The following is a 1,109,342-nucleotide window of genomic DNA, read 5'->3' as shown; positions in this document are numbered from 1 at the left end:
TACTAGCTTAAGATACTAACTAATAATAGCTTATTAAGTTTTTATTCCCAAATATGATATTGCACTTATGATTATTGTTTCACTTACAAAAACTAAATTTCACTTACATATGGCATTATAGATTGGATTATAATCTTATATATTCGTATCCTAGTAATGTGATAATAATTTTGATTCATTCCTTTTTTGCAAGTTTTTTGGGTATCTATATTTGTTAGCACTGTTACAGTTTAATGTAGATTTCTATATCATATATATTTATATTAATTACTTGCACTCCTAGATACACTTTACTCATTCACTTCATTTAACTTGTACATCATTAATAACTTAAAGCATTTTTTTAATATCTGCTGCCAAATTTTATTTTGCTTAGAAATATTTTGTTAGAGTAAAATGTTCATATTATATTACAAATATAATATGAACATTATAACATTACAAAATGTTAGAAACATTTTTCATTCTATTGGCCTTTTTATTTTGTTGTGTCATCAAAGTAAATTTTTTTCTTCTGCCTATCATTTCTTATAAATTCAGATCTTCGTTTACCTAAACTAAGTTTACTTTGATAAAAACCAGTAGATTTTCTATGCTAGTGTAGATGATGTAAACCATAAGTTACCCACCAATATTTTTAATCCTACACAGCAAAATACCAGCCATACTTTTTAAGTAAATTAAAATAACCCCAGATTCAATTTTTTAAAACATTGTATTTTCTTTATTTCTACCTACCTTTCATACTTTCACATAGTTTATCATTTTATATATGGCCTTTCATCCCCCTGAACCTCATTCCAATACAAACTTTGTGGTACTAGAAAAGATCAAAACCAGATTTTCAAATATTTTTCAATGGATACCCCATTTTAACTGCTACTGTAGGATAAGTCATACATGGAATTTCCATTGTGCTGCTTACATGTAAGATGTGCCATGTCAATGTGTGTATATATATAATATATAATTATAATTGAATGGGTGGTATGTTGTCATGGATTTCAAGTTTTTGATGGTTTTGTAATATATATTGTATCCAGCTGATGATGCAAATCAAATTCATGAAAGTGCTTCTGTTATGAAATGAAATAAGGTAAATCATCTTATTTCAACTGTTCTGTACTTAGGGTTGATCTATTAAATATAAATTAATACATATCTATAAATTTTATAAACAATGAAATTTCTATGTTAAGGTTACCCGTTGAAAGAGTCTGTTATATGGTACAGCTACTGCAGTACTCTTTTATGTAATAACAAGCCAAAGAAGCAGTTCACTTTTACTAATGAAATTTACTTTTTTCGTATAAGTAATTATAATTAATAATAAATTGAGTTGGCATTTTTCATAATAAAAAACTTCACTTATGATAATGCATGTCCAGTAATAGGTTTTTTTTTTAATTAGCCAATTTTTTAATATAAAAACATGTGATTAATTGTAACAATTTTGAAAACATTTTTTATAATGGAAAAAACATTTTCATAGCCTTCTAATATTAAATTTATATTTATTTTTGTTATTTAATATGTTTTATATCTTCACCAGCAGCAGGAGTTTTTTGCCAAGATCATCTGCTACCAATCACTAGCTTGTTTATATTATTTTGTAATTTTTTTCATTCAAGGTATTGTCTTGACTGCAAATTACTCTTACAAATAAATAATACAAAAAAGATTTTAAATTAAAAGGCCCAAAATATGACATTTTACATCTGGATCAAAACTGTTCTGCTTTTATTTGCATGCAGAGAGTGATATTTATTAAGACTTGTTTGTTGTGAATTGTGTTTATGAATTATTTTTCAATGCTTATGACCTATTTATGTAATTAATTTTGAACTACTCATGAGGAGAATAGTATGTTTCTTAACATTTTTATTCATTTTCTGGTGGAATAACTAATTAGCTTTGCTTCTAATTTGTTTACTTACGTATATTGGTCAAAAACTATGCACAACTTACAATATGTGAAGTTGGGATTTATAATTAGCAAATTTTAAAATGCTAATGCACACTAATAAAAAGTATTCAGCTTTTCATAAAATTTTACATTTGCATTAACAATGTTTCTATTGAATAAATAAAAATTGCAAAAAGGCTGATTTGTATAAAAAAAATTGTGTTTACAATACAATGATATAAAAATTAGCGGTATCAAAGGTACAAAACACATATGTATGAAAATTCTAGTGAAAAGAATTTCATGCTTTATCTTTCAAAATATTATTTTTCTTATTAGTACCAAAAATTAAAAACTGTTTTTTTTACGTAATGAATTTATTATATTGCTGGAAAATATCCCTTTAGCAAAATGAATTGAAATGTATTACCAACTTGATGAAGCTCCTACACATTTCACTAATGAAGTAAGGCAATGTCTTGATGAAATGTTTGCTGGTAAATGGCTAGGACGTGGAGGGCCGCCGGTTAATTGGCCACCGAGATCCCCAGACCTCACTCCATTGGATTATTGTTTGTAGGGATGGTTGAAAAATGAGGTTTACAAGCAAAAAGTAGACACATGCAATGAACTGATTGCTCGCATTCTCAACACTGCAGCTATAATCAAGGAACGCAAAGATACCGTTAGACTGGCAACACAAAATCTAGTACAGCGCGTTGAAAAGTGCATTGAACACAACGGTGGCATTTTTTAAAGTTATTAAACCACATGAAATACTACTTGTAAGCAGCATTTTATCATTATCATAAAAAAACAGTAAGTATTCTTTCTTCCTCCAGTTATTTTCTACTGTACATAATGAAAAGGTTTTTCAATCTGTTAAAAATTAATCTGTTTTGTTGTTAATAAAAGTCGACATGTTTAAAATTTTATTTGTTTTCTGTTGACATTATTTACATCAATCTTCTTATAATTAAATTCTCTACAATTTATGTTTAAAAAATGTATGATTTATTGCCAATTTAACAACGTTATTGTACGTCAAATGTAAAAAAATGTGTTTTTTTGTCCTATTTTTGGCATTTTACATGGGATAACTTAGAAACTAAGAGAGATGCAGTTCTGGGACCTATTTTTTTCGATTTCCCAGCTCAAAAACCATGAGACAATTAAATTTGCCCCTTAATTGACCTTCCCAGAATTTCAGAAAGCATTAATTTACTCAGAGGAACTGAAACTCGAGTGAATTCTTTCACCCTGTATAACTCGCTAACGAAGCGTTTTCGGACCCATGTTTATATGAACTTTTTTCTTATTTTTAGCCTCTAGAATGAGTTGTCAAACTATTGCCCTATCCTCCTGAATAACTCTGTATTTGCCTTGCTGGCCAATAGAAGGTAATGATTAAGTACTGGTAGTCATGTACACCATCAGAAACACAGATCACTTTGTTGTGATAACAGGTGGCAAAGAAAGTTTGAAGCTGATCAAATTAGGTGCAATCGTCAACTTCACACTGGCACTTGATAACTGAAGAAAAAGGCAGGTAAAATGTAATCCAATCCATAATAATATCAAATCTATGTTCTTTCATTCTGCACTTCAATTTCTCACTAGATGTTGCTTTTATTTAAGAGATCAGGTTTTTCATGTGCACAGCTGTTTGGACCGTAGCTGCAGCTTAGAACCATAGTTGTGTGAAGTTACAGTAGTTATTTTCTGTTATACTCTTCATGAATGCATGCATAGTAATGTTATTTAAGTTATCAGAAATATAAAAGTATAAGTAATGGGGAATATTAAAAAATAATGGATGATTTCTATTTGTATAACTGTTGCTAAGTTGACTTTTTATGTCTTTCATTTTGATTTAGTGTTTACAATTTTATATTAAAAATATAAATCTACATTTGTAAGATTAGCACTGTTTCATTGGAAATATTATTTGTTCACTGCAATAGGTAGTATTTTGTTCTTAAGTGTGAGCAGTTCATTTCACTTAAATAAAACTAAGCTTATATACTCCCAAAAATGTATACTTGCTTTCACTTATTTGAAAATTTATTCTTTGTAATTCTGTTATTTAATATAGCTAAAAAACATGTTAATATCTATTACCAGGGCAAGTTGTAACAAGGTTTGATTATTAAGTTGTAACAAGGTATTCTGACATTATTTACATGTGTCTACATGAAGTTTTAAGAGCAGTGTAAGTCATTGATTTTGGAATTTAATTGTACATGTTTTTAAACTTATTAAAACAATAACATGAGAAATATAATGTGTGATGAAAAATTGGACTATTACATCAATGTGTTATATTGACTTACAATAGTTGTTAAAAATAGTCCCATATCTGCAAGCATTTCTTCTTGTTTTCAAAGACTTTCACTAGTTGTTCATATGGAATGTTCTTGGTGTAATCACAAACAGCAGTATAAAGTTCCTGGGGCTGTGGAGATTTCCTTGATAAACATTACTTTTTGCATAACCCCAAAAGTAAAACTCTGGTGGGTTTAAGTCCAGAGAATGAGGTGGCTACAAGCCCTTAAAAATAATTCATCTCCAAAAATCTCTTCCAATAACTTCATGGATTGCATGGCAATATGCATAGTTGCACTGTCTTGTTGAATCCCAAGCATTATTAATTCATCTTCAGATAGCTCTCCCATGAACTGGTGAATGATTCCACAATAATGAGCTAAATTTATGTTTCTGTAAAGAACACTGGGCCGACTATCCTTCTCCTAAATATTCCGTGCTCCAATCTTCTGGTTATGTAGAAAAATTTCATGTAATGCAAGTGTATTGTTGCCAGACCATAAACATGAGTTCTGTGCTTGCAGATACCCTGATAAATCCGACCGTGTCTCATCACTATAGAAAACAGTCCAAAATTATCTGTAACAATTTTGTTGAAAAACGGATATTAATTATTGAAACCATTGGCAATATTGAATTCGCTTTCCACAGTCTATGGACAATAACTTTTGATACGCTTTCACTTAACATGAGATGAGACTGAGCTTCTAACAAACTGCCTGCCTTGTGTGCAGTTACAACACCACTGTATTCTGTTGGACCAACTTTTGCATGGACTTGTTGGAACTACGTTGCACAGCAGCAGATATGTCAAATACAAAATGAACAACAAAACTAAACGTACTTCTTCTCATCTTGAGGTCACCAGCCTGACTGCCTCATGGAAGCAACCTGTACACAAGGTAGGGTACCAATCTTTGCAAGAAACATTACTTGCAGCACACAGATTATAATCCCTACACATATAATCATATTTATATAGGTATATATTTACTTTCCAAATGCACTGTATATTGTAATTAATTTTCTTGGAGTATTGTTAAAATAAAAATGTTCAAAAACCTCTCCCAACCTTAGAAATTAGTTTTAACTTTTACTGTTTCAACTTCAAATCTGCATTAATTTTTTCTAATTGAATGGTATCAGGTTGAAGATAGTTTTTTAAATTTTATATTATCACAGTAATTAGGAGCAAGGTTTTATATTCTTTTCTGAGACATTTTTGTTCAAACAACACAAAATACTATCATTTGAGGGAACTAAGATGTGATGTTTGTATTAACAAGAGCGTAAAATTTAAAAAGAATTATTTTTATTTACATAAGCAAATTAAATAAATAATATCTTAAAGGTAAAAATCATTTTCAATTTTGTCACTGAAAGTAAACTTAAATATAAAGTTCTTTGTTCAGAAAATTGAGGCTCATCATAACTAGCTTTTTCTTAATTTTTATGAAACAAAAGCAGTTAGAAAAAAAGAAGTATGTGTAATCTATATTTATTTATTCAAATTCTACCAGAATATCTCCTTCACTGACTGTATCTCCAACATTTACATTAACTGCTTTTACTTTTCCTGTAATTTCTGCTGGTAATGAATTTTGCATTTTCATTGCCTCTGAAAAATAAATGCATAATGAATTAGATTTAATTTTTAGAAGCGACTATAAACTGCTTGTGATAAAAAGTTTTTATTTTTTTTCTTCTGACATCTTTACCACAGATGCTGATTGCAATTGACAGCAAAATTTCCTGCCATGTGGGTGCTGAATCGAAATGATATATATTATTATTTTTTATACACTTAATGAAGATACTGTTCATAAACAACCATTTAAAAATGTTCAATATCATCATCTCATATGTAATCAAATATTCTTTTTCAAATAACAGAACCAAACTGTAACGTTAATTTATACATTTTTTTAAATTTCTTAAATTGTAAATTTTATATACATTGTTTTAATTCAACCAGTATTTTTGTTTCATTTTCAAAGATCTTATTTGTTAATGGAGCAGAGAAAGATTACACAGTGGACCAAAAGTCAATTTCTCCTGGTTCCAGATTTAAATTCTGTTATGCATGGTAAATTTGGATTGTGCCTGCTGTAATAACTATTGAAACATTCAATAATTAAAGAGATAAATTTATGTAAAAAAAATTGTATTTTTACAAAATGAGACTTTTACTACTTCTCAACATAATCCCCACCAATATTAATACACTTGTCCCAACGATGAACTAGTTTTTTTAAACCTGATGCAAAGAAGTCTTTGTCTTGTTTGAGTCACTTTCCCACAAATTCCTTGATCTCCTTGTTGTTGCTGAACCTTTTTCCACGTAATGCCTGCTTGAGTGGACCAAACAAATGAAAATCTGATGGAGCCAAATCTGGACTGTAGGGAGGATGTGGTAGTATCTCCCAACCCATTTTTCTAATGGTTTCATGGGTCAGCTGAGTGGTGTGAGGGCAAGCATTATCGTGTAGCAATATCACGCCTTTTTTTGAGATCCGTGACATTTTTCTCTCATTGCTGGCTTTACTTTTTTCATCAGCATAAATAGTAGACATTGTTTACTGTATGCTGATTTTCCAAATAATCACAAAAGATGCCACCTGGGCATCCCAAAAGACGGTCAACTTGACTTATCCTGCTGATGCTTGCGTTCTGAATTTCTTTTGGACAAGTGAGTGGTGTGCTTTGTCTTTTGGACTCTGGTTCAAAATGGTGAACCAAAGTTTCATCACACGTTAAAATCTTGTTTAGAAAACAAGGGTCACCTTCCCTTTCATAGTATTCTTTCAAATCTGTATACACTTTGAGTCTTGTTTCCTTGTGTTGTGTTAACTCTTTCAGGGCCCACCTTGCATTTGTTTTGCTGTGTACTTGAGCTTGTTACTGATAGCATTATGAACTGTGCCAACACTTACTCCAATGTTTTTGCTATATGTTCAATTGTAATACATCGGTCTTCACAAATAATGTAATCAATGCGGGTTTCAAGCGAAGGACTTGACACTTCAACTGTCCAATTAGGACATTGCTCGTCAATCACTGAGGTTCAACCGTTTTTGAACTGTTCTACCCACTTATAAAAATTTCCGCAGTTCATACAATTTTCATCATACTGTAAAATCATTTGAGAAAAGATTTTAGCCGGTTTTTCAACTTCAGAAAGCAAAAATGGATCACTGAATGTTGTTCATCTAATGTGGACACTTCAAGTGGGCACACCATGCAATATTGAAAATAAATAAATATGCATAAATAAATGCAATATTGAGGTTATAAAAAAAAAACAATTTTTATCCATCAGCTGTTCTCAGCTCATCCCAGTGAAGCCAACCTAAATTCATAAAAGTACAAAACTCCTCCTACAAACTGATTCATTTCTACATCAATTTGTCTCTTTAATTATTGAATGTACCTTGTAGTTATTCAGTTAATTTTTTGATCTGTTTGAAGAATAATAATTTTTTAAGTACACAAAATATGAACAAGTTTTTGATACAACAATATGATACAGCTTCCATCCATGTAGAGTTCATGAGTTCTAAATTCTTTTATTGACTTATTAATATTTATGTAAGTTAAACATAACATTTAATAATTCTGGAGTTGCTTCGTGATTAGGTAGGCCTAGAACTATTTAACTGACCTTTAGCTGATCTAGTATTTTATTTATCTTTGAGGTTGATGAAACCAAATTTATAATAGAATAGTTTTTTAACTTCAATATATTTTGACTAATGTCAAAATATATTGAAGAGTGCCTTTATATTGAAGAGTACCTTTTAACACTGTTGACTGCCACTTTCAATGGCAAACTAACTAGGATGTGAGAGCCGTAGTGCTACTACATATTTTTATGTTTTTAATCATTATTATAGTGTAACACACACTGTCTGATGGTTTATTAGATTGAAATGTCATTTGTATTTATGTATGCAATATTTCTGTAAGATATTTAATTTTAAGTCATCTTTGTTAATTTCTAAACTTGTGTCAATATTAGAAATAGAATATTTATTAAATGGTCTGCCATATTAGATAAACCTAATTTTTATTTTTATTATGCAATAACAGAATTAGTTCAATCATGAATGAGGATGCAGGATTCTGCAAAAGTACTTTCATGAAAAATTAAGGTAAAATACTCATATGTTCTACTCAATATTCTGTATTAGATGGTTATTTAATAGAATATAAATATAATTTAACAGTACTGAAGAATAATATGAATCTTTAAAAGATTAATTTCAGTAATATATATTTATTAGTTTCTTTTTTTAAAAATTAATTCAAGTTTATATATAAAAAAAACTATCTACCTTGCTATACAACAAAAGATTCATTAATTTTTGGGGTAATAAATTTCTTGGGTCTTCAAACTGAAATGATTAATGACAAACAAATTTTCATCAAGAGATTTGGTAATATTCTAGCTGTTGTTGAAATGTAAGCATTGTAAAATCAACAAACATCAATTGTGTGACATATAATTTAAGGAGATTAATTTAATTTAATTTAAGGAGATTAAAAAGATAATGTCTCTTCCAGTAATCACTTAATCTACAATCTGAATTGTCTCAGTTTGTAGTAAAAAGCAAAAATGTTTTAAACTCATTTAATGTCAAATTCTTCCACGCTTTTATTCGCAATTTCATTTCAGATTTGGTTTAGATAAAACAAAATTTACATATTTATTTGTTTCTTCAATAATAACTTTTAAAAAAGCATCTACTAGAAAAACTGTCAGGCAGTGATGTTACCAACAGTTCTTGTTACTTTATGAAAATATATTTTTCATACTGCTTGAGTTTGTAATGTATGTTTGAGATGTAAATAAATGACAAATATCTGAAGAGGTGGTGAACTGTCAGGATCTAAATGTGAAAAAGTAATCTTGATGAGGTAGTAGCAGATAAATCAGGAGATGAATTAGATATGGTGGCAGTAGTAATAATATTATTTTTGTTACTACTCTAGTTGCACTTTGGTCACTGTCTGGAAAATAATCGTCCTCACTTGAATCATTTGAATTCATCTTCAATTTCCTAGCTATTCAAATAATTAAGGCATGTTTCATTATTTGGAATATCCCTGGTCATCACTCACAATACTAAACTCAATACATTAGCCTGGTAATGTACTATTAATTTAGATAATATATATTGTGAATACCTTCTTTGTATAGACTGTGAAATCTACAGAAAAATGCTATAAACAAGATATACTTCTTAGTTAAATGTGAGAAGCACACTAAGAAATACAGTTTGGATATTCAGTTTCCCATCCATGTAGGCATTAGGTCTACCATCAGTGGTAGATGACATTGTTGATAGATCTGTGCATATGCCAGTGATCATGTTAAAAAAGGGAAAAACAATATATAGTATTATCTATGTTAAGAATAAAATTTATGTCATCTTAGTAAATAAGACTCAAATGAAATTGTTTCAAAAATGCAGCAGAAAAATCAAGAATGTGCTGTAAATTTTGAAGAATTCCTCTTTAATTATTTTTCACAGGAGACAATTTAGAGAAAAAATTTCTTATTGTGTGCAATATAAAACTTTGCATTCATATATTTACCAGCAAGGGAAAAACATTAAATAAACTTACCAACAACACACAATTCCTGTCCCTCACTCATCAACTGACCAGGCACACAACTTACAGATTTAACAACACCAGGCATTGGTGATAACAAAATTTTCAATTGATCAGCCTGAAAACATTTAAAATAAATGTAATTAAATAAAATATTTTCATAAAACAAAATAGCATACTTCTTTTATTGTGCACATGAAAAAACATTATTTTATACTAATAATAAAATAAATGCAAGATTATGTCATTAAAAATATCAAAATTTTTTGCTGTAGTTAATGCAAAAGTTAAGCTTACCTTGGTTTTCTTTGGCATATATTTTAGGTAATTATGAGCCTCTTTTGTCAGTACTAACACTTTGAAAGCTGATCCTTCATACCTAAAAATTAAATAAATTAATTTCAAGGATAAAAATAATTTGTTTTATAGTAATATATATTAGTGCATATTTAAGATCGCTAACATAATACAGATAATATGAAATGGGCTGGTTTTATTACTCTTTATTATAAACAATAAAAGAAAGAATAAACTGTTTATTATTAAATAATTTACCAAGAATTCCTGTCCCCTCACCCATTACCTGTCCTGGCACACAACTTGTAGGTTTAATAACACCAGGCATTGGTGATTTTCAATTAATTAATGTTCTTTATAAGGATGCTTACATGTCAGCAAAAATTCTTTATGTAATGCCAGAAATTTAATTAGGGACTAATTTTCTTCAAAAGCTATAAAAACAAGCTATTCAATTTAACATTGAGAAGAACTTTAGATAATTTTTTACCAATGACAACATAGATTCATGAAACGCTTTTTATTGTAAATATCATGGATCTAAGTATCTTATTATGATATGCCTAATGATGATTAACTTATTGAGCATTAATGACTCGACACATCATACTGAACTCTGCCAAGGGTTTGATGCATTGACGCATCAAATGAGTGTGATATTTTATAGTGCTGTTATTAGAGCTCAGGCAGCTGGCTTAAGTTAGTTTATGTATTGTCATAAAGGGTTTAAATGTAAACTCAGAAAGGGTTTTTCAATTGCATTGTTAAAGTAATCTGTAGATATCTCACCCTGACAATTTTTAACTTACTTTTTTCAATAGTGCTCATTTCATTGTCATAGTTTCTGTATTTCTTGTGAATATTTAAAGTTTATCTTTGTTTCTTTTATATAAAAAGAAGAATAAAATAATATAATATAAATATAAAATGTTATTTCAATTGTGCTGAATAGATAATGGCTTACTATCCAATCAAAAGAAAACCTTAGAATGTTATAAGATGCTGGTGATCCACATTTTCCACTTAATATTTTTCAACAGCTTTCTCCTGTACAAAAAAAAACATTTTCCAAGTCTCTTTCCCAAGATTTCTAAGGGTTTTTACTTACAATACCATATATCTGTAATAACATCCCTGATTCTTTCACCCTACCAACTTTCAATTACTAGATATTCCTTTCTCTGTCTGATAACCCAACCCACTACCACTCAACAGCAGACTCCACATCATATCTCCATGCTACCCATTTTACTTCACAAGCAACCAAAAAACAAATCAGAATCAGAAAGCATTGCTGGTACCGAATTTGACAGCAGCATGAATGCTACTCAGTGAGCACCTTCAAGTTAAAATGTTTTGTACCCTTTGGGTGCCACTCAACTAAGAATGGCACATTGTGTTTCATGGTGCCGTAAAATGGTGAAAATTTTGAAAATGGGAAATCTTACTATGTGAACAGTATTGTGACAGGTGCTGAAATTTGACTGTAGTATTATGATATCTTGACCAAGGCTCAGAGCAAAGTGTAAGTATTTGAAGATGAGGGAGACCTTCCATGGCTGTTTGAAAATCCAGATCACTGAAGAAGAGAATGGTTACCATATTTTTTAGTGTGAGAGTAGTTTTAGAGGAAGTTGAGTTACAGGAAAGTAACATACCAAGGAATGCTTGCCTAAACTTGTTGACGCTCTCAAGCAGTTGTGCCTAAACTCAAGGATGGACAGATGGTTTCTTCACCACGATAACATTCCAGTGCACAGCTCCTAGTATTTGACCCGTGTAGGAATACAACTGTTAAAAGATCCTCTCTACAGTCCTGATCTCACTCCATGTGATTTGCGCGTTTCCTCCAGGTGAAAAACAGACTGAAAGAGAAGCATTTTACAAGCGATGATGACCTCCTTGGGAGATAAATGTGCCCAGACAAAATATTGCAGGTTTCTTTGAAAACTGGTTTCAAAGGATGGAGGTGTGAATTATGTGAGATGGAAATTATTTGAAAAATTATAAAAAAAAAAAGTTTTATTGCAAAACGTTCCTAATGCCATTTGTATAAAATGCACCATTAACCTGAACTACGAAAGGATGGAAGTTGTCAGATTAACACAAATATTTGAAGAAGTAAATTTTTCTGGAAAAATTCATGTCAAATAAGAACTTTGAATTCATTAGCTAAATATTTTAATGATAGAATCTTCTTTAATGAAAAATATATGAATGTAAAATTAAGAACTCTAACAATAAGAACTCGCAAGTTTGTGAAAAGCAACATTATGTAACAATTAAAGTGTTTTTAAGAGTACAGTATTTTTTTTATACAGAGTCCGGCATATAAACCTGATGATTTTTGAGGAATAATAATTAAACTGTGTTTTGTACTATTAAAACATTTAATATATCAAATTAAAGATCAATTTTTGCAATTTATAGTGAATTGCTTACATAGATTTTTTTTTATTTGAATATTATGTGGTCCAAATGTTTTCCATTACTCCTCACACACTCACTTAACCTCATTCTAAAATTTTACATTGCTCGCTTGATTGAAATTTGACAATCATCACTTGTGAAACTGCTTCAATTTCTCATTTAATGACCTCCTTGAGTTCTGCAATTGACTGTGGTCGACTACTGAAGACTTTATGTTACCCCCCACAGAAAAAAATCACAAACAGATCAGGTGAACGCGCTAGCCAAGGAATGTCGCCAAATTGGGAAATCAAACGTCCAGGAAAGGTTTCTCGCAGAACATCCATTGAGATTCTCGCCGTATGGACGGTGGCACCATCCTGTTGAAACCAAATTTCATGTCCTTGAAAGTCATTCAGTTATGGTCCCAGAAATTCATTCAACATGTTTACGTATCGATGAGATGTTACTATTACTCTGCGAATTAACTCCTCAAAAAAATATGGGCAAATTATGCCGAACTTTGAAACCGCACACCACACTGTAACATATTGACTGTGAAGTGGTTTTTCAAGAATTTGCCGTGGATTATGCGAAGCCCAATAATGGTAATTTTGTTTATTCACAAATCCTACAGATGAAAATGTGCCTCGTCACTTAAAAGAATAATGGCATCCTGGTGAACATTTTCGAGGATGACCTCGCAAGATGCTTTGTGAGACGCCCAATCATTTGCATTAAGTTAATGCACTAACATCAACTTATACAGATGGAATTTCAAGTCGGCATGAAGAATTCATCGTACACTTCAATCAGAAATGATTAGCGCAGCAACATGTCTCGCTGTTGAACATCGTGAAGACTGCGTAACAGCTAACCTTACAGCGTTAATGTTTTCAGGCATTCTCACAGTCCGTTTTCGTCCTGTTGGTTTCATTTTTAAAGCAGACAATGTGTTCCTAAAATTCTTCACCCACAACAATATCGTATTCCTACTAGGAACAGACGCGTGTCGATTTAAATTGAAATGTCTGCGAAATAAACGCTGTGTTACAATAACCGAGTTATTATTTTTAAAAAAGGTTTCAATCACAAACGCTCATTGTTCACCTGACCACGAAATACTGGCTACTGAAATAGCATGAATAGACCTGTCCATGTACAACACTCCCGCCTTCTCATTGACAGTGGTGCCAACGTAACAATTACTACAAAATTGTCAGATTTATATGCCAGACCCTGTACAAGAATTAAGTATTATTTTTAAGAATAATTCTCTCAACTAATTCAGCTGCCTGAGATGCTCTGATTATTACCAAAAATATACTTACACAATTTCAAGATTATTATTTCCAGCATTTGATAAAAGTTGAACCACTAATGGTTTTCCATTCACTTCAGTTTTAATAAGTGCTTGAGAGAGGTTAAAAGAACCATCAACTCTGAGATCATTGTTGTTCAGTGAAATCTGCAAAAAAAATAAATAAATTTATATATATATATATATATACATACACATAAAAGTAACAGTATTCTCTAGATTATTTTTATGTACAAAAATTAAAAATACAAATAATATCTAAAGAGTCTTTATTTTAACAAGTCGTTGCTCACTTATTACATTTACAGACTATCATATCAGTAGAACTTAATATTTGGGGTTGAATTTATTAAAAACGTTTTTCTTTGTTAAGTACTGATAACTAAGTATTTGTTTGAAAAACTTATATTATTACAAATTACAAAATACAAATTTATAAAAATATTATTACATATTTTTCATAAAAATAAATATAGCCAAATGTAAGTTTTTTTGGAACAAACATTTACCCTCTCAACTTGTTCAGAGCTGATCCACTAGACATATTAATTTCTCTATAAATTTTACACAACTCCACAAAAAATCTACATGTCAGCAGAATGCTTTACAAATTTTCTACTTTAAAACACTCAAATAGTTTTTCCAAAATATTTAATTAAATAATTATACACATTAATGTTTAATATAATTTCCATTGATGATAAAGAATTGATTTTCAAAAACTCAAAAATACAATTACAAAAAAAAAATAATTTTGACATCCAGATTTCTTTCTTCTTCTTCTTCTTCAAGTGGCATCTTCTTCAGGAAGTCTGCAATCATCATCGCTACTTTGACTTTGAGTAGGCAGCTCGGAACAGTTCATTGGACGTTGCTGTGATCCATTCCCTCAGATTGCACAACCATGAAATTCTGCACCTCCCAACCTTAGGCCTGTCCATTATCTTCCCCTGCATGACCAACTGGAGCAATTCGAACTTCTCTTCCCTCGTTATGTGACCTAGATACTGTAATTTGTTTGTAACTTGTTTGTACTGTAGATGTAATCTCAAGTTGTTTATTCATACTCTCTAGTATCTTGATGTTTGATACCTTATCCTTTCAAGATATCCTTAGCATGCATCTATAGCACCACATTTCAAAGGCTGCCAGCTTTCTCATGCGTAGTTTTTTGAATGTCCATGCCTCCATTCCATCATATAGTAACACAGGAAACACATAAAATTTTACCATTCTAGCCCGCAGATATAATCTGACCTGCCAATCAAACAAGAAAGTACGCATTTTGAGAAATGCACTTCTAACCATTTCTATCCGGGTTTTAATTTCCAGTATGGTATTTGTACTTAGTTGTTCTTTCAATTATCGCATTGTCAATGTATAACTCTGGGCTCGTCATTTAGTTATCACCATGTACTTCATCTTCTTGAGGTTCATTCTAAGGCCGTACTGTATATTAACATCTTTAATCTTTTGAACTACTCTCTGTAGATCACTCAAAGTCTCTGTTATGATGACAGTGTCATCCACATACCTCAAATTACTAATTGGCTGACCATTGACTATAACTCCAGCTTCATCTTCATTTAAAGCCTCCTTGAATATCAGTTCGGAATACAGATTAAATAGCATGGGGGAAAAAATGCATCCTTGCCTTATTTCCCTTTGTATTTGTATTTCCTCTGTAACATCATTATCTACTTGAATGGTAGCTGTTTGATACCAGTATAACGATTCAATAATCTGTAGATCTCGTGAGTTGATATTCCGCTGTTTAAGTAAGTTTATTAGAGTATAGCGGCAAACTTTATCAAAAGCCTTCTCATAATCTATGAAACATATCCTGGTTCATATCTAGGCACCTCTTAGCTAATACATTAAAACTAAATAGAGCTTCTCTCGTACTGAAACCTTTCCTAAATCCAAACTGGGTGTTAATAATATCTTCTTCCAGTTTATTGTATATTCTTTTGTGGATGACTTTCAAGAATTCTTTTACCATATGACTCATCAAGCTAATAGTTCAGTAATTACTGAATTCTCTTGGATTTGGTTTCTTTGCTAACATTATAAAAGTTGATTTATTCATTGCTTCAGTATTATTCCAGTTTTGTACACCTCATTAAAAAGATTTACAATAACGTCGAGCTGTTCTTTATCTATTAGTTTTAGTTCTGATTTCTTATACACACAATATTATAACTCTTTATCAGTTTGCCAAATTTTTTACTATTACTATGAACTGCTGATGAGACAGTGTTATTAAAATCAATATAAATAACTCAATTCTGTTAATCAAAATTAAAGTAGGGGATTCCTGCCATCTGCTGACCTCATGCCCTATGAAAGTTAATGAAATTACAGACAAATATTACATGAAACTACAAAAGTGCATGTTTTTCATTTTATTTTTAGGTATTCAGTCTTTTACTCTTTATAGATCATTTAATAATGATCTATTGTTTAGTGACAATATTATATGTTTAGTAATGTCTATAGTTTAGTAACTGAAAATAGATATAATTTTAAAAAAAATATTGATATACATTAATTATTTAAGTCTCATACCAGAAAGCTATTAGTATTAGAATCATATTGTACTTCACAGGGAAACTCCTTATCATGTAACTGGACAACAAAATTCCATTCTGAAGGCAAGCTGATATTTTTGTTTATATTAGTATATTGATATGCTTTTAGATCAAGCTTAGCTTGTAAAACTGATGCAATTGCAATTAAATATTGTTGCTGTTTGTCATTTAATTGTCTTCCTTTAAATCCCTCTGGATAGATCTGAGTTAAATATGCTGTACTTATTTCACCAGAAATAAACTTATGCTCCGTTAATATATCACGAAGGAGAGAAATATTGTGTGTTACACCTGTAATTCAAAATAAAACAAAAGATTATTTTGCTTAAAAAGAATAAATATAAAAATAGTTCATAAAAAATCCCAGAAAAATGATAACTATATTTATTTTCGTGACTTACTTAGTTAAACTATATGCACACTACATTTATTAAAATTTAAGTTCATAATACTCAATTTTTTCTTGATGAATTTAAGCTAGTATATTTTACTAGCATGTAACAATATGAATGTGAAACATATATTATGCCATACTTTAATAGTATTAAATATTTTTAACAAATATTATATATTTTTTAGTGTATTCAATAGATTCTAAGGAAGTCACAGTGCTTTTCTTCATAAACATTATAAATATTTAAAATTTTTTAAATTAACGCAGTTCTGTCCTGATGGTGCAAGCAGCACAGGATAATTTGGATAACCTTCTGAGTAATGTAGAGAACACCCGCAACGTCAGTTTGGGAGTGTGAAGTAAACCCCTGCCTCATCTTCAGCAGTTCAAGGAAGTTCTCTCTACATTGAAAGAGGGATTCAAGGATTTGGCCAAATTGCTCGAGAGCATTAAAGGTGTGTTGAAAACGAAAACGAAAACAAAAACAAAGGATGAACAACCTTGGCTATCTTCACGTGTAGATGTATTGAAAGTAACAACAAGCGATGATGACAATGATGATAGCAATGAAAAAATGGATAAGGGTGAGCTTGCCCAGAATGTTTTTGTAGGAGGAAGACAGCGAGCAATGTCGTTACAGGATAGAGAGGCTAGGGTATCTCTGGCCATGATCAAGGAAGCCATGTTAGTAAAGTCTGGGTGGAAGAGGAGGGTGGAACTTTCCCCGTCATCCATAGAGTCAGACAGTGAGTTCTCTAAGATGGATGTAGGGACATCCACCTGGCAGAAAGAGGTGACCCATTGGTCGAAGAGTTTCATGCGGCTTAGGGTAGACCTGACAGATTCTTGAAGATTCTAAGGGTTCTACCCACATTCTTCTTGTGGCTTAGTAGAATCTGGATAAACTTTTGGGGTGCCACAGTGAGGAGCAGGATTTTGCCTAGGCTTAGGCATGTTAAGGGAGTTCTTTCCGCTCTGGCGGAAGGTTTCGAGAAGTTGGCCTCCTGGCCCAAGGAGGTCAAATTGGTTCAGGCACCACACATTCCCGCTCCTGCACAACCGAGGCGTTACACCAAAGTTGTGTAGGGCAAACATGAGACTAGCCAAGCCTCGCCGCAGCTTGAAGTATTATTTGTCAATAAGGTTGAGGGGTCTAGTAAAACTAGTAGGTAGTAGTAGCTATAAACTAAAACATTAAAAGCTTACACTAATATCACAGCTGAAAAATTTATTTTTAAAAACACTTAAAACTAAATCACAGCCGTAAAATATAAAATTAATAAAAGCTTAAAACTAAAAATGTAAAATTTAACACAAATAAACTTTTAAAAAAAATCCAAGAGGAATGTAAAGAGTCCCTGTTCGGATAAGGGAAAGACTAGAAAATTCAGATAAAAAACTAATGATAGTTAAAAACTAAAATATTAAAAAGCTAAAACTTAACAGTAACATAAAATATCACTAAAAAACTTAAAACTAATATCACAAAAATAACTACTATCACACATAAAAAACTAAAAACTACAAAAAATCAATTATGTATACATAAAAAAAAAAAAATTGAAATAATTACAACAAACATCGAGAGGAGTGTAAAACGCTCCCTCTCAGATAACAAAAGAAAAGAAAATTTAAACACATAACACTATTAAAAAGCGTGTAACATATTAATAGTTCTAAGAAATAGAAACACCTGGTCTAAGATTACTTTATCATTGCTCAGGATTTTATGAATGTTCCTGGGCAATTTAAATTTACGACGCAATGCCACATAATAAATGCAATCCACAAGGATGGGACGCACAGTCAAGCGGCAGTTGTATCGTACGCATGTTGGTGCATCCACTTTTGACATTAGACATCCGTGTGTGACCCTAGTATGGCCTAACCTTAATTGACAAAGGACTACTTCCTCTCGACAAAGTTTTCTAAAAGACGAGTCCCATGGCAACAACACAGTGGTTTTAATATATTGAAGTTTATTATCCACTGTGGCAGTCCAGTCACCTTGCCACTTCATTTGAAGAGCGTGTTTTACAGAACTGCTAAAATCGCATGTAGTAACACGATTGGTAAAGGAAGGTTGACTACATGCGTCCCTAGCAGCAGAATCTGCACATTCATTGCCTACAATTCCTACATGGCTAGGGATTCAGCAGAAACTCACTTGTACATTCCGACGGTTCAATTTGGTGACTGTGTTATGGATTTCAATGGCCAACGGATGTCTAGAGTAAAAATCTTGCAAAGCTTGGATTGCACTAAACAAGTCGCTTCAAATAAGGATATGACAATATTTTGGGTTAACGATATTTAAAGCCTTATTGATGGCGTACAGTTCTGCAGTAAATATACTTGTAACCTTAGGTAGACTAAACATATAGATTCTGCTATTAACAATAAATGTGCATCCAATGGTATCATTCTGTTTCTATCCATCTGTGTATACTATTGTGTTTGGGTTTATTCTGAAAAGGATATCATGAAAATTTTGCTGAAAGACGATAGGTGGTGTTGATTGTTTCTTGTATATGGTGAGATCAAAAATAAAATTTATAAGGCTAATTCTCCATGGTGGATACAGGTAGGTATACGTTGGAAAATAGCAGGTATGTCTACGTTTAAAAACTGTAGTAACCGCCGGATACGTACACCCATAGGTGCGGTGGATCATGGATGGTTCTCATATCTTTGTAAATTAGGATTCTCAAGAACTGCGGTAAAAGCTGGGTGATTCGGTTGCCCTTTAAGGCGGGCAAAGTAAGATGCTAATAGTTAGTCACATCTATCCCAAAGTGATGGTAATTGGCATCGTGCCAATTGACGGTGATTGGCATCATGCCACGCTTATATTGGTATTGCTTGTGATTCGATTTGTGGCTTACGCTGGTGGGGTGGCTGCTCTGCCAAAGTGTGTTAAACCATGTGACTGGGAGCGTGGCTTCCCTCCGCCGATGAGGGTCGTAATAGTGACTTGATAATGCCACACGAGACGTCATGATGGGACCGGGTGGGGATTTGGGGTTTGTCCCCGGCTCCTGCGCAGACCGGAATGAGGTTGCGTTCCCCTTGTTAGCTGGGTGTAGGTCTGAATCTCTATGTTGCATAAAAAATAATTTTAATTAGTATGAGTGTAGCACTGATTTTACTTTCAACTCATTTGTTTTCTGATGCATTCACAGTCATGAACGGTGCTGTCAAACCTTTACTTGGTGCGGGGTTCGCGTTTCCACGGTTTCAGCAGTTAGTTTGAGGGTATGATTTTAGGTTTGATGTGAAGATGTCCATTTGAGGCCTATGTGAAGGTGAAATTTGATCTGTATTTTACTGATGCAAGTGTCTGCCGAGACATTTACATCGGTGGCATCGCGACCAAGGCCTGGCTGATGACTGTGAGATGTAATCAGTTAGAGGGTCTAAAGATGGCCTCCGGTAAAGCCTACAGGGTTGGGATGGATCTTTACGTTTTGGATACCTAAGGAACCCAAAAAATCAGATGGAAATTTTCTGGATGATAATGTTCATATGTACGTGTGTATGTTTGGTGTTGTCCTCTAAATCACCTTATATCTCCAGAATTACTGGAACAATTTTGACCAAACTTGGTCAGATTACTTTTATATATGGGGCACTGATGCCATTAAATTTTCAATTTAAGGTCAAGGACCCCTTTAAGTTTTCAACTTAAAGGGTCAAGGCTGTAGAGCAAGGTCTTCCTCAGTATCTCAAGACTTCACCTAATAAAGGTCATATTTTTTTAAGGCACATTTGTTAACAATTAAAATATAACAATATTTGAAAAAAAAAACCATTTTTTCAAAATTGCACCCTCACTCCAAAAAATTCTCTAAACTACTGCTATGGTAACATCACAGGTGACAGGTAGAATTAAGTACATGAATGATATTTGAGCTATAAAAAAGTAACTCAATCCAGGTGGGTCTTGTACTCAATTGTCCAGTTGACTCATATCTAGTGCGTTAAGCCTGATGGCAATACCAGTCTGGCGACCCTAGATGGGAAATTTGTTATATGTAAGTTATGAAATTTACAACAGTTATAAATGAGTTTAGTTAGTGCCGATCATTGACCACTAGTACCACTACACCCTTGTGAAATAAATACACCCTTGTATGGACGCTTTAGTTAGAATTATTGAATTAAATAAATTAAAAAATATTATATTTAAATAAAATGATAAATATTTTAAATTAAGTTGTGTGTGTAATCCGTGCATCAAAAACAATCTACAGTTGTACGACTTTCCTAGAATGCATCTTTAGCGACAGGATAGTCCTACAACTCTGCTGTCAGCTTTTTTTTTATAATTAGCATTAATTAGTTTATAAATATAAAAAACAGAAATGAAATTAATGTACCTTTACAATGAAATTTCTGGGAAAATAACAGTTTTCAACAAGTTGGGAAAAACAACGTAAAAAATGCACAAAAGGTAGAAAAACCAATTTATATTAAAAGAACGGTCACGCTATGTGTTAGAGTTGTTAAAATAACAAATAACTTTACTGATGTGAAATGGAAGAGATGGAATATGCGGCTGGTGGATTTTCTATGAACTAGACTCATGGATATGTATAATCTTGTACATGCTACTACAATGTTACTGATACTGTTAATTATTTACCTACAGAACTACAGCCATAAAAAGAGATCTGAGTTAATCCTTTATTTTTATTTAATATTTTTATACAGATGGAATTTAATTATTCTGCACAGTTTTTCTACTTTATCAATCTTTCAATTAAAAAATTTAAAAGAGATTCAAAAAAATGTTATTCTACAAAAATGTATGTTTATTATTTTAAAATGTACTAATATTTTTAACAGTTTACAGAAAATTGATGAATTAGCTTATTAATAAAAAGGTTATACAGAGTCATTCACGGGAACCGGATGTTTTTGAAGTGGGTTGTACTCGGGCGTTCGTGGTGGGAAGGGCACCTGGCTGTGTCTGACGTTTCGTTTGTTCATAGCATTTACATTTTAGTCGTTGAGATGGAGCTGTGGACCCTAGACCAACACCTGTATGCGTATGACAGTTTTGTGCGAAATGACGAATCCGTAACTGCTGTTCAGCGAGATTTCCGCTGTCAGTTTAATATCCATCGTAATGCAAGTGTCCGTTCTCGTAACACAATATTGCGATGGGTAAACAACCTTCGAACAAACGGTTCAATATTGAAGAAAAAACCATCGGGTCCCCGACGAACTGCTAGCACTCCGGAGAACATCGAACGAATAAGCGAAGCCATTGTCAGAAGCCCACACCGCTCTATTCAGAGGCATTCAGCAGCGCTTCAAATGGGCACAAGTACGGTAAGACGAATTCTGCATACAGACCTGCACTTCCATCCTTACAAGATAGCTGTCGTGCAGCAGTTAAACGAGCACGATTTCACGCAGCGATTACAATTTTGTCGACAAATGCTTACCATTTTTGAAGAAAATGAAAATTTGTTATTGTTAATGAATGACGAAGCCCATTTTCATCTGAATGGCTTCGTCAACAAACAGAATTGCCAGTATCGGGAAGAAAGAAACCCATATCAGCTTCACGAGAGACCACTTCATAGCCCAAAGGTAACTGTCTGGTGTGTTATAGGAAAGGTCAGTTTTATTGGACCATATTTTTTTGAAGAAAATGACGCTGCCGTAACTGTAACAGCTGATCGTTACATTGCAATGTTGAATACGTTTTTCATCCCTGAGTTACAAAACCGGGGAATCGATTTTCAAAATGTGTTATTCCAGCAGGATGGAGCTACAGCGCACACAGCAAGGGCAACGATGGCTGTTCTCCGTAACTTGTTTCCGGGACGGATTGTTTCCAGATTCGGCGACATTCCTTGGCCCCCTCGGTCCCCCGATTTGAGTAGTTGTGATTTTTTTCTGCGGGGGTTTCTGAAATCGTGTGTGTACGGCAATAAACCGCGTACACTGGAGGACCTAAAGATCGCAATTCGTCATCACGTCACCCAGATTGATGTAGACATGCTGCAAAGAATTGAGGCCAGTTACCGTGAAAGGCTACAACAATGTATTGTCCAAAATGGATATGACTTGCCGGACATAATTTTTCGTTCATGAGTAAGTAACAAATGCTTTGATTTAACAAGTGTTTCGGTACCAATAAAACTTTTTTAAAGTAAATATTCAATTTTTTATGATTATTTTAAAAACATCCGGTTCCCGTGAATGACCCTGTATATATATATATATAATAAAAAAAATTCGTTTGTTTTTAAGGCACTGCCTACAAAAAAAGGAATTATTATTCAATTTCATTAGAATTATATTAAAGCTGTTATTCCACAAAATATATTACCTCGGATAACATATGAATCAAGAGCCTCAATGCTTGTATTTATGGCTTCTTCTCTTGATTCACCGAAACAAACTAGTTTACAAATCATTGGATCATAGTAAATGCTAATTTCACTACCTTCTTCTATTCCACTATCACATCTTACCTATAAACAAGGAAAATTATTATTAGGACATAGAGAGTTTTTCTTTTTTAGTAAATAAAGTTAAAAAGAAAATAATAAAATCAACTATTAAAAAACTATCCAATAAATTTAAAAAATGTTTTTTCAAAATTATTTTGTTTTTTAAGTCTATCAATTCTTCATTAAATTTTTATTTTCTGAACTCAGAGCTAAGTAAAAAACTTAACTCCAAAAACTTAAACTTTAATAGAAATTAAAATTTACTTTTTTATTTGTTTTTAAATTTTGTTGGGTTGGTTTTAGTTTATTACTTTATTTTAACCTACTTATTCCACATATTCTAGTTTTTGTTTATTTAAACTATAAACAAATAAAAAAACCTAATTGACTGTGAAAAAATAGCCTTTTGCAGGAAATCTGCATCTGAATTAAAATAATAAAAAAGTGCAAAGAAATAAAGTAACAGACTTCTAGCTGCTAAGCTACAATTAAGGCTGCCTAGAGAGGTATGTATTATTATTTTGTATTGACATCACTTTATATAAGCAAATTACAATAATCAATTCTAAACAGTCACAATGAAAAACCGTATTTAGTCATGTACAATGCACACCTTTTTCTGAAAAACTATCATGAGATTTATGCGTGCACATGATATGCAGAGATTTCCAAATCAGGATCAAATATCTGCATTTACCAGTGTAGTACATGTTGTGGTATAATATATGATAGTAACAAAAATAAATTTTAGCATGCATTCTAATGCTTTCATTTCATACCAGTAACTAAATGTTGAGTCACAACCGTTATGTAGACTATTTCATAACTTCCTGTTTATATACAAACTATTAAAAGAACCATTTTTTTTTATCTTCACATTTCCAGTTATTATAACATTTGTCCTTAGTCATCATGCTGTATTTTTGCATAGGACACAAATCTACTCAGCTAAACACAAAACAGTATCCAATTTGTTTTAGTTGAGTGAAGATAATTAGTGTGTTCACTTTATGCATGCATTAAGTTTTTGTAGTTTGAATTTTAAGCGACCTAGTAAAAATGAGTTCTGTAAAACATTTACATTCATTTACGGTCAGCAAAATATAAAAAATTATTCACTTAACTGAGAAAATCATAATCATGCAGCAAGCAGTAAATATGATATTCCAGAATGGTGTTTAAGAGATTGGAGAAAGAAAAAAAAAGAAGCTTATGGATTGTAGTAAAAGTGGAAGAGCAGTTAGTTGTTTTTATACATTCAAGACAGCAAGGATTTGCTGCTTGTACAGAGATGGTATAATTAAAAGCTACACAAATCTTGAGGGAACTTCAAATACTGAATTTTAGAGTAAGCAGAGGCTGGTTAAATCATTTTATGACAAGTTATGAATTATCAATAAGAAAATGTAATCTATTTGTCAGTGTTTGCATGAATGTCTTTGAGGAAAAATTATTGGTCTTTTAGACATGTAATTCAGTTATGATAAGAAAATAATTTTTTAATGGGGCAGATATCAAATGCTGATCTGACAGATCAAACACCAGTTTCTCAACAATTAATGCTGCCGGTGATAAAACTGTTCACAAGTATACTTGTGGAAAAGCGGCGATGTACACTCATGTTGACAGTACTTGTAGATGAGAAAAAACTTCCACTGTTTATTGTATTTAAAAGAAAAACCCTTCCAAAGGGTGAAAAATTAGCTGCTGTCATTGTTAGGTGTCGAGAAAAAGGATGGATGGATAACACGTTAGTTTTAGAGTGGGTAAAATGTGTGGGAGTGGCAACCTGATGCTCTTTTAAGATTGAAAAGTATGTTAATGATGGACAGTTTCCATAGACATGTAATGTAGACTGTAAAAAAAGACTTTGAGTGAGTAAAACAGTGTACGCTTGTATTCCTACTGGAATGACATCATTACTCCAGCCACTTGATGTTTGTATTAATAGGTCTTTCAAAACCCACTTGATACATTTTTATTCAGAGTGGATGGCAACTACCAATCCATGAAACAACTTCTATAGAAAGACTTAAAAAGTGAGTTTGACATTATTATGCAAATGGATCTTGACTGCATGGGATCTTACTTCAAATGATTTGGTTGTGAACAACTTCAAAAAATGCTCCCATTTCTAATGGCCTAGATGGAAGAGAAGACTGTTATATGGGATGACAAAGATGATCATGCCCCTTCGGAAATTGGAGATTCAAATAGTGATGAATATTAAAAAATAGATAAGAATTATTCAGATTTACCATATTAGTGTTTTAACTTGCTTGTCTTGTAAAATGATCAATGTTGCTAGAATAGCCTCTTTGTTCTTTTTTCGTTTCAGATCTGCCTGCTGGCCTATGATTATTTCCATATTTTTTTACAGTATTTATCAATGTACCTTAATTTTTGTATATAATGACAAGACAATTTAATTTTAAAGAAACTATTTTAGTATTTAATTTTTTTTTTTGTACAAAATATAAATAGATATCAACTGAAAATTTTACATGTTAACTTCTTTCCCACAAAAACTAAACCATTATTTTTCAAGTGTGCATCTTATATAAGTAAATATGGTATTTGAAATTGTCTATAGATAATTTTTTTTAAAAATAATTTACTTAAATGGAAAAGTTTTAGTGAAAGAAGAAAACTTTCTCTGTAAAATATGAAAAAAAAATCATTAAAACTAGTCCATTTCGTGAAAAGTAAGAATTGAACATATGTAAAAAATAAACATACAAGTCAAAGGTTGGGAAGCTTTTTCTATTTTGAACTAAATAAACAAATACTTTACACTGATATTTCAACAGTTAATTTTCATATATTTATAAATTTTCTCCCTTTCATAAATCAGCCTCTAAAATGGATACATTTGGTAAGCAGTATCTTGTTATCCCAATAATATTAGTAGTTACAAATATTTACTTACAAATAAAAACAATCGATAAATGTAGGGAAAAAAGTTTTCCAAAAACATAATTCAGAGTAGGTTTTGCAAACACCTCTTAATAATAAATTATGTTTTATTAGTTCTCCATGAAATAAGACCAGCAGTAAAAAACAAAATCACCCTGATAATTTCCAACACTTGTTAGTAAATACAACACAACAATAAGAACACATAATAAAATGAACATATGATAAACTACTAGTTACAAATACTTTTTATAAATAAAGATATTTTACATTTATTTCGTAACATTAATTTGGAAATAAAACTATCAGCCAAATTATAGTAGAAGACTGTAAGAAGTTACCTATAACTATGAACAAGTTCAGGAATTTAATTAATGCACAGAGTATATAAATCCCTGTACTTATAAAAATCTTGTATTTGTTTAAAAAGTTACTAAATTCTATTTTGACTATCATTTATTGTACTTTTTACAAATCAATATTTTTTTTAACAGATTGAAATAATTTATAATTATTGAATACTTACGTTTTGATTGGTAAAATATAATTTATTACATTTTCTATGTATATTCAGCACTTTCTGTCGCAAACAGGAGATGTTTACTTTGGGTTTAAATTTCATCCAAAAATTGTTTGGAAGTTTGTTGCAGTACAAACTGCTTGTTTGGAAGTACTATGTACATCACTTCTTTGGTTATTACCCTAATGGATTTAGGCTAACATTTATGGCCTGTATAATATTTATGGCCATATATGATATCGAGTTGCCAGACAATTCTTGTTATGTAGCAGATAAAGAAAGTTGCTTATAATATAATTCACAGAAAGGAGAAAATCATCAGTTGCAATTTAGAATAACTCATTTCTATTTAAAGAGTTTAAATACTAGAGTCATTAACTCTTAAAAAATACTGTGCCCAGTGATTCGAAAGCAGTAGTCGATACATATTTTTCAGCCTTATAAGAAAATTTTCATTTTTTTTTTTTTTTTTTTTAATAAGAGATGATCTAAAATATGTTGATTAGCATAGAAATTGTGAAGGGACCAGCCATTTATTTTGCTACAAAAAGGTTTTGTAATGAAGAGCTCTATTGTAAAAAGAGTTTACCACATTGAGGCTTATGCCGAGGGGTTGCTGCTGGTCGAGGGTAACTCGTGTGCTGAGATAGAACTCAGAGCCACACAGGCATGCAAGGTACTAAGGTTGTGGATTCTTCAGCATAAGATGGTTTTCAGTGCGGAGAAAACCACTATGATGTTTCTTAAGGGTTGTTTAGCCGTCACCCGCAGGTCATGATGGACGGCCTTCTGATTAGGTATGTTACCGTTCAGAAATATGTGAGTGTTATCCTTGATGAGAGGCTTCAATTCAGAAAGCACCTTCAGTTTGTTGCAACAAAGGCTATAGATGCCTTCTTTGGTGTTCGTAGAGTCATCAATCCCGACTGGGGTTGAACCATGTGTATTCTTTACAAAGGTGTCTGCAAGGCCTTACTGTTGTATGCTGCGCTCATCATTTACAATTCCAGTGTTATAGGGACATTTCATTGCGAGCCCAGCATCTTCTATTGTTAGCTGTTGTCGAAGGCTACAGAACTGTCTCAAGAGAGGCAGTATCTGTGATCACCAGCATAAAACCCATTGACATTTTAGCTATGGAACATAGCAAGCGGTATGTTTCTAAGAAGGGAGGCCTTCTTACTTCTGGGCATATGTGAGAAATTGAAGACCAAGGTTTTGACTCTTGGCAAGTTAGTTGGAACGATTCTTCTACTGGTCGATACATGCATGGTATATTTCCAAATGTTAGGGAGTTGCAAGCAATTAGGTGGGTCTTCCCCAACTGGTACACAACTCAATTCCTTTCAGGACATGATGCTTTTAGGAATAGTTTGACTAGATTTGGTTTGACTGATTCAAGGTTTTGCCCAGACTGTAGGGTCAATGACACTGTGGACCATGTTCTTTATGTATGTCCCTGATACAAGGCTGAACGTACCAGAGTTGTTAGAGAGCCTGAGAGAGTAAATTCCTTTTTTGATCTGAGAGTCAACTGGAAGGCTCACAGAGAATGGACTATCATGGCTGGCTTCCTCCATTTCCTTGTCCTGAGCAGAATGACTGAAAGGGTATAAGTAGAGTAGCATCCCGGTGGCTAAGGAGTACCTGGACAGTTGATTGGCCAGAAGTAGGCATGTTGGCATTGAGCCACAGTTAGTCAGTAAAAGTAATGGTAATTGTTGAAATGTTAACTGTTGACGGAACAACGACTACACTGCCAAGGGTTTGAGTGACGATGCAGCCCAGAGGTGTAGCGTCGTTTTGATGAGGACAGTTTTTGAATGAGCAAGCATCACTATTGGCAGGATGGCAACTGCACTGCCAAGGACATGGATCCCCATGCAGCCATGAGGTGTAGTGGCATCTCGACGATGGTAGTAAGTAAATGTAAATGTCACATGGGACTCTGCGATGGAGCTGAGTGGGAGTAGGAGATCTGTCTGCCTCTCAATGGTAGACCAGACTGGAGTCCACAATGAAACCAAGTCAGGGGTATGAACTGAAGTTGAGTTCACTAAGGAACTAGGAAAAAATTTTGATGCTGCAAATAACATTTTTGGTGGTATGTTATTATTCAATTGCTCGAATTTATGAGACATTTACACACAAAATGGCTCTATTAAATGTAGAACTAGGTGCGGGGTTTGTGCTTCCGCGAACTTGGTTAGTTAGTTCAGAGGGTAACGATGTAGGACATTCAAGATGTCTGGATGAGGCCTGCAGCGAAGGCAAAAGCTGAGTAATCAATTACTGATGATGTAAATATCTACCAAGGCATTTACATCAGTGGAATCCCAACAAGGCCTGGCTTATTACTATGAAACGTAAAAAGTTAGAGGGTGAAAGATGACTCCCATTAAAGCCCATCAGGGCTAAGAATGGGTGGGTGGGTGTTGTGGCGACTGGAAGCGTGACAAGTCTTCCCCTACGGGATTGGAATGTAGAAAGAGTTTACTGTATTTTTCACAGACATTTTCTTTTCACTTAATAATATAATAAAGATTCATAATTGTAGCTTATTGATACAGAAAAATCAAAAATCTATTCTCAGTCTATAACCAATAAGCTATCTTAATGTACAAGTTCTATCATAATGCACTATTATGCTATCTATGAATAAGCTATGTAATGCTGTTATGCAACCATGCACTTGTAGATTATATCATCATCTTACTACAGATACACCATAATACTTACTTTAGGAATGTGAAGAGGTTCTTTATACTGGTATAAACGTCCAATTGATGGAAGACCAAAATTTTTGTAGGGATCTTCTGCGTATACTCTACATTCAACAGCCCAACCTCTGATAGGAATATCATTTTGAGTATATTTTAAGGGATGTCCTGAAACAAAATATTAATAAAAATTATGATTTTCCATTTACACTCTCTTAACTTCACTGTGTCAAAACAAACAAATAAAGATTTTTTTTAACACAAAAAATATGCTTTAAAAAATAAGACTATCATTAGATTTAAAGCTACATAATGAAAAAACTTGCCATGTAAATAATAGAAATAGAAAAAATGTAAGGTCTTTTTTAAAACATCATATTTCACAGTTTCTGAACTCCATTAGATTAAAGTAAACATAAATTCAAAGACAATTAACTTGAAGATACAATCCAAAAACCATGAAAAATTTTTGAGAATTTTGTTTTTAAATTCTGTGATTATATGGTACAAGATTGTCTGTATATGTATTCTGTTTCTGTGAGATGATTCGCAAAATTAATAAAATTTTATTAGAAATTAGTTAATGGATAATTTTTTTTTTTTTCATTTTGAAGTAATTTTATTTTTTTATTTTTTGAAGTCTAACTTCCAACACAGAAGCAGAAAGTCCACTCCAGTGGGCTACATATATATTCATACATTGGCCTTATCAGCCAGTGTTATACAAAAAAAAATCTTTCAGCCCTTTCCACCTCATGAATAAATTTAATTTTCTTCACTTTCCAAATAAATATAATTCTTCCAAAAATATGTTATATAAAAAATACAGCAAAAATTACAAAATTTATAAAAACTGTTCTGGATATGGCAAAATTAAGCAAAAACAATTTATGGATTCGTAAATTTTCAAACATATTAATATACCTGCACCATATTAACACTCCAGGCGATGATAACATGAAAGCATTTTTCACCCCCCCGCCAAAAAAAAAACCATATTGACATGTACCAGTACCAGTATCTTTAAAGTTAATATATTTATAATTATTATTTTGTTTAAATTTATAATTCTTAATTCTGCTTGCTCTGGAGTTTTTGTTTGGTGATGTAGAGCTTTCTTGGAGGAAATGTATTACTTCAAATAATTGTTTTCTTCTATTATCAATATTATATATATATATATATATATATATATATATATATATATATATATATATATATATATATTTTTAATACACTCATGATTTTTTTAATGCATAAATTCTTATATATGGTTTTAATATAAATTCTTTTCTATTAAATATTTTCCGTTTAAGCTTTATTAATCTGTTAAATATGTAATTCTCATGCTCATTCTGAGTGCCCTAACTAAATTTCAAGGTACAAATTTGAATTAATGTTTCACTAAAAGTATTTCTAATGGATTTATTGTCAGTTCATTGTTACTTGTGAACTGAAACATTTGTAGACTAGTGTTTAACTTAACCTCCTCATTGGTTCTTTATTACTGTATCAAGACAAACTTCTAGGATTGAAACTTGTTTTATTTTATTTTTTCCATAACAACCTAAGACACACATAACTTCACATCATATCACATAAGTCCTGATTTATTTTCTCTAAATAAAAACTTTATAGAAAATAACAATTTTCTTAATAATCTAATTAAATCTCTAAATTAAAATTTTAAAATTTCCCCCAAAACAATAATTTTTTATGTTAGTGAGTTATAGATTATAATGCAAAACTCTGACACATTCTTGTAATCAAATTTAGAATCAATTCTATTAACATAATACCAGGATTCAAATATTACATGTAGAATCAAGATAAGAACAAGCATATTTTTACAACAATAGAAATATTGGAATTCAGCTTCAATTTAATAAAATCACTGTTTTACTATAATAGAATTTATCAAAAGACCTTACCTTACTTTTTATAAATGTGAATTAGAAGCATAAAAGCTGATTTACCAACATTAAGATTTAAAAAACCTTTGTAACAATTTATTATTTACAAACAATTCACAACCAATAACTTACCTTTTGCTATCCTAATCATCTGATGTACAAGATCAATTCCAGTAATGCATTCAGTAATAGGATGTTCAACTTGGAGTCTAGTATTCATTTCCAAGAAGTAAAAATGTCTTGAACTGTCAACTAAAAATTCAACTGTTCCTGCTGATGAGTAACCAAGTCTTTTACATAAAGATACAGCTTGTTCTCCCATTGCTTTGCGAGTATTTTCATCTATAAATATACTAAAATAAAACAAAAATTACTATTACAACTATTAGCATATTTAATTATTAAAAATTAAAGTTTAAAAATATATAAAAAACAAAAAATTCCATCATTAATACAACCAACTTAGGTTGGTTGTAGATCTGCTGACCTATAAAACTTATATTCTTGTTGTTTAAATAATATTTCAGTAATATTTAACAAATTTATATTCTTTTTTCCCAAAATATGTGTCAAAAGTAATGTCTCTTACTAAACCTTCCAAGATTGTTCATAAAGACTCTGACAAACTATCCATCATTCTTGAAACACATTTAATTACTTAAAAATACAGAAAACACTAGACACCAAAACTCAATGTAGAAGGCATTTAAAAAATCATTGAAAGAGTATTGTTGGTTCTGTAGAAGAAAATCTTTTAATCTGACCTTATCTGTCAACTTCTTTAAAAAAGAACATTTAGAAAATGAAGACCAGCAAAATTCTATCAGCAACAAAGTGTTAGCAGACAGCTGCTGGGAACAACATTTTGAAGATGACACTAACAAGTTTGTTATTAAATATGAAAGAATTTGATAACAAGGATGACAATTTAGATATGTGACTATAATTTTAATATAAAAAAAAATCTGCTTAATCTGCAATAGAGATTTATGAAATAAATTTGATGGTAATGGTCTTAATTTGGGATCAATCAACAAATGGTAGATGAACCTACAGATTGATCCTGAACCCCCAGAGATGGCTGGACCCTAGCACAGAGAAGTGGGGTACAAAATTAATCCAATTCCTGATATCAATCACAGTTGCTTTAAACCTGTGCATGCAAGCATTGACACCCTCCACAGAGTGTGATTATTGCTAACTACTATGAAAAGAAGACTCTGCAGAACACATGGTGTTCAAGAACAACTGGTTCTTGCAGCATTGGGAAGCATGCCTGAGAGATTTCTGTATGCTTACCACAGATGGGGACTATACTGCAGACAGAATGGTTATGGCTTGCGGTGTCTAAGATGTTGGTCAAAATTACCTGTATAAAGATGATGGAAGAAGTACAGGGGTGAATTCCCCCTGATTTTCCCATTGGGCTGTGTTCATATTCAAAGCAAGTCTGATCCTGGTCCTGAAGAAATGTAAATGTCAAAAAAGAAAAAAATATGTTTTTAATTATCTCAATCAAAGCAAAGCCCAACAGAATCCTCATATAGATCCTGTTCCTTCAAAAGGTTATAAACAAAATACATCTGTGTGCAAGTAATTTAAATGCTTCAGGAGATAAAAGTATATTAGATGTATATAATAGGGGTGTCTGAAATGTTTTGAACCCAATATAGAAAGACGTATTTCGTATTTTTTCTGTCAAATACAGTTGTATTTTTCAACAAAGTCTCCTTTTAAGTCGACACACTTTTTCCAGCTATACTCTACCCTCTTTAACGCTTCCAAATAGTAGCTGGCATCTTTCTCTGGAAAATAGGCATTTATATTTGTGATAACCTCGTCATTCTATGAAAATCTCTTTCCTCCAAGCAAAACTTTAAGGTTAGGAAACAAGAAAAAGTCACTTGGGGCCAGATCTGTTGAATACCAGATCAACCAATGGTCAATACCAGTGGTCAACCAATTCATAGTGCAATTCGTGGATTTTAGCCATGACGACCGTCAAAGTATAAGCAAGTGCATTGTCCTAATGGAAAAGCACTTTCTTCTTTTTCAAATGTGGTTGTTTTTATGCAATTTCTGCCTTCAGCTTGTCAAGTAATGATTCATAATACTGTCTTGTTATTGTTTAATTTTTTTGAAACAAAATTTCATTACTATCCCAACAAACAATTGCCATCACCTTCCCAGCCAATGGAATTGTCTTAGCCTTTTTCGAAGCAGGTTTACTTTTTGCAGTCCACTGTCCTGACTGTTGTTTCATCTCAGGAGTGTAGTGGTGTATGTAGTGATATCATCAAGCCAAAAGTGATCTCATAAAGTAGTGGATAAGATTCATTTACATAATGAAAAAATTCTTTAAAAATTTTATGTTGTTATCTTGAAAAATGTGGGTCTTGTTTTTCTTTTTAAATAGGTTAGAAAAAGGCAGAGGCTTTGTCAATAAAAGTTGGCATTATAACATAAAATACTGATTAATGATTAAATCAAAATAACTGCACTGAATTATGACAATTCTGCTGCACTAACTACTGGCTAGGAACGGAGGGGGTGATGTAGCGACCGGACACGCTACGAGGTGGGATCTTCTCCCCTCGGGGGGGAATCGAGATGCACTAACACTGCCATGTGTTTTATAATCCAAATTTCTGTAAAGATTCAATAAAAAAATAAGTAGAAAAATGAATAAAAATCTGAGTTGAGGGCATTTGTTTTTTAACATCATATACGTCACAGCATAATGAATAAAACCTTTAATTTAATACTTCATAAATTATTCTTGAAATCACAGGTTAAAATAAATAAATTCATTAAATTTCTTTTATTGTAACTTTACTTTCATTATAGTGTGTTTTATTTAATTATTTATTGTATATTTCTGTATATGTATATAGCACTGTCAGGATATTTTGTTTTAAAAGCAAATATTTTAAACAAAAACTGCATTTTAAAATAGGAATTAATTACCTAGGAGCTTCTTCAATAACTTTTTGATTTCTTCTTTGAATACTGCATTCTCTTTCATTCAAATAAATTGCATTACCATGTTTATCACCTAAAACCTAAAGAAAATTATCAATTATTTTTGTTTACCCATACATGAACACTTTCTTTACTTTCAAAAGAAATAAAGGTTTTCACTCAACTGTTAGTGATAAAAAGTTGTAGAAAAATTTTCAATGAACCAGAACACTCCTTTTATTTTATAGAACTTACAGTAGGGGAAATATCATTTATCAAACAAATAATATAAGAACTTAATTTTAAAATATTACAGTTGTTCATTAGAAAAGAGGTTTACTGTTGTTTTAGAGTTACTACAAATTCTTAATTTTTGTTTTATTTTCAAAGTGGAACAGTCACTGATGTCAGACATGTACAAATGGGTTCCATAAAAGAAAAAAATTGGTAGACACGTCCTATCTAGAGACTGAAGAATACTCAAAATCTGTGTAAAATAGATATTGATAATGAGGAACTGTCAGTCGCAAATAAATTTTCTGAGGATAACTTCTTCAAGAAGGAAGATGGAAAAATTCAGGTCCTTTCAGCTAAGACAGGGATAGGACTACTACCACCAGGTTGGTTTAGTGGTGAACTTGTCATTGCAAATCAGCTGATTTCAAAATCTAGAGTTCTAAGGTTCAAATCCTAGTAAAAGCAGTTAGTTTTATACAGGTTTGAATACCAGATCATGGATACCAGTGTTCTTTGGTGATTGGGTTTCAATTAACCACATATCTCAGAAATGGCTATACAAGAATACAATTCATTTACAATTCTTACGTATCATCTTCACTCATCCTCTGAAGTAATACCTTAACGCTGGTTTTGGAGGCTAAACTCAAAAAGAGAAAAGAGAGGTCCTTTCAACTAATCCTTATAGCTAGAAAAAAGCTATTTTTTTTATTCTCTTTTTAAATAAATTATGTTAAACTCTATAGTCACTAGTATACAGGTTATCTATAAACAAAATAACAACCTAACAGACAGACAAGTAATTACGACACCTAACAACCAGCTTTTATATTCTTTTTTTTTTAGCTCTATATGTATTTTAAAATTTATATTAATATATCTATATAGTTTTTCAATTTTTTAATTTTTTTATCTTTAGTGATTTTTTACCTCATTGATAATGAGATGTAGTAATGAAATGTAGTAGAAATAATGAAGATGGACCACTGAATGTGAAAATAGCAAGAGAAAAGATTATGGAGGAAGAAGAATTTTGTTATTTGGAAAGTAGAATTACTAAAGATGGACAAAGCAGGAGCGATAGAAAATGCTGAATAGCACAGGCGAAACAAGCTTTCAGTCAGAAATATAAATTTTACATCAAAAATTAATTTAAATGTCAGGAAAAGATTTTTGAAAGTATATGTTTGGGGCGTCACTTTATATGGAAGTGAAACTAGGATGATCGGAGTACCTGAGAAGAAAAGATTAGAAGCTTCTGAAATGTGTTGCTATAGGAGAGTATTAAAGATCAGACGGGTGGATAAAGTGACAAATGAAGAGGTGCTGCAGCAAATAGATGAAGAAAGAAGCATTTTGAAAAATATAGTTAAAAGAGACAGACTTATAGGCCACATATTAAGGCATCCTGAAATAATCACTTTAATATTAGAGGGTCAGGTAGAAGGAAAAAATTGTGCAACAGGCAATGTTTGGAATTTGTAAAAGAAATTGTTAGGGATGTAGGATGTAGAGGGTATACTGAAATGAAATGACTAGCACTAGATAGGGAATCTTGGAGAGCTGCATCAAACCAGTCAAATGACTGAAGACAAAAAAAAAGTGATCTCATCCGAAGTAATTTGTTGCTTTTTCAGGATACTATTTCCTTTTCAGGATACTATTTCCTTTTCAGTTATTTTTAAACATAAAAAATGGGATTGATAGTATATTATTTTTAATTGCTACTGCATATCTCAAGGGTTACCATGACTGATAAAATTATACTGGTTTACTTTTTATCCTATAGGTAAATGATTATTATTTTGTAATCACTTGAAAATATCTAAACTTTCAATTGTTATAAAGTGATACTTTTGTTTCCATAGCAATATCAGAATTTTCTGAAATGAGTTTAAAAAATAACATATATTTCATATTATGATTTTTCTTTAAGAAATGTTAGAATGTATTTCAATTGCTTACTAAATCGATGAAAAATCATATGAAGCAATGTAATTAGCATAGATAACTAAGCAAATTAGTATAAAAATCTTTGTGTATAAATCTTTTTTGTAAACTTTCTTTTTGACCAGTACCTTTTATAAACTTTTTTGTCCACACCAGTCTTCTTTACTTTCTGACTGATTTTGATTTCAAATAGTTGAATTATGATAAAAAATGTATTAGTCAGTTGTAAGGAACATTAATAAAATGGCATTAATTTGTGTATAAAGATGATTTCAATATCAGTCAGTACAATTTTTGTTAATTTATCATATTGTTAGGTTATTAAAATGTAAATAAAAGGTGAATAAATAAAAATATTTCACCTGAATTTCTATATGCCTTGGTGTATCTATAAATTTTTCCACCAACATTCGTGTATCACCAAAACTGGATGCTGCTTCCTCAGTTGATAATTTAAATCCTTCCCTATTAATAACAAACAGCTTTATTATTAATTTGTTTATAGTATTATCCTATACGTTTAATACAGAAATGATTAAAATGCGATTGAACTGATTAACAATTACATTTTTTTTGTTAAAATTATCAACAAAAATATGATGTTAATATACAGTGTTTCACGAAGTTCTCCTTGGACTTTCATAATCTATTCTACTCATGAAAATAATGGAAAAAGTTCATATCATATGCCCCAATGACTCATTTACAAGCTATGGGTAATGAAAGATTTCGCTCAGATTTCAGCTACCCTAGTGAAATGAGGTAGTACTGAGATTTTTAGGACATTAATTAAGGGGGCAGAATTAATAATATCTTATGGTTTTTGACCTCAAAACTCGAATAAAATAGGTCCCAGAACAATACCTGCCAAAGTTTTTGAGAAATCTGAGGTGAAAACCAATAAATTGGGTAAAAACTCTGTTTTTTATGTTTCACATACAGTAACTTTGTTAAATGGGTACTTTGAAAGTATTACTTTAAAAGTAAAACTTTTAAACAAAACTTGTGAAGAATTTGAAAAAACTTATTTAATTTAAAGAAAAACCAAATACTTTTGGTGATGTGATGTGAAAAATTTCTAAAAACAAAATTTACTGTTAAAAAATTTAAAAAAACTGGAACTTACACAACAATAGTAAAATAAAAATTACATACATAATTTTTTTATTAATGAAAAGAATACAATAAATTATTTGAAAAATTATTGCTTCAAAGTTAGCAATAAAATAACAATAGCTGATCAACAATGCACAATACTATATTGTATTAGTGTTTATTGTAAATCATTTGTAAAGAACACTAAGTATATCAGGTACTGTGAACTGTGCTGTCGTTGGCAAAAGTTTTCTATGAAATTTAGTTTGAACATGATCGGTTTGCCATTGAAGTAATGCCGTATTTATTTACAACAGAGGAATACGCTGATATGGTATTCATTTTGGGTGAGTGTAATGGTAATGCCACAGTTGCTGCATTAGAATATGAAATACGTATTCCAAATTGCAGGATTCCAGATCCCAAAACAATTAGCTTGACTTTTCGCAATCTTCAGGAAACAGGTTAACTACCTAGTATTTGTATCAGCTACGAATGATCTGTCCAACATCATACTGTCACTGATATTTACTTTGAAAAAAGGATAATAGTTATTACAAATACCTTGAATAAAAATTTACCTGGCTTCAACATCATTTCGTGCAATTCTCATTCCTTTACCACCTCCTCCAGCAGAAGCCTTTATCATAACTGGATATCCTATTTCTTTAGAAATGGAAACACAATGTTCTTCATCTTTGATAATTCCATCATAACCTAAAAACAAAATGATTAAACAGCCGGTCAAAACTACATGTAATGTGTTAGTTTCCATAGATTACAGAATTTAAGGATATGTGGTGGCCTTTTTTAATTAAATAATGACATAAGTAGTCAATGCTGTACAAAATAAATATTACACCAACCTTCCCCTAATGACTTAAATAGGTAGAAAATAATACGTATAAATAGGTCTTAAATAGGTATAAATCTGCAGCAGCAGGAATTTTATTGTGAATTAGTTAAAAATCTGACAGCAGACTGTGGACACTAACCCACAAAACTAACTGCACAAATAGTTTATGCAGATATCACTTCAATGTTATTTTATTAAAAGTAATGAACCAATTTATATATTTGTATTTATTTCTCCTGGGATTATTATATATTTAAACTGGATACAATTTAAGAGATTCCTTAAGTTCATTTGTAAGAGAAAGAATTACAAAATAATACCAATCTGTGCATAATAGTTAAAAGTTATTCAACACATGTTAATTAAAAAATAAAAATAAAGTGAGTCAATACAACAATAACTGCTTAATATGATGGAAAATGTTTTAACACTTTCAGTGCGCCGGTTTGAATATTTTCAAATCGTTAAAAAATCCAGACTGATTTTTTATCATAATTTAGTTTATTTATATGTAATAAGTATAATAATATAAAAAAAAAATTGCTTGGTTTAAAACAAAATAATGAAATGACAGATACAATGTGTCTGTGAGCTGGTGACTGAGATGTGTGTATGTATGGCGCTTGGTGGTCGAACATGTAGTGTCAGTCGTTTATAGTTCTCAGTCGGTGATACAACTTATTTATTATTACCAGTCAAAGCTTGTTTATGTTTTTATTTGCTATTATGACCTATATACTGTTACCACATATATGCCTAATTTAATATCAGTGGGCGAACACGATAGCAACGATGTGAGCTGGCGCACAGTATACGGACATGCTGATACAAACATCATTTCCACCGCGCAGTTCTCCTACCATAGCGGTGCTGCAGCCCCACCACTCTCACGCTCCAATAAAAGAGCGTGTACGAGAATTGAATTCATTTGAATTCAATTAATGTCATTCAGTCAATCAATAATGTCAATCAGTCATTCAAATGAATTTTCAATTCATCGTCGACCACCTCTTGGAGAAAAGACCAAGAAGAAGAAGATGGAAGAAGACAGAAGTTCCCTGGCTGGCTCAACGTGGGACCTCTCGGCGGATGCCAACATCCCTGCCAGAACAGCAGGTCTTGTACAGTCTCAGTTTGACCATTCCTGAGATGTGTGGTTAATTGAAACCCAACCACCAAAGAACACCGGTATCCATGATCTAGTATTCACACCTGTATAAAAGTAACTGCCTTTACTACAACTTGAATGCTGGAACTCTTGACTTCCAAATCAGCTGATTTGGAAAGTTGCATTTACCACTAGACCAACCCCGCTGGTCAGCTTATTATATAGTTGAAGAAAACAAACTACACATATGAGTGTTCAGGCGACTGATTCACAAGCATCTCAAAATTGAACACGAGAACAAAAGAGTGATCATATGAAAAGATCTAGGCTTTTAAAAGAATGAAAAAAATAATATTATAAATCTATAAAGATTTGATTACACGAGTACAATATGACTAATTAATTATATGGAAATTGCAACAATATGTCTTGTACATCTTTGTATGTTTTTGTGCTTATAAAGCATAACAGTAGCAAAGGGAAAATGAAAAATTTTACCTTCAAAATTGCAGCAGAAGGCCGCATTCATCTAGTTTATTTTGGATCATTTGTTGATGGAAATATTATGGGAATATCATATGTTTGTGGAATTTGCAGAATATGATGGGTTCATAGTTCATTTTTTTATGGGAATACCATGTTTTACAAGCCAAATATTTTACAAATTGCACAGAGCAGGTCAATATTACACATTACACAAAGCATAATAATATTTATAATAACATATTTCATACAAACTCTGTGTACTAATCAGTCATTAACAGAATTAGATAATTTTTTTTTATAACTGTGAGTTATTAATCATAAATAATGAGGAGACCTCTCGCCTGGTATAGTGTTGACTCCAGCAGACTTTGCTACTCTCTTGGATTCTAATTTGTCCCCCATACCAGTAATTGCTTCTGCCGATGGACCAATAAAATCGATGCCTTCTTTTTCCTGGAAAAAAGGAAATTATTTTTTTCTCAGTATTTTGTTATTTTATTTATATGCTTATTTATAATTGGAGAACTGAAAAAAATAAAATTTATGATAAAATGAGCAGAATTTCTAGGTTTTAATCTTTTTTTTTTATAGTTCTTAAAAAAGAGGTGGGTAAAAAACTTCAGAAAAATCAAAGGTAATGAATGACACAATTGCATTTACAGTAAAAATGAAGTGTACATCATATTTATGATGTACACTTCATTTGGTGGGACATCATTAAATAATATTTGCTGAATTGATGTAATCCAGTGATGATATAATACAATTTAATTAAAAACAACGGTTTAAAAATTAAATGTACAATCTTACCAACTCCCTCACGAAACCAGAATTTTCTGATAAAAATCCATATCCAGGATGTAAAGCTTGAGCGCCTGTGTCTTTGCATGCTTTCAATATTCTTTTACTATCTAAATAAGATTCTCTTGATGGTGGATTACCAACACAAATTGCCTCATCAGCCATTTTTACATGAACCTGCAAATAAATTAACCATAAATCATAAAATATTGGGCCAATAATTTTAAATAGACTTAGTATTCTTTAATCTTTGGGGGTAAAATGTATTTATTCATAACTAAGTTTAACTTTTATCTTGATCAGGTTATATAAGATTTAAGTGAATCATATAATCTCCTTCTAATCTTACTGAGATTAGATATTTTGAGAATTCTTCTTCCTCAGTTATACAGGTCCTTGTTGTAGTGTCTGGTAGCCTGCTATTTCCTATTTACAGTTGCCTTGGTTGCTACTGGTAGTGCCTCAGAAATGATGCCAAGAACATGAACTAATTGCAACAAGGGTAGACACACAATTTACCAGCATGGTTGAATATGGTACATTATAATATTCTGAAAGATCTAAAACACAATTATTTCATACATCACAAAGAAATGCAGACAAAAGTACAAAAAATTACAAATTTCATACAGCACAATTAATCCTAGTCATTTATGCTAACATTGTACAATCCACTCATAGAGAGAAACTGTACCCAATGTTCTTTCACAGTTACTTCGGTCTTCTAAGACACAAAATGAAGCTAAGCATGAAATTAAGAGATGAGATAAGACAATAAAAAATTTTGTCCACAAAATTTTCATACAGATGAAGAATGAAAAGGAAGTGGTGCTTCATTGGAAGATAAAATTAATAGAAATAAAAGAAATACATTGAAAAACTGTTAAATAATGGGAATAAAAAAGATCAGTTTTTGATAATTTGAATATTCAATAAAGATGTAAAAATTTACAAAAGAAGAAAGAAATTGTGCTAACAAAAAAAAACAAACAGATGTAAAGCAAAGCAGCAGACTGATGAAAACCTTTTTAATGATTGATTTTTTTTTTGACCAGAAATGGATATGCTTTGGAATTTGATGTAACAGATATACCAGAAAGATGGAATATAATAGTACAGAGGGACAACTTAATTGGTATGTATAGGAGGAAGAAGGCTACATTCAGGGTTGTAATAATTATATGATAAATAAATTATCACATACTGTGACGATTCTAGAAAAATACTTTTAAAAGATAGTTAATACTATTTCTCCTTCAGTAAGTTTCTTTAACAGAATCCCTGACCCCTTTCTCAGGGAAGACATCAGCCTTATGAAGATCCTGGTCGCTACACCCCTTCTCTCCTAGTCTTGATGGGCTTTACTGGAGCGTCTTCTTTTAGACCCTTGAAAATGGATAACACAACACAGTCATCAGTTTGGCCTCTGTTAGGATGCCACCAATGCAAATACCTCGGTATCCCGAGGTTGTAAGTTGTGTATTTACATAACTTACTATCACCTTTGTATATCCCCTTCCAACCATGACCATAACTTACAACCCTCAGCTATCAAATTAACTGATTCATGGAAGTGTGATCTCCACACCTTCCTCTAATACTGAAGGTTTTACATAACAACACTTCCCATATCTAACTTTAATTAAATTATGCACTCACATATTACTTGACTGAGTCTTTAAATACCAAAAATACTATCCTCATACCAAAAAAACAAGTATTGATCGCAATTACGACAATTTTGTCCTACAATTCAATTTACTCAGTCCTCTTGATCTACTTAAAAATCAGGAAACAGGTTCACAAATTTAATTAGCCTCTAATGAAAATATACCCTTTTTCTCTCTTCTATGGTACATTTTTAGGAGCAAGGTCTCCTTGCTCCTAAAATGGGAGCGTGGTATGGGAGGGTTTAGGCCTACACCCTCCCATACCACGGCTCCATCACAGAGTCTCTACACATCCATTCTCATCCTAATAGCAAATATCTCAGCTAACCAGGGCTCGATGCCTAAACATCTCTTGGCGAAGTAAGCAATCAGACGGCTCCTAGCCACCTTGGTTGCTATTGTATCTATAACAGTCAGACCCCCTCTGCCATCCTCCACAGGGCTAAGAACTAAGGAAGCCAGCAATTATGTTCCATTCCTTTTCGGTTTTCCAGTTATATTACAGATCAAAACTAGAACTGATCCTTGGCAGCTCTCTAGGTACTTTGGTACATTCAGCTTCGTACCTGGGACTGACATATAAGACACGGTGCACAACATCAATGGCCTTACAATGCAAGCCTGAATCAAATCAAATCTGACAAACCTATCTTAAAATACTTTTTGGTAAAATAATATTTCTAAATTTATTTCTATTTAAGATCTTTTCTTCCTGGATATTTAGTTTTTACATATCCTTAAAAGTTTCATTAAACCAGGTGTCTCTATCTCAACACGAGGGTAGATTGTTCTTACATTTGAGTATTGGTTACTCTCAAACACTAAGGATTCTAGCCAAGTGGAATTGCAGTGACAGCCAGTTATCATAAAGGTTCTGCAATAATTTGGTCTTAACTTTGACTTTGCAACGATTCCATAACTGAAGAGGACTACAAGAGAGCAGGAGAGAAAGGCCATTTCCACTACCGTCTGCAAACTGGGCAGGTGAGTCAAAGAAGCTTAACAAAGACTTACCAAAGATTATATAGGAAATGAAGCCTCATTCTCAATAGTCATGTTTCTTCATGTTAATGCTGCAAGCCTTGTAGCAGAAGCAGTGGCTAGTTCACAGTCTTTACCTGACCACTTAGGGGAAGGCACCTGCCTTGTGACAATTCTAGTTGCCACACCACCCCTTCCATTCCCAGCCCTGATGGGCTTCACTGGAGGTCGTCTTTTATTAATCAAACCAAGTCTGGCCAATCTACCTTGGAAAGCACCACATCAAGAAAGAATCTGTGTAATATGCCAAATGGAGGAAATCCACCTAACAATAGACCTAAATATAGAGGTTGTATTTACACCCTCTAACTGATTACATCTCACAGACATCAACCAGGCCTCGGTCGGGATGCCACCGATGTAAATGCCTTGGCAGACATTTGCATCAGTAAAATACATATAAAATTTCGCCTTCACATAGGCCTCAAACGGACATCTTCACATCCAACCTAACATGATTCCCTCAAACTAACTGACCGAAAACGCGGAAGCGCGAACCCCGCGCCTAGTTCAGATTTGATAGCACCGTTTGTGACCGTGAATGCCTCAGAAAACGAACGAGTTGAAAGTTAAATCGGTGCTACACTCAAATTATGTCAAAATCATGTCTTATCAAAATTATGTCTTATGTAACATTGAAATTCAAACTTACACTCAAATAAGTCGACGAATTTAGGTCACCTAACAAGGGGAATGTAACCTCATTCCGGTCAGCGCAGGAGCTGGGGACAAACCCCAACCCCCACCCGGTCACATCATGGTGTCTCCGGTGGCATTACCAAGTCACGATCAGGACCGCCAACGGCTGAGGGAAGCCATGCCCCATGGTTTCCATACCACGGCGGCGCGGCCACCCCCACCAGCGGAAGCCCCAAAGCGAATCACAAACAATATCAGTATAACCGTGGCACGATGCCAATGCGCCTACCATTAACCAATCCAATGCCTAACCCGGGGTCCTACCACGATCGAGTACCTCGATTAAACTTCCTCTGCAGACCTACACACCGCAAGGGCGCGAAGAAAACCAGCCCCTATCACTCCTCGCGGATCATCCAGTTAATACGGAGTTCCAGAAAGGAATGTATTCTCTCGAGTTCCCTAACAGCTCGTGAACGTTCAACCTCGTATCGGGGCAGACGTAGAGAACGCGGTAGACTGTATCATCAATCCCACAATTCGGGCACTGATTCGAATCCACCAAACGAAACCTATCCAAACTCGCCCGAAAGGCACCATGCCCGAAGAGAAACTGTGTGATACTGATTGGGGAAGATCCATCCAATCGCACCTAAATCAGACACAATAGGAAATATACCACGCGTGTAGCGATCTGTGGGAGATTCGTCCCACCTGACCTGCCAAGACGCAAGGCCCCGGTCTTCAATATCCTGCTTTTGTTCTGACGTCAATAGGTTATTTACATTGGAAATATAGCTTTCGTTACGCTCATTAGCCAAAACATCTATTGGTTTGACTCCAGCTATAACAAAAACTGCCTCCCGCGAGACTGTTCTATAACCGCCTATAACAGCCAGCAAGAGGAGTCGATGGGCCCGCAGCAAAATGTTCGCGCAATACCTAAAAGCCATGCGGTGAGCCCAGACAGGCGCAGAATACAGCGTAATAACTTCACTGACAACTTTGTAAGGATACACATGGTACGGTAATTCAATCTCCAATCGGGATGAATGACTATGGAGTTCATAAAAAGTATCAGCGGTCTTTTTTGCTACATACTGTAGATGTTGCTTGAACCGAAAATTCTCATCTAGGATAACAGTATCAACAGGAAAGAGCAGTTTGGAAAGGCAACAAAAGCTACATTTATGTACTCTTAATAATTACAGAAAAACAAAGGGAACAAAAGAAAACAAAGCTTGTGATGTAGAGGAATATAATAAGAGGGCTATATAAAGAAGTTTGGAAATGTAAGAGAGTGAGGGATACATCGGAAAAGTTGCTCATTATTCTAAACGTGTATGAAGGAATGAGAATGAGTACCGTCATTTTCTCCAACGATATTACAGATACCCAATGGCAGCTTACAGTTTATATAACATGATTTTGTATAGTAGTAGTAAAAGAAAAGTAGAAAAGAAGGAAAATGTAAGCTGAAATAATGGAAAGGGGCATTGGAGCATAAAATATTTTTAAAAAACAAGACGAATACAACATACCTGTGGCTCAGAAAATAATTTGAACTGATGGGAGGAGAATTTTTAAACAGAGGTTAAATTAAAGCAATACTTGAAAATGGTGTTTTGGAGACAACATATATACTGCAGGTTAATTAGATGAATAGTAAAAAATTGGTAGGTATTCTGTGGGAAAGAGAATACATGTCAAAGCAGAATGAATAAAATTAGAAATGGAATTATTCATTTTTTAAGCAATATAAATATCTATTAATTTTAAAAAAATCATAGTTGTGTGATTTCTAACAAGAATTGATATAATTTAAAAATAGCCTGTATAAGCAGGGCAACCCTAACCGCAGGACTAAATGGGCTTATAACCCCAAGGCACAAGCCTCTTGGGGGTGGACATTTTTAATGTTGTTATATTTTTTTTTTATTAGTTATTTTTATTCAAAATCTTTCCATGATAAAAATAACCAACCAGACACCTCTAACCATCCCATGTATTTTCTTATGAAGACGGCTGCATTATTTTTAGTAGCCCATGGGTACCGAATATCTTATGATAGCCCTGCGTATAAGAGAATATATTAGTAGGAGAAAATGGTTGGACCATATATGACAAGATTTGAAAAGTAGAAATCTATCTAAAAATATCAAAAATGCATGAACAGAATAAAATGAGGAAGGAGAAGAAAATAAAATGTTTATACTCACAGAATTAACATCTGCTGTAGAATAAATTGCAACTGTTTTGATACCCATTTTTTTTGCTGTTTTTATGATCCTGCATGCAATTTCACCTCGATTAGCAATCAGTATTTTATCATAAACACTTTCTTTGGGATTAATTGGATCATTGAAGTACTCAAAAGCTGCTGTACTTTTATTGCATCTACCATTATATGTAACCTAAAAAAAATTACATTTATAAAAAATCATATTTAGTTTACAAATAAGAAAAATAAAATAAATTTTTTTATATATAAAAAAAAAATATATATAAATACATCATGGTTTGCCGACTCGGGAACACGCAACATACAGTTGCCCATGTGAGAAGCAATCCGCATCTAAATCTAAACCACACAATTCTAAAGATTGACCTTGAGCTTTATTGATTGTGATTGCAAATGCCAATCGAATTGGGAATTGCAATCTTTTAAATTAAAATGGTGTATCGGTCGGGATTATGGGTATTCGAGGAATGAGGACATCTTCACCTTTGAAAGGCCCCGTTAAAATCGTTGCTTCCACTACGTTATTCATCAATTTCTTAACTGCAAGTCGCGTGCCGTTGCAGAGTTTTGGCTGATTAATATTCCGCAACAGGATAATTGCCATTTTTTGATCGAACCGTTGCTAGAATCAATCTAATGAGGAATGTTTTCCCAGTTCCTCCTGGCGCATCCAAGAAGAAGGTCCCCCCAACTCCGTCATTTATCATTTGCATTATGCGATCATAAATGCCTTTCTGTTCACGCGTTAATTTGGGAATGTTTGATTCGACATATGACTGAAGATCACCAATGTTGTAACTCTGTTCACGGCGTAAATCCACATCAAATGAAGCAATCGCAGCTCGGGTGGGTGCTGGCATTCCCAATTGACTAAGAATTTTATTTGCAATAGCTAAGCACTTGATAAATATATTCAATATTTATCAATGCTTCGTTGTAAATGCCTTCTGTAAATTCCACGGTCATATTGGTATTTTCTAGGCGTACTCTATGCAAAATATCCTCAGCCATATGCGATCGATATCTTTTCCATAACTCTGTGGGAGATGAAGGGAAGCAAGCGATCAATATAATTGCGAATAATGCGCGAATTTGGTTTGGATATGCAGTGTTGCACGCGTCATTAATGCATATATCCCACTGTAGGTCGTTTTCTAATAAATTCAGAGCTTGGTGAAAGGCGCAGCTCAATCACGACACGATCACAAAGTACCTCGATTAAAGTGAATATTTAATTCAGATTGTATAATAATCTGAATCAGATGCAAGTGGATACGTTTTTATATTTTTTGTTAATAAACAATGTAATTGGGAACAGGTATTGTTTCACATGTGACTGCGGTTGTCGTTAGCTAGTATGGCGAGTGTTCCCCTCGCTTCCGGCAGATGGCGCGGTCACTGGTACACAGCTGACCGTTAAAAAAACTGTTTTCTCGCGGTCGCGGGTATGTGACTGATGCGAAAAATAGATAAAAACAATCTTTGATGCGGTTATATATCGTGCTAAAATTTGAGCCCAATTGGTGCAGAACATTTTGAGTTTTTGAAGGGTACACAAACGAACTTAACATTTTTATATATAAAGATTTGTGGGATGCGATAAAACACATCATTTTAAATGGTTACAAAAGCAGAGTAATGCTTACAAATTACAGAAAAATCAAACGGCGTTGATTTCAGATGTTAATAAACTGCTAACGTAAGTAGAAGTTGTGCTACTTCAGTGTACAACGTTATTCTCGAGTATGAATCTACTAATGAATTACGGTCTCCAAAGAAAACAAAACCCCGCAGGTCAATTGAGAAAAAGATGAGATTTTGATAAAAACGCGATTCGTAAAAAAATTACACGAATTTGAATTATTTAGAAATTGTTTAGCGGTGTATTATGTCCTTTAGAGGAGAATTCGGTTATTGTCTTCGACAACGCTTCTTATCATTAAACGAAAAGTATTCCAGCCGTGTTATAGAAAAACAATGAAATCAAAATGTGGCTTAGTTCAAAAGGAATAATTTTTGAAGAGGTTTAAGTTAATGTTCAATCACTGCAAAGGGTTTCGCGTATTAAAAGTAATTATAGTCCTTATGAAATTGGTTTGACACATAACGCCATATTGGTAAGTCGTGTTTTTATTCGGCTCCTAACGAATATGTTTGCCGGCCTCCGTAGCGCGAGTGGTAACGTCCCGGACTTTAATCCTGTGGTTCCGAGTTGGAATACCGGTCAGGCATGGCATTTTCATATGCTATAAATCATTCATATCATCATCTGAAGCAATGCATAACGGTGGTTTCGGAGGTTAGAAAAAACAAAAAAAAAAACGAATACTTAGTCGTATGGTTTCAGTTTTACTATTTGTGAATTTTGTTCTTTGCTTTTACATAGCAAAGAACGCTAAATGACCAAAAAACGATTGTTTGGTCATATATATGTAAAAAAATAACCTAACAAAGGATTTTTTGGTCATTATGTAGGGATATTATTTTCTGTGTATTTGGTTATTTCGACTTTTTTTTGTTTGCATAGTCTTAAGTCTATCTGGGCTATAAGAAAGTTGGGCGTTTTAATTTATTTACTGTAAGTCATCCTTCTTGGTGGCTTTTCTTTTTGTTTTGGTGTTTTTTTGTTTTTTTTTTTTTTAATAAAATACAGATATTTTAGCTGTTAAATATAATTCAAAGAAATTTGTTACTTAATCAGTTGTGATTTTGTTTACATTGGCAACGGCCATACGGGCTCTTTGTGATTGGTCGTTGTGTTTGACAGCGGCCATCTTGCATTGATCTGATTGGTTTTCCTTTGTTTACATTGCCATTTGATTTATTAGTCTCTTATTTATTAAAAAACTGTACAAATTAAAAATAGATAGATAGATTTATCAAAAATAGAAAAAAACAATCTTTGATGCGGGTTATATATCGTGCTAAAATTTATTTTTATCGTGTTTTTTTTTTTTTTTAATAAAATACAGATGTTTTAGCTGTTAATTCAAAGAAATTTGGTCGTTGTGTTTGACAGGCGGCCATCTTGCATTGATCTGATTGGTTTTCCTTTGTTTACATTTCCAAATTAAAAATGTACAAATTAAAAATAGATAGATAGATTTATTAAAAATAGATGAAAACAATCTTTGATGCGGGTTTATATATCGTGCTAAAATTTGAGCTCAATCGGTGCAGAACATTTTTTGAAGCCGTACACAAACGAACTTAACATTTTTATATATATAGATATATTACTATAAGTAGTGTAGAAGTGTATGTTCTGGTGTAAGTTCAAGGTCACTATCCCGGGGTGGGAAGTCGAAGGTCAAAGGGGGTCAAAGGTCAAAGGTTAAGATCATGATCAAAGGCCGGGGTCAATGGTCGTGGTGAGGGTCAGGTCAGAGGCCAAGGGTTGATGGTCATGAGTGAGGTCAAAGGGCATCATAGGTCACTTCATTTGCTAAAAGGTCAGAACGGAGGTCATGAAAGGTTACATGTAATGGGGATATGGTGGGGGCGATGAAATTAGTATATAAAGCGATCGGTTTGCCATTACTAGCATACGCTTTGGTGAGAACCAGATCAATTACTACTACTACTACTACTACTACTTTTTCTTCTACTTCTTCTGATAATATTTGAAAGGTGAGTTCGAGGTGTAAATTCTTAACGTATTTTTAGTGCGGATACCTAGCGGTGTTAACGAAGCACTTTTTAGTTTACTAAGTGTTTTTACCTAGCGGTGTTACGAAGCACTAGCGGTGTTAACGAAGCACTTTTTAGTTAGTAATAGGTGCGGATACCTAGCGGTGTTAACAAAGCACTTTTTAGTTAGTAATAAGTGCGGATACCTAGTGATGTTAACGAAGAACTTTATTTTAAGTCTGTAGTACCTTGCGATGTTATCGAAACACTTTTTAATAGGTTTTAGGACTAAATTTGCCATATGTTTTTCAGATAATCGTTTTAGAAGAAGTAGGGGGTGGTGAGGAGTATAATGCTGGAAGTTGAAAAGAATATAAATAAGGTAAAATAACAAAGCGATGAATACACTTACATCAAGAACTAATCTCCCAATATCACCAAGGAGGGTAAATAATTCACCACTCCCATGGCAGGCTATGAAGGATACGTCATCCGATGGTACGTCATCGGATGATACAGTAATCCTTCCACTCGCCAGGCTGGTGAGGATAGTTCTCGTTGTGGAGTTAACGAGCAAAAAAGGAGAATGCGTTCTATTCGAATTTAGGTAGAGTAAATATAATAGTAGAAAAAATAATAAAAAATTATTTTTTACATTTAATATATTTTTCATTTATTTGAAATGTTTTATGTTTTCAGATGGAAGCAGAAACGGCTAGGAAACTGAACGATACACCTACAGTTTTTCACTCAGCAGTATGGAGGTGGGGAAAGAGTACAAATTTCATAGTCACAGTTGATGAATCGCTATTTGGTGGGAAGCAGCTAGTTTTATGGATTGAGGACTATAAAGTGTTCCTTCCGAAAAGATATTTTGAAAGAGTAGATGAGAAAACAATACAAGATATGAACAAAGATGGATGTATGATTTATAAAGGGGAAAAAGATTTGGGTGGGAGGAAGATAATGAAACTGGTTGAATTTAAATAAAATGTATATAAATTTTTAAAATAAAAAAGGCGTTTAATTTAACTATCTTGGTTCTTTTTTAAAAATCCTTTCTTTGCGACCTATTGAACTTTATTTAGAGGGAGATTATGATGACCTTTTTCAACCTTGTAAAGAAATTAATTAAACTGATTGCAATGGACCTGTTTATTAGAATGTGATTTACGTCAATGGGATTAGTGTCATTTAGCATCCTTATCTTATTATTTATTTAATTTTGAAGTTATTTTGATCATTATAATAAACTCTTAACCCTTCTATCTCTACATAATAATTAGTGAATATAATACAATAGAAATGCATGTGCGTCAACTGATGACTTTTTAACCTTTTAAAAATTAAACCGATTGCAACAGACTTGATTATTAGAATGCGATTTACGTCAATAGGAATTACATCATTTTACATGCTTATCTTTTTTATTTAATAACCATTTATCTTTACATTATTAGTATTATATATTACAATAGAATGTATTTGCGTCAATTCGCGACTTTTTAACCTTTAATCATTCATACTATTAATGATAAGAGACAGCTGTTTTATATAAATAGCGATCGAAGTTTCAAAAAAAAAAAAAAGTTTCGAAAAATCAAAAAAAAAAACAAACCCATTCTCATACCACATTCATTGTGTTTAGAAGAAGCAGAGCACACATTTGAGAATTATTTCTTTCTTTTTTAGCAGCTACTTTTTAAGAGGTGAGTGATCTTTATCAGTTATTATTTTTTTCATTTCTTCTAATTATATATTGAATCATATGAGGTTTGATAGTAAAAACAAATTTTCGTTTTTGAAAATAGAATAAATTTTATTTCATTTGAAATACATTTTTCTTTTTTAAAAATTAAACTAAGTAAAGCTATATAAATATAATAACATTGAATAAAATTATTAACGTAAAATAAATAATTAGAGACAGTTTATATAGCGTAAATCATATGTTATATTATCGTTTAAGCATAAATAATATTTGCTCTAATAGATAAATTAGCACAATATACAAAAGAATTTTTATTTAAGCAAACTATTTACAGCTCTTTTAACAATTTTAAATAGAAATACAATATTTGTTTAGTTCAACTTAAGCAAACTATTCAGTTTTCTAATTTAACATTTTTTAATAAAATTAAAATATTTTCTATTTATAAAAAATCTTAGAATAGTTACGTTTTGTTTTACTTTTTCAGAAAAAAAATATGGAAAATTACGATTTGGCCTGTTTAAGAAGAGGTTGAGCAGGATCGAGTCCATCATTCAACTTCTTCGGCGAGATCTGATGGAGGTGAGGGTGCGTCGCAATAGAGACAATGCAAATCCCTTCAACGCGCCATTCGTCTCCGCGTTAGTCAGAGGCGTAAGGAGAGGAAGGATGTAACAAAGAGAAGGATGGTCCCACTCAAACAGGAGGAGCGCTCATCAAGATCTCACCTTACTCCTCCACCATCAACATCATCCCAACCTCCCCATCGATCAACGCCATCTCATCCCCCACCAACATCATCTCCCCAGCCATCAACTTCATCTCATATTCCTCCACCATCATCTCTTCCAACACCATCTCATCACACCCCCCACCACGATCGTCATCACATCCCAGCAATCTACTTCATCCTATCTTCACCCTCACCATTGCCATCAACATCATCTTCTCACACACCTCTTCGACATCAGGTGAAAAGCTCGAAACCCGATGAGCAAAAAGAAGATGTGAATTTCAGAAAAGTTAAACTGTCCGTCACGAACTTAGCTAAATATGTAGTCAAGATTCGTAACGAGCAGAAGAGTATTAAAAAGATTATGGAGAAATTAGTTCCTCCAATAGCAGAGCCGCCTTCTACGCCTCAAAGGTCGGGTGAGCTCAGCCCATAACCGGCGACTAGAGGGTGGTTAATGCCTAATTTAGTGGCAGAGTCGCCGCAGATAGATGCTTTGTCACTTAGGCTTTCTGAGCCTCCTTCAAGAGCGGCTTCGCAGATGGAGTGGAGCATCGGCCTCATCTCGCGGGAGGAACAGTCCGCCAGTCCGACGCTAGAAACAGCATCGCTCAGGCTTTATGAGCCTACGGGCGAGTCAGCGCTGTCGGAAATTAATTTCGATTCCGACATGCAAGAAGGTTCACCACCATATTCAGCGGACATGACCAGGATGTGGTGACGAACATCTTCAACTCCCTGATGAAGTAGGGGTGTATTTTTCATTTTTTATCTTTTCTCCATCAATATTAGTAGATAACTTTTAAAATTTTAATATTAGTCGGTAATTAGTATTTTTTTCTGTAAAACTTTTATATCGTTTTTTCATTATGAATATTAAAAAAAAAAATAAATATATATATTTTTTTAATTTTTTGTTTGTTTTTATTTTACTATAGACCTTATAATAAAAGCAGTATAATATGATTATAAAATATATAAAATGATTTATATTACAAATAGGAAACATTTTACCATGCAATTTTATTAAAGTGATAAATAGAAATTAAACATCAGTTCTATTAATGCGAAAAATAGAAAATAAACAATTTTTTTTAAATGTTACATATATACAATTAAATGTTACTTATTAATTACTATTAACAAAAATGTAAAGTGCAACTACTAATTAAACATAATATAACTAAAAACAATATTTTACATTTCAACTGAAAGAAGAGTTCATTCACTTATCTTTATAAAAGTCCTCCAGCAGACTGCGTAACGGAATCTGCTGCTACCATTTCTTTCCATCTCGTTGGTGCGATGAGGGTAGATGTTGATGGAGCATGGGTAGTAGACGTGGTACTCCCAGCTTTCACGCTGCCGGAAGGCTTACAACTTTTCCCACCTCGATAGTCACCACTACTGTAGTACAAATTTAAAAGATCATTACAGCTGTCAGTATAGTAAGGCGATTTATAAGTTAATGTGGATGCAGCTGTTGAAAAGATTGGTAGAAGCAGCAATAGACTTCAGTTTCATCGAGAGGTAAAAACTGCTGAAGTAAGAGCCTAGAGTAGTTTCATCCTTAAAGATGGTCGTATTTGCTTTATATCTTTTTTCACCAGCCTCTTTTGTAGTAGAATGGGAAGCGCTCAAAACGGGTTTTTTCAGGTTTTCTCTTCACACCACTACGTCTCCGTATTGACTCCTGATTTTCAACTGTTAAATCAATTGTCTTCATACGTATCTGGGTGGATTCTACTTCTCTTCTTATTTCGTTTGTGATATCCTGAATTAGATCTATCACATTGCTTATCTTGTTTAACTTCTCTAATATAGTAGCAGACAGCATCTGAAAAAATATTTAAAACATTAAAATCTCTTAGTTAGATTCTCCCAATAATCATTCACTAAATCTCGATAGCTATCACAAAGTTCTTCGCTGAGCAACGAATCTAAAAAATTATCCTTCTCTTTCTATTTAACGAGATATTCAATATTTGATTTGATTTTTTATATATTCCACTTTTCCCGATTCTGCCGATGCTGGAATAGCTTCCATCTCGCTTAAGTCTTCTATAAGATTGATAATAGGTTTCACCTCATCGGTGTCTTCCGTAAGATCAACAATAGGATTCAACTCGCTGAAGTCTTCTGAAAGATCGATAATAGGTAGTGGCTCGCTTGAGGCTTCTGAAAGATCGAGGAATGGGGGATTAGGCTCCTGAATAAATTGCACTTAATCATTAGATACACGTTCTAGTTCTTCAAATCCCATCCATCTCCTATAGTTACGTTCAAATTCTTCAATTAATACATCACAACTCAATTGTTCTTTACGTACCCATTCTGCATTCTCATAGCTTATTCCTTCCCATTTTACTGAGTAGTAAGTTACTCCCCGATGGGGGTTCTATCGAGAATGCCTTCAATATCGACCTCATTAAAACTTTCTGCCAGTTTTTCTTCTTTTTAAAATTGGTTGCCTGTTTTTTGCTTTTAAGCAAGTTTATTCTTTTTAAAAAAGGTTTTAAGTATAAATGATTTGAGAGACCATTAAAGCAGTCTTTCAGCTCTACATATGTTAAACCACATTATAACTCAATTGAAAAATGTGTTTTATAAAACAGTAAAATTCCAGAACCTCGATAGCGTTATAAAAATATTTCGGCTGCTTCAATGAAATCTTTACTTGAGTATGAATTTATCATCCAGTATTTATGACGTGTAATAAATAACGCTTCAAATAGAACATCAATCATTTTAAAAAATGATTTCTTATTGCCCACCTGTTCTTGTTAGGAAAATATTGGAAAACCAATCATCCGTTTTTAGAGCAATAAAAATAATTATCGGCTACAACTTTCTCTCTTAGCATATAACCCAATATAGTACTGAATTCATAAGTGTGATATAAGTCGAATGTTTTTAATTCATCACCATATTTAGTTTTTTTGTTATTATGCTCACACTTATATTCTTCTAAAACATTTTAAAGATTACAACTATTTAAAGAAAAGAGATTTTGCCATATGCAATTTAAACAAGCTTTAGGATTTTGCTCACTCATATTTATAACGTACCCAAACATGAATTGGGAATCTCAATTCTTCTGCACGAATTTGCTGTATTCTATTTAACATATATTTTTCCTCAACATCTAATTTAACACCTTTTAAAATATTTCTTAAAACTTGAAGCATGGAATATCCCACTAGAGTTAAGGGCGTCTCATGAACATTCGGTTGCACATTATACTGATGCGGCATTTCACACAAGCATAAACCTTCATAAGAAAGGTCAAGATCAAAGTTCAACGTCAAATCTCAAGGTCAATGTCAAAGTCCAAGGTAAAGGCCAAAGTCCATGTTCAAGGTCAAAATCCAAGGTGAAGGACAAAGTCCAAGGTCGAGGTTACGTCTTTTGTATGTAATATGTGTTAGTTAGTTTTGGTTTGTTATTGTAAGTAATGTTTATAGTTACCTCTTCCTGGTGTATTTCGTCGTGTTGGTCGTCTATCGTGTGTTCGTCGTCGAGTTCTATCACTCTCTGAAGACTGTCTTCTCCTGTCATTATATATAAGATGGCAAAGTGTATAGGGTTTATTATTCCTGGAGGTTTTTCTATTCGGTTTTGTTGTAATTCTGTTGTTATTGTGTAGTCTTCTTTTCTGTGGAATATCGTTTTTTTGAATTTGAATATTTTGATTCGTTGGTTGATTTGGATTTCTTCGTTTCTGTCTATGTTGTTTGTTATGGGCGTGGCTGTCGTTATGAACACTAATTTCTGTTGATATTCTTATGAAATATTTGAATTTCATTACTCCTGTTTCGTCTTCTACATACGGTTGTCCTAGTATCATGCCTGGATATGTAATTCTGTTTTGAAATACACTTCCCGATCCCAGGTATTGTGTTCCCGTTATAGTATGACTTAAGTCCAAGGTATGGTCCAAAGTACAGGGCCGGATCCGGCGATGAGTGGGGGTGGCTGCGTTGGAATTAAGCCTTGGCTTCTGCCATAGCCAGCATAGATCTCTCGCATTCGGCTGCTGCAACTACTACTAGTACTACTACAGCTAGGAAGAAGTAATATTATTGCTGACGTCACTACTACTACTAGAAAGGTGAAGCCAAGACGAGTAGAGGCAATTTCTAAAAGGTTATATAATTCATTACTTCGAGCATATAAGAAAGATGGAATATCAGTAGTTATCATGTTTTAAAAATAATACATTAGAAGATTGCAGGCGAAAGCATGCTCTATTTCCTTGAATCTGTTCGTAGAGTCCGCATATGACAGTCTCGCCCTTTTTGTATTGAATGCCATCTGAAAATATGAGGAATATATTAATATATTACGTTAATTAAAAAAAAATAAATTTAGCTTTTTTTGCAAAATCTTCAATACTCCATCTTCACACGTGAAATCGATAGTAATGTTCGATTATATTGAAAACCAACTGATAGTTAATTCTGAAGGAAGATAGTGAGCCTAAGTATCGTAGAATAAAGTTGAAAAGAGCATGAAAATGGATAATAGTTAATTTTGAAGGAAGATAGCGAACCTATTAACGCAGTCAGTTTCAATCTTCTGCAGGAAATCTTTACTTTAAATATCGATAGAGGATATCGCCTGTTATTTTTAATGAAGGTTATACTTTATCACCATTCAACAAGAGAGGAGTGAAGTAGATGTAGAGAAAAAGGGGATTACCCCGACAATGTATGAAATAAACTTACATCATACCCCATTAAAGAAATTTTCATCATACGAAAAATGGAAGAATTTGTTAAACATTTTTCAACGTTTCTAAGTATCATAAAATAACAACATAAATAGTATCATATAATAAGTATCATAAGTATTATAAGCTTATAAGTATCATAAATAGCTTTCCTGAAAACAACAGCATTGCTCAGAAGCACAAATTCAAATAGACACCCTGTAGAGGTGGGAGATATCGATCAACATTGTGCCTACACCTACTACATATTCTATGGGTTTTCCTACATCTCAGCATTTTAATAATAACTATATTTTTCTCAACCTCATGGTTTCAAATTCAACTCATGCAACTTATCCAGACCTACAATGATCTGAATCCTAATTTGCGCGAGTAAAACGTAAAAAGTATGGAAAATAATCTTCCAGGGTTTATATGTGGCAGAAGAGAATTAATTCAACGTATCTAAGTATTATAGAAGAAAGTTGAAAAGTACGTGAAAAGAAGTGTAATGAAATGTAGCAGGATCTAACCTTAGTGGAAATGGTCTTCAACGTTTGAAAAGATATAAGCATCAGTTTCAAATTCAATTCATACAACTTATCCAGACCTATAACGATCCGAATCCTATTTCGTACAAGAGTAGTTCCATATATTGTTCAACGTTTTCTAAGAAGAAAAATGAAAAGGAAATGCAGCACGCATCTCTAGTAGAAAAATGTAAAGACGTAATCTCCTTTTAGCCACCTCTTACGGTAGGTAGGAGATATCGTTGCCACATTCTATAACGATCTAGCCTACTCAGCAAATCACCATCAATACATAGCATTAGTTAAGATAGGAAGACATCTATCAGACGCTTAAAAGGTTTTTCACAAATAGTGAAACATTTTATAGTCGATGAGCATGATTTGCATATTACTAAGTGGCCGCATGGTACAAAAACTACATTCTTCTCATTTTTGCAACATATTTTACAAAGTAAATTTTTAGTCTGCTCATTTATTTTTCTCATTATTTTGCTAGTCAATTCATCGTTGCTCTCATTCATCTCTTCACTCCTCGCTATATTGAACGATATTACTAGAAATCGCTCTAAATGTTTTCTACATATAATACAGTCTTTCACTGAGAATAATCATGATCTACAAATAGCCAGATGCCTACATGATAAAACTCCTCTCCGCCATATAACAAATTAAACATAATAACGTATCCACCTTCGCCACATCTAGAAATCGAGCATCGCTAGATACTGCAACTATATCATCCTTTAAGTTTTTTATCAAATTCATCATTTCCACATATACTTTTTGTACTCTAGCAATAAAGTGCGAACTCGTTTTTATTATGGTAAAGAGGAATTGTCACCGAAATACCGCGCATGCCCAATCCAAGGATCGTCATGAAGTCCCCAGTTACTTAAACCACCTCCGCAATAGAAACAGATAACTTTATCACCTTTACCGATATAAAAAACCCTGTCTATGCGAGATTTTCAGACTTAAGCGCGCTAGAGGTGGGAAAATCTATATAGCTACGTAATCGAGCAGCTTCTAACATATAGACGGGAAATTTAGGATCAGCATAATCATATATATTATCTTCATCCCCATAATCATTTTCAATTAGTTTGTTCGTTTTCTCCATCCTGAAACAGAAAATATTTCCGATAGGGTTAATTTCAAACATTTCACGTTTACACACGTATGCGTTTCTAGAAAAGCGCGCATGGTAGCCTGCACGATTTTTCACGCTAGCGTGCACGCTTTTCAAAAGCCTATATGCTAGCACGCAGGCTTTTTTCACGCTTTTGAAATAGACGCGTTAATAGGTTCACTGTGAGGTTCACTGTGAATTATCCCAATCACTTTCTTCCTCTTCCTCTCCTGCAGGGATCGCACGAACCCGCCGAATAAAATTTCCCTGCAGCGCATCAGTACTCACAACTAGGAACGGGTTATTTATCATTTCATCAATGATCTCCTCATAATAACCCGCACTGATTAATGAGGTAAGGCGTATGTCGGTAGTGCTGGAGGGTATTTGACCTTGGTTGGCGAAACCTACAACACACACTACTGTAGCTTCATCGCCGCAAGAGTAGCAAGGCTCAGTCACTTGTGGTGAATTTACATCTTCATTTATAAGAATTATCTTATGGAAACTCTCATACTCTAATCTAGGATCAGTATTTCCACTTTTCTGCTCAACAAGGGCCTGAAGGGATATACTTTCATTATTCGTCAAATTCTTCAAGATGCGCAACCCCCAAGGCATCAGGAAGAATGCACGTATAACATTTGAGCGACGGGGGCATTTGCATAATATAATGCAGTTTTAATTTTAATTTTCGAGGGGGTGGTGATAATAGACTACGGATTGGTCTTCGAAAGGTGACAAGTTAGCTGCTATATCCTGAGGGGGACGATTGGGGGGGTAAGCTAACTGCATTATTCTTCTCCTCTCTCATTAAAGGAACAGCTACGCCAATCTTTCGCTGTATATGCGGGGCTAATACCTTCACTATAGCTTCCCCTCCTGAGGGGGGATTTAGCGCGTCTACCTCATATGTACCTAATACCATAACCTTTACCATCCCCCCCTCATAATCGGAAATATCTCTTATTCTACTAACTTGAGGCTCGCCTGACCCTTCATTTTTTATTCTAATCAATTGGTCTCCAATACGCACTGTTATCACTATTCCTTCCATCTGAAAAAGATACATGATCCTTCAACCTTTTTACCGCATTATCACTAAAATTGAGTGCTTCAACGCCGCTAGGTATCCGCACTAAGTGCTTCGTTAACACCGCTAGGTATCCACACTCTAATTAAAATCTAAGCGTATACCGTCAGGTATCCACACTCTTAAAATCTAAGTGCAGGTATCCGCACTAAGTGCTTCTTTAACACCACTAGGTATCCGCACTCTTAAATCCGCACTAAGTCCTTCGTTAACACCGCTAGGTATCCACACTCTTAAAATCTAAGTGCAGGTATCCGCACCAAGTGCTTCGTTAACACCGCTAGGTATCCACACTTTTAAAATCTAAGTACAGGTATCCGCACTAAGTGCTTCGTTAACACCGCTAGGTATCCACACTCTTAAAATCTAAGTGCAGGTATCCGCACTAAGTGCTTCGTTAACACCGCTAGGTATCCGCACTCTTAAAATCTAAGTGCAGGTATCCGCACCAAGTGCTTCTTTAACACCGCTAGGTATCCGCACTCTTAAATCCGCACTAAGTGCATCGTTAACACCGCTAGGTATCCACACTCTTAAAATCTAAGTGCAGGTATCCGCACCAAGTGCTTCTTTAACACCGCTAGGTATCCGCACTCTTAAATCCGCACTAAGTGCTTCGTTAACACCGCTAGGTATCCACACTCTTAAAATCTAAGTGCAGGTATCCGCACCAAGTGCTTCTTTAACACCGCTAGGTATCCGCACTCTTAAAATCTAAGTGCAGGTATCCGCACCAAGTGCTTCGTTAACACCGCTAGGTATCCACACTCTTAAAATTTAAGTGCAGGTATCCGCACCAAGTGCTTCGTTAACACCGCTAGGTATCCACACTCTTAAAATCTAAGTACAGGTATCCGCACTAAGTGCTTCGTTAACACCGCTAGGTATCCGCACTAAGCGCTTCGTTAACACCGCTAGGTATCCGCACTAAGCGCTTCGTTAACACCGCTAGGTATCCGCACTAAGCGCTTCGTTAACACCGCTAGGTATCCACGCTCACTGAACTCACCTTTCTAATAGTAGTAATAGTAGTGACGTCGCAATAATACTACTTCTTCCTAGCTGTAGTAGTACTAGTAGTAGTTGCAGCAGCCGAATGCGGGAGATCTATGCTGGCTATGGCAAAAACCAAGGCTTATATTCCAACGCAGCCGCCCCCACCCATCGCCGGATCCGGCCCTGTACTTTGGACCATACCTTGGACTTTAAACGTAACCTCGACCTTGGACTTTGTCCTTGATCTTAGATTTTGACCTTGAACATGGTATTTGATCTTGACCTTGGACTTTGATAAGACAGGCTGGCGTCAAGTGTGCCAGACTTCCCATCTCTATCCTACTTAGATGTTACAGCAGTCCTAAATCCAAAATTTCGACATCCTACAGCTAATCGTTTTTGAGTTAAATCGAGCGAGGTAAATTCATACATAGGAGTACGTTCATACAGACGTCACGCCGAAACTAGTCAAAATGGATTCAGGGATGATCAAAATGGATATTTCCATTGAGATCTGAAAACCGCAATTTTTCGCGATCACAATACTTCTTTTACTTCGTACAAGGAAGTAAAAATATGGACGACCGTCGGTATTGAAACCGAATATTAGAAAATTCTTTTATATTTAAAAGAAAGGTGAAATTCTAATTATCAAACAGGGTGATTCAAGAGGAAAGAGAAATAATTTGGAAACGAATTCTACAGCTTGAAATAAGAAAAAACGTTAATACAAACTTATATGCGAAATAAAACGCTTTATTATAGCGAAAAATCTCGCCCGGATTTCAGTTTCCCCGGCGAAATGAAGTCATAACGAAATTATTAAAGCGTTATATAATATTGATGGTTTCTTATGTTTTTGATATGAAAAAGAGAATAAAAAAGCCCCAAAACTGTATCCCTCCTATTTTTCACGATATTCAATGCAAAACAAAAATTCGGTGACGAAATACACTTTTTTTTAGGTTTCAAGTACAATAATTTTGTTAAACGACTAATAAATGAGTAAATTTTATAATCAAAACTTGTAGAGAATTTAAATCTGAGAAAAGTGGTGTAATAAAGTCCGTGAAAAAAATCAACTTTTATTGATAAAACCAAACGGAACAAAAGTAAATAAAAAAATCCCTTTCGGCATGCCGGAAGGCGGAGGTAGATTTCACCGGTGCTAAGTAGGAGATTTTCACCTCAAAGTTAACAAAAATTTCAAATTTACTGAATACGACAATGGTTGCATGTGAAAAACGTTTCACATGTTTAGCATACGACAAGCCCCATCTTCTTACAATTCCACCATTATTTTGGTCATCCCTTGCCGTAAGGGTTGGTATATCAAAAATTGTTTCAGACAAAAGTTTTAGGTAATGTTTAGTGGACTAACGACCACTTTAAACCGATTCGATATTGTGTGTTAAGGGAGGTATGATATTTTTTGTCTTCTAAAGTTCATTTTTTCCACCCCCTGGGCCAGAGGTGGGGGATATTAAAAAACTTCACCTAGTTAGGTTTTAGGCCTTTATCCAAAGAATTGCAGGAACTTTAAACGAATTTGATATACTTAATAAGAAAGTTATAGTGATATTTGTTTTTCAAAAAAACCGCATGGTCCGATTTTGGTCGTTAACGAACACGACCGAGATTTTGGGTCGTTATATTTTATGTATAAATTTGAAAGTGTTTGGCGCAAAATTGCGGCAGTTATCATGTCCACAAGAAAATAATATATATATAAACTTTTGAACTGACTGACGGTGGTTTTGGGGTCTGGGAGATGTGAAACGCAAAGATATTTCCAAATTTTCTGGAAGTCGAATCATACCCATTGTAGCTTTCTTATGAAATCTACCTAAAAATTGATGTGGACACAATTGACTTCCTTATACGCCTATTAAATTACATATACACATTTTTAAAAAAATGTAAAGTACATAAAATTTTATTTCATCAATAACTTTTGATATTTTATTCTTTTTTTATTGTTATTGAATATTATTTATTGTAACATTTATGTACAATCAGGGGTTAATAATTATTATTAATAAATCAATATGTTTAATATTAAAAAAAAAGTTAAAAAAAAGGAGATGAAGTCTGATGTGAACCGATGTGCCTACCCCTTGTAAGATCGTAATATTTTATTAATAAAAATGTTATTTGGCTCTGGAGCCAATGAAAATAAGTGCCACTTATGATATATTGTTGAAAAGCTCTCAAGAAGGGCTTATTATTGCAGTTAAGAAAAAGTCCAAAATCAAAATCAAAATTGGATTTTGGGCTTTTTTGGACACTTTTAGTCCCGTCGATTGCAATAAAATGGGAGGTGCACTACTAGATGTTACAACAGTCTTAAATTCAAAATTTCAACATTCTACAGCTAATGAGTTATACGAGATACATACGTACAGACGTCACGCCGAAACTAGTCAAAATGGATTCAGGGATGGTCACAAAGGATATTTCCGTTGAAATCTGAAAACCGAAATTTTTCCCGACTATAATATTTGTCCTTCGTAATTTTTACTTCCTTAGTAAAAATGTTATATATTTGTAAAAATTAAAAAAAACAGTTGTTTTTAGCACAATAAATTTAGACCCTAAAAAAATTAAAAACTTCTAATTTGTATGTGTATAGGCAAAATGCAATTATTGCTACCGGATTGCCAGGCCTGACGTAGCTGCAGATGTAATGCGATGTAAGTGTAAACGAACCGATAAACACTAGTCTGGAATAGACTACATGTTTACTATTAGAGAGAAGGTTGTTTTTTCCACTAAGTTGAATTACCAGTTCAAAACGTAGTATAAATGGTATAGCTATGGCAGATTTTAGAAATAAAACAAAGTGTTATTTTGTATGTAAAGAGTTCGTTCATTTATTAAATTTAATAATAGCTTATAAATATTTTATATACGTACATGTTTTATAGTATTTGACATGTTATATACAGTTATGATTCAGAAATTATTCCCATTTTTATAGTATAATTATTAAATTTATTTGTAGTAATTACTACATTTTGTTTAGAATAATTTATTATCTGTTTAACAGTAGTTTGTAATGCTGTGCTATAAGTAATATCTGGAAACCGGTTTGCATTGACCTTTTACGTATGTCCTATTATAATTAAGATTGACTGCTGCTGCAAGTTGATTTTACTTAAAGTAGAAGAGAAAAATCAGTTTAAAAGTACTCACTACGTAATATCCAAGTTTAATCTAGAAAAATTCCGTACGTCAGATATTAAACATATACTTCAAAATTTATATGCGTTGAAAACCAAGTCGATTTTACGGAAATTTTTAAATGTACATTTTTGGAGTTAGAACGACCAGTGGCTATTTTTCAAGCCGCAACAGGCGAAATTAAAATCAGCTCTTTCAAAATTAAAACGGATTCAGATAAATTTTGTATAAATAGAACAAATACTTGTGAAAAGCTTCAAAGTACATCTTTATTTTAAATGAGTTGTTAACATCTTCCCAAACAGAGGTCTTATAAATACTATGTGTTACCGTTACCTCGGTCTTGCTGGATTCACGGCCAGATGGTAACAAGCCCGATAACTCTCTGCAGGTCGATTATCTCCTTTTTCCTGTTCTTATCCTTCATCCACTTTTTCTAGAATTAATATCATGGGAATCGCCTCAAAAACATTAATTGAACCATGATTTTTCATTACTTTGTTAAAAAAAAATACTAGCGTACAAGGAAAATGTGCTTCCAATACCAGAATAATTGTACTGCATTACGATTTTACCCCTGTGGGACGTAACCTTAGTTTTTTTAACACAGACGCACGCTTATCGGATGTACAGTATTCTTGAATGTGATAAAATGTAGAATTAAATTATTATCCTGCTTCCAGGTATTCTATTTGATTCATTTTTTTCGGTTCTTTTATTTTACAGAAAACTTTAATCATGGCCTTGAAAAGCCCAGAAAAATATTTTCTGGAGAAAAATCCCCACTAACTTTAGCTACGAGCCGCCACTGCACGGTAAGTTAATTCTTTATACCGGGCGATTCAAAAATGATTTCACAACTTTGAAAGCATATAAAAATTTATTTAGGTAACTTAACAGATTCTGTTGAGGTCTCATTTCATTAACACATCAAGTTCTGGCTCGCTAGTTCATTAGTACAGTATTTGGCCACCAGTGGTGTTAATAATGGATAAATTTACTGTTGAGGAACGTACTTACTGTACGTTTTTGTTTTACGATTTGTGCAGTTTGTTGTGTTTCACGATTAAACTGTAGTTTAACGTAATTTTCCTAAAACGTACGATAGGGAGCATTCTAGAAAAAGCTTTGCACGTAGCTCGAAGAAATCATTTCTACGTGAGTCACGTGAGACTTGCATTCCTCAAACGACTGTTTGGCGCGTATTACGTAAACGACTGCACTTGGAAGCCCTACAAACTAACCGTAATTCAACACATTACAGGTAATGACAAAGTATCCAGTTGCAGTTTTGTGTGGAAATGATGGATAGAATTGTATAAAACGATACATTTTTAGAAAATGTAATTTTTAGTGGTGATTCAACGTTTCACATCAGTGGCAAGGTGAACACCCATTTCTGCCGAATACGGGGAATCAAAACCCTCATGAAACTTTAGAGCATATTCCTGATAGTCCTAAGGTCAATGTATTTTGTGCCCTAACGCAAACAAATACAGTATGCTCCATTCTTCTTCCAGGAGGCAACCGTAAGTAAATGTTATCGTTTATCTGGACATACTTCAAAATTTTCTAATGCCTCAGTTAGACGATGATGACCAGGAAGTACGCCATTATAATCGGGAAAATGGGGCACCATCTCACTACCGCCTCGAAGTCCGAGATTTTCTTGATACTCGATTTCCCAGGTCGGTGGATCGGTCGTGAAGGTCCAACTGTGTGGCCACCTTACTCCCCCGATTTGACTCCGCTAGATTATTTCGTGTAGGGTTTCATTAAAGATCGTTTTTATGTACTTTCTTTGTCTGCCGATCTTGTTGAGCTAAGAATTCGAATTAACGCCGCAGCTGCAGAGGTAACGCTTGACTTGCTGGCTAACAATCTGTAATGAAATGGACTTCAGGTGGGATGTATGTCGCATTACAAGTGGAAGCCGTATTGAACCAAAGTAAATGTTGGGTGACAAACTTGATGTATTTTTCTATGAAATGAGACCTCAACTGAACCTGTAAGTTATATCAATAAATCTTTATATGCTTCTAAAGTTGTGAAGTCCTTTTTGAATCATCCGGTATTTTTATGATTAGAAATTAGAATAATAATAATAATAATAAAATTATTTATAAAAATAAGTAATGAATCCTTTCTATTCATCATTTATCGGCGACCTTGGAAGCCTTTGTTGGTATGATTAGCACAATTTAAGACTTTAAAACAATGCCTTGTAATTTTCATTACTGTTTTGTGTTTTTTTATGTGAATTTTTACTTCCTTGTACGAAGTAAAGAAATAATTGTGATCGCGAAAATTTTCGGTTTTCTGATTTCAACGGAAATATCCATTTTGAACATCTCTGAATCCATTTTGACTAGTTTCCGCGTGAGGTCTATACGTACGTATATATCTCGCATAACTCAAAAACGATTAGTCGTAGGAGGCTGAAATTTTGGATTTAGGCCTGTTGTAACCTCTAGTTGTGCACCTTCCCTTTTGATTGCAATCGACTGGATCAAAAGTGTCCAAAAAATGTTTTCTGAACTGCAGTAATAAGTACTCATTGAGAGCTTTTCAACGATATATTATAAGTAGTACTTATTTTAATTGGTTCTAGAATTATAGCCAAATGAAATTTTAATTAATTAAATGTTTGAATCTTATAAGGGGAAGGCATATCGGTTCGAACCCGACTTCATCTCCTTTTTTTTAATTTGAATGTATTGATTTATTAATAATTGTTAACCTCTGATTGTAAAAAAAATTCACGATAAATAATAATTCAATAATAACAATAAAAAAAAACCATAAGTTATTAATGAAATAGAATTTGATGTACTTTTCATTTAAAAAAAAAATGTGTATATGTATTAAAGGCGTACAAGGAAGTCATGTGGTGTCCACATCAGATTTTTTATTTATTTATAATAAATAATCTTTTATTTTATATATTATGAATGATTATGGCTTTTTATATATATATATATATATATATATATATTTTTTTTTATGCAGGACATTGTATGCTTTAGCTTAAGAGTACTTATATTTTAACATTATCATACTTAATTTTAACATTTTTACTTTCCCGTCTAGGTAGCGCCATAGCAGAGCTATAGCTGTAGAAGGGAAAGTATTGTAATCGGTCCAATTGGTCATATGCGGTTTTCAGCGGATCTTGACGTTTTCACATCTAAAGAACACAAAAAAACGGATGGAAATTTTCCAGATGTTCATATGTACGCGTGAGGGTTCGGTGTTTCACACTTTATATCTCTAGAACTACTCGACCGATTTTGACCAAACTTGGTTAGATTACTTTTATATATGGGGGGATTTGATGCCATTAAATTTTCAACTTAAAATTTTAAGCGGGTGAGGCTGTAGAACAAGGTCACCCTTAGTATATCGAGATTTTGCCAAATTAAGGATTTATTTTGCTTAGTAATATTTGTTAACAAATAAAAAATAATAATATTTCCTAAAAACGGTTTTGCAAAATCGCGCCTCTACCCCAAAAAACGTTGTAAATAAACTAGTGGTTGTGGATATAGTGCGTCATTAGTACCCCCTCTCACCGCAGAGCGCTAGTGTAGCACTGACTTACATCTCCTGTAGTCATCTGCTATGTTGTGACGTCACAGGTGACCCGTAAAATTAAATAAATAGATAATATTTAAAGTGTAAAAAATTATTTAAAGTGGTCGCTAGTACCGCCATACCCGCGCGAATGAAATACGATATGCGCGCGCGCTTTAGTTAGAATCATTGAATTAAATAAACGAAAAAATGTTCTATTTAAATAAAATTATAAATATTTTAAACTGAGCTGTGAGTATAAACCGTACATCAGAAAAAAGCCGCGTGACGAGAAAGCCGTACAACTGTGTTGTCAGCTTTTTTAATTAACTACAGGCTTGTAACCTTCCTTCCACTGGGAATGAACTGGTGAATTCCTGTCACGATTTATAAATCTTACATTCCAAAAAATATAATTTGGTAATTCAATTTATAATATAATTTTTTCTATTTATTAGCTTATTAAATATACAGAGTGTTCATGAAGGATGACAACCCTTAAATAACTTTTCAACATAAAAAGTTAAAATTAACAACATTCCTACTTCGAAAGGATCTATTCTTTCAGTATGAGACTACTATATCCCAAACACCCGTAATAAATATAAATACATTTTATTTTAATCTAATTTATTAATACGAAATAATAATTAAATAAGGTATAACGAAAAAGGATACTTTAGGACCCACTGATATAACCTGGTACCTTCGGATGAAAGGGCGAGACGCTATCCCTCCTCCAAGGAGATTATCATAATAATAATAGTAATGATAATATAATAATTAGTTCATAAGTTAAAACGAGTCTTGGGATTTTATTTTTACACATAAATTTTACCAGTTTTATTTTCCAAATCATGTCTTAGTGAAAAAAATACATTACAGGCTATCGTGTCTGTAATGTTACATCTCTGCTCTACTTACGTCATTTTTTCTCCACTATTCTTATTATTTGAACTGAAAATTAAAAGATAAAATTTCTCTTAAAATTAGTAAATAGGCTTCTGTGAAGCTCAAAGTCCACCCGCGTAATCACCAGATAGCAGCCGGCCATTTCATTCATTCGAACATAAAGTAATTGCGGTTAAAAACACCTAAAGTAATTATAATTTTTAATCTATTTTTATTCTAATTTTTTTTTATATATATATATATATAAATGTTAAGTTCGTTTGTGTACGGCTTCAAAAACTCAAAATGTTCTGCACCGATTAAGCTCAAATTTTAGCACGATATATAACCCGCATCAAAGATTGTTTTCATCTATTTTTAATAAATCTATCTATCTATTTTTAATTTGTACATTTTTAATTTGGAAATGTAAACAGAGGAAAACCAATCAGATCAATGCAAGATGGCCGCTGTCAAACACAACGACTAAATTTCTTTGAATTATATTTAACAGCTAAAACATCTGTATTTATTTAAAAATAACACGATAAAAAAAAATTTAGCACGATATATAACCCGCATCAAAGATTGTTTTCATCTATTTTTAATTTGTACAGTTTTTTAATAAATAAGAGGCTAATAAATCAAATGGAAATGTAAACAAAGGAAAACCAATCAGATCAATGCAAGGTGGCCGCTGTCAAACACAACGACCAATCACAAAGAGCCCGTATGGCCGTTGCCAATGTAAACAAAGTCACAACTGATTAAGTAACAAATTTCTTTGACTTATATTTAACAGCTAAAACATCTGTATTTTACTTTAAAAAAAACAAAAAACACCAAACAAAAAGAAAAGTCACCAAGAAGAATGACTTACAGTAAATAAATTAAAACACCCAACTTTCTTATAGCCCAGATAGACTTAAGACTATGCAAACAAAAAAAGTCGAAATAACCAAATACACAGAAATAATATCCCTACATAATGACCAAAAAATTCTTTGTAAGGTTATTTTTTTACATATATATGACCAAACAATCGTTTTTTGGTCATATATTTTTTTTCTATATAAAAGCAAAGAACAAAATTGACAAATAGTAACACTGAAACCACACAACTAAGTATTCGTTTTATTTTTGTTTTTTCTAACCTCCGAAACCACCGTTATGCATTGCTTCAGATGATGATATGAATGATTTATAGCGTATGAAAATGCCATGCCTGACCGGGATTCCAACTCGGAACCACCGGATTAAAGTCCGAGACGTTACCACTCGCGCCACGGAGGCCGGCAAACATATTCGTTAGGAGCCGAATAAAAACACGACTTACCAATATGGCGTTGTGTGTCAAACCAATTTCATACGGACTATAATTACTTTTAATACGCGAAACCCTTTGCAGTGATTGAACATTAACTTAAACCTCTTCAAAAATTATTCCTTTTGAACTAAGCCACATTTTGATATCATTGTTTTTCTATAACACGGCTGGAATACTTTTCGTTTAATGATAAGAAGCGTTGTCGACGACAATAACCGAATTCTCTTCCAAAGGACATAATGCACCGCTAAACTATTTCTAAATAATTCATTCTTGTAATTTTTTTACGAATCGCGTTTTTATCAAAATCTCATCTTTTTCTCAATTGACCTGCGGGGTTTTGTTTTCTTTGGAGACCGTAATTCATTAGTAGATTCATACTCGAGAATCACGTTGTACACTCAAGCAGCACAACTTCTACTTACGTTAGCAGTTTATTAACATCTGAAATCAACGCCGTTTGATTATTCTGTAATTTGTAAGCATTACTCTGCTTTTGTAGCATTTAAAATGATGTGTTTTTTCGCACAACTTACTGGCTTTTTTTCGCAGCCCACAAATCTTTATATATAAAAATGTTAAGTTCGTTTGTGTACCCTTCAAAAACTCAAAATGTTCTGCACCAATTGGGCTCAAATTTTAGCACGATATATAACCGCATCAAAGATTGTTTTTATCTATTTTTCGCATCAGTCACATACCCGCGACCGCGAGAAAACAGTTTTTTTAACGGTCAGCTGTGTACCAGTGACCGCGCCATCTGCCGGAAGCGAGGGGAACACTCGCCATACTAGCTAACGACAACCGCAGTCACATGTGAAACAATACCTGTTCCCAATTACATTGTTTATTAACAAAAAATATAAAAACGTATCCACTTGCATCTGATTCAGATTATTATACAATCTGAATTAAATATTCACTTTAATCGAGGTACTTTGTGATCGTGTCGTGATTGAGCTGCGCCTTTCACCAATCTCTGAATTTATTAGAAAACGACCAACAGTGGGATATATGTATTAATGACGCGTGCAACACTGCACATCCAAACCAAATTCGCGCATTATTCGCAATTATATTGATCGCTTGCTTCCCTTCATCTCCCTCAGAGTTATGGGAAAGCAATCGATCGCATATGGCTGAGGATATTTTGCATAGAGTACGCCTAGAAAATACCAATATGACCGTGGAATTAACAGAAGGCATTTACAACGAAGCATTGATAAATATTGAACATATTTATAAGTGCTTAGCTATTGCAAATAAAGTTCTTAGTCAATTGGGAATGCCAGCACCCACCCGAGCTGCGATTGCTTCATTTGATGTGGATTTACGCCGTGAACAGAGTTACAGCATTGGTGATCTTCAGTCATATGTCGAATCAAACATTCCCAAATTAACGCGTGAACAGAAAGACATTTATGATCGCATAATGCAAATGATAAATGACGGAGTTGGGGGACCTTCTTCTTGGATGCGCCAGGAGGAACTGGGAAAACATTCCTCATTAGATTGATTCTAGCAACGGTTCGATCAAAAAATGGCAATTATCCTGTTGCGGAATATTAATCAGCCAAAACTCTGCAACGGCACGCGACTTGCAGTTAAGAAATTGATGAATAACGTAGTGGAGGCAACGATTTTAACGGGGCCTTTGAAAGGTGAAGATGTTCTCATTCCTCGAATACCCATAATCCCGACCGATACACCATTTTAATTTACAAGATTGCAATTCCCAATTCGATTGGCATTTGCAATCACAATCAATAAAACTCAAGGTCAATCTTTAGAATTGTGTGGTTTAGATTTAGATGCGGATTGCTTCTCACATGGGCAACTGTATGTTGCGTGTTCCCGAGTCGGCAAACCAGATAGCCTTTATATCTACGCAGACAGTGGAAAAACAAAAAATATTGTATATCCACAAGTATTGCAAAATTAAATTTCTATGAAACGTATGCTTTGTTTTGTTTCTCATTTCTCATCCATGCAAGCACAACGTGCCACAGCGAAGCGTGGCTGGTAGAGCTAGTATATATATAACTGAACTTTTGTTTGTCCCGTATTCGTGTCTATACCATTCATCCGATTGCGATGAAACTTTGGTGAGTTGTGCGCACGCCCGCGAAGGTTTCTGAATTAGTTTGGACCTGCTAGGTGGCGCTGGGATCGAGATATTTCGAAAAATTGTATTTATGGTCCGATTTGGCTCATATGTGTTACATGGAAGGAAATATCTCTGCAAAAAATAGACTCGCTAGATGGCACTAGGGTTGAGATATTTGGAAAAATTGCATTTATGGTCTGATTTGGTTCATATTCAGAATATTATATACAGTAAACTATATATTATATATAGTAACTAATATTATACATTAGTTACGTGAAAAGAAATATTTTTGCAAAAAATGGACCCGCTAGGTGGCACTGGAGTCGAGATATTTAGAAAAATTGTATTTATGGACCGATTTGACTCATATTTAGAATTTATATTAGTTACATGAAAAGAAAATATTTTGCAAAAACTATACCCATTAGGTGGCGCTGGTCGAGATATTTACGAAACGAGCAAACAAATATACACTTTCTTCTTTTATATATATAAAAGGCAGTGTTCGTACGTGTGTCCGCTATAGACTAAAAAACTACTGGACCGATTTACGTACGGTATTTTGCAAAATGGTCCGCGTCGTCCGAGTAAGGTTTAAAGCTATTGAAATCCTCGATTTGATCAGTAGAAAGAAAGATAGGGGTATTTTGAACCGAATACTGTATTTAGAGAGTAGTTTGAATTAAATCTGATAGGTAGTGCTGTTTTCACAAATGGATTTATTTACATTTTGACTTTTATAAATGTAAGGTTAAATTTTCTGAAGTTCTGTAATGTTTTGTAAATTTCTTAATGTTCAGTATTAATTGTGAAGATTTTGCAACCACATCTCTTTTCAAAAGTTATTTTCCAAAGACTGCTGTATTTAGGTAGTGGTTTGAATTAAATCCGATAGGTAGTGCTGTTTTGATAATTGGATTTATATACATTTTGACTTTTATAAAGTGAAAAATTAAATTTTGTGAAGTTCCGTAATGTTCAATTTTTTAATGTTTTTATCAAACTTTCAATTGCGTTCATTTAATCGATATACTCAAATCTAGCAGTAACGAAGCATTGCTGGGTCTGCTAGTAAACTATAAAATATTTTGTATAGTATTACGTAAGACCTTTTTTAAACAAAATTTTATTGTTTCCAGTTACGATTTATCATTTATCTTCTTATTATTTTAAAGTAAATGACCTTAACAGATATCACTATCATGAAAACAGTGTACGACTCTGATATATAAATAACCTATTAATATTCTTCTGTTAAGAATAATTATTTGTTATCTTCACAAATACAAGTATTTTTGTAAACGTATTAATGTATTTAAACAACGAAAACCGATGGTGTAAAAGTTCAATTTTAATCATTTAGTGAAACCGAGATAAATATTTTTATTTTAATTACGCAATGTTCTATCGTTCAAACATTTTTATTTCTAACAGTTTTTGTCACGAATTTTAATTATTTTAGTCATTTAAATTATTTTTAGTATCAATAAATAGGACTTAAAAACACATAAAAAGGCAATTATCAGAAGAAATCGGTCAGTTAAAAATATTTTTTACTACTTCTCTTTTTCATTAATAAAATCAATCGAATTTTGTAAAGAGAAAACGCGAAAAAGTTTATTTTTATATTTGCACTGCAACAGCCAAAAATCTTAGCCCAGTTCCAGATTCTAAGAATGCAGAGCTCCTAAAAACACTCATGTAAAAAACAGTAAAACTTACATGAAAAATATCTAATTTCTCTCTTTCTCTCTGTGTGTGTGTATATATATATATATATATATATATATATATATATATATATATATATGTATGTGTGTGTGTGTGTGTGTGTGTGTATGTGTGATATATATATATCGGTATATATTCATAGAATTACGTACCGACCGATGATGCGGGATCCCGTGAAAGTCGACTATTTGCATTACTTTTTTTTTGGTTTTCTGTTACTGTGTTTGTGGTTACGTTGGTTTTGGAATATATATATATATGGTTGGTTTTGGACTGGAATGGGACACCACGACTAAGGGAAAATCCTTGTATAACTTTATATAAGATTTGAGGGGATGGTAAACCTCGAGCTCGTTTTTAAAGGCAACGGGTGCCCGGATGCTCACCAACCACGTTAATTTGAACCAACATCTGTTTCTGTTCCGCCTTGCAGCTGATGAACTGTGCGTCTGCGGGGAAGTCCAATCAAATGAACACCTGATGTTTGACTGTCCTGCTCTTGGGGAGGCCAGAGACCGGGCGACTCTGGAATTTAGAGGTCAAGGGGAAAATTGGCCACTCACAAACGGCGAGTCAATGTGGTGAGAGCCGCATTGTCGGACCGTGTGAGAGTTCCTACATGCGGTTGCTTTGTTCAACCGGTATCCGTAGTTTGCTTAAGGGAAAGATTCTTACCGTATTGCCTTGGGAAGCTAACCCTGAGTATAGCTGACCACCAGCCAATTATTACGGCTCCGAGCACTATAAAATGGTGGACAGGTACTTGCTGGCATTCACCGACTGCTGCCTAGACGAAATAAATGTTATTATGGATGTCATATATATTTTTAGTATTTGACGGGGTGCGCCTACCCATTTTAGCAAATATGTGACAAGTGAGCGGTTGGGACACGTAAGTCGATGGTGTATGACACCACGCTTAGTCCGCTCACGCTGTTAGGTAAGCTCTAGGAGCTATGTTAGGATACTAAACTATTCGAGCTTCAGTAGCCGTTTGTGGTACAGACATTCGGTCTTATGCTTTAGGGCAACTGAATGGGGTGGTGACGGGAGAAATGCCAAGCAAACCAATATATATATTTAAAAAACATCTTTATGTTTAACTCCCCTCAAAATCATGTTTAATCATTTATTTAAGCTGATCAACCAGATTTTTTTTTAGATCTATTTTATAATCTGAAAGAGAACAGTCAAAATTATAAAAATATATTTTGGACAAAAATTTTTCAAATTTTGTTTTAATTCTTATCTACCTGAAATATTTTATTACAATTTATCCAAAGCGTGTAAATAACAAAAAAAAAAAAAAATGTTCCCAAAAGATAGGAAAAAATACATTTTTGATGTTTAAAAGAAATCGGTAAACATTAACAGTTTGCTTTTATTTTTAGAGCTTGAAATATTTTTCTAAAATGCATTCTCAGATTATAAATTAAAAAGATTTTACAAAAGGGAAGAAGGTTTAAAGTGTAATCCAATACAAACGGTAGATTATACGCGTACACAAATCGAAATAACAAGCCACAGAAAAATCGAAGTCATTGAAGGAAATATTATTTGCTTTAGTTTTTTAAATGGAACGGAGAGATAACTTGAAAAAAACACAATTTAGTAATTACCGACAGCCGTAAACGTAGTTACATAGTTAATTGATAACGCTCGCTACGAAAAATGACGTCAACTGCCAACGTAAACTTTATCTCAGGAAACCGTGCAACAAACCAAAACGTAACGAGAATGATGATTCTAATTTAATTTAATGTAATCCATCCAGGAAAAAGCACTTCTCTAACTTATAACATAAAAAGGTATTTTTTGGGGGAATTTCACAGCCTAAAATAATAATTATAATTTGGGATCTTTTTCTGAATTCCCCCCTCCTAAAAAAACCACTTAATTCTTTAAACAACGGGCCAAAAATCGATGTATTTTTAATATCCAATAAGAATTAGGTGGGAATATGCATGTTTCAAAATAGCAGGAAATATTGATATTAACAATAACCAGGTTGGAGAAATAACCCGGTAACACGCCAACATGCTCTTTTATTCCATTCATTTTAAACATTCTCCATATTAACATATTTTACAAAAATATAAGCATTATTTTTTATAATTATAGATATAAATCATAAATATAATCAACCAAACTTAACCTACGCTCGCTTCGATCGCTAACCTCGACCAGTAGTAATGTTTTGATTATTTAAATAATAAATAATTGCAATAATTACTGATTTATTATTTAAATAATTAAAACATAATTGTTAATTTGTCGAAGTTATTAAGCGTAAGTTAAGTTTGGTTAGATTATATTTATAAACCCACCGGGTTGGTCTAGTGGTGAACGCGTCTTCCCAAATCAGATGATTTGAAAGTCGAGAGTTCCAGCGTTCAAGTCCTAGTAAAGGCATTTACTTTTACACGGATTTGAATACTAGATCGTGGATGCCGGTGTTCCTTGGTGGTTGGGTTTCAATTAACCACACATCTCAGGAATGGTCGAACTGAAACTGTTCAAGAGTACACTTTATTTACACTCACAACAGAACAGAAGGACAATCGAAGAAATGTGTGCGTTGATCTTCTTGAGAGGACTGACAATGACCAGGAATTCTTCAATCGTGTGATCACAGGTGATGAATCCTGGATATTTGAGTACGATCCTGAAACAAAGCGGCAAAGCGAAGAGTGGCACACTCCATCATCTCCTCGACCGAAAAAATGTCGAATGAGCAAATCAAAGATCAAAACCATGCTGATTTGCTTTTTTGACAGTACGGGTGCATAATGAATTTGTTCGTCCAGGACAAACTGTCAACCAAGTGTTTTACAAAGGTGACCTTGAAAGGCTCAGGAAAAGAGTGATTCGCGTGAGACCAGACATTGCAGACATCTGGTTGCATCATGACAATGTTCCGTGTCACACGGCCATTTCCATCAGGGAATTTTTGACCTCAAAACGCATTCCTACGGTTCCGCAACCCCCCTATTCACCTGATTTGTGACTTTTTCCTTTTCCCGAAATTGAAACGTGTCTTAAAAGGACGTCATTTTGGAACTCTGGAGAACATTCAAAAGACTGTGACCGACAGTTAAAAGCCCTACCAGTTAAAGCCTTCCAGCGCTGCTACCAGGAGTGGGAACAACGACTCCACCGGTGTATAGCTGTTCAAGGGAACTACTTCGAAGGGGATAATATTGTTGTTTGAAAAAAATAAAAACTTTGGTAATTAAAAAGTCAGTCTCATTACTTTTCTCACACGCCTCGTATATAAACTAATATAAAATGCTGATACGGACGCCACAGAAAAATGTAATGCAAAGTGATGTCCACCACAATCCAATTGTGTAACTGTTCACTTTATTAAAGAATTGGACGATGGTATCTCACTTTCAAATGAAATAAGTTTAAATGAAGTGCAGAAAAAAATGAGTATAAGTTATTTAACAGGCGTACAAGGTGTCCACATCAGTTTTCTTAAATCGGATAAATAAGTGAGCAGATATTGAAGGGTTGGTATGTCTATGGATTTTTAAGAAAATTTTACTTAATACTCCACTGAAAGAAAATTCATAAATCTCTTACTTCACTACTAGCAAAATTTTAATTTTTATAAAGTTTTCTAACATTTCATTCTAATGAATTTTAATATAATTAATTCACCAAATAAGCGGGAATATGGATTAACCTGATTGGGATTCAAACTCAGGATCTTTCGGATGAAAGGTTATGGTCGATCCCAACATCGGTTTTTATAACTGCTCATTCTTTAAGTAGGAAGATAAAGAAGAAACGATTACAATTTTTTTCAGCGTGATTACTCCATTCTCAAAAATTAACCTATAAAAACTACCGATTATTCACTCAAAAAACTCAACAAACTAATCATACCCGGTTGAAATTTTTCATAATCTTTTTTTCTAAATAAGGCGTTACTAGATAACAAAACTTTCAACCCTTAAAAAGGGTAGTTTCAAAATAATTTTGAACTCATCATCAACTTCGATTTGAAACTTTTTTAAATTATTTTTTTACAAATTTCGTTTTATCAATCTAACATTTTTTTAAAAGCAAATATTATTACAAAGATGGGAAATTTTAAAACATTTTAAAAATTAATCTTGTTTTCGACTCGCCTAAAATATTGTCATTAAATTTATTTCTAGCTTTTTGTTACTTCCCCTTCTAGATAGCGTTGTATCTCTTGTAATCGGTCCAATTTGGGCATGTGCAGTTATCACCGAATCATAACGTTTTGACACCTAAGGAACCCAAACGACCAAAAAACCAGATGGAATTTTTCTGGACGTTAATCTTTGTGAGTGATGTGTTCGGTGTTGGCCTCTAAATCACTTTATATCTCCAGAACTGCTGGACCCATTTTGACTACACTTGGTCAGACTACTTCTATATATTTGGGGCATTGACGCCATTAAATTTTCACGGGGTGAGGCTGTAAAGCAAGGTCACCCTCAGTACCTCCAGATTTCGCCTAATTAAAGTATTATTTTTCTTAGGTACATTTGTTAACAATTAAAAAACAACAATATTTGCAAAAAAAAGCATTTTTTACAAAATCGCACTCCCACCCCAAAATGTCCTAAATTACTGCTATGTTGTGACGTCACAGGTGAGTGGTAGAATTAAATAAATTAATAATATTTAAAGTGTAAAAAAGTAACTCGGTCTGGCTGGGTCTCGAACTCGATCGCCCGATTGACTCAATATCTGGTGTGTTAAGCCTCGTGCCTACACCACTCTGCCGACCGTACAAGCGAAATTTGTTCCATGCAAGTTGTGAAATTACATTAGTTTAGTTAGTGTCGACCGTTACCGCTAGTACCGCCGCACCCGTGCGTGAATTAAATACGATATGCGCGCACGCTTTAGCTAGAATCGTCAAATTAAATAAACGAAAAAATATTATATTTAATAAAATTATAAATATTTTAAATTAAGCTGTACGTGCAAGCTGTGCTTCAGAAACTACCCACAGCTGTAGGATTTTCACGAAACGCCGCTAAGACGCGTTTCGTGAAAGTCCTACAACTGTGTCGTCAGCTTATTTTTAAAAACAGATTGCCTGCTTTGAATTTATACTGATTTTTATAATTTACTAGCAGACCCGGCAATGCTTCGCTATTACTATATATATATATATATATATATATATATATATATATATATATATATATATATATATATATATATATATAGAGAGAGAGAGAGAGAGAGAGAGAGAATGACAGACTGGGAGAGAGAGAGTTTAAATGAACACACTGAAAATTTGATAAAAACATTAAAAAACTGAACTTCTGAAATTTTACCTTTCACTTATTCTCCTTCCCCTTTTCCCTTTCCAACTTCTCCCTATCACCCTTCTCCCTCGTCCCTCTCCCAGTTTCCTTTTTACCCTTTCCCGTTTTCCCTTTTGCCCGCGCGTAAATCGGTCCATTAGTTTTTTGGTCTTTAGCGAACACACATACGAACATGCCTTTTATATATATATATATATATATATATATAGAATAAAAAAGTCTGTTTGTATATTTGTTTGTTTCGTAAATATCTCGACACCGGCCCCACCTAGCGGGTATAGTTTTTGCAAAAATATTTATTTTCACGTAACTAATATTCATATTCTGAATATGAACCAAATCGGTCCATAAATATAATTTTTCTGGATATCTCAACCCCAACGCCATCTAGCGGGTTCATTTTTTGCAGAGATAATTCTTTCCATGTAAGTAACATGAATTCTGAATATGAGACAAGTCGGACCATAAACACAATTTTTCGAAATATCTCGACGCCAGCGCCACCTAGCGGGTCCAAACTAATTCAGAAACCTTACCTGGTATGCGTCCAACCATTCCCCCAAAGTTTCATCGCTATCGGATGAACGATTTAGGAAAGCATAAGAGACATACAAACAGACAAACATTCATTTATATATATATATGTATAGATTACTGGTTCAATTAATCACAGTAAAGCCTTTTTACTTCGGTTTAGTTAAAAATAGGTAATAATTAAACAAGGAAACAAACATAAAATAAAAAATTTAAGGCTAGTAATAATTTTTAACCAAAAAATTTGAGAAAGAGATAAAATTCAAATTCTCTGCAAATGAAAGAGAAGTTCTGCAGCACCATGCTCAATTTTTTTGGTATTCTTATCTGTCCAAGTTATTTCAAAAACGTCTGAACTTAGCAAGTCAATGACTCGCGAATTATATCGATATAAAATTTAAATCGATACGAATTTACTAAAATAATTTAAATCTTAATACAAATTATAATTATGTACAACATATAGCAATGATTTGCTATTATATCGGTTGGCTACATCACTTGAAACAGGATTTATATTTTACCTAGACTCCTTTGAATCCTGAACGTCTGAACCCTAGACTATACTCCTTTCTTCGTGAAAAGCGATAGTTATCTCAAGGAGGATGCTTTTGAGTAGGAAAACACTCAACTATATATATATATTTCGGTTGCCCCAGAGAAATGAAAATTTCCTAAAATTCTGGGAACGTAAATTAAGGAGCGAATTTAGTTGTTTCTTATGGTTTTTGTCCTGAAAATATTTTTAAAAAATAGGTCCCAGAACTGGACCTCTATTAGTTTTAAAGATATCTGACGAAAAACACAAAAATTGGGGAAGAAAACATTAACATGTTTTTGAGTTTAACGTTAGAAAACCTTTTTAAATGGTTAATTAAGTAGTATTTTTTTCATTTAGAAATTTAGAAAATTTAATTCTGAAAAGATTCATGTAAATTACTAACAAAAAATTTAAATACAGAATACTGAAATTTAACTTAATAAAAAATAAAACAACTGAATTGTAAAAAAAAAATGTAACATAATGAAATAACTAATCCTCCACAGGTTGGAAACAACATCTGATCATTTTTTACTACTTTTTTATTAAGATCGGCAATATCAGCCGATCAACAACTAACTTTTTGAAACAGTGTTTCAAAAGTGAGTGTACTGCCGTTTCCACTCGCTTAAATCATCATTTGCCTGAGAAATAGGTCGGTCTTACAGGTCCACAAAGATCGCTGTATAACACCTTTAGATTTTGCGTCTGGGAATGGATGAGAAATATTGTGTACAAAACAAAAATACACGCTCATGAAGAATTAATTATCCGTATTATGGATACGGCTGAGAAACTTAAAGACAGCCCTATAAAACTAAAATCATAACAGAAACGTGCCAAAAAATGTGCTGAAAATGGGGGGCTCATTTTTTAACATTTATTATAAACTACTACGTATAATGCATTTTGATCTAGTGTACTGTTCTAATAAAATTCAAATTTTTCTAACTTTTCTTTGTTTTATTCAACTTATCTTACCCAATTTGTTCAGAATTAAATTTTCTACAAGTTTTGTTAAAAGGTTTTACGCATTTATTATGCATTTAACAAATTTATTACAATTGAAACATAAAATAACACGTTTTTTCAGATTAATTGGTTTTTACCCCATATTCCTCAAACCCTACTGCAGATACGGTTTTGGAAACTATTTTTTCGATTTTTCAGGTGAAAAACCATAAGAAATCATTTATTCTGCCCCTTAAGTAACGTCCTAAAAATTTCAGTACGACCTCATTTCATAGGGGTAGCTGAAATCCGAGCGAAATCTTTAACTAGCCGCAACTCGCAAAAGAAACATTTTAGGATATATGTTTATATGAACTTTTTCCATTATTTTCACGCGTAGAATAGGTTATAAAAGTCCCGGAACATCTTTGTTGATACACTGTGTATGTATAAGTATATATATATATATATGTTGTGCACTTATATGTTGTGTACTTACACATACACAGTGTATCAACAAAGATCTTCCGGGACTTTCATAACCTATTCTACACATCACAAGACCGAAACTGGAAACTTGTGCGTGGGTTTATGGAACAGATTATAAAATTACAAGGCCTAACTGAGATTTGAATATGGGTCCTTCTATGTTTCTTACACTGAGAATTTTTTAACAGGCTTAACGCAGTGCGAGGCAAAAAGGTAACCAAAGAATAAAATTTCACTTATCCTCATTCATTTAACTTTCCTTAGTTGAAAATTAATTAAATTTGTTACGGTAATAAATTAATTTTTTCTGATCTTAACACCGCACCTTACTTACGTTTTCATTTGTTTATCTTTCAACTTTAAAAAAATTAATTAGCATAAAACCTAATTCATAAATCAAATGTCTTACAATAATTACTCCACAAATCTGATTAGGCATTATTGCTCTTAAGTATTTTTCCTCTGATAGCAAACTTGAATGTACAACCATCCAAATGTTGACTACACTAATGTAGATTTAATATGTTTTCAGTTTAGAAATTACATGAACGATTTTTTTTATTTTGTTTGACATAGCAAGAACAACAAACGACTGTCTTGTTTAAACGACGATAGCTACCCTTCGTGAGTAAAATAATATAATAATAATTTGGAAGAGGAACAATAAACTGAAGAATCGATTACAAAAAGAAAAGTTATAATTTTTTCGCTGTAACAATTTTTTGTCTGGCCAATGTTGAAAAAAGATCTCCTGCAATTTTGATGGCGATAAAAAAATGCACTCTTTTTTGTCCCCATAAATGAAAAATCTATAGTGAATACAACTAACATATCTCTGCATGAAAATTAAGATCATTAACTCAAGTATATAATTAAATTGTCTCCAGAATTTGAATAATCTTAAAAATTAGTCCTGCGTATGTCGTAACGTAAATCGTAAACTATTTTATTAATGAAATAAATTACACAGCAATAAGATCTGAATTAAATTATTTAACTTTTAGCATTAACTAATCAGCTTATGTAACTAATCTAATAGTATATTATAATAATAAAGAAAAAATAAAATATTTACGTAAAATAGTTTCCTTCTGATGTATTGTATTTGATCTATAAACTGAACAAATCGAAAAGTTACGAGCACCATAATAAAACTAATTCAAATTTTAAATCCAATAAACTGATTCTCTATTTAGCAAGAATCCTTTCATAACGTGTTCTAAACCCGAAGTTATGAATTAAATTTTTCTGATGTTACACTCAACTCTCTAACAACTCACGGAATATCTATCTAGACTGCAGGTAAATGCAACAAGTCCCTTCTACAAACGTATTTCCCCCACTACATTCCTTATTTTCTCCCTTTTACCAAAACAAAAACAAGTGTTATTTATCAAATTTTTTAAGAGTGAAATATCGCCTGCTTTATACACGCGATATTTTCGGTGTTCCCCATGATTATTTATAGGAAGATTATTGAGTGTCACGGTAAGAATTGTAGCGTTTTTGCAATAATAAATGAAAGATGCTGGAACCGGTTACAAATTGTCTAATTTAAAATCATTCACGTTTTTATTGCTTCCCCAATATATATTGGGGAAGCAATAAATAATAATATATATATATTACCAATATATATATATATATATATATATATATATATGTGTGTGTGTGCGTCTTTTGATTGAGAGAACGTGTATGATGGTAGTTTGTGATTATTTTTATACTGTTGATAAGTATTTGTGGTCTTATTTACTACAACTTCTGCCGATTTAAAGTTTCATTATTAAAGTACATCACAAGTACTTTAAAAAAGTCTTTATGTACTTTTAAAAATTAATAACTGATATATTTTTTGGAAAATATTAATAAAAATATAAATATATGAAAATTATTAAGAAAATCATAAATGATCTACAATAAAGTGAATGAAGTCTTTCGGTCGCAAAATGCGTGTTGGAATTGATAAGTCGTACAATCTGAATAGCAATGAAAGTAGCCCTGACTGACTGGTACCTAATTAAGAACAAAAATGTTTGTGCAGTACGCAATTACACGACTCTGGATAAAATTAAAAGTAATCCAACGATCTACATTTTGAAAACTACCTCAATAGTTAATTTTTTGTAGGCTAATAATGAAAAATTGTTTTTACAATTCTTGTCACAGATTCCCGGATGTTTAATTATCAGACTACTTTAATAATTGCCCAGATTTCAACACTCTAACAATAATTAATTTAAACAAAATTTTACAAAAAAAAAAAAAATAAATAAATTATTCAAAGGGTTTCCTAACCTTTTAATATCTGGCACCATAAACATTATTAAAACAAGGCATCTTAATTAGCTCCACCACTATTCTGTAATGTAAGGAAAAGTTCTAGTAAGCGACGCAAAAAATTTTAATATATCCATCATTTCTTATGGATCTTTATGTAGACAATGCCGAGCATTTTTTTTCATGTAGACTATTTGATATTCTGAGATTTCCAGATATTTAGGCAGTTTTCTTGATTAGAGATTGCAGGTGGCTTCGACCATATTATTTTTTAATGAGTATACCTATGACTTAATAAACCCTTGAATCATCAGAGAATATATTGTTAATTAAACTCCAACAACAGAATGCTCGTCTTTAGAAGTGTCATGCATTGAACTTTAAAATCAGAAAACACATCTGGCCTTCACAACAGCACAAACAGAGAAAGCCCGATAACAGGTCGATTTAAGACAGAATCTCATCATTTTAATCGATAAATTCAGGTTGTTTATAGTTACCTTTATAATAGCAATAAGATTAATTGCATGAATAGCCGTAAAATAAACACTGGAAAAAGGTTTTCTTTGTTATTTCCCACAGAAATAAGTAATTTGCTCTTTAACATTACTTTGATGAACTCTTCGTATTAACAACATTTATTCTTAAAAATTATTCTTTATTCTAGAACTCAAGGGATTGGAAAAACTATGTGTAAGGTTTCCATTGCCTCTTTTAAGTACTCTGAGGAAAATTGCCCTAGCTTCATTATCAAAATTAATAAATACTTTTTCTAACTTAGAAAATGTGTAATAAAACATGCTCTGTGCACTGGTTGGTGTACTATTACTAAGTTCAGTCTTTTTTTTAACATACCTTGTAAGTATTAAAAATAGGAGACTTATTATGATTTTGATGGATGAACGTAAAAAATAAATTTAATTAGACATAATGCATTTTCACTTGACAAACCTTTCCAGAAAAATTACTTCAAAGAAAATAAGTTCATTTAATTTTGTACCGTGAAAGAAATTCATCTCTAGAAAAGGTTCTTTTTTCAATTTTCAAAACCCAGCTATTGTTTTTCGGTATATCTGGCTAGTTAAACCTGGTCTGGAAAAGATATAATGACCAGTTATTTTAAGATAGCTATTTTACTGGTTGTTTTTCCCATTTTAAGGATTCATCTTCAATAGTATGTAACAGTTAAATCAGCCCACATTTAACAAATCATTGTAGTTTGTCCTTTACCTCCCTATTAAGTGAGAAATGATTTACAGTCAACTCCCATAAACTGAGAATGGTAAAATGTTATAGACTGACATCTCAGAATGTAAAATAAATATAATCAATGTAACAGTATGAATTTTTTTTAATCAATATTAAATATAAAGTGAGCCAAAGATACACAGCAACCCTAAATATGACAACATATTGAGGAGAGAAATTTAGTTTTTTCAAGTGAGAATGTGTGTATTGGCAACATGTGACCTGGTGGTAGAAGATTAGTATATGACAGCCAAGCAATTTGTCTCTTTTTTGATGACAGTGGTGAGTAAGCTGAGCAGACAAACATGTGTTACTCCCAGGCTGAACGTGCGTTCATTGTTGAAAGTCATTTTAAATTGCAGTCTTTCTTAATATCGGGAAGACTTTAGGGTATCTTTTCCTGGATTGTGGGAGCCTAATAAATCCATGATTTTATATGTAGTCGCTCGTTTCAGAGAAATCGGTAGTGTGGATGAATGCAAACAGTCCAGCCAACCTACGGTTTTAAGTGATGCGTCCTTGGAAAGCATTCTTGCTATGTTCACCAAGAAAGTCGATACGAAAACTATATCAACAAACCGGAATGTCTTATGGGAGTGTTTGCAGAGCCACAAAGAAGTTGAAACTTTGTAAGACATTCATGTTGTGCATGAGCTTTGAGAACCTGATAGGAGAAAAGAGAACATTACTGGTTTTTGCGGTTTATTGCACCAGTGTTTGGATGTTGGGTTACATTTTCAATTGCAATGATGCATGGTTTCACCTGAGTGGCTACATAAACAGCGAGAACAACTGATACCAGAGTTCAGAAAATCCTCACAGTTTCCACGAAACTGTTTCATTCACAGAAGGTTGTAATTTGGTGTGTGATTTCATGGAAAAGAATTGTAGGCTCATTCTTTTTCACAGAAACAATAACAGCTAAATGTTACCAGGACATCATCTTCCAATTCGTAACACTGTTAAAGGCTGATAAATGAGACTGCTGACTTAAGTCAGCAATCTCATTCATCAGCCACACACATAAAATAGCAAGACCCAGCCACACATAGAGAGACGGTGCAGTGGTGCACACAGCGAATAGCACAATGATAATGTTGTGCGAGTTCTTTGGGGAATCACTTCTTGTGAACTGTGACCCCCTAGAATGCAAGATTTAACTCCCCCTAACTTTTTTCCCTGGGGACATCTGAAGGATAATGAAGTCTACATGAACAGCCTTTACACAATCGATCAACCCAAGCATAAAGATTTTTTAAGAATATTAATTATTAGGTTGTGTATCTTTTGGGTCACTCTGTGTAAATAAAAGTCAATTCATAAACTAATTGATGGAGTCATTTGAATTTAAATTTATAAATATAATTCTCTGGTCATAATGTGATATTTTTATTTTGAGTACTGTTAACATCTCATTATTTATACATTATTTCTATATTCTTGAATATTTCTACATTAGAAAAATAATCTAGAAACATTAATATATTTTATATTATATATTGTATGTATTATTTATGCGTATAATTTTCCTTTTCTAATTTTAATATTTTTGAAGAAACATTAATTGAATAATCAACTTGTTTTACCAATAAGTTTTTTTATCAGTACTCTGTATTTTATTTTTTATATTTCACTTAGATTACATTTATTAGTATCTTCTTACTAGCTTTTGGGAAAACTTTATTATGTTTTTTTTTTTAGGCGACCTGTAAATCATATTATAAGAGTTGGTTTTATTTGACAATAAATGACCAATTTTTTATGAACAGTTATGTTGTTGCTAGCAGATTTGCAGTAACCTACTAATGATTGTGTTTTAAATAAACAAATAAAGAAGATATGGACAGTTGAGATGATGAACAAATAATAAAAATAATGTTAAATTGCACATGCAAATAATGTCCAGAACAATATTATACAAGCAAATTTAAATTATGAAAGTGATACAGCATTAAATAATTTACAAACGGGATAGCTATTTGTTTAATTTATCGAGAACAGCAGGCAGTTTGTTAGCTTACAACAGACTTTACTGATGCTCTTTCATAGAGTGGAGGGAAGAGGTCCCTACTCTAAATCTAAAATGGCAACTTGGACCTTTGCCCAGAATCTGCCCTAACTAGGGATTCAGAGAAACACATTTTTAATTACAGGCTATCTCGAGCCACACTAGTTTCAGAAAATGCTTTTGGAAATTTGGTACAGAAATTTAGAATATTTTTCAGATGCATAAAAGCATTACCTCAGAACATGGACTAAATAATACTGGCAACCTGCATCATGTATAATTATATTAAAGACAACATTTTAATAACTGTCCCAGTTTAATTTTAAATAGTCCCATTCAAAATGCATTGCAGAATACTTGGCATTATTTGATATGACGATGCCTGTCAGTGATGGGATAATGACGTTCCAGTTAATGTGAATCAACCTTTATTGATTAAATTAATAAAAAAATATGTTCAAGTATTATTTTACAACATTTAGAGAATGTTCAATTTTCAGTTATTTATCTTGAATATTAAATAATTTGTAGTATTTTGCTTTTCATAGTAATACTGAGTACATATCAAAAATATGTTTTTAAGAACTCAAATTGTAAGAATTGAATGTAATTCCTTCATTATTGTATATTGTTTTATTATTTTTTGTACAATTTCAAAAACACAGTTTATTATTTTTATAAGCTTATATCATTATTTCAAAGCTAAAGAATACTGCTGTCATAAAATTCTATAACTCCTCCAATATATACAATACAATTATTCTTTTGATAGACGTGCACGTTTATTTATATAAGATTGATGAAATTTTTTTTGTTGATATTTTAACATCTGGCTTGCTTTAAATTAAGGCCTTTTGAACCCAAACTTTGTATATACTCAGAATGTACACGCTAGAAGTCTTTATATTACAGAAAAGTAAAAAGGCAAATTTGCTTTTTATATTTAATAATTTTAGAACTGGGAGCAACTAATATAAAAAATAAAATATTAACACAATATGCATTTATTACAATTTATTATTCAACACAAGAATTGTAAGGCAATACAAACACTTTGTTTAATTTCATTTATTATAATTTTTATGTTATTGCTTTCAGATGATGGGAATGTAATTTTGTAACAATGACAAAATAATAAAGTTATTTATGTTTAATTACTAATATGTTTGATTCAAAAAAACAATTTTAACTTACTGAAACACATTTCCTTCTTATAAATTTATCATCTAAATACAATTAAAAATAATACAAAAATATATTTAAACAAAAATATAACAGATTACAGGGTAAAGAGAATAAATAAAAAATTTATAACATACTAAAACACAATTTAAGAAAAAAATCTGATCATAATTTTATTATAAAACTTTTTTTAAGTATCTTCTTTTTTATAATACAAAAATGAATTACCTATGACTATGTAGTCATTTACATCTCGTTAAAGGATGTTCAGGGAAAGTGTAGGATCACACTAGAATCCATTACATTATGAAACTAAAACAAAAAGAAAACAAATAAATTTAATACATATTTTAAAAAGAAATTAAAAAAAAAATTAATCCCACAACCAAATTAATACCCACATTGCGATGGAATAAATAGATGCAGTGGGAGTCTTGATATTTTCATCTAGACATTTTTCAAAAGTCAAAGATTGAAAGAGAAATTTTTTATCTAATATTTTAAATTATTTTCTTTTCTCAAAACCTACAATCAGTTTTATATTACTTTCAATTTAAAAATAAGTAACAAACATCACAGAAATCCTTACTTAACACAGCATAACTTATTTATATTAATTTTTTTTAATATATTGCGTGTAAAGTGATTACTTTCTATAAGCATTTTCCAGCATCCAATATAATCAAACCAGAATAATTTAGTTATCAACAAAACAAAACAATAAAATTCCTACCTACCAAGCATACAAAATAGATTGTTAGCAGGTACAATTCAATTTTTTTTTTTTTTTTTTTTTTAGTAACTGAATCAATATTTATAGATTAGAAAAACTGTCAAACTCCTTTTGACTATTCACTAGGTACTTAATGACAATTTAGTAAATAACTAACTGCCCCATACATTTATTGAATAAAATAGGTATAAATTATTTACAAAACTCAAGACAACATACAATCTCACAGCTAAAAATAAAATGTTATAGTTCTGCAACAAATATTGCAATGTTATTCCAACAATTTCTTGAATACTTTTTGTTTTTTCTTCAAAAAAGAAAAGGAACTCAACCGCATAATAGATAAATAAAAATAAATTATGTGGAAGCAAATAATATACATTTTTAGTTTTAATCTGAATATGTAGTTAATTCTAGTGATTTAGTTTTATTAAGAATGAAATGGATAGCAAAATTTATTAAGGAAAAGATAGATTAATCATGATAAAATTTCTAATATACTTAACCAGAATATTAACTGACCGGTTGTGGTAATAATTTTATTTCACATTCAAGTCAAAACACAATTACTTGTTTTCCTAATGGTTTGCATACCCCTATTTAAAGGAATATCCATATTAAACAGAACTAACAGAAAATAAAACTTCTTTAGAGACAGCGACTTAACAGATAAAATCTAGCAATAATTTATAAATAAAAATAACTTTGTCACCATAGGACATAATTTAAAAATACCAGACTCCACTGCATTGTATGTAAATATATAATAAACTAAATCAGTAATCGATAAAGCATGCGGTAAATGCAGAATTTAATGAAAGCTGAGCTGAAAAACATACAGTAATTTCCAAAATTTTATGTATCTATTACTTCCAGTCAATCCTAAAATTAATTCTATTATAATTTATTGTGCATCAAATATAGGACTTTAAAAGTAGTAACACATATGTAAACTGAGAAATAAAACTATGAATTGGGTAAAACAGACTACAATAATGAAACAAATTTTATGATAAAATGTGTCTGGTTAATAAGTAGACATGTATTACTTACGTACTGCAAGAAAAAAAAATTCAATACCCAGATGATAGTGCCAGTAACATAACACACATGAATAATATAACAATAAAATATGGGCTAAACAGTTTTATTTCTAAAGGTAGAGTCATTAAATTATATTTATTTAAAGATTACTGTCAGATATGATCCGATTTTACAAATGAACTGAATTATGAATGTTATTTACAAAAATACTCAGTCTTATACTTACAAATTTCTATGCACAAATCTATCAAGTTAAATTATTTATTTACATTTAACAATTCCTGATTACAAGCAAAGCAGGAAAATATTAATTAAAAACAAAAATGAATTATTAAAGAGTACTGAATTTTGTTATAAATAATAATATAAAATAGTATTTTACTACTTTTGTACAAAACTTAAATAGAAAAAAAATAGGGGTCTACATACATGTAAAGAAATAACAGGTGTAAATATATATACAAATGGTTAACATAAAATTTTCTTCTTTTTTAACACAAAATAGATTGCTTTTCAAACTTATAGAGAAAACTGTATAAAATAACAAGAGATTTTTCAGTTTTCTGTAGTTACCATCTAAAATATTTTAGCTTGATTAATTTTTCTGCCTTGTTTATCATAACCGGTTCGACTTAAATACTTCATAACTAAAGCCTTAGTATCAGGATCGCTTGGATCTAATTTAGTCCACGAATAAGATTCATAGTCAACCTGCCAATCAGGGCAAAGTAGAAATATCAACTCTTGACCGCGCCAAAACCAGACACCAGAGATCGAACTATTATTTGATTCACCGAAAAGACATACTGATGCGAATGCAAATTTATTTAGATTATCTAGCCTTTGGAACATTCCGGTTATCAAATTGCAACTCATAAATATTTGCTGCAGTTCTTCTGGATATTTATACTCGCTAAACCAAAATGACCATTCCTCTGTATTTATTCTCTCCCAAAGACATGGAATTGTCTTTGACGGATCTTCATTTAAGTAAAATTTTTTAAACTTATCGAGATCAAATGAACTTTTAACGCTTAAAAGTTTTGTATAAACATTGTTATACGCCAAATCAAGATCTTCATAATTTAATTTACCATACAAAGGTTCATTTTCTACTATATTTTTTACTTCAGGATGATTTAGTATAGTAACAAACCACCGGTTAGCATTTCGATATTTCTGTCTTGCAGGCAAATCCAAAACGTACTTGTATAAAGGTAATAAAGCAGAAAAAACAACAATATCAGCTAACGACAGCCTGTCACGTACTAAATATGTTCTATGTAAGAGAATACTGTTTAGATACCTTAAGACTTTGAATATTTCATTTTTAGAAATGCAATTTGAATCGGTTGTGTTTTTGATACCAATGATAGGATATACACAACCTGCTACATACGGTTGAACATGGTTATCGACATAGCTCAACCACTGTCTGATAAAAGTTTCAGTTAAAACACATTCATTACCTTTCATGTCTGAATTCGACAAGTACCACATAATAGCATTACTTTCAAACAACTGTAATCCTGAAATATCACTGAATAAAATACTTGACCCATCATAATAATTTATACTTAAACCGGACAGTTTTGCAGCTATTTTTACTTTTAAAATCAATAAGCTGTTTTTAGGACATTGTAATTTGGCTTCAGTATTACCTGTAGGTTCACCACTTCCTGAAATACCTAATTTTTCATTGGCGAATTCAGTTGCCTTTTCTATCGCATCTTTTAAACACGATATATTTGTTCCAGATCCCTGAGCAAACTCAGCTTTTCCTCCACCTCTTCCTTCCATTAAACTGTTAACAGACTGAACCCACTCGTTCGCCTTTAATCCTTTATTAACTGCATTCTGTGAAAATAAATGAAGCATTAGAATACAGTACTTATAAAATAATTACATTTAATAAAATATTCTACATATACCGTGATAACAAATCTCTAACATGACATAGTAATTTAACTACACAGCACGCACTTCAGAATAATATTTTGAACTACTGCAGTGGAATATGACGAACATTTTCAGTAGAAAGAATACCTGCAATGTACCATACACATATATTCTAATCCTGCCAGTTATTTGATAAGTTTAGCTTATAATATATGAGGTCTATTCAGAAAATAACCAAACATTTTTAATTATGTACCAACGGAGATATTTAGTGACATACGGATGGCAGCACTGTGTTCCACATAACCTCCTCTATAACCACATGTTCTTGGATTGTTGATGTCTCGTTTAGTTTTCATATTATTGTTATTTGAGTGCAAGATGTTTAAGTGTTAATTTTTGTAACGTACAATTTCTTGATGATTGAACTTCTGTTTCAATGTTATAGCTGTATACCCAGCTTACATCTCCTGTTATGATTCTTTGCATGAATCTTTCTTCATCATCATCGGCTTGTTCAAGAAGTTGCTGACAAATGTCCACTTAATGTTCTTTCTGCTGTTCAGTCATCAAACGAGGAACAAACTTTGCTGTAACTCAATGCATGTTTAATTTTTCAGTCAAAATGTCATGGCCTGATCCAACTGAGATACTAATCTCTTCTGCAAGTTCTCTAACAGTCAATCAGTGATTTGCATGCACCAGATTGTTGATTTTCTGAACACAGGTGTCATCAGTTGAAGTTGAAGGCCTTCACAGTCAAGGGTCATCTTCAACTAACTGACAACCACTTTTAAATCTTGAAAACCATTCATAACATTGTGTAGAACCCAGAGCATCATCTCCGTAAAGTTGAAACATTTCTGTGAGTTTTCCACAGTTTCACACAAAATTTTACGAGTGATATCTCTAAAATAAATACTGCAGGGAAATTTTTCTCCTTAGGTTGGCGAACCTGTGTCGTTCAAGGCCATGCTATTAATGTACATACTACATTGTTGCCTGTAAGGTGTAGTATCTTCGATTACGTGCAAGTTATTACATTATAAAACGAATAGGAAAATCGATGTTGCCGCCAACTGTGAAATTTGTGGAGTCATAAGTTTTTTAAACCATCAAAACGTTAAGCCAGGTGAAATTAATAGGCAGTTGATTGCTGTGTATGGTGATAATGTAATGAATGAAAGAAAGTCCGAAATGGTGAGAAAGGTTTAGAAATAACAGAATTAATGTGCATAATGAAGAACGATCAGGGAGGCCCTCGATAATCACCGAGGACTTGTTAAAATGCGTCAATGATGAAATCAGAAAAGATCGTCACTCAACGATTTCCAACCTGGCCCTTCTTTTTCCTGATATTTCAAGAGCTGTTATCGGTCACATTGTTCAAGACCATTTAGGCTTCAGAAAGGTTTGTACATGTTGGGTGCCACACATCTAAAAGGAATGTCACAAAAACATCCAAATGAGATCTGCTTCGGAATTTTTGATGCGCTACACAGAAAAAGGTGATGTTCCTTAATTCAATTGTTACTGGCAATGAAACATGGATTTTGTATTATGAGACACACACCAGAGAGAAAATGGCAGTCAAGTGAATGGCGTCATCCTCAATGACCAACCAGACCAATACAGGTCAAGCTGCAGCCATTTGGATGCAAATTGATGGCCAAAGTCTTTTGGGGTCGGTTTGGCATACTGCTGATTGATTTCATGCCACATAGGAAGACTATAAATGCAGAAGCCTACTGTGGAATTCTATGTAAGTTATGGCGTGCCATTCAAAGTTGGCAACATGGGCGACTGACCGATAGCGTCATCCTGCTGCATGATAATGCATGTCCACATGTTACGAATATAACACGTGATTTAATGAGAACACTCAGATGAGAAATTTATGATCACCCACCATATAGTCCAAACTTAGCTCCTTCTGATTACCATTTGTTTGGGAAATAAAAGAATTTTTTAGTGGCAAGCAATTAACGGTGACAAACTTAAAAATGCTGTTAATCAGCGGCTAAATGGACTGGCGGCAGAAGAATATGAAGAAGGTATATTGAAGCTGGTGTATACCTACGATAAATGGCTTAATTCATGTGGCAATTACATATAGAAGTTATATAACGTATGTAGTTTCAGAGAAATAAAAAATATTTATACAGTTTTCAGAATAAATTTTTTTACAATGAAACAGTCTTTACTTTAGAGATAACCTCTATGTTGTACATTGTGTCATTGCTCCAGAGAATCACGCATTACAAAACTAACACTTAAACACACTGTACTCAAATAACAATAACATGAAAACTAAACAATATAACAATTCAAGAACATGTGGTTACAGAGGAGATAATGCAGAACACAATGCTACCAACCGCACATCACTAAATATCTCCATTGACATGTAATTAATAATGTTTGGTTATATTCTGAATAGACCTTGTAGATTCATTCATACTGCATAGACAGTACATCATTTTTAGTACATATATCCAATTTTTTATAATACATGATTCAGTAAATGTTTTTTTTTTTTTTTTTTAATTTCATTCTGCTAAAGACTGGTAACTTTCATATATTTTAAAAAATAAATGAAAAAAATTTAAAAAAAATTAATCAGTACTATAATGAAGTTTTTTTTTTACTAAAATACAGTCTTTTCAGAATATTTTATTCTAAAAACTGACACAAATAATTAATAAAATAACTTTCTGAAACTTCAGGATCAAAAGAAATTTTTGAATGTAAATTATACTTCTATACATTAAAAAAAACAAACTGCAGGTTTTATATAGTATTATATTTCTCCTTAGAAAAAGTCTGCATGATATGATTTTCCTCAAGAATTCTACAGTAGAAATGGAAAAATAAATCTAATTAGAAATTTTTCTAACTCTCACCTTTGGAACATTACACAGACAGCAAATTTTCTTAAGTGATAAATCAACAGAAAAGAACATTACAGCAGTAGGCGGTGATACCGATCTAACATGTTTAACAGCAGAATCAAGAGCCTAAAAAACAAGCATATGTACATTTGAATTACATAAATCATACAGTACGTGAACTCTATAACTAATTATAGCTGTAGAAACAGCAGGCAATAAAATTGTAAGGCAATAGTAACATATAATTAGACTATTGCAAATTAATAATTATCAATAAATAGTATTTGTGCTACAAAAAAGTTATTTTACTTTTATAATAAAAAAGTTACAATAATACTGATGACAATGTTAGAATTGCTTCAAAATATTTCACAGAAGCTGACTTGAGCTGCCAGAAACCAATTTTTCTATTTGAGCTGTGGATTTTCAATTTTAAGAGCGCATACAAAATTGCCACTCCAACAAGCCCCAAAAGAAAAAATAAAACCCACCAACCAACACTAGATAAAGAAGGAATTACTACTGTCAGTTTCAAAAATATGTACTAAGTTTAAGGACAAAATTATGAAGAGTTTTCCAGACTACTATACAAAAATACCTGAATACTATATAAAAATATATAGATAATTTCAACTCCTCAAAGCAGACACCCGTCTTAAGATGTACAGGTAACTTTCTATAGTGGAAAAGCATGCATGCTTTAAACAAAACCAACTGCCAGATGTAAGATGTAACCTTCAGCAGTTGTGAGTTTTCTTCAGTTATGAACTATTATAAAAAGATTTTCTCATAAATCATTCTTAGACATCAGCAAACACTTGTACAACCTCATATCACATATATATTTTTCTACAAGATACATAAATAATAAATATAGTTTACTTTACTTTCTTTTTTTTATAAATTATATATATATAGCTATTTTAATTTAAATTTAAGAAAAACATTCATCGTTGTGAAATTATTCTTAAACACAATTATTTCTGTATAATTTACAATTAGATTTTTAACGCTGTTATTTTAAATTGATTTTAAAACAATAACTGATATCAATCACGTTTTAGTTTATTTTTCAGAAAAGCATTTGAAAAAACCTTCTGATGCAGATGTCTGGTATAATTTTTTTTGAAGATAAATTTTTACATTCAAACCTATAGAAGCAAATTCCTCTTACACCGTACAAACTGATTTTTTTCTGTATAAATGTACTGTCTGTTTTGTGAATATAGTTGTTAATATTAACTAAACCAATGATAAAGTAAATTAAGCACATTATTATGATTAGATGGTTTGATGCAAATATATGAGTGTTTGTAGCTCTGAACTAATGTTTGGCACCACCTGTAATATAGACAGAAATAAACAGAAAAGGACTCATTTTAAAACTACAAGAATGCATTTAATGTGAAAAAAGCTCTTTTGTAACCTACCATATAATGGAATGATTTTTTATTTAACCAAATTACTAATATGATGTAAAATTTTTCTGGTAACATAACACTATAGCTCAAAATATACATACACTTTAACAGAAGTCAATATCTAAAAACTTTTCAAAGGTTTAATCTGTTTTAAACAATAACAGCCAATTCTTTTCAGTCATTTATAGATAAAATATATTTTTGGAGTTAGAATGAAAAAGGTCTATTTTTCACGCATCAACAGTTAAGTGCCTTTTAAAATAAAGATGCAGTAAAAAAAATTGTGTACTTGTATACAACAACAAAAGGGCCAAGTAAAATAAAGAAGCATGCATGTTTCCTGGATCTCGATGGTAGCAGGTACAGTATGTATAGCAGGTATGGTAGTAGATAAGTTATTTAATATACACTTCGCTAATTTAAAAATAAAGATACAAAATAAAAATGTCACACAAAACATTTGAATTTTTCTTACAAATTTATGTGAAATAGATAATTTTAAAGCTAAAACTTCCTTATTATACATCTCCAAAAATATACAACTATCTAAAATGAAATTGCTACAGATCAGGGTAGATTATCATCTTGATAAGGACTGAACCATCTGTAGGTAAACTACACTAACCTTTAAAATAAATTTGCTACTATAATAGACAAAATAAGTCCGAAAAAGATACATGCAGTTTCTTTAGTCAAATTATTTGTTATGTGGCAATAATTTATTCTTAAAAAAAATGGGTGTTATTTTTTTAAAACACCTTGTATTAACCACACATAGTTAAGACTTTGTGCAGGTAATATGAGGTGTGTTTAAAAAATAAGAACTAATTAAATTCAGCTTGTTAGATCTTTTCGATTGAGTTTGTCTTTTTTCCACGTGATGGCAGCATTGTCTATAATGAATATCAATTCAGTCGTATTAGACCTGTAGTTGAAATTTGGCAGCAGAGTTTTTTTACAAAGCATTTTATTATAGATGATAATTTATTTTCTTTGAAAATGACAGAACAAATGATTTTCATTAAATTTTGTGTTCGATACAGTTCAGTAAACTTTATCCCATTCTATAATTTTAGTCTAATCTTTACCATCCAAGTCTTATAGAAGACTTTTGGTGACGATGTTACATCGACACCAAGGGTTATGAGCGGTACAAAAGGTTTCAAGAAGACTATAAAGATGTTAAAAGGGTTGGACATCCTAGTAAATCAACAAAATAAAGAACACTGAGATCAATAATCATCAAATCACTATAAGAGAAGTTGCAGAAGAGTTGGGAATCTCTTATGGCTCATGTGAAGAAATTATGAGTGACATTTTGGGTATGAAATAAGTTAGCAGAAAAAATCTGTTCGGAGATTTTGAATTTTCAGTAGAAGCAACACTGTAGAATAATTGTTGGCTGACATCAGTTATAATTCAAAATTAATCAAATGTGTCATTACAGGTGATGAAATGCGAATGTACGGTTACAACATTGAAATGAAGGTTCAATCTCCCCAATGGGATCATTTATGGATTCTTCCTGAAGAATCCATAAATGAAAAGCTTGCAAGTTCCATAAATGCTAAGGTTCTCCTCACTGTTTTTTATTTGATTACAATGGTGTTGTCCATTATCCTTCTTACCACAAGGTTGTACGGTCAATAAACTATATTATTGTTAGTTTTTAACACCATTTATGTGAGACAATCCAAAGAGAATGATCCAAGTGGTGGGAAAAATATTTCTTGGATTTTTCACCACAATAATGCTCCAGCTCATTCTTCACTATTATTTAGAAAAGAAAAAAACATACTGATGCTACCAGCCTACATATTCTCTAGTAGTGGCACCCTACCTTGTTCCTACCGATTAAGAGAAAATTATGGACAATGATTTGTGATGATAGATGAAATAAAGAAAAAAATTGCGAAGTGAACTTATAGCTATACCAAAAATGTTTTTCCAGAGATATTTTTAAGGATTTGAAGAAATGCTGACATACAGTGTCGCACCTCTGGCAGACTACTTTCAAGAGAACAATATTAATATAAAAGAATGTAAATTCTTTTAGATAAAAATTAAAATTCTCTTTATTTTTTTATCATACCTTATCTGTCTTAATAGAATGAACTGTAAGAAAAGTACATAAAAAAGAGTTCCTGTAATAAGCAACATCGACACGTATTGTAACTGGATGTATTGTATTTTACTGGATGTTCAGTACGGGAATCTACTTTTCCAGAACATGCAAGAAGGCAGTTAAGTTATTCAGTTTCACTATAAAAAGTTTGTTAAAAAAGCTTGTTTCAATGAAAAATCATAAACAAACCAATACAGATAAAAAATTATACTTTTATTTTATTGTCATTCTAATAAAAACCCATTTCACTTCCTCTTGCACATTTTTATTCCTTTCACTGGAAAGATAGTGCACTATAACTTGATGAAAGGGATACACCAATTTGTCGTCACACTTATACAGCACCTAAAGAACATCAGACGCTAATCAAAGTTGCTTTCTCTGAGAGTAATGACATTAATTACACAAGTATCTGAATAAAAGATAAGGCTATTCAGCACTACCCGTAGTATGCTATTCATCATCTGCATGCTGATATAAAACCATACATTTAGCTCAATGAAATAGGTAATGAGAATTTCCTTTACAGCTCATTATCCTTAGCATGCCTGCCAAAAAGTGATTGTTGTCTTTGTAATGTCTTTCAGTTTCTGCAACAACTTGTTGCTGTTGCTCAATCCTGTTCAAGTTTTTTGGTAATGGCACCCAATAACATATGCACATAAATCATATGGATATGATTTAAATATAAATACATTAGTAAATGATATCATAATTTTCATTACATTCTCAAATATACAGTACATTAAATGCACAGCAAAGATTTTATTTAGAATCTAATAAATACCAGATAATCTCTAAATGGCTTCATAAATTTTTTGTTTATATAAACATTAAAAAATCATCTGTAAAACAAAAACATTAAAACCAATATTCACACCTGTAATTCAATAAGAAGTTTAGAATTTAAGTAAAAATTAACAAATAAAACCATAAGTATATTTATAAAAGAAAATTAATAAGTACCCTAATATTCGAATCGGCTTTAAGTTCAGCAACAAGAACTGGCGCATTCTTTTTTTCAGCTGTTAAGGCTCTAGCTTCATCCACTACAGAATGGGCTTGGGCAGCTTTTGCTAAACGGTCTTTATCATCTAACTGCTTCTTTAAGTTTCTCAAGTTATTTCTTAGTTCATCCTGCAAACAGTATTAATATTCTATTTTAAATTATAAAATCATTCAACAATTAATAACACTAAAATACTCAAATCCAAAGTAAATGATTAAAATTTACACTAAGACCACTTCTAAGATACTGTTATTAAATGATTGTTTGTAGAGAGCTTTATAACAATAATCGTTTATTTTTTTTATTTAATTACTGGAATTTAGACCAAAGCTTCCTGTTTAAATCATCCCGTCATAAATAATGAACATACTAAACATTATTTATTTCAAAGCAACAACAGGCTTATGTCAGATTACAGTCACTAATGCGCTACACAATAATAAGAAAAGTAACTATGCAAATAAACAAAATATATCATAAATTGAAGTGAATATAAGGGCAAAAGACAACACATTATTTTGGCCTCACCATCACAAATACAACAAATATGAACTTTCATTATATACAGAACCAGCAATGACAGACACTATAATTTTCACATAACGCTGAACCACCCAATCTTGATAACTGTCTACTTTCAATTGCATGACAAATTAATGAGCATCATCACTTAAAGATCTCAGTAATATAAAATAACTAAAACAAAGTTAAGTAAAGTAAAATAACGCACGCGCGTTATTTTACTTTATGCAACTTATAGCTGTGTAAACCTTTGTGCCGTTTCCAGTCGTGTTACGAACAGAATGTATTTAACCACAGAACAAGTTTTCAATCTTGAACAATATTTTGCTACGGAATCATATGCGAGTGTAAAAGTCATTTCAAATTAGATTTGTTAGGTGTTCCTCTGCCAGAAAAAATGTCAATTTCTAGGCTACCAAACTGATTTCGAGAGACAGGTAGTGTTTGCGACAGAAAACGTAGTGGTCGACCGACTCGCTTGACAGATGATGTTTTAGAGAATGTGAAAACAAGATTGCTCAATTCTCCACAGAAAAGTTTACGAAAACTTTCCACGCAAGTTGGTTTGTCATAGTAGAGTGTACAGAAAGCTGTCATGTTCTTCGAACAGACAGTAAATGGTGAAGTATACAGGAATACTGTGCAGCAATCTGTGTCCCTCCTGGAACCTCAAGAGCGGTATTGCTGGTTTCAGCAAGACGGCGCTACACGCCACACGTCTCGAGAAACCGTGCATTTTCTGAAAGAGTTCTTTGACGATTGAATAATAAGCAAGGGCTTATGGCCTCCAAGGTCCCCAGACCTCACTTCTCCTGACTGCTTTTTGTGGGGCTATATTAAGTCCGAGGCCTTCAAAAAAAATCCTCACACTATTGATGAACTTAGTCAATATTACAGACTTAATCACAAATATTTCCAATGCAACTCTTAAAAAGGGTTTGCTAATATGCTGAAAAGAGTCCATGCGTGTATAACCGCAAGGGGTGGGCATTTTGAGCATATTCTTTAACAATTATGTAAGTAATAGAGTTTTATTAAATCTCTTTTGTAAGTAACAAATACAGTTTTTTATTTCACCTAAATGTCCCTTTCTTAAATTACATTTAAAATTGGGTAACAGGACTAAAAAATCACTCTGTATTTTACATTGATTAACAGGATTCCGCTTCATTCAAAACAATGTACAACCAACATTAAAAAAATCCTTCATAATACAATGCCAAGATTCCCAAACGACCTAATAAATACAAATCATAAATCTATCGACGTTAACATCGTGATATTCTACACATACACAAAAAAAGGACCACTTCTTAACACTAAAATATGAATGCAAATGTACATTTTTATTAAAATAAATATAGCAACAGCAATAACACAAGCTGATGCTGGAAAGAAAACAACAGTAGCAATAACTGAAGGTAGCCATAAGAACAACAATTAGACACAAGATAACATTATGAAGTTTTGAATATTACATATTTAATAAATTTGGTTCAGTTTGTTGTTTAAAAATCAATTGTTTTAACTTCTTAATTAAATTTATATTCAATATCTAATAATTTTATTCAAGATTTAAGCGACTGATTTATAAACTGAATGTCAGATGATAATAAGTTATGTATGAAAAAAATTACAAATTTTAGATAATGATGAATGAAACATTAAGACAATATAATACAATGTTGTTTTTTTGTCTTCAGTCATTTGAATGGCTTGATGCAGCTCAACAAGATTTCCTACTTAGTGCCAGTCGTCTCATTTCAATATACTCCCTAAATTCTACATTCCTAATAATTTGTTTTACATATTCTAAAATATAAGATAATGTGTATTATTGTATATAATATAAACGTATAATAATAATATGCATACGTATATAATAGTAAACAATATACAATAATTCCAAAGTATACAATACGAAGTATAAGAATTTAAAGAATTGTTGTTATTCATCAAATAAAATTACAAAGAATCGATCAAGTAGTAAAATATCATGGACAAATAGATACATAAAATATGTCTGTTAGTATATCCAGTTTTTTGTACAAACTTATAAGCAATAAAACATGGATAATAAAAAACCCAACAAGAGTAGGAGAAGAATTTGTTTCATTTCTAAAAATAAATCAAACAAAATCTCAATCGTAATAAAATAAATATTACTTAACACCATTATCAACCAGTTAAAGAATTTATAGCTGTTAGATTTGTCATCGAATGAAATAAGAACACAAAATAAAATTCATACAAACAGAAAAAATTAATCTATGAGAGTCAAATATCAGTTTGAAATGAGAGGAAATTTTGATTTATGTACGAGCATAGTTCTTTACTCACTTGGTCTAACAAGTAACTTTCCCGCAAGTAATGACAATGCAAAATGAGTAAGCTTTTACACAAAACAAGCAAAAAAAAAATGTATGGCAAAATCGTGCTATAAGTCATAAACAATTGATATGCCTGTGTATCATATGTTTATATTAATCATAAGTTTAAACTCTATAGACAAAAAAAATTAAAACCCAATTTCCTTGGTTGAATTTATCATTTTATTACTAAGGCAAATACAGTTACCAAATTTAATAATGAAAAAATAGAACAGAAAATTGTAAAGAAAGACAAAGATCAAAGTGTTTCAGATGAATGAAAAGACATGCAAATAATACATAAAATAAAAAAAAGAAGTTAGGTCAAACAAATAATGTACCTTTTTACAGCATGAAATAAGCGCACGATTGATTTCTTCGGTCAATGTTATAATTTTTTTTGAAAGATCACTGCTCACAGAATTTTTTGTGTTTTCAACAATTTCATGAATTTCTTTTACTTCCCTTTCAAGTAACTCTGCTTTCTTCAATGCCTGGATTAAAATAATACACAAAATGAAAATTTTTATAAACAAAAAAAAAACCAGCAGTTTAAGTCAAACAGAGGTTTGTAACTTAAAGGATGAAACTGAAGAATATCAATTCAATTAATGATTTTGGGTACAGCCGCTTGGTTTTGTTAGTTAAGAAACATTTTTTAACATTAATTACTCATGATAATTTTATCTTATAACTTAAATAATAATTATTCTTACTTTGAATTCAGGGCAAAAAGTCCTGTACTCTGATCAATTTCTTCCATTTAATTATTAAGTTTATTTTTTTTTACTTTATTTTAAATTTTTTATCAATAAGAATCCACTTTGGGAGTACATAACAATAATAATCACATAAAAATACTTAATATTAATCCTTCATCCATAAATTATTCTAACAGTATATTCTGATGGTTAACATTTTCTAATAAGTTTTATAAAATGTCTATCATATTGTTTCATCAGTAAATACAGATAATTTCATATCATTTTTTATCTTATGGAAATTTTCATGTAACTTTTAGGCACTTTTTTCTGTTCATCTGTCTTGTGTAGCTCATGGTGAACCACAGACTAGGTTTACACCTGACAAAAATCCACTGTAGTCAGCAGAACCCACTTAAATGAAGGAGGAAATCACATGTTTCAAAAGGATGAGGGTGGTGGTAGGCTTTGATTCAGCTATGAGAGTCCAATAACTGACAATGAAGTCCTCCAAGACTACAGATTACATATATACTACATCCTTTATCAGAAATATATACTTTGCTTACTTAAATTATACCTAATATGAGGCTAACCTGGAAAGTAAGTTCAGTCTGATAATATGTCTTGCCCATCTCAACAGTTGCCACTTTGTGCATATGCAGCATCTGGAACTTTCTATATAATCCTCATATTTCAATTTGTTTCCCCTTAATTTGTTTTCAATTGTTTATAGATAAATATAAACTTTTTATATTTATCAATTTTAATTTTTAAGCATACTAAAAGTGAATTTCTTAATACTGACAAATTTTTTAAAAGCTGAGATTATATAATTTTAAACCATTTTTATTTTAGTTATTACTTAATTATAATTTTTACGATATTCAAAGATATTTCTTCAATATTTTTTTTAAATAATAATTTTTCAATATTTTATTTCCCAGTAATAACTATACAGTTGCTGCAGATATTACAGAGAGAAAGTATAGTGATCAATCAAAGTTTTGGATACGGGATTTTTCCAAACCTCATCATTTCATAATCACTTAACTGAAAAACACAAAAAAGCCCACAAAAAATTCCGCAAAGATTTATATAATTATCTAATTATAATATACTACTAGAAAAAAGGCGGGCCATCATGAAAATGTTTAATTACAAATGATTTTTTTAAATGTTTTTGCCAATTATAACTAAATAGCATTCAAGAGTTTAGCTTTCTAACAACAACAAAAACTTTTACAATGAAATATTGATAACAGGGAATTGGCTTGGGGATGCCATCTTCTTTGTTTAGTCTTGTGTGTGTTCATGTGAGGTTGTGTTAGCTGCTGGGCCAGCTTCTGCTCTTTACTCTGTTGCTATTGGCACAGAACAGACCACATGATGCACCAGGCAGCTTCCTGCAGCCAAAGCCACCCAGCTTCTCTCCTGCTCCCTGTGCCCTCTTAGTCTTTCTTTCCCACAGTCTGTTGTAGCATACTTTTAAATAATTCATTAATAAAAGAAATAAAGAATACACATATAAATTATAAATAAAAATAATCTACGCTTAGAAATTAAATAAAAAAAGTCTATAATTTTTAACAGGACTACTTCTAGCCTGTAAAATTTAACTGTTTCTTGTGTTGTGATTTTTTAACACATGAAGCGCTTCATTCAAAATAAAGAGCACAGGGAACGGGAAAGAGTAGGCTTCGCACAGTTGCCCGGCACACTACGTGGTCTGCTCTGCGCCAATAGCAGCTAAAATAAAAATGTGAGCACATACAACAAACCAAGGCACAATCCTTTTTTATTGGAATATATATATATATATTATAATTAGTTATAACTATATAATTATTTATATTATTATATGAGTATTTTGATAAATATTTTCAGATAGCTGAATGTTAAAACTTTAAATCTGGCTTAAATATTTCTCTACAAGGATAACTGATGACATTAAATTTTGAGCTTAGTCGAACAAGGGATGGGATATTTAAAACTATTTTAAAATTTCAATTTTTTGCAGGGTATTGTAGGAACTTAAATTTGGTACGTGATAGTACTGTACAAGCTGGTTACATTATTAAACATTTTAAGTCAATCAGACTTAGAGGGAGATTATAATTAATTGGTTTTTAGTTTTTATTATATATATATATTAAAAGCAGATTACTAAAAACTCAAACTTGAAAAAAATATTGGTTTACATAAGTTGTAACCTGTTAGATTTTGGACCCATCTGATAAAGAAGTAAAGCCAAATCCAAAATAATCGTTTTTTATTGCTTAACATTTTTAAACAAGCTTAGCAATTAATTAAGTCAAATTATTTCTATGCATGTGGCTTTAACTGTAATACGTTTTAGGTCTCTGCAGACAAGTGAATAAAGTGGTATCCAATTTCAAAATTTGTTGTTTTCTTCTAATATCTAAAATTGATCTGACTGATTTAAGTAATAATAATAATAAATATATTAATATTTTAAGCAATTCTTTGGTGGCTTTTTAAAATCAAAATTCATTAAGTGTTAATTGCTGCAGAATCATAAATGAGTATATAAGAAAAAAACAAACATGGTAGAGGCACTATTAAAAATTATAAAATGTTATTTAATTATTTTTATTTACGAACATTTATTTAATAAAAAAAAAAAATAATTTAAAATTGTATAAATATCAAATCAAGAAAAGTTTAATAAATAACAAAATAAAAACAACGATGACCTATCAGAATAAAAATCCCTGATGTGTTGTATTTCTCTTGGAAATAAAAAAATATATATACAACACTTTTAAATTACATAACTGTTAAGCAAATACTTTGGTTACCACAAACCTGTCAAAACAAATAAAAAACAATACATTATAATTGCAATTTCCTCCTAATAAAAGTGACATCAACAGTAGCTAATAGAAATTGTATTAAAAAGTAAGGTAAACTTTTTCCATATTTACCTTAGTTGCTTCCGGACCAGTAAGAGCAACTATCCTTCTGATTCCTTTAGCAATAGAATCTTCACTAGCGACAACAAAATCTCCAATGTGACCAGATCTATGAAGATGTCTGTAACAATTATTCCATAAATTATATTTTTAATACACAATCTTTTTTTTATCATTTTCTTACACAAAACTTTCTACATAATAGGGCTGAAGGCCAAATTAATTACGTTACTTTAATAACAGTTTTATATATTTCCATTCAAATTTAGCTGAAAAAAAGAGAAAAATGAACAATAAAGACAAAAATATAACTCACGTGCCACCACAAAACTCTACAGATGTCTTCAATCCAGCCGGACCAGACGGATCATTTTCTAATTCTTCAATAGGTACACCGATACAGACAACACGAACAGGGTCAGGATAGGTTTCGTCAAACATTGCTCTTAAACCATTTATTTTCTTAGCAACAGCAAGACTTGATTGTTTTGCATATACGGGTTCATTCTTTTTTATCATTTCTCGTGTAATTAATTCCAGTTCTTTAATCTGATCAGTAGTCATTGGGACCTAACACATTGAATAAATATTTTTAAAAATGAAATCATATAATTTCAAGCAAAAAATATATAATTTCTATTAAAAGAATTTGCTTAACAAATAATGAGTGATCATCGTTTTATACATATATTTTTTTTTCATATCGCCAAAGGGGGAGGTCAATCATCATTGCATTTTATTCAAGAGTTGTTCATCATAACAGGCAGAATTTTTTTCTCTAAAGATCACTAATTTCTAAAATGTTTAATGATCAGATGTAACTTTTTTTATTTCAGAACATGATCATTTTAAACTTTTTTTTTTTTTATAAATCATTTACAGAATTATTTAGAATATTAATTTAATCTGTAAAACAATGAACTGTAACCAAATCAACAAAAAACCAATCAATAAATAAGGAAGCTTACTTCTCAAACTGAATAAGTTATTTTATTTCTTAAACTATAAACAATCTCCAACAGAATCATTAAATTATTTTGATGGAATAACTAGGGTAGCACAAGAAGATACATGCACAATGCATGAAGTTAGAAAAAGACAATTTTTATAGATAAAACACTTCTGCATTATAAGTGTATTAATTATATTATAAGATAAGTTTATTCAAAATATTTTTTATAAGTGTTTCTATAATCATTAACCGCAAAATGTCAGCAGTAAGCAATCCAAAATGAAATTCACCCAGTGTATACTAACCTGGGTATAACTGAACTGTTATTAGAATCATAGATAACTTTATAAAAGTGCTTCAGTAGCTGATAATTATACTTACTTCACACCCTTCTACCATTTTTAAGCCTATTCTCCCTACGATGTTCCAGCTTTTGTAAAACCAACAAAATAGGTGGTTCCACAATCAGATATATAAGAGAAACAGATATTTGACTGTACTTTTTTTTTTCAAAATAACAAAGAAATATATAATTCAAATTGCAACTTAATTTGCTAAGCTGGGCATTTCATACATTAAAATGTTGGTGAAGTAAATAAGATGCTGGCAAGTGGATTTGGAGAAACCGTATTTAAGGGCCATTACAAAAATTGTTTGAATAGTTGGGAAACGGCAATACAAAAAGAGAATGTGTAGAGGCTTTTCACCATCCATAAAAGAATACTAAATATTCAGCAAAAACATTAGTTTTGACAGCAGACCCTTTCCAACCAACTGAGGGCTTAAAAGAGAGATGATATTGCTCTCCCTTTGCTTTTAGATGCTAAAGGAATGGATCAGATGCTATTCAATCATGAGAATACTCTCTACTTTCTGCAAATTACTATTTGTAGATGAACAAACAGTGATAGCAGACAATGAACTGGATAAAATGTTTAAGATCCAAAAACTGAAGTAGTATTTTGAAGGATGGGAACTGAAAATAACAGTGTTAAAACAGAGTACTTATCAATGGAAGGGTCTTCAATCATTTTTATTGAAGGAAAGACTAAGAGATGCCAAGTTAGTAGATACCAAGAAGTAGATGTCTTGAAACACTTACTGCAGAACAGGAAATTAGGCAGTAATATTCATTAGATAGTATCAATACTGTAGTATTATACTGTATTATACTGTAGTATATTAGATAGTAATCATACTCAGTATCAATACTGAGGATGTATCTGAATGATGACAGTTAAGTTAAACAATTAGCAACTGTTAATTCAATCAATTAGTAATCAGAGAATCTTAACATTAGGTCCAAATCTTTTACAATTTGTTTCTTACTTAGGAAAGCTTTTATATGATTATTTGATTTAACACTGACCAAGAATACACCAATTTCTAACAAGGCAAGAGAATGTTGGAGAGAATGCAATTTAAAACATTGCTAATGCACACAGTAGCACTTTTGACTACGTATTTTGGTTACCAAAGAAATGTCAGGAACATTTTCATCTGGAAGAACGTAGTCTCAAATCCTAGTAGGCTAAGTAAGTTCCATTAAATTATCCCAAACATAAGAATGAAATACCACTTAAAAAATAGACAGTAAATGTCCAGTAAAACACAATAATCTATACCCGAGTATCACCATTTCTGTCAATCCTTAAAATTATAAATTTCATAAATTCCATGAACATTCAATAATAAATTGTTGTATAATTTTCAATAAGCTTAGCACCACAAATATTAAATTTTATCTATCACACAGAGAAATAATAAAGAATAAATACTGTAACTATAAGTCTTTAGAAATTACATAGTATATTATAACAAAATAGTAAAAAATTAATAATACAGAGTCAAATAAGTTTGGTTAGAATTCATTAAATGTTTTATTAAGAATAAAATATTTAACGTCTTTAAACAGTAAACTGTTTATTAGAGATGATAAGGAAAATTAAAACTCATATAGTTAATGAATATGAGCATAGAAATAAAATTTAGGGAACGTTATAGTACAATGCCTGGAAAAAAGTAGTTAATAAGCAAAAATATTTAATTTTTTCTATTAACCCTTTCGGCCTCAAGCCTATTTTGTAAGTACTAGTTAAAAGCCCCAAGCACGTGTTTCAGAAAAAGTAGATGTTTGGTAGAAATGCCACAGAAATAACAATATACACGATAAAATTATGAAAAAAATTGTAATTATTCAATAAACTATGTAGATTGTGGTGCTGCAATCCAAAATTGTGTTACACCCTTGATTAATTATTTAAAAAATAAAATTAAACTTTTTTTCATTAAAAAAAAAAAAAATACTGAATTTGTTCTTTATTTGAAAACAATCCTTGCTATTTATATCTAATTTATCACTGTTTCTAAAAAGTAATCTTATTTCTGAACAAAATAAAAAAAATTTCACTTAAAAATTCATATTATTTACAGAGTTATTGAAATTTTTGTGGTAACATTTATGCTTTGATATTTCAAAATAATTCTAAAATGGTGCGCCGAAAACAGTTTACCAAACCAAGGGGTTGCCTGTGATGATACTTTACTCCAGTAACTCTAATCTTTCTAATTATCCCCATATTCAGTATGCAAGCTATAAAACCTTTCATTTCAGAAATGGTAATATTTTTCCATTTTCAGTATGGTTCAGACAGCCTATTTCTATTTGCATTTAAATATTGATTGGCTGATCTATTGGTTTCTTTCACCATCAGTTCAAATAAATTAAGTGTAAATAATAAATAAAAATAAATTATAGGTGTGGAACCTGGATTAGGCATATGTTTTGGGCCGGAAAGTTCCAAAAATTGATGTGGAAGAAGGACATTATCTTCCGGTTCAATGATGTTTCTGTATGCTTCATCTTCTTCTGAATCCCCATCACTATCACTTGTGATTAATTCATCATCTTCTTCAGCCCTACTGTCACTAGATAATTCGAAATCGCTATCAGTACCATCAACAAAAAAGTTATTAATTTCTGCATTGGTAATACGTCTACAACGCCCGGACATTGTAGAAAAAAAAACACCGAACTAACGAATAAATCTGAAATTTTACGGATCACGGTAACTAAAACTACAACTAACACTATAATTGAAACTCTAATTTCATAAAATAATATTATAATACCTATAAAAAATTCCTTATAAATGCGTGGAGTAATCAAAACATAACCATAATTGCACGGAACAAACTTCTGTTTACATCAGAGATTATCGGAATTTTGAAATCGATATCTACGAATTGTAAGCTTTAAGAAAAGATACTATATGAGCAATCTAGCAGTAACGTAAAGAAATATATGAACATATAAACTACATACCGATATATCGTACGGGTGAGACTTTTAGCACAAGCATTCATGTACGATATATCATTATCATGAGGCTCTAAGGATTAAATAAAACAAAATAGATTCTTAGTGAAGTAACTGCCATTACTGTAAGAATACAATGGAGTGAATTAAACAACATCTAACTGTTAATATATTTTCTTTTCAGTTTATTCATGCAATGTTGTGAAATAGTACTAATTTAATTTTTCTTGTATTCACAAAACTGATAACAACATAATACTTTTTTGGTTGTAGAAAAAATACATTTCACACCTCATCTAGTGGGTAAAACAGAATATGTGGTAAAAGTTTATTTATATAGTTCTTGAATAATCTCAAAGAACTATATTTAAATAAGACGTTATATTGATAACCAATTTAAAAAAGCAACTGGAATATTAGTCATTCTGAAAAAAATATGCATCTATCTTTAATTATAAAATTAAATTTTACCTTTGAAGCAAAATCAAATCTAAGTCTATCTGGAGCAACTAGTGACCCACGCTGATCAGATTCAGGACCCATAACGCAGCGTAAAGTATGATTAAGGGCATGAGTACCAGTATGGTTGCTCATTACTAGTCGTCTACGCTCTTCATCAATCTGCAAATTCACTTCATCATCTACCCTTAATGTGCCTTCTACACAACCAATATGTAATACATAGCCACCTCTAACTTGAACATTTTTAACTTTAACTTCTACAGACTGCAAAACACAATGATAAATATATATATATATATATATATAATTAATTACAGAATTATAACATTTAATAAAAAGTAATTTAACAGCACTACATACGTACCATTTCAATTAACCAGAATGTGTTATGGAAACGTGAACTTCAAAATACTCTCTTGAAAGAAATTCAAGAGATTACTAAATTAATTTGTGATGAGAAAACCATAATGCATATATTGTTTAGAATAGCCCTTAGTTATAGAGCTGAAACAACATTCTAATCCTGAGTTTATCATCTTGAATCTGTCTCAAGCTGACTGAAATTTTTTATTTAAGTAATGAGTGCAAAGTCAATCTAATAGTATTGAATATTAAAGTCAGTATAGCAGAACATAAAAAGTGTATTTTTTAAGGAAACCAAGCTCTACTTGTAAGAGACTTCATTATGCATTTGCATAATCAGCTGGCTGCACTCTTGTTTCATAGTAAGTAGCTCTACTGATTAGAAAAAAAGAATTCCTGTGATCTACATGCTCAGCCCCTTATCACATTACACCAAACATGCACTCACTAGCTGTAATATCAAAGTCCTGACATTCTCAACACGGGGATCTAGCAGGGTCAAACTTATATCTGCACAACCAATAATGGGTATCAAGGATAAAAAAAGGGGTGAGAAAAGACACTACACCTGTAAGAGTAGTCTAGCAATTTTCCCAGGACCCAGAAATAAACAAAAATAAAAACCAAATCTAATTACTTACTTCTTTTAGAAGATTTTGCTGAAGCTTGCAATAAGGGAGGAATGACAGTGAAAATGAGGATAATACTCAGGAATAGAACTTCAAGACATAAGACAATTCTGCATGATAAACTTTTACATTAGCCTCTGAAAATAGTATTCATATAATAATATTAGTGCACTTCTTCAAATAAAGTGATAATGTTCAGATGGCAGGAAATGATAATTGTTACAAAAACCTTATGTCTGAATTTAATACATACTAAATACAAAACCAATATTTTTACAGTTTTATTACATGATCAAAAATAAATCATAGTATGATTTATCTCGCTATAAAAGTCAAAGAATCAGTAGACAATAAATAGTTTACATATGATCGAAAGTAAAACAGCAGAGATACTTCTATTTTCAAGATAAGAAGACGGGTAACACTGATTTCTCTGTTATTACCCATAACCTCAAATAGTCATGTATGCTGGTTCAATTTAACACTATTAATGATAGTAACTTAATTTAAAATGAGTGCTCTAATCTATCTACACCAAAGAAGGTATGTGACCAAGGAAGAAGTATGTAAAGTGATGCTCTATTTATTCAGATGGGGATACTCTGTTTAAACTTGGGTGATAGATTTTTTTTTTTTTTTTTTTTTTTTTGAGGGCGAAAAACGCTTGTGCGTTATCATCGCCCGGATCCTTTTTTTATATAGAAAATTAAATGTTTTAAAACTATTCTAAATGATGAATAAAACTTACAACTAATATCGAAGATAAAAACTAATATAAGATCAAAGTAAATAGAATTTTACAAAGTCCAAGATGGGTGTAAAGGGCCCATTCTTGGATAACAAAAGACTAAAAAAAAAAAAAACTAAAAACCATAAAAGATCTAATATAAAACTTAAAATTAAAACAACAAAATGAAATAAAACTTAGAACTAACACAAATTATATAATTAAAACTAGGTTAAAAATAAAAATTAAAAAGTTGAAATAAAACATAAAACTAACATTACTAAAATCTTCCAACTAATATCACAGACAGTCTTTAAAATATTAAAAATAAAAAAATAAATAAATAAAAAATAACTATATAAAATTTAACAAATTCCGATAAGGAGTGTAAAAGGCTCCTAATCGGATAAAAAAAAAAAATAAAAAATAAAAAAAAAAATAAAAAACTCAGAAAAAAGGAACTTATTTAAAAACTCTTCTAGCATTAAAAAATATACGCAACGATATTAAATTTTTTGCATTAACCCAGCACTTCGAAGAAATAAAAACAACCGGGTTAAAATTTCATTATCATTGCACAAGACACCACGGATGTTTCTGGGTAGGTTAAATTTACGACGCAACGCCACATAACATATGCAATCCACGAGTATATGGTGCACAGTCATGGTGCAGTTGCATCGTGCGCATAGGGGTGCTTGTCCTCTTATCATCAGGTAATCGTGTGTGATCCTCGTGTGTCCTATCCGCAATCGACAAAGGACTACTTCCTCACGCCGAGTTTTTCTGTATGAGGTGTCCCATGGTAACACAGAATCTTTAATCTGTCTGAGTTTATTATCAGCGGTAGCCGTCCAGTCACCTTGCCACCACGCTCTCAGTGATTGTTTTACACAATTAATAAAATCAGAGGTAGCAATTCGGTTGGTGAAAGGAGGCTGATTACATGCTTCTTTGGCAGCAGAATCTGCATGTTCATTACCTGGAATCCCTACGTGGCTAGGGACCCAGCAAAAACTTAATTCTGTGTTGCGATTATTCAACTCAGCGATTGCGTTATAAATTTCAATGACGATAGGATGTTTAGAATAAAAATTTTTTAAGGCGTGGAGAGCACTACACGAGTCACTGCAAATAAGAATTTTTCTATATTTAGGGTTAATGATGTTTAGAGCCTTATTTATAGCGTATAGTTCAGCGGTAAACACACTCGTAATACCGGGGAGACCAAACATATAAGTTCTCTCATTGACAACAAAAGCACACCCAACTGTATCGTTTTGTTTCGATCCATCAGTGTATACAACCGCGTCTGGTTTCGTCTTGGAGAGAACACACTGAAACATCTGCTGAAAGACAATTGATGGTGTTGATTGTTTATTATATGTAGTCAGGTCAAAATTAAAATTTATGAGGTTTATTCTCCATGGAGGATATGAGCAAGGGTACATAGGAAAGAATGACGGTGTGTCAACATTTATATGCTGCAGCAGACGCCAGGTACGGACACCTACAGGTGCAGTACGACGTGGATGATCCTCATACTTTCCTAGATTAGGATTTTTAAAGACTGACTCAAGAACCGGGTGATTTGGCTGTCCTCTGAGACGAGCAAAATAAGATAATAAGAGTTGGTCTCGTCTATCCCAAAGTGATGGTTCACCACAGTCTACAAGTAAGCTTGCGACAGGACTTGATCTAAACGCGCCTGTGGCAAGCCGAAGGAAAGCATGATGTACACTATCCAGCATTTTAAGCACGGTTTGACGAGCTGAAGAGTAGGCGACACAACCATAATCTAAACGGGAGCGAACAAAGGAATAGTAAAAACGTATCATACTTGATCTATCGGCTCCCCAGTTGGTGTTAGTAAGGACTCGCATCATATCTAGAATTTTGGAACATTTTGTTTTCAATTCTTTTAAATGTTTGACCCAAGTAAGACGGCTATCAAAAAATAAACCTAAAAACTTGACGTAAGTAGAGATAGTAATAGTCTCTCCGTTCAGAAAAATTTGCGGAATAGAAGGGTTTCGTAGCCGAGAAAAAACTACACATTTTGTTTTTTCGGATGAAAATGTGAAACCAGTAATCCTGGACCAAGCTTCAAGGTGAGATATAGTGTTCTGCAGTAGTCTCTCTGCTGTAGGTGTCGAACGGCTTGCAATGTAGATAGCAAAGTCGTCAGCAAATAGAGAGCATGAGACAGGAGCCTGAACACATTTGGTAATATCGTTTATGGCTACAGAAAATAAGGTGGCACTTAATACACTACCTTGGGGCACTCCATTCTCCAAGATGACACTATCTGAGAGCGAATCATCCACACGAACACGAGCCGTTCGGTGATTTAAGAATCCCCGGATAAAAGCAAGCATATTGCCCTTGATTCCCCATTTTTTGAGAGTGTTAAGAATACCACGTCGCCAGGCTGTGTCATACGCCTTTTTTATATCGAAGAAGATAGCGACGAGGTGCTGCCGATTTAGGAAAGCGTTTTGTATGGCTGTTTCCAGTGACACTAAATGGTCAATAGAAGATCGTCCTTGTCGAAAACCACACTGTTCTGGAGATAGAAAGCCATGTTTCTCCAAGTACCATGTAAGTCTGCGGTTTACCATTCTCTCCATTATTTTACACAAAACGCTTGTTAATGATATAGGGCGATAGCTTGAGGGGTTCGTCTGGTCTTTACCAGGTTTTAGTACTGGTATAATAACTGCTTCTGACCAGCCGGGTGGGAAGACTTGTTCGGAAAATAAACCGTTGAAAATATTCAAAAGTTGTTGTAGTGCTGAATTAGGAAGGCGTGAAAGCATGGAAAGGCGAATGTTGTCCGGTCCAGGGAATTTTTAAGTGCATGTAACAATTCTTTAAATACGAATGGAGTGTTTAATTCACCAACCGAATCACCAATGTTTAACGATAATACTTCTATTTGTATCTTGTACCGTTGAAAATCATTATTATATGATGAGGTGAGAGACACCGAGCGGAAAGATTTTGCTAGACTATTTGCCACTTTCGAGGATGATGAAAGGAGTTCTCCTTCATCAATAAGACCAAGAATAGATTGTTTCGGTGATCCGAAGATTGCACGAATTTTCTTCCATACAGTAGACGTGGAAGTAGTGCGTGAGATAGTGCTCACGTATTTCGTCCATGAATTCCTCTTAGCGTCCAAGAATACTCGACGGCACACCGCTCTAGCCCTCCGGTATAAATTTAGATGTTCTGTTGTAGGCCTACGATTAAATTTACGTAGTGCCTGCCATCGATTCCTAATAGCATTTTTGCATTCATCGTTCCACCATGGAACGAAAGGACGTCTAGGATTACCCGATGTTTGTGGGATATATCTGTTGGCATTTTTAAGTATCATGGACGTAAAAGAAGAATATTGGTCGAGGGTGTTCGCTCCATCGTCATACTGAGATTGGAATGCTTTACGGTATCCGTTCCAATCTGCCTTTTCAACAATCCATCTCCGTGGCCTTCTTTTAATCTCGCAGTCTACACCGAAACTAATAATAATTGGTCTATGATCACTGCCGTGAAAGTCATCACAAATCGACCAATTAAAATGAGGGAGTACATTCGGTGAGCATATGGAAAGATCAAGGTTAGATACAGTACCAGTTGATAAGGACATAAATGTCTGTGATCCATTATTCAGTAGGCAAAGGTCAAAATCTTGTCTCAATCTGTTTATCATATTTCCTCGAGTGGAGCAGAAGGTTGAGCCCCAGGAAATATGATGGGCATTGAAGTCTCCTACTATTAACGATGGAGATGGTATTTGTGTGAGGAGATTTGAGACATCTAAAGCACTGAACTCAGTGTTCGGTGAGAGATACAGATTGCAGATATGCAATTTGAAGGGAATAGAGACCTTTACTGCAATAGCAGGAATGACAGTGGTTAGTTGAATTCTTGTAGCTGACACCCCATTCTTCATGAAAATCGCTACTCCACCACTCTCCCTACTGTCTACTAGGCAGTCGTATCTCTCACAGAAGTATCCTCTAAGTGTAATTCGGTCATGTTGTAGAAGGTGAGTTTCTTGGAAACACATGATTAGTGGATCATGTGTGTGCGCTAGTACTCTAATATCTTCAATGCGGGACCGAATACCTCTAACATTCCACTGAATAATGTTCATAAGTGTAAAAAACAAATAAAAAAATAAATTTCGGAAACTATATAAAAATTATTTGTACGTATTCGGTTTTTCTTTTTTGTATTTTTTATTTTAAAGAACTCCGATGCCCTAGGGTCGGGTGGTTCTTCAACCATATCCTCCAGTATATGAGGTGATGGTGGAGGAGATTTATTTGAATGGGATGCTGTAGTTGACATCCCAGAAGAGATAGTTATGTGGGTTCCCTTTATGGGGAGCTTATTAGGTGGCTTACTGCCAGCTGTGATATTCGCTATTCGTGGCGGTACGACTTTGGGAATAGGAACTTTCGTATGTATCATATTGTTTGATTCACTAGCTGCGACGGAGGACTTTTTATTCATTTTTGTCAGCTCTGAGATAGTGGCTGTAAGTGAAGCTACTTGATCAGATAGCATCTGAACAAGTTTTTTAAGCTCATTGCAGGATCCGCACTGCTGATTATTAGCATTTGTAGGAAGTTGTTTAGTTGTAGCGGTGGCAAAAGATACGTCTGGTTTAACCAGGTTCCGTGAGTTGTTTATCTTTTTATATTCTCTACATGCAGCCGGAAAAGATAGTTTTTGCTCCGTACAGATTTTGAGAATTGCCTTTTCTTCTTTAAAAGTTGGGCAATCCCGGGAGCGGGCTGTATGTGGACCACTGCAGTTTGCGCATTTTTCACTTTCTTCGCAGTTAGTGTCATTGTGACCTTCTTTAGAACATCGAGCACAGATCTCCGTTTTTGTACAAGATGTTGTAGTATGACCAAAACCTTGGCATCTGAAACATCGCCGTGGGTTGGGTATGAATGGTCGTACCCGAACCGAGAGGTAACCTACTTTAATCTTTTCTGGTGGAACAGGGAAATTGAATGTTAATATAAGAGACGGTGTCGGTTCTTCTGTTCCGTTCTGCCGTTTCATTATACGTTTCACTTCAACAACATCTTGGTGGCAAAGCTCGTCAACTATTTCATTGATATGTATATCTAAGAGGTCTCGACAAAAAATTACACCCCTGCTCGTATTTAAAGTTTTGTGGCTTTCAGCACTTATATTTATATAAGTGCTGAAATGTATAAGTGCTGAAATGTATAAGTGCTGAAATGTATATAAGTGCTATATGGGTGTATATATATATACACCCATATTACGGAGACGTAAGATTGATCGACTCTGTTCGTCGTTGAATGTTTCAACCAGAATCGATCCGTCGCGTAATTTCCTGATGTTCTTCGGGGAGCCACTTGCACACGTTAAGAGTTTTATTTATAAGGAAAGGTGAAACCTTTTGGAGGGAGCCACCTTCCTGACTATTTCGGAGAACAATGAATCGAATATTTTTAGTGTTCAAGTCTAAAGATTTGTAGTTCTCTTCCATAGGACTTTTATCCTCGTCAGACAAAGCTGACCGAGGTCTCTTCGCAAGACATAATTTGGTGGTTTTTTCAGATGGACCACCAACCATCATTGTGTTTATTGTTGGAACTGAAATTTTGGTCCCACGAGTACCGGCGAAAAATGGACCACTCCAGCAGAGCGCACGCGTACTGGAGCTAGAGCTAAGTACAACTGGGTTCGCCCTGGTGCCCAGAGGACATCGTTCAAGACTCACTACGTAGAGCCATTCACCCATCGGCACGATTTGTTCCCACCTTGGGTTACGGTTGCGTTTCGTAAGATGCCGCAACACCACCGAGTGTTAATGTAAGAAATATCAGTGTAGGATGTTGTTGTGTAATTGTGTAAGTGTGTATGTTGTAATTTATGTAGTGTTCTTGGTGTAGTATATGTGTATAATGTAAAGTGTTCTGCAGCTCACTGTATAGTGGGAAGAATAGCTGCAGAGGCTAGGCCCGTGGGGACGCCAACCCCCAAAGTCTTAAAGAATAAGACTCCCCGTCGGGGATGGGTGATAGATGCATGTGCAATCAGCAAGGAATAATTTTGTCAAAAATAAATCTTATAATGTTTTAAATAAAACTTTTTGAAACCTCCAAACTTGCTTGCAAACCCAGCAAGTACCAACATTGCATAGATTGAATGAGTCTTGGATAACAGTTATGATGTACATTCAACATATTGGAAGTTTCATCATTTTGGTTGGTGATAAGCACAAATCATCCATTCAGCAACACAACTGATGATGCTGAAGGTTACAGAAAAAAAACTTGAAAACCCAAAATACAAGAAGTCAATAAATAAAGGTAACGCCAGAGAGTTGAAACTGGTATATTTTTCATGCTCGATTTTCTAGGATGCTGGTTGAGACGCTTACCATATCTTCACCATATGTTCCTGAATTTTGAAACAACTTTTTAAAGCATTTATTCTCACCAAAACAAACTTTTAGAGACTTGAACTTCTACAATTAAAAAAAATATATATTATTATTATTATCATGTGACTTCTGAACGCAAATGAGTCACTGTTAATTAGACAAGTTTAGACATCAAAAAGTAAAATTTTGTATCAGACAGCTTTATGGTATCTTTAAGTGAAATTCTGTGGTTTTTATGATGCTATTAACTAACTAAATATTTTCAAGTAAATGTTTTTTAATGAAAATAATTACAAAAAAATTAAAGCTAACGGTAAAGAATGAAATCAGCTCACAAAAAAAATGTTATTAACTTTGTCTGTCTGTTCATAGGGAGGCAAATTGTTGTTTTTAAATATTTTTTTTTAATTCCTCAAGAGCCTGCCAAGGAAATAAAAGTTCAAAGCTATAAAACTGCAATTTAAAAACGATTTCATTAATGAAGTTATTCTCCTTAAATAATAATTATATTACTATTTTACTTTTGCAAGTACTGCAAGGAATAAAAGGGGTAATGGCCTCCACACAGGTGGTTATTAAGACAGAGTTGACTACAATAGAACATAAAATTATAAATAGTGCAACTAGAGAAGCAAATATTCTTCTTTTTTAATTGTTTCCATATCCCATAATACACCAGGTAAATTCATCAACAATATGCCACCACTCTTCTTTCTGAAGAAATTACTTCTACCAACACACTTTTTCAATATTGCATTTACCCACTTCCAGCTTCATGAACCGATCTATGGCTTTTATGGTACTTTCTTATTCTAACTTCAGTTTACTTCTGTTTTCATATACTTGTTGTTCTTTTCATAGAGTGTAGGGATGTGGTGATCCCAGCACACATGGTATTATCATGTTATTCTAAATGTAGCACCAAACAGAGGAACAAAATGAATCAACTGCTGAAAAGGAAACACTTCAAAATATACTGGCTTTTTGTTTCTGATATGTAATACAAAACTACAAAACATAAATAAAAAATAGAAATAGAAAAAAATTAATCCATGATATTCCTGTTTACACCAAATTTACAGAGTATCAATTCAGTACAAAACCTACAGATACTTTAAAATTACTTTTCAAAAAAACACGATATAAAAAAAAATTATTTAAGTTTAAAAAATGATATATTTTATGTTTTGTTTACTTTATAACAAGCATAAAATGAAATCAGTCTTTCTGGGTAGTGAATGAATTAAATATGTCTTCAATTGTTAGCCCTATAACCCCTTAGTTTCCCTTCAATTTACAAGGTAATAAACCTCCTGCTATGTTCCAGGTGTTGTGAAAACATCATGTTGATGGTTTCATGAAATCATCATGTAGGTCTTAGGACCTACAATTTCTTTTTCATTTTAACATTATTTAAATATTATACAAAATATTAAATTAGACTAAAAATGATAAATTAATTTTTTTTAATTTTTCTAGATAAAAAAAAAGAATAAAACAATACTTTTTAATTTAACAGAATTCTTGTATATAAAAAATAAATTACACAAATTTTAAAAATTATTCTATGCCAATTAAGTAAAAAAACACAACCAGCATTTGCTATAACAAAAAATTATTCAAAATTACATTACAGATTGTAAAATCCAACTATTCAGTTCCTGAGATGTAACAAGAAAAAAGATCTAAACAACATACCTCATCACCAATCTTATTCATGTATCCTTCATCAAAAATTTGACCACCTTGTTCTGCATAAAAATCTGTTCTATCTAAAATTATGCCGCATTCATATACAGAAGTAACAGACTCAACAAATTGTTTCTTATATCGAATAGCTACCACTTTTGCAGTGCAACCTTCAAATTCTGAAAAAATAAATAAATAGCTACAACAAGAATAAATAAATAGAAATTTAGAATCAACATAATTTTAAAAAATTGATTATTTTTTATATACCAATAAATTTAATTATAAAACAATTGAAATTTGTTAACTATGAGAAAAAATGCATAAGAAATACCAACAGATTATTTGAAGGAATTTTTTCAAAACATATAAGATCATTTAACAGTTAACAGACAATAATTTCAAAAGTTTTAAAAATTAAAAATAAATAAAATTTAATAACTGAAAAACAATTAAGAAATTTTAAAAAAATCACATCATCATAAACAATAAATAAATTCAGTTTTTGTAAAAATATAAAATCTATAAATTCAATAATAATTATGATTCAATTAAAAAGCAGACAGCATGGATAGCTTGCTATCCAACCAAGATGACCTTTTAAAATGATAATTCAGTATTATTGATATTCAGTGAAAATATGTGTTTAATTATTATATTTATTACTTACTCCACATTCAAAAGGTAAATTTACATCATGGCAAAAGGAGATTTAGCATGTAAGATGGTTAAACTGCCAAAATGTAATGTTATATTTTAATCAAATAGATCAATTTTGCTGGTAGATGTGTGTATGTATTTTGGTGTTCATTTAATATTATATAACATTACCTCTTCTTCTTTCTTTTTCCTGTTTAGCCTCCGGTAACTACCGTTTTAGATAATACTTCAGAGGATGAATGAGGATGATATGTATGAGTGTGAATGAAGTGTAGTCTTGTACATTCTCAGTTTGACCATACCTGAGATGTGTGGTTAATTGAAACCCAACCACCAAAGAACACCGGTATCCACGATCTAGTATTCAAGTCCGTGTAAAAATAGCTGGCTTTACTAGGACTTGAACGCTGGAACTCTCGACTTCCAAATCAGCTGATTTGGGAAGACGCGTTCACCACTAGACCAACCCGGTGGGTTTATATAACATTACCTATCAGTAATGTAAATATATATATATATATATATTGTTAAAATACAAACATAGTACTAATGATTGCAAAAATAATTTAGAGATTTTTGAAGTTTGTAATAATGATAAAAAATGAATACACTACAGATATATACATTACATTTATAAATATAAACAAAAATATAAAATGATGAACCATCAACATCACATTCAAAGATGATAATTTAATTAAAAACAATAAAAATACAATTTGAATTGTAATAATTTTGGTTGTTAATAAAAAAAAAAAAAAAAACAAACGAAAATATGAAATTTTAAATATTACATCATTCCAGTACTGGACAGCAGAATTTGGGTATTTGCCCGTAACAGATTTCAAAATTTTCAAAAAAGAAAACAATCTCAACAAATTATAATAAATATGATTATTTGTAATTATAGAATTCAATAACAACTGAAATTGTAGGATCCTGTGAGCCTGCGAAAATTGATTCTTGGCATTAGTATGTTAAATGTATAACTTATCTATTTACTGTGTTTTGGCAGTTTTTATTTAATTTAATAATAATAAATAAATAAATATATATATTAATGAACCACCAGATAAATTAAATAAAATTCAGCAATTCGGAGATGTCTTTAAATCATCTTCAGTCTAAATTAAAATAGTTTACATAGATTTTAATGCAGCAATAGGTATTGACAATAAAAAAATAAACGCATATAATGTTTGAACTATTTAAAAAATTTGTAAATAATTATATATTGAGCTGGAGTAATGCAAAACAAAACATAAATATTAAAATTATTTGTTATAAAAGCAATCACTCTATAACCATAAGTAAAGAAAAATAACTAGGTACATTACCATATTCTGCAAAACCATTTTCTCTTTTTGCTCTGTATCTATATTTAGGGGAATCATCAGTTGTAGCGATATTTTTATCTTGTAGTTCAGTAATTGCATAAACATCTAAATTAATCTCATCAACGACACCAGCTCCCTTTCCTTGACTTATCAACTGTAAAATTAAATATATTTTATCTCAAGTAGTTATTATACAACAGAATAAAGAAATAAGTCGCATTATCAAACACGTAAACAAATATTTGTTAATTATATTGCATATACTGCAAAGCAACTTCAGAAAGTAATTCAAAAGAAATAACAAGTAAATCATAAAGTTACAAGCTGTTAGGAGAAAACATAACTAAAGAATTCTAAATAATTACTTAAAAAATGTGAACGTTTAAAAAATTAACTTTAAAGGGCTTACAAAGGCAATAATTAAAAATTAACAACACAGATTAAGCATTTTAAAAGAAAGTTACTTGTAGAATTAAATGCAGTTACAAAAACTGATCAAATTTTATACTGTTAAAAAAAAATTGTTACAAGACATTATTAATATAAAACAGCTACAAAATGTGACTGCATCAATTCTAAATACATGTCTCTTAAAATCAGAAAAACATTCATTTTTAAATAAGAAAAAGGATCTAAAAATAATTATTTAAACTGCAACAATAAAAACAAATCAAACTAAGAGAATGGAGATAATACATATCTATGACCAACTAAGTCAAATAGGAATATTATAATAAACGAACAAATTAAGTTATTCTAAAATGCTAATTGAAAATAAGTACCATTGATTGTTACTGTCACCTATGAGGTGTGTTTTTAAAGTAAGGGTCCATTTTGAAATAAAACATAACTGAAAAATATGAACAAACTTTATTACTTGCACATAAAAACTAAATTTATTTACTAAATTTTTTACATAGCTGCTTTCAACTTCAATTTATTTTTCATAGTGTTTCACACTATCTTCTTCATTCCCTCTTCAAGAAATTCCACCACCAATAATTAAAACATTTGGTTTAGGTTATTTTCAACTCATCACTGTCAAACCTATATGATGCACCACTGTTTAAGGTGAAGAAAAAAGAACTAATCGCTGAGAGCTAAGTCAGAACTATAAGGTGGATAACTGAAATTTTCCAACGAAATTTTTCCAATCGCTTCACTCTCTGATTTACACATATGTGGCCAGTTATTGTCATGCAAACACAAAATCCTCCAGTATAGCATCCCATGTCTCTTTGTTTTTTATAACTCTTCCAACATTTTTTAAAGTTATGCAATATTTATCAGCATTTACAGTACTTTTAAAATCATTAAATTTGACAAGCAAGACATCTTTTATGTCCCAAAAAACAACAGCCATAAGCTTCTTGTCAAACGTCCTTGTCTGAATTTCTTCAGTCTAAGAAATTATGAATGCTGCCATTACACTGCCTGTTGCTTTGTCTTGATGTTCATATACAAAATCTAAGTTTCATTTCCGGTAACAATGAGATCAAATAATTCATCACCTTCATTTCTATAACACCACAAAAATTCATGTAATACATTAAGTTATTTTTCCTTGTGTTTTTGGTTTAACATCTTTGGCACCCACCTGGTACACAATTTTTTATGGCCAAATTTTTCAGTCAGAACTTCATAAATCAAAGATCTTGAAACATCAAAGACAATTGTGACACAGTGAAGCATTGATTTTGTAGAATTTTTTTCATCAACTTTTTCAATCAAATCCTCCGTTATCATCGACAACCAACCGCTTCATTCATCATGAACACTTGTTTGCCCTTCTCGAAATGAGCAGCATCACTGTTTTACTTTAGTGTCACTCATACTCAACCCAAAAACACCACAAATTTGCTGGTGAATTTCAGCTAAAGGATTTTTTTTTGCCATAAAAATCAGATTACTTCTTGTTCTTCACACTTGGTGAGATTACGAATTGTAGCACTGAATTATAAACGGATGACATCTAAAAACTAAATGGCAACTATTGCTGCTAACAGCTGACTATTAATGGAAACTTATCTCTACAAGATAATATTGAATATGTATTCAACTGATGAAGGAGGATCCACCAAAATTTGTTAAAACAATAATTTAAACTTTATCGACTTCATAAAGGTTAATATTTTATTTTAAATTTACTTAATAGTGAAAATAGACTCCAGGATGTATTACAAAAATCAATCTATCAATTCCAAAGAAAAATTAAAGAAACAGCAAAAGCAAAATTTCTTGAAGGAAAATCAGGTGAGCTGCCAGGAGTCAGACAAAAAGTCATCACTGTCATAACTTCCGACAAAAAAAAAAACAATTATCAACATGTGATGGAATTTAAAACACTACTAAAAATAAATAAACTCAGTCGATCAATACTGTAAATAATACCTGTGCTTGTTTCTTTGCTTCTTCATAAGCATTCATATCAATAGTATATCCCTTTTCCTCAGTCATAAGTTGAGTAAGATCCACAGGGAATCCATATGTATCATACAATTTCCAAGCTACATCACCTATACATTTAAAAAAATACAAAAAAGGTTATTTTACATATTTAAAACAATGTTACTTTTAAATTATATAAAATTCATAAAAGTAAATTTAACATATGTCTGTGCAAGTCTTCACACACATTCACTTACTGAATGAAGACATTGTGTAAAATGTATTGTGTCCCTCAGTAAGGAGAACGTTAATTTGTTTTTTCCTTAATATTTTATTATGAATGTCCCTGCTTTTTATTTGATATATTATCCAAATTAATGATAATTTTTTAGAATGATAATTATTACTGAAGAATTCATTTTCAGAACTGTCTCAACCGTCAGTTCTTTCATAAAAAAAAAAAAAAACGTTTAAAATTACATGTCAAAACAATAAAATAAAAGTTAAAAATTTAAAAATACAATGAGCAATTTCACTTTATCAAATGCTTACAAGAAACTAAATAATAATTGCAAGCTGTAGGAAATCTATGACATATTTTTTAAGTAAGGGGCCATTTTAACTTTGCTATCAACTTAAGTCTGGAAAGAGTTAGGGCCTGCATAAAGCATTTTATCAATAGTCATCTATTAGCAACAATAGCCTAGTCAAATTCATATTTTTTGCCATACATAACCTAATTAAAATGACAGCTGAAATAAATAGTCCTGCAAAGTGTAATGTTTGGGCAGTAATTTATTTCCTAACAATAAATCTGTTGTTGACATCTTCAAAAAATTGAGATGTTTAAGGATCACATGACGTATGTGAAGATAAAGTTTGAAACTGGTATCATTTGTTTCAAGAAGGCAGAGTATATGGTTTTGACAAAGAAAATAATAGTAATCTAACTGTGACTACAAGTGATTTGTTGGAAAAAGTACAAGAAAAAATTCATTAAACAGGCAATTTTTATTTTCACAATTATCAAATCAATTTCTAGACATTCTGTTTTGGGTGATATAAAAACTTTTAACAGAAAAGCTGTGTTACTTTACGAGGGTTATTTTTTTTTCAGATCCGATCGGTCATGTGATTAAAACCACAGTGAAAATAAAAAATTTTTTATTTGTAACAAGTACTTACACAATTATGCTATTTCTCTATGTAGTCGCCACTCCAATTTAGACATTTGTCGTAGCGTGGTACCAACTTTCCAATACACTTGTCACAGAATGGAGCCACCTGTGTTTTCAGCCATATTTCTACGCTGGTCTGCAGCTCAATGTCTATACCAAAATGTTGTCCTCCTAGCCAGCATTTCATGTGAGCAGAGGTGAAAATCGAATGGAGCCAAGTCCGGACGGTATGGTGGGTGATCAAACACTTCCCAACGAAAACGCTGCAGGAGCTTCTTTGTTACAGCTGCAGTGTGTGGCCAAGCATTGTCATGGAGAAATACAATGCCTGATGACAACATTCCTCTCCGCTTATTCTGAATTGCCCTTCGTAGACGTTGAAGAGTCATGCAGTATGAGGCTGCAGTGATGGTCGTGCCACGTTCCATGAATTCCACCAAGAGAACTCCATTCCGGTCCCAGAACACAGTAGCCATACACTTTCTGTTGGAGAAGGTTCGCTTCCACTCGCTCAACTAGATCATCGGTTGATACTCGCTTCCTTCCCTGCCCACCTGCATCATGAACATCTGTACGTCCTACTTTAAAGTTCCTGCACCATTGTCGCACTTTGCTGTCACTAACTGAAATTTCACCATACACATTACTTATTCGTCGATGAATTTCAGCTGCATTACACCCCTCAGCCTGAAGAAATCGAATTACCGCACGCACTTCACACTTAGTGGGAGATGCTATTGTTGTAGACATGTTTACGTGCTAGCTGCGTGTTCAGAACTAAATGAAGTGGTGCGGCGTGATTGAAGGCCATACTAGAGACGCTACACAATACATATGCGCAAAGGTTCATCTGATTTTTGCACGGGTTTTTATTTTGTGACCGATTGGACCTTGAAAAAAAAATACCCTTATATAACAAGGTGAAAATGTGTTGCAGAATATTTTATTGAAATAAAGTTTTCTCTTAGCAATCACTTTTGTTTTCATATAAAAAATTCACTTAATAAAGAAACAGATTATCAATAATTATATTAAAACTGTAGATATCATGATTTGATCAATTAAAGATTCTCTCTAGTAATTATTAGCAGAGTATCACACACATTATAGTCGGTTGTGAATTAATTAATTTTGTTCAATTGCTACCAAAATATAATTTTTTTTTGTATTACTAATGGTGTATTTGTTTTTTATGAGGAGCTCAGCTAAATGCTAAATTTGATGTTTATTTTAATAAATCTAGAATTTTCATTAATTTCAACTATTGTGCCAAATTTGAGGCTATAAATCACTAATAACACTTACAGGAAAGTCAGACCTGTAAATACCACATAAATAAAAAAAAACATACACAACAGATTTTATTAACTATTATACATTTTTATTTTGTATCTTTAATTATAAAAGCAAAAAACCAACCTGGGATAACTCTAGAATTGCCTAAACTTTTAATGGCTAGGTTAAGAAGACAGTGTCCTCTGCTCAGTGTTTTCAAAAACTGTATTTCTTCCTCATTAATAGTCTCAATAATTCCTTGAGGATCTTTTCTAACCTGCAAAACACAAATAATATTAATCCACAATGGTATTATAATGACCCTGATGAGATGATATTTTCATTCTTTCCTCTGCTAGATTAGCTCAAGGAAGGGCAACCACCCCAAAAGTCCTGTTTAATGTTACCACCTAACCCCTCTCCACAAAAAAAGAAACAGAAAAAATACATTAGTAAAAAGATATAATGATGAATGACATTCTAATAACAGTAAATGCAAAAATTAAAATTTATAAATATTACTAGTCCTTAGCGTGTGCAACTGACATGCTGAAGGATCATTTGACAAACACTACTTTGAAGTTACTTACTTTTATCACTTAACTTTCAACCTGTAATACCTTAAATAACTATTTTGTATTAAAGACCTTATCTACTCAACAGTTTCCAAAAGCTTAGCTAATATCTCTGAATAAATATGAAAACATTTTCATTACAGTATTAAAATAACCTCCTCAGCGGATAGTGCCACTTCTTTCTTTTTTTCATCTTAAATTTCCTCTTTACACAGATATAGCACAATAACAGACAGCTAACAAGCTACCTGATGCTTTTGTGAATCAAACTTCATTTTGAGTAATGCATATTGTTTGATTATATGATCCCATCTGTAGGAATTAATTTTATCCTGATTGAGTTCATTCTTCTTTATCAAACATGATTTTTTTTCAGCACTGTTGATATGGCAACAGAAAATGAAATACTTATTTCGAAACTGAAGTACATGTCAGTGAAGCAAAAAATCCAGATACATGTAATTTACCTGATTCAGACATCAGTGATAATTAAAATAGCTGTAATCAATGGACCTAAAATTATAATAATTAAAAGTGGTCAGGAATATAACTTTAACATCTATAGTGAAGAAAACCAGCCACTATAAACTATTTGTTGCAGATCATCCAGTTGGTATGGAGAGCCAGAAAGGAATGTATTCTCTCAAATTCCCTAACAGCTTATGAATGTTCAACCTCGTATCGGGGACAGACACAGAGGATGTGGTCTACTGTGTCGTCAGTCCCGCAATCCGGGCACTGACTCAAATCCACCAAACAAAACCTAGCCAAACTCACCTGAAAGGCACCATGCCCAAAGAGAAACTGTGTGATATACTGACTGGAGAAGACCCATCCAATCACACCTAAATCAGACACTATAGGAAATATACCATGCGTGTAGTGGGGGATTCGTCCCACCTGACCTGCCAAGACGCAAGGCCCCGGTCTTCAATATCCTGCTTTTGTTCTGACGTCAATAGGTTATTTACCTTGGAAATGTAGCATTCCTTACGCTCATTAGCCAAGATATCTATTGGTTTGACTCCTGCTATAACAAAGACTGCCTCCAGCGAGACTGTTCTACAACCGCCCTTAACAGCCAGCAGGAGAAGTCACTGGGCCCGTAGCAAAATGTCCGCGCAATACCTAAAATGCCATGTGGTGAGCCCAGACAGGATACGCATTGTGCGGTAATTCAACCCCCAATCGGGATGAATGACTACAGATTCTATAAAAAGTATCAATGGCCTTTTTTGCTACATACTGTAAATGTTCCTTGAACCAAAAATTCTCAACAAGGATAACACCCAGGTATTTTTGAGTCGTAACATACCGAATGGGGAGACCAGCCATTTGAACCCAGATTCATCACGAAGCGTCAATCGACCCTTAAGTAACATCATTGTGGTCTTTTCTGGGCTGAAAATCATCTTATGTTGGAGGCTCCACAGTCGGAGTGTCTCACAAGCACGAGCAGCTTGGAATTCTACCTCGTTATGCGAATCCCCTTCAATCAGTAGCAACACGTCGTCAGCATAAGCAACGACAATACAACCACATGGCAACCTTAAACGCAACATCAAATCGAATTCTATGATCCAAAAAAGGGGACTCAGAACCCTGCCTGAGGGCATCCTTTAGTTAAGGTCTTACGAACTTCTGAGCTGCCATCACGCAGGGAAACGATCTGATGGCTGAAATAACTTGAGAGCACTTCTAGTTCCTTTTGTGTACATTTGCGCTTCTGCATCAAAAACAGGGCAGAGGGCCACCATTTGTTAAATGCCCTGGATAAAATCCCTAATACATATTTACATGGCCTGGAGAAAGCTATATCCATCTCCTTTAGTATGACATCCTCATTGCTCTTGCCCGGTCAGAAACCATACTGGTTGTCCATTAGCAAATGATCAGTGGCCAATCTAACATTAATATGCAAATATAGGACCTTCTGAAAGACATTGTCAATCATGGGCGAGAGTGTTAGTGGATGGTAAGAACTAACAGTAGGATCATTGTCGTCAAAAAAGATCCTAACAACAACACCAAGTCTCCATGCTTCTAACACGCCGGAAAGTGGCCGGCAAAGAGCAACCTATTATATATTCTAGTTAGAGGACTAAGGACGACTGAAAGTGCTCGGACAAGGAGCTCCACTGTGATACAATCATATCCGGGGGCCTTGTGCCGTGCCATGCTACATCACCTGTCGCACTTCTGCCTCAGTGACCTCAAAAGATTGTAAATCGACTCGAAAATTGTGACTTCCCGCCTGACACACCATGGTATGAAACCTCACCCACCATAGTGTCATCCGGGAGCAAATCAAACAGCAAAATATTAAGGACACAGTCCTTATCAATTACCACACCCTTGTGGGTTGACAAACCTGACAGGAGGACATTTTTCTTGTGCTTATGTCCAAGGGCTCTATAAGCAATGTCCCAAGGGTTTCTATTCCCTTGCTCCTGAACGAAGGAGCATCAGGAATTATGCTTGGAGGACCTAATGCTATAAAAGTACCTAGTCCTCACTCTGCAGTAATCAGCAGTTATGGCCGGACGCCAATCGGGATCACCCTCTCTTTGCGCAGCCCTTCTGAATCGGTTCACAGACTGCTTCATTGCTGTCAGATTCTGAGACCACCAACCAGATATTCGTTCCTGGCTAGTGCCTCTAGGAATAGCGGCTTCAGCTGCTGCCACCACCACAGAAGTGAAATTTTCTGCCACGACATCTAATGGCTGGCTGTCAAGGCCTCGAGAAAAAATCTCCAGTCTGTACTCCAACAAAGATGAGAATTTTGGCCAGTCCGCCTTCCTATGCAGGAAGTGCCCCCAGTGTTCAGGAAAGTGTCCCTCATGGCCATCACACAGCTCATCTGCTATTTCGAATAGTCTCACCAATGATCACTAGAACAGTCATCGACTACAGACCAATCAAGGACCCTGCCAGGGATGTCCCTACCAATGGTGATGTCAATATTTGTACCTGAAAAGACCTGTCATCCATTGCACATACTGATGTAAGTGGCCAACTGGTCTGCATCTGCAACATTAAAGACCTCAAAATTGTGCTGCGCGATGTCAATTAGGCCACCGCCATGATCAGTGATCCCACTCTGCCAGAAAAGCTACTTCGCATTAACATCGGCACCAATAAGGATTAGACCATTGCCCACAATATGAAGGATCCTATCCCATCTCGTTAGGTGTTCCTCAGTGGGATCCGTGTACTGGAAATATGAACTAACAACTGTAAGCTTCTGTCCGCGAATAGCAAGTCTGACCATAACATGATGCGCGTCAGAAACCTGCCATATAAAGACACTATCAAGCGACTTCCTGCACAGAATAGCAGACATACAGATATGCTCTACACAAAACTTTTTCCAGCCATGAAAGCCTGGCAGATCACCCCTAATTGCATATGGATGCTGCAGAAGAACAACATCGAGGCTCCGACTCTCTACAATCTCACCTAACTCAACCTGGACTACATACGCACCCTGGGCATTTAGCTGACTGAATCTAACCATCTAAGGAATTAAAGTACAGCGCAACTTAAAAGATGAGGCAGACTTATGGGCCACATATTATGGCATCCTGGAATAATCGCTTTAATATTGGAGGAACATGTAGACGGGAAAAATTGTACAGGTAGGCAACATTTGGAATATGTAAAAGAAATTGTTAGGGATGTAGGATGTACGGGGTATACTGAAATGAAACAACTAGCACTAGATAGGGAATTTTGAAGAGCTGCATCAAACCAGTCAAATGACTGAAGACAAAAAAAGGTGTAAAAATTAATACCTCAAGAAAAAAACATGATATTACCATAATCATCAAGGTCATACTGATTATATTTTCTGGCTGCATGGCTATTGTTCATTATGTTTACAGTTTACTAAGAATTTTGTTTCAAATAGTAAGAAAGAAGCAGCAGAAGCATGAGGTAGCCATTGCGGGGAAGGGTGTTGCACCACAGTAATTCTCCAGCTTAAGCATTGTTCTTAATTAACAAGTTTGCAGTGGAAGTTTCCAGCCATCACTCTGAAAGAACCCTTGAAGAATCAATGCATGATTATTCTATCAACATTTCTTATATTTAAAAAATTCTCTTATACTTTTTTTTGTAGTCAATAAATTACAAATAAATTTTAAAAAAAGGTTAACAAACCTCTGGAAATACATGTCCCAATAACTCCACCACTGTGTTAACCAGGCTTCCAAAAAATCCAGGTTTTGCGTTAAGTTTTTCTGTAGCATAACGAACACCTCTTCTCAGAATACGACGCAAAACATACCTAACACAGCAAAACAAAGTAAGTCATTAAATTAAGAATTAATTACTTAAATGTAAATATTTTAATAACTGAAATTTGTACAACTTAATGAAGCGTAATTTAATGAGTCACAGAAAAAAAAACACTTTATGATATTTATAATCTGCAAGATGGAAAGATTCACACGAATTTGAGTTTTATTATAATTTTAAAACAGTAACAAATATTCTTTTCTACACTGAATTATCTTTTCTTAAATTTTTATTTTATTAAAAAATTATTTACAACCAAGAAATGCAATATAAATAATAACAATTTTTATATCAAACCTATCAATTTTATAACAATCTTGTGCACAATCAGAATATATATATTTTTTTATTATACGATTTTAAATAGTTTACAAATTTAATTATAGATAATCCTATTGAATTTATACCAAAATTTGAGTCATTTTCTCTGCTTTTTAGTAAAAATTGGGTAGAAATATAATATTGTCCAATGTTTTTTGAAGTGAAACAGGCTCTATTTTATTCAGTTATGGGAGGTTTAATTCAAATTATATTTTCAAAAAAGTGTGGAAAACCATAATTTTTACTCATTTTTTTATATATGCAGTTTCCTAGATTCGTATTCAATAAAAATATACAAAATACACATGTTAACATATGTTTTATTCATAGTTTTACTCAAATTTTTAATAAAAAAACAACACAAATTATAAAGAAATCAGCACCTAGAGATCGGGAAAAAAATTCCTGAGAATAATTTTTGTTAAATATATTATACTAGTGGACCTGACAATGCTTCACTGTTACCAGAATATTTACCACAGTTCAAACCTTACCAATCTCACTACTACATAAACCATAAAAAGAAAAAATATATACATAAATAACCTGAAACTAAATTTAATGTCAGTGTATATATGAAGAGATATCATCTGTATCAACTGTCATTGTCTACATACAATATCGAATTCCTCAGACAGTAATTGTGTGATTAAATATTATGGAACTAATATCATGTAAACATTCCCAGGACAGATAATAATAATAATACTGGTAACACTGCATTTGTTACCAGTTGATGGTGAGGATCGGTCTAGCCTCCCACGAGGTGCTCACATACCTTACCACTAACCTCACATGCAGTTCTCATGGGAAACCTGTTATTGTTGCTGAAAACAGCTACTAACATTTTCTCTGCTAAGCCATATATTTGCAGGTGGCATGAATACTACACCATTAAAAAACTACTGCAATAAGGTATAGTACCTTAAGATTTTGACCTCGGAATCCAATCACTTTGAATTAATCAATGTCCAACCCTGAGAATAATGTTTTTTAGATACTAAAAGGTTTACCAAATAATTTTTGTTGCTACTGATTTTTTTTTTTAGTAATTGCAATTATTTTATCTTTAATAAATAAATGTTTTGAAATTTTAATAGTATAATCGTTATTTACCAGAAATAGACATTAGAAAACATCTTGTAGAGATGTCACGTATCTAAAAAAGTTTGTAGAAGCAATAGGTGCAAGGGACAGGTAGCAGAAAGTGGAGGGGAAAACGACAGATGTTGCAGTACAATGTACTATATATGTATCTTGTTTAAATCAGTTTTCCCAGCCATGTGTTCAGTTCCCGTTGTGTACTTTGTGCAGTGAAAATTTTGCAACTTTATAACTATTTTACTGTGATTTACATTGTTCTCGCGAATTACTGACATATACTGTGAAATGTTTTATAATCTATTTATTTAGTAGTAAATTACAACGCATATAGTAAGTATATTATACTTTTATTAAAATACATTAAATAATAATATAATAAAATATGATATTCAATGTCTCTCCTTCTTTCGTTTGATGTAAGTTCAGTGATACAAGATTAAAATTATTGTATTAATATGAAAAGTAGACTACACAAAGCAAAGTTATTAGCATTTTTTTTATACAATATATTACATTGAATATGATATTCAATGTCTCTCCTTCTTTCGTTTGATGTAAGTTCAGTGATACAAGATTAAAATTATTGTATTAATATGAAAAGTAGACTACACAAAGCAAAGTTATTAGCATTTTTTTTATACAATATATTACATTCAAATTTAATACTTATCCCTAAGAATTTTTTCTTTTTATTTTTGGTTTTTATTGAAATGGAATGGAATCTTTGTATCATTCATTTGTGATAAAATTGGATCAAATATAGACTTAAGAGATATAATAAAAATAACCAAAGGAATATCAACTTTTAGAGCTGCTTCTCCATCTTGACATCAACATCAAGATGGATTGGTGAAATTTTTACAAACTGAGTTTACTTATGCTCATACAATATGCAGGCAGAAATATGTTAATAAAAGATATATCGAGATGCCCAAAAAGAAGGAAAATGATAATTCTGCACAGTCTCAACCAACAAAAAAAACTGCAATCTAGTATTTTTATTAGAAAAATAATTGTTTCATTTGCAGTATTGAGGCTAATGAGGTAAAAGAGAAAAAAAATAAGAGTCAATGAAAACAAATTATATACCTTAATAGCACAAATTTGAAAGATATATTATTTAGTTTTGTAGTCCTACATAAACATCATTCCTGTACAGAAATTTATAAAAAAATTCCCAGGATAAGACTGCAGAGTCTTGGAACAAAACACCATCCTGACTGTTATCTATCTTTAAAAATTACTACACAAGCTCAAAATGTTGAGAAGAAGATTCATCCTCGTACTTTGATGGTAGATATAGCTATGGAACAAATATATAAATATATTAAGGAAAACAATGATTGATTGTCAATTTTCCTTTCAAAAGTTAAAAAATTTATTTACAACAGAACACATACCCAATGATAAAGCAATTAAAACACATTTAACATCCCGCAAAGGAGGTAATATTATTCTTTCCAGTAAATTTGGGTCAGACACATTAATATGTTTCAAAAATAAACATCATCATACTTTCTCAGACAAATGGTACAGTGAAAAATCAAGTAATATTGACGAAGAATGCCAAGTTCTGCAGGCCGCTGACGAGATTATCAGAAAACATAAGAAGTCAAGGTTACTACAATGAAAATTATTCCACAAGTGACAAAATGTTTTTAGACACTGATGAATAGATTCCTAAATTGCTAAGTTTTCTGCTGTCAGAAATAATTTTAATTGATAAAAGACGTAAACCAGAAAATATTTCTTTATAACAAAAAATGCAATTCAATAGCGCATGCAATCATATCAGCAATACAACTGCGATCATTTATATCACCTCTACTTGTTGCTTTGGCTGTAATGTTTCACAGAAAAATTGGATCTCAAAAAGTTATAAATATACGTAACACGCTTGGTTTTTGTGCTTCATACAACGAAGCAAAATTATATTAAGTTTCAGCGACTTTGGCAAGTCCAATGAAAATTAAACTCTGTACTTTTGTGAATTTGTACACAATACTGCCAACTTCAATGTTAACGCAATTGATGGTAGAGGAACTTTCCACAATATGGGATCCTTTGAAATAAATATGCCAGATGATGGCATACAGGCCAGAGATCCTATTAAATGCTTGAAGGTGAACCCATCTGAATCTAAAATTGTTGAAACAGGAAATATCCTTCTTGAAGTATACTTCAAGACTGGGTATACCCAGTCACTGCAGATGTAGGATTTGAAAAAATTAAGGTGAAATTATCTGACATACAACCAGATATAGAACAGTTCATGATAAATGGCCAGTTGAACATTCTTTGGATGTACTTGAAATTTAAAACTGACAATAAATTTCCTGGACGGAATGGATTATGAATATTTTAACAAATGCATATGATTTTGATAAATCATTGATAATGTTTTTACCATTCATTAATGCAGCTCCAAGTGACTATAACACAATACATACAGGTATGATTACTTGTGTGGCTAATGCTACAGCTTAAGGTAAGAGAACTTGTATTTTAACATTCGACCAACCCTTGTACATGAAAGCATGTGATATAGCTTCTGCTATGTGTTTATCTGATGAAATATTAGTTGTTGTAAGATTGGGCTCTTTCCACAGTCTTATGTCATATTTAGGATCTATTGGTTACATCATGGGTGGTAGTGAAATTAAGGAAGCCTTTTGTACTATTTATACTGAAAACACAATAGATCATATATTGACTGTGCGTGCTTATGCTAGGGCCATATGAGCTCATATTTTATTGCAACAAGCTTTATCACGATTAATTCTTGTATACAATAGAGAGAATAATGCACAGTTTTGAGATTTAGTAAATGATGAACAAAATTCCACTATTTCTTAACTATACAGAAATTACTGAAAACCAACAGTTTCAAATACGTTCAGAAATTTTTGAAAATAAATTGTTGAACTTGAGAATAACAAGAAAACGTGTAAATTATGGATAAGTTATTTCCGAATGGTCTCTTTATTAAAACAGATTAGGAGACTGCTGACAGATTAGGAGCCATCAGGACATTTTCCTAATGTCAAGGCTTGTCAAATTTATTTACAAGACATGAAAGAACTGCAGACCACAATGGATCCCGTAGAGTATGAGAAGTTTACGAAGGTATACTTTACAGCTAAGCATTCAGATTATTTTTGTTCTGGCATTCCTACTGGCCAGATGATTCAATAAATTAACAAACATCGATGAAATCAATGAGTGTAGAAGGAGGTCCTTTTAAATGTGGTGTCAATGAAACCATTGTATATGAATGGTTCAAAGGTTTTAAGTCATAGACCAAGGTGATTTCTTGGAGTTTAAGATATTAAAAATAATAATTATTTTTTTACCCTCCAAGGAGGGTAAAGTTGTGAATTAAAGATATTCATTAAAGAACTCTAAAGACATAAGGAATAGAAAGATAAGACAGAAGATAAGGGATAGAAAAATTTTGTAATATATCATTTGAAAAAAGTCACAACACAGTGATTCCATAGATGTTCGGATAGAAAAGGATGACATAGATGTGAAAAAATTTTTTCACAACATAGCCCTTTTCCTGATACAGATGCTATTTGTCGATTGCAACCGGAGTAATTAGTGATGAAACAATAAATTGTTTTAACGCTTTCAAAGAAGGCATGAAGATAGTGAAAAAAACGGAGGGTTAAAGTTTAAAACATCTTGAATTATCCAAAAAATATAAAGTAAATCCATTATTGTCAAAAAATAATAATATTAAAGTTACAGACAATTTTATTCCAGTTGATCCATTGCTACTATTTCAGCAAATCTGTGTACTGAAAAATCCAATGAAGAGCTGAAAACTTATATTAATAATGAATTAGCCCCTTATCCTCTCGCTCTCTTTGAAAATTGTCAAATGTAGAGACAAATAAATCAACATTATAGAACTATTTCCTGAAGTCTCTATACCTATTCTTGGTGTAGAAAATTTTAATTATGTCACTGATGAAGGTATGTTGTTACACCAATGTAAGTGGCAATTAGAAGAAAAAATGGGATCAATATGTAATCACTATGTAAATATTGATTACATATTAAAGAATAATTAACGGCAGAAATGTGTATGTAGTATTTGACAGTTATAAAAATGAAAGCATAAAATCAGACAAAAGAAATCATCGTGCACTCAAAAATAAGAGTGCAGATGTCGAGTTTGATGAAGATATGCCCCTTAAAATTAGCCAAGAAAAATTTCTTTTACAAATAGTAAAAAATGCCAACTTATGGAAATGTTAAGAAGAAATTATTTGACCATAATATTTTTACGTGCCAAGCAGAAAGTGATGCAGAAAAATTGACTGCCGAAACAGCAATTAATTTACAGTTGGAAATTGTTACTATAGTTTCTGAAGACAAAGACGTATTAGTTTTATTAACTGCACTAACTCCAAGACACAACAAAATTATTTTCAAAAACCATTTCGAGGAAAAGTTGTCGAATTTACTTGCACAATCTGCAAGTAAATTCTTTCATTGTACGCCTATGAACTTACTGACATTTCAACAGGCATGAAATCAAGAAAATGAGACCACTTTAGTCACTTGCCATCCATTCCATCTGTTAGCATTTACTTCATTTTTTCAGTTTTGAAGAGTTCCTAAATGATGCCATTCCATTAATTGGTGTTTATGTCAGTAGCGTTGCGACACCATATTTCATCACTAGTAAACTCATAATATGATATGAATTTATTTTCTCTCACTTATATGAATCAAGAAATGCTAATGTTATTTTAATTTGCTTTTTATTGTCTTCCACAACAGTTGATAAACCCATCATGCAAATCTTCTCAATGACAAATTTTGTGAAGGAGAGACCTTGAAATCTAAGGAAATGACTTATGTAATCACACTGCAAATTTCTGCAGAGTAAATATTTCTTATATTCAAAAACCAAATCAAACTTAATATTCCACATGCGGCAGATTTTTCTATTTTCAATGCTCAGGAAAATAGTATTAACATCTTTACAGTCATAAAATTAACTCATATTAACATACAACAGGGAACTAACTGATTTGTATTGTAGGTGGTTGTATTGTATAGTAGATGTATTGTAGGCTCAAAGTTAGTTCTTTTCATTTTTATTAACTAAACTGTAACAGTTTACTAATTACTACCCTCTGCCAGTGTTGTCAGGTACACCACCATCAGATAATGCCACAGTCAGAGTTCGTGCATGATCTGCTAATACTCTATAAGCCATGTCGATACCATCCGTATCATCTTTTCCAACTCGACCTTGGTAAGGAGGAGCCCCTGTACCCTAAAAGGATAAAATAAAAGAAAATCATAAAATCATGGTTAACATACAATAGACAAAACACATTAACTGAAAAAACTTAATAGCACTATTATTTTTTAAAAAAGGAAAAACATAAATTTTCAGATAGTCAGTCTTTTACTATGTTAAAATACACATTAACCTCAGAAACTACAAAATTTACTTTATTTACCCACACTATTTTATTATATACTGTGCAGAACATATATCCATGAGCAGAACATCATTCTGATCATTTTTTCACAAAAATTATAAAGCACATTTTTTGTCATTTATCACAACTTAGTTCACGCTTATTATGTATAGCAGGTACACACAAAGAATGAAATATCAATATGGTAAGTTTAAGAGTAGACGCCAATATTAAGCATATTCTGTCATTTACTTTCACATTCACAATGAATTCTATGATTTAATTCACTGAGAATTTTAATTGCATTGTATAGATAATAAAATAATAAGAAAATAAAGACAGACAATGACCACAACCAGGGAAGAACAAGGAATGTCTTTACAACCATTAAATTAATAAGTAAAAGTACATTTTTAATTAAAATTATGAGATTTGAATCGGGTTAGACTTTATATTAATCACATACTACAAAATCCACCTCATCATCATCAGTAACTGCAATTGGGTTTATTACTTGTATTTACATCAATTATACAAAATAAATTAAAATTTATTGAAAGCTTCATTCAATTTAGAAATCACAAATTCTTATTAATAAAAAAAAATGGAATAATTTTTCATAGTTAAAAAGCTTTAACATACAGATATGTAATAGTTCTACCTGGTGTGTTCGAAATAGTACTGACACTAGTCCAGCAGAGATAGTGTACTGTGAGATGTTCTAGGTAAGAAAACCTTATCACCACTCCAGCAGTCCATTTGCAACTGCACACCAACTGAGTTTCCTAATCGTTGACATGTAATGCGAAACATAAGTAGCACATATACTTCCTATTAGAGGCGTATTTTTTTTGATAGGAGAAGTGAGAGAAGCAGATTAATTAATGAAAAAGACAGTTTATAAAAATTTTTATAGAACTTTCCAAGGAAAGTTAGGGGTAGTAATAATTGTATTGTACAGGTTGTATGTTACAGTGATTGGACATAGTGAGCCCTCAGAGCAATTTATAAACCATAGTATAACCTGATTTTTTAATCGTTTTTTTTTTTTTAAATGATCATAAAATAACCCTCCTTCCCAGGAAAAGGTGCCTGAGAAATGTAATTCTTAACAGCCTTACAAAAAGTGTTCACTAATAAACCTGCTCTAAATATCTGGTCACCTAACAAACAGTTTCCGAGGTATTGTTAAACGTTCACATATCTAAAAAAATTCTCTTATATGAAATTTCTTATGTAGAAAAAAATTTTATACTAGCCATTTAAGAAATACATAATATAATTTAACAAGCATGAAATGCACGTTAATGGCACTTATTAAACATGAACTGGGAGCCACTGTTCCATGAGTTTCTGCACAAGCTTATTTATAAGTTATTTAAAATTGTTCCTGAGATGCTTTCATAACAGAGTAAGACACTGACCATTTGACATGACTCTGGTGTCAGTGTAAATTTATGCTAGCATTTCTTGTTTGAACCGCAGAGAATTACTAAAATTTGTGTATCAATCTCTACATCAAGACAGGCCTGTAAAATCCTTATCTCTCAGAGGTAATGACAAGCAATCAAAAAACCAAGCCCAGGAAACATTTCAACATCCATGTTTCTTAAACAGATATCTGTGAAAATACAAACAAGTAAGCAAGGAAACATGACAAGATAATTACACAAAACTCTAAAAAAAAAACCTACCTTTTCTATAGCATCAAAAATAGGTACAAAAAGGTCTGTATCATAATTAGATTTTTTCCCTTGAATCACAGAAACAAGTCGCTCAAAACCCATTCCACAATCAATATGTTTTTTAGGAAGATTTTTCAAAGTTCCATCACTTTCTCTATAAAAAGAAACAAAAAAATAAAGCATTTTAATAAGATAAACAATTTAACATAATAAGTTAAAAAATTATACTAAATAATATTCAATAATTACTTTCGTATTTCAGTTCAAAATAAAGAATGAATCTACAAACTTATTCCATAATTAATCATAATACTACACAGAAATTTAAAAAAAAACACACTGTGTTTGTCAAGTAGAGCTTTTGTATACAGCAGCTCTTTTTTTAATTTTTTGCTAATTTAATGTTTGACTTACAAAGCGACTCATGTTCAGGGTACAATGTCATAAAGCACTAAATTCAATCCTAAATCTTTTATTTAAATTAACAAAATAGTAGAGGCTCCAACAGTTTGTTAATGTACCTCCCTCTTCAGTTGTTATTAAATCACAGTACTTCTTATTCCATCTGCTTTGCAGTGAAGAAATAATACCATATAAATCACTCACATTCTAAATTTTATTTTACCATAAGCATCAATGCAATAAGCGTTGTTATCTTTTTGGTCAGCCTGGGTATTTTTCATACTATATTCACTGACCATTAAGAAATTAATAGGGCTTTAAACATTTATTATTTATAAGGAAATAAATATTTCTGATGATTTATCAGCAACAAATTCACCAAGCTTAACTGTTGTAAAATAAATCAAATTAATCCCTAGTAAAGAGCTATAAATAATATACACAACTTTGTATATAATTTTATATAGTATAAAATTTCAAATATTTTAAATATTTTCTTTATGTTAACATAAAAATATAATATAAGTTTATTATTGCTTTATGAGAATTATAACATCATAAAAATTTAAGGTTAACATTATTTTAACCATAAAAGGTATCTCAAAACTGCAGATAATATCTCATAATTGTAGATAATTTGAATTTGAATTTATTTCTTACACAATTGTTATCAAAATGGATAACCTGCCAGATAAATTCATTAGTCTCAAAATCAACTTTATTTTTGAATGATGTAACAATTTTTATAAACCAATGTTATCATTTTTACAGTGAAAATTCTAACAAGATTATTCAGTCAGAATCAAACAAAAAAGAAGATTACAAACTGTTTAAAGGTCCTACTTACTACATTTGAAAATTACAATATGTATTTCAGCAGCTTACAATTTTTTTTATTTAAATTTTTTTAACATACCTATTAAACTGGATGAAAACTAAGTTCCATATTTCAAGAACATCTGGATCATCCTGGTTAACAAGTGATGCAGCATTTCTATCTCCGATTCTATCATAGTGAAGTTCAGAACAAGGACCACATGGACCAGTTTCACCCATTTCCCAGAAATTATCCTTCATATTACCCGGAATTATATGTGATTCTGGAACCCTGAGTTTTAAGAAAAAATAGGTAATTATGTAAAAGTAATATAAGTAAAGAAAATTAATAACAATTAAAAGTAAAAAGCAAAATAATTAAAATAACAGATAAGAAGACCAAAACAACAATTTTTAATAAGATCTCAAACACCCAAAATATGCTAATGTATAATTTTACTTAAATCCCTTCACACACACGCACGCGCACATTTTAATTAATGTACAATTAAAAAATTATCTTAAAATAGCATTCAAATTTTACTACTAACATATTTTTATTGTACATAAATTACATGCCACAACTAAAAAAGATGTAGGTTGTCTGACTTTATATACTCACTTCTGAAGTCAGCATAACTCTATCAAGAAAACAAAAACTGGCCGTCTTATTAAGGAAATTGAGGTTTGAAGTGATTGCCAGTCATGTTACCGCTAAACTGAATTGAGTGTTGCCCAACAGCACACCAAACCAACTGAAGTACAAGATACTCAGCTTTATAAGAAACACATTCACTCTGTTTATCATAGAAACCAGCTATGAAGTAAATATCATTACTGTCAGAGAATGCAATACTGATTACTGCCTCTTGTACCTGCTCATCTGCTTTACAGACATCATAGTAATGAAAAACAAGTAGCAAGTGTGTAACAATAAATTAATGTACACCTTCGTCAAGAAACTATGCATTATGCAAATTGCTTTTATACAGTATAAGTATTAATAAAAACTCTTCATTAATTAAAAAATATGAAGGGAAAATTTTCTTTTTGCTTAACTAACCCGATATTAAGCCAAATCTGTCTGCATTCTTCATCAGGTTCCAGGCCAACATTTTGATTTCCTTCAAAATATGTAACATATAACCTATCAGGAGAAAGGTGATAAACTTCAGTCAACAACTCCCATGCCCATCTACAAATTTCTTTCTGAAAATATAAATTAGAAAAAAAAAATCAGTACTTTACAACAATTTCTTATCTATACTGTTAGGTACTACAATACACAAAAACTTATAAACTTGTTTATAAAGATAATAACTATTGTTCGTAAGTTCCTACTCCCTTATAAACCAAAATAATTTTAATAAAAATTATTAATATAAAAAGCATTTTCAAAATTAAATTTTATCATGTTCACAATTTTTTGTAAGTTTCTGTAAAATATGTACACTTATATTTCATACTGAACAATCATTTACAAAACAAAAATTGTTGCATCTTATCTGTAGAAGATATGTGATCATCGTCGAAACTGTAAATTGCATTCCTACAGTCTGATACCACAACTTTCTTTCTTGCCAAATTTATCTTAAAATCTCTTCATTTTCTACTTACTAAATCAACACATCTAATCACTCAATTTTTTTTTTTTTTTTGCTTTCTGCAGAAAACTGAGTTAAGTAGATGTCAAGAGAGTACAAACAAAAGCAATACAAAAATATTTGTTAAATTCTCTTCGTATGGTTATTATAAATACAGCAACTTATTATGGATTTAAAAAATATTTCACCTTGCTTAGGTCATAAAGTTGGATAATGAAGGGAACAAAAGGTGTATTCATAATGCTAGATTTTTACTGTTTTATGTTTGTATTTTGCATATACTGTATTTATTGGCATTATTAAAAGATAAATACTAACTACAACAAATAAGGTAATTCAGATCATAGAAAAATACCAATCATTCAAATAAAATAATTAATATACAGACAAATAAAGTATAATAATCAATTTAAAATAGAAAATAATAATGGTTAATCCAGACATTAGAATCCCTAAAAGAACATTTCATACAGAAATAACAATAAAATTAGAAACATATTCAACATTGCAAAAGTAGACAATGCGTACTCAACCATAATGATAAATTTTAGTTGCACTAAGTAATACATGCTAATGAAATTAACTAATTCCGGGTTGGAGATTGGTTACAGTATTATAGATTATCTTATATGAACCACTAACCAAACAAAAAATAGTTTCACATTATCTGAAAGAGATTTATTAATAATAGATAACTGCAAAAGCATCGGGCCTAAATTCGAGAACTATGTTTATAAAAAATTGAAATGGTCATCCAATTTTGTTTTTAAAAATCTTAAGATAGTTTTCATCTTTATTTTACATAAATGCAAAAAACATATTCAAATAAAGATATTTCAAAACCATAAAACACATAAAATAAACATGAACAACTTAATAAAACCCTAAATTTATTCGTCCCTCATTTATCAGACCAACTTGTAAACGTTTGCAATTTCTGTTCACAAAAATCTTCCCAAATTGACAACAAACACATTTTTCAAATTCCTTTAGTTAATGTTAATATCAACAAAATTTGATTGGTCTGTCACTAAAAATCAACAATTATAGTAAAACTTTATCGCTATAATAAAATCCACAGCAAAAACCCCACATTCATCTGATAAAGATTCATGTGCAGTTTCCAGCTCTACGTTTCTAGCAACGTCTGCTTCAACATAATCCTCTCCTGACATTAAAATTCCACGACCTCCTTGCTAACACTTTATCTTATACATCCACCTCTTTACGGCTCTCTTTACCAACTCTCTTTAGAGGTCATTACCACCTCATACTTGACCTTTCTAATTTTGTCTTAAAACAGATCTTCATCAATTATCCTGTCCATTCATGTATTTCCCATACTAATCCTTAGAAACTTCATTTCACGTGCCTGTATTTTGGTGATGTTCCTTCTTTTCTTAATACACAACGTTACCACAAATGTAAGTATTATGGCATAGTATACCTGTACAGCACTGTCTTACTTTTCTGGGGAATTCATCCTGGCTACAATCACTCTCCCCAAATTTAAAAAAAATAATTGTGTTTATTCATTAGCTCTCTCGGTAATGTTTTTTCCTTCTTCTTTCAACCTCCTCTTATGAGAGTTCCAAGATAACTAACACAACAACCCTCTCTAGCTGTTCTTTTTCCCAACCATTACTCTAATCTGGGGTTATCCTCCTTTTTAGTACAATTCCCCTTCACAGTTCCCAAACTGGATAAGTTAATTAAAAATGTGATCAATTCAAAAAGATCTGTGCTACAATTGAGGAAGTTTAATGACCATTTTTTGTAATTTCTTGATGATAATTATACTTAATAATAATTAGAAAAATTTAATTTGCTTGTAATTTCTTGATGATAATTATACTTAATAATAATTAGAAAAATTTAATTTGCTTGTTAAAAATTATATTCAAATACATACACACAAACACGCGTAAGACTTTTATAAAATTCCTGAACTTCAATAAATAAAAAATATTCAGTTTACCATATAAGCTATTCAGCCCTGTCACCTTTAAAATGGTCCTACCTACTTTGAAAATACCTCTCCCAACATACCTTCCATCCTTCAATAGAAAATTCCCTTCATCAAATTAATAACATAAATATAATAACCTTTCAACTTCATTTTTACTTTGAGTAATGAGAAATGTCACTAGTGCTAGATCAGGTGAATAAAAAGGATAAGAAATGGTTGAGTCTCATGTTTTATAAAAAAAAAATGAATAATTAGCCTGTGCACGGGCATATTGCCACTGCAGAACATCAAATTTGAATTTCACACTTCTGGCATTTTTTTTTGTTGATACAAAGATATTTCATTACTTCAAGATAATTCTCTTTATTCACTGCCTTGGCTTCTAGAAGAAAATCATGGTAAATAACACCCTCACAATCAAATACAACATCAGCATTATTTTAAGATCTGACTGCACTTGTCTTGCTTTTTTCAGATGTAGGGATCTTTTTGACACCCAATTTGATCACTGCATCCACATGCATATTGGTCATTGCATAGCCATGATTCATCTGCCGTAATAATGTTTTTTTTAATCTATTCTCATTAAATTAATCGATAAGCTTTTGATTCACATCAACTAGATTCTGTTTTTTCTCATCAGTCAAGGCACTAATTTAGCTTCAACTCATGCCAAAGTTTTGCACAATAATTTCATGGTACGCAGTTTATGAAATGTTTACTTATTCAGCTATTTCATGAATAGTTAAATGATGATCAGAACGAATGAATTCCTTAACTTTTGCAACAATTTCATCAATTAATGGTTAGCCTGAACAAGGATTATCATCAGTTGAAATTCATCCACCTTTAAAACATTTCTATCACTGGTACATCTGTTGTTTGTAATATTTAAAATGATCCTATAAAGTGTTTTCCTAGATTCACATGAAATTTTATATTAATCTTTGCTCATAAAAATCATACATTTTAAATGCAATATAAATCGCATGATGCATGTAATACATATTGGCACAAACAGATATAGTAAAATGACTAAACAAAATATTACAAAGCAGTTTTCACTGGGTTGTTACCCAATGTTGTCACTAGGTCACAACATATTACATTTTGTTAGTAGTACTAACTGTTCAGGAATTTTCTGGACAAACCTCTTATTTATCAAAAAGTTAAATAATTTATTAATAAATACCTTGAAATAATCTCCAAAAGACCAGTTACCAAGCATTTCAAAAAATGTATGATGGTACACATCTTTACCTACATCATCCAAATCATTATGTTTACCACCAGCTCTAATGCATTTTTGTGTGTTAACAGCTCTAACATATTTAGCCATGTCACTAGTTGGATCAACTGTACCCAAAAAGATGGGCTTAAACTAAAAAAAATAAAAAATAGATCTCTAATTAAGACAAAATCTGATAGAAAGTATTCAACAATAAAATTAAACAAATCTTCCTTCGGCATAAATGCCCACAGTTATTTCATAACAATATTTATTTTCAACTAATAACTGCCAATTCAGTTTTTTCTGTTCTACGACTTCAAGCTTCTCTGAGCTCAACCTGAGTTAATAGGAACAGGAATAATTGTTAATAAAATAATAAGAGTAAAAAATAACAATGATAATTTTTACATAAAAATTCAATTACGACAAAATACCTGCAAGATTTTGAATGCCAAATAATATTTTAATACCTGCTAATATTTTCTTACCTGTTCTATTGCAATTAACATAAATATATTCAAATTATCCACTTAACATCAAAGCATTTCACTACAGTAGAAACATGAACTAGTGGATAATTGAAAGTTTGTGACTACATTTAAATACATAAATTAATGAATAACATAACTGTCATTCTTTGTTACTGAAAATGTGCAAAAATAGTAATTAATAATATGACAAATTCAAATTCATGAGCATGATTACTTCAGTAATGTTTCAGGCTGCATTTTACCTCTAACTGGCAAAAGAAAAGAATGATGCTAATTTTAAAAAATCTCATAATTCATTGTACATACTAACTTAATAAAAATGATATTTCTTCACTTAATATAACTAATGTTTCCCTGTTGTATGGGTAATTATATCTTGTAATTAATAAAATTAAAACATTTGTTAGAAGATATTTAATGACAAAGAAAAATTAATATTTATCAACCGTATTAGAATTGACTACAACTAAACCAGCTATCAAGACAGGTGTACCAGTTGAAATAATTCATAATTTTCAAAATTAATCTGCTCATTTATAAGTGTGAAAGTTTATTTTTAAATATAATATTTCTCTATATACTTAAGCTTATTATATTTATTTCTAAATTATCTAAAAAAAAATTTTATTTTATTTCTATATTTATTGAGGTAATATTTGAATAATGAAGTTAATATCTGAAATTACTTCTTTAATTTTTATATGCTCTTAAATATTTAAAAATCTCTCACAAAGTTTGAGTTAATTTTTATATACTTCTTTATATCCACTACAATTAATTTTATATATGGCACCATTATTAAATTTATGGATTTGTGAATATAGTAGGAATTAGTGAGGTTCGGTGGGAAGAGGAAGGTGACTTTTGGTCAGGTGATTTTAAAGTAATTAACTCAGCGTCAAATAATGGGCAGGCAGGAGTAGGTTTCATGATGAACAAGAAGATAGGGAGGAGAGTGGAGTATTTCAAGATGCATAGCGATAGAATCATTGTAATAAGGATAAAATCAAAACCTAAACCGACAATGATTGTAAACGTCTATATGCCTACAAGCGCCCATGATGATGATGAGGTAGAGTGTGTATACGAAGAGATTGATGAAGCAATTAGACACGTAAAAGGAGATGAAAATTTAATAATAGTTGGAGATTGGAATGCAAGCATTGGAAAAGGCAAGGAAGGAAATATAGTGGGTGAATACGGGCTGGGCAAAAGGAATGAAAGAGGGGACCGACTTATAGAGTTTTGCACGAAGTATAATTTAGTAATTGCCCACACCCAATTTAAAAATCATAATAGAAGAATATACACTTGGAAAAAGCCAGGCGATACTGCAAGGTATCAGATAAACTATATCATGGTTAAGCAAAGATTTAGAAATCAACTCATTGACTGCAAAACTTACCCTGGAGCAGACATTGATAGAGACCATAATTTGATGATAATGAAATGTAGATTGGGGTTTAAAAACCTGAAGAAAAGGTGTCAGATGAATCGGTGGAATTTAGAGAAGCTTGAGGAAGAGGAGGTAAAGAAGATTTTTGAGGAGGACATCGCAAGAGGTCTGAGTAAAAAAGATAAGGTAGAAAATGTAGAAGAAGAATGGGAGAATGTTAAAAAGGAAATTCTTAAATCAGCAGAAGCAAACTTAGGCGGAATAAAGAGAACTGGTAGAAAACCTTGGGTTTCAGACGATATATTGCAGCTGATGGATGAACGTAGAAAATATAAGAATGCTAGTGATGAAGAAAGTAAAAGGAACTATCGGCAATTAAGAAATGCTATAAACAGGAAGTGCAAACTGGCGAAAGAAGAGAGGATTAAAGAAAAGTGTTCAGAAGTGGAAAGAGAAATTAACATTGGTAAAATAGACGGAGCATACAGGAAAGTTAAGGAAAATTTTGGGGTACATAAATTAAAATCTAATAATGTGTTAAACAAAGATGGTACACCAATATATAATACGAAAGGTAAAGTCGATAGATGGGTGGAATATATTGAAGAGTTATACGGAGGAAATGAATTAGAAAATGGTGTTATAGAAGAAGAAGAGGAAGATGAGGAGGATGAAATGGGAGAAACAATACTGAGATCTGAATTTAAGAGAGCATTACAAGATTTAAATGGCAGAAAGGCTCCTGGAATAGACGGAATACCTGTAGAATTACTGTGCAGTGCAGGTGAGGAAGCGACTGATAGATTATACAAACTGGTGTGTAATATTTATGAAAAAGGGGAATTTCCGTGAGACTTCAAAAAAAGTGTTATAGTAATGATACCAAAGAAAGCAGGGGCAGATAAATGTGAAGAATACAGAACAATTAGTTTAACTAGTCATGCATCAAAAATCTTAACTAGAATTCTATACAGAAGAATTGAGAGGAGAGTGTAGGAAGTGTTAGGAGAAGACCAATTTGGTTTCAGGAAAAGTATAGGGACAAGGGAAGCAATTTTAGGCCTCAGATTAATAGTAGGAGGAAGATTAAAGAAAAACAAACCAACATACTTGGCGTTTATAGACCTAGAAAAGGCATTCGATAACGTAGACTGGAATAAAATGTTCAGCATTTTAAAAAAGTTAGGGTTCAAATACAGAGATAGAAGAACAATTGCTAACATGTACAGGAACCAAACAGCAACAGTAACAATTGAAGAACATAAGAAAGAAGCCTTAATAAGAAACGGAGTCCGACAAGGATGTTCCATATCTCCGTTACTTTTTAATCTTTACATGGAACTAGCAGTTAATGATGTTAAAGAACAATTTAGATTCGGAGTAACAGTACAAGGTGAAAAGATAAAGATGCTACGATTTGTTGATGATATAGTAATTCTAGCCGAGAGTAAAAAGGACTTAGAAGAAACAATGAACGGCATAGATGAAGTCCTACACAAGAACTATCGCGTGAAAATAAACAAGAACAAAACAAAAGTAATGAAATGTAGTAGAAATAACAAAGATGGACCACTGAATGTGAAAATAGGAGGAGAAAAGATTATGGAGGTAGAAGAATTTTGTTATTTGGGAAGTAGAATTACTAAAGATGGATGAAGCAGGAGCGATATAAAATGCCGAATAGCACAAGCTAAACGAGCCTTCGGTAAGAAATATAATTTGTTTATATCAAAAATCAATTTAAATGTCAGGAAAAGAATTTTGAAAGTGTATGTTTGGAGTGTCGCTTTATATGGAAGTGAAACTTGGACAATCGGAGTATCTGAGAAGAAAAGATTAGAAGCTTTTGAAATGGGGTGCTATAGGAGAATGTTAAAAATCAGATGGGTGGATAAAGTGACAAATGAAGAGGTATTGCGGCAAATAGATGAAGAAAGAAGCATTTGAAAAAATATAGTTAAAAGAAGAGACAGACTTATAGGCCACATACTAAGGCATCCTGGAATAGTCATTTTAATATTGGAAGGACAGGTAGAAGGGAAAAATTGTGTAGGCAGGCCACATTTGGAATATGTAAAACAAATTGTTATGGATGTAGGATGTAGAGGGTATACTGAAATGTAACGACTAGCACTAGATAGGGAATCTTGGAGAGCTGCATCAAACCAGTCAAATGACTGAAGACAAAAAAAAAAAAATTAAATTTATCCTGTGAATGTAATTTTAGTATGATTCAAATATTTTGTCAGACTAAGACAATGATTTTCATTATTGTAAACATTAACTACTATTCAGTATTTTTATTAATACAATTATACATAATGAAATATGATATGGACAATAAGAATATTTACAGCCAAAAATTGGCTGATGTGCTTAAACAAAATGGCTGCTCAAAAAAAAAAGTAAAAACATAAGAATAAAATAATAACCTCTGTTTTAATTCTCTAAATGTGGTAAGACAGTGATATAAAGTAAAAAATAAATTTTATCAGCAATTACTTTTGAATGATATGAAATGGAGCACAACCCAGCTGTACAAAAAAAAAAGTCAGTGGTACCATAAGTTAGTCAAAGATCTGACGTTCAGATTTTACAATCGTAAATGCAAACAAGCAGAAACACCCAGCTAAGGAATGTATGAGAGGCATTCAGAAAGTTCTCAGCCTGACTCGGATATGATGTAAATATGACCAAATGTATATATAAATGTTATATATTTGTCAAGTATGATCCTTGCTGACTTGCTGCAAAATTTCTGATGTGTGCATCCAGTGGCTTATTTATGACACGTGAGTAAAATATTTTTTTTTAAAACTGGGTAAAACTGAAGTTTAAGCATTTATAAAGGTCTTACTTTAAAAGGTTTAACCCTGATGGGCATAAAAAAGGTTAGTTAAACATTAAATTGTTTCCCCTTCAGTTTCAATAGTAGAAACGTGGGCTGCTGAATTTAAAAGTGGTCATATACCCATTCAAGATGAAAAACAATAGGGATACCCAAAAACCACTAATACATGACCAAATCATTAGAAAAATTTACAATGCCATATTAAATGATCACCAACTGAAGATGCAAGAGCTTGTTGACATCGCTCAATTGACTCAAACATCCAAACTGACTGTGTTCACTACATTTTCCACAATGTTTTGGGTACGAAAAAGCTTTTTTCTAGACGATGCTCTGTGTTACCAGTCGACAAAAAACGAACTTGACGCTACACTTCTCAAGGATGTTTAGACTTATTTTAACCCAATTCTGCTGTGTTTCTTTGATGCTTTATTACAGTAGATGTAAATCTATTAATCATTTCATACCAAAGACCAACTAACCACCAGTCCAAACAATGGATGGAAGCAGATGAAAGTGCACCAAGAAAGTGAAAATGGTTCCATCTGCAAGAAAAGTCATGGCTATGTTTTTTCCTTCACGCTAGAAGACTACCTGGAAAACGATAGGATCGTCAACAGGGAGTATTACACTTAACTACCGGACTAACTGAAGATTGTTATTCAGGCTAAACATCCATATCTGGCAAAAGGAAAGTGTTCTTTCACAACAACAATACACCTGCATACATCTTGCGCTATTATTGCAAAACTCTATGACCTAACTGCTTCTACATTTCTACACAAACTGGATTTGGCTTCCAGCAATTACTTCCTCTTCCCAAACCTGAACAAATGGCTCGCTGGATGATGTTTTAAGTCAAAGCTGAGAAAACCACTAATTTTGCAGATCTGGACAAACTGCAATATACCTAAGACTATTAAAAATTGGAAAGTCCAAGTGAATCAAATTGTAAGCCAATCTGAAAAAGCTTGTTTTCTTTGTCAGGTTGAGAATTTTCCAAATGTCCCTTATGTGTATAAGAAAACATTTAAAAAGAGAGCTTTCTTATGAAATTTGAATAGAAGATAATAAAGCATCAGTAGCAAACAAGAACTCACAACATACTCTGAAAGAGACAGAAGAATTTAAGAGTGAAAGAATAAATACAGGCCCATAAGAAAATTATCCAAAACTTTCTACAGAAAGACAAACAGGACAGTGTATAAAAAAAAACTCAATAACAATATCATCCTTCTGCATTGAATTTTCTAAATCTTGGCCATACAAGGACTGTTTCAAGAAGTTACGTAGAATAAAATATAACTTCAAAAGTTTAGATAATAGTAATTTCTTGATATACTTAAATTTCATGATTTTTTTTAATTTACGTATTTGTGTATTTTACAGATTTTTTATTTTTACACATATTTATATTCATAATTAAACAAAACTTGTACATACATTCTGAAAAATAAAACAAAATATTGGTTTAATCGAATTTGCTGAATTAACTTTCATTACTGAAAGCAAGGACTTTGTATAAAATAAAATAACTGTACTAATTAGGGCAATCTCCAAACTAATCACAAAATATATATTTTCTTTCCATAGGTAGTACCAAAACACTTCTAGACTGAGACAAAGATGATAGAGATTTTTAAAGCAGCCGGTCCAACTGCATTTATTAGACCTTCTCATGAGTCAGATTGGGTCAGCACTTAAGCACTTACTTAACATCTTTAAAAAAATCAGTAACATAAATTTCTAAATTTTGTACTACCATAAAACTTTGAACATAAATTCTTAAGCAGTTGGATATTAACATATTCATACAAAAAAATATATATATAATATAAAAAATGCACCAAAGAATACTCTTATTTAACGATGCATGAATGGCTGGCAGTAGACTTTTTTGTTGAATTAAAATCCACAAAAAAGAAAAAAAAATCAAAAACTTTTAACATTTCATACAAAATTACAATTACACATAATGATCAGTGATAAATATGTGCTGAGCCAGCATGAAAGACAACTGCTCATATACTTCTAAGCAATACTATAATGTTTCAACCACAATTACATTGGTAGCAAATTTTATATTAGCACATACTTACAATGAAAGACTATTTAATCACCAATATATAAATTTTTACTGAACTTAAGGGCAAGGTAAAATACCAAAAACTGCAAACAAATTTTTTTTCATTCTTCCTTAAGTCTACAGAATTTACAGTTTAAAAAATAAACACAACATATTAAGAACTACACTTTAAATCAAATAAAAAAATGTATAACCTACCTGGTTCATTCCAGCATTTGTAAACAGAAGTGTTGGATCATCTAAAGGAATAACAGAAGACGAATGTACATATTCATGATTTCTTTTCTTAAAAAATTCTATGAACGTACGTCGAACATCTTTTGCTGTTAGCATGTTATCCATTTTGAAATTGTTTAATACAAGTAGGACTGCAAACAAAATATATTTATAAAAAACATTTTGCATCACTAAATTATATAAATGAATAACAATATTTTTTTTAAAATATGCATATTAATCTTGACACAGTCAAATTGGTTGTCTAAAGTATAAATTCAAAATCTTTTAATTTCAAATGTCTGTTCCCATCAAAAAAAAATAATAACTGTATAATTATTTGTCTAACTATATAAATATATACAGGTAGACAAATAGTTTTATTACAGATATTAATTTTTTTGATGGAAACAGACAAAATATATATATATTATACATGTACTTATTGAAAATTTGTTCAGTAGCTTACAGATTTTAATGAAACTCATAGACTGATCTGGTCTTGACCCAAATCTAAACTTAGTACAAATAATATTTCAAAAATACAAATAAGTATGCCACCCCTCTCCAAATAAGTAACAGTTTTTGACATTTTTTCAATAAAATATTACAATTTATTGCAATCAATTTTTAACTTTTTCTCTAAACATTTTAAACAATAAATCTTACATTTTTCCGGTTATTGGTTATTTGGATATAGCACAAAGTACTCTTAGACCAACAATTTGGGGTATGTGTAAACCAACATAATTTTTTTTTTTAAAGAAGTTATAGTGATTCCACCTCTAGTTTTTCCCACTCAAGAGGAATTCTTTAAAAAAAATTCTATAAATGTACAATCTAAAGATATTATACATTATTTTGCAATTAATATTGCTCAACGTTGGATTATTATGGCAAATTAAAAAATGGCCTGATGTTACTCTAATATTCAAAGAATTTTTACAGAAAATTAAAAAAAAAATTAGTTGAAAAACTTGGAAGTAAAATTCACATATTTACATGCTTGTTCACATTCTTCTTCAAGTTTTTTTTCTTTTAGTTTCCTGTAATTTAATTTAAATCTACCTTAATTTAAAAACAGATTCTTCTAATTTAATTAATTTTGTTTACATTTTCGTTACTTTTCTTATTAAAAGACAAACATGTCTTTCCAATTTTATAATTATTATATCTACATTAAAACCATACACCATGCCCTTATATACAAGTATCCCAAGAGATGTTGGACATTCTTTTTTTTAAGGGAATAATTCACGATAACAAAATAAACAAAAATGGTCATGCAGAAATACCCTGATATCACCATTTTGGTTTTTAAATAAAATCTTAAATATCTTAAGAACATCTAGATATTGTAATGAAATTACAATATTTTTGGGTAAATGTACCCAAAAAATCTACAAAATAAAAAATTTGAAAATTCAAAAATGGCAGCATTTATAATTTTTTAATATTAATACCTCCATAAATATTAGCTTTATCAAATTATGTTTTATCAAATAAAATGTTAAACTTTTTATTGTGAACAAAATTACATTTCATTTGTTCAAATTAGTTGGGATATGGCTGAATTGTCAAAGTTAATCGCAAAAATCAGACCAAAATTATTTTTTCTTTTCTTTGAATTGTTAATAATAATTACAACAATAAAAATTACTGTAAATTATTTTTAATTCAATAAGTAAAAGAAGTGATAACAGGCACAAAATTATCAACACACTGTGATAAGAAACAATTAAGAAAGAAAATGTCTCTACCATCTGTCCGTTGGTTGTTTTCTCAAATTTCCATACATTAATGTATTCTTGCAATTTACATTTGAATGAGTCGTTTTAAAACCTATTTCATGAAAATCTTGAGCGCGCGCGTGCTCATACACACACACACAAAATAGATAGGCATAAATTTTTACACATCCATACTAAATAAATGAATGAAATTGACCATCGTTGGCTTCCAAAGTTGGATAAAAAATACCATTTAAGATACCTTTTATGATTAAAAAGGTATTGGTTTTCACTCTGCTAAATTTCTTTCATCAGAGAATTTTTATAAAGATACAACACTGGTTTTGCCAAAGTACAACTAGCACAAAACAAATAAAAACCATAAGATTAAGCATTTTTTGCAGATCTGCGGAATCATAAAACTTTAACTCAGATAAACTAATAAGAGATAAATAAGAATATTACACTTAAGAGACTGTGAAACGTCTTTCAACTAACTGGATAACTCTCAATAAGACAAGTGTAAAAGTGTCATACAATCAACCAAAATATCAATAAAGAATAAAATAGAAAATAGTTGATGACATATTGAAATAGTGCTCAGTTTGATAACTAATACACATCATTATATAAACTTTGGAATTTAGCATTTGTAATTTGAAAAACATAAATCCTCATAATCACTAATTAATTATTTTTTTGTTTTACTTTTTTTTCATAATACATTATATCGGTCTTTAATAGTTATAATTATTTTTCAATTTTTTTTTTTAACATATGGCATAAGCAAGAAACAATGCATTGAAATAGTGTAAATATAATATTTATTTATTTCATAACAAAATAGAATATACTTAGCTCTTACATTTAAATACATTCATTACTGTACACTTCAAAAAACTACAAAAAAAACACAGAAAATAAAAAATTTCTTAACGTAAAATTTAATACTTTATTTTCAAAATAGATGTTGCAATTTATACATGAATATGACCATCTTGTATAAGAATATTAATTATTTTTCTGGAATAAGATGAAAAGAAAATAATTTTATCTAAGATAGCCATAATTAACAATATGATTATTATAAAAAAATTAATAATTAAAAACCCCCTCTTACTAAATGATTAAAAAGAAAAAAACGTTTTACAGCTTTTAATACATTTAAAAATTTATAAAAATGTAAGTCTGTAAATATTTGTGCCAATTTTTTTTTCAGAATATTGTAAACAAGTTATGAACAAAGATCAAATTATAAAAATCAGAAAAACAATTTTAATCTAATAAGCAACTCTAAACAATAAAAATTTTATATTAAACAGAATATACATTTTTTTAAGTTACATTTTTTTATATTCCTGATAATGGCATGAATAATCGAAAGCGCTTGAGTTTTTCCTATTATTCTTGGTTACTAAGAGTAAATTTTTAATTATTATTATTGTAGATAAGAAAATAATAAAAGTAACTTTTTAAAAAAATAATAAAAAAACAGCTTTTAAATGTAAAATATTTTGATTTTTATAGATTTTGTCAACATTTACATTACTAACTTAAACAGATATTTTCTGAAACAAATTTGGCAAATAGTTTCACTGAATACTGGTAATTATTCCGACCAAAATTTCACAATAGAGTATCGATATTTATCAAGATAAAAAAATTCACACAATTTCATAAGAATATAAAATAAATCAACAAAAATTCTTAAGTTTTACCTTAGAAAAATAAGAAAGATTAGGCATGGCTACTCTGTAGTTTATAACATAGTAATTAACATTCACTGATATCTTTAGTCTATCTATTGTTACATCAGATGCAAATTAAATAATAGATTATTTAGATAAATTATAAAGATAAACATCTTTATGATGTAACAACACTTATAAGCAATTACACAAGTATAAATCTAAATAAATATATATGTATATGTTCTGGATATATATTACTGCTAAAGAAGTAAACCAAGCAATAAAAGTAACTGTTAACAAAAAATTTGGAAAAACTCAGTGGTACTTTAAAACAGAATAATCATCATTTAAGAAAAGACATCAATTATGAATAATATTTATTATGACAAAAAAATGTTTGTATTACACAACAATGATTATGCACGGGACGGATATTTGCAGTACACAGGAATTACTTTAAAAGAGATTCCTATCACTACGTCATTTTTCAAAAAGATATGGGTCTATCTCCTTTTCAAGTAGCTACTTAGCATCTCTGACAAGCTACTACAGTTTTATCGATTGTTTCTTCAGAGTTCCCATCCCCCATGCTCATCATGATATTTCAAAAACAATTAAAATTTTATGAAGCGTATAAACTTTCATGTTCTCATAGTCCACTATCAGTCGTAGAAATTTTCTATTACATTATAATCTAAAGAGCATGCTGACCAATACATTTTGTTAATACTGTTATCACCTTAACTTTCCTTGACCTGAGAGCTCTATTTTGTATACCAGGATGTACAAGTGATCTACCTCATTAGCAAGTGTACAACTAAAGGATGCATGATATAGTTTATGTGTAGCTAAGATGTTGAAAAGTTTTTCTTCTGCCATAACATATGTTATTAGAAAATTTTTAAAGTCAAATCCTCCTCCATTGTGCGTGCTGCTCTGTCTATTCTTTCCCAGCTAGAAATTTTGCAGGCTTTCTTACCCTTCATCAGGGTAAGAAGCTTTTTTTATGTATAAGCTTTCTTACCCGTTTCATCTAAATGTCTAAGATAACAGCATTGACAGCATTATAAAGAGTTTGGTACAAGATTGTAGCAGCTTCACATCTTTTATCTTCGGGTGGAACCATAAATAAATTTATTTACACTACATCTGTTGCTGTTTGAGAAATCTTGTTGCAGATACAACATAATGCAATCTCAATGCTATTTAAGGAATTCAAATGTGAATTATGACTTACAATAACTCTGTTTGAAAACTCTTTTAACTCTCCTTCCGTAATAACAAAAGCAAAATAAGGTTCCTTGACACATCCTGTACAATGAATTTATCAATTACATTAACAAACCAGTTAGTCATTTTAATACAGAATACTGTCATAATATACCAAAATATATTGTCACAATATACATAATTCACAAATTACTTGAAATAAAAATTTAACACATTCTCACTAAAAAATCAGACTGACTTACATACATTTGTATTTTTAAGTAAAAATGAACTTACATTAAACAAAGAAAAGACAAATCCTATTGAATTTCATAAGAAATTTTATAAAATAATACAACTTAAATCAGTAGTAATAAAACAAATAAATATTTTTGTCATTAACTTCTAGTGATTAACAAAATATTTATCATGAGATATGACAATGATTTACTTGGTAAAGGAGAATCTGAGGTGCATACTATGCATGTGATAGGCCAAGCATCACTCCCCAGCAAGCAACTACAAAAAAAGTTCAACTTTTTTAGATCAGCATGCATTAGCACTTCACCACTTAGCAAAAATTCTTTATCACACTGTCACTTCCATATTTTTAGAGATTTTGAGTGAAATCAGAAAGTCACCATGTAGTGAGTTTAAATACAAACGGTTAACAATCTTCTCAAAAATAATTTTATTCAAAGATATGCTTGATATCACTTCAGTTTATAGATTATGTTGGGTTCATTTGTCTGAATTCATTAAGTTTATTGATATAATCTCTTGAAATTACTCCCACCCAGTTGGTGTGAAAGACCACACTCAATTTAACAGTTCATTTCAGTTCAGACTTTCCAGACATCATACATCATATTGTGAGGTCTGTATTGCTTGAAGAGTATCGTCACCATTAATCACAGATAAGTATGTGCTTGGAAAGCAGGTCAGTTCAAAGGGTTCCCTTAATCATTACCCGTCTTATAGGATTACTTTTTATGGGAATCAGCAAAGTAATGAGTATTGAACAATGCAGGCTTTAACAACTGAAATCTCAGATAACTGCATACATGAAAGCATTTCACATGACCGATTCACCTAAAGTTTTCTGAAACAAAATGAAATACGTCAAAGTTTGTATTTTTTTAGTCTTTGTCCCTTCTATAATGTTCTAAGAGAATCTTGTAAAAAATGAATTTCCAAACAATTAAGATATTCCAAAGTTGATTTAAACAATGTTTTTTTGCGATTGCAATCTAAGCAAATTTTTGATCGATATGATTTTAAATAATTCTTTGCAATTTCATTTCCCTCTCATAACCTGATTCTAATTAAGCATCACATTTACATCTATATTATAGTATAGTTATCGACATATTAAAGAGGTTCTACCTTCAACAGTATATGATGCAGTGTAGTTTATAACATAATGAATCTGTAAACTTCAACTCATAAACTCATGCTATTAACTTACTGAAAATGTAATTACAGTATATCTGCTACAGTAATTTTTCATCGAAATATCAATAAAAAAGTAGCAGCCATGTTTATCTGGGATGCTTTTAATATTTCATTCCTAAAAACAGGCAGTTCTTTAAATTTATAAACTTTCAACTATTTTAATCTAAATAAGCTGTTATTAGGCTGACTTTATAGAAAATTGTATATAACTTAACTTTTAAGAAATCATATTGCTCTAAAATTGCATTCCTTCTCATATGTTGGAAAAACACACTTTCTAAGTATATACATGACACTAAATACGCAGGAAACTCAGTTTTCAAGTATTTCATGAAGATAATAAAATTTTTAATTCTTATGCCCTTTCCATAATGGAATTTTTCTTGCATTATATATTTTATGGGTGGATCATATTTATAAAAGTTGAATTTGCAATTGTAAACTAAGCCAATTTGAGTGTATTGAACTCAACAACAGTTTAAGATGTTCTAATTTTTTTTGGAAATTTGTGTGAAATACTTTATAAGAATTGCACTGCGTAGTATCAATACATCTAGAACAGAAAAAAGCTAAATAGCTCTAATAGTACTTTAATGGAAATGATTCCAACCTTATTCAAAGACTTATTACTTCTCTCATTGATTAAAGATTAATATTTAATTATTATTTTCCAATGAAAAGGTTACATTAATTTGTTACTTATCACCATCTTTTTTAGCCTTTCTTATGGCTGTGATTCAAGTTAAGTATCTAAACTACAAGTAGTACTAGTCAGAATAACCTTCTTAGAGTATAGTGATACTCATTATACATTCTGCTTGTTCAACAACATGAAAAACTCACATGTTGGGCTGATAACACTAGCATTTAGAAGGCATGGCATGTTGCTGTGCAATAGTTTATTCAGCTCAATGAAGACTGCAGCAGGAAACAACTCCCACATGTCAATTTCCCCACCATGTCAGTTAGCTTGACATGAGATTCTTGATGTTCTTAGGAATGAGATACACCACTTTTGTGAATGATTTGTGTCTAAGTTAGGTATGGACAACCATAAAGTAATGCCAAATAACATACATCAAAGCAAACATACAGCACCCATTGTAGTAAATGTTGAAACACTTCCCACAGCATTAGGGGGATAAGATTTTGTCAAACTTAGCAACAAAGAAAAATGCCGACATTTTTAAGAAAGAAAAACTAAGTTATGTTAAAAATCATAAATAAAGTAGACAAAATCATATAACACACTACATGGCACACAACCAACAGCAATCCAGCAGTGTACAAATTGTACTAAATATGGTACTAGTGAACTGGGTGCACACTTAGCCACAGATATATCGCACACAAAAAAAAGCACAATCTTTCTAAAATCAAGTTGGTACAACTTTCATACCATAACTGTACTGTTTTAATACATAAGAAAGAAATTTCCAAACCACTTCACAGTAAAACCATTAGCAATATAAGTGAAAAGAAACTTATACCATAGTTCTGAATAAATATGTTAATCTTTTCTACATTTATTTTAGTGCCTACAATTTCAGAAAACAATTAAGTACTTTTTAGAAAAACTTATTAGAAACTGAAAAAAAAAGAGCTTACTAATGTAGTACTTAAAAAGTATTAAAACTAATTTTGCTCCAGTGATGGCTGTGTTATCAATGCACAGAAAATAATGAATTGCATAACAACCTGTCCCATTTCTTATTTTATCAAAACTGATACTGACTTTTCAAATATTTCAAAGAATATTTTTAAGAAATCCTTACATCTAATCTACACAAATAACCCACAAACGAATGACCACACTTACCCCACGGTGGTACCTCATAGTACCATAAATAACAAAGAATTCAATAAAAATTTTATTTACTTTTTATAAATGTATATAACTTTTAAGTATACTATTTAACACCTCTTGACAACTTACTAACTGGTACATAATATACTATACAGATTTTGCGAGGAACGAGTAGATATGTTACTCTACATAAATAAAAAAAATTAACTGCCCCAGCATTTGCAGAGATAGATCAAAGGAAACAATGGTAAAACCTTTAACAAACCAGCATCACAGAATAAACAATTAATTGAAAATACACTATATTTTAAAGATAAAAAGTAGATGTGATTAAAGTACAAACTAATTAAATAAACCCATGTAATATAAGGTAAGTAGTGCATGAATAATAATTATAAAAACACAACCCAATTCAGAAGTCATTAATGAAAGATTATATATACACGTTGAACGGGATCTAGAAAATTCAGGATTTTTTTGTATTCGTCAACACAGTAACACTTTCATAAAAGAAAATCTTTGAATAGTATTTTAAATAAATTGGTAGCAAGATCTTTTAAATGGTTCAGTATTTTATTAAAAATGACAATGGAATCATAACAAAGCTCTTTCTTTTAAGCAGAAGTACTGTTACACAAAACAATTCTAATGTCTGGTTTTCTAGAGGTGTATATTGTTAATGTTTAAAAAAATAAATCACAATTCCTTTTAGCAAACATTGCACATTAATAAATATAAACAGAGGGATAAGTTAAGATTTTCAATTTTCTAATTATCGATTTGCATGTTTAATGCTTACAGGCATCCCAAACAATGACTTGTCAGCCCATTTGGATGTGAACTTCCAAGATTTTAAATAATATATTTATTTTTATAAAATATTCATGATGCTGCTCCTTTAATTACTACATCTACCATTATTCAAAAATATTAAGAAAGTTAAATTAATCATGAACCAATCTGATTAAAAAAAATCACATACTACCATACTACATACGATTCTATATGTTAAAAAAATACTTCAACAAAATATTAAATAAAATTATAAATTTTCATTTAAAATTAAATCATCTACATAAATTAAATATACACAAAATACATTTAAGACACATTAGAACTTCCTTATTGAAAAAGTCATATTTATAAAACAAAAAGTATGTCTTTTCACGACAAAAAACAAAAAAGCTTTAATTTTGTTTACAACTGAAGGATGATTTCACTAGATTTTAGACAAGAAATTGTTCTTCAGCACATTTAATCGAGAAATATATATTATACAGTAATTATACATGGCTAATTTTTTTTTTTTGCTATTTCATTTGAGAGCCATTCTAAGCCTTCATACAATCCTTCACCCCGAATTGCACATCCAGCTTGAATGAACCAACGAATATTTTGAGCCCGTTTCATATTTAATTTTTCAATTATTTCAGAAATACTCATGGCATTAGGAAGATCTTGTTTATTAGCAAAAATTAAAACAGCAACATCTTTCAGTTCTTCATCAGTTATAATATAATTCAGTTCTTCGGCAGCACTTTTAATTCGTTCTTTGTCATTAGAATCGATAACAAATATCACACCTTCTGTACCACGAAAATAATGATGCCATAATGGTCTCATTTTGCTTTGACCACCAATATCCCAAACAACAAACGATACATTTTTATACTCAACAGATTCAACATTAAAACCAATAGTTGGTATTGTAGTAACAATTTCACCTAACTTCAGTTTATAAAGTATTGTACTTTTTCCAGCACAATCTAAGCCAATCATTAACACTTTTACCTGCTTCTTACCAAAACAACGTGTAATTAAACTTGATAAAGTAAGACCCATCCTCAGATTAAGTAGCAAAAAATCATTAATTGATAAGTCATAGGCCTGAAAAGCTCATCATGAAAATCAAGATTGACATTAATCATCAATCAGTAAATCTAAATTTAACTTATCATGCAACAAAACGTTTATTACAAAATATTAAATTTGTTAGTTAAACTTTCAAAATGAGACTTGCAACACAAAACCATAGAAAGAATATTCCTTTAAAACTTATAACTTACAAAGAATTACCAATAACACCACTATTTCCGCATCTACAATGTAAAAAAGCAATTGCAAGTGAATATACCTTTGGAAACCAGTAGTAAATTTTTCTATGAAACTACCTTCTACGTTATATTACTGAACCTAACTGTAATGAACAATAATATATTTGCCGACAAGCCGATTAAGGTTAAGCGGACAGCTGATCAAATACTGAGGAACCAATTAGCACTACAATTTTCATATCAATCATGTCAATAAGAGTAATAATCAATATCACATTTTAAATTCTCTCTTCATAAAAACGTTATACCTATTCAAATTTTTGTCTTAACTGTGAATCTGCCATATGGATAAAATGAACAAATCATATCTGTGTGAAAGAATACAAAAATTACGGGTGAAAAAAACAGAGTTATTTCAGAAAATTAGTACCGATTTTATGGCAACGTATAAGCCAGTGTTAACATTTATTTCCCATAAAGCAAAGTTAGTCTTGCAAAATTTACTAGGATACCTATTCCTCAAACACAAAATACATCAGCAGCAAACTGACTGCACAGACAGTCGGTTACGTCCACGTGAAATATCAGATAGAGCTTCTGAACTAGAGTAATTTTGATAATCGTCCCAAGTACTTTCCTTTTTACTTTCCTAAATTAAAATAAAATCCGTATTGTAAAATAAATAAAAATAATAATTTAACATTTTATATAATAACATATATATATATATATATATATATATATATATATATATATAAGTGTGTGTGTGTGCGTGCGCGCGCGTGTGTGTTTACAAATATGCTAATGGATTTAATTTACGCTTTTGAATAATATTTTATGAAAGAGTAACTCTACTATTGCAAATTGTTGTTGATTATACATTAAGGATATTTATATAATGCTATGGAAGAATTTAACATATGGACTTTTACTGAGAAAAAAACAATTATACTATATGTAATATTTTTAAAAAGATATAGAAATTTTTCATCTTAAAATTAACAAACATCTATAATTTTCATCAGGTCAACAATGATTTAGTACCAAATGCCGTGCATTGCGAGATGCATTGTGGTTCTACACGTTCTTTGTGAACACGCTCTTATTATGCTTATCGAGTCATACCCAAAAATGCGATCGGTTCGGCATCTGTTCTTTGTGTAATACATTACTGGAGTTGTGATTGTGAATATTTAATAAATTATTTTATTTGTGTGTTAACGTTATTCGGTAGTCATCGACACTTCTTTCCGTTCATAATGAAGCTGGTGGATCATGTGATCCGCAGTTTTAAAGTTGCAAAAGTGTTCAGAGAAAATACAGATAAGATCAACAGCATAGACTTTTCCCCGAGTGGCGATTCTTTGATTTCCTGTAGTGAAGATGATCAGATTGTTATTTATGACTGCGAGAAGGGTACTCAGATGAGAACAGTGAACAGTAAGAAATATGGAGTAGATTTAATACATTTTACTCACGCCAAGAACACTGCTATACATAGCTCAACCAAAGTGGATGACACTATTAGATACTTGTCCCTCCACGATAATAAATATATTAGATACTTCCCAGGACATACGAAGAAAGTGGTGACGCTGTGTATCTCACCGGTTGAAGATTGTTTTCTTTCTGGTTCAATAGATAAAACTTTAAGACTATGGGATTTACGTTCCCCAAATTGTCAAGGTTTAATGCACTTATCTGGCCGCCCAGTGGCTGCTTATGATCCTGAAGGCCTAATTTTTGCTGCTGGTGTTAATTCTGAAAGCATCAAACTATATGATTTAAGGTCATTCGATAAAGGACCTTTTGTAACTTTCAAATTAGCTCAAGAAAAAGAATGTGATTGGACAGGACTTAAATTCAGCAGAGATGGTAAAACTATTCTGGTGTCAACAAATGGTTCTATTATTCGTTTAATTGATGCTTTTAATGGTCAACCCCTTCAGACGTTCACAGGTCATCTCAATAACAAAGGCATTCCTATTGAGGCATCATTCAGTCCTGACTCGCAGTTTATTTTCAGTGGTTCAACGGATGGAAGAGTACATGTCTGGAATGCGGATACAGGGTATAAAGTTTGTGTTCTTAATGCGGATCATCCAGGACCAGTTCAGTGTGTACAGTTTAATCCTAAATACATGATGCTTGCATCAGCGTGCACAAATATGGCATTTTGGCTTCCTACTGTTGAGGAGACACCTTAGGCTAACACCGGTAGGTTGATGTTCTTTACAGAATGATGCGTTAAGCATTCCAAGTAAATTTCACCCCAGTAATTAGGGTGTTTATGTATACCGCACTGAAATGTTACTTCTCTTTTTAAACAATCTGTTGTACGGTTAGGTTGATTATTCAGATTTTGATGTTTTGATTGAACTTGTTCTTAAATTGATTATGTAATCTTGTATTAAAAGTATTGATGGAAGCATTTTATTTTATAAACTATATGCTTATTATTTAGGCCCATTTTTATCTTGTTGATTATAGTGTATATTAAGGTCCTATGTGTCTGGTAATAGTTAATGTGCTAGACTCATAAATAACCTTAAAAATTACACTTTTCATTTATGGTATAAATTTGTTTTACTGAAACTTAGAAGATACTTTATGTAACTTAAACTGTTTATTTTTGCACATTTTTTAAATTTTGTAGAGTAAGTGGAAGGGATTGTGTGTTGTTCAGACCATGTTATTAATTAGAAACATCATTTTATTTTAAGTTTTTTAATCTGGTATTAAATTGAAAATAATAAGATATGTTTCTTCTATTGCCACAGGTTCCTGCTGGTTTTAAAATAAAATTGTTAAAACTACTGGGAGGGTTGGTATTAAGTCTTTATTATATTGTATATGTGTATGTAAAGTGGTTTTTCAGTTAAAAATTTGTTTTAGAAGATTTTTAAATTGAAACTTAAATAAGAAAGTTAATATTCTTGAAATTTTGCACTTGACATTTGTTTATTATGATTGTTACAAATAATTTATTTTAAAAAGCATATGTGTAGCTCATTATATAAGCTCCATTTTGTTCTTTCAAAAATCAGTTACATAGATTATTTAATAAAAATAAATGTGTTGTGCCATGCTCCCTAATTAATTGTTTTAATCTAATCTTTACTCTTAATTGTTGAAAGAATACCTTTATTTCCTTGTTTATATCAAGGTTAATAAATAAAATTTTATTGCATACAACTCCTGTGATTTCATTAATTTTTAATAAGGTATTTTGTATTACTTTTAAACACCAATCTCTGCAGTGATATTTTTTTGTTTATTTTTAAAATTAAGTCTTTGTACCCAATATAACCACAGTTTTTCCCCATATGCCATGAAAACAATAAAGTTCACTTTTAATAATTTATAAGTAAACATATCAGATTAAAAAAGTATCTTCTTAATGTGATTTTAACAACATGCTTAATTCTCTTTATGTGAGAATTTTTTTTTTATGCAATGCAATATTTTTTGGACAGGATTGGATGTAATTCTAATTTTAGTCCCTCAGTGATTTTATTTGTCTTTGTTCTGGTGTATTATTCAGAAATTAAAAGTTAATTAGGCATGTAGATTTTTTGATGTTTCTAATTAATTAACGTAGAAAAATATACTGAACTTTAACTTGGGAAATTTTAATATGCTAGTCTGTAATGTTTGTTACTCTTCCATTTTTTAATATAGTTATTAATGTTACTAAATTTAGGATTATATTTGTTTACCGCTTCAGTATTTATTAAATGTGGGTTCATTTCATTGACAATTGGCATTAACAATTTATTTTAGACTGACTTTATGATTGTATAAAACCTCCTTTTGATTGATAAATTAATGTTAGATTGTGATAAATACATTCAAGTGAGATTGATAATAATTATCTTAAAATATTATGAAATTTTTTAAAAACACCTTATAAATTACAATTAAATTATCAGTTAATATTATGTAACAGTTGAGAATACCAGTAATTGTATTTATAACTACTCTAGTTTGTGATTTGTGAGTTATAATGCTGACTTTGGTTTAGTATCAAGTGTAAATATGTAGCGTAGCAATGTTTTTAAATAGTTAAATTATCTTTAAAAATAAATTTTAAGATTTAACATAAGGCTGCAGTTCCTTTTTTGTGTAATTTATAATAAATAATGTAGTTTGATAATGGACAGTGGTAATTTAGAATTTAAATTTTTAAGGTTTATAGAACAGTGTAAGAGTAACATAAAGTATACAAAGTTAGTGATACATTTTCACTTTTTAAACATTTTGACTGATTATAAATTGAAAAATGATTGGTTTTGATTTTGAAACTCTTGCAAGGTAAGTTTATTAATAGATTCAGTTTGTTGACTTAATGAACATCTTTTGCTACATTAAATAAATGGATATGTACAATACTTTTATTGGTTTAGTATTCAAATTTGCTATTACTGTTTTTTTTTTGTTTTTTTTTTAACTTTTCTTTTTAATGAAGTCATTTTACTAATTGGCATTTGTGATAATTTATTAATTTATTTTTTTTATACAATTGTTTTTTCATATTAAAATTAACCAGCGATTAAAAAAATATTATAATTCACTTCGTTTAATTGTATTTTTTGAAACTGTACAAAATAACCCTCATTTAATATTTTAATAGTAATTATATATTTAAATTAATTTTTTTTTCTGGTCTAATATTATTTTTAATTGGTTGATTCAGTATCATTGTCATTTTTCTTCTTTTCTCTGTACCTCATTAGTTATGGTCTTAGAGTTGCGTTTATTTATAAATTTCTGTTTCCATTAATATTAAGAAATAGTCATTAATTTTTTGTAAAAATTTCACTTCTGATTTCAAAAGTTGGGCTTTTAATTAGTTACTTTGTAGAGTTTAAAGACTTGATTTTTATTCAAATATTGGTAAAACTTTTACCAATACATTGTATAATTAAAAGAATAATGTTAATAGTACCGTAAAATGTACATAATTCATCACCTTAGGGTCATTGATGTTAACAAAAAAAAGTTTCTGTTGTCTGAAATTCACAGATAATGATATATGTTAAAAAACTAATTTATAATCTTGCAAAAAATATTATATAGGTTATTTATTTTTACAGAAATATAATGATCTTTTTTCCTTTCAACTGAACAAAAAATATCAGTACTGATAAATAAAATAAATTGGCAAGCATTAAAAAAAAGTAAATTTTAACAAATTTAATAATGACTTTAGTAGTTGCAAAATCTGATACATGCATAAAACTTTTTTTCAGGCAGACAAAAAACATGTATCTTAAAATTATAATAGTTTCAAATTTCACTTTTGAACACCATTTTGGAACTTAGCCATAGATCATCACATTGAATATGTTGATTAAAAAATGAATAGTTTTAAAATTATTCTTGTTTTTTATTTGGATGTATCTGGTCTTGAATCTAACTAATTGAACATATTTGAATCTAAATTTTAAAATGATTGCATGAAACTTGATTTAATAATCAATAACCATAAATAGATTACAAAAAAATAAAGAATAGCGTATTGAACAACAAAAACTAAGATAAATATAATTAGAATTAATAAAAAAATGACATTTGAAAATTGCATAAAGAATAGAAATAGTCAAAATAGTGAAAATAACAATACATTCTTTAATGACATAAAATTAGACCACTAAATCTTCAATGTCTTCCGTATTTTCACATGCCTCTTTGATGTTAACATCTCTCTGAAGAATGCCTTGTTTTATTTGCAGTTTCATTTTCTGCCAAGTTTTTATAAAATGTTGAACAGTTGCAATGTCTTCCAGTCATCTCCAAAATGGTTTTAAGCAGTTTTGTGACATCCTTACATCCATTTTTACAAACAGATCTGAATTTACCTGTATTAGAAGCATAATGTAACTCATTTAATTGAAACATTATCTTTCTTTACGTTTCTTTTAAAATAAACTTTTTTCAGTGGTTTAAAATGAAAATGCCACTTACGACTTATGAATTTCATTGATTTCTTTTTTCCAGTTGTACACTTTATCACTTAAATTGACTGCAGTTCCATGTTTTCAAAAGATTTTTACATAATATTTGTTTGTAAGATAGTATCTTTGATTATTAATGTCCTTTTCGGTCCAGGAGAATACACAATCCGGTGGTAAAAACAAATGGTCCACAAGAGGGAAAAAGTATTCCACTGTTGTAATGTTGCAGTTACATAATTTAATAACTAGACTGATATGATACCCGTAAGAGTTATAATTTGGCCTTCACAGCGATCTGATACCAGGTGAAGTACTGTAACATATTCAGGAATGTGGAGGTTTAATAAACAGTTTTGTTCACTTGTAATTTCATTGGAATTTCTTTAGTATTTGCTGTTATTCCAGCAGTAAATGAAAACATTGTTTTTGGTTTGAGGAGCTCTAGTGTGACCTACCACCACTGTTAAATTGTTGATTTAAATCGCCTTGAGCAATAGGTGTTCTGATCACCTAACATTAGATAGGACCTGGTTTTTTTTTGGCAATCAAAGGAAAGTGTTATAAGGTTCTCACAATTTTCTTGCAGTAAATTGAAAAATTTTTAGCTTTTAAAGAATGAGTTCTCTTTTCTTAAATAAAATTTTTCTTTTCTTTTGAGTCTTGTGTTCTTTCTTTTAAAGAAAGACTAGTTGAATATTCATCTGTTCTGGTAGATCCAAAGCCAGTATTAAATTTTGTTCTGAAAATGTGACAGAAGTATGAATATTTTACTTTTTTATCTGAATCTGCAGTTTTCAGCATTGTACATTCGCTTCACACCTTTTTAATATTTAGGTCAGAACTTAAGTACATAAGTCTATTGCTTTGAATTTTTTAATACTTATGACCACATTTTGTTTCATGTCATACATTTTTAACTTACAGCCCCCTCCACTACATTCAGTAGGCATCAGTCCAGATCACTGTGCCTACTGACTACTCCCTTAATTCTATAAAATAAAACAATCTTGGTTTATTTTAGAGTCTTTTATTTCCTACAGAATAAAATTTCTGGTGAATGTTTTTTCTGCTCTTGGGTTGTTATTTTACAGTTCTTGTTGGCTGTTTTCCTTTTGTGCTGGCATGTAATAGGTTTTGACAGGCCAGTGGAACAATAGTTTCAAAAGAAAAAAGGTTCTGTATGAAAAATAAATTGTTAAAATAATTGGTTACATATTGATGTTAAACCCATTTGAATTGAATATACTAATTTATTGTAAGTTTTACAAATAACCTTGCTTACCTAGACTTTCTTGCAACAACTCTTCATTACACCATCTTTTTTTTAATGTTTTTCCAGTGATAAATAACATTTGGAAAACATTACACTACACAATTGTGTATAAAGTAACTGATAATATTATTACTTGTTCAGTTATTTCTATAACACAGGCAATTACACGAAACACTTTGTAATTCAGACCAATAAACTATGCAATGAAAGCTTTATCCTCAAAACATATTGCCACTGGCAACAGGATCACAAGCTAGTGACAATTGATTTATCTGTTTTGAAAATAATATTGTTGTGTTGCTGTCTTTGCTACTTACTAAACCTCAAATTTGAGACATGAATTTTAATGCTCTGTAACTGATTTTGAAACTACAGCATAGTAAAATATGCATTATACTTCCTAATGGAAAATTAAAAAAAATTATTTCTGAAAAAAGTGGATGTATCAGTTTTGGAGCTACACGACTCTCTTTTATTTTTTTATTTTTTAGTTATTTATCAGTTTTTAAAAAAAAACTTTTTCTGTTTCTATGTCAGGGTGGCAGCTATGACATTTTACAATTAACTTAATTAGTTTGGCATTTTGTTTTTCATGCTGTCCAATTCATTTCATATACTTCCCTATACATTCCATCATTTCCTGGTCAAAACTTATACCTTCCTCAGCCTTCTTCAGTAATGTGTTTTGATTTTGAATGAATGGTATGTCTTCATTTTGAAATAACAGTTTAGTTTCACATAACATTTTGAATCTAGTGTTCAGGGTCCTTGCAAATCAATTTTATTAAACTTTCATTGTTTTGATGTGTTTTCACTATCAGGTAATACTCTGAAATATTTCTTTTTATTACAAAATCAAATCGTTGTTTTCATTAAACATACATGCCCTTCCTTAAAAATAATTTAACTTTATTCTTGTATTGGCCTTTATTAACCTCAACGGTTAATTTTGCTACACAAGTGTTAACAGTAAAAGAATGATAAAAATTAAATTACATATATAAAAGTACACGTAAATGACCGATGAATTAGATAAATTCTGCTGTACCTGAAACATAGTAATTTTGAATCATTACATCAAATGCTTACAAGTTTTATTTATCAATTAAAATGCAGTACAAATAGTAATTACAAAATAATATAACAGCAATAAAGTAATTAAAAAGTAATACAATACACAAATTACTGTTTTTGGAAGCAATTAAAATATTCATAATACTTTTAATTATTTATTTTTAATTCAAGCTTTATTATTCAGCCAACAAAAAAAAAGGCTGTAGCATTGAATTGTTCTTATAGCTTTGAACTACAACATTACATATAAAAATTAAGTACTTATCCGTCAAGATTTTATTTTTCATGATATATACAGTGAAATCTCTATAACTACTGTACAAGTAAGATATTGTATACCATATTACCATTTTTATGTTTATGTAAGTATATAAGGCTAACCACTATTTATCAAATTTTAACAAAAGAATATCTACAGAAAACAGAAGTGAAAATAAATTTAATTTTACATAATGAATATAACAAAAAATTACATAAGGATATTATTTTTATGCAGAAAAAAGATCTAATTGATGTGATCTTTTTGTCAAACATTGTGACATCATATTGAACAAAGTGCATTTAACGATTTTAATGTCCTAAAATTTTTTACTTTTTTAAAATGTTTAGCATTTGTTAATTAGTGATCTGAAGTCAATTTTTCCATGAATGCTTTGGAAATGTAATCATGTAAGTCATGTGAATAAGCCATGCATTGATGTCATAAAATTACTCTTTTGTTTTGGCAAATTTTGTTGCTAACTAATCTGAAATAGATATGTACTTTAATATTATTTTAATAATATTCAATGCATTTATTTAACACAGCAGTGTCAATTTTTTCAGTTGTAGCAATCTATGTGTGATTCTGTTTTAAAGTATTTGTTTTTCTTTTTTTAAGTATAATTTCTTCATTTTCCTTCAGTTTTCAAAAATAGGAGGGGGTTTACACCAAACCATGTAATATGGGTTTTTCTTGACAAATTTTTTAATTTTTTACTCTTCAGAAGATTGAAACTGTTTTTAAAAAAATGATATTAAGCCCTTCTTGATTTATAAATACATAAACATGTAAATTTTCCTGATTGCTAAAATTAAGCACATTTTAATCCCAGTATTTGCCACAGAAGTATAACTTTGTATATATTTTCTGAAAGCTTCAAATATATCCTTTAAGTAGAAAAAGTTTAAGTATTTAAAAACATAGAAATTAGAGCATTTATACTAATTTTTCACACAAATATATAAAGAGATTGAATAAAAATTTACTTTATCAAGACTGTTCATATTTTTTAGCAGCATCTTTGTGGTTCATACTTTTATCATTTATTAAATGATGTTAATTGCAATGTAATTTGTAAAAAGGCAACAAACTTATACTCTACATGTATTCAAACAGTCTTAAAGTAAATCATTGTAATTTAAAGCAGCAGATTAAATAACAGTTAAATACTAAAATACTAATACATTATTGTACTGAAAAAATACTAAAACACTAATACAGTATTGTACTGAAAATCACTATTGAACTGTTAATAAAGCAACTGAGACTTAAAATATTGAAGCTGTTTGAGGTTTGCCATACTGGATTACATACAAAGAAAATCTTGTTGGAAGTTACAGTATTGTTTAAGTTCAAAAATAGCAGTTTCATTTTACTGTTTCAAAAATAGAATGTTTAAAAATTACAGGACAGAGTTTACTAGCTGGTCAATTAGTAAAAGAGTAGTGTTAAACCTGATGTTACTGACTGCTATTCAGCACTTTAGTGGCGATTCTAAATTTACTCCGCAAAGATACAGCGATGACATAGCAGTATACACAGTATTCTGGTCATATTATAACAGTATTTTTAGGCATAGAATTGAGAACTAGTCCTAGTGAAAACGTTCATGTTTAGTGTTGTTACATGTAGACCCAGAATATACCATGTTAGAGCAAGTTATATTGTTATGTTAGTAAAAATTTTGTGTTTGTTTTTACTGAAGATCTGATGGAAAATTGAAATTTTATTCTTATTAAGGGATTTATCATCGCATTAAATATTGTTCTAGTAAGATTTCACTGTATATATTTTTAATTTTGTTCCAAACATTTATTCTATATTTTTATTAACACTAATAATTTAAAAGAGAAACATTACAGGATTTTCTTTAGAACATCATCAAATTGCACAATGTAGTTATTAAAATCTTAATGTATTTTTGTAAAAAGAAAAACCACATTTTTATCTGCATTTTACTAGAAGTTTAATTTATTATAAACATTCGTGCAAGCTGCTAGTGAAAGCAAAGTACGCTTTACCTCCCACATATTAACATGACTTGACGCATTTAATATGATGACTGTGTTTATATTGCCATATATAAAAAAGAAAATTTCAGAAATTGAATTCGAATTAATGGTGTTCCAGTCATAAGTATGCAGAAAAATAATATCTTTGTCTATGGAAGATCTACAATATCAGATGTACAGAATAGAAATTTTATGTACAGATTTCAGGTATTCATTTCCCCTCCCCTATTGGTTATATATAAATATAAGTAGTCTCCTTAATAAATAAGTTCACTCGATAAACCATATTGAGTGAACTGATATATGAAAATAGCATTGAATGTATATAACCTATTTTATTTTTATTCATACAAAAACATAGCGACTGTTTCTGAATATTGTTCAGAATAAAATTTTCTTGAGATTTAAAAGACGGTAAAAAATCTCAAAAATAATTACCCGCTAGCTTTTACAAACAAGAAACATTCTTTGCATCCTCCAGTTACCATGAAAGAATATTACTTAAAATGCTTTAGTGATTCTTTTTCTAGTGACAGTAAAATTTCTTAGCCATTTTTGATACACACTTGTAGATTATCCCTTGTTCCTGCAAAACCTAATGGTATGTTCCTCATCTATAACCTTCTGCATTAGTTGCAGCTTCTACATCATAAACACCCACATTATACACTGGAATCAAATACTGACTGTTGCCAAGAAATTTTTTTAATTTACACGTAAATAAGGTATAAGTTAACAGTTAATACTGAAATATCAGTAGATAAAATTTGATTATAGAAATATTAATGAAATTAAGAGCAGTAAACAAATGGTTATTTGGTTTCATAAATGTGTCATAACAGTGAACTAAAGTAGTCTGGTTGTGGCTTTAGAGGAACAATGAAGAGAAGACCCCAAATTTTTGTAGAATTGGGATCATAACTGAAAGTGAAAATACATGCAATTTTAAGATCCAAGCAAGGTATTTCTCATCGGAGTGTAGCAAGCTCAGTTGATGTAGAAGGCAGGGATGGATTGCTGACTTGATAGAACTATTGCACTTCTATGTACACTTTCTAAACTTTGATGAGTAATATATTAATAGCGTGTTTATTACTTCATACACTATAATTTTCTAAAAGAATTTTGAATTGAAAAAATTAAAAGCCTCTTCTAATTTCTGATTGGGTTCCCTGGTAAATAAATAATGGATTAAAGTAATGTATGTTATTTTCATTGTTAATGTATTGAAGAACTATTTCAAATGTCTATAATAATTGCATTTAGTGAATTCTTTATTGTCAAATGTAAATTTAATTTTGTTTGAAGTTGAGGCATTTTTTCCAAAGTTATCATGGTTTAGCAGTCATTTATTGAATGCAGAAGACCTTTTTTTATCAAGATTAAACAAGATTGATATAGTTTCTAAATTGTAATTATGTTAAATGTATAAACTCGGGAAAAATGTGTAATAAAACACTTTAATGTATATTTATAAATTTTTTTTTATTGAGTTGTGGTAAAACCCCTTTTACCAGTGTTTAAATTAAATGGAAGTAGTAGCAATAGTGATGTAAATTAATGCACACTAAGGTTTGTTTTATCTGTGTGTTGTGTATACTATGATTATATGTGTATGTTAAGTGCCTAATTTGTAGTTAACATAACTTATTTTATGTTCATTTAAATGAAGTTAACACAATCTTTTTCTTGTGAGTACATTATGTGTAAGATAAGAAAAATTAAAAGCTACAGTTAAATGCATTAATTTAAAATCTAGGTATCACCATAATATGACAATAAGGCGAAAAGTGGAGTAAAATGTTACATAAACCTATATAATGATTTTTGGCAGAATGGTGTAATGTATTTGTTTCTATGTGGTTAAAGATAGAATCTATCAATCCTGTGCAACTGATTTCTAAATTTTCCATTTTACAATTTATTCTGTATTTTTTCTTTCCCTCACAATTCTTATTCAAACATTGTTTTGTACTTACAGTTACTTTATTATTCTGATTGTAGAATGATGAGTACGCCTAAGCAGTGTGCATGTACATGTTCCTAAATATTAAAAAGGAAAGATATTTTATTCTTTCATGAATAGTTGTTTATTAATTAGTAAAGTACATTTTAATCCTTGTCCAGGTTTATACAGCTTTTTAAACAGGGGATGAAGACAGGAACTCTTCAATAAAGAAAATGCCCTTAAATGAAGCAAAAATGACATGAAGTTTTTTTTTTTTTACTACAAGAGCTTAACTTTGTTTTTTGATGTAACCAAACAGTTGGTTTGAGAACCAGTTACTTATCCATGGTGAATGAATGAATGCTCTTATGGTCATAAAATTCAGAAAGAAAAAAAATGGTAGGGTATGCCAAATCTGGTGATTTTGAAGGATGTGGAATGGGTTCGATTTCAACTTCAGTAGAACCTCGGCAGTGGCAAACAATGTGTCTGGTAGTGTTATAGTGTTGCAGAATTATCAGCTCAGTGAATTTTAAACACTACGCATATGTCATCGGAAGTGTTGCGATATCTATATATAGAGTAGAATTCAAGACCATCCTGGCTTTCAGGTGTACTTATGTTTGAAATCCCAAAGTATTACAATAGAAATCTCTTGTAGAGTTGCATTTTGAATATTCTATTGCCCATTTATTCTAAGTATTTTGATCTACAGTTATCATAAGTGGCTGTAAACAATGAATATCAATCACTAGCTTTCAATTTTTCAACTTTTAAAAATTGAATCTCCAAGCACATTTTCAAATGCATAACAACAGGCACACTCAACTTTACAACAGCGGCTACAGATGAAAAAGTGTACTGAATTCTGTGAGCTTGGCATACTCATACAAAACAGAGCATGCATACATAGTGCTGAGGGGTATTCATATCTTTAAAATTAAATGTATATTGAATATATGCAACAGTTAGCTATTATTTGATCTTGCTACAGGATCAAATTGACACATATCTTAAGGGTTAGTCAAGTGAAAATCTTATAATAATTATTATAAAAAAAGACAGTTAATTTTATTCTGGTGCATGCATGTATTTTTGTAAATATCCAGAATTTTATAGTAATCAAGTACAATCTTTTTTTTTTTATTAATATGTATTAATTTATTAGCTGAAGATAATTTCATTAGTTTTAGATTACTCCAACAAAACTAAATAAATCCAATGATCAGCTTTGAAAAAGTTTTTTTTTAACAAAAACTTCTGTTTTTTAACATTAAAATTGTTTCCGAAGGATTTTTTTCATTCTATTTTTACAGCTTAAACAGTAGAGTTCTTAATGGTGCATCTTAAACCGGTTACGATATTCCTTTAATATACAGTCAGATTATGTGTTTGTTCTACAATGGATTCGTTGTTTTGATCAAATATAATGTTTGTAAATATTGTTAGTATCAAAATGTGTAACCTTTTTCTTGAAGGTGATATTGAAAAGTTAATTGTTGCTTGTATAAGATCTTTGTATCTGTGGGTAAATATGTATATAGTGTGAAGTATTATTTATTAGTCATTGCAGTTCAAGTAATATGCCATTAGGCTGCACATTTATTGTTTGTTTTATAATTTGTTCCTTTCAACTGCATTTCTGTAAAATATTGATGATTCTATGCAATTTGTAACAATATATTTTTGTTTAGCAAGTTTGTAATATTTTAATTTGTTTTGTATCTTGCATAATATGTCTACAAGTTAGGATGTCTAATGATAAGCCTGAGTTAGTTGGTTTATTGTCTTGAATTCTACTATGCAATTATCATGTACCCAATAACATCATTTGTATTACCCAATAACTTGTGACAAAAATGCATTTTTTTTTTTTTTTTTTTTTTTACATAACATGGTAAATCACCTAATACATACATCCTTATTGGCTTACAAATAAACTAAAGAATTCAGTACATTAAATGATGTCATGGTGGTACAGGTTAATAGCTACTTATACACATATTAAGTAAAATACATAAGTATTAAAAAAGATTCTTTATATAACAGAAAATATCTAACATTAATGTACGTCATTGAACCAACATTAAAAATTACCAATATTTTATGGAATGAAGGTTAGTTTGTCTTTCATAATGATCAGTTAAAAAACAGAAGGTCACAAATTCTGCAGCTTAATAGCATGTTATTAGAACTGCTGTGGCTGTATTAAATAATACTTCAGTCATACTGTATACATATTTAAACAGATTTAAAGAACACTTACAAACAGTATGCAGTAGACTCATCCTTTGCAACTTACCTCACCTTACAGAAACAATTTACGCATAAAAAGATACTAACCACAAAATGCAAATTTTACACATTGTGTACATATAAACTACAATTTTACTGTACAATATGAAATTGACAAACAAAATAAATTTTACTAAAACAATGCGTGAAATTGAACATGCACTACACAAACTGGATTATATTATTTGACGACATACTAAAAGAGAATAACTGTTTATAGATGGGCACATTAACAACCTAACTGGTAACACCTCTGATGGAGCTGTATAATTTAGTTTTGAAAAAAATCTTTGACGATCAGTATAAAAAGAAATAAATTTAAAAGAATAATAAAGCATTTTGTTTGTATTCTGGCAAGAAGTAAAAATTTCTTCCTAATATTTTCTTTCTGTTAAAAAAATTATATTTTCAAAAATTAATTAACTTTTTGTTAAAAGTTATAATTATTATAACTGTTATTATTTACAGTTATAATTGTTATAAGTTATAATTATATTAACTGGAATAAATGGGGTTTTACTTAATCTAGTTTTTACAGATACTCTGGAAAAAAACTACAAAAGAAGTTATGTCATTTTAAACGTTCATGTTATCACAGGATTTGGTTCACTACTCAATATGTCTTGGATAAATGGAATGATTAAAACCTGCAGAAAACTAAAATTAATAAAACTGTCAAACTTCTGCCGATTCTTTATTTACTCTTTTGTTTTAAGATGTTGGTATTAAAGTTTTTGAAGGTAATTATAAGAAAACTAGTTAATTGTATAATTTCAACACAGTTAGGGTTTAATATTTTCACATGAGTGCTTCTCTGATGATTGATGTGATGAAATTATGCAAATTTAACGTTTAAAAATTTCTCTGAATTTTGTAATTAATCATTTGTAAAGGTTTTCCAGTCATTTTTTGTGCTTCAGTCTTTTGGCTTGTGAATCATTTTGTTTTGGGTCAGTAATACAAAAATAAATAATTTTTTATACTTACTGTTTTTGTAGTTTTCTGTAAATTTATTACTTTTGCAGAGATCTCTGCTGTACTAGAATTTTTTTTAACAAAATTTGAAATATCAAAATTACACAGATGTTATCAAACTACTCTGTAATATAAAATGAACTGCTCTGATGCTGTTACAGTCTGTTTGTAAATAATGAAAGTATTGTACCATTATTTTTTAATTACTGATTTGTTATTTTTGTACCACCCTTTTTTAAAAGTATTTTTTCATTACATGAAGAGATTTAAATTTATTGCCACTGATTTCTAATATTCTTATACTTATTATATTAATTTTTCAAGAAAACTCCAACTTTACCAAACATAATAGAATATATATGGTCATACATACAATTATAATAATTCCATGAAAATTTAGATATTTATTATAAATATTAATAAATACTTTAATTTAGAAAAATATCATATTTACTGTAATAATAAAAATTTAATTAATGAACAAAACTTGTTTAAAGAAGATATATTATTTAAAAACATACTAAATATAAAGAAATAATAATTTAATCTAATAATTATCTGCTTGATAACATGGTTCTGTTTAATTTCATTTTAATCCACTAGAGTACTATTCCTTAAGTATACTGGTAAAACCACACAGTCATGACTGTTTATACATTTTAACCTGTTTTTTTTTTTTTTTTTAATTTACGACTTAATGTAATATTTTTAACTCCTGATGATGGCTTTCAAGTAAGCCAAAAGATCTAGAGCTTATCTCAGTGTGCTGGTAAGGTGGCTTTTATTAATTGTTAATATTATTAAATTACTTTATGTTCTTGGTACTATTTTTATATACTTATGCAATATAAGTATATATTTTCAAGTATAGAAAACATGCAAATATTAGTAATCAATAGCATCAAATTTAAATCCCTTCATGCAGAAGAAAATGCACTTAAACTAAAACTAAACTTAACTAAAATGTGGGACTGATAATTGGATTCAGGAACTAATTCAAATTGATATATATATATATTACCTGAGCTTATGCTGGAAGGCTTTTTCCAGTCATCATTTACTTGAGGATAGTCTGTTATGGTTTTAAAAATCATAAAATGAGTTTTCAGTTGTAAGTTGATCCAGTTATAAAAAAATGATATTTTAAATTCACATCCTTAGTTGCATATATTCACATTTTAAGTTAATCTGCAAGCTTTTTTCTGTAGAGCGAGTTAATGTTTGTAACATTGTTTGCTGTAATTAAAACTGCCTTAGTTTTAGTATATATATATATATATATTTTAACAAAGAGTTACTGGATTTATGATATGAGATAGGTAGCTGCTTAAACTTTAAGCAACTTTGTAGATAATAGGTTTTGAATTTAAAGCAGCCTTTATAGCTACAGTGCTTGTTTACAGAATTTTAGTCCTATTACTGGTGCTAAAGCTAGTAGTGCATATGATATTTAAAGAGCGACAACAAAATTTGAAATAAGGTAAAACCACATAAAGCAAAAATATGTGTGTTTTCCTGTAGCAGTTATTAATGATGAACTGGAAGTGCTTTATCACATATTAATTATTTCTTGATTTTTCTTTAATTAAATATTTTTTTCATTTTCTTTTTTTTATATAAATATTTAGTAGTATAACATTCTACTAGCATGTATACTAACATGCTAGTAGAATAACATGTATAATAACTAATCTACATGTATACTAAGGTATACATGTTTAGTATTAAAGTAATCTTAAAATGAAAATTAGGAAGAAGGTGCTAGGTAATCCTGGAATTAAGATTAAATATCAAGTTGATGGTACTGCTGTCTGTCATCAGCTTAATTAAAATAGGATTTTATTTAATTTTTTTTTTAAATATTAAATATTGTAGAATGGAAAAAATAAAATTTTAATACTGGTGTACTACCTAGTTTTTTATGTCTCAAAAAAAATGTGTTTGGTTTTGTGCAGTTTATAAATAATTATTTTCTATAAAATTCAGTTTTGGCAACAAAAGATTACGTAGATTATTTAATTAGTAATAATGCCTAATAGAACATAGATCATCATAGACACTATTTTATAATTAAGTATCTTATTTTATTGGTAGAGAGTAATAAATAATATTAGTATGCAAATTTCTAGCATGTTTAAATTTGTTGAAAAGTGTTGCAACAATTGTTTTTGAAGAATTATAATATATATATGTATACAATTATTTGTTTCTTTTTTATAATTGATTGGGATTGACAAAAATATAATATTAAAAAAAATTATAATACACAAACTCTATATATATTTATTTATTATCTTTCGTATAAATGAACTGAAAATAACATTAAATTTTGCCAATATAACGTAATCAGATAATGTGGATAATTTCTAGATAAATAAATAAAGCCTTGTTTCTCTAGTACTACATCTTCAATATCAGAACCTTATCTTAGCTACTGTATTAGGTACATCAAGAGTTTGTTATCCTATGCCTCATCATTTTCAGATGTTTATCCACTTCACCTTGATTAATTTTATAATAGAATACACTGAAGTAATTACCGTATTTCACCACATAATGGTTGTGTTTTTTGTACATAGAAATATCCTGTCAAACTAGGGTGCGACATATGTGAAATATTTTCATAGCCTACATGAAAATTGAGGAAAAACTTATTTTCATGTGTTTGTAGTAACATTAGACAATTAGCAATCAATACATTTTATTACTCTACTAATATTTTTTGATCAAGGATTTTTTTGTTCTGTATGTGATTTCTAGGCAGACAGGCTTTCATTTTTTTCTGGAAAGAAAAAAAAATTCCCATAATACATTTTATTGTTTTGGTTGCAAGATAAATGTTGAAATTAGTATTATTATTTATACATATAAAAACACAGTCTTACGTAGGATAGGATGTTATCCTATCGGAACATTCTCTTTCACCTGTACTGCTGCTATTGAATGGTTATGATGAGACTACGTCAGCTTCATTAAAAGTAGAGTCACTGTTCCACAAAGCATTATCCTCATAGCCGTCCAACACATTTTCCATTTTAAAAAGAATTCCAGATTTTCAGTTTCCATTTTTATGGAATCCCAGCTCTTCACTATCCAGGTACACAAGATTTCTATTGAAGAACGCTTAATTTTTCCGGTTGGAGTAAATGGTAGTCTCCGCTTCCAATCCAGTTCACATAAAGATTGTGAAAATTGTCTTTGAATGGCTTGTTCAAACACACATCTATAAGTTGAAGAATGAATGTAAGCCCACCAGGGATAATTTGTTCTGTGTTATTTTCATGTAAAAGTTGTTTTAATTCATCAGTGGTGTGACCTCAAAAACTGTCCATAACTAGAAGGGCCAGACATTTTAACAACACACCTGGTCTCATATACCAGAGTAATCTGACCCACTTAATTATGTGTTTGGAATCCATCCATCCCTTTGATTGTGTTTCAACAAGGATTCCCCATAGCAATTTAAGACCCTTAGGCAATGTCTCATTTGAAAATTACATAGGGTAATAATTTATTTCCATTACAGTACAGCATAATCTTTTATTAGCAGTTATTCGGACAGTTACAGTTGATGACCCACTTTTTGCGACGGATGTTGTTCACTAATTGAACAGATTGCAATGTTCACATTAACAAAATTAAATAGTATTTTGTATTGCCAATTTTTTTATGTATATTCTTGTTTAATGTGTTTCATGAGTGTGCAATACCATAATTTAAATTTATACCACATCGAACTGATATAAATATATATAAAATTTAAATATAAGCATTACTTTATGATATTCATAATAATTGAATCTGGGTTCTTATAATTACTGTATTTTATTGTACTAAACATATTGTATTATATTTATTGGCATTTCTTTAATACTTGATTTATTCAGCTGCATTTTAAAGTATTTTGTTGCTTAAATTCAACTTAATTTCTATATTATTTTAAAAGAACCTATAAATTATATATATGATTCTTTTTAACAGTGATCTGATTTAGATGAAGATGTATAGTAAACTTATGTGACAAGACCCTTTATTTTACAGATGTTTCATAAAGTACTTGCTGATAAAAAATATACTAATATATTGTTTATGATTGCATTTGCAATATTTGTAATTATATTAAGCAGGTTTGTTGTTTTAAATTAGCATCAACTTAATTTGCATTCAGTTACAACATTCTCATATTCAAAAAAGATTGTATGATATCATTAGACAAGAATTTTCAAAAACAGATTCACAAAAAATACAGAGATAGAGTGTAGAAGATTTTGAATGCCTGATATATAGTCCATAAAATTCAGATTTTTAAAATCGTCCAACTATTTATTTTTAATTTTAAAGTCTCACTTCAAGTATTTTTTACCTTGACATACTACAATTATTTGTTTTCCCTCAATAGAAAATTAACAAGCAAAAAATATTTTTGTGGATGAAGCTTGAGTGCGTTAGTAGGAATTGAGTCTTTGGACTTAGCTTGATGCAGTCTTTCAGGACACTGGATTGACTGGTACAGTCCATACCAAGGCCACAATAACTCCGTTAGGTTTCTTTTGTTGGGCTAATGTCAACCATCTCCAGAGAGATGAAAACTTTATTATATTATCATTCTTATTACAAACCCTTCATCACATGACTACTTTAAATGATTTTTTAATGTTTACATTTTTAAGTCTTGAAACTGTAAATTAAAAAGTAGTACTCAAGAAACACATGTAGTTTAAACATTCTTTTCTGTACGTGTCCTAATAGATTGAAACATCTCAATGAAAATATATATATATGTGTGTGTGCAGATTAAACATACAAAACTGTGTTGTATTGTTTTGTTTTACTTTATATTTTTCAACAAAATATTAATTGCATTTAAAATTCTACTGTTTACTGTTAATGGCTTATGTATGTTATTAATAACTATAAATGCAAACGTAACTGTTATTTATAAATAAACATTTATTAACAAGGCATTTATTTACTTTTTTGTTGTCAGTTATGTTATGTTAACTGGCAGAACAAAATAAACATTGTCTTTCTGTCATGGATTGTATACCCATTCAAAAATGGGTATTTTGATATAAAAAGATTTAATATGGCATCCTGACACTGCAATTTTTTTATTGCTACATTTGTCATTGTTTGTCTTTCTATTCTGTATCCCTCTGTAAGTCTCCCTCCTTATATAATTTGCCAGTTATATTCTTTAATATTTACTTAATGAAAATAATATGTCAGTGATTTCATTTTTATACATATATATCATTTCATATCCAATCTTTATTCAATTCTTTTGAATTACCTTGGTTACTCAAAATATATCTGATTATGATTTTATCGAATAATGCTGTCATATGTAACTACCTTCAGAGATTCAAAATTATTTATAACAATCAGTTATGTGTTTGATAAGAGTGTCATTTATTTCTAAGTTAGTAGATGGCTATCAGCCTCTTCAGCTGCAAATTGTTGGTTTTCCTGGCAAGAATTTGGCATTTTTTCACTTATAATTTGATGCATCTCATTTTCCTCATTAAAATATAAGTTTAAAATGTACAATGTCATAATAATGAGCTTAAGTATAGAAAGATATAAGAAATTAATAAAATAAATTATCCTTTTGCATAGCTCATTTAGTGTAACAACAAATAAATGCTGATCTTGCTTAATTTAATTATCTGAAACCAGTCTTCCCAGCTTATCTTCAACATTATTCATCAGTTTTTACAGAGTTTTGGTAAGTAACAGTTTCAATGATATGCTGACTTCCACTTTGAAGTGGTTTAGTAGCTTCTTCACTTTTCCAATAAAAAGAAAAATTAGCTTTAAATCCTGGTCAGTTTTATTTTTTATATACTAAAAATATTTGGTTCTTGTCATCAGTAGATACAACTGAGAATTAGCCTAATTTTACTTGAGAAATAAATATTCTTTCCTCTCTTATAAGTTATACATTATCAAATAATGACGTAATAACCAGACAAAAGCATATACTACAAAATTGTTGCATCTCCAGGGGCGTGTTAACATTAAACGATTAGTGTATTAATCTAGTCAGAATCATTGGCCAAGGGTAATGATATACAAAATAGAAGATAAAAAAGTTTTATTAATTTAAAATTACATATTTTGTGTCGCTAGGAGTTAAGTTCTACATTTATATTACTTTTTTACCAGTGTTAAAATGCACCTGAGAAAATAAATAAATTACTAATCTGATCTCTATTATTAGATGATGAGAAAAAGTGATCAGTGCAAAATTGAACTGAGTGTGATAAAAAAAAATTTAACTTAGCATATTCAACTTTCTTTTTTTTTTTAATTGTGATTGTACTTGGCTATAAAAATTATACCTGTTCATACATTTAATAAATACTTTAACGTCAGTATTGATACAACGTACAAGATTATATTTTTACTATACCAGCATAACTTCTTTTTTGATATTTTATTTAAAAATGTATTACTGATGTTAAAGTTTCTTGTATCCCTGAAAGCTTGATTCAGATTATCTAACAGTAGATAAGAAAACTTTTATTAGAAATTTTAGTTGCGGTGGTTGATTAATTTTTTCTTCTCATTAAAAAAAGTTTCAAATCCAAAACTAGAAAATATATCATGTTTGATAATATATATTATTTATCACATTAAGTAACTGCAGTCTTTTAAGTAAAATTACATTTAGGATTTTATTGAAAATTATTTTGTACCTGTTACAAAGTAAATGTAAATAAATAGAAATATATGATAAGTAAAATGAAAGTTAGCATGAACAGATAATATACATATATTATCTATTCATATATGTGTGTGTATAAAAATAAATTAGTTTAAAAGTTTTGAATACATTGCGTTTATTTCAGTTAATATTATAAGAGTTATGCTTTAGAAAAACTTTAATCCCACCAGTCACATATTTATTTTATTTATTATGTGTATAATTTTTTTATTGTGAGATATTCCCTGTGATTATGGCGTGTATGATGTAATGGATGTACAGTAAAACGCACATTTTCTTCATTATGGTGTACTTTTTTATAGAGGGCTATTGATTTTGATCTCAGGGGGTGTACTAATTTTTTTCTTCTTTTTTTAACTTAAGTTAAACTTTTGAGATTATATTCAATTTTAGGAGATAGTTTTGTGTGCATGTGTATGTGTGTTTTGTGTAAGTGTGTGTATTAATAGTTTCACTCTTGTAATTAGTTGAAAAAAATAAATGTGAATATTTTAATTATGTTCAGATATATATTAATTAATACACATTTGTTATAAATGTGTGTGTGTGTATATATATATATATATATATATGGATGCACATACATATCCGTATAAATGTGCATGTACATGCACACATGAAAATGATTGTTCATTTCGGTAATTAGTAAAATTATGATTATATACTGCTGTTAGTCATTTTTATATGTTTTTATGAATAAATATTTTTTATAACTGGATGTCACTAAAATTGTATTGAATTAAAACTGAAAATTTAGACAAATATACTTTCTTAGAACTGAAAAAAAAATTATAAAAAATATTTAATTGTAAGTAATTTAGTAGTAGTACTTTCATAATTATTTTTAGGAATTAATCTGTATGATTTTTGTATAACATTTATTTACTTACATCTAAGGTGTTCACTGTTAATGAAATTGTTTTTGGTTTAGGCTACTTTTTAGCGCATAGATTTTAGCTTAATGTAATTTTAGGTACATAAATTTATTCCTTAAATGTGAATATATTATGTTGTAAGTTTAAGGAGCCACCTCTTTTACTGGGATGTCAAATAAACACTTAAAGTTAATCATAAAGTTCATTCACTCGTTAGCTTGTTTAATTTTATTAATATTTATTATTCAGTTTATTGTATTCACTTACTTTATATTTAAAATACTATTATGTATCAATTACATATTCAAAATTATAGATTTTAAAATAGATAAATAACATACTATTTGCTACTTTAATATTCACTGGTTCACACTTTTATAAATGTCTGTATTTGTGCTTTTAAAAAATGCTTATCTTTAAATCTCACCTGCCTTGTACTACTTTTTCATCTTTTATTTAAAACATTTATCTTAAAATTGTGCAGATTTTTCATTTAAAGATTTCACGACAGATACAGGATTTTATGATTTTTATTTGCCAGAAACTTTGTATTCCTGTGCATCATATACCTGCTTATTCTGTTTCATCTGTGACAAAGTTTAAAATTATTTTAGAAAAAGCAAAATACAGTATTTTAATAAATTAAAGAGATTTACTGTAATTTTTTTTTTTTACTACTGTTGATATTGCATTTTAATAATACATAATCTTAACCATTCTCACTTTAATCCTGCCTTTATCAGTTTTGCGCATTTTCTACGCCCTAAACATTTTATATGTTTTGAAATACTTTCAGTATTTTATTAAGTTTTTAATTTTTATATTCCTGTAAAATTTGTTTATTGTAAAATTGAACATTTTTAGTTTATCCTCAGTAAGAAAATACTGAACTGCATCTTTTCATAAGTATATTGAAGAAAAAATACTCTTACATTAATCACAAAGCAATTGTGTTATATTTGACTAAAAACAAGGTGTTCTCTGATAACTATATGTTTTTGTATTATTTATGCTTACTGTTTTCTATTCTTTTTCTAGTAAACCTTTTTTTGTATGATTTAGCAATTATAATACACTTAGGTTCTTAAATGATTTTAGGACTTAACTGTATATGTGCAATTATGCATTTTCAAAACTGCAAAATTTTATACTGGATTAAATGACTGATTTCAGTGTATTTGCCTGTTAATCACAGTTAATATCTACTTTTAGTTTTTTGAGTTGTAAAAGGTTATCTATCAAGAAAGCTGTCATTTCTTTATATACATGCCGAGTAAGAAGTATTTGTAACCGATGTGCCCATTAAAAAAAATCATTAAGTAATAAGCACTTTGTAAAATTATTACAATTTTTTTAATGTTGCAATTCTTCATTATTATAAAATAGAGAAGTTTAGTTTAAATTACTTTGACTATTAATTTTTCAGGCAATTGAATATTTTTAGGTTTTTGAATGTTTTAATATATGATTAATAATGATTTAATATATGATTTGACAATCGTGAAGAATTTTTTTGATAGTTGAGAAAAATAAATCTTGGTTATTTTATAATTTAATTTCTGTTTTAAAATAAATAAATTGATGTTATAAATTAAGTTAATTCATTTGTAGAATAAATATTGAGCAAATATTCATCAGATGTTTGCGTTTAATGTTTTTTTGTTCTCCATTTTCGGTTTATTTCTACAGTTAAATTATTTTTAGTTAAAAATATGTTACGTTTAAGTATATCTACAAGACATGAATTTTAATGAATTTACTGTTTTAAGTTTTTTATGTCTTCCTTTAAATATTGGTATATACATATATTTTTTTAATTTTATTATCTTTTTTTTTAGTGGAATACCATTAAGTTGTTAATCTGTTTATTCAATGTTTATTTCTTGTTGTCTGCTTTTTATGTACAGTAACTTATTAGTACTTCCATTATAAAATTATCTAAATGTGGCTTCCTTGAAAGAATATATTGCTAGTACAATGTATTTTGATAGTAAAGAAATTTAAAAACTTATTTATTTATTTAGAAATATGTCTATATTTTTTTCTAGTTAGGTGGAAGTATATTTAAGAAAGTAAACATAATAAAAGTTTTTTTTTTCGTATAATTTCATTATTTTTATTACTTATATGTGTACTGCTTTTGTTAAATTAGATTTTTTTATTGAATTGCATTTAGTTATCTAAAGAGTTAAATCGGTTATAAAATTGATAAACAGTAAATTAGGTTTTTTTTATATTGAGCATGTAATGTAATTTATTTTTAATTTATTTTGTCTTGACTAGCATTTATTATGTTTTGTTAGTTTTATTTATGAAGGGGGTGGTATTAAAAAACTGAGCTGTTATTCAAGATTCAAGCTGTTTACTCAAGAATATGGAAGCTCATACTGTTTTTTTTTTTTATTAAGTGCTTTCCAAATGTATTTTCAAAAGGACTAATTCAAGTCGCTAAGAATATATACTTTGTGTTCATATTAAAAAAAAGAGCTTTTTTTAGTACATTGAGCAGGTACTCTTGATTTGAGTTAGCTCTGTAGTGTGATCAACATTGCTGAAAATGGTAGTTAACCGCTTGTGCATTTGGTATATTTTTGCCTGATTTTCCAACGATATTTTATACAATTTGTATGAAAAGTAGACATGAAGGTTATTTTCTGAGTAAAAGTATGAATAAAGGTTTTCTATGCTTACCAGGATTTACGGAATTATGGTATTTTATCGCCATATTCTCTATTGTATTAAAGTTTGCAGACATCAAAACAAGAATGAAAAGTTTGTAAGAAACCATTTGGTGATCGACAGTTGAAAAATTAAAAGAAATCTGGAAACTAAAAGGAAGATGGTTTATTAATTTCTTTTTTGCAGGGCTTAGTTCATAATCAGACCAATTTTCATACCATCTATGATCAGCATCTCTTAGCTTACATCTGTAAAATACCTTTCAGATTTTTTTCGCATTTCATTCATTTAATGTTATGCTGTCAGAGATATTGCCTTCATTTATGATTTCTTCCTTTTATTGTAAGGTTTTCCTAACAAAAAAATTGTACAGAGAATCTTTTAATTTGTTTATTGTAACTAATATTAATTCTTTACAATTACATTCGTGTAATGAATGACCTAAGTAAAGGTTTGTAATTTATTACAGCTATTTCACATTGGAGAGATAGTGCCGAGTTTCCTAAATGTACAGTTCACTTTTTCAGCTTACAATAACTTATAGTTTTTCAGCATTTTCTAAGTTGCTGTTTTCTGGTGTATTCGCTTAACTTTAAAACCACCCAGCAGATGATGTTTGTTTTGAGTAAACAGTGGAGAAATTTCTGTAAGTCTGTGTTTAATTTTATTCTTACTCAGAAAAAAAACTTGATACGGTTCAGTTGAAATTTTCATTATTTTGTTATGTTTTTCATTTACTTGCTTTGTTTTTTATGGAGAGAGGAATTTCTGTCAAACATTTTCTTATATAATTTTAATACTTGCATCTCACACTGTTATTCATAATCAGACAAAATATATACACACAGCATATATTGATGGATTGCTGTTAAAATATACAAACTCAAGCAGACATTTCAATAGCTTCAACTAGTTAAATAAATGTACATTATCAAGTTGTGTAAAGCATTATGATTTTAACATTGAATACTATATAAATATTATAACGGGAATAATATGTATGTTCTAAGATCAATCTATCGGTACACATACAAATAGCACATAATTATTTATAGTACGTATCCTCAAGTTTAGCGATATTCATTTTATGCAATTTTTTAGAATGGAAAAACAAAGAAAGAAATGTGTAAACGGTAATTGTAATTTAAGTAAATTAAAATAATTTTGTTTTAATTATAGTTTAGTTATATATGTTCCTGAAATTTATTTTTCTGTTACAGTCATTCAGCTAAACTATAAAAATTAGAAAAATTAACTTAAAGTTAGACTTAGTTACGTTAATATTTTTGAATTTATTTTTATTACTTCTCTTTTAACATTTAATTTGTCAGTATTTTGTTGTGATATACGTGACTGTTAGATTTATATGTGATAATTGCATGAAATTCTGTCTTGTAAATTAAATGTAACTTTTAGATTTATAAAACAACTGTAGAATATTTGGCTAGGATGATTCTTCTAATATTTAAATTAAATAATTTGAAATAAATGTTGCACCTTTCTTTATATATTTTTTCCACTGCCACATATAATTTACCTCATTTAATTTTTGTTTTTTTTTTTTTTTTAATTTCTATTGTGTAAATTATGGAGATAACTTTAATTTTTTTAAAGTTATAATTTTTCTATTCTTTTACCTTGTGTTCTATAAATTTTTTAACTGCTAATGATAAAATAATAAAGTGGTAGTATTGACAAAGTTAATAGTAGAATTTTTTTTTTTTTTAATATTCTCCCTTTCCTGTTATATTTAAAATACATATTTGTCAGAGAAATGTAAATGTAAAACGCTTTTATTACATATGGTGTTACAGCGAACAAAGAAGATCTTAAAACGAAAGTTAGAGAAGTTTTGATGTAATTCTAGTATAGAGCCTATAGAAAGTCATTAGGATATACTTAATAGAAATAAAAAGTTTGGCTCAGAAACAACAGGCAAGAGAACTAGTGTAGTATGTTGATTAAAAGAAGAGAAAAGAAATAAGTCTAGGACTGAAATTAGAATATCAGTTCGAGAAAATAACTAGGTAGAGCCCGAAAGACTTATTTTTCAGATATCATATAATTTAGTTTTAAAAAAAAAACGTAATCTTGTGTTAAATAATTATGAGAAAGTTTGATTTGGAATGCAGAGGTGATTAATTTTAGAATTTAAACAATTTTCCTTTTGACCTATAACAACTAATATATTAAAGATTTACAATTTTGAATTTTTGCTGCATTACTTAATGTAGTTACTTAATGGGTATATTTGTTTTAAAGTTATTAAATGTTATGTGTCGCACTTTATTGCCAAAATACTAATCCCTTGGTTTGTCATATTGCTTTTATCTACCACTATATAAAGTATTTATAATTGGAGTAACCAAATGTTCAGTTGAAACCAATCAAGCTTTTTCCCTGTCAAATTAAAATTAATAAAAAAAAATTACTAATTATTTTTTTTTATGGTATCAATTTTTATTTTGCAGTAATTATATCACTTTAAAGAATTAAAGTGGGGAAAAAAGTAACTTCAATTTTTTATTTCATATCATTAGAAAAAAGTACTTATGTATTTTTTTTAAAATTGTGATTGAATACATTTTATCAAACTGTTTTCTACAGATTTAATCATAACTAGTCTTTAACTGAAATATGAAGACTTGGGATAGCCAGTTCTTTGAAGACTTACATTCTGTATAATTCTAATGACTTAATTTTACTTTTAAAGCATTTTAGGTTAAAAGAAGAGAATACAGATTTGGAGTGAGGCTGTTTACCTCTGCTGATGGTCGGTTTTAAAGGTTTGTATAATGTTGCTGTTAACATTTAAAATTAGTTTACTTTTTAAAGTATACCTTTAAAAAATGTATATTTTTCACTGTACTTTATAGTTGGGGGGAAAGTGATCGATGATAAGTGTGAGCCAAGGTGCTCTCTCTATACATATATATATATATATATATATATATATATATAATTTTTTATCCTGAGTTTTCCAACCAACTGAATTTTCTATAAAAAAAAACTTTAATGTCAGGCTGTCAAATCATTATTCTATAATAGTTAAATACTATGATGGGGAAACAAAAAGTATTAGATAAAAGTTGTTTGATAATCTTTCATGTGGAAAATGCTTTCTCTGGAGGAACTCTCTACACAATATCCAAAATTTAGTTTGTCCTTAAAAATAATAAAGTGACTGAATTGAAAAACTCTTTCATTGAATTTGGTAATTAATCTTAAGTGCATTTTTTGTTTGTTGATTTGGTTATGGGGAAGCATTTCAAATAATTATCTTTACTATCCAGTATCAAAACAAAACTAATTTTTTCGTGGTAGTAAATTATTCTAACACAAATGTAAAAATGTAGACATCCATAAAAATAGTTTTTTTTTATAACATTCTGAAGCAAAAATAAATGTGAGAGAATCTAGCATGCACAGCAGTAGCATAAAGATAACCAAAGCGATAAAATTACGTTGTTAATTAATAATCCCCAATATTTTTATTAGTGGGCAGCAACAGTATGTACTACAATATGCTACTAAATAGATTATTTTTTATTAACTTTAACATCTGCCCAATTATTACATGTACATTACTTTGTTATTATATTTAAACACTTTTTTGAAAAAAATATTTTTAAGGCTATTAATAATATTATTAATAGCCTATTAATATTATTATATTATATAATATTTTTAAGTTTGATTAAGGTGGAAAGTCAATATTTTAACATGCTTGCTACTTTCTTTTTTTATAAAGTTCCTGAGCTTGGAACTACGTATTAAAATAAATGTAAAAATCTTATTTAATAAAGACACATAAGAGTAAGCATTACTTTGGTTTATTAACTAAACTGTACTTTAGTATTCAAATTGCGTGGTGGTAAAAATATCCACAAGGCAATAGGTTAAAAATGTTTGAAGTCATTATATGTTGTTAATTTATATATATGTATTTTTATCTAATCGACAAAATAAAATTCCATTCAACAAATATTAAGATTTAATATTAAAAAAAAAATTGAAATTAATCATCGAATTTATGGAACAGGCATAATAAATAAATAATGACCCGTTTAAGTTTCTAAGTAGGAATGTTATTCGAAATGTCAACTAATCGTAATTACAGCTGTTATTTATTGTTTTGAATGATTTTTTATTTGTGCCTTTGTATAAAATGTTCATACTAACTTCTTTCTTGTTATGTACATAGCAATCCGTTCAACTGGTAAACAACAAATTGAGTTTGAGAAAGCTTCTATAAATAAAAATAGTTTCACAAAAATTTAATCGAACTGCCCACTTTTTAACAAAACAGAAATTGCTTCATCCACATTTTTTAAACGAGTAAATACATTCATATTCAATAAACAAAAAAAAATCACATAAAATCTTTGTACAAATGTCTTTTTAATATTAGAAAAGTTTCATTAAGTTTTAATGTTATTAATAATGAAGACAATGTTATTGCGTAAGAACAACGATTATCAAAGCTATATTTACAGTGTTTCTATTAATGTTGCTTTTATTACGTTAAATTTTTGTAATTAATAAAAAAACTTGCAGTTAAAATATTAATACAAGTGTCGTTTGGTAATTAAGGAGACAAATGAAAAATTATTCATTCGATGATAATGAAACTTTTAACCATAATAGCAAACTGCATTTATGGCATCTTTCTTAGTTTTCTTATTAATTCAATAAAGAATTGTTCACCTTATCGTCTCGACCATTGTTGCCGAACTCAATGCCACGTAAAAACTCTTCCAGTGGTCAAACTAAAAAAAATCCGGGTCTATGTTACGCGCCCCCGCACACTGTTTTTTGTTATTTCTCGAATATTTATATTAAATTATACTGTAATATCGTTTAAATCATCATATTAAATAATGTTGTAGATAAAATTTTGTAAAACTGTTACCTGTGTTTTGTTCAACCTATAAGCGGTTCGGTATCGTGTATTTGTAGGCAGAATTAATAAACTTAGTTCTTGCACAAAAATTAATGTACCTATAATACGTAATAGTGGTCCATTATTCGAAGTCTTATTTAAGTTGGCATAATTTTCCAAGTATTGTTTTAGTTACGTGTGTAGCGCATAGTTTTTTTAAAGTACTTTATAGGTTACTTTTCTCTGTATGTTAATTCTGTTTGCGGATGACCTGATTACGAAATATTAAGTGAAAGTTTGCATTTTGTTAATATTCTGCTACAGTATATCTCGGCCGTTCATTTTTGGCAACTCGATTTTAGACAGATACCCGGCGCGAGGCTACGGACAGTCAGCTTTAAGGTTTCGTTAGAGGCTACCAATAGTAGCGCGTGCGCATTTCATTTCGTAACTTGGTTTGGGCTATCAACTCGAATTACCGTGTAATAGTATTTATATTGTGTATTTTATAACAATGTATTCTATTTATATCAAATTGTATATATGCCCCTAAAATATCAACCATACTCCGTAAAACTCGTCGTAGTCAAGCTAGAGAAATAGTGGCAAATGTACATGAGTTTATGAAGAAAGAAGCAGACGTCGGAAAAGTTGTAATAGATGTAAAAAAAGTTCGTAAACGCGTGTCGCAATCCACTAGTATTACAAAACAATCCATTAGTAGAATAATAAAATAGTCAAAAGAAATTGGTGAAAACACAAATACATCTTTTAGTATTCCAGGTAAAAAACGTACCAAAACGAATAACGAACATTGACGACTTCGACAAATGCGTAATCAGACGTACAGAACATAATTTTTACGTTAACAAAAGTCTGTGGTTGTACCCACTTCAAAAAAATCTGCTACCAGTTTAAGGAAAATCTATTAATTTTCAGGGAGGAGAAACTAGTCTTAATAAAATGTTGAACGAACTGGGATTTAATTGGATAAAAACAAAAAATAACAGTAACATTTTAATTGAAACACGACACAATTAAAACGCATACATTACTTAACTCATTTGCAACGACACCGCCTAGAAAATAGCCCTATTATTTACACTGACGAGACTTACATTCATAGTAACCACACCGGATTAAAAAACTGGCATGACAACTCACCTGAAGATTTACTGCTCCTATATCGAAGATTAATTATAATTCATGCAGGAAGTATAAATGGTTTTGTTCCAAATGCATCGTTAATGTATAAATCAAATCAGACCACCGGTGATTATCATGATAATATGAATTTTTATAATTACGAATGGTGGTTAAAGGAAAAATTAATTCCAAATTTACCCTCTAAAATTATAACTATGTGAGGCTCATAACAGAAAATACCCAAAATCTGATTGTGCAAGATCGGGACTGTAAAGCTGATATATGACTGACCAAATTGATATGACCACCAGTCAACTTCTGAATGGTTTTCCGTGACTTTTGAACTGCATGTGGCAGGCGTTGCGCAGAAGAGCGACGACTTTTGAGAGAAAACCATATTTCCTCCTAATCACGGATTTAATTTTATTCTCTAACATGTCACAATACGCTCACTTTTGATTGTATGTTGTTCTTCCAAATAATCGCAATAAATTGGGGCCTAATACTCCCAAAACACCGTTAGCATCACTTTAGGTAGGTTTTTAATTTGTTTATTCTAGAGTAGGTTTTTAATTTGTTTCTGACGAGCGAACTCGGATGTTTCCATTCCTTACTCTGAAGTTTGGATTACTGCTCAAAATAATGAATCAAAGTTTCATCTCAGGTTATGCGAACTAGAAGAGTATTTATTACCTTCCACTAAAAATCGTTATTTAAGTTCCGTATTAATATGAATTTGGGTATCTATGTGATTTTGAGTCGATCAGAACCCATCTCGAACACGTTTTATGGTAATTCAGTTTAGAATATCATGATTAATGGAATGAACAATGCCGATACTTGCACTAAAGATTTTAGCAACTTCCCAAATTGTTATGCCCCTGTCCTTGCGAATAAGATCATTAATGCGTTATTACAAAGCGTCAGTCAAAATGTTTACCGATCTTCCGCTACGAAGAAAATTGATGACTCATTCTGATAGATTTAAACTGTTCGATCCACTTATAAGAATTTTCACGCTTAATACACTTTTCATCGTACTGGTTTATCAACCACGAGTGAATTTCGAACGGTTTTACAACTTCAGAAAATAAAAATCTTAACACAGCTGTTCTTTCACCGTACACCTTTCAAACGAGCCGACATTTTGAAATAAACTAAAGATGTAGTTGTCTGACAAAATTTAAGTAGGAAGTTTCTGCCATCACTTTTATGCTAAATAGTTTTGTAACCCTTTTAACCTGATTTTAAAGCACAGATAATTCAAGTTCCTGAGCATAACTTTAAAGTTCCCAAGCGGGTAAATTATTCTTTTACACCTCTTTTCCTTACACTAGATGTTCCATGGGAAAATGCTAGAATCCTGATAATAAAGCCAGTACATTTTTGATGCTGCTTGTAGACTGATTTGGTGACTCCAGTCCTTGCCACTTCAACCGAATGGCTAAGGTGTAGTGCTTTATTAGATAATTCAAGGTCTCCTAAGGAACAAAGAAGCATACTTTTCACAAGTCATGTATAATAAACCGATTAATATAGTTAAACAACAATGTGTATAGTTTCAATTTGGTCTAGAAATTTAGCAAGCCCACTTACAATTGGTATTTATTTCTTTTGACATTTGCAGGAATTCCTTAAAAAAATGTATGATAAAAGTATTGATGTACGTTGTGGTAAAAAAAAAGATAACTATACTAATTACTAGCAAATTATGTTAATTACTCACAATACAATTAGTAAAATTGCAGTTGTATTTATTTTAAAATTAAGCTTGTTTTTTTTATTTTAAGATAAGATATCACGTCAGAATTTTGAACATTCTATTTTTTAATAAATACTGTTGCTAGTGAAAGTTAGTTTTAAATGATGTTTAGTGTACTTCAGCTATCAAGATGGAAAGTAACAGTAGTTATTATTGTCAGGAACGTGTTTCTGTTATAAAAACAATCATTTTTTTTCACAAAATACAAGCCAGTTTTAGAATATAGAAGCATATTTATATCAATATAATTTCAGATGTATGTGGTTATCTATTTTATTAATATTTCTATGTTTCACATTATGAAAACATTTACCCTTTTATTACTATTATTTTTAATTTAATATTCCCTTAAAACAGCCCAAATGTCCAATTACAATTCAACAAATATATTGCAATCCCCTCAGGCCCTGGGCATTGCAATTAATTGAATGAATCCAAGAGTTTGTATAAATTAATAAACCAGGAATCTAATTCAATCAGAATTGGGTCATGCAACAATGCAGATCAGCTCACTAGTGATGATTACAGTTTGCTTTACTAATAAGAACTATAACATAGATGTTAAGTGATAGCTTTTTTTTTTACCAATTGCTAAACATAAACACTGCTTCACTTACAGGTAAGTGTAATGAGGTATATTAAGGTGTTGGCACTGCATTGGCTATTGCTAACTCCATCTTCATGAAATGCATTAAAATGAAGAAAATTAATTATAGTTAATTATCATAATAGTCAAAGTTGAAAATGTTATTTAAAACAAAAGATATGGATAAAGTATAGTATATGTAACTACTTGTTTATTTCCAATGTGTTTTACTCTCTTTTTTTTAATTATTAGAAATTAAATAAGTCAATAAATAAATTTTATTTAAAAAAAAAAGAATTTAGACTAAATAAAGGTTTTAAAAGATTGTTATGTAATCAGTATTGTAAAAATATTTTTGTATATTAGATTTTTATCATTTTGATTCCTGATTGCAGTGAAATTTTTAAATGTAATATTAAGAATGATTGTGATTGTATCTTTATGATTGTGTTTATGACTAAAATTTTATTGAATTATTTAACGTAGAAGGTTATAATTAAAATTTATTTAATAACTCATTAGTAAATAATTCTGGTAAGTACATATTACACAGATCGCATCAGGAATGTGTATAATTAATAATAAGGTAAAAAGTAGATGTGATTGAAGTCCATATAAATACATGAAACAATGTTAAGGTATATATATTAAATATAAAAAATAGCTATAACGTAATTCACAATTCAAAGCATTATTGAAAGTTATTTGAGGATATATTTATGTAAATATTGAAATGTGAAACTAGTTTTTAAAAACTAGTTTTAACATTTTTCTTATTTTAATAATTTCTAATCATTAAAAATCTGTCAAACATACAAAGGCATTTAACATAAATTTTTACCTCTAATTACATAACTTTGGAAAATATTTATATTCAATTACAGAATTATTATTGTAATTAATTATGGTATTGTTATTTTTATAACATATTAACAAATAATAATAATAATATTTTTTATTTTATACATATATAAAATATTAGTATTATGTATTGTATAATTAATATAAAACTAAAAATCTGATGTGGGCACCATATGCCTTCCTTGTATGACTATTAAATTACATATATACATTTTTTTTTAATTAAATGTATATAAAATTTTATTTCGTTAACAACTTTAGATATTTTTTCATATATATTTTTTTTATTGATATTATTGAATTATGATTTATTGTAAAACCTTTTTTACAATCAAAGGTTAATAATTATTAATAAATCAATATATTTAAATTTAAAAAAAAACGGTTAAAAAAAGGAGATAAAGTCTGTTTTGAACCAATGTGCCTTCCAGTTCTAAGATCCAATTATTTCATTAATTAAAATTTCATTTGGCTATAACTCTGGAACAAATGAAAATAAATACCACTTATGATATATCGTTGAAAAGTTTTTAATGAGAGCTTATTACTGCAGTTAAGAAAAAGTTCAAATCCAATTCTTTTTTGGTGTACTACACCACCCCTTCCGTTCCTAGCCCTGATGGGCTTTACTGGAGGTTGTCTTTTAGACCCTCTAAACTTGATAACACTAAATACAGTCATCATTTTTGCCTCTGTCAGGATGCTACCGATGCAAATGCTTCAGCAGACATTTCCATCAGTGTATTTACACAACCTGCTATTGCCTTCATATGGCTTTTTCCAACTACGACCACCTACCATAAGTTACAACCCTCATTTATCAAATTAACCGATTTCTGGATGGCATGTATATAAAGCTTCAATTTTGAAATGACATACACATCACATTAAAAAATAAATATTTAATAAGAAATATAACTTCGCTGTTTTAAACAACTGAATTTCTGTAAGGGTATTAAGTTAGAAGTTAGAGTGTTTATCTTTTCTGCTAATTGGTAGGAGGGGGCTATGAAATGCTTACTTACATAAGGTAAAATAGAGAAGACAAAATTTAAAAAAGTGCTTTGTTAATATATATTTATCCTAATAATATGAGTTTGTGTTTCAAAACAGTAGAAATATTACATTACAAATGTTTCAAGCACTTGATTAATGGAATGTTCTAGGAAAATTCTAGAAATGATCAAAGAATAATATATAAGTTTTAAATAATAACAAACTTAAAACTTATTTGCCGCTTGTCAAAGTTAAACTATATCTAATTTTTAAATTTTCCATTTAATTACTAATGGAACACTATTTACTAATGAAGAGTACTGTTGCTTAATTAAGTTTCAACATCTGATTAAAAAAAATGTATAACATTGTTTTAAATTTTATGAATCTACTTCAACATATCTGGATTTTCATTTAATACAATAGGCACTAAATCTAAAACATCCTATTTAATCAATAACTGTTAATCTATCATAAAATGAAAATAACTAAATGTAAAAATGTTATGTACACAAAAAGTGGGGTTTGGTACTTGGTTACAATCTGGAGTGAAGTTAGTTGCTAAAAGAAGTGTTTGTAAAGTATAAGTTTCTACTTTTGAAGAATGTTTATAAGTAATAGCAATGTAATAAGTAATAGTAATAAGTAATGTTTATAGTTTAAACAACTGTTGATTATCATCTTTAATAATTACTGTAGTCATAATTCTTAATTATTATAACCAATTGATTAATAACAAAAATTAATGGACTTGTGAACAATGGGCTAAAGATATTTTTATTTTTTCAATAATTTTTACTTTTTGTTATTTTGGTATCTAAGACTTTCTGACTGAAGAAAACTGTAACAGCAGTTAAGAGTTTAATCTGGTATCAGATGATGACTTCTCCCATTGCCATTCATTCTTTTTTTATATCTAAATTAATAAATTAGTTTCGATTTGATTTTTTAAATTAATTAATTTTATTTATTTATTTTTTTTTTTAAATGATGAGTTCAATATTTTTGCAAATTTAGACAATGCTCAAAAGTGTCTTTCTTTAAGACACTCATAACTAACAGGTAAACATTATGGTGGATGATCATATGCAGAGAAACCAAAACAGATTCAATTACCAGTTAAAAGTCTGATGTTATTATCTGTTATTTCATGTACCTCAGCTCTTGTTAAAGTATATGTGTATGGCATTGCCAAGGAGTATACTACATGTAGGTATGTTTATGGCCTTTCATGCGGAGGTCCTGGGTTTGAATCCCAATCAGGCATGGCATTTTCACATGCTACTTGTCATTCATCTCATCCTATAAAGCAATTCCTAACAGTAGTCCTGGAGGTTAAAAAAAAGAAAAAAAGAGGTGTTTATTTTATATGTAGGCTTACCATACATCTGGGATTAGCCTGGACAGTCCTGGTTTTTTAGTGCTGTTCAGGGTTGCAAAAATGTACAGGGTTTGAGAATTTTATGACGAGGATGTTTTTAATTTTAGACCTATATGTTCAACATCACATTTTTAAACATTCTCTTATGGCTGTGCATCTCTCAGCCAACCTTGAAGCAAGCGCTGACGTCGATTTTGACGAAGGCATGGCTACCGGCCTCGTCACAACTTTTTACGTAGTCATTTAGCAACACAAATAACAGGGGAATGTGTTTATGTTGTTTTCATGTGTGAAGTAACTAATCTACATGTTTTTGATCATTTTATCTCTATTCGTTTTTTGTCTCATCATTTAGCAATGGGCAAAAGAAATCAATGTTAACCTGCAACAGGGAAAACAAATTTTGGAAATTGTGTAGTGACAGTAACAACGAACATGTTTATTTCACACTATGTACTGGAGAATTTTCTGTTGCACATAAAGGAAAGGGTGATATTGAAAACCATGTGAAGACAGCTAAACATAGGAGTGCTATTAATGCTACACTTCAGCAAACATAAAAGATTTTTTAACGCCAAAGATGGGAATAACAATAACAGTGATCTGGAGTGTGCTGCTAAAGAAGCTACATTTTCATACCACACTGCTAGACATGAACTCAGTTTCAAAATATCAGACTGCACATCTAAACTAGTTAAAAAGTTATAAGACCAAACATTTTCATCTCCTAGAACCAAAACCAAGGCAATTACTGTTAACATTATTTCACCATTTTTATTTGATAATGAGTTGCGTTCTTTGGAAAACATTAATTATGTAACAGTAACGATGGATAGCTCAAACAGAAATGAAATAAAACTTGTTCCAATTGTTGAAAGATATTTCAATCTGGAGGAGGGAATTGAAGTTAAATTTTTAAATTTTGATGAAGTGTCAGGTGAAACAGCTCAAGTTTTGACTCTGTATCTTTTGTAGTGTGTGAAAAAATACAAACTTGAAGAAAAGTTGGTTTGTTATACTGCTGATAACACTAACACTAATTAGTTGTTCAGCCCACATTGCACACAATTCAGTACAAACAGCATGTGATTCTCTACCCTGGGACATAGAAGTTATTGTTATAAAGATTTATAAATGTTTTCACATACATACAGTAAGAGTAATGAAACTTAAAGAATTCTGTGAATTTGTGGAAAGAGATTACAAAAAATTATTATCTCATAGCAGCATAAGTTTGTTATCTGCAACAGAAAGAATTCTTTTCATTTTTGATGGCCTAAAGTTAGACTTCTAATCTTGTGACAAATGCCCAAAATTATTATTTGATTTTTTTTTAAATCTAGAAAGTGAACTGTTTTTGAAATTTTTATATGGTACTCTACAGTTATTTAATAATGTAGTTCTGAAATTGGAAACTAATTCTACCAGGGCAACAGAAGCATTTCAGACATATTCTGAATTTATTTGTCAACTTCAGAAAAGAAAACCCCACAAATTTGTACCAACTTCTGCCAAAGAATTGCTGTGTACTCTAAAGAAAATAATGATGTTCAGGAACAAAAATTCTTCTCAAGCGTAGACAATGTTATAATTCTGGTAAATAATACTTACGAGTTGTGGAGAACCAGTTTTGATAAAGTTAGTAAGTTTCAGTGCATAAATTTACAAACTGAAATTGCCTTGTCTGATTTAGAAGAGAGTACACAGATGTTAAGAAATTATAAAAGATTCCATAAATGTCGATGACCTATTTGATGAACATACATTGTTGAACCAGGTAATTCGAAACCAAAGGGAACTTGAACTGTAACTTTGGTTACAGTTCAAGTTCTGAAAAAGTACCAGATACTATTGAAGAGAAGTGGAAAGCAATTTTTAAGGTTTCAAAAGACTGATATTTCATGTTGCAATATTTCTAAATGGTTGAGTTTGCGAAGTCTTTACCTGGGACATCTGCTCTGGTTGGAGTTTTTTCAGTTTCAGGGAAAATTTGGTCTGCAGAAAGGGGTAGACTGTTAAACATCTGCTAAATGTTAAAATTAATTCAGAACTTTCTTGTTGTGAATTTTATGATGTAACTAAAACAAACCACTTCTTAAAAAAAATCATGTCTAATGAAAAATACCACTGAATAAATAAAGTTTAATGTTTCAGTAAATTGTTAAAACTTTTAAGTAATTTCAAAAATATGTCCTGGGTTGGACCCAAAAAAATATGGTAAGCCTAGTTATAAATTGTATATAAGGTGAAATTAAACAAAAAATACAAAGGCTTAACATTTTTAAAATGCTATGAAATTCATAATCCCACATATTAACTTAAAATGTTTTCTTAAGTCAACTATTTTTAAGCCATAACAAGAAGTAGCAGACTCAAGTGAGAAATGTTGGTTGGATATATGGATTCTATTTGAAATTAAACCTGGATGATACGGAAAGGATAAAATATGGTAACTAAGATGATAACTAAATGATTATAGGGTAAGATGTAGATTCTTGCATCTAAGTCTAGCTGAAAAATTACTGGAATCAAAATTATTAACAAAAGAACAACAGCAGGTTAATCTTAAAAAGTTTGACAAAATGATATTCCGTAATTTAAATATATGTTGCAATAATGTCTGCCATTAGAAATATTAAACACTATCGATATATTCAGTAGTTTTAAAAATACCGATATTAAATAATTTGATTTGAATCAGTTCGCGTTGTTTGTTCAGTTTCTACATGTTTACTGCATTTCTGATGTTTCAATGCAACACTTCTTGACTTTAAGAGTATCGATAATAAATATTTCGATTTGAATCATTTTGTACCGTGAGCCCATATGTCTTAGGTTAAAATAATGGGGTGTTTTTAAGATGTTACTTATTTTGTATCAGTAGATTTTTTTGTGGTAAAAATTCAGATTTGTTTGAATATTCAATCGTAGCATTGTAAACTAGATCAAACTTATTAGTAGGTTTCGTTTTTGTTTCAAACAATTAACGTAGTTTTTAATCTTATTAAGTTATGTTTTATACTAAATTAACTATTTTGTAGAGTTAACTTTCTACCATTAGAAAAATAATCTATTATATATAGATTGGTTGTTAAATATTTGTGATTTACAAATGGATATCTACAAAGTAAAATCTGATGAGAAAATATTACTTATTGGAGAAGGCAATTTCTCATTTAGTGTGGATTTTGTAAAAATAAATGAGATAGTTGTATTGGAACATTCTTTTTCACAGTTTCAACCAAGTGCTCAAGTTATATCTAGTTGTTATGAATCTATTGATGATATGACTGATATTAAAAAAAGGAACATTGATTTTTTGGAAAAGAAAGGTAAACATCAATTCTAAAATAACCTTAATGTAAATTGTGTGGTATACACATACTTGTGTTGATAACATTGTGATTAGGGAGCACATTGTGGTTTTTTATTTAAACTTGTGTTTGTAAAGTGGTCATTTCATTATTATGAATTAATATATATACATATTTTTTGCTTTGTAGGATATAAATGCCATTTCTGTTATATAAATATAAACAATCTCAGTATACATGTAAATGATAACCATAAAAAAAAATCATGTTATTGTGAAATTGTGCATATGATATACATTATACAAATGTAATTGTAGGAAATTTTACTAAGACTGATCATTTGTTGCTGTGATTAAGATTATTTACTCTGGTGTTGGGTTTGATTCCTAAGAAGTCATTCACCCATCATTTCATGCATCTCATCTTCTTTGTTAAGTTATATGTGGATGTCTAAAAATTAAAAAAAAAATTGAGCTGCTAACTTATGTAACAAGCAATATATAAACTTTAAAGTAAATGTTACAGACCCTAATCACAATTTTAGTTAAATTTCTTCATTTTCATTTGATAAACAGCACCAAACAATAACTACTTCAATATATACAAAAAATGTATAGCCACAAATACCTTAAATTTTGTGTGGTTATTGGTTTTTATGGCTGTGTATAAAATACTTTATGTTAACATACTTCAATCAGCAGTCAAATAAAATTTAAAGCATTTTTTAAGAAACAAGACTGTTGTATCATTTTTTAAAATATAATGAAAATAGAATCATTTAACAAACTAAAAATACTGCCAAATATTATTGGTTTTTATATATTCCATTATGTACAAATTAAATTGGAGTGAATTCGCTAAGTACTACTGTGAAAAAAACTGGATGAACAATTACATATAAAAAAGTATATACAGGCACTATTCAACAAATTAGCCTTTTTAAATTATATCATAAAAAGAACATAGTTAAAGAGATATTAATTATAACATGCAAATTTAACATATATACTACATGCATTACATATATTATTGTATATTATATTATTTTACATATATTATAACATGCATTGTACATATATACTACTAGTACTGTACAATATGAAATTTGCAAACACACAGGTTTGATAAAAACAGCTTTAAATAAACATCAAGTTGAATATGATGTTTGATTACATAAAGGATTTTCCTAGCATTTTGAAATGGTCAGTCATGTGCATATAACCATGTGTATATAAAGTATGTGTATATAAATAAATAAGGAGCTGTCTAAATTGGTGTTTTTAGGAGCTGTTCCCAAAGATCCTCTGGAAGAATATCCCATAAAATTCGAATAATATTTAAATCACCAGATGGTGCAAATACTGCCAAGAATTGATTTGTTTTTCAAATAAATTAATTAAAGCTAACCTCAGTGTAGTTTTCTGGATGAAAGGAAAACAAATCGTACCCAGAATACATTTGTCAAACAAATCTAATGTTCCAAGTATAAATAAAGTGAAATACATTGGGAAAACACTGTGAAGCTTAAGTAGAGGTCAACATCAAAGTGCACTATAGTAATATACACTGCACTAACACAAGAATCAATTAAACAGCTGATAATATGTAGAAATATTTAACTGCCGAACTCTGTTCTTGTTTTCTACTTACCTAACCCTCCAGAACTGGCCAGAACATTTTTATAATCCTCATTAAACATTTATGCAAGCAGATTAGCTTTTTTCTAAATGAAATGCAAGATAATAGAAGTTATTTTTCTATATTTTGTGTGAATGTTAAGAAAAGCACTTTGGCCTATTAAGTTTTTCATGACTGCCTGTTTTTTAATTGTATTTCTCTTGATGATTTATTACTTATAACGTTGTTTGAATTTTTTTTACTTTTAATCTGTTTTGAAATCATAGGAATATTAACACTAAAAAAACTGGAAATGCTTTCAATCTTATTGCTTTAATCCTTACAGCACCTAACTTTTTATCTGTTGTTAAGACAACAGATCTACTTTTACCTAATATATTACTAAATGAATTTCTAGTTATTTTTCTTTTTCAAGTTATTGTTCTATTATAACATAGTTTGATACCAATGCACATACATTTTTCTGAAACTGTTAAGACCCAGTTGATTGCTAGTATTCATACCAGGTGATATAATGGAATACTGCTATTTGAATGAAGGAAACTGCCTGGATCTTACATTTCTTGAATATATCTGACCACTGATCAATTTTACTTACAGTTTAGCAACATTAGTCTTGGGTAACTTACAAACAAATTATGTATGGTATCCACTTCTAATACCTTATTGATAGCTTTATTATTCTTAATGGCATTTATTACCATACTTAATTTAAAAGAAAAGTATCAAGCTGCCATCAATTATTATGTTGAGAGATCTTAAGTGTTTACTGGTAAAAGTTTAGGGAGTTTTAATGCATTACAAATTTTGCTTTCAAATGTTTACACGTTTCTAGGTTATGTTACATTGTTTATAAACAAAACAAATAGCCCTATGTGATGGCTGTTTGGGGAAAATTTATGTTTAACAGCAGTTAGGTTCCTGTTGTCTTGTTTGCCATTGACAGTTTGTTTAACTTCAATCATTTTATCTAATTTTAAAACCACCTTAAGACTGGTGGATGCCCAGTTTGTTTAATTTGATTAGAATTAAGTTGTGAACTATGCTGATGAAGATTTTATCTGTTTCTAATTGGTCTGGAAAATATTTAAGGACCTCTATGATTGATTAGGTTTTTGATTCCTTTCCATAAGGTTTTCCTATTAAAATCACTTGTTTGTTAAGTTCTGTATTATGTGGTCAAAGTTTGTGGAGTATAATCTTAGCAAGTTTCCAAATCACAGGAAATAGTGAAATGGATCTAAAGTTACTGACCTCATTCCATTTTATTCTATTAGACATGGTTATATTGATTAATTGTTACAATTACTTAAATCTAATAATAGGGTTTTTGTTATTATTTTTTAACTAATAAGGTAATGTAGGTTGTTTCTTAATTTTACTTGGTATTTTTTTTTCAGGTGTTACTGTGTTATTCAGTGTTGATGCAAGAAATCTAAAAAAACATCCAATTATTGGGAAAAAAACATTTAACAGAATAATTTTTAATTTTCCACATGTTGGTGGTAAAATGAAAATCCATTTAAATAGAAAGTTGCTTGCTGATTTCTTTTCAAGTTCAAGAGATGTTTTAGATCTAGATGGTATGGTAATGGTAACATTGTGTGATGGTCAAGGTGGGACTAGTGCTGATAAAACAAAAAGACGTTGGGATGATTCCTGGAAAGTTGTTGAAATGGCTGCAGAGGCTGATTTTATTTTAAAGGATGTTCAACCTTTTATAAATAATCTTTTTCCAGGATATGTTAATGTTGGTTATAGAAGTTTACAAAAGGGTTTTAATGTAAATGGTGCTTTAGTTCATATATTTAAACCGAGTAAAAATCCTTTTGTATTGAATTTAAATATGAGTGAAATTCAGTTATTATTTGGATTAGATTTAATATCTACACCTGTAGGAAATGAAAAAATTCCAAAAATATGTTGCCAGAAAATCTCACAAAATATCTTAAATAAAGAAAACATGCCTTTCTCATATTTATTTAAGTGTATTAACAATACTTTATTTGACAAAAAAATTAATTTTATTGATACAGATTTAATCTATGGACACATGTGTAGTTATAAAAATGCATATGATTTAATTAGAAAATATTTTTTTGAAAGTGTGCTGTGTAATATGAAAGAAATAAATATTTTCAAAGGGTATTTAGTGAATGAATTAGGTGGGGATTTTCAACGTCAGCCTGTTTGTCATGAAATTATATGTGTGGGAAAAGGAAGCTCAGCATTTGTTAATAAAACTGTAAATGAATTATTAGCCATATTTAAAATAAATGAAACGGATTCCAATTTGATGTCAGGTGTTAATAATTGTAAAATATTAGTGTTAGATGGTTGGATAAAAGCTGAAGTTGTTCAACTAAATAGGTACATTGAAAATGATGTTATTGTAGAATTCAGTATTATAAAACTTGATAATCTTGCTAAATTTTTATTCCGATTAAACAATTGGCAGGAACTTTGGGCCGAAGGAAACCAAATAGAATTTAAGGATACTATTACATTGCGTACTCCTAGCCTTTCTCCATGCACGTACATATTTGATTTATCCTTTTCTATTAAAGGAGAGTTTGCAGAACAACAGTTTTTTAATATTTTGTGGTGTCTTGGAAACATTATTTCTGATGTGGAACTTATTAGTGTTTATGAACCTTCAAATAAAAACACTAAAAATTATTGTTACAGAATTAAATATAAATCATATGAATTACCGCTTCATAGAAAACGTGTTATTGATATCCAGCAAAATGTTATAGGGAAGGCTTTAGTAAATATGTTAAATGTTATTATTTTATGATATATGTTGATATTTTTCTTTTTATATTTATTTTTTTTTTTAACAGTGATTCATTCAAACACCAGATAAAGTTGCTGATATTTTTTTTGCAAAATTGCAAATGAAGTCTGTACTTTTGTTATTGAGAAAGAACGTACTTTATAGCAATAGATTTTATTCAAGTGCAATTAATGAAGTGGTTTCTTCCCCACTGAGAAGCAAAAAACCCAAATCGACTAAAACAAAGGTACTAACTATTAACAGTATTTAATACAGTGCATTTTTTAAAAAATAGCTGTTTTTGTAAATAAGTGTACTAGCAGAAAGATAGTCGTACAAAAAAGTTGCACAATTCAGAAAGAATTGTAAGTTAATTTTATATATTGATACTTATATGTAATAAAATATTAATTTTAATGAAGGTATTTGTTCATGTTCTACGTATAAGTGATCAAGAACAGTGTTTGTTGATGAGTAGAAATAAAACGAATGTGTATTCTGTTTTTGCATCTCCCCCACTGTTTGTTAATGGAGCAGTATATATTTTTTTGCTACATTTTCTTTACCAGTTTTCTTGTAACGGTTTAATTTGAATAGAGTTTAGGCGTTACTAGTTCACATCTGGCCTTCCTAACAGTTTTTTTAGGACTTTGTAGGAAAGACTCCCTGACATGTTCAACATTTACATCAGATATCCTCAGTCGTCCCATATTCTTTCCTTTACACAGAGATCTAGTCATTTCAAACTGATTATGCCATTGAAAAGTGTTACAGTCACTCAGAGGATCACAATTAAAATTTTTACAGAACAAATGTTGAATTGTAACTACAGAGTCACTGTTTACGCCATTGCGTAAAGTTGCGTTTATTCCAATGAATTCAAAGCTAGGGTTGGGTCTTGTTGTTACAGGCTTGGTAAATTTATTGTGTTCTTTCATATGGGCTTGTCTTATGTGTATTTTTTTTTGTATAGATTGGTTTTGTTCTTGACTCCTGGCGCCAGCCTGACAGACTGCTGTGTCATCTTTAGTGCCAGCTTAATCATATCACGCATTATTTATTGCTTTCTTTCCACACCCTTTTTCTATCGTTCCCATACTAATACATGCGCACACCTCTTGTTTTCTTACACACACTCTCTCCTGTCCACTGCCTAGTTTGTTTCCCCCTCTTCTCATCGGGCCATTTTTTCGGCAGTGTAGATCAGACATTCACGATGTGCAGTTGCCTGCGATTTCTCTCTCTCGTATAATGTGTTAAATACTTTCATCATCTTCATACTTTCATAAACGTTGTGGTTATTCTCAGTCGTCATTCTCTCTTGCTCTACTCGTCAGTGCTTTGTGAATTTTGCAGATTTCTATGTTTCGTTTTGCCTCGTTTCTTTGATAAGTTAATTTTTCAAATTCAGTAGATTATGTCTGTTGAAAGTGGTTCAATTATTACAAACCAGCCAATTCTATAGACGCCGAATCTTCTCCAGATGCTTATTACAATTTTGAGATGCTTCGTATTATTCCTCTTCTAATCACAAATTGTTACCTCTGTTATTTTTGATTGTAGACTATGCCAAGGATAAACTGTATGTATTTTTGTGTACTTTAATTTCACGAATTCATTTTTTACAAATATTCATGTGTGATTAAGGCAAGTTGAAATTACTCATTATTTATTATATTAAACAGTTATGTTATTAGTAAAATTAGTGAAATACACTACTAATTGTACATTATGAATTTGAAATTCAAGATTGACTTATACAACCATTTCGTCATTCAAGTATAGTCATGCAAGGTGGCTTAGATAAAGGTTATGTTATTATTTTTCATGTGTAACATATTTTATGTGCTGTTAATGCCAACTATTGTTATTATCAGATCGACTTGTAAGTAAATACTACTTCAGAATTTATAAAACATATGTGTGACACAAACATTCATGGACATGAATGTGTTGGTTAATATCTTATATACATTCTAGTGACTTCCAGAAATGTTTTCTATTGTATTTCATTGACTCTTGTAACTACACAACCTCTTGTCTTCATTTGGAAAATAACAGTTTTATTGAGACAGTTTATTTATCCTTTATTTTACATAATTCTAATGTGTTAGATTATTGCTGTTGTTAATAATTCTAATCAATGTTAAATATTGTTTTGCTCAATCAAGTATTATATTATTTTTTACAAATTAGAAAAAGGAAGTCATTAACATGAGAGTGGCTAAGAAACTTAAACATTTTCAAGAAAGCTCACTTACTAAATGAACTCTAGTTATATGATTACTTACCACAATTTGATTAAATTGTAATTAACTCCTTTTTATACTGGAATATTATTGTGGCCATTTTTCTACAACTAACTAGAATTACAAGTTTTAATTTTAATGTTAAGTATGAAGTTGTTCATAAATCACAAAAGGTCAGTGCCAATGATAAGAATTACTGTAGTTTATTTTTCTATGTTAATGACATTTGTTCATTGCTAATTTTTCATTATTACAGAATATGTCAGTAATGCAACAGTTTTCTAGTTACACTATGTTTATTGATGTTATGTTTATAAGTTTATAATTGTAAAAAAGGTGTTTAAGTTCTCTTGTTTTCAGACTTTGTTAAATTGCAGATTTTCATATTATTAGCCTGTATGCAGTTTATTTGTGTGATAAATTGTAGATTTTCAAAATGATTATTTGAAAAATGTATATTTATGTATTTGTCTTTTAATTTTGTAATTTGATTTGTTGATTCAGCTGATATTCCTTGTATAAATTTTGTATAGAATTAAGTTATGTTTATTTCATAATTTCTTTTAATTTTTTAAGGTTATGATTTAAGAAAAAGGTTATGTTGTTTTCTTTCTAATTAAAGTCCAATTTCTTTTTGGCAAATACGAGCTGTGTGTCATTTTATTTTTGTTAATTTTTACCTGACATAGCTCGTTGTTACTGGTCCTCCGGGTCGGAGGACCAGGGCACCACCCGCACCCATAACATTTCGATTTATTATCTCTATTTTTGTGCAATATCATTTATACATTTATGTGTAATAGTTTTGAATAGTTTATTTAATATAAATGTATGTTTGAAGCTGTTGTTCACTGATTTGTCTTCCTGCATACAATCAAGTGATAATATTATTGTTTTTGTTAATAATTTTTTTTTTGTCTTACTTGCTGTTTCACATACACTTTGGTAGCTACTGTTATTATTTACTTTGTGTTAATTGTAAAATACAGGTTTACAGTTTTATTTTTGGTGACATATTTGTACATAAGAATATTTTACTTGCCTATTTTTATATTATACTTAAAATATTTATTGTAAAATTTAACTCTAAAAAATGACTCGTGCTCGGGCTACCATTATTGCAGCTAACGCGGTGCTGTTAGCCAAAGCGCAGTTCCGCGTTGACCGGTTAAAGGATATGGTCAGTTCTCTCGGGACTTCTGTATCTATTGAACTATTTGATGCTGTCAAAGCACTCGATCAACAGTTTTACAATATCCTCGATCAATGATGATTATGATTTAAGAAAAAGGTTATGTTGTTTTCTTTCTAATTAAAGTCCAATTTCTTTTGGCAAATACGAGCTGTGTGTCATTTTATTTTTATTAATTTTTACCCTACAGTCACATTTAGCTAATTGAAGAACACAGAAGGCTTTCTGTTTAGGAATTGCCACTTTGCTAGTAGCACTGTCAAGTAGAAAGATAAGAATTCAATCTACAGCCATGTATGCAACTAAAACTACCCTTTTTTCTTTCATTCTAGCCTTAAATCAACACTACATCTCAACCAAGAGATTATAAAAATTAAAACCCAAATTTTTTTTGTAATATATATACAAATTATTTATGATTTTGATACCTATACATTTATTTTGAAGAGTTATAGATAGACATTATTTTGGGTTGATTCTGTAAGGATACTTTTTAACTGATTTTACAGTACATTATATTTGTTTTCTTGCGTGTTAGATACAAATTTCACTTTACTTTTGAAGCATTGTTTGTTTTTAAGCATTAAAGTATTTTGTCTTTTATTCATAAAATTTTTATTACATTTTTTTAACTCCTGGAGTTCTGCTGGAACAGAATTTTTATTTTTCATATTTCTAAATACAACATTTCAGTTCTTCAGTGAAGGTTTAAGTTTTAATTTTTGTCATAAGAAAAGGAAATAAATTTTAGTATAGCAACTATTTACTTTCATTTCAAAGTAATAAGTTTTTTATTACTAATTTTTTTATTAAGTATTGGGTAATATAATTATTAAGTCCTATGAAATATATGATTATTTTTTTAGGTAATTTTTTAATGTAATAATAGCATTTTAAATGTCAAAGTTAATAACTGTCTATTTTATTTAATATTGTTTTAGTAGTGATTTGTTTTATTGATTACCAATGTCAATAAAGTAAATACTACACCTAAATAATTGAATTGTAAATATATAGGTCAAGGTATATACCTTGATTGTATATATAGGTATATGAACACATATGTCAAGAACGACCATATATTTATTTACATAAAAAAATATATGAATTCTTAAATTATCTTAGTTTTAAAGAGTTGAGTTTAGAAGCATGCACTATTCTATTAACTATGATTTTTTATTTTGTTAAACTACTTGAAACTGTATTCATCTAGGGTTGAATAAATTTACATCTTATTTGGTTTTGTACTGTTCTTTCAATTTTTCCAACTCTTTCTTATTCCATAGATGGAGAATTTGGATCTTTCTTCAATCTTTTCTGGGCTTCCCCACTGTAGTATTTTTCATTTTGGATTTCATTACAGAGTGAGTTTTATAAGGTTTTAATGGCTGGATTTCATAAGGTTCATTTTCATTTTCTCTTCTGAGTCTTAAATATATTTTTATCTTTTACTTACAATTTTTTGTGTGCTTCAGTACAAAGAGCCACAGTTAGAATTGGCAGTTGATTTTTGCCCACTCAGGTCAGCTAAGCCCAAGAATAATTTTAATTATACCACTTGTTAAATTCTATCTGTAACGTAGAAATTAATTTTTTTAAATTCATATATTATATAGGTCAGATGGAGGTGGTATATATTTGTATGTAAGGAATGATAAAAACATTAATCTTTCAATGGGAAGTATTGTTGAATCTTACTGAAGAAAATTTTGATTGTGTGTTAGAAATTGGAGTTACTGATATTGCCTTTTGGTTTAACTAACAGGAAACCAAATGATTTGTAAGTTAGTAAGTTAACATTTGACTTAACTAACAGAAAACATTGTTTTGAAGATAAAGATGTACTTTAAATTAAACCTTTCAGTTTTTAAATTAGAACCAGGCATCCTACAAAGTCTAGTCTTAGGTCTTATATAATTTTTTATTTATATTAATGATTTGAGAGTAATTTAATACAGAGTACTGCTGTCACTTTATCAGTTAAGATGATTATCCACACATAATCAAGTTCATGAATAATCTGTTCAGGTAAAAGTTTATATGTGCTGTTTACAAACTGTGTTAGATGTACACAAAGCCCGTGAATATAGAAGTAAAAATAGATTAATATGAAGAAACTTTTTTTTTATGAATTTCAGGGAAAAAAGATAAGAACACAAATTGAACATAAAAATACATTTAATGATAAAATAACATTCTAAATTTTTAGTTACTATTGACAAATATCTGTTTTGGGATAAATATGCTGATGACTTAGGTCATAAGAATCTGTTTGTTTTTAAAAATTTCTTGGTTGAAAGATAAAAAATTAAATACAACAGTTTATCAAACACTCATTATGTTACATAATTGTTTTATATGGTGCTTCATCATATTCTAATTTAAAAATTCAGAAAACTACTATCTGATCTATGTTAAATATGAAACAAATACAGCCTGTTTAATGTGAAACAATTAGAGATTTATATATCACCATACTGATTTTTCAAGTTTGTTAACATTTGAAACTGTTCTGTATGTAAAACTGTAAGTTTAAAAAAAAATTGTAAGGATATATCCAGCATCATAATCAAAACTATATGGACAATATCCTTACTGAACAACAAAATTTAAGTGTGTCATCATGAAATCTAAATCTATACAAAATCTTCCAAGTAGAGTAAAAGACTGTAAATATGAAAAGTCATTAAAAAGATCATTAAACATTCTTTTTAATTGATGTGTTGTATTCAGTTGATAAATACATTTTATTTTTAACTAGGTACTACGTTATGTAATATTTATTGTTTAGCATGTAACAAAAAAGTGGTGGGTATCCTTTTTTGGAATCTATATATCAAAATGAACAATATATATTCTGTGAAAAAAAATTGTGATTTCCTTTCATTTTCCTTGTGTTTGTCATTTTCTGTTCTTTAAGGAGAAATTTATATCTCAATTTAGGATTAAGTAATCATAATATTTGGTACATATGAATGTACCAACTTTCTCTAATAAATAAAGAAATGCAATGTAAACCAATTTCAAAATGTCTATTTTTCATTATTTTATATCTCTTTAATTGTTTTTCAAAATAAATTTTATTTGCTAAAAATGTTAGGGCATTTTGTAAAAAAGTCACCTTATTTTTAAAATTTGATTGATAAACTGTTAAATTATTGCAGTAAGTTTATGGCATAATTTTCAACCAGTTTTCATCTCCATGTACTTGAGCAAGTTCATGATGTGACTGGAGAATTTTGCGTACCAATAATACGGTATACATATTATTTACAAAGAGGGCAAGTGATTAATGAAAGTGATTATGCTAAGATGAAGAATTTTGTGAGGTAATTTTACAAAAATGGATAACTAATCCACAGTTCTCATTGCAGTAATATTTGCTGATGAACCTGGATTTCATAAAAATGTATCATCAATTTTCACAATAACCATTATAGAGCATAAGAAAATTGTCGTGCCATTATGCAATCATTATTAGTCATTATTTTCAGTAATCATTTTTAATAAATATTTGGGCTTGTTTATAATCAGTGATTCACTGATTGATATACACTTGCTGCCTGCTAGATTGAACAGTGAGAAATAGTACATTTCATATTTCCTAGAAAACTTCCTGTTGAATTATTTGGATGAATTCCCTTTGGTAACTAGGAATATCATGTAGTTCATGTACGATGGTGCACCCTTCACTTCAGTATTTTCCTCCAGTAGTAGACCAGTTATTTGAAATGGTTTGGTTGTTTAAAACCAGTGACTTTGTGTGCAGTATAACCTGATCTAAACCCGTTAGATTTCTATTTTTGAGGGCATCTGGTTTATAGTACATAGTGTTCAGTGTTAAAGACCTTCAGAAGAGAATTGAAAAAGGTTTTTGAATTATTAGAGCTGCACCAGGGATTTTTGAAAGAATAAGATAATTATTAAATTGCCAATTACTACAGTGTATTGCCACCAGTGAAATTTTTGGCCATTTTGAATATTTTTTTCTAAGTAAATGATATGCAGTTATTTATTCCTGTCTAATGTTGCTTAAATTCTGTTCAAAAATAAATAAATTGCTGTTTATTGTAATTGTATAGAATTTATTTTTTTCTTATGGTAAATAATCTTCATTCTGTCATTTTTTACAACGGGTTTTGTAAAATTGCAGAACTGTGTTTTATTATATTGTAATACTAATAGAATTAATCATTTATTATTTTGAAATAATTAAATAAGCTGGTGATACGTGGTTGAAAATTATGTATTCAATTTTTCAAAGTAACTCAGTTGTTTGCCAACCAATTTTCAAAAATAAGATGTTTTTTCTTGCAATAAAAGGATTAAATTTCAGCTAATAAAATGTACACTGATAAAATTAACAATTACCATGATTTAGAATTAATCATTGAAATAATTATTTTTTGATAGAATATGATTAATTTTATGGGGTTTTTATCTGCATGATCTATTTGTTATTATCCAGTCTGTGTGGTTCTGAGAAAGAAAGGAAATGACCAATTCTCGTAACTCTTGGCGTAATGAACCTTTTGCTGCTACTGTAATTGTTTTGTGCTATACAGAGTTCTACAAAACAGCACTGGAGGATTCATAGCAGCTTTTGGGGCGATAAGTACCTAGAATATGATAAATCATTTTTTGGAAGCATACTGCATAAATGGAAGGTAGAATAAGTCTTATTTTTTTAGTTCAGCGTCAGTACTTTTGTGTAAAGTAATAAACTAAAATTTTATATTTCATATTCGATGCTCTGTTTGCCTACAAGCAGTCTTCTCGGCAGCAAAGATATAGCTGACAGCAGCAGTAGAATGTTAGGCTCAGGAGAGAGGGGTTTTTTTATTGTATAAAATCAATCTAATGTCCTAATTTTTTAAAGAAAACATTTAGATGAAATTATAACCATCTCTTAATTTATGTTAGATTTAATGCATAATTTTTCTTCATTATGAACTATTTAATTTTCTGTCCATTATAGGTATCAGGTTTTGTGGATGTGAAACAAGTTCAAGCTATCGGTGGAAAAGGAGGAGATGGATGTATATCATTTCTTAGCTTATGGGCAAATGAATTTGCAGGTCCTGATGGTGGGGATGGTGGATCGGGTGGTCATATTATTTTACAGGTTAGTTGATATTAGGTTCCAACAATTAACAAAAAAAATAAAGAAAAGTATATTTATTATATTTCTATTTTTTAATTAGATCTGTAGATTAAACGATGATTACTCACTTTGTTTAAAATTGTTAATTAATAGTAAGGTGTTTCACTTTGGTATTAAATACAATTAGTTTTTATAATTTTATTATTCCTGCTCTACCTTCTTATTTGTAGAAAGGAGTAAAAATTTTAAGAAAATTATGATTCATATATAGGGAAAATACACTCTGTACAAGATTCAGGTAGGAGTTAAATGTGTTGAAGATGAAGAAGACAAGCTCTCACATTTTTTTTAATTTTTAGAAAAATCTTAATCAAATATGCAACACATTTGATAAAAAAGGGACATAGCTATGCCTCACAGGCCATAGCTCCCTCTTTTCTCTTATTTCTGTTTAGCCTCCAGAACTACCGTAAGGTATTACTTCAGAGGATAAATGAAGATGATATGTATGAATGTAAATGAAGTGTAGTCTTGTACAGTCCCAAGTCAACCATTCTTGTGATGTGTGGTTAATTGAAATTCAACCACAAAAGAACACTGTTACCCATGATCTAGTACTCAAATCCATATAAAAGTAACTGCCTTTACTAGGATTTAAACCTTAGAACTCTTGATTTCAAAATTAGCTGATTTGTGATGACAAATTTAACCACTAGACCATCGCGGTGGGTACAGGCCATAGTGTAAATGTGCATGCTCACTTCAGTCTTATTCTGATCACATTCTACCATTACTATTTTTTTGTTGTTTCACTTCATTTGGAAATCTGTTTGTCTCTGTTTATCTCTATAAAACTATGAGACATGTTTCTAAAGTTTGCCATTTTGAAATAAAAATAAAAGTGAAAAAATATGACCAAACTTTATTACTTAAGTATTGAAACTACAAGTATTTACTATTTTTCTACATAGCTGCCTTTAGTTCCAACTTATTTTTATAGCATTTTACTAGCACCTTCTCTCTTCAAGAAAATCAGCTGCTAGTGACTTAAACCACACACAGTAATACCATTTTTTAATTTTTCATCATTGTTAAATCTTTGTAATACATGCCACTGTTTAAGGTAAAGAAAAATAAAATAATTACAGGTAGTTAAATAAGGGCTATGGGATAGACGATTGAATATTTTTCTACAAAAGTTTTCCAATCACCTCACTGTCGACTTGTCATATGTGGCCAGACATTGTCATGTAAAAACAACATCCTGTGGGGTAGCATCCAATGTCATTTGTTTTTTTATAATTGTAAGATTTTTTAACGTTTCGCATTATGTATCAATTGTTTTTTGCCATCAAAAATCAGATTATTCTTACTTCACAGTTGGTGGGATCACAAATTGTAGCACTCATAAATGCTTAAGCAACTTACAACAAAACTGCCAAACTATTGTTGCTAATAGCCTACTATTCATTGAAATAACAGAGTTATGCAAGAACCGTCTTATTTACATGTATATAGGCAGGAAGTTCAAAACAGTTTTTACTTTAAAAGTATCCATTGTATATAAAAGAGAGTGTAAATATATATCAGGAAATATCATTTCATGGTTTTGTTGTCAGGTATAAAAAAATGTTAATTTTCTTCACAAAGTATTGACAACAGTTCCTCAGCACAATTTATGATACTTTAATGATCCTTTAATGTTATTAATAATAATTTCTGCTGTGATTTCCCAAATTTTGTAAAATACAAGGTTATATTATAATAATCATAGGGTTTCAGTAGGTTAGACATTCTGAGAAATTGGATGTCTTCATTCATATAGTTTACATAATTGCCATTTTCTCCTGCTATATTGTTATGTTGTTGTGTATGTTTGTGGTAACTATTTCTTTTTCTTCTTCTGCTCTAGAAAAAGCATGATGTATTTTATGATGTGTTGTACTTAAATCAGTTTAATATGATCTTGACTAAGTTTCATGTGCTAACATGTTATATGAAAATTATATGCAGATTGCTATAATCAGAAGAAATGGGATGTTTTGAAAGAGAACAACTTAAATTCATTTCCTAAACTTTTTTCAATTTCCTATCAAAAAAAAAAAAAACTTCTGATATCAATAATATTAAGTATAATTATATTAATTTGTTATTTTGAACATACCATCATCTATTTTAATTAATTTTTTATTATTTATATTAATCCTTATTTTACATTTTAATTTTTTCATGTAATTATTTTTAATTAAGATCTGTAAATATTTTTCTGTAATTTTACCTTTTTTTATTTTTTGATATTACTCTGATAAGATTTTTTACCATTTGTATTTCTTTATCTCTCTAGGCACATTCTGGAAGAGTTCTTGATTTTGTCCATGAAATACCACATGCATTGATTTCAGATACGATCTCTGTAATGTGCAACTATATGTCAATAAGTTAATTTTTTATCTCTCTAGTTATATTTACATTGGCTATCAGCTATTAAAATGCCAGTAGTATGCAGTGAAAAGCACATAGCAGCCTTAATGTAGGTGATCCATGGGAACAACTTTATTAAATGTAAATTGATGATTGACATTTCTACCTTTCAGTTTCCAGGATCCTATTCCTGAGACTTTCTAAGTGATGTGAAACCATTACATTGTACTAGATGAATTTTACCATCTTACTTAAAACCCAAAAAGTTTATAAAATATTGTTAATTTTAAAAAAAATATATAATATTAATTTAAAAAAATTATTTCTTTAAAATATTATCTGCTGATAGAATACATCTTACAACTTTAAATTCAAAAAGATTTAACCTATAAAAAGTAGGAATGGCCTAATTTTTTTCTACTATAGTACATATGGTATACTTGGTTCAACAAAAATGAGCAATGTTGGAAAAAGTGTTGCTTTTGGATGGAACTTAAAATTGTACATCAGCATGATAAAATGAAGTTTAAACTTTTATAAAATAATATAATATTTATGACCATTTTTCTGACTATTTGGTAATATACTTCCAGAAGATCCACTTCTTTTTTTAGTGTATGAAACTTCAAATCTGAGTTAGGTACAGATATGCAGTTTAGGGAGATAGTCTATCTTATTACATGTACAAAGTTGAAAGATTTTAATATTTATTAATACCGAATAAAAATACAAAACTATTTATGGCTTTTCCACATAGTCTCCTTGAAGTCCAACACATTTTTCTCAACACGTGAATCCCTTGTTTCTCTGGAATCAATGTCCTCCCAGTGCCTCCAAACAAAAATAAATCACTGAGGGATAAATCTGGATTGTGCAGGATATTCTAAATTTTCTCAGTAAGTTTCATCTAGTAGTTTATTCCAAATGCTAATGGCTGTATGACACCTAGTTGTCATGATGGAAATTCACTTCTCTAATTGGCTGAAGTGCCTTTGTTCCTGTAAACAGCTTTCACTTTGCCCAACAGCTGGCAGTAGTATACAATAATCACTGTGCAACATTTCTGGAGAAAATCAACAAGTACTACGCCATTCCAGTCTCAAAAGATGACTGCAAAGATTTTTCCAGCTGATGGATGCATTTTCATCATTACTGAACAAGGATCTGTAATCCGTTGTCGAAATTGATTCATGAACCTTTGGCAGATTTCGTGTTTGGCCTGTTTCTGATTTTGGGTCAAAAGTTTTTGAATCTTCCTATCACAGACTTTGCAGAATTCAAGGAGAGTTGTGTTAGTGGAATGCACACTTCCATGACTGATAACCATTTGCAAAGCAGTATCACCAGTAGTTAAGTGCCAATTGTCTTCACTGAGGTTACAGATTAATCAAATACTATCTTGTCATCTGACTCACTGGTCTTTATACGCCTATTGTCACTCACTTTCTACAGCCTGCTTTTTGACTGACCCTTGTAAAGATCAGTCACACAATGATTGTGGACAATAATTTTGTTTGACTGTATTTAAGGATTAATATGAGCAGCAACAAAGCCACTTCAGTTTTACTGCAGGAAAATTTAATGTTTGTAATTTAAGTAACAAATTAAGATTGATTATTATTAATTTGAAATCTGTATTTTAATCTTTCAGGCATGTTCAAATACATCCGGTTTGAATCATGTTGATGCATTATTAAAAGGAGAAGAAGGTAGAAAAGGATCCAGTTCCCATTGTCATGGAAAGAATGCAGAACATACAATAATAAAGGTGATTTTTGTTATAGCAATTAATTTATTAAGCTATTTTAGCGCATGAAAATAGTCAAGATTTTCGTAAATTTCTCTCACACGTGTTTTTAATGCATGTTTTTTCAAATTACTTTTCAATATTTTTTTATTTTTTAACAAAATCTATTAAAAAGTGTATTTTTCTTTTTTTTTAATATATAAATTTGGTGGTAATTAATATTCTGTGTATTATATAAATTTAAATGAAGAAATTTCAAGATCTAATTCTATAAAAGCATCATGTTTCTGACTACTGTTAATAGTTTTTAGCAAACCTCTGTAGTAGATTGAAAATAACCAGCACCACTAGAAGGTCCTTTTATTAAATGGCTCAAATTGTATAACTTGATTTTATTAATATTTTAAATATTAAAAAATTAATGCTAATATTGTTGGCAGGTTCCAGTTGGAACTATTGTAAAGAATTCAAATGATAAACAAGTTGGGGATTTATCTAATGAAGGAACAATGTTCATTCTTGCAAGAGGTGGAGCAGGAGGCCATGGCAATCATTTCTTTACCTCTGCTACAAATCAAAGTCCAGCTGTTGCTGAATGTGGTGCTGATGGAGAAAATATTTCTTACACAATTGAATTGAGAAGCATGGCTCATTTTGGTTTGGTAAGTTTAAAGTTTATCTTAATTTAAAATATAAAGGTGGTTTTCCAAAGTTAACCAACCACCCTTTCTTTATTGTACAGGGTTATCATAAAAGAATGGTGCGGTTTTGAACATGGTTTAAATTAAAAGAGAATTACTTACAGTTTATGTTTTTTATTTTTCAAATTTGTCGCCTCAAACATTTTTTTACTTAACTAATAAATTTCAATATGTGCGCTCTTAGTCGCTCGACAAATGTCCAAACGATACTCAACTTCTCTCCAAACATTGGTTAACATTGATTCGTTAATGGTTATCATTGCTTCATTAATCCTGTTTTTAAGTGGTTTAGGTCGTAAATTTTTTGTGTATAAACAACGCTTTTGATGTACCCCCACAAGAAAAAGTCGCAAGGTGTCAGGTCTGGACTCCTTGGAGGCGAAAGTATGGGTCGTTGCCGGCCTATCCATCGATCTCCAAATTTTTCGTTCAAAGCGTCCGTGAGCAATGCATTGAAGTGCGGGGGAGCACCATCTTGTTGGAAATGAAGTTGATGAATGTTTTCGAGTTCATCCAGCTGAGGAAAGCAATAATTAGTTAACATGTCAAGATACACAACTCCATCAATTGTTTTTTCAGCAAAGAAGAAAGGCCCTATTACACGATTTTTCATCACGCCACATCAAACGTTAACTTTAGGCAAATCGCGTTGTTTCTCAATAATTGCGTGTGGGTTTTCAGAGCCCCATATTCGTGAATTGTGTCTGTTAACACATCCATTGACATGGAATGTAGCTTCGTCTGTAAAAATTATATCATCTAAAAATGATTCGTTTTTACTTATTCCGTCCAACATTTCAACAGCGAAATTGTAACGTTTTACACCATCATCGGGTTTCAATTCCTGCACTATATGGATTTTATAAGCGTGTAATTTCAGTTTTTTATGTAAAACTTTGTGAACTGTTGATTTTGGAATACCTAATTCAACGCTTTGACGGGAGATGGACTTCCCAGGACTTCTAATTGCCGATTGTCTAATTAGTTCAACCGTTACATCTGGTTCACTTGGTCTGCTGGTTGATTTCTGTTTCTTAACTGATCCAGTTACTTCGAATCGTTTGAACCAATGTGTTATGTTATTTTTGTGTGGTCGATCTCTTCCGAATTCACATCGAAACGCACGTTGAACTAAAATTATGGATTTTAATTCAGGTATCAGTAAAACACACTTTGCTTTGTCTTTATCCGAGAACATAGTAACTCACTAAACTCACCGCAACAACAATACAAGAACTGACGTGGTTACAACTGCTGATAAACAAACTTTTGGGTTGGAGGCTTTCAGGGATACCAATAAAACACCTAGAAATTTCCCTACAATCTTCCTATGACCCTGTATTTGTTATATTTGTGTATTTAATGCTTTTAAATTTTTTAAAATTGAGAGATAAAAATTGAGCAAAATATTGTGCTAGGTAAAAGAAGAGATCTTTTATGTTGAAAGGTTTTTTCTTTCTCTGTACAAACAACAAAAATCTGTTGGATTCTGGAGCAGGCTATATAAGTCTAAGCCATGTTGGATGATGCTAACAACTATTAAAACATGTAGTGTAGAATAGACAGTAAACATTGAATCATTCTGTTTTACAACGTGCGAGGTTTATTCAACAGTTGTTAATTTGTATAATTTAAAATCACCTGATTTTTGTAATTTAACAAATCAAAAGAATAAGGTTTTTTATTAAATTTTGATAAACTAGAATAAAAACCTTTGTTTTTGCACCTTTCTAGTTTCATAAGATTTCAGATGTAGAGAGAGTTGAGCTACTAACCTGATTCTTCTAACCTAATTTTTCTACATTCGTAGCAAGATTTAGAAATAATTTCATCGGGTTATTGGTATAATCTAAAATTGGGTCTTTTCAAATTAAACTTATTGTTTTTAATCGATTCATGTCCCGTTAGGAAATAAATAATTTTTCTTAAACATTGCTGATGCACTCTAAGAAGAGATTTCTCAAGATTTTTACTGGGTTCTGTAATAATTAATATGTAAAATTTAGTAAATGTTTGTATGCAAAAAAAAGTTCACTATGTTTTATTATCGAATGTTGTGTTTTTAATGATTTAAAATGCTTAATGATTTGAAGGTAGTGTTGCTGTGATGAGGTTACAGCTTGTGTAAATTTGAAGAAAACCGTAACCTGCTCAGTCACTAATATATTCTTGAAAGTTGAGGTCCACCTCCATTAAAATAAAGTGCAATTATATCAGTATATAAAAAGGAAATTTGAAAGAAATATACTTTCAGCCTTTAATTTGAGCTCATTTTTCTCAAGTATTGAGTTAATATATGAACAAGTTACTAATTAATAAATTTGGATTCATATTTGTACATTTAAAAAAAAAAAAGAAGATTTATCATTTTCATTGATAGTTTTGAAAACATAAATATTATTAAGATCACTCTTTATGACTTAAAAATATTCCGTACTTAGTACTTGAAACACTTTCTGCTTGGATATCATAAGCACATAATCATGCATTACAATGCTCTCAGTCAATCGTATTCATATTTGAACCAAAGAAGGTAGGTAGGTAATGTGTGCTAGAGATAATCAAAGCATTGATGTTTTTGTTTGGCTTTAATTTTGAGTCAGTTAATAAAGACTCAAGTTGATTTAATTTTGATGTCAGGTGATAGATTTGCTTTCAAAGCGTTCACTTGTACCAGTTTTTCGAGGAACAGACATTCATAATTATGATAAATATAAGTTACGAAATAGTCGCTGATCTTGCCTTAGTTTATTTAATATATAGAAATACTGGTGATTTATAATTGGAATAAATCCTTTTAAAAAAAATCCTCAATGGTTAGTAGAAGATGTTTCTTTAAAATTATTTAAATGAGTGATAATTTATTTTATTTTTATGATGAGATTCTTGAATGTAAAGTAATCCTACGTTTTTGTTAATGGAAATTAAAATCATCTACAAAAATTCCGTTATTATTATTATTAATTAATAGTAAGTGATAAACCAAACCAAATTTACTCTTAATAACATATTTTTTGTGTACGTGATAATGATGTTTATTATCACATGATGCTCAGTCATACTACTCCTGCTTTGTGCATTGATTTTCAGTCACTGTTGTTGCTGACAGTTTTTAAATCAGAAAGTCATGTACTTAAAATTGATAATGTTTAATAAAATTATTAAATGTTTTATTTTTTTTTTAACCAACATTAAAATATTCATTAGTATATTTATTTTAATGTATGTATATTATATTATTCAGTTACATTTTTTCTTTTATGATGGTGTGATATATTATAATTTAGCATTCTAAATATGAATTTGGTACTGTATTCATTCTAGTAGATTGGCCATCAGAAAGGGAATCCAGCTATAAAAATCACAAGAAATCTTTTCTATCCAACTCAAAAAATATTGGTGGGAAACAGACATAATAGACAGAACGTTTCCTTGTATAAATAATAAAATGCATACTCTATAAAATTTAGTTTATTGTGTATTCACATTGAGGATGGTATAAATCACATTAGTTATATGTATATATTATAACACAATAACAAAAGGAACTACTCCAGTACTATCTGGAAATATTATACCAAAATGTGAGAAAACCTTGTTCAGAACAGCATTACTATTTAGAAGATTTAAAGTAAAAAAGAGAAATTACAATTCACGTTAATAAATGCAAATAATAAATTTATGAAGTTATAGTGATACAAATACGAGGGTTATTTTTTTTTCAAGGTCCAATCAGTCACAAAATTAAAACCACAGTGAAAATAAAAAATTTTTTATTTATAACAAGTACTTACATTGTTACGCTATTTATCTATGTAGTTGCCACTCCAATTTAGACATTTGTCATAGCGTGGTACCAACTTTCCAATACCCTCGTCATAGAACGGAGCCGCTTGTGTTTTCAGCCATATTTCTACGCTGGTCTGCAGCTCGATGTCTGTGCCAAAATGTTGTCCTCCTAGCCAGCGTTTCATGTGAGCAAAGAGGTGAAAATCGGATGGAGCCAACTCCGGGCTGTATGGTGGATGATCAAACACTTCCCAACGAAAACACTGCAGGAGCTTCTTTGTTACAGCTGTAGTGTGCGGCCAAGCATTGTCATGGAGAAAGACAATGCCTAATGACAACATTTCTCTCTGCTTATTCTGAATTGCCCTTCGTAGACATTGAAGAGTCACGCAGTATGAGGCTGCAGTGATGGTCGTGCCATGTTCCATGAATTCCACCAAGAGAACTCCATTCCGGTCCCAGAACACAGTAGCCATACGCTTTCTGTTGGAAAAGATTCGCTTCAACTTCTTTGGTTTACTGGGAGAATGAGAATGCATCCACTGTTTGGATTGTTCTTTTGTTTCTTCAGTTTCGAAATGAACCCATGTCTCCATCCCCTGTGACAATTTTGTTCAAAAAATCTTCTCCTTCATTGTGGTAGCGCTGGAGAAACGTTAGGGAGGCGTCCATTCTCATTGTTTTGTGATGGTCAGACAGCATCTTGGGAACCCATCTCGCACTCAGTTTGCGGTTCTGAAGCCTCTTACTCACCATGTTGTAGAGACCTGACCTTGAAATTTCAGGAAACTGATCACTCAATACAGAAATTGTGAACGATGATTTTCTTGAATTGCCTCATCCACTCGCTCAATGAGATCATCGATTGACACTCGCTTCCTTCCCTGACCACCTGCATCATGAACATCTGTATGTCCTGATTTAAAGTTCCTGAACCATTGTCACACTTTGCTGTCACTCATTGAGGTTTCACTGTACACATTACTTATTCGTCGATGAATTTCAGCTGCATTTCAGCCTGAAGAAATTGAATTACCATGTGCACTTCACATTTGGTGGGAGATGCTGTTGTTGTAGACATATTTACATGCTAGCTGCGTGTTCAAAACTAAACGTGACACGGCGTGATTGAAGGCCATACTAGAGACGTTGCACAACACATATGCGCAAAGGTTCATCCGATTTTTGCATGGGTTATTATATCGCGACTGATCGGACCTTGAAAAAAAAATAGCCCTCGTAAATTCAATTAATAAAATCAGTGCAGAGTAAAGTAACAATCTTGAAGTGAGTAATTATTACAAATTATATAAGTATATTTATTGAACTACTATCAGTTATAAGTTCTATACTACTTTTATATATTGAACAAATGAGTTTACAATTGTTTCAGGTTTAAGTACTCATTATTTATATTGCTGAACTCTTGTTTACAGATTTTTCAAGTTTATTTAATTGATCAATTGAAAACTCATCAACATAGTATTGTTTTTATGAAAGAAAAACCTTTTACAGAAAAACTTAATTTTATAAAATAACATAATTTTAAACAAACTTATTTCCCTTTTAAATATTTAATTTTATTTTTTATTACTAAAAATTACAGCAAAACCATAATAAGGATTTTACTCTTGAGGCCAATATTCTACACTGTGTTACATGAAAGTAATTCTTTTGTTCTTCCATCATTACTTGATGGAAGTGAGTTTTGATATTTTTCTAGGAATGAAAGGTAATTTCTTTTGCAAATGTGGCTTATTTATAAATACAGATGTATGGAGACATAATATTTTTAATTTACTGTCACTATTGGCCTACATGAATAATATTTAAAGATACCAAACAATGATTTTGTGTACAGATTGTGTGACAGTCCATTTTTTGTACATCCTGAAAGCTCAGATTTTTTTAATACTCTCCAAGGTACAATGTTATATTTCTGACAAGGATATTTGAAGCCACAATTATTCATTGACATAAGCTTAAGATATTTAATGCAAAGCAGTATTGAAAATTTTATCCACATAATTATCAGCGATACATGACCTTTAAACAATAATAGAGAATCCAGATGATAAAAGATTTTTTAAACTGTTCATGTTGCTCGTTTAGTATTTCAGATTTCTGAAATATGATGTGATCCTTACCATAGGAAAATTTTTTGACACACAAATGTAACAGTTCTGTCCAATTTTTTTATGTATATAACTATTTAAATGTAGATTTCTATTCAAACATAGTCTGTCCCTATGCGGATCGCTCATCTTCTTCTTCTTCCCTCTTACTTATCATTATCCTTTATTTCATCTTTCTTACTACTTGCTGTGAGAAAAGCATGAGTCACACCCATATTACATTCACAAGTGCATGCTGTTATCTTCCAATAATGAGATAGGTTGCTTCTTCATTGGGATTCATTGGGATAACAAATATACATGTTGTACTGTTCAAGGACATTTGTTTCCTGTCTCATTAGGTGCCTATCTGATAAACCTCAATAAATATCCTAAGTCTAAATCTAATATCTGTCTAGATTACTTACATATTTATTTTAGACTGCAGTTTTTTTATTTAAGTGAGTGTATAAAATAAAAATTATGAAACTTTCCTGTAACTTTTCATAAAAAGCACTCTGAAGTTCCTAATTATAACACTCACAGTATCATATCTACTTACAAAATACAAGCTAACAATGCCTAGTATTCTCTTGTAGAAAATAGATGACCATTGTATCATTGAAAAGATGACCATTATCAGCATGTGTTTGCGTAGAGTGGAATCAAGTTAACTTCTTCTTAGCATCATCTTTCTTTTAGTGAAATTGTATTGTAGTATTAGTGATTAGTGTATTAGAATAATATTTCTATAGGATTGTCAAGGAAGATCTCATGTGTATGTGATATTTCTTCAGTGTATGGAGTAGCTAAAAGAGAGATCATGTATGCAGGTATGAGATTTAAATTATAATACTAAAAACAGAAAAAGAGATTGCAAATGGCAAAGCATCATCTATATTTTTATTTATTATTGGCAAGATCAGAATGAGACTGTAGTCTGTATTTACGTTTAATATTTTGTATGTTAACTTTTTTTTGATAAACTAGTGTCAAAAATGAATAATGTATATTTAAATTTAAAAAAAAAAAAGATTTATATTGATTATTGTGAATGTTACAAGTACATTCAAATCATGTTATATTATAAATTTGTATTTATAATTGTAGCTAGGATTTCCGAATGCAGGCAAAAGTACTCTTCTGCAAGCTATATCTCGAGCTCGACCAAAGATTGCTCCATATCCATTCACAACTAAACAGCCATATCTTGGTGTTGTTCAATATAGTGATTATGAACAAATTTGTGGTATGTTATTTGTTTCTTTTTTAACGCATTTTATTCTGAAAATATTCTCTAAGGACAAATTCATAATCTTTTGTGTATAAAAATTAAAAATCAAATTTAAAAAAAAATTAATTGTGAAACAAAAAATCCATTAACAATAAAGTTAAATTATATATTTTTTGATTATTTTAAGTTAATTTGCTTGCAAGTACTATATGTTTGATAAAGATACTTTCTGTGGTCTGTTACCATTTTGTCACCATTTTATTGGAATCAAGCTTAATTGTTCCCAGCATCTGTGAGTTAATTGATGAAATTTATTACAGAATTGTTAATTATCTATTTATAGAAGATTTGGATCCATAATTCAACTTCTATTAAGTCCATCCAACCCACACTCAAAATTTTCTTTTTTTTCATCTTTTATAACTGCATAGGATCACTGTAGCAGATCGCTTCGAAGGGACTGTTTGGGCCTTGCAGTCCTCCTAGTAGTACTTTTTCATATGTTCCGACCTTCTTTCTCCCTCTGGTGTTGAAAATGTACTTGTTGTGTGTTTCTTTCCTTCTTTGTTGCGAGTATGAAGCAAGTGTTTTCGTCCTTGATTTTTTTCATTTAATTTAATATTGTCTGTGGTGTTCTCTGGTGTAAGGCTAATTTCCTTCAGATCCTCTCGTATTTTCTGATCATCTGGATCTTATCTTGGTATTTCTCAAGATGAGATTGTACTGTATCAGCTGACTCAAGAAGTCTCGAATCTTGAATCCTCATGATGTGTCCAAAGAATCCTTATGTCTTCTTATGCATGGTATCAGTGATGGGTTCTAACTCTTTGTATATGACTTTCTCAAACACAATCCACTGCTGCTCATCTTTCTGGTACATTTGTTAATGCAGGTTCTTCCAGTTCTCCTTCAATTTTCTGAAGTCTGTCAGTCTTTGATGTTCGGTCAGATGGAAGAGTGTTTCTGCTGCATATGTGGCTTCTGGGTTTTATAACTGTGTTGTAGTGTCTTATTTTTACTTTTATTGATAGACGTTTTTACTGTAGGTGTACCAGGTTAATTTTTGTGCTGTAGCTAATTTGTTTGTTCTTGTTTGGATCGAGATCTTTTCATTTAGGTTGTTTGTTATTATTTTTCCAAGGTATTTAAATTGGGTTACTACTCTGATTTTATTACCGTTTATGATTACTTCTTTTAATTGTGTTGGTTTTTGGGATATAATTTCTGACTTTTCGAATGACATTTTGAGACCAATTTTGAAGTTCTAGTATCTGTGTTTTAGCTTTGTCTATGTTTAGCAGTTTGTTTTGATTTCTTGGCCTATTTTTATTTTTGGGAGGCATTTTTTGAGCCATTCCCTCACCACCATTTTAGAGCGCAGTTGAATAGTAGCAGTGAGATTCCTTGGCGCAGTCCTGTTTTGATCCCAAAACAGTGTGGGTCAGTTTTATCATGTTTATTAATTTGGGATGTAGTCTGAGGAGTCTTAAGAATTTTTAATAGGAATTCTCTGTGTATGCAATTGTATGCTTTCTTGTCTACAGAAATCAAAAGTACAAAATTCTTCAAATTTCATAATTGTTTTCTTTTTCTGTTGTAATCCATTATTAGCCTGAAACTCATTATTTGGTCTGGACAGCTCCTCCAGGGTTGAAACCTCCCTTGTATACACCTAGTTCTTTCTTGAGTTGTCAATTGATCCTGTTGAGGATGATTCTTGAAAGAATATTGTATGTTGTGTCTGAAAGTAGATTTCCCTGTAGTTGTTAGGGTCTGTTTTGTTCAGTGTTCTGGCAGTTCTTTGTTGATCCAGATGTTGACAAGCTGTTGAAATTTTTGCTGGTCTTTCTGCATGTTTCCAGATCTCTACAAAGGTCCGATCTTCTGCTGCTTTATCTAATCCGGTGCTTCATAGACTTCTTTTATTGTGAGGTTTGATGTTTTCCAGTGGTGTTATTGGGGTACTGGCATCAAAGTTTAGGAATTCAGTCGGTTCTTCACAATTTAGGAGTTTGTTGAAATGTTTAGCTAGGATTTCTGCATTGTCTTTATTGTTATGGGCCAGATTATAGTTTTCATCCTTCATTAGTAGGGTTGGGTGCTCGTATTTTTGAGTTGTTTTTTTGAAGGTTTTGTGGTAGTCTTGCAACTGCATTTTGTTGAATTCTTATTTTATTGATTTCCGTGTGTCTTTATGGTGTTGTCTTTTTATTCTTTAGGGTTTGGTGGTTTCTTTTCTTTGTTTTACTAGATTTTGGAAGGATGCTTCACGCTTTTGGGATTGGTGTAATAACCATTCTTCATGTCTTTTCCACTGTTCTCTTGCATTTATTGTTCCACCATTGGTGCTTTTTATGGACTTTTATTGGGACCAATTCTGCAATTTGTTTAAGGTTGTAAGAATTTATTTTTTTTTAATTTAAGGGGTTTGTTGTTTTGGGTAGTGAATTTAATTTTAATTTTGACTATAATGTGATCTAAGCCTGTGTCTACTCCTCGGAGGACTTTTCCTTTTTAGATCTCTTTGTGGTGGTGTTTGTTCATGAAGACATAATCTAGTTGTCATTCTCTTTTAATGTAGTTGGGATGTTTCCAGGTTTTGAGTTTTTTGAGGTTTCCTCTTGAAGGATGTGGACTGAGATTAGGTTGTGGTTTCTGCAGCTATCGATGAGTCTCTGTCTGTTTTCATTTGTTGTCTTTTGGGTGGGTCATTTTCGGATGGTGTTGCAGTCAGTATCTTCTTTCTCAGTCTAGTTGAGCATTGATGTCTGTGATTACTTGTTTAATGTGATTTTTATGGATATTACGTACGGTCTGGTTGAGTAGGTCCCAGAACGTTTCTGCTTTTTTTCCAGTCTTTTAGAGATTTGTTTTTATTGGTGGTAGGGGCATTTATTATGGTGTAGATTTTATTAGATGCTTTTAGAGTCAGTGTTGAGATTCTTGGGGATTGTGATTTGAGTTCTTGTACAGAGTTTATTATTTTGAGGCTGACCAAAGAGCCTGTTCCAAGCTATGGAACACTTTTCATCACCCTCTCCCAGGTATATACAGCGTATATCCTTGAGATTCCATGGTGTCCTGGTTGATGTTTCTTATTTCCTGCAGTCCCATGATGAGAATTTTGTGTTGGTCCATTAGGTAATTATTTTTAGTTTACCAGTCTGCGTGAGTAAGTTTATATTGTGTGGAAATGAGGTGATTTTGGATTTTGTGTTGTTCTTGTTTGTGTGTGCGGTTTAAGGCATTCCAATTCTTTTGATCGCATGTTATCTTCTAAGTGGCAGCCCAATGTGTATGAATGCTGCGTTTTCTGAATTCTGGTATTGCTTGGTGACAAATATTATTCGAGTTATTGGCCATTTTTAAGTAATTACTCTCTGTCAGTAAAAAATTATTTGAAAAAAGTAATAATTGGTGGTGGAGTATCCCTTAAAACACCTTGCATGACTGACTGTCAAGGGGTCACCAGGGTGGGACTAGATCCCAAGTTACAACTCTAGATGTCATCTAATGAGGTAGTAGTGGGGTATGACTTGATGATAAAAGTTGTGAAGTTTGTTTAGATTCAGTTCACCAAACCTGTTTGTTCTGGATATATCTAGGCACAATGCATGGAGGTTCGATCTGACTTTTGTTAATTGTTATTTTGGAAAAAAGGTAAAAAGTGTGACATTATGCCCACTCAATGTTTTATAAAGAAACAAAAACAAAACAAAATTATTATTCTGAAGAGAAAAAATGTCAGTGTTATCCATGGTAACAAAGTGCACAGTTACTTTCTGAATGTGTTGAATATATCGTGTGAATTGGCAATTACTGACTTATTATTGCCCAGTAATTATTGACTTGTTAGTGATGAATGAAATCACTTTGAGTTTAAATCTTTTTAATATTTTTATTTCTGTTATTGTATAAACATTATTTTAGTGCTTCAAGGGTGTACAGAGTTCATTATTTAGCTGTTTTGTTCATGCAGTTTTTTTCCAGTACAGCTTTATAAAATTAAATGTCTTTGTAACATTAAAAGAATGTGTTGTGGAAATAATACGCATTTGCAAGTTTTATAAATTGACACATTCATGAAATCTTTGCATAAATTATTAACAAATTATGTTTAAAATAAAAACATAATTTTTATAAATTTCCCTAAGTTAAATTTAGATTAAATATTTAGGCAAGTCTTGTTCATTTTATATAAAGCATTCTAAAATTGTGATGACAGATTAGCAATAATTTATTGTGCATGATAATTATAAACCATAAATATGATATACTTTGTGAAAATTATTTTTCTACTATCTGCAGTGGCAGATTTACCTGGAATAATAGAGGGTTCACATAAGAATAGAGGCCTTGGAATACAGTTTTTACGACATGTACAACGTTGTACAGCTCTGATTATAATGGTTGATATTGCATTGGACCCGTGGAATCAAGTAGAAAAACTGAGATATGAGCTAGAAAAATTCAATAAAGAACTGTCAGTGCGACCACAGTTGATAGTGGCAAATAAAATGGATCTTGAAGTTGCGAATGTAAGTATAATATTTTGCAGTTTAATTTTATTTATGTTTATTGTAATTTAAAATTTAGCTTTCAAAATGGTTTTAGTGTTATCTGGTAAATTAAACAATGGGGAAAATTAATTCAAAATACTTAGTACTTATAGAAAATAATCATAAAGTTTCTTCTGCTGAGCGGAGACAATGTTATATCTGCGGCATAATGTAAGCAATATATTTATGGTATTATTTTCCGTAGAAAGTGATTCATTAATTTGTTACTTTACTGTCTGCCCCAGTTTTTCTTATTGATGTGACAGGTTTAAATCATTTGAGGTGTAAGGATCACAATTGTTTTTTTTGAGAATAATGATTTTTATTGTATAGCCAGTTTGGCTGTGGTAAACTGAGTGAAAGGTCACTTTTATAGTTAATTACAGTGTGGGGAAGGCAACATTTTTTTTGTGAAGGAAATCATCACTCTTTTCACTTACCCTAATAAGCCGCCGGTTTAGGCTACTTGTTATTCTTAAAGATATCTGTGCCATATTTATATTAAGAAGAGACTGTTTGTTATATGAGATTGCATATAACATTTTCAGTATGGCACATAATATGCATAGAATAATAGCATGACATCTTGTAAAAAAATACAGTTTTAAGAACTTGTATGGTCTTAGTAAGATATTTTTATACATTGTTACCATCTAGTTAATATTTAAGTAGTGCTATTTAGGATTAATTTACTACAATTAGTCAGTATTTCCACTTCTGCCTACATTTTATACAAAATTGAAATGACCCAAAAAATCTTTTGAGTTGATATAGTCAGATCTCAGTTGCCCAAGAGTTAAGATAATTTTTTTCAGTTAATTAAAATTTCAACTTATAAGGTTTGCAGTATTGTAATGTAGGCCTAATTAAGATGAGATTATAATGTACGAGGGTAAATCAAATATAAATGGGATTTTTGTTTCTGAGCATCTATGATTGGTAGGACTGGGCCCGCGCTTCTAGTATGCTTGGGTGGGGTCATTATGAGTGGGAAGAGCTGGCCATTCCACATTCTCAAGCAATTTGTTATTAACGCTTACGATGCCGGAACAACATGTGCAGCCCTCTCCTGCGCAACGCATAATTATAAAATTTCTTGCTCATGAAGGAGTTCAAGCAATGAAAATTTTCCAGAGATTGACTGACTGCACAGTTTGAGGACCAAACATTGTCAAGGACTCGTGTGTTTGCCTGGCATAAAGAGTTCAAGGAAGGACAAGAACAAGTGGAAAATGAGGAACATGATCGCTACCCGTGGACTAGCATTATAGATGAAAACATTGGCACGGTTTGAGACATTCTTGAAGATAATCGATGGGCGAGAGTATCCAAAATTGCAAAATATATGTGCCAGATGGGTCCCTTGCCTTTTGACCGCAGATCAGAAGTTTTGATGTTTGGAAGTCTTGTCAGAGGCTTACAGCAAGGTTTGTGGAAGAAGGTGATGCATTTTTGAGTTGGATTGTCACTTGTGACAAAATGTGGCTCCATCACTACACTCCCCAGTCTTAATAAGCCAGTATGAAGTGGTGAAAAAAAGGGGAGGCAGCCCCAGTGAAAGCCAAGACTGGACTGTCAGCTGGCAAGGTTCTTTCCTCCCTTTTTTCGACTGACAAGGCATTTTACTAATTGATTTTTTGCATGAGCGACACACAAACAACACCGCTTACTACTGCGAGCTATTAAATGAGGTGAGGGCTCCACATCACCGCAAAAGATGAGACCAACTGAAAAACTAGAAGAAGTGCACTGGACTCAACTTGATCATTCTCCCTACAGCCTGGACCTATCACCCTTTAATTTTCCTGTTTGGGCCACTTAAAAAAGCTCTAGGAAGGCAATGATTTGAAGATGAGGGCATGGAGGGATTCGTGCGCAGTTGACTCCTGACACAACCCCCTTCATTCTACGATGCTGCGATAAATAACCTTTCTTCTCACTGGGAAAAATGTGTTTATAAAGCAGGAAACTATAGAAAAATAAATTATATTTGCCTTTTATTTTTCAATAAATAAATTTGTTTTAAAAATAAAATCTTGTTTATATTTGATTTGCCCCTCATATAATCAATATGAAATTTTTTGTGTAATAAAATATTACTTTATTATTACCTTTTTTCTTAGTTGTTGAACTATTTTTAGTATACTGTATAAAAAAACTAAAAAAAAACAGTAAACCTCCCCCACAGAAATTTATGGAGGGCCTCCATGAAACCCTAATTCATTTAAAAAATTCTGGGTTCAGCTCCCAGTCCGGATTGTATATACATTAAAAAATTTCTCCATCATAAAAACCTCTGATGTGGACCCACATTACTTCCTTGTATTCCTATTAAATTATATATACACATTTTTTTAAAAATGAAACGTACTTAAATTTTATTTCATTAATAACTTCTGATATTTAAAAAAAATTTTTTTTATTTTTTTATTATTGAATCATGCAATTTTTTTTACAATCAGAGGTTGTTAATTATTAATAAATTAGTATAATTAAAAAAAAAAAAAAAATTAAAAAAAAGGAGATGAAATCTGATTTGAATCGATGGGCTTCCCTTCTAAGATCCAGATAATTAAAATCATTAATTAAAATGTTATTTGTCTATAACAATGGAACCAATGAAAATAAGTACCAATTATGATATATTTTTGAAAAGCTCTCAATGAGGGCTTATTACTGCAGTTAAGAAAAAGTCCAAAATGTAATTATTTTAGATTTTGGGCTTTTTTTGGACATTTTTGGTTCAGTTGATTGCAATAAAAAGGAGAGGTGCACAACTAGATGTTATAACAGTCCTAAATCCAAAATTTCAACATCCTGTAGCTAATCATTTTTGAGTTATACAAGATATATAACGTATGTACAGACATGCTGAAACTAGTCAAAATGCATATTTCCGCTGAAATCTGAAAACTAAATTCTTTTGTAATCACAATACTTCCTTTACTTTGTACAAAATAGTAAAAAGGAACAGAAACTATAATTGGCTGTCAGCCTGATGTTTGAACAGCAAAGAAAAACAAATTGATGTAAAATACGTCATCATCATCATCTGGTGTTCTGCCTGAAGACAGGTCCTTTATGCCAACTTGTCTTCATCCATTTTTGTCCGAAGCCTTTTCCTTCACCTCCTTGAGTTTCCAATTGTCACCTCATTCGTTTAACTTCAGTCTTCTTCCTTGGTTCCTTTCTCCTTCAACTGAGCCTAGATTTTTCTCTAACCACATCTCTTAACTAGTTTCCTTTTCTATTGTGTACTTCCTGCATAAGTGCTCGTACTTCTTTAATCCTGTTTATTAATTCCTCATTCCTCACTTTTGTACATTTTATTTTCTCTATTCTTCTTCATATTCGTATTTCAAAAGTCTCAAATCTTTTTCATCATTTGTACTTATTACCATGAAGCAAGATACTCTGTACATAGCATTTGCCAACCTCTTCCTTAATTTGAAATCTAGATTTTAAGTACGTAGCAATTCCCTCTTCTTATTGAAGGTTTCCATTGCCATTGTTTTCATTTGCATTGCACTTTGTCACAGTATATGCAAGTTGCTCTCTTTTATTTCCAGTCCTCTGTCACTATAGTACCCAAATATCTCTAATTTTTTATGTTTTCTATCTTCCTTCACGTATCCTTATCACTAAAACCTCTTTGTTGTTTACTTCCATTACTTTACTTTTTTTTTCTATATCTATTTTCTTTTCATACTTTTTCATTGCTTCCTCCAGGACTGTTAACAATCTTTTAACTGCATGTGTGCCATCAGCTAGAATTCCAGGTCATCAGGAAACATATATCTTATTTTTCATCCTCCTATACTTATTCTTTCTTCTCATCTAATATATTCCATCATATCTTAATGTAAATGTTGAACAGCATCAGTGAGAGGCAGCATCTTTGCCTAACACTTTGGCTTCGAACCATCCAGCCACATTCTTATTTACTTTCATTGCTGATGTTTGTCTCACATAAATATATGTATTTTCTGGTACTTGTTTTCTTCGGAATAAGTATCATTACTAAGGTACATTATAAAGGTGTATTAATAAAAATAAAAGAAATATGTATCATTATAACTAAGTATATATCATTATTATACTAAGTCTTCTGGCCATTTTCCCGTACTGTATATCCTATGTATTTCATCATCCAATATTTCTTCCACTCCTTCCTCCTTTAAGCAATTATAAAATTCTATGGGAAATCTGCTCCAGTTGATTTCTTATTAATTTCTTTTAACTGCTTTCTGTACTTAACATTTTAATATGAATGTCCTTTATCCTCTTCAGCTACCTCCCATTTTTTTTCTATGTTTAGTTCCTCAGGTTCTCTACATATTCCTTCCATCTTTCTCCTCTCATAGCATTTTACCATCCTTATCCTCAATTTCTCTCATTTTATAATTCTCTTTCCATTTACCCCATGTAATACCCACTTTCCTATACATCATTTCATACTGCCTTTTTTTTCTAGATCCTCAATATCATTGCATTCTTCCTTTAATCACCTTTCCCTAGATTTCGTGTTTTCCTTCTTAACTCATTGTTTAATCTGTGATACATCGCTCTTTCATTTCCTTTTGTATTATTCTTATATTGCTTCTATTTTTCTTTAGCATTTCTTTTGTTACCCATGATTTTATTGCTCCATTTTCCTGATATTAGCCTATGACTTCCTCTGATGTTTTTACTATGGCATTTTTATTCTTATCCAAATTTCCTCACTGTTCTCATTTTCCTTTTTGCTTTCTTTAATTGCCTTAACTAGTTTTTTACCATTATTTCCTCCAGTTTCTTCAACTTTCTAGATTCTATTTCTTAACTACTTTTGCATTCTCTACTTTCTTTAAAGCTATTCTTCATTTCATCACCTACCATAGTTCCTTCTTCAATTTCTCAGCATTCCAGTCTCCCAACAGCCTTACAGCAGATATTTTCTGATTTTATGACATCTTCATTACTCTTATACATTTCTTTAATATCTTCTTCATAATTCAATTTTGGTATTTATACTTGCATCATTTATAAACATACTTTCTGCACCCATTTTACTATTTCATTCCTCATAATTATTGCCTCCAATTTTTCCTTTCTTTTTTCCAGAGTAGATTATGGTGATCTTTTTACTCTTCATTTCACCCTGTCCTTCCATCTTATTTCGCTTAGTCCTGATATATCCATTTAATTTATTTTCATTTCCCTTCATTTTATTTATCTTCTTTCATTCTCTAACTTCCACTTTTAACTTCTTTTATTGCTTCTCCCTGAGATTTGAATGAGAAGTTATTTTAACTTCGGAACATTTAACAGAAGAAGCTAGCATCATAACTTAGCTTAATCAAGGAGTATCACTAGGATCTTTAAATATTTAAATAATTTCTGTATTCTAATACTGTTAATTTCCTTAACAAGTTTCTTGATGGGGAAACTTACCTTAAGAGTTTGGGGATTGGCGTCCCCACAGCCCTAGCCTCTGCAGTTTTTCCCCACCACACACTGAGCTGCTGAACCTTTTACACTATACACATACACCATACTACAAACACTATACAAATTACAATATAACAATATCTTACATTGTTTCGTTGTGACACCTTTTGAAACCCAACTGTAACCCAGTGGGGAAACTATCATGCTGATGGATGGATGGCTGTACACAGGGAGTCTTGAACGATATTCTCTGGGCACCTCGGTGAACCTAGTTGTAATTAGTTCTAGCCTCTATCTGTATGTGTGGACTCTGTACAGGGGGCTTGTATTTCCTCCATACTTATGGGACCAAAATTACTAGTCCAAAAAACCATATGATAGTTGGTGGTCCATCAGAAAAAACCACCAACATCAGTCTGTGAAAAGACCTTGCTCGAATCTGTTATTCGAAACACCTACTTCACCAACACCTGGTTGCTGTATTTTTTGGTATGCAAAAGGCATACAACACAGCTTGGAGGAGAGGGATCCTAAATACACAGCATGAATGGAGTATATAAAAGGGAATCTTCTTACACTTATAAAGGGTTTCCTCAATAGTCATTCATTTTGAATTCGAGTTGGAATAACTGTATCCAAAAGTTTCACAATAGAAAATCGAATATTACAGGAAAGTGTCCTAAATGTTACCTTATTTGCTGAAGCCATAAATCGTATAACCTTGTGCATGCAAACACCCATTATGTGTAGATGATTGTGTAACTTATGTTGCTTGTAGAACTTTATAGCCAGTGCAAGAGACTGTTATAAAACACAACAACCTGTTTAGAATAACCATTTATTACCCTTCTTGGTGGGTTTGGCCTTCCCCAGCATTGTCAGTGTTTTCATCATGGAGTTGTATGCTATTAATGACTTTAGTATAATTAGCGCAACATTTTGACACATACTTTGTTGGGTAAAGTTAACAAAAATAAAAGAACACACAGCTCGTATTTGCCAAAGAAATTGGACTTTAATTAGAAAGAAAACAACTGAACATATGTTGAATCATAACCTTAAAAAATTAAATGAAAATTATGAAATAAACATAACTTAATTTTATACAGAAATTATACAAAAAAATCAGCTGAATCAACATATGAATAATAATAATAAATGAGAAAATACATAAACATACAGTTTTCAAATAATAATTTTGAAAATCTACAATTAACAAAGCCTGAAAACGAAAGAACAAAAAACACCTTTTGTTACAATTATATACTTATGAACATAACATCAATAAACATAGTGTAACTGGAAAACTGTTGCATTACTGACATATTTTGTAATAATGAAAATTAGCAATGAACAAATGTCATGAACTTAGAAAAATAAACTACAGTATTTCTTATCATTGGCACTGGTCTTTTCTGAATTATGAACATCATCATACTTAGCATTAAATAATTAAAACATGTAATTGTAGTTAGTTGTAGAAAAAGGCCACAATAATATTCCAGTACAAAAAGAGATAATTGCAATGTAATCAAATTGAAATAAGTAAACATATCAATAGAGTTCATTTTGGTAAATAACCATTCTTGAAAATATAAAATTATAAAGAAGTCCAAAAACGTAACTTCACATCAGGAGTTATTTTCTTTAGATTAATTTAAGAGAAGTAATATGAATTCAGTTCATGAGTAGATAATAATTTAATCTCTGCGATTAACAAATTACATTAAATTGAATGATAGAGTAAAGTACAATAAAAACAAATTGTAATAAATAAGCACATAAAATATGTTGCACATGACATAATAACATAACCTTATTTAAGCCACCTGTCGTGACTGCACTTTAGTTTTCTAAACCAAACTTGAAATTGAAATGTATAATGTACGATTAACTGAATGTTTCACAAATTTTACTAATAGCGTAACTGTTTACTATAAATAATAATGAAGGATTTGAACATCCCTTAATAACACATGTATATTGGTAAAAAATGAACTCGTGAAATTAAAGTGCACATATACATACAGTTTATCCTTGGTGTAGACTGTAATTGCGAATAAAAAATAACAGAGGTAACAATTTGTGATTAGAAGTTGAAACAAGACGTGGCGTCTCAGATTTGTAGTAATGAGTTTGGAGAGATTCTGGATCTATGAAAATGTAATCAGCAGCTGGAGAAGATTCGGCGTCGATAGAGTTGGCTGGTTTGTAGTAATTGAACCACTTTCAACAGAGACGTTATCTACAGAATTTGAAAATTAACTTATCGAAGAAACGAGGCAAAAACGAACATAGAAATTTGTAAAATCTCAAAACACTGACGAGTAGAACAAGAGAATATTTTGACAGGGAATACCACAACGTTTATGAGAGTATGAAGACGACGAAAGTATTTAAACATTATACGAGAGAGAGAACATCGCAGCCTGGTCCTCCAAGACTGGAGGACCACCAGCCTTGTGGATCCGCACAACGTGAAAGTCAGGACTAGAATGCTAAAAGTGTGGCGTGGTGAGAAGTAGGGGAAGCGAACAAAGCAATGGACAGAAGAGTGTGTGTGTTGACAAAAAGAGTAGTGTCTAAGTGTTAGTATGAGAATGATTAAAGAAAATGTGTGGAATTCGGGAACGAAGACAAAACAAAAATAATTTGCAAGCAAGCAGACCACTAAAGAATTATGTAAGACTGATAAAATAAATTCTGAGTATGCACAAGTTGAAGAAATGACATCAGGGCAGACAAAGAGAAAGAGACTTCTAGTAACTATGACAATATTGAAATTGGTTAGAATAAAATACACTTAAGAATAATATATATATTAAGACTAAACAGCAATAAATAATGTGATAGAAATAAGCTGACACCAATATGATGATGCAATAGTAAGTCAAACTGGAGCCTGAGAGAAATTGATAATTAAAACAACAAACCAAACCAAACTATATTAAAAGTACACATAAGATAAGCCTTACAAAAATAATTTACCAAGCATGTAAACTACAAGACTCGACCATAACCTTGAATTTATTGGAATAAACGCAACTTTACGCAATGGCGTAAACATACTTGTCTGTTCTACTTTACTTAAACCCTCCTCTGCTTTACAGGCACTCATGGAATCTGGCATGTAATCCAGAGAGGTTTTCTGTTGGATACAGTGTTATTTCTCAAATGATTCATCAGATGCAGTGTTATTTCTCAAATGATTCATCGCAATACAACTGTGAGCTTCTGCTGGTTCCTCAGCCATATTGTAATTTCTGGCAATAAGCCCATTGATAATGCGGCAAAAGAGGCTTGTTTTCTGCCTCCTTTTACTAATTATGTTGTTTCTGATGATCTTGCTTGGTTTTTGAAGAGGACGGGCCACGATGAATGAAATGCTACCATCAACAATAAACTTCGCCCAGTTAACTCTGTATCACTGTAGATCCACAGAAATAACCACTGAGAGGAGGCTGTTATTTGCTTTTGCAAATAGGGCACACTCACTGATATCTCATGACTCAGACCTATGCACCCATTTATATTCGCTGTGACTGCCAATTAATGGTACAACATCCTTATAAATTGCATCTGCTATCTGGCATTGCATCAGACGTTTAAACTAGGGGCTAATATCCAAAATATGTTGCAGAGCAATGAGGGAATATTATTAAATGTTTTATGATTCTTAACGCTGTTTGTTTATATTCAAATATCTAATATTACTATAGTGTATCTAATCTATTTATGCCATATAGCGTATGGTAGATGGTTAATTTTATTGTTTTAATTTAGATTTTTAATACTGTATTTCATTGTGGTTTTATTTTGCCTTTAGCATACACATCATAGGTGCTGTACATGACGATAACTTTTGTTATGATAATTGTTCATTTTATTACATTGTTACTTAATTTTTAAGTTTGGTTGTAATTGTTCATTTTAATTACAGTAGGCTCACGATTATCCTAGTCCTTGTCAACCAAGCTGGTCAGGAAGATTTTTATCTTCCTGACCAGCAGGTTTATGATCTATAGATTGATAAAGCAGGACAATCACAGTGAGAAGCAATGTTTATACGCCATATCAGAGTTGGTCTCAGCCCCAATTACCTACTCCGATAATTGCGAGTCTACTGTATTTTATATTACTGTTATCTAAACTTTTAAATTTAATGTTGTTAGGCTAAATTGCTTACTGCAGTAATTTTGGGTGCTGATGTGAAACTTTTTTGTGTACTCCCAAAAAAAAAAAATTTAATTAAGAAGCCCTCTGCTTTTGGGGACAGTTATCACTCCCAGGACAATACAGTGCCTTGTACTCACTGCACATTAGCCCTTTGAGGAGGAAGTTGGTACTTGTGATAATTTTCTTAATGGGGAGAAACTCCTCATATCAGGAGGAGTAACTTGGTCTCAGTAATGCATTTATTACTTTAATATTTGAAGAGATTTTATGAAGGAGGGAAATGAACAAAGATTTGGAAAAATGAAGATTTTGAAGTAGGTAAGGCTCAAATTATTGAGGTTTAACTGTAATTGTATTAACATAGGTGGTCAATTTATTCCAAAGATCCACTGCTTACCTATATATATATATATAAAACCCAAAATGGTTATTATCTTGGATTTTATTTTTAATTTAATCTAACTTTGGTATTTTAATTTACAGGATAATCTAGAGAAGTTAAAAGAACATTTTAGTGATGAAGAAATAATACCTATATCTGCAAAATGTGGAACAAATTTGTTGTACCTGTTACAAAAACTGCGAAATATTTATGATAGCTATCATAAGGAAACATAGTTTTTTGCAATTCTGTGTTTAGTTATTATTGTAAACATTACTAGCAAATCTGTGTAAAAATTTTCTTTTAAAACTTATCTGTTTGATCTACTGATAATCTGTTTTAGCAATTTAATACTCTTAATGATATTATAAGATGATTTTCTATCCTGTAATGCTTCAGTCTTATTTTTTACCTTTTTGAAAATACTTTAGTCACATGATGGGATTGGGAGGTGAAATTGAATTTTCTTTACGTTTTGAGGTATACAATTACAAATATACCACAAAAAATTCTCCTGAGTCATTACCTATTCTACTCATGAAAATAATTGGAAAACTTCATATAAACATATGTCCTACCTAAAATACTTCATTTGCAAGTTATGGGCTAGTGAAAGATTTCACTCTGATTTCAATTACCCTGGTGAAATGAAGTCATACTGTAATTTTTAAGACGTTAATTAAGCGGCAGGCAGACAGAATTAGTGATGATTTCTTATGGTTTTTTACCTGAAAAATTGAATAAAATAGGTTTGAATGAAATGGTGTTAGATAAGTCGAATAAACAAAGAAAAATTAAAAAAACTTAATTTTATTTAGAAACAGTACACTAGACCAAAGTGCATTATCTACAAGTTTATAATGAATGTTCAAAAAATAAGCCTGTCATTTTCAACACATTTCTTGGCACGCTTCAGTACTATTTTTCAGGGCTGTCTTTAAGTTGTTCAGTCGTATCCATATGTGGACAATTAATTCCTGAATTTTTGGTTTGTATACAATATTTTTCATCCAGCACCAGATGCAAAAATCTAAAGGTCTTAAGATCAGGAACACCATTGGTGGCCAGGAATGTGAACCTCCACAACCAACCCATTTCTCTGGGAAATGATTTAAGTGAGTGGAAATGACACAAGAGAAGTAGGGAGGCGCATCATTGTGCCAGAAGTATACTTTGCAGCTCACTGCTAGATGAACATCTCCAAGCAGCTGCGGCAATTCTTGAAGAAAGTACAAAGTAGACCTCAACATTTAAGCAGCCATTATATGAATAATGTAAAAAGCTGATTGTGAAGAAGGCTGTACCATATATTGACAGTAAATTAATGTTGAAAATTGCCTTCTACCATTTCACGAGGATTTACTTCTGCCCATGTATGCTTATTGCATAAATTGTTGATGCAATCTTGAGTGAAAATTGCTTTGTCTGTAAACAGAACCTATTTCTAGAGTTGTCAATTTGTATTCAATCAGAGCGAAGTAGACCATCTCCTGGATGTAGATGTTGAACTGGCTGTTTATAAGGATAAAACTGATGTCCTGCAAACCTCAGATCCACTAGACATCATGTACTGATGCCTGGACTTCATCAATAACAGCAATGTGACAGATTGTTCATAGCTGGTACAAATACTAGGTAATGAACCTGTTTCCAGAAGATTGCATAAAGTCGTGCTAATTGTTAAAGGGATCTGGAATCCTGCGATTCAGAAAATGTTTCATATTCTACTGCAGCATTACCATTACACACACCTGAAATGAATACCATATCAGTGTATTCCTCTGTTGTAAATAAGTATGGCATTACTTCAATGGCAAACTGATCATGCTCAAACTAAAATTCACAGAAAACCTTCACTAATAACACAGATCTCAGTACCCGATATACTTATGTACCTTACAGAATGAATTAAACACTAATACAATACTCCACATTGTTATTTTTTACTTTTTTTAAGTAATTTATTATATTTCTGTCATTAGTAATTTTTATTTTACAAATGTTCAGTAATTACTGTTAAAAAATGTAAAAAAAACTGGAAATAACCCAGTTTCTTTCAAAAACAAAAATTTTGTTTTAAATAAATAAAAACTTTTCTGACAAATGTAGTGATGTACTGTTTCTAAATAAAATTCATATTTTTCTAACTAGGCATTTTAGGAAAGGTTATAAAAGTCCCAGGAGAACTTTGCGATAAACCCATATACATACACAGTGTATAAAATTTGTTTTATTAAAATTATTGTACCCCATTTTGTTCAGAATTACATTTTCTACAAATTTTGTTTAAAAATGTTATGCAAGTACATCAAACAAAGAACATGAATTTTACCCAGATTTATCAAAAACTACTGTAGATACAGTTCTGGGACATATTTTATTAGATTATTCAGGTCAAAAGCCATAAGAAATAACTAATGTTGCCCCTTAATTAACATCCTCAAAATTTCAGTATGACCTCATTTCACCAGGGTAGCTGAAATTCAAGCAAAATCTTTCACTTGTCGTAACTCACAAACAAAGCATTTTACAAAATATGTTTATATATAGTTTTTCCATTATTTTCACAAGTAGAATAGGTTATGAAAGTCCCGGGACTTTGTGATACACTCTGTATATATATATATGGGCCTATGTATAAAATTTGTGGCTTGAAAATCTCCAAAATTACTTGATCAATTTCTCATTGAAATTTGGATTTGCCGTGTAGTTGTGTACATGAAAATTGTCCCTCAACAATTGGTTGTGTCATTTCTCAGTTACGCTTAATTTAAGGTCAACAAACAACCTCAATATGTTGACTATGTACTGGTGTGTTTTTCGTATGCACTTATGCAGCGAGTCACAGTGTTCACAGAGTTGAGACTTGGTGCTTGTGTGTAGGGTCTACTTGTTAATCAAATGCATGTAGTGTGCTGTACTCTGATCAATATGTTTCTGACTGCAGTGAGGGTAGAAACGATTGATTTCATAACACATAATTGGATTAAAAGTGATTTTATCAGGAAATCTTTCACAGCCTACTTACAGACTTCTTGTCATGCTTATTTTCATATATAAAATTTATATTTAAGGATAGCATTACAAATAAACAACAATAACAAATTTCAATCTACTGATTATTTATTTAATACATACATAATATACTTAAATAAATATTACAAAATTTACATAAATCGCATTATTTAAGGCATAATATGCCAGTATTTTTTTAAAAAATATAAACTGTTAGCATATTACAGATAGCATACAATAAAAACTGCCAAGATAATAAGATCTCTTAAAAATATTATGAGCATATTGTGTATATTGGAATGAAAAAATGTAATGACTAAATAAATTTTTACAAAGTGGATAATATACACTTGTAAAAATGAGGATGATGATAATAATAATAAATAAGCTCATAATATAATTATTACATATGTAACAGCAAAAGAAGCATACATTAATGTTCTTATTAAAATTAATAATAATAATTATTATTATTATTTACAATACATTTTCACTTTTGGTTCCTTTATTGAGCTACATATGGCTAAAAGGAAATAACATTTTATTCTATAAACATTTTTTTATTAATTAAAAATTTCATTTAGAATTTAAAAAAATCGACCTAACAACTGCAATTAACAAATAACAGATTCATTCTCTGAATGATTTCTATTATTATTTTATTAATACTGATAATTAAATGATTATAGATGCAATTTCTGCATGCTTGTATCTGTTTTTTTTTTTGCTTAATGACAATCAGATAAAATAAATTTTGTAAAACTGATAATATTGATAAACTATGTTATCCCCCTTTAATTCCATATAGATATAATGAGCACAAATATAAAATTATTATTATTATAAATAAAACAAGCTAAGTCTATCTGTTAATATAATATATATACAAATATAATTTAAAACATATGTATATATTAAAAATATGAAATAACTGTAAATAAATATAATAGTATATATACCATAGCAGTCATAATATATATTTTAATAACAATTCATAACTTATAACAACTAATAACAATAACAATAATATTAAAAAAAAGTTAGATACCTTTAACTGGTGCACATTCATCATTAGTAAAGTTGTAAAGCTATTCATTTATTTTGCAAAAAATTTGTCTAGTTAGATATGTGAAATGCAAAAACAAAATGAAAATTGAATATTTTAATCCTCCAACTTCTTTTCTTTTATAATTCACTCCTGAATATTAAGATTATACGACCCTAAAGGGATCTTAACCCCCCTAATATCTCCTTAGCGGGGGGGGGGGTCCCCCTAAGGGGAGGGGACCCTAAGGGATGATATTTTAATCATCATTGAATTACAAAAAAATCAATTTTTTATCTAGTAATTAAAGAAAAATGTTACAATCCAATAAGTTATCTTTGGAAAATAAACTGCCCACACTAAGAACACTGAAAAATATTTAAGTTACTGGTCCCACAGTCAGTCACTAAATCTATGCAATACAAAAATACACATAGATCGACATGTGAGCATTAAAAGTTTAACATATCAACAAAAACAGAATAATTATACCAAAAGAATTGATTGCCAGGGACTACAAAAGTATTTTTATCTATAAGAACAAAAAAAGATTCAAAAACATTCACACATCAGACAATTTGATATGAAAACAACATACTAAATAAATAAAAAATTAGGTAAAGGTAAAAATTTAATTTGATAAATTTTACTTGCTGTGTTTAATCCAGAAAAATACAACTCCTTATCTTTTAAAATTTAATTCACTTTATACCTGTTTACTTAAAAATATTTATATTGTAAATATTAAACAAAACAAAATAAAACGTACTTCGGAAGAGGGAAGTGAAAATTGAATGAAAATGTAATGAGAAAGAAGGCTGATAATTTTCAGAGTTTTTTATCAAAAAGGTAAATGTGCTATTGCAATTATTCATTTTATACCAAATAATATATTTTTAATTATTTCCTTATAATAAAAAAAAAATAAGTAATTTTTGTATAACAAAAATCAACAACTTGAAGTTTGGAAAAAGGTAATTGATAATCAATATTCATGTTAAATTTTTTTTAATATCTAATCTCCCCAGTCTCAAATTATTACAACTCAATACCTGTATTTAAATTTCTCACATCAAGTTCATATTCATGTAAATGTCAATACAAACAGAATTATTTAAAAAAAAATATTTTTACACAAGTTTTAAATTAAAAATGCTAAAAAATTTTAACATGTTTCAGTATATTTTCAATTAAAACATTTCAAGATTACAGTTTAATTATAAAAAATAATCATTCCCATCATTTTTGTCTACCTTTTCTTATTGAAGATGTTTTTACCTCATTAGCATATTTTATTTTATTTACTTTCAAAGTCATTCTCAATAAACAATTCCCTTTTTTAAACCCATATAATCTTATTTAAGCAGGATTATTCATAATAAAATATTCTTTCAGAAAGTAATCTATGACGGGTGTCAGCTGCACATTATGTAAATAAATGATCCATTAACTTATTGTGCTTGATGTTACAGCAAGTAAAGTTTTCAGTAGTTAACGTATAAAAATAGAGACTCACATTTACTCATTGGCATGTTTGCTGTTCGGGTTATTGTGCAGTCATCGGACAAAAAACAATAGTCAAGTTCGATCTATAGATATATCTCCAAGATTGTGGGTTCTACAGGTCCCTTTATCCTTTAGCATCTACCTGGAATGATTAGACTTATACACATACAACCAAAAATGGGGTAGAAGTGATGAAGGAAAAGGACAATTTATCCATGGGTAAACTAAATTCAAAGCAAACAACTCTACCTAGAGGAAAGCTCAAGGCCCCCCACCAAGCAGCATGCACTCGTCCCATCCCATTCCCTCAGATCAGAGCATTGGTAAATCTGTGTGTTCAATGTACATGTGAAAAGAACATACATCCTTGCCTCTCATGATTAGCTAAAACCTCACAATCTCTAAAAACCTCACTTCTCATATAACTGCAAATATATTTAACACTGCTGTTACATTGAAACTGTAAAATCTGGTATTATATACCTACAGAGAAGTATACATACATATAATTGCATATTTGATGATACTAAAATATGTATTTATCTAATAAACATCATATAAAAATTACACACGGTTAACTAATTAAGGACATATATTAGCTTTATTAATCCTGATTAAAAACTTGAATATGGATGTTAACTCGGTAAAAAATCTTTATTCTGAAAAAGATAAATAAAGAACCTCTGTATATATATACTCAAATCACATTTGAGTATACAGCAACAAACATAACAACAGTAAACTTTGAATAAAGTCACTTGTAATGATCCAAGATTTTACTTTGATGCGACTTTTCTTAAACTATTCATACCTCCAAAATTTCTTATTGAAGCTAGCAGTTGATCTCTTGGATCGACTTGAGGTGATGGTAATGTCTTAATTTGTTTTCTTTCGCCTACAGGTTTTAAAACCGGCATAACGGGTGGTGGAGGTGGATTAATACCTCCTCCTAAACCGCTTGTTGATTGCTCATTTGTTACATTCCTATTTTCTGTTTTGCGAAAACCTTTTACAACCGGCATAACAGTATTGTTTTGTCTTAGACTAGGTGGATGATTTACTTTATTTCCAAAACAAGCTGCTTTTACCGAATCTTCTAAATAACCACCGCTACTAATTTTTGACTGAGCTCTTACATCAGACGAGCTTGAACTTTCTACCTTATTATAAATGTTTCCGTTGATTTTAAAACCTACTGTCTTGTGACTGTTATCAGAACTTTTTCCACCTATCGTAATTCTACTTGTTTGAGGTTGTGTCTTCTGTACTATTTTAATTTCTGTTTTATTATTATTGATATTATTAGAACTATTATTATTATTACTCTCTATACCATTAATACCTACAATTGAAGTAAATTTTTTATCACTAGCATTTAAAAAAACACGTGAAGTATTGCCAGATCTTATACAATTATCTTCATTTTTCTCTGCTTGCTTTTCAGTTGTACCATACAAATAACACGAGGACGGCCGTGGTTTTGCTTGTCCAAATCTTTTTGCCAGTGATGTTACACTACTAAAACTCTCTTCATTTGGCGGCTGAGAATTTAATTTAATGTTTGTTGAAGACGAAGATGATGACGATGGTTTAGGTGAGACTGAAACTGCAGATTTTAATGAAGATAAGGAAGCAGATTGTAATACTGGCTCGTGGAATTTTCTTAACGACCTAGTTTCATTTTCAATACAATTTAAATTTTCATAACTTCTACCGTTAAAGAATCCACATCTATTAAAATCAGTTGCATCCATGGTGTTTGTCAAATATGGTTTTTTCAATTCCACTGCTCTGACTATGGGAACTCGTGACAAATCGGTAGAGGATTTTATGATATCAGGTTTCTCATCGAGCCTTGAATTTTTAACTAACGACATCGAATAACTGTTGTTAGTCATTTCATTAGACTTAGTAAAATCTTTGGTCTCTGTTTCATCAAGTGAATTTGACTTTAATTTTCCAAATCCAGAACAATAGTCCCGATCCATTTTAATACTAACTTGCCGTTTTGGCCTCTCGCTCCAAGTTGAAAGATTAATAGTTGGTGGACCACTGTATGAATATCTCTTATTTGATGGAAATTCTTTTGAAGAAATCTCTTCTTTATTTTCAGAGAGTGTACGCTCAAATTTCTTGGTTGAAACAGAGGTAACTCTGAAAAAAATCAGAAAATAATGTATTAAAACTTCTAAAATACACTAATAACTATACATACATATATTATGATTTCAAATATATATATTAGTCGTACTAATAATATAATATTAAAATGTAAGGTGTTTGTACTAATAAAAAGTACCATAATCATAAATAGGATCTGATAAACCAAAGATGATGTTTTAAAAATACTTTTACATAAACAATGATCATTTACGATATGAACCTGAGGGTTATATAATTTTTTTTTTTTAAATCACCACATAAGCTTAAAGCTTGTGCATGGAATATGGAAATGTAGCGTATGAAAAATGGCATGCCTGACCAGAATTTGAACCCAGGACTTTTGGATGAAAGGCTGAGATACCAGCCTCCATGGTGCAAGTAGTATTTCAATTATTCTTTCAAAACTTTAAAAAACCTGTGGTTATTTAAAAAAAAATGGCATAAAAACAAAACTGTTTTCAAAAATGTTGACATCAGATAATATATATTGCACAAGAATATACAAGCATAAATGCAATACAAAAAAAAATCAAAAGTGATTATAAAACTATACAAATGTAAGAAAATACAAAAACATCACCAAAGTTGTAATTTTAAGTCAAATTTGGAAATTATACAAAACTTTTATAAGGTATATCAATTCTCTAAGCAAACACCATCTAGCCTGTGCTGGGTACTGACCCTTATCATCCATCACCTTGCCTCTCTCTTATTTTGATATTATTTCATTTACCTCCTGAATTATTTAATTTTCTTTAAATCATGATTAACTGTCATCATAAAACCATTTAATTTTTTCTAAATGAAATAATTTTAAATAGTGTAAGTAACTGACACTTTAAAATTTCACACGCAATGCATATTTTTGTAAAGCAAAGTAAAGACCAAACAAAAGTTTTGATTAGAAGTTTTGATTTTTGTTGCTTGTAAGACAGATACAGGTAACTTTTAAAAAAGAATGCTAATGAATTTACCTTAAATTCAGTAACTGTAGAAAAAAATGAGATTGCACCCAAAAAACTACAAGACGTAGAAAGTCTTTTGACTGGAATTTGTTCCAGAATGGAAATCTTTGCAGATTTACATTTTTATGCGAATCTGAAATCAGTTCCTGACAACACCAAAAAAGTTGAAGTTATGTGTGAACAGGTGGAAGACAAGTGTGAACTTGTGTGATTAACTTTTTAAGATTACATTTTGAAAGGACCTTATTTTATTTTAAAAACTTCTAGTTTCTATCATTATTTTTCTTAATAAATGTTACAGTAGGCGTTCTGTAATTATAAAAATATATTTCTACTTTTTAATTATTTTCAGCATATAGTTTTTTTTTTCACTTATCTTAACAATAAAAATGATTCTGCTTCATTACTGACAGTTTCAACCTCATTATTGATAATACTATTGTTTTGTGCATTGAAACTCGCATATTCCAATTCAGTAATTGTCAAAACTCATAAGTCTCTTCAGAACATCATTAAAACTAACAAGTTCCAAACTTAATTCATAAATAAAATCAAAACTAAAGAGAAACTGACCAAATTGATTACAGAAATGTAAATTGTGATGTTTGATTCTAGCATACTCATATATAATACAGATATATAAGTGAAGTCAGTTGTTTTAAGAAGCAACAGTTAAAATTAGAATTATTCTAAAATTTAAAATATTTCACAAGTTGCACATTACTCCCAAGTAGTATAATATGAGGATGATATGTATGAATATAAATGAGGTGTAGTCTTGTACAGTCTCAGGTCTACCGTTCCTGAGATGTTTGGTTAATTGAAACCCTACCACCAAAGAACACCAATATCCACAATCTAGTATTCAAATCCAAATAAAAGTAACTGCCTTTACTAGGATTTAAACCTTAGAACTCTAGACTTTGAAATCAGCTAATTTGAGATGATGAGAGTTCACCACTAGACCAACCTGTGGATTAGTATAATAATTACTGTAATTAATGAATAAAAAATTGAATGTTAAAAAAGCAGAAGTAATAATCAATAAATGTTTATATAAAGTGAAGAAAAAATGAACAAATAAAACTTAAAAGTAATTGGAATTTTTATTTAAAAATATCCAATTAAAATTATAGCAAAAATACCTTTCTTGTTTTACTTCATTTTCCGAAGTTCCAACTGAGTCCACACATCCTTGAGAATGACTCAACTGTGGGAGAATGCTCCTAAGAACCTAACAAAACAAAAAAATTATCTCCATAATAAAATAGTAAAAATATTACTTGTTTTATCAAAAGCAATACAATTTGTAAACAAAAAATATAAAAATCCTCAATAAGGGCTACACATTCATTCATGGGAAATTCAAGAAAATAAGTATTGATTCCTTCTTTTTGTATGCGATGATTATTCACATATTAGCACATAACACATGACATGGCAGTCATTTCTGTAATGCTGAATTTTTCTCTGTTTAAATACACTGATTTTGTTGGAAATTATTAATTTTCCATCATGAATAGGGCATTGCCCACTAATGCAGAATAATATAGACATATTAAAGTTAATGATAACAAAAAATCATTTACATAACTTGAGTAAAAACAAGTTGTATCCATTAAACTATATTATTTCTCTAAAATATAGTTTGAATTGCTAATTTTAATGAATTTAATACAAACTAATGATATTAATGTGATAATAGGTTTGAACTAAACAATAAAATTGGGTAAAAATGAAATTTAGTTTTAAATAGTAATAATTAAATCAAAATGTTGGCAAGTGTCCGTTCAGTGGTCCTAACAAGAACAAGATAGTCCATTACACTATGTGTTATGTATAACAATTCTTTTATTCAACTAGGAAACAGCATTAGCCACACAGATTTTTTTAATATGAAAATATGGCCATTATATTACATAACTTTCCTTTTTTATTAATTTAAAACTAACCTTCCAATCTTTGTAAGCTGTTAAATTTTCTAGTACGTATGATATTGAATGTTTTATTCTGATTGTCCCATTGTATCGAAAAGTACAGTATACTTCTAATAAAGTGGATATATTATCTGTAACACATTGTTATACATGGCATGCCAAGGTTACAAAATTTTTTGTAATTATTCAGGAAACAACTGCAACTGTATAGTTAAAATCTGTATTCTCACAGAAAGGAACTCTTTTTGAGTTTTTGACGTCAAATGCCTTAAATTTGCCGCAGCCATAATAAAGATGCTGGGACAAAGGATGTAAAATAATAAATTAATGTACTGCTTGTCAAGAAACAACAAATTTTATATACAGCTTCTACTCAGTAAGGAATAGTCTAAAGTTATTAAAATTAATAGAAATTTTGAATTTTTCGTTAATAAGTTTCAATCTAACATTAATATTATTTTTTAACAAAATAATGACTTCCAATCATCAGTGAGTTAAGGTAACTGTTAATAGTTAACCTTATGGTTATGATCATATCAGATTAGTCAAGTAATAGTTCTTATACAATTTTGTCCCAAGAGAAGGTACATCATACAAAATATTTTTAACCATATATTTTATAAGAATATGTATATCATATACCTTACTTTGAAGTTCTAATTTAAAAAAAAAAAACTTACTTTATCAATTATGAATTTTTCTTTTTAGAAATATAAAAAGAAATGAATTGCTGCTAATGAAACAGGTATCTCTATCAATGGTAGAGGTAAAAAAAAATATGAGTTATTTTTTATTGTTTTAATTGCATAAAGTTCCTTTACTGGTTAATCTAATTTTTATATTGTTTGAACACATCGCTTAAAATTGTATGATGATATTCCACAATCTGAAGATGTGCAAAAATTATAGCATAAAATGGTCATCTACATATAAATACAAACTTCTTCTGAAGGCAAGTTTTATTAAAAAATGTAATCATTAAAATCAGTTGTACAAGTCAAAGATACTTATATTTAAATTGTTTGTATATTTTATTTTTCCTTAAAGAAAATAATTCATAAATTTTTAATTGGATTTTAATTTATATCATTAACTGATGATTAGCAATTGTATTACTTTTCATACTTTAGAAATAATGCTCATAATCATACAAATTACAATGTATATGTTGCCTAAGAAGAAAACTGCACTTCATTACCTTTTTCCTATTTATAATGATGATTCGGAACTAGTCTGTTAGTTTCTTTCTTCATTTACTTCATTATATAAATATATATATATATATATATATAGTGATAAGTTATATAATATTCAGTGAAAAGTCTTTAAGGATTATTTACTATTTTTTAATTATTCTATGTCAAATATATATATATATATATATATATATATATATAAAAGTAATTTAAATTATACAATTTATGAGTACTGTTATTTTATTGTGCATGTAATTCTTTCATAATATAGTAATTAACTTATAAATAATTTTATGTTATAAAAGTCTATTAAATGAAACAATTTTTACTAAAATAATAAAATGAACATCCTAAAAAAGTAAAGCCATGCACTAGCATAACATATTAAGCTTAAAACTACATGTCTAAAAACTATACAAAAATTTACAATGAAAAATATTAAAAATGGCTTAGAAATCAACCAGGAATTGTGATGTTAAAAACAGCTACAAGTAATTAATAATGATTTTAGATTCTTTTTACAAATACAATATCATAAAAAAACAGAATTCGTTATAAAGATAACCACCAAGATCAATCATGCTATTTGGTTATATACATAAACACTAGGAAATCACATTATGTTAATTAGTTCAATAATTATTAATACCTGTAGGGACTGAAGTCCAACTGTGTCATCTGCTCTCCAATCTGAGATTTTAGAATCACCATTTTCTGTAGACAAAAAAAAATTGTTACTAGTAATAATGGTTAGAAAAAAAATTAAACAGTAAAGTATTTTTTCACATCCTTTTCTTAAAAAAATTCATAGACATATATGTCATAAAGACGAATTTCTTTTAATTAAATCATTCAAAAAATAATTTATTATAACTTTAGTTATGTATTTAAAAAAAGGATATAGCTTAATCCAGTTTTATTTATTAAAGAAACCAATTCTAATAATAATAATGGTGTTCACTTCAATAATTTATTTATTGACCTATTCTGCGATTACAGACTAATAACCATCTGGTGGAGAAAGGTAGAGAATCACTAAATATTAACACGTTACAAAAATAAAATTTAACAGTACAATTTTATTAATAAAACTGCAGTAAAATATAGGAGCAATTATTTCAAATTTTATTCAGTAGAGAAAAACTAGCAGCAGATATTGCCAAACAACATATTTATGTAGTCACCATCATTTAAGAAATAAATTAGATTATTGTATTAACGTTAACTGAAAAATATTGTATAAATTTGAGTATTAAATGGAATTATGCGCTGGGAATAATGGTTTTATCTTAAAAATTAAAAAAACTTTTAATTTCACGTTCAATGCAAAATTTACTTACAATTATCATGACAAAATTTTTACTGCAAACTACTATGTACAAGTGATTCTAAATTGCACGTCAATCTCTCAGGAGATGATTCTACAGCCAAAAATAAGAAAAAATTCATATAAACATAGGTCAGAAAATGGTTCATTAGTGAGTTTTGGTACACGAAACATTTAGCTCTGCTTTCTGCCTTCTGTAAAATTAAACCGCACTAAAATTCTTGGGGTACATTTGGTGCTTCCTTATGGTTTTTGATCTAATAAATTAGATAAACGTAGTCACACAGACCTCTACCTCACTTAGATTTTAAGAAAAACAAGGTAAAACACGAAAAGTTTTTGTTGGAAAATACACTTTTTTAGATTTCTAATAAAATAACTTTGTTAATTTACCAATAAACAAATAAAAATTTCTAGTTAACTTTGTAGAGAATCTAATTTTAAGAAAATTGATGTAAATAACGTTTATTAAAATAAACATGAATTTGAGAAGTTCAACTTTAATTGAAAACACAACACATGAGCTGGATCGGAAAAGTGATATGTTTTAAACAGAAAAATTTACATACAAATGTTAAAAATTATAATAATAAATTTGAAAGACATCCTTCTAAAACATATTAAACATATTTATTTTCTAATTAGAAAATGTGAACGTCATCCTGATTTCCTAAGTAATATTCTAATTACTGATGAATCCTGTTTTACAAGAAATAGGGCATTGTAAGTTATTGAAACACTCACATTTGGTCAGAAGAAAATCCCAATGTGTGGTCTTCTTAATGATAATCTCATAGACCCTTTTTTCTTACAGCCAGGGCTCAATGGAGAGTGGTACTTGCAATTTTTTGCAAATAAATCCGATGGAACTCTTGGATAATATTCCATTTGCAGATGTGGATTTTCAATGATGGCCCACTCGCTTATTACTGTCATGATGTGATGATTAATTTAAATAACACATTTAGTAAGCAATGTATTGGTCGAAACAAACCGGTAAAATGGCTGCCTTGAACTTCTGATCTCACACCAGCAGACTTTTTCCTTTGGAGTTGGATGAAGTCGTTAGTCTATTTCGCTCATATTGGCACACAAGAAGAATTGAGACATCGTATAACAAAAGCCAGAGCTGCTATTAGTAATAATAATGATGTTATTAGATGTGCCCAGCTAAACTATGCATTGATCAGAATGGTGGTCACATTGAGCAACTGCTTTGAAGAAATGTTTGCAGCTTTATCAAGAAGTAACCATTTTGATAATTAATAATTTTTAGAAAAAAACAACAAAAAACTATGTGATTTTTATCTTTTTAAACATATTTTTTATTCACTTTTTTCTGTTATAAGTTTTCTATTTGTTTTTAATTTACATTATGTTGTTTAAACATTGATGAAAACTGTTCTGTTTAAAATCATTTTGAGAAGTTGAACTTCTCAAATTTGTGTTTAATTTTAACAGGCGTTATTTACATCAATTTTCTCAGAATTAAATTCTCTACAAAGTTAACTAAAAAGTTTTATTTCTTAAAAAGTTATTTTTTCATAAAAAAGTAAGATAAATTAACATTAAGCATCAAGCTGCAATTTCTTGAATATAAGTAACTTATTGCACAACAAAATGAGGTGCTTCCAAACTTATGATTCTTTCCTATCCACTCCAGTTGAAAGAAATTTCTCTATAAAATCTAGTAAAACCACACTCCTCATAATGATGTGCATCGTAACAGGATTATACTGTAAATAAAATATTAAAAATTTATTTTTATTTAAGTTACTCCTGCTGTATTTTTTAAAGTTTTAATAAAACTAAAATTTTATCCATTTTAAACGGTATTTCACACTGAACAAAAATTTATATGTAATGAAAATTATCTTTATTAATTACAGAATTTATAATTAATATTGTGAAACATGTTCTGGCAACTAAGGCAACCAGAAAATTTTATTTTCAAAAAAGCTGACAACAAAGTTGTAATACTTTCTTGGCATTGGTTATTTATTCTTTGTACTGAAAATGTAACATGAAAAAAGTTACCCAAGATTTCTTTTTTAGGGTGGGAATAATATATGATGAATGAAGTTTTATTGTAAAATCATCATTATATGTTAATTTTAAACAAAAAAAAAAAAGATTTAAAAATTCAAAAAGTCATTACTTTTTGAATTTTTAAATCTTAAATTATTTTAAAAATAATTTAAAGTAATGACTTTAAATTATTTTCTGCTCCCAATTTCCAAAATCACTTTCCAAGAAACATTTTTTGATTTTTCCATGTTTACTAAGTTAAATGAAAAAAGAATTCCACTAAAAATTTACAACCAATAAAAAGTTACTAAGATTTCTTTTTTGGTGGTAGGGGAGGATAAATTATTAATACTATTAAAATTTATTATATTTAATGCTTTTAATAATATTATGTTAAGCGTTTTAATAAACCAAAAAGTTTTGAAAATTCAAAAATCAATATTTTTAAATTTTAATCAGCTCCCCTACCCGCAATATTGCCCCAATTTTTTTTTGTCTCCTGCACTACTACTATTCCTAGGAAAACATTTTAAAAAAATTTGGTTAAAAAAATATGCAACAAATAAAGCAGCTTTTTTCAATATTTGAAGAATTGGGATTTTGGGGCAAATTTTTTTTTAAACATTAAGATAAGCATGCACACATGTCTAAGCTTATTAAGATTAAGTTTGTGAAATTTTGATAAAATTGACCCCCAAAACAATCCCCTACCACTTAAGATATTGGCCTTAAAATTGTATAAACAAATCGCCCTATATTCCTGAGTCTCTGTACAAAATTTCATCAAAATCAGTTTACCCAGTAAAATGTTATTAAGCTTCAAACATGCCAACACACTTACATACACCACCACTTTGGGGGGGGGGGGGTCTTGAAACATCGAGAAATGCAAACAAAAAAATCCTTGCTTCATTTGTTGACTGATTACCATTCTTTTCTTCTTACAGCACAGTTCTAGAACTATGATGCCAGAAAAGTAAAATCATCTTAAAAGCTGCAAGTAAATACAGAACTAGTTTCTTTTTAACAAAATACTAAGAAAAAAATTACTTAATAAACTACTAAATTTAAATAACGGTATCACTTCAAGTGATATAATATAAATATTACAACTAACAAATATAAACAAAAAAAACAGTTCCTTGCTCACTGCCTACAGGGATTACATTTGATATTAACTTAATAATATAATACCTTGTTAATCTGAAAAATCCTTAATGACATACTTAACATTTAAATTATTCTTAAGATTAATCAGCTAAACTAAGGAAAGTGAAGTAATAGATTGTTAAGGTAATACATTTCTTTAAATGTTTGAATTGTACTGCTAGTAGCCCTTGACTTCTACTCAACTGCACTTATAAAAATCTCCCTTTGAATCTTATTACTTTTAAAGTAATTGGTTAAGTGCAGTTGAGTAGGAGTTAGGGTTATATTGTATTTATAAACCTATAAAAAAAAACCTGTTTAATAAAATTTTTTAAATAAATTTATACGTGGAAAAATTTTTTAATTTCCAGACTTGTAAAAGGGCGTTTACTTACATAAAAAAATTAACTTTGCTTGAAAAAATGCACCAGGAAAAGTCCTTAATATCAGTTTAAAATGAGGATAAAATGAGAATTAAAATTATCAGCTTTATTCAGACAAAACCATCAGAGCTACTATTATAGTATTATAATTACTATAAATAAATCTATTACTTGAAGAGTAATAAAAATTTTATGATTATAAATAATATAAATGATAAATAAATAAAATTAAAAACTGTCATTCCTTATTTTATAAGCTTACATTTTTCATAGAAAATTATATTATATTATCTCACGGGAAAAACAGTCACCTGCATCTGATGAATAAAATTTAGAATGTGTATAATTTACAACATATGATGCATCATCTGGTAAAAGTAAAAAAACAAAAAAAAATTGTTAAAAATGATCAAGTCAAACCCAAGTTGATCAGTTTGCATAAGTATCAATTTACTAAATTATTAGTTAACTGATTAAAGAAGTAAATTTTAGTAATGTATCATATATTGTTCTACTTTTATGAAATTATAATTAAAAAATTTATCTGTATGTGTGAAAGTGTATTAAATTTCTTTTAAAATTATTTCTCTATCAATATGAAAAGTATTCAAAATATATTCCTGGTAAAATAAATATTTTAAAATTAATCATTGGATAAAAAGTTAAGCTTTACAAGTATTAAATATTACTTTAATTCATCAGGTAAATGTAATAATAATAATAATAATAATAATTGTAGATTTTATTTATTTATAAATATGGCATATCTTTTGGGTATATTGCAACTGATAATTTTACAAATTATCTTATTCTGTTTTTATGCTAATAAAAGTATTTCTGAAAGATAATTACAGCTTTAAAATATTGGTTTCTGTGACAGTCTCCTCTTTACTATAATTATATATTCTGACAGATACTAATTTCTTTGAATTGAAATATATTTAAATGTTAAAAAACTAAACCTGGGGAATATTTTTTTTTACTTTAATCAACCGTTCTGGTGGATTATCGCTGTTGATAATCTGAGAGTTAAAATATCTTTTTATTTATTTTTTATAAATTTTTATTAAAACCTGAAATACACTCATTTTATCATCATTTATTACAGTTAGTTGACTTTTCTAAAAAGACATAGTGAGTAGTATATTCTTTAACTTTCAGTTGATGCTTCTACTTTCATCTATAAAACAGATCGAATGACATTTATTTTGGCAAAATCTACTTCACAAAATACTGATTATTTACGTACAGGTACTACGTAACAGCCTCAGTAGAACTTACGCTTTCTAAAAATTGATAGTAGCATGACAGATATTGAATTACATTATGCTTGATACTGAATTACATTCTGTACAAATAACATTTTCTAAATAAAAAAAAAAAGAAGAAATCAATACTATTGAAAACAACAAAAAAACGTGACAAACAGAATGTTTCTTTCAACAAAAAAATTTAAAGTAAATGCATTACTGGAAAATAATTTTTTTTTTACAAATTCTGTATTTCAATAAACATTAATGTTACCTTGACTAATATTGACTTCACTTGCTGTTTTTCTCAATCTTGAACCAACACTTTCATTCTCTTGCTGTAACTGTGATGTTTCTGTGAGGGCTCCATTTGATCGAGCTAAATGAGACCTATAAGGACCTCTTGAGACATTGCCGGCTAATAATGAAACATGAGAAACCGATCTTTTAACAGTGATATTAACGGGTTTATCATCGCTGTTAAATGAACTTCTTCTAGTTAAATTTGGTTCAAATCGTCTTGGAATTGATTTTGGTGCTCTAAACATAGCCTCGTCTCTTGAACTATCTCTTCTTTCCCCATTCGATGATTTTATTGAATCGTCTTCAAAAACTTCTACTGGTTTCGTTTCTTTATAAGTAGTAATAACAAAATTATTTAAAGTACTAGCTTGTTTCACATCGACCAAATTATTCCTAGTTTTAACAGAATTTTCAATATCATTTACAGTCACTTCAGGTCTGGACAATCTTTCAGTTATAACTGTTGAAAGCTCATTCATAACAGCAGTTTTCTCAAAATCCACAGCAGCTGTTTGCTGTTCTTCATTTATATCACTACGCTTCAACAAATCAGGTTTTGAGCTTTCAGTTATTAATTTTTTTCTGTCTGATGATTTTTTGACTGAATAATCATTTAATAACTCAACTTTATTATTGTATTTTTCTTTACTCTTATCAGTAGTTTTAGAAATGACTAGTTCACTCTTCTCTTCTACAATTTTGCCCAGTGTTTCAGAAACATTTCCCGATGGTTTTTCTTTTTCATTTATAACAGTTTTACTATTAGTTTCATCATTAAAAACTTGCTTCTTGTTTTCAGTCTGTAAAATTGATTCTGGACCAAACACTTCAGTCAAATTTCCAATAGTTACAGTATCAAATTCTGTAACAGTAGGCGAGTTAGTTTCATCTCGGAATGTTGGAGGGGCAGGTAATTTATATTCCCAGTCAAGATTATCAGTATTATTATTCGTCGATGACTCAGGCTGGTTTGTCAAACTTGATGGAGGTGAAGGTAATGATAATAATGAGAGTGGTGGTTCTTCTCCTACACCAGATTCAAGGCTTGTATGATCTCTAGTCGCATTATGGAAAATTCTATCTATCTCATCATCATCGAGTCGTAATTCTGAATTATCTACTTGCTTCTGTTCCTCTTCAACTTCGACTCCTGATTCTGCAAGTAAATAAAACCATTATGATAATAAAAATTTAGTGTATTAGAATATCATATTCATATATCACACTACATTATCAGCTACATACAGAAGCAAGCTGTATACAAAATAACTCATCTGTACAATTTTCATAAATATTTTTAACTTTTTCTGATACTATTTTTTTTTATACAATTTTAGCTTATATCTATGACATAAGCTAAAATTGTAAAAGTATAAAAAAACTGTAGTAAAAGTATAATTAATTGTAAAGTAATTCATACAGAATATACATTCCCTATTATAATTAATTAAGTACGTGTTATGAATGTAATAGTACACAATTCTGCTTTTGAGTAGTACCATAAGAATTTCAAACAATATAAAATTATCTTAAGCAATTACATACAAAAAAATACATGTGTCTTTATTCTAACTTCTGCAAAAAAAAAGTAATAAAATATTTTAATAGCATTATTCAAGGCTGATATCTATCAATGAATATGTATTTTTGCAGTAATACCAACACAATATTACTGCAATATACCGATTGTATATTTTATTTACTAAACTATTCATTCCACACCAAATGTAGCAAGAACAAACTTTTATGTTTTGCATTCAGATTTTTATAACTTTATTTACTGAATAACAATTATATGTTAAGTAAAATTATATGTTAACAATTCCACGATTTTTATCATTTAAAGTTTATTTTCTTAACAGTCTTAATAAATCATTTACAACGTAATACATAAGGTTTGACAATAATGTTCATGAACAAGTCACTATGTGCTTGTGATCATAATAAATACAAATAAAATATTACTGACATCATCGAATTTATCTCTCATCTGCTTTTTGATTGACATTATTAGTCTTCCTTTTTGTGTCAAGCATTTTACTTTTTAATATAATATATTTTTACAGGCATCACCAGGAATTTTCATAAATCAGTGTTAAATGTTAACTATGAAAGATAATCTATTAAATGCAACTTTAATCGGTTACTTTACATTTTTCAATTTCTAGAATGTTACTCCCAGAAACATTCGTCTTTTTATTTGAGTTTTTCTGGGTGAAAAACGCTTTCACATTATTATCGCCTGAACACAACGAATTTGTTATAATAAACTAAGATTAATCACATTATATATATATATATATATATATATATCAATTAAAGTAATAAAATTTCCATTTGCTTTGCAGAAAAGAGCATGAATAGCTGGAACACACTACAGTAATTCACCACATACTTGTTTATAGATGGACGGCCCTAAGAAATCGTAAAGTATTTTAACTGTTGTAAAACCATCACATAGTAATGTATATCTCACCTAAGAATTGGTGTCTATTATTGTCTATTTGTTTTGTGATATAACATAACAAAACTGGCAGAGCCTGAATTAAAGCAATAAACATAAAATATCCAGCTAAACTTGACAAAATAGAAATAAAATCAAGAGTAATAATTACTATTATAAAGTTAATGTAAAGTAATAGCAAATATTTAATCAAGAAAACATCACTTTTCAATTACTATAATATAAAGGGAACTAAAAGGTTTGAAAATCACGACTTCTACGACCAAAGTAGAGGTAGTGAACACTGATAGCATGAAAAATCTTTACCGATTTTAATAACAGTTTGTATAAAATTAAACAGCTTATTCAGTTAACAGCTTATGCAATTGTTCAACATAACTGTATGCAAATTTTGCACGCAATTGATGATCTTGTATTACATAAAAATATTGCTGTAATCATTAATCAATGAGCAAAAGCACAAAAATAATAATTTGCCAGGATTTGAATATTCACAAGAGAAAGCAGTACAAGATGAAGGTGAACAATCATGTTATATGACATTTTATGTCATAGCATCACAGGTGATGAGAAATAAATTATCAATACAAATCTGAAAGGAAACAAAAAAAACAAATTTTCCACAGCAAAAAAAAAAAACTTTTTTTCAGAACAAATCAATGGTCAAGATATACTACTAAATACTTTCTTTTTTTTTAATATTAAACATAATATTTGTTACGAACTCATAAATTCGGGATACAGCCAAACATGCTGACTAGAAATTATGGAAGTTTACCTGATTACACCCAAAAGGTGAAAAACCTACATTTTGATAAAAAAAGTTATAAACACAGAGAAACAATGCAAAGAAACTTTATTGATTGTGAGCTAAGACACTGGAAAACAGTAACATCTGAGGTATTTTTAATCACATTTTCTTAAATTTTTGCGCAAAACTATTTTGAATAACAGAATGAAAAAGAGCTACACACAGTTATGCTACAACAATCCAACATCAGCTACTATTAAAAAAAAAGAAAAATTTCCAAATCGTCACTGAAAGCAACATAATTTTCACATAAGATATGACAAAAAAGTTTACAACGGAACCACCAGAAAAGCTTTTTTATATATAAAAATACATTTAAAAAAAACCAACTGATTTTGTGAACAGGAAGGCTTGAATATACATTAAATAAGCAAATGAACTGAATTAAAAACCTCTTTTTTTTTGTTGATTGAAAAGTTAAAAAAAAATTCAAGAAACTCATACATCTTTCAAGATAATGAACTTGCTCAAACAGCACTGTCTGTGAGATATTTTTAGGATATGTAAAAGTAATATATTTGAACTTTACCTCTTTTAATCATTATATCTTTTGTTAAAAACTAAGCTAATAAATTTTAATTATCAAAAGTGATATAATCTCAGTTCTGAAAATTAAACAAAAAAGAAATTTTCAAAACTGATATGAGAGGTTGATTATGAATTGACAACAGTATACATACATTAATTTTATTACAAGTTCATGAACATTATTGCTATAGCTTTTCAATTTTTGTTTCATAAATTTGTTTAAGATTTATTCATTTAAGGCATTTAATTGAATTTAACTCTCTAATTTAGTAAAGTAAATTTCTGAAAGAAAAGAATCTACTTGATTACTTTTAAAAAACTGCTAATGTAATATTACTAACACATTATAATGGACACAGATATTATAAAATGTCTTTCACTTCTAAATTTAGATTAAATGAAATGAAATTAAATTAAACCAAACATTCAATGAAATGTTTTTTGTTTTTTTTTCACTAATATCATCAGGTGTATTGAATGGCTTAATAACAGAATAGTATGAAGTAGTAATACTTACAGAAAATATTATCTCAAAACAAACGTTTTATAGAATATTCAACATCAACAAATATGTATATGACTGTTATATGCACAAAAATGTCCCTGTTAATAAACATTTGACTGACTATCCGAGTGTAATGGTCTCAATGAACTCAGTAATAATTATTATTCAATAAAATAATATATGGTTAATATTATTTAAACATTAATTAAATTACAGTATGTATTGATTAAACCAAATATCAAATTATTTATTTCTAAATATTAGACATAGTGAATCTACCATATCACAATCCATAATAATAGATATAGCATTGGATCAGACATTAACCTCAAAAATTAGTAATTGTGGGAGAAAAAAGACTATGAAAAAATTGCAAGAAAGTTGTGATTAAAATGGAAAATTGTGGTAGTGAAGATATTACGACTGAGATTTTTTGATAAATACTATTAGATAAGAATAATGTACTTGTATGAATTTGAATGATGGGCTAATAGAAAATGGAGTTTTTAAATAATAAAATTATCGAAGCCATGACAAGCAAAAATCAGGAGCTAATGTGAAAGAGGAGACTGAAAGAGAATACAATGGAGGAGAAGTAGAAGGAAATTGAAGTTAAGATTGTTTACAGATAAAAAAAAAAATCTTCACATCATGATGTATTATTTGGAAGAAAGTGTAATGAAATACACAACTATGACAGACTAAAATTTAAAAAATAGCGAGAATATACAGCAAAGTGTTTCAGAGCTAATTAATGATCAAATATTTCTTGCAACAAAAATCAGTATGATTTGCTGTTATATCAAGTAGCCTATTTCAGTTTTGAGGTTAATCACAACCAATTAAGAAATTAAGAAGTAACCAATTAATTATCAAGAAATTCACATGTTACCTATAGTTTTTATTTTAAATATAAAAGTCTTCAGAATTGACAATTACCGTAAATAAAATGTATTCATTCATTATTTTATTAATTAGCTGAATTACACAAAATTTTATGTGATACAAGATTAATATAGAACAATTAAACTATCATCTTCATTTAAACAGTTTACAGGACATTAGCTGCAACAGGTATTTATTTTTAAAAAAATTATAACTCTGATTTACCTGACTTTTAACTAACCTGTCAATCCCAAATAAGTTGGTTAACAGGGGGTCTTCTACTGTACGTACATATACCACTCACATTAACACACTTGTTCATTAAATAAAATTCTTATTTATCTATATCCCATAATTAAATCTAATTCTTTTAATAGCCATAAAAAAATTTTTCTTAACAAGATCACTAACCAACATGAAGTTGTACTTTTTTAATTATCCAAATTATCAGTAATTAAAATAAATTTAATGCAGTCATGAATAAATACACAAACATGTGTGCGCATACGTAGATATAAAAGACATTCAAAATGTAGTTAAAAAAATAATTAAAAATAATACTGCTTCTATTGAAACAACCTTTCACTGCAATCATATTTTTATTTTAATTAAAATACACTATATCATTATGATATATAAAAAAATTCTGAAAGCAAAATTCTGTTAAATGGTCACAAGGATATTTGGTGAAGTTATCTTTTAAGTGCTCATGGATCCTGATGATACAGTGAGTTATCAGTTTATCTATAGTAACATTGGAATCATTACATTATGTCGTATGAAACAAAATGGAGAATATAAAAAGATGCAGTATAAAATAAATACTATTTTATCTCAAATGACAGTTCAAGAATTTTAAAATAATTTTGATTATGTTAAAATAACTCAACCAATATAGTTAAGTTGTTTACACTAAGTATTGAGCATCAATGAATGTTATTTACAAAAACCCTTCCTATTTCAGATATAAAACTTTTTTTTGTTGTTTTGAACTGTGTTGATCAAAATAACTATACGTATATACAAAAAAAATTGGAAAATTTTAATAAAATTCTACCAAACAGTATAAAGATAAAAGAAAAGATTCTCAAGATTAATTAACTTCATTCAAAAAGAAAATGTTAAGAACAGAAAATAAACGAAGAATTATTTGTTAAAGAAATACACCATGTATATTTTCATGATTATTCAATTTGAAATAGCGTTAGTGTGTATAAAATTATTTAAGAAAGAGAAAATTAAGAAAAGAATCAGAGAAAATATTTTATATTACAAATATAAATGATAATAGCACTTAGTAAAATAGAGAGCATGCAAACCTGAATTATGGCCATTCCCGCATGCATTTGGACAAGCCTCTGCTAAGCACTCCACATTCTTCCATCGTCCCAGTTGTGGACTTTTTGATAAGAAAGCTGGCACATCCTTAAGATTTCCGACCGAAAAATTTCTTTCTCTGCTAATTTCTCCTTTATTAACGTAACCAGTGTCTGATTGAAACTCTTTTAAACTTGTTTTATTTTCAGGTAACTCAGTCTTTATAAAAACAGATGATGTTGATGATGTAATCGACAACTGATCATCTGTCGGTAATGTTTCTGAAACTCTATTAACCGAAATAGCAGTATCAACACTTCCAAGCCTACAAATTCTTCTTTTTGATGTAATATCATTTACGGTTTTTACAATGTTTGTTTCTATATGTTTTTCATTATTATCACTATCACTAATGACCTGAGTACGACTAGAGTAACTGTTTGTACATGACTTATCTGTAGAAGTGACTTTATTACGTTCACTTGAAATTATGTTCCTAGGCTTTGGTGCAGGCGCAGGATATGATTTCCTACTTTTACGAGGCAGTGTTGTATTTACAGAAGACTTTGTAGTATCTGAACCACCACCAAGAGTTGTACTACTATCAGATGAAACAGACTCTGTTCGAAAAACAGTTCTAGGTTTTGGTTTTGGATGCTCCACTGTTAAGTAAGGTGCGGGTTAGGTGTGAAGTAAGGTCATGCACAAACGACCCATGGAGAACAGGAACAGAAAAGGAAGAAAAATATACACACAATATTAGTTACAATAATTTATAAACAAAAATAAAAATCTACAGATTAACCCTTTGATGAACGATGGTATTTTCAGTTTCATGTCTTTTGATTTCTCCTAAAGATTTTATCAATAAAATAAAAATAACTTCTCATTAATTTACTACTTCTTTTTAAAGGACTAACAGCAACTGGTCACTCTGTAACTACAATTGTTTTTCTAAAATAGCATTAGTAAATAATTAAGTTAAAATTTCATTAAAACTATTCATATTAACATGACCCATAGTATTTCTTTTACACTACATGTAAACAAAATTAATTTCTCAACCAAATATATAATTTATAACTACTGCAACAAAGTCAAAACGTACATAAATACACGAAGTCCTTATCACAAAACCTACAAGTTGGGTATATAGTAGACATCACTGTCAATCAAATGTTATGATAGTTCTGTGATGGACCAACTCTTAAACCTGAATAAAAGTGCAGTTATGTTTAATTGTTTGCTTATGCCTGTTTAATAAGTGTATTTTAGAAATAGGAGTTCAATTAAAATACACTTTAAGAGACTATATATTATTGATATATATATAAAGACTGTAATCAAGCTAGTAGTCGTCGCTATAAGGCAAAATTCACAACCACAAAAATAAGGGTTTCAAGAATATCAATAAATAAAACTAAACCAAAAAAATTACAATGAAATTGTAAACTGTATGGTAACAGTCTTGCATTTATTACCTCTTCTGCTCAAAAAACAAAAATTTCTGTAATATAAATAAAACTGTTTTTATCAGAATGATACTGATATCAAAAAAGGTAAGACACTACACATTTCTATTATCAAAATCTGTTATTAATTTAGAATCTTGTTTAAAATAAAAATACATGTTAAATATATGTAATAGACAATAGATAATAAACAATGTTTAAGCGTTCCATATAGTAAGCAAAAAATAGAAAAATTTGTTACAAAACTCTTACCGGCTCAATTTCTTTTATTAAACAAATAATCATAAGAAAGTATTACTTCTGTAAATGTGGACTACATATAAATGAAATTGGGCTGGTAAGAGTTTTGTAAGAAATTTTTCAAGATTTTTTGCTTGTTATATGGAATGCTTATTATCTATTATTATACATCTATTGTCTATTACATAAATATTTAACTTCTTTTTAAAAATAAAATTCTAAATTAATAACAGATTTTGATTACATAAATGTAGCGCCTTACCTTTTTTGATATTAGTATTATTTTGTTAAAAACAGTTTTATTTATATTACAGACATTTTTTTTTTTTTGAGAGAAGATGATATCTGCAAGACTTTTAACAGTTTACAATTTCATTGTAAATATTTTTTGATATCATTGCGTTTGTTAAGATTATTATTTTATTATTTTTATGAACTACTGATTGCTATCTTATGGATTTATTATTAAAATTTATTGCCTTTCTAGAACAAACAAATATCGATTTTTTGAATTTCTCATATCATTCACTTCATACCGTATTTTTCCTTTTTTAATAAAACTAGTATAATGATCTTCACGAATCGAAGATTCATAATGTAATACTTTTTTTTTTAATGAAGGGATGGGAATTAAAAAAATTATTTCACCTCAGTACTTTCATTTACATAAGAGTATTTACTATTAAAACAAGCTATAGAGCTATAGATTCTTTAAAATTCTATTATTTCAAGTACATTATCAAGTTTCTGTACACTACCTAATATTATCAAGTACTGCTACCTGGTGCACAATTAGTACACTACCTTTTTTGAGGAAAAAGTTACATATTCAAGTCCTCCTGCAGTTCATTAAATTAAAAAAAAAAATTGTCTAACAAAATTTGAGATATTTTTTGAAATTATTCTTTATTTCAAATCCAATTGAACTGAAATATAATGCTTTCATGCTTATTTTTGAATTTTTTCCCCATTTTAATTTCACTTTTAGGTTAGGTCATGTTTAGAACTATAAACATAATTTGTTGACTTTGTCATGCCGTCCAGTTCTGTGGACTCTTACCAGTGAACATCTAACAAACTTTTTGATTACAAATAGAAATAAAATCATTTCAATACGTGCTAAAATATTCTTTAAACAAATGTGACTGGTATGTAGGTACATAGAAATAACACAAAAAGCAATTTTCACAGTTTCATCCCATTTATGCTTTTCAATTGAGTAGTTGAAACCAATAATACACATTCATACTTCCAATTATTAAAGTGGGCCCTAATATTCTAGAGTGGCTATGCTCATCAAAGGGTTAAAATAAACAAATATTATACATACTATATCCTACTTATTAAATATTTTCTCAAGACTAATATAATTCAATACATTCCAAATTTTTAAAGAACTTATAACTAAGTATATAAAATTATTCTAAAATGTAAATCAGACAGTTTGTGATTAGTTGACAAATTATGGTAGAAAAAATAATTAAATGAAAACCTTATAAACACAGAAAAAACAACTAACTACATAATACATTAATTATCAATTCACTAATAGTGTTCGTAACTAAAATAAGCCTAAAATCGATAGACAAGTAAATCAAATATAAATAGATTATTCAGCAAAATAACTATGAATTCTATTTACTGTATTTATAAATTATCTCTTAACAAACAACATAGGTGAACAGTGTGGGCCTATATATATGTCTAAATATTATATTAAAACTAACAGCACTAAATAGTATCAAAAGGTTAACTTACTGGATTCTACAAAAAAATTATTTGGGTTCTATTTATGTTAATGAAATACTACACTAATTAATGAACAAAATTCATTTTTTCTACATCAGTTTTTAAACCTATGATAAAAAAATTTAAGTGAAGTTTAGAAATCAAAAAATCTAAATATTAATCACTAAAATCTACAACAGATAAATCTAAAACAGATGTGTTTACTTAAAAGTTAAACACATTTTTATACGTACTCTTCAGGCCTATCTGACTCGGAAATAATATCATTTAAATTTTTTAAAAAACTATTCCAAGAATCTAAAGATTCTTGTCGATTAACTAATAAATCAGATGGAGGCGGAGCTAATAGATTGCATTTTACTGGTGGAGTTTGTGATCTTTTAAAAACAAAATTTGGTGAAAATGGTTGTGGTCCATTTAAAGATGCATAAGCACTTTTATTTGAATCTAAAACAGATTGTGATCTTTTAAGTCTGTTATCTGCAACAGCTGGTGTAAATGAATTAATGTTAAATGAATTTCTGCGATATAAACAGTAATCAAGATTTTGAATTTCATTTTCAACTGACACAACACAATTTTCTGGTATCAATCTTAATGGACATCTTGCACTGAAACGTTCAAGGGTATTCTTAAAAATTATACTAGTTTTGTTTGATTCTTTACTGATTTTGGATTGCTCAAAATTCTCCCAGTTTTTATTTATTTTTATATTATCATGCTGATAATTATTACTGCTGCTCAAAGAACTCTGATGATTCATTAAGGAATTTCTAAATGACAAATTAACATTGTTGCGTAATTCACAGTAGTTTTTATTTTCACTACATTCAAAGTCTTTATTATTATTATTCCATACATGATTTTTATTAATTTTATTAATTGAAATATTCTCTGCATCGTACGCTTTGTCAGTGGTTATTTGTTTTGGTTCATTCTTTAAAAATTCTGAACTATTTTCATCATTTTTTATTTTAAGTTTGCTTTCTACATCAGTTGAAACTGAAAATTTTGAATTATACATAGATTCACTTTGTTCAAAATTAGCAGGTAATACAGAATCATTTTTAATAGCAGTATCTTTTGGGTTAGAAACTGAAACTTTTAAATCTGTTCTATAATTGCATGCAAACATACCTGGTGTTGTATCGTGTAAACGATCCAATGAGCTACTAGGTGTATCATCAACTACAGAATTACTCTGATGTAAATTTGGCACGACAGAATCAGGATTACTACTTGATTGCGCTACTCTAATAGAAGCAGGTAATGTTGAGGATTTTCTCAAAAGGTTGGGTTCAATTTCTTCAAGAGTAGCGGATGATGATGCTGTGGAAGAGACAGAAGGAGTTCGTTGTTTTGGAGTTTCTTCAGAGAGAGAGGACATTTTGGACTGTAAGGGTGGAGGAAGTGGAGCTGCTTTTTTCTTCCGACCTGAGAATAAATCAATTTGAATTAAATTCTGATAAAAACATCAGGTTACAATATTAAAAAAAATAAATAAATTTCACAATAAAATTATAAAATAAGAAATGAAAAGTAAACATAAAGCATACTGTCAGATGATAAACATGAAATTTATCATAGCAAATTTATTTAATAATGTATAAAGTAAGTTTAGTAAATCATCTTAGTAGTACATAAAAGTTTTTCTACGCTCTGTATACATAACTGTCAACAATTATTATTTAAAATCTTAACCATGTGTACAATAGACAAATACAAATTGCATTAAAAAAAAAATACGTACTGTCTGTGCATATCTCCTGCACACACCTGGTAATATCAAGGTTATATGCGAGTTCTTTCTACTTAAGAATTAAGTAGCCTAGCGATTTTGTTTATGTTATAACCAACTATGTGTTGTTTATCAGGTTAAAAATACCAATCAGCCAGCAGTTGCGTGAGAGAATCAATTATCCAATTTTTAAATATGAAAAATGCTCGACCACGATCTCATTTGTAAAGTTTATGGATTTAAAGATAAAAGTAAAGGCATGTTGAGAACTGAGATATTTAATTAATAAAAAAAGAGTGTTCATGTTGAGAAGTGAAGTAATAAACATTCCTAGTCAGGGAATTTTACTTGAATTCATGTCCCAAAGTACAACAATCACAATACAGTGATACTGTCAAACTCTGGCAGTGCTATGATACACAATATAGAACAATAGGCATAGCCTACCGAGTTCCACCACTGTAGGTGTTGTATGTCAGGATACATCTGCGTGCTGCATATGCGACACAAAAGTGATTTACTCAGTTTCACTGGAAGAAATTCAATTAACCCATGGCAGTCAGTCTGAACTTAGTACAAAGTGCATTAAATCTTTTTACATTAGAGATTATTTGGCGACTAGAATCTAGACAGTGATGATGAAATACAGAAGAGCATCCAGAAATGATTAGTCATATGTGATGAAATTCTACAGGTAAAGTATCTTCAAATTAGTGTCAAGTTATGATAAGTTGCATGATGACTATGTTTAAAAATAATTTAACGTATATAGAAAGAATTTCATGTAAATAAAAGTTTTTCCCAATTGCCTACAATTGCCAAAGAATACTTATTTTCTTGACACACCTCATAACTTAATACGCAACTACAATCATTATTTTCCAGTCAATTATTTTTTAATCTTTCATGTAATTTCAGACTAATTATAAAACCATGTAATGTAAATTAAGAAAACAAATATCACAGCTTTAAAATATTTGTTTAAGTTGTATATTTAGTTTGTGTTTTTATACCTATCTTAAATTTGACACAATCTAAATATTTTTAAAAATAAATGCCAGAAATTATTAAGGTCAAGAAAATAAAGGTACAACATTTTAGAAAAGTACAACAAAAATCAAATACAGAATTAAAATAACTACTAGAAATGAACAAGGAACTGTAATGAACAACTACTATTATAAACAGTAACTTTAGTTGAAAGCTAAAAAATTAATATTTTTAAATTTTTCAGATGTTCCACAAGATGAGTGTTCTGCCATCTTGTGAGTTCAGCAATCCAAAAAAAAAATGATTAACCTGATAAGGAATTCACCTTAAAAATTTTGGTTTTAAAAAACAATGGTTTATGACCTATAAATGTGTTATTTTTAACACATTGATGAATAAATAATATAAAATATTCTTATTTAAAGCATACAAAACAGATTTTAGAACACACAAGCAGTAATAAATCCAGCAACTTGGTAAAACATAATCGATGATAAATGGCATATGTTAACCAACCAGAAGGAAACAACCGGTTTTAAATTTTCATAATTCATAAAATAATATGATTTAATCTACACCAATCTACAATAGAAAAAAGTACATAAAATACATACCAGTAATAGAAACAAGAGAAGTTGATGAAATACTGTGCGACTTCATACTTGGAACAGCATTATTTTCAACTGCATTAAGGTTTGAAAGTGATCGTGATAAATTACTAGCAACTTTCGCAGACGTAGGCTCCGCTACATTAGCACTGGGTAGCTTACTTCTTCTAGGTAATGAATCTGGCAAGCTGTAAAAAAAATTACATTTCATGACATAAATATCTAATGTTTTGAAGATACTTTGTATTGTATACCTAAATTTGAGGATTTTCTGTATATTTTATAAACTAATTTAAGATACTATATCATTTAAGTAAGCATCTTACTTCCAACAGAAGATTAAATTATTTTAAGACTAATATACATTTATTAACTAACTTACAGTTTTTCATTTAATAGTTTTCAATAATTTTTAAGATAAAGAAACTCAAGGGAAGGAATAAACACAAATGCTGACCTTATACTTAATAAATGATTATAAAGAATGAAATATAAGAAAATTACTATACTGAACTGTCTCAAGTGTCAGATATGGAAATAAATATAACAAAGATAATTAAGTGTAAGACATATAAAAATAATTTTATGAGTTGAAAGTATGTATCTTAAATATTACAATATAAGTGCATTTGATTGGAAAGTGTATTTAACTTTTCATCTACAACTCTCACTCTCTATCTCTCTCTCTCTCTCTCTCTCTCTCTCTCTCTCTATATATATATATATATATATATAATTACAATAACACAGTTGACAAAACAACTGAAAATTATATACTAATCTTTTTTACAAGTAAGAAAATATAATATAAGATGTACGGTTAAAATTGGGTTTTAAACAACACTGATTAATTGATTTAAGATATTTAGAAGTCTCCAGATATCAGATATCTAGCGCAGCTTTTTTGATTTGAGGTCAATAGGCAACTGCATCCATTATTTGTATAATGAATGTACCTGTAGATGGTTACATCCATGGATTCTCCCAAGCCAGTAAAGTTATGTTATAAAACCCAACCCACAAATTGGTGATTAGGCACAGTATCAAGGAACTATTAACATTTAACAAGTTTGGTCGGCCATGAACTATCAACTTCTCACACGGGAAGACTAGTGCTAATTACCTGAACAACTTTACACATGGAAAAATTTGAGATTAATGGTATAATAAGGAAGAAGTGAAAATAGAATCGAAGAAAGAACAATCAAATTTTGAAAAGAAGTTGTTTTATAATAGTCTTGATATCCACAATAGTTGACAGAGAATTAGCTGGGAAATTAAAAGACTGTATCAAAAATTCAAATGACAGTACTTCTGAATAGCTGTTTCTATTTGCTAAGATGAAAAATGAATGTAAACATCATCAAGATAAACAAACCGTGTGATGAGTTTAAAGTGAAGACTGTAGGTAAATTAAACTGAATGGTTAGAGCTGGGTATGTAGTGCCAACCTCCTATTCATGAATTAGGCAACAAAGAAGTGAAGAACAGACAGTGATTAGGGGGGAAAACAAGAAGTGCACATACAACTGAAATAAGAAATTGATGAATAGATTGCAAAGATAGGAAACAATAAAAGAAATTTCTTCTGGTAATTGAGGCAAGAACTGAATGAAGGAAGTTGAAAGTAATTACAGGTTAAACATACTTGAAACTTTTAAAGGAACATCTATTCTAAGCATTTAAAAAACAAAAAATCTGAAACAGGTTAAATGCTAAAGTCGGGTTTAATAATCTAGATCCAAAGAGTTTAATCTAATGATTAAGTTAACAGTTGATCCAATGGAGCTGTTACCATTAGGTTTTTTAATGCTAAATCAAAAAAAATTATATAACAAACAAACCTGTTGCTCTCAGGACTTTCACTAAGCACTGATGCTTCATGATAACCACTACTATCTGAGCTATTTCTGGAATGACAAATGACTGTAGCTTGAGAACCTTGGCTTGATGATTGTTGCTGTTCACACTTCTGTAACATATACATACCACTTTCTTATAATATTATGAATTATATTTTACTACAATAATTACTAAAATTTCTGCAAAAAGAAATAAAAAATAAAAATATTATCAAATAAAAAAACTTTAATTGAAAGACTGCTTTTTAATCTTTACTTTTAATTAGAATTCAAATCTAAACAAAAACCTTTTCTAAAAGAACAGATTAAGAAAAGTAACAAAGTGTTAAGTTTTAATATAGCACAATAAAAATGATTCATTTTTTCTTTACTTTTACTGGTGAATTCATAAATTATTTTAAATATATAGAAATATATGCTGTAATACTGTTAATTAAGCCTTTATCAAAGCACAAAGATTCACATCACTCAAGTGTAAAGTTAAAAAACTAATGTAGATTCCAAAACAGTAAGCGAAATCAGTTAACATAAAGCAGATTGATAAAATGAAGCAGTAGGTAAAAGTTTTTACTTAATAAAAAATCATGACCATTTTATTTGGATTAAATGCATCTAACTTCACATTTTTAGAACTTGTTATGAGATATCTTCAATTTCATTAGGTCTTCTTAATGTATAATGAAAATAATTTTGTATGGCCATAATACAAGCAGTAAACAGAGAAAATGTTTCTTTAGTAATTGTAGTTACAACACTCTTTTCATAATATAACATTACTGTAAACTTTGAGCAGTTACAATAACGCCTATTGCTTGTTCTATATTCAGCATTTTAAAACAAATAGCAATGCTACCTCTTTGGGAATCAAACTTTTTCCCTATTTGAGAGAATTATATAATGTTCTGAAAATTAATACAAAGATTATATAGTGTAAAATTATATTAAAAATTAACTATTTTAATCTTATACGTAATTTTAACGTGATCTAATAAGCCATGAACTTGAGTGTCTGAACGAGAACACCGGTGTTTTAAGAAAAAGTAAAGTTTTTATTTTACACCTCTTAATAATGTTTTACGTATAATTCTGAAGTGACAACAATTAAGTTTTAATTTACACACTCTCAGTCAGATAGCAGCTATTTTAAGACTGTTGCATAGGCGAAGCTGTTTGAGTTCAGGCTTCATGACATCGCCACTATAAAAGCAGTGCATGAACAGGTTTGCAAAATAATGTTAGTGACTGTCACACAAAGAAATTATACACAAGACTATCACAGACATTCTCGAAGTGACAAAACCATATGTAAGTGGTGAGAACAGTTTTTGGAAACTTGAAGTGTTTTGAAAGGACACTCATCAATTAGGGCTAAAACACAAAAAGAATTAGACTGTCTTTCCAATAAAGCCCAAAACATTAAGTCTGTAATGAGTCATCACTAAACAGTCCACAAGCACTGCCCATATGTTGTTCACAATTGATTGAAACGCCAAAGAATACAGCAACCATGAAAGCGATTCCTGCAGATTTGCTCACCAAAGTAAGAAATGAGGTGGAATATCAGTTTGATATCTGCAGGGCTGTAAAATGTTTTCATATTGAGTTAAAATTAATAGGAAAAAAAACTTTAGACTTTGCACTTTCATGTAATAAAACATAAACCTTTGATGTTTTTAATTCTAAATATGGTAAAGTAAATTTAATTTAAACCTGCTGAGTTATTTTCCAGACACCCGATATTTCATGGTATCAAGAAAATTATTCTCATAAAAAAAGACTAAAATATTTCATAATTTTGGTAAGTTTATTATTTAGGTAAGCGCACTTATTAAGAATGTTAATGTAAAAGTAATAAAAACAGTAGCAATTTGTAGTTTATTGTTATGTTACTAACAATTAATAAAATAGACAGCAATGCACAAGAAAATTAATTGATACTTGCAATAAATAAACTTTTTATATTTTGATATTTAACAGTTTAATACATTTATATTTTTTAATAGCTGATAATAAATGTACTTTTATTATTAACATGTAATATAACCTTTGCCTTTTTAATTATTATTACTTTCAACAACCACAGAAAAGAGAGCTGCTAACTATGAACTAAAATATTACTTTTATTTTTTAATATATATCCCTGGAATAATAACCATCAAGTACATTAATTACTAAATTCAAAATTTTTTTTTAGAAAATAAATTCCAATACCACCTAACAACACATTTAAACCCAGTTTTAATCTGACTGCCATTTTTTTTTTTCGTAAAATAATCTCATACATAAATTACTTTTTAGTGAAAACCTTAAGTGTTTAATTTTTTAAACTTGCTGCAATCCAACATATTATTCAGAAAAATTAAATTACTTTCATAAAAAGAAAAAAATCTGAGTTTTGGTTGTATCAAAATTTGGCTTTGAGAAATCATTTAAAAAAAATTGAGATATTTTGATAGTTCTTATTCCTAAAAAATTGTTTTTTTTTTTTTTTTAATTTGAATCTTGTGCCTGCACTTTTGAGACTGCACATGTAATTAAATGTTTTTTAGGAACAACCAGATTGATTTTTTTTGCAACTGGATAAACCATACTCTTTCTTAACAGTATCTAAAAAATTAATCTTTTGTCATTAAATATTTATTTTACTGACATATATTTCAATATAAATTTTTTTTAAGAAGCTTGAAAAGATTATAACAAGTTTTGGGTATTTGTTTAACATGTAATAAGATATTTACAGTATTTAAAGAGTTAAAATTATAATTATTTTAATGTAAACCAAACTTATTAATCTATTTATTACATTTATATAACTGCATCACTTTATTTATTTATTTATTAATGTGGATTGCCTAACCACTAATTTTTTTATTTATAATTTTGTACTTTCTATGCTGCTCTGAAAGGTTTTCCCTTTGTTTCCCTTGAATCTTCCAGACAAATGCTGAAGAAGTTTTTTCTTAAATAGTAAACCTTCCATTCCTGATATGTTTTAATTTTTGTGTATTAATCTAAATGAAGTGCTGATTTATTTAAACCATTGGTTCAATTTAGTTCAATCATTTTACAAATAACCAAAAGAAGGGTTTTTATTTATGCTGTAAATGTTAAGTTTATGACTAATTTGTGGGTTAAAATCAAAGCAAAAATTCCAGAAAAAGTTTTTTCTCAAAAGTGGTTGCAATAACTTTTAATTAAATAAATTCAACAATTTATTCCCCTGCCATACAATAATATATATTTTTTACAGGAACTCATTACACTTATCAGGTGATTGAGGTTTATACTGAGTTACGGAACACACAATTATTTTTAGTAACAATTTCTGCAACAAATTTTGTATGTATTAAAAAAAAAATATTGTAGAGCGATTGCTAGCTTTGTAAATTATCACTTCAAATCTTATAAAATCAGCAATGAAAAACATTCTAAACACATAAAAATAAGAATGAAGACATTTGTATTATTATTATTACTTAAAACATTTTTGAATTCATATGATCCTTAAAATGAGGTCTGTTTAAGTATAGTTTTTTTATCAAAATATGAGTTCACATTTTACTCAACTGATTTTAATAGTAAATCCCAATTAAAATATTGAAATAATAAAAATTACATAAAAACAAGATCCTTATCTCTAATTAAAAAATAATATGAAGAATGATTTTTTTATATGATCAATTCCACCAACAGGTATGAAAATAATGTACATAAATCTACCTCATTTTTTTCAAGCATATTGATAGTTTTACATTGTGTAGTCCTGTTTAATGACAGCACATATTTAATATACTATGCTATTAGCTAACAATAAATATTTTACAACTTATTTTAAAAAATCATAGTTTCTTTGTTAAATAAATTGTTATAATTACTAAAATAATTTTAAAGATGAATTATATAAACACTATTAAAACACACATCCATACTTTCTCATACATCTATAAATTATTTATTAATGAATGCAGTAAAATAATAGAAAATATAGTATCGAAACGTACACTAGAATTGTTATCAATGGTGTTATTATTGTTATTGTTGTTAATATTATTGTTATTATTATTATTGTTGTTGTTAGCAGCAACAGGGGGTTTTGGTGCAGGCCTGCGTTTTCGAATGGGTCGATTAGGTGGAACAACAGGTGGGGGAGATGCAGATGAGCCATCAGATCTAGTGGGAGATAAACTGCGACCTCCAAGACTGCCACTGCTCATACTGCCTTCACACTGCAACATAAATTATCTGTTAAGTTCCATAATTAAATAAAGAGATAAATGATAGTAAAATAATTATATTCATGCAAAACTATAATTAAGATAAGTTAATTAGCAAACACAAAATGAGAAAATAAAGCATTAATATATGTATTCATTCACCATTTACATTCAACTACTTACTAATTAGAAAATATATATAGAATGATACTATGTTTCGTAACAAAAAAGAACTTACAATCTGGTTTGTATAAAAATATTTTACAAAGATATTGATTGTGGACTCAACATTAAATATATTTATATTAGTTATTATGCATTTCTATACATACTACACTGCAGATATCCATGCCAATATATCGTATTACATCAAAATATGTAAGTGTATATATAGACATATATAGTGTCCCATGAAGAAACAAAGAAACTTTCAGCATGTTCTACTGGTGAAAATAATGAACATTTCATATAAATATAGTTATGTTTTAAACGTTATGTTATGTTATATAGTTAATGCTAGTTATGTTATATAAACGTTTTGCTTTCAGGTAATGGTTACCAAAACGTTTCACCTGTATTTCAGCTCCTCTAATAAAAAGAGCCCTATTGTAATTTTTAGAACCCAAATTAACAAGTAAAGTTGATGGTTTCTTATGTAATATGAGCTGGTAAATAGAAAAAAAGTCCCACAACTGTAACTTCAGTAATTTTTAAGATATCAGACATTAAATCACAAAATTCAGTGTCAAAAACAAGTTTCTTTTAGGTTTGTTGTTCAATAGCTTTGTTAAATGACTAATAAATTTGAAAAATTTAGTAACAAAACTTGTATAATTGTAACCTTTAATTCTCAGAAAATTATGTAAATATAGCCAATAAAAAGTAAAAAAAAAACATTTAAAATCAATTTTTTATTAAAGCATAACAAATAAAAAATAGAAAATCTTATTATTTTTTCTGTACCTAATAAATATTCATTAAAAAAACACCCCGTTAATTTATGTCTTCATAAACATATTTATGAAGACAATCCAAATATGGTACTGTGGAAACTAGTTTCAAACATAGATTTCACATTAATGTTCAGTGTGGCAAGATTTATGACAAAAATCTGTGATCATTTGTTTCTTTCTTTTTCCTGTTTAGCCTGTGGGAATTACAATTTAGATAATACTTCAGAGGATGAGTGAGTATGATATGTATGAGTGTAAATGAAGTGTAGTCTTGTACAGTCTCAGGTCGACCATTCCTGAGATGTGTGGTTAATTGAAACCCAACCACCAAAGAACACCGGTATCCACAATCTAGTATTCAAATCTGTATAAAAATAACTGACTTTACTAGGACTTGAATGCTGAAACTTTTGACTTCAAAATCAGCTGATTTGAGAAGACATATACCACTAGACCAACCCAGTGGGTTACACCCTTTACACACTAGATTTACTTTTCTTAACACCTTATATTTATACCTTTTTATTTATTTTTTCTTAGTATCTTTACAAACTACATAGCAAATGATTTTCCAGCATGATGGTGCAATGTCACATTTTTCTTTAGTAGCTACAAAATCACTTGAATGTTAATTTCTTCAACTAGACCGGATGTGGTGGACCAATGGATTGGCCACGACGATCACCTGACTAAATGTCACTAGAACACTTTATTTGGAACCATATGAAAACAATAGTATACCAACATAAAAGTAAATACTAAAGAAGAATCGCTCATTAAAATACAAAATGCAATTGAATTTATACAAAACGATACTGATGATATGGAAAGCCAACGGAAATATTTTTCATTGGGCAGAGTGCTGTGTACATTGTGAAGGGGGGAATTTCAAACAATTATTGTAACTAAAGTTTGTTATTCTGTTACCACATCATTTCATGTATTCTATTTTTTTGTTTTGCTATATTAAGAATAATGTTTATTAGGTACAGGATTTACTGTTTATTTTGCTTCAATAATAAACACATTTTTATAAGTTTTTATTTACTTTTTATTGGATGTATTTACATTAATTTTCTCAGAATTAAATTCTCTACAAGTTTTTTTACTAAATTTTTCACATTCATTAGTCATTTAACAAAGTTATTCTACTATAAGCCTTAAAAAAACTTGTTTTTCGGCAATGAATTTTGAGTTTCATGTCTGCTTAAAAGCTACTGGAGTTTCAGTTATGGGACCTAATTTATCCTACTTCCCAGCTAAAGTTACATAAGAAATCACCTACTTCCCAGCTCAAGTTACATAAGAAATCACCAAGCAACTCCTTAATTTGGGTCCCAAAAATCTTTTGTTAGCCATAACTCAAAAGCAATGTGTTTTCAGGCTTATGTTTATATGAACTTTTTTCATTATTTTCACCATTACAACATATGGTTTCTCAGTATCTTTGTGGGACACCTGTGTGTGTGTATATATATATATACACACACACACACACACACACACACACACACACACACACACACACACACACACACACACATACACGTTTAAGTATGTTGCATTAAATTATCTATGAACATACATAAAATAGAAAGGTTGTTATAATCAAAATTAGAAATTAGGCAAAGAATTAAGACAAATTAAATTTATAGCAAACAAAAATGGATATAATGAATATTTTTTATAGAGAATGTAAATATAAATACATATCTAAAAAGTACAAAAAAACAGGAAACAAACACAGGAAATATGTTACTTATTATTATATTAATTAAAATACAAATGAAATTATTATTGTTAAATAATATTTAAATTAAATAAAATTTAATTTATTGTTAAACAAAAAATTCAAATCATAATAAAATAACACCATGTGATCAACTTAACAGTAGTGGCAATTAGAGAATTAATTGCAGTGATTACAAACAAATAAACAATGGTAAAATTAATAAATCCTTTAAACAAAGAGACTTTTACGATATAGGAAAATAAAAGAAAGAATATTTCAAATGTTGCTGATCAACTCATTATATATGTTGTTCATCTGCATTTTCCAAATATTTAATATTTAAAAAAAAAATGTATTTATTAATACAAGCAACAACTTTATGTATACAAAACACACTTATGAATAGGCAGTTACATTTTGAATATGACTTATTTAAAGTAGTATATCTGCTGTAATTGCTGCTAGCTTAACTGATGATAATCCATGGATTCAATAAGCTTTTTGTATCAATTAGTAAGTTTATATTGCTTAAAAGTTTTAAGGTTGCTTTTTGATATGTTCATAGATAATTTTTGGTGTGTGGTATGTGAGTGTGTGCACACGCAATGTGCACAGGTATATTAGTATATTTAATAAGCTTTATACATTATTATTATTAGATCTGAAAACACTGCTTACATATGATTCTTAGATGCAACTACAATAATAAGGAAGAACACAGTTTGGATGAAAAGATTTAAAAATTAATTGCGGTAATAACATAATGGAAACTTTAGTATCTAAATAAATTAAATCAAGTTACAGAACTCTGATGTATAATTTAAATACAAATTATTTTAAACAACATTCATTAGAGACATTCAGTTATACTTCAGTAACTGCTATCAACAATAAGGTTATTGAAATAAAAGTTTACTTCAGTAGTAAACAGAGTATAACATTAAAGAACAATTGTTAACAATATTATACAAAAAATAATAACAGAGATTAAATAACATAATAACTAAAATAAAAATTACATATTACAATACAAAAGAAATAATATGCAGTTAAAATAAATCAAACAAATGTGCAATTTAAGCCAAATTCATTTGCTATTTACGAACAAGCAAAATTAGATAAATATTACAATTTATTTTAAGTTTTAGAAATTGTATGATTTATTACTAGACTTAATTATTAAATTAAACAAACTGCACCTTAACAAAGCCAAGGAGAGTAAGTTAGATATATTTAGAAATACTAAACTGTATTTATAAATCGTTTAAATTTTCTATTAATTTTGTAAAAAAAAAAATCTGTTAATCATCTGTAACACAATTTCCATAAAATTTAATTTATATTAATTAATTTAAAATTCAATGATAAAAATTCTTTGAAAGTGTATGTTTGGAGTGTCGCTTTATATGGAAGTGAAACTTGGACAATCAGAGTATCTGAGAAGAAAAGATTAGAAGCTTTTGAAATGTGGTACTATAGGAGAATGTTAAAAATCAGATGGGTGGATAAAGTGACAAATGAAGAGGTATTGCGGCAAATAGATGAAGAAAGAAGCATTTGGAAAAATATAGTTAAAAGAAGAGACAGACTTATAGGCCACATACTAAGGCATCCTGGAATAGTCGCTTTAATTTTGGAAGGACAGGTAGAAGGAAAAAATTGTGTAGGCAGGCCACGTTTGGAATATGTAAAACAAATTGTTAGGGATGTAGGATGTAGAGGGTATACTGAAATGAAACGACTAGCACTAGATAGGGAATCTTGGAGAGCTGCATAAAACCAGTCAAATGACTGAAGACAAAAAAAAAAAAGATAAAAATTCATAATTAAAACATGAAACTACATTACAACATTTTCTCTATTAAATGCTAGTTGCCTTCATAATTCAGCTGTGTTTTTTCTTTTTTTTCTTTATGTATTATAGCATGTTTCCGAATAGATTATAATAACTTCTTTAATTAAATATTATATTTTTCATGTTGTACTGTATAGTTTTTAGCAAGCAGTCTTACAGACAATATTTACATTATATATTTGTTCACTAATTGTCAAGTAGAATATGTCAAAGACAAAAACTTAGATTACAATGACTAGAAAAACAGTGAGAGTTAAGGAGGTTAAGGAGTTTAAAAAGTACAAACACTGCTCATCTAAATGTGATTTTTTTTCACAAAAGAGTGCAGCAAATTTGGATGTCTGGTAAAAAAATTAACAACTAGGTTAGATTCTTTGGAAAAGATTATCTAGAAAAGTATTCTTTGGAAATAATATATTTGTTTATATTTTTCTTCAAAATATGTGTAAAGGCTACATAACTTATGTTAAATTCATTTTTCAACTATATTTTAGTCATAAAACATGATGTACCATTTGACACATACCAGTAAATTATCTATTTTTTGTTTATAATATAAAAATATTTATTGTAAATATAATGCTTACTTTTATTTAATTTCCTTTTATTCCAAAAAGTTTCCATGTTTTATCTGAAACTTTTCTACTCCAAAACTGGGTTTTATGATAAAATTTATAGTCTTTTCTGTTTCTCCTGTACAATGGTTATTCTTTTCTTTACATGCTTTTATTTAAAGTCAGGGTTCTTTTTCGGAATCCAACAGCCACTTATTTTCAATCTTTTCTTTCAAATCAATGGGCATCTGAAGGTATTTGCAGAGAGATTATAAATATAATTTAACCAAACAGCCTACACTTGCTAACCTATTTTTTTATTTCTATTCGTCGATTTTATTCAAACATGGGTCTTCCAGATATACCTCTAATGGGTCTAATATAAGCAGCATTATGCTTATAATTATAAAATAATCTAACCAAACTTAACCTATGCTCGCTTCACTCGTCGCTAACTTTGACTAGCAAGCAAAGGTTAGTGAGCATAGGCTAACAGGAAAAGCCCCCATGTTTAAGCACGAGCAATTACTAATACGTAACGTAAAAAAAACCATTGTGGGGGAAAAACAGAAAAAGGCCCAAATTATCTACATTTTATATATATATATATATATATTTTTGTTTTGTTCTATTATTTTGTTGTATATATTTTTTTATAAATTATCTAAATGATCTGGCCAACTTATTTAAAACCAAGCAAAAAGATTTCTCTTTTACAGAAACAATACTATACTGCTGATGGGTTTATATGAAACTACAAACATAAACCTGAATTTTTTAGATACTTGTTTAATTTATACTTAATTAACAAATGTGCTCAAACATGTAGTAAATAATATGCTTTTAAAATTATAATTATTTTATTCCATAGTGACTTTTTTATTTATTATTTTTGCATACTTGCATCACTATTATTTCAAGAAACTATTATGTTTACTTATTAATATGGACTTTCTCATTTTTGTAGTTTTGTACTTTGTACAGCAGTTGCGATCAAAGTTTTTCCACAGTTTTCCTTAATCTTCTTCCATGCTGGAGCTGTTCCTTTTTTCTTATTTGTGAAATAATACCCTTCCATTCCTAATGTGATCTACATAATGCATAATTATGTTAAGATTTAAATAAAATATTTATTTGAGTAACTTAAGTAAGATAAAATATTAACTTAGTTAATGAAAACAAAGTTATGCACTAACCGATCTGTTGTTTCTAGACATACTAAAATTATACGTAGCATTGTCAGTTTGCTGTAGCGACATGATATCAACACTTGATACTCCTAACGGTCGACTTCTGTTTGATACAAGAGCTACTTCTTGTAATTTATAATCAGCCAAACAACACGAGAGGTTCAAAACTTGATCCAAATTCACTATAAAAAAATTACAACAATTTTACATAAAAAAAATTTTTATCAGGAAACATTACAAATTCAATTAAAAACTAAAAAAAGAACAGAAATATAGACATAGAGCTGTAGTATCCAACTGAAGGAAAAATTGCATTGTGGCCAACTATACAGGGATCCTATGTTTGATTTCACATGTGGGAGGAAATTTCCATTAAAAAATCTTTAAAAAAATTCTTATAATAATCAACTCAATAATAGATACCAAATAGACAATGTGCAACACACTGGATATCTGTGAAGAAATTAATAAATCAAAATATTAAAACTTACTCTATCCGAAATGTGCAGTAGCTGAATGGACATTACTGTATTGACAATGATGTTGACATGAGATGCACCGACAAAATGACAGCTGACAGTATATGATTCCCATCTAGGTTATTGGATGTGCAGTAACATTTTTCTAGGCCTCTGATAGGGGTAAATATACTGGTATGAAAAATAAATATGACAACACTCAGATCAATCAAAAGTTATGCATGAGTACGTCCAATGTTGATTTTTTTTTAGCAATTTCTTACAAGTGCGCAAAAATGATGAAAATAAACAATGCCAAAGTTAAATATAAAATATTAAAAGTAGACAAATGTTAATGACAAGTTATTCTTCCATTTTTGTAGTAAATAAAATGAGAGAAAAAGTCTCATTCCCAGTTGTAAAGACATATGAGTTCAGCACGTTAATGGGTGTACATCAGAAGACAAGCAGTAATCTTCTTGAGAGAGTATGCCAAGTAGTACCGCATAGGCTTGTTATACATTGACTGTGTTCATTTTTACATTTGTAATTTCAGCAAGAGCATCAAACTCAAGGAGAGCAAAAAATTTGACTTCAAACCCAGGAAAGCACAGCAGAGACTTGTAGAATATCTCAACATATGCCACATGACAATGAAGCAATCAATCCATTATTTTTTGAGAAGAGTTTATTTTAAAAGATGAAGAAATTAATTGGAAGATAACCCATTGTGACCTTATTACATTCATTTGTACCATTATCCTCCAAGAATTCATCCCAAGGTATAGGACCACCAAACTGACTTCACAATATCATTTTCAAATATTTTGTACAAAGGGCTTGATAGTGACACAAGAGCAATTGATGCACCATTATGTCAACGTGCCCAACACATTTCACTCAAAATTGTTTTACGGCCCAACAATTTGTTCACTGTTTTCCACTCCTTACACTCACCAGATTGGCTATTAATGATTTCTTCCGTTTATAAAATTTAGTCTGAATAATAATCATTTTGATAAGATCAAGTAAGTACAGCTTAGATTGTGATTTTGCATTAAGAAAAATCTGACGTGGACACCACATGACTTCCTTGTATGCCTATTAAATTAGGTATTCATTCACATTTTTTTTAAAATGAAAAGTACATAAAATTTTGTTTCATTAATAACTTCTGATATTTTTTCCTGTTTTATTTTTATTTTTTTGTTATTGAATTATTATTTATTGCAATTTTTTTACAATCAGAGGTTAATTATTAATAAATCAATACATTTAAATTTAAAAAAAAGTTAAAAAAAGGAAAAGAGATGAAGTCTGATTCAAACTGATGTGCCTTCCCTTGTTAGATCCAAATATTTCATTAATTAAAGTTTTATTTGGCTATAACTCTCGAACGAATGAAAATAAGTACCACTTATGATATATATAACACTGAAAAGCTGTCAATGAGGGCTTATTACTAGAAAAAATCTAAAATCCAAATGTTTTGGATTTTTTGGATGGCTAATAGTTTTTGAGTTATGCGAGATATATACATACGTCACACCAAAACTAGTCAAAATGGATTCAGGGGTGATCAAAATGGATATTTCTGTTGAAATCTGAAAACTGAAATTTTTCATGATCACATTACTTTTTACTTCCTTGTACGAAGTAAAAAGAGGTTTCTTCCAAGGTGTATTACAATAATGCTAGCTAAAATTATTTTTTAAATTAAATTAAAAAAAGACATTGTTACAAAGAAGTTATACATATAATGTGAAAATTATACCAATATGCTGGTTATTAACTTCATTTTTTTTTGAAGTAATGTAAGAAATGTTAAAAAAAAATATATTCATTGTAGGAATATCTGATCAATGAGTAAATCAATTACCACTAAGCAAACTCTTCATGAAAATGCTGTACAGTAACTCCTCCATTGTTTGTTACAAAAAAATTAAGGTAACTTAACTGATTTACCACTTAAAGACAAGTAAAGGAAGTTATATACCTAAAGTAAAAGTAAAATACCTGTGTTATGAATGATGTAATAAGGATGAAATTTAAACAAGAAACCCCAATGAGAAGAATTAGCTGATTTTAACACCAAACACATAAAAAATGTTAATGGAAGAAAGAAGCGTAGATTTATATTTAATTTTAGAATTTTAGAGTGCTTATGACATCATGCCAATATCACAATCCAATGAGATAACCAATTAAAAAAAATAAAAATAAAAACCAATAACCAAAGATAAAAGTAAAACCAATTACCACCATAATTAAGGTAAAACAACTGAAGTAAATAGTAAGTAAAAAAAGCACAACAGTTTCAATTAATTAATAAATGAAGATAAAAAAATTATATTTTCAATAATTCACAATTAATAACCCGTTCTTGTAATTACTTAAGTAAAAAAAACAGTGCAGTTCAGTGTCAAGAGGTAACGGTTTATTTATGCTAATCAGAATAAATAGTGCATTTAATAAAATGAGTATTAGAGATGACAACCGAAAACTGTTCCTAATACCTGGTTAACATGTGTTTTAAATCTGATTTCATTTCCTTTACACCAAAAAGTATATATAAATGAGAAAAAATATTTAAAGAAAATATCTTGCTATGTAACAACCAACACAAATTGCAAACAATCTGTCAAGAATATATAGAAACAATATATTTAAACATGCTAAAAATTAGGTTAAAAGTTTATAATAGTATAACAACAGAATTTATTATCATATTTATTATCAGTCTATAGTAATTGTATTACTCTTATCACAAACTGAAGAATTTAAAGATAAAACTACAAAAGCAGTATGAACTCCTTTATTTAATACAACAAAACATAACTAAATAATTAAGAGATCAATTAAAACAACAATAAGACAATTTAAGATACATATTTGTATACAATCGATTAAATATTTAACAAATGATTCACAACAGTGAAATAGTTAATTTAAATCAATTAAAAGTATATTCATGTACTTTTTAACAAATTATGAGCCAATAGCAATTTAGAAAATAACTTTAACAACCTGTCACTTTCATTATGTAACTGAATACAAAAGAATTTTTTTTTCATGTAAGAAATATGGGTAGAATATTAAGAACAAATAAAATGCCAAAAACCAGGAAAATGAATAAAATCTTTTTAAACAGGAAATTTTCTTCTTTAACGAACAAATGTCACCAATTTGTTGAAAAGTTTGTTGTGTGTGCTATCACACTAAAATTCAGAAAACAATGTTATCAGACAGCCACAAAATTAGTGAAATGATACATACCTATTTGAATATTATCTTGACTAACCTTAAATGTATCCAGATTATTTCTATTTAGTTTATAATTAAGACCAAGTTTGAATTGTGGTTTACATGAAAATATCTCAAATTAACCTGAATTCTTTTATAGTAGAGAATTTTTCATGATGACATGACACTGCTAGCAAATGACATTGATGAAGGTAAATCATAAGACAAGAACAAGAATAAAGAACTCATGAGAGTTTATGTTCCAGTAATAGATTAGATATCTGTAAAATTTGGCTATGTACAGAGGAGTTTGGAAGACTGCTGAAGTGGGTCTGGAAGTGGCAGTCAAAAATTGAAAACTTAAAGGGGAGCCAAGGAAAGCATGGAATGAAGGAGTGTAAGAAGCCATGCATGACCAATAAATTGCCAAGGCACATGGTCCATGATAAAACCACACACGACAGTGAAGGATTCATTTCAAAAGATGGTCAAACACTGCAAATAAAATTAAAATATCATTCAAATAAGACAAAAATTATGCTCAAAAAACAAACACAATTAAAAGATAAAATAACACGGTAATAAAATAAAAATAATAACTCAATTTAAATACTTCAGAGAAATAATATCAAACAACCAAAACGAAAAAACCTTGATCCAAATAAGATGAAACAATCTAGGCCAAGTTCAAAAATTAACCTGGTACACTTACAATAAAAAAATGCCTATCAATAAGCGCAAAAACAATAAACTACAACACAGTTATAAAACCAGAAGCTACTTTACAGCAGAAACACTCTTCCACCTGAATGAACAATCGAAGACAGACAGACTACAGAAAATTGAAAGAATAAAAAGTAACAGAAAGACAGGCAGCGGTGAATCGTACCCGACAAAGTCCTGTACAAAGAGTTAGAACCCAACATTGATGCCATGCATAATAAGAGACTAGAATTCTTTGGACATATCATGAAGATGCAAGATTCAAGACTTCTGAAACAGCTAGTAAAGTACAATCTTCGACTTGAAAAAGAAAAAAAGACACTACTTTAGTAATGTAATCATGAAATTCTGTCAAGAGATAGGAGTGTTTTACTTTTAATTTCTATTAAATCCATCTATTACGTTCTACTCGTAAGAGTTTAGAAAGCTCATCTGATACTCAGAGTGGGAATGTACTACTGGACCATCTTACTGGCTTCATGTTGCCTATATCATCCTGTTATGATACACTATTCCCTCCACTGTATTATTTATTAGCAGTACAATAATACTTCAGATACCTCAGGTAGAATTGCTGTACATCTATGCGTTTATGCTTCCTAAACTTTGATAAGTATTAAACAGAACTGAAGGTCATGATATTGAATTTTATGAATATGGCTTACAGTGTTTTATAGGTCGAGGTCCTGCAAGCATTCTGAGAGCTCTCTTTGCATCGAGAAGATTAGTTTGATATCAGAAACATTACCCCAGATCTTCATGCCATCACTAGCCATTAAGGGAATGGAAAAAATTTTGAAAAATCAACATTTTTATCACTATAAAGTACTAATATATTTTATATGGATTTACTTTAGACTTTTATAGATTTTTATATTTTTATTTTTAAGATTTTTATATTCACAATATCTTTTATATAACTGTTGATAGAAAAGTTTTTGTTGCACAATGGAGAATGTCATATGTTATCTGGAGATCTCAGGATCACATAACAGCATCCCACTTCATTTATAAATCCATGAAAGGCAGAGGGATTGTAAATGTTTATATTTATGCTATCAAAGATTTTTATAAAAATAATAAACGTAGAGTTAAGTTGGGTAAGAATATACCAGCTAAATTCATAGTAAACAAAGGAGACTCGAGGCTGGCTGTAGGCTCCCTATTTTATTTAAATTTACTTGCTGTGAAGCTGCGGTCTCAAAAGTGCAAAAGGTTAGGAATTGAACTGGACAAAGATAACATTTATTATAATTTATTTTTTGCCAATGATCAAGTTGATGTGCAGAAAATGAAGATGATGCATATGATGGAAAGATTAATGGAAATGTACAAAAAAATTGGGTTTTATTTGATTGACCAAAGAAGTTTTATAGTTTCGGCAGGTATAAGTGAATGTTTGAGGTTACATTGTCAGCAGATAGTCGGGATAATAAAAAGTAAAAGAAGGTAATAAAAATTAATAGATTAAAGAAAACTGGATAAGCAAAAACTGTAATTAACTCACTTATTATTATGAAACAGGAACTTATCTAAGAGTACTAAACACAGTATACATGCAAGTCACTCATGGAAAGAGGCACAACATAAGGGACTGAAGTAATACTCAATGGATAAATGGAACAAAAATGTGATTGGTCACACAGAAATTATGTACTGTAGAAGTTGCTGACAACTCATTTTATTGAATCATTTGAAGAAACAAGAATATAGAACTCATGAGATTTAACAGATTAGATATCTGTAAGTTGTCATGTAAAATGGAGTTTGGAAGATTGCTGAAGTGGGGTTGGAAGTGGCAGTCAAAAATTGAAGACTTAAAGGGGAGCCAAGGAGAATTTGGAATGAAGGCATGCAAGAAGCCATGAAAAACCAAAAAATGGCTGAGGCACATGATAAAACCACATGATGGTGGAGGGCTCATCTCAAAAGATGGTCATAAAAGCTGTAAAACTCTAAATATATGTAGATATATAGGTATTATCCACCAATATGAAGATAAAATAAAATAAGGTAAAAGGTGTACTCCTTAAAGTATAAAACAAAAACAAAAAAATTATGCCCACATTTTTCCTAACCAAGAGCTCAATGAAAATAATTAGGGCCGAGTGACAAAAAGATTGTTGATATGATCTACAAACATAAATTAATAATGGCATATTTTTTCTTATTTTAAGGAATAAGTGTACTTTTCTAAACACACTGTAGGGAAAGTTATAATTTTAATTTATAATTATAATTTTGTTTTGGAGTAATTAATTCATTTCTTCATTAATGTCAATTAAATGAATGTACTACCTTAATAAATCAACTTACTTCATGAAAAATTATTTTCATATATTATTTTTTAATAAATATTATTAAACAGCAGTCTAAAAATACTCTTACAACACTTATTTACCACATATTTACCCTTTTCACATTTTACACTATTCATATACACTGCTGACAAATTACACGTATGAATAAATAAAATAATAAGAATGTGCAAAGCATGTTGATTACAAGGCTCAAGTGTGAAGGCAGATAAGATTTTTTTACTTAATAAGGCAATTTAAATTATCAGCAACAAATTAATTAAAAAAAAAAATTAAACAAATATCAATTAATAATTTAACATTCAACAAAAATAAAAAAATTTCTTTACAAAACTAATCCAGTAAAAAAAAAAAACAATAGTTTTAAAATTTTCTTTAAGTACTGTTAAAAATAAATAATAATGATTAAGTTCTCATAAAGTAAAAATCTCTTTATGTAATGTTAAATAATAAAAAAAAAAATTTTTTTTAATAATATTTATTGTTACTGTCTTTTGATATTTAATTACATAACTGTTCATCAATCAATAAATATCTATCTAGCTTTTAATTAGCATATTCTTATCACAAATTCAGACTAAACAGAAATGCAAATATAAAAAAAAAGTAAAGTAATGATAATGGTGATGACAGAATTAATTAATTGTATAAATATGCATACATACATACATACATACAGTGGCAAACAAATTAATGTGAACACAGTATTTTTAACAGAAGATTCTATTTTTAAAAGAAAATTTGTTTATAGTCAAACTTACTCAAATTTAATAGTTTATGTGTCCTCCTTTGTTTTTGATTATTAATCATCTTTGGCATTGATTCCACTAACGTAGAACAATGATTTCGATTTCTTCATTTTGAAACCAAACCTGTATCACTGAACTAATAAGGTCAGTTTTTGTGCTACAATTCATTTTCCTAAGTCCTGGGATTCAGGTCGTGGGAGTTCCCTGGCCATGAGAACACTCAATGCTTTTGGTTTTTGAACTCTTGCTTTCTTTGACGTGTGACATGATGCAAGATCCTGTTGGAAAATGAGTTCTGGGCTCTTCTACATAAGTGGGACTACTTTTCTTTGGCATCTGTTAATGTATTAGTCCAATTTCATCATCCCATCCACAGGCATAAGTGCTCCTAGCCCTTCAAGTCTAAAACATCCCCAAAACATGTTTTTGGCTGGGTGTTTGAGAGCTTGTTGCAGGTGTGCCGGCATTGTAGTCTTCTCATTCGCTGACTTATGAATATAGGCTTACTCTCTCCCCTTGGACAAAGAAATGAGTCTCATCTGAAAAATAACTTTTTTCCCCATCACAATATTTCATTTTTTAAGTTCCTTTGCCCATTGAAGTCTTTTTGTCTTCATAACTTGTGTCACTAACTGCTTCTTTTTAGGTTTCCAAGCAATCCTTCACAATGTCAACAATCTTCTACGAACTGTCATATCAGAAACATTAGTCCCACTGGCTCTCAAGTCCCTATTAAGGTCAACAGCTGAAAATCGTGGATTAATTTTGTTTTTTCTTTTTAGAAATTGATCTTGTGTAAGCGTGGTTTTCTTTCTCCGTCTACATTTTCCTTTTCTCTTTGGAGAGATGAAACCAATTTTCCTAAAGCTTTTCACAATTTCATTTACAGTATCTACTTTCACACTACACTCACTGGCAATCTGTCTTTCAGTCATTTATGTGAGTTGGGACAGAGCAACAATTTCTGTTCGCTTTCATGGGGTTAAATCCATTGTATTAACTAAAAATGAATAACAAACTTATAACAGAAACACAAGGTCACCAAAAACTAATTGACAATGAATTATAAAAGCACAAAAACCACTAATTCAGTTTGTATAACTAACAACATAACCTGAAACACCAAACAGCAAGCAGTCTGTCACAGAATGAAAATTCCCTACAACAGAACAAAAATTCCCTTTGTTCAGATTGATTTGTTCACTACTACTACTACTACTACATGCGCGTGAACTAATGTTACAACAATTATTATTAATAAAAGAGGTAAATAAAATAAATTAGCTAAATAGAAATTTTGAACGATTAAACAGTAACATGCAAAACTTGAATAAGTACTATAACTTTAGTTTATCTAAATCCTGGGATATTAGTTAAAAATAATACCAGTTAAATATAATAATTATTTTGTTACAGTTAAATACTTAATAGTACAATTTTACCTGGGTGTCGTAATGAATACTTTGATGAATCAAGATTTTTCTCGCTGCATACCTGGGTCAAGATATCAGAAAGTTTAGTCTTTGGGCTAATCCTCGTTACATAAAGCTGATTTCGAGGTAAGTGAACCTGTAAAATAAACAAAATTAATTGTTTCATTGTTAGGATAGTGTAAAGTTATGTGTACATTTATCTACATTTCATTACACATCCACAGATTAACAAGTTACATCACTAAACAAACAAAGCTGGATTAAATCAGGAAAAGCTGCATTAGTTATCTCATACAAAACAATCAAACAACTATATTATTTACATGATAGCGATATCTACTTCCATAATATTATGCATAGAAACTGCATCCAAATTCATTAACTTTGGTGATTTACAGAAACTGTAAGTCTTACTAAAATTATTATAACTATTCTTCATAGTTAGCATCCTATCCAACTTCACATCCTATAATTTTACAAATGCTGTTCTGTCAGACATTCTAGTTGTAAAACCTTCAACAGAAAAACCAAGTATGTATTGATATAATAACTACTAAGTAATTTAAAACTGATTAACTTTACATAGAAAAAAATTACTATTATTGATAAAATGAACACCAAAAAAAAAGATTAACGAGTCAAATGTTACAGGCATACCTATGCTTCACTTCAATAAAACAACTTGAGATGGATCAACTGTGAACTGCAATCCATATTATTTTTACATCACAAACATTAAGCATCTACACTTGGTTTCAGACTTTAAGTATTCATCCACAGATTAGCTGCAAGCTCAGTTCAGATCAGAACATAAGTAATTTTACTTCATTGTCCACTATGCACTTCATTTTAGTTCCAATTTTTTTTTTTAAGCAATGATGACATTATACAGAGTGATTCAAAGAAACGGGAAATTTTGAAAGTTGTGTTGGTAGCCGTGGGCGATCGGTACCACTTTATAAGTGGCGCCAGCCTCTCTAACCTAACGCTCCTCACAAGGGACGGTCGGGAAACCCCGACCTGCCTAGTGGCCCTTAAGAGGACCCCTTCGGCCCGGACCATTTATGACCTTGGCAGTATTTTTTACTGCAAGGTAAAAAATACTGTGTGGGGTACACCCCAGTGCCACAGATGCCAGAAATTTGGACACTCGTCCAATTACTGCCAGAGGGCCCAGCAATGTGTCAAGTGTGGTGGGGACCACGACACTGCCACATGCGTTAAGCCGCGTGAGGAACCAGCCTCATGCGTTAACTGCAAGGGGCCTCATCCGGCTAATTACCGGGGTTGCCCCTATTATAAGGAGCAAGTCAATAAAGTCAAGGGCATTAAAAAGCCCGAGACTGTTGACGGCCGCAGCTGGGCCCGTGTTGCCGGTGGGGGAAAATCAGCCCCCAAACCGGAGGTGCCGGCACCTGTGGCCAAGGCGGTAGTGAAAAAAGGGGAGGTACCCTCCCCAACACCCGCCAAGCCAAAACCGGCGGCGACCACCAAGAAGGTGGTGAAACAAAAGGCGGCGACAAAGCCGGCCCCGGCGAAGAAGGCCAAGCCTTCCTCGACGGGAAAGGCAAAGCCTGCTCCGGCTGGGAAGGCCAAGCAGGCTGTTAAAAACACCGCGGCCCCTGTGGCCCCGCGCCCCACCAAAAGGGCGGCCGCGCCAAAAGGCACCTCCAGCGGCAATCCGAAACCGGCTACCCCGTTGGAGACCACTGGCATGGACTTCCTGTCGCAGATGACAGTGAAGGATATCCTGCCAGATATCATGATGGTTTTGCCACGCCTGCTCCAGGCAAAATCTCTCAAGGACTGTATTCAGTCCTTAATAGAGTGCCTCATGGCTGTACTGTCCAGGTATGGTTAGGCCCACCCTCAGACTCTTGCAGTGGAACGCCAACTCAGTAGTAGGCCGGACGGAGGAACTATGCCGTCTGGCCGAGGATCTACTGATAGACGTGATACTGTTGTCTGAGACGTGCTTGAACCCAAGCAAGCAACTGACCCTTCGGAACTATTTTACATATAGGACGGATAGGCCAGTTCGACCCGGATCTCGCACCTCTGGTGGAACTGCGGTTTTAGTCCACAGACGCCACATGCATACGCACGTTTTTCTTCATACAAACGTGATGGAGCAAACGTGTGTGCATGTGGAGCATCTGGGTACGGTGTATCGGCTGGTTTCGGCTTATAGCAAGCCGAACGACGCGGTAACCGGCGCAGATCTGGATGCCGTGCTGGAAAATTGGGATGGGCCCATGATACTCATGGGCGACCTCAATGCCAAACACGTGTCATGGAACAGCATTCTGACAAATCCGAATGGCAGATTGCTGTACGAAAGGGCGAGAGCCCGCCGCTTGGTCGTCGTAGGCCCTGAGGTGCCCACGTTCGTGCATCGCTCAGGCAGATCTAGGCCTGACGTGCTGGATATCGCAGTCATGAAGGGGGGTACCCTCCCATTCATGATTGAAACGATAGAAGACCTCAGCTCGGACCATTCCCCTGTCCTGTTGGAACTAGGTCAGGCAGGGGGTGGCCGAGATCCCCCGCCTATACCCCGAAGGTCAGTCAACTGGAAAAGGTTCTACGAGACCCTCCAGCGGGAGTACAGGCCGGTAAATCCTGAGCTCCTGAACACCCCGGAGGAAATCGACGACACTGTCGGGCGCGTCACGTCGTCAATGACCGAGGCCCTGGCAGGCAGCTCATCAGCCAAAACTCGAGCAGTTGTTCGAAACGACCTCCCTCCTCATATCTCCGAAGCCATAACGGAGAAACGACGACTGAGGAGGAGATATCGAATCACCCTGTCCCCCGCTGATAAGCGGGCCTTTTATAATCAAACGGACAGGGTAAAACAACTGCTGACAAGCCATCGAGAGGATTCGTGGAACGAATACCTCGCCTCGGTCTCTGACGACATCTCCTCGGTGTTCAGGTTGAACAGGAGACTGCGAGAAGGGAAGAAGCCTCGCCATCCGGTTGTGGGGCAGCGAGGTTTTCTTGCATACTCGGAGGCGGAGAGGGCCGAGGTGTTCGCCGATACCTTGGAGGAGCAGTTCACTCCAAACCCCCCTCCCTCCCCGAACGACGAGCACACAACCGAGGTGGAATCCTTTCTTGTAGATTATTTCTCACAGGTGGAGGACGCCCCTCTAGAGATTGACCAAGTCACTGAAGCGGAAGTTTCCGCAGCCATTAAGGCCACAAGCCCCGACAAGGCCCCGGGTGTCGACGGGATCAGCGCCCGTGCATTCCGGAACATACCGGCCTCCGTGATTACAGCAATTTCGGTGATATTCACGTCCATTTTGTACGTTGGATATTTCCCGAATTGTTGGAAAACGGCCAAAGTCGTATGTTTACCCAAACCGGGGAAAAGTTTACTTTTCCCACGGAATTATAGGCCAATCTCCCTGTTACCGGTATTGTCTAAGTTGTTCGAGAGAATTTTCCTCGAAAAACTGAGGCGATACATGGAGGGAGAAGTGCGACCCGAGCAATTTGGGTTCAGGGAGGGTCACTCAACCACCCTCCAACTGGTAAAAATAATAGACGACCTTGTCGGAGGCCTGAACAGGAAACGGGTGACTGCAGCCGTTTTTCTGGATGTGGCCAAGGCCTTTGACAAAGTTTGGCATAGCGGGCTGCTTTATAAGCTAGCGCGATCGGCGATCCCCTACCGCTATGTCAGACTGATGCGGTCATATCTGCTAGACCGACATTTTGTCGTGCGCGTAGGGGAAACGATTTCCTCCACCAGAGAAATAGCCGCTGGGGTTCCCCAAGGAGCAGTACTTTCCCCGTTCTTGTACACTTTGTACGTGAACGATATGCCGCTGTCGGAAGGGGTCAAAACGGCCCTTTACGCAGACGACACGGCATATTTCTACGAATCCGCAAATGTGGATTACGCGGTCCGGAGGCTCCAAAGGCAGCTGGACTTAGTGGAACCGTGGCTCGACATGTGGAGAATCAGGGTCAACGGTGAAAAATCGGTGGCCGTGATGTTCACATGCAAGACACGAAAACCGACCAGAGAGCTGGAAATCTCAGGGGAGAAAATCCCTTTTGAGAAAACAGTTAAGTACTTGGGGGTGGTGTTGGACAGGCGGCTTACCTTCGGCGAACATGTAAATTATGCGACCCGGAGGGCTAAGGCCGCCAGAGCCTCGCTATACCCAGTGCTGAACAGTGCCAGCCCGTACCCACTGGCAACTAAGCTCCTCATTTTTCGGCTGTACGTACTGCCGATTCTAACATATGCTTACCCGGCATGGGGGGCAGTGTTGAGCTCCTCGCTTCAAAAGAAGATCGAGGCCGTCCAAAACATCGCGTTGCGGACGATCTTTGGAGCTCCGTGGTTCGTCAGGAACGCCACTCTCCGATCTGATGCGAGATTTCAATCCGTGTCCGAGGTGGGGGTGGCGCAGGCGCGCAGACTGTTCGGGAGAGCGGCTGTGTCCGAACACAGTCATCTTCGGGACATCTGCCGAGAGGACTCAACTCCGACAGTTGTAAGGAAGCGGCCTCACGCCGTACTGGACGAACCACCGTGATGGTGCGGTGCGGTAGCCGAAAATCGACAAACCAGGCTTAGGGGCCTCCATATCGCATGAGCCATAAACGGAATAGTGCGTCAGACGCGTTTCCGGGGTCGCGAGTGAAAAGTTTTCGCGAGTTATATAGTTTGAAGACGTCAAACACGGTAAGTCGCGCATAAAACAAAAACGCGGTCTAAATTTAAAAAAACTTACAGTAAGACAAAATATCCCAGCAATTGCGACTCCTCCGGAAAAGGGGACGCATTGCTCCCTCCTTATAGCTAGTGCCCCGTTGTGGCGTATTCCTGCTAGCCTATTAAAGAGTTAGCACCGAAAGGACTTCAGTGGACGGTCTGAAGGGGAATTACGTCGGGAGGACAGGCTTTATAAGCCTAGCCTTCCGCGGTCGGCCCATGAAATGGGTTCGATAACGCTGGTTTAACAACGGATTGGAATGCAATTAAATCCGTCTTAAATTCACTAAAATAATAATAGACAAAACTTGAAAAATTAGATCCGAGATTAAAAAATAACCCTTTTAAAAACAAGCCCGATTAGAATGATCCAGCAGCAAGGGACTCTGTCCAGGTTCTGCGATAAAGTAGGGAGTAATAGACTCCTGCCAACTTTGCATTCCATTCCATTCCTAACCTAACCTGCCATTTAGTTGTCATGGATCCTTGGAGTGGTGCGCAACGTGCATTTGCTATCAAAGCGTTTTACAAAAACAATGACTGTGGAGGGAGCGCGTACAGAATTTCGCCGTCATTTTAATCTGGGACGGCACGACCGTGTTCCATCAGTACATGCAATTAAAGCATGGATATCTAATTTTGAGGAAACTGGTTCGGCAATGAAAAAGAAACCTCCAGACCGTGAGCGAACCGTCCGTACACCACAGAATGTTCAAGCTTTACAAGATGGTGTCACACGAAGTCCACATCGGTCAATCCGTCGTCTCTCAGCATCTTTACAATTTCATAGTTCAAGTGTTCGAAGAATGTTAGTGAAGATCTTGCAATACCATCCGTACAAATTGCAGATCGTCCAGGAACTGAAACCGAACGATGCAGTTGTGCGAACACAATTCTGTAATGTAATATTTCAGAAGATAAATGATAACGAAGAGTTTGTTCACGAACTGTGGATGTCAGACGAAGCGCATTTCCACCTCAGTGGATTTGTTAACAAGCAAAATTTCAGATACCGGGCACAAGAAAATCCTACGCAGCTACACCAGCGTCCGTTGCACAGCCAGAAAGTGACCTTGTGGTGTGCTATGTCATCTTACGGTGTTATAGGCTCTTATTTTTTGAGGATGACAACGGTCTTGCGATTACAGTGACGTAGGCTCGTTACGTAGCCGTGCTTGAAACCTTTGTTGTGGAACAACAAAAGAGATTTCCACCGATTCTTAACACAGCCTGGTTTCAACAAGACGGAGCAACGTCACATACTGCACGAATATCGATGGCAGCTGTACGCCGATTGTTTGGACAACGTGTCATTTCACGAAATGGTGACATTAGATGGCCTTCCAGATCGCCTGATCTCTCAGCTTGCTATTACTTTTTGTGGGGTCACCTTAAAAGCAAAGTGTTCCACAGTAGACTTGCTACAACGGAAGAACTAAAGGCAAAGATCCGAGAAGCAATTGCGGAAATTCCAGTTGAGATGTTACGTCAAACCATGAACAATTTAACGAAGAGACTTCGTGAGTGTTTACGTAGAAGAGGAGGTCACCTGCAAGATGTCATCTTTAAAAAATAAACTAAAATGTATGTATCCTAATATGGCAACATTTGTACAATTACATGAAATAAAATTCATTTTCTAAATAAAATTTTTCATTAACGTTATTTAATTTGTGAAATTTCCCGTTTCTTTGAATCAGCCCGTATTACTGTTATTCGTAGTATTTCAAACATAATGTGAGTATGGAAAAATAAGTTGTTTGTCAATAACAACTCAATGTTCAAAACAAAAAAAAAAGAATCTGAAGAGAAAAAGTTAAAAAAAAACAACATAACCTGTAATTCTATGATGTATGTTTGTTAAGTGACAGTTGTCTTGTAATGACTGAAGGTGATTTGCAAATAATTCTTAAAAAACAGTATAGCCATTCTTAAAAATAAGAAGATTCAATTCAGGCTTATTAGGAAAATTAAGAAAAGTTGTTACTTCTTCATGGAATCTGATATATTGTTGTTTATTAGCATACCAATCCCAGTAGACTGAAGGTGATACTTATTAGTAATAACTTCACTGTTCACTACAGGCTATTAATTTGTATTTTGGCTACTTTACATGCAACAACAAAGTCATAAGAAAGAATTGGACAGATTATAAAAAGCAATAAATTAATGTTTACCTTACCTGTGAAATCAGTTATACATATACTATTTATAAATTAACCTCCAGTCCTGACTGGAGACCTGCATCAAAAACAAACCAGTATCCATACAAGTATAGCATATGCACAGTAGACATTAAGCTTAAATATTGTCACACATACATTCAGTCACTTGAGTAGTTTCACATTCTGTACCGGTTGAGTAGTATACTTGGTGAAACTTTCCACAAATTTCAAGCTGCACTCTTTAGATAATTATTACAGGCAGAATGGGTTTTTATAAGTAACGTACGTGATGGATACTAAAACAACTTACAAACGCCCACAAAACAAAAAGAATGGGAGTGGCATTGACTTTTCTTCAGCAATACAAGAATAAAATGAATTTCTTGATGATATTGTTACTGGGACAAGACATACTTCATCAATATTTAGATAAAGGAATAATCCAAACAAGCCCAAAAATGTTAATAAACCAATACGAGCAAAAAAGTGATCGCTACCATGTTTATGGAGCATAAAGGATTGGCAGACTAAGAAGCCAAGTATGACAATAACCGAAGTTTATTCTGACTGACAAAGTCCAGGAGAGTGATACAAAAAAATAAATGGGAAGAGTAAATAAAGAGGAAGGGGATCTTTTTTGTTTGTTAATGCAAACTGCTACCACTATTATTATATATTTATATTCCTTGCAGCCCTGATTTTCATCGACTCACAAAACTGAAGAATTCACTAGCTACCCAACACTTAAAAAGCAATGATATACTCATGAATGGAGTCAACAAATGGATGGGTGCTTTGGCAATGGTGTTCTTTGAAGAAGGAATAACAAGCTGATGTTATGATACGTGCTTAAATTTAGGTCGGGGATTATATTGAGAAGTAAATAAATATGTATGTAACTTCTGAATATACTAAATTTTCAATTTATTTTCTTTTCTTTTTAATACTTTACCGGAGACTAATTTATAAATAACTTTTGTATGTATCTCTTCAACACAGCAGAAGATTCATAATGCAATAAATAATAATACAATAATAAAATTATATCATAATACGTTCACATTCTTAAAAAAAATCTTCATGATACAGTTATTTTTAATATTTCATGCATTGTGTTTACAAAGTAATTTTAGAACAGATAATTTATAAATACACAGAAAGCCCTTTTCAGCACACAACCAGGATTTCATGAGCTCCATTTGAACAACTGGTTCATAATAAGCACATAATCCGTGAGCAGTTCCAAATCAACAGATAACAGATTCTTAACTTACAGTTATCTTTGATAAGGATCAGATTTCAATGTATTTTATAACAAAAATATCATTACTTGATCACAAAATACTGTTAAAGAATATTAACTCTAATAGGCATCACTAATATTTTCTTCAGTGACTAAAAATAATTTTAGATTGCTAACTTTCACAAAATGTTGTCTTCAACGTTATGATAATCAGCTTTTATTAAAAAATATTTTAATCCTTTTTTTTTTGTCTTCGGTCATTTGACTGGTTTGATGCAGCTCTCCAAGATTCCCTATCTAGTGCTAGTCGTTTCATTTCAGTATACCCTCTACATCCTACATCCTACATCCCTAACATTTTAATCCTAAACTTCAGTAAAAAACAAAAATTTCAACCAAATCACAACATAAAATGAATGATAACAAAACTGACATACTGGCATTGTCTGATTTAATTAATTTTATACTATAAATATATCATAACTTATTGAAGATTTACCTGCAATCTAAATGTTTGCTCAAAAGGCTGATTAACAGGCTTAAGTGGAGCTTTCCTATTTGCTGTCTGTCCACTTTGATTTTTTGGAACAATATGTATCGTCCATGTATCAAGCGCACCTAAAAATACAAAAAGAAAAATAAATAAGTGAAAAATTCTTTAAATACTTATATAAAATATTATTTTTATTTGAGGGTTGCCAGTTGAAAATAAGAGTAATAAAAATAATATTTTCATTACTAAAAATAAGGTTTTAAATAAAACACAAATGCTCACGTTTTGTATTAGCTTCTTAATACATAACAGTTAACTCACCAAAACTTAAAGGGATTAAGAAAGAAAGTAACAGAAGATGTAAATTGAAAATAAATAAATCGAAATAGTAAAGATAATATTATAATAAAAATGTAATGATTAGAAATAAAGACTTCTAAATTTTTCAATATTGTTCGTTAAAACTTCATTTTAAATTTGGAATTGAGGTTGTTTACACCTGGGAAAAAATATTTATAAAGTCTATCTTCAAAGTTACAATCGTCAATCTAGAAAATTGGCCTCTGTCCACAGAAACACTACATAAAAGTAAAATACATAAAAATAAAAAGCCACCAAAAAAATTGTAATATTAAATACAAACAAAAACACAATTTTAAATAGCATTTATTATAAAAACGAGTTTATTACAATAACGAGTTATGAAAGTTAATAAATTTTGACCCCCTTTCCCAAATTTTGAAAATTATTTACAAAAGTTTATGTTTTGTGGAAAATAGTTTCAGGAACCTGCTAAGAAGAAAGGAATTTTGTAATAAAATTTCACTAATTTTCATTTATTTGTTTATTTACCTATATCCAAATACCGCTTGAGAGAAAAAACTATTATCTTCCTTATTAAATACAATTTAAACATTTTTAATTTTAAAATCTTACAACTATAATTTTTTCCCTCAATTTAATCCTAATACTATCTCCTTTTTCATGAATTATTCTACTATCTAACATTGATAAAAAAAAAATGATAGCTACAATCACAGGATCTTTTTCAATAAATAAAAAAATAAGTATAGCAAGATTCCAACTGATTTTTATCAAAATGTTTTCTACTCCACAACCAAGTAAAAAACCCAGATTCCATTCAATTTATATCAAAAGTAAAATAACTATTTGATATTCAAATCTAATCAGTCCTTTTTCAATAATTGTCGCACATTCAGGGCTCTAGTAAAAGCACTCAATATAGTAAAAATCAGAGCCCTCCTTGTCGTCCAAATGATAATTAAAATTCTCATAAGTATAGCAATAGGCTGGGATTGTTTAGATATCCATGCCTATTTAAGAAACATCTTTTCTATTATATTTTTATTTTAAGAGAGTTAGGTGGTCTTTACGTTAAAGTTAACTAGCAAATTATTCTAATAATACCATCTACAATCCATTATTAACAGCTCCAATACGATATGTAACTCCTCAATCATAAATTAAACATATTTTAGGACAAAAATCTAGGTAATGTACTAATTATAATAAACATAATCTTCAGGAGTTAGTTGCAAAGTTGCTGAATTAATTATGATGTAATAATGAATTTAACCATGAATAGTCTACTATCCAAATAATTGGATTTAAAATAAAATATAATTTTACACTAATCTTTTGTAGTAAAAGAATATACCTTATTACTTACTAAATACACTGTGTGTTTGGTAATTATAAAACAAATCATTCTCATCCTTAATTCTCATTTAATACACAGTCCATCAATTAACCCAGTATTCTAACTATTTATTTATACATCTATGAATAAGTGCATATAAAGATGGAATGTAGGTGGTAATGACGCTCAGATCTGATCAATGGAATTGGCTGGGTAGCCATATCAAGATAATACTACGGCATACAATGAAAACCAGTTATTTCTAATAGTCCACTCATTTTACCAGTCTTCAGTGTACTACCATTATGCAGAGTGAAAGTGTTATTTTTTTCGAGTGATGTTGGTATTCATTTTGTGGTATTGAGGTCTTCCAGGTCACAATAGAATCCAGTATGAATCCACAATATAAATATATAATACTATATTGGCAATGAGAACTAAAAATACCTTTTCATAATAATAGTAAGATAATCCATGTGGAAGTAAACTCAAAACATTGTCTGATTTTAACTTACATCCATTATATAGAAAATATATAGGTTTGTCATTATATAAATATAGGTTTGCGCATTATCAAGCTTAATTTCCACTTCTCAAACTTAACTTCAAACATTTTAATTAGTCCCTGGCTACTAACTACAACTGCAATTAATATTGTACACTCAATATTAATATACAACATCAATATGTTTAGTTAGTGGGTTCTCAATAGAAACCACTATCACTATATATGTAATTCTACAATCTACAAAACCTGTCACCACCGCAGCAGTATATAATTTCATAATATATATAAATAAACTAACATGAAAACATGTATATAGGTACATTATGTTAGATTGTATTTGTGTATGTAAAAATGAGTACACTTGCATATGTACACACACACATGCACACAAATTCACCAAGAGAGAGAGAGAGAGAAATAATTAACAAATAAGTATAGAAATGCTATTCATACCGATAGGAGTACTTGGTTTGTAGGGCATGACCCCACGTTCACCTAGTGCTTGTATCATATGACCTGCTGGAGAAATCTTGTTGGCTGTTGTCACCTGGACAAGGAGATCCATCATCGGTGTGCTGAAACAAAAAAATAATCAAACATTAAACAACTAAACTACTTATTACACAATCAAATTTAAATCCTCCAATCACAAACATCAATACGTACACATACAGAACACTAGAAATAAATAATACCATATCATTATCTCTCAGCATTACTAAGTAATGCAAAATATTACATATTTTACAAATCATAAAATATTACAGTATTATTTATGTCATGCATCAGTAAAATTTAATTCATTAATTAACTCAAAAAACATTAACCTCAAAATTATTTTTTTTTTTCGAAATGAGGCTTAATATTATGTAGCACATCAACTACAATTATCTTAAATTTTTTTTACTTTTACTGTTAATATGAATTTTATTAATGCACAATAAGGTTCTGATTAACAATTTTCAGTTATTCAATATATCATCTAATTCGTCACAAGTAGAAATATTGAATGAACATGTTTACAGAGGTAAAAATTGGTCACAATATATAAAAATCATGCTTTCTACAATATTCCCAATTTGTACTTTTATATTTTAAAGTTTATAAAATTTGTGAACAACATATTCTATTTAACCAGTTTTCACAAAACAAAAACAATGCAGTATTTTCGCTATCTACCAAGATCAACACAACTGAAATTGTAAAGAAGTTTGACCTTTCCACATACATCTTACATAACAGTAATATACCAATAAAAACAACTCATTAAAGGTCAGTTTTAAAGCATACATAAATTTCCCTCAAGATATTTGTTCGAGAATCTGCAACCAAGTTGGTATCATCAAAATGAAGAAGATTAATATGTGAGTATTTTATATTCATATATTAATCCTTGAAAAAAAATAAAAATTTGAGTACCAATTTTTCATCTGCAATTAATAACGTGATTAACTAACTGGTACCACTGTCATTTTGCTACAAAATCAAACTCCTGAGTTTAATAAATCTCAACTTGATCAGTACTTTAAAATAGATTATAATCGCAGAAAACAATTAATAAAATTAAATACTCAGAAAATTATCTGAGTATATATACTCAAAAAATATCTGCATCTTTTAATTTATTTTAATATTATTATTAAACTAATATTTCATATGTAATTTATAAAAAAAAGTTAAGAGATTGTAGGCTAACACGAAATCTACCAATCACCAATCAATACACTTCTATAGCAGTTCTTCTTTTTCTGTTTAGCCTCCGGAACCACCATAAGGTATTACTACAGATTATGTATGAATGTAAATGAAGTGGTAGTCTGAGGTCAATCGTTCCTGAGATGTGTGGTTAATTGAGATCCCAACCACCAAAGAACACAGTTATCCGTGATAACACAGATCTCATATTCAAGTCTGTATAAAAGTAACTGTCTTTACAAGGATTTAAACTTTAGAACTCTCGACTTTGAAATCAGCTGATTTGCGATGACAAGTTCACCACTAGACCAACCTGGTGGATTTCTACAGTAGTACCAGTAATTCAGTCTTTCATCCAGATTCTAATAAGGTCTCTTCTATATAGGGAATATGCCCACAATCATAGTACCGGAACTCAGGGGTCTGTGGACCCAAAAGGGGCCTGACAAATTTGAACATCTTTTTTTGTTTCTCTTACTTTGGTATCTATTTTCATGATAATATTCAAACTATGTAATTAAAATTAAAAGTACTTTACTATCAGATCTATTTTATGTTTTTAATATTGTTGAATTTATAAACAAATCTAGGAAAATTTGAGCAGCAACAAGAGTCAAACTAGCAAACACCACAAAAACATAAAAATTAGGTAGACTGGGAACTTGAACTTATATTTCCATCTCTTTAAATGAGTTTAAAATCTATTAACTTAACCACAAATCATAATATACCAACTAACAGAGTAATAATGAGGATAAAAAAATTGAGAATGTCTCATCAAAAAACTGAAAGTAAAATTGATTTTACTCTCAATCACTTTTCTACTATCTATGCAATCTCAACTTCATTACTAAAAAACTAAGAAATATACTACCCCTTATTTTAATATTTTTTAATCTTAACATACATCCTATTATTTGCCTTAATAAATAATAATATTTGCACAATGCACTTATTAAATCTGGACACTTTTGTATCAACAGATTTCCAGTATTAGCTGGGTTTTTAATTATTATTAGGAATAATGATTTAGGAGTCATTATTTTTCAAAATTAAAAAAAAATGTTCATCTTGATAAGCAGAGTATGGAAAAATGAACACTAATTTAAAACAAGCCATTACTATTAAATGATATTTATAAATAAAAATACAATTAAATCTTTCGCACCATAGTGATCAATGTACTATTACGATCTACACAAGATAATGATTAACTGGTAATCAATTATACATAACAATTGCAGAGATTATGCTATAACCTGGCCGTAAGAGTATACTTTTCTGTAATACTTGGTGTATTAGTTGTTTTAGAAGATTTTTTTATTTTTCAGAATCATACAAAATCTGAAAATATACATCTATGCACTGTAATTTATTACAGTATTATTGTTTATATGAGACAGAAAAAACAACATACACAGGATATTTTTATCAGGGGTCTGGCATCACCCTGGGGCCCAGAGTGCTATATTGGGGATTCTGGGTTTGAGAGATGATCAGGATTGACACTTTTTTCCATATACAAAAAAAATTTCGTCCAATTCTTAAGCTTCAAGCTTATTACATGAATTAATCGGCATTAAAATATACAAGCGTGCACGTGCACTTTCTTTTTCCAAGTTACTCAATGAAAGAGTAAATATGTATATACTGTATGCATAATTAAAATTAACTTAAAATACACATAAAATAAAATATTAAGATATAGTATAGAAATTATCCACTTCACAAAAAAATTTAATTATTAATTTTTAATAAATTCAAAGTAACAATAAACTTACAATATTAAATGTAATTTTTAAACGTAAGTTCAAAATAACAAGTTCAAGAATCATAAAGCAATCATGAATAATTTAATGCCTGTTGCTACTCTCTAATCATTGGGCAACAGCAGTTTATAACCTGTAATGTACAGTGCATGGTTAACAGGAGGAAACTGTATTCCCAATAAAGTAAGAGTAACTTGTTCCCTTTCTCCACAACAAATGATCAGACCTCTTTCTGAATTATTTTTAGGTAATTTCTCATCAATGTTAAAAAAAATTACTTTAGAATACTTTTATTAATAAGGCTAAGTTTAAATAAATGTTATATCGAGTGATTACTGTATATAGAAAATGTAAAGATTTCTTTAGCTGTAGGTCTAAAGTAAAATTAAATTGAAAAAAAGATAATGGATGAAATACACAAGATTAGATGTAAAAAAGGATACATACGAGGTCTGTTCAGAAAATAACTAAACTTGATTTTTTTTTATCTTTATTATTATTTTTACAGATTATTGGTCCTTGTCCCCTTCAAAGTACTACCCTCCCCTATTCACATACTTTTCCCAGTAGTGTTTTCACTTCACGAAGCAGTCCTGGATAGCTTCATTTGAAATGGCCTTTAAGATCCGTGATGAATTTGCTTTAATGTCATCAATTGTCTCAAAACTGCGTCCTTTCATCATTGATTTTAATATAGGAAATGAGAAAATATCACAAGGAGCCAGGTCTGGGGAATAGGAAGGCTGAGAGAGGATAGCCATCTGATTTTTGCCATAAATCTGACGAATTGACAAAGTTGAGTGTGAGGGTTGCATCGTCTGATGAAGGAACCATGAGTTGTTTCGCCACAACTCTGGTGAACTCTGGATGAATGTTTCATCATCAGCTTGTTCAAGAGTTACTGACAAACGTCCACTAGATGTTCTTTCTGCTAACTGATCATCAAACAAACAAACTTTGCTGCAACTCGATGCGTGTTAAATTTTTTAGTCAAAATGTCATGGTATGATCCAATCAAGATGCTAAATTCTTCTGGAAGTTCTCTGACAGTCAATCGGCGGATTTGCACGTACCAGATCATTGATTTTCTGAACGTGGGTGACATCAGTTGAAGTCGAAGGCCTTCCTGGTCGAGGAGGTTATGTGGAACACAATGCTGTCAACCGCAAATCACTAAAAATCTCCCGTTGACACATAATTAAAATCATTCAGTTATTTTCTGAACAGAACTTGTAAATTAAACTTAAATATTTCAGATACAAGCCCAAGTTCATTCATATTTATATTTTTTCCATTTAGAAGTGTTCTTTCAAAAAATAACTTATTTAATGACTTCAGAGACCGCAGCTGGTCAGAAGAATGTAATCAAATCAAATCAAATCTGCTGAAAATTTTATCTTTTTATTTTCTGCCATAAAACTACTTATTATTTAACATAACCACAATTCTACATTTAAAGATTTTAACTTCCCATATTATAACAATCTAATAATGCTACTATTAGATATACTAATTAGGTATACTATACTATTAGGTATACAGAATCTTGATACAAGATTCTGATAGTTCACCAATTTATCTGATACAACCAGCCACAGCTGTAAGAAAGATTTGTAGTCAGTCTTTGTATTAACACCAATATCTTGTCAAGCAAAACACTTTCTAGAATAGTTTCAGGTGCACAATAAAATAACTGGAGAAGGACTTCTAAATTATTTGCTCTTTTACCTATACTTTAAACCTCTCATAGGTATTCTATAACAAAAAGGGTCAATAATGTTAAATACAAGGGCTATCAAGAAATTAACTTTTGTTTTAAACATATCAATCAAGGAGCAAGGATAATGATGTTACTTATGTAGAAATGCAGCAGGACTCATATACTTTTAACAGTACCAGAAAGGGCATGTATTAGATTTAATAATGACCATTTAAAAAGTTTTTAAACTGAGAATCCCATCACTGTGTAGTATGCTCAATAATAGATTCTGGTAGCCAGAAATTGAAAAGCAGTTGAAATCCAATGTCAACTTTACAAAATTTATGAAAAGAATCTCAGAAGGATGTTTGAAATGAGTGGACAGTTTCCATGACGAAGAGAGGAAGAATATTAACGATACAACTTAATAAACTTCATCTAATGTTACGCAATTCGACATTAATTTTATACAATATATTATTTATTGATTACACTAACATTTTTTTTTCTTATGCAGTATTTTCATTTATTTAGTACTGAACTTGTTATTCTGGTGATAGTTTTGATTAAAAGCCTATATTCACAAATCACAGATATTTAAATAATTTAGAAATAGTATTTAATAAAATCATACCAAATATTATGTAGATCTTAATTATATACAGTTAAACCAAACTAAAAATAAACATAAAACTTAAGTAAAAAAAAATAAAAAAATTAAAGGTTCATGTTCAGACACAAAACACATGGATTATATTTCAACAATACCTAATGAAGCAGAAGAGAGATTTTTCAAATCTTTTATTAATAAGAAATTCTATGTAGCACACATGAACTAGATTGTAATATGTTGTTTTGGTAATACATGGTAATACATCTTGTTTTGGTTAATACACAATAGTTTTTAATATTTAATACCCAATACTAATAAATTCTCAATATATCTTATAGATTGATATTTGATAATTTTTTCAGTTAATTTTATCTTGAAAAATTAATTTGAAATAAAAGAAATATACAAAAAATAAGTAGTATAAATACACACACACACACCATACAAAATTATACATTTACGTAAACAATGGAGTAAATAATGTGGCTCAGAACTGCTTTAAAGTTTTACAGTATTGCAGAAGAGAAAAGACTATAAAATGTTTAATGAAAAGTTATATTACACTTATGAATGGTTATTTGCAATCTGAAGCAGTAATTATATGTATTAAAACAAATTTATTTACTATAAGTTAACCATTAGAAATTGTATTGCATTTCATTATAAACGTAAATTATAAAACAGACCTACCAATGACAAACTACTACAAGTTTAATTTTACTTTCTCGTCTAACGCTACAGCGGAGTTATAGCTACAGAAGAGAAAATATTGTAATCTGTCCAATTTGGCCACATGCAGTTTTCATAGAATCTTGACATTTTGACACCTAAGGAACTCAAAAAATCAGATTTTTTTTAAGAACTGAAGCTTTACTGTCTACACTATTATCTTTCTTCCTGTGCTAGAAATATTATGTATTTTTAGCTAAAAAAACAAATAAAACTAAATTTTCAAAAGTAATTAAAATAGAACATAGCATTTTTAACAGTATTAACAAAACCAAAATTTATATTATAATGAAATTTCATGAATTAATAATGCCTTATGTCATTTGAGTAAAAATAATATTTTTCTTTTAAATCTACACATCTGATCTAATTAATTTAACAAAAGAATCACAGCAAAATTTTAATATAACTAATTCCTTTTCCCTGAGAGGATTCATACGTTTCTACAAAACAACTAAACAAACAACCAGGTGCAGATGTATAAAAATTATTGTATTTCCACCATAAAAAAAAACAAAATTACTTATCAGTCAAGGTGGGACACACTCTTTTTCTGTTTAGCCTCTGAAACCACCATAAGGTATTACTTCAGAGGATGATATGTATGAAAGTAAATGAAGTGGTAGTCTAGTAGTCTCAGGTCGATTGTGCTCGAGGTGTGTGGTTAATTGAAACCTCAACCACCAAAGAACACCGGTATCCATAATCTAGTATTCAAATCCATATAAAAGTAACTGCCTTTACTAGGATTTGAACCTTAGAACTTCTGAGTTTGAAATCATCTGATTTGCAATGATAAGTTCACCACTAGACCAACCCAGTAGGTTTATATGGGACACATTAGAGTAAATACATCTTTCTGGTGATGTCTGTTTACAGTTGTAGGTGACTTGACATCAGTCACAAATTAACCCTAAAAATGCCATAGCCATTCTTAAGAACAGCAAACATCCCATGCTAGGCTTACTAGGGAAAATTCAAAGTGAAGTAGTTTCCTATAGCCTTCACTGGATCAAATTAAAAAGACTTCTGCAAGTTGATATTTCAACTAATATTTAACTGTAATAAAAAATTTTGCAAAGGGAGTTCTTTACTAACCAAATTGATAGAAGGAAAATAATTCATGAAACAAAAAATTTTTTATTAAAAAATAATTACCCAACAGAATTAATTAACAATATTTACTGTGATAGCGTTTATGAAATATGCAATTTTAAAGGTAACAACATCATAGGAGTTACTGTGTATGATGAAAACAAATATCATCCCTATATAACCACCATTCCACACACCCAAAATTTGTTTGAAAAACTTAATGCTTTAAAACATGAATTCAAAGTTATATTTAAAAACCTCAATGATTTTAACCACTATCAACAACAGAAAGAATATAAATGGTTTAAGTGGTGTATATGCTAGTATAGTTTAATATATTTTATCTCATTTAAATGGAATGGTAAACAATTAATATATAGGATTAGATTTTAATATGTAAAAGAATTGCTATTTAGGTATATGTATATGATTTACTATTATTTATCAATTTCCAGGTTGGCTGAATAATAAAGACTGGTCCAATATCGTTTTAACATATGATTAAAAAATAGGTTATGTTTTCAGTTATACTTGAGAAAGCTTCGAATTTGGAGCAAAACTTTCATTTTATTATTTTTGAGTAATGATATTACAATATTATAAAATGGTTGTATTACCTAAAGAGTAATAAAATAAAATATTTCTTTTCTATTACACAAACAACCAAGAAGTTAAGATCTTCTTAAATCTTCTTGAATAATTCACTTGTGTAATAACTAATACACTTGTGGTATCATCAAGAGTAGTTAACTAAAATTAGACCGAATAATAAATTTAAACTTTTAATTTAAAAAATATACAAAAATAATTATTAATTACACTTGCATTCATACTAAACGTTTAGATTTATTAAAGGAAAATTATATAGTTTCAATAAAATATTCATAATCATATAGAAAATAATTATATTATTATTTCGTGCAAATGAGTGTGGGAAATGAAATATGAAATATCAATCAGTCAAGTGTTTTGCATGATCGTGTAAATGTGCTTTCACTTCAAAAATCCTTGATTTTGGATCATGCAATGAAAACCTGTAAAAGTCTGGCAGTGTCAGCTTTTCAAGGAAACTGAAGGGGACAGTTATATTTGTAGGTTATTTATAAATACATTTTTTTTTTTTTTAAGTCTTATTTCCTGCCATACTGAATACAAAATAGTTTCCAGATCAATGCAAATATAACAGGATAAGTGATTATCCAATACAAATTACAACTAAATTACAGGTAAATCACCTCTACAACTTTTTTTTTTAACAGAATACACAGGAATAGAAAATGATGGATAAAGAAATTAGAAATAATTGATGGTTTGAAATTTGCATGTTTTTTTATTTACCTATTCATTATATTTTTTTTATTGCGATAAATAGTAATTAAATAAATAAAATTAATCTAAATATTGGGGAAGATTATATTACATCTTAGTCATAAAAAGTGCACATGATAATGAAACAATCTAGAAACCAAAAAAATGTTTTATAAAAAACAGTCATAACAATAAAGCATATAATATTAAAAAAACAGTACTGTTCTTAGGATCATACACAGAGATAATCTATCCTCCAGAGAGTTGTGTCAAATGTGACCATCCTTAGTTTCAACACCAAATAAGGGACATACATCTACACCTCTAGATGAAACATTTTTTTTAAGACAAACAACCCAACAGGTTATTATCGCCTGAGAAACACAAGTAATATGATGTACTGCTTCAAAAAAGTGTAATATATTTTTTAGCTAATAACTTTCAATAATATATAAACAAAAATAAATAAACGGCAATGAATCAGATAGATTCAAGTACCTTTATGCCAGTGTAATGCATTGTGCCTGCACTGAAAACAGTTAATCAGCATTAGTAAATAAAATAAAAGCAAATAAGTTAAAATTATGAACATCTGTAATGAAAATGAATTAAATATGAATGAAAAGTATAACCTTAATACACTATTCATCTCTATTGCGACTGAGTCATGAGAGTTTAAAATTTAAAAGCATTTAAAGCAACATAAAATTGCTGGAACACACTTTACAAAGACCAGACATAAACTACATAACTATCATAAAATTGCTCAAAAATTATTTTCCATTACCAAAATGACATAATGAAGATTACCAACATAATGTGAATCATTTAAAGAACGGTGGATAAAGGTGAACCAGCCTCAGGTTAAAAAATGTACGTTTTAAAGAATCTGACTTTTCATTTTATACAGATCACAGTAGTAAGGAAGACTATTTACAATCTATGATTCGGCATTTCTTTTGTGTAAAGAATAGGAATAAAATTATTATACAGGTTGTACTCTATTAATGCATATAAAGAAAATGTTACAACTTATATGTATTATAGAAATATACAGCACGTAAGAAATTTTTTTTTTTTTAATATGAAATGTAATGTCAAATTGCATCTTCTTACAAAAAAGTGTAATTTCACATTAGTAACTGAATGATTCACAAAAAGAAACCTTTTCTCAATTAAGTAACCAATGTCTGGCAATATTCTTAAAATAACCAATAACAGACAAATCTTTTTTTTATTTATACATTTTTTACATGTTCTAAAACCGTTAGAGTAAGCCACTATGTTTTTGTATATTATCAAACAGTAGCATAAATGTACTGAGTACAATTAAAAATAAAAAAAAAAAAAGATGCATATTTATAACTGATTATGATCTCAAGAATATGTAAGTGAAAGCAAAAAATAAAAAAAAATTAAAGAAAAAATCAACATCAACTATTTTTTCCAACACTATAACTGTTACAGACTAAAAAATTTATTTAAGTGTAAGGAAAATGGAAGTTAGTAAAAAGACAGATGAAGGTAAAAATTAGAAACTGCAAGAGAACAAAGGAGAAGGCTTGGGACGGAAATGGATGGTGTAAGAGACCTGCCTCCAGGCAGAACATCAGATGATGATGATTTATAACATATTAACTATCATTTGTATAATTAAATCAGCTTCTGATTTATAATTAATTTGGCTTTTAAGGATGAACATTAGCTTCCAAAACTACAATCTCTGAATCAAATGATTTTAATCTTGGCCACAACTACAAAGTTTTCATGTTATGTAAAATCAGATTAAATTACTCAGGTTTATATGGATTTCTTACATTAAAACTACTAGATAATAGAAAAGTTTTATTAGAATTGGAAAATCGGGAACAAAGTCTACTTATGTAAGAGCTATTAAAGAGAACCGTAACCAAAACAGACCCATATACACAGATGAATCCTCTTCATATTCCAGTAAAGGATATTGATACCAAACCAATATCATGGTGTGACGGCTCTGAACTCAACATTGCTGCTCTGATATCTAAAGGCAAGCATGCTTGCATTGTTCATGCAGATTCCAAAAATGGTTTTGTCAAGAATGCGCTTCTTATATTTAAATTTGGTATTGAAACAAGGGATTATCAATATGATATGAATTCTGTTAATTACAAGCAGTAGGTAAACAACAATTAATTCTTAATCTTCCCTCTAACTTGGTCATCATCATAGAAAATGCTTCGTGCCATAAAGCGCATCTGAACTGCGCTCTGAATTCAAACACACAAAAAGTACACACGATTGACTGACTTATACAAAATAATGTGTCATGTACAAGTAAAATTTTGAAACCAGAAATTTTAAAACCTGCATAAGCTGCGTGTTACAATATTTAAAATCAATTTAGTATTAGCCAAGAAAGGTCACAGTGTTTTAAGATCGCCTCATTATTCTCCGGGATTAAATCTGATTGAAAAGATTTGGGTGATTTTAAAAAAGTCGCAATAAAAAATGTAAAATTTTTGCATTAAAAAAAAAAGTAAATGTATGTATGTTAAAATGTAAATTTTAAATTAGACGATACTACTGCTATTAAAATGTTAATTATAATTTTCAAATGTACTAGTTAGTGTGAGTTTTTCAAACTATTAGTTACAGTAAACAACAACCTTCATTTTCTTATCTTGAAATGAGTGATAAATAAACTGAACTGAACTTGTACAAATGTTTATTCTTCTTTTTAATTTTGGTAGTTATTTATTTATTTTTTTTTTTTTTTGTGAAATTTATCTCCATATTTTGCATTAACACCTGTATATTAAAGTCAAACATTACATGAAATTAGTTTTATAAAATATTTCTAATTCTTCTTATTACAAATGAAATTGTTTGTAGTTATGAACTTTTATGTATATTTTTATTGAATTTTTTCCGTGGAATTGGCTTACTATACAATAAATCTTTCATCAAAAGATCAATCAACTACATTTATGGAGATATGAAGCAGTGTTGTTTAACTTCTTTCATTCTTTATTGAAAGAGATTACATAAGGCACAGAATTTTATCAATAATGTTGAATGAAAAGATATCAGTATCTAAAATAAAAAAAATTTTTTTTTTCCTACCGAAATATTATAATTCTTTATTTGACCATAAATTAAGAATTATTTTTTTAACATAAAATGTTCATTTAATCAAGCATTTAATTCACAGATAGCTTTATTTTACCTATATATATATATATATTTGCTGAAAATTATTATTTTATAAAACAGTCAATCAATTGCTAAAAATAATTTAAAAAATTTTCACCAATAAATTATAATAAGAAGCTTTTTGTTTCACACTAATTATTCACACTAACAAAATAAAAAATAATTTTTTTTATTGCAACATACATGTAAATAATAGACTTATATAACTGTAATTAAATCTAATAATAAAACAATTATAATTTTGCTATTATGTAATTCAAGTAATATACTCTCCAGCCAAGCAAATTTGTAGGTAATTGATTGAAATTAATCTGGCTTAGTAACCACCTTTACCAGATGATTATTATTTACATCTAATTGTTCTCTATAATCATCATCATGAAGTCTTTTTAGCATTAACTTTAATTATAAGATTACAAGTGCGTAAGTTCTTTCTTACAAGTATTGTAATTATCTTCAATTAGTTATTACTGCAGTTTTTATTTGATACAAAATTAACGAAATTATTTCCATTTAATTAAAAAAAAAAAGAGAAAATATAATAATTTATAAAAATATTGGTCAGTAATACTCGTAGTATAAACATTCAGTTAATATGTTTGTGTGTATGTACATATGAGATCTTAGCACCACAAAATACAGTACATAAAATTGAAGAAAAAAATTTGCAAAAATTCAAAAAAGTATTGATTAAATAATAATCTCTTCTCTATAAAATTTAATAATAAAAATAATTTTACCTTAATTAAATGAAAGGGTATGAGGAACAGGAAAAATTCAGAGAAGATTCTAACTAAGCACTAGACATCTAAGAAAATAATGTAGCTATTATCATCCAAATTTTCCTACTTCTCAGATGAAAATGAGAGCCTACCACAATATAGATAACTAAGAAACTGGCTTGGGTTCTTGGATCAAGAACCTGTAGGGAGTTTTGCCTTTGGCAGGTTGAAGTAATGGTAAATGAAGCTCAAATTTCATTCCCTGCAGTTTCTTTGTATTGAAAACGCATCGCATACTGCTAAAATTCTTTTAGCCTCTCTAGCTGCAAACTTCAATGCTTAATCTAGAAGAGATGCCTTTATTACATCAAGCAACCCAGTGAAAAAAGTTCAGGTACAGATCCCAGTTGGATATAAAATTGACAAGAAGATTCGCATCGGGACCTGAGGATTTTATCCTCTATTATTATTTCACAACTGATAAATCATATATTATTTAGCTACATATCAGGGAGTAGCAATAAAAAATGTGTTATGAAGCAAAGTAAATTCAGACGGTTAAAAGTCCTAAAATGGGGCCCATCAGTTAACTATGAGCAACTCCTCTGCAAACCCTAGATTTTATTCAATTATGAAAACAAAACATGATCGGATTCAAGGGAAATAAATTGGAAGCATATAAACAATAAAATATTTTAAGCTTGCTTCATGTATTAAGTCAGTGGATGAGAGATAAACAGCTGGATAAGGAGGAAAAGAAACTTAATATTTCATATTGTACAAAATGAGAGATAAGATCCAGGGATTGTCAGGGATGTTGGGAATTACTGCTTATTATCAGACTTTATTTTCAGATAAGATAGAAATGGTCCTCAAGAGTAAGATTTGAACTAGAAAAATCTAAATTGGATAAATAATGTAATAGTTGTTTTATAAAACTGATAAGTACTAGAATACACTGTTAACATTCTACCAAAGGTAAAAAGCTTTATGTTTGCATCGTCATATTTATAATCGAAATATACAAAGAACATGAACAGCTATGAATTCGGTCGTAATTAAATAAAGAAATGGACATGAAAGTAGCTATAAATATTCTTTTTTAAGTTTATCTTTATTTATCTGTATTTGTTTGCCATAGGCAACAGAATTTATAACCTTACTACTTTCTTTTTTCTGCTTAGCCTCCAGAACCACCGTAAGGTAGTACTTCAGAGGATGAATGAGGATGATGTGTATGAGTGAAAATGAAGTGTAGTCTTGTACAGTCCCAGGTCGACCATTCCTGAGAAGTGTGGTTAATTGAAACCCAACCAGCATCCACGATCTAACTGCATCGGTGGTTCAGTTGGAAGAATGCCTATCTAAAATAACCTTAGTTATTTGCCTAAAAAATAAAAGTGCAACAGAAAGTCATATTACAGCAAACTATAGGAAACAATAGTGTTGGAAACATTCTAGACTAAAAAATGTTTTTAAAAAAGACTAAAAAAAATGTTAAATATTGAAGATAAAAAAAATAAATAACCAACCATAAGGGATTATAGAGGAACTACATAAACAGAAGAAAGTAAAATCCATTAGTCAGAAATATTAACTAAGTAAAATTAAATGCTTTATTTAAAACCAGTTATTACAGACCAGATTTAAAACTATATCCTAACACTATTTGAAACATTTCACTGTGTGGAAATAAGCAACTTCCAACTTTGATAAGGTTGAGAACTGAAACAGACCTTGTGAAGTGTACTCTACGATTTCACATAATCAAGAATTAAATTTCTTTTTAACAAAATTTACTAAATCGGCAGATTGTCTGCTATTTGCTCCACACTACCAATGTTTAAAGTTTGAATTTTGTAATTGATCATTTTAAGTCAATCATCAGTTTTAAAAAATTATTAAACTTACTTCCTTAAGAGGGTACAAATCAAAATTTCCCATTCCAGTGCATACCACACGAAAAAAAGCAATATATATAATAATTTGTTATAGTGCAAGAAATCTTCAACAATGAAATTAAGTTAATAAAACTCATTCACTTAACTATATATCAATTTCACAATCACAATGCTTGCAGCTGATCTGCTATTAGAAATCACCTTAAAATGATAAATTGGTCTAGCAATACTCAAAAAAAAAATTCTACAAAAAGGACTACTGAGAGAAAAGGAAGAAATAATTTTAAAAATATAGCAAAGCTAACAGAATTAGTTCTAATTATAATATGTAGTTGCCAGTGTCTCACCTAAGACGATATTAACATAATTTACCTAACCCTCACTTCACTTGCTAACCTCATTTAATTAACCTTATGCCAGAGGACACTAATGCAAAGCAAAACCAAATAACACCGAAGGCAAGAAAATATAAGTTTTTATGTAATAATTAAAAATCACATATTGCAATAATAAGGAAAATGTAAAATAAAATTGAAAACATTTATTTCTAATGTAATAATAATGATCTACGATAGAATTATCAACAAAAATAGGGAGAGCAAGCATTAGGTTTTGCTGTATCATGTTAAATGGGGTGCTAAGTTATTTTTATATGGATTTGAATACTAGATCCTGGATGCCGGTGTTCTTTGGTGGTTGGGTTTCAATTAACCACACATTTCAGGAATGGTTGACGTAAGACTGTACAAGACTACACTTCATTTACACTCTTACATATAATCCTCATTCATCCTCTGAAGTAATATCTGTAACGGTAATTACCGGAGGCTAAACAGGAAAAAGAAAGAGAGTTAAGTGATAAGCATCTTATAATAAATAGAAATCAAAATATATAAAATTAAAAAGACAAATTATCAAAAATCAAGAACATAAATAATTTATTAAAATTTTTATCCAAATTTATATATATATATATATATATATAAATAATTTTTTTTATTATCAATATTACCAATTTAACATTGTTTAAAAGGGGTAAAAAATTTCACACACAAGTATATAATTTATAAATTAATTTGTCCTTGTATGGATAATTTACATACATCTCATACAAGTTTTATTTTATTATAAAACTTTTATGATTTTAATTATTGTAAATAAAGATAACTACACAGGTAAAATAATTATTTTTTAATTATAAGTGAGAACTGATTTTTATTATAGTTGTCAGATTCAAGGTTAAAAATAACACTAAAATAAACTGTAGAAGAATGATTTATATATGTTATAAAAAAAGACAAAGATACACAAGATAATATTATTAAAATACTTCAAAAACAAATATTTAAAAAAAAATTAAGTTAAAAAATTCTGTTAAAGTGTGACATTAATTTTATTAATGACATCCTTGTTCAGTTATTAAAGAAATGTAACCTAATAAATAGCTTTCTTCTACACCTAGGGAAGCAAATTTGTTTTTGTTTTAGACTTACAACCAACATATTCCCTACAAGTGGAGACAGGATATATAATACATCATTTCCTATAGGAATGCACTAACTTATTGCTTTTACAATCTACCTTGGTCCTTATGTAAAAGAAAATTGCTTTCTTAAGTAACAATGCTCATTATACAACCAATCCTTGTTATGAACATACTAAAGGTATACTAACTTTTAGGTTAGAATATCACCTGCATTTTCAGTAGGCATGTCTTGGGGATACGCAACAGTTTGGTGAAGAGGAAAACAGGAAATTTCTTCTGTCATTACTTTCCCAAATTAATCCGGCACAATGTGCTTGTTATTCTTAAGAATGAGTATGCCTTTTTCAGGAATGACTGGTATCTTGTATCAAGTAATCTACAACCATTATAATTATGGCACTTAACATATATCAGCTGAAAGATTAATAGCAGCCAGGCTGATAGAAGAACTCGAAGAGAGGGACTGCCTACACCCAGAGCAATATGGCTTCAGGAAAGGACATTCAATGATAAATGCGATAAATAGAGTCAAGAACTGGGCATTAGCAAGCAGAAGAGGATCGAGGAGGACCAGGAAACTCCCCTTAATGGTAATGTTAGACATTAAAAACGCATTCGGATCCGTTCCATGGCCATCAATAATTGAAGCATTACAAGGAATGAACATTAGCGATTACCTGATTAATCAAATCAATCAATACCTTCATCAATGATATATTGAAGTGAAAACGCTAGAGGGGAAGTCTACATTCCAAATTTTTGGAGGTGTCCCTCAGGGGTCCGTACTTGGATCCATCTTCTGGAACATCTTTTACGATAAGGTTTTCAGACTGAACTATCTGGAGGGGGTATTTGTGGTAGGGTATGCTGATGATTTAGCGGTTTTAGTGGAAGATAAGGATGTCGTGAAAGAGGAAAAAGCCAATCAGGCTTTAAGCCTAATAGATGAGTGGCTAGAAAGGAACTTGCTGCAGATATCCCCTATGAAATCTAGCTGTTTAATTTTCTCTGGAAGAAGACGGATAAGAAATATCAACTTAGACATTAGAGGAGAACGAATTATAGAGGTCAATAATGCAAAATACCTTGGAGTTATACTGGACAAAAGCCTAAAATTCAGGAACCATGTCGATATGATAAGTAAGAGGGTAACCCCCCACTATCAAGGCTCTGAGGGGTCTCTTCCTCAGATTCGGGGGATGCCTCCTTAGAGTAAATGGACACTCTCCCCAACTGAGTTATACTTAATTGGATATCTGGTTGCGGGGAGAAGGGGGAAAAAACTTAACAAATATAACCAGAGTGTAAAAAACATAATTTAATAATTAATACAACGTATAATACACTAATTAACAAACAAAGATTAAATAAATGCAAACAGATTTATTTCAGTAACAGTAACAGTATTCCACTTTATCATTCAGTGATTCCTTGCTACTGACCTTTCCAGAGTCAAGGATATATTTGTTCTTGAGAAGTTAATGTAAATAAATTATTTTTTAAAGCAAAGATTAAATAAATAAATACAAACTTCAATAAATGCAAATAGAAACATTGTCATGTGTTGCTGAATTTTCTTAGTATTTTAATTATAGTGCTTAAGATTTAACCCCTTCATAAGTAGTCAGGCTGAATATCTTTATTCTTACAACTTTACTTATTTTATTATCACATGATTTTTTTTGTATAAAACATATATAATAAGTTAAGTAATATAAGTAAATAAAAAAATAATATAATTTTGTACAAACTCAACCCAACCTAAGCTACTACAAAAAACTGAATAAAAAGTACCTTTCTTATAGTTGAAAACTATTCATTAATGTTTCATTCATAAAAGAAATATGTCAACAGATTGAAAGGTTAAAGTTAAGAGTTAATTTTTAGAAGTGTATAAATTATCATTATTGTAAAAAAAAAAACTTATAAAGGTTAGAATAGCAACGGCTAAGGAAGCAATTAAGAGAAACTGTTATTTTGTAATAAAATGTATTAGCCTGTAGGAAGCTAACTTTGTGAAGTTTGGAGTGCATTTCTATAAAGTTATGGAATATACTAAGTATATTTCAACATGTCTGGAGTATTTTTATGGAGCTTGGCTTATATTACTTCAATTTGTTTTTCATCAGATTATCGATATTGAAGGTAGCAATGGAATACCACTCATCCTTGCAAGGCAATAGACAATCTCACTATAGTTTCAATGTTTGAAATGAATTCAGCAATAGACCACTGCATTGAGAGATGTTCTCCTGTTACCTGGCCATCAAGAAGCTGTGATTTGACTCCTCTAGATTTTTTCAGGGACTACATAAAAAATCTTCTATGCGCAAACAATTCTTAACCTACACTACATGCAAGAGAAAATTATTCATTGCTAAAGCAGTTGTACCACCTGACATGGTCAATCCCACATGAATGAAAATAGAATACTGTTTATGTATTTGCCGAGAAAAAAGTAGTATGCACATTGAAACACATTTATATATGCTATAAAACTAGCTTTTCTGTAGCTTTAGTATATATATATATATATACACATATGTACATGGTGTGGCGACCAAGATCGTCACAAGGCTGGTAACTTTCCTGTTGGAATCAGGATAGAAAACAAAATAAATGGCTTAAATAAATATATAAATACCTTCGTTTTACACTCATTTTAACTGTGTGTCCACTAGGCAGCATGACACAAAGGTCCATGCTGCCAGCCAACATGTCTGGCGGTGTGTCTTCTGTTATCTGCAGTGGTGGTGTCATTTTCTCTCTGAAAATAGTAATAAAATAAAATAAATTTAACACATTAAACATATAAAAATGAGTTTAAAGATAAATAATAACTAAAATACAGATAATAAAGATAACATGAATTATATCTAAAAATAGTTTACAGAAATAAAAATGGATGAAAGATAACAAGTTAAGTAATTAGATCTTCCAGTTTTAAAAATAAAACATTTGGTTGTAAATTAAGAATAATTTTAATTGTGTCATATTTTCACTTCAAAATATAATGCATAAAAATGTAGTACAAAAATATCATTTGGTTACCATTGGCAGGATCAAATTAAAAAAAAAAAATTATAACATTTTTTTTCTATAGGGATTATTTCTTTCCAAAAAAAAAAACCTGTATGATTGTATAATACAAGCAAGCTCCAATAAAAATAATTTTTTAACACAAACTGACTAAATAAAAATGTAAATTGCAAATTTCTATATAAAAGTCCTTCACATTTGAAAAACTTAAATTTTGCTGATTCACTACAATAAATGTTATTTTTGATGACAACCCATGATTCATTAGCCTAGTCAGTCAAATAGACCAATTAAAAGAATAATAAACATTACTGATGTCTTTATAACTTTCAGGAATTTCTTACATATTTCAAGGCCCTTCAAGAAAGAGCCCAACTACTGCTAACACTAATCTATAAATTCTGTTTCAATGTATTCATAATGAGCCTCGCTCAATATTTTATTAAAAAATCCTTTTATCTGCCAAACAATAGTGAAGCATTTTACACATAAACAATCTAAGTACTTTGTAAACAAAAATAAATCGTGTTAAGTTCACTGACATTCAAAACAAAAGTAACAGTATTCCACTTCACCATTCAGTGATTCCTTGCTACTGACCTTTCCAGAGTCAAGGATAAATTTGTTCTTGAGAAGTTAATGTAAATAAATTATTTTTTAAATGTATATCTGAACATAAAACAAACACTATTACAGTACTGTTACCTTATTTTCCAAACACTTTATACCTAGTATAACATAAATTGTAAAAGACATTTCTATAAAATCAAATTTTCTAACTTACAGAATTATAATACTACTATTTTTTTTTAATACTTTATTTTTTTACTATTTTTACTTTACTATTTTTTTTTTAATAATAAAAACAAGCAAAATTCTAAAAAAAAATTAGTAATTGAAAAACGGGAAAATGGATAATCAATTCACCTTCAGTCAGTTTGATTTCTATCTGAAATAAACCTTAATTTAAACACCTAATTTAATTATTAATCTATTAGTGTAAATTTATATTTTACAAGACTGTATATTTTTCCAAATCGATTAACAATTTATACTAGAATCACCTGACTAAAATAAGTACCAATAAAAAGTAAGAATGAAATTTAACTTGAATAACAAATATGTAAAGAATAGAAAATTATGTTTTTATTACAGTTAAAATACTACCTTAATTAATAAAAGCTAGCCCAACTGAATTACCTTAGAAGTTCCCATATAAACCTATAAGTCATATCAAACAAGAGCAGAAAAATGTACTTTTTAATTGTTAACGTAAATTAATTCTTTTGAAAACAATCGAAGCAGATGCAACACAACTGTCATAATTGAAAAATACGTTAGGAATAGCAGATCCACCTAGCGGCCAAAGTCAGTAAACTAGACATGCACTGCTGCTGCTAACAAAAAAAAATTGCACACTCCATTCATCCGCGCTGCTAAACAACGAAATGTTGCTTGTTCTAACGGCTAAATCGTTGACTTGCAGTAGAATCTTCGATAATAGCATTAATTAAAACAAAAAATAAAGCTTTTGTAGGTTTTTAAAAAGTATTTGGAAAATATTAATTACTTTGAAACTCAATGTTTTAAACGGATAATCAATATATTTATTGTAATTAATAATATTAACTCACACAATTAAAAAAATTGAAAAACTTAATTTTTATAATTATCATTGAATAAATTGTTTTAACATAAAAAATATCCTTGAACACTTTCATCCGTTTAAAATTCTAATATACTGTCATCATGATGAGTGTGCTGATCAACAAAAAAATTTATTCTTATTAATCATTAACTCCATACTTGGCCTGGTTCCCTTAGTATCTTCTCATGACATTTTTTTATTATTTAATTAAAATTTTATATCAATCTCTAATTAACGTAAAAGAAATACACTTTTTAAAGTTTTTTTAATATATTTTTTTTTTACATGTATGTATTTTTTTTATTCAGAGTAAAAAGTGTGTTGTAAAAAGGCTTTTTGTTATACCACATAATTTTTTTTCTGAGCTACCAGGTTTAGAAAACTATTTCAGCTATTCCTAACCATATTTAGTTAGAAAATCCATAAATTATCTTTCGGCTTTTAAAAGTACTCAAATTACGTAATTTCTGTAGACTAGAATTAATTATTTATTTAATGTCTTAAATAAATAACTAGAACTGGGCATCTATCTGTCTTCATACCTTATTTACTTCTATCAATAACGTATTAGAAAAGAAAAAAATATAGTTGTAACGATTACTCATAATCGTTCCAGTAGTAATATTTTATTAGTACAGCAAGAATAAAAATTTGCCCTTGAAAAAAGTGTAGTAAATAATAGGCCATTCACGTCAGTCAGTAGGTCGTAAGGTGTTTTGAGGTAAGACAAGGTTATAGAAGGTGCAGCCAGCCCGACCACTCGGCCGGCTACTAACTTGTGACATCATTAATTCAAATAATTCTCTACTTATCTCATTAGATATTCCAACTTGCCGTTATTCGACAACACATATAAACACGTATAAGAGAGTCCCGGAATAACCGGTCTAGCATGGACCTGTCCCACTATTCTACCCCATAAGATAACTATAATACAATAACCGACCAACTGTCCTCCCTTACGACAACCGTAACAGTTTACACATCAAAATTTAGGAGATTAATTAAGAAAATAATACTTTTATTAATTTTGATCTTTTACTTTTTTTTTAATTAAACATAATTAAAAGTCAACAGCACTAACATCCATCACTAGTATTGTAATAAAATCAGGTTAATGATTCAATAAAAAATTAAAAACTAACTACTACCCGTAGTATATTGTTTCCATAATATTATTGTTGGGAAATAAAATCATAAAATTGAAAAATTTATTTATAATAAAAGTAAAATCATTACAAAAAAAAGAAATTTAATTTTTAAAATACATGTTGAAAAACATTGTTGTGGAAATTTATTTATTAAAATGTAGAACGTTTTCTTTATGTATCATTAACAGTTAATCACTTCTACACCAAGATGTTACTATTTCGAGCGTGGCATATAACCTCCTTAACTATAACCTCCTGCAACTATAACCTCACTGACTTTAGTTGGCTTAGAGGCAAGCGCCTCAAATCCATTTGACAAAGCAGAAAAATTGCATAAAACATGAAAAACAAACACTGAATCATCAATATATTCTGTAATTAAAAATTGATAAAAACAAACAGTTTTATTTTTGTTAATTACAGACTGATCTTAATTTTTTATTTTTAAAAATTCAAGTTCTCCAAAATTTTTTCCTAATGCGTTCTTTGCAATCTGTTCAACTAGTGAACAATAAGTAACCCCTCCACGACCCAATAATATGAAGATGATACGTGTGAGGTGCACTCCTGTACCGACTTAGGCCGACATTTCTTAGACGTGTGGTTAATTGAACCCCAACCACCAAAATAAAACGGTATCCACTGTCTAGTATTCAAATCCGTATAAAAGCAACGAACGTTTACTAGGATTTGAACCACAAAGCCTTCCACTTCGAAATCAGCTGTTAACGATTTGCAACAAGTTAACCACTAATTTAACCAGCTTGTTAGATTTCTCTAATTTGACCCTAAAATGTATTTCTCTAAAAAGAAATAAAACAAATTTTATTTCTTTTTAGATTATGGACGTTAAAATAAAATCTTATTTAAAACAACGTTGTCTACACAGACGATCTGAGGTGTTGTGGTGACTGTTGAAGCGTATTGAAACAAAGCCTAATGTCGGTCTGAATACAGAGATTGATGAGGAAAGAGAAATATTTTGCGAACAGAACTAGACAGATTTTAAATGTTAAAAATTAAACGCCTACTTCAGATTATTATGAAACAAAAGACACCCTTTGGTCACGACTCAGGAAGCAATAATATATTGTTATTATTTGGTTCTCTTCACTTAAATCACCTATCATCATTTCATTCGATTATTTGAATTTTTCTTACGTATTCAAATGTAGCTCTCACTAAAATATTAAATTAGCTGATTTTATTTTATTTTGAGAGTTTTAGTTATATGATAATTTTATTTAATATTTTAGAATTTTAATAGAATGTCATTTTGTTAAAAATAAAAGACTAAATATTTTAGTAAATAACATAAATTTAGATAAAATTAATATTTACAGAGATAAAACGGATTAAAAAATAAACATGGCCGCCATTTTGTAATTTATAAAGTATTTAAATCCTGATTTTTTGCTAATTTAAACAAATTATTACCAAGACGCTTACCAAATATTAATGTGATTCGTGTATCCGACCTTAAGGTATACATTTTTATATAAAAATAACAAAATGGCGGACAGTGGGAGAACGAAGGAGAAATTTCTACTTTTCCTAACGATATTTTTTGTTTAGTTTTACTAATAGAATCCGAAAACGTATGACCAACACACCATTTTAGAAGCACTGTATATATTTTTATAACAATTACTAACATCATAAATAAATTTATTTACTAGATTATCATGACGGAATTTAATAAAAATTTTAAGATATTAAAAAAATTATTAACGATTTACTTTTAAATACAATTGAAATTGTGATTCAAAAGATATCGTAACTAACTCCCATAGCTTCTTCATCAGTAGACGTAATGGTGAACCTAACCTTTATAAGACAACCTTAATTAACTTTAAGCATCGCTACTAATTCTACTGATGAAACAACTGCATAATTATCTTTGATAAAATGTTCTAAAAGAAAAATTACCATTTAATTTTAAATTAAATCGTTACTAATTTTTAAATATCTTTAAAAAAAAATTAATTCATACAAAAATTATAATTATTTTAATAAAAAAATTCAATATTTCAACCTTGTTTTGTGAGTTTACCTCAGTTTGGAGTAAACCTAATTATGTGAGTGATATAATTAACTACATTTAAACAAATATATGCATGTTTGTTATCATCAAAAATTGATAACGGGGCACCAGCCAGTCGCTTCCCAAAATACAATCATTTACCACAAGCATCCCATACCAGGCGAACTAGAGAAAGTAAAGAGGATTGGATTATTGGATTCTTACTGAATTTTTATTGGATTCTTCATTCATTTTAATATATGGAGAAAGATTAGCATACAGATCTGTACCAAATAACAATATTTAACTGTTAAAGTACAAACTGATGGAGATAGTATATGATATATACGGTACACTCTTATATGTCGAGAAATGTAGGTGTAAGACAACATAGCGTTGTATAAAGGACATCGTTACTCTCAGAGAAAGCAACTCAAGACTATGGTTACTTGTATAGCAGATGTATTACGTACATAATAGCCATAAAAATAACTGGGAAAAATAGTTTAAATCAATTCATTACCATGTCCGTTCTTGTGATAATTAATATGTTTCAATTACGTATACTACAGTTATTCAAATAGATAATACCTTAAACTCAAAAGACAAGGTTAAGAAAAACAACAAATATTACCTAAGTATCTTACGCTCCAAAATGTAAAGATTTAAACAAAATTAATACGCGTAATGAATATCATTTCTCAAATATTTGTGTCATAAAATTATTACACAATAAGATACATTTTATTAGAAGTTAGCTGATACCATAAAAGGAAAAAATTTCTATTTCTTAATCTAAGTTATGAAAGACTTTGATTTTTCCCTCTGTTGGCAGTTGTTTGTTTTAAACATGGCGCTGAATTATAAAAAGTAGAAATTCAAAGAAGAATTGAATATTATTGTATTAAAACAATTTTATGGATGTTTCATTATTTGAAGGCGAAAAAAGTTTGAATTTAAAAATATTTTAACGACTTTAAGAAATTTCATTAATTTTGAGGTGAAACGCATTTAAAATCACACCGAAACATACGGGTACCAGAACAGAAATTTGTAGCTTAACGAAAAGGTCTATATCGTCCTCCCTTATAACCCCCTAACTATTAACCCACCTAGTGGTGGTCTAGTGGTGTACGCTTCTTTGCAAATCAGCTGATTTCGAAGAAGAGTTCCAACGTTCAAATCCTAATTAAAGCAGTTATTTTTATACGGATTTGAATACTAGATCACGGATACCCGGTATTCCTTAGTAGTTGGGATTCAATTAACCACACAACTCAGAAATGGTCGACCTAAGGCTGTACAAGACTTCACTTACACTCATATATATCATCCACATTCATTTCATCCTCTGAAGCAATAAAAAAATTTAATTCTCTGAAGTAATACGTGACTGTGATTCCTGGAGACTAAACAGGAAAAAAACTCCGTAACTATTAGTCTCAGAGACATAAATGCGGTCATTTTATAACTTCCATGGTCAGCTCAGTGAATTTTCGTCACTGGTGACCGGGTTGGCGGGGAGGGGGTACAGCGCAGATCTGCCAAAACTGGCGCTCTCGCTCGTTTCCATTCAGTGTAGCTCACAATTTAAACGTGATAACGCGGTGATTCGTGTGTTTGTGTTTTGGATGTGCATTTTTGACAATATTTATGCGCAGAAAATTAAGTAAACGTTTAAAAATTCAATAAGTCAGCCTCAGCCCGCGTAAAAGCGCGCTGGAAATATAAATTACGCATATCGTTGATAAAAGAGAGATTGTGGGTCATACATAGGTACCTCAATGTCCGGTGCTGAGCGAACGAGACTGTTTCGGGAGCGTCACAAAGCTGGCAAGGCGCGCTTAGTGAACGACGTCGACGGCGCGAGCACCTCTACCGCTGCTTATTATGTATGCCTTATGCCTCTTCTCATATCACAGACCGACGTTGAACAAAACTTTCGTCGAATATTAGTCGAAATAGAGACCATGTACCATTTAGCGTCTGTTTTATGTTAAAATTAAATTTAGTACGCAGTCAATGTCTCGCTTTTAGTTCAATCCGATACACTAAAAGTGACTCGCCGACATACAGACCAGATCAATTTATCTGTAGATTTGGCCAAATGAAGGAACTAAAGTTTTCATCGGATACTTTCAGTTTTGTTTACAAAAAATACGATTGTGGCTATCTCATGTAACTCTACAGATAAGTTGGGTCTGTCTGTAGCTTTGAGGAACTTCATCCGAGGTCTGTAACGTTTCAGGTTAAACCAACGGCCGTGCGTCCTAACACAGCCCCATCCGATTTTTATTTTTTTTAACAGAAATAATATCTTACAATTAATTCACTTAATAAAAACTTTCAGGACAAATGAAATCAATATTTGATTTTATTGTATACAACACTCAGAAATACATACATACGTATTACTACTAGTCAAAGTTTCAGAAAACTCTGCTGATGCGCAGGATGGACTGCTGTATTAACTACAACGTCCTGTTGCGGTACAGGAATCCGTTCATCCTTACTTTGACGACTTTTTTTTTCTTTCCTTGCCTCCCAGAACCAGGCTCCCAATTAAGCATGAACACGGTTCCGGGCGTTGCCTTTGCCTCTAGTCGCCAGACGAGGGAAATGCCAGGCGCGGCTATGCCGTTCCCGGCCTCCATCACCCAGTAACCGGGACTCGGTCCTTTGTGCTTCGCCTCTAACGGGGACAACCCCGGAGGGACGGTTCCGCCGGGACTCAGTCTTTCAGCTCAGGGGCTCGAGAGTCCCCGAACCCGTGCAAGCACGGGCGAATGGCAGCTCCGTACGGAGCTGTGCCTCACCCCCTCGCTTCCCGATATTTCAGTTGCAGTATTCCCGACACAAACCCCGTCACAGTGTCGAAGTCCACCGAACTTCGTAACATCGTTCCAACGATGGTCCCAACCTCGAGATGCCCAGTTACGGTAGTACAGCCGCGGCGTTCCTCGTCCCACCGCGGGTACTGGAATATCACGTGTTCCGGCGTGTCTAACATACATATTCCATCACTTAAATCCGATGATGTTTAAGTATGATTAAAATAATAAATCGTTGGTTTTAAATAAATCTGCGAAGTAAATTAATAATTTTGAAAACTTCTAATTTGTTAATACCTTTGTTGTCTATAAGATTGATTGTTAAACAATTTTGAAGCGTTTTCTTAATTTTGGAGATACTTTTTATTTTTTAAAACAATTTTTCTTCTGCCGTTGAATTTTACACATATTGAGTAATATTCGTTAAAGATATATTGTCTTACGATCATCTCCGTATAATCTGGTCGATAGCATTAATTGAGGAAGGGGTAAGGACGGCAATTAATATAACTCAGTGATTTTCAAACTGTGCGCCGCGGCGCCCCGGGGCGCCACTAAATATTATAAAAGCTTCATAATTAGTTGAACCAAGACATTTATAATTATTAATTTAATGTTAATAAAGTAAAAAAAAAGAAGAAAATACACGAGTTTTATTTATTTTTATCTCTTACTTACGAGTAGTCATACTTTTACTTAGGGTAGGGCGCCATGGAAAAAATTTAATTGAAAAAGGGCGCCGCGACTCGGAAATGTTTGGGAACCACTGCTATAACTACTTGTACTATACTAGTTAAAAGTATCTGTCACGTACTCCACAACACTTAAATACTTTTAAGTACTATAAAATACAACTATACAGTAACTAACATATTTTCACAAATGCACTACTACTAGCTGAAGGTCATTATAATCGATGACATCACGCATATTATTACTCACTAGCGTTTATTTTTCCTGTTTAGCTTCCGGTAATTACCTTTCAGATAATACTTCAGAGGATCAATGAGGATGATATGAATGAGTGTAAATGAAGTGTAGTCTTGTACAGTCTCAGTTCGACCATTCCTGAGATGTGTAATTAATTGAAACCCAACCACCAAAGAATTCCGGTATCCACAATCTAGTATTCAAAATTACTCACTATCTAAATTCACGGAGCTCTACGTTGCATAATACACAGGGCATCGCATAATATTATCAATGCTACAACAACTGATAAAAGTACTATAGCAACAAGTACACGTCAATAATTCCAGTATCTGAAATCGTAAACCCACCAGATTGGTCTATTAGTGAACGCGTCTTCCCAAATCAGCTGATTTGGAAGTCGAGAGTTCCAGCGTTCAAATCCTAGTAAAGGCAGTCACTTTTATACAGATTTGAATACTAGATCGTGGATACCGGTGCTCTTTGGTGGTTGGGTTTCAATTAACCACAAGTCTCAGGAATGGTCGAATGAAGACTACACTTCATTTACATTCATACATATTATCCTCATTTATCCTCTGAAGTAATACCTGAACGGTAATTCCTGGAGGCTACAAGAGAAAGAAAGTATCTGAAATCGTGTCTTACTTTAATAACATTCAAGCATGATGCCAAAAGCGTAAGTTGAAATCAATGAAAATAAATCTGTACACGTAAATGGAAGACACGTCCAACTGTAACAATAAACGGCAAAAATACTCCTAACTCAGAGAAAGTGACATATATAAGCATGGATATAAAAGTGTCTCATACGAAAAAGTATTTATATGAATTTAATGAAATTAACTTGAAATAAAAGTGTCGTCAGTTGTTTTGATTGGTAGGGAATAAATCGCAGTTCTCCTAAGTATAAAAAAAATCTAACATACTCATTCCGATTTGGATTTAAGAGTACAACTTTCGGGAACAGCCGCCATATAAACAGTTGAAATACTTCAACTTTTTCAGTAAAAATATTTAAGGGTACCCGGTGATTTGTATGTCGGTAATGTTATTTTTTCTAACTTTAATAGGATACAATATCTTAGGACACAATAGGAATTCAGCAGGGAAATTTTACACAGTTGTTTTAATGTCTTTCTTTCTTTTAGCTAAAAACTTTTTTTATATTTTTAATACAATATTTGTTTTACTGCGTACAAGGAAGTAAAAACTCAAGCGTTATCTAACGATCCCAAAGACAATAAACAGTGATTAATTATTTCACCACAGTTCCTATTTCTTTTAAGACATCTAACATTTTAAATAAAATAAATCTGGTTTAGAATCCAAGAAAAATATGAGAATTAAAATTTATATACCGAATAAATTATTTAAAAAGTTCTGTGTATTGTTGCATTACGTTATACTATTTTATGTGGTTAATAAAAGATAACAAAAATATAATTACAAAATGTATTATAAAAAAACAACAAATAAAAGTAAACTATTCCAGGAAATAATTAATCTTCTTTCTAGCCGGTCCAATAAAAACCAAATACTTTATAATGTAATTGAAAACGATATGAGTAACAGATGCTAGTTATATAATAAATGAAAATACTATGTATGTATATAAATATATGTAAAATTGTTCTTGACAAGATGATGCATGTTCAATACGACTGACAAACAGGAAGGAAATTGTTACTTCACTTATATATTAAAATTCGTTTCACGTAGGCTACATAACGTATCTTCATAGTACAATAAACAAAGTAGATATAAAAATAACAATTACTTTTGATTCGATAAATTACGATAAAATTATTATGTAATTAATTATTTTTAGACTACTGACGAAACTGAAAACGACAGTAATCTTTTTAGAAGGAAATTGTGCCACTGTTCCATCACGGTAGTTATTTTCGATGTTTAAGCGGTTACGAGAATCAATTTAAATAATCAGAAACACATTTTTCAATGTCAAGTACAATAGCATAAGGACACGCGTGCTAAATACAGTTTCGCTCTACTTTAAATTAAACGCTATTCAGTTCAATGTCTGTACAATGCATACTGGATGCTATACAACGGTACTGAAGACTAGTTTACAGATCTGTTTCTAATTAACCGAGTCCAAAGTATGGTGCAGTCGATAAGTTAGACAGGGAAAAAATTACTTAAAAAAAAACTATTTAATTCTAGAATCATACTGCTTCGAAGTACTAAAGACATCATGTTAAAAAAAAAATCCTAATTTTCGCTTAAAATTAGCCACTTAAATGTGTATCGATTGAAAAAACTTAATTGTTATGAGATGTAATTTATTTGTATAAAACCAGTAGGAATTACAGGAAATTGTGCATTTTTCGCTTGTTTTTTTCCGGAAGTACAATTTTAACGTTCTATAATTTTTTTTGCAAATTATATAAAAATAATTAATGTTTAACAGAGCTGGACAAGAAAACAGTTATGTAAACAAATAAACTATCTGCACTGTGTATATTCTACACTAAGATTTCCACTAAATTTAATAAAAATTATTTTTTTCCATTATATAATTCGTTTTTCCATCCTATTGTAAATTGTAATCATAAGACTATGTAAAAATCAAAATAATGTTGTTAGAACATGTGGTTCTTTTACTGTTTAACCTGCGGAACCACCGTAAGGTATGAATGACGATGAAATGTATGAATGTAAATTAAGTGTAGTCTTGTTCAGCCTCAGGTAGACCGTTCCTAAACCCACCGGGTTGGTCTAGTGGTGAACGCTTCTTCCCAAATCAGCTGAGTTGAAAGTCGAGAGTTCCAGCGTTCAAGTCCTAGTAAAGTCACTTATTTTAACATGGATTTGAATACTAGATCGTGGATACCGGTGTTCTTTGTTGGTTGTGTTTCAATTAACCACACATCTCAGGAATGGTCAAACTGAGACTGCACAAGACTACACTTCATTTACACTCATACACATCATCCTCATCCCTCCTCTGAAGTATTATCTGAACGGTAGTTTCCGGAGGTTAAACAAGAAAAATAAAAAAGAAACTTATTTTAACCATAACCACTGGGTTAATCTAGTGGTAAACGCGTTTCCGGAAATCAGCTGATTTCGAAGTCGAGAGTTCTAAGCTTCATCTCCTAATAAAGGCAGTTAATTTTATACGGATTTGAATACTAGATCGTAGACACCGGTGCTCTTTGGTGGTTGGGTTTCAATTAACTACGTACCTCAGAAATAGTCGACCTGGGACTGTACAAGACTACACTTTATTTACACTCATACATATCATCCTCTGAAGTAATACCCGAGGCTAAACAGGAAAAAGAAAGAAAGGTAGGACCGTTCCTGAGAAGTGTGATTAATTGAAACCCAACCACCAAAGAACACCGGTATCCACGATCTAGTATTCAAATCCGTATAAAAGTAATTGCCTTTACTAGGATTTGAACCTTAGAACTCTCGACTATGGTTCAGAAGAAAATAAACATACTTACCTTTACTGACAAGCGTAATAGCTCTTGAAAAAACAAAAAACAAAAAACGACTGTCATACTGACATTGATTCGTGAAATTTTTTTAGAAATATTTAAACGATAGATACAATTATATTCTTAAATATACTCAAAAAACAGTAATTTTTTAATACAATCTTTTACCAAAATTATGGGACTTGAAACTGTGCGCCAATGGGAGAATAAATTGAAGAAAGGAATACTTTTTATGTTTAATATTCCATAATTCTTACAGGTTTACTTTAAATAAATTTAAACTACAAAAATAATGCAGAAAAGAATAAAATTTAATAATTAAAACTTCATTTTTTTATCAAGTGGTTCACGAGATACAAAATCTTTCTTTAAGAATAATCTTTTCTGAACCTATAGTGAAATATTTAAACAAATTTTTTTATAGATTTATTATACCATGTTTAAAAAAAAACGGTGTTTCAAAGTTATGTAACATTTATTAAGTTTTACTTACATTGATAAATTTGCATGAAATGAAAGAGTAACTCAAACAGGTTTTCCTGCCGGCCTCCATGGCACGAGTGGTAGCGTCTCGGTCTTTCATCCGGAGGTTCCAGGTTCGAATTCCGGTCAGGCATGGCATTTTTACACACGCTACAAATCATTCATAACATCCTCTGAAGCAACACCTGTGGTTCCGGAGGTTAAGAGAAAAAAAAAGTTTTACCTACGAAAGCACTATTCGTCAAACGTCATACATCCAGCCGATAGGAGACTTCATCTCATACTTTTATCAGTAAGTCTGGAGTAATTGATGCGACAGCTGCTTCAATCCTGTATCTCAAGTCGGGTAAGTCGGCCGCTAACAGTGGCACATACACTTGATATTTTATAAACCACCAAAGAAAATATCGTACTACGTCAGATCGAGCAAACGTGGAGGACACGGCAAACAAGCCCTGTTATCTGGTTTCCGGCATCCTATCCAAAGGTCAGGGATAATTTCATTCAATTAATCACTTACAGCGACGAGGCGCACTATTTTGTTACCAAATAAAGTTCCGTGATTCGTACTGCAGTTGAGGAAAGACCCATAGCATATCAAGATAGTTCATTCTAGATGGCCCGTAAACTTACCGTCGAGATACGGCACAAAAACAATCCGTTTTGGGGAGTCTTGTTCACACTGCAATATTTCGTGTAGATTTTTTGATACCCAGAAACGCACATTACGAATGTTTATATTTCCATTAACATGAAATGTTGATCTGTCACTGAATACGACACGATAAAGAAAGTCTTCACGTCACGGTGCACTATTTCATTTCCGATGCTATCACGGAAACCGTAATCTGTAAGTTTTGGAGCTTGTAACAGCTGTAAACGATATGGACGCATTTGTAAGCGTTTCTTTAAAACCCTCTATACAGACATCAGACATCACTGGAATCGCTAATTCGCGGCTAGCCTTCCTAACGGATTTACTAGGACTGAGCACAAAAAACTCTCTTAAACGTTCAACATTGTCTTCGGACAAACTCGGTCGTCCTTTGCTCTTCCCTTTATAACAACTCTTCCCCAATAACATATACGAATGTTATTATCACTCGGGGAATCACAATGGAACTTCAAACGAAACGCACGTTGAGCGGTAATTACTGATTCACACATTGCAAACTGTATAACACACAACGCTTTCTGTTGGAGGAGTCGTGCCATCTTTGCTACTGGCGCTTTCAAGCAGGAGGTACAGCAAACAGTTTATAAACTTGTGCACAACTAAAACTGGGTTTCTGTTTCATTTCGTGTATAATTAATCAATGTACGTGAAACTTTATTACGCAACTTCGATACACCGATATTCATTTTGAAACAAACGATTCTCTCCAAATTACTTTAGTACAAAATTCATCGGTATAAATGAAATAAAATAAATTTATCAATGTTGCCAATCTCCGTGGTGGAGCGGTAAGCGTAATAGGTCTTTCATCCGGGGATCCCGCGTTCAAATCCCGGTCAGGCATGGCATTTTTCATACTCTACAACAATCCATTTCCATATTCCCACGTAAAAGCTTCTCTGTAAACTCCTGTGGATGGATTAGTTCATAAAAAGAAAAAACACAGAACATACAACTTAAAGGGTTATACAGCACTGATGTGTTTATGTGTGCGCGCGTGCGTGTGTGTGAGTGCGCGCCCGCAGAATTCATGAATTATAAAAGAAAATTAAAATAGTTACTCTTAGTATTATTAATTACAACAGTTGAATAATTAAAGAAAGATTAATTAATATGAATGAAATTGTCAATGATTTCTTTAAAGTAATGAAAAAAAATTTATTTATTATGAAAAAAAAACTGGATTCCAGATGAGTAGTAAAGTAATTACAAAGAAAAAAATAGTCTCTACTTCAATGAAAGTCAATAATAATTACTTTCAAATACTTTCTTTGCATTTATTTTGTTTATTTATTATTTGTGGTTTACTTTCAATTTAAAAAATTACAGGAGCAATTTTTTATTATAACCTTCTTCTTTTTTATCTCTTTTAATGTTAATTTTATAAATGAATGATGAAGTAAAACATTAAAATTTCATTTTAATAAATAAAGTAAGAATAAAAGTATAAATATTTTCTTTAAAAAAAAAAAAACAAAAAAAAAATAATCAAAGTAATCGAATAAATATTTAATTATTTTAATTAAAAAATTTTTTGAAGAATATATTGTACCTTAGTTACTGTTATCAAATTAATAAAAACAGAAAGAAATTTAATTTTTGTTTTTTTTAAATAAAAATTATTAAATTTATAAATCGACTATAAATAACTGAAGGAAAGTTTTCTTCAAATATCATTCCTGGAACATTAATCTGTTTCAATGAAATCTGCAAGTTTATTTAATCTTGATTGGCACTATTTCAAACTTAATTCTAAAACACATAAAATTATTTCAGAAATATGTCAAATGAGGTCATCACTTTTACTAATAAACAATTTTTTTTTTCATTTTCTTGCATGAATTTCATGAAATAATCGAGATGAAACTACGGAAAGTTAAGAATTAAAATACAAAAACGTTACACAGTAAAATAAAACTTTTAAAGGGGTTATTTAAGTATTTAAAATCTTAGCACGTTTTTAAGTACATGTTAAAAGAAGTATGAACAATTCATAATTGTAAATCTGTAATCTAATTATAGGTTTTTTTATTATTTAAAAAATTCATCAACGAAGTAAAATCGTTTCTATAAAAAGATATACATTAATTTTAAATAAATTGATCGGAAGATCCTTTTGATTTTTAATTTATTAAAAATAAAACTGAACATATCCTTTCTTTTAAACTGTGTAACGCAAAAATAATTGTGTTGTCTGCTTTAAGAGAGTAGATATTATTTTAGTAGTAAATAAATATTTATTTTATTTACTGATTTATATTATTTTTGCATTTATAAAAAACTAACATATAAATGATTTACTAGAAATTTGTAAACATGAATCTATTTTACTTGTATCAAATAACGATCTGATAGCTTATTTTTTATTCTGAAAATTCGTTTTGATTTTTTGACGTGAAACGTTTTTAAAATCACACCGAAATATATGGGGAACCAGAACAGAAATTTGTAGCGTAACGAAAAGGTTTACATCGTCCTGGCTTAATAACTCCCTAAATATTAGTCTCAGAGACGTAAATGCGGTGTCATTTTATAACTTCCATGGTCAGCTGCCGACACGACTTTTACGTCACTGGTGAGCCGGTTGGCAGGGAGGGGGCACACCGTAGATCAACCAAAACTGGTGGTCTCGCTCATTTCCATTCAGTGTAGCTCACGACTTAGACGTGATAGCGCGGGGATTCGTGTGTTTCTGTTTAGAGTTTGTTGAGATAATCGATTTAAGTAAAAATTAATAATAAGCGAATTTTTAACCATATTTATATGTAAAAAAGTACAAAAATTCAATATGTAAGCTTCAGCCTGCGCAAAAGCTAACCAAAAATATAAATTACGCATATCGTTGGAAAGGGGAGATTATGGGGTGCGCACAGGACACCCCGATGTCCGGTGCCGAGCAAGCGAGACTGTTTCGGGAGCGTCGCAAAGGTGACACGGTGCGCTCAGTGAACGACGCCGCCGGCGCGAACACCTCTTTCTTTTTCCTGTTTAGCCTTCGGTAATTACCTTTCAGATAATACTTCAGAGGATGAATAAGGATGATATGTATGAGGGTAAATGAAGTGTAATCTTGTACAGTCTCGGTTCGGCCATTCCTGAGATGTGTGGTTATAAATGAAACCCAACAACCAAAGATCACCGGTATCCACGATCTAGTATTCAAATCCATGTAAAAATAACTGACTTTACTAGGACTTTAACGCCGGAATTCTTGACTTCCAAATCAGCTGTTTTGGGAAGACGCGTTCACCACTACACCAACTCGGTGGGTTGGCGCGAGCACCTCTGTCGCTGTTTATTATAATTTAGGTCTCTTACCTCTCATATCAATGTTGAACAAAATTGTCGTCGAATATTAATCGAAATAAATATCATGTACCATAATTTACTGTCTGTTTTATGTTAAAATTAAATTTAGAACGCAGTCAATGTCTCGTTTTTATCTTAATCCAATACACTAAAAGTGACTCGCTGATATACAGACCGACCAATTTATCTGCAGATTTGGCCAAATGAAGGAACTAAAATTGTCTATTGGAGACTTTCAGTTTTGTTAAAAAAAAATACGATGGTGGCTCTCCCATTTAGTTGGTCGGTCTGTAGCTCGGAGGAACTTCATTCAAGGTCTGTAACGTTTCACGTTAAACCAACGGCCATGCGCCCCACCTGATTTTTAATTCGAATTAGGGGCTGGATTTATTTTAACATGTTGTCAATGACTATGACAGACCTCGGTGATAGATTCGATAGCAATTGAGGCACAACCCATTTTTGAAAATTATTAAAATTCATATAGTCATGGTCACCCGTTTTTTGACCTAACTTAAATATTAGGAGAGCATTTTACATAAAAACGATCTTCTCCTCCCGAATTTACTATTACTGCTTGACTCTATAGGTTTCATCTACGTATATAATTGGAAGATTCCAATTATATATGTTATGGAACGCAGGTAATATAGCCTCTTATCACGTATGTCATCATTCTCGATCAAAATATTTCTGTTGTTTCTAGCTTTTTTCCACCGGAAGCCTAAATTTTTACGACTACATGAAGAGCTCAAATGTCCCCCTTCAAACATTATTTGCGCTTTCATTAATGGCAAAAGTCTTCTCAGAGACAGGCGTCTCCGTCTCTGAAAACGGTGAAACTCATTCACCGTCCTCCGAATAACACTGTTATTGAAATCGTTTAGGTCAGTTTTCAACTTCTTCCTTGGCCGTTTTTTTTACGACGGGTACTGGATTCACTTCCACTAATTTCGTGTTGCTCTTATTGTTTTAAAATGCGCCAAAAGGGTCTAATGGATACACCGGTTGCTTTAGAAACACGAGTCTGAATTGTTTTAAATTTCTTGTTTGTCCTTTTTCGGCTTCTTTCTTCATAAAATTATAAATATTCAGAATAACTGCTCGTTGATAATCCTCTTTCCCCCAATTTTACTGGTTTTTGTCGACATTACGGGTTTATATTTTCACTACAATATATTAAATGTACGAACAATTCAAGTAAAGTTAACTAAAAAATAAGTTTTCTTTAACGAAACTAACATTATTAATAAAGTTATTATCAAATAACAACTGCAAATAAAGTTCGATTATATAAATATTAAATCCTGTTATTGGGTATAAAAAAGGTATACAATGTTTTCAGAAAAGTATATAAACACGATGTTTTACGCTCGGAGTTTTCATCGCAACTAACTAGTTCACTCCCACGACAAACTATTGCTGCGATGCTACGGCGCATCAAATTTTTACCAGACATCACTGAACCAACAAACTGTATAGATGATTGGTATTAATATAAGCAAAAAGGTAAACTCATATTAAAAAATTCTTTTTTCCGAAAAGACTAACGAGTATTTCTGATCCGATGGTAAAATAAGGTCGGACTGAAATAATTAAGAAACAAACTAAGAGTCAAATTTGGTGGTTTTGTTTCCAAAAATTCGATTGCAGGAATATGATCTGCTAATGCAGAAGGATACATTTCTTTTATCATCCCTCATACCAATTTGACTATTACGAAATTTCAGGATTAATATCCTTTCCACGGCACACTCATCATATTAAGGTCACAAACATATTGAAGATCACGATAAATCTCAATCGGTTCTCTCTCCTTTATCAACAAAAAAATTATAAAAAGTCAGAGAGAACAGTTGCTATTGTTGGACTACCTACAACAGGGAGTGCTGCGAATTGATTAGTTACCATATCTAACGAACAATGTTTAAATTAAATTTCGTCTAAGAACCAATACGCTATATATAGTATTGGCACGTTAATAGGGGGAAATCTATTTCTGCAATTTTTCTTTTTTTTTAAATTTCTTTCTAATATTTCATACGGAACGTGATAATTTATTATAATAATACAATAATAAGCAATGGCGGCTCGTAGCAAAAAATTAGTGGGGTTGTTGCTCCAGAAAATTTTTTTCTGGGCCTTTTCAAGGCCATGGTTAATGTTTTCTGTAAAATAAAAGAACCGAAAAAAATGAATCAAATAGATAGCTGGAAACAGGATAATAATCTAATTCTACACTTTAAATCACATTAAAGAATACGGTACACGGTTTTTAAGCACATCGCGCTTGTACACCCTACTGTGTGTGGATAAAGGGCGTGTTGTGAGGGAAAGGGGCGAAACGTGGCGACGTGCACGACCAGAGAGGTAATTTCTATGTCTAGTGTGTTTCGGTCCGCCCAGATTAAAGACTGGGAGGGGGTCGGGACTCTCCAATGATGGCATAAAGAACCCTTAAGTTGTGAGTGGGCCGCGAAGCAAAGGATGTGTGAAACGCACATTTGGAGCTGACGGGATGGGTACCTCCTCACCGGAGAGGCATATCGGCTGTCCGGAAGATGAAGTCGGTGTATCTGGGGAGATCCCGATGGGAAAGCACCAAAAAGGGGCGAATTAGGGTGGGAAGAAACTGCTACCACGACACTCCATCAGGGGGGAAACGGGGTGGAGATGGTATGGTGACCGTAGGGGAAGACTCCCACCATAAGGTGGGAGTCTTCCCCTACGGGGATTGGGATGCCACGACACTCTGAAGTGGCTGTGTTTTGCTTAACGGCGAGGACCGGTTGCCTTGGAGGTGTTTAATAAGTTTGAAAGAAAAAAGCACATTGCGCTTAAAAACTATATTCGGTTTAAGCGAATAAATAATAAAATGTCAATACATATAAAAATTTTTAGTATTATTAGATTATAACTTAATAAAATATCCGCTTAAAAACACTACAGTTCAACGGTGCTTAATTTAAATTTCTATGTACACAGAAACAAATACATAATTAGTTTTACTAATTACCTTCTTTTTTGCCCTTCCTGCATGTTTTTGGACAAATTTGGCAATCAAAAAGCCCTTTCCGCCATCTTCTGATCGCAACTGATAAAACAACTAAACAACTTTCATATTCCTTGCACCGACTAAACTAGAAAAGGGAACAAATAAGGAACGTTCCATATACACGCGGAGTAAAAAAAAAAACTACCTTCCACCAGCACAAGCACTACAGAAGCGACAGTGCTCTCTCTCCCTCGGAGCCTCGCGAGCAGCTTCCTTCGTGCGCATGCGCACAACAGCCAAATACCATGGCGCTGGAACTGTAAAACGCACAGTTCCACGCAAAGATTTTTGTACCTTTTTCATAAACTTCGGGATGGCTGACATTAAGCTGAAGGATTATACAATGTACAAGTAAGTATAAATAAAGTATTAAAGAAAAAAGGACTCACTATATTAAATGTTATCGATAATATAAAGTGGAAATAGGGGGTGCTGCAGTTCCACAGTCCCTATACTTGAGCCGCCACTTCCCTTTTGTCTACAAAAACCTAATTACTGGACAGACCGAACAGTTGCTACTGTTGAATTACCTACAATATAAGGGAATGTTGGGAATTGATTAGTTGCTCTATCTAACTGACAATATTTAAACTAAATTTCGTCTAAGAACCGATACGCTACATATAGTATTGGCACATTAATTAGGGAAATTCATTTCTGTATTTTTTTTAATCTCTGTAATATTTCATACGGAACGTGATAATTTATTATTATAATACAATAATTTTATTTTTATTTTTATTGCAATTAGTAATAATAGCCTACATAGCAACAATATATAACCTATATTTTACAGTCTACTTTAACTTTCCATTATTATTTGTCTGGGAAGTACAACTTATCGTATTACGCACGACTGTACTTAACTCACTATCACTTGAGCACGACACCTCTTACTTTAAAACATCAGACGTGACTGACATACTCCACAGATGTCAGGACAACATAATTGACATAAAATAATGGTTATTAACGTATAATATAAAGAAAAAATATTTTTATTGAATAAATAATAGTTTTATTAATATTTAAATACAAATCATAGTTGATGTAGCTCTATATAATTAAATTCTGTTTACGTTTTTATTTTCCTATCTTTTACAATAATATAAAACGGAGGAAACTTTCTGAATTTTATAATTTTTTAACGTTTTTGGATCTTTATAGTTAAAAATAAAATTATAACAAAATTATGTGCGTATGTATGCATACATGTATTCATATCTAATATTTGGAACCGATATAAACAAATCGAAAAAATGTAAGATTGTATTATTAAATCCTTCGTGAACGCCGATAAAACTTCTATATATGTCGCGTTTATCTTTCTACGCAATCAGACGTCAGTAGTAATTTAATATTATATCTTATGTTAATTATGAAAAATTATTTTATTTTTTGACATCAAGCCAAGACTGTGTTTAACCAATCCAACTCTGCTGTCAATGTTATAAAAAAAAAACTAGATTATTACGCAAGTTAAAAGGTAGGAATCAGTTTCTCTCATCTCTTTTGATATGATCAGGCATTTAAAAATTAAAAGTTAAAAATTTTTTTTTTTTTCTTTATACAGTAAAACCTTCCCAAAACGGAATCTGACAGGACTGAGTAAGAATTGCATTTTCAAGAGGTTTCCGTCTTGTAGAATTTTTAAAAATCGAGCTAATTTATTTTGAGGTCCTGTGCTGTGAATTATACAAATGTAAAATGAAGTTGGACAAGGATAAACGTTTGGAATAATCCGGAAATTATTCTGCAAACACAGAACATTACCACCAATTTTCAAAAATTGTTCAGTTACACACTAAAAGTGTTTTTTTATTTTTACAAGTTAGTAATTTTTCATTTAACTTACGTTTAATTAGAAGAAATATACTTAGCCTAAAAATAAAATATAATAATCTAAAATAATCAAGTACAGTGTTCTGTTTCAATAATTTACTCTTCGAACTTTCGTTTTCAATAATATTACTAGCGGTTAACATATTCTGTCGCAAATCATCGCTGTTTATACGAATCGCGAATTCTTCCACTTGTGCGACCATACCCAATGCTTTTCCGAAACTGTTAAGTTTGTTTTCTGTGTTCTCTCCTTGTTTTCTGTTTGAGCCAAGAATGCGACGGCGTATAATTAGATAAACAACAGTTGCAGTACTGTATTATAATAATAATCTACTGGATTTATAATTTACAAATCGTGGGAATGCACAATAATTGTTTTTTTAATTTCCTTTCCGTCTTATGGGATAGATTAATACGTAAAATTAAAAGTAAAATATATATTTCCTTTCCGTTTCCGTATTGCGGAGGTCTCCGTCTTGAAAATATTAATTTTTATAAATATACATCGGGACTTGATAAACCGCACGTTTTGAGGAGGTTTCCGTTTTTTGAAGGATCCGTTTTGTAGAAGTTTCACTGTGCTAAATTTAACATTGAATAACATCTAAAAAGTTTAGTTGTGAATAATTTTATCGGACGAGATATTAGTAATAATTAATTACAACAAAAAAGTAATACGATTTGTTAATTCTAGCCTCGTTAAACCTTCTAAAACTATAAATTTATAATAGAAAAGTTATTGTTATTGAGTTTTTTTTAACGTCAGAGTTGTTATAACATAAATGCATTTTTTAACCATACAAAATCAGTAGTTCATTTCTCATAAAATACATAAAATAAAGAATTTCCTAGAAATGAATTAAAATACTTCATTACACATATTGGTTGTTAAAAAAAAAATTGATACGTTGATTTTTGTTTGTTTAGTATATTTTTCCACAACCCACCGGGTTGGTGTAGTGGTGAACGCGTCTTTCTAAATCAACTGTTTGGAAGTCCAGAGTTCCAGCGTTCAAGTCCTGGTAAAGGTAGTTAGTTACTTTTATACGGATTTGAATACTAAATCGTGGATACCGGTGTTCTTTGGTGGCTGGGTTTCAATTAACCACACATCTCAGGAATAGTCGAACTGAGACTGTACAAGACTACACTTTATTTACACTCATACATATCATCCTCTGAAGTAATACCTGAACGGTAATTCCCGAGGCTAAACAGGAAAAAGAAAGAAAGTATATTTTTCCACTAATCAACCACATAATCCAGAACTCTTTTTTTTCTGATTAGCCTCGGGAACCACCGTAAGGTATTACTTCAGAGAATGATATGTATGAATGTAAATGAAGTGTAGTCTCAGGTCGACCATTCCTGAGATGTGTGGGTTAATTGAAACCCAACCACCAAAGAACACCGATGTCTACAATCTAGTACTAATATCCGTTTAAAAGTAACTGCCTTTACAAGAATTTGAACCATAGATTACCCGACCCTTCAAAATCAGCTGATTTGCGATGACTAGTTTACCACTAGACCAACCCGGCGGTTTACATAATCCAGAACTGATTTCAATAAAACTAACGACAGATAATTAACTCATTTTAACTCTGTATGAAATGTTAGATATGCATTGCGTAAAACATTCATAAAGGGGTTTATATATATATAACTTATTTACGGAAAATTTTAGAAAAAAATCAAATGTAAAAAAAATTACAATTCATAAATTTTATTTTTTTAAATATTTAAGAAATTTTTTTTATTTTTAAAATTTCAGACAGCGGTTCGAATCCTATTGAGCATAAATAATATTCGAGTTAACCTGACAGAAATCTCAGGTACATAACTAAAAGCGATTTAAAAAAATATATATATTTTTTAAAATCCGTTTTAAGAAAACTTGTTTTAGGATTCTAACCGAATATTTACCTGTTTGTAACCAAAGAAATGAAAATTCCTTGGTAAAATTTATATCTATTACAATTCTAACAGACACACTCGCGCACGATGAACTAATATTTATATCGATTAGCAATTCATCTACAGAAAAAACATGTTATAAGTTATATTTTCTACAGATTAAGAATCATATAAATTATCACCATCGTTCTATTTTTTGTGGTATGCTAATTCATTATCTTCACAATGGTTCTGGGTTCAATTCCAGTTTTCTGGAACAAGCAGTTTTTATATCACTATCACTATTGTAATTCATTTAAAAATACGATAGCTAGAGCATTAAACTTTTTTTTAAAATACATCAACAAATGAATTAAATAATCATTTTCTTATATCATTAAAAAGGTGTGTAGATATATGAATTGTGATAAAATAATATGTTCAGATTCCCATACATTTTTCTCATCAAATATAGTAGGCATATAACTCATTAATAATATTTTCTTTTAAATAAATCAGGTTCTCATTAATTACTAAAATAAATTAAAAACTAAACTAACTAAAATCCTCGTTGCGATGATATTATAAATATAATTAATTATAATTGTATACAACACCCCTATTAAAATACATAATTTGTTTCTTAAATCATTAAACAAATTTTTTTACTCTAAATTGTGAAAATAATGAACAATAGAAATGTAATAGCATTAGCAATCAGGATATGAACTAGAATTGATGGGAAGTCAATTTATCATTCCTTTCTCCACAGATCTGAACCTGTTAAAAGTAAAAGCTAATTAAAGTTATAATTACTAAAAACTTTTTCTATTCTCCTAGAACAAACTTTTAAATGTAATAACTGCTAAAAGAAATTCAGTAAAAAATTCGAGAAAATAAGGATCTGTTGGTATATACTGCACAATCCATAAAAATAAATAAATATATTACGAAAACCGCGTTATTCAGCTATAATTTTACCTTTAAATAAATTATTAAAAATAAGAAATTATTAAAAAAAAATTATATGATTATCAGGTATACTAAACCACAAACTTGTCAGTTTTAAAATTCTACTTAATTACAAGATCAAAATAGAATACAGATATCAGACTAAAATCTTTTATCAAATCAGTGCCTCCTTCAATAAAAATCAAGTAAATTATATACGAGATACATGATATATTAGTATACGCGTGGTAAAAATGTTCAATTTAATCTAAGTTAATAAAAACAGTTAAAAGTATAATATGAGTAAAAATGGTATAGTAATACCAGATAGACTTCAAAAAGAGTGTTGTAGTCATGATACCAAAGAAAGCAGGAGCAGATAAATTTGAAGAATACAAACAATTATCTAGGCATGCATAAAAAATGTTAACTAGAATTCTAGAAGAATTGAGAGGAGAGTGGAAAAAGTGTTAGGAGAAGACCAATTTGGTTTCAGGAAGAGTATAGGGACAAGGGAAGCAATTTTAGACCTCAGATTAATAATAGAAGGAAGATTAAAGAAAAACAAACCAATACATTTGGCATTTATAGACAGAAAAGGCATTCGATAACGTAGACTGAAATAAAATGTTCAGCATTTTAAACAAATTAGAGTTCATACACAGAGATAGAAGAACAATGATAACACCTACAGGAACCAAACAGCAATAGTAATAATTGAAGAACATAAGAAAGGAGCCGAAATCAAAAAGGGAGGGCGTTCCCTATCCCCGTTACGTTTGATGCAGCTCTCCAAAATTCCCTATCTAGTGCTATTCGTTTCATTTCGGTATACCCCCTACATCTTACATCCCTAACAATTTGTTTTACATATTCCAAACGTTGCCTGCCTGGACAATTTTTTTTTTCTACCTGTCCCTCCAATATTAAAGCAACTATTCCAGGATGCCTTAATATTTGGCCTATAAGTCTGCTTCTTTATTTAACTATATTTTTCCAAATGTTTCTTTCTTCATCAATTTGCTGCAACACCTCTTCATTTGTCACTTTATCCATCCATCTGATTTTTAACATTCTCCTATAGCAATGCATTTCAAAAACTTCTAATCTTTTCTTCTCATGTACTCCGATCGTCCAAGGTTCACTTACATATAAAGCTACGCTCCAAACATATACTTTCAAAGATCTTTTCACGTTTAAATTAATTTTTGATGTTAAACAAATTATATTTCTGACTGAAGGCTCGTTTCGCCTGTGCTATTCGCCATTTTATATCGCTCCTGCTTCATCCATCTTTAGTAATTCTACTTCCCAAATAACAATATTCTTCTACCTCCGTAATCTTTTTTCTTCCTATTTTCACATTCAGTGGTCTATTATTTTTACTACATTTCATTACTTTCGTTTTGTTCTTGTTTATTTTCATGCGGTATTTCTTGCGTAGGACTTCATCATCCACGTCGTTCATTATTTCTTCTAAATCTTTTTTACTGTCGGCAAGAATTAATATATCATCAGCAAATCGTAGCATCTTTATCTTTTCACCTTGTACTGTTACTCCGGATCTAAATTGTTCTTTAACATCATTAACTGCTCGTTCTATGTAAAGATTAAAAAGTAACGAGGATAGGGAACATCCTTGTCGGACTCCCTTTTTTATTTCGGCTCCTTTCTTATGTTCTTCAATTATTTCCGTTGCTGTTTGGTTCCTTTAAATGTTAGTAAAGTAAACGTTCTTCTATCTCTGTACTTGAACCCTAATATTTTTAAAATGCTGAACATTTTATTCCGGTCTACGTTATCGAATGCCTTTTCTAAAAACAAATACTGCGCTATCACGTCTAAGTCGTGAGCTACACTGAATGGAAATGAGCGAGAACGACAGTTTTGGACGATCTACGCTGTGCCCCCTCTCCCCCAACCCGCTTGCCAATGAGACAAACTCAAAGTCGTATCGACGAGCTGATCATGTAAATTATAAAATGACATCGCATTTACTTCTCTGAGACTAATAGTTACGGAGTTATTAAGGTAGAATCACATAGACCTTTTCGTTACGCTACAAATTTCTATTCTGGTATCAGTATGTTTCGGTGTAATTTTAAAGACGTTTCACGTCAAAAATAAGAAGAAATTCTAAGTAATGTTAATTGACATCAGGGTGAGAATAGGGTGAACAACTGATAGACAGATTACCCACACGATGGTCAACCTGGGTAATGAACAGGCTGACCCAGGAGAAAGATCTAAGACCAGGAGATGACAGCTGTTTTTTCATCGATTTGAATGGATTAAAGCCATCCAGCCGGTATGCTGGGACGGCACCTGGGGCAATGATCTTACAAGACTCCACCATCCTCGAAGATGGAAAGATCACAAATACCGGAACTAGGTACACGGTAATCTATGACTCTAGAGAAGGAGATAAGATAATGGCCTCTCACATTATAAAGGCCTTACGAAGAGCTGTAGGTAAGCTGGAGTCAGCTGTCTTTGTGGTTCCCAGTGGTCCAGCGGGCATCATAGTGAGAAAAATAGTAATATACATGATGTGGAAGGGTAAGACCTTGCCGAGGATGTTACTCCCCAGCCTGAGCGAACAAGGGAGGGCAAGGTCGAGGTCGGTATCAACAAGAAGGGGAACCCCCCCCGGTCGTTGAAAGTAAAACGGTCGTAGTAAGGGCCCCCGGTAAATCTTATGCCGATCTGTTGAAAACCATGAAAGAAAAGGTTAACGTTGAGGAGGCCGGCGAAATACTGTCAATTAAACAGGGAAGGGATCAACAACTAGAGGTCCGAATTAGTGGGGCGCAGAAGGCGGGGGAGTTTTCCTCCCTGCTGAAGAACAGAGCAGAGGATCTCCAGGTGGATATAAGAACAAGAGGAGACCGCAGAACAGTCGTTCATGTAAAAGACATGCTAGGCGACACTACTGAGCGAGAGGTCAGGGAAGCGGTAGAGAAGGTACTAGGACAAGGAGAAAACTTTCAGGTCACATCACTAAGGGAGGCATTTGGAAACACAAAAAATGCCACGGTGGTCACAAGTCAAAGGAATGCAACGAAATTAATTGCAGCAAGGCTGAGAGTAGGGTGGGTGAGTTGCAGGGCCTACATCCGGACGGATATAGAGAAATGTTATCGATGTTGGGATGCTGGTCACAGCAGAAGAGAGTGCAGAGGCCAGGACACATCACTAAGGGAGGCATTTGGAAACACAAAAAATGCCACGGTGGTCACAAGTCAAAGGAATGCAACGAAATTAATTGCAGCAAGGCTGAGAGTAGGGTGGGTGAGTTGCAGGGCCTACATCCGGACGGATATAGAGAAATGTTATCGATGTTGGGATGCTGGTCACAGCAGAAGAGAGTGCAGAGGCCAGGACCGTTCAAACTTCTGCTTCAACTGTGGTAAACCCGGCCATGTAATTAAAGATTGCAAGGAGGCGACCATTTGCCTGGACTGTGGAGCCACTTCACATAGGACCGGGAACCCGTGCTGTAACAAAGGTCATGACTAAAGTAATACTAGTTAATAATAACAGGAGCCTACTCTCTAGTGATTTGAGCATAGAAATAGCAGCTAGATACGAAGCGGACTTCCTGGTGGCCACCGAACCTAATGTGTATTCGGCGGCCAGAGAACAGTGGCTGACCGATGGGAATGGTGATGTGGCAATTAGAAAGATCGTTGGAAATGTGGATTATGATCTGTATGGTAGAGGTGACGGACTCATTGCTGTTGAGGTAAGCGATACGATTATAATAGGTGTATATATCAGCCCTAACTGCAGCAGGGAATCTCTTAAGAACAGACTCCTTGACCTCCAACAAGTCATTATACGAGCTCGGAAGAGAACTGTAGTCCTTGGAGACTTTAACTGCAGGACTGTTCTAGCTGGAGCGGTCTCCTCGAACGCTAGAGGAAAACTCCTGGAGGAATTGCTGGCAGCGACAGGAATGACATGTATTAATGATGGGACAGCCATCTACCAAGCAAGAGGGCATCAATCGGTCCTGGATTTAGTTATAATTGATGGAAGGATGCGCACTGATGCAGCTGATTTCATGGTTCTTAATGACGAAACAGCCAGCGATCACAGAGCCATCTTTGTTAACTTCAGAGAGCAACGGCCAGAAATAAGACAGATAAATAACAATATCAGACTGTCTGATCAACAGATATATAGAGTGGCTAATAATGCGGCAAATAGAATTAGAAATAGTACTCAGATAACCTGAAATATTCCAAAATATAGTTAAAGAAGAGATGGCGAACATACCGAGGAGAAATAATATTAAACATAATATGGTCTACTGGTGGTCCAGGGAGATAGAGGAACAGCGTAGAATTATGCAAAGACACAAGAGGACGGCCCAGAGGTTGCGAGCTAGAGTTGGTTCGGAAATAGGATGTAACATTGCGACAGAGCAATATAGGCAAGCGAGAAAGACGCTTAACTTCCTCATAAAGCAGGCCAAAAGAAGGAAATGGTTAGAACTATGCGAGGAGTTGAATGCTGATCCGTGGGGAAAGGCTTTCAAAATAGTAACCAAGCAGCTTGGGAGACAAGCTCCGACACTGAATGAAGAAACGGCTGCGTTGCAGATCAGAAAGTTATTCCCCAGAACGGAGGAGCAATATAATAGAGAGGTGATAGAATGCCAGGGAGGAAGATTTACACAAAAAGAGGTCATGGAAGCTATAAATAAATTAAAAAATAAGAAAAGCTCCGGCCCAGATGGCATCCCAGCGGCCATCATTAAGATAATAGCTAGGATCGTACCTTGGGAAATAGTCGATGTAGCCAGCTACGGCCTACAAAATAGAAGCTTCCCTGAATGCTGGAAGGAAGCAAGAACAGTCTTCCTCCCAAAGGCAGGACAAATTCAAGAGAACACAGCATATAGACCGATTACGCTCATAAATAATATGGGAAAAGTAGTTGAAAGTTTGTTAGAAAATAGACTTAGAGAGGAAATAGAGGAAAAACAATGTCTACATCCGGAACAATACGGATTTAGAAAGGGACGGTCCACGGTGACCTCAGTCGAGAAGGTAAAAAACTGGGCATTAAATTGCAGAAGCGGTACATGGAGGACTAGAAAAATCCCCATGATCATAATGCTTGATGTTAGAAACGCAATTGGTACGGTCCCCTGGATAGCCATCATTGAGGCGCTTCAAGCCATGCAAATAAGTAAATACTTAGTAAATCAGGTAGATCAATATCTGCAAAATAGGTTCATAGAGGTCAAAACTCTAGAAAGGAAAGCCATATTTCAGGTATTCGGAGGGGTGCCGCAGGGATCTGTCCTTGGCCCAACCTAATGGAATGTTTTCTATGATAAAATCTTCAGGCTGAACTACCCCGAAGGGGTATCGATAGTAGGATACGCGGATGATATCGCAATATTTGTAGAAGACAGAGATGTTAATGAACTGGAGAACAAGGCAAACCAAGCGCTTAGAACAATAGATGAATGGATGGAGGATAACAAATTAGAAATAGCTCCTAATAAATCCTGTTGCCTGGTCCTCTCGGGTAGAAGACCATTAAGAAGTGTGAATCTAAATATCAGAGGACAGAGAATTGATGAAGTAAAAGAAACAAAATACTTGGGGGTACTTCTGGACAAAAGTTTAAGGTTCAGCAAGCATATTGATATGATTTGTGGGAGAGTTACTCCTGCTGTAAAGGGATTAAGAGGATTATTTCAAAACCACGGCACACCTAAAATGGTTATTCGAAGATTGATAACCGCGGCTATCACTTCGGCGGTACTGTATGCGGCTCCCATATGGGGGGCGGCAATGAACATACAGCGAAATAAAAAGTAGTTGAGAAGTGTCCATAGACTGGCATTGCTGCGTGTAGCTGCTAGTTACTGTACGGTATCGTATTACGCGCTGTGCGTACTGACCGGGGTCCTACCCATAGACCTTCAGATAAAAGCCAGAACCCTCAGACACAGCGGTATGTCGAAAGAAGAGATGGAAGGGATTATAGAACAAGAATGGCAAGAAGATTGGGCAGGGTCCAGAGTGGGAGAATGGACCAGACGCCTAATCCCTAATATTAAAACCTGGAATAACAATAGACTCGGAGATGTCAATTTTTACATGACACAGTTACTGTCGGGGCACGGCTCTTTCGGTCAGTATCTGTATAGGATCGGGAAGAGAGCCACCCCGCAGTGCATCTATTGTCCAGAGAACGACGATGCCGAACATACGTTGTTCATATGTCCAAGATGGGCCGTTAACAGAGGTCAAATAGTAATTAATGGTCTTACACCAGAAAATCTCATAAACTGGTTGGGGTACAACAATGAGAACTGGGAATGGTTCCGCAGGTTCGCTGGGGAGGTCCTGCGGGCCAAAGAGGATGAAGACAGAAGAATGGGAGTATAAACAGCAGGGTAGGGCGGACAGTCACTCCATGGAGGGCCTGTACGCCTTGGTGTGCGGGTACCTGAGAAGGGGGTGAACTCCAGGGGAGTTTGAGTTTGGGTTAAAATAAAAGACCAAGTCCCGGTCGGCGGGGTCGTCCCTGCGGGAGCCTAGGCTCTTTGTGGGGTCGGCGCTGTCGATTAGAGGCCAAAGGCGTAAAGACCGAGTCCCGGTTCCCTGCTGAGGCGCTGGGGGACGGCATAGCCGGACCTTGGCTCTAAAGCGGGGGATTAGAGGCAGCCAATGTAAAACAAAAGATCCGAGACCGGGGAGGCCAACCTGCCGTGCCGGACGTATAGCCGGCGGGTGGGGGACGCCTCCTTTGAGAGTAAAAGGACACTCTCCCCGACTGAGTATACTTAATTGGATATCCGGTCGGGGAGAGTAGAAAAAAAAAAAAAAAAAAAAAAAAAAAAAAAAAGGGGTGAGAATAGCAGCATAAATCGCTAATAAACTGTCGAAAATAATTTTGACGACTGAAACATTTTTACAATATGTAACTTTAATAACAAAATTTGATTCTTTTTGTCTTAGCAAACCTTATATATTTTTAAATAAACATCAACCCCGACTGTAATGGATATAATTTTCTACAAATAAATATACAAACATAATTCATAAACATAACAAATAGAATTTGACCAACATATCATAGAAACATTTACTATGATATTTTCCATACATAATGTAATATGTAAATTAGAGATGAAATCACTATCACGCGAAGTTAAGTTTGAAACACGAATAATCGATGACGCAAACCATAACAACACTGACAAAAGCAGTCAACAAACAGTAATTTTCCTAGAGAAAACATATACTTAAAAGTTTAGGCAGAAAATTAAATTCAAACACACCTAAAGCAAAATATTTAAAACCATGATGTTGATTTCATGGATTTAAAAGGATGGAGTTCTCTCAGGAGTTACTTTATAACTAATTTGATAATCTTTGTATTGTACTAATTATTATTATTATTATTATTACATCTAGTCTGTGTTTATTTTCATTTAGCCGGTTAATGGTAGTAGAATTTGATTTACTTCTGGGAATTAGATTATTTATTACTTTGCGATCTTTATATATATATATATATTTATTAGTACAGGCAATTTGTCATCAAAATAGGCTGTATTTGAAAATCCTTACCTACCGATTGATCTTTTGTTCATGCGTTAGGGGTGATGAGGGAAGCTTAACTCCAGATTTTTAACATCCCCCTCCCATAGATTTTTGAAAAACTCGAAATACTCAAAAAGGTTTTGAATGCGTTTTTCTCTGAATTTATGCACTTTAGAGAAAAGTTTTTCAAACAAAAAATGTAGAGGACATTCTCCTCTACAATTAATGTATTTGAAGTTATGCCCTATAATTTGAAATTGAAATACTAGGTGGCGCTGAAGTTGTAAAAAACGTTGTAAACGAGTAGACCGGTTTCGAACACGTGCCCAATTCACAACATTTTCACACTTTCACAAACTACAGCTCCAAAACGGTAAGTCGTACAAGAAAATTGTTTAAATAAAAGTTGTCTGTTTTTTTGAGATTAACAACTTTTCAAAATGCAATACAGACGAAAAACAATTTTTTTCCGGTGAAAAAAACCCGAAAAAACACGTTTTTTACAACTTCAGCGCCACCTAGTATTTCAATTTCAAATTATACGGCATAACTTCAAATACATTAATTGTAGAGGAGAATGTCCTCTACATTTTTTGTTTTGAAAAACTTTTCTCTAAACTGCATAGATTCAGAGAAAAACGCATTTCAAAAACTTTTTGAGTTTTTCAAAAATCTATGGGAGGGGGATGTTAAAAATCTGGAGTTAAGCTTCCCTCATCACCCACATATACTAATATATAATCATTAGAGTATTATAATAATCTTGTGTTTGTTTATAGCAGACTTTTTAAATATTAGAACTCAACCTGATTGACGATCAGTTCATGGTCATGTCTATAATATGTTATTTATGTAATTTTTTGTAATCTTTATTCCGAAATAAACATTTTGTTATTACTATTATTAATTTGATTATCTTATTTAATTTCATCTTTTTAATTTCATTTCGTATTCTCATTTTTATTTAAAGTACGAGAATACTTTTGTACAGTATAATAAAACAATCTCTCTATCAATCCCTCTGTGAGTCTCACTCACCTTCTCTCTCTCTCAGTGTGTGGTGTATGTGCGCGCTAGCGAAATAAATCGTATAATTTATAAAATAATTTATATTTAAAAATAAATTACAAACGTTCAGGATCCATAATTTATAGTTTATTAAAAAAATTCATTCATTCACATGAAATTTGCACAACTTCTAAACTTTTTTCATCATTTTTATTTTCACCTTTTATCATATTACCTCAAGGTATACTGTAAAAAAAAAATATCAAAAGAAAACATAATAAGCTGATGTAACCTATCATGGAATCATCAAAAACGAATAATTTCATTCATTGTAACTCAAAAAAAAAAAACAAAGAAAAATAACAAAAAAATTCCCAAGATACTTAAAGCTTCATCATCAATATATATATATATATATATATATATATACATAAATTTATATATATATTTTTTTAAAATTTGAACCTCGCAGTTCAACCAATTCATGTTTCATATTATTTTATTCCATAAAATAATAAGTTACAAATGTATTTTGTATACCCCTCTCGCTCACTCTCACTCTCTCTCTCTCTCACCCCGTCCGTCCGTCCGTCCGTCCGCGCGCGCGCGCGCGCGCGTGTGTGTGTGTAAAGGGGTCTCACGAGGAAACCGACATATACTTCACAGGTGAATTCGTCTCCTCAAAATAATGATATACGTTAACATAAACATAGGTCTGGAAACGCTTCCTTAGCGAGTTACGGCTAGAGAAAGATTCCGCCTGGAATTCAGCTCCCCCGGTGAAATGAGGTCGTACTGACATTTTTAGGATGTAAATTGGTTGGCAAAATAAATGGTAAATAAAGCACTCATTGTATCGTAATAGTTAAAATAACTTCTTTCTTTTTTCCTGTTTAGCATCAGGTAATTACCGTACAGGTACTACTTCAGAGGATCAATGAGGATGAATATGTATGAATGTAAATGAAGTGTAGTCTTGTACAGTTTAAGTTCGATCATTCATGAGAAGTGTGGTTAATTGAAACCCAACCACCAAAGAACACCGGTATTCACGTCAAGTATTCAAATAGTTAAAATAACTAACTCAACGTAAGAAAAAATGTGATGTGGACACCATATGACTACCTTGTACGCCTATTAAATTACAGATACACATTTTTAAAAGTACATAAAATTTTATTTCATTAATAACTTCTGATATTTTTCAATATATTTTTTTTATTGTTATTATTGAATTATTATTACAATTTTTTTTTACAATCAGAGGTTAATCATTATTAATAAATCAATAAAAAAATTAAAAAAATTGGGATGAAATCCGATTCTAACCAAATAGGTTCGTGTACTGAGTGACGAATCAACATTTCAACGGAAAAGTAAACACCCATAATGTGCGTATCTGGGAATCGGAAAATCCTCACGAAATATTGCGGTATGAACGAGACCACAAAACTGAATGTTTTTTGCCGTATTCCGACGGCAAATTTACGGACCGTTATTTTTCGCGAAAACAAGGGTGTCTAGAATGAACTATCTTGTTATACTATGCTACTATGATTCTTTTTTTAACTGCAGTACGGATCACAGAACTTTATTTGGCAACAAGATTATGGTGTTTGAGTTACTCTAATTATACATTTTATGTATAATTTATGAACACGTAAATAATACTTAATAAATACTACATAACTTTAAAACATCGATATTCGTTTTCAAACACAGTAACAAAGTGAACTAACACTGTTAATTTACTTTTAGATAAAATATTCAAAATAATTACTAAAAAGATCTAAAAACATAATTTCGTAGCAATTATATTTAATTAATATTTCATATCGAATATTAATCGTTCAAAATTTTATAAAAATAAATTCAAATTTTAAAAAAAGCCGTAAAAATAAGGCACAGTTGAACGATTGAAATTTTATGATTTCCTTTAATAATCATTTTTATTATCATTTATTAACCACAGAACATTACTTAATAATTTGTTTAATAACCATATTTTCACTAGTGAAAAAAAAAATTATAATTTCATCAAAGCTATTAGTTTTTTTATTTTTTAATACAAAAAAGATAGTAATATCATACATTAACCACAATTATTTTCAACGATTTATTACAACTTTCAGAATCACTTAACGTTAATTCTTTCTTCCATATTCTATAAATAAAACACTTAATGTAGTAATAAAAAAAGCTGACAACACAGTTGTAGGACACGCGACTAAAACTGCGTTCCAGGAAAGTCCTACAACTTTGGGTTGTTTCTGATGCACGGCTTATACAAAAAACTTAATTTAAAATATTTATAATTTTATTTAAATATAATATTTTTGCGTTAATTTAATTTAATTATTCTAACTAAAGTGCGCGCGCGCATACCGTATTTAATTCGCGGTACCGTATTTTATGTAGCGGTACTAGCGGTGGCGGTCGGCACTAACTAAACTTATGTAATTTTACAACTTACACAGAACAAATTTTTCTTGAACGGTTGGCAAGCTGGTGTAGCCACGAGGCTTAACGCACCAGGTACCGTACGAATCGCGCGATCGAGTTCGAGACCAGCCCAGACAGTGTTACTTTTTTACACTTTAAATATTACTCACTTTTAGCCGGCCTCCGTGGCCCGAGTGGTAACGTCTCGGCCTTTCACCCGGAGGTCCCGGGTTTGAATCCCGGTCAGGCATGGAATTTTTCATACACGCTACAAATCATTCATCTCATCCTCTAAGCAGTAATGCTTAACTGCGGACCCGGAGGTTAAACAGAAAAAAATTATTCATTTATTTAATTATATCGCTAACCTGTGACGTCACAACGTAGCAAACGACTACAACAGCATTTTTTGATACGGGGTGCGATTTTGAAAAAAACGTTTGGTTCCTTTAAATGTTAGTAAAGTAAACGTTCTTCTATCTCTGTACTTGAACCCTAATATTTTTAAAATGCTGAACATTTTATTCCGGTCTACGTTACCGAATGCCTTTTCTAGGTCGATAGATGCCAAATATGTTGGTTTGTTTTTCTTTAATCTTCCTTCTATTATTAATCTGAGCTCTAAAATTGCTTCCCTCGTCCCTATACTCTTCGTGAAACCAAATTGGTCTTCTCCTAACACTTCTTCTACTCTCCTCTTAATTCACTTTATATATTAAATAGAATAAGGAATTAAATATTTATACTTTTTTTCTTAACTTATTCAGGCCTTCAGGATTTCGAAAAATCTAATTTAAGTACACCGAAATTATTAAATAATAAAAAAAACCCTGAAAGCGACAATCAATCTTGTTATTAATATTACACCCTTAATTTTCTTAGTGAATAAACAATATTTATCAGTAAATTAAATTTTGAAAGTTCTAGATTTAGTTAGTAAAAAAAATAAATTTTAAAGTAAACAAATTTATTTCCTAATTATAAAATGTATTTAAAAATATATATATATATATATTGCTAACAGTTTTTTTCTTTTAACTTATAAAAACATAAACCTATATAATTTTTTATAATCGTAAATTCAAAAAAAAAAAAAATGAAAGTGAAATTTAAGATATTCAATATGTAAGAAGATCAGCCTGAAACCACAAACAAGTGAAACTGGAATTAGAAGTATACAAGCGGCTACTTGAATAGGCTTGTTTATATATCAATTCCTGTTCTATTCCACTTGGATTGCCGCACTGTACCACAATAAAATACAGTTTAACAATACGATACAGCAGTGGACATATTAACTAAGTATATTATATACCACAAGCTTTATATGGAAAGTAAATTGTTAACTTCTTAAGTAAGATTACTATACGTTATTTAAGTAATAAAAACAAGCTATATAGTTTATAATTACTTCTACAAGCAAATTTATATGAAGGTATATGCTAATTCATTTACAGAAACTTGAATTCGATTTGTTTCGTTATTTACTTAGCAGCTGTTTTTAACACTACGCAGTTAACCTACACGGAAAACACATTTTTATCGATATTTAAACAAAATTGATAAAATAGCAAGCAATTTTGTAATCTTTTGAACGAGTTACAGTTGTTAAATCGAACTGTTTGAGCTATAATTTCATTCTTCATAATTCTAATTTCCCCTCTCTCAAATATTATTTCTCTTTCAAGCTATGTTTTCCTTGTTTTGTCTTCTTAACGTCCCAAATAAAATTCTGGTTGACAGACTTTTTTTTTTTTGTTAAAGACGTAGGCAATCCCATTTACGGATGCCTAAGCATGCCGGCTAACAGATGCCGCAAGATGTAATTAATATGCTTATGTAAACCTGCGCACTACCGACTAAACCACCACCATTCCTGGAACCGCTAGTGAAGCATTCCTTCTGGAAGGGGAGGTTACATGCCCACTCACAAACTCATACGTCATAGTGCAATCGATATAATAGGAATATCAACAAAAACTGATCAGTTACAGCAAATCAACAGCAAACATGATACATTAAGATACAGAAAACAGATTATGAAACTACACACAAAGAAAAATGTCACACAACATAAAAACAAATACAAGAGAAGAAAAACTCAAGAAAACAAGTCCCACAATAATATAAACATCATATTAAAAAAATCATCAAAACCCATACAGCAAGATCATAAAAATACGCCTGAAATGAGATATTCATTAATATTATACGATCAGTGAAACAACGCAACACTATAAATGCATACATGGACAGCAGTAAAAATCTGCAGCCAAACAGCGAACCCTCACAGAATGTAGTAAATACAAATACTACATACAACAATAAGGCCACAAGAAACAGAGATTTAGCCCAAGATCAGACAGACATTATAAAGACATAATATACATCAAAAGCAAAATACTAAATAAATATGAAAAAAAAAACAAAAAAAAACATTACATCATAATATCAGTACAACAAGCTTACATCATAAATTAACCAGGCACACATACATACCCCTTATACATTCTACCTGCGAACGCCATCAGATACGGGAGCGAAGTGCCCTCGAACTGGTTGACAGACCTTAACAGGTTTTAATTTACTGAATCAAATATGTTATTGTCTTAAAAAAGATGTTATGTATACGATCAGATCAAATAGCAAAAATTACAAAAAACTCATAAATTAAGCACACACGTTTACGCGGGCCGGTCGAGTAGCGTATCTGTCGTTAAGAGTTTGCGTTCTACAGATAGCTGTATGCTTTTGTCATACAAACACAGGATATCATAAAGAGTAAAGGCTATCTTCGTTTTATTATTACAGTAGTCAACAAATCATTAATATCAATATCTTGTCTTTGGAATGTTTTAAGGACAACAACTTGAATTAATTGCATGCAATTCCATGAAAAATATCATTAAAAAAATTTCATAACTACTAAATAATACGTCAGACAGATCACGTTTCTCAAAGTAAAGCTTTAGCAAAGAATTAACAGGTGAGACAAGGGTGCTCATATAAAAACAAGCTAGCAAGTTAGATACAATCAACTGCTATAGCGAAGTCAACGGACTTTCCGCTACATCGCACTAGAAAAATGATCTCATCTTATAATATGAGAAATACAGTCCTGCCATACAACCAGATCATAATTCCCTCTACTCATCTTATTGTTAGTGTCAGTAATTTACTTCACACATGATGGATAAGGGAGATTATTACGATGTTTTATGGCTACGTTTTTTTTGCTTTGAAACTAATATTAAACAACACCAAAATAAATTATACGTTCATAATAGCAAAACATAAGTCCTAAAAATTTTGAAAAGAAAAAAAAAAATATATATATATATATATATATATATATATATTTGCTGCTAATCTTTACAGGTAGACTTCTGTGATTCAAATAATGATAAAAGTTCATACACACTTGTACCCGAAAGTTTAATTTTCTACCTATGGCCAATCAAAACATTTACAAATTTTTATTCTCAAAGGTAAAAAGAATGTGGTATTGCACTTAAGCGAACACAATTTATAAAGCTCATCAGTTAGGTATAATTTTACATAAATAATTCAAAAAATATCAATTCAAACAATATTATTAAATACTTTTTGAGAAATTTCCGTAAAATATTGTAAAAATTTCACATTGTTTGAAAACAAAATTACAAAAATGCAGAAAATATAACACTTTTTGTCACAAATCTTTTAAGATATTCAATTCTGAAAAAAAATATATTTAAAGAAATTAAGTCGTTCGATAGAATGACACCGGCGAGAGCTTGTCCGACGGCGAAAACACCGAAGCTCTGACCAACTAGCAAATCGACATTTCAACATTTTTAAAATTCTTTAAAATATAAGAAAAATAATAATTTTGTTGAAATAAATCTACATATCATCGCAGAAATAGATTTTCTTAATGAATAGAGGATTTTTTTTCGATAAATGTGTGATAATCTTTGTAATTTCACGTTTTTTAATTTGAAAATGTGAAATTTTTGTTCTTCTAACCCTGATTTTTTTTCCTAACCCGTTTACAAATCGCGTCGCTAGATATCAGTACTTGATAGTACTAGGTGGCGTATACTTGAAATAATAAAATTTAAAAGTGATTATACTAATTTTATTAAAAAAGGAATAAATAATAATATTTAACACATCACAAGGGCAAGTAAATTATAAAGACAATAAACAATTATATAGAAAAATCATCGAACTGTTGTGCGCGCGCGCGCGCGTGTAAAAATGTATGAATATAAAATATCAAGGTATAAAAAACCAAAAGGTTTTTTTCGATAAAGTTTAATGCTGAATTACGAAATCTTTTGTGAGAGTACACTTTAACTTACGAGGGAGGTAATTCGGATGAAAAGCGTTTCCGACGAATAATTTCAATTGTAACGAATACCTTAGCTCGTAAATAAGGTATATTCCAAATTTCATCAAAATCAGAGGTGAACACATAATTCTATACACCAAAATTATAAATTTAAACTAATAAGATATTGAAATTTACATTATTTGAAATAAAAAAAAAAAAAAAATAAAACACCTGAAAAAATGCTGTAAAAACTCTAAATATTTCCTGATAATCTTTTTTTCTTTTCCTGTTTAGCCTCTGGGAATTATCGTTCAGATATTGCTTCAAAGGATGAATGATAATATGTATGAATGAGTGTAAATGAAGTGTAATTTTGTACAGTCTCAGTTCGACCAAACCTGAGATGTGTGATTAATTGAAACCCAACGACCAAAGAACACCGGTATCCACGATCTAGTATTCAAATCCGTATGAAAGTAACTGTCTTTACTAGAATTTTAACCTGGAACTCTCGACTTCCAAATCAGCTGATTTGGGAAGACGAGTTCACCACTAGAACAACTCGGTGGGTTTCATGATAATCTTGAAGTTTGTCAGCTTAACTTATAAACAAAATAAGACGAACGTATATGACTAACTTAACGAATATGAATGTACATGCAAATATATAAAACTGACGTTTCTTTGGTATAATATATATATATATATATATATATATATATATATATATAGATGCACGTCATATGGGAAAGAATTTGATGACTGGTTTTGGTCTGACGAGGAATCGTTCCACCTCGATGGATACGTGAATGCACAGGATTCACGCATTTGGTGAACGGAAAATCCACATATATATATATAAAAATTAACAAAGCAAATTAGAATTACACTGTAATTATAAAGATCAATTGTTTATACCTGAGAAATACCTACACACGGGTTAAGAACTTGGCCAAAATAAAATAAATGACTCATTTAAAATTCACATATTATCTGCATTACAAAGCAAATTGGTAGTACCTCGGCAAAAAGACAATTACAGTGTTCAAAAAGTGACGCAACTTTATTAAAGAAAGTTTTTGTTTGCTGGTTTAATTGGGGAAAAATTGGTTAAACAATGCAGAATAGAATACTGATTTTCTCTCAATACATTATATATGCCAGTTACGCCCAGACCCAGAAAGCCTTCAAAGAAAAGTACGGTATGGATGCACTAAACAAGCCCTCCGTCAAGCGGCTGTAAGAAAAATTCCAAGAGAGTGACAGATTAACCCAAAAGTAGTCGACCCAAAGTGCTAACTCCAGAAAACTTGATCGTCTTGCAAAATGCATATTCTGTTAGTCCCAAGAACTCTGTGCGACGCCTATCTAGCCAGTCTGGTCTCTCCGTCGGTAGTGTTCACACGGCATCGTGCACGCGTTTAAAGATGAATTCGTGTTGTTCATGAGTTGTTACCTGTAGACACTGGAAAACGTGTAACTTTCTGTCAACGGTTCATGTCATCTGTAACGCCAGATGGGGAAGAACTTGATGACTGGTCTTGGTCTGACGAGACATGGTTCCACCTTAATGGATACGTGAATGCACAGAATTGATGCATCTAGTTTACGGAAAATCCACATCAGCTGCACGGACAAAAAGTGGGTGTTTGGTGTGCAATTTCACGTAGGCGAATCTTTATGACATTCTTTCACAGCACAATGAACAGTGAACGCTACATACAATTGATGCAACACTTTTGTAAACACTATACCTGCAGACCGGCTAGAGTACACATGGTTTCAGCAAGACAATGCTACGGCTCATACAGCCAACACTATGATTTTCTTGGATAAGTGTTTTCATGGACAAATGATTTTGAAGGGGTTATAGTCCCCTGGGTCTCTTGATTTATCCCCTCCTGACACTTTATTGTGGGGATACCTTAAGAATATTGGTTACAAAACACATCCTCACACCGTTCCCGAATTGCAGAATGAATTTGAACGATGTGTCGCTGCAATTCCTCAACAAATGTTACAACATGTGTTTAAGACATTGATTCTCATAATTTTTCGCCCACCGCCCACACTGAAAATCAAAAGTTTTCTAGCGCTTCCCACAATTTTTAAACTTATCATCTGTTAAAAATAATAATTGTAATTGCTGTTATTAGGATGCGCTCTTAAAAACAGCAACTGTAATTACCGTTTTTAAACGTGGTATATCCTATTTCTGAATTCAAACCTACATTTTAAATGAGAGCAGTTAAAACGCATATCTTATATTTGGAAATATTTTTATTACAACTGATTTCTAAAAAGTTACAGTTGTATCTATATAGTTATATAACAACAATATTGATAGTGGCATATTCAGTGTAACAATAATTAAAACAAAGCTTTCAACTGAAAAATTACACTTACATTAATCTGATGTGCTTAAAAGAGTTTGTAAATATCAGGCTCGAATTTACTTAAAAACAGCCGTAAGTCGCCGCGTTCGGTAACATGAAGCCGATTTCTTTTTTTGGTTAGCAACGTTTGTGTAGCACTAAATCCACGTTCAGGCAAATAAATGTGGAAATGAAAGGTTTTGATCTAGCTTTAATGACAAATTATGAGGTCTTTAAAATAGCGTTGCAGTTTTTGATTTTTGTTCATTTTGTGCCGAGATATTGAAATTTTTAATGAACGAGACTGTAACATGATCTTGGGTTAAGCTGAGAGCGGGTGATACATGTTGCAGTCTCAATCTTTAAGATTTCAATAGCTCGGCACAAAATGAGCAAAAGCCAAAAACTGTAACACTGCATTAAAGACCTCACAATTTGTCATTTAATTTCCATATTTATTTGTAACAATACGTTGCTTAGATCGGGAGATATACACCATTAAAGACAAAAGTGGCCTTTTCTCTTTAAAGTGGAATATTTCGGTTCAGAAAAATCGTAGACATATGAAAAAAAAAATAAAGCCAAAGACCTAATCTTTTAAACGATTTTAATGCAGTTTACTGAAAAAATTTCGTTTCCCCCATGCGCTCGATCATACACGAAGAAAAACTTTCAAATTTTTAAAACTTTTCTTCTGACTGATTTTTTTTTTAATTTGATGATTTTTGAAATCTGAAGTATACTGTCAGAAAGTAGAGTATTCAAGCTTTAATTTTTTTTTATTCGTATCTCTAAGCCTCTTGGTTGCAAAGTTAAAGTAGTTTGAATACAATCATTTTTTATCATAAAATATAGGTGTTGCTTTAATTTTTTGTACTAGCGTAGTAGGTATTTAATTTTAGTTTGAAATATCAGGAAAACAACATTTTTTTTTGATTTTTTTTAATCAGCCATCGCCATCCTAGACCGCCTGAACGCTCCCAATTTTCTGTGGGCTTTCTACCGCCCCTTTGAATACCTTTAACGCCCACAAGGGAGAGTTATCACTTACTCTGAGAACGAAAGTTTAAGAACATACAAAGTTGTACTCAATTACGTGAATCGCATATTGGAAGCCTCTTTCAACAACTTTTGTAGCTAACTCATTTTCCCATAAGGTTGCATCACTTTTTGAACACTCTCTAGATATGAACCAACATGGTGTTGACTTGTATTACGCTCGACTTGTATTACGATCGTATCATTAACGAGTAAAACCTCAACGCTTTGTTGTTTTTCGGGCCTATATGGCAAGACAATCAAAGCGATTGTTTTAATAAACATATTTAAGCACCTTATAGATGAATAAATTTACTTAAGCTATCGATACCTTATATAATGTCAATTACTTAAATTTCTCACAGGCGTAATCCAGAACTTACCTGGAAAAAAGGAAAAACAAAACAATCAGAAATAAATAAAAATTAGAATACAATAATTACATATTTAAAAAAAATATATCCTAAAACTTATTTACTAATAAGTACATGCCAACATCTATCTGACCGCAACTTCGTATATGTATTTTTACTTTTCCTGGTATACCATACCAGTTTCATTATTATTGATACAATCAACCTCCTTGATAAATACAGTAATATTATTCGTTAGAAAATGTCAAAACTGTCACACAATGAGAAATGGATTCTAGTTATTTTACTAAGTGATTTTTCCAAAGTTCAACTTAAAATGAGAAAATGTTATAAACCTATAAATCAACATACGTGTGCAACCACTTTACAAAAATTTAAATTAAAACCTGTTGTAAATTTTATGGGATTATGTTTTAAGATAAACTGTGCTATAAGCGAAAAACTTAAAGAAAACCTCCATCCTAACAACATACAAGTTTCCAGAAAATTGTACAAAATATTTAAAATAAATTTTTTATAAATCTAGATGTTACGTTTACTCATTATTTATTTCCTTTGTAGAATCCACCAGAATCAAGAAAATATAAAGAAAAAATCCACTAAAAAATTTACAACCAATAAAAAGCTGTCTAAGATTTATTTTTTGGGGTTGCGAGGGTGAATTATGACGAAATTTTATTTTAATATTATTACTAAAAGTTTATTACTCTAACTTTTAAAAGCTTAAATAAACCCCCTAAAAAATTGAAAAATTGAAAAGATCGGTATTTTTTAATTTTGATCGGTATTACCCACCCTCAGTATTACCCCCAAAGTACTTATTTTGGATCGCTTGCATTGCTACTATGTCTAGGAAAACATTAAACAAATTCAATTAAAAAATTAGCAATAAATAAAAAAAATCTCTTTTTTTTATTTTAAGGAAGGAAAAATTTTGGGGTAAAATTAAAAAAAAATAAATGGTAAGATAAGTATTCACGCATGTACTGAGCATAATATGAAGTGATGTTATGTTTGCAAAATTCTGAGAAAATTAATCCCCAAAACCCTCCCTCTATCCCCAGGAAATATTGATCCCAAAATTTTACTAACGAATTGCTACATATACACGAATTTCTGTATAAAATTAAATCAAAATCGGTTTATACTGTGAAATGTTATTAAGTTTAAAACACACTAAAACACACACACACACAAATTATTAGGGATGTAGGATGTAGGGGGTACCGAAATTAAACGACTGGCACTAGATAGAGAATCTTGAAGAACTGCATCAAACCAGTCAAATGACTGAAAACAAAAAAAAAGCTGGATAAAATATTTAACCGAACGAGATATACTTATCCGGATTTTCTACTACATTCAAAGAAACGGGAAATTTAAAAAATTAAATAACGTTAATGAAAATTTTTTTAGAAAATGAATTTTATTTCATGTAATTGTACAAATGTTGCCATTTTAGGATACATACATTTTAGTTTATTTTTTAAAGATGACATCTTGCAGGTGACCTCCTCTTCTATGTAAATACTCACGAAGTCTCTTCGTTAAATTGTTCATGGTTTGACGTAACATCTCAACTGGAATTTCCGCAATTGCTTCTCGGATCTTTGCCTTCAGTTCTTCCGTTGTAACAGGTCTACTGTGGAACACTTTGCTTTTAAGGTGACCCCACAAAAAGTAATAGCAAGCTGAGAGATCAGGCGATCTGGGAGGCCATCTAATGTCACCATTTCGTGAAATGACACGTTGTCCAAACAATCGGCGAACAGCTGCCATCGATATTCGTGCAGTATGTGACGTTGCTCCGTCTTGTTGAAACCAGGCTGTGTTAAGAATAGGTGGAAATCTTTTGTGTTGTTCCACAACAAAGGTTTCAAGCACGGCTACGTAACGAGCCGACGTCACTGTAATCGCAAGACCGTTGTCATCCTCAAAAAAATAAGGGCCTATAACACCGTAAGATGACATAGCACACCACACGGTCACTTTCTGGCTGTGCAACGGACGCTGGTGTAGCTGCGTAGGATTTTCTTGTGCCCGGTATCTGAAATTTTGCTTGTTAACAAATCCACTGAGGTGGAAATGCGCTTCGTCTGACATCCACAGTTCGTGAACAAACTCTTCGTTATCATTTATCTTCTGAAGCATTACATTACAGAATTGTGCTCGCACAACTGCATCGTTCGGATTCAGTTCCTGGACGATCTGCAACTTGTATGGATGGTATTGCAAGTCCTTCACTAACATTCTTCGAACACTTGAACTATGAAATTGTAAAGATGCTGAGAGACGACGGATTGACCGATGTGGACTTCGTGTGACACAATCTTGTAAAGCTTGAACATTCTGTGGTGTACGGACGGTTCGCTCACGGTCTGGAGGTTTCTTTTTCATTGCCGAACCAGTTTCCTCAAAATTAGATATCCATGTTTTAATTGCATGTGCGATGGGACACGGTCGTGCCGTCCCAGATTAAAATGACGGCGAAATTCTGTACGCGCTCCCTCCACAGTCATTGTTTTTGTAAAACGCTTTGATGGCAAATGCACGTTGCGCACCACTCCAACGATCCATGACAACTAAATGGCAGGTTAGATTAGAGAGGCTGGCGCCACTTATCAAGTAGTACCGATCGCCCACGGCTACCAACACAACTTTCAAAATTTCCCGTTTCTTTGAATCACCTGTACCTTCTGCTTTATATTGTATATGAAATCTGAAAAAAATATATGAAAAATATTTTCAAGTAAAGACAGACAAATACAGTTTTACTCAAAGTTCGAAATCAGCAAATTAAAAAAACAAACTTTCGATTTGTCATTTTCGTAATAATACGATTAATACGATCAATTGTCTTGAATTGAATTTTCAGAATGCCTTATATAAATTATAAAATTGTAACCTTAAGATACAAACTATTACGAATAGTAATAGGAGATAATATTCTAAGAAATAAAAATGGACGAGTTCATTCACCAAGATTATTTTTTTCGATTCGAACAAATAATCGAAAGTGTTTTAGAGAAGTACATAATACGCATAATAAATAATACGTAAAGCACATTTTAAAAATATGTTATTTTCATGTAGCCTAGTAATAATAAAAAACTCTGGCAGAAAGGGACATTTTTCGGTTTTAGTTACACTTGAAAATGTACCAAAAAATCCAGTTTTTTGTTTCTAACTCCGGCTCCTGAGAACCGATTCGCTTGAAAATCAATACGGCTCTATTTCAGATAGGTTAGTACGACCTCACCAAGTTCAGTCAAAATCGGTTAAAATTTGCATCCGTTAGGGCAGACAAATAATCTTATATTATATACATATATGTATATAAAAATGACAGAGAAGTAGAGATTTCTAAAAATTCTAAACTTTTTCCTTAGCTTATATATGAAACCACAAATTATAAACATAAATCATAAAATTTAACCAGATCTGTATTATGAATATGTTTTATATAATTTTTGAACATAATTTTTTATATAGTTAAGTAGAAGACATATAAAAAAATACCAGTGAAAAAAAAATTATATTTCAAAAAAGAAAGGAACCATAATCACATAATTAAAACTAAATTACAAATATAAAATTTTAAATTGCGGTAAAATAAAATAAAAAACTAAAGCTAACTACAGTTCACTTAAGGAGAAAAATATTGCATGAAATAAACTATTGTACATCAGTGAATTCGTATAAATATAATTATATAAAGAATAGCTATTAAGTCAATTTTTGAAAATTTGAAAATAATTTCGGGTTCAAAAAAAAAAAATCTTATTGTTGTACGTAACGCAAAAGAAAGATTAAGAGAGGAGGTTTATGTAATGCCGTATTTTACTAAGTTTTATTATAAATTTTGTGTATCACAGTTCTAAAACAGAATAATACGAGTAATATATATTATATATCATATTAAACCACACAGTTATTTAGTGACAGTTACCTCTTTTTACATCTTGGGATTGGAAGGTAATATATATATATATATATATATATATATATATATATATATATATATAAAACACCATATAGTGTGGATATGCGGATGACTAACTAACGGTCCAACCCTCTGCTATCGAGGACAAACTGTACATTGGAAACATTAACCTGCAAATATTACCCCGAGGAAATACACCAGTTCCTGATGTATTAATGCATAATTGAAAGCTTTATAACGTGAAAAGAACTTGTGGTAAATTTATTCATTTAATATTATTCAGAACGTTAAGGTCTATTATCATTTTTCTTTAAAACGTTAATTTACAATATGTTATATACTTTCACGAAGTTAATCTCTTATAACATATTGCAAGATTAGAATTATTTTATTATAAAAGATGTACGACAAGAAAAATAGATAAAACGATAACCTTATTCTTCGTTCATGATGGCACAAATAATTTAACTTTTTTTCTTTTTCTATATTAAACGCTATAAAAAAAAATACATATAATGTTTTGTTTTTTTATTATAAACGCAATAATAAAAAATTGAAATCAAGTATATACTTTTGTAATTTGAAAGAATGGAGAATTAGGCCAATCCGATAAATATTAAATCTAAATTAAAATTAAATTCTTACAGTATTAAAAAGAAGATTGATTCATCAAACATTTTATTAAAGAAATTTCCATTTTTTGGAATAATCAATCTAAAAATAACAAAATATTTAAAAACATTGTTAAAACACCACCCTATTAAATTAAAGTACTAAAAGGTAAAAAATAATTTTAGGACGGTATCTCAGAACGGATTTAATGGTGATATGTAAGATTATGTGCAAGTCATAGCTTCAAATTAAAAATTTTATGTTTTTGCCAATTTTTTCATCATATGCGTGATGAATGACCGACAGTGTAGAATGCTCATTTCAAAGTACAAATTTTTGCACCCTAGTCTTAGACCATTCATCACGCATATGAAAAAACTGGCAAAAACACCAAATGTTTAATTCGAAGTTATGACTTTCACGTAATCTTACATATCACCAAATCTTGCTGTCAAATCCATTCTGAAATACCGTCCTAAAATTATTTTTTACCTTTTATTGCGTTTAATTTACGAGTGGTTTAAAATTTTTTTTACATATTTTTTATTTTCTACTTTTTAGTCTTCATAAGTTTATACTTTAAAGCCGCGCTAGCGCACAGGTTTAAGCGATCTTTCGAAGTTTTCATGCCTCCAATTTTCAACACCGAAGATAAGAGTGTAGGCAGCTTTAAAAGTTCATATATCTTAAAACATAACTATGTATTTACTCACATACATTTCAAACATCACAAATATTAGGTCTGTAAACTCACATATTAAAATCTCTCATGCATGTATACACTGAATCAATTAGTAACCGTCACTCAATACACCAAAGAAAATTCCGGATTTTCAAATTTCAGCCGTAATTTAACAAAAAAGGCGGGAAATATTTTTCACCGTGTGTGCGGTCGCGTGTTCAAGTTCTGTCTATCGGCAGAAAAGTTATTCTTTTACTGCAAAATAATCGGGATATCAAGTTTTTTTTAGACGTGACCGGTGCGACCTTGAGCCGATGCCCATATAAGCATAACGCACAACGTGCGGTGAGCGTATGAGCCTACTATTACAGGGAATCTTATTTAGATATGTTACAACTGATACAACCTGACGTTTAACTACCCTGCTCTTGCGGAGGCCAGAGACCGGGCCACACTGGAACTTAGAGGTCAAGAGGAAAATGGCCACTCACACAAGCGGCGAGAACCGCATTTTCGGACCGTATGGGAGTTCCTAGATGTGGTTGTTTTGTTTAACCGGTATCCGTAGTTTGTTTAAGGGAAAGACTCTTACCGTATTGTCGTGGGAAGCTAACCCTAATATGGCTGACCACTAGCCAATTATTAAAACTTCAAGCGCTATAAAATGGTGGACAGTACTTGCTGGAATTCAGCGACCTAGGCGTGACAGCGAATTGCTGTCTAGACGAAATAGATTTTATTATTGATATAATATATATTTTTAGTAGTTGACGGGGTGCGCCAACCCATTTTAGCAAATATATGACAAGGGAGCGGTTGGGACACGTAAGCCGATGGTATATGGCACCACGCTTAGTCCGCTCACGCTGTTAGGTAAGCTCTAGGACCTGTGTCAGGATTCTGGTCGTTAAACTGTTCGAGGCTCAGTTGCCGTTTAGGGGGCAGACATTCGGTCTTATGCTTCAGGGCGACCGAATGGGGTGGTGACGAGAGAAATGCCAAGCAAACCAATGCTACAACTGTACGTTTTTCCACAAGTTGAACAAATTGAACAAGAAAGCAACGATTCTGTAATGCTTCAACAAAATGGTGGTCCATACTTTAGCCTACCAAGGTAGGATTTAGTCTTTGAACCTCTCCGTGCAAAAGTAAAATATTGCAACCCTATGAAACTACAATTTAAGCATTCTAAAAAAAGGTATTCGTCGTTTTTTAACATTTTTTAGCGAACGTCGAAAAAACAACAGTGCAACTCAGTTATTGACATTAATACTTATAATAGCATTTCACTTAAAATACTTCATTTAATAAACAGTTAACAGGAGTTTAATTCAGAAATGAAGAACATGCTTAACGCTGGTAATTTTTAAAACTAATGGCCGGAAAAAAAGTTTTTTAAATTAAATTCTCATCGGGTTTGAATTTTTTTTTCACCTGAAAGCCAGCTCTTCAGGGTATTTTCTAAAAAAAATTCGTCTTTTTATGACTGGTAGTAAAGTTTTTACCACGATTTACAAAAAGACTTTAGGGAAAATAGCGAGCGTTTCGTCCGAAAAAGTGACCTTATTTTAATTAATTACAGACACGAGTCTAATTATCGTACAGATTTGAAATTGCATTTCAAGTGGTATAAAAAAACTTTCTGTAGCTGTTCAACTTCCGAACTTTCAATAGATTTAGTAGGAAATTTCGCTGAAAAAGGCGAAAAATCGATAAAACATTGAATAACGAAAAATCTAATTCGAAAATCGAAAAAATCGCTTCGAAGTGTTTCGGTTTCTATCCTGGGCCATCTTCGTGTCAAATTTCGTACCTGTAGGTGCAGCGGTCTCTGCGCTGTACCGCACAAAGACACACACAAACATTGCCTTTTTATGTATAGATGAAGTAGTGCCTAGAAAGTTTTGTGATCATTAGTACATAAAATTAGACTGTTTTATTGTCTTATTAGAATTTTTTCAGAAAAATTTCTAATTAATCCAGTAACTCCGTTGCAAATTTTTTTCTAATTTTGTTTTTACAATTTTGCGCCCCTCGATTTTATTTACTCCGTGCCGGGTCAGAGGCTAACGGAGTGTTCGTCCGGCCCTGAGCCTTGGAATTCGAAGTGCTCTCAATGAAAGATTCCCTAATCGTTGGATCGGTTATATGCTTTAGCCTCCAAGAAGCCCAGATTTGACACCCCTACACATTTTACTACGGGGATACGTTAAAAACATTGTCTACAATGAAAAAATAATCAGGGATGTACATTTAAGTTAACGGATCACCGCTGTTATTTCCACAGTTGCACCTACGATGATCCAGTGGACCTGCGCCTAGTCGATTATCGGCTGGATGTTTGCAGAGCGACCATCTTATTGAAACATTCTAAGGTATGAAAAAAAACTTTTCGAGTTGAATTTAAAAAATAATACTCGTCTGATACTCTAGCAGTTTCTGAGGTACGATTCTTTTTTAAATTACTGCAACCTTTTTCGATGTCTCTGTACATATGTGTATATATATATATATATATATATATAGCCTATGACACTCCTGGTAACGTAATGATTCCAACGCGGGGTGATACATCTAAATCGGTTCAGCCGTTGAACTGCTAGGTGGAACAAACATACATACACCCTAAATACATTAAAATCTTTTTTGGGCAGTCGTGTAAAAACGACTGAAGCGTAGCCTACACATGAAATTCTTTTTCACATACAACACAACAACGAAAATTGGACGTTGATGCTATAGTACAATTATCAAAAACAAAAAAGAATTCGTACGTTGGTGTCGCGCTTAACTCTCGAATTTAATAATAAAAAAAACAAAATTTAACACAATAAATAAATTAAAAATTGAACTGGTTTTATATGTAGTGATTACACAATTGGTTTTTATTTTACTCCAACAATGAATCTTACATTCAGGAATTCATTATTACTAAATCAATTTATTCTGTCTCTATTTAACTTTTTTTTCCTACTTAAACTTGTTTGCCATGAGCAGTTTCAGTATAATTTATTAGTATTATATATTACTCTTCCTTCCATTCAAGTATCATTAACAAACTAAACAACCTTAGATGACTAAGTATTACTGCAAGAAATCTGTAGCAACTTGCATTCATTTGTATTAAATTACGTGAAATTGAACACATGTTTATTCGAACTGATGGGGATTAATCGATTTCAGATAACCAGGGTTTATTCGATTTTCAACAGTTTAATTTCCTATGTTATAAATTTTGGTATAAAAATAAATACTAAGCCTTTTTTTTTACATAAAAATAATAAAAAAACTTTGTTAACCACTTAACATGGATTCAAGCCAACCGGTAGTCAAGGTCGATCGATCTTACTCTCACATATGTAATAAAAATGAAATTAATATAACATAATCTCATGGAATAAAGTAAAACTAAGAAATTGTTGATAGTGAGTAAACAAGAGACACCTTGAATATCATTTGATCCCGAAAAAAGGCTTTTACTGAGTCGGGATTGATGCCTGAAATAAAAACGATATAACCCTATGTATTAATATTTGGATTTGAAAAGAACCATTTGATCTGACGGTTGAATTACCGTATGAGGCCTGCAGCGAAGGCAAAAGCTGAGTTAAAAAAATCAGTTTTTTTAACTGAGTTAAAAAAATGCGGAGGCATTTACATCGGTGGAATCCCAACCGAGGCATCGCTTATTACTGTGAAGTGTAATCAGTTGATGGTCTATAAGACGACTCCCGTTAAAGCCCATCATGGCAAGGTACGGTGGGGGGGAAGGTCACAAGGTGGGCGTCTTTCCCTACGGTGGTTGGGATGACGGTTGAGTTAGCCCGGAAATCTTAACTTCGGAATGGTTCTTACATGCTAACCATTTCCGGCAATCGGATTAGAAACCTTGTTGTGTAATCGGCTTCTGTACGAGATGAAGCGTCCAAACTCCTGCGCATTGAACGCCTTATTTAAAATCTTTTTCTTTTCCTTTGACGTCATCTAAATCTGTCCGTCGATGGTCTGATCGTGAAACCACATTCCTTTACAGCTGCTATCGATTAAAGATTCCTGATCGGCGAAGTTGGCGTACAATATTGGTCAGAATAACGGTCATTTTGATCTGTTGTCATGGTTCGATCCGTTCTACTATAATCAACAGGCATGCAAAGATTCTAAAATGCCATCAATCACTTAAGTTTAATTTTATTTGAGTTATGAAGTTCCAAGCAACCGATTAATCCATCAATAATATCGTAAAATTATATTTTTTATTAAAAAAAAAAAAAAAAAAATATCCAGTTAATCAACAACAGTCGATATCGATTAGCAATCTCTTTGGTTATGAATTACCTCCGAAATATTCCTAAGTACTAATTTATATATAATATGATGAAATTCAGTAAAAATAATAACAATCTTACTTTTCCAGAAGAAAGTATACGTAGCATAGATCTTGAAGGAAAAGTACTGTAAACGGTCCAATTTGGGCATACGCGGTTTTCACCGGATCTTGAAGTTTTGACACTTAAGGAACCTAAAAAATTTGAAGGAAATTTTCCGGATATTAATGTATGTATGTACGTGTGCGTGTTCGGTGATTGCTTCTAAATCATCTTATATGTCCAGAACTACCGGACCGATTTTGATCAAACTCGGTCAGATTATTTCTACATATGGGGCATCGAAGTGTTTCGGTTCCTATTCTGGGCCATCTTCGTGTCAAATTTCGTACCTGTAGGTGCAGCGGTCTCTGCACTGTACCGCACAAAGACACACACAAACATTGCCTTTTTATGTATAGATGAAGTAGTGCCTAGAAAGTTTTGTGATCATTAGTACATAAAATTAGACTGTTTTATTGTCTTATTAGAATTTTCAACTTATGTCATTAAATTTTCAACTTAAAAGGTCAAGGGTGGTGAGGCTATAGAGCAAGGTCACATTCAGTTTCTCGAGATTTAGCCTTATTAAGGTAATATTTTTTTAGGCTCATTTCTTAACAATTAAAAGATAACATTTACAAAAAAAGTTTTTACAAAATCGTACCGTCACTCCAAAAAATACTGTTGTAGTCGTCTGCTATGTTGTGATATCACAGGTGAGCGTAAAATTAAATAAATGAATAATATTTAAAGTATAAAAAAGTAACTAGGTCTGTCTGGTTCTCAAACTCGATCGCCCGAGCGACTGGTGCGTTAAGCCCAGCGGCTACACCGGTCTGCCGACCGTACAAGCGAAATTTTTTCAATATAAGTTGTGAAATTTTGTTTAATTAGAGCAAACCGTCGCCGCTAGTTTTTTTAAAATGAAAAGTACATAAAATGTATACTTTAAATATTTTTCATAATTTTTTTTATTATTAAATAATAATACCGGAAATTACAATAACAATAACAAGCTAAATGTTCTTATACATACATATATATATATATATATATATATATATATATATATATATATATATATATATATTTTTTTTTTTTATTTATTTATTTTATATATATAAGAACATTACACGTTAATTATTCGTAATTTTTTTTTTTACAGAGGTTAATAATTATTGAAAAAAAGGAGATGAAGTGGGATTCGAACCGATGTGCCTTCCCCGTTTAAGATTCAAATAATTCATTAATTAAGATTTCATTTGGCTATAACTCTGCAACCAATGAAAATAAGTACTACTTATTATATATCGTTGAAAATCTCTCAATGAGTGCTTATTACTGCAGTTAAGAAAAAGTAAAATATTCAAATGTTTTTGGAATTTGAGCTTTTTTGCCCACTTTTGGTTCAGTCGATTGCAATCAAAAGGGGAGCTGTACAACTAGATGTTACAACAGTTCTAAATCCATAATTTCAACATCCCACGGCTAATAGTTTTCGAGTTATGGGAGGTACATGTACGTACGTACAATCGTCACGCCGAACTTAGAATGGATTAAGGGATGATCAAAATGGATATTTTCATTGAAATCTGAAAATCGAAATTTTTCGCAATCACAATTCTTTCTTTACTTCGTTCAAGGAAGTAAAAAAAAAAAAAATTAAAATTAGGTACCAGTAGCTAAACCGACCGGGTTGGTCTAGTGGTGAACGCGTCTTCGGAAATCAACTGATTCCGAAGTCGAGAGTTCTAAGGTTCAAATCCTAGTAAAGACAGTTACTTTTATACGGATTTGAATACTAGATCGTGAATGCTGGTGGTTTTTGGGTTTTCAACCACACATCTGAGGACTGGTCAACCTTAGTCTGTACAAGATTACACTTCACATTTACACTTATTCATCATTTGAATTTTTTTGTGACGCTTCCGGTCGCCGCAGCCCCCCGTTCCTAATCCTGATGGGCTTTAACGGAGGTTGTCCTTTGACCTTGTAACTTTTTACATCTCATAGGAATAACTCGGGCCTCGTTGGGTGCCACCGATTCAAATGCCTCGGTAGAAATTTATATCAGTGAATTATGACTTCGACTCCGCCTTCGCCTTCGCTGTAGGCTTGTTTCGAATATCTGTCTGACGGTGATTCCGGAGGCTAAACAGAAAAAGGAAAAAAAAGAAACAAGTAGCTAACTTAACGACGATAATTTCTATTTAACTTATAAAGTTAAAGTTATATTTTATAACCACTCACAAAATATATAAAATAATTCACAACATTTTTACGACCTATCATAAAAAAAATAGAATATTATACGGTAAACAATTACACGTTAAGTGTACTTGATAACCTATATTTTTATTACTTCAAACATGCAAGTTAATTACATTCACCGTTTCCTACATAAATGCAATTTAACCAACCGTCTTGCTCATATCACAGTATAATATTCATAAATAACAATTATAATGTTAGTTTAATTTATTATAACTGTAGTGAAAATAATGATGAACAAAGATTACTACATTTTGATTTACACTAAATAATTCTTCACGGTTCGTATTATGTAACTAAAAACTTATGTAGATCATCATCTTCATTTCATAATCGAAAGCTCAGAAATAAATATTAAATAAAATACGAGAATAAAATCAGTATATAAAATATAAATAAAAATTTTAAAGAATTATTAAAAAAATAATTGTGTAAACAACGAATAACTTCTCACATTATGCTCGTGACAGGTTAATAACTGTTAGTAATTATACAGATGAACAATATTATCCAGCTAATTCATTATTTGTTTATCTTTTATTCCATCTTTATGAGGAGTGGGGAATTCAATAATGTCTTCACCATTCAGTTGTTCTAAATATCAAAACTTTCTGGCCTGGTAACATTTACATATATACACTAACAACAGCCTCATATGAATCGGACTATATTACAAACTATGAATCTTGATTCAACAAATCTGTAGAAATCAGTTTTTTTTAAAAATAATATGAGTTAATCAACTTTATGATTATACTCATATCTATTACACTCTTTCACGTACTAATTCACGTGAGTTATTCAAATTTCATCATAAAGCCATAACTCTTGTCGTAATAATTCTATATCTTATCTGATTTGATTATTAATATTTATATACTGGTGAAATTTATTCAAGTAAGAGTGTAAGAGTGAAGGAGGAAATAAGAATAACACTTTTGAGATGAGGTGCTACTGCACAATCAAGAAATCCGATGGATAGACAAAGTGATTAACACGTACAGGATGTATTAAGGATGCTTGGCATAGAAAAACCTTGCCTTTTGATCAAAGAAGGACCAACTGGGTTGGCCATTTGTTAAGAAGTGATGGGTTGATGATATTAGAAGGTATAGGGGAAAGAAAAAATGATAGCGTAAGACCGAGGTCAAGTATATCCATCAGATTAAGAAAGACATGGGATATGGTATTTATAGGAAGTTAAAGAGATTTACTGAAAATCGGGAAGATTTGAGATCAACTGGAAATCAATCCTACGATTGTCAACAAAATGAGAAGAAGAACGCTATTATACAAACGAATATTCACCAACAAAAAAGTTTATTTTATGTCTAATGTGAAGCGGCTTTAAGAAATGTAACAATATGTTATAAGAGTATAACCGACCCGTCTAGCCAGAACCTGGACCCTCGGGGCTCAAGTCATATATATATATATATATATACACAAACACATTTTCCGAATAATGTAATCTCTTTTATCGAGACTGTACCTGAGCATGCAAAAGTTAGCCTTCAACTTACTAACAAATATCCCGTTTGAATTTTGAAAATCGGACGACTGTTTGCAGAAATATTATAAGAGCACCCCATTAACCTCCCAAAACAGCGCCCCAGGTACACCACGTTTGTTACCAGTCAGTGGTGATGATTCGTCTGGCCTTCCACGACGTGTTCGCATACCTCATCACTGCAGCCTCACACGCACTCTCCACGGAAAGCCTATTATTGTTTTTTTTTGTCTTCAATCATTTGACTGGTGTGATGCAGTTTTCCGTTAATTCCCTATCTAGTGCCAGTCATTTCATGTCGGTATACCCCCAAAATCCTATATCCCTAATAATTTTTTTTTTACATATTCCAAACGTTGCCTCTTTCTCTTTTTTCTGTTTGGCCTCCGAAACCACCGCAAGGTACCACTTCAGAGGATGATATGTATGAATGTACATGAGTCTTGTACAGTCTCAGGTCGACCATTACAGAGATGTGTGGTTAATTGAATCCGAACCACCAAAGAACATCGGTATCCATGATCTAGTATTCAAATCCGTATAAAAGCGACTGCCTCTACTAGGATTTCAACTTAAGAACTCTCGACTTCGAAATCGCCTAATTTGCGATGACGAGTTCACCACTATACCAACCCGGTGGCTTAAACGTTGTCTGCTTGCACAATTTTTTCCTTCTACCCGTTCCTCCAATATCAAAGCAACTATTCTAGGATGCTTTAAGAAGTGGCCTATGTCTCTTCTTCCACTATTATTAAACAGAAATTACCAGAAAATCTATACTACTACACTACATATACACATACATATTTCGAGATGAAATATATCTATAAACCTTCTTAGTTATGCCGAGAAACGTGGGTAAAAATTTGGTTGCGAATGATCGGGTAGTTGTTTGTTTATTCCAAACAAACAAAAATCCTCTTCTCTTTATACAATAGTATAGAATAGATATAGATAGAAAAAAAATAACATAACTATGAAAATATCGAGGAATATTAATTTCAAATTTAATCTTCTAAAATTCGAATCAAATTTTATCATAAAACAACCATAAAAAAAAAATACTCGATAACTCCTGGGCGAGTCACGATTTAAAATATTAAAAAAAAAATTATATAAAGAAAAAATTGATTTCACTGTGTCGTTATAAAAGTTTAAATTTATAATTAGATACTATTAGAGACCGGATTATATGTATATGCATTTGCATATTAAGCATATTCTCACCCGTTGTTGCATATTTTCCTTAAAATCTAGTGATGATGCATATTTTCGCTACATTTACAATATTTTTTGGTAGAGTATCTTGTTAAATAATCTTACGTTGTAGCCGGCCAAACCTATTAGCTGCACGGTTCTTGGGACGCACTTAGCAGCCGCGGAACAGTACCTCTGATTGTTTATGTTTACAAAAGTAACAAAATGTTAAATAATTGTTAATTATCGAATTTATCGATAAGTTATTCAACTAATTACTAACTGTATGCTGATTTTGAAATAAAAAAACTAAAAATTATTATTTTTTTATTATTAAAGTTGCATATTTTGAAAGTTTTCATGCATATTTCAAGCTTTCTTTGTTGCATATAATTCGGTCTCTAGATATTATCATCCCAGACTGTTTGGGCAAGCACATAATAAACTCCAAAAATATACTATTTAATTAATTAATAAAAATAACAACTAAGTTTAATTCGTAAAAACATTTTAATTATAGAAAAATTCCGAAATTTCAAATATTTGAATAAAATTGATGTAGATCATTATTGGTTAAATATAAGTTAGAGGAAATAAACTTACCTGTTAAGTAAATATTTGACGATACCCTGATTGACCATTAAGCCTACTACATTATTTTATAAAATATTATTATGTTTTGTTAATTGTAACGAATATTAATTTTAAATTAGTACGTAAAGAAGATAATAAAATGTTTATACAGTTAAAGAACTTGAACATTTCACGAAAAACATTTACCTATGTCAACGTGTTCATAATCTTATTTAAAGAAAACAATGATTAATAATACATCGCTAGAAACATGAAGTTTCATTAATATGAGTTTATAGAGTGTAGAAAAAGACACAATCGAAATTCGAAAACGAAATATTGCGGATGTCACTGATAAAAAATGTCTTCTGTATTCTTAGAATTAAATATCTCCTAAATTTATATCAATAAAAAACAAAAACACAAAAAAAATAGGCTAAAAGCAATACACAATTCATTAACTATATAACTGTTAACCAAACTTTCCGACATAGAATATATTTTACGTAAAACTACCGTTTTTCTCTTTTTATCAACTACTTATTTTTTTTTTTTAATCAAAAGCCAATCCTACAGGAAACAATCCTTAATTGTCTTGTTTTGTCTTCCTGTCTTACTTCCCTAGATCCATTCTAGTATACACGTATGTTCCGTTAATTCTAGAAAGCACCTGCACTACACTATTACAAGAACTGAACTGCAACGCATTCCACTAAACTCTCCCCGAAGTGACGGTAAATGTATCTGTAACGATTCAGTTAATATAATAACATAATTCATCTCGCATCGTTGTTGACTTCACTCATAAAATTACACCAACAAAATATTAAAAACTAATAATAAAATTAATGGTCATTTACCTACATCTTACCAACGCTATATTTATATATTTTAAGACATCTGCGTACAATTTATATGGTTGACATGAAAACAACTGCGTGTATCAGCTGCTCTCTCATATAATTATTAGTACATTTAAAACACTAAACGTACTCGTATAATAAAGAAAGTACATATTTTTAATTCCGTTTCAGCAGACATTTTATTTAAACAAAATTATACAAGCATCATTAATTGCATCACGTATTTTTAAGATCTTTTAACATAAATTTATTTAACGCATCATTAAAAAAGATATATTTCTTAGAAATAAAATATAAATGATTAAATAAAACGGCTTTATAACATTATACGAAGAATAAACAAGATCTATGAACATGAAAATACAATTAAAATATAATAATTATTTATCAAGAACTTACACGAAAAATAAATAATAAAGAGAATGATGTAATATGAAATTTATAACCACCACATCTTTATGCTAAAACGTCGAAATAAAGAATAATGATATGATGCAGCAGGGTCATGATTCAAAAAAAATTAAACACAGATACTTAACTTGATTGCTTATTTACAACAGTAATTTGATTGTTGGGATTAAATTAACGGAATTATATTAATATATCAAACACATACGTTTATTTAAAGACCATTTGTTACTTCGAACACCACCTATCATCATGAATCATAAATAAACCCGTACTTATTTTAAGAATTTTTCTCTAAGAATATTATTCGGAAAGTTAAATAATATTTAAGACACAAATCGCGTCTATAACTACCATTAATTCACAATAATATATAGGATATAGTATGGACCACTACTTATGACACTTACAATTGAACTAATGTATCTTATTTAAAAAACAATATTGTCAAAATTTGATGTTATTTCTGCGTAAACCTAATTTTTAATCACGTTATATTATTTAATATGTTAGTTTATTGATCTATTTATTCTTACTGAATTATTTCTAAAAAGAAAAAGAAGTTGCAATTTTTTCAAGTATGGCAACTAACTGAAAAATATTTCGAATGCTTGATATTTCAATAGGGCAACTCTTCATAAAGTATAAAAATACAAGCCAAAATACCCAAGGTAGACTAACAAAGTTTTAAATCTGTTAAAAATAGAAAAAACCGACTGCCAAAAAAAACAAATTAAAGTAATAAGAGTTCGCCACCACCGGTCAAAAATCACACACGCACACACTTCCGTCCGACTGCCCCCCCCCCAGTCTCTCTCTCTCTCTCTCTCTCTCTCTCTCTCTGTGTGCGCGCGCGCGTATTAATATAGCCTGTAACACTCTTGGTAACGTAAGGACTCCAACGCAGGGTCATACATCTAAATCGGTTCAGCCATTAAGCTGCTACGGTGGAACAAACATACATACAACTTAAGTACATTACACCCCTTCTTGAGTAGTAGTGTAATAAGAAATATATATTAAATACTATGATGCCAAAAGAAAACATTGCTCTTTAATACAGAATAATTAAAGATTGTGCGGGAGACAATTTTCTATATAGTATAATTTTTTTTCAAATTTTTGTAAATTTAGATCGGTTGCGAAGATATAACAACATTTCTGAATAACCGTAGTCTGTTAGTTCGAGAATATACCTGATGCATGCAAAAGTTAGCCTTCAACCTACTAACAAATACCTAGTTTGAATTTTGAAAATCGGTCGATTGTTTGCAGAGATATTATAAAAGCACCACATTGCACCTCCCAAAACAGCACCCCCAGGGGTACCCCATTTGTTATCAGTCGATGGTGACGATCGGTCTAGCCTCCCACGAGGTGCTCGCTACCTCACCACTCTAGTCTCACATTCAGACCGTATGGGAAGCCCATTATTGTTAAATAGAATTTTTTTTAACTTAATATTATTTTATTTGATTTTATTTAACGTAAACTTAATTCTATTATTTTTGTAATATTATTCATTCGATTGATTCGAATCATTCAGTTCAAACCCGCCTCACACAGTGATAAGAGCCTTACAGTTCATAGTTCATTAATTCAATTCATTAAAGTTTATGCTTCAACCGGAAAATCTCCTCTACTACATACATGTATATTTTTTTTCGAGATGAAATATATCTAAAACCCTTCTCAGTTTTGCCAAAACACATCAGTAAAAATTTGGTTACGATTGAGCGAGTAGTTTTTTTTGTTTATCCCGAACAAACAAAAACCCTCTTCTCTTAATTTTATAATTCTCTATTTAAAAAAAAGGCAATTACTTATTTAATAACAAACAACAACATTCTGAAATTATACAATAGTTAATTAAATAATAAATAAAAGAACTTACGCTTAAAGTACGGAAAAACAAGATAAAAATTAAAAACACTTCTCAAGTACGTATGATCAAATTACATGTTTAAGGTCATGATGAGTTAATAATTAACCTTGAAAATGAAATTAAAATTATTATAACTCATTTTATTAAGCGATTAAAATCTAAAGAGTCTTCATTTGAATTTCAAAGAGGTATCGGGAGTATTTAAGTTATTTATTATCAAGGATAATACAGATATTTATGTAAATTATGTAATATTAGCAACATAATATGTCATTATATAATAGTAATTAAAAAACAGAAGATAACCACTACATAAATTTATTACAATTTTCTATAAGTTTTTTTCATTATAATTATGTTTGAGAATTAAAATTAACTTAGAGAAAGAAAAAAAAGAAAAAACGTACAATTTTTTAAATATCTTGTATTTAAAACACGAAAAATATAACGTTCTCTAGAATCAATGTATTATTATACTAACGTTAAAATATAATTTAATTCATCTAAAAAAATAAAAGAGAATCTTCGTTTTGTGAGTGCCCTAGAAACTCCAAAAACTGCTTAGCCGATTTCGCTGTAAATTTTACAATTTATTATCTATCCGGGGATTTACATGTTTAAATAAGAATGCGTCCAAAACGACAAAATATTGGTCACGTAACTGTCTGAGAAGGTCGATATTGACATAGATAATAACAATCGATGTAGACAATATTTCTCGATATATAAAACATTAGATTTAGTAGAAGAAATTTTAGGTTATTTAGTTTAGGTTTTTTTTTTTTTAATGATTTATATAGTAGTGAGATCGGTAAGGTTTGAATTGTTGAAAATATTCCAGCGGGTACTATCGGTTATACGGGACCTCTACTGAAATCCAATTGTTTTTTGCACCCTTTTACTTTTCAAAAATATACATGACACTTAATTTATTGATTGTCATATATATATTTTTATAAGTTGACAAGGTGCGCCTATCCACTTTTAGTAATATATGACAAGTGAACGCGGTAGGACACAAAGCGGGTGATGTGTGGCACCACGCTTAGTTCGCTCACGCAATTACGTTAGCTCTAGGAACTAGTTAGGACTGATCGCTTAACTGTTCCGAGGCTCAGTAACCGTTTGTAGCGGAGACATTCAGTCTTACGCTTTAGGGCGACCGAATTGGGTGGTGGCAGGAGAAATGCCATGCCATGCCATGCACTTGTTCTAGTAGATTTGCATCATTTATATATTACTTTATTATTTACGATATCAATTTAGAAATATAAGATAATAATTGTAAATTTAACGTTAATTAGAGAGGTTAGCGAGTGAAGCGAGCGTAGGTTATGTTGATATTTTTTCACACACGCTACAAAACATCTCATCCTCTGTGGAAAGAATTGCTTGACTGCGGATCCGGAGGTTAAACAAACAAACAAACAAACAAAAAAAGGTTATGTTGATATAGAACACAGCGGGTTGGTCTAGTGGTGAACGAGTTTTCGCAAATTAGCTGATTTCGAAGTCGAGAGTTCTAACGCTCAAATCCTGGTAAAAGCAGTTACTTTTATATGGATTTTAATATTAGATCGCGGATACCGGTGTTCTTTTGGTGGTTTGGTTTCAATTAACCACCCACCGGGTTGGTCTAGTGGTTAACGCGTCTTCCCAAATCAGCTGATTTGGAAGTCGAGTGTTACAGCGTTCAAGTCCTAGTAAAGCCAGTTATTTTTAAACGGATTTGAATATTAGATCGTGGATACCGGTGTTCTTTGGTGGTTGGGTTTCATCAATTAACCACACATCTCAGGAATGGTCGAACTGAGACTGTACAAGACTACATTTCATTTACACTCATACATATCATCCTGATTCATTCTCTGAAGTAATACCTGACGATGATTCTCGGAGGCTAAACACAAAAAAGAAAAAACTTTTCATTGATATGTTTTTTTTTTTTACTTCTTTGTACGAAATAAAGAAAGTATTGTGATCACAAAAAATTTCGGTTTTCTGATTTCCAAGGAAATATCCATTTTTACTAGTTTCGGCGTGACGTACATATGAACGTACCTCGCATAACTCAAAGACGATTGGCCGTAGGATGTTACAACAGTCCTAAATCCAAAATTTCAACATCCTACGACTAATTTTTTTCGAGTTATGCTAGATACATGTACGTACGTACTACGTACAGAAGTCACGCCCAAACTAGTCAAAATGGATTCAGTGATGGTCAAAATGGATATTTCCGTTGAAATCTGAAAACCGAAATTTTTCGTGCAATCACAATACTTCCTTTACTTGGAAGGAAATAAAAAATAAAAAATAAAACATTAGAACTTGATAACAGTAGCTTAACTCACCGGGTTGGTCTAGCGGTGAACGTGTCTTCGCAAATAAACTGATCTCGAAGTCAAGAGTTCTAAGGTTCAAATCCTAGTAAGGATTTTATATGGATTTGAATACTAGATCGCAGATACCGGTGATCTTGGTAGTTGGGTTTCAATTAACCACACATCTCAGGAATGGCCAACCTGAGACTGTACAAGACTACACTTCATTTACATTCATATATATCATCCTGATTCATCCTCTGATGAATCAGGATGATTCCCGGAATCACTTTTTGGATTTCAGTAGGAGTCCCGATTAAATGATAAGTTCTTCCGGGGGTCATAAGAAGAAAGATAGAAAATTAGTAGTGAATTACTATTGTACGATTGTTTTCGTAACGTACAAAAAATGTAAAAAAACGTAAATAATAATATTAATATTTATTATATAGAAGATAAAAATTATATAATTTAAAATATCAATGAGTGCATTATTGACTTGAGAATAAAAACTGCTATGACATCTTATCTATTACAAACATAATATTTTTTATACAATTAACAATAATTTAATATTAAATTTTAAAAAAAATTGTGAAAAAATATTCAGAATTGCAGGACACATTTAAAAAAGAAAAATTTTAAAACATTTTACAAAAAATTTACAAAGGCTGTTGTAGTCAAATTATATTAAAAAATCGTTAATACGTTAAAATATTTTGAACTGTTAAGAAGTAAGAAATAAAGAGACACCATACATTATTTCTGCAGTGATATAATCAAAAAGCACTCAATAAATAAACTTTGGGTAAGCTTCTTAATTAACTGAAAGTTGGCAAATATTAAAGGAAGTGGCCAACCAAACAATCTCGACCTATATAAATAAAAAAAATATTGTAATAAAAAAAGCAAGAATTGCAGGATATAATATTGTTCCTTAATAGTACAAGAAACGTATAACAATTTATATGAGAAACACTTTTAAAAAACATAGTAACTAAAGTAAATTAGAAAGTTAATTCAAGTAAAAGAATTTGAAAATGGCTGTAACACTTGTAAAAAAAAAATACGGTAATATCCTGCCCCATAAACAGAGAAAATTGTCCTATTTCTATCAAGATTCGAAATTCTAAAATAAATTAATCCTGATATATTATACAAATAAAATAGCTAACAGCATTAAAATTGATGAATCTTAGTTAATATACGAGAGGTCATCTTTTAAGTTTTTACAAAAGACCACTAGATGGCGTTATCGATATTGAGATGTGACATTACTGTTATAAAATTTGACTTTTATTATTATTACAACGGTGACAGCTCAGAAATCGTCCGAGTTGTTGGTTTACAGTGAGCGTTAAAAAAAACAGTATTATGAAAAAATGATAAATTTCACGTGAAGGTTTTCGTCGGATGAGAGTTTTTACGATTTTAGTAAGGACTTAACAACAATGCCTCGAATCGCTTCGTTCAACTTTTAGTAATGAATCACCATCAGAAAAGACTATTTACATCCATTTGCAAAATATAAACGTGATCGTACTTCCGTCAGCGATGAATTTTGTGAAGGTTGACTAAAATTGATTTTATTTCAAAAAAAAATCGATGCTGTGCGCAAAACGATTGAAGGAGATCGACATGTGATTTACCGTAAGATAGAGACATTCTTAGACGTATCGAAGACTTCAGTACATTCGATTTTGTATGACCATTTAGCTGTGAAAAAGATCTGTCCCCGATTGATTCCTCATAATTTAACCGAAGCTCAAAAATAGGCTCGTGTCGATTGATGTAAGGAAATACTCAAAAAACTTGACCGAAAAATTCTAAAAATGTACACAACATCGTTAACATCGAAACTTAACTAAAAATCAACTGTTTGGGTGTTCCAAGATGATGAATAGAATCCAACAAAATTGGTTCGTTAACCGCACATCACAGGAATGGTCGATCTGAGACTGTACAAGACTACACTTCATTTATACTCATACATATAATCCTCTGAAGTAATACCTGACGGTGATTCCCGGAGGCTAAACATGAAAAAAAAAGTTGAAAATGATCGTCCAAGAAAATGATTGCTTATTTCTTCGGTTATACTGGACACGTAGAAGCGACTGTTTTAGAGGGTCAAAGAACAGTTAATCCAAAATGGTGTACAATAATTTTTTTGTTGGAAGTCAGTAAAAACTATCACCCAAACTTCCTTTGCAGTAAAATTAGCGTAAAAATCCGTCTGTTTCGCAATATAAAGGGAGTGTACATCAATTTCCTGCCTTAAAATTTTTAGGTAGATTTCATAAGAAATCTATTTCGTCGTAATACAGTAGTTACCTTTAGTTTCTACTATTTTTTTTCAGGTTTCAATAACGCCTGAACAGCGGCTCGCGTATATGCATTGTGGATCTGCAGCACCCCCTATTACCACTCGACATTATCGATAGCATTTAATATAATGTGTCCTTTTTCTTTAATTCTTTCTTTATACTTGTACAATATATAATACATAAGCTTAATATTAGTAGCCACCCCATTTTATGAAAAAAATACAAAAATCTTTGTATGGAACTGTGCGCTTCATACATCCAGCGGTGTGGTGTTTGGCTATTGTGCACATGCGCATATAGGAAGCTGCACGCGATGATGCCAGGAAGAGATAGCACTGTCGCTCCCGCAGTGCCGACGCCGGCGTGCTGGTGGAAGGTAGTTTTTTTTTTACACTGCGTTTGTATGAAACGAACAAGGACGTTCATTCCCTTTTTTAGTTTAGTCGGTGGAAGGAATATGAAAGCGGTTTAGTTGTTTTTTCAGGAACGATCAGAAGATGGCGAAAAGGAATGGTTCTTTGATTGCCAAACATGTCCAAAAACACGTTGAAAGGGCGAAAGAGAAGGTAATTAATAAAAACTAATTATGTATTTATTTCTGTGTACATAGAAATTTAAATTAAGCACTGTAGTGTTTTTAAGGAGACATTTTATTAGTTATCTAATAATACAAAAAAATATTATCTGTATTGATATTTTATTTATTCAGTTACACCGAATACAGTTTTTAAGTACAATTTACTTAAAAACCGTGTACCATATTCTTGTATGTTATATAGTGTAGAATTAGATTACTATCCTGCTTCCTGCTATTTTATTTGATCCCTTGTTATTTTTCGGTTCTTTATTTTACAGAAAACTTTAACCATAGCCTTGAAAAGGCCCAGAAAAATTTTTCTGGAGCAGCACCCGCCACTTATTTTAGCTAAGAGCCCCACTGCCCCCGGGGGTCCAGGAAGCGGAGCCCCAAATGGTTAGTGTATACACACACACACACACACACACACACACACACACACACACACACACACACACACACACACACACACACACACACACACACACACACACACACACACACACACATATATATATATATATATATATAAAAAACATACACATACATAAGTATATAAACATTCATTTATTTTGTACATACTTAAAAAAATTTATTGATTATTTAAATATTAAATAATCGATGTGCTTAATACAGGAAATTTTATCTAAAGATATATAGGTAAATCATACCTGTAGCGTTTAGAAAATTTAGTAGTAACCTCTTATTAGCAGGCTCTTCAGTTCAACAGGACGCAGATAAACAAGACAAACATACAAGTAATGACATTCAAACAGGATACATTACTTTAAATGTATTATTAATTAAAAAAGCGAAAGATAACAGAGATTACACTTTGCATTAAAAAACCACGTACGTATTACACAAAACAAATAAGATATTACACATATTCGTTACACATGAGAATATCAAATAAACTCCGAGGATAATGAAAGGTAAAACGACTACCGCATGCAACTTTTGCATTCGTTCCACGCGTTGACACTCGTGCAAACGTATAAAGACACACGTAAAAAAGAAAGAAAAAAACATTTAAACGTGAGTAGAAGAAGCTAAGGTGGTGCAATTTAAACGATTCACTGCATGTTATGAGGCTTCCTAACAGGATTGTCGTCTGTATTATGCCATGATTTCCAAGGTTTCAACAAAGTAAAACTCATAAAGACCCTAGGGTCTTCACACGTGTACTATCTAAAACACGTGTTTAATTGTAAAATATTTGAAATTTAACTACCTAAATTACAAGGGGTTTGTTAAGTATACGTAATTTACATCTTATATAGATTCAGTAGAATAAATATTTTTTACATTAACACCTGTTCTTTATTTTTATTACCTCGTGCAATATCTATGTAGTGTCAATGAAATTTAAAATCACATTTCACCGGGTAATTAAATATTTATTTTATTGTTTTAAGAGAAAAAGTATTTAAACAATAATCTGATGAAGTCTATAATTATCGTTCAACAGTCTTAAATGTGAGAAGAAAGTTCCTGAAATTCAACGTACAAATATCAACGTTATAACGTCTCTTTTTTACAAATCTGTGTGAATTTCGTCAGATATATACGTATAAATATCTTAATTACTATTTCAGAAACCTCTTTATTAAATATAATACAATATGAGTATGCTCTCACAACAGCAAATAATAGCTAATAAATAAGAGATAAAATGAATGGTCTTAAAAAAGTGTACAACCAGAACTTAATCCGGTAGCAGATATTTATCTGTTAATATTTCTATTAACAGAATTCAGATTAACTTTCAAGGCTCAACTGGTAATTTTATGAACACCAGATCTCAGCTAACCTGGAATTATATAACACAGACTACTGAATAAATCGGTTACATTTTTTTAAATTTTAGACAGATTTCATAAGAAAGCTATCTATTGTAATAGGTACCATAATTCGACTTCCGGAAAATTTCGACAAATTTTCGCGTTTCACAATTCCCAAACCCCAAAACCACTGTCAGTTCAAAAGTTTATATATATATATATATATATATATATATATTGCACTTTTTTGTAGACACGATACCTGCTGTAATTTTGCGCCAATCACTTTCAAATTGATACATAAAATATAACGACTCTAAATCTCGGTCGACTTCGTTAATGAGCAAAATCAGACCATGGATGTGAAAATGATGGGGTTTTTTCGAAAAAAAAAATAGCTAAAAATTTCTTATTAAGTAAAATATCGAATTCGTTTAAAGTTTCTACTATTTCTTTGGATAAGAGCCTAAAATTTATCTAAAGTTTTTTGATATCACAAACCATTGGCCCAGAGAGAGGAAAAAAATGCGGATTCGAAAACAAAAAAAAAACGTAGATCCTTTAATAAGTACAGTATCGAATCGATTTCAAGTGGTCGGTAGTCCTCTTAAACATTACTTACAAATTTTGTCTTAAACAATTTTTGATATGACCAACCCTGAGGGTAAGGGATGATATTAAAATGTTGCTGGAATTGTAAGAAGATGGGGCTTATCATATGGTAAACATAGTAAATTTTTTCACATGCAACCATTGCATGGAACATGCAACCACATGCAACCATTGTATTGGGTAAATTTGAAGTTTTTCTTAACTTTAAGGCGGAAATATTTTTTATTCCCTATTTAGCACCGGTGAAATCTACCTCCGCCTTTCGGCGTGCCGAACGGGATTTTTTTTGTTCTGAAACTATGTCTTATTCAGTTAGCTTATAATATAATTAATATAAATATAAATAATATATAAATTATTATATATATATATATTTAAATTTAAATAAATTAAGACATTTTGAGTTTTTTAGGGTTATGAAGTTGTCAACTTTTCTCAAACAGTAAAAGTTTACTAATATCTTAATTAAAATACTTAAATTTCTATGTGGTAGAATTTTAGAGCTAGTGTGGACTGTATTTTTTTGAATAGATGGTAGATGATGAAATGAAGCAACGCTATGTTCTTCTTGAATCGTTATATTTAATTTCTTGTCACCCTTGATATTTTAATTGAATTACAATAGTTATATTACACTTAAGAATGTATGACACTTTAGTCATAATTGAACTTGAACATTGTCCCCTTGGACTGAAATGAAAACACAACCGCGCTGTGCGGGATCTTGACATAGAATATAACTACCACTAATTGTCCATCCGGACGAAATGAAAAATGCGACCGCACTGGGCAGGATTTTAACGGAGAATATTAGTACGGCTTCACTTTCCGGTTAGCGTTAGCACCCACTAGATCGCAGCACCGGACGGCTCGACGTGGAACTGAACACTATGATAATAAACAAATAATATATTCAATTCAGTTTTCGTCATTTCTATTGCTAGAAATCCGTAGTGCTGTAAGTATTAAGAGGTACAACGTGATGCTCAATTTTGTTTTTTATTATGCAGGTTAAGCAATATAAAACCGAACCCATAATGAAACCGCTACCCAACACTATTTATGAAAGAGTCTCACACAACCTGCGCGACTAGTGGATGTATATGTTACAACTGATTGTGTTGCTGCCGTTTGTCAGGTGGTTACGAGTCACTGCGGTATATTTTTTGTTGCAGTGTGGTACTGTGAGTACAGTTGTGTGTTTGTGTAAAATGCCTTATTCAATCCAGGAGAGGATAGCTATAGTTGAGGCCTATATTCATTCTGAATCGTTTACGTATTCGTACAAAAATTTTGTAATGCCTATATCACAGTGAAGATTAGCATAAACGATTTAGTTAAAAAATGGCGTACAACATGTTCGGTTTCTAATGCGAAACGAAATAGGCAACCTTCCGTTAGGACTCGACAGGCCACTACCGATATTGAAAGAATTACTGCCAGTGAAAAAAAAATCACTACGCAAGTTATCCCGAAAATTTCGCGTTAAATACACATCTTGTTGTAAAAACTCTTCAGGAATTAAAGTTGAACCTGTATCGCGTTACAACTGTGTAACAACTGAAGGAGGCAGGCAAACCGAAACGACTTGGTTATTGCAACTGTCTTCTCGAAAATATTGTTGGTAGACAGATAGACCCGATATCGTATTTCATATCAGACGAAGCACGGTTTCGTTTATCCGGTAATGTTAATTCGCAGAACGTAAGGTATTGGATGGCGAAGAATCCTCATAAAATATTCGAGCGTCTACTTCACGATGAGAAAATTGAAATTTGGTGTGCCATTTCCGGTAATCGTATAGTAGGACCAATATTTTTTGACTGGTCTGTCAATATACAAGTACACCTCACATTTTTCGAAGAATTCTATGCACAATTAACTGATAATGAAAAAAAATACAGCTTCTTCCAACAAGATGGGCAACGTATCACACATCAAACGTTTAATTGAATCGCGTTCATGCGGTTTACACAAATAAACGAGCTGTCAGCAGAGAATGGTGGTCTCCACGTTCCCCATAGTTGTCTACTTGCGATTTTTTTCTTGGGGCTACATAAGGGAGAGAGTTTATGCATCTATCCCCACAATATCGATGAACTGATTGATGAAATTCAACGAGAAATCAACGCAATTTACAACAACGTTTTGCGTCAGACGACTCTGAATATGATCAATCTAGCACAAATGTGTATCGATCCAGGGTGGTCATTTTGACTAATAAATCTTTTATAACAATAAGGTAAATAAATGCAACATTTAAATTACGTTTTATGTTTTTCTCATTTAATTTATCCGTATCATTTATAAAATTTCATTCAAACACAACCTACCGATTCTGCAGCGGTTCCGTTATGGATTCAGTGTTATGTTGCTCACCTGTGTTATCTAATTCCCAATAATTTAGTTTAACCGTATCCGTTACATGTTTTATATAGTTTTTCCATTCCTGCTGGCCTGTTTTACGGATGGCTTTTAAGCATAAATTTTTAATATCAGAGTTTTTAAAAGCAGTATTTTTAAAATATCTGATGCTACGTAATTTTTGATTTGTCCCCAAATTACCAACCCTGAAATGAACATTTCTGTGTTGTTTAAAATATATTTATTGTTTAAATTTATCAATTCGTTAAATTCAAAATAAATGACTAAAGACCGGATTATGTGTAACATAAAATGCTTAAAATATGCATGAAAAGTGTCAAAATATGCAACTTTAAATAATAAAAAAATTGTAATTTTTAGTTTTTTTATTTAAAAATCAGCATACAGTTAGTAAGTAGTTGAATAACATATCAATAAATTCCATAATTAACAATTATTTAACATTTTGTTACTTTTGTAAACATTAACATAATCAGAGGTACTGTTCCGAGACTGCTAAGTGCGCTCTAAGAGCCGTGCGGCTAATAGGTTTGGCCGGCTACAACGTAAGATCTCATTTATTAACAAGGTACCCTACCGAAAAGTATTATAAATATAGCGAAGATATGCTTCATTACTAAATTTTAAGGAAAATATGCAATAACCGGTGAGAATGGGCTTAATATGCAAATGCATATAATCCGGTCTCTATAAATGACTTCAGTCGAGTTAATGTATTATAATCTCGAAGCTTATCGCTAGAGTGTCCCCAGAGAAAATCCTGTGTTTTGAGTATTCCACATTAACAAGTATTATTTAGATTTATTTGTAATAAAAATTTTTTATTTTGATAATTTTTATTAATTTAGTATTATTATTTATTATAATTAATTTTTGTTACATTTAGTGAAGCAAATAAAAACAGGCAAAAAATTATCAGCTTGTGTTACTGTTCGCAAGAGTATTACCGGGTTAATTATCTGCAATAACTCTATTGTTTGTCAAAAGATTTTTACAAATGAGGTATTATTTTGTCCAAAATAAAATATTTAATAAATTTTGATAATCAAAAAGATATTGAACATTAAAAAAAATAAGATTGCCGCCATTTAAAAATTTTTAAGGGTACGTTTACAATTTTTTTTATTTTGTAGAATAAAACACTAATCTTAGATTTTCCAAATTTAATTAATGTAAATTTACACATTCCTGAGAAATAATTTTTTTATTGCAAAATCACAAAATGGCGTCCAGAAGGAAAATAAAGTAAAACAGGACTTATGTCGATATGAAATTTTTACTCATTTTGGTGCCTGAATCAGTACCTTAAGTTCGGGGAATACGTCCCAGAACACTCTGTATATCGTGTAATAAATATATCTTAACACTAACTGTTTAGTGTAAAAAATAAAATTAAAAAAAATTCAGATATTAAAAATACAATTTCAATATATTTTGATCCTTTTATTTTACTTATATTCATACATTTTCTTTTTTTTTTTAATTTTATGATAGTATGACGTTTGGATCAATTTCATCGTAACAAATTGATCTGACAGTTTTCATTTTTAGATATAACAAAAGGATTGACTAGATAACCATATCTTGAACGCTGTCATAACTAATCCGTAATTCCTATGTGAAAATTCATAATTTTTTTTAAGAAAATAATTTTATATTTTGCCCTAACGGTTTAATATCCATCCGTATTTATTTATATAAATAGATGTAACTAAAACGTATTCCTTATTAAAAAAACCTTTCCTTGCAAAATTATAAAACAGTAAAGAAAATTCATAATAAAAAGACAAAGGTTTGTTATTATTTTACCATCAACGGTTTACTGATTTTAAAAATCATACTCTCCGTTACCTGGAAAACCTAAAAGCTTTTAAATGAATTCAATAAAAAAAATCTCTAAATTTAATCACTTAAAAAAAATCAAGAACAGAAATGAAATTTATCGAAGAAATATGCATCAAAATTGGATCAAACGGACGGTTGCCTAATTTGATTTCCATTTGAAAGTGAACCTGTTGTACGCCATTTTTTAACTAAATCGTGTATGCTACTCTTGACGAGGGTTTTGGAAAGTTGGTACCACGCTACGACAAATCTCTAAATCGGAGTGGCGACTATGTAGAGAAATAACCTAACTATGTAAGTACTTGTTACAAATAAAAAATTTTTTATTTTCACTGTGGTTTTAATTTCGTGACCGATCGGACCTTGAAAAAAAAATAACCGTGGTAAAAAGGAAGTGGTAGTTTTTGGAATAAAAACATTTTTTAAACTATTTGTTTCCACCTGTTTTTCATGATTTATGTGGAGTTACAAGTTCAAAATATCTAATTATCTATCCACCAATTTGTGATTTCTTTCCAGTTTACCCGAATTTATTAAAACCTACAAAATACATTCAACTGAATCTAATACATTAAATTTAATTTATGATTAAAAAAATATATATATATATATAATTTTTTCCTCATTTAATAAGAAACAGTTATTTCCTTATCTTAGAAAATATGGCCTAAATGGTGGGGTGTGTGAATACCCCCACCCTTTAGGCCATTTATCACGCATATGAAAGAATTAGCAAAAACATCGAATTTTTAATTTGAAGCAATGCCTTTCACATAATCTTACATATCACCATAAAATCCATTCTGAGATACCGTCCTAAGATTATTTTTTACCTTTTAGTACTTTAATTTAAGAGTTGTTCTAAAAAAAAAAAAAAATTATATATTTTTACTACCTTATATAAAGTAAAGGAAGTATTGTTATCGAGAATAATTTCGGTTTTCAGATTTCATCGGAAATATCCATTTTGACCATCCCTGAATCCATTTTCACTAGTTTTGGCGTTACATCTGTACGTATGTATCTCGCATAACTCTAAAACTATTAGCCGTAGAATGTTAAAAGTTTGGATTCAGAACTGTTATAACATCTAGTTTTGCACCTCCCCTTTTGATTACAATCGACTGAACCAAAAGTGTCCAAAAAAGCCCAAAATCCAAAACATTTTGATTTTGGATTTCTTAATTTTAGTAATAAGCCCTCATTGAGATTTTTTTCAACGATATATCATAAGTGACACTTATTTTCATTGGTTCCAGAGTTATAGCCAAATAAAATTTTAATTAATGAAATATTTGGATATTTGGGAAGGCATATTGGTTCGAATCGGATTTCATCCCCCCTTTTTTAATTCTTTTTTTTAATTTAAATATACTGATTTATTAATTTTTATTAATTTCTGATTGTAAAAAAAATTACAATAAATAATAATTCAATAACTATAAAATAAAAAATAAAAAACATGAGACGTTATTAATGAAAAAAAGTTATATACTTTTCACTTTTTTAAAAAATGTGTATATGTAATTTAAGAGGCGTTGTCTGTTGTCTAAATCGCATTTTTTATTTAATGTTTGACACTTATTATGCGTATAAATATTTCCTAACTTTAAATAAAACGTTTTTTTTTTTTACGATTAACTGTTTTTATATTTTCTTAATGATTTTAAGATTTTCAAAAATTATTTTTTTATTACTTAATTAAAAATGTTTTTATTTTACATTTCAAATAATTTTCTTTTGCTTACACAGAATTAATATTACAAAAAAAAAAAAAAAAAAATGCAACAATAAAATCATATATAATAAATATTGTAAAAACTTATAATTTACTTCTTAATTTATTATAATTAATTGTATTTAATTTTTATCGGTGCAATCCATCAATGTCATTGAATAAAGGTAAAAAAAGATGTTATTCCTGAAAAAATACAGCTTGGCGCTAATCGAGATTTGAATAATTATGATTAGCTTTTACGAACTCCTATTCAACATTTCATTAATAATTTAAAAAATTTTTTTTATCGATTATATTATAATATTTACTGGCCTCAAATGAATTCTAACATAAAGATGTAAAAATAATTTCATAAAATTTAATTTGTAGGAACAAGAACATATTTTAAAAAACTTATGTTCGATTGGGAATTCCATCCAGCAATAGCACGAACAGTCTTATTTTACTAGATATCTGTTAAGTTTAGAAGGTTGCGTAGATAAGAAATTATTAACTGAAAATTGATCAATCAGTTTTTTATGAAGAAATATTTAGCACATTTACGAGGACCATGCGTGGAGTTCGGAGATGAAAGAACGTAGATTTTGGAATAAGCTTATTACAACTAATCGATGATGAAATACCAGCCGATGAATTCTACATTCGCAGATAACTGAAATCATTTAAAAATAAATATATCGTGTAAACATGACATATATAATTTAAATTAAATGTCGTATAATTTTAATTACTAACCGCACCGTTGCATGTTCGTTTTTATCTGATACAGAATTTAACCGCTAAAGCTAAAATATGCTTTCATTATAAACAACTTACATCGACAATAGAAAATATTAACATGAATTAATAGAACAGTATTAATCAATATACTTATTAACCTCAATTCCAGGTAAACTAATAGATAGCAATTACTGTAAGGTTATATTCATGTACCAGCCACCTATCTATCATACATATATATATTATAAATGAGAATAAATATCATATTAATTTCTCACAAGTTTCTCATTAATTTTCTTTATAACTAACCGGCCTGTCTAGACAGAACCTGGACCCTCAGGGCTCAGGCGAACCTCAGAGCCAACTCGGGGGCTCCTCGGAGCCTATCCCAGAGCCGCAGAGCTCGCTTCAATCGCCATTCTCGTCTACCCAGGGGGCTCCGTCCCCTGGAACCCCGTACCGTTAGTTATGCTCATGATTGTCAGAATAATACTTATAAATAAAAATTAGATATTCAGGCTTTATAGAAAACCCGAAAAGAAACTAAATTACAAAATACAGAATAGTAAATATGATAACTAAAGCGCAAGCGCGTGCGCGCCCACCTACACACACCTTTAGAGACGAAAAATTCATAACTTATTTCTTTGCCACGAGGACAGAAATATAATAATGAAGTAAAAGGATCATCTATTTTTCCCTAAATGAATATCTTTAATTTATAATTCACCCTCCTTGGGGGATAAAGAAATAATGGATGTTTTTAATATTTTAACCTTCAAGGGATCTAGAGCCTTGATCGATGGCTTAAAACCTTCAATGGTATCATACGAATGTATCCTGCAAATTTGAAAGCGATCAATCGGTTGATTGTTCGAGAATTCTCGAAATGAAATATATCTGAAAACGATTCTGAGTTATGCCAAAAAATATGGGTAAACATTTGGTTGCGACTGATCGAGAAGTTTTTTATCTCGAATAAACCCTCTTCTTCTTTATATAACAGTATAGATAGATAGATATAAATTATTTAATATTATATTTAACGTAAATTTAATTCTATTATTTTTGTATTATTACTCATTCGACTGATTCGAATCATCCAGTTCAATCTAGCTCACATAGTGATAGAGACTCACACTTCACAGTTCATTAATTCAACTCAATAAAGTTTGTGCTTCAACCAGCAAATCTAACTACATATATTTTAGATATATTTCGAGATGAAATATATCTAAAAACCTTCTCAATTATGCCAAGAAACACGGGTAGAAATTCGGTTGCGACTGACGGAGTATTTTTTTTATTTTATTTATCCCGAACATACAAAAATCCTTTTTGTTTTTTATAATACTCTAGATATAGACTTTTTAAATTCCAAAGTAATGATGTTCATTTTCAAACATAAAATTGTAACTTCAGATTTTAGAAGGTCCTGTAAGCGTCCTTTATGCACAGGTATCTTGCTGTAATACCGGGAATTAGGTGAAGAAACGAAGCGGGAATCCTTAAAAAATTTTAACAATGCAATAACACTAATATTATTATTTGAATCTCCTATACATTTAATAGTAGATTAATAAAATAAAAAGATAAAAGAAATTTTTAATTCAAGGTAATGAAATAATAAAATATTACTTATTACCGTGATTAAAACGCGTATTTTCTTTTAGATATTATCCTATTGTAGGTAGGGTCATCGTCACAACGCCCCCCATCAGGCTCCAGACATTAAATTATTCTAACAATGCAGCTGTGAATCAAGATTCAATTATAAATGTGCGTCGCGTACAAAGGGAGGAAACAAAGATTATGCCAACCTGTGGTATAGAATAATCCTTGCTTATAAATGAAGTAAAAGTTATAAGTTTCCATTCAAGGATTTCAATAACAAACATACTATAGTTATAACAAAACAGAAGCTTAATTCAACTGTACGTTGATTGTATATAAAAACAAAAACTGGAAGTTGTTAGAAATAAATAATTTATTACACTATTAATCGTATCTCATTCCAGTCCTATTTTCAACCTTTCAATACTACAATAATATACACGTTTTATCCAAATTTGGAATAAAGCCCTGTATAAACTGCATGAGAATTTTAATTCAATTATAGAAACCAAAATAATTTCCTAAATAGTTTTTTATAGAAAAACTAAAATATCTTAGGAAAAAAGTATAAATTATTTACAGATTAAATATGATAATGTAGCTGAACGATAAAATAATATATAGTATAGATACCATCATAAATCCAAATTCTAAGAACCTTTTTTTTTTAATACTATTCATTTATTAATAAATAATTAAATATATATTTTAAAACTAGTTAAATAAAAATTTACTGTATGACATATGAACATTAAATTTTACAATTAAAAACGTTTAATTACAGGCATTACTAGTATTTAAATTCAAACAATCTTTTTAACTGATATTTATAAGTATAGTTTTATACTGACATAAATTAAATCGTTATACAGATTTTATTGTTTAAAGAGAAATATTAATTATTTTCATTTCAGAATAAATGGTAACAATAAAAAACGTCATTAGCCCATCACATAAAATATTAATAATTTGATTTGATTTAAGCTATTATACAGGATTTAATAGCTCGGAAAGATAAAAGGAAAAAAGCTCAAAGTTATTGTACGTTAAACATAAATAATCTGATATGGGCACCACATGACTTCCTTGAACGTCTATGAAATTATACAGGGCGTTTCATAATGTTCTTCGGAGTTTCGAAAATTCATTAACAAAAAACTATTTCACTCATAAGAATAAAACAAGTACTGTACAAAAGAGTACTTCAAATAGTTTTTTCCACATACTCTAAGCAGTTAGTAAACCATTTGCTGGCTAGGCGTCGACAGTAGAGAAAATGGCTGCCACGGGAAGCGAGAAGTCGTTTTGTGCGTTAGAATTTCACTTGTCAAAGTCAATAATTTCTGTGCAACGTGCGTTTCGGTTGAAATTTCATAAGGAGCCACCAAGTGACAATTCAATTCGTGCATGGTATAAAAAATTCAGTGAAACCGGTCGCTTGTGTAAGCGAAAATCAAATGGTCGTTCATCAACCTCAGAAGTCAATATCGAACGTGTGCGTGCAAGTTTCATTTGCAGCCCGTCAAAATCGACTGCGGCTGCAGGCAGAGAATTAGGGATTCCGAAAACAACAGTGTGGAGAGTTCTCCGTAAACGTTTATTATGCAAACCGTACCATCTTCAATTAATCCAGCGTCCTTTCTGATGGAGATAAAATACGTAGGTTTGATTTTTGTTTACAGTTACAGGAAAAGATGTTGTTAGATGAAGGTTTTGTAAACAAGATAATTTTCAGCGATGAAGCTACTTTCCGTACTAGCGGCAAAGTAAACCGTCATAAGCGAGTTTGGGGAACTGAAAACCCACACGCTTAATGTGGAACACATTCGGGATTCTCCGAAAGTAAACTTTTTTTGTGCGACCTCTCGTGAGGCAGTGTATGGGCCGTTCTTTTTTATGGAAACGACAATAATACCTGGAAATGTTACAATTATGGCTTATGCCTCAGCTAATCAACGAATTCATTTTCCAGCAAGATGGTTGTCCTGGCATTTTCATAACGAGGTTCGACACAACACCTTAACACAACATTACCTCGACCCTGGATAGGACGTGCTTCTCAAGAAGACCAACACATTATTCTGTGGCCACCAAGATCACCAGACCTCACGCCATGTGATTTCTTTCTCTGGGGTTACGTGAAAGATAAGGTGTTTATCCCACCGATGCCTCACGATATCGCTGAGCTAAAGGATCGCATAATCAATTCAATCAACTCTATCGAAAATGACATGTTAGAACGAGTTCGGCAAGAGCTAGACTTTCGTGTTCATGTGTGCCGTGTCACCAGAGGAGCACATATTGAACATTTATAGATTTTAACAAAAACTGTTTTGAGTCCCTGCATCACCTCGCACAACTTTCATTTAGGTAAGTGAAATACTTTTTTTGTACTGAATTTTTGTTAACTCCTAAGAACATTAAGAAACGCCTGTATATACACATGTTTTGCTGCACTTCATTTAAACTTATTTTATTTGAAAGTGAGATACGATCCTCCAATTCTTTAATAAAATGGATAGTTACATAATTGCTAAAATATTAGTTTTTTAACATCAAATATTTATACAATTATTAATTCAACAATCTTACCTGAAATATTAGGTTAGAGTAAAAGTCCCTTGATTACTCTTTAAATAAATTGTTTACCAAATAATCCAATAATAAAAACTGATTATTCTACACCGTAAGGTCAAAATTAGTATTTGTAACCGGTATACAGGAGTTCACTAAACAGATAGTTTATTCCGTTAATTATTATCAACTTTTATTTATATGACACACCAGAAATCTGAAGTAAACACCAGAAATCGTGTGCATATTACGCACACGTGAAATCCCGATCTAAGCAACGTATTGATACAAATAAATATCGAAATTTAAGGGTTTTGATCTAGCTTTAATGACAAATTGTGAGGTTTAATGTAACGTTGTAGTTTTTGGCTTTTATTCATTTTTTGCCGAGGTATGGAAATCTTTAAAGATTGAGACTGAAACATGTATCCCCCGCTCTCAGCTTACCCAAGATCATGTATACTTCCAAATATGATTAAATGTGCGTTTTAATTGCTCTCACTTAAAATGTAAGTTTCGACTCGGAAGAAATAGTATACGCCATATTTAAAAACAAAAACTGCAAATGCTGTTTTTAAGTGCGCATCTTAAAAATACCAATTGTTATTAACAGATGGTAAGTTTAAAAATTTTAGGGGCCGCTATAAAATTTTTGATTTTCAATATGGACAGTGGGCAAAAAACTTTGAGAATCAATGATGCCAGGAAAATTCTTAAAGCATTTTCAATTTTCAAACAGACAATTTTATTACAGGATTTCTACTTCCAGACAGGCAAATTGGTACATGTACCTATAATTAGCTTTAGTTAATTATTAAAAATCATATTTTGATACAAACACAATTAATATTCCGAGTAACAGCATGACATGGTTTTGCTATTAGGGTTAAAATTTATGCTACATCGACAGAAATCAAGCAGCTAGACAGAAAAAAAACACACACACACACACATACACACAAACACACACACACACATACACACACACAGAGAGAGAGAGAGAGAGAAAGCACGTTGAATTTATAAAATTCTGTTACGTAAAAAGTTACGTGTGTTTATAATTCAAGAGTTGAGCCAACTTGATTCAGGTTACTGTCATTGGGTAACATTAATGTTTTATTTTTATCTCGATCATGAAAAATGTTTTTAATTTTATAAAACAAATGTTTCCATTATTATAATTTTTTTTATTGTTTTATTAACGTTTTCCTTTCATGAAACAATAAATAGGCTCTTTAATAATTCTTTAGCGTCCACAGTTAAAATTTAAACTTATATTCATTTATAAATGTGTTAAAAAACAATAATATGTTAAAACATGTGTTAAAAAAAATCTGATGTGGACACCACATGACTTCCTTGTATCCCTATTAAATTACATATACACATTTTTGCTGCACTTCATTTAAACTTATTTCATTTGAAAGTGAGATATGATCATCCATTTCTTTAATAAAAGTGGACAGTTACATAACTGCTAAAATATTACTTTTTAATAACATAAAATATTTATACAATTATTAATTCAACAATCTTGCCTGAAATATTAAGTTAAAGTAAAAGATCCTTTATTACTCTTTAAATAAATGATGTCTTATATCTAATACTATGTTTTTTAAAATAATTATTATGATGTAAACATCAACAAAATGAAAACAAAAACGAAAAAGGAGGTTACTAAATTTTATAGCAATATTTATTATCAAGTAAACTGAAACAAATATATAACAAATAAAGATATATATATATATATATATATATATATATATATATAAAATTATGTAATTATACAGGAGAAACGGAGACCAATTAAGTGTTACATATTTTCACGCATATCAATTTAATTATATATATATATATATATATATATATATATATATACTAGCGGACCTGACAGACGTTATCCTGACGTGGCATTGTTCTGTAATAAATGCACAACACATAAATATAAGTAACTTATTTAAGTTAAAATTACCAGGAATATGGACGAATTTCATTAATATGACTATTAGTTATGACTATTTTCAATTTGTGATTGTTGTATCATTAACCATACTACACATAATTAATCAATAAACCCATTACAATAATATATTTATTTTCACTAAATATTGAGATGTCTGATGAAAATTGAATTAAAAAATCGACACGTCGTAAAATTAATAATTAGGGTAATTAATACATTTTCATCCACATTACTGTTAATTTTCACTTAAGATCATTCTAAAAAAGTACCTCCTACATTTTTTTTTTTTTATTTAATAATTTTGAAGTTTCATAATCATGTTATAGCTTAATTAACCAATTAATAAAAAAATTAAAGCACTGTAAAAAAAAGCAACGTAGTTAAAATTTTAGTAGAAATTTTTATCATTTTTTTTATTTTAACATCTATTTTACCAAGTTTTAGATAAGTTTAAATAAAAAACAATTTTTGAAAATCTTTTATAAAATTAATCAGCTATAAAAATTATAATTTCAATTTTTTAAATATACTTTAAACTATAATAATTATTATAAGTAAATTTTAATTTTAGTTTTAACATTTATTTTACAAACTTACATTTTTATTTTCAAAGAATCGTCAAAACTTCATAAGTTGCATAGAATCAAATGAGAACTGACAATTTAAATTTATAGGTTAAGTTGATTGTTACTGAATGCACTTGTATACATCATTAAAATTCAAAAAAAAATCATGTAAAATATTCACTTCAATACTGCACCTTACAAATTTGCACAATGCATATTTTTTAATTACACTTTAAAACGTTGCAAACGTTTGCTTTAAAACGTTAAAATTGCAAAATAATTAGTAATGTTTGCTTCACCACAATTATATAGGCTTTAAAAACACCTAAGTGAGAACGTGTCGGATCAAAAACCATGCACACATGGTTTCATATACATACATTTTTTTAACTTTTTTTTAATTTATTTATAAATATTGATTTATAAATAATTTTTAACCTCTTTTGTAAAAATTTTTGAATTAAACTGAAAAGTACGTAAAATTTTATTTCACTAATAACTTCTGATTTTTTTAATATATTATTATTGGATTATTATTTATCGTTAGCTATTATTCTTTACAATCAGAGGTTAATAATTATTAATAAATCAATATATTTAAATTTAAAAACATATGTGTATGAAGTCAGATTCGAACCGATATGCCTTCCCCTAATATTTATTTAATAATATTTAAAAACCAAATATTTTATCAATTAAAATTTTATTTGGCTATGACTCTAGAACCAATGGTAAATACCACTTATGATATATCGTTGAAAAGCTCTAAATGAGGACTTTTCCTTAACTGCAGTTAAGGAAAAGTCCAAAATCCAAATTTTTTGGATTTTGGGATTTTTTGGACACTTTTGGTCCAGTCGATTGTAATCAAAAGGGGAGCTGCACAATTAGATGTTGCAACAATCCTAAATATAAAATTTAAACATTCTACGGGTAATCATTTTTGAGTTATGCGATATTCTTACGAACGTATATACAGACGTCACGCCGAAACTAATCAAAATGGATTCAGGGATGGTTAAAATGGATATTTCTGTTGAAATCTGAAAATCAAAATTTTTCGCGATTACAATATTTCCTTTAATTCGTACAAGGAAGAAAAAATAGGATTTTTTACTCCAATTTATTGGTTTTCACTCATATTTCTAAAAAAAAAACTACAGCAGATACAGTTCTGAGACCTAATTTATTCGATTTTTCAAGACAAAAACCGTAAAAAAAATCACCACTAATTACTTTCGTTAATTAACATCCAAAAATGTTCAGTACGACCTCGTTTCACCAGGGTAGCTGAAATCCGAGTGAAATATATTTTATTCATTCGATTGATTCGAATCAATCAGTATAATCCAGCTCACACAGTGATAGAGACTCACAGTTCATTAATTCAATTCATTAAAGTTTGTGCTTCATCCGGTAAATCTCCACTAGTAGATATATATATATATATTTTCGGGATGAAATATATCTAAAAACATTCTAAATTATGACACGAAACATAGGTTAACTCGCAAACGAAGCACTTTAGGACGTATGTTTGCATGAACTTTTTCCATTATTTTCACAAATACAATACGTTATGAAAATCTCGGGACAACTTCGTGATACATTTTGTGTACATAACTTCGACAATTAATTTTTAATGCCATGCCTAACCGGTATTCGAACCTACGATCTCCTTATGAAAAACTGACATGCCACCACTCCGTCAGGGAGATTGGCATATTTTATAATATTGTAACAAGACCGGTACAGCGGACCTGGGTAACGGATTTCTGCCAATTAAGAAGAAAGTAGTAGAAAATATAATAATGGGAGAAATCCAATCCAGAAAGGGGCTAAAAGAAACTCTTTTAGTAAAGGTAACGGGTTCGTTTAACGAACGTCTCTTGTAATAATGCCCACTGACAAATTAAACAGATGTTCATTCCATGAGAAGAGTTACCAGACCACGGGTAGGAATGTATGGGAACGAAAGAGCTCCATCGATCGTCCTCACGCTTCGAGTTGGGTCCAGTCCGGCAGGTAGAACGGCCCCTCCTCTCTTTATCTGTTTAGCCTCTGGAAAACCTCCGGAAGATATTACTTCAGAGGATGAGTGAGGATGATATGTATGAATGTAAATGAAGTGTAGTCTTGTTCGGTCTCAGGTTAACCATTCCTAAGATGTCTGGTTAATTGAAACCCATCCACCAAAGAACACCAGTATCCACTATCTAGTATTCAAATCCGGATTAAATTTAACTGCCTTTTCTAGGATTTAAACCTTAGAAAATGAAATCAGCTGATTTAGATAAAAGGCTAGGAATAAATACTCCGAGGAAGACCAGTTAAAAGTTAGTTCAGCGAAGAGAGTCTGCGAGATGAGTGTGCAGATGTGTCTGCGGTGTGAGTTCTGCGAATCAGTCCACGAGACGTTAGTCAACTACAGTATTCTCCGGGAGGTCAGTCAAGGAACGAATTTCGAGTGCCTATTCAATGCAACTAAGGTAACGTCTCAAGAAAGGGTTCGGTGAGTTAATGTTAATACTATAAGTGAAAGAGATAATGTACTACATTTCATTCATAAACTGTTAGGGTAGTTTTATTTGTGAACAGCAAAGGTATTTGCAGTTAAATAACTTTATACTTGTTTTATCTATTGTTGTTAATACAAGACTAGTGGTTAAAAGTATTAAGATTAGCGGTCGTGCTGATGTCTTTTGTCAACGGGACTGAATTTTGGTTTTCATTATTTGAAAAATAATAAATACTGACGATTACTTTAAATTCTCTTTTGTATTAATCACTGTTTATTATTATTATTATTGTGATTATTATAATTTTTTTTATTATTGTCGTTTAGTATTATTATTACTATTATTGTCATTATTATTATTATTATTATTAATGATTTGTCTTGTTTTACTTATGTTTTTAAACCAATAAATTGTAATTATATAAACACTTTCATTTGTCAATCTCTCATATCCTGAACGAGCCGCGAACACGCGACAATGTAGTATAGATCTGACGAACTAATTCTAATATATTATGATTTCTTTTTATTAGTTTCACGAAAAGATACGAGTTATATTTTGTATAATGATTGGGTTTGTTTATAAATTTATGATTTTTATAATTTTTGGAATAAATTAAATAAATCATAGTTTTAAAATATATTCGCGTAATTGAGAAGAATAATTTGAAAATCGGTAAAACATTTAAAGATGCAATGTTACTAACATAAAAAAATTTACATACAAGTTTGTCAACAAAAATTTTTTTTTTCAGCAATATGGTAAAAAGTTAATGAATGCAAAATTTCCCGCTCTCTAAACCAACAGGCTTCTACATTACGACTTAGATATTTAATTTAAAGTTTATTTTTTGAGTTTCTAAACTTTCTATTCAAGAAATTTATTCTTTAAAAACGAAAATCGTAGAACTTTATATTTACGTATAAGTTCTAGAATCACAGTACCAGTTAATTAAATACGTTATATAAAATTCAGTGAGAAAGTAAAACGTTATATTTCTCAGACTAACCTAAATTAGATACTAAGTAAAGAAAAAAATAACACTGAACATAAAGTAATTATCGGAAGATTTCAATAATAATAATAATAATAATAATAAAAACAACACCAACAATCAGTAATGTTAATAACGCAATAATAATAATTAGTTTCATTTAAAAAGCCTGTGATTAAAATTAATAGCTAGAGAATAAAAACAACAGTTTCTTTTGTAAAAGTATATGAACACATAACATACATTCTATTTTATTAAATACGTTTTAAAAGACTATCGCTTAAGAATTTTACTTAACAAAGTAAAAGCAATCAAAATATATTTATTGAATTTTTTAAATACTAATGTGAACTGAACATTTGTTTCAGGTAAATTTATTAATACAACACGGATGAATTTAAATCAGCTAACTAGATTTTTCCTTGAAAATACATTCACCATCAGTAAAGTATTTTATTGACTAAGTACAATTTTACAGCATTCTACATACTATGTCACATATGTGTAAGTTAATAGAAACTTGTTTAAATATACTATTCTGCATTTTAGTTTAAAACAAGTTTCAATAGAAAACGATAAATGTATTAAAAAAGAGGGTACTTACATATTAACGCCACCGCAGCTACAGCTTAAAAACAAAGTAGTCAATCGGATTTCGGTGGAAAATGGGCTGATATAGAGTTTAACATACATTCAAAACAGTCCATTTATTTTTTTTATAAATATAATTTAACCAAACTTAACCTACGCTCGCTTCGCTCGCTAACCTTGACTAATTAACACAGTAATTTATTAATGGTGAGTTAATAAATTAATAAATAAAATGTACATTATAGAAAAATTATCGTAAAGTTATTTAATCTAGGTAGACTCCTTGCACTATGTTTGAATCTTAAGCCATTATATAATACTCGGTAACAGAATCCTAGATATTTTAGGGGTATTTTGAAAAATTTATGTTCATTATAATCATAAATCTTACATGGTTTGAATCATCACAATCTGTAATTTAAAAAACATAATTTTATTGTACTTAACGAAAAAGTTACAATAGCTTGAATTTGATGAAAGATTGCCCGAAAAAAATTGTAACAATGTTTATATGATATTTGTTCTCACATAATGTTTTAAAATGTATTTTATATATATATATATATATATATAAAACGTTGTGATAAATTGCTTATACATGACTGTTAAATACACTTTGAGTCTCTGATGTCGGATACTAGACTGACCATTCTAGTGGAGCCAGCGTAAAGTAAAACTGCTTTTAGCGTAGAGGGAGCCGAGTGCAGCCGTCCGAAGGAATCCAGCGGGTTGGTCTAGTGGTGAACGCGTCTTCCCAAATCAGCTGATTTGGAAGTCGAGAGTTCCAGCGTTAAAGTTCTAGTAAACAGTTACTTTTATGTGGATTTTAATACTAGATCGTGGATACCGGTGTTCTTTGGCGGTTGGGTTTCAATTAACCACACATCTCAGGAATGATCGAACTGAGACTGTACAAGACTACACTTCATTTGCACTCAAACATATCATCCTCAATCATCCTCTGAAGTAATACCTGAACGGTAATACTCGGAGGCTAAACAGGAAAAGTAAGAAAGTCGTCCGAAGGAACCCACCGGGTTGGTTTAGTGGTGAACGCGTCTTCCAAAATCAGCTGATTTGGAAGTCGAGAGTTCCAGTTACTTTTATAAAGACAGTTACTTTTATACGGATTTTAATACTAGATCGTGGATACTGGTGTTCTTTAGGGTTTCAATTAACCACACATCTCAGGAATGTCAAACTGAGACTGTACAAGACTATACTTGATTTACACATACATATCGTCCTCATTCATCCTCTGAAGTAATATCTGAACGGTAATTCCCGGAGACTAAACAGGAAAAAGAAAGAAAGCCGTCCGAAGGACTTTTAAATTTTAAAAGTCCTTTAAATAAAATTTAAAGTTCCTCATTATAATAAAAATTTTAATTCCTCCTTTTACAAAAATTTAAACGATACTTATGTATTAACGCCACCGCAGCTACAGCTGCTGTTTAGGTTATGTTAACCTCGTGTACTGACAAATCGTACGTATATCAAAATAACCTAACTAAATATAACCTACGCTCGCTAACCTCTTATAATTAACGGTATTTACTTATTAACGCCATCGCAGCTACAGCTTTATTTAAAAACAAAGTAGTAAATCGGATTTCGGTGGATTAACATTATTTCGATTTCGGTGCTATAACATTAAGGTTATATTATTAATAAGTTGTATATATTATGCATAATTAATGTTAATTGTAAGAGGTTGGCGAGCGAAACGAGCGTAGGTTATATTTAGTTAGGTTATTTTAATATATGTACGATTTGTCAGTACACGAAGTCAACATAACCTAAACAGCAGCTGAAGCTGCGGTGGCGTTAATGCGTAAGTACCATTTAAACAATATGAAATGAAACCTAAGTTTTATTTTATTAGTAAAAAAAAAATCCTTTCCTAATTAATAAATAAAATATTAGTCAATATAATAAAAAAATATTCTTTTAAGTATAATTAGCTCTAGTATAATACAGTTTGAGGTAGTGTGATAAACATAAAGCAACCCCAGAAAAGGGGCTGATTGTCATCAAACAACCAATCCAGTATCTCATCTGATATCTTTGCAAACGCACTACTTTTTTCTTTTGGTATTTTTACTGGTCTCAGGTTGAAAAGTAGATTTAGATGGACCCTGATCAGGAAAAATTTGGACAGTGTTAGACCTATTATCGAAATTACCATCACTGTCAGTTAAATCTGATCCTATCTCAAAATATGAATATTTATCGTCATCGTCAATTTCTCCTTTTGATCCAGAATTAAAAATTAGTTAATTTAGAATTTGAGAACAATTTTCATTTGAATTTTCAATTTTATTGTCATCAATATCAGAATCAGAATCAGAATCTGAAAAGATAATTATCAGGTTTATTGTTTTGGGATCGTCTACGCGATAACGTTTTTATATTGAAAAAAAAATGTTTACTTACTTTAAATAATAAATATTAAAAATAAAACGATAAACTCACCAGGAAAAATCAAAACATCAACGCACATTAGAAAAAATAACAGCACGTAAACCATAAAGTAAACTACATTGTACCGGTGTAAAGATACGAATATTTTACAAAACTAACTTACTAAAAAGAATAAAAGAACACAGTAATCCTTTCACTAATAAAAATTAAACGTATTATGTTGATATCTTAATGAAATATCAATATAAACATAGGAAAATATCAAGCACTGCCTCGAACGAAGTAGCCATAACCTAACTTTTCGCCTACAAGAAACATATGTTGAATAGTTACGTAGTTTCCAAAGTATCTAACAGGTCGCGATAAAAGCAACTCAGAACCGTTAAAAATGAATTAAAGAATCATTGTATGTATTCTATTTAAAAAAATAGTACGCACGCCGGTTGTCATATAATTAAACTAGCGTACCCCGTCGCGACTTCACTCACAATGTAGATGCAGCTTCACTCGCAATACTTTTTTACTAGCAAACTTATTTTTTTATAAATAAAAAATATTTTATCAACAATATTATATTTAGATTTTCATTAAATCCTGATAAAACTGTAAATAAAAATTTTTCTGAAAACTCCTGAAGGAATATACGATAAACAATGAATTGTTGTCCAAAACTTAAATAAAGGAAAACAAAAAAAAGAAGATAAGAAAATTTAACAATATTTGTTAGACCAATCCATTTTATGAATGAATTAGAATAATTCAATATAAAAGTCCAATAAACATAAACAAAAAATTTATTACAATCCAAAATCTAGCAGCCCCATCACGGGCTCGTCCGCGCTCTATGGTTACTTGCGTTTCCCGTCACGATCAGAAGGTATTATTTTAAAGCTCGCTTCGCTCTTCCTACCCGTTTTCTCCCGTTTTTCTTTCCCTTACTACCCTTTTCCCCTTCCTCTTTTCTTTTTTATCTTGTGTTAATCAGTGTTAATCATTATCCTTTAATTTCCAGCTAAAATTTCTAAATTTGAGCTATTTAAAAAAAAAATAATTCCAATTTTCATTTAGATCTTTGTAACTTTTTTCAACCTCTCTCATCTACTTTTCTACTCTGAACATTTCTTCTATTCTCTATATATTTATTCTCGTTAATTTTCCTAATTACTTCCTCATTTTTTATTTTCATTCATTTATTTTCTTCTTCAATCTCTCATACGTTGAAACGGTTTGGGGCAATAAACTCATGCCACGAAATGGAATTTTTATAAAACAACTTCTAATATACCGTATATTTTCCGTTGAGCTAAAAGAAAGTGGTCAACATTCTGCAAATTTTCAAGACGACTTAAAAATTACAAATTACGGATCATCAAAAGTCAAACCTAAGTTATACACTTGTCAAGCGGTCGGTCCTTCCGCAAATTATCTAAACCAAAATAAAATTATTATAAACCATGTAACATTTTCGCGGCTAAAAAAAGGGTGGTGCGCGTGTTTGTTTGTTTGTTGTACTAGAAGGTAAGGGCTCTGCCCCCCGGACCTTCGACGCGTTTGTATTCTCATGTTTGTGAGAATATTAAGTATTTTCAGAAATATTTAAACAAGAGCTATTAGTGTTCTCTAGAGAGAATATTTTTCTGAACATTTTGGTTGTTTTTATATTAAAATAGGCTCAAGGAATGTGTAGATGTAGAATTTAATAGTTTTTAATAGAAATATAATGTTTAACGCTGGTCATATTGAAAACAGGGAGTTGGCGTTAGAAGAAGTTAGCGAAGAAGACGGGACGCCGTTTTCTTCGTTTAGTGTTGTGTGTGTTCATGTGAGGCTGTGTCAGTTGACAGTCCAGCTGCCGTTATGGCTCACAGCGGACTACTTGATGCGCGCCAACACGTGCATCCGCAAAATAAAGAATCCTTTTTTTACTTCCTTGTACGAAGTAATTGAAAGTATTGTAATCACGAAAAATTTTGGTTTTCAGATTTCAACGGAAATATTCATTTTAACCATCCCTGAATCCATTTTGACTAGTTTCGGCTTGACGTCTATACATACTTATATATCTCGCATAACTAAAAACTAGCAGCCGTCGGATGTTGTAATTTTGGATTTAGGACTGTTGTAACATCTAGTTGTGCACCTCCCCTTTTGATTGCAATCGACTGGACCAAAGTGTCCAAAAAAGCCCAAAATCCCAAAAAATTGTATTTTGGGCTTTTTCTTAAATGCAACTTATTTTCTTTGGTCCCAGAGTTATAGCCAAATAAAATTTTAATTAATGAAATATTTGGATCTTACAAGGAAAGGCACATCGGCTCGAATTCGACTTCATATACATATATTTTTTTAACTTTTTTTTTAAATTTAAATATATTGATTTATTAATAATTATTAACCTCTGATTGTAAAAAAAGTTTTACAATAAATAGTATTTCAATAACAATAAAAAAAATATATATATATATGAAACAATATGAGAAATTATTAAAGTAATAAAATTTTATGTACTTTTCATTATAAAAAAGTGTGAAATGTAATTTAATAGGGGTACAAGGAAGTCATGCGGTGTCCACAACAGACTTTCTGCTACTAAATATTAACTAATAATCCCTTTCTTTCATTAATAAAATTAAATTTAAAAAATAAATAAAACTGCAAATATAAAATATAAATAAAAATAATCTACGCTTAGAAATTAAATAAAATAATCTGTAAATTAATTGACAACGGACTACTTCTAGTGGGAGAGAGTCGACTGAGAAAGTCGCCGTGCGCAGCCATCCGGCGCACCACCTTTGGTCCGTTCTACGTCAATAGAAGCTAAAATAAAAACAGGAATACATATGACAAACAAACCCACGCACCATCCTTTTTAACAGAGAGTGATGCGCTCACATTTCTATTTTAGCTGCTATTAGCGCAGAGCGGCTGCGCGCAGCGTACGAACGATTTATACTTCTTGATATAACTGATTCATCTAGAATTAAATTTGTGTTTTGGGGATATAAAAGGAAAACATTGGAGCTGTGATATTATGGCGGTTTCGCTAAATTCATGAATGTTGTTTAGTTACATTTAACAAAATGATGAGATGGGGCTGGGGAGGCGACAAAACCTCCTTGAAAGCTGCCTGTACGCTCACATTTCAAATGCCTTCAACTTTCAATTTTGTCAACTTTCATATAAATACAGAAGTACACTTCAAGGCGTAATATTTAAAAAATCTAACTCGTAATTTATTACAAAATAATTGTTTCTTTTTATTAAAAGGTACTTTGGCCATTGCTCTTTTGTAATCTTCTCGATAATTACGAATTAAAGATCTATGTACGTACATCCAAAAATTGTACCATTCCTCCAAATAATTAATTATTTTGTGAAGATTTTTACAGGTAAAAAATGATTTTTATCTTTTACCATCATAACTTTAGGTTTTTTAACACTCATTTTCATTCCGTATTCAATCATATATTCTAATATTGGGCGTAATTAAAGAAAAAAGATTATAAAGTAATTTTAAAAAAAATTCTTTAAATCTAAATTAAACATTATTTATCTTCAGTATTGTACAGAAAAATAACTCATTGAATTTGATTACAAAATTATAAGGTAACAATAACGCCATTTATTGGTAAATGGTAAAATTAAAAAGATACATTAGGATTTGATTAAACGATTTGCAGTACAGCTGGAGATTTTCACACGGTATCCACTTTTATAGAAATAGGCGAGGGTTTTTGTTATGAACTTGATATAGGGTGGTTTATTAATATCGGGTGTAAATCAATTTATTGTAGGGTTTGTTATTTGTGATTATTCGTGTAAAATCATTAAAATAGTAAAGTGCTGCTCTCACGGCATCACGCAGGACTCTACAATGGAGCTGAGTGGGAGTAGGAGGACTGTCCGCCTCTCCCTGGTAGACCAGACCGGAGTCCATACACGAAATAAAGTCAAGTATGAACTAAAGTTGAGTTCACTAAGGGAACTAGGAATAAATTTCGTTGTTACGGACACCATTTTTGTAGTATGTTATTTATTCAATTTTCCTCGAATATTATGAGATATTTACACTGAATTGGCTTCATAAAGTGTAGAACTAGGCGCGGAGTTTGTGCTTCCGCGGTTAGCTAGTTCAGAGGGCAACGATGTAGGAAATTTAAGATGTCCATATGAGGCCTGCAGCAAAGGCAAAAGCTGAGTTTATAAAACACTGATGTAAATGTCTACCGAGGCATTTAAATCGGTGGCATCCGATTTAAATGAGGCTTGGCTTATTACTATGAGATGTAAAAAGTTATAAAATCGATTCCTGTTAAAACCCATCATGACTACGAACGTGTGGTGGGGGGTGGTTTGGGGACTGGAAACGTTACAATGCGGGTGTCTTCCCCTACGAGGTTGGGATGCTCCCACGGAAGATAAAATATAAATATTCGAATAAACAATAAATAAAAAAATGTAAAAAAAATTGTTAACACCACTCTTAAATTAAACACACTAAAAGGTATAAAATAATTTTAGGACGGTATCTCAGAATAGATTTGACAAGCTTTGGTGGTGATATGTAAGATTATGTGAAAGTTATAGCTTCAAATTAAAAATTTGGTGTTTCTGCCAGTTTTTCATATGCGTGATGAATGGCCAAAAGAGTGGGGTGCAAACATGCATAATAAAAAATTGTTCGCAATCGGGCATAGGACCACTTTCTCCCGGCGAATCTTCCTGCATGAAGAATTTCATGGCAATAATGTATCTTTGATGTATCGGAGTTTACTATTCACTGTAACAGTCCAGACACCTTGCCACTCTACTTGAAGAGCGTGTTTTACACAATAAAATCGGATATAATCGACACACGAGTGGTGAAGGACGATTGACAACATGCGTCTTTAGCAGCGGAATCCGCACGTTCATTATCCGGAATTCCGACGTTGCTAGGGATCCAGCAGGAAGTCACTTGTGTGTTGCGATGGTTGCAAGCAGTTTTATATCACCTCTTTCGATGGTTTTGCATGTCTGTGAAAACAGAATTTTTTTCCTTAGCCTTTATTTGTTTATCCAGAATATTATGAATTTTTGTCGAGAAAATTTGAACAAAATGTTATTTTATTTTTGAAAATCAATTGACAATAGTCGAGTTATTGGAGAAAATTGACGTAATTTTGTGTCATAATTATTAGGTCTATTATTGTGAGAAAATTATTACTTAATTTGATTCTAATTTACAATAATAGAATTAACAATAAATAAAAACCATTAATATTTCATCGAATTGAACGTAAAGTGGATATAAAAACAGACACATAATTACATCAATGTTCTGCCATAACTCGGCTATTTGTAAACCGATTTTAAAAAACAAAATGTCATTTTGTTCAAAATAAAAGGATTAATATTTTAGAAAATAACATAAATTTTGATACAACTAATATTTATAGAGATATAACGGATTGAAAAATAAACATGGTCACCATTTTGTAATTTGTGAAGGTATTTAATTCCTGATATTTTTACTAATTTTAAAACTTTATTACCAAGACGCTTACCAAATATTAATCTGATTCCTCTATACGAACTTGAGATATAAATTTTTATATAAAAATAACAAAATGGCGGACAGAGGGAGAACAAGAGAAACAGCCATTTTTCCTAAGGACACTTTATGTTTAATTTTACAAGTAGAATCCGGAAAAGTACAGCCAGCTCACCATTTTAGAAACATTCTCTATATATATAAATATAAATAATAATTATTAAAAATTATTAATATTTAAAACATAATAAACATTTCACGTTAAATCAACTGTCGTGCGCCCCGACACAGCCCCACCCGAATTTTTTATTTTTCTAAACGACAATTGGAACCGAGTTAAAAATACAGAAACGTGTGAAATAAAGCATGAACCCAAAGCATCATCCTCTTCAGATTTTAAACCAAAAATTGTACATCTTATCAAATAAAAAAACGTTCTTCGTAATTTAAGAAAAATATGAAAAATAAGAATTTTAATAAATGAAAAAGTAGGATATCAAATTAATTGTATGAATTATTCATTAAAACTTCAGATTTATCACTTAAGATTTATTTATTTAAAAATAAATTTCATCAATAATTATTCTTGACACACTAAAGTAAAAATACTAAGATTTCCGGTACCTTATGTAATTAATTCTCCGCTTTTTATACTTGTATATTCTGGGTTCATTTCTTTAATATAATCCAGTTTTTATAGACTAAACACTTTAATAAATTTGAATAACTGTAAATTTATTATATAAGTAACAGATGGATGAATGTTAATGAGAAAAAAATTAATAATTTATTTCTGGTTTCTAGTAATCAATCAATTTTATTATTATAATAAAGTATAAAATCTAGGAATAAAAAAAAATCATACTGGAACAGGTAGATTACTTCATACCTGATGCAACTGTAAGCAAAAAATAAGACAGGTAAGTAATTAACAATAACAGCAAACATCTGGTTCTGACAGTTTATCTCTTATGCTACATAGTAACACGGCGGTATATTTTTTAAAGTTATTATTAAAGTACTTAAATTATTTATAGGCTTAATTCAAGAACGATTTTTATTAGGAACGGTCGGAATGATTTTGAATAAGATAAAATATTATATTCTAAATAATAACAATAATAATACCATTTTGTAAACGACTTATATCAGTTTTTATGTAGGGTTATTATAAATAATCATTCCGAGTACAAACACAACTAATTCAAATGTGATCACCGTTCCGCTCCGGTACTGGCCTGACTCGAAACCGCATCCCAAACACCTTGGCCTCCCGGCATCTTCACAATCTCCACATGGCTGCCCGAACTTACACCACTAAATCGATTGGGAGAGTCTTTCCCAATACGGTTATAGCCTCGTAGGAGGTTATTTTAAAAACACCAGTGCATACAATTAAGGCTCTACGCTGAACACTCTTAATTTTGAAGAAATGCTTTATTCATATCCAATCTATGCACCCGAACGGGCGCCATATTTCATTTCCCCATTATCAAAAATAATACAAGTTTAATAATAAATAACGAAACCGTTTTATGTGTGTAATTCATAAAAATTTTACGTATCTAAATACCGCAAATATTAAACAGCAGTCTTAATATACGAAATAATACAATACCGAGCTATGGCCACGTAATTTATACTGTATAAAACATATTTATTTACTGAGGATAATTTTTGTACGTAGAAATAGATTATTTAACTGATTACAACAACCAAATAATGGTATCTTCCACATCATATGGATAATAATAATAATTATAAGCCAAAGAGAAATACAAAATTGAATTTTTGATTGTTCAGTACGTTCTCCATCATAAAATTTAATCATAATACAAAATGTATTAAATAAATAGAATTGGTCATCAAAGCAATCATTCTTAATCTGAAAACTGCAAACACTACGAAAATAGGATATTATATATATATATATTTGAATGGTCCGATAGGATTTTCAATTTCACTGTCCTGTGCTGTTTTTAACTAACAAAATTACTAAATTCTACACCGTCTGTCCGCGACTACGTTTAACAAATAATACTAATCTTCTTTTAATTTTTTTTCTTTCTTTCTTAGAAAGATTTATCCTCTATACAATCCTCATTTTTTTCCTGTTTAGCCTCCGGGAATTACCGTTCAGATATTACTTCAGAGGATGAATGAGGATGATATGTATGAGTGAAAATGAAGTATACTCTTGCTTGTACAGCCTCAGTTAGAACATTCCTGAGATGTGTGTTTAATTGAAACCAACCAAGGAGCACCGGTATCCCCACGATCTAGTATTCAAATCCGTATAAAAGTATCTGCCTTTACTAAGACTTGAACGCTGGAACTCTCGACTTCCAAATCAGCTGATTTGGGAACTGTTAACCACTAGATCAACCCGGTGGGTTAATCTATACAGCCCTCAATAGCTAATTAACTAATTCTTGACGTATAATATACTGATTTAATTCGTATCTTTACAAAAATCTGTAAAAAAACGTTTTCTCCCCTTTTCGGCTTAAGACCTCTTCATTTCGTATTTTATTGACCAATTTAATTTCAACATCGTCCTGTAACACCACATTTCAAAAGCCACTATTGTTTTCTTATTGACCATTTTTCGCTACTGAAATATATTACATTCTATATAAAAAATTTTAAGAAAATGTTTCTAATTCTTAGCGCTACATTAGATACTAGTAATCTTCTTTTCTGAATAAAACTGTCGTTGTCGGTAGTAATTTGTTTTCGATTTCTACCTTATTTCATCCTAACTTATAATTTTACTACATGAACAAAATTTTTATAACCTTTGGTAAATTATTTTCACCTATTTTGATATTTAATTTTACTTTCCCGTCTAGATAGCTTTATAACAGAGCTATTACTCTACAAGGGAAATTATTGTAATCGGTTCAATTTGGGAATATGCGGTTTTCACCGGATCTTCACGTTCTGCAACTTAAAGAACTCAAAAAACAAACAAAAAAACCGGATGGAAATTTTTCGGATGTTAATGCACGTGTGGGTTCGGCGTTGGCCTCTTAATCACCTTAAATCTCTAGAATTACTGGACCGATTTGGACCAAATTGAACAGAAGATTACTTCTACATATGGGGCATTGATGCCATTAAATTTTCAACTTAAAAGATCAAGGGGTGAGGTTGTAGAGCAATATCTCAGCATCTCGAAATTTCACCCGATTAAGGTAATATTTTTCTTAGGCACATTTGTTAACAATTAAAAAATAACATTATTTACAAAAAAGGTTTAGTAAAATAGCACCCCCACCCCAAAAAATGCTATTGTAGTCATCTGTTATGTAGTAACGTCACAGATGAGCGTTAGGATTAAATAAATGAATAATATCTAAAGTGTAAAATGTAACTCGGTTTAGCCGGGGTCTCAAATTCGATTGCCGGTCGACTCCGTGCTTGATGCGTTAAGCCTTGCGGCATCACCAGTCTTCCGATCGTACAAGCGAAATCTGTTCAGTGTAAGTTGTGAAATTACATTAGTCTAGTTAGTGCCGACTGTCGCCGCTAGTACCACCATAACCGCGCGAATTAAATACGGTATGAGTGTGCGCTTCGGTTAGAATCATTGAATTAAATAAACGGTAAAATATTATGTTTAAATAAAACGATAAATATTTTAAATTAAGTTTTTTGTGTAGGCCGTGCATCAGAAACAACCCACAGTTGTAGGACTTTTCCCGGAACACGTCTTTAGCCGTATGACGGGAACGTTTTACAACTGCGTTGTCAGCTTTTTTTTTTTTTTTTAACTATCATCATTCATATTACATTTTGATTATTAATTCTTATTTTCAAATGTTTTCTCTTCAAGTAATATATTTCTGCCTGTCAGTATTTGAAGTACTCGATCGTGGTAGGATCCCGGGTGGCTAGGGTTCCGGCTTAGGCATTGCAATGGTTGGAGATAGGCGCACTGTCATCGTACCACGGTTATATTGGTGTTGTTTGTGATTCGATTTGGGGCTCGCCGCCGGGGTATGGTAGCCCGTGTGACCGGTGGCGTGGCTTCGCTCCGGCGGTGGCGGTTCTGATCATGACTTGGTAATACCACGCGAGACTTCATGATTGTAATAAAAGTCACTTCGAAACTAGATTTTTCGGTTTTTTTACGGTCGATTTAAAACACTATAAATTTAAATAGCAGGTTTTTTTTTAGATGTCATTTGATAGATTACGTTGCTAAATTATCATTAAATTATTTATTACATTAAAACAAGTTGGTGTTTTTTATTTATTTGTTTTTTTTTACAAAGTATAATTCTTATATAAAAAATATTTAATATTAAATAATCCTAGTTTTTTCAAGTACAACAGCTAAAAAATATTAAAAATATTTGTCACTACTATTATGCTATGTATAAAAAATCATTGTAATTGAGGTCTACTTCTCCATTAAGTCAAAGAAACAAGTAGAAACAACTAGTTTGATAACAATTTTAAGAATTAAAAAATTAACAAAATTACTTAGATAATTAATTTTACAACCACGTTTTTATTTAGATAAAATTGGAAGAGAATCAGAAGGAAGACCATGAAAGAAATGGTTAACTTGTACAAAGGCAACTGAAAAAGAGAATGATCAGATACAAAGTGGTGGAGGAGGAATCATAAAAAGAAAGAGCATTTAGTGTATATTAATGTCCTTCATCGCGACCTATTAGCAAATGGTTAAATGGAAAAGGTGATAGTGATGATGATGATGATGATTAGCTAAAAATGCAAGAAAAATCAGTATCTATATAGTAAAAAAAAGATTGTCATTCAATGATTTTACTGAAAATATATTTTTTTTATTCATCAGGATAACGAGCGGAAATGTTTGCAAGGTTATGTGCTTTTTTTGATATAAAATGGATTAAGATATATGTACAGTATGTTAAATTAAAAAAAAAAGATTATAAATTATATGAAAGCTCTGCTCTCTTCAAGATAATTTCGTACAGTAAATGTATCAATGAAGCTGGGAAATAAAACATGATATTTTTTATTCAAAATTACCTGTATAATTGTATTAATTGTACAGTGAATTAAATTATTACTCTTGTTAACATCGTAATAAAAATGTAAATGATGTAAAAAAAATAAAATCACAATTAAAACAAGTTTAATTTTTGACTATTAATTCCAAGTTTAATTTTTTAATATTATGTAACCTTCTAAATCTCATGCAAATTAGTTTTTTATACGTTCATATAGCAATAAATATCTACTATGTTTAATTATTATTAATGACCTTTTTTTTGTCTTCGGTCTTTGACTGGTTTGATGCAGCTCTACAAGATTCCCTATCTAGTACTAGTCGTTTCATTTCGTTATACCCACTGTATCCTACATCCCTAACAATTTGTTTTACATATTCCAAACGTTGCCTGCCTGTATGATATTTTCCTTCAACCTGTCCCTCCAATATCAAAGCGACTATTCCAGGATGCCTTAATATGTGGTGTATAAGTCTATCTCTTCTTTTAACTATATTTTTCCAAATGCTTTTTCTTCATCGATTTGCCGCAACACCTCTTCATTTGTTATTTTATCCACCCATCTGATTTTTAACATTCTCCTATAGCACCGCATTTCAAAAGCTTCTAAGTTTTTCTTCTCAGGTACTCCGATCGTCCAAGTTTCATTTCCATATAAAGCTACGCTCCAAACATGTTCTTTCAAAAATGTTTTCCTTACGTTTAAATTAATTGTAGATGTAAACAAATTATATTTCTGATTGAAGGCTCGTTTCGCCTGTGCTATCAGGCATTTTATATCGCTCCTGCTTCGTTCATCTTTAAAATTCTGTTTAAATTTATTTAAACGTAATTAATTTATACTTTCAAAACATTTTTGAAAGTATATATTTGGAGCGTAGCGATATGTTGGAAGTGAAACTCGGACTGTCGGAATACCTGCGAAGAAAAGATTAGAACCTTTTGAAATGTTGTGCTACAGGAGAATGTTAAAATTCAGGTGAACGGATAAAGTGACAAATGAAGAGGCTTTGCGGCAAATCGTCCAAAGCATTTCCAATATACTTAAAAGAAGAGAAAGACTTATAGGCTATTAAGGCATCCTGGAATAGTCGCATTAATATTGGAGGGACAGGTAGATGGGAAAAAATTGTGCAGGCAGGCAACATTTGGAATATTAAAAAAAAATTTGTTAGGGATGTAGGATGTAGGCAGTATACCAAAATGAAACGACTGGGAAGAGATAAGGAATCTTGGAGAGCTGCATCAAACCAGACAAATGACTGAAAACAAAAAAAAGAAAAAAAGATAGTATTGGGTAAAAAATTACAGGACAGTCGGGATAGGCCTTTTTGGAGTTATGATATAAAGAGTAGTAAAGATTAACGAATTCTATGGGATACATTCTTTATAAGAAACTTACATATTTAACAGGAATAACAATCATAGAAGGATTAGAAAATCATTATTTCATTAGTAAATAACTTTTCATTAAATAACTAACTCATTTTGGATTAAAGAAAACTGAAAAAGATAAAATCATTAATGTTGAGATAGAGAATACCAGTGTATGGGATAATTGTATAATTTAGGTATTAAAATATCATTAATTTTTGTTTACGATTTTCTGATGACAACTAAATAATTCAAAATTCAATAATATCAAGTCACCTTGATATTTCTAAATTAGGAATGAAATTCTCATTTCGTTAATTAAATTTTAAATAAACAAAGAAATATTTAAACACAATCAATACATTAAGTAGCAGACAAAAATTTTAATTACAATGACACGTAACTTTTTTTATTAGTGTTAAAAATAAGTTTACTTTAAATTCAAGTAAATAAATACCGTTGATTTCAATGTTTTGATACCGTTACATTAGCTGCTTAACAACAACATAAACAACAGACAAAGTTACCTAAGACGATATTTAGTAAATGGTCGACAAGAAATAAACCAGTGCATTAACTACAGGAAGCGACTGACCGCGACTCTGCGGTTAGTTCCAACATCCAAGGGAGAAACGTTACATTGGCTTCACTAATCATTAAACTCAATGATAAATATCAACCGAAGTCATCAACGCTTGACTATTATTTATCAAGCCCATCCATCGGACAAACAAAATTTTATTGAACTGGATTTCATCCGCCATTATAAAATACATTGCCAATGATACATTATATCGCTTTCTATAATCACCTGTTTAATTCGTAGGCCTAATTATAAATAAATAAAAATACAATGAAATTGTAAACCTAAATAGGTAAGAGTCTCGCAGATATAATTTCTTCCGCTAAAAAAAAATTTCTGTATATAAATAAAACTGTTTCTAACAAAACGATATTGATATCAAAAAACCTAAGATATTACATTTCTATAATCAAAATCTGTTGTTAATTTAGAATTTTCTTTAAAAACAGATATGTTAAATATATGTAATAGACAACTGATATACAATAATAGATAATAAACAATGTTTAAGCGTTCCATATAATACGAAAAAAATTAAAATTTGTTACAAAACTCTTACCGGCCCGATTTCATTTATTAAAACAACGAATAATCATAAGAATTGTATTATTTCTGAAAATGTGATACGTATTACATATAAATAAAATCGGGCCGGTAGGAAGAAATGATTTCTTTTTTTGACTGTTAAATCTCCGGGAATCACCGTCAGCTATTACTTCAGAAGATGATATGTATGAGTGTAAATGAAGTGTAGTCTTGTACAATCTCAGGTCGACCATTTCTGAAATGTGTGGTTAACTGAAACTCAACCGCCAAAGAACACCGGTATCTGCGATCTAGTTTTCAAATCTAAGTAACTAAGTAAAGGCAGTACTTCAACGCTGGAACTGTCGACTTCCAATTCAGCTGATTTGGGAAGACGCGATCACCAGGTAAATATATCATTTACATTATAGTAAAAGTCCTGAGTTTATCGTTAGAGTTGACATGTCAGAGATGTAGTCAGTTTTTGGGGGTAATTGTTTATAAGGTAAGAGGGTATCATTCAGGGCAAAGTATTTTTCGGATTTGAGGATATGATTTAATGTCGAGAAAAAGGTTATTAAGTTTGGTTTTATTTAAATCAGAGTTGTACGGAGGCGCGAAAATGTGCGAATAGCTGCCATAGATTTTGTTTGGAAGTGTTTTATGAGTAAATGCTTAAATGTATTAGAGCAAAGTTGGCCCAAGCCCCGAAGGGGTGAAAGTAGCATTGACATGTCGTTGGTGTGTTGAAGGCTAATATTAATTTAAATAGTAAATAATTACTATAATTAACATCACTTAATAGATTTTTTTTTTAATTTGTCAATATAATTTGTTAAAAAATAAAATTAGAATATTAAAATAAATTTAAAAGAAAAAAGAATGAAGCAAAATAATGTTTTATTTATTTAGGCTAATACTCCTTCTTAATAAATAATTTATTACACATTATATAGCTCTTTGTAATAAGATCAAATAAAAAAATATTTAAATTTAAATAAAAATTAAAACCAGTTTATTTGATTAAATGAATTTAAATACAAAGTTACATTATTATAATTAAAAAGCTAAACCTGAACATGTATAATAATTTTAAAAATAAGCAAAAAAAAAAAATCCTTTTCGGCACGCTGGAAGGCGGAGATAGATTTCACCGGTGCTAAGTACAAGATAAAAAAGACTTCCACCTCAGAATTAAGAAAAACTTCAAATTTAATCAATACGACAATGGCTGGATATGAAAAAAAGTTTAGCATACGACAAGCCCCATCTTCTGACAATTCCAGCAACATTTTGATCATCCCTTGCCGTAAGGGTTGGTCATATCAAGAATTGTTTTAAACAAATGTTTTAGGCAATGTTTAGAGGATAATGACCACTTTAAACCGATTAGATACTGTGCTATTAAGAGAGATATGATTATTTTTTTTTGTTTTCGAAACCCCATTTTTTCCACCCCCTTGGCCAATGGTTGGTGATATCAAAAAACCTTACTTAGATAAGAGGGTCTTATCCAAAGAATAGTAGGAACTTTAAACTTAATAGGAGAGTTATTGCGATTTTTTTTCTCGAAAAATCCCCATTTTCGCCCCTCATTAACGAACTCGACCGAGATTTTGGGTCGTTAAATGTACAAATTTGAAAGTGATTGACGGAAAATTACGACACTTATCGTGTCCACAAGAAAGTGAAATATATATATATATATATATATATATATATATATATATAATTATATATATAAACTTTGGAAATGATGGTGGTTTCGGTCTGGTAGATGTGAAACGCAAAGATATATCCAAATCCAAATTTTCCGGAAATCGAATCATGGTATCCATTGCAATAGGTAGCTTTCTCATGAAATCTACCTAAAATTACAATATAAACTGAATGATTGAAAGATCCAAACATATTTTGTATAGTTAATATAAATGAATAAGTTAACAAAAAAAAAATTAATAATAAAAGTAATTAAAAACCACCCTAAAAAATTATATTTTTTTTAATTTAAATAGTAGCGAAATTTTGGGTCAGCTTATTATTGTTTTTAATTTGGTACTGCCTTAAAAAATTTGAAATTTAAAGAATTGGAAACGTATTATTTTTTTATTTATATGTTTAATTTTTTAGGCAGCTCTTTTACCTTATTTAATATTTTTTACTATATGAATAACCTATAAATACACTTCCTTAACAAAATGTAAGAATTAAAATGGCGAGAAAACATGTCAAATGGGTAAAAGGTAATGAATAGACACTACGTACATAAACTGATTTAACTACCGAACGAGACCTAAGGCTCTTAAATTTTCACGTGAAAATACATTGAATATTCAAATAAAAACAAATTAATGAAAAAAGAAATATATATATATATATATATATATATATATATATATATAATAATAACTAATAAACTACTGAGTAACCGAGAATTTCCAGATAATCACGACAAAACAGAGTAGTAATTAAAATATCCTCTTCATAGATAATTTAATTTTTCATTTAAAAATCATTAATTTAAATTATTTGCAAAAAAAATTACAGGACCAGGCCACAAGAGGGAAAAACTGGTCCAAGTAAGTTCTTATTCTTTTTATATAGAAAGTTGGTTAAAAAAATAACATAATTTAAAATAAAATTGATAAACTAAACCAAATATCTGATATAGTTCTCTTATAGTATCATTTTGTGTCTGAGTATTCTGCATTATCTATTTAATTTGGACTCTAAATTTCAAATTTGTTACATATACTTTTTTGCACTGGTTAATCTTCTTTTTTTTACTTCTACTTATGTCTAATTTTGCTTTCTATTGTTCTAGTTGTATTAAAGTGTCATTTATAATGGCTATTCGTACGTGCTTGGCATAAAACCTTTTACTATACTAGTTTGTAACTTTGAGGAATTTCGCTGAGGACTCGTCAGTAAACTGGATGTGATCCAATTTACTAAAGGTATGCAAATATAACCGAATGTAAATAAGCTTTTTTCTTAATTTAAAAAACTAATACCAGCTTGAATTCATTGGCGACTAGTTGCTGTATACAGCGTTAATGCGTTGAATTAAAGAGATGTAATAAATAATATATATATATATATATATATATATATATATATATATATATATATATATATATATAACAGAAAGGCACACAAATCTAAAACATCGAAAAACAAATTATTGCCAAGACTTTATGACGTAAAATATTAATTATAATAATTAATTAAATGTTAAAAGACTAAAACATTACTTTTAAATAAGATACTCTATGAGGTCTGTAAATAATGTAATGAGACTAGTTTTTTTTTTGGCAGCCAAAGTGGCAACACTGTAAAGTAAACTTATGGTTATATGAAAAGCTGACTTATATTAGATATTAATATTTTTAGTTTATTGTTGCCACGTGAGACGTAAACAAACTTTTCGTGAAACGAGTTTTTGTTTTACGTTAAAAAAATAAGTGATACTAATTATGATCAACGGCGTGCAATAAGTTTTGTATTAAACTCGATGAGAATGCTACTGAAACTTTTTAAAAATTGAAAAGAGCGTATGGAGATGACGCTCTGTCACGAGCCCAAGTTTTTAGGAGGTTTAAAGCATTTTCAGATGGCCGAGAATCAGTTGCAGACGATTCATGCTGTGGAAGACCGTTAACGTCAAAAAGTGACGATAATGTTGAGCGAATCAGAGACTTGATACGGTACGACCGGCAATAAACTGTCAGAATTATTGCAGAACAATTGAATTTGAACCGTACCACAGTCTATCAAATTTTGATAAACGAATTGGACATGAAAAAAGTTTGTGAAAAATTGGTCCCAAAAAACCTTACTGTTGAACAGAAAGACAACAGGGTGGAAGTATGCCGTGGACTTCTAGGGCGAATTGAAGCTGATCCTGATTTTCTAAAAAATGTTATTACTGGGGATGAATGTTGGATATTTCAGTAGGACCTAGAAACAAAATGCCAGAACAAAGAGTGGTACACTTCAAACTCACCACGTCCCAAAACAGCAAAAATAAGCAAATCAAAAATCAAAACCATGCTAATTTGTTTCTTCGATAGTAATGGCATTGTCCAAAAGGAGTTTTTTCCTACAGGGCAGATTGTAAATCAATTTGTTTACCGAGAAATTCTTGAGACCACGGAAAAGAGGTCCCGCATAAGACCAGCCATCAAAGACGACTGGATGCTGCACCATGACCTTACACTGTAGTCTCAGATAATACGTTTTTTGGAAAGAAAAACATTCCTGAAGTTCCCGAATCTCGTTCATTCATTTGATTTCAGTTCCTGCAACTTTTTACTGTTCCTGACTTTAAAAAAATCCCTCAAAGGACATCATATTGGAACAGTAGAAAAAATTTTAAAAAATGTAACCGATCATCTGAAGGGCATTCCGGTTTCTAAGTTCTAACACTGTTATGAAGAGTGGGAAAACCGTTAGCGTTGCGTGGCTTCCCAAGGGAACTATTTCGAAAATGATAGAATTCTTGTGTACTCTACCAATTTCTAATGAATTGTAAATAAAAAGTTTTTCTGAACCAGTTTCATTACTTTATTTACAGACCTCGTATATATCGCCGGCTTCCATGGCGCGAGTGGTAGCGTCTCGACCTTTCATCATGAGGTCCCGGGTTCGCATCCCGGTAATGCAGTACATTTTTCACACGCTACACAATCGCCATTTTATCTCATCTTCTAAAGCGATACCTAATGGTGATCCCGGAGGCTAAAAAAATTCAGTATATATATTCAAAGCAAATCAAAAATTTGTAAATAAACTATTACAACAGTACAGATAACAATAACGCATCAGAATTTTACTGAATAAATTCCATAAAAGAAAACGTAAATAAACACACAATTAACTTATTAACACTATTATATAATTACATAAGTTGAAATTATACTCCATCCATATGCTCATTAATAATACAAAGCTAATTAGTCATTATTTCAGTAATAAAACGAATTAATGCGTGCTTCTTTACAATTAAGTTAAATAAAAGATTGTGTTCATTATGCCGACAAACATATATTGTAAAACGAAAGATTAAGATTTCAAATGAATTTAGAATTATAAATTATTTATTTGATTTATAAATTCAGTAAAGAATAATGTCGTTAAAACAAGCCACGTATAAAAATGTTTACAAAATCACTTCAATGAGCTATACAGTTCTATATCTAGCCACCATCTTTCTTTGTACACAATATACGTGTGTTTCTTTGTTGGAAAATAAAAGATTATAATCACCAACAAACAGATTGATGTTTAATACACATTTATCTTATACAAAATTTTTTTCCTGAAGTGTCCAAAAAGTCAGTGATAGTTAAACAAGCATTTCTAAAAGAGCAAACATTAAAAGAAATACAGAAACATCTTGTAAATAATATTTTTCAGTTTTTAATACCAACATACATTACTTAATTTTAGTCTAACGATTACATAATTTTGTCGAAAACAAAGGAAGAATCAATGCATGAGAAATAAATCAATAAATAATATTGTTTAATTTAACCGTTAATTTACGAAAGGTATCTTGAAACTAAAAGTAGTTTGATTATAAACAATTTTAATATAAATATATTATAATTTTTGTTTTTTTAAAATAAAAAATCACTCTCTTTTTCTGTTTAGATTCTGGGACCACTGGAAGGTATTGCTTCAGTGGATGAATGAGGATTATAGTGTAACAAGAACGGTATAACGGACCTGAGTAACGGATTCTTGTCGACTGAGAAGAAATAGAAAGTATAATAATGGGAGAAATCCAGAAAGGGGCTAAAAGAAACCCTTTTAGTAAAGGTAACAGGTCCGTTCTACAAATGTCTTTTATAATATGCCCACTGACACACTAACCACATGTTCGTTCCGTGAGAACAGTTACCGGACCAAGGTTAGGAATGCATGGGAACGAAAGGGCTCGGTCGATTTTTCTCACCCTTTGAGTTGGGTCCGGTCCGACTGGTAAAGAGGATAGGAGTATAAATAATCCCGAGAAGACCAGTTAAAAATCTGTACAGCGAAATGAATCTACGCGAGACTTTATGAAGTCAGTTCCGCGAGGAGAGCCTGCAGATGTGAGTCTGCGAGATGAAATCTGCGACGTGAGTTTTGCGAATCAGTCAGCGAACCGCCATTTAGCGAGAGTATTCTGCGAGGAGGTCAGTAAAGGAGCGAATTTCGAGTGCAGGTTCAATGCAACTAAGGATAGTCACAAGTAATGGTTCGGTGAGTTACTGTAAGACTATAAGTGAAAGAGATAATATATTGAATTTCATTCATAAACGGATAGGATGGTTTTATTTGTGAACAGCAAAGGTATTTGCAGTTAAATAACTTTATACATGCCTTATCTATTGTACTATTGTTATTAATACAAAAGTGTTAAGACTAGCGGTCAGGCTGTCTTTCGTCCTGTGAATAAATCCTGACGATTACTTTAAATTCTATTTTGTATGTAATCTCTATTATTATTATTATATGTAATATTATTATTATTATTATTGACATTTATGATTACTTGTTTGTTATTGAAATTTAATATTATTATTATTTACTGTTGCCATTATTGTCATTATTCTAATTATAATTGTGGTTGTGATTACTATACATTTTTTAATTATTTTTTTGTGATTGTCGTACTATTATTATTACTACTGTCATTACTATTGATTTTTCTTGTTTTACTTATGTTTGTAAACCAATAAATTGTAATTATATAAAAATTTTCAATTGTCAATCTCTCAATATCCTGATCTAGCTGCGAACACGCGACAATACGTATTAATGTAAATGAAGTGTAGTCTTCTACAGTCTCACATCGACCGGTCCTGAGATGTATGGTTAATTCAAACCCCACTAACAAAGAACACCAGTATCCACGATCTAGTATTCAAATCCGTATAAAATTAACTACTTTTACTAGTATTTGCAACTTAAAACCCTCGACTTCGAAATCAGCTGATTTGCGATGACAATCCTACCTACTTCACTATACAATCGTCGATAACAATAACGCACTTGATATAGTAATTCAAAATATCCAAGTCATACTCATTTTTTGAGAATTTCTTTAAATTTTTTATCATTAGCTAATTACTTATCAACCAAAAATTCATTAAAAGTTTTATGGAATTTCGTTTAGAATTAAATCCAGACTGTAGTGTGACAGTCTGAAAGCCACGGACGACATATGCAGTTGCACATTGTAGACGGGCGATATCGGTGCAACAACATAACACTCTTCGTCATGCACGTTCGTTCTACCGTTCCGAAACATTTCACACTATTTCTGTACATGTTTTTCATTCAATGCATTAAGGTAAGCCGGTATAATATTTTTAAATTAAAAAAAAAAGGACAAGAAGTCTTAACGATAGAATTTTTAACAGTCGTGGATAAATAATTCATTTTGAAATTTTATAACTCTATTTTATAACTAAGTCCGATTCTACAGAATGAGTGCTCATTAGAAAAATACCAATAAAATAAACTTTGTCGAGAAATATTTGTAAAATGTTATAAAGATATTTTGGTTTCTAACTGTTCCTATGGAAGTAAAAGGTGGAAACGGAATCAAATTAATTTTGTTACAAAGAATGCAAATGGGGAGATTATATATTTAAATTTTTTTTTAGAGTGCATCAAATTAGGTAGATGGCAAAATATTGATGTAAAATGCAAAGAGCTAGATTTTCTTGAAAAAAAATTGATTTGGACACCACATGACTTCCTTGAACTCCTATTAAAGTACACATACACATTTTTTTGTTTTAAAATGAAAAGTACATAAAATTTTATTTCATTAATAACGTCTGATATTGTTTTATTTTTTTTTTTGTTATTGAAGTATTATTCATCGTAAAAATTTGTTTACAATGAGAGGTTAATAATTATTAATAAATCAATATATTTAAATTTTAAAAAAAAGTTAAAAAAAAAAGATGAAGTCTGATCGACTGATGTGCCTTTCCCTATTTCATTAATTTTATTTGGTTATAACTCTGGTACCAATGAAAATAAGTACCGCTTATGATATATTATATATATACGTCAATACACATTTAAAAAGTTCTAGTATATTCATAGTATAAAATTTTAAATAAGATAAAATTTACAACTACCTTAAAAATAGGGAAGACGAATTATTTGATAAAAATATCATTTAAACTATGTAAGTAAAAACCTGCATTTATATTTCAACGAATCACCAATAAATTAATATTATAAACTTTTTACTGAACAAACACCCCATTTTATATAATACAAATACAGATAAGATTAATCGCTCTTTCAAAATACCAATCTTATAGATATTACACGGCAATAATGTAATCGTAAAGTTCATTCCACTAATGTTTGGAACAGATGTAAACAAACGATGTTATACGTTTATTGGCGGCGGCCTGTAGCCTTGAGTTCTCAGAAAATGCTTAGCGCGGTACATCCCAAAACTTTTAAATTATACATTGTATAATATTAATACAATATTGTTTATAATGTAAAAAAAAAGTAAAATATTAAATTGTTTATTCATTAATTGGTTATTTATATATTTCTCTTATTGATGACTGGTTGTGTTGGACGACCTACTGACGAATCAAACATAAATCTGACTACCACGATAGGATTAGTTTAATTGAACCAACCTTGCGTTTGAGTAGTTAACATTTTTTTCTAAACATTAGTAAGTTGAATAATATTAAACGACAATAAAATTATGTATTTTTAAAGAACCACGTGTTTCAACAAAATGAATATCGAGATTTTAAAATGATGTAATATTTATTAAATTGATTAATTATACATGAATGAAAGAGCAACTGAAACACTTTTTTCTAAAGCACTTTTCCGTGTACTAAAGCACACGGCATACATCCAGCCGTTACGAGAGGTCATTCCATACTTTCATCAGCAAGTCTGTAATTGATGCAACGGCTGCTTCAATCCTGTGTTTCAAGTCGAGTAGGTTGGACGGTAACGTTGGCACATCGTACTTTTGATCCCCCCATAAACCCCTAAAAGAAAAAATCGCACGGGATAAAATCGAGCGAACGGAAAACAAGTCCTGTCATGAAATCGAATGCAGCGTTGAGTTGCGAGTTATTCAAAAGTGTATGTATGTTTGTTGTTCCACCTAGCATCTCAACGGCTAACCCGGGGTCATACACGGTTTGTATGACCCCGGGTTAGAATCCTTACGTTACCGGGAGTGCCATAGACTGTAATATATATATATATATATATATATATATATATACATACACATGTGGAACAACAAACATACATACACTTTAAGTACATTACACTCCTTTTTGGGCAGTTCTGTAAAAATATTCGTTTTATTGTCTTTCGGGCGTATTGTTTGTCATTGTCTTTTCTTTTATCATTTTGTTGCATACTTTCCACAGAATCTTCTTTGATTGCTTTTTTATAATTTTTGCTATGAATTTTTTATAAATTGTTAAATTAAATTAAATAATTCCAACAAAATTTATTAAAAAAAAGACAGATTTTTATTTCTTTTAATATATAAAATTCACTTTGAACAAAACAAGATATTCGTTGTCTTTACACGAAACAAAAAAACCTGATTTTATTTCGCATCCAATACAAGAAATAAATTTATTTAACATAACGTATTTTAATAATACGGATAAATTCAAAACAGGAAAATAATTTACCGAAGTTAAACAATAATTAAATAATTTAACATTAATTCTCAGTTAAAACCTTTAAAAAAGTTACATTACACACCGTATTAATGTAATAACCTGTGAATCGAATATATAAAAATAATAATTACAGTGTAACAAACAAGCGTACGTGAATAATTTTACATTATTATTATTTTATTTTAATCCAAATCATCCACAGCGAACAGTCTTACCAACGGTTCACGCATTCTTATATATGCAGTTGCCAAGAGTTACGTGAATTCGTTATATAAAGTTAAGAGAAAGCAACAGAAATTAAACAGTAAGATACCTATATACATTTTATATTACTAGGCCGTTAGCAAATAAGCACCCGAGGTATTTTAAATTAATATATAATACTAAAGAAGTAGTTTCTCAAACAGGAACGTGAATATGCGCTTCGATTTACTCGTAACATGAATTCATACAACAGTAGTTTTAAGGTATTACACAGCGATGTGGAAGTATTATCATATACTGTGCACGTTTATAATAAATGTTTTTAATACATAAACACTAACCTGTTAAACTAAATAAATAAATAAATAGACGCCTGACTGCGTTACAAAATACTACCAGTGTAACTTAGTGAGGAGGGATATAAGGAAATAATATAATAAACATGCTATTAAAATTAATAAAATACATCTTGTTAAATTAGATATATCTGTATATGTTTAAAAACACTAAGAAATGTAACAATAACACACGTGCGCGCGCGCGTATATATCTATTATTTATTAAAAGGAAAAATGATTGAAATGATTCCAAGAAAGAGACAAAAGGATAGAAAAATTAAAAATAACCTAAATCTTTAATCTTAAAGATTATTTTCCTAATGTTTACCTTGCATTTTTCCAAATAGTACACAGACGTAATCTCTCAACTATCCAATGAGATGAGAATGATAGTGTGATATGTAAATGAGTTGCAATGTTATTATAACCGAAAACAGTTATGGTTTTCTTTTCTTTTTTTTTAAATAATAAATTTTGAAAATATCACAACAGTGCCCAAAGGAAAAAGGAAAGCGTTGTAGAGATTCCCTAAAGTAAAAAAGTCACATAAAACACCGTAATGTAATTTAAAGATGAAATAATGGACTGCAAAAAATTCAAAGGTTAGGTAAAGCAATTTGTCAGAATTCAGATATTTGGAGGAGTACCACAGGGGTCCGTATTGGGCACCCTGTTACGGCTAATAGTTTATGATAGTATCCTTGCTTTGAATCTTCCTGCGGGTTCGGAAACGATTGTATATGCCGACGATCTTGCCGTGCTGGTTCGCGGCAGGACTGAGGCTGATTTAGAGCAGCGTGGAAATATGGCACTTGCTAGTATCAATAACCGGATGCGCGACAAAGGTCTCGAGTTTTCATCCAATAAATGTGAGTATACAACACTCACGGGAAGAAGAACTGGCAGAATTAACTTGCGACTGGGTTATCATCCCCTTCAGGTCAGGTCTTCTATCAAGTATCTAGGGGTCACAATTTATCAATGGTGCAGGGTTTAGCACGCATGTGGCAAATATATGTAATCGAGCGGATAGGACCGTACAGTCACTGAATATACTGATTCATCTCATGCTGCTCCTCGAGCATCTAAGAGAAGACTGATTTCGTCTGCGGTTATCTCAGCTTTGTTGTATGCCGCGCCGGTCTGGGTTAAGGCGGCACGTGTTAAGCGAAATTTGAGCAATTTACAGAAAGTGCATAGAAGAAAGTTGTTGGGAATATTTTCCGTCGTACGCAAAATTGATTGCGTACGACGTGGCTTACGTGTTGGCAGTTGTACCACCTATTGATCTACTAATTGTACAGCGCACCCTGGTTTACGAAGACATTGACAGAAAGGACGCTAGAGTGACAAAAACCTTAGGATGACTGGAACAAAAGATGGATATCGGGGGCGTGGGGTCTGTCTGAGACAAAAAGATTATTGCCAGACCCCACGGCGAAATGGATTACCAGCTTGCTCTGTTCTTCTCAGGGCACAGGGCGTTTGATTATTACCTTTATAGGTTCGGTAAACGCAGCTATCCTCGCTCCATGTACTGTTATGGCAAGGATTCTGCCGAACACACACTATTTCACTGTGAGGAGTGGAACGATCCCCGTGACCACGCTGGTTTAACTGGTTTAAGTCCAGAAGACCTTGCCAGGTATATGCTTGAGACAGATCAGAATTAGCAGGCGATCGACAAATACGCGACCAAAGTTTAAAGAAAGAAGGATGAAGAAAGAGGCTTGAAGACGCTGGTTTTAAGATCAGTAGAGATGGAGGTCAGAGATGGAGATCAGTTGCGAGGTCCGGTATGCCGAGGTGTGCTGGTACCAATGAAGGGTTGAGGACTCCATGGGGTAAAAGAACAATAACATAAAAGACCCAAACCGGTGGGGACATCTTTGGGTGCCGACCTGCCTTGCCGGATTTTTAGCCGGTAAGCGGGAAGGCTCGTTTAAGTAAATGGACACTTTCCTGGGCTGAGGTTTACTTAACTGTATGTTTGGCCCAGGGAAGTAGGGATGGTAAAAAAAAAAAGGTAAAGCAACCCACCGGGTTGGTCTAGCTGTGAATAAGCAAATCAGCCGATTCGAAGTCGAGAGTTCCAATCAGTAATCCTAGTAAATTTCTTGATTATCGTGATTTTCTTAGATCTTAAATATCGTATGATTAAAATTGCTTATGTTAGCATAGAAAATTCGATTTAGTTATCAAGTGAGTCACGATAAAAAAAAACAAGATGGCCGCCACTTTAGTTAAGGCCTTCTTCTTGCAATAACTTTGTTGTTTGTCGTCGGATTTTTACGACAAAGGTGTCGTTTTATTCACAAAAGAAATGCTTCATAATTTTTACAATAACAATACAATTTGATAAATCTAATAATTCCTAAGATATTTAAGATTGAAAAATAGAAACGACCGCCATTTTTAAATTTGTCAACGAAGAGTAGCGTTATTTTTTTTCCCCAATTATAAAATGTTAGTTTAAAATAAAGTACAAAATTTAATTGCATTTAATGGGCAGGTGGACAGACAGAAAAACATGCGTTTTCGTATGTATGTTCACTAGACATTTTTTCTCCAGTATGTTAAGTCGAATCATCTCCTAGACTTTGGGCTCACCTTTTAAGAACACTCTGTACATTTGTACATACACACATTATACGAATATACGTAGCAACGAAGATTTACCCGTAGGAGCACAAATTTTAATGAACTGAATTAATGAATTGTGAGTCTCTATAAACTGAGCTGAGTTGAACTGAAAGATTCTAATCAATCGAATGAATAATATTACAAAAATAATAGAATTAAATTAAAGTTATATAAAATAATATTAAATAAATTTAAGAAATTTCTGTTTAATAATAATGGGCTTCTCATGTGAACTGCGTTTCAGGTTAAAATGGTGAGATTTTGCGAGCACCTTGTTCGAGGCCCAATTTTCAAAATGAGGTATTTGTTAGTAGATTGAAGGTTATTTTTTGAATGCATCAGATCTAACAGATGACGGTTATTTGAAAATTTTTTTATGTCTTCCCAACCAATCTTTCGATTTTTAAAATTCAAACGGGGTATTTTCTAGTAAAATACGAAACCATAATGGAATTAAACCAAAACAAAAATTAACTGATATTCAGAAATGAACATTATGATTGAACGACTGCCCAAAAAGGAGTGTAATGTATTTAGAGTGTATATATGTTTGTTCTACCATAGCAGCTTAACGGCTGAACCGATTTAGATGTTTGACCCCACGTTGGAATCCTTACGTCATCGGGAGTATCATAGGCTCTCTCCCTCTCTCTCTCTCTTTCTCTCTCTATATATATATATATATATATATATATATATATATATATATATATATATATATATATATATATGTCTAAATAAATTTAAAAATATTATACTACACACAAAATTGTTAAAAACCGCAATTATCTTATATTAAAAAGCAATGGTTTTTTTGGGGAGCGGGCAGTAGTGTTTCATTTAATTTTTAATATTTATTTCTTATTTTAAAGAAAGGAACTGGCAATTATCAGTAAACTGCGTAAAAATCTTTTGTTTCATATTTAATTTCAATAACTTTCAATAACGCGGGAACGTTAATTAAATTTTTTTCTAGTTTTAAATATAATTTTAATACGTTTAAAAATTATAATAGGAGAATTATATTTTGAAAATAAATCTCAAAAAATTAATTCGGAGAAGAAAACTGTTTTTATAGCTAAAAGATTACTTTTTAAAATTAGACAAAAATAAAAGTTAAATTTTACTCCAACTGAATTATAATTTACTGAAAAATAAACACATCTTAAATTGTCCATAACAAAAAGAAAGGAACTCAACCGACAGGTAAAAGTAAAATAACTTACTACTTTACACTATTTATACTATTCTACTAATGGCTGTGACGCATATGTAATACAAGAAGCAGCAATCCGAATTGCTTTCACTTAGCAAAATGTTCATTATACAATCAGTATATTACAGAGTAAAGGTGACAACTGTATAGCTGTATACAACTACATTTCAGTAAACTTATGCTGATGTGCAAAAAAAAAGTCTTATTGTGAAATAGGTATCAGATAAACCTATTTTCTCTAGTAAAGTAGATATGGGTTTAGTTCTCGAGCATGACTATGCAATTTAAAGAATGACTTGAATCTACCGACCAAAACAACAAAATCTTATCAGTATAATACTAAAAAAAAGATAGTACTTAATTCTGTAACTAAATTAAGTTATTAAAAAAAAAAAAAAAAAAACTCCAATTAATTTAGGTTTAAATTATACCTATTAAACTATACGTAAACTTAATTTAAATACCCTTCAATATAATTTACTACAGGCGAACAAAATTAACAGCTATTAATAAATTTAAAGTAAAAATAAATTTAAAGTAATATTTATAGCTAAGGTATTATTATGGTTACATATTTATTAGATCTACAGAGTTTAGTTTATCGTTTAACAAGCAATTAGTCTTATGTATGTTTTACTTTGTTTTTTCTTGGATGATAAGTAAACCCTAATAGAAACAACTTACTGTTGTCGAGATTTATTTTGTACATTTATATTAACATCATCTTCATAAGTAAAATTATAAGATACATATATTTATTTATAAATTGCAAATTTAGGTTTAAAAAAAGATATCTCAATGTATAATTAATTATATACTAAAAAAAGCTGACAACAAAAGTTGTTGTCAGAATTTGTTGTCTAACCGAAATTGGTTATTTATTCTTATATAGTAGAAAAAAAAAATAATACATGAAAAAAGTTTAAAAATATTCTAAAATATCTATATTTTAATCGATAATTCAAAAAATCCGGTTAAGAGAAGTTCAATAAATAAAAGATAGCATTTCTTAAGGGGTCGAGAGTTCTAATGTTCAAATCCTATAAAAAACAGTTACTTATATACGGATTTGAATACTAGATCGTGGATACCGGTGTACTTTGAGGATTAGGTTTCAATTAACCATACATCTCAGGAACGGTTGACCTGAGACTGTACAAGACTACACTTCATTTACATTCACACATTTCATCCTCTGAAGTAATATCTTACGGTGATTCCGAAAGCTAAACAGAAAAAGAAATAAAAGAAAGGTTTTTTAGGGGAGGGGAGATTTTGGGGGCAATTTTTTTCTTTTTAATTAGTAAGATAAGCATGTACGCTCTTTTTTATAGCCTCCGGGACCACCTTAAGGCATTACTTCAAAGGATGAATGAAGACAACATGTATGAATGTAAATCAATTGTAGTCTTGTACTGTCTCAGGTCAACCGTTGCTGAGATGTGTGGTTAATTGAAACCCAACCGCCAAAGAACAACGGTATCCACGATGTAGAATTCAAATCTGTATAAAAGTAACTGCCTTTAATAGGATTGAAACCTCTAGACTTCGAAATCAGCTGATTTGCGATGACAAGTTCACCACTAGACCTATCCGGTGGGTTATGTACACATGTACTGAGCTTAATTAAAGTTACATGAAAACATTTTGAGAAAATTGTCCCCAAAGAAACTACACGAGTATATCCTACTCCCTGAAGGTAGTAACCAACCTTCACCAACAAATTGCCCTATATACAAGAGGAGTCTCTGTACAAATTTCATCAAAATCGGTTCATCCAGTGAAACGTTATTTAATGTGTTAAAAATTAAAGTAAATGTGTAAAAAAGTATAAAAATTCAAAACGTCAACCACAGCTCGCGCAAAAGCCAGCAGGAAATATAAATTACGCATATCATTGGAAAGGGGAGGTTATGGGCCACACACAGGTACCCCGATGTCCGGTGCCGAGTGAGCGAGACTGTTTCGAGAGCGTCGCAAAGCTGACACGGCGCGCTCAGTGTATGACGCCGACGGCGCGAGCACCTCTTCCGCTGCTTATTATGCCTTATGTCTCTTACTTCTCATATCAAAGAACGATATTGAACAAAACTGTCGTCGAATATTAATGGAAATAAATGTAATTTACCATTTATTGTATGTTTTATGTTAAAATTAAATTTAGTACGCAGTCAATGTCTCGTTTTTATTTCAATCCAATACACTAGTGACTCGCTGATATACAGACCGACAATTTTATCTGTAGAGTTGACCAAATGAAGGAATTGAAATTTTTCATCGGAGTTTTTCAGTTTTGTTTAAAAAAAATACGATGGTGACTCTCCCATTTAACTCTACAAATAATTTGGTCAGTCAGTTGCTCGGAGGAACTTTACCCGACGTCTGTAATGTTTCACGTTAACCAACGGCCTTGCGCCCTGACACAGCCCCACCATCCCGACTTTTTTTTTCTAATTGAAGTTGAACTTCTGAAATTTGTGTTGAATTTTAATAAATGTTATTTACATCAATTTTCTCAGAATTAGATTCTCAAACTTAAATAGAAATTATTATTTGTTTAACCGTAAATTAACAAATTTATTTTATTCCATACCTAAAAAAATGTTTTTTCTGACACAATATTTTCGTGTTTTACTCCGTTTTTCTGAAAACCTAAATGAGATAGAGGTCTAGACCACTTTTAATTTCAATTTCTTAAATCAAAAAATCATAAGGAAGTACCAGATTTTCCAGACTAATAAGAATTTCAGTACGGTTTAATTTCATATAGGGAGCAGAAGCAGGGTAAATGTTGCGAGCCGAAACTTGCTTACCAATCGTTTACTGATCTGCGTTTATATGAACTTTTTTTTCTTATTTTTGGCTACAGAATCATCTCCCAAGAGATTTCCGTGTAATCTGGAATGAATCTGTACATGCTAGAAGACAAAATGACCAAATAAATGGTTATTGAAATCCTGGTGTCAGAATTTCAATAGCCATTTATTTCTCCTGAAAATGGAACACATAAATTCTCGATAACAACAAGAATACCATGCCAGGCATATTGTTAGAAAATTGAGAAATTATATCGTTTTCAGTTCTCTTCTTCACCAAGACAAATGTACTTTTTTCTTTTTTATTATTATAAACCCCTTCCTAGTAACCGGTTCAGCAATTAAGCATTCGCAGTCACCATAAAGTGCAGTGGCAGCACTCGTTGCCGTCCCTGTCTACCCCATATATTGAGAGGTGTCCAACGGGTTCCTTTCAACATCATTGGAACGCATCGACCTCCTCTTCTGGACAGCCTATACGCCCTCCGCTGAAAGGCTACTCTCCCCGGCCCTAACCTATCCACGCCAGACGAATATTTCACCCGCCTGCTGCTATCGCGACCCCTTCACGTCTTAAGGATCCCTCATGTCATCATCGGGGAGCTCCGACCCATCCACTCATGCATGTGGGTGGACGAAAACATCCTAGACATGAGGGCTGCCTTTCTCGCCCTATAAGTCGCCACGTTTCATCCCCTTAACGTCGACCCTGCCCTTCCGCAATTTAATTCTTTTTCTCCTTTTCCTTTTTTTCCCTCTTTACTTCTAAAGACGATGTTCTGATCTCTCAATACAGTTACTTCTTTAACCAATGGAGCTTTCCTATTTGCCCATAGTTATAGGACATGTGACATGATCAGTATTACACACAATTATAATCAGTAAAGATCCGCCGCCAACTTCACCGAAATAAAAGTTATATTAGATCCTAAAAGTGAAATCTACCTTTTTACCCTTTGATCTCGCTACAAGTCCAATATATTTTTTACAGCAAATAATACTAGTTAATCTCAATTCTGTTCACATGATTTATTATCGATCAGATTTATAAGAAAAACTGATATTCAACATTATAGTAAAAATTTAAATTTAAATAATTTTTAATGACTTTCTGATAATTTATTTTTTGTATTCGTTTATTAAAATTTAGTTTTTTAAACATATTTTAATAAATAAATCCTTCATGCTGAAGAATAAAAAAACTTAGTACTTAAATTCATTCGTTTTATACGTGAAATTAAATCATATTAAAATAACGATTAGAAAAATTTTCATTAAGAAAAAACCAATTTCGATAAAAAACATCGTTACTATACCAAAAATGCAAACCGATACAATAAAAAAAAACCTCGTTAATGACAAACTGCACAAACCAAAAAATAGATGTGTTGTTCAGATATTTAAACGATCGTGATACGCTGCAGGGAATTTTATTACAGTCAAAAAGCCTGTCTCATCTCATATCAGTACTTTCTCTGTTGTACACTGCATAGTGGAGGTGTAAAAAAAAAAAAAAACAATGGTCGAATATACGTAGACTCTTTCTCAGGTATAGCTCGATCTAACTTTCTCTAAATTAAACTTTTAATAATAAATCATAAATTGTAAATGCGTAGTGGTATTTGTAAATAATTAAATATAATTTACCAATATCATTTTACATAAAACAGGTGAGAAAAGAGTAATATAACGAAGTAAAAAGGTAAATTATCTAACGAATCATTTTCATCTAATTGTATAAAGTATTCCTTCTAGTATATGGTTTTGCAATATAACGGATACAAAATGTAATTTTATCCTATTGTTTTCCCTATCTCATGAAACGACAAATGAATCAAAAGAAATAAAAAGAATAGAATTCCTTTATCTCATTAAATACATAGCTGTTAATTAACATATTTTATACTACGTAACAAAACAGCTTCGACATCGCAATAGACACCGCAACACTATAAAAAATACCATCGGTTCATAAAACATTTATTAAAAGGAAAAATACATGTGTCGGCCAATTCTAATTTAAAATTCCATTATTTGCGATTAAACATATTTTAAAAAATCTCACTAGATATGAATGGACTGGACCGTAACTGGCAATAGCGCAACAGATAATACTAGATATGCACATTTTATCTAATTTTGAACAGTGGATATATTGTACAATTTGTAAGTAACATTATCAATTTTTATCTTTAATGTGTTCTAAAAATTAATAATATCAACAAGACTTTATAATTATATAACTAAGGAAAAATCTAGCATAATCGAAATTTTAAAAAGAATATTAAATAAATTAAGAATTATAAAAGCATTTTTAGAAAAAATATTTATTAATTAATATCGTAAACTAATTATAAATAATACAAATAAAATTGTGTACAATATACGGTTCATAAATTACATAAAACACGATAAACTTGAAATGTAATTTCTATTTGTGGATTTTATTATAATGTAAATTACAATTTTCAACGGTAGTTCAGAGACAAAATTCACAGAATATAAAAATTAATATATCTGATGATAAAAATTCTTCAGAAACAATTTTCTTATTTAAAATTAAAATACGAGATATTTAATAACATTTAGATATTATATACATATAATAAATAATAACTAGGGTAGTCCCTGTACGCGTATCACGCAAAAACTACTGGACAGATTTTAATAAAACTTTGCATATTTATACCTGATAGTTTTGGTTATTAATCTCAAATTAGAAATATCATGATAGTTATAAAAAATATTCAATAAAGAAAAAATTCATTTATTTCTGTTAACACAGTTAAAAAAATATTTCTGATTTCAGATACGAGGTGTGTTCAAGTAACCAGAATTTTGAAATTTCGCGGGTTGCATTAGTCCGATTCTCGCGATTTTTTTCGTAGTTGTATTGGTGAACATGTTTGAAAAGTATCTGTACATTTTTACCTATATTGGGTGTTTAGTCTGTTGTCAAAACGATAACACGTGTTTTCGTACAATCGGTGATTTTTATTTGTATAAATAATGGATCAGAGAATTTGTATTAAATTTTGCTATAAGAATGGAATAAAGTGTAGCAATATTTTATAAAATGTTAAATATTGCTTTTGGTAAGTCTGCTACGAGTAAAGCAAGGGTTTACGAGCGAGAGTTTACGAGTTTAATCGTTTCCAAGAAGGTCGTGAAAACGTTGAAGAAAAATTAATTAATTAAAAATAATTGGAAGAACATTAACTGTTACCGACAGATGAAAAATACAATAAAAATAAATTTCTTTGAAGGAAGTCTTACCACCTGATGAATGAATTTTTACGAAACATTGTTGTTATTTTACAGTAAGATCCTCTAACATTTTAAAGAGTTTACCTCTATCTTAGTCAAGTTTATTTTATCGTTATCTAAATTCGGGAAACAATTATCCGACTATTCCGCAACTGTTTTAAAAATCAGGTTTGTGCATAAAAGGTTTATCATTGAAATATTTAGAGTGAGGTCTTTCTTTATGAAATAAAAATTATATAAATAGAAACCAAAAAATAAAATCTTGTAAATGGTCTTAAAACATATTAAGAAACGATGGCTGGACTCACCAGCCTATTGTTTTGCGCGTAATTATAACTGTGGACATTTGTAACGATACTAAAATACTAACGATACTTTTGTATATATCTAAGATAAAAAATGAATAAGGTAATTCAATTCCAAAAAAAAATCAAAACGGATTCTGTTCACATATTACAGACAAATATAAGAAAAGATAAAAATAAAAAAATATAAGAAGGACTCCGCATTTAGAAAATCATTTCTATTCTTTTATACAACGTATTTTTTTTAATTCTTATTTTTCTGTTTGATTCTTACAAACAGTATATTTTCTTTTTTTGTTGATAAACATAAGAAATTACTGGAAATTTTTTTTATATTGTCTGATTTAACTTTACTTTCCGTAGTAAAAATACTCATTGGGACCATAGATTCCTCTAAGCTGCGTGGATGCGCAATGATTTTAGAGGTATTGCAGTAAATTGTACAGAGAAATTTATTTCCCGCGCATCTACAATCGGATATTATAAATAAGGTATACTCAATGATACATTTAGTTGAGACTACGGAGTAGGGGTTACACCGTAACTTTCTTACGGGAGCAACTACTATTCATAACAAAAACATCGGCAGTTCATCGCACAAAGTAATGTAATAGTTACGAGTGATGAAGCCATCATGCTCGGGAAGAAAAATGGGGTAGCAACAATTCTCAAAAGAGAAATATCACATTTAACTGAATAACACTGTGTAGCACATAGGAAAAGGATTAGATGATGCGTGAAAAAATGCATCTATTATACAGAATATAGAAATTTTTATTAGAGTGTACACAATGTTTCCACCGATATAGCATCAAAAAGAAAAATTTTGAAGAATTAGCTCGAGTGTTAGAGCATAATGTTATATCATTTAAACCATTAAATGGAGTTAGATGGTTATCCAGATATTTCGCGTCGATGCTTCAGTAAAAGAATTACGATACATTGAGTATCGTAAAAGACAACAGAAAGCAATGATCCCATTTCTAAATACTGCGAAAAATTCTAATTCACAATTTAGGGTAGCAATATTTGCTATGAAATATATATTAGACGAGCTTACACCCTTATAAACATATCAAGAAAAGTGATTTAATAATTACTGGTGCTCATCGGTATGTAAAAATTACTATTAACATACTAAAAACTCAAAATTTGGGACACGAGATTTTTTGGAAGGAAAATGTAAGAGAAATATTATAGAAACGTCAAAATTATATCGATACATCAGCTATAATTCGATTTATTGAACGTGTATGTTCATTTAGAGAGCAGATTTCCAAGATTGGTAAGCATCTGATAATGAAATTATTATGAATTCAGGAAAAATGTTGATTTCGGAAAGCAAAATATAATACAGTTTTCCAAAAAATTATTAAGAATTTAAGGCAAATATAAACGTTGATATAGGTAAAATATGAAACGAATATTCAGAATTGAAAGTTTCAATTTTAGAGAAAACTAAACTAGGATTGCTCAAGATTTTAAAGTGATACATTAACCTTTGTCCAAACTTTTTTTTTAACCATCTTTAAACTCACAAGGAGCGACCGGCATTCGCCTAATAGACGCTACCTCAATCACACCCGTGAGCCGTGATGGCAAATAAACCCGTCCTAGTTTAGGGCTCTTACTGGCCCCCCCCCCGTAATGTCCCTTCTTTTTTTGGACCTTTTTTAACCACTCAGGGGCAACTGGTAATCACCTAGAAGACGCTGCCTCGGTCAGCCCTGAGTAACCTGGCTGTAGATTAACTCACCCTGTGCATGCAGCTGCTATCTTCGCTGTCCTGCCCGTCAGAGTCCCTCCTGGTTCATTGAGACATCATGACCACCGCTTCTGATTGCCACGACGCCCCTACCCAGAAAGGCTACCCTTCCCGTCAATATACCATAATCAGATCCGGGTATGCACCCCACGCATACCCCTCCCCGAATCGCGCGCCCGCCTCACATACTTTAAGGGTCTTCAATGCTTCATCAGAACGCCCCAATCTAACCACTCTTGCGTGTGAATGGACGAAAAACGTCCTCAGCATTGAGGCTACCTCCCTTTTTCCTATAGGTATCCACGATTCAACCCTTGGCGACCTCATTTTTTTCGCGTCTTTTTTTTTTACAAACTCATTTATACATTTATTCCCCAGGCAATAACCCCTTGGCATGCTCCCAGTATTTCTAGGTGTCTTCTAACCGATCTGGATGGGCCTAAAATTCTACAGGACAGTAACAGAACTAGACATAATTAAGTGACAAAGACTTGACTGAGCAATAGCGCTAACATGTCAATGAATCATAACTATTTACGGTATTGGCATATCAATTGAAAAAACAGGCTAAAAGTTCAACAATTCATATAGCAAAAAGTCCATACTTAATATGAAAGTAAATAAAAGACGGCCCATTAAAAACACTCAATAGACATTTCCTAACCTAACATATGGAACAATATAAAATGCACATATACAAAATCATTATTTACATCATGCACAAGAAAATCAAAAGACCTAACACTACTTGAATGCGAACCGAAAAGACGGGGTCCCGGCTCATCAGAACTCCCTGACCTCCCGCTTCTGTATGGTCAGGGTTCCCTTTCACAAGACGACTGACCTGCCCGTGCCTACACCTACTCAAGGTGCGGGTATGCTCCCCACGCATAACCACCACCCCACCCCCCTCCAGCGTGCCCACATCGCATAGCTTGGAATCCTCATTGCGTAATCAGCCCGTCCCCACCCAAGCCGCCGTTATTTGTGGTTTGGGCCCTAGCGCCCTCAACAATGAGGCTACCCCGTGACCCTACACGGTTCCACGTTTCGCACCCGGGTGCCCATATCTTTTCAACTCCCCCCCCCCCCCTATAGTATATATGTATAAGAATTTCCGCTACAGCCGAAACACCAACCTGCAACCTTTATCCAAACTAACCCTGAATTTTCTAACCTTTCTCTTCTATATAACATTGTGAGAACTTTCCAAGCATCCAGCGTAAACTGCGAACGTGGATTTTGTTATGAATTCCATAAAACAAAAAAACTGAAACAGACTCGAAAATGAACACTTGGGTGATCTTATGAGAATTAAAATATGTCTATCCGATGGTCAAGAAGTAAATACAAATGAAGTTTACAAAGAATGGATTTCTATGAAAGATAGAAGACAAAAAGTTAAGAAAAATATTAATCTGAAATAAAACACGTTACCTAATTGTTTTCATTTAAGTACGAATACATATATGAATGTATTGTATAATTGATATATACTCGTATGTATCGTATAACAATAAAGAATTTTGAAAAAAATTATTTTTGAATACTTTTTTTACCACAATTGAATTTTGTTCGCGCAGCTCTGAAAAAATTAAAGGGAACTTTGATTGGACTCTAAATAAAAGGTGCATACGGTGGTAAAAAGGACCACCTTAACCCTGTATCAATTAGGTGCTATGTCTGATTTATTATCTCACGAAATTATTTAATTAGAAACCCTGTACGTTCTTTTTGCTCCTTATAATAAGGTGAGTAGGAAAAACATACATTAATTTGACAATTATCTTGATAAAATTGAATAAAAAGTAGATATCGCCTACCTTTTAAAGGCAGGTGCATTAAATAAAGGAAAACTGGATGATTAGATTAAAAATGACGTTTAAAAAAATACGTTAGTCGCACAAAAAGCTTTAAATGTTTTAAACAATATATTTTTCAGCTATTATTTTTATCTAATATTAATTTTTTTTTTTTAAATGAAAAAAATGCTAAATCATTTTATAGTATTATTATAATGTATTATTTGCCTTTTTTATTTTAATAGTAAATTATTATATAGAATTATTTTAATGGACACTTGAAATTATATTAATAATAATAAAAATAATTATAAAAATTGGTACTTTTATAGAATCACGATGCTCCTGCAATTATTATTAATATTATTATTACTATTATGTTTTCTTCTTCTTTTTCTTTAAATACAATTTAATAACAACTAAAATAAATTTCTGTTATAAAAATTAACCCATATTATTAAAGTGAAAGCCGCAGTTATATAAATGAGAGTACACTTCGTTGTTATTTTTAATTTATTTACGAATTACAGTTTTTTTTATTATAATTTTACATGTAACTTAAACATGTTTATGGGTCCAATCACATATAAAAAATTAGTTACTCTAGAAATAACTGTAATAATAAAAGATAATAATAAATTCTAAAATCATCATGATTACTTGCATGATTATTATTGTATAAAAATGTTAAGTTCTGAACAAAACTATGATTAACCTGAAAAAAGAATGCTCTTAAAAAATATTTACATTTTTTGCTAACTAGTTTTTTTTAGAGAAAAAATAGTTTTTTTAAATATACATATATAAATATTTTTAAAAAATCATTAAATTTTTATTTTTACGATATAATAAAATTCACTATAAAGAAACAACAGTGTTAATTACACATAATTAAACCAATTTTGATGCTATGTCATAAATATAATACTAATAAAGTAAAGTTTAAAACGATAGCGTATGAAAATAAAAGCAATAAAATAAAACTGAAATAAAAGGGCTAATAAAATGTATAAAATGAAATAAATTTTAATTAAGTATAAAAAAAAAATTAGATATATGAAGTTAAGGTAATCTTACAACTGATACAGAATGTATAATTAAAAGACCTGGCAATAAACTAGCTACAGAGGAAAAAATCTGACAACAAAGTTGTAATACTATCCAAGCTTTGGTTATTTATTCTTAAATAGTGTAAAAATAATTAATTATACATGAATAATATTGTAATGGATAACATGATTCACTTCCGGAAAATTTTGACAAATCGTAGGGTTTCACATACCCCAGACCCCAAAATCACCGTCAGTTCAAAAGTTTATATTATATTTAACTTTCTTGTGAACATGATAACTGCCGTAATTTTGCACCAATCACTTTCAAATTGATACATAAAATATAACAACCCAAAATCTAGGTCGAGTTCGTTAATGGGTAAAATCGGACCATGGGGGTGAAGATGGGAGTGCTTTTTCGAGGAAAAAAAATATCGCTTTAATTTTCATATTAAGGCTAAAATATAGAATTCGTTTAAAGTTCCTACTATTCTTTGGATAAGAGCCTAAAACTTATATAAGTAAAATTTTTTAATATCACCAATCATTGGCCTAGGGGATGGAAAAAATTGGGCTTTAAAGACAAAAAAAATCATACTTCCCTTAATAGACACAGTATCGAAAAGGTTTAAAGTGATCGTGACTCCTCTAAACATTACGTAATACTTTTGTCATTTTTGATATGACCAACCCTTACGGGAAGGGATGACCAAAATGTTGCTGGAATTGTAAGAAAATGAGGCTTATCGTATACTAAACATGTGAAACTTTTTTCACATACAACCATTGTATGAGTAAATCTTAAGTTTTTCTTAACTTTACGATGGAAATATTTTTTATCCCCGATTAAGCCCCGGTGAAATCTACCTCCGCCTTACGGCGTGACGAAAGGGATTTTTTTTTATTTTGAAGTGGGGGTAGGTAATTTATAATGAAGTTCTATTGTATAATAGTTATATTTTTAAATAAACCAAAAAAGTTTAAATATTCAAAAAATCGATATTTGTTTATTTGTTTATTTTTTCTGCTCCTCCACCTCCAGAATCACCTACCAAAAATTTTTTTAAATTTTTCTATGTTTACATGTTAAATGGAAGAAACAGAAGAAAAAAATCATCTAAGAAATGTACAACCAATAAAAAGTTACCGAAGATTTCTTTTTTGGGGGCGGGGGATAAATTATGATAAAATTTTATTCCAATATTATTACTAAAAGTACGTTATTTAAAATTTTAATAATATTAAAAGTTTAAAAAAAACCAAAAACGTTTTGAAAATTTCAAAATATCGATATTTTTAAACTTTTATCGGCTTTTCTATTCCCAATAATGTCCCAAGTATTTTTTTTTTTTTTTGGTCGCTTTCACTACTACACCATCTAGATAAATATTTAAAAAAATTCGATTAAAAAATATGCAATAAATAAAAAGATACCTTTTTTGATTTTTGGGGATGGGGGATTTACAAGACAATCTTTTTTAAAAATATGGTAAGATTAGCATTCATTGCATGTGCTGAGCTTAATATAAAGTTGGGTTATTTTTACAAAATTATGAAAAAATTAACCCACAAAAAACCCCTTCACTCCTTGAAGATACTAATCCCAAAATGTTACCAAAAAATTGCCTTATATATGTTACCATAAAAGACCGAAATTACAGAATGTCGATATTCTTTGTTGAATGTCGACACGTACCAAATACATCGGTAAAAGACCGAAATATTTGCTTATTCGGACCGTTGCCGGTATACATCGACAAACCCAGATAAGCTGTGGTGGGGATCGAAACGATAACTAGAAATTTAAAAAAAATCTCCCGATACCAATTTCTAAGGCATTCGTTCTGAAAATGGGCGATAACGCCCCCTTGTAACCTCTGCAGGCCTTCAGAGGGGGCGGTAGAAAACCTACAAAAAATTGGGGACGTTCAGGCGGTCTAGGATGGCGATGGCTGATTAAAAAAAAAATATTTTATGCTTTCCTGATATTTCAATGTAAAATTAAATACCTAATATACTAGTACAAAAAATTAAAGGGACACCTATATTTTATGATAAAAAATGTATTTCAAACTACTTTTGCTTTGCAACCAAGAGGCTTAGAGAGACGAATAAAAAAAATTAAAGCTTGAATGCTCTACTTTTAAACAATATTACTTCAGATTTCAAAAATCGTCAAATTAAAAAAAAAATCAGTGAGAAGAAAAGTTTTAAAAATTTGGAAGTTTTTCTTTGTGTTTGTGATCGAGCGCATGGGGGTAAACGAAATTTTTTCTGTAAACTGCATTAAAATCGTTTAAAAGATTAGGACATTCGCTTTAATTTCTTTTTTCATATGTTTCTACGATTTTTCTGAACCGAAACATTCCAGTTTAAAGAGAAAAGGCCACTTTTGTCTTTAATGCTGTATATCTCCCGATCTAAGCAACGTATCGATACAAATAAATATGGAAATTAAAGGATTTGATCTAGCTTTAATGGCAAATTATGAGGTCTTTAATGTACCTCACAATTTGTCATTAAATCTATTATAAACTTTTTGAAAGCAATTTTAATAAAAATACTTCCAAATATGATTAAATATGCGTTTTAATTGCTCTTATTTAAAATGTAAGTTTCAACTCAGAAACAGGGTATGCCACGTTTAAAAACAATAATTGCAGTTGCTGTTTTTAAGAGCGCATCTTGAAAACAGCAATTGCAATTATTATTTTTAACAGATGATAGTTTAAAAATTTGGGGGGCTAGAAAATTTTTGATTCTCAAGTGAGCAGTAGGCGAAAAAGTTTGAGAATCAATGCTGTAAGGTAGATAGGTTATGAGAAACCCTAGTATAAAAGAGGAATTTAAGGTAAACATAACTTTCGCTCGCTAACCTTGTATAATTAACGCTAAATATGCAAATGATAAATGTTATTCTCCAAAATTGGAGGCGATTAAACAAATTTTATTTTTTAATTAAATTCATCAAGTTTTCTGGGTTTTTTTTGTTTTTTTAAATAAAAGCTTTTTGATAGTTTTTTTGTTTTCTACTTGCCTTCAATAACCGTTTAGCATAATTCTTTCTTGGATTTATTAAATAAAATAAAATATCTTATAACACTGTTTAAATGATGAGAATTTCGTTATATTTTCCTCTACGATAGCATCATTTTCTACAATAAAATCTCATTATTAGTACAATTTTAAGTTCAATGATTTTAGTACGCATATAATTACAATTACAAAATAAATAATCATTAACTTGAGAGAGAAGTCACGGGAGAACATCATAACAAATTTTTGAATGACAAAGACATAATAGTTAAATAAATAGGCGTTTATCTATAATTAATTATATTTAATAAAATTTGATGTGGATACCACATGACTTCCTTATGCCTATTAAATTACACATATAATTTTTTTTAAAATGAAAAGTATATAAAATTTTATTTCATTAATAACTTCTGATATTTTTTTTCTTTTTATTGTTATTATTGAATTATTATTTAACGTAAAAATGTTTTTACAATAAGATGTTAATAAATTAATATATTTAATTATAATAAAAATTATTTAAAAACAAGATAAGTCGAATTCGAACCGATGTGCCTTTCCCTTGAAAGATCCAAATAGTTCATTAATTAAACTTTTATTTTGGTATAACTCTGGAACCAATGAAAATATGTACCACTTATGATATATCGTTGAAAAGCTTTCAATGAGAGCTGATTACAGTAGATAAGAAAAATGTTTTGGATTTTGGGCATTTTTGGACACTTTTGGTCTAACCGATTGCAATCAAAAGTACACAACTAGATGTTACAACTGTCCTAAATCCAAAATTTCAATATTCCACGGCTAATCCTTTTTGAGTTACGCGAGATACATACACACATACATACGTAGGTATGTACAGACGTCATGCCGAAACTATTCAAAATGGATTCAGGGGTGGTCAAAATGGATATTTCCGTTGAAATCTGAAAACCGAAATTTTTCGTGATCACAATACTTCCTTTACTTCATACAAGGAAGTAAAAAATAATGAAATAATTTTTACATTTTTGTATATATTTTAAAGGTAAGAAAAATGAAATAAGATAATAATAATTCTTAACTTAAGGTATGAAAAATTAATATTAAAATTTTAATATAATCTTGCTAATTATTTGAATAAATATTTAAATGGAAAAGATATTGTACATATTTTAAGATAAAATTGCATCTTAGAAACGTTTTTTTCATTTTTAAGGTAATTCATTTAATGATAAAATCTTTGTTATCATCTTAGAAATAAATGTATATTAGTTTTTTATCTGTTATTATCATAATTATTAATATTTATCACCTGCAATTAAAAATTTGTTTTGTAAGGATTTACTTAATTTATTTGTATTTATACAGTATAAATATACTGGTTTATGTAACCAAATTTTATCGTAAATGTTTACAAAACAAGTTATAAATATATAAAATATACTTGAAAATGAATTACGTTTAGAATTATCCTGATTAATAAAATTTCTAACTCAAAACCTAAATAGAAAGAATTACACACAACATATAAAAAAAAACACAAATATCAAACATGAAAAAAAAAAATGCTAAAAAAGTGTCAGCAGTAAATATACTATCAAATCATTTGAATTTAAAAATATGTATATTAAAATAAGAATTTAAAAATTTACATTTTATGGATACAAGAATACGTTAAAAAAAAAACGTAAATATTTTTATAAAATTATTATCTCTGATACAGAATGCGATTCATAATGAATAAAGGATAACAGGTAACCAGATTAAGCACAAGACTGTACAGGGAAGTGAGTCTACAATTTAGCGAACGGATTGTACTCAAGGTCGCGAGGTCAGCCGCTCATCACGAACCGAACGAGGTTGCCGATGTTCAATACCCATTAACCAACAAAGCAAAATACGGCAACTATGTTGGATTTACGTGACGCCAATTAAACAGGAAAAAATTGACTTAACGGTTAAAGAATTGCCGCTCTATAACCGTATGCAAACCTGACATCAACGCGCGGTTTCGGTTTCACGTGCATCAAAATCGACCGGCAACAACCTCTGGATGACCGATACAAACAAAACCGGCTGTTTGTTTAACGTAAACGGATAACATCGAGCGCTTCGTGATTTTAAATATAGTCAACTCTCTCTTTTCAGAGTAGACAAAAGCTCAAAAGAATTTCCTGCTGTTAACTGCATCAATATAAAATAAATACGGTATGTGTATGAAAAAAATTTCTTATTTATTAATAGTACAATAATAAAATAAAAATAAATAACCGTAGATATCGATAGATGAAGAATGTTCCTGCGTATTAAAAATTGTATAAAAATAACAGGTAAACAATAATAATTACATGGATATAAATAAAGACATAAGATTCAAATTATCTGAAATATGATACAAAAATATGTGTATTCTTCAAAGAATGAATTGTCAACAAATTATATACTAGGAGATTTTTATTAAAACATTTTCAGTCGTTTTCTTTTTGTACAAATCAGAAAACAAGAAACAGAAAGGAATTTGATAATAAGATATACGGTTTATTACAAGATATACCCCTTAAGGAAAACTGTTATTTACGGATTTAAGAGAAAGCGATTGGTATTTCCTGTCAATTATTATATCGAGTACTTACGATATATTTTATAAAAATAAAAAAAAGATTCAATTACATCTGAATCATAAATAATGTTACGAGACGTTTCATAATTCAATACTAAGATAATAAAATGTTGTTATAACGATACGTAATAACACGGTTAGATATGTTTAATATCGGAAGAAAATTAAAATAGTTTACAGAAAAATAAATGCAGTGTTCTAAAAATAAAGAAAAAGTGAGCTGATAATAATACAGTTGAAGAAACTAACAGGGAAACATTACAAACAAAATGACGGAAATGATTTACCACAATACAGTTAAAATATACTAAAGAGAAAAAATATTTTAAATGGGCATCTTATTTGCATTATTCCTAATTACGTTATTTAAGTAGTTTCCATGAAAAATTTACTGTAATAGCTTCAGTATGACGTATATACGGAATACTAAATAAAGGATATTGTGCCACAAAAGTAACAGTGTTATAATTCTAAGTGTAATGCACCTTAAAGAGTAACCACACGTGTGATAATTTTCTACTTTGAAATCACAGAATTAAATCCACTTACAGGAAAAAAATAGCAGCACTACGGTACAAATATGAACCAATTAAAAATGTAGTAAACATATAATCATAAATTCCAACCAAATTAATAATCATCTTGAATTTAAATAAAATCAGTCGTACGTGAAAGATAGATTTTTTTTTAAGGACAATTTATTAATTATGTAATAATAGTATGATAAACAGATTAAGCGATATACAATGCGATCATATTATCGCGCTTTACGTGCATAACTTTAACAGTCTCCAAATTCACTTCAATTTAAATCGCTTTTACATTCATGTGAAACGCGGAGAAAATTTAAAAAATATATCCTAATTATTATATATCCTCATTATTACGTCATAACCAGTTTTTACTTATTTTTCTTAGCTAATTTGTTGGGTTTAGAAATTTTTTTTGGACAACGATTTTTCACTAATCAGGCGTATTCCATTTAATTCAAACAATACCAATTTCAGATAAGAATAATTATTAAAACATTAAAATTATTACTGATGTATTCGTTTCGATAAGTTGAATATTAGGAGAAGACCAATTTGGTTTCAGGAATAGTATAGGGACTAGGGAAGTAATTTCAGCGCTCAGATTAATAGTAGAAGGAAGAGTTAAGAAAAACAAACCAACATACTTGGGATTTATAGACCTAGAAAAGGGATCTGATAACGTAGACTGGAATAAAATGTTCAGCATTTTAAAAAAAAAATAGGGTTCAAATACAGAGATAAAAGAACATTTATAGGGACCAAACAGCAACAGTAACAATTGAAGAACATAAGAAAGAAGCCGTAATAAGAAAGGGAATCCGACAAGGATGTTCCCTATCACCGTTACTTTTTAATATTTACATATATCTAGCAGTTAATGATGTTAAAGAACAATTTAGATCCGGAGTAACAGCACAAGGTGAAGAGATAAAGATGCTACAATATGCTGATGATATAGTTATTCTAGCTGAGAGTAAAAAAGATTTAGATGGAACAATGAACGGCACGGATGAATGAAATCCTACGCAAGAACTACCGCATAAAAATAAACAAGAACAAAACGAAAGTAACGAAATTTAATAGAAATAACGAAGATGGATCACTGAATGTAAAAATAGAAGAGAAAAGATTATGAAGGTAGAAGAATTTTGTTTTTTGGGAAGTACAATTACCAAAGATGGACGAAGCAGGAGAGATAAAATGCCGAATATCTCAGGGGAAAGCCTGAGCCTTCAATCAGAAATATAATTTGTTTATATCAAAAATTAATTTAAACGTCAGGAAAACATTCTTGAAAGTATATATCTGGAGCGTAGCTTTATATGGAAGTGAAACTTGGACGATCGGAGTACCTGAGAAGAAAAGATTAGAAGCTTTTGAAATGTGGTGCCATAGCAGAATGTTAAAAATCAGATGGGTGGATAAACTTACAAATGAAGAGGTATTGCGGCAAATAGATGAAGAAAGAAACATTTGGAAAAATATAGTTAAAAGAAGAGACGGACTTATAAATCAAATGTGCGACTATTCCATCCTGGAATAGTCGCTTTAATATTGGAGGGAGATGTAGAAGGAAACAATTGTGCAGGCAGGCAACGTTTGGAATATGTAAAACAAATTGTTAGGGATGTAGGATCTAGGGGGTATACCAAAATGAAATGACTAACACTAGATAGGGAATCTTGGAGATTTGCATCAAACCAGTCAAATGACTGAAGACAAAAAAAAAGTTGAATATAAAAATGTTTATAAAAGATATTAATAATAATCATTTTTAAGACGGGATCGACGTGAAATTTGGAACAAAGTAATTCATATGAAATATAGTTGTTTTATAAAACTGAACTATTGAAACAGTGCTTCATTAATTGATACGGATTCCGATGTACTGTAGCCAACATAAAATGTTACTTAACCCTATTACACATGATATTATTATGACGTTAATTAATATAATTAAAATCATATTCATTTCAGAAAATATATGATATACACTGCGTAAATTAATAGAAAAAAAAAATTTAAATATTACACATATTCGAATTTTAATAATAAACTCAAAGAAAAAATGTTGCCTTCATCATAAAAGCATGGAAAACAATTCAGAAATAAACATTTCAGAACTTAACTAAAATGATAACAAAATAATAATTTTCTTAGAAATAGGGCTACGAGATAATTTATTTAATAAGCGTGGAAAAATAACAATACAAATAACAACTGAAGATCGCATTGAATTGAGGCAGGTCATAAGCTACCACCATTGACGCGACATTGAGAAACAAGAAGCTGGACCACCAACAGTTTGATAATAATCAACAGGAAGTCTTGTGAAAACTTTACCGTCAATTTCACTCTAATAGGACAAAAGTATCCTTGTAATTGACAAAAGTGCATCGCTTCAATAAAATTTTCCGTGCCCAATGGAAATAAAGATTTTCTACTATTTTTTAAATAAACCATAAAGTTAAAAAATCATATAAGTGCTCGTGAATGGACCGAAGTAAATTTCTAAAACTGTCATAACAATTAATATTTGGAAAAATTTAAGTGACATTTTTAATTAGTTTTCCGAGTTATTAAAATTCAAATTATTAAAATAAGATTTGTTCTGTATACCATTAAAGTACTGTATTTAAAAAAATATATACATAAATATACAACTTAGACAAACCCCACCTGAGACCAAAAATATTTCTTAAGCACGACATCCAAATTATCAATTTCAATGGACCATAGCGCATTAAAATCCGTCCTAGCCATTTATTGCATATTCAATTTTCTACCGTGCGTAAGCAACGGTATTAAAATTTCCTGTTACCAATTCCATATATATAATATTAATGTTAACTTTTTCTTGTATTCTATTTTTGAATAAAATGAAATTAGATAATTTCACCAGCTGCAGGGCATGCCTACGGCACTCCTCCGCAGCTAGGCCCTCCGGGTGGGTTGTCCTGGCGGCTGGTGTCTCGGAATGGGATTATTAGGTGTTCGATTAACTCTTGTGTAAAAATATATTTTTGAATTAATATGATTCTTGAATTAATATTCATCATCCGACGGGCACCTCTGGGAACAGAAGGGATATCACCGAGGAGGTCGAACAATTTTTGAGAGCGCTATGACCGACCGTGAGATTTTAGTCCGAAAATTCGCATACGGTTAAAAAGTACTAAATTTTCCCAAAACTTCATATATATCAATAAATACAAATGCCGTTTAGTAGGGTAGGATGACTACATTTGGAAAATTAGAATTTAAAGAATGACCTACGGGTCGTTATTTAAAATTTTCTTCTTCCTTTCTGTCCAATTCCCTTCACTCGAACAATTTTCTTCGGTTGCATAGTCAAGCAGTTGGAAAGTACAGATCCACAGCTATAAAAGCAAAGTGTAATCGTGGAGAACTAAAGTAATTCAAAGCTATAAACGCTAAAAAAACTTTCCTAAAATTTCCTTTTGTATAATAAAAGATATATGGATTCATTAACCGGTTAGAATGTTACAAAAATTTTAATATTGAAATTAGAAGTGTGAAAAATAATACTAAAATTGATGTTCTGACAGGTAGTGATAAAGTTTTTTAGATTTTGATAAATGGACTGTACTTTATAAACTAACTGAAACTATCAATACAGAATATTACAGACGGTTTAAATATCGATGTAGTGTTATCTAAATAAAATTGAATATGCATGATGTAATTACGTTGACAAAGTAAAGGATTCTAATGAGGTGTGGTTTACTGAAATTGAGATCAGGTTTGTCGGCTTAGATGAAACCTGAATACGCAATAAAATGGTTAGTTGTACTGCTTACGCTCAAAGGATTTAATGGGTAGTGGTCGCAAGAAATTTGATGATTTGGAAGGCGTGATTAAGAAATATTTTTAGTCTTCAATTGGGTTTCCTTAAATTTGAAATAAGAAATAAGATAGCGCGCTTAAACTGAAAATAAGGTTTTGCTCCAAATCATCACCATTACCACACACGCGCGCGCGAGTTAATTTAAAGTAAATGTGTGTCGGAGTAGCGGAAGTACTAATACTATCCCGGTGGTAATCAAGACCTGCTGAAAGAGTGACGCAACCTTATGGAAAAATGTTTCCTTCTTTTTTTGCTGGTTTAATTGAGGAGAAGTGGGTTACGCAATGCAGAAAAAAATATTCATTATCTTTCAATACATTAGATGATCCAGTTATTCCCAGACCCAGAATTCCTTCAGAGAAAAGTATGGGATGCACCAAACAAGTCTTCCATCAAGCGGCTGTACGACAAGTTCCAAGAGACGGGAAATGTGGCAAATGCAGCCAAAAGCGGTCATCCCAACCCCCGTAGGGAAAGACATCCACCTTGTGACGATTCCGGTCGTCACACCACTCCCCGTTCATAGCCCTGATGGGCTTTAACGGGATGCCAGCCAAATGCTGTCAACCGAAAGTGCTAACACCAAAAACGTTGATCGACGTGCAATCTGCATATTCTGTAGTCCCAAGAAGTCTGTACGAAGCCTATCTAACCGGTTTGATCTCTCCGTTGGTAGTGCCCACACGGTATGGCGCAAGTGTTTAAAGATGCATCCGTACAGAATTCGTGTTGTTGCCTGCACACACTGGAGAATGTGTTGCTATCTATCAAGAGGTTCATTTAATTTGTAACACCAGACGAGGAAGAACTCGATGACTGGTTGTGGTCTAACGAGGCACGGTTCCAACTTGATGGATACGTTAATCCACAGAATTCACTCATTTGGTGTACGGAAATCAACATTAGTTACACGGAAAAAGAATGGGTGTTCGGTGTGTAATTTCACATAGACGAATCTTCATGGCATTCTTTCACGGCACAATGAATAGCGAGCGATACATAGAAATGGTGCAACAGTTTTTTAACACTATACCTGCAGACCGGCAAGAGTACTCGTGGTTTCAACAGGACAATGTTACGGCTCGTACAGTCAACAACACTATGACTTTCTTGGATCAGTGGTTTCAGGGACACGTCTGTTCGAAGGGGTTGGCCCTCTCGGTCTCCTGATTTATCGCCTGATGACGTTTTTTGTGGGAATACCTTAGGAAAGACATTTAAAAAATTCATCCTCACACCGTGTCTGAATTGTAGAGCGAAATTAAACGATCTGTCGCTGCAATTCCTCAGCAAAAGTTACAATATCTACTTACAAGCATGCAACGACATATTCAATTATGTGAATTGGATACTGGAGGCCATTTTCAACAAATATTGTAACTTACTCATTTTCTCAAAAGGTTGCGTCACTTTTTGAACCCTGTATTTTAGTACTAACGCTAATCCCATTCGCTTCTTTGCTCTAATTAACCATATATGGATTTAACACAGGAAGTAATTACATAAACAGGAAAAATATTTACTTACGGATCCAGAATCAAAAAGCTTCATTAGATATCTTGAGAAAAAAGCTATAAGAAATTCACATAGAAATATGGAATTATGAATAAAAATAAAATTAAATTATGCCATAGCAATAACCAAATTATATTTTTTAGCTTTTTTTTTAGTTTTAAAGTTAAAGAAGTAACTAGTAATTTCTAATAAATAACTGCTTTTCTGAACAAAAGTATAATTAGATCCATTAAATAACTTGTTTAGAATATTGATAATTTATTTTTTAAACAGGTTTGGAATTTTTAGAACAAATGTTTTTTTCAAAAATATTACGATACATATAAGTTATCTTATGTATTTTTTAAATATTATACATGTAAATGAATTAAAAAAAATACCTGGAACACAGGAAATTTATTAGCAAGACATACATTTTCCTGAAGATTCCATTTCTTATATTCTTCAAATATTACTTACCTGAAACATAAAAAAAATACGTGCAAAGATAATGAATTAAAAGGACAAAAGAATAATTAATATTAATAAATTATCAAAATCTATACGCATCTAATGATTGATTGGTGTATAGTTTGTAAATATTTTAATTCACTACTACGTTTACAGTGCTTTAGAAAAAGTAGCTATACTTTATTTTTTCATAGGCAATCCTCTGATTTGGAAGTCGTGAGTTCCAGCGTTCAAGTCCTAGTAAAGTCAGTTATTTTTACACGGATTTCAATACTAGATCGTGGATACCGGTGTTATTTGGTGGTTGGGTTTCAATGAACCACACATCTCAGGAATGGTCGAACTGAGACTGTACAAGACTACACTTCATTTACAATCATACATATCATCCTCTGAAGTATTATCTGAAAGGTAATTACCGGAGGCTAAACAGGAAAAAGAGAGAGATAATCTTCTGAACGTGTGGAGGTACAGTCTGGACATAATAAAAATGAATGATTCCATCAAATAAACAAGTGACGAGTATATCCACATTGCTTTCGCTACAGCTGTTTAACAATGAGTTTGACGACATTAGCTCTATTCCTGAAACATGAGTGTGTTGCGCCGTAGTGCATTTGCTCTTAATTATTCGTTCAACTTGACTAACCAATCAGAAAACGATAAAGTTTTGTTCAATTAATTTAGTAGGAACTTAAAAGCCACCAGGATGGTCTAGTGGTGAACGCGTCTTCACCACTCAGTTATTTTTATACGGATTTGAATACTAGATCATGGATACCGGTGTTTGGGTTTCAATTAACCACACATCTCAGGAGTGGTCGAACTGAGGCTGTACAAGAAAGACTACACTTTATTTACACTCATACATATCATCCTCATTCATCCTCTGAAGTAATACCTGAACGGTAATTCCTGGAGCCTAAACAGGAAAAATAGAGAAAAAAGTAGGAGATTAAACCTTATTAATTCTTATCTTTATCCTGATGAATTTATGGCGTCATGAAACGTTTTTTAATTGGTTCATCAAACAGCAGTGAATGAATATGAGGACGCACAATGCGTGCAATACACTTACATTTCAGGCTTTGAGTTACTATCAAACTCATTGCATATGCTGTTGTATATTCAGTTGTATAAACAACGTGCTTATGGCTGCCTATTTTTACTTTCCCGTCTAAATAGCACTATAACTATAGAAGGCCATTGTAATCGGCCCAATTTGGGCGTATGCAGTTATATTGACGTTTTAACACCGAAGGAATCCACAAAACCGGATGGAAATTTTCCGGATCTAAATCACCTTATATATCCAAAATTACTTGACCAAACTTGGTCAGATTATTTTATATATGGACAATGATGCCATTAAATTTTGAACAAAAGGTCAAGAGGATTAGGCTATGCAGCAAGGTCACCATCAATATCTCAGAGATTTCACCTAATTAAGATCATATTTTTCTTATGCACATTTGTTAACTGTTTACAATTATAAAATAATAATATTTGCAAAAACATTTTTCAAAATCGCACCCCCACCCCAAAAAATGTTCTTAACTACTGCTATGTTGTTACATCACAACTGATTAAATAAATGAATCATATTAAAGTGTAAAAACATCACTTGTTCTGTCTGGGTCTCAAATTCGATCGCCTGATGCGTTAAGCCTCACTGCTACACCAGTCTGTAGACCGTACAAGCCAAATTTGTTCTATTTAAGTTGTGAAATTACATTAGTTTAGTTAGTGCCGACCGTCGCCGCTAGTACCGCCACACCCGCGGGTACTAAAATACGGTATGCGTGTGTGCACGCGCTTTAGTTAGAATTACTGGATTAATTAAAGGAAAAATTATTATATTTAAATAAAATGATAAATATTTTAAATAAGTTGCGTGTGTATGTAAGTTGTGCATCAGATACAACTGTGTGTTGTCAGCTTTTTTTTAAATAGGAATGAGTCTTCTTCAATATGACTAATTTGTACCTTGATGAGTTCAGTTTACTTATATGAGAACAGACGAAGAAAACTTAGAATATAGTTCGTGTCGGGCCACACAGATATATTTTTAATAACAGTGAATCTACTGCTTACATTAAATCATTTATGAGAGTTACATTATACTTTTTAAATTTATAAATGTTGCATTATAAATATTTTGTGAAAAAAATAACATTCAGTTATGTCACTCAGTAATCTTTAAAAAAAACAAACACAAATAATAATAAATATAATAATCAAATATGAGGTAAGGTGTAAATTTATTAAAGTGAGGAAAACAAGGAATTAAAACATTTTCTATAAAATTGTTCACTGTAGGGTAGATTAATAAACAACTATATTTTCTTTATTCGTATAATAATAATATTTATTATAATATTAGTGTTATGTAATTCATTAATTATTATTTACAATCAAATAAACGTCAAAAAAAAGTTTAATATGAATAAAATTAAGTAGAACATTCCTGGAACAATTAGAGTCGGGATGAACCTACACTACATCACCACAAATGCTATTCTATTAGACTACGTTCTTTTAACGACTACAAATCCCCTCCTCATTTTCTTTAAGCTCCTCACACTTTATCTTCATTAATTCTATTTTATTATTTTTCTTTCCGGTACATATCACAAGTTATCGAATGCGTTTCAAATTTATTATTTTTATTATGATAATTAAATTTATCGCTTACCTTTCAATACTTTCAATTTTTATCTTCATATCTTAAGAACGTACGTTGTTCTGTTAATGTAAAAAAAAAATTGTTTGCTTAAATACAAATATTCGAATATTGGCAATATTTTAAAACAGCCTAAGTATAAAAAATAATAAACAACTGTATGTTTATTGTGATACATAAATAAATAATAGAAAAAATATTTACACCACCTCAATTAAAAATGAAAGTATGTTTACCCTATATTTATAAATATTTTTTAATTTTAAAGACTGGGTTTAAAAAATAAGGCCATGTAATAAAGCAGTGCAAAACTTGTATGTAAAAGAAAAGAAACGAGTTTACGAATATAATTTTAAAATTAAAACCTGCCAGACGCCTTTTCATGCCAGTATACGTTTTATACTATTATTACAGTAAAATTACTCTTTAAAAGCAACATATACCTTAAACAATGAATATAAACATAAACTGAAAGACAGATATTAAAGAATTTTCTAATATTTTAGAAAAATATTAAGTTAAAGTGTTATAAGGAAATCATAAATAATATAATCATAATAAAAAAAAAATCATAAGCTTATTAAATAAACCGTAAAAATTACGTAATAAAACTCTTATTAAATGAATAACTTATGAAATAATTAATTAAACAATTTTGAAATAGTATATATAATTCTAGTCTAAAAGACGGTATAAAAATAAACAAGTTATTTATTTATTCATGTTGAATGATTTAATGACAGATATGTAACAAATTATGTGAACTTGATTGTTTATCAATTAAGCAAAAGATCAAATTATTAAAATGCAAATGAGTAATGGTCTAATCGTTTTTTTGAGATGAAGAAATAGATGAAGAATTTTAAAAATTCTTCATCTATTTTTAAAAATTCTTCATCTATTTGCCGCAATACCTCTTCATTTGTCACTTTATCCACCCATCTGATTTTTAACATTCTCCTATAGCACCACATTTCAAAAGCTTCTAATCTATTCTTCTCAGATACTCCGATTGTCCAAGTTTCACTTCCATATAAAGCGACACTCCAAACATACACTTTCAAAAATCTTTTCCTGACATTTAAATTAATTTTTGATGTAAACAAATTATATTTCTTACTGAAGGCTCGTTTAGCTTGTGCTATTCGGCATTTTATATCGCTCCTGCTTCGTCCATCTTTAGTAATTCTACTTCCCAAATAACAAAATTCTTCTACCTCCATAATCTTTTCTCCTCCTATTTTCACATTAGTGGTCCATCTTTGTTATTTCTCTTACATTTCATTACTTTTGTTTTGTTCTTCTTTATTTTCATGCGATAGTTCTTGCGCAGGACTTCATCTATGCCGTTCATTGTTTCTTCTAAATCCTTTTTACTCTAGGCTAGAATTACTATATCATCAGCAAATCGTAGCATCTTTATCTTTTCAGAATTTTCAGAATAAAAAATATATATATATAAAAAAGTAACATAACAATTTACTTTAATAAAATTAATTTCATGAATTAAAAAAAAATTACTCAGGGATAGAACAATTTATATTTAACTAACTACATTTTGATTGCGATTTTATGTTAAAATAGAAATTAAAATGTTGGAAATTGGAAATAATAAGATTTTTATTAAAAAAAAAATAAATAAATAAAATTATACCTTATTTATGAAAATCAATGTTTGTTTATAAATTCTTTGAATTTAAATGTAGTTAATTTCCAATATGCATATATATATATATATATATATATATATATATATATATAAACCAAGCCGAGGTAAGTCAGAATAAGCTATCCTCACAACTCGTAACCATCGAACGGTATATAAACTGGTTTGACCACCTGTTCCAGTCTCTATAGGGAGAGATGAGATGAGGCCAGCTGACTGACTGGCAAATTCAACTTCATCTCTTGTCCATATTAAGTCCCAATTCCACTTGACCGTCTAGACATCTTCGATACGATACATGTTTGTTAGTACTGTCGTTTGTGCTTTCAACAAAGTAAATTGAATAACACTCAAAAGTAAAATCATTTATCTAATCTAATATGACATTACGATGTGTATATTCATGCAACACAACTATTACCATTATCTAAACGAAAGATGCTTGGAATATTTAAAATGATTTTTTTCTTATAAAAGTAGCACAAATTCTTGATTTCTGTTAGGTCAAGTATTTGAGGTCAAAGAATCTTCGTAGTAGATCCGTGTGTGTTTACAACTAACATTATCATAATCGTTATCGAATTTATAGAAGTCGATAATTCAGTAGAACTCCAAGCAGATAATTAGAATACTGTAATTTATAATATTATTGTATACCAACAAATGATGATATTAATAATAACAACGGGAAATTACATTACGTAGTAAAATATAACTAAGAAAAGCTTTTTTTAAACGGATTTCGAGGGGTAATCTATTTTTATCAATTATTTTCATATCCCGTTCATCATATCTATTTGCATTTAAATTGATTACTCTGATATTAAACTATCAATCTAAATATATATATGGCAAACATTAAATAATTTTTCTGTAACCGTTTAAATTTTGATAAATATTTTACCAATCTCTGGTTGTATGGGACTCAAAATCCAGTAAAGTATAATAACTAAATCAAATGTCATTACTGACGATTTTTATTTAGACTGAGAAAGTCTGAAGTATAATTTTACGTATGATCTTGGTAATTTTTACAAGATTCCCACCGAATTTGAAGATTCATTTTTCCTGATTTTACTGATCAATTTAGTAAAAATGTCCTGACTCTCATAATGTTATGTTATTGACGTTTACTCCAAAATCTCAAGGGGCAATGGAGCAGAGCTGCCAGGCCTGTCCCCGGCTTGCAAAAACTCTTCAATAAGTGGGTTCATACCCTCACGGGTGGTCACCTCTGTATCTACTTCTGAACTATCGTTGTCAGGACCAGTGTTCGAGGAGGTCGAAGGATAAAGCTCCGGCCCCCTCCTCCGGCTAGGCTTCTTACCTACCTCATTAACATCTGTCACGGTCGGAGATGCCCTGACCTAACAAAATGCTCGCTGTATTCCTTCTATTTAGAGATATTGGGCACAAGCCCACAAGCGTGACGACTACCCGCAGCGATCCACGGGCAGCTGGAGACCTCCTATATTCTCCTGTCACTCTTTGCACTTCTTCGCCGCTACTGGATGAAATGTGTGAAATCAACACACAGTTACAGATTACGGCTCGTGCTCTAAAAGAGCACGAGTAGGTTTAAGGGTAAAGGCTCCTTTGCTTGTAACATGGACTTGCGGCAAGGAGTCGTTGCCACTCTTTTCGCCGCGATAAGGCGGGTGCTCGAACAAATCCTGCGCCAAATCCTCTGAATCCCCGTGAAAAGGGTATGAATCGTTTTAACAGTAAGGGCGCAACACTGTTGTAATAGTTCTCAGACAGCAAGATTGTGAAACTGGGGAAGGTACACACTCGACCACCAGTTCAAAAATAGCACTGAAAAAGACTTTATACAACGCAAACCTCTACTCGTGAAAAGAGACCAGAGGTTTACTCCGTAATATATATACATATTTTATTTTTTTCCAGCCTCCCCATTCCCATAGCTGCCAAAACTCACGCCTTCTTTTATTATTTTGGTGATCCGACATTGCTTCGCTATTGCTAGATTTGAGTATATAAATATATTAAATAAATAAAATTCAAAGTTTGATAAAATATTAAAAATCTCAGCATTACGAAACTTCACAAAATTTAATCTTTCACTAATAAAGTAAGAACGTAAATAAATCCAACTGTCAAAACGACAGCAGTACCTATCGAATTTAATTCAAACTACTCTCTAAACATAGCAGCCGGTTCAAAATACCCCTAACTTTTTTTCTTCTGGTCAGATCGAGGATTTTAATAGCTTTAAACCTTCTCCGAAGAACGCGGACCATTTTGCAAAAAACCGCGCTTAAATCAGTCCAGTAGGTTTTTAGTTTATAGCGGACACACATACAAACATTGTCTTTTATTACATTATTACATTCATTTTTTTAATTTTATTTTTTAATGATTTTTATTTTTACAATATACAATTAAAATTACGCTATTTTTGTGATTGTTTCAGTAAATTACATTGCAAAGTACAAAAAAAAAACCATTAATTTTTAATAAATTTCTTGCATAAAGGTGAACATTATGGTAACTAAAAATAAGAAATATAAGAAATAAAAACTAACAGAAACAATTTTTAAAAAGAATTGGCTCGCACCTAAGATTTCTAAAACGTTTTCACAAAAACTAGCCGACGTTATTTTGCAAAATAAACAAAAAAACAATAATTAACAACTTGGTTTGCATAAAAATTCTAAGAAACACATATTTCAGTCAACAAAGAATATATATGATTCTTACAACTTAAATGAAAACTAGAATCATTGTGACTAAAAGTAATACAGATAAGAAAACTAGAGCAGAACACCTTATTTTCTACAGTAAATAAAGGTTATTAATATTTACTTGAAAGATATTTTGTCATTATTATTCTAGTATATTTGCAGAATGCCATTAAAGTATAGTGCAAGGCCATGATTATGTCATAAGAAAATTTAGTAGTTCCTAGCTGGAACTTTTGACGCTGCACAACTATTAGGAACCAATTTTAAAAGTTGCACCGATATATATTCATATGAGCTTAAGGATAACTTATTTTGGACAACATTAAGAACGAACATAATCTCCGCCTTAATCATCTTTATAACAAAAAGAAGTAACTGGGTTGTCATTTTGCGAAAATGAAGTCGAGGATTGAAATGTATCATTTACTGCTGAAGTGCTATAACTCTGACCAGACGATCCAGGCACAGAACATACAGGTGTCACGACCACCGTTATCACAACTGTTTCAGTCAAAGTTTCAATCTGCTGAGTTGAAATATCAGTGGTAGATAAAAAGGTTCTCAGTGAAGGCTGAGAATTCTTCATCTTAATTATTCCATTATGCTGCTTTCCTTTATTTTGCAAAGTCCTCCCTTTCTGCACATACAAACATCACAAAAAGTATCATACACATTTCTACTACTTCTCAACTGACTAAATTCTGGGTGTAAGTTTATATCTACCCACTGGTTATTAAACAGTCATTTTTTGACGCCATTTAAAAGTAATTAATTACTTAAAATACAAAAAAAATCATCATGATTTGAGATAAATTCCAAGAAAACAGTTAACATTATTTAAATTTTTCAATGGTTAACTTTTTGTTTAAATTTCACCAGTGACAAAAACTAACTGCAATTTGGAATATTCCTCCTAATATAAAAGAATAACTGGGGAATATATGTAAGAATAGGACATGTTAATGGCTACTCGAAGCATATAGTTGCAATGGCTGGGCGATGAGGGTCGCCATTTCCCGACGCCAGGAAAAATATATTTTGGTATTACTTTATTAAAAACTAACATAATCTTAATTCGGTAACAAAAATGCAATTCTCTGGAAGTTTATGCAATTTTTCCTGATTTTTTCTAAAATTTCGTGACTTTTCCTGACTAAATTTATATTATTTATTTATATAATAGTTTTCACTTACCAATAATCTTTAGTAGTATGTTCGAGCGCTTTAGGATTAGTAATCCATGATCAGGAACATTGATATATAATAATAATAATTATTTACTTCACATATCATTAATTATACTAACTTGAATTTTAAAAATAAAAATTATAAATAAAACAATTGATCGTCAAAGGTAAGATAATGTGAACGTTATCCATCATATCGGTATGAAGGTCTCAATTGTTATGTAGATAACAATCTTAGAAAACAATTGAGACAGACCTTCATACTGACATTATTTTATCTTTGACAATCAAGTGTTATATTTATAATTTTTGTTTTTAAAATTCAAGTTCGTATAATTAATCATCTATGAAGTAAATAATTATAACAAATCAATGTTCCTGAAGATGGATTACTAATCCGAAAGCGCTCGAACCGAACATACTATTAAAGATTGTTGGTAAGTAGAAACTATTATATAAATAAATTATTTATCAATACCAATGAGCCATGATTAATAAAATTAATTTAAATTTATTTTTCCTTCCTGTGAGAACCATTTCTTTTATTCGGATCTTTTAGACGGTGGATGATCCAATATTGATTAAATGATCAATAAAATTTACCTGATAACTATTAACAATATAATCGTTTGATGTAATTGGTTTTAATACCAAGACAGAGTCGTGCATGTTTTCACCATAATACGAGTAAAGTATTTGCAACTTAAATAATATAGTATTTTATCATGCCATTATGATTACGAGGTGGTTTTCAATGATATCAAAAATTAGAATCTGACATCAGTACAACATTATATTAAATCACCATTCGATTCTTCCGTTTTTAAAATAATTTTATAATAACCAGAAATCTCAAGCGGTGATAGTTCATACTTTTTACTAAAACATTTAATATTTGTAGATAAACCAGAATATTCATAGTCAATAGTTGCTCTGCCTCAAGCTACATAGTTGAATTATGTCGATTACCGTTTAAAACTTTTCCATCTCTGCGGTTTTCTTCACAATAATTTTTATGAATCCTTTATAACCAAACATAACCTTAAAATTAATTAGTTAAGCTGTCTGAACGCAATTTTGTTTTTTTAGTAAACACTGTTTGTCTAGGCAAATAGCACATTTAGTATAAGAAGAAGCTATAACACTAATTACTTTGAACGTGATTTATTTCAGGCGATTCTTATTTATTTATTTATTTTTAAATAACTATTTTCCTGCTACATATCTACAAAACAACTTTGTATCTGGATCAAAACGTTTACAGATATAACTTATATATTATATACAGAAAACCCGATAAAAATAAGAGGTTTATCCTTCGATTAATGACAGACTATTCAATTTCTCTACTGCCTAAGTTAACAAAATATTTTCATCATTTTACAACTATTCTATTGCTCTAACAATAAAAGATCAAATATTTACCCTTTTTTATATTTATATATTAATTGTGTCCTATTATGGAATGATATTCCTTTTATTTTCCCGTCTAGCCCTATAGCTGTAGAAAGGGAGGTATTATAATGGGTCCAATTTGAGGATATGCGCTTTATACCGGTTTTTGACATTTTGTCACCAAAGGAACCCAAAAAACTGGATGGGAATTTTCCGAATATACGTGTGTGTGTGTTCGGTGTCACACTCTAAATCACCTTATATATCCAGAATTACTGGACCGAGTTTGACCAAACGATCAGATTACTTCTGTGTATTGGGAGCATTGATGTCATTAAATTTTCAATTTAAAAGGTCAAGGGGGTGAGGCCGTAGAGCAAGGTCGCTCTCAGTATCTCGAGATTTCGCCTCATTAAGATCTTATTTCTTAGGCAAATTTGTTAACAATTAAAAAATTATATTTACAAAAATAATGTTTTTCAAAATGCATCCCCACCACAAAAAATGCTTTAAACTAGTAGCTAAGTAGGTGTATAATATATCAATATTACCACCTCTAACCACAAGGAGCGCTAGTGTAGCACTTTCTTTTACTGTTTCGGCCTTCAGAACCACCGTACGGTATTATTTCAAAGGATGAATGAAGATGATATTACGTATGAATGTAAATGATGTATAGTCTTGTGCAATCTCAGGTCGACCGTTCCTGACATGTGTGGTTAATTGAAATCCAACCTAACCAATGATAGTGTAGTACTGACGTACGCAGAGCTGTTGTAGAAAAATTTTATATTTAAATAAATGATAAATATTTAAAATTAAGTTTTCATGTAAGCAGTGCATCAGAAAAAAGCCGCGTTCTGGGAAAGCTCTACAACTTTGTTGTCAGCTTTATTTAATCTTTTGTTAAATTTTAAGTGGCATAAATTACTACGGTCAAAATCTCACTAAAAAAAAAATTCAACAGTATACGGTGAACTGCACCGACTTTCATAGCTGTGATGATTCACTGGAACCGGTTCAATAGATATATATCTTTAGCCACTGGCATTCTATCTTATTTCACATCCTTCAATGTTATTCTTTGATATATTCCAAGTATTGTAAATCAACAAGTTGTAAGGAATGTAATTTAATTTTTTACAGCAAAATTACTTTATTATCAAGAAATCATTAATTTTATTACTCAACATATATGAAAAAATTAAAAATTGTAAAATTCAATCAGAAACCACTAAACGACTAATCTGTTATTTATTCCCTTCTCAGAAACTACCTTCTCAAAAGAAAATTATCAATTTGAATGCATGGGTTTTTAGTTAAAAGAAAAAAAGGTTTCTTTAAAACTACATAAATGTATATAAAATACCATTAAAAGTTCAAGGCAGTTTTTTTTTTATATACAAAATGTTTAGTCATTTTTTGATAATATTAAGAAACAAAATAAAATTAAACATTGGTTAAACTTAAGATCATCAGCAAAAATATGTTAATTTCCCTAGATTTGGTTAAAGATTTATTACTGGTATAGATAAACATGACATCGACTTCGTGCTTGTACACGTGTGTTATTTTAATATTATATAACCAGTAGGAAATTAAAATTAACAACCTGAACTAAAACATATAAACGTAACTAACACAAATAACTGATAAGATATATGTTTAAGTACTACCTATTTAAAGTACAAATTTAGCTAATTATTAAAAATGATGACATGCAAACAAATAAATTAGAAATAGTTAAATTTAATAATAAAACTGAAAAAAAAACCGTACTAAATCTCAAATGGCGAACAATAAGAATTACTAATGAGTATTAATAATAAAAAAGGGAAGTAGATTCACTGGTGATAAGTAGGGATAAAAAAAATTTTCACCTTACAGTTAAGAAAAACTTTAAATTTACTCAATACGACAATGGTTGCATATGAAAAAGAGGTTCACATGTTTAACATACGACAAGCCTCATCTTACAATTCCAGCAGCATTTTGTTCATCACTTGCCGTAAGGGTTGGTCATACCAACATTTTTTTTAGACAAATGTTTTAGGTAATGTTTAGAGGACTAACGACCACTTTAAACCGATTCGATACTGTGCCTATTAAGGGAGATATAATTTTTTTTTGTCTTCGAAACCTCATTTTTTCTACCCCCTGGACCAATGGTTGGTGATATCAAAAAACATTACTTATATAAGTTTTAGGTCCTTATCCAAACAATAGTAGGAACTTTAAAACGAATTCGATATTTTACTTAATAAGAAAGTTATAGCGATATTTTGTTTTTTCGATAAAGCTCTCCCATTTCCACCCCCATGGTGCGATTTTGCCTACGAACTCGACAGAGATTTTGGATCGTTATATTTTATATATCAATTTGAAAGTGATCGGCGCAAAATTACGGCAGCAATCGTGTCCACAAGAATGTGATTTATATATATAACACTTTTGAACTGACTTGGTTTTGCGGTCTGAAGGATGTGAAACACGAAGATATGTCGAAATTTTCCGGAAGTCGAATCATGGTACCATTACAATAGGTAGCTTTCGTATGAAATCTACTAAAAATGTACACCCTTAAGACATCATAAATGGGCATATGTATGATTTCCTGTACCTATGTACTGTACTATATAAAAGAATAATATTTATATAAAGGCGAAATAGTTTTAAAAAATCGTATTGCTGGCGGGAGTTTTAGGTATGAAACTCTCGAAATTCAATCGAAAATAATAATATAATAATATTTGTAATAATACAATAACAATTAAGTTATTAGTGAAATAAAATTTTATGTACTTTTAAAAATGTATATATGTAATTTAATAGGCGTTCAAGGAAATCATGTGGTGTCCACCCATCAGATTTGATGTAAGATCTGACTATTCTTGATTGTAACTGAATATTGCGTGTTAGTGTTTTGTGATGAAGCACGTAAACAGTGTAACTATTTACGCACGCAATATGGTTCAAATCGATGTCGCGATTTGAAATTACTTGGTTCTCCATTTTTATTGTTTAAATACATAATATTTTTTTATTTAAGCATTTGTTTCAGTCTACATGATAATAAATATCGCTATAAAATGTAGGACCTTCTCCTGTTTCGTTTTTGTTGATGGTTACATAATAATAATTTTAAAAAACATAGTATAAGATAGATATAAAACTTACATTTATTTAAAGAGTAATAAAGTGACTTTTACTTTTACCTAATATTACAGGTAAAATTGTTGAATTAATAACTGTATAAATATTTGATGTTAATAAAAATTAATATTTCAACAATTGTGTAACTGTCCACTTTATTAAAGAGAATAGGAGGGTCGCATCTCACTTTGAAATGAAATAAATTCAAATGAAGTGTGTATATGTAATTTAATAGGCGTACAAGGAACTCATGTGGTGTTCACATCAGATTTTTTTTAATTTACTTCTTCTCCAAACACACACACACACACACACACACACACACACACACAGAGAGAGAGAGGGGGGGGAGTGTGTGTGAGAGAGGGGGGGAGCCCCAAAATCAAAACATCTTTAATGTGAAATTTGAAAATTTCGAGGCTAATATTTTGAGGCCTTTCATCTTTCACCTTCATCGGAATGGTGCAATGAAAAAAGTGTATGACTTGACTGACGTAGACGAGAAAACCATGCAATACTTTGCCAGCTTTTTTATTGATTAACAATAATAAATTGTTTTCAACGAATTACACATTTTATATCATTCTTTAGAAAAATTAAATGGTATTATCAAAAAATTAAAAATAATTGATCAACACTTAATAACACAACTTGATATGTCCACTCTCAAATAAAATATCTACATTTAACAGAGGACGGGGATAATCAGCTTTAACACATTATAACTGCAGTCATCGTGAATTCACTAATGACAGAACATAAGTTCTTTAGGAAAGATCTCTCTACCACTCTTAATAGTAAATTTCGACGCACTAACGACAATTTTAATGGACAGTAAATTATTTATCATTATTATTATTATTGTTATTACTAGCTGCAGGGCATGCCTCCGCAGCCAGGCCCGTCGGCCGGGTTGCCCTGGCGGGCGACGTCTTGGAATGGGATTATTAGGTGTCCAAAACTGATTACCTCTTGTGTAAATATATATTTTTTTTAATGATGAAAACTGATATAACAAAAGTTAAATTAGAAATTTAACTCTAGAAATTGATACTAACGAATCGGGATTTTCCGCTACTGATCGGTACATTCCGGTGCCTACTTTTAGATTATAGTTCATTATTTTATGTAGAAAAACAATTATATAAATAAATAAAAAAGATTTAAAACAAATTTTTAAAACATTACTCTTAAATTAAACGGACTAAACGTAATGGGTGTTGCAGCACTCCACTCTTTAGACCATTCATCACGCATAAGAAAAAATTGGTAAAACATGGAATTTTTAATTTGAAGCTATGACTTTCACATAATCTTACATGTCACCATCATAGCTTGTTGCCAAATCCATTCATTAAAATTACTTTTTACATTTTAGTGGATTTAATTTAAGAATGGTGATTTAAATTTGTTTTTACATTTTTTTTATCTTTTACTTTTTACTACATTTAAAATAAAAGTGGATTTTAAAAAAAAAATTAATTTTCTTCTAATTTTAATTTTCTTTAATTTTTCTAAAAAAATTTAGTTTTCATAAGTTTATACCTTACAGCTGCGCTACCGCACAGGTTTGAATGTATTTAGCGAAAAATCGGATCGGTACATTTTACGGTGAGTGAGGTAAGTAAAAACATAGGGCTTAACGATTAAATTCCCGGATAACCAAGACCCGGTTGATCAAGTGTGTACCCGATGCGTTACACAGTTAGCGCTCAACCTGCTGATACATACGCCATTTGAATCGTGAAAATCAGACAAGCGATTGCTGAGATATACGGTTCCACTAGTGATGGGTACATTCCGGTGCTAAGCTAAGGGGGACGCCCCCACAGACATACATCCAAGTACCGTTTAGTAGGGTAGGATATTATTTTGTGTTTTTACTGTAAAATGACCAGTTTGCTTGAATGATACAATATATTTTATTAATGTTTTATTTTTTGGCATTTCCATTATTACTGACTTTGTCCAACTGATTACGTATTACTAATGATCATTGTAAAATGCATATAAATCGTGAGCAAGATTAAAACTAAACAAGATACTTTCTATTTTACTTCAGAATGTTTACACGTAGTATAACATACTCGTATATTATTCAATTGATTTATCACTTGTAATAAAATAATTCTGTATAATAGATACGTGACATGAACAGAAAAAATAAATAAAATATGTTCTTAAGCCATTTTATTTTAATTTCCTATAATATAGAGAATATAAAACGCTCAAAATCTTTAAAAAAAATATATATGTGCGTTTCGGTAATTAAACAGTCATTATCAGTATATAAAGAAATATTAGTAAAGGTAAATATAGAATGATTCACAAACATTCAGGACATGTTCTACTAGTTGAAAATAAAGAAGAAAGTTCATATAAACATAGGTTCGGAAACGCTTCGTTAGAGAGTGTCGGCTGGAGAAAGATTTCTGCGCCTTCGGCAAAATTAGGCCAAACTATAATTCTTGGGATCCAAATTAAAGGGTAAAATTTACTGGTTTTATTGAATTGAATAAAAAAAAAAAAAAAAAATAGGAAAGAATAGCATTACATTGAAAAAAATAGGTCCCACACCATATTTTTAGGAATTTCAAGAAATTTGAGGTAAAAGACAAAGAATTGAAGTAGAAAAACACACAATTTTATTTTTGGCGTAACTTTGTCAAAATAGTAATAAACACATAATAGTTTTAAAACCAAACTTATAGAGAATTTGATTCTGAGTAAAATAATATGAATAAAGTCCACAGAAACTAAAATACAAAGGTAATAACTTCGCAGTTTATTGAAATAAAATATATTAACAAAATGAGGCAGATGTATTAAACGAAAAAACTTTCGTTTTATTCAAAAATCTCTTAAAATTTTATTTGAAACATTTACGCGATTACCCACTTAACAAACTTATTTTATACAAAACATAAAATAGTATGTTTTTCGACTCCAATCTTTTGTCTTTCACCCTTGATTTCTCGAAAACTACTAAAAATACAGTTCTGGAATCTATTTTTTTTTCTTGTATTTTTCAGGTTATTTTTCATATAAAACCACTAAATTTACCCTCCTTAATTTGGGTCCAAAAAGTTTCAATCTCGCTTAATTTTACTAAAGGCTCAGAAATCAGGGAAAAATTTTTCGTTGGCCAATATTCACTAACGACGCATTTCCGAACCTATGTTTATCGAATTTTCTTCTTTATTTTCACCAGTACAATATGTCCTGAAAGTATGTTATATTCTTCATGAATTATCTGTATAAAAATGAAAACAACTTAAAAAATTAAGAAACCAGTATTTATAAAACATAACACAAAGAGTATAGAGAAACCTTCGGTTTATTACCACAAAAAAAAATTAAAAAATTATACAATGTTCTTTTTAGAAATAATTTTCAAATAAAAAATGGAAAGCTAACGAAAACACAACCTAAACCAGTTTAAATTTTCCACTCATACGAAATCCCATTTTTTTTTTATAAAGAATAGGATACGACAAAAAGTTTATTTTACCCCTTGGTAACCTCTTTACTTTATACGAACACCATTAACTGTTATATAAATATATCTTGTTTCAAACAAAATTTACACTTGTTTAATAATTAAAATATCCCCTATTGTGTCTTAATATTCATAAATTTTCGGCAGTTATTTGAAAATTAATCTTCTTCTTAATCTATACAAATAAAAAACAATTTTCGTTTTTGAGCCCTAATAACTCAAAAACTACTTAACCGATTTCGCTGAAAATTTCACAATTGATTATTGTTTGTGCTAGAAATGTTTACATGTTATTACTTCCATAATATTTAATCGTATAATAACTGTATGAGGAAGTCGATATTAAAAACGATCGATATAGACAATGACAATCGATATATCTCTCGATATATACAACATCAAAAATTTAGTAAAATATGTTTTAGGTTATTTATTTATAAATTTTTACTTCCTTGTACGAAATAAAGAAGTATTGTGATCGCAAAAAACTTCGGTTTTCAGATTTCAATGAAAATATCCATTTTCACCACCCCTGAACCCATTTTGACTAGTTTCGGCGTGAAATCTGTACGTACATACTCAAATCTCGCATAACTCAAAAATGATTAGCCGTAGGATGTTGAAATTTTGGTTTTAGGATGTTGTAAAGTCTAGTTGTATTTGGATTTTGGACTTTTTCTTAACTCCAGTAAAAACCCTTCATTGAGAGCTTGTCAACGATATATCATTAATGGTACTTATTTTCATTGGTTCCAGAGTTATAGCCAGATAGAATTTTAATTATGAAATATTTGGATTTTACAAGGGGAAGGCACATCGGTTAGAATCAGACTTCTTTTTTGGCTTTTTCTAATATTTAAATATATTTTAATTTAAAAATATTTACATATATTAATAATTATAGCCTCTGATTGTAAATAAAAATTACAATAAATAATAATTCAATAATAGCAATAATAAAAAAAAATGAACAAAATCAGAAGTTATTAGTGAATAAAATTTGTTGTACTTTTAAAAATGTGTATATGTAATTTAATAGGCATACAAGAAGTCATGTTGTGTCCACATCAGATTTGGTGAAACATCTGATTATTTAATATTAATTGAAAATTATAATTTAGAATCGTATTATTTTTATTTATGCATTTGCTTCAATGTACTTAATAATAAATATCGCTATAAAATTTAATAACCTTCTCCTTTTTTTAATTATGAAATATGTTTTTCTTCTGACAACACCCCCAAGGCAACCGGCCCTCGCCGTTAAACAAAACGCAGTCACCTCGGAGTGTCGTGGCAGCAGTCTCTGTCCACCCTTGCTTGCCCCCTTCTGGGGCTTTCCCACCGGGATCTCCCCAACTTCACTAGGACACACCGACCTTCCTCTTCCGGATAACCTTAGCGGCTATCCGGAAGAGAAAGATGGGTAGCTCCTTAGCTGAAAGGTTAAGGAGCTACCCATCCTGTCCCTAATCTAACAGTTCCAGATGTACGTTTCGCATATCCTTCACTTCGTGAACCACTCATACCTGGAGGGTTCTTTATGCCATCATCGGGGAGTCCCGACCCCTCCACTCTTGAATGTGGGCGGACCCGAACACCCTAGGCAAAAAGACTACTTCCCTGGCCCTGCACGTCGCCACGCTTCGACCAATTTTTGTTTACAGTATAACATTCCGTCACACATACATGAGTACACCTCACCCTACTTCTCCTGTAAAAGAAAATAATAATAAAAACAATAATAAATAAATAAAAATCCCCTTGATCGCGGCGTCGTCAAGCATCGCATGGCCGTTACTTCCTTAAAGCAAGCATTCCTCATCAAGTCCTGTTCCTAGTCTCGTACAGCCGCCTCCCCGAGTCACCCCTCCTCTTCCTTCGTACCCAGAATTCTGGGGATCATTTTCTCCACGGCGTTCCATTCCCTCCTGCCTAGAAGCATGTACCCCACGATGTTATCTGGGGTGAACCACGCCAGTCTCATCTGTACCCTGTCGTGATACCACCGCGAGCACATCCCAACCCCGTAGGGGAAGACATCCGTCTAGTGACGTTCCGGTCGCCACCCCCCTCCGTTCCTTGCCCTGTTGGGCTTTAACGGGAGTCGTCTATCACCCTCTTACTTTTTACATCTCATAGTAATAAGCCTGGCTTCGTTGGGATACTACCGATGTAAATGTCTCGGTAGATATTTGCATCGGTGATTTAATAACTCAGCTTATTGCCTTCGCTGTAGGCCTCGTCCGGACATCTTGAATGTCCTACATCGTATCCCTCTAGCTAACCGAGTTCGCGAAAGCGCGAACCCCTACCACCGAGCACAGTTAAAAAAACGTGTGTTCTGGTGTGTCTACTTGTGTACAATATGCACACGCCAGGGTGGCTCTTCTTCCAAACCGATTTAGGTAAGCCATGAAGTTTCCGTGGCTAAAGAGGAAGTGGGTGAAATAGTAACTCACCCAGTTCCTGTAATAACCTTCTCCTGTTTCGTTTTTGCTGATGGTTACATTATAATAATTTAGAACACATAATATTAGATAAGACTTACTTTTATTTAAAGAGTAATAGAGGGAATTTTACTCTAACCTAATATTTCAGGTAAGATTGTTGAATTAATACTGTATAAGTATTTTATGTTAATAAAAACTAATATTTCAGCTATTGTGTAACTGTCCACTATTATTAAAGAATTGGAGATCGTATCTCACTTTCAAATTAAATAATTTTAAATGAAATGCAGCAAAAAATGGGTAATGTAATTTAGTAGGCGTACAAGGAAGTCATGTAGTGTCCACATCAGATATTTTTAATGATTTATACAGTATCGAGATCGGTGAAGTTTGAATTGTGATAAACATTCTGGCAATAACGAAGCATTGTAGAGTCCACTAGTTGTAAATAAAGTAATTTTTCTAAATTCGGTAATTAAGAATATTTAAAATATGTTCCATTTTATAATAAAATAATTTTGAGTCCAATTTCTAAACAATTTTGATTCATTTCTGATTTATCTGGTGTTTAAACTAAAATTCAAAACTTTCATTCACTATAACGATATAGAAGACCAGATAATATAGTTAACCAATACTGCTTGAAAACTGGGCACAAAATAAAAAATTAATTAATTATGAACTCAAATACTAATAAATATCTTAAATAAATAGAAAATAATAATAAAGTTATTATTGTGCACGATCTGAAAAAATCAAAATGTAAAAAAAAAAAATAACGGGAAAACATCCTTTTTTAAATTTTAGTTTATTTTTATTTAAAAATATAAATAAACCTACAATAAAGTTGTTTGTACAAAAAAAAAACATTAGTAAGAAACGCAGTAACGAGAAATTTGTTTTTTCATAGAAATAAAAAAGTAATGCAGAGAAACAACATTAAGAAACTTATAATGAGCATGAGTTAATGGCTCTATGAATACGGAAATATATATATATATATATATATATATATATATATATATATATACTATAATAATTATTATTATTCTTTTTTTGTGTTGAAATTTTCCAACTGATTTTCTTGAATTTTCCGATATAAATAATTTTTTTATTAGAATGTCATCATCATGTTACACACCATTTCCTACTAGAATAATCCAATACGAAGCAATGATTATGAAAAAATTTAAATCATTTATATAAAGAATATAATCTTTCATCAGAAAAATCCTCTACTTTAGTAATTTACAAAAAGAAAAAATGACAACGAGATCAACAAAAGAACTTTCTCTACAAAGCAAAAACGATCATCAAAATCGTTCTATTTAGTGAAGAGTAAGGCGTGAACAAACATAAAAAATAAATAAATAAATATCGAATTGAAAACCTACCATTTTTTTCTGAAACAAAGCGGCAAAACGAAGAGTGGCACACTCCGTCATCTCCTCGACCGAAAAAATGTCGAATGAGCAAATCAAAGATCAAAACCATGCTGATTTGCTTTTTTGACAGAAGGGTATCGTGGATAAAGAATTTGTTCCTCCAGGACAAACTGTCAACCAAGTGTTTTACAAAGGTGTCCTTGAAAGGCTAGGAACAAAGTGATTCGCGTGAGACCAGACATTGCAGACAAGTGGATGCTTCATCATGACAATGCCCCGTGTCACACGGCCATTTCCATCAGGGAATTTTTGACCTCAAAACGCATTCCTGCGGTTCCTCAACCCCTCTATTCGCCTGATTTGAGTCCTTGTGACTTTTTCCTTTTCCTGAAATTGAAACATGTTTAAAAGGACGTCATTTTGGAACTCTGGAGAACATTCAAAAGACGTGTGACCGGCCAGTTGAAAAAAGTCCTACCAGTTGAAGCCTTCCATCGCTGCTACCAGGAGTGGGAACAACGACTCCGCTGGTGTATAGCTGCCCAAGGGAACTACTTTGAAGGAGATAATATTGTTATTTGAGAAAAAAATAAAAAATTCGGTAAGTAAAATGTCAGTTTCATTACTTTTCTCACACACCTCATAAATATACGTATGTATACCATATTAATTATTTTTTACCAATAAGGATAAATAAGAAATTAGGTTAATTAATATAAATATAAAACATTAAAATTATATACATACTTTTTTTTAACATTTTAATTTTAATTAATGATCACGAACAGTAAAGTTTTCAAAGATCCCATATATATGATATATAAAATTACCAATTTAGTCTGATTTAACGGCATTTAATTAGAACGATTAAATGAATGATAGTATTAGGAAATGATGTTAATAAATTTGGAGCAACTAAATTAACCGCTTCATTTAAAAGGAACGTTTCCTATATCACATTAACTGTAAGCTTTACTTTGTGTATTGTATATATAATAATTAATATATACAACTCATAATGAACATAATGATTGTAATAAATATCATTTAATGGTATACAAGAATACATTTGAATATACAACATAAAAGCCAGTTAGCAACTTTTCTTTATACATTATATTGTATCTATATGACCTTGGTAGTGACCTCTAAGAGGTTATTGACCTTCATTAATATCAGCTGAGAGTTGAGCGCACCGGCCTCCAACCAGCTGACTCCACACAAGCAGATGCATAAAAGAGACAAGAGCAAGCTTTCTATGTCCTGTTATTCATATACTGCGTATGGTGTACATCATAGCTGAGTTAAGCACAACCACAACAATATAATAATAGGTTTAAATAATATATAATCCTCAATAACTGAATTCTATACACACACTAGTTTCTCTCTCTCTCTCTCTCTCTCTCTCTCTCTCTGTGTGTGTGTGTGTGTGTGTGTGTAAATACAATTAATATTAAAGGTTAGACAATCTAATATACGTATAACCCTGTTTAACTGGAACAAGTTCATCCAGATGGATTCCCGGATTAATTTTTCTACATTTTTTTCGTTTTTTAAAAATGGAAAATTAATTAATATTTATATTTATTTTTTAACAAAAGGCATAATTTTAAGTAATTTCATATATTATCAAATACTGAACTTCTGATATTAAAATTAGCTAAAAAAAATGTGTATAACGTAGGATAAAAATTTCTTTATTTTATAAAATGTATAAAAATATTAGAATGCCAGCTATAAGTACAGTTATAAACCTATAAGTTTAAATAGTTGTAAACCTGCAGGTTTATCGGTGGTAAGACTGCGGTCTGTTTCAACAAATCCTAGAAGTATTAGCCTCCACGATAATAAGTAAGGGCATTTTTCAATTGTTTTGTTTGTTAATTATAGAGCCTGGCAGAAATAACTCCCCGATTTAAAATTTAAATAAGATATACATTACAGCAAAATTATAAAGCAATTAAATATATTCTGAAAGAACAGTGTTTGCCATTTATTTTCACGTAGTTTATTCATTTTTAAAAATTATTTCGTTCATATGCCGACCTTCACTATCTATACAGGTGTTTAACCTTTCCCTGAAATTCCACATTACTTTTCTTGGCATTTTCAATGGTATATTTCAGTGATTTGTTGATGGTTAGCAGATTTATCGAGGACTCTTGGCTTCTATTTAAAGATTTCAGCCTTTAGATGTTATCAGATAAAAATATCATTTGCTACAAGATCGGGTGACGGTGCAGGTCATGGGATGTCTCCTCGTTGTTAAATAAGACATCCGGAAAATATTTCTCTGAGGAAATTTATCGATTGTGTGAGCAATGGCCCCATCTTTTTGAAACCATAAATTTTCAGCTTGATTTCCGAGTGCATTAAGTTCAGCTAGTAAAAAGCCGCGTAACTTTTTACACAACGTTCGGAAGTCACCGCAACCGATTGCTTTTATTCCTCAAAAAAGAATGGCCCTATTATTCCAAATTCAGCAATCGCACACCAAAAAGTAACAAGCTTTGAGTGTAGAGGGCGCTTATGATGTTATAGAGGATTATTTTCTGCCCAGTAATGAAAGTTTTATTTGTTAAAACAAACCCGGTAAATGAAAACGGGTTTCGTCACTTGACCGAGCACGATCGAGTTCACTGGAACATTTTTCAGAATAGCCTGGCAAGAAGCAGTATGCTAATTCAGTTACGTTCATTTAACCCACCGGGTTGGTCTAGCGGTGAACGCGTCTTCCCAAATCAGCTATTTTGGAAGTCGAGAGTTCCAGCGTTCAAGTCTTAGTAAAGTCAGTTATTTTTGCACGGATTTGAATACTAGATCGTGGGTACCGATGTTCTTTGGTGGTTGGATTTCAATTAACCACACACCTCAGAAATTGTCGAACTGAGACTGTACAAGACTATACTTCATTTACAGTCATACACATCATCTCCATTCATCCTCTGAAGTATTATCTGAACGGTAATTACCGGAGGCTAAACAGGAAAAAGAAAGTTACATTTATTTAGCTGCTGCATGTCCATCATTTTGTAAGGATGAAATTGTTAAGTCGACGCGTAAAATTCTCCTTACAGTCCGATAAGAAATTTGTAACACAGCAGCGTGTTTAAGAGCTGAGCGACGTGGAGATTGTGTAACTGCTTGTCTCACTGCTTCAATATCTTCTGGTGTTCGAACGCTTTGTGGCCTACTTGGTAGTTTCTTCTTCAAAGCTGAACCGGTTGTTTAAAATTGGACACTCATAACTGGATGGTTTTCTTATTGGTTTGTATCGAGCAAGCCGAAATTACGAACGAAATAATTGTTGCGTATTGATAAACAGAATCACCATTTTTAAAATACGTTTCAATAATGAAATCGCGATGCCACACCAGGGTTGTTACTGAAATGGTTAGATATCCCTTACAAAATGACGTGCCAGCACCTCGCCCTGCACTATTAGCACTTCACCAGCAGCGGTGGGAAATCGTGGAGTAATTTCTACTGGACCTGTACATGGTAGTTTAATGTCATATAAGTACGTAATTTATGAAAAAAAAACATTTCTTGACACTTAATGGAAAAATCCATTCAGAGAATTACAGAATACAAATATAAAGTATAGAAAGTTACAAATAAAAGAATATTAAAAAAAGTACAGAAACTATATATTTTTTGAGTCATCCGTCAGTTGATAAATTTGATGATACTTATTTTTTTATCTCGAATATTTAACAGATCCTACATCCTTAATTATTAACTATTTTACGAGTATATGTTCTAATAATTGTTTTCTACAGTTTTAACATCTACCCGTCTGTCTATGACCAATTTAGATAAACCTGTATGTTTAAATATCCGCTCCCATTGACCTAATTCGTTTCTATATGATAGTGTCAATAATTTCTTTCTTCTCTTGTTACTCTTTTAAGACTTCTACATCTCGAATTTTTTCGATTAACTTGCTTTTTAACATCCTTTGTAAAATCACATTTCAGTGATCGCTATTTATTTTCTTCTGTTTTTCCACCTATTTTGTAAGTTTCAATATTATACAAAGCGCTAGACTCCACAAAGATATTTTTAAACATTTTTTTTTTATTAATTACATCTATATATTTGACATCAGCAAAAATATTCTTTAGTACGAAAACTCAATTTGTCTATCCTAGTTTTTCTAAATTATTATTTCATCCATTCTTTGTAATTTTACTTCAAAAATAACCATAAATATAAAAGTATAATAAAATTGTTGTTCATTCATTATGAAGTCAAAAACTTGTAAAGCACTAAAAAAAAAGCTAAGCTGTTTAATAAATTCAAATAAGATTATCACTATAAACTCTAAACATTTTTATTAATAAAGATATTTTTTTTAAATATTATGAGACCTTTTTTTTTTTTATTTAATTCATTAAATAATTATCTAAAGCAATGGTTGGGAAACTTTTAATTTCTTCTATGCTTCTGTAAAAATATATTATTTATCAACACCCACAAATATTATATAGTAGTCTATTTCATAATAATTCATTAATTTACTCTGATATTATTTTTCAATATCTGACTATGATTGAAATTTAGTTAATAAAACTCAAAACAAACAAATAACTTTTAAATTTTTATTGAAAGAAAAAATGTAATAAAAGTACATATAAATTAATACAGATAGATCATATAACGTAATTAATGGCTACGATATTATTGTTTACAGTCAATGAATAATGAATGCTATGTTTGTAACTAATGTACGTTATTTCAACACAATATCTCTGTTACTTACTTTTCCTGTTTAACCTCCGGGAATTACCGTTCAGATATTGCTTCAGAGGATGAATGGATATGTATGAGTGTAAATGAAGTGTAGTCTTATACGGTCTCAGTTTGACCATTCCTGAAATGTGTAGTTAATTTAAACCCAACCACCAAAGAACACCGAATATTTCTGTTACTACAGTTATTTTCAAAAACACTTTCTGAAACACTTTTAAAATGTTATTAAACAATTCCCGGTAAGATTAAGTATTTCTTGATATTCTTAGAATTTTTGATTTTAAATCCTAATAACAATTTTTTAACATTCAAATTTTTGTAACCCATAGTTTAAGAATCGCTGTTCTAAAGGAATTACGTGAAAAAATCCTTTTCTCACGGAAGTTTCAAATGTACGTGTAATAATATTCTCATGACATAGTATGAGCTCAAATGAGTATTTTATTTTTTCTTATGTAATCTCTAAGAATCGTATTTTAAAATAATAAAAAAAGAAATAAATTAAAATTAAATAATACTATATTATTTTAAATAACTGTATACGAAAAAATATCGCCCCATAGATTCCATCATAGAACAAAGTTTTGTACGCTATCTGATATGAAACACGGTCTGCCAAAAATCAAGTAACAGTTTCTGTTTACTGGGAAAAGTTATTAGCAATGAGGTTTCCCTTTGGCTTCTTAATTAAGCCCAATATTGTAGGATATCAAAATAATAATAAACTGGGTGATATCATTAGTACCGTGAAACAAAAATCTGACTTGTGCAACCTTAGATAATTTACATGTTCAAAACCAAAAGAAAAATTGAAAAAAAGTAAAATAACAAGTTAACACACAACAACCATTTTAATATATGGAATTTTCCTATTAACTGGCTAATGAATTCAATTTACATATAATGACTTTGTTTACAATGTTTATTTCTTCACTGATATTAAGAAAAGAATGTTCAAAAATTTATTTTTAGATTATTATCATTAGCGTTAATTCGACTTCAATAATTTTAAAAACTTTCACATTAACTAAAATATAGTCGTACCTTACTGTAAGCTGTTTTTAGTTATCGTAGATTTAATTTTAGGCGAATGTAAAAGATACCTTTTAATAAAATAGATAATAAATTATTAATTAACATTATTCACTAAAATTAATAAATTATTAATATTAGAGAAATTTTTTATTTTTCATTGAAGATATTAGTTTCTACAAGACTCCCAAAAAAGAACTGTAAGGCATTTAGGGTGTATGTACCTATGTATCTTTGTTTTACCATAGCAATGACTGAACCGATTTAGATGTATGACCCCGAGTTAGAAGATTTATGTTACCGGGAATGTAATAGGCTAAATATATATATGTATATATTTTACCACTCTGATGGATATTTGCCGGTTGAAGCACAAACTTTAATAAATTGAATCAATGAACAGTGAACCGTGAGCATTTATCACTGTGTAAGATATATTTGAACTGAATGATTCCAATCAATCGAATAAATAATATTAAAAAAAAAATCTGATGTGGACATCGCATGACTTCCTTACGCCTATTAAATTACATAAACACATTTTTTTTTAATGAAAAGTACATAAAATTTTATGTCATTAATAACTTCTGATATTTTTTTGTTATTATCGATTGTAAATTTTTTTACAATGAGAGGTTAATAATTATTAATAAATCAATATATTTAAATTAAAGAAAAAAAAGGAGATGAAAAGTTTGATTAGAACCGAAGTGCCTTCCTCTAAGATCCAAATATTTCATTAATTAAAATTTTATTTGGCTATATAACTCTGGAACCAATGAAAATAACTTCCAGTTATGAAATATCGTTGAAAAGCTCACAATGAGTGCTTACAACTGTAGCTAATAAAAAGTCCAAAATCCAAATTTCTTTGGATTTTAATGTAGTTGTTGCACAACTACATGTTTCAACAGTCCTAAAATTTCAACATTCTACGGCTGATCGTTTTTTAGTAACGCGAGATACGTACGTACGTAAAGACGTCACCCCGAAACTATTCAAAATGGATTCAGGGATGGTCAAAATGGATATTTCCTTTGAAATCTGAAAACCAAAATTTTTCGCGATTACTATACTTCCTATACTATACTTACTTTTCCTGTTTAGCCTCCGGGAATTACCGTTCAGGTATTACTACAGTGGATGTTATGTATGAGTATAAATGAAGTGCACTCTTGTACAGTCTCGGTTCGATAATTCCTGAGATGTGTGGTTAATTGAAATCCAACCACCAAAGAATACCGGTATCGACGATCTAGTATTCAAATCCGTATAAAAATAACTGACTTCACAAGGACTTGAACGCTGGATCTTTCGACTTCCAAATCAGCTGATTTGGAAAGACGCGTTCACTAGTAGATCAACCCGGTGGATGGGGTCATAAATCTAAATCGGTTCAGCCGTTGATCTGCCACGGTGGAACAAACATACATACATACACAAATATGCATCCTATATACATTGCACTCCTTTTTGGGCAGTCGTGTAATAACAAAAATAATCATAAAAATTAAAAAAGACGACTGCCAAAAAAAGTTTTTTTCATTCAGTCGTGTTCTTTAATTTTTATTATTTATCTCTTGTAAAAGTAATTTACACATTAAAACATTATTGATTATTTAATAATTAATATTATTATTCATTTGTAAATAGTGTATCGTGTGATTTTTTAGTACGATTATTGTTTAGACTTAGTACGATCTCAGTTTATACTACTAAATTAAATAAAAAAATTCATTGATATTTTTTATGTAAATATTATTATGTACTATTCTCACTGTAAAAGATTTGTCGTATTCTTTATAGCATACATACATAATAAAATTGTTAAATAAAGATGAACATTTTTTCAAGATTTAATTTAATTAAATTCCGACCTTTTTAGTTGATTTTTTATCCGGTCTTGGAAGGGTATTACATGTATTTGGGTATTACTATTTCATTATTCGCGGTTTTGTAAATCATGTAGTTTTAAAGAATGTAAGAGTATTAACCAAGATCAGTGAGTTACAACTGTATTTTCATACACAATTAAATTAACGGATTTTTGTTTCTTCATATTGCTTTCATTTGCATCTAATTCAAATAAATCAGCTACTGCTGAAAAATATAATAATTCCAGTAATTTTGTAAAGTTCTATAGAAATAAATAAATTCTTTTGTTCTTTTATATATTATAAGAAAATAATCTCAAGGAATGTCGATACCTTAATAAATTATCTTCTAGTATATAATTTCCTGCGGATTTTATTCAGTCATAAAATATGAACCGTTACTAATATGTACAAATAAAATCATAACTGTTATTAGATGAAATAATAATAATAATAATAACAAAACTAACATTTAATAACTCATAATAATAATTATTACTAGCAATGTTGTTTATTAATAATAAATTTAGAGTTACGAAGTTTTAGCAGAATATTATTATAATTATATTAAAGACCAATTTTTCGAAATTATAATTCAAAATGAGAAATTAAATAAAGCTTTAATAAGAGGGCAAGTCAAAAAGTAAAGTGAAATTTAAAAAAAAAATCAATATATTTAATTGTACTTAAATAAATGATACATGCATTATTTTTCAATATAACCCCTCCTGCTTCTTTGCACTTAGTCCATCTTTTAACGAGCTTTAGAATTCCTCCTGGAAGAAAGTTTTCGGGCTGGTGTGTAGATAATTTTTCACCGCTTCTATGGCCTCTTCATCAGATCGATAATGATTCCCTCGCAACTCATTTTTTAATGGGCCAAAAAAAATTAAAATCGTTTGGAATCAGGTCTGTACTGTATGGAGGGTGGTCCAGCAGCTCAAACCTGAAATCTTGAAAGCAAAGGACTATTTTTTTTTGCCGTATTAGGTCCAGCGTTATCCTGAAGCAAAATCACGCCTTTAGAAAGTTTACCGCGTCTTCTAGATTTGATTTTTTTTTATTCAGTAAACGAATTAGCTCACAGTAGTTGTCGCTATTTACCGATTGATCTTTAGGTGTGAACAAAAAAACAAAAGAAACAGTTACACCGGTTTGACCGCACACTAAAAAATAAAAATCACAATTATTATTATTTTCAATGAAACTACGCTTTTAATTCAAATAAAAGTACCAGCCGTACGCTTCGCATTCGAAACTAAACTAACGTTCTGCAATCCCTTACACTTCTTTTATGCTGCTGAGAGCACGACGTGTTTAAACAAATAATACATGTTCGAACATGACCGCTGTGACGGCGAATATTTTGCAAGCAGACCAAACCACAAGGAGCACATACACAAGTTGGAACCTGTAAGTTGCTCACTTTTGTCTTTTGTACACTTCATACATACGTGCGTGTTCATATCCGTTGCGATCAACGTAGCTAAATAGTTTTAACAATGTTTTATTGGGTTGTGATTGGTCCCGCCACCAATCACGTGACACCCCCCCCCCTTCGGTCACGAAACATTCATTATATATATATTTTTTTTTTTTTTACTTTTTGGGAATCGAGGTGCTATAAAACGGTGAGAATCACTGCCATAAAATAATATACAACTCTACTTTAACGGAACACATCTGAAAATACAGAAAAAGATTAAGTCAACGTAAATTTATGATGTTATTTTATGTTTTTATCTTCCTGTTTATACAGTACAGCTGTAATTTCACAGACCTAAATGTGTTAGCATATTTATCTTTTATTTTAAATCCTATCCTACTAAACGAGATTTATGTGTGTGTCTGTGTGTGCGTCCCCCTTACTTTGCACCGGAATGAACCGATTACTAGCGGAAAATCCCGATTCGTTAGTACATGTCTAATGATGGTCAGGTATATACATGTCAATCCACCGGGCTGGTTAGTGGTGAACGTCTTCTCAAATCAGCTGATTTAGAAATCTAGAGTTCCAGCGTTCAAGCCCTAGTAATGGCAGTTATTTTATACTCATTTGAAACTAGATCGTGAATACCGGTGTTCTTTGGTGGTTGGGTTTCAATTAACCACACATCTCAGGAATGGTTGAACTGAGACTGTACAAGACTACACTTCATTTACATTCATACATATCATCCTCTGAAGTAATACCTGAACGGTAATTCCCGGAGGATAAACAGGAAAAAAAGAGGTGTGTACTTATTATATATCGATATTCATGCGAAATATTTATCGAAAGTTAGGAAAAATTTAGTATTTTTTAACCGGATCCGAATTTCGAAAACCACAAATATCTTGAAAACGATCGGTCCTAGCGCTCTGAAAAATTTGTTTGCCCCCCCCCCCCTCGATGATACCCCATCCGCTCACAGTGGTTCACGACGGATTATAATATTTTCAAGTGCCCCCAGGGCGCCGTTTGGAAATTGGGGAGCTGGTGCCACCGTAATATCTCAGCAACTGCTCGTCCAATTTTCGTGATTCAAACGGCGTATATATCAGCAGGTCGAACGCTAACTGTTTAATACATTGGGTACAATTGATCGACCGGATCTTGGTTATCCGGAAATTAAATAGTTTTTCGTAGACTCACTTGAAAATCATACCGTTAAAATTTTGTTAATATATATTAATATCCGGTTAAAATACAGCGAGTTGAACACAAAAAAAAACATGAAAAGATATTTTTGACTAAAATATCAATTTTGACAATGTTCCCCCAATTCCAGATCAAAAAAAAAAATTCATATTTGGATTTAGCACCCTCAAAAATATAAAGTAATGTGGAAATTAGCGATTAGAACAATGCTGATCGGTACCATATCATTTTCGGGGCAGTTACCGCTTGCCTATATGTAGTTCAATATGAACTAATTAAATATATTTAAAACATGTAAGAAATATTTTTTTTTTTTTAGATTGTTCTCAAATAACAGTGTACCATGGCATTATAAGTCTTTATACTTTTCAGCATTGATGATAACAGGATTTAGCAATAAAAAACCGTAAAGAATCGTTTCTTGTTTTATTATATTTTTAAAATAATTAGTTCCAGGCTGACCCTTTACTTAATTTCACTGGACAATATAGTTACATTATATCAGTAATTTACGAACTGAAAAAATTAGAAATCCACTGATTGTAAAAAAAAAATAATTACAAATACATTAAAATATATTTAACAAAACATATCCTTTCTTTAAAAAAAAAAAAAAATGTTATAAAAGTAAATTGTTTCGCAGAACAAAGAAATTAAAAAAAAAATTATTATACTTTATCTTTTACTTTATCTTTATCGAAAACTATACATTTACCTTATATATATATATATATATATATATATATATATATATATATATCTAAAAAGATATTCATTTTTGTAGAGACTAAAAGATTATTAATAAAATTGGATAATTATTTTAAAAGTTTAAAGAAAATTATTATTCTCTTGCAACATGAAAAAATCGTGATTTTTGTTAATTTCTTTTAAACATAATACACAATATGTTTATCAGGTGATAAACAAAAAATTATTTTCACTATCTTTCAAATTAAATTTTTTATTTTAATAATTATAATTGTACTAACAAAAACGTTTTGAGATTATAGCACCTTCATTTTATACTGGTAAATATAATAAAATACCGTTCTGTTTAAGGTAAGTACTATAATTTTCAAATAATAATAATAAGTTCAAACCTGAAAATATCCTAATAACTTATTTCAAAATAAAATAGAGATTTGATTTGCAAAAATACTCGCAGGCGTTTGAATTTTCTTAATTAAAAAATAACGATTAATATAATTCAAATAGAGCACGTAGATTACGCGTAATTTTTAAATCGCGTACTGTAATTTTTAATATTAATTAATACTTGTCCGTCTAGATAGGGCTATAGCTCTAGAAGTGAAAGTATTGTAATCGTTCCAATCTGGGCATATGCGGTTTTCACCGAATCTTGACCTTTTGATACCTAAGGGACCCAAAAAACCGGATGGAAATTTTTCAGATGTTCATATGCACGAGTGTGTTGATATTGGTGTCAAAGTTTATCAGATTACTTCTATATATGGGGCATTGATGCGATTAAATTTTCAACTTAGAAGGTCAACGGGGTAAAACTGTAGAGCAAGGTCACCCTCACTATCTCGAGGTTTCACCTATTTAAAGTCTTATTTTTCTTAGGCACATTAATAATAAGCGTTCTGCCCAAAGGCAGGTTTTCACATGGCCGCCCTCCATTCTGCTCGATTCTGTGCTATCCGTTTCATTTTATAGTAACATCGTTCCTTTTTTATATTGTCTATCATTTTCATTCGTCTCCGACCTCATGTTTTCCTCCCCGTTACAAATCCTTCTAATGTCACCAACAGGCAGTCACGTCTCAGCTAGTATCCCAACCAACTGCACTTTCTTCTTTTTATTATTTCAATGATCTCTTCTCTACTCTACGAAGAAACTCTTCATTCCGAACTCTCTCCGTCCAGCTGATCTTTTCCATCCTCTTCCAAACCCATATTTCAAAGCCACTTCCAATCTTCTCTCCTCTCCTTTCCTAATAGTCCATGTCTTTGTCCCATAAAGGGCCACACTCCACACAAAACATTTCGCAAGTTTTTTCCTTAGTCGCAGATCTAGTTTGCTACATAGCACTCCCCTCATTTTACTGAACGCTTCCTTTGCCCTAGCAATTCGTACTTAACTTCTTGATCACACTTCATAGGCACGTTTAATAATTAAAAAATAATATCTGCAAAAAGGTTTTTGTAAACTCGCACCACTGCCAAAAAAAAAAATGCTCTAAACTAATGGCTAAGTGGGCATACTGCATCAGTAGTATCTCCTATCACCACAAGAAGCGTACTCGATCTTGGAAAAATTTCCCATATTCCCGGGTTGAAATTCCCTTTTTCCTCGTCCTTAGACCGGGAAATTTTAAAATCTATAGGGGTGCCAACTAAATTATTTTTTACATTTCACATATTTATTTTATTTTATTTAATTAATATTTTAAAGGTTGGTAGCACTAACGTACAGCTGTTGTAGTCGTCTGCTATGTTGTGACGTCACAAGTGAGCGGTAGAATTAAATAAATGAATAATATTTAAAGTGTAAAATAAAAAAGTAAATCATTCTGGCTGGGTCTCGAACGCGATCGCGAGGTCTACTCGTTACCTAGTGTTTTATGCCTCGCGGCTACTCTAGTCTGCTGAATGTAGAAGCAAAATTTGTTCTATGTAAGTTGTGAAATTACATTAGTTTAGTTAATGCCGACCGTCGCCGCTAGTACCGCCACATCCTCGCGAATTAAATAGCGTATGAGCGCGGGCTTTGGTTAGAAACACTGAATTAAATAAACGAAAAAATATTTTGTTTAAATAAAATGATTAATATTTTAAATTCAGTTGTTAGCTTTTCGAAACAATGCGGTTCGCCTATAACTCGGGTACGCGCGCTTCAATTAGAACCACTGAATTAAATAAACGAAAAGGTATTTAAATAAATTTATAAACATTTTAAAAAAGTTGTGTGTGTAATCCGTGAATCAGGAACAAACCATAGTTGTAGGACTTTTCTGGAACGCCGCCTAGCCGCGTGACGGGAAAGTCCTACAACTGTGTTGTCAACTTTTTTTTGATACTTTAATAACAAATATGATACATTTTAGTTTAATATTAAGAAAAATTTACTTTATTTTTTATGAAGTATAGATTAATTTATCAAATAATGATTACCTTTATTCCAATCTACTTCTTGATTTTCTCGGATGTACAACAAATATAAACTGTTGTACGTAGCGTATTACAATGACTAATTACTAAGTAATTATTCTTTTAGAAACTAAATACATACCTAAAATTGCATAGGCCTATAAAAAAAAGTATAGAATTTCTCGAATAAACAGAATATACAACTTTCAAAAGTTTTATTCTTTCTACAAAGAATACAAACAAATGTAAATACCCAATAAAATATAGTTTCTATTTCCACTTTGATACAAGTTATAAATTAATTAGCACGACGTTTTTTCTACTTTAAAAAAAACAAAACATTATCATAAATGTATGATCTGACACTTTCTTATAATTAATTATAAATGCATTTTAAAATCCATCAGTTGACAAATGAATTAATAATTAACACTAATTAACAAGCTAATATATATATGTTTAATAACTGTATTGTAAATCAAACAGTTAATTATTAGAAGTGTGTATTATCATTCGATCATAAATAACAGCATTGTGATAGTAAGCATCGTCGAGTTGAATGAATTATTAAAGATATATATATATATATAGCAAAATTAACACAATTTCTCTTTTCTTGAGAAACGGATGCAGAAAATTAAACGTTTCACTTTTGTTTTACACTGAACTTTTTACTGATTATTATCATCATCATCATTATTGTTACTCAGTTATAAAAATTATTTAAGATTAAATACAAATTTTTGTTTACGAAAATAATCAATATCCTCTAATCGGGATACATTTAAATGCTAAGAAAAGTTGAATGAAATAATACAAACGAGTTCGCTTATCCCAAACAGGTAAAAATTGATAGAAATCCTACAAAGCGGTCTAAAGAAATGGAGTTTGAAAATGGTTTCAACTGTTATAATTCAAATTATATAAATTCAGGTTTATCCAGGTTCTGTAGAAAAATTTTATTTTTCATTTTCACAATTTAAAGTATAATAACCGAAAAAAAATTAAGAAAACTTGGAAAATGGAAAAGATTAGTAAAAAAAAAATAGCCGACAACACAGTTGTATTTCCGTCAAACGGCTAAATCTTCGTTCCGGGAAGGTTCTATACAACTGTGGGTTGTTTTTAATGCACCGTTTTCACACACGCGCGCGCACACACACACAAAACTTAATTTAAAATATTTATTTTATTTAAATATAATGTTTTTACGTTTAATTCAATAATTCAAAATTAAGGCGCACGTGGATACCGTATTTAATTCGCGCGGGTGTGACCGTACTAGTGGCGATAGTCGGCATTAGCTAAATTAATGTAATATTAGATTTACTTTACTAATAGTCGCAAACATCTTACAAACATGACGTTACTGTCTTATTGAGGTACGAAATAATTTTATTCTTGACGACCGACTATTATGAGCATAACAGTTTAATATAAAAATGATTATTGATTTGAATTTAAATAAACATTTTTTTGAAAAATCCTTGAAGACGGAGTAACAGCTCCGAAAGTACTCTGATTTACATTTTTTAAATTGTTGGTAAGTAGAAACTTAATTTATATAATGTAATTTTACAGCTTATACAGAAAAACTTTCGCAGGAACGTTCGGCAGACCGGTGTAGCTGCGAGGCCTAAAGCACCAGTAACCGTGTTAACCGAGCAATCGAGTTCGAGACCCAGCCAGACCGATTTATTTACTTTTTTACACTTTAAATATTATTAATTTATTTAATTCTACCACTCACCTGTGACGTCACAAGATTAGAGTAGTTCAGAACATGTTTTGGGATGGGAGTGCGATTTTACCAAATTTTTTTGCAAATATTGTTATTTTTTAATCGTTAACAAATGAAAATAAAAAATCATGAGCTTAATTAGGCGAAATCTCGAGATACTGAGAGTGTCCTTGCTCTACAGCGTCACCTCCATAACCTGTTGAGTTGAAAATTTAAAGTCATCAACGCCCAGTATATAGAAGCACTCTGATCAATATTGGTCAAAACTGGTCCAATAGTTCTGGAGATATAAGGTGATATAAGGCCAACACACACACACACACGTACATACGAATATTAACATCTGATTCTTTGGATTTTGGGTTTCTCAGGTGTCAAAACGTGAAGATCCGGTGAAAACTGCAATTTGCCGAAATTGGACCGATTACAATACTTTCTTTTCTACAGCTATAGCGTTTTTAGACGGGAAAGTAAAACCCTTTGAAGTCAAGCTTATTCTGCGTTTGGATTTTTTAATAAATTTAAATTTTATGTGTTGTATACTTTTATTTTTTAATTTAGCATTGGATGCGAGTCCTGTCTTAAATTTCTTGGGTAATCTGTAAATTTTGTATAAAGAACGTAGAAGATTCCTTTGCATTGCAAACAATTCACTCTAAGAGCATCTTAAATGAATTTTAAATTAAATGTGGTAAAAATAAATGAAATAATAATTACTTACATCTATAAAAATGCTAATAAAAATTAAAACAATAAAATAAACTTATAATAAAAAATGGAATTTTCAGTAAAAATCAGATTCTGAGTTCTTATTAACCATACATAATCAACCAATTTATTTTTAATATACCACCACATTACGCACGTAAAAGTTACAAGGGTTTAAACGTAATTATCAAAAGAAAAAATTTAATAATAAACAAAAAATTATTTTTAAATTGCAAAAGAGTTAATCTTAAAAACAAATCCGTTTCGGCAACCCAGAAAGCAGAGGTAGATTTCACAAATGCTAAGTAGGTGATACAAAAGATTTCCACCTTATAGTTAAGAAAAAATTTACTCAATACGACAATGGTTGCAAGTGAAGAAAAGTTTTATATGTTTAGCATAAGACAAACCCCATCTTACAATTCCAACAAAATTTTGGTAATTCCTTGCCGTAAGAGTTGGTCATATCAAAAATTGTTACAGACAAATAATATTTAGAAGATTAACGACCACTTTAAACAGATTCGATACTGTGCCTATCAAGGAAGATATGATTCTTTTATCTTCAAAACCCAATTTTTTCCACCTCCTGGGCCAATGGCTGGTGATATCAAACAAGATTACTTAAATAAGTTTTAGGTCCTTATCCAAAGAATAGTAAGAACTTTAAACTAATTCGATATTTTACTTAATCACAAAGTTGTAGCGATATTTTTGTTTAGAAAAAGTCTCCCCATTTCCACTCCCATGGTCCGATTTTGCTCACTAACTCGACTGAGATTTTGGGTCTTTATATTTTATGTATTAATTTGAAAGTGATTGGCAAAAATTACGGCAGTTATCGTGTCCACAAGAAAGTGAAATGTATATATAAACTTTTGAACTGACCGTGGTTTTGGGGTCTGGGGGATGTGAAACGCGAAGATATGTCGAATTTGTAGCTTTCTCATGATATCTACCTTTTTTTTTCTCCTGTTTAGCCTCCAGGAATCACCGTCAGGTATTACTTCAGAGGATGATATGTATGAGTGTAATAAACTGTAGTCTTGTATAGCCTCAGGTCGACCATTCCTGAGAAGTGTAGTTAATTGAAACCCAACCACCAAAGAACACCGGTATCCACGATTTAGTATTCAAATCCGTATAAATGTAACTAACTGCTTTACTAATATTTGAACGTTGGAACTCTCCACTTCGAAATCAGCTGATTTGCGAAGACGCGTTCACCACTAGACCAATCTGGTGTGTTTATGAAATCTACCTTTTTTTTATGAGATGAATGTTTTGTAGCGTATGTGAAAAATGCCAAGCCTGACCGGGATTCGAACCCAGGACCTACGTGTAAAAGGCCGAGACGAAACCTCTCGCGCCAGGGAGGCCGGCTTATGAAATCTATCTAAAACTCACTAACTTACACGGTAATTTACAATAATTAAAAAAAGGAAGCTATTTTATTGCTTATAGGAAAAAACGTTCAGTAACGGGAATTCTAAAAAAAAAAAATTACTGGTATTGTGTTTTATACGTCATTACAATCAATTGAAGCGGTTACTCAAGAAAAATCGTACAAACAGCTTATTTACATAACATAATTTTATTCCTTACCAGTATTATTCATTTTAAAATAAAACGAAAAAGTATGCATATTATTCATCAATACTTAATTAACAAGGTTCTCAATCAATACTTATTTGGTGAACTAATCAAAATTATTTAAAAATATTTAGGTACAATTATTTTTGAAAATACTTTCATTTTATTTTCGAATAAACCAGATAGAAAAGAAAGAATTTTAATTACTTAGTAATAAAATGATTACGTGTACGTAACAATATAACAATAGGCCTACATATCATATCGAATGGAATTACAATCAGCCGGTAGTAGGTAATGATAATAAAAGTGTATATACGGTCCAAGGAATACAACTCTGAGATAGATGAACTGACGTGTTTTAATTACTCTCTTAGTAACAACGGTCCGTGAAAAGTTACCAAACAACTACTTCCCGTTCCTTTATAAAACAGAACAGAGTATTAGATAATAATCTCTTGTTTTATGTATTCCTACTGCAGCAACAGGAAATAACTTCTCGACCTCGAACAGAAGTCAAAATCATCTTTTTAAAACAATGTTTCCATGAACAAGAAAAAATTATCACTTAAATTAAAATTTGATCTTGCATAAAATGACTTGTTCATGCATATCAAAATGAGTAATTTTATAGAACTTTCTTTCACGTTTTTAACGAAATATTTATTTATAATGCACATTGCAAAGAATACATTTTAATCTCAGTATTATAGTATAAAGAGGCAACGTCTTTTTTGTTTGTTCTCGTTAACCAAAAAAACTACTGCACCGATCAATACGAAATGTTAATTGTAGCTTTATTAGGACCTCCGCATATTATATTGTTTATCACAGTTCAAACCTCATCTATCTCACTACTATTATATAAACCATAAATAAAAAAGAACTGAAAGAGCAACTCAAACAGGTATTGTATAAGTGTTCAATACGAGTAACATTCATCACACGGCACACATCCAGCAAAAAGGGAGAGTTCATCCTATATTTTAATCAGCAAGTCTGGAGTAATCAGTTAGCAGCTTCAATCCTGTATCTGAAGTCGGGTAGTTGGGCCGGTAACGGTGGTGCAGACACTTGTTGCTTTATAAGTCCCCAAAGAAAAAAAATTGGGTCAGGGTGTGTCGCGGCGCACAGCCGTTGGTTTAACATGAAACGTTAAAGACCTTGGATGAAGTTCCTCTGACAAACAGATAAGACCGCCAACTTATCTGTTGAGTTAAACGGGAGAGCAACCATCGTATTTTTTTTTTAACAAAACCGGAAGTCTCCGATGAAAAATATTAGTTCCTTCATTTGGCAAAATCTACAGATTAATTGGTCGGTCTGTATGTCGGCGAGTCTCTTTTAGTGTAACGGATTGAAATAAAAACGAGACATTAACTAAATATACTTAACGTACTAAATATAATTTTAACGTAAAACAGACACTAAATAAATGGTAAATGATATTTATTTCCACTAATATTAGACGACAATTTTATTCAACAGTGGTCTGTGATATAAGAATTATGAGACATAAGGCATAATAAGCAGCGGTAGAGGTTCTCGCGCCGTCTGCGTCGTTCACTGAGCGCGCCGTTTAGCTTTGCGACGCTCCCGAAACAGTCTCGCTCGCTCGGCACCGGAAATCGGGGTACCTATGCTGATCCATAACCTCCACTTTCCAATGATATGCATAATTTATATTTCCGGCTGGCTTTTGCGCAGGCTGATACTAACGTATTGAATTTTTGTATATTTTACTTTAATTTTTTACATATAAATATTGTCCAAAATACACTATATTATTACTTAAATCGATCTATCTTGACAAACACTAACCGCAACCACACGAATCATAGCGCTATCACGTCTAAGTCGTAGGCTACACAGAATGGAAATGACCGAGAGCGACAGTTTTGGCGGATCTGCGTTGTAGCCCCTCCCCACCATCCCGATCAGCAGTGACGCAAACTGAAAGTTGTATCAGCGAGCTGACCGTGTAAGTTATTAAATGACACCGTATTTAGGTCGCTGAGACTAATAGATAGGGAGTTATTAAGCAGGACGATATAGATATTTTTGTTACGCTACAAATTTCTGTTCTGATACCCGTATGTTTCGGTGTGGTTTTAACGACGTTTCACGTCAAAAATCGCATGGGGTCACATCGGGCGAACGTGGAGGCCACAGCAAACAATCCCTGTCATCTGGTCCCAGGCGACCGATCCAGCGGTCGGGGAGAATTTCATGCGACCCACCAAATACAGCGTAATGCCAATGAGGAAGCGCACCACCTTCTTGCTAAATAAAATTCTTTGGTTCGTATTGCCGTTGAGGAAATATTTCTTAGGACTACGTACAAAAGACTTTCTTACACGTTCGACAATGTCTTCGAAAGCACTCGGTCATCCTATACTCTTCCCTTTACAAATACCGCCATCGGTTTCAAACTGTTTGTACCATCTACCAATGTTATTGTCACTCGCAGATCACAACGGAAGGCACGTTGAACGGTAATTACAGATTCACACTTTGCAAACTGTAAAACACAACGCTTGCTGTTAGGGGTCGCTATCTTTGCTACTAGCGTTTTCAAGCGGAAGGTACAGGAAACAGTTTCTCAGCTTGAGCACAGCTAAAACTGTTTGAGTTGCTCTTTCACTTCGCGTATAATTAACAAATTTATGTGAAACCTGAGAAATAATACGTAGCTTTAAAACCCCGATATTCAATTTGAAACACACTAAAGATTGGTTTGCTGGAATTTCTCCCGCCACCACCCCATTCGGTCGTCCTAAAGCATAAGACCGAATGTCTGTGCCAAAAACGACTACTGAGCCTCGAAACAGTTTAGCGACCAGTGTCCCTAACTAGCTCCTAGAGCTAACCTAAAAACGTGAGCGGAATGAGCGTGGTGTCATACACCACTCGCTTGCGTGTCCCACCGCTCACTTTTCATACATCACTAACATGGGTAGGCGCGCCCCGTCAACTACTAAAACATATATGACTATCAATAATTAAATTTATCTCGTCAAAGACAGCAATTCACTGCCACGCCCACGCCGCTGATTGCCAGCACGTACCTGTCGACCGTTAAAACGTTTGGAGCCTTAACCAGGCTGGTAGCCAGCCATATCTGTCGGCTAGCTTCCTACAGCAACGCGGTAAGAGTCTTTTCCCTTAGGCAAACTACTGATGTCAGTTGAACAAAGCAACCGCATCAAGGAACTGCCACACGGTCCGACAATGCGGCTCCCGCCACACTCGCCGCTTGTGAGTGGCCAATTTCCCCCTTCACCTTTAAGTTCCATGGTGGCCTGAGTGTTGAAATATACTATATCAATATTGACTCAGATAGTTATTATGCGATTTAATAAATTTAATGTATTTGTCTATAAAACATCAATTTATATTATCGTAATAATATATAAACAGATTAGTTTAATGATGATAATCCACATATTTAACAAAGTTTTGATGAAAACTGAATTTCGATATACTTTCTTCAGAAAGTTATTTGTTATCCTAAATTTAATGTCATCGTCTAATTTTGCGGAGACAAGCGAGGATTCAACCTCATGCGAGCAAAATAGAATTATGTACATTTTTATATCCTAAACTAAAAAGTTCCAGGGTAAGCTGTACACTTAATTTGCATAAGTTCGACTTTCAATTTGGTATTAATATTTACGTTGCTTCTAAATCAGCGAGGTCACAGATGATAGGAAGAACTTCTAAGGTACTATAATTTATGATTGTAGACAACGAGAATCTATCCTAGAGCGTTTCCAAAGACACGAAGAGCAACATAACATTTACGCTAAGCTCAAAATCGAGTTAAAAGTTCGACAAATATGTTAGGTCTCAATCTGATTATCAATCACCCTACATTAAATATCTGAATTTGAAAGTTATTCAAATAGGTAACATGATTGAAATATGTAATCACTTAGGTGTCAAAAAATGAAATGATTAAATAACTGTCCTTTGCTGAGCTGGGAGTAACGTAGTTATTGAAAAACATCAATATCTTCCTGATTTCATTAAAAATTTGATTCTGGGAACACATCTTTTATCTAAAAATTTTATTCTATCCGATTTGTAAATAACGATAACCCTGAGAGCTACAGCTCATATATACTAATTCCTAAAAAATTGTTTTCAATTTTTGAATTTCTACGCGCATATGAGGTGTGGGTGAAACCGTGACCAAAGATGCTAGTTAATATACATATTTTTTAATACCAGGAGATCAAGGTACGGAATAGAAAACGAACATAACGTATTCAAAGACACGGAAAAAATTCGAGTAAAAAAAAATCATCCCGAAAAGTGCTATTACGCTACTACTACGAAATTAATGAAATGTAGTAGAAATAATGTAGATAGAACACTGAAGATAAAAATAGGAAGAGAAAAGATTATGGAGGTAGAAGAATTATATTATTTGGGAAGTAGAATTCCTAAAGTTGAACGAAGCAGAAGCGATATAAAATGCCGAATAGCACAGGCGAAACGAGCTTTCAATCAGAAATATAATTTGCTTACATCAAAAATTAATTTAAACGTCAGGAAAAGATTCTTGAAAGTATATATTTGGAGCGTAGCTTTATATAGAAGTGAAACTTGGACGCTCGGAGTACCTGACAAGAAAAGATTATAAACTTTTGAAATGTGGTGCTACAGGAAAATGTTAAAAATCTAATGGATGGATAAAGTGACAATGAAAAAGTGTTGCAGCAAGTCAATGAAGAAAGAAGTATTTAGAAAAATATAGCTAAAAGAAGAGACAGACTTATAGGCCACATCTTAATGACATCAAACAAACGGATATACCGTTTCATTTCGGTATATCCCTTATGGCATATACCGAAATGAAACGACTGACACTCTCTGAATCTTAGAAAGCCGTATCAATCCAATCAAATCACTTAAGACAAAAAAAAAAAAAAAACAACGTATTTCTTATACATAATTTAAATATCAAATTAAATAAATAGAAATTAAATGCATCTCGTAATTTTTTACCGTTTTGTAGAACGTGATTATGAAACTGTAAAAATATAACGCGATTAGTACAGTTCAATTCGAATAAATATAAAAGCGATAAATATAAGTTTATACAACAAAATGCGATGGATTACCGGTCGCCTCGTCTGTCCGTATGATTCAGTCCTTGTAACACAAAATTTCCTGAAATTACCATTCGGCACAATTAACAATAGTTATATTTTTTTTTAAATATTTAATACTATTAACCTAGCTTGGAGATTTAGTATTATATAAAGAACAATAAAAGTAACAATGTGCTGCTATTTAAATTCTACGAATAGTTCTTTCATAGAAAAAAAAAATCAAGTTATCTAAAAACAAAGATCTCTATTGATTTTAAGACAGAATGTTTATTTCAATTATTTCTTAATATGTTTCCTTTTAAATGGTGAAAGCGAGACAACTGATACGGTGTTTTTATTTTAAACAACCTCAATTTATCTTAAAATAGTGTAACAAATATAAATATAAAAAAAATAAGTGAAACTGTAAGGAAGTAAATGTAATAGGAAGAGAAGGCTTTTGTTTTTATTTCAATACAAATTTAAATAAATATACGATTAATATCAATTTTCTTTTACCAGAAAGATTTCATTTTTATAAAATTTAATATACGAAAAATTAGAAGCTTGAATACCAATTTAAAAAATAAACAAATATCAAACTATATTTAGTATGAAACAACATATTTAACCTTAAAGTGATTATAATAATAATCATAATGAGGTTATTATTATTCCTAATCAAAACAAGTTTAAGACAAGGAGATGGACTGCTCCATCTGACCCACAACTCTTCAACTGCGCCCTAGAATGTGTAATGAGAGAATGGTACAAAAAAGACCCACCACACGTAACAACTGAAGCAAGTAAACATCTAAACTACATCAAAATAAACTGTCTAGGATTTGCAGAAGACTATCGTTTCTAACCAATAACATCCCAGAAGCTAGAATCCAAATTAACTTCATTGGAAGAACTAGCAGGAAAAATAAGCCTAAGAATACCATATGAAAAGACTAGAATGATGGCCATAAATCCCCTGGTATTGAACCACATAAGCATAAACGGACACAAAGTCGAGACAGTTGAACGGTTTAGATATTTAGTAGAATATATCATACATAACCTCAAAGAAAAAATAAACTGGAAATAAAGAACACAAAAGCTCAATTATGCACAAAATACCACCAAAACAACGTACAACAAAAGATGCATCTTAACAGATACCAAACTCAGACATTACAAAACTGTAATCAGACCTATAATATCATATGGAAGCGAAACACTCTTCAAACTAAGATTCAACATTTCCTACTCAGCCAGAGATGCAAAGAATAGAAAGAAGAATTCTAAGAACATGGATAAATAAAAGACGACTTACAGATGGGGCAAAAAGGAGACTCATACCAAACCAAGAGGTACATAAAGACATAGAACCAGCTCTTGACTACTTTAGATAGAAAAGAATCTCCTTCTTTGGACACATAATAAGAACAGAACCGAACAGGCTCGTCAGAAAACTGGTCGAGAAATATAGGAAAACGTCCAAAACACTGACCTGGATAACCGAAATTAAACAAGATATGCAAAAAATTAGAAATCACAATAGAAGATTTACGAAAAAGAACCGACAATATTAAAATACTAAAAGAAGTAAACTCCAAATTTAAAATTAAAGAAAAGAAAACAACGAGGGTTTTTTCCAGAAGAACTCAAAAATCTAATAGAATGAAGTACTGGGAAGCAATCAAGAAGAAAAATAAAAAGAAAAGACGAACCAGAGTTGAAAGTGGTCCACTGTGACCTAAAAAAAAAAACTAATAAAATTAAAGCATCCGATATAATTTTTATTACAAAAAAACAAATTTATAAGTATTCAAGACAATAATTTTTATTTTGAAATTTAAAAATACTTCCTGTATAGTAAAAAGAAATTCAATAAACAGAGAGTTCTACGCATCTCATTACTGGTGATCGTAGCATAATTCAACCTATGACCTTAAATTAAGAGAAATAGATAGAAAGTAGTTATTAAATAAAATATAATACATAACTAAATTTCCTACATGATTATTGAAGGGAAGAAAGAAAATTTAATATTTATCGTTACAGCATATATTATAAATTGTAATGAATTCATTCAAATATCAATGAAAATTCATAAATAAAAAAAAATAAAAAATTATAATAGTTCTTTATTACTCACGATTATTTCTATCAATTACTATAGGAACCATCTGTTCAAATGAATTTGATTAACATTAACTGCAACGTGTTATTTTCCCTTTGCTTCTTATAATTATTTATTTATCAGAAACAAACCTCGTCACTCTATAATTGTAATCGTAATATAATGTTTTAAAAAAAAATCTTTCTGAAGATTTTATAACGTACTAACGCTTCTAGAACTGGGTTGTCTTCTTCTTATATAAAAGCGAATGTCCTGACTGATTCACTGACTCATAATCAACGTACAACCAAAACTATTATAGGTAGAGACTTAACATTTTCAAGGTACCTTCGTATCTTTATGTAGGCGTGCGCTAAAAATGGATTTTGTGAAATTTTGATTATATGGAGTTCAAATCGATAAACTAAATTTTCTGTTAACAGCGCTCTCTTTTGGACATAAAAGCAACATACGCTATACTAAATATTTTACGATTCCATTTCAATGTTTCCGATATGTGTGTCCGCTATAGTCTAAAAAACTACTGGACCGATTTACGCGCGGGGAAGAAGGAAGAAAGGGAAAAATCGGAAAAGAGAAATAGGGAAAATCGAAAAAGATAAAAGGTAAGAAGGGGAAAATGGGAAAAAGAAAAAAGGGAAAACGGGAAAAAAGAAATGGAGAAGAGAAAAAAGAGGAAAGAGGAAGGGGAAAAGGGAAATAGGGGAAGTGGAAGGAGATTAAATAAATTTAATTAAAATTTAAAAAAATACGAAATTAATTTTTAAAAAAGAAAGTAAATTAAAATGGAATTAAAAAACTAGAATATGAAAAGCAAATAATTGAAGATGTCAGATGCAAAAAAATTGGTTGAGATTAAAAGCGTAAGTAAATCATGGAAATGAAGTAATTCATTACATCTGTCAAATAAGTAATATTAATACATCGTGTGTGAATGCTCCAGAAGAATACCGTTAAATTTTACAGCTGTATTTCTCTGTTTAAAATAATGAAAAAAGTTCATAATAAACATGTATCCGGAAAAGGCTTTGTTTATAAATTAGGAATAACAGAGAATTTTACCGTGATTTCCTCTTAGCGGCAAAATTAACCTATACCGAAATTCATCGAAAACCGGGGAAGAAGGGAGAAAGGAAAAAATCGGAAAGGGGAAATAGGGGAAAATCGAAAAAGGTAAAAAAGAAGAGGGTAAAAAGGGAAGAAGGGGAAAATGGAAAAATATAAAAAACGGGGAAAGGAAATGGAGAGGGAAAAGAGAAAAAAAAGAAAAGAGGAAAGAGGAAGGGGGAGAGGGAAATGGGAAACAGAAAGGGGAAGGGAGGTAAAGGAAAGAGAAACGGGAGAAGGAAAGGGAAACGGGAAGGGCCATTACCCTCTGATCGTGAAGCGAACTGCAAGTAACCATAGAGCACGAGCGAAGCCGCGATGGGGATGCTAGATTTGGATTGCAATTTTGTTTATCTTTATTGAACTTTTATATAGAACTATTTTAATTCATTCATAAAAAGGACTGGTCTAACAAATATTATTCAATTTTCTTATCTTCCTTTTTTTGTTTTCCTTTATTTAAGTTTTGGGCAACAATTCATTGTTTATCCTATATTCCTTCAGTATTTTCATAAAAAAATGTATTTATTGTTTTACCAGGATTTAATAAAAATTTAATTATAATATTGTTGATTAAATATTTTTTATTTATAAAAAAATAAATTTGCTATTAAAAAAGCATTGCGAGTGAAGCTACATCTATATTGTGGGCGAAGTCGCGACGGGGTACGCTAGTACATCTTATAAAGAAGAAAATCAATGATTACAAATAACAAAGAAAATACCGAATAATTTACAATAATGTTATAAAAAAAAAAAAAAAAAAAAAAAAAAACGAGCGCTGCGTTGACTTATTTTATGATCTATTTTTTCTGTTAACTTATAATAATTTCATTTCGTTATTTAAAGTTTTCATAAAATTAATTGAAGAAAAATTTCCATCAGTTTTGGCACATGCGGTTTTTCACCGCATCCATCATCATCGTCATGGTACTCATTTCCGGTGTAACGTAAGCCACGCATACATGGCTTACGTTACATATATATGTCACAGGTCGTCGCCTGTGACCTTTTGGCTTAAAAAATCATCACCCTTTACAAAGTACCGCTCAAGAAAAGTCAACGAACTTCCTAAAGGTTTGGTTTTGTAGATCTCACCAACATTTTCGGTAACCAGTGTGAGCACAATTTTTGATAATTAAGCGTTCGGCACAATTTCATACCCAACACTTCTTGAAACTTGAGGAAACTCTTCAGATAGCAAAGAAATCGTAAAGTGTCTGTTCTTTTTCACTTTTTCGTTAACTTTCTGCAACAAATCTTCAATAATGACAAAAAGTCATCCATTCCGTTCCTCATTAAGAACATTTTGGCGGCCATCTTTAAATGCTCCAACCCATTTTCGTACCATTCCATCGTATAATGTTTTCTCCATACACTTCACTGATATGACGATGAATTTCAGCTGCTTTCACGCTTTTAGCACTAAGAAAACGAAATCACACCACATATTTCACAGTCTGCGGGATTCTCGATCAGCGGAGGCATTTTAAATACCCACAAGCAAACGTAAACGCAGTCGAATATTTCCGTAATGGCGTCTGTAGCTTGCCAACAGATGCGAGTACACAGTGCGCATGTGTGGAATGTCGACTGCAGCGAAGAAGCGGCGGAATTTCAAAACGGTACTTCTTTAAAAACATGCCTCGTAAATACGGTATCCGCGTGCGCTTTAGTTAGAATCATTGAATTAAATAAAATAAAAAAATATTATATTTAAGTGTAATGATAAATATTTTTAATTAAATTGTGTACGTATGTGTGTGTGTGTAAGCCGGCCGTGCACCAGAAACAACTCTGTTAACACAACTCAAATTTAATCACTGCTGGAACGAGGAAATTATGCCACATTAACTGTTTAAACAACCAATCTTTTCTCCCTCCCCAATTTAAAGATTTTTGATTCAACGGTTATCTGATCAATTTTCAAGTAACTCAGAAATGGTTTAACTTAAAAACTTAAAATATCTCTGGTGGTATTAATTTTAATAAACTGTTCACGAAATGTAGTGAAGTATTCGATATATATATATACATTTTTTAGTAACTTTTAAATTAATTGCTCTGAAGAGAATTATTGCAATAAAGATTATATAATACAGCTGTTATTATGAACTGCTACTCAAATAACAAGATGCGATGTAATCATTATCATGCAAATGTTATTTACTACAACACCCACACTGACATGAAATATTTAATCAACTTTGCATTAACAAATAGTATTTTGTCTACGACGTAATAATTGTAGCTTTGAATTATTAAAACCATTTTCTTACTCAACCTATCAGAATGAATCATTTTTTACTTCTAAATGAATAATTTTCTTTAATTATTGAGATCGCGAAAAATTTCAGTTTTTCGCAATCTCAATAACGAAAAAAATATTATATTTAAATGTAATGATAAATATTTTTAATTAAATTGTGAATGTATGTGTGTATACGTGTATTTTACGTACTTTAAATAATGTGTACATGCAATTTAATAGGCGTACAAGGAAATAATGCGGTGTCCACATCAGATTTTTTTCATTATTTAAAATGATCATTCCTGACTAAGTAGCGAATATATGAAAAATGGCAGATAACAAGCAGGGGTGCACTCTCAAATTTTTCGAATTATTTGGTATTTGGGAAGTAGAATTACTAAATGGACGAAGCAGAAGCGATATAAAATGCCGAATAGCACAGGCGAAACGAGCTTTCAATTAGAAATATAATTTGTTTACACCAAAAATTAACTTAAACATCAGGAAAACACTTGTGAATGTATATCTTTGGAGCGTAGCTTTATATGGAAGTGAAACTTGGACGATCGGAGTACCTGAGAAGAAAGATTAGAAGCTTTTAAAATGCGGTGCTATAGGAAAAGTTGAAAATCAGATCGGTGGATAAAGTGACAAATGAAGAGGTGTTGCGGCAAATGGGCGAAGAAACATTTGGAAAAATATTGTTAAAAGAAGAGACAGACTTATAGGCCACATATTAAGGCACCCCGGAATAATCGCTTTAATATCGGAGGGACAGGTAGAAGGAAAAAATTGTGCAGGCAGGCAACGTTTGTAATATGTAAAACAAATTTTTAGGGATTTAGGATGTAGGGGGTATACCGAAATGAAACGACTAGCACTATATAGGGAATCTTGGAGAGCTGCATCAAACCAGTCAAATGACTGAAGACAAAAAAAAATCACCACTTATGGATTATGTTTTTAAAAATTAATTTTACTCGAATGCTTCTCCTTGAGTTTGAAAGCGCCCTAAGTGAAAAAAAAATTTTTTCACAATTTAAAATTTTTAAAGCTCATTTTGTTAGACAATAAAGTCACTAATATAACTTAATTCCCGTCTTTTAATGGGGAGCTTCCAGACTTAAAAAAAAAAATGAATTTCTTTTGTTTAATTTAACTTCATAGCCGAGAAATTTATGAATTTCCTGGCAGGCTTTTTAGTATGAGATAAAATTAAATAATATTATTGATATTTATCATACAGAATAAAACAGGATGTAATTATTTAAAAATATTACACTTCAATTCCAAACTTATCTATTAAAAGCTCATATTTAAAATCTAACTACAATTAAAAATTAATTAATTTAACAGCCAATTTTCATGTAGCGATTAATGCTAATTTCTTTATCAATTGGATCCGGGTTCGATTTCCGAAAAGAGTCTGAAATTGTTTCATGTATCATTTCACCGTATAATCTAACTACTTAAAAAATATATGCAAAAAGTAATTCAGAGGTTACATAAAAAAAATAAAAAATTTATTAATGTATTTAATTATTCAAAATATTAAATTTTAGTGTACAAATAACAATTAAAGAAATACAGCTGTATCCATTAAGTAGAAAGATAAATTTCATATATTCTATTACACTTCAAAAAATAAAATTAATAACCTAAGCTCGTTAATTAAGCATTAATTTTACTAAGGATAATAAACTTATCTAATCATCATTTTAAACTAATTGTGAATAACAATAAGAATGTAGATGTTACTTTTTCATTTAAAAATTAGCCATTTTAAATGTAAAAATAACAAAATCTAACGAAAAGAAAATTAGGATACGTTAAAAATTATTAAATTATTTCTGTTTTTTTTTTTAAATCCAGACAATTCTATTGTACTTGCTTTTGAAACAATCCTTGTTATGGTTCATTGACCTAAAAAAGAAAAAAAAACCATTTAGTAGGTGGGACATCAAACATGACGAATCTAAGTACCGGGCCAACAATATACGAACACACAGTATAGCGGAGGAGGAGAGGAAAAGGTTTAGGAATCTCGGCCAGACGACCGTAGCGAATGTCTTGTCATTCTAGTCGTCATCATTCTCATCATTATCATCATCGCATCACAGAAGATGAACCAATGTGGAGCGATACAAGAAAATAACAAGCTTCCCACGGCAGATGACGTAATAAATACGAAATGACACAATGACCCGACCTGTCAGTCGTTAATTTTATCATTCCTTTTGACATTGAAACCTATTCACAAAAAAAGAGTTAAATACAAACGACTTATGAATGACATACGAATCAACGGAGAAATTTTTATAAAGAAAACATATTTGTACTGAAAATAATAACCAGAATGAGATTATTATTGATTTATAACAATCATTAGACGTAAAAGTTTTTGAAAGTAACAGATTTAAGTTACTTTAACATGAAAGATGTAGAAATCAGGAAAAATGAAATTCAATTCAAGATATTTGAATAAAATATAAAAGGAAACTATAACTTAAAAGAACCTACATAACACTTTATTTACATTTTATTTAGTTCAAATTATCTGAAACACTTGACTTAAATACCAAGTACGAGTTATACAACAATTACGGCTTAGAAGAAAGTAAACAAATAAGGAAAATGAACCAGAATTCTAAATTCTTTCCACAATTCTTCAGAGTTATATAACATATTTAAGAAATCACAGCTTTCTCTCTCTCTCTCTACTTTTCAATATTAATCTATACGAGCATACTTAAAGTAAAAATTGTTATCAATCAATGAACAATAATTTTTTTTTGTCTTAAATGATTTGACTGCTTTGATGCAGTTTTCCAAGATTCCCTATTTAGTGCCAGGTTTCATTTCGGTATACTCCCTACATCCTACACCTCTAACAATTTGTTTTACATATTCCAAACAGTTGCCTACATGCATAATTATTCGCATCTACCTGTCCCTCACAATATAAATGCGACTATTCCAGGATGCCTTAATATGTGGCCTATAAGTCTCTCTCATCTTTTAACGATATTTTTCAAAATGTTTTATTCTTCAACGATTTGCCTTAACACCTCTTTATTTGTCACTTTATCCACCAATCTGATTTTTAACATTCTCCTATAGAACCGCATTTCAAAAGCTTCTAATCTTTTCTTCTCAGGTACTCCGATCGTCCAAGTTTCACTCCCATATAAAGCTACGCTCCCAACACAAACTTTCAAAAATGTTTTCCTGACGTTTAAATTAATTTTTGATGTTAACAAATTATATTTCTGATTGAAAGTTCGTTTCGCCTGTGCTATTTGGCATTTTATATCGCTTCAGCTTCGTCCATCTTTAGTAATTCTACTTCCCAAATAACAAAATTCTTCTACCTCCATGATCTTTTCTCTTCCTATCTTTACATTCAGTGGTCCATCTTCATTATTTCTCTTACATTTCATTACTTTCGTTTTGTTCTTGTTTATTTTCATGTGATAGTTCTTGCGAAGGCCTTCATCCGTGCCGTTCATTGTTTCTTCTAAATCTTTTTTACTCTCGGCTAGAATTACTATATCATCAGAAAATCGTAGCATCTTTATCTTTTCACCTCGTACTGTTACTCCGGATCTAAATTGTTCTTTAAAATCATTAACTGCTAATTCTATGTAAAGAATAAAAAGTAACGGGGTTAGGGAACATCCTTGTCGGACTCCCTTTTCTATTACGGCGTCTTTCTTATGTTCTTCAATTTTCTTTTGTGGAGGAAAAACGTCTGAGCGTTATCATCGCCCGGAATTTTATTAATAAAACGGTTAAATAACTCCAAAATAATAAGTCATACGGTGTAAAATTAATATTAATCATATAATAAAAATGTATTAAAGCAAGAGTCAAGAAGGTAAAATAAAACTCAAAACTAATACCGCAGACGAAGTCTTTAAAATATAAAAGTTAAAATAATGAATAAAGAAACTATATAAAACTTACCTAATTCCGATGTGCAAAAGGCTCCCTTCCCGGTTAATAAAATTAAAGATATAGAACCAAAAAAATTAAAATTGAAAGTAAAGGTTAAAAATTATCACTAACTCCTCTAGCATAAAAACATATATGACAATATTAAATTTTTTGCAGTAACCTTGTACTATGCAAAAACAGAAACATCCGGTCCAAAATTTCGTTATTATTGTACAAAATATCACGGATGTTTCTAGGTAGTTTTTACGACGCAATTATTACTATTGCAGTTTGGTTCCTGTAAATGTTAGCAATAGTTCTTTATGTCTGTATTTGAACCCTATTTTTTTTTTAAATGCTGAACATTTTATTCCAGTCTACGTTATCTCAATGCCTTTTCTAAGTTTATAAATGCTATGTATGTCGATTTGTTTTTCTTTAATTTTTCTTCTACTATTAATCTGAGCGCTAAAATTGTTTTCCTTATACTTTTTTCTGAAACCAAATCGGCTTTCTCATTACATATCTTCCACTCACCTCTCAATTCATCTGTACAGAATTCTAGTTAAGATTTTTGATGCACGAGTAGTTAAGCTAATTGTTCTGAATTCTTCACATTTATCTGCTCCTGCTTTCTTTGGTATTATGAAAATAACACTCTTTTTGAAATAATAAATAGTTTTATAAAACTGGATGATGTAAAAGGAAATAAGATAAAAAATAAACACAAAAGTAAGTATTAATAATGATACAATTAGTTTTTTTTTAAATACATAAGCATTAACTATTACTGAACCGAGCAAAGCGATTTGCGGCCAAATTTTCTAATTTTTAAAAAAATCTACAGTAGAGTTCCTTACTGTTACATCTTTCATTAAATCTCTAGTTTCACAATGATGATCAGCTATCAGTTACGACTGTTAGAATTGTCTTATTCTGTTATCGAGTAACTGGTACTTTTCTAATCATATTATAATGTTGAACAAAATAAATACGATTTTAAACTAGAACTAGTACTCCGTAAATATTAATTTTTATGTTTTCTGAATTCATTTTGTATTGAATTTATTAAATTAAGCTTTGCAAAGTAATTTAATTAATAAAATTTAAAAAAAAACTTCATTATTTTCCTGTCGTATACCAGCTTACGTAAATGTTGACAGATCGGAAGAATTAAGAAGTGAAATCTCGTATAAAGATATTTATGGAAGTAAAGGGGTAATATTATTATTTTTCCATTATACTGACGCACAAAAACTCGTTCTTGTTTTGTGTACATAAATGCCGTTATTGTCAATAGAGAAAAAAAAAGATAATAAAACGAACAACAATTGAATAATAATTATATCAACTGATAACTACCAACTGCAAAACAGAATTTTCCCACCAATTACAGAATGTTATAGAATTTAAATCTGCCTGCAGGGAAAACTGACTTAACGATATATCATAAGTGATACTTATTTTCATTGGTTCCAGAGTTATAGTCAAATAAAACTTGTAATTATTGAAATATTTGAATCATATAAGGGGAAGGAACATCGGTTCAAATCACACTTCATCTACTCTTTTTTTAATTTAAATATATTGATTTATTAATAATTATTAACCTCTGATTGTAAAAGAAAGTGTTTACGATAGATAATAATTCAATAATTACAATTAAAAAACATACATAAAAAAATATCAGAGTTAATTAATGAAATAAAATGTTATTTACTTTTCATTTAAAAAAAAATGTGTATGTAATTTAACAGGAGTTCAAGGAAGTCATGTGGTGTTCAAATCATATTTTTAACTGATGTTGATCCTAGTAGAAATAGAACAACCTAGTAGAAAGAGAGTGCTACTGATTTTCAAGCGAATCGGTTCACACGAGCCGGAGTTAGAAATAAAAAACTGGATTATTTGGTACTTTTTAAGTTTAAGTTTAGTTTAGTTTTTAAAGTCATGTAGTGTCTACATCAGATTTTTTAATGTGACTAAAACTTCAAATTCTCCTAAAAATGATGAGTTTTTTCTAGTAAAATTAAATCAGTGGATAGCACAACAGAATCCGAACAGCGCAACTACATTGGTAGATCTGGTAATTGTGAGCCTGAACGTACACAACCTTAATCTTTGTCAAATTGAAGTATGTTGAAAAGTATGTTATAAATTATATATGTTATGTAATTAATAAAAATACAAGTTTCAAAAGTCGGAAAAGTGAAATTACCTCATTATTCTTCCTCAGAATCTGTAATGGCAGTAGCGTTTTTAACCGCTACTGAAATCCAATTGTTTTAGTATATAAAAATAAAATCGCCTATACGTATAACTTATTGTATATAATTTTTATTATTAACGTTAATTAGACGAGACAAGCGAAGCGAGCGTAGGTTATGTTTGATTAGATTATGTTGATTCCGTGTAATGACATATCGCGCACTATATCAATATAACCTATCTAAACATAACTTCCGCTCGCTAACTTTGTCTAATTAACGTTAAATATACTAATAATATATATGCCAGTAGATAGCTTCATATTATTATGACGGAGTTGCCCAAAACAACTGATAACAACGCTACTGCCATTACAGATTCTGAGGAAAAATAACGAGGTAATTTCACTCTTCCGACTTTTGAAACTTGTATTTTTATTAATTATATAAAATATTTTTCAACATACTTCAATTTGAAAAAGATTAAGGTTGACGGACTTTCAGGCTCCCAATTACCGTAGATCTAGATGGTTTCTTTAATAAAATTAAAAATAATTATTTTACATTTTTTTATTTATAATTGCATATTTTTATTTATATTAATTTTTCACTGTTTATATTTACATAATAATATTATGCTGAGGTGATATAAATAGTTTAGAGAGGTCAAACCTTTTTCATATTAATGTATTCTTAAACCTGATGCGAGTACAATTGTATGAAATAAAAACATAAGCAGAATTATAGCTTCGCTCAATTATAGCATAATCAGCAACACTGTTCAGTCATCATTATCTTTCATTTTTCTTTACAAATTAACGCGAGACTCTTCACGTAGTTACTTAGAAAACATTCTAGTAAAAATAAAGTCTGCTAAGGCTTGTTGCTATCAGGCTGCTTATTTAAATTACTGGATGTGGAATTAAATTTTGAATTCAGTTTTAAGATAATATTAAAAACAGAATTTAAAGTAATAAATAAAATAGATCATAGATAGCTACATGATATTTAGAGGAATGACAAATAGAGAAGTAATTTTAACAACTCAAATCTCTTTCAAGAATTTCTGTATAAAATTTGAGCATTTAATCGAGCAGTTTAAATATAAAACTTACTATCTCAAAACAGGTTGAGTATAAATCACAAACTGTATAGGAGAAAAAACTTTCATTTTAGAACTTCCTGAACTGGTTTAACCATGTACGACAAATATTGTAGCTGGTTTCCTAATTACAACTGTAAATTAAAATTTTTAAACCACCATTTGAACAGTTAAAATACTATTTTGAAAATGCAAATAACAATAAATATCATACAATTTTCAAACGTAAAATATCTAAATATTTTAATCACATTTTTATCTTTTAAGTGTATCATACCGTGTATTTCAAAGTGAATATCGCGGTTTTTAAGTTATATAACGTTTACTAGATTTTACTTACATTAATAAATTATACATGAAATGATAATAGAGAAACTCAAAGTTTTTCATATGAGTATTAAATGTGAGCCATTCGTCACAGGGCACACATACAACCGATATGACAGTTCATCCCATACTTTAATAAGAAATCTGGACTAATCGATGCGACATTTGCTTCAATCCGTGTGTCAAGTCGGATAATTCAGCAGGTAACGGTAGTACATACACTTGATCCTTTAAAAACCCCCCAAAAAATCGCACGGGGTCAGATAGGGCGAACGTGAAGGCCACAGCAAACAAGCCCTGATATCTCGTTCCCGACGACCGATCCAGCGGTCAGGAAGAATTTCATTCAACCGATCACAAACGGCATTATTCCAGTAAGGAGGCGCACCATTTTGTTGCCAAATAAAGTTCTGTGGTTCGTATTGCAGTTGAGGAAAGATTTCTTAGGACTAGGCACGAAAGACTCTCTTACATGTTCGACATTGTCTTCGGACACACTCGGTTGCCCTTCTCATTACAGATACAGCAGGTGGTTTAAAATTTTTTATGTCGTCTGCGAATATTATTGTTACTCGGGGCATCACAACGGAACGCAAGTTGAACGGTAATTACAATTCACACTTTGCAAAGTGCAAAACACAGAACGCTTTCTGTTGGGGGATCACCGTCTTTGTTACTAGCACTTTCAAGCGAAAGGTATAGGAAACTTTTTATGAGATTTCTCAAACAGAAAAATATTTGAGTTGTTTCACTTCATATTTAATTAAATGTACTGAAACTTGTGAAATATTACAGAGCTTTAAAACCCTGATATTCATTTTGAAACTATGATATGCGCCGTATAAAATTTTGTTTATTGCTTACAAATTCGACCGATTTGTGGTGATATCAAAGTACGACACCCCAATGAGGCAGGGTAGCCGAGCTTGAATCTTTTTACCAAGTCATTGATGTGAATTTTAAATATCTTTTTAGTTTCTTAATTTGTCGTTTCACCGAGTCTACTTTTCTTTATTTCTATTATTTGTTTATAAATTGTTTATTTCATCTAACTACAAAATTATTAGACGAGTCAATAAAGATTTTAACCTCGAAAGAAGTGTGCCTAACGGACATGACCGAATAACTATTTAATTTGTTTAACAGATTAAGGAATATGTTTTAGTTTTTCGCTAATCGGATGTAAAACTAAAAAAGCATCGATAGCTAAGGAAATTTTACATAAAAAACCTTTCGGGTACTTTTTTCTACGAACAAAACTACAACAACAAAACAATTTTACAATAAGCACCAAAATCGCGCTATAGCTATCATAGATACGTGGCGTAACTGGAGGGTACGTAATTAATAAACTTCCATAATTCTGTTTCTATAGAGATAATTAAAAAATTTAAAAAGGTACGGATTTATAAGGCTGAAAGTTATAAATTAGTCAAATTTTCGAAGTATTTTTAATTTCTGATTGCTCGTTAATCCTGATCTACTGTGAAAATTTGCCAGTTGATAAAACGCCTACAATAAATTGCAAAAAATGAGAAAATAAATATAGCATTCTGTTCTTACTACGTAATCGTTCCAAAAGGGATATCTCTATATCTTATTTGTTTATTTATTAACATTTCAAAATTGCATTTAAAAAAAAGGGTGTGTTGGTATATTAGGTAACGCTGAAACCAATCATCATTAATTCTGTTTTTTTCAAATTTAAAAATATTTTAATTGTTATTTGTAAGATAAACATGTATTTATTTTAAGTCAGCAGAGATGGTTTTCCGTAAACTTTAATTTTTCAGAGAGTTTTAGGAAGTAAATGTTCTATTTCGTAAACACATGAAAATTACGCTACGAACAAATTGTTATAAAAAATGAATGAAAAAAGATATTTTTATGCAACCTCATATGTGAAGTTGCATATGTGAAATATGACTTATGTAAATATACGTGATTTATCAATATTTTGACGTGAAACGTCTTTAAAATCACACGGAAACATATGGGTACTAGAACAGAAATTTGTAGCGTAACGAAAAGGTCTGTATCGTCTTGTCTTAATAACTCCCTAACTATTAGTCTCAGAGACGTAAATGCGGTGTCACTTTATAAACAACATGGTCAGCTCGCCGATACGTCATTCAGTTTGCATCACTGGTGAGCGGGTTGGCGATAAGGGGACACTGTCCAGATCGGCCAAAACTGGCGCCCTCGCTCATTTCCATTCAATGTAGCTCACTACTCAAACGTGATAGCGCTGTGATTCGTATGTTTGTGTTTAGAGTTTGTCAAAATAGATTGATTTAAGTAATAATAAGTGTATTTTGAACAATATTTATGTGTAAAAAATTAAAGTAAACGTGTAAAAAGGTATAAAAATTCAATATGTCAGCCTCAGTCCGCGCAAAATCCAGTTGGAAATATAAATAACGTATATAGTTAGAAAGGGGAAATTATGAGCCACGCACAGGTATCCCAATGTCCGGTGCCGAGCGAGCGAGACTGTTTCGGAAGCGTCGCAAAGCTGGCACGGCGCGTTCACTGAACGACACCGACGGTGCGAGCAGCTCAACCGTTGCAGTACCCGAACTAAAATGGACATAAAGAGTGAAGATAACACTCGTGTGTTATCCTGTGTGTTTCCAAATGAAGGAACCGAAATTTTCCACTGGAGACTTTCAGTTTTGTTGAAAGAAAAATACGATGGTGGCTCTTCCATTTAGTTTGTCGGTCTGTAGCTAGCAGGAACTACATCCAAGGTCTCTAACGTTTCACGTTAAACCATCGGCCGTGCGCCTCGAAACAGCCTCACCGGAGTTTTTTAGCTTTGGTTTGATTAATTTTAGAAAATTTTGCAAACTTTTTCCCGTTTTTGGAAAAACATTTGTGGTTTTTTGAGAAAATAATTAGTTTTTGTCAATATTTTGTTTGCTTTTAATCTTATGAAAAAATAAATACCTACGATAAAAACTAAACCAATTCTGAAAAAAATTAAGAATTAATAATTAATAAATTACGGATAAATTATTAATTTATCCATTTAGTCTTACTGTATATGAGAAAGTATCCTTTTCCAACCTGCTCTACCACAGCACAAATTTGGTGCTTATTGTAAAATTCGCTAGCGCGCTTAGTTTTGCTCGTAGAAAAAAGTACTCGGGAGGTTTTATATGCAAAATTTCCTCAGCTATCTATTAATGCCTTTTATTTTTACATGGATTAAAAATAAAGCCGCTGTTGGCGAAAAAATAAAATTTTCCTTAATTTGTTAATAAACAAATTAAACAGTTATTTGGTCTTGTCCGCTAGAGCATAGTTATATCCACAGTTATGTCCGCAGTTATAGTTATATAGAGCATAGTAGTGATCTACATAGTTTTCCAAACCCATTCCAATAAACATCTATTTGTTGTAGTAAATTTTTTCGAGGATAAGGCATTTTTGATTATCTGTTGTTGACTCAGCTATATGGAATGTAGCAAAGAAATGTTTTAAATTTATTTAAATCTTTAAAACAAAAAAATGATTTGGAATTCAAAACACCCAAACTATTTCAACAAAATTCTTAAGCAAGATGATTATACGGGTATTAGTCGATTAAATGTTTTTATTCAGCTATCATAATTAATATACTACCGTATAATTTTGATATCCACCAATGAGGTGACATTTTACGTTTTTTAAGCGATAAAGATATAAGAAGCAACGTTAGAGACGAACCTATTTTTTAAGTAACAAATTAGTTGAAATATAAATTCAGAAACAGCTAATAATACTATTGCATCTTTCGGAATGATATGATTAAATGATACACGTTGATAATAATACGAGCAAATCGATATAGGTAAAAAACCTCATATTCACTTTATGAATCAGAACAGAGACGGTAAAAAAATTTCAAAGCGATACAACAAAACAATTAAAAGGTACAAATGAATACCAAGTTAAAGGTGTATCCATCCATATTCGTATTTGTATTACGCAGAACGTTAGTGTCGACACCCTGCTGCAAGTGATGACACGGGTTGACAATACGGCCCTATGACGATAATGTGAATGTACCTAAGACAATATAAATTACCTAAATACGGTTAAAATTTATTACATTTTCATCTAATCTTTTAATTCATCAAGAAGTGTCTTTTATATTATTCGATTAATACAGTATATGTTATAAGCCTTGTTTACATTAGTCGTGATGCACGAAATCGTGTACTGTCATCTTTAAAATACGTGCGTGCCAGTGCTTTATATTCTATGTCTAACATCCTTGGCCTACACGACACCAATTAAATATTTATATAAAAAGAAAATTAAAGCAAGTTCATTGATGATGAACTTGAAATTTAATTATTTGTTATCAGTTTAGTTTGCACTTTATGCCTCATTAAACTATTACAATTTTAAGAAAATATTTGTAATAAAATTATTAATAGTTATTTTTTAAGATCCTTCCATGAATTATGAAAGTATAACCTTTGCCCCTAACATAAAAAAATTAATTGGAAATATTTGTAGTCATGAAAAAACCTACACAACTATTTTCTACACTTCAGACTATGCGGAATGAAATCTTATTTTCGCATAATACAATTACTTTGTAAAATTTGGAGCAGAATTAAAAAAAAGAAGATATCTACGAATGTGATAACAGTTTAAAGTTATTATTATTATTATTATTATTATTATTATAATTATTCAGAACAGTGTATTTTGAACACATTTTCACCATACGTAAACAGTTTCTGTAAAATAAGTATTGTTTAGAGGGATTTCCTATGTATGCAAAATCACGTTGTGCAATAATCTGCCTAAAAAAAATTTACATAAGCAGATTTACAGGCTCGCCATATTGTAAGCTTATCGACGGGTAAGCTTGCAATATGGAGTGAGTGACGACTCATGCAGGTTTCAGTTATCAAAATTGCTTTTTTTTATTACTTTTGTTAATATTATAAAATAAAGCACACTTCTCGAAGAGATGCACAAACGTTTTTACATACTCGTACAGCTAAAATTGAATTTATAAATAGCAGAACCTTTTCCTAAAGTAATTAAAAGCTTTTTCCTAAAGTAATTTGAATAATTTTTTGTAATAATTTTAAAATACTACAAAAAAGAATAATAATTTTGTTTAATGTTAACCTTTAAATAATTATATCTTTACAACAGATCTGTGATCACGACGTAAAGAGCTTTTCGTCGACGAAAATACCGGGCAAAAATACCTTTCTTAATGCGAACACAATTCGGTCCTTGATTAAGCAGTTGGAAGAAACTGGTAGCATACTAAGAGAAGGTACATAAGTTACACATTATTTTTAATAGAGCAAAATAACATACGATTTTCATCATTAATACGATGATTTATTTGACGTTTAACAGAAAACGAACACTTTAGAAATGACCCTTTCGTTCATAAATGTTGATACACCGAAGGATGTTTATTGGGTACAGAAAGAATAATAGGATTTTCTATCTATTTTTCGTCTGTTTTTCTTCAATAAAAAAACCGGTTTTCAAGTTTTTTTTGGCTATGTTTCCCCAAAATTATTTCTCTACAAGTTTTGTTACTAAATCTTCCGAATTTATTAGTCATTTAAGAAATCTATTACGTTACAAACAAAAAAAAAATCTAGTTTTTCGACACCGAATTTTGTGTTATACATCGGATATCTTAAAACGTGCTGGAGTTATAGTTCTGGGACCTGTTTTACCCTATTTCCCAAGTCAAATTACATAAGAAACCTCCAACTTTATTCCTTAAATTCGTTTCCAAAAATTACAGTAAGCCTTCATGTTATCAAGAGCTGAAATCCGGGTGAAATTTTTCTTAAACCGGGAATAAAGTTGGTGGTTTCTTATATAATTTGACTTGCGAAATAGGATAAACCAGGTCCCAGAACTATAACTCCAGTAGGTTTGAAGATATCTGACGTAAAACACAAAATTCAGTCTAAAAAAATTCATATAAACGTTGGTCGAGACCAACGTTTATATGAATTTTTTCATTATTTTCACCAGTAGAACATGTCCTGAATGTTTCTCAGTGTCTTCGTAGGACACTCTGTATATATTTCTAATGAGTAGTGTTAAATGAAATATTTTATAAATACTGTAATATATTGGAATTACACGCCAAATAACGTAAACTATATATATGTATGTGGGTATATATACATAAAATCGCTATTAACAGAGAGCCTACTATTATAAATAAGGTTCGATATATGAAACAACTGTGCGAATATTAGCCATTGATTGTATATTTCTAACTGATTTAGAAAGCTATTATTATGTAAAATATACAGAAGATAAAATAGATATCACAAGCAGCTTGACGTATTAAATTATATATATATAGGCGGCCTAAGTAAGATCGTGAAATGACACTAGTTAAAAACATTACTGAAAGGTTGTTAACATAAATTAAATTAAAATAAATTACACGTTTAGTAAAACATAAATTGTTCATGTTTATTTGATATTTGTATTTTTGAATAACGGATGCAATTAATAAAATATTAGATTCAAATTAAACTTTGCAATTTTTCCCAGGATCGTATGTTTCCTGGATTATGGTATAATTAACATAAAAAAATAATTAGAAAAGATAATATTGGTTGCTTATTAAACTATTGAAGTTTCGGATTAGTTGATAAAACTGAACTAACTTTCCATTTGCAATTTGTAAACATACGATTACGTAATAAAATCAGACTATATGCAAGGAATTATCAATAGAAGGAAGGCCAACCAAGAGTAGCTTAAATGAAACCTTTAGAATGAAAATCCTTGGCCTATTGTGGGAATTAAACTACACCCTTAACTAACAAGGACATAGCTACAGTGACGGATTACATTACAACGTATTAAATTTTGTCTGTATTTAAAGTAGAGCAATATATAATATTGCGAGTTACATTAGTAAATAAATAAAAGATTCTGTTATAAATATAAGTAAAATTATTACACGATTAAAAAAATTGTTTAGTCTAAAATTTTCCTTTTGATAAGGGCTTAATCGTACCTTACTAAACGGCATTTTTATGTATGTCTGTGTGTGCGTTCACCTTAAATTAACACAGGAATTTACCGATCACTAACGGAAAATCTCGATTCGTAAGTACATATTAAAGATATCACAAGCCTGTGTAATCTGATATATGAGAGTGGTGATTGGACGGATGGTTTCGTGACTACTATTATAGTCCCAATCGAAAAGAAGAAGAATATATTGAAATGTGAGGAATGTAGGACAATTAGCCTTATATCACATGCAGCTAAGATACTACTAAGAGTGTTGAATGGGAGACTTTATGGTAGACTAGAGAGATCAATTTGCAGTTTGGGTTTAGAAGGGGGAAGGGAACAAGGGATGCGATAGGGTTAATAAGAGTGATCGGAGAAAGATATATTGAAAAGCAAAGAGATTTATTTATTGTCTTCATAGATCTGGAGAAGGCATTTGACAGTGTGGAATGAGATAAATTGCTGAGAATCTTAAAGGAAAAAGGAGATTAATAAGAAATCTGTACTTGTCACAGAAGGTAAAGATAAAGATTGGGAATGGGTTAACGGAGGAAAGCAGACTAGCAGGAGGGGTGCAGCAGGGATGTTGCATGTCACCGACTCTGTTCAACTGTTACCTGGAAGCGATAATTGAAAAGAGTTTTAAGTGGTAATAAGGGTGTAAATAATGGAGGAAGAAGGATAGAGTGCGTTAGATTCGCTGATGACATGGCAGTGTTGGCAGAGAGTGAGTACATAATGAATGAAATGTTGAGAAGATTAAATTAAAGGAGTATGAGATGAAGATAAATACAAAGAAGACAAAAAGCATGATAATTAGAAAATCAACCAAAAGGGTAACAATTAGGATTGGGGGGAAATAAAGTTGAGCAAGTGGCATCCTTCAGGTGCCTGGGATGCATCATTAAGGAAGATATGAAGTGTGATCAGGAAGTTAAAGTTCGAATTGCTAGGGCAAAGGAAGCATTCAGTAAAATGAGGAGTGTGCTTTGTAACAAACTAGATCTGCGACTAAGGAAAAAACTTGCGAAATGTTTTTCGTGGAGCGTGGCCCTTTATGGGGCAGAGACCTGGACTATTAGGAAGGGAGAGGAGAGAAGATTGGAAGCCTTTGAAATGTGGGTTTGGAGGAGGATGGAAAAGAACAGCTGGACAGAGGGAATTCCGAATGAGTAGGTGCTTCGTAGAGTGGGAGAAGAGGGCGATTATTGAAATAATAAAAAAAAAAAAAATGCAGTTGGTTGGGACATTGGCTGAGACGTAACTGCCTGTGGGTGACGGCATTGGAAGGATTTGTAACGGTGAAAAAAGCAAGAGGTCGGAGACGAATGAAAATGGTAGACAATATAAAAAGGGAAGTGAAGTTACCATAAAATGAAACCTATGGCACAGAACCGAGGAGAATGTGAAAACCTGCCTTTGGGCAGAACACTTATTAGTACACATTTCGTGATGGTCAGGTGTATAATTGTTATATTATTATATATCGATATACAAAACGAAGTTTTGGGAAAAATTAGTACATTTTAACCGGATCCGAATTTTCGGGCGCAAATCGCAAACATTTCGAAAACGGTCTATCCTAGAGCTCTCTGAAAAATTATTTTGACCCCTGGACGAAAAGCCCATCCGCTCCCAGTGGTTGCCGTCGAAAGATAACTTTTTCACGTGCCCCCGGCGCGTCGTTCGCCCCGGGAAATCCGGAATGTGTGCGATGGGGTGCCACCGTAATATCTCAGCAACCGCTCATGCGATTTTCACGATTCAAACGGCATATTTATCAGCCAGTCAAGCGCTAACTGATTAACGAAACGGGTATACTCTTGATCGACCAGATCTTGGTTATCCGAAAATGAAATCGTTTACCCTATGTTTTGATTGCACTCACCAACCGTATAATATACCACTCCGATCTTTCGCTAAATACGGTCAAATCTGTGCGCTAGCGCAGTTGTAAAGTATAAGCTTATGAAGATTAAAGAGTGAAAAATGAAAAAAAATAATTAAAAAAAATGTTACATATCCCTGTGCCGCTGCACCCCACTTTTTAGACCATTTATTACGCGTAAGAAAAAGTTGGCAAAAACATCAATTTTTTATTTGGTGCCAGACTTTCACATAATCTTACATACTTCTATCAATGCTTGTTACCACTATAAATTCCATTCTGAGATACCATCCTAAAATTATTTTTTACTTTTAGTGCGTTTAATTTAAGAGTGGTATTTTAAAAGCTTTTTTTACATATATTTTATTTATTTATGTGATTGTTTTTCTTCATAAAATAATGAACTATAACCAAAAAGTAGGCACCGGAATGTACCGATCACTAGTAGAGAATCCCGATTAGTTAGTATCAATTTCTAGTTAAACTTCTAATTTAACTTTTGTTACATCAATTTTCATCATTCAAAATAAAAAAATATTTTTTCACAAAAGGGAATAAATTTTGACACCTAATAATCTCATTCCGTGACGCCGCCCACCAGGGCAACCTGCCGGAGGGCGTAGCTGCGGAGACGTGCTGTAGGCACGCCCTGCAACTAGTTACTAAAAAGCAAAATTATGTATTACCTCAGGTAACGTCTTAATTCAGTTTAAAAATATTATTTCCTACCGAAATAACCAAAAAAAGAGCCTCCGTCGAAATCTGTACGGAGTATTTATTTCCTTTCCTTCCACGTTTCGTTTCGAGATTGGAAGTTAAAATCCTAATCAGACGTAACTTTTTTTACACGACAAATATTATAAATCACATTTCCTTTTTTAGACTGCAGATCACGCAGTAAAATTTCTGCCAAATCCCACCACTAGAAATGGAACGTCAGGGTATTTTTTTGATGAAGTCTGCTCATAACGATACTTAAATTTAAAAATAAACTTTGATGGAAATCGTACATGCGGATTCAACTAATTTTTTTTATTTTCGGGTGCCTAAATGAATCTACACCAATTTATTTCAAGCATTTTTTTAAATATATTTTTTACAACAGGATGTACACACAATTTCACAAGTTCGACATTTGGTCTTATAATTTTCAAGCTGACTATTCCTAAGACAGTGCTACCCTATCACAAAGTAGATCAATAATATAATTTCAAACTAATTTAATGATTACACCTTTATATGAAATTGGATGTTTCATTATTCAGAACTGATCGTGGATGATACATTCAACTATGTTATATATGATATTCACAGTTTTTTCTATTTTCCTGCCTCGATAGCGCTGTAGCAGAGCTATACCTCTTTAAGGGAAATTGCTGTAATCGGTTCACTTTGGCCATACACGGTTTTCGCCGGATCTTTTTGCTTTGACACCTACGGAACCCAAAAAACCGGATGGAAATTTTCCGGAAGTTTATGTTCGTATATACGTGTATTAGGTGTTGGCCTCTAAATTACCTTATATCTACAGAACCACCGGACCGATTTTGATAAAACTTGATCAGATTACTTCTATATATATGGGGCATTCATGCCATTAAATTTTCAACTTAAAAGTGGAGGGGGAGAGGCTGTAGAGCAAGATCACTCTTAGTATCTCCAGATTTCGCCTAATTAGTCATATTTCTCTTAGGCACGTTTTTTAACAATTAAAAAATAATAATATCGGCAACAAAAAACCGTTTTTGTAAAATCGCACCCCCACCTCAAAAATTCTGTTGTAGTCGTCTGCTTCGTTGTGACGTCACAGGTCAAATGAATAATATTTAAAGTGTGGAAATGTAACTCGTTGTGTCTAGGTCTTGAACTCGACGCCCGGTCGACTAGGTGGTACATTAAGCTTCGGTCGGCTTGTAGTCTGCCGACCGTATAAGCGGGATTTATTCTGAGTAAGAAGTGAAATTACATTAGTTCAATAAGACAGTAACGTCATGTTTGTAAGATGTTTGAGACTATTAGTAAATTAAATCTAATATTACATTAATAGTTAATGCAGACTGTCGCCGCTAGTACCGCCACATAAGCGCGAATTAAATACAGTATCCGCGTGCGACTTAATTAAAATCATTGAATTAAATAAACGAAAAAATATTAATTTAAATAAAATGATAAATATTTTTAATTAAGTTGTATGTGTAAGAAGTGCATCATGAACAACCCACTGTTGTAGGACTTTCCCGGAACATGGTCTTAGCCGTGTGACCGGAAAATATATTTTAAAACTAACCAATAATTCACATCAATATAAAAGTAAACGTACCCACAAAGTCATACAATTTCTTAAACTTATGTAGGAGCAGTTAAGTCATACCACCACTAATAGACTGTTGTTTCACCGTTGGAAAAATTTTAATTATTTAAAAATAATACACATTATTATTTGTACAATAAAATTTATTACTTAATAAAACAATAAAATAATGAAATAACAATAATATAAAAAAAAATTATTACATTTACTATTTCACAGACTAAACAACATATTAACAACATTAACAGACAATGAATATAATAATAAAAACTGTATTGTTTTGTAAGAAAACATAATTTCATAACATTATATATAATGGCAAGTTAACTTCATCAAGTAGAAAAATAACTGAAACAATATTTTTAAAGTAACATGAAGTATACAATTGAATTTAAGTCGCGTAGCCATAATATTGCGTATTAAAAATATTTATTAATAGTTAACTCAGTTTAATGAATTGATATTTGTCCTGTTTATCACGTATTTTAGACAACTAGGTCAAAAAGACCTCGGTACAAACAAACGGCTTTATTTGCTCAACGTAAATTATTTACCTTGTGTATTATGCTGCACAGTACTTGAGATTAAATTTAGTCAGTATAGTAGATAAATGCTCCTTATGATATTACATCATTTGTAACGGTCCATTATACTTTTACCCCTATTTATAACAGTAATTAGGATTAATATATATATTTTAAACAACTTGTAAACTAGTACGACTTCTTAAATTATAATATTTATATTCAAGGACAATTAAGTAAGACACATGTAATGATAATACTTTATATTTCGTGTATCTTTTCGATTAAAATACATGAATACATAATTATTTCGTAACAAGGTTTGAATATTAAATTAATTTTTATAGACACTGATACAAGGAACCTTTCATCTTTTTATTATAGCCCGCTAAAATATAAATCTAAATACGTATTACGTAGAAAACAAACCAACTTAATCTTCAAAAGCCATCATAACTGGAATTTGGTATTTTAATAACTGCCAAAACTAAGATATAAAATATCTACTCTCCCCAATCAGTCGACCGTTATTACCCAACAACCGAGGGGCATCGCTAGCGTACCTCCTGCGAAATATGACAACTTGACAAAGAAGCGGTGACGCTACCTCTATAATCTTTAAAATAGGGGTTTTCGACATCTTCCGTACTTTCAAATTCATTTTATTAAATAAATAAGAATGATTTTGGAAATATGATTTGCGTCTATTCTGAATAAAAATTAAATTTATACTCCAAACAATATTTCGTTTAGCATCCTTGCTTTTTTTATTGGAACATTTCAAAGTTCTATAGTAACTAATCTAAAAATATTGAGACTTCAGAAGTGATGCGACCGAGACTAGCTGATCCGTTATCGGTCAAGAACGACTCAACCAATTTTCATCAAATCTGGAACATGCATATCTAAACTTCAATGCAACTGATCTAGTAGTTTAGAGACCTTTGAACCTCAAAATTTTATATATATATATATATATAAAACACATCTCGTCAAGTATTTTTCAACAATTTATTTATATTTATATTGAACACTGTTCACGCATAAAACCACGCTTATTCAAAACGCTTCGAATTAATTTTCACAATTAGTGATAATGTTTTTTACAAATAAGATTATTTAGGAGTAACTATGACTTTATCTTCATGTAACTACAGAAAATTCCATCTTCAAATTTATGCAAAAAATGAAATCAAAACACATTCTATCACATTCGATCATTTTCCTACTACATGAATTTTATTTTATGTTTCCATATACGACATTTTCTTCTACATACAACTCTATGCCTAAACATATTTATTTTGAGCTAATGTTTTTTACTTCCTTCTACGAAGTAAAGGAAGTATTGTGATCATAAAAAATTACGGTTTTCAAATTTCAACAGAAATACATTTTGACCATCACTGAATCCATGTTGACTACGTTCGGCGTGACGTCTGTACGTACGTATGTATGTATCTCGCATAACTCGAAAACGATTAGCCTTAGGATGTTGACATTTTCGATTTAGCACTGTTGTAACAATTAATTGTACATCTCCCTTTTTGATTGTAATCGACTGGACCAAAAGTTTCCAAAAAAGCCCAGAATCCAAAACTTTTTATTTTGGTCTTTTTCTTAACTGCAGTAATACGTCCTCATTGAAAGATTTTCTACGATATGTTATAAATAGTCCTTATTTTCATTGCTTCCAGAGTTATAGCCAAATGAAATTTTAATTAATGAAATATTTGGATCTTAAGAGGGGAAGGCAGATTGGTTCGTAGACTTCATCTCCTTATTTTTTAACTTTTTTTTTTTTAAATTTAATTATATTGATTTATTAATAATTATTAACCTCTGATTGTAAAAAAAGTTTTACGATAAATAATAATTCAATAATAGTAATAAATAAAAAAAATAGAAGTTATTAATGAAATAAAATTTTATGTACTTTTCATTAAAAATGTGTATGTATAATTTATAATACGTGTACAAGGAAGTCATGTGGTGTCTACATAGAGTTTTTGCAAAACATTTATAAACTACAACTCAACGAAAGAAATATGATGAACCAAATGCATCACAACTATTTTTAAATAGTATTCTTAATAGTGTTTAGTTTGTTACTGAATTCATCATGTAGAATTCGTTGTAGGATAAAAACATGTCTCGAATTAAAATGGGATCAACATTTATTGGCATTAAAATATATTGTGTATTCATATAAAAACTATTTTACCGATCTTGCTGAAAATTTCACAATTTATTATTATTTGTCCCGGTAGTGTTTACATGTTATTAGTTCCATATAGTTTAAATATATAACAACATTTAATAAAATAATATTTAATCACATAATAAATGTCTGAGTAAGTCGATAGTAACATAAAAAGTCGATATAAAAAACGTACATAGACAATGAGAATCGGTATAAACGATATCTCTCGATATATACAACGACATTAAATTTAATAAAAGCAGTTTTAGGATATTTATTTATACGTTTATTATATATAGTAGTGAGCTCAGTGAGGTTTGAACTGTGGTAAACATTCCAGCAATAGTGAAACACTGATGGGTCCACTAATATAAGAATAAAGATAAGTTATAATTTGTGAAAATGAATAGATAGATTTCTTAATTAAGAGTAAAAAGTTCAACGTTAAACAATTATCCAAAAATTACGTATCAAAATGTAAAGAGAATGATTGTTATGTTCTGTATTTTTTTTCTCATTTTAGGAGGAGATCTAGATTTATCATAATGGAACCTTAGATTTTTGAAATACACTCCAGCCACGGAACAGGAAACGTCCTTGAGCTGGTTCAGAGTAAAGTTTTCAGTATCACAGTATACTTAAGTAACCAGCTCTATTATAGGTTCTGTCATTCTAAGCATAGACTTTATACGATACGATTAAAAATTAAAGGCCTAAAACATAACGGAGTAAGGATTACGAAACAAAATTAACTGTGAGAAATTACGATATACAAATACAGGATGAATAAATCGTCTTTACGTCATTCATGATAAGAATTACATTAAGAGAATAAAATCTGATGTGGAAACCACATGATTTCCTTGTACGCCTATTAAATTACATACACAAATTTTTAAAACTACATAAAATCTTATATTTCATATTTTTCAATATTTTTTAAAATTATTATTGAATTATTATTCATTGTAAAAAACGTTTTTAATAATTTTTAATAGACGTTTAAATTTATTATTAATAAATCGATATATTTAAATTTAAAAAAAAGAAAATGAAATCGGATTCGAACAGATGTGTGTTCCCCTTGTAAGATCCAAATATTTAATTAATTAAAATTTTATTTGGCTATAACTCTGGAACCAATGAAAATAAGTACCACTTATGTCATATCGTTGAGAAGATCTCAATGCGTATTACTGCAGTTAAGAAAAAGTTCAAAATCCAAATGTTTTTGGATTTTGGGCTTTCTTGGACACTTTTGGTCTAGTCGATTACAATCAAAAGGGGAGGAGCATTACTAGATGTTAAAACAGTCCTAAATCCAAAATTTCAACATCCTACGGCTAATCGTTTCTGACATGTTATGTATGATACATATGTACAGACGTCACGCCGAAACTAGTCAAAATGTATTCAGGGATGGTCAAAATGGATATTTCAGTTGAAATTTGAAAACCGAAATTTTCCGCGATCACAATACTTACTTTCTTTCGTACTAGGAAATAAAAAGAATCTAATAAAGCGATTTAAGGAAGTTAGATCCAAATAGATCTACGTAAAATTTATAAATGATCTATAAAACCTCTTTTTAAAATCGGTAACAGAAAATATTTACACTATAACATATAGCATTTGGTCCTCTGAGATATCTAAGTACAAACACACTTTCACTTAAATTTAAACTTGTTAAAATATTTGATGCCATAGCCTGGTGACGTCAGATCTTTTCCAAAAAAAATCATAGCCTTCCCTACGTTTTTCAATGTAGAATGTTTCACGTCCTTTTACACAACCGCATAATCATTATATTTTAATTGACTGGGGAAGTTCTTAATCCGTAAAGGCTTTCAATGAGGGTTTATTACTGCAGTTAAGAAAAAGACCAAACTAGAACGTTTTGGATTCTGGGATTTTTTGGAGTCGATTGCAATGAAATTGGAAGGTGGACAACTAATTGTTTCAACAGTACAAAATCAAAAATTTCAACATCCTACGGCTAATGGTTTTTGAGTTATACATACGTACCTAAAGACGTCACACCGATACTAGTAAAAATGGATTTACTGATGGTTAAAATGAATGTTTCCGTTGAAATCTGAAGACCGACAATTTTCGTGATTACAGAAATTCCTTGTACGTGGAAAACGAAGTAATAATACTTATCAAACTTTAAACCTTCCTCCCAGCATTCATTCCGTCCAAAATCGCAAGAGATCGAAGAATTTTAATCAAGGGAATATTACTTATTAATCAACAAGTTTGAGTTCATCAGTTTAAGTTCATGCTAAAAATACAAACTTATTTCCTCCAAATTTAATGGAAGTATTAAAGAACAGGTGCCATGTTCCTACAGGAATAACCTAGCAAATCCCCAAAGTTGAATGCAATATAAAAGTAGCAAAAAAAGAACACAAAACGGTTATAGATCTTAGATAAATAATTAAGAAATTCCTAACAAATCTACTTCCTGTATTTTCAACGGTAAAAAATATAAATAAATAATTTCGATTCCAAAGCAAAAGAAAGAAAAATCCGATGTTGTATGATAAATGTTCTTGCCATTGAATTTTAAACATTTTAAAGATTCAAATTGCGTGCAATCTACTATAGTTTTCCAAAACAACATACAGAATTGTCACGAAAAAGCTACACGCAAAATGGATCAAGAAAATATTAACTGTAACTCTTAAATTCTGATGTGGACACCACATGACTTCCTTGTACGCCTATTAAGTTACATATACACATTTTTTTTTTTTAAATGAAAAGTACATAAAATTTTATTTTATTAATAACTTCTGATATTTAAAAAAAAATGTTATTGTTGCTGTTGAATAATTATTTATCGTAATTTTTTTTTTTACAATCAGAAGTTAATAATTATTAATAAATCAATGTACTTAAATTAAAAAAAAAAAATTAAAAAAAGGGAAATGAATTCGGATTCGAACCGATGTCCATACCCTTGTAAGATCCAAATATTTCATTAATTAAAATTTTATTTGGCTATAATTCTGTAACCAATGAAAAAAGTGCTTATGATATATGGTTGAAAATCTCTCAATAAGGGCTTATTACCTCAGTTAGGAAAATGTTCAAAATCCAATTTGTTTTTGAGCCTTTTTGGATACTTTCGGTTCAGTCGATTGTAATCAAAATGGGAGGTGCACAACTAGATATTACAACAGTCCTAAATCAAAAATTTGAACATCCTATGGCTAATCGTTTTTGGGTTACGACAGATACATACCTACGTATAGATGTCACGCCGAAACTAGTCAAAATGGATTCAGGGATGGTCAAAATGGATATTTCCGTTGAAATCTGAAAACCGAAATGTTTCACGATCACAATACTTCCTTTACATCATACAAGGAAGTAAAAAAGGACTGTTTAACATAATATACGATTTTTATTGAAATCTATGGACTTCAATAAGACGTGTGCCCAAAAAAATTACAATAAATAAATTTTAATGGAAATAAATGTAAATACGGCTTCAATCAAATAGTTTCAGTGATGCATGAATATGCTAAATATGGATAGTTTATTCCCCAACAATACTCATCAATAAATTCTGCATCTGAAATCATCAAACCGGAACGAAATAAATCTACATATATAACATTTACTTGAACATTTTCTAAAACAAAAGATTCTTGTTAAAAATTATTTTCTCCTTTTGTATAACCCATCAAAAGACAACACATAACTCTATATAACGGTAAATATGACCCCAATAACTATAGAACAGAAACTATTACTAACTTATCGCATCTTGAAAATATAAAATGATATTGTTTTTCATTCCGATTAGAATTAATGTACCATTTCATTGTTATTATTATTATTTTTTTAAAGTAATGAAAAAACATTGTTGTTGTATAAAATGATTATTTAAGCTTATTTTCCTTTTTTATTATTAAAGCTTTGTTTCAATTTGGTTTTATTAGCTCTGTTTCACTACAATTAAAGAAAAAAAGAATTAAATTGTGATAGTAACTTCTTCGTTATATCATTACTTTAAACGTAAATTTTATTAACTGAAATTTTAAAAAAACTAATCAGAAAAAGACAAACAGAAATCCAGACCTAGAGCTTCAATGATATAAAATATCTTTCCATCATATTTTACGATGTGAATGGTCAGACTATTATTTCCTTAAAAATTACTAGTTATAAATAAAAATTAGTAGACATATACACATAAAGAGGTTTGTGATATTTCAAACGAGTTTTTACTATGAATTAAAAGTAACATTTATCTAAAACAAATACGAATTTTACTAGTTAAATTTTAAACATATAAACTATTTTAATAAATAAACTAATTAATCTAATTAAGGTGAGAGTAATTAATTAATAATAAATAAACAAAAATTTAATAGAACTCAGTATTAAACAATCTCAACTAGAATTCTGTGCAGAAGAATTGAGAGGAGAATGGAAGAAGTGTTAGAAGACCAATTTCGTTTCAGGAAAATTATAGGGACAATTTTAGCACTCAAAATAATAGGAGAAAGAAGATTGAGGAAAAAACCAACATACAGCGCATTTACAGACTTGGATAAAACATTTGATAACGTAGACCAGAATAAAATGCTCAGCAGTTTAAAAAAAATTAGGGTTCAAGTACAGAGATAACAGAACAATTGCTAACATTTACAGGAATCGAACTGCAACAGTAATAATCGAAGAACATAAGAAAGAAGCCATAATTAAAAAGGGTGTCCGACAAGGATGTTTCCTACCCCCATTCCTTTTATTCTTTAAATAGAACTAGCAGTTAATGATGTTAAAGAACAATTTAGATCCTGATTAACACTGCAAGGTGAAAACATAAAGATGCTACGATTTCCTGATGATATAGTAATTCTAGCCGAGAGTAAAAAAGATTTAGGAGAAATAACGAACAGCATGGATGAAGTCCTACGCAAGAACTACCGCATGAAAATAAACAAGAACAAAACGAAAGTAATGAAATGTTGAAATAATGTAGATGGACCACTGAATGTAAAAATAGAAAGAGAAAATATTACGGAGGTAGAATTATTTTGTTATTTGGGAAGTAGAATTACTAAAGATGGACGAATCAGGAGCGATATAAAATGCCGAATAGCACAAGCGAAACGAGCTTTCAGTCAGAAATGTAATTTGTTTACATAAAAAATTAATTTAAACGCCAGGAAAAGATTTTTGAAAGTATATGTTTCGATCGTAGCTTTATATGGAAGCAAAACTTGGACGATCGGATTACCTGAGAGGAAATGAATAGAATCTTTTGAAATGCGGTGCTATAGAAGAATGTTAAAAATCAGATGGGTGGATAAAGTGACAAATGAAGAGGTGTTGCGGCTATTCCATGAAGAAAGAAGGATTTGGAAAAGTATAGTTAAAAAAAAGACAGACTAATAGGCCATATATTAAGGCATCCTGGAATAGTCGCTTTGATAGGGGGGGGGGACAGATAGATGGTGAAAATTGTGCAGGCAGACAACGTTTGGAATATGTAAAACAAATTGTTAGGGATGTAGGATGTAGGGAATCTTGGAGAGCTGCATCAAACCAGTCAAATTACTGTAGACAAAAAAAATATTAAACAATGCTTTTATAATTATAGGAAAAATACTGTATACTGCAAGTTAAGTAATCATATGCTCATAAAAGTTTTTTAATATAATAAATAACTCGTATCTAATAACAGTAACTTCAGTAATAAACGCAATTTCCAACATAATAGAGAAAATCATTCAATTACACCAGAAAAAAGTATTTTTTAAGAGGTCAGATCCTAACAATAATTCAATGTTCGGATACGAGAATTTTTTAGCAAAATTTTCGATTAAATATGTAAAATATTTTATAAATTTATTTATTGACGTTGGTAAATAGAAATTATTTATTACGCCGATGAAAACTAAATATAATCTATTTTAAAATAACGTTATTACATTTTATAATACGTAAAAGAAATTTTATGTAATGATAAATATAAAAAAAAATCAAAGAAAAAAAAGGAACTTGTTTTAATTACGAAAACATTACTAATGATTGCACCAGAAAATATTATTAATATATGTTTCAGCCTAATAACAATTGATGTTTTAAGTCTTTATGTGCATAATATTCCGATTAATAAAAAATAGCACGCCCAGCTCTTAAAAAACAAAACAGATCTCATTTCAACATAGATTTTTAATAGCAAAATAATAATCAATCTTAAAAATTAAATATTATATTAAAAAATAAAGACAAGATATGATTAAATTTATCTGTAGTACTTTTATGATACTCTAATAATTTACAAATTTTGATAATATAATTACATTTACATATTCATTCTGAATGAACTAAAACTCGCACTGCCTCAAGAAAAATAACAACGATAAACTAAAAAAAACTTGCTCGTTCAAAAAACAATTTTTTTTTATAAAAAAAATTAAAAAAGTGCATTCCAAACAGCATCACATCATGAAGTAGCAACACAATAAAAATACGATACCATAACATGAATTTTTTTTAACGCTGAAGGACATAAACGATTCTACTAACAACCAGAGGGCGTGAAAAAGTAAATTTGTCATACATAACATGAATGCGAATCGCAGTCAAAGAGTACGTGAATAGCAGGAGTACCAACCGAATTAAAAAAAAAAATAAAACTAGCAGAATACTTTTTTCATAATAGAAATAAATATTTTACTAACGTTATACAATTTAAAATAAATTTATTGACTTCTATTATCATATTTAAAAACACGTTGTAATTAGATCTCATAAAAAGACACTACCTCATTAAAAAAAAATTCTGCTTCTTTAACTGCCCAAAAAGGAGGGTAATGTAATTAGGATGTATGTTTGATTGCACCACAGTAGCAGCTCAACGGCTGAACCGATTTAGATGTACGACACCGCGTTGGAATCCTAAAGTTACCGGGAGTTTCATAGGCAATATATATATATATTACTACTACAATTTAATAGTGGAGATTTTTTCCGGTTGATGGACAAACTTTAATGAATTGGATTAATGAACTGTCAGTCTCTATCACTGTGAGCTAGGTTTGAACTGAATGATTCGAATGAATAATATTACAAAAAAAATAGAATTAAATTTACGTTAAATAAAACAATATTAAATAAGTATAAAAAATTTCTGTTTAACAATAATGAGCTTCCCGTGAGACTGCGTATGAAACCTAGACTGGCGATTACTTTCAAATTTGCACATTCGTGTTATCCCAGAGAAGGTTTTAAACCATCAACCTAGGCCCTAGCTGCCTTGAACGTTTAGATATTAAAAATGCTCATTATTTTTTCACCCCCAAGAAGGGTGAAGTTGTGAATCAAAGATATTCATTAAGGAAAAAATACATTAATCCTTCCGTTTACTTCATTATTATATTTCTGCCACCATAAATAAGTTATGAATTTTTCATCGTCAAAGGTGTATGTACTTTAGTTAACATGATTACTATTAATCTATCTTTCGTAATTTAGTTAGTATTTAGTTTTTATTAAAACCTGAATATTACAATTATTATTTATCAGTATTATTCTCACAACCATAAGGATAACGTATAGTATGGGGGTCCAGGAGGTGGAGCCCTCAGGATAGAATAAAGTGGCGACCGAAGCAAGCTCTGCGGATGTCCCGGGCACCGGTCCTCCTGGAAAATTGAGAATAGCTAGCGAAGCGGGCTCTGCCGCTATGAGGTAAGCCCCTTGACCCCGAGGAGTCCCTGAGTTGGCTCCGGGATTCGTCTGGGCTGGCCTAAGCCCCGAGGGATCAGATTCTGTCTAGACGGACCGGCTAGTATATTTATAAACACGAAAGTTGTCTGTTTGCAACACCATCACGCGAGAACCAACCGACCGATTTCTTTCAAATTTTCAGGATACATTTTTGTTATCTTAAGGAAGGTTTTAAATCAAAGATCGAAGTCATATCCCCCTTAGGGATGAAGTTGGGGAAAGATATCCATTAAAAAAATACTTTTTTATCATGGCAACAATGAGGCAAATTAATGATTTTTTTTTCTTTAATGAATGTCTGTGAAATATTTAGTATTCTCACAACCATATAGATAATGAACGCGTCGGGACCAGTGTGGGGGGGCGGTATAGGCTAGTATATATATATATATATCGATGATTCACGAAGAATGTAACAAATTTTCAGAACAGGTTCTACTGTTTAACCCACTGGGTTGATCTAGTGGTGAACGCGTCTTCCCAAATCGAGTCGAGAGTTCCACCGTTCAAGTCCAAGTAAAGGTAGGTACTTTTATAGGGATTTAAATTCGAACTGAAACTGTACAATACCACAGTTCATTTACACTCATACGTGTCATCGTCATTCATCCTCTGATGTAATACATGAACGGTAATTCCCGGAGGTTAAACAGGGGGGAAAAATGGCTCTACTGTTGAAAATAAAGAAGGTTGTTACCCCCTTAATTTTGGTCTCAATAATTACAGCCTGGCTTAATTTTACCTAAGGCGCAGAAATCAGGGCGAGACTTTCGCCAGCCGACAGTCGCTAAGAAAGGTTTTAAAATCTATATTTATATGAACCTTCTTTTTTATTTTCAATGTCCTGAATGTTTTTTACATTGTTTGTGAATCATTCTGTATAAGAAGCTGTAAACAAAAGGTTTGATGTAAAATCTTAACAAGTTAACGTAGCTTAGCAGAGATATATTTTACAAAATTCTAACGGGCTTTATGATGTAAAGTTAATGTTGTTCTTATTACTTTGATTGACCCTTATACATTTTTTTTGAGGTTCGTAGAAGTTTATAGTATAAAACCAGCAAAAAAGAAAATTTACTTACTGACCTCTCTTCTGAATATGACGTTTTCATTTAGGTGCCGATGCTTACATAAATAGATAATAAATTTCAATTAACACTGGTAGTACTAAACTATTATTTACTTTAATTTAAAGTACTGTAATATAATTATCATAAATATTCTATATTGTTTAACACATACAATGCTTGTCTTAATGAATCATCATCGCAATTATTTTCATCAAATAGATATATAAAAAAAAAAACTAATTTTACAATGCAAAAAATACAAATAAATTTTCTTCACAACATTTTCAGTGTTATTACATACACGGATACTGTTAACAAAACAGACTTATAAGCAATGAATTGTCGTCATGTTAACAGCTGTGTAAATGTAAATACAGACTTTACAAAACAAACAGTGTTATTCTAGCCTTCGTTTTAAAGGTTCAAAAAACAACTTTGATACAACAGCCAAAGTTTTATTTTCTTCTATCAAAATCTAGTTCAACAGTAGTAATTCTTTTTTCATAAAAGTAGTGTTAAATAAATATCTCATTTCACTATCCACTTCATTTAAGTTTAGAGTTAATGTAAACAAATCGTTCCAGGTGGAGGTTGGAAAGAAAAAATCTACCATGGCCGATAGCCGAGACTGCACGTATACTACGTCCCCCGTTTAGGAGTTAACAGCGATAAAAAAAATCTAAAAATAATTACGCTAATGAATGTAATAATACTTATAGAGTTTTCATTCTTAGGGCCTCATAACTCAGTAGTTTATAACAAATACATATTTTTATTAAAATGCATATGTTTGTGCGAAATGGGTAAAATATTATGGAAAATGTTGGTTCGACAGGAGCTGGAGTGGGGAGGATTATTTATTCCCTGCACATTTGAGTATTGCCAGTCTGTTTCGAGTACTGGTTTTTGAACAAGGTTTCGTAATCATGTGTTGTTGTTTGTTAAAAAACGATTAACTATTGAAGAACGCGAATTCATGATGGAAAATTATTTTGAAACAAAATCTCATGCTGTTTATTTGGCCACAGTTCAGGAAGAAATTTGAAAAGGAAGGGCCAATGAAAAGTGTTAATCAGAAGTTAGTTAAAAAATTTCATGAAACAGGTTTGGTGTTAAACAAAAAAAGGGGCCGATATTAAACTACAGGAAATTAAAGCGGCAGTTACAAGTCCTCCTCATAAATCTTTGCGGAGATTAAGCCGGGAAAAGAAAATTTCATTAGGTTCAGCCTACATTGCAGCGAAGAAAATGCTGAAATGATTTGTGTATCGAATGCAGGTTTTCCTCGAACTAACTAATATTGATTATCCTAAAAGGGTTTAAAATTCTCAACGGTTCAAGAACTTTATTAAAGGCAACATTGGCATTTTAGATCAAATTTTTTTCATAAATAGAGCGTGATTTCACTTTGGTAGGTATGTTAGTAGTCAGAACTTCTGGACTGGGGGACTGGGTCAAAGAAAACCCACACACTATTTTTGAATCTTCCCTTCACCCACTAAAATTAGGCGTAAGGTTTGCTGTTTTAAGGGGACTAATAATAGGACCCTTGTGTTTTTACAAAAGCTGCCGTCTACCAAGAGTAATCCAACAGTTCATACCCTTAATGCAAGAGGATGGGTAATAACACTCGTCACTGTTGCATTCAGCAATGACGCTGATTGCAACAGAGCAGCGCCACTTGCCATACAACTCGCTCTACTATGAAGATGCTTCAAGAATTTACGGTGAAAAAATCATCTCTAAAGGATTGTAGCCACTAAGATTCCCTAATATGAGTAGATCAACTTCTTTCTGTGGGGTTACAAAAAGAAATTTTTTATAGGAGCGATCCAAACATCCTGCAGGAATTGAAGGCATATATTACCAATGCCATCAGGAAATAGGCAGGGTACAGATAACAACAGCAGTCAGGAACATGGTCAAACGTGTGCACAAAAGTGAATGGACATTATTTTCAAACTTAAATTATTATTAAGTGTTTGCCAATAAATTATTATTTATGCACTAAACTAACTGATGGGGGCCTCTTTTAAGTTGTACACCTGTATATAAATAAAATGTAATAATAGGCATATGCCGTATTAATCATTCGCTGTCAACTGAAGTATACAGTCCACTAATAAATAAGAGCGTTTGTACGCATCAGTTTCAAACATATTTGGAATGACTTTAAAGTTCCATTATATAAGACAAATTTTACCCAATCTGAAAGGTATAAACCCTTAGGTTATTTTATTTTTAATATGAATCTTAGAATATAATATAAGAAGTGTTTAAGGGGTTTCTCCATCGGAGAAAATGGAGAAACCCCTGAAATAATGACAAAGAAATAAAATATAAAAATCAATGATGAATTTAAAAATATTCACAGGAATTTTACATATACTGTAAAAACTTTCCAGCTCACTGAAATTCAAAATATGTCACTAAACATATTTCAACTATTATAAAAGTAGGGTAATATAACAACGCTTATTATTATTAGTTTTTAATTTATTTATTTTTTTTAACTGAATTTTTACGGGCATCGACTGCTAAGGTCATTTTAGCCCTCGTCACATTCTTTAAAAGAAATTATTATCTCCATCAGGATCGTCATATGTAAGGGTGTAAAGGGCCCTTACATTTTATTTAAAACACAAACTTCACAATAAACATTAAAACATAAAAGACAAGGACAATCACAAACACTTACGGGGTGTAAAGGGCCCCAAAATTAAAATTTGAGATAGGTTCTCAAAAGACCATGAAATTAAAATTAAAATTAAACTTATCAATACCATATCTATCTTTCTTTCTTCTACGAGTCTCATTTATAGTTTGTTTAAGCACCCTCGGGGCGACCAGAACCGCCGTTGAGCAGTATATCAGTCGTGCCAGGGTGCCGTGGCAGTTGAATCCTTCTTATATCAGGCCATAGGCATGCACGGCGTACACCCATAGCCTCGCGCCCTCAATCCACCCTTGAGGGTCCCCCATGCCATCATCGGACACACCCCGACTCACTGCTCTTGAATGCAGGTGAGCCTAGGCAAGAGGGCTACCTCCCGTCACTATACGTGCCACGCTTCGAGACTCCCTTATATGTATATATAAAACTACCGCTTAGAGTATCTTTTACCACAGCTTTAAACTTTCATTTTATAGGCTTTTAAGAAGTCCACTGGCGTGTAGAAATGCAACTATATTTTCTTCATTTCCAATATCCAGATCAGCACTAATATTATTTGTAAGACGGAACCTCTTTCTGAGGTCCTCACATATGGTACACTCTTCTATTAGATGCTTGATTGTCAGTGTTTTATTACAAACACCGCACATTGGTCTCACTTCGCCGAACATATATAAATTTGTTAATCGCGTGTGACCGATTCTAAGTCTGGTCACCGCTACTTGTTCACGGCGAGTCAACTTAAAGTTGCTTTTCCATTTATAAGGAGAAGTTTTAACTGAGTTTAATTTTGTATTTAAACTCCTCCATTCAGCGTTCCACTTATTTCTTACTATGTGTGTTAGACGGTTTTTAACATCTGCCACTCTTACAGGAAATGCATCCAATTCATCGCAGACTGTTGCCTTTCTGGCAGCTTCGTCTGCGATTTCATTACCTGTAATACCGGCATGCCCCGGAGTCCATACAAATACGCATCGCTGTCCTCGTTGTTTTAGAACGTATAAAATGGACAGGATGTTTGCAATTAGGACATCCTTAATGTTCTTGTTCCGAATTGCGACAAGTGCACTTAAAGAATCGGAACATATTAACACTCTCTCTTCGCAATAGTGTTCAGTGTAGCGAAGAGCTTGTTGAATTGCAGTGAGTTCTGCCGTGTAGACACTGGCCACATCTGGCAGTTTCGAAAAGTGGGCTTCTCCATTTACATATATTGAGCATCCAACACCATGTTCGGTTTTAGAACCATCAGTATAAATTCTGATATGTTTTTCGTAACTACTGCCGGTTGCCAAAAATTCCTGCTGGATGATCACTGCTGGTTTCTTTTTTATTTCTCCTTTTTATTATTATTATTATTAATATTACTGGAACATTAATTATTAATTGTGTTTACTTTTCTAGAAGAAAAAAAATAAACAATGATAACTAAAAATCGTAAATACAAATAAATATTCATCACGGACAAGAAAATAAAATTTGAATGCGGTAATCCTTTGTTTTAAACGCTATAACAGTAATAACTGTAAGTGACCTGATATCATAATCTTTTTTTTCTATGTAACCTCCTGGAATCCAAGTCAGGTATTACTTCAGTGGATCAATGAGGATAATATGTATGAGTGTAAATGAAATGTAGTCTTGTACAGTCTAGAGTCAACCGTTCCTAACCCACCGGGTTGGTCTAGTATTACTAATAAAGGCAGTTTAATTTTATACGGATTTGAATACTAGATCGTGAATACCGGTGTTCTTTGGTGGTTGAGTTTCAATTAACCACACATCTCAGGAATGGTCTAACTGAGACCATTCAAGACTACACTTCATTTACACTCATATATATCATCCTCTGAAGTAATACCTGAACGATAATTCCCAGAGGCTAAACAGGAAAAAAAACGGTCGACCGTTCCTGAGGAGACGTGTGATTAATTGAAAACCAACCACCAAAGAATAACGGTATCCACGATCTAGTATTGAAATCCGTATAAAAATAACTGCCTTTACTAGGATTTAAATGTTCGAACTCTCGACTTCGAAATCAGCTGACTTGCGAAGACCTGTTCACCACTAGATCAACCCGGTGAGTTTCACCTTCAAGAATAACAAACAACCAATGCTAGGCTTTATTAAGGGAATTGAGGGTCAATTTTTCCGTGATTTTCTTCATTAAGCCAATACATACAATACTTTGAATATCGGCATGGTAAACCCAACGTATTGATGGTAGTATTCGTTATTACAAGTAATACTTTCACTTGTGTTTACCAAATCGATCGGTTGTATAGTGAACATCATTACTTTCAGTAAAAACCAACTGTGACTAACAAATATATATCTAATGTGCTTTATTTGTGTGACAGATATAATACAGACCAGGAAAGTTAGTGTAGAGTAAAAAATTAATATACTCCTCTCAATTGTTAAACAGAAGGCTCCTTTAAAATAATGTACAATTTTTATTAAATGTAATGGTGTACTTTAACTTTAAATAATTTAAACATACTTTCATACATAATAAATGCTAAAGAATAGCGGTAAATAGGATAAACGGCAATTAATTTAGATAGCAATGTGCGCAGTTGTGCAGGGGTAAGCTGGACAATTGATGTCAAGCAGTTGGATTGGTTCCCAATTGTTTATCACAACGTAATAAATTTAGTACGCATGCGCACACTACAAAACCATCAACAGTTGATTAAATTGTACGCGAATCCTGTGCCTGAAATATAAAATGTAGGATTAGCTTACACTTTCCTTTAAATAAGCTTCTTCCTTTTTAATTTTCTAGATATTGTGTTATGTAACGTTCACAAAATAATTTTATTCATCACATAATTATTCGCATCCGAATTTTTGTATATCTGGAAATTTCAAAACCTTGATTTTTTTGACAGTCAAAAATACTCGCGCGCGCGATGTGTGTTCTCTTCATTTAACTTAATTTCGAAAGAATCGTTTAACCAACTCTACAAAACTTTGATCTAACTTCCTATATATTAGGCAAATTGATTCTACCAAATGTTTGGACAAAAAAAAAATAAGATTAAGGTATTAGGAAATATAACTGAGGCGTTAGGTATTGAAATAGTTTAGATGAACACATTACAGGGCGAGTTGAATTTTCGTTTATAAAAAAAAATCTGATGTGGATACCACATGTCTAACTTGTACGCCTACTAAATTACATATACACATTTCTTTAAAATTAAAAGTACCAAAAATTTTATTTCATTAATAACTTATGATATTTTTTTTTTTTTTTTTTTTTTTTTTTTTAATTGAATTATTATTTATTGTAATTTTTTTTACAATCAGAGGTTAATAATTATTAATATATCAATATATTTAAATTTAAAAAAAAAAAGATAAAGTCTGATTTGAACCGATGTGCCTTCCCCTTGTAAGACCTAAATATTTCATTAATTAAAATTGTATTTGGCTATAACTCTGGAACCAATAAAAATAAGTACCCCTTATGATATATCGTTGAAAAGCTCTCAATGACGATTTATTATTGCAGTTAAAAAAATTCCAAAATACAATTTTTTTTTGATTTTGGGCTTTTTTCGACACTTTTGGTTTAGTTGATTGCAATCAAAAGGGAGGTGCAGAACTAGATGTTACAGCAGTCATAAATCCAAACTTTCAACATCCTACGACTAAAAGTTTTTGAATTATGCGAGATACATACGCACATACATACATACATACATACATACGTACGTACAGATGTCACGCCAAAACTAGTTAAAATGGATTCAGGGATGATCAAAATGATTACTTCCGTTGAAATCTGAAGACCGAAATTTTCGCGAATACTTCCTTTACTTCATACAAGGAAGTAAAAAAAATCGAATTACTAACCGTTATTATTATAATGTCCTCTAAACGAGGAAAGATTTTGGCAAAGTGATTATATGGAGTATGCTGTCATATGTCATGGATCTTTGTTAAACCTGAATAAGACAAATTTCAGGATTTAAAAAGATAGAAATTGAAAAGGACAGAAAATTAATGAACTAATCCTAGCAAAAGTAAATGAAAAGAATACAGTAAATGCTGCTAATAATGTTGGAGGGAAAATAACTAAGCTAACAGGATACAAATACGACATATAACTTCTTAAATGAACAAATTTGTTGAAATAATCTTAAAAAAAGAAACCCCAAAGGATAATCACAAGCTTCCTTCTTCCATATGAGCGATTGGTGTTGTGTAACTTATAGTAGAATTGAAGAGAACCCACCGGGTTGGTCTAGTGATGAACGCGTCTTCCCAAATCAGCTGATTTGGAAGTCAAGAGTTCCAGCGTTTAATTACTAGTAATAAAGGCAGTCCTTTTATACGGAATCCTAAAGACTACTAAGGACTAAAGAGTAGGACTTTAGTAGTTCTAAGGGCTAGTAAAGGCAGTTACCATTATACGGATTTGAATACTAGATCAAAGATACCAGTGTTCTTTGGTGGTTGGGTTTCAATTAACCACACATCTCAGGAATGGTCGAACTGAGATTGTACATGTATACTTGTATACGTGTATATGTGTATGACTATACTTGATTTACACTCATACGTATCATCCTCATTCATCTCTGAAGTAATACCTGAACGGTAATTCCCGGAGGCTAAACATGAAAAAAGAGGAGAAAGAAAAGTAGAATTGTAGGGAATATGATAAACAGAGATTGGTCTACCTAAAAATATATTCTGAAGACATTGGGCTTTATCTTTAGGTAAAAAATATCAGCATGAGAAGAGTTTTCATATTTATCAGGGGTTGTTGGTAAAGATAGGCGTTCCTTTGAATTTTAATGTTTCAACTGACTATATCCCCTACTATCTATAGCAGATAAGGCATTTTTGCCAGCTTTGTGGCGCCAGTGGTAGCATCTCGGCTTTTCATCCGGAGGTCCCGGGTTCGAATCCCGGTCAATTTTCAAGGATGGAAATTTTTTCAACGTTTACCATACATAAAACAAAACAGATTTTGTTGAATTACTTTTACTTTATGTTTATATAGCTGAAAAATTCAAGGTACTTACGTTTTTAAAAAAATATTTTGGAGCCAGTAACCCAGAAAAAACCAGTTCGACTTTTATCTCCGGAGGGAGAGTATTAAATTATTGTGTCTGTGCAAATGTTAAGAAATTTTTGCAATTATGTTACTATTTTTTTTTTAATCGTTGCCAAATTTTGTCTACCACATAATCAAAGAACAATGACGAATTTTACATGGAGCGTGATGTCCTTGAATTTTATGAATTGTACAATTTCTTGCTTAACTCAACAAAACTATCTTTACATTAATATTAAAAAAAAAAACTATGCGTTGAGTATTAGATCTAAATATTAATAGTAATGAAAGTTGTTCATTGTTATGATAAATTGCGTATTGAAATATAATTTAACGAATAAAATACTCATTAAATTTTATATCTAAGATTACGATATAGTAAAGTCATAATTTATTTTAACTAGATATCCGTTTCGTGCTGTTATTATTTCTTTCATATCTTCATTATATAGAATATGATGTTATTATTTAATCATTACACGTTATTATCAAATAATATCACTTTACGCATGAAATCCAGGAAAAACTAAAGTAAAAGTTCTGTAAGCAAGTTATGGATCGAAAAACTTTAACCCAAAAAATTAATTAAAAAATATATATATTTAAACACTAACTTATTTAATAACAAAAAAGTTAATAACAGTAAAAAAAAAATCATTTAAATAAAATATATATTTTTTACTGGCATATAAATTTATACATCAATAATTTTAAAATAACGTGACAATCAGCGATTGTTTTTAAACAACAATTATCTTTTACCAGTTTTGTCGAAGCCAAGGTGAACTGTATATAAAGAAAAAAAAACTGTGAAATAAAGAAAAAAAAATCGACTGAAAATTTATATTATCGCAAAAAATATTTAAATGAAAGCATACGTTATATTTTTTCATTAACAAACATAGCATTACACAAAAATCCTGTCTTAAAAAAAAAAGAAAATGTTAGAAGAAAGGAAAGCGTCCTAAAAGGAAAAATATGGACTTTTTAGATATTTGGCCGATTGTGATTGTATGTAGGTGAACGGTCAAACAACAACCTTAAGTTTTCGAAATTTTTTCTTTATAAAATGAAAATGATAAAACATTTATTTATACAGCAACAACGGACTGCAGTACTTCAATAACAATTATTGATGGATGATAATGAATTTTATAAAGGTTGAAAAATTCCTGCCTAACCGGGACTTGAATACCGACTCCAAATGACTGAGAGAGAATCGCAACCACGCCGATTAATTTACTCATAAAATGTTGCCCTTACTCATAATGAGTTGCCCTTATCAAAAAGCTATTATGGGATGAGAAATGAACTAACTTTACAAAAACCGAAAGCGAGTATTTTACACCAGTAAATGTTATAAAATTTCAGTTTACTATATCTGTCGGATTTAAATGTTATTTATCCGTTTAGCAAGTTCTGGACAAATATAATGTATAAATAAATGGTTTGTTTGTATATCTTATCGGCTGTTATACCACTATTTTTGTTACCATGTTTTAAGCCAAATACATAAATTACTCCTGAGCAAGACGTCGATCATTAACCAAACTTTTAAGTTGCATATATTTTATTTTTTGAATATTTTCAAACAATTTTAATAACCGCATTAACCTCAAAATCATAAATTATAAAAAACAGAAAGGCTTAGCCAGTTTTATTAACTTTCCCTATTTTTTAATGTTTCAACCTATATTCCCTAATATATATAGCACACAAGACCTTTTTTTAAATGAAATATTATAAGGATAGAAATTATTTACAACCTTTTTCGTAGATGTAAAGGAAAGTTTTTTGTTAATTAATTTTTAATTCATGTTCATATAGCTTACGTTATACGTCATATAGCTTACCTGAGTGCGTAGCCTAATTGAAGTTAGATGTAGAAAGAGTTTTGTGTGAAATCATCGGTGTTAAAGGAAGGCGCGAGGATCGCGCTTCCGTAAATCGGTTAATTTGGTAGTTGAGGATTGTAAGTTGTGGTAGGTGGTCGTGGTTAACCCACCGGGTTGGTCTAGTGGTGAACGCATCTTTGCAAATCAGCTGATTTCGAAGTCGAGAGTTCTAAGGTTCAAATCCTAATAAAGGCAGTTACTTTTATACGGATTTGAATACTAGATACCGGTGTTATTTGGTGGTTGGGTCTCAATTAACCAGACATCTCAGAAATGGTCGACCTGAGACTGTACAAGACTAGACTTCATTCACAGTCATACATATCATTCTCATTCATCCTCTGAAGTAATACCTGAGGGTATTCCGAAGGCTAAACAGAAAAAGAAGAAAAAGGTGGTCGTGGTTGGAAGAGGCCATTACGACGGCAATAGGTTGTGTCAATACACTGATGGAAATGTCTGCCGAGGCGCATTCCATCGGCGACATCCTGACAAGAGGCTAGATTGATGACTGTGATGTGTTATCAGGTTTACAGGGTGCAAAAGACGAACTCCGGTAAAGCCCATCATAGCTAAGAACGGAGGGGGTGGTGTGGCGACCCGGATCGTTGCAAGGAGAGTGTCTTCCTCTACAGGGGGAGGGTCAGGATAGCTGAAAATTCGAGCTAAAGCAGCGTTCCGTGAAACTCATACAACAGTGGGTTTTTTCTGATGCACGGCTTACATGCACAACTTAATTTAAAATATTTATCATTTTATTTAAATATACTATTTTTTAGTTTATTTAATTCAATGATTCTAACTAAAGCGCGCGTAAATATCGTATTTATTTCACAGGGGTCTGACAGTACTACTGGCGATGGTAGGCACTAATTAAACTAGTTGGACTAGTGTAATTTCACTTGTACGGTTAGCAGACTGGTGTAGCCGCGAGGCTTAACACACCAAATACCAAGACGACCGTGCGATCGAATACGAGACCAAGTTATTTTTTTACACTTTAAATATTAATCATTTGTTTAATTCTACCGCTCACCAGTGATGTCAACAGCATTTTTTGTGGTGGAGGTGCAATTTGCAAATATTGTTATTTTCTAATCATTAACAAATGTGCCATAAAAAATGTGCCTTTAATTAAGCGAAATCTCGAAATACTGGGAGCGACCTTCCTCTACAACCTAACATCGTTGACCTTTCATGTTGAAAATTTAATGGCATCAATGCCCTTTATATAGAAGTAATCTGACCAAGTTTGGCCAAAATCGGTCCAGCAATTCTGGAGATATAAGGTGATTTAGAGGGTAACACCGAACACACACATGTGTACATACGAACATTAACATCTGGAAAACTTCCAACTGGTTTTTTGGTTTCCTTAGATGTCAAAACGTCAATATCCGGTGAAAACCGCATATCCTCAAACTGGATCTATTAAAATACTTTCCCTTCTAGAGCTATAGCTCTGCTATAAACCTATCTAGATGGGAAATTAAAAACCAGTAATAATTTTCGAACTTTGTCTCTTGAGGGAGTAGAAAATTGATTTTTCTTTACTCTCTGGTTAATATTTTATGAAAACCTATTAATAAACAGCTTAAACTAGCACTACACAATATTTACCCATATCGTTGTCAAAAAGCTAATAGTAATGTACCTTACATCAAAACTGTATTTTTAACGTTTATTTTGGTTAATAAATTGGAAAAAAAACTGTTAACACGGGTACTTGTAGCAACGTTAGTTTGTTAATTTTTTTTTTCATTAACTTCATGGTAAACTTATTAAAAACGAAAAAAATCATGTTATAAGCACGAAGAAATTCATTTTTGAATTTCATTTTTTTAAACTCATTTTTGAATTAATAAAATCTCAAACGTCGTAAGGCATACTGTACCGATAGAAAGAAAGAAGGTAAAGAACAGAACAAAGTAAAATTCGCTGAAAAGAAAAAAAAAACGATAACATCTTTGTAGCAGGTAAAGATGTAACCCCTCTTTCATTTCATTTATCGTTCATGAATAATTTGGTCCTAGTTATCTATGTTATAAAGAAAGGGAAGAAACCCCGCTTAAAATAAAAACAGCCTTTGGAATAGTTTTTTAAATTTAATGGGGTTTTCTTCTCTGCTTTAGTTTTTGTTTAAAGTGCAACCTGAATAGGAAAACACAGAATTCTCTTTTACATGTCAGATACTCTGAATCTTTAAAAAATATTTTATGATATGATGTTTATAATTTAAAATGGGTAAAAAAGAAACAAGATATTGGTCCTAGGTCCTGGGTTCGAATCCCGGTCAGATATGGCATTTTTCACACACGCTACAAAGCATTCATCTCATCCTTTGCGGAAAAAATGATTAACTACGGACCCGGAGGAGAAAAAAAAATTTAATGCAGTGAAGTGATCAGCCATTGATATATTGGTCAGCGCATTAGCTTTTAGATCAGCTGATCACAAAAGAGTATCGTAGGTTTTTTACATCTATCATTTCACCCATCTCTTCGTTATTAATACATGTAAAAGTATGATCTAGGTCATAATAATAATAATAATTAATGAATAATAACAGTGAAGATATTATTTAACATCTGAAAAAATACAGATGATACAAAAATTAACTTAAATCTCATCTATATGACAACGAACTCCTAAAATCCTTATGACGAAATAATCAAGAAAATTTATTGTTCTTTATATATATATATATATGTTGTTCAAGCGTTGATGAAAATTGGTTTGTTTAAAATCGTTTAACTTCTCTTATCATTTTGTGCGTTCTGTTTTTTTTTTTTTTTATTGAAGTTGAATTCTCAAATCTGTTTTAATAGACGTTATTTAAATCAGTTTTCTCAGAATTAAATTCTCTAAAATGTTACCTAGAAATTTTTATTCTAAACCTAAAAATGTGTATTTTCCCACAAAATGTTTTCTTGTTTTACCTCGTTTTTCTTAAAACCTAAGTAAGATATAGATTTAGGACCACTTTTTTTCAATTTCTTAAATAAAAAACCATAAGCAAGCACCAAATTTACCCCATGATTTATACCCCAAGAATTTTAGTACGGTTTAATTTCATAGATGGAGCAGAAAGTAGGGCTAAATGTTTCGCGAGTCGAAACTGGATAAGGAACCGTTTTCTTACCATGTCTATATGAATTTTTTTCCTTAATTTTGGCTATATAAGTTTCTACCGAAAGATTACCATGCAATTTGGAATAATTCTATGTGTGTGGGTATGTGTGTGGGTGGGTGTGTGTGTGTGTGTGTGTGTGTGTGTGTATATATATATATATATATATATAAATGCATGCCATTACAGTTATATTATGCTTATTGAAGGCGACAAGTAGAAATAAATAAAGGATATAATAAATATTAATAATGACAAAATTATGAATATTTTTCGGTTCAAGGAATTTAAAAAAAACATTGACATTTACAGTATGGTAAAAATAAGGATAAAAAAAAGATTAAATTAGCGCACACTTAACCAAATATTCATTTTATAATGAGAAAGTAATTTCATCGTTTTCAGATTTCCATGTTATTATTTTTTAAATTAAATAAATAATTAAAAGTATAAATTAGCTGCAACATAACATTAGCTTACTTTTCGTATGGAAAGAAATACTTATATATACTTAAAATAATGTACATAGAAGATTATTTGGCAGCATTTTTTCAAAATCCATTTCAATTTATTGGTGAGAGTTTTTTCCTGTTTGTTTTTTTCCTGTAATAATATATATTTCATAAAAAAAAACAAAAAAAAAACAATGAATGGAAATAGAGAAATTTGCGGTTATTTAATTTTTAAAAGAAAACCGATCGAGTTGAATTGAACCTCTCACTTATTCGGTTTCTCTCTTTCTCTCACACTCCTGTGAAAGGTACTTTTCAAATCGCTGCTCAATATACAGAGTGTAAACATACTGGTCCTTGTAACGCTGTACGGCTATTCACCATCTGATACAACTATATACACAAATGTAGGTTACAATTTACTCATCAGACGTAGAAAAACCAGTTGCGGTTTTTTATCATTACAATCATTAAAAAAAATCTTGTTTAATATAATAGAAATAAAAAGGAAGTAATTGTTAGAAATCGGTAGATATTAGACAAAAGTAACTGTACTACGGAAATGTATGATTTCATCATCTTAACAGCATAAATTTGTTAAGAGTATATTAAAAAGTTTTATGTAAGTAGAATACGAGTAAAATGAAATTTATATTATTATATTATTATATATATATATATATATATATATATATGTGTGTGTGTGTGTGTGTGTGTGTGTAATTTCTATATATATGTATTTCTTATATATATATATACAACAAAAAATTGTATAACGGATCACACATGTACGTCTTCACTTCTACCAATTTAAAAATCTGATGTGGACACCACACGACATACTTGTAAGCATATTAAATTACATATCTTTTTACATCGCTTTTTACAATCAGAAGTTAATAATTATTAATAAATCATTATATTTAAATTAAAAAAAAGAAAAGGTAAAGAAAAGGAGATGAAGTCTGATTCAAACCGATGTGCCTTTTCCTTGTACGATCCAAATATATCATTAATTAAAATTTGGAAACCAATGAAAATAAGTACCACTTATGATATATCGTTGAAAAGGTCTCAATGAGGGCTTATTACTGTAGTTATGAAAAAATGCAAAATCTTTTTGGATTTTGGGCTTTTTTGGACACTTTTGGTAAAGTCGATTGCAATCAAAAGGGGAGGAGCACAATTAGATGTTAAAACAGTCCTAAATCTAAAATTTCAACACCCTACGGCTAATCGTTTTTGAGTTATGCGCGAGATTCATACGTACAGACATCACGCCGAAACTAGTCAATATGGGTTCATGGATGATCAAAATGAATATTTCCGTTGAAATCTGAAAACCGATATTTTTTGCCACCACACTTCCTTTACTTCGTACAAGGAAGTAAAACTGAATAAACAAAAAGGAATTTCTTTTTTAATAAACATTTTTAAATAGACGTTTAAATAAAATGAAGAACCATCTTAAATTAAATTTAGCAATATATTATGAAATAATAATTTTTTTGAAATAATATTATACCAAAAAATATATTCGTAAAAATCGTGATTATATTTTTAAATCGCATCCGATAAAACATATATTGTATGTATCCGGTAAATTGTATGAGTATATAAATACTTACTTTACATCCAAGTGTATAGAGTCGAAATTTCTAATTTTCCAAAAAGATACTGATGAACTTTACGAACTGTTAAGAATTTGTGACTGAAATAAGTTTTATAAATGTTGATATTCTCCGGTATTTTTCGACACAACCCGGTATTTTTCACAACGACGGTGAAAGATCGAAATATTTGCTTATATTATTGTACCTTCGGACTTTCGCCGGTATTTTTCGACAAACTCAGATACGCTGTGGTGGATGTCGAAACGTTAGCTAGAAATTAAACAAAAAGAATCATCCAATACCAATCTCTACGGTAGATGGATTGCAAAAAACCCTCGTAATAAAAAAAAGGAAGTTTAAATTAATTTATGCCAAACATAATCTTCGATCGCTAACCTTATCTACTTACGTTAAATATACAATTATGTCCAACATTGGAGGCGATTAATCAAATTCAACGCATTCAGCATCCTTTGATGGTGAAAGCTGAATAAATATATTTTCATAAAAAAATTGAACTAGGGCAAACCATCTGACCATTTATTTGCATCTTAATCGTTCATCCATGCAGTTAACAGATTCTGTATATCCTTTTTGGCTCCTTCAATTAATAAAACGCTGAAAATTTGGTTAAATTTTTTATAAATGCGGTGAATTTGATTAATCGCCTTCAATGTTAGAGAATAACATGTATCATTTGTATATTTTACGTGAATTAGAAAACGAAGTTAGCCAGCTTAGGATATGTTTGGCTTAAATTTAAACTTCCTTTTTTACTTCCTTGTACGAAGTAAAGGAAGTATTGCGATCGCGATTTCAACGGAAATATACATTTTGAGTATACCTGAATCTAATTTGACTAGTTCTGGCGTGACGACTTTATGTAAGTAAGTACGTACGTACGTACGTACATACGTATCCCGCATATCTCAAAAACGATTAGCCGTAGAATGTTGAAATTTTGAATTTAGCACTGTTGTAACATTTAGTTGTGCACCTCTCCTTTTGATTGTAATCGATTGGACCAAAAGTGTCAAAAAAAGCCAAAAATTTGTTTTTTTTCTATACTGCAGTAATAAGCCCTCATTGAGAGCTTTTCAACGATATATCATAAGTGGTACTTATTTTCGTTGTTCGAAATTTTAATCAATGGAATTTTTGATTCTTACAAGTGGAAGGCACATCGGTTCGCATTCGACTTCATATAAATATATCTTTCTTTATTTTTTTTTTATCAATTTTAATATATTGATTTATTAAAATTATTAACTTATTAACCTCTGATTGCAAAAACGTTTACAATAAATAATAATTCAATAATAACAATAAAAATAATGAAAAAATCAGAAGTTAAAGTTAAAAAAAAAATGTCTATATGAAGTCGGATTCGAATCGATATGTTCACGGTTACGGATCCGACACGTTCTCAATTACACCACATAATTATTTGAGCGACGTGAAACAAAATTAATATATAAACTAATATAAAATGCTGATATGGACACAACAAAAAATGAAATGCAATGGGTATTCACCACAATGAAATTGTGTAACTGTCCACTTTCTTAAAGAATTGGAGGATCGTATCTCATTTCGAATGAAATAAGTTTAAATGAAGTGCAGCAAAAAATATGTAAATGTAATTTAATAGGCGTACAAGGTAGTCTATAGTGTCCTCATCACATTAATTTACGAGGGTTTTTCGTAATCTACTTACGTCCCGGATGAATTTTTTTAATTTCTAGTTATCGTTTAGAAATTCGCCAGAGCTTATCTGTGTTTGTCTATACATACGAGCGAAGGTCGGAATGTATAATAATATAAGCAAATATTTCGGTCTTTCACCGACGTATTTGGTTTGTGCCGACAATCACCTAAAAAATAGAATATCAACATTTGCCAGATATCGGTCTTTCACGGTAACATACGTATGGACAAGTATTTTCTCCAGAATCTGGATATTATTCTTTAAGATATCAAATCTAAGGATATTTTTAAACAAAAATATCCTTAGATGGGAATCCAATATATATATATATATATCATGTATTAATAAATATATATATTAAAATTTTTATTTCAACCATAACATACCATATACGTAATGTCACTTCTACTAGTGACATTTTCACTACAATATTATTGACCGGTACATCAATCAATAATAATCTTCTCGTATCTAACAAGTATTTTTTATTATCAAGGAAAGTTTTGTGGTTGTCCTTGATACTGACGACTTTATGTATAAATAAACTGTATTTAAATAAATTTAAAATAAATAAAATCGGCTGGAAAAATTAATAAAAGAGTAACATAATTATACAATTTATTTGTTCTTTAAATTTCAGTTAAAAATTTTTATTTCCCAACCAAATTAGAAACAAACTCCTACTTATAATTTGTAACCATTAATTTATAGCCGCTTTAAAAAAACAAAAAAACATTAAATTTATTTGTTTATTTTTTATTTTCTAATAATAATCAATTGCAAATAAAACGAAAAAGGCTTGATAAAAAGGAAAAGGAATGTAGTTAAATATTCACACCAAACCTGAATTTAAGCTGACTGTAATCTATATAAATAACAGATAATTTTCGTTCTGTATGAGCCTAAATAACCCAATAACTACTTAACAAATTATGCTAACGATTTCACAATTTATTATTATTTGTTCCGTGAATGTTTACATGTTATTAATGCCATAATATTTTATTTATATCTATACTAATATATATAAAGAGGAAAAAGTTTTTTGTTTGTTAAAGATAAACAAAAAGAACTACCCGATCAATCGCAAACAAATTATTACCCATGTTTCTTGGCATAACTCAGAAGGTTTTTAGATATATTTCATCTCCAAATATATATATATATGTAGTAAAGGAGATTTGCCAGTTGAAGCACAACATAAACTTTAATAAATTGAATTAATGAACTGTGAACAACTGTGAGCTTTATCATTGTGTGAGCTAGGTTTGAACTAAATGATTCGAATCAATCGAATGAATAATACTTAAAAAATAATAGAATTAAATTTACGTAAAATAAAATAATATTAAATAAATTTCGGTTTAACAATAATGGGCTTCCCGAGGGACTGCATGTGAGACTAGAATGGTGAGGTATGCGAGCACCTCATGGGAGGCTAGACCGATCATCATCGACAAACGTGATGCCTCTGTTTTGAGAGGTGCAATGAAGTGCTCTTATAATATCTCTGCAAACAATGATCCGATTTCCAAAATTCAATCGGGGTATTGTTAGTAGGTATAAGGCTAACCTATGCGTGGTATCAGGGACACACTTGATTTAACAGATCACGGTTATTTGGAAATGTACGTTACTAGTGTGTGTGTGTGTGTGTGTGTGTGTATATTACAACAATATATGTTGTTATATACACAAATGGCGAGCGAAGCGAGCTCTGTGGGCAATGGGGTAAGAAGCCCCTTGGCCTCTGAAGGCCCCTGAATTGGCTTCTGGATTCACCTAGGCTGATCTGAGTTCCGAGGGTTCATGTTCTGGCTAGACGGGCTGGCTAATAATATAATAATTTAAAAACATAATAACGTTCTGAGAAAGTCGGTATTGACATACATAACCATCTTTATAGACAAAATGGCAATCGATGTAGACGATATCTCTCGATATATACGACATTAAATTTAGAAAGGAATTTTTAGGTTATTTGTACGTTTTTTTAATTATTTATATTATAGTGATATTGGTAAGGTTTGAACTCCAGTAAACATCCTGGCAATAGCGAAACATTCCCGGGTCCTCTTGTGCAGGAACATAAATAATTTTTACTTTGATTTTCCAATGTTTTTTTTAAAAAAAATTATCTAAAAATGCTCTAAATCAGAAATGCTGTAACAATCCAACACTACGTAATGGAAAAAAAAAATACCTTCAAATTGTCTACATGACAATGCAATTTTTTAATTTATATATGCTTCAAAATTGTTATCTGGAAGAAACTTACCCCACCAGAGGAATTAAACTTCAAAAAAGAGTAATCGAAATCGGTGCATTTTTTCAATAATAAGGTTTGATCGTAAACAAAAATTATGCGAGGGATACATCTAAAGTAAAGACCGCTGAGAAATTTCTCTCCTTAAGGTTGGCGAACCTGTGTCGTTCATGTCGCGTAGTAATTTACACACTGCATTGTTGCCTGTAAGTTGCCGCGTTGTAGTATCTCTAATTACTTGTGAGTTTTACGTTATAAAATGAATAGGAAAATCAATGTTGCCGCCGACTGTGAAATACGCGAAGTCATACTTTTTTAAACCATCAAAACGTTAAGCCGACTGAAATTCTTAGGCAGTTGGTTACTGTGCACGGTAATAAAGTAATGAATATAAGAAACGTCTGAAAATGGTGTGAAAGGTTTAGAAATAACAGAATTAATGTGCACGATGAAGAACATTCTGGGAGGCTCTCGATAATCACCGAGGACTTGTTGAAACGCGTCGATATGAAATCAGAAAAAATCGTCGCTCAACGATTTCCAACCTGGCCCTTCTTTTTCCTGATGTCTCAAGAGCTGTTATCGGTCGTATTGTTCATCACCATTTGGCTTCACCATTTAGGCTTGTTTGCGCACGTCGGGTGCGGCACGTCTTAACGGAACGTCACAAAAAAATCCGAATCTGCTTTGGAATTTTTGATGCGTTACACAGAAAAAGGTGATGAGTTACTTAATCCAGTTGTTACCGGCGATGAAACATAGATTTCGTATTACATACCAGAGAGAAAATGGCAGTCAAGTAAATGGCGTCATCCTCAATCACCCATCAGACCAACAAAAGTCAAGCCACAGCCGTTTGGACGCAAACTGATGGTCATACTCTTTTGGAATTAGCATGTCATGTCACGTAGAACGACTATAAATGCAGAAGACTACTGCGAAAATCTACGGAAGTTACGGCGCGCCATTCAAAATCGTCAACGTGGGGGCTGACTGACGGCGTCGTCCTGCTACACGATAATGCACGTCCACATATTGCGGGTTAACACGTGATTTACTGAGAACATTTGGATGGGAAATTTATTATCACCCACCATATAGTCCGGACTTAGCTTCTTCTGATTACCATTTGTTTGGGAAATTGAAAGAATTTTTGAGTGGTAAGCGATTCGCGGGTGACGATGAACTAAAAAAATGCTGTTAATCAGTGGCTAAATGGAGTGGCGGGAGAAGAATACGACTAGGGAATATTAAAGCTAGTTTATCGCTACGATAAACGTCTTAATTCATGTGGTGATTATACAGAGAAGTAGAATAAAGTATGTAGTTTAAGAGAAACAAAAGATATTTATACATTTTCAGAATAAATTTTTTTACATTGAAACGGTCTTTACTTTAGAAATAACCTCTCATATATACGGGTTGAAGAAAAACTTACTTTTAAAAACTTGCGTTAAAAGAAGTTGAATTTTACCATAAATTGAGAACGGCAAGGATTCAAAATGAAGAAAATAACGAAACAAAAGTACATAAAAATTCTTCCAGTTTTAATACTCGTAATCTAAAAAAAAAAAAAAAACTGAAAATTATACTACCAAAGGTTTAAAAAAACTATTTTTTGACTTAGCCCTGATATTTCCATATAACTATTGTGTACGTTTGCGCATTTAAGTAGGCCGTTTAATCTTTCTATTACTTTCATCTGACTTAATGACAATAAAGGACGATAATTCACCTACCACTATTATAAACAACAATGTCTTTTTTGAACAATAATACTGCCTACAGATACGAACGACTTGAAAAAAATGTGTGATTAGATTATTTGAATTGAAGGCTAAACTACAAAAGTCAAATACTATTATGAAATTCTAAAGCAATTTACATAGAATAAATTTTGTTATTTGAACAAAAGAATAATAAATATACCATAATGTATATTTAAATTAATTTAATTAATTATATATAATCAAATACAGTTTGAATAACTAATTTAGTAACAGTTGAAATGAGAATACCGCCCTAAATCAGGATTATTTTTATATTTCATAAATAATGAGATGGGAGTTTTAATTTATAACAGTGTTTTTAAGATTAATATTTAATTTTTAAATGATATGAAATTTAATTTAAAAAAAAAAAAAAAAAATATTGCAACGGATAGGAATAAACTAATCGCTTAATAAAAAAAAGATCTTGTTTTACTTTTGAAGATGAAACGGATGGATCTTATAATGTAATGGTCCATTGTTAAAATACTTGTCTATTGTTGAACCCACAGCTCATCATCACGCTAACAGCTACAGCATATCGACCTATTTTGCAACAATACCGTCATCATAATCACACGATCACTTCAATGTTTTATTTTTTTTTCGATAAAACACCTGCAATTTAAAAAAAAAAATACTAACAATTATACGAGATATGAATCTATTGTTTTTTTCTTTTAATATTTTTTTCATTATTAGATTTATAGCGGGTTCAATATCCTTTTAAAAGGAGTCATATACATAATGTAAAAATAATAATAATAGTAATAATATAAATGAAGTCATTAATATGAAACAAAAGACATCAGTAGTATATTTCTTTCTAAAAGAAGATGAGCGGTATGTTTTAAAAAATATTCATCTAATAAAAATGAAAATATTAACTAGTTATTTATTTAGTACGTTAGAGCTGTTTTAGCAAAATTAAAAATTAACAAACAATTAATTATTCCAAAAAAAAAAATTATTAAAACCGATTCATTTCAGAGAATTAATGTTACGTTAATTTGTCTTTTCCTTAATTTTTTTTTGTATGTTAAACGATCGAACGGTCTCATATTCAGTTTATAGTCCAGTACATTATATAAAGCAATTTTAATGTAAATTTTCAAAAAAATCTTTAACGAAATGAATACAGATAAACTTTTTGATCAATCCATGAAACAAACTTTAATATACTACATAATCTCCACTAACAGAAATGGGGCCTTTTCTGTTTTTCCGCCACATTGTTTTTTATTACGTTTCGTATTACATATTAGTAATTTCTCACGTTTAAACTGTAATGTAATGTAGGTTACGACCGAAGCGGGCGTAGGTTAGTTTATGTTTGATTAGATTATGTCAGTGAGTCGGCCTCTATGGCGCGAGTGGTAGCATCTCGGTCTTTCATCCGGAGGTCCCGGGTTCGAATCCCGGTTAGGCAAGGCATTTTCACACACGCTATAAATCATACATCTCATCCTCTGAAGCAATACCTAACGGTGATTAAATAAAAAAAAAAAAAAGATTATGTCAGTGAACCCACCGGATTGGTCTCAAATTGAACGCGTCTTCCCAAATCAACTGATTTGGAAGTCGAGAGTTCCAACGTTCAAGTCTTAGTAAAGTCTTACTTTTATACGAATTTGAATACTAGATCGTTGGTGTTCTTTGGTGGTTGGGTTTCAATTAACTACAAATCTCAGAAATGGTCGACCTGAGACTGTACAAGACGACACTTCATTTACATTCATACATATCATCCTCATTCATCCTCTGAAGTAATACCTGACGGTGATTCCCGAAGGCTAAACAGGAAAAAAATAGAATTTTATATATGTTCGGAGAGGACGGGAAGTCCCTTTACACTGTAAATCCAGCTTAATCGAGCTCTACTGCTAATTAATTCTCTGATATCGCTTACTGTTGCTGGAAAAGGTGGGGAGGATAAGCCGAGCTGGGATCGTTTGATGTGTTCATTCGTGATGGAACGACCCGTTAGTCGTAATAGAACGCGTTTAGCGTCGAAGAGCGTTTGTTAGCTTGTGTGTGAGTCCAGGAACCTGTAAAACATTGAGAATATTATGAATGACTTCTTAGACCGATTGCAGTAGACATTTGTCTAATCCCAGGGAATTTTTTAAGCCATAGACCGAGGTCTTAGCTCTCTTGGTGGTGAAGTCGAATTAAAAATATTCATTAAAGAAAAAAAAAGATTAAGCCTTTTACTTCATTATTATATTTTTGTCACCACGGCAACAGAATTACGTTGGTGTAGAGTTTTCATTGTGAAAGGTGTTTTACTATAGTTACCCGTAGTTATTAGCATTCAGTCTTTTGTATAGTTTCTTTTTCAGGATTCAAGTATAAATACTAAACAATTTAACTGTTGTTTATTAGTATTATTCTCAAAACCGTGAAAGTAACAAAGACTCCAAGGGTCCAGAAAGGGGAGCCCTCTGGCTAGACGGAATAGCGACCCGAAGCGAGATGTGCGGGAACGGCGAGCCTTGCGGGAATGGAAAGCGAAGCGAGCCCTGGGTACCCCGGGAGTCTAGTGGTCGGCTCCGTTCGTCTGGACTGAGCTGGTCTTCAGAATCTATGTCGGCCCAGACGAACCTGACGGGTCGAGCGAGCTATCTAAACTAGGCATAATATTATATATATAAAACAAAGAATTAAGAATAAAATGCAAACGGTAACGAACATTGCGAGGCCCAGGGGGAGCCCCTCTGGAGGTCTTTTATATATACGCGAGCTTTGCAGCCGTAGATTCGGCCCCGGTGAAACCCTGGATCAGCCCCAGGACTCCCCTGGTGGGTCGAGAAGGCGGAGTCCCTGGTTACACAATCGGGCAAGCGAATGAGCCCTAACCGTCTAATATATATAAATAATTTCATATCCTCTTACGAAACAGAGTTCTCGGTAAAAGTACTTAACCGTAAGTACGTGATAATTAGTTTGTGTAAAGGATTATATTATTGATTTACGGTAAATTAAAAATCCATTAACCAGAAAAGATAAATAAATTAATAATATAAGAAAATTAACGTAAAAATAGAAACAATAAAAATAGAAACATTTAAAATGAAAACATATAAAAATATGCTTATATTTAAATACACACACTACACACACACACACACACTCTCTCTCGATCTCTCTCACTCACTCATTCACTAGAGAGATACATATATGTATTACGCCATACATATATGTATTTATGTAAATGACAAATAACAAAGTCAGAAGTGCGAAATGCTACTACAAAAATCGATAAAACGGCTGTAGAACATTTATAACTTAAAATATACATGATTTAATTACAATTATAACCTAATTACAGAGAAAAACATAATAAATCACGCAGGTTCATATAAATTCAAATTTCATGTGAATTGTAAAGAATATAGAAAATAAACTTACAACTTAAGAGTTAATTAACAGCATTCACTTCGTTCGTACTTACCTAGAAAAAAAAGGAAAAAAATTAAAATTATATTACACTGGATTTCATTTTAAACAAATAACATCTAAATAATATTTTATATATTTATATATAATATTAATATCAACAAAAGTGAGGGATATAATTTACGTAAAAGATTTAATTAACACTCCTTATCTTGAGTCCAAATATTTTCATTAAAATAACTAGATTAAAATAACTGATAATTTTGTTAATTAAGATTTAAAGTATGTAATTAAAAAAACCATCAATGTCAACATCTGTCTGTATTGCAGTTTGCGTTATATAATCTTTTTCTTTATAACTACATATAAATGATGCAATGACAAAAAATATTAGTACGCAATGTCAACCCAAAAACACGCCTATAATAAAAAGTAATATTTTAATCATTTATTATCTGTGCCAGCCAAACGGAGATTTCTGTTTAGAACTTCAAGGGGATTTTTCCATATTTTAATGTAGTATGGAATTTTTCTTCTTTTGTTATCCCGGCTATAATAACCCATTTTTTTCTTCCCTCCCCCCTCCAAAGATGGATTTTATTAAGTAATAATTATTTTTTATTTCGTTAAACACTGTTTGTTTTAACAAAATTATAATGATCTTTGATAAATATTAAGGACAGCTAAAAAGTAATAAGTAATAACAATAGATTCCAAAAACTGAACTTAAAAAAAGAAACTGTTTTCATATTTTAATACAATTAGAGTGGAAATATTTTCACTCTACCTTTTTGTACCTTTGTAACCTAAAGTACAAATTTGTTTTTACGGTCAACTAATTAAAGATATAAGATGAATCAATAAAGTGTATACGCACTTTGAATCGTCATAGAAAATTTATTTTCGTTCCTACAAGGCTAAATTTCTGAGAAAAAGAAGGCTACAGTCCGATTTGAAAAACAAGAATACTTTCTGGTTAAACTGATTGTTCCCAGCGGTGGATAAAGTAAACGTTCAAAACGGTGGCCTTCAGTATCGATACATTTCTGAGTTCGAGTCACGACTGATTCCGTAGTTCTCATCAAAGTGTCCAATGGGATTTCTGCGCACACCGCTTGAATGTTATCTCAAAGTATGTCCAGATTACGTGGTTTCGGACGATGCAGTTTATCTTTTCCTGTTCCCCATAATAAAAAATTGAGCGGCGTAAGATCTGGAGAGCGTGCTGGTATCTCGATTGGTTCTTTGCGTCCTATCCACTGGCCTGGTACATTTTGATCTAGAAATGCTCGCACATCCCTATGATAGTGCGGGATGGCGCCTTCTTGTCGGTAATAAAACCTATCATTACCGGACATTGGACGAAAGAAAGGGAAAATGAAATCGGCAAGTAATGTTAGGTACTCTTCTTCAGTTACAGTGTCTTCAAACTGGAAATGCCCAATGAGTCCCCTAGGAGACAAACCGTATCGCACATTCACACCAGGCAAATTCACAGCCTTTTAAACAGTAATGTGGGGATTATCTTCAGCCCGATACACATATCCTGACTCCATAGGGGAAGACACCTTGTGACGATTTCGGTCGCTACGCCACCCCTCCGTATCTAGCCCTTATTGGCTTTACCGGAGGCCATCTTCAGTATCTCAGCAATGACATCTTTCAGTCAAGCCTCAGCCAGGATGCCACCGATGCGAATGCCACAAGCTACATTCCCATCGGTGTCCAACTACTAAATAACATAAAATCCAAACAAAACACATCTAGTCAAGTCTCAAAGAAGACTGAATAACTTTCTATGAACGAAGAAACTGAAATCTACCTACCTAAAAGGTAAAAATGAGTTCAAACACAACGAATCATAAAACGCAATAAAGAAACACTAAAAACAAATAACAATAACAATAAATAATGCAACATAAAAACATAACTGACGAAAATCAGTCAAATCTATAATCAAACAGAAACAAAAATAGCAACTAACAATAAAACCAAACATAAACACAAAGAAGGAAAGACCAAGCGGAATATCAAGATCCTTTCTTTCGCCAAATATGTAATAAAACTTTCTACGATCACCCGTTCAGCCCGGATTTTCCAATTAACACGGAGATCAAGTGTCAACCCGATAATATCAAGCCGACAAATAGTCTCTATACGCATTAAGTCATACCTACCACATTCATATATCACGTGATAAGCATCGTCCAACAATTCGAATTGCGGACACATACCACTCCAATACACACAATTACGGTAATTAACACTTCCATTAAGTTTGAATTGTGCTTCATCCGACCAATATTGCCCACAAATCCCAGATCAAGTGTAACCATCCCCAGAATCCGTTTACAATATTGTACCCATCTGGGCCGTCGTCACATAGCTGCTGCACCAAACTTGAAATGTACGCACACTTACCTTTCTTCAAAATGCGTCAAACATTATTAGCATTTATATCACACTTACGTAAGAGTACCACGCTGTCATCTGTTGAGGAAATTTGGGGGAACATGACATTACTTTTTCCCAGAAATTTAACCTTGTAGTTAGAAAATACATTTTCTACAACAGTTCAAAGTGTGTATACTTTATTTTGAAACAATCTTTAATATAAATATAATGATTTTAATTTAAGATATGTTTAGATATAAAGTACTTGAAATACAAAAAATTATTAAAAAGTATTATTCCATAAAATATCTTCTTAAATATATCCCAGTTCTGAAAATTAAAAAAATCTCATTCGGCACGCCGGAAGGCAGAAGTAGATGTCACCGGTGTTAAGTAGGGAATAAAAAAGATATCCACCTTAAAGTTAAGAAAAACTTCAAATTTACTCAAAACAACAATGGTTGCATGTGAAAAAAGTTCCACATGTTTAAAATACGACAAGCCCCATCTTCTTACAATTCCCGCAAACTTTTGGTCATCCCTTGTCATAAGGGTTGGTTATATCAAAAACTGTTTCAGATAAAAGTTTTAGGTAATGTTTAGAGAACTAACGACCACTTTAAACCGATACGTTACTGTATCTATTAAGGGAGGTATGATTTTTTTTTTTTGTCTTCGAAACCCCAGTTTTTTCACCCCCTGAGCCATTGGTTGGTGATGTCAGAAAACTTTACTAATATAAGTTTTAGACCCTTATTCAAAGAATAGTAGGAACTTTAAATGAATTTGATATTTTAATTAACAAGAAAGTTATAGTAATATTTCATTTTTTTCGAAAAAGCCTTCTATTTCCATCCCCACGGTCCGATTTTGCCCATTATGGTCGATATTTTGGGTCGTCTAATTTTATGTATCAATTTTAAAATGATTGGTATAAAATTACGGCAGTTATCGTGTCCACAAGAAAGTGAAATATATATTAAAAAAATTTGAGACGTCGGTGGTTTTAGAGTCTGGGGGGGTGTAAAACGCGAACATATGTTGAACTTTTCCGGAAGACGAATCATGGTATTCGTTACAATAGGTAGCTTTCTTATGAAATCTACCTAAAACTAGCGATTTTAGGAATATTTCTGTTAATGATCAAACTCTTCCAAATGTTTATGAAATTACTGAGGTCGCACTAGAAAAGACAGTCTCATGTATATAATTCAGAGCAAAGAGTTGAACTGGAGTTTACTGTATTGGGTGAAGTGCATATGGTGAACTATTAATCGACTGCTCTTTCACATATGTAAGTAACTTTGCCCAGATGAGTACATTACATATATTGCTAGGAGTATATATTTAAAAAAAAAAAAGTAGTCTATCATATATTACTGTATTTATACCTTACTCCTACTCAAAAGTAACATTTCCTAGTACGATCACTATAATTAAGAACATTCATTGGATTATACGTACTTTCGATTAAATGTAGAACATATAGTAGTATAAAAAAGGAACATACGTAAACAAACATGTAAAGCCGGTTTCACATATGAACTCCGATTAACAGGAATGTTTTCTGATAATAATTAATTTTTTTTTTTTTTTTTTGTTTAAGTAAAGTAAACAAAACCGGCTTCAAATAAAATTGAGGTAAGTAAAAATACACGAATAAAAGCTAACAGTTTCTTTAATGTTACGTTTATATTAGTTTTGAAATCGACAAAAAAGTTACGACATCTAAAGCAAACGTAAAATCTTTCAGAGGCATCAAAACTGCAGATCGAAGAAAAAGAAAGCTAACATTTAGTTTTTATTTTATTTTCGATTACTACTTTTTTATTTTAGTATTTCCAGTTCCAGTATATTTTCATACTTAAAAAATTTGTCATAAAAATGTGGGATATAATAATTCTCCAATTTTTTTAGCATATAAAAATTCTTTTAAGCTATAGAGTTTTTATAAAATGGTGGGCTGGCTTTTTCGGATTTTATATGTAAAATTAAACAAAAAATATCCTAAGGGAAAATGGCAATTTCTCCTTCGTTATCCCACTGTCTGCCATTTTGTTATTTTTATATATAAATTTATATCTCAAGTTTGGACAGACGAATGATATTGATATTTGGTAAGAGGCTTGGTAATAAAATTTTAAAATTAGCTGATTTGTGAAGACGCGTTCACCAATAGACCAAGTCTCTAGATTAATAGTTTGGAAGTTAATAGTTAAGGAGAACGATATACACGTTTTCGTTATGCTACAAATTTCTGTTCTGGAACCCATACGTTTCGGTGTGATTTTAAAGACATTTCAAGTCAAAATTAATAAAAAAATTTAAAGTCGTTAAAATATGTTTGAAATGCAAACATTTTTTTCGCCTTCAAATAATGAAACATCCATAAAATTGGTTTTAATAAAAATAATATTCAATTCTTCTTTGAATTTCAACTTTTTTTAATTCAGCTTCATGTTTAAAACAAACAACTCCCACAGAGGAAAAAATCAAAATCTTTCATAACTTGGATTAAGAAATAGAGATTTTTTTTCCTTTAATGGTATCAGCTGACTTCTAATAAAATGTATATTATTGTGTAATAATTTTATGACACAAATATTTGAGAAATAATATTCATTACGCGTATTATTTTTTTTTTAAATCTTTACATTTTGGAGCATAAGATACTTAGGTAATATTTGTTGTTTTTCTTAACCTTGTTCTTTTGAGATTAAGGTATTATCTATTTGAATAACTGTAGTATACGTAATTGAAACGTATTATTTATCACAAGAACGGACATGGCAATGAATTGATTTAAACTATTTTTCCCAGTTATTTTTATGGCTATTATGTACGTAATACATCTGCTATACAAGTAACCATAGTCTTGAGTTGCTTTCTCTGAGAATAACGATGCTCTTTATACAACGCTATGTTGTCTTACACCTACATTTCTCGACATATAAGTGTACCGTATATATCATATACTATCTCAATCGGTTTGTACTTTAAGAGTTAAATATTGTTGTTTTGTTTGGTACAGATCTATATGCTAATTTTTCTCCATATATTAAAATGAGTGAAGAATCCAATAAAAATTCAGTAAGAATCCAATAATCCAATCCTCTTTACTTTCTCTAGTTCGCATGCTATGGGATTCTTGTGGTTGTTGTAAATGATTGTATTTTGGGAAGTGACTGGCTGGTGACCCGTTGTCAATTTTTGATGATAACAAACATGCATATATTTGTTTAAATGTAGTTAATTTTATTACCCACATAATTAGGTTTACCCCAAACTGAGGTAAACTCACAAAACAAGGCTGAAATATTATATTTTTGGATTAAAATAATTATAATTTTTGTATGAATTAATTTTTTTTTAAAGATATTTAAAAATTAGTAACGAGTTAATTTAAAATTACATGGTAATTTTTTTTTAGAACATTTTATCAAAGATAATTATGCAGTTGTTTCATCAGTAGAATTAGTAGCGATGCTTAAAGTTAAGGTTGTCTTATAAAGGTTAGGTTCACCAGTACGTCTACTGATGAAGAAGCTATGAAAAGTTAGCTACGATATCTTTTGAATCACAATTTCAATTGTATTTAAAAGTAAATCGTTAATAATTTTTTTAATATCTTAAAATTTTTATTAAATTCCGTCATGATAATCTAGTAAATAAATTTATTAATTTTGAATTATGTTAGTAAGTGTTATAAAAATATATACAGTGCTTCTAAAATGGTGGGCTGGTTATACGTTTTCGAATTCTACTTGTAAAACTAAACAAAAAAATATTGTTACCACGCATTACTTTTGGATTAATATATTTATTTAAATAACTGTATTCTGTAGATAAATATGTTAATCCAAGGACAATATATATTTATATACATAAATATACCGTAGTTCAGTTATTCCTATATAGAAGTATATATTTAACGTTAATCCGTATGGATCCGTAGTAATACGCAATTCACCATAATGAAATTATACACCTTCTTTGTCATACAATCCAATTTGACCTACTTAGATGACAACGCACGAACACAACACATACAATTCATGAACACCTATAGAAATAAAAATACCACTACAGGTTAAATAATGTGAATGATCTCACACTAAAAATGATACAGACTTACGTTCCATCCAAGTTATAAAGCTTTTATATAAGAGTTACGTTATGTTCTATTAAAAGTAAATGAAATACTATATATTTATTTCAACTAAAAATAAAATAAATAAAAATTTATACATATCTTGTTTTATGTCATAAAATACAATAAGTTGAAATTTCATTTTTGCTCATAAGAATATGAACATATTTAATGAAGTTTTTATACACTTAACATTATAAAAAAATTTATAACATTGAAAATAGTTTGTGTGTTTGCGTTTGAATGTTAAATCCAATAATAGTTTGGATGCTATAAAAAGTTACATCGGCGATTCGCATGAATGCACACAATATGATACTGCTATCGGACGATCACTCAATGATGTTGCAGATGTGCTACTTACAAAAAAGGACAATGATTGCAGAATAGCATCGGTAAAAGGGTTTTACGTTCTCCTTTAAAATTCACTTTTTCCGATATTTTTTTTAACTATCCCAATAAATGCCATAACTTAATAAAAAGATTAAGTTAAAAAAAAACCGTGAATAATAATTAGATTTTTACTGTATCTAATTAAGAAGGTAAGCACGATTTATAGTCAATGTAGATAAATGATCAAAACTTTTCAAATATAAACTGATTTTTATTGTTGATCGTCAATTAAAAACTATGATAAAGGTAAAAAAATGACCTGGAAATGATAAATATTTTTGAAATCAAAATATAAAATGAAATGCTGGATTCACCATTTCAACTAATTTGCGAAATTTCTTGAAATAAAAATATAGAATGCTTAATAATAATTCAAAACTTTGACAATAATTACGCAAATCTGTTTGATCTTACTTTTCCAAATTTTATATAAAATAAAAAATTGTAACGTAGATTGATTAAAAAATAATATTACAAATTTTAATAAGCAGGGGTTATTGTCCCCAGGTCAACCTGTCTTTTTCTGCTCTCGTTTTCTGTTTCGCCTCCGGAACGACTGTAAGGTATTACTTCAGAGGATAATATGGATGAATGTAAATGAAGTATTTACAGTCTCAGGTCGACCGTTCCGGGATGTGGGGTTAATTAAAATCCAACCGCCAAAGTTGACGGTAGCGATGAGGCACGGGGACTCTCGCACCCCCGAGCGAAAAACACAGAGTCCCGGCGGGGATGCCTCACTCGGAGTGTCCCCGTTAGAGGCACTGGCATAAAGACCGATTTACGGCAAACTTTTTCGCCCACCGCCCACATTGAAAATCAAATTTTTCTAGCGGCCCCCAAAATTTTTACAGTTACCATCTGTTAATAATAATTGCAACTGCTGTTTTTAAAATGCACTCTTAATACAGCATTTGCAATTTTTGTTTTTAATCGTGGTGTATACTATTTCTGACTTGAAACTTACGTTTTAAATGAGAGCAATTAAAACGCACATTTTATCATATTTGGAAGTATACATGATCTTGGGTTAAGCTGAGAGCGGGTGATACATGATGCAGTCTCAATCTTTAAAGATTTCAATACCTCAGCACAAAATGAACAAAAGCCAAAAACTGCAAAGTTACATTAAAGATATTACAATCTGTCATTAAAGCTAGTTCAAAACCCTTTAATTTAGATATTTATTTGTATCAATACATTGCTTAGATAAGGAGATATGCAGCATTAAACACAAAAGTGGTTTTTTTCTCTTTCAAGTGGAATATTTCGGTTCCGAAAAATCGTAGAGAGACATACAAAAAAAGAAAGTAAGGCTGAAGTCCTAAGCTTGTAAACGATTTTAATGGAGTTTAATGAAATAATTTCGTTTACCCTATGCGCTCGATTAAACACGAAGAAAAACTTACAAATTTTTAAAACTTTGCTTCTAACCGATTTTTTTTTTTTAATCAGATGATTTTTGAAATCTGAAGTATACTGTCAAAAAGTAGAGTATTCAAGCCTTAATTTTTTTTTTAATTATAAAATAAAGGTGTCCCTTTAATTTTTTGTACTACTGTAGTAGATATTTAATTTTAACTTGAAATATCAGGACAACATATTTTTTGCTTTTTTTTTAATCAGCCATTGCCTTCCTGACCGCCTAAACGCCCCAAATTTTCCGTGGGCCTTCTACCACCTTCCCCTAAAGGCCTGCAGCACCCACAAGGGGGGCGATATGGCCCACATTGAGAACGAATGCTCTAGATTTAAGCTGAATGAAGTAAGGTAATCAAGACAAAAAATGGGATATGGGTTTTTTTTCATTTCTCAATGTTTCATGAACTATGGACCCAAAAAAAGAAAAAAGTGGGGGTAACGTTCGTACGTATGATTAGCGTGTTTGAAGCTTAATATTTCGACTGGATAAACCGATTTTGATGAAATTTTGCACAGAGACTCGTGTATGAGACAATTTGTTGGTAAATGGTTGAAGTCAATATCTCTAGAGGGTGAGGTACAAAGTTTCTTTGTGGTCAATTTTCTCAAAACTCTGCAAACATAACCGCACTTTTTATTATGATCAGTACATATGTACATGCTTATCTTACCATTTAAAAAAAAAATTTCCCCAACTTTTCCCATCCCCAAAAATTGAAAAAATCTGTCTTTATTTACTGCATATTTTTAACCGATCAATTTGTCTTCCAAAGCACAGTAGTAGTGCAAATTACCCCAAAAATACTGTTTATTGGAAATCGGACAGCCATCAAAGTTTAAAAATATCGATTTTTAAATTTTTCAAAATTTGTTTTACGTATAATTATTTTCCTACTATATAAGATTAAATAACCAGTGCCAGGAAAGTATAACATCTTTTTTTTCTAAGTGATTACAGAACTAAATTCTCATATGCGTTGGGTTATTTCAACAATATAACTGCGCAAGTACATTCTATTAAAGAAAAAAATATTCTATTGTTTAAAAAAAATATATATATATAAAGAACAACCTTAAATATCATATCATTGGATTAGACAGCTGGTTAGCATAATAAACAGCTATCGGTGATGACTTATCTGTCAATGTTACCAACTTACAAATAATTTTCATTTTTCTATTTCTAATATGTAAGTTGCAGGCTGTTCAACTTCTGAAAAATAAGCGATTCCATACAGCTATGAGATGAGGATGAAGTATACGATATTTAAATGAGGTGTAGTCTTGTACAGATTCAGGCCTATCATTCCTGAGATATGTGGTTAATTTAAATTCAACCTCCAAAGCACACCGGTATCCACTCACTGTCCACTATTCAAAACAGTATAAAAGTAACTTAACATCAGAACAAGTGATTTCGAAAATCAGCTGTTGAACCCCTGACATCTGATTTGCGGGACGATTTTATCACTAGACCAACTTGGTGGGTTTTCTAACACTGCCCACATCCTTACTAAATAATTATTTTTTTTTAACGATGTTGTAATATTCCTATGTATTAGGTAGATTTCATAAGAAAGCTACCTATTGTAATGCATACCATAATGCGACTTCTGGAAAATTTCGACATATCTTCGCGTTTCACATCCCCCAGACCCCAAAATCACCGTCAGTTCAAAAGTTAAATTTTATATATATATATTTCACTAATTGTGGACACGATAACTGCCGTAATTTTGCGCCAATCATTTTTAAACTGATACATATAACGACCCAAAATCTCGGTCGAGTTCTTTGATGGACAAAATCGGGCCTTGGGGGTGAAATGGGGGCTTTTTCGAAAAAAAATTGCTATAACTTTCTTATTAAGTAAAACATCGAATTCCTTTAAAGTTCCTACTATTCTCTAGATAAAGGCCTAAAACATACCTAAGTAAATTTTTTTGATATCACCAACTATTGGCCTGGGAGGTGGAAAAAATGGGGTTTAGAAGACAAAAAAATCATACCTCCCTTAATAGAGACAGTATCGAATCGGTTTAAAGTGGTCGTTATTCCTCTAAACATTACCTATAATCATTTTTAATATAACCAACCCTTACGGCAAGGGTTGGACAAAATGTTGTTGGAATTGTAAGAAAAATGGGGCATGTCTTATGTTAAACATGTGAAACATTTTTTCAAATCCAACCATTGTCGTATTAAGTAAATTTGAAGTTTTTCTTAACTTTAAGGTGGAAATCTTTTTTATCCCCTACTTAGCACCGGTGAAATCTATCTCCGCCTTCCGGCATGCCGAAAGTGATTTTTTATTTCCTGTACTAAAACAATAATGAATTATAAAATTGAACATCTAAAAGAAACTAGTAAAACACATTTTTAATTTTTTAATTACGTTATCATTACAAATAGCTATTATATATCTATGTAAACTAGAAAAGATGAGACTGATTCCTACAGGACAATTCCAGCTGTATCCTAACCTCCCCTACTATTGTGTCTAACCTATGAGTCATATAAATTAAAAATTACCATAACCGTATATTAATAAGCAATTTAATGATAAACACCAAACACGTACGATTTAATTAGATGAAAGACGCGATTAGTATATTTTATTACGGAGAGAAAAATCAGCCATAATGAATTAGAAAGCGGTTATGTTATATATTTCATACTAAAACATATTTTATACTAATATCCTTTGCCATAACAAGGTTTAAACCTCAGCTTATTTTATTTTTTTTTTTTTGAATTAAATTTTCTTTTGCAACCGCTTCAGTTGATCAAATTTCTATAAATATCTAGAACTAATTTCCTTAAGATACATTTTCATAAAAGTTTTAACCTTTCTACAGACCATCTAATAAAGGACCGAGAAACTACCGTCAAGTGAATTATAGAAACTGTTAAGAGAGAACACGGAACAAAATTATAAGTTTAATATGTTGTCTAGATAACAATGGAATAAATTTAAAATTTAAATATGAGATTATAATCTCATATTTAAATCATAAATTTTGAGAAATAAAGAAAACATTCTTAATAAAATTATAAACAATATTAGGTAAGTTTGCAATAATAAAAAAAATGATGTGGATACTAGATGACTTTCTTGTACGCCTACTAAATTATATATGCACATTTTTTTAAAATGAAAGTAAATAAAAATTTTTTTCATTAATACCAGCTGATATTTTTCCATATTTTTTTTTATTGTTGTTATTGAATTATTTATTGTACATTTTTTTTTTACAATCACAGGTGAATAATTAATAATAAATCAATATATTTAAATTAAAACAAAAGTTAAAAAAAGGAGATGAAGTCGGATTCTAAGCGATGTACTTTCCCCCTGTAAGATCCAAATATTTCATTAATTAAATTTTTATTTGGCTACAACTCTGGAACCAATGAAAATAAGTACCACTTATGATGATACATATCGCTGAGAAGATCTCAGTGAGGGCTTATTACTGCAGTTAAGACGAAATCCAAAATCAAATTTTTTTTGATTTTGGATATATATATATATTACATTCAAGAAAAATCTCAGACGAGACTCGGCTGACGAAAAAAGGAGTTGTCAATTTTTCGTTGAATGTTCACCTTCAGTTCATGAAATATTGTGGGGATTAGATGCATAAACTCCTCTTTAATTAACCCCAAAAGAAAAAATTGCAAGTAGACAACTCTGGGGAACGTGGTGGCTACCATCCTGTGGTGACAATTAGTTGTCTGTTTACTTCAGTTGTATTGCAGTATGGTTTCAATTTTAATTCGTGAAGAATTTTACGACAAGATGTGTATTTAACACCAGATTGTCGGGATAACTTGCGTAGTGATTTTTTTGGACCTGGAGTAATTCTCCTTTCAATACCGGCAATGGCCTATGCAGTCCTAACGGAAGGTTGCCTATATCGTTTTGAATTTGAAAACGAACCTGTTTTACGCCATTTTTTAACTAAATCGGGTATGCTACTCTTCGCTGGGATACAGACATTCGGAAATTTTTTTAGGAATACTTGACGTGGATCTTCAAACGATCCAGAACGAAAATAGGCCTCAACTATAGCTATCCTCTCCTGGATTGATTAAGGCACTTTACACAAACACAACTGCACTACAACAAAACGTATACTGCAGTGACACGTAACCAAATGACAAACGGCAGGAACAATCAGTTATAACATATACAAGTCTTCCATAAATAGTGTTGGGTAGCGGTTTCATTATGGGTTAGGTTTTATGTGCTCACTCTGTATAAGACAATTATATATATATATATATATATATATATATTAGATCATATTTTTACTTGTTTATTACTAGTTTTTGCTAATTCTACTACATTCCTGAAAATTACAAAACTTTTTTTATGTTCCTTGGATTCCTTGCTTTATATACTTTCGTACAATAGCTCTCCTTAATGCCGTTTATATTTTATAAGATTCATTACAGAACCGTACAACCGTCTTTCTTCATAAATAGGGGAGAACAAAGAATTAACATTCCTGGGAATAAATCTGACACAAACAGCTGGTTCTATAGTCAATGTGTCACGTGATTTAATACAATTCACGGCGTAGCGTGTAACTTAATCCTTGCATGACTATTTTATCATCAAATGAATGGTATCAAAATAATTACTACCTTCCTAAATTTCAATTGAATCTAAATTTACTACAAATAAAAATTTCTTTTTTTAAAGTTAAATAATAAAGAGATGAGATAAAATATATATTTATTACCGACTTCACACTCTTTTTTAGATAAAAATTTATTAAAAAATCTTATTAAAATTAATTAATTATTAAATAAATACGATGAATTAGTTTTTAATTAATTTATTTACAAAAACAATAACAGGGTGATATGCTATGACAATTACCTTTGAAGAATGGTAATGAATTTTGTAGAAAGAAAAAATCCCTTTCGGCATACCGGAAGGCGAAGGTAGATTTCACCGATGCTAAGGAGGGGATAAAAAGATTTCCACCTTAAGGTTAAGAAAAACTTCAAATTTACTCAATACAACAATGGTTGCACGTGAAAAAAGTTTCACATGTTTAGCATACAAGCCCCATCTTCTTACAATTCCAGCAATATTTTGACCATCCCTTGCCTAATGATTGGTCATATCAAAAATTGTTACAGACAAAAATTTTAGGTAATGTTTAAAGGACTGACGCCCATTTTAAACGGATTCGATACTGTGTCTATTATGGGAGGTATGATTTTTTTCTTTGAAACTCCCATTTTTTTCACCTCCTGGGCCAATGGTTGGTGATATCAAAAAATTTTTCTTAGATAAGTTTTATGCCCTTAGCCAAAGAATAGTAGGAACTTTAAACAAATTTGATATTTTACTTAATAGGAAAGTTATAGAGATATTATGTTTTTCAAAAAAGCACTCCCATTTCCACCGCCATGGTCCGATTTTGCAAATTAATGAACTCCACCGAGATTTTGGGTTGTTATATTTTATGTATCAATTTGAAAGCGATTGGCGCAAAATTACGGCAGTTATCGTGCCCACAAGCAAGTGATATATATATATATATATATATATATATATAGATAAAAGTATATAAAAACTTTTGAGCTGACGGGGTGTTTGGAGTCTGGGGGATATGAAACGCGAAGCTATGTAGAAATTTTCTGGTACACATGGTAATAAAATCATGGTACACATTACAATAGGTAGCTTTTTTATGAAATCTACCTAATATGCCACATCTGACCGAGACACGAATCCGAAAACTCCGGATGGAAGCTCTTGAGAAGTACCACTCTACCACGGAGAATAGCGGTTTAATAAAAATTAATTAAAATTTTCATAGAATTTTCGTCATTAAGATAGATGATACTGTTTACTTAAAAAAAAAAAAAAGACAGATACAATAAAATAATAAACTAAGGGAAATTATTTAACAGAGTTAAATAATTTCCCTTATTTAACAGAGGCAATCAAAATAAAGGTGAAGGTGTATAAATGTGCTCTGCTATAGCGCTATCTAGACGGAAAAGTAGAAATTATAATGCGTAAAATAATTAATGTGTGTTTTATAATAAAAGTAAATAAAAAATCTGATGTGGAGACCATTTATGACTTCCTTGTACGCCTGTTAAATTACATAAACACTTTTTTTTAAATGAAAAAAGTATATAAAATTCTATTTCATTAATAACCTGATATATTTTTATATATATTATTTTTATTGCTATTATTGAATTATTATTTATCGTAAAACTTTTTTTGTAATCAGAGATTAATAATTAAATATAGGTTAAAATTTATATTTAAATTAAAAAAAAAAAAATGAGATGAAGTCTGATTCGAATCGATGTGCCTTGTAAGATCCAAATATTTCATTAATTAAAATTTTATTTGGCTATAACTCTGGAACCAATGAAAATAAGTACCACTTATTATATATCGTTGAAAAGCTCTCAATGAGAGCTTATTACTGCCTTGCGACAACAGTTATCTGTTTCACCAGAAGAAGAGAAACGAACCGTCGTGTTCCTATTATGAGTATGAGAATACAGTAGGACACACCTTTGAGTTGGGAAGGTGGGCGAACGAGAGAGCCCGATGCTGTGCGGAAGTTGATCAACTGGATCTAGAGTTGATACTGGTTAACGAGACTTCATGGGGGGCGGTCGCCACCTTAGCAGAAAGCATCCTAAGGGTAAAGATGGCCGACGAACAGCAGTAAGGATAATCGTCAGCAGTGTGGATATCCTACAGTACAGTGTGCTGAAGTAGGGGGCCTCTCGGGGTCATCACTGCTGCTGACATGCCCAGGACTCCCCAACCCAACCGGAAAAGACCCGCAGGCGATGCAGCAGCCTGTAATTATACCGTAAGGCAGGTATTCGGCCTGCTGTACAAAAAGGGAAGATGTTTTTAGTGGATCCCCGTACTATGCGCGAAACGCCACATACCCAGCAGCGCGGGCTGCTGGGCGTCTGGTTGCAGATTTTTCCTCTTCCTACAGAAAAAATGAAAAACAAACCGTTGTGAACCGAGTATTATTTAATAGGCTGATTAAAATGTTACCAAAAAAAACTGTTCGAGATAAATATAATACATTTTCTTTTAACAATTACATCACTGCTAGTTTCAGCTTCGTGAATAATAGCATAAAATAAAAATGAATCAAAGAGTGAATTAATAAATATAATTTATACCCCAGAATATTACTAATAAAGCAACTACGTTCAAATTTAATTCGTTACGTAGTACGAAAACAAAAAGATGAGTTAGTTCTAAGGCACATAAACAGGGTCAAAGAAGGCTATATACAATACTTTTTATCAAATACAATGGCATCATCATCACGATCATTAGCAAATTTATTTATTCTAGAAATAGAAATGAGGTAAATAACACATTATTATTTCACCATACTTATTGCGCACTCTCGTTTAAGATTAACGCTTTTATTATTAATAGAGTCGCAAGAATATGTAATGTAATTAATAATAATTTCTAAAATAAAAAAAATATAAAAAATAGACCAACTGATTTTTTTCTAAACTAAAATATGTTTTAATTATATACATAAAATAAGCAAAATGATACAAGAGAAATTAAAAGATATAATTTTAGATTAGTGTTCATTTAACTCGCATAATAAAATAAAATAAATAAAAAATAACCGGGTTTTCAAATTATATAAGCCTAGAATTTTTTTTATTTTAGGTGACAGCATTAGGATCTTTGAAATTTAAGGAATACAAAAAATGTTAAATGGAGAACTTCAATCAAATTTTTTTTAAGCAACAAAACTACGACACTGGCTGGTATCTTTCAATTTACTTCCGTTTTTCTAACATAGCATCCTGTTTTTTGATAGAAAACATCATTTTATGACTTTTGTTATATATTTCAGTAAATATAGCCGTTCAGGAGATCGACACACTCAAAACCAACATGGAGGCCGACGTAAATTTTCCCACCGTAACTCAAAAATTATATATCCTTAAAGGTTATTTCTCAAGAATAAAAAAAAACATTTTTTAAGTTATATTTCTTGTGAGAAAATTAAATTAAAAAGATATGAAATAATCCTTTGAGAATTTTTCATAAATTAACAGATTATAAAAAATAACTTGTGAGGCAATTACACACAATATGTCGGTCCGATAAGTAATCACAAATGTTGTAATGGAACTGAAGCATAACTTTGCTAGAGTAATTAATATACAGTTTGTTTCAAAATAAATATCGGGGTTTAAAAGATGAATAATATTTCTCAAGTTTCACATACATTGATTAATTATACTTGAAATGAAAGAGCAACTAAAACAGTTTTAGCTACGCGCAAACTCATGAACTGTTTCCTGTACCTTGCGATTGAAAGGACTAGTAGCAAAGACGGCGAGCCCCGCAAAATAAAAAGTTTTCTGGGTTTGGCAGTTTGCAAAGTGTGAATCTGTAATTACAGTTCAACGTGCGTTCCGTTTGAAGTTCCTTTGTGATATTCCGAGTGACAATAACATTAACCCACCGGGTTGATCTAGTGGTTAAACTCATCATCGCAAATCAGCTGATTTCGAAGTCGAGAGTTCTATCTATCTATAATCCTAATAAAGGCAGCTACTTTTATACGGATTTGAACAATATATCGTGTATACCGGTGTTCTTTGGTGATTGGGTTTAGATTGACCACACATCTCAGGAAAGGTCGACCTGAGACTGTAGCCATACTACAGTCTCACATACTACACTTCATTTACATTCATACATATCATACTCTGAAGTAATACCTTACGGTGGTTCCGGAGGCTAAACAAAAAAAAAGATACACACATATATATATATATATATATATATATAGAGAGAGAGAGAGAGAGAGAGAGTGACAATATAGGATTTGTAGATTATCCGCAATAAAATATGCAATCAGATTTAAAAATTTGGTAAGGGGGGTTTATTCCCCATTTCATTACGCTCGATAAAGCTCACTTTCACCTCAGTGTTTTTGTAAATAGGCAGAACTATAGAATTTGGAGCATCGGAACTCCAAGAGTTACACAGAAGCATGAATTTCTTCCTCTCAAATGAATGGTTTGGTATGAATATATCCAGGGCATCATCGGACAGTATTTCTTCGAAAATAACAATGATGATACTGTGTCAATGAAAAATGATATCGAGAAATGCTTCAAAATTTCTTCGACCTGGATGTGGTTTCCCAGAAGATGGAGCTACTTGCCATATAGCTAGAGCTGATCGTTACAATGCAAATTTTACGGAAAATTTTTGGGGAACGAATACGAGAAGATTTGTAGTAGGCTGGCCGCGACGGTCTACACATCTGACAATCCCTGACTTCATTTTATGGGAACATCTCAACCCCGTACGGGAAGACAACCGTCTAGTGACGTTCCGGTCGCCCCCCCCCCCGGTCCTTTCCTTGCCCTGTTGGGCTTTAACGGGACATTTTATGGAAACACCTAAAAGAAAGGTTATTAGTGAACAAAACCCAGACGCTTCCATAATTACAGAAAAACATTCATGCAGAAATTAGTGTCTACAGCCGTAGACACTAACAGCTGTAGTAGAACATCGCGTAGAAAGAACGCATCTGTGCGAAGTCGAAAAATTTAAAAGTGTAATTTTCCGTTTATATTGTTAAGTAACTTCCATGATGTTTTTCTGTAATCATAAATAAATTAAAAAATATTAGCACACAAAAAAAAAATTTCAAATGTGTCGTGATTTATGGACTATCCAGCACTTTTAAAAAATAAACTCCACGACAATTATATTAAAAAAATTCAAAATCATGATGAAATTGTATCATAATTTTCAAAATTCTGTACAGAATCGAGATACCAACAAATAAAGACAGGCCTAGGGTTTTACCCTAGGCCAATTTTCTTATCACAATGAACATAATTTCTCCCAAAATTCGAAAAAATCCAGGAAATTTTCAACAAAAATAATTAATTCAGTCGTTTTACCTTTGATGATTCAACAGACGTATGAAATAACAACGAAATCATGGTTATTACGGCGACCTCCAAACGTCCGGAAATTGAAAAATAATGTACTCCGTGTATTTTTTACTACCGTATTTAAAACTATAAGATCGGTTAATTGTTCTTTTTATTTTACTTATAATTTAATAACTATGTTTATTCGAGGGAACTGAATTTAATTAGGCCGACACTGAATTATTTTATATTAACAAGTAAACATTCCATTTATAATTATTTTTGTATGTGTGAAGTCGAATGTAAAAAATAATAATAATTCACCAATACTACATCAATGTTCAAAGATAATATAATCGGAAGATGATAACAATGTTATATATATAAACTTCTAAATACAATATAATTTCTAAAATGATTTTTTTTTTTTTTTTTAAATTCTTTTAAGATTATACAGGTGAACCAAATAAAACTGGCCCCAGGAAATAAAATTTTAAAGCAAAAAAGTAATATTTAATTACTTCTATTTATTGATTCTCGATTACAGTGCTTTTGAGAAAAGAATTCTTTATAATGTTGCAATATAATTTTAATGTTTCTGTTCAAAATTCTCACAAACAGCCGTTATACAAAGTTCAGCGCTGCGAATCACATTCAGAAAAACTTTCTGCAATTCTCAAACTGGAGGAATACTGACAATCTTTTTTTTGGTTTGCTTGGCATTTCTTCCGCCAACATCCCATTCGGTCGCTCTAAAGCATAAGATCGAATGTCTGTGCCACAAACGGCAACTGAGTCTCCAACAGTTTAGCGACCATTATCCTAACATAACTTCTAGAGCTTACCTAACCGCGTGAGCGGACTAAGCGTGGTGCCATACACCACATACACCATTGGCTTACATGTCCCAACCGCTCACTCGTCATATATTTGCTAAAATGGGTAGGCGCATCCCGTCAACTACTAAAAATATATATGACATCCATAATAAAATTTATTTCGTTTAGGCAGTAATTCGCTGCTACGTCTAGGTCGCTGTCCAGCAACTACCTATCCACCATTTTATAGCGCTTGAAGCCATAATAATTGGCTGGTGGTCAGCCATACTCACGGTTAGCTTCCAACGGCAATGCGGTAAGAGTCTTTTCCTTAAGCAAACTACGGATGCCAAGTAACCGCATCTAGGAACTCCCAGATAGTCCGACAATGCGGCTCTCGCCACATTGACTCGCCGCTTGTAAGGGGCCAATCTTCCCCTTGACCTCTAATTTCCAGGGTGGCCTGGTCTCTGCCCCCCCCCCCCCAAGATCAGGGCAGTCAAACATCAGGTGTTCTTTTGAATGGTCCTCCCTTGACAATCTAGTCGTATGTTGTCATGTTTTTAACTCTTTTAATGTTCGTAGGTTGTTCTTGCAGATTATCCCTTTGAGATAGGCCCACATGTAAAAATCGCACGCCAATAAGTTTGGAGATCGGGGTGGCCACAAGTCCTTACTAATTGTTCTAACCTCCGTGAAATCTTGGTGGATTCGAGAGATACCGATTAGAAGTGTGACACGTCGCTTCGAGTTGTTGGAAATATCCATAAGAAATTTTGTTATGTGATGTGTCAATTCCTCATACAGTCGTAAATAGATGTCGGTATTAAGTCTCCTTAAAGAATATTGGTCCGATGACTGACCTTTTTTTTTCCCCCGTTTAGCCTCTGGTAACTACCGTTTAGATAATTCTTCAGAGGATGAATGAGGATGATATGTATGAGTGTAAATGAAGTGTAGTCTTGTACATTCTCAGTTCGACCATTCCTGAAATGTGTGGTTAATTGAAACCCAACCATCAAAGAACACCGGTATCCTCGATCTAGTATTCGTCCGTGTAAAAATAACTGGTTTTACTAGGACTTGAACGCTGGGACTCTCGGCTTCCAAATCAGCTGATTTGGGAAGACGCGTTCACCACTAGACCAACCCGGTGGGTTCCGATGACTGACCTGGCTTCCATAAACTGCACAACAAACACCAATTTTTAAATCATGGAATGGTTTCCAACTGGTCCCAATGCCGCGTATTATGGAAATTTTCGTAGCCTGGAAAATGGAACCGCGCTTCATATGTTGAAATGAAGAGAAAAAGACAAGGAATCCTTCGCTAATATTTTATAAAAGCCACTGGCAGTAATTTACTCGTCTACCCTTATCATGTTACTTTAATTAATGTACAATACTCACACGATAGGCTTTCATTTGTAAGTACACGCCTAATGATGTTCAACAAGCTCCTGTTTGTTGTTCTAATCGTCGTATTGACTTGTGACGACTCCTTCCAATACGATTCACTTGTTCACTAAATCTTGAATTGTTGATTTTGCAGGATCATTATTTCTAGGATACGTCCCTTGAAACCTTTCACGAACCAAATTTATTAAAGTCGTGCGAACATATTCCTACAAAATGAAAACACGCCGGTTAATTGAATACACCGTGACGCACAAACACTACGGCTCACGGAGGGGAAGGATGAAGATTTATGAGTGAGTCAATGACCTTCAACTAATACGCATACGCGACAAACATACCGTCTTCTGACACATTCTGTCAGAGACTGAGACCGGTTTTATATGGTCCACCCGGCACATAAATGATTAAAAAATAGTTAAGATATAAAAATATAAATCTATAATTTAAGATTTAAACAAGAAGTTGATGGTTTTTAAATATTTTTGTAAACATTAATCTAAATTATATTTTATATAAGTAATAATATCAAGAATAAAGTTTAGAAATGTAATATATATTATTTAAATTAACAGGATTATGAAGTAAAAACATAATAAAATACCCTTTAAAAAATGAACGTAAATTTAATGCTATAAATTTTATGAAGTAACTTTAAATAAATAATAAGAAATATCATCTTGTATAAAGAATTCATTGAATTTAGCGATAGATAATAACTGTTTACAATAGAAATTGAATAACATCATTAAATATGATTAAGCAATATTATCTTAAAATAATGTTTTCTAACGTAATATCTTAAAGAAAAAATAATACGTTTCCTATATTATTATTTAATAAATTATTTTGGAAAACATATTACTTTCGATTATCTTTTATATAAAATAACAAGAAAATATTTTTACTTAGGTTTACATAAATTATTATCATTATCCATAAATAAATTAGTACGTGTTTTATTTCTCAAAATTTCAGTTTAAAACTCAAAAATCAATGGGAAAACTCTTTTACCGTTATACTTTTAAAAAATGTTCAGCAAGTTTTTAAAGATAAATTTATTCAGACCGTTATTACTGAACAATGAGATTTAAATCAAAAAGATATCGTAATATTTTTCGTATTTTTGAATTGAGATTAAATCACGTTTCCAAACTGTATAGGTATATAATTAAAAAAAATTCTGGCAATGAATTACAAAATAAGATTTAAACATAAAAATTTCCAAATTTTGAATAAAAAATTACTTTGTGGGAGAAATCCATTTATAAACAAGTGATCCCTAACAAAATAAAAATTAATTTAAAAGAGAATTGTTTAAAAATATTGATAAATAAAGTATAACTTTTATGAAGGTAATAAAAAATAAATTGCTTCTCATTATGGTTCTGGAATATAATATAGGTGTCAAAGCTATTTTGATTTTAATAGCCGTTTAAGTAAAGAAAGAAAATACAAAAAAAAACTTTTAATAGAGCAAAAAAATCTAATGTAGACATCACATGAGTTCCTTGTATTAAATTACATATATACATTTTTTTTTTTTTTAATGAAAAGTAAATAAAATATTATTTCATTAATAATTTCTGGTAATTTTCCATATTTTTTTTTTTTATTAAGTCTGATTCGAACCGATGTGCCGCCTTCCCCTAAGATCCAAATATTTCATTATTCAAAATTTTATTTGGCTATAACTCTGGAAGCAATAAGTACCACTTATGTATGATATATTGTTGAAAAGTTCTCAATGAGGATTAATTACTACAGTTAAGAAAAAGTCCAAAATCCAAATTTCTTTGGATTTTGGGTTTTTTGGACACTTTTGGTTCAGTCGATTGCAATAAAAAGAGCAGGTGCAGAACTAGATGTTACAACAGTCCTAAATCCAAAACTTCAACATTCTACAGCTAATCATTTTTGAGTTATGCGAGATACATACGTATAGACGTGACGCCGAAACTAATCAAAATGGATTCAGGGAGCATAAAAATGGATATTTCCGTTAAAATCTGGAAACCAACATTTTTTGCGATCACAATACTTCCTTTACTTCGTACAAGGAGGAAAAAACCCGATAAACCATCTTTGACATGATCTTTCCCCTTTAATGTAGTTATTTTTTAGTTATATTCGCCAGGAGAGTAAAAAATGAACCCATATTTAGAGTTAATGTCAGTATTAAAAAAAAAAAAATTATTAATTACTTTTTTCCAATTAACACATGGAAGGAAAGATATAATGTGTTTAAAAAAAAGATCAATATTCATTTTAATATAAAATTGTTCCACAAGATGTGTTTTTGAATGAAAAACTGTTTTTGATCTTTTTGTTAATGAGAATTGTTTTTTTTTTTTTTTTTAGAAAAAATTTTAACGAAAATATTTAAAGAAAATTCTATAATTGGTTAAGCAGTGTGTTTAACCATTTCAATAGTTAATTAAATTTTACAGAGATCTTTTTTAAAAATCTTGAATTGTTATTTAGAATGTCATTTTAGTATATGTCACACATCAGAATTCAATATTTTTTAAAATTTTTATTCATGAAAATCTTATTTATTAAACTGTCCAAAATTTAAACTACCTAGCCACTTTGTAGGTATTGTATATGCATATAACGTTTCATTCACCTGTAGTTCACTATTTCTATCTCTCGCTCATTCTATTATTATTATTTTATTAAAAAAAATTGTTCTACGTCACTTAAAAACATTGAAATCAAGGTTTGTTGACAATACAAATAACAATAATTGCAAGAGGGTCTTTTAATAAAAATAAATAAATAACGCAATTCTTATACAAATATATATTTTACTAAATATCGTACGAGTAGGTAAATTTAAATACAAATACTATTCGAAACCTATATTTAAACCTAGGCTTACTTCCTAACACTAGAGGGAAAAAAAATATGTATATACATTGGATAATAACCTTAAATACAAATAAATAAACACAATTAATAGAAAGGTAAGCTTGTAAGTAGATTATAAATAACCGTATTTATTTAAAAGTCCACCACAAACACGCGCGCGCGCGCTCACCCACACAATGAATTATGTTAAAGCTAAGACAATATAAAGAATCATTAACGTGGTAAGCAATGATAAAATACACGTTTAAACTTTAATAAGAACCAAGGCATCACGACATATAAAAAAGGAAACGTAATTTAATTTTTAAAAAACTGTTAACCGTAATCTTTATAATTAAATGTAGTGTGCTGTTTTTATCAATTTATTATATATAAATCTAATTGAAAACATAATTTTAATATGAGTATTTTTATATCATGATAAATAAAAGTGACAGACATGGTATTATACAACAGAGAATGAAGGGCACAAGTTATTATAAATAACACACTTATTCAATACTATTATTATAATAGAATCGTGTTAATAATAATTATTGTTATTACTAACAACTCAATAACACATAAAAATAATTTATTTTGTATTTCAGAAAAGTCCAGTTATGTTTAATTGTGTCTTCATGTAACAGATTTTATAATCAGCTTATTATATATATATATATATATATATATATATATATAAAATGAAGTAAAAACACAATAAAATACCCTTTAAAAAAAGAACTTAAATTTTATGCTAAAAATTTCATGAATTAACTTTAAATAAATAAGGGGTAAAACAGAGAACAGAGAAGGAAAAAACAAAAATATAAACAATTTCCAAGCAGTTACTTTGAGAGTATATATATATATATATATATATATATATATATATATATACCGTCCCGTACATTGAGACCAGCACACCATGTGGGTAAAGTATTAAAAAAATGTGATCTGGACACCACATGACTTCCTTGTAAGCTTATTAAATTACATACACACTTTTGTTAAAATGAAAAGTACGTTAAATTTTATTTTATTAATAACGTCTGATATTTTTTCATACTTTTTTTTAATTTTTATTATTGAATAATTATTCATCGTAAATTTATTTTTACAATCGGAGGTTAATTAGCATACTGTAAGATCCAAATATTTCATTAATTAAAACTTTATCTGGCTATAACTCTGAAACGAATGAAAATCAGAACCACCTATCTTTGAAAAATTCTCAATGAGGGCTTATTACTGTTAAGAAAAAGTCTAAAACCTAACTTTTTTTTTTATTTTGGCCTTCTTTGAACACTTTTGGTTCAGTTGATTGTAATCGAAAGGGGAACTGCAGAACTAGATGTTACAACAATCCTAAATCCAAAATTTCTACATCCTACGGCTAATATTTTTGAATTACACGATATATATATATATAGGTACAGACGTCACGCCGATAATTCACCAGGTTAGCCTAGTGCTGAACGCGTCTTCCCAAATCAGCTGATTTCAAAGTCGAGATTTCCAACGTTCAAATCCTAGTAAAGGCAGTTACTTTTATACGGATTTGAATACTAGATCGTGGATACTGGTGTTCTTTGTAGTTGGGTTTCACTTAACCACACATCTCAGAATAGTCGACCTGACATTGCACAAGACTACATTTCATTTACACTCATACATATCATCCTCTGAAGTAATACCTGACGGTGATTCCCGGAGGCTAACCAGAAAAAAAGACGTCACGCCGAAAATAGTCAAAATGGATATTTCTACTGAAATCTGAAATTTTTAGCGATCATAATACCTCGTACAAGGAACTAAAATCAAAAAAATATATAGGAATAATACACAGATTCCTAAATAAAATAACTTTTTAGAAATTTAGTGGAAAGCAGTTGAAAGTTTAATTTATTTACAATTACGTTCAATGATAAAACAAATAAATAATTATATAAACACTACTGCGTTATTTATTTAAAAGTAGCTACTAGGCGAATCGAGAAAGACCAGTTTGGAGTAGGGAGTTCATTATTATTATTGCTATTATTTTCTTTTTTTTATATAAACTAGTTCACCACTAAAGGAACTCAATAATTTATTTTACACTAGAAATTTTATCTAATATAACCACAAATTATTCACTGTTTTAGCATAAAGGCATAATGTCCTCGTTCAAACAAGCTTCATCTATCCTTAAGTAGCTTTGATAAAAAATATTTAATGATTTAATTACGCAAATTTATTGTTTAATAAAAGTTAAATTAAAAAAAATTGGCCGTTTCATAAAAAACCCATCAACGCTACTCCGTAATTTAGATCCCTAAAATTACAATAGGGCTTCTTTTTATTAGAAGAGCTGAAATCCGGGCGAAATCGTTCGCTAGCCGTAACTTGAAAACCAAGCATTTCCTGATCTATGTTTATATGACGTTTTTTCATTATTTTTACCCGTAGAACTAGTCTTGAGGGTTTCTTCATTTCTTAGAGTGACATTCTGTATAAACTAATCAAAACAGATTACCAAACAAACATTTTTAATTTATTAATAAATTTCAATCTTAAGAGGTAGAAAACTTTAAATACATCAACTGAAATTTCAAAACGAATATGTCATGAGTTTTATAATATTATAAATAATTAATTAATTATTATACAGAGTGTTCCATGGAGAAACTTATATGACATGTTCTACTAGCAAAAATAATGAAAAAAGTTCATATAAATATAGGTCCGGCAAATGCTTTGTTTTACAGTTACAGCTAGCAAAAGATTTCGTCTGAATTTCAGTTCTTCTAATAAAAAGAAGCCCTATTGTAATTTTTAGGACCCAATTTACTCCTTAAATTGGGTGCTTTCTTATGTAATTTGAGCTGGTTAAACGGATAAAACAGGTCCCAGAAATGTAAATCAACTAGGTTTTAAGATATACGACGTAATATCGAAAAACAAATTTTTTTTTAAATTTGTAATACAATAGCTTTGTTAAGTGAAATAAATGCTGAATATTTAGTAATGTCACTTTTAGAAAATACAATTCTGAGAAAATTAATGTGTAAATACAGCCAAAAAAATTAAACAAAAACTTTTCAAAATAGGTTTTTTGCTGAAGAAAAACAAACGAAAAATAGACAGAAAATCGTATTATTCTTTCTGTACCTAATAACCATTCTTTTTAAAGATTTTTCTTTTTAAATCTTCCGCATGTATTAGTCATACAACAAAGCTATTGTACTTTCTTTTTCTTCTGTCTTCAGTCATTTGACTGGTTTGATGCAGCTCTCCAAAATTCCCTATATAGTGCCAGTCATTTCATTTCGGTATATCCCCTACATCCTACAATTTGTTTTACATATTCCAAACGTTGCCTGCCTGCAGAATCTTTTCTTCAACCAGTCCCTCCGATATTAAAGCGATTATTCTGGGATGCCTTAATATGTGGCCTATAAGTCTGTCTCTTCCTTTAACTATATTCTTCTAAATGTTTCTTTCTTCATCAATTAATCGCAACACCTCTTCATTTGTCACTTAATCCAACCATCTGATTTTTAACATTCTCCTATAGCATCGCATTTCAAAAATTTATAATCTTTTCTTCTCAGGTACTCCCCGATCGCCCAAGTACTTTTTTCTTTCTTTTTCCTGTTTAGCCTCCGGTAACTACCATTTAGATAATTCTTAGAGGATGAATGAGGATGATATGTATGAGTGTAAATGAAGTGTAGTCTTATACATTCTCAGTTCGACCATTCCTGAGATGTGTGTTTAATTGAAACCCAACCACCAAAGAACACCGGTATCCACGATCTAGTATTCAAATCCGTGTAAAAATAACTGGCTTTACTAGGACTTGAACGCTGGAACTCTCGACTTCCAAATCAGCTGATTTGGGAAGACGCATTCACCACTAGACCAACCCTGTGGGCTGATCGCCCAAGTACTACTTCCATATAAAGCTACGATCCAAACATACACTTTCAAAAATCTTTTCCTGACGTGTAAACGAATTTTTGACGTAAACAAATTATATTTGTGACTGAAGACTCGTTTCGCCTGTGCTATTCGGCATTTTATATTGCTCCTGCTTCGTCCATCTTTAGTAATTCTACTTCCCAATTAACAAAATTCATCTACCTCCATAATCTTTTCTCTTTCTATTTTTACATTCAGTGGTTATACATTATATTGGTTATTTCTACCACATTTCATTACTTTCGTTTTTATTTTCATGCTGTAGTTCTTGCGTATGACTTCATCCATGTCGTTCATTGTTCCTTCTAAATCCTTTTTACTGTCAGCTAGAATTACTACATCATCAGCAAATCGTAGCATCTTTATCTTTTCACCTATTACTGTTACTCCGGATCTATATTGATCTTTAACATCATTATCTGCTAGTTCTATGTAAAGATTAAAAATTAACAGGGATAGGGAACATCCTTTCTATCCATCCAGAGATAGGGATAGAAAGGGGGACTCCCTTTCTTATGTTCTTCAATTATTACTGTTGCTGTTTATTTCCTGTATATGTTAAAAATCGTTCTTCTAGCTCTGTATTTGAACCCTAATTTTTTTTAAATGCTGAACATTTTATTCCAGTCTACGTTATTGTACTACAAAACTACAAAAAAAACTTGTTTTTCGACACCAAATTTTCTGTTTTACGTCAGATATCTTCAAGTTAACTGGAGTTACGTTTTGGGACTCGTTTTATCTTTATTCCCAGTTCAAATTACATTAGAAACCACCAACTTTATTCCTTAATTAGGGTCCTAAAGATTCCAGTGGGGCTTCTTTTTATTAGAAGAACTGAAATCTGAACGAAATCTTTCGCTAGCCGTAGCATGAAAACAAATCATTTCCAGACCTATATTTATATGTACTTTTTTACCACTAGAACATATCCTGAAATTTTCTCTGTTTTTTCGTGGGACACCCTTTCCTTTTTCCTGTTTAGCCTCCGGGAATTACCGTACAGGTATTACTTCAGAGGATGATATGTATGAATGTAGATGAAGTGTGATCTTGTACAGTGTCAGTTCGACCATTCCTGAAATGTGTGGTTAATTGAAACCCAACCACCAAAAAACACCGGTATCTACGATCTAGTATTCAAATCCGTATAAAAGTAACTGCCTTTACTAGGACTTGAACGCTGGAACTCTTGATTTCCAAATCAGCTGATTTGGGAAGGCGCGTTCACCATTAGACCAACCGGTAGGTTCATTGGACATTCTGTATAAAGGTAATAAAATAAAACAATAAAATCGATTAAGTTGTAAAATGCAAAAAATTAATATAAAGTATATTAAATTAACACCACTAAATATAACTTGATATTTAAAAAAAATATATATTTAAATTTCTTTATATCTTAAAGAATTTTTTTTTAAAAATCATTAATCATTAATTAACCGGAACATTTCAGCATTCTTCAATAACTAACCATTAACTTATAAAGAATGCATAATAATAATAGATGGTACTGCAACTATAAAACGATTAGCTACTGTGAGAAGAGAATCTTCAACATGCCAAGATATTTGTTTCGATCACGTAAACTCATATAATGAGTGTGACAATATAACAATACAATCTCTGTTATACTGGTGACCTGATTGTAGTTCAAGGAATGCATCGTTCATGGATGCAGTTTATCTTTTGTCCAAGTTACAAGCAATTTCTTTCTGGACAATGCAACAAACATTCTATTAAAAAGAAATAATAACAATAAACAAATAAATGTTATAAATATAATGAAGAAACTGGAACAATAAAAAAAGGGAAGCCTAATAGAGAAGAGGAAGAAATAAAATATAAAAGAGAAAAATCTTAAAAGAAAAATTATAAAATGAAAATCCTCTTTTTTAAAATAACTTAAAACAACTCTATTAAAAATTTCGTATTACCTAATAATATAGTAAAAAAATGTATTCCCTTTTTTGCACATAAAATACAATATTATATTATTATTAAGTTTAAAAGAACAATTACAAAAAAAAACTTAAGAAATACTTCATAGGAATACCAACCGGATACGTGTAGAAAATCAGTTTATTTGTAAATCCTGTGACGTGTCACATTCAATGACGACGAAAAGAAAGTTATTAAATACCATTCCTAGAATATTAGTATGCTTGTTCATGACGAGCAATTCATATAAATTTGACTTTTCTTAAATAAATTTCTTATCATTTATAAACAATAAATATTTGAAGTAAATTTTTTTTTACAAGTATTATAATCTCAAAAAATTTCGGTATTCAGATTTCAACAGAACTATTCATTTTGACCATCCCGGACTTCATTTTGAATAGTTTGGACGTGACGTCTGTATGTGCGTGCATAAATGCGAAGATATACGCATAAGATACTCATATCTTATATGAGTACGCATATTTTCACATACACAAATTTTTTCAGTCAAAAAAGTTAAAAATCCAAAAAATTTGGATTTTTGACTTTTTCTTAACTGCATAGGCCTTCATTGAGGGTTTTTCAACGTATATCATAGGCGGTACTTATTTTCATTGGTTCCAGAGTTATAGCCAAATAAAATTATAATTAATGAAATATTTTGATCTTATAAGGGGAGGGCACATCGGTTCAAATCCGACTTCTTCTTTTTTTTAACTTTTTTTTTAAATTTAAATATATTGATTTATTAATAATCATTAACCTCTGATTTGAAAAAAAAATTACAATAAATAATAATTCAATAACATTAAAAAAATATATACATATGAAAAAATATCAGAAGTTATTAGTAAAATAAAATTGTACGTACTTTCCATTTAAATTAAAAAATTTTTCAAGAGATTAATAAATAAATATGTGAAATAAGTAGAAATAATGAAGATGGACCGCTGAATGTAAAAATAGGTAGAGAAGATTATGGAGGTAGAAGAATTTTATTATTTGGGAAGCAGAATTACTAAAGATGGACGAAGCAGGAGCTATATAAAATGCCGAATAGCATAGGCGAAACATGCCTTCAGTCAGAAATATAATTTGTTTACAACAAAAATTAATTTAAACGTCAGGAAAAGATTTTTGAAAGAATATGTTTGGAGCGTAGCTATATATGGAAATGAAACTTGGACGATCGGAGTACCTGAGAAGAAAAGATTAGAAGCTTTTGAAATGTGATGCTATAGTGCTATAGGAAAATGTTAATAAATCAGATGAGTGGATAAAGTGACAAATGAAGACGTGTTGCGGCAAATCGATGAAGAAAGAAGCATTTGGAAAAATATAGTTAAAAGAAGAGACAGACTTATAGGCCACGTATTAAGGCATCCCGGAATAATCGCTTTAATATCGAGGGACAAGTAGAAGGGAAAAATTGTGCAAGCAGGCTACGTTTGGAATATGTAAAACAAATTGTTAGGGTTGTAGGATGTAGGGGATATACCGAAATGAAACGACTGACACTAGATAGGGAATTTTGGAGAGCTGCATCAAACCAGTCAAATGACTGAAGACAAAAAAAATAAAATTAAAATAAATATATTTCAATTTAAAAAAAAAAATATATATATATACCGATGTGAGCAGGGTTACGGACCCAACACGTTCTGAGTTACACCATGTAACTACTTGAGCGACGTGAAAAAAAATTAATATATTAAACTAACATAAAATGGTGATACAGACATCACAAAAAAAATGTACATTTTTTTGTGATGTCCGTATCACAAGTTCCAGAAATGTCCAGAAACATTTTTGGAACTTTTAGGAATATTTCAAACATATTTCACAGAGCTCATCCTCTTAAATATCAAAATGAACTGCTTTAAATTATTTTAAAATTGTATTTCATATCAAACAATTTTGAGTAGTAAATGAATCACCAGTGCGCCATTTTGATTACATTAGCTTTCTTTACAGTGAATAAGTTTGAATATTTTATTGTTATTGTTGACATACCCGTTTATTTATTACTGACATAATTAAACATTTGACATGTAACTTGTATGTTCAAACGAAAAATGTCATTCATCTTTATATATATTTAAATAACATTATAGATAATGTTTATAAATCATTTAATCATAGATAAATACTACATATATATATAGTTCAATTCTAAACTGTTTAAATAACTGCTAATAAAAATTAACGAATTGATATGAAAATTAAGAAGAAACCTTTTACTTTTCCTTGCGTTCATCGTAAACTCAATTTTTTTTTTAAATTATTTTTTTAAATAAAAAAAATATCAATGTAAAGCATACGAAAAAAAAATTCAAATTTAGCCCAATATGACTAAACAATTAAAAACATAAGAAAATTAAAAATTGATAATTCCATTATGAAAATATTTATACAGATAATTTGTAAAATTTTAAACAATTGAGCGTAACTCAAGAAAGACTCAAGTAATCTTCATAAAATTCTCACATGCACAATTCCAAATATACTATTACAGTATGTCTAAATTTCAAGGAAATACATCGCGTACTTTTGGAGATTTTCGAGCCACAAATTTTATACATAGGCCTATATGTAAGTAAATTATATTTTAATAAGAAAGGAAGAGGAGAAAAGATTGGAGGCCTTTGAAATGTGGGTTTGGAGGAGGATGAAAAAGATCAGCTGGACGGAAAGAGTTCGAAATGAGGAGGTGCTTCGTAGAGTGGGAGAAGAGAAGGCGATTATTGAAATAATAAAAAGAATAAAATGCAGTTGTTTGGGACATTGGCTGAGACGTGACTACCTGTTGGTGACCACATTGGAGGGATTTGTAACGGGGAGGAAAGCAAGAGGTCGGAGACGAATGAAAATGGTAGACAATATAAAAAGGAAAGGAAGCTAATATAAAATGAAAACGATGGCACAGAATCGAGGGCGGCCATGTGAAAACCTGCCTTTGGGCAGAACACTTAATATTATTGGTGATTTTCGAGCTACAAATTTTATACATAGGCTTATATATATATATATAAGTAAATTGTATTTTAATGATAGGTATTTTCGTACTCCTCGTATCTGAAAACGCAAAGAAAATTCATTTTTTTCACCCCCACCAATTCCACCATACAACCGAAAGTAATACCGTACTTTTCCTCCAAAAATCAGGAAAAAGAACTATCAATATCGGAAAATTTTGAAGAAGAATAAGAGGCTTGAATGAATTAGAAAGCTATATATAATAAATAATATATTTATTTTTATTTTTTCGTTAGTAACTCTAAACAATGTCGAAACTTATTTATTTTTTTTTAACAATATAGGCAAATAAGAAAAGTTGACGAACACTTCTTTCTGATACGAGCATACACACATATACACGCACAACTTATTTAAAATATTTATCATTCTGTTTCAATAAAATGTTTTTCATTTATTGAATTCAATGATTCTAATTAAAACGCGCGCGCATACCGTATTTAATTCGCGCGGGTGTGACGGTACTAGCGGCAGCGGTCGGCACTAATTAAAGTAATTCACATTTTATATTGAACAAATATCGCTTATACGGTCGGTAGACTGATGTAGCCGCAAGGCTTAACTCACTAGGTACCAAGTCAATCGGGCGATCGAGTTCGAGACCCAACCAGACCGAGTTGCTTTTTTACACTTTAAATATTTCTCATTTATTTCCTTCTAACCTCACCTGTGACGTCACAACATAGCAGACGACTCAACAGAATTTTCTGGGGTGAGGGTACGATGTTTTTTTGGCAAATATTATTATTTTTTAATGGTTAACAAATATGGCTTAATTAGACGAAATCTGAAGATACTGATGGTTGACCTTGCTCAATAACCTCACGCTCTTGACCATTTAAGTTAAAACATTTAACGGAATCAATGCCCCATACATAGAACTAAACTGAACAAGTTTGGTCAAAATCGGTAAATAGTTCTGGAGATATATGGTGATTTAGAGACCTACATCGAACACACGTATATGTGAACACAAACCTACGGAAAATTTCCATCCAGTTTTTTGGGTTCTTTAGGAGTCCAAATGTCATGATCCAGTGAAAACCGCATATGCCTAAACTAGACCGACTCCCGCGTCCGATGGTGACCCGTGAGATTAGTATGCTGTAATCTCCAGCTGCCTTAACCCACCGGGTTGTGAACGCGTATTCACAAATCAGCTGATTTGGAAGTCGAGAGTTCCAGCGTTGAAGTCCTAGTAAAGACAGTTACTTTTATACGGATTTGAATACTAGATCGTGGATACCGATGTTCTTTGGTGGTTGGGTTTCAATTAACCACACATCCCAGAAATGGTTGAACTGAGACTGCATAAGACTAGACTTCATTTACACTCATGCATATCATCCTCTGAAAGTTAATTACTGGGAGTTAAAAAAGAAAGTCTTCAGCTGCCTGTGAGGTGTTTGTTTATGTGACTGGATGTGAATAATTGATGTGTGAATGTGCGGCATGAAATATGTATTCTGGAGTGATGATTGGATGTAATGCAGTATGTGGTGTGATTTTAGTCTGATGTGAGGTACCATGTGGGTGTGTGAGGTCGGTGTCTGAATGTGTGTGTGAGGTCGGTGTCTGAATGTGTGTGAGAGCGTAATTCCCCTTCTTGAAGTAATGCATATCAGCTGTACCAGGAAGGATGGGTAGCCAGGGTTGGAAGTTTAGTCGGTAATGCGCGGGAACATATACGCATTTAATAACATCTTGCGGAACCTGTTAGCGAGCCAGACACTGCCTAGGCGCTCGTAAATGAGGTTCCTCCACCTCTTTAAAAAAAAATAAAAAGCTATAGTGCTAGACGGGAAAGTAAAATTAATCAGCAAATATTTTATTTATTTTACATATTATTTTTTATATTTTATTATTTAAGTCTCTGCCTTTAAGCAAATAAAGATGATTCTAGATAAAATTTTAAATTTATAAAAATTCAACAAAACTGAAAAAAAAAACAAATTAATTTATTTTAATAGATAATTTAGATTATTCTAATGATTAACTTCATTAATAGCTCTTAAAATAGCTCGTCTTGAATACCAGACCGTATTCACATTACATAAGAAACCACAACTAGGATTAAATATTAACAAGTCATAAATTACAGCAATAAAATAATTTTTTTCGCAAATTTTAAAATTCTTTCACTTTATTAAAGTTAAATTTATATTAAAATGAACGGGAAAATAGATAATAGTAAAAATACAAAGTGTTTGTTTTTAAAGACAACCCATTCTTTTTACTGTTTAGCCTCCGGGAAGTATTACCGTTCAGGTATTACTTCAGAGGATGAATGAGGATGATATGTATGAATATAAATGAAGTGTAGTCTTGTGCAATCTCAGTTCGACCATTCCTGAGATGTGTGGTTAATTGAAACCGCACCATCAAAGAACACCGGTATTCAAGATCTAGTATTCTAATCCGCGTAAAATATCCGCCTTTACTAGGTGATTGAACGCTGGAACTCATGACTTCCAAATCAGCTGACTTGGGAAGACGCGTTTACTACTACACCAACCCGGTGGGTTTTTAAACGCAACCCAATAAAAACAACCTGCTATATTTAATGGGATTAGTATAAATATTAGAACTATTTGTGCAAAATAACACTGAAATCAAATTTTTTTATAAGAAATGTTGAAAGTATCCTCCATTTTCATCAATGCAAGCGTTTACCCTTTCATCATATTCCGTGCATCCTTTTAAAGTGTATCTCTTCCAATTTCTTGTAATTCTTGAGTTATGTTGGCTTCAGATCTTCAATAGTGTGTGGATCTGAACCGATGGCCTTCCCCTTGTAAGATCCATATATTTTATTAATTAAAATTTCATTTGGATATAACTTTGGATCCAATGAAAATAAGTATCATTTACGATATGTTGTTGAAAAGCCCTCAATCAGGGTTTATTACTTCAGTTAAGAAAAAGTCTAAAATAAATTTTTTTTTGTATTTGGGCTGTTTTTTTGGCAATTTTAGTCCAGTCGATTGTAAATCAAAAGGCGAGGCACACAACTATATGTTACAACAGTTCTACGACTAAAAAAATTTCAACATCCTACGACTAACTGTTTTTGAGTTGTGCGAGATACATACGTATATATATGTAAGTACTGACGTCACGCCGAAACTAGTCAAAATGGATATTTCCGTTGAAATCAGAAAACCGAAATTTTGCGATCACAATACTTCCTTTACTTCGTACAAGGAAGTAAAAATGTGCAGTAAAATAAATGTGATGTTTTACAAGTAATTATAATTTGTTTTAAAAACCTTAACATTCTACAAGTATTTTAGTGTAATTAAGATAAATATTTAAAACTATGATTTAATTTACTTTCTGTAAAAAGATACAAGTTATTTAAATTCAAATATTTCATAACAAGTTATATAGGTTTTACATAACAAAAATACTGGAAGAAAATTGAATAAAAAACATGATTTTTTTTTGTTAGTCCTTTATATTTAATAATCTATTTTTTGTTTAACATAATACGGAAGTTAATATAGTTTACTTATTTGTTTACAAGTTATTTAACAAATATTTTTTTCTCCACACAAAATGACAGAATCAGCAAATTTATATTGACAAACCGATTCCAGTTTAAAATTGTTATGTTTTCTAACAGTAATAAAACAGGATGTGTAAGCTGGAAAAAAATTATAATAGTAATTTATAATCGACTGTAAAAGGTTTCTTTCATAGATGGAAACGTAATTCTAAACAAATAAACAAATGTTTGTTCAATCATTGAATTTTTTATTGTATCAAATATTTTTCTTGACAATTTCGTATAAAAGTTTTTTTTAAAAGCATTTTTTTTCTCTGAATTGTTAGTAATACAAAAAATTCGGTAAAAATAATGTTTTTTTATAGTTATCGATAAATAATGGAAGTCTTCATAAATTCCACAATTTTTCATTAATTATTAATTCACTTCATAAACTCGAAGTTTATACCAAAGAAATATGTAACAAAAATTTTGTACAGAATGAAGATTGATCCAGATCCGAAACTAGAACATGTCGGATGAAAGACGCTACCACGGAAGTTAGTGCCAAGGTGTATACTGTAAAGGTTATACTTTTTGTAGAAGATCACAAAAAGCCCGGGTTCTGCCCCCCCCCCCCCAAAGAGCAAGGCAGTCAAACATCAGGTGTTCATTTGACTGGACCTCCCCGCAGACGTACAGCTCATCAGCTGCCAGATGGAACCGAAACAGATATTAGTTCAAATTAACAAGGTACCAACCTTGTTAATTTGAACTTGAGCACCTAGACACCTGTTGCTCTCAAAAACGAACTCGAAGTGTGGTATCCCCCCAGATACCGTATAAACTTATACAGGAATCTTCCCTTAATCGTAGTTTCCCATTCACACTGCCATGCTACCATCGCGAGGCTCTGCAGCCTCTTCCGCAGAGGCGAGAGATGGGCTACTGAACGAAATTTAGTTCCGGTACATTGTGATCACCGTTCCGTTCCGGTACTGGCCGGACCCGAAACCGCATCCGAAATACCTCGGCCTCCCGACCTCTTTGCAATCTCCCATGGCTGCCTAATCCTTTACCACTAAATCGATTGGGAGAGCCTTTCCCAATAAAGGAGTACCCTCGTAGGAGGCTACTACCGTAAAGTACCACCGGGTTTTTCCACTTAAAGTATATGTTCTCTAAATAAAATAAGAAAACATAATTTTAGATCATACACAAGTTGAAGATTTTTTTTTCATTTCTAGCTGTTATCTTTGCATCACGATATATATGTTACTGGGAATGACCGAAATTAGATAAAGTTGACACATACCAAATACGTCGGTAAAAGACCAAAATACTTGCTTATATTATTATACATTCGGACCTTCGCTGATATATGTCGACAAACACAGATAAACTCTGGTGGAGGTCAAAACGATAACCAGAAATTAAAAAAAAAAATCCTTTTCGGCACGCCGGAAGGCAGAGATAGATTTCACCGGTGCTAATTAAGAGATAAAATATATTTCCTCCTTAAAGTTAAGAAAAACTTCAATTTTACTCAATACAACAATGGTTGTATGTGAAAAAACTTTTCACATGTTTAGCATACGACAAGCCCCCTTCTTACAATTCCAGTAATATTTTGATCACCCCTTGCCCTAAGGGTTGGTCATATCAAACATTTTTTCAGATAAAAGTTTTAGGTAATGTTTAGAGTACTTACGATAACTTTAAACAGATGCGATACTGTGCCTGTTAATGGAGGTATGATTTTTTTGTCTTCAAAACGCTATTTTTTCGACCCCCTGAACTAATGATTGGTGATAACAAAAAACTTTAGTACGATATGTTTTAGGTCCTTATCCAAATAATAGTAGGAACTTTAAATGAATTCGATATTTTACTTAATAAGAAAGTTATAGCGATATTTTGTTTTTTTCGAAAAATCACTCCCATTTCCACCCCCATGTCAACAAATTCTACCGAGTTTTTGCGTCGTTATATTTTCTGTATCAATTTTAAAGTGATTGACGCAAAATTACGGCAGTTATCGTGGAGAAAGTGAAATATATATATATATTATATATATAAACTTTTGAACTGACGGTGGTTTTGGTGTCTGAGGGGATGTGAAACACGAAGATATGTCAAAATTTCCCGAAGTCGAATCATAGAACCCATTACAATAGGTAGCTGTCTTATGAAATGTATCTAAAAATCACCCGATACTATCTCTAAGGTAAATAGATTAAGAGAAACCGTCGTAAAAAAAGGAAGTTTAAATTTAAACCAAACATAATTTACGCTTGCTAATCTCGACTAATTAATGTTAAATATACAAATTATATATGTTTTTCTGCAACACTGGAGGCGATCAATCAAATTCACCGCATTCAGCATGCACTGGTATGAAAAAAATATTTTTAGCAAAACTGAACAAAGTGCAGACCATTTCTTTTTATCGTTATCGTTCATCCATGCCGTTAATATATTCATATATATTGATTGGACCTTTGAATTTATAAAATGCTGCAAATTTGATTAAATTTTTTTATAAATGCGGCGTATTTCATTAATCGCGTCCAATGTTTGAAATAGCTTATATAATTTGTATAATTAATGTTAATTATGAGTTTAGCGAGCGTAGGCTGTTTGGTAATTGGTCATGGTAATGCATTTTTGCTCTATTTTAAAAATTATTTATAAAGTAATATTAATAAACATTTGTTTTGTTTTTATTCCCTTCACGTTTGTATTAAAAACCAGTTGATTCAAAAAGGACTTCATAGCTTTAAAAGTACATAAAAATTAATTGAGGTAGCTTACAGGTTCAGTTGAGATCTCATTTCATAGAAAAACACATCAAGTTTGTCACCCAGCATTCAGTTTGATTAGATATGGCTTTCATTTCTAATGCGACATACATTCCACCTGAAGTCGATTTCATTCCATACTGTAACCAGCAAGTCGAGCGTTATCACTGCAGCTGCGGCGTTAATTCGATGTCTTACCCCAACAACATCAGCAGGCAAAGGCTGTGTATAAACCGATCTTTAATGAAACCCCACAACAAAAAATCTAGTGAATTCAAATCTGGTGAGCGAAGGCTGGCCATGCAATTGGACTTTCACGACCTATCCACTGACCTGGGAATCGAATATCAAGAAAATATCTGACTTCTAGGCGGTAGTGAGGTGATGACTGTCCTGTTGATAGTAATGGCGTCTATGTTGTTCATCATCGTCCGACTGAGGAATTAGAAAATTCAGAAGCGCGTTCAAACCAACGACACCATTTACGGTCGCTTCCTGGAAGAAAAAAGGGCCGTTTTGTCTGGAAGAAAAACAACCTGTCTCAACGAAGGTTTGGTGCAAAGAAGGTTCGCCTATTAGGAGGCTCCCTACCGAACTCTCAACGAAAATTATATTGAACTGCAGTTGCTGACTGAAAATTATGAAACCAAAACACAAAGCGAGCACGTTTCGCACCAGTAAATGTATCCATTTTTAACAACACTGGCAACAGCGCTGGTGGCCGAAAAATGAACTACCCAAGTCAAAGTTGATGTGTTTTGCTATGAAATGACTTCACAGCCGAATCTGTAAGATATCTCAATAAATTTGAGATATTTGAGAATGGGACGCGACGGTCCCATTCCCTGGACACCACGAACACGAGACATAACTTCCTTAGACGTTTTCCTGTGAGGTTATGTTAAGAACAGAATCTATGCAACAACCGAACTCGATCTGGACACATTCAGAAGGAGAATAACTAAAGCTGTTGCTAGTGTTACCGAAGAAATGTTGTCCAAGATACGGCGTGAAATTGATTATCGATTGGATATCCTACAAACGACAAAAGGCGCACATGTTGAAGTTTATTGACTTAGAAAAAAAAGACTTGATGTTAATTTTTTCCTTTCTTTTGCTACAAACTGCACAGCTGTTAACTGTAATAGTTTTTTTGTTATACATTTTTGTAATCATGGAAAAACTTTATGGACACCCTTACAATACTAGATTAAAGGTTAAAAAATGGCAAAGATTGTCCGGAAGTAGATTGTATTAAAAATAAAGTTGTTTTTTTTAAATACAAAAAATTAAGAAATTTTTTTAATTTACACTTAAAACTAAAAATTTTAATTCATTATTTTGTAGCAGTATACAATCTTATTCAAACTGAAAAATTATAATGCATTATCCATTTTACTCAAGAGAGTTTGGCTGTTACTAAATGTTATTATATATTTTTTTTTTATAAAACAAATCTTTTTTCTACTTCCATTATACAGTTTCAAGGAATGGCGTAATTGCTACATAAATACTTCGGCATTCCGGAACATAATTCTTCATAACAAAAATACTTAGAACATATTTTTATTTATTATTAGGTTTAGAGAAATGAAAAAACTAAATTTGCCACAAACAGAAAGAATGATTATTACAAATAGTATTATTATTTTAATATATAATTAGTGTATTTTTTAAACATCATTATAAAAAAATAAATTTTACATTATGAGACGTAAAAGACAAGGTTTCAGTAATAAGCCTTTTAAGATAAATATATTTGTCATATCTATACTTCAACAAAATCACTGGAGCTGGAAACTAAGAAACCTGAAAAATTTAAGTCCGAAACACTTAAATATATTTTAGAACTTACTGCGAATGCGTTATCGTTTTAATACAAAAATTCTATTATAGTAATTGATAGAAGATTAATAAACTGACATTAATAAACTTCAAAGGATTTAATAGGATTATATATATATATATATATATATATATATATATATATATATATATATACGAGAATATACAGAGTGTCCCACGAAGAGGTGAACGCTTTTGATTTAGTATCACTCGTCCATTTTTTCACCGATTGTATTGAAACTTTACAGACATGTTAACGACCTTATAAACACAAAATTTGCGGCTTTCAAATAAAAATATTAATTTCATATAACCCAATTTTTTTATTCAATAACAAATACTGGTAAAAATGATTAAAAATAGATGATAATTAGAAGTAAAATAATTAAAAACAATTAGATAATTAGTCATAGTTATAATCAATTATTAACTTGTTTAATTCAATTTGAAAAACTGTTTAACAACACATCATCGGTTTTTAATCATTTTTACCAGCCACTTTGTAATAAATAAAAAAAGCGTGGTTTACCTAAAATCAATATTTTTATTTGAAAGCCGCCATTTTGTTTCTATAAATGCTAGAAGGTTGAAATTTTTACGCAACATTTTTAGAACCTTCGTTAAAAGATCTGTAGAGTTTCAATAGAATTGATGCAGTAATGGGCCAGTGATACTAAATCAAAAGCGTATACTTCTTCGTTGAACACACCGTGTATATACATACAAAGAAACCTATTAACTGACGAAGGAGCAGTGAACTCAGTAGACAACCATATAAATTCATCTGAGCGTACTCGAGCTGGCAGTCTCTCCTATTATTATTATTATTATTATTATTATTACCCACTGGGTTGATCTAGTGGTGAACGCGTCTTCCCAAATCAGCTGATTTGGAAGTCGAGAGTTCTAGCGTTCAAGTCCTAGTAAAGGCAGTTACTTTTTTACGGATTTGAATACTAGATTGTAAATACCAATGTTCTTTGGTGGTTGGGTTTTAACCACACACCTCAAGAGTGGTCGAACTGAGATTGTACAAGACTACACTTCATTTACATTCATACATATCATCCGCATTCTTCCTCTGAAGCAATACCTGAACGGTAATTCCCGGAGAGTAAACAGGAACAACAAAAAGCGTCTCCCATTATGCAACGACCAAATCTAAGCCTGGTTTACAATAACCAAAAACAAAAGGACACTAACTAAGGGATAAATTAATAAGACCTATGGGTGTGATGAGGACTAAGGATCTTTTGTGAGTTAATAGCTTTGTACAAACACCTCAAAAACTATTAATTTTAGAGAAAAAAAATCAGAAAACTATTTTCAAACCTTAAAAAAATTCGCTGTAATTTATTTCTGTGTTTTTGTTTCCTTCATAATTAAGGATATTCTTAAAGAAAAAAATAGAATTCCTATCAATTTTTAATTTACATTAAAATTTAGGTTACATTTTTTTTTAATTAAGAAAGGAATGATTGATTGGTAAATATATTTTTTTTCAAGAAAACAATTATAATTCTTCTTTTTAAATTCTAAAAATGTTTAATATTTATAAAATTTTATTATTAATAAGTACTTTTAGAGAACAATAATATAATTTATTTTTTCAACATACGTTTTAGTCATGCAGTTAAGGAAATTACAACACGTTATATCAGAGTTTAACTCATATCGGGTAATTAAATTGTTTTTTACAGTAATTTAATTAATTAATTATAACATTATATAATTAATTATAATATTTATTATAAACATATTTTACAATAATTAAAATTTATTAACCTAATTTCACTGTATTACATAAATTAATATTCGAAAAAATTAAGAAAATTCTGAATGAAGTAAAGATTAATCTTCGTTTCGTTTTTAGTTCAAATTCTTTGAAATAAAGATGGCTGATAATTGGAAAATATTAGATTAAAAAAGTTCTAAACGTTTGAGGACTATAAAAAGAGAAGGTTAATTATTATTAATTAATAATGAATAGTTTAGAATTTTTTGATCGTTTCACACGAACGTTAAAAGGGATTTCGATTAAATGGTGGTCAAAGAACGTTACATATAATTACTTTTTTCTTCCTTGTTTCGAAGATAAATAACAACAATCAAACTAGATTGCACAAGTTAACGGAAAAAATGGAGAATAAAATTTTATTCCTCAATTTTTTTTAAACGTAATTATGAAGCGAGTTAATAAGCTTCAAACTCATCGGGAATGACAGATGCAATAAGTATAAACTGCATTTCATTTCATTACTTATTAAACGTAAAATTAATTCATTTCAAACATCTTCTTAAACAACACTTTTTGTGACAAGTGGAAGTATCCATAAAAGCTCCCCCCTTGAGGGAGAAGGAAACCCGCCTCGGAGCGTGTCTGGTCGCTACACCACCCCCTCCGTTCGTAGTCATGAGTGGCTTAATCGGAGGACATCTTCTTGCCCTCAAAATGATCACATTCCACAGTCATCAGTCAGGCCCCGTGAGATGCCACCGATGCAGATGCTTCGAGAAACATCCACATCGGTAAATTTCGCCCTAGTCAAGTTTGCCTTCAAAAAAGACATCAGAAACCTAAGAATACCACTTAGCTCTCAGGAATTAAGCTAAAAGCTTACGCGGAAGATCAAAGACGACGCACCTAACTACAAATTCTATCATGACCTACAACTGTAAGTACCCACTTTACAAACGATTACAATAAAATGTTTATGCCACAACAGCATAACAAATTCAGCCAAAATGTCATTCCAAGATAGCATATCGTCATAATTAATTAATGACTGGAGTGCTACCAGCGAGAATAAATAAATGTCCTAGAGGACCTCAGGTCTGGTCCGTTCAAGAGCTGAGTATAACCTCTAGTCTCCTACTTCAGCTCCAACTTTGAGGACCGTTTGGATTTGCAGCTAAGTTGATCAAAACCAACATTTAACTTATTTGCCCCTTAATAAGAGTGCACTCCAATTCAACAAGACTCCATGCTAAGTCAATAAAAATCACACCCTGGAGAATGAAAATCACCTCCCGGGCACGACCCCCATTGAAACTTGAAACTACTCTAACTGAGGCACGGTGCTAAGCACGCCTACTCTGGGCACCAACTGCCCAGGAGGAACCTTAGCCACTCGGGATACTAACCATGAAACAATACCCTCAGACGCCAGTGCAGGTTATAAGCTAGTCAAAAATGTATCACAAAAGCTCATCTGAACCCCCGTAGAGTAAGACGCCCACTATGTGACGATTCCGGTCGCCACAACAACAACCGTTCCTAGCCCTGATGGGCTTTAACGGGATCATAAAAGCTCAGTCAATAAAAATCAAACCTACACGAAACCTCCAGATTATGACAAATAATCAAGCATAAGGTACTTGTACTTCAAAAATACAGAACCCGTGTGCAAGAAATATTTCAGCACCAAATTTTTTTTATAAAACATTTAATTTGCCAAACCAGCAGCTTAAAAGCTATGCAAGGAAATTCTTGTGATATGAAAAAAGCTTGTCCTGGATTAAATACGGAAACTTTAATGTTCTTTCAGAAGGTAGGTGTAAAAAAAAACGGGTAAATTAAATTACTTTAAATAAACATAATAACCACCGGGTTGGTCTAGTGGTGTACGCGTCTTCCCAAATCAGCTGATTTGAAGTCGAGAGTTTCACCGTTCAAGTCCTAGAAAAGGTAGTTATTTTTATACGGATCTGAATACTAGATCTTGGATACCGATGTTCTTTGGTGGCTGGGTTTCAATTAACCACATATCTCAGTAATGGTCAAACTGAGACTGCAAGACTATAGTTCATTTACAATCGTACATATCATCCTCATTAATTCTCTGAAGTAATACCTGAACGGTAATTCCCGGAGGCTAAACAGGAAAAAGAAAGAAGATATATATTACGTTTATACGATACAACACCATACGTATTTTCAACAAATTAAAAAATTAGGTAATGAAAGTATATATTTAAAACTGATTAACAGCCAATGGTGCGTAAACGAACATTTTTCCTTTTAATTTCTTCAAAATGTTTCATCCGAGTTTCCGGTTCGAATCCCGGTCAGGCATAACAATAATTTTCATACGCTATAAATTTCCATTTTCATATTCTCACGTCAAGTTTCTTTGTAAGTTTCTGTGGTGAATTAAATTATCCGTCGAATATTTCTATTCACTCTAAAAATTGAATTTGTTGTAAAAATTTAAACATTACTAAAATACGATAATTACCGATTTTATTATTATTATTGATTTAATCCTTTAATATATTTATAAAACTAGTTAAACCTATACAATTATAAAATTTAATTTTTTTGTTAAGTACAATCAAAACAAAAAAACTTTCAAATTTCAGAATGTTTATTTATTATTGTAAACCACAACAGAGTTTGTCATTAAATCAATTACAGTAGATGCAAAATAAATAATTACAGGATTATAGACGTACTAATTACTATTATTATATGCTTCGTTAAGAATAGTAAAAGCAAAACGAAAAAACCCTAATAAATTAATAATATCTTACGTAACATAATGCTATCAATTCATAATGTTATGTAATTCCACCAGAACAAAATTTTATTAAACATTAAACCTTGGCAAGATGGCCGTTAAAATTACATATACATATATAAAATACATGCCCACACACAAATCGACCATTTGCACATGACGTTGGAAGCAAATTAATGCACTGATCGGAGAATCACAGAAAATGTTATCCTATATTTTATAACGGATCACCGTAAACATGATACAAAAAAAAATGTAAACAGTTTAATTATTTCTTCGAACGTTACTTGGCAAGATAGTACAAGGCCGTTTTTTCTTTTACTTTTCATTCCAGCCTCTGCAAAACAAAACTGTGAACTATAAATTGTAACTGCTTCGTACTAAGTAGTGGTAAGTAAATTTATAACAATAAAGTATAAAAAATCTTTATAAATAAATGAAATAACGAATAATTTATAATAGATTACAAGAAATTTAACTAAAAAGAATGAATTATATGTATTTACCACGATAATTAATATTATTATCTTCTAAGTTAAATTTATAAAAACAAGTAATACTGGTAAAATATAGACAAAATGTGAGAATTAACGGTTTTGCTGCGATTTCTGCGGATAGAAGAAAATGCTGTTTAATACGATTTGTAGTAACCTATATTCATGCATGACGCAACACCGGTAGTGCATGTACGTAGCCTTTATTCCTTAAGTCGCCCGCAGGTTTATTATTATTTCTTTAAATAATTAATATGACTCTTAACCCAGATTTAAAACAAGCTATAAATATTATTTAACGATATGTTTTCAAATATAACTTAATTTTTTATTATTTCAACTTTTAATTTAAGACAAAAAATTAAACGGCGAAAAATTTCCTGTTTGTAAGTTGTTTTCTTTTATCTTTGATTATTTAAAAACAGAAAGAGAAACCATTCAATTGAATTTTTATTCTTTTTCTGAATTCGTATATTTACCATCTACTTTCATATTGAAGTTGTAAGTAAGCTGTATGATAGACCATCACATGAAATAGGATCGTCCAGTGAGAATCCCCAACGAGTTCAAAACCAATTAATATGAATAAATACTAGTAACTATGAAAAAATTTGATAATATTTGATATCGTCTTTGAATATAGTTAATATATATTTTCAGACCAATTAATCAAATCAGATACTTAAATAGAACAGAAATAAATAAAACATTAACTTTAAATAGAATAGTAATAAATGAAACATTAACTTTAAGATAACCGTAGGTAAATAATAAACGTAAGCATCCGGAACGAAACAGAACGCAAGGATATCGGGAGTTTATTATCTCCCTACAAATCGCCGAGCCTACACGAAGATAAAAATAATTTTAGGACGGCACCTCAGAATGGATTTGAACAAGCTTTGATAGTGAAATATAAAATTAAGTGAAGTCATAGCTTCAGATTAAAAATTTGATGTTTTCGTTAATTTTTCTTATGCGTGTTTGCATCCAACTGTTTAGGCCATTCATCACGCATACGAAAAAATTGGCAAAAACATCAAATTTTTAATTTGAAGCTATGACTTTCACTTAATTTTACGTTTCACTATCAAAGCTTGTTGTCAAATCCATTCTGAGATGCGTCCTAAAATTATTTTTTACCTTTTAGTGCGTTTAATTTAAAAGTGGTGTCTTAAAATGTTTTTATATATTTTCTATTTTCTACATTTTAGTGGATTTAATATAAGAGTAGTGTCTAAAATGTTTTTTTATATATTTTTTATTTTTAGTCTTCATAAGTTTATACTTTACAGCTACGCTAGCGCACAGGTTTAAGCGTATTTAGCGAAAGACCGGATCGGTAAGTTTTACGGTGGGTGAGTGCAATCAAAACATAGGGCAAAGAGATTTAATTTCCGGATAACCACGATCCCGTCGATCAAGAGTGTACCCGATGCATTAAACAATTAGCGCTCGACCTGCTGACAAATATGCCGTTTAAATCGTGATAATCGGACGAGGGGTTGCCGAGATATTACGGTGGCACCCCCTCTGCAATTTTCGAACGGCGCCCCGGAGGCAATTGAAAATATTATCATCCAACGGGCACAACAGGGAGCGAATGAAATGTCACTGAAGGGGTCGAAAATATTTTCAGAGCGCTAGGACCGACCGTTTTCGAGATATTTGCGATTTTCGTCCGTATATTCGTATCCGGTTAGAAAGTACATTTTCCCAAAACTTCGGTCGCTACTGTACAGAATTTCTGGTAGCAATTGTATACCCTAATATATATCTCGCTTATTTATTTAGCTCAGGTCGGTTGTTATAGAAGGTAGAGTCCTACGTTTTGGTAAAATTATGTATTTCCATCGTGTGACAGGGTCCGAATAACGGGAAGGTCATGCGTAATGCATACCTGAATCCTAGTAGGATAGGAACGGGAACGGGTAGCCCTGCTGAAGAGGGGCGTCTTAGCTGCCCGGAAGAAGGAGTCGGGGTGTACTTGCGATCCAGAGGGAGGATCTCGGTAGGTGGGCTTTTGGATTGGGCCAAGCTGTGTGGGTCAGGCTGCTGCCACGGCACCCTGAGGTTATTATGTCTAACCGGTGAGGACCGGATGCCTCGGGGATGTAAAAAAAAGTTACTGAAACAGGTTAGGTTATCTTTTACGAGGAAAATTACATGTAAACGTGGTTCCATAAGTTCAAGGGGAATTTTTTTCACTTAGCAACTTAGGGGCAAGTTAGAGACTTGATAATGTTGCTAAAATGTGTTATCAGAAGCAAACCTGTAGAAAAATTTCAGAGCGAATGGATGAGTGTTTCAAAATTCGACTGAAAGGTTCCATACCACGAATCTCACACACATAGTAGTCCAAGAGCGAGTTAATGTAAGAGTGGTATTAAAAAAAACAGCTGATCATTAAACAATACCGCTTCTGATCAGTCAGTGGTTGAAAAGAGTACGCTTTTAACCGGTTAAACACCTGCATCGTAATGACGTCATTATGATACAGGGTTCCAGTCGCAAAATTCAAACTTTATAATACAACCGTATAAAACACTTCTTTTTATTTTCTTTTTTTTAATTTAAGATTTTTACTTAACTTTTTTTCGTTAATGTTTAGATCTTGTAATAATTTAATTTCTACGTTTTACTTTCGTTTCATTACTTTGTCTGTGTCTATGTATTACATCCTTTATTCCTTCTGCTTATAATAATGATAGAAATATTTGGAAAATTTTTGTTTGTACAGATTTTTAAAGTTTTTTCTTTTTGAAAATTTCAGCAAAATTAAATACGTTTTTTTTTATCAGGATGCTTTTTTCTTTTTCTTTTTTTTTTTAAAGCTTTATGGATTTCTAATCTCGGGTGGTAATAACGTTCTTCTGGTTTCTTGTCCTTTAACCGTACCCTGCTCAAAAATTAATGAATTTTCTTTCCTAATAAAAATAGTACACCACCAGAAAAATCATTTCCAGATCTATAAAATCAAGTTAATCCGTTTATTAAATGAGCATTTTTAAAAACCGAATATTTATAAATACAATTTTTTCTATCATGTTTAAGAATTAAAAAATAAATAAAGAATGAACGAAAGAAAAATATCGGCAAGTTATTTTTAATTCAAATGAACAAAATTTAATATTATTTAATCACGACAAAATGAATCGGTCTTTAATCTGGTGAAAGTAACATCCCAACTGCGTAAAAAAGGGGTCACATCTCATTTCATTGATAATTCCGGATCAGAATGTTGTGGCCGTTCTGTGTCGGCTGAAATTAATTTTTTTAACGATGAAATGCGTCACACAATTCATTCATCAGTCCTTTCACCAAACCGTTATAAATAATACGTAAAATTATTATTAAAATGTAATTAATTTTGAACACTTACTGTTAATATTATTGCTTCTCTCACGTAAAAGAAAAAAAGAAAAGAAATCCTATTAAAAAAAAAGTTTTAAATTTGTTGTTTGATATTATTTAGTAATTCTGTTCTTCATAGTAGTATTTATTAAATGAATATAATTAGTTTATTATTTCCAGTTCCTGTACAAAATACAACTTTCAAACTATAAATGTAAAATAAAAAGAAAAAATATATATATTTATATACACATATATATAATAGGTAAATTATCAGTTAAAAGTTTAAATGGTTAATACCGTTTTATTAGTAATGAGTAATTTTTTTTATTTTAACAATATATCAATTATCTGTTTTAGCTTTTTTTCAATGATTAAATTATTTAATACTTAACAGCTAGCTGCACATTACTTAAGCTGTAGAATTTATCAATAATTAAGTAAATTAGAACTAAATTCAATATAATTATAACCTCTAGCTTAAGAAAATTATTATTCTAGATTGATTATTCCCGCTCACAATCAAAAAAAATCTGGCAAAGTATTCTATAACGTTCCTGGGTATTAATAATAAAAAATTAAAGACACCAAAAGACAAAATATATTTGTATAAATTAAATTTCCACTTACCAACAATTTAAAAGTGTAAATCCTAGTACTTTCGGAGCTGTTACTCCATCTTCAGGGATTTTCTAAAAGACGTTAATCAATAATTGTTTTTAAATTAAATGTTCATAATAGTCGGTCGTCAAGAATAAAATTAATTCGTACCTAAATAAGACAGTAACGTCATGTTTGTAAGATGTTTGCGACTATTAGTAAATTAAATCTAGACAAAATATATATTTTTTAAAAGTAAAGAAATAATTAAAATTAAAAAAAAAATATTCATAGATAAGTTAAGCTTAAAAAATATGCTTAAGTAAAGTTTTTTTTTATAAATCTAACAGCCCTTCAATAGAAGCTAAAATAAGAAATACAAAATTTTCAACAACAAAAAAATTTTTGCGTTTAGGTCCGGCGTCTATAATCCACCGGGTTGGTCTAGTGGTGAACGCGTCTTCCCAAATCAGCTGATTTAAAATTCGAGAGTTCCAGCGTTCAAGACATGGTAAAGTCAGTTATTTTTATACGGATTTGAATACTAGATCGTGGATACCGGTGTTCTTTGTTGGTTGGGTTTCAATTAACCACACATCTCAGGAGCAGTCCAACTGAGACTGTACAAGACTACACTTCATTTACTCTCATACATGTCATCCTTATTCATCCTCTGAACAGTAATTACCGGAGGCTAAACAGGAAAAAGAAAGGTCCGGCGTATATAGATTAAAAGAATTGTAGACATCTTGAACGAATATATGAAGTATAAAATTTCAAAGAATTAAAAAAAAATATGTAAACCAAACAAAGGTAGGCAAAAAACATATATTTAAATTTTAAGGGATGGGAGTTGATTTTTTAAAATAATTTTTATTTAGATTGCACTGATATACAAAAAAAATTTTAATGTTTTTTTAAGTGTGATATCATTTCTTGAATTCCTTTTTGCATACATTACAGATCTGTAAATACAATTTTTCTATCACCCTACGTTTTAAATAAATTACGCTTCAAAAAAAATTAAGGAACAATGTACGTAAAATCTTAAAATTTATCATTTTCCTGGCTATACCTGTGTTAGAATGATTTCGCTGATGCTTTTCTTTTATAAATAGCCTCAGGCACATCCCGAATTAATGTCGAACAGTATTCGACTAGCAGATCCCATTTTTCTTTATAGCGGCTTTACCGTAATGTCTTGGTGGAAACGTTCACCGTGTTCATCAATTACTTCTCCGAGGTTGTCCGGGAAAAAATACAGATGTGAGTGAAGGAAATGTATTTTTAAAGACATGTTACATCCAATAGCTCTGTATGAAGTAAGAAGTTGATTAACAATATCGTAGTAATTGTCGAATTTTTGTCTGCAGAGAAAATCTTTGCAAACGTCTTTAAATGAAGCCCAAGCTGCACTTTCTACATTATTTAATACTGAGTTAAATACATCATCTTTGACCAACTCTCTTATTTGAGGACCAATAAACATTCCTTCTGTAATTTTTTCCTTCACTTATATTCGGAAATTTCTGCCTGATGTACAAAAATCCGGGAATATCCTCCATTGCTCTTGCAACATTTTTCATTATTCCTAGCTTGATATGGCGAGGGGGTAAAAATATTTTTTTGAGTTCAACTAAGTGCTCCTAAATAATATTTTTCCCATTTGGAGTTAAGTTTCTTCCAATCTTGTGGTAACGTAATGTTTATCTCTAGCTCGGCTGTCCCATTCGCAAAGAAAACACTTGTACATATAGCCTAACTGCATGCCTAACAAAATATCTATAACTTTCAAATCACCAGATACGTTCCAGCTATGCTTTTTATAATTTATTTTTTCAAGAACGTCTTTCATCACATCGTATGTCTCTTTCAAATTAATACCATAAACGATTTGAATCGAAGAATATTTGTTACCGTTCTGTAGTAGAACCACTTTTAAACTATACTTGGACGAATCTATGAAAAGGCGCCAGTTCTCAGGTTTATGAACTTGTCCTAAGTGCAACATAAGCTCTTCTATATTTGTGCAATAAACCAAACTATTTTCATCAATAAAGTACAGAGGAAGTTCTTTTTGTCGGCTTCGAAAACCCGAAATGTTTGTATTTTTTTGAAGTACATTGTAACCTTGCAGTTTTGATCCTAAGAATTCTCTTGATTTTTTCATAAATTTAAATCGCTAATTAAATCCCGTGGTTTCTAAATTTGATTTAGTTATCAAGTGAGTCACGATAATAAAAAAACAATAAGGCCACCCACATCGGTTTAGGCCTATTTTTTTTTCAATAACTCTGTTGATTATCATCGTATTTTTGTCGTTCTGCTAAAAAAAATGCTTCATAAGTTTTAGAATAGAACACAATTTGATAAATGTAATAATTCCTAAAATATTTAAGATTGAAAAACTGAAACGACCCCCATTTTGAAATTTGTCAATGAAGAGTATCAATATTTTTTCCTATTAAAAAATGATAGTTTAAAATAAATTAAAGAAATTCATTGCGTTATCCGAAACCGTTCTTGAAAAATAGTTTTTTTCTTAAAAAACAGAAAATGGCGGACAGACAGCAAAATATGCGTTTTTGAACCTATGTTCACAGTACATTTTTTCTTCAGTAAGTTAAGTAGAATCACTTCCTTGAGTTTGGTCTCACCTTTAAGGGACATTTTGTATATGCATTGTAGGTAAAAAATTCGCTTTAAAGTTTTCTCTAAAATGTCTCTGAAGAAAATCTAAATTGATTCTTTTAATACCTTTTTAAAGTTCACCTTTTTTAAAATGAATTTGCTTTAGAGTTCTACTTTAAGGCAATGATTGCATCATATAACTTGGATAATTTTGTATAACTTAAGAGAATTAATTAAATCATAGTTTTAATAATAATAATAATAATACTGACTGGGGCTGGAATGTGAATTTTTTTTTATACGGAAGATCATACAACAAAAAGATAATAGCTTTAAGCCAAATACAATATACAGATGCCAAAGAATAAAAGGATTTTACGGCAAATTAAGCGTAGGTGTAAGCCATGATTATTAACATACCAAATGATTATGACGATGATGATGATAAGTATTAAAATAATAACTGGTATTATAATAGTTGTAACTGGTTTGACGGTTGCGATCACTACGGTGAATTTAATAAATATAGTAATTATTGAATGAAATTTTTATGATATATACAAAAACGGTAAATCTTATAAGCGGATTTTAAATTAATTTTACTGAAAAGACATTATAAAATGTTTTCAATGATTTACAAAACAGACGTTCAAAAATGTTGGAGAATGTTATTTTTTTATACTTTATATATTTTGTATGTATCCACTAATTTTACCTAACTAATATAAGTGTTGCAAATAATATTTTGTAATAATGGATACCTTCCTAAATAATTTAAATATAATAGTATAAACATTTAAGAAAGTTCACGAACATAAAAAAAACGAAAACGTTAAAATTAATTTTTAAAAAAGTAAAAAGAAAATACAAATTTTGAAATTTTATATAAATAAATATTTAATAAAATAATTGTTAAATAGATAAAGAGTATAACTTAAGATACTATAACTAAATATGAAATAGATTTTGTTTTTTAATAATACGTAATTAAAGCAGAAAATAATCCTTATATTTTAACATTTTATCTCATTTCTTTACTACGAGTGTTACAAAAAGGGCGCAACCCCTTTGTTTGACGACGTGAATTTATTACAACAGTATTAATGTTAATAAAATACAGAAAAATATTCAAATTACCTTTAATAACTTTACAATAGATGTCCAAATTGATTTCCTGTGATCCCGATAGTGAGTGATAGTGAAGCCCGGCCTATGAGATAACTTTGCAAGAGATTTTCTGGGTGAGCGAATTAAACGTTCTTTCACAGAACTTCTACAGTTAGCAGTGAGATTCGACCTGTGCTTTTCCGATCGTGTACATTCCCGGTCTGACGAAATTTATTAATCAAACACGATATTAACGACTTATTAAGAACTGAAGAATTGGGAAATTTTATCCAAAACTTATCTTTCATTCGTTCGTGAGATTTACAGCCGCAATAAATTTCAATACTGTCCTTACTGCGGCGACCCAGATACCCCAGAACACGTTGTGTTCCGGTGTCCGCAGTGGGATGATTACCGCCTAGCTTGCTCGGCAATTACCGGACCGCTCAGCGTAGAGAACATCATCGCCACCATGTTGCGGAACCCTAAGAGTTTTGATAATATTGCAGGGTTCGTAGCGAGGGTTCTTCAGGAGAAGGATCGAGGGCTTGGGAATGAGGGACAGCCCTCTGCGGAGCTGCTCTTCGCACGTGCTTGCACGAGTGGGCGGTAGCGATGAGGCACGGGACTTTCGCATTCCCGACCGAATAAGACAGAGTCCCGGTGGTGATGCCCCACTCGGGGTCTTCCCGTTAGAGGTATTGGTATAAAGACCGAGTCCCTGCTCCAGGAGTAGGGACCCAGGGACGGCGTAGCTGGGCCTCGTGGAACTGGAGGTTTGAGGCGGGCGCAAAGTGAGATCCGACCGGCGGGTCGAGACGTGGAGGCCTGTTAGAGTAAATGACACTCCCCTGGGCTGTGTAATAGTCAACTGCAGAATACGGCCCGGGGAGGTGAAAAAAAAATCTTAATAATAAACATACGTTCGTTCTTGGAAAACGACATAGTTAAAACAATAGAGACGAATTAATACAAGGATATTTCAAATGTTCCTTGAGTACAGTGTTACCAACTTACATGTAGAGAGAAATAAAATTACCTATGAGTGATTTTGGGGTTTTCCCTGTTTAGCCTCCGGGAATCACGTCAGGTATTACTTCAGAGGATGAATGAGGATGATATGTATGAGTGTAAGTGAAGTGTAGTGTAGTCTTGTACAGTCTCAGGTCAACCATTTCTAAGATATGTGGTTAATTGAAACTCAACCACCAAAGAACACCGGTATTCACGATCTAGGATTCAAATCCGTATAAAAGTAACTGCCTTTACTTGGATCTGAACGTTGGAAATTTAGACTTCGAAATCATCTGATTTGGGAAGACGCGTTTACCACTAGACCAACCAGGTGGCTTAGGGTTGTGTCCTTTCTGAAACACCCGTTATTATAAATATTTTTAAATAATTTTATCGGTGTAACATTTCTTTTTTAAAGGGAATAAATAATAAGATTCTTTTTCAAAAACGTAATTGTTTATGAACTACCAAAATAAAAGTACGGATTGAAAAAAACGTTTACTTGAGGAAAACTGTACCTCAAAAAATTACATATATTATTCCATTACCCTTATCGAAAGGCGTCGCTACCTCTATAATCTTTAAAATAGGGATCAAATTTTAACATGCGTTAAATTTCAAATGAAAATTTCAATGAAACTGATGTAGTAGTTTGGAGATTTTTGAAGATCAAAATTTTATATATAAGCATATATATATATATATAAAGCGCATCACGTCAAATATTTTTCATGATTTATTTAATATTTATGCTGAACCCTTTTCACGCATACAACCACCCTTTTTCAAAACAGAAATTTGTCTCCGAATTTATTTTCAAAATAAGTGATCATTCTCATTTTTACGAAAAAAAAATTATTGATGTGCAAGTCATAAATTTTTATTATGGTCATACAGTTATTTCAGAATAAAACATACACTGAAATCTCTTTCAGCGGACCGATCAAGTATGGTCAAGTCCCGTATTTTTTTCGATTGAAAATAAATCGAGTAACGATGTGGGTTACTTGGTCGATTCATTTTTTCTATAGAGATCCAATTTAAATACCAGACATATTGTTTTTATCCTAAAACGAATTCAGTAAGATACGAAACACTATTAAGAACACTATTTAAAAATAAGTTGTGATCCATTTGGTTCATCATATCTCTTCGCTGAGATTTAGTATATAAATGGTTAGAAAAAAAAAACGTTAGCTCAACATAAATATGTTTAGGCATAGAATTAGTTGTATGTAGAAAAAACGTCTTATACTGAATTACGAGTATAAAGAAACTTCATGTAGTATGGTGATCGAATGAAAGTTAATCTTGACAGAATGTGTTTCGATTTCAGTTTTTGCATAGAGTTGAAGATGAAATTGTTTCCATAATCATACAAAAAATCCCTTTCAGCACACCGGAAGGCAGAGGGAGATTTCACCGGTGCTAAGTAGGAGATAAAAAGATTTTCACCTTAAAGTTAAGAAAAACTTCAAATTTACTCAATACAATGGATTGCATATGAACAAAAGTTTAACATGTTTAGCATAGAAGTCCTATATTCTTACAATTCCAGTAATATTTTGGTCATCCCTTGCTGTAAGGGTTGGTCATATCAAAAATTCTTTCAAGCAAAAGTTTTAGGTAATTTTTAAAGGATCAACGAACACTTTAAACCGATTTGATACTGTGTCTATTAAGAGAGGTATGATTTTTTTATCTTCGAAACCCCATTTCTTCCACCTCCTGGATATCAAAACACGTATCTTTTTCCAAAGTATATAAGGAACTTTAAACGAATTCGATAGTTTACTTAATAAGAAAGTTATAGCGATATTTATTTTGTTTTTTAGAAAAAAAACCCCATTTCCATCCTCATGGTCCAATTTTACCCATTAACGATCTCGTTCGAGATTTTGGGTTGTTATATTTTATGTATAAATTTGAAAGTGATGGGCGCAAAATTACGGCAGTTATCGTTTCCACAAGAAAGTGAAATGAAATATATATATATGAACTTTTAAACTGACGATGGTTTTGAGGTCTGGGGGATGTGAAACGCGAAGATATGTCGAAATTTTCCGAAAGTCATGATATCCAATAGGTAGCTTTCTTATGAAATCTACCTAAAAAGAAAACTTTGATTAATGATGTATAGAAACAGAGTTAACAGTTTTTTTTGTTTTTTTTTTACAGTTAAATAAATAAATGAATTAATAACCTTAATTTCGCTTATCACATTTTTTCACTCCCTAACACCATCATCCGTTTTTTTCATCCTTTTGTTTTTCTACATTTCACTTCTTTTACTTGGTGACACGTAGTCTTCTTATCGACAAAATGTTGGCTATATAATCCTAAGTAAATACATTTAATCCTAATAATGAATCCGTGTAAGCAGAAATATATAGGAATTTTTTATTCCTATATATTAAAAGGAAATTTATTTAGTACTTTATTTCATTAATAACTTCTGATATACTTTCATTTTTTTTATTGTTATTGAATTCTTATTAATCGTAAAACTTTTTTTACAATCAGAGGTTAATAATTATTAATAAATCAATATATTTAAATTAAAAAAAAAGGATTTGATGAAGTCTTATTCGAGCCTTCCCCTTGTAAGATCCAAATATTTCATTAATTGAAATTTTATTTCGCTATAACTCTGGAACGAATGAAAATAAGCACCGATTATGATATATCGTTGAAAAACTCACAATCACGGCTTATTACTGCAGTTAAGAAAATGTCCAAATTCCAATTTTTTTTGGATTTTGGCCTTTTTTGGTCCAGTCGATTGCAATCAAAAAGAGGAGATGCACAAATAGATGTTACAACAGTCCTAAATTCAAAAGTTTATCATTCTACGGCTAATCGTTTTTGCGTTACAACATGCGAGATACGTACGTACATACGTACAGACATCACGACGAATCTAGTCAAAATGGATTATTGGTTATTTAAAATGGATAGTTCCGTTGAAATCTAAAAACCGAAATTTTTCGCTATTACAATACTTCCTTGTACGAACAAGAAAAATCACGTATTTCTAAAAATCAAAAATTAAATAAAGCTGACAACACAGTTATAAGACTTTACAATAATCTTGCAATTGTAAGTTATTTCTGATGCACGGTTTATACACACAACTTAATTTAAAATATTCATCACTTTATTTAAATAGAATATTATTTGATTTATTTAATTCAATGATTCTAATTAAAGCGCGCGGACATACCGGATTTACTTCGGGCGGGTGTGGCAGTACTAGCGGTGACGGTCGTCACTAACTAAACTAATGTAATTTCACAACTTACATAGAACAAATTTCGCTTGTACGGTCGACAGACAAGTGTAACAACGAGGCTTAACGCAGCAGGTGCCGATTCAACCAGGTGATCGATTGAGTTCGAGACCCAGCCAGACCGAGTTACTTTTCAACACTTCAAATATTATTCATTTATTTAATTCTACCGCTCACCTGTGACGTCTCAAACATTCCAGACAGAATTTTATGGGGTAGGGGTGTAATTTTGTAAAAATCATTTTTGAAAATATTGTTATTTTTTAATCGTTAACAAATATACCCAAGAAGTATGACTTTATTTAGGCAAAATCTCGTGATATTGAGGGCGACCTTGCTCTAAAATCTCATAACCTTGACCTTTAAAGCTGAAAATTTAATAGCATCAATGCCCAATATATAGAAGTAGTCTGACCAATTTTGATGAAAATCGGTCCAGTAGTTCTGGAGGTATAAGGTGATTTAGAGGCCGACACCGAACATACACTTACATACGAACATTAACATCCGGAAAATTTCCATCTCGTTTTTTTTGGTTTCTTAGGTGCCAAAACGTAAAAATCCGATGAAAACCCCATATGCCGAAATTGGATAGATTATAATACTTTCCCTTCTAGAGTTACAGCTCTTTTAAATGTGTGTGGTACGTCTTATTACCTGTTAGGTGTGATATATACCCGGATATTTTTCTTCTTTAGGTATTTGTGGTGTGCACATGGTGGTTTGGTATGGATGATGTTTGCTTGTGGCGACCGAATATGTGTTTGGGCGCTTACCCCCCTCCCCCCTCGTGAAGTAATGCTTTAATAGCGGTTTTCCAGGAGGTAGGGTCGCCAGGGGTGGAGGTTTAGTCGGTAGAGCGCAGGAATACATACGCATATTCTGTAACAGCTTGCGGAACCTGTTAGCGAGTCGGACACTGTTTCGGCGCCCGTAAACGGGATTCCTCCACCTCTAAAAAAAGCAGCGTTATAGCTCTGCTATAGCGCTATCTAGATCGGAAAGTATTAAATATAAAACTAATTAATACAAAATATAGTGTAAATTATTTACACTAACGGGTAAGGAACCTAAAAAAGACTATATATTATGATTATAATATTTACACAGGAAAACTAATTAGATTAAATCAACTGACAATCGCTTCATTTTACAATTCCCTTTCAGGATATTCTTAAAAGCAGCCTGCTTAAAAAAAAGAAAAATCAAACGTAAAATTCCATCATTCAAAATATTCATGGTTGACGTTTTGAGATATTACTGGATTCGATTTCCAGTAATACAAAGATATTATACTTTCATTACATCATAAAAAAATTCTCTGAAATGAGTAAATACATGTAAATAAAATTATTATGCCCACAGAACAACAAGTAATAAGTTAAGGAATTTACGCTCAATTATTTATTTATTTATTATAAAAAAATAATAATTTCAAATCTTTGAAATATGCGTTAATAAGAAAACATTAATTTTACGTGTACGAACATGAATTTTATTATTTTTCTTTTTTGAAGTTGACGTTTAAAGTTAATTATTTTTCAAGGCCAAACATTAACAATACAATTTCTTGATCGACCATTCAACGACAATAAACAGAAGCAAGGGAAAAAATCACACAAAAGATACCTATCCTGAGACATACGATAGAATATTATAATTAGATGTTTATTATTGTCATAACACACGTCCTTCAGGTGACCTCAAGTTTCCACCTGTTATGATAATAATATCTGTTCAAATAATCATTCTGCGATTAATCAAACAACGTGTTAAATTATAGTAAATAAATCAATAATAATAGAATATTTTGAATTATTTTCTCTTTAACAAGTCTAAATAGTCAAATAAAAATAAATTTGTAAGAAATATTAATTTGTCATAATTTAATTTTTATAAATTTAATTGGTTAAAGGAACATAAGTATTATATAAAAACATTTTTTAAATTTTACTTGAATTTTTTTCACGTTATTAGAATATTGAAAACTCATTTTTTTTAAATCACATCAATAAAACGAAAATGGTTCTTAATTCGATTTAACGTGCAAGATATTTTTTAATTTTTTAAACTATACAATCAATGACAATAATTATAAATTATGAACTGATACCGATGATTTATTTTTTATTAGTTCCCAGTTTTAGTTTATATCCGATGATGATCCCATTATAAGCTATTTCCAAGTAACTATAGTAGAAACCCTGCTATACCCGCTGAAACCCACAGCTGAATTCAAAGTCGAGAGTTCTATGGTTCAAATCCTAGTAAAGGCAGTTACTTTTATACCGATTTGAATACTAGATGGTGGATACCGGTGTTCTTTGATGGTTGGGTTTCAATTAACCACACATCTCAGGAATGGTCGAACTGAGATTGTATAAGACTACAATTCATTTACATTCATACATATCATCCTCATTATCTTCTGAAGTAATACCCGAACGGTATTTCCCGAAGGCTACACAGGAAAAAGAAAGAAAGGCTTTGTTACATCGACCCACCGTCTAGTGGTGAACGCGTCTTTGCAAATCAGCTGATTCGAAGTCGAGAGTTCGGTCGTACAAATCCTAGTAAAGGCAATTCAATTACTTTTATACGAATTTGGATACTAGATCGTGAATACCAGTGTTCTTTGGTGCTTGGGTTTCAATTAGTCATACATCTCAAGAGTGGTCGACCTGAGACTGTATAAGACTACACTTCATTTACAATCATACATATCATCCTCATTATCTTCTGAAGTAATACCTGAACGGTATTTCCCGGAGGCTACACAGGAAAAAGAAAGAAAGGTTTTGTTACAACGACCCACCGGGTTGGTCTATTGGTGAACGCGACTTCGCAAATCAGCTGATTTTGAAGTCGAAATTTCCAACGTTCAAATCCTGGTAAATGCAGTTACTTTTATACGAATTTGGATACTAGATCGTGGATACCGGTGTTCTTTGGTGGTTGGGTTTCAATTAATCACACATCTCAGGAGTGGTCGACCTGAGACTGTACAAGACTACACTTCATTCATACATATCCTCAGTCATCCTCTGAAGTAATATCTTATGGTGGTTCCGGAGGCTAAACCGAAAAAGAAAGAAATAACCTAAGTTGAAGATTTTATAATTAAAAATTATACTATTTTTTTTTTTTTTTTTGCAGCGTTTAGAGAACTGGATTATCATAGCATTATACGCAATACTACATACAGCCTAATTTAATTCAAATAAAAATATCGCCACATGATTATTCTAGAAAATTAATTGAAAAACTAAAGGTTAAAAAATAATAAATATTCCTGCATTCAGAGAGCGTTAGCTTACTTCGGTAAATTTTCTTTACGAATTTATCTACACCAATTTCATTATTTACTCGAATTTTATTGGCTTGTACTTATTTATACGAGTAGCGGGTTTTTTGTAGGCATAATCAAATTTTAAATTAAATCAAAAATAATAAAATAAAGTATTTTAAATAAATAATGAAAACGAATTAAATCTGTTTTCCTAATGTGTGTAAGTTGAAATGTGTTCAACTAGTGAACAAAAAGAAATACCCCCTTCCACCATCATGAACAATGAGAGGAGGATGTTAAGTATGACACGAAATTATGAGAAGTATTGTCAGACTCAGACCAACCATTCCTAACCCACCGGGTTGGTCTAGTGGTTAACGCGTCTTCCCAAATCAGCTGATTTGGAAGTCGAGAGTTACAGCGTTCAAGTCCTAGAAAAGCCAGTTATTTTTTACATGGATTTGAATACTTGATCGTGGATACCGGTGTTCTTTGGTGGTTGGGTTTCAATTAACAACACATCTCAGGAATGGTCGAACTGAGAATGTACAAGACTACACTTCATTTACACTCATACATGTCATCCTCATACATCCTCTGAAGAATTATCTAAACGGTAGTTACCGGAGGCTAATCAGGAAAAAGAAAGAAAAGACCAACCATTCCTAAGAGGTGTGGTTAAATGAACCCTAACCGGTGGTATCCACTGCCTAGTGTTCAAATCCGTATAAAAGCAAGGATTTGAACCTCAGAACCTTCAACTTCGAAAATCACTGATCGAAAATCGTCATTAAAAATTGATTTATAAGGACGAGTTAACCTGTAGACCAGCCGGAAAGGTATTTAAAAAATTGAATAAATAACTATTCGATTCTTTTTTATACTTCGACGTTTTGAAGTTGGCAATGAAACTAATTGTTAATTATTAGTAACTGGTTATTACTTCTATTACTGCTATTTAAAAAAATAAACAAATAAATTTAACAAAAAATTGAATAAATATTATATAATAGCCATTAATGCTGTCTTGCAAAGTTTACGACACTCGTGAAGTTTTGTGTCTTCTAACTTACTTCACACTAGTGCATCATGGCTATCATCATTGCTAATAAATAATAAACCGAAACAATTAAACATTTTAGAATACGAAGAGATAATTTTTTAATTATAACAAAATTAATTAACTCAACCAGTTATCAAATTATCAAAAGTAATTCCATACAAATTAATTTAAAACATGATAGGAAATAATATAAACGGAAGTCTACAACTACAAGTAACAATGTCATTTTATGATTAATTTCTAGAAAAACTATTTTGAAACAGATCAATATGATTTTTATTATGTGCAAGAACATAGCATATATATTTTACGCCTTCGTAATTTATTAACATGTACCATATTAAAAAAAAAACCGTGATAATTTTTTTAATTTATTCAAAATATAGTTTTATCTGAAGATTTTTTAGTATAACTAATAAAGTGGAATTTCCACGACAAACGTATCTTGGTGCCAAGAATATTTAATAAGACTCATTTGGTACATTACTATTCGTAATGTATTGAATTACTTTGTTCAATGTGCATCAAGAAAAGAAATTGTAACAGAATTCATTATTAGCAGTAATAAGAGTGAAAATGATCGAATTAATAAAAACAATGACGTTTGCGTTGTGCGCATGTGCATTTTTTAAGATAAAATTAAGCACAAATATTAATTTCTTTTTAATTTTATTGTTAATATACTTGTTACTAATTATATTTTTTTAGTATATTATTTTATACTACGAAAACATAGTAATTTGGGTACAAACAGGAAATAAGATGTAAAGTTTATAAATTGAATTTATTTCCTTTCAACTCAAGAAATTTAGTAAGTATAACACGTAACCCACCGTGTTAGTCTAGTAGTGAACACATCTTCGCAAATCAGCTGATTTCGAAGTCGAGAGTTCTAAGGGTGTAAATCCTAGTAAAAGCAGTTTACTCTTACACGGGTTTGAATACTAGATCGTGGATACCGATGTTTTGGTGGTTGGGTTTCAATTAACCACACATCTCAGGAATGGTCGAACTTAAACTGTACAAGACTACATTTCATTTACACTCATACATGTCATCCTCATTCATTCTCTGAAGTAATACTTTACGGTGGTTCCGGAGGTTAAATAGAAAAAAAAAGAAAGTATGTATAACACATTAAATTTTTTATTAATATTAATATGCAACTGACAATTATCATTTAGTTGGAAGTTGATGATTTGAAAGCATTTTAATCGTTTGATTAGACTGCCAGTAATAATATAAATATATATCAACCAGTTTAACAATTTTAAGTTATTTTTTCTTTTATAATAAATGCACTGAACAATTTACTGTAAAAGATGATTGCTGTAATTTTACGGTTACATGATTTATAATCAAATCGATGCAACTGAATTGAATGAAATGCAATTTATTATAATGCATACAATTCATTTGAAAGGATCAGTCGATTAAAATAGATATTGAATACCAATAAAGTTACGTAAAATGCTAATCAAAGGAAAATAAGTAAAAGAAAATTTATACAATACAAGAAAAAAAAATATAAGGTTGTTGAAATGTACATACAAAAAATACTTCAATGGAGTTATTTTTATTAAGTCTTCAGGTTGCACAACCAGGAAAATAAGAAACGATTACAAATTTTATATGAAGTAAAAATTATTCACGAAAAATATATTGTTAGCGCAGTACGTTCAGAAAGTCGCTGTGCAGTATGCTGATAAATTATATGTTGCATTCTGTTCTTTCAGGGTAAGTTGGTTACCCACCGGCTTGGCCTAGTGGTGAACGCGTCTTCCCAAATCAGCTGATTTGGAAGTCGAGAGTTCCAGCGTTCAAACTCTAGTAAAGTCAGTTATTTTTACACGGATTTGAATACTAGATTGTGGATACCGGTGTTCTTTGGTGATTGGGTTTCAATTAACCACACATCTCAGGAAATAGTCGACTGAGGCTGTACAAGAATACACTTCATTTACACTCATACATATCATCCTCATTCATCTTCTGAAGTAATACCCTAATCGTTGGAAATCTCGACTTCGAAATCAGCTGATTTGCGAAGATGCGTTCACCACTAGACCAACCCGGTGGGTCGATGTAATAAAGCCTTTCTTTCTTTTTCCTGTTTAGCCTCCGGGAATTACCGTTCAGATATTACTTCAGAGGATGAATGAGGATGATAAGTATGAGTGTAAATGAAGTGTAATCTTGTACAGTCTCAGGTCGACCGTTTCTGAGATGTGTGATTAATTGAAACCCAACCACTAAAGAACACTAGTATCCACGATCTAGTATTCAAATCCGTATAAAAGTAATTGCCTTTACTAGGATTTAAACTTGGAACTTTCTCGACTTCAAAATTAACTGATTTGCGAAGACGCGTTTACCATTAGTCCAACCCAGTGGGTTTCGATGTAACAAAGCCTATTTTGCTTCAACTTAACAGATGAAGATAACACACCGTTAATGAAAAATATCAATCAATTTTTTTTCTCTTTTTTTAGATAAAGCATATATTACGGAACACCAATTCAGTTAGTTATATCACTCTGCCTCAGCTTTTAAGTGCTTCTTTGAATACAGTGATATTCAATAAAGAACGACCTTAGTTAAAAGAAAAAAAATTTAATAGCGATTTAATTTTAATATAGTTAATCTCTTATTCGATTATAATAAATTCAGATTTCGACAAAACGATTATTCAAGAACAGATATAAATTACCTTAAATGATTTAAAATAAAAAATTAAAATAAATTAACCTTTTCCAAGAATTTATACTATTAGCATTAGGCGTGGTGTACAAATACATATTAATACCAAAAAAGGATAAATGTAAAGGAATGTGTAAAGTAAGACTTTTTAAGTCACAATGGACTAACAAGTAACCATTAATTACTAAATATGATATTAGTATAATTTATTATTCAAAATAATATTCAGAGTCAAAATAATAAAAAGTTAAAATATTAAGTTACGGAAAATACTTAAAAGAGAGAGAGAGAGATAGAATGAGTAAAAAGAACAATGAAATATAAAAATAGCCTACTTTACATACATAATTTGCGTTTGCTTATGTATAAGTAAGACGTATAATAGTCGCATCGGTAAAATGACTTATTTGCTCGACACAAAGCTTCAAAAAAAAAATTAAAGAAATTATTATTATTACCGTCTGTTCATGTGAAAACAGTAAAAATAAAAATGATTCTATTAAAATAACAATAAAATGCATAAATAAAATAAACGTTTAAACACAAACAGAAATTGAAACAAATACAACTAGTCCTACCCTACTAAAGGGCATTTGTATGTGTGTCGGTGTGTGCGTTCCCCTTATCTTAGCACCGGAATGTAGCGAACAATAGCGAAAAATCCCGATTCGTTAGTACATGTCTCGTGGTGGTCAGGTGTATACTTGTTATTTTCTAATTTTATTAATAAAAGAAAGGGATTATTACGTTAATATTTAGCAGTAAAAAAAGGATTCTTTATTTAGCAAGAAAGAGTCGTTTGCGCATCCGGTCTGCGAATCACTTACATACACTTTGCGCCAATAGACGTTGGCAATACACTTTGCAATACACGTTGCAGCTGAACCGGCAACTAATCCAACCTCAAGACTTTTTCTTTCTTTTTTCTGTTTAGCCTCCATTCAGATAATAATTCAGAGGATAAATGAGTATGATATGTATGATTTTAAATGAAGTGTAGTCTTGTACAGTCTCAGGTCGACCATTCCTGAAATGTGTGGTTAATTGAAACCCAACCACCAAAGAACATCGGTATCCACGATCTGGTATTCAAATTCGTGTAAAAATAACTATCTTTACTAGGACTTTAACGCTGTAACTCTCGACTTCCAAATCAGCTGATTTGGGAAGACGCGTTCACCACTAGACCAATCCGGTGGGTTAAACACACGAATAAACGAAGAAGCCAACTCCCTGTTATCAATATGGCTAGCGTTAAACTTTATACGTCTATTAAAAAATATTAAATTCTACATCTAATCACTCCTTAAGCCTATTTTAAATATAAAAGCACCAAAATTTTCGGGAAAATATTATCTACGCACTAATATTTCTTTTCTTAAAATATTTCTGTAAAATACGTTATATTCAGACAAACATGAGAATACGCACGCGTCGAGGGTCCAGGGAACAGAACCCCCTGACTAGACGGTCGGCGAGCGAAGCGACCCCTGACCTGCTAGTATTTAATAACACAATAACTGTCTGAGGAACACGATATTAACATAGAAACGATCGATATACACAACTGCAATCAATATAAACGATTCTCTCGATATATACAACGACATTAAATTTAGTAAATGAAGTTTTAGGTTATTTATTTTTCTTTTTTTAGTGATTTATTTAGTAGTAAGATCGGTGAGTTTTCAACTGCCGAAAAATTCTGCAACTAGCGAAGCATTTCTGGATCCACTATTTTATAAATACAGAAAACAACTTTTACTTTAGACGTTCTAACGATCGTCTACAGTTCTGTATGTAAAAGATCATAGTTATTCGGAAATGTTATATATTCGCAACCAATTTTCAAAATTGAAACGGGATGTTTGCTACTAAATACAAGATAACGATGGAGCCACATACCAAAAAAAAGAGCGATGCTTTTCAACTATGTATTTTTTCGGCAATTGTGTTTTTTTACTTCCTTGTACGACGAAAAGGAAGTATTGTGATCACAAAACATTTCGGTTTTCAATTTCAACGGAAATATCCATTTTGACCATCCCTGAATCCACTTTGATTAGTTTCGGCGTGACGTCTGTACGCACGTATTTATCTCGCATAACTCAAAAACGATTAGGCGTAGGATGTTGAAATTTTGGATTCAGCACTGTTGTAACATCTAGTTGTGCACCTCCCCTTTTGTATTGCAATCGAAATTAAAATTAAAATTTTAATTAATAAAATATTTGGATTTTAAAGGGAAGGCACATCGGTTCGAATTAGACTTCATCTCCTTTTGTATTTTTTTTAATTTAAATATATTGATTTAATAATTAATTATTAACCCGTGATTGTAAATAGGTTTTTTACAATAAATAATAATTCAATGATAAAAAAAATTAAACAAATTTTTAGTGAAATAAAGTTTCATGTACTTTTAAAAATGTGTAAATATAATTTAATAGGCACTAAATATGTGTATATGTAATACATTTGGCGAAACATCTGTTTATTTAATATAAATTAAAAAATTGTTTTTTTTAATTTTATTTAATTATTCTGGAATTTCTGTTTAATTTTATCTACCTTAAAGTTGACTGAAAAATAGACCCTCACAAGAACAACATAAACACTGAGGTATACATGCCCGTTTTATTTACAAAAAAATGCCTAAAAATTCCTAAGATATTTAAGATTGAAAAACTGAAACGACAGCCATTTTTAAATTTTCCAACGAAGATTATCGTTATTTTTCCCTATCAAAAGATGTTAGTTTAGAATAAGGTACAACATTTTATTGCATTATCTCCAACCGTTGAAAAATAATTTTTTTTCTCAAAACCACAAAATGGCGGACAGACAGAATGTGTTTCGTATCTATGTTCATTGGACATTTTTTCTTCAGTATGTTAAGCAGAATCAGTTTCTAGAGTTTGGCCTCATCTTTTAAGGACACGCTGTATAAGGCATTTATTAATTTTTTTATTATAAGTTACTGTTATATAATATTTATTGCATAACATCACACAAAACTTATACATTATTAAAAATATAATATTGAAATAAACGAAACATATTCTAATATTAAAAGAATAGGAAGTTACATACGATAAAGATGTGAAATCTGTGCTGCTACATAGTAGCAGTTAATAGGAATGAAAACATTACAAAATATTATAATGAATAAAACAATAAGAGGAAATACAGTTTTAACTTACTTTACAAATTTGAAACTAGTAACTAACTTTTTTTTACAGCTATTTACTCTCGTTTCTTTTTTCTTTATTCTTTTATTAATTACTTAAAATTCTATTTTACATAAATCCACAAACATGCTCTTTTATACTAAATTTCTTTTTGTACGGATCTATTATTTCTTCTTCTGCACCAGAAAAATTAACATTTGCAATGTAAATTTTGCAATAGAGAGATCCATCTCAATTCAAACGTAACAAATATTATTAAAAGACAATAAGATACAATTAAAAAAACGATGTACGCATTTTTAAATTTATTATAATACCGCGTTAAATAATTGTCTTAAAAGAAATTTTGACACTCCGTACTTTGTTACAAGTAATAATTATTCTTGTTACGAAACATGTTATATGTTGGTTAATTATTTTCATAACCTAGAAAACTATTTACGATGTAATTTATAAACATAAACCTTTTTTTATTTGCATAACAATTCATTTAAAGATCGTTAAATACGTTTAAAAATACCAATAATTAAAGATGAAAAATTAATATAAGTCTAACGATATTAGGTGAATAAAAACATTCAGATTAAAAAAAAAAAAAGTACAACTTACAACTGCGGGTTGTTTCTGATGTGGTTGCTTCTGAGGAGTGCTTACGCACACAACTTAAGTTAAAATATTTATCATTTTATTTAAATATAATATTTTTTCGTTTATTTAATTCAGTGAATATAAATAAAGCGCGCGCGCATAACGTATTTAATTCGCACGGGTGTGGTGGTAATAGAGGCGGCGATCGGCACTAACTAAACAAAAGTAATTTCACAACTTACATAGAAGAAATTTCGCTTGTACAATCGACAGACTGGTGCAGTCTCGAGGATTAACGCACCAGGTACTGAGTCATCCGGGCGATCGAGTTCGACACCCGGCCAGATAGAGCTTTCTTTTTTTAATTTTTAAATATTATTCATTTATTTAATTCTACCGCTCACCAGTGACGTCACAACATAACAAAGTTTAGAACATTTTTTTGGGATAGGCGTGGGGGAGCCATTTTGCAATTTAAAAAAAAAAATATTGTTATTTTTTAATCGTTAACTAATGTATCTAAAAAAAATAAGACCTTAATTAGGCGAAATCTCGTTATACCGAGGGTGACCTCGCTCTATAGCCTCTATAGCGGATGGAAAATTTCCATCCGGTTTTTTGGGTTCCTTAGGTGTCAAAACGTCAAGATCCGGTGAAAACCGCATATGCCCAAATTGGACCGATTACAATACTTTCCATTCTAAAGTTATATTGCTATCTAGACGGAAAATTAAAACTATTGATGGAGAGAGGGAGAGAGAAAGAGAGTTTGAGAGTCTCGGTAAGCGTTTGTATGCGGGTATATATATATATATATATATATATATATATATATATATATATACACGTTTAAAACTATTTCATTCCCATATATTTATTCATTATGTTCACAATTGTTCACAAGGTTATATTTTGTATATGTATGTAGTGTAGTCAAAAATAAATTTATTTGCCAAAATAAATTCTATGGAATAGTTCCAATATTTCATAGATCATTATAATAAATAACATTATTTACATAATCAGTTAAGATGTTAAGTAATGACGCAACTATTTCCAAATAAACAGGGTAATATTTATACTGAAACAAACAAACTTTAAAATTTTTACTAATTTAGTATTTATTTTATAGAACTGTAAAATAAAAACGGTTTTTTTTCGGATTTGTCAGATTTTCAGATTTGAATGTGTTTATCAGATTTCTTTTTGCTTAATATCACCACATACGCTTGAAGCTTGTGCGTGTGTGGTTATGGAAATGTAGCGTATGAAAAATGTAATACCTCACCGGAATTCGAACCCAGGACCTACGGATGAAAGGCCGAGACGCTAACACTAGCGCCACGAGAGGCCGGCATTTGAGTTGACAAATTTTGTTTAAGATATTAAATAAATTTACTAGTTTCAATCTTTATTTAATAATTATCTTCTTTTTTCTATTGTACCGAGACCGATTTAGAGTTTCATCATTCTGCACGTATTTAAATGTTATTTTTGTTATTCACGTTTGTAGTGAGGCTAATGCAATTGACCGTTTTCAGTTACTGTAATTTATGCAATTAAAGGGAAAAAGAACTGACATGATTCAACTAGATCATGATTCTTAATCCAGTAAATTACCAGTGATGGTTCAACTTCATTTTATAATAATAGACACAACAAACAAGTCTGCAATGGTAATATACTACATTTGAACGTAACACTTTTAAAGCCTTTAAGACTAAATAAATAAATCATCTTTTTCTTTTTCAAAACACAAAATTTTATAGGACATGCAGCCTTTTTTAACATCAAATTATTTTTTAGATTAATTGAAGTCATAAAAATCTCTTTTAGTTGAAATTATAAAATAAAAAAAAAATAAAACATTTGATTACATATAAAATATTATTTTTTTTAAAAAAGCTTTTATTTAACTAATATTAATATTAACATTAATAAAAAAAGGAAACAAATTAGAAAAACCTTCTACAAAGTTAAAAATAAGAATTAAATCAAATTGAGAATTTTAAACAAAAAAATATAATATATTAACAAATATAAAAATGCACTGAAAAGTAAAAAATAAATTATATTAATAGCTAATAAATAAATGTAATAATTATTAAGTTTTAAAATTAAAAGTAATGAAAATATTTAGTTAATTAAAATCGTGGCGCAGTTTTTATTACAATCTTTTCGAATAAGTATTTGTAGACATTTACTGTATTTTTAAATATATTTTTTGTTTAATGAGGTTGTTTAGTGTATGTATATACTTTATTTATCTGTAATAAAATAAGTGTTTCACCACAACAATGCTCCCGCACATTCGGCCTTATCAATTCGTCAGTTTTGTACCAAAATCAGATTACTGTCCTCTCTCAGCCTCCCTACTTGCCAGACTTTGCTCCTAGCGATTTTTTTCTTATTTCCGAAATTAAAATCAATGATGAAAGGACGCCGTTTTGAGACTACTGATGACATTAAAGCAAATTCGTTACCGACCTTAAAGCCCATCTCAAATGAAGCTATCCAGGATCGCTTCGAAAAGTGGAAACACCGCTTGGAAAAGTGTGTGAATAGAACAGGGGAGTACTTTGAAAAGGATGAGGACCAGTAATCTGTAAAATTAATAACAAAGATTAAAAAAAATAAAGTTTGGTTATTTTCCGAACAGACCTCGTATGTTTCTTACATGTGGGTAAAGGTACGTCCAGACTGTCTCAGATAGTAGCTAGTTTTTGAAATCCTGCACTTTAACGTGTATAATAATACAAATTGTATCGTTTATTATTTGTATGTTACTAATTACGTGAAATATGAATTATTATGATTACTATGTATGATGCTTTATTGTACTTTTGATCTCTAGAATATTTATCTTTTTTTTTACTTAGTTCGAGTAGTAGTTTTTAATACATAACGTAAGATATATATATATATATATATATATTTATATTATACTTTTATTCTCGTAATTAATCAACAAAACACAATGTTTTGTGTTTGGAAAATCAATTTTTATTATTTCACGAAAAAAAAATGTTTCATTATACGTATTTGCTATCGCAAGCTCATGAATGTAGTGTAAAGAAATGCGCGTACAAAATATATCATGGGCTTTTATTCGTAGCTTTTACAACTCTAACAAACCTTTAACGATAACCATAAATACAACTCACAATGATTATCAATTCGCATTGTTTTTTTATCCGTTTAAATTTCTGTACTCTACAATTTAAAAAAAAGAATCATTTACAAAAATAAAACAATTAACAGATGGATAAATCAGAGAACAGGTTCAAAACTGTACAACTGTTTTTATTTAGAACACGTTCATATATTTATTTAAAAATAAAAAAAAAACGTAAATGATAAAAAAAAAATTCAACTAGAAACCTTCAAGCGTGACCACGTATATAGAAGGCTCCGAGCATGACCACAGTTTACATAGCAGAGGTCCGCGACCCTGGATCTGATTACCGACTGTGATGCGACGTTTTTATTGTTACTGTAAATTATAAACAAAAAACTAGCGAGAAAAAATAGAATTAAATTATTAAGGAATACATTTAAAAAGATATATTCCTTTATCAGTCTTTTAAAAGAAAAAAACAACTACATTTGTGTGATGTTAAAATTTACCAGTTGATTTGAGTAATTTTATATTTGAGTAACTGTACAACGCATGTGCGAGTTTAGTATACAATAATTTTACTAAATACGTGTACAGATTAATCTTGTGTTAAGGGTATTAACTCACATGTAACAGTAACTTTTAGCAAATTTTCTCAGGATATAATCAAGATACCTTAAGGGTAATTTGACTCCTTTCTTTAATTCAACAAATAGGATTTTTTATATATCCATAAAAAATGAGGATTTAATCATGCTTGTAACGTAAAGCCATAAAAAAACACAAAAATATAAAGATATATTATATTTAATATAAAGATATAATATATAAAGATCCTTTATATTTGATAAATCCATAAAATCTGGTGTAAAGATCTAGTTCGAAATGACTTTAAGACCTAGCTCTAAAGGATGACATATAACACGCTGACAACGCCAGGCCACATACATCTGTAACGACCCTTCAGAAATTGAGAGAACTTGACTGGGAGGTTTTAACGCGACCACCGTATAGCCCGGACCTGGCACCGCCAGACTATCATTTGCTTCGGTCTCTGCAGAACTCCCTGAATGATTTTAAGTTCAAAAAGAGGTCTGTGAAAACCAAATGTCAAAAACTACAGAAATTCTACAGTTACGAGTTTATGGTGTTGCCGGAAAAATAGCAGAAGGGAAAACACCCTTTACCCGATATAATTAATAAACATCAAATTATCTTATATAAAACATATGCACATGATATTCTAATAACACATGGTCAACAATATAATAATGAAGAGAACATAATAATCGAAGAAATGAACACTTTTAACAATGATATTAAATTTATTTTTACAAAGTAAAATAACAATAGCATTGATTACTTGATTATAAAATTTAACAAAAATTTTAACAATAAAATTTATGTTGATGTATAAAGAAAAACAACCAAACAAGACACTGGAATACATTTTAACTCTTTTCATCCGTGGAATCAGAAAGCATCTTTTAATTTATTAATTACAGAGCAATAAAATATTTAAAACACAATAATATAAAACTAAAGAATGAAATAAATAATGTTAAACATATCACATTAAATAACGGTTACGATGAAAACTTAATAAATAAATTATAAACCAAAATAAAAAATAAAAAATACATAAAGGACAAAATAAAACTAACAAATAATACTGCAGACGAATACGTTAAAATAGAATATAATATACATTACAATAAGTTTAATAAAATATGTAAAACATTTAAATTAAAAACAGTGTATACAACTAATAATAATATAACAGATTACATAAATAATAAGGATCTTTCTAAAACAATAAAATATCACGACAAACGTGATCTAGAAAAACAAGGAGTATATAATCTTAAATGTGTAAATAATGATTTGAAATACGAGGTGTGTGAGAAAAGTAATGTGATTGGTAACACTGCGAGCGATCTGGCAACGCTGTGTCTACCGGTCTGTACTAGACCGGTTTGTTCATCCCTTCCACATGCTCAGTAGTAGTTTCAACTCCGTTCAGCCAACACATTATCTTTGACAGTGCCATCAGCGAAGTTGTGTTTTTGTTTTGTGTTACGAAAATGGAGCATCAGAATTTAGAGCGATGTTGTGCAAGTTTTGTGTTAAACTTGAGGAATCCGCGAGTGTGACCTTTGAAAAGTTGAAACAGGCCTATGGAAAACATTGCTTAACAAGATCACAAGTTTTTCGCTGGCACAAATCATTTTTGGAAGGCCGAGAACACGTTGAAGATCAACCTCGCTCAAGGAGACCTTCAACTTCAAAATCTGACGAAAACGTTGAACGTGTGAGGGTTCTTGCGAGATCAGACCATCGTTTAACAATAAGGATGATGAGTGAACAGTTAAATTTAAACACTTTCACCGTACATCAAATTTTGACAGACAATTTGGACATGTGAAATCGGTGCCGAAAAACCTCACAACGGAACAGAAGGACAATCGAAGAAACGTGTGCGTTGATCTTCTTGAAAGGACTGACAATAAACAAGAATTCTTCAATCGTGTAATCATCACAGGTGATGAATCCTGGATATTTGAGTACGATCCTGAAACAAAGCAGCAAAGCGAAGAGTGGCACACTCCGTCATCTCTTCGACCGAAAAAATGTCGAATGAGCAAATCAAAGATCAAAACCATGCTGATTTGCTTTTTAGACAGTAGGGGTGCATAATGAATTTGTTCCTCCAGGACAAACTGTCAACCAAGTGTTTTACAAAGGTGTCCTTGAAAGGCTCAGGAAAAGAGTGATTCGCGTGAGACCAGACATTGCAAACATGTGGATGCTACATCATGACAATGCCCCGTGTTACACGGCCATTTCCATCAGGGAATTTTTGACCTCAAAACGCATTCCTACGGTTCCTCAATCCCCCTATTCACCTGATTTGACTCCTTGCGACTTTTTCCTTTTCCCGAAATTGAAAAGTGTGTTAAAAGGACGTCATTTTGGAACTCTGGAGAACATTCAAAAGACTGTGATCGACCAGTTAAAAGCTGTACCAGTTGAAGCCTTCCAGCGCTGCTACCAGGAGTGGTAACAACGACTCCGCCGGTGTATAGCTGCCCAAGGGAACTACTTTGAAGGGGATAATATTGTTGTTTGAAAAAAATAAAAACTTTGGTAAGTAAAATAGTCAGTCTCATTACTTTTTTCACACACCTCATATATTGGTATGCCAAATCGTTCATTCTCAAGTAGATTTAAACACATCAATTGCATAAATAAAAATAATAAAGATCGATGTAACTTTGTTAAACACATTAAAGAAAATGGACATAATTACAATCCAAACGATTTTTTTGAAATATGGAATACACTAAATAACTAAAAAACTGGTATATTGGAGAAATTTCATTTATAATTTTATTATAGATGAACAAATCAGAATTGATAATATTTTATTCAAGTAAATTATACAATAATAATTAATTATTACATTGGGTAACTGAAACAATTTATACTCCATTAACAGTCGTAAATATTACTGACAAGATGTTTTTCGTTAATGTTGACTTTTTTCAACTATTGATAATCAGCTATTATGAACATAACAATTTTAAATTTTATTTTTATTTTAATTCCTGTTTATAAAAATTTATATGCACAACTATAAAATTCATAATTAATCAGTATCCCTAATGATGCAGAAATAATCCGAAAGCGCTTAGATAGTAAATACAATTGTTTGTACGTGGATACTCTATATTTATATAAAAAAAGCAGAACATCAAAAAAAAAAAATGGTGCGGTCTCATAATGTTATTTTCCATGATCAATAAATATGTTCTCAATTTTGACCTCAATACTTTTTAGATAACCGAATATTTAAACTATGCCTTTATAATTTTTGGAAAATATTTCTAGTAGTCAGAAACAATATATTGGTATCACTGGAAAGAAGGAAAGAAAGAATTTCAAAAAACATAATAGTGTTAAGATCTGAAAATCAAAATCATTTTCACTTTATTCCTTAACATAATAAAATTACAAATCTTTAACTAAAATTATATAATACCTTAACTCTTCAGGAAAAAATTATTTATATTATCCGTAAAGGACTCAATGGTCATTATAATATCATAATTTTTTGAATAATTCATAAACATTTTTCATATTAATTGTATATTTACTTCAACGAGTAAAATCAACTACGTATCTTAGAACAGCAGAACTGCAAACCTCATTCCACAATATTTCGGATGTTATCACTTTCAATGGATCCTGACTAATGTTTCATCATTACACCGCCCATTTGATTTTACATACAAATTATATATAATAATAAGATAAAAATAAAAATAAAATTAATGAAGAAAGTAAAGGAAACATAAAAACGAAATTCCATTTAGTTTAGTTAAACATAACATACGAAATGTTACGTTGGAAAAAAATAAATTATTTTCTATAGAAACGAAAGGAAGTCATTAGATATCTTATAATAAGTCATTAGCACTAGCTAAGAAGAAAATTCATTCTTAAAACGTTCGTGTATACAATTTAATTCATATCTATATATATAAACACACACACACTCACACATATAAACAATAAAACCACAAATTGTTGTTTACCGACCTACCATTGAAATTGCGAAAATATTATTAAATTACATTTTACTTCAATGCCATCTAATTCCTTTAAATTATTCGTTCTCAAAGTGGGCGATAACGTCCCTTGCGAGCACTGTTGGCCCTCAGGAGTGACGGTAGAAGGCTCAAAGAAAATTGGGGTTGTTCAGGCGGTCTACGAAGGCGATGGCTGATTAAAAGTAATGCAAAAATTATGTTTACCTGATATTTCAAACTAAAATTAAATACTTACTACTAGGTCAAAAGATTAAAGGGATACATATTTTATGATAAAAAAATGATTATATTCAAAATAATTTTTAACAGTATACTTCAGATTTCAAAAATTATCAAATTTTTTAAAAAAATTCAGAAAAGTTTTAAAAATTAGAAACTTTTTCTACGTGTTTGATCGAGCGCATGGGGGAAACGAAATTTTTCCAGTAAACTGCATTAAAATCGTTTAAAAGCTTAAGACTATAGCTTTAATTTATTTTTTGTATGTCTCTTTACGGTTTTTCTGAACCGAAATATTCCATTTTAAAGTGGAAAGGCCACTTTTGTCTTTAATTCTGCATATCTCCCGATCTAAGCAACGTATTGGTACAAATAAATATGGAAATTAAAGGGGTTTGATCTAGTTTTAATGACAAATTGAGAGGTCTTTAATGTAACGTTGCAGTTTTTGGCTTTTGTTCAATTTATGCCGAGGTGTTGAAATCTTTAAAGATTGAGACTGCAACATGTATCACCCGCTCACAGCTTAACCAAAATCATGTATACTTTCAAATATGATTAAATATGCCTTTTTAAATGCTCTGATTTAAAACTTAAGTTTCACTTAGAAATAGGATATGCCACGTTTAAAAACAATTATTGCAATTGCTGTTTTTAAGAGGGCACCTTAAATATAGGAATTGCAATTATTATTTTTATCAGATGGTAAGTTTAGAAATTTTGGGGCGCTAGAAAATTTGTAATTCTCAATTTGGATGGTGGGCGAAAATGTTTGAGAATCAATGCTTTAAATGAGCACACTTAAATAATCAACTATAAATGTATTATGACAGTGGAAACTAATTAATAACTAACGTCATATAAATTGTCCTGCATAAAGACAGTGAATGGAAATACTAAGAATAAGTAATATAAGTTATTTAAACATCCAATAATTAAAGTTTCGTTGTGATTCATAAGGAATTTCAGTAACCTATGAGAAAGATGAATAAAAAACCAGCTTTCATAATAATAATAATATGCCTCTGTTTGTGGCACGGAAATTTTTTACCTGAGTAATATATAAAATAAGAACACCGGTCTCTACGTTCACGTCACTACTGCCTTAGATTGTACAAAGATTGTGCAATTCATTTAATCAAAGCGGTGAGAAATTTTATATTTATTTAAAAATTTCGGAATGATATCGCTGTTATTATTACTTATTTTTATAAATAAATTTAAACAGGTTGATAGCAAACACCTGACAACTTTACATGGCGCTGAAGATTAATTTTAAAAATTACAGTAATCGTGAAGTCGTGAGAGAAGAAGATAGAAGAAGTTTTAACGACCTCTTTATATCGTCTAATGTATTACGTTGACGTACGTATGTGAACCGAATCTGTAGTCAGTTTACGTAAAATTTCACGTAAGTAAAAGATAAAAATAATGTAGCTACAGTTTAGTATGCACAAACAATTTTATGTATATATAAAACAAAAATATTAATAATGATAATAAATATTCAACACTTTTCGTAGATAAAATTTAAGCACAGGCTTACATATGTTAATATAAAAAAGTTATTAGTAAGTTTTAGTAAAGTATTATCACGGCTACGCCGATAAGTCATACATCTTGCACAGCTTTTATTACATTAATTATTTATTATACGTAATTATTTCTATATTATTATTATTACATAATAATTATTATATAAAATATTAACACATACAAAAGAAATTCGTATATAGGTTAACGTTAACAAATTTAATTAAGTAAATTTTTTTTATAAATCTAACACTCTCTTCAATAAAGCTAAAATAAGAAAATCTTTAAAAAAGTAATTTCTGCATTTTAGGTCCGGGGTCTATAATTTAAAAAAATTGTACACGTTTCTTGATAACAGATGATGTTGTCTTAAGAGGAATGGAGATTATGTTAGAAACACTAACTAAAGTACTAAATTAATAAGGAGAAGACAAATATTCTGATTGTAGGAAGGTACAAAAGTTGATATTAAATTAGATGGTATTGTTGTAGACATACCGGGTTGGTCTAGCGACCAACCAAATCAGCTGATTTGGAAGTCGAGAATTCCAGCGTTCAAGTCCTAGTAAAGTCAGTTATTTTTACACGGATTTGAATACTAGATCCGTGGATATCGGCGTTCTTTGGTGGTTGGGTTTCAATTAACCACACATCTCAGGAATAGTCGAGCTGAGATTGTACAAGACTACATTTCATTTACAAAAAAAAAATATTTGAAATACGTAAACATTAACTAAATGAATATTTAATTTTAAGAGATGTAAATATTATTATAATTAACAGAAATTAATTAACAAAACCCCTCTAATTTCTATACAACAAATATATTTAATACGAACACTTTTGTAGCGAGCAAAAGATTTTCCAAGTTAAATAAAGTAGTAATTATAAAATTATTTATTTAACCCTTAATTAATAAGTAATGAATTTTCTTTTATAAGTAATGAAAATAAAAATGTATTTTTTAAGTAATGAAAGTTAAAGACTCTGAAAATCATCTCCTAATAGAAAATACTAAGTGCGTTAACACTAGCACAATACCTTCTCCATAGCCGGCCTCCGTGGCGCGAATGGTATCGTCTCGGCCTTTCAACCGGAGGTCCCGGGTTCGAATCCCGGTCAGGCATGGCATTTTCACACACGCTATAAATCATTCATCTCATCCTCTGAAGCAATACCTAACGGTGGACCCGATGTTGAAAAAAAACATCTTCATGGTACGGATACAAATCATATTAATTCAACCCATATTAAGTCAATTTATTTGTGCATAATGAAACGGGTCGTATCATAACTTACAACAATGCATGATATATAGATAAGAGGGTGGACACACCCTGTACAATTAGTGGTTGATGTTTTCTTAAACAGGAGTGGGAGAAAATAAGTGGAAAGGAGGAAGATCTACTATTGAAGTATCTGGTGGGAGATGGGAATAGAAACCATGTAGGATGCTGTCAGTCCATTAAAGTGAAGGTAATTTCATGAGAATTCATTAAAAAATCCAATTATAAAACTATTTTTTTTATCTATTCATAATAAAAAAAAGAAAGAGATAAAGAGATTGCAGTTAAAGACAAGAAAAATAGTTCTAAATTAAATGGATAAAAGGAACTACACCCACTCCCGAATCGAAAATAGTAGCCATGCAAAGAACTTAGTAAATCCACTAAACAGTAATGGCGTCAAACAATAATACTAAATGAAATATTGAAGAGAAATAACAACAGAAGAATAAATTGCCGCACACGCACACACACAATTTTTTATCTGCATTATTTTATATTTCAGATATCCTCAAAATTTGAGTAAAGAGCAATGAACTGAAATCATACTGAGGGCCATTTATTATGGTTGTTATGTAAAGCACATATATAAATAAAAATGGTTTTTATAAAAAAAAAATTATTTTTCTATGTATGTAGACTTACGGGAGACTAGATAACAAAAAGTCTGATTTGGTAGTCGAGAGTTCCAGCGTTCAAGTCCTAGTAAAGCCAGCTATTTTTACACGGACTTGTATACTAGATCGTGGATACCGGTGTTCTTTGGTGGTTGGGTTTCAATTAACCACACATCTCAGGTATGTTCAAACTGAGAATGTACAAGACTACACTTCATTCACACTCATACATATCATCCTCATTCATCCCCTGAAGTATTATCTAAACGGTAGTTACCGGAGGTTAAACAGGAAAAAGAAAGAAGATAACAAAAAGTAAGAAAAAAGCAACGTTACAGACAATAATATCTCAATTTTCTTTAATGAGACGCTCGTAGTCAATCTAAGAGTAAATTGTACCCCTCACATCAACCATCAGTTTTTCATAACATTCTAATCATTTAATTTCTGTATAAATACCACGTTTCCTACTGGTTTTGTCCTGAAATTCTACAAAAACAATAGTCAGTGGCAATTATTTATTATGAGGGAGCTTAGTTTGGCGAAGATTATGTCTCTATCGACTCACATAGGGACTCTTGACTCCTACTCGAAGGAATAGGAAAAGATCTTTACTAATATCTGATACTCGAATTAGAATTGGTAAAGATTGAATTTTATTTCTTCTGTTATCTATAAAAGAAAAAAATGAACAAATCACCATGAAATCAAAATCAGTTGGCAATAATGTAACTTTTAATTATATCAACAAGAAAACTTTATACAAAGTACCGTGTGTTTCAAAATGAATAACGGGTTTTTAAAGTAATGTAATATTTAGTAATTTTTAGTTATGTTAATAAATGATACAGGAAATGAAAGATCAACTCAAAGAGTTTTTCCTGTAAGTGTACAATGTGACCACTATTCATCACACGGCACACATCCTTCTTCTTTTTCCTGTTTAGCCTCCAGTAATTACCGTTCAGATATTACTTTAGGGGATGAATGAGGATGATATGTATGAGTGCAAATGAAGTGTAGTCTTCTACAGTCTCAGGTCGATCGTTCCTAAGATGTGTGGTATTTTAAACCCAACCACTAAAGAACACCGGTATACACGATCTAGAATTCAAATCCGTAAACAAATAACTGACTTTACTAGGACTTGAACGTTGGAACTCTCGACTTCCAAATCAGCTGATTTGGGAAGAAGCGTTCACCACTAGAGCAACCCGGTGGGTTCGACACACATCTTGCCGGTAGGAGAGTTCATCCAGTACTTTAATCAGCAAATCTGGAATAATTGATGCGACAACTGCTTCAATCCTGTGTCTTTTCCCCGGTAACAGTGGCACATACACTTGATCCTTTATAAATACCCAAAGAAAAAAATCGCACGGGATCAGATCGGGTGAACGTGAAGGCCACGGCAAACAAGCCCTGTCATCTGCTTCCCGGCGACCAATCTAGCGGTGGGAGAGGATTTCATTCAACCGATCACATAGAGCATAATTCCATTGAGGAGACGCACCATCATGTTGTCAAATAAAGTTCTGTGCTTCGTATGGCAGTTGAAGAAAATTTTCGGAGGACCGATTTCCCAGGACTACGCACAAAAGACTCCACAAGAGATCCACATTCTCGTCGGACACACTCGATGTCCTGTACTCTTCCCTTTACAAATACAGCCAGTGTTTTAAAATTGTTTATACAATCTACGAATATTATTGTCATTCTGGGGATCAAAAAGGAACGCACGTTGAACGGTAATTAATGATTCACACTTTGCAAACTACAAAACACAGAACGCTTTCTATTGAGGGATCGGTATCATTGCTACTAGCGCTTTGCTACAGGAAACATTTTATGAACTTGCACATACCTGAAACTGTTTGAGTTGAACTTTCATTTCATATATAATTAAATAATGTACGTGAAACTTGATAAATATTAATTAGTTGATATTCGTTTTGAAACACGATACTTAAAAGTAGTAAATTGAAATTTTTTCTGATAATGATAAAAAAGAACCTCAAAAAGTAATAAATAATGAAACCATAGTTTTTACCAACAAGGGTGGTTTAGTGGTAAAATCTTTTATTCGGATTTGAATACGAGAGAGTGGATACTGGTGTTCTTTGGTGGTTGGGTTTCAATTAATCACAAGTCTCAGGAATAGTCGACCTCAGTTTGTTCAAGACTTACAAATTTACCGGTAAAGTTCCATTACACTGATAAGTCGCTAATGACTTTAATTGTTAATGCGACTATATAAAAAAAAGTTTTTAATTGAAATAACGCTCCTTTCAAAGATAAAGACCGTATTTCAGATTATAAAAAAAAAGAATGTATATATATATATAGAGGACGTTTTTAGGAACGTCTACCTAAAGACACTTCTTGCGTTTAAAGGATTATAATTGATACGTAAGTTTTTCTTATATTACAAGAGTATCCCAGTAATAAAGATTAAATGTAAATCAATATTAATTACGCGTAAAATAAGAAAAATCATAACAGTTGTTAATATGAAAATTCGCCCATCTCCTTGGCGGAGTGGTAGCGTCTCGGCCATTCACGCGCAGGTTCCGGATATAAATCTCGGTCAGATATGGTACTTTTCGTACGCTAGAAAATTACATTTCCATATTTTCACGTACAGGTTTTAAAGCTTCTGGGGTGAATTAATTAACCAAGGAAAATTTTTCTTTTTCAAAAATTTCAAAAAACATTTTAAATTAATCCGTTTTTATATAAGTTAAATACCATAACCGTTGAAGGTGGCTCACATGAGTCATAAAAATCGCCGTTAAGGATTATATAGCAACCATTAAGAAAAACATGTATATCATGCCAGGAAAAATAGGGTAAGTGAGGAGTGAAGTGGTTTCCCATTATTTTCTTCAGGCCAGATTTTATAGATTACATAGTAACGTAACAAGCACGTAATTAGTCCTACAAATTACATTCTTTCTGTAAAGTGTAATTCAGCTGTTTTCGAATTTTAGTTAAGAAAGCAACTGTGATCGGTTCCGCTTGTAAGTTTTCATCTGTCATTGCCAAAAGAAAGAATCTGATGTGAACCCACATGACTTCCTTACGCCTATTAAATTACATATACACATTTTTTCGAAAATGAAAAGTACATAGAACTTTATTTCATTAATAACTTCTCATATTTTTTCATAATTTTTAATCGTTATACTGAATTATTATTTACCGTAAAATTTTTTTACAATCAGAGGTTAATAATTATTAATAAATCATATATTTAAATTTAAAAAAAAGTAAAAAAAGGAAATGAAGTCTGTTTCAAACCAGTTTTCCTTCTCCTTATAATATCTAAATATTCCATTATATAAAATTTTATTTGGCTATAACTCTGAAACCGATGAAAATAAGTACCACTTAAGATATAGCGATTAGATATAGCTCTCAATGAGAGCTTATTACTCCAGTTCACAAAAAGTACAAAATCTAAATGTTTTGCAATTTGGGCTTTTTTGGATATTTTTGGTCACGTAGATTGCAATCAAAATGGGAGGTGCACAACTAGATATTACAACAGTCCTAAATCCAAAATTTCAACCTCTTACGGCTAACCGTTTTTTAAGTTATACGACATACAAATGTACGTACGTACATAAGTCACATCGAGACTAGTCAAAATGGATATTTCCGTTGAAATCTGAAAACCAAAATTTTTCGCGATCACAATACTTCCTTTAGTTCGTACAAGGAAGTAAAAAGGGTACATATAGTGTAAAACAACGAATTTAATTTATCTCATTATTTTGTTATGAAACATATGTTAATGCATTAACTAGATAATTAATCAATTTAACTGATTTATCTTCAAATTTCTTTTATGTCTATTATAGATTTCTTTTATACCTAACGATAAAAAAACGAAATGTAAATTAACATTTATTCCTAAAATACGATAATTAAAATAAATTAAAAAAATATTTTAATATATAACCAAAATTATATATATAAGTTATATATATAACTAGAATGTTATGTGCTTCATCTTATCATAAAAAAAATTATCGTAAATTAAAATCAGCAGCGTAGAAAAACATAATGAATTGTTGTTAAAATAAAAATACAAATCCATTACGGAATATTGTATGTAATTTTACTATACTAATGAAATTCAGCATTATCCAGTAACAAGTCGCGATTATGATGGTGAATATTTTAAATATTAATTAATTACATACTGTGTACTTGATAATAATTTGAATATAATCTATTGTGGAACAAGAATAGCAAACGAATTAACTTTTTTTTTTATTGATCGTAAACCTACTTTTTTTTTACTGTAATATTCAATTGATAATAAAAGTAAACAAGTCGATACTCTAATATAATTCTACGTATCTTTATAAATATCATTGATTGCACAGTTAACGAAGAAAAAATTTCATGTAGTAAAAACAATTTTAGAATAATTTTGTATTCCAAGTCTTTTTGAATAATTTTATAATTTATAATCGTGGGGCTCGTAATTCATCATGATTCGTTGATTACGATTTATATATATATATATACTGAGTGTCCTTAAAAGGTGAAGCCAAACTCTAGGAAGTGATTCTACTTAACATACTGAAGAAAAAATTCCCAGTGAACATAGGTCCAAAAACGAATATTTTTCTGTCTGTCGGCCATTATGTGTTTTTTAAGAAAAAAAAATTTTCAAGTACGGTTGGAGATAACGCAATAAAGTTTTGTACTTTATTTTAAACTAAATTTTTTAATAGGAAAAAACATTACACTATGTTGATTTCAAAATGGCGGTCGTTTCAATTTTCCAATCTTATATATCTAAAGAATTATTAAATTTATCAAATTATGTTGTATTAAAAAAAATTATTACGATTTTTTTTGTGAATAAAACGACATCTTAATTCTAAAAATCGGACTAAAACAACAAAATTATTGCAAAAAGTAAGCCTTAACCGATCTGGCTGGCATTTTGTTTTTACTTCCTTGTACGAAGTAAAGGAAGTAAACCATCTCTGAATCTACTTTGACTAGTTTCGGCGTGACGTCTGTACGTACGTATGTATATCACATAACTCAAAAACGATTAGCCGTAGGATGTTGAAATTTTGGATTTTTATAACATCTAGTTGTGCACCTCCCATTTTGATTGCAATCGACTGCATTAACACTATCCAAAAAAGGTCAAAATCCAACAAATTTGGATTTTGATCTCAATTGTCGTAATAAAGCCCTCACTGAGAGCTTTTAAACGATATATAATAAATATTACTTATTTTCATTGGTTCCAGAGTTATAGCCAAATAAAATTTTAATTAATAAAATATTTGGTCTTACAAGGGAAGGGGCATCGGTTCGAATCAGACTTCATCTCTCTTCTTTAATTTATATTTAACAACTTTTTTTTTTTTTTAGTTTAAACATATTGATTTATTAATAATTATTAACTTCTGATTGTAAAAAAAAAAAAAAAAAAAAAAAAACAATAAATAATAACTCAATAATAACAATAAAAATAAATATATGAAAAAATATTAGACGTTATTAATGAAATAAAATTTTATATACTTTCATTTTAAAATACGTGCATATGTAATTTAATAGGCGTACAACGAAGTCATGTGGTGTACACATAAGATTTTATTTAATTATCTTGAGTTTCTTGATAAGTAAATTAAACTTTTCTAAAAAATAGCTAAAATTACTTTAAGATTTTGCTAAAAATTAGCAATTTTAGTCAAAAAATTATATTTAGTTATATAATTAATTTTGAAAATCAATTTTCTGATTAAAATTGCCTATTTTTAGAAAATTTTATTTAGTTATCAACTGAGTTACGATAATTAAAAAAAAAAACAAGATGGCCGCCATATCGGTTAAGGTTTATTTTTTGCAATAATTCTGTTGTTTATCGTCGTATTTTTACGACTAAGATGTCATTTTATTCACAAATAAGTGCATCATAATTTTTATAATTCGACATAATCTGATAAATCTAATTGTTTTTAAGATTGAAAAATTGAAACGAACGCCATTTTAAAAATTTTCAAGGAAGAGTTTTTTCCCATCAAATCTGTTGACAAACAATCGATATTGCAGATAATTTAACCCGTCGGTACGCTTGCGTATCGTAATGCAAGCTGATAATTTTTTGCTTTTTTTATTTCCTCCACTAAACATAATAAAAGTAAATTTAAAAAATTATCAAAATAAATTATTTTTATTAAAATTATATCTAAATAACACTTGTTAATGTGAAATAGACAAAACACGGATTTGAACTTTTTAGCGATAAGCTCCAGGGTTATAATACATTAACTCGACTTAAGTGATTTTGAATTTAATGAACTGATAAATTAAAAAAATAAATATGCTTACAAAACAAGAAAGAAATTTGTAACATTAAACTACATTTAAATATTATGTGCGTAGTTATGAATATGCACGTGCACACTGTAAATGCATGCATCTGAGTTTTAAAAAAAACACACACAAAGACATTTTAAAAAATGTTAATAATAAACGAATAGCAATGTAAAATATTTTACAACATAACTAGAAATAAAAAAATCACTGAATAATACAGTATAATACCTAACTTAAATATTCATATCTGTTTAGTTTCAGACCTACTATTAATTATGGATGACGTGTCATTTAGGGAAGAGTTTTACGTTTATAATATCTTACAGATATTCCAGCGAAGCCCATGTTTTTAAATAAATAAGTAATTTATCAGAGCTCAAGCGAGTTAGAATAAGTGTGTAATGATGAACGAACCCATCGAATTTCGGCAACGATAAATTGAAATCTATACATAAATATATTTTTTTTATTTTAATTTATTTATTTACTAGGAAAATGGCCCAAATTTTTCTGGGCATTTCAGGAAAATGTTACACGATTTAAATTTCATTACACATGTTTTTGTTAAGTGTTTTTGCCAGTTGAAACTAAATAACGTTCATGAACTTAGCGTACTAAAAACAAAAAACTTTTATAGCAAAAATTTCAAAATCCTGAACACTTTTAGGTATTTCTAGAGTTGCGATTTTTAACACAGCTCTAACCTCAATGTTTTCCTTTTTTATCCCTAAAACACAAATATAATTTTAGATAAATCGTTCGTATCAAGAAGTACAGATCAAACGAATGAATCGTTTGAGAAGTATAAATCGTTCGTGCGCTGCGCGCAGCCACCCCACGCACCTCATGGTCCGCTCTGCGCCAATAGCAGCTAAAATAAAATGTCAGTACACACATCAAACAAACAAATCCACGCACCATCCTTTTTTCATGGGAAAAATACGTATAATTATGATTATTATTTATTTATAAGCCCAATCACTCATAAAAACACAAAAAGCATAGTTTAACTACAAAAAAAATCTAATAAGTGTAACAGGGATTTAATTTTTAAATCAAAAAGGGAGTCTAACAAGGATGTTCCCTATCGCCGTTACTTTTTAATATTTATATAGAACTAGCAGATAATGATGTAAATTTAGATCCAGAGTAACAGTACAAGGTGAAAAGATAAAGATGCTACGAAGTACTGATGATATACTAATTCTAGCCAAGAGTGAAAAAGATTTAGAAGAAACAATGACCGGCATGGGTGAAGTCCTACGCAAGAACTACCGCGTGAAAATAAACAAGAACAAAACGAAAGTAATATAATGTAGTAGGACCACTAAATATAAAAATAGGAAGAGAAAAGATTACGGAGGTAGAAGAATTTTGTTATTTGGGACGTAAAATTACTAAAGATGGACGAAGTAGCAGCGATATAAAATGCCGAATAGCAACGCGAAACAAACTTTCAGTCAGAAATATAATTTGCTTACATCAAAAATTAATTTAAACGTCAAGAAAAGATTATTGAAAGTATATGTTTGGAGCGTCGCTTTATATGGAAGTGAAACTTGGACAATCGGAGTACCTAAGAAGAAAAAATTAGAAGCTTTTGAAATGTGGTGGTTTATGAGAATGTTAAAAATCAGGTGGGTGGATAAAGTGACAGATGAAGAGGTGTTGCGGGAAATCGATGAAGAAAGAAGCATTTGGGAAAATATAGTTAAACAAGAGACAGACTTATAGTCCACATATTAAGGCATCCTGGAATAGTCGCTTTAATATTAGAGGGTCAGGTAGAAGGAAAAAATTGTGTAAGCAGGCAATGTTTGGAATGTAAAAAACAAATTGTAAGGGATGTAGGATGTAGGGGGTATACCAAATGAAACAACTGGCACTAGATAGGGAAAGTTGGAGAGCTGCATCAAACCAGTCAAATGACTGAAGACAAAAAGAAGAAATTACAATGTTATGTGTAATATTTTGTGTTTCTGGAACCACCAGTTTTTTGGTATTGCGTTAGTGAATGAGATGAAATGATAATTTCTGTACCGTGTTAAAATACTATGTCCTGACCAGGATTCGAACCCGAGACCTTCGGAAGAAAGGCTAGGACGTTACTACTCGCATCATGAAAGCCGTGTAATTTAAAACTAGTTAAGTACAAAAAAACATGCTGTAATAATATAGGTGTAATTTTTTTTCTATCAAAATGAATATACAAACCCTGTCATATCTGTAATAACAGAAGAAACTCGTTTTAAAATACACGGCGTAATAATATTTTAATCTTGTACACAAAAAATCTGTACATTCAATTTAAATGTAATGTCTTTATATTATAACGACAAAACATTTTTTTTCATTGTTAGGATACGTACATACATTAAGTCTTTTCTAGAAAAAGTACAAATTTCTTCTTTTTTATTTTCTTATTTATAATCGCATAAACGATTAATGTCATTAACGACTTTGATTAACAGAAGATTGTTTATGTTTACAAAGTTAGTACAAAAGACTTAGAGTTTAATATATGTTGAGCGTGAAACAACGAACACTAAACACCAAAATATTAAAGTAATAATAACTGATTATTAGAATATCATTATTATGTAAGGGACATTCCACAATTAACCTAAACCATATTAAAATTCGTTAAATTAAATTTCTCATATCACAAAAAACTGTAACGTCTTGATGTCTCTCTCTCTCTCTCTCTCTCTTTCTGTTTAGCCTCCAGAATCACCGTAAGGTATTACTTCAGAGGATATGTATGAATGTAAATGAAGTGTAGTCCTGTACAGCCTCAGGTCGACCATTCCTGAGATGTGAGATCAATTGAAACTCAACCACCAAAGAACACCGGTATCCACGATCTAGTATTGAAATCCGTATAAAAGTAACTGAATTTACCAGGATTTGAGCCTTAGTGCTCTCGATTTTGAAATCAGCTGCTTTACAATGACGAGTTAACTACTAGACCAGCCCGGTGGGCTATTGTCTTGATATCATCCCTCGATTAAGCTTACTCTTCATATTTTGACCTAAGTTAAATTACCGACGACCAGCTTCGAAATTTTGGCTAACTAGGAGAAATTTTTTATAGATTACTGTATAATACATAACTCACAGTAAGACTAGGAGATCCAAGCACATGGGTATTGGTTAGTGTGTCCAATCCTCAGTCGCATTTCCCCTCGGGGTTACCCCTGTTAGATGCAGGCACAAAAAACCAAGACCCGTTTGCGGAGGTGGGGTGGCTGGGAACTGCATAGCCGGGCCTGGCTGCCCGCTCTCGTGGTTAGAGGCGAAGGCACTTCCCGGAACTGTGTGATGCTTTAATGCGTATCCAGCTCTGGGAAGCAGGAGGAAAAAAAGAAAAAAACCTTAGCGCGTAAGGATGATTTGATTTCATCTGTTATCAGGGATGTATGTTTCTTCAAAAATATTATCCCTAATTCCATGTAGGCCGTGGGTGAACTTAACTGCCAAAACTTATTCCATTCGGTATGTAGTTTACTGCGGGATTCCCTTCTGAAGTCATTCTGATCTGTTAAATCCATTCGGACGCCATTCATTCACCGAGGATATCTTAGCTGCTTCATCAGCCTGTTAATTACCATCGATGTCAAATGGCTTGGATCCCAGACAAATAACACCTTCTTGTTTATACTTGAAAGAGAGTAATAGATTTTCTGGATGAATGGCTCTGAGTTTCTGCAGTGAAAGCTCTGGAGCACACTTCCAGAATCTATTATAATCAAGAAAGTTGTCCTTATTATGGGTTTTAATAATTCTCAAAGCAGAATATATTGGGTAAACTTTACAAAAAAAAATGTGGAGGAATATGCATTCAGTAGAAGAAATTTGTATAATTTATTAATTAACAAAAAAATTACAATTCATTTAAAATAAGCTATTGATAATACTGTGCATCAAAACATTTTTAGCATCAAAATAAGAAAGCAATTAATTACATATTATTATATATAATGAAAAACTAATTTTATAATTATTAAATTTATATGATAATAATTATTGCAAAATAAATATTACGTAATATTTATTTTAAAATAATTAATTATATTTATCAATTTCATATATATTTTATTATTACAAATAAAAATATAATTTATTTATAATAATCACTTTTGCGCATCAATCAAGGACAAAACTAATAATAACAATGATTTTTAAAATAATTTTTCATTAGTGCGTCAACAATAAATATTTCGTCATAGTGAAATTTATTAGTAAACTACATCCTTTTTAATAAGAAACTAGCTGCAGACTAGGCACGCCTCCACAGCTAGGCCCTACGGGCGGGCTGTCCTGGCGGGCGGCGTCTCGGAATGAGATTATTAGGTGTCCAAAATTGTTTTTGTACAAAAATATTTTTTTTTTAAATGATGAAAATTGAAACCTTGACCTGAAAACTGAAATGAAATTGACCTAGAAAACGCTGTCGATAAAGTAGACTGGAATAAAATGCTCAGCATTTAAAAAAAAAATTAAGGTTCAAGTACAGAGATAGAAAAACAACTGCTAACATCTACAAGAATCAAACAGCAACAGTAATAATTGAAGAACATAAGAAAATTGCCGTAATAAAAAGGGAGTCCGACAAGGACGTTCCCTATCACCGTTACTTTTCAATCTTTACATAGAACTAGCAGTTAATTATGTTAAAGAACAATTTAGATCCGTAATAACAGTGCAAGGTGAAAAGATAAAGATGCTACGATTTGTTGATATAGTAATTCTAGCTGAGAGTAACAAATATTTAGAAGAAACAATTAACGGCAGGTACGAAGTCCTACGCAGTAATTACTGTATGAAAATAAAGAAAAATAAAACGAAAGTAATGAAATGTAGTAGAAATAACGAAGATGGATCACTGAATGTAAAAATAGGAAGAGAAAAGATTATGGAGGTAGAAGAATTTTGTCATTTGGGAAGTAGAATTATTCAAGATAAAATGACGAATTGCACAGGCTGAACGAGCTTTTAGTCAGAAATCCAATTTTCCTATATCAAAAATTAATTTAAACGTCAGGAAAAATTTTTGAAAGTATATGTTTGGAGCGTAGCTTTATATGGAAGTGAAACTTGGACCTGACAAGAAAAGATTAGAAGCGTTTGAAATTCCGTGCTATAGGAGAATGTTAAAAATCAGATGGGTGGATAAAGTGACAAATGAAGAGGTGTTGCGGCAAATCGGTGAAGAAAGAAGCATTTGGAAAAATATAGTTAAAAGAAGAGACAGACTTATAGGCCACATATGAATAATCGCTTTAATATTGGAGGGACAGGCAGAAGGGAAAAATTGTGCAGGCAGGCAACGTTTAGAATATATAAAAAAAAAGCTAGGGATGGTTAATATAGGGGGTATACCGAAATGAAAAGACTGGCACTAGATAGGGAATCTTGGAGAGCTGCGTCAAACCAGTCAAATGACTGAAAACAAACAAAACTCTAAAGATTGATACTAACGAATTGGTATTTTCTGCTAGTGATCGGTACATTACGGTGCTAAGCTAAGGAGGACGGACAGAAAGACAGACACACATAAAAATACCCTTTAGTAGGGTAGGATTAAAAAGAAAAGAATTAACTAGCAAAGAAAATTGGTGGATATTTATTTTTACATATTAGTCATATTTAGGAGTCAATGAGTACATTGACATAATCGATGGCGTCGATAATTTTACATTTTTTATAGAAAAAAATCTATATTTTTATTTCTTCTTCCTAATGTGTACGTGAACTAATGTGAACAGATTGCATTCAATTACTGAACATCCCAACCCCATAGCGGAAGACACCCGCCTTCTGATGCTTCGGTCATCCCCCCCCTCCTGTACTAGCCCTAATGGGGTTCAACGGGAGTCGTGTTTCGTCCTGTAACTTTTTACATCTCACAGTAATAAGCCAGGCCTCGTTGGGATGCCACCGATGTAAATGCTTCGGAAACCATTTACATCGGTGACTTTTAAAACTCAGCTTTTACCTTCCCTGCAGGCCTGTTGTGGACATCTTGAATGTTTAACACCGTTGTCCTCTGAACGAGCTGAGTTCGCAGAAGCACGAACCCAGTGACTAGTTTTACATTTACTGAGCCAAATGCGTGTAAATGTCTCATATTCCAGGCAATTAATAACAACATACCACTAAAAATGTTGTCCCAACAAAGAAATTTATTGCTAGTTCCCTTAGTGAATTCAAATTTTAGTTCATACCCCTGACTTGGTTTCTGTAATGGACTCCGTTCTGGTCTACCAGGGAGAGGCGGACTGACCTCCTACTCCCGCTCAGCTCCTTCGCAGAGTCCCGCGTGACATTTACTCCACTTATTACCATCGTACAGATGCCGCTACACCTCACAGCTGCATGAGAATCCCCTTGCTTACGGCAGTCGCCATCCCGCCGACAGTGATGCTTGCTCATTCAAAATCAATTACTGATCAATAAATAACTTCCCTCCCCACGGCCCAATGAGATGAGGATGATATGTACGACATGTAAATGAGGTGTAGTCTTGTAAAGATTCAGGCCGATCATTCCTGAGACGCGACGTTAATTGAACCCCAACCAACAAAGGTACACTGGTATCCACTGTTTAGAATTCAAATCCGTATAAAAGCAACTAATATTTACTAGGATATGAACCTCAGAACCTTCCACTACAAAAATAAGCCGTTAAACAACTGAATTACGACGACGAGTTAACCATTAGACCAGCCCGGTGGGTTTTATTATTTTATTTAAAAAAATATTTTTTGATTAATATAAAAAAAAAATTGTAGGCGCCTTTTTGCCTATAAAATTTAATTTAATAGTTTTTACTTGGTTTCTATTAAAAAAAGACAGATAAAAAGGTGTTAAAATTATCACCCATTTTTTGTTTCTTTTTAGAAAATCTAATTTTATCGTACTACTTTCACGTTTCAGTGAAAAATAAAATTTACAAATTACATATAATCACGTTAATAATTAATTAATTTACCTTCAATTTGGTTCCTACACTTTGTATCTCTTAAAACTGCGGTAATTAATCGATTCACTGACTCCAAAAAGAGTTAGTAAAAAATGAAAACAACTAAGCTAATTTTTGTAGCTTTACTACTTTTCCCTTTTCATTTGTTATTTTTCCTGGACCATGAGTTTTTTTTAAATTCTTTAAACAATAATCGTTTTCGAATAATTTAATAATAATTGTTCTATTTTATTTCATTAATCAAAATTCATTATACATTTTGTAAAATACTAAACCAGTTATTCTGCAAACACAGATTTCGGGTTTATACATGAATAAATGTAATTATTTTAACTGAATTTAAATCCCCTATATAATTGGTTATAATCGTAGGGTTTCAATTTAATGAACATTAATTCAATTTACAGCCTATTGTGAGGCAATAGGAAACATAATCTCAATATAAAATTAATAGAATTATAAAAAATTTATAACTATTTTTATATAAATCTTTGTTTAAAAAAGTACATATAACATCAAACAAACATTATAAAACTGTAGCTATTTTTCAACCGGTGATTGTCTTTTTTTACTCTTTGTTTACCCCGCCCCACACAGCTGGACCCGCAATTAAGCATAAATACAGCTCCGGGGGGGGGGGGGGGTGCCATTGCCTCAAACTACCTCAGCAGAACTTAAGGTCCCACCCAGGTAACCGGGACTCGGTCTTTCGATTAGTCGCCATGCCTCAAATGAAGGGACCCCGAAGGGATCCCCCACGGAACTACGATCATATTTATATCCCCCCGATATGACTCCATCAGGAGTCCCTGTCAACTCATCGGTGATGAGACGCCGGTTCCTTCTGGACGAGGCTATCCCGCGCCGGAGCCACCATAATTCTATACTCCACAGCGAGTTCACTTCACTTCCGGTGTACATTTCTGCAACCTCGGCCCCTCAAAGCGTGACCAGAGATTTTTCAGGAAGTACAGCGGGCTTCCATCTGGCAATGTTAGAATAAATCAAAATAATTTTTTATATAAAATAAAAGATTATAATTATTTATTAAGTAAATAAAATCAACCTCAAAAAAATGTATACTAAAAACGAAAGAGGAAAATATTTTTCCATTATTTAAAATTTGACTATTCCACAAACTTTCTTTCTTTCTTATTTGTTTAGCCTTCGGAACCACCGTAAAATATTACTCCAGAGGATGATATGTATGAATCAAAATGAAGTGTAGTATTGTACAGTCTCAGGTTGACCATTCCTTAGATATGTGGTTAACTGAAATCCAACCAACAAAGAATACCGGTATCCACGATCTAGTATTCAAATCCGTATAAGAGTAAACTGCCTTTACTAGGATTTACAGCTTAGAACTCTCGACTTCGAAATCAGCTGATTTGCGATGATGAGTTAATCTAGATCAGCCTGATGGTATTATTCAGCAAACTATGAACAATTCTCTAATTCGTTATTTCTGTCCCAGTTAACAAAAAAACAATTTAAACTGATTTTTGTTAAAGAGGGAGGTCACCGCATGCGGCCTCCGTGGCACGTGTGTTAGCACCTCAGCCTTTCATTAGGAGGTCCTGGGTTCGAATCCTGGCCGGACATGGCATTTTTCATAGGCTATATAATTCTATATCCATACACAAGCTTCAAGCTTAAGTGGCGATTATCATAAAGGAAAAAAAGATTTTGCAAAAAATAATTCTGCAGATTGTTTTTTTTAGAAATCAGTTTTATTTACAGTTTTCTTTTTTAAATCTATTCGTATTTCACTTTTTATTTTTAAAATATTTAATAATTGGGCAAGGCTACCAAAACATAGATGGTATAGAAAAAATCGTTAAAAGAAACCGCGGGTAAATAAGTAAGAAAAAATCATTTAAGTATTTGCAGAGAAATTATAAATATAATCTAACCAGACTTAACCTACGCTTGCTTCGCTCGCTAGTCTTGAATAGAGAGCGAAACTACATATTCAATTATATTTAATTATAACAATAATGCTTATATCAGACCTCTCTCAGTTACATTTGGAAGACCCATGTTTGAATAAAATCGACGTGTAGAAATAAAAAAAATAGGTTAGCGGAAGTTTGATTAGATTATATATATATATATATATATATATATATAATTTTTCTGCAAATACCCACTGATTTGGAAGAAAAATTCCAAAAAGAATCAAAAAATAAATTGAAACTACAGCTTACGTAGTTATGTTTCTTAAATTGTATAACATTACTTTTTATTATTACGCTTCACCTAGGTCTGGGAAGGACAGAATAGGTTTTTTTTTAGAAATGGGGACGTCTAATGTAGAAGAAGAACCTATATCAGAAAACGAATGCAGAGGAAAAAACGAAGAGAATGACAAATTGTTTTCTAAATAATCATTCGTTTTTGCATCAAAATATTTTTAACATCAAAATGACATCTATCGTATTGCAATATGATAAAATGCAATGCTAAATAAACAAGACAAAAAAAATTATAAAATCATCTATATAAAAAATATTTTACTTAAGTTTACGCGGAAAATGTTTATAACAGGAAAACTACATAAACTTCCTTTACGAAATTAAAAAAAAAACAATCATGCAAATCAGTTATCCACTGAACAAAAAGGTTTGAAAATATTTTTATAACAACCTACAGGTATAAGATTAACCAACAACAGCAGCAAAATGTCAGGTACTAATAGAACAAGATAAAAGGGGAATTGTACAAGCATCTGAAATGTGATTTTTAAAACCGGTCTTAAGTTACATTGTGGTACTTTCAACGAAGAATAAATAGCAGATATATAAATCTAACACAACTATAAAGAAAATCACGCAGCAAGATATTCACCAGTATGTATTGGAGGTAATAAATTATTTTAAATACACTCAAAAAATAAATAAAAGATGACGAATAAGAAGGATATTTAAAATTTAAATACTATTCGATAAACAGAAATAAATATTTTTAAAAAACTTGCCAAAAAAAACATAATACACATTACAAATATTTTTTTCCTGGACGCGCAACGATATGTCGCTGTCAGCGTCACGGTACAAAATTACTATAATAAATGATTAAAAATTAACATTTAAAATTTACCTTAAAAATTAAAAGATGTAAAACACCTATATGGTATGCTAAGTGCGAAAAAAAATCAAAATAAAAAGACTATTAAAAATCTAACATAAAACAACAAAATTGCCGCACGGCAAAATGCAAAACCACATTAGTTTTTAATTAACATTTGTTGCCTACGATAGTTCGGTTAATAGCCCCTAGTTTAAACTTTCGAAGCAATGCATCATTATGAACAATCACCGAAAACGATTTTAAGATTCATTTATTTAAAACTACTTCTTTTTATCTTTTACACGACTGCCCAAAAAGGAGTGTAAATGTATTCAGGGTATATGTTTGTTCCACCGTAGCAACTCAACAGCCGAACCGATTTAGATGTATGACCCTGCGTTGGAAACCTTACGTTTTGTAAGTCACTACAAAAAAAAATAATAAAAATAAAGCTGCTTGATGTTTAATGTACTGCATTAACAGTATAACCGTAAATAACAGATAAATGAAAACGCCAAACAAATAAATTTAATGATGTGTACATTAAACTGCTCATTTACACCAGAGGAACTTCCTTCATACGGAAATGAAATCTAACTTGTTCTACTAAGCTTATATTCTTGTAATTAATACCAGCAATATTTTAAAATCAACAAATCCTTTAATTTTATTCTTTGAAAGTAATTTAATCCAATTCACTTCAGTATCAGTTAAATAAAATAAACTTATTATAATTCATTTACAACTACAAAATAACTTTAATATGTAATAATATTATTAAGTATCCTGCATTAAGAGATTTATGTCGGAAAATTATATTTTATTATTTAATATATTTATAATAACTCTGTAAATAATCTTTTCACATGTAAATCCTGACCACATAAAAAGTATACATAAATAAAAGTCGTGTGTGTGTGTGTATATATATATATATATATATATATATATATATATATAGTATTACTCAACCGGAAACAATTAATATAAATATTACTAGTAATAAAGGTCGTATACATTAAATAAAATGTAGAATAAAAAATAATTTATGTACAAGTCGAATAAGAAAACATAATAACTCTTCATAAAATTTTCATCACAAATCTATAGGTAAAAATCGGAAAATAAATAATAAGTTAAGTTAAAATACATATAAACAGATCAGTACACGAAAATAATTAATTAAAAAAAAAAAAAATGCCATAAATTCTTAAATAAAGTAATAAGTATTAATCTCTCAAGCATGGTACCTCTGATATGTTAAATAAATAAATTAACAATTAATATAATCCACCTTACCAGCACGTTGATACGTACTCTAGATCTTTCGGCTTACTTGGAAGCCATCATCAGGAGTTAAAATTAATGCATTAATGTCTAGGTTTAAAAATCATAGTTAAAATTTAAAAATACCAACCGGGAATTTTTATATTCCCGGACCGGGACAGTCATGATTGTTTTTAAATTTTAACTATGATTTTTAAACTTTGACTACTGAATTAATTTTAACTCCTGATGACGACTTCCAAGTAAGCTGAAAGGAGAACGTATCAACGTGCTGTTAAGGTGGATTATATTAATTGTTAATTTATTTAATGTAATAAGTACAGACCGGATTATATGCATTTGTACATTAAGCCCATTCCCAACGGGTATTGCATATTTTCCTTAAAATCTAATGATGTCGCATATTTTCGCTATATTTACAATATTTTTCGGTAGGGTATCTTGTTAATAAATTAAATCTTACGTTGTAGCCAGCCAAACCTATTAGCTGCACGGCTATTAGAGGGCAGTACGCAGCCGCGGAACAGTACCTCTGATTGTTTATAAAAGTAACAAAATGTTAAATAATTATTAATTATCGAATTTATCGTTATGTTATTCAGAAACTTACTAAGTGTATGCTGATTTCGAAATAAAAAAACTAAAAATTACTTTTTTTTATTATTTAAAGTTGCATATTTATCTAGTAATAAATGTTGGTATAAAAAAATAATTTTTAATTATTCGTGATCACATTTCGAAAAAAAATAAGAAAATTATAACAAAAATACATTATAAAATTAAACAACAATTTAGTAACCCTTTATGAATGAATAAAATGAATATTTTATGAAATAGTATTCAATTAATAAAATTTAAAGCATAAGTTATTTAAAAATAAAATTCAACTATGAAATGTGTCTATAATTTTTATTAACAAAAAATCCTTTTCTACGAAAACCTCATAGTCCTCCAAAGTCCAGGCGGTATCTGTTTTAAAATGGGAAAATTTGGAATTTTTCTATATGATCGCTAATTTTTGTTTTAATTCCTTCGGAATGTCATCAGAAATTATTATTTCGTTAAGCGAAATAGTTGAGCTTCAATTTTTATTAAACAATCGCAAAATAACCACTTTTTTCTCCTATTTCCCTAAATAACTTTGTAACTGTTCATTTTAGAGAAAAGATCGAGAGAAAAGTTTTATTTTCAAATTTTACACACAATATCACCGGTTGCAAATCGAAAAATACATTATTATTGATGCAAAAATACCAATAAATTTTAAAAAATGAAAAAAACATTTTTGAGAATTTTTTTTATTACTTATATTATACATAAGATTTTCAGATTTTGCCACAAAGAACTTGCAATTATTTTGTTATTAAATTGAATATATTCACGAATTTTGTCTAAATTAATTTAAAAAAAAAACACAGTTTAAAAGTACTCGGAAAGACGCTTCTTTTTTTTGAAAAAAAGTTTCGATTCGTTAATTATTTCCATAGATATAACAGATCAAAGTTGACCGCCATCGTGCAAATTTTGGTATTAATTATTTTCGATAAATTAATAGACCGATATTTAGCAATAATTCCCGTTTGCCAGTATTATATTTTAATTTTTTAGCTTACAAGACATAGATTAAAAAAATTTAAATAAATAAGCAATTTTGTTTGTTAAAATTGCAAGTATGTTTGAAAAATTCCCTAGGCTCTCCTAATTAACTCATTTAAACTTTTAAAAATGCATTTGAAAGTTTAAGTGTTTTTTGATATGTGATTAAATTTTCAAGCATCTAGAGACTTTATTTCAAGTTTTACACAATTTGGAAAAACCGTGCCAAACCAAATTTTGGAAACAGATTTGCAAAATTATTGTCTCAAAACTATCAGATCGATTTTTTTTAAATTTAGCATGTTGCTTTATCATATCAAAAAGTTCTTTGAGGCAAAATCTGAAAGTCCTATATTTAATATAAGTACTCATGCCCAAAAAATCATGTTTTTTTCTCCATTTTATTGACAATTTTTGCATCAATAATAACGTATTTTTCCATTTTCAATCGATGATATTGTGTGTAAAATTTAATATCAAAACTTTTTTCTCTCTCGACCTTTTCACTAAAATGAACTTTTATCGAGTTATCTAGGGAAATAGGAGAAAAAAGGAATATTTCTGCGATTTTTACAACAAAAATTTGAGCTAACCTTTTTCGGATGATATTTTGAAGGGATTAATGCAAAAATTAGCGATTACATAGAAAAAATCTAACCCAAAACAGATACTGCCGTTACATCAAGAAAAGGAGAAAAATTACAGAGTTTAAAAATTATATTCTCAACGATTATTTATGTTTCTAATTCTTAACAAGTGATGTAAATTATACACATAAAGATTAAATACGTAATCACATAATAAAAAATAATTAAGAAATATAGACAATAACAAACGCTTAGACGACATACTATCTGAAAACAAACTCATCGCAATAGGTACACAGAACGAAATATTAAGATATTCTAAGTAAATAATTCTAAAGATAGTAAAATGCATTAGCGTACGAGAAAAAACATCAGATTTGCTAAATTCAGTTAGTAAAAATAATTAAATAATAATTAAACAAATGTTTTTTTTTTATAATTCTATATAAAAGTAAATTTAACCCGCATATGAACCGATCTATAATCTAGAATAATTAATTAAACAACAGCCATATATTTAAATAATAAGATAATTAAACAGAAAAAGTAAAATAATGTAATTAAAACTTACAATTTAAGTTGATATGAAGAAATATTTATTCCACAGAAAAGAAAAAACTACAAGTAAACACTGTTTAAAACACAAGCATAGCACTATAACAATATCGTTTTTTTTTAATTTTACAGATTACAATATAACTAATAAAATTCAAACATTAACGGACAGAGAGATAACTCAACATGTTCACCTGCTGGGAATTACCAACCGTTTGAATGCAGAAGCAAGTGCAACGACAGGTTTCAGGCTGCCAACATAAAAATAAAAATTCCCTCTTTTTTCCCTCAGATTTGCTTTTATATGTATTTGACAAGAAAAAGAGTTGTATAAAATTCTATACGTATTGGGAAAGAATATTGTCAACGCAGTAATCAACACCACAGCACTTCAGAAATTTGTTTACAATATATGCGCATTATATTAGAGAAAAGTAAGTAATACATTCTTTACTTACCGTTGCAGCTAGGACAAAACACGCACAAGGGAACAATTTGTGTTTTGAATTACATACATATCTATTTGTTATTATTTCTCTTTCTACTGTAAAAAAAAAATATATATGTAATTTAATTAACAAAAAGCAGTGCAGAATAATGACAAATTTTTACTTTCATTTTTATATTTTAAATATCACAGTTAAGTAAGTTGCGAATTTTAATACACAAAATTAAACCGTAACCGAAAATGTTAGTTCAATATTAATGAGATAGAGCACTTTGTTTTCAGTTGAAAAATATTTATAGAACTGTCGTTTTAATTAAAAATAAATTTTGTTGATATTTAATTACCGAAAATTCATCGCTTAATATTTGGTTTATATTTTGATATTTCTAAAAATTTCCGTTTGCGTTATTTATTAATTTGTCTTTCTTATACGTCAATAGTATTACTAAAAAATTTCATGAATATTTCAAATTTTTATAAAAATATCGCTCTTCAATCTTCAATTTTTGATTATTTCACGGGATATACAGTGTGCAAATTAATTTCAACAAACGTATATTTTCAAAACTAATCAAATTTATTATCAGTGAAAAAAATTTTCTGGGCCTTATCAAGGTCATGGTTAAAGTTTTCTGTAAAATAAAACAACAGAAAAAATGAATCAAATAGAATAGCTGGAAGCAGGATAATAATCTAATTCTAATCTCTTACTATACATAATAAATCCCGCAATAAAAAGTTAACTTCCGTAGCGGAGAGGAAATAACTTAGCCTTTTACGAGATAGGTCCCGAGTTTAATCCCGGTCAACCACAGCATATTTCATATTCTAAAAAATACCCAGCAACAGTAACAATTGAAGAACATAAGAAAGAAGCCGTAATAAGAAAGGGAGTCCGACAAGGATGTTCCCTATCTCCGTTACTTTTTAATCTTTACATGGAACTAGCAGTTAATGATGTTAAAGAACAATTTAGATTCGGAGTAACAGTACAAGGTGAAAAGATAAAGATGCTACGATTTGCTGATGATATAGTAATTCTAGCCGAGAGTAAAAAGGATTTAGAAGAATCAATGAACGGCATAGATGAAGTCCTACGCAAGAACTATCGCATGAAAATAAACAAGAAAAAAACAAAAGTAATGCAATGTAGTAGAAATAACAAAGATGGACCACTGAATGTGAAAATAGGAGGAGAAAAGATTATGGAGGTAGAAGAATTTTGTTATTTGGGAAGTAGAATTACTAAAGATGGACGAAGCAGGAGCGATATAAAATGCCGAATAGCACAAGCTAAACGAGCCTTGAGTAAGAAATATAATTTGTTTACATCAAAAATTAATTTAAATGTCAGGAATAGATTTTTAAAAGTGTATATTTGGAGTGTCGCTTTTTATGGAAGTGAAACTTGGACAATCGGAGTATCTGAGAAGAAAAGATTAGAAGCTTTTGAAATGTGGTGCTATAGGAGAATTTTAAAAATCAGATGGGTGGATAAAGTGACAAATGAAGAGGTATTGCGGCAAATAGATGAAGAAAGAAGCATATGGAAAAATATAGTTAAAAGAAGAGACAGACTTATAGGCCACGTACTAAGGCATCCTGGAATAGTCGCTTTAATATTGGAAGGACAGGTAGAAGGGAAAAATTGTGTAGGCAGGCCACGTTTGGAATATGTAAAACAAATTGTTAGGGATGTAGGATGTAGAGGGTATACTGAAATGAAGCGACTAGCACTAGATAGGGAATCTTGGAGAGCTGCATCAAACCAGTCAAATGACTGAAGACAAAAAAAAAAAATACCCATTCCATATTTTTATTCACAATTCTCAAGATTATATGGCGAATTAATTATAAAAAAAAAAAAAACTTAAAAAATAATCTTTTTTATCTTTCCAGATTTAAAATAAATCATTTGAAGAAGTCTGTAGATAATAATTTAAAAAATGAATTAAAAAAGTTTTTCTCGGGTGTGTTTCTTAGAACAAAAAATTATTTCCGATATTATTCTTTGTAACATAGGCAACATTAAATTACACCATCAGCCGAAACATGTTATTACTGGTAAGAACATTACTACTCAAATAAGTAAAATTGTATACCGATTCAACGTGCAAAATTAGTTTCTATGTATTAAAAAAAAACCTAATTATATTATTTTTACTATTTTTCTAATTATTGCCATTAGTTATTTTGTTTACTTTTTATATTCAAAACACAAGGATTTTTTCCTTTTTTAAGGGTAAGTAGTTATAGTATTTAAAATAATTATTCTATTAAAAAAATTTATATTTTTTTGTTTGTTTTCTAAGTTTCTGATCAAAATCAGCCATGTTTAGCAGTAAAATAAAAAAATATAGGACAGAGTTATATGCCTAAATGTATTTTTACTAATAAAAAAAAAAAAAAAAAACATATGTTTATATATATATATATATATATATATCGATTGAAAATAAAAGGTATGTTTTATAACATGCCTATCGATCTTATAAGAGTAACAACTGATGTAATTCAATATTTTTTACTGCACATTTTACATATATCAGTAATTTATCCATATTCCTTATATTTCAGTTACACTAATATGAGAAAACAGCTGTCTACTGTAATGTAGGTGTCAATGAATATTATTATTAGATACAACATTTATCCAGCCGTACTTTCAAGTTTGTTTTCACTTACGCTTGGTGTTGGTGTCAAGTATACGAGTATAATATTCAGTACTCGTCTAAAAAAAAAAATTAATGTTCTTCCAGAAAAAAAAATTGATATCACTTCAACTAAAATAAGAGGAAGTCACACAAATCTCCAAAAAATTATATTTTTAAATAAATTTAAAGATATTCCTTATTTTATTATATCAAATTTATATCCCCTCACGAATAGTTCACCTTGGAACACGTTAGATCATTTATTTATTTGCGGTTGTTGTTTTTTTCTGTTTTTTCCCCAGTACCATTCTTTCTGATATCTTTTTTCTTCGTTCTTCAAAAAGTTCAGATCTGTTCTTGTGTTTTGGAGCTTATTGGAACCTTCTATTTGATCTTTTAATATTTTTTTTTAATTTCTCTTTCACTTACAATTTGTTCAGTTCTTTTAGGTTTTCTCGGACCTGTGTGAACCGTTTGCCTTTAGTTTTTTTTTTTTTTACTTAAGAAAAATTAAATAATTTGTTTAGTCGATCTACTGTTATTCGTTCTGAATAAACGGAAGTAAAATGCAATTCGTATTTTCCTTACAGTGTTTGACAATGTTTCAATTTTAGTATAAATTTGTAATTTAGAATTAATTTTACCTGATTACTTTGAAATTTAGGACCTAAAATTTTGTACAAGGAAGTATTGTAATCGCGAAAAATTTTGGTTTCAGATTTCAACGGAAATATCCATTTTAATCAACCCTGAATCCCTTTTGACTAGTTTCGGCGTGACATCTGTACGTATCTCGCATAACTGAAAAATGATTAGCTGTAGAATGTTGAAATTTTCTATTTAGAACTGTTGTAACATCTAGTTGTGCACCTCCCCTTTTTATTGCAATCGACTACATTAAAAGTATCCAAAAAAAGGTCAAAATCCAACAAATTTGGATTTTGATCTCAATTGTCGTAATAAAGCCCTCACTGAAAGCTTTTAAACGATATATAATAAGTAGTACTTATTTTCATTGGTTCCAGAGTTATAGCCAAATAAAATTTTAATTAATAAAATATTTGGTCTTACAAGGGAAGAGGGGCATCGGTTCGAATCAGACTTCATCTCTCTTCTTTAATTTATATTTAAATATTGCAAATTTGCAAACTTCATTTAAGTCATCAAGCATTTCATTTAGTTTACTTGGGCTCTCGGCCAGTACCGCCATGTCATCAGCAAAACGGATACATTCTTTTCTTCTTTCCCTGATATTTATTCTCTTTTCCCATTTTGATAGAATTTAATTATTTCTTCCAGATATATACTAAACAGTGTTGGTGACATGCAATATCCCTGCGTCACTCCCCTTCCAATCCCTATTCTTCCAGTTATTTCTCTCCTACCTTCACATTTATTCTTTGGTTATAGTACAGCTCTTTTACTAGGCACCTCTTTTTCCAGTCAACTCCCTTCTTTTTCAAGATTAGCAGTAATTTATCCTCTCTAACTCTGTCAAACGCCTTTTCTAGGTCGACAAATGCAAACACTCTCCACCTCCTTTCCATGTATCTCTCATCTATTTCTCTTAGCAGTGCTATAGCGTCCCTTGTTCCAACACCTCTTCTAAACTCATACTGTTCTTCCTCAATACTGCCATCAATTTATTGTATATCCTCTTATTTATAACCCTTACAGTACCTTTACAGTACCCTTTACAGTACCTTAGCTGTGATATTAGACAAATCGTTTTATATTCTTCACACTTCTTTGTATTTCTTTTTGAGTTGCTGTATCTAAAATCATTAGAAATGGTAAATAGTATTTAGCAACAACTAATCGTTTCAATAAATTTTAACATAAATACAGGCTACCAATAATTTCCCAGCTAACGGAGAGAATAATTATCTCGTAATATATAATTTTGAAGAGGTAAGGAACTGACCTTACCCTATAAACTACTTACTTCCTCCTCAGCATTTATTCCTAGGTTCGTGCGCAAGACTTTAGGGTTAGTTAATTTTTAAATAGCATTATGAATAAATAACTGCATGCACATATTTTATATAAAATTAAAAACCCTATATCAGAACAACATAAAAATGTTTAATTAATTAGATGTAAATTAATGTTAAGTTAACAATTACTTTCACGTTCACTGTATCAATAAAAAAAAAAACAATTAATGACCTTGGATAATAATTAATCAAACAATTATTCTATTATGTTCGTTTCTTTATTTAATTTTTTATATCCTTTGTTTTAAATAATTAGCATAATGGAGGTGCTTCAACAAAACAGATTAATTAAATTTTAAAGTAGTATTTTATGGTGATCTGCAAATCATGCTATTCTTATTCTAACTAAGAATAAAATATACTTTAGACTAAATTGTCGTAATTGTCATAAAAAGGTATACATTCAATAGAAAATTTCAGCCATTAAACTATAAAGAAAAGATGTTAATTGTGAGCTATAAAAATAATATTAAAAGAAGATTTATTATTCAGAACAAAGAAGTTTTATTTAAAATAAGATTTAACATTTATGATTTTTTTTTTACACGTAAAAATAAAAATAAATATGTCAATAGTGTTATATATTGTTATATCATGAATAAATTACGATGAGAAAGATTCTCTTTAAAAAAACATAAATAGATAAAAATAAGGCTTTGGAAAAAAGCCTGAATTCTTGGGATGTTCGACCACCTTTTATTTGTAAAAAATCGGAAATAACGAAATCATAATTTAACAGGCAAAAGAATTGCTCTTGAACGGATGGAAGTACTTATGTACCGTTACATATTATGTAACATGAGGAAGTACTGGGATGAACCATATAAAACCGATCTCAGCCGTTCTGACGCAGTGTGTATCAGAAGATGGTATATTTGTCGCGCATGCGTATTAATTGAAGGCCATTGACTGACTCACTCGTAAGCATTTACCCTTCCTCTCTCCATCAGTGAGCCTATAGTTTTTGTGCATCATGGTGTATTAAACTGAGCAGCGTGTTTTCATTGTGGAGGAATATGTTCGCACAACTTTAAATTTGGTTCGTGAAAGGTTTCAAGGGACGTATTCCAGAAGAATGTTCCTGCAAAACAAGTCAAGAATAGTGAAAAAGTGGCGAACAACCGGTTCTGTTACCAATGTGAAGAGGGTGAAAAAACCGTTTGAACTCCGGAAGTTGTCGCTGACTTAGCGAATCGTATTGGAAGAAGTCCTCACAAGTCAATTCGACGATTAGTCAAACGAACAGAAGTTTCTTGAACGGAGTATCGGCGTAGACATTACGGTTCACCAATGAAAGCCTATCGTGCGAGTGTTGTACGTGAATTAAAATAACATGATAAGGGTAAACGAGTAAAAATTACTGCCAGTGGCTCTTACAGAATGTTAGGGAAGTATTCCTTGATCCTTTGTTCTTCATTTCAACAGATGAAGCGTGGTTCCATTTATCGGGCTACAATAATTCTCAGAATATGTGGTACTGGGCTATACAAAACCCAAATGAAACTCATCAGAAACCACTCCATGATTTAAAAATTGGTGTTTTGTGTGCAGTTTCCGGGAGTCGGATCATCGGATCAATATTCTTTGAGGAAACTGTTAATACCGATGCTTATTTACGACTATAGGAAGAATTTTCGCTTATTTGAACTCCAAACGAACTGTCTTATGGATACTTCCAACAAGAAGGAGCGACTCGCCACACTTCTAATCGGTCTCTCGCTCGAATCCGCCGAGATTTCACGAAGGATAGAACAGTCAGTAAGGACTTGAGGCAACCTAGATCTCCAGACTTATCGCCAGGAGATTTTTACCTCTGGGCCAATCTGAAAGGGATAGTTTACAACAACACACGGATGTTGGAAGAATTGAAAAACAACATACGGCAAGAGATTGCCAGAATTCCGGTTGAAGAATTGCAGAAAGTTTCTCTGAACATGATTCTCCGCGCTGAACTTTGTTTAGCGGCTGATGGTGAACATTTTGAACTGAGACTTTGAAATTACATCACAACGTTCTAAAGAATTCTTTTTCAAAAGCACATGTAATAGAGAATCAAGTGATTTAATATTGCTTTACTCTTTGCTTTTCGTTTTTATATTAAATCTCAAATTTTTATTTCCTGGGGCCGGTTATATTTGGTCCTACTATGTATTTAGAGACTACACATATAAGAATCTCTGCCACTAGTAGGGTATTCTAATTCTAATCCGGATATTAAACAGAGTTTCTATACAGATATATAAAATCCAACCAAACCACAAAATTACTTAGAAGTTTCTAATAATGCTAGCAAATATCCTGAAAGGAGTCAAGTATTAAGAACTTAGGAAACATATGTATAGCGATAAAAGGAACGACCTACCTACAGAAACACGGTGAAACGTGACAACAAACTCTAGTAGAAGGAATATATTACATCGAGTACTCAACAGGCGGTAGGAATCCCACCCATGACCACAGTTTCTCGTTAAATCGGAATAATTTACCGAGAATGAATGGTTAATGAAATCATTAACCAGTACATTACTGGTTAATGACTTTGCTTAACCAGCACAAATACATGCTGCAACAAACTGCTTTTTCTTACACAATAGAAATCCATTTGAAACCTCAGGCATTCTTAAGGAATAACCGTCAGCCATTTCCAGACTGGTGTGTGAAGTATTCAACTGAACTGTATAAATAGTTTAACCCGAATATAGTTGGTGAGTTAAAGAAATAGGTAATGTAGATAACGAGATAAAGGGATATTGCTCCCATACTGGAAAAGGAACTTACCAAAAGAAATATTTGAAGGTTCCCCAAAATAAATGATATTCGTCATAAGTAAAAGCTACCTAATTTAATGGGTACTACGATTCAACTTCCGGAAAATTGCGACATATCTTCGAGTTTCACATTCCCCAGACCCCACAACCACCATCAACTCAAAAGTTTATATATATATATTTATATATATATATATATATATATATATCAATTTCTTGTGGGCACGATAACTGCAGTAATTTTCCGTCAATCAGTTTAAAATATATACATAAAATTTAACAACCGAATATCTCAGTCGAGTTTATTAATGCGAAAAATCGGACCATCGGGGTGGAAATGGTAGGACTTTTTCGAAAAAAACAAAATATCGCTATAACTTTCTTATTTAATAAAATATGGAATTCGTTTGAAGTTCTTACTATTTTTTGGATAAGGGCCTAAAACTTATCTAAGAAAAGGTTTTTGATATCACCGACCATTGGCCCAGGGGGTGGAAATAACTGGGTTTCAAAGACAAAAAAAGAATCATATCTCCCTTAATAGACACAGTATCGAATCGGTTTAAAGTGGTCGTTAGTCCTCTAAACATTACCTAAAACTTTTGTCTGAAACAAAAGTACAAACTAAAATAACTATAAACTAAAATAAACAAATTATATGGATCACTAATAAATAAAGATAGGTAGATTCTGAATATTATTATTAATAAAAACAAAATTTCTTCAAAATAAATGTATTACACATATTGGTGAAATATTGGTGTGTAATATTTATGAAAAAGGGGAATTTCCGCCAGACTTCAAAAAAAGTGTTATAGTAATGATACCAAAGATAGCAGGGGCAGATAAATGTGGAGAATACAGAACAATTAGTTTAACTAGTCATGCATCAAAAATCTAACTAGAATTCTATACAGAAGAATTGAGAGGAGAGTGGAGGAAGAGTTAGGAGAAGACCAATTTGGTTTCAGGAAAAGTATAGGGACAAGGGAAGCAATTTTAGGCCTCAGATTAATAGTAGAAGGAAGATTAAAGAAAAACAAACCAACATACTTGGCGTTTATAGACCTAGAAAAGGCATTCGATAACGTAGACTGGAATAAAATGTTCAGCATTTTAAAAAAATTAGGGTTCAAATACAGAGATAGAAGAACAATTGCTAACATGTACAGGAACCAAACAGCAACAGTAACAATTGAAGAACATAAGAAAGAAGCCGTAATAAGAAAGGGAGTCCGACAAGGATGTTCCCTATCTCCGTTACTTTTTAATCTTTACATGGAACTAGCAGTTAATGATGTTAAAGAACAATTTAGATTCGGAGTAACAGTACAAGGTGAAAAGATAAAGATGCTACGATTTGCTGATGATATAGTAATTCTAGCCGAGAGTAAAAAGGATTTAGAAGAAACAATGAACAGCATAGATGTAGTCCTACGCAAGAACTATCGCATGAAAATAAACAAGAACAAAACAAAAGTAATGAAATGTAGTAGAAATAACAAAGATGGACGACTGAATGTGAAAATAGGAGGAGAAAAGATTATGGAGGTAGAAGAATTTTGTTATTTGGGAAGTAGAATTACTAAAGATGGACGAAGCAGGAGCGATATAAAATGCCGAATAGCACAAGCTAAACGAGCCTTCAGTAAGAAATATAATTTGTTTACATCAAAAATTAATTTAAATGCCAGGAAAAGATTTTTAAAAGTGTATGTTTGGAGTGTCGCTTTATATGGAAGTGAAACTTGGACAATCGGAGTATCTGAGAAGAAAAGATTAGAAGCTTTTGAAATGTGGTGCTATAGGAGAATGTTAAAAATCAGATGGGTGGATAAAGTGACAAATGAAGAGGTATTGCGGCAAATAGATGAAGAAAGAAGCATTTGGAAAAATATAGTTAAAAGAAGAGACAGACTTATAGGCCACATACTAAGGCATCCTGGAATAGTTGCTTTAATATTGGAAGGACCGGTAGAAGGGAAAAATTGTGTAGGCAGGCCAGGTTTGGAATATGTAAAACAAATTGTTAGGGATGTAGGATGTAGAGGGTATACTGAAATGAAACGACTAGCATAGGGAATCTTGGAGAGCTGCATCAAACCAGTCAAATGACTGAAGACAAAAAAAAATTGGTGAAATAAACAAATTTTATTAATCGGTCAAGATGTATGATTTATGGTAAGATTAAATTAAAATAAACGATAATAAATTAAGAAAACGAAAATAAACACCTACCCACAATTTGCACATTTTTCTAAAGACAACTGTGTTAAATTAATAAACAGCGTATTGCTATAACAATTCGAAAGATCAAGGTCAATCCAAGTGGTCGAGGGAGTTGTACAACACCTGAAAGTTTCTAGGATTTGTAATACAGCTCTATTTTCTCGGTCCTTGGTTCATGAATTGACATGTAGCTATTTTATACCCTAATTGACTAAAGAAATTTATTAATCAGAACAACAATTGACTGGGAGATGGTAGCGATGAATTTAACTAATATTACTAGAGCTCGAACTATATACTTCTATCAGAATGGAATTTTCTTAGTAATAGCAAATTATTTTTTATTACTTCTGTTTACAAACAGAATAATTTTGATTTATTTTATTTTATTTTTTTTTTATGAAAATATTGCCTACTGTAGGTAGGCAATGAATAAAACCCGGAAACGGATAAAAATAGATTTAAGAGATAAATTAATTAATTTCTGATCAAAATTTATTTGTCGTAAATAAAAATAGTACAAGAGAAAGTATCAAAAATTAAAAAACATGACTGCGAATAAAACATTGCTCTTTAATATAAGATAATTACTGATATAGGATAATAGAAGATCGTACGGGTGACAATTTTGTATGCAGTCAAATTATTTAAATATATATGTATAAATATACATATATATTTATCCTCCTATCTATCTACCCTCAATCCTTAAAACTTACAATTTACTTCAAACAGCACATGCGACTCCCTCCGGTGAAGAAGGTGCATTGTTCCCTCCAAATAACTAGGGCCCCGGTAGGCGTATTCCTGTTAGCCCATAATGTGCTAGTACCGAAAGGACTTCAGCGGACGGAGTGAAGGGGAATCACGCCTTGAGTACGAGGCTCAAAAGCTTACTCCCATAAATAAAACTTAAAATTTATACAGCAGCAAGGGACATTGTCCAGGCTCTGCGATCTGTAGGGAGAAATAATGAAACCGGTGATTACGGAGGTTAAACACAAAAAACATTCAATAATTATTGCGATTACTTATTTTTTTTATTTTTTTCTCCTGTTTCCCGGAGCTGGTTACGCATTAAAGCTCACGCAGCTCCGGGAAGTGCCTTTGACTCTAACCACGAGGGCGGGCAACCAGACCCGGCTATGCCGTTCCCAGGCACTTCTACCTCCGCAACCGGGTCTTGGTCTTTTGTGCCTGCCTCTAATAGGGGTAACCGCAAGGAGAACCCCTGCCGGGTCTCGGTCTTAATAGCTCAGGGGCTCGAGAGTCTCCGATCTTCATCGCCGTCGCCCACTAGTGCATCATGTTCCTACGGACAGACGACGACTCCAGCCGAGGCTGTCTCTCACCCCCTCGATTTTTATTTTAGTATCCCCGACACGAACGTTGCAATTGTGTGAAAATTCTCCTCAGTTGTCAGCATGGTCTCTACTATGGACTCTACGTCGATCGCCCTGTGTTTGTGACACATCCTCGCCGCTGCACCTCCCACCTTGGGCACTGGAATACCAATTATTATACTGGATTATTTATTATTTACACTGGATTACTTATTATTAAAATAATCAAAACATTACTGATAATTAGTCGAGGTTAGCGAGCAAAGCGAGCTTAAGTTAAGTTTGGTTAATTTATATCTATAATTGTAAGCAATAATATTTATATTTTTAATATGTAAAATATGTTAATGATCCCGTAACTTTGAAGTATTTTCAAAGTTATTATGGTTATAGTCGACGGAATAATAAGTAAGTACCAAAATGAATTTTCATTGAAAAATATTTATCGGTGTGGTTGATCGAGTAAAGCGAGAACTTCTACTTTGATAATTTGTCTGATCGTCTATGTGCAACGAAGTACTACTAGTAGAATTTATAATGATAGATAGTTTAAAATGAGTCGATTTATGAATCTGTCTTTCTAAGATTTTCAATAAGTACTTTATATGAGTAAACGCATTATAATAGCTAATCAAAAGATCCTATATCTATAATATTTTTTTGCTATTTTGAAAGGTATTAATTAATAAAAACTTAAATTTTGCTGACCTTTCACCTAAAAATTGTTCTAAAAATCATTATTTAATAATGACTTTAAGTATAACGAAAAATAATTATTTATTTTTTCTTTAGTGAAGACGAATAGTCTAACATAATATTTCTTCTTTCGACTTGTACTGTATGACTGGATTTACTAGCTTAATTATAAAGGGACCACCCAACAACAAAATTTGCTAATGGATGTTTGCATTTATTCAGACACTTATATAGAAATAAGAAACTAACATAATATGTTCATTTCAAAATTAAAATAAAATGTAATATCTAAATACCTATCCCTTAGATTTGAACTCGGTTACTTTTCCTTTAAACTAATCAAGTTTGTTAAATTATTTTGTAATATATCGTTTACATAAAAGTGAATTGCTTTAGCTATTTATTCCTCGTCGTATTATCTATAACATAACATCAATACAACATGTAACGTATTCTCTTTTATCATTATTATTACATAATAACGGTAAATATACTTTAAGTTTTATACGCAACTGCCAAAAATGTAAGTATGTTTGTTTGTTTCACCGTAGCAGCTCAACAACTGAACCGATTTTGATGACCCCGCGTTGGAATCTTTATGTTACTAGAAGTGTCATAGACTTTTATAAATATATATATATTTATTTTCATTTATTTATATATAAATATATATATATATTAAAAAAAATATATATATATGTGTGTGTGTGTGGAGATTTTCCGGTTGAAACACAAACTTTAATGAATTGAATTAATGAACTGCGAACTATGAGTCTCTATCACTGTGTGAGCTGGGTCTAAACTGAATGAGTCGAATTAATCGAATCAATAATATTATAAAAATAGAGTTAAATTTACGTTGGGCTTCCCGTGAGGACTGCGAGTGAGACTAGAGTGGTGAGGAGATGCGAGTCCTCGTGCAAGGCTAGACAATCATCACCATCAGCTGGTAACAAACGGGGTGACCTTGGGGCCTTGTTTTTGGGAGTGCAATGGGATGCTCTTACAATATCTCTGCAAACAATCATCCGATTTTCAAAATTCAAACGGGGTATTTGTTAATAGATTGAAGGCAAAATTTTCAGTGCGTGAGGTACCCTATCGATCCAACAGATGACGGTTATTCGGAAATCTTATATCTTCGCAATGAATCTTTCAATTTTCAAAGTTCAAATGGGGTAGTCCTTTTTCTAGTAATACAAATCACGATAGATCCAAACTAGAACAAAAAGAGCAGTGTTTTTTCGGCAGTCGTCTTTTTTAATTTTTAATATTTATCTTTTGTTTTATCAGTACTATAACATCTGGATCATTTTCCAAAGTTCTTTTGTTTTATTATCTTTAACAGGAAAAACTACCAAATAATTATCTAAGTCTATGAGGATGACAGTACCAAGCAGTATGATTTTATTTTATAGAATTTTCTTTATAAAGAAGTAAAATTTTCATTATCATTATTCACTGACGTCCAATTTATAAAAGGAAAATAAATTAAAATTATAATAAAATAAAATTACAAATTTTAGTAGAAAAAAGGAAATTATTACACCTTTTTCAAACTGTAAAACATTAAGAAAATATAAAGCCCACTATGCTGGTCTACTGGTTAACTCGTCTTAGGTAATCAGTTGTTTAACACCTGATTTCCGAAGTCGAAGATTCTGAGGTATAATTCCTAGTAAAAGTTAATTACTTTTATATTAATTTGGATACTAGGCAGTGGATACCGGTGTACTTTGATTGTTGGGGTTCAATTAAACACACAAAGAATGGTCAGTCTTGAATGTAAAATGAACATTCAGGAATGGTCAGCCTTCTTTTATCTTTTTCCTATTCAGCCTCCGAGAATTACCATTCAGTTATTACTTCAGTGGATGAATGAGGATGGTATGTATGAGTGTAAATGAAGTGTAGTCTTGTACAGTCTCAGTTCGACAATTCCTGAGATGTGTGGTTAATTGAAACCCAACCACTAAAGAACACCGCTATCCACGATCTAGTATTCAAATCCGTATAAAAATAACTGTTTTTACTAGGACATGAACGCTGGAACTCTCGACTTTGAAATCAGCTGATTTGGGAAGACGTGTTCACCACTAGACCAACCCGGTGGGTGGGAATGGTCAACTTTCTTTCTTTCCTGTTTAGCCTCCGGTAACTACCGTTTAGATAATTCTTCAGAGGATATGTATGAGTGTAAATGAAGTGTAGTCTTGTACATTCTCAGTTCGACCATTCCTGAGATGTGTGGTTAATTGAAAACCCAACCACCAAAGAACACCGGTATCCACGATCTAGTATTCAAATCCGTGTAAAAATAACTGGCTTTACTAGGACTTGAACGCTGGAACTCTCGACTTCCAAATCAGCTGATTTGGGAAGACGCGTTCACCACTAGACCAACCCGGTGGGTAGGAATGGTCAACCTGAGTTTGTACAACACCACACCTCATTTACATGATATACATATTGGGGGAAAGTTACAAAAATAAAATTACACGTAGCTCGTTTTTGCCAAATGAAAATTGGACTTTATTTTTAACAGAATGAAAATCAGAATTATATAACCATGTTCATAAAAACAAAAAAAAATGCATAAATACATTATTACATATTATTGTTTTGTTAAGACAAATGCTTTGCACAAAATCTCCTTGTGCGATATTTATATACAACAATCCTTAAATAAAGTATAGGTAAACTTATTACCTTAAATATTTCTTTTTCATAAACACAGTGTATAATAACAATACAGAGTATAATAATAGTATCTTATTATTTAACAGAGGATTACCTTAATATTTAGTAGACGATTACTGTTTTTTGTTAATGAAAAACAATATCTTGATACTCACTGGCACAGAATGTAATCTGGACTATCATAATAGAAAGTTTAAGAGACGATTACTGTAGAATGAAAAACATTAATATCTTGATATTCTTCAGTTGCACAAAAATATAATCTCACATTCGTGGATTTTATATATGTCTACATAAATTCCTATAAGTTTAATATTTTATCATACAATTATAGAGAAGAAAAAACACAAATATAATGTTTAAACGATTTTTAACATACAAAAAAATATTCATTGTTAAGAATATGTGTAATTTACTTGTTAACTGTATGAAGTGTAAATTTTGACTAAACAATATTAGAATTGTAAGACGCACTAATGATTCTTCGAATGATGGTCAGAGACTGTGGTCACAGAGACACTGCGAGAGAAAACTGCACTGACTCTAGTGGGGAGCCGTATGTAGTGTAGATGGAGCCGAGTGAATCATCAGGAGCCGAGTTCACGGAACATGTTTACGTTTTTTTTTTAAACATTATAAACATGAAATAATACAGAGTTAAATCTTAATAAATAATCAATACAAAAAGCATAAATAAAAATCAGCTGAGCATATATTTATATGTACGTTGAATGGAATGCATAAATTTCAGTGTATGAAAAATTTCTTATTTATAATTGAAATATTCATTACATCGAAATACTGTTAAATTTTAGATGAAAATAAGTCAAATACCAAACCAGTTGAATTAATTTATAACTGCTTTATGCATTGGCGTAAACAATACATGCCACCCTCATGTCATTGGGCCGTGGGGCGGTTACGTATTTTTTACTAGTTGAACAAATTCCAACGTACCCTTTAGGAAAAATAAAAATAAAATGAAAAAAGAAAGGAATAATAAAGGACTGTAATTGCGAAAAATTTCGGTTTTTAGATTTCAACGGAAATATGCATTTTGACCATCCCTGAATCCATTTTGACTAGGTCCATTTTTTGAATCCAAAAGATCTGGATTTGAGCCTTTTTTATTAACTGCAGTAATAAACCCTCATTGAGAGCTTTTCAACGATGTATCATAAGTGGTACTTATTTTCATTGGTTCCTGAGTTATAGCCAAAAAAGTTTTAATTAAACAAATATTTGGATCTTACAAGGGGAAGGCACATCGGTTCGAATCCGATTTCAAATACATTTTTTTTAAACTTTTTTCTTTTTAATTTATATATATTGATTTATTAATAATTATTAATATCCGATTAAAAAAAAAAAATATGAAAAAATCAGAAGTTATTAATGAAACAAAATTTTATGAATTTTTCATTTTAATTCAAAAATTCTTACAGAAGATAATAATTATTAATAAATCAATATATTTAAATTTTAAAAAATAATTAAAAGAAAATATATGTATATTAAGTCGGCTTCGAACCGATGTGCCCATGGTTACGGATCTGACACGTTCTCACTGACACCACATAACTGCTTGAGCAGCGTGAAACAAAATTAATATATAAACTAGTATAAAATGTTAATACGGACACCACAAAAATTGTGATGTATGTGGTGTCCACCAAAATGCAATTGTGTAACTGTTCACTTTATAAAAAGAATTGGAGGATTGTATCTCACTTTCAAATGAAATAATTTTAAATGAAGTGCATCAAAGAATTTGTATATGTAATCTAATAGGCATACAAGGAAGTCATGTAGTGTTTACATGAAATTTTTTGTTTCAAATTTTGTTGATTTTTCAACTGCGAACATATATCCCGAGTTTTAATTATAAGTTACGTAGCTTCTTCCTACCACAACACGATTTGGAAGCATCTTATATCAGAAAATAAATTCAACGATAAAATTTAATATGTATTAAACCTAGGCTATTTAATTCCTTACAGATATATAATAGTTGAAAAAATACGGGCTCTCGCTAGAGAAAGTTGAAGAAAGTCTAAAAAAACATCGCAATTTTTAGGAGCGTGTCCTAGCAAATACACGACCGCATATGTAATTACAACTGGTCCCTTTAATACAATTATTGTATAGCCAAAAGCCAAATCAACATTCATTAAACTCGAAATAAAACCTGTATTTTAATATCTGGAACAAAAAAATCAGTATCATTCATAAGACAATGTATTATCATAATTCCTAAAATTTTGATGTCGTTAAACAAGTTTCTTACTTCAGTATTTTTAACACAATTCAAAAATACACTTCGAAGGCAAATCAATATTTGATTACTTCCTTGTACGAAGAAAAGGAAATACTTTTCCTTGCGAAAAATTTCGGTTTTCAGATTTCAACGGAAATATCCATTCTCACCAAGCCTAAATCCTTTTTGACTAGTTTCCGCGTGATGTCTGAACGTACGTATGTACGTATCTCGTTTAACTAAAAAACGATTAGACGTAGAATATTAAAATTTTGGGTTTAGGATTGTTGTAACATCTAGTTATGCACCTCCCCTATTGATTGCAATCGATTGAACTAAAAGTGTTAAAAAAAAACCAAAATCCACAAAAGAGAATTTATTGTTCTGCTTTACAGCCACGCGCTGTAAATACGCAATACTAGTTGCTATTCAAATACAATGAATAATCTTCAGTAATAGGGGCTACAATAAAATTCGTACATGGAGTAAACGGCATTTCGGTTAATTTTTGTTTTACTGTACTTCAGACTTTTTGTACCTGAGAATAATTATGGATTTAATGAGTGATTATTTTTGAAAAATATCATGTCTGAGCGGGATTCGAACCCGCAACTGCCATATGCAAGACTGAAACGCTACTCGACCACGGCAGCCGGTCATCTCGATTGAGAGACCTCGGTTAAGAGAGGCTCGATTAATGGAGGTCCTACTGTACTTTAAAATTTCTTATAGTCTGATCTATCCTAGAACTATCTTTTTTTATCATGAAATGAATCTCGGCGCCAATTTATTGACGCGTGTCTGAATTATTTATCCCCGCTAGCATTACATCTGTTTACTTACAATAACTGTACAGTCTCCTGGTAAACAATACAAGAACTAACATACGTAAACACTGTAGTAATTACAAAACTGCAAATAATATTTGTGTTGAATTAATTACGTTTGTTCTTTATTTATCTTTGTAGTAACGGTTTAAAATCGTTGAAATGCTACAAACCTGCATGCTTTTATCTAAAAGTAATAATAATAATGATAAAAAATTATATTTAATTCACAATATAAAAACAGTTATCGTACTTTCCAATTTGAAAGATAATACATGTTTAGTTTATGAAGGAATTTTAAAAATCAATGTATTTATTTTAAATAAGACATTACGGTATACATAATTAAAACTAACGTTCACTTTAATGTATTACTTTATAAAATATGTTTCGTTAGAAAGTTATGCAAGTTGTATTTAGTGCAATGAAACGGAATTCATATGTTTACAATATATGTATTTTTGATCAATAATTTTAAATTGTATCTAAAACATTTAATTCGATATTTTCATGTAGTTCCAGTCTCCCCTATTTAAAAAAAAAATAAATAAATAAGTTTAATATAATTGAGCGAACAGTAAAATAGATATTTTATTTTTCAACTGCAGCGATATTTTTTTTTTTTTGTAAAAAAAGAAAACACTTATGATTAAATAAGAGGATGTATGTAGATATGGATGCAAGTTAATAAAAAGAAATAAAAGCTGACAACAAAGTGATTTTCCTGGCACTGGTTAATTATTTATTCTTATATAATGGGAAAATAGTTATACATGATTAAAGTTACCTAAGATTTCTTTTTTTGGGGTTGGCGTAATTTATGATGAAGTTTTATTATAAAACCAGGAGACCCGTCGCGGCTTCGCCTGCGCAATATTGTTATTTGCGTTTCCCGTCGCGATCAGGGATGTCGTCGCGATCAGGGAATCGAGCCAATCACGGCTCGATTCATTTGTCCTTCCCGTCTAACCAGGGGGCTCTGCATCCTGGGCCTTTGTGTATTCATTAAACTCATAAAAAATATATAAAAAAAATTATAACTCATAAAGAAATTAAAATCATAAATAACGTTTAAATAAATAACCTAAAACTTCTTTTATTAAATTTAATGTAGTTGTATATATCCAAAGATATCGTCTACATCGATTGTCATTGTCTATATCGATCGCTATCACAAAACCGACTTCCTCAGACAGTTATTATGTGATTAAATTTTTCTAAATATCTTAATCCCAGCGCCACCTACCGGGTCCATTTTTTGCAAAAATATTTCTTCTCACATAACTAATTCATATTCTGAATTTGAGCCAAATCGGCACAAATACAATTTTTCTAAATATCTCTACCCCAGCGCCATCTAGCGGGTCCATTTTTTGCAGAGGTATTTCTTCCGATGTAAGTAACATATTCTGAATATGAGCCAAATCGGACAATAAATACAATTTTTCGAAATATCTTGACCCCCAGCGCTACCTAGCGGTTCCAAACTAATTCAGAAAACCTCGCAGGCGTGCGCACAACTTACCAAAGTTTCATCGCAATCGAATGAATGGTATAAGAATGCATACGGGACAAACAAATATTCATTTTTATATATATACTAGCACACCCGGCAATGCTTTGCTATTGCTAGATTTGAATATGACTCTGTATATATATATATATATATATATATATATATATATACAGAGTCATTTACGGGAACCGGATGCTTTTAAAAATAATCATAAAAAATTGAATATTTACTTTAAAAAAGTTTTATCTGTAATGAAACACTTGTTAAATCAACGCATTTGTTACTTGCTCATGAACGAAAAATTATGTCCGGCAAGTGATGTCCATTTTGGGCAATACATTGTTGTAGCCTTTCACGGTAACCGGCCTCAATTCTTTGCAGCATGTCTACATCAATCTGGATGACGTGGTGACGAATTGCGATCCTTAGGTCCTCCAACGTACGCGGTTTATTGCCGTACACACGCGATTTCAGAAACCCCAACAGAAAAAAATCACAACTACTCAAGTCGGGGGACCGAGGGGGCCAAGAAATGTCGCCGAATCTGGAAACGATCCGTCCCGGAAACAAGTTACGGAGAACAGCCATCGTTGCCCTCGCTGTGTGCGCTGTAGCTCCATCCTGCTGGAATAACACATTTTGAAAATCGATTCTCCGGTTTCGTAACTCGGGGATGAAAAACGTATTCAACATCGCAATGTAACGATCAGCTGTTACAGTTACGGCAGCGTCATTTTCTCCAAAAAAAAATGGTCCAATAACAACGACCTTTCCTATTGCACACCAGACAGTCACCTTTCGGCTATGAAGTGGTCTCTCGTGAAGCTGATGTGGGTTTCTTTCTGCCCAATACCGGCAATTCTGTTTGTTGACGAAGCCATTCAGATGAAAATGGGCTTCGTCACTCATTAACAATAACAAATTTTCATTTTCTTCAAAAATGGTAAGCATTTGTCGACAAAATTGTAATCGCTGCGTGAAATCTTGCTCGTTTAACTGCTGCACGACGGCTATCTTGTAAGGATGGAAATACAGGTCTGTATGCAGAAATCGTCTTACCGTACTTGTGCTCATTTGAAGCGCTGCTGAATGCCTCTGAATAGAGCGGCGTGGGCTTCTGACAATGGCTTCCCTTGCTCGTTCGATGTTCTCCGGACTGCTAGCAGTTCGTCAGGGACCCGTTGGTTTTTTCTTCAACAGTGAACCACTTGTTCGAAGGTTGTTTACCCATCGCAATATTGTGTTACGAAAGGGACACTTGCATTACGATGGATATTAAACTGACGGCGGAAATCTCGCTGAACAGCAGTTACGGATTCGTCATTTCGCACAAAACTGTCATACGCGTACAGGCGTTGGTCTAGCGTCCACGGCTCCGTCTCAACAACTAAAATGTATATGCTATGAACAAAGGAAACGTCAGACACCAGACACGTGCCTCTCTCTCTCTCTCGCCCTCTCTCTCTCTCTCTCTCTCTCTCTCTCTATATATATATATATGTATATATATATATATATTAAACGAACACAATTGAAAGTTATATCTTATCTGTTATCAAATAATCCTATCTCTTATCTCTGATCATTATAAGTTTAAATAGACTATAAAGAACAGTTCTAAAAATAAAAAAGCTGTATTTCTTATTTTTTCTCTTCTCCCTCTACTCAAAAATAACCTTCCAAAATTTGTTTTTTTTTTTCTACATTTTCTATGTTAAATGGTAGAAACTGAGTAAAATTCCACTGAAAAATGTACTATCAAAAGTTGGCTAAGATTTTATTATGTGTGGGAGGAGGTGAATTCTGATGAAATTTTATGTAATATTATTATTAAAAAATTAAATAAACCAAAAAACTATAAAAATTTTAAAAAATCGATATTTTTAAATTTTAATCGGTTCCCCCACCTCCTGTTTTGCTCCAAAGTATTTTTTTCGGTCACTCACACAACTACTATGCCTAGAAAGACTTATACAATTATGCAACATATAAAAAATAACTGTTTTCAATGTTTGTGGAAAAGAAAAATTTTGGGCCAAATTTAAAACAATGGTAAGATAAACATGCTCGCGTGTACAGAGTTTAACATAATATGAAGTTATATTTGCAAAATTTTGAGAAAATTGACCCTAAAAAATCATTAACCTCCTTGGAAATATTGCTGCCAAAAATTTACTCACAAATTGCCATAAACACGAGTCTCAGTGTAAAATTTCATCAAAATCTGTTTATACAGTCAAAAGCTATTAAGCTTGAAATATGCCAACCCACGTACATACGTATGTACGAGCATTATCCCCAATTTATTTTGGTTTTTTGAGGTTCTGGGCCATAAGAAACGTCTAGAAATGGAAAATCCAATACCACATTATTTGACTGATAACCATACATACATTCCTTCTTGCAGTATACCTCTGCAGCTACGATGCCAGAGAGTAAAATAAAGTATATCTAAAAGCAGAAAAGCCGGCCTCCGTGGTACGAGTCGCCTTTCATTCGGAGGTCTCGGGTTCGAATCCCGGTCAGGCATAGCATTTTTCACAAGCTACAAAAATTTTCGTTCATCTCATCCTCTGAAGCAATACCTAAAGGTGGTCCAAGAGGTTAAAAAACAACGTATATGTTTTAAATATTGGAATTTTTTAATGTGAAGATATATGTGCATCAGTTAAGGTAAAACTATCGCAAATCCTGTGAAACATCAGGAAAAAACAGAGATGGGAATCTACAGAAGATAAAATAAGAGAAATAAACGGATGTTGTTATTACAACTACATTTGGAGTTTTTCCTAACTGCAGTAATAAGCCCTCATTGAGAGCTTTTCAACAATATATATTAGTGGTACTTATTTTCATTGGTTCCAGAGTTATAGCCAGATAGAATTTTAATTAATGAAATATTTGGACCTTACAAGGGGAAGGCATATCGATTCGAATCAAACTTCAATTCCTTTTTTTTTAAATTTAAATATATTGATTTATTAATAATTATTAACCTCTGATGGTAAACAAATTTTTACGATAAATAATAATTCAGTAAAAAATATATATATATATATATATATATATATATGAAAGAATATCACAAGTTATTAATGAAATAGAATTTTATGTACTTTTGATTTTAAAAATATGCCTATATGTAATTTAATAGGCATACAAGGAAGTCATGTGGTATCCTCATGATATTTTTTTATTCCTTTATTAAAAGTTTTACAATTTATAAATGAGTAAACAAATTGTAAAAAAGAGAAAAAACCCCGAATATTCTCAGATATGGAGACAAACCATCTAGAGTTGGAGTTAAATTTATAATTTATCAATAAAAATTTATAAATTACATTTTTATTCCAAAATTTTCTCAACTGCTATGGGAACTCTTTAATTCTCTATACTCGTAAGAGTATAACAACAGTGAACTAGTTAATTTTTATGTTTGCTTAGTATCCTATTGAACTTCTTATAAAATTTATTAAAATATTTTCTACTCATGATACTCTTAAGTCCGTACAGTTTCATTTCGTATATACCACGGAACACCAATTATTAGATTTTAGATTTAAACTTTATATTTAAAAGCAATGTTAATTTTACAAGTTTAGCCTAACATTTAGCAACCAAAACGATTTTAGATTAATAATTATAAGTGGTCAAATTTTTTTGGTCGGAGGAATGAAAAATATCGTCCGATAAGATTACGTAAATATCTTTTGTTTTCGGTGTTTTTTATTTAATTTGATGTGACCTAGTAAGTCGTCTGTTATAGATACATAAGTACTTAATAGTGAAAGACAGTGGAATTGATAATTTAATATACTGAAGAGAAAATTTTTTCTCGGTTGTCACGTGTAGAAATTTGGAAGAATTTTTTTGTTACTAAGGAAATCGGAAAAAAATTCGTAAAGGTACGATAAAAATTTAAAGGATATGGGATAGAAAAAAAATATTCCCGTATTATTGTAGAAAATTTTAATGTAATTTCCCTTTTAAATTAAATCAAAACTTTGAAATAATGTGAAAACTATTATTAATTTACCCATAATTTGTAATTTTGTCTAATCGTACTTTTTACGACAGTTAAAATAAATGTTCAAGAATAAGAAAAAAATAATTTGCTTTGTTTATTCCATGACGGTTGGCGATGAAGACTATTGTAACAAAACCGGTGTAGCGGACTCCTACCAATTAAGAAGAAAGTAGTAGAAAATATAATAATGGGAGGAATCCAGAAAGGGGCTAAAAGGAACCCTTTTACTAAAGGTAACAGGTCCGTTTAACAATGGTCCTTTGTAATACTGTCTACTGACACTAAACACGTGTCGTTCTATGAGAATAGTTATCGGACCAAGGCTTGGAATTTCATGAGAAAATGTGAGGGCGGTCAATCATTCTCGCTATTCGAGTTGGGTTCGGTCCGGTACGTAAAGAGGGTAGGACATTTAATACTCCGGGGAAGACCAGTTAAAAACAGTTTCGCGAGGAGAGTCTGCGAGATGTGTATTCTGCGTGGAGGTCAGTGAAGGAGTGAATTTCGAGTGCAAGTAAGGTGACGTTACAAGTAATCCCGGTACACGAAAACAAGAAATGGTTTGGTGAGTTACTGTAAGACTATAAGTGAAAGAGATAATGTACTGAATTTCATTCCTAAATTGTTAGGGTAGTTTTATTTGTTAACAGCAAAGGTATTTGCAGTAAAAGAATTTTATTCTTGTCTTATCTATTGTTAATGCAAGACTAGTGGTTAAAAGTGTTAAGATTAGCGGTCATGCTAATGTCTGTTGTCAATGTGACAGGATTCTACTTTTCTATTCTATTAATTACCTGTGAATAAACCCTGCCGAGTACTTTAAATTCTGTTTTATATGTAGTCTCTGTTTATTATAATCATTATTGACATTTATGATTATTTATTTATTATTCACATTTAATATTATTATTATTATTTACTGTTGCCATTACTGTTATTATTCTAAATATTATTGCGAGATGTGTTTTTTATTGTCAGTTGTTATTACTATTATTCTAATTGTTGTGGTATTGATTACTATACTTTTTTTATTTATTTGTTTTATGATTGTCGTTTACTATTATTATTATTACTATTGTCGTTATTATTGATTTGTCTTGTTTTACTTATGTTTTTAAACCAATTACGTTTAAATAATAATAAATAATAGTAATTATGTAAACATTTTCAATTGTCAATCTCTCCATATCCTGATCGTGCCGCGAACACGCGATACTAAAAAATTTTTTAATGGACAAACCGAATCAATTTTATAAATAAAACATATCAAAGTACATCATTAAAAATGTTTCATTCATAAAAATTATTAGTTAACCTTTAAAAAGATTATAAATTAAGAAAATTAAATCAGTCTATTAACATCACTATCAAAACAACATTATTAGCTGTCAGTCGTTTTCCGATCGGTTAAAATATATAGATATTGTATTCAAACCAATCGTTATATATGGTATCAACCAATCACTACTCAAGATAAAGGACCAATCAGGTGTTAACTTTTTAAGAAGCAGAATAATAGAATCACGAGTCAGGTTATGTTGTCGGTTACAAGTTACATTAAAATAAAAATTATGAAAAAAATGAAAAATTCTTTATTAACCCATTTTTTAAAATTATAATTTTTAAATGACAATTATCTTCTAAGATGAACACAATAAAAATATTAACGAATAAACGACAGTCTGTATAAATATTTAAGTATTTACATATTAGTCCGTCGACCAATAAATTACAAACTTTTGGGTTATTGTTAATATCCGATATAATCATTATATTACCATTTCTATAACCATTTAAATTTATTTATTGTATAAATATAATTTAACCAAACTTAACCTACGCTCGCTAACCTTGACTAATTAACACAGTAATGTTTTGAGTATTTAAATAATAAATTCAGTAATTATTGCAATTATTTATAATTTAAATAATTAAAAAGTTACTGTTAATCAGTCGAGTTTAGCGATCGTAGGTTAAATTTGGTTAATTTATAGCTATAATTATAAGCAATAATGCTTATGTTACGTAGATTTCATACGAAAGCTACCTATTGTAATGGGTACCATGATTCTCCTTCCGGAAAATTTCAACATATCTTCGCGTTTCACATCCCCCAGACTCCAAAACCACCGCCAGTTCATAAGTTTATATATCAATATGTATTTTTAACTTTAATGTGGACACGATAACTACCGTAATTTTCCGCCAATCACTTTCAAATTGATACATAAAATATAACTACTCAAAATCTCGGTCGAGTTCGTTAATGGGAAAATCGGACCATAGGGGTGGAAATTGGGGGGGCGGGCTTTTTCGAAAAAACAAAATATCGCTATAACTTTCTTATTAAATAAAATATCGAATTCACTTAAAGTTCTACTATTCTTTGGAAAAGAGCCTAAACATATCTAAGTAAAGTTTTTTGATATCACAAACCATTGGCCCAGGGAGGCGGAAAAATGGGGTTTCGAAGATAAAAAAAATCAAACCTCCCTTAAGAGACAATATCGGACCGGTTTAAAGTGGTCGTTAGTCCTCTAAACATTATCTAAAATTTCTTCTGAAACAATTTTTGATATGATCAACTTTTACGGTAAAGGATGACCAAAATGTTGATGGAATTGTAAGAAGATGGGGCTTGTTGTATACTAAATATGTGAACATTTTTTTCACATGCAACCATTATCGAGTATTGAGTAAATTTGAAATTTTTCTTAACTTTAAGGTGGAAATATTTTATCCCCTTCTTAGCACCGGTGAAATCTACTTCCGCCTTCCGGTGTGCCGAAAGGGATTTTTTTTTAATAGGTAAAATATGTTAATGACCTCGTAACGTTGAAGTATATTCAAAGTTACGGGATCATTATTGTTATGGTCGACGCCTAAGTCTGGGGTTTGATTAAGCTGAGTTCACTAAGGGAACTAGGAATAAATTTTCGTTGTTGAGATCATCATGTTTGGTGGTATGTTGTGTTCATTTTGCCTCGAATTACAAGACATTCACGACATTGGCTCATAATTAGTAGAACTAGGCACGGGGTTCGCGGTTCCGCGAGCTCGGATAGCTAGTTTAGAGGGATACGATGTAGGACATTCAAGATATCCGGACGAGGCCTACAGCAAAGGCAATAAGCTGAGTTATTAAATCACCGATGCAAATGTCTACCGAGGCATTTGCATCGGTGGCATCTCAACGAGGACAGGTTTATTACTATGAGATGTAAAAAGTCAGAAGGCGAAAGACGACTCCCGTTAAAGCCCAACAGGGTAAGGAACGGGCGGGGATTTGCCGACCGGAACGTCACTAGGCGGGCGTCTTCCCCTACGGGGTTGGGATGTTATGGTCAACGACCTAATACGTAAATACCAATATTTAATTATTTCTAAAATGAATATGTACACAAATTCTTACTCTATTTTAAGTAGCATCTATATAAATAAAAATATAAATGTTCGTTTGTTAAAAATCTTAAATCTACTAAATTTCTTCACCGATTCCTTTGAAATTTTTATGTTAAATGTTATGAAATGTTTTTATATACCTACTATTTATATACCTAAGATGTCACTCCTGTGACAGGTAAAAACATGTTTTTTTTTAAAATAGCGCTATCTGTTGGACGTAAAAGTAACACACACCATACTAAATATTTTACGATTCCATTTCAATGTTTCCGATATGTGTGTCCGCTAAAGACCAAAAAATTACTGGACCAATTTACGTGCGGAGAGAGAAGGGGAAAAGGAAATGGAAAGGGGAAAGAGGAGAGGACATAATGGAGAGGAAATGGGAAGGGGAAATAGGAGAAAGGGGAAAACGGGAAAGGGAATATGGTTAAAATTAAAATGGGAAAAGCTAAATGGGGAAGGGGAAAAGGAATGTGGGAAAAAGGGAAAGGTTAAATTTTGTGATGTTCCGTAATGTTCATTTTGTTAGTGTTTTATCAAACTTTCAATTGAATTCATTCATCTATATATATACTCAAATATAGCAATAGCAAAGAATTGCCGGGTCTGCTAGTAAGTAAATAAAAATGTACTATTTCATCAGAAAAATTCTAATAATAAATCTATATTTATTTATTTATTTTTCTATATATGATTTCAAATAATGTAAAACTCTTTTAATTCCAGTTAATATGAGAAAAACAATTGAATCATATTTTGTAATCAAGTAAAAACTAGTCACTCCTAACTTCTGTATAACGTAATTTACAGCGTTTAAGTTAAAAGGATTATATTTTCAAAGGAAAATAGCATTTTACAGTCAGTTTAATCGTAAAACATTTCAACAAATACGATAAATACTTGAAAGCAAAAATATTGTTTAATAATGTATTTTTTATTGGTATTGAAATATTATTTTATAATATGAAAAACTAATTTTATATTGCAACAGTTGAATTTCTACCAAACAGCTAAGTTATATAAGCTTCATCTTTATGACTGATCCAGGTGGTACGGATATTTACAAAGTGAAATAAGTGTAAACATCTTGACATATTTATGGCTCATATACGCTTTTATGTATAATACGGTTATCATTTGTTAGTTAATATACAGGCATGCGCGCGGACACGCGCGCGTGTACGTGATGCTGGTCCAACATACATAAATTTTACTTTTTGATGTAATTCTAGGAAAATTTGTATAAATTATGCAATTCATTTTGTAATCATTTTATATGGTTTTTTTTTATTTATTTTAAAATAAATGTAGTCATTAAAACGTGTTTCACAATATTATATGTGCTCGATATCCACCAATAATGAAGCCTGAAATCCAAGAATTCAGGTTTAAAATTCGTTCAAAATATTAAAAACTAACCTATAATGTTAAAATAGCGTGTTTTTGACGTTTTTTTTACAAATCACGGTAGTCAGCCTCCTAAACTAAATAATTTAACCGTGCATTAAAAACTTTTCTATCTTTTTCCTGTAAGCCATCGGGAATTACCGTTCAGGTATTACTTCACAGGATGATATGTATGAGTGTAAATGAAATGTAGTTTTGTACAGTCTCAGGTCGACCGTTACTGAGATGTGTGGTTAATTGAAACCCAACCACCAAAGAACACCGGTATCCACGATATAGTATTCAAATCCGTATAAAAGTAACTGCCTTTACTAGGATTTGAACCTTAGAACTCTCGACTTCCAAGTCAGTTGATTTGAGAAGACGCGTTCACAACTAGATCAACCCGGCGGGTTACATTCAATAAACTGCAAAAGGCCAACTTTTACTCCATGTATGTGTTCCTAAGCAGAAAATGTAAATAAAATAAAATATCTTGGTGTCTGTATCGATCCTCACTTTAAATGGGATGCGCACATCAACGATATGTGTAAAAGAATTAATCATTTAATTGTTAAATTTTCCCAAATTAGTCATCTAACAAATAACAGTATCGTGTATATTTTGCATATGCCCGATCAGAGCTTTTAGGTTAGCTCTAGGGGCTAGTTAGGACACTGGTCGCTAAACTGTTTAGAGGCTCAGTAGCCGTTTGTGGCACAGAAATTCTGTCTTTGCTTTAAGGCGACCGAATGGGGTGGAGGCGGGAGAAATGCTAAGCAAACCGATGCCCGATCAGTATTACAGTATGGAATACGCTCTTCGGTGAGGGAAGAAACTTGCACTATAATAAAGCGTATGTGCTTCAAAAATATTTAATAAAAAGCAACCTTATATAAGCGAAGACCTTAACTTACAGCTGATCTATTCCGGGAATTGAACGTGTTAACAATGAGATAGTTCTACGTCGAAAGCATTGTTTTATATATTAAAAATATAAACCTCTGTAATACCGGTTGATTCGTCATATAATCTGAGGCCATCTAGTATCACCTTTATAATACCCCGATATGACCTATCGATCTGCAGAAGACATTTCATGCATATTTCTGATAAACCAATAAATCTTATTCCTACTAAATTTATGTACAGCAGAGTGAAGAAAATAAAAAATCGGGTGGGGCTGTATCGGACCGTACGGCATTTGGTTTAACGTGAAAAGTTACAGATTTTGGATTAAGTTCCTCGAAGCAACAGACCGACAACCATATCTGTAGAGATTAATGGGAGAGCCACCGTATAATTTTAAAAAAAAACTGAAAGTTTCAGATGGAAAATTTTAGTTTCTTCATTTGTAAATAAATCTAAATGATTCGTTAGAATTAGTATCTAATGAATGATGTATATTTTAGATCGCTAATAGAACGGTGAATTATTAGAGAAAGCTTAAAATAATATAAATTTTACTTACCGCATGAGTAGATTAGGGAAAGTTTCTGCTTATCAATCATTTGTTTTGACTTGATATGTGTCGTTTAATAGTAAAAAAAGTAAATAAAAAAATCATTTTGACCTTCTATAAGATTGTAACTTAATTTCCTGATATTTTATTATCATTAAATATGTATTTTTATGGCATACATTTTATATTTATTATATTATGATACTGATGGGTGTATATGACATGTGAAGACAATTTTTAGCGAGTTATGACGTATTTAATCTCAACAGAATGATGGACAATGCAATTACAGACAAAAAATATTACCTCGGTTCTTCATGTTCATTAAAAAATATGACGTATTAATTAAAATAAATCATACGAGAGACCAAAATAATATTATTAATTAACAGCTAAACGTAATAACAGTTTTGTCGTAAATTTTAATAAATTTAATGGACAAAACCTTTTTGTAATTTGGAAATTTTTATTTCTCTAAAAGAGTAATAGAAATAAAAATTGTAGAATTGACACATAATTCACTAATAACTCTGTAATCATCCTCATTTTTTATTAAACTAGCCAGTCAGGGTTCGTTTCGTTCGTCCGACCTTCTAGCCAGGGGGCTCCGCCCCCTGGACCCTCGACGCATTCGTATCCTCACTTTTGTAAGAATATTAAGTAGTTTACATATATTCATTAAAGAAAAAAATTAGTAACTTTACTTAATTATATTTCTGTTGCAATGGTAACAGAAATAGAGTGAAGTAAAAGGGTTAACACATTTACATATTATATATATATATATATATATATATATATATATATATATATATCGTTCGTGTCTACAAGCATGATGTTTCTATACTTATTTTTCTAAAATTTCAAAAAAACTTAAGTCTACAACAGGTTGTAATGGGTACCATGATTCAACTTCCGGAAAATTTCGACATATCTTCGCATTTCACATCCCCCAGACCCCAAAACCATCTTCAGTTCAAAAGTTTATACATTATATATACATATATTTCACTTTCTAGTGGACACGATAACTGCCGCAATTTTCCGTCAACCACTTTCAAATTGATATATAAAATATAACGACCCAAAATCTCGGTCGAGTTCGTTAACGGCCAAAATCGGGGGCTTTTTCGAAAAAAACAAAATATCGTTATAACACTTTTATTAAGTAAAATATTGAATTCGTTAAAAGTTCCTACTATTCTTTGGACAAGGGCTTAAAACCTTTTTAAGTAATTTTTTTATATCACCAACCACTGGCCCACGGGGTTGAAAAAATGGGGGTTTGAAAATAAAAAGAATTATACCTTCCTTAATAGGCACAGTATCGAATCTGTTTACAGTGGTCATTAGTCCTCTAAACATTACCTAAAATCTTTATCTGTAACAATTTTTGATATGACCAACTCTTACGACAAGGGATGATCAAAGTATTACTGGAATTGTAAGAAGATGGGGCTTGTCGTATGCTAAACATGTGAAATTTTTTTCACATGCAACCATGGGATTTTTTTTTACAACAAAATTTAAAAAAGTAATAAGTATAATAAATATTAATGTAAACAACATAGTGTTTATAGAACACAATACAATTTATTATACTGTTGTTAGTTCAATTTTTTTCTGCTAGATGGTAGTGCTTCATTCACGATAAAAATATGAGCACGTACAGCAAACAAACCAACGCACCATGTTTTTTTTTGGAGATATTTCAAAGATTGAGCTTTACAACATAACGAAACTGGATTAACAAAGTGAAAAAAATGAAGTACAAAACAAAATTGTCGAGCATTTATTATGGGTGATTATACAGTGCAAAAAATAATTTTTCTGTATGTACAGCATCATAAGTATTCATTTCCAGGGACAATGGACAACACTTACTGATGTCTTTTGAGGTAATAATTTCACATCATTCCCACATATTTCGAAAATCTGTGAGCATAACTTGAATATTTATTAGTATACTTAGAAAGACACTTAAATTCAATGTATGAGAACGACCTCAATGTCAAATTGTAGGCATAAATATGGAATAAAAATGTGAAATAAATAAATATATTATATGTCAAAAGTAGAACAAAAATTACACGTATAGACTGTAACAGCGGTAAAATAACGACGGAAAATTTTCCTCTACTGCTCTTTCGTCCCTGTCTAAAAAAATTAGCTGTCATCATTTTGAAACATTTTATGAAAAGTTACTACTTCATCGTTTCACATAATAATAAGGTGGAACCTCATTGAAAAATTTGAAAACTTATTTTGCCATAACTATGTTATATAAACAATATGAAATTATAAAAGGTCGAGTTAAGAAAGAATATCGGCTCTCTAGATTAATTAATTTTCCTACAGGAGAGTTTTCTAATTGTTATTCAATAACCTAAGTGATTAGAACAATTTTAATGAATGTCTAATTACAACCACCAGTTTTGACGTTCCAAATAAGATGCTGAGAAAGCAGTAAACTCATCCAAAAAGTATGTTAATGTATAGGTGGATAAATTTTGAAAATTATTAGATATCAACTTACATGTATGTATACTATGAGGTTGCTAAAGCTAAATACTGAAAATAGGGAAGACATATAATCAACCGTAGTTAAAAAATGTATTTTTAAATCAGCCTTCGGTATTTATAACATACAAAATTTTGTTACGTTATCATGATTCATCAAAAATATTTATGTAATCATAATAAAAACGTTTAATGTATATATAACAAGCTTTTTAAAAGATTTTTTCAAATTAATACGATTGATTTACTGAAGATGATCTTATAAAAAGTGAAATTCTATAATACAGAATGTACAATAAAGAATATTAGGGGTTTTAATTTATCATAATATTTCTAGGATGAAGTGTACAGTGTTGATAGGTTCAAAGAGAAAAAAGACAGGAGCATGCCATTAATTAAATCTCTATCTTTTCGCTTGACAGCGTCACTAACAAAGACGGCGATTTCTGGAACAGATAGCCTTCTGTGTTTTGCAGTTTGCTAAATGTGAAACTGCAGTTACATTCAACGTATGTTCCGTAGAAAATTTAATTGAGATTCTTCGAGTGATAACAAAATTCGTCAGGGCATATTCAGATTGAAACGACAGAATATCAGTGTACCGGGACGACCCAGAGTGTCTGAAGAAATTGTCAGGGATTTTCCTAGCAACCCACCAGGTTGGTCTAATGGTGAACGCGTCTTCTCAAATCAGCCGATCTGGAAGTCGAGAGTTCCAGCGTTCAAGTCCTAGAAAAGGCAGTTATTATTATACGGATTTGAATACTAGATCGTGGATACCGGTGTTCTTTGGTGGTTGGGTTTCAATTAACCACACATCTCAGGAATGGTCGAACTGAGACTGTGCAAGACTACACTTCATTTATACTCATACATATCATCCTCATTTATCCTCTGAAGTAATACCTGGACGTTAATTCACGAAGGATAAACAGGAAAAAGAAATGGGATCTTCCTAGTGTCCAAAAACACCGATTGGAAGGCCAGCCAAAAGTGCTGTCCCTATAGGGGAGTGGTTAAGCGGGTCATGCAGACCGGGGAGCCGTTAGGCGCCCCATCTTGAGGTGTCAGTCGATAGGTATCACTAAAATTTTGAAATAGGCAAACACAGAACTCTTCCTACCGCATATAGACTCAAAAAAGTGTTTGTTTTCAATTTAAATATGAATAATATGCAAATATTTTAATTAAACTTTCTTTCAAAGGTTCATATTCACCGTTGATTATATATTTACAAAATGCGTTTCTCACTTTCAGTTTATCTTCAATTGTATTCTCTTGAGCACCCAAATTTCAATATTTACATTACTTGATGAATTTGGATGAGGGAGGCGCCTCTGCCGATTTTGATCAAGGCGCTTCAACCCCTAGGGACGTCCCTACCAGCCACAAAATAGGAATGCCGATGATGACAGTATGGAATGTTTTAACGAAACGCTTACATATTTGTCCGTACCATTTACAGCTATTACCCGTTTCGAAACCTACCTATTACTTCTGTGCACCAACTTCGCTATCAAAATGTTGCAGCATGAGATGACGAATTTCTTCATCGTATTGTATCTAATGGTGAGTCAAAATTTCATATTGTGGGAAAGATAACAAACTTAACATTCATATTTGTGGGTAATAAAATCCCCATGAATTCTTACGACGGAAAAAGAACTACTCTAAGCCAAATGTTTTCTGTACAGTATCCTGAATGAGGCTTTCTTCCCGCTGAAGCAAGAGTAACAGGAGTTGCTTAATCGTAGTTGCTTGGTACAAAGTTTTTTCCTCAACTGCAAGATGGACCAGAGAAGTTTACTTGGCACCAAGATGATGTTCCTTCTCACTGGCGTAACACTGAACTGTACAAGTTAAATAACTTTTATTTAACTTAGACAAGTTGATGCGGTCGCCATGGACTCTATGGCAGAATTTGTTGTTTGGCTTTTAAGGTCATTCGATCTGACCCCTTGTGATTTTTCCTTTTATAATAGATTTTGTTTATATGTCTTCATTACCTGCTGCTCTACCCGATTTAAGGCACAGGATAAAAGTAGCTTTTTCAGATTTTGCTTTTATAACTCCAGACATGCTGGTTTAAGTATGGGATGAATTTTCCTATAGGTTGGACGTTGGACATTTTCCTATCTGTTACACGTGAAGATAGGAGCCGACATTGAACTGAAGGGGTTGATGCTGTTATAGATGTATAGATAGAATAGCAAACCGGGTGGCTGGGTCCCCTCCTGGGTGCATACTTCGCTAAGATAGACGTTTTGGCATCGAGCCCCGATTAGTTTAGATATTCGATGTTGGGATGAGAATGGAATAATCCAACCCACCGGGTTGGTCAAGTGGTGAACGCGTTTTCCCAAATCAGCTGATTTGGAAGTCGGGAGTTCCAAAGTTCAAGTAAAGGCAGTTACTTTTATACGGATTTGAATACTAGATCGTGGATACCGGTGTTCTTTGGTGGTTGGGTTTCAATTAACTATACATCTCAGAAATGGTTGACCTGAGACTGTACAAGATTACACCTCATTTCCACTCATACATATCATCCTCTGAAATAATACCTGAACGGTAATTCCCGGAGGCTAAACAGGAAAAGAAAGAAGTGATGAGAATGGATGTGAGAGAACTCTGCAATGGAGTTCACTCCCAAAAGACCTCGCTACTGAACGCGGACCATAGCAGAGAGAGGTAAGGTATGTTTTCATTAGAGGCTTATTAAATTTGTGAATCTGCTTCTTGGTTTTTAAGTAAATCAAGAGAACTTTGAGTAAATTGATTTGCGGGACAAAATTGTCGTTGTTGCGATCATCATCACTTGTATTATTGGGATGAGGATAATATTTTTGATGTTTAAAGACTCAATCCCAAGTTTATCATACAGTGATTACCATACAGTAGATTTAATTTATGAGATACCAATATCTGAGTGCGTAATCTAATTGAAGTTAGATATAGGAAAATGTTCGGTGTAGAGTAAGGCACGGGGGTCGCGCATCCGCGAATCGGTTAATTTGATAGTTGAGGGTTGTAAGTTATGGCACGTAGTAGTGGTTAAAAGTGGCCATACGAAGGCGTTAGTAGGTTATGTAAATACACTGATGGAGATATATGCCGAGGCATTTGCATCGGTAGCATCTTAATAGAGGCTAAACCGATGAATGTTTTATGTTATCAAGTTTAGATGGTCTAAATGACGACGTCCGGTAAAGCCCATCAGGGCTTGGAACGGAGGGGGTGGTGTGGTGACCGGTAACGTCACAAGGTGGGTGTATTCTCCTACGGGGCTCAAAAGCCCGTATTGAACATTTGTAAGGAAAATCTGCTAGAGTTACTGGTTTATTTTATTTGTGATTCATTACAAGTCAAAGTTATGAAATACTAAAATAGTTTTAAAACTTTGATATTCTTTTTTATATAGTATATGTGTAGAAGTTGAAACTAAGGTATCTACAAAAAACATATTGTTTAATTTTATGTATACTAATAGTCATAATTAATTAATTAATGTTGGTTTTTTATAAATGTACTACCGATTAAGAATGGTTCATAAAAACAATTTATTTACAAATAATACAAGAAGAAAAAAACAAAACAAATAACATACAATTTAAATTCATTTGTGCTCTATAAAAGAGAGCAATTATATCTTATTTACGGGACTTTACCAACTCTATACCACATTAAACAAGATTAGTTTCTAATTCCTATATATGAGAATGTAACCTGAAAAAACTTCCGACAATTTTAATGGAATAGGATAATCTTATTATTAACAAAAACATACAAATATAGTTACATTATATAGTATACAGTTTTAAAGCTATCATATAAAATTAATGATATTTTTTTCAGTTAATATTTAGGATTGTGGTAAATGGAACAGCTTTATTTTTCACATATCAATAGCCTTTAGTTAAAAGTAATTTCAGGGAAAGTTATTCTATTTATATATTTTTATATTATTAGTATTAATTTATTGCCTGTAGTATGAATATCTAATAGTTTTGACAAAATAAATCAAAAATATCCAAATTCTGAATTTTTTAAATATTCTAAAGAAGAGCATCTTAAAAGAAAAAAAAGTACAAAGCCTTAAAAGTTAGAAAATTTTGGATGTCAAACAATATTCTATACTGCTAAAAATGAGAACAAGATAGTTTATTATTTAATTTTTCTCATAAAAAAAATTTTAAAAATATTATTACAATATAAAATACAAATTATCTCCGATGTTAAAAAAAAATAAAGATGAATCCGGTATTTTAGAAAATACAGGTCAAGTTTCTACCATATGATCATCAGCTGACACGCTGATATCCGTTTGTGCTGTGTCGGCTGGGCGCGGTCGTTGCCGGTCACACCCTTTGCTGGATAACATCTCAACCGTAAAGACGTTTCCCTGATTGGTTCCGGTGTTTCAATTCGAATATGACAACGGGGTCTTTTTTTATATTTTTCTAATCTAAAGTTGTGCTCCTCCCTTAATCATTAGAAGTCAGTATCGTAGCACTACAACAAAACACTGAGTAAAGGTGTTCTATTTTTTTGTAATGTAGAGCGCACGCACACAAACTCATTGTTTCTTACCCACAATGCAATGTACGTGTCTTCCACTCAATAATAAATTAAAAAATATATATATTTATCGTGAGTTAATTAACTATGTCTTCATTTATCAATACGATTTCTTTTAAAATTTTTTATCTCATTTCTAGGCGTGACGCAAATAATTGAGAAATGTTAAATAATTCCGACTATAAAAAAAGAACCCTAAAATAATTCTGGGATATATATAAATTAAATTTCATATATATATATATATACACTCTTCCCATCTTGTCAGAGGGCTCTGCCCCAGAACCCCGCTGTGTTCATTAAACTCATGCTTGTGAGAATAATAATGAAAAATAAAAATGTTTAATTTATAAAAATTATCAGTATAATGTAATTTCTTCAGACCAACAGTTTGGTTAGTACAGGATCCGAAAATGTGAGTGATCTGAAGAATACGGGTTTCAAAATATCTGAAGGGACGGGTATATAGACTATTTTTAAACCCGTATTCTTACGAGTTTCAAACCATCTTAAAAATAAGACTCCATCTTAAAAATAGTAGTTATAGCTGGTTACCCGTCCTTAGTACTAGTATTTGCCTTAGTATTTTACCCGTAACGTTCTTAACGTTACCCAACAAACACCACTAGGAGGTGACCGTACTTCATTTCTCATTTGATTTTTAATTTATGTTTTTAATCAAGTAACCGGAGGCAGGTGCAGCCAGTCGCGTTGCCCGTACAATAACAGTGGCACTGGCTGTGCTGTTGATCCACCGTTGTACACCGTCACACCCCTTAACAAATAGAAATTAAAAAAATCTAATCTCATTAAAAAAAAAAAATCTTATTACAGCACAAAATATAAATTAGCACTGATAAACATAATTTTTGCTTCCTAACATGCGATACATGATTTTAATCTATTTTTTGATACTGAAAACAAATATCAACTCAGAATCTTTCTATCACCCACCATTATTGAACAATTTTTAAATTTTAATTAAAGGATTTTTTTTCATTTTTCAATGTATAGTTAGCATTTTAAGCTCCAATATTTTATTTTGTTAGCTCATTTTTTATTGTTTAACTTTGTTAACATAATTTGTAAGCTATAAATAAACAATACTAGACAAAGAATTAAATCATATTATAGTCACATATTATATGTACCTATGGTTTTGGTGTGAACCAAAGGATCATGTAACCGATTGTTACTTTTGTTTAACAACTGTGTCTGGAATTTCTAAAAATCTAAGCGTACTGTAAAATATCCTTCATTGCAATCTGCAATCAATCCTGTATCTCATAGTGAAATTATTCCAGTCCCTGAGCCATCTGTGAATATATGTTTCGAAAGCAGCGATGAAGAATAAGGCAGTACTGAAGAAGAATGAATTTGATTTTGAATTATCATCCAATAAGCCACATCTTATATCACAAGGTGAATTAAATGATTTGGTTAAGGATTTAAATTTATTAAAAAACCAAGCTGAACTGTTAGGATCAAGACTGCAAGGTTGGAATTTACTTCAAAAATACAACAATTTCGGGCCGACAAAAAGAACTTTCTCAGTATTTTATTGATGAAAATAATTTGGTTTATTGCACAAATATTGATGAGCCTATGTTGCACTTGTGACAAGTTCATAAACCTGAGGACTGGAGCCTTTTCATAGATTCGTCCAAGTATAGTTTAAAAGTGGTTCTACTACAAAACGGTAACAAATATCCTTCGATACCAATCGATTATGGTATTAATTTGAAAGAGACATACGGTGTGATGAAAGACGATCTTGAAAAAATAAATTATAAAATAACATAACTGGAATATATGTGGTGATTTGAAAGTTATAGCTATTTTGTTAGGCATGCAGTTAGGCTATACTAAGTACTTGTGCTTTCTTTCCGAATGGGACAGCCGAGCTAGGGATAAACATTACGTTACCAAAGAGTGGAAGAAACTAGAAAACGTAACTCCAAATGGGAAAAATATTATTCATGAGCCCTTAGTTGAACCCAAAAAAATATTTTTACCTCCTCCCATATCAAGCTAGGACTAACGAAAAATTGTGTAAACGCAATGAAGAAGAACAGTCCCGGATTTTTGCACATCAGGCAGGAGTTTCCGAATGGAAGTGAAGCAAAAATTAAAGAAGGATTATTTGTTGGTCCTCGAATTAGAGAATTGGTCAAAGAAGATATATTTAACTCACTGTTTAACAGTGTAGAAAGTGCAGCTTGGGCTTCATTTAAGACGTTTGCAGAAATTTTCTCGGAAATTATAATCCGACAATTATCACTGTAAGTGCTGTTGGATATAATATGTCTTTGAAAATATATTTCCTCCGCTCACATTTGGATTTTTCCCCGGAAAACCTCGGGGACGTAAGTGACGAACACGGTGGGCATTTACACCAAGACATTTCGATGATGGAAAGCCGCTATAAAAGGAAATGGAATTGTAAAATGCTAGCCGATTACTGTTGGGTATTAATTCGAGATATGCCTGAGGCTATTTATAAAAAGAAAAACCTCACCGAATTCATTCTAACACAGATATGGTCATGCAAAATTATAAATTTTACAGATTTTAACTATATTATCCCTTAATATTTTTTGAAGCGTAATTTATTTAAAACTAAGGGTGTTATAAAATTTGTTTTACAGATCTGTAATGCACGCAAAAAAAACTATTCAAGAAATGGTGTCACACTTAGAGAAACATTAACAAATTTTTTTTGTCTATCAGTGTTATCTCCGATGTTAAAAAAAAGTAAAGATGAATGCGGTATTTTAGAAAATACGGATTAACTTTGTACCATAAGAGTATCAGCTCATATAAAAATTTTAGATAATGGTTTTAGATATTTATCTAAAATCAGAAAATGGTTTTTAGATATTTATCTAAAGTGTATTTACATGCCCAAATCTAGTGAATATCTCGTTTAGTATAGTCGGAAATGGGAAAAACTACCAATCATTATTCAAAACCTTTTTTACGTTTTTTCACCCCTACCAAGTACTACTTTCAAAAAATCTAGAAATCAGTTTTTAGACATTCACATGAAGATTATGCACACCAAAGATCAAGTTGATATCTTTGTATGTAATAGAAAAATTAAAAAAATAGTAAAATTCATTTTTACTCCATTTTAATCGCTTCCGAATTTTAAAATTGTTTCTAGTGTGCACTTATACTGTAAGAAGAACGTGTATCAAATTTTCATTAATTTATCTTTATTAGTTTTTTTGAGCGTTGATTATAAATCAGTCAGCACATCTTGTTTTTTAGGTACCGCTACAGATTTATTTCTAATAATTTATTAAAAACATTGAGAATGATCATAAATTAAAACACATTATAGCAATTACCAAAATAAAATAAATACGAGTAACTTGTTTTAAAAATGTTTTTTTGTACAAATAAAACAATTAACTTTGTTACTAATCATGGGCCGTTGGTATTGATATAAATTAATTATATAATAATTTCCTCTTACCAACTATTTTCATTATTATGTCTGAGCGCTTTCGGATATTAATCCATCATCAGGAACATTTATGTGTTATGTATTATAACACATATTAATTTCCTTCACAAATTAATATGTTAGATGAACTTTAAATTTTAAAAACAAAAATTATAAATATCAAATTGATTAAAATGTAAAAATAATGTCGACATTATTTTTACCTTTTGTACAATTCAAAAACAAAATTTATGTATACTTATCAGTTGTATAACACTTAAAACGTTTTTAAATGTTTCACTTGATTTATCTGAATAATTCAGTATAAATTGTTTGAAAGTTATAAATAAAAAAAAGTAATAGAAAGGTCGTTGACAGTACGGTAAGCATTAATTCTTATAGTTCAGAACGTTTTAGAACTTCATGAACCACATTTACACACTACGGAGTTCAAATCCATGTCTTTATTTCTTACACAAAAAATTATTATTTTATAAATTAATAAAGAAACAAAAGTAAATAATTTTTAAAAATTCCATCTATACCATTACATAAAAAAGAAGAAGGTTTTTGTTTGTTCGGGATAAATAAAAAAACTACTCCATTAATCGCAGCCAAATTTTTACCCGTTTTTCTTGGCATAACTGAAACGGTTTTTAAATATATTTCATCTCGAAAAATCTGAAAGAACCAACCGACTACTCCTTTTCAAATTTTCAAGATACCACGGTAATTTCCATGGTATTATACCATTTTACCATGGAAGGATTTATGCCACAGACCGAGGCTCTAGCTCTCGACGGATTTTTTTGTCTTCAGTCATTTGACTGGTTGATGGAGCTCTCCAAGATTCCCTATCTAGTGCTAATCGTTTCATTTCGTTATACCCCCTACATCCTACATCCCTAACAGTTTGTTTTACATATTCCAAACGTTGCCTGCCTGCACAATTTTTTCCTTTTACCTGTCCCTCCAATATCAAAGCAACTATTCCAGATGCCTTAATATGTAGTCTATAAGTCTGTCTCTTCTTTAAACTATATTTTTCCAAATGCTTCTTTCTTCATCGATTTGCCGCAACATCTCATAATTTGTCACTTTATCTACCTATCTGATTTTTAACATTCTCCTATAGCACCGAATTTCAAAAGCTTCTAATCGTTTCTTCTCAGGTTCTCCGATCGTCCAAGGCTCACTTCCATATAATGCTACGCTTCAAACATACTTTCAAAAATGTTTTCCTGACGTAAAATTTATTTTTGATGTGAATAAATTATATTTCTTACTGAAGGCTCGTTTCTCTTGTGCTATTCGGCATTTTATATTGCTTCTGCTTCGTCCATCTTTAATAATTCTACTTCCCAAATAACAAAATTCTTCTATCTCCATAATCTTTTCTCTTCCTATTTTTACATTCAGTGATCCATCTTCATTATTTCTACTGCATTTCATTACTTTCGTTTTGTTCCTTGAAGGTTAAAATATTAAAAATATTCGTTATTTCTTCACCTCCAAGAAGGGTCAATTTGAAATTAAAAATATTCATTAAGGAAAAAAAGATTAATTCTTTTACTTCATTATTATGTTTGTACCTCTCCACGGCAAACAAATAAGTTATTAATTAATTTTCGCCATCAAATGTGTGTATACTTTAGTTACCGTATGTGTAGTTTAATAGGTTATAATAAAAAAACTGCTATACACTTGACGAACTAGTAATAAATGTCACTTAAATATAAAATATTTTAAAATCAGCTTTTTGAATTAGTATTTATTTAAACTACAAAGAATGCCTTTTCTTTTTATAATGTTATTCATTTTGCAATTTTAATTTATCAGTGAAATCATTTCAAGACAATACATAAATGAAGACAGGATATGAAGACATTTCAATCCACAATTACCACCGATGAATGTATAAGTTTACCGGATACACTATAAATTTAATTCTAAATTAGATAAAATATAACCTATCTTGAAACTATGAGTTAAATAGAAAGAGATAACAAAAGTATTTAAAAATTATTATGCCAATTAAATGTAACGTCTTCTCTTTCACGAATTATAACGGGAAGTGCAGATACCGTTGTATAAGATATTATTCTATAGGTAAATTCACTGTTCTTAATATTACAATATAAAAAAATTATTATTAAAAAATGAATTGCAGTAAGCCAAGGCAGTAAGGTGGTTTTTAAAATATTATTCTTCGGGTTTTTTAAATCGTGTTTTTTTTGGAATTTGTATTTCTAGTTATGGATTAGTAGATTCTAAATGATTGGCCGGCCTCCGTGGCGCGAGTGGTAGCGACTCGGCCTTTCCTCCCGGGTTCCTTTCCCGTGGAGGTCCCGGGTTCGAATCCCGGTCAGGCATGGCATTTTCACATACGCTACAACTCATTCATCTCATCCTCTGAAGCAATACCTAACGGTGGTCTCGGAGGTTAAAAAAGAAAAAATATATATTCTGCCTGATTAGAGTATTTTGTTTCTGGTGGTAGAATAAATATTGATTGGATGAATATTTTTATAAAAAGATCGATTTGGAAAATTTAATTTCTTGATGAAATAAATATTCCAAAAATATATATATTGTATAACGATAATGTTTAAAAAAATTGGTAAAACTCGGGCCGTGTGTACTAGAAAAACCGTAAGAGAACAAGTTAGAGAACAACATTTCAGCAGAATAAAAAAGGTGACTGGAACAGAAATAAAACCAGAATGCTCCTTACAAGATAATGCACGCTCCTTATATGGAGTGTCCCACGAAGAAACAAAAAATACTTTCAGTACATGTTCTATTGGTGAAAATAATGAAAAAATCTGATGTGGACAATTATGACTTTCTTGTGCGCCTATTAAATTACACATAAACATTTTTTTTTTAAATGAAAAGTACATAAAATTTTATTTCATTAATAACTTCTAATATTTTTTCATATATATATATATTTATTTTATTTTTAATTATTATTATTATTGAATTATTATTTATTGTAAAAATATTTGTACAATTAGACGTTAATTATTAATAAATCAATATATTTAAATTACAAAAAAAAAAAGAGATGAGGTCTGAAACGAACCGATGTGTCTTCCCCTTGTAAGATCCAAATATTTCATTAATTAAACTTTTATTTGGCTATAACTCTGAACCAATGAAAATAAGTACCACTTATGATATATCGTTGAAAAGCTTCCAATCAGGGTTTATTACTGCAGTTAAGAAAATGTCCAAAATCAAAATATTTTGGATTTTGGACTCTTTTGGTCCAGTCGATTGCAATCAAAAGGAGAGGTGCACAACTAAATATTACAACTGTCCTAAATCCAAAAATGTCAATATTTTACGGCTAATCGTTTTTGAGCTATTCGAGATACATACATACGTACGTACGTACGTACGTAGACGTCACGCCGAAACTATCAAAATGGATATTTCCGTTGAAATTTGAAAACCGAAATGTTTCACGGTCACAATACTTCCTTTACTTCTTAAAACAAAGTAAAAATATATTATTAAAAAATGAATTGTAATAAAATAGAATGAAGATTAATTGAATGAATATTTTTTTTTTAAATATCGATTTGAAAAATTTAATTTGTTGAGGAAATAAATATTCCAAAAATATAAATTATATAACAATGACTGTTTAAAAAAATTGGTAAAACTTGGCCGTGTGTACTAGAATAATCGTAAGAGAACAAATTTCCTAAATTAATTTCACGAGAATAAAAAAGATGACTGGAAGAAAATTTGAAACCAAAATACTCACCACACGATAGTGCACGCTCCTTATTCGCTTCCCAAACAAACGGAGAAAATTTAAAACATATTCTACTAGTGAAAATAATGAAATAAGTACACTTAAACACTGGTCTGGAAACGTTTTGCTTTCCAGTTCCAAGCAAAGAAAGATTTCGCTCGGATTTCGGCTATTCAAATAAAAAGATGCCATACTATAAATTTTTGGACCCAAATTAAGGAGTAAGTTGGTGGTTTCTTATATAATTTGAGCTGTGAAATTTAATTGAAACCCATACAACTAAAGAACACCGGTATCCACGATCTAGTATTGAAATCCGTATAAAAGTAACTGCCTTTTCAAGGACTTGAACGCTGGAACTCTCGACTTCGAAATCAGCTGATTTGGGAAGACGCGTTAACCACTACACCAACCCGAAGGGTTAAGTACTGCTACCTTCCTTCCTTTCTTTTTCCTGTTTAGCCTCCGGTAACTACCGTTTAGATAATACTTCAGAGGATGAATGAGGATGATATGTATGAGTGTGAATGAAGTGTAGTCTTGTATATTCTCAGTTCGACCATACCTGAGATGTGTGGTTCGATGACGAGTTCATCACTAGACCAACCCGGTGAGTATTACTGTTGGTACTAATCCGAAATCTGCATATATCTCGACTGTTTGTACACAGGATCAAATTGTTCAATATTTATGGCAAGGTTTTCATACACTTTATTTGAAGAAAACTCTATTGATGAGTCATTTTTAATAAATTCTATTGTGATTTAGTATATCATTTAAGTATAGGTTTTTGTAAATGTTTTTCTATTTTTCAATTTATATAAACCAACAAATATATTAAAGAATTTTTCATAGTTTGTGTTTTAGAAACGTGTTCGTTAAAACATGTTTTATTTTGGTGACGAGTATCACAAGAATGAGATAATGAATTTAAAATTTTAAGTAGAAAGATCGTAAAATTGATAATTTATGTATTTATTTATTTTAAGTTTGGTAGAATTAAATGTAATTTTATAAAATTTACATCAATTAATCTTTCAGTATTCAAGTATCAACTATTTTGAGCAATTATAAGTGGAAGTAAAAAGAAAAAAAGATATTATTAGTGGTGGGTAATGGATAAGGCGGTAAAATTACACCTGTTATTATAACCTGAGGACGCCTCAGAAAGAAAAAATACTATTAACGCTAATAATCTGGCACTAAGAAATGTTTTAATAACATATTACATTATAATATATTATAATTTACATTAAAAAAAAAAAAAACAGTAATGATGTAATATCACAATTTCAAGTTACAAGACAAGAATAAGGTATTTTACTTTTCTTTTTGTTTTTAAATTAATTCAGAATAAAGAAGGAAAGTTGGCGCGCCAACAATCACATCAGAAATATCCCAATCGAGCCTCAGTAACAAAGTAAAAAACACAACTATGCGATATATGCAGTTCTGGTGTACACTATCTACACGTTAAACTTATTGAAAGTAACTGTTCTGCTTTTTTACGTATTGTCAGATTTCATATATTAACAAATTAAACTTATATAATTCATATTTACGATTATAAATTGAATTGGTGGTTTTCCAGATGAATTAAAAAGTCGAATAGGGCTGTGTCGGAGCGCATGGCCGTTGATTTAACGTGAATCGTTACAGACCTTTCATGAAGTTCCTCCGAGCTACAGACCGACCAGATTATATGCAGATTTAAATGGGAGAGCCACCATCGCACTTTTTTGAACAAAACTGAAAGTCTCCGATGGAAAGTTTTAATTCCTTCATTTGGCCAACTCATAAATCATATCTTGGCCTACAGATAAATTGGTCGGTCTGTATGTCAGAGAGTTGCTTTTAGTGTATTGGATTGAAATAAAAACGAGACATTGATGCGTTCTAAATTTAATTTAAAACAGACGCTAAATGGTAAATGATATTTATTTATACTAATATTCGACAATTTTATTATGAACAGTGATATGAGAAGTAAAAGACATAAGGCATAATAAGCAACGGTAGAGGTGCTCGCACCGTCGGCGTCGTTCACTCAGCTCGCCGTACCAGTTTTGCGACGCTCCCGAAACAGTCTCGCTCGCTCGGCACCGGACATCGGGGTACCTGTACGTGACCCATAACCTCCCCTTTCCAACGATATGCGTAATTTATATTTCCGGCTGGCTTTCCGCAGGTTGAGGCTGATGTAAATCGATTTATCTCGGAAAACTCTAAACACAAACACACGAATTACCGCGCAATCACACTTAAGTCGTGAGCTACATTGAATGGAAATGAGCGAGAGCGCCAGTTTTGGCCGATCTGCGCTGTGCCCCCTTCTCGTCAACCCGCTCGTCAGTGACGCAAACTCAAAGTCGTATCGGCGAGCTGACCATGTAACTTGTAAAATCACACCGTATTTACGTCTCTGAGACTAATAGTTAGGGAGTTATTAAGGCAGGACGATATAGGCCTTTTCGTTACGCTACAAATTTCTGTTCTAGTACCCGTATGTCTCGGTGTGTTGTAAAGATGTTTCACGTCAAAAAAATGTAAAAATTATTAACTGAGATAGTGGTTTAAAAATTTGTCTACTTCTTATACTTGAGTTTCTCTGTTAAGTACTTCTTCCCTTTCTTAGCTTCATTTTTCATCACTTGTTGACGCGTTTCGGAACAAATCCATTGTCAGAACTTATTGTAGTAACCCTTTTTAATTTCTGTTAATCTTTATATAGCATTTAATCTACACCCCTCGCTATATTGGACGTCATGCCTTATTTGGCCTTCTAGTTTATTCGTTATTATTGGTTATACTTATTTTTGAATTTCATTTATCTATTTCCTGTTTTCAATAAAATGAGGTTCTTGAAAAGACATCTGCTTCATAGTTGTTCTGTTCATTAATGATCCTTTATTGTTACATTTTAATTTAAAGATTTCTAGATTTTCTAAAATTTTCATTCTTTTTCCTTCCGATCTAGTGTACTGTTTATAAATAAAATTAAAATTTTACTAACTGTTTTATTCAACTTATCTTACTCCATTTTATTCAAAATTAAATTCTCTAAAATTTTTGTTTAAATTTTTATGTGTTTAATACCCATTTAACAAAGTTATTGTACGTCAAACATAAAAGAAGTGTTTTTTATCCCCCAATTTATTGCTTTTCACCCCAGATTTCTCATATATTACTGCATATACGGTTCTGGGAGTTATTTTATTCGATTTTCCAGTACGAAAATCATAAGAGATTACTAATTCTGGCCCTAAATTAACGTCCTAAAAACTTCAGTACGAACCTCATTTCACCGGGGTAGCTGAAATCCGAGCGAAATCTTTCACTAGCCCTGTTTCGCAAATGAAGCATTGTAAGACATGTTTATATGAACCTTTGCCGTTATTTTTACGAGTAGAATAGGTTATGAAATTTCAAGGAGAACTTCATGATACACTCTGTATATTACTTTTTAAATATTTATGATAATCATTCAAAGTAAAAAAATGACCAAAAATATATGTTCTCTGTTTACCGGAATAGTACTAACGTAATATTATAATATATCTTTTAAAATTTAAAACTTTGTTGTTTGTTAATAGATAAAAAAGTCTTTGTTTGGTTTTAATTAGAATGCGAGACCCGTGTGATGTTTAAATAAAACTTTACGACAGGTGCTAAATTTTATTGATTCTAATTAACATGAATGAATGTGAAGGTCAAATAAAATGTTACGTAGGTTATTAAAATAAATAAGATTAAAAAAACAATTCTGTGTTCAACCCACAAAACTTTATTAACTACTGTAGATCAACTTTAAAGGCCAGTCAGTCTATTGTCTGTAATAGGGTATATTTCCAAAGTTGTTCGACCCACATCGAAAAATAAAATCAATAAATATTTAAAATAAAAATAGTATTATATAGATTCTGTGGAAGCGATACAGAAAATAAACCTGTAGTAAAACAACTTCTTACAGTTTAATATAATATTTTAACACATTTTAAAGATAAGGAGTTAAGTAAAATAGTTATTTTATCGTGATCCATTTAATTAATTTTGTCGAACATTTAGCTATGAATTTCTTAAATCTGAAACAAAATAAATTAAAATTCCAGTCAGGATATTTTTAATACAATTCTGTAAAAAAAATGAATGAATCTTATTTGTTAAAGCATCAAGTCCGAACCGTCCAGCCAAATCTGATGAAACTTTGGCTGTATTTGACTTCAGCTGGGTTTTAGGTCATTCAAAATTTCGAAAATTTGCCTAGTGGCCTCAAAAGAGGGACATTAAAATTTTTAAAAACTACTAAACCGATTTACCTTATTTTTTATATACGTATGAAGTACGAGATTTAGCGAGGTGTTTAAAAATGCAAAAAAAAATTATTGGGTTGGTTGACCAGTATCATGAATTAAATTAAATACACTGAAATAAACTGTTCTCGTTTATCAGATATCGGATTTGACCCAAGTATAACAAGAAACTTTTATAAATCCATAGAAATATCTGGGGTACAGGTATGGGACAACCCAGGAGAAGTCGGGTAGAGGTGTGTGCAGGTAGTACATATTATAAAATTGGAAAAAAATGTTACTTTCTGGTTAAATATAGAAAAGGAAAACAACTGTCATCGGTCAAAAAATAAACTTGAGTTGGGTTTAATATTTTTCAACGTTTTGAAGTCCTTGAATCCAAATCTGATAACAAAATATAAAAATTGTTATTAAAAAAAATTCTGTATATACGTGCGTGTCTAGGTATGTATATATATGTGCATCTATACATATAAAAATGAATGATTGTTTATTTGTCCCGTATGGGTTCCTATACCATTCATCCGACTGTGATGAAAAACTTATATATATATATATATAAATGTGTGTTTTTGTGTGAGTGTGTTTGCTAGCTTTACAGTTACAGTCCAATTTACAATCATGAAATTCTATGTAATAACTTATGTATTGTAAGAACTGATTTTATTGAATTTCTGAAAACGCTGGATACAGCAGAGGGGAAGTACGAGAAAGGGAATCGAGTAAATTACAACAGTTGATGAAAGTAGCCTCCACTATGCGATTCACATAATTAAATTCGCCTTTGCATGCTCTTAAACTTATTTTGTAACGATTGTTGAGGAATTGCAGCGACACGTCGTTCAATCACTGCAATTCGGGAAGGGTCTGGTGTTTTGTAAGAGGTATTCTTAAGGTATTCCCACAAGAATAGTCAAGAGGGGATAAATCAGGAGACCTAGGGAGCTCCACAACCCTTTCGAAATCACTTTCCATGAAAAAATTTTATATTCTTTCATGAAACACCCACAAACTCCAAACACCCACTATTTTTCCGTGCAGAGGAGACTCGTGCAACTCATGTGATTATCTGTACACAAAATGCGTGAATTCTATGCCATCACGTATCCATCAAAGTGGAACAATACTTCGTCAGACTAAAACCAGTAATCAAGTTCTTCCCCATCTGGTATTATAGATGACATGAACTACTAATAGAAAGCTACACTTTTTCCAGTGTCTATGCACACTGGGAAACATAGGCATCATAGTGTCGTAGGCGACATAGGCGTCGCGTAGACTTTGTGGGTACCAGAATATGCAGCTTGCTCGTCGATTTATTTTTCTGGTGTATTTTTCTATCTTTCTGGAGTTAACACTTTCGATCGACCACTTTTGCTGCATCCGCCACATTCTCTGTTTCTTGGAACTTGTCGTACAGCCGCTTGATGGAGGATTTGTGCATCCACACCACTTTTCTGTGAAGGGATTCTGAGTTTGGGCATAACTGGCACATGTAATGTATTGGAAGACAATGATATTCTCTGCTGCATTGTGTAACCCATTTTTCCTCAATTAAACCTTCAATAAAAGAAGGAACATTCTTCCATAAGGTTACGTCACTTTTTGAACACGTATTTCAAAGCGGAAATATGATAATTTTACTGGTGCCTGAATTTTGACTTATAAAAAACATCATGTCAATAAAATAAAATAATATTAAAACAATCATCTCAGAAATTAGTAGTTCTTTAAATTATTGGTAGTTCCACATTATCGACATATATAATTTTCTTTATTATTTAATTCTAATCAAGACAATAATATGTGAACAGATTTCAATCCTTATCAAACAGTAAAGAGATAAGCAATATCTCCCGTCTCTAAAAGTATAAAATAAATCGATTTATCAAACTTTTACTATAAATATAGCTTTTATATAATTTTTTTTTTGTAATGATAACTTATCAAGTTGAAAAATGTTTATTAACCCTAATATAAGCATTATTGCTTATAATTATAAATTATAACCTATGCTTTCTTCGCTAGGTAACCATGGCTAGCGAGCGAAGCGAGAGTGGGTTAAGTTTGGTTAGATTATATTTATAATTTTAAATGATTTGGAAGAAAAAGCGGTCTCTGCTTACCGAAAAAGGTCCGAAATAAATAAGGCTGAAGGGTGTTAATGATTTTAAATCTATCAAACAAAAATAACTTTTAAGCCCTATGAAGATACGAAGGAAGTTCAGTAATATTTTGATCAAATTTTTTGGTTAAAATGAAATTAAAAATTACAGAAAATGTCTCCCAGTAATGATGAATATTTTTATTATAAATTATTCAAACTAATTGAATTTTTTTAAAATTATGTATGCGTGTCGTTTAATTTCTTACATATATATATATATATATATATATACTGTGTTTAAAAAGGTTATATAACATAGAAGTGGTTTCTTTTTTTTATATAAAAATGTACTGTCAATTATTATTTAGCTAAACACCATTAACTTTATTGTAAACATAGTAAGTTATCTTTATATGAAAGTTAAATTACTGAACTATTAAGTGTTATATAATATTAATTTATAACAGGAAAATATTCCGAAGAATATGTATATTTAGTAGGATAAAAAATAATGAGTACTTTATCTACATGTTTTAAAACACAATTTTTGTATTTTTCTGTGGTTAATGAAATATCATTTACTTTTCATTTTTTTATTTTTTTTTTAAAATGTTTACAAATATAATATGAAATTTACGAAATATAAAATTTTATTAAAATTTAGAATTAAAACGTAATGAAGTTTAATTTATATATAAATTATTCTTATTTTAAAATTTTACATTTTACCAAAACGTTTTTATGTATTAAATAGTTACATTCGAATCACTAATATTTATAATAGAAAGCTTATGTTATTGAATAGAAATCATTTGTAAATATTTAACCTTTCATCCTAAGTTTATTTTTGAAATAAATTTGATTAAATATTATATATCTGTACGAAATAAGTCAACAATTTTTGTGAAAACAAATATTTTTTGAACTAAAATCAATGTGATGAATTATATTTTCCAGTCCTTTAGTTTCTGTAAATAATCATTTTGTTAAAAAAAAAGTTGCATCATCAAAACTACACTCCTCTAGCGCAAGCGAAGACCATCGCCGAGGAGGAATGGACTCGCACGTTCCTCGCCTGGCAAGATCTGGGACCACGAGATCAGAGGACGACGGACCGCAAGGCTTATCCCTCTGGGCAGACCGTGGACAGAGCGGGGGAATGGAGAAGTGGAGTACTGCGTAAACCAGTTTTTAACGGGTCACGGGTAGTACCGAGCGTATCTCTATGCCATAGTGAATGCGCCATCCCCCGATTGCCTCTATTGCCCCGGTATATGGGACGAAGCCGAGCACACCCTTTTCAAATGTGCAGGGTGAACGGCAGATCGAGGGACAATAGAGGCGGATCTCGGAGCACTGAGGCCCCACAACGTGGTTGAAATGATGCTCCGTGAGCTGGGAGAGTGTGGTCCGATTCATCGGGAGCATTCTCAGGACCAAGAAGGGCGACCTGGATAGTCCTGAGCCAGGTGAAAATTAAATAGCGGCCTTCTCAGGCTAGGATAGGAGGAATCGGTCAAATGTATTAAACGATTCCAGGTCGAATCCTGATGGAAACGGGCTGGTTTCAGTCGGCAGTCTGCTGATGAAAGTTTTGAAGAGCACCACTAACCCCCCCCCCCCCAAAATGCGTCCAATGAATGCGATGTATTTCATATACCAAAAAAGATCTTGATACGCTGTTACGCTGGGCTCATGATCAAGGCTTAATTATTAAAAACCGGGAACAGCCCCCGTCAAGGAGGGATGGGAGGCTCCTGCATCCTACCATCAATGATTTGACGGGGACTCCTTCTCAGCGTCTTTGGTGGAGGGAATGTAAGACAGTAGTCCTGGTGGGGGATACCCTTAGGGGTTCTCCATTAAAGGCAGGGAATTATAGCGGAATCACGGTGAGGGGACCCCTTTGGAATCCTCTCATTAGAGGCGTGGCATGTACTACAACACCGAGACCCGTATACCTGGGCGGGGTCTTGTGTTCTACCGAGATAGTTTGAGGCGAAAGCACCCCCCGGAGCTGAGTTTTGATTAAGATGCTTGTTCCGGCTCCGGGGGGCGGGGTAAATGAAGGTGAACAAAAAAAAAACAAAAAACGAGAGAACATACCGTTATCCACGATCTAGTATTCAAATCCGTACAAAATAACTGAATTTACTAGGATTTGAACCTAAGAACACTCGACTTCAAAATCAGCTGATTTGCGATGACGAGTTAACTACTAGACCAGCCCAGCCCGGTGGGGCAAACATATAGTATTTAATCACATAATAACTCCCGAGGAAGTCGATATTGACATAGACAACGATCGATATAAACAATGATAATCGATATAGTTTATCTCTCGATATATGCTGTGATATTCAATTTAGTAAATTAAGTTTTAGGTTATTTATTTAGAGGTTTTTGTAATGATATTTATCTATAGCAATGAGATCGGTGGGGTTTGAACTGTGGTAAACATTCCGGGAATAATAAGAAGAAAGAAAATTAATATTGTACAATTTATTGTTTTCGTAAGTTTCAAAAATGTAAAAGAAAAAAAACGTAAATAATAATATTAATATTTATGTAGAAGATGAAACTTTTATAATTAAAGAATGCGTTCAAAACTAAAAAATATTGGCCAACAGACAAAGAGTTTAATGAACAAGAGAAGTCCAAGGAGCAGACCTCCCTGGTTAGACGGAAAGGGCGTATGAAGTAGACCTGACTTGCTAAACATCCTCTGACCGCGACGGGAAACGCAAATTACCATATAGCGCGGCCGAAGCCGCGACGGGTCTACTAGTTTATAAAAAATTACTGCAAGGTGTGATAGTAATTTAATTATTTATAAAACTACACTTCACTCGAGTAATATAGGCAATTACTTTTTTCAACTCTTTTTATACCTCCTTATTCCATAGGATTCTCCAGAATATTAAGAAGCGAATAAAACTACATCAAATAAAAGTCAACGGCCTTTAATTATTTCCTTATGCAACGTGTATTGCTCTACAGTTAAACCTAACAAATAAAAAAAAAAAATATTGTAAGGTGAACAGGCATATTTTTACGGAAATTTATTGCAAAAATTAACCAATAATTTTATAAACGTAGATGGAAATAAATATATATGACATCTAATATAAAACATGAATTGTAACATCATTTATCATGATCCATTTTAAAATATTATCACTACAAAAAACGATTAATATAAACGATGAAAGAAATTCCGGTCATCAAGTAAATAGCTGTTTGATTTATAGTAATTACATAACACGCCCATCTTTTTTAATCTATAGACTTAAGTAAAGGAAACTTTTTTTTATAGTAGTTTAGTTCGGCACGGTTAAGAAACAAATTGCTTGATATAAAAGATGGAAATATCGGACATTGGCCTAGGAATTCCATTTGTCTATTACAAGTAAAAAAGTCAAACAAGAAAGTAAAAATAAAATAATAATAAACTAAAATTCATTTTAAAATAACTTACAAGTTAATGAACTTAGGATCTTCAAAAAAATAATAAATAAATAAATCTATTAATAAAACTTAGCTATTTTATTGAATAACTTTCGTTTATAAAATAAATAGCTACCCTATGAAAAATTTGTGATATTAATTTAAATCGAAAATTATTACGAAATATCTAGTTTTTTCTTAAAATAAGCAACAATAATTCAATATAACGTCTGAAGGAAATTTTGTAAATGACCGATATTTAAAAAAACTAAACGGTATGTTACACACGTTTAGTTTCATGACTTGAGACCGGATTATATGCAACATAAAACTCTTGAAATATGCATGCAAATATGCTGAAGAATGCTTAAAATATACATGAAAAGTGTCAAAATATGCAACTTTAAATAATAAAAAAATAGTAATTTTTAATTTTTTTATTTAAAAATCAGCAAACAATTAGTAAGTAGTTGAATAACAGATCGATAATTTCGATGATTAACAATTACTTAACATTTTGTTACTTTTGTATACGTAAATAATCAGGTACTGTTCCAAATGTTCGGTATTAAGATTGTGTCTACGATCTCTCAGAATATTTTTATAAGTGGTAAAGGATCGTTCCACATTCACTGAGGTAACTGGGGAATATTTGAGTTTGGGTGCTATGTTAGCACTTATTGTTTCTGGTAAAAGTTCATCCGTCCCATTAATAAAACTATTAATTTTACACAAAGGTTCAAAGCCTGGATTATTATTCAAACTTTTTTTCAATTTTTTTTTAAGTTTACACGGGAATACCTCTAGCAATACGAAGTTCATATGGCGGATTTTATTCATTAACTGAATAGGTTCAGTCAACGCCAAACCTTGAGTTTCAAGCTTTTTAATACTCGCAAGTATGTGGTGTGTTTAATACTCGCAAGTATGTGTAAAAGTGAGTTCTAATCACAGCTAACTTTTTTTTTTTATACTAGAATCGTTAAATGCTTCCTTGGATTGACAAACTGCTATAGCCTCTATACTATAAAGTCGTTTACTACACATTTGATGGCCTTGAAATGTTCATTGGAAAACAGTACAGCTTCAATCCACGTTCCCCATCGAACCACTGGTTCGGGAGGTAAAGGCATATTTGGCAGTTTTTCTTTATAGGACTTATTGCAAGCAGGTGCCTTAAGAAACACTTTCTTTGTTGTTGAAATCAGTTTATTTACATTCCCAAACGTGATCGTACTTCTTGAGCGAATCGATGTACTCCATGAGCAAAGCACATCAGATAAATCAAATTCGGATAAAATACTTGGAGGGCTTTGGCTGCCTTGATCATATATGGAGCAGAATCTGAGAGCAATATAAACAGTCTTTCAATTCAGAAGATTCAGGAAATAATTTTTTTAATACACTCATTCACAAATCTGGCGATCGCAGAATGATTTGTCTTTTCAAGGTCTTTGTAGGCCACCAGATAGGAAGAATAAGGCTCTAGTTTTAATGCACTGACCATTAAATTGCAATGTAATGGCCAGAACTGTCCGTAGTTTCGTCAGCTGAAATCCAAATAATTCTATCCTTGAGTTCATTGCGTATTTCTTCCACAGCATGTAGGTAAATTGTTGGTATGTAATTTTTACCCAATGTTGATTCATCTGGTTTATATTGAGTCAAGTAACATTTTCGCAGAAAATCTTTAAAGGTAGGATTTGAAGGTTGTGAAGAGGAATATTACTTGTTAGCAATGCTTCACATAAATAAAGTTCAAAATTTTATTGCGTTATCTCTAACCGTTCTTGAAAAATAATAATTTTTATCTTAAAAAACACAACACGGCGGACAGACAGAAAAATATACGTTCTTGGATCTATGTTCACTGGAATTTTTTCTTCAGTATGTTTTATTTTTATTTTTCTTCAGTAGAATCACTTCCTAGAATCTGGCCGCACCTTTAAAGAACACTCTTATAGTGCGGTTAAAACAGGTAATACTGCAATTATTTTCCATATTTAAAATTAATTTAATTTACAGGAAAATAAAAAGATGTTTTAGTATATTTCCATTTAAATCGTTATAGACAATTCCTCAAATAGGATTTGGGGAAAACTGATAACAATAACTTATATGGTAAAAAAAAACTTAAATCAAGTTGTGAAGTATGCATTTTTCTTAATAACGACACTATATAAGTTCATATTTATTGCATATCAACTTAAAACAATTAATTTCTAATACTGAAAAATTTTACGTCAAAGAAATTTCCTGATTCATTCACCTGCTATTAGCAACAAGTCAGTCGTCATGACTTACACCCCTCATTGTTGACGTCATTTTGAATTCAGCTTCAGAAATGACATCATAGCAAGTTATAGATTCACAAAATACCTATTTATATTGCCTCGAGTAAAGGTAGTGGTTTCTAAGTTTACACCAGATGTAACTTGTGACGTCACCATCTTTAGAGTGTATAATTAATAGTTTACTGAAATTATTCGGTGAATTCAGTTACACTTATTAATTTTTGGGTATAGGGTTAAATTTAAAAGATATTTTTTCTGTAAGATAATTATGAAAAAAATTTGTAAAAACATTTTAAAACACAACTCTTAAATTAAAAAGTAAAAAATAATTTTAGGATGGTATCTCAGAATGGATTTTACGGTGATATGTAAAATTATCTGAAAGTCGTAGCTTCAAATTAAAAATTTGATGTTTTTGTCAGTTTTTTCATTAGCGTGATGAATGATATAAAAAGTAGGGTGCAAAGACTTTGAAATGAGCACCCTACACTGTAGGCCATTCATCACGCGTGTGATGAAAAAATTGGTAAAAACATAAAATTTGTAATTTGAAGCTATTACTTTCACATAATCTTACATATCACCATTAAATCCATTCTGAGACCTAATAAAATTATTTTTTACATTTTAGTAGGTTTAATTTAAGAGTGGTATTTAACTTCTTTTTTTTTATTTTCTACTTTTTAGTCTTTATAACCTACGCGGGGAAAATGCGCACTTCTCACTTATGATCAAAGAGGAGTAATGCTTTATTTACTAGCTCATAAGTATCATAAATTATCAGACATAGATATTAAATGAAACGTTATATGAAATCTGAGTTTTTGCCTTAGCCGTAGAAAAATACTTTCGTTCATTTTAATCAACTGAAACGACAATATCATAAATATGGATAATTCTTTCACTAAGAAAATATACATTTAAACGAGGTTGCATAAGTTCAAGGTGCATTTTTTTCACTTAGCAACATAGGGACATCTTAACGAGTTGAAAATGTTGTCATTCTTAGCAAACCTGTATGCAAACTTTCAGAGCGAATGGTTAAGCGGAAGTGCTTCAGAATTCTACTGAAAGGTTCCATACCACGAATCTCAGATTCGTAGTCCAAGAGCGAGTTAATACGAATGGTAAATAATAATTAAAAAAAAAGACTTGGTAAGGTAAAAAAACTAAGCAAGTAAATGGAACATTAAAGGAACCTTTACAAGAATATAGAATGTAAGTTTAGAAAAGTCGTACAGTATTGGTTTTGCTAGAAAATCAAAGTAAAATGATATAATTTTTATAATTAAATTCACATATTTTAGGATTTTTTTATATTTTATGACAGATAATACAAAAAATGAAAATAAAATTTATCAAATTATTTTTTATTTTAGAACTTTAAAAAAATGCCATAATATATGGGGTGTACGTTAGTAGACTACAGTCTAATATCTTTCGTTTGACATTACAAACAATAAAAACAAATAATATTATTTGGTTTGTAATATCACTTAAACTTGAGTAAAACTAAACCAAAGGAATGATTATAAATATAATAGGTTTGAGTCAAACATTTTATAAGATTATTTAAATACTATTAATTTAAATTTATCTGATAAAAATGCCCGGTCTAACTCAAATTTTGAGAAACCGTAAAAAATCCGAACTTATTTAAAAGTAGTGGACTCGGCAATGCTTCGCTATTGCTACAATATTTGCCGCAATTCAAACCTCACTAAACTTTATAAATCACAAAAAAACATAAATAAATAACCACCTGAAACTTATTTTACTAAATAAGTCGTGTATATATCGAAAGAACGTCTATATTGATTGTCACTTTCTATATCGATCGTTGTAAATGTAAATATAGACTTCATCAAACAGTTATTATGTTATTAAATTATTATATTACTAGCTGCGGAGGGCGTGCCTACGGCACGCCTCAGCATCTAGGCTCTGGCGAGCGGCGTCTCGGAATGGGATTATTAAGTGTCCAAAATTGATTACGTCTTGTGTAATGTCGATGTAATGATTTAATGATGATTATGTGATGATGTAATGTGTAAATGTTGATCCCTGTACAATTTTATACGGGATCCAGGGGGATGGTATGCCTCGAGTTCGTTTTTAAGGGCAACGGGTGCCCAGGTGCTCACCAACCATGTTAATTTGAACCAATATTTGTTTTAGGTTCCGCCTGGCAGCTGATGAGCTGTGCGTCAAATGAATACCTGATGTTTGACTGCCCTGCTCTTGAGGGAACCAGAGACCGGACTACCCTGGAAGTTTGAAGTCAAGGGGAACACTGGCCACTCACAAACGGCGAGTCAATGTGGCAAGACCCGCATTGTCGGACCGTGTGGGAATTCGTTGATGCGGTTGCTATGTTCAACCGACATCAGCAGTTTACTAAAGGGAAAGACTCCTACCGCACTACTGTGGGAAACTAACCTAGAGATATGGCTGACCAGCAGCTAATTAAGGCTCCAACTGCGTTAATATGGTGGACAGGTACGTTCTGGCATTCAGCAACCTAGGCATGGGAACGAATTGTTGTATAGACGAAGTAAATTCTAATTTATGGATGTCATATATATTTTTAGTAGTTGACGCGGTGCGCCTAACCATTTTAGTAAATATATGACAAGTGAGCGGTTGGGATACGTAAGCCGGTGGTGTATGGTATCGCGCTTAGTCCGCTCACGCTGTTAGGTAAGCTCTAGGAGCTTTTTAGAACACTGGTCGCTAAACTGTTCGAGGCTCAGTAGCCGTTTGTGGCAAGACATTCGGTCTTATGCTTTAGGGCAACCGAATGGGGTGGTGCGGGAGAGATGCCATGCAAACCAATACGTTTTGTGTAAAAATATTTTTTTTGATTCGAGAAAATTGATGTAACTAAAGTTAAATTAGGAATTTAATTCTAGAAATTGATACTAACGAATCGGGATTTTCCGCTACTGATCGGTACATTCCGGTACCTACTGTTTGGTTATAGTTCTTTATTTTAGAAGCAAAAAAAAAATCACATAAATAAAAATATATACTATTAATAAATATGTCGTATATATACGCGATATATCGATATATAACAATATGACAGCATACTCCTGAACACCACGAGACGTACTAACGAATCGGAATTTTCAGCTAGTGATCGGTAGATTACGGTGCTAAGGTTTTTTTTTTTGTTTAACCACCGTTAGGTTTTGCTTCAGAGAATGAGATGAATGTTTTGTAGCGTGTGTGAAAATGCCATGCGTGGCTGGGATTCAAACCCGGGACCTTTGGATGAAAGGCTGAGACACTACCACTCACGCCACGGAGGTCGCCCGGTGCTAAGTTAAGGGGATGGAAACATACACAGACAGACAGACACATATACAAATGCCCTTTAGTACGGTAGGATTATGGAACCTATACATAACAAACATCTGATGCCACGGTAACAAATATATGAAACTAATAACAAGTATACAGTCCCGGGAATAATAATAATAAATTGTAAAATTTTCAGCGAAATCGGTTGGGTAGTTTTTGAATTATTAGGATACACCCAACACTCTCTCTTTTTCTTGTTTAGCCTCCGTGAATTACCGTTCATATATTACTTCAGAGGATGAATGAGGATGATATATGTATGAGTGTAAATGAAGTGTAATCTTGTACAGTCTCAGTTTGACCACTCCTGAGATGTGTGTTAATTGAAACCCAGCCACAAACGAACACCAGTATCCATGATCTAGTATTTAAATCCGTTTAAAATAACTGCCTTTTCTAGGACTTGAACGCTGGAACTCTCGACTTCCAAATCAGCTGATTAGGAAAGACGCGTGACCACTAGACCAACCCGGTGGGTTGGGTACACCAAAACTAAGTTTGTCTTTTATTTATATAGATTATTTTGAAAGTTTTCTATGTATCAAGGTTTTCGAAAATTATTTCCTTTCACGTTCGTAAAATAACGAATATGATGGTAATGTTTTGTAATCGAAATTATATAAACATTTTTTTAAATATACGTCTACGTATACATTTTATCGTAGAAATTATTTTTATTAATATTAAAAACAAGTAATTTTTAGTAGATTTATAAACCAATAAATACCGATAATTGTTGATGTTAAATATAAATTAAAAGGTTGAAAATGAATAAATAAGTCCTTAACTAGAGCTACTTTATATCTTTTTTTATCTTTACCTTTATAAAGTGGAGAAAAAAAAGATAAAAGTGCAGTTAACTCAGGACGACCTATACAAACACGTGGAAATAATATGTACGTTTTAGTAAAAGACGATAAACGTTTTATAAAAAAGTATACTCTTTCATAAAAACAAGTAAAACAATTGTTTAAATTTAAAGAAGTTAATCTTAGATAAGTTCTATTGTTATTACAGACGTATCTTATAGAATAATGCAACTCATTTTACTTAAAATAAAAGAATTAAAAAAATATTCATACCACCATGAGACATGTACTAACGAATCGGGGGTTTTTTTTAACCTCCGGAACCTCCGTTAGGTATTGCTTCAGAGGATGAGATGAATGACTTGTAGCGTGTGTGAAAATGCCATATCTGGCCGAGATTCGAACCCGGGACATCCGGAAGAAAGGCCGAGACGCTACTACTCGCGCAACGTGGCCGGCCGGTGCTAAGTTAAGGGAAACAGAAACACAGACAGACAAATTTTCATTAAAATTGCTAAAATTAGCAATTTTAATCAGAAACCATGATAATAAAAAAACAAGATGACTACCATATCGATTTAGGTCTACTTTTTGTAATAACTGTGTTGTTTGTCGTCAGATTTTTACGACTAAAGTGTCGTTTTGTTCACAAAAAAATACTTCATAAGTTTTATAATTCAGTATAAAGTATATTAAGTATATTTTAAGAAAAGTATATTTTTATAATTATTACCTGATATTTCATTTAGAAGCATTAACTGAAATATTTTTACGTTTATTAAAAATAAAATTAATTTAGTTTATTACATTTAATACATTCAAAAAGTACAAAAAGATTTAAGATAAATATTGAATAAAACTGTAGTACTTTATAAATACAATGAAATTATCTTTTTTAGTATAGCTATGGTCAGTCGTTACCTCATTCATTATACTCAATTTTAGATACTGTATTACATCTGCATCCAGATACAGCTGTCACAGCTGAAAATACGTAATGCAGGTGCTGATAATTTATTTTTTTCTGTTTCAAATAAATGCTTTTTTCTAGAAATAATACTGGTTTGATACAATATATTATTATGTATTTGTCTAAAATCGATTTTATTCACTTCAGGAATTAAATAATAAAAATTCATTAGAAAAAAATTATACCTATAAAATTACAAACGGTTAAACATGTTGTAAATTTCGCATTGTACATTATCAATCATCAATTATAACTGGAAAGAATGTGCAAATTAAACAAACTTCTATACGTGAAAAATAGATTAGGTACATAAAAGTAAACAGTTAAGGTGATAACATAAATTTCGATATATCTTTTCTATGATGAGTACTATTTACCTTTCTCAGCTTCATTCTTTTATTATATTGTAACAAGACCGGTATAGCGGGCCTGAGTAACGGATTCCTACCAATTATGAAAATAGTATAAAGTATAATAATTGGAGAAACCCAGAAAGGGACAAAAACAAAAACCCTTTTTTTAAAGTATAGGTCCGTTTAACAATCGTCTTTTATTATACTGCCCGCTAACAGACAATGAACACCTGTTGTACGGTGAGAAGAGACCAAGTTTGAAATTCATGGGAACAAAAGCCTCGGTCAACTGTTCTCACGATTCGATTTCGGTCCGGTCCGACAGGTAAAGAGGTTAGCAGTATAAATAACCCAGTAAGACCAGCTAAAAGAAGAGTTCTATTAGAACCAGTTTGGGAGGCGTTACGGCGTCGGTCCCGCAAGGACAGTTCTGCGAGGAGTCCAGCGAGTAGAGGCTGCGAGTTATGTGGAATCGTGTGGGTTCGTCAAAGTTCTGTAAACCAGTCTAGCGAGACGTATGACGACGGTCCAGCGTGGAGAGTTCACAGGTGTGAGTCTGCAAGATGTCAGTCCAGCGAGGATAGTATCCAGTTCGATACAATTAAGGTGATGCCACGAGTAATTACAGTAACCAAGAAACATTATCGGTGAGTTACAGTAAAACAATATGTGTATAACGGATCGGAACGCAAGAATGGCGGGAGTTTCAATATTTCTCCCTACAGATCGCAGAGCCTGGACAATGTCCCTTGCTGTTGCATCTTTCTATTGTCGAGCGGGTTTCATCGGTTATTTAGTGGCGGTTATAAATTTTAAGTTTTATTTATGGACGGATTTGGTAATTTGCGTTCCTATCCGTATGAACCAGCGCGAAATTTATTTACTGGTTCTGACCGTGGGAGACTAAGCTTTTGAGCCTAGTAATCCCGGCGTGATTCCCCTTCAGTCCATTTGTTGAAGACCTTTCGGTACCAGCACCTATGGACTAGCAGGAATACGCCTACCGGGGCCCTAGTTATTTGGAGGGAGAAATGCGACCCGTTCTCCGGAGGGAGTCGCATATGCTGACTAAATGAAATTGTGGTCTCTTCGTGGGACGGTGTGGGGTTTTGTCTAGGTTTTTATAGTTTTAACAAAATTTAATTGTGAAAACAGTCAATTTCGCGGCCGGTATTTTCGTGAGGTTTCCATTAATAGGTCACGCAATATAGAGGCTCCTAAGCCTGGTTGTCATTTTTTTACTCTCGTACCTCTTCATGGTGGATAAGTGTAAGTGAAAGAAATAATGCAATAGAATTCATTCATAAACTGTTAGGGTAGACAACAAAAGGGATTTGAAAGTGAATTTTACGATTTTTTGTTAATATAAGACTAGTGGATAAAAAAGATTAAAACTTGTGGTTAATGGGTCTGAATACTAGTTTTCTGTTTATATACCTGGAATAAATTCGGAACAATTATTTATTTTGAACTCTGTCGTATGTGTAATCTGTATTTATTATTAACTGTTGACATTACTATCACTATCTGATGTGTAATATTTTGATTGTTTTTTCTTTGTTGATTACGTTGTGTATTTTTCCCTGTTTTTATGTCATGCTTACAGTTTTGATTATGTTATGTAATATGCCATGTAATTATCTATTATTACTATTATTCTGATTATTATTATGGTTGTAATTACTTTACTAATATTTGTGTTCATTAATTAATTTACTGTCACTTATTATTATCAATATTGTATTTGTCATCATTGTTATTATTATTAATTTGCCTGGTTGTAATTTGAAAATTTTAAACCAATAAACTCTAATTATATAAACATTATAAATTGTCAACAACCTCTCAATACCCTGTTCGAACCACGGAACACGCGACAATATGTTGAGTTTCGAAACCACTCGGTTATCAAAACTTATTGTACTCATAAATCTTAAAGTACAGTACGTTGAGGACTTCATATTACTGCTATGGTAGTACTACTATCGTGACTCACTTGATATCTAAATCAAAATTTCATTAAAATTGGTAAAATTAGCAATTTTTATCAGAAACCACGATAATAAAAAAAAAACGAAATGGTTGTTATATCAGTTAAGGTCTACATTTTGTAATAACTGTGTTGTTTGTCGTCTGATTTTTATGACTAAGGTGTAGTTTTTTTCACAAAAAAATTCTTCATAATTTTTATAATACAGCATTGGTAATAAATGTGATAATTCCTAAGATATTTAAGATTGAAACGACCGTCATTTTAAAATTTGTCAACGATGAGTATCGTTAGTTTTTGTCCTATTAAAAAATACTAGTTTAAAATAAAGTACAAAATTTTATTGCGTTATCTTCAACAGTTCTTGAAATAACATTTTTTTCTTAAAAATACAAAATGGTGAACAGACAGAAAAATATACTTTTTTTAAAAGTTTTATTTAACTCGCTTTAGGAGTAACCAAATCTTGCAACTGCTATATCTTTTGATCTATCGTATGAAAATCAATGAAATTTGGTACACGTCGATGACAATACAATACTACGGTGTCGGAATTTGATATGACCCACCCCCATGCTCCCACGCACTACCTCTACGCTAAATTCATGCATTTAGTTGAAAATTTTCATTTCTCATGAACTATCGAATGAAAATGATTGAAATTTGGTACACGTATGTAACTTCGATGTGTAAAAATAAATGTTTTCACTTTTTTAAAAGCTTTTATTTTTAGACTTAAAAAAAATATTTAAAAAAATTATAAAATATATTTGATTACATATAAAAAAATTATTTTTTAAAAAAGCTTTTGTTTAACTAATATTAATATTAACATTAATAAAAAAAGAAAACAAATTAGAAAAAGCCTCTAAAAAGTAAAAAAAAAGAATTAAATCAAATTAAGAAGTTTAAAAAAATATACATAATATATTAACAAATATAAAAATGCACTGAAAAGTAAAAAATAAAAATATCTAATAAATAACCAATAAATAAAAAATAAATAAATGTAATAATTATTCAATTTGAAAATAAAAGTAATTAAAATATTTAGTTAAATAAAAGCGTGGCGCAGTTTTTATAACAATCTTTTCGAATAAGTATTTATAGACATTTGCTGTATTTTTAAATATATTTTTTGTTTGATGAGGTTGTTTAGTATATGTATATACTTTATTTATCTGTAATAAAATAACTCAAGTTTTAATTCTTTGATGGTTCAAATTTGCACCGAGATGACCTTTAAGGGTTAATAAGATTAAAAATAAAAATAAAATTTAGAAATCTTGCACAAATTTATTACATTTTGACGGTAATCTGATTGTATCGTAATTGTGAATTCATTAAATAAAAATTAATAATTAATTAAAATGAATCTTTTAGCGGAAAAAGTGCGTTCAGTTTGGCTTAGATTACAAGCAGAATTCGAAGATGAACTTCAACTGTGTGAGAACACGTACAAAGAAAGCGAGTTGTTGCATTTTCCCAGATTGTTACTTTTAGCTAGTCAGTCTCAACTAGAAAGGTTCCATAGTCCTTTCCGCCTCCCTGCGTCGTTATTGAAAATGAAAATGAAGATTAATTGTTGTAAAAATAAATGTTGTGTTGTTTTAAATAAATTATAAAAACTGCGCCACGCTTTTATTTAACTAAATATTTTCTTAAAAATACAAAATGGTGGACAGACAGAAAAATGTACTTTTTCGGGCTTATGTGCGCTGGCCATTTCTTCTTCAGTATGTTAAGTAGAATCACATCCTAGAGTTTGGCCTTACCTTTAAAGGACACCTGTATATATATATATATATATATATATATATATAAAACAGTACGATAGATAATTATGAGAGAGTACGATACATTATGAGATACGTAATAAAAACGTTATGATATCATCACCACCGACGAACTGATGTAAAAATTATGTACAGTTAAACCATACATTAAAATCATCAGAGTAAAAATATTGAAGTTAATTTCAACGTGCCTACTTATATAACTTAAATAAAAAATTAATCCACTGTAATAAATAAATAGCCCACTATAATTTAATATTTTAATTCTAATCCCGTATATCTTCACCTTAGAAACATGAATATTATTTTAAAACTTTGCTTTATATATATATATATATATTTTTTTTTTCTCTTAGAGGAAGATTTTTTTATTAACGTGCAGATAGCAGGACTTCTAATGTTATATATATTTTCTTTAATCACTTACAAGAGCCTTTTATTTGATTTAATATAATTATAGATTTCTTTATAAAAAGTTGAGAAACTGTTTACAGTATTCATTTTTTATATAATGTCAGATCATTCAGTATAATAATGGCCTTGGATTAACCTAATATTAACCTAATACATGTGGAGATGATCCTTAACATAAATTCTTGTTTTCTTGCCAAGCATTCATGTTATAAATATTAAACATAAAAATCGTTTTAGAAATCTATGAAAACTCTCTCTCACTCTCTCTCTCTATCCATTTGTATTTATCTACATTCTCGTCTATATCCAGTAAGATCTCATAGACCAAAGAAGAAGAAGAAAGAAGAAAAATAAGAAGAATCAAAAAGCGACTCATCACCACGGACTGGAATCCGGTCGACCGAGCCCAGCCGACATACAACACGATTGACAACCAAAGTGAAGTCACCTAACTTCACCTTACCAACTGTTCGCCTTCGTTTCCAAACTTAAAATTTTACTTCAGTCAGCAAATGTTACTCCCTCCGGAAAAGGGAGCGCATTGCTTCCTCCAAATACTAGGGCCCTGAAAGGCGTATTCCTGTTACGCCGAAAGACTCAAGCACCGAAAGGACTTCAGTGGCCGGACTGAAGGGGAATTACGCCGGGAGTACGAAGCTCGTATGTTCCTAGTCTTTCACGATCAGCCCCCCGTCAATTAATACGTATTGGTCAAAAGGATCGGAATGCAGAAACCAACTTCGTTCATAAATACAACATAAAAATCTATAATCGCCACTAAATAAATAATGACCCGACCGATGAAGAAAGACACAGCAGCAAGGGACATTTGTCCAGGCTCTGAGATTAGTAGGGAGATAATAAACTCCCGCTACCCTTGCGTTCCGTTACAAGATATCTTGCGTAATTATCTTGTAATTATAGTATTATGTAAAACTCTGATGTGGACACCACATGACTTCCTTGTATGCCTATTAAATTACATATACACATTTTTTTAAAATGAAAAGTTCATAAAATTTTATTTCATTAATAAATTCTGGTATTTCTTGTATACATATATTTTTTTAATAATTTTATTAATCATGGCCCGTTGGTATTGATATATAATTTATTTATATAATTGTTTCCAGTTACCAACAATATTTAATAGTATGTTCGAGCGGTTTCGGATTAGTAATTCATCCTCAGGAATATTGATGCGTTACAATTATATATTTCACATAACATTAATTATACTAACTCGAATTTAAAAAACAAAAATTATAAATATAACTATTGATCGTCAAAAGGTAAAATAATGTAAACGTTATCCGTCATCTCAGTATGAAGGTCTCGATTATTGTTATTTTTTTATTGTTAATATTGATTATTATTTATTGTAAACATTTTTTCCGAATTAGAGGTTAATAATTATTAATAAATCAATATATTTAAATTAAAAAAAAGAAAAGTTAAAAAAAAGGAGATGAAGTCTGATTCGAACCGATGTGCCCATGTAAGATCCAAATATATCATTAATTAAAATTTTATTTGGCTTTCACTCTCAAACCAATTAAAATAAGTACCACTCATGATATATCATTGAAAAGCTCTCAATGAGGGCTTATTACTACAGTTAAAAAAAATCCAAAATTCAATTTTTTGGATTTTGGGGTTTTCTGGATACTTTTGGTTCAGTCGATTGCAATCAAAGGGGAGATGCACAACTAGATTTTACAACAGTCCTAAATTCAAAATTTCAACATTCTATGGTTAGTCGTTTTTGAGTTATGCGAAATATAAACGTACGTAAGTATAGACGTCACTCCGAAACTAGTCAAAATGGATTCAGGGATAGTCAAAATGAATATTTCCGTTGAAATCTGAAAACCGAAATTTTTCGCGATCACAATACTTCCTTTACTTCGTACAAAGAAGTAAAAATGATAATAATAATAATAATTATTATTATTATTATTACTACTACTTCCAGTACCATTATTAGTACACTACAAGAAATATTTACTTTGTAAAATTTCTAAGGACAGCAGAAGGATTTGCATAGTAAACCAATAAAATATAACGGAGTCTGTAACTTTTTAGTTTGTTAACTCATCATTTCAATTACCTAAACAAATAAGTCAGTAACAAATATTAGCTTTTTTTCTAACAAATTGTTTAAGTTGGAATATTTGGGTAAAATGGAGATTCTAAACGAAATTTTGTTAAAACAAATGTATTTTCATTGTAAACAAAATTATGTTAAAGCAGAAAAAAATATAAAAAGTTCTACGAAAGAGAATATATCCTACTTTTTTCATATTTTTGTATTATTATTGTTATTATACATTAGTGAATGTATTTATACTATTATTTGCTGTTTTATTATTTATCATTTATCGTCTGCTAACTAGGAAAGTAAAATGAACCACCAGTTTTTATATTTTCTCTTGGTTCACTTTCGGCGATTAATAAAGAATTCATAGGATTTTTTTGCTTATTATTATTATTATTTATTTTTAATAGAAGTAGAAGTGTTTGTATCTCATGAATTATTTTTTCTGTACTGTCTATTTACTTACAATCTGGAAGCTAATACAGTGAACCAGTTACCGCCATCCAAAGCATTCGTATTAGAAGAAATATTTATTCATCAGGAAAATAATCAACTCCCAAAAACATTGAACGTTCCTTCTCATTGACAAAAATACTTAAAAATGTCTTAGCTCGATATAACCTGGAAAAGTTGTCTTAAAAAAATCTGATTCCTTGTGCGCCTATTAAATTACATATACAAATTTTTTTAAAATGAAAAGTACATAAATTTTTATTTCATTAATAACTTCTGATATTTTTTTCTTTTTTTTACTTGCTTTTCTTTAACTCACAATGTTTTTTTTCATGTTTGTCCTCAAATCTTGCATCCTTAATTTAACATACTTCCAATCATTGCCGATTGATGAAATTTTGCAGTTACTAAGATCGGGTGACAATACAATATTCCACCATTACTTTTGCAAACATCCTTCCGTACGGAGGTAAATTAAGGGTACAGGTGTAAAAAATTGCAAAATAAAAGCTCGTTGCTGAAGGTCAAGCGTATGTCAGCCTTAGCCGAGTTAAATCTCTTGGTGGACTTACAGGAAGAAAGTGCCGTTTCAGTGATGAACAAACTTACAAGGATTGCTCGGAAGGACTATGGGTTGTCTGGCCGTCAAATGTACATGTTGTACCGAGGTGTCTTTGAAAGCATGACCTCTTACGCGCCCACGTTCGGGCACGTAGGATGGATATGAATAGAGCACTTCAAAATTTATGGAGTGCCCAGCGCAGAGCGTTAACTGTATGTACTGGTGTTTTTAAAACAACCTCCTACTAGGCTACCACTATTGGGAAACGCTCTCCCAATCGAATTAGTGGTGAAAGTTCGGGCAACCATGTGGAGATTTCGAAGAGGACGTGAGACCGAGGTATTTGGGATGCGGTTTTCAGCCGGGTCAGTACGGGAACGGAAAGGCGATTACAATGCACCGGATCAAAATCTCGTTCAGTCGCCCATCTCCCGCCTGCGGAAGAGGCTGCATAGCCTCGCGATGGAAGCATGGCAGCTGGAATGGGACTCAATGATTAAGAGAAGATTCCTGTACAATGTGGGATCTGGGGGGATGGTATGCCTCCAATTCGTTTTTAAAGGCAACGGGTGCTCAGGTGCTCACTAACCATGTTAATTTGAACCAATATCTCTTTCGGTTCCGCCTGGCAGCAGATGAGCTGTGCGTCTGCGGGGAGGTCCAGTCAAATGAACACTTGGTGTTTGAGTACCCTGATCTTGAGGGGGCCAGAGATCGGGCCACCCTGGAATTTAGAGGTCAAGGGGAAAATTGGCCACTCACAAGCGGAGAGTCCATGTGGCGAGAGCCGCATTGTCGGACCGTATGGGAGTTCCTTGATGCGGTTGCTTTGTTCAATCGACATCAGTAGTTTACTTAAGAGAAAGACTCCTACCGCACTGCTGTAGGAAACTAATCTAGAGATGTATGGTGACGACCAGCTAATTAAGGCACCAAGCGCTTTAATATGGTGGACAGGTACTTTGTTGCATTCAGCGACCTAGGTGTGGCAGCGAATTACTGGTTAGACGAAGTAAATTTTAATTTATGGATGGTCATATCAAAAATTTTTTTATACAAAGGTTTTAGGTAACGTTTAGAGGAATAAGGACCACTTTAAACCGATTTTATTTTCAATGATTACATTTTCAGTTGAATCATAATAAAATTAAAAATTTATTTCGTGATAATTTTTCTAAAACAAAAAAGGATTAATAATTTACAATATAATAAATTAATTTTAATATCATTCCTTATAAATCTACATTTTACAAATTATTAGCAATTTTTGACGTGAAATGACTTTAAAATCACACCGAAACATACGGGTACCAGAAGAGAAATTTGTAGCGTAACGAAAAGGTCTATATTGTCCTGTCTAAATACCTCCCTAACTTTTTGGCTTAGAGACGTAAACGCTCTGTATTTTATAACTTACTTGATCAGCTCACCGATACGACTTTGAGTTTGCGTCACTGGAAAGAGAATTAACGGGGAAGGGGGCACAGCGTAGATCAGCCAAATCTGGCTAGCGCCAAAGTGGAATTTGGATATTAATCGTTTTTCTATTTCCTTCTTACAAATTTTTTTCTTAGTTTTTGGATTTTGTAAAAATAAATTTGTTACATATATTATGTATATACACTTATCATATTTTTAAGTGAAAGCTGAATTGGATTCAAGAATACAAAACATAGATCAATGGGGAAAACACAGGAAGGAATGAAAATTATATACATTTGCATATTCATGATTATAATATTTGTGTTCCCTATTAGGAAGAGATAAAACATAAACATACGGCTGCTCTATGATTATCTAATTTTTTTTGTAAATCAGATAATAATTATTAATTAACTAAGCGTAACTAGAAACTGCAAAGTAATTTAAGAACTACATAAAAATCGTTTAACATAAACAACAATACTAAGTAGTGTAGCGGTCTATTATAAAATCATTGTTTATGTAATAGATTCGTGAAAGTGATCAACTTTGTATGACCATGCGGCAGAGAACAGCACTGTTGAAGTTATAAGAGAAACTAACAGCTTTTTAAATTTCATTAATATTACAGTTTGCTTTTACAGTAGTTAATATGCAATTTTTTTTTACTAACAAAAAAGTTAATTTAACAATTCTACAATCAATAGGAATAATTAGTAAAAGAAATATCATCAGTACAAATTCCAGAAAAGGAAAAAAGTCGACCGGTAAAAGGATAACCAGGTGATATCAATGCATCTAGAACACCGGTTTACTCGAGCTGATTCTGGTGTAACAAAATAAATTCGTGTAAACCTTCTTAAGCAACTTTTACTTTACGATGACAAACATGTCTCTTTTCTTAATTTAATAGGTTAACTTCTATTATGGAACCGATAAGCCTATTTTATTTGTATTTATACATTTATAATGGCTTAACTTATAACCACTAACTAACCAACAACTGAAAAACACAATTCTATAATACACGAACACCGTAGCCACGACTACTTCATCAAATTTAAGTTATACATTATGATTTTAAAACTTAATAATTCATTTCAGAATAACAGCAAAAATAGAAAGTGGTCTTATTTTTCTTCAATTTCTTTATTTTTTTTTTAATGCGAAATTTCATTTCAATCTAGAAATTATGATAAAAAAAAGCTGACAACAAAGTTGAAATACTTTCCTGGCATGGGTTATTTATTCTTATACACAAGGAATAAATATCAAAATAGTAAAATACTCGTATATTCATGAAATAAACCAAAAAATTTTAAATATTTATATTTTTGAACTTAAATCAACCCCCTCCACCTAGAATATTACCCGCATTTTTTTAATTTTTTGTATCATTCGCACTCTATACCTAGGAAGACAAAAAATTTAATTGTAAGAAAAACATGCATGCATGTACTGAGATTAATATACGGTGGAGTTATTTTGCAAAATTTTGAAAAAATTGAACCCAAAGACACTATTTACCCCACCCCCTGGAGATACTGCCCCCAAAACTATCATCCCAACCCCGTACGTGAAGACACCTGCCTCATGACGCTTCCGGTTGCCACACCACGCCCCCCCCTGTTCCTAGCCCTGATGGACTTTAACAGGAGACAAAACTTTATCAATAAATTGCCCCGTATACACGAGTTTCTGTACAAAATTTCATGAAAATCGATTTATCCAGTCAAACGTTATTAAGCTTCAAATACGCCTACACAAAATGTACATACGAACATTACTTACCTAACTTTTCTCTATGTTGGGATCCCTGAAACATCGAGAAATTTCAAAAACTATATCCCATTGTTGACTGATTACTCCTTGCACGTATAGCTATGATGCCAGGAAAGTAATAAAAATAAGGAAACCAATAAAAATATCCTATTGTGACAATATTTCAACAAATTTAGTAAAAATAAAAATGAAAATAATTGTAACAATAATGTTCTATTTACTAATTAAGTAACAATGTTTTTTCAACGCCTTGAACTATTTGGAAAAATGATTTTCAAATTTCGATCATTTTTCAAATAATAGCGATTTCTGTCAGAATAATTACTTTTTAAATTAAACAAAATTAGTTTGTTTATTTATTTTGATAGAATAAAAAACATATTTGTAATAATTTTGATGCAAATTATTGAACTTCACAGTTACTGACAAAAATATAATGCATAATAGTATTATTTTACCTATTATTATATGTGAAATATTACCATTAACAAAAGTTTGAATAAATCAAGAAATTCTTTAGAACTTCGCCGTTAAGAATCCCCAGAACAGGACGGCACGGCGAAGCCAACGAACTATGTTTACAATTCTAAACATGACCTAACCTAAAAGTGAAATGAAAATAGGAGAAAAAATAAAAAAATAACCATGAAACATTATATTTCAGTTCAATTACATTTGTAATAAAGAATACTTACAAAAAATACCTCGAATTTTATTAGACAACAGTTTTTTCTTCCATTTGATGAACCGCAGGACTCGAATATGTCACTTTTTCCTCAAAACGGTGGGGTTACGAATCGCGCCGCTAGGTAGCAGTACTTAACCCACTGGGTTGGTCTAGTGGTGAACGCGTCTTCCCAAATCAGCTGATTTGGAAGTCGAGAGTTCCAGCGTTCAAGTCCTAGTAAAGCCAGCTATTTTTACACGGACTTGAATACTAGATCGTGGATACCGGTGTTCTTTGGTGGTTGGGTTTAAATTAACCACACATCTCAGGTATGGTCGAACTGAGAATGTACAAGACTACACTTCATTCACACTCATACATATCATCCTCATTCATCCTCTGAAGTATTATCTAAACGGTAGTTACCGGAGGCTAAACAGGAAAAAGAAAGGAAGGAAGGTAGCAGTACTTAACCCTTCGGGTTGGTCTAGTGGTTAACGCGTCTTCCCAAATCAGCTGATTTGGAAAGTCGAGAGTTACAGCGTTCAAGTCCTAGTAAAGCCAGTTACTTTTACACGGATTTGAATACTAGATCGTGGATACCGGTGTTCTTTGGAGGTTGGGTTTCAATTAACCACACATCTCAGGAATGGTCAAACTGAGACTGTACACTTCATTTACACTCATATATATCATCCTCACTCATCCTCTGAAGTATTATTTGAAACGTAATTACCGGAGGCTAAACAGAAAGAAGAAAGGTAGCAAAAGTACTTATTCCTCAAAAAGGCGGGTTTACGACTCGTGCCGCTAGGTAGCAATACTTAACGGCGCGTTTGAATTTACGAATGATCTGGTACAAAAAATTGATAATGTACTTGAAAAAATAAAATTTAAAAGAAAATATACTAACTTGTTTTAATAGTAAATGCTCTTATGTAATGAAACTACTGAAGATGAAACAATTTTTTTCAATCCCATCACTTTATTAAAGAAAATTAAAGTATTAAATTACAAGAGGTTGTAGCTGTTAATAAAACACAAAAAACCAAAAGGTAGGAAATTGTTGCAAATGTGGAAACATAAATTTGTTACATAACACAGAAATAAATTCGATCGGTAAAATTTATATTCTACACAGAAGTATTTGAACTAACTGATGGAAAAATAAAAAAAAAGTTCATTTAATAATAACATAAAAAAATCTACCTCCGCCATCTGGCGTGCCGGATGGCGGAGGTAGATTTTACCGTTGTTAAGTAGGGAATAAAAGAGAAGAGATAAACTTGAAATTTACTCAATACGACAATGGTTACATATGAAAGAAAGTTTCACGTGCTTAGCATTCCGACGCACGGATGGTTTTTTTGGCTGCAGGATTTTTCTGACCAATACTCTTTTTATTCTTCGGTATTTTTGAAAGCTATAGAGTCAAATGTTCCAATAAAAATTTTCAAAATTATTAATTTTCCAATGACCTTTTTTCAACATAAATATTATTTTTTCACTTCTAATTGTCCTACTATTCGAAAATAATCATTTCAATAATCATCGATTTCCATAACAACTTTATTTTCTGACTCTTTTTTTGAAAATAAATTTATAAAAAAATAGCAAGAAATGGTTTCCCGTCTAGATACCGCTATAGTTCTAGAAGGGAAAGTATTTTAATCAGTCCAATTTGGACATACACGGGTTTTCACAGGATTTTAATGTTTTGACCACCTGATGAACCCAAAAAACCGAAAGGAAATTTTCCGGATATTTATGTTTGTGTGTACATGTATGTGTTCGGGGACTGTCTCTAAATCACCTTATATCTCCAGAACTACAGAACCGATTTTGACCAAACTTGGTCATATTACTTCTATATATGGGGTATTGAAAACCATTAAATTTTCAACTAAAAAGGTCAAGGGCTGAGGCTGTAGAGCAAGGCCTAAGATGATTAGGAGCTACGCTGATCGAGTGAAAAGGGACTGGGGGTACATTTTTGAAAATGAAATGTAGATAATTTCCCTCTTGTTTGGAACTGTTAAAGAATGCAAATTTCATCACGATCGGATAAAACTGTAGATCTGTATAAAATAAAAAAAACCACACAGATCTTCTTTATATAGTAGAAGACTGATAGATTCATATCGACTAATTTAAAAAATAAAATTAAACAATACAACTTATACTAGCATACAAATTTGATATTATTTACTCTCTTTCAGTTATGGTAATATCACTTATTTTGATTGGCTGCATTTTTATTTTTTTTTTGTAAATATACAAGAGAACATTTTTGTTGTAAGTTGATTAATATTTATAAGAGATTTCTTTTTAATACATATTTCAAATTGTATGTAAATGTAGTTTACATTTGGAATTCGTCGTTTAATATAAGCCTACATTTGAGAATGAAATATAGTGGTTTCTAATTTATTTTATCATATATATTCTGATGACATAAATAAAAGCACTTTTATTTAAACCGTTAAAAAAAAGCTTTTTAAAAAATAAGGAAATTCAGTTGATTACTTAGTTTATATAACGTCATAAATTCAATTATACAAATATCTACAACCTACAACCACGATGTTTAAGAAGTCCTCTATGAATAAATATCCTTTATTAATCTGTTTCAATTAACATTTTTCTTCGTGTTTTATTAGTTTCTCTTATTCATATATATTTAATAATTTATATATTATTCGTAGAGTTAAAAAAAAAGTTTATATATGTATACGAGTATATATATATATATATATATATATATATATATATGATTACTTTTATAATTTTAATAAGAATTCATATTATATTTTTGTAATAAACATCCTACTTGTTTATATAATACTACAAGTAATTTATTTTCTCTCTCCAAAATAAAAAGTTTTCTAAATTATACTTCATTTAACCCTCATTATACACACATTAGAAAACTTATATCAAAATTTAAATGGTATTTCTACGTATTCCGGCTTCCACTAAAAGTTTTTTTTTAACTTTATTTAGTTCTACAGCATTAAATTATTGTACTATAATAGATATTTAACGTAAAACGTAATTCTGTGAAGATGTTGCTTGTTCCGATGAATAACAATGAAAAAACGTTTACCCTGTATTATATTTAAAATCTGTTATGAATGCAAAAGCTACTAAGAATTTATTTGTTACCATAACCTTCAGATTTTTATTTTCGAAGAGGCTTACTTAGGGATTACGGCCATATACTTTTTTTTAACTAGATTTCATAAGAAAGCTACCTATAACAATAGGTACCTATAACAATAGGTTTATGCCCTCTTAAAGTTACTGATGGATGATAAATTAATTTTTTAGTGTAAGAAAAATGCGCCATGCCTGACCACGATTAATATGGACCTGCTGATAAAAAACGAGACGTTACCAGTCCGCCACGGAAATCGACGAAGTAAATGTATTATGATACATTTACTATATATGTAAATGTATTATGATACATTTACTATTATTATTATTTTACTTTTTATTTTTTATAAATAAAATAATTAGTAATACAGTAAAAATCCATTTAATGAAATACCGTTTCAATCTATTAAAATTTAAAATTACTTAAACAATGCTAGAAAACAATTACATCCTGTTACAGGAATATCAGATAAAGAAATAAATCGTCTTAATGGAATAAATTTTTTTTTTCTCTCCGTGTACTATTTGTCACCTTACAGGATTATTGACACTGTAAGTATGTTTACAAAAGGGGGTTAGAAAGAGTAAACTCATGCAGCTATCCCTTCAAATTGATGGTTATTGATTTCAATAATAATTACGTCTAAATTTACATGAATTTCTTTAGATTTTGTAACACAAATTGAACATGAAAAAAGTATATTATCAGGAAGGAAATCATGAACCTATTAAGATAAAATCAACTCAAGAAACCATAAATGCTTGTAAGATGATAAGGAAATTTCTTGAAGCTAAAATAAATTGAGAATTTAGAAGTTATTAAGAGCTTACAAACTATTTCATTGAATTAATTTGTTCCATAAAAATACAGATTTAAAAAATCCGATGTGGACATCACACGACTTCCTTGTACGCTTATTAAATTACATATACATGGATTTTTTTTTTAATGAAAAGTACATAAAATTTTATTTCATTAATACCTTCTGATATTTTTTCATATATTTTTATTATTATTATTATTAAATTATCTTTTATCGTAAAAATTTGTTTACCATCAGAGGTAAATAATTAATAAATTAATATATTTAAATGAAAAAAAAAGGAGGTGAAGTCTGATTCGAACCGATGTGCCTTCTTTTTACAAGATCCAAATATTTCATTAATTAAGATTTTATTTGGCTCTAACTCTGGAACCAATGAAAATAAGTACCACTTAAGATACATCGTTGAAAAGGTCTCAATGAGGGCTTATTACTGCAGTTACAACAGCCCTAAATCCAAAATTTCAACATTCTACGGCTAATTGTTTTTGAATTATGGCAGATACATACGTATGTACGTACATACGTCATGCCGAAACTAGTCAAAATGAATTCAGGGATGGTCAAAATGGATATTTCCGTTGATATCTGAAAACCGAAATTTTTGGCGATCACCATTCTTTCTTTACTTCGGACAAGGAAGTAATAAAAATGCAAATTTTAATATTTTAAAATTCAATAAATAGTTTAAAAAATAACTAGAAGTATTCCTTATATATATATATATATATATATAATTCATGTGTCACAAATAACGACGAACTAGATTTAAATGTTTTGTTTAATGAGCACAATACTGTTTCAATTTTGTGAGAGTACATTTGTATATAATTAACTCCAGGCGGAAATATTTTTAATTACCAAGGTCCTGTTTATTAACTAATTGTTACTCGACCTAGATAATTCGGTCAATCAACTCTATAATAATCTTTAACGCCGCTAATATTACAACTACGAATAATTGTATTGCAAGCAATCTTAATTACTTCATGTATGAAGAATCCGTTAAAAAATTGTAGTCGCTTAAAACGTAATGTTTTACAGCAGACAGGATTAAATTTACTTTTTCGTTTTCCCTACCTATGATTATTACATATGTAAAGGATGTGAAAAGGCACTATTCAGAATCGTTTTCTCTGAAAGTAATGATGTAACCAGTCATTATAAGGAATAGAACAGGAATGTTATTTTTAGGGCTGAATATCACCTGAACTTTGGTGATATTCATTCTGGCATGTTGATACGTAACCATATATTTGGTGAAAAACCAACGGGACAACATATCATTCATTATTTTCCCTGGTTATCTTGGAAATTAATATTTTATGCTTGAAAATGGCTGCGTTATACTTTGGTAAGATTTTTGACTGATGTATGATTGCTTAACTAATATAGTTATACTACTTAATATAAACATGAAGAAGTAGAAATATATATATAAACACACACACACACACACACACACACACACAAAAGGGTTTTTACTTTCACGTCTAGATAAGGCTATACCAGAGCTATAGCTCTAGAAGGGAAAGTATTGTAATCGGTTCTATTTGGGCATATGCGGTTTTCATCGGATCTTGACGGTTTGATACCTAAGGAACTCAAAAACCGAATGGAAATTTTCCCGATATTAATGTACGTGGGTGTGTTCGGTGCTTGCTGGCCTCTAAATCACCTTATACGTCCAAAGTTAGTCAACCGATTTTGAACAAACTTAGTCAGATTACTTCTATATGTGGGGCATTGTGCCGTTAAATTTTCAACATAAAATATCAATTGGATGAGGCTGTAGATCAAGTTCATCCTCAGTATCTCCAGATTTCGCGTAATTAAGGTCATATTTTTCTTACGCACATTTGTTAACAATAAAAAACTACAGCAAAAAAAAAAATTTTTTTCCAAAATCGCATCCAAACCCCAAAAAATGCTTTGAACTACTTCTATATTTTAACGTCACAGGTAAGCGGTAGAATTAAATAAATGAATATTATTTGAAGTGTAAAAACTTAACTCGATCTGTTCGGGTCTCGAACTCGATCACCCGGTCGACTCGGTATCTGGTGCGTTAAGACTCACGGTTACACCAGTCTGCCGATCGTTCAAGCGAAATTTGTTCTATGTAAATTGCGAAATTACATTACTTTAGTTAGTACCGCCACGAAAAAAAAAGAAAAATTGAACGATTCAGACGATACGGGCTGACCTGCCATACCACCTACAGGTGGGTAGGCCCCTTAGTCAGAGGCCACCTCTCCGGGATGCGACATTAATTGCTTCATTGCGGACCCGTCTCGGAGAGGCACCAGAAAAAAAAAATTAGTACCGCTACACCCGCGCGAATTTAATACGGTATGTGCACGCACTTTTGTTAGAATCATTGAATTAAATAAACAAAAAAATGTTTATTGTATTCAAATAAAAAATATAAATTAAGTTTTGTGTGTTTGTGTCTGTAAGCCGTGTATCAGCAACAACCCGCAGTTGTAGGACTTTCCCGGAACGCGGCTTCAGCCGCGTGACGGCTATATATATATATATATATATATACACGAGTATAGACAGGGTCCGGAAGGTCTGGAAATGGCTTAATTATAGAAAACTGATTGTGACTACGCAAACCGTTTTCTAAAATCTCTTCTCCTTAATTAATTATTCGAAATTTATCATTACGATATTCGATAACGATGAATCAGCTATTTTAATTTTGTTACAAATTTCATCTATTATCTTAATGATAAATTTCAAATAATTAAGTAACGAGAAGAGATTTTGGAAAACGGTTTGCAGAATCGTTTCCAGCATGAAATTGTAATGTTACTTGATGTATAATTATTCCCCTTTTTTACCGAAAATATTTATTATGAATGGTGGTTGGCGACGGCCGTTCTACCCCGATCTGGATACTTTAACAGTCAATATCTAAAATACGGATGAAACTATTGACTCAAGGTTTTCACTAAAGTTTTCCCGTTCAAATGTACATTGAAAGCGTGTGTAATTTGACATTCAAAATCATGCCATTTAAAAAAATAAAGTTGAATTAAATACGGCGGATCCAAGATGGCCGACAATAATTTCAAACAACACAAAGCAGTTCTCTTTATACAGTAATCAATTATATTTATTCTAATAGCGTAGTCACACTCATTTTTCTGTAATTAAGCCGTTTCCAGACTTCCCGGACATCTGTATATACTCGTGAATATTTATATATGCGCGTATATACGCGAGAGGTGGCTGAAATGTAATGGACAGTCGTTCATAATTGAAAATTAAAAGAGATAAAGTTAGATGAAACAAATATGGCATAAAAGTAGATTTTAATTTTTTCAAAAATGTTCGTTTATTTTTCCACATTTTCATTATTTACAGCTATACATTTCTCCCAATATTGAACCAGTTTTCTCATTATCAATAAAGAATACTGGCAGTATTTCCTTCATTTGTGACCTTATTGCATCCTTTAGTTGATCATCTGTGGTTAAATGAATACTCGTAATACCAGATCTGTTCAGAAAATAACTGAACATTTTTAATTACGCGCCAACGGAGATATTTAGTGACGCGTGGTTGGCAATATTATGTTCCACATAACCTCCTCTTAACCAAATATTCTTGGATTGTTGATATCTCGTTTACTTTTCGTGTTATTGTTAATTGAGTGCAACGTGTTTAAGTGTTAGTAGCGATTTTTGTAATGTGCTATTTTCTTTAACACGACACGCTCGTCTCCTAAAGTATTTCATACATCTCTACGTAATGCATCGAATTTACAGTCACCCGATTTCATAGTTAGTCACTTATAATGTTTAGAAATCCAAGAACACAGTCAATAAATTTTTTTTTGCAGGGAGTTGCAATTTTAATTTTTCTGATAGAGGCAAACCATACCAGCGGTATTCATAAAAAAAATAACTTATAGACGACGATGAATGTCACTAACGTTCACTTTTTTCATATTTTAAAAAATCAATTACTACCACGTTGTTTTAGACCTGTTGCATAGCAGGCTCGCTTCGAAACAGTGGCAACTGAAAGAAAATATGGGAGGAGTTTGGTCAACGAATTTTGAAATGTTGGTAGAAGGGGAATGAAACTAAAAGAGGGCAGCACTTTTCGCTTTCTGCGACATTTCATTCTCCCGTTAAGTTTCGGTGAGCATTACATTTCAGCCACCCTTCGAATAGGATGTATATGTTTAATTTATCGTAATTAGTTTAAGGTTCTCTTCATTGATAGTGTTGTATGTTCGTTTACAGAATTGTGACTATAATTCCTTCTTTTTTTTGAGGATTTTGAGGTCACAGTGGACCACTTTAGTCAACTCTTGTTCGGCTTTTCTTTTTATTTTTTTTCTTGATTGTTTCACAATACTTCTTCATTCTGCCAGATATTGCTTTTTTGAGTTCTTCTGAACAAACTCTTGTTGTTGTTGTTTTCCTTTCTTTAATTTTAAATCTGGAGTTTGCTTCTTTTAGTATTTTTATATTATCGGTTTTTTTCGTAACTCTTCTATTGTGATTTCTAGTTGTTGCATATCTTGTTTATTTTCGGTTATCCAGGTCGGTTTTTGGACATTTTCCAGTAATTTTCGACCAGTTTCCTGTCGAGCCTGTTCGATTCTGTTCTTATTATGTGTCCAAAGAAGGAGATTCTTTTCTTTCTAAAGTAGTCTAAAGCTGATTCTATGTCTTTATGTACCTCTTGGTTTGGTATGAGTCTCCATTTTCCCCCATCTGTAAGTCGTCTTTTATTTATGCACGTTCTTAGAATTCTTCTTTCTATTCTTGGCATCTCTGGATGAGTAGGAAATGTTGGATCTTAGTTTGAAGATTGTTTTGCTTCCATTTGGTATTATAGGTCTGATTACAGTTTTGAATTGTTTGAGTGTGGTATCTATTGAGATGCATCTTTTGTTATGTGTTGTTTGGATGGTATTTTGTGCATAATTGAGCTTTTGTGTTCTTTCCAGTTTATTTTTTTTTTTGAGGTCATGGGTGATATTTCTCCTAAATATTTAAACTGTTCAACTAGATCGATTTTGTGCTCGTTTTTGATTACGTGGTTCAATACCAGGGGATTTATGGCTATTATTCTAGTCTTTTCATACGATATTCTTAGGTCTATTTTTCCTGCTAGTTCTTCCAATGAAGTTAATTAGATTCTAGCTTCTGCGATGTTATTGGCTTGAAACGCTAGGTCATCTGCAAATTCTAGACAGTTTACTATGATATGGTTTACATGATTCCTTGCTTCAATTGTTACGTGTGGTGGATCTTTTTTGTACCATGATTACTTTATACAAGTAAACAGCGAAATATGACAAATAAATTTCCATCCAACAAATAATCTGAGTTGAATTTTGAATTAATTTTCGGTAAATACCTGGTAAAAATTACTAATAACTGAATTTATTGAAAATTGGATTGCAATATTTATCCTTCAGTTTTGGTCATAAAGTATAATTAACAACGTAGCAAGTAAACGTCTGAACGAAATAACGAAAAATAATTTTTTTTAATTATGAAATATATTAATTTTGATTTTTATATATTTTTTTCTGATAACAAAATTAATTTAAATGAAAAGAAACATCACAACCTATTTAATATGAGCATGAATTAGTAATTATTGATAATGGTAAATAATCAGTAACAAAAATAAAATCAGCAACAAAAGAAGAATAACTTCAACATCCAACAATATCTCAATTAATATTATTAATTTCTTAAAGAACGGTATACGGCGGTAATTTTCTCACAATTAATCCGCTAAATCTGCTCACAAAATCTAACATATTACGTCAGCTAAACCTTGAAGAAACCATTTCTAAAAGATTCACAGCTAGATAACTTGAGTGGTTACTCAGTCTTTCTCTTCATTTTTTTTTTTTTTGTAACTGTCATTTAATAAAACCCGGTTTTTTTTTAAATTTACTACTGAAGAAACTGAATTTTATATCGTGGAAAATAAATTTGTTACTCATATGTCAAGGAATATTCAGATTATAACGAGTTCTATTCAGCTTATACCGACTGAATTTTTTTCACAATTTTTATGTTTGTATTTTTTGACGAACCCCAGACGTTGCACGCTATATCCCCAGATTGCTTGTAATATCAGTAATCAATACATGTTTTTAACTTTTAAATCCATTTATTTAATGGACTATAATTTTAAAAAAAAATCGTTGTATTTTGGAGAAAAAAAAATAATAAATTTTATTTACAACACTAGTCTGCATGATAGTTGACTAATTATGTTTTTTTAACCGATTTTTACGCTGATTACAGAAATGTTATCAGACTTGCCTATCACGTATAGTTTTCTTACAATTCGACTGTATTGATTTCTAAGGCAACAGCAGATAAGGAAAATTGTTAGAGGGATATTTTTCTGTAAACAGGTAAGTAGGTATTTCTTCTCTACTTATCGCTTGTATACCGCTCATAGTGAACGATATGATTGCAAAGTGTGCGTATTTTTGGCGTTATTGTTCGATTAGCCTATTTTGAGTACAGTTACAGACAGACTGTTCCTCATTTTTACTGATGTCTTTTATATTTTAAATAATGTCTACACGAAAGTACAAGAACAACCCCGATGTATTTTTATTAAATTTCCGTTAATTATTTGGTGCTTAAACAAAGAACAGACATAACAGACTGTGAAAAAAGCTTATTATGCTTATTTTAAAGTTTAACTTTGAGACCAGGACAAACTGTGGGTACTAAAAAAGGTTTGCCGGCGGTATCGTGTAAAAAGATCGAGATTATGGACTAAAGGTAAGTCATGTATGCCGTTTGCCATTCCTATGGTGAGGAGAGAGTCTATAGATCACCTTCAGAGGGATACTTTTGTTTAGTTAATCTTAGGGACTGCAATTTAAAAAATAAAAAAACAAATTGTGTATTCAAACACTACTTCAGCTTTAGACCAATTGCACATGGAGAAGACTTACCTCATCCTCTTCCTCCAGCTGATTTAGAGAACAACTGAAGATTGTGTTGATAGTGAAATATCCTAAACCGAATGTGATGAATACAACTTTGGTTTGCTTGGCATTTCTCCCGCAACCACCCCGCCCTAAAGCACAAGACCGAATGTCTGTGCCACAAACGGCTACTGAGCCTCGAAACAGTTTAGCGACCAGTGTCCTCATAATTTCTAGAGCTTTCCTAACAGCGTGAGCGAACTAAGCGCGGTGCTATACACCACAGACTTACGTGACCCAACCGCTTAATTGTCATATATTAAATAAAATGGGTAGGCGCACCCCATCAACTACTAAAAATATATGTGTCATCCATAAATTAAAATTTACTTCGTCTAGACAGCAATTCGCTGCCTCGCCTAGGTATTTTCCCTTAGGTAAACTAATGATGTCGGTTGAATGTAGCAAACCGCATCATGGAACTCCGTCACGGTCCGACAATGCTGCTCTCGCCACACTGACACACCGCTTGTGAGTGGCAAATTTTTCCCTTGATCTCTAAGTTCCAGGGTGGCCCGGTCTCTGCCCCCTCCCCTCCTTAAGAGCAGGATAGTTAAACATCAGGTATTCATTTGACTGGACCTCCTCACAGACGCACAGCTCATCAGCTGTCAGGTGGAACCGAAACAGATATTGGTTTAAATTAACATGTGATGAATACAAACCTGATGAAGATATTACCCGAAGACTATCTCCTCAAGATGAACTTAACAATCTGGTACGAGATTTGAATTAACTTAAGACATCTGCAGAATTACTTGGGTCCCGACCAAAGATAATAATCTTTTTCCACCAGGTACACCCTTTTCAGAATAGAGAAAAAGAACTAATTCCTTTTTTCTTACATCACGGTACCTTGGACTGCATTGACATAAAAGATTTAATGCTGTTCTATAGAATTGTATATGTTCCTAATCATTGGAGGATTTTTGTTGATTCATCGAAAGAACTCTTAAAGGCGTATTACTTCATAATTGAAATGTATAAGCATCAGTCCCTGTGGCTCATTCAGTTACAATGAAAGAAACATTTCAACATGTGAGTATATTGTTAGAAAAGATTCAATATGAGAAACTCAATCGGTTAATCTGTGGTGATTTCGGAGGACTATTAGGACAACAAAGTAGATACGTAAAGATGCCTTACTGTTTATGCAAGTGGGATAGTCCGGCAAAGGAAAGACATTAGAATGGTTTGGCTGAAAGAAAGCAATTAGTCCTTGGTAGCAAGAATATTTTGTATGAGTCATTCGTAGACGACAAAAGGTGTTACTTCCACAATTATACATAAAATTGGGCTGAATGAAGCAGTTTGTAACAGCTCCTACAACTGGCTGTCAGCTTTTTTTTGGGATCATTACATAATTATAACACAAACTCAGGTGTTATCTCTTAACATTCATACAATAAATGTAGTAGAAAATTATTTTTGCATAATTTGATATAGAAATGATATATAGATTCGAATACTAAATAACACATAAAAAAAATAATAATAATTTAACTACAGAACCTGTTAATCCATAAATCTTAACATATATATAAAGGAAAAAAGAGAGAAAATTAACTGTAATTATTACGTGAATGATTTCAAAACAAAAAAAGGAGTTCACCTTCGAAAAATATTAATATTAATTTTTTTTTTTTTCATTGTAGGCTGATTAATAACACAATCTAAATACATGTACGACTTAAATTTATAAATACTATTTTTTTCTTAATTAATTCGGTAATATTCCTGTTTTTCTTGAATTCAACCTGTCTGCCAATATAGAAGTGTGTTTATTGGAGTGTAGGAAGATACTGTACATAACGACTTTTTGTTAAATATTTAATTATTTCGTTTCACCTTGTTTAAACATTGTATTAAATATACAACTTGCTCTGTAAAAAGCACACAGAGATCAGTTGAATACGCAACTTCGTAATTTTTCAACCTCTACTAGTGTTTAAAAAAAAATATTATTACAATAAAATTGTTGCCTTATTAAAACTAATAGGTTCAAAATTAATTATAAAACAAACAAAAAACGGAACTATTCCGTGTATACATAGAAGTTTTATGTAAATAACCCTCTTTAGATATAAATAAAAAACAAAATTAAATCATATCAAGTAAAAAATCTGATGTGGACACCACATAACTTCCTTGTACGCCTATTAAATTACATATACACATTTTATTATTTTTTAAAATTAAAAGTACATACATTTTTTTTTTTTATTAATAACTTCAGATATTTTTTCTTATTATTGAATCATTATTTATCGTAAATTTTTTTTATAAACAGAGGTTAATAATTATTAATAATGAAAATATTTAAATGAAAAAAAAGTTAAAAAAAAAGGTGATGAAGACTGATTTGAACCGATGTGCCTTCCTTTGTAATATCCAAATATTTCATTAATTAAAATTTCATTTGGCAATACCTCTGGAATCAATGAAAATAAGTACCACTTATGATATATCGTTGAAAAGCTCTAAATGAGGGCTTATTATTGCAGTTAAGAAAAAGTAAAAAATCCGATTTTATTATGGATTTTGGGCTTTTTTGGACACTTTTGGTTTGGTCAATTGCATCAAAAGGAGGGTTTACTAACCTCAAAAAGGTGGGTTTACGAATCGCGCCACTAGGAAGCAGTACTTGATAGTACTAAGTAGCGTACTAAAACTTGATAATGTACTTGAAATAAAAAGGGGAGGTGCAAACTAGATGTTACAACAGTCCTAAATCCCAAATTTCAACATTCTACGGCTAATAATTTTTGAGTTATGCCAGATACATATGAACATACGTACGCACAGACGTCACACCGAAACTAGTCAAAATGGATTCTCAGGGATGTTCAAAATGGATATTTCCGTTGAAATCTGGAAACCGAAATTTTGTAGCGATCACAATACTTCCTTTACTTCGAACAAGGAAGTAAAAACTTTATTAAGAAATAACCTGTATTTAATTTACGTATAACGGATAATTTCACTGAAATATAAACCTTTTCAAAATCTACTAATAACCAATCAATACAAATTTATAAACTACTATGTAGCTCTTTTGAGCTTCCTCTTTTAGAAACACATGGCATAATAACAAGATTCATTATACAACAGGACTGTGAACAAATCGATCTTATCGTGGACAATTTAACGACGTCACTAGTGACTCATTTCGGAGGGCTTGACATAAAAATAATGTTCATCAGTACATTTAGTTCAATAAAGAAGTTCCGAATATATTATCTTTTTTTATCATTGAAGTTACGTTAGCTTGGCATTGGGTTTTATTATTCTTGGAAAATGAGCCCATCATTTCTGTGAGCGACTTGCATCTAGTATCATTTCACCTAAAACCGTTATAGCATCCAGCAAATATTAGATTAATATAAAAAAAAGCCATAACATAAGTGAATATATCAAGAAGTTTGTTAAAACTTCGCCGGTAAGAGTTCGCAGATCTGGACGTTTACAGTTCTAAACATGATAACCTAAAAGTGAAATGAAAATGGAAGAAAAAATTAAAAAATAAGCGTGAAAACATTATATTTCAATTCAATTAGATTTGTAATAAAGAATACTTTCAAAAAATACCTCGAATTTTGTTAGAAAACGTGTTTTTCTTCCATTTGATGAGCCGCTGGACTCGAATATGTCACTTTGTCTTCAAAAAGGTCGGTTTACGAATCGCGCCGCTAGGCAGCAATACTTGATAGTAGTAGGTAGCGTACAACTTGATAATGTACTTGAAATAATAAGATTTAAAAGAAAATATACTACATCTTCTTTTAATAGTAAATGCTCTTATGTAAATTAAAGTACTGCAGATAAAACAATTTTTTTAATTCCAATCACTTCATTAAAAAAAAAGTATTAGTTAACAATATATTATAGCTACTAATAAAAATAAAAAACACGAACAGTAGGAAAGTGTTGTAAATGTAGCAACAAACATTTGTTACATAAAACAGAAACAAATTAGATCGATAAAAATTTTTATTCTATAATTAGAACTATTTGAACTAATAGATGGAAAAAAAAGTTCATTTAATAATAATATAAAAAGTGTGTCCACGGATACGATAAAAATCGAGGTTTACAGTTACAAAGTAATAAGTGCAATATTACACCACGGATCTTCGATTCGTGAAGGTCGTTATACTAGTTTTATTAAAAAAGGAAAAATACGGTATGAAGTGAATGATATTACTATCAACAAAAAAAAATCGCCCGAGAAATTAAAAAAATATATATTTGTTTGTTCTAGAAAGACAATAAATTTTAATAATAAATCCATAAGATAATGATCAGTAATTCATCAAAAAATAAAAAAAATATTCTAATAAAACGCAGTGATATCCAAAAAAAATTACAATGAAATTGTAAACCGTACGGTAAGTCTCGCAGATATCATTTCATACGCTCAAAAAAAAAAGAATTTTCTGTAATATAAATAAAACTGTTTTTAACAAAACGATACTGATATCAAAAAACATAAGACACTACATTTCTTTCATCAAAAGCTATTTTTAATTTAGCATTCTATTTTAAAAAAATACATGTTAAATATTAAATATATGTTATAGACAACAGATATAAAATAATAGATAACAAATAATATTTAAGCATTCCATTTTTTTTTAGTCTTCAGTCATTTGACTGGTTTGATGCAGCTGTCCAAAATTTTATATCTAGTGCTAGTCGTTTCATTTCGGTATACTCCCTACATCCTACAACCCTAGCAATTTGTTTTACATATTCCAAACGTTGTCTGCCTGCACAATTTTTTCCTTCTACCTGTCCTTCCAATATTAAAGCGACTATCCAGGATGCCTTAGTATGTGGCCAATAAGTCTGTCTATTCTTTTTAGCTATATTTTTCCAAATGCTTCTTTCTTCATCGATTTGCCGCAACACCTCTTCATTTGTCACTTTATCCACCCATCTGATTTTTAATATTCTCCTACAGCACCACATTTCAAAAGCTTCTAATCAGGTACTCCGATCGTCCAAGTATCACTTCCATACAAAGGTACGCTCCAAACATATACTTTCAAAAATGTTTTCCTGACGTTTAAATTAATTTTTGATGTAAGCAAACGATATTTCTGACTGAAAGCACGTTTCGCCTGTCCTATTCGGCATTTTATATCGCTCCTGCTTCGTCCATCTTTAGTAATTCTACTTCCCAAATAACAAAATTCTTCTACCTCCATAATCTTTTGTCTTCCTATTTTGACATTCAGTGGTTCATCTTAGTTATTTCTACGACATTTCATTACTTTCGTTTTGTTCTTGTTTATTATCATGCGGTAGTTGTTGCGTAGGACTTCATCCATGCCCGTTCATTGTTCCTTCTAAATCTTTTTTACTCACAGCTAGAATTACCATCAGCAAATTGTAACATCTTTATCTTTTCACCTTATACTGTTACTCCGGATCTAAATTGTTAACTACTAGTTATACGTAAAGATTAAAAAGTAAGGGGGATAGGGAACATCCTTGTCGGATTCCCTTTCTTATTACGGCTTTTTTCTTATGTTCTTCAATTATTACTGTTGCTGTTTGGTTCCTGTAAATGTTAGCAATCGTTCTTCTCGCTCTATATTTGAACCCCAATTTTCTTTAAAATTCTGAAAATTTTATAGGCATTCCATTATCCATTTGAACATTAAGCATTCCGTATAATAAGTAAAAAAAAAAATGAAAAATTTGTTACAAAACTCATACTGGCCTGATTTCATTTATATGTAATACATATCACATTAACAGAAATAATACAATTCTTATGATTATTCGCTGTTTAATAAATGAAATCGGGTCGGTAAGAATTTTGTAACAAATATTTCTATTTTTTTCTTATTATATGGAATGCTTAAACATTGTGTGTTACCTAATATTGTATATCTATTGTCTATTACATATATTTAAAATTTTTTTTTAGACAAAATTCTAAATTAATAACAGATTTTGATAATAGAAAGGTAGTATCTTACCTTTTTTTTATATCAGTATCATTTTGTTAAAAACAGTTTTATTTATATTACAGAAATTTTTGTTTTTTGAGCGGAAGAAATGATATCTGCGAGACTCTTACTGTGTGGTTTAAAATTTCATTGTAATTTTTTTGGATTATTATTTTCTTTTTTAAATGAAAATATTCGGATGATAATTTTTGTAAGTAGAATGTGTCTACTCTAAATTGATTTGTTCATTATATATCAAATATATAATAAAAAATGTACCCAGATCGTTAATAATATCGGATTTACATATACTTAATGAATAATTTTATAAATGTATTAAAATATTTATTATTATTTTTTTAACATTTAATTTATATTCGCATCAACAATAAAAATCATTAGCGACTTATCAGTGTAATCTAACTGTACCGGTAAATGTGTAGCCTTGAACAAACCAGAAATGGTCAGCCCGACCATTCCTGAGACGTAAGGTTAATTGAAACCCAACACCAAAGAACAACTGTATCCACGATCTAGTACTCAAATCCAAAAAAAAAAACTACTTATCTTTATTAGGATTTAAACCTTCGAAATCAGTTGATTTACAGGACGAGTTAACCACTAGACAAACCCGATAGGTAAAATAAATTTTTTTTTTCTTTTCGTTCCGACCGCTACGGATCACGTTTGCATAGTTATGATTTCTTTTTCTTTTTTCAAAAAGTTTTTATTCTTTTACTCTGTTTTTGTCGCTTTTCTTCCGTCCATTTATTCATTTTTATATCCTTCTATTTCTTTCTATCTGGAAACTTCTCGCATATATTATTTAAATTTATCTGTTTTTACACAGATCCTTAGAAATGTTTAATGTTTTTAGATGATTTGTTTCTTTTTCTTTAAACCGGTTGGTCTTTTTGGCTCTATTTACTCTTCTATTTACTCTATTTAGGCTCTATTGGTCCATAAATTTTTCTTAAAATTTCATTTTCTACTTTTGCTATTTCTTGTTCTAAAAAAAAAACCACCGACTGTGCTGCCCCATACAGTGCTTCTGGTAGGACTACAGTTTTATAGTATCTCAATTTGGATTTTTTATGACAGGGATTTTATATTGTAAATATTCTTCGCGAGATGATAGGCGGTTCCCATTTTTCCTGCTCTACTTTTCATTCCATTTTTGAAGTGAAACGTCTTTAAATTACACCGAACATACTGGTACAGAACAGAAATGTGTAGCGTAACGAAAAGGTCTGCCTTTAATAACTCCCTAACTATTAGTCTCAGAAACGTAAATGCGGTGTCATTTTATAACTTACACAGTCAGCTCGCCGATAGAATTTTGCGTCACTGTTGAGCGGGTTGGCGGGGAGGGGGCACAGCGCATACGGGCCAAAACTGGCGCTCTCGCTCATTTCCATTCAATGTAGCTTACGACTTAGACGTGATAACGCACTGATTCGTATGTTTATGTTTAGAGTTTGTCGAGATAGATCGATTTAAGTAATAATATGTATTTTTTGATAATATTTATGTGTAAAAAATTAAAGTGAACATGTAAAAAAGTATTTAAAAATTCAATATGTCAGCCTCAATCCTCGCAAAAACCAGCCGGAATATAAATTACGCATATCGTTTGAAAGGAAAGGTTGAGGGTGACTCACAGATATCCCAATGTGCGATGCCGAGCGAGCGAGACTATTTCGGGAGCGTTGCGAAGCTGGCTCGGCGCGCTCAGTGAACGACGTCGTCGGCGCGAACACGTCTACCGCTGCTGTACCCTAACTAATGGACATAACGAGTTAAGGTAAAACCCATACGTCTTCTGTCGAAGACGTCCACGGGTTGATGGATATCAATTTCGTCGACGTCGAATTAATGCGATGTAGGACCACTGTGCAGCGGACAAACGCTTCAAAACGGTATTTGAAAACAATCCATTTGGTCTTTCTTGCAGCGTTTCTGATCGACTTTAGTTCGACAGAGATTTAAAGCAAGCGAAAGCTCGCAACATTCTTGTTTTTTAGACTAAATTCCCCGGCAAAAATGTAGCAGAATTTAGTTTATGTAGTACCTGTAGCAAGTCGATGGATTGTGGCTCTCCCATTTAACTCTACAGATAAGTTGGTGGGTCTGTAGCTCGGAGAACTTCATCTAAGGTCTGTAACGTTAAACCAACGGCCGAGCGCCGCAACACAGCCCACTGATTTTTTTTTCTATTATATTCGGTGTTATTATTTCTTCCAAATACTTAAATCTTTGAATTCTACTTATTTCTTTGTTGTCGGAAATTTTAAGGGTTGAGCGCTGTTCTCTAAAAATTAAATTTATTAGATAAATTTTTTTTTATACAAAAGGCAAAGTGTCTGAATTTTATAAGTTAAATTTTGTTTCACAAAATTGTACAAAAATTAATAGTTTTATTTTGATACGTTATCTATTTTTTTGACTTTTTATACTCAATGATAAATCTGCTTTTTGACTGTTTATAATCGTATTTATATAAAATAGGTAAACAGCAAATAATAATTAAAAAAATCAATAAGTCATAAAAACTAATTTTAAGAAAATAATTCTATTGTATTTTACTGAAGATGCAGTTTTGTAAACTATTTAAATAAATTTAAATTTATCTTTATTTCTTCATATTTCAATATAGTAAAAGGCAAAAGAAATTAAAATTTGATTAATAAAGCGTTTTATTAAACGTAATTAAAATACCTAACAACAATATAATTATTAAAAAAAAAAAAAACGTAGCTCATACGTCTTGTAATTAAATAAAGAATAGAAATTAATAACATATTGAATTTATTGACTTATTTACATGTAAAGAAAGTTATTTTTAAAATTGAGAGTACAGTAATATTGCGGATATAGTGAATGCTTTGAATAGAATAAAAAAGATTCTACCTTCGCATTATAGTTTTATTACAAATTATAACGGTTTCTAAAGACACTACTGTCATTTATTCAATACGAATGATTAATTATTTATTATTAGATTAATTATCATGGTCAATCTAAAAAAAAAGTAGGTAAGTATTTCTTATCCCATTTTTTTTCTTTTCCGGTATTATTATAGTTAATACTATCCGGTTGTAAATATATTTAAAAACTAATGAACAATTTTATAAAATATAATAAAGTAAAAATTAACTTTATTACACAAACTTTTATCTTTTTCATGCAAAATATAAAATATGTGAATTTGATAAGAAGTTAAATTTTGGTAGACAAAATTAAAAAAAAATTCTGTTGTGGCCACCACATAACTTCCTTGTATGCCTATTAAATTACATATACAGATTTTTGTTTTAAATGACAAGTACAAACATTTTTATTTCATTAATAACTTCTGATATTTTTTCATAATTTTTTTTTATTGTTACTATTAAATTATTATTTATCGTAATTTTTTTTTTATGTATTATTAATTTATTAATGTATTTAAATTAAATAAATAAAAGTTAAAAAAAAGGAGATGAAGTCTGATTCATACCGATGTGCCTTCCCCTTATAAGATCCAACATTCAAATAATTCGACAGGTCAATACGCATATGACGCTCAATAAATCAAGTTTCACATAAGCCTATAAGTCGTTTTTACTTCCTTGTACGAAGCAAAAGAAGTATTTTTTTTTTTCGTTTAACCTCCGAGTCCACAGTTAAGCATTACTTCAGAGGATGAGATGAATGATTTGTAGCGTGTGTGAAAATGCCATGAAAAATAAGTATTGTGATCGCGAAACATTTCGGTTTTCATATTTCAACAGAAATATCCATTTTGATCATTCCTGAATCCATATTGACTACTTTCGGCGTGACGTTTGTACGTACGTATGTATCTCGCATGACTCAGAAACGATTAGCCGTAGAATATTGAAATTTTGGATTTAGCGCTGTTGTAACATCTAAGTGAACTTCCCTTTTTACGTGCAATCGAAATTAAAATTAAAATTTTAATTAATGAAATATACGGATCTTAAAGGGACGGTACATCAGATCAAATCAGACTTCATCTACTTTTGTTTTTTTAACTTTTTTCTTTATTTTTTTTTTAACTTTTCTTTTTTTTAATTTACATATATTGATTTAATAATTAACCTGTGATTGTAAAAAAGGTTTTATAATAAATAATAATTCAATGAATAATAAAAAAGTTAAAAAAAAGGATTAGTGAAATAAAATTTTTAGTAAATGTAATTTAATAGGCATTACATATGTGTATATGTAATAAATATGATGAAAAATCTGATTATTTAATATTAATTGAAAATTATAATTAAGAATCATATTATTTTTGGATTTTCTTAGCAAATTCTTATAAAAATTGTATATTTATTTTTAAAAAAAATCACTTTATTTAATTACTTGAAAGAAAAATAAAATATATTTTTGAATTGTATTCAATTTAAAGAGATATAAGATTGTATTCAATAAAAGTTAATAATAAAGTATTTTGCGTTTGGTGAATTCCTGTATACTGGTTACAAACATTAATTTTGACCTAGCGGTGTAGAATAATCAGTTTTTATTATTGGATTAATTGGTAAACGATTTATTTAAAGAGTAATCAAGGGACTTTTACTCTAACCTAATATTTTAGCTAAGATTTTTGAATTATTATTTGTATGAATAGGAGTATTTGATGTTAATAAAAACTAATATTTTAGCAATTGTTTAACTGTCCACTTTTATTAAAGAATTGGAGGATCGTAACTCTCTTTCAAATTAAATAAGTTTAAATGAAGTGCAGCAAAAATGGGTATATGTAATTTAATAGGCGTACAAGGAAGTCATGAGGTGTCAACATCAAATTTTTAGGTAGATTTCATAAGAAAGTTACCTATTGAAATGGGTACCATGATTCGATTTCCGGAAAATTTCGATATAACTTCGCGTTTCACATCCCCCAAACCCCAAAAGTTATACAATTATATTCACTTTCTTGTGGACACGATAACTGCCGTAATTTTGCGCCAGTCACTTTCGAATAGATACATAAAATATAACGACCCAAAATTCGATCGACTTCGTTAATGGGCTAAATCGAATCATGGGGGTGAAAATGAGGGCCTTTTTAAAAAAAAAACAATATATCGCTTTAACTTCCTTATTAAGTAAAATACTGAATTCATTTAAAGTTATTACTATTCTTTGGATAAGGGCCTAAAACTTATATAAGTAAAGCCTTTTGATACACCAATGATTGGCCCAAGAGGTGGAAAAAATGTGATTTCCAAGACAAAAAAAATCATACCTACCTTAATAGGCACAGTATCGAATTAGTTTAAAGTGGTCATTAGTCCTCTAAATATTACCTAAATCTTTTGAAAAATTTTTGATATGACCAACCCTTACGGCAAGGGATGACCAAAACCAAAAAAAAAAACAGAAAAAAAGTCGCTATAACTATCTTATTAAATAAAATATCGAATTAGTTTAAAGTTCAGCTGTAGTAATACCTGTCTTTAAAAAAGGAGATAAAAACTCTGTTACTCAATATAGACCAATCTTACTCTCTATCTTCTCTAAAATCTATGAGAAATGTATGAAGAACAGATTAATATCGTACCTCAATAAAACTTCTTTTTTTAGTAAAAACCAATATGGATTTATGGCTGGGAGCAATACTGAAAAGGCGCTCTTAAATTTTACTACCCAAGTATTTCAGGGCATAAACGATAAGAAATGTGTGAGCGGTATATTTTTAGACATAACAAAAGCTTTTGATTGTGTAGACCACAATGTCCTTCTACGCATTCTGTGGATGAGTGGTATTAGAGGTGTTTCATTTGATCGGTTTGAGAGCTATCTGATCAACAGGCGACAGTGCGTAAGAATAAAAGGGTGTTTAAGTAACTTTGCTGGGGTACAATATGGAGTCCCACAAGGATCCGTATTGGGAGCCATACTATTCATAATATATGTAAATAGTGTCTGTTCGGCACCGCTTAAAGGTAATGTATATGCGTTTGCAGATGATACTGCCTTGTGTTATGTCCGCAATACCTGGATAGAAGTGGCTGAGGACATGCAATCAGATTTGGACGCACTGCGGTTATGCTTTTCAAATCATTATATGATCTTGAGCGTTGAAAAAACTTTGTATATCAACTTCTGCTTAAAGGGGGAAAAATTGCCACTTACAATAAAATATAAATGTAAAAAATGTGTGATAAATAAATCCGACTGTTTAAAATGTAATGAGATCGAACAACATGATATTTGTAAATACTTGGGCATTGTGTTAGATAGATTCTAACCTGGAAGAATCATATTGCGCTATTACAGCAAAAACTTTTAAGCTATCTTAGGATATTTTATTTTTTAAACAAACTATCCCCAAAAATAACCCCGAAAAAACTTTATTTTGCTATTGTGCATAGTCGACTAGACTACGGCATCAGCTGTTGGGAAGGAACTTATGTTACAAATTTAGATTCCATAATCAAAATCCAAAAAAGATTCGTTAGAATGATAAGTAAAAAAAGAACTACGGATCATTTTTTGCCAATATTTAGGGAATTGTCTATATTACCGCTACGTTATTTATATGTTTATAAAGTAATGAAAATTTTCTTTATCAGAAGCGGTCATAGAGATGGTATGATAACCGAGTACGATCTTAGAAGTAAAAGGAATGTATATGTTCCCAGAGCAAATAAAACGAGTTATAAGTTTGAAGTTGAAGTTCTTTTCAAGTACTGCTCCTAGATTGTTTAATATACTTCCTAATCATCTAAAGACCAGTAGGAACCTAAACCCTTTCTTAAAGCTACTAAGACGATTGCTAATTAATATTGATGGCGTTGAAAGTATGTTCCATGTAATTACATGATTTATGATTACATATATAATTAATTATAATGCTTTATACTATAGGTCTTAACATAGTAATAGATTTTTTACATATATAACTTAACGGGTAGCACTGGATGAAAGGTTTATTAGTAAAAATAAATATTTGGCGACGATTGATCTTCTCTATACTTAACTGCAGAAAATATAGGTTTCCACCAAAGTAAATCATGAATTGAACCAAAACTAATCCTCCTATATAAGATAAAACTATTTACTTTTCCCCTTACTCAAACTAAAAAGATTAATAGAAAAGGGATGGTGCCACAAAACGGGCAAGACCCTTGTGGACACCTAATCTTTCATCTTTTACAAATAATATAAATTAACTATAATTAAGTTAAGTAATACATATTAAATTGTATTATATAACAGTGTTAAATTAAGTATGATTAAGTTAAGTAATATTATAATTAGTATTAGGATTACTCCATTAATTATTAATTCTGTAAAATTGAAAGAAATAAAGTTTCTACTATTCTTTGGATAAGGCCCTAAAACTTATTTAAGTAAAGTTTTTGAAATCACCAACCCATTGGCACAGGGAGTGGATAAATGGGGTTTCAAAGACAAAAAAAAAAATACTTTCCTTAATAGGCACAGTATCGAATCTGTTTAAAGTGATCGTTAGTCGTCTAAACATTACCTAAAACGTTTGCCTGAAATAATTTTTGATATGACAAACACCTTACGGCAAGGGATGACCAAAATTTTGCTGGAATTGTAAGACGATGGGACTTGTCCCTATGCTAAACATGTGAAACTTTTTTCGCATGCAACCACTGTTGTATTGAGTAAATTTGAAGTTTTTCTTAACTTTAAGGTGAAAATCTTTTTCGTATCCTACTTAGCACAGGTAAAATCTATCTCCGTCTTCCGGCGTGCTGAAAGGGATTTTTCTTATTTTTCGTATGGTCCAAACACATTCACTGTTTTTTTTAGCACATTGATTGCAGGTGAATTAGTGCGAAAAAAATAATTTATTCATCAACAAGTATTATACTGTTTTTATGTTATATTTTTTGAACGATAAAGTCTAACAACTGTCGGGAGGAAGGTTAGGTTCCTTAGCCCCTCGCTTGTTACGTGCGTGGATTAATTTAACATAATTTAAATGTTAACAGCTTTCAACCTATCGTTTCATATTCCGTTAAGATTAATGCGTCTGTGCCAATAGAAGCCACAGGGAAAAATAGAAAAAAAAAAAATTTTTTGCAATATAATTTTTTCAACAGGTTTTTTGGATCCCTCTCGTTTTTTTATCTTCGCTGACTTTTAAAAAATCATTACGTTTATTTTGGAGGTAAAGAAGAAATTAACTTCTAATTTTACTTAAATAGACATGTAATAAAGGTAATGTTTATTAAATCGATTAATTCACAACACTTTTTACTGTCACTTATTTAAACCGGATGTTTGTGTAAGGTTTAATGTATATGACTTGAGATGATGTTAACGAAATTTATATTTTTCGTGTCAAATACATTTTCATTAATTACATTTTATAATGTCACATTTTAACTGTAATATTAAGTCGCAAAGGTTACAAAGAATTAAAGACAACCCATATAATAATATTCTTAATGTTTTCTACTGTCACAGTTGTGTTCTCATCTAATTATTGATAAAATTATTTGAAATTACTGGAGAAAAATGTCATTTTTATTACAGTTCCATTTCCTGGCGTCTCTACAATTGTTGTTGGGTTAATTTAACATAATTTAAATGTTAAATTTTATAAAAAAAATAACTGCATATAAAGATTAGATAGTAACGGCTTTCAACTTATCGTTTCATATTCCGTTAAGATTAATGCGTCTGTACCGGTAGAAACTATAGAGAAAAATAATTTATGACTGATGAGATAAAAATAACTTATTTACTTTTATAATAAATCAATTTATTTATTTTTTTATAGCCTATTGTTTTCTGAATATGGCTTATATTTTAACACCTATGTTAACGAATGAAATATAAATTTTAAATTAAATGTGCATATGGTTTTTGCTAACGTACAGAATTAAATTCTTACATTAATGTTTAAATATTTTTAATAAATTACAATTTTACATAATATTAAATAATTTGTTTTAGGAAAAGATATTTTGGTCAATAAATCGTTACCGTGATCGTTTCAGATGGGATGTTGTAACCGTATCAGCAATGTTCCATAATTTTTACTTTTCTGTAATCATAACTATGGAGTTTTGCTCCAAGAAGGGAAGTATGGTAATCAGTAAAACAATAAGGAATGGGTTTTTGCATTTCTCGACGTTTCATGGTCCAGGGATCCCAAAAAAACGAAAGGAAGTGTAGGTAATATTCGTATGTATGTACGTTTATTGGAGCGTTTGAATCTTAATAACTTTTGACTGGATAAACCGATTTTGACGAAATTTTGTACAGAGACTTGTATACATGGAGCAATTTTTTGATAAATTTTACAAACATAACACTATATTAAATCAGTATTACAGAGTTTATAATAAGGTCTTTATATTAAGACTTTATTTTTTTTGTCCTTCAGTCAATTGATTGGTTTGATGCACCTCTCCAAGCTTCCCTATCTAGTACTAGACATTTCATTTCGGTATACCCCCTACATCCCTAACAATTTGTTGTACATATTCCAAGCATTACCTACCTGCGCAATTTTTCTCATCTACCTGTCCCTCCAATATCAAAGCAACTATTCAAGGATGCCTTAATTTGCGACCTATCAGTCTCTCTTCTTTTAACTATATTTTTCCAAATGGTCTTTTCTTCATCGATTTGCCGCAATACCTCTTCATTTGTCACTTTATTCCCCCACCTGATTTTTATAATTTTCCTAGAGTACCCCATTTCAAAAAATTCTAATCTTTTCGTCACAGGTACTCAGATCGTCCAGTTTTCATTTCCATACATATCCAAACATATACTTTCAAAAATGTTTACCCGACATTTAAATTAGTTTTTGATGTAAGCAAATTATATTTCTGACTGAAAGCTTGTTCCGCCTGTGCTATTCGCCAGTTTATATCGCTCCTGCTTCGTCCATTTTTGGTAATTATACTTCCCAAATAACATAATTCTTTTCCCCTCCATAGTCTTTTCTCGTCCTAATTTTATATTCAGCGGTCGATCTTTTTTTTCCTACTACATTTCATTATTTTCGTTTTTTTCTTGTTTATTTTCATGCAGTAGTTCTTGCGAAGGACTTCATCCATTTCTTTCATTGTTTCTTCTAAATCCTTTTTGCTCTCAGCAGAATTACTACATCAGCAAATCGTAGCATCTTTAACTTTTCACTTTGCACTGTTACTCCGGATCTAAATTGTTCTTTAACAGCATAAACTGCTACTTCTTTATAAAGATTAAACACTTACGGGGGATAGGGAACATCCTTGTCGAATTCTCTTTTTTATTACTATTTCTTTATGCTCTCCGATAATTTTTGTTGCAATTTGATTACTGGAAATGTTTGCAATTGTTCTTCTACTCTATACTTGAACCCTAAACTTATTTAAAAAATGTTGAAATTTTATTCCAGTTTACGTTATCAAATGCTTCTTCTAAGTCTATAAAGACTTTATATTAAGCTCAGTAGATGCGCACATGACTATCTTACCATTTTTTAAAAATTTTCTCCAAAATACCACCTTCGTTAAAAAGCTTTTTATTTATTACATATTTTACATATTTTTTTACCTATTCTTTTTAATGACCTCTTAGACATAGTAGTAGTGTAAGCGACCAAAAACAATATAATACTTTGGGGGCAATATTGAGGGAGAGGGAGCCGATCAAAGTTTAAAAATATCGATTTTTTAAATCTTTCAAAACTTTCTTTGGTTTATTTAAAATTTTATTAGTATTATTAAAAACTTAAATAATAAATTTTAATAATTATATTGCAATAAAATTTAATTTTATTCCAACCTCTTATCTCAAAAAAATAAATCTTATGAAACTTCTTATTGGTGTAAATTCTTCCAATTAACAAACTAAACGTAAAGAATCAAAAAAAATTCTTCGAAGGTAATTTTGGAGGTGGGAAAGAAAAATAAATAAAAAAAAACGATTTTTTTGAATTTTTAAAATTTCTTTTTCTTTATTTAAAAATATAATTATAAAGGTTCATCATAGATTACCCCCACCACAGAAAAAAAAAATCTTAGGTAACCTTTTTCAAGTATTTATATTTTTGCACTATTTATGAATAAATAACCGATGCAAGAAAAGTATTACAATTTTGTTGACAGATGTTTTTACGTTTAGAAGTAGAAAATCACATCCATTAATTACTAAATAGTGGCTTCATCCATTAAATAAAGGGAGTTATATTGCATTTTACTTATTAAAGATAATTTTCAAGATAGCAGATCGGTTTTACTTGCTACCCCACAAATTTTCTTTCCATTCATTGAATTTCATCTCCTATCTAGCGATGTATTCATTCTTTGATCACATCGGACCCTGAGCCTAACGTCCTACCATATTTCATCTTTGAAATACAATCTGCAATACTCAAACGCATTATTTAACCTTAGCAATGCTTAAACAGCCACCCAATCTAGATGTGTTCAGCAGCAATAATTTCATTAATGCTCTTTGCCTAAACATCTCTTATACCTTATAGTTCAGTTCCTTAACCTCAAGAAATTCTACTCATCACGTTCATTTTTCGGCTCATATCTTCCTTTGCATTCCAAATTTAAACATCACGCACGAAAGATTTTACAGTTTAACTCAGTGCAAACGTTTTGCTTCGATTTTTCATTAATAGTTGAATTTTATAACATAGGCTATAACCTTATATATTTTTGTCAATGATGTATTTCAATCGAATGTCACAAATGAAAATATTTAATGATAGAAGAACTATTATGCTTTTCTTACTATATTAATGTTACCTGTAATTTCAAACCTCTGAACTGAAATCTATTCATGCTAATCGTAAAACCTTATTTCCTGTACCGACCAGATCAGTAAAGATCACATTGTTTACTACATACACACTTATCTTTTGATAAAAATAATCTGACGATCATTAAAATTATAAATTTATTTTTTAATCTTTAACAGTCTCCGAGTTCCTTTAATAAATAAATTCAAAAATGTTAAATTCCGTGATTTAAATCCAGTTAAAATTAAAGTCTTGTAACTTCTTTCTTTGAATCTAATGTCACGTTTCGGAAAAAGACATCATCATTGGGTTGATTAAAATAACGAGGTTATCCATATAATGAAATTTACACAGCTTTATAACAGTGTAAGGGTCAATTACCTTTGATGATGGGAACTTATCTCCAAACCATGCGATCAGAAACAAAGGAATAAATTGGAAGAAGTATTTAAATCAAGGTATTTATAAAATATTGAATTCCTAGTTTAGGAATCAGTTATTTAAGAGTTGATTTTCGAATTCAAAGGTTTCAAATCCTAGTATAAGTCAGTTGCATTTATATAGATTTGAATACTAGATAGTGGATGGTGTTGTGCTTTGGTGGTTGAAGTTCAATGAACCACTTTTCACAGGAATGGTCGGTCTGAATCTTTATAAGACTAAACTTCATTTACATGTCTTACAAATCATCCTCATCTCATTGGGCCGCTGGAGGGTTGCATATTGATCACTAGTTGAAAAGATTGCAACGTATACATTAGGAGAATATATAATTTACTGTTTAATTTTCTGTCGAAGACTTTTTGATAGCATTTTAAAATAATACAAATAATCTGAGTAGAAATTCTTTACAAGTTAAATAATTTATTCTCCAGATTTACGGCGTGACGACAATGAAGCGGGTGAAACCGCATACCAACTACGCGGTTGCTGGGTGAGGTTACTCAGTTTCGCGGAGGTGCAGTGTCCTTGGAGATTACCGATGCTGAAGTGCGTCAAGTTATCTGCAGTTTAGGTAGGGGTAAGGCTTTAGATGGAATAACGGCAGAACTCCCTGTTCGCTCGGTTGGGGTTAGTGTGAAAACAATCACGCGTGATTAACAAATTACTGGAGGGTACTTCCCAATATGTTGGAAGAAGGGTATTGTTACATTGATGTTTGAAGGAGGCGAAAATAATCCCGTTGTTACTTCGTCGTATAGGACCTTGACGTTGCTACCGGTTATTGGTAAGGTCTTCGAAAATGTTCTGTACCTGCGTATAAATGAGAGGCTGATCTCACAAAACTTATTGATGAAAAATCAGTACGGGTTTCGTCCCGAAAAAGGTATCGAGGATGCCATACTCCGCGTGGAGAGTGTGGTAAGAGCGAGGAGGAATAGGTCCTGGTAATTTTCCTGGACATTTCCGGCACGTTTAATAACCTGTGGTGGCCTTCTGTCGTTCATCAATTACAACGTACTGATAGTGAACTGCGAGTAATGCGAAGTTACTTCAGGGATCGGGATGTGCTGTTCCGCGAGGACAGGCATGAGCTAGACCAACCCATCGGGTAAGTCTAGTGGTGAACGCGTCTTCCCAAATCAGCTGATTTGGAAGTCGAGAGTTCCAGCGTTCAAGTCCTAGTAAAGCCAGATATTTTTACACTGATTTGAATACTAGATCGTGGATACCGGTGTTCTTTGGTAGTTGGGTTTCAATTAACCACACATCTCAGGAATGGTCGAACTGAGAATGTACAAGACTACACTCATTACATATCATACTCATTCATCCTCTGAATAATTATCTTAACGGTAGTTACCGGAGGCTAAACAGGAAAAGAGTGAGAGAGGCATGAGGTAGGCAAGATGCTGTCGAAGGGTTGTCCTCAGGGCAGCATGTTGGATCCATTGTTTTCGGTGATGGAGCTTGATTTCCTTCTGAGGCTGAGATTGCCCGGCGGGTGTCTTATCGTGGCTTATAACGACGATGGGCTCCTGCTGGTCGAAGGAAACTCGCGGAAGAGGGAAGAGGTTAAGTTCCGAGCTACCCGGCATGCAGGATACATTAGTTGTGGGCTCTTAAACATAAGGTGACGGTCAGCCCGGTGAAGACCACGATAATATTTCTTAAAGGCCTTTTGGCAGTGAGGTGCCAGGTTCGTGTTTCGATGTCAGACCTTTGTATTTAATATGTTCAAGTTCAAAAGTACCTCGGGGTGTTTCTTGAAAAGAAATTGCAGTTAAAGAAGCACCTTAACTACGATGCGGAGTAGGCCTGTCGTCCTTTCTTTGGTATTCGACGAGTAGTCAATCGTGATTGGGATCTTAATTTTAAGACCATAAATATCCTGTATAAGAGCGTGTGCGCGGCAATTATCGTATATGCAGCGCCTGTTTGAGCGGATAGGCTAAAATCTAAAAGTTATCGGGATATATTATTAAGTGCACAACGCCTTGTATTATTAACGGTAACGGGAGGTTACCGTACTTATTTCACAGGAGGCAATCTTGGTGATTGCAGGCGTGAAACCGGTAGATTTAATTGCGTCAGAAATGCAGCAGTCTTATGTTGCAAAGAAGTCAGGTGAATTGACTTCAGAAAAATTCATTCAGATAGAACGGCATGGCAATGCTTAATGGCGGGCCAGATGGGATGAGGCAGTGGGTGGGCGTTGTACGCATGATCTTTTCCCAGATGTTGTTGGTTTGCGGGGCACCCCTTCGGTTCACCCTAATAAGTTTATGACGCAATTTCTTTCTGATCATGGCGCCTTCCGAGACAGACTTCAGCGATTTGGCCTAGTGGACTCAGGTATGTGTCCTGATTGTGGACAACTAGATGATGGATATTATGTAATTTACGAAAGCACAAAATACGAACTTATGCGTACGGAGACTATTTGTCGGCTCGACATTATCGGGTTGACATTCGATCTCCATGAGAATTGGAAAAACCAGGCCAAATGGGTAATCGTTGAAAATTTCTCTGACAAGAGAAGGGATTGCCGAGGGAATTTAAGGTTCCGCCTGGTCTTTCCTGTGTTTTTATTTTGTTGTTCTTGTATTATAAGGTTTGATGTTTTTTTAATGTTTGTTAATTTTATTTTATTTTTATTTCTTGTTTTGCGTTACGGTTGAGCGCTGAACTCAGCTTCTAACCTATCGAGTAAGTTGTTGCGTTAATTCCAGTTCCTTCATGTCAATCAGTTTTTTTTAAAGACTTGGAATAGATGTGTTTTGTTTTAAAGAGTTAATTTCCTAGTAGTACACCGAAGGGAATATCACATATTGTATTCGTATCGGTGGCATTCTGACTGAGGCAAGAACAAGGATGAGAGATGCCTTTTGCCGAGATTCAGAAGATGACCTCCGGCAAAGCCCATAAGGGCTAGGTACGGAAGAGTATGGCAAACGAAATTGCTACATGAAGGGTGTCTTCGTATACGGGGTCAGGATGTTTATATGATACTAGTACATTTTTCGAGAACAATATCTAAACAATTTAAGGAGAAGCTAAATTACAAGCAAGTTTTGGAAGGTGGAAAAGCAAAGAATGAAAATATTCCATCGAAGAAAAGAGGTTTTTTGAAGCGAAGGTTCTTAATGCAAGCTTCGGGGTGGACAGTCAACTGAGAAAAACAAGCGTCACGAAAAAGCGCCAAGCGCTAGCTGATCCCCCACTATGCCTACCGCGTGTTATGCAATGCAGCTGACAATATAGTATAGAAAACAAGTGCTCCAACTTATAATAATGATTAAACGTCAATGTTACTTTTACATTTTTCTATGTTTTATATAAATAAATATTTTTTATAATGTATTTCATTGTTAGTGCATATTTCTATTAATAAAAAATGTTATCATTTGTGCATATTGCGTACACGTTATTTTACACCATTAATAATTCATATAATATTTCGTAAGAAGCTTTGCTTCTGTAATGTGTCTAGGCACTGACGTAGTCGTTTTAATTTTTTATTATTTTTCGACGATTCATGACAATTAGCATCTGAAACCGATTTATAACTGTAATCAGACACTCCAAAGTAACGCAAGGAAAAAACACAGAATTCTATATAATATTGATTTTAATGGATGTTTTCATATTTTTTCTTTCATAATTATGGTAAAAACACTGAGATTAGAACGCCAGTTTTTCAGACTACTCGTAATAGTTGAAAATCCAGTATTACATAGAAATATATAATTTTTATAACTTTTAATAGTAAATTATTGTTATATATACAAGCTCTAAAACTGGTTTCTTTATAATGACTAATTTTACAGTTTAGAAACTACGTTTATTTATTACAGCAAGGCATGATTTCGTGAAACAGAATGATAAAATAAATGTACTATATAAAAAAAATTTAGTTGGCATTTTAACTTTTACAAAAAAAAAAAAAAAAAAAACATCCAATGCCTTGGAAAGAAAGAAAACTTTTATGGTTGAAATTGTTTTAATAGTTGTAGTTTTATGTTAGTCATGAATTTATTTTACCTTTATAATAAGTGTTTGAAGAAACAGGATATAGGGATTACTTAAAGATAAATAAATAGTTGCTTAAACAATTATTAGAAATCTTATATTTAATTTTAATAAGGAAGTAAAAACAAATAAACCTGTTCATCATTACACATTGATTTTTAAAAGTAAATAATTTTTTTTCTACAGTAAATAGCTATTAAATTAATGAAAATACTTTTTAATACGAAGTGTTTCAAAATGAATATCGGGTTTTAAAGCTAAGTAATATTTCACAAGTTTCACATAAATTAATTAATTATATATAAAATGAAAGAGAAACTCAAACAGTTTTAGCTATTTGCAAGCTTATAAATTAATTTTTGTACCTTTTGCTTGAGACCGTTGGTAGAAAAGAACCCCATCAGAAAACGTTCTATATTTTGAAGTTTATAGAGAGTGAATTTGTGATTACCGTTCAACATGCGTTCCTTTTGAAGTTTCGTTGTGATTCCCCGATTGAGAATAAGATTCGAGATGGAGTAAACAATGTGATACCACTTGCTGCATTTGTAAAGGGAAGAGTACAGGAGGACTAAGTGTGTTCCAAGACAATGTTGAACTTGTTAGAAAATATTTGCGTGTAGTCCTAGGAAATCTTTACTCAACTGCAATACGAATCAAAAAACTTTATTTGGCAACAAGATGGTGCGCCTCCTCACTGATATAACGCTGTATATGATCGGTTGAATGAAATTTTCCCCGAACGCTGGATAGGTCGCCGGAGACTAGATGATCGGTCTTGTTTGCCGTGGCCTACACATTCACCCGGTCTAACTCCATGAAACCCACCGGGTTGCTCTAGTGGTGAATGCGTCTTCCCAAATCAGCTGATTTGGAAGTCGAGAGTTCCAGCGTTCAAGTCCTAGTAAAGTCAGTTATTTTTACATGGATTTGAATACTAGATCGTGGATACCGGTGTTCTTTGGTGGTTGGTTTTCAATTGATCACACATCTCAAGAATGATCGAACTGAGACTATACAATACTACATTTCATTTACACTCATACATATCATCCTCATTATCCTCTGAAGTATTATCTGAAAGGTAATTACCGGAGGCTAAACAGGAAAAAGAAAAAGATCTAACCCAGTGCGTTTTATTTTTTCTTTGGGGGTTTATAAAGAATCAAGTGTATGTACCACTGTTACCGGGTGACCTACCTGACTTCAGACACAGGATTGAAGCTATCGTATCAATTACTCCAGACTTGCTGATTAAAGTACAGGATGAACTCTCTTATCGGTTGGTTGTGTCCCATGTGACAATGGTGCCCACCTTAAACACTGGTAGAGAAAACTATTTGAGTTTCTCTTTCATTTCATGTATAATTTATCAATGTAAATGAAATTTAGTAAAGATTACCTAACTTTAAAACCCCGATATTCAATTTGAAACACACGATATATTCGTAAGTTATATCCAAATAATCAGGCGTAAAATTTAATTCTGATTTATTAACTCATTTAATATTCAATTTGAAAAAAAAATTATTAACGACATTAGGGTTGCGTAAGAAGTAAATTATTTGTAGAAAGTTTTCAAATAAAAATATATCAGCAGTTATAAATTTTACTTTAAACTAGAAAATTGTTAATTTTAGTTTTGTAGGGTTAATAAATACGAATACAATCTTAAAACAGTCAAGTAAATAATGAATAAATAACAAACTAACAGTAGGGATTCCTTTATAGGACCTAATAAAATTAAAAAGACTAAAACCAATAATAACACAAATAATTTTAACTTAAAATCAGCCATCATTACGAAATATTAATTTCGTTCTGTTAATAAATAAAAATAAAAAATTGAAATTCACTTCTATTTCCAACAGGTCTCTATATTAAAAAAAATTAATTAAACAACAACATCGCTACGAGGTGATGTAAATTACCTAAAGATTACCTGCATTTTTTGAAATGTAAGTGGCAAGAATTTTTTGGAAATTCAGGCAGGTGGATTGAGGATCCACCTGCCTGTGAGAATCACTCTAAAAAAATAGTGATTCACAAATGTATGCTTTTAACTTTCCTATTTACATTTATTATGATTAAATAACTTGGTCGTGCATGTTTTATTCAATGATAGTATATTATTTTGCTACTTATCGAATGCAATTTATTATTATGAAATAAGATATAACCGTCTAATTAAAAACACAAGATAATCGGATTAGCGGAATGCACCTAATCGATCGGTGGAATAAAACAATTTGTTCCCTAAATGATCGTATTTATAAAATATCGATAATTAAGTGCGCATTTCGAATTTTAACAATTATCGTCATCAGTAATGATAACATAATTATTGCCCTGAGGTAGGTAATCCCCACGTCCGGAACACAACATCTACGTTCCACGTCCAGGGCGGTAACAGCCGTACTTATGTACAATACATATAGCTGGCTAACGGGGCTTCGAGTAAATTCCTCGGATATGCTTTTCTTTTGACCTGTTTCCACCTTCAGGTCCCCTCATGGATTGGATTTTTTGGCTACCTGCAGGATATGAACAATTTATGGATTAGGAAGTGGACATATACCAAACTTAGAGCTGGCGATGTGGCGGCCACGGTCGAAGTTATTTGCAGGTGTAACGGAGACCTTTTGTTGTCCACATGCCCCCCGCGATGGCAAGCATGTAGTTAAGGTGCCCATGTTGTTCGGAGCATGGGAGCCCTGAAAGCCTCGGTGTGTAAGGTCCTGGAGTCAGTGCAGAGACTGCGCATCCGCTCTCTGCCAAGACATATGCCGGTTCCACCGGAGTACCGGAACGGACCTCCAGGGTTGGTAGCCCTGGAGTGGGGGTGTACCCCGGCGGCTAGCCTTACTACAGAAGGGATTTATTGTTCATGCAAATTGAGCAATTAAACGTGGCAGAGGGTTCACGCAAACACCCTCGTTTAGAACCAGCCGTTTCGCCTGAGGCAAAACGGAGAAAAAGTGCGGAAACTAAAAGGATAGAGATTGAGGCTAGAAAAAGCTTACAAAAAGCTTTTTTCAAGAGCAATAATGCACCGAAACCTAAATATTTGGTTATTACCAAGGAGGATGGAAATTTTTCGAAGGTGAGTCCTTTTCTCATCGCTCGGGAGATAACCAAATGCGCTGGTGGCCCTGTAAAAGAAATAAGGAAGACCTTCATGGGACTTCATGTTGAGACTGTAAATGATGTCCAGTCTCGAAAGATTTTAGGGCTTAAAAAGATTGGAGAACTGACTGTGCATGTTGATCCCCACGGTACGCTCAACACCTCAAGAGGTGTGGTCGTCTGTCGGGACCTTCTAAATTGTACGGAAGAAGAAATTGTTGAGGAGTTGTCAACGCAGGGAGTCATAGAGTGTCGCCGATTGAACATGAGGAGGAATGGCGAGGTCCTACCTTCAGCCTCTCATGTTCTCACATTTAACCGGCCTACCTTGCCGGAGAAGATTAGAGCGGGGATACATCGATTGGATGTGCGGGCATTTATCCCGCAACCAATGCGGTGCTTCAAGTGCCAACGTTTTGGCCACACCGCCATCAAATGTGAGAGAACGCAAATATGCGTGTGCGGCGAAGAGGTGCATGAGGGAGAGCCGTGTAAAGAGCCCCCCACATGCATCAATTGCAAGGGACAGCATTCATGTAGATCCAGGAATTGTCCTGTCTACAAAGAAGAAGCAGCTGTACAGGAAGTTAAAACTCTGCAGAAAGTCAGCTACATCGAAGCCAAAAAGATTGTTAACGCCCGCAAACCCAGAGCAACAACATCTTATGCTCAAGCTGCGGCTACTGTTCCTGCTCCTGCTCCAATTGCTGTAGATGAAAGTCAGCTCATCAGTAAACTTGCTCCGAACTTGGCTAACATGATTGAAAGAATTATTGACAATAAAATGAAATCTTTCAATATTAAAGATCCAATAAAGCCAAAGATATTAGTACAGCCTCCTCCCGAAGATAAAACAGCGAAAGCTGTTCTCGCTCTGAAGAAAACGGACGCCAAAACAGAATGCCAAGTCCGTCTTAGTGAGATTCTTGATGACAAGAAAACGATAATACCTACAGAGACTGTTATGGAGGCTCCAAAGCCTCCAGCAACTGAGTTGGCCTCTAAACCTCAGAGGCCACAAAAAATCACACAGGGTGGGCGAGTGTCCCCCCTCCCACAGGCGGTTGCCGGTGCTATCCCCGTGTCGGGGAGTGGCCAGGTTGCCGCCTCTCAATCGGCGCCGATCCATGTCCGTCGTCGTCGGCGGCTTCGGTGGTCTCCGACACGGAGACCGGACGCCTTACAGGCGACGACCTTCTCCGCGAACATGCTGCTGTTCGCAACATGGAGAAGAAACGAAAAAAAGGATGGCCGAAAGGAAAACCCAGACAATAATTTAATTAAAAATTAGGGAGTCGATAGTACAGTGGAACATCAATGGATGTTCTTCAAACATCCATGAGCTCCAACGCTTGGTACATGATGTAGACCCGATCTGTATATGTCTGCAAGAAACACATTTCCGCCGAAATGAAAATTTTAAATTAAAAGGATTCAATATATTTCGGCGAGATCAACCGCCAAATATAAGAGTTAGAGGTGGAGTAGCTATATTAACATCGACTAGAGCTACCACCGAAGCGGTTGTTCTAAACACCAACCTACAAGCGGTCGCCGTTAGAATGAAGCGACCGCTTAAGATCACTGTGTGCAGCATATACTTACCGAATTACGATTGGAATAAGGATGACATAGAAAGACTAATTTCCGAGCTTCCCCCACCTGTTTTACTGGTGGGTGACTTTAACGCTCATAATTCTCTCTGGGGATCGGATCGAGTAGATCCCCGTGGAAGAGAACTGGAAGGGTTCCTGATGAATTCAGAACTTATTATTTTAAACGACGGATCAGGAACCTTTTTCAATGCCAGAGATGGATCGACGTCCTGTATAGATCTTGCACTTATAAGCGGATCGATAGCACCGAGGTACAGCTTCCATGTTATAGACGATCTGCATGGAAGCGATCATTTCCCGGTGCAAATTGTAACTGATGTTACAAGAGCAATATATCCCATCCCTAAAAGATGGTTATTTGAAAAGGCAGACTGGACGAGCTTCACAGCTAGAACGATACTCCCGGAAACAACTGGAGTTATCGGAGACGATGTCGACGCCATAACAAATGCAATAATTGAGTCGGCATCGAGATATATTCCCAAAACATCTGGGAAACTTACAAAGAAACCCGTTCCATGGTGGAACGATGAAATAAGTGAAGCTATAAAAAGAAAGAAAAGGGCGTATAACGCCTTTAAGAAGCGTCCTAGTATAGAAAATCTTGTTGCCTTTAAGAAATACAGGGCGTATGCAAAACGTCTTATGATAGATTCGAAAATTCGAAATTCGTTTCGAAATTCGAAACGATCCTGGCAGCAATACGTGTCATCCATCGACAAAACTACTACTGCATCAGATGTTTGGAGGAAAGTGAAGGCGATTTGTGGGCGTAATGATTTTGCTCCCATAACTAGCCTTCAAGATGAAGATGAAATAAAAGATACTCCATACGAAATTGCAGAGCTGTTATCCAATCACTTCGAAAAGGCCAGCAAAACGGCCAACTACGAGGAAGGTTTTCGAACCAAAAAAGAAGAACTTGAAGGTCTACTAAATTTTAGAACTGAGTATAATTACTCATATAAAGTACCATTTAAAATGGAAGAACTCGCGAAAGCGTTGGAAAAAGCAGGGAACACAGCTGCTGGTCCGGATGAAATCCACTATAATATGATCAGGCAGCTGAATACCATTGCAAAGTGTAGATTATTACAACTTGGAACGGGATGGAACGTACCCGCAGCAGTGGAAAAAAGCTCATGTTGTTCCAGTACCAAAGAAAAATAAAAATTTAACAGACCCCAATAGCTACCGTCCTATTTCTTTGACGTGTGCTATGGGGAAAATATTGGAAAAAATGATTAATAATCGACTCGTCTGGGTTTTGGAAAAAGAAAACCTGACATCACCGTATCAAGCAGGTTTTCGACAATACCATTCTACCACTGATCAAATGATCAGCTTAGAGGACATTATATATAACAGCTTTATTACAAGGAAACATTGTGTCGGAGTCTTCTTTGACCTTCAGAAGGCTTTCGATATGACCTGGCGTCATGGTATAATGCTCCAGTTACATGAATGGGGCATTCGTGGCAATCTGCCTATACTGCTCAGCAACTACATGAATGACCGTACCTTCCAAGTACGCGTCAAAAATGAATATTCATGTGAAAGAATATTGGAAAATGGCATACCGCAAGGTTCCTTGCGGAACCTTGGTTCCGCAAGGAACCAAGGTACCGCAATGGACTGGTACCATCGCAATGGTACCTTGTTTACCATTGCCATTAATAAATTGATATTAGCCATTCCAGTAGAAATCAGCAAAAGCGTCTATGTTGATGATCTGGCAATCGTATATGCCAGCAACAAGACTGCTATGGTGAGGTACAAATTGCAACGAGCGATCAATGCTCTAAATGAAGTTGCAAGAAAATTCTCCAATTCTCACCAGAAAAAACGTGCTGTGTACACTTTTGTAGGAAGAGAATTCCTCATCAAAGTCCGGCGTTGACAATTGATAATAATCCAATACAATATAAAGACAGCGTAAAGTATTTAGGACTAGTATTGGATAAATCCCTTACATGGGGATTACATATACAGGACTTGAGTGATAGATGCAAAAGAGCCTTAAACATTATAAAATGTTTATCGAACTTAAATTGGGGCTCAGAAAAAGAGACATTATTGAGATTGTATAAAGCATTGGTTCAATCTAAACTAGACTACGGATGTATCGTATATTCATCCGCTAGAAAGTCGCACTTAAGAAAGTTAGACGTAGTTCATAATAGCGGAATAAGATATGCAACAGGCGCTTTCCGCACAAGTCCGGCGGCTAGTCTGATGTCTGAAGCCGGAATAATGCCACTACATTATAGAAGAGAGATCCTCTTGTTAAGATATGCAGCAAATATATGGGCTTTCCCTGCTCATATAAATAATAAATTGTTTACGATTCATCCCATGGCTGCATTATATGAACGTCGTGCTACCTATTCCAGACCAGCCGGAATTAGGTACCACGAATTAAGAAGAAAATATGAAATTGCTATACCAGAGACACTAGCAATTTCTACTAGAGAAATACCGCCATGGCTCTTGCCAGCGGTAAATACAAGTTTGGATCTCTCTCAAGGGGAAATAAAAAAGAAACCAGCAGTGATCATCCAGCAAGAATTTTTAGCAACCGTCAGTAGTTACGAAGAACATATTAGAATTTATACTGACGGTTCTAAAACCGAACATGGTGTTGGATGCTCGATATATGTAAATGAAGAAGCCCACTCTTGGAGACTGCCAGATGTGGCCAGTGTCTACACGGCAGAACTCACTGCAATTCAGCAAGCTCTTCGCTACACTGAACACTATTGCGAAGAGCGAGTGCTAATATGTTCCGACTCATTAAGTGCACTCGTCGCAATTCGGAACAAGAACATTAAGGATGTCCTAATTGCAAACATCCTGTCCATTTTATACGTACTAAAACAACGAGGACAGCGATGCGTATTTGTATGGACTCCAGGTCATGCTGGTATTATAGGTAATGAAATCGCAGACGAAGCTGCCAGAAAGGCAACAGTCTGCGATGTTTTGGATACATTTCCTGTAAGAGTGGCAGATGTTAAAAACCGTCTAACCAACATAGTAAGAAACAAGTGGAACGCTGAATGGAGGAGTTTAAATACAAAATTAAACTCGGTTAAAACTTCTCCTTATAAATGGAAAAGCGACTTTAAGTTGACTCGCCGTGAACAAGTAGCGGTGACCAGACTTAGAATCGGTCACACGCGATTAACAAATTTATATTTGTTAACCGGCGAAGTGGGACCAATGTGCGGTGTTTGTAATAAAACACTGACAATCAAGCATCTAATAGAAGAGTGTACCATATATGAGGACCTCAGAAAGAGGTTCCGTCTTACAAATAATATTAGTGCTGATCTGGATAATGGAAATGAAGAAACTATAGTTGCATTTTTACACGCCAGTGGACTTCTTAAAAGTCTATAAAATGGAAGTTTAAAGCTGTGGTAAAAGATACTCTAAGCGGTAGTTTTATATATACATATAAGGGAGTCTCGAAGCGTGGCTCGTATAGTGACGGGAGGTAGCCCACTTGCCTAGGCCATTTTGGCTCACCTGCATTCAAGAGCAGTGAGTGGGGTGTGTCCGATGATGGCATGGGGGACCCTCAAGGGTGGATTGAGGGCGCGAGGCTATGGGTATACTCCGTGCATGCCTATGGCCTGATATAAGAAGGATTCAACTGCCACGGCACCCTGGCACGACTGATATACTGCTCAACGGCGGTTCTGGTCGCCCCGAGGGTGCTTAAGCAAACTATAAATGAGACTTCGTAGAAGAAAGAAAGATATGGTATTAATTAGTTTAATTTTAATTTTAAGTTTATGGTCTTTTGAGAACCTATCTCAAATTTTAATATTGGGGTCCTTTACACCCCGTAAGTGTTTGTGATTGTCCTTGTCTTTCATGTTTTAATGTTTATTGTGAAGTTTGTGTTTTTAAATAAAATGTAAGGGCCCTTTACACCCTTACATATGACGATCCTGATGGGGATAATAATTTCTTTTAAAGAATGTGACGAGGGCTAATGACCTTAGCAGTCGATGCCCGTAACAATTCAGTTAAAAAAAAAAACAAAAAAAAACATAATTATTAAAAATACAGTAAATATAAATACCAGAAAGAACAACATCAAAACTCATATAATAACAAAATAAATATTTCATCTATTCGTATAAAATAAAACAAAATATAAAACAATTATAAAAATTAAAAAATAAGACTGCTAAAAAAAATTGAAATAAGAAAACGACAATAAATCGAACTAAAAAAATCTAATATGGACACCACATTACATCCTTGAACGCCTATAAAATTACATACACACGTTTTTAAAAGCACATAAAATTTTATTTCATTCATAACTTCTGATTTTTTTTATATACTTTTTTTTATTGTTATTATTGAATTATTAATTATCATAATTTTTTTTTACCATCAGAGATTATTAATAAAGCAATATATTTAATTTAAAAAAAAATTTAAAAAGAGGAGATGAAGTCTGATTCCAGCCGATGTGCCTTCACCTTGTAAGATCGAAATATTTCATTAATTAAAATTTTATTTGGCTATAACTGTGGAACCAATGAAAATAAGTACCACTTATGATATATCGTTCAGAAGCTCTCAATGAGGGATTATTACTGCAGTTAAGAAAAAGTCCTACATCCAATTTTTTTTTTGGCTTTTGGGTTTTTTTGGACACTTTCGGTTCAATTGATTGCAATAAAAAGGGGAGGAATACAATTAGATGTTATAACAGTCCTAATTCCAAAATTTCAACATCAAACGTCTAATCGTTTTTGAATTATGCGAGGTACATAGGCACATAGTACAGAAGTCATGCTGAAACTAGTCAAAATGGATTCAGGGATGGCCAAAATGAATATTTATGTTGAAATTTGAAAACCTACAGTTTTCTCCATCTCAATACTTCTTTTAACTCATACAAGGAAGTAAAAATAAAAAAATGCGACTGCAACAAAAAAAAATTAATAAAGAAAAAGATAATAAATGGAACTAAAAAAAAAAAGGAAATAACGTATGGAAATAAAGAACCAAACATTGTTATGCAGTGTTTAATTAAATAAAATAATGGGTGACCAATCAACTTTAACAAAGTTTTAATTTTTTAAATATATCTTTTTCATGTTGAAGAAATATCAGACACTTAAGGTTGCCTAATGATTAAGTTTTAACTAGGTCTTACATAGATAAGAAGATTCTGGCTTTCAACGAAAATATTTAAATGCAGTCGGGGGGGGGGGGGGCTCTTTAATATAGAATAATTATTATTCACAACTCTTTAATACAACAAAATTACTAATCATAGTCCTCCCCTAAAACTTCATTTAAATATTTTAAATGTTAAATGTAAGAATAAATAATTTACGACGGTGTAAGAATAAAATATGACGGTATGGGTTACAGAAGTCAGAAGATCAATGAATTCAAATTATGGGAAGATAAAAATTAGGAGGTCACAAAAATCATTTGTGAGAGCCATTTAACGATAAGCGAGCACACATTATTTTCATTCTTTCAGAAAAGTCACAAAAATGATTATTTTTTTACTTGACCAATATAAACACCATTTTTTTTCTCTTCAGTCATTTGACTGATTTAATGCAGCTCTCAAAGATTCCCTATGTAGTGCCGTTTATGTAGTGTTTCATTTCTGTATACCCCCTACATCCTACATCTCTAATAATTTGTTCTATACAATCCAAACGTTGCCTGCCTGCACAATTTTTTCCTTCTACCTATCCCTCCAGTATTAAAGCGACTATTTCAGGATGCCTTAATATGTGGCCTATAAGTCTGTCTCTTCTTTTAACTATATTTTTCCAAATGCTTCTTTCTTCATCGATTTGCCGCAACACCTCTTCATTTGTCACTTTATCCACCCATCTGATTTTTAACATTCTCCTAAAGCACCACATTTCAAAAGCTTCTAATCTTTTCTTCTCAGGATCGTCCAAGTTTCACTTCTATATAAAGGTACGCTCCAAACATATATACTTTCAAATATCTTTTCCTGACGTTTAAATTAAATTTTGATGTAAACAAATTATATGTCTGACTGAAGGCTCGTTTCGCCTGTGCTATTCGGCATTTTATATCTCTCCTGCTTTGTCCATATTTGTAATTCTACTTCACAAATAACAAAATTCTTCTACCTCCATAATCTTTTGTTTTCCTATTTTTACATTCAGTGATCCATCTTTGTTATTTCTACATTTCATTACTTTCGTTTTGTTGGTGTTTATTATCATGCGGTAGTTGTTGCGTACGACTTCATCCATACCGTTCATTGTTCCTTCAATATCCTATTTACACTCATCTAGAATTACTATATCATCAGCAAATTGTAGCATCTTTATCTTTTCACCTTGTACTGTTACTCCGGATCTAAATTGTTCTTAACTATTAGTTCTACGTAAAGATTAAAAAGTAACGGCGATAGGGAACATCCTTGTCGGAGTCCCTTTCTTATTAGGGCTTCTTTCTTATGTTCTCCAATTGTTACTGTTGCTGTTTGGTTCCTGTAAATGTTAGCAATTGTTCTTCTATCTCTGTATTTGAACCCTATTTTTTTTAAATGCTTAACATTTTATTCTAGTCTACGTTATCGAATGCCTTTTCTAGGTCCATAAATGCCAAGTATGTTGGTTTGTTTATCTGTAATCTTCCTTCTACTGTTAATCAGAGTTCTAATATTGCTTCCCTTGTCGCTATACTTTTCCTGAAACCAAATTAGACTTCTCCTAACACTTTTTCCACTCTCCTCTCAATTCTTCTGTACAGAATTCTAGTTAAGATTTTATTTTATTATTTTAAAATAAGACATTAGATTTTATAAATAATAATAATTTAACGAATAGATCATTATTTCTGATATAAAACATTAAATTTCACACACACACACACACACACACACACACACACACACACACACACACACACACACACACACACACACACACACACACACACACACACACACACACACACACACACACACACACACACACACACACACACACACACACACACACACACACACACACACACACACACACACACACACACACACACACACACACACACACACACACACACACTAGATAGAAAGAGAGTGAGAACGGGTGAGTGAGGGGGGACAGATACAAAATATAGTTTTAATAATTTTGTAAAAGTATAAAAAGAAACCACAGAAAAAATGAAAGTAATATTAACTAGTATAATTAAAAAATGGAATGGAAGCGGTTATTTTTTATATTAATTTTACGTAGAGTTGGCTGAATAGTTTTCGCAAGCCAGAAATTTATTCTAGATTTAACGTTATGAATGAAAGTTCATTAACTTCACTTCAGGATGCCTCGCCAAATCAACGCGGAGGAAACGTTTATTTATCTAACATCTATGTGTGTGTATGCGTGGGATCGTGCATTGTATTATAAAGCTACGAAACTATCAGTTGTCAGTACACGCACAAACGAAAATAAGATTAAGATTGAAAAGGCTGTTATATTATAGTTTCTTGTTATACTTTAAACTGTGTATTACATACAAATGCTATACTATAATTATTAACGATGAAAAATATATAGATAAACAATAAAAAAAAAAATGAGTACAAGAATAACAGGATTTGTTTGAAAAAAATCATTACAAGGTGAAATAGCAGTGAATAGAAAGACGAAAGAAATAAAAAATAAAAACCGTTTAAATATGGTAGAAAATGTGCAACTTGGAATGAAGTTCAAGGTCATGTGATTCATACGTATTATTGGATATTACTTTTCATTCAGATGCTAAATTATATATATACAGTTTTTTGTCCATCATGGTAAATTAAATAAAAATGTTCTCCAAAATTATTTCCTTATTATATCGTAAGCAGGTTTTAATAGAAATAAACTGTAATCTTTTATTTTTATCTAAGATCAAGTAGAACCAGAATAATTAGGTAAGTATATTTTTACTACTTATAATGATATATTACATTCTTAAAAAATTAAAATATAATGATGATAAATAAATCGTACAATATAATGAAGACTTGAAAATAAAATAATATAGCAGGTTTTTTTATAAAAAAATAAAACACATTCGTGCACATCTAATTACAACATATATTATTAGTTATTTCTAGTTTTAATTACGTACTTTTAGAGTTATTCTTAGTGACGTAAATTAGTTTCAAATAATTTGAAAATAGTTACGCATTTTCTTAAATTGGTTTCGTTGAAATAAAAATTTTCAATTATTAAATCGTATTTTATCTTTAAAAAAAATAAGAAAAAAGCTGACAACAAAGTTGTAATACTTTCCTGGTATTGGTTATTTATTTTTACATATAGTGGAAAAATAATTACGCATGAAAAGATGAATAAAAAAAGGATTTTGAAAAAATGATTATAATTTCTTTTTTGGGATGTGGGTAATTTATGATGAAGTTTTATTGTAAATTTATCATTATCTATTTAAATAAACCAAAAAGAAGTAGTAAAGATTCAGGAAGTCCGTATTTTGTGATTTTTATTTTCCTCCTCTACCACCAAAATCAGCTTCCAAGAAATTATTTTGTTTTTTCTACGTTCAATATGTTAAATTGAAGAAACAAAAAAAATTCTTTTGAAAAATGTACAGCCAATAAAATGTTAGCTAAGATTAATTTTTTGAGGGTGGAGGGGGTGAATTATAATGAAATTTTATTGTAATATTTTTACTAAAAAATTATTATTTAAACTTGATATTATTAATAAAGATTTTTAAAAAAAATTCAAAAATCGATATTTTTAAACTATTATCGGTTCCCCATCTCCAATATTACCCCCAAAGTATTTTTGGGCGTATTTGTTTTTTGGAGTTGCATTACTCCTATACCTAGTAACAGATAAAAAAAATTTGGTTAAAAATCTATATAAATAAAAGTCTATCTTCATTTCGTGTGCGTGCCCTAATAACTCAAAAACTACTTAACCAACTTCGCTGAAAACTTCCCAATTTATTATTATTTGTCCCGGGAGTTATATTACGAGTTATTTCTTTCTTTTTCCTGTTTAGTCTCCGGAAATTACCGCTGAGGTATTACTTCAGAGGATGATATGTATGAGTGTAAATGAGTGTACGTAGTCTTGTACAGTCCCAGTTCGACCATTCCTGAGATGTGTGGTTAATTGAAACCCAACTCACTAAAGAACCCCGGTATCCATTATCTAGTATAATTAGTTCAATAGTAATTTAATATTTAAAAACAATAATTCGATATTGACATAGACAACAGTCGAGATAGATAATGAAAATCGATATAGAGGATATCTCTCGATACATACAACGACATTAAATTTGGTAAAAGAAGTTTTAGGTTATTTATTTTCACATTTTTCTTTTATGATTTATATAGTAGTATTACCCGTGAGGTTTGAAGTGTGATACAAATTCCTGGTGGGGAGGGGTCATAAAGAGAAAGAAAGAAAGAAAATTAACAATAAATTAATATTGTACAATTTACTCTCATAAGCACGAGTTTAATGTATACAGGGGGTGGACTGAAGGAACAGAACCTCCTGTCTAGATAAGAAGAGCGAGCGAAGCGAGCCATGATTGGCTAAAAATCCCTTGACCGGGACAGGAAACGCAAGTAACCGTATAACGAGGGCGAAGCCGCGATGAGGATTCTAGTATGCAATAAATAAAAAGCATAGCTTTTTTCGATTTTGGTGGAAGGAAAGAATTTGGGGTCAAAAATGTTTAAAGAATGATAAGATAAGCATGTACGTATGTACTGAGCTCAATATAAAGTGGAGTTATGTTTGCAAAATTTTGTGAAAATTGATCCCAAAGAAACTATCTACCCTGTCCCTGGAGATATTGAACCCAAACCTTTACCTACAAATTTGCTTATATATATATATATATATATATATATATAAGTCTCTGTGCCAAACTTTATCAAAATTGGTTTATCCAGTCAAAAGTTATTAAATTTTAAACAAAGTAACACACGTATATACGTAAAAGTACGTATGAATATCCTCCCCCCACTTTTTTTTGGGGTCCCTGGGTCATGATGAAACGTTGAGAAAATAAACCATACTCCATTTTGACTGATTTCCATATTTTTGTTTTTGTAGCATAGCTCGAGAACAATCAAATTTTTAAAATTTCATGGCCATTATTTAATACTAAAATATATACTCGTGTATATATATATATATATATATATATATATATATATATATATATATTTAATGTAAATAATTATATATATATATATATATATATATATATTTACATTAAATTCAGAAAAACCAATGAGATATCTTTTTCTTTACTCTCTACTGTCTAAATTACTTAAACTACAGGAATTAATGGTTCTTGTACAGAAGCGTAAAATAACGCAAGGAGGTATGATTAATGGCGAGGGGGGGGAGGATCAGCAACAATAATTCTAACTAAAACTTTTTAATTTATTCTTACATAATACAAATTACAGATTATATACTCTATAGAATGAACAGTAAAGATGACGCTGGTATTTAAACCATTATATTTTTACTAAAATACTAAAAAAAAAAGAAAAAAAATAGAAAGCTGATAAAATTAGAATATCACCTGAATCTGCAATTATTTCTGCTTTAAATACATTAAATTAGGCCTCCTTTTCTTATTCCCAAATATAAATTAGTACTCTACGATTTACAGTAGTAATAGCGTGAAGAGAAAGTAAAAACGATCGTAGTTTTTTCTTTAATTTTTTTTTATGTTGATATAAAACATTTTTAAAAAGATACAGATAAAAAGGTTTTTATTGCTTTAGACTTATTAATCTTCATTTTTTCTAAGTTTTATTAAAGTTTAAGCAAAACTTTAAGATTTTTTGAAAGAGTTTTTTTTTTAAGATTACTTTTCTATTAAAAGAGACTACACAATTTTTTTAATAATCAACAACTATTTGTATTTTTAAAATTAATTGCTTGCTTTACTACTTTTTCTTTGTAAAAAATCTCCTTTGAGTACTTTTGCATAAATATCTGCTTCATCAGAACGTTTTACGTGGAATTAAAAAAACATTTTAAAACAATTTAAAATTACGGAGATGTATATACACACACACACACATACAGTGTTTCTAAAATCGTCGGCCGACTATATTTTTTCGGATTCTACTTGTAAAACTAAACAAAAAATATCCTTACGAAAAATGGCAGTTTCTCCTTTGTTCTCCCAATGTCCGCCATTTTTTTGTTGTATAAAACTTTATATCTCAAGTTCGAATTCAGGAATCACATTAATATTTGTTAAGTGTCTTGGTAAAAAAGTTTTAAATATAGCAAAAGAAATCAGGACTTAAATACCTTTGCAAATTACAAAATGGCCGTATGTTTATTTTTCAATCCGTTACAACTCTTTAAATATTAGTTTTATCAAAATGTATGTTCTTTCTTCTGAATTATTAAGCCTTTTATTTTGAACAAAATGACATTTTATTTTTTAAAATCGGTTAGCAAATAGCCGAGTTATGGCAGAAAATTGATGTTGCAATTTTGTGTCTGTTTTCATGTTCTCCACTTTACGTTCAATTTCATTAAATATTATACATACCCCCGCGTTTTAAATTCGGTATGGGCGTAGAATCATTGTTATCAATATGGCTTTAGTTAGAATCATTAAATGAAATAAACGAAAAAATATTATATTTAAATTAAATAATAAATATTTTAAATTTAAGTAGTAAATGTAATTATCTAAAAATTTAGAAGAGAACTCTTCACAGTAATCTAAATTAACTGACCAAGTATATATAACTTTCCTATTCCCAGTTCAAAAAAAAAGGTTTTTGAGTAGACTCCCCCCAGACTTCAAAATACATATAAAAATTACACATTAAATTCGCTGTTGTGTTTTTAACTAAACGTACTTCAAAAGAAATGAGCTGGTCGACAATATATGTTAAATATTTGATTTAAAAAATGTTACATTTCCATATAAATATCTGCTAAAAATCACACTGTTTGGCGCTTCTATGATCCAGGTATTGAGTTATTATTAGGTAATCTGCTCTTCTTAAATCAATTATATGGTACAGGAATATCCACGTCATATTTCAATGCTATTTACCTTAGATAATCATACAATCCACCACACCCATTGTAATGTTTATTAATATATTTTTTTTTTATATATTTTTTTAATTTATTTAATTTATTTTAATTAAATTTTATTTTTTTAATTTTTTTAATATATTTTTTTTGTAATATTACTTTATTTCGATCAAATACAAAACAACAAAAAAAATTACATCCAAACCTGATGTATCAAAAAAAGAAGCTAAAAGAACATGAAAATAAAACACTGATCGTCCTTGTAAACAACTTTGAGGTCGTTGGAAACAAGTAAACATGTATTAAAGTAAAACACCAAACGAGTGGGAGCTAGTGACAGCCTACTGAACACCCATTCATTTATTTAGTCGTCTAAGTCTCCCACAAATAAAGTTTATTCATAAATAAAATAAAATTTTAATTTCTTAAAGGAATGAATGACAATAAAGGACAACTGATAACCTAATCTGTGACCTTGCTGTGTTCAATTATCTGTGCAAATTGCGTTGTGTACAACCTGTAAATTATTTTATATATGTATGTCTTATTTATTTATATTATAATAGTTCAAATAGCTTTATGTTTTGCTTTAAGGGTAATAAATATCTATTCGTTCGCATAAAATACGATAACTTCATTTATGTATGGAGTACACTATTGAATGAGCGTATTTATAATAAATAAAATTATTCAAAACGACAATATTTTACATCGAATTATATACTTAACATTTAACATTAGATTAGTTAATAATTATAAAAATAATTTAATAATAAATTAATCTATTGAATCGTAATTTTATTCAGTTAGTAATTTAATTAGATATTTTTGTTTTAAAATTACATAATATATATTACGATGATAAATATAATTACCGAACTTATCGACAAAACCTGGAATGAATGTCATTTGGTAATTTTATTTCTACAATGAAATAAATTACAATGAAATTCATTTCGACTTGGACGGCTACTATATTTTCTTTTTAACCTCGGGACAACCCGTTAGGTATTGCTTCAGAGGATGAGATGAATAAAAAATGTAGCGTGTGAAAATGCCATGTGTGACCGGGATTCGAACCCTGTACATCCGGATGAAAGGCCGAGACTCTATCACTCGCACCACAGTGTTTTTTTTTTTTACTTGATTTTCTTTAACTCACAATGTTTTTTTTCATGTTTATCCTTAAATCTTTTATCCTTAATTTTTAACATACTTCTTGGCATTGCCGATTGATGAAATTTTGTATAGTTACTAAGATCGGTTGACAATTCATAATTCCACTATTTTTTTTTACAAACATCCCGTCGTACGGGAGTAAATTAACAGTGCGGGTGTAAAAAATTGCAAAATCTACAAAACGGCTATGCGGGTTTTCAGTACATGAAGTTAACTTTTGAAATTCAAATTAAACTGATAATTAAACTCATGCAATGTATGGTAATAATTTGTTAAATTATGACTAAAAATTACAAAGCAGGTTTTTAAAAATTTTTGTAATATTATTTAATGTGTTAGATTATCGACAACTAATCTTTTTCGGGTGTCGCTAAAATGGCAAAATGATTTCAATATATATATATTTGACAATTAAGGAACATAATATATTAATATGTTTAGGAATAATATATTCAAGGATATTTTGCATGTAAAGGAAAAATAAACATAGCTAAGAATGAATATCCATTCCTTATCTCGAGTGAAGCACCTGTTCTGAATCTTGTGCGCACTTTTTTAAGCCAGTCTGCATTTTTATCATAATTCTATACATATACATATTTATTATCATAATTATGATAATATATATTACCATAGTAAAAATTGCAGAACGTAATTTACTTTTAACTTTAGAAATTTGCCTTTTGTAATAAAGTTAATTACACAAAGGGCGCTTGGAAAGTTTTGCAAACGACGTAACCGATCATCACAGACGAATTCATCTATTAATGCATGATTAGACACGTCCCAAACTGTACTGTAGTCGCTCTAGTCACTGTTTCGCGATCATTTGCATTTCAGCTGTGTTAATGAAAGGAGGTAATAATGTCGTCGTGGTCGAAAACTAAATACCGGGCAATTTTGGGCTACAATTTTTCACGTGGGTTAAGTGTTGATCAATATTTAGAGGAAATGACTCCTATGGTTAAAGAGAATTGTTCTCATCGTACAAAAATATTTAGGTGAAACCGAGAGTGTGAGAGAGAAAATTTGGCCTTGAGGACGCTCCAAGTTCAAATCGATCATCTTCATCTGTGACTGAGGGAAACACGAAAAATGCTTGAGAAAGACAGACGTGTGATATACAGCCAAATAGAACTGTCTTTGGGCATTACTGTACCAGCAGTTCCTGCTATTCTGCGAGATCACCTTTAAGTCAGAAATCTCTGTACTATTTAGATAACATAACTTGACCGACGAACAGATGGCACGTCGTGTTTCATAATGTCGTGAAATACTGAAAAGGTTTAAAAATAGGAAATCTCCTTATGTGAACTTTATCGTGAAAGGTGACAAAACTTGGCTGTAATATTATAACGTCCCGATCAAGTCTCAGAACAAAGTATGTATTCCGATGATGAGGAGACTACCATGGCTTTTTGAAAATTCAGATTGAATACTAGATCGTGGATACCTGTGTTCTTTGGTGGTTTTTCTTTTTCAATTAATCACACATCTCAAGAACGGTCAACCTGAGACTGTACAAGTCTACACTTCATATACATTCACATAAATCATCTTCATTCATCCTCTGACTTTACTGTGGTTCCGGAGACTAAACAGAAAAAGAGAGAGATCAGTGAAGAAGAGAATGGTGGCAGTATTTTTTTGTATGAGAGGAGTTTTAGAGGCGAGTTATGTTGGAAACTCAGGACAGTTTTAGGGAAGCGGTTACCGAGGGATGTCTCCTTAAAGTTGTCGAAGCTCTCAAGAAGCTGTGCCTATAATGGACACTACGATAACCTTCCGGCATACCGCTCCAAACTTTATTCCGAGTATTTGGTTAGCACTGAAATAAAACAGAACAGTAACTCCAACTTCTTGTCTTCTGTCTTTCATAGAAATTTATTCTTTGTAAATATCACTTGCATTTTCGAAGTCTGTAAATAAAGTAATAAGACTAGATTTTTTTGTAACCAGAGTGGTACTACTGTAGTTACTAGTAAATATGTGCTTTTATATTGGGTATTAATATTTTTGTCACGTAAGAGTAAACAAACTCTTTGTAAACGAGTTTTTTTTGTGCGTTACAAAAATCAGTGATACTAATTATGAGCAACTTTGTGCAATCAGGTTTTGTGTTTAACTCGGTGAGAATGCTACTGAAAGTTTTTCAAAATTGAAAAGGACGTATAAAGATGACGCTTGTCACGAGCCCAAATAATTAGATGGTTTAAAGCATTTTCAGATGCCCGGGAATCAATTTCGGACGATCCATGCTCTGGAAGACCGTCAACGTCAAAAAGTGATAACAATGTTGAGCGAATCGGAGGACTTCATATGGTACGACCGGCGATTATAAATTTGTGATATGACCAACCCTTAGAGCAAGGGATTACCAAAATGTTGCTGGAATTGTAAGAAAATGGGACTTGTAGTATGCTACTAAACATGTAAGATTTTTTTCACATGCAACCATTATCGTATTGAGTAAATTTGAAGTTTTTCTTAACTTTAAGGTGAAATCTTTTTCATCCCCTACTTAGCACCGGTAAAACCTACCTCCGCCTTCCAGTATGCCGAAAGGGATTTTTTTAATGCGCGGTATATCATACCTATTCATTCCTGACGTTATCAATTTAACATATTTTTATGTATCGATCAGAATTAAAGGTATATTTATTTCATTTCATACCAACTGTGTTCAGGATAGTGATGAAAACTGTACCATATTTGACTGCATTTTACATATTAAAATAGTAATAAAGAAATACCCATTACAACTTGATTGGATAAGAAGGCATCCTCCGATCAATCACAGACGGGTTTAACACAATATACTCTTACGGGTTCTAAAGCCAAAATTACTAAAATTTTGCCGAATTCACGTATCATAATAACTCTTATCATTTTTAAGGATAGAACAAACACTTTTTTTAAGTTAAAAATTGTTTCTAATAATGCTTTCGTATGTTTCATTTAGAAATTCACTGAAAAACAATTTTTTTAATATTAACAAATTTTTTATTATTAATAAAAAAATAATTTCACAATAAATATGCAGAAATAATTATATCATAATTAAAGTTAATGTTTATTTGATATTGGTATTTTTAATTAGTTTTCTACTTACTGTTTTTCTCGCCACAAACATTGCGTTCTGAAAAAAAGAAAATTAAAAGTCGTTAAAAAATGAAATACTGCCAAAGTAAGTCGAGAATGCAATCATTTAAGCAAGAGATACATATTAAAAAACACGACCGCCAAAAAAACACAGCTTGACAAACATTGGTCTTTAATGCAGGATAGTTTAGGAACGTGTGACAATTTTATACTAGCATAATTTTTTCTCAATAGTTTTGAATTTATTTAAACATAAGGATTCCAACACGGGGTCATAAGAATTCATACACGGGGTCTAAATCGGTTTAGCCATTGTGCTAAACCGATTGTACAGTGGAACAAACAAACATGCACATACATACATACATATACCCTAAATACATTACACTTCTTTTTGGGCAGTCGTGTAATAAATTATTAGAGTATAAGCCACAGTGAGGATTTTTAAAAAGTAAATTAAATATTTTAATTTGTCAAAGGTCTAAATTTATTGTACTAAAAACAGCTGTTTTTAATTGTTACAAATACATTGGATTTTTTTTAAAGTTTGTTATTGATAAAAGTTGTTGACTTTTTTCTTGTTTTTCATAGACTTTATTAAATCAATTTTCTCTGAATAAAATTTTCTATACGTTTTAGTGATAAAATTAACGCATTTATTAATCATTTAACAAAGTTATTTTACTTCAAACCTAAAAAGGGTTTTTTGTCACCGAATTTTTCTGTTTTACGTTGGATATCGTAAAGACTACGGAAAATACAGTTCTGGGACCTATTTTATTTGATTTTTTAGAACAAAAAACATAAGAAACCCTTACGTATACCCTTAATATACTGAAATTTTACCGGGAAATCTTAAATCTCCGCAAAATTTTTCGCTAGCCGTAACTCGATAACAAAGCGTTTTCGGATATATGTTTTTATTTTCTTTATTTCAAGCTCTAGAATCAGTTTACACATTATTTTTCTTTCCTTTTGGATCATTTGCATAAATATATATATTTTCGCTTGTTCCGCGGCTCGATCAGGATGTTGAGGGGTTGTTGACTGGTTTACAACCAGTCAAATTAATAATAATAACAGTGGTGATAAATACAATAATGATAATAATAATAACTGACAATAATAAAACAATTAGTAAACACAAATATTAATGCAGTAATTAGGATAAAAATAATAGTCAGGATAATAGAAGTAAACGATAATTACATGACATAAAAACATAACAATCAAAACAGTAAGTATGACATAAAAAAGAGCAAAATAAATAACGTAATCAGTAAAGAACAACAATCAAAATAATACACATCAAATAGTGACAGAAATGTCAATAGTAAATAAATACAGATTACGCATAACACAAGAGTACAAAATAAATAATCGGAATCTATTACAGGTATATAAACAGAAAACTAGTATTAAGACCCATTAACAAAAGAAACCGTTAGTCTTACCCTTTTCTACCACTAGTCATAATAACAAATTACCGTACAATGTTCACTTGCAAATAACTTTGCTATCTACCCTAACAGTCTATTGCATTATTTCTTTCACTTATAACTTATAGTTTTACTGCAAATCACTGATAGTATTTCTGGTTTACTGGAATTACTCATTACGTCATCTTACTCATACCAAACAGAATTCAAGACTTTCCTCGCTGGACTGACGTGTTGCAGACACACACCTATGACTTCTCGCTGGATCGAAGTTGTAACGTATCACTGGACTCGTTCGCAGAACTCCGCCGAACCCACACAACTCGCAGCCTCTCCTCGCAGAACTGCCCTTGCGGGACTGACGCCTAATGACTCGCAGATCGGTTCTAATAGTACTCTTTTTTTAGCTGATCTTACTAGGCTATTTATACTGCTAGCTTCTTTACCTGTTTACCGTTTACCAAATTGAAACGTTAGAACAGTTGACCGAGGTTTTTGTTCCCATGAATTCCAAACCTGGTCTCTTCTCACCGTACAACAGGTGTTCATTGTTTGTTAGCCGGCAGTATAACAAAGGACATTTAGTAAACGGACCTATACTTTACAAAAAGTGTTATTCTTTTTGTCCCTTTCTGGATTTCTGCAATTATTATACGTCCATAATAATTGGTAGGGATGCGTTACTCAGGCTCGCTATACCGGTTTTATTTATTTATGTATGTCGGAGAATAAAGTACAGTGGAGTATCTTCCGACAAAACGATGAGAATATTCTTTAGAATATCTGTATTTTTAGTAGTTTTAAGAAATGTACTATTACTTATAATATTTTGTAAAATAAGGTTTAAATTGTTTTATTGCGGTAGGCTTAGGCCTAGGTAGGCACATGGTTGTCAACGTAGTCGGGATCCCAGGACGATAGGGGTATCATAAAATTAATAAGGAAAAGGAAATATGCAGTAGGCATATTATTTGAGAATATTGAGAAAAGGCAGTCTTGCTTTGGAACCCAGATCGAACAGACGTCCTGGTGTTCGCGAATTCGTTATTTCCCTGAGCCTCGGTCTATCGCAAGTTGTTTTAATATTATTTGAATTCTAAATTAAATTAATCTTATATTATAATTCGTGTACTACTGAGTTATTGATAAGTGATAATTATCATTTGTAATTATTTCATTGTACGAGTTATCTACTCATTTTTATTAATTGAACTTTATTATAATCTTATATATTCTCCACTTGTAATAATAAAAATGAGTGAAACACAAAACGTTGAATCCCTGACAAATCTCCTTGCCTCTCCGACATATATATATGTCGGATAGGCGATATATATATATATATATATATAGCCTATGATACTCTCGGTAACATAAGGATTCCAACGCTTGGTCATACATACAAATCGGTTCAGCCGCTGAGCTGCTACCGTGGAGCATACATACATACAACCTAAATACATTATACACCTTTTAGGGCAATCGTAAATAAACTAACTTATATTTTGAAAAATTACAAATTATTTGCAAAATGATCGATGTATTTATGAAAAATGCCTAACAGTAATTATTACAGGCGATTTGGCAAGAATAACAAGTCACTCTGTAAAATGAATAAAATAATTTTCAGTAAATATAAGCCACTCGTGCCAGGTTTACTAGTGAAAATAAGGATTGAAATAATTTCCCCCTCATCTTTTTCTTCTCTAAGCCGATTGCATATCTGAATTCCCAACGAAATTCTGGTGATATTCAGCTATACAAGTGAGATATTAAGTCTGTTTGTCACAAGGACGTGATGTATATTGAAAAAATAATCACGAGTTGAGAAAGCAACTTTTTTTTACTTAAAGTATTTGTCACGTGTCGTAATCATATCAAAGGCTGGAAAGTTAATATAAACAACAAATTAATACATCTCTTTTTGTTATAAAACAATAAGTTGCTACAACTCGGTAGAGGTAATGGTTGTATAACTACTTATACAGAAACACTTAAGTAAGAATAACAACAAACTGGGAGAATTTAATAAAAAATTTAACTTGACAAGGAAAATTGATATTTATTTTTACTTTAACGTTTTTAGGGTTTATATGAAAAATATCAAATTCTTAAAGAAATTAAAAAAGATTATTTTTTCAGAATGACGATGAACTGTTACATAATATTTCTGTTTAATATATTAAATAGTAAACATAACTTTACATGTCTGCAAGTAACAGATGTTAACGATAAAATGTAAGCCTTTCTAAAAAATAAAATTAACGGCAGTTTTCAAGGCAACTGCAATTTAGTTTTAACATTTCTTCTTTCATATACATACGGAAGTTCCCAAATAATATCACGCATGTATCTTAATATCGTTCTATTTTAAAGGAATTTATTTGTAAATTTCTTTCATTTTTATTTAAATAAAATTATTTATTTAAATTATAACATGTATTTTTTCCATAAGAGAAAATCAAACGTTACAAAACACAGGGAAAATTTTATAAAAACGTTAATATTTCCTAACATGACGGAAGATATAATGGGCATAGTAGAATACTGTAATCTTGTTATAGGGCAACTGGGTGTCACGGTAATTATTATTACAGAATCCACGGCTACTGGCCGAACGTTGCCGAGATCTTCCGAACCTATATCCTCGGGCTATGGACAACGGTTCGGCCTTTATCTGACCTCGCCAAATTCTCTGAACAGGTCGTTTACTGCCCTCTAGTCGCACCAAGAACTCGTCCTTATTAAAATCGGTTATTTAGGTTTCCCCATGCGATTCAAAGAAAAAAAAGAATCATCTAAGGTGCAATAGAAATAATATTCGTGCATGTAAACACGCTATCCGGATGCACTTTCTGATTAACCAGGAAACTGACGTAGTTGTAATAAAATGTATTCATTCTTTTTTCTAATAAAATAGAATAGCTGTTTTAAAAGACAGTTTGTATTACTGAATGGTTAAAAGAATTTGCATACATAACACCTGAATACATAGTAAAGTATGTTACTTTGTATATACACGCACACGCGCACACACATAACACATTCAAGTACGTCAATGTAAAGTTAAATTTATTTTATTTAGTTACTCTCGGGCAGATTTTTTTTCTTATGTGACTAAATAAAAATTTAATCTTATAATTTTCCCCCTAAAATTACTTTGTTCATTTTTTAATTAAAAAATAAATAAATAAACAATACCTAAGTAATTCTAGATTTTAATTCTAATTTGAAAAATATGACATGCTACAAATTTGTATACCATATTCCAGTAGTAGTATAATAAATATGCTGGGATCTGAAGAAGGTCCAGCTGTAACATTACCGCCAATCCCTTCCAAATAAACTTGAAAAAATTGGGAAAATGGGCGTGAAAAAAATTAAATAAATATAAGTATTATTATGAGTTGAACCAACATCGTAGTATAAGTTATTTACATACCATAAATTTAGTTCTGTTTTAACAAGTTAAAAAAATTAACTTTTTTAATAGTATGATTTATGAGATAATCACGTAAAAAGGTTTTCTTAATTTTTATGAAATTTAAAGTATTCATAAATCGTTTTTATTATTTTCTTAATGTTTATATTTGAAAAAACCTAGAATAGTTGCTTTTTTCTCATTAAAATTCATGGTCTGATATCTATCTGCATTTAATTTGCATTGGAATGATTGGAAATATGTACTCAACAATGACAATGAATAAAAAAAGGCTGACAACACAGTTGTAGGATTTTCCCGTCATTTTTCTGATGCATGGCGCTCTCAATCTCTCTCTTTCACTCTCTCTCTCTCTCTCTCACACACACACACACACACACACAAATACAATTTAATTAAAAATATTTGTCATTTTATTTAAAAATAATATTTTTTCGTTTATTTAATTCAATTATTCTAACTAAAGCGAGTGCGCATACCGTTTTTTTATTCCCACCGGTATTGTGGTACTAGCGGCAACTTTAAATACATTTTTACACTTTAAATATTATTCATTTATTTAATTATACCGCTCACCGGTGACGTCACAACATAGTAGACGACTAAACAGCTGTTCGTCAGTATTTCACTAGCACTGTTTGTAGTGAGATGTTAAATTACGGATGCAAAATTTGAGGACAAACATGAAAAAAAAAACATTGTGGGTTACAGAAAATCACGTAACAAAATTCCTTGTAATATTACATTTTTTTCCTATTTATAATTTTATGGTATCTATGTGTATAGTTAAGTAAAAAATAAAAAATAAAAATAAAAATAAACTGAAGCTTGTTTAAACTACAAAAATATGCTTATTTCATTTTTAATTAATAATAATAATAATTACAGATAAATTACGATCATTCAGTTAAACGCATACATTTTTTAAAATCTAATTGTCAATTTGAAATAATTTTTAATATGAGACCAATTTTTTAAATGTTAATCATAAACTGTATGAAATAAGTGAAATTTCAAATTACAAAATATAATGGAAATTAAAAAAAAACAAAAAAAAAACATATAATCCTTACTTAACGATGAATGACAGAAGTCTATTAACTTCATGTTGGCAGTGTTCAGAAGCGATGAGGTTTATTTATGCTTAAAAAATTCTCACGTTTGCTAACACGAAATGCCATTTTAACACATTCTGAATCAGTTAATATCACGCACGTATCATATTTAAAACAAAAATATAATTTTTTTATTTTTCTCATATATATATATATATATATATATATATATATATATATATATATATATATATAAAAGGAATATATAATAAATAAGGAATATTTATGAAAGTATCATTGCAAATAGTTTTTTTTTGCTTTTAAAACGAAAGATAAAAGTAAAAGTACTTTTCTCTAGGAGATTTTAATAAGATGTTTGTAAAATATTTAACAACTTTGATACAGACAATAGTAGGCGTATAAATATATTATATTATTCAAGTATATATATATATATTTATATATATATAGAGAGAGAGAGAGAGAGAGAGAATGAGAGAGTTTCTAAAATCGTCAGATGGCTATACTTTTTCAAATTTTTTTTGTGAAACTAAACAAAAAAAAAACCTTAGGAAAAATGGCAACTTCTCCCTCGTTCTAGCCCTGTCCGCCATTTTGTTATTTTTATATAAAAATTTACATCTCAAGTTCACATACATGAATCACATTAATATAAATCCGAAAAATTATAACCAGCCCACCATTTTAGAAACACTCGGTATATATATTATTGCATTTGTATAAAAAAAATAATAATAATAACTCGCATAAAATTTTCAAAAAAAAAATTCTAGATCCTTTCGTTTATATAAAATCTAAATAATTTTTAAATATAATTCATTTTTTGTAACTCGAATTGGTATAAAAATTAAATATAAATCATTAAACAGCTTCCTTCGAAGAATTCAGGCATTGTATATAATAGTGTGTATCAAAATAAATATCAGGGTTTTAAAGTCAGTCAACCGGTGTCTCAAGCCGGGTAGGTTTGCCGGTAACGGTGGCACATACACTTGATTCAAACCCTCAAAGAAAAAATCGCACGGAGTAAGATCGGGAGAACGTGGAGGCCACGCCAAACAAGCCCTGTCATCCGATCATTGGCGACCGATCCAGCAGTCGGGGAAAATTTCATTCAACTGATCACGTACAGTTTTATGGAAGTGAGAAGGCGTACCATCTTATTTTCAAATAAAGTTCTGTAGTTCATATCGCAATCGAGGAAAGAGCCATAGTTGTAGTATATCAAGATAGTTCGTTCCAGACACACATGCTTTCGCGAAAAAGAACGGCTCGAAAAGTTGCTGTTGTGACAGGGGACAAAAAAATTCAGTTTTGCGGAGTCTCATTCACACTGCAATATTTTGTGAGCATCTTCTGCTCTTCAGATACCCACATTATGAATGTTTACTTTTAACATGAAATGTTGATTCGTCACTGAATACGACTCGATAAAGAAAGTCTTTATCGTCACGGTGCATCCTCATTTGCGAAACTAGCACGCAAACCGAAATCGATAGGCTTTAGAGCTTGTAACAGCTGTAAACGATTTGGACGAAGTTGTAAGCGTTTGCTTAAAATCCTCCACAAACACGTCACTGGAATCGTTAATTCGCGACTAGCCTTCCTAACGAATTTTCTAGGACTACTCACAAAATACTCTGTTACACGTTCAACATTGCTTTCGGACACAATCGATCGTGCTGTGTACTCTTACCTTTACAAACGCAACCAGTGGTTTCAAATATTTTATACAATATACGAATGTTATGGTCACTTGGGGAATTACAATGGAACGCACGTTGAACGGTAATTGCAGATTCACACTTTGAAAACTGCAAAAAACAAAACGCTTTCTGTTGTGGGGGATCACCATCTTTGCTACTATCGCTTTCAAGCGGAAGATACAGTAAACAGTTTATGAGCTTGCATACAGCTAAAACTATTTGTGATTCTCTTTCATTTCATGCATGATTTATCAATATACGTGAAACTTGAGAAATATCTTTAAACCCCGATATTCATTTTGACACAGATATTGTGATCAAAACAGAAAAAGGCTGTGATTTATTATACGAAATTTTCTATCATAGACGTTTGAAATTGTTATAATTATAAAGGATCTGAAATGTTTCATTTCAGCGTGTTTAGCATGCTGATAACACATCTATATTATGGTTTATAAAACCATAACGCAGTTGGAATAACAGTAAAACGCTAAGTAAATAAACCGTCAACTATTTTATAAAAATTTGTTTTTTAATGATTATTTTATTAACTGTTTTCAAAATCTATAACCAAATTGTTATTATTTTCTTTCATGAAATTTTGTTTAATAATTTTGAGTCAGATTATTTTTTCTGAGTGTAGATCTAAATAATCTCTAAATTTCAGAGCTAAAATATTAAAATAAAATAAACATTTTACAGAAAATGCATGAAAATGTTTTAGTATAATTTAAAAATATATTTTAATCAGTGCCAAAAAATTTTTTGTGAAAGTATAGTACCGTGCATTTTACGATTTAGAAATTTGAATATTAAAATTTTTAGATCGACTTAAAATTTCGAATTTTTAGTAATAAAAACCATAATTACGAATATTTCTGTGACTTAAATAAAATATAATCTGCTTAATATCTACCAGTAATCAAAATAATATTTTTTTATTATATAAAAAAAAATTATTTCTTTTAACTATAAACAATTTATAAATGAGAAAGACGACTTCATGACTGAATCTCAATTTTATAAAAATATTATGGAAGTGGCTAATTAAAGTTAATCGTTTTCTTAGCCGACGGTACACAAGAGATAATGTGATTGTTATTCCGTAGTTTTACTTTATTTTCAGATGAAAATTAATACTTTTATAATTCGTTCGAATTTGTATTGATGTACAAATTCTGAACAGACTAATTATTATTCCGATATGATATTTTGTATTATACGATTTGTAATATTATATCTCAATGTAATTTTGACCCTAAATTAAGTAATTTTATTATTGTGTGTTTAGGTATTTTGTAATTTGTGACCTCTATTTCTATATGTACTGCATGTTAAACATATACTGTACTATAATTGACATAGTTTTAAGCCAATGTATATTCCGTGTTTATTTGTAAAACGGTGTACGCATTGTCTGTTTATTATAGTAATTATTACTTCAATTGTGAATATCTCTTCGCTGATTGTTTTGAAACAAATAATGTGCACGCAACTAATACCATCTACTTATAGTGGTGACATTCTTGTATGTCAGAAATATTTAAAAAACTTTTCTTGAATGAATTTTTTTTGTTTCTGTTTCCGGTACTTGTGTTTTATCGTACCACCACTTTTTTCACTTTTTTTTACGCAACTTCTTTGTCAAAAAATCTGATGTGAACACCACATGACTTCGTTGTACGCCTATTAAATTAACAAATACACAAGTTTTGAAATGAAAAGTACATAAAATTTTATTTCATTAATAATCTCTACTATTTTTTCATATTTTATTTTATTGTTACTATTGAATTATTATTTATTGCACACATTTTTTTACAATCACCGTTTAATAATTATTAATAAATCAATATATTTAAATTTAAAAAAAAAACCTTTAAAAAAAAAGGAGAAGAAGTCGAATTCGAACCAATGTGGATGTTCCTTCCCCATGTCAGATTCAAATATTTTATTTGGATTTGGAAAAAAAAACAGTTCTGATATGGTGAGATGAAAGTTAATTTATAAATACGGAATAACACTATTTATCACTTCTAAAGGAAATGAATTATCTGTTAAATTTTTATCTGTAGATGAAAAAAGTTATAAAATGGATTAGCCATACAACTAGAATAATTTAGAATTAATTCTACTAGTATAAATGTAAAAACCCACCGGGTTGGCCTAGTGGTGAACGCGTCTTTCCAAATTAGCTGATTTGGATATCAGGAGTTCCAGCGTTCATGTCCTAGAAAAGGCAGTTACTTTTATACGAATTTGAATACTAGGTCGTATATACCGGTGTTCTTTGGTGGCTGGCTTTCAATTAACCACACATCTCAGGAATGATCGAACTGAAACTGTACAAGACTACACTTCATTGACACTCATATATATCATCTTCATTCGTACTCTGAAGTAATACCTAAACCGTAATTCCCAGAGACTAAAAAATATAATTATAAAAAATATATAATTTTATAATCGACAAACGTAGGATTTCTGATTGTTTGATTAAAAAAATTTCACTATTTATTTTAAAAAAAATATATACTGTTGCGATAACACAAAAGCGTTCTAAAACTGATTACATTATTAATACCGATTCATATTTTTATCATTTAATTAATGCATCAATCTATAACCAATAATATGTTCCTTTGAACCGGTTAAAAGCTGAGCAACGAATAGTACATTTTTGGTTAAAATGCATAAAATAAAAGAAATGGAGATAATGTTTGATTCTTCCCTTGTAAGATCCAAATATTTTATTAATTAAAATTTTATTTGGCTATAACTCTGGAACCAATGTAAATGTACCACTTATGAAATATCAATGAAAAGCTCTCAATGAGGGCTTATTATCCAAACCTTTTTGGATTTTGGGCTTTTTTGGACACTTTTGATCCACTCCATTGCAATCAAAAGAGGAAGTGCACAACTAGATGTTACAACAGTCCCAAATCCAAAATTTCAATATCCTCCGGCTAATAGTTTTTTTGTTATATGAGATACATAAGTCACGCCGAAACTAGTAACAATTGATACAGGAATAGTCAAAATGGATATAAGTCTGAAAACCGAAGTTTTTTGCGCTCACAATACTTCCTTTATTTCGCACAAGGAAGTAATAAAGTGATCTAAGTAGAAATGCTGATTATTCCATTTTTAGGACTCTTGTAAGAAATGCTACTATATATCCTTTTAAACAAGGTCAGGTGCGGTTGCTCTGGTTCGCAAAAACTCTTCTTATAAGAATTTATTGTAGTATTTTAATAAAAAATATATTTCAATTTTTAAATAAAGTATAAATTATTAATGAAATAATGATTAGTAATTTGGTTTTGTGAAAGTAAAATACAATTCACAGATGAAGTTCACTGTTTAAATATATAGAAATATTTTGTGAATTCACGTCTTTATTTCCGTCTTCATGGATTACTTTAAATATAAGATATTATTTTAATAGATAGTATAATAATGAAAATTTAAATTTAATACAGTAGAAATTAACATCCTAATTCCATCTTTATGTTCTCGTAACCCACCCTAAATTATATAATTCTTTTTTCTCCCTGTTTCTCTTGAAACAGAAAATACTTTAGCTTTTTACTTCTTTGTACGAATTAAAGGACGTATTGTGATCGCGAAAAATTTGGGTTTTCAGATTTCAACGGAAATATCCATTTTGACCATCCCTGAAATCATTTTGACTAGTTTCGGCGTGACGTATGTATCTCACATAACTAAAAACTGATAAGCCGTAGGATGTTCAAATTTTAGATTTAGGACTGTTATAACATTTAGTTGAGCACCTTCCCTTTTTATTGCAATCGACTGGACCAAAAGTGTCCAAAAAATCCCAAAAAATATTTTTTTTTTATTTTTGGTTTTTTCTTAAATGCAAATTATTTTGTTTGGTCCAGAGTTACAACCAAATAAAATTAAAGAAATAGCCAAATAAATAAAACTAATGAAATATTTGGATCTTAGAAGGAAAGGCACATCGGTTCGAATCCCCGATTTCATATACATTTTTTTATTTTTTTTTTAAATTTAAATATATTGATTTATTAATTAACCTCTGATTGTAAAAAAAGTTTTACAATAAATAGATTTCGAAAACAATAAAAAAAATATGAGAAGTTATTATGAAATTAAATTTTATGTACTTTTCAATTTAAAAAAGTGTGAAATGTAATTTAATATACGTACAAGGATTCATGTGGTGTCCACATCAGACATTTTACTGCTAAATATTCACTAATAATCCCTTATTTTATTAAAAAAATTAATTAAAATTATAGCCAAATAAAACTTTAATCCCCTTTTTTAGACTAGCTGATTAGAGTAGGATGTTGAAATTTTGGATTTAAGACTGTTATAACATCTAGTTGTGCACCTCCCCTTTTGATTGCATTCGACTCGACCAAAAGTGTTCAAAAGCTAAACACCTAAAAAAATTAGATTTTTTACTTTTTCTTAACTGCAGTAATAAGCCCTCATTGAGAGCTTTCCAAAAATAAACCATAGTGGTACTTATTTTCTTTTGTTCCAGAGTTATAGCCAAATGAAATTATAAGTAATGAAATATTTGGTTCTTAGAGGAAGGCACATCGGTTCGAATCAGACTTCATCTCATTTTTTTTTTACTTTTTTTTTTAAATTTAAATATATTGATTTGTTAATAATTTATTAACCTCTGATTGTAAAAGAGAATTACAATAAATAATAATTCAATAACAAAAAATGGAAAAAAAATGTAATAACAAATATATTAAAAATATATGTAATTTAATAGGCGGACAAGTAAGTGATGTGGTGCCCACATCAGATTTTTTAAAATTTGTATTTAAAGTTTCGTATTTTTAACAAATACACCGTATAATCAAAATACACTATAAAATGTTCAATACTATTATGTCACTCTCTATTGTTAAACATACGGCGAAATGTGTTGTAATACAACAAGTAACGGAAAATTTTAAATGAATTTTTGAAACAGAATAAACTTTTGTGAAGAACTCATAAAACATTTGAATTGATTTTTTTTCTATATGAAGAGAAAAATCTTTCATAGAAAGATGAAAATATAGACTGATGACAAAACAAAAAAAAAGAAAACTTTGGTAAATTGTATTTAAGGAAATACATATTTTTCTATTTGTCTGTCAAAAAAATATATTTAACTACACGCTGATATAAAAATAATCCTTTTACGTTTGGGTTCTCTCACTGTTTCTTTTTTTTCTTTATTATACTGTTTTCTATATATTTTTTTTCTTCTCACAGGAATGTTTATTTTATAAAAATTTCCCATGCCGGTTACTCTTCTGCTATTTCTCAGCATCAGAAACACGAAATAATATACTGCGTTTTATTTTCTTTATTTTTACATTGTTTTTTAAATGTGTGTGTGTGTGTGTGTATTTATTATACACGCGCAGACTTGCGTGAGATTTGCCGATGCTATTTCCTTCTGATATCAATAGACGACCGCTCTTATTTTGATGAGTATGGAATACATAACTGATCGCAGGGAGAGAGTTAAAACAATCAGTTTTTATTCTGAAATGGAGTCCGGTTTTACGTGACATACGTAACGAGGCCGCAAGCCCGCTCTTCTTTCAGACTGTTTAAGCGTCCATCTCTACCGTTCTCTTTCTTATTCTACATAGAAGAAGAATTTCTCTAACGGTACGAGAATAGTGAACGAAGGAATGGTTTTCAGGAAGAAATAAAGACCATGAAAGCAATCTGACCTTTCACAAAGCAATGTACAAACAAATTAAATTGCTCTTTACTAATTTCAGGTTATGTGGTCTGAAGTCTAATTATACATTTGTAAAGCTTACCGGTCAACGGTTGCTCTATTAATTTTATACCTGCGGTTCACTACGTTCAATTAATTCTTATTTTACTTAACTAATAATAGAGGGTTGGTTTGATATTCTAGAACGGAGCACCTTTATGGCTACGGATTAAATTAAGTATCTGTGAAGTATATAATCTCTTTATTAATTAGTATCACAAATATACTGTAACATACGAATTGTATTTACCAATGAGTAAATTGTGCATATATTCCTCTTGAGTAATAAAAAATGAAAACTTTTCTAAATACTGTAATTATTTTTTATTATTATTTTTTTTTTTTTACAAAAAATGAATTTCTTTTGATAATGAAGCCCACTGTTCATTACAGTAACTTACGTATAGATCAGTACATTATTTTTTAACCACGACCGAGGAGAAAAACGATGGCATCCTCTCGCTCACCAAGTAGTTTTGTAAACGTTAAAGTTTTAGAGTTGCTAGGAACGCATAGGCATTGAAACACAAAAAACAAATATTTATTTTACTTCTGGCATGTAATATTCATTTTATATTATCGGTTGACTATCTATCGATTAACTATAAGCCGTATTTTATTTGATTAATTTACGTACAGCATATTAGATATAGATATGAACCTATTCGACTATATTTTAAGGAGGTATCTATTTCCAGACAATACGATCATTAGACATAGAGCAACCACGTAGGAAGCAGAAATCCCCACTTTGATCAACAATCAGTCTTCTAGATATCACCAACTGGACTGCTTGTAGAATTCCAGCAATTTTAATATGAACATAGGTAGGACCGTTAATCGAAAGTAGGGAAGAAATCATCAAAAATTAATGGGTGGTTTGCTTGGCAGTTCTCCCTCCACCACCCCATTTGGTCGCCCTAAAGCATAACACCGAATGTCTGTGCCACAAATGGCTACTGAGCCACGAAACAGTTTAGCGACCAGTGTCCTAACTAGTTCCTAGAGCTAACCTAAAAGCGTGGTACCATACACCACTCAGCTGCATGTACCACCATCCACTTGCCATATATCACTAAAATGGGTAGGCGCACCCCGTCTACTACTTAAACATATATGACTATTAATAATTAATTTATCTCGTCAAGACAGCAATTCGCTGCCACGATTAGGCCGCCAGATGTCAGCAAGTACCATCATTAAAAGCGCTTGGAGCCTTAATCTGGCTGATAACCAGCTAAGGCTAAGATTAATAGATCAAAAGAGTTTTGTCAGATGATTAGCATAAAGAGATAAAAATGTCATCTAGATAAAACTGAATATGTCTTCCATGCGGTGAACGCACTTGCCAAATACAATACCTCGGGAAATTAAAAAGTTTTTATTAAAAAAAGGAGCGGTTCATCATACTATTCAGTGAAATCATCAAATGATTTCTCACGTGTCGAGTACGTTTTGTGGTCTAACACTGAACCTGTTACACGAAATTGTTTAATTTCTTAATAATACTTTTTAATGGTGCTTCCTTTTGAAATTTCTCCCTGAACTTTTGCCGACACACAACATGAGATTTCATCTCTAAAAAAGTTTCCATCACGAATACACATTCAATATAGTTAATCGCATTTTAACAAACAACACATAATCCTGTTGAAAAGTCAATGCTCGACACAGACTGATAATACCCAAATGTGCGGGCAATAATTGTTCTCCCCATTCCAGCTCCAGTTGTTCCAACATCTCCCAAATTATTTTACCCATCACACCCCAATATTTACATCTTAAAAAAATATCTATTTTAATTACCGAGTCATGGGGGTTGCTTTTTACTTGATTACCCTTATATATATTTTTTTATTATTAATATTATATAGATTATTATTATAAAAATTATTAATAAATGACCAATAATTTGTTAACTAATAAGCGAAAAAGTTTTTAAATATCCGAATATTACTTTAAAATAATGAAATTAGGTTTACAAGACTTTTCCAGGAAGGACAGTAATCTGATTCGCGAAATAAGCGCGAAAGTTATGGAAAAAACCAATAAAACTTACACTAATTTAAAACAATGCTGTTGAATCATGTCTTAAGTATTTTATTATTTTCTATAATAATACCGAAGTATTTTAATTAACATTGTGAACAAAAATGGTATTTGATTTCTCTCATTTAGAAGCTAAACGAATATTTCATATTTTAAAATGTTTAGATAGAAAATGTTATAATTTATATCATGTATAAATTTTTACAATAGATAATAGATTGTAATAAGAATAATACATAAACAAACAAAACGATTAATATTTTTAAATATTTACAATTTAAAATAAAAATATCGTAACGTTGATAGGAAATACACTGAATATTTTCATGTTGTGTAAAATAATTTATATCATAGTCGTATGTGGCAATAGAAGCGGATCTACGAAACAGCGCTGCTAACGCTATCTTTCGAAGAACAGTGAGACTAATAGGAATGTAAGTAATGAAAGAACGACCTCAAACGACCTTGCCGAATCATGTATGCATATAAATACCTAAAATACAACGGGAATAAATTTACGTTAACTATTAACTATTGCATCATTTTAATGGTATATTCAATAATAAAATTAATTAACAACAATAAATATTTTTATTTGTTCCATTATTAGATTTTTCTTTTAAAGAATATTCCTTGTTAAGATGTAAATTAGTTTTTTTTTTTTTAATATGAATGATTTGTCTATTACGAGCAGAAAAAAAAAAAAATCGTTAATGCTCATTTTTTCTTTTTTAATAAAAATCAAAATTCATTAAACAAAGATTAAAAAAATATATATAAAATAAAAATTAATTAGATTTTAGAAACAGACTATCTAATAATAATTGTTCAACGCTCGGGCGATGGTAGCACCAAGCAGTATGAATTACTTTAAGCATGGTCACACCGTATCTTTTTTTGTAAATAAATAAACACGTTTTTTTCATTCGTTTATTTAATTTTTTTTATACATAAAACATTTTTACTTTAGATTACTTTTTCCTTTAAATTTCATCTCTACTTGCTCTTCTGTCCGCACACAATTTTGTCAATCGTCAAGGGCGTTTAATCATTCTTTTCAATGGTGGAAGATCCAAGTCGTAAAAAAAATCTCTGATATTAATTTCAGCTCAACAACGTTTCTTAATCGTAAATAGGGAATTTTTCTTTGATTAATTCTTCCCGAAAGGCAGTTCAAAGGTTGTTAGGCCGATCTCCAGAGTAGTTCCGTCTCGGCCTTCAATCAAGAGTTCCCGGGTTCGAATCCCGGTCAGGGATGACTTTTTTCATACGTTACAAAATTTAATTTTCCATATTCACACGGCTTCAAACTTGTGCACGGAATTTATTCATCAGACAGAATAAAAAGAAAAAAGTCCCTTATAGATTAAGAATAATGAACTTGAGCCTCCATCTTACTGTAAAATGCAAGTTGGACTGATTAAATAATCGATCAACGCTGGAGAATAAAATAATTATTATTGGTATCCATTATCTAGTATTCAAATCCGTATAAAAGTAATTGACTTTACTAGGATTTGAACCTTATAACTTCCGACTTCAAAATTAACTGATTTGCGATGATGAATTCAACACTAGACCAACCCGGTGGTTTTACCCACATTATTACATATCTATGACTTTCTCATAAATGTGGGAACTTTCTTTTAATTAAAATGCACTTTTCGTTATATGTTACTCAAATAAATGGAATAATCGTCGGAGAAGAAAACTTTCCCGGGATTGAATATCGCCTTAGAAGAACTTGGCAACAAGTTTTCCTTAAAAGTCGTGTTCCGGTCAAAGATCTCATTAATACGAACAGGCTTGAACGGTTTAAATTCAAGATCCTTTTTTTCATTATTTTTGAAGCGTTGAAAGAACAATATTTAACCCTGAAGATATGTTCCTGGTTGACTTCGTAAACAGGATTCCTGAACAATAGCAGAGCAATTCAGTCGACTGGACTCCAGATCAATTCAAATCGACAATTGAAAAAGATCTTTCGAGCCTTTTTGAGGTAGAAAAGGCTTTCCCCCCCTGCTTTTCGTGTGTTACTTCTGATGAAGCTTCCGTATCAAAACGCTGAACGATTCCGTATCTTATGTTTTCATTATTTTTATTAGCGTTTATCCGCTTATGCATCCAACCACTAACAACAAGTTTTTCTACAATTGGATTCTCACTTGTTTTACCATTTAGCTACAAACAACCCAGGTATTTCGTTGAACAAATAAAAATAGCTAATTCATAATGTTTAGAATTACTGATGATTCTACAGTGTTACCAATCTGTAAGTTATACCGTGCAAACGGAATTGTGGCCACTCTAAATAATTCTTATTTCATTTAATTTTTAAGTTATTCAATGACTTTTTGAATACATATTGTCAACCAAAATAGTGCCAAAATAAAAGACTATGCATTTTAAAAAGAAAACAATAGATTTTACACGCATTTGCTTAGCGTTCTTAAATTTTATCTTATATAAATATATATATATTTGTCCCGTAGACGTACCTGTACCATTCATCCGATTGCGATGAAACTTTGGTGAGTTGTGCGCACACCCGCGAAGGTTTCTGAATACGTTTGAACCCGCTAGATGGCGCTGGGGTATTTAGACAAATTTCATTTATGTTCCGATTTGGCTCAATATATTCAGAATATATATATGTTACGTGAAACGAAACATTTTTGCAACGACTTTATCCGCTAGGTTTCGCCGGTGTTGAAATATTTACAAACAAACAAATATACAACAGACTTTCTTCTTCTATATATATATATATATATATATATATATATATATATATAAAAGGCAATGTTCATATTTGTGTCTGCTGTAGACTAAAAAACCACTAGACCGATTTACCGGTGGGGAAAAAGGGGAAAAAAGGGAAAAGGGAAAAAGGGATAAGGTGAAAAGTTAAATTTTGTGAAGTTCTGTAATGTTCAGCTTTTTATTACAGAACTTTTAATTGTGTTCATTTAATCTATATATATATATATACTCAAATCTAGCAACAGCGCAGCAATGCCGGGTCTGCTAACAACTGAATATTGGTTAATGAATATTTAAGAACAATCAACCAATCACGACTATAAATACATATCCAGTTTACTTTATTAACATAATATGAGTATAGTTTATTTATGAGTATATAAACAAACATAAAAAAATGAAAGAATACAACTGAAGTGCAATAAAACAAATAAAACATATTCATTTTTTTTTTGTTGTCATCAGTCATTTGACTGGTTTGATGCAGCTCTACAAGGTTCTCTATTAGTGCTAGTCGTTTCATTTCGGTTCCCCTACATCCTACATCCCTAACAATTTATTTTTTTCATTTTCCTTTTTCCTGTTTAGCCTCCGATTATTACCTTTCAGATAATACTTCAGAGGATGATATGTATGAATGTAAATGAAGTGTAGTCTTGTACAGTCTCAGTTCAACCATTCCTGAGATGTATGATTAATTGAAACCCAATCCCTAAAAATTTATTTTACATATTCCAAACGTTGCCTGCCTGCCGATTTTTCACTTCTACTTGTCCCTCCAATATTAAAGCGACTATTCCAGGATGCCTTAATATGTGGCCAATAAGTTTGTCTCTTCTTTTAACTATATTTTTTTCAAATGCTTCTTTCTTCATCGATTTACCGCAACACGTCTTCATTTGTCACTTTATCCACCCATCTGATTTTTAACATTCTGCTATAGCACCGCATATCAAAAACTTCAAATCTTTTCTTCTCAGGTACTCCGATCTTCCAAGTTTCACTGTCATATAAAGCTACGCTCCAAACATATACTTTCAAAAATATTTACCCGACATTTAAATTAGTTTTTGATGTAAGCAAATTATATTTCTGACTGAAAGCTTGTTTCGCCTGTGCTATTCGGCATTTTATATCGTTCCTGCTTCGTCCATCAACAATTACAAGTTAGTAATTCTACTTCTCAAAACAAAATTCTTCTACCTCCATAATCTTTTCTATTTCTATTTTTATACTAAGCGGTCCATCTTCATTTTGTCTACTATATTTCATTACTTTCGTTTTATTCTTGTTTATTTTCACATTATTTATATAGTGAAGTAATAAAGAAATAAGGTCAAACAGAAAATAGATTTACAACCAATTTAATCTATAAATAAAAGGCAATTTTAGATTTTTGTGTGCCCTAATAACTCAAAAACTACTTACCTGGTTCCGCTGAAAATTTCATAATCTAATATTATTTGTCCCAGAAGTGTTTTCATGCTATTAGTTCCATAATATTTAATCACATAATAACTGTATGAGGAAGTCGATACTGACATAGACAACGATTGATATAGATAATGACATCTCTCGATATATACACGACATAAATTTAGTAAAAGAAGTTTTAGGTTATTTTTTTATTTAAACGTAAATAGTTATATTAATATTTATATACTCCGTGTAGGAAAACCTAGCGAGTTTATAAAGGCGCAAAATGGAATCACCTAAAACATCGTATATCCAGGAGCACTGCAGTAATTTTGATTTATTTAATTGAAATACAATTAATATCGAATTGATAGTGTAGATTTTTATTATATTCGTAATATAATTTATCAAATATAATACAAAGTTTATTTAATTCATACATTCAAATATTTAGCGATAGTAAAACATTGCCGGGCCAACCAGTTACAAATAAGTTAAAATACAGAAAAGAGTAATCAGTTATTTCAGAAAAATTAAACAAAAGGAATTAAACTAAAATTATATAAATAATTTGTGGTATCTTATTTTGGATATAAGCACGTACTTATAAAAATTTAGGGAACTCTAAATTAAGCACCATGTAAACTTAAGGATGGGAATAAAGGACGCAATAAATTTTATATTGGTTTGATAGGTCAATATTTTTTCGTAAAATTTAAACAGACTGAAAGAGCAATTTTACCAAAAAATTAAAACTTAAAGTGACAAAAGTGCTAAGAATTAAAAAAAAGAATCATTAAATTGAAAATATAAGTCAAAATTTAAAAATAATAGAAAATCTTAGTTCTATGTAAAACAAAAATAGAAGCATTACATCTGTTTCAAACACATACATATTTAAATTATGTTATTACTAGAATAAGTAAAATCAAATTTTTTTTGGAATACTTTGATTAAGATTACTGTGCTTCTACTTACCTACCGAGAATACAATAAAATTTTATTGAACTAAATTAGTTAATTAAAGTTAATAATCTTCCATAAAACAATTTAATGTGTATTTACATTCAAATAAATAGCCTTAAGATCCACTGAAAACGAGATTTAAAATAGAATATACGAATAAATAATAATAATAATTAATATTTTAATTTTTTTACTTCCTTGTACGAAGTAAAGGAAGTATTGTAATCGCGAAAAATTTCGGTTTTCGGATTTCAACGGAAATATCCATTTTGACTATACCTGAATCCATTTTTACTAGTTTCGGTGTGACGTCTGTACGTAAGTATGAATCTCGCATAACTCCAAAACGTATAGTTGTAGAATGTTGAAATTTTGGATTTAGAGACTGTTGTAACATCTAGTTGTGCAATTCCCTTTTTGATTGCATTCGACTCGACCAAAAGTGTCCAGAAATCCAAAAATCCTTTGGATTTTGGACTTTTTCTTAACTGCAGTAATAAGCCCTTATTGAGTGCTTTTCAACGATATATCTTAAGTGTTGCTTATTTTCATTGGTGCAGAGTTATAGCCAAATAACATTTTTATTAATGAAATATTTGGTTCTTACAGGAGAAGACATCAGTTTGAATCAGACTTCATCTCCTTTTGTTTTTTTAACTTTTTTTTAATTTTAATATATTGAATTATTAATAATTATTAACTTCTGTACGTAAAAAAGGTTTTTACAAATAATAATAATTCAATAATATTAATAAAAAAATAAATAAAAAATATCATTATTAATGTAATAAAATTTTATGTACTTTTCATTTTTTTTTTTAAATGTGTGCATGTAATTTAATATGCGTACAAAGAAGTCATGTGGTGTTAACATCAGATTTTTTTTTATGAATATGATTTTCAGGATGCATTACAAAAATTTATTTTTTAAATACTTTTATTTATAGTCGTATCAACAATTAAAGTCATTAGCGACTTTTCAGTGTAATGTAATTGTACCAGTAAATTTGTAATCTTGAAGACACTCAGGTCGACCACTCACGTGAGACGTGTGGTTAATTGAAACACCGGTATCCACGATCTAGTATTCAAATCAGAATAAAAGTAATTACCTTTATTAGGATTTAAACCTGAGAACATCAACTTCGAAATCAGCTAATTTACGTTGAGTTTACCATTAAACCAACCCGGTGGGTAAAAAAAAAAAATTACCGATTTTTCGAAAAAAATGTATAGTATTTACTTTTGTCGCAGGATTGGACGGGTGGGCGGCGGTAAAAATGAATTTCTTTACGTTTTGAGGTATGAGGAGTACGAAAATACCATTCACCTTAATTGGGGGGTACTTGTTTATTATAACCGCCACTTTTTTAATTTTTTTTTATGCAACGTCATTGTAAAAAAACAATGTATTAAAGTTCTTATTCCAATTTATTAAACAAAAAATATGTTTGGTAGCGAACAGAGGGAGAGTAGGGGTTATGTTTGTTTAGATTATATTGACTCCGTGTGGTACTGACGAATCGTATATATATTGTCGCGTGTTCCGCGGCTCGATCAGGATATTGGGAGGTTGTTGACAATTTATAATGTTTATATAATTACAGTTTATTGGTTTGAAATGTTCAAATTACACCAGGCAAATTAATAATAATAACAATAGTGATAAATACAATAATAATAATAATAAAACAATTAATGAGCACATAAATATTAATATAGTAATTTCAACCACAATAATCGTCAGGATAATAGTGTAAACGATAATTACATGACATAAAACATAACATAATCAAAACAGTAAGCATGATATAAAAACAGAGCAAAATAAATAACGTAATCAACAAAGAATAACAATCAAAATATTATACATCACTTGATACCATTAACGAAAGAAACAGTTAGTTTTAACCCTTTTTAGCCATTAGTCTTATTTTAAGAAACGATCTTATAAAATTCACTTGCAAATCCCTTTTTTTTATCTACCCTAACAGTTTATGAATGTATTGCATTAATTCTTGCACTTACATGCTTATCGTTTTACTGTAACTCACCGATAGTATTTCTTGGATACTGGAATTACTCGTGGCATCATCTTAATTGTATCGAACTGGATACTCTCCTCGCTGGACTGGCGTCTCGCAAACTCACACTTGTGACTCTTCACACTGGACTATCATAATACGTCTCGTTAGACCGGTTCGCAGAACTCTGCTGAACCTAAACGATTCCACAAAACTCGCAACCTCTCCTCCCTGAACTCCTCGCAGAACTGCCCTTGAGGGACCGTAACGCCTCGCAGACTGGTTTTAATAGAACTCTTCTTCCAGCTGGTCTTACTAGACCATTTGTACTGCTAGCCTCTTTACCTTTAGGACGGGTCGAAGCGTTAGAACAGTTGACTGAGGCTTTTGTTCCCAAGAATTCCAAACCTGGTCTCTTCTCACCGTACAACAGGTGTTCATTGTGTGTTAGCAAGCAGTATAACAAAGTACGATTGTTAAACGGAACTATACTTTACAAAAAGGATTCTCCTTTTAGTCCCTTTCTGAATTCCTGCAATTATATTACTTTATATTACTTTCATAATAGTTGGTAGGAATCCGTTACTCAAGTTCGCTATACCGAGCTTGTTACATTATCAACATATACTTACCAAACATAACCTACGCTTGCTTCGCTCGCTAACCTCGTTTAATTAATTCTATTCTCAATAGCATTCGCTTTTATCCCCCGAAAGTGTGATGTATTGTGTTTATATTATGGTATTTATGGATTTATACAGCATTTATGAGGTGTTTTGTAATTTTTATTTTTCATTAAAAAATCTACTTTGTCCACCTTAAATAAACCTTGTTATTCATTTTCTCATGAAATCTGAAGAAGTTGCATCAAATAAGTGAAAAAAAATGGTGATGCAATAACAAACAAGTACCAATTTAGGTTTCCTTATATATATATATATATATATATATATATATAGACCTGTGTATAAAATTTTGTGACAAGAAAATTTTCAAAACTACTTGATAAATTTTATTGAAATTTAGATATGCTGTATGCTGTATTTGAAGTTGTCCATGTGAAAAATTTGATGATTGGTTGAGTCGTTCTTGAGTTACGGTCAATTTAAGGTCGAAAAAATTTGAGCGTGTCAAGTAAGAAGTGTGATTCGTTATGATGCTGCAGATTAGTACGTTGACGATTCTTTATCTGCGGGATCGATTGTGTTAGCAATATTAAACAACTTAAAAAAATACTAAAACATTAAACATTAGAATATTAAAATTCAATTAACAATTAAAACTCGATCTTCTTGCTCAGAACTGCGCAAGAATGTCTTTTCTTTCAATGAGAAACATTGCCCATGGATAAACAAAATAAAAATAAAAAATAAAAAAGATTGTTTAGTCAATCTTTGTTGAAATATTACGACACAACAAAATGTAATGTTGCTGAACGTTACTAACTCGTATATTATTGCCTAGGCTCTCAATTAGTAAAATTATTTACCCTCTATTTAATTCGATTAAAAATAATAATTTGATGCACTTTTGATGTACTATGTGACAATGATGTATTTCAGAAATAATTAAAAATCAATAAAATCTATTATATTTATAATATTTAATTTTATTAATCAGTATGATATCGATTAATAAAATTCGAAAATAAAAAATCTGATGTAACACCACATGACTTCCTTGTACGCCTATTAAATTACACATAAATTAAAAAAAAAATGAAAAGTTCAAATAATTTTATTTCATTAAATATTTCTGATATTTTTTATTATCTAATTATTATTTATTGTAATTTTTTTTTAACAATCACAAGTTAATAATTATTAATAAATCAATATATTTAAATTACAAAAAAAAAGAAGGAAATAAAGTCGTTTTCTCGACGATGTGCCTTACCTCTTGTAAGATCCAAACATTTCATAAATTAAAATTTTATTTGGTTAGAATTCCAGAACTGATGACAATAAGTACCACTTATGATATATCGTTGAAAAGCTGTCAATGAGGACTTATTACTGCAGTTAAGAAAAAGACCAATATCCAAATCTTTTGGATTTTGGGATTTTTCGGACACTATTGGTTCAGTCGATTGCAATCAAAATGGGAGGTGCACAATTAGATGTTACAACAGTCCTAAATTCAATTTTTAACATTCTACGGCTAATCGTTTTTGAGTTATGCGAGGTACATGGGCACATACGTACAGAAGTCACGTTGAAACTAGTCAAAATGGATTCAGGGATGGTCAAAATAGATATTTCCGTTGAAATCTGAAAACCGAAATTTTTTGCCATCACAATTATGCGTTTAGTTCGTAAAATGAAGTAAAAACAAAAATCTATATCAAAATTATTGGTTCCAATATTTGACATCAAATAAACAATCTTTGTATCAACTGTTGTTATTATAACCATAAATAATTAATTAGTAAATTTTTTGTTGTTTCTAGATGGCTTTTTTTTCAACAATCGAATAAAATATTATGAAAAAGTCAATAATCTAAATATTATATAATAATTTTAAATTCATAACATTTTAAAGATTAAAAAATATATATATTGATTAGATAAATATGTAAAAAAAAAAAAAATAAATAGAATAAAGTTTAAGTAACCCTGAATTTTTAAATATTTACAATAAACAATTCTAAGAATGTGCAAAATGCTTAACATTACACTATTATGTATGGGTGGTCGGCAAGATGACAAGCATGAAAGTCAACAGAATGTCATACTATTTATGCAACTATGTCAAGAAATACGAGACTATAATAAATATTAGAATGATTGTGTTTAAAAATGTATTTTTTTGATCTGTATGCTAATTTTATGTTTAAGTTACCATGACATCGATTCCAAAATAAAAACATAGTCTTTCTTCTAATCCGGATATAGAATTTTAAAAACTTGTATAAGAATATTTTTCCAAGAAAATTAAAAGGTTTCTTACATATATATGCATAAAGAAAATATATTACAACAGAGAATTTTTCCCCATAATATTTTTATGAAAAAAAAAATTATGTATTTTACGTAGGATTTTCAGTATTTCTGGTAGATGTACATTTTCTATAAATTTCATTATGTTATATATTAAAGTTTATCCCAATATTCAAAACCATTTTTTTTTTGTATAAAAAAAGGCTCTCAAATACTCCTTGTGTCCGAATCAAATAGAATCATATATGAAACCAAATAAAGAAACATTTGATAAATCAGAATTTTTTTCCTTTTTGTATATAGTGGGTATCGATCACTGTGGTCATTTATCCTTCTCACAAGCAGTGGCGGCTCGCGTATAGGCACTGCAGAACTGCAGCATCCCCTATTTCCACTTGATATTATCGATAACATTTAATATGAGTCCTTTTTTCTTTAATTCTCTCTTTATACATGTACAATATATAATCCTTAAACTTAATATCAGTAGCCATCCCCTAGCTTATGAAAAAGATACAAAAATCTTTGAATGGAACTTCACAGTTCCAGAGACATGCTGTTTGACTGTTGTGCGCATGCGCACATAGGAAGCTGCACGCGAGGGTGCGAGGGAGAGAGAGCGCTGTCGCTCCCGCAATGCCGACCATGGCGTGTTGCTGGAAGGTAATTTTTTTTTACTCTAAGTGTGTGTGGAACGTTCCTTGTTCGTTCCCTTTTCTAGTTTAGTCGGTGGAAGGAATATGAAACCGGTTTAGTTTTTGTTTTTTCGGTAACGATCAGAAGATGGCGGAAAGCAAGGACTCTTTGAATGACAAATCTGGCCAAAAATATGCTGGAAGGGCGAAATAATAGGTAATTAGTAAAAACCAATTATGTATTTGTTTCTGTGTACTTAGAAATTTAAATTAAGCACCGTTAGTCTATAATGTTTTTAAGCTAACATTTTATGAAGTTACTATCTAAAATACTAAAAAATATTATCTGTATTAACATTTTATTATTAGGTCTACGACCCGCCACTGCTCACAAACTAAAACTTTCTCACTATCATTAAAATAAGCTACTTAATCAAAAGACACAGTCTTATCAAGCAGATCATCTGAAAAACAGACTTGTCATAAAACCCCAAAAGTACACAAGATGACAAGGGTGTATAGAGACCCTGCCTCTTAAAAACATCTAATCTATTTCTAAAGAAATGTAAAAACGATCAAAAGTAAGTGTAAAGGGCCCACAATCATTAAAAAACATACTTAGAGAAATTCATCATTAGCACAAAAAACTCAAAACACGGATAAAAAGTAACATCAATAAATAGTCATCTTAACATGAAACATTACATTACATACATTACATTACATATTAAAGGCATAGTCGCTCAAACAAACCAATTTTTCCTGAAAAACTTCATAATTTTCTTCTTTCTTTTATCATTATTAAGATAAATCGATCATCAAATTTCCGGTTAATTTTAGCTTCACTTTGAAGTCTCAGGATAACGTTCACTCTGCTATTTCATGTTTCACTGCAAGGTATGAATCAGAGCTTTCACATATTCGTCTCTCTTCACCTGCTAACTTGTAAAACGAAGCGATTCTAGTATTACCAACTCGAAGTCTTATGGCAACTTGTTCTCGACGAATCAGAGAATTTCTTGTTTTAATGGCAAATAGAGTATTTTCTTCGATCTAATATTTTGTCTTTTACCCCATTTCTCGAAAGATACTTAAAATACAGTTCTGAGACCTATCTTTTTTTCCAATTTTTATGTCAGATTTCATATAAGAGAAACCACTAAATTTTTCTCTCAATTTGGATCCAAAGAATAGTTTGATATCAAATAGTTCGGCTTAGTTTTACCAAAGGCGCAGAAATCAATGCGCAATCTTTCTCACTCAGCGAATCGTTTCTGAATCTACGTTTATATGAAGTTTCTTCTTTATCTTCACCTGTGAAAGTTTGTTACATTACTTGTGAATCATTCTGTATAATTTAATATTGGTTAATATAAATCGAAGTTTACATTAATTAATTTATTACTAATATAACCACCTGGTTGGTCTAGTTGTGAACTCGTCACGAGTTCTAAGGTTCAAATACTATTTGAGTACTAGATCATGGATACCGGTGTTCTTTGATGATTTTTTTTTCTTTCTTTCTCTCAGCTCCCCTGGGCCGGACCGACTTGTTGGTATTACGCCGCCCAGGGGAGTGTCTTTAAACTCAAATAGGCCTCCCCACCTACCGGCTATATACCGGCATGGCAGGTCGGCCTACCGGTTAGCTCTTTTTGAGAGTTCTTTATTAATATTGCCCTTTTGGACACCACGCCAGACCCAGTTCGCCGCGACGCGGCGCCGGGTCCCTTCAATATTCAGTGTGCTGTTACCTGACTGTTACCCGTGGAGTCCTTGGTGGCTTATGAGTGCCAACACACCGCAGCATGCTGGACCTCCCCAGGAAGGCTGTCCACCCAGTCCTATTCTAGCCAACACCTCTCATCGGAGTATTTCTGTAGAACGACTTGTCTAACAAAACTAGCAAAATTATTCCAGTTTGACTCGCTTCTTAGCATGTATTTTATTGTTGTCTGGAGTTATACCTGTGAGTGCCTTACTATGTCTAAGTGTGTCCCACCTATTGCACTCAAAAAAGGTGTGCTCAGCATCATCTATCTCGTTGCAGTAGTTGCAAATTGGCTCTTTGATGATTTGGTTTCAATGAACTACACATCTTAGGATTGGTCGGCCTGACACTGTACAAGACTGCACTTCATTTTCATTCACACATATCATCCTCAATTCATCCTCTGAAATAATACCTTACGGTGGTTCTGGAGGCTAAACAGAAAAGAGTATGACTAATACAAAATATTTAGTAATAATCATAATAGAAAATATAAATAATTTATTTAGGTTCAATTGTACACATATTTTTTTTTCTAAACTGGTTTTAAAAACAACGTTTTCTGGAGGTTGTAACCACAAGTTCATAAAAATTAAAAAAAAAAAATTGGCCAGAGAATAATATATCTACTTCTGTTTTTTTCTTTAAAGTATGTCCAACCCTTACTCAGCAACAAAATTGTTTAGTGAAAAATACAGTGTTTAAATATAAAATGTTTAAGTTATATTTTATTACATAATCGTTGTACAGTAGGACAATAATATTAAAACTGATGGAAATCATTCAGTAATGATATTTCAATGTTAAAATTCAAGAAAGTTAATAAAGTAATACTTATTTCCCCTCCTCTTTAATTGCAGACGTCTTTACTTTAATTCATGGTCATTAGCAATCTCCTTATTTCGTCACTCACAGTTCGTTTTCTTATAGACGTGAAACGTCCTTAAAATCACACCGAAACATACGGGTACAAAAACAGAAATTTGTAGCATAACGAAAAGAACTATATTGTCCTGCCTTAATAACTCTCTAACTATTAGTTTCAGAGACGTAAATGCGGTGTCATTTTAGCGGGTTGTGGAGAGGGGGCACAGCGTAGATCGACCAATACTGTGGCGTTCCCGCTCATTTCCATTGTGCAGCTCACGACTTAAACATGATAGCGCGGTGATTCTTGAGTTTGTGTTTAGAGTTTGTCGAGTAGATCGATTTAAGTAATAATAAGTGTATTCAAGACAATATTTATGTGTAAAAAATTAAAGTAAACATGTAATAAAGTATGAAAATTCAATTTGTCGAATATTAGTCGAAATAAATATCATGTACCACTTAGTGTCTGTTTTAAATTAAATTTAGAACGCATCAATGCGATTTCAAACCGATACACTAAAAGCAACTCGCTGACAAACAGATCGACCAATTTATCTGTAGAGTTCAACTGAAGAAACTGAAATTTTGTACCGTAGAGTTTCAGTTTTGTTCAAAAAAATACAATGGTGGATCTCCCATTTAATTTTACGGATAAGTTGGTGAACTTTTCTTTAACTTTTCTGCACTCTTTCTTTAAAGTCGGTGTTATTATTACGATTATTTTAAACAGTAATTTTATTCTAAGGACCAGTATAACGGACCAGGGTAACGGATTTCTTCCAATTAAGAAGAAAGAAAGAGAAAATAATAATGAAAAGAAGAATCCAGAAGGAACTAAAAAGGATTCGTTTCTCAGACTAACAAGTCCGCTTAACAATCTGTTCTTTGTAATATAGACAAAAAACTGTTTTTTCAATCAGAAGTGTTACCAGACTGGAATAAGAAGTTATTCCGGTCTGTAAAACGTAAAGATGCAGACGATGAAAATATTTACGCTTCAACAATTAAAGGGATGAGGCAGGTACTGTTTGTGCAGACCAGGGGATATAAATACTTTCAGGGACCAGCGGTGGAATAGCTCACCGGGTTGGTCTGCTGATGAATTCGCCATCGCAAATCAGCTGATTTTGAAGTCGAGAGTTCTTAGGTACAAATCCTAGTAAAGGAAGTTAATTTTATACGAATTTGAATACTAGATCGTGGATACCGGTGTTCTTTAATGGTTGGGTTTCAATTAACCACACATTTTAAGAATGGTCGACTGAGATTGTACAAGACTACACTTCATTTATATTAATACATATCATCCTCTGAAGGAATACCTTACGGTGGTTTCGGTGGCTAAACAGAAAAAGAGGAGGAACCAGCGGACAGAGTCAGTAGTTCTGCGCATTAGTGATAAGAGCGATATTAGTAAGCATGTGGTACCTACTATCACAGTTCGGTGAGTTATTGGTAATCAGTAGTGAAAGTTACAGTATTCTATTCTTTCATAAAGTGAAGGGTAGTTCTATTTTAAATAGTAAAAGTAATAATTTTTTCAGAAAATTGAATTTTATGAACTTCAGGCATTTCTAGTGTTAGTGTAGTCAGCATTTTGTAGTGTGTTGTTGATAATGCAATCACATTAGGTATTTATATTAGCGGTCATTATAATGCTCTTAGTAAATTGGATTGTATTCTGGTTTTTATAAGTTAATTGTCTTTAATCAAATCTTGTCCTTTTTATTTTAATTATATTTTGTCTGTTATATATATGTATTGTCATTTTATTATTGTTATTATTTATTGTATTTATATATCTTTAGGGTAATAAATTGTATTTTAAGAAATTTTTACGTTTGTTAGTCTCTCAATATCCTTGTCGAACCGCAAACACGCGACGATAATTGTGATAAACACGCAGGCTTACTTAATTATGAAATCTTAAAAATTCTACTATTTTGAGATTTCAGTACCGTAAAACTGTTCCTCAAAATTCATTCATAATTTGTGGTTTGGTGGTAGAAGAATAGAGTGTATAATTATTAAAAAAATTATTTCATTTGCATTTTTAACGGAATTATGCTTTAAATATGCACTCATCTCAATATTTTATAAAACTAGTAAATAATAGATTAAAAATTTCAAAAGCGCTTAAGTCGAGTTACTAGTTGAATATAATACTATCCTTTTTCACAAAGATTAAGTTCCTCTTATTTCTATGGGATTTAAAAATTATTAAGAAATATACGTCATTTACTAAGCTAAAAAATCAATCCTTATTTTCGTGTAAATAATAAAATATCGCTAATCTAAATAGACTTCAAAAAGAGTGTTATTGTCGTCTTACTGTAAAGAAAGCAGGAGCAGATAAATGTGAAGAATACAGAACGATTAGCTTAAATATTAATGCATCAAAAATCTGAGCTGGAATTTTGTAGAAGAATTGAGAGGAGAGTGGGAGAAGTGTTAGTAGAAGACCAATTTGGTTTCAGGAAAAGTATAGAGATAAGGGAAGCAATTTTAGCGCTCAGATTAATAGTAGAAGGAAGATTAAACAAAAAAAACCTAGATATACATGGTATTTATAGACTTAGAAAAGGTATTTGTTAATGTAGACTGGAATAAAATCTTCAGCATTTTAAAAATTTTAGGGTTCAAGTATAGAGATAGAAGAACAGCTAACATTTACAGGAACCAAACTGCAACAGCAATAATCGAAGAACATAAGAAAGAAGCCGTAACAAAAAATGGAGTCCGACAAGGATGTTCCCTATACCAGTTACTTTTTAATCTTTACATAGAACTAGCAGTTAATTATGTTAAAGAACAATTTAGATCCGGAGTAATAGTACAAGGTGAAAAGATAAAGATGCTACGATTTGCTGATGATATAGTAATTCTACCGAGAGTAAAAAAGATTTAGAAGAAACAATGAATGGCACGGATGAAGACCTTCGCAAGAACTACCGCATGAAAATAACCAAGAAATAAACGAAGGTAATTAAATGTAGTAGAAATAATTTAGATGGACCACTGAATATAAAAATAGGAAGAGAAACGATTACGGAGGTAGAAAAATTCTGTTATATGGGAAGTAGAATTACTAAAGATGGACGGAGCAGGAGCGATATAAAATGCCGAATAGGACAGGCGAAACGTGCTTTCAGTCAGAAATATCGTTTGCTTACATCAAAAATTAATTTTAACGTCAGATAAACATTTTTGAAAGTATATGTTTGAAGCGTAGCTTTATATGAAAGTAAAACTCGGACGATCGGAATACCTAAGAAAGATTAGAAGCTTTTAAAATGCGGTGCTATAGGAGAATATTAAAAATCAGATTGGTGGATAAAATGACAGATGAAGAGGTATTGCGGTAAATAGATGAAGAAAGAAGCATTTGGAAATATATAGTTAAAAGAAGAGATAGATTTATTGGCCACATATTAAGGCATCCTGGAATAGTCGCTTTAATATTGGAGGGAAGGTAGATGGGAAAAATTGTGCAGGCAGGCAACGTTTAGAATATGTAAAACAAATTGTTAGAGATGTAGGGTGTAGGGGGCATGCCGGTAACCCACCGGGTTGGTCTAGTGGTGAACGAGTCTTCCCAAATCAGGTGATTTGGAAGTCGAGAGTTCTAGCGTTCAAGTCCTAGTAAAACCAGTTATTTTTACACGGATATGAATACTAGATCGTGGATACCGTTGTTCTTTGGTGGTTGGGTTTCAATTAACCACACATTTCAGGAATGGTCGAACTGAGACTGTTCAAGACTACACTTCATTTACATTCATACATATCATCCTCATTCATCCTCTCAAGTATTATCTGTAATTATATTATTATCTGTCATTATTGTATTATCGGTAGTTACCGGAGGCTAAACAGGAAAAAGAAAAAAAGGGGGTATACCGAAATGAAATGACTGACACTAGACTGGGAGTCTTGGAGAGCTGCATTAAACCAGTCAAATGAGTGATGACAAAAAAAAATCTAATCTGAGCAATTTTATTTTTATAAATTCCAAAAATTTTGAAATTCAAAACAGGCTTCACTGAAGGAAAAAAATGTACACGGTATATAGTACGTGCATTCCCATTCCTTTATGTTGTGTTTTTATTTATATGTGATCAGGGTATAATCGAATAGTTTATACGTCAAACAGTACTTTATTATTATTTATATCATATTTCATTATCCTAGGTTGTAATAATTTAAGAAAAGATGAAAAGTTGATTATCTGTTTATTAAATAGTAATTAATCATTTCTATAAATAAGAAATTGTATTATATCAAATAATTAATAATTTTAGAGATACAATACAAGAAATTAGTATAAAATAGTCAAAACGTAATACTACGTACACCCTTTTATTTTCCCTTTAACAATTCACCTCTATTATAATTTCTAAAATTTTACTCGTAATTAACTTTCAAAATAATCGAAACCTATAATCTGTTCTTTTATTTAGTCCCATTTCTCAAGAACTATGTCATATATAATAATCATAATGTTAATTTACATCATTACGGTTTAACGTGACAGGCTTCACGTATTTTTTTTCTCTCACGCTATTTTAGATTGCTCTTGATTGCTAATAACAATCCTCAGAGTATGTTTATTCTTTTCATTCATAATCCTCGTAGGTACACACGTATTTACTATTTTGTGACATTAAAAAATTTGAAAGTTTCTTAAGTAATAGAACTTTTCTGTCTAAAACCAAATACTTAAAATTATTTGTTATTTACCAGATTATAAATAATTATCATAAATATTTCATCGTTTATGAAATATACGATGATAAAATATTGATTTTTATGGTATTATTAATCAAATGTAGTAAAAGGCTGTTGATGATTAAAATAGCAGTACATGTGATGTAAGAATAAGAATTTTTTATAATTTTTTTATTTAAATTTGAAAAAGAAGATAGTTTAAAAAAAAAGATATTTTGTACGTTCATCTTAGAACATATATATTTAAATATACTAACCGGCCCGTGTAGCAAGAACCTGGACCCTGGGGGCTGAGGTTAGCCCAGGAGAATCCCGAAACAACTCAAGGGCTCCTCAGGACCTTATAGGGCTAAGGGATCTACTCCGTGCCCACAGAGCTCGTTTCGTTCACCATTTCCAATTTGCCAGGGGGATCGGCGCATATATATATATATTTAGAGAGAGACTTCAGATAAAACACTACAGGGAACATTAAAGAATAATATTTTTAATTTATTCTTTAATTCTTGCATTAAGAAACCAACACCAACTTAAAACTTTCTTTCTTTTTCCTGTTTAGCCTCCGGTAATTACAGTTCAGATAATACTTCAGAGGATAAATGAGGATGATAGTGTAAATGAAGTGTAGTCTTGTGCAGTCTCAGTTCGACCATTCCTGTGATGTGTGGTTAATTGAAACCCAACCACCAAAGAACATCGGTATCTACGATCTACTATTCAAATCCGTGTAAAAATAACTGACTTTACTAGGACTTGAACGTTGGACACCAACTTAAAGTTAACTGCTATTAAGTTACCGTTCATTTCGGATCGACTCAAAAAAAGATCTGAATTCAAGAATTGAAATATTAATGCACTTTAGTTTTTAATTTTTTTTTTTTTTTTATGAACATGTCAAAAATATGGTATCGGGATTTTTGTTTGCAAATCTCTACGGTTTATCTCCAACTAACTTTGATTTAGATCAAAAAACATATATACGTATGTGTGTCGCACTACTTTTGGAATTATATCTCACGATTGACCAAACCGATCTTCTTTACATTTGGCTCAAATATTTCTGTATGTGGGGCATTGATCATATTATTATTTTTAAAAATTCGTTTACAGGGTATGGGATATCGCGTAATAACTAATTTCGATTCTCTTCATAGGTATTTTAGAAATAATTTAATAAAGCAAATTTGTTACCTACAACGCATATATAAATAATCCAAAAAGAATTTACAAAAAATCAACCCCTAACTCTTAAAAATTAAATGTGTTTTTGTTCTTTTGCTCTATCATCCTTCTTGATATCGGAATAACTGATATTAGGAAATATCAATCATCAATCGTTTTTAGGATTGGTAGGTTATTTACGACTATTACTTTCGGTCACATAGTGGCAGTGGGGAGATAATGAAATTCTTTACGCTTTGAGGTACGAGGAGTTAGAAAATACTATTCATTTAAATTGGTGTTTCCTTACACATATAAATTGTTGTGTTTACAATTTTGTGGCTCGAAATTCTCCAAAGCTATAGGATCAATTTTATTGAAATTTAGATATGTTGTAGTATTATATCTGAAGTTGTGCGTGTTAAAATTTTATGAACATTGGTTGAGTCATTCTAGAGTTACATACAATTTAAGGTCGAAAATATTTGAACAATTTTTTTTTGTTAAAATATTATAAAATTTATTTATACGCAAACGTCATAGTCATTTGTATTTAAAAATAATAATTAATAGTGAGTTTCAACCTATTAGTTTCGTAATTATAATTAAAAATTGAAATAAAGAAAATTAATTTCTATAAAAAAAAATTGAAATTTCTTTTTCAATATTAAAAAAAATAATTGTACATAATTTGTGTATCTTATATAAGTACTAGCTCCCAGTCGCAGCTTCGCTCGCGCTATGTAGTTACGTTTCCCGTAGCGGTCAATGTTTTTATTTTATGTTTATTAGTCAAGTAACCGGAGGCAGGTGCAGCTAATCACACATACAGTAACGGTGGCTGTGGTGGTTGAGCCATATCTTGCATCCCTTAAAAAAATCAGAATTCAATAAAACCCAAAAATGTTTATTAAATATTTATCTGAAGAGTATTTGGCTTACGTGAATATCTCATTTACTATAGTTTGGATCGGGAAAATTTATAATCATTTTTGAACAATTTTTTACCTTTCTTCATCCCTTTTCAAAGTCAAATTTAAAATACCTAGAAATTTATTTATTCGTATGAAGATTACACTCACTAAAAATCAGATTGATTTCTTCATCTGTTATCGAGAGATTAAAAAAATAACAGTTTGAAAAAATTAAAAAATCAATTTCAAACACTTGGAATGAAACTCAAGAAATCTAGAAATTGGTTTTTATCAATTAATTAATGGTTAATTATCAATTGATTATTATCTTCATAATCAATTAGTTCCAACCCAACCCAATACAGTGGTAAACACTCATTGTTCGCAGTTCATTAGTTCAATTCATTAAAGTTTGTGCTTCAACCGGCAAATCTCCATTGCTACATTATATATATATTTTTAAAGATTTTCGAGATGAAATATACGAAAATCCTTTTCAATTATGCCAAAAAACATGGGTAAAAATTTAGTTCCATTAGAACGGATAGTTTTTTGTTTATCCCAAACAAAAAAACTCTCTTCCTCTTATATAATAGGATAGATTGGAATAACAGTGGTGATTCCATAAGTGAAAGTAATAAAAATTATACTATAGATTTAAAAATTAATAAAATCAGTGAAGATATAAAAATTAATATATAAGGGAAAAATGATAAATTAGAGTTGGGAAAAAAATTTATATTAAATAGTAAAATTTATTAAAAAATATAATACATTTTGATAATTTAACTGTATGTTAAATAACGTTATTGATAAAAACACAACAAATTCATAATATTAAAATATAATATAAGAAGCTGAGCAGTCTGTATTTATCTGTTAACGTTTTTATTCAAATAGATTGTTAATATTTTACTACAAGATTTGTAAGCAGCATATACTTGTGTGTGTATATATATATATATATATATATATATATATGTATACGAATTTATTTTAATGATTTATAATTTTTAAAATCTGACATCTACAAAGTATTTTTTTTAAAATACGAAAGAAGTGTTTTTGTTACAGACGGCAAAAATTGTAAAATATCTATTTTAAAATTTTAAAACAGATTAATACGTTTAGTTATATATATTTTAAAATAACTTAATAATGATATGTACATATACTGGCTCCCTTTCGCAACTCTTTGCCCGCGCTAAATGGTTAACTGCGTTACCCGTAGCGATCAATCTTTTAATTTTATGTTTTTTAGTCAATTTGGTTTGCTTGGAATTTCTCCCGCCACCACCCCATTCGGTTGCCCTAAAGCATAAGACCGAATGTCTGTGCCACAAACGGCAACTGAGCCTCGAACAGTTTTAGCGAACAGTATCCTAACATAGCTCCTAGAGCTTACCTAAAAGCGTGAGCGAACTAAGCGCGATGCCATACACCATCGGCTTACGTGTCCCAACCGCTCACTTGTCATATATTTGCTAAAATGGGTAGGCGCATCCCGTCATGTGTTTTAGTCAAGTAACCGGAGACAGGTGCAGTCAGTCACACATACAGTAACGGTGGCACTGGCTGTGTTGGTTGACCCACAGCGCCGTATACCTTCGCACCCCTTAAAAAAATCGGAATTAAAAATAAAACCCGAAAATAGTTTTTAAATATTTATCTGAAGAGTTTTTGCGAGCCCAAATCTACAGAATATTTAGTTTAGTATAGTCGGGATTGGAAAAAATTACAATCATTATTCAAATCTTTTTACCTTTTTTCACCCCACTCCAAGGACGAATTACAAAAATGTAGAAATCGATCTATGCATCTTAAGATTACACTAACCAAAAATCAGGTTGATTTCTTCATCTTTACCGAGAAAAAAAATTACAGGAATTCAAAAAAAAATCCAAAATTCCATTTTAACCCTTGAAACTTGGAATTTCAAAAAATCCTTCTTAGATTCTACGGTGCGATTATACTGAAAGAACTGTGTACAAATTTTCATCAACTTATCTTCAGTAGTTATTGCTAGGCTTTCGTCATGTTATTTTCAATTTCAATAAAATATCTGTATTGAAAAGTATCTGGGGAGCTGCTCGCTGCAAGAAAGGAGCATGTGAATTTAGCGGCCCGAATAAGAAGTGCAACAACATAAAGGATTATTTATTATTTACACGTTTTAATAAATAATTTTTCATTTATAGATGACATTTCCGAAAAACTGTGATATGTTAGAACGAGAATGTACCTTCTCGTAAAATTTAAAATGTTAGCCTTCAAATTAAAAAAAATTTAGCTTTCTAATTTTGAAAATCGGACGATTGTTTGCAAAGATATTATAACATCATCCTACTGGATCTTCCAAATCAGCGCTCCAGGAGCATCTCGTTTGTTACCGGTTGATGGCGACGCTCGGTCTAGACTTCCACGAGGTACTCGCATACCTCATCACTCTAGCCTCACACGCAATTCCCACGGGAAGCTCATTGTAGTTAAACAAAACTTATTTAAATTTATTTATTATTATCTTATTTAACGTAAATTTAATTCTATTAATTTTGTAATATTATTAATTCGATCGATTCGTATAATTTGGTTCAAACCTAACTCGCACACTAATAGAGGCTCATAGTTCACAGTTCATTTAATTCAATTCATAAAATTTGTACCTCAACCGGTAAATCTTTACTAGTAAATAAATATAAATATGTATTTGTTTTCGAGATGAAATATTCCAAAAAACCTTCTCAATTATGCCAAGAAACATGGGTAAAATTTGGTTACGGTTGATCGAGTAGTTCTTTTGTTTATCCCGAACAAACAAAAATCCCCTTCCCCTCTTTTTGTAAAAGTATAAATTTCTTTTTATAATAAATCCAAATTACCTCATGCCCCTTACGAGGTTGCCAATCACCAGCAAATAATTTCAGTTACTAACGAATGAAATTTTATTTTATTATTTACTAACTATTTATTAATCATATTTATTTATTAGTAACTATCATTAAAAAAAGTGAAATAAAACCTTGAAGTACGGTTATTTTTACAAAAAATAAGTTATTGATTAATAATACATTCACTGATTAGTCATAAAAATTATTACTAAAAACAAAAATAAAATTTATAAAGTATACACGAAACATTTTAAAGTATTGTTTTTCCATATTAATATATTATGTCTGCATTAAAAAGTTTAAAAACTAGAAAAAATTTATAGCTAGAGATACGTAATTTTTTAATATGAAAGTATCACCTGCAAACGAACTATAAGTTTAATAACTTATTAATTATTTTATGAGTACAAGGCTGACTAGAATTTACATAGTATTCTATCGATACAGAAATATCTTTTTAATAGTTGTTTTTGTCTAAAACGGCCTGTAGAGTGCATTATTATAATGAATTAATTATAATCTTATGCATAAATAACTATGTTCGAATAAAAGAGAAAAATTGAATTTCAAGTCTCAGTAAAAGGAAAGTAGAACACAAACACTAATCTTAACTAAATTTTTTAAGAGCCTATTATCAGTGGAAAAAGGTTTACGTTGCTAAATTACAGTTTAAGATAAGTACATCATTGTTAATATATACTTTTTTTATCACTACCACCATATAGCGCTATCTAACGGCAATATCAAATACTAGTATAAAACACATCTGCTGTATGTTAAATAGAGTACTACGCGTTCTACACAATTTGACAACTAAAACATACCATTACCATAAAAAATTGAAGTAACAGTAAACATTTACTTCTTGTACGTTATTGCCCCCCCCCCCCCCCCCCCAGCTAGCTAAACAATTGAAAAATAAAGTAGCTTCGTTTCATGTTCATTATCTTATCATCAATTATTTGCGATAAAAATCATTTAAAAAAATATATACGACAGCTATTAGACATTAATTATTTATTAAACGTATTAAGTTATCAGTTTGTTGTGATAACGCACGCAATAGATAAAAATTAAAAACTAACAATCCGAATAAAATATTTAATAAATTGTAAAGAAAACCTGTGGACAACAAAAGAATTAAAAAACAAATTTTAATGATCAACGAAAGGAGAAAATATAATAAAAAAAATAATGATTATGCATTTATAAAAATAAATTAAATAATGACAAAAATAAATAACATAAAAAAAATTATTAAACACTGATTTTAAATTGAGTAATAAAGCGAGTAATATAATAAATTAAGTAATATTTCGTCTGTAATATAAAAAAAAAATTTGTTAAATGACTAATAAATGCGTAGATAATATTACCAAAGTATTTTATTTTGTCTTCAATGATTTGACTGGTTGATGCAGCTCTCCAAGACTCCCAATCTAGTGCCAGTCGTTTCATTTCGGTATACCCCCTACATCCTTCATCCCTAAAAATTTATTTTACATATTTCAAACGTTGCCTGCCGGCACAATTTTCCCTTCTACCTGTCCCTCCAATATTAAAGTGACTATTCCAGGATGCCTTAATAAGTGGCCAGGATGCATTAATAAGTCCTCTCTTCTATTCTATATTATTCCAAATGCTTCTTTCTTCATCGATTTGCCGCAACACCTCTTCATTTGTCTCTTATCCACACATCTGATATGTAACATTCTACTATAGCACCGTATTTCAAAAGCTTCTAATCTTTTCTTCTCAGGTACTCCGATCGTCCAAGTTTCACTTCCATATAAAGCTACGCTCCAAACATATACTTTCAAAAATTTTTTCCTGATGTTTAAATTAATTTTTGATGTAAACAAATTATATTTCTGAATGAAACCTCGTTTCGCCTGCGCTATTCGGCATTTAATATCGCTCCTGCTTTGTCCATCTTTAGTAATTCTACTTCCTAAGTAACAAAATTCTTCTACCTCCGTAATCTTTTCCCTTCCTGTTTTTATATTTAGTGGTTCATCTACATTATTTGTACTACATTTCAATTACTTTCGTTTTGTTCTTGTTTATTTTCATGCAGTAATTCTTGCGTAGGACTTCATCCATACCGTTCATTGTTTCTTCTAAATCTTTTTTACTCTCGGGTAGAATTACTATATCATCAGCAAATTGTAGCATCTTTATCTTTTCACCTTGTACTGTTACTCCAGATCTAAATTGTTCTTTAACATCATTAACTGCTAGTTCTATGTAAAAATTAAAAAGTAACGGAAGTAACGGGGATAAGGAACATCCTTGTCGGACTCCCATTTTTATTACAGCTTCTTTCTTATGTTCTTCGATTATTACTGTTGCTTGTTTAAAGCATTTTTTCCAAGAATGCGAATGTAACATAGAACCTCAATCTGCTTGTAATTAAAAAAGGACGGAAACGATGTTAGTGAGAAAGTTATGTAATCTGATTATTTGTGAAATTCAAACTATTCAAATGAAATGATAAAATTGAAAATTAGTAATTTATCAAAAACTCTTATCATAGCTGGATAAGGATATATTTTTTAGATGCTTCAATCTCTTTTAGCGGACCGGTTAAACGTCGTTGTATGCTTATTATTTTCAAAAAAATTTGATGTGGGCACCACATGACTTCCTTGTACATCTATTAAATTACATATACACATTATTTTTACAATCAGAGGTTAATAATTATGAATAAATCAATATATTTAAATTTAAAAAAAAGTTAAATAAAACAGGATTCGAACTTTTGTGTGGCTTCCTCTTATAAGATCCAAATATTTCATTTCGATATAACTCTTGAACCAATGAAAACAGGTTCCACATATGATATATCGTTGGAAAGCTCTCAATGAGAGCTTATTACTGCACTAAGAATAAGTCGAAAATCCAAATTTTTAGATTTTGGGCTTTTCTGGATGCTTTTGGTTCAGTCGATTGCAATCAAAATGGGAGGTGCATAACTAGGTGTTACAGCAATCCTAAATCAAAAATTTCAACATACTACAGCTAATCATTTTTGAGTTATGCGAGAGATACATACGTACAGACGTCACGCCGAAACTAGTCAAAATGGATTCAGGGATGGTCAAAATGTATATTTTCGTTGAAATCCGTATACCGAAATTTTTCGCGATCACAATACTTCCTTTACTTCGTATAAGGAAGTAAAAAATATGAAAAAATAAAACAGAAGTTATTAATGAGATAAAATTTTATGTACTTTTCATTTTAAAGAAATGTGTGTATGTAATATAATAAGCGTACAAGGAAATGATGTGATGTTCACATCAGATTTTTAATCATAAGTTTACAACACATATGAGTAATGTGTAGCGTAATTTTCATTCCTAATAGTTACTTACAACCCCTGCCTAGGGGTTGAAGTGGCAAAAAACAGTTATTTGCTTGAAAAATCATAACTTCATTAGTATTGAACCTGTAACAGTAAAACTACTGTCATTAAAAAGCCTAACTTAATTTTATGATCTTTAAGAACAGATTAAAAAAATACTATTTCCAAGCAACTGTTGATTTTTTTTTTAGTTTTTAATGAATAGTCAAGTTCATTGATTTAAGTATTTTAAAAAAAAATACCTTACACCAAAAACACTATACAGAGTGTTTCATTTTAATCACCTAAAGCGATTTTCTCGTAAAATACGAAAATTCAAAAAAAATACCAAAAAACGTTACTCAGATTGGAGGGGATACATGATGATTTTGGATTTGATCTTGACCTTATTTCAAGGTTAACACGATTTTATCAAACGGAATAACCTTTTTTTTGAGCCCACCAATGAAAAGACCAAAAACGTCTATTAGAATAAAATAAATAATTTCATTATTTAAATGATCTTCCAATCTGAAAAACTTCTGTTTGGTCATTTTTTTGTATTGTGTGTAATTTAAGAGAAAATCGCCTGGAACGAATAAAATGAAACACTCTGTATATGGTTTTATCAAATATATGGAAAAAAGATTATGTTTCTACCTAGTGTAGAAACACAGATATGATTATCTAGCAAATGAAAATATGGAAAAAATAAATTTGCGGAAAACAACAAAACATTTTCCTGTCCATTTTTCGTCCAAGAATAATGGATGAACGCTACGGGGAAACCACAGCTCTGTCCATTGCTAATAAATTGATATAATTCCAAAATTTTACACACCGATACTTTGTATTATAGCCGTCTCAAAGATTTTTCGAAAACCACTTCAGGTTTTGTTACATCTTCACCATATGCAATTATTCAAACGAATTAGTCCTGTAATACATCTTGAAAGCAGTAGGCTGTTTGTTTGTCATTCTTATATAAGGGCGATATGTTGTAAAACAAAATGTGATCGGTGATTTCATATTACCTTTATGGTTCTCATGTGCTTGCGCTCTATTATAAAAGCACCACGATTTCTCTCCTGTCGGGCACTTATGATGTATAGGTTTGGCAAAAAATGTTTCATTTACTTAGAGGCAATTTAGAAAAAAAATTATATGAACATTTTCAGGAAACTTCAGAGAAAAAAGTACAACAAAAATATTTTTTTAAGAAATTTTTTTTTCAATAATTTTAACGTCATTTCCCCATCAAGATAAAAAATAAGAAACTATAAACAATTTATTAATGTAAGTTTAAGTTTTGTATGGACCAAGCAATATAAACTGTACAAATTTTCTTGAATTAAAAAAAATATTTGAGTGAATATTACTATTCCTTGTGTCATAAGATTATCTAGTTTACACGTTATGCACATTTTTATCTTAGGCTAAAAAACTTTAAAGAAAAAATAACCTACTAATTAAATCACAATATAATTTTCGATTAGTATCTCAGGACATTACTGAAGTCTACAATTTTATAAAACTGGTCCACGTTACGTTTTTTCTTAACTGGTTTACGTTTTAATTAAACTTGTTACGAGAAAAAAATATATATAGACAAAATTAAAATAGATGAGCTGAAGAATCTACGTTTTTTTCTTTTCATTATTTTTATTAAATTTATGAAGAATTCCGTAATTTAAAAGAAACTGTTAAAATATAAATAAAAATTAATTTAAATGAGAAATAAGTTAAAGCATAAAAAAATGATTAAATGGATTATGGCGAGATAGGCACAAGCTATCAACCATTCTTGAATATCCATTCATTTCTTTTACCTCTTTGATCACATTTTTTCTTTATTTCCTGGAGTTTTGAGCAGAAACGTCATTAAAATCACACCGAAACAATCCTATACCAGAACAGAAATTTGTACCATAACGAAAAGATCTATATCGTTCTGCCTTAATAACTCCCTAGCTATAAATCTCAGAGACGTAAATCCGTGTAATTTTATAACGTACATGATCGGTTCGCCGATACGACTTTGAGTTTGCGCCACTGGTGAGCGGGTCGGTGGGAAGAGAACACAACGCAGATCGGCCAAAACTGGCGCTCTCGCTCATTTCTATTCAGTGTAGCTCATGACTTAGACGAGATAGCGCAGTGTTTCTGTTTAGAGTTTGTCGAGATAGATCGATTTAAGTAATAATAGATGTATTTTGGACATTATTAATATATAAAAATTAAAGTAAACGAATAAAAATGTGTAAAAATTAAATACGTCAGCCTCAGTCCGTGCAAAAGCCAGCCTGAAATATAAATTACGTATGTCGTTGGAAAGGGGAGGTTATGTTATGTTATGTTATATCGTAGGGGGGGGACACACACACACAGATACACCGATATCCGGTGATGAGCGAGCGGTTTCGGGAGCGTCGCAAAGCTGGCACGGCACGCTCGGTGAACGACACCGACAGCGCGAGCACCTCTACCGCTGTTTATTACGCCTTATATCTTTTACTTCTCATATCACAGACCAATATTGTACATAATTGTTGTCAAATGTTAGTCGAAATAAATATCATGTACCATTTAGCGTCTGTTTTACGTTAAAATTAAATTTAGTATGCGTTCAATGTCTCTTTTTTATTTCAATCCGATACACTAAAAGTTACTCGCTGACATACAGACCGACCAATTTATCTGTAGAGTTGGCCAAATAAAGAAACTGAAATTTTCCATCGGAGACTTTCAGTTTTGTTAAAAAAATACGATTGTGGCTCTCCCATTTAACTCTACAAATAAGTTGGTCGGTCTGTAGCTCGGAGGAACTTTATCTAAGGTCTTTAACATTTCACGTTAAACCAACGGCCGTGCGCCCCGAAACAGTCCCATCCGTCCATTTTTTGGACCCTTAGAAAGTTTTTTTAAAATTTTTATCAATGGTTACACTTTATGACAAGATCTTTAGAAAAATTTGATATAGCAAAATAATTTTACCGCAACAAATAATTTTTACCGATTAAATAATATTCCTAAACGTGGATTAATTATATTAATAATTAATATCTGCTTAATAATATAAATATATTAGCTTGCTAATAATAAGCAGCGATGTTTGTATCATAACCTAAAATTATTATTTTTTTACATTAATACAGGTTTTATTTCTGTCTTGTTGACATTAGCGGGTCAGTATAACTGATTAACTGCTACCTTGACCCGAAACGCGGTTTTCACTCTGATAACAACACAGAAATTGTGATTCTTTCACTATAACTGTTGTGGAGTTGTGCCAAGGACATCGTCTTGTAGAATACTTAATCAACGCTTAAGAGTAATCATTCAAACTAGTAAGAAATGCGTATACTGTTTATGTTTAACGATTGTTATTGTTTGATAATACGTCGAACAATTTGTGAATAACTAATTTTATTAATCATAAAAATATTGCTGAACTGACAGTAAGAGTATTAGAAGATTTTTATTAACTATTACAACATTGTAAAGTTAATTACACTGATAGACAAAAAATGATTTTTTTATGTTTCCTAAGTGTGATACCATTACTTTAATTAGTTTTTTGGGTACATTACAGATCTGTAAATACAATTTTTCTATTACTCTTATATTTAAATAAATTACGCTTCAAAAATAAATTAAGGGAAAATGTAGTTAAAATCTGCAAAATTTATAATTTTGCATAGCCATATCTGTGTTACAATGATTTCGCTGATACTTATTTACTTCTTTATACTTATAAATAGCCTCAGGCACATCACGAATTAATGTCCAACAGTAATCGGCTAATATGTTAGTATTCCATTTCCCTTTATAGCGGATTTCCACCACCGAAATGTCTTGGTGGAAACGTTCACTGTGTTCATCACTTACGTCTCCTAGGTTGTCCGGGAAAAAATCCAGATGTGCGTGGAGGAAATGTATTTTCAAAGACATATTCCACCGCATAGCTCTGTATGAAGTAAGAAGTTGATTAACAATAGTGTGGTAATTGTCCCAATTTTGTTACCTGAGAAAATGTTTGCAAATGTATTAAAATGAAGCCCAAGCTGTACTTTCTAAATTATTTAACATCGAGTTAAATACATCATCTTTGACCAGCACTCTTATTTGAGGACCAAAAAATATTCCTTTTGTAATTTTTTCCTTCACTTACATTCGGAAATTTCTGCCTGATGTACAAAAATCCGGGACTATCCTCCATTGCTCTTGCAACATTTTGCATTATTCCTAGCTTGATATGGCGAGGGGGTAAAAATATTTTTTTGAGTTCAACTAAGTGCTCCTAAATAATATTTTTCCCATTTGGAGTTAAGTTTCTTCCAATCTTGTGGTAACGTAATGTTTATCTCTAGCTCGGCATTCACATTCGTAAAGAAAACACGTATTTAGTATAGCCTAATTGCATGCCTAACAAAATAGCTATAGCTTACAAATCACCACATATGTTCCAGCTATGTTTTTTATAATTTATTTCTTCAAGACCGTCTTTCATCACATCGTATGTATTTTTCAAATGAATACCATAGCCGGTTGGTATTGAAGGATATTTGTTACCGTTGTGTAGTAGAACCACTTTTAAACTATACTTGGACGGATCTATGAAAAGGCGCCAGTCCTCAGATTTTGAACTTGTTCTAAGTGCAGCATAAGCTCTCATCAATATTTGTGCTATAAACCAAATTATTAAATTATTCAAATCCCTCTTTTTATATCAATCTTTTTTGTCCGTATTTCTGTTGTTGCAGTTGATAGACATGTAATGATTCGCCAGTTCTTCATGACTGCCGATAGAAAATGTAGGTATGGATGGATCTTCTAAATTTCCAAAACTCTTTGGAAATTACATACTTGGCTATTCCATTTGCATCTGGTCGGTTAGAATATAATGAGCTGATCAGATGTTGCTGCATTTTCTCACTTAGGGCGGAGGAAATTATTTGGAAGACATGTTATTGGACGGTAATTAGATGGGTCCTGAGTGTTTTCGTTCTTTGGTTTAGTATAAGTTACTCCTTTCGTAAGAAATTTCGGTAGAGCTTCTAGATTTCGTAAAATGCTATTAATTTTCTTGATAAAAACTGGCGTATTGAGGTGAATTTTTATAACCAGAAGTTGTGTACCTTATTCGGACCAGGTGGTTTCCAGTTGTGTGTTCTTATTACATCACTTAGTTCTTCCAGGGTTACTTCATATTTCTTAATATGGTAGATTTGACTGTTTTATTTCTTATTTTTTTATCCATGAAGTATTATTGTTATGTTGAAGTGGGTTCAACATAGATTTCTCCAGTAATCCTATTTTGCTTGTTTGGTTGGAGGCACTATGTTGATTTTCCCCGTTTTATTTAGGCTGCTATAAAAAAGTTTTTAATTACACAGATTATTGTGTGTTTTCCTGTCATTGGAGTCTTTATGTAATTGAAGCCTTGAAGCACAGACAGACAATCTTTATTTAAGTTTTTTTAAAGCTTTTACAGGCGTTTCTGCTTTGTTGAATATGGGGTTTTGCATACCTTTGCCGATCTACTTCCTTGGATGTATTGTGTTAGTTTTCTCCAACATCTCTTCGTAGTTTCCCATTTTATTTTCCAATCTTATCTCCCATCTGGGTTAGTGCGCAGCTACATCATTCCTTTTGAGGTTCAAGTTGGGTAGCTTCTGCTTATTTTCGACAATTGCTGAAGCGGTAAAATATATGAGTGTGGATGTCTGTTACTGAACCTCTTTCGTCGATATATTTTAAGAGGATTTTGTTTATTGTTTTTATTTGTATCAATTTAAAATACATTTTGGTATTTGTGTCTATTTAAAGGGTTGTTATCAGCTGATTTGGCAATATTTTCCTCTAGATTGTTGAACGATTTTGTATGGTATTCTGTGACTGATTTCATATTGCGGCCGTTTGTATTTCTGCTGCAGGTGCATTTATTTCGGTATCTATTGGTATTCCTGCATTCACTCCTTGATTTTTACTGTAATTTTGATTATTTCTTCCCTGCCATTCTGTTTGTTGTACGATTATTTCCTTCTTAAGTCTTCGCAGTTCATAATTTATGAGTCTTTTGTTCCTGACAGTGACCCTTTTCTGATCTATTAATATTTGCTCTGTAACTATTTGTGCAAAATGTGGATATTTTTGTATGAAAAGTTGATGTAGTTGGGTCCTCTAACCTGTGGATTCTGTCTCCAGTTGTATTGCTATGTAGTAACAACGCATGATATGGTAGTTCATTTCATCTGTCCATTGCATACGCTATCTTGGTCGTCCATTTCTGGTGGTTGCCGGGATTCCCGGAAAAACATCTGGAGGTGGGCCGTAGTCCGCCGAACAGCCGTGCCTTGTAGTGTCACTCGCTTCACCATCATATACAGAATCCTTTGAATGGCGGTTCCTAACAGGACCAGGCTGTACCGCCTGGGATATTTATTCTATTTCTCCTTGTCTCCATTACATCATTAGAATGGGTCTGCAGGATAAGCTCCTGTGGGCAAGCCTCCGACAGCAGGTTTTCAGCCATTCCTAACACGGGGTGCACAAGCTGATCAAACGCCGCCGCATCCGGGAACAGACACGCTTAGATTTTAGCCCTCTTTGTCGTCGGGAAAGTCTTTCTCTTCCGTCACTGAGGCCGTTTTCTAGATTCTACGTGCTGGTCCACGGGAGGTATTTCACTTCACTCTTACCACCCGTATTTGGGAGCCATCACACTAACTGTCTGGGGAAGTGTCCTCTAAGAGTTGCAGGTTCTCAAGTAACTGAACATGTAGGTTGTTAAAATTAATTAGAAAGCAAGAAAACGTTAAAAAAGACTATTTAAACCCTTTTTAATTAAAAAAAAAAAAAATGGATAGCCATTGTTAAACAATTGATATTAGTTATTATGGATGCAATATATTAAAAAGGTAATTAATAAATAAATAATGAAGGTAATAAGTACAAAAAATAATGAAGAACTATAAAAAGAAGTATTTCTAACTGTGTTTTTAGAAACACAGTATTTCTAACTATTCTTGTTTTTAGTCAATCCCAGTTGAAAGCTAAAAGTTAGCTTATAAAAATGGAAGATTATAAAACCTCCAAGTCCTTTTGCTTATCACGACTAATGCCCTCCCGTTAGGCTATGTACTATATATTATCGGATAAGACCACAGAAACGTAAAAGATGGCGTGAATTTTAAATCTTTCAGAAATATATTTATTCCATGAACAAAATTTGACGAAGGAAATAGAGGTTTAATGATCTTGACAGACACCTTTCAGAAGATGATTAATGAAAAATTAATTTTCTGGATTGTTATTCCTAATTATCTAATTCATGTTCATTACGTATATATTTTTCTTAAAATCTCGATTCTAAAACCTGAAAAAACTTAGTTTGTACCGTCATAAACTTTCTTGCAAGTATATTGTTCTTAAATATTACAGTAAATAAGATGAATAAACTAAAAAATATAAACTAGGAGTAAAATATAAACCCTGTAAATGTTTTATAAGTCTGATTAGAAACGCTGAGTATGTCTACTAGACTATTACCGTTTGTAGAATTATCGCTATGTAATTATCACAGTACTTAATGGACTACCGAGTTGTCATGTCCTGCATTAATGTGCTATCCTCAGTCATCCAAAACAATTTTATGTAATATTGCTTTTCTTGGTATGATACATGCTGATACATGATAAAGCTGTTTAATTTTTCCATTAGTTATAAATACTTAAATTTTTATTAATACTCTATAACAAGGGATTGCAACAATTATTTGAAAAGCACGATACAGAAGACTTCAGAAGACTGAAGAAAACATAAAGATGAGGGTTACGGTCAGATTAATTTTTAAAAAAGAAAAAAGGAAGATAAAAAAGAATGATAAGCAGGATGAGATGTAAAAAGAGAATAAAGGAAAATATATTCAATCGTTTTGAATAAGAGAAAAAAGCTTTACTCGGTGGAAAGTACTTCCGTTTTAACAATTCTTTCTTTTATAACCATTTAAAAAGCGTGAAAAAGAAATTTCTGAACAAATGGAATTCTTGATCGGTGTATCTTCAAGAAGTAATAAAACTTGCGGTAACACAGAGGAGATTTGTAACAATCGGGAGACGAATGCAATCAGTGAAGTGTGGATAACGGTAATGGTTTGTATAATGTCCGTAGATAATTTCTGTACGTGACAGACATACTAATCGATCTAAATACATAAAAGATGATGAATAGTCGTTACATTTTACACCAATCATACAGTTAAATAGTAATAATACTCAAGAGTTTAATTATAATAGGTCTCAACCAATTAATACAGAACAATATTATTTGTTTGGTACGAAGTCTGTTTATGTTCTTTGTTACGTCATTCCAGCTGAAACGATTTTCAAAATTAAAAGGACGAAATAATCTTCTATCGAGAGTTATAATCAACATTAGACGATTTGAAAACATCAGAATGACAAACGTTGTACAATATTTTTAAACTGAAAAACTAAGATTGTTTAAAATTTATGTATCAAATAACAGCGTTTATAAAGAGGAATTAAAAGGTGTCCATAGCAACGTTAGAAGATTCTATAAAAATAAGTATAAAAAATAGGTAAACATTAAATTAAAAGATCTGATGGGGACTTCCTTGTACCCCTATTAAATTACATATATACAATTTTTGCTGCACCTGATTTAAACTTATTTCATTTGAAAGTGAATTACGATCCTCCAATTCTTTAATAAAGTGGACAGTTACACAATTGCATTATATTATGCATATTATGCATTATATTATGCATATTATGCATTATATTACATGCATAATATTTTTCTGTGGTGTCCGTATTATAGTTTATATATTAATTTTGTTTCACGTCTTTAAGTAATTATGTGGTGTAAGTGAGAACGTGTCGGATCTGTAACCATCCACGCATTGGTTCAAATCCGTCTTCGTATATTTTTTTTAACTTTTTTTTTTTAATTTAAATATATTAATTTATTAACATATTAACCTCTGTAAACATTTTTGAATTAAAATGAAAAATAACTAAAATTTTATTTCACTAATAACGTCTGATTTTTTCTACATTTGTTTTTTTGTTATTGTTATTATTGAATTATTATCATTTATTGTAAAACTTTTTTTACAATCACAGGTTGATAATTATTAATAAATCAATATATTTAAATTAAAAAAATATATGTATATGAAGTCGGATTCGAACCGATGTGCGATCCCTTGTAAGATCCAAATATTTCATTAATTAAAATTTTATTTGGCTATAACTCTGGAATCAATGAAACTAAGTACCACTTATGATACATCGTTGAAAAGCTCTCAATCAGGGCTTATTACTACACAAGAAAAAGTCCAAAATCATAACGTTTTTGATTTTGGAAATTTTTTTATATTTTTGGTCCAGTCGATTGCAATCAAAAAAGGAAGGTGCATAACTAGATGTTATAAAAGTCTTAAATCGAAAATTTCAACATCCTACGGCTAATCGTTTTTGAGTTATGCAAAATACATACGTACGTACAGAAGTAACGCTGAAACTAATGAAAATGGATTCAGGATAGTCAAAGTGTATTTCCATTGAAACCTAAAAAACCGACATTTTTCGTGATCACAATACTTCCTTTACTTCGTATAAGGAAGTAAACATTAAAATAAACTAAAATCATATCACTAGGAATTTTAACAGCTCTTTAGTATGGTGATTATCATCTACAGTAACCAGTCTATCCGAGACCAACCAGTCTCGGGTTCGATTCTAACAATGAGAATCATCTTATCTTTCTGGTTAAAATATGCACGTAAAATAAGCCCGAGGTTGTTAATTATAAACATATCCAAAATGTACCACGAAGTTCTCCCGGTACTTTCATAACCTATTCTTATCGTGAAAATAATGGAAAAAGTACATAAAATATATGTCCAAAAATGCTTTGTTTGCGAGTTACAACTAGTGAAAGATTTCGCTCCAGTCTGAACTATCCCGGTGAAATGAAGTCGTACTGAGATTTTTAGGACGTTAATTAACGGGCATATCATATTTCTGATATGAAAAATCGAATAAAATAGGTCCCAGAACCGTATCTGCAGTTTTTGAGAGATGTGGAGTGGAACACAATAAATTGGGTTAAGAAATCCTGTTTTTATTTCGTTGTACGAAGTAACGGAAGTATTGTGATCGCGAAAAATTTAAATTTTCAGATTTCAACGGAAATATCCATTTTGACAATCCCTGAATCCATTTTGAATGTACGCTCTGAAAGACGTTTTCGACCTCCCTCGACAACACCCCATCCACTCCCCCTGGTACCTGTCAGATGATAATATTTTCCAGTTCTCCGGGGCGACGTTCGGAAATTGGTGAGGGGTGAGATGGGGTGCCACCGCGTAATATCTCGGTAACTGCTCGTCCGATTTTTACAATTCAAACGGTGTATGTATCAACAGGTCGTGCGCTAACTGTTTAATGGGTACACTCTTGATCCACCGGATCTTGGTTATCCAGAAATTAAATTGTTTAGCCCTATGTTTTGATTACACTTATCCACCGTAAAACGTACCGATCCGATCTTTCGGTAAGTACGTTCAAATCTGTGCGCTAGCGAAGCTGTAATGTATAAACTTATGAAGATAAAATTTAGAAAATAAAAAATATATTATAAACCACTCTTACTCATAAAAAGTAGAAAATAAAAAATATGTAAAAAAAATTTTAAAACCACCAATAAATAAAACGCACTAAAATGTGAAAAATAATTTATGACAGTATCTCAGAATGGATTTAATAACAAGCTTTGATGGTGATATGTAAAGTTATGTGAAAGTCATAGCTTCAAATTAAAAATTCGATGTTTCTGCTAATTTTTTCATATGCGTGATGATTGACTTAAAGAGTGCGGTGCCGAGTGCCGCGGACCACGCTCTTTATGATTTTATTTACATATTTTTATTTATTTATTTGATTGTTTTTCTTCATAAAATAACTTACTATAACCAAAAGGTAGGCACCGGAATGTACCGATCACTAGCGGAAAATCCTGATTCGTTAGTATAAATTTTTAGAGTTAAATTCCAATTTAACTTTCGTTATGTCAATTTTCATCATTCAAAAAAAATATTTCTACACAAGAGGTAATCAATTTTTGACACCTAATAATCCCACTTCGAAACGCCACCCGCCCGGAGAACCTAGCTGCGGAGGCGTGTTGTAGGCACGCCTGTAGCTAGTAATAAAGTAAAATGATAATAATTAATAAATACTGATCATGAATAGTAATAAAAATTACATGAGATACTATAATAGTAATAATGAATAAAATGAATGAAGTATATAAACTGCATGAGGTAATATTTTAAGTAAAATGAAATGAAACATGTGAGTTATTCATGAACTGAAGGTCAAGTAACTTGATCCTTTTCAACCTTAACCAGTCTTCACCGTTGTCTAGTATAGAGTTAACGCTATAAAGTTTGGATGGTTTTACAGTTTGTTTTGATATTTCGTACAAGAAAGTCGAATTTCTTTTTTTTAATTGTATTTACATATAAATCTTTATGTAATTATGTCGTTTACGAAGTATTATGGTATGTTTTAGAACATTTTCAAGATTTATTTGATTACATCTAATCCTCAAAGTTGTGCCTGTATAAAACTTTTTACTCTCTTCTTTTATAATAAATATTATACTTTGCACATTTTAGTGTTCATCCTACTATTTAAATCTACCGGTTTAAAAATTTCAAATACGTTTACCTCAGTTAGGTTTAAATAAATTCCCAAATATTTTACATCATCAGTTTGATGTATTATTCTGTCGTTTAGACATTTTTGAGTGTATTTTTCCTTTCTTAAACTTCATGTAATACGTTTTGGTTTGTTGTGGTTAATTCTAATCTTTCATTTTTTTTATACTGATCCTGATATTTTCTTGGAAGCCCTGAAAATGATTTCCTCATTCACTAATACAGATGTAAATTCACCAATGTATTTTGTTAATAATGTTCTTTAAAAAAAAAAATTCGAAATCTTTAGGGAATAAAATAAAAGACAAAAAACTACAAGAAATGTTATATCAATGAATATATAAATGAAAATCCCCCGGGCTGGTCTAGTGATTAAACTCGTCAACGTAAAATCATCTGATTTTCGAAATCGAGAGTTCTAAGATTCCAGTCCTTGTAAAGGCAGTTTTTTTTATAAGGATTTAAATGCTAAACTGTGGATATCTGTGCTTTTTAGCGGTTAGATTTCATTTAACCACACGTCACAGGAGTGGTCAACCTGGGTCTGTTCTAGACTGCAAGTTTACCGGTACATTTAAACTTACCCTGCAGCTACGTCAGGCCTGGCAAGTCGATAGCGGTAATTGCACTTGCCTGTACACATACATCCAGACCCGGCAGCAGCTGGGAAAATGGTTGGAGAAAACAAGCATACAGATGACTAAATAAAACTTTTACTTTTCATGTAAGAGGTTTAAAACTGTTTTATGTGTAATAAAAGTATAAGTTAACAAAGAATACCAATAAAAAAATCGGGGGGACTGTATCGGTCCGCATAGCCGTTGGTTTAACATAAAACGTTACAGACTTTGGATGAACTTCCTCCGAGTTACAGACCGACCAACTAAATGGGAGAGCCACCATCGTATTTTTTGAACAAAACTGAATGTTTCTGATGGAAAATTTTAGTTCTTCATTTGGCCAACTCTGCAGATAAATTGGTCGGTCTGTATATGAGCGATTCACTTTTAGTGTATGGCATGAAATAAAAACGAGATATTGACTGTATACTAAAATTAATTTTAACATAAAACAAACACTAAATGCTACATAATATTTATTTCGACTAATATTGGACGACAATATCTTCAACATCGGTCTGCGATATGAGAAGTAAGAGATATAAGGCGTAATAAACAGAGGTAGAGGTGCTCGCGCCGTCGGCGTCGTTCACTGAGCGCGCCGTGCCAGCTTTGCGACCCTCCCGAAATAGTCTCGCTCGCTCGGCACCTGACATTGGGGTACCTGTCCGTTGCTCATAACCTCCCGTTTCCAACGATATGCGTAATTTATATTTCCGGCTGACTTTTGCGCGGGCTGAGGCTGACATATTGAATTTTTATACATTGTTATACGTTTACTTCAATTTTTTACACATAAATATTGTCCAAAATATATCTATTATTGCTTAAATCGATCTATCTCGACAAACTCTACACAGAAACACACGAATTACCACGCTATCACGTCTAAGTCGTGAGCTACACTGAATGGAAATGAGCGAGAGCGCCAGTTTTGGCCGATCTTCGCTGTGTTCTCTTCCCGCCAACCCGCTCGCCAGTGACGCAAACTCAAAGTCGTATCGGCGAGCTGACCATGTAAATTGTAAAATGACACCGCATTTACGTCTCTAATAGTTAGGGAGTTATTAAGGCAGGACGATATAGACCTTTTCGTTACACCACAAATTTCTGTTCAGGTACCCCCGTATATTTCGGTGTGAATTCACGTCAAAAAATTAAACACTATTAACAATTCACTAAACACCTATAACAATTTCTTGTGACGAAAAAATTTGCCATTCGAAATCTTTTCCACTTTTTTCTTCAGTTTCTTTCTTGATAATTTTTTTCTCCACCGTTTCATTCTATTCAACTCTGAATAATAATTAACTACGTTAAAAAAAAAATCAGTGAATGGTTATAAAACAATAATAATGACGACAGGTGAAGTTGCGTTACAATAGCAATCGTCAATGTAATATAATCTAGTAAGTAAAACGTTGAAATATTTTTTATATTAAAACAATTAATGTTTCAGCTGAAAAAATAGTTTTTTTTTTGAAATTCATTAATAATTTATATTAGTTATTTAATACTCACAAAATTAATGTTTTTACTTACTGATCACCCAGTATGATACTGGAATTACGTGATTAAATTTTTTTTTATTCTGAAAGGGAATAAAAAATTGGAGTTTTTCCAATTGAATAAAACATAAAATATATAAACAAAATGATTCACGAAGAATGTAACAAACATTCAGGACGTGAAAGTTTGAAAATAAAGATAAAACTTCAGTGGTGAAAACAAAGAAAAAAGTTCATATAAACAGAAGTTCGTTGGTTGGTGAAAGAATCTACCCTACTAAAGGCCATTTGTATGTGGGTCTGTGTTTGTGTTGTGTGTCCTTTAGTTACTATCGGAATGTACCGATCACTAGCCGAAAATCCCGATTTGTTAGTACATGTCTTTTCGTGGTCAGGTCTTTCTTTCTTTTTTTGTTTAACCTCCAGAACTACCGTTAGATATTACTTCAGAGGATGATATGTATGAATGTAAATGAAGTGTAATCTTGTACATTCTCAGGTTGACCGTTCCTGAGACATGTGGTTAATTGAAACCCAACCACTAATGAACGCCGGTATCCACGATCTAGCATTAAAATCCACGTGGTGGTCAGGTGTATACTTGTTATATTATTATATATCGATATATATGTGAAATATATATTAATAATTTATTTTTTTATTTATGACATTGTTTTTCTTCATAAAATAATGAATTATAACCAATAAATAGTCACGGAAATGTACTGATCACTAGCGGAAAATTCCGATTCGTTTGTATCAATTTCTAGAGTTAGAGATAAATTTCTAATTTAACTTACTAAAGATAATCAAATTTGGACACCTAATAATTCCATTCCGAGACGCCGCCCGCCAGGGCATTCCGCCCGGAGGTCTAGCTGCGGAGGACGTGCCTATCGCAGGTCTCTGTAAGTAGTTTTATACTAATTTCTGCGACTTCGGTAAACTTAAACCATACTACAATTCTTGGGATCTAAATTAAGTGGGAAAATAATATATATATAAATGAAATATTAACTTAAACGTAATTTATTTATGTCTATTTTTCTCTTGATTGGATAGAATTAAATACAGTAACAAGATATATTTTAATTAAAAATATTATCTTTATTAATCTCTTGGGTTAATCAATCAACTATACAAACTTATTAATTAAATTCACGTTTCACTTAGAATTATCTAAGCTTCCTCAGGTGACAAACACATTCACATACACATCAAATATAATTCTTTTGCATACCAAGAGATTACCTGATCTACCTATCCTAGACAACAATATTTTGTCCCCACCCTTATTACAATAGATCAACCTACTCAACCTTGACTCATTTTATCTTTAGATAATTATATATATATATATATCTTTATATAACTTGACCGCTATTTCCTGTGTATTGATACCTTACAATGCACATATTTTTCTCAAAAATAACAACCATTAAACATTATTTTCCTTAAAACTAAAGTTATAATTTAAATATATGATTTAAAAAAAAATAAATTATCATATTGGTTGCTTAATCCCGGCTATGCCTTTCTATTATTGATAGCGTTCGTATTTTTCTTGATGTATATCATTTCTAGAGTGGTCCTTTTATTTGTATTTTGTTCTTTGTCTAATATTTTGGTGCTGTTGAAATAAAACGAGTGTTTATGTTCTACTGCATGTTTTGTGAGCATTGTCACTTCTTTTTTTCTATATTTATGGGCTTATATTCTTTTTTTAAGGTATTGATATGTTTGTTCAATTTGAAAATCCTTACAATCTTTACGCGGAATGCTGTGTACTACGTTGGCTTGTTGATTTTTTTCTATCGGCTATTTTAATTTAGAAAACATACTATTCAGATTTGTAGTTTTTATGGGATATTGTGAAATCCTTTTGTAGCAATTTTTTTAGTCTTTTCAGACAAACCTGCGACACATAGTAATGCAACATAATTCTAACTCTTATTATTTTTATTAGGATTGTTATCTAGGATGAGTAGATCAGGTAATTTCTTAGTATGCAAGAGAATTCTGTATAATCGGTGTATGAATGTGTATTGTCACCTGAGGAAACTTAGAGAATTCTCAGTGAAACATGGTGAATTTTACTTAAAAGTTTATATAGTTGATTGGTTAACCCAAGAGATTAAGAAAGATAATATTATTAAGTAAAACATTTCTCGTTATTATAAATATATACATACAATTATAATTATTATTAATAGTATAATATAAAAAAATAAATATAAAAGATATAAATTTAATATATTTATTTCTCATGTCTTATTATTGTGATTTGTAGAACAGTAGTAATAGTAGCAATAGTAAATTGGTAATAACGGATACAAAAACACCATAAAATTATTTTCTATTCTAGTATACGATCAACAGTATACATGAATGTACTGTTAAGTAATAGTTCTGTGTGGAGACAGAACATATATTTTATTGCGATTCTGTGCTTTTGCATATCATTCCATAAAACTATGCTAATTTCCAGCTTTCTAACTTCAAAAATTATTGCGTTTACATTATATACAGTAGAAAATGTTGCACTACGATAAGACTCATCGGGCTGTTTTAATGAAGGAAAATTATTAATAATTATTGAATACGTAAAACTTGCAGGTTTATAGAGACCATATTAACGGAGGAATATACTATTCAGTTTGGGCTACATAGAAACGTTTTAAAGGCTTGGCCCGTAGAATAATTTTTTTTCTCGTTTTAGAGCACGTGGCGTGACAGTCTCTTTAATAATTCATAACAGGCATAACCCGGCAATGTACTCTCACTTTTTTTTTATAATAGTCTAATTGGAAAGCATCGGTGTGTGTTTAATTCATACATAAATTAACGGTGTAAACAATTTCACGCTAATAATCAAATTATTTGTTTTATTAATGATTATCATAATTTATACATATGTCACTGTTTGTGTCACGACCTTCAAATTTATAAAAATAAATTTATCATCGTTTACTTGTTTTCTCTTTAAAATTTATATTTATATTCAAAACAAATAATATTTTCTCATTCCTTATTAGAAGATAAATGAAAAAGAAAAATATTTGATGTTTTAAGTATTTTATTTTTCAAAATTATGTATAAGAAGAAACATAATTTAAATTACTATTTTGAAGGTTAACAGCTTTCTTAACCAATTTATAATAGAATTAAAATATTTTTATTTAGTAAGGATCTTCTCGTAATATGATTATTTATTAAATGATAAACAATTTTGGAAGAAATTTTAATTTTGAAAAATTCAGATATAAACAATCATATGTTAATAAAGCAAACATTTTATCAAATAAGTAAATAACCAAAAATGGTGTTTTCCTGATATCTTAAACTAAAATTAAATAGTACAAAAAATTAAATATTAATTAACTACAAACAATTTCAAATTAAATTAAATTAGTTAATTAGCTACTAAAAAAAATTAAAGGGACACCTATATTTTAGATAAAAAATGTATTCAAACTACTTTAACTTTGCAACCAAGAGGCTTAGAGAGACGAATAAAACAAAATTAACGCCTGAATAATCTACTTTTTGATAGTATACTTCAAATTTCAAAAACCATCAAATTAAAAAAACAATCGGGGAGAAAAAAGTTTTAAAAATTTTTAAATTTTTCTTAGTGTTTGATCGAGCGCATGGAGGAAACGAATCTTTTTCAATCTTGCATTAAAATCTTTTATAAGTTTAAAACTTTAGCTTTAATTTCTTTTTTTGTATGTCTCCTTAAGTTTATTTTTGAATCGAAATATTCCAATTTAAAGGCTAATTTTATCTTTAATGCTGCATATCTCCCGATCTAAGCAACGTGTCGATACAAATAAATATGGAAATTAAAGGGTTTTGATTTAGTTTTAATGAAAAATTGTGAGGTTTTTGATGTAGCGTTGCAGTTTAGGGCTTCTGCTCATTTTGTGCCGAGGTATTGAATTTAATTGCCTTTAAAGATTGAGACTGCAACATGCATAATCCACTCTCAGCTTAACCCAATATCTTGTTACAGTCTCAATCATTACAGATTGTAATTTTTTTGAAAGCAATTTTAATAAAAATACTTCCAAATATTATTAAATATGCGTTTTAATTGCTTTCATTTAAAATGTAGTTTCAACTCAGAAATAGGATATGCTACGATTAAATAATCGCAGCATAATTGCAGCAACTGCAAATAACTGCAGTTGCTGTTTTTAAGAGCCCATCTTAAAAACAACAATTGCAACTATTATTTTTAACAGATGGTAAGTTTAGAATATTTTGGGGCACTAGAAAATATTTGATTTTCAATGTGGGCGGTGGGCGAAAATGTCTGAGAATCAATGATCTAATGTATTGATGATTTATAAGAAGCATAAGAGCTATCCCGAAGTTACTCGGTCATTGGGCAAGACTTAAAACTGACTGAAACATTTTTGTCTAATTGATAATTTCGTATTATTAAAGCTGATGATTCCTTTTTCCAATTTAAAAGTCAGTAATCTGTTAATTAATTTCATTTGTCGTAACGTATGATTTAGCTACGTTGAGTAAACATTGTAAGCTTTTGAAAATTGTCAATAATTTCAAATTTCTTCGGAACGTGTCCGTGAATACCGGTTTAACGTAAAACTTTTATGATTAAAATCAAAATAACGCCATAAATGTTTTATTGAAAATGTTTAACAGTTTTCATTTGATAAATCTACCAAGAAAAGCGACAATGCTGCCAATTCTGTCGGTGTTTCAAAAATAAAAGAATTTATCCACATATTTCAACGTCTATTCTGCTTCAGAAGTACTACCACACATTGATTAAAAAAATATGGTATTCTGTATGAAATAATGAAAATATACGGGCGAATAAAATAAATAAAATTTAATATTAGTGTAATATTAACGTTTGGAACTATTATTTTAATAATAATTTTCATCAAGAATAAAAATTTTTATTAATGCGAATAGAATAACACAATGCATCTTATTATTAAAAAAAAAAGCTGACAACGCAGTCGTCGGACTTTCCCAGAACGCGGTTGTAGGCGCGTGACGTTGACGTGGCTTTAGCCTCTTTTTTAACTTGTTTAGCCTCCGGAAATTACCGTTCAGATAATACTTCAGAGGATGATATGTATGAGTGTAAATGAAATGTAGTCTTGTACAGTCTCAGTTCGAACATTCCTAAGATGTGTGGTTAATTGAAACCCAACCACCAAAGAACACCGGTATCCACGATCTAGTATTCAAATCGGTATAAAAGTAACTGTCTTTACTATGACTTGAATGCTGGAACTTTCGACTTCCAAATCAGCTGATTTGGGAAGACGTGTTCACCACTAGACCAACCCGGTGGTTTGATATGGCTTTAGCCGGGTTGTTTCTGATGCACAGCTTACACACACAACTTAATTTAAAACATTTATAATTTTATTTAAATATAATATTTTTTCGTAACTCAATGATTCTAACCAAAGCGCGCGCGCCCGTATTTAATTCGCGCGGTTGTGGCGGTACTAGCGGCAACGGTCACCTCTAACTAAACTAATGTAAATTCACAACTTACATAGAACGAATTTTGCTTGTACGGTCGGCAGACTGGTATAGCCGTGAGGCTTTACCGAGTCAACCGGGCTATCTAATTCGAGACCCAGGCAGGGAGAGTTATTTTGTTACACTTTAATTATTATTAATTTATTAAATTCTTCCGCTCACCTGTGACATCACAACGTAGCAGAAGACTACAACAAATTTTTTTTTGGGGTGGGGGTATCGATTTTGCAAAATTTCTTTTGAAAAAATTGTTATTTGTTAACAAATGTGCTTAAGAAAAATATGATTTTATTAGGAGAAATCTTGAGATCTTGAGGGTGACCTTACTCTACAGCCTCACCCCCTTGATCTTTAAAGTCGAAAATTTAATAACATAATGCTCAACATATAGAAGTAATCTGACCAAATATGGTCAAAATTGATCCAGCAGTTCTGGAAATATAAGGTGATTTAGAGGCCAACACCAAACACACACGTACATACCAACATTAACATCCGGAAAATTTCCATCCGGTTTTTTGAATTTCTTAGGTGTCAAAACGTCAAGATCCGGTGAAAACCACATATGCCCAAATTGGATCGATTACAATATTTTCCCTTCTAGAGCTATAGTGCTTTCTAGACGGTAAATTAATAATAATGTTTTTTTTTATTGACAGACTTAAATTAAACGAGTCATTTTGATGCTTATTAAAAAAAAAGCGTAAATTTATGCCATTGAGTAATACTACGCATTTAAAATAATATAAATATACCGTTCAAATATTATACATGATTTTGTGCTGAAACAAGAAAAAAATCGACATTTGCTTTTAATGAAATTTCGTTGGAATGTATACGATAACTTCTCGTTCTCCTCAATAAGATTATAATGAAATACAGTTAGGCTACCTAAATATAAAAAAAATTTCTTTTAAAATTATTTTCCATCAACCTGATCAAAGGATAGTTTATTTTCATGTATCTGGTTAACGACGGATATTGTTCATAAAACTACAATTATTAATGGTTAGTGAAAATAATTGCATGTTTTTTCATACATACAGTACTTAATCATTAATTTAAGTTCGTTTTATTACTTAATGACCAAAAACGGAACATTTTACGAAGAATATAAGTATAAATATATCGTTTATTCGAATAACAAGTAAATCATTTATTGCAAATGTAAAATTAAATTTCCATTTACCAACAATTTAAAAAGTGTAAATTCTAGTACTGTCGGAATTGTTACTCCGTAACAGGGACTTTCAGGGATTTAATTTAAATTCAAATCAATAATTGTATTTAAAATGAAACTGTTATGTTTATAATAGTCAGATTATCTATATCTACTATAGATTATTATATATGTAAACTATGATATATATTTATAGACTATTACCTGATCTATATAATAGTCGCAAACATCTTACAAACATGACGTTACCGTCTTACTGACGTATAAATTCATTTTATTCCGGACGACCGACTATTATAAACATAACAGTTTAATTTTAAAAACGATTACTGATTTGAATTTAAATTAACATCTCTGAAAATCCCTGAAGATCGAGTAACATCTTCGAAAGTACTAGGATTTACACAATTTAAATTGTTGGTAATTGGAAATTTAATTTATACAATTTTATTAATACCAACGGTGCCAAATGCTTAGTAAATTTATTACAAAATCTGATAAAGCTTGTAATAGGTACCATGATTCGACTTCCGGAAACTTTTGACATATTTTCGCGTTTCACATCACCCAGACCCCAAAACCACCGTCAGTTCAAAATTATATATATATATATATATATATATATTTCACTTTGTTGTGGACACGATAACTGCCGTAGTTTTGCGCCAATCACTTTCAAATTGATTCATAAAATATAAAGACCCAAAATTTCGGTCGAGTTCGTTAATGGGCAAAATCGGACCATAGAAGTGGAAATGGGGTGGCTTTTTCGAAAAAAAAAACACCAGAATATCGCTATAACTTTATTAAGAAAAACATTGAACTCGTTTAAAGTTCTTACTATTCTTTGGATAAGGGCCTAAAACTTATCTAAGTAAGGTCTTTTGATATCATTAATCGTTGGCATAGGGGGTGGAAAAAATGGGGTTTCGAAGACAAAAAAAATCATACCTCTCTTAATAGGCAAAGAATCGAATCGGTTTAAAGTGGTCGTTAGTCCTTTAAACATTAGCTAAAAAGTCTGTAACAATTTTTGATATGACCAACCATTACGGTAAGGGATGAGCAAAATTGTAAGAAGATGGAGCTTGTCGTATGCTAAACATGTGAAACTTTTTTTCACTTGCCACAATTGTCGTATTGAGTAAATTTCAAGTTTTTCTTACTTTAAGGTGGAAATCTTTGTTATCCCCTACTTAGCGCCGGTGAAATCTACCTCCGCCTTCCGGCGTGTCGAATTTTTAAATGCCTTTGGGTGTAACTGTTTCACAAATACACAAATAGAGGAAATTTTAAAAAATTGAGTCAAATAGGACTTCGCTTCGTTCAATCAATAATTTATGACTGTACATCATTTGCCATAAATTGTTACACAAAGCAAGTATAATATAGCCGAGAAATTTAGAAATGTTTTCTATTTTTCAGTAGCCGGTAAAGTCTAGCTTCGCTCTCCCGACCGTCTACCCAGGGGAGCTTTGCACCCTGGTTCCCCGACGCGTTTATTATACTCATGTTTGGGAAGAACTTTCGCATTTATATGCTCGTTCGACCTCCGGGCGCTGATCTCTTTCATCTTTAGTTTCTTGTTATCGAGAAACCCCGAATTCTTAGCGGCACATGATGATCGTCCTAGATTCGATCTCTTCCTATAGAGCATAATGAAAAGTTTAAAAAACTACATGGAAGGAAGAAAAAGAAAAATTAATAATGAAAGGGGATGTTAAATAAAAAAAAAGAGAGGAGGAAGTTACAAAGCCGTTTGTTGCTTCCTCCTCTCTTTTCTTATTATTTGTTATCGATTCTTGTTTCTTGTTATTGTTATTCTTCTATTTACTTTTTATTCGTTATTTGTTTACAAATACTTGAAACAAAACACTAAACTACAAAAGACAGAATAGTGTGAATGTTAAATATTTTACAGATAATCATTAGAGAAAAATGAATTAATCACTTTACTTCACTATCTTTCTGTTTCCATGGTTACAGAAGTATAATGAAGTAAAAGAATTAATTATTACTATTTTTTAATAAATATCATTAATATATTAACCAGTAAGTGGACGGGACCTCGATCTATAGCTTAAAAACTTTCCCTCGGATAACACGAATGTATCCTAAAAATTAGAAAGTAATCATTCAGTTGGTTTTCACGTGATGCTGTTGCAAACAAACAGATAAACTGACGCATTTATACCATCAATCTTCATAAAAAAGAGTAGCGCTTGGGTGTGTTGTTGTATGTGCTCACATTTTTATTTTAGCTGCTATTTGCGCAGAGCAGATCACGTGGTGCGCCGGGTGGCTACGCGCAGCTCTTGAAGGCTTTATACTTCTTGATATGAGCGATTTATCTAAAATTATATTTGTATTTTAGGGATAAAAAAAAAACATGGGGTTAGAGCTGTGTTAAAAAAATTACAATTCAAGAAACAGCTAAAAATGTTCAGAATTTGAAGCTTTTCGTTGTAAAGGTTTTTGTTGTTAGTAAGCAAAATTCATGAACATTATTTAGTTACAATTGGAAAAACATTTGACAAAATCATGTGAAATGAAATATAAACCATGTAACATTTTTGCGGCGAGCCGTAGGTCCGTTTTTTTTTTTTAGTGTGAGATAAACAAGGCACGGGAGTGCTAAAACAAACGCTTAGTTTCCCTCCGATTCAATACACATCTTCGCAAGATTTCCTTATTAAAAAAGTAATTTTAGAATTTTGTATTACATTTTGATTTTTTCTTCCGGGTGCAAAACGAAGTACCGTCATTAAAACCAGGACACGATATTTATATAATAAAAAATTTAATTTAAAGATAACCTAAAAATTATATAAAAGTAATATATAAACACAGAACAGAAACTAATTTTAGCATAAATGTACAAAGATACCACCTGGCATACACCGAATGGCATAAGTAGACGAAAAAGATTGTATAAGTAATTAAATATTTGAATCCAGATGTACGGTCTGAAGAAATCATATGACATTTGATAACACAATCACATCATCACTTAAAATATTTCTGATGTTAGCCACGGGAATATTACATTTTCAGAAAATACTTGAAATAGAATCAAGGACTGCATTTTGTAAAAAGAAAATATTAAATTAATTTATTCTTAATTCACTCATATTTATTCTCGCGCCGAAATTTTTATTTGTATAAAAATCCTTTCTTTCGTTACGGAGAGATAGTAAAAGATCAAACTTGTGTTCTAAAATGACTAGTGACGAATAGATTTTAATATTATTATAACCGACAAACAAGAAATCGGCTATTTTGTATCAAGGATACTTGGTAAAATATATATTATGTTAGTGTTTTTAAATGGGCTAAGTATAGTAAGGAAATGCTGAATCTTGAAACGTGACCGCAAAGAATATTTTACACGGATTTATGATCTTTTGTTTATATATAGTTTAATGATTACTCGTTTAGCACCAACAAGTGTAAAACAACGCCAGTTGGGCAATAAATATTTATTACTCTTTACGTTGAACGTAAAAGCTCCGTTTTCTTTTTGCATTAACTTATATTAAAATGTGAAACAAGATTTTTAATAAATACAGGGTCACTGAAAAAGGTTGCAGCAATTTAAAAAAATTGTACCTCAGAAACTCCTAGAGAAAATCAAACGAGTATTTCTTTAAAAATTTACCAACTCAAAAAGTTCTTTAACATAGCCTATAATGTTTCATATGAGCTCCGTTGGTCAATCTGCAAACACCCAGCCGATAATCGACTTCTGCTTAGGTTCTTTGGATCATCGCAGGTATAACTTTGGTAAAAGCAGCGGTAATCCGTTGTCTTAAATGTTTTGACGTAAATGTAACATACGGGGATCTCAGCAACGCATTGAAATTATTGAGTTTGTCAGAGATTCCCCAAAAATAAACGTACAGTGCGGTTTGATGTCCGATCGTGTGATCAGCCCATTCTTTTTTCATGAGCCTACTATTACAGGACATGTTTATTTAGAAGTATGGTTGGTTTGCTTGGTATTTCTCCCGCGACCACCCGATTCGGTCGCTCTAAAGCATACGACTGGATGTCTGTGCAACAAACGGCTACTGAGCCTCAAAACAGTTTAGCGATCACTGTTCAAAATAGCTCCTAGAGCTTACCTAACAGCGTGAGCGGAATAAGGGCGGTACCATACACCACCGGCTTACGTGTCCCAATCGCTCACGCGTCATATATTTACTAAAATGGGTAGGCGCACCCCGTCAACTACTAAAATTATATATGAAATCCAAAAATTAAAATTTACTTCGTCTAGACAGCAATTTGCTACCACGCCTAGGTCGCTGAATGCCAGAAAGTACCTGTCCATCATATTAAAGCGCTTGGAGTCTTAATTGGCTGGCGGTCAGCCATATATCTCTAGGTTAGCTTCCCACAGCCGCACGGTAGCAGTCTTTCCCTTAACTAAACTACAGATGTCAGTTGTATAAAGCAACCGCATCAAGAAACTCCCATACGATCCGACAATACGGCTCTCGCCACATTGACTCGCCGCTTGTGGTGGTCAATTTTCCCCTTGACCTCTAAGTTCCAGGGTGGCCCGGTCTCTAGCCCTCCTCCTCCAATAGGGCAGTCAAACATCAGGTGTTCATTTGACTGGACCACCCCGCAGACGCACAGCTCATCAGCTGCCAGGCGGAACCGAATCGGATATTAACATTTATTATACATGCTATACTGTATTTTTCCCGCGAGTTGATTAAGTTGAACAAGAAAGTAACGTTGCTGTAATGTTTCAACAAGATTGCTCCCCGCAATTTAGCCTAGGCGTTCGACGCACTCTCGATGAAAGATTCCCTAATCGTTGGATTGGTACGGCCGGTCCTGTATTTTAGCCTCCGAGAAGCCCAGATTTGACACCTTCAGATGTTTTCTTATAGGGATACGTTAAAACCATTGTTTACAGTGAAAAATCATAAAAATCAGTGAAAATCAGGGACGTATAAGATTAAAGATTACGGATCACTGCTGCTATTGCCACAGTTACGCCAGCGATGATCCAGCGGACCTGGATAGAAGTCGATTATCGATTTGATGTTTGCAGAGAACGGATGGAGCTCATATTGAAACATTCTAAGATATGTAAAGGAACTTTTTTCAGTTGGTTAATTAAAAAAAAAAAAATACTCGTTTGATTATCTCTAGTAGTTTCTGAGAAAGATTTTTTAAATTGCTAAAATTTTTTCGATGATTGTATATTGTGAGCACAACGTTTTTTAGTGAATAAATTATGTTTTTTTTTTTGTCTAGTTTAAGAAATGTTTATTACAAATGAAACTCAAATTATCTCTTACTGGAACAGTCGCATTATAGATTAAATTGTTATTAATTCATTATTAGATATTGGGTCTGGAGTAGGACGATCTTATAAAAAGTTCCGTGTTTGAATTTAAGGAAAAACAAATTTGTTTAGTAATTCTAAGGAAATAAGCAAATATACTGATACGACTATATAATTCGTATCATAGATAGCGACCAGTGTCCTAACAGCGTGAGCGGACTAAGAGCGGTGCTATACACCACCGGCTTACGTGTCCCAACCGCTCATTTGTCATACATTTATTAAAATGGTTAGGCGCACCCCATTTTGATCGATAGTGATTATTCTCTATCTTCATTTTGTATTTTATCTGATAAAAAGCTGCACGTACACTAGTGCTTTTATTTTTTTTTCCTTCAATCATTTGACTAGTTTGATGCAGCTCTCCAAGATTCCTTATCTAGTGTACCAGTCATTTCATTTTGGTATACCCCTAAATCTTACATCCCTAATTTGTTTTACATATTCCAAACGTTGCCTGCCGGCACAATTTTTCCCTTCTACCTGTCCCTCCAATATTAAAGCGACTATTCCAGGATGCCTTAATATGCGGCCTATAAATCTGTCTCGTCTTTTAACAATATATTTCTAAATGCTTCTTTCTTCATCAATTTTCCGCAACACCTCTTCATTGGTCACTTTATCTACCCATCTGATTTTTAACATTCTCCAGTAGCACCGCATTTCAAAAGCTTCTATTCTTTTCTTCTCGGTTACTCCGATCGTCCAGGTTTCACTTCCATATAAAGCTACGCTCCAAACATATACTTTCAAAAATCTTTTCCTGACGTTTAAATTAATTTTTGATGTAAAAAAATTATATTTCTGACTGAAGGCTCGTTTCGCCCGTGCTATTTGGCATTTTATATCGCTTCTGCTTCGTCCATCTGTAGTAATTCTACTTCTCAAATAACAAAATTCTTCTACCTCCGTAATCTTTGCTCTTCCTATTTTTATTATCAGTGGTCCATCTATATAATTTCTATAGATTTCATTATTTTCGTTTTGTTCCTTTTTTGTTTTCAAACGGTAATTCTTGCGTAGGACTTCATTTATGCCGTTCATTGTTTGTTCTAAATCTTTTTTACACTCAACTAAAATTACTATATCATCAACAAATCGTAGCATCTTTATCTTTTCGCCTTGTATTGTTACTACGGATCTAAATTGTCCTTTAACATCATTAACTGCAAATGTTAAGATTAAAAAGTAACAGAGATAGGGAACATTCTTGTTGGACTTCCTCTTTTATTTCGGCTTCTTTCTTATGTTCTTCAATTATTACTGTTACATTTTTATACAAATAATTATCAAATTTGTAAAAAAAATGCACTGTATCGCGTTAACTTAAGTAAGAATATTCACGTAAACACATTTTTCATTACTATTTTTATTAATTATTAATTTTCTACACCTAGTTATACAGCAGAATAAATACTACAGCGATATCATTATTATATTTTACGCTTCGTACTTGTTTTCATATCAGTTTACACATATTAACAAGAATATATCTCTTGTAAACACACAACTGCATAACATGAAAAGTTCCTCGGGAATATTTGAAAATTCGCTGCCTGTTAATAACATGAATGTGCGTTGCCGATAGTATTGTTGTTAAATGATTCTATAAAATATTACCGGCAATAGAAAATTTTAATTAACCGTTTAAACGCACCTTTAGGCCAAATCTTGAAGCTGTCTTAAGGCCAAAACCTGATATAGCTCCTTAGCTTGTTTCAAAAAAAAATCTACATCCATATTTAATTAATCATTTTTTCTGCATATCATGAATCTTATTTTTAAATGACTTTCAGCTATAATGCTTACGTAATCATTTCATTTATCATAGAATAATTTTATGATTCAACCTACGTATTATTCAACTTACCTCTAAAAAAATGTAGGTTGGTAAGTCAAACAAAATTATTTATTAACTGAACACAAATAATAGAGATCGTTCCTTTTTTTAATACTGTAACAATTATAATATATGGTTAATATATACAGAAATCTTATGATTTATATTCGTGGAGTAAAACTTCTTTTATTTTTCTATGATGCATTAACTATTATTTTAGAGTTAAGATTGTGGTGATCGTATAATCGTGATTCTAATGACCATGAATACTATCTGTTAGACTGCAATACAATCCTATTACTATTACTACTACCTCTAACCACTGCTCTACATTTATAACGCTAGTGGATTATTGTTAAACAGCATAAACAATCAACGGTGCAAAGCATAGTTAATCAGCTTTTGTATAACGGATAACAGAATTATATGGGTACAATTATTTGTATGTAAACATGGCAAATCACTTAACACTTCAGAGCGGGCTCGTTTGAACAATTGTATTATCTATATACATTAAAATGGTAACTTATTTTTAAATACGTATTATTCGCGATCACGGAATTCGCTCACTGCTCCAATCTTTTAATTAAAATGTATTTTGGGTTAAAATCAATTGTTTTTTACTTCCTTGTACGAAGTAAAGGAAGTATTGTGATCGCGAAAAATCTCATGCACGGCTTACTCACACAAATTAGTTTAAAATATTTATCATATTATTTAAATATAATATTTTTTGTTTATTTAATTCAATGATTCTAACTAAAGCGCGCGCGCATACCGTATTTCATTTGCGCGGTGTGACAGTACTAGCGGTCACTTTAAATACATTTTTACACTTTAAATATTTATTTAATTCTACCGGTAAACTGTGACGTCACAACATAGCAGCAGCTATATGTCAGTGCTACACTAGTGCCCCTACTGGTGAGAGTAGCCACTAGTTTATTTAGAGCATTTTTTGGGATGGGTTACCATTTTGGAAAAAAAAGGTTTTTTGAAATATTATTTTTACTTCCTTGTACGAAGTAAAAGAAATATTGTGATCACGAAAAATTTCAGGATTCAGATCTCAATGGAAATATCCATTTTCATCATCCCTGAATCCATTTTAACACTTTTCGGCGTGACGTCTGTACGTACGTATGTATTTCGCATAATTAAAAAACAATTAACCGTAGGATCTTGAAATTTTGGATTTAGGACTGTTGTAACATCTAGTTGTGCACCTCCCCTTTTGATTAGAATCGACTGAACCAAAAATGTCCAAAAAACCAAAACTCCGAAAACATCTGGATATAGGACTTTTTCTTAACTGCAGTAATAAGCCCTCATTCAGAGGTTTACAACGATATATGATGTGATATTTATTTTCCAGAGTTATAGCTAAATAAAATTTTAATTGATGAAAAATTTGGATCTTACAAGGGGAAGGAACATTGGTTCGAATCAGACTTCATCTTATTTTTTTAATTCATTTTTTTCTTTTTTAATTTAAATATATTGATTTCTTAATAATTATTATCCTCAGATTGTAAAAAAATTTACTATAAATAATAATTCAATAACAGTAAGAAAAAAAAATAATAGAAGTTATTAATGAAATACGATTATACGTACTTTTAAAAATGTTTGAATGTAATTTAATAGACGTATAAGAAAGTTACGTGGTGTCCACATCAGATTTTTTCTTTAATTTTAATTTTTTTCTCTTTTTCTTCTTCTCCCCCGGGCTAGATCCTGCAGTTAAGTATTACACAGCCCAGGGGAGTGTCCTTTAATCTAACGGGCCTCCACATCTCGGCCCGCCGGTCGGATCTCACTTTGCGCTCGCCTCAAACCCCCAGAGTAGGATCCACCATGACCGGCTATGCCGTCCCTGGGTTCCCACTCCGGAAGCCGGGACTCGGTCTTTAAGCCAATGACTCTAACGGGAACACCCGGAGTGGAGCATTCCCGCCGGGACTCGGTCTTTTTCGCTCGGGGGTGCGAGAATTCCCGTGCCTCATCGCTACTGCCCACTCGTGCAAGCACGTGCGAACGGCAGCTCTGCAGAGAGCTGTCCTTCATCCCCGAGCCACCGGATCCTTTTCCTGAAGAACCCTCGTCACGAACCCTGCAATGATATCAAACTGCTGGGGCTCCGCAACATCGTGGCGATGATGTTCTCCACGCTGAGAGGTTCGGTAATTGCCGAGCAAGCTAGGCGGTATTCATTCCACTGCGGGCACCAGAACACCACGTGTTCTGGAATATTCGGGTCCCGCAGTAAGGGCAGTATGGGTCATCCGCTCTCCTCCACCCACACAGATAGGCGCGGAAGACCCCATGGCCGGTCAGGAATTGCGTGAGGCAATACTTCAGCTCACCAAACCTCCGACTGGTCCACGGTCCCTGTGGACGAATGGATAAGGTCACCTATAGATTTTTTTCTTTAGAGTTATTAAAGAATACGAGCTATGATGATTATCGATTTTTCTTGATTGCAGTATCCAAAAAACCGTCTGGACATTCCTAGTTACCTTTTTACCCATAAATTTATTACAATTTTTTTTTTAATTTTGTATTTTATTTCAGTTTCATTACAGTTTTTAATGTAGTGTGGGGTAGGCTAATAAAAATTTAGCATTATGAATTTATGTCAAGAAATTCTCATGTATTAGAAGATTAAATTAATTATATAATTACGAGTAGTTTTATTCATTAAAATATATAACGAAGTGATTATAAAATGAAAATTGGTTAAATTCAGAACAAATTATAACTTGTTTTTTTTTTTTAAATTAGACAAAATACAATTGTAAATAAGTGAATATATCACAGAAATTTATTTAAATAGCTTTTATTTATTTCTTATGTTCTTCGATTATTTGTGTTGCAGTTTGTTTCCTGTAAATGCTAGCAATTGTTCTTCTTTCTATATATTTGAACCCTAAATTTATTAAAATGCTGAACATTTTATTCCATTCTACATTATCATATGTCTTTTCTAAGTCTATAAATACCAAGTATGTACGTTTGTTTTCCTTAATCTTTCTTCTACTATTAATCTGAGCGCTAAAATTGCTTCTCTTGTCCCTATACTTTTCCTGAAACCAAATTGATCTTCTCCTAACACTTCTTCCACTCTCCTATCAATTCTTCTGTACAGAATTATAGCTCAGATTTCTGATGCGTGAGTTGTTAAACTAATTTTTCTGCAATCTTCACATTTATTTGGTCCTGCTTTCTTTGGTATCATGACAATAATAATACTATGTATTTTTATGACGATTTCATCGGTCTTAGCGGTTTTTAGAGTTCTGAACGTCCACCAGCTTGAATGAATTTACGACCATATTCAAATTTTTTACCGACAAAAACGACTGGGAAGAATCCTTTAAAGTGGAATGTAATTATTTTGTACGTCCGTAGGGATGAATTCTTAAAAATGTCAAACATGTTTGCTTTACCCGATCGCCACAAAAAAAATAAACGGGATGCGTCTGAAACTTCGTAACATGCCATCTGAAAGATCATACTTGACAAATATATTCATTTGGTCGTAATTGCGCTATCTCTGTCAGGCCGTAAACTCACCGGACGACTCTGGTACTTTCAAAATACTATACACGAGTATTAATATTAATAGTTATAGAATAAAGATAAATAAAATGTTGTCGTTCTAAGCAATTCCAGTCGAAAACGTAAATTTAGCTTAGAATTAACTAATCACTGAAACCTTCAACTCAGATTCCCTACCGCAACATAATACTCACCTTTTTGTAACCTCTATAAAAAAAACTATCCTTTCCCATATATAAAATTTAAGGGATTAAATAACCTTTAATTTTCCTTATGATTGAAAAATATCACAAAGAGTTTAATTAATTTAAAATTATAGAGATAGTTAATAGGCGATAGGAATCCAATAAAATCATACGAATATGTTACATTGATTATCACAGTATTTGAGAAAATAGTTTGAGGTAATTTAACCGATCTTTAATTATCAAGACTGAAATTAAAATTGTATTCTGTATGTTAATATAGAATTTTTTTTATTCATTTATTAATTTCATATACATTTTCGCATTATATTTATTTTTAATAAACCTCAATTATTCCCAGTTTTATAAAGTTCAAGTTACCAGGGTAGGCTGAATTAACATTTTGCAAACTATTATATATTTTTATTAATTTGAAATAAAATATAATATCTTATAATGGAATGGAATACTATTTATAGCGAACTACAAATCTGAGTGATGTGAGAGTTAGTAGCACTTTTATAAGGAATTAAGGGGAAAAGGCAACCTGTCTTTGATTTTAAATAAGATGCAAAAAAGAATGAAGCAATCAGAAATATACAATATGTAAACCCGAATTTAAATCTCGTTATTATAAGAAGGTTTTAAACACCACAAATACGGTGGGCTAAATTTTTTATATAAAATATTTCCGAAAATTAATTAATACGTTATATAAATTGAATTAAAAAAAAGGTACTATAAAGAATAGGGAGCTGTACGGTACAGTGGCCATGAAGAGCAAGATCTAAATTAAAAAAAGAGACGGTATTTCAATTGCAATCAATGGAAACGCTAAAAAATCTACGTAAAGAAAGAATGACTGTTGTTTATTGTAAATTTAGAATAAAATTTAAAACGAAATATTTTTTTCTGAAATGAAAAAACTTAATTTTCTGGTCGATTACAAATATCTTCTTTTATTCCAAGCATTTAATGAGTTATTTGTTAACCGCTGAATCCTATCAGACTGGAACATTTCTTACATCTGTCCTTGTGAAGGTTTAATTAGAGAAAGCAGTTTTATTTCAAACACTTTATATATTTTAATAATAACATAATGGCTTTTATAAAAAATCCCAGCTGTAATAGTATTATAAATCTGATTAAATTTTTATTCGTTACCAGTCTTCAATTTAGGGTATATTACATATTTAAAGAATGATAAGTATTACTGTAAATATTAATAAATTTATTTTCTTGAATAAATTCAATTTTTCTGGCATTTATATTGAAAAGGATTGCTTAAAAATGTAATTTAAATAATCTTTCCCGGTATTGGCCTTGACAGGTATTTATTTCAATTACGCCGTAGGAGTTTAAATACTGAAGACTTAATTATGCAATATTTAGAATTAAACATTAAAAAGATAAAATTTTCAGTAGAAACATTTAGCCCCAAACGATTTGAGCCCTTGATTAAATGACAATTTTACCTTAAAAATAATGCAGGACTAGCCGGTCAGAGCTCGTTTCGCTCACTCTTTCCGTCTATCCTTTTTTCTTTTTCCTGTTTAAGGTCCAGTAATTACCGTTCAGATATTACTTCAGAGGATGATAGTTAGTTTTAGAACGGTTTTATGTTATCGCTATATCTACAGTAAATAAACAAACAGTGAGATTTTTTTTAATCAAATAATCAGAAATTCTAGCTTTGTCGATTATAAAATGATTTTTTTTTTTAAATTATACTTTTTTCCTTTTTTTGCTGTTTAGTCTCCGGGAATTTCGATTCAGGTTTTACTTCAGAGGATGAATGAAGATGATATATATGAGTGCAAATGAAGAGTAGTCTTGTACAGTCTCAGTTCGACCATTCCTGAGATGTGTGGTTAAATGAAAACCAACCACCAAAGAACACCGGTATCCACGATCTAGTATTCAAATCCGTATAAAAATGACTGACTTTATTAAGACTTGAACGCTGGAATTCTCGACTTCCAAATCAGTTGATTTGGAAAGACGCGTTCGCCACTAGATCAACCCGGTGGGTTCTTTCCGTCTAGCCTGGACCACTGCTATGTTCGTTATTCTCATTATTATGAGAATAAGACTGATAAATAACAATTAAAGCCTGAAAAGCTCTTTTTCTCCAACGTTTCCCTCGATTTTTGACGTAGAATCTGTGATACGCCGCTCCTGTAGACGAACTACAGAGGAACTAAAGGGGAACCCTTCTTTTTTCTTTTCTTTTTCCTGTTTAGCCTCCGGTAACTACCGTTTAGATAATTCTTCAGAGGATGAATGAGGATGATATGTATGAGTGTAAATGAACTGTAGTCTTGTACATTCTCAGTTCGACCATTCCTGAGATGTGTGGCTAATTGAAACCCAACCACCAAAGAACACCGGTATCCACGATCTAGTATTCAAATCCGTGTAAAAATAACTGGCTTTACTAGGACTTGAACGCTGTAACTCTCGACTTCCAAATCAGCTGATTTGGGAAGACGCGTTAACCACTAGACCAACCCGGTGGGTTAAAGGGGAACCCTTCTGGTTCCCCTTTTCATTACCCTAGAATACCCTGTAACACGGGAAGAGGTCAAGTTAGAGAGATGAAAATCGGTTATGTTATAAAACGCATAGTTCATTATTTTCTCATCCAAAAACTATATTAGGTCATCGTCCAAGAGGAAAAATTCACAACCTCACCTGCAAGGGAGCTGTGGCCTCGACTTATGGCTTAAAACCTTCCCTAGGATAATGCGCATATGTATCCTGAAAATTTGAAAGCGATCGGTCAGTTGGTTCTCGCATGATGCTGTTGCAAACAGACGGATCCGCCACAAACTTCCATGTTTATATATTAGATTAAAAGTATGATTATAATTGAAAAATAGATCAAAATTTTAAATAAAAAATGTTGGGTCCCAGTTAATCATTAAAATTACACTAGTTAGAGTGTACAAACAAAACAAAAAAAAATATAAAAATTTTTATTAAAATAGTTTGTGTCCTCTTTGATTCCCTTGTTCGACACTTACCTCATAAAATATTTTTTATAACGGTCATGAATAGAAAAACAAATAAAAGTTAAAAAAAATAGTTTTTATATCGGGTGGCATGAGACCTACTTTTTAAAAAAAATATTTCTGTCGTCTACATTAATACTATATACAATTTGAATTTCAATCTTGAAAATTAAAGTTTAAATTACCGATTTTTTAAATTCGTTCAATCATTCAGTCCCTTTGGTTTTGGGGGGGGGGCCTAAAAATTTATTTATTTTAGCAACTATTTACTTTTATAATTTGGCCTGATTCGATGAAATGTTATTCAACAAAGCTAAAAAAAAAATTATAATTTCCTAAAAATACATTAGGGCAGGGTGATGCCCTCTTGTTTGATATGGTCGAAAATCGGGTCAAAGCTAGGATACATATAACAAAATTTTAACTTTTTTGGCTAATGGATTTTAAAGATTTAGAGTCAAAAACTAATTAAAAATAATGTTGAATATTCTCGGATCCCTAAATCCGCTTAAAACTTCTAAATTTTAAATAACTTAATAAGTACTTTTATCGTACTAAAGTTTACATTTCTACGACCATAATAAATAAAATGAAAAATTAAAGAAGGTGGAAACTACCTCTCCCCGTTTTTAATTTTGTCTTAAATGTTCCATATATAGAACTTTTTTATTGACATTTTCGAAAACTTTATGTTGAGCCAATCCAGAGACATTAATAAAAATAAAGTCCATTATACTTACGTACATCTTCCGGAAATTTTTATAATTTTTTTGGGTTATTTTGGATTAAACAGGTTTTGAAATGTCGAAGATTGAAGAGATTCCAATATTTAAAATTTTGGTCGAACCCTATACTTTCCCTTATAGCTACGCTACAATAGCAATATATGAATAGTCGGGAAAGTAAAACTGAAATGAAGAAACGAGGAAATCTCAACAGGGAAATGTTTTGTAAAAAAATTTATGATTCGCTACATTGGAAAAATTATTCAGATTAAAAATATTTGCATATCACTCCCTAAAACGAAAAATATACCAAATTTTCTACATTCTGCATATACACAAAAAATGGCACATTTCATTACACTAAAACATTGTAAACATTGTGGGCTGCTGAGTTCTCCCACGGCATTTCATAACATCCGGGAGAATGTGCTCGAGAAACCTCCTTCCCCCAGCAACAGAAGAGACCAAGGGATCTTAACTCGGCTAAGGATTGGACACACCAGGCTTACCCACGCTCATCTATTTGAATCTCCTCAGAAGATCTGTGAGGTTTGCGAGGTCAAATGGTCCGTGTACCATCTCTTTTATTGATTGCCCAATCTTTGGAACCATTCGACAAAACATAGACCTGGGTTCAGATATGAAATTTCTACTAGATCGAAAAGAAGGTATAAAACATCTGTTGCGGTTCCTCCCCTACAGTGGCATGGAGAATAAAATTTAGTGGTTTTTGTCTGATTTATGTACTTTAGCTTGTATTTGTTGTTGTTACTTGTTTATATTTTTATTCTTTATTGTACTTGTTTCTTTATTGTTTATTTATGTTGTTTTATTTAACATTACATGATAGTGTTACTTTAGTCGCTATGACTGTAATTGTTGATGCGACTGTAAAAAAAAAAAATACATTGTGAACATACAAATATACAAGTTAAACGGATATACTAATTCTAGTGAAAAACAACATTGTCAATGTCACTGAAGACGGCCGAAAGAGCGACTGAGAAGTATAATGTATAGTATGATTTTAATAACAAAAAAAAGAAAAAACAATTTTAAGTTAATTTGTTTCGATTTTTCATTAAAAATTAATAGCTTCGTGATACTTCTTTGGATGTTAGGGTTTAACGCAAGATATAAGCTGATGCTTACATTAATATAACAGCATTAAGTATATTGGAGCATAGTGAAGCATAAAATAAAACAGATTTGAATGGCTATTTACAATACATTTTTTAATTTTCTATAATGAATATATATTGAAGGGCTTTAATTATGATTTTAGCTAGAGAGCTCCGCCCCATGGCTAGTCGGATAACGAACTAGGTTAATGAACGCGTCTGGACCCCAGATGCGTTCGTTATCCTCATGATCGTAAGAGTATTAAGTACTTTAAAGATATTCATTAAAGAAAAAAAATTAATTCTTTTAATTCATTATATTTCTGTTACCATGGTGACAGAAATATAATAATGCAGTGAAAGGGTTAATTTTTTAAATATCTTTAACTCCTAGAGGGCTAGGGCCTCGATCCATGGGCTAGAACCTTCCATGGGATAACACGAATCTATCCTGAAAATTTGAAAGCAATCTGTGGTTTGGCTCTAGCGTGATGCTGTTACAAACGGACAAAATTTCGTATTTATATAATATTAAATAATAATTTATTTAAATTAATAAAATCAATTAATTTAGTTAATATAATACGCAATAACTTAGGCTAAATATACGCATCATCGCAGGGTATCGTACGATCAACGCCGAGGCGGCATCGGTTATAGATGGGGTACCACCCGTAGACTTACAAGCGCAAATGAGAGCTTCAGTAGTGGCCGGTCGGAACAGAAAGGAAGCAACTAACGGTCTCTACATGGCAAATGTATCGATGCGAATCGATAGAGACATGGAGTTCAATGACGGGTGATCAAGGGGGGCCAGCTTCTGGGGGTGGAGGCTCCCCGGAGTTGTCACTCGTCGATCGCCCTCCGGGGCCGCCTTCCGGTCATCCGGATTCAGATATTAGAATGCCTGGGTGATCATGCAGGAGCTGTACATACTATATGGCTTAGATCTGGCGCCTGCATGATAAGAGGGGAGGGTTTTTAGCGGGTGTGAGCCCCGCATTGCCGTCAGTGCGAACCTGACGGCGGCTGGCAGAGCTTTTTCCTCTCCCTAAGGAAAAAAAAATTATATAAATAAGAAACTTATGTGTAACCGTCCATTGTTTACAACTGGAAATTGAATATTTTCAAGAAAAAATGTTGATGTGTTTCCTACCAATAAATAAACACCTGGTAATTCGAAATTTTACCCAGAGATATTCACCGAACACTAGTGACCAGTCTAATTTCTAACTGAACAAACCTTTTTAGGTACAAGTATATGTATATATATATATATATATATATATTTTTTTTTTTTTTTTTTCGTATATTATATAGTTACAAAAGCTATTTCAATTGCATTGCACACTTGGTAAAGGCTACGTTAAATGATTTGATTTCATATTGATGAAAGAGATTTATTTGCTGAAATTGAGCATGTGTACAAAACATGTGAGCTAGTCAGCGGCAAAAGCATTTAATAACTGCACACGACCTTGTAATCTCGTAACAACCAGTTATGCTGGTCGATAAGCGACCAGAAGGCTTGGTTTTCCATTCCAAGACCGACCGAGTGCAACGCGTATTTTATATACGTATATATGTACTTCGTACAGCTGTAGACCACTGCCTGTCCTCACACACCGGCACAGCGACTTGTGATGCTCCCAGCATTCAACTCGCTGCAAAACAGGAACTAATATAAAGTTCATCTCCAATGCACAACATTCCGAGGTCAACAGTTCACACCTAACGAATCACAAAGTACATCCAATACGTTTCGGTAGCGTGCGGATAAAACCACCTTGCATGGTGATACGGTCACTCTTCCCCTATAACTATGCGTACCGTAACTACTTAGTACTTATTTACGAGAAAAAATGCCAAACCAAAAGTATCTATTTATTTCAAAAAATTAATTAATATATATGTATTTTAAACTTGTAGTTTTTCTTTTGAGAGGTTATTTGACATAAAAGACGTTTAATGAATATTGGTATACACAATTCATATTATGTACAGAAATGAATAAAATTCTTTGCTGGAAAAGTGTGTGACAGTTAAAAAAAAAAGAAGGAAATTGTTCTCTTTTTACATGAAATAATAAGATACAGGAAATAACAAAAAAACTAATTAATTTTCTTTCTATGTAAGTTTGTATACGTCGAAGACTAAAAATTTATAATTTGATAAAATTATTAAAAATCTATAATTGTACTGAGATGAAATATATTTACTGCGATGAACTGATTTTCTAGAAAAATTTCAAATTAAGTTTTAGGTAGATTTTATAAGAAAGCTAGTTATTGTAATGGGTACCATGATTTGACTTGCGGAAAATTTCGACATACATTCGTGTTTCACATTCCCCAGACCCCAAAACCACAGTCAGCTCAAAATTTTTTTTTTATATATATATATATATATATTTCACTTTCTAGTAGACACAATAACTGCCATAATTTTCCATCAATCACTTTCAAATTAATACATAAAATACAAAGATCCAAAATCTCGGTCGAGTTCGTTAATGGGAAAAATCAGACCATGGGGTTGGAAATGGGAGGGCTTTTTTGAAAAAACAAAATATCACTATAACTTTCCTATTAAGTAAAACATCGAATTCGTTTAAAGTTCCTACTCTTCTTCAGATAAAAGCATAAAACCTATCTAAGCAAAGTTTTTTGATATCACAAACCACTGGACCAGAGGGTGGAAAACATGAGGTTTCGCAGACAAAAAATAACATACCTTCCTTAACAGGCACAGTATCGAATCGGCTTAAAGTGTTCGTTAGTCCTTTACACATTACTTAAAACTTTTGTCTGAAACAATTTTTGATATGACCAACCCATACGGCAAGGGATGATCAAAATATTGTTGAAATTATTAAGATGGGGCTTGTTGTATGCTAAACATGTGAAACTTTTTTCACATGAAACTATTAACGTATTGAATAAATTTGAAGTTTTGCTTAACTTTAAGATGGGAATATTTTTTATCCCCTACTTAGCACCGGTTAAATCTATCTCTGCCATTCGGCGTGTCGAAAGGGATTTTTTAGATTTATTTTATATTTTATCCCAAATTAATCTCGGTTGCGTTGCTGCGTCACAGACTCATATTTACTATCAAAAGTTTAAAATCGTTTTAACTAAACCAAATTTTATTAGCTTATAGAGTTGAAGTTAACAAACTGCTCATACAGATGTTCAGGCGGCCAATTAATTAGCATCTCCTGGAAATCCTATGTATATAAAAGAAACTACGCGACGTTAATATTCAGATACCACACGTCATATTTTTAAAAAATCTGATGTGAGCACTACATGACTTTCTTGTACGCCTATTAAATTACATATAAATATTTATTTTTTTTTTTAAAGAAAAGTACATAAAATTTTATTTCATTAATAACTTCTGATATTTTTTTTTATTTTTATTGTTATTTTTGACTTATTTATCGTAAACTTTTTTCACAATCAGAGGTAAATAATTATTAATAAATCAATATATTAAAATATAACAAAAAATTTTTAAAAAAGAGAAAGTCTTATTCGAACCGATCAAAAAAGTTAAAAAAATATATGTATATGAAGTCGGATTCGAACCGATGTGCCTTCCCCTTGTAAAATCCAAATATTTCATTAATTAAAATCTTATTTGGCTATAACTCTGGACCAATGTAATATAAGTACCACTTATGATATATCGTTTAAAAGCTCTCAATGACGGCTTATTTATTACTGTAGTTAAGAAAAAGTCCAAAATCAATTTCTTTTGGATTTTTTTTTGGATACTCTTGGTTCAGTAGATTGCAATCAAAAGGAGACATGCACAACTAAATATTACAATAGTCCTAAATCCAAAATTTCAACATACTACTGCTAATCGTTTGTGAGTTATGTGAGATACATACGTACGTACAGACGTCACGCCGAAACTAATCAAAATGGATTCAGGGATGGTCAAAATTAATATTTCCGTTGAAATCTGAAAACCGAAATTTTTCGCGATCACAATACTTCCTTTACTTCGTACATGGAAGTAATAAAACTCTGGTATGTACATTTTGTTTCGCCGAGTAAGAAAATGCACGTAGTAATTAAAAATAACTATTACTATAAAATACAATCCATTATTTGAATAATAATAAATAATAATATAAAAAACTTAATATAAAAACTTAAAAATAATATATTTTTTTTTTTTTTACGCAACTACCACATTCTCTGTTATTGAGAGAATAGCACGTAATAACATAAACTGCAAATCTGTGGACTGCTTCTCGTAAGAAATATCACCGGTTAATTATTTTCTTTCAAATGTTTCAAACTCATCGGCAACGACAAGACTGGGATAAGATAAACAACTTATAATGTTTTTTACGAAATTACTAAATCAAAAGTTATTTAAGAAAAATTATTTAAGTAATGTATACATTAAACAACAAAATAATCTCTTAAAAAAACCTTCTCTTCCGTAAATAACACAGATTCTAATTTATTTATTTTTAATGTGTATGTGAAGATGTAAATTTCATTTTTATAAACGGTTTGTATATACCGTTAAACTTTGAATTTTCGATCAGGTAATAATTATTTTATTTCTTTTATTGGTAAACTGTAAAAATTGTTAAATAAAACGAAGATTTTACGATAATTAAATGAATAGTATGGTTCCCGAACTATTTATTGCAAAACTACCTAATCCAGAACTAAATAACTTTTATTATTTTTATTGAAATTTTATAATTTGATAATCAGATAAAATCAGAAACTGCTATAGCGCAGTAACTGTACAGTTTCGCTATAATATATTACAAAATAATTAGATTAAATACAAATTTAAAAAAAATTTAATTTCAATATCGATTCTCTTCAGCAATATTGTTCAAAATATCTATGATAGTCAATTTTAATATTTTATAATTATTTTTTCATTATTAAATGATAAATTAAAAAGATTATTTCGATATAAGTTTTTTTTAAAGCTGTTTAAATAAAATTTATTGTATAAACAAAATGCTGATTTCGTTTGTGATTTCAGGGTTTAACTTAACTAGTATTTATGTAACATATGAAGTGAATTTAAAAGCAAGAGTTTTTATATAGCCAGAGGACTTGCGTGCTAGCGAAAAGAGAAAAACCGAATCGTATATTAACTAAGATTAAGTAAGGTAATATATTTACATAATAAGTTAGCGCACGCCGGTTAAATAATAAAATAGAATAAAACAAATTTAGAAAAAAAATCACATTAAAGAATACAATTTTACTTTATCGTTTAGCCCTACAGCACAGCCTCTAGCTTTAGAAAGGAAAGTATTGTAATCGGTCCAATTTGGGCGTAAGCGGTTTACACCGGATCTTGATCTTGACGTTTTTACATCTAAGGGACCCAAAAAACTGGATGGAAATTTTCCATGTGTTCACATACGTGTGGCACTTTTTATATCTCCAGAATTATTGAACCTATTTTTACCAAACTTGGTCAGATTACTTCTATGTGTGAGGCTTTGGATGCCATTAAGTTTTCAACTTAAAAGACCAAGGGGTTAGACTGTAGAGCAAGGTCACCATCAGTATATCGAGATTTCGTCTAATTAAGGTCTTAGTTTTCTTGGTGTTAACAATTAAAAAATAATTTCTCGAACATGGTATCGCTGATACGTTAATTAATTAAATAATATTAACAATTATTAAAATCCACCTTACCAGTACATTGAAATATTCTCTAGATCTTTCGGCTTACTTAAACGCCATCATCAGGAGTTAAAATATTAAATCGAAGTCAAAAATTAAAAAAAATCAAGTTAAAATGTGTAAACTATCAGGTCTTAATAGTATACCGAAGGAAAATATATGTACTCTGGTAGATTAAAATGAAACCAATTTCATTTCTGACGGAGAAATTGTCATTTTTCCTAAGGATATTTTTTGTTTAGTTTTAAAAGTAGGATACGTAAAAGTATTGCCAAACCACCATTTTAGAAACACTCTGTATATATACCCTTTGACACTCTCGGTAACGTAAGGATTTTAACTCGGGGTCATACATCTAAATCGGTTCAGCCGTTTAACTGCTACAGCGGAACAAACATACATTTCTTTACATTAATACGGAGAAATAAACAAGATCCAGGTCTGCTTAAAGAAGATTAGAAAATATATTATTATTTATTTTAATTTTTCCCTTTTTAGTCCGGTTAATTGATTATAATAATTTATCGTATTTTATATCTCATTTCTATATAAGATAAAGTTAAACCTAAAAACAAAAACTGCTGCCCAGATAAAAAATAAGTTCTTCACAAAAAAAGCGAAAGGTGGTATAATACGTACTGATAAAAATAAGAAAAATATAACAATTAACAGACTTAAAGAGTAACAGGTAAGCTCTGCGAATATAGAAATATGAATTAGTATTTTTCATAAGGTTTTCAAGTTGTTTTCTTCAATTTTTCCTAGAAAATTCAAATATTTTTCCGAGACAATCCAATACTAAACAATGATAAATGAAAAATATATTTATTCAAATTTTTTATTTAAAAAATCTCCCAACAAATTCATTTTGTACTTAAAAACCACCGGACAAATTTAATGTAAAATAATCTTTTTTTTTAAAGCTATCCAGATCGGTTAATTTTAATAAAAACATAAGTGTTGAATATCACAGGATTTCGTGATAAAAAATTGCTTAAAAAAAAGTACTATATATAATAATTTATATTCCCGCATTTCACAAAGCTTATCTCTTGTTCGGTTAGAAAAAATATATTCCACTCAAACTGAGATCTAGTGTACTTTGAAATTTTTTTTTTTGTATGACTAGTCACCGAAAACGATCAGTATACCCATAAAGTCCTAAATATTTACCTAAAAGATTGAAGAGGTTTGGGTTTTTGTAAATTCTGGATATAACTTGGAAGAGTAATTTTATATATTGATAATAAAATTCTATGTCAAAAATGTTTAATCTATATAATTATTTAAAGAGGAAGAGGGTTTTTGTTTGTTCGGGATAAACAAAAAAACTACTCGATCAATCGCAACCAAATTTTTACCCATGTTTCTTGGCATAACTGAGAAGGATTTTAGATATATTTCATCTCGAAGAACCAAACGATCGATTGCTTTCAAAATTTCAGGATATATTCGTATTATATTACGGAAGATTGTAAGCCAAAGATTGTGGCCGTAGCCCCGTTGAAGGTTAAAATATTAAAAAATATTCATTATTTCTTAACCCGCAAGGAAGATGAAGTTGTAAATTAAAGATATTTATTAAGGAAAAATAAATTAATCCTTTTTACTTCATTATTATATTTCTGCATCCACGGTAAAGAAATAAGTTATGAATTTTTCTCGTCAAAGATTAGTGTATTTTATTTATCATAACTGTTATTCTAGCTTTTGTAATTTAGTTTCAGGTTTCTATAAAACCTGAATACTTTAATTGTTATTTAACAGTACTATTCTCACAATTATGAGGATAACGAACAGTGCGAGGTGTCCAGGGGGCGAAGCCCTCTGGGTAGACAGGAATGGCAACCCACCGCATTGGTTTAGTGGTGAACGCGTCTTCCCAAATTAACCGATTTGGAAGTCAAGAGTTCCAGTGTTTAGTAAAGGCAAAGTCAAGTAAAGGCAAAGTCAAGTTCTAGTAAAGGCAGTTACTTTTATACGGATATGAATACTAGATCGTGGATACCGGTGTTCTTTGGTGGTCGGGTTTCAATTAACCACATATCTCAGGTATGGTCGAACTGAGAGGTACTAGAATATACTTCATTTACACTCATATATATTAACCTGTGAAGTAATATCTGAAACAGATAATTCCCGGAGGCTAAACAGGAAAAAAGACAGGAACGGCGACCGAAGCAAGCTCTGTGGGTGACCAAGGCGCCCCGCAATCCCCCTCCAACACGGGAATGGTGAGCGAACCGAACTCTGCAGCCCTGAGGTAGGCCTCGTAACCCCGGGAGACCTGAGAAGTCCCTGAGTTGGTTCCAGAGTTCGCCTAGGCAGACCTGGGTCCTGACGGTCCAAGTTCTGGCTAGACGGGTCGGCTAGTATATATATATAATTTTTTTTTATTAATAGATAAATCTGTTGTTAAAATAAATTGACTAGTTTAAATTCAAATTAGTAGATTTTAGAAAGTAACAAATTTTTCATTGAATAAGTTACATTATTTGCAAAAACATGCATTACATTTTATGTTTATAATTAAGTGGCTACGGAGGTCCCGGGTTTGAATCCCGGTCAGAAATGGTATTTTTACACACGCTACAAATCATTCATCTCATCCTCTGAAGCAAGACTTAACGTTGGTCCGAGAGGTTAAACAAAAAAAAAAAAAATAAAAATAAAAAAATTTCTACGAGTAGATCATAATCTTATGGTATTATATTTCTAATATATAAGAACAGAACGAAATCTGTAAACGAAAAGTTAAACGCTAAATTTACATTTAAATTGCCTGTTTGATTCATATCTGTTTACCCTATTCTACAGTTATTTAGTCTTACGAATAATGTAGTACGTTGTGTAAGATTTCAGCCAATGCAGAAGAAATAGAATGAAAAAGGTTACACTATTGAATTATGTTTCATTAAATTAAAGAAATATAATTTATTCTTACCAAAATTGTTACAACACAAAAAAAAACCATATAATTTTTCACAGAAAAGAAAATGAAAATGTAATATTCTTTTAACTGGATTTGAATATTATTGCTATTATTTAGAATAACGGCTAAAATTACTTTCATTACTGAGTATAATCATAGTGATGATTATCGTCTCAAGAATGGCTGACCTAAAAACCAGGCAAATCATATCATGTAAGTGGGTATTCAGCCAAAATTATGTAGATCATATAATATGAAAAAAAAATAAAATAAATAAAAGAACAGGAACCAGATTATCAGTTCACAAGTAACAAAATATGTACGTATAAAAAAATAATCGAAATAAAATAATCGATACTAAACCTATTACTTCCTTGTATGAAGTAAAGGAAGTTTTGTGATCACGAAAAATTTCAGTTTTCAAATTACAACGGAACTATCCATTTTGACCAACCCTGAATCCATTTTGACTAGTTTCAGCGAGATGTCTGTACGTAGGTACATACGTATATATCTCGGCAAAAACGATTAGCCGTAGAATGTTGAAATTTTGGATTTACCATTGTTGTAACATCTAGTTGTACACCTCCCCTTTTGATTGCGATCCATTGAGCCAAAAGTATCCAAAAAAGCCCAAAATAAAAAAATATTTGGATTTTAGACCTTTTTTTTAACTGCAATAATCAGCTATCATTAAAAGATTTTCAACGATATGTCATAAGTGGTACTTATTTTCATTGGTTCCAGAGTTATACCCAAACAAAATTTTAATTAATGAAATATTTGGAAGGGGAAGGCTTGAATCCGACTTCATTCCTTTTTTTTGAAATTTAAATATATTGATTTATTAATAATCATTAACCTGTAATTGTAAAAAATATGTATATATGTAATTTAATAGGCGTACAAGGAAGTCACGTGGTGTTCACATCAGATTTTTTAAATAAAAATTATTAACTATACAGTACAATGGACAATAATATATATATATATATATATATATAGAGTGGAGAATCTTTATTTCTGATAGATAACCTTAATATCTAGTATAAACGTAGAATAATTTAAATTGGTCTTATTATTATTATTAAATGAATAAACTTTTATAAGAGATTGAAATCTGTAATCGAATGAAATTACATTGCCTAATGTGTTTTTAAAATATACAGACTTGATTTTTTTGTTGTAGTTAGTTATAAATGGAATCATAGGTTGAACAAGTTATTACACGCGCGCGTTCACATACACACACACACATCATTTATATATATATATTATATATAGTTTTATAATATATATATATATATAATTATTTATTATATATTGCTCTATATATATATATATAGCAATTTAATAATATAATTTTTACAGTACTAAACTCAAGGCTTTAGCGATATATATATATATATATATATATATATATATACACACGCATAAACACACACACACACATTTATAGTGTATATATTGTGCAATTACATTGCCTACATATATGTACATTTATTACGTAAGAATATAAAATTGAATTTAAAGAATAGCTTGTATTTAACATTACTCCTCTATTTAAGTTTGATATAAACTTAGAATAAAAGAAATTTAAATATATTATTCAAAGAAATGTGATTATAATTGTTAAAATATTTGTAATTTTTATTAGCAAACAAAATTCGTAAATTAAAATTTTAAATTTAATAATTAATAAATCTTAATTAATTAATTAATCTTCAAATAAACTGTACTGATAAATGTAATACAACATTTATCTTAAAACGATCATGAAATATTTAATTTAAAAAAATAAAAAGATAGTAATTTTGATAATATTGGTACGCTGATATCCGTGGCGGAGTGGTAGCGTCTCGGCTTCATCCGGAGGTCATGAGTTCGAATCCCGGCCAGACATTGTATTTTTCATACTTAAAAATATCCATTCCCATAGAGAAAAATGACCGAAGCAGTCGATGCCCATCATTTCAGAAAAAAAAAACGTACGTAATGAAAAAGTACCTTTACCTGTACGACACACTATATTAAGTAAGTTACGTATGGAACACTTATGTCGTTTATAAAAAGACAGATGGTACTCATGTTCCATTCTTCTGGGTAATAATTTTCAGGGTATGCTTCTGATTTGCTGTTATTCGATAATTTCAGTCATGACTTACTACCTCCTACTTGATGTAAAATATATCCGCGTTATTTTACGCGAACAACTTTTTATTTATTCGCCACTTTTAAGTGGCGTGAAGGAAGAGTTCAATTCGTCCATCAGATTAGTAGAGGTGTATCCTCTATGATGTTGGTGGTATTTTAACGCTAGAGTGTTCTTTACACGTTAATTAATTAAAAATTATTATATTAGATGAATCATTTCATAAAAATAACTCCTACCCTACTAAATCGAATTTTTATGTATGTCTGTGTGTGCGTGTCCCTTAGATTAGCACCGGAATGTACCGATCACTAGCGGAAAATCTCGATTCGTTAGTACATGTCTCGTGGTGGTCAGGTATATACTTGCTATATTATTATATATATATATATATATATATATATATGAGAAATATATATTGAAGTTTTGGGAAAATTCAGTACTTTTTCGGATCCGGTTAAAAACCGCTATATTGCGTTAAGAATCGCAAATATCTCGAAAACGATCGGTCATTGCGCTCTGAAAATTTTTCCTACCCCCCCCCCCCACCCCGCCCGATAAGTGATATCCCATCCGCTCGCAGTGGTGCCCGTCAGATGATAATATTTTCAAGTGCCCTCCGGAGCGCCGTTCGGAAATTGTAGAGCGGGTACGATGGGGTGCTACCGTAATATCTCGGCAACCGCTCGTCCGATTTTAACAATTCAATCGGCGTAGACGGTCGAGCGCTATCTGATTAACGCGTCGGGTACACTCTTGATCGATCGAAGCTTGGTTGTCTGGAAATTAAATCGTTTAGCCCTATGTTTTGATTACCCACCGTAAAACGTACCGATCCGATCAGTCGCTAAATACGCTCGCTAGCTTAGCTGTAAAGTATAAACATATGAAGAGTAAAAAGTAGAAAATAAAAAATATGTAAAAAAATTTGTTAAAACACCATATTTAAATTAAACGCACTAAAAGGTAAAAAAATAATTTTATGACGGTATCTCAGAATGGATTTGACAATAAGCTTTGATGGTGATACGTAAGATAATGCGAAAGTCATAGCTTCGAATTAAAAATTTGTTTTTTTTTGCCAATTTTTTCTTATGCATGTTTGCACCCCACGCTTTAGGTCATTCATCACGCTTAAAATAATGAACTACAACCAAAAAGTAGGCGCCGGAATGTACCGATCACTAGCGGAAAATCCCGATTGGTTAGTATTAAATGCTAGAGTTAAATTTCTAATTTAATTTTCGTTGTATCAATTTTCATCGTTCAAAAAAAAATATTTTTATACAAGAGGTAATCAATTTTGGATACCTAATAAATCCCAATCGGAGACGCCGCCCGCCAGTGCAACCCGCTCGGAGGGCCTAGCTGCGGAGTCGTGCCGTAGGCATACCCTACATCTAGTTATATTTTAAAAATACGTTTAAGTATAGATACCTTTAATTTAAATTACTTATAACCAGGGCCGTAAAATTATCTTGCTAACATTCCATGTATTTATAAATGTATCAATAAAAAAAAATTGAATGTAGGAATAGGAACTGGCTAGGACATTGTATGAAAAGAAGGTATTTATTAGTGGATGCGATAAAAGGCTTGGTGAATAAAACGAAAGGAAGGGATTTCAAATGATGAATGGGATTATGGAAAAGAGAGAATATACTGGAACAAAGAGGTTAACAAAGGATAGAACAAGGAGGGGAGCAACAGATGTGACAGGACCTGACTTAGACCCACCGGGTTGGTCTAGTAGTGAACGCGTCTTTGCAAATCAGCTGTTTCGAAGTCGAGAGTTCCAACATTCAAATCCTAGTAAAGGCAGTTACTTTTATACAGATTTGAATACTTGATCGTGGATATCAGTGTTCTTTGGTGGTTGGGTGTCAATTAACTCATCTCAGAAATGGTCGATTTAAGGCTGTACAAGACTACACTTCACTTACACTCATACATATCATCCTCATACATCCTACCTGACGGTGATTTCCAGAGGCTAAACAGGGGAAAAAGGACCTGCCCTAATGGCAGAACACTACTAAAGGAAGAATATTTATCATATTAAATAAATTTCTATGTAAAATAATGAAAATGACCTTAAGTTTTTTTTTTAATAAGTTATACAAATTATTTTGAACGTTAATTAAATGTCAATTTATTCTCTTTTCGTTGTAAATAAAATTCTATTTTATAATAAATATAAGGGAACTATTTTTAACATTATAAAAAACGTTAGAACCTTATAACCTAATTTGAATAAATATGAAATATTTATTTTATATTTTTAAATTAAATTTTTATTATGATTTGTTGTCGTTTAAAATCTTTTAATAAAATAAGGTGTGGAATACGGTGATAATAGGGAATAGTTAAATACGAGTAGTAAATTCTTTTCTAAAATATGAATTTACCCTACCTTGTTTGTTTATTTGTTTTTATATTAACGAAACGGGAAATGTGGAAGGATAGAAAACGTTTGTTGTTATTTAAGTGACATAACAGCTGAAGGTCGACATCATTACATAGAATTCTTAATATTAAAAATATTATCTCTTATTACAAAGATATAAATAATTTTACTTGTATATTTTTAAAAATAGAATGTGTGAAAGTTAATTTGAATAAGTTTACAATACTGAATTTAATAAATATAAAAACAATACATTCGTACTTGGTTTAGTTCTATTGTTTTAATTAAAAAAAAAAAAAAATTGAACATTATGATAAGAGAATTTTTTACTTTTTTTTCTTACTTTTATTTACAGTCGCATCAACAATTAAAGTCATCAGCGATTTTTCAGTGTAATGTAATTTTACCGGTAAACGAGTAGTCTTGAAAAAGCTCAGGTCGACCATTCTCTTGAAATGTGTTGTTAATTGAAACCCAATCACCAAAGAACACTGGTATCCACGATCTACTATTCAAATCAATATAAAAGCAAACCTTTACTACGATTTGAACTTGAGGACTTCAATTTTGAAATCAGCTAATTTACGACCAGTTTACCACTAGAGCGAGTGATGAAAGAATTCATTTTATCTCTTTAAACAATTAACTATTAATTATTTATCTACTATCAAGAACTGAATTACAAACGAGCAGATTATAACATTATAAATACAGGTGCTAGTATATAATAAAAAAATGTCTTCAATATAATGACAATAGATTAATGTGTGTGTGTGTGTGTGCGCGCGCGTGTGTGTGTGAATGTATATATACACACATATATATATACTCTAGTCAGCCCGTCTAGCCAAAATCTGGTGATTCGAGTGTGCATCTTTTGCGTACAAAAGTTAGCCTTTAACCTATTAACAAATATCCCTGTTTGTTATCGGTTGATGGAAACGATCGGTCTTGCTTCCCAAGAGATGCTCGCATAGCTCTTCACTGTAGCCTCACACGCAGTCCGCACGGGAAGCCCAGTATTATTAAACAGAAACTTTTTAATTTATTTAATATTGTTTTATTTAACAAAAATTTAATTATATTATTTTTGTAATATAATGCATTCGATTTATTCGAATCATTTAGTTTAAACTCAGCTCACACAGTGATAGAGATTCACAGTTCATTAATCGAATTCATTAAATTTTATGCTTTACCGGCAAATTTACACAACTACATATCTATAATAGGCTATATATTTTCGAAATGAAATATATCTAAAAATCTTCTAAGTTATACCAAGAAAATTTGGTTACGATTGATGGAGTAGTTTTTTGTTCAACGCGAAAAAACTAAAACCCTCTTCCTCTTTATATAATAGTAAAGATACACAAATATATATATATATATATATATATATATAGGAAATCTTTATATCCAATTTTTATTTATTAATGTTTTTTTCCCCAGCTAGTTTCAAAGATGGTGTACAATACCTTTTAAATAACTATTCGACAACGAAAAAAAAAAATTAATAAAATTTAGCAAACGCTTCAACCTCGAACCATTTATTTTTCAGTATAAAACCGACCACCATACCATCAAACTATCATGGGTGGGGGGGGGAATAGTTTTAAATTAAACAGTAGGGTTGTAAAACATTATTTTAAAGGGCGCTGGAACACAAAATTTAATTTGAAATATGATAACATCAAACAAAAATAGCGGCCATTCATTTTTTTCATAGATTTCAAAAATTGTGGAGAATATCTCTTAAATGACTGCTAAATAATGGTACACTAAAAAAATAATAAATTTTAGCAAATACTTCTACCTTAAAAGGATTTTTTTATGCTATGAGACCACTGCTTGAGATATAGTATCTCATACCACTATTGAAACTAGCTGAGAAAAATATAAAATGGCTCTCACTTTGGTAGGTTTGTAATTTTTTTTATTTCAGTGTTTTTGTCTTTCAGTACGTTTTAAAAACTTTTTCACGACAGATGAGGGGTTGGGTTTTTGGCGGTCTTATTTATATAAATGATAATTTGTATAGCTTTATAAATAAATCAAATTGTCAGTTTGTATGTATACTTGCAAATATTCGCTTAAAATTATAAAATACCGATTTGAATAATTCTTTTACCAATATTTAAAAAAAAAAAAATTATAGTTTTAGGAGAAATTTGATCCGATATCTCATTATTGGAGGAGCAGTAAAGAATAAACACAGAGCTTATCGCATTATAGATCATAATTTTTCGTACATACTTCGTCACGTTGCGACAAAGTGCATACACACATTCAAACACAACACACAATTTACGGTTAACTCTAACATTCAACTAATTTTCTCAGAAAATAAAATCATTTCTGTTACATTTTAAATATTTTAGAGATAATATTAAATTACATTCCTGTACGATTTCAGCATATGATTTTTTTTATCTTCAGTCATTTGACTGGTTTGATGCACCTCCTCAAGATTCCCTATCTAGTGGTAGTCGTTTCATATCACTATACCCCCTACATCTTACATCCCTAACAATTTGTTTTACATATTCGAAACGTTTCCTGCCTGCACAATCTTTCCCTTCTACCTGTCCCTCAAAATATTAAAGCGACTATTCCAGGATGCCTTAAATATGCCTATAAATCTGTCTCTTCTTTTAACTATATTTTTCCAAATGCTTCTTTCTTCATCAATTTTCCGCAACACCTCTTCATTTGTCACTTTATCTACCCATCTGATTTTTAACATTCTCCAGTAGCACCGTATTTCAAAAGCTTCTAATCTTTTCTTCTCGGGTACTCCGATCGTCCAAGTTTGACTTCCATATAAAGCTACGCTCCAAACATGTACTTTCAAAAATGTTTTCCTGATGTTTAAATTAATATTTGATGTAAGGAAATTATATTTCTGACTGAAAACTCGTTTCGCCTGTGCTATTCGGCATTTTATATCGCTTCTGCTTCGTCCGTCTTTAATAATTCTACTTCCTAAATAACAAAATTCTTCTACCTACGTAATCTTTTCTCTTGTTTTTTTTTATATTCAGTTGTTCATCACATTAATTTTACTACATTTCATTATTTTCGTTTTGTTCTTGTTTATTTCCATGCGATAGTTCTTGCATAGAACTTCATCCATGCCATTCATTGTTTCTTCTAAATCTTTTTTACACTCGGCTAGAATTACTATATCATCAGCAAATCGTAGCATGTTTATGTTTTCACCTTGTACTGTTACTCCGGATCTACATTTTCTTTAACATCATTAACTGCTAGTTCTATGTAAAGATTATAAAGTAACAGGGATCGGGAACATCCTTGTTGGACTCCCTTTTTTATTACGACTTCTTTCTTATGTTCTTCGAATATTACTGTTGCAGTTTGGTTCCTGTAAATGTTAACAATTGTTCTTATATCTCTATAATTGAACCCTAATTTTATTTAAAATGCTGAACATTTTATTCCAGTTTACGTTATCAAATGCCTTTTCTAAGTCAATAAATGCCGAGTAAATCGGTTTGTTTTTCTTTAATCTTCCTTCTACTATCAATCTGAGGCCTAAAATTGCCTATAGTTTTTCTGAAACAAAATTGATTTTCTCCTAACTCAACATTTCATATTAAAACAAATCAAATCGAACAAATAACGTATCATTTGCATTTATTGTAAATCTGACTATTGTAAAGCGCTTAGGTAAAAAAAAAAAGAAAGTTAACATTCAATGATGTGTTTTAATTTTATGAAAAATGGAAATAAGTTCGGTTGTAGAGCTTTTTTCAGATTGTAGATAAATAAAAAATGAGATTCGTAGATGAGATTATGTATGTAGGAAACCTTAATGGTAATCCTCTTTTTTCTCTGCTTATCCCTGCTCAAATCAACTGAATTCGTGTCGGAACTTGGTTCCGACACCAATTCAGTTGATTTGACGTCTCAGATTGATTTGCTTCTTGATTTGATCTCAGTTTTTTTTACATTGTGTGCAACGTACATATAATATTTTCATATATTTTAATGTTTATTTAAATATAATGTAATTTACAATCATCATTGGGACTTCAATAATAAATTTACATATGTTTATTTACTTGGATTCGGTTTGGCAGCACGTAATTGTAAAATCGCGCGCTACTGTTTGTTCGTGCCTTACGTTAAAAATATGATTTTGAAAATTATTTCAATTACCAATCAACAGTTAATATTAACATTTAAATATTAAAAAAAGTTTTTATTAGTGTTATTAAGTCAAGCAGTTTTTAATGTTCTCGGCATGAAGAACATACAACATAACATTTATTTAATGCATGTTAAGTACCTGTCATCATATTTTCAACGTTACTTGATAACCTTCGCATAAAGTAATAATTTTTTTCTGTTAACCAATAATATCAAACGTACTTGTAATCTGTTAAATGTCAGTAAGTCTGTGAAGAATTTTCTACGACAAACAGGTTGAAATCAGAAATCTTAGAAGAAATTCCTATCACTGAAGATTTTCACTAAATTAACGTGCATTACTGGCAAATAATGAATATACAAAAATCTTTTCATAAACCTTTATGCTTTAAAAAACTGCGTTTCTATGACATTGATTTTTTTTCCTTGAAACCTTAAAGGTAATGCTCTAATTTTTATATTTAACCTACTCGGATTAACTGAGATCGTGTCAAAAACCGCACGATGTAAAAGTTTGAAATTTGGCATCCTAGTTGAACTAATTTGTCATTCACATTGAAAAAAGCTGACAACTAGTTGTAGGACTTTCTCGTCACGCGGCTAAAGCCTCGTTCCGGGAAAGTGGGTGGTCTCTGATGCACGGCTTACACGCACATACTCACACAACTTAATTTAAAATATTTATCATTTTATTTAAATGTAATACTTTTTCGTTTATTTCATTCAATGATTCTAACTAAAGCGCGCGCATACTTAACCGCACGCGCACGTTCGGCACTAACTAAATTAATGAAATTTCACAACTTACATAGAACAATTTTCGTTAGTACGGATGGCAGACTGGTTTAGCTCTGAGGCTTAACGCACCAGATATCGAGTCGATACAGGATCGAGTTCGAGACCCAGCCAGACCGAAGTATTTTTTTACACTTAAATATTATTAATTTAATTAATTCTACCGCTCATCTGTGATGTCACAACATAACTGTAGTTTAGAGCATTTTTTTGGGGTGGGAATGCGATTTTTCAAAAATGTTTTTTGTAAGTATTTGTTATTTTTTAATCTTAAAACATTTTTGTTTTTAAAACAAACGTGGCTAAGAAAAATAAGAACTTAATTAGGAGAAATCTCGAGATACTGAGGGTGACCTTGCTCTACAGTCACACCCTCTTGACCCTTTTACGTTGAAAATTTAATGGCATCAATGTCCCATATATAGAAGTAATCTGACCAAGTTTAGTCAAAATCTATAAAGTACTTCTGGAGATACAAGACGATTTAGAGGCCGACACCCAACACGTACATAAACGTACATTAACATCCGGAAAATTTCCATCCGGTCTTTTAGTTTTTGGGTTCTTTAGTGTTAAAAACGTGAAGATCCGGTGAAAATCGCATATGCCCAAATTGGACCGATTACAATACTTTACCTTCTAGAGTTAGAGCTCTGCTATACCGCTATCTAAACGGAAAAATAAAAATGAAATGGATTCGACATTTTCCATTTTACAAATAATGTGTTCAAATCTCATTGAAACAAAATGTTTAACAATACTACGCAACCATTTACAAATAAAATATCTCACTATATTTGTCATGTAGCGTATAGTTCTTCGTAAAATCTGTAGGCTATCACAACAAAAAGTAATTCAAACAAATGTTATTCTCATCTTATTTTAGATATTACCAGCCCTATAAACCTTTTTTTTCTTTTTCTGTTTAGCCTCCGGAAGTACCGTCAGGATTACTTAAGAGTTGAATGAGGATGATATGTATGAGTGTAAACGAAGTGTATTCTTGTACAGTTTTCATTTCTGAGATGTGTAGTTAATTGAAGCCCAACCACCTAAGAAATTCGATATCCATGATCTAGTATTCATATCCGTATAAAAGTAACTGCCTTTACTAGGATTTGAACGTTGGAACTCTCGATTCCAAATCAGCTGATTTGCGAAGATGCATTCACCACTAGACCAACCCGGTGGGTTCAGCCCTATAAATCTGAAAATATATAGTGTTAGTATTATAGTTAAAAAATTGAAATTTTTAATTTTGATTTACCGTAGTGTCTTTATATTATGTAATATTTATTATTAATGTTTTTTTTTTACTAAATTTGATTAAATATAGTAAGAAAAGTTAGGTTTAGGAAAAGATTTTTTGGTTTTAGTCTAGGTGACGAAAGAAGGGGTAATGAAATTACTGAACAAAATTATGAGTAATCGGACACAAGGTATCACATTATTGTGACCCTCGTTCATGAGATATTTTCATTATTACTGCCATAATTATATCATTAATGCTTTTCTTACTAAAATTTATTCAATAATCAGTTAAATATGAATTCACTGTCATGCTTTTTCTGAAAACAATTATGTCAAGCTACTTATCATTCAATACATGTACAATGCAAGTAAAATTACAGGTTTTTCTGAAAAGTTACAACTACGAAAACAAAATGAAAGAAAAATATTTTCCATTCTTATTTATTAGAAATAATTATTTTCAACAGACGGGGTACATCAATTTATTGATTTCACTATTTTTCGTAGTCTTATACCTGTGACAATGCATGTTAAGCACCTGAAGTAAAAGAGTTGTCTAGTCTGAGGTAAAAGAATTGTTTTCTCTGAAAGTAAGGAGTAATATCCACTGTACAGTCCCTGTGATAAACAGAGTGAAGGAGTTATATACAGCTAAAGATCAACATTTCGATTGGTTTGGCATGCCGATGTGAGATATGTTCGATTTTTTGTTGGGCGCATTTTATCAGCGTGGCCGTTATTAGCGCCCGGACAAAAAATTACTATAGTAAATAATTAAAAAAAATTACAATGAAACTGTAAAACCTTACGGTAAGAGTCTCTAAGTAATATTTTATTAAAAACCAACCGGGTTGGTGTAGTGGTGAACGCGTCTTCCCAAATCAGCTGATTTGGAAGTTGAGAGTTCCAGCGTTCAAGTCCTAGTATAATCAGTTATTTTTATACCTATTTGAAGACTAGATTGTGAATACCGGTGTTCTTTGGTGGTTGGTTTCAATCAATCACACATCTCGGAAATGGTCGAACTGAGACTGTACAAGACTTACTCTTCATTTACACTGATACATATCATCCTCTGATGTAATACCTGAACGGTAATTCCCGGAGGCTGAAAAGGAAAAGTAAGTAAGTAGATATCATTTTCTCCGCTCAAAAAACAAACACTTCTGAATATAAATAAAACTGTTTTTAATAAAATAATACTGATATCAAAAAAGGTAAGACACTACATTTCTATTATCAAAATCTATTATTAATTTAGAATTAAAATAAAAAATACATGTTAAATATATGTAATAGAAAATAGATATACAATAATAGATAATAAACAATGTTTAAGCGTTCCATATAGTAAGCAAAAAGTAGAAAAATTTGTTAAAAAACTCTTACCGGCTCGATTTAATTTGTATGTAATACTTATCACATTTACAGAAATAATACAATTCTTATGATGATTCGTTATTTAATAAATGAAATCCTGCCGGAAAAAAGTTTGCTAATTGAACTGAAATATAATTCTTTCATGGTTATTTTTTAATTTTTTCCACCATTTTCATTTCACTTTTAAGTTAAGTCATGTTCAGAGCTGTAAACGAAGCTCGTTACTTCGCCGTGCCGTTCAGTTCTGCGGATTTTTACCGACGAAGTTCTAACGAACTTCTTGAAAAACTAACAAATCAAATTTACCTTAAAAATTAAAAGGTTATAAATAGCGTATGCGACATACTATGTGCGAAATAAAACCAATATTAAAAATCTAACGTAAAGAACAAAATTGCCGGACGTTAAAAGGCTTTTGCTTTTAACGTAAGGCAATGTATGTTAAATAGTAAATATATGTTAATAAATTGTTAATGTTAAGGCAATGTTCGTTAATGAACTTCGTCCAGTGTTCTTAACTGGACGTATTTTATTGTTGATGGTAGCAATCCATTCACTTTGCCACTCATCATGAGCCATCCTCTTCAGAAAACAGACAAGATCGTTAGAAACAGTGCGATCGGTGAAAGGAGGTTGGAAACAAGCTATTTTACTGAACTCTCAGAGCGCTATAATTAAGGCTTTATTAATAGCATGTAGCTCCGTGACCAAAATACTGGCGATATTGGGAAGGCCAAACATGGATGGTTTATTGGCAACTAAAAAACCGCAACCAACAGAATTATCTTGTCTAGAGCCGTTCGTACAAACTATAGCATCAGGATACACGCTATTTACAATATTAAAAAACTTTTCTCGTAAGATAATCGTACTCTTGTCCTTTTTTTGTTGTCGACCGAAACTAAAGCAATAATTCGCGAGGGAAGGTTATTATACCCTCCCAAAGGGGGTAATAACGTTGAGTAACAGGAGGTAGTTGTATATTTAGAGATAAGAAAAGCCGATGAATTCTGATGGATAGAGAGACAGTAGATCTTGACCGTTCCTCATAGCGATTAACATGTCGGTTGGAGAACACCGCACTAAAGGTATGATTTGATTGTGCTTTAATGCGAGCCACATAAAAACATATCATTTGGTTTCTCCTGTTCGAAAGAGATATCCACTAGTAGTAGACTTACCACTAGTAGACTTAAGGGATATGTTCGAATCAATTAACAAGGCAACAGATAATCATGTTATTTTTCATAAATTTTTTTAGTAAGCCTAGCATGAAATTCTTTTTATTTTAAAAATGTCAATCCAATTATAGAAGTAACTAATATCTACCTATTTTTTTTTTTCAATTTTTGAGGTCACAAATCGTATAGGACCACCAAATTTGCGTCGTAATTTATGCTCAGAAAATTCAATGTAAAATCCGGGCGAAATCTTTCGCTAGCCGTAACTCACTAAAGAAGCGTTTTTGGACTTATGCTTATTTGTACTTTTTTCTTATTTTTAGCTATAGATTCAATTCCCAAAAGATTTACGTGCAGTTCAGAATAACCTTTATATATATATAGTGATTCAAAACTATACAGCAAACTCTTAGAAGCTGATCCTACAGCTAAAAATTGGAAAAAAAGTTCATATAAACTTAGGCCCTAAAACGCTACCCTCCCGGTAGTCTGTCCGATGTAGAAAACGAGAAAGGACCCGAACCGGCGGGTAGGACATGCCGACCTACTCCTTTGAGTGGGCATCTGAAAAGACCCATACCCGTGGGTGACCATGTTGGCCATCTATTTAAGTGGGTAAAACAAAGGACCCGAACCGATGGGTCCTTTCTTTTACCCACCGATGGACCCGAACCCATGGATGGGACCCGAACCGATGGGTAAACCGAATTGGTTTACCCATTGGAGTGGGCAAATCAAAATATCCAGAACCGGCGAGCCGACCTACCATGCCGGACTTACAGCCGGTAGGTGGGGAGGCCCATTAGAGTCAGATGGACATCTCTCTGGGACGCAGAATATTGCTTAACTGCTGATCCGTCCCAGTGGAGGGGGGGCTAACCAGAAAAAAAAACCCTAAAACGCTTCGTTAGCTAGTTACGGCTAGCGAAATATTTCGCCTGGATTTCAGTTCTTCCGGTGAAATGAAGTCTTCCGAAATTCTGGGAAGATAAATTAAGGAACGAATTTAGTTGTTTATTATGGCTTTTCACCTGAAAATATTAAAAGAATGGCTCCCAGAACTGTACCTCCATTAGTTTTAAAGGTAGCTGACGTAAAACACAAGAATTGGAAGTAAAAATTAACATGTTTCTGGCTTTAACGTGAGAAAACTTTTCTAAATGGTTAACTAAGTTGTATTTTTTTTTTTCAGTTAGAAATGTAGAGAATTTATTTCTGAAAAGATTCATGTAAATTAAGATAAAATTGAATACAGGATATTAAAATTTACTTTATTAAAAACCAAGACCGAATTGTGAAAAAAAATTCAATGTACATTACATATATATATATATATATAATATTTAAAACAAGGAAAACAAAGGAAATGTGCTTTAAAGTTAATAAGCTATATTACCACTTGATAGCTAGTCGACTGTTTTTAATCAAATTACTACAAAATTAGAAAATCATTCAGCTAATTTAAATAGCTAATTTTTTATGTTAAAAAATGATTTTAAAAAACCAACAAAATTTTCAAGCTTTACATACTCTACAATTTTCATTGTAATAATAAAATATGATTGATTACTACGCTTAAAAACGATGTTAATTGAAAAAAAAGGATTATTTATTTTTTGCGCATTTTTTAAACACAGAACAAAAGAAATTGAAAAAGAATGACTAAGTTGAATGAAATTGATTAAATAAATAATTAACAGAATTATACTTATCATTAAACAAAAAATCTAATTAATCACTTTCTAATCAACAAAGTTGCCAAATTAAAAAAAAATTTCAAGACTTATGAAATTGCTCAACAGTGATACTTATAAATAAATCGGCTACAGCAATCATTCTATACGTGTACTGACGTATAAACAAACATCATAAATCAAGAAGTTCGTTCGAACATGGAGAACTGGACGGCATGGCGAAGTCAATGAACTATGTTTACAATACTAAACATGACCTAACCTAAAAGTGAAATGAAAATGGGAAAAAACGTAAAAAATAAGCATGAAAACATTATATGTCAATTCAATTAGATTTATAATAAACAATACTTACAAAAAATATCTCGAATTTTGTTAGGCAATGTTTTTTTCTTTAATTTTATGAACCGCAGGACTCAAATATGTCACTTTTTTCTGAAAAAGGTAGGTTTACGAATCGTGCCGCCAGGTAACAGTACGTGATAGTACTAGGTAGTGTACAGAAACTTGATAATGTACTACATGAAATAACAAAATTTTAAGAATATATACTATAGCTTGTTTTAATAGTAAATGCTCTATTTAAATGAAAGTACTGAAGATGAAACAATTTTTTAAATTCCCATCACTTCATTAAAATAAATAAATGTGTTTACAAGAGAATATAGCTGCTAATAAAACACAAAAAACACGAACAGTAGGAAAGTATTGCAAATGTGGCAACAAAGATTTATTACATAAAACAGAAATAAAATCGATCGATAAAATTTTTTATTCTCCAATTTGAACTAATAATAATATAAAAAGTGTGTCCACGGATACGATAAAAATCGAGGGTTACACTTACAAAGAAATAAGTGCAATATTACGTCACGGATCTTCGATTCGTACAGGTCATTATAGTAGTTGTATTAAAAAAGGAAAAATACGGTATGAAGTGAATGATATGACTATCAACAAAAGAAAATTACCCGAGAAATTCAAAAAATGTATATTTGTTCGAGAAAGGCAATAAAGTTTAATAATAAATCCATAAGATAGCAACCAGTAATTCATAAAAATAAGAAGAATAATCTAACAAAACATAGTGATATCCAAAAAATTAATTTCATTCATTTAATAACGAATGAACATAAGAATTTTATTATTTCTGTAAATTTGAGTGTTACATATAAATTAAATCGGGTCGGTAAGAGTTTTATTTACCATGTATTTTTTAATACACAGATTTTGATAATAGAAATATAGTATCTTACCTTTTGTGATATCATTATCATTTTGTTAAAAACAGTTTTATTTATATTACAGAAATTTTTGTTTCTTGAGCGGAAGAAATATCTGCGAGACTCTTAACGTACGGTTTACAATTTCATTGTAAATTTTTTTCGATATTTGACTTACAATTGTTCGAAATGTTTCAGGTCATACTGATGTCATTTATAAATCTTCAACTTCAAAATTAATCGAACATCAGTTGGAAAATGGTTTCATTAATACGAGGTGCGACAATAAAGTAATGAGACTGATTTTTCTTTGCAAGATGTGGCAACCCTGAAGCTTGCGTAGGCACACCATCTTTGACCTTGGTCTATAAGCTTCTTCTAGTCCAAGCGGCACATTGATGCAACTGCTCAGTCGTGAGTTGTGCTGTAATAATTGAACACGTGTTAGTGTCTCTCGTCACAGAAAGAAACCGCAAAATATTGCGCAACGGTATGCCATTTCTTTTTGCGTTAAATTGGGTGAAAACGCGACGACAACTTATGGTAAGCTTCAGAAGGCTTTTGGAGAGGAGGTTATATCAAGAGCTTAAGTTTTTCGGTGGCATAAAATTTTTAGTGAAGGCAGAACGAATGTTGAAGATAAAGACCGCAGTGGTCGACCATCAACCTCACGGACAGATGTCAACTTGACCAGGGTGCGTGAAATCGTACGATCTGATCGAAGATTATCCGTGAAAATGATTGCAGAAGAACTCAACATCAATCGAGAAACGGTTCGTCTAATATTAATTGAAGATCTTGGTACGAGAAAGATTTGTGCAAAAATGGTCCCCAAAAATCTCACACAACAACAGCGAGAAACAGGACAAATGTGGCAGCCGATCTGTTAGATCAAACGGAAATCAATCCAGATTTGTTGAGCCGTGTTATCACTGGTGATGAAGGTTGGTTTTTTCAATACGATCCAGAGTCAAAACGCCAAAGTTCGTAATGGTGCTCAAAGGGATCACTCAGACCAAAAAAAGCTCGCATGTCAAAGTCAAAAGTGAAATGCATGCTTGTATGCTTCTTCGATTCTAAGGGAATTGTTCATAAAGAGTGGGTGCCTCCTGGACAAACAGTTAACCAGATTTCTACGAACAAATTTTAGAAAGACTCCGTAAACGAGTTCTTCGTGTCCGTGCCAACATTGCTGATAATTGGATTCTGCATCACGATAATGCGCCATCCCATACTGTTCTGTCAGTACAGCAATTTTTAACCTCAAAACAAATTTCAGTACTACCACAGCCACCTTATTCACCAGATATCGCTCCGTGCGACTTTTTTCTATTTCCAAGAGTCAAAATGGCGGTCAAGGGACACCATTTTCAAACAACACAAGATGTGCAAAAAGCTGTGACGAGGGTCTTGGAGGATATTACAGAAGATGAGTTCCAGAAATGTTACCATCAATGGCAGAAGCGCTGGAATAAGTGTGTGCAATCAGAGGGGAACTACTTTGAAGGAGACAATACTAAACATGACTAAAACGGTAAGCAACATTTTTTTTTCACATCAGTCTCATTACTTTATTGTCGCACCTCGTATACAGTGGAAAAGTAAAAGTTAAAATAAGTAAATAAAAATATAAATTAATAAGCAAAGATAAATTAGGAGCAAGACAATATAAACAGGAAATTGTAATACTCATCTAAGGTTGTTTTTTTAGAGAATAATAAGCTTAATGAAAAAAATTAATTATAAATACTTGTTATATATGTATATTAGTCTAACACGATTTGAAATAGCACCCGGAAATGAGGACATCGCTATAATTAACAATAATTATTGAAAATTCTCATCTAATTTGATAGAATTAGTTCGGAAGAATCCTGTCATCTGTTCTCACCCATTAGTTTAAAATAAAAAAATGAAAGAATTAGTTTTTAAACACAATGAAAGGTACTAAACTTGAGGAACCAAATAAAAGTGAAAGTTTTTTACTGTAACTCATATTTAACAAAGTTATCTTACTGAAAAATCAAACGCGAATAAACACATTCAACTAAAAATAGTTTACTATCACACATAGTATTCAACTTATTCGCATTACTCACGTTTAATAATTTAACTTATATTGTAATAAAAGACTTACAAAACTCTTACACAGTTCTGCGTGAAGAGACAGACGTTTCGTTAACTTAAATACGATTTTTTTTAAAAATTTGTCTTAATATTACTAACAATAGATACCGAAGATAAAGAAGCGTCAACGATCCAACTTGCAACATCCTTACGTACCACGTTTTTAAGTTGCCCCGCTCAAATTTTTGACGTAAAAGGTCTTTAAAATCACACAGAAACATTCGGGTACCAGAACAGAATTTTTAGTGTAAGAAAAGGTATATATCGTCCTGCCTTAATAACTTACATGGTCAGCTCACCGATACGACTTTGCGTCACTGGTGACGGGTCTGGCTGTGAGGGGGTACGGCGCAGATCTGCCAAAACTGCCACTCTCGCTCATTTCCATTCAGTGTAGCTCACGACTTAGATATGATAGCGCGGTGATTTGTGTGTCTGTGTTTAGAGTTTGTCGAGGTATATCGATTTAAGTAATACTAGGTGTATTTTGGATAATATTTATGTGTAAAAGATTAAAGTAAACGTGTAAAAAGTATAAAAATTCAATATGTCAGCTTCAGCCTGCGCAAAAGCTATCCGGAAATATAAATTATTTATATCGTTGAAAAGGAGAGGTTATGGTGCACGCATATCCCGATATTTGTTGCCGAGCGAGCGAGACTGTTTTGGGAGCGTTGCAAAGCTGGCAAGGTGTGTGTGTGTGTGTGTGGACGTGCGCGCGCGCCCGTGCGCGTGGTAGACAGCGCATGTATGTTTAATGAGGTATGAGGTAAACAACTGTGTATAACCGCTACTTTATGATAAAATGAGTAATTGATATGAAAATATTTAAAGTATCTTTATTTAAAATTTAAAATTAAAATCTATTATTTTATACTATCATAAATATGATTTACGTCAAGTTTAGAAACCAAAAGATAAAGAATAAAATAAAACCTAATAACAGCAATAATAATAATTATAGTAATTTCTTTAAATAGAGCAGAAAAAAATCCAGAAAATCCGGTTTATAACCAATAATACAACAACATAAAGTCTGATGAATATAAAGTGTAATAAATTTTATAATATACATGATGTTTTAACACATTATCGATTAGTTGATATGATATAAAATACCGTAGGATGTAATGAGCATAATGAGTTGACAAAAAACGATCTAAAGCTGAATCGGCAATGAAATACAAACTTCATATTTTATATTTAGAGTCTATATAAATTGCGCTATTTTCTCTTTTTTTTCCCACAAACTATATAAAATATATATTCAAGCAATAAAATATATTTTTTATTGCTTGATACTAATAAAATATTTTTCACAACCATTGAAATATCAATACTAAAATATCAATTTCAAGGTCGATTTTTTAACTACAATTTGGAAAAAAATGGTCAATAATTGAAAAATTGTTAAACCAACAATGGTCAAATCGGGTGTAGTCTGTAAAAAATACTGTATTGGTTAGTTAAAAGGATAATTAAAATTAAAGAAGCTTACAACACAGTTGTAGGACTTTACTATCACACGTTTAATCCGCGTTCCGGGAAAGTACTACAACTGTGGATTGTTTCTCATACACGGATTACACACGTATACACACACAATTTAATTAAAAATATTTATCATTTTATTTAAATATAATTTTTTTTTCGTTTATCTAATTCAATGATTCTGACTAAAGCGCCCCCGCATACCGTATTTAATACGCGCGGGTGTGGCGGTACAAGCGACGACGGTGGGCACGAACTAAACTAATGTAATTTCATAACCTACATAGAAAAAATTTCGCTTTTACGGTCGGGAGACTGGTATAGCCACGAGGCGTAACGCACCAGGTACCAAATCAACTGGGCGATCGAGTTCGAGATCCGGTCAGACCGAGTTACTTTTTTACACTTTAAATATTATTCATGCTCGCTTAGCCACTAGTTTAGACATTTTTTGGGGAGGGGTGCAATTTTTCAAAAACTTTTTTGTTGCAAGTGTTGTTACTTAACAAATGTGCATAAGAAGAATATGAACTTAATTAGGCGAAATCTCAAGATACTGAGGGTGACCTTGCTCTACAGCCTTTCCCCATTGATCTTCTAAGTTTAAAATTTAACGGTATCAATGCTCTATATATAGAGATTGGTCAAAATCGGTCAAGTAGTTCTGGAGATATAAGGAGATTTAGAGGCCCAAACCGAATATACACACGTACATACGAATTTTAACAACCGGAAAATTTTCATCCGGTTTTTTTAGTTTTGTGGATTCGTTAGGTGTCAAAACATCAAGATCCGGTGAAAACTGCATGCGTCCAAATTGGGTCGATTACAATACTTTCCCTTCTAAAGCTAGAGCTCTGCTATAGCGCAATCTAGACGGGAAATTAAAAAGAAAATCAGATTTTTTGTTTCACTTATCCGTAAAGTTGAGTTTGAATGAGTTGTTTAAAATTATAGAAAAACTGGTTTTTCTTCAGTTTTTTGAATACAAATTACGAGAACAGTAAGAAAATTGAAGTATATTGGTTAGATTACGTAATAGAGAAATAAAATAAGACCGACCTTAATTATTTACCATTTTTAAACGACTTCAAAAAAGGAGGTTATATATACGACCGGTATATATTTTTTATTATGTTTGTTCGAGCGTAACTTTTTTCCTGTTAATCAGACTAAATAGATTGAAATAGATCTTGTTGCAATCGTCGCAGCTGCTTTTCACAGTGGTATCAAGATCAAGATGCAGAAAAAACTTTTTTGACTCAAAAAAACCGGTCTAAAAGTTGACAAAAATGTTTTTCGCCGTCCGGCGGGTAGGTGGGATACTGAGAGTCCTGGTATTCTATATGTATGCGTCACGTAAGATGATGGATGTTATATTATCTTTTGTAAGGCAGGTAAAGTGATTTTCAGCACACGACATGTAGCACCGTTAGTAAAAGTCATCATCAATGTATCTCGTCTTAAACATTTCAGACTCAATATACGTCATATATAATATACAACATCGGTAGGGTCAGCGGACCGTTGGACTATAGTGTTTTTAAGCGAATATTTTATTAAGTTATCTAATAATACTAAAAAATATTACCTGTATTAACATTTTATTTATTCGGTTAAACCGAATAGGGGTTTTAAGCACAATCTGCTTAAAAACCGTGTACCGTATTCTTGAATGTGATAAAGCGTAGAATTAGATTATTATCCTGCTTTCAGCTATTCTACATGATTCATTTTTTCAGTTGTTTGATTTTACAGAAAACTTTAACCATGGCCTTCAAAAGGCTCAGAAAAAAATTTTCTAGAGCAGTACCTCCGCTAATTTTAGCTACGAGCCGCCACTGGTTATAACATAAGGTTGGCGAACACAGTGTAAACCTATGTAATTTCAAATTTTCCGGTCCAAGAGGACGAAGGAAATGGGAATTTTCCGCAGAAAAAAAGGAAAATTCCAACATGGCGGACTGCGACACTAGCGCTCTATGTGATAACAGGGGGTAATAATGACGCAGTGTGCTCGTTTAGTTTAGAGAATTTTTGGGGAAGAGTGCAATTTTTCAGAAACCTTTTTGTTACAAATATTGTTATATTTTAATTGTTAACAAATGTGACCTAAATTAGCCATAATATCGAAATACTGAGATACTGAATATCCATCTTCTATCTTTTTATACTGCAACATTTCTTTCTTTTTCCTGTTTAGCCTCCGGTAATTACCGTTCAAGTAATACTTCAGAGGATGATATGTATGAGTGTAAATGAAGTGTAGTCTTGTACAGTCTCAGTTCGACCATTCCTCAGATGTGTGGAGATGTGAGACGCAACTATCAAAGAGCACTGGTATCCACAATCTAGAATTCAAATCCGTTAAGCATAACTGACTTTACTAGGACTTGAACGCTGGAACACTGGATTTACAAATCAGCTGATTTGGGAAAACGCGTTCACCACTAGACCAATCCGGTGGGTTATTTATACTGCAACCTAATTATAAGTTAATTTACGTATACATATATATATATGAATGATGGTCACTAATTATATTTATAAGTGTCGCTCTTATTAATAGAGTTATTAGTAATGACTCCGGTATATACCGTTAGGCGACCCAGAAGGAAGATGGTGGGGGTGGGAAAACTGCTGCTAAACCAATTATTATTTATTTATTTACCAATTACCAATAAAGTATGTTTACAGTCAATTAAATTTATATGTCGCGTTTGTAATAAGTTTATATGAAAAATAAAAAGAATACATAATTAACAAAATAAATAAATAAAACGAAATAGTTCTACTTTAATAATAATAATAATAATATCTATTATTATATATATATAAAAATTATAATCAAGAAAACTGGTTCAAGGAAGATACTAAAAATCTTGAAAAACTAATTTCGATGAATAAATCTATAAATATTTAAAGTGAAATATAGCAAGAAAAATGAGTGGAAGAACAAGAGTAGAAAGAAACAAGAGTAAAACTAGCAAAAGAAGAGTGAATTAAAGAAACGTGATCAGAAGTGAAAAGAGAACTGAACATTGGTAAAATAGACGGAGCATACAGAAAGTTAAGGAAAATTTTGGGTTACATAAATTAAAACCTAATAATGTGTTAAATAAAGATAGTACACCGATCTATAGTACAACAGGAAAAGTCGATAAGGTGAGTGAAATATATTGAAAGGTTAGACGGAGGAAATGAATTAGAAAATGGTATTATAGAGGAAGTCGAAGAGGATGAAAGGGGAGAAACAATACTGAGACCTGAATTTAAGAGAGTATTAAAAGATTAGAATAGCAGAAAGCTCCTGGAATAAACAGAATACCTGTAGAATTATTGCGCAGTGCAGTTGAGTAAGCGATTGATAGATTATACAAACTTATACTTTTCAAGTTTAGAGGTAGTGGCGTGGTGTCTGTTGAGACCGAAACAACTCTATTCGTGGGTGTGTACATTTTGCCCAACATTGCGATCGCGGACTTTACTAACTTCATCGACACTTTATAAGATGTGATTACCAATTCAACCAAGAGGATCGTAATGTTGGGTGATTTTAACAGCAAAATGGTGGCGGCTGGCAGTCGACACACCAACAGGAGGGGACAGATCCTTGCCGATCTCCTGGAAACTGCCGGCTGCATCTGCATTAATGACGATACGCCCACGTACGTAGCGAGAGGTCATCGGTCGGTGCTTGACCTCACCATCCTGGACTGTAGGTGGAGGAGGAATCAGTACCAGTGGATGGTTCTCTCAGAAGATATAGCGAGCGATCACCGCGCCACTATCTTGGATCTGAAAGACGTAGATTTCAGGCGTGAAGTGCACTCCCCCCCACCGAGATTCTCATCAGTACAAATAGAGCAAATCGTCAACAGGACTGCAAGTAGACTGTCTGATAGACATCAACAATCACCTGAGGCTTTATCTAATATAATAAAGCAGGAAATGGACAGAATGGCAGCTAACAATACAAGGAGGCGCTCCGTATATTGGTGGAATGCTGAAATTGAAGCAATGAGACAAGAGCTCCAGTCCCTTAGGAGAAGGAAACAACGTATTCTTAGAAATAACAGAGAAGGGTACCAGGAAATAGCCAATAGATACCTCGAGGCAAGAAGAACACTCAATAAGGCTATTAAGAGACGTAAAAAGGATTGCTGGATCAGGCTCTGCGAAGAGCTTGACAGCAATCCCTGGAGCCAGGCATATCGTATTGTGACCAAAAAGTTCGGGAGACATATGCCTATCCTCAATAAGACCAGTGTTGCAAGGGAGGTAGCCAGGTTGTTCCCGCATACAGTGCCTGATATCGTGAGATCCACACCTTGCGACAATAGAAGATTCACCATGGAAGAGCTACAACTTGCGGCGAGGAGTTTGGCAACCAAAAGGAGCCCTGGCCCGGACAAGATTCCCGCGGCAGTGATCAAGGGGCTGGTTCAGAAGGCTCCCTGGGAGATGCTCGAGATTGCCAGCCATGGCATGGAGAACGGAGACTTCCCCGACTGCTGGAAGGAGGCCAGAGTGGTATTCCTACCTAAAGGCACCTCTTCGGAGGAAGATATAACCTATAGATCCCTGAGCCTCCTTAACATGATGGGGAAGCTAGTAGAAAAGATGCTGGCTCGCCGCATCATCAAAGAACTAGAAGAGGGAGCCGGAATCAGTCCTAACCAGTACGGGTTTATGCGGGGGCGATCCACCGTGCAGGCTATCTGCCGAATTTCGGGATGGGCTGACGCGGTGAAGAGAGGCACTTGGCGAACCAGGAGAATTCCACTGATGCTATCACTAGACATAAAAAACGCGTTCGGGGCTATTGGTTGGGGTCATATTAATGACGCAATTGCGGCTAGGGGTCTCAGCCCGTACCTGCGTAGGCAAATTGAATGTTACTTGTCCAACAGAGGATGTCTGGTGGAAGCACAGGAAGAAACAGTACATTTTCAAATGCACGGTGGAGTTCCGCAGCGCTCTGTTCTGGGGCCGATGTTGTGGCTGGTGATTATAGATGAACTCCTTCAGAAGGAGTTTCCTGTCGGCGTTCAGGTGCTGGCTTATGCAGATGACCTTGCAGTCCTAGTAGAGGGAAGGACGGTCTTGGAGGTGCAGGAGAGGGTGTATGCGGCCATCGACACTATACAGGAGTGGTTGAGGTCCAGGGGTCTGCAACTGTCTACGGAAAAATGCCGGTGTATTGCCTTTACGGGTAGAAGAGTGCTAGAACCGTTCAATATTTCCATCAACGATCATGCTATAGAAGAAGCGAATAACATCAAGTACTTAGGAGCTATCCTCCAGAAAAAAGGTAGATACACCGAGCACATAGTCAATGTATGCAACAAGGCAGAAAGGATGATAAAAAGTCTAAACATCATTATGTCATCGCAGAATGCCCCTCGGGCCTCAAAGCGCCGTTTACTGGCGACCACCGTCGTGTCTTCGCTTATGTATGCCGTTCCGGCCTGGTGGCGCTCTATCGCCATCAGGCGCAACAAAGAGAGACTGGCGAGGACGCACAGGTGTGTGCTCCTAGGTGTTGTGTCCGCATACAGGACAGTGTCCTATGCCGCCCTGTGCGTGTTATCGGGTACACCTCCTATTGACCTAATCGCAAAAAAGAGGGTGGAGAGGGCACAAGGCAAGCCAGAACAAGAGGTCAGGGATGCCGTTTATAATATCTGGCAGGAAAGATGGTCGCAGGAAGCTGTGGGTCGATGGACGAGAACCCTCATCCCCAACATCAAGCCATGGTTGTCGAGAAGATTTGGTGAGGTTGATCATCACCTATCGCAGTTTTTTACAGGACACGGTTCCTTCAATAACTACCTGCACAAAATAGGCAAGAGAGAAGAGCCAATTTGCAACTACTGCAACGAGATAGATGATGCTGAGCACACCTTTTTTGAGTGCAATAGGTGGGACACACTTAGACATAGTAAGGCACTCACATGTATAACTCCAGAGACAACAATAGACTACATGCTAAGAAGCGAGTCAAACTGGAATAATTTTGCTAGTTTTGTTAGACAAGTTGTTCTACAGAAATACTCCGATGAGAGAAGACAAGGTGTTGGCTAGAATAGGACTGGGTGGACAGCCTTGCTGGTGAGGTCCAGCATGCTGCGGTGCGTTGGCACTGATGAGCCACCAAGGATTCCACGGGTAACAGTCAGGCAAGAGCACACTGAATACTGAAGGGACCCGGTACCGCGTCGCGGCGAACTGGGTCTGGCGTGGTGTATTAGTATTGCCCTTTTGGGTCCCCAAGGGGCCAATATTGATAAAGAACTCTCAAAAAGAGCTAACCGGTAGGCCGACCTGCCTTGCTGGTATATAGCCGGTAGGTGGGGAGGCCTATTTGAGTTTAAAGACACTCCCCTGGGCGGCGTAATACCAACAAGTCGGCCCAGGGGAGCTGAGAGAAAAAAAAAAAAAAAAGATTATACAAACTGGTGTGTAATGTTTATGAAAAAGGGGAAGTTCCGTCATACTTCAAAATGAGTGTTATAGTCATGATACCAAAGAAAGCAGAAGTAGATAAATGAGAAGAATACAGAACAATTAGCTTAACTAACCACGCATCAAAAATCTTAACTAGAATTCTGTACAGGATTGTAGAAGAGTTGAAGAAGTGTTAGGAGAAGACCAATTTGGTTTCAGGAAAAGCATAGGCACAAGGGAAGCAATTTTAGGGCTCAGATTAATAGTAGCAGGAAAATTAAAAAAAAAACAAATCACATACTTGGCATTCATAGATCTAGAAAAGGCGTTCGATAATGTAGACTGGAATAAAATGTTCATCATTTTAAAAAATTAGGGTTCAAATACAGAGATATAACGATTGCTAACATTTACAGGAATAAAACAGCAACAGTAATAATTGAAGAACATAAGAAAGAATCCGTAATAAGAAAGGGAGTCCGACACGGATGTTCCCTATCCCCGTTACTTTTTAATCTTTACATAGAACTAGCAGTTAATGATGTTAAAGAACAATTTCGATCCGGTGTAACAGTACAAGTTGAAAACATAAACATGCTACGATTTGCTGATGATATAGTAATTCTAGCAGACAGTAAAAAGGATTTAGAAAGTTCAATGAACGGCATTAATGATGTCCTACACAAGAACTACCACATGAAAATAAACAAGAACAAAACGAAAGTAATGAAATGTAGTAAAATTAATGTGATGAACAACTGAATATAAAAAAAAAACAAGAGAAAAGATTACGGAGGTAGAAGAATTATGTTATTTAGGAAGTAGAATTACTAAAGACGGACGAAGCAGAAGTGATATAAAATGCCGAATAGCACAGGCGAAACGAGTTTTCAGTCAGAAATATAATTTCCTTACATCAAATATTAATTTAAACATCAGGAAAACATTTTTGAAAGTTCATGTTTGGAGCGTAGCTTTATATGGAAGTGAAACTTGGACAATCGGAGTATCTGAGAAGAAAAGATTAGAAGCTTTTGAAATGCGGTGCTACTGGAGAATGTTAAAAATCAGATGGGTAGATAAAGTGACAAATGAAGAGGTGTTGCGGAAAATTGATGAAGAAAGAAGCATTTAGAAAAATATAGTTAAAAGAAGAGACAGATTTATAGGCCGCATATTAAGGCATCCTGGAATAGTCGCTTTAATATTGGTGGGACAGGTAGAAAGAAAGAATTGTGCAGGCAGGTAACGTTTGGAATATGTAAAATTGTTAGTGATGTAGGATGTAGGGGGTATACTGAAATGAAACGATTAACACTAGATAGGGAATCTTGGAGAGCTGCATTAAACCAGTCAAATGACTGACACAAAAAAAAATACGAAGACAAGTTAAAAACAATGATTAATTGCGAGTTCCGCCCGATTTTCCTTTAGTTAATTGAATGAATTGACGAAAATGTCAATTTTAAGTGTTTTTAATATATTTTTGTAAAATAGTGCTCATTTTAATGATCTCTTAATAAGCTGTAGATTATATGAATAAAACTGTATCATTTGTTCGAACTGATGGTGTAAAAGCGTTGTGCTTACTGCCTATGAAATATCTCCACGGAAGACTTATTATACTATTATATAAAGATGAAGAGAGTTTTTGTTTGTTCGGAATAAACAAAAAAACTACTCCATGTTTTTTGGCATAACTGAGAAGGTTTTCACATACATTTCATCTTGAAAAAAGTAGCATCTATAGATGTAGCAGCGGAGATTTTCTGGTGGAAGCACTAACTTAGAGAATTGAATTAATGAACTGTGAACTGTGAGTCTCAGTCACTGTGTGACCTGGGTTTGAACTGAATGATTCGAATCAATAGAATAAATAATATTACAAAAATAATAGAATTAAATATACGTTAAATAAAATCTATATCTATACTATTGTTTTTGTTTGTTCGGATTTATGGAGTAGTTTATTTGTTTAAACTACTCCATATATCGCAACCAAATTTTTATCCATGTTTCTTGGCGTAATTGAAAAGGATTTTTGATACATTCCAGCACGAAAAATCTCGAAAAACTAACCGATTGATTGCTTTCAAATTTTCAGAATACATTCGTATTATACTATGGAAGGTTTTAAGCCACAGACCAAGACCGTAGCTCCCTTGAAGGTTAAAATATTTAAAAAATATTCATTATTTCTTCACCCCAAGTAAAGTTATAAATTAAAGATATTCAATAAGGAAAAAAAAATTAATTTTTTTTTTTTTCATTATTATATCTCTACCTTCATAGCAAAGAAATAAGTAATGATTTTTCGTCGTCAAAGGTGTATGTGGCTTAGTTATCATAGCTACTATTATTCTATCCCCACCGGGTTGGTCTAGTGGTGAACTCGTCATCACAAATCAGCTGATTTCGAAGTCGAGAATTCTAAGGTTCAAATATTAGTAAAGGCAGTTACTTTTACACGGATTTGAATACTAAATCGTGGATACCGGTGATTCTTGGTAGTTGGGTTTCAATTAACTTCATATCTCAGGAATTATCGACCAGATACTGTACAAGACCTATATTTCATTTACATTCATATATATCATCCCCCTGAAGTAATACCTTACAGTGGTTCCGGAAGCTGAACAAAAAAAGAAAGAAGCTACTATTATTCTGTCTTTCATAATTTAGTTTCTTTTTCAGGTTTCTATAAATCTTGAATTTTTGAATTGTTATTTATCAGTATTATTATCATATTCATGAGGATAACGAACAATACGGGGATCCAGGAGGCAGGACCTTCTGGGTAGACGGGAATGGAAACCGAAGCGAAGTCTGCGGGTGTTCAAGCCTACGTCCACCTGCAACACGGGAATGGAGAGCGAAGCGAGCTTCGTAAACCCGGGAGGACCCAAGGAGCCCTTGAGTTGGCTTCTGGGTTTGCCTAGCCGATCTGGGCCCAGGTTTCGACTAGACGGGTCGGTTAGTCATTTATACGTATACTATTATACAATTTTATTGACAGGTGTTGAGAACTGTTCAATGTTTTCAGTAGGGAACGTAGCTCTCTGATTTTGCTTCTGCCTTTCTACCTTTTACCCCTTCTACTATCCGACTTGGTGTTTCTTCTTGCAAAATTACTTTCTCGTTTATAATCTGATTCTTTATTCAATAAAAACTTATCTTAGTGTAATTTAATTTACACTAATTATAAAATTCATGGATGTAAAAAATTTATTAACTTTTTATTTAATTTTTTTTTTTTTTAATTTCTCTCATTTAAATTAATTAAGTCATAATGTTACGTAAAAAATTTAACATCAGAAGTCCCAGTTCTTATTTAATAGCCATACATACAGCTTAGTTAATTAATTTCAGTTTAATAAGAATGAAATACTGGTTTTAATTTCAACAATAAAATTGCTGTTACTGGTTCATCTGATAAAATTATTTACAATTAATGATTTAAAAATCGTGTAAAGTAAAATTCCCGAATACTTCTTTTAATCTAGATTCACGACTAAATGTCAAAATTATTTAAATTTTCATATTAAAACGAATGAAGATAAATAAAATGCAAATTTCATACATGTGTCATACTTAATATTTAGTCAATTGAATTACAGACGCGGTAACAGTATTATTTAATAATAATACAACTAAATGTTTTCAATATTACTTTTATTAAAATAGAAAGTTATAAGATTATTTCAAAACTATACCTTATTATAATTGTGAATAAAAGAAATGAATATAATATTGTAATTCAAAAATATATTCTCTTATGATGGAATTTAAATGTCACAAATAAAGATACATAAATATTCTAAATAATTTATAAAAAGAATTAAATACTTTTTATAAAAAAAAAGTATACAACAAAGACGCAATGTACAATACAATGCCAATGAATAAAATATTAACTCTTACAACTAATTTTATTTTACAACACGTGTATGAGAAATGTAATCCTTTACAAAGGTATAGGCCTACATTCGCGGGTCATATAACGGGTACCTCAATTAAAACAATGTAATGACGAAATATTTGATGCAAATATAATACATAGATCAATAAACGGTTTGTATATAAGGATCCCAGAGACAGTCTCAATTGTGTAAATCATTTTAATAGCGGGGTACCGAACTGAATATTGAAATCAGCGGGTCAAGGTTTATTATCAGAGTAATATTATGAAACAATTTGTTTTTTCTTTTACCTATTCTAGAATATTAATTTTCTTTAATTTCGTGGTTTTATAATATTACACTTATCTGTACGAATTTATTTTATTTGTTTACGAGTTTTATTAAGTACTAGAAAATATATCAAAGGTCTGTTATAACGAAACGATCGCAAATAGAAACACGTAATAGTATAATGCAATATTAGTACATCATTATTTATTTTATAAAAAATAATTAAATTTCATTCAGTTAAAATGTGATATCCAAAACAAACAGTAAAAATCCAAAATATAAAAAAAATTACTATTAAAGGCTCTCCAAAAAAAAAACGATTAAATTATCCCCCAAAAAATATCGATAAAAACAGTACATCAGGCACAAACGTATCTTTAATTTAAAACCAGTTAAATTATTTATATACTAAAACGTTTATCTTTTAGTAAGAACATTACAAAAATATTTACTTCAAAAATTTTACATTTATTTCTATGTCCACTGCATACAATTTATATTATTAGTAAAGTATTGGAACCTTTTCAACTGTTCAACATAGAATAGTGTTATAAAAAAATTAAACAAATTTTAAAAACTTACTTTATACTTTTTAGTCATACTTTGATCAAATTATTATCATATTGCACGAGTTAATTAAAAGGTTAATTTAGATTTCAGAAGATAACATAATATATTGAAATTTATAAAATATCAAACAAATCTTCAATCAAACATTTACTATACAAAGTAACGAAATAGTGAAGTTTTTGATTGTTAAAATACAATTGTAAATTAATAAAACTTTTTTTGTCTCTTATATGCATTTTACAAACTTAAACGGGGGGATGTTTATAAAAGTAATGGTGGAATATTGTATTGTCACCCGACCTTAGTAACTGCAAAATTTCATCAATAGGCAATGTCAGGAAATATGTTAAATTATTACACCCGTACCCTTAATTTACTCCCGTACGGGGGATGTTTGCAAAAGTAATGGTGGGTATTGGTTTGCTTGGCATTTCTCCCGCTACCGCCCCATTCGGACGCCCTAAAGCATACGATCGAATGTCTGCGCCACAAACGGCTACTGAGCCTCGAAACAGTTTAGCGACCAGTGTTCTAAGTAGCTCCTAGAGCTTACCTAACAGCGTGAGCGTGAGCATATATATCATGTATATATATACATGATATATCTGTAGGTTAGCTTCACACAGCAGTGCGGTAAGAGTCTTTTGCCTTAGGTAAACTACTGATGTCGGTTGAATATAGCAACCGCATCAAGGAACTCCCACACGGTCCGACAATGCGGCTCTCGCCACATTGACTCGCCCCTTGTGAGTGGCCAATTTTCCCCTTGACCACTAAGTTCTACGGTGGCCCGGTCTCTGACCCCTCCCCCAAGAGTAATGGTAAAATATTATATTGTCATCCGACTTTACTAACTGTGCAAGGTGTTATCAATCGTTAATATCGAAAAGTATGTTAAATTAAGGATGAAAGAATTGAAGACAGACATGATAAAAAAACTGAAAAAGGCAGAAAAAACATTGTGAGTTAAAATAAAAAAAGTAAAAATATAGTGTGTTTGAAAATAAATATCGGGGTTTTAAAGTTATGCAATATTTACTAATTTTGATTAACATTAGTATCTTTTACATGAAATGAAAGAGAAATTTAAACGGTTTCTCCTGTAACTGTTCTATATAAGCACCTTTCCTCACACGGCACACATCCAACCAATTGGAAAGTTCATCCCATACTTTAATTAGTATGTCTGGAGTAATTGATGCGACAGATACTTCAATCCTGTGTCTCAAGTCGGGTAGGTCAGCCGGAAACGCTGGCGCATACACTTCATCCTTTATAAAACCACAAAGAAAAAAAACGCACGGGTTTAGAACGGATGATTATGGAGGCCACGAAAACAGCGGTCGGGAAGAATTTCATTCAACCGATCACGTACAGCGTTATGCCAGAAAGAAAGCGCACCAACTTGTTACGAAATAAATTTTTGCGGTTTCTATTGCAGTTGAGGAAAGATTTCCTTGGACGAATTTCCTAGGACTTCGCACAAAATACACTCTTACACATTCAATATTGTCTTTGGACACACTCCGTCGTCCTGTATTCTTCCTTTTAAAAATACAGCCAGTGGTTTCAAATTGTTTATACCATCTACATTGTTAGTTGGGGGGATCATATCTGAACTACAAACGGAACGAGCGTTGATGGGTAATTACAGATTCACACTTTGCAAACTGCAAAACCCAGAACGTTTTTTGTTGAGGGGTCGACATCTTTGCTACTAGCGTTTTTCTACAAAAAGCTGTTTATAAGCTTGGGCACAGCTAAAACTGTTTGAGTTGCTCTTTCATTTCATGTATAAATAATTAATGTACGTAAAATTTGAGAAATATTATATAGCTTTAAAATCCCGATATTCATCTTTAAACACGCTGTTATTTAAAATAAAAATATAAACTTCATTTTATTAAATAAAATAAAAAGGGTTTACATATATATATATATATATAAACCGTTCAGATAAAAAAATACGTCACGCTTGAGAAATGGTAATAGCAGAAATAATTTTTAATGAAATTTTACTGTTACATAAAGTTAAAATTACCCACCGGGTTGATCTAGTGGTAACTCGTCAACGCAAATCAGCTGATTTCGAAGTCGATAGTTTTAAGGTTCAAATCCTAATAAAGGCAGTTGTTTTTATACAGATTTGGACACTAGATCGTGCGTACTGATGTTCTTTGGTTGATTTTCAATTAACCACACGTCTCAGGAAGGTCGGCCTGAGTCTATTCTACACGTTTACCGGTACATTCACCCAGATCTTGATAAGTCACTAATGAATTTAACTATTGATGGACTGTAAATAAATATATTAAAAAATAAAAATTATAAAAGTTCATAATAACAAGTAGAAAAAAAAAACACTTTAAATAATATTTATGCATAATCTACTGTGTAATTGAACTCCAGAAACTGTTAAGGACTCGAACTTGTAAAAAAACAATTAATAGAAATATGGATTAATTTTCACACTCAAAAGCTGAGTTTCAACCCAATTTAAATAGCTTATGTTTTGTATGACAAAAACAGATTTTAAACTAACCTGTTAAAACAAAACCTGTAGTTTAAACTAAATCTTTACTAGGTAAAAACTAAAAATAAAAACCGACTGCGTAAATTAAGATTAAATAATTTAAACATTTTGGTTCCAGGTAGTCAAAGTTTCTTTTCGCTTCTACCATAAATCCTTTTTCTCACTTAATTTTAAACGAAAGGCAGAATATTTTTTTCTTTATATTTATATACTAGCCGAACCTAAATCCAAGTCCCCTCGGGGCTCAGGTCAGCCCACACGAATCCCGGAGCTAACTCAGAGACTCCTCGGGGCCTTCCAGGGTCAAGGGACCTAACCCTTGGCCACAGAGCTCACTTCGTTCGCCATTCCCAATTTACCAGGGGACTGGGACCCTAGACACCTGCAGAGCTTCTTCGGTCGCCATTCCCGTCTCTACCCAGAGGGCCTCACCCCTGCACCCCGCACTGTTCGTTATCTTCATGGTTGTAAGAATAACACTGATAAATAACAGTAAAAGTATTCAGGCTTTACAGGAACTTGAAAAAGAAACTAAATTACAAAATACAGAAGAATAGTACCTATGGTAACTAAAGTAAACACCTTTGACGACGAAAAATTCATAACTTATTTCTTTGCCATTATGGCACAAATATAATAATAAAGTAAAAGGATTAATCTATTTTTTCCTTAATTAAAATCTTTAATTCACAATTTCACCCTCTTTGAGGGCGAAGAAATAATCAAAATGTTTAATATCTTAACTTTCAAGGGAATTAGGCCTCAGTTGATGGCTTAAAACGTTCCCTGGTAAAACACGAATGTATCCTGAAAATTTGACAGTAATCCCTACTAGGTTGGTTATCGCGTGATGCGATAACAAACAAACAAACAGACAAATTATACGTATATATATATCCGAATAACTGTGATCAGTTAGATGGAGTGTTTACTTGATGTATGCCAAAGTTAACCTTCAACCTGCTAACAAATACCTTGTTTAAATTTTTTAAATCGTATGAAAGTGTGCAGAGATACTATAAGAGCACCCCTTTGCACCTCCCATAACAGCGCCCCAGGGACACCCCGTTTGTTACCGGTTGATGGTGATGATCGATCTAGCCTCCCAGGAGGTACTCGAATACCATACACTCTAGCCTCACACGCAGTCTCCACGGGAAGCCCGTTATTGTTATACAGAAATTCTTTAAATTTATTTAATATTATTTTATTTAATGTAAATTTAGTTCTATTATTTTTGTAATATAATGCATTCGATCGAGTCGAATCATTTAGTTCAAACCCAGCTCACACAGTGATAGAGACTCACAGTTCACAGATCATTAATTCAGTTCAATAAAGTTTTGTTTCAACCGATAAATCTCTACTACTAAATAAATTTTTTTTCTCGAGATTTTTCGAGTAGAAATTTATCTAAAAACGTTCTTAATTATGCCAAGAAACATGGGTAAAATTTGGTTGCAATTGATGGGATAGTTTTCCTTTTATCCCGAGCAAACAAAAACCCACTTCCTCTTTATATAATAGTATAGTTATGTAAGGAAGAGCAGTATTTTATGCCCAGATATTATTAATATTAACGACACCAAACTGATGATAAAACAAAGTTGAGAACCATGACTGCAGGATAATTAAAAAAAAAATGTAATTAAAGCCAAAAGAGAATTTTCCATCCTACCCTATAATTCTTCGTACATATTAAAATATTGTCTGAAATAATTGAAAAATAGTAAGTGACATAATACAGAAAGGGGTACAGACGCTTTCTTAACTCATTAAAACAATTTATTAATTTCTTTTTAATATTGCTTACCTTTCTTATCTTCATTTTTTTATCTCTTGATCTGGAAAACAAGTGATTAAAAGAATGAAGCTAAGAAAGGTAAACGTAGAAACTGATCTTAGCAGAAAAGATAATAGTAATTATTATTTTAACAACAACAATATCAGTTTATTAATTATCGATTATTTTTGTAAATGATTACATGATACTCTTATCTATGATTCTGATCATATTAACTCCCAAGTAAAAATTCTTTGTTCATTGTGCATTTCACTACAATTGAAGTTAAATGGACAAACCCTCTTGCAGTAGTTTAAAAGAAATCATGTCTCAAAAATACTAGAGATAATCAAACGAGTATATAAAATAGATAATTGAAGATGTCGGGAGTAGTACGTTGACGTGTTTCAAGCTTAATGACTTTTTATTATATTAACTGATTTTGATAAAATTTTCTACAGTGACTCGTATATATTGGATAATTTATTGGTAAACGTTTTGGACCAATACCTCAAGAAGTAGATACTTTTTTGGGTACATTTTCTCAAAATCTTGCAAACATAACAATTTATATTAAGCTCAGTACACGCGTTTATACTTACCTTACAATCTTTAAAAAACCTTTGCCCCAAAATTCTCTCTTCTCCCAAAATCGAAAAAAACTGTCTTTTTATTTATCGCATACTTTTTAACATGATTTTTTTTTTTTTATGTCTTTCTAGGCATAGTATTAGTGCAAGTGACCCAACAAAACTCTTTGTAGGCAGTATTGGAGTGGGGAAACCTATCAGAGTTTAAAAATATCAATATTTTAAATTTTTTAAAACGTTTTTTGTTTATTTAAACTTTTAATACTAGGTACATATCGAGTACATAGAGAGAAGACGTCATTCCACCGGCTGGGGTCCCGGGAGCTTCCCTCACTTTCGAGCTAAAGCTGATAGAATGTAAGTATGCGTATGGTAAGTATGAGTGTTGCGAGAGTTGATGTGAGCGTGTCTGTGCGCGGATGGTATTCTTGGTTAAAGTGTGTTTGGTTTTGTTTTGTGCTGGTTTTTTTTTACTTATGTGTGGATTTTCTTTTTGTGTGTGTGTGTGTGTGTGTGTGTGTGTGCCTTGCTATTTCCTTTGTTGTCTGAATGTATGTGTGGGCGCTTACCCCCCTTCAGAAGTAATGCTTTACTACCTATTCCTGGAGGGGCAGGTCACAGGGGTGGAGGTTTAGTCGGTAGTGCACAGGAATACATACGCCTTTTTTACTATCTTGTGGAACCTGTTATCGAGTTCGACACTGCTTCGACGCCCGTAAATAGGGTTCCTCCACTTCTTGAAAAAAAATTAATTAATAATAGTAGAGTATTTCTTTAAAAAATATGTGAACTACAGTTTTTCTGTAGCTGAACTAGGATATGATGTAGGTCACGTTAATTCTTTTAATCAGTATACAGTTTTATTAACCTTTTTAATTAGGTAGTTTTTTCAATGAGAATATACCATCAATAGTAATATATGTGAAAATAATTTGTATTTGAATTTATTAACGTAGTTAGAAATACTGATTTAAAAATATAACATACTTTTATCTAGAGTTCCAATTGAGAACAATATAATTGCTACAACAATAATAACAGTGCAATAGAAAAAGTAGAAAAACGATATCTTGTTTAATAAGCATGTTGTAGATATTAAGTAATTACTCGCGGATAAAAAAAACACTGCAGCCATTTCAATTTAAACGTTACTTTTAAGCCTACTTAAATGTTTTAGTACGTTTAAGTGAAAATGCAAAGGTACAATCAACTTTACAAACCTATTAAAAAAAAAAAATAAAGAAAAAGTTATCTAATTCGACTGGAGAAGAGAAATGATAAAACAGAATACAATGAAGCAGTGCTGATAATAATTAATCGACTGGAAAGTATAAAGTGATGTTATTATAGTAACGCAATAATATATTAAATAGATGAATTAGTTAGGGCTTGTAGTTAGTGAAACGTAAATTTCAACCGATTGTGGAATTCTATTTTAATTACGATAAAAGACCAAAACAAATAATTTGTAATTATTTAAGAAAATGTATAAATTACTACGTAACAAAAAGAAACATAATAAAAGAAAAACTGAAAATGCTGTTAAAAAAAGAATAAATCAAAAGCAAAAGCAAACATTATTATATTTTTAAATAATTTCATTTGAATTAATAAAATTTTGCATGATATCGAAATTTTTTTTTGATCAGTTCTGTGTTAAGAGCTTAGTTTGTAGCTCTACAACCACAGGGACCCTAAAAAAAATAAAGTGGGAGATAATGTCCGTACGTATGTCCGTGTATCTGCGTGTTTGAAACTTAATAAATTTTTATTGTATAAACTGATTTTTATGAAATTTTGTAAACACACTCGTTTATTGGAAAAATTTGTTGGTAAAATTTTGCGACCGTTATCTTCAAGGAGTAGATGGTTTTTTGAGCTTTTTGTAGTTAAATTATCCAAACAAAACCCCACTTTATATGTAAAGACGCACTTTAGATTATCATGTCCGTACATGCTTATCTTACCATTTAGAAAAAAAAAACATTTGACCCAAAATTACCCCAAAAATTGAAAAAGCTATTTTTTTATTTATTGCACAGTTTTATGAATAATTTTTTTTATCCTCCTAGGAGCAGTTGTAGTGTAAGTGACCCAAAAAAGAAATGTTTTGGGTGCAATACTGGTGGAAGGGAAGCCGATCAAGTATAAAAATATCAATTTTTTTAATTTTTCAAAACTTTCTTGGTTTAGTTAAATGTTTAGTGATAAAATTACAATAAAATTTCATCATAATTCAACCCCCCAGCCACACAAAAAAATCTTAAGTAACTTTTTTTGGTTGTTCATTTATCGGTGGAATTTGTTTTAGTTTTTTCCATTTACCATAGTAAACGTAGGAAAATCAATAAATTCTCTTGAAAGGTGATTTTAGAAAGGAAGAAGCAGAAAAGATTAAAAAATAACGATTTTTTGAATTAAAAATCTTTTTGATTTATTTCAAAAAGAAAATCTTATAATAAAATTTCATTATAAATTACTTCAATCTCAAAAAAGAAATCTTAGGTAACTTTTTTCACGTATCATTCACTATATTACAATTTTGTTGTCAGATTTTTACTTCCTTGTACGAAGTAACGGAATTATTGTGATCGCGAAAAATTTAAGTTTTCAGATTACAAAAGTAAATATCCATTTTGACCATCCCTGAATCAATTTTGACTAGTTTCGGCGTGACATTGTACCTAGGTACGTACGTATGTATCTCGCTCGCATAACTCAAAAACAATTAGGATGTTGAAATTTTGGATTTAGGACTGTTTAAACATCTAGTTTTGCACCTTCGCTTTTGATTACAAGCAACTGTACCAGAAGTATCCAAAAAAGCCCAAAATCCAAAAAGATTAACTACAATTATAAGCCCTCACTGAGAGTCTTTCAACGACGTAAATAAACTTATTTTCATTGGTTCGAGAATTGTAACCAAATGAAATTTTAACTAATGAAATATTTGGATCTTACAAGGGGAATGCACATCGGTTCAAATACGACTTCATCTCCTTTTTTTTTAATTTTTTTTTTTAATTTAACTATATTGATTTATTAATGATTATTAACCATTGATTGTAAAAAATGTTTTACAATAAATAATAATTCAATAATAACAATAAAAGCAAGAAAAAATATCGAAAGTTGTTAATAAAATAAAATTCTATACATTTTATTTTTAAAAAATATGTGTATTTAATTTAATAGGCGTACAAGGAAGTCATGTAGTGTCCACATCAGATTTTTTGGGACTATTTGCGTAACAGCTTCAAATAGGTTGAAATATTTTTAAAAATTGTATGAAATTTTTTTTGAACTTCAATACTATTTTCCAAATAGTATATTTTGTACTAGTATATATATTTATGTACTAGTATATATATATATATTTTTGTAAATTAGTACTATTTTTCCAAATAGTAGAAGAGGGATTTGGGGAAGAAAGATTAACTAAAATATTGAATTCACGTTGAAAAAATTTAGTGACCGTTACTTTGACGGGTAAGTATCTCGTTCCTAATTTTTTGGTTTGTTTTATTTAAATTTTTGTCATATTCTTCTGTCAATGTGTTATTTCCTATTTTCTTATTTCTGTTAAAAAATAAAACATGATTCCTTCGAAAATTAAAGATAACTGTGAGCTTAAATAATTCTGTCATATATAGATTACTAGTTTAAACTTATAACAACGATGTTCAGAATTATTTTTTTAGGTTAAAATAAACCTAACAATTTTCAACGGGTATAATAGTAATTGTTAACTCCATACTATAAATCGTAATTTAAAATCAAAAATAAATAATTTCCAGTAAGAGAAACACCACCTTATAGTTCACACTTAAAACTTGTTTGGTGTTATTGTTTTCAAAAAAAAAAAAAAATAATAATCTTCTGTAATGAAAATAACTTCAATCTTTATATTATGAAAAATTTTCAAATGAATGATCAAAAATTAATTTTCATTTAATATTAACAAAACGTAAGTGAATAATACAGGAAACCAATGACCAACAGCTTCTTCAACAAAACAGTTCTTATAAATTTATTTAGGCTTTAGGAAACCTTTCAAACCCAATCAAAAATTAGTTAAAATGTCTAAAATTTAATAATAATAACGTATTAAAACTTAGGTTAGAATATTCAGTTTTTTAATATTTTTAAGTAATTAACATTTTTAAAATTATTTATACGAAATTAGTAACGGAAGTTTGAGTAGAAACAACAAAGGTTTACTAGATATCGATTCATGGTAGCAGCCCACAATATAATATTTCAATATCAGAAATATCTTCTCATTACATTAACTAAACAAAAAAAAAAATAATTACACCAAATCAAAAAATATTTCATTGACATCAAATAAATGGGTACTTTTTCGTTTTAAATCCCCTTCCCACTTTTTTCGTATTTTCTCACATAAATATTACTTAATGTAGCGTATTTTATAATAATAAAAATTTAATGTATAAAAGAGGTTTAATACATTAATAAGTTTTTAATGTATAAAACATTAAATAAATACCTTAGTAACCATATAACTCAATAAAAATAACCCACTAATATATTAGAGTAATATATTATTAACACACTAAGATGCTGTTTTATACCTGTCATTTTACATATTCTCTATATTAACAAATTTTACATATTAAAAATATAAGCATTATTGCTTATAATGTAACCAAACTTAACCTACGCTCGCTAACCTCGACTAATTAACAGTAATGTTTTGATTATTTTAATAGTAAATAATTGCAATAATTACTGAATTTTATATTTAAATAATCAAAACATTACTGATCGAAGCGAGCGTAAGTGAAGTTTGATTACATGTATTTATAATTTCTCTGCAAATACCTCCAAATACCCACTGATTTGGAAGAATTCTGCCTCTATTGTACTATCTTTTTGAAAATGAGGATTCGTCTATTTCTACCGTCATTCCAGGACCACCTGCCTTTTTTAGGTTATTTTAATAAATAATCAGCACACACACCTCTCTCAGGTACATTTTCCAACTCGTTATTGTTTCACTTAATATTAACCTACGCTCGCTAACACTGACTAATTAACCTTCACTAATATGTTAATATGTAAAACATGTTAATATAGTTAAAATTACTGGTATAAAACAGCATGTTAGCGTGTCTTCGCTAATGTTTTATTCATCAATTATTATTATAAAACATGTTATATTAAGAAATTTTTATGTGAAAAAATTCGAAAAAGTTGGAGGCGTAGAACGAAAAAGTACTAATAAATGATTTTAAATGTAAACATCCTTAATTCTGATGGAAAATAGGTTTTTTTTTAAGGCGAAGGAAAATAGAAGATAAACTAAAAAATAGAGTAAAACTGAAATTACCACCTGTACATAAAAATAATATACCGGTAAACAAGAGAGACGACAAAGAAATAGTTTTTTAAAAATAAAATGTAGGCTTATTATATCGCTCACATTCTACTTTTATAATTGGATTATTTGTATACTGTATGTTACAACATTAATACAGCTAAGCAGCTGTTCTATAATAGGAAAAACGGAGAATGTTCTATGCCACGCGTGTATTCGTGCCCTCATGCATACATCATATCTGTGAGGGTTATGAAGTGGGGAACAGACGATTTCCGGTTATTGAAGATACAGGAAGTCAGGCAAGAACGTACGCGCATCCGGCTGCTTTGACTCATATTTTTATTATTATTATTTCATTTCTAAGTATTACTGTATGTTAAAATTTTAGCCTACATTTGTTCAGGGAATGCATTATTTGCTACAGAATTAAAAAGCAGACCTCATTGATGCTATCAACTAAAGAAATACTGTTATAGTATTTAAAATAAGAAGCAAGTAGTGTTGCAAACATGGAACTATTTAGAGTTTACATACGTTAAAGGATTGAGTAGAATAATATATTTTACTGCTGTTTATTTCATCCAAATATCTCTCTCTCTCTCTTTCTTTCTGTCTATCTACGTAATAATATATGCGCAATATTTTTTAGTTCTGCCACCAGAGGGAACCAATGTGTTTGAGAAAGATACAACGTTACGTATGTTAGTTTTTAGGTATTAAAAAAAGAATGGATATTTATTCCTGGACGCATAACGAAGAATCATTATCAGTGTCCGGACACGACATCCTACCCTACTAAACGACATTTGTATATGTGTCTGTATGAATCCCTTGAGTTAGTACCGGAATGTACCGATCACTAGCGGAAAATCCCGATTCTTTAGGACATTTCTCGTGGTGATCAGGTGTATATATACTTGTTATATTATTATATATCGATATACTGTATACGTATATGCGAAATATATAACGAAGTTTTGGGGAAATTTATTACTTTTTAACCGGATTTGAATTTTCGGACGAAAATCGCAAATATCTTAAAAACGGTCAGTCCTAGCGCTCTGGAAAAACTTTTTGACCCCCTTCGACCAAACTTCATTCGCTCCCAGTGGACCCGTCGGGTAATAATTTTCGGGCGTTCGGAAATTGGGGAGAGGGTGTAATGAGGTGTGTTTGTAATATCTCGTAAACCGCTCGTCCGATTTTCACAATTCAAACGGCGTATGTATCAGCAGGTCAAGCGATAACTGTTTAACGCATCTGGTACACTCTTGATCGACCGGATCTTGGTTATCTGGAAACACCGGAATGTACCGATCACTAGCGGAAAATCCCGATTCGTTAGTATCAATTTCTAGAGTTAAATTTCTAATATAATTTTCGTTATATCAATTTCCATCAATCAGAAAAAAAAAGTATTTTTACTCGAGAGGTAACCAATTTTTGATATCTAATAATCCCATTCTGAGACGTCGCCCGCCAGGGCAACCCGCCCAGAGGGCTGAGCTGCGGAGGCGTGCCGTAGGCACACCCTACAGATAGTATATATTAAGTACATAAATATTAAAAATTAACAATTAAAAAATAAAACCCAGTAACATAAAAACACAGCATAAATAGCTGACATATACTACAGAAAACTGAAGTAGTTGAATAAAAATGGATGGCCCTAAAAAATCGTAAAAAATTCGATAACATCATCTCATTGTTTTCTAAGATATTTCGGAAGTTAACCTCTAGTTTAAACTTCCGACGCAATGCCGCATAACGACGCAATCCACAAAGATGTGGTGTACGGTTATTAGTTGGCAGTCGCAGCGAACACAAACGGGTGCATCTGTCTGTGATATTCATGAGTGAGCCTACTGTGCCCTATTCGGAAACGGCAGATAACAACATCCTCTCGATGGTTATTCCTGCATGAAGAGCTCCACGGTGATACAGTATTCTTAACTGGACGAAGTTTATTGTTGATGGTAGCATTCCATACACTTTGCCACTCATCATTAACAACCATCTTCAGAAAACAGACAAGATTTCAGAAACAACACGATTAGCGAAAGGAGGCTGGAAACATCTGTTTTTAATCATATTTACCAGATATTTAATAATGAATAAAAGAAGTGGTTTATCTGAAATTGATGTTTTTATTTGAAAGCCGCCATTTTATTTCTATAAATTCTATAAGTTCGAAAGTTTCACAGAACATTTTTAAAACCTTCGTTAAAAGGTCCATAAATTTTCAATAGAATCGGTGGTGGAATGGGCAGGTGATACTAAATCAAAAGCGTATACCTCTTCTTGCAACACACGGTATATGTATAATCATAATAATAATTGTAATTTTAGATATTTCTATGAACTCAATGTAACTTCCGAGCACAGATAATCATCGATAGCTAATTTTGTTCGTATTGAAGAATCGCTTAGTCTTAACTAAAGCATCGACTGGAAATTATTCGTTGTTTCAGTTTTAATATTTATTTTTTTTTTTTTACATAAACATTCTATTTCATAATAAAATTTACTTCTGTATTACTTTTAAAATAAATAAATTAGAAAAAATGTTAAGATAATTGTTCAATATCGCAAGTAAAGCCTAAATTAAAATAGATGAAAAATATTTTATCAAATTTATAATTACGTAAAATATTTAAACAGTTTTAATAACACTATATTGAATTAAAAATGTGCTACTTCTTAAAAGTTAATTTTAAATATTATTAAATCACTAATTAAAATCGTAAGAAAGCTCAAATAATTATAAAGATAGGATAATGATAAATACTATACGAGTATGCATAGTGACTGTAAACGAAACGACTGTTACTGATTACAAACGAATGATACTGAAACGATTGTTAGGGTTCAGTTAACCGAAACTGGATAACAATTATCTTATTAAAAATTTTATATTAAATTATATATAAAATAACAATTTTTTTTCATTTGCAAAACAAAAATACGTAAATATTAAAACTGAAACAAAATCCAATCCCTTAATTAAAATTCACTGTATATTTAATACTACTCTTCATTTCAATCGTTCGTATAATTTATTTCCAGTAATTACCGGTATCTACTGTAACATTAAACAAATATTTTATAAACCAACCGAGACACTTACTATATTTTAGGTGAAATAATTCATTTCCCACAATAGTGTGCAGTACAGATTCTACATTTAAAGATGAGAAGCATGAGCGACCTTGTCACGAACAGTGATTACATTTTCATTAAAATTATAATAATAACAATAATAAGAGATTACACTTCGTGACATACAAACGTCTATCAACTAACATACTGCTTTCGACCATGAGAAGAAACATCAAGTGTATATTAAAAATGTAAAGATTTCTCTTTAAGAAAAAAAATCGATTTTACATACTACACTATTTATGCATTTTATAATTATTTTACATGAGCAGATCAAATATGCTTAAATAGATTAGTAAGGAAAGTAAAACTAAATGTAAAGAACAAACTATAGTAGTTCCTGACCGCAAAAATAGGCTATTCATGACAAGATATATCTTGTTTAAAAACTTTTCCTTTGAAATGATCTGCAATAAAAGTATACTTCTAAGATGTAATAAGGATTTACTATATTTATTTTCAGAATTTACCTTAAATTAACATAACGAACTCTGTCTCCCTCTCTCTCTCTCTCTCTCTCTCTGTGTGTGTGTGTGTGTGTTGTGTGTGTGCTTTTAGGAAATAAAATAGGAATCACCGGGTTGGTCTACTGGTGAACGCGTCTTCGCAAATCAGCTGATTTGGAAGTCGAGAGTTTCAGCGTTCAAGTGAGTAGAACGCGCACTATGTGCCTAATATATTTTGAAAATACGCTTAATAGTAATCGTTATTGTGTTATTTAACAAACTTCATTAGTCAGCTAACAGAAATATAAATCAATCACGGTTGGTTTAAACAAGATGGTGCCACAGCGCACTCAGCAATCAGGTCAATGACTTTTTTTTTACGAAATATTTTTGGTGAACTAATCATTTCGATGGTTTATGGCCTACTCGACCAACCGATCTGACTCCCTGATTATGTTCTATGGGGGACAGCGAAACAAGTAGTGTATCGCAATAGACCACGCACGATTGACAAACTAAAACCGCGATAACGGGATACGTACGACATTCCAGTACGTCAGTTGGTTAAAAATATTTGAAAACAAATTGAAACATGTGCATTGTAGTTTTGATGTTGGAGGTCATTTTCAACACCTTTTATAAACTATTCCAGTTATTGTAATATCCGTTTCTATTAAATAATGAAATAAAAATACAAAGTAATAATTAAGAAAGTTTCGTCATTGCACTTCCAAAATTCCAGAGCACAGTTACTTTCCGAACGCACTGAATTAAATATCAGCATCTAGTTAAATCGCATTACTAGTACGCTGTTATTAATGGTTACTAACAAAGCGTGACAGACTATATTTCAGAAAGTGCTATTAATTGGTTCTAGTAAGTCCTATGGAAAACAAGGTATCAATATTTTGAAAATTAGTCCTTTAATAATTAATAATTTTTAATTGTTATGTTTCGTCATATTGTCGTCAAATAAATATTTTTATTGCATACTAATAAAATATCAAAGATTTTCAAAATATCAATTAACGAACATACAATATTCAAGTAAATATTCCCTTTTATTTTCCCCACTAGATGGCGCTATAGCTCTAAAAGGGAAAGTATTGTAATCGGTCCAATTTGGGCATATGGCGGTTTTCAGTGGATCTTGACGTTTTGACACCTAAGAATCCCAAAATACCGTATGAAAATTTTCGGATGTTAATGTTTGTATGTACGGGTGTGTGTTCAGTGTTAGCCTCCAAATCATCTTACATATTCAAAAATAGTGGACTGATTTTTACCAAACTTTGTCAGATTACTTCTATATATGGGGCATTGATGTCATTAAATTTTCAACTTAAAAGGTCAAGGGGTGAGGTTGTAGAAGAAGGTTACTATCTCGAAATTTAGCCTAATTAAGGTCACGTTTTACTTAAGCACATTTGTGCCTAAGAAAAACATTTTTTTTAATTAAAAAATGAACATTTGCAAAAAAAATTTGAAAATTTTTAATTTTTTTGTAAAATCGCACCCCCACTCTAAAAAATGCTTAAAACTAGTGGCCAAGTGGGCGTATTCCGTAAATAGTATCCCTTCTCACCATACGGAACGCTAACGTAGCACTGACGTACAGCTATTACAGTCGTCCGCTATGTTGTGACGTCACAGGTGAGCGGTAGAATTAAATAAATGAATAATATTTAAAGTGTAAAAAAGTATTTAAAATGGCCGCTAGTACTATCATCATACTATAATCATTGAATTGAATAAACTAAACAATGTTATATTTAAATAAAATGATAAATATTTTAAAGTAAGTTGTGTGTATGTGTGTAAGCCGTGCATCAGAAACAACTCTATTGTCAGTTTTTTTAAGAAATATAAATGAAGAACATATTCTTACTTATTATCTTTTATGGAATTAAAAAAAAAATTCTTAATATCCTTAGTAATAACGATGTGTAAATGAATATGGTAGATTGTTTGTTATATAAACAATCTGGACCCTCGGCCACTCCGTTATGTAAACAGGATGGACCTTCGGCAGGAAGCGGTGACGGTGACGTCTGAGTAAGGGGATTGAATAGAGTATACACTTCGAGGGAGGAGAGAACCCCACCAAAAAAGCGGGTTGTCGAATCTTGGTACGATTAGGTAAGGGAGGTAGCCTGTTGGCTTAGATCGCACTAGCCCGTTGAAGAGCAGGGAGGTTAAAGGGTTCCGTTTTTGTGGTCTATGGGACCCACATGGGTTGAGCTTTTGTGAAGTTAGGGACTGGCGGTGTGTTCGGAGTTAGTTAGAGTGTGGAGAACTGTCTTTTGGGGGACGAGTCAGGGGGCAGACAACTTCCACGGCACCCGGGGTTGGCTGATGAGATATTTAGCGGCGATTACTGGTCACCCTTGGGGTGTTTAAAAAATACCGAACAAAAAAAAATGATTGTAAATTTTATTTCTTTGTAAAACATGTAAACAAACTTTTTTATATACACAATCGAAACAACGAATGATAGCCTGGGTTCTAATAGATAAATAAACGTACAGTAGCGTAGTGACATATAAATGAGGAAGCGGATAAATAACAAGCTATTGAAGGTTCAGATTGCAAGAACAAGATTCTAAACATGACTAAAATTTTTTAAATAATTTAGGTGGATTTTTGTGTGTATCTATGTGTATGTGTATGTGTGTGTGTGTGTGTGTGTGTGCACGCGCCATTATTTTCTTCTAAGAAGTTGTGCAAGGTAGTTCAGGATCAGGTTGCCTATTTATTCCAGTCCACTTCATTTAAACCGACAGAAGAATAGCGTTTCACAAGACACAAATATGAAAGGAATGTTAAAAGTTAAGCCTAAACTTTTACTCTGAATTATATAATATTTACGTTTATCGGCTACAGTAATAAAAGATAAGATTAATTAGACAAGACAACAATATGTTTCATGTTTACTGGACCTTTATGCTTTCAAGGTAAGTAATTCTTGTATAGCAATGAGTTAACGATTTTATTTAATGGACTCTTCGTGTTAGGTTTAAGGTCTTGTATTATACTACACCTTCGTCCTATCTTTTTCTTTTAAACGGAGTTATTACAGTGAAAAGAGAGGAAACGAGTAGAAGTTTTACTCATCAAAAGTGGTAACTGAACTCCATGTTCCTGTCAGTCATATAACCAGACATGACTCGGCCAAAGAAAATGTCAGATTATGGCCTAACTGTTAAACTACAGATATGGTTTGTGTAATGATGCAATTCTACTATTACTGTTACATAATTATTATTATTATTATCATCATTACTTTTATTACTATTACTATTATTATCTGTCACTGCCAAATAAATTGTCAGAACATTAATTTCTCAATATGTAATTCCTTTTTTATGAAATTCATACGGACAAATTGTTTCATTGATGAGATATGTTGTTAACAAGAAATTTATAAAATCAATTACAATAATTTCAGTTAAAGTAGATAATATATAAATAAAATTTAATACACGCATTAGTCTAAAAAAACGAAATTACTGATTGAAGTTAGATAAATAAAAGGAATTGAGATGCATAATTCTTTTTACTTCCTTGTACGAAGTAAAGAAAATATTGTGATCGCGAAAAATTTCGGTTTTCAGATTTCAACGGAAATATCCATTTTGACTAGTTTCGGCGTGACGTCTGTACGTACGTATGTATCTCTGTATCTCGCAAAACTAAAAAACGATTAGCCATAGGATGTTGAAATTTTGGATTTACGACTGTTCTAACATCTAGTTGTGCACTTCTATTTTTTGATTGCAATCGACTGGACAAAAGTGTCCAAAAAAAGCCCAAAATGCACAAAAATTGAATTTTGGACTTTTCTTAACCGCTACAAGGCTTATTACTATAAGCCCTCATTGAGAGCTTTTCAGTGATATTTAATATGCGGTAATTATTTTCATTGGTTCCACAGTTATAGGCAAACAAAAAATTAATTAATGAATTATTTAGTTCTTACAAGGGGAAGGTACATCGGTTCGAATCAGACTTAATCTCCATTTTTTCTTTTTTAACTTTTTTTAAATTTATTTATATTGATTTATTAATAATTATTAACCTCTGTAAAAAGATTTTAACGATAAATAATAATTCAATAAAAAAAAAAAATGAAAAAACATCAGACGTTATTAATAATGATAATAAGTGTTCTGCCTAAAGGGAGGTTTTCACATGGCCGCCCTCCAATCTACTCGATTATGTGCCATCCGTTTCATCTTATAGTAACTTACTTCCCTTTTTATATTGTCTACCATTTTCATTCGTCTCCGATCTCTTGTTTTCCTCCCCGTTACAAATCCTTCCAATGCCGTCACCAACAGGCAATCACATCTCAGCCAATGTCCCAACCAACTGCATTTTCTTCTTTTTATTATTTCAATAATCGCCCTCTCTTTTCCCACTCTACAAAGCATCTCCTCATTCCGAACTCTCTCCGTCCAGCTGATCTTTACCATCTTCCTCCAAACCCACTTTTCAAAGGCCTCCAATCTTCTCTCCCCTCCATTCCTAATAGTCCATGTCTCAGAAGTTATTAATGAAGTAAAATTTTATACTTTTAAAAATGCGTAAATGTAATTTAATATACGTACAAGGAAGCCATGTGGTGTCCACATTAGATTTTTGAAACAAATTTTTTTTTTAGACTTATAAAATTTGGCCTTTATTCTTACGGAAATAAAACTCACATCGAAAAGTAACGGAGAAGAGCTTTCGAATCACATATTATATGTTTACACGCATTTATACCTTAACCCTCATTCAAGGAATATTTTTTCCAAATGTTTAAATAAATTGTTAAGTTTGTTTTTTTTTTTCAATTGCTATTAGCTAAATTTATTTGATCGTTTATTAACATTTTTGGATATATTCTCACTAAGTTAACAATAATTCAGTACAGTGTAAACTATTTTTGTTATTAATTAAATATTTTTTTTCAAAAATATGCAAATAAGAAATACTCAAAATTGATATTTTATAAATTTATAACAATAATAAGTATTTTTATAATCTAGATGGATAAATACTTTAAAACAGTATCCAATAAATATATCGTAATAATTCATTAATATAGCTATGCAAGGTACAAGAACGGGGATGATATAAACCTAACATGAGGAAAAAGTTTCGTAAAATTCAGGACTGTTCTCTAGATTAACAACATCAAATGCCAAGCTTACAGCGATATATATATATATATATATATGTTAGCATATAGGTGAACCAAGCTCAAAGAAATGCAGATGATATTCAGGCCTAGAAGCGACACACTTTTCTCACAACAAGGAACCACCATTACTCTCAAAGAAAGTAACTGTGATTAGCAGCGTCACGCAGATGTTTTACCTTCACCACAGTCATAAGAAACACTGGAACAGTTATTGTAAAGCAACAAATCAATGTACCAATTCTACGGGTAAAAATAAATTATATACACTTTTCCAATAGAGTTAACGAATTAAAAATACAGTGTTCAAAAAGTGACGCACCTTATGGAAAAATTAATAAGTTACAATATTAATTGAAAATGGCCTCCATTATGCGACTATCATAATTGAATACGACGTTTCATGCTCTTAAACACATGTCGTAACGTTTGTTAAGGAATTGCAGCGATACGTCGTTCAATTTCGCTCTGTACTTCGGGAATGGTTTGAAGATGAATGTTATATACAGCATCCTTAAGGTGTAACCCCACAAAAAAAATTCAGGAGGGGATAAACCAGAAGACCGAGGGGTCCACAATCCCTTCGAAATCACTTTTCCATGAAAAACGTGTGGTTTCAGACCAGCCGGCTGCTGAATACCGGCAGACCCCTCCCTGTCACATTCCCTGTCTCTTGGAACTTGTCGTGCAGCTGCTTAATGAAGGACTTGTTTGGTGCATCCACACTATACTTTTTTGTGAATGCATTCTGGGTCTGGGTATTACTGGCACGTCTAAAGTATTGGGAGACAATGAATATTCTTTGCTGCATTGTATAATTAATTTTTCCTCAATTTTGCACAATTAAACATGCAACAAAACAAGGAAAAATTCTTCTATAAGGTTGCATCACTTTTTTGAACATTCTATACAATAAATTTAATTGCAAATAAAGATAGACAAAATTGAAATAAAATAAAGATAAAACAATAATAATAATAATAATAATTTTGGAATTCGACTCCTCAACTCAAGAGATCATTAGAAAAGGCGTTATAAAATTCCTATATTGTGCAAGATGCCTTTATCTTGGATCATAGATTTAAGCACGTTTAAATCTGCTGAAAGAGATTTTAGATTTATTTTTATGTACTGGTCATTCAGCAAAACTCACACGGACCAAAAATAAAAAAGAGACGAGTTCGTTAAAAGGTCATAGGAGTCATCGGAGAAAAAAAAAGGAAAGTAAACGTTTATTGACTAATGGTAAACTTGAACGGAAGGAAGTATTAGAAATATAAAGTATAACAATGTAAAAGCCACTGATGCTGATAATTATATAGAATGCCTAGAAAAAAAATTATTTGATAATAATAAGCGATAAATAAAAGAACGTTTTAAAATACAATGAGTAATTACTGTAAATAAAGTTGCGTATAATACTGGTAAATCAGATATAAAAAACATTTAATCAACCATTTTCTTTTATAAACTACTACAAAATAAAACATTACAGAATTTCTCATTTGAACAAGGGAACGCGTTGAGTAGCTTTTACGTTGAACATAAGTTCTTCTTTCTTTTTCCTGTTTAGCCTCCGGTAATTACCTTCCAGATAATACTTCAGAGGATGATATGTATGAGTGTAAATGAAGTGTAGTCTTGTACAGTTTCAGATGCGAATATTCTTGAGATGTGTAATTAACTGAAACCCAATCACCAAAGAACACCGGTATCCACGATCTAGTATTCAAATCCGTATAAAAATAACTGACTTTACTAGGATTTGAATGCTGGAACTCTCACCACTACACCAACCCGGCGGGTTAAGATTAACATCTACCACAGCAGATTCTTACTTTAAACTACCCAGGCCGAAAAAAAAATCTTTGTATTCTATTACGCTCACGAAATCCGCTATATTTTCATATTATCGTCATCTGCTGCCTAGATGAAGACACCTAATCTGCAAAGAAGGAAGCGGGAAAACCTAGTCAAGTATAAGAAGTGCAGTAGAAAAGTAATATTAAAAACCTTAATATGCTGCAGTATCCTATCGGGTATTAGGAAACATACAGAAACTAATTGATTAACATTACCAGTATTTAAAAAAATCTTACGTAGACACCACATGACTTCCTTGTACGCCTATTAAATTACATATACACATTTTTTGCTGCACTCCATTTAAACTTATTTCATTTGAAAGTGAGATACGATTCTCTAATTCTTTAATAAAGTGGACAGTTCACAATTGCAATATGGTGAACATCACACTGCATCACATTTTTTTCTGGTGTCCGTATCAGCATTCTATATTAGTTTATATACTAATTTTGTTTTATATCGCTCAAGTAGTTATGTGGTGTAAGTGAGAACGTGTCAGACCGTAGCCATGGACACATCGGCTAGAATCCGACTTCATATACGTAATTTTTTTAACTTTTTTTTTAAAATTTAAATATACTGATTTATTAATAATTATTAACCTCTGTAAAAAAGTTTAAATTAAAATTAAAAATACATAAAATTTTATTTCACTAACAACTTTTAATTTTTTTCTGTTGTTATTATTGAATTATTATTTATTATAAACATTTTTTTTTACAATCAGAGGTTAATAGTTATCAATAAATCAATAGATTAAATTTTAAAAAAAAGTTAAAAAAAAAAGAAAATTTCGGATTCGAACCGATGTGCCTTTCCCTTGTAAGATTCAAATATATGAACTAAAATTTTATTTGGCTATAACTCTGGAACCAATGAAAATAAGTACCACATATGATATATCGTTGAAAAGCTCTCAATGTGGGCTTATTACAGCAGTTAAGAAAAATTCCACAATCCAATTTGTTTTAGATTTTGGGCTTTTTTGGACGCTTTTGGTCCAGTTGATTGCAATCAAAAGATGAGATGCACAATTAGATATTACAACAGTATTAAATCCAAAATTTTAACATTCTACGGCTAATCATTTTTGAGTTATGCCACACACATATGTACGTACGTACAGACGTCACGACGAAACTAGTCAAATATGTTTCAGGGATGGTCAAAATGGATATTTCCGTTGATATCTGGAAACCGACATTTTTCATATAACACAAGGAAATATTATTACAATACTTCCTTGTACTTTGTATAAGGAAAAATTTTTTCTCATTATCTTCGCTCAGTTTGAGCATTCTCGACCAATGAACTATGGAAACCTTTTTCTAAATTAATCACCGTTACAGTTAGGAATGATTATAAACAATTTAAAAACCTGATATCTTTGTTTTCTTATATTTTTTAGGTAGTTCTTTCCTAATTGAAATTAATGGTACTTGAAAAAATAGTTGATAATTCTAAAAGCGTTCGTACAAAAATCAGGTGGGATGTGTCGGGGCGCACGGCCGTTGGTTTAATGTGAAACGTTACAGACCTTGGATGAGGTTCCTCCGAGCTACAGACCGACCAACGTATCTGTAGACTTAAATGTGAAAGCCATCATCTTATTTTTTTTTTTAACAAAACTAAAAGTCTCCAATAGAAAATTTTAGTTCCTTCATTTGGCCAATTTGCAGCTAAATTGATCGGTCTGTATATCAAAGTCAAAGAGTCACTTTTAGTGAATTGGATTGAAATAAAAACGTGACACTGACTGCGCAATAAATTTAATTTTAAAATAAAACAGACACTAAATGGTACATGATATTTATTTGAATTAATATTTGACGACAATTTTGTTCAATATTGTTCTGTGATATGAGAAGTAAGACATAAGACTGAAAATATCAACATCAATGTGCCAGATGAACGTACAATCGACAGTGGTGTTGCCCGGTGTTGTTGGTTCTGTAGGCACGTATTTGAGGTCAGATTCATTCTTCATGAAGTCAACGAGGGAGCTGTTGTATGGTAGATCGGAGTCTCCAAGTCTGCTCGAAAGCTTGTTAATAATTTTGTCAAGTTCGCTGAATATGGCAAAAGCGATTGATAAAGACATAGCTTAACATCTTCGACCGACGCTTGTGATGTATATATAGAGCACCGAGGACAGACTGATGGCATCGACGATGATTTCTCAGTAGCTTGTGAAGCTTCGTAGTCTTCTATAGATTGCAGAACCTCCTCTGCGCGCCAATGGTCCTGTATCGCATCAATTCGACTGATGTTTATATCCATCAGACCGGGGACGTCTTCGATAGGTGTATGGGTGTTATCTTCACTCGTTATGTTCAGTAGTTCAGGTAACAACAGCGGTAAAAGTGTTCGCGTCATCGGCGTCGTTTACTGATCACGCCATGCCAGCTTTGCGACGCTCCCGAAACAGTCTTGCTCGTTCAGCATCAGACATTGGGGTACCTGTGCGTTGCTCATAACCTCCCCTTTCCAACGATATGCGTAATTTATATTTCCGGCTGGCTTTTGCGTGGGCTGAGGCCGACATATTGAATTTTTATATTTTTTTACATGTTTTCTTTAATTTTTTACGCATGAATATTGTCCAAAATACACTTATTACTACTTAAATCGATCTATATTGACAAACTCTAAACACAAACACATGAATCACCACGCTATCACGTGTAAGTCGTACACTGATTGGAAATGAGCGAGAGCGCCAGTTTTGGCCGATTTGTGCTGTGCCACCTCCCCGCCATCCTACTCACCAGTGACGCAAACTCAAAGTTGCATCGGCGAGCTGGCCATGTAATTTATAAAATGACACCGCATTTACGTCTCTGAGACTAATAGTTAGGGAGTTATTAAGGCAGGATGATATAAACCTTTTAGTTACACTACAAATTTCTGTTTTGGTACCCGTAACTTTCGGTGTGAATTTAACGACGTTTCACGTCAAAACGATTAAATAAGGTGAGAATGATATTTTAACAACTTTTTTAGCGTTTAACTTCAGTCTTTTGACTGTTAAAACACTCGACTTAACTGCTTATCTATTCACAAAATAATTTTAACGAACTGTACATAAATTCACTTTTCTACTTGGACACGCGCGCACAAGCACAAATATATGCAGATGTGCACAATGGAATGCTTATAATGTTACATTTATTATGACAAAGGGTCAACTGTGAATTAATCTCTATTTATACCACAAAAAAACCGTAAAAAACCGTGAGACTATAATCCTATTGTTTTAAAACTTAATTGAAAATTATAATAAAATTTCCCATCGTTCATCCTTGACATCTTATCTGTTTATCAATTAAATTAATAAATGAAATCTTAACTAGAAAATTAAAAAATACAATAGCAATATTTAACTTAAAAAAAATAAAAGAAAACGATATTAATTTTAAAAAACCCATACGCAAAAAAAAAATGCTATTTTTTTCAAATGAAGTCGTGGAAAAACTGGAGTTAGTAAATTACAGGCAGACAAAAAAAAAATGTAATGTTTCTCTAAGTGTGATACTATTTCTTAAATTGTTTTTTTGCGTTCATTACAGATCTGAAAATACAATTTTTCTATCTCCCTTATTTTTAAATAAATTACGCTTAAAAAAAAAATAAGGGAAAATTTAGTTAAAATCTGTGATTTTTGTACTTTTTTTAAGTAAATTCCAACCTTACAGTCTTTATCCTAATAGTTCAGCTTGATTTTTTGATAAATTTAAATCCTTAACCAAGTCATTTAATTCACCTTGTGATATAAAATATGGCTTATTGGAAGATAATTCAAAATCAAAATCATTGTTTTCTTCTTCAGTACTGCCTGATTCTTCATCGCTGTTTTCGAAACGTATATTCACGGTGGCTCAGGAATTGGAATAATTTCACTGGGAGCCACAGGCCTGATTGCAGATTGCAATGAAGGATATTTTACAGTATGCTTAGATTTTTTAGAAATTCCAGACACACTTGTTAAACAAAAGTTACAATCGGTTACAGAATCCTTTGGGTCACGACAAACCGTAGGTTTACCAAACGCCAAAGCCTTCCGTGTACCTTTCAGTCATCCTGTTAAATATACAGAAAGATTAGTGTATATTTTATGAAGAGTCCACGTCTTATCCTGACCACCAATTTTACACTGAAAGTACAAATGATATGATTTTTAATTAAAGGTGTAATGTTCTGTCTATTTAATTTTACGGTAAACTCACCACATACAAAACAAAAGGCATTCACATCATTTACACAATTTCGAGGCATTACGACACTGCACTCTTAACAAAAATAACACAGCAATAACATTGAACAAAATTAATTCATTCCTAAATCCAGTGCTTAATACAAACAACACAGCTGTTTTTCAGTTACATTTTTTGATCTGCACAGACATGATTAATCTTGTCCATGAAGGCTCACTCATCAGTATTAGAAATGATATCAAAATATGTGACTGTGATATCATTTAATTCTTTGTCTAATATTGTTTATTTATAGCTTACAAATTATATTAATAAAGTTAAACAATAAAAAATGAGAGCTAACAAAATACAATATAGGAGCTTAAAATGCTAACTATATGTTGAAAAATGAAAACATCTTTTAATTGAAATTTAAAATTTTTCATAAATTGTGGGTGATAAAAAGATTCTAAGTTCATATTCGTTTTCAGCATAAAAAACGAATTAAAATCATGTAACGCATGTTAGGTTACAAAAATTATGTTTATCAATTTAGTAGTTTATAATTTGGTGACTTCTACAAAACGAAATTTAACGATTTAAACAGTTTCTATTATTTGTTACTCTCTCTTTTCTGACTCGTTTTTTTAATATCTTTACAGTTTATTTTATTTCATAGCTTTTGGTTTCATTTTTATTCAAATTATAGATAGATCAACACAAAACTCATCTTGTATTAAAAACGGGAATACGCAAGACTCACAAAAAACTAGAAACCTTGGTTTTGATTAAAATAAAAAAAGGAACTCAGAAAATAAAGTAAAGAAATTGCTACCATGCGTGACAGGGACTACTTGAAATGCGGGAATGTGTATTTGCTTGACTTGAAGATTTAAAAAAGTATTCTTGAATTTTGTGTATTTTGAATGTAACAAAGACATCAGGCTGTTAATTATGACGCTGCAAAAATTTGCAAACCATAAGAAATTTAAAAACGATTGTGTTAAAAAAGGAAAATACATTAAAATTCTCTATGAAGAAAACATAATTTCAAAATGTAAATATTTTATTTTTAAGGTATGTAGAAAAATGATACCATAGGAAAATTCGTCTACAAAATAAGAGTCGCTGAAATAGTTTTGCTTAGTGAAGAAAAAGGGTTTATTAAAAAGTATCAAATTAAGAATCTCATTGCTTTTTTTTAAAAACTAACTGAAAAAATTGGAAAACATATTCAACTTTAATTCTCATAAAAGATTAAACAATTTACGCAAAATAAACAAATTTTTTTTCATCTCATTACCGGCTAGTTAGTTTATCAATAAAACGCAAAAAGTAGAATAAATTGCAAAAATACATACAGATCTTTTATGATTTTTATTTTTTATTACTGTAATACTTTACTTAGCTGGCCTCCGTGGCGCAAGTGGTAGCGTCTCGGTCTTACATCCGGAGGTCCCGGGTTCGAATCCCGGTCAGACCTGGCATTTTCACACGCTTTATAATTGTCATTCACATATCTCATCCTCTGAAACAATACCTAACGGTGGTCTCGAAGGTTAAAAAAATGGTTTATTTAAATTATTTTAACCAGTAAATATATAACAATTACTCTTTCGTTGACAAATTACTTGTTAAAACAACAGAATTAGAAAGTTTTTTTTCATTTCAAAACCAAATTTTTTAAATATCCTTCTTTATTACTCGGATATAAATCTTTGCAAGGGTCAGCTACTGAGCTTTATTAGGAAACAAACAGGAAAGATAAAGATTTTTTAGAACAGTCGAATTATTTTTGAGAAAATTTTCTGTTTGGATACTGAAAATTTAGAACTTCGACTAGATCAAGATTTGGCTACATTGGAAAGTAAGTAAATTCATGGAAACCATTTTTTTTTTTCATGGAGTGAGAGAATTGAAATCTTACAATCTACTTAAATGAAAACTGAAAAAAACTTTAAAAAACGTTAAGCTTTATGTAAAGGCAAATGTTTATCATTTTTCTTCTGTCTGTATATTCTGCATGCTATAACCAACTGACCGATTGCTTTTAAATTTGCAGGATATATTCCTGTTATCCCAGGAAAGGTTTTATGCCATAAATTGAGGCCTTAGCCTCCTTGGTGATGAAGTTGTCAATTAAAGATATTCACTAAAGAAGAAATAATTAATTAATAATTAAATTAATTTCTGTCCCCATGGCAACAAAAATAAGTTTTGAAATTTTCCTCGTCAAAGATCTGTGCACTTCAGTAATCATAGATTGTTACTACTATTCTCTCTTTTGTAATTTAGTGTCTTTTTCAGGTTTCTTATAAACCTGAATACTTTAATTATTATTTATCAGAATTATTCTCATGACGGTAACGAATACTGTGGAGGAGGGCCTGGCTAGATGGTAATGGCGAGTCCTGCAGCTCTGGGGTCAGCCCGGGGCACGCCTGCGCCGACCTGGATCACAGGGATTAGGTGGCGGAGCCCCTTTGCTGGACGATCGGGTCTCGCTTCGCTCGCCGGCCGGGCTAGTTTATTTACAAAATTGTATAAATTGTAAAAATATATACAACCCTTTTATTTCTGTAATACTGTATTTTATTATTACTGTAATAGTTTATTTAAATTATTTTATTTAGTGATAAATAATTTTATTTTTTATTGAATTGCTACTTTTTTTATGTTTTTTATGTATATTTGTCAACTTCGATCAGAATAATCAAAATTAAATACTAAATTAATTATTAAAATTTAATTTTTCTTTTAATAAAGATTAATGTGGTAAGAAACAATATAACAAAAATATAAAATCATAAAAAAGTAAGTCAGAGCTTTTTATTGTAGTATCCTTTAACTTAAAAAGTATGCTTTAGTCAACGGAAGTCTATCAGAAAGTTAATACGTATTTATTTTCTCATTTTAGTATGTGTGGATTCAAATACAATTTCAATATCAGAACACGTAGTTCAAATAAGAAAAGTAAACCGAAATAACCCCGATTCTAAATAAGAAAGCGACAGGCCTCACAGCGTCTTGTTATTTGTTAACAATCGTTGGCATTACCTTAGGGAATTCTGAGTATCTGTTTCAGTAATTTTGTTTAATTTATGAAAACTATAAATATACTCTGTAGTAAAAGTACAAACAACTTTCCTCAATTACAGTGATCATATTTACCTTAAGAAATACGTTAATGTTTTATGCATGTAAGAGACAAAAATTTCTTTACAACAGTTAAAATAGTGATACGTAAATTAAAAAAAATAAATACATATAACCTAAATACACTCTGTACGATTTAAGCTATATTAAATTAGTTTGTATAACAAATTATCAAAAAGTATACAATTTATATTCTTCTTTTGCATTCTAAAGAACACGAAAGATAGATTAAATTATTGGCAGTTGAAATTACCAATACTAAACAAAAGGCCTTAGTAAAGCGACTTTTTTTGAGGTAATTAAATAAAGATTATGAGACAAATGAAGGCCTGTACAAAATCATGAAAATGGTGGAATTTTCATCCATAAAAACTATATATTAACTACTGACGTTTGGCACGTCACCATAAATTGCATTAACTTAAAAAAAATAGTACTTAATATTTTCTAAAGAACAATAAGGGTTTTATTTTCTGTACAAAGAAAAATATGTAAAAGATGTATGGTGGGAAATTTTAACTGAAAAAAATCTTCTAGTACATATTCTCATACTCAAAAAATCAACCAAGATTAACATCTTTCATTTTCCTTTTTATCCTCCGGGAATTACCGTTCAGGTATTACTTCAGAGGATCAATGAGGATGATGTGTATGAGTGTAAATGAAGTGAAGTCTTGTACAGTTTCAGATGCGACCATTCTTGAGATGTGTAATTAATTGAAACCCAATCACCAAAGAACACCCCGGTATCCACGATCTAGTATTCAAATCCGTATAAAAATAACTGACTTTACTAGGATTTGAATGCTGGAACTCTCACCACTACACCAACCCGGCGGGTTAAGATTAACATCTACCACAGCAGATTCTTACTTTAAACTACCCAGGCCGAAAAAAATCTTTGTATTCTATTACGCTCACGAAACCCGCTATATTTTCATATTATCGTCATCTGCTGCCTAGATGAAGACACCTAATCTACAAAGAAGGAAGCAGGAACACCTAGTCAAGTATAAGAAGCGCAGTAGAAAAGTAAAAACCTTAATATGCTGCAGCTTCCTATCGGGTATTTGGAAACTTACAGAAACTAATCGGTTAACATTACCAGTATTTAAAAAAATCTTACTTAGACACCACAAGACTTCCTTGTACGCCTATTAAATTACATATACACATTTTTTGCTGCACTCCATTTAAACTTTTTTCATTTGAAAATGAGATACGATCCTCCAATTCTTTAATAAAATGGACAGTTCACAATTGCAATATGGTGAACATCACACTGCATCACATTTTTTCTGGTGTCCGTATCAGCATTCTATATTAGTTTATATACTAATTTTGTTTTATATCGCTCAAGTAGTTATGTGGTGTAAGTGAGAACGTGTCAGACCGTAGCCATGGACACATCGGCTAGAATCCGACTTCATATACGTAATTTTTTTAACTTTTTTTTTTAAATTTAAATATACTGATTTATTAATAATTATTAACCTCTGTAAAAAAGTTTAAATTAAAATTAAAAATACATAAAATTTTATTTCACTAACAACTTTTAATTTTTTTCTGTTGTTATTATTGAATTATTATTTATTATAAACATTTTTTTTTACAATCAGAGGTTAATAGTTATCAATAAATCAATAGATTAAATTTTAAAAAAAAGTTAAAAAAAAAGAAAATTTCGGATTCGAACCGATGTGCCTTTCCCTTGTAAGATTCAAATATATGAACTAAAATTTTATTTGGCTATAACTCTGGAACCAATGAAAATAAGTACCACATATGATATATCGTTGAAAAGCTCTCAATGTGGGCTTATTACAGCAGTTAAGAAAAATTCCACAATCCAATTTGTTTTAGATTTTGGGCTTTTTTGGACGCTTTTGGTCCAGTTGATTGCAATCAAAAGATGAGATGCACAATTAGATATTACAACAGTATTAAATCCAAAATTTCAACATTCTACGGCTAATCATTTTTTAGTTATGCCACACACATATGTACGTATGTACAGACGTCACGCCGAAACTAGTCAAATATGTTTCAGCGATGGTCAAAATGGACATTTCCGTTGATATCTGGAAACCGACATTTTTCATATAACACAAGGAAATATTATTACAATACTTCCTTGTACTTTGTATAAGGAAGTATTGTAATAAAAAACTAATTTTTTTATTGTAATAAAAAACTAAAAATTTCATTTATAATGAAAAACTGACAACACTATTGTAGGACTCACCCTTTATTTACGGCTTTAGCCGTAAAGTCCTACAACTATGAACTGTTTCTGATATACGGCTTACACACAATTACACAGACAACTTGATGTAAAATATTTATAATAAAAAATATATAAAGAAAATATAATATATAGAATTGAACATCGAAATTAATTCCTAGTTCCTTTAGTGAACTCAACTTCCGTTCATACCTCTGACTTGGTTTTATTACGGACTCCGGTCTGGTCAACCAGCGGAAGGTGGACAGACCTCCTACTCCCACTCAGTACCATCGCAGAGTCCGCGTGACATTTACTTTCACTTACTACTATCATCGAGATACCGCTACATCTCACGGCTGCATGGGAATCCATACTTTCGGCAGTGCAGTCACCATCCCGCCGACAGTGATGCTTGCTCATTCAAAATTCACATATCAGCAATCATTATCCAAAAACATCTTCCAAAATTTTCTTTTAAACGAAGTTAGTGTTTCATAAATCACATCTATTCCGCTATCATTTGCCAACTTAAGGCTTTCAATAAATCTTGAAATAAGATGGTTCAGTGTGAGTATTAATTAAGGTATGCCTGTTATTATTATTCATTTATGGAATCTGATGCCTACATCGAGATGTCAACATCAATAAGTTCACGTATTACTTTATTTACAAAAACCATTTTGAATTTTCCTCCTAGAATGCAAGGGCGCAATACCCATTTTACTACCCATTCCCAGCTACATAGGAACTTTAGCACGTACTCAGCCCTAGCTGCCTAAATTCCAAAGGGATATTCTTTGGACAGCTTCAATCATTAGATTAGCGAATTCTCTATTGTAGTTCCAAATCATTTGAGCAATATTCCAATACTGGCATAATAGTGGTTTGGTAAAGATGACAGATTGCTCTCACTTTTGGAGTGGGGTGCGATTCTGCAAAAGGTTTTTTGCAGATATTGTTATTTTTTAATTGTAAACAAATCTGCTAGGAAAAAAAGACTTAATTTGGCGAAATATCAAGATACTGTGAATGACCTTGCTCTACAGCCTCACCCCCTAAATGTAACGAGTTACCCATAAAGCAGCCCAAGATTTCTTAGCGTTTTAACGTTAAGCTGTCTACATGTTGGTAAAAGAAACCTTGGAATCGACGGTAACGCATAAGTCACAAAAGGTCACGACACAACGTATTTCTTGGCTAGCTATTTTATAGTGGTATTTTACTTGTAGCGTCTTTCTAGAACAACCAGCTTCTTTATCAACATACAGAGGCACTGCATAATCAACTGACTATTTATGAATATTATTTATATCCTGTTGAAGGGGGCAAAAAATATCAATATAATAGTTCACACTTCAGTATAGTTTGACACCATCAGCGAATTTTGTGGGAATTGATTTTATATCACGTCCGATGACATTATTAAAAATAATAAATAAAAGTGGGCCCAATATTGACCCTTATGGACACCAGATATTGCAACATATTTGCTGGAGATTTCAGCACATAATTTCACTTGAAGTATTCTACTAGGTAAATATAAATGGATCTACTTCAGCATAGAACCTCTGACATTACAAACTTCTAGTTTATCCAAAAGGATGTCATGATAAACTAAGTCAAAAACCTGTCTAAAGTTGTAGTGGATGACATTAATCTGCCTTCGATTTTCAATTTTCGGCGCGATGAAAGGTAGTATAAGATAGCAGTTCATTCAGGTTTTTAGTCGTAGATATTTTGGTTACAAAACAATGTGCCGTTGATCGATTCAAGAAATTGTAGAAGTGGCGATGAACAACTCTCAAATATCTTTATAACCACATTCAAAACAGAAAAAGGTATGTAATTTGAGATTACATGAAAAATACCTTTCTTAGGAATATGTGTAATATGTGCCTTTTTCCATCAATCTGGAAAAACACCTGAAACAAGATTGCCATTAAAAATCCATACTCGTAAAGGCCTTCGTGGCGCGAGTGTTAGCATCTCAGCCTTTCATCAAGAGGTCCTAGGTTCAAATCCCGGTCAGGCAAGGCATTTTTCATTAACTACAAATTTCCATTTGGGTTGATGGCTGCACATGTCAAAACAAAAAAAATTCCAACCAATTCAGATGAGATTTATCTCTGGAATACCTTTCATACTGAAAGACTGGATACTATCACTATCAGCCACAGATTCACTCTTAACCTTGCAATACACTAAAACAATTGCTAGATTTAACTTCTCCCAGTCTTTTTCTTTGGAGATATTTGAAGAATAATATTTATAAGAACAAACCTGATATAATAGACCAATAAAAGTACAACATCGAAGACAAAATATCCCGCATAAGTGCAGCGACGATCTGAAAAGTAGCAACTAAATGAAGAGACTTGTTGAGGCTTTTGTAGTAGCAAATGAAGGACATTTCCAGCATCTATCCTGAGAAAAATAAATATAAATACTTTTTGTTCACCTAGAAAAAATATTTTCATATCACCCCTAAAACGATAAATATACCAAATTTTCTGCATTGTACATGTACACAAAAAACTGGCACATTTTATTACATTAAAACATTGTAAACATTGTGGGCTGCTAAGTCCTCCCATGGCATTACGTAAAATTAATCGTTTACGACCAGTTTAACTTAGGCAAACATTTGTTTGCTAGTCAAAATAAAATGCTGTTTAATAAGTTGGTTTTTTCTAACAATTTCTCTTAATAGGCCTACATATTTTTTATGAAATAACTGTTTCAATAATTTTTCCATTAGCTGGATGTATAGTAGTTATTTATTCATATCAGATTTATTATTTGAATTTGATCATTGCTTAAAAAATTATTTAAATTTTATTGCTATCATTAAGTTATATCGTACATGTAACTTTTTGTTAAAGATACAGAATGTAATAGTAATAATAATCTTTGATTAGCCGTAGAATAGTAATTTTTAGTCATGTATGATGTAACTAATAAATAGAATTTAGAATCAAAATTCAAAGAATATTTATTAAACTTACTTGAATAATTTCAAAACTTAAGTAATTGAATGGATCTAAAAGTAAAACGTAAAATATTTAGCTAATTTTTATGCGCCAAATTTCAGCCTACACTTATAAATTTTTTAAATTTAATAGTGGAAAGTAATTTATGTTAATTAATATATAATCCAGCATAAATTTTATTATTAATGTTTGTAAGAAAATAATTTTCAATGCGTACTTTAAAATGGTAATATGGGGGCTGATATTTGGAGGATTACTGATTTAACATTTAAATTTAAATTAATTTCATTTAACATTTAAATATCACAAAATATTATGCAATAAGTATGAATCCACAACACTTAAAAATCATTGTAATATGACTGCAAAACTAATTATATTTAAGTGTTCTGCTTAATATAATGATCCGAAAATAAATATTCAACATCTATAAAAATATATGTAAATAAGTAAATTCAAATTGTTATTTTTATGGCTCTCTAAGGCTTTTATTAATAACATAACAGTTATTTATGACAAACATTAAAATTGTGGAATCTCATGTACGTAGATTTGTAATTAATTTTCTCGAGAGTAGATTATATGTATATTTCTTTTTTTTTTGTTCGCCCTAAAGCATAAGACCGAATGTCCGTACCACAAAAGGGTACTGTTCCTCAAAACGGTTTAGCGCCAATATTTTAATTAGCTCCTAGAGCTTACCTAACTGCGTGAGCGAAAGAAACATGATGCCCTACACAACTTGCGTGTCCCACCGCTCAAGTGTCATATTTTACTAAAATGGGTAGGCGCACTGCGTCTGCATACTAAAATATATGACTTGTCAATAAATTAAAATTTATTCCGTCAAGTACAGCAATTTGCTGCCACGCCTAGGTCGCTGAATGCCAGCAAGTACCTGTCCACCATATTACAGCGCTTGAAAATATATTTGACCGATGGCCAGCCGTTTCTCGAGGGTAACTTTCTACAGCAAGCTGTAGAAGTCTTACATCCCTTAAACTATTGATGCCGGTTGAACAAAGCAACGGCATCAAGGCCTCGGAAAAGAACACAGAAGAACAGGCATTAAGTTTATATAATATCTCGGTATCAGGAAGAATAACAGAACAGCCACATCCATCGGCTGAGACAGACCCGTCCGTGTAGACGAGAGTGTACCCATTGTACGTCTTGGCTATGCTGTTAAATTGGTCTCTATCAGACTTCTGTCTCGTTTACGAATTCCAGATTGTAAGTATACGAACTCTGGAGACTCGCGTAACCAAGGGGCGTTGCATTCTATTCCCTTTTCAAGGATCTTCGGGGCAGGCAGATCTAGTTCTTGAAAATAGCGAAGCAGCCTTTGACTGAAAGACTGCGGTAAGGACGTCCTTCCTACAAGTAGCGAAGTGCGAGCTTGTCTTGTCATTTGCCGTGAGCAGTTGATCGCGTGTTTGATGGTCTTATATTTCCTGCTGCAACACAATGGGAGTTCATCTGATTCCACCAGTAAGAAGTTGGATTTAACAAAGAAGTTGGATTGTCATTTTTTAAGTCGGTGTTATTTCTCTACCAATAAGCTCCCAGAATTTTAGTAATAAAACTACAAATTATTTTATTATTTTTGAAACAGATTTTGGAATCCGTTAACCAATTAGGTTGTTATTGGGCAACAAACATTTCAACTCAGCAAGAACATTGCCGAAAAGGTGGAGGGTGCTACTACGGCCCAGGCTGGTAAGAACGGCAGAAGAGCTCACGTTTTGGTTAAGGACGTGGATGCCCTCAAGTCACAGGACGAGTTTCTTCGGGAGCTCTGCAAGACAATAGGTGAATCGGTCGCTATTGATGTCCTGTCAATGCAGCCGGCTTACGTCTCCACTCAGGTGGAGGCGACATTATTTTTACGAAGTAAAAAAATCCTTCCTTTAACGAAGTAAAAAAATTACTTCCTTTACGAAGTAAAAAAATCGCGAAAAAAATCGATTTTCAGATTTCAACGGAAATATCCATTTTGACTATCCTTGAATCCATTTTGACTAGTTTCAGCGTGACGTCTATACGTGTATCTCGCAATACTTAAAAACGATTAGACGTAGGATGTTGAAATTTTGGATTTAGGTTGTTGTAATATTTAGTTGTGCACCTCTGCTTTTGATTGCAATTGACTGAACCAAAGTGTCGAAAAAGGCCAAAATTCAAAAAAATTTGGATTTTGGGCTTTTTCTTAACTGCAGTAGTAAGCCCTCTTTGAGAGCTTTTCAACGATATTTTTGTGATACTTATTTTCATTGGTTCCAGAGTTATAGCTAAATAAAATTTTAATTAATGAAATATTTGGATCTTACAAGGGAAGGCACATCGGTTTAAATCAAAAATTCATCTTCTTTTTTTAACTTTATTTTTTTAAAATTTAAATATATTGATTTATTTATAATTATTAACCTTTGATTGTTAAAAAAAATTACAATAAATAATAATTCAATAATAACAATTAAAAAAAATTAATAGAAGTTATTAATGAAATAAATTTTTATGTACTTTTCATTTTAAAGAAATTTGTATATATAATTTAATAGGGATACAAGGAAGTCATGTGGTATCCACGTCAGATTTTTTTATTCTTTCTTTTTGTGATTTATTTGTATGGCTGTGTTAAATATTGATCCTTATTTAGACCACCCGTACAAGTGCCTTTCTTATATATGAGGTATTGAACCTTTGCATAATTAATGAGGGGGGTTTCGTTGGGGATCTTTCTTCACGTGATTATCATTAATAAAATTTACTTATGATCCCTTATGAGGCACCGATTGTAAATGCTAACAGACACAAAAAAGAAATTGAATATATCTAGTTTTGGTAATAGTAAAAAGTATGTTTTTACTGGTTTCACTGACCGAATATAGGAACCAGATTTAACCCATAATTCCAAAAAAGGCCAAAAATTCAGTAACAATATTTGGGTCCGATTTGACTCTTTTGATAAATGACGTTTTTACCGAAAAGTTATGCAATATTAAAATTATAATACAGAAAAAATAAAAATTCTTATTTAACGTTTGGGTCCCACTTCATTCCTTTGACTAAACGATGCTTTCATCATCAAAATTAATAATTGAAAAAAAAACTAATAAAATAATTTGGGTCCCATTTGACTCCTTGCTCAACAACTATCTCATATGACATTTTAATAATATTTACAACTTTCACAAACAGATAATATATCAAAAATTATAATAAATTCCAAACATTTTAAAAATTTCTAAGGGGGCCCCATAGGACCCTCTTTTTTTATAGAAAAGGTCTTAATGTTGTCTACATTAATAACGTAACAGATATAATTGAATTTCCATTTTGAAATTTAAAAAAAAAATGCATTTTATATAAATTTTCTTTCAGCTCATTTGTTTTTTGAGGCTTAAAAACTGATTTATTGGAAAAATTAGTTAGTTCCGTACCTCCGGAAATTTGTATAACTATTTTTTTACACGACTGCCCAAAAATGAGTGTAATATATTTAGAGTGTATGAATGTTCCATTGTAGCAACTCAATGGCTGAACCGATTTAGATGTACGACCCCGCATTGAAATCTTTACATTACCGGGTGTGTCACAGGCTCTTTGTTTTCTGTTTAGCCTCCGGAACCACCGTAAGGTATTACTTCAGAAGATCAATGAGGATGATATGTGTGAATGAAATGTAGCCTTGTGTAGTCTCAGATCGGCCGTTCCTGAGATGTATGGTTAATTGAAACCCAACCATCAAAGAACACTGGTATCCACGGATCTATAATTCAAATCCGTGTGAATTTCATAGGCTAAATAAATACTTAGTCCGGGCGGTGGACTCACCGCCTGATTCCGCTGATGAAGCCATGGGTCAGTCATAGGTTTGGCGAGATCTCCTATTGGTTGACCCAGTTTGCTGTCTGGCGACGGCGTGTTCTGAGTATATTTGAATGCACGACAGCGGGCTGATGATCTCTTTTGTTTATCCTCCGAGGAGCTCGACACTTCGGAGCATGTCTTGTTTACCTGTCGGGCCTTAGAAAGGGAGCGATTGTAATGCGAGTTGATTGCCGGGCCACTTACGGTAGAGAGTATCGTGAGCCGTATGTTGGCGAATGAGATACAATTCCGTGCTATATCTGATTTTATCACACGGGTCCTTCAACAGAAGGACAAGGCCGCTAGGACAACGAGGGGATGAGGGATAGATCCCTTCTGAGCTGCTATTCGTTTGTGAATGCACAGATGGGTAGCAGTGATGAGGCACGGGGACTCTCTCGTCCTCTTGTATAAAAGACCGTAGTCCTGGCGAAAATGCTCCTTTGAGTGTTCTCGTTTGAGGCAAAAAGGCATAAAGACCGAGTCCCGGCTCCTAGGGTGGAGGAACAGGAACGATATAGTCGGGTCTGGTAACCCTACTCTGGGAGAGGCAGGCATTAGTAGATAAGATCCAGCCGGCTTATAAAAGGACATTCCCCCGGATTGTGTTATGCTTCACTGTGGAATCCGATTCGGGGGGAGAGGGAAAAAAATAAATATTTAGCAGTAGATATTTGCCGGTTGAAACATGAACTTTAATGAATTGAATTAATGAACTGTGAACTACAAGCCTCTATCACCTAATGAGCTGGATTTGAATTGAATGATTCGAATCAATCGAAGAAATAATATAACAAAAATAATGTAATTAAATTTACGTTAAATAAAATAATATTAAAGAAATTTAAAAAAAATTCTGTTTAATAATAATGGCTTCCCCTGAGGACTACATCTGAGGTTAGAATGGTGAGGTGATGCAAGTACCTCATGCCATGCTAGATCGATCATCACCATCAACTGGTAACAAACAGGGTGTTTCTGGGGCGCTGTTTTGGGAGGTACAATGGGAAAATCTGATATTTGCAAACAATCGTCCGATTTTCAAAATTCAAATGGGGTATTTTTGGTAGGTAAAAATTATACCTATATACAAATACAAGTTCTATATGCAATATTATCACCCGCACGCACTTTAATTATTCTATATTAGTAATTATCCTATATTAAAGTGCAATTTTTATTTTCAGTAGTCGTGTTGTTTTGTTTTAATATTTATTTCTTGTTAATATTCTTTAAATTAGGAGGTCTCGAACATCAATATTTATAAAAGCCCTGATACTCAAAATTTTGGCTTGTCTCTTTTTCTTTGTAGTTGTGTTGCTAAAGAGGCAGTAGAGTTGTAATTGGGAAAATAAAAATAATTCTTAATTAATAAATTTGAATAACATCAACAAAACAATCCATTTTCATAACTGTTTGAAACACGGATATAAAATACATATTTCATATAATATTGTGCCGCAATAATATGAAAAAAATATATTTAAAAACAAATAAAATAATAATAAAAGTAAATTGTAGTTCACATATCCCAAAATGAATGAATAAAAAGATTTAAACTGAGTCACGGTTTATAGCAGAATCCAACCGTCTTATTCAGTTATATTTTCATAGTAACTCTTAATATTATATTTCCAATATTTACCGTAACATTGTCTAGTAAATTATTTACATTTCCTTTAACGACGAATATAAATAAAATCACAGTAATGATTCGACTAATAACCTGTCATGAGATAATATAAACGACTAAAAAAATATATATAAAACAACAAACGTAAATATATATATAAAAAAACAGTTTAACTGTTAGTTGAATTAACGAAGCATGAATATTAAAGCTGGATCAGGTCTTTAGAACGGCAAGAAAACGAGTGTGGTCTGGTCTCAGAAGACCGCTTTAAGAAATAAAACAGCGTATGAGACCGCAGCTTAGGCCAACCTGTTCGTCCGCTATACACTATTCTTATAATAATCTTTACATAGGACCTGCGGGATTCTTAACGGTACTGTTATGCTGGTAATCGGCGCACAGTGCAAAGGGGCTTAGAATTCTGCCGGTCGTCACCTGATAAAGTTGCGCAGTTGTTCCTTCATATATTAACCTTACTCTTATATTAACCTAAATAATGAATTTGTCTGCCCTACTGACATTGTGTATCTTTAAGTTCAGTTAATTAAATTCAAGTCGATAAATAAATAGCATCATTAACGTTTAGTTAATAATTAATGTCAGTCAAAAATTTCATATTAGATGTACAAATTATAAATTAAATTAATATTCGAATTAATAACATTAATATATCAATTACTGAAAATGTTTAATAGCATTCAGATAAAACTGAACGTGTTTGTCACGTACGCAAAGGTGTTTGCAGTTCGAATATTTTTTCAGATTTTCACACAACCAAAAGTATTATATTGTTTTTATATTTGCAGCTAACATTTAATTTTCTTTACATATTTTTTTTAAAGTATGTAAAACCAGATCGGTTTTTTTTTTGATGATTAATCCATCATATAAGTTCAAAACATGAGCGTGGGAATATGAAATGGAAATTTTGAAGCGTATAAAAAGTGCCATGTCTGACGGGTTCGAACCCGGTATCTCCGGATGACAGACCGTGATTCTACTGTTTCGCCATGGATAAGTTTTTATTTCTATATATTAGTAAATTTGAATTGTAATTTAAATATATTTAAATAAACCTTAAACGCATTGTCGGACCGTGAAGGAGTTCCTTTATGCGGTTGCTTTGTTCAACCGACATAAGCAGTTTGCCTGCGGGAAAAGACTCCTACCGCGCTGCTGTAGGAAGCTAACCGAGAGATATGGCTGGCTACCAGCCAGATTAAGGCTCCAAGCGCTTTAATGGTGACAGGTACTTGCTGGCATTCAGCGGCCTAGGCGTGGCAGCGAATTGCTATCTTTGACCAAATAAATTTAATTATTGATAGGCATATATGTTTTAGTAGTTGACGGGGTGTACCTACCCATTTTAGTGATATATGACAAGTGGCCGGTGGGAAACGCAAGCGAGTGGTGTATGGTACCACGCTTTTAGATTCGCTTTAGGAGCTGGATAGGACACTAGCTCCTAGACCTTCGGTCTTATGCTTTAGGGTGACCGAATGGGGTGGTGCGGGAGAAATGTCAAGCAAACCAAACCAAACCTTAAACTCCTCTCCTTTTTGTAGAGATAAAGTTGGTTGAGAGAAAAATGATATATTTCTATGTGTTTAGTCATTATACATTTGGATATGACAATCCTGTCCCTTACAGTTTATTCCTAAGTTTTCTTTTATTCGTTTTAGATTATTAATTTATAATAAAAATTTTATACAAAAATTGACTGAAACGTTGATTTGCATCGGTTGATTAATAAGAAGATAATTTTGAAAAATGTTGAACCTATATCTTAAAAAAACAATCGTGTGATTTTAATAAAACGATTAAAATATTAATTTTCATGATATACAAAATAAAATCTAGATAAAAAAATATCAGAAATATTTAAGAGATTTGATGTAAACTAATATTACACAATACATGTAATGAGAAATTTTTTTGTTGTTTTTTTTTTAATACTTTTATTTATAGTCGAATGAACAATTCAAGTCATTAGCGACTTATCAGTGTAATGTAACTGTACCGGTAAATTTGTAGTCCTGATCAAACGCAGTACGATCACTTCCCTGAGACGTGTAGGTTATTGAAACCCAACCACCAAAAGTACACCGATATCTACGATCTAGTAATCAAACCCGAATAAAAGAAACTTTATTAGGATTTGAACCTGAGAACTTCGAAATCAGCTGATTTACGACGACGAGTTTACCACTAGACCAACCCAGATAAGAAGTTGTTTATGTTATAATTAATCAAAATAAACAAATATTATTATAATAGATATTAATAAATTAAATACAAAACACAACGCTTACATATGAAAAAAAAATGAATTCTGATAATTAAAAAATAATAGTAAAAAAATCAAAACACATTTTTGAAAGAGGAGCAAACGTTATTTTTATCCAATCAATCGGTGAAAACAGCCATAAAATGCGCCTTTTAGCTATTTTTACAATAAATTATTAAATAATAAAAATATTTTTTTTTAAATTATGTAATAAATTAATTGGAACTTTTTCAGTTTACGCTACCCTACTTTTTTCGCATTTTTTCAGATAAAAATTACTTAATAAATCGTGTTTTATTATAATTGAAATAAACGGTTCTCATTTTCAAAAAGAAAGTACAACAGAGGCAGAATTCTTCCAAACCAGGGGGTGCTTTCAGGTATTTGCAGATAAATCATAAATATAATCTAACCAAACTTAACTTACGCTTGCAATAATCAAAACATTACTGTTAATTAGCCAAGATTAGCGAGCGAAGCGAGTGTAAGTTAAGTTTGGTGTGCTTATATTTGACCACCGGCAGAGAAGATAAGGATAGTCTTAGGACTAACTTTGACAAATTTAGTCTTAGGAGGAGGAGTGTGGAAGAAATTACATTGATGGTTGGAGGGGTGGCTGTAGAACGGGTGAAGAAGGCTAAATATTTGGGAGTTTGAATTGACTCCAAACGCACTTTTAAGCTGCATGCGATGGAGGCAGTTCATAAGGCCAGTAGGACCCTATCAGCTGTCTCCAGGCTTATGAGTGTGTTGGCGAGTACATCCAAGCGTAGGATGTTAGCTGCGGTGGTGCGGTCCGTCAGCCTGTATGCGGTCTCTGTATGGAATAGAGCCTTAGAGAAGAAAAAGGCAGTCAGGAAGTTGGAGGGGCTGCAGAGGCGGCTGTCTAGTCTAGTGGTTAAATTCATCAATGCAAAATCAGCTGTTTTTCGAAGTCGAAAGTTCTAAGGTTCGAGTCCTCATAAAGACAGTTGTTTTTATATCGATTTGAATGCTAGATTTTGGATACCGGTGTTCTTTGGTGGTTGGGTTTCAATTAACCAAACGTCTCAGATGAGTGGTCGACCTGAGTCTGTTCCAGACTACATCTTTACCGGTACATTTACACTTACATTGCGGTTACGTCAGGCCTGACAAGTCTTTAGCAGTAATTGCACTCGCACACACACACACACACACACACACACCCACACACACACATATATATATATACACACACACACACAAAGAGAGAGAGAAAGAGAGATTCGCCAGTAGCTGGAAAACTGGTTGGAGAGAACTACAAGTATTATTGTATAAATATAATAAATACGTACGTGTACAATTGTTTAAATTTTTTATTAATTTATACATTATTTTGTAAAATTAATTTTACAGAAAAAAATGGAATTTACAATTCTAACAATGGTTAGAAAAAAAGAAAAAAATTGTTTTTATAAAAACAATAGAAATTTATAAAATACCTAAAATAAAACAAAATTATTAAAATAATATAAACAATATGTTTCGTAGAATATAAGAATAATTCTGGTATTCGGCTAACTCTGATGGGGTGGAAAATCACACCATGCTATTATTAAGATTATTGTAAGGGATGTGTGTAATAAATCTAGATTCTTCTTTATACCTTTACAAGATAAAATATTCTAGTAGAAAATTCCCGAACAATTTCTTAATATACAAATGATGTATTATTTATTAATGTATTCTCCTTCTAGTTCAACAAGCATATTTTATTCTTTATTTTCGTCATAGCATACTTAAACTCATTCTATTTATGATTGCACGTGAGAGGTCACGTTTACAACTAGTACAATCTGAAAGAACATAGCAGCTATCCAGAAGCGGAGCAAAAAGAGAGAGCTAATGCAACTAGCTAGCTTATCTATCTTGATTTCTATTCAATGCGTACATAGACAAGTAAGCTTTATACAGTACAATTGGTGAATAGAAGTGAACAGTTCAGTCAGTGAAGAACAACAGAGAATAGCGGTCGCGTATAATAGCGAATAAAACTGTGAATGAAAGATTTAAAGCTTAAAAAAATAATTTATATATATATATATATATATATATATATATATATATATATATATATATATATATATAGCAATACATTTTTTAATTTATTATTTTTTTAGATATTATCTAATATCTATTGTAAAGTTTATTTATAAGAAATCAAAGCATCTTTATAATTAAAAGGATGAAAAATAGGTACTTTAATCTTTGATAACTGTTCTCACGAGATCGTGAATTTGTAAAATAATCTAAAGCATATTGATTAATCCTTTAATAATTTTATAAAGCACTTAGTAAATTTGTGACAATATCCTTGAGTATATCAATGACAGTCCAATGTTTTTAATTTATCACAATATTGTTCGTGTATGGTCATTCCTCCCAAATTTCAAGATCTTATAAAAATGTAAAACACATATAAATGATTATATTAAAACCAAAATATTTCTATTAAAATATACTTTCCAAATCTTGCGTTATGAGTTTTATAACTTAAGTGATGATTTTAATTTAAACCAATTTAATTCCAAAAAAATCTGATATGGACACCACATGACTTCGTTGTACACCTATTAAATTACATATACACACATTTTTTGCTGCAATTAATTTAAACGAATTTCATTTGAAGGTGAGATACGATCCTCTATATCTTTAATAAAGTGGGCAGTTACACAATTGCATTGTTGTAGACCCCACATTACATCACATTTTTTTGTGGTGTCCGTACAGCATTTTCTATTAGTTTAATATTATTTTATATATTAATTGGCCGATCCGTAACTATGGACACATCGATTCGAATCCGACTTCACATACATATTTATTTATTTATTTTTTAATTAATTTATTAATAATTATTAACCTCTGTAAAAATGTTTGAATTAAAATGAAAAATAGATAAAATTCCATTTCACTAATAAATTCTGATTTTTGCGGCAAATCGATGAAGAAAGAAGCATTTGGGAAAAATATAGTTAAAAGAAGAGACAGACTTATATACCACAATTAAGGCATCCAGGAATAGCCGCTTTAATGTTGGATGGACAGGTAGAAGAGAAAAATTAAGCAGGTAGGCAACGTTTGGAATAAGTAAAACAAATTGTTAGGGATGTAGGATGTAGGGGTATACCGAAATGAAACGACTAGCACTAAATACGGAATCTTGGAGAGCTGCATCAAACCTGTCAAATGACTGAAGGCAAAAAAAAGTAAACAAATAAGATGAATACTGAAGAAATTCTGAAATAAGTTTTATATAAAATTGATTTTGTGTTTTATTTCTTCTGCAAGAATATATGTAGGAATTATTCTAAGAATTTCTTACGTATGCATTTAAACAATAAACCGTTAACCAATAACGAAAGATATTCATTCAAATTATAAATGGATTAAGGCAAATATAGATAATTTTCTTTTTGATTTCGATAAAAAAGTAAGAAATAATAATAATTTCCAGCTACCTTAATGATGTTGTTACTCTATCATAAGAATATTTTCTTAATAATAAAATAATTCATTGTTATTTTAAATTCGGCGGCTGTTTCGTGTTCTTCTAAGTGATTAGAATTACGATAATAATAATATCAATTCAATAATAGTTGGAATAGTAATTACCTATATGAAAGATGTTTCATTTTTTAATTTAAAATATGATTAATAAATTTTCTTTTACAAAAAAAGAATATATTTCCATCGATGAATTTTTAAATAAATAAATTTTATCTAAAAAATTAAATAACAATTGGATTTTCTGAATTTCCGTTTCAATTTGTTCAAATAATTTTCAGTAGCACCTTAAGAACTGTAATTTATTTTATATATAATTTACCTCTTTTTTTTTTTTTTGCTTGATGATATAATCACGTAAGCTTGAAGCTTATGGGTGTGATATGGAAATAGAATTTTGTAGCGTGTGAAAAATACAAAGCCTGACCGCGATTCGAACCAGGGTCTTCCAGATGAAAAGCCGAGACGCTACCACTCCGTCACGGAAATTACTTTTTTAGTATCTCTCCATATTTTATTTAATATTACTTCATGTATTTTAATTTTTAAATTATTAACATGGACTTCAAAATAAATAAATTTATCTTATTTTACAATTAATAGAACATTTTGAATTATCGCTCTGATTTTAAAGGTTTCCTATGTTACAATTTCCCTTGATTCATCCAATGAATAAAAAATGGTTAGTTCTTTTAGGTTGATTTCATAAACAAGGTACCTATTGTAATGGGTACCATGATTCAACTTCAGGAAAATTTCGACCTATATTTTCACGTTTCACATCCCCCAGACCCCAAAACCAACGTCAGTTCAAAAGTTTAGATATATATACTAGCGGACCCGACAGACGTTGTCCTGACGCGGCATTATTCTGTAATAAATGCACACACATAAATATAAGTAACTTAATTAAGTTAAAATTAGCAGAAATGTGTTCTAAATTTCATTAAAATGACTATTAGTATGATATTATCAGTTTGTGATTGTTATATTACTGTAATGGGTTTATTGATTAATTATGTGTAGTATGGTTAATATTTATTTTCACTAAATATTGAGATGTCCGATGAAAATTTAATTAAAAAATCGAAACGTAGTAAAATTAATAATTAGTGTAATTAATAAATTTTCATCCACATTACTACCAATTTGCACTTAACATCATTCTAAAAAAGTACCTCCTACATATTGTTTTTTTATTTAATAATTTTGATGTTTCATAACCATGTAACAGCTTAATTAATCAATTAATAAAAAAATTAAAGCACTGTAAAAAAGCAACGTAGTTAAAATTTTAGTAAACATTTTTATCATTTTATCATTCTTTATTTTAACATCTATTTTACCAAATTTTAGATAATTGTAAATTAAAAATAATTTTAGAAAACTTTTTATAAAATTAATCAGCTAAAGCATTAAAAAATCCAATTTTTTAAATATACTGTAAACTATATTATAAGTAACTTATATTTTAATTTTATAAATGTTATAATTTATTTTACAATCTTAAATTTTTATTTTCACAGAACCGTTCAATACTTCATAAGTTGCATAGAATCAAATGAGAACTGACAATTTAAATTGTAGGTGAAGTTGATTGTTATTGAATGCACGTACTCATGCAAAATACTCACTTCAATACTGCACATTACAAATTTGCACAATGTACATTTTTTAATTAAACTTTAAAACGTTATTTCAATAAATAATAATGTAATATAATATTCTCAATAAGCGCCCAATTCTAGCAGACTCGGCAATGCTTCGCTATTGGTAGATCTGAGTATACATACAGATTAATTGACAACAATTGAAAGTTTCATAAAGCCTTAAAAAACTGAACATTAGCAATTTAACAAAATTTCACCTTTAACTTTATAAAATTCAGAATGTAAATAAATCCAATTGTCAGAACAGCACTACCTATCGGATTTAATTCAAACTATTCTCTAAATACGAATTTTAATGTAAGAACAACATTAAGCTACGACGCAAGGAACTGATATGCGAAAAAGCAAAAAAATAAAAAAAAATTTCTAGAATCTGATCGCAGCACCAACTACCGGGTTTGACTGATAAACCAAATATTAAAAAAAAAAACTTCTAAAACGCGATCGCAGCTCTGCCTACCGGACCCACACGCTGCCTACCGGACCCCATTGTGAACCTTAACCATTCCAAGATCAACAACACATAAATAAATTTAAAAAAACATTTTCACTTCAATACTGTACCTTACAAATTTGCACAATGTATATTTTTTAATTACACTTTAAAACGTTATTTCAATAAATAATAATATAATATTTCTCAATACGCGCACAATTCTAAACGCGATCGCAGTGCTGCCTACTTGTTACTTAATCAGTTGTGATTTTGTGTACATTGGCAACGGCCATACGGGCTCTTTGTGATTGGTCGTTGTGTTTGACAGCGGCCATCTTGCATTGATCTGATTAAACCAATCAGATCCTTTGTTTACATTTCCATCTGATTTATTAGCCTCTTATTTATTAAAAAACTGTTTTCTCGCATTTTTTGTAACACAATAATAACACAAAATTACGAAATATTTTTCTCAATTTGATCGCAGCACCAACTGTCGGGACAAACTAAAATTAAAATAGAATATTATTGAATATTCGATACTGCGATGGTAGTGCAGTCTGCCGGATCCAATGTAAAACATACAGAAATCAACAACCACTTATAAATAAAAAATTAATTAAAAAAATATTTTCCAGTAGACCAAATTGTGAATATAAAGGCCTAAAACTTATCTAAGTAAATTTTTTTGACATCGCCAACCATTGGCCCAAACCATTGGGGTGGAAAAATGGGGTTTTGAAGACAAAAAAATCATACCTTCTTTATAGACAAGTATCGAATCGGTTTAAAGTGGTCGTTAGTCCTCTAAACATTACCTAAAACTTTTGTCTGAACAATTTTTGATATGACCAACCCTTATCCGCAAGGAATTTGCTAGAATTCCATTGAATTGCTAGAATTTGGCAAAAATTTTGCTAGAATTGTAAGAAGATGGAGCTTGTGGCATGCTAATCATGTGAAACTTTTTTTTTTACTTGCAACCATTGTCGCATTGAGTAAATTTGAAGTTTTTCTTAACTTTAAGGTGGAAATCTTTTTTATCCCATATTTAGCACCGATGAAATCTACCTCCGCCTTCCGGCGCGCCGATAGTGATTTTTTTCCGTGAATTATCGTACCTCCTATCCCTGGATCGTAATATATTTTATGGATTATTACATATTGATTAGAATTAAAATATTTATTTAATATTATTGTTAAGCAATGCTGGATATTTTTTGGATTTGATTTCAGACCAGCGTTTAGGATGATTTATACATATGCCGTAAAATTTGTACAGGAAAGATAGTTTATTTTTAAAATAACCTAAGTTCTGCTTCCTGTAACTACTTTATATAAAATAAACCAGTTTATAATTCTATAAAAGCAGTCTGGAAGGAAAAATTATAATATGTATATACGTGTGTATATATTAGTAATTCCTTATGATTACTGTATTTTTAACTGATTTCAAAAAAGGCGGAGGTTTTCAGTTGGATTGAATTATTTTTAAATGCATGTTACACAATATCTCCAACATTAGTAAACCGATTATGATCGAAAGATCATAATTTTTTTATCGAAAGAGTATGTTTTGTGAATAGTTTCATTGATTTGCTTGGAATTTCTCCCTATTCGGTCGCCCTAAAGCTTAAGACCGAACGTCTGTGCGGCAAACGGCTACTGAGCCTCGAAACAGTTTAGCGACCAGTGTCCTAAATAGCTCCTAGAGCTTACCTAACAGCGTGAGCGGACTAGGCGCGGTGCCATACACCACCGGCTTACCTGTCCCAGTCGCTCACTTGTCACATATTTACTAAAATGGGTAGGCGCACTCCGTCAACTACTAAAAATGTATATGACATCCATAAATTAAAATTTACTTCATTTAAACAGCAATTAGCTGCCACGCCTAGATCGCTGAATGCCAGCAAGTACCTGTCCACCACATTGTAGCGCTTGGAGCTTTAATTGGCTGGTGGTCAGCCATATATCTATAAGTTAGCTTCCCACAACAGTGCGGTAGAAGTCTTTCCCTTAAGTAAACTACTGACGTCGGTTGAACATAGCAACTGCATCAAGGAACTCCCGCACAGTCCGACAATGTGGCTCTCGCCACATTGATTCGCCGCTTCTGAGTGGCCAATTTTCCCCTTGACCTCTAAGTTCCAGGGTGGCCCGGAATCTTGCACCCCCAAGAGCAAGGCAGTCAAACATCAGGTGTTCATTTGACTGGACCTCCCCGCAGACGCATAGCTCATCAGCTGTCAGGCGGAACCGAAACAGATATTGGTTCAAATTAACATGGCTGGTGAACTCCTGGGCACCCGTTGCTCTTAACCCAAACTCGAGTCATACCACATCCCCCCACATCCTGTATAAACTTGTACAGGGATCTTCACTTAGTCGTGGTGTCCCATTCCAGCTGCCATGCTTCCATCGCGAGGCTCTGCAGCTTCTTCCGCAGGCGGGAGATGGGCAACTGAACGAAATTTAGACCTGGGAATGGTTCCATATAAATTTTAACCAAATCCGATGATAATCTTAGGAAAAATACAAAAAATACCGAACTGACACCCTTAACAGCTGTCTGCTCGTACCAGTACCGTGTTGCTCTATTCCCTGTACGACTAGGATATTAGTAACAGTCTATGTTATCGTTCTTTAATATCCATGTAATGCCATGTAATATTCATGGCATTTCTTTTTCTATCTTCTCTTCCTTAAACAATCATTTCTTTTTTTCCTGGCTACTTTTCTCCAAACTCCAAATAAGTATAAACCTACTTTTAACCTTTATATAAAACGGTGAAAAAGTGTATTATTCCTAATTGAAAAATTATAATATATTTATACTTATATTATGCAATAATAAATTCTAATTTTGCAATATTAAATAAATAGTTATAAAACAAGCTCCTAACCGTCATCACCCTGTATGAAGTGAGTTAAATATTATAATTTTGCAAAAAAATAATAATCTATAGTTATTATAAACACCTTTTTTTAACAGGGTACTCGCAAACCATGTCCAAATGTCTACTCGCAATAATGAAACCTATAAATTGGATAGATTACGCAACCTCGTCATTTCTTCCGCAGGCAACCTCGTCATTTCTGTCGAAGCTTTTACATCAAGTGGTATATTTAAGAGCTTATGTGGGTCCACATTGGGCAAAGTGATTTTTTTTGCCGAGGTCTATCGCTGCCCTGTCAAGAGTTTTCTGCAGTTTGTGAACAATTAGAGATAATAACATTATACGCTCAACAACTTCGTATCCCTAAAATGTCGCTTGGAATGTTGTACAAACTGGTGAAATGGCTACGCAACCATCAGCATGTTACATTTTAAGACCAATAATCTGGTCATCAAATTTTATGAGTTCATCTTCCGGTAACTCTCCTTCCTCGTATATCAAACCGGGCGATCAAAACGTTGCTCTTGCGTTTCGTTTCACAAACGTTGTGTATTAAACTGACACAATGTGCATGACTCTCTAGATTTTCATTCCGTAAAAATCGACTGTTTTATGTTCGCATTTATGAGAGTCTACATTCTCACTGTTGAGAAATGTCTGCGAAAATATTCGTGGCACTTCTCTATTTTTTCGAAAACGATCATTCCTTTCTTGGCAAATTTCCTTTAAACGTCACTATCTCATATGAGCAGCGCGTTTAGTGGGCCTACCCACATTTTAATTATATAATAATGTACATAATATATTAAATATACAATATAAAGTTACAAATAATTATATTTTTTTAATTTATTAACTAAAGTAAAAGTATTTACAACAAATAACTATTTTTGAAGATGGTGCCAGCCAGCACACGTTAAACAAAAAAAAAACCTATTATCTGTATAATACAAATCTTAATTCAATGCAAAACTAGTAATAGAAGTTTTACTACAGTAAAATGATATCTACAAAAATATAATATAGCAATAAAATGCAAATAATAAAATATGATATAAGAATACCCTATAGATGCTTAGGTAAATCTATTATCACCCAGTATAAATGCGTTTTCCTTCTTTTCCTGTTTAGCCTCCGGGAATTACCGTTCATGTATTACTTCAGAGGATGATATGTATGAATATAAATGAAGTGTAGTGTTGTACAGTCTCAGTTCGACCATTCCTGAGATGTGTGGTTAATTGAGACCCAACCACCGGTCAAAGAACACCGGTATCCACGATCTAATATTCAAATCCTTATAAAAGCAACTGCCTTTACTAGGAACTCTCGACTTCCAAATCAGCTGATTTGGGAAGACGCGTTCACCCCTAGACCTACCCGGTGTGTAAGGATATATGCCTTAGCGAACTCAAAATGATTTATGATCGTAAGACGCACTCTTTTATATGCTCTCGAGATCCCATTTTACATGTGGGAATCCCGCTTAGTCACCTAGCGGTTAGTTGAGGTACTAACTTTACGTAATTTTATGTTTAACTTGTGTTGGCTGGCATACCGACTTCAAAAATAATTATTTGTTGTAAATACTTTATTTACTTTACTTAATAAATAAAAATGTAATTATTTGTAACTTTTTAGTATTATTACTTGTAGAAGTCGGCTTTTATTTTATTTTTTTTGTTGTTTTATTCGTTATGCCCATCTACCGCGTTTAAAGATGTCGATTTCTTTACAGGACGAATTTATTACGCAAAATATAATTAAAAATATTTTTTATTACTTCAGTAACTCTGACGTACCTCAATAATTTTTAATTGTTTTATTCCATGTAAGAAATTCTGGTCTGAAGAAGCAGAGATCTCTACGAAAACGTTAAAAGGAGATAAAAAAAGACAGTAATTATAAAACGTTTATACTATAGTTAAGATGTAATTTGCTGTTACATGAATATATGTTTTGTTTTTATATAGTTAACACAAGTAAAAGGTATTAAAATCTAAATAATCAATTAATATTTGTAGATAAAATATAAAAAAAAACTTACTTTTACTTTACTTACTGTTACTTTTTAATATTTATTAAAAGTAACATTTTTGAGCATCAACTTTAGTAGGATTAATATCATAAAACTGATTCAACGGGAGTTACTCATAAACTCGTAGAGAAATTTTGGAGTATTTTATGCATTTCAAAAAATATATGAATAATATTCCAGGTCAAAGTAATTTAAGTAAGAGATATTAAAATTATTAAAACCGCATTAAAAATTAAAAATTAAGAAATAATTAACTTAAATTTAATTGCGGTATAAACCACTTAAACAAAAAAACAGTATTTTAACATAAATTTCTATAACCATTTTTCTAAACTGATTAATTTTACACTACACTTTGTTCCCGATTGTCTAATTTTACATAAACTAAATTAAATTGCCCTAACTGAACAGTTTATATAGTTCACGAGGAACTTCGACTTGCTATGTAATTTTAAGAAGGAGAAAGGGTTTACCATAAGATAGCTTATTAGGTGCCCTTATAACCATTACCAACGTTTATAATGTGTACCTTATAACCATTATAAGGTGGCTGTTTAGTACATGAAGGAAAGGTAATTTATTACAGGATATAATTTAACTAGTCGAAGGAAACGTTTTGATCAGTAGGGTTATAGTGGTAAAGTTACCCTGATATCCTGATGGATTGGGTGGTGGAGTAATCTAGTGATGTACCAATGGAATTGACGTATACAACTTTCGATGAAGTTCATCGTATTTCACACGTCTTTGAATGGATTTCTCCTTTTCATTATTCAATTTTTACCCTTATATTTCTTATTCCTAACATGGTATGAATTGGAGACATTGTACTAGAGACAGGAGCTTGTTTTTTAAAGGTAATGTATTCTTATTACCAGCGTGGTCGGTGAGAGGAACCCTGCTTGTAGATAACCGTAATATCTGTTTACTACAAACTGCTGTAAAAGTAGTCCAATATAAGCCAGAAGTGCTCATCGTATCAAACCAGATCTTCTAATCCTTCCTAATACATAATAATCTGCATTCTTAAGCTGTTTACTTACCTATTAAAAATTTTAATATTTAAATATAACACCTCTTTAAACAACAAAACTAAGCGTTTGGCGAACTTCTGAAAACCGATTTTAAAATTATTTATTATTATCAATTATAATAACCGATTCATTAATATTCCACGTTCATTAAAAAAGTAAAATAATAATACATAAATTTTAAACTTACATGAGATGGCGGGGGGCATTACACATGACCTTGGGGGCCGCCGGAGGCGGCGCCCAAGTCTTGCGAGCCCTTAACTTCAGACAGAGAACGTTCATGCTGGCAGTTGCTACATCCTGACCTGAAATACAAAAAAACAGATTACATAAATCATAATTTAAAATTAATATCTTGAAAAATATATCTAACTCCTTAAATTTGTGTAATTAAAATAATACGGAATAATTAATTTTTTAAAGGAAGCAAAAATTATATTTATTTTATTCAAATAATGCCATAAACTAAGTTTATATATATTATAGGTTCGAGTCCTTGTAAAGGCAGTTGCTTTTATATGGATCTAAACGCTAGACTATGGATACCGGCGTTCATTGGTGGTTGGGTTTCACACGTCTCAAGAGTCAACCACACGTCTCAAGAGTGGTCGGCCTGAGCCTGTTCAAGATATATACGTTTACCGGTACAATTACAATTACACACCAGATGTGCACAGATGATGCCTTGTCATCTCTGCAAAGTACTGTTGACATCATGTCACTGTGCTGTGGCTCTGTAACCTAGTATACATAAATTAATCTCAACTAAGGTAACCGATAATACTCGTATATCATTTTTGTTAAAATTTGTATTTTTCATAAAATTGATAAAGAAATTTTATGTATAATGTATAATTTCTATATTAAAAATATGTTTTACATTTCTGTACTTTTAACTAACAGTAAGCTTACAAGTAAAAAAAGCTAGTTAAACATTTTTCTTTTGCCTTTAGTCATTTGACTGGTTTGATGCAGCTTTCGAAGATTCCCTATCTAGTGCCAGTAGTTTCATTTCGGTAAAACCCCCAACATCATACATCCCTAACAATTTATTTTACATATTCCAAACGTTTCCTGCCTACACAATTTTTTCCTTCTACCTGTTCATCCAATATTAAAGCGACTATTCCAGGATGCCTTAATAAGTGGCTTATAAGTCTGTCTCTTCTTTTAACTATATTTTTCCAAATGCTTCTTTCTTCATCAATTTGTCGCAACACCTCTTGATTTTTCACTTTATCCATCCATCTGATTTTTAACATTCTCCTGTAGCAACACATTTCAAAAGCTTCTAATCTTTTCTTCTTAGGTACTCCGATTGTCCAAGTTTCACTTCCATATACGGCTACGCTCGAAACATATACTTTCAAAAGTATTTTCTTGACGTTTAAATTAATTTTTGATGTAAACAAATTATATTTTTGAATGAAGGTCGTTTCGCCTGGGGTATTCGGGATTTTATATCGGTCCTGGTTCTCCATCTTTAGTAATTTTACTTCCTAAATAACAAAATTCTTCTTTTTCCATAATCTTTTCTCTTCCTATTTTTATGTTCAGTGATTCATCTACATTCTTTCTACTACATTTCATTACTTTCGTTTTGTTCATGTTTATTTCCATGCGGTAGTTCTTACGTAGAACTTCATCGTTTCTTCTAAATCTTTTTTACTCTCGGCTAGAATTACTATATCATCAACAAATTGCAGCATCTTTATCTTTTCACCTTGCACTCTTACTGCGGATCTAAATTGTTTTTTAACATCATTAACTGCCAGTTATATGTAAAGATTAAACAGTAACGGGATGGGAAACATCCTTGTCGGACTCCTTTTTTTATTACGGCTTGTTTCTTATGTTCTTCAATTATTACTGTTGCTTTTTGGTTCCTGTAAATGCTAGCAATTGTTCTTCTATCTCTGTACTTGTAAATGAAACTCTTTAAAATGCTTAATATTTTATTCCAGTCTACGTTATCGAATGCCTTTTCTGTTAAAAAAATAAATAATAAAATTTAAATTTAAAAAAAAAATCAGTTTCCTTTTACTTTCGAAAAATGCTCATTTAAATTTACCAGTAAATTATAATAACCAGAATAAAAAGAAAACAAACAAGAAGACACTAATGAAACAAAACGTTAACGAAAATACAGTAAAGAATAAAAGAATATTTCATTAAAATGACGTTATTTTATCTGTTGATGTATTTGAATAACTACACTTCCATGACTCGCGTCAACCCTTTTATCATTCTCGTTAATAATAATCTTTCAAATAATACAATTAATTACATATTCAACTACATAGTAATGTTTATACATTGTTTATTGGGAAAAACCCTTCATTATAAATATCATTTACTAATTTTCGAAGAGAGTTACAAAACAAAAAAAAAATCTATCAAGGAGAACCTACTAGCATTTAATAAAATATAAACATTTATTAAAGTTTTAAATTTCTTTACTAGTTCCATAAAATATTCATTAAAGAAGGAATGAAAAACTCAATGATAAATTTTAATCAGGTTTCTAAAAAATTACAGATCTGTAAAGTAAAATTTTCTACGTAAAGGAATTTAAGAAAAAGTTAAAAAAAATTAATTTCTGTATGAGATGGTACATAATGAAATTCATAATAAAGCTTTTGGGTTTCTTCCTGAGCTCACAATGAAGTATAATTATCAGCGCCCAGATACGATATTTATATAGCAAACATATAAATATTAAAAAGAAAAAAATCAAAAAACTAAACAACTAAACAACAGTAATATAAAAACACAGCATAGAAGAAAAAAGCCCATCACGTTCGTTAAAAGCTAAATAAAACCGCAGTGAAACAACATTAGAAAAGTAACATAAAAGAACAAAATTAAAATCCTGCATACGCCAAATGGCATGAACAAAAAGACCGTATGAATAATAACATTTTTGGATCCAGATGTACGGCCGTAAGAAATTGTAAGACATTAGATAACACCAATACATTATTGTCTAAAATATTTCGTATGTTAGCCACTAGCTTAAACGTCCGATGAAATGTCGCATAACAGACACAGTCCAAAAGTACGTGGTGTAGCGTCAGTCGCAGCGAACACAAACGGGTGCATCAGCTTGAGTCATCCGATACCCATGAGTGTACCTGGTATGTCCTATTCGCAAACGGCAAATAATAACCCCCTCTCGATAGTTATTCCTACATGAAGATCCCCACGGTAGCACAATGTTCTTAATTTTTTTTTGTTCTCGATGAGTCGGAGAGAAACACCATTTACGTACCCCCAATAATTGGGGGAGTGTCGGACTCGCATGGGTTCGGTTAGATGTTATTAAAAGTCTATGTGTGTTCCTGCACCCTACCGACTAAAACTCCTATCTCACCGTACCCCCCCACCCGGAACCGAATAAGCATTTAAGTACTTCGAGGGTGCCTGCCTCTAACCACCAACGAGGAGCTGCACCAGGCCCGGCTATGCCGTTCCCGACCGCCCCAACATAGCCAGGTCTTGGTCTTTTCCGCTCAAAGGGTTGGGAGTCCCACCGCTTCATCGCACCCGCCTATCCAGGCAAGCCCAGACGAAAGAACTCCATGGAGAGCTTTCCCATCCCCCTGCTACTTTCTCATTTATCTGTATTTGGTGTTAATCTTCACCCCGGTTTCTAGCTTCATCTTCCTTGATCTTTAATATGTCAGCGGTTAACTTTGACACCACCTCCCACTGAACTCTTCCTCTTAGCATATATTCAACGGTATTATCTGGTGTTAGCCACCCCAGCCCGTAAAGATGCCTATTCTGATCCCACCCATGACAGTTGTAAAAGGTATCTTCAGCTGTATCTTCTAATCTACATTATTGACAATCAGGTGTACTCCTTCTTTTGAACATAAACAGGTAAGAGGAACCCCTCTACCTCCCTCCCTCGGGTCATGACAACAGTTGTGTAAGCCAATAAGTGAATTCATCATGTTTCCTCCTAATCCATGGTGAGAGCTGCGGTATTAGGCGTTTAGTCCATCTGCCTTTATTCATCTCATCCCATTGTATCTGCAATTCCGCCAGTACTTGTTCCTCGGTTATTGATTTGGAGATTCCCTCTCGTCTCCGCACCGTTTGCCCCTAATGTCACTAGGGGTATCCTACCAATAACGTCAACTGCAAGTCCGGATATAACAGTGTTCTTTAATGGACGAAGTTTATTGTTCATGGTAGCATTCCATTCGCTTTGCCACTCATCACAAACCATCCTCGTCAGAAAACAGACAAGACCATCAGAAACAACAGGATTAGTAAAAGAAGGCTGCGTACAAGCCTCTTTTCCCGCACGGTCAGCGAACATTGCCTGAAAATCCAATATGTCTGAGGATCAAGCAGAAGCTCACAGTTGTATTTTGTTGAATCATTTCAGAGATGACAGACTTTATATGACAGAAAACAGGGTGTCTGGAGTACATATCACTAATGGCTTGGAAGGCACTCATAGAATTTGAACACACAAGTACGTATTGTAATGTTGGGCTAAGTACATTTAAGGCCTTGTTAATCGCAAACAGCTCCGCGACGTGAACACTGGCGATACTAGGAAGGCCAAAAACATGTATATCCGATTGCGAACCAAAAAAGCATAAATAACAGAATTATCGTGTCTTTGGTATTTAAACTGTAGCATCTGGATTCACGCATTTACAATATTAAAACATTTTCCTCGTAATTTAATAGGAATTGTGTCTTTTTTTATATTGACTGAGACTAAAGAAATAATTCACGAGCGAAGGGCACCAAGAGGGATAATAACGTTGAGTAACAGCAGGTAATAGAGATAATTTTACATTTAGAGATACGAAAAGTGATGAGCTCTAGTGAAGTAGATCTTACCCGTTCCTCATATCGATCAGCATGCTGGTTGGAGAACACCACATCAAAGGTAGGATGATTTGGTTGCGCTTTAATGCGAGCTACATAGAAGCGGATGATTTAGTTTCATCTATTCCAAAGAAATGGCCTCTGTTCACTAGTAGACTTACCAGAGGGCTTGAACTAAACGCACCTGTAGCCAGACGAATAAATGAATGGCAAACTGCACCGAGCATCTTAAGAGATGACGAATATGCAATGCAACCGTAATCTATGCGAGAACGGACCAGAACTCGGTAGAAGTGAAACGATCAGCACCTCAACGAGAAACAGATAGAATTCTCAGCATGATTAGCATTTTTAAACATTTTACTTTCAGCTCGCTTAATTGTGTTACCCGCGTTAGTCGTTGGTCAAACCATATTCCTAAACATGTAACCCGCGTACATGCTTCAACTGGAGTTCATCGTGAAGAAATTGTTGAAGGTCTACATGTTCCTTCAAGCGTGAAAAGCAAATGTATTTCTTTTTCTTCGGAGAAAACGTGAATTCAATCGTACCACGATTCTAAAAAGGTTATGTTTTCGGGTTCGATTCCAGAAATAAATGACTTTTGGGACATTTTCCTCCATCCTGTTAGATTAATGATAAAGGCCGTACTCGATGTTGATTGATCTTTTGTCCTAACAAAAACATGAAAATTACAATTGTAATACGTGTATAACTCATACTACTAAATATAAAATAATTAATTGGTTGCTTGCAAGGTTAGAGGATAAACTAATTGAAGAACACAAACAAGGATGTACGGTCAAGGTCATAAGAGAAACAGATTAGGTGAATTCCCAGATTACAATGCGTATTTCATGTAAGGAAATTTAAAGTTTTTTAAACTTAATTGAAAACTGCTGTTTTTTTTTTTTTTTATCACTAATGAAGATATATGATAACTGAAAGGAATGTTAATATCAGTAGCAATTACTTACAAATTACAGTAACGTTTGTAAAATTTTTTTATTTTTATTTTCGTAATACACATTAAAAAAATAGATTTATTTTCCCTAATAAGAATTAATTAATTTATTTTTTTTAAATATACGAAAAAATCATAAAATGTATAATTAAGCTATATAGTATAAGGTTGTGTTGAGGTTACCAGAGCGTAGTTACAAGTGCATAAATGACAACGGTCAGTTTGATCAGTACAGGCCCTATCTTTACTATGCGTACGACCTTTTGTTAGAGCGATGTCAGGTCCGTTGGAGCGAAGCGTCCACCGGTACGTGGACTAGACGCTTGATCAATTAGGTAGGGCCATGGGTCCTGAGGGGATTTTGTGAGCTCGGTTACAAGGTCACTCAGTTTCTGACGGGCCATGTATGTTTCCGCCAATATCTCCACAAGTTCAAAAGAATGGATGATGATGCGTGTCCATATTGTGGAGACCTGGATGACGTGGAACACTTTGTGTTCCACTGTTTACGTTGGGAACCCTTGAGACATAATTACAGACATCTGGGTCCTCTCACACCACAGAATATAATAGAGAAGATGCTTTACAATGAGGAAACATGGGATTTCATCTCTCGTATGGTCACGCGTATTATTAGGAGTAAGGAGTCAGATGCGAGGACAGAATAGCCTGAGAAAGTCCTAAATATTCCAGCTGTTAGGTGAAGAATTAGACCAGAGAGCGAGGAGAATGGACAGCCTCATGAGGAGCTGTAGTTTGTTCCCGCTTGCGTGAATGGGCTACGGTGATGATGGATGAGAACTCTGGAACCCCTGAGCCTGAAGGCACCCCCTGGGGCTGTGAGTGCTTCATTTTTGGCCCGGCCCCGGTGGGGAGATGTGGTGAGATAGAAGTTTTAGTTGGTAGGGTGCAAGTATACATACGCTCCTAACAACATCTAGCGGAACCTGTGCGAGTCCGACACTGCCCCCATTTATGGAGCGTGCGTAAATGACATTTCTCCGACTCATCAATAAAAAAAAGGCCTTAACTTTAAATGATCTAAGACTGTAGTTTCAAACACTCAACATCCATCTTAAAAATATTTTTTTATAATGATTACCCATAAGGTAAGGAATGACCTTACCTTATGGGTACTCATTAGTACCCATAAGGTTATTCTGTTTGTTTTAAATTAAAAAAAAATCTGATGTGGTCACTACATGACTTCCTTGTACGCCTATTAAATTACGAACACTCATGTTTTTTTTAAACGATAAGTACATAAAATTTTATTTCATTAACTTCTGATATTTGTATTATTGAATTATTATTTATCGTAAAATATTTTTTTACAATCAATGGTTAATAATTATTAATAAACCAATAAATTTAAATTAAAAAAAAAAGTTAAAAAAAAGGAGATGAAGTCTTGATTCGAACCGATGTGCCTTCCCTTATTAAGATCCAAATATTTCATTAATTAAAATTTTAATTGGTTATAACTCTGGAACCAATGGAAATAAGTACTTCTTATGATATATCGTTGAAACGCCCTCAACGTGGGCTTATTATTGCAGTTAAGAAAAAATTCAAAATCCAATTTTTTTGGATTTCGGGCTTTTTTTTGACACTTGTGGTTAGGTCGATTGCAATCAAAAGGGGAGGCTCACAACTAGATTTTACAACAGTCCTAAATCCAAAATTTCAACATCCTATGGCTAATCGTTTTTTTAGTTATGCGAGATATATACGTACCTACGTACATAGGTCACGCCGAAACTAGTCAAAATGAATTCAGAGTTGATCAAAATGGATATTTCTGTTGAAATCTGAAAACCGAAATTTTTCACGATCACAATACTTTCTTTAATTCGTATAAGGAAGTAAAATTTGAATTTTTTTTCGTTTTTCATAGATTTAATTACATTAATTTTTTTTTCAGAAATAAATTTTCTACAAGTTTTGATAATAAAATTTACGAATTTATATGTCATTTCATAAATTTATTGTACTTTAAATCTAAAGAAAACGTGTATTTTGTCATTGAACCTTTCTGTTTTACTTGGCTATCATGAAAACTACGAGAGATACAGTCCTGGGACACGTTTTATTCGATTTTCATGTCAATAATCATCAAGCTTACCGGTTATATAACACCATAACAAATTCATATCTCTTCATTACACTGGGGGAACTGAAATCCGTGTGAATTTTTTTCGCTAGCCGTAATTCAATAACAAAGCGTTTTCGAACGCTTTGTTAGAAATTTTTTCTTTTATTTCAAGCTCTAGAATCAGTTTCCAAATTATTCGTATTTTCTTTTCCTCCTGAATAAACCTGTATATCTCTCCTTTAGAACAGGTTTTTTCGAACATTGTTTTAAAAAACATTATGTAACATTTTTTTAATACAAAAAATTGTTTTATTTCAATTACCGAGAAAATCTATCTTTTTACAAATTTACTATGATAAATTAACATTCATATTAAATTAAACCCGTTAAGAAACGGAGATATCTACAAAATTAATCGACGGAGAAAATAAGGTAGAGCAGAACAGATAATGTTTAATTAATATATACATTTGTATATTTCACATTGAAATTCTATACTTCTATAGAAGGTTAAAAAAATTCTATATTGACCGTTACTATACACAATACTAAAGCAATAGTAAATTAAAATAATTCATTAATGAAGCTAGATAAAAGGGATGAAGGACTCATTAGCGAGTATAATGTCAGTTTCTATACGGCACTTTCTTTGAAGGATAACTCTTAACAATAAATTGAAGAATTATAAGTGAAATGCTGTTTTATGTTTGAACCTACAGGCAAAATTAATCCTAAATAACAATAGAAAATGATAATTGATTATCTTGTGAATATCAGATAATTAAAAAATTGATTTATAAATAAAAAGATTAATATTACATCTTTTCTTTTAAGTTATTTCCTTTTATAATTATTATCAAATGGAAACGAATGCCTTTTCATTCCAACAGATGTTACTCATCGAATATTTTGATAAGGTGATATATCGCAGAAAACATTTTTTTTCTCTATTAATTCTATTGTATCTTTTTCAAGCGGAAGTGATGATATACAAATTTTATGCTCACCATTTTTCTAAAACCTTTTAAAATATCCTTATTATATTATTTAAAATCATCATCATGATGCCATTCATCACGCATATGAAAAAATTGGCAAAAACATCAAATTTTTAATTTGTGTCTTACACAAATCTTACACATCACCATCAAAGCTTGTTGTCAAATCCATTCTGAAATATTATCCTAAAATTATTTTGTACATTTTATTGCATTTAATTTAAGAATAGTGTTTTAAAAATATTTTATTTTTTTAATTTTTTTAATTATAACCATTATTGTAGACTAAGAACAACAACGTCTTAGTTTAAAAACGGCGTATAAATTTTGAAGTTAGTGTTGCTATACTTAATATTAAATTTAATTTACAAAACTATCAAACTAAACAGATTTGATTCATTACGAAAGATAAAACTTGCATTGAAATTTTCTCCATATAAAACGGTTAAATTCAACAAATCATAAAAGTAAATACTACTAGCATCAATCATTGTATAATATATTTATTTAGCGTATGGGACCTTAACATAACACCAGTTACAGTCAAAATTACAAACAACGATTTAACAAACTAATATATGCTACTGATTCTGGAGTCGTCATCAGGAAATCTTCAGGATTCCCTTCATAAGCTGTCCTAGGGCAAACTCCGTGATGTGTCTAACAGTTTGATTTTCACCAGTCACAAAGGGGCGTCGGTGTTTTACCCCACTTATACAGGAAATAGGCGCACATTGTATAACATAAAAAAAGCAAATAAATCAAACAAATAGTTTAAAAAAAAAAAACCGTTATTTTCTAATTTCAAAATTAATTCTACCCATCGATAATCCCCGCCATTACGTCATGTTCACATTCAAGTCAGTAAATTCAGAGGCCATTAATTGACTAATATTGGTTCCATTTTTAAACCACATAAATATCTTCCAGGGTTCAGCATGTTTCCTTATTAATGCATAGAGAAAATATTTCAAAGGTTGGAACTGTCTAATATTAAAACTTAATTTTAATTAAGTTGTATATATGTTAACCAATGTTAGATAGATTTCATAAGAAAGCTACCTATTGTAATCGATACCATGATTCGATTTCCTGAAAATTTCGACATATCTTCGCGTTTCACATCCCCCAGACCCCAAAACCACCGTCAATTTACAAGTATATATATATATATAACTATATACATATTTAACTTTCTTGTGAACACTATAACTGCCGTAATTTTTCACCAGTCTCTTTCAAATTTGTACATAAAATATAACAACCCAAAATGTCGGTCGAGTTCGTTAACGGCCAAAATCTGACAATGGGGGTGAAAATGGAGGAAGTTCTTTGAAAAAAAAACAAAATATCACTATAACTTTCCTATTAAGTAAAATATCGAATTCGTTTAAAGTTCGTACTATTCTTTTGATAAGAGCCTAAAACTTATATAGGTAAAGTTTTTTTGATATCACCAACCATTGGCTCAGGGGATGGAAAAAATGGGGTTTCGAAAACAAAAAAAAATCATACCTTACTCAATAGGCACAGTATCCAATCAGTTTAAAGTGGTCGTTACTCCTCTAAACATTACCTAAAACTTTTGTCTGGAACAATTTTTAATATGACCAGCCCTTATGGCATGGGATGGCCAAAATTTTACTGGAATTGTAAGAAGATGGGGCTTGTATGCTAAACATATGAAACCTTTTTTTACATGCAACCATTGTCGTATTGAGTATATTTGATGTTTTTCTTAACTTTAAGGTGGAAATCATTTTTATCCCCTACTTAGCATCGGTGAAATCTACCTCCGTCTTCCGGCGTGCCGAAAGGGATTTTTTTTATTCTGATTATGAAGAGTAAAAAAGCAAGCTTCCAAATTTTTCTTTTTTTTTAAACTTTTAAACTTTTCTTTTAAATTTTAAATAACTGCATGCATTTGAAATTTTATGATTAGAATTTTTAATTCTCATCAGTTTTCAAAGTAACAGGAAAGGCAAATTATATTTTGAAACTATTTAGAAAACAATTATTTTTTCTTAATACAGTCTTTTCCGTATTATGCATTCCAATTTTAGAAAGTATAATGTGAATTTATAAATCCAAAATTTTGATTATACATCCTGATCTATGAGAAATTTATGAAAAATTACATATATTATTTATGAGCAAATAATATAATTAATAAACTAATACTTTTAATTTCAATTTCCATCTTTTTTATGTTTTACACGAACATAAACAAGTTAATAATAATAGTTAAAAAAGAAAAATCATAATAAGGAACCACAAATAAGATTAACAAAAATTCACAAATAAAATTAGTGTATCTAGGTTCATATTAAACTGTCAAAAAAATTAGACCATGTTTAATTGGTTTCTCAGTTTATTACCATTATACTAATTTAATTCAACTACGATAAACATAAAACTGTAAAGGTTACGTCATCTAAATCAGGAATCAAGGTCAAATTAAGATCAAAATAAGATATTTTAAAGCAGTAGAACAGGTTTTGTTTAATTTCTTGAAAGACAACAATTTGGATGATTTTTTTTTTCACTTATGTTACTGTACAAAGGAATTTAGAAGTAGAAACTATACTAAAAGGGAACGTCTAGGTGTGATGAATGCGAAAACAACTGTGAGACCAAGATACAAGATTATTCGAAAACTGGAGAAACTAACTGAAATTACTATAAGTGTTTTAAAATTACAACTGTGCAAGAAGAAATTGTTTAGTTTAAAATTACAGATTAAAAGTTAAGTTTTATTCATACATTTTTTATGTTTAAATGCTAATGCTTTCTTATTTGGAAATTGGAAGCTCAAAATGTTTACGTATTCATATCTTAACGTATGCCATATTAAATAATCAACGCCGAATCCAAATAAACTGCTCCGACCATTTACCCCCTCCCATAATCGGTTGTAATTGTTAACGTCATAACGTAGCTCTACCCGTCCACTCGTTTTCCCTCTATGTTAGATAAATTATCTACGGTTGACAATTTATATTGGTTTGGAAAGAAGGCGGTACTAATTAATATGAATAATCGTCTTCCTAAATCAGCTGATTTGGAAGTCAAGAGTTCCAGCGTTCAAGTCCTAGTAAAGTCAGTTATTTTTACACGGATTTGAATACCAGATCGTGGATACCGATGTTCTTTGGTGGGTTGGGTTTCAATTAACCACACATCTCAGGAACGGTCGAACTGAGACTGTACAAGACAACAATTCATTTAAACTCATACATATCATCCTCATTCATCCTCTGGAGTATTATCTGAACGCTAATTACCGGAGGCTAAACAGGAAAAAGAAATAAAAGAGTATGGTGGGAGAATACTTCAAGGACAAATAAGTACTATTCTCTTTCGCTCTTTAATATAACATGTCAGTTCTTTAATTTTGTTTATTTTAGCCAATATTAACGGATTGTTACATGCTAATAAGATAACCTGTAATATTCTTCATCTAGCGCAATGTTGAATAGTGTTATTTAACGGATTTGTAAATCATTCACATCCCTTCAGCAAATTCCTTCTATTTATATATTCTTTTAAAGAGGTAACTGTCCTTTAAGTATGTCTAGGTTAGTTTTTTTGCAAAGAAAGCCATTCATTTTTAAACATTTGGAAACAAATTTTAACAGATATATTACTTGGCTTCATTGGAATTGGAATTTCTTCGCATTTCAAAAATTGTAAAAACCTTAACCGTCTTTAAACCGTAAAGTTTAACAGTTAATGAAAAAAAAAATCTTAATAAATTGAAATTAAATATATTTGTATTGAAAAATATGACATAAATATGACGTATAGTTACGTCATATTTTTTATGATTTTTAAATTTTTATATGAATGACAATAAAAAAATAAAATCGTTATTTAACGGGAATAAAATAAATCAATAAATTTCAGAAAAATATTAAAATTTTGCAACTACCTGAAATCGATAATGTACAGAAGTGCATTTGTTGAGGTCAAACACTCACTTAGTTGTCCTGAATTTAATTGACAGCCACTTTCTCACGTTTACTGCATAAAAGAATTATTCGCCTCTATTTCTTATAATAGAAAGAGATTTTCTTACATCAAAACGTGTCTCGGTTTCACTCCAGTGGTTAGGCAAATTTAAGATGTGAACTTCACACTATGAAGATGAAGACAAACGAAGGTTGTTGAAAAAAAAATTATAAATAAAAAATATTTACCAAAAGTAAAACCAAAATAAAACAAAATCGTCATTTTAAAAATCCATCTTAATTCTTTCATGCAGAACATAAAAACAATTTTTAACATTACGTAATGTACTTCAGAGCTATTTTAAAAGATTCATTCTGCATAGTTGGACTAATATTTTTTTTTGACCGCAGAAAAAAATGATTATTTAAGTTACAATATATATTTCTTTCATATTTTTTTTCATGTTTACCTTTAAATAAGTCTCCTGCATAGATTTTTAAAATGAAAATGATAATAATCAATAAAAACACACACACACACACACACACACACACACACACACACATATATATATATATATATATACATTCCTTACTACCACTATGTATCAATCGATTAATATTTTTTTAACTGTTTATTAGACACGCTATCCAAGCTAAACTATACATCCAAAATTACAATTAATTGTACGGCAGTAAATAGGACAAATAGAAGTGAAATTCCTTGTACTTATTAGAGGGAAATAATACAAAAATCAACAATTAAATAAATTATATATGTTCAATCATGTATTTTTCTTTGTGGCAATTTCATTAGGAATCTAATATATTTATACAGCGTGATTCATGAAGAATGTAACAAACTTTCAGGACATGTTCTGTTTTGTGAAAATAAAGAAAAAGAGTTTATATGAACATGAAAACTCGGTTCGGAAACGTTCCGTTTGCGAATGTCGTCTGGCTAAAGATTTCAGCCTGATTTCTGCGACGAAAACGTTAAGTAGTATGTGTGTGTTAGCCGTGCGACAAAACAACACAGTTGTTACTGATGCACGGCTTGCATCAGAAACCGCAAGTGTCGGCGGGATGGCGATTGCACTGCCGAGGGCATGGATTCCCATGCAGCCGTGATGTGTACCGGTATCTCGACGATGGTAGAAAGTGAAAGTAAATGTCACACGGGACTCTGCATGGAGCTGAGTTGGAGTAGGAGGTCTGTCCGCCTCTCCCTGGTAGACCAGACCGGAGTCATACATGAAATCAAGTCAGGGATATGAACTAAAGTTGAGTTCACTAAGGGAACTAGGAATAAATTTCGTTGTAGCGGACAACATTTCTAGTGGTACGTTATTTATGCAATTTGCCTCGAATATTATGAGACATTTACACTGAAGTTGCTCTATAAAGTGTAGAACTAGGCACGGGGTTCGTGCTTCCGTGAACTCGGTTAGCTAGTTCAGAGGGCAACGATGTAGGACATTCAAGATCTCCGGATGTGGCCTGCGGCGAAGGCAAAAGCTGAGTCTAAAATCACCGATGTAAATGTCTACCGAGGCATTTAAATCGGTGGCATCCCAACCGAGGCCTGGCTTATTACTATGAGGTGTAAAAAGTTAGAGGATGAAAGACGACTCGTATTAAAGCCCATCAGGGCTAGGAGCCATTAGGGCTAGGAAGAGTTGCTGTGGCGACCGGAAGCGTCACAAGGTGGGTGTCTTCCTCTTCGGGGTTGGGATGATGCACGGCTTACACACACGTACACACAACTTAATTAAAAATATGTATGTTTTATTTCAATAAAATATTTTTTTGTTTAATTTAATGATTCTAATTAAAGCGCGCCGCGCTTACTGTATTTAATTCGCGCGGGTATGACGGTACTAGCGGCGACGGTCGGCACTAACTAAAATAATGTAATTTCAAAACTTACATAGAACAAATTTCGCTTGAACGGTCGACTGACTGGTGTAGCCGCGAGACTTAATGAACCAGGTACGAGTCCACTGGGCGATCGAGTTCGAGACCCGGCCAGACCGTGTTACTTTTTGCAATCTAAATATTATTAATTCATTTCATTCTATAGCTCACGTGTGACGTCACAATATAGCAATAGCTTAGAGCATTTTTTTTGGGTGAAGGTACGATTTTTCAAAGTTTTTTTTTGCAAATATTGCTTTTTTTTAATCATTAACAAATGCGCTTAAGAAAAGTATAACCTTAATTAGGCGAAATTTCGTGATATTGAGGGTGACCTTGCTCTACAACCTCACTTCCTTGATCTTTTAATTTGAAAATGGAATAGCATCAATACCCCATATATACAAGTTCTGACCTGTTTGGTTATAATCGGTCAAGTAGTTCTGGAGATATAAGGTGATTTAAAGGCCAATATCAAACACATATGTACTTAAAAACATTAATATCCGGAAAATTTCCATCTTGTTTTTTTTTTTGTTTATTCTAGGTTCCTTAGGTATCAAAACATCAAAATCCGGTGAAACCGCATATACCCAAATTGGACCGACTACAATACTTTTCCTTCTAGAGCTATAATTTTGCTATAGCGCTATCTAGACGGGAAAGTAAAAGATAATGACAGAAAAAATGAAAACTGGAATTAAAAAATTAGCCCTCTATCCTTTTCGTATTTTTCTTTTTGTTTGCTTGACATTTCTCCCGCCACCACTCCATTCGGTCGCCCTAAAGCATAAGATCGAATATCTGTTCCACAAACGGCAACTGAGCCTCGAACAGTTTAGCGACCAGTATCCTAACATAGCTCCTAGAGCTCACCTAACAGCGTGAGCGGACTAAGCGTGGTGGCATACACCACCAATTTACTTGTCCGAACCACTCACTTGTCATATATTTGCTAAACTAGGTAGGCGCACCCCGTCAACTACTAAAAATACATATGACATCCATAATATAATTTATTTCGTCTAACAAGCAATTCGTTGCCACGCTTAGGTTGCTGAATGCCAGCAAGTACCTGTTCGCCATTTTACAGCGCTTGGAGCCATAATAATTGGCTGGTGGTCAGCACTCAGGGTTAGCTTTCTACGGCAATGGGATAAGATTCTTTCCCTTAAGCAAGCTACGGATGCCGGTTGTTGAACAAAGCAACCGCTTCTAGGATCTCCCACACGGTCCTACAATGCGGCTCTCACTACATTGACTCGCAGCTTATGAGTGGCCAATTTTTCCCTTGACCTCTAAGTTCCAGGGTAGCCCGGTCTCTGGCTCAAACCAGCAGAGCAGTCAAACATCAGGTGTTCATTTGACTGGACCTCCCCGCAGACGCACAGCTAATCAGCTGTCAGGCGGAACCGATACAGATATTGGTTCAAATTTATATGGTTGGTGAGTACCGGGCCACCCTTTGATCTTTTTCGTATAAAAGAATTAAACGTTTCCCACTGAAAGTTTTTTAAATTCACACCTTTGACATGTACGAAAGTTCTTATGGGATTGAAAATAAAGCAAATAAAATTTTATATTTTTTACTGAAACCTTTTCAATATTTAAAATGGTGGTCTCATCCCTATTTCGCGTAGGCAGTTTGTGAATATATCTATACATTTAAGGAAATAACTTGAGCGAACAAGAATCAAAACCTGTTATTGCTTGTGTTTGACATTTTTAAAAATTGACTAGTTTCAGTTATACGATTTATATATCAATTAATATTTAATTTGTATTATTTTGTATGCTCATAAATATACGTCAGAAATATTGTAAACACGCATTTACTGCGCCATTATGTTTATAATAAAACAATGGTTGGTATCTACTATAATAAATAAATTATTTATATTATGCATGCTACAGCACGTGTTTGATTTACGTTGACCCAAATATCATTAATTTTTACTAGCAAAATGTACGCTTAAACTCAGATACACCCGGTTATTGTTATTTTCTCTTAAAGGTTAACAACTTCACGTAACTTTAACTTTTAAATACTGAAAGTAATTTCAATTTAATTGTAACCAGTAGGTTATACATGTAACTAACAAGACATTATGATCCGTAACTAATAAAAGTATAGGTAATGCTGTTTATCCAGTGGATATAATAAAAATATGTATGTATATATGCTCTGCATCAGCGCATGTATAACGCAAATATATATTTCTCCACAATAAGGTTTTCATTATTTTGTTGCATTACACTACTAACTTATTTTTTTCTGATGATTGTGCCCCATATAAATCATCTTAGATACGAGTTCTTCAAAAGTTGTTTTCTATGAAAGTAATTTTTTTTTCTTTTGAAAATTATACAGTGGGTGTAGTGAATAGAGTAAAATATCAACATTTGTAAGGAATCATTTGCATTTCACCGGGCAATTTTTTTCAACAATACGAGGTGTGTTCAAAAAGTAACGCGAATTTTTGTTTTTTTGAAAGAACTTTATTTATTCGTTTACATTAATGTTATCCCCTTCAAAATAGTCCCCATTAGATAATACACACTTACGCCAGCGCTTTTTCCAATCCCCGTAACACTTCTGGAACTCAATCTTTGAAATAGTGCTTAGCTCTTTCAGCTATTCGCTTTTAATCTCATCTGTGCTTGTAAAACGACGGCCCTTTAAGGTTCTCTTTATTTTTGGGAATAGAAAAAAGTCACACGGAACCATGTCTGGCAAATATGCCGGCTGGGGTATAATGAAAATGTTGTTTTTGGCTAAAAATTGACGAACAATAAATGAAGTGTGAGCAGGCGCATTATCGTGATTTAAAAGTCATGAATTGTTTCGCCACAAATCCGGACCTATTTTGGATTGCTTCACGCAAACGGCGTTGAACTTGTAGGTAATACTCCTTATTGATCGTTTGACCTTGTGGCAAGAACTCATAATGCCGTTAAAATCGAAGAACACGGTGAGCATAACCTTCACATTCAACCGTACTTGTCGAGTTTTTTTCGGTTTTGGTGGTCCAGAATGCCTCCACTGGGACGACTGAGCCTTTGTTTCGACATCATACCCGTAAACCCATGTTTAATCACCTGTTGTGACACGTTTCAGTAGTTCTTCATCGTTGTTGACTTCATTTAGCGACTCCCGAGCAACTTTCATTTGCCGTTGTTTTTGTTCGAAATTCAACAATTTTGGATCAAATTTTGCTGTCATACGTTTCATACCCAAAACATCCGAAAATATTTCATGGCATGAGCCAATTGATATCCCAACATCATCAGCGACTTCTCTGATTGTGATTCGGCGGTCATTCATAATGATTTCTTTCACTTTTCCCACGTTTCCATCGGTTGTTGATGTGCTGGGGCGTCCGGGGCGCTCGTCATCTTCAACGACTTGACAACTTTCTTGGAAACGCTTATACCACTCGTAAACCCTTGCTTTACTCATAGCAGACGCAATAAAATCATTATTTAACATTTTAAAAATATTGCTACAGTTTATTCCATTCTTATAACAAAATTTAATACAAATTCTCCGACCCATTATTTATACAAATAAAAAATCACCGATCGCAACAAAACAGGTGTTTTGTTGACAGCTTTTGACAGCTGATAACAGAAAAAACATCGAATATGGCTCAAAACCTACAGATACTTTTCAGACATGTTTACTAATACAACAACGAAAAATTCCGAGAATGGACTAATACAACCACGAAATTTCAAAATTCTCGTAACTTTTTGAACACACCTCGTATATTCATCTCAGTGAAAAATCATCTCACTCCTCTCTTAACTCTGCGATGCTTGTTATTCTTGAGAAAGGCTTAACTATTTTCAAGAGTAACTAATACCTAATCTAGATTAGTCTACAATCGTAGGATTACGTCATTTAACGTAAAACTTGATCGAGAAACTATGTGAGAGGGTATTACTACCTCCAATCTGCGTTCACTAGTCACTGTAGAACCGAAATTCTTGCTTTATGCGTAAGTTCCTACTTATATGATGAAATGATTATATTTATGTGTTTTGTCCAAAAGATTCTGTTAAATCCCAATCAGTCTTGTTATTTTTTATACAAAAAATATTTATTTCCTATCATAAAAAATGAGGGATAGATAGATGTCAGCTTTTAGTTACAGTAGAAAAATAATTAATACACAAAAATAGCTGATAATTTCAATCAAATCAGTGCGCTAAATGGTTATAGAAAAGACAACGTGTTGCTTAATTACATGACTTAAAATAAACTGTTAGTTACAACTTCATGCGGTATGCAAGATGTAGAATATTGAATTTTTTGTACCGGTGATTTATCTCAGTTATCAGAAAATTTTATAGCTGAGGATTTTAAGTGTATTTCAAATATTTTTTTTTTTTCATCTGAATAAGTAATTGTTTTTATAATGTTACTAGGAAGAAAAAATTCTGTATACAGAATGTACTTCAGGCTAAGGAAAACAAAATGAGCAAAAACGTTCATATTGACTTAAGTCGTATTTTGCTTTGTTTTCCTTCTGGATGCCATTTTGTGATTTTTAACAAAAAAATTATTTGGAAAATCTAGTGTCTTATTCTACAAAATAAAAAATTTTGAAAACGTCACCTTCGAAAATTTCAATATGGCGACTAATATGGCGAGTTAACCATTAGACCAGCCCGGTAGGAAATTAACCCAGCAGTACGCTTGCGCACTTTATTTTGATAATTGATCATTTTTATCAATTTACTATTATTATTTATTATTAATAATTTTTGTTTCATTTAGTGGAGAAGATAAAAACAGGCAAAAAATTATCAGCTTGTATTACGATGTGCGACTGTACTGCTTGCTCTGTTAATTAATTGTAACTAGTCTTAGGTTTGCCAGGTTTTATTAATGTAGGTTAACCTGTTTTGAAAATTATTATTGTTTTATTGAAAATCACAAAATTGCGTTCAGAAGGAAAACAAAGCAAAATAGGATTTATGTCGATGTGAACTTTTCTGCTTATTTTGATGTCCTGAATTAGTACCTGAAGTTCGGGGAATACGCCCCTGAACACTCTGTTTACAATGACTTTTGTTTTTAGTTGAAGGTTAAGAATGTAATTTTAAACCCAAAAAATCACACAATGAGTAGAATGTGATAACTTAGAACCATTTAACTAGCAAATCTTACATCCAAATACTAAAAAAAGAATATGGGGAGTTAAGTAGGTAATGCCAGAGACAAAACCTCTGTGTACATGAAAGGATGTGAAAGTAACAATAAGCTCTGTTACCGTCAAAAAAATAATAAGATGACCAAGTATTGCAAATTTATTCCACAACTATTTATGACTTTCCCGGGTATGGCAGTCAAGGTATGTGCCGGCCTCCGTGGTGCGAGTGGTAGCGCCTCGGCCTTTCATCCGGAGGGCCCGGGTTCAAATCCCGGTCAGGCATGGCATTTTTACACGCTACAAAAATTTGTCATTCTTCTCATCCTCTGAAGTAATACGTAACGGTGGTCCGGAGGTTAAAAAAAAGGTGGGGATGATTTTTTTAATTTTCTAAAAATATTCATATTTATTTTACAATTCTTGCCTTACATTTAAATTGCTCGGCTAATCCTTGTACTATATGATGCCGGTTACTTAAAAGGAAAGTAAATAAATGTTAAGGTTAATGTGTACTTTATTTATTAAATTTTTATATTTAATATTACACTGTAATTTTTATATGCTTTAAGATTACACTGTAATTTTACATCCTAATTATTTCGTATTATTCTAACAACTGACTAGTTAGATAATTTAAGTACACATAATTTAGGTTAATAGTTAATTCGTTTAAGTTTAATTAGACTGAGATAAAACAATATGTTCTTAAATTATAAGAAAAAAGAAATCCACATACGTATTATCGTGATAAAACAAATAGGTTAAGCTTAACAAAAATGCTTAACTAAAGTTTTATCTAAACCTAACACCCTTTCCAATACAGTCTAAAACAAAAAGATAACAATTTTCAACAAAAAAAAAATTTGTTTGTTCAAGACCCGGGTTTACAATTTTGGGAAATTTTATACATTTTTGATAGCTTTTATATGATATATAAAATAACAAAAACATTTTAAACCACCGGGTTGGTGTAGTGGTAAACTCGTCGTCGTAAATCAGCTGATTTAGCAAGCTGATTTAGAAGTCGAAGTTCTCAGGTTGAAATCCTAATAACAAAAATTACTTTAATTCGGATTTGAATTTTTTTTTCTTCTTTTTGTTTAACCTCCAGCACCACCGTTAGATATTGCTTCAGAGGATGAGATGAATGATTTGTACCGTGTGTGAAAATACCATGCGTGACCCGGATTCGAATCCGGGACCTCCGGATAAAAGGCCAAGACGCTACCACTCGCGCTACGGAGGCCGGCATTCTTTGGTGGTTAGGTTTCAATTAACAACACGTCTTAGGAGTAATCGACCTGAATTTTTTGAAGACTACAAATTTACCGGTACAGTTACATTACACTAAGTCGTTACAAAATATTTCCGTTTTTAGAGACGGGAATTTTTTTTTTTAATTTATTTGAATTATTTACATACAGTATGTAGGTAAAAAATACGATAAAACAAAGTTTTTCTAAAGCGGCACTGAAGAAAATCGAAATTTGTTATTTTTGTGATACTCCCCCACCCACTGAACGAATTTTGAAAAAAGGTAATATGATCAATATATAGAAATATCTGAGCCAAATTTGAAGAAAATGGGTTCGGTAAATCCCGAGATATAAGGCCAAAAGCAGTGCGACATATATATATATATATTTCATCCACACATACATACATATGTTTTTTTAGATGAACTATCTAGAGCAAAAAAAAAAACATAAAACGTAAAACTTTTTATAACATCCGATACCTTATTTTTGACAGGATCACCGCATTTTCCCCATTTAATATGGTTATTCTAGTTATATACACTGGAAAGTAAAAGAGAGTTATTATTATAATTTTTTTTTTCGGGGGGGGCTTGATATCTCCACATAAGCTTGAAGCTTGTACTTTGGTTATTATATGGAAATGGAATTTTGTAGCGTATGAAAAATGCCTGACCGGAATTCGAACCTGGAACCTCCGGATGAAAGACCGAGACCACTACAGAGATATAATACATATAATTTAATTATTATCTATTTTTACTTCCTTGTACGAAATAAAGGAAGTATTGTGATGGCGAAAAATTTCGCTTTTCAGATTTCAACGGAAATATCCATTTTGATCATCCCTGAATCCATTTTGACGAATTTCGGCGTGACGTCTGTACAAACGTTTGTATCTCGGATAACTCAAAAACGATTAGCCGTAGGATGTTGAAATTTTGGATTTAGGACTGTTGTAACATCTAGTTGTGCACCTTCCCTTTTGATTGCAATCGACTAAACCAAAAGTGCCCAAAAAAGTATATTTTGGACTTTTGCTTAACTGCAGTAATAAGCCCTCATTGAGAGCTTTTCAACGATTTATCATAAGCGGTGCTTATTTTTTTTCGTCCAGACTTATAGCCAAATAAAATTTTAATTAATGAAATATTTGGATCTTACAAGGAAAAGCACATCGGTTCAAATCAAACTTCATCTCCATTTCTTATTTTTTAACTTTTTTTTAAATTTAAATATATTGATTTATTAATAATTATTAACTCGTGATTGTAAAAAATGTTTTATAATAATAATAATTCAACAATAATCATAAAAAAATTTGAAGAAATCAGAAGTTATTATTGAAATAAAATTTTATGTACTTTTAAAATGTGTATATGTAATATATTTGATGAAACATCTGATTATTTAATATTAATTGAAAATTATAATTTAGAATCATATTATTTTTCGATTTTTTAATTTTATTTAATTATTCTGGAATTTCTGTTTAATTTTATCTACATTAAAGTTAACTACAAAGTGGCTGAAAAATAGACCCTCACAAGCACAACATATACACTGAGGCATACATGCCCGGTATTTAAGAAATTGCAAAAAAATCTTATCTTTTAGTTCATATTGTCGTACCTAAGTCTTTCTGTTTCTTGTTTAATTTCCGGGAATTGCCATTCAGGTATTACTTCAGAGAATGAATGAGGATGATGTGTATGAGTGTAAATGACGTGTAGTCTTGTACATTCTCAGTTTGACCATTCCTGAGATGTGTGGTTAATTGAAATCCAACCACCAAAGAACACCGATATCCACGAGCTAATATTCAAATCCATGTAAAAGTAAATGCCTTCTCCCTTTATTAAGTCGGAGTAGATCATCATTCCGTTTATTTTTTATTTTTTTGTTTTAATCGATCTTTAGTTTGATATAATTCTTCTGATCTTAATTTGTGTACACGTTCTCTAGTTTCAGCAATTGTGTAACTGTCCACTTTATTAAAGAATTAGAGGATCATATCTGACTTTCAAATGAAATAAGTTTAAATGAAGTGCAGCAAAAAATTTGTATGTGTAATTTAATAGGCGTTCATGTGGTGTTCATATCAGATTTTTTATTTTTATAATTTAATTTATAAAATTATTTTTTTTTAATATATCCGAGTATATAATGTATTTGTAGGATATATTTAGGGGTAAGGATTATATAATCTAAAAGAAGCAAAATTTAAGGAAGTACGATGTTAGCACTGGTGTATCATGTGACGAGAATTATTATCATCTTAATTAACAGTACTTAACTTTTAACTATATCTTATTAGGGCACACTAGGCTAACATTAAACTATTCAAGGGGATGATGAAACGAAATTATCTTATGTCTTACGATTCCTTACGACCGTCTGTTTATATTCAAATATTTGAATTGCTGTAGGATTTTTCAGCTTTTCATTCCATTAGCCGTAAAGCAGATGGTATTTTTATTATTTTAATTGAAATATATGTTTGTGTTTTTATTTCGCTTTAAGCATACGTTACAGGCTTTTTCCTTTAAAGATGTATTTTTATATTTCTAGGTTTTAGCTTTTCATTAATTTTTAATACATACTTAGGTCCAAAAATATTTAATCACTTACCAAGGTAATTTAAATCCATAGAACACTCTAAAAGGTTTTCACTATCAATTTATGATTGATTGTTGTCAACTGAAGATGTAGAGAGTTTTTTTAATTGATTGGACTGTGATTCTGAGTAGAACTGATGACTCTAAAAGTTTCATATTTTTATTACCTTTATTTTTGTTATCATTATTTTTCTTTCAATTTTATCTTGGATTAATTTCATTTTCAATTTTATCACTGTATTCTTGTATTATATTTATGGTTCTGATTTATTTAATTTGTATGTATGTATGTATATATAATCTTATCATTAGCTGAAATTTTAGTACTGCAAGACTTGATCGTGTAATTATTTTTTCAATCCACTTGGAAATCCAAACTTGACCATTATTCAATAAATGGTTAGTTTATTATTTTGCTCGTTGAAAAACAATGGATGGTAACCTCCAATACAGTTATTACTATAGGGGGTACCTAGTTCCACAAGATTATATAATAATTGTTTACATTTATTATTTTATATTGTTTGATTTTATGTCTACTAAGCTTATGTATTAAGAATCTATAACTGTAAGTTATTTTATTTTCATTTGTAATCTGTTTATTTTGTGGAATAAAGTTTATTATTATTATAATTGTCAATTTTTAACATTTATTTATTTACAATAAATATATTGTGTCCGGGAGATGTTAACGCGAAGCGTTTTTCGCCCGGAAAATAAAGATCTTAATTCTCTCAAAGGAAGGTAAGATAAATTATTATTTGATATTTCCGCACCGCAGCAGGTTTGAACATACACAGATACCTGAAATTGTTCTTTCATCGAAGTATGTAGAATAAGGCTTTACCTTAAACATATAATATTACTACGTGAAATAATTAAAATTTAAATTTAAAGAATACAAACTAAAAATACCTTGTCAATACTGTATAAGGAACTCCGCTTAGACTTACTAGACGATTAAGCTATGCGGAAACGTCATAATAAGATAATGAATACAGATAGATGACATATGATGAAGTGTAATAATAAAAGGTGTATTTCAAAAGTAAATGAAGATATTTTGCATTAATTTCGATGAACGCTCTTCCGTTTAACATTATTAATCATTACCCATTATGCGGTACAGCGGCAAAAATTTAAATTGGTGTTCTAGTTGATCTGTTCGAATCTGCTCAATGTAGAAAATTCGCTTTTTTACTCTCCCGAGCGGATTACTTTCAGTTTATTATGAATACGTACTTTTTTATTATAAGTATTATTTGATATAAATTTTATCGTTGATTTGTAAGTGTTTCTTACTCCAATTTTTAACTGTTTTACTGGAGAGCGTATATTTTAACCCCAATTTGATTTGATTTATTTTTTAGATTAGTTGGAGTTCCTTTACAATTCCTTGTAAAGTTGTTTATTTTTTATATTTTTATGTTGTTGTTTATAAAGTAATTTTTGTATACTTTATGAATTTTTGTATTTGCGAAGTTTCTGTAAGTTAATTAGTTATTTAAACATAATTATAATAATTACGATTCCCCAAGGGGGGAGCTGTTAGTAAAATACTCTTCCGGTATTTCTCTTTCCTATCATAAGAATCGACTGAAAGGAGAGTAGCAGAAAATGAAAGATATTTTATAGTTATTTTGGTACTCGGTTATACAAGACTCCTACTGAAATCCAATTGTTTTTGCACGGTGGCCACTAGTCACGATGACCGGTAGACACGAAATTCGTGTCTATTATCGTGTCTACTGGCCACCGAATCAAGTAAAATATATAATTTCTATAGTTAACGTTAATTAGACGAGGTTACAGTGCAAAGAGATCCTAGGTTATGTTAATATTGACGGTGTAGGGGGGAGGGTTTTTAGTGGGTCCCCGCATCCCGCCCACACACCCAGCAGTACGGGCTGTTGGGTGTCTGGTACCACATTTTTCCTCCAATGTAAAAAAAAAAGTTATGTTGATATACGTGCGCGATTCGTCATTACACGAAATCAAAATATCTAATCAAACATAACCTACGCTCGCTAACCTCGGATTAACGTTAAAAATAAAAATTATATACAATAAGTTATATGTATATAAGTTTAATCGTGTCAAGTTGCGAACCTAGAACAAATAAAACGCAAATAACAATTGGATTTCAGTAGGGGTTCTGTATAACCGATAAGTACCGCTATTTTTCTCTCTTCATAAGAGCAATTAATGGTTTACTATACTGAGAGGATGGTGATATCTTTGGCTAGGTATGTTCTGGCTTTTTGGCCAAGAATATATAGCAGGAGAGTTATTGCTATCAAATTTAAAAAAAAAATACTTTTTAGAAAAGTCGAACTCTCACATAATGGTAGGGAAACATAGGGATGTCACCGATCATATATTTTGGTTGGAAATGGATTTAATGAAAATTTTAATCAAACAAGGATCGGGTTCTTTTAAAATGACGAGAACTTTATCTTAGAAAATTCAAAAGTCGCAGCTCTTCGAAGTTTTCAACTACCCTCAGATTTTATTAACTACGGTATACACCTAAATATATAAAGTATTTTTATCTTTAAATTTTAATGTTTCGGGTTTCAAATAGATAAAGCCTTCAAATAGAATTTGAAGCCTTATAATCCAAAATTTTTAATCTTGAAACACACACACAGATATATATATACTTGTGTGTGTGTGTGTGTGTGTGTGCGCGTGTGTGTGTGTGTGTACGTGGCATTGGTTTTAAGATATTTGCTGGAAATTTTCAGCACCGCCGAAACAATTTTTTTATCTTGAAGTCATATTAAAATAAAAGTTTACTAAACGTGTCAAGACTAAAAATTAAAAACAATTTCCTTATGAGATTTAACAATTAATTTTGTTATTGAATAAAAAAGAGCAAAATAAATACAAATTTTTTAATTTATAAATTTTTTGATGTTATAATTATTTCAACTAATAAAATAATTTCATTTAAAAAATAATAAACAAATATAGTTAACAGTTGTGGGCTGGTTATATGTTAAAATAATATTTCGGTGTTAAATCACTTTTGTTGACCCTGTAAGGTCAAACAACTGGATTGTAGGACCTGTAATTTTAATGTAACCTGAACTGGATTCCAGACAACCTAACCAATAAGCATATTCTCAAGTCTACTATTACGTCATTGACAGTTATATTACGTTACTTTTTAATCTTTCCTTTAATAATATAACTAATGAAATAGCTAACAATAATTTAGATTTTAAGCGTAATGTAATTTTAGGTTTTAGGAAAAATTATCTTTTCTGTCTAATATTACATCTATTCAAATTATATGAATAATTTTTTTAATTTTTAAATAATACAAGTATAGTAAATATCAAGTCGTATGGCTTTTACGATTGGCGGTTAATGACTCCGTTTATATTAAAACGAATAACCTCTGTAAACTATAAGGTAATTACTATACTGGATCGACTTTATTAACAAATTAAAATAACTAAATTCAAAATTACAAAGCTAAATTCAAGAAAATTATTTTAAAAAAACCATATATAATATGAAATAATAATTTTACTTGTCGTTATACGTAGAAATTGATAATATTGCTGAATTAAATAAAACGTTACAAAAATAATTTATTCAGGCCAACAAAAAATACTGAAAGCGGAAAATGGAGAAAGCAACATGATCGAGAAATGCATACCTGTCACCGGATATCGTATTGACTTGTCACTATTTACGGACAACAGCCGTAAATAGTTACTGGTACGCAACTCACGTGAAGCAATTGTTTAAATAATTAATACATTTAGAAAATAAAGCTATCAGATATTATCTTTACACTAAATATTTGTTTGAAATCCTTTTAACAACGAATTTTTCAAAAAACTGATAAATGAAAAGATAAATTTCTATGTTTAGATTTTACCACTTTGGTAAGAAGAAATTGTGTTTAAAACCCTATATAAAAAAATCGATGCAATCTACCTCCGCCTTTCGGCACGCGGGAGGTAGATTACACCGATGCTAAGTAGACGATAAAAAAAATTTCCACCTTTTAAATTTAAGAAAAACTTCAAATTTACTCAATACAAGAGTGGGTGCATGTGAAAAAAGTCGTATGCTACGACAAGATATGATATTTTTTGTCTTCAAAATCCCATTTCTTCCACCTCCTGGGCCCATGGTTGGTGATATCAAAAAACTTTACTTAGATATGTTTTAGGCCCTTATCCAAAGAATAGTAGGAACTTTAAACGAATTCGATATTGTACCTAATATGAAAGTTATAGGGATATTTTGTTTTTTTCGAAAAAGTTCCTTCATTTCCACCCCCATGGTCCGATGCTGCTCATTAGCGAACTCGATCAAAATTTTGGATCGTTATATTTTATGTATCAATTTGAAAGTGATTGGCGCAAAATTACGGCAGTTATCGTGTCCACAAAAAAGTGAAATATAAATGTATATATAAACATTCGAATTGACGGTGTTTTGGAGTCTGCGGGATGTGAAACGCGAAGATATGTCGAAATTTTCCGGAAGTCGAATCATGGTACTCATTACAATAAGTAGCTTTCTTATGAAATCTACCGAAAAGATCTAGTTCACACGAATTAAACTCGTTTCGACATGACTTACTACGGAAGAGATTTTTTTTTCAAATCTGTTTTGCAAAACAGAGAGCATTGATACAATGACCTACTTACTCTGACCCTCGTAGGGAAAACCCACGTCTTGTGATGATCCCGATTGCCACATCGTCCCCTCTGTTCGTAACCCAGATGGGCTTTACCGGAGGTCGTCTTTTAAACCCTCTAAACTTGATAACACAACACGGTCATCGATTTGGCCTCTGTCGGGATGCCACTGACGCAAATGTCTCGACAGTCATTTCTATCAGTATATTTACACAACCTACTACTACCGCCTTTGTATGGCCTCTTCCAACCACGATACCTACCATAACTTACAACCCTCATCTATCAAATTTACCGGTTCGCGGAAGCACGATCCTCACCTTCCTCTAACACCGAAGATTTCACACAAAACATTTCCTATATCTAACTTCAATTAGACTATTTACTCAGATCATTACTTGATTTAGTTTTAAACACCAAAAATAACATCCTCGTACCAAGAAAACAAGTGTTAGTCGCAACAAAGACAATTTCGTCCAATTCAATTTAGTCAAAGTTCTCTTCATTTGCTTAAAAATCAAGAAACAGATTCACCAATTTAATAAGCTTTTAATGAAAACATACTCTATCTCTCTCTTTCTGCTTTGGTTTGCTTTCGGGAGCAAGGTCAACGCCTTCAACACTGCAGCTCCATCACAAAGTATTCCGCGCATCCATCTCATCCTAATAACGAATATCTAAACTAACCAGGGCTCGATGCCAAAACGCATACCTTGGCGAAGTAGGCACCCAAGTGGGCCCCTAGCGACGTTCAGGTTTGCTGTATAGCAACTCTGGTTGTAAATAGAATTATCTATACATCTATATCACCAGACTCCCTCAGCCATTCTCCGCAGTTTTAAGAATCTAAGATAGCCAACAACTATGTTCCATCCCCTTCAGTTTTCCAATTAACTTGCAGATTAAAACCAGAATTGATCCTCGCAAGCTCTCTGGCTCCTTTGGTACGTTTAGCTTCGTACCTGTTGCACACATATAACACATATTTAGAATTAGATACCTAATGTAATGGCAAATATTTTCGTTATGCTGTTAAATAAATGAAAAATTTGTCACACGTAGCTATAATCTAAAGCTGATTTAAAACTAGTATGGTCAACCTCATCATTTTAGACATGATTTTTTAAATAGGTGTATGCATGTATGTATATATATTCATTTAAATACTATATATGTTGTAACATAACATTTATATCTATGTACACTATAATTTCTTGTATCTTTTTTAATCAGAAATTATTATCGTATTACTGTTAATAATACGAGTAGTAGAAAAAGTTTGAATGTTCTTTTAATAAATTTTTAAGGCTAACCAAATAAAAAAAAAAGGAACAAACATTATTTTTTTTTTTAGTAATATGAATCTCGAAATAAATATTTTACTAGACACCAAAATCAATAATAAAAAATAATACATTGGCGTAAATATTTCAAAGCCAACTAAATGATAATGTTATCAATTGACGCAATAATTATTTTAGTTATACTTGCTTACCAACTTAAAATTTATATGAAGAGGAGGTTCAGCGATAATTTCTGTAGAAAAGATAGTCGGTTTATTTGCAAAAAATCTAACAACACAGATGTAGGACTTTCCCGGAACGCGACTCCAGGAAAGTCCTACAACTGTGGGTTGTTTCTGATGCTCGTTATACACACAGAACTTAAAATGATATTAAATATTAAACAACATTATTAATTTATATAAAAGCACCATAATTCTCCAAAAGATTAGCGTCAGAAATGACGTAAAAAGAAAAAAAAGAACGTAAATTAATAAAAATAAGATTATTATTTATCATAATAACAATTAACAGCCCACCGGCCTGGTCTAATGATTGAGGATGGCTCGTCGTTGCAAATTAGTTATTTAAAACTGATTTTACAAGTCAGAACAAAGGTTCTGATGTATAAATCTTTGTAAAAGTTAGTTGCTTCTACACGGATTTGAGTATTAGACAGTAGATAAGTACCGTGTACTTTGGTAATTGGGGTTCAATTAAGCAAACATCTCAGGAATGGTCGGCCTGGTTCTGTACAAGACCACACTTCATTTATATATCATGCATATTATCCTCATCTCACTTGACCTTCGGGGGTTGTTTCTTATTATTCACCAGTTGAACAAATTGCAACGTGCACATTAAGGAAATCAAAAAAAAATCTGAGAAATTAATTAAAATAATTTATCATTTTATTTAAACATAATATTTTTTCGTTTATTTAATTCGATAATTCAAAATAAATCGCGCGCGCATACCGTATTTAATTCGCGCGAGTGTGGCAATACTAGCGGCGATGGTCGACACAAACTAATATAATTTCACAACTGGGCGACTACAGTCGATAATAAACTCCGACGGATTAAAGATTCTGTGTTGCCATGGGGCTCCTCTTGCAGAAAATCTTGTCGTGAGGAAGTGGTCCTCTGCCGGTTACGGTTAGGACATACGAGGATCACACACGAATACCTAATGTCAGGAGAAGACCCACCCCTATTCACACGATGCAACTGCCACATGACTGTGCACCACATTCTCGTGGACTGCATATGTTATGCGGCGTTGCGTCCTCAGTTTAATATACCTAGAAACATCCGTGATATCTTGTGCAATAATAACAGAATTTCGGACCGGATGTTTCTCTTTTTGCATAGTACCAGGTTACTGCAAAGAGTTTAACATTATCAGAAAAACATATATATGTTTTTCTGTTAGAAGAGTTTTTTTAATAAATTTAACCTTTACTTTCAATTTTGATTTTTTTGATTCTATGTATTTAATTTTACTATCCGGGGAGAGGACTTTTGCACAACCCGGAATTAGGTAAGTTTTATATAGTTTTATTCGATTATTTTAACTTTAATATTTTATCAACTTCGTCTGTGGTATTAGTTTTGAGTTTTATTTTGCCTTCCTGGCTTGTTTTAATAAATTTTTATTATATGATTAATATTACATTTACACCTTACAAACTTTATTATTTTGGAGTTATTTTACCCTTTTATTAATAAAATTCCGGGCGATGATAACGCCCAGGCGTTTTTCGCCCACAAACAACAAAAAACAAAAAAAACTTACAAAGAACAAATTTCGCTTGAACGGAAGACTGATGTAGCCACGACGCTTAATGCATCAGGTCCGAGTCAACCCGGTGATCAAGTTCGAGTTCCAGCAAAACTGAGTTTTTTTTTTACACTTTAAATTGTATTAGTTTATTTAATTTTACCGCTCACCTGTGACGTCACAACATAGCAGTAGTTTAGATCATTTTTTTTTTGGGTGAAGGTGCGATTTTGCAAAACATTTTTTTTGGAAAATATTGTTATTCTTTAATTGATAACAAGCGTGCCTAAGAAAATATGACCTAAATTAGACGAAATCTCGAAATACTGAGGGTGACCTTGCTCTACAGCCTCAACCCCATGTTCTTTTTATTTTGAAAATTTAATTGATTCAATGCCTGATATATAGAAATAATTTGACCAAATTTGGTCAAAATCGGTTGGATAGTTCTGGAGATATAAGGTGATTTAAAGGCCGATTGTAAACATTAACATCCGGAAAATTTCCATCCATTTTTTTTTTTTTTAGTTTTTGGGTTCTGTAGGTGTCAAAACATCAAGATCCGGTGAAAACCACATATGCCCAAATTGAAACGACTGCAATACTTTTTTCCTTTCTAGATATACAGCTCTGCTATAGCGCTCTCTAGACGGGAAAGTAAAATTTATATGAAGAGAATGAACAGCGATAATTTCTATAGAACACATGGTCAATTTATTTACGAAAAAGTTTATTCCGTCGTCTAATTTAAAAAAAAAAATTGTGTAAGTAAGTTGTATACATATTTATAAAACGATAATTTTATATTTTGTGTTTATAATTTTTTTTTTCATTTTTTCTTATAAAGTTACATGTTGCAATGCCTGCTAATCACTTAAGAAAAACGAAATTACATGATGATTAAAGGAAATAGTAGATGATTATTTAGTTAACCTTTCGCTACATAAGTAATTAAAGCGATTACAAAATACACTTTCTTTTATAGCGGTAAAAAAAAGACATGTATTATGATTACTTAACTTCAGATAATGTAATAATTTTAATTGACTTCGTGTCTTGATTATTACTGTACTTTACATACGCTACATATGTCAAGAATTAACTTATTACGATCGTATAACAAGATATATGGACTCGCTTGATTTTTTTCTTAATTTAGTGTTCACTTTATGAGATGATATGATTTAAATTGCTTTGAAGAGACTATTACTTAATAAAACTTGTCATTATTATTTAATTATTTAATAAAAACATCAAGTACAGCGTTCTAGATTGTCACTGAATAATTCCAGTTGAATACCTCCTCATAAATTTAAAATAATTTAATGAAAAATGAAACTCCTGAAAAAGTAAATTGTGTGTTCCGAATTAGTCAAATACGTCTGTTAAACTTGCCTGTAACTTTCGCTCTAAAATAAGTTAGTGAATATAATAAAACTGGCCTATCCGTTAGACTCTGTATGTTTTTTAATTTCCTGTAGCTAGTGGATTTTGTATTACTTGAAGTTTAATTCCAGGTCAAGTCTGATTCCTTTCACCTATTAGTTCATCTATAATTTTTTCTTTAAGAAAACATATCTATAATAAATCTTGTAATATGTAGTAAATAATGATAATAATTAAATTAAGATAATTAATTCTCTAACTCGGTATTTTATAACTGTCTAACTCGATTTTCATAACATTCCGTATAATATATATTTTAGGAGTATATTATTGATGAAACATATAAAGTAAAAGAGGTATCACTCAGAATACTTTCTCTGAAATTAATGATGATCAATATAAAGTAAGTTCCTACAGTAACAGGTGCACTTGTAAGATTAAATTTCTACTATATTTTAATAGGTATGACTTATTGATGTTCAATAAATTAACATGTACAATTTTTTTTTGTCTTCACTCATTTGACTGGTTTGATGCAACTCTCCAAGATTTCCTATCTAGTGCTAGTCGTTTCATTTCAGTATACCCCCTACATCCTACATCCCTAAGAATTTTTTTTGCATATTCCAAACGTTGCCTGCCTGCACAATTTTTTCCTTCTACCTGTCCCTCCAATATTAAAGCGACTGTTCCAGGATGCCTATTAAGGCATGTGGCCTATAAATCTGTATCTTCTTTTAACTATATTTTTCCAAATGATTCTTTCTTCATCTATTTGCCGCAACACCTCTTCATTTGTCACTTTATCCACCCATCTGATTTTTAACATTCTCCAATAGCACCGTATTTCAAAATCTTCTAATCATTTCTTCTCGGGTACTCCGATCGTCCAAGTTTCACTTCCATATAAAGCTACTTTCCAAACATACACTTTCAAAATTCTTTTCCTGACATTTAAATTGATTTTTGATATAAACAAATTATATTTCTGACTGAAGGCTCGTTTCACCTGTGCTATTCAGTATTTTATATCGCTCCTGGTTCGTCCATCTTTAGTAATTCTACACCCCAAATAACAAAATTCTTCTACCTCCATAATCTTTTCTCTTCCTATTTTCACATTCATTGGTCCATCTTCGTTATTTCTACTACATTTCATTACTTCCGTTTTGTTCTTGTTTATTTTCATGCGGTAGTTCTTGCGTAAGACTTCATCCATGCCGTTCATTGTTTCTTCTAAATATTTTTTACTCTCAGCTAGAATTACTACATTATCAGCAAATCGTAGCATCTTTATCTTTTCACCTTGTACTGTTACTTCGGATGTAAATTTTTCTTTAATATCATTAACTGCTAGTTCTATGTAAATATTAAAAGTAACGGGGATAGGGAACATTCTTGTCAGACTCCCTTTTTTATTACGGCTTCTTTCTTATGTTCTTCAATTATTACTGTTGCTGTTTAGTTCCTGTAAATGTTAGCAATTGTTCTTCTATATCTGTATTTGAATTCTAATTTTTTTTAAATGCTGAACATTTTATTCCAGTCTACGTTATCGAACGACTTTTCCACGTCTATAAATGGCAAGTATGTCGGTTTGTTTTTCTTTAATCTTCCTTCTACTAATAATCTGAGCGCTAAAATTGCTTCCCTTGTCCCTATACTTTTCCTGAAGCTAAATTGGTCTTATCCTAACACTTCTTCCACTCTCCTCTCAATTCTTCTGTACAGAATTCTAGTTATGATTTTTTATGCATATCTAGTTAAGCTAATTGTTCTGTATTCTTCACATTTATCTGCTCTTGCTTTCTTTGGTATCACGACTATAACACTATTTTAGAAATCTGTCGGAACTTCCCCTTTTTCGTAAATATTACACATCAGTTTGCATAATCTATCAATCGCTTCCTCACATGCACTGCGCAGTACTGTATATACATATACAGTACATAACATAATACATTACATGGTAACTGTATTCTAAATCGAACAATAAACGTCTCACTTTTCTTACTATTCTATCACGGGATGGTTTTTGATATTGAGGATAGCTATCCGAATATTAAAATATTATTCAAATCCTATTTTACCAGGTTTATTTTAGTATTTTTTTATGGTTTTTGTGTTAAATAGTAGAATTTAGACAGTATTCATGAATACCGCCTAGCTTGCTTTGCGATTACCGGACGGGTCAGAGTGGAAAACATCATCGCCACCATGTTGCGGAGCTCCAAGAGTTTTGATACCTTTGCATTCGAAAGGAGAAGGATTGGAAAGGATGAGGAACAGCCCTCTGCGGAGCTGCCGTTCATAGGTGCTTGCCCCACTCGGGGTATCCCCGTTAGAAGCATTGACATAAAGACTGAGACCCGGCTCCCGGATTGGACCTCAGGGACGGCATACTGGTCCTGGTGGATCCTACTCTAGGGGTTTGAGACAGGCTAAAGTGAGATCCAACCGGCGGGCCAATACGTGGAGACCCGTTAGAGTAAAGTACACACTTCCCTGGGCAGTGTAATACATAGTTGCAGGATCCGGCCCGGGGGAGAAGAAAAACATTAAAAAAAAGATTTAGTTATTTAAAATTTAACTTTTAACCACTTCTAAAATTGTAATTTTTTTAATACGGTTAAGGATCTAAAGATTAAAAAAGTATACCCCCAAGTTACTTAAATCCGTGGCAGTGTGGTAGCGTCTCGCCCTTTTATCCGAGGGTGCCGGGTTCGAAACCCGGTCAAACAATGGCATTTGTCATACGCTACAAAATTCCATTTCCATATTCCCACGTAGCTTCCATATTTTCTGTAAGCTCCTGTGATTAATTCATAGAAAAAAGGAGACTTTGTACAACTTGGAACACATAGACAAGATTCTAAACAATTTTTATTTTAAAAATGTCATGATTAGGTCTAATATAGAAAAATTATGATTTTACCTTTTGGATATTAACATTTAAATCAAGATCTGAATAGAAACATTTTGGAGCATTAGATAGAGCAGGAAAAACCACCGGATCGGTCAAGTGGTGAAATCGTCATCGCAAATCAGCTAATTTCGAAGTCGAAAGTTCTAAGGTTCAAATCCTACTTAGGGCAGTTACTTTTATACGGATTTGAATACTAGATCTGGATACCGGCGTTCTTTGGAGGTAGGGTTTCGATTAACTACACATCTCACTAACGGTCGATCTGAGAATGTACAAGAGTACACTTCATTTACATTTATACATATCATCCTCATTCATCCTCTGAATACCTGACAGTGGTTTCGGAGGCTAAACAAAAAAAGAAAGATAGAGCAGGAAAAATCAAACGGTAAATTATCTGGGTTTGTTATACCACAACTGGTTTTATGCTTTCAGATATGTATGCCATTAATATGCCTCGTTCACCAAAAGAGGGTACACATACCCTCTTTTTTTTTCAAAACCAAACTTAAACGAAATGTAAACCAGGGTAGTAGCCTCATTAGCGAGTTTTATGGAAATCAAATATGCCTGTTCTACGTGATGTTAATGCACAGTTGGAATAAGGGAGGCCAAACATTCATTGTTAAACGTGTAGGATGTCAGTTAAAATTGCACACGTGACCTTTCTCACATGAATGTTAATAAGTAGTACAAACGTATTTACACTTCGGAATATATGTGAATAGATGAATACAAAGAAATATTAATAAGAGGTAGAATAAATTAATAAGGATTATCCTTCCCTACTAAAGTGCATTTGTATGTGTCTGTTTGTCTGTCTCCCTTAGTTTAGCACCGGAATGTACCGATCACTAGCGGAAAATCCCGAACTGTTAGTACATGTTTCGTGGTGGTAAGGTGTATACCTGTTATATTATTATATATTTATTACTTGTGCTTGTTAATATTTATACTTGTAATATATATTAATTTATTTCTTTAATCGATATAGATGCAAAATATGTATTAATAATATATTAATTTATTTGTGTGATTGTTTCTCGTCGTAAAATAATGAACTAATATCAAAAAGCAGGCACCGGAATGTATCGATTACTAGCGGAAAATCCCGATTCGTTAGAACATATCTCGTGTTGGTCAGGTGCAGACTTATTATTTACTAATTTTAATAGCAAAAGAAAGGGATTATTAATTAATATTTAGCAGTAAAAAAAAGGATTCTTATTTAGCAATCAGTGTATTAATACACTGATGGAAATGTCTGCCGAAGCATTGCATCGATGGCATCCTGACAGCGGCCAAACTGATGACTGTATTGTGTTATCAGCTTTAAAGGATCTAAAAGACGATCTTCGGTAAAGTCCGTCGGTCTAGGAACGGAGTCACGTGGGTCAGGATGATTATGGATGGAGGGAAAGTTTCCATCGCCAAACCACTCCTGTTAACAGATTGAACGTATTCGCTCTACTCCTGAAGCAACCCACTAATGGCGTCACAAGACTATTTCTTTGCGGTTACGCGTATGTACCTCATACTTTCACACTTTATTGTACCTATAAGCTCAAGATTTGTCACAAATACCGTTCTCTTATTAGAGTATGTTGACGTCCCTTTCTCAGTACATTATAAAATATTTAATCATTTCTCAGTACAGTATAAAGTTCTAAATCTAACGCTGGATTTTGATAATTTTTAAATATTTTATCGTTTTCCTTTTGAGCACCTTTTTTAAGATATAAATTGAAAAATACAATACATATATGCTCATTATTCAATTCAATAGATTTTAAAAAATCCTGTGGAAAAATAATAGAAATATTTTCTCTAGTTGCTGATTACTGCTACCACAGACCGATTACTTTTGGCTTTGACTGGCTTTTGACCTTTCAAAATCAAATGTAATCGACGATTCCATTTATAGTTAATTTTAATCTGATTAACCAAATTGCACTTTATTCTGAATTTAATTTTTTTTTTAAATTACCGAGGACTCCACTTCACAAAACTACTGGCTAAATAAAGTATTATTTAAAATATATATTAATTTGAAAAATGTGTATTTTAATAAATTAAACATTTTAATTTAAAATATAAGAATATAAATACCGATTTTGTTAAATATTCTTCAAATTAATACTCCAGTGAAAGAAAAATGATATTGAATATTAAACAACAATATTATTAATTTATATAAAAAGCACCATAATTCTCCAAAAGATTAGCGTCAGAAATTACGTAAAAATAAAATAAAAAGAACGTAAATTAATAAAAATAAGATTATTATTTATCATAATAACAATAACAGCCCACCGGCCTGTCTAATGATTGAGGATGGCTCGTCGTCGCAAATCAGTTATTTAAAACTGATTTTAGAAGTCGAAGGATCTGAAGTATAAATCTTTGTAAAAGTTAGTTGCTTCTGTACGGATTTTAGTATTAGACAGTGGATAAGTATCATGTACTTTGGTAGTTTTTGGTAATGTCACAGGAATGGTCGGCCTGGGTCTTTACCACACTTCATTTACATATCATCCTCATCTCATCAGACCTGGGGGGGGGGGGGTGTTACTTATTGTTCATTAATTGAACAAATTGCAACGTGCACATTAAGGAAATCAAAAAAAAATCTGAGAAATTAAATTAAAAATTGTATCATTTTATTTAATTAGATTTTTTCGTTTATTTAATTCAATGATTCTAACTGAAGCGCGCGCGCATATTGTATTTAATTCACGTTGGTGTAGCAGTACTATTAGCGATGGTCGGCACTAACTAAACTAACGTAATTTCACAACTTATCTACAACAAATTTCGCTTAGTCGGCAGACCGATGTAGTCGCGAGGCTTATTGCACCAGGTACCGGGCGATCGAGTTCCAGACCCAGTTACTTTTTTATTTTAAATATCATTCGCTTATTTAATTCTAACGCTTATCTGTGACGTCATAACATAGCAGACGGTTACAACAGCATTTTTTCGTGTAGGAGTGCGATTTTACAAATTTTTTTTAATATATTGTTATTTTTTAACTGTTAACAAATGTGCCTAAGAAACATATGATCATAATTAGGCAAAATGAAGTAATCTGACCAAGTTTGGTCAAAATCGATCCAATAGTTCTAGAGATATAAGGTGATTTAGAGGCCAACACCGAACACAGACACGCACATAACATTAACGTCCGGGAAAATTTATATTTGTTTTTTTTTTTGTATTTGGGTTCCTTAGGTGTCAAAACGTGAAGATCCAGTGAAAACCACATATTTCCAAATTGGACCGATTACAATACTTTTTCTTCTAGAGCATAGCTCTGCTACAGCGCTATCTAGACGGTAAAGTAAAATTAGTAATACTCTTTCTGCAGATTTATTATTTTATATTCTAAATAAAAATATTTAAAAACTATAATACAGCCGCTTTGATGCTCATATAGATAATTTAACATATAAAATGATTTAAATTCATATTAAGAAGCTGGAAATGTGTGTGTTCCTTCAAAAGTCAGTAGTATCTCATTTCAGAGAGCTTGACGTAGTGACTCCCAAACGAGATTATATATCCTAATTACTTGCTGAGATAAGGCTGGTTGAGAGTACTTTTTAAAGTGAATATACGTAGACGTATGATTTTACAAAGCATTGATCTGAATAGTGTGATGGAAGTTAGTGTTGGCTCATTTCATAGAGTTTAACGAGGTGTGTGTTTTAATACTCAAATAAATTCTGTATACTTATTAGTAGCTGAAGATAAGACGGTTTAAGAATATTTGTAAGAGTGAGGAAATACGAATGTTCCCTCAAAACATAACCATTAGAGAGCAGTGTCGGCTCGTAACTAAAATTAGTGGAGGTGCTGCTCCAGAAAATCTTTTGTGGGCCTTTTCAAGGTTATGGTTAAAGTTTTCTGTAAAATATAAAAACCGAAAAAATGAATTAAATAGAGTAGCTGGAAGCAGGATAATAATCTAATTCTATACTTTATAAAATTCAAGAATATGGTACACAGTTTTTAAATACATTGTGTTATTAGGCTTAACCGAATAAATAATAAACTGTCAATACATATAATAATTTTTAGTATTATTAGATAATTTAATAAAATATCCGTTTAAAGACACTATATTCCAATGGTACTAAATTTAAATCTCTATGTACACAGAAAAAAATAAATAATTAGTTCTTACTAATTACCTTCTCTTCTGCCCTTGCAGCGTGTTTTTGGACAGATTTAGCAATCAAAGAGCCCTTACTTTCCGCTATATTCTGATCGCTACTGAAAAAACGACTAATACGCTTTCATATTCCTTCCATCGACTAAACTAGAAAAGGGAACGAACAAGGAACTTTCCATACACACGGGGAGTAAAAAAAAAACACTACCTTCCACCGGCACACCAGGGTTGGCACTGTGAGAGCGACAGTGCTCTCTCTCTCTCTCTCTCCCTCCCAGCCTTGCGTGCAACTTTCTATGTACACATACGCACAACAGTCAAACACTACGCCGCTGGAACTGTGAAGCGCACTGTTCCATACAAAGATTTTTGTATCTTTGTATGGAACTTATTAATTAAGCTTAACGATTATATATTGTACAAGTATAAAGAAATAATTAAAGAAAAAATGACTCATTATATTAAACTTTATCGATAATATCAAGTGGAAGTAGGGCTGCTGCATTTCCACAGTGCCTATACGCGAGCCGCCACTGTTAGAGAGTGATAGAAGTCAGTGTCGGCTCATTTGATTGCAATAGACGTGATGAGTGTGTTGAGACCCACACGAATTGTATACTTTAATTTTTAAGATTGAAGTTGTGAGTGTATTTTTAATAAAGACAAAACATGTATATTTGCGCAAAACATTAATCTGGAATGAGTGATAAAAGTCGTTATGTGTTCATCTGATCAGGCTTAACGTGATGAGTGTTTTAAGACCCGATCGAATACTGAACACTATATCTTAATTAGTTGCTTAGAAACGGCTGTGTAAGTGTTCTTAATATTATTATTTACTACTCAGATATTATGTCCCATAATGTATTATTATTTTAAAGGTGAACTTAAAGTAAAATTTATTTACGATAAATAACTGTAAATAATCAAATCTATAAAATAATATCTTGATATCCATTTACTTTATGTGTTTTCATTATTATTATTTTTTTTTTTTAAGAAACGAACATTTGATACGCTGATTCACTGAAAGTCGGTAACACAATATAATATATACTGCATAACAAGGCCGAGTCACTTAGAAATTATAGAAAAAGAACATTAAAAGGTAGACAAGCATTACCAGCACTGGAAATAAATGACCTTCCTTTGTTTTTCACTCCCACGAATGTGAGAATAATATATATATATATATATATATATATATATATATATATATATATATACATATAAGTAATATTATTCTTATTAAATGGAAACAATAGCTGCTATCACGAAATGATGATCTTTGTACTCTTTTAGTTTGCAAAATTATAATAATACTAATCATTTATGAATAAAGTTTTTACTATACCATACCATTGTTATATGTTTTTCAAATGATTTTATACTTTAGTTTACTAATACCACACCAGATTAAAAAAAATAAATATCCATAATAAAATCCTACAATTATTGATAAATCTATTGATGTATTTTTTTACTTTTTTCCCGTATTCTATTTTTCATTGCTTAATGTATTTTTCAGATGTAGTATTCAGATATGAGGAATAAAATTCAATTAAAAAAGTAATAAAATTAAAAATTTTAAAACCCACGAAGCCGATTTAAAAAACATATCTACTGCAGCGCCAACCATCGCCGCCCCCCCTCCACCCGATTAGCAAATAACTACAAAACTAATCTCAGAACCTGCTTTGATGTAATACCTTTTTTTTATTTTTCTGTTTACCCTCCAGAAGCACCATCAGGTATTACTTCAGAGGATGATACGTATGAGTGTAAATGAAGTCTAGTCTTGTACAGCTCAGGTCGACCATTCTGAGATGTGTGGTTAACTGAAACACAACACCCATAAAAAACACCGGTATCCACGATCTAGTATTCAAATCCGTAATTGAGATAATACCTATGTAATGAAAGAAAACCGCATCAAAATCGGCCCAGCGTTTTGGAGAAATACATCTACTGCAGCGCTCACTAGCGGTCTATAACCGTAAAACATGTCTAAGAACCTGCTCTGAAGTGATACCTATGTAATGAAAAAAAACTGCATCAAAGTCGGTCCTGTTGTTTTTGAGGTAAATATCTTGCACACACACGCACACACACTCTCTCTCTTACCCAAACGCATGTACAGTCTCCGTTTCATCGTGGGTAAAAAATTGACGACAAAGTTGTACTTTCCTTGCGTTGATTTTTTTTATATAGTTGAAAAATAATGATACATAAAAAAAAATTTTTTAAATTAAAAAAAAAGACATTTTTTTACTTTTTCTGCTCCCCACCCTCAAAATCATCTCCTAAGGATTCTTTATATTTGTATTTGTCTATGATTATTATGTCAAATGGAAGAAACCAAAAATTTCCACTGAAAAATGTACAAACAATGAAACGTTTTCTAAGATTTTTTGGCGATGGAGGGGGTGAATTATGATGAAATTTTATTGTAATATTATTATTAAAAGATTAAATTAACCAAGAAAAATTTTTTAAAATTCCAAAAAACGTATATATTTTTAAACATTGATCGGTTCCCTACCTCAATATTGCCTCTAAGTAGTTTTTCTTTTTAGTCATTTGTACTACTATTATGCCTAGGAAGACATAAAAAAAAATTCAGTTAAAAATATGGAATAAATAAAGAGATTGATTTTATTCTATTTTGTTGGAAGGAGGAAAATTTTGGGGGCAAATATATTTTTAAATGATACTATAAGTATATAGGCATGTACTGAGCAAATATAAATTGAGGTTAGGTTTGCAAAATGTTAAGAAAATTACCCCTAAAGAAAGTACTCCTCCACTCCTTGGAGATATTAACCACAAATTTTAACCAAAAAACTACCCGATATACAGAGTACCTGGGCTAAATTTCATTAAAACAGGTTTATCCAGTCTAAATATAAATTTACTTTCAAATATTATTGTATCATATTTATCTCAATTTCCATCATAAAATGAAAAATCAAAGTGCAACCGTTTGCAAAATTTCAAAATAAGCTAAGGCAATATGGTATTTTTTACTAATGATTCTCAATACTAAACCCTATCTTTTTATACATATATTAAAAAAAAAATTACTTAGTCTTTCATCCTAAACTGTTATTGTTCATAATTAAAAATGTTATATAAAACAATATACCATTCTATTCAGAATTAAATTCTCTACAAGTTTTGTTTAAAAGTTTTATGGGTTTATTACCCATTTAACAAAGTTATTGTACGTCAAACATAAAAAACGGGGTTTTTACCATAATTTACTGGTTTTCACCCTAGATTTCTCAAAACCTACTGCAGATACGGTCCTGGGATTTTTTATTCAATTTTTCAGGTCAAAAACCATAATAAATCACTAATTCTGCCCCTCAATTAACGTCATAAAATTTCAGTACGATCTCATTTCACCTGGGAAGCTGAAATTCAAGCGAAATTGTTATATATATATATATATATATATATATATATATATATATATATATATATATAGAGAGAGAGAGAGAGAGAGAGAGAGAGAGAGACAGCGTTTGTGTGTAATTCTAAAAAAATAAACAACTAGTCCAATTTAAAATAAAACCTGAATTATAAAACTAATAATAATAATAATAATAATAACAGATTATTTAATATATTTTTAAAGACACAAAGACAAAGACAGTTTTTTTATTTTTTTTTGGTTTTTTTGGTTCAAAGAGGTTATAATTTTTTAATTTTAATTGTTACTGTTTTAAAATAAACTTATATACGAATAGTGACTTCAAATTTAGTAAAAAATGTAATCAAAATTTATTTTCTTCCTTTAAATTTGTATAATAACTCTTTAATTACCAATTACCGATTACGTGATCATGTCTTAAAGCAACAAACATTACTATTTACTAAAGAACGAAATTTATTTATTTACGTAAAGTTGTATGAATTTACTCGTATTAATTAAATAACTGAATATTACATAACATGTTATTTATTTAATTAAAATGTTCATATAATTATTTAGTAATTATATTTATAAATAAAAAAATAGATTTTATATAATATAATCGTGTGTGAGTGTGTCTATATATATATATATTATACGGTTACCGTTCATCACTTCAAATAATGAAATTAAATAAAGAAAAAATTGACTTCAATTTTCACTTACTATTTTATAGGGTTTTCTCTAGCAAATTAATATGTTTAAGCATGCATGCATGCATACATATATAAATTAATGCAAAAGTAAACACTTCACTTCAAACGTTAATTAAAACGTGTAAAATATACATTAACTAAATAAAACCAAGTTGACGGTAGAATTATCATTTCAACCGATTTAAAATGAGTATATTTATTTACTCCACTTATATTAGTATAGCCAAGTGTCTATTATGCTTATGTAAAATAATAATTATAACATTTACATTATTTTTAAATTATTCTAATATTTATTTATTAAAAATTGATGTATATAATTTACACTGCAACAAAAAATGCTGACAACACATTTGTAGGACTTTCCCGTCACTGTGGGTTGTTTCTAATGCCCGGCTTACACACACATATACATATACAACTTATTTTATTAAATTTTTTTTTTCTTTTATTTAATTCAATGATTCTAAATAAAACGCGCGCGCACACACACCGTATTTAATTCACAAGAGTGTGTGTGTAGCGTACTAGCGGCGACGTCGGCACTAACTAAACAAATGTAATTTCACAACTTACATAGAACATATTTCCCTTGTACAGCCAACAGACCGGTGTAGCCGCGAGGCTTAACGCACTAGGTATCTATCCCACCACGCGAACGAGTTTGAGACCCAGCCAAACTGAGTTACTTTTTTACATTTTAAATATTATTCATTTATTTAATTCTATCGCTCACCTGTGACGTCACAACATGGCGACAACCGCATTTTTTGGTGTAGAGTGCGATTTTCAAAATTTTTTTGAAAATATTGTTATTTTTTAATCGTTAAATAAACTGCCTAAGAAAAATATGACCTTAATTAAGCGAAATCTCGAGATTCTTAGGGGCTTTGCTTTCCAGCCACACCCCCTTGATGTTTAAAATGTAATGGCATCAATTCCCCATATATAGAAGTAATCTGACCAAGTTCGGTCAAAATTGGTCCAGTAGTTCTACAGATATAAGGTGATTTAGAGGCTGACACCCGACACACACACGTACATATTAACATTAACATTCGGAAAATTTCCATCCGGTTTTTTGGTATTTGGGTATCAAAACGTCAAGATCCGGTGAAAACCGCATATGCCCAAATTGAACCAATTACAATACTTTCCCTTCTAGAGATATAGATCTGCTATTGCGCTATCTAGACGAGAAAGTAAAAGCACAGTTAAGCATAAAATCGATTAATAACTTAGATTCTTAATATTTTTTTTAGTTTTGCATGATATTTTTATTTTATGTTCTGTAAGAATATAATAAAAAATAAAATTTCTTAGTGAAAGGCGAACTCCCGAAAAAAAGGTTTCCAAAGAAAATCCTTTTAAGAGAAAGTTGAATCGTTATTTTGTGATTTTAAAGCGAAAGAACGTTAAAAAAATAATAATAATCAGGGAGAAACCCATGAAAAAATAAGAATCAACCTCAAACTAAACTGGTCAAAATTTCACAATTTTATATCATTTTTTTTTCGCGATATCGACACGTAAGCTTGAGCTTGTGTGTGAGATATGGAAATGGAATATTGAAGCGTATAAAGAATTCCATACTTGGCCGGGATTCGAACCCGGGAACTCTGGATGAAAGACCGACTCGCTACAACTCTGCCACGGAGGTCGACAAATTTATTTTTTATTTAATTTTGTCTCTTTTGTTATCGATACCAGTACAAATCCTTCAGTGTGCTCGTTATTTTAAACAGTTTAAATTTTTAAAACTAAAAGAAAAAAAATTAACTTTATAGCAGTAATTTTGTACACCCAACTTGTAATAATGATGTGATCCATACCTAAAGAATTATTTTAAATATATGCCTACGGTGCATTTAAAGGCTATATTTGTTTTATTACTGAGCTGTTATGTTTAATGAATCGTTTACCGGACGGCCTGTTGAGCGTGGAATAATCTCCAGATTAAGATCCTTAGGGTATATTATATAAAATACTTTAATTCCTAAAAAAAAAAAAATTCTTTAGATTTTTATCGAAAAAAATAATTTTTATATTAATTGTTTATTAATATTTGATACCATATAGTCTATGATAACTTAAGTTTTTTTTCTTACAATTAATTTTATTTATTGATTTTAAATAAAAACTAATAAATGGCGGAAATTTCAATTCTAATCGGAGAAAAAAGAGAATCATTAGTTTATCGATTTCTTGAAAGAGACGTCGCATTATAAGTAAAATTTAATTATCTTTTGTTAAGTCAATTGCAAGAGGGCAATCTTAGTCTAGACAAGGTATTCGTAAGAAACCCTGAAAAAATCAATTTTAAATATATCAATAGATATTGCAATACAATTTAGTTATCATTTACCAATACAACATTTACTTCTACAACGCATATTGAAGAATAAAACTTTTCAAATGTTTAAAAAAACCTTTTGTTTCATTTATTTATCAAATCTGCTTTATTAATAAAATTAATTAATATTATTCTGATTACAGATAGGATGTAATTCTACGCTTGTAAGTTTTATAGAATATAAAACCGTAATTCTTTCTTGTTTTTTTCTTTTTTACACAACAATATTACGTTTCATTTTGTATTTATTTCTATTTTGTTAATGTTCGTATAACTTAAAAATCCTGGAGGTAAAATATACTTAAGAAAAAATGGATTCCTCTTCCACAATTTATCAAGTAATTTTATTCAAACCAAGTACCTTACGCGTCGTCCGTTTGGGCGCATAGTATGGAAACAAATCGAGCACTTAATCAAAATTTAAGGAGTGCTCAGCGCAGAGCTTTAATTGTATGAACTGGTGTTTTTAAAACAACCTCCTACGAGACTATCACTGTATTGAGAAAGGCTCTCCCAATCGATTTAAATGGTGAAAGATCGGACTGCCATGTGGAAATTGAGAAGCGGCAGGTAGCTCGAAGTATTTGGGATGCGGTTTCGAGCCGGGCCTGTAAAGGAACGGGGAACGGTGATCTCATTACACCGGTTCGAAATTTCGAACAGTTGTCTATCTTCCACCTTACAGCCTTGCGGTGGAAGCATAGTAGCAAGAATGGCACGACACGACTAAGGGAAAGTCCTTGTATAGATTTATACAGGATCTGGGGGAATTGTATGCCTCTCCTTCGGTTTTAAGGGCAATGGGAGCCCGAGTGCTCACCAACCTTGTAAATTTAAACCAATATTTGTTTCGGTTTCGCCTGGCAGTTGATGACCTGTGCATCTACGGGGAGGTCCAGTCGAACGAACACATGATGTTCGACTGCTCAGCTCTTGGGGGGGGGGGGGCTAGAACTCAGGCTACCCTGGAACTTAGAGGTCAAGAGGAAAATTGGCCACTCACAAGCGGCGGGTCAATGTGGCGAGAGCCGCATTGTCGGACCGTGTGTGAGTTCCTTGATGCGGTTACTTTGTTCAACCGACATCAGTAATTTACCTAAGGGAAAAGACTCCTACCACGCTGCTTTAGGAAGGTAACCGAGAGATATGGCTGGTTACCAGCCAGATTAAGACTTCAAGCGCTCTAATGGTGGACAGGTATTCTGCGGCCTAGGCGTGGCAGCGAATTGCTGTTTTTAACGAAATAAATTTAATTATTGATAGTCATATACGTTTTAGTTGACGGGGTGCGCCTACCCCTTTTAGTGATACATGACAAGTGGGCGGTGGGACACGGAAGCGAGTGGTGTATGATACCACGCTTATTCCGCTCACGCTTTTAGGTTAACTCTAGGAGCTAGTTAGGACACTGGTCGCTAAACTGTTTCGAGGCTCATTAGCTGTTTGTGCACAGAGATTCGGTCTTGTGCTTTAGGGCGACCGAATGGGGTGGTGGCGAGAGAAATGCTAAACACACCAAAACCATGAACCCATTTAAAAGAAAGAGATTACATGGGAAAAGTATTTTATCAGGCTTGAATAAACGACAGTAAAAATATATCTACAAAGGTTACTTATAACGCAAAATTTCTTGGAAGACCAGTAAGTAATCGGCAAACTATAAAAATCAAAATCTCAGATTTGGTAAAATATTCTGAGTTTCTAGTCCAAATGAATTATATAAATTTTATGATGTTGCGTTAAATAAAAAGTATAAGAATTTTGTGGGTTTCAGATATACGTAACGCATCGTCAAACATACAATTATATAGTAAAGAAGGAATTTAATTTAGGTGAAATCCATGTGACGGAATGTTAAGTAAATTTAAATATTCAAAACGTTTTTTATAGATTACATTTTTTTAGAAATGTACCGGGTGATTTTTAAGTATGGAAATAGGTTTATACTGCATATCTGAGAGGTATTTGAAGGCACAAAGAAATGGGGTTCTACATGGTTATAGAAAAATCTGTACTATGGTGATTTTTTAATATTTTTCTGTATCTAGGATCCGCTATATTAAATCAAACTTAATTTTTTTTAAATAGCAAGGTGAACATATGACACATGATTTCGATTTATAATTTTACAAGAAAAACAATGGTGAAACTAGTTTTTCTGTTAATTTCTTCGTTATCGAGTTATAAGTATTCAAAGTCACAATGACGGAAAAATCATGTTAACAATAATACGAAATAAACTTGATAATGAAGGAATTAACAGAAAAACTGGTTTCACAATTGTTTTTCTTGTAAAACTTTAAATCGAAATCATGTGTTATATATGTCCACCTTCCTATTTAAAAAATTAAGATTGATCCAGTAGACGGATCCAAGATGGCGGACAAAAATTAAAAATTCACCATAGTGCAGATTCTTTTTTACTGTGTAGAACCTAATTTCTTTCTGCCACCAGGTACCTTTCAGATATGCGGTATAAAGCCGTTATGTACATAAATGTCACCCCGGTATATAAGTAATCCAGGCTGTATTTCAAGTATAATACACCAATTAAAAACGTTCAAAATTAAGACAAAAGTTTTATTTTATTTACGCTAATAAATAGAAAATTAAAATATATTAAATTTGAAAATATAAGACGCAAGTTAATTGATCAAAGAGAACAAAAAATTAAATTTCGTTTTCGTTTTTAAAATTTACCACAAGAAATAAGAGAATAAAAAAAAGAAAGTAAATAACGCTGTGAATGACTCATTATTTAATAATATCCTACAATAAGGAAAAAAATTATAAAACAAGTTTTTGCATCCAGATATTCAAGACGAATAGCCTTAGGGTTCTACGCTTTAAAACAGCGGAAGAACGTGTTAGAAGGTTGAACGCCTCGATCAGTCACGGAATTTTTCTTATGATAAGAACAAGATGATCGGTTCTCCTTTAGTTACACGGCAAAAACAGGCAGAAGCAAGCAAAGCGTACAATGATGCTGTTTTAACCAAGTTCAAAGCCCGGGCGACGGGTGGCAAAAAGTAGGAGAGGTTGCTAGTCGGGACCGAGAATGAGGAAATCGTTGAGTACGCGACACTACGGCCTCTCCTGCGACAGGAAAACCATAGCAATTCTTTATCCAACAGATAGATACGCCTCCTTACCTTCTGTTAATTAACTTTTGAAATGCGTTTTTTTTTAAGAGTCATTCAATACCTCAATTACGTTGGACATTGCTGTAAATTTTATCAGTGAATAATTCCAATTATTATTTTTAAATAAAATATTTTTCCAATTTTTAATGGAAAAAATATCAAATTACGGTACAGTAATTCATTAATAATTAATTTACAAATTAGATTAATGACATTAGTAATTATTAATTTTTGTTCTTATACAATTTTACTAATCTAATTTCAATTAAAGATATTTTTTATCTGTTAATATTTTTTTTTTTAAATCTGTAACATTTGTCTAGCAATCGCTACAAGTTTTATTATGTAATAGAAATATTCTAAATCAAAAGTAAAAAAAGAAAAACAACACCTAACAAAATTTATTGTTATTAACATTATCTCATTTGTCTATTACTTTCAAATACATAAATATAAGTGTAAATAAAAGATAATATTTTGTGAACCCAATATTGCAGTTTTTATACATTATATCTAGTAAATGTAATTACTAATCAGAAAGATAAATTATCACTGATAAACATAATTTTCCTAACATGCGATACATGATTTTAATCTGTTATTTGATGCTGAAAACGAATATGAACTCAGAATCTCTCCAACCAACCATTTCACCATTTTTGAAAATCAATCGCCAACCATTTTTGAATATTTTTTAAATTTTAATTAAAGGTTTTTTTTTCATTTTTCAACGTATAGTTAGCATTTTAAACTCCTATATTGTATTTTTTTAGCTCATTTTTTATTGTTTAACTTTTTTAACATAATTTGTAAGCTATAAATAAACGATACTAGAAAATAATTAAATCAGATCAGAGTCACATATTATGACATCATATCTAATACATCATGGACAAGATTAATCATGTCTGTGCAGGTCAAAACATGTAGCTGAAAAAACAGCTTTGTTGTTTGTATTAAGCACTGGATTTAGGAATGAATTAATTTTGTTCAGTCTTATTGTTGCCTTAAGTTTGTTAACAGTGCAGTGTCATAATGCCTCGAAATTGTGTAAATTATGTGGACACCTTTTGTTATGTATGTAGTGATTTTACCGTAAAATCAAACAGAAAAAACATTACACCTTTAATTAAAAAAGCATATCGTTTCTACTTTCAGTGTAAAATTGGTGATCAGGATAAGTCGCGAAATTCTCATATAGTATGCACTAATTGTTCTGTATTCTTTTAAGAGGATGGCTGAAAAGTACATATGGTTTGGCGTGAACCAAATGATCATGTAACCGATTGTTAGTTTTGTTTAACAAGTGCGTCTGGAATTTCTAAAAAATCTAAACATACTGCAAAATATCCTTCATTTCAATTTGTAATCAGGCCTGTACCTTACAGTGAAATTATTCCAGTTCCCGAGCCACCTGTGAATGTATATTTCGAAAGCAGCGATGAAGAATCAGGCAGTACTGAAGAAGACAGCAATGATTTTGATTTTGAATTATCTTCCAATAAGACACATCTTATATCACCAGGTGAATTAAATGACTTGGTTAAGGATTTAAATTTATCAAAAAATCAAGCTGAATTGTTAGAATCAAGACTGCAAGGTTAGAATTTACTTTAAAAAAATACAAAAATTTCGGGCTTTCGAAGTCGACAAAAATAACTTTCTCAATACTTTATTGATGAAAATAATTTGGTTTATTGCACAAATATTGATGAGTGAGCTTATGTTGCATAAGTTCATAAACCTGAGGACTGGCGCCTTTTCATAGATTCGTCCAAGTATAGTTTAAAACTGGTTCTATTACACGATGGTAACAAATATCTTTCGATACCAATCGCTTATGGTATTAATTTGAAAGATTCATATGACGTGATGAAAGACGTTCTCGAAAAAAATAAATTATAAAAAATAGCTGGAATGTATGTGGTGATTTGAAACTTATAGCTATTTTGTTAGACATGCAGTTAGAGTATACTAAGTACATGTGTTTTCTTTGTTAACGGGACAGCCAAGCTAGGGATAAACATTACTTTACCAAAGAGTGGAAGAAACGAGACAACGTAACTCCAAATTGGAAAAATATTATTCATAAGTCCTTAGTTGAACCCAAAAAAATATTTTTACCCCCTCTCCATATCAAGCTAGGACTAATGAAAAATTTTGTAAAAGCAATGTAGAAGGATAATCCCGGATTTTTGTATATCAGGCAGAAATTTACGAATGCAAGTGAAGGAAAAATTAAAGAAAGAGTATTTGTTGGTCCTCAAATAAGAGAGTTAGTCAAAGGTGATGTAAACTCGATGTTAAATAATGTAGAAAGTGTTCTAGCTTGGGCTTCATTTAAAGACGTTTACAAAAATTTTCTTGGTAAATAAAAATCAGACAATTAACATCGATATTGTTAATCAACGTCTTACTTCATACAGAGCTATGGAATGTAACATGTCTTTCAAAATACATTTCCTCCACTCACATCTGTATTTTTTCCCGGACAACCTCGGAGACGTAAGTTACGAACCCGGTGAACGTTTCCACCAAGAAATTTCGGTGATGGAAAAAGCCGCTATAAAGGGAAACGGAATACTAACATGCTAGTCGATTACTGTTGGACATTAATTCAGGATGTGTCTGAGGCTATTTATAAAAGAAAAGCATCAGCGAAATATCATTTTAACACAGGTATGGCCATGCAGAATTATATTTTTCACAAATTTTAACTATATTTACCCTTAATGTTTTTTTAAAAGTAATTTATTTAAGACTAAGCGTGATAGAAAAATTATATTTTCCGATCTGAAATTTACGCAAAAGAAAATTCAATAAATGGTATACACTTAGAGAAACATTAAAAATCTTTTTTTTTGTCTATCAGCAATTGCTGATAAAAAAGCCATCAACATGATATCCTAGCCCGTTAATATATCTCTTATTAAAATATCTGAATTTTAATAATCAATTTAAATTAATTATGATATAAATAATTATTTTAACCGCCAAAATAGAACGATAAAATGAATTTATATTACCTCATTTAACATTATAGGTTTCGAGTGAATCCTCATCATCAGATATTTATACTTAAAATACATATAAAAATATTTGTAAACTATTATGAATTAACTATTATTAATTAAACTATAATTAATACAATGAGAAAATTACGAAGTTTAAGACAGTTTCGTGTTAGTATATTTTTATTCACAAAGTAAAGAATGTTTTGCAGGGATATTTTAAATATATTTAGCTGATGATGAGAATACTGTCGAAACTGTTATTGTTAAATGAGGATAAATAATAAAAACTTACTTCATCATTACATTTTACTGATTAATTTAATTACAAATGGAGGTTAATAATGCTTACAAAATTATTATTATCATTATTTTTATAAATCATACAATTGTGGTTTTAAATACGTCGATATTATGCAATAAATTTATTGTTTGTTTACAATATACTGTAATAATTACGTTCCACGATAATCAGCCTGGTGCTTAAATAAATTTTCAGGCGGTTTTATCCAACATAATTATTTTATGGAACATAGACAAGTCATTTTAACAGTGAAAAAATATTTACAAGTAAAATATATTATTACTTTTCATACCTTATATGAAAATAATATTACTAATAGTATCAACGATTTAAACATAAAATAACAAGGTTAAGTCAGCTCTTTCTTTCTTTTTCCTGTTTATCCTCAGGTTATTACCTTTCAGATAATACTTCAGAGGATGAATGAGGATATGCATGAGTGTAGTCTTGTACAGTCTCAGTCCAACCATTCCTGAGATGTGTGGTTAATTGAAAATCCTACCACCAAAGAACACCGGTATCCACGATCTAATATTTAAATCCGTTTAAAAATAACTGGCTTTACTAGGACTTGAACGCTGGAACTCTCAACTTCCAAATCAGCTGATTTGGGTAGATGCGTTCACCACTAGTGCAACCCGGTGGGTTAAGTCAAATCTTAACCTCGGATCATATCTTAAGTCAGAAATTTATTAAACAATTTTTAAAAATCTTTAGAACATGCTTTTCAGCTTGACGTGTATGTTGTTAATTGTTCCGAATCAATTTTTGAGACAACAAGGTTGTCTGAACGAGGAATTTGTTTTACATTTATACACTGTTGTCTGTTTAACTGGATGAGTTCTGAATTTACAGAACGCTACGATTATGATTAAAATCTGTGTACCAGTTGTAAAACCTTAATTAAGATGCTGTATATCATATATTGCCAAAATATGTAACGTATAAAAAATGTGTAATGTAATATATATTGTAATACTAATATTATGTAATATTGTGTAACTAATGTAATATATTACGAAATATATTTATTATTGTACATAGTGCGCGCACATACACATACTTTTTTCTTTTTCAATTCACCTATTTCACAATATTAAATAAAATATACATTTATATATATATCTTTAATATAAATAAACATACATATTTAAATGTATACATTAGCATATTCGCTCTTCCACCTCTCTGGGTCGCCTAACGGCACATACCCGAAGTCTGCATTTAAAAAGTCTTACTAATAATAAAATTAGTAGCGACCAAATTTCATAATATCAAGTGAAAACTAGATTCAATAATAATAATAAAAATTATAAACTAATCAATAATTCGATTACAATTCAAACATATTAATCTTGTAGTCTATTCTTGAATATCTTATATAAATTTTTAATTAATAATATATTATATCACAAAAGCATATAAATAGAATTTATTTATACTCAGCCGACCTTCACGGCTGAGTAGAGTCTCGGCATTTCGTGCAGATGTCCCGGGTTCGAATCCTGGTCAGGCATGACTATTTTTAACACACTAAAAATTTTCACTGGTCTAATGACCATAGCTGTTGATTCCCGCGTTTTCATAACGAAAATAAAATCCGACAACGCAGTTGTACGATTTTTCCGTCACGCGGCTTTCTTCTGATGCACAGTTTGCACACACATAAAAACACAAAACTGAATTAAAAATATTTATCATTTTATTTTAATACTCTTCTACAACAGGGAACGTCAGTGCTAGACTAGCGCTCCTTTTGGTGACAGGGGATACTGTTGACGCAGTATATTAACTTAGCCACTAATTTAGAACATTTTTTGGGGTTGAGGTGCGATTTTTCAAATTTTTTTTCAAATATTATTATTTTTTAATCGTTAACAATTGTGCCTAAGAAAAATAAGACTAATTAGGTGAAATCTCGAGATACTGATGATGACCTTGCTCGACAGCCTTACCCCCTTGACCTTTTTACGGGACAGAAAGGTCGATAGACTTACTGTCTGATAAGGAATGTAAGAAGTTGGTACGGTAGGACTCACGGATCAGTTGATTATAGTCTTACGCAATTCCTGACCGGGCATGGTGATTACAGATCGTATTTTTTAGGTTCGCTGTTGACCATTCAGTCCCGCTGTCCGGCTTGCGATGTGGAGGAAACTTCGTGCCATGTCTTCTTCTGTTACGCGAGGTTCCAGGACGCGCGGAGGTGCATGCTGAATGCCCTGGGTCGGGTGGGTCCATGTTCAGACCTGAGAATTTTCAGCAGATAATACTTCAGGGTATGAAGCAGTGGATTATTATTGCAAATTATAATAGAAAAGTTTTAGAAGAACTTAGAAACAGAAAAAACTCGTAGGAGACGGCGAGCATTGGCGCGGCCTGCAAGAGAATGAGGCGTAAGAGGATGTCGAGTTGGACAGATCTGCCGCTTATTGCCTTGGGGCCCTCTCGAGCATGACGGGGTCGCTTTGGTGCGGTGAGGCCGTGGACACTCCGCTCCCGGTGCCTGAGGGCGTTGCTCACGTTTTTAGTGATTATGGCTGATGGTCGTGTGGGTAAGTAATAAGTTGGTAAATAGTTGAGTTGTGCGTGTGTGTATGTGTGTTTGTGTACTCTGGGTGAGATTGTGGAAATTTAATTAACTCTTGGGAGTGCTTTGGTGGATAAGTTATGTCTTGTGACCATGTCTTAATGATTGTTGTGCGGATGTCTTCTGTAGGCTTGACTGTATGAATGTATAAATGTGTGTGGTACGTTTTAATACCTGTTAGGTGTGCTATGTTCCTGGATGTTTTCCTCCTTTAGTTATTGTGGTGTCGCCGGCCTCGTGGCGCGAGTGGTAGCGTCTCGGCCTTTCATCCTGGGTTTGAATCCCGGTCAGGTATTACATTTATCATACACGCTACAAAACATTCATCTCATTTTCTGCGGAAAAAAATTGCTTAACTACGGACCCGGTGGTTAAACAAAAAAAAGAAGTTGTTGTGGTGTGCAGCGTATGCGTGTAGTGGTTTGGGATGGATGCTGTTTGCTTGTGGAGACCGAATGTGAGTGTGGGCGCTTACACCCCTCTCCTGAAGTAATGCTTTATTAGCGGTTTCCAAGGAGGTGTGGTCGCCAGGGGTGGAGGAATACATACGCATTTTTGTAACACTTTGCGGAACCTGTTAGCGAGTCCTACACTCCTTCGGCGCCCGTAAATGGGGTTCCTCCACCTCAAAAAAAAAAGATGAAATATATCTAAAAATCTTCTATTCCGAGAAACATTGGTAAAATTTGGTTACGATTAATCGAATAGTTTCTTTGTTTATACCGAACAAACAAAAACCCTCTTCCATTTTACATAATAGTATAGATTATTTTAAGTTCAGATTTATATTTTTTTTATAACAAATTAAATGGAATAAAAGAGAGGGTAGATAGAAAAGGCTAATGTCAGTGAAATTAGATAGCTTTTCTAATACCATATTCAAATGGTTTGGTAATTTTAAAGCTAATAAAGTTATGTCATTGAAATTTTATTTTCAAAGTTGATTTACGAACGATTATTAAAAAAATTACATAAAAAAAACATTAAACAAATAAATTTTGGAAACAATAAATTTGTCTCGAATATTTTGCTTCGCTCGTTTGATAATAATTTATTAATTAAACATAGAAGTAGTAAAATAATAGACGGGCATTGAACTAAACAATGAATTATTTTAAGTAGAACTAAAGAAAAAAATTATCCACGTGAAAATGATTTAGTAAATTATTATCATCAATATTAAATAGGCTGTAACCGTCTTAACTGCCTCGGGTATCTATAATGGTCCCTCTGCTATTTATATATATGTACATTATAATCTCAATGAATACTTTTATCGTGTAATGCAGATGACTAACTTACGTCGACAGTAAATCATAATACTATTCGAAATACTAAACTTGATCGTCAGACATGATATTTATAAGTTACATAGAAATCATTTTGTTAAAGGATAAGATGGAAGGTATATTTTATAAGATTATGAATTTTTATTAAAAATCAAAAGAATAAATATTTATCAGAAACATTCGCTAAACAGTTAGCCAATATTATTCCGCTTGCTAAAACTACGCCAAAAATTATAATTACTTACATAATCCTAATAGTACCAAATTAAAGGGTTTAATAGAAAAATTATATGACAAATCTTGAATTAAATAAATAAAAATGTGTTCAATTAATCCTTTCTTCCTGAAAATTTTCTTAATTTTATGTAGAAAGACTTATTTGAATCTTATTCTAATTTCACCATTTTCGACGATTGAATGAAATAATTACAATATAATATTACGTAGTCACTAACCAATCGATGGAATTCATTATCACCACATTATACCAATTAAGAGTTCACGAAATTCTAATTATCCACAAGTTGAAATTTATTAATATGACCCATCCGAAGACATCAAATCTCTCTACATTGCGTCACTATTTGCCGATCTTTACGGCGGAGTGGTACCGTGTCTTCCTTTCATAAAACAAATTTTGGGTTCAAATCCTACTTAGGCTTGGAATTTTTTCACATGCTACAAAATAAATTTTTTTGTTATGAAAAAGAGACGGACGTTTTGTCTCTAAATAAAATTTCATCCCATTGTGAAATTTCATCATTTACATTGATGGCAATAGTTAGTTAAATCTTCTGCAATAAAATTAACTGTAGTGGTCGGATTAAGAACCGAATTCTAAAACAACTGCTCAAAAGGAATATTAACAAAAAAAACCTGTGGAAAATATGTTGGAGAAATCCAACGAGATCTTCAAGAAATTGGCTTGAGGGTTGAAGACGCTTGTGATAATATGAAAATTACCTACGCAATTCAAAACAATAGATTCAACGTTAAAAAATTAGAAACGCATAACAAAGTGTAGGTTACAGATGAAGTCAGGAAACAACGATTCGATAGAATGAAGAAATACTGGGAAAATCGAAAGACCAGACTAATACAGAAATTCTAGAGGAACTGAAATATGGATGACTAAAGTGGTCCAATGAGGTATCAAAAGTAAAATAAATAGAAAAAAAAAACAAATTAACTGCTACATAATCTAATTTAATATTTATAGAGTTTGTATCATCAAATTAATCTTATACATAAAGTCGAAAGTTTGTTTATTTGTCTGTCTGTGTTTGTTTGTTTGTTTCTATGTTCTCGCATCACGCGAGAACCAACCGACTGATTGCTTTCAAATTTTCAGGATGCATTTGTATTATCCCTGGGAAAGTTTTAATGTATAGATCGTGACCCTACCCTCCTTGAGGGTGAAGTTTTCAACTAAAGATATTAATTAAAGAACAAAAAAATTAATAATTAAAAATCCGATATGGACACAACATACTTCCTTGTTAAATTACATATACACATTTTTTTTACCATCAGAGGTTAAAAATGATTAATAAAGCAATATATTTCTATTAAAAAAAAAAAGTTAAAAAATATATGTATATGAAGTCGGATTCGAACCGATGTGCCTTCCACTTATAAGACCCAAATATTTCATTAATTAAAATCTTATTTGGCTATAATTTTGTATCGAAAATAAGTACTATTTATAATATATCGTTGAAAAGCTATCAATGAGGGCTCATTACTGCAGTTAAAAAAAAAAAAACAAAATCCAATTTTTTTTTTTTTTTTTTTGATTTAGAGCTTTTTTGACACTTTTGGTTCAGTCGATTACAACCAAAAGGGGAGGTGCAGAACTTGATGTTACAACAGTCCTAAATCGAAAATTTGAACGTTTAACTAATCGTTTTTAAGTTATGCCCGATACATACGTACAAACGTCACGCCGCGAAACTAGTGTAAATCGATTCAGGAATGGTCAAAATGGATATTTCCGTTGAAATCTGAAAACCAACATTTTATGCGATTACAATACTTCCTTTATTTCGTACAAAGAAGTAAAAATTACATTTTTACTTCTTTGATCACTGACTAAAGGTCAAAGACCTTTAGTTGCCATAGCTAATATTATTCTGTCTTTTGTAATTTAATTTTTTTTCCATGTTTCTATAAATCCGAATAACTTAATTGTTATTTATCAGTATTATTCTCACAACCATGAGAGTAACAAAGCGGGGGGTTCTGGAGAGACTGGAATAGCGAACGAAGCGAGCTCTCCTGAGGGGGAGCACCTTGACTAGTAGTAAAGTAGTAAAATAAAAAATTATTATATCTAGATACAGTTAAGTGTGAGATAATTCTTTTTAAAATTTTTAAACGTATCTCAATGTATTTAACTTTATTAATTGATGGAGTAAGAAAAGAAACTTTTGCAAGTAAAAATACCAGTATGACACATTCGCGCAGAATAAAATAAAATAAAACAAAATAAAATTTTGTTTTTTTTCTTTTTTAATGTATTTCTTATCGTACACTATTAATTTTGTCAAAAAACTTTTCAATAGCTCATTAAATAAAGATTTTTTTGGAAAGATTATAAATTTCGCGTGTACCTCATGAAACATTGGTTGTTTTTACTACACATATATATTTGTTTCTGATATATTACATATTATGAAAATATGAAAACTAATACCTAAAAATAACAAAATTAAATTTTAAAATTGCACCTATTTATTTTTGTAATATAATATCTGTAGGAATTAATAGTTATAAATAAATTATTGTTATATCTACCATCAACTTGAACAAAACAATCAAGGCATAAAAAAAATTAATTTACGAGTATATCTAGTCTTAATATAATAAGAATCTGATTACGATTGCGTACACTTAAAAGTTTTCTCTTGCACCAGTACGTACAGTGTCTTGCGACAGTACGGCAATTAACGACACATGAGCATGTAACACAGGCTCTACCAAGGGGCCACCTGCTTAGCCTAGTTTTATCAACACAATTTCCCCAGTAACGTTAAGTACCATTACTTGTCTAGCCTGATAATAGCAAGTCTGATTGCTGCTGCGTCAGTTGTTACTTTTGTAGACAATAGGTTTGTCTTCCTGCTACATTGGACTACAGAATAAGATAGTGCCGCTCACCTACCGACCTTTAATATAAGTTCGAAATTATCCTGCACATCTGCTCGAAAATCGCGCAAATTATCTCTTCCCTCTTCAAATGAGACTCCAGAGAATATAACCATCCCAGTTTTGATGTGGTTTCCTGGTTGTGAGGCAGAACCACTTTACAGATAATCAACCGATCTCAAGGTTCTGACCCGGTCTGGGTCTAACTTCTACGCTGCCTGGAATATGAAGTCGGTCAATGGAGGGGTAAGGCAAAACCCTCGTTCACAAAGCTACGTTGAAAAAAGAGATGACAAGACAGTATATAGCTTACTGTACATTTGAAAGTGACATTATTAGCCCTCATAAGTCCAAATCTTACCCGGCTAATGCATTGAACATTTTGATAATATTTCTTCGGGATATTAGCTCCAGAGAACTAACATGGCTCAAAACAATCTGATAGGTTTCGTACGCGATTCTACAATCAATCGTATGGCTGAACGTTGAGGTCTCTGAATCCAGTTGTTTACTATACTGGTGTTTAACGGAATGCCTAAATTTTAGGCTAGACAAATCCTTTTGAGAGATTGGCGGGAAGTCTGGAATGCTTCTCCTACGGGAGAATGGACAAGACACATTATACATAGCATTGATCTGTGGGTTCAACGTGGCTTTGGGGGAGGTGGGATTTTACTTCTCCCAGCTGCTAACCGGGCATGAGGAGTTTGAGGGGTACCTGTGCCGGTTTGGTAAACGGGCTACCTCTGTTTGCAGATACTGCGAATCACAGGACACACCGGAGCACACCATATACCACTGTTGTAGGTAGGTCGGTGTTCGACAGGAGCTGGGTTTGACCTGGCTTACTCCAGAGAGGACTATGGGTTATATGCTTTCCAGTAGGCAGGCCTGGGGAAATGTGAAGAGGCAAGCTACTAACTAGAATATTGAAGACAAAATCCCGTGACGGTTGGGACCTCGATCTTGTGTAACCGTGCGTGTGGTTAGTTAGGGAGAGCAGCCTCGATCTGGAGAGGACAGTTCGCCGAGATGGGCCGTTCTTGATGAGGGATCGGGGATCCCTTGTGGCAGTTTTTGTATAATGACAACTGGGAGCTGGATAGCCTCATATAGGAACACTGCTAAAAAAACTTCACAGGAAGCGGGGTACTCTAATAGGTTGCTAATAGTAATGGCTTACTAATATAATACAAAATAAAAATCCGACCGACAGCTCAACCTGCCATGTTGGTAGGTGGGAAGGGGTGTTAGAGTAGGAAGGATACCCCTACGCTGTTCTATGCTTAATTGCAGGACCGGCGTAGGGGAGTAAGGAAGAAAAAAAAAACAAAAAAAAGGTCTATACTGGTCAGAGGAGTTTGAAAAAATTTGAACATCTTTAATTGATATTACGAGTTTCCTTCCATATCTATTCCAGTAGTTTGCTAACCATGCAGAATAAAGGCCGATGACTTTCGATTGCAATTCTTAAAATTCTCTAGAAACTTTTATGCTGCGAAGCACTCTCCGAGAAGTAAAATGACACCTCTCAACCGTGCTTAAGAATTTTAGAACAAACTTCTTGAAGGATCTTAGTATGTACTGATCGTTTCGAAGTGGAAGCTTTTCGGTCTTTCATCCGGAAGCCCCGGATTCGAATCCCGGTCAGGTATGACATTTTTCACACGGTAAAAAATTCCATTTTCATATCCCATGCACAAGCTTCAAGTTTATGTGGCGATATCAAGTTAAAAAAAATTGTCAACTCCTTTGATATGAATATCCTCTCATCATTTTACCACTCTGACCTTACTGAAGTTCCTGCGACCGACCAAACCAAACTGAAAGTGTCCAATGGAAAATTTTAGTTTCTTCATTTGGCCAATTCTACACATAAACTGGTTCGGTCTGTATGTCAGCAAGTCGCTTTAGTGTATTGGATTGAAATAAATACGGGACAGTGACTGCGTACTAAATCTAATTTTTACGTAAAACAGACATTAAATGGTACATGATATTTATTTCGACTAATATTCTATGAAAATTTTGTTCAACATCGGTCTGTGATACAAGAAGTAAGAGACATAAGACGTAATAAGCAGCGGTATAGATGCTCGCGCCGTCGGCGTCGTTCACTGAGCGCGCCGTGCCAGCTTTAAGAAGCTCCAGTACAGTCTCGCTCGCTCGGCACCAAACATTGGGGTACCTGTGCGTGGCCCGTAACCTCTCCTTTCTTAATATATGCGTAATTTATATTTCCGGCTGCCTTTTGCGCGTGCTGATTCTGACATATTTAATTTAAACAATTTTTTACTTGTTTACTTTAATTTTGTATACGTAAATATTGTCCAAAATACACTTATTATTACTTAGATCGATCTATTTTGGCAAACTCTAAATCCGAATTTGACACCGAATTCTCAGCATAGAATCAAACCGCTAGAGTCAACCACCAGCTCAACATATGTCAAATTCCAGTATGGATTCTTAAATCTAAACTCTCTTTGACATAATAACCAATTACATCATTTTTGTATATAATTTGCTACGTAACTTCATCTATATCACTAAACTATAATAAATATGCAATTTTAAAGGGACAAAAGTAAGATTTTCTTTCACATGCTTATTTATTTATTTTCACGTGTTTTCGTTTTCAAATGAAACACGTGAAAATATAATATTTATCAAATAAATTTTATGAAATAAATATAAAACTTTATAAAAACTCAGATTTCAAATTATCTGAAGTAAAAAAAAACTTGTACACGACTGGTTAAATTTAAGGAAAGAGTAGGTCTTTAATGGATCTTTTTCGAAATTCCCCCCCCACAAAAAAAAATTAATTAAAAAAGTAACTTGATCTGGCCGCGATTCAAACTCGATTTCCAGATTAATTCAGTACCAGGTACGTTAAGCCACGTGGCTACACCAGCTTTTGTCCTTACAAGCGAAATTTGTTCTATGTAAGATGAAATTACATCAGTTTAGTTAGTGCCGACTGTCAGCGCTAGTACCGTCACACTCGCGCGAATTGAATAAGGCGCGTGCGTAAGTTAGAATCATTGAATTAAATAAAGGATAAAATATTATAATTAAATAAAATGATAAATATTTTAAATTAAGTTGTGTACGTATATGTGTGTGGAAGCCGTGCATTAGTAAACAGCCGTGTTCCGGGCGGGAAAGTCCTACAACTGTGTAGTCAGTTTTTTTTTTAATTTTAAAAATTATTGTATTTAATTAATTTGTAAATTGTTTACTAATACTCGCCTAATTAATAATTTTCTTTTTTTTCTCTTATTTTTACTTGCATGGATTTATAAATCGGTAAAATAAAATAGGTATGTGATATTAACAAAATAATCTTTTTTTTTTCATTTAATGACTGTATATAAAATCCTTGTTTTTCAAAAAATTGATGTCAGTTTATTTTAATAATTTAAATTCAAAAAAATAAATGTAATATATATAAAATGTGTGTGTGTGTTTGTTTGTGTCTAAATTTATTTCTAACTTTAAATTAAAATATTCCAGAGCAATGTATAGAAATGAATCGAGATGCGTGCAGTAACAAGAGAATAATATGCAAATATGCAACAGAAACACTTTAATAATTTACTAGGTTAAATACAATTGTAATCATCAATTTTACTATTTATTGTTTTCTAAGCATAATTTGAAACTGCAAACTTAAACGCTTTTTCAATCAAATTTACTGAAAACTAAAAAAATTAATATCTGGAAAGCAAAGGATTGTTTTTTAAAAGTAATTTTTATATTCATAATGTGATAAAAATTATCGAAATACCAATTCATTTCTTGCGCGAAAAAAAATTATTACTAGTTTGAAAATAGTAAAATCAATCCTGTTATGTTTGTCATATTTATTTATTTACTTTTTTTACATACACTAGAAAAAAGTCGAAAAAATTTTCAAAATCCTCAACATTTTTAGCTGTTTATTGAGTTATAATTTTTTAACACAGCTCAAACCCGAATCTTTTCCTTTTTTATCCCCAAGACACAAATATAATTTTAGATAAATCGTTCAAACGAATGAATCGTTCGTGCGCTGCGCGCAGCCATCTGGCGCACCACGTGGTCCGCTCTGCGCCAATAACAGCTAAAATATAAATGTGCGCACATACATCAAACAAACAAATCCACGCACCATCTTTTTATATTGGAGAGAAATGGATGATGATGATTTTTTTCATTAACGGCCCAGGTATTTAAAAAAACAAATAAAATATATATATATATATTGTTAAGTACTCGTATTTTAGAAACAAACGGTTCAGATTAAAGATATTTTGTGTAAAGGGTAAACTAAAAGTAATATTACAATATTATATTAATATTAGTAATATTAATAAAAAAAATAATAAAAGTGCCTTCTGATCAATGTTCTTTTGCGAGTCCTACGCAATTTACTCAGCTTTGAGACTTACTTTCTTTCTTTCTTTTTGCTGTTTAGCCTCCGGGAATTACCGTTCAGATAATACTTCAGAGGATGAATGAGGATGATATGTATGAGTGTAAATGAAATGTAGTCTTGTACAGTCTCAGTTCGACCATTCATGAGATGTGAGGTTAATTGAAATCCAACCACCAAAGAACACCAGTATCCACGATTTAGAATTAAATATTTGTAAAAATAACTGACTTTACTAGGACTGTTCACCACTAGACCAACCAGGTGGATTGTTTTGAGAGTTACTAAGGCCCGCCATAATGACAGTTTCCTGACAATAACTGACTCTAGGAGTGTACTTGAGATCTTGAACTGCAGATGATCTGAGCCCATCATACAAATTATCTACAAAAGTTAACAAGACAGTGGTATTCGTATGGGCACCCTCGAGAACAGACGAAGCTGATGAGCTGCTAAGAGAGTGGCAACAAATGGCCTCCGATTAGAATTAACGTATGAGACCGACTTCAAGAAGACAGTCCTTGCCAAAAACTACGTACCTGATGGAATAAGTTCTGGTTGCTAAGTATTTCCACGGCCTTACATGCTATCCGGGAGAACGTCTTCGAGAAACCATTTATCCCGAATAACAGAAGAGAAACCAGGTTATCCTAACGCGGCTGAGGATTGGACACACAAAGCTAATCTAAGCTCACCTATTTGACTCTCCTCAGCAGAGCTGTGAGGCGTACAATGTAAAATGACCCGTAAATCACTTTTACTCATAGATTGCCCAATGTTCGGGTCTTTCTTTCTTTTTCCTGTTTAGTCTCCGGTAATTACCTTTCAGATAATACTTCAGAGGATGAAAGAGGATGATATGTATGAGTGTAGTCTTGTACAGTCTCAGTTTGACCACTCCCGAGATGTGTGGTTAATTGAAACCAACCACCAAAGAACACCGGTATCCACGATCTAGTATTCAAATCCGTGTAAAAATAACTGACTTAACTAGGACTTGACTGCTGGAACTCTCGATTTCCAAATCAGCTGAGTTGGGAAGACGCGTTCACCACTAAACCAACCCGGTGGTTGGCGTTCCAATGTTCGGAATCTATTCGTCATCAATTAAACTTGGGTTCAGAGGTGCTCAATCAGAAGAAATACATCAAAATATTCTTGTGGTTTCTTTGTGGTAGGGGAATGAAGAACTCAAATTAGCTGTTTTTCTTCCGTGAGATCCCTTACCGAATGCTGTGTTTGCAGTGAAAATATTCTAGCGGTCATGGTCCTGTTCGATATTTGTTATCCAGTGTTTGCTGTTTATTGCCTAATTACTTATGAACGCTTAATTTTATTTAAGTCACTAATAACTGTTATCGTTAATGTAACTATAAGCAAACAATGAAAAAAAAGTATTATCCATTTCAGAATTTTGAGAACCTTCATTTATATTCCCTTTAAGAATTTTTTTTTTTTAAATTCGTAACATTCAAAATATTTAAAAAACAAATAAAACAAAAATTTACTTTTTTTTAAATTATGACTTCAAACGTATTAAATTAAATTTCATAATATTATTAGCAGAATATTACAAAAACATATTATTATTTGTATTCAAATTATTTACCACGAAGATTAATGTACGATAATTAATATCTATGTTTAATAAGTTAACGATTATATGTTATGTGTTGCTGATGATTACGATAATGAGACAGTAATAATACTGATAACTGTTTAATCTGTGAAATAATTACTTCAATTTTTTTCTTAATGGCATTCAGCTCAGTTGAAATAATTTACATTTTTTTGTTGACCTTGAAAATTTATGTTTATAATTTGCAATTTATATTTTTTTAATTATTAAAAGAAAAAAGTAATAATAACAATATTTAATTATTTCTATAAGCATCATCTTTTAACACTTTCTTTTTTATTTTAGTATTTTAATTTTTTTTATTTATATATAGGGTACCCGTATACAGGAAAAACTATTTAACTTTACAGCAATATCCCGCATTATATGCAAAATTAACAACAGTTTTATCGATTTAGATTCCAGGTATAAGTCTAAACACGTCAAATCAATCTAAAATATAATTTATAAAATTTTTTTTTTTTAAAGTTACAAAATAAAAATAATTTACGTGAAACTAGTTAATATTTATTTGAATATTTGGATTTGAATACTAGATCGTGGATACCGGTGTTCTTTGGTGGTTCAATTTACCACACATCTCAGAAATGGTCGAACTGAGAATGTACAAGACTACACTTCATTTACACTCATACATATCATCCTCATTCATCCTCTGAAGAATTATCTAAACGGTAGTTACCGGAGGCTAAACAGTAAAGAAAGTTAATATTTATTTAATCATTTATATCTATTTATTTTTTTTTTTTTAGAGCTCTAAGTAAAATTATGAAAAGAATTCTTTTAATGATTTTAAAAATATCTTCTTATAATCTAAATATAGACGATAACCTACTTTAACCAAAAAAATTAAATTTTATTTCTGATCTTTCTTTTTTAATTCATTATATCCTATAAAAAATGTACTATGAAATAATTTTTTTTTAAGTTTTATATACAAATAGTTGTATAAGCTATCAAAAATACTGACAGAACTTACAAACATGATTACTATACAATATATTTTACTATAATATTGTGACCGTATCGGTTCTATTACGTGTTAGAATACTTTTAAAAAATAACGATATATAAATAAATAACAGGGAAATATAATGATTAAATACATAAAAACTTCACAGCTGCCAACAATTCAAATAGAAAATTACTTGAAAATGACAGGTAACTGAAAAAAAACCGCTCTATATAGTAATATATGCTTTAAAATGTAAATACACAATTAAATTTTTTGTTAAGATATATAGATACATTTTTTCTTTATCATAAACTGTTTCTTAGAATAACAAATGTATTGGAATAATATTTTTACTGCAATTCATTGTGGTTGGTTTTTTACGATCGAAAAATACTCTACAACATAAGACATATGATATGATAACAATAAACGACTTCATTTTTCATGAAAACCCTTATTCTTTAAAAATAACCGTTCTCTAGTACAATATACTTTCCATATAGAGAATCTTTATAAAAATCTTTCTAGATTCTTTCTAAAGAATTGTAGTGGACCGAAAGAAAGTACCGTATTATTGAATCGTAATAGTTTACAACACTGGCTTTACTGCAGATAAAATAAAACCAAGCTATACATACTCGTATATATGTACTGTCCTGTCCTGTTCCGGGAACCAGAACCTGGATCCCGGAGCTCAGATTAGCCCAGGTGAATCCCGGAGCCAACTCAGGGGCTCCTTGGGGGCCTCCCGGGACCAAGGGACCGACCCCATGGACACAGAGCTCGCTTCGCTCACCACTCCCTTTTTTCCGGATGGACCGACCCCTTGGACACCCGCAGAGCTTGGTTCAGTTGCCATTCCCATCTATCAGAGGGCTCCACTTTCTGGACCTCCGCACTGTACGTTTATATACATTTCCAACTGACCGTGATCTATTAAATCAAGAGTGTACCTGATATGTGCAAAAGTTAGCCTTCAACCTACTTAAAAATAACCAGTTTGAATTTTTAAAATCGGACGATTGTTGGCAGAGATATTATAAGAGCACCCCGATGCACCTCCCAAAACAGCGCCCCAGGAGCACCTCGTTTGTTATGATTGGTCTAGCCTCCCACGAGGTTCTCGGATACCTCACCACTCTAGCCTCACACTCAGTTCCCACGGGAAGCCTATAATTTTTAAACAGAATTTTTTTAAAATTGTTAATTATTTAATTTTAAATAAATTTTTAATTATTTTATTTAAAGTAAATTTAATTCTATTATTTTTATAATATTATTCATTCGATTAATTCGAATCACTCAGATCAAACCCAGCTTACACACTGATAGAGGCTTACAGTTCATTAATTCATGAATAGATCGTGGATACCGGTGTTCTTTGGTGGTTGGGTTTCAACACATCTGAGGAATGGTCGAACTGAGACTGTACAAGACGTCACTTCAATTACACTCATATATACCATCCTCATTCATCCTCTGAAATAATACCTGAACGGTAATTTCCGGAGGCTAAACAGGAAAAAAGAAAGAAAGTTCATTAATTCAATTCATTAAAGCTTGTACTTCAACCGGAAAATCTCCATTACTATATATATATATATATATATATATATATAGTAGATTTCGACATATATATGATAGATATGTCGAAACCTCCTCGCTAAGTTATGCCAAGAAACGTGTAAAAATTTGGTTGCGATTGATCGCGTATAGTTTTTTTTTCTATCCCGAGCAAACAAAAACCTTCTTCCATTTTACATAATAGTATAGCTGATGAACATCTTTTTTTTATTATCGTGACTTACTTGATAACTAAATCAAATTTTCAGAAATCAGGATAATAAATCAAGATAATAAAAATCGAAGATGGCTGCCATATCGGTTTAGGCCTATTTTTTACAATAACTCTATTGTTATTGTCGTCGGATTTTTAGGACTAAGGTGTCATTTCGTTCACAAAAAAAAAATGCTTCATAATTTTTATAATACAACAAAATTTGATAAATCTAATAACTCCTAAGATATTAAAGATAGAAAAATTGAAACGACCGCCAGTTTGAAATTTGTCAATGAAGAGTATCGTTATATTTTATTTCCTATTAAAAAATGTTAGTTTAAAATAAAGTACAACATTTTATTGCATTATCTCTAACCGTTCTTGAAAAATATATTTTTTTTTAAAAGCACAAAATGGCGGAAAGACAGAAAATATGCGTTTTTTGACCTATGTTCACTGGACAACTTTTCTTCATTATCTTAAGTAGAATCACTTCCTAGAGTTTGGCCTCACCTTTAAAGGACACTCTGTATATGACTTAAAAAATAAAAATAAAAAAATTACAAAAATATATTTGATTACATATAAAAAATTATTTTTTAAAAAAGCTTTTATTTAACTAATATTAATATTAACATTAATAAAAAAAGGAAACAAATTAGAAACCCCCTCTAAAAAGTAACTCTAAGTAATATTAAATAAAAGCTTTTTTAAAAAATAATTTTTAATATGTAATCAAATATATTTTTGTAATTTTTTTTTTTTAGATTAAAAAAAAGTAAAAATATTTATTTTTACACATCGAAGTTACATACGTGTACCAAATTTCATTGATTTTCATACGATAGATCAAAAGATATAGCAGTTGCAAGATTTGATTATTCCTAAAGCGAGTTAAATAAAAGCTTTTAAAAAAGGTTTCAGAATTGTATTTGTAGTAATTTTTGAAAAAAATGTTGCAAAGCCCAAAAAAATTGGAATCGAAAATCCTTTTTTTTTACGTTTGCGACGAATTAATTTTGTAAACATGTCAATAAAAAAAAAACAAATACTAAAAAAATTGTACAAAATTTAATTATGAAAATATGATAAAAGTAGAAAAAAAATACAAGTTTAAGAGATCAAATTTTAGTTTAGAAGTAAACAGACCAAAATAATATATTATTATATATTTTATATATATATATATATATATATATATATATATATATATATATATATATATATATATATATATATTAAATATATAATATATATATATTATTTTATACAAAAATAACTAAACGGTTATTGTTATACGGATTTGAATACTAGATCGTGGAAACCGGTGTTCTTTGGTGGTTGGGTTTCAATTAACCACACATCTCAGGAATGGTCAAACTGAGACTGTACAAGACTACACTTCATTTACACTCATACATATCATCCTCATTTATCCTCTGAAGTATTATCTGAACGGTAATTACCGGAGGCTAAACAGGAAAAAGAAAAAAAGGACTAAACAGACTAAAATATAGGAGAAAATCGTTAAAATTTTATATAGAACAAAAATGATCGTTCTAGGACAAACTTTATTCAATTTTTCCATATAAAAATATGTATAACTACCAATTTTACCTCCTTGCATTGGAGAATTTTAGTATCACTTTACTTTACACTTGGAGGAGAAATTTACTGACCGTAACTCGAAAACAAAACGTATCTGAACACATATCTATAGAATCATTTTTGATTGTTATTATTATTTATTATTAGTATTATTGTTGTTGTTGTTGTTGTTTTTATTATGTTTCAAATAGTTTCCGAAGTACTGATCGGTATATCTGAATCGTTGTGCATGTAAAATCGTATTTTAAATTTAGCATGTATAATAAATTAAAAACAAATTATGACAAAAATTTATTAAAAGTATGAGGAAAAAATGATAAATATGGATAAAGAAATAAAACGAAAAAAAAGATTATAAACCTGTTATTATATTCCACAAAGTGAAGGCGTCAGACTGCAATCAGATTAACGATTTTTTTTTGTATAGTAATATGATGTTTTTTCTATTCAAATTTTTTCGGGTTTTAGACGTTAAAGTGTTGCGAAAAAATAAATTTATATTAACTCATTTATTAAATAAATTTTATATTAATATATAATAAACATAATGAGCAGGAAGTATATCAGCTTCTAATATTTCAAGAAGTGTTGAAATTTAAGAAAAACTGATAATGTTTTTGTTGTATTTTTAGAGAATTATTGTTCGAGATAAAATGTAACTTCTTACATACAAATAAGATTGAAAAATATCAACATTCTTAGCGGAGCGTACTAAGTGATCAGTCTGTAATATTGACAAAATAAGATATGAAATAAAAGTTCATTATTTTTTAGAAATTGCTCCCTAACCAAGAATATGTAAGAAAGAGGGTCGAGAACCTAATGCTAAAAGGATTACTAGATGGCGGTGTGATGCTGGGGGTTGGAAGTGATTCAACAGGAAAGATACTGATACTGATATACGATATTCCGTACATAGAAATCCTCGTTGGCCGGCTAACTTTGGCCTAGAATAAATTTTATTAGTTACAGTAGTTTGTATTATATTACATTTCCTTTTCTATTCTATTTTGAATACATTACATTTACGACTATACTTGTTTTCGTAATTAAAAAAAAATTATTAAAAACCTTACATAATGATTTAAAAAAAAAAATAGATTGTGATAAAGAATAATACTAATTCAGTTTTGTTCTAAGATACTCAGGTATTAAACATTACGTTAAGAAACATAACGTGTTATTTTTAGTGTATTAGCTTGATGAGTCATATACTAAAGGCATTCTTGAAAGTCATCCACAAAAGAATATACAATAAACTGGAAGAAGATATTAGTAACACCTAGTTTGGACTTATGAAAGGTTTCGGTACGAAAGAAGCACTAATTAGATTTAATGTATTAGCCTGAAGGTGCCTAGATGTGAACCAGGATATGCACGTCCGTTTCATAGATTACGAGAAGGCTTTTGATAAAGTTCGCCATGAACTAATAAGCTAATAAGCTTACTTAGACAGCGGGATATCAACATGAGATATAAAGATTATTGGATTATTCTACTGGTATCAAACAGTTACCATTCAAGTAGATAATGACGTTACAGAGGAAATACAAATACAAAGGGGAGTAAGGCAAGGATGCATTTTGTCCCCTCCGCTATTTAATCTGTATTCCGAAGCGATATTCAGGGAGGTTCTAAATGAAGATGAAGCAGGAGTTATAGTCAATAGTCGGCCAGTTAGTAATTTGAAGTACGCGGACGACACTGTCGTCATAACGGAGACTTGAGTGATCTACAAAGAGCAGTTCAAAAAATTAAAGATGTTAGTATACAGTAAGGCCTTAGAATGAACCTCAAGAAGACGAAGTACATGGTGATAACTAGATCACAAATTCTGGGCCCAGAGTTACACACCGACAATGCAATAATTGAAGAAACAACAGAGTACAAATATCTTGCTTGATACTTGGATAAATTAAAACCCGGATAGAAATGTCTAGAAGCGCATTTCTCAAAATGCGTGTTTTCTTGTGTGATCGGCAAGTAAGATTATGTCTGCGGGCTAGAATGGAAAACTTTTATGTGTTTCCTGTGTTACTAAACGGAATGGAGGTATGGACATTGAAAAAACTACACGTGAAAAAGTTGGTGGCCTTTGAAGTGTGGTGCTATAGATGCATGGTAAGGATTTCTTGGAAGGATAAGGTGTCAAACATCAAGGAACTAGAGAGTATGAATAAATAACTCGAGATTACGTCACATTATACCCAGGGAAATTACAGTATCTAGGTCATATAACGAGGGGAGAGAGGTTCGAGTTGCTGCAGTTGATCATGCAGGGGAAGATAGTGGTCAGAAGTAACGTTGGAAGGCGCAGAATTTCATGGTAGCGCAATCTGAGGGAATAGTTCAGCACAACGTCCACTGAACTGTTCCGAGCTGCCTACTCAAAGGAAAAAATAGCGATGATGATTGCAAACCTCCTGAAAGGAGATGCCACTTGAAGAAGAAGAAGACGAAGAAGAATGTGTAGCTTAAAAAATAATATTACGAAACTTTACAAAATTTTTAAAAATTTGCTTTATACCTTTTAGTCATATTTTAATCAAATTGTTTTCATACATTACGTGAGTTTAATTAGTAGGTTAATTTGGATTTTAAAAGAAAACATTATATATTGAAATTTCTAATATATTTTCAAATGTCAAACAAATGTTCAATCAAACATTTATTATACAAAATAACAAAATAGTGAAGTTTTGTGGAGCCGAGTGAATCGTCAGGAGCTGTGTCTCAACATACTGACCTCCAAAAATCATGGTTTTGTGTGTGTCTGTGTGTGTGTGAATCTGCATATATATATATATATATATATATATGCGCTCTTTGATAACGAAATGTCAAATTCGAAACCACAAAAACTCCCGTACCAAGTGTTTGTCATTTTATTATATCAAACGGCTATGGAATTTGTCATCACGACCCCAAAAACCCTGCATAGCCGTTTTGCAAATTTTGCAATTTTTTACACCCGCACCCATAATTTACCTACGGGAGAGATGTTTGCAAAGGTAATGGTGGAATATTGTACTGTCACTTGACCTTAGTAACTATGGAAAATTTCATCAGTAGGCAATGTCAGGAAGTATATTAAATTATTACATCTAAACCCTTAATTTCCAACTTAATTTACCCCCGTACGGAAGGATAGTTGCAAAAGTAATGGTGGAATATTTTATTGTCACCCGATCTTAATATCTGTGCAAAATTTCATCAATCGGCAATGATAGGAAGTATGTTAAATTAAGGATGCATGATTTGACGACAAACATGAAAAAAAAAACATAAAAGTTAAAGAAAGAAAGTAAAAATCAGTTCAAATGAAACTATTTTAGGATATTTGAAAAATAAATATTTAAACTTTCTCCCCTGTCTTAGAGACAAAAAGTGCTTAGGGTAAATGCGCACTTACGCGGTTGCGGCCACGTCCACAAAAGCAGCTGTCGTAAGCGACCAATTTGTATGAAACTCATATGAATTAATGCGCACGTGACCGGTGCAACTAACTGGCAGCTGTAACCAGAGGTTTTTCGTTCGTCACGATTAACCGAAATCTTGCGGCCAAAATTTGCATTAATTGTAATGGGACAACGCGCACGCCAGACGGCCAGTATGCGATCAAACAGCGACCCGTTCAGTTTTGTACAAACGTACGCAAAATTATATTAAATTGTAATTTTAGAGTGTAATTTAGCAAAAAAGTGCAAACGTATATTTTTCAAATTCGTATTTTTCTCTTGACTATTTTTAAAAATATTGTTATAATGTCGGAGGTTGATTTCGATACAGAAAATTCATTTCTGAAATTAAGACCAAGTTTATGAGATCTGTCTTCCGATAAATATTCCAACAAAAATTGTCCTACGCACAGAGGCAACGATGTGTCTGTACCTCTTATGTTGTCTGTAATTTTGTAATTTTATTTAGTACATCATTAAAACTCTTGACAGACATTCTTGTGAAACTGACAATTTTTTTTCATGTTGATGCAGATTACAAAAAAAATTGTAAAATATGCCTTTTGAAAAATGGGATGTACTCGATACTTTTTTCTTTGCCGTTTCAGGCGATTATATAAATACACAACTGTAGCTATCTCGGTGACATCCATCTTGTGACTGGACGGCTGAGGCGCGGCCGTATGCTGTGCGGCCGGCAATCACCTTGCTGGCCGTTTGTTCGGCCGTATGCAATGCGGCCACGACCGGCCGCAACCGCATAGTGCGCGTTTGCTCTTTAAGTATAATGGTTTAATTTTTTCCATTCTGTTAATAACACGTTTGGAAAAAACAAATAAAATAATTTTTCAGTCGATATAAAATAGTAAAGATTAGAAAAATTTATGAAATCATATTTTGATACAGAGGAATTTATTATTCCTTAATCTTCAGATAAGGTTTGAAATCTGTTTTTACATTAATACCCTCGTATTTAAAGAAAAATAATAAAAAAATCTCAATCAATAATTGTAGAAATAAAAAGTTGAAAATTTATTTCATTTCTATTTTTAATGGGGATAGGGAGGAATTAAAATACATTTCAGATTTACTTTCTGATAAAATTAAAATCGTTCTCCCTTGACAGTGCCTCTCATTTAGAAAAAATGTACGTTTAGAAATTCGAATTAATAATTGAAACAATCTTAAAGTTAAAAAATAATTTTTTACTTTAGACTTTAAAAAGTTAAGTAAACTTAACTGTAGAAAAGAGCATAGACTCAAATTAAGTGTTAGAATTATACAAGCATAGATTATACAAAAAAAATGATAGAATTTCTCAATAAACCAACAACAGTAGATTCATTAAAGAAATCATATTTACAGGAAATTACAGGATTAAACAATCACTGAATTCTTATTACAAATAAATAAAACACTGACTTGAAAGTGGGGGGGGGGGTTAGAAACAGACAACATTAATTAAATATATCCTTTATATTATATTACAGTTCCTTTTCTGTTCTGTTGAATATACATTGTTTCTAAAATGGTGGTTATACTTTTTCGGATTCTACTTGTAAAACTAACAAAAAATATCCTGAGGAAAAATTGCAATTTCTCCTTCGTTCCTCCCCTGTCCACCATTTTGTTGTTCGTATATAAAAATTTATATCTTAAGTTTGGATAGAGGAATCACATTAATATGTGATAAGCGTCTTGGCACTAAAGTTTTAAAATTAGAAAAAATGAGAATTTAAATAGCTTTGACAATTACAAATTGGCGGCCATTTTTATTTTTCAATCCGTTATCTCAATAAATATAAGTTTTCTCAAAATGTATGTCATTGGGTAAAATATTAAGCCTTTTATTTTGAACAAAATTACATTTTATTTTTGAAAATCGGTTGACAAGTAATCGCGTGAAATTGAAAATATTTCAATTTCACTCTAGATATATAAATTTTTTTTTTTTGACTTCAGATTTCTCAAACTCTACTGCATATACGATTTTGAGGACCTATTTTAATCGGTTTTTCAGGTCAAAATTATTAAGAAGTCACTAATTTTGTACCTTAATTAACGTCCTAAAAATTTCAGTACCATCTCATTTCACCGGGGTAGCTGAAATCTGAGTGAAATCTTTCGCTAGCTGTAACTCGCAAACAAAGTAATTTAGGATATATATTTATATGATCTTTTTTCATTATTTTCACGAGTAAAATACATTATGAAAGTCGCGGGAGAAGTTCGTGATACATTTTGTATATCGTGAAATTCAGTTTATCTTTTCGAGTACACATTTTAATTAATAATAATAATATTTTCTGGATTTCTTTCAGTAAACATCTCAATGATAAACAAATTTATTTAAAGATCGATAAAAAATTGAGAAATCTAAAGTTCAAAGTCCGGCAGATGAAAGTTTTAGAGGAAATATTCCTTCCTTTTAACAAGCAACTTTTTTCTTTAATTTTTGATCTTTTTGATTTTGATTTAAAATGATATCTTCTTAATATTTCTTATTTCATATCTCTCATCTTAACTAATATTATTTTATTGTTTTTTTTTAAGATTTCAGCTAACGATAGAAACTGTCAGGTTCATAAAAGCGGGACAATTTGCCGTTCTTGCAATATTCTGTGAGATAGACGGATACGTTACTGTAAATACAATTTTATTTTTACCGTTTATTTGTAATCTACGAAATAAAATGTCGACTTTAATGGAATTAAATATAACTATTATTTAGACGGTAAATAACCTTGACTCTACCGTTTCGTGTTCGACCTAAGTTTAATCTAACCAAAGAAAAATCGAATGAACAGTAATAGTTTGAAAAAAGAATTCTTGTTTTCCTGTTGCACTTTCCTAAAGAAACAAATGTTATTTTTCGTAAAAACAAGATCAGAAATCAAAAAATTATTTAATAAACTAAAAAAGATAAGGTTGAGCGATGATAAACGCGTTTTTAAAAAGTGAAGTCCGTTATAAAGTAATTCTTTATTTCCTTTTTATTGTAAATGGTTCGTTACCTTCTGTTATTTAGTATTTATTTGCGTCACGGTATGGTAACACAGATCATAATTTTCTTAACCAGTATAAGTTTTATTTTAATTCATATTTATTTTAAAAAGTTATAAAAGTAAATGTAAGATTATCGTGTGCGTGACTCTTAGTTAATTGATTAAATCTTGAGCAGAAAATGGAATCTACCTTTTTTTAATTTAATATATTTTTCTCCTTTTTCTACCTTAAACGTTAAAATTAAAAAAATAAAACAAAACGCTTCGGTTAATCGTTTTAAATATTATATTCTCCCTTTTACTTTCAGTGTAAAAAAAGTCTGATGTAGCCACTACATGACATCCTTGTACGCCTATTAAATTACATACACATTTTTTTTTAATGAAAATACATAAATTGTTTTTAATTTAATTTTATTTTTTTTTAATGCTTTTATTTACAGTCGCATCAACAATAAATCAATAGCGACTAAAGTAACACTATCATGTATTTTTATATAAAACAAAAATAAAATCATAAACAAAACTAAACAATAAAGAAACAGGAAGAATAAAGAATAAACATAGACATTACAACAAATACAAACTAAAATACATAAATCAGACAAAAATCACTAAATCGTATTCTTTATTCCACTGAAGGAGAGGACCGCAACCTACGTTTTATACCTTCTTTCTGGTTTAACAGAAATTTTATATCTGAACCCAGGTCTAAGTTTTGTCGGATGGTTCCAAAGATTGGGCAATAAAAGAGCAAATGGTGCACAGATCATTTGACCTTGCACGCCACACAGTTCTTCTGAGGAGAGTCAAATAGATGAGTGTGGGTAAGCCTGGTGTATCCAATCCTTAGCCGAGTTAAGATGATTTGGATTTTTCTATTGCTCGGGAAAAGGGGTTTCTCGAGCACATTCTCCCGGATGTTATGTAATACCGTGGGAAGACTCAGCAGCCAGAACCTATTCCACTGAGCCCGCAATTTTACACGGACTGATCTCATGAAGTCTCTCTCACATGTCGATTGTACTCGGATGCCATTTATTGCAGCCTGATCGCTCCCGAGGATACTACAACGGCCAGGAACCCATACCAGTACCACAGTTTTATTTATCCTTGAAAGGATATCATGAATAATGTGGATGATGGATTCGGAACGTCTGCAGCTGAAGCTCTCAAGTACACTCCTAGAGTCGGTAAAATTTTCTTTTATTATTATTATTATTACATAAAATTCTATTTCATTAATAACTTCGAATAATTTTTTTATTGTTATTATTGAATTATTATTTATCGTAATTTTTTTTTTACAATCAGAGGTTAATTATTAATAAATCAATATATTTAAATTCGAACCGATATGCCTTCCCCTTGATCCAAATATTTCATTAATTAAAATTTCGTTTGGCTATAACTCTGGAACCAATGAAACTAAGTACCACTTATGACATATCGTTGACCACTGCAGTTAAGAAAAAGTCCAAAATCAATTTTTATTTTTATTTTGGGCTTTTTTGGACATTTTTGGTCCAATCGATTACAATCAAAAGGGAAGATGCATAACTAAATGTTACAACAGTCCAATCCAAAATTTCGACATCGTTTTTGAGTTATACGAGATATATACGAACGTACGTACGTACAGACGTTACGCCGAAACTAGCCAAAATGAATTCAAGGTTGGTCAAAATGGATGTTTCCTTCAAAATATGAAAACCGAAATTTTTCGCGATCACAATACTTTCTTTACTTGGTAGAAAGAAGTAAAAATTAGATCCAGTTTTATAAAAAATGATATGCATAGCAATTTTATGCATATATAAATAAATACGTAAAAATATGTTGTTTTTATGCATATATAAATTTATGCAATTTCAAATAACAATTAGAGTATGTATTACTAGTTGCGAGAGAATTAGTTTACTAATAAAAATATTGAATAAAGAATTAGAATATTTTCATATATATGCATTCAAGAATGGCGGGAGTTTCAATATTTCTCCCTACAGATCGCAGAGCCTTGACAATCTCCCTTGCTGCTGTATCTTTCTATTATCGGGCGGGCTTCATGGGTTATTTAGTGTCGGTTATACATTTTAAGTTTTATTTATGGACGGGTTTGGTAATTTGCATTCCTATCCGTATGGACCATCGTGAAATTTATTTACTGGGTCTGACTGTGGAAGAAAGATTTTGAGTCTCGTACTTCCGGCGTGATTCTCCTTCAGTCCGTCCGCTGAAGTCCTTTCGGTACTAGCACCTTTTGGGATAGCAGGAATACACCTTCCGGGGCTCTAGTTATTTGGAGGAAGCAATGCGCCCCCTTCTCCGGAGGAAGTCGCATGAGGTGACTGAATCAAATCATTGTAAGTTTTGAGGATGATGGGTAAGAGAATTGTAGATCTTCATCTTCTTCTGTGGCTGTCCGTCGCAGTGTTTCTCTGCTGGGCTCTTCTACCGGACTGTAGTCCGTGGCGGTGAGTCGCATTGTGGGTCTTCTTTATTCTTTTCTTCTTTTTTTGAATTCTTTCTTCTTTGGTCTGCACTTTCCGTGAGTTGGCAGTAATCGAATTACACGCCACTAACCTTAGGAAGTCCCGTGGCTCGGAAAGCCGGATATACATTTAATAGATTATCTATAACATCAACACCATAATTTCTTTTCAAATTGGTATTTAAATATTTAAATGATTCAAATGAAGAAGATTTTGATATTTCGTTTATGAAAATCGGTTCTAAATTTTTAGAAGTTATCAAACAATTATCCTCTCATTGTCAGATAAGAATGGTATGTATTTTTTAGCTGATTATTAATTTACAATCAATTTCGATAAAATAATTCTAGATTAGATTAGGAAAAAGGAACAATTTTGAACCCAAGCAAACAGACCTTCTTTGAATCACCGAAAAATATTTAATTTACAAGCTCAGCTCTGCGTGTAGTAGATGGCAAGTCTCAATTATTAGCTCATATCTTGTATGTAAAAGGACGTCTCCAAAGATCTAACGTTAATTCTAAGAACAAATATTTCGAAGTTTTATTTAGACATAATATGGAAGTACGTTTTTCTGTAGATCTCTTTTTTTATTTTAGTAAACTATTTCAAGATTTCTTAATCATCTTTGTAAAGAAGTGGGAAAGCCTTTACTGTGTTCCGGGATGAAAAACGTTTAAATCTTTTATTCTACGTTAGTAAACCAGATCGTTTTCAAAGAAATTTAAATATAAATTTTGTAAATATCTCAGTTTGAAAACCTGCCGCACGTTTTCTAAGAGAGAAAAAAATTATTAATCTTTAATTGTAAACTACCCTCATTAACTCTGATAAATTCATCGCCCAACGTTTTCTCTAACCTTGATCTAAATATTTGTTTCTGATATCGATTTTATGGGTACAGATCTAACTCTGCTGGATTATCCTTATTGAGGACACCAGGTCCTGAAAAACAAGGAGAATGCCGATGAACTGTCTCGGAATATTTTAAGTCTAGTGTCTTCCTATATATAACGCTGTCAGGAATGAGATTAAAAAAGAGAATTAATCTACGTTCAAAAAGAAAAAAAATACTCCTTGTATAAACGTAATATTAATTAAAAATATTATGTGTCTGAATGCTGATTTTTTTATTATACAGGATAGAATTCATAAGAATGTTTCAACAGCAACTAATGATGAAAGGATAATGTATTTTTTAGACTAAAATAACATTACTCCTGATTGGTACAAACGTGGCAAGTAATTAAATTATTAAAAACATTTAGTAATTCGTATTTATTTCTTATAGATGTGATGTTAACAACTAATTTTTTTCTTACTTATTAACTCAACTTAGAACAACTTACTCAAATTTAGAAAAAAAATTTTATGCACATTTGTAGCCCTATCCTATAAAAATGTGATTTTATATCTAGAGATAATTTTGCGATTTCCTTTTAACTATTATTTTTTAACTTCCCGTCTACAGCACTATAGCAGATCTTTAGCTCTAGAACGGAAAGTATTGCAATCGGTCCAATTTGGGCATATGCGGTTTTCACCAGATCTTAACATTTTTCACACCTAAGGAACCCAAAAAACCTGGTGGGAAATTTTCCGGATATTAATGTTCGTATGTACGTGTGTGTGTGTTCGGTATCGGCCTCTAAACCACCTTATACCAAAAGAAATACTGGATCGATTTTAACTAAACTTGGTCAGATTAATTTTACATACGGGGCATTGCTACCGTTAAATTTTTAACTAAAAATATCAAGTGGGTGAGGTTGTAAAGCAAAGTCACCCTCAGTATCTCAATATTTCTCCTAATTAAGGCCATATTTTTCTTATAAACATTTTCTAACAATTAAAAAGTAACATATTTGCAAAAAACGAAATTTGCAAAATCGCACCCCACCAAAAAAATGCTGTTGTGTCATCTGCTATGTAGTGACGTCACAGGTGAGTGATAGAATTACATAAATGGATAATATTTAAAGTGTAAAAAAACTAACTCGATCTGGCCGGATCTCGGTCACGATCAGCCGATGGATTCGGTAAAAGGTCCGTTAAGGCTCGCGGCTACACCGGTTCCGACCATAAAAGCGAAATTTGTTGTATGTAGGTTATGAAATCACATTAGTTTAGTTAGTGCCGACCGTCGCAGCTAGTACCACCATACCCGTGCGAATTAAATGCAATATGCGTGCGTGCTTTAATTAGAATCATTGAATTAAATGAACGAAAAATTTAATATTTAAGTAAAATAATAAATATTTTAAATTAAGCTGTTGTGTAAGCCGTGCATCAGAAATTACTCACAGTTGTAGGACTGTAACCCGGAATACGACATTAGCCACGTGAAGAGAAAGTCCTGCAACTGTGTTGTCTGCTTTTTTTGCGTATAAAATAAAACAAATAAATCATCTTTTAACTGAATTTACATTGTCTTCTTACGTATGTTATTAATAGGCTACTTATGCAAAAATGGATTTAATTTGACCTGATAAAATATAAAATGTTTATTTTTTTTAATTCCTTGTACGAAGTAAAGGAAGTATTGTGATCGCAAAAAATTTCGATTTTCAGATTTCAACGGAAATATCCATTTTGATTATCCCTGAATCCATTTTTACTAGTTTCGGCGTGACATCTGTATGTACATATGTATATGTATGTCTGGTTGGTACAACATGAGCAGACATTGGTATCGCTGCCTGTAATTAGTATGTGTCGATTTTATTCAACGTGGATCTTCCAAATGTACCTGAGAGAGGTCTATTATAAGCATTATTGCTTCGAACACAAGACCACCGGATAAAACGCCGAGATACTACGAAAATATTTGTATTAGAATATCCTAGAACGACTAAAGTTATTTGTCTGATTTCTTTTATTCTAAAATTCGGCCTAGAAATACATTTTTTTTTTTGTTGAGTAAATTTTGTTTTGGAAACTATTTTTTGAGCGTATGTTGTTACTTCCTTGTACAAAGTAAAGAAAGTATTGTGATCGCGAAAAATTTTGGTTTTCAGATTTCAACGGAAATATACATTTTGACCTCCCCTAAATTCGTTTTGACTAGTTTCGGGGTGACGTCTATAAATACCCATGTATGCATATATGTACGTAGATATGTACCTCGCGTAACTCAAAAACGATTAGCCGTAGGATGTTGAAATTTAGGATTTAGGACTGTTGTAACATCTAGTTGTGCAGCTCCACTTTTGACTGCAATCGACTGAAACAAAAATGTCTAAAAAAGCTTAAAATCCAATTTTTTTTTTTTTTTTTTATTTTGGACTTTTTCTTAACTGCACTAATAAGCTCCCACTGAAAGAATTTCAACGATATATCATAAGTGGTACTTATTTTCACTGATTCCAGAGTTATAGCTAAATAAAAGTTTAATTAATGAATTATTTGGATCTTACAAGGGGAAGGCACATCGGTTCGAATCAGACTTCATCTTCTTTTTTTTTATTTAACACATTTTTTAACTTAAATGTATTGATTTATTAATAATTGTTAACGTCCGATGGTAAAAAAGGTTTTACGATGAATAATAATTCAATAATAACATTAAAAAAAATATATATGAAAAAATATCAAAAGTTATTAATGAAATAAAATTTTCATTTTAAAAATATGCGTACGTATATGTAATTTAATAGGCGTACAAGGAAGTTATGTGGCATCCACATCAGATTTTTTCACCTGGCGATTAACATTTTTCAGCAGTAGATTGTTACATTAGTAGCTTCCTACAGATAGCGTTGCTAGGAATGAGATTTAAAAAAGTGAATTATACATTGAAAAAGAAAGAAAAACACTCCTCGTATAAACGTAATATTAATTAAGAATATTATATCCCTGACACGGTAATTTTTTTATAAATTAAGACTAATTTAATTAACTTTTTTCTGGAAGGAAATATATAAGCTTAGGATGAATAGCACCTTATGTAAAACAATAAGAAATATGGATGTTTACTTTCATAAATAAACAACGGATATATATATAAATCTCAGGGTGTGTATGTGTACGTAACTGAATTACGTAGATCTTTAAAATTTAAATAGACATGTTCATCAAAGAGATTACTTTAAAAACCATGAAGAGTAAATTCAATTTCGTACTGTTGAAATTGTGTTCTTATGTTCTCACGACTAGGTTATTTGTACTTATTACAGAAATAAATCTGAGTTATGGCGTTCCATATTGCCTAGTATATGTAATTTAAAACTTTATAATGAAGAGATACCGAGCTGTTACATCGATGACTACTTCTAACAAAAAGAAATTGTAGCTTGGGAATTCAGGCAATATGATAGAACTTTTTGTTATGAAATATTAAATTTATCTCCTTCATTTCCTCCTATCCTCTAATTTTTTATTAAAAAAAAAAAAAAACGAAAACAAAAAAACGAATCTCTTGTATCCACCTCAATTTTAGGTGGTTAAATTGCACTGTGAAAAATTATAAGAGAACATTGAAATAATACAAATATAAGGATGTACAGTCAACACCAAAATGTCATAATAATGATAATAAGTAAAATTATTTCAAAATGTTTTTTATATATGTATATGTAAGTATAAAGTAACTTGTCTGACTGACTGACTGACTCATCAACGTCCAGAAAAAACTACTGAAGATAAATTAATGAAAATTTGTGTAAACGTTCTTCTTACGGTGTAAGTGCACACTAAGCATGATTTTTTTTTTTAAATTCCGATTTTAAAGAGTTAAAATGAAGTAACAATGAAATTTAATATTTTTTCTAATTTTTCGGTTAAAAATGAAGATAGCAACTTGATTTTTTGTGAGTAATCTTCATGTAAATATCTAAAAAGTAATTTCTAATTTTTTTGAAATTCCGAGTTTAAAGGGTTAAAATGGATTTTGAACTTTTTTTTTTGAAACCCAGGCATTTTTTTTTTTTTTTTTTAATTTCTCGGTAATAAATTAAGATATACATTTGATTTTTATATGTAATTTTCATACAAATACCTAAAACTAATTTGTAGACTTTTCGAAATTCGATCTTAAAAGTGGTGAAGAACGTTGAAAAATATGAAAATGATTGCAAATTTTCCCATTTCTGACTATACTAAACGAGATATTTACTAGATTTGGACTTGCAATTACTCTTCAAATAAATAAATATTTAAAAACTATTTTCGAGGTTTTTTGAGAGGTTCTATGGTGTACGGCACGGCGGCTCAACCAACACTGCTACTGCCACTGTTACTGTATGTACGACCCAACCGTATAACACTGTAAGATGGTTAGCCGTATGACCTTCAAAAAAGTTAAAAGGTCATATGTAACCACATATTCCAATGTAAAATTTTCTGCTTTTTACATTGGTGGGGTCAAAAATAGGTCATTCCATTTGAAAAAAATCATGTTAACCTTGAAATAAGGTCAATTTCAAGGTCAAATCAAAAGTCACAATGAGGTATTTTTTCCCTCCAATCTGAGTAACGTTTGTTTAGATCATTTTTTTGTATTGTGCGTAGTTTACGAGAAAATTAAACAGTATATATATATATAAGCTAAGCTACAAAAAAAAATGTAAATTATAAAATTTTATACTTTTTTTACTTCCTTGTTTCTATTGCTTCTTCTTCTATCTTTTTTTACTATCTTTTTCTACTTTTACTTTGTCTTCTATTTATTATTCTTCTACTAGCAAACGCGCACATATAGAAAAAGAGAAATGGAACGAGGGAGAGTGAGAAAACACTTCTATACAACAGTTTTTTAGGGGGGAAATTACGGAAATAAAACTGCAGTAGGGATAATTTTACTATAAGGAAAAGAACATAAATAACCGATATAAAAAATATATTAATAACCAATAAAAAAGTAATAAAAGATAATTAAACAACCGATGTTCTCTACCATTGGCGAGAACCATAGATAAAAAAGAGATTAATCACTGGTAGAACACAATATTTCAATCGAATTCGTGTGATCGCAGCTCACGATCAATCTGAAAAAATATTTCAATTATGTCGTAAAAAGTTTTTAAATACCAGCCAACTTTTAAAATGTACGAATAAAGATACAACCTTCAACATTTACAGTAATGTACATACGAATCTATAAAAAGCAACAGAATCGATACTGTTTGCTTTTTATAGAGTAGAAAAAATCCATTCGCTCCGGTTCTAGATCTTTAAAACCAACATAAATGCGGGTGTTTTATTTTTTAGAGGAAGAAATACATCTTAAAAATAGATGTTTTTTATTTATTTATAGAATTCAATAGCTTGGATCATAACAATTCATCTTATCTCTTTTGATATAAAAATTATGACGTTCGATAACAATAAACCGATAACTGGAAATATAATTATTTATCTTAAAAAAAAAATATCGACTTCATATATATATATATATATATATATAAAATCTTTCTAAAAAATTGTTCATTAATCTATTAAGTAAGAATAAACGATAGATTTTTTTTTCTGTTTAGCCTCCGGAAATCGCCGTCAGAATTACTTCAGCGGATGAATGAGGATGATATGTATGAGTGCAAGTAAAGTGTAATCATATACACTTTACCATTAGATCGACCATTTCAGAGATGTGTGTAAATTTGAAACCCAACCACCAAAGAACACCGGTATCCACGATCTAGTATACAAATTCGTAAAAAAGTAACTTACTTTACTAGGATTTGAACCTTACAACTCTCGACTTCGAAATCAGCTAATTTGCGAAGACACGTTCACCAACCCGGTGAACCGATATTTAAGTCAAATTAACGATACTTCTGTTTAAGCCTGGCAGCTGATGAGCTGTGCGTCTGCGGGGAGGTCCAGTCAAATGAATACCTAATGTTTGACTACCTTGCTCTTGGGGGGGGGGGGACCGGGCCAGAGACCGGGCCACCCTTGAACTTAGAGGTCAAGGGGAAAATTGGCCACTCACAAGCAGCGAGTCAATGTGGCGAGAGCCGCATTGTCGGACCGTGTGGTAGTTCCTTGATACGTTCGCTTTATTCATCCGACATCAATAGTCTTAAGGGAAAGACTCCTACTACACTGCTGTGGGAAGCTAACCCAGAGATATATGGCTGACCACCAGTCAATTAAGGCTACAAGCGCTTTAAGATGGTGGACAGATACTTGCTGGCATTCAGCGACCTAGGCGAACCTAGGTCGCTGAATGCCAGCAAGTATCTGTCTAGACGATCTGTTGCTTATCGATCTGTTGCTTAGACGAAATAAATTTTAATTTATGGATGTAATATAAATTTTTAGTATTTGACGAGGTGCGCCTACACATTTTTCTAAATATACGGCAAGTGAGCGGCTGGGACACGTAAGCCGGTGGTGTATGGCACCGCGCTTAGTTCGCTCTCGCTGTTAGGTAAACTCTAAGAACTATTTAGAACTATTTGGTCGCTAAACTGTTTCGAGGCTCAGTAGCCGTTTGTGGCACAGACATTCGCTCTTATGCTTTAGGGCGACCGAATGGGGTGGTGGCGGGAGAAATGCCAAGCAAACCAATAACACGCAATAAAAATGAAAAATAGACTAATGTTTTGTAACGCAAAAGGATCAATTGCTGGTCCTCCTTAGTAACAATTTAATGTCCTTTTAATTTTTTAAAGATAAATTCTAAAAATGAAATTAAACTGCGTACATAAACAGAAAAGTTAGAGGGAAATGAAATAGCATCTTTAATAATTCTTCGCGGATGTTATGCAGTGATATAATTAAATGTTCAATTAATTGGTAATGATACAAAACAACAGATAATGGATATGCGTGTGTTAAATGATTATGCGTGCTTGTTGGCATGGTAACAAGAAGAAGATTAGGTTAATACTTCCGTAAAGAAAATATACGATAATTAAGAATACATAAACCTACAGGTTTCTTCTTTACACAAAGCAGCTAAAAAGATATTCCTATTATTTACGCTATTTTAATCATTATTTGTATACTCCTAATTAAACTGATTTTAAAATAAAACTTTTCATTATATTTAGGAAATGTTGCAAACAGCTAACACATACGTATTAAAATATGAGTGGTATAACAAGGTTACATTGAATTACATATACATGCATATCTACCTGAACACACGTTTTCTGTTCTTTCACGAGCATTCGTGTATGAAGGTACATACGTACATACAAACAGTATATTTACTGAAATATGTATATAATAATAGTTGTTTAGCTGTAGTGTAGATGGAAATACCTGATAGTTAAGAAGAAATACTCGAATTCTTTCATTAGCAATGAATTAGGTCTAGTCACTCTGTAATAAGAAATGATAAAGTATGCATTTTAAAATAATAATTGTTCAGGAAAACCCTGTATAACCCTGTTTTGAATAGTTTATCGTATTTTATTCAAAAAAAATAAATAAATAATAATAAGTAATTAGTGTTAAACATAATAATTGTCAAGGCAATAGTAATGAAATATGTTTTTTTTTTCCATTTAATTAGATAATATTTGAAAAATTAAAATATTAAAAAAATTTTCAATATTAGTATTTACAAAAACTATTTTTAAGTAAGAATATTAGTTACTTTGTGAATATTTCACTCGTTTTTTACTAAATGTAACAAATTGTGTTGCGCAAAGAAATCGAATTAATGAAAAAGAAATCAAATAATACTATTAGAAGCACAGGCAGAATTTCAATAGCGATAAACTAGAAAAACCTACGTGAAAGCAACGGTTCTGAAGCTAGAAGCAAGCAATACGTAGACATTTGCTGGTCGAGCAATGGGCAGTGCCCAGAATGTCCAATAAACGATCCGTAGCAGCCAAAGTCGCGTCTGAATTGGAGGGAAGACCACATGTTAAGTTTGTCAAAAACGGTGATTTGGTGACGGTCTAGTGGTGAACACGTCTAAACAAATCAGCTGATTTCAAAGTCGAGAGTTCCAACGTTCAAATCCTAGTAAACGTAATTACTTTTATACGAATTTGAATACTAGATTATGGATACCGGTGTTCTTTGGTGGTCGGGTTTCAATTAATTACACATCTCAGAAATGGTCACCTGAGTCTGTACAAGACTACACTTCACTTACACTCATACATATCATCCTCTGAAGTAATACCTGACAGTGATTCCCGGAAGCTAAACAGGAAAAAAAAGGAAGGTGATTGAAACTTCCTCTCCACTCCCTTCTGTCTAAGAATTATAGTAGTCAAAGGAATGGTTCAAAAAGTCTTTGATCTCATACTCAATCTTTTGAATTTAATTTATTAAAAAATGAGATATATGTGAATCTTTTCTAATTTCACTGATTATACATCGTTTTCAAAAATAGAAAAATAGCAATCAGAAATATAGAATTAACACTTAAGAAAATGTATAAAAATTTAATTCTCTAGACTGATCAGAAAAAAATTTGATCAGATGTCATTTTCTTTGAAATAAGAAAAGAAAATTACACCAGTCACAGTATGGAAATGGATTTTTACACGGATTTGAATACTAGATCGTCGATACCGGTGTTCTTTGGTGGTTGGGTTTCAATTAACCACACATCTCAGGAATGGTAGACCTGAGACTGTACAAGAATACAATTCATTTACACTCATTTACATCATCCTCAGTCATCCTCTGAAGTATTATCTGAACGGTAATTACTGGAGGTTAAAGAGGAAAAAGAAAGAAAGTTTGGAAATGGAACATTTTTACAAAAATCATTACTCGATTGTGTTCCACCTATCGTTTGCAAAAATTCATAAAAATGAAAAAATGCATTAGCTGTAACTACATCACAAACTTCTCACTTCGCTCAATCAGTTATTTTAACCATCAAAAACTATACTAATATTAACAATTTTTTAACTTGTACACATGTACAATGTGTAAAATAATGATATCTGTCAAATGGGAGTGAAACCCAGTATTGGTATCTGCCAAACTCATTAAAAACGAAGAATATTTTGAATTCAAAACGGTTCAAATATTAAAAGTGCATGTATATTATTTACTTCTTACTTTCGAGAAACAATTTTGGATCGGAGTTTTTTCAATACAAAAAACAAAAAAAATAGTTATAAAAATTTCTGAAATCTGTATGTACTGTATGTACGCATGTAGCTTGAATTTCGATTGACATCTTTGAAATAGCTCAACATAGAGTTTTCAAACGGCTCAAAAGATTTCACATAAGGGGTATTGATGGAATTATTTTGGAAAAAATTAAGAAAGGAAAAATGATAGTTTTTGGCATTTTTAATCTTTTTTTTTTTTGTAGTGGTCTTATAAAATTGAGCTTTTTGATGAAAGTACTTATTAAGTTATTTAAAACTCCAAAGATTTCAGTTAATCGGAAATAGGAGGAGAAGGATATTCAACATTACTTCTAAACAGTTTTGTCTCCTATTTAGAAAACTTGTGACAATTTTTTTTATTTTCATTTGCTTGCTTTGTTTTGTTAACTATTTTATTTTACTGTTTTCTACTTCAATGACGGCTCGCGTAAAGGCACTCCCTATTTTTACTTGATATTGTCGAAAACATTTAATACAATGAGTCATTTTTTTTTTCAATTCTTTCTTTGTACCTGTACAGTATTATAATCCTTAAACTTAATGTCAGAAGCAATCTCTCAGTTTATGAAAAAGATACAAAATCTTTGTATGGAACTATGCGCTTCATAGTTCCAGCGGCGTGGTGTTTGGCTGTTGTACTTGTTGCGCACATAGAAGGCTATACGCGAGGCTGCAAGGGAGAGAGAGAGAGAGCAGTATCGCTCCCGCAATGCCGACACTGGCGTGTTGATGGAAGGTATTTTTTTTTTTTACTGCGCGTGCGTATGGAACTTGGAAAACCCAGTATGATGGTTTTTTCCCCTGCCTCCCGGAACCAGAGCCCCCAATTAAGCATGAACACGGTTCCGAGAGGTGCCTTTGCCTCTAGTCGCCAGACGAGGAAAATTCCAGCCCCGGCTATGCCGGGTCTGGAATTTTGATGGAGTCCCGGTCTCCATCACCCAGCAACCGGGACTCGGTCCTTTGTGCTTCACCTCTAACGGGAACACCCCGGAGGAACGCCCCGGTGGGACTCAGTCTTTTAACTCAGGGGGTCGAGAGTCCCCGCACTTCATCGCCACCGTCCACCCGTGCAAGCACGGGCGTACGGCAGCTCCGCACGGAGCTGTACCTCACCCCCTCGTTTCACGATATTTCAATTGCAGTATTCCCGACACAAACACCGCCACAGTGTCGAAATCCACCGAACTGCGTAACATCGTTTCAACAATGGTCCCCACTTCGAGATGCCCAGTTACGGTAGTACAGTCGCCGCGGAGTTCCTCGTCCACCGCGGGCACTGGACTATCACGTGTTCCGCCGTGTCTTACTCCCGGCAGTAAAGGCAGAAGGGGTCTTCAGCTCTTCTTCGTCCAGTTAGGCCGTATGTAAGTGTGATGGTTTAAGATGATACATGCGAACACACAAAATCTGTAGCAGTTTGCTCTTACGGTGATCAGATATCAACAAATTAATAGAATACTTTATTAAATTCATTTAATCTTAAATTTTAAGATTTAATGCATATTTTTTTTAGTTTAGGGTTTATGTAACAATTCTTTAATAAAATAATAATATATCAAATTTTTATTTTTATATTGTTATAAATAAAATATTTATAATAATCAAATAATACGTTCGTCATTTTTTGTTAAGTTCATTGTAAAATTCAAAACTTGTTTTAAATTTATTCATTTCTTTATTTATTTCTTGATTAATCTGAAAAACAGTGAAGGAGACGCTAATACCTGATGAATACTCAAGTGAACAAAATTATAAATAAATAATATTGAAACTAACAATAATTAAATAAATTTAAGAGTAGCAAACAAGACTTTCAAAAATTCTCGATAGAATACTTTTACTTGTGCAAACATTAAAATAGAAGTAAAACAATTGCATTTTTAATATAAACCAAATAAAATCAATAACATGTAACAATCTGCTGCACAGAAAACCTAAAATGAAGAGTAAAGCAAATATGCAATTACATTTATTTTATTTTAATTGTTTTTTCCCTTCCCAATATTTTCTTCTTCCTTCTTCATTCTTTATCTCGCAGCTATAGTCTTTTAACTACTCAGAAATAAAATAAAATACTTTATTAACTATGTAATCGTGAAATTAATTTTTATGTTTATTAAATAAAGAATTCACTTTTAATCGATTATATAATTTATTAAAACTCTATTTCCCCATTTATTAACATATAAAAAAAAAAATCATTACGTTTGATAATCTTCAGTTTTTACTGGATAAAATTCTGTTGACATAAGTTGAATAGTGCCCGAATCTAACCCACCGAGTTGGTCTAGTGGTGAACGCGTCTTCCCAAATCAGCTAATTTAGAAGTCGAGAGTTCCAGCGTTCAAGCTCTAGTAAAGTTATTTTTACACGGATTTGAACACTAGATCGTGTATACCGGTGTTCTTTGGTGGTTGGGTTTCAATTAACCATACATCTCAGGAATGGGTCGAACTGAGACTGTACAAGACTACACTTCATTTACATTCATACAGATTATCCTCATTCATCCTCTGAAGTATTATCTGAACGGTAATTACTGGAGGCTAAACAGGAAAAAGAAAGAAAACAGTACCCGAATCCAAAGATGGGTCAGAAAAAGGGTAAAATGCTTTTTAAATAACAACAGTCTATAAAAAACCAAACGATTTTATTACAATAGTTGTATTTTTCCATAGCAAAAGCTATATCCTACAGAGTTATAGGACTTTACCGGAACGCGGCTTTAGCCGCGTGAGGGGAAAATGAGTTTAGTGTCTGAGTTTAAGCTCAGACAGTAAATTAATCTCTACACTTCATTCAATTATGTATTTGAACTAGTGTTGATATATTACCTTCTTTTCGTCAAGTGAAATATAGTGTATCTCCTCGTGACTGATATTTTATTTACACATGACTTTTCAAGTGAATGTTGTTCATAAATTTCGATTTTTGAAACAGAAGTATACCGTTTAAACAATTTAATACAGTGCGTTCAGAAAGTTGCTGTACATTAGAATTATGAAAGTGTAATGATGAAACTATCTTACTTTGTATTTTTATTTCATTATTTTATAGGAACGGATTTTACAATAACTGGAATAGTTAATAAAAACTGCCGAAAATGACCTCCAGCATCAATGCACACGTTTCTTTTCAAAAACATTTCGACCAGATGATTTACTGAAATGTCTCATTTGCCGTTATTGAGGATTTTAGTTAGTCAATCTTGGATTATCTGTTGCGATACATAATAGTTCGCTGTCCTCCATAGAAAGTAACCTGGGGGTGTCAGACCTGGTGATCGTGTATGCTATATACCGCTGGAAAGATAAGTTTACCAAAGACTTTTCGTAAACACGTCATTGACATGTAACTATGTACGCTTTGGCGCCATCTTGTTCGAAACAACCGTGATGTATTTCCACTTCTGTTAACTGACTAATGAAGTTTATTAAAAGAGTACAATAACGATCATATTAACTGTATTTTCAAAAAATATTGGACCCACAATGCGCGTTCTACTTGCACCGACCGAAACTCCAATTTTCGCTTCATGTAAAGATTGTTCATATAATTCATGGGAATTAATTGTCGACTACTATTCTGTATTTTGTGAATTAATATAGTCTTCCAATGAAACAACGCTTCATCTATATAAAAAAAAACTTAATGTTCAGGATGACTACAGAAGTTTGGCCAATAAAATAATTAAAACATTGACATAATAATCTAGTGTTTTGGAATGATCTGTAGGTTTCAGTTCTTGAACACACATTACTTTGTTGGGGAAAAGTCTTAATTTTTTCTTAGAATCGTAGCAAGTCCGATATCTTCCTTTTATAACGAATCCACAAGGTAACACACCTAACGCCAAAACAACAGAATGCACTACATAATTCTAAAGCATATTGCACATCGAATTCCTGAACACACTGTATAATAAAACTAGCCGGTCTGTCAAGCCAGAACCTGGACCCTCGGGGCTCAGGTCAGCCCAGGTAAATCCTGAAGCCAACTCACGAGCTCCTCGGGGCCTTCTGGAGCCAAGGGGCCTACTCTATAGCCGCAGAGCTTGCTTCGATCGCCATTCCCAATTTTCCGGGGAACTGGCGTTCTGGATACCCGCAGAGCTTGGTTCGGTCGCCATTCCCGTTTACCCTGAGGGCTTACACCCCCTGGACCCGCACTGTACGTTATTCTCATGGTTGTGAAAATAATACTGAAAAATAATCGTAGTATTCAGGCTTTATAGAAACCTGAAAAAGAAACTAAATTACAAGATAGAATAATAATAGCTATGGTTACTAAAATACATACAACTTTGACGACGAAAAGTTCGTAACTCTTTTCTTTGCTATGATGGAAGAAATATAATAATGAAGTAAAAGGATTAATCTATTTTTACCTTAATGAATATCTTTAATTCACAGTTTCACCCTCCTTGAGGGCGAAAAAATAATGAATATTTCGCATATCTTAATCTTCAAGGGTGCTAGAGCCTCGGTTGAGGGCTTAAAATCTTCTCTGGGATAACATGAATGTGTCCCGAAAATTTGAAAGAAATTGGTTGGTCGGTTCTCACGTGATGCGATAACAAACAAACAGACAAACCTTACACACTAGTATAAATTCCCGAATAACTGTGATCTGTTAGATCGGGAGTGTATCTATGCATCCAAAAGTTAGCCTTCAACCTACTAACAAATACTCCATTTAAACTTTGAAAATTGGACGATTGTTTGCATAAGAGCACCCCTTTAACCCTCCCAAAACAGCGCCCCAGGGGCACCCCGTTTTTAACCAGTTTGATGGTGACCATCAGTCTGGCCTGCCACTAAGTGCTCGCATACCTCAATACTATAGCCTCACACCTAGTCCCCACAGGAAGCCCATTATAGTTTTGGAAGCCCAGAAAATTTTTAAATTTATTAAATATTATTTTATTTAACGTAAATTTAATTCTATTATTTTTGTAATGTTATAAATTATCGATTCGTATCATTAAGTTCAAACCCAGCTCACACAGTGATAGAAATTCACAGTTCCAGTTCATTAATTCAGTTCATTAAAGCTTGAGTTAGAAACCGGTAAATCTCCACTACTACATTTAATTTTTTTTCGAGTTAAATTATATCTAAAAACTTTCTTATGTCAAGAAACATGGGTAAAAATTTGATTGCGATTGAACGAGTAGTTTTTTTGTTTAGCCCGAACAAACAAGACCCTTTTCCACTTTATATATTAGTATAGATAAGAATATCGTACCACAAAAACAAGACTAAATAATTGTTAAAACCACTCACGCCGCCCTCCGTGGCGCACCCACCGAGTTGGTCTAATGGGGAACGCGTCTTCTCAAATCAGCTGATTTCGAAGTCGAAAGCTCCAACGTTCAAATCCTAGTAAATTCACTTATTTTTACGTGGATTTGAATATCAGATCGTAGATACCGGTGTTCTTTGGTGGTTGGGTCTCAATGAACCACACATCTCAGAAATGGTCGAACTGAGACTATACAAGACTTCATTTACAGTTATACATATCATCCTCATTCATCCTCTGAAGTATTATCTGAACGGTAATTACCGGAGGCTAAACAGGAAAAAGAAAAAGACCTTTGTTACGCGAGTGATAGCGTCTCGGCCTTTCATCCGGAGGTCCCAGGTTCGAATCCCGGCCAGGCATGGAATTTTCACACGCTACAAAAATTGTCATTCATCTTATCCTCTGAAGTAATATCTAGCGGTGGTCCCGGAGGTTAAAAAGAAGAAAAAAATTGTTAAGAGGTTTTAAAACTAATAGAATAATAGTTTAAAAAATACTATTTTATTCCAAAGATAAAAAAATACATTTTTTATTATTTTTATTACTGTGAGTTTATTTTATTAGCATAATATTATATCAATAGTTGGTATAACAGTGAAACAAGAATAAAGTTAAGATTAGCAAGTTGTGAATTATATATTAGAAAGGCCCCTGTATCGTATAGACAATATTCGTAAATACAACTCAGACAAGCCTGACTTGGCAACCGAACCGGTATAATATTTCACAACAGCCGCAACCGAGTAGTGAACTGCAAAATACAAGGTAACTCTAGTTATTAAAAGTAGTGAATGATGTCAACATGTGACTCTTAAAACAATACAGAATATAATATATTTTTTAATAATACGCAAAAAAGGGTCAAAACGGTGAGAGTGTTCGCTTATTAAAAAAATATTTCTGAATTACATGATTCGGTGTGGTTTATGTACACTGTATAGTATTTATCAAGACATGTTTTCCTTCTAGTATTTTAATTGTTTAATGCTGGAACTTTTACTTACCTATTTATAAGGAACAGTTAGTTTATTTACATTTTAATTTCAGTTGTTTTTTATTTACTAAAGTTTTAAAATTGTGTCGGTCAGTGACGAGTTACTGCTGTTTCTATTTTTAATATTATTACTAAGATATCCATATCGTGAAATCATAAATAATTCTATTTAAAAATGCATATATATCAAAATCTTTTCTCTTTTAAGTAGCGAGGTGGGTTACATCATTCTTTGTCTAAATTAAAATAAGGTTCGTGAAAAAATATACATCTTGAACTGATTCACACGAAAGAGCCCCCCCCCCCCCCAGTTAAATCTAATAATTTTTTTTTTTAATTTAAATGATCTTTAATGTTACGTGATTTTTAATTAAGTAGGAGTTTCTTAATAGTAAGGCATATTTTATCCTAGACATTCCTTAAATCTACCTTTCAATATTTTCTGCTTATTGGAGCATAAAGTTCTGGTCTGGCAAAGTTAAAATTCTGTTTGTTTTAAATTCTTGTGAATGCACCAACTGGGCGAAGCACATAAAACTGTACTCATTTTTTAATGAAATTCAATAAGCAGTTTTTTTTTTTTTTATCATTAATTCTAAAGATGATTACTCCAATTGTCTTTCTACTTTACGGATATGTAAGTTATGTAAAGATGAGATTGTATTGTTATGAGAAGTATTAATAAATATCAGTTTTAAAATTAATAATTCTCTAGAATGTGTTTGATTTATTATATTAACATTTGCAGTACTTCTTTTTTTCTTCAGTCTGGTTTGATGCAGCCCTCCAAGATTCTGTAATCTGTAAACCGAAATTTTTGGTGATGAGAATACTTCCTTTATTGGGTACAAGAAAGTAAAAATAAAAAAAATTGCGTACTGTAAAGCAAGCTGACAATTTTTGCCTGTTTTTCTATTTCCTCCACTAAATGTAATCAAAATTATTAATAATAAATAATAATAGTAAATTAATAAAAATGATTAATTATCAAAATAAACTGGCGATGCACAACCGTTCTGCTGGGTTAATTGTCTGCAATAACTCGATTTGTATCAAATGATTTTTACAAGTGAGGTATCATTTTGTTCAAAATAAAATTTTTAATAAATTTTGATATTTACAAAGATATTAAAGAATAAAATATGAAGATGGCCGCCATTTTGAAATTTTTGTAGGTGACGTTTTCAATTTTTTTTTATTCTGTAGAACAAATCGTCTTAGATTTGTCAAATTTAATTAAATTAGGTTTACCCGTTCCTGACAAATAATTTTTTTGTTGAAAATCACAAAATGATGTCCAGAAGGAAAACAAAGCTGAATAGGACTTATGTTGATTTTAACTTTTTTGCTCATTTTGGTGATCTGAATAAGTTCTTGAAGTTCGGATAATACGTCCCGGAACACTCCGTATAATTTTTTCTTTTCCCCTGCCACCCGCAACCAGACCCCCAATTAAGCATGAACACGGTTACGGGAGGTGCCTTTGCCTCTAGTCGCCAGACGAGGGAAATACCAGGCCCAGCTATCGTTCCCGGCCTCAATAACCCAGCAACCGGGACTCGGCCCTTTGTGCTTCGCCTCTAACGGGGACACCCCCGGAGGGACGGCCCCGCCGGGATTCAGTCTTTTAGCTCAGGGGTTCGAGAGCTATTCCAGTCTGACGATACCAAATAAAGCAATAATTGAGAAAAATGGAAATTAAAGAATTAGGTTTATTATCCCACTACTGAACATATACATAACCAGATCAAAACGATATGCTGACGTAATAGAATCATTTAATTAATACAGTAAAGTGACTAAATCCAGGAATTACAACAAAAGAAAAACGTTTTTAAACCCTACTGCTTTAAGGGAGGTTTGAATAAGACCGAACATCATTAGAAGGTATGTTAGTTACCAATGGGTATTAAGTTGTGGCGGAGTGCGAAGGAGGGTCACTGGACCTACACCTTGATCCAGGAGGTGGCTTCCTGGGTCAATGGACTGCATGGAGAGATGGACTTCTGGACGGCTCAGTGGTTGTCGGGTCATGGGTCGTTCGAGGTCTACCTCTGTAGGATCAGAAAGAGGCTCACAGAACTGTGCCAGTATTGTGATGACGTGGATACGGTGGAGCAGCACACCTTCTTTGTGTGTCCCAGATGGAGGCAGGAGATACCACGTGACGATTTGAACTCGCCGTGGGAAGTCATGCGGTTGATGCTCTCTTTCAGTGAGGGGTGGACTGCGTGTGCCCGATGGTTTAAAAGGATGCTACAGCAGAAACTAACAGAGGAGGACCGCGAGGCGGACAACACTATGTCGATTGAGGACAGCAATGGGCGCCAGCCTTCGGGGGGTGGGTGGCGGGTATGCATCGACATTGTCGTCACCAATGGCTCCCGCGGGATGCCTTCCTGTTGTGTGAGGCCGGCATAGCTATAGTGTATGGGCACCTAGTGGGTCCAAACTAATTCAGAAACCTTCGCGGGCGTGCGCACAACAACTTACCAAAGTTTCATCGCAATCGGATGAAAGGTTTAGGAAGTCATAAGAGACATACAGACAGAGATCATTCATTTTTATATATGTAGAAAATGAATGTTTGTTTCTTTGTCTCGTATGCGTTCCTATACCATTCATCCGATTGCGATAAAACTTCAGTGAGTTGTTGTGCACTCGCCCGCGAAGGTTTCTAAATTAATTTGGACCGCTAGGTGTCGCTGGAGTCGAAATATTTTGAAAAATTGTATTTATGACCCGATTTGGCTCATATTCAGAATATATATTAGTTACGTAAAAAAAAATATTTTTTGGAAAAACTATACCTGGTTTGGAAAAACTACACCTGGTAGGTGGCGCCGGTGTCGAGATATTTACGAAACAAAGAAATATAGAAACAGACTTTCTTATTGTATATATACAAAAGGCAATGTTCGTAATTGTGTCCGCTATAGAATAAAAAACTACTGGACTGATTTACGCGCAGGTTTTTGGAAAATTGTCTGCGTTGTCCGGAGAAGGTTTAAAGTTATTGAAATCCTCGATCGGATCAAAAGAAAGAAAGTTAGGGATATTTTGATCCGACTACTTTGTTTAGAGAGTACTTTGAATTAAATTCGATAGGTAGTGCTGTTTTGACAATTGGATTTATTTACATTCTAACTTTTATAAGGTGAAAGGTTAAATTTTGTGAGTTCTGTAATGTTCAGTTTTTGTAATGTTTTATCAAACTTTCAATTGTGTTCATTTAATCTATATATATACTAAAATCTAGCAACAGCGAAGCATTGCCGGGTCTGCTAATATATATATTTATATATATATATATGACTGTGTGTGTGTATGTATTATGTATGTATGTCTGTATGTGTGTGTGTGTGTGTGTGTGTGTGTGTGTGTGTGTTTGTGTGTGTTGCATGGGAGTGTGCGTGCGCGCGTGTGTAAGTATTATATCATTTCTATTATAAAATAAATATTTTGCTAAAAATTATTATGAAATAAGTAATAATTATTTTTATAAATGTATACAGATATAAAAATAAAAGATAACTTACATAACAACACAGTAATGACTAAGTTAACCGCACACTCTTTGAAAGCCGGCATCAATAAAAAGTACTGTTGAAAATAAGAAAACACAATAGATAGAAGAGTAAAAACTAACAACACGAATTTACCACTCACAATAGAGCCTCACTGAGTTAATTGCGACTATTAGAGCACCCAGTGATGTTGAAAATGTCTTTTGTCATGACCTTACCAACTCAAACAAAATATCTAACTATTTTTCTATTTATAGTAATTTACTATAATTTTCACCTTTGTTAAACAAAGTCGGATTCAAATTGTTACAAGGAAATAAATACTCGATATCGTTATAAAAAATGTAAAAGGAACATAAAACAGATAATAAAGATTTTTATCAGAATAAAAATTAAAAAATTAATAGTTTACATTATTAAGAATGAACGGGACTCAGATACGTAGAAAAATATGGGAATATTATTCATCGTAAGTGGTCATAAATTTATTCCTCATTTACTACTTTATCTTAGAATAGGTCCTTTTGAGTTATTAAGTTACAAAAACGATAAAAAACACTATTTTCTGAATTCCACAGGTCATAACTGCAAATACACCATTGAGTATTCTGTATTCAGTATAAACCGATTCCTCAGTTTTACATTCCCATCTAATTAGCGCGCGCTATAACAGAGCTATAACTCTAGAAGGGAAAGTATTGTAATCGGTTCAGATTGAGCATATGTGGCTTTCACCGGATATTGATGATTTAATACCTTAGGAATCCAAAAAACCGGCTGTAAATTTTCCGGATATTAACGTTCGTTTGTACGCGCGCACGCGCGCGCGTTGTGTTCGGTGTTGGCCTGTAAATCACCTTATATCTCCAGAACTACTGGACCGATTTTGACCAAACTTAGATTACTACTATATATGGGGCATTGAGCTATTAAATTTTCAACTTAAAACGTCAAGGAGGTGTGGCTGTAGAGCAAGATCACCCTCACTATCTCAAGATTTCGCCTAATTAAAGTCATATTTTTCTTAAAAACATTTGTTAACGATTAAAAATTAACAAAATTTACAAAAATTTGCAAAATCGCACCCCATCAAAAAAAAATTATTGTAGTCGTCCCCTATGTTCTGACGTCACAGGTGAGTAGTGGAATTAAATAAATGAATAATATTTAAAATGTAAAAAATTAACTCGGTGTGGCCGGGTCTCGAACACGATCGCCTGGTTGGCTCGATATCTAGTGCATTAAGCCTCGCGGCTACATCAGTCTACCGACCGTACAAGCGAAATTTGTTCTATGTAAGTTGTGAAATTACATTAGTTTAGTTAGTGCCTATCGTCGCCACGAATTAAATACGGTATGCGCACGCGTTTTAGTTAGAATAACTGAATTATACAAACGAAAAAATATTATTCTACCCTACTAAAGGGCACTTGTACGTGTGTCGGTCTGTCTGTGCGTCCCCCTTAGGTTAGCACCGGAATGTGCCGATCACTAGCGGAAAATCCCGATTCTTTAGTACATGTCTCGTGGTGGTCAGCTGTAAACTTGTTATATTATTTTATATCGATATATATGCGAAATATATGTTAATAAATATTTTTTTTATTTATGTGATTGTTTTTCTTCATAAAATCGATTATTTATGTTAAGATTCATGTTTCATTTCCTTCTTTTTTATTCTAAAAAATTAAAATTTTTTCACTTATTTTCTTACTCTTTATAAATTTTCACTCAAAATTATTTTCGACTGTTTATTAGCGATTGGTGCTGCTATTCTCACCCTGATGTCAATTAACATTACTTCTAGAATAGCTTTTTGTTTTTTTGTTTTTTTGACAAGAAACGTCTTTAAAATCACACCGAAACATACGGGTACCAGAACAGAAATTTTTAGCATAACGAAAAAGTCTATATCGTCCTGCCTTAATAACTTTCTAACTATTAGTTTCAGAGACGTAAATGCGGTGTCATCTTATACCTTACATGATCAACTCGCCAATACGCCGTTGAGTTTGGGTCACTTGTGAGGGGGTTGGCGGGTAGGGAGCACAACGCAGATCGGCCAAAATTGTCGCTTTCGCTCATTTCCATTCAGTGTAGCTCACGACTTAGACGTGATAACGCGGTGATTCGTGTGTTTGTATTTAGTTTGTCGAGATAGATCGAATTAAGTATTAATAAATGTATTTTGGACAATATTTACTTGTAAAAAATTAAAGTAAACGTGTAAAAATGTATAAAAATTCAATACGTCTGCCTAAGCCCGCGCAAAAGACAGCCGGAAATATAAATTACGCATATCGTTCGAAAGGGGAGGAATCACTGAATTAAATACACGATAAAATATTATCCTTCCCTACTAAAGGGCATTAGGATGTGTGTGCGTACCCCTTAGCTTAGCACCGGAATGTAACGTTTACTAACGGAAAATTCCGATTCGTGAGTACATGTCTCGTGGTGGTCATCTGTATACTTGTTATATTAATATATATCGATATATATCAGAAATATATATTAATAAATTTTTTTTTTTTATTTACGTAATTGTTTTTCTTCATAAAATCGATTATTTATATTAACATTCAAGTTTCATTTCCTCCTTTTTTTACTTATAAAAATAAACGTTTTTTCACTTTTTTTTACTCTTTATAAATGTTCAAACTTTTTTTTACTCTTTACAAATTCTCATTTTCCTTATTACTCTTATTAAATGAATTTATCTAATGCTCTATTGTTAGCCAATCTTGTTCCATCTTTCAAAGATTCACCACGTGTTTATTACGAATGTATAATTAATTAACACATTAATGTTACGTATGTGAGTTACAAGTTCAAAGATCATAATAAAAATAATTTATATTATAAACGAAATAAAGACTTTTATTTATTTTAATGAACCAGCGAATAATAAAATATTTAAAATAATTAAACCAAAACGAGATATTGTACCAAGGGGCATATTATTCGACATTTTTGGTAATCAGAATCCATTGGTATTTTGTCAAAAGGTCAGTTTCATTTTACGATAATTTGTTTCGTAAATTGAATATAACAAATAAATAATAAATTTAATCTTTCAGCTCTCGTAGTAAGTGAACTTGCATATGGATATTATGGAACTTGATGAAAATGTTGAGTGTGCAATCTTTAAAAGATGCCTAAACCGATCTAAACCACATCTATTTGAGAAGATTTGCTTATTTTTTTTTGCTTTCTCTTGATTAATTTTCATCATTCAATTACACAAGAACTAATGAATTTTGGACACCTAGTAATCCCATTCCGAGACACCGCCCACCAGTCCTAGCTGCGGAGGCTTCAGCTAGTATTTAAATAAAATAATAAATATTTTTAATTAAGTTCTGTGTGTAAGCCGTGCATCAGAAACAACCCACAGTTACAGTTGGTACAACTGTATTGTCAGCTTTTTTAATAAAATACGAGGCGTGTTTTTAAAGTAAGATCCGTTTTGAAATAAAAACAAAACTAAAAATATGAACGTAGAAATTATATTTATTTAATACTTTTCTACGTAGCTGTTCAACACATAGTATTTTAGTAGCTTCTTCATTTCCGGTTCAAGAAATTCCGTCGCTAGTGACGTAAACCACGCCATAATGCCATTTTTCAATTCATCATACCTTTGTGATGAATCGCTGGGAGCTGTCAGGGCTGTAAGATAGATCACTGAAGATTTTTCAACAAAATTTTCCCATTTCCTCGCTGTCTGATTTCCTGTATATGATCGGGCATTATCATACAAAAAAAAATCCCGCGGGACAGCATCCCACGACGTCTGTTTTTTTATAGTTTTCCAATATTCTTTGACGTCATCAAAGACAACTGTGTCACGGCGAAACGCCGGTTCTCTCGAATTCATTCGTCAACTTTTACAGTCAAATCATCCGTTATCATCAACGCCCAGCAGCTATGTGCTTCATCATGAATGTTCAATTAAACTTATCAAAATGAACGCACCAGAGTCTTATTTTATAATATTCGGCCCGTAAACGTAACAAATTTGTCAGCGAATTTCACCCACAAAATTGTTTTTTGCCATTAAAAATCGGATTATCTCAAGTACTTCATAACAGACGAGATCACGAATCTCTCCAACTCATTAGAAATGGATGAATATATTAAATGAGTAAACTATTGTTGATAACAGCTGATTACTGATTGATATAACTAAGGTATGCAAACGTCATCTGTTTATATCACGTATATAGGCGGCAAATTCAAAACGGGACCTTACTTTAAAAATACACTTTGTAGTTCCGATTAAATATTTAAGCAAACGGTTTTTGTAAAATTAGATAAATAATAGAAAATCTTTAACGAAATAGCATCTTCCTTCCTTTTTCTTGTTTAGCCTCCGGGAATCACCGTCAGGTGTTACTTCAGAGGATGAATGAGGATGTATGAATGTACGTGAAGTGTAGTCTTGTACAGTCTCAGGTCGACTATTTCTGAGATGTGTAGTTAATTGAAACCCAACCATCAAAGAACACCGGTATCCACGATCTAGTATTCAAGACCGTATAAAAGTTACAGCCTTTACTAGGACTTGAATGCTGGAATTCTCGACTTCGAAATCAGCTGATTTGCAAAGATGCGTTCACCACTAGACCAACCTAACCGTGGGATAGCGAAGTAGCACCTAAATCGCACTGCCGTTACTTTATTTTCGTTAAGATTTTTATTGGTAAAATTAAAATCATGGTGTATTCATGTTGATATATTTCTTTAAGTTTTTTCTAGGTGGTTAAACCGAATGATTCATAAAGGATTCCACATTCTTAAAAAAAAAAAAAAATATTGAGATAACTTACAGATTCGGTTGAAGTCTCATTTCATAAAAAAAATACATGAAGTTTGTCACTCGACATTCAATTTAATTCGAGATGTTTTCTATTTGTAATGCTGCATACATACCTGAACTAGATTTCATTCCAGACTATAACCAGGAATTCAGGCGTTACCCCTGCAGCTACGGAATTAATTCGAAGTCTTAGCTTAACAAGATCAGCAGACAAAGGCAATTCATAAACCCGATCTTTAATGAAACCCCACAATAAAAAATCTAGCAAGATCAATTCTGAGGAGTGACGTAGCCAAGTTGCTGGAGTTTCATGACTGATCCACCGACCTGGGAATCGAGTATCAAGAAAATCTCGGATTTCTAGGCGGCAGTGAAGTGGTGCCCCGTCTTGCTGACAGTAATGGCGTCCATCTTGGTCATCATCGTCTAACTGAGGAATTATAAAATTTTGAAGCATGTCCAGATAAACTATATCATTTACGGTTGTCTCCTGGAAGAAGAACGGACCGTACAATCCTTGTTTGCTTACGGCAAAAAAAAAACCATTGACTTTAAGGTTATAACAAACGTATTGCAAAGTTTCATGAGGGTTTTCGTTACCCCATATTCAGCAGTTATGGATGTTCACCTTGCCACTACTGTGAAACGTTGACTTATCAATAGAAATTACATCGTCTAAAAATTTATCGTTGTCTGCAATTCTATCCATCATTTCCACACAAAACTGCAGCCGAAAAACTTTGTCATCATCTGTAATGTGTTCAACCACGATTAGTTTGCACGGTTTCAAGTCCAATCGTTTTCGTAATACACGCCAAACAGGCATTTGTAGAATGCCAGACTCACGTGACGCACATCGAACAAAGCTCTCTACGACTACGAGACTACGAGCAAAGCTTTCTGCAAGTTGTTCCACAGCAGCTTCAGAGACGCGTGGGCGTCCTGATGATTTTGTATGTTTAACAAAAACTGTCTCAACGAAGGTTTGGTGCCAAATTGTATGACTGCTACCAGGGTTCCAACCGTACTCTCTAGAAAAATTACGTTGAACTGCAGTTCAACGTAAGTTTTTGGTTTCAATCTTGAAACCAGCAAGAAGGTAGCGTTCGCATCCAGCGGTTCCCTCGGCGGGCCGGCCAAGCCTGCTGCTCCGGCGGGAATGTTGACATCCGCCAGGCGGTCCCACGTTGAGCCGCCCAGGGGTCTTCTTCTTCTTTCAACTTCTTCTTCAGGTGGTGGTAGACGATGTATTGCGTTCACTCTCGTGGTGAATGCTCTTTTATTGGTGTCTGAGAGTGGTGGGACTGCAGTGCCGCTATGGTGGGAGAACTGCGCGGTGAATGTGATGCTTGTATCAATGCGTCCGTATACTGTGCGCCCCGCACATCACTGCTACCGTTATCGCCCGCCGATATTAAATTAAGCATATATGTGGTAACAACATATAGCGAGCACGTTTGGCACCACTAAATGTGTCCATTTTTAACAACACAATGACAGCGCTAATGACCGAATTCGGTACTAATGATGTAGCGAATCAAAACTTGATGTGTTTTGCTATGAGACGAGACCTCAGTTGAATTTGTTATCTAATAAATTTTTACATGATTTTAAAGTTAAGTTTTTTTTAAATTTAATAATGATCTATAAAATGATTTTTTTAAATTTTTATGTGGTATCAAATAGCGTAATACATAATAATTTAAATATTTATTATTGATTAATAAGGTTAAATTATTTTTGCTGAGATTAATTTTAAACATTTTTTATTTAAACGGAAGAATGATTTTATGAGTGCCTATTCTGTTATAAATAAAATAAAATGACATTGTCACAGTTGTTTATTTTATATAAAAACAATTTACTCCAAAAGGAAGATGTAAATCAGTCTAAGTACTGAATGCAAGTACCGTGACCTGACGACTTCAGTCACCTGAACGTACCGACGTAAGCAGATATGATGTTCAAAGGCGAAGGTTACTAATTTTACTTATGGTACAATGCCACAATTAGATAAAACCCGACACAGTTTGCATTTTACATTAAGGAAATTAGTTACGGGTTGATTATAGTAAAACAATAATTTTTCTTCAATCGTACAATACAATATAACTTTTGAATAAATTGTAATTTGTTAACAAACAAGATTAATATAAAAGATTTTGAAACAATATATGCTTTTTCATTTAATTAACTTATCAGCCAAATGGAAAAAATAAATCAAACATTCGTATGAGTATAATAAACGAATTTACTCTGGATATATTCACTATCTTTTTCCTATAAACTATACACGAACACACGTATTTTTTAGTTACGAAATGATTAGGTCTACTAGTTTTTTGTTTCTTTCTCGATCTCTTCTGTTTCTCTGCCTTTATATACTTTTTCTTCTTTTGTAGCGGTACTTATAAAAACAATTTTTGTAGCAATCATATTTCCGGAATTCTATCACGAATATGTGTGGTCGTTGCGTTTTTACAAACTTTACAAATATAATTTTAAATATACAGCGTTCTTAGATAGCTCTCATTCACTAAATTTCCATTCGATGCTAAACAATCAATCAAAACATACAGAAAAAAAATGTTTTGTTTTCATTCTGTAAATGTTTTAAAAATATTAATAAACATCTTAAAATTACAACAAAAATCTAAGAATTTAACTTTTAATGGATTTATCGGTAAATTTTATTTTAATGATTTTACACGATACTTTTTTCTCTTTTCCTGTTTATCCTCCGGGAATCACCGTCAGGTATTACTTCAGAGGATGATATGTATGAGTGTAAATGAAATGAAGTCTTGTACAGTCTCCGGTCGACTATTTCTGAGATGTGCGGTTAATTGCAACCGATAAAAAAATAACACCGGTATCCACGGTCTATACACAATACTTGCTACAAAATATCTTACGTAGACTATATACAGATTGTTCCGGGACGTCTTCCCGAATTTAGGTACTCATTTCAGGACACTAAAATGAGCAAAAGAGTTCATACCGACATTAAGTCCTATTTTGCTTTGTTTTCCTTCTGGATGCCATTTTGTAATATTCAATAAAAAAATTATTTCTCAGGAACAGGTAAACCTATTTTAATTAAATTTGGAAAATCAAAGACTTGTAAATGTAGATCTATTTTGTCTTAATCTACAAAATAAAAAATTTTGAAAACATCACCTAAAAATCTCAAAACGGCGGCCATGTTAATTTTTTCTAATCTTCAATGTCTTTGTAATTATTTGATCAAGTTTTTACTTATACGAAATTTATTAAGCAGTTTATTTTGAATAAAATTTGTCGACAAACAATCGAGTTTTTACAGACAATTAACCCGGCAGTACGCTTGCGCACTTTATTTTGATAATTGATAACTTTTAATAATTTACTATTATTATTTATTATTAATAATTTTTATTACATTTAGTGGAGGAAATAAAAACAGACAAAAAATTAAAGCTTGCATTACTGTGAGAAAGCGTACTGCGCTGAAAGTAAATGTAAAGTTGAAATAAGAGACATCATTAAACAGATCACTTCTGTTTATTTTTCTAGTAAAAAGACAAGTAAATAAAAAAAAACCATTAATCAACAAATATTTTTTCTTAAATTAATTTTTTTTATACAATACTTATAAAAACCATAAATCTTTTTTTAAAAACCAAAGATTAGGTAAATAGCTGACGTAAAAACAGACATTGAAAGTTTAAGTGCCGAAATAAAAGAGTAACGTGTTGAGAGGGGGGAAGGAAATAACCACAGCTAACAGTTATAAATTCGTGAAGTAAAAGTGAATAAATTAGAATGTACTTTTTATTTAAATAAAAAACAATCATAACAATATTTATTATTATTACTACTATTATTAGAAAATAAGGACAATAACACGATTAATTGTCCAATTGGAAATCACGTAACGATTTTTAATTCAACTAACCCATAAGACATTTATCACTTATTATAACTAGATATTACAGTCACGTAAGTCTTTAAAAAAAAGAAGAAGAACTTCAATGATGACCGACGTGACTCTTATCATTTAACAGAACACGTAACTTTCATACATGCTTTCATATCCTAACAATAGATTCGTTTAAAACTGCCGTATAAAATAATATTACTGTTTAAATTTATTGTTCCCACTGCTAAAATATTTTTCGAACGATTAATTATATTTAATAAACATTAACAATTCATTTCTTAGCTCTAACGACCAGCTTTGCACGGGAGCTATCAATAAAGCAGCCCACTACGATACCCGTACCATATTTAACAGCTGCTGCGGAAAATTTATGAATAAACGTATATTTTAAATTTAATTTTAATATACATATATTTACTAGTAAAAAGGACGGAAACAACTATAACTACTATTTTTAAGATGGAGGGCCGACTATTCTGAAACCCGTATAATTCAGATCATTCATAGTTTCGACTCCTTTGTTGATCAAATTGTTCTGAAGAAATTATAGTACAAGTATATATAGTGTCCTTAAAAGGTGAGGACAGATTTAAGGAAGTGATTCTACTTAAAATAATGAAGAAAAACTATGTCCAGTGAACATAGGTCCGAAAACGCAACCCACCGGGTTGGTCTAGTGGTTAACACGTCTCCCCAAATCAGCTGATTTGGAAGTCAAGAGTTCTACAGTTCAAGTCCTAGTAAAATTCAGTTATTTTTGCACGGATTTGAACACTAGATCGTGTATACCAATGTTCTTTGGTGGTTGGGTTTCAATTAACCAATATCTCAGGAACGGTCGAACTGAGAATGTACAAGACTACACTTCAGTTACACTCATACATATCATCTTCTGAAAGTATTATCTGAACGGTAATTACCGGAGGCTAAAAGAACTGGTCCGAAGACGCATATTTTTCTGTCTGTTCGCCTTTTTGTGTTTTGTAAGAAAAAAATAATTTTTCAAGAACGGTTGAAGATAAAGCAATAAAATGTTGTACTTTATTTTAAAGTAATACTTTTTAATAGAAAAAAAATAACGATACTCTTCGTTGATAAATTTCAAAATGGCGTTCGTTTCAATTTTTCTGTCTTAAATAACTTAGCAATTATTAGATTTATCAAACTGTGTTGTATTATAAAAATTATGAAACATTTTTTTGTGAACAAAACGACACCTTAGTTGTAAAAATCCGACAACAAACAACACAGTTACTGCAAAAAATAGGCCTGATTAAAATTTCTAAATTTAACAATTTTAATTTTAATCAGAATATTTGATTTAGTTATCAAATAAGTCACGAGTGTTGGAGGATAACATATATAATTTGTATATTAAATTATATAATTTGTATTGTTAATTAGATGAGGCTAACGAGCGAAGCGAACGTAGGTTATGTTTGGCTTAAATTTAAACTTTCTTTTTTTTACGAAGGTTTCCCGTAATCTATTTACCTTGGAGATTGTTATCGAGTGATATTTTATTTTATTTCTAGTTATCGTTTCGACCCCCACCAGAGCCGGAGAAGGTCCGAATAAGCAAATATTTCGGTCTTTCACCGACATATTTGGTATGTATCGACATTCGTAGGAGAATTTTGACATAATCATTACAGAGTAATGAACATTACTTACAGATTACCATTAATCTGACCCCTAAAATTGCTTCCCTTGTCCCTATACTTTTCCTGAAACCAAATTGGTCTTCTCCTAACACTTCATCCACTCTCCTTTCAATTCTTCTAGAATTCAGTACAGAAGAATTGAGAGGAGAGTAGAAGTGTTATGATAAGACTAGTTTGATTTCAGGAAAAGTATAGGGGCAAGGGAAGCAAGTTTAGGGTTAAAATTAATAGTAGAAGGAAGATTAAAGAAAAACAAATCGACATACTTGGCATTTATAGAACATACCTAGAACAGGCATTAGATAATGTAGACTGGAATAAAATGTTCAGCATTTAAAAAAAAATTAGGGTTAAATACAGAGATAGAAGAACGATTGCTAACATTTAGAGGAACCAAACAGCAACAGTAATAATTGAAGAACATAAGAAAGAAGCCGTAATAAGACAGGGAGTCCGACGAGGATGTTCCCTATTCCCGTTACTTTTTAATCTTTACATAGACTTAGCAGTTAATGATGTTAAAGAGCAATTTATATCCAGAGTAACAGTACAAGGTGAAAGGTAAAAACGCTACGATTTGCTGATGATATAGTAATTCTAGTTGAAAGTAAAAAAAATTTAGAAGAAATAATGAACGTCATGGATGAAGTCCTACGCATGAACTACCGCATGAAAATAAACAAGAACAAAACGAAATTAATGAATTGTAGTAGAAATAACGAAGATGGACCACTGAAAGTAAAAGTAGGAAGGAAAAATATTATGGAGGTAGAAGAATTTTGTTATTTGGGAAGTAGAATTACTAAAGATGGACGAAGCAGGAACGAAATAAATTCCGAATAGCACAGGTGAAAACGAGCCTTCAGTCAGAAATATAATTTTTTTTTACATCAAAAATTAATTTAAACGTCAGGAAAACATTTTTGATAATATATGATTGGAGAATAGCTTTATATGGAAGTGAAACTTGGACGATCGGAGTACCCGAGAAGAAAAGATTAGAAGCTTTTGAAATGCGGTGCTGTAGGAGAAGGTGTTGCGGCAAATCGATGATGAAAGACGGATTTAAAAAATATAGTTAAAAGAAGAGACAGACTTATAGGCCATATATTAAGGCATCCTGGAATAGTCGCTTTAATATTGGAGGGACAGGTAGAAGGAAAACATTGTGCAGACAGGCAACGTTTGGAATATGTAAAACAAATTTTTAGGGATGTAGGATGTAGGGGGTATACCGGAATGAAATGACTAACACTAGATAGGGAATCTTGGAAAGCTGCAACAAACCAGTCAAATGATTGAAGACAAAAAAAAACATTACAGATTCAAAAGTATGGAAACCCCTCAACAATTTTAAAACCGTTCTAGATACGAGTATTCTCGTAGAATACCGTAACTTTCAGGAGAAGTCAATTACTTGACCTTTTGACAAGAAATAGAATTTCAACCCCATTTTGGAGGGTAGCCCAGGGGTTCTAACTCAAATATTTTAAATGGTAACACTCTTTTTGTGCTGCATCATTTTAAGTCTCTTTAAGACAAGAAAAATGATATAAAAAAAGGAGGTACGATTTCTGTACCCAAAGTAACGGAGGAATAAATTCTGGATTTTGAAAAAATTACATTGATTATTTAACAGACTGTTATCGCATAATTATTATAAATAAATTTATAATAATTATAAATAATAAAAAAATTTGAGGATAAGAGCATCTTGATTTTGCTTTTATTTATTCGAAAACATTTTTTATTATGTCTTTTGGTTCTAGAATATTTATCTTCTATTATTGTTTTTTTATGAGTTTATTTTTGTTGATAATTATTTTTATTTTTTTTTATCTACACTTCATTTTATTTACTTTTACATCATCCCAGCCTCATTGGGAAAGACACCCGCCTTGTGATTCTTTCGGTCGCCCCCCCCCCCTTCATGGCCATGATGAGCTTTAACGGGAGTCGTCTTTTCCCATCTTACTTTTTACCTGCAATAATAAGTCAGCCCTCGGTAAACATTTACATCAGTGTTTTATAAACTCGACTTTTGCCTTCGCTGCAGTCCTCAACCGGCCATCTACTTTAATATCTCCAGTCGAACGAACACATGATGTTCGACTGCCCAGCTCTTGGAGGGGCCAGAACTCAGGCCACCCTGGAACTTAGAGGTCAAGGGGAAAATTGGCCACTCAGAAGCGGCGAATCAATGTGGCAAGAACCGCATTGTCGGACCGTGTGAGAGTTCCTTGATGCTGGTTGCTTTGTTCAACCGACATCAGTAGTAGACCTAAGGGAAAAGACTCCTACCGCGCTGCTGTAAGAAGCTAACCGAGAGATATGATAGGCTACCATCCAGATTAAGGCTCCAAGCGCTTTATTGGTGGGCATTTTCTTTCTGGCATTTAGCGACCTAGGTGCGGCAGTGAATTGCTGTCTTTAACGAGATAAAAATTTAATTATTGATAGTCATATATGTTTTAGTAGTTGAGGGGGTGCGCCTATCCATGTTAGTGATATATGATAAGTGAGCGGTGGGACACGCAAGCGAATGGTGTATGGTGCCACGCTTTTAGGTTAGCTCTAGGAGCTAGTTAGGACACTGGTCGCTAAACTGTTTCGTAGCTCAGTAGCCGTTTGTGGCACAGACATTCGGTCTTATGCTTCAGGGCGACCGAATGGGGTGGTGGCGGGAGAAATGCCAAGCAAACCAATCTACTTTTATATCAGGGAATTAATGTATTTGTGAAAAATTTATACGGAACAAAAAAAAATGTCTGAACTAATTTTCCATCTGGGAGACATACTCCTAGCCGGAATTTTCCCAGCTGAAAAATACTAAAGATTTGAAAAGATTCAAATTTATCCTTCTAATTTTTTTCTAAATTAAATTCTTAAAAAAAAATTATCTAAGATATATTTCATTAAATTATTTTTAATTAAAATAAAACCTTGAACGAAAATATTAATGTATTAATATTAACCGGTCAGGACTCGCTTTGGTCGCCCTTTCCGTCTAGCCGTGGGGCTCCGTCCCCTACATTCCTATTGTGTTTATTATCCTCATACCGAATTTATTGTGAGAATAATACTGATAAACAGTTATTTATTTGTTCGCATAACGATGAAGTGGATTGTAAAAGCAATAAAAAATAGAAAAATAAAATAATGAGAATTAATGATACGTAATTTAATACGCATTAATATTATTTACTTGTATAAACAACAGGTAAACGCACAAAATATAATATGATAATAAAAACTATATCTTCATGATTTATATTAAGCTAGAAAACTGGAAATAACTGGAATCCAATTTTCCAATAAAAAAAATTATTATTATCGTATGTAAATAAATAAAAAATAGACCATGAAAGGAATAAATTTATGTGATGGTTAATAAAAATAATACCATTAATCATTTTTACATTATACCGACTTCCATTTGAATGCGCTATTATTCAGAATTTATTTTCAACCATCATTTAGGATTTATAGGATTTAGCACATATATACATAAATTATGTGAATCACTTTGTAACGGGTTTTTCCAACTATATGTTATAAATATAATAATTTAAATTGCATATAAGTTAGTTTAATTTTATGCTCTACAAATACATTCACCATAGAAAATAGACTTCTATTTTCTCAGTTTGTAACATTTTAGAATCCATTTAGTTCAATTTTAAACGGTTGTCTTCCAGTACTGCTGTACGATAGTTTTGGAGTTTTTAATATTACTTGTTGACAATTTTGTTAACCTGTTTTAAGAGTCTTTTTTTACACGACCCCCAAAGAGTAGTGTAATTTAGGGTGCATGTATGTATGAATGTATATTTATTCCAAAGTTGCAGCTTAACGGCCGAACCGATTTAGATATTTAACCCCGCGCTGGAATCCTTTTGTTACCGGGAGTGACAAAGGCTGTATAAATATATATATATACATGTAGTAGTACCCATCTCCCATATGCGAAAGAGGCTGCAGAGCCTCGTGATGGAAGCATGGCAGCTGGAATGGGACACCACGACTAAGGGAAGATCGTTTTATAGGTTTATACAGGATTTGGGAGGATGGTATGCCTCGAGCTCGTTTTAAAGGGCAACGGGTGCTCAACAACCACACTAATTTGAACCAATATCTGTTTCGGTTCTGCCTGGCAGCTGATGAGCTGTGCGTCTGCGGGGAGGTCCAGTCAAATGAACACCTGATGTTTGATTGCCCTGCTCTTGACTGCCCTGCTCTGCCCGGCAGAGACCGGGCCACTGGTACTTAGAGGTCAAGGGGAAAATTGACCACTCATAAGCGGCGAGTAAGTGTGGCGAGAGCCGCATTGTCGGATCGTGTGGGAGTTCCTAGACGCGGTTGCTTTGTTCAACCGGAATCCGTAGTTTGCTTAAGGGAAAGACTCTTACCCCATTGCTGTGGGAAGCTAACCCTGAGTATGGCTGATCACCAGCCAATTATTATGGTTCCAAGCGCTATAAAATGGTGGGCAGGTACTTGCTGGCATTCAGCGACCTAGGCGTGGCAGCGAATTACTGCCTAGACAAAATAAATTTTGTTATGGATGCCATATACATTTTTAGTAGTTGACGGGGTGCGCCTACCTAGTTTAGCAAATATTTGACAAATGAGCAGTTGGGACACGCAAGCCGGTGGTGCATGGCACCACGCTTAATCCGCTCATGTTGTCAGATAAGCTCTAGGAGCTATGTTAGGATACTGGTCGCTAAACTGTTCGAGGCTCATTTGCCGTTTGTAACACAGACATTCGGTCTTATGCTTTAGGGCGACCGAATGGGGTGGTAGCGGGAGAAATGACTTTAATGAATTGAATTAATGAACTGTGAGCCTCTATCACTATCTGACTGGGTTTAAACTGAATGATTCAAATCAATCGAATGAATAATATAATAAAAATAATAGAATTAAATTTACCTTAAATAAAATAGTAGAAATTTCTGTTTAATAATAATGGGCTTCCCGTGGAGACCTGCGTGTGAGGTTATTGAGTGGTGGGGTGATCTTCGATCGTAGTCATCTTCATTAAATTCTTGCAGCAGAGGAATTTGGAATCTAGAGTTCATTTTATCTACTGTTATATCAGGGAGATAAACGTATTTGTGAAAAATTATCCCTAAGAAAAAAAATGTCCTGAACTAATTTTTCATCCGAGATAAAAATTTCTAGCTGGAATCATCCTAGCAGTAAAATACTAAAGATTTGAAGGGATTAAACTCTACAAACAATCATCCGATTTTCAAAATTCAAAAAGGGTACTTTTTAGTAGTTTGAAGGCAACGTTTGAACTCTCGATCTAACAGATTACGGTTATTTGGAAATTTTGTTATATCTTTGCAGCCGATCTTCCAATTTTCAAAATTCAAACGGGGTATTTACTAGTAAAATACAAAATCACGTTGGAAGACTACGCCGACACCAGCTTTAATCAAGCAAGCTCCCACAAACGGTCAGTACGATAGTACAATTAGTGGTAATGTTGTCACTATAGGATTGAGGATCGAGCCCGTTATTATGGAATTTCATGCTTTAGGAGAACAGGGCAAAGTGGAATGGCGTTTTCTGCCACTAATATTGTGCTGGGCTGTAACGGTCCATATACTACAAGGGACTGCTCTAGTTAGAGCTGTCGTAGATCTGAGAACTCACATTTTTGCTAAGGATCAGGTCTACGTAGCACTGAGTCGCGTGAAACAATCAGAGAGTTTACCCGTTAGTTGTTGATCCCAGAAAATTGCTCTTCGATCCGTACGATAAAAAGTCTCTCGAGGAACTCAATTACTTGAGAAATCTGAAAGTTTAGGTTGGTATACGCCAAATAAAAAAATAAATTAAAATCTTTACAGTTTCCTCATTTGAAACAGTACGTTAAATATGTTATATTCATAAGTTTTCGAATCGTAAATTTTTCTCGATGATCACTAAAAAGTACTAAATGATAAAAATAATTACAAAAAACGACTGCCAAAAAAAATAAAACAAATAAATAAATTGAACTAAGAAATGACAATAAATCGAACTAAAGAAAAGAAAACAAGGTATGGAAATAAAGGACTAAACATCGTTGTGCAGTATTTAATTGAATAAAATAATGAGCCGGCCTCCGTTGCGCGAGTGGTAACATCTCTTGGCCTTTCATTCGGAGGTCCCGGGTTCGAATCCCGGTCAGGCATGGCATTTTTTTCACACACACTACAAATCATTCATCTCATCCTCTGAAGCTATACCTAACAGTGGTCCTGGATGTTAAAAATAAATAAAAGTCACCGATCAACTTTCAGACGTTTTTAATTTTCTTACACCGATAAGAAAATTTTGTCCTTCAATAAAAATATTTAAATTCAGTCAGGGGTTCTTTAATAAAAATTACTATTCCAAGTTCTTTAATATAGGACAATTATTATTCAGAGCACCCCAAATGCATTTAAATATTTTCGTTAAAGGGCAAAATTTTCTTATAGATGTAAGACCTATGAGAACTTAATCATTAGACAATCTTAAACGCCTGGTAATTTTACAACTTAAAAAATATATTTAAACAATTTAAAACTGTCTGAAAATTGATTGGTTACCCAGTTTTTTGTTTTTTTTTAACCTCCAGGACCACCGTTAGGTATTCTTCAGAGGATTAGATGAATGGCAATTTTTGTAGCGTGTGAAAATGCCATGCCTGACCGGGATTCAAACCCGGAACCCTCCGGATGAAAGGCCGAGACGCTATCAATCGCACCACGAAAACTGGCAGCCATTATTTTATTTAATAAAATACTGCATAACCATTTTTAGTCCGTTTTCTTGTTTTCTTCTTTTTTTTTCGATTTATTGTCGGTTTTTAGTTTATTTTTTTGGCAATAGCGTTTTTTATTTTTGATTATTGTTTTCATTATTAATAATTTCATATAAATGAAATTATTAATAATGAAAATTATTAAAAATTAAAATATTAATTAAAATTATTAACAATTACAGTCATTAGCAACTTATCAACGTAATGTAGCTGTACCGGAAAATGTCTAGTCTTGAACACTCAGGGAGACCATTCCTGAAACGTGCGGTTAATTGAATCCCAACCACCAAAGAACGCCGACCTCCGTGGCGCGAATGGTAGTGTCTCCGACTTTAAACCGGAGGTCCGGGGTTTGAATCCCGGTCAGGCATGGCATTTTCACACGCTAAAAATCATTCATTTCATCCTCTGAAGCAATACCTAACGGTGGTCCTGGAAGTTAAAAAAAATAATAAAAAGCATCAAAGAACACCGTATCCACGATCTAATATTCAAATTCGAATAATGAAGACCGAGTTTACCACTTGACCAACCCGGTGGGGTAAGAGTCTTAATTGAAACACCCGTATGATAACATGCACCTATACTGAGTAAATTCCGTTAATAGCTTGTGCACAGCGTTATTTTTTTAACATAATAAAAAAAAAATTGCGGTAATACGATAATGCTGATTTACATGATAACGTGGTTAACACGAAAATGTTAATTTTGTGTACATTTTAAAGATAGTTCATCAGTATATCAAATGACAGTCGAATTTTATTTCGGTAATCCGGAAAATAAAAAGTAGAAAAAATGTCTATACATAACTTTTAATCGAATGAAGATAAAATTATATTTTGTAAATAAAATATCCCAAGAGGAAAATAATTAAATAAATGTAAATTTATCAAAAACCAAAAGATATAGTCCCAGAAAAAATTACGGTTTAAATGTATAGTAAAACATAAAACGGTTTAGTATCTAAGCGTAACCGTTGAGAGAGAGAGAGTGAAAGAGAAAGAATGAAAATTGTATCGTAATGAGTAGTTGTTGCCAGACATGCACGGGAGACCACTTGTAGGTAGTTTAGCGATAGAAATTTTCCCTCCACCGCCCCTCAACGCTTCTACATCCGCCTTCAGAGTAAACAATTATCTACTACTTTGAAACGGAAACTTTTGTTATAAAATCGTTACAAATATATTGTTTGTCCAATAGTAAAGAATCTTACTATAAAATTTCATAAAAATCGGAAACCTTGTTTGACCATAATTTCATTATAAATATTCAAAAAAGTGAAATGCCAAAAATTAAAATTAAAGCAGGTTAGAAACATAGATTACCTTCATTACATACTCAGTATATACTAATATACAGATTCTCTGTTGATACAACAAGAAGCAGTTTATAAACATATAACTTCCATAGCAAAATTTTGGAAGATAAGATGGACTAAATTATAAGTTAAAGGACAAGGATAAGATGGACTAAATTATAACTTAATTATAAGTTAAATTAACCCAAATTTTTTTAGTTCTTGGAATTTTTTTTCTGTTCTGGTCTGAAAATAAACCAGTATCTAAATCATTGATTCCCAAACTTTTTCGCCCACCGCTCATTTCAGAATCAAAACTTTTCTAGCCTAAATTTTTAAACTTACCATCTGTTAAAATAATATAATTGCAATTGCTGTTTTTAAAATGGGCTCTTAAATACCGTAATTGCAATTATTGTTTTTAAACGTGGCGTATCCTATTTCTAAAACTTACATTTAAAATGAGAGTAATTACAACGCATATTTAATCATATTTGGAAGCATTATTATTAAAATTGCTTTTAGAAAAATTTCGGGTTGCAAAGTTAAAATAGTTTGAATACATTTTTTTATCATAAAATGTAGGTGTCCCTTTAAATTTTTGTACTAGTGTAGTAGATATTTCATTTTAGTTTGAAATATCAAGGAAATATAATTTTTTTTCAATCAGCCATCGCCTTCCTTTTTTTTTACTCACACGGGGCGGTCGGCATTTGCCTTCCAGGCGAATGCCGACCGCACCTATGAGTCGTGGAGGTGATTAAAACCCATCCTAGCTTGGGGCCCTTGCAGGCCCCTCCATCGGGTTCCCCCTTGCATCACCGGAACGTTCTGACCTTCCGCTTCTGGAGACCCCAAAAATTTCTCGGCAAGAAGGCTAGCCTTCCCGTCCTACCACTATACAAGGTCTGGATATGCTCTTCACGCATACCTCTTCGTCCAGCGCGTCCTCCCCGCATACCTTGAGGTCCCTAATGTTTCATCGAACGCCCAGACTTTACCCACTCTTGCTTGGGGTTAAAGCCAAGACGCCCTCAGCAATAGGGCTGCCCCCTGGCCCTACACGGTCCTACGTTTCGTTGTCCTGGCGATCTTATTTTTTTCGCCATTCTCATCTCCGTCTTATTTTTAAAAATTATTATATACACTTGTCATGGTATCCTTCCTCCAGTCCGCCGTATATAATTTTCCGGTTGCACGTCAGCAAGAAGTCCGCAACTCTGTTTTTGTCAAAGCCCTTCCCCTTGCCCTGTCAGACTCGTACAAATGAGTTTATGTATTCCACCAACATAGATTAACCCAAGCTGCCAAAATTTAGCAGCACACAAAATGAGAAAACAAAAATTATATACATAAAACTTAATACTTAATACTTATTACTTAGTTAAGAAAAAAAATATTAGTGATGCACAACAGAAGACTATATCTAAGACTTTGAAAGACAAACCAAAGGAGAATATACACTTGTACCACCCAGTCTCACACTCCATTTAGTCAACCACACGATATTCCTCTTGAAAAGTCCCCAGCCGTGCAATCCTTTTTATCCTAAGAGATATCGGACTCGGATTGAGTCACCACACATGAGAGTTTCACACTATTAAACATAGTTATAAATAAAAAACCCCGACGAGAAGAAACACAATAAAGAGAAGCACAATAATAAATGATTATTGGAGCGACTACAGGACCCCTCACATCTTTCAGATCTGATAGCAGAGTGAAGTTCCTTGGGAACAATGTATTCAGTAACATAAACACGTCTTCTTTTGCGCCAAAAACCGAGGCAACCAGCCTAAGGCTTTCCTTACAAGATAGCCTTCCTAGACTACCTGAACGCCCCCAAATTTCTGTGGGCCTTCTACTGCTCCCCCTGAAGACCTCCAGCGCCCACAAGAGGGCGTTATCGCCCACTTTGACAACAAATAATCTAAATGAAGATTAGCTTCAAAAAATGATATTCATATTTGATTTGCAACTCCTAAAATTGAGGATGGGACAAATAATCGTCATTTACAAAAAACTGTTCATCTCAGATATGATTTATCCTAGACACCTAATTCTTTAACAAAAATAAACAGAAAATTTTCTCTGTGATTTGTAAAGATTGTTTTTGTTTGCCTGTTTTCACTATGCCGAAAATTAAAAAAAAATGATAACGTTTCCTTGATATTTTATTTAATTTCATATGAATTATTTTAAGATAATCTCTCTGTACTCAACAGATCAAAAATTTATATTCCATTTTTTAAAAATCATCAAAACCACGCGTAAAAGTTTAGTTATAATGTTTCTAGCGTTTTAAAATCCTGGAAAAATGTTTACGGAAAATGTTAAGAACATTTTTAGTACATAATTTAATGATAAATTCATGTCTGGTGATCATGAATTTCAGAAAGTTCTGATTTTTGAAAATCATGCACCCGTATACTAATATCTTCTGTGTTAATTCCACCTGTACTTATATAAGAAGGACCAGCCTTCGGTTGATCCTTTTCATGTAATGTATTCAAGATGATCTTGAATCTCAAGAGCTACAGGGCGAATAGAGATTTTACCAAACGTTTTTCGTTCATAATTTGAATATTTGATTTTCCTTACCTTACATTATATTTGTGTGAAGCGCGTTGTTTTGACGGTCCCATATTATAATTTACTTTACACACTAATAAACTAATTAAATAAAAATTATAACAAATGTAAACAAAAAAAGCAAAAAAAATAATATTTGTACGTATAACCAATACATAACCAAAATACTACAAGCATATGTCAACAATATTTTTAAAACGGTAACTATTTATCCCAAACAACTACACGAAATGAAATAAAAAATAGTAATTAATGATAGAATGTAAATTGTTTACGTTAAAAATCAAAAAAATCCAAAAGTATTTGACAAAATATTACACAGTAAACAAAAGTGCACGACACAATTGTTTGTGTCGTGCACTTATAACTATACTACTCAAAGTGTAGTGGTACTACCAGGTGAAAAGGGATTTTTTTCTAAAAGAAGGCAAAATAAGCTTTAATATGACTTCTAAATGAACTACTTATCACTATCGAAACACGAGAAATAAATTTTTTACAACTGATAAAGTTAAAGATTGTAAAAAAGCCACAAAGTCGTTTTGATGAAACATATCAACTGCAGCGCCCTTTGGCGGCTTATAACCGTAAAAATGTTTAAAAACCTGCTCTGAAGTGATACATATGTTTTTTTTTTTATCTTCAGTCATCTGACTAGTTTGATGCAGCTCTCCGAGATTCCCTATCTGTTATTTCTTTATCCTGTTTAGCCTCCGGTAATTACCGTTCAGATAATACTTCAGAGGATGAATGAGTATAAATGAAGTTTATAGTCTTGTACAGTCTCAGTTAGACCATTCCTGAGATGTGTGGTTAATTGAAACCCAACCACCAAAGAACACCGGTATCCGCGATCTAGTATTCAAATCCGTGTAAAAATAACTGGCTTTACTAGGACTTGAACGCTGGAACTCTAGACTTTCAAATCAGCTGATTTGGGAAGACGCGTTCACCACTAGATCAACTCAGTGGGTTTTGTCACTTTATCCACCCATCTGATTTTTAACATTCTCCTACAGCACCGCGTTTCAAAAGCATCTAATCTTTCTCAGGTACTCCGATCCTCCACGTTTCACTTCCATGTAAAGTTGCGCTCCAAACATATATTTTCAAAAATTGGTTTTCCTGGCGTTTAAATTTATTTTTAATGTAAGAAAATTATATTTCTAGCGTGTGCTATTCAGTATTTTATATCGCTCCTACTTCGTCCATCTTTAGTAACTCTACTTTCCAAATAACAAAATTCTTCTACCACCATAATCTTTTGTCTTCCTATTTTTATATTTAGCGGGCCACTCGCATTATCTCTACTACATTTCATTACTTCGTTTCGTTATTGTTTATTTTCATGCGGTAATTTTTACGTAGGACTTCATCCGTGCTGATCATTATTTCTTCTACATGTGTTTTACTCTCAGCTAGAATTGCTGTATCATCAACAAGTCGTAGTATCTTTATCTTTTCACCTTGCACTGTTACTCCGGATCTAAACTATTCTTTAACATCATTTACTGCTAGTTCTATGTAAAAATTAAAAATTAACAGGGATAGGGAACATCCTTGTCGGACCCCCTTTTCTATTACAGCTTCTTTCTTATGTTCTTCGATTATTACAGTTGCATATGGTTCCTGTAAATGTTAGCAATAGATATGTATTACCTTACATATGTTACGTAGTTCAAAAAACATCATTAAAATCGGCCCAACCGTTTTAGAGAAACACATCTATTGCAGCGCGCCCTGATGGCCTATAACTGTAAAAAAATGTCTAAGAACCTGCTCTGAAATGATACCTATGTTAGGTAATGCAAAAATCCGCATCAAAATCGGACCAGTAGTTTTTGAGGAAAATGATGTGACAACATATACACAAAACCTCTTACCCCAAACACATATACCGTCTCCGTTCCGTTGTGGATAAAGATCGACAAATGTTTTGTTTAAAAAGAAGAAATTTCATCTAGCAACGACCTATAAAATATATTTTCTTCATATTTTTAGAGTTAAAATGTAGAAGAAATAATTATATTACATTAAAAAGGAGATTTAAAAAAAATCAATAAAGTAAAAAAAAAAAATATTATGTTTTCTGTTCAAAATTTGGGTTGTTTACCCCTTAAAAAAAACCGTAAACGTGATGTCATTAATGTGTTTTAAAATCTTAAAAGGCCATTTATCTTTCAGTTTAAATAAAATATTTATACTAGTATTAATCATGTTACAAACTAATGTTAATGATTTACCTCTAAGTATAACAAATTAAAAGCATATATATTCACACAACATCTCAAATACGTATTACAATATGGAAATTTCTTATTTGCATTCACTTAAAAATAATGCTCTTAATATTAGTATACAATATATTTACCATAATTAGTATACTTATAAGATATTCAAATCGTTATTTTAACACTGTTGTTACGGACTCTGGTATGAAGATACAAAACGTTAACAGCGATTTTGGTAAACTGTGTCAGAATTTGTACCAAAGAATTAATTATTTAATTTTCTTTCTTTTTTAATTAATAACAAAATTAAAATACAAAATAAATTTAAAAGGAATTTAAATAATTTACTAAATATTAAAACGATGGCTTTCATTTAAATAGACCTTTCGTTATTATTTTAATCCGCCAATTAAATTTTTTAAATACATAAATTAAAGTCCCTTTGAAGAATAAAACGCTATCTTCAACCGCCAAAACTGAATTGTCAGTTAAAATAAGCCCTGTATTTATAATTAGTATAGGTTCCGATAATAGAACTCTGTTAGGTGTTTAATTAATTTACATTTATCTTTAATTGTAAATACTTAATTCTTCCTTTTGTTTTTCCTGTTTAGCCTCCGGAAATTACCGTTCAGATAATACTTCAGAGGATGATATGTGTGAGTGTAAATGGAGTGTAGTTTTGTACAGTCTCAGTTCGACCATTTCTGAGATGTGTGGTTAATTGTGAAACCCAACCACGAAAGAACACCGATATCCACGATCTAGTTTTCCAATCCGCGTAAAAATAACTGACTTTACGAGGACTTGAAAGCTGGAACTCTCGACTTCCAAATCAGTTGATGTAGGAAGACGCGTTTAACACTAGACCAAGTCGGTGGGTTACTTAATACATACCTGGGTGATCATTTTTTAAATCATACCAAAATAGTAGAAAGATTATGCAAATAGAATTAAATAATAATAATTAAAACTAAACCAATTAGTCGACGATTTTGGCACTATTATTATTACATCATAAGTACAACATAATATATAAATCTAAAGATATATGCAACTAATAACAAAACAAATCCAATCAATTATTTATAAATAAGCAAGATTATAACATAAGCAGAATTATTGTGTGGGAGTTCGTCTCCGGCCAAGGATAAATAATGTTTATTTTTTATGATATATATATATATATATATTAAAATATTTAAAAATATTAGACTTACGATGTTGTTACTAATAAAGAATACGCTAACAAATGAGAAACACTATGTAACAGTGATGTAAATAAAAAATATTTCATTACATAAACATTAATTACATTCCCGTCTAGATAGCTCTATAGCAGAGCTATAGTTCTAGAAGGGAAAGTATTGTAATCGATCCAATTTGGACATATGCAGTTTTCGCCGGATCTTGACGTTTTGACACCTAACGAATCCACAAAACTAAAAAAACCGGATGAAAATTTTCCGGTTGTTAAAATTTGTATGTACGTGTGTGTATTCGATTTCGGCCTCTAAATCACCTTATGAGAACGACTGGACCGATTTTGAGCGAACTTGGTCATATTACTTTTATACATGGGTCACTGACGCCATTAGATTTTCAACTTAAAAGGTCAAGCGGATGAGGCTGAACAGGAAGGTCACCCTCAGTATCTCGAGATTTCGCCTAATTCAGGTCATGTTTTTTTACAAATACAACCTTCAAAATGTAGAACTTATGAAAATTTCTTCGTCCCTTCATATAATTTTTTTTTAAATATAATAAATTAATCAATAAAATCAATAAACTAATTAATTACTTAATCTACCACAACAAGATTTCAAGGTCATATACACAAATGATCCCGAAATATAAAACCAAACGTAGCAGACAAAACATACAAACATGTGCACGCATACAGACTTTGGTAAAATGTGTAAAAAATAAAATTAAAAAATTAAGAAAGGTATTATTTATTAATTTTTCATGGCAGTAATATGCTAATACCTTTTTAGGTAGATTTCATAAGAAATCTGCCTATTTTAATAGGTACCATGATTCAACTCCATAAAATTTCGACATATCTTTTCGTTTCACATTTTCCAGACCCCAAAACCACCGTCAACTCAAACGTTTATCTATATACCTATTTATATATATATATATATATAAATATATATATATAAACGTCCACTTTATTGTGGACACGATAACTGCCGTAATTTACGCCAATTACTTTCAAATTTATACAAAAAATATAACGACCCAAAATCTCGGTCGAGTTGGTTAATGGGAAAAATCGGACTATATGGATGGAAAAGGAGAGCTTTTCCGAAAAAAAAATCGCTATAACTTTCTTATTAAGTTAAATATCGAATTCGTGTAAATTTTATACTATTCTTTGGATAAGGGCCTAAAACCTATGTAAGTAATGTTTTTTGATATCACCAACCATTGGCCCAGGGGGTGGAAAAAATGGGGTTTCGAAGACAAAAAATCATACCTCTCTTAATAGGCAGTGCCAAATCGGTTTAAAGTGGTCGTTAGTCCTCTAAATAAACCCAAAACGTTTTTGTAAAACATTTTTTTATATGACCAACCCTTACAGCAAGGGATGACCAAAATATTGCTGGAATAGGAAAATTTTTCGTATTAAGTAAAATATCGAATTCGTTTAAATTCCTACTATTCTTTGGATAAGAGCCTAAATCTTATCTATGTAAACCTTCTGATATCACCAATCATTGGCCCAGGGGTTGGAAAAAATGGGGTTTCGAAGACAAAAAAATCATACCTCACTTAATAGGTACATAATCGAATCGGTTTAAAGTAGTCGTTAGTCCTCTAAACATTACATACAACTTTTGTTTGAAACAATTTTTGATATGACCAACCCTTACGGCAAGGGATGACTAAAATATTGCTGGAATTTTAAGAAGATGGCTTGTCGTATGCTAAACATGTGAAACTTTTTTTCACATGCATCCATTGTCGTATTGAGTAAATTTGAAGTTTTTCTTAACTTTTAGGTGGAAATTTTTTTATTCCCTACTTAGCAACGGTGGAATCTACCTCCGTCTTCCGGCGTGCCAAAAAAGATTTTTTTTGTTTTATAATGATAAATGATTTTTAAAACATATAAAAGATGTCAAGCCTAATTAATTATAATTCAAAACGATGACCTTCCAAATCAAAGACAGAGGTATTTACAACGAAATTTACAATTTTTTCCCCCTGATAACGAGTATCCTCTCTATTTAAATAAGAACAAGGATTCTCAAACTGTAGGACATGGATTAAAATTTAGCGGAGAGCGAAAATTTTAATAATTATGTAATTAAACCTTTTTTATTCAAATTGAAAAAACTTTTAAAAATACCAAGAAATATTTAATATGGTTTTTGAAGTACTATTGTGAGATATTTACAATAAATTATCTTTTTTTATATTTCTTTCGTTTTCTGTTTAGCCCCTGGAACCACTATTACTTGAGAAGATGATATCTATGAATGTAAACGAAGTGTACTTTTATAGTCTCAGATCGACCACTCCTGAGACGTGTGGTTAATTGAAACACAATCACCAAAGTACACCGGTATCCACGATCTAGTATTCAAATCCGTATAAAAGTAACTTCCTTTACTAGGATATGAATCTTAGAACTCTCGACTTCGAAATCAGCTGATTTGCGATGATGAGTTAACCTCTAGATCAACATGGTGGGTTTTTTGTATTCATAGAAACAAACTTTCTGTTAAATCAGATTTAGAGACTAAATAATAAAAATATCCATTTTTTATAAGTATTCTTAATAGAATATTTATAAAATCCTAATCGTTAGTAGTGTTATCTAAATGCACTCTTGTGCACTTCTGTTAACATTATTTTCTTACAATAAAAATATATTTAAAAAAAAAAAAGGTGGGGTTCAATATTGCTATTACTGTTATCATTGATACCGGTGTTTTTTTGGTGGTTGGGTTTCAATTAACCACACATCTCAGGAACGATCGACCTGAAACGTACAAGACTAGACATCATTTACATTCATACATATCATCCTCTGAAGTAATACCTTACGGTGGTTCCTGAGGCTAAACAGAAAAAAATTATTACTATCATAACTGCAACTGCGGGGAAAAAATCGAAAATATAATTTCAGAATAAATTTATGAAACATTTAAGGATATATTAATTAATGAAAACATTTTTCGTTATAGCCTCATCAGATTATTAACTTAAAATGTTACACAGTTATTATAGTTTGTAAATGATTATTTTTCACAAAATAGTAAATATTTTTATTTATTTTTCACTGTCCATAAATTAGTACGCTTGAATCCCCTTGGCTGCATAAAAAAAAATAATTAAATTAAAATAAATTGTAAAATTAACCGAATTTATTAGTAATGAAAGAAACCTACTACTTATTAATAAGTCATCAGAAGAAATCTTGAGTCTCATGGGTTATACGACCACCAGAATAAATATCTGTCCATGTTCGGTTATGAGATAACCAAATAAATAAATAATATATATATATATAAATTTATATGATAAATAAATCTAGAAATATAATCTCATGAAACTTAGGTTAAGGTTAGCGAGCGAAGTGAGAGTAGGTTAAGTTTGGTGGGTCTTATAATAAATATATTTATTTGATTATCTCATAACCGAACATGGACAGATATTTATACCGGTAGTCGTATAACTCATGAGACCTGAAATCTTATTTTAACAAATACATCGCGAGAAATTAATGTTTGGCAACGCTGCACTAGGCTGCAACCGGGATAGTAAATTAATTATTATAATTTCTCAAACATGGTACCGCTGATATGTTAAATGAATAAATTAACAATTAATATAATTTTCCTTACCAGGACGTTGATATGTACTCTATATTTTTTTAAGCCGAAAGATATAGAGCCATCATCAATAGTTAAAATTAATATATTTAAAGTCAAAAGTTTAAAAAAATCATAGATAAAATTAAAAAACAGTCATGACTGTCCCGGTTCTACTAGTATACTATCCTATGTGTACTACTAGGGCCGGGATAATCACTGTTTTTAAATTTTAACTACGGTTTTTTAAACTTTTGACTTTAAATGTAATAATTTTAACTCCTGATGATGGCTTCCAAGTAAGCCGAAAGACATAGAATACATATCAACGTGCTGGTAAGCTGGATTATATTAATTGTTAATTTATTCATTTAATTATCACAACTAATATATATCATTAATAGAGCTGCACGGTTTTATACGCATGAAAGACATAATAAAAATACGAGATACGTTTATCTACAACAAAAACAAATTTTAGAATCAGATTAAATTAAAATTTTTAATTGAAATAAATTAAGTTAATAATTAAATAATAAAAATAATAACGGCATCGATATTATGTAATATGTCTACGCAATAAACCGGAAATTATATTAGTTTCAATATAAGTACACTAGACTTAGGTCACCCGGCTATAGACTACTTACATTTTTACAGTACCAAAACAACGAGGAAAACTGAGTGAAGAGTTATTAAATTAATTTATCGAAAATAAATATTAAACTGCAACAATGTTGATTAATGTAATAAGAAAAAATTAAAGTGGAAAACACAAAACCGTAATCAAAATGATTGACCATCGACTAGAATTATGGCAAAATTACTGATAGAAAGAGCTAAATGTGACACCGGTTTCAATAATAAACTTATTATACTGTACGATATTAGATAAGAAATATATAATAAAAAATCCTGATTTTTCCAAGCTCACAATACATCTGCAGTTAAAAATTAATACAAAAAAGTTTAAAAATTTGATTAAAATTGTCTTCAAAAATAAAAACATTTTTATTAATTAGGGTAGTTATGACAAATGATTTAATACGTAACAATCAAACTTATAAAATTACTTAGCCTGATATGATAACACAACTGTAAGAGCATTAATCGGTTAAAATAATTCACCGTTGTTTATAACTACGGTTTTTACGTGAAAACATAACATATAAAATCACCATAAAATTAATTAAAACTAATTCAATACGGTACTTACAACGCAATAAATAACAGAAACAAATGAGGGTATTAATGCACAGTACAACAAAAAAAGATAATAATCACGACACAACCGCAATAAGGGCTAGCAATCGACTGGAGAACGTACAAGTGAAACAGCTAGGCTGAAGGTAGCATTAATTTGCCGTCGACGTCTTCCCCACTACTCAGATATACAGCAGAGCAAGACCAATAGGACAACTGCTACTGCTCAACACTAGTGGACGAGTTGAGGGCGCGTAGAAAGAGAGCGAAAACAAACATACAATCCAGCCTGTTGATACTTATTACGTAACGAATGGAGGTCACGTAACACCCTATTCTACTGAGAGATTATATACACACGTCTCAATAGAATCACATCTGTATACAAACATTTGTTTGCTCTACAACCCTCTTCATAAAACGTTTTTCTCTTTCGTAAGTTAATATTAACCTTAATTTAAAAAAATATATATTTAAAATTTAAATTAAAATATTTCCTATTACACAATTAATGTTACTAAAATGGAATTTTTTTTTTAATTTTATAAACCTAAATTTGTATACACTATCATAAATACACCGACTTAATTAAATGCTGAATTTTATTTTTCGTTAACTTCTAATAATTAATTTTGTTAATCAAATTAATATATTTTGAGCCCAACAGGCTGATCTAAAGGTTAACTCGTCTTTGCGAAATAGTTATTTAACAGCTGATTTTCGAAGTCGAAGTTTCTGAGGTTTAAATCCTTACAAAACTCTCTTGCTTTTATTCGGAATAGAATACTAGGCAGTGAATACCGGTGTATTTTGATGGTTGGGGTTCAATTAACCGTACTTCTCAGGAGTAGTCAACCTAAGTCTGTACAAAACTATACCTTATTTACATGTTGTTCGTATATCATCCTTATTTCCCGTGAGGGGGTTGCTTATTGTTCGCTAGTTGAATAGCCTGCAAAATATACATTAGGAAAAAAAATCCCGTTCGGTACACCGGATGGTAGAGGTAGATTTTACCGGTGCTAAGTAGGGGATAAAAAAGATTTCCACCGTAAAGTTAAGAAAAACATCAAATTTACCCAATAGGACAATGGTTGCATGTGAAAAAAATTTCACATGTTTAGCATACAAGCTCAATCTTCGTACAATTCCAGCAATATTTTAGTCATCCCTTGCCGTAAGGGTTGGTCATATCAAAAATTGTTACAGACAAAAGTTTTAGGTAATGTATAGAGGACTAACGACAACTTTAAACCGATTCGATACTGTGCCTTTTAAGGGAGATATAATTTTTTTTATCTTCGAAACCCAATTTTTTCTATCCCCTGGGCCAGTGGTTGGTGATATTAAAAAATTTTACTTAGGTAGGTTTTCGGCTCTTATCCAAAGAACAGTAAGAACTTTAAACGAATTCGATATTTTACTTAATAGGAAAGTTATAGCGATATTTTGTTTTTTCGAAAAAGCCCTCCCATTTCTATCCCCATGGTCCGATTTTGCCCATTAACGAATTCAATTGAGATTTTTACTCGTTGTATTTTATGTATAAATTTGAAAGTTATCGGCGGAAAATTATGGCAGTTATCGTGCCGTAAATATATATATATATATATATATATACTAGCAGACCCCGCAATGCTTAGCTATTACTAGATTTGAGTATATATAGATTAAATGAACACAATTGAAAGTTTGATAAAACATTAACAAAATGAACATTACGGAACTTCACAAAATTTAACCTTTCCCTTTTCCCCCTTTCTTTATTCCCTTTCTAATTTCACTCTTTTATTTTTCCCCTTTCCGCATTTTACAGTTCCCATTTTCATTTTTACTATTCCTATTTCCTTTACCCCATTTACCCCTTCTCTTTCCCCTATTTTCCCCTTTCCATTTCCTTTCCACATTTATCTTTTCTTTACGTCCTTCTCCCTTCCTCTTTACCCCCCTTTCCCCTTTTCTTTTTCTCTTTTCCCCTTTCCTTTTCCTTTTCCTCGTTTTTCTATTTTCCATTTTCCTCTTCTTCCCTTTTACCTTTTTCGATTTTCCCTATTTCCCTTTTCCGATTTTTCCCTTTCTCCCTTTTTCCCCGCGCGTAAATCAGTCCTGTGGTATTTTAGTCCATAGCAGACACACATATCGGAAACACTGAAATTGAGTCGTAAAATATTCTGTATAGTGTGTGTTGCTTCTAAAAAACACTGTTTTTAAAAAAAACATATTTCTGCCTGTAACAGGTGTGACATCTTAGGTTAATAAATAGTAGATATATATAATAACGCGCGTATTCTAATGCAACGTTGTGTCAAAATTTCAAAGCAATCGGTGAAGAACTTTCAGAGATTTAAGATTTTGAGCAAACGAACATTTAAATTTTTATTTATATAAATAAACTTTTGAACTGACGGTGGTTTTGGAGTCTGAGGGATGTGAAACGCAAAGATATGTCGAAATTTTCCGGAAGTCGAATCATGGTACCCATTGCAATAGGTAGCTTTCTTATGAAATCTACCTAATATATAACAGACATTTTTAAGAATATTTTATAGGTTATAATATCGGTGTTTAATCTATCATACAAAGCTATTTTTTTTTTTTTTTTTTTTTAATTATTCATAAACCGAGCCAAACTGTATTAGAATAATAATTGTAGACAAGTTTTTACCGCTTGTCCTCATAGACATCTTTTACATATAGATTCCTAATTATAACATGAATTTCATACGTTGGATTAATTAATTTTTTAATTATAATCAATTTCTACATTAATCTTTGTTATTATTACATAGATTAACACAAAACAAAAGGAAAATAATTTGGAAACTGATTATAGAGCTTGAAATAAGGAAAAACATTCATACAAATGTCCGAAAACGCTTTGTTATCGAGTTACGGCTAGAGAAAAATTTCGCCCGATTTCAGTACCACCGGTGAAATGAAGTCATACTGAAATTGTTAAGGTATTATATAAGTGGTAAACTGGATGGTCTCATGTTTAAAGACCTAAATAATCGAATAAAATACGTCCCAGAACACTATCTCGTATTTTTCGTGATATCTAACGTAAAATAAAAAACTTCGGTGACGAAATACACGTTTTTTTTTTTAGGTTTGAAATACAATAATTCTATTAAATAACTAATAAATTTGTAAATTTTATTATCAATACGTGTAGAAAGTTAATTCTGTAAAAAAATTAATGCAATTAATATGAAAAGCAAACAAAAAATCAACATTTTTATAAGCTTTTATTTAACTTGCTTTAGTTATAATCAAATCTTGCAAGTGCTATATCTTTTGATCTATCGTATGAAAATCAATGAAATTTGGTACATGTATGTAACTTCGATGTGTAAAAATAAATATTTTTACTTTTTAACAATAATATTCAGATAAAAATATTATTAAGAATATTTTTTTTGGATGTAAAAAGTTTATTGTTCATTAACACTAAAAAGTAAAAAATACAAAAAAACAAAAAAAAATTAAAAAAATATATTTGATTACATATAAAAAATTATTTTTTAAAAAAGCTTTTATTTAACTAATATTAATATTAACCTCAATAAAAAAAGGAAACAAATTAGAAAAACCCTCCAAAAAGTAAAAAATAAGAATTAAATCAAATTAAGAATTTACAAATATAATACATTAAAAAAAAAAAATATAATATAATATATTAAAAAAATATAATATGTTAACAAATATAAAAATGCACTGAAAAGTAAAAATAAAATATCTAATAAATAACCAATAAATAAATGTAATAATTATTAAATTTTAAAAGTAATGAAAGTATTTAGTTTAAAAAAAATAATATTTACACATATTATTTTCACAAAATATATTTAAAAATATACTTTGTGTTTAATGAGGTTGTTTAGTATATGTATATACTTTATTTATCTGTAATAAAATAACTCAAGTTTTAATTCTTTGATGGTTCAAATTTGTACCGAGATGACCTTTAAGGGTTAATTGAAGATGAAAATGAAGATTAATTGTAGAAATAAATGTTGTGTTGTTTTAAATAAATTATAAAAACTGTGCCACGCCTTTATTTAACTAAATATTTTCATTACTTTTAATTTTAAAATATAATAATTATTACATTTATTTACTTTTTATTTACTGGTCATTTATTAGATATTTATATAATTTATTTTTTACTTTTCAGTGCATTTTTATATTTGTTAATATATTATATTTTTCTGTTTAAAATTATCAATTTGATTTAATTCTTATTTTTTACTTTTTAGAGAGTTTTTCTAAATTGTTTCCTTTTTTTATTAATGTTAATATTAATATGAGTTAAATAAAAGCTTTTTTAAAAAATAATTTTTTATTTATTAACTAAAAAAAAGGCAGGCCTACGGCCCGCCACAAAAATGTTACATAGTTCAAGTTTTATTTCACATGATTTTGTTAAACGTTTTTTCTAATTGTAACTAACGATCATTACTTTAGCGTATTAACAGCAACAAAAGCTTTAGCAACGAAAAATTTCAAAATCCAGAACATTTTTAGCTGTTTCTTGAGTTGTGAAATTTAAACGCAGCTGTAACCCCAATGTTTTCCTTTTTTATCCCCAAAACACAAATATAAGTTTAGATAAATCGATCGTACCAAGAAGTATAAATCGTTTGAATGAATGAATCGTTCGTGCGCTTTATTCAAACTAAAAATGTGAGCACATACAGCAAACATACGGACCATGCTTTTTTATGGGTAAGAAAAGAAAATAGAACAAGCTTAACAGAAAAAAAGTTATGAATTTGTAAAAACTAAAAACTCTTTTTAATAGAATAAATTTAGACCATTGAAAAATTAAATACTTTTAATTTACTTTTAAAAAAAAATACTCACGTGATTTATACTGTATTAATTTAAAATAAATGTTCGAAAATTCCACCATTGACATCGATGCACTTTTCAATTTTTTTCTTAGATTTTCTGTCGCTTACGAAATTATATTTTTGTGTGTTCATGGCCCGATGAGGATATTGAGAGATTGACAACTGAAAATGTTTATATAATTACAATTTATTAGTTAAAGAACATAAGTAAAATAAGGCAAATCAATAACAATGGCAATAATGACAATAGTAGTAATAATAATAAGCTACAACAATAATTAGAATAATAACAACAATGGCGACAGCAAACAATAATAATAATAATAAATGTCAATAATAAGCAAATAATAATCATAGTAATCACAACCTTAAATATATTACATATATTTAACATGTATTTTTTTTAACAAAACTAAATTAATAACAGATTTTGATTATATAAATATAGTAGTTTACCTATTTGATATCAGTACCATTTTGTTAAAAATAATTTTACTTATATTCAGAAATGTTTGTTTTTGAGCGGAAGAAATTATATCTACTACTTTCTTTTCCTGTTTAGCCTCCGGGAATTACCGTTCAGATATTACATCAGAGGATGATATGTATGAGTGTAAATGAAGTGTAGTCTTGTGCAGTCTCAGTTTGACCATTTCTGAGATGTGTGGTTAATTGAAACCCAACCACCAAAGAACACCGGTATCCACGATCTAGTATTCAAATCCGTGTAAAAATAACTGAATTTACTAGATCTTGAACGGTGGAACTCTCGACTCGAACGTGTACGCCTTCTTTTTCCTGTTTAGCCTCCGGTAACTACCGTTTAGATAATTCTTCAGAGGATGAATGAGGATGATATGTATGAGTGTAAATGAAGTGTAGTCTTGTACATTCTCAGTTCGACCATTCCTGAGATGTGTGGTTAATTGAAACCCATCCACCAAAGAACACCGGTATCCACGATCTAGTATTCAAATCCGTGTAAAAATAACTGGCCTTACTAGGACTTAACGCTGTAACTCTCGAATTCCAAATTAGCTGATTTGGGAAGAAGGGTTAACCAGTAGACCAACCCGGTGGGTTCGAACGTATACGCCTAGAAATTCGCTTCCTCACTGAGTTCTTCGCAGAACTCTCCTCGCAGACTCGCATTAAAACGTCTCGCTTAGACTAATCTCAACTGGTTTTCCCCGGAGTATTTATACTTCTATCTTCTTTATCTGCCTGACCGGACCCAACTCAACGCGTGAGAATGATTCTTCGCCCTTACACATTCCTATGAAATTCTTACCCTGGTCCGGTAACTCTTCCCACGTAACGACATCAGTTTAATGTGTCAGTGAGCAGTATTACAAACCACGATTGTTAAACGGACCTGTAATCTTTACTAAAATGGTTTCTTTTAGCCCCTTTTTGGATTCCTCCCACTATTATATTTTCTACTACTTTCCTTTTAACTGGTAGGAATCCGTTACTCAGGTCCTTTATACCGGAATTGTTACCATATCTTCACGTTTCTTGATGAGAGAAGCAGCAATGAGCATGCGAGCGATCAATTCATCACCTGTGTCTAATTTTTGCTTGTAATCTCGCATTTCATCCATCCCCATTAACAGTAATTTAAGTGGAAAAGGTCCGGTGATCTAGGTGGCTCAAACCTAAAAGAAAAAACGTATTTTCCTCGCCGAAGTTTTCTGTTTTACGTTGGATATCATGAAAACTACGGGACATACAGTTCTAGGATCTGTTTTATTCGATTTTCAGGTCAATAATCATAAGAAATCATCAAGTTTATCCCTTATATAACTCCTTAAAAATTTCAGTACGATCTCATTTCACCGGGGGAAGTGAAATCCGGGTGACATTTTTTGCTAGTCGTAAATTGATAAAAAGCATTTTTCGCTTATATGTTTGTATCAACATTTTTTCTTATTTCAAGCTCTAGAATCAGTTGCCAAAACTTATTTCCCTTATCCCTTATTTCCTTTATATATAAAACTTATTTCTAAATCACTCTGTATATTATTAAATACTATTCATTCATTGATCGCAATATTTCCAGAACATAAAAAGGGTAAAATGTGGTACGTCAGTTTCTCTCACGTCCTAAGTGCTCGCTAAAGGGGCGTTTACACTTTATAAGCAGTTCATAAAATATTTAATTTAAAACCTATTTTACTTTTCCCATTCTTTGTCAATAAAGATCAAAAGAAAATTTTATTTTAAAAAAGCTCTGTTCTGGTATTTTTTAGTATTTATTTTCTGGTATTTATTTTCAGTGGTTCCACAATTATAACCACATAAAATTTTAATTAATGAAATATTTGGATCATACAAGGGGAAGGCACATCGGTTCGAATTTGACTTATTTCCTTTTTTTTAACTTTTTTTTTAATTTAAATATATTGATTTATTAATAGGATATTAACCCTTGATTGTAAAAAAAATGTGTATATGTAATTTAATAGTCGTACAAGAAAGATTTTTCATGTTGTAGAAATAGCAGTCTTTTAAGGTTGTCTAATGATTAAGTTCCCGTCAGGTCTTACATCGACAAGAAAATGTTGTCCTTCAACGGAAATATTTAAATGCAGCCTGGGGGGGGGGGGCTTTGAATAGTAACTGTCCTGCACTAAAGAGCACTGAGTAATAATTATTCCATATTAGAGGCCCCCCAGACATTATTTTAATATTTTCGCTGAAGGACAAAATTTTCTTATCGATGTATGACCTGATCAAAACTTAATCATTAGACAACCTTAAAAACCTGCAATTCAACATGAAAAATATATTTAAACAGATTCATTGGAAAAAATTTAGAGGCCAAATAGATCTGTGGTCTGATCTACTTGTAACAAACCTTAAAAGATAAAATTACATAATAGGTAAACATAATTATACAGAGTGTCCCATATAAAACGCAACCCAACCTTATATTGGTAGGTATTGAAATAATAAAAAGGCATGTGTAAATGTAAATGTAATTTTTATTATTACCATCCATTACCTTACATTTAGAGTAAATGTTGGAAGTGGCCGCCATCTTCTTGAATACAAGCTTCAATTCTTTTTACAGCGTTTCTTGCAACTTTTTTCAAAGTTTGTGGCTGGATATTTAATACAGCTTGTTCAATATTGACTTTCAATCGTTCAAGTGTTCGTGGTTTGTTGCTGTAGGCTTTTACTTTGAGGTAACCCCGTAGAAAAAAATCCGCCGCAGTCAAATCTGGAGATCTTGGTGGCCACAAGCCTCGACCGATAATACGATTACCAAAGAATTCCTCAACGAAATCAGAAGTTGAACCTGCGTAGTGCAATGTCGCAACGTCATGTTGTAGCCAGCAGTGTCTGTTTTCCTCTTCCAAGAGTGGGATGAACTGAAATAAAATATCCTGATATCGTTCTGCATTAATGGTGTACTCGGAAAAAATAGAACCGATTATTTTCTTCCGCGATATCGCGCACCACACGCCCAACTTCTGCGGGTGTAATTGTTTTTCGTGATAAACGTGGGGATTTTCAGCACTCCAAATTCTACTGTTTTGGCTGTTTACGTAGCCGTCTGAATGAAACCGTGCTTCATCTATGAAAAATAACGAATCCATAACATTAATTCCCTCACGCAGAAATCGACGGAACCGTTGACAATATTGTAGCCGTTTTTCTTTGTCGAGCTCAAGAAGTTGATGAACCGTTTGAATGCGATAAGGTCGTAATTGTAATTGTTTGGTCGCCCGATGAACAGTTGATTTAGACAAATTAATTTCAGCAGACAAACTTCTGATCGATTTATTTGGCGAGGCGAGTAATCGGTCTTTGATTTCAGTGACTGTATCTGTATTGAACACTGACGCAGATCTTTTGTGTTCCTTGTTATTAACAGAACCAGTCTCTCTAAATTTTGTAACTAACCTTAATACTGATGTTTTGTTAGGAGCTGGTTTATCTGAGTACTTAAGGCGAAACAAATCTTGCACTGCGACCACTGATTTCGTACTGAAGTACGACTCAACAATGAAAACACGTTCATCTAGCGAAAACACCATCTTGTCTCTAGCAATAGATTGAACTTTATGATTGCATTGTTGTTACTATCGGTAGTGTTCTACTGCGTCGCCGCGATGTTCAGATGTTTTTGGACGAGTCCATTTCAGTAACGAGTAGTGGAGTAAGCTTGACTTTTGAAATTTCAAGGCTGAGTGATTGATGGGTTGCGTTTTATATGGGACACCCTGTATTTATGGCATGAACTTAGTCTTAGTTACAATCTACAAACATTAATTGGACTAATTTACTTATAAAATATTGTCAGATGTCATCTTAATTAAATTATTAACCTCTAACAATAATAATGAGTTTTAATAATTTAAAACATGACCAAGAACTTTATCACGAATTATTATATATTGAACCATTATATTTTACAGAGAAATTTTTTATATGCTTATACATTTAAAATTCCCCTTAAAAAAAATTTTTTTTGACAAGAAAATGTGAGTCAATAAATATGAAGTACGCAATACTTGTATTAAAATAGATAAATTAACAACCAAATATCATTACTTACTTTCTTTATAGAAAATGTATTTACGTTTTAAAAGTAAATTAAGTTTTACTTGAGGCAAGATATAAAACAAATTAATATATTCAAGAAGTAAAATCTGTAGATTCAGCTGTAACACAAATAAAAAGCCGAAATCAAACTATTTCTATTAAACTTTATTTTTTATTTTTTACTGCACTACGGTGAAAAACAGCAAAATGATAATTATAAACATGAGATGGCATGAAAAAAATTCAGTAATTTATAAATGAGTTTGTAAGCAATTTTAAAATAAAAAAATCTGATGTGGAACCACATCACTTGACTTCCTTGTACTCCTATTAAATTACATATACACATTTTTAAAAGTACATAAAATTTTATTTCATTAATAATTTCTGATGTTTTGTCTTTTTTTTTATTGTTTAATTATAATTGACATTTATAGACCTAGAAAAGGCATTCGATAATGTTGACTTGAATAAAATGTTCAGCATTTAAAAAAAATTAGGGTTCAAATACAGAGATAAAAGAAAAATTGCTAAAATTTACAGGAACCAAACACCAACAGTAATAATTGAAGAACATAAGAAAAAAGGAAGTAATAAAAAAAGGAGTCCAACAAGGATATTCCCGTTACTTTTTAATCTTTACATAGAACTAGCAGTTAATGATGTTAAAAACAATTTGGATCCGGAGTAACAGTACAAGGTGAAAAGATAAAGATTCTACGATTTGCTGATGATAAAAAACAATGAATGGCATGGATGAAGTCCTATGCAAAAACTACCGCACGAAAATAAATAAGAACAGAACGAAAGTAATGAAATGTAGCAGAAATAATGAAGATGGACCACAGAATATAAAAATAGGAAGAGAAAGGATTATAGAGGTAGAAGAATATGGTTATTTGGGGAATAGAATTACTAAAGATGGACGAAGCAGGAGCGATATAAAATGCCGAATAGCACAAGCGAAACGAGATTTCAGTCAGAAATATAATTTATACACATCAAAAATTAATTTAAACGTCAGGAAAACATTTTTGAAAGTATATTTTTGGAACGTAGATTTGTATGGAAGTGAAACTTCGACGATCGGAGTACCTGAGAAGAAAAGATTAGAAGCATTTGAAATGCGGTGCTGTAGGAGAATATTAAAAATCAGATGGGCGGATAAAGTAACAAATGAAGAGGTGCTGCGGCAAATCGATGAAGATTGGAAAAATATAGTTAAAAGAAGAGACTGACTTATAAGCCACAAATTAAGGCATCCTGGAATAGTCGCAGGGACAGGTAGAAGGAAAAAATTGTGCAGACAGGCATCGTTTGGAATATGTAAATCAAATTGTTAGGGATGTAGGACGTAGGGAGTATACCGAAATGAAACGATTAACACTAGATAGGGAATCTTGGACAGCTACATCAAACCAGTCAAACGACAAGACAAAAAAAATTGTTTTTTATTATTTACTGTAAATTTGTTTTTACAGAGGTTAATAATTATTAATAAATCAATATATTTAAGTAAAATAAAAAAGTTAAAAAAAAAAAAAACATGAAGTCGGATTTGAACTGATGTGCCTTCCCGTTCAAGGATCCTATATTTCAATAATTAAAATTTTATTTGGCTATGGAACCAATGAAAATAAGTACCGGTTATGATATATCGTTTAAAAGCTCTCGATGACAGCTTATTACTGCAGTTAAGAAATGTCCAAAATCCATTTTTTGGGGGATTTTGGGCTTTTTGGACACTTTTGGTCCAGTCGATTGCAATCAAAAGAGGAGGTGCTCAACTAGGTATTACAGTCCTAAATCCAAAATTTTAACTTACTACGGTTAATCGTTTTTGAGTTATGCGAAATATATACGTACGTACATACATACGTCACGTCGAAACTAGTCAAAATGCATCTAAGGATGGTCAAAATGGATATTTCCGTTGAAATCTGAAAACCATAATTTTTCACGACCACAATATTTTATTTTAGTTCGAACAAGGAAGTAAAAATAAAGGAAAAATATTATAATTAAAAAAATTATTTTAAAAATAAATGAATTAATAAAATTGTTAATGAAAAATATTCTTTCTCTATTTTCTTTTCAGTTGAATAAAATTTAACGAATTTGCCTAACAGCTAAATAAATAATTCTTGTCGATTGGAATGAATTATCTTATTTTAAAAAACCATTTAGAACAAGAAGTTATTTTTTCTTAACTACAGTAATAAGTCCTTATTATGACTTTTTCAACGACATGTTGTAAGTGGTACTTATTTTCATTGGTTCAAGAGTTATAGCCAAATAAAAGTAATTAATGAAAAATTTGGGTCTTACAAAAGGAAAGCACATCGGTTGAAATCCGACTTCATAAACCTATATTTTTTAATTTTTTTTTTAAATTTTAATATATTGATTTCTTAATAATTGTTAACCTCTAATTGTAAAACAACTTTTACAATAAATAATAATTCAATAATAAAAAATAAAAAAATATGAAATTATTAGTGAAATAAAATTTTATGTACTTTTCATTTTAATTCAAAACTTTTTACAGAGGTTAATAATTATTAATAAATCAACATATTTAAATTTTTAAAAAAAGAAAATGAAAAAATACATGTATATGAAGTCGGATTCCAACCGATTTGTCCATGATTACGGATCCTACACGTTCTCACTTACATCACATAAGTACTTGATCGACGTAAAACAAAATTAATACATAAACTAATATAAAATGCTGATACGGACACCACAAAAAAATGTGATGCAATATAGTGTCCACCAAAATACAATTGTGTAACTATCCACTTTATTAAACAATTACAGGATCGTATCTCACTTTTAAATGAAATAAGTTTAAATAAAGTGCAGCAAAAAATGTGTATGTGTAATTTAATAGGCGTACAAGGAAAACCGATCGGGTTGGTCTAGTGGTGAACGCGTCTTCCCAGCTGATTTAGAAGTCCAGCATTCAAGTTCTAGTTAAATCAGTTATTTATATGTGGATTTGAATACTAGATCGTGGATACCGGTGTTCTTTGGTGGTGGTTGGGTTTAAATTAACCACACACCTCAGGAATGGTCGAACTGAGACTGTACAAGACTATACATTTCATTTTTACTCATATATATCATCCTCTGAAATAATACCTGAACGGTAATTACCGGAGGCTAAACAGGAAAAAGAAGAAGACGTACAAGAAAGTCATATGGTGTCCACATCAGATTTTTTGAAACGATTTTGAATGCTAGTGTCTACCAACAAATTATCCAACAGTTCATAGCCTTACTGCAACAGGATGAGCGTAACTGTTGGTTGCAACAGGAAAACGCCACTTGCCGTACAGCTTCTTCCGTTATGGAGATGTTACAGGATTTTCTTCGGTGGAAGAATCATTTCTAAAGGATTGTGGTCACCAAGATTCCCTCTGATCTTTGACTAATTCAAATTTATTTCTGTGGGGGTTCTTAAACAAATCGTTTATAGAAGCATCCACACATCCTGCAAGAACTGAAGACAAAAATTACCGATGTCATACAGGACATAGACGGAATACAGCTAACAAGAGTGGCTAGGAACACGGTCAACAATCGCGAAGAAGTGGATGGATATAATTTTCAACACCTTCTATAAATTATTATGTAAGTGTTTGCCAATAAACTATTATTAATAGACTAAGTGATGGGGCTTCTTTTAAGTTGAACGGTCTGTAAATAAAATGGATACAAAAATTGAATTAAAAATTACTACATATAATTTTTCAATCTGAATCTGAGCCTTGCAGCACTATATACGTGTTATATCTATAACAGTTCATCAGCGACAATTTAAATCAGGTTACCAAACTGCTGACCATAAAATATTATTAAAATAATTGTACTGTAAATAATAAAGT

The 1,109,342-nt window shown here is 31.4% G+C and overlaps 6 protein-coding genes and 1 pseudogene across 16 annotated transcripts; 3 read left to right on the top strand and 4 right to left on the bottom strand.

The window, feature by feature from the left end:
• Positions 1-5,526: 5,526 nt before the first annotated feature.
• On the bottom strand, positions 5,527-82,971 carry LOC142318954 (propionyl-CoA carboxylase alpha chain, mitochondrial-like). The gene is made up of 15 exons (XM_075355645.1): positions 82,744-82,971; positions 46,462-46,656; positions 40,902-41,069; positions 40,433-40,544; positions 38,223-38,358; positions 36,909-37,011; positions 34,366-34,460; positions 31,531-31,751; positions 29,505-29,653; positions 23,206-23,350; positions 16,443-16,756; positions 13,885-14,021; positions 10,145-10,226; positions 9,860-9,965; positions 5,527-5,849 (listed from the first exon to the last, which is right to left on the bottom strand). The coding sequence occupies exons 1-15, from the start codon at positions 82,813-82,815 to the stop codon at positions 5,734-5,736; spliced, it is 2,151 nt and encodes a 716-aa protein (XP_075211760.1). The 5' UTR covers positions 82,816-82,971; the 3' UTR covers positions 5,527-5,733.
• A 5,562-nt stretch (positions 82,972-88,533) lies between these two features.
• On the bottom strand, positions 88,534-164,496 carry AlaRS (alanine--tRNA ligase, cytoplasmic). 6 transcript variants are annotated; one of them, XM_075355642.1, is made up of 20 exons: positions 164,412-164,496; positions 153,936-154,105; positions 146,875-147,063; positions 143,173-143,318; positions 142,210-142,401; positions 140,901-141,045; positions 138,910-139,055; positions 132,197-132,323; positions 127,602-127,734; positions 125,008-125,132; positions 122,617-122,770; positions 120,629-120,798; positions 110,779-111,033; positions 106,353-106,606; positions 106,049-106,157; positions 102,741-102,893; positions 99,466-99,636; positions 94,966-95,079; positions 91,825-92,020; positions 88,534-88,698 (listed from the first exon to the last, which is right to left on the bottom strand). In XM_075355642.1, the coding sequence occupies exons 2-20, from the start codon at positions 154,077-154,079 to the stop codon at positions 88,691-88,693; spliced, it is 2,931 nt and encodes a 976-aa protein (XP_075211757.1). In that variant the 5' UTR covers positions 154,080-154,105; positions 164,412-164,496; the 3' UTR covers positions 88,534-88,690. The 6 variants fall into 6 exon arrangements, with proteins under 6 accessions (XP_075211757.1, XP_075211753.1, XP_075211754.1 ...); XM_075355638.1 differs by having other exon boundaries at positions 164,330-164,479; XM_075355639.1 differs by having other exon boundaries at positions 164,208-164,467.
• On the bottom strand, positions 163,006-163,892 carry LOC142318953 (ADP-ribosylation factor 4 pseudogene; annotated as a pseudogene).
• Positions 164,497-165,006: 510 nt separating the features above from the next.
• On the top strand, positions 165,007-168,055 carry Wdr82 (WD repeat domain 82). Its single transcript, XM_075355637.1, has one exon. It carries the CDS (start codon positions 165,159-165,161, stop codon positions 166,104-166,106), a length of 948 nt encoding a protein of 315 aa, XP_075211752.1. The 5' UTR covers positions 165,007-165,158; the 3' UTR covers positions 166,107-168,055.
• Positions 168,056-204,371: 36,316 nt separating this feature from the next.
• LOC142318948 (mitochondrial ribosome-associated GTPase 2) lies at positions 204,372-244,807 on the top strand. The gene is made up of 8 exons (XM_075355635.1): positions 204,372-204,550; positions 209,392-209,571; positions 217,744-217,890; positions 221,942-222,058; positions 222,478-222,699; positions 229,752-229,890; positions 234,184-234,413; positions 244,524-244,807. The coding sequence occupies exons 2-8, from the start codon at positions 209,446-209,448 to the stop codon at positions 244,656-244,658; spliced, it is 1,116 nt and encodes a 371-aa protein (XP_075211750.1). The 5' UTR covers positions 204,372-204,550; positions 209,392-209,445; the 3' UTR covers positions 244,659-244,807.
• LOC142318949 (uncharacterized) lies at positions 204,563-209,375 on the top strand. The gene is made up of 2 exons (XM_075355636.1): positions 204,563-204,925; positions 207,946-209,375. Exons 1-2 carry the CDS (start codon positions 204,706-204,708, stop codon positions 209,343-209,345), a joined length of 1,620 nt encoding a protein of 539 aa, XP_075211751.1. The 5' UTR covers positions 204,563-204,705; the 3' UTR covers positions 209,346-209,375.
• A 2,740-nt stretch (positions 244,808-247,547) lies between the features above and the next one.
• LOC142318947 (uncharacterized) lies at positions 247,548-1,096,188 on the bottom strand. 6 transcript variants are annotated; one of them, XM_075355629.1, is made up of 17 exons: positions 1,096,053-1,096,188; positions 967,637-967,754; positions 796,547-796,573; positions 326,944-327,066; positions 308,541-308,662; positions 305,926-306,044; positions 297,290-297,416; positions 288,363-288,538; positions 281,860-282,084; positions 277,841-277,968; positions 276,003-276,184; positions 273,798-274,094; positions 269,202-269,861; positions 262,661-263,845; positions 256,899-256,963; positions 254,262-254,350; positions 247,548-252,142 (listed from the first exon to the last, which is right to left on the bottom strand). In XM_075355629.1, exons 2-17 carry the CDS (start codon positions 967,729-967,731, stop codon positions 250,765-250,767), a joined length of 4,998 nt encoding a protein of 1,665 aa, XP_075211744.1. In that variant the 5' UTR covers positions 967,732-967,754; positions 1,096,053-1,096,188; the 3' UTR covers positions 247,548-250,764. The 6 variants fall into 6 exon arrangements, with proteins under 6 accessions (XP_075211744.1, XP_075211745.1, XP_075211748.1 ...); XM_075355630.1 differs by having other exon boundaries at positions 277,841-277,965; XM_075355633.1 differs by lacking the exon at positions 281,860-282,084.
• Between the last annotated feature and the right edge of the window lie 13,154 nt (positions 1,096,189-1,109,342).

This window comes from Lycorma delicatula, chromosome 2 (genome assembly GCF_047948215.1).
Source record: "Lycorma delicatula isolate Av1 chromosome 2, ASM4794821v1, whole genome shotgun sequence".
Classification (NCBI taxonomy): domain Eukaryota; kingdom Metazoa; phylum Arthropoda; class Insecta; order Hemiptera; family Fulgoridae; genus Lycorma; species Lycorma delicatula.
The sequence above is the reverse complement of the archived record's forward strand: the minus strand, read 5'-3'. Positions and strand labels throughout refer to the sequence as shown.

What these genes read in the sequence shown, in the direction of transcription:
- LOC142318948 (XM_075355635.1), top strand. Translation starts at nt 209,446, where the DNA reads ATGAAGTCTGTACTTTTGTTATTGAGAAAGAACGTACTTTATAGCAAT. An exon ending in CCAAATCGACTAAAACAAAG is followed by an intron (nt 209,572 to 217,743) that starts GTACTAACTATT and finishes TGTCCATTATAG; the next exon opens with GTATCAGGTTTTGTGGATGT. An exon ending in GTGGTCATATTATTTTACAG is followed by an intron (nt 217,891 to 221,941) that starts GTTAGTTGATAT and finishes TTAATCTTTCAG; the next exon opens with GCATGTTCAAATACATCCGG.
- Wdr82 (XM_075355637.1), top strand. Translation starts at nt 165,159, where the DNA reads ATGAAGCTGGTGGATCATGTGATCCGCAGTTTTAAAGTTGCAAAAGTG.
- LOC142318954 (XM_075355645.1), bottom strand. Translation starts at nt 82,815, where the DNA reads ATGGTGCTCGTAACTTTTCGATTTGTTCAGTTTATAGATCAAATACAA. An exon ending in CTAATACTAATAGCTTTCTG is followed by an intron (nt 14,022 to 16,442) that starts GTATGAGACTTA and finishes TTTTTTTTGCAG; the next exon opens with ATTTCACTGAACAACAATGA. An exon ending in ATATGCCAAAGAAAACCAAG is followed by an intron (nt 9,966 to 10,144) that starts GTAAGCTTAACT and finishes AAATGTTTTCAG; the next exon opens with GCTGATCAATTGAAAATTTT.
- AlaRS (XM_075355644.1), bottom strand. Translation starts at nt 154,079, where the DNA reads ATGGATAACATGCTAACAGCAAAAGATGTTCGACGTACGTTCATAGAA. An exon ending in TGAATAAGATTGGTGATGAG is followed by an intron (nt 111,034 to 120,628) that starts GTATGTTGTTTA and finishes TGTGTTTTGCAG; the next exon opens with TCTGTAGAAGTTAAAGTTAA. An exon ending in AAGCCGATTCGAATATTAGG is followed by an intron (nt 95,080 to 99,465) that starts GTACTTATTAAT and finishes CTTGTTTTTTAG; the next exon opens with GCTCTTGATTCTGCTGTTAA.
- LOC142318949 (XM_075355636.1), top strand. Translation starts at nt 204,706, where the DNA reads ATGGATATCTACAAAGTAAAATCTGATGAGAAAATATTACTTATTGGA. An exon ending in TGATTTTTTGGAAAAGAAAG is followed by an intron (nt 204,926 to 207,945) that starts GTAAACATCAAT and finishes TTTTTTTTTCAG; the next exon opens with GTGTTACTGTGTTATTCAGT.
- LOC142318947 (XM_075355629.1), bottom strand. Translation starts at nt 967,731, where the DNA reads ATGAACGTTCTCTGTCTGAAGTTAAGGGCTCGCAAGACTTGGGCGCCG. An exon ending in TTTACACGATACAACACCAG is followed by an intron (nt 269,862 to 273,797) that starts GTATGTTTGCAT and finishes CTTACTTAACAG; the next exon opens with TGGAGCATCCAAAACCAAAA. An exon ending in AATGAAGTAAAACAAGAAAG is followed by an intron (nt 252,143 to 254,261) that starts GTATTTTTGCTA and finishes GATTTTTTTCAG; the next exon opens with AGTTACCTCTGTTTCAACCA.